The following is an 897,350-nucleotide window of genomic DNA, read 5'->3' on the forward strand; positions in this document are numbered from 1 at the left end:
TGTTATATCTTTATATCAAATGATTTTGCCCTAATTTTTTTTTATTTTTCTTATTATTTGATATCATAACATGTGATAAATCAATAATATATATTAAAATAATGGGACATTCTATAGATATAGATATAGATAGATATAGATATGAAGTCAAAGTAGCAAAGACTATATTTTTATTGATGCTCGAATATGACAACTATTATTAGTACTAATGAAAATTATTGCGTTAATAACATTTAGATAAGCAATATTCGATATATTACTAATATTTCGAATTATATTCATAATTCATGTATTCATAATTTTCAATATATTGTATTGAAAGTTTTTTATAAATATCTTAGAAACTAAATTTTTATTCTCTTTCATTTTTCCAAATTTCAATCGGTTTGGATTTTTTCAAAAAACATTAAAATCGATGTTTCTGCGGATTAGTAATGTTTGCTTTCTAAATAATTATTTATCGTTTATATGTATACTGAGCCTTAATAACATTTTAATGATATAGATTATTGAATTATCGATAATATTTTGATTAATTTAATTTATTAAATAAATTGCAAAATAAAATTTTCTTAGATTTTAAATATAAAGTTTTATATGAAAATAAAAATTGATTATTTATATATATATAAATTATTATATCATTAAAAATATCGCATATCATAATTTTAAAAAATTTTATGTTTGAATTGAGAGATAGATTTCTTTTGTTTTGCATAATTATATATTTGATGTGATGAAAAAAATTTTAATTTGTTTCATAGCATAAGTTTTCTTCAAAATTATTGTTTCGAAATTAATTTTGAAGTTCATATTAATTTATTTATAAATTTTATAAAATCATTTTATAGAAAATGGAATTCTATATTTCGCTTATATTTATAAAATATTTTGTTAATATCTTATTTGTAATTTTATAATTGTAGTTTAAAATATAATTTCAATTCTAACTATTATATTACAATCTTATTCTTTATATTAGAAATGATACAAAAATGGTAAAGAGTACTTAGAACGATAAAAGATAAAAGAAAAGTACATTCACATTTATCAAGTACTTATATTAATGTCTAAGGATTCTAAGGATTAGTAACTTAAAAATTATTTTCATTGTTTTGTATATATTTTAATTCTTATTTATTTTTTCTTCCCATGCAAAATATTAAATTATTTCAAAAACAAAAATTTCGGAAATAATTTTTAAAATATGTATTTTCAAAATATTTTCAAAATAATTTAGAATCGAGAAAATTGAAATTGAAATTCAAATTCAAATTTGAATGTAAATTTGAATTTATATAGCTGTAATTGATAATATAAAAAATGATTTTAATCTTTGTTTACTAATAAATCAATTTAAAAAATTTTAGTATAGAAGTATAATATATAAGTATAAAAATATATAAATGTATAAGTATACTTTTATAGTATACTTATATAACTATAGTATAAAATTATAGTATAAAACTATAAATGGAATTAATTAATTTTTATTAACGAATACAAATAAATTCGTATCGATGCAAGATTATTCTATGTATGAAAATAGGTAAAAAGTATAAAATAAAATTTTATCATTTAAATTCTTGTTTTTGAAAAAGAAATCGAGATTGAATATAATATATGTACAGTCAAAAATCCATATAATAAACAAATTTTCAAATTCGATTTTCAAATTAATTTTCAAATATATTTTTTATTTTTTGTTTACTTTTATTTTATAAAAACTTTTTTTATATAATAAAGACTTTATAATAAAGATATATGTCTTCTATAATAAAGATTTGAAATAAAGATTATCAAATTTTTCATAAACTTTGAAAATAAAAATAAAATACTTTTCCTTTCTCTTAAAATATTTATATTTAAAATAAATAAAAATTGAAAGAAAGATTTCCATAAAGTAATATGTGAATCTTGATCGATTATTTTTTGATAAATATATATAAAATATCTTCATTTATATATTCATCTAAATAAGAATATACATATTTAGACTAAAGAAAAGTAATGCATATAAATTTCCTCTTATACCTGTGCTAATCCGAGTATTAACTTTCCAGTTCTGTACTTACAGGCGGCTTACCAATTCATAGTTTCCCCCACTCTTCTCGGTAACTCGGATTTGATCTCTTTTCTTAAAGCGTTCAACGGCAGTCAGGTGTTCGACAGTGCGACGAACGGACGTTCAAGGAAATTTTACAATCGTGGAAATGTGTTTTAATATATTGTTAATATTTTCTGATTCTTTAAAAATTTGATAATCATCAATAATTTTGTTCATTTTAAAGTATCACTATTATCAAGTCATCGACTATGTTTCATGACTATGTTTCATGAACTATATCTGTACATATTTTAATGCAATTCGCGCGCAAAAAGTTACTCGAGAGTTAAAAGGTTAGATTCGCGAAGTAAAGAGAAAAGTGTTCGGTGAAGAAATTCGAGAAAGTTGGACGTGAAAAGAGAAATATTCGAAAAATAAGAAGCAAAGAAAAATTAGTTGTGAATCTCGTGAATCTTATGATCTCTATTGTTGATTAGCATTTTTTAATGTTAATTTTGTGTTCATTGATAACATAAACATATCAAAATAATTAATCATTTTTGATTTTTATAACAAACGATAAAACTTTAGTGTATCTGAAATAGAGAATTCGATTGTTTACGTTCGAGAATTAATCATCTTTAGTAAGGTAAGTGAATTCAGCTTATTTTTGGAATATCAATAAAATTGTCTTTTTATAAATAATATGTTGGTTAATATGGAGAATGAATAGCAAATTTTTACAATAATTTTTTTTCTTTAAGTTTTTTATTCTTTCGATTCTTATTATCATTTTAATTCTTCATTTCAATAAAATACTTAATTTTCATGAAAAATATAATTAAAAAGTGAAATAATTATGTGACTTATTGTAGGAACATTAATTAAATATATTATGCATATTATTACCATCATTTTAAATTACATTATACATTACGTACATATTATCAAAAAATAATTATCATAAAAATAAATATCATTACATAATTTATTTTCGAGAATCATTTTGAATCAAGAAGAAATCAAGAATAGAATATTCCAAAGAATAGGTATTTAATGTTAGATATTGATAATTTGAATACATATACACTTTTCTTTTAATTTAAGTTATTGTGAATATTATAAGTTCATATCATGAATATAAAATATTTAAGAATAAAATAATTCTAATCTAAAAATTCAATTATAAAATATTAATTAGATCTAATAATAATGAATACTAATAATAATGAAATTTTCATATTTTCATAAAATTATTTTAATGAAATGATTTCTGGAATGTATCAAACTTTCACGAATTCAGCATGAATCTTAATAATTTTGCAATTTTAATTAATAAACTTCATAAGATATAAATTAATTATAATTAATTTATCTTCGAATATTGTGATTTTATCTTTAAAAAAAAGTGAAATGAAGTGCAATCAATTCAAAACAAATGATATAATTAAAACTGATAAGTAGCGTTTGATTTCAAATGAAAGAAAAAAAAAAAATAAAAAAAGAAATTTATAATAATCAAAATGGTATTGTTTTATTAATAATTATAATTCTAAAAATAAAATTTATTTAATTTTAAGAATTATGTCTTTTATATAAAAATAAATAAATTTTTATATAGACAACTAAAAATAATCTCAGGATTTTTTTTATTGATATAAAAAATAATTTTATAAATATAAAAAATAATTTTATTTTAATCGATTATTCATTTTAAAATATTCTTATGAAATAAAATATATATAGTTCATTATTCGTAAATAATTTAAATTATTTGTAAAAATTTTTCTTATAATAGATCAGTATGAAATTTTTATTACTGTAATTCATTTTGATGATTAACTTATAATAAAATAATATTTTTATAATATTTATTATAATTTTGTTTTACAATTTTATATTCCTTTAATAATATAATATTAAGTTTCGTCAATAATGGAACTTGTAATCTTTGAAAGAATGCGCGGAAGTGTTACAAAAGAGAGAAGAAACAACGAAGGAATCAGTTATTTAATTTCACCATAATTACTAATCCATAATCATTAATTTATAATCAGTAATTAATTTATAATCCTTAAAAAAAAAATCATAAATTCCAATAAAGATGAAATTTGAATAATGAAAATAGAAAACAAGGGATTAATTTATATATAGTGTAGTATATCTTAACAGATTGGAATATTTCTGAACTAATCTTATATGATATATATTATATAAGGAAAAGAGGAAGAAAACATTTTGTATACTAGTTAATTTACACTTAAGTCGCATTTCATAGTAATCTTTATTAGAAAGCCGCAATTTTGTCATCAAGTTTAACATCTTTCATTATATTAAAATAAACAAATTATTACATATTATATATTATATATATATTATTTATTTTTAAAATATTATCAGATTTCATTTAAATTTTTCAATTAATTCAATTTTCAATTAGATTAATAAATTTTATACATATTTTTCTTGCAAGATATCAAATAGAAATCTATAATTCATTTTACTTAATATTTTTATAATATATTTAATATTATATTTTATATAATATTAATATTTTTAATATTTTTAATAAATAAATAAAATTTTTTTTGATTTTGTGATAATCTTTTTAAAATATCACTTTTTTAATATCTCATATTCCACGTTGTTCTCTCTATGAAGAATTCATGATAGTTTCAATAGAACAGAAGAAGCAAAATCAAAATAAAATGTAGTGATATAATAATTTTTTAAAAAATTCGTAAAATTATAAACAATTGAATTAATTTTATTTTTTTAATAGTTCAATCTAAGAATAAAAATGATTAACTTTTTTGAGAAAAAAGATTTATAAAATAAGATGTTATTCAATAAATTTGAAATTGATTAATTGAAATCAGAAAATAAGAAACGTATACATTAAAATTAAAATTAAAAAAAAATTATTCAATTATGAAAATATTATTTATTCATAAAATAAAAATATATTAAAACTTATTTTTTAAATATATCATATTTGATTATTTTAATTTTATTTTTTTTTTTTTTGTAATAACTTAAGTTTTTATTAATTAACAAGAGAAACAAAATTTATATCAAAAGAAGTTTAATTTTTTGATTAATTTTAATCTTTCAATATTATAATCAAATAATTATATAATCAAATAATTATAATAATCAAATAATTTCTTATTAGCAAAAAAAAATTTTTTTTTAAAATATTAAAAGAAATAACGAAGAAAATAGTTGATTTACTTATTTTATGATTGAGAAAGATAAGAAGAAAATATCATTGTAACTACCGTGAAATATAAAGAGAAATTGATGATTTGATTAAAATAAAAAAATCGCAAGAAAGAGAAACCATGATTTTTTACTTCTGTATGTAGAATCGCTTTATCGCTTTATATTTATTTATAAATATTAAAAATAGAAATAATTATTAGTTATATTAAGTTGAACTTTCTTATAGTTAACATCTTATAGTTAAAATTTTATATATATTTTTTTAAATTATTTTGTTCAGAATTATTATTAAATATTGAAGAATACTAAAAGCAAAAGTAGAGTTCCTCGTTAATTTTTAATTTTTTAATATTTTAAATTAGTAAATTAAATTAATATTCATAATCAATATTTATAAATAATATTTTTTTTTCTTTTTAATATAATAATATAATATAATAAATTGATAAAATGAGTCTGAATTTTAGAAATGAGTACGTTTTGTGAAATTTTATATTTGAACCAACATTTTTTAGATTCTTACTCAATTTTATTTAACTTATTAAAATTAATAAGTTTCAGATGATAATAACAATATATTTTTATTAAAAATTTTATTATACGTAAAAATAACGATTATTTTATTATATACTGCAATATAATAATCAATCACAATTAAGTATTTTAATTTTATTGGTTAATTATTGTATAAAACATTGTAATTAACAATTAATTTATTAGGTCCAATTTATTTTTGGAAAACTATATATATGCTATATAGTAAATAGTATAATAATAATAGTATGTATGCTATATAAGATAAGTAAGAACAAAGTTATAAGAATAAAGTATATGAAGTTTTATGTTTACCATTGAATTTACAAGATTCTACAATTCTGTTCGTTCGAGGTAAAAAGCAAAAAGCAGAAGGTAAAAAGCTTGGTCATCAATCTTTTAATTGTCCCATTAACCGTTATTTTAAACCATTATTTATTATTTATTATATTATTTATTATATTATTTATTTATTATTTATTTATTATTTATTATATTATATTATTATTTATTATTTTGGTGATTTTATTCCTTCCAATTGTTAGAGAAAGAATTTATCCCTAATAACAATTATTGTCCCAAGTTTAAATTTACCGTTGTCGTACATCATTCATTGCATGTTGGAGTAATGTAGGTACTCACTCTGCCATCTCCAAAAATGTACATTCTGCTGGATTATCTGGAATCTATTCAGTCTGTTATTCGTTGCAGGTCATTTTACAAGGATATAGAATCACTGACTAGGAAGTAATCAAGGGATTAGTTTATTAATTGTAATAAGGAATTAATTATTAAATGGCAGCAATTAACGATTGCTTCTATTTATTATTAAAACAATATATAGTTTCTCATATATTAATATCATGTTTCCGATAATTCGCTTCAAATATAATTTCATAACGTTTTTCCACAAATCTTGTAAATGAAGTACACGAAGAAAGATTATATGTATTTCTTTATACGTGAAATTTGTACTGTCTTTCAATTTCGTTTTTTATACGAAATATTAGTTCTTTTTTTTTCAATAATTTGATTTATAAATTAGTTCTGCTAAAATAAGTTTCGTTACCTAGGGTATTAGTGTGGCATTATCCTCCTGCAATAAATTGTCAAGGTCAAAGTATGTTCGTAAATTATTCACGTAGTTACTCTTCAATAGTTTATACTGCAGGTAGCAGAGAATTAAAAAAATCATAGTCTATTGTTTGTGTTCCTATTTAGGCCTTATTCGAAAGCTCTTCTGAAAGAAACCTTTAAATAAAATTTATGGAGAAAATTACCATTTGAAATCCGTGTAATTTAAGTTCTGAATATATCCATCTTGAAAAATCTAAATATGCGCGAAAATAAATATATTGAGTGCAATACATTGTAATTTAATATTTCATTATATATCATGAATCTGTGCATAGAGATAAAGTATGATAATCGATAAAATATCCATAAAATTTAATAATAATTTCATTTTATTATCTATTCTAATATTGATAATTGTGATTATATTATCTTTTCTCAGAAGATTTCTTGTTCATTGCGTAAAATTCTGCAATAATTGTTTCATTACAATATTGCCATTGATCCAATTTTCATTTTCAGACTTCGAAGAATCATTTGGATTTCCATAAAAAAAGTTATAATTTCTTTTATTGTTTTCCATTGTTTCTTCTATGTAACGATAATTTTCCATAATTTCCTGATAGTGATATTCTTTTGTTTAAACCCCTTGAGTTATTTATTGATTTATTAAATAAAATTCTTTCGATAAAACATTCATGTTTGTTGCGAATATTTTATAAATTGTTCTTTAGTTGAATCCAGTTTATTCAATCTAAATCTTCGATTATTCGAATTACTAAAATTTTTTATAGAATTATTAGGACCCAAATGTGTGCCTATCGATAAAATCTAAATCTAACGATACCCCGCACTTGTGTTTGAATTCGTATTGATTCCTTATGATTATTGTTGTAAAATTACCGTTCCACTTGATATAAATAATTGTGAAATATAATAGGGCCGCAGATTTTTTCTATTGTGTATCATTGTATCCTTGTCTATTATTGTCAAAGGCAAAGATAGATGTTACAAAATATTTATTACGGATTCAGTTTATTTGTTGTTATATAAAAGTATACAATATTGTATTTCTTGTCAGAAATTCTATAAAAATCACGTATACATTCTTTCTTTTGATGCTCAGTATTTAGGCAATTAAAACTCGCGCCTAGAAGTTTAAAATCAGCACATTTTGAAAGACTGTGCAATTTATTGCATAAAAAGCACAGAAAGTTTATGGAATTGCAATATATGCGATTACCTGTTCCACCTATGTTCGACTATTTGCGTTTATGGATTTGGAAATGATTTTTCTATAGTATTTTTTTTTCTATTGTTTCTAAATATCTACGCCGAGTTTAAAAATTTTATTAAATCCAATAATTTTACATCTTTAGTAAATAAATGCTTGATTGAGTCCATCATGGTTTAGTAACCGTTTCTATCTATAAAACGATTCTTTATTCAGTAGATAAGTCCAAAGTGTTCGCATATAATTTTCAGTAATTTTTTGTCCTTGAATTTGTTTTTAAGTGCCGTCCATACAACCGCGTAATTATTTTTAACGCCGAGAGATTGTATAATTTTCGCTGCAATACCTTTGACAGAAGAGTTCAAGTAATGGAATTTTTCAATGTTTGTCACTGCATTATTATTATGTACTAATAACTCGAATGTATTTCTATATTTAACTTAATGATTATAATTTCTGTTGAATGTCGGTAATTCTGTTATTAATAATTTGATTTTAAAATATGTGTCAGTATTACTATTTAATGCTGTAGGTGTAAATATAATCCGACAGGTACAATTCAAGTAGGTTGTCAATCAGATCATTATCATTGGACTATAAATCTTTGGCTCTATCTCGTAACATGAGTTTTTTGTACTGCGGGATGAGTTTCTTCCAATTCCGTACTTTCTCTCTGTTCTTCTATAATCTTTTGAATCTATGTTATATTAAAATTTGAAGTTTGGAAATATTTTATTTAATCGAAGCATAGATGCATCCAAAGTTCAATCATATATTTCGAAATCTTAAATCAATGTAGATTTGTATTCTCTAATGAGAGATTTGAGAGAATGTCGCATTCATATTGTCTTAGTAAAGAGGATTTACAGAAAAGTAGGTTGAAATGATCAAAATGATGTCATTTATTTAGTGTGTCCCTTAAATGTTGTATGAAGATGTTCGTTGATCTCGAATTCGGTAGAAGGCAAGCATCCTTGAAGATCAATTGACAGAATTTCGAACAGAATGATATATTTGATTACGTAATCTGTTATGATGTTTTTAAACTTTTTGTGTTGCATTAACAGATTTCAGCATAATAGATTTCACGGCACAAATTTTACATTTAAAATTTTTTAAATTTTTAGTAATATTCGAATTTGACTCAAAGGATCAAAGTGTTAGTTCCAATTCATTTCTGATATATACTAAAAAAATTAATTTATTATAACGTTCATTGTTAACAAAGTTCTAAAATGATTAAGAGCAAAGTTCATATATTAATGAAGGTTTACGTTTATTAGTGAAATATTTTTTCAATTTACAAGATTAAAAGATTCTGTTCGTTCGAGGTTACAAAGTTCATAAGTTTGGGAGATTTTAAGATGTAAAGTTAGGAGATTTAAGAAGTTCTGAGATTACAAAAGTTCTTTGAAAGATTTTAAAAAGGTTCTATTAAAATGATTGTATCCTTTAAAACCTCTTCCATGTTCATCTCGCGATATTACAGGTTTTCGGTAGAGCACACAAGCGGTATAACACTGTGGATCAGCTGATTAAATGACATCTCTAACCTAAGGAAAATTTCTAGAATTAAATTGAGAGACTACGCTACTTATAGAATCTGTTGTTCGCAGAAAATTAATCCGCGAGTATTGATAATTTTTGTCATTGAGATTTATTGGAAAATGTTTCAAATTCTAAGACTATGTCTAAGTGTTTCTAATAACATATATAATTTCAAAGATTTTCTAATTTCTTCTTAAAAATGGCATCATCCTCGTAACATGGCTTTATACTTTTTGTTCAATGTCTTGATATAACCAATATTTATAACAAATTTATAGGAACAGAAATCATTTTTTAAATAATTCTTTAAATAATTTTCCATTTTTTTCTTTAAAAATTTTAGAAATAAAACTTTAATCTATAAATATGATAGTTAATATAAATAATACAATCAAATAATAAATAAATAATATAAACATTATAATATAACATTATATAAAAATAGTAATAGTAACATCATATAATAATATATATATTATATATTAAATAAATACAGCAAACATAAATATAGTGAAAATACAGATATTAATATATATATATATATATATATATTAAATATAAAAATATTTAATATAATAAATAAATTATACTATTATAATAATTTCAAATTATAATAAACTTATTAATAAATACTATCTTTAAAAACTAATAATAAATCTACTCATAAAAAAGTTAATATATTAAGTGATAAATAAATTATTATGAACTCATATTAAGATTAATAATGATATTTCATCAATATCGCATAAAGACGAAAGCATAACTAATCACAAAAAATCGTTTTTACGTTGATGATACAACAATATAATAGCACGTGTGTACAATCAACTTCATATATCAACGCTCAATTTACCTAATTTATCGCGCAAGGATATTTACTTTTATTATATGATGAAAGTTATGTAAAAATAAACTAAAACATGATCGAAAATAATCGAAAAAAATAATACATAACTAATCGTAAAAAGAAAGATGTCATTCTTTCAATGAATTTCTCCACGGCGAATATTTATTTTCTACATTCGCCTATTTTTGTTTCCTGTTACCCATATGAGCTCTTTGTGGCGTTTTTTCTGAAAATAAGAATAATAAGAATAATAATCGATGTAGATTGTTAAACAATATAAATTATACTTTTTTATATATAAGATATCAAAAATACTTGCAATAATAGATGACTTATATATATTAATATATATGATCTTAAGAGTAGGAAAAAAAAATTAAAATTAGCATTTGTTATATTACATATATAATATAAATTTAATGCTATTTTTGAATTATTGTAAAAATAATATTTAAAAATAATAATATTGTAAATAATATTTAATATTATTTAGATTTTTTAGTATTTAATATTATTATTATAAAGATTTGATGCAATGTTTACATTTTAAAACAGTTATAATATCAAAAAAATATTTTTTAATTCTATTTCTATAAAATAAAACAAAGATTTAAAAAATAATTTTTTAAAGATTTTTTAACATATTTTATTTCATTAATATATAATAAAAACAGTTAATATTCAATTTAATAAAAATAAAATAAATTGATTTTATTATAAATTTATTTTTATTGTTTTTCATAATACAAATTCATCAATTATTTTCAATAAATTTAAAAATTTCCAACTATTTTTTTCTACAAGTAATAATACAAAATTAGTTAATTTTAATTATTAATTTTTTCTGCAATATTGACGATTTAAAATAATTTTTAATCAATTTTAATTTAAAAAAATTTCTTTCTTTTAATTCCACAACGTAAGATAAAAAAACAATTTTTTAAAATTATATAAAAATTAGGAAATGAAGATATCAATTTTGAGGAAGTATTTTTCTGAAATTTGATATTTTATTAAATAGTTCAAGTTTTTTTTACAATGTTATTTACATTTATTTATAAAATTTCCAAATCCATACAACAAAATATTTTTAAAATATCTAAATCTATCTTATAAAAAAAATATAAATTAAATATTTTATATATATATTTATTTATCTAATAAAATAAATCTTTTTTCTAGAAAAATTTTTATTCTCTCTATAATGAAAAAATAAAAATTAATTTTTAAATTTTGTATTGATATCATGTGATTTATAAAAAAATAACAAATATCTTTCTTATATATGTTTCTTTTTATTCAGGTCCTTAATAGTAAGCTTTATAGTTTTACTATATAATATTCATTAAAATTAATATAATTATCTCATAAATTAAAATTATCCATATAATGGTTTAATATATTCTGATATTTTGCTAACAATACCTATTTTTGACATTAATTAATTCTAAAATTTTGCTAATGTCCATTTTTTAAATTATCTGGTAATTGATTAAAATTTTAATTTTTTAGATAAGAAATTTATTATCTTTCATATGTTTAAATCTCTAGTTTAGATTATTACTTAAATAAAATAAAGTACTATAAATTTATTTAATATTTTGTTGTAAAAATTTTATAATGTTGATAAAATTTGATTATGTTAATCTAAATATTTCAAAATTATATTTTTAATATTCTTTTTTAATATAAATCATATATGAAAAAATAGAGAAAAAATTAAATCATTCTTGAAGAACATCTAATGATTTTGTTATCGTTATCGAAGTAAATTTAAACTACATGCATATAGTACAAATGTTACTGAGATTAACATTTAAAATTTTCTTTTTCTATATATTTACATCCTTATGTTAATTCTATTGTTATTGCTTTACGAATTTATATATGAATATTACGAATATTTTATATTATATTTTATAAAATTGAAGTTTAATTTAATATAATTTAATATAATATTTAATGTATTTAATTAATTAATAAGATAAACAATATATTTAATGCTATATCCATTATCAAAAATCGGGGATTCTTGGATATTAATTTTCGATAAGTATAAAAAAAAATCATAAAACAGCAAAAAATCCAATGAAATTTAAAATGATTGTGCATATTGATGTTTACATTTAATTTAATTTAAATAATTATATACAATTAATTATATACAATAATTATATACAATATACAACTATATACAAAAAGAAAATCGGAAAACTATTTTTCGTTTTTTTTACAAAAGTTCATAATATACGGATTAACTGCCATAGAATAGAAAATCCTCATGACGCATAAATTACATATGTTGCAATTAAATATGTTAAGTAAATCTTTGTAATATATTAATTATTAAAGAAAAGTTTTCTATTTTTATATATGTTTATTTTTTGTCCAAATCAATTAATAATAAATTCATTTGTATAAAGTCATATTTTTTATCAAGTATATATTTTTTAATATCAAGTATACTATCAGTTCAAATCTATACATATTTAAGATTTAGATACATTTACAAGAAAGAAAATAGATACATTTTATTTAAATCTTAAATTTATTTAGTAATAAAATACTTATTGATAAATACTAATTGAAAATCTTTAATTAATATTTCGTGTACATTTACGTTATAATATATATTGTGAAAGAATATGAAAAAAAATATAAAAGTTTTTACTCGATGTTTTCATTTCGATTTTCTATACAACTGATCAAGCAAAATATGATTACTTATATACGTCGTACAAATATTCTATATACAAATCTAATAATTATGATTAAATATTACATATGCTATTTTGGACTGCATATAAAAATACTTTATTTTTATATACGAATAATATTAGAGATCACGTATAAAATTAATGATTGAAATCTGTTTTTCTAAAAAGTTGATAGTCACAATATACTTATAATATATCATTATATATTAATAAAAATTTTATATATGTATAAAATATATTCATATATATATAATAAAAGATTTGTAGTTACTTTTGGCTTTGATCGCTTAGATACAAGAGTATCTGTTATACTCTTCTAGGAACGGCATTGATATAGATCAATATTTGATGCAATTAACGATTATAAGAGATATAATATATAATAATCATAATAATGTTATATAATCGATGGATCTATGCTATAATTTTACGTTATTTTTATGATATAAATTATTTTAACATATTAATAATAATTTAAAGCCAATACAATATTAAAAATAAATATAAATATGATCAAAAATTATTTTTTTCCTTAGAAAGATCAATTTATATTTATATGACTTTTTCAAAATAATTTGTACGTAACTTATATTACTATGATTTTTTCATTGTTCCAATTACAATATTTTTAATTTTTATATTAATTGCAATATTTCGATTATTAATTACAATTATTATTAATTAAAATCTTGATTAATAATTAGAATAGATAAAAAAATTTATGGTAACATTACAAATTTAAAAAAATAATAAATTTTTTTTCTATTACTATGAAAACAGTTATAATGATGATTATAAAATAAAACAATTATTTGTGAAGATGTGAATGATTTGATTATTAATATGTCAATCGAATTTAAAAAAAATTTGATAAAATGTATTATATCGAATTATAATTAACAGTTTAATATTATTTATTCATCTATCAATATTTCTTGTATGTAAATTATAATTTAAATTTTAAAAAATTGATTTTGAGTCAAATTTTATTCATGTAATTATATTCATATTTTTCAAACAGCATTTTATTTTATAAGATTTATGATTATCTCTATTCTAATTATTTTATTTTACTTGTTTACTATACTTTCATTCACACAAATTTTCTTTAGTGTTAAAATTTACATCTATAATTTACCATTTCAAAGTTACTTGAAATTTAAATGAAAAAAATATTTTCCACATGAAGACATTAAAATTCACCTTGAAAAATCTTCATTTGTCTTTTCATAAGTTTATTTTGCAGTAAAAACATTTTGATGTAAAAAAAATTTAAATCTTTTCAGAAATTTATTTTTAAATACTTTTTCAAATGTAAATTTGTATAAAATAATAATTATATTTTTATGATGTATTTAAAAAACTTGTTGCAATATTTTACTTTATCTTTTACTTTTTAATAAATGAATATGATTTTCAAATCATGTTTATCATCATATTCGAATAAAATAATGGATAATGAAATTAAAAAACACATTATATACACAGTTTGAATAAATTTGTAAAAAACAAATTTGTAAGATTTACATAAATAAATTCATAATAATTTAATAAATTTAATAAATAAATTTATTTGAAAAATATAAATTAAAACTTATATTTATTTAAAAAAATTAATTCATTTAGATTATAAAATGATTTTCTCATTTTTATATTATCATATTTATTTTTAACTTTTTTGCGTTTTTAAATTCATTTATAAATAAATTGTTAAAAATGAGATATGAAGAATTTTTTGAGATAAAATTTAATATAATTATAAAATACAATTGATGATTATAAATACATTCTATAAAGTAATATTATTTTACAAATTTTTTTTAACTTTAATAAACATTTATGTGATTTATTTTAACAATTTAAAAATCTTTTGCTTAATTATAGTTATTTAACAAGATCGTCAACGTAAATTTAAGAAATTTTAAAACTCTGAAGATATGTAGCGTATATGTAGATATATATTAATTATAATTTTTGTCCAAATTTGGCAAAATGGAACTATGAAAATTTAATTATTTTTCGATTTTGTTAAAACTCGTGAATTATAAGAAATGGAAAAAGTTTTCAAAAATTCTTTCTTTTAATAAGAACTATTGTTTAGTAAGATTATTTATCAATTGCTTATATAAAAAAGTTACATTAAATAAAGAATTTACATTTTTTTTATTTCCATTTTTTAAGTAAAATCTTAATCAATGGTTTCAATAATTATAAAAAGGCATAAAAAAATTTTTTTTACTTCAAATAGAAGCAATAAAAGTTGTATTACTATATTATATTTTGCTCCTTCATAATGTGGAAAAAGATTTTTGAATCTCTTTGTACAGATTCTAAAAATTCTAGTTCAGGTATACAATCACATTTATTCTGATCATATCTGAAAAGAAAAAAAATAAAAAAACAGACAGAAATATTTAATGAATGATAACAAATATATGTCAAATTCATTAATATGTTAAAATAATCCCGAAAAAAATTGATACAATTATACATACAATTTCATATGAAAAAATTATGTATGTTTTTATATCTTTATAAAAGCGTTATATATTTATACATAGAATATCATTAAATTATAATATAGTTTTTATTCATAATCAATTTTCATCATTAAAATGTATTTGTTTAAAAAAATGGATATGTTAGATAATTTTGAAAATCCAATTATTTTTTCATTTACAAAATTTCATATATTTGTCTTGTTATATATGTTATATATTATTATTATATGAAATGTAACATATTTTTATATTACATTATAAACATTTCTTTGCAAAATTACATCATCAAAAATAATCGAATATGTGTACATGTATCGTTTTCAAAATTATTTAACTATATTTGAATAACTTATTACATCTTTACATAATCTTACTTACTTCATAAAAAAAAAAAAATTCGATAAATTAAAATTCTAATAAAGATGAAGTATTTTAAATTCTCTTCATTTTATTTCCATTTTATTTTTATTTAGTATATAATATTCATTATCTTACATCTAACATCTTACATATATTATACATATAGCACGGAATTTTTCACATTGTTGCAAAATAAATTACAAAAACTTGTATTTGAAATAAAAAAATCATGCCTTTATGCTGTTTCATAATTATTAAAGATTTCACATAAAAGATGAATTAAAAAAAAATTATAAATTTGTTATTATATTGTAGCGTTTTTAAATGATATATTTTTTTAATTACGACATATTATTATATTATTTTAAATATTATAATAAATTTCTTCTAACTATTATTTTTGAACAGATTTTTTCATTCTCTTTTTTTTAATTTTCTACTTTTTTTTTTCATTTTGTTAATTATTCAAAATCAGATTAATATTATTTTTAAAAATTCGTTATATTATTATATAATATTCGTTATATTATATTATTCCATTATTAATCCGTTCTCAAGAAATACATATATCAATTTTTAATATAAAATCAATTTTTTAAATGAAAATTAACGGAAAAACGAATAATCGATTCTCAATCTTGAAATATTAAGTAAATAAAATTTCAAATAGAAATTTAAATTTTGTTTAAAATTTAAATTAAAATGCTAGAAAGGGAATCATTCAATAAGTAATTTTTAGCAACAAATATTGAATTTATGCACAAATATTGAAGTATTTTATTTTGACTATTTTTGTAAATTTGAATTTAAACAATTTATAATGTTAAGCATTAGATTTTATAATTTTTACATATACATTTATAATTTTGTATTTTATCTTTTATTTTTTGTATTTTATCTAAACGATTCTTTATCTAAATGATCGCTAGTCATAAATAGTTAGGAAAATAACTCTATCTAAAAAATATTCCATAAATAAAACAAAATATAAAATTAAAATATCTCAAATAATTTATTTTATTTTTTAACACGGAATTAACGATTATATATTTAAATATAAGTCATTTAAATATATTTAATAATATTTAAATTATTTTTTTGAAATAAATTTTAATTAATATTCATAACATTTTATGCCTTTAATTCTTTTTTTTTTGTCTTTTATTGTTTTGTTATATATTGTCTATGTTAAATTTTATTCTTATACTGAATAAATTCTTAATTCAATTTCTCATATAATAATATTTTCATAATAGTTTTTCATTCTCATATATAGAAAAAAAATTAATGTTAATAAATCTTTTATCGAGGTCTAAGATATTCGTTTGTTTTGCTATAAAAAGATAACGAACAGTGTATTATAACAGTTCTTAGATACGAAATAATTCGGAATATGCTTCCACATATAGGCAATCAAAAATACAATACAGTATACATATTAAATTAAAATTACATTTACATAATTCTAAATATTTATTTAATATTGTATATTTATTTATTTTATTATAATAAAATAATATTTAATTGAAAAATAAAATAAATTATATATAATTTATAATTATCATATATATATTATAATTAAATATAATAAAATATAATTTACAATACAATAATATATAATATATAATTTACAATTAAATAAAATAATTTATATAATAAATAAAATAATATTATAATATTATTATATAATATAATAAAGTAAATATAAATATTATGAATAATAATTTGATTTTTCATTAATTTGAAATTTTATTTTATTTATTTATAGTTATATTAATAATTAAGAAATAATGAAAAAAAATTATACTATTTAATTTTGAGATGTGATAAAATTAAATTTAGAATATTATTAATATATATTAATTAATGTTAAATAAAAAATTTTTAATTTCTGATTTCATGATTTAGATTTGATTAACGTTTTAATGAACTATCTAATTTAATTTTAATCTTAAACTCTTTTTGTTAGTAAATTTTTAATAATACAATTTAAATAATATTTACATAAACTCGATTATATATATATATATATTCGATTTTTTTTATAAATTATAATATGCAACATTTTTTCTTTTCTTATAACAGATTTATTTAGCGATAAATAAAATTTATTTTTAATTTTTATCCGTTTATTCGAATAGACTTTTGTCCAATCTTATAAGTAAATATGTGTAATTGATATTATAAAAATCGGAAGATTATATTATATAATCTTTATTTATTTTCAATGAAAATAAATTTAAGTTTTCAAATATTTTATTTAAAATAAAAAAATTATTTAATTAAAAATCTTTATATGTGAATGTTCATTTTATAATTATAAAATATTTTAAATTTTTATAAATAATTCACAAAAAGAATTTAATATTTATATAAATGTATTAATATAAAATATAATGTACTAATTTATAAATTTGATAATTTTTAATTTATAATTTTGTAATATAATATAATTGAATTAAATATGATTTTTTATGAGATAAATTGGAAAAAGTTATAAAATGATGATATAATGTAAGTTATTTAATATATAATCAAATACTTGTAATCAAGTCTCCATAATTTAAATTTTAGATAATTATTAATAATACAGCTAACATTTTTGAATAATTGAGATTTCACATTCCAAAGTTGGTTATATTTTATCTCATATAATTAAATAATGAATTATTTTAAATAGTTTCTAATTTTTATTTTAAATATTAAACATATGAAATGTAATTTTATTTTATGCTTCATTAATAAATACATATAAACAATTATATCATTAATTATCATTAATATATACATAAACAAATTATATTAAAATTATTTTAAAATAATTTTTTATTTCGTTTTTCGTATTATGTTTGATGTAAATAAAATAACAAATAATTTAATATAAAATATTGAATTGAATTAATTAATTAATCATTTTTTTTATAAAAAATATGATAAAGCTATAAATATTTTGTATTTTTAGTTTTGTATTTTAACTACTAACATTTATAGTTTTATCAGTTTTATTTGTTCTCAAAAAAGTTGCAATTCTAATTTGTATAGTCATAATTTTTATACTTATCTTTTAATAATATGTATCCTCAACTTATATGCATGAGGTATTATATGAAATATTATATGAAAATTTATATAGATATAGTTGGCAATATTCACATAGAATTAGAAAATATTTGGGATTTTATTTGAAAAAATATTTGATTAAATAAAAAGTATTTTAAATAAATTCCAATTAAATATATATATATATATTAATCTAGAAAAAAATTATTTGTTCATATTCAAATAAATGAACACATCATTATTTTAAATTATAAATAAGGTAATCTATGATTTTAATGATTAATTTTTAAATAAATTATTTAAATGCACAAATCTGATTTTCAAATAAAGTTTTCAAATAAAAAAGATTTAATGAATAAAAATTTGACGTATTCAAATACATTATATATATTGTTAATATTTTTTCAATTATTCAAATTCCAATAAAAGAAAAAAATATGTGTTTGTTGGCTTTTTTTTATTTTAATAATTGAAATAATTTTAATAATTAAAAGAAAAAAAATAATATGAAATGTTTATGATATAAGTAGTTCAAGTTATAAAAATATATTAAAAGTTTGATAAAAGTTTTATTCACAACTAGTTCGATTTATAAAAAATTTATATATTGATAAAAATTAAAATAGAAACAAATGAATATTATAGTATTGTTAAAGTTTCCTGATTATAAAGATTCAAATTACTAAGATTTATTTAGAAAAATAATAGAAAAATAGATTGCTATAGATATATAAATATAGTAGAGAAATATATAATATAATAATCAAATATGGATAAGAATGAAGAATTTTTATATTTAAAATACAAATCAAATGAAATAAAATTAAATTTAAATATTTTATGGGATAAAATAAAAAAATTGTAATGATATAAATTATCTAATATAATAATAATTATTTGTTATAGTGAAATATGCGGTTTAGTGAAATATGTTTTAGATATGTTATCACTTAGATATATATATAAAAAAAAGATAAACAATTATATATTTCATATAGTATGTACATAAAAAGAGAATAGGATATTTTTCAATCGTTTAGGCATAATAAAAAAGTTAGATTTTAATCAATTTTATATTAAATTTCCGATTTTAATAAACAATTCTAATAAGCTGTCCTAGTTTTAGCTATTCCTAAATATATATTCATAAGTTTTTAAACTTTGAATTTATTAATTTTTAAACTTATTATAAAGTCAAATTTCAACACTTAAAATTTATTTTTTCTAAGAATTTTTTCCACTTTTTTTTATCTTTATTGATCATATAATCATATTTTATATCTTTAGCTATTCAATTGTAATTTTTGCCGTTAAATAAATTTATGACTAAAATAATATTTTTTTTAAAATTAGATTTTTTTGTATTCCTATTTGACTCCTAACATTCATAATACATAACTTCATGTTTAACATTCAAATTTCAACAGAATTGAGATAATATTCATTTAGAGATTTTATTTTTTATTTTTCTTTCAGTAATAAATTTTTTACAACTTTTTTAACTAAAAAAATATTCTTTTTTTTTATTCCATCTAATCCATATCAAATAATTTTGTTTTTCTTTATAAAAGTTAATATGTTGATAAAAAATATTTATTTAAACTATTGTGAAAAATTTAATGGAATATTTATATTGGTTATTTAATTGTTAAAAGAGCTCAAAAATCGTTCTTATCGTGTTTAATTGAATACCATAATTTATTGAATATGGATTGGAATTTTGTAATTTTAATTTTAATTACTGGATTAAAAAAAAAATACTAGTGATAAATTGAAAAAATAAATTCCTTTTTAAATTAAAAATCATTGTTTGTGAGCTTTGAATTCTTCGAAAATATATTAATACTTTGAAGAAAAAAATAAAAATTTATAATTTTAATATGTATTAATATTTTATATTTATAATCTCAATATTTTTTTGCTATACCATATTATGAGGATTATAAAAATATAAACATATTGTTCAAAATAAAATTGATTTTGAGAGATCAACAGACAAGAGAGAAGTAAAAATGTAGAAAAGCAAAAAGATTAATGATATTTTTACACATAAAGATATAATTTTTATACATAAATTATATAAAATGAATAATAATAATATATATAATCCATTCAGTAATAAATATTAAAATATTAAAATATTAATTAGACTTTAATATAAATTATGTAATGAAAAGATGTTATTCTTGAAATTCTAATTCCAAATTTTTCCAAGATGTTCTATTGCTTAATTATAGTTATTTAACAAGATCGTCAACGTAAATTCAAGAAATTTTAAAACTCTGAAGATATGTAGCGTATATGTAGATATATATTAATTATAATTTTTGTCCAAATTTGGCAAAATGGAACTATGAAAATTTAGTTATTTTTCGATTTTGTTAAAACTCGTGAATTATAAGAAATGGAAAAAGTTTTCAAAAATTCTTTCTTTTAATAAGAATTATTGTTTAGTAAGATTATTTATCAATTGCTTATATAAAAAAGTTACATTAAATAAAGAATTTACATTTTTTTTATTTCCATTTTTTAAGTAAAATCTTAATCAATGGTTTCAATAATTATAAAAAGGCATAAAAAAATTTTTTTTACTTCAAATAGAAGCAATAGAAGTTGTATTACTATATTATATTTTGCTCCTTCATAATGTGGAAAAAGATTTTTGAATCTCTTTGTACAGATTCTAAAAATTCTTGTTCAAGTATACAATCACATTTATTCTGATCATATCTGAAAAGAAAAAAAATAAAAAAACAGACAGAAATATTTAATGAATGATAACAAATATATGTCAAATTCATTAATATGTTAAAATAATCCCGAAAAAAATTGATACAATTATACATACAATTTCATATGAAAAAATTATGTATGTTTTTATATCTTTATAAAAGCGTTATATATTTATACATAGAATATCATTAAATTATAATATAGTTTTTATTCATAATCAATTTTCATCATTAAAATGTATTTGTTTAAAAAAATGGATATGTTAGATAATTTTGAAAATCCAATTATTTTTTCATTTACAAAATTTCATATATTTGTCTTGTTATATATGTTATATATTATTATTATATGAAATGTAACATATTTTTATATTACATTATAAACATTTCTTTGCAAAATTACATCATCAAAAATAATCGAATATGTGTACATGTATCGTTTTCAAAATTATTTAACTATATTTGAATAACTTATTACATCTTTACATAATCTTACTTACTTCATAAAAAAAAAAAATTCGATAAATTAAAATTCTAATAAAGATGAAGTATTTTAAATTCTCTTCATTTTATTTCCATTTTATTTTTATTTAGTATATAATATTCATTATCTTACATCTAACATCTTACATATATTATACATATAGCACGGAATTTTTTCACATTGTTGCAAAATAAATTACAAAAACTTGTATTTGAAATAAAAAAAAATCATGCCTTTATGCTGTTTCATAATTATTAAAGATTTCACATAAAAAGATGAATTAAAAAAAAATTATAAATTTGTTATTATATTGTAGCGTTTTTAAATGATATATTTTTTTAATTACGACATATTATTATATTATTTTAAATATTATAATAAATTTCTTCTAACTATTATTTTTGAACAGATTTTTTCATTCTCTTTTTTTTAATTTTCTACTTTTTTTTTTCATTTTGTTAATTATTCAAAATCAGATTAATATTATTTTTAAAAATTCGTTATATTATTATATAATATTCGTTATATTATATTATTCCATTATTAATCCGTTCTCAAGAAATACATATATCAATTTTTAATATAAAATCAATTTTTTAAATGAAAATTAACGGAAAAACGAATAATCGATTCTCAATCTTGAAATATTAAGTAAATAAAATTTCAAATAGAAATTTAAATTTTGTTTAAAATTTAAATTAAAATGCTAGAAAGGGAATCATTCAATAAGTAATTTTTAGCAACAAATATTGAATTTATGCACAAATATTGAAGTATTTTATTTTGACTATTTTTGTAAATTTGAATTTAAACAATTTATAATGTTAAGCATTGGATTTTATAATTTTTACATATACATTTATAATTTTGTATTTTATCTTTTATTTTTTGTATTTTATCTAAACGATTCTTTATCTAAATGATCGCTAGTCATAAATAGTTAGGAAAATAACTCTATCTAAAAAATATTCCATAAATAAAACAAAATATAAAATTAAAATATCTCAAATAATTTATTTTATTTTTTAACACGGAATTAACGATTATATATTCAATGAATTTGATTAAAAATTCCAAGTCATTTAAATATATTTAATAATATTTAAATTATTTTTTTGAAATAAATTTTAATTAATATTCATAACATTTTATGCCTTTAATTCTTTTTTTTTTGTCTTTTATTGTTTTGTTATATATTGTCTATGTTAAATTTTATTCTTATACTGAATAAATTCTTAATTCAATTTCTCATATAATAATATTTTCATAATAGTTTTTCATTCTCATATATAGAAAAAAAATTAATGTTAATACATCATCATATAAATCTTTTACCGAGGTCTAAGATATTCTTTTGTTTTAGTATAAGAAGATGACGAATAGTATATTCTTAGATACGAAATAATTTGGAATATGCTTCCACATATAGGCAATCAAAAATACAGTACAGTATATATATATATATATTAATTCAAAATCATTTATATAACTGTAAATATTTGTTTAATATTCTATATATATATTTATATTAATAAATATAAATATAATAAATAAAATAATATTTAATTGAAAAATATAATTTAAATAAAAAATAAAAATAATAAAAGTATTATAAAAATCATTTATATCATGAGTAATAAATGTATTATATTATATTCATCGGTAAATTATTAATATTATTATATTGTTATATAAAAATATATTATTATATGAACGTCTCAGAACATTGAAAACATTGAAATATATGACATTTTGAAATGTATTAATCAGAATTTTATTCATTTGCTGTAATAAATAAGCTTTATTATCTAAGAAGAAATAAAGATTAATTATAATTGGTGAATGTATATTAACATATAGAGATAATAAATATTTATATAATAAAGGAAAAATATATAATAAAAGAATATATAATATATAAATAAAAATATATAAATAAAAGAATATAAATAAAAATATATTAATAAAAAGAATATTTCAAATAAAAATTGTATGATAAAAGGTATATTTTGATATTGTTTCGTGAGTGAATACAAAATATTATGTGAAAATTAATTTTTTAATTATATATTTTTTAATATATCATATTTTATTTTAATTCATATACCTTGACAGTATAAAAAATTATATTATAATTATATATTAATTTAATAATTATTAGTTTAATAAACTTACAATCTAAATTTTATGAAATTCATTACATAAATTTTCATAACATTAATGACAAAGGAAATATGAAAAAGTTTGAAAAGCTATTTCTTGTATGAATTAATAATACCATAATATATTTCCCCCTATATCATTTAATTTTCATTTGAAACATTTTTTCTATGAGTAATAATATAGATTAATACAAAATTAAAAAATCAGAAAAAATTCTATATAATAAAATTTATTATATAAATATAAATAAAAAAAATATTGTTATCTATTTCCTATTTTTTTATGTAAAAGATTTCATTGTATAGGAATTAATATTTAAATTTACTTAAATAGAGATTCTGAAATATAATTCATTGGAAAAGATTTATTTTTTAAATCCTATCTTTATATTATATTTATATTTTATTATTTTATTATTATAATAATAACAAATAATATACTTCATATAAATATTTGTTTTGAATTTTGAAATTAATGTTAAAATATTGTGATTAATTATAATTTTTATAATTTTTATATTTATAAATATCTATATTTTTATAAATATAAAAAAATACAATTAAAAAATGATGGTTGAAAGAAAGTATTTGACTGGAAAAAACCAAGGAAAAGTAATTATTATTTTAAATTTACAAAGAAATAAATACTTTTTTAAAATATTTTTTAAACTAATAATTTTATAAATTCATATTTCTGTATAACTTTTATGCATTAAAATATTGAATTCTGGTATTAACTTTATTTTCTATTTATATTTCTTTTTCTATTTATTTTCTATTTATATTTCTAATTAAAATTTCTTTTTTTATTGTTCTTTTTATTAAATAAAAAATTATTTTTAAATTATTTTCTCATATTTATTTTATATTAAATTGATTCAACATTTTCATTTGATATAATATAGATTTAATATTATTCTATCTTTGATTGAAAACAATTGAAAATATTTGTAATTAGATCAAGAACCAATAATACCAATTTTGGATCCAAAGAAAACTATTACATTGCAAGCCTAGAAAATATTTATAAGATTCTTCAAAGTCTACCATGTAATGGCAAAATTATGAAAAAAATTGGTCTTTCTTGAGTTTTTAGCAAATAATCTCTCTACATATATTCATGCTTTCATTCTTTAGAGCACTCAATTTTTCACTTTTGAATAACAATTTATTATATCTTCATTTATGCAACGATTGTTTATCAACTTCGATTCAAATTTGACAATTAATTTCATTAATTAGAATTAATTATATTATTCATCGACCTTGAAAAAAATTAGTAAAATTATAAAAATTTAGAAAATTGAATGTTCAGAAATCGACAAATTTGACAGATTCAACAAATTTTGTTTGTAAAATAAACCGAAATATGTATCTAAAAAATGTTGTTGATAATTATTTTTAATGAATTTTATATTGTTATATTTATTTACAATTTTTTTATTAGGAGTAGTAGCATATTATTATAATTATCTTTTGTAAATTAAAAGAATTAATTTTATTAATATTATTAATATTAACGGAAAATAACTTACAAATAACATAAGATATTATTATATCTTTTATATATATATATATATATATATATATATATATATATATATATATATATATATATAATATTATTATATTATAATTTATTAAATGATATATTATAAAAAATTATACAATTTTCTAAACAATAATATGATTAATTTCATTTATATTTTTTATTTCTTATATTTCAAATTATATATATTTAGTACTTATTTACATAGATATTTATAGAGATCAAGATCAATAAATAATTTTATTTTAAAGGATTATCATTGGTTTTTGATATATTGATGAAATATATATTTTTATTATTTATTCATAAAAGTATTTAAACTTAAATTATATACTTCATTTTTAAGATTTGATGTTTGAAATTTCAGATACGTGAATACTTATAAAAATCACTTTATATCACGCGAATGTATAATCAACAAATAAAATAAATTATAAATTTTTTTAAAGAAATAAATTGAAACACATAAAATCCAGAATAAAAGCAAAGTTCATGAGAGTTATATATCGATACGCAAGTACGATATAAGCAAGACCAGTTTCACGCATACAAACATTTGAATGATAAAAATAATATATAGGGTGTTCTAAGTTTTTTTAATCAAACTTTATCAATATACACATTTATAAATAAAGAAAAAAATGTTTTATATATATATATATATTATTTGAAGATTTATTAAATATTTTTTATAATTATTATACTTTAATATTAAAATAATATATTATTATATTAAAATAATAACTTAATAATAATAATAATAAAATAATAATTTAGATAATTTTTTATAAGTACCATCAGTCTCAATGATTTTTTAACTTATATATTTTTATCTGTAAATAATATTTTTATCTATATAAAAGAAAAAGTAGGTGGACAGTATGATTACATGCTATAATGCTCATGTATAATTTTATTTATACATAAATCATCGTTTGATCTTGAATAAGTACAGAATATATATTATAAATATCAATATATTTATGAGATTTAGAAAATCAATTTTAAAAATAAAAAATGTTAGTATATAAAAATGTTAGTTGAAAATTAATTAATTCAATTTATAGTAATTTAAACAATTTATTTGCGTTAAATTAAAATAGATAGAAAGAGAGTGAGATAGCACACGATTACGATAGAACTATCTCATTTTATCTAAAATTGCTTTATCATTTAATTTTATCGTAAATTTCAATTGATTATAATTTAATAAATGTCTCAATCAACATTTTTATTATATTATTATAAACTTTTTTATTTTTGTTTCTAAAATCGATACTCTAATCCCATAAATATAATATTAAGTCAGTAATACATGAAAAAATTATTTATTTAATAATGTAAACATAATGTAAACATAAAATAATAGTAATCGTCATATTATGATGTTTTTATATTGAAATCGATAAATTTTGCTAATATTTAAGAAATTCTGAGCAAAGAATATTGTGGTACCATATATGTTAATTCATTCTCTCGATATAGAAAGTGAAATGATATGGCTTCAATATATGTTAAATTTTAAATTTAAAAACTGTTTCTAATTATTCCAAATATATTTGAAATATTTTTTTATATTTTAATGAATCAAAATAATATTTATATATATATTGGTATTGAGATATATATTATTTTCTATTTCTTTATGTATATAAATATTATAAATTTCAAAGTTAAGTTTATTTGCAAAATCTTATTATTCAAAGGAATAAAAACATTTATTTCTTTTGATTTATTATAAAATCTATTTTCTCTATCTTTATTAGGGAACTAATAAATTAAATTTTAATAATGATCATTTGAAACTATATTTTATATAAATTTATTAATTGAATTTTTATTATTAATAATTATATCCAAAAATTATAAAAAGTAATTTTATTGATTATTTGAATTTTATTAAATTGATATACATTAATTTACATTAATTTATATATTTTCGATTTTATTTAAATTTTCTTGTATAAAGATATAAATGAAATTGAAGATGTTATGTATTTTGATTTATTAGGTTAAAAACTTAAGTATCTTTAATTCAATTAAAAATAAAGATAAATAATAATAAATAAGATAATTTAATTAAAAAAAAGAAATAAAAAGATAAATATTTTAATTTTTAGTTATTTTATTTATTTTATTTAATTTTTTAATTATTTTATTTGTACTTATTTATACTATTGATTATTATCACTCGTAGTATCTCAAAAGTAAAAATAAAATTAGAAAATACATAAAAACAGTAAACTTGATAATTCACTGAATAGTATATATTTTGTTACAAATGATGAACACTTTAATAATTATGCGACAAAAGCAATTATCAATTGATGGCGGTATTTTTTAAATTAGTTATGAAAATGAATATGATATTCATTCTATATACGATTTTATATAAATTTTCCTTGTTACTCTTGCTGAGACACACTATATACGGATGTTTAACCGTTACAAAAGAACCATCTAAAACTTTTCTGTACACTCAGTACTATGATGCACCAACTAGCTCTGCCTGTAAATGGTCATGAGAAAAAGTATAACTTTGGGTCAATGCTCCTTGACCAAGGTGAACATTCTCGATTGCCTCAATTATAATTAAATTTTTATGATTGTTTAAAACATGAAAAAACATTCTTTACGGATTTTTAATAATTTAAAAGAATTTAATTATTTCAATATTATTAATATTTTGTTAATCTTCGATTTTTAAAATTATTGAATAAAATTGAAAAAAATAAAAATGAAAGTATTAATTTCATATTTTAGTGAATTCAAAAGATTTGAAATATATTATCAAAATTATTATTAAATAATTTTTTTCTTATATATATATATAAAATATTCGATAAAATATTCAGTTTTCAAATATTATTATATGCAAATATGATTATATGCAAAAATATATATTTTTTATTAGTTATTGGATTTACTTAAAATATTTAAATTTAATTAGCTATAATGATTAATAATTATCAGCCTCAAAAAGGCGGATAATTAACAAAGAAGAATATAATAAATTAATAGAAAAAAAAAATTAAACGTAGAAATAGAAGTTTGAAAATACAAATTTGTTGATAAAAAGAAAATGTAGAATTATCGAGATTTGATAATCGAGATCTTGAATGATTGAGATTTGAATAATCGTGAAATTGAATCAATTGAAGTTTTATTGCATTGATAAACGAATGAAAAGATATCATGTAGTATGAATATAGTTGTTAAAACATTTTGTGATTGATCATGTTTTCATCTTTTCTTATATATAGCAGAGCGTAAAAATATGATATATAGAAATTTTGATATAACAATGGTATAATAATAGTTTTTTTAATTTGAGTTTTTTTAATACTATATTTATTACAATGATTTTTTAATAAAATTAAAAAAATTAAAAATCTATATTAAAATTTACTCGTGAATTTTTATTTTATAATGAAATATTTTGTATGTATGTTAATAATTTTGTATGTTGTTTGAGAATGATAAAATCTAAGAATATTTTCTTAGATTTAATTCTATGAATATTTTCAGATTTAAAGATTTAAGATCTAAGAATATTTTCAAAGTTTTAATTAAATTTATAGATTTTTCGTATTTAGAATTTCTGAATAAATTCAAATCCGGAAAAAAATCAAATAACATTAATGAAACTTTAAAACTTTCATAACACGAGAATAGTTCTTATGATTTTATTGCGTTTTTATTGAATATTATACATAAATTACAGAAAACTGGAATTAATTTACGCCTACAAGAGTATGAAAATTGCTCAAGACTACATATAATCAGTAATAGCAGATACATATAATCTCTTATTATCATCTTAACTCTATTTGAAATGTATTTTTTCCATTTTTTAATTGATCAATTAAAAAAAAAATAAATGACAATATTAATATTGATGATCATTGTAATAAAATAATTAATTTTTATAAAAAGATCTTGTCATATAAAATTTTTAATATATGATAACATTTGTAATAAAGAATAAAAAAGAGAATTGAAAAAGATTAACACAATGCGAATTATTTTGCATTATTGACAAATTATAATATAATTATTGAAAAATTCATGGTAGTGGCAAGATTTTAATTATGCTAACTATGTTATAGATGTTTTTCTATACTAGATGTTTCTAAGGCATTTTTAAGATGATTATGAAAATCTATTAATTTTAACTTTTGGAACACATATTACACTTATATTATGTTCTAATGACTACGTTCAATTAAAACGAAACTATCAGATTTTTTTTTCCTCTCTTCGAATTTGCAAAAAATGAATCCAAAAGAGTGTAGTCAGTTTTCTAAGAGATATATGATCTCAATATATGAAGTTAGCCAGGATTTCTCGCCGGATCAAATCCGAATATTTGAAAGCTTTTGGGCAATAGTTTCATAATGGCATATTGGTAATCTATAAATTAGAGAAGCTTCCAATTTTCTAAATATTTGAAAACAAGTCTGCAAACTAATAAATTCCAAAAGCTCTGTCTGATAATCATATCATAAAGCTTAATATATATATCAGCTAATATATATCTATATATATTAAAATTTCAATAAAATTCAATAAATACATAAATGTCTTCCTGTTAATATTAAAATGAATTTTTTTATTGTTTTACAAATTTCAAAAAATATTCAAAATATAATCATACGTAAAAAATTATTGAATTATGTACTCCATTTTCAATTTAGAAAATAAAATATTATAAATATCAAATTTATTATATCTTTTTCTTATAATATCCAGTTTCTTATTCAAACTTTTCTGTTTTTCTTTTTTTTTTTTTTAATATATATATATACATACAAATCTAACTTGATGAGTTGACATTTTAAACAGAACTTGTCTAGTTATTTCGAGCCAGTCACCTTTTACTAGTTTATGATTTCCACTTGCAATACTTTTTATTATGAATAATGTAGGCATCTTTGACATTTATTGAGCAAAAAATTTAGAAATCATTTTCACAAATTATTGCAAAGAAAATAAATTGCCATAATATTTGAAAAATTTACATATTTCTGCAAATTATTTTTACAAGAAATATCGCAAGTTATTTATAAATATATTCATATCTTTAAAAATAAATCAACAAATTAAAATGAAACTTATTAAGATATTATTCGAAAAGAATATAATAAATTTTATAAATATCAAATATCAAAATACAAGCAATAACCAATCTGTGAAATATATATTACTACTATTAATTTAACAATAAATTTAATAAAAGTTTTTTTTAATAACTCGAAAATTAAAATTATTTTTTAATAACTCGAAAAATTAAAATGAAATAGCGCGAGAGTAACATTTATGTAGTATAATTGAAATTTCACATAAAAAAATAAGTTAAAAACGTAAATACAATTTTTTTATACAAAGTTTTATTTTCGAGAAAATTGACTTTAAATAATCGCCAGATATTTGATTATATTTTGGTCTAATGTATCTCGATCTTATTCTTTCGATTTAGATTTGTATTTATTATATTAAATAATCAAAAATACAAAATAAAATAGAATATTAATTTTTAAAGAGATTGTTGGAAATATCGATCATTTTGTCGTTTTACGATAATAAATTATGTAAATATTTTCTGCGTCTTCTGTTTAATTGATTAAATACGAAATTAATTCTTTTCTTTTATGGAAACTTGTAATTTCTCGAATAAATAATTTAATATGATTTCATAAATAAAAGTTGAATGATATGAAGTCTGGAAAGTGTGATGATCAAATTATTTTTCATAATCAATTAAAACTTGACATTTTTCATTTAAAAAATCTCTCTTGAATTCTAACCGATTTATGATATTGGAAATATTGATCAAACAAATCTGAATTGAAAAAACAAGTTATTAATGCATGTACATATGCAACAAATATTCAAAATTGATTTTCTTGAAAATAAAATCTTATATAAAAAAATTTTTGTCGTAATATTTTTTTAACATTATTTTTTCCCGATATTATAAATTATTAATTTTTATATGAATTTACAAATTGTCCTTGTTAGCTTGTTATTGCTGATTTTATCTTCTTTTTTTCTTCTCATTCTATAAAATTTAAAAAAAGTAAAAGAAAGATAAAGAAAAATTAAAATACGATGTACATAAATGTACATATTCACAAAATAAATTCAGTATCTATAAAAATAATTAGCTTATAAAAATGCTCATAAAAATAATTATGAAATAAAATTTTAAGTATAAATATTTTTATATATATTTTTTAGATGCATATATTTATACATAAATGAAGTATTTTGTATAAAGTTCTATATGCTTATATATTATTAAATCATCATTCAAAATATATATGATATAACTGAATAATAATTTTATAATACAATTATTTTTCTTGCATTTTTTCATTTTATTCATCAAAAATAATAATTTTGAAATTATATAATATGAATTAATTACTTAATAATTAATTTTTTTTAATCAATATAAATTTAATGAATAATTTTATCAATTTTTTAACTAATACTTTTGTGCATATATAATAATATTTTATATAATACTTTATAATATTAATATAATAATATATTATTGATATGTTATTAATATTAATAATACTTATACTTTAGTTTTTTTTATAGTAATAGTTCTACGTAAAAAAAAAAAATATGATAATTCAATGTATTAATACTAAATACTAATTAAAAATAAAAAAGAATATTGAAATCCGGAAAAAAATAATTATAATAAATTAATTATATAATTATAATAAATTATACAGAGAAAAATATATCATCTAATAAATTTTTTGTGATTTATATTTAATGAATAGATAATGAGTGAATACAATTTTTAAAAACTTTAAATTGTTTTTAATTTTGATAATTTTTTGTTAAAAGAAATTATGCAAAAATGTTTTTTTATAATTCAAATGATATTTATTGTCGTATTATATTTATTATATATAGTCTAAAATATAAAAAAAATGCCATTTCACGACAATTTCAACTCATTCTAGTTTAGTAACTCGATTCTCACAAGAAAAATTAAATGAAATATGTTATCTATGAAAATTTATTGGAATTCTCACAAATGAATTAAAATTAAATATCCATGGAAAAATAAAAGAAATAAAAACAAAAAATGAAAAATGAATTTTTGTAATTATATCAATAAAACATATGGAAGTAATAGATTGTAAATTGAAAATATCAATAATATAATATATATTATAATAACACTATTCAATAAAAATCAAGTATAAAATGATTCAAATAAATCCAAAGATATCAGAAAGATTAATTATTTTTAAATTTTGAAATAGTTTAATTTATTACAAACTTATATTATCTAAAAATCGATTTTCTTTTCGATATATTTAAATAATGAAAAATTTTTACCAACAATATTTTTGTAAATATTTTTCGTTGATTATTAGATTTAGGAATAGACGAGGAATAAAATTTAAATATATATATATATATATATATATATATATATATATTTTATGAACATTTAACGAGATTAAAATAATTCATGAAACCACTTATTTAATTTTGTCGTCAAAATATGAGGGATCAATTTAATCATTGACTACAATGAATTAATAAGCTTGATTTTTATGTGATTCTAATGTTATATAATTTTTTTTGCAGATTGTGTTCAAGTGTATATAGTGAAAAACAAAATGGTGCAATATGCGATAGTTGTAAAAAATGCTAGGAAAGCATATGGAGAGAAGGCAGTTATTTTAAACAACTTGAATCTTTCTGTTCCTTCAAATACAATGTAAGTAAAAATATAATAAATATAAAATAAAAGTTAAAAACTAATAAAATGAATTTTAAAAACTAATAAATGAAATTTTACTTGTCAATAATTTATTATTATTAATAAATTTTAATTCAGTTAATGAATTAACTTGTCTCGAATAAGTTTATAAATTTTATAAATAAAATTACTATAACTTGTTAGTAGTATCTTTTTATTTTTTTCTTTACAATTTTATAAATAGAATATTATATTTATATAAATCGTATTGTCATTTGTAAAATTTATTTAAAATGATTTATTTGATTGTTATCAAACTTGTCATTGTTATATAAAATAATTTATTAGTATTAATTATTTGTAATTCATGATTTGTTAAAAGTAAAATGATTTATTCTGTAAAAAACTTAATTAATAAATATAATTATTATATTTATGTAGCAATAAATTGAATAATTATTCATTTATGATTATTGTTAAAATTATATAAGTTAATAATTATATAAATTTTCAGTCTCAATTTAATAATGAAAATTCTCTTTATAGAATAATTTACTTCTATTTTACAATTAACTTCTATTTTTATAATTTTACATTATATGAGATAATTAAATATATTATGTAATATATTTGTAAAATTTTGTTTATTTTATTATCAAATTTGAATTTGAAATATTTACTATTTTATAAATTTTTCATTTATTTTAATTAACATCACAATTTTACATCATATCTTATAAAATTATTAATAATATGAATCAATTAATTTTTATTTTTATAATTTTACATACATATAATAGATAATTAGATATTTCGTTTATTTTATCAAATTTGAATTTGAAACTTTAAAGATATTATAAATAATACGTATTTATTTAATTCTACAAAAAAATTCATCTGATTTTTTTATCTTTATTTTTCTCTAACAAAAAATGTTAACAATCATACCCGAATCGAATTAATTTTAATTATTTTATTAATTTATTATTATTATGTTATTAGATATGGTTTACTAGGCGCTAGTGGTTGTGGCAAAAGTACTTTACTTTCTTGCATAGTTGGCGTCAAAAAATTAGATAGTGGTCAAATTACGGTACTTGGTGGTGAACCTGGAAGTAAAAGTTCCGGAATCCCAGGACCTCGTGTTGGTTATATGCCTCAGGATATTGCATTGGTCGATGAATTTTCTGCAATAAATTCCTTTCATTTTTTTGGGAGAATTAATGGCCTAGGAAGTGAAGAAATTGGTAATTTAAGAATTTTAAGTAATTTTTTTTAAAAGTTTTGTTAAAAATTAAATTTAGCAAATATAGAAATATAGTTATCGGCATTAATATTCGGATGTTATTTTACTTCATTTACAAACTTTATCATATAAAACATCCCAAATTTGACCTAGATTGTAAAACTAGAATTCATAAAATATATAATTATTCCAAGAAATAAATTATAAAAGAAATCATAAATGAATATTTTTTGAAAATCACATAATTAAAAAAATCTATTTTTAAACATATTGATTATAAAATAATATTGTAAATGATTAAAAGTGAAAGAAATTTTTTTTTATTAACGAATTCTAATTTGATAATAAAAATTATCGATAAGAAAGATTTATTTCAATTATTTAAAAAAAGTTTTCTTTTAAATATCTTGATTATACTTAATCTTCAACTAATTCTCAAAAATACTATTACATTTTGTTTTTTAAATAGAACAATATAATTTTTCAAATAGATTTTTTTCGACAATTTTGTTCTTTAATTTTTTCTGTAATAATTGTCGCATTATAGCTTCACTAATAGTTATGGATCCTGTATTTTACGTAAAAAAATTATTTAATTATCATATTGCTTATGATTACATAATAGATTATTTATCATAATTTATTTGTGTGATTATTTTAAAATTATTTGTTATATATACAAATATTTATACAAATATTTATTAGTATTATTATTAATATTAATTTAGAAACACAAAGTTTGAAAAAGTAATTTTTAATGTGACTTAAATCTTAAAATAAATTAAAAAAATATGTTATAAAAAAATTAATATTTTTCTATAAATTTTTATATCTATAATATTTTTTCTTTTCTAATAGTATTTGAATAATAATAATGTAAAATATAAAAATATAATATTTTATTTGTTTAAACATATTTTAAAAATAATATTTATTTTTGAATTACAATAATATCACAATAATATATTTTCAAATAATATATTATATTAAATAATATATAATATATAATATAATATAATAATATATAATATATTTAATAATGATGTTTAAATTACAATATTTAAATAATTGTTTTGTATATAAAATGATATCAATAGTTAAAATAATAATAATAAAAAAAAAATAATTTTCGAAATATGTTTAAATCAATATAAAATATTCAATATAAAACATCATAATATAATTAAAATAAAAAAGAGCAAATATTGAATATTTGTGATAATAATTAATAGTATAATTTATTTTAATAATTTATAAATTATAAATTGATATAAATTATATTTGAGAAAATCATATATTTTTATGTTTATATTTTCCTATCAAAATTAATTTAAAAAAAAAACAATAAAAAAATAGCAATGAATATTTTAATAAAATCTTTAATGGAAAAAAAAATAATATTCAATGATTTTAATACAACAATTAAAAATGATTCTAAATTTAATCTTCATAAAATGATTTATAATTATATAATTACATAAAACTTTTAAGTACAAAATTTTTTAATTTAATTTGTTTATTAAATTTGTTCATAAAAAATTATTTTCAGAAAATCGATTTTTGGAATTAAAGGATTTACTTCAGTTACCACCAAGGGATCGTTTAATAAAACAGATGAGTGGTGGCCAACAAAGAAGGGTATCGCTTGGAGTAGCTCTGCTTCACAAGCCAGAATTATTAATACTTGATGAGCCTACTGTAGGTTTAGATCCACTTCTATGTGAAAAGCAAGTATATTTTGTTTGTTTACACTTTTAATATAATGTTAATTGCAATTGATATAAATAAAGATTCTTTGCATAGTATCTGGAATCACTTGGTGGAAATCACGAAAATGGGTACTACTGTGATAATAACTACGCATTACATCGAAGAAACAAAACAATCAAACACGGTAAATTATAATTTTTTTTTAATAATAATAATTTTCTTATTTATTTTTTTATAAATATTCTTATTTTGAATTTGTTACTAATTACAATTAAATTATTTTCAACTTTTTTAAAAAAAAAAGACTTGCATATTTCAATAGATCATAAATGACTGGGATGATTCATGTAATATAATTATTTGAATAATGAATAAATTATTTGTTATATGAAAAAATTATGATATAAAAGAATATAAATGAAAGTCATTTGTTTTTTTATAATTTTAAAATAAAAATTATCAATTCATTTAATTTAAAAATTATTATTTATATAATAATAGATAGTTTAGTTAATTTTTTCAAGCGATCATATTATATGAGTCATTCAATATATTAAAGAATTCATAATATTATATTTCATAATGTCATAAAACATAAAAAATTATTATAAAAAAACAAACTATATTATTATCTATTGTAAATTTTAGATTGGATTACTGAGAGGTGGGCAATTGTTAGCTCAATCATCACCGACAGAGTTATTGACGCGATTTCAAACCGATTCATTGGAGGAAGCTTTTTTGAACTTGAGCCAACAGCAATCGCAAAATCCACAAGTTTCCACAATCTCAAGTTTCGAGCAGTCTACGATACAATCTACAGAAGAGATGCATGAAGTGATGACTCTTTCGGGAGATCGTGAGGTGAAAAACGTATCTTCAGTTTTATTCAAAAATAAAAAATTTGGAAATTAGTAGGTAATATTGATAGATGATAAATTGGAAAGTGATTGTATCGATATCAATACCAATAGCAAATTCGAACCAGTATCGACATGCATCGAAATTTTAGATGTTTTTTGATGCCAACACCTCTTAAGGTGATTATCATTTTTTAATATCAAATTAATATTGTATTGAATCAAAAACTGTATATCTTATAAAGATAGCAATATTTATTTGATATTTTATGAATAACTATTCGATAACTATTTAATACTTTACAAAGATTTCGATATTTATTTGATACTCTCATTTTTGAATATTATAATCAGATCATTGTACTGCATCTTGCTTTTTCTAATTATGTCTATTCGTTTACTTTGCCAAACTATGTTAGAATTAATACTTGTAACATTTAGAAATGAAAGTTGAAGTATTAAAATCTTCGTAAAATATTAATTATATATCGATATTTTCGTAACATATCAGATGATTTTTGATTCAATGCAGTATTAACTTCATATTACTTTAAAAATATAAGTCAAGTTAATTATTTCCATATTTTTTTTCTTAATGATATAAATATTATAATATATAATATTATATAAATAATAATAGAAATATTAATATTAAATAATAATAGATTCATTTATTTAAATAAGTTTGATTATTAAAAAAACAATAAGCTTAGAATAAAATATATATATATATATTACTTTTTTTCAAATCTTGCTTATAAAATAAAATATATTATAAATTGAAGATATATATATATATATATATATATATATATAAATATATATATAAATATATATATAATAATATATATATATATATAAACATTATTTAACAAAACATACATAATACATAATTTATTATACAAAAAAATAACAAATGATAAAAAAAGTGATAAGTAAGAAAAAATATAAAAAAGTAAATGTAAATTAGTAAATAATATGTAAATTAGAAAAGTTAATATATATGTTAATAATAACTTAATAAATGTCTATTAATTCAATGTTACGACTATTCAGTATATTAAGATTTAATAAATATCGACTTACAAATCATTTTTAATAATAATATTTAATAATAATAATAATAATAATAATAATAATAATAATAATAATAATAAAAATTTATTATTATTTCAGTTTAAACGAATTTTAAAAAGCAGTTGGCAATCAAGAATGTACGCTTTACTACTTAAGAATATATTTCAATTTATACGTAATCCAGGGTAATTATTATGATATTTGATTATAAAAAAATATTTGAAAAATATTAAATTGAATTAAAGAAACATTAATTAGATTTCCTTTATTTTTTATTATTTTTAGAGGAATCTTATTTGCGTTACTATTACCAATGATACAAATAATAACATTTTTCAATGGAATTGGTGGAGATCCGAAAGATTTAAAGATATTTGTCGTAAATGAAGAAGCAGGAAATTGTGATGGTGGAAGAATTCTAGGAAATATTACGTACGATGATTATGAAAAAAATTGCTATTTTACTGATATTAGCTGTAGATTTATAAAAGGAATAAATAATACTGTTTTAGAGAAGGTATGTAAATATTATTTTGTATTTTAAAAAAATCGATTAATAATCAATGTTAATATTTTTATAATACAAATCTCCTTTGCTTAATATAAATTTTTTGTATTCTCTTTTTTAATACATGTAATAGTAAATTATAAAATAAAATTACAAATTTTAATCTTTTTTAAAATTTTATATTTCTATATAAATTAGATAATCAGATAATCAATGATGAATATCTTTTAAAATATAAAAATAGAACTCAATTCTATATTATGTAGAAATACAAATATTACTATTTTATTTAATTAAAATCACGTTATAGTTATGACAAGTTTTATAAACTTTTCTATAACGAAAAAAGTATTGCAATTCTATAAGAAACATATATTTTGAAATATACAGACCATTATTGAAATTTTCGATAATTGAGAAAATTCTTATAATTTTTCTATAAAATGTAAAATCTAGGCATTTCACTTAGGATTGAATAATTAAGAATATTTTTTAATTTCACTGAATTTTTTTCCAATTTTTATACAGAATTGATTGGCAAGTAATTACTTTTTTAATGCAAAAAATTAATACTAATAATTTATAATATGTATTTTATAAGAATTTTAATTTTCGTTTTTTCGTATTTAAAAATTAAAATTTTAATTATTGAAAAGTTACTGAAAATTATTAAATAGATTATATTTATTAATAGATTATTTGAATAATTAAAAAATAAATATTTTGTAAAAATATAAATTAAAAAATTTGTTTAAAATATTGATATAGCAATATCGATATATTAATAATAATATAATGAAATATATTATGACAAAATAATTAAAATTGTGTTATTCTTATTTTAAGTAATTGATAAATATCTATTTCGATACAGAATTTATAATTCGTGCATGCGAGAGAAAATAATACTATTATTTTGAAATAGTAATTTTGTAAAATTAATTGTATTAATTGTATATTAATTGTATATTAATTGTATATAATAATGGTTAATTATATTTCATTTCTAGATGTTCTACGAAAACTATACACAGGCGGAATTGGAAATTCCAGATTTTTCAAGCGTCGGAATAATGTATTTTGAAAAGAATTTTTCTTTTGCTTTGGAAGAAAGAATAAAAGATCCTTTAAGCATGCCTGATAATTTGATTTCCGTCTCTCAAATTCATATTGGTTTATATAATCCAAGTATGTTAACAAAAATAAATATATTATTTATATATAAATATATTATATTATATTATAAATATATTATTTAGTTTTTAATTTATTTTTTTTAGAATCAATTTCTTAGATTCTCTTAGATTTCTTTTAGTAATTATTTTAAATAATCTATTTTAATTTTTATTTAACATATTTTATATTTCACACATTTGATTTTATTTTCGAAAAAAAATTGTACAAAATAAATAAAATTATAGATTTATTATTATTTTTAATGATTTAAAATTGTTTATTCATTGATAACAATTCATAAATTGAATAAACAATTTTAATTATTTAAAAATTGACTGAATTTATTACCCATAAAAGATTCATGTTCTTTGGAAATAGTTATGAAAAATTAAGGATATCATATATAATTTAAGTATTAATTGAATATTTTTTTTAATTTTTTAGATAGACAAATTAATTTATTTGCGCAACGAAAACTATACGATGATTTTCTCACGGAGTATCAAAATATATTAAAAGAATGTGGAATTGAAAAGAAATATGGCAAAGCACCTATTAAGGCATGTATATTTAATGAAATTCTTTTTAAAAAATTTCAAATGTGTAATATTAATGTATATTATATTTTATAGTTTGAAAATCCTGTTTATGGTACGCTGGAACCACATTATGAACTTTTTGTTTTTCCAACTTATATACTAATGTGAGTTTTATTATAAAATTAGAATTTTTTTATTAATTAATATTTCTTTATCCATATAAACGAATTTTATTTCTTTAGAATGTTACACATTGTGGCAACAGCTTATTCTTCAACTATAATTATAAGTGATCGTCATTCTGGCGTTTGGAATAGAATCTTAGTACAAGGTAAATTTTTATTATAATGATACTTGGAAAAAAAATATTCATAACAATAAATTATTTATAAGATTAATTTAAATACTAGTTTTATAAACACAAATAAAGTTTTATAAACACGTTATCTTAATCAACTTCTTATATAGTTTTTTATCTGAACATATTAATTGTATGTACAATTAATGAGTGTAATTTGGAGCAACAATTTATATACATTATAATATTTCATAATGAATTATCATTTTAAATGATAATTATCATATCAGTTTAAATTATTATCTTTTTTTTACTATATATTTAAAATAATAATATTTTAATGTTTATATGTTTTATTATTTTTTGTTCATTATATGATTTATAAATATAATTTATAATATATATATAATATATATAATTTATAAATAAGCATGGTTTTAATATGATAATTTAATTTAACATGTATAGATGTTAAATAATTATTCGTATAAGCAATTTAGAAAAATGAACTTGCTTAAAATGATTCTTAAATAAAATAGTATTAATTATTTTTTTTTACTTATATTTTTTCGTTAATAATCTTGAAATATAAAACTGATTAAAATTTTACATTTTAAAAAATAAATTTAAGAAAAAATTGTTAATTTTTTGTTTATAACTATTTTTAATTGCATAAACAATTGATAAATATTTTACAGATGATAATCTTTATGAAAATAAACAATTTTTATCTGAAAAAATGTTTTCTGTATTTTCCATAGTTTGTGAATTATACGAAAAATCGAAGTCGAATTTTCAAAAATTGATTTGATCTTAAAATAATTTTAAGCAAAAAAAAAAATTGTATAATATCTACACGAGCATTACATATTTTCAGTTTTATAATTTTTTAAATTTAAAGATCTTTCCTTATAAAATATAAAATATAATTTTTTTTTTTTGACTTGAAAAATCATTTCAAATCAATTATTATTTATATGTATTATTAATTTATAATAATGATAATTATATCTAGATTTTATATATAAATATAAATATAAAATATATATTTATATATATATATTTTAAATAATTAATCTATATTAATATTTAACAGGTGTTAAAACGGCAGAAGTTCTCTTTACCCATATGATATGGCAATGTTTCATAATTGTACTTCAAGTCACATTTATGTTGTTACTTACTTTTTTGGAATACGATACTCATTGCGAAGGATCAATAATTGTCGTTATTTTCATGACTCTATTCGCAGGAATTGCTGGAATGGCAGCTGGTAAGTACTTAAAACTATTATATTAAAATTATTATATAAAAGACAAATATATTTTTAAGAAATTTCTAATTAAAATTAGAGGAAATTTTCAATATCTTTGTTATATAAAAATATAAATAGTATATAATAACATAACTGTTTAGAAACAATTAAAAATTATCAATAGCTTGCAAATTATAATTTTCTTTTTGTTGAAAGTGATATTAATTTTCATTGATACTTATTGTTTTTTAAACATTTTATTAATTTTAGTAATTAAAAATTCAATATATTTTAAGATGAATATTTTAAGATGAATTGAGAAACTATGTTTTTAAATAAGATATAAAATTAAATATTTATAAATTAGCTAGATTTGAATAATACAAAATAAATTTTGGTATTTAGAATTTATCCTTTCAATCATGACATATTTCGATTAATTTTTTATCTGCTTTCATAATTAATTCAATCCATAATTCAAGAGTTTAATTAATCAATATTCTACAAATATAATAATTTTTTTAAATCTCTTTTTGAATCAATAACTTTAATGAACAATGAAATATATAATTGTTTGCTTTATGTTTCTAAAATATTTAATGTTTGTTTTATATTTTTTTCATAAAAAGTATAAATAATGAAATTTTAATATCTTTCCAATTAAAAATGAATTCTTTGCAAGAAAATATAACTTATAAAGTAAAAAAGACAAAATAAAACAAATATTTTTTTTAATTAAAACGAATATCAGACACAATGCACCTTTCAAGAAAAATCTTTCAAGAAGATTACATATAATAATAAATAATGAATATTAAATATTCATATAATATAAATTTATATTATTATGATATAAAGTTACATATCTAAAAGAAACATTTAAAAGATCTGAACATCTAAAAAATAATTAAAAATTATATTCTAATATTTTTTGATTCTGTTAAAATAAAGGTGTTAGTTCATTAATCGTTTTTGTTTAAATTGTATTTTAACAAATGTATCTTTTTCATTTAGAATAAATTAGAAAATTCATATTTTTTTTTAAAGGAAATTTTCATTGGAAAGGAGATTTATTGATTATTTATATTTTTTATGTTTTATTTAAGTATTCAAAATTATCCTTAAACATATAATTATAAATTTTTATGATATGTTTTTCGTTAATTCTCGATTATAATGTTATCTTATAATAAAAAAAATTGTTTTTAGGTTTCTTTATATCAGTAGTAACTAATAATCAATCTTTGGCTTGCTACATGTCAGTAGGGACCACTTATCCATTAACACTCCTTAGTGGTGAGTGATTTAAAAGAGAGATTATTAAATATAATTTAATTATATTTATTATATTTAAATTTATATAATTATATGTAATATATATTACATATATTTATATATTAATAATTATTTATTTAAAAATATTATTTATGTATAATTTTATTATATTATATTATATTATATTATATTATATTATATTTATTTAAATAATTTAATTTTTAATTATAATTTGTATTTCTATATTATATAATTTTTAATATTTATTTTGTATATGTTTAATATCTTATTAAATTCTTATTAAATTAATTTTTATAAAACAAAAAACTTGGAATGTATGAAAAAAAAATAAGAAAAATTAGAATTGAATGAAAAAAAATATACATAATACTTATTCAAAAATTTTTGATATTTTCTAGGACTAATATGGCCGATTGAAGCAATGCCAATGGGTCTTCGGTGGTTTGGATTAAGTATGCCTGTGACAATGCCAGGAATATCATTAAGGAAAGTCATGCAAAAAGGAATTTCTATCGATAAACCAGAAATATTCACAGGATTTTTTGTGATTATTGGGTGGATTTTGGGTCTTTTAATGTTTTCCTTATTTTTATTAAAGAAGAAAATGTAAGATAATAAATGTAAAATGATTTATGTAAAAAAAAACATTCAATATAAGATAATTTAATTTGTGTAATAATTTGTGTAATAATATAAAAGTATCTTTTATACGATCATTATATTAATTTAATCTAAATCCATTTATTAGAGTTAATATTACTTCATTGTATATAATATTTAAAAATTTTTTTTTTTAAATTTCGATAATGATTCATATAATTAATATAATATTAATAAGAAAATATGATAATTTAAACGAACAGTAACATCTGAAGCATTAATTTAAATTTAAATTTATAAGAAAAGAAAATGTGGTTCAGATATTACCGTTCTATGATAAAATAAGATACTTAAAATAAAAAATAATAAAAAATTACGAGTTATAGATAATTTAATAAAAGAAATATTTCAAATACTATATATTAAAAGAGAATTTACCTTAATTTTATTCTTCGTTAAAATTTCTTGTTTCTATAATTCTGGGATCACGTCAAAATAATCCATATCAAGGTTTAATCTAAAAAGATATTGATTAGATTAGAGATAATTAATTGTAAAATAATAAATTGTAAATAAATAAGATAAAGATAAAGCAATTTTGGCATCAATAAAATCAATAAAAAAAATATAATTTTTTGTTTTTGATTTATTGATCTCCTTTTACATACTTATTTATCTTTCACAGATACATGTGTTACAACAATCACTATTATCGGAGATTAACATAGTATACAAACATATACAACGTGCGAACTATGCGTGTGAATTTTTTATATTTTATTTATTTTTATTTGTTTATTTATTTTTTTTTTAAGTCGCTCTTAGATTGAAGTATATTTATTGATAATATTATTGGGATACGTCACATCGATAATGGAATGTTTTTTGCAAAATAAAAAATTAAAATGGTAAAATATTCATTTAAAAGAAATATTCATTTGAAGAAGCAAATATCGTCGTTTTAATATTGATAATAATTTTATCAATAAAATTTGCTATATAATTGATTTAATAATCTTTTAAAATAAACATATTATTAAACATAACTTAAAATTGGTTGGCATTTAGATGAGAGATCGTCAAATAAATCATGCAATCACGCAATTATAATAAAATTTAATATCAAATCTCAAATTCTATTTTAACTTTTTTTTATCTTGTTCGCAACTAAATATACTTATTAATTAAACTTAAGAAAAATAATGTTATTCACTTGATTATTTGATGGAAGATTTTTTTGGCGATTACTTATCATATTATTATTATATTATTATTAAACAAAAAATTACAACATTTGATTTTTGCACTCCAATAGATTTATCTTGCTTTAGATAATCAACAAACAATAAGGTATATAAATGCATAAAACGTAAATATTTAAATCCGTAGAATCTTTTTAATATTAGAATTATTAAATTATCCATTTGAAAAAATGATTGAATAAAATAAATAAAAAAGATTGAAAATATGGAATTCTATATTTAAGAACTATTATTTAATTTTAATTTTGTATTTATAATATGTGATATATATGTATATTAAGAGATATATATTAAGAGATATATTTTCTATTGATAAATTAGATCAATATAGATCAATATTTCTACTGATAAATGAGAAAACGAAATAAATATTTTTGTTTTATATATGAAGTGTTAATATATTGGCATTTCTTTGATTTTAGAGATCAATATGAACACAAAAATTAATATACAAAAATGAAGTTTATTTATTAAGTTTACATTAAATGAAGAAAAATGAAGATAGAATGAAGTAATGATAAAATTATTTCTCATTTCCTCAAATCTAAACTTCAATAAATAAGTTTCAATAGACATTTTTATATATTAACTTTTATTTGTTTTAAAATCGAGATCTCTAAAATCATTGGATATTTAGTTATTTTCGAAGTATGAAAATTAATATGACTCACGATATATATTAATAAAATTTTTTCTAATCCGAAAGTCGCGTCAAACAACTTTATTAAATTTGCAGTCAATAAACAGATGAATTTTAATTATTTTTTAAGAAATCATTAGATATTTTTTTATAAAAGATAAAGTTCTTTTAATTTTTAATTACATTTTGCGAACTTCTAATAAACTCATTAATGTTTTCGAAGATGCTGTAGTCGTTATAATCTCTTATTGCATATAGACAGATTTTTTTTCAATTATTTTTTAATAATAATTATTATAATAAATTTTTTTTTAAATTTTAAATTTCAAATATTGTACATATTTTTTTCTTTTATATAAATTTTATATTGATGTTAAATTTAAAAAATAATATATATAATAATATATATAAATCCATTAGAGTGCAAGTTCAGTATTGTAAGTTAATTAGTTAACACATTAGCGACCGATAATGAAAAATTCATAAGGTTTTCTAATTGAAATAAAAATAAAAATGTAAAGTAACTGTGAATCAAATATCATATTTAATTATAATTAATAATAACTAATATAAATTATTATTTTTAGTTTTAGTCATGGAAGAATAGATATGATATATATATCACTTAAATATTACATTAAGCGGTCGTTAATATATTAAACAATGCTAGAAGAAAAAATTGAAATTAATATCTAGAATATCTAGATACTCATAATCTTTACAAACAATCTTCTCGACTGTAATTAGAAAAGAAAAACTTTTTTTTAAAAATATAATGATGATTCAATTTCTTTCGCGTTTATTCAATTTCTAACATTCTTTCTTTTTCATTCATTCTTTCATTCTTTCGTTCTTGCCAATGTATATAAAATATGTATTAATTATTTTAATTTTTTTTTATAAATCCATTCTTATATCCAAGAGACGCTAAATCGAAATCTTTTGCTGCTCGCAAAAATTATACATATTTTACAATAGTAATAAAAATATAATAGTAAAATTTTTCTGATAAAATTGTTTTCTATTTAACAAAACATCTTGTGAATGAATAATGAATAAATCTTATATATAATTCGATTTTTTTTCAAATTATTTTAAAAATCACAATTAATTTATTATGTTTAATTAATATTTTACAAAATAAAAAAGTAAAATTTTTAAAGCAAAAGTTTTAAATTTCTTATGTAAAATATGAAGCAACCTCCTCATTGAAGCAAAAAGTTTTTTCAATTTATTGAATGTTTTTTTGTAACATGCAACAACATCAAACAAGAAAATTTTCATCTTTATTACTGGAATGAGGATGTAACTTTGTGTTGCAATCACTATTTGATTGACTCTATATAATTTTGACCTGCATGTTTTATTGCGTGTCCGTATGACCATTGATTTCATTTCGAAACAACATTCACAAATTGTCCGAAACAAGTACCAAAGCAGAAATTATTTTTAATTAATGCATCATTGAATACTAGAAAACTAGAGATTGCTGCAAATATTGCGACATAATAATGCAATTATGATAAACACGCAACTTATATGACTTATTATTTATTATAAAAAAATAACAATATATTGTGAGAAAAGAATAATAATAATAATAATAATAATAATAAAAATAAAATATAATCTTTTTTTTAAATAAATGAAGTTAATAATTTAATGTTTCTTTATTTTATAATAATAATTCAATAAATGTAATTGATAGAAGCAATTTTATGATTATTTGTTTTTATTTTTCCTTTTTAAGCTTTGTTTAAATTTTTATAAAAAATGAAAATAATCTTATTACATTGGTAACGTGCCAAATATTAAATAATATTTTTTTCTTCTTTTTTTCTTAATATTTAAATACATGCCTTTTAATAAGTTTATGTGCTTGTGTATTCACAAATTCATACAATAAAATATAGAATTTGAAATATTTTATGAATTTGTAATGATAAAAAAAATGATGTCATTTATAAATTTATTTATTAATATAAATTGTAAAAAATTTTTTAATTAATTTTTTATATAAATTTTATATAAAATTTAATAATTTTCTTTGCAGATAATTACTTTTGCAACAATTGCGAGATATAATATAATTATCAAATTTGACACCATTTTTTTAACATTAATAGTGCAAAAAAATGTATCAAATTCTAACATTAAAAAATATGATTTGAGTACGAAAGAAAAAAATTAAAAAATTGCAAAATTTTTCCAATCAGCAAGCAGTGCCGGGGATAATAATATTCGAAAAAAAAAGTTTTAATTTTTTCAATTAATTGTACAAATCAACAATAAATTCTATAAATAAATCAATAGTAAATCAATAGGATTATAATTAATATATAATTATAATTAAATTATTTTCTTTACATTAAATAATTGATAATAAGAATTAATAAAAAGATATTATCTTGATATCTTTTGACCAAGATAAAGTAAATATTAACAAGATATATACATATGCATTTTTTCTCTTCATTTTTTTTTTATTTAAAAAAAATAGTTCCATTTTTTCAAATTTAAAAATATTATCTATGCTTCAGAAAAGCAATTTCAATTCACAAATATTTTTTAAAGCTTTCGAATCTTATATCAATCCAGGTACGATAAATCTTCAATTTTTAATATTCAAAAGATAAAAATTTAAAAAATTTTTTCCCTATATAACCACTATAATTTATACTTTTAATCTAAAAAAATTTCTATTTCTAAAAGATATCAAAAAGTATATACAAATAAAACATATCTTTATAAAATATTTCACATACTTTTTTTCTATAAAATACGTTAATAAAAATATTAAATTAATTTGCAGATAGTTTATAGTGCTAATAATTATTTATTAATAATTAATATTAATCAAAAATTAATTATCGTTATTCAAAACAATATTTTTAAATAATTTAAATAAAATAATCAATAAATTAATAAAAATTCTATTAAAATTTATCTTACAAATTTTCAAAATGATTTTCTGACTGACAACAAAAAAGAAAACACATTTTTTATTGATAAAATAAAAATTGCTTTACGACTAATACTACATAAAAAAAAGATATTATTTAATAAACTTATTTTTTCTATTCTAACAAATTTCAGCAAAAATTTAAATTGTGATTTGAGATATGGGAAAGATTCATCAAACTTCCCCAGCACTGCACAGAAATGAAAATTCTAGTCGCGATTAATCGCGCAACCAATAGGGATATTTTCGCGTATACTAAAGCTTTGAATGTTCTCGTAGGCGTGTAAATTCTTGTTGTTGTTGATGTAGTTGTCGATGTTGTTGCTGTTAGCCGTGCTACTAACGCCATTACTATCGCGATTGTTAGTAGCAGTATTAGAACATTTAGCAGTAAGGCAGGGGCCGCATCGGATTGGCATGGGTCGAGCAGCAACAAGACAGTCAATTATCTGTCTTACAGTAGGCATGCAGGTTTTGCTGTACCCTGGAAAACACATATCACATGCTCCATCAGAACCGAACCACACATCGACTTCTATCACGCCATCGGGAGGGAGGGATTTCGATTATCTTGTTTTTTTTTCATAATAATTTCTCGTATGGCGAAAATATTTCTCAAATTCAGATATAAAAATTGAGAAAGAAATGTCATCGAATAATATATCATAATCATAAAAACGAATGTATATCGTTAACACATAGAACATAATTTCGTTACGAGAGATCTAGAAAAAGATTATATTTAAAAGATCTAAAACAGAAAAATAGCGAATCTACGAATTAGAATTGAGATATAGAAAAAAAAGAAAATTTAATAAATTTAAGATACAATAAAATGAAAATGAAATATTTTGATTTAAATAATTGATTATTTTGTTTGTTACAATAGTTTATCTTCAAATAGTAAGACAATGATGAATTGATTTTTTTCAATTTATTTCATCTCAAAAAAATTTTGAAATTTCTATCTTTTTAAAACTTGATAGGTTTGTAAATTATGCATGGATTTTTTTTTATTTTCTTATTTATAACTTTTATATCTATTATATAGTTTTTAATATATTTCTATTCTATTTTCTTGCAAATTTTTAAATAAATAAAAATTTTCGAGATATTCAACAAGTTTTATAAAATATAAAAATATAAAAAAGATATCGATTATATTTATATTTTTTTTATTGGAATTAATTGAAATTATAAGTCTTGCATTTTTTAAAACTATTCATTTCTTTTTAAATTAAATTGATATTATCAACATTAAAAAAATTTGAAAAATTTATTTTTAAATATTTTTTTATAAAAATTAATTATTTTAAGTTTAAATTCAAAAATATTATTAAAATATTAATAATAGCTTTGATAGATATATATAACAAACTAACAATATTTTAAAAAATTTATAATACTCACAATTATAGTCAAGTCTCTACATTCTTTTCCTTTCTTGAGACATTGTACTCTTTCTTCAATTTTTAAGAAAATTTAAAAAAAAATTTTGAAAATACATCGATTTTTATCTAATTTTAATTTTTTATAACGATTGCATGATAGAAGTCGTGATGGCCAAACACATTTCACATATCACGAAATAATCGAAAAATACAAACAACAAAGAAACGAACGATATAGGGATAGAAAAAAGAAGCGAATTGGTCCAAAATGATACAAGGACAGCCTAAGACTGTTTTAGTCGCACTCAGGAAGCACTTTTTTTCGTGAATTAACCCTTTGCGGTCGAAGGCCGGTATATTTCCAGGTAGTTGTTCTATTATAACAATATTCAATCCCACGTCAATGCGAATTTTTTATAACAAAAATAAATAGACATATATTTTCTTTATAATAAAAATACATCAATCGAATTGATATAAAATATTCGCGCTCTCTCTCTCTCTTTTTTTTTGCCTTTCTATGTTCATTCGATCATGTGATACTCTTATAGAAAAAATGGCGTCCCCAAAGGGTTAAACCATCAATACTGTCAGCTTGAGCATATTTCTCGCCACCTTCGTCCATCTACGTTACAAATAACAAGAGCGAACAACAATTTGCTCGAGAGGGGATGAAAATAGTGTAGAAAAAATTAAGCTTGCGTACCAAACTAACAAAAAAATAGGGCTGTGTAAGAAGGATATGTTTAAAAAAAAACATCCTTTTCAACTAAGAAAAAAATTAAAGAAATAAAAATAAAAAAAACAAAATTAAAAAAACTAATCACTTTTCGCAAAATCATTCGCAAACACGATGCTCTTCAACAATAGCTTGTCAAATAGACGCGATTATTGGCAGAACAATGGAAATTAGGCACTATGAAAAACATAGATATATATCTAAGAAGCTCAATTATACCAAACAACTAGAGATGTGCAAAATTACCTCGGATCAATTTATAGGCTCAGATCAAATGGAAGTTTGAATAAGATCAAATGAGATGTCGATACTTTATCTTGTATTGTTCGAGATATATTAGAAATTTTTAAAATTTCTAAAATATGAGCAATAGTTTAAATCTGCTCGGTAATAATCGAAATAATTAGCTGAAGCTAAAATTCTCGAATAATATGAAAGTATTGCAATCCTATCCGATCTTATTCGAACTTCCCCGATTCGAGCCGAAGTCGGATTCTCGAATTATAAATTTGCACATTTTTATAAGCAACAATTCATTTCCATTGCACCTAAACATATTTACAATCGAGTCTATTAATAAATCTAAGTAAATGTTTTATAATAAAAGTATTCTAAAAAATATCAATATAAATTAATTATAAAAAAATTATATTTTTAATATAATTCATGAGTATATTAATTCGTTCTAGGAACGATTTCATCACAGTTAGATGCAGTGGAGTAGTTTGCCGATATTTGAATAAAATATTTGCAAAAAAGATAATAATTATAATTCCTGTAGAGATTTCTCAAAGCGAGATTTACAATAAAGAGAGAGAGAGAGAGACGCATGATACTTATATATGAAAAAAAAAAAAAAAAAAACTGATTCAAAATAAGAGAATAAACTTATAAGATACTTATAGAGATCTTTCAAGATAAAGAAAACATTATTTCATTACTATTATAATAATATAAATGCATGATAATGAATAGAATAGATGAATAGAATCAAAAATACATTTTTCGTATCTCTCTCTCTTCTCGATTTCTTTTTGTATCGTTTTTTTTTTAAGAAAATACATATTAACGATTTAAAACCTATCATACAAAGATATGATGTTCGAGAGATAGTAAAAAACGTACGATATCTACAAAGGTATAAAAAAACAATTGGCACGTTTTCAATATAAATTTGTTTGGCAGAAGTGTGTATGTATATATGTATAAATCAATTAATTATATCAATACTCATCGCGCAAAAAGACAGTCTGTAATTAACTAATAATATTTCATATTTAAAATGAAAGTGCACGATCTTTTTTATCTTTCTAATCCTTTTTTTTCTTTTTCACGCAATGAAGGGTAAAATGAGATCAGCAGATTCCATTAGAAGCATCAATTAATCACGTTCTTCGCAATCGATGTATCGCAGCCCATTCTAACATATATCATTCTTACATATTTTGTATAGAATATTTTATAATTAATCAAAACCATTTTCTTTTTATTTTTTTCATATAATATTGACGAGTTAATTATAGGATTGTCTTGATTCGCTGTTCTCGAATCTTCGTGCATTATCCAGATTTCTCTTCGAATTTCTCTAATTTTATTTTATATATGTCTAACTTTTCTTTCTAACTTTTTGAGCTTTTTTTTAATCCTTCATCCTTTAAATATTTATTTCAAACACATATTACAACAACACACTTTGTAATTCATTTAATTTGTTTAATTATGTACGACAGTTTTTAAATTAGTTTGTTAACGTAATAATATATAATATTATATTTTTTTCTCTGGCTGTACTTCTTAAAGAAATATTTCCAAGGCCTGTATATTCTCATATGCATATCATTTTAGAGCTCTTTTTTTTCCCTTCACGGAGAACAATGTGCGATGCAATGATGCTATGCAAAGATTTTTCTCTATTTTTCTTTTTATATAATATTTCTTTGTTGAAGAATCTCTTCGCATGAACATCATTGTTATTAATTAAATAGAATTTGTGAGTAGGATTAAATTGTAACATTTTTGGCATTTCTCTTTCTCTCGGAAAAAAATTTGTTTTCCGAGTTATAAATATATGTATATATATATATATAATATATATATTTTTTATTTTTTATATTGATACGTATATTCATTAACTAATTTCTATTATAATATGAAAAATCTTGCATCTGTCGAAATTATATCGATCAGAATTATCACAAGAGTATCGATAAGTCTGCATCCTAGAATTTGCAGTTAGCCTAACGAGAATTCAAACTAATTTTTGTGTTCTATATATAATATATATTTGGTAACTTTTTTTTGTAACTAATGTGAGCGATTTTTTTTTAAACAGATTATATTTTTTATATATTCGTTGAATTCATTCATTTTTTTCATTATAGAGCAGTTTCCTTCTCACTGATTATCTTAATGCCATGTTTGGTCAAAATCATTTTTACAGTTTCGTTGTCTCTAACTTTTGGCTTCTCCATCCAATTTAAATCATTTTGTGTATCATCCTCTCTTCCTAGACTCTCCACTAGGGAATCTAAGTTATCTGTGGACGAATCCATGTATCGAACATTATCTGCTGATCTCTGCAGTGATTTACATCTCCTAGAATTTCTAGAAATACGTATATTGTCTGCAGATCCAATCAGTTTGTTATTTTTAGGCCTAAGAACTTTATCATTGCTTTTGGAAGACGCTTTTGCTAATTGAAGATTATCCACTGACGAGTAACGTCTCTTGTCCTGAGTAACATTAACTGGATCTTCAATTGGTTTTTTTCTGAATAAAGATCCTTTACGATTCATGCGTCTAGAGCCACTAGTTAGAATAGCCAGTTCATCTTTAGGAATAAAATACTTGTCTCGTGACTTCTTCTTGATAACGGCTGAATCTGAAATATTGAAAGACTTGGATAATTGTTTTTCACCAATTTGGTGAACTAATGATTCTGATCCACTCTGGAAACCACAATTCTCGATTTCGAAACTATCTTCATCCAATGATGGATCAGTTGCAATACTATCACCGATTCTGGAACTATCCTTTGGAAGACTTCTCGAGGAAGATTCAAATGCCCGACCTTGAATCAAATCTCTTGGTTCTCTGGTTATAGAATAAGATCTTGATTCCTGACCGGGGTTAAACGTGGCACAAATCTCGTTGCAGATTTCGCATACTTCACATAGTTGGTCACAATCAGTTGTCGAGGAAACAAGTTTTCGATCTATAGTATCAGTAGATTCTTGCAGATTCCAAGAGCTACAAATATCGCATTCTGTTGAATCCTCATCAGCGATGGAGCTACAATTAGAACGTAGAATCACTTCTTCTGTTCCAATGACATCTTCTGTTCTTAGAGATAACTCGTTTACATAGCAACAAACAGAACAAAATTCATCCGTTTGCATGTCCAATTCGTTTGCTGTAATTAACTGAGAAGTGCTATCAGCTTTTGATGGATCTTCATAACATACCTCTTGCATTTTCTTAATGGACTCATAACTCTTTGATTTTTTTGAGAATATTTCCTCAGTTTTCGATTTTCTCCTAGAAATTATTCTAGAATCGTTTGTAGTGATCACTGAATCCAAACTTCCTTTCAAAGGCACACCGTACTGTTTTGATTTTTTATTTTTTTCGTCGCTGATCACTGTGGACTCGTAAATTTTTGAATTGCTAACCGTTTTCTGACTATTTAAACGAGATTTTCCTTCTTTTCTAGGACTTCTTGATTTCGACGATGATTTTGATACAGTTTTGTAAAATGTTTCTTCCGATTGCGTACCTGAATCGATACTCTTCTTTTCTACTTTTTCGCTTTCTTTTATCCATTTTTCATCATTTTCATTGGTGTATATTCGTATTTGACCGTTCTTTATTTTCCTAGGACTTTTGCAAGCATTCACCACAGACTTTACATACTTACCATCTATTTCTAAGCTTACATCTCGTTTCAAGGATTTTCCATCCAGTGAATCATCAGAATTTTCTTTCGTCATTTCCATTCCATCATCGATTATTTCTTGTATTTTTACAGTACTCTCATCACTCACTGAAGATGGAACAGGTGATTGCACCAATAAACTCAATTTGTCAATACTTCCATCTGATTCACCTTTGTATATCGTAATCTCGCCTTTACTCTGTACACCATTTTCTTCGACAATCAATGTCGTTCCTTCTTTATCGAAAGCATTGTGTATCATTGCACTAACTACTACCAATACTTGCGTGTTTGAGCATCGAATATTATCACTAGAAAAACCGTCTTGATTATAAACTTCGCTGTTCTTTCGATCAGTTTGTTGGCTTTTGTATTGTAGATTCTCCTGCTGATTCTCAAAATTGTTATGCTTGGCTAACCGAGAATCTTCATCTACATCTTGGACTTCGTCTTCAGCTGCGTCGTCTAAACCGTACCATGTCAGCCTGTAATCCTCTTTGTCCACGCTGAAATCGGATAATGCGCATTCATGGCGTCCTCCACCATTTTTTATAGCAGATATCTTCTTAGACGAAACAGTTGAAGACGAAATCAAAGATTTAACATCGCGATCCTTGCCACTATTGTCTCCTAATCCTACATCGATGATATCGTACTGAACTCGAGCTCTATCAATCATTTGTAAAGATTTATCCATACTATTTTTAGCCTCGATAGATGATCTCGCATTAATTTTAACAAAGTTCTCGCATTTCGACGAAGTGGCGACACATGGGGACACCTCTTCCAGCTGACTCGATCGGGGCTGTACCCTCACCTTCCTGATCTTTCTATCATCGTCAACGAAACCTACCTCGTCGAGGATCTGCGACTCGCCGGTTTCGGTGGCGATGATCTGTTTCGCGAGACCTGGATACGCGGCCTTCGCGGTTGTTATATGTTTGGCGTTACCGTTCTCGGCGACGAGAGCGTTAATGAATTTCTCGCGCGCCTCCTCGAGGCCGCCGCCGACGTGACGTGAGGTGACACAAGCCACATTCGTTGCGTTCTGCATATTCTTACGCAGAACAGTGTCAGGCACGTCGATGGATATAATTTCAATCGGACTCGGGGATTCCATGGTAACGTCGCTAGGCGACGGCGTGAGAAAGGTGCTTTGATACTTGGAATCAATGGTCAAGTAATTATTCGCATTGGGCGAGGTCAGTTCCAACTTACTTCAGTATCCAAGTAGATTGACAGCGTGAAAAACAAGACACTATTTTTTATATGGTTTTCATTATTTTGATACTCGGTAGAAATTCGATTCAGGACAAAAATGTTTCATCTAATTTATTCATTCTAACTTTAAAAAAAAGATATACTGAATGATTATAAGAAATTTCGTTCTCTTATTTTTTTTATTGGAAAAGTTGTTTAATAAATAATAAAGAAAACTGAAAAAAAATTCTTATTTTAATTATCTTTATCGTGAATCGGTATTTTTACTATGATTGACAAATTAAATATATCTAATTAGAGAAATCAATATAATATAAGGAATGTAAAAAAAAAAATGCAGTTGCTAAGATTTATTTGTAATTACAGTATTAGAAAATAGATCGTTAAAATTTGATTTATATACAAATGAAAAATTCTTAGACTAGACTAATATATTGCTTTGTAATATCTGATGATCATATAATGATAAGCGACCCTTTTAACACTCAATAAATAATTTTTATAAAATAATATTACAATATTACAATATTATATATAATAATATTACATATGGATATTTTCTAGAATAATTCAAAAAATCATTATATATAATAATATTTCAAAAATTGAAAAATATTAACAAGATTCATAATACATGATATATATAATATAATTTCATAAAAATAATTATATTACTTCGTTCATTTTTGTTTTATAATTAAGTATATTTTTTATAAAATAAATCTATTATTTTTATAAGATAATTTATATATATTATATATATTATAATATAATTTATATTTGTAAAACATTTAAAGAGTTAATTTATAACAATAAATAGTTTCTTATTTTCATTCTTTCATACAATATTTTAAATTTCATATTTTTAAAATAAATTTAATATTTTAATTATTATATTTTTATAATTAGTGCAATATTATTGAGTATTAAGAGAGTTAAATTTTAATCATAAATATATACTCATATTATTTTGTATCAATTCTTAAGTTAACTAATTCCGTACACTCTAAACTCACCAACTACGTGGAATATGAATGCTATAAAAATATAGGCTTTTCATACAAAATACATAAAAATAAATTTTTATTTAAATCTATTGGAAGATATGCTATTAAATTAGCACTAATTATATGATCTATCATTTCAGTTAAATTATTGTTAGACTCACATTGTTGATGCTGTTGTCTTTGCATCATAAATTCCTTGCTTATAGACATAATCAATCACAGCATCTTGTAAAAGATATCTGACGCTTTCACCTCGCTTTAATGCTCTTCTTATTTTACTTGAACTGACTTCATTTGGAATCCATTCAGTTACTATGTGTATATTGTGCTATACGAAAGTTAATTACCAGAACATAATTACATTACATAATAGATATATAATCAATATTGATAAGATCATTTACCATATGTTTAGAAAGAATGTCTGAATCATATATAAATTTATTTGGATTAGAACCTTCTCTAGTAATAACTACAAGTCCATGTTCTCCAACAATAGCATCAATCTATAAAAAAAATTTCTTTTAATTATTAAAATATTATTTTTAATAGCATTTTATTATAAAATAAAAGAATATCAATTTACATCTTCATCCATCCAAAGATCATAAATTCCAAAACTTTCTAATAAATCAGCACCACATAATAGTTTAATTTGAATTGGTGTACGATCAGAACTATTTTTTATATTTTCTGGAATCCATTCCAGATCTTCAATTGGAATATTATGTTTAATATTGTTTGAATCAAATACCATGGAATTTAATAAATTTTGATGATATTGTAAAGTTATTCTAGTCCTTGACCAACCATTTTGTTTAATTTCCCAAGTACTAAGTCGAATCCAATCATTATTCTGTAAAGCTAATCTTAACATAGCACATCTGTGTGTTGCACTTGCTAGTTCTTTTTTAGCATATGCATCATGTACTGGAGATATAACTCCACCAACTACAATATGCGTGCCCATTCTATGTAGATGATCTCTGGCAATTTCTATAAATTTCAAATGAAAAATTATTGCAATATTCAATATAAATTTTATAATACTTATATATAAAATACATAATACTTATAAAAAAAGAATTATTTAACATGACAATTATAAAATTATGAAAAGATAGAATTAAAGTTATTTTTATAAAATAAAAAAATTATATATATTTAATTTTGTTTAAAAGAATTAATCATTTTAAATGCTTTTTTATATGTTGATAACATCATCCGTTGATTACATAATTTGTTCAAAATAAAATATATAATAAAATTTATCTATTATATTATGCATATTGAAGAGCTTTATGAAGTATTTACGAAGAGACTGATATTGATTATAAGGAATGATATATATGTACCAAACATTCTTAAATGCATATTGGTTGGAGGGTTATAACTGCCACACGAAAAAAGAATAACACGCGTTGGTGCCATTTTTTCTTTTTTTATCTGACTGCATGTGATGATAGCAGTTTTACTGGATTGCTGAAATTCTCTTCTCGTTACTTTATAGAGATAAAACACGCAATATTTAAGCCGATGCGTAATAATGCAAGATAAATCGTTATACGAACTACTGTAACAACCAACCACACTATATGAACTACACACTGACTGATGTTTCAGCCATATTTGAAATGGTGCTACTACAGGAGTCAGTTGAGAAATTGTTCTTAACATACTAGTTGTCTTAAATAATGTTTAAAATTTGTTAACTTTTCTAACATACTGTATATTTTGATCTTTTATATAAGCAATCATTGTCAATTAAAAAATTTATATACGATAGTCAATTATTAATTTGATGCACGTTGAAATATCGCCACTTTTCTTTCAAAAGGTTGTTTAAAACAATCTATTGTATTGACTTAATATAAATTATCTATTTGCTATATTACGATATTTATTTTATTTGATTATTTTATTTGATTGATATATTGAAATAATATACATAATTATTTTATATAAAAAGTTCAAAGTAATTTTAAATAATATGTTATATTATTCAAATCTATGAAAGTTATGATATAAAATAATAAATAATTTTAGAAATATTAAGTAATTTTATATATTATATATATTTTTATATTAAGTATTTTTAAAATATTTTTTATTATTAAAATTAAAATTATTTAAAATTGTATAATTTAATTCATTATATTAAAGAAATTCATGAATATAAATAAAAAATGATGTAATATTAAATATTCTATTTTACTTTTAATTATATTATTGTCTCTACCTCTAATCATATTTGAAGATAGATTATGAAATGTGTATACGTATATTATGTATATATATATATATGTTTTTGCCATAGAATTATTTGCAATTAAATGTAATATCGACTTCAATATTTTTATCTATTTTTTAATATTATTTTATTTTTTAATAATTATTTAATAATGTAAGAAAAATAAATTATCAATCTTTTTATTTTTATATTTTTTTATCAAAATTTTATTAATATTGTTATGTAATATATATTAAATGAATTTCATAATACGTCATAAATATAATATGTTAATTTTCGATGTTCATTTATCAAAAATTATTTTTATTTTATTTTATTATTTAATAAAAATATAATGCTAGGATAGAACATTGATGTCAAAGTAAAATCGATATTATCAATTCAATACATTGATAAGATAACTTCAGATTAACAAATTTGATATGTGATTAATTATAATCAATACGAAAGTTCATGTATTATATAACATGTATTTTTTAATTTATTCAATTTATATAATCATATTATATATTTTTAAAAAAATGAAGCACAAATACGATTAATAAATAATAAAATATTTTGATTATTATATTTATTTAATATATTTTTATAATTATGCAATTTTTATATAATTTTATATAATTTATATAAAATATTATAATATATTCATATAATATTTTTTATATAATTTTTTTTACGGTTCTGAAACGATTAAAATATATTTTCTTAAATGAAAGAAACATTTTTTTTTATTAAGATCTTAATATTTTATATAATAAAATTTATAAAATGTCTATAAAATATATGTATGTTAGTTATGTTATGTATGTTATGTATCTATTTTTGAAATTCTAGAAAATTTTAATCATGTTATTCTTATAAAAGTACAATATTCATAAATAAAATTCTACTATAAATGTATTTATTATTTTCAGAATGAATCAGCAATGTCGATATATCAATATTAACAGTATTCTTGATTATTCTGATAAGTGAGTTGTAAATTTTCTATACTAAAAAATTATGGTTCTGCAAATTTGATCGTGAAACTGGATAATTATAGAAGATTTTTTAAAATCATGTGTAAGAAATATTATTCAATATAATAATTCTCAATAATTTTTAAATAAAAATTTTAATAATAAAATAAATAAATAATAAAAATTAGTAAAATAATTTTTTTAAATAAAATAATATGAAAATTTATTTTGATAATTTATAAAACATAAAAAATTGTTAAAATTTATAATTATTAATATAGTATAATAATAACAAATGTAGTTAGATAATATATATAGACTACGTATATAGACTATATATGTATATTCTGAATTGATTTATTCTATGTTAATATAATAATAGAATGATGAAAAGAATAAATATACATCTCTTTCACTATGAGATTTAATAATAAAGAATACGTTAAACGAGATGTTTACTTATTTTCATTCTGTCAACTATTTAACATATATTTTTATTGTTTTTAGTAAAAATTAATGAAATCATATCTTTCAAAATTTCCTTATTATTTAAAGAATATGTTTTCATTCAAATTCTAAGATATTAAAAAATATTACATATGCATCATGCATTATGCACTAAAAAATATTTTGTATTATATAAATAGAAATTTAAAATTTATATAAATAAAAATTAGAAAAGTAATTAAATTTTTTAAATTTGTTATGTAGAAGTAATTTTTTTTTGTATATAAATTTTATATTTATTTTTTATTTGAATGAATAATGTAAGATTTACAATATGAAATATATTTTCTTTGTTTCTCTTTAATTCATGTTTGATCTTTTTTTTTATAAAAAATTCATTTTTATTTTTTATTTGCAATTATATCAATATAACAAAAATTTTTTAACTCAAATAGAAGACTAAAATTATATATTTTATAATTACAACATTGTAAAATACATTATAAACATACTAAAATTTTCAATTTTTTTTTTTTACAAAAATTCTTTTTCTTTTATAATCTAACTCTTTTTATATGTTCTTAAAACTAAACTTTTTTCATAGAAACTTGACTATTTTCATTTACAAAATATCTTAAACCAATAATTAAATCCACATTTTCGTTTTTTTTTATTATGATTGAATATATTTTTCATTACATTTTCATTTTCACTTACACACTATTGATTATTTAAAAATATCTTTGACAAAAAAAATGTTTTTTTAATGGAAAAATATAAATTTTATCTAATCATATTATTTTTAATATCATTATCATTGTTAAAATTATTCTCTTTTACATGAATTTACTATATATCCATTTATTATTCTTTTCAAATTCATAGTTAATATATTCACGAGAATATATATGTAGATTCTATTCCAGAAATAGAAAACAAATAGAAAAGTTGATATGGAAAATTGTCAATTAAATTTTATTTATTAAGTTATAAACAATTTAATTTTGCAAAATAAGATGAAGATGATAAGAAATTTTTTGTTTCTATTACATATACAATGTCTGTATTCATCTAATACAAACTTCAATCGCTCTATATCTGAATAAATAAGTATTAATCGACATTTTTGTATAATTTTTGTGTATAACTTAAAATATATAGCTTATAATATATATGTAATATAACTTAAAATATAAAAATTTAAGATATAAATTTAATTTTTTTATATTATAATTTAATTTATTTCTAATTGCATATTTATCTCATTTATTTTGTTTATTATTCTTATAGAATCTAGATGAATTTATGAAAAAAATTTTATGAGAAAAATTATGAATTTATTTTTCTAAATTTAATCAATTAATTTTTATATTTTATATTCACAAAATTTCTACAAATATATCATCTTAAAAGTTTGGAAATAGTTGCTATTTAGAATAATATTTTATATAATGTTTTTAATAATTATTCAATTTAAAATAAATAATGAATATTATTATAATGAATATAATTAATTATAATTTATATAAGAAAAAACTAAAAATAATATTTATAATAAATATTTATTAATATTGATAACTACTTTAGATAAATAAAAATTTTAATAGATAAAATTTGTTTATAAAAAATAATGATCGTTTTAATAAAGTAAAATAAATTTAATATTAAATATTTATTTAAATTTTATTTATAAATATTTGTTTAAAATTATGTCGCCATCTTAATATCAATATATATTATTTTATTATTCAACATATTTTAATTATAATAAATAAATATAAAAAATAAATATATGTTTTTTGATGATTTTATTTCAAATTTTTACTACTTTCTTTTGAATATTAATTTTTATTATTCGTTATTAAAAAAACATAAAATTTCTTGAAAAATAAAAATTAAATATCTGAATAAAAATATAGAAATTCAATTTTACTACACCAATTTAATTTATTCTATATTTTCATCTCCACCTATGTCTTCAATATGATGAATATCTTCAATCAAATAGATCCGACGAACAATTCATTTTATTTTTTGTAAATTCAACCAAATCTCTATATTTTCAAGATTATTTTTTTTTTATATTTAACATATATGTAAATTTACTTTTTACATTTTACATTACTCATTATTCTCTATAATATTTTTAAAATTTCACGAATTCTTTTATCACATAAATTTTTTTATTATTTTATCATTTTATATTATCAATTTTTTAATTTTAATTTTCTTTTAATTTGCAAAATTAATTTTCAAAATCTCTTTTCGAATATAAAAATTTTATCATTCATTTGTTTATAAATATATTTTTCTTAAAATTTCTCCAATTCCTCTCTGATATAAATTCTAGTATATTCATTTATCATTTTTTAACATTTTAAATATATTTCTTTTCATTTTTCTAAAAGAAGCGATTTTTTGTTATTTCAAACTTATTCAGACCATTATTCTATATTCTATATTTTTAAAATTATCTTCTTTTAGATATATAAATTTCACGCTTACTTGTTATTTACTACCATATTTTTTACATTCTTTACAAATACATTTCTTTTTACATTTTAATAGAGATCCTTCCCAAAATTTTTCAAAAAATAAAAGCCAAATTCCTTTAAAATAAAAATTCAATTTTCCTATATTAGGATTCGATTCATCCTTTGTTGCATTTTCATCTCCACAGATTATCATTTAGATAGATGATTTTTATTGTTTTCGAAACTCAATCAATTTTATATTTTCAAAATTATTTTAATTTTTTCTTTTATATATGTAAACTTTATACCATGCTCACTTGTTTTTTGATTCAAATATATCTCTTTCTTAAAATTTTTCGAATGACTTTTTCTTTTACATTCATTTACAATTTTTTTACAAATACACTTCTTCTTATTTATTTTAATAGAGATTTTAAAATTTTTCAAAAAATAACTTAATTTTATTAGAATAGAAATTCAATTTTTCTATATCTAGATTCAATTCATTCGATTCTTTCATTGTATTTTTATCTTCTACATATTCTTATCCAGGTAGATTTCTTAGAGGAGGATGATGGGGATGATTTCGACCATGTGGAAACAAGCCACGTGTCGTTAAGCGCGTTTATGATACACAGTTCTGCGAAACTCGGTCGGCCGGATGCTGAACCACATACGGCGTAGGCCGGATTTTGCTTCGAGAATCCGATTGCACTGGTACTTATAATTAGTGGAGTGCGTAGCAACGTATGATTTATTGTCATTACGTCACGAATATAGAGGTGATCTCTTTGTCAGAACTCTGCTCAAGTTTCTGATAATGACATTACATATTTTTTCGGATCTTCTTCATTCTATTCTTCGTCTTTCTTCATCTACAGATTTATTCTTTCGAATTTTATTACGCGTTGAATTCTCATCAATTTTATCTCGAACATCCGAATGCGCATGTTATCTTGAGATTGAAGCCGGAAATGAATTGAAGCTCATTTTTGCCTCGGAATTTCTCATGTTTTTACTGTTCGTTTCTCTTGGATTGTATTCTCTCTGAAGTGAAGTTCATTTGAATGAAATGAATCGAGGTATTTACATTTGTATTTCGATTTTTTAAACTAGTTTTTATTTTTTACAAAGATAAGGAATAGATTGAAAAAAAATATAAAACTAAAATTATTTTTTTCTATTTACGATTTTTAATGAACAAAAATTGTTTTTCATTAATAATTTAATTATTTTATAATAATGGTATTTGAATTATTAAAATATGAATTTGATTAAAAAATTGTTTAATGTGCAAAATATTTAAAAATTCTTATTTTTATTGCTAATTTATTAATTTCATTAATTTATAATAATTTAATTATTATTTTCAAATGATTAAAAAATTATTATTTCAGCGAATAATAATTTCTTATTATGTTAAAAATAATTTTGAATGAAGAAATTCAAATTAAATTTGGAATAGATTAAAGGAAATTTATAAATATATTCAAATTTAAAAATTTAAAAATTATATTTTTATATAAAATAAAAAATTTTTCATAAATAATTAAAAATAACTTTATTTTACATAATAAAAAATTAATAGATGAAATGTTTAAAATTTATTTAAAGAAAACAAAAGAAAAACCTATAGCCATAGTTATAATATATATAACCATAGTTATAATATACCATAGTTATAATATATATAAATACATTTTATTATTTTGCAAATTTTAATTGTAATAAATAAATTTTATATAAATATATATATAGAATATTTTACTATTTTCAAATTTTTAAATGATAATGTGAATGTGAATGATAATTTAATTTGCTCATTATGAATATATCAATTTATTTATTCATTTTAAAATATACATTTGTATAATATTAAAAAAAATATATTTTAATAGATAATAATATAAATATCATATAATTCATATTAATATAATAGATAATAAATAGATAATGAATAATAGATAATGAACATAAAAATAAAAATATTAAAAATATTTTAAAAATATGTTCTTAAAAGAAATTTAGACTAAATTAAAAATTAAAAGTTCAAAATCTTTATGATACCATAAAATTATGTTTTTACATATTAAATCTGAATGATTAAACATAAGTTTCTTTTTATTAAAAAATAATTATATAAATTTAATTTTTTTGTTTTATAGCATAGAGATTTGTTTTAATGGAAATAATAGAAAAAAAAACACTTTCAGTTTTTATGAAATATAATATGAAACAAACTTGATTTATTTGAGGATCGTATTATATGTAAAAACTAAATATTTAAATTGCTAGAATATTACGAATATTGATACATAATTCATAAATAAATAATTCATATTATATAATTCATATTCATAAATTCATATAATTCATATTAATAAATAATTCATATTTATTTTATTGTTCTTAATGAATACTTATTATCTCTCTTTTGTAAATTTATTTTTACAATTATTGTTTTGTATTTTTATATTTAATTAAAACATAAAAAAATATGAATTAAAACAAAATTTTTTAGGAATAAATAAATATAAATTTAGAAATAATACTTCTAAATTATAAGTTATAAAGGATTTCATATGAAAAATTTTCAATATTTTTTAAAATATTTATCATTTTTTAAAATATTTATCATAAGAAATTTCATTTTTGTTTTATCTTATCAATTATATCGATATGTTATACATGTATGTATTGTATTCTTTAAACTTTATGATCAGGAATTAATCAAAATGTTTTGTAATATGAAATATAATTCTTTGACTTTTATTTATTATTTGCATTTTATTCTTATCTTAATGGGTATTACTATCTTTAAAAATATTTTTCGCTAGAATCTTGTTTAAATTAGTCAAATTATCTAAATTATTTGAGTTGGAATACTTATATAACTTGAAATTACTATACTAATTTCTGATTATTTATTTGTTTCACATATAATCGAATTTAAATAATTTGAATCATTTCAGTTAATGTAAACTTGTTACATAATGTATGTTATTTGATTTAAAATATTCTTACCAATTTTAAATAAAATTCTGTTTTTAATAAATAAGTATTATTCAGCACAATTTTTTTTTAAATATCTTTCGCAATTATTATTTTCATGTAACATTCATATTACTTAAAGATTCGAAGAAAATATGATATAACCGACAAAATTTTTAATTTAGAAAAATTATAAATAAAATTAAATTTTAATAGAAAAATTTGAAAAATATTTTCATGTATTTGAAATTATTATTATTAGATCTACAAATGTAGATTTTAAAACATTCATAATAAAATTTTTATTTAAATTTTTACTTTAAATTTTTACTAATTTCTTACTTTTTATATAAATTTTAAATTAAGTTGAAATAAAATAAATAAAATTATAAATTGTTATAAGTTGAAATAAATAAAAGAAAATTGAAATATTTACATAATCTCTCAAATGCTATTTAATTATATTATATATCATTATATTTCACTTAATATTTAAATTATAAATGAATAATTTATTCTCAGATTTAATATGAAATGTGATAAGCATTGAAATTAGAGGATATTATATCCCATTTTATTCTGATTGTGATTTATTTTTTCAAACGATAAATTATAATACTATTAATTCAAAAATAATTAATTTTAACAATAAATTTTAATTATTAATTCAGTTATTTTAATTAAAAATCTAAGATATTTATTTTAAATAATTTTTTTTTTAATTTACTTTTTTTAAATTTTTTTAAATTTATGATACTAGGTGTGATTTTTCTAAAATATCAAAGATATCAAAAAAATTAAAAATTAATAAAAAATCTTCAAAAAAAATCTTATAAACTTTAGAAATAAAACATTATTATTTCTAAGTAAAATTATTATGTTTATAAAACATATAAAACATATAGATTTAGAAAAACAGTTAATTTAGAAATAAATTAAATATTTTTTTTTATTTTTTTTATTTTTAAATGTAAATTTAATCATTATATCAAATTTTAAATTTGTTTTTATATGTAATTCTTGTAAAAAACCTTTTGGTAAAAAAGATTTTTTACAAATTTTCTATAATAAAGAAATAATCTGACACAGTATTCACAAAATTTAAACATAGAATAGTAAAAAAAAGATAAATTCGATAAGAGAACACTAAAGGTACATTAATTGATTAAATTTAAAAATATTAAAATTCATAGTAACTAATTTCATATATTTTTTTTTTATTTTTTCATTTTTTGTTATTTAAAATTATTTTATTTAAAAACAATGTTTAATAGAAAAAATATTAAATTAAAATTTTAAGTACATTAAAAAAATAAAAATTAAAAGGGAAAATATTTAAAAATATTTAAAAATATTTCAAAATATTTATTTTAATAAAAATTCTGAAAATAATATTAACAGAAAAAAAATAGTAAATGACATAAATATTTTAATTGTGTTTTATATTTCATCTTATTTTTTTTAAATTCTATTTTAGAAACCGAAAATTGAATTTTTTATATGTTATACTGTATCTCTTATTTGCAGTATAAATTACAAGAGATAATTTTTCATGAAAAGATAAATTAAAAAGAAAGAATAAAATTTTTTCATTTAAAATTTTTCAAATATAAGCAGCTAAATCATAATAGAATATGAATAAACTATTAATAAATGATTACTAGTCATTTTAATAATAAAATAAGTAAAAAATATGAAATAATTGTTCTTCAGTTTTTATTTTTGAAAATTATTGTGAAAATCGAGATGGAACATATACAATCAGAGAATCATATAATTAGTGATTGTCAAATTTAATTTTACTAATAATTAATTTTTATTTATAAAATTATCTTCTATCGGTAATTTATTAATATCTAATCAGAAATTAATCAATTTCATTTGTATTTAAAAAATTTTCAAATTTAATTTAGTCAAAAATAAAACTTTAAATGAAAAAATTTTATTTTTTTCAGAATTATTTTTCCATTATTATTCATAAGACATTTTATATATTTGAAATACTTATTTATGTAATTATTATTTTTATGATAAATTTATTTGCAATCTTGTATTAGATTTAAAAAAATGGAAATATTTATTTATAATTTTTTTATTATTCATAATTTATAAAATAGAAAATTTATTTTCTATTTGTATATAAATTTTTATTTTGTATTTAAAAAGAAGTACATTTGTATTTTGTTTCACTAACAATTCTTCAATTTATTAAAAAAAATAATTTATCAATATGTTTTATATATATTTTATCTTTAGACCATTATTAAATCAACAGAATATTATGAAATTGTATTATGAAAACTAACACGTTTTCGCATCGAAAAGAATATATTACATATAAATTAAAGATCGTATAAATTACATATAAATTAAAGATTCACGGATAATTTAATAATATATTGACATGTAAATTCATATGTGTTATTGTATCTGCGTTATACTTTGATCTTATAATAAATTAAAAGTCTCGATTTCCAAGAAAGAATGGTTGACAATGCCCGTAATTTTTGCCCACAAGTAAGAAATCAATACTTTGATACGGTTATAAATCCACAAGATGGCGACAGAACGCGCGTATCGTGTTTGATCTTTCGCGCATGGAAGAATGGAGGTAGCGGAGGGGTGATTCGTTTCGAGGAACAAATAAAAAACGCGAGATGACTTATGCCGATAGATAAGTTATCTTCATGTAAAGGTATCTAGAAAAGTAATGCGATGTGAATTCAATTTTTGCTACGTACGGTTTCAATTTCTATTTTGAATTGCTATTTTGAATTAGAAAAAGATAAACTCGATGTTATAAAAAAAAAAATAAATCAGTATTAAATACAGAAGTGCTTCGTATTGAATTTAAAATGATAAATTTAAATTATTCCTCGAAAGATTTAAAACTTTTTCATTTTATTTTATTTTTAATTTAAGATATATGATGTTTAGAATATAGTGTTTACGAAATATGTCTACGCATTTTTATTTTCCAAGTATTTTCTTGTCATATTCTTTATTTTTTAATAAAATTTAAATATGTTAGATATAAAATATAATATACTTGAATCTAATTAATTTGTAAATGTTATAAATATTATACAATAATACAATGATATGCAAATATTATTTGTAATCATTGTAAGTATGCGGGAAGATAAAAAAAGACTCCAAGATCTTAATAATACACAAATTTTATTTTATTCATTTTTTTTTGTTCCTGCAGAATCGAGGAAATCATTTGTTGAGAGAACAAAACCTCTACAATACGAATAGCAGTTACAAGTAAATATGTACAATAATATAAGTGGTTGCCTTTCTTTTTTTTCTTTTTTTGTGATTTTTGCTTTATCATTTGTTTCCTGTTTTTCATCTGTTTTGTGGTTTATTACTCCTACTTTCGCACTGTTAATGATAATCGATAATGATAATCAATTAATTAATTAAGAATAATAATGATAATAATTATAAGAATCGTACTGAATCAGCATACATCCACCCGGTAAATGGAGATTCAATCGTAGGCATACCAATCGACCATTATTGAATCATGACAATATTGACAAATTGATAGAACATGTTTTTTTTTAAATTTTCTTTTTGCATTCCACCCATCTCTCTCTCTCTCTCTCTCTCTCTCTTTCTCTCTCGTTTTCTTTTTCTTTCTCTTCTTATACCACTCCATCTCTGTTAACACAATTTCTCCATTTATTATCTCTTTCAATTTATCCTTTTTTTGTTGCCGTTCTTCTAATATTCTTTTTTAATTTCATTCTTTTTTGCACATAATTTTTCGCGATATTTAGATATAATCGCAATACGAAGCAAAACCTCTTACATCCTCTTCCGTATTCTCTCCCTTTCCTCTGAATATCTCATGCCATAACGTATTATGTTTCTTTCGTGCGCTCTCTAATCTTCACCCAATTTTTATCCATATACTATTTCGTCTCATTTTCATTGTTTCTTTTTCCTATCTTCTCCTGATCGTCATCGTTTGCGCGAAACTATAAAAAAAATTTCGATACTCACTACGATTCTGTCTCCTCTCTCCCCTCGCATTTTTTTTTCCTCAGTTATCTAAGGTTAAGTCCACTAAGCATCCCCTCTACCGTTGATTAAATGCTCGTCGCGACGAGAGAGCTGAATGTGGCATTTCCCGAGGACCTTTTTTTCACTCCCTCGGTATCAACAGTGTTCGCGCTGTCCTCTCAACCCTTCTCCCTTTCCTTTTCACGTGTACGCACGCGTCACATGTATATCTCTCTCACTCTCTCGTTCCACCTTTCCGCGAAAATTCTCGTCGATTTCTCGCGTGGGTTACATCCTCTTCCGTTCCACTTTCCGCACACCTGTCATCCCCGTTTCTCCAACCCTCCGTTCAAATCGTTTCGTCGGTTAAAATCCCACTCGTGTGCTCACCCCTCTCGAGGATCGTCCTTGCCTAGGCTACGCTGCTCTCGTCGTCTCCCTTCCGACCCCTCTTTCGCTCCTTCTTGCCTGGCCAGGGAGACGTTTTTTGTCCGTGGCAGCTTTACGTGGCTCAACAACGACCGAGAAAAGGACCGCACTTTTCGTCTGAAGGAGTATCGCCACGCGGCAATTGCGCGATTGCAACGTCGGCACCGTGGAACCTACGCTTTCACCCTCCACCTCGTTTTCCATCTCCCCTGCCTCCGTTTATATTCTGCATCACCCTTTATCCCTGTTTCCGGCTAGCCTTCGCCCGACCACCGGTTTCTAGTCAGCTTCGAAGTTTCTTCGACTTCGAAATTCCAACTATCCGAGTAGTCAGTTTGTTGTCAAGTCGCTGAACGAAAGTGGATCCAAGTGTATCGGGATCCTGGAATTGTTTCATCTCTCGTTACAATATTCGGATACGAGTTTCCTTCTAGGCTAGTTCTGGTGACGAATCGCTTTTGATTTATAGTGATCGCGTTTGTTAGAAAAGATCAGCCCGTGGATCGATCTTGAAAACTTCAAGCTGAGAGGAACCGATAGTAGATCAGACTGAAGGGTTTGATCGTTCGACTTGAGGAAAAAAATTGACGTTACGCGAATGCATAGACGATCCTCGAGTTACAATCGGATTAACGATGATTCTCTTTAATCGAAAACAATAGGAGATGACACTCACGCTCTCTCTCTCTCTCTCTCTCTCTCTCTCTCTCTCTCTCTCTCTCTCTCCCTATTATTCACTTTTTTTTCTTCTTTTTCGAAATGTCTTTTGTTGTTTTTTATTATCTGTTTCTTTCGTTAATTTTAGATTTTTTTGGTATTTTGTTTTCTCTCTGAAAAAAAGCCCACTTCGCAATAACGCATACGTTAAGGCGACGTGTTGAGTTATTTTAAAAAGGTATCGATCATCCTTTTTCGTTTCCTCCTGTCATCGTATTATTATTCATTCAGCGACAATATAATCGTCGTTTCTTCAGATTTTTCTCATTTTTTACTTTTTTTTGTCGTTAAATAGTAATCATCTAAACAATGAAAGCGGCAAAATGTCTCGAGGAAAAAGGTGTCCCTGAGCGCGACGGAGGGAGACGACAACGATACAATGCTTTCTTTGGGAGGGAGAAAAAAAAAAAAGAAAGAAAAAACGTTCGTCGCCCTTCGTCGTCTTCGTCCCTTTCACGCCCACGATTATTTTAGTTGCACCTGCACAGGACTGCGTGATACGTCCAGCTTACAAAGTACAAAGGATTAACTATAACACACTCGATGATACTTTTTATGAAAATTTGTTTCGTGTTCCCTTTTTCATTTTTTTTTTTTTTTTTTAGAATTTTTTCGTATTTCTTCTATTTTTCTTTTATTTTATTTCTATTTTCTTTTGTGCACATTGGTCAAAAAGAATGTATCGAAAGCATATACAACCACGAGATTCTGGACGGGTCGATAACCGTCCTGCACAGGTATTCGTAAAAAGAGGGACTCTCTTCTCAAAAAGTTGCATCATTTGTGAAATCGCATCAACTAAGTTCCTATGTTCTTTAAATCCTTATTACAAGTACGGTAGTAATAGTAGTAGAAGTAGTAGCAGCAGTAGTAGTAGTAATAGTAGTAGTAGTAGTATTAATAGTAGGTTTTTCTTCACTTTTTTTTTTTATTCCTTTTTTATGTTTAAGCATTTTTTTATCCTTTAGTTTTTCTGGTTCTGATAATCTAATAGACATCTAAAAATAACACCCATTTTTTTCATTATTATTTCATATTTGTATTTTTTCATCCTTATCATCTTTTTTTTATTTTTATTTTTAGTTTATTCGATCAAGTATTACTTAAAGATTCCTTAAACGTTAGATTGAGAGCCGCGTGACACTTACAGTGAGCTCAAGCGTTTCGCGATCAATTTGCTTTTTTTTTTATTTTTTAGGGGAGAGGGAGAGGATGGGTAATAGGGGGAGAAAAAATCATATGTATATCCCTCGGCGATAACTCGTTCGATCTTTCGTTCACTTTCGTTCACTTTAAAACATTGTAAAATGCGATTACCATTTTTTTTTTTACGAACGATTTTTAATTTCACAAAATTTGGCGAGAAATTCAAACGATGGCCGAGGCGTATGATCGAATAAAATTCGCGACACTCTTGAGCTCAGAATGGAATCGCAGCTTTTTTTTTGTATACCGTCGTTTGAATGATACATCTTACATATATTTCTAGCGGCTGGAGTAACAAGTTTTATTATTCTTCTTTTTTTTTTTCTTTTTCATTATTTTTGTCATTCGTTTTGTCAGCTCAATACTGCATCAATTCATATTGCTGCTGTTGTGATCTGTGCCCAAATCGTCATCGCGATAAACCATCCATGCTAATTACTCTATATACGGTATACCCCCATAACTTTGATCTCCCATATCTTTTTCCATCCTTTTTTCACGTATACATGCTTGTTTTCTTTCTATATGCGTTCATGCATCGATCTTTCTTTTTACAATCCCCCGCCTTCACGTTCCAATCCCTAACTATAAAATCTTCAATCTCCTCCACAATTCCTATCTCTTTTTTTCTATATATGTTCGTTTATCCTCCCCTGTTTCTCTGCTTCCCGTACTTTCCCCTTTCTTGTGTTAATTTTAATATCACATTTTCGTGGGAACAGACTGGCCCGATATATTTCTGAAACGTAATCTGGTGATTGTTGGTTCAATCGAATTTTTCATTTTTCATTTAATTTGATAGCGAGGCGTTCGACGTTTCGAAGCGATTGGATAAAGAGAAATAATAAATTTAAATTTTTATGAATCGTCAAATAAAGAATTAACATATAATGTTATAAAATGGATGATTGAAAAATCACGCGAGCGCCACGTTTAATTATCAAAAAATTATTTGTATTGATTAACGTTTCTTTTTTTTTGTTTGTTTGTTTTCCCCTGATTTTCATCGATATTGAAAATTAAATCGTAATACATCGGGCGAGTATGTCCCTGTTTAATATATAGAATACATACATCTTTATCTCGCTACAAGGTACTACGAACCCAAAAAAACGATAAGATTCATCGTTTTTTTTTTATTAATTATTTTTTTTCTTTTTTTCATTTTTTCTTGTGTGGTGTGTGGCTTTTTTTCGTAAAAGATATTTTACGACACGCGAAACGTACAACAACTGGATGGAGATGGCGAAACGAAAATAAAAATTCATGAAAATATGCAATACTTTTGCGAGAAAGAAAATGGGAAAAGAGTCGAAAAAGAGAATGGAAAAAGGAAAGAATGAAAATAAAAAAAAAAAGAAAAAAGGAATTATAAATTTCACGAAGGTTCACGTTCATCGATGATCTACACGTTCAAGAGACATTCATCGTTAATCACTTAATAAAAATAATCACTTCTTACTTATATAATGTTAATTACGTTTGTTTTATTTATTATTCACTCTCAAAAGAGAGATCTGATTTGGAAAAGATCGGTGAGAGGGTTAACGTTACTTTATGTAGACGTTTTGTGGAATTCACCTTATTTTAATTTTTTTTTTCTTTTCTTTATATATATATATATTTTTTTTTTTTTTACTTTTTATGTTTCTCTTTATGGTGGTTCTTAGTAGTTCCCTCGTTCTATCCCTTTCAAACTTTTATTCTTCTCTTTTTTTTTCTTTTTCTTCTTCTCTTAGTATATTCATGTTTCCTAGCGATCTAGGAAATAATCCAATCGTTCTCTGTCGAAAATTAACGGCGTTTAGTTTTAGTTTCCTTTCACTTCTCTTCATTTCTGATTTTTTAAAAACTTTTACAAACTTTACAAACGACAGCCAATATATTATCTATTGGAATGAAAATAAAATTAAAATTACAAAAATTACAAACCACCAATTAGATATGTCTTTTCGTGTTTAGTTGCTCCAACAATATCGCGATTCGCGCATGCACGATCAACGATCAAAGCAAAGCAATTTTCGAGATTAAAATATGTCTATAAAATTTGAAAATTTCAAAAGATATACCTATATATAAATGGAAAGCTTTATTTTTCACTATAAAATATTATAAAATGCCAGAACGAAGAGGAATTTACTTCAAAAAAAAAAAAAGACATCTTCGAAGAACTTTCCAGATTCATCTTAAATCGTCGATTACCAGAATTTTTCTCCAATCACTCGAACGATCTCGAGTCCCATCGTTTTATATTTGATGTGTATACACGCACACGCGAGCGCGTGGCCGCGGATAAATCTTCTGCAACAACCAATATGATTGCGTCTCAGCTATAGAATAAGGTCGATTGTTGATACAACAACGACTATACGGGAGTATCATTTAATATTAAAAAGTCGCGGCTTGCCTTGAAAATATTTCATTCGGCTTGGTCGCTTTCCTGATGGGATTCGAGACTTCGTCCTTCTTTCTTCTATTTCTAAATCATTCGTTGCTTTATATCATAGGATAGCTCCTCGAAAACACCATTCTATCCGTCATATTGACTGTCATTTAATCTATCAACATCAACATTTAATCGGCACGAATCTTCGTCTTCCAGTTCTCAAATTTCGTTCTTTTAGAGCTATATCACTTTCATCGAAGTATCATCCAATTGTTCGTTTCGCAGGTGAAATCCAATCGCAATCATCCCGTGAAACCTTGAAACGCGTTCTCCAGATTCGGTTCGTCTTACCCTGTCCCGAGATCCTATCCCGCGAAAGGTTACCGCATATTATTTTTTTTTCCTCGTTTTTATTTTCTTACAAACTAACGCCGTTTTTAAAACCGTTTTGCGTTTTGCTTTTTTTCGTTATTTTTTCATTTTTTTTTCTTTTTATTCTTCGTTTGTTTTTAAATCAGAGATCACTCGTTACGTTTGGTAATCAGTCTATCTGGTCTGCGTAAACCTAGCCAGAAAACTCGACTCTCGAACAACTCGCTGCCTCACTGTTTCGATCCGAGTTAAGGGATTAATCTCTGTGCATCGAAATCTAGGATCTATCGAAAAGAGACTCGAAAAATTCTTTTCCATTTACAATTTCGAAACCGAATAATTAACAATCCAGTTTTTTTGCCAGATCATTGAAAAACAGTTTCTCAGATTTAGAATTTTGCCATTGCGCCAAATAAGACACATCCATTGGGCTAATCATATCTTAGATTCGACGTAGCCTCCTTTTATCTCTCACCAACGAAGTTCCACTCGAACCGCAAAGTGAAAACTTCGAGATAGTCTTCCCTTCGAAGCGATCTTCGTTACAAGATAGTCGCCACTATCGATCGATCCCTTATTCCGGATCTCTTTGGACCCTTGTACGAGCTTTTTCTTTCAAACTTTCTCTCCACTACAATGTTCTTTCTAATTAGCTTTCACCTTTTCCATCATATTTCGCGCACGCTAGAAACATTGTTCCCTTCTCCCAATACCTGATAATCCCCCTTATTTTCATTTTCGTCCTTTGTCTTCGCTCTATTTCCTTACTGTCTTCCCTGACCTCCTAAGAAACGCCGATTCTCCTGGTTTTCTCAATGGAAATATCGTGATCGCGCAACAACAACAGGTGGTGCCGGTTCAAGCCTCGAACAACCAACGAGGGACTTACAGGAATTTGTACTCTTTGAATGCGTGTGTTGTTGTTGTCCAACGATGTTTGAACGTTTACTTATCACGTAATAAAGATTACACGAACCGCCTCCAGCATCAAGGCGACTTACTTTTTTTTTCCCCCTTAATTAATACAAGAATTTTTACGTTACGATTTCACGTATACGTGTTTCTTTGTTTTTTACTCCATTTTTTTTGTTTTTTTTGTTTTTTTTGGTTTATTTTTAATTCCTTTTTTTTTTTTTTACTTTTTTATTCGTGAGAATTTTCTGTATATGCGCATGTATATGTGCTCATGTGTATGTATGTTATGTATGTGTGTGTGTGTGCGCGCGCGCGTGCGTGTCTGTATATGTGTGTATGTATGTATGTAATACATATGCATGTCCTTACTTTAGAAGTGTGTACGCTTTTTTTCTATTTCGTTTCTGGTTCCCTTTCCTTCTATGTAGTTTTCTTCTCCCTCTCTATGTATTTCCCCATCCCTTTCTCTTACTCTTTTATGAGTATATACGCTTGTATCTGTGTCGAAAGGTGGAATTAACGATAATAATCCCGTTGATATCTTCTCACACCATTTCATCCTTTATTTTCTAGTCGCTGTTTCTCCACCTTTCTTTTTCTCTTTACTTTTGCAATTTATAAACATTCTCCTTTCTTTCTTTCTTTCATAAACGAACTTTCTACTTTTCAATTTATTTCTTCTCCGTTTTTATTTCTGTTTTTTTTTTTCTTTTTTTTTTCTCGTATTCGCGATCACGGAGCCTGTACAATGTGGCGGAAATGAAGATTCTTCTTCCTCAGAGGTATGCACCGAAGGCGTTCGCAATAACGATCCCCTCGATAGATCATCGAAGGATAGTCGATCAGGAATCGTCGTGAAACAATCGTGAAAACATTGCTCTCTTACATATTCATTCTTAACAAACTTCTTCCTCTCTTTTTCGCACTCGAAAAGAGCAAAGTTGTCCATGAATTATTTCACGACGCTTGAAACAAAGAAGCGGACACCTTCATTCTTTGTGTCATCGTCAAAAACGAAACACAATAACCTCGAGAAATCAAATCGACGATTGCCCGCGATCATCGAAGCGGACATCGGCGGCGACAAAATAATATATCCTCGAAAAAATAGAGGCGGCGAATATTCTTTCTTTCTCTCTCTATCCTCATGGTTTCATGCAGTTCACGCTTGTCTTCCGTTATTCGAACGCGTCCTCATTCCCATAACAGCGGGAACCTCGCGTCGAATCGAGACGAGAAAGACACAAAACGAGGGTCGATTATCGTTGTGAAAAAGAAGAATCGACAAAAGGTCTCGGGTATGGTGGTGGAAGTGGCAACGAGGCTGTTACGCTCTTGCATCAACGCAAGCTTTGTTCTTAAGGATTCTCCGCGAATTTCGATCCAGAGCCAATCGATCAGAGGCATGAGAAAGATGAGCCTCCATCAGATCCTGAGTGGTTCGATCGATCGTCTTTCCTCCAATCGTGGCTCCTCGATCAGGGCGATCTCTTCCGGAAAAATCGACGCGTCCACACGAACCGACCGATACTTCACGATACTCCACTTTCCATCGAGGAAGAAACGCTGGGAATTCGCTTCTCACTCCCTCCATTTATCCCTCCAATCTTCCGTTTCTCCCACTCGATAAATTTAGTCTCCCTTAAAAATATGTACAATATTCGATTGACAATTTACACACGATGCTTGCAGCTCGTTCCCCGCGTTCCCTCCTCACAATTCTCGTCTTCACGAGGAACGCTTTTTCTCTTCTATTACGTATTACAAAGGTAGTTTCGTTCAAAGTCAATCTCCCCACCCTATTTCGCGATAGTTTGACGTCGATAGGTTTGCGCCAAGATTTCACACAATTCATGCTTCCTCTTCTTCCGTTTCTCTCATATCTTCGTTGCTACCTTCGGCCGGTTGTTCGAAGTCGTTCTTCTCGCTATTTCTTCCGTTTCATCCCTTCTTCTTCAAACACCATCCAAGTTAGTCACAGATATACACGCGTACACGCTGATGCTGTCTCTTCAACGTCCCATCCTTGGCGAAGAATGTCGCGGCGCGCGTCCCGCGATCCTTCGCGAGATGGACCAAAGGGATGGTGCGTAGATGCGTGTACGCGAGCTGGATACCTCGTACGCTCAGATTGCTCTCCTCTCTTCTCCCCTGCCTCTTCTTCGCCCCTCGTGCGTCCCTCTCGTTCAGCATCCCTCGCACAATCTTTCTCCGCCGCTTCCTCTTCCTCGCCTTCAAATGCTCCCCCTCCACGTTCTTCCGCCGCCACCGCGCCACCTCTTTGTCTGCAAATAGCCCAAAGGTACGGACGTGAGAATTTGTTTGTCGAAGATCCGTGTTGCTTTTTCACTACGCTTTTTTTTTCTTTTTTTTTTCGTTTTCTTTTTATTTTATTCTATACGATAAACCTGTACTGTGCTAGTTTTGTAGCGCGTTGTGTTCGTGAAAAAAAGCGAGAGATTTACATTCTATGGGTTTTTGGTAAATAATACGCGAGAATAATACGTGTTCTCTCATATTCGTTTTTTTTTTCGGTTTTCGAAGTATTCAAGCAAGAGATTTGAGATGAGAAAATGCTTGACGATTGTTTGAAATGAAGATATATTGGAATATAGAAAGAAATTGTTCTTAAGTATGGATTGAGGATTTTTTAAATTTTTATTTTGAATCTTTTGCATTTTGAATTCATGAGAATAGTGATAGAATCGAATAAATAAGTTCGAATTTTGATTGGATTTGATTTATAAATATTTTGGAAAATAAAAATAATATTCAAATATACTTGAATCTATGCGAATAACCGGTTAAGATTTTTTTATTATTTAAACTTTATTTAAATTTTATTCGTATTATTATTTTATTTGAAAAAATTTTATTAAGAAGGAATATTGTAAATTATACTTTAATATATACTTGTATAATATATTGGAAAATAAAAACGAAATATATAAAAATATTTATTAAATAAAATATAAAAATAATAAAAATCCCTAAAAGATATTAAATAATGATATTGAATGATATTAAATAACATAATTAAATAACATAATTAATAATGATATTAAATAACAAGCGATAAAACACAGTAATTAATACAAATATTTTTATTTTTGAAATGTTTTTTTTTTTTTATTTTATTTATTATATAATTAATGTATTGAATATATCTTTTCGAAATTTTTAGTATTTATTCTATCATATTTGTTCGATATCAATTTGTAAAATTATTATAAATTCAACGTAAAATTGAATAGATTTGAACCATAGTGTAATATAATAATATAGTATAAATATAATATAATTATTGAAATATTATTTTTTTTTTAATAATATTCAAAAAATTTAGATTCAGAACATGGAAATTTAAACTGATAAAAATTCGTACATATTTAACTTGATCCCATTCTTGCATAAGAATGATGATATTGAAGATTTTTTTGGAACTCGTTATCTTGAAATATTTGTTGGATGTGCCGTTCAGAAATGTTTTCACGGAGTTGTATTTCTTAATCAAGCTTTCGTGAGCTTTTGTAAGCACAGTCAAAGTTTTTCTAAAAATTCTGAAAGCTGACATTATATGTCAAACTAGTGAGAAAGATTGAACATGAGTTTTGAATCTGCTTTGAATTTTTAAATTTTACTCTTGTTTCTGTTTTGACAAATAAGATTTTTGATGTTTTAAATGAAATTTTATAGAAATCTTGTTTCCTATACAGGAAATTATTATTTATTTGAAGTTTGAATAAAAATGAAATTTTAATATAATAAAATATAATTTTTAATAAAATGAAATATTTTTTTTTTATATAAACTTATACAGATTAATAAAAATTTTGAAAAATAAAATTTTTAATATTTTGTTTGATTATAATTGAATCACTTTTTCATAGTTTTATCATCGAATAATATATAATAAAGATTAAATAATTTAAACAAATTATTGACAATTTTTAATTTTTTCATCTAATTATAATAATTTTTTAATACTCTTTCTAATATAATTTTTTCAAACATAAAAAATTTGTTAATAATAAAGAAATATTAAGAAAAAGAGAAAAATGATAATATTACATCACGTTAAATAGTATCTAAGAAAATAAGTTTGCAAATTTCATTTCGAAACACAAGTAATCAGAAAAAATAAAAGAAGTTTGGAAACACAAATTTATGTCTTATACATCTATTTCGTAGAAATCTTCCATTTTAAAGTTTATGTATTTATTTTATTATTTTCTTTTTTTTTAATTTTTTTTCTTAAATCTTAAAGACTTTGATAATATACAAATAATTGAAAGAAAATTCTAATTTCATTTAAGATTTCTAAAATTACATTTTTTTATAAATAAAAAAAAATTTTATTTTATTAATTAATAATAAATATTTATTTTTCATGATTTTATAAAAAAATTATATAATTTTAATTAATTTATTAATAATTTATATATTATATATATTATAACGACTTTTTTTACGAAAAAAAAATATATTCAATACAATACTTACTATATCCAATACTTATTTAATAGTTAGATTGTGGATTTTTATGTGATTAAAATGCACTCAAATATTCAATTAATATGTAGAATATATATATATGTATTTCATATTATATAAGATATAATTATATTATATAAGATATATCAAATTATAGAATATGTTCATATATTATATATACATATATATATAGATATATACATACATATACGCATATATATATTACTCAAAAGTTTATATATATTAAAATTTGAAAGAAATTATTAAAAATAATATTTTTTCAATAAAGAATTTTTTGTAAATATTATAAAATTAACTTATAATAATGTTAATTGATATTAAAAATTACTTTAAGCAAAGAAAAATTTATAAATAAAATGTTAAAAATCAAAAATAAAGATGGTCATTTCAATGAAGTAAAAGTTTAAATATGAGAATTATTAAATAAATTTAATAATTTTTGAAATATTTTTCTTATTTGAAATATTTTATTGCGTCTAAACTTTCATAATATTTGAAAAATATTAGTAATTATATCATATGCATATATTTATATAATATTATTTATATAATATAATTTTTTTCAAATTTTCTATCATATTTAGTTGATACTGTTTATTTGAAAAAATAAATTTTCAAAAAAATTCGATTGTTCTATATCACAAAAAATATTTAAAATATGTTAGCTATTTATTTTATTTAAGTATATTATTTCATATATCGTATTATTTTTTCAATTATATATTTATATTTTTTTTATGAATAGTATAGTATTTATATGTTAAATTAGCTGGAATATTTCATTATAAAAAATCAGTTTATTATATATTTGGCATTTATAATACTTTGCTCAATATTTACGAATAACATTTTAAATAAAATATTGTAAAACATGTAAAATAAAATATTATATATTGAATGATATATTATAAGTATTAAATCTATCAAATAATCTATAAATTTTCTTAATAAAAAGTCATTTATATAAAATATACAAAAAATTAATGTAAAAATTTTAATATAAAAATTTATATATTATATTTATAAATATTTATATATTTATATATTAGATTTATATATTATATTCACATATTTTATATAAATCATTTTTTATTACAAAAAATCTATTTATTACATATTTTTATACATATTTTACATAAATATATTAATATAAAAATTCACAATCTATTAATAATCTATTAATAACTAATTAAAATGTTGTATGTACTTATACATAAAGTTGAAAAGGTTAAGCTATAAATTTTAGCTGCAATAAACTTTTTTTAATGTATATTTTTTTCCATATCACGAGAAGGGATAATATGTTCTGCGAAGAAACATATTTTTTTATGGCACTATGTAATATATTGTTTTTATTTTTACACTGCTCGACATATTGCCTCGAATATTATACATACTTCTCTCGCTCTTTTCACTCTTTTACCTGGTTCTTTATCATAAGATATGATCATGATGATTATGAACGCACTACGGGAAAAAAGGCGTTAACGCGAGCCCACCACTTTCTTTTACTCGAAGCAGTTAATTTTCCTTCTGCTTTTGATTATCTTTCTTTTTATTTTTTTTATCGCGTGTGTTATACTTTTTCTTTCTTATCTTTTATCTTTCGTATCCTTTTGTGTAAAATATTCTTTTTTTTAAGGATTGTGTAACTAATATTCGATAATAAAATATGATTGCTATAATTAAATATATAGAGTATTTTTGAAGAAGATATTTTGGACAAGATAGCATAAAATTTAAGATAAAATGAATAATAATTCGATAATTTTGTAAAATAATATAGAGACAATTGTGAATATATTAAAAAATTCTGTTCACACTTTTTATTATAATAGATATTTAACTGTAAGATATCTAAAAAAAATATATTTTTAATTTTAAATTTATATATAAAGAATTTAAATTTATATATTATTTATAATAATTTTTTCTTAATTTGAAATAAGAAAAATATAAAATTTTGAAATAAACTTTTAATTTATTAATTTTATTAAAATTCGATTAATTTTACTATAATAATATTTCTAATTTATTATAGATTTATAATAGTAATGTTTAAAGCATTACTATAAGCATTTTATTCTTTTATAGAAAATAAATTTGAAATAAGTTTTAAAAAAGAATCTTTATAATTCCTATTCTTTCGTTAAAATTAAAATAAAATTAAAATTAAAATTAAATACATTACTCGTTTTAATTAGCTTTAAGATATCTTTTTTTGAATAATTTTAGTTTTAGGAAAAAAATATTTGCTACAAAAATACTAAGAAAATCATATAAATATTAATTTAACATGATCAAAGAAAAAATTAAATTTCTATTCAAATTTCTTCAAGAAATCAAAAAATTTTTCATTTACTAGAATAGATAATCCAATTACCGAATAATTATTTAATCTTTTAAAAACTAAAAAAAGAAATATGAAGTAATTAAATTATTACATATTAAAATAAAAGATTAAATATTTATAAATCATCGCATAATTTCTTTTTAAATATGAAAAATATTTGTTGAAATTATTATAAAATAATATTCTATGAAATAATATAATATATTTATTTTTATCATAGAAAGTATTAAAAAAAAAAACAGTGGTAATCAGATTCTTTATTATATTGTTAATATTACATTAATATTGGATCTCGTTATTTATTAAAATTTCTCATTATTTATCATATGTAATTTTAAAAATTAATTTGAGAAATATACAATATAATTTATTTTTAATGGATATTGGAATATTTAATTTTTTTTAACTTTTCAATAGTGTGAGTATTTTCTCGTTAAATGTAAATTTTTGCAAAATTTATCTGTACAATATATTATTCAAAATATTACAAGTTTATAATAATTTTAGACACTTTTACAAATAGAATAATCAAATGATTTGATGATTTTTCATAAAAATTAGTTCTTTAAATGATATTAAAAGTTATCAAAGCTTCAAGCATTTTGCAAATAAGTCAGAAATATTTAAAAAAAATAAATATAAAAAATAAATTAGAAAAATAGAACTTTAATTTAAATTAAAAATAAATTAATAAAATTGTATAAATAGCAATCATTAAAATATATTAATGATTCATTTTCAAACTTCTATAAGAAAATAAACATTTTTGAACAATTCAATAAAATTACTAAAAACCTCGAATACAAAGTAATTCATATAGAAGCATAATCATTTCGAGATCCATAAAAAGCGTATCGTGTATCAACGGTTCACGATTATTATCCGAACGTTTCCATCAACAGAGAAAAATAGAATGTAAAAATAGAGTTTTTGAACATTTACGATCCACGTTGTATATGCGTTTGCAAAATGGCTCGTATTCAGAAGGTGTTGTTAAGGATGCTCTTTCAACTCGAGCTTTTAACGCTATTAAATTTAGAACGTGACTTTGATACGGCCTACAAAAGTGAGAAAGGAAAAAAGAGATAGAGACAGAGAGAAACAAAGAGAGAGAAAGAGAGAAGAAAAGAGAAGAGAAGAGGAAAGAAAGAAAGAGAAAGAAGAAAAAAGGAGGAACGGTTTGGCTACCGGCACATTGTTACCAGCCGCATTCTGAATATAATTGGTGCTAAAAACACGAGTTGAAAGGGCATTTAAACCCTTGACAGCGTGTTCTGAATGCGGGCCAATACATAGTTTTAAAAACCAGTGCAAGGTTTTTTTTGCATGGAGTGGAATATTTAAGAAATATGGATTGAGGTGTTTAATTTGAGCGACGAAATGTTGGTAAAATAATTTTTTAAAATAGTTTAATGAGGCGATTTTAATTATTTTTGAATGCGAATAAAAGATTAATGTACTCGTTTCATGTTATTTTGTTTTTTTTTCTCTCTTTTTTTTTTTTGCAAGAGATATTCTGATTCTCTGTTAACATTCTTTAGCTTTATAGATTCTTTATATCTAAATCAAGATTTCCCAATATTTTTCGAGACATGATTTTCTTTTGTAATAATTAAATAAATGAATCTTTTTATAAAATGCATTTTCGACACAGTAAAATTAATATAATTTTATTTTTAAAGCACATGAGAAATGAGAATATTAACAAAATATTAAAAACATCGTAAGAAATATATAATATATAATATACTATCATGATAGCTTTTTAATATTTTTTTCAGTATTCATCGCAATAAAATCATTTTTATTTTTTGTATTTTAATATAATTATATTAAAATAAATAAATGTTGAAAATTTTTATAAAATTATTTATATAAATAAATATAATTATGACATCTTTTTGTGATTCTGACACACAGATTGAAACATTATTGAAATATTGAATCATTTAAACATATAATTTTTTTTTTAAATTATTATTATCAATTATAAAAAATTATCAGTTAAAATAATAAATTAGATAAAAATTTATTTATTTCTTTAATATTTAAATTTTCTGTTTCATAATTTATTCGAAACATATTGAAAACTAAGAAATATTATTTAATTTTAGTAGTAAAGCATAAAAGTTCAAGTATTCAAAGTTATAATTGTAAAATGATAAAAATATTCAAAATTATTAATAGTTTTCTTAGAATACAATAAAATTTACTAGAAGAAATTTTAAAAATTGAATGACATTTTAGAGATTATTTTAAAGCAAGAAATCAAGATATTGAAAAGTTATCAAATAAATAAAAAGTTAGATCAAATAAATAAAAAATAAGTGATATATTGTATACCTAAAGATTGTCCATCATTTCGGAAAGGGTCAGCCTGGAGGTGGACATTGTGACGCCACTGTCGCTGCTGCTTTGCACGCTGCTGTGATCATCGGTGTCCGATTGATTGCTCGTATAACCGATTACATCTACTTCATCTGCAATCATAAAACAAAGAAAGTATATAAATAAGTGTATTTTTAAAAATTGAGAAACAAATTTTATTAATATAAAATCCATCTGAAACAAACTTTGATTTTTTTTTAAAAAATAAAAAAATTTTTAAAAATTAGAAATAATATAAATGACAAAATTATTATTTGTTAAAAATAATTAACTTCATTATAATATTCTATAATTTTATAGTATAAAATCATTATAAAAAGAAATAAGAGATATTTTAGTGTATTCAACATTTAAAATTTAAAACTCAAATAAAATGCAAACTTAAAATGCAAACTTCAAAATTTAAAATCTATTAAAAATCCGAAACTTAAAGACTATTATTCAAAGTTATTACTCAAAAATAAAAAATATAAAATCAATAATTTAAAACCTGATATTCAGAACTTAAAATCCAAAATTTAAATTTTAAAATTCGAAATCGATGATAGAATTCAAAATTCAAAAGAGAAAACCAGAAATTCAAAACAGAAAACCAGGAATCCAGAATCCAGAATATTTACTTGAAATCTAAAATCCGGAACTTACTCAAAATATTATCCGAAACTAAAAAATTATAAATTAAACTAAAAATTTATAATCTAAAACATTCAATATCTTAAATTCAGAATTCAAAATTTAAAAACCAAAATAAAATTCAAAACATTAAATCCAGAATATACAATTATACAATTAATATAATATAATATAATATAATATAATTTTCCAAAATTTATCATTTCTATACTTTATTTCAATAATTTCCTCATACTTCTATATCTGTTTTTATCTTTTAATATTAATCTTTTAATTCAATATTTATATTATACAATGATAAATTTCCATGTATTAAAAATTGTTTGCTATATTTCCCATTTTCACTATTGGTTTTGACAGAAAATGATTGATCGCTTCAATCTTACCAATCAACGACCAAACCATTAAATAGCGATTAGAGCTGTCAAAAGCACAAAAACAGACTTTCCCAATTCGATTCTTTCAATAGCATTAGACACTTAACGATTCGACGGATCGGATAATTTTCAGACACTCACGTCGAATACAATTGAATAGCTCTTGTCATACACGGTAATAGGAAGCCAGACCGTCGTTAGATAATTTAAAAAACGCAGGTGTGCGGGACGTGGCCGTAGTAAATTGTAGACGAGATCGGACAGCTGTGGCTCGTAAATATAAAAGCGCGCTGCAACAATTCCCGCGATTTTGGGAGTGTCCGCGCGAATTCCGTCAAAATCGATATACACAAACGGGGCTAATACGTTTTCGGAAATATTGGCCGGCGTTAGTGATGGGATCAAGTTCAATAAAAGCTTAATCAAATCTGAATCAAATCAAATAAATCTAAATCAAATCCGATAATTGTTTATAAAAAACTATTTTTCGATTTTGATAATTTTTTTAATATTGTCAAGGTTATTAGTTTAAATAATATTGTGAAGATTTTATTAAACAATATTTTATTTAATAATTACTGTTCATTAAAAAATTATTAACAAAAATATTTCTTTAACAAAAAAACAATATAAATTGAAATAAGATAAATTAATTTTAATCAGATTTATTGCTACAGATAATTGATGGAGTTAAAAAAATTAATCCAAATCTGCAATCATTTAATGCAAATCATTAAATTGACTAACAATTAAATATTTTTTTATTTAATTTTAATTTTAATTTGAATTTTAAAATTTATTTATTTTAAAATTAACATAAATTAATTACTATCAAATTTATTTAATTTCCATAGTTTATATTGTTATAATATATACATATTCATAATTTTTTAATAAACAAGAATTTAACCATATCTAATCTAACTTAAATTGTTTTTGTTAATAAATAAATTTTTAGTAAATAACAATTGTCGAGTAAAACTTTTATAACATTATTCAGTGTGATAATCTTGATAATATATTGAAAAATCCTTGAAACTGGAAGATGATTTGTAAATATTTATTTTAAATTCAATATAAAAATTTGTATTTTAATTAATTTTAAAATATTAATAAATCATTCTAAATTTATTCACTTTTTTATACATTTTTTTTAATGACTTTAAGTATATGTAAATTAAGGAATATACAAGAGAAAGTTATGTTACAAAATGAATTGGAAAATGAGTTTTTTATTAATTTTTGCAACTATTGATATTTAATTACTATTAATTTTTTTATTTATAATTACATAGAAAAATTTCTGTATTATAATTATATAAATGATTTTCTTTTGTATTTTAATTGGTATGCAAAAGAGAATTATCTTATTTGGAATTTTTATCTAATGTTTGTAATTATTAAATAATATTTTGTAAAGAATAATGAAAGAAAATTGAAGAATATAATATCCATTACTATTTATTCCATCTATATACTATGTAATATTTATAAGAATTATTTATTATACGTATAAATAATTTTTATGAAAATTAAGATTAAAAAATTAAACAAAGTTTTATTTCTAAGTAAGAACAAGAAACAAAATATTCTTCTTTAATTCAATTATTTATTTATTTAGTGTTAATTCATTATAAATCAACTGATTCATTATGAATCAATTCATATAATATTTAAATAATAAGTCATATATGAACAAAACTAAAATATAATCAATTTAAATAATGAATTATAAATAAATTTTTGAACTTAATGCAATTATAAATAATAATAATAAAATACAAGTAAAAGAAATATGATTCATGATTATTTCAAATTTATATAAATTTATATTTATATTTTTTTTAAATTATATAATTCATATAAATTTATTTATTTTTAATTTTAAAATTTTATTCCTTAATTTATCAAATTTTATTTCATTAAATTTTAAGAAATAAATTTTTAATATTTTAAAAATAATTATTATTTAAAAATAAATAATTAAATATTATTTACTAAATAATTTTCAATTTATTAAAATATAGCTATTTTAAAATATAAACTGAATGATCTATAAATAATAATTGTATTTCACATTAAATTATATGTAAATTTTATTTTTTTAATATTTTTCTGAAATGAATTTATAATTTTTTTATAACATGTCATACAAGTTTTTGTAGACACATTTCGAATCTCAAAATACTTACCAGTTTTGAAAATTTACTTATAAATACTTTGATGTTAAAATGAATCGATTAAATCTATATTATAAATAATATATTATGAATAAATATATATATAAGTATCATATATTAGTAAAATATATAAAATAATTATTTATTTATGTATTTATTTATTCGTAAGTATTAAATCCATTTGAATAAACAATTATAATATGTAGGAAGGATTTTACCAAAAAATGATAAAACACACATGTGTATAAATAATAGTTATTGGAGATAATTGTTGAATAATATTAGAACTAATTATTTTTAAGCATTAATATTAACCGAAAAGAAATTATGAGAGTTAAAAAAATATTTTATTGAATTTTTACAGCAAATTAAAAAATATTGTATAAAATATGTCTAAGTTTATTTTAATTTTTAATAATAATATAAACATAAAAATATATTATAATATTTATAAAAAATTATAATAGAAAGATAATATTATTTTATAAGACAGATATTTAGCCATTTATTAGTGTAAATTAGATTACACATGAGCATTACAACATGCTAGAATTACTTTCAAAGATAGTCAAAGATTAATTTTAAATAAATAGAAAATTTTTACAATAAAAAATAGTTAAATTTTTAATATAGTCAACCAATATTTGACTTTATTTAACTTTATTTCTTTCATTTTTATAAGTATTCATAAGTATTTTTATAAGTATTCATTTTAGAGTATTCATAAGTATTTTTATTTTTATATATAAAAGATTTAACACATTGATGTCTATGTTCACTCAAAAATCTTAGAACATTTTGTATTTTGTATTTTTGGATTATAAAATTTCATAAATGATGAATATTGTATGTGTTTTTCTTTTCTTTGTCAATTTATTAATACATCTTATATTTTTTTATATGAAATAAAAAACTATTAAAAATAAATAAATAAAATAATATTTTCAAATATTTTAAAAACTATTTGATTTTTTCAAATTTGAAATCAGTGTATCTGAATGTTTAGCTCATTTCTAAAATAGACTTATTCAATTCGATTTGAGTTTACTTGAAAATTCATCTTTCTTCATTTCTTTTTTCGAAATATATATGTTTAAATTTGTCTGTAAACGATTAAACATACTTGCGACAGATTTCATCCTATCAGTACAAGATTTTCCTATACGTGTACGTTCAATAATTCCGTTCCCGAAATGCCAGCCAATTTTCGTATTTTACCATTTCGTGAAAGCGTTTCTCTCATCGGATATGCACGCGCGTTCTATCTCCTGCCGCACCACCCCTTGCGAATTTTCGTTGATTCTATGTAATCCTCGCCTGTAGCACACGTTATCCATTCTCTGTATTGGTATAATGGAGGAAAAATATGACGGAGAGAGAGGAGAAATTTTCTTTGGTTTTCTGACTCGAGTCGAACTGGACGCACTTAGGAGGTTTGTTTAATTAAAGGAATATAGAGGTAAAATGATAAAAGTTTAAAAGAAGATAGAATGAATATATTGTATAAATGTTGGAAGTAAAATATAAGATTTGCAAGGTTTTCTTTGGAATTGAAATGTTTACGAGAATAGAATGAAATAAGAAATAAAGGAAAAAAATTTTTTTTTATTTATGGCTTATTTTTATTATGGTTACTAATGAATCAAATTCATTTCTATAATGATAAATTTTAATTTCATTAAAAAATTCGTTAATTTGTCACAAATTATTTAAAACTTATTATTATTCATTATTCATTAATTAAATGTTTTGATTAATTTTCTTTTCAATTAAATAATTTATAATAATATAATTTTTTTTTAATATAACTTTAGTAAATAATTAATAAGTAATTGGATAATGAAATGTAATTTAAATTTATATTAAAGAGTAGATTAAAGAAAATTATCATTTTGTATATTATATATTTTTAATTTCTTATATTTATATTTATATTGAAAGACCATTTTTTATATTTATTTTAAAATACTAATAAATTTATAATGATTATAAAAAAATATTATAATAGATAATATAATTAAAAAAATAATTAATATAATTAATAATTAAAAAAATTTTTTTATTATAAAATTAAAATATGCTTAAAAAATAAGAAATAAAAATTTTTAAATCTTTACGATATTTCAAAAATATATTTTGTAAAAACTCTAACTTTTGTATACGTAATATAAAAAATTAATGTTTTTTAAAAAAAATTAAAAAATAATGGCATTAATTTCACTTTTTTATTTTATTCTATTATATCTATCTATTGTTCTATCTATCTATTATTCTATCTATTATTCTATTTATATCTATCTATATCGCGTCATTTGAGTTTTTTTGCTTATTTCAAATGAAATTCTTATCAAAATAAATTTTTGATAATATTTTAGCTATATATTATAATTTAATTTTCTTAAAACTTAAATTATAAATAATATATTGAATGAGATTGAAATCAATCATTATTCAAAATAATTACTTTTTAAATGAGAAAATAAAAAAATTTATCTCGAAATTGTGAGAAATATATTCATGAACATTTGAAACTTAAAAGATTACAAATAATTCATTATGAAAATAAAAATTTATATTTACATTATTATTTCAAAATTTTACGAAGCTCATTTAAAGATTACTAAAGTCATATTATTAATATTGAAATTCATTTGAAAAAGCAGTTATTATATTTCATATATAAATCATTCAAAAGTCAAAGAAACTTATATTATTACCATTCATTAAAAATTAAGAAGAATTATTCATCTGATTGGAATTCACTTTGTTTGAATAAAATATTCAAGATATTTATTCGTTTCTATTAAAATCATTAAAAATCAAGATCATTTCATTGATACTCAAGTTTATTTGAAAATTAAAAAGATTATCAAAGTCATGTGACATTCAAAATTATTTAATGATTGTCATTTTCAAAATCGTATTATACATAATATTCAAGATTATTTAAAAATCAAAAAAATTTTATTAAATTATTAAAATTTTAAATTATTATATTAGTAAATAATAAATAAACGAAAATTATTCAAATCGTATTATAAATCATCACAAAATGTTTCACCATCGTAGCATCATAAGCCAAAATCACGAAATCAGCAATTGCCTCATCGCGAATTAGCCCAATATCTTTTTAGCCGCCATATTTCATGTTCGAAAAAAACCACCACGAACCAGTATTTCGTGAAACTTTTCTCCAAGGGATGATCAATTTATCGTCGAATCACCTTATGGTGTTATCCGAAAATACCCTCGGCAATAACCATAAACCATTTCGCGGGTAACTTTCTCCTCCCTGTTTGAAATAAGGGACTGCTAGGAATAACGGGTCTACACAAACAAGAAGGCGATTTTTGTCCTAAAAATCCGTCGATCCTTTATGGCTCGTCTCCTTGACCTATAGCAACAACTTTCCTCGGTCGTTGGACGAGAAACGCGAGGCACGGGGAATTTTATGAATCGTAACTCGCGACGAGCAAGTGGGAGTCGCATCAAAGTCTCGTTAAACTAGTTTGACGCGAATCGACCGATCCTTGACCTCTCTTTCTCTCTTTTCTTCCTTCTTTCTCGTGCATTGAAGTCGTTTGCCGAATTCTACGACGTGAGCGTGCAACATGCGAAATGCTTTTTATCGTTTTTCGTATATCGTATGTTAGATTGTGCAAGTATACTGTGTAAATATAAATCATCACTGAAAATATTGAAAGAAGAAATATTGTATATAGATGTATAACTTGAAATTATTTTTGGAGAATGCACGAGTTGATTAGGGATTTTGATTTGATGTTGATACTTGAAGCAATATTATTAATTAATTAAATTGATATATTTGATGTAGGAATTATTTAATATATAGAATGTCCCAAAATTTTTTGTAACTTCGTTAGCGGATCCTATATTAAAAAATAATATAATGTAAAAAAGCGTGCAAAATTTATTGATATTAGCTAAATTTAAGTATAATTTAACTATATTATTATATTTGTAAAAAAAGATAAAAATTTGAATGTTTAAAAAAAAATAAAATTAATAGATTATTAAAAAAAATAAATATATATATAACTATTAGGATAATAATTATTAGTCACATAGTATTAGTATTATAAATCAACTATCATAATATTAAATTAACAAAATACGAAATTGTTGTAAATATTATAGATATATATATTGTAATATTTTAAAAATATTGTAAATATTTTCATTTTATTGTAATTTTGTTTAACATCTTCTACAAATCATATATATTATTTATAAAATAAAGAAACTAACTTTATGATATAATTTACTATTATAATAAAATATATAGAAAATATATCAACATAAATGAAATATGCAATAAATATATCAACAAATAAATTTAACATTATGCATTTTACTATGTTTTGTTTTTATTATTATGTTTTTCAACTTTTTTATATTTTTAATATAATATTTCTAACTTTTTATGTATTTCTTGTTATGTGATATTTTAATCTTATTTTCCTTCAAGAATTATAAAGCTTTTTATAAATGTTTATAGTAAAACATATATATATATATATTACATGGCTAATTTTATATATTATAATATAATTAAATATTATCATATTGTTATTATATAAATACATTTATTATATATATGATATATTTATATTCTTTAGAAACATCAGAGAAAAATATATTCTATAAAAATATATAAAAAAATATATTATAGAAATATATATTTCTATAATTACTAAATACTAATTACTACTTTTTAATTAATAATTACTAATTAATAATAATAAATAATAATTTTTTAAAAATGTAATTCAGAAACGATTAAAGATTAATTTTCGTAAATTTTCAATTTTTTGTTATAAAATTATATATTTCATTGTATCATCAGAAAAATTTTTCTCATAATGAATCTGATTAAGAAAAAGTTAAATGTCGACGAGTTTCATGTTCGTGAAATAAGATATTATTCTCATATCATATACGTCTATGCGTGCACAGAAATGGATTAAAATAGTGCAAGACCTTTAACCTGTTATTTTAATATATGTATACTTTTCATTATGTTTGCAAAAAGTTATTTTAATTATGTATCTTACTGGCAAATCAAATGAAAAGTAAATTAAAATGAAATGTGAATAGAAAATAGAACAAAAAAGTCTGAAATCTAATTTAAATCAAATTACAAATGAAAAAAATTATATGTTATGTTAATTCGAAAAATAAGATTGAATCATGCAATGCGAATACGATAAGAAAAATAAAACAAAATTATAATATATATTTTTACATCACACAGAAAGTATGATAAGTCATTTTTAGATTTTAATATATTATTTTAATTACTATTAGATCGTATGTATAAATAATTTTTTTTTAAATAAACAATTATGTGATCATGAAAAAAAATTCCAAAGATTTAAATATATAATATTTTTTTGTTATGTTATTTACATTTTGATCCCATAATTTTATAAAAAATAAAAAAAATGTATATAATAAAATTATTTATTTAAAATTATTATATTTTTTATGATATTTTTTTATTATAATTTCTCTTTGTTAAAGCAATATTAAGTTTTTTTTTTATAATATTTGCATTTTTATTAATTGATTATAAATTTTTTCATTAATAAAAAAATTATATTAAGGATAATATTTACATATTATTTTTAATATTAATTCACAATAATTTCAAATTATCTTTTTGGAAATTTTATATTAATTATTTATTAATTCAAGAAATTTTAATTTATAAAATTTAGAGATGAATCAAAATTTAATGTTTAAATTCGTCAAATTTTAATCCGAAAATTCATAAACTTTCTGCAAGCCAAATGATTATTATTACTAAGTTCATTACAAATCTAGTTTAAAAAATCACAGAAATCAAAATTTACTAAATTTTAGATTTTGATAAAATGATAATTAAAAAAAAAAAAAGAAAAAATAAACATTTTGAATTTTGAGAGTTTTGAATCATAAAAATAATAAAAAGTTTCGAGTATAAAAAACGAAATTTTTTTAAATTTCAAAGATTTTCATGTCTAATAAAATTCACATATTATATGTAAAATCGCAAAAATCGCATTAAAATATTTAATAATTTCTTTTCAATAAAAATAATAATTTGATCGAACAAAATTTCATATTAATATCCCCATTAAAATTCCCATAAAAATCTCGTTTAAGTAACGATTCTTGACGATCCGTATCAACGCGAGACAATATCCTTCATTCACGCTTCGCAATATATTTCCATCTGGTAAAAACGTAACTCACCATGAGCCCTAACCAACAACCTAATTACCAACTCATTTTCCAGAGCAGTGAAACGTTTTATGGCCCGTAAGCATACTAAACCGATACTCTTTACGATGTCGCATTGGTATATTTTATAAGATGTCTACTGTCTCGCATAAATTACCTGTAACATAATTAACAGTATCTCCTGTATGGATTACGTGATATGGAGATTAAGTTCGTACATAATTGCGTAATTAATATTATAGAAACGCACACATATGCATATTGATGCATGTCGCGATGTATGGTCACGATGATAGTGAGAAATTCGAGTGTGTAATATGTTGAAATAGAGAAATATTCTTGATATAGAATATCTCTGAAAATTTTTGATTCAACAAAGATTTTAAAGATACTCGGTATATATTTGCTATTTTAATCATTCTGTGAATTTTCTTTTTTCAATTAATTAACATTTCTTGCTAAAAATGATTGATTCTTAAAGTTTATAAAATTTTGAATGAATTATTATAATATATTTTGATATAATAAAATTAATTAGATAGAAATTTTCGAAAATAAAGTTCTGTATAAAAAATTTAATTCATTTTTCAAATCAAGAATCATCCGTTTTTTAGATTTATCACGATTTTGGAGACATTATATATATACGTATATTATTACTGTATAATATGATAATGCAAACAATTAATTTTTTTCATCTATTCTTTCTTAATTAATTAATAGATATTGTTGATTTTACATGCAGTTTATAAATTTTCTGAATATTAGATTATTTAATATCTAAACGAAATAAATTATGTCGAAGTATAATTATATTCAATAAATTTTCAAATTTTATTTTCTCACAAATTTATATGAGTTTTTTCAAAAGTTTGAAAAAATTTGATTTTATATTTTCGACTTATTTTTAAATCAATTTTATTACAATTTCGAAACCATCCTGTATATAAATTATAATTGCGCCCAAAGCGATTCTTGATCTCATTGCGCGCATGCGCGCTTGCATGGAAATAGTCGATATTGAACTTGGCGATCAGTGTCACGATGAACGGCTCTTAAGGAGATATACGTCATTGTTTGAACGCCATCGAGCCTCATTCTCTCGATGTTCGTAAAATATAACTACCTACGCGTTGTTCTTTGTATATATGTGTATGTGTATTATATTTGATATGTTATATATATGGAATGGATGTAGGAAGATAAAATGATAAGTTGAAGAGAAAATGAAAAATCATTAAGAAAAACAAGAATAATATAATACTATATCGATAATGTATCGAGGAAGAAAATTCTCAAGTTGGGCAATATATAATTCAACTTCATAATATGGAGGATAATAATATGAATCTGTTTAATTAGGATTATATAAAATTAATGAGATAAAAAAAATAATATAATAGATTAATAAAATGATATTTCAAATATAAATTTAATATTGCTTATATCAATAAATTGAAGAACTTAGTAAAATAGGCATGGATTGTGTAGCAATTTTAATTTTTTTATATCATTTTCGTTTGTTTATTTTTATATGTAATATAAAATATATAATGCATTTTTTATTGAATAGATTCGTATCAATTAAAAAAAAAATTTGATTCTTAAAAACAAAATTTTCTTCAATTTATTTTTTCCTCTAACCTTATTTAATTCATAATTCAGATAATTGAAAATATGTAATACATAACCTCAAAATTTGAATTTTCGAAACATGGATAAAAAAAACCTATGAAATTAATCATATAATTCTTTAAATGTTCAAATTATTCGTGCGAATAAATTATGATTAATCTGTACAAATTATTTCTTTATTATTATTAGAGAAAATCATAGATAATAATATTAAAGAATTTGAGTTACTAGTTAATAATATTCATAAATTTTTTTTAAAAAACAGTAATAAGATGAATGCATTTTATAAATTACAAGTTTTCTTATATAATAATCTATTTAATAATATTAATAAATTAACAAGTTGCAAATTATAAATTATAAATTTTTTTTATAATTTTATATAATATAAAATAAATAATCAAATAAAATAAAATAAAACAATTTTTTTTTAAATAAAACAAAATTTTTATTCAGTAATATAATCTAGAAACTATAATTTGTTGATTAATTAAAATGATTAAATTATTGCGCAAGATAAATTTAGATGAAACTCATAAATAAAAAATTAATTCATTTTAAGATCAATAACGATCAATTATAATAATAATAATAATGATTTTGATTTTGCTTTTTAATGAACAAAATATATCGAATTTATTAAATTAAATTCGAATTGAATTAAATATTATTTTCAATTTTAATATTAATTGCCTAATATATAATAAACTAAATATTATTTTCAAGATTATTGAAATACTGATAAATATTAAATATAAAATATTGAAAATCTTATTAAGAATTTGGTCACTTTACAACAATTAAGAACAGATAAAAAATGCAACAATTCAATTTCCCGTAGTTTTGTGATTAAAAAATACTATGCAAAAAATAATTAATAATAATGAATAATAATAATTTAGTCGAATAATTTCGACTAACAATATATGTGTTATCTATAATGTACCTATATGAGTCAATACAATCAAAAGAATTTATATAATGAAGAATATAAAGAAAACAGAGAATATATAGAAAGAGAAAAATTTAAAGAACCACTGGAAAAAAATGAAAGAAAAGGTTCAGGATTGAAATGGAAAAATTAGAAGTATTGAACGAACCGAGAGAAACGTATTATGCACTCATGTAAGAGAGGAACGCAATAGAACGTGACAAAAAAAGAGCCAAAAAGAAGAATGAAAAAATACAAGGAAAAGAATAAGCAAGACGAAGGAAGGATTGGTTAGAGTAGAGAAAAAGACATATAAAAACAAATAGAAAGATAGAATGAGGAGAAAAAAAATATTTATGATGGCTATGCTTATGCTTAGTTTCACATATATAGCAATTCACAAAAGTATTTGAACGTTTTTTTATAGAAAAATTGATTCGAAAATTTTTATTTTCATAAAAATATGTTTACGTGCAGCAATAGCAATATATAATGGGTTATAATTATGTGGATAAGTATTTTTGCAAAAATTTTTTTGAAGAGTGAAATCTATTTTGAATCTATTCTGAAAGTTTTTATTTTGAATATTGTTTCGCGTTTTAAATATAATTTTGTCTGAGAATATTTTTTTACATCAAAGTAATAATATATTAAAATTTGCAATATTTAAAGTTTTTATTTTTTATATTTAAAGTTTTTATCTTATATCTGACAAATAAGAAAAACAATGAAAATTTAAAATTATGTTAAACTATAAAAATTTGTTAAAATGTTAACTAAAAAAATTTTTAAACAATAAAAATAGAATGCAATTTTAAGACACGAAAATAAATAATTTCGAGTGATTTGATCGAAATTTTGTCTTATGAAAATTTGTTTTATATTTTATAAATATCTATTATGATTGGGCCTAGTTTTGTGAAATATAATTTTGATATTAATGTCTTTTAATAACTAAAATATTTTCGAAACCGACTTTTCACATTTTTATCGTTTTTATTTACAGTAAATTCGAATATTTTCCATTGTATACATCCATCGTTGCTTTCGGTCACGTTATTCCGTTCATATAAATTATCAGAAAGATTTTATCACCATGCAGGCTTTATGGCTATGCCAGTCGGTGCTGCGAACGAAATAAGAGTATATTTCGTTGGCTGTTTCGCCTTCTTAGCGTAACGTATAGCCGTAAGCACAATGCCTGCTGGTACCAATAAGAAGTGTTTTGTCGACGAAACAAGCTGCCGGTTGGTGCCTCCGCGTTCTTGCACACGTGGCTTTCGTCTTCTTTCGTTCTTCTACCTCTTAGGACTCACAAAGTCGTTAGATCTCGAGGGAAAGGCGACTTGGCATCGACCACCAATCATCTTTCTGAAATAGTTTGTCAATTTCCTAAAGGATAACTCGGGAAAATTTATTGTTGCTATGGGGTGTACGACGTGGATTATGATTATGGAATAGTTTGTAGTTAAATGTATTACGAAAATTATGAGTGAATGAAAAGATATAAAAGATATATAGGTTGGAGAAATGAAAAGGTTACTAAAAAAAATTTTTAGCATTAAAATGTTATAAGAAATTTTATTGGAATGTGGCATTTTTGTGAGATTATTTTTATTATTAATTAGTATTATTATTAATTAGTTAGTATTGTTGATAACTATGATATTAGATTTTTTATTCTGTTTATTGTATATATATTGTAAATATAATGATATTAGAATAGAAAAATTATTAGAAAAGTTTTTTGATAATTTTTAAAAAGTGTGATAGAAAACTTAATCAAAATTTGTAATATGTTATAATTATGAAGTTATTTTCATTGGTAATTGAATTTGATATAAAATTTTTTTTTCTATTTTATTCTATTTATTGAATATATTCCAAAAATAGCCATATAATACAGCAATAGAAAAGGAAAGTTAGTAGGAAAGTTTTTAGATAATTGAAATGTTGTAATATAATTTGGTTAGAATTTCACAACATATTATTTTTATGAGATTATTTTTATTATTATAAATATAATTATGATATTAGATTTTTTCTTCTTTCCTTTATGTTATATACGTTATATATATGTTATATACGTTATGTAAAGAAATAGTCGAAGTGAAAATTAGAAATTATAAATTAATAAAATTTATTTAATTAAATTACTAAAATTTTTAAATGTTTAAAGTATTTTATATAAGTTTTTATATAAGTAAAGCTTTTATATAAGTAAAGTAAAGTATAAATAAATGTATAAAATATTATAGGAATTTGATTGGAATTTAAATGTGTTATTACGAGAGATATTATAATTATAAGAGTTTTAATAGATTATGAATATAATATTAGGTTTTTTATTCAAACTATTTTATTGATATATAATTTATAATTTAAAAATAGTGAATTTAACAATGTGTCTGTAAAGTTATAAAATTTTAAAAATATTTAGAACAAAATATTCATAAAATTTTTTAATTTTAATGTTTTTTATGTAATTGATCAAATTATTTAGGATTTTGTAACTTCAATAAAAAATCAAAAAATATATAATTTATAAAATGTATTAACAATTTTAATTTTAATTTTTAGTTTAACTATTTTGAAAATTCTTAATGTAATAAGGAATTTTGATAAAATTTTTAATAAATAGCTATTAAGAAGAATTAAAATTGAATAGAAAATCAATTTTTTCGAAATAATGAATAATTTTCTATTTATAAGTATCTAATTAATTTATTAAATTTATTTATTAAATTTATTAATTTCATTTCGTATTTAAAAGTATCGTAATTTTGTATTTACAAGTCGAGTCAAATTTTATTCTGGGTTAATTGCGAAGATAACCCTGGATAGAACTTCTGCAACGTTCGAGTGCTCGTTGAACCAAATTGGTTGTTCGGGTTGTTATTGACGTGCCTGTCATCCTCAGTGTGAATTTGAAGCAACTCTTATCGCGATATCTTTTCGAGTTAGAAGTATTTAATACGAACTGTTTGAAATAAAAAAAGAAAAAAATTCTGAAATCTAATTCTATATCATAATGATATTGAATGAATTTCATTATTTTATTCTACAAAAAATTATTTTGATAATCATTTTTTTCTACCTTAACATCTTTAAGTTGTTAACTTTATCTAAAAATTTCAAAACTGATATATATGTTCCATTTTATTCAAATCAAAATTATTGATAAAAAAAATTGTTCTATATAATTCATTATTTTTTATATATTTATAAATTTTCAATTAAAAAAACTTTTTATTTTTTAATTTTTTAATTTTTTAAACAAATTCTTTATTTTTAATGAAAATTTATAAGTATAATATATATGATATATATATGTCTTTTTTTTTTATATATGATATTGTCTTTCACCGTATGTATTTAAAAATTATGTTCAGTTTTTATTTCCTTCAATCCATGATCTTAAAAGAAATTTCTTTAGATACAATTCTTTCTTTAGATACAAATTCACCGCAAATCGAGCCGTTTCACACAACTCGCACAAAGTCGAGATACCAGTTTTTAGACTCGACCGCGATTCTACTTATAAATTGCTGATTTACACGATCGCGATAATGCCATTACGACTGCGGCTTTCCTCGGCGAGCTTTTTGCCAATGGTCGCCGCAATCCGCAGCTTGGCTAAAAGGCGTTCTTCTCGCGAAAACATGGCTCCTTTTTGCGTTTTCACCGTGACGGTTTAAACGATACATTCTCGTTTCTAGAAAACGCAAGAAATTCTTGCTCGTGAACAGATTAAGGAATGTTTTTCAACGATGCTCGAAAGAAAAAAACGGAAATGGGACGGAAGTGAGTGGATATTTTAATTTCGAGTGAATATCAGTCAAGTGTTCTATTCGTTTAAAGAGTAAGAATTTTGTTGCTGCAAAATTTTAGAATCTTTAGAGGATATATTGTTAAGAAGTAGAAGAAGAGTATATTCTAGCATTATTTATTGTAGAATTTAAATTTTTCATTATAGATTATAAAATTTATGTACAATTAATTTTAAATAATTAATATAATTATTAATATATTTATATAATTTATATAAATCCATAATGATAAAATTATACTTATCATAAGAAGAAATATTATATTACATATAATAGTACTTATATAGATAATTGTTAACATAATTATTAAATTTATATATATAATAATATATATAATATTGATATAAATTTATTAAAAGATTTTAATTATTATGTAATTAAAATATTTAAATGTTTTTTTATGTTTAGTTCAATTGAAAATTAACTAATTTCAAGTATATTTGATAAATTTTTTAATCTGATCTTGTCAAAAATGATATTTTTAATGCAATTTTATTTTTAATTTTTAATTTTTGCCTTGTTTAGATTATAAAATTTCTTCTCATTTGTATTTAAATTATAAAATATATAATTTGTATAATATATAAATTATATTATAAAATATAATTATATAGATTATAAAAATATATAAACTATAAATTATAAAATATAATTAGAAAGTATTGAAAATTACTGAAATTTCATTCTATTTTATTTTATTTTATTTATAAAATAATAATAATTTATAAATAATTTATAAATAATTTATAAAATAATATGCATGATAAAATTATTTAATACTTATTGAACGTAAATAATTCTAATTACACATTCAGAATTAATATTTTAAATTTAATTTAATTTAATTTTTTTCAAAACTGAGTCTAATTAATTTATAACTTACTGATATTATTACTTATTAATACTATTATAGTATAATTAAATATTTAGTAATAGAATATCCATGGCCTAAGCAATTTTGAAATATTTTAAATATTCGAATTGAAAATTCCAATAATAAAAATAACGATAATATAAATCAAAACAAAAAATATTAAATAATAATGAAAATTTATTTGTGATTTTACAATTATTCTCTAAAACAGAATTCATTAATTTATCTTAATAACTAGCATCCAGATAACTTTTATCCCACCCATAGTATTCGTCGATAACGAGTCTCCTTGACACCAAAATTGGGTGTTATCAAAATAATTCTTATTCACGTAAAGTTTTTATTTTACTTTTTATTTTTTTTTATTTTAAATAATATAACTTGAATGTTATTAATTTTTAATATCTTATTTATTTGTTATTTTATTTGTTATTTGATTTCATTCAAAAAGATAATAAATAGAATTTCTATTCCTTAAAACTTTTCTTTTATTTTATTTAATATAAGTAATTTTAATATTTTTTTCATTTTTTTAATTTATGTTTTATACGAGAATTTTATTACTTCTTGTATTATTTTCTATTATTATAGAAAAAAAATCAAATATTTGATAAATAAATCATTAAAATAATTTATTTCTCTAGATAAGATTTTAAAATTCATTTGCAAACACTATTATTTCAAATAAATATATTTTATTTGAAATTTTTTTTATCGATATTACTTATTTTATTTATCTTAATGAAATAAAAATATTTTTTATTATATTCGAAATAATTATTCTTATTACTTTTATTTCAACAAAGAATATCAAATCGTGCTTGACCTCTCTTATTCATCGAAAATGCGAGATTTGCATTTTCGCAATCTCATCATCATCACTATGTCCCAAATCAATGTCTAATATCTATCTTTAACCTACTGTTTGATGCGTTTCGTGCGGGAAATGTATCGACGACAAAAATAATTGTAAACAAGCCGAAGGCACTCCTTAACATGACGCAACGAGAAGTATTTGTTTGGCCAAGTCGTGGCTACGATTAAATGGAGGCGGACAGCGTGGAGGATGATGGGGAAAAGCGAGAGTGCTTTACTCTCTTTCTCTTTATCTTCTTTCTTCTCTCTCTCTTTAGAGAGGAAAGTGTGTCGGCGACCGAAAATAATCCCAGTCGGTGGTTCGTTAAAAATATTTTCAACTCGAGACTTCGTCGAGCGTTCTACCAAGAAAAACATCGTTATATCAATGATATGGTCGTTGGTACAGCGTGAAATATTTTTCTTTAGATTGCGCGCTGATAATGCAATAGAATCTTCATTGTTTGAACATCCATTATAAATATCTTAAAGATCCACTTGAGAATAAAATTATCGTGAGTTGTTCTCTTCACTATGTTGAGAGTAATTGTTTGAGAGCGAGAATTTTTTAGATTATTCTCAAGTGAATGCAACATGGCTAATTGGACAGCTTTGCAATTTTATATTTTAATAAAATAAATGAGAATCAGTTGATAAGCGATGAAGAAACAAACATGAACTTGAAATGACAAAGAGAGAAAAAGCAGAGAATTTTTATTTCTATCTTTCTATAGAACTCAAAGAATAAAAATTTCGGAAATTGTTCTTAAGTTCTGTAAGTGATGTAATGATACATATAATTCAAGCTAGTTAATTCTTTTATGATTTTTCATGATAATTATTTATTTAAAAATACATTTTATATTGATTTATATTGATTTTTATTTTTTGTAAAAATTAACATACAAATACCGAATATATTTTAAATTTTATTATATGAAATTACATAAAATTGAATATTTAAATCGAAACTTTGATATATGTCAACAATAGATGGCACGGAAGTTGCAGTTAAGCATTAACCATGATTTTAATTCAACGAATATAATCAATGGAAACATATGCATTTGTATATATATTAAAACACAAGATGATCATTTAGTCATTATAAATCAATACAAAACATAATTTAAGATAAATAATTATCATTGAAAATTAAATAGTTTAAATACAATATTAACTTTATTTTTCATATCTCAAAAAGAATGAAAGATCATCATTATTTCAAGAATCGATCCATAGTCTAACATTTTTTGTTCAAAATTATTTTATAGTATAACATGTTAGCAAAGTTGTTTCATTTTGAATTATTTTATATAAAAAAATAACATGACAATTGATAGTTGATTACTGCAAAATCAAATAAAATATTAATAATATTTTAATGTACGTAAAAAGTCAACATCACATAATGTACGTATAAGTAAAATCATTGTATATATATATATATTGCTAAAGCACATTAGCAAAATATCATAACAATAATAATTTCGGTAATTTCTAATATAATAAATCAATTTTTTAAATTAATTGATAAATCTATTATTTTCGACTGCAAAAATCTAAGAGATAGAATTCTTCTTAAAAATAATGAATTCTATAAAATTTATTTTAATCTTGATCTATCTTAATAAATAAATTATTAATTTTTAATATAGTATTTACAATGAGAGATAAAGTTTTTATATAATGTTTTACAAAAAAATTTACTAAATCTTAAAAAGTTTGATTTTAATATAAGTTTATATGGATTATATTATGAATTACGTAAAGCAATTTTTTTTCAATAAGAGATGTCTTTCTAATGAAATCAATTTCTTAAGTTTTAATATGTTCTCAAATTTTAATATAATATAATTTTTCCTAGGAATTTTTTTACAACTAAATAATAGCGCTAAATTCTAAATATTTTATAATTTAAAGTTTTCCTATATCTTGCAATTTATTACAAATTTTTATTCAATTTTTATAATTTTTAATTAGATTAGGTTATATTTTAAATATACTTTTTCATTCAAAATTCTTTTAAAAAAATCTCTAATTTCCTTTTAAAGTTATAATCAATATAACTTCGTCTTTAAATATTAAATATATTAAAATAATTTCAAATTATATTTATTAGCATATAGAAATAAAATGTTTCGAAAAATTTTATTAGATGTTTTAAGATTCTTTGCTTAACTTTTAATCAATATATCATCAATAATACCAATGTATTATAATGTATTATATCATGGAAAATTCTCTAATCTCGAACACTCCTCCATCATTCTAACGCGTTCAATTTACCGGAAACGACGTATCCAAAACATTAGTCAAAATTTTCCAGCAACGTTTCTCGACCGTTTCCTCATAAAACACACCATCGACCCGAATAAAACAAGGAAAAAAAGAAAGAAAGAAAAGAAAGGAAGAATAAGTAACGTCGGTTATGAAACATCGTAATGGCGGGAAATTTCTCAATCCGTCTGCGAAATATAGATTTCAAAGTAAGTAAATTTTTACATCGGGTTGCCTCTCGCGAAACTTTTCAGACACGGTTGCAGGGACGTTGTACCTCTCCCACGTATCTTGATTTTCCTCCAGGCGCGTTTAAATCAACGCAAACGATCGGAAAAAGCACTTCCCACGGTTTATAGAAGAGATAGCACACATACCCGGCAGTCCAAACACGTATTAACTCTTCCCATTTTGACTAATTTATAGCTTGGGAGATCGCCAGCTATGGTGGATACGTTTACATTCTGACATTTATTCCGTGGATTTTTACCCATTTGCCAGAAGGTATTGCGAGAGAAAGAGAGAAAGAGAGAGAGAGAGAGAGAGAGAGAGAGATAGAGAGAGAGAGAGAGAGAGAGAGAGAGAGAGAGAGAGAGAGAGAGAGAGAGAGAGAGAGAGAGAGAGAGAGAAATGTCATTGGAACGAATGAAAACTACTCGTATAGATAGCTATCGGAGTAATGTGTTACAAATCTCCGCAGTTCTATCTTGCTTCGTTATTTCCCGTTTTTGAGGTATTCTGATATTGATCTTTAGTTAAATAAAGATTAACTACTCTATTAAATATATCAAAGTTTAATACCAATTGTATGATAATTAATGTCATGTTCTTTTGTGACATACTTAATAAGAAATTTATTTATACATTTCTCATATTCATGTATTCATAAGTCATTGCATAATTATTAATTTTAAATTTGTTATTAATAATTTATTGTCTCTTTGTTGAGAATAAAAATACTTTCGATTATTTGTTTAACATTTTTTTTGCAATTGAAAGATAAAATTTAAAAAAATAAAAGTATTTAGAGCATTATGATAAATTATATTTTCATAAAGAAATATTTTTTTTTCATTTTCTTTATTATATTAAATCTTAATTTTATAAAATTTGGAAAAATAGAATTATTTATAAAAAATTTATTTAATATAAATATTTGATAAATTAAATTTTTCTCTAAAATATGGAAATTTTATTTTTAAATTATTATTGTAAATTAAAATTATATGATGAATTATCCATTATAAAATATTTTTTATATCTTAACAATATAAGAATTAATTTATATTCATTATTATATATTTTTGGATAATCTTATTATTAATATTATTATTGTTTTTTAGAATTATTAAAACTAGTATTTTCTTATAATATAAACAATAATAGAATATCAATATCAGAATATAAGCATAATCATGATAATAAATCAATTCGGCTTTAGGAAAAATATATTATAAAATGCAATTGACAAAAATATTGAAAAAAAATTTTCTTCGGAATATTTTATAATAAAAATTAATATTTTATATTTATTTAGCTTCTAAACTATTTAGATGAATTTTTCAATTTGGACTAACACATGAAAATACGTAAAAAATTTCTAAATTTAAAAAAGATCCAAGTTTAAAAAATTATTAAATAACAATATCTTCTTAATGTTTTGAACTTTCTATCATTTTATTATAACTGTTTTTCATATGAACAGAAAAAAATTTAGATCAAATTTATAAATATAAAAAATATAAATTGTGAATAACTTTATCCTATTATTAAAAAAGATATTTTATATGCATATCATAATAATTTGAGTATATTGCATTTGACTATATTTTCGAGAAACACTAAAAATAATAAGATGTGTTATCATTTTGTTCTGGATTAATAATCTAATTAAAATATGTATATACAAAATAGATTTATTAAATATCTTATTTACAAATATAATGTCAATTTATATCTCGATAATATTTATTATTATTAATAACATTATTATTATTTTATCATAAATCGAATATATGATGCAAAAAAATTATTTTAGATTCTAATCTAAAATTAACACTAATTTTTAATGAAAAAAGTTATTGATAGTACTCAAATAAGATGGAACTATCGAATATATAGTTGTAAATCTAAAAATCATTTAAATTATTTAAATATCTATTACAAACACATTTTTATAAATATCTCAATTGAATGATAATATAGAAAAAATTATTTAAATGATTTTGATAATATATTTTAAGCTCATCAAAATCAATGAAGAATAAATAATGTAAATAATTATCGTTTCTTTTTAGAATGTTTTAAAGTTCTAAATTTCTAAATTTGAAATTCTATCTTGGTTTTTTATTTTCAAAGTAAAATTAATCTATCTAATCTATCTAATCTTCAATCCTAGCAAAGATGATATAAACAGTGATGAAATTTTAATTTTTTTTTTTAAATCTTAAATAGATATTTCAATTAATCGTAAGAACTTCTTATCCAAAATATTTTAATTATTTTAATTATGAAAAAAATAATGTTAAAGTTGTTATAATAATGTGTTAAAATAATCGTACAAGTTATAGTAAATTATAATAAAAATGAAATGAAAAAAAAGAAAAAATAAAGAAAGTGTTTCTTATTATATGATTTTTCTTATATTATATGATGCAATGAATAATTTTTTTTTAATAAAAATGATGTTCTTTAGATGATCATTCAAGTTTATCACTCTAATTTTATGATAACATGGAGATGCACGTTGCGGTAAATGAATACAAAGAATTGTGATATTATATATATGATATATAGAATGTTATTGTATACATTATAGTTAATCTTTCGATGATACTGGTACTTTAAATATTCTTATCTAATTATATTAGCTTTATTATATTTAGCTTGAATAAAATGAATGTTCTCTGATTTCTTTATATTTTTCATAAGAAAATAATTTTTTTGAAGAAACAATTTTTTCTATTATACTATTAATTTTAATTTTATCTATATAAAATGTCCAAAATTATTAAATTGGATTGCAAAAAATATCTCAATATAATAAAGATATGTGAATTTATAGAATCTTTTATATTAAAAGTAAAAAAAAAACATTTCGATTTGACATGTAGTAAAAATTCGTTAAGATAAAAATTGACAAAATTACAAAATTCGAAACGACTTAATTTTTGTCTTTTATTAATTTTAAAATGGTCTATCTTATATCTGAATTTGAAAAAAATTTCTGACATTAAAATCAAAAAATATAATATATAATTTTATTAAAATTATTTTATTTTATTTTAGTTTAGTTTTTTTTTATTTATAAAATTATAAAATTCGGAATGACTTAATTTTTGTCTTTCCTTAAATTTAAAATGGTCTATCTTATATCTGAATTTGAAAAAAATTTCTGATATTAAAATCAAAAAATATAATATATAATTTTATTAAAAAATGAGAATTTTATTTAAAAGTGATTAATACAATAATATATTTTAATTTAAATTAATAATTTTTTATATTTCTAATTCTTTTACGACTAAAATTTTTTGTAAACAATGAAAAATTCTTTTTTATCAAATATTTATAATAAATATATTTTGCAATGTTTTCAAGAGAAGATACAATGTATTAAAATTTGAGATCTGTTACAAAAAAAATATATTTATTTATTAAATTGTATATTTTATATGAAATTATACATTATAATATAAGCACACAAGAAATAATAATTATGTCTATCATTAAATCAATTATTTATATTTTATTTTTTTAATGAATTTAATTTAAAAAAATCAATAAATTATCATAAAAATATTTTTCAAAATTTAACAAATAACCAGAACAAAATAAAAAATCTAGTTTTCTTTCTTTATCTAACTTAAGCAATCAATTTTAATTTATGATTTTTTTTAATAAACTAAAATAAAAATATAATTAATAAATCATCAATGAAATACATTATATTTTTCTTAATATTACAATAAATAATGATAAGAAAACAATACAAAAACGACAAATTGCGAAAATAATATCATAAGAAATCCAAAAAATTCTTGCAAAATTTTTTTTTTCTTCGAAATTATATAATAAACAAAGACTAAAACAAAAAAAAAAGAGGAGGAAAGAGGAACGATTCCTTTTCGAGACAACGAAAAAAAGTAAGAGAGAAATGAAGGAAAAAGAAATTTCGCGGACTTAACGGAATAGAGAACGAGGAGCACGGGTATTGAAAGACGTCGTTAAATTAATCGTTGATCCGTGGTTGAGGAGGAAGAGACTTCGTTTCGCCGTAATTAATCGGCTATTTCGCCAACTTTAATTGTTGGACAGCAGAGATACATGGTGATCCTCCCAATCTCTCGAGTGCTTTAGCATTCTCTCGATCTTTTTTCTCGATCCAGATAAAAATTTTTCGATATATTATTTTAGGAAATAAATAAAGAAATATTTTATTTCTTTCTCTATTTTATACATATATTTCTTATATTTCAGTATTTTGAAGAAATTATTTAGATTAATATATTTATGAGATGTAACAAATACAAAAATTATTAGGAAAAATGTAGTTGAGATTTATTTTTTAGATTATAAATTATTGAAGTTTATATTGAATGAAACAGAGATAGAATGGAATAGTTCTATCTCTATTACATAATTGTCTTGGTCTATCTAATATAAATTTCAATTATTTATAACTCAAATAAATTTCACTCAATTTTTTTTATCAACTTTTATTTTTATGTTATTTTGACTTGAGAAGTAAAATTGATCATAAAAAAATGTTCCATATATTAATATCCTGTTTTTAATTAATATTTTAATATTTTATTATTTTCTTTGTTGATTGACACGTGTTGGGTTGCTATTAAATATTAAAAATATCAATTTAATATAGATTTAATTTTCTTAAATATTTTTTTTCTTAAATATAAAATGTGAAGTAGGAATTTTTGAAGGATTATAAATTCTTAAATGTTTTCTTATTGAAAAATCAATACAAAATATTTTTTATTGATTGTTGCAGATGAAATGATCAATTCTTAATATAATTTTTAACATTTAGCTTTATTGAAATATTATTTAAAATTCAATAAATTTTGTATATGTTAATCCAATGCAAGATTACAATTAAAATTTTTAATTAATTATATTAATAATTTTTTAGTTTATTTTTTATGTTTATAGATTTGAAGATTTTAAATATATATTAAATATATATTCTTTTGGAAAACTTTATTGAATTAATTTCTTTATTGTATTAATCCATTTCAAATTTTTATGTTGAATTTTAAATCTGTATAAGAAAAAAATTAAATCCAATGCAAAAACAGTTTCATATTTTAATATATAATTTGTTTTTTTATAATAAAATATTGTTATTAAAATATTCTTGAAATTGTATTTAGTTATAATAATATAATAATAGTTTAAATTAATATTAAAAATATTACTAAAAATATTATTTAGTATATATTTATTCATTATTCTGAACGATTTTACACATTTGTAAAAATGTTTTGTAAAAATTTTAAGTAATTTTTAGATTAAATAATTATCTTGTTAAATGATTATAAAGAAAATATTATATAAATATAATAATATATAATATATAATATAAATATATAAATATTATAAAATATTATATATAAATATTATAAAAATTAATATTCTTATTGATCAAATAAAATCGAATATTATTAATAAAACATTGAACATTTTTCAGTACTTATGAAATATATTTTTATTTATTTTTATTTTATAAATAAAAGTTTTTTTGCATATATTAATTTTGCATATATTAACGATTATCACAATTTTAAATAAACAAATTTTAAAAAATTCTAAAAAATAATCCATATTTTAATAGTATTACAAATAATAATTTAAAAGTACTATTCAATAAAAATATTTATATTATTATATAATTGAAAAATAATTCATAATTGTAGACGATAGAGTTAAAATACATATATATCTCGTCTTTTTAATTTTTAAACAAAAAAGGAAAAATAAGAAACTGGATGCTTGTTAAATGAATATTTAATAAACTATATATATTTTGATTTTGAACAAATCTCGTGATAACTCGATATTCTTGTTAAAAATATCTAAGTGACAACGAGAATTCGAACTTAACTTAATGACATATTTAATTCATCCTTTTTATAGTGTCGACTATAGATATAAAATTGATCGCCGAGAAATATTTGAATATTTCTTTGTTTTTCCATTTAACGTGAAATGAATAATTTTGAAAGTCTCTTTAAATTTAATTATGGTGAAGAAACACTCGAGAATTTTTTTACAGTTTTTATTGATACTTTTTTATAGCGAATGAATTACGAAAGAGATTCAAATAAATTAAGTATATTAATATATTTATAAAACATTTTTAGAAAGTTGATTCTAATAATCAAAATGAATATAAATTTATTTGATTTAAGCCAATTTAATTAAACTATTATTTATTTGATACATAATAAAATAACAAAAAATTTAAAAGTATAAAAGTATAAAAAAAATGATATAAAATTTAAAACAATAATTATTTTTTTATTATTAAAATTTCGAAAATTAATAAAATTTATTAATAATAAATATATTGATATATCAAATAGAATATAAAATATATTTCAAGTTTTTAAATAATTAAATAATTTTAATAATAATATTTATAGGATATTAATATTAATAATTTATATTTAATAATTTATATTTAAATCAAGAGAGAAATAGAATAAGAAATAAAAATAGAATAAGATGATGATCTAATAGAGATAGATCATTAGATGATTTCTTTCTCTCTTTTTCTCTCTCTTCCTCCCTCCCTCTCTCTCTCTCTCTCTCTCTCTCTCTCTCTCTCTCTCTCTCTTTCTCTCTCTCTCCTTCTCTCTCTCTGTCTCGTTTCATCTATTACAAGCTATAAATATTTATATTTTAATAAATAAATCTTAACTAATATTTTTGTATACGAATCTTTGTTTTATATTTGTTTCGGTTTTTAAAATTAAAATCTTTCAAAGATTCTATGAATATATTAATATTTTATATATTAAATATCAATATGTAAATGAAAAGTTGAAAGTATATTTTCTATATCTGATATTAAAAATTTTAATGATAAAAGAATAATTATATTTTATCTTATTTGTTTTACATTTTTTTGGAATTTTATCAATAGGAAAGAATTAACAAATAAAATAATTCTTAATAATTCACAATCAATTTAAATTTTGATTTTCTAATTGTTAATAATTGTTAAATTTTTGAGTTTATGAAATTTATAGACAATTAAAATTTTCTAAATTCAAAGTTATTTATAAATTAAATAAAATTATATCTATATATCCCATATGTTTTTATTAATAAGATATTTCTTTTATTTTCAGAATTTTAGAAATTCTGAAAATCTAAGTTGAAAAATAAAATGGAAAAGTCATAAAGTCTGATGAAAATCATCATTTGATTTTGATCTGATAAAAACTCATTGTGATGCATAAGTTCGACAGGCATTCTTTTATGATGGAAAAGCAGAATCTGTCGATTCCCGACTATTTTATAGACTATCGTAAAATCGTATGGTTGGTATGCATAAGTTTCAGTATAGTCTCATTCGGTTTCATCCTTAAAGTTCCATCCTAATTTCAGAACGATACCTATAAATTTCGCATAAAGAACACGTGACATCCATAAGAAGTATATGGAATAAAACTAAAAAATTTTCATTTATTTTTATAACAAATATTATCGACTTTATTAATTACTAATAATTAAAAAACAAATCAAAAAATTTTTTATTTGCTTTTTATTTTATTTTGTATTAAAGTATTATTCAATAAGTAAGTAAATTTTTTATTCCTAGATCTATTTTTGTATTATTTCAAATCTTAAAAAAAATCTGATAAAATTCTGAAATATTTATTGAAATGTCTAATTTCGTGTACAAATGTTCGTTAAGTGAAAATTAAAATTAAAATTATTTTTAATAGAAATAAAAGTAAAAAATTTCGAAGAATTTTATCAACGAAATTTATTTATTATATTTAAAGTTGATTCTCAATAACTAAATTTGAAGAAAATAACGGAACACTAAATATGACACATAATAGTAAACGTGTTATTGAACTTACAAATTTAATATAATAATGATGAAAAATATGAAAAATAGTATATCCAATTACGATATAAAATATTTAATAACTTAATAATGGTGATTTTAAGTTAATCTATAAATCCATTTTTATGCATATTTCATCACTACGGAATGAAATATTTTGAAATGAATTTATGAGAAAAATTAATTCCGTTATTTCGTACGGTTTAATAGCTTAATTCAAATTTCTCCCCCTCTGTTGTTCCTATTTCCATTCATTTTTGCAAAGAACGTCAAGTACGATTAAAATCACGAATAAGCTTCGCTATAATTTATCTCTCGAGTTCCAAAGTTTCCAGTGATGAACGTCACATCTCAGCTCAACATAATAAACGAAACTTATTCATTTTCATTAACGTTTCCACAGTTTATCCGCTTCTTGTTCTATTGCATTCTCTGTCAAACGAAAGGGAATGCATAATTTCAACTTAGAATGACAAATAAGAGACAAATAAATACGAAACTTTATCAATCAAATACTTTATCAATCAAGTAATTTCAATTGATATTTGGAAGAGAAAAGATCTTTATATTGGAAAATTTTTATTTAGAAATCTTTATCTTATTATTGAATATATTATAAACATTATATTGCCATTTAAATGTAGGAATTTTTATCAGATAAAAAAAAAAGAATTCTTATCATGGAGAAATCATATTCTTTGAAATAAGTTCTTTATAAAGCAGATTAAATTTTTGAAAATTTAATTTTAATTTAATTTTGAAAAATTTTATATAAAATTAAGGTAAAAAAGAGTTGAATTAAACATATTATGTTATGATACAAATATATACATATATGTAATCATATGTAATCATATCACTTCAAGCAATAATATTATATAAAATAAAATATTATAATTAAAATTAAAAATGTTAAAAATTTTATACATATAAAAATCAGGATAAAAATTTAATTATATCATATTCATTATAAATTAATTATATTATGATTTTTTATATGAAATATTAAAGTTAAAATTAACTATCAAAAATATTATATAGAAATAAGTTAAAAATTGAATTGCATTAATTTTTTATAAATTAATTATATTATGATATAACTTTTTCATGTAGCAATATAGTAAAATCAACAAAAATTATAATTTTCAAATTTAATAAATTTTATGTGAAATTACAAAAAAAGAGAGAAGAATTTAATTGTATGTATCAAACTCATCATAAAGTATTATAAATTATAATTTAAATTATCAATTTTAAAAAATTAGTTTATACAAATTTAAAAAAAAATATAAATTAAACAAACCTCAAATTAATTATATTATAATACAAATATTTTACAGATTATAATTATTATAAAGTATTAAAATTATCATTTTCAAATTTAAAGAAATTTTATATAGAATCGTAAAAATTGTATACAATTTTCGATGATATTTTGAAATATTTACAAACATCTCAAATTCGTTATTCCATCATAAATTTTCAAACTCAAATCTCCGATGCAAGATCCCACTAAATAATTCCATCACTCGTTACCGCATAATAAATCGACACAGCGTACTTCAATCTCTCCCAAAGCATCTAATCAACTCGCAGCCGAACAAAAGTACCATTCCTCGAGCTCTCTTCTTCCACATCAACACCAAAGTTCCCACAGGCGGAACCTATGTCGAACCTTATTTATTTATCAAATAATAGACAAGCGGAACGTATGCAGAGCCAACCAAACGCTTCACGAAAATCGAGAAATTAATTCAAGACGAGGATGCAGACGAGGGACTTGATGTCATTCACGTCGCGAAGATACTATCGGGACTTCCTTCGAGTCTCGAGGATCGAGTCAGAATGTAATCTCTTTCCATTTCGAACACGGTAACGCGGCAATCGAGGGGTTGCGATGAAATGTTTATAATGATGGAAACGCACGCATGCGATCCGAATGAAATTTCAAACTCGTTTGCATGCAAATTCGGATTCGAGTATTTTGTGATCATATTTTTCTACTTCTTTGCTCGTCTTTCGATGCGTTCTTCAGCTGTTTTTATTCGCATATTTTGTTTCGATCTCTATTCGTTCTCTTTTAGTTCGAATATGCACTCTATGATGAATAATCATTTAAGTTAAATACTTGAATCGTCATTAAAAATTATAAAATATATAATATACTGTTAATATATGCGTAATATATTTTTGCAGGATTATTTTAAAAATCAAAACGAAAATACATGAAAATATTTATCAAAAGTTATTCAGATCTTGATGATTTTTCAATATATTATTAAAATCGTCATCCTGAATAGCGAAAATTTTATTTCTCATTGTTCATTGTTCTTTGAAAAGATATTAACAAAAATTCTTCGAAATAGTTTAGATTAGATCAGGTTATTGTTAAAATTGAATCGATGATTGATCAAATTAAAAAATTAGTTCAAATTTAATGTAGTAAATCATTAAATAGACAAATTAAATAATGAATTTTTATTTAATTTTTTGATTTGAGGGGGAATTAATATAAAATTGATTGATGTCAAAAAAATTTATTTAATTCCTAGTTTCAGTTTATAGATTAGATTAAATTAATAATTTTTTAATAAAGTAACATAATTTAATTAAATTATTTTTGTCAATAATTTTTTAATAATGATCGCTAAGTAAAACTTTAATAACAATATTATGCGTGATTTTGAAAAATTAAACAATTATCAAAGAATGATATTTTTGTATAAGTATTTATCAAATATTGTGATTGTCAATTATATTGTAAATATTAAATGACATATTAGATGATCAATTTATAAATATATAAAATTATTCAGAAATAAATTTTTTATATATTGAATTTAAATTATTCTTGAAAACTTTATCAAAATATCTTTTATTAAAATTTCTTGTTCAATGAAAAATTTATTTCAAAAATTTATAACATTTATAAATATTTTTTACGATTAACATTTATAATATTTAAAATTTTATATGATGTCATTACATTATCGAACAATTAAAATTAACTATTGATAATTTCTTTTTTCGTATCACATATACCATTCGAACAATTTATGATTAATTCCTAAAATTTCATGTATAATAGAAACTTTATATTCGTCATTAATCCATTCCTGAAGAATAAACAAATAAACAAATTTTCATAAGAATTATCGAAAAAAATAATTAACGAAAAGAGAAATCGAGTCAAGAAATCAAATAAATAAAATTTCAAACAGAACTTTAACTTTTATTGAAAAGTAATGAAAATGAATTATTAAAATAAAAAACTTTTGGCGATAAATATTTAATTTTTGAATAAATATCGATACATTTTCTTGCCGAAAAAATATTTGATAAATAAAGGCAGATAAATACAGAGATTCTATTCCAAAATTTTATATAATATTTAATATGATATAATATTGTTATGATATGATATGAATATTGGTGTTATTACACGAACGATATTGCATCGAAAAATATTTCGAATATGGAAAGGAATTAATTGTTACGCATCCATCGATTTCATATATATACTTTTTTACTGCCTCGGCTATGTTGGGTATACGATTTTGAAAATTTTATGGAGAATCAAGGGTGGTTTCTAGAGATAAGAGGATGGGCATGAGGATACGGTGGGTCCAGATTAGTGGAATATGGGAATGGTAATATAAAGTAGGAATTGTGATAGGAGGATTTCGAGGATCACTCCTTCCCTGTTAGTGAATGTTTTGAAATCTGGAATTTTTATGGATTTTAAGAAATTCGAAATTTTCTGATATTTGGTAATGATTGGTTTGTTCTAAATTTTCGTCGAAGAAATGTTAGAACTTGAATAGTTGAGGATGATTACATATAAAAGGATATGTCAAATAAAATTTTTTTAAAAAATTTAAAATATTTATTAACAAACTATAGTGATAATATATACTTTTTATAACATATTTTATTTTTTATTTAAAAATATTTCTTATATTTAATTAAATATTATTTTTTAATTAAACTAAATTGAAATTCAATTCATTTAATTAATATTAAATCTTTAAATTTAGTAAAGATTATCTGAGATTTACTTTGTGATTCAACAATTATCTATTATAAAAATATGGTGGTTTATTATAAAAAATTAATAACTGTTATGTACATACATACATACACACATAAAACATAAATAAATTAATAAAATAATCAATAAATAAATATATGAAAATGTAATTTTTTAAATTACATAACTAGATTGCGAATATTTATGCAAAATTAAAATTTTATAAACTTAACTTAAAAAAAAATAGAACTTAAGTAATAATTTGTTTCATTTTTAAATATCATATTTTATAAATATATCATTATACTTTGAATATTTCATATCTTTTTATATATCAAGCATTTTATAAATCTTTATATATTTAAATTTTTCATAAATATTCATAATTTTCAATAATAATAATTTTCATAAATATAAATATTTTTCATAAATATAATTATATGAAATTATAAAATGATTTCGATATTGAAATTTAACAATATATTATATTTATATTATTTACATAAGATATTGGATACGATTTCTATTATATAATTTTGAAATCGTTTATAATCATTCCATCCAATCAGAAGTTTGTATCCGTGCTTTACTTTATTGACTCTATTTCTCGATATCCACGGAATTCTATTCGGTTTTCAATTTTCGAAATTGAATATGTAACGCCTCTCGTATATACACACGAAATGCACCCGAATCTAGTTACGCAGGAAATTTTATCAATAATGATAGCACGATGATAGCATGATACGATGATCGTTATGATATGAAAATCATTATCGATGTTGAGATATACGTTTATGCGATGTTTCCTTTAATGAATTTATTTGTAATTTTACAAACGTTTGTAATATTATAGGAATTTTAATTTAATGTTAACATTATACAATTGTAAAGTGCAATCTAGGGAGCAATAAATCAATGCAACATTTATCGAACACATATTGGTAGAATATATAAATATAATAATTATGCAGCAAATTAATTTAAATAATCTTTCTGTGAATTGTTAGTTATCTATGCAAGTGATTTATTCAGTTTTAAATAAAAAAAAGTTTTAAATAAAAGAAATGAAATGAAAAAGATATCTTGATTTATAAAAATTTTCTTTTTCAATTTAATTTTAAAATTTAAACTAGTTTTGAAATTTAAACTGTCTTAATGAAATTAAATTTAAATTAAAAGAAAGAAAAGGAAACATATTGTAATTATAATTTTAAAAATAGAGAAGTTAAAAAGAAAAATATGAATGATGAATATTTTAGAAGTATATAATCAAAAGAAAAAAAAAACAAATTTGCATTCATATTATCAAAAAAAATATTGCAAGTTTTTTTATAATCCATTCAATTTTCTTTTAATAATAGGACAATAAAATTTTTATTTCATTTGTAAATATGTCGATATAATATAATATGTATGTTATATGATATATATTATATATATTCGTTATTTTGACTTATAAATTGTTTTTTCAGAAATATCTTCAATTGTAATTTTTATAAAATTGGTATATATAACTTTTTTTTTATTTATAAAGTACAGTAAAAATAGCTAAAAATTTAATAAAAATTTCAATGAATAAAAATTTGTTTTCTATATTTTATTAAAATCTCTTGTCACTTTACAATAATAAAAATTTTTTAAAAATTATGTGATTAATAATTTAAATAGTATATAAAAAAAAAAATTTTAAACTTCCGACTGATACTTATAAGTCTTTTCTCAAATACAATTTTAATAAAACCGATATTCATAATTTTGTCCTCCAATAAACAGAATAAAAATTACATTTTGAAAAATAAAAATTTGCTTTTCTACATTTCGTTTTTCGTCAACAGAAAAAAGCGATGAAATTTTTTTAGTTAGTTGACAATAATGCAAATAATAAAATCGTTTTTAAAAAGCTGAAAGCAACATTCATCAAAAAAAGTCCCATTCAATCGATTTTCACAGACAATTTTGTTTCTAAATCATCGATGGTGTCAACGAATTTCTGAAACGAAACCTTTTCCTGATTTCATCAACCGATATTTTTCATTTTTAGAAAAAGTATCACGCCCATCGTCGTCTATCCATCTTCAGACTAGTAGCTAAATTGCATTTTGTATCAGCTATGAATTTGGAAACGCAAGCGAGCGAAGAACGAGAGAGATAAATGGGCACCGGGAATCTCGAGAACGTATCCATAGGAATAAGAAATCATTTAATTAAAAATTAACGCGATTAAATGCAGTACAAATATATGTTTAGGATGGAGGAAAAAGAACAAGATGTACAAGGATGATTAATATAGTGAGATTATTTTATTTCTTTTTTAATTCGTGCTGACGTGGGTAACTTACATAGTGCGACAATTAAGAGAACTTGGAAGAAACTTTAAGAAATTTAATTAGGAGGGAATGGAAATTTTATTTCTTTTTTAAAACTTAGATCTTTTTATTAAAAGATTGCGAATGTTGAAATGAAAAATGAAATATTCTTATTATTCGAGATTTTAATTTTAAAAAATGTTTTCATAATGATAAATATACTTGATTGAAATATACTTATGTTTGTACACTTTTTCATTGTATAATTATGATAACAATTATTAATATTAAAATTATATAACATTACATATTTAAATATTCAATAATTCCAAAAAGTATTGATACGCTTTTTAAAACATAACTTTTATATAATTGGACTTAATGTTTTGAATGAATGTAATGTTAATAAAGCAACGTAATAATGTTCATAGCAAAGTAATTTCGATAATTTTTAGCATAAAATTTTTAGCATGTATATAATTGATACAAATCAACAAAATATATTTTATAAATTTTTATTAGATTTAAAAATGATATCAAAAATCATCTTTATTATTTTTTTTATGATTCCGATAAATTGCAATTTTTTAAAGTTTTTTTTTAAATGCTATTCAATAAATTAAATAATTTTTTTAACATTTCAAAACAATTAAATCTGATTTTAAAAAAGTAATTGTGTATTAAAATATGCTAACTTCTTAGAGTTATATTAACAAATGATTAAAATAAAAAATAGAATTATAAAAATAATTAAATATAAATAAATATATATAATGATTTTATATATATATATAAATTATTATTAATTTTAATAAATATATATATATATATATATATATTTAATAATTGCAAAAATAAAAAATCTGAAGCTGATTAATTTTATTATATTGATAATTTTATTTTAATATTACTATTAATACTATGAATAATATTATATGGAAAATGAATTTCCATAGAATAATGTGATATTGCAACATTTATTTATTTATATTTTTCTAAATAAATCCTAAAATTAATCTAAACTTCTTTCATTAGGAAAGATTTTATATTATTTTTACATAAAAAAATTATTATAAGAAATTAATCATAAGTATAACATAAATATAAAATATTATTCTTTCTTTTATTTATCATTAAAAATTGAATTAATTTTCAATGCTTTGAGTATTTATAATGTTTTTTATGTTTTTCATAAAAAGATAAAATTTCAAATACAAAATGAAATTAGATAAATTACATCGGAAGACATATTTAATCTCAATTAAATAATAATGAAATATAAAACTATAAAAGTATCAATTAAACTGATGATCCTATAATACCAATTAAATAAGATTAAATTTAAAAAGTAGCAGATTGCAATAAAGTATTTAATTCTACCATAAAGTATCATGGAAATCGTTTAAGAAATTACTTATTCACTAAATAAGAAGATTCAAAGAGTGTTAAATATTAAGCTGTTAAGTACCAGTAGAATTTATTATTTCCTATAAAAAGTATTTTGAAATTTTTTTTAATTCTTTTATTCAAGAATTCTAATTCAAATATCATATCATTTCAATTATAAAGAGAAAATTTTATAAATATATTTTTTTATTTTATATTTAACAAATTTTCGAAACATGCCTTCGATCGGCACGAAAGAGAAAAATCGAAGAGGCAGAAGTTGGGGAAGCTTAACATGGCCACTGCCGCCTTCCACCTCGGAGAATTATGTGATACTTTGATTCAAAACACGTTTCTCCGTTAGACCGTAAAAAACTAGAACAAACATGTTTGTCACGTGTTACGTGTTCTGCAAAACATTTCCAGCTGACTTCAAAGAGATTTAAAATTATTTCTATACTAGCGTGTCATAAAAACAAGCCGATCATTTTTCCCCGTATCTCAAATCTTTCCTATTAACATCCTTTGATCATACCATTTAGATTTAATGAAAATTAATATATTTTTTTTGTTGAATATTTTGAAATAGTTTTTTAAATAAATCTTTTGATCATATGATTTAAATTTAATAAAAATAAATATATTTTTTAACGAATATTTTAAAGAAATTTTTATCAATTAAATTAAAAAAATTGGACACTGAAATATAGAGATTAAGTAATTATGATAAAGAAGTTAGTGATCGTGAATCTTTCATAATTTCAAAAAATTTGAAATAATAGAAAAATTTAAAATAGATAAAATTCTAAAAGGATATATATAGTATGCGTGATAGCATAAAATTGATATTATAAAAAAAATGAAGTATTTATCTAAAAATATATTTAAATATATGCTATATATTACGTATATACTATCTATACTATATTTATCAAATTATATATATTTATATATACATATGTATGTACATATTTATCATATTTATTATCATAGAGACATTGATATTGTTAAATTATAGTTAAATTATTATGTTATTAAATATATTGTAATCTATAATATTGTATATAATATAATATATATATAATGCAATATAATATAATATATGAATCGAATATAAATATTTGTTATCTTATAAATTTACAATAGATATCTATATCTAGTTGATAATATAAAAAAACAAGAGACTATAAAGAAAATTGTCTATTATTTACAAATATATTATTTATATTATTTATTATTTATATTATTTATTGCAAAAAATTTATATAAATTTATATATTGTATATTAATAGAGAATTGCATTATTGAAATTTAATGATTTTTAAAGATTTTAAAGATTTTTGTTTTAAATATATTTTATTCTATAACATTTCATTTAAATATTTAATAGTGTATAAATAATAAAATAAATTTATTAACATCTGTATATATATATACATATATATATAATAATATTAAATATACATAGATTATAAATTATATATCTATATTCAAGATTATTTGCAATTGTTGAAATTATATACTTTTTTTCTGAATCTTCCAATTTTTTATAGGATATTAATAAAATACTATTATTAATAAAAATAGTATTATTTTATGTATAATCCAAAATATAATATACGTACATAGTAATATACGTAATAGTAATTGATGTTATTGTTCACTTTATTATATATTTTAGAAAATAATTGTAAGTAACTTTCTTTTCCTTTATGGACGTGCACAAATGTATATGTATGTACTTTCAATTAGAAATAAAATTATAGTCACATAATAACATTTGTAATAACATTTCATTAAATAAAATAAATAATTGTAATAAATAATTGTAAATTAAAATATATAATAAATATAAATATTCTTTATATTTATTATATATTAATGAAATATTGCATTTTCAATAGTGAATCATTGAAAGGAATAAATTGAAAGTTGAATATTTCCTTAATTTCTCGAATCGCGAAATAAGACAAAGACGATGTTTCTACCACAAATATCTCGAGAATATCTCAGATCGTATTTACGAAGATACGGCAGAAGTTTGGAATTTTCCGTGAAAACTCTAATCATCTTACACTTTGGGCCCTTAATCATGTTACGCGCTTTGTTGGTCCACGCCGAAGTTCATTGCAGCGTCGATGAAAGCTCGTCACTCAATCCTATTTTCGAGTGGTTCGACTCGCTTCTTATCCGAATCATTCGTTTCCGTAAAACGCGCCTACTCATTAAAAAATTAAATTATCATGGAACGAGATATCGCTAGATTGATTGAAGTAAATTAGACAATTTAGAATTTTACAATTGAATATAGTTTTTAATTTATATATATATATATTTATGATTTATATTTTTCTATTTTTCTATTTTGTGGACCTTTTTTCTTGTTTTTTGCAACTTTTCTTTTGACTTTTAATTGAATCTTTTTTTATTCTTTTATTTTTTATTTTTTTTTATTTTGTTGAATTCATAATTTTTCTATCTTTTGAACTTCTTTTATATCTCTTTGTATATATTTCTATTTTGTTTTTTATTTATAGTTATTTTTTTTTTTACTCTTTTATTTTTTTATTTAGGTTTTGTGGTACTTTTTTCATTTTTTTTTTTTCATGCTTCCTTTATATAAAATTCATCACACAACTGAAAATATTGAAGTTTCCAATGTTGTAAATATATCAAAAGCAAAAGAATTATAATAAAAGCTTTCAATAATCAAAATGTATATGTTGAATTTCAATTTTAGTAAATATTGATTATCGAGATCATAAAGTAAATTGAACAATTTTTGTAAATTAAAAAATATTAATTCTACTATGAAATAAACTCTTACATCTTTAAATGAATAATGTTTTAAATGAACTTTCAAAAATTTGGATATTTTTGAGTAATTCGATGCATATAAATCTTTTCATATCAACAATATAACATTTTTTTATATTTATTTCATTCCCATTTTTATCATTAAAGTTCGAAAATATTAAAAATAATAAATATTATAAAGAATTATTAAAAATAAAAAATATATTTTTATTCTGAAATATTCAATATTTTCTTTTTTGAAATAAAAATTATTTTTTCACATTAACAATTCTATTTTTTTACATTTATTTGGTTCCTATTATATTTTTATCACTAAAAATATTCAATATTAAAAAATAAATTTTTAATCTGAAATATTTAATATTTTCTTTTATCTAGATATTTTATTTCATGCTCTCTTTCAAAACTCAATAATATTAAATATTAACAAACAAAAAATAAATGTTTATTCCGGAATACTTAATATTCTCTTTTTCTGAGAATAGAATTTCATTATATATTTCTTTCATAAAACTATTAAAATTCAGAAATAGAAAATACAATTTTATTTCAAAATGCTCAATACTTTCTTTTTTTTTTTTGAAAAAAAGTCTAACAAACATATTTCAATTATACCACATCCATGCCGAAACCTTATAATCCTACTCTGCCCTAAACAAAATCTTCGCAACAAAGAGGTGGATCCTATAAATATTTCAAAATCGCGTGAATCTCTATGCCGATCGAATGCAGTCGGTTATGTTTCTTCACGAAATAAACAGATGGAGGAAGAAAAATACGAATGTCTTTCCGCATGTACTCTCGCGTGACCAAAGTTTTACGCGGTTTCCCAGGTTGACGATATAACAGTGTGACGATGCCAGAAAATTTGCCTATAAAATGCAGGTATATAATATCGGTCTAAATCACATAGTCTATGCCGATAGCAAGTATAGACTTTTGCGTATCACGCATACTATCGTTGCCTATCCGCCATATTGGTAACGCTAAGTTATTCTAGAGATTGGCGCAATTCCAAAGATCTTCGCCACCGTTCTTCGTTCGACACACGAACCCATATGCTCTTCCTGTTTTCCCCGCCCTTCCCTTTCCGTTTCCCGTCTTTCTGCCTTCATTTCATATTTTCCATTGATTTCTAGGAAATTTTTTTAGAGAATTTTTGATGTGCGATCTTGGCTCTGAAAAATTTTTCTTCTAGTGAATTCTTCTCTAATGAAAGGCTATATACGATTGTACAAGTTGAAAAAATATTTTATATATTTAAGATTTTTTCTTTATGGAATTTTCAATATACTATTAATTTCAAATTAAATGTTGATGATTTTAAAATATTTGGTTTTGGTTTATTTATGTGAAATTTATTTTTTATTCTTCTTTTTGAATTTTTCAATTTTGTTAATTTTGAATTGAATTATAAAGATTTTGAAATTAATTAAATTTTTGATTAGAAATTTTTAAATGTAACTATATGTTTTAATAAATTTGAATTCATAATTTCTTTTTTTTCGAACTTTTTTGTTTTTTATTTTCTTATGTATTTTTGTAAATTTATTGTTATGATTTTTTTTCGAATTTTGTCTTTATTTAATTGAATTTTGAAGAGATTATGATTATTGAAAAAGCATTTTTTACAATCTTTTTTTCTTTTATAATTTCTGATAATATATTTGTAAATATTTATGTATTTATATATTTTTAAATTTTTTTCCTATATTTTCAAGATTAATCTTGAAAATATAGGAAATCTTTCTTCAAAATTGTATTCTTAATTAAAAATACCATACCGAGAAAGTTTACTAATAACTTTGAATAATTGTTTTTTCTTATCTTTATCCGTTATTAAAGTTTTTAAACAATCAAAAGTCTCAGGGAGTTACGATCAATTTCGAGTTATTTGCGGCGATTGCTAGAAATTTGTGTGTAAATTACTATTATTTCAGGAGTGGTGCACCGTACCTCTGTAACAGGGCTGAATCGTTAATCGAAAACGTTTACAATTTCACAAATAATCCTGCTGGCGACGAAGGAGAGTTTCTTGGTCCGAGGAATATGTAAATGAGTAGCAACTTGTAGACATCCTTCCACCAGTCTCCCGGGGAAACATGCTAACTCAAGGAAATGTAGTTGAACCATATTCAAATTGGCATTCTGAGTCATGCGGGTCTGGAGTATGTAAAATGCCATCTTCGGTGTCTCAAATTCTATCCAATACGTCTGAAGTTACGTTTTCCCATGTAAAATATTCTTGATTAATTTCTTCGCTAAATTTTCTTTTCTCCAATTTTATGATTGATTAAAATTCTTCATCTTTGGTGTATCAATATTAAAATTATCATAAACAAATATATAATAATTTTAATAATATAGAACATTAATATAGAAAATATAAATTCTAGAAATAATTATAGAAATAATAAATTGTGTAAGAATGTTTAATTGCAAGTTTTCAATTGAAGTTTTCATATATGAATATATTAAATATATGAATATTTAATATTAATTAAATTAATATTAAACAGTATTTATATTAATATTCTTGCCTTGTTGTCTACAATTATAATTTTAAAGAGATTATAAAATTTCTAAGAAATCGATATTTTTTTTTATAAAGAACTTTATTATGAATTTAATATTTATTTAATTGAGTTTTTTATATTGTAAATATTTATTTTCAAGAAACAAAAGAAAATGATTCAATTGTCTTATTAAAATGAACTTATATAAAAACACATAGAGGAATATCACAGATTATTTAATTATAATTAATTAAAGTTGAATATTGTTTTAAATATTCTTCTTTTAATTTCTTTAAATTTCTAACAAATTAATATATTATCTTATACTTAATATTTTAAATTTCTATAATTCTATAATTTAACATTGAAGTTATATAGAATATAGCTTTAAATATTCTTATAATAATTCAAATTCTGTTCTGTAGAATTCCAAACATATAGCCTATTACAAATTTTATTTATCGATTACATGAGATTATTTAAATTTATGTACGGGAATATAATTTATTGCGAAATACATAAAAAGAAAAAAATGAGATAAAAAAAAGTAGGAATAAAAGGATAATGTCAGTTCGAAAATGACAGTTAATTTCATTGATTGTTAATTATTCTTCTTATATAATAATTTATGAAAGTATGTTACAGAAAAATTTACCTCATTTAAAAATTAAAATTTAATTTTTAATTTTAATCTAAAAATTTTGATTTGAACGAAAATTTATATTTATGTAGAATATATTAGATTAGAGCAATTTTGTGATTGATGAGAAATCTTTTTGAAAGATAAAACTATTTCAATATTCCTCTTATTTTTCAATATTTTTTCGTATTTTAAATAATACTTTATCTAAAAACTTTTGTAACAAGGCACTAAATTCTAAACATTTTATTTAATTTAAATTTTTTCATCTCATATTATTATTATAAAATTATATTTAAAAAAAATAAGAATTCAATAAAATTTTGATTCCTGATTTCCTTTTTTTTTTTAAATGATATTTCAATTAAAAATATTGTTCCATACAGTATTTGATAAAAAAACATATTAATTGTAATAAAATTTTCTTTTCAATAAAAATGTCTTTTAGAATATGTAATAATTGATTTATAAATTTCTTTTTTATTTTCATCTCATGTTATTTGAGATTTTTTAAAATTTAATATTGATATCTATGAATATATTTATAATATTTACAATTTTTTACTATAATACATTATTATAATTTCATTGATTAGAATATCACTGATTCTATGTGATCTATTAAATAAAATCAACTAAAAGTAAAAAATTTGTATTTAGATTTTAGATTTATAATAATTGCTTAGGCTCATATTATAGTATAATATTATATTTAAAAATTATAAAATAAATATTTAATTTCTCATAATCCAAAGAACAAATTATTACTATTATTATTATATATATATATATAATATTGTAAAAACGCGAATTCAAAGATAACATCAATCAAATTTTTTTAAGATCATTATTATTAATAAATATAAGAAAAAATCTTTTTTCTTAAAAAAGAAAGAAGAAAAAATAAATATTTTGAATTTAAAAAAAAATGTTAAGATCTCACATGATTTCAGATTCAATTTAATAACCCAATCTCGACTCATCTTTGAAAGAAAAATGTATAAAGCTAAAACAATGAAGAAGACCACTTATAACCAGTGTATACCATCAAGGATCTCATCAACTACCAAACTTCTAAAGAACAATCTCTAAAAAGAAGCCAGAAACTAGAGTGCACAGAGGCCCTCGCCTAGAGCAATTTAAATCATCGCTAGGACCACGTCGACCTGATCGTAACCCCTTCCATCAATGCTTCCCCCATGGCCGCAAATACCATCCCTCGCGACGAAGGAGGCGGTCGAGGGAATCGCCCTGTAAATTTGAGCGGAGGGGTGCGCCCGCGATTTCCTGGCGATACAAGTTGGTCGAACTCTGTGCTAAAAGCCAATCTCCAGCCAGCTGCGATTAGCGTGACCGTTCTCGTCGTCTTCGTCATCGTCAACAGAGCCAGCCGCAGCCTCGGGGACGAACTTCCGAGATAGATAATACTTCAGGATGTCCAAGTTGGAAGACCTCTCCCCTCTTTAACTCGGCTCTTTCCGCCCCCACCATTCCCTGCAATCGCAACCTGGGAAAGTAGCTTGGAATTACGGCCATCGGTAGGCGTGGATGTGTTTGTACTTCTATTTTCTGCGTGATTCAATTTATTTTCGTGACGCCGACTAGAGAAAAGTCCATCGAGAATGTACGTACCTCGTAAAAGAGCTAGATTAGGTTGGAAAAGATAAGGTTAGGTCTGAGTAGTGATGGGATCAATTATATCGTGAATAAGTTAGATTAGATTAGAAAAAGATTGAATAATTTGTAAGAATACAATTCTTGAAATTTAATGAAACTTGATTGGAGTTGAGAAGTTAAATTTTGAAAATGAAAAAAAATTTTGTCTAATTTATAAGAGTTTAGAAGAATATGTAAATAAATATTGAGAAAACAATAGATTATTTCATTTCTTATTTACATTTTAAAATATATATAAAGATTAAGTTATAAATAATTTTCATAAAAATTGTTTATACGATACATAAAATTAGATTCATAGAAATGTAGATTTTTAAATTAGCATTTTAATTAGATTTTTAAATCAATATTTTTAAATTAAATGCAAATCTTTATACATCTTGATACAAGAATAAATGGATATTATTATGATTATGATAATGGATGATTAGTATAATAATAATAATAAAAATCAATAATCGAATATTTCAAAGTATTCGAAATACATATTAAATAAGTATTCGAAGTAAATCAATTTTAGCATTAAATTTAATTTGATTTTAGATATATTATATTAAATTTGATTTATTCTAGTCACAGGTAACTGTTTTCTTACTTTCTTTCTTCATTGTCTTTCTTCTTTTTCCTTCTTAAAATTGTCTTCATCTATGTTTTCTTTCGATTCGGTCCGATTCATGATAATGAGTTTTGAAACTCTTTTAACCCTTTTACCTCAACGAAGAAGGACACGATTTTGGAGATCGTGAAATTCTATTTCCTTGCGGTGATCAATTCTGCTTTTCAATCTAACGAAAATTCTTGATGCTCGAGAAAATACAAGACTTAGTTTGAAAATTGTGAAAGTATCGATGGAAAAATTTCATGATTTTTTGCGTTATACTTTTAATATTTCGAAATGGAATAAATTGCACTTACAATAGTTCATTAATTGTTATATTTTGCTATTTAATTTTCGAAGAAATTATCATCATTAATTCTTGAAAATACAATTTCAATTTTTGAAACACATATTTCTTAAAAACTTAAAATATATATCGTAAAACAAAATATGAACACTTTTTTCTATCTCATTTATAAGAAATTGAGAAAGAAATTATCGATAATTCAGAATAGATAACTAATATATTTTAATCTCAATTTTCTGATAGTTATCTGGACATATTATTTTATATATATATATATAGAAGAATAAAGATGAAAAAAATGTTAAATTGTTGGAGAACAAATTTAAAAAGAAAAGAAATAATAAAGAAGATTATTTTGATCTTAAGAAGATCTTAAATCCTAGTCTCTTTGTTTGGAAGCACAATTCAATGACAAAGATAAGAATTTTTCAGAATTAAAAAAGATATATCTAAAATACGTAGAACGAAGCTTATTAACTATTATTGAAATAAATTTTGAATGATTAGAGTATTTAAATATTGAATATTTAAAAGTTAATATTAATTTATTATTTTTTGATAAGAAGTTTTAAGAAATTGTCATCAAAAAATAAAATATCTATCGAAAAAATAATATTATTATGAGATAAATATCAAAAATATTTTTCAAAAATATGTAATAATAATATATAATAATAATAATAATCATTATATAATAATAATAAAACATGAGAAGTTTTGAAAATCGTTTTCTGTTTGCAACAAACAAAAAATAAGTTGAAAAAAATTTATCGAACTAATCTTCATCGATCGGCGCACCTACGTGCTACATGATCGATCTTTCGCGGGCGCTATGGGACAAACGATTCCGGTCGTTGCCACGAAGGATTAACAGAAATTTATGCAGCAACATCTGCCACCGGTGTCTCAGTATTCGCCCGTTGCTGATTCAATCGTGGCACGCAGCTGGGCCATCGCGCGGGATCGCGTTAACATCTTCGAAGTTGGCAGACGACTTAACATTTATCACGTGAGATTAATTAATGACAACGAGGCGGGACGTAAGCGTATATACCTGGCAAACGGTGCATATTCTCCTTCCTTCCAGTATCCTCTTTCTCTTTCTGCTTCCGTTTCACTTTTGCACGCATCTCTCTCTCTCTCTCTCTCTCTCTCTCTCTTTCTCTCTCTTTCTTTCCGCTTAAATTATTCGTTCGCTCCGTCTCTTTCTTGTTTTCTCGAGACAGACGGCGAGAATGTTCTTGTCTCGAGAACATCTGGAGAACTCGATTTGCTCTTGATATGTATGTATGCATGTACTTAAGCGCATTTATATGTATGTATTTCCTTCTGATCTCTTGCTTTCGACGATTCCTTTTTTCTTTAATTTTTTCGATGGTTTATTATTGTCAGATGATTTAAACTGTTTTATATGTTTTATTTTAACGGATTTATATTCAATAAACTTATTTTCTTGATATGAATTTATTTTTATTCTTTCGTGATTAGTTACGATTTATATACAAAGAATGATCAAAAAACTAAATTTCCCTCAATAATTAATTACATAAAAAAAGAAATTTAACATTTTTGTATATGTAAAATGTTTTCCGAAAATATGATTTGATTTCTTTTGAAATTTGCTCTTATATTAATTAATTCATTGTTTTTGGTAAACAAATAATAACGAAAGAAAAGATTTGAATCAAAAATTCTATGGTAATACAAATTAATGTTATTAGAAAATGTACATTCGAGATAGATTGGAAATATTTGAGTAAGATAGAATTCTAAAAGTTTCAATACAATTTCAAGGAATCAGATACTATCAAGCTATCATCTTTAATAACTGTACAAACTAATCGTATCCGATTATTGCCGAAGTCGATTTGCATGCTTTTGGCAATATGAGCATATTGAAATCTTGACCGATTTTTTCTATTCCAAAAATTAATTCTCTATATACATATAAAAATATGTAAAACTTTATAAATAAAGATTTTTTTTATAAATAAAGAAAAATTTAGTTTAGATCTATCATCATATTTCTATTCAAATTGAATTATTGTATATACGAAAGAATATATTTTATACATTATTATTTATTGTATTTGTAGAATTTCATATTTGTTATAATAATAATAATTTAAAGAATATATATTACAATTCAAAGAATATTTATTGTATTTGTAAAAGTTTATATCTGTTATAATAATAATTTTATAAATCTAATAAATAATTTATTTATATATTCTAAAATATATCTAAGACTAGTCAATATTAAAATATTTCTAGTAAAGTTTAATATAAAAAAATTAATCTGAAAATACAATTGACTGGAAATTGGAATAAGGTACTATGATGAAATATAAAAAAATATTATATTTTTCTAATAAATAGAATATTTAAGTAAGACTTTTAAGTATTTATAACATTTTATCTATATATATATATATATTATCTATATATATATATATCTATTTGTATATATATATTTATTATATTTTATTATGCTTAAAACTATTTAAGCAATGAAAGACAGCAAAATTCGGAATCAAAAATAGAAATTCATTCCTAAATTTTCTAAGATTTCTAAATGCATTAAATATAAATTATTATTTATCATTAATCTTCTAAATGATGGAATGGTTATTTTAATTCAGTTTCAAGTTTAATACTGTATGTTGCATAACATAGTTTATCTTTTCTTCATGTAGAATTTATCCGAATTCTTTCTTTTAATGTGTCAAAATAGAAAAGATTTCAATCGAAAGCTTTTTAATCACATATTTTAAAGCGATACGATAATTAATTTATGGCATTTTGGTATTTAGCAAAGCATTTGAACTCCGAAAAAACTCCATCCGTTCAGAGCAAAGTTCATTATCTTCAGCTGAAGATCTTCAACGTGAGAGAGTGAGTTTTCAAGTGACGAGAGTGAGAATTTAACATAAATCGCAACTTACAGAAAGCTGAAAACAAAAAAAGAAAACAAGATAGTCATGTAGCTTTAAAGATTTTATAAGGTTTTATAAGAAATTACATAAGGCTACATTTTTAGTTAGTACTAAACAAGTTTTTATTATCACATTATTTTTAATTTCGATAATTTTACTTGAATTGTGATTGGTAAAAAAACAAAGTATAGCAATTAATATTTTTTTTATTTAAAGTAATTTTAATTTAGATAATTTAATTATTATTAAATTTAATCTAAGTAAGTAAGATACTTTAAAGTATCTTTAATTATATAACATTATATATAATATATAAAATATATATTTAATAATCGAAGCTGAACTAAAATTCTTTCTCTATTAAATATGTAAATTTATATTTTTTTAATAATTAGAAAAATGTATTCAATTATTTTAATTTTTCAAAATATTTATTAATGTAAGAATGATAAAATATTTAATGATGAAATATTTGATACAATGAAAATATATCAAAAGATTGCAATTTATTTTTTATAAAAATTTTTTATAAAAGTTAAGAAATAAATAAAATATAAATGCAGTTATTTCCAAAAATATTATAAAAATGGTATGGTTTTGATTCTTATGTTTATATTATATCTATACATAAATACATAAATACATAAAGTAATAAAACTATTTTATTAATGCATATATTATATTATATTATATGTGTAAATGCCATATATAAGTCTTAATATAAATTATTTAAATATTCAAAGAAAAGTAAAAAAGATATGAATTTTTATATATAAATAAATGATTTATAATAACAATTTTTTATAATTTGACATATTAAAAATAATTTTTTATTAAACAATTTTATCACTTTTCTTTAATATTATTTTTTATTGTATTTTTATGTATATAATTTATAATATTCATTTTAGAAGTACTTATATAAAAAGAACTTATTATTTTTAATTTGATAACATAAAAACATCCCCGAATATATTTTAATTATCCCCGATAATTTCTCTTTTAAATTACATATCCATTATCCGAATATATATAGAATTGTATATAAACACAATTTTCGCCAATCTAATATAAAAGAAAACATTAAACACTAAAAATTCTTATCTTTTAATAAGAAAACCAGCATCTCCTTCTTATCGAAATACAAAACTGTTAGTTGTTCCCATTAATTCTGTCGGAGTGTTCTTACTTTATCCACCCTAAATAAATTCTCCAAGATAACCATTGTCTGACAATCGTTTAAATTTCCCTTAACAATAATTCTTATAAATCTACCAAAATCCACAATTGTTCACATCGAAAATAATTATTCTCCTTTTATAACCGCGTTTAATGTTTTTCGACTAATATCCAGAATAGAGAGAAAGAGAGAAAGAGAGAAAGAGAGAGAGAGAGAGAGAGAGAGAGAGAGAGAGAGAGAGAGAGAGAGAGAGAGAGAGAGAGAGAGAGAGAAACAAAAAATGTCGAAAACGCGACAGAAACGGCAACGTTCGCTCGTAAACGATTTCTGTCCGTGAGAAAGGGGTGACACGGTTGAAATCGGGATTTTGATTGTGCAAGTTATCGTCGACGAGATCATCGTCGAGCGGCGCGAACGTCACCTCGGTGAAAAACGAGACGATCGTCTATTTAATATACCGGGTGACCGGCTATAAACGACGAATAAATTCCATGGTCGAAATCCACCGGCGTAATTACGGAGCAGCCCGCGATGCACCGGTTCCGGATACAATTGGCGAGGGGAAAAATTCATTTTCCACCTGTTTGGATAGTTTTCCACTTTTTCGCATCCCGTTCCGAAATTGATTCCCGGGTTCAGTTGGAATTAAACGGGTGTACGATTTTTATGGACATGCTCGTTTTAGGCAGAATTGAAATAAATTTTTATTCGAATAATATTACTCAAAAAATGAAATTTTTATATTTACTTTTTGTCTGCTATATTATTTTATATTGAATAATATTATTTTATAGAATAATAGTATTGAGAGATAAATTATTTTCATATTTGTTATTTTAATTGATTCGTATTTAAATATTTTTTAGAAATTAATTTTGCAAATTCTATCAAAATGAAAGATAAAATGAAAAATGAAATATTGCTTTGTTTCAGAGGCGCAACAATTATTGATTATATATTTAGATACGTATAATATCAATTTTAAATAATTTTAAGTTAATTTTAATATTCAAATAAATTAAAGTACAATAATTTCGAATTATACACTATAATAATATATTATAATATAGATTATTTTATATATGATAACATATTATTTTCAATCATATTATTATTTATATAAATCAATTTCAATTTTAATAAACAAAATGAATATTAAAATAAATTTTTGTTCAAATGATTACAAAACTTTCATTTTGTATACATTTTGTATATGCTATATTATTTTATTTTAAATGATATTGTTTGAATAACAACATATTTAAAAGTTAAATGATTTTAATATTTATTATCTTATTTTATATATATATTATTTATTTTCACTATAGAAAGATAAATATATTTTTTTGTAATGGAATAGATTTTCTATTTCTAAAATGTTTTTTTATCTTGATCTAACAATATTGTTTTAATAATGATTATTTTTTTTTTCATATTTTCAATGTATAATCTAAAATGAAATCTATGTTTTCTTATATAAAAAATTTTATTATATGTTGTTTTTTATTTTCCATCATGAATTATAAATAAAATTTTAGATTTCATTTATTTAATTAATTTATTTATATATATTTCTATCTCATATTTATTTTTTTTATTTTATTTGAAATAATTATTTGTTTTTTTTATATCTTATTTTTATTCAAATAAAATATATTCAATTCTAATTTAAAATTAAGAATTAGAATTCAAATGAAATATATAGAGAGAATATAAAAATTGAAGTTTCATTGAAAAATTTAAAATAAATTTGGTGTAATTTATTTTTTGTAAAATTTTTTTTATTAGAATCAGCTATAAATCAAGAATTAAAAATTTAGCTAAAATAAATATTGAATAAATCGATATGAATAAAAAGATATAAATTAATAGATATATATTTTAATATGTTAATAGGTATAAATTTATCGTGGATTTTATAATATATGATTTGTTCTCTAAATTAAATTTAAGTAGATATGTGTAATTGCTAAAAGCTTAAAAATTAAGAATAAATGAATAAACGTTGAATATGTCATGAGAGTTATTGCAATATAAATTTGCAATAAATTGGGTGTAATTAATTTTTAATTTATTAAAATAACTATAACTATTTTGCTTCCTTATATAATTTTTACAATTTTAATGTAGAATATTTGATGAATTAAAAATTAAGACTTATCTAAATTTCAAAATTTGATGTAACTAATTTTCTACTTAGTCAAATAGAACGAATATATCATATGTAGAATGAATATGAATGAAATTTTGATGGAGGTAATAATGTATTAAAAGTTAATGTGAAGTGAAATAGAATTGACGTAACTTGAACATACATTTCCAATAGATTTAATAATAGAGATAATAATGAATTAAAAGTTAAAATGAATAGGAGTAGAATTCATGTAACTCTGACATACATTTCCAATGGATTTAATAATGGAAATAGTAATGAGTCAAGAACAAGTGGATTTCATTGAAATGAATGGGGAGTTAAAATGAGCGCGATATGTATGAGAGTTGAGATGATATAAGAGGTAGATTCGATGAAGTTCATTTTATTTGAATTAATTGAATGAATAATTGTAATAAAAATGATGATAAATTAAGAAATTATAAATTCAATTAAAATGATAAAAAAATACATATGCATCTATGACGAATTTAATTGATTTTCTATTTAAATGGGATTAAATGAATTTATGATTCATTTAATAGAAAATAATAATTAAATAAAGATATGAATAAAATAAATAAGAATTGAATTAATGCAAATAATAATTAAATTGAACATTAAAATTAAGATTTTATCAGATTATTTTTATTAATGGATAATTATTATAATTGTACAATAAATAAATCATAAATATTAATTATATAAACATAAAAATACATAAATGTATACAACGAATTAACTTTTTAAAAATTTTAAAAATATTGTTTTAGAAATGTCTAACAAAATTAATTATAAGAAAATCAAACTTATTATGTCATCAAAAAATATTAGAATGAAAATATTAAAATATATTAGAAATATTAAATTAATTATCAAATTATATTAAATTAAATAGATTATAGAATATTATTTCATTTTAAAATTTAGTAAACGAATTACTTCATCATGTTTAATATAATTTTTAATATAATATGATTTCTAATGTCAATTTTCTAATTTAGTATAATTCCTAGTATAATTCCTAATTTTATTACATTTTGACTTCTTAATCTATTACAATCTACAGAGAAAAAAAAGAAAATAATAAATATATGTTTAAAATGTACATAAAATATGAAATATACTATAATTATGATTTAAAAATTTTTAATTTTTTGGTTTATGTGAAATATCATACAATTTTGAAAGCTATTTATCATAAGTTTTATTCTATGTATCGAATGTATCGATAATTTTAAATTTATTTTTATCTTTTCAAAATTTTATTTTTGATTAATTAGTTATAGAGTTTTGAAAATTAAATATCTAGCATACTTCGATTAAATTGCTAGAGATGAATTACAATAAATTAACAATACATTATATTATTTTATTCTAGAAGATTCTGTTCGATTCAAAAAGCAAAAAAAAAAAAAAAAGAGAAAAAAATATGTTATTACATTATATGGTAAAATTTTGATTATTCGAATTAATTGAAAGATAAATCTATAAACGATAAACGATTTTTCGGATAATCGATCAGAAAAAATTTATCAATACGTTATGAAACAAGTAAAAATTAAAAATTATTTTCAAATATGAATGTTTATTATATAAGGAAATATATGAAGGAAATTGATGAAAAAATAAATTAAACAAAAATTAAATCAATCATTTTTAAATAATTAAATAATAATGTCTCAGGATAATGTTTTTAGAATGTAATAAAATTTCTAGAATACAAATATTATTAGATACGCTAAATATACATATATGTACATTATATTCATACTGTTCAGATAATCAATCATTTAAACATCAAATTTCAAATAATCGATATTCTATTATATATATATATATTCTATATATATATATATATATATATATTCTATTATATTCGTAATAGAAAATTTTTATTTTGTGTATTTGGAATAAGTATAACATATAATAAATATAATTCATGAAATCAACTTTTTTATTTTTTTCAATTATTCAAAATTTTGAAACTTTTCTATGTAGTTTTATAAATGCCATTAAAATAATCATTATATACAATCAGATACAAGATAATATAAATTTTTTATATTGGTTTCATATAATAAAATTGTAAGGATACAATTTTTGTCGCGACCACATGACGATTTCCAACAGATTTATATTGGAAATTGCTTGCAACAACATGGACACCTGCACATCCATGACAATTTATGTCGTCTATGGTTATTTATCTTCTTTTTGGTAGGAGCAAGGGATAATTGCGCACCATGTGCCCCTTAATCATTCGAATTGCTATGTCGCAATTTTAATTATTGCCAGCCGCGATTGTATACTCGAAATCGATTTCAAATAATGGCCTCTCTAAATCCTCTAACTAATTAATGTAATTTCATATAAAACTTTATATCTTCTTTTTTTCGGAATAATTTCATATTTAGAAGATTCGAATAAATTAACAGTAATTGATAAATAAGCTTCCATTTGAATTTCTGTGCCGAATTTAAAAGTTCGTAAGTTTTATAAAAAAAAAATAGTGTGATTTTTAAATGGAAACCATTATATATTACATTAAGAAACCAATTATAGATTAAATCAATTTTTTTCTGAAAATGATTTTATATAATTTAAAAATCTTTGGTAAAATAGTTGATAAATTAAATCATTATCATTATCATTTTGATAACCTAGTCTATACCACACATTTATACAAAAGTATAATGTATAACATAAATTTTTATTTATAATAAACACTATCTTATAATAATATAATTCATTATATATTTTAATACTATTATATTACTATGTACATATATTTATATTATATACATATAAATAATATTTTTGCTAGTAGCATTATCATTTATCTTCGCATTATTTTTGTATTATATATACTTAGCATATCTTTTTACAATTAATTTTTAAAAAGACTTTAATCTTGTTTTTGATTGTATCTTTTAAATAATAATTAATTAATTATTTTTTGACTTATCATTTAATTATTTTAAACAGAAATTATAAAACATTATTATCATAATGAATTTCATATAAAAATAAAAATATAAAATTATGAAGGTTGATGGAAATAATTATCAATAATTTTTTTTTAATTATTTAAAACACTCGATTATTTCTTTATCTTGCTTCTTTTTGAAATAAATAACAAACTGTCAATTATGATATCAAAAAAAATATATGTATTTTAAATCATATTAGACATATCTTATTAAACTTGCTGCAAGAATAAAAAATTCAAAATTTACTGTTTTCATATTATAGACACAAAAAAATGCTATTATTTTATATATTTTTATTATATTTATATATTTTTACTATAAGTATATAGTTTTCAAATTGTGAACTTTCAATTTAACATTTTTATATATTTTCATCATAATTCAATTCATTTTTCTTAATTTTTTATATATTCATTTTAAACAAAATATATTTAAATTCATCAGATGACAATTGATAATTTATAATAAAATTTATAATAAATCAATAATAATAAAAATTTCAAATTTTAAATGTCTTAATTCTTTTGTGCTTTTTATTACATATACTTCATCATATTGTATAAGAGTTAAAAATATAAATAGAATTTCTGATAGTTTTTCGCTAAAAGGAAAAATAGTTCAAAGTTATACTAGACATATACTTCTAATTGTTGATTCAATCCATAGTCTGAAATCAATGACATTTGTTGCAACATTCGTTCTAGTTGAGCGCATTACTAGATCGATAATTATGGATTGGAAATTGATTTAAATAATTTAGAATAAATAATTAGCATTTAACTTTTCAGAAACAAAGCTATTAACCTCAATATAATTGATTAGACGTCAGACATTCCTTGACAATTTTTTCTTTCTATCAGTCGATAAAGAATTGAATGCATTTCTTGTAATGCGAAATAAGAATAGATAAGACTAGATAAGACACATAAAGTACATGTATATCTTTTTATACGAGATATTAGATATTCGTGCTAAGGTTCTTGCGTTGCTTCTATTTAAATATACCGCATAAGTATGCATATATATAATTTAAAATTTCTTAGAATGAAAGAAGTTTAAATGTAAATTTTTTAAAATTTATTATTTCAAAAGATAATATGACATATTCATAATTAATTGAAATTGGGAGATATTTTGCTTTGTAAGATGAAATTAAAAATATTTTTTGAATATAATAAATTTTTTAATAATAAAACTGATAAAAAATCAATGAATATTAATCTTTAAATTTTTAATATTAAAACAATTTTAATGCTTAAATAATGCAATATAAAGAAAAATAATTAAAAAAAAAAGAATTGTAAAATATTTTATACAAATTTTAAAAAAATTTCTTCAATTAAAAAAAAATACAAAATAATATAAATATCATAATATAAATACTTTCGTTTTTTAAAAATTTAATTATAGAATTGTAAAAAATTTATTATAATTAAAATTTATTAATTATAATTAATTTAAATTAAAATTTAATTATAGAATTGTACAATAATTAGTATAATTAGATTAAAAAAAGGAATTATAAAAAAAATATTCAAATATTTATAATTAATAATACTATAAAAAGAAAAAATTCATAGATAAATTGTGTATATTTATACATTTACACAAAATTTGAATATATAAAAATTTACAAAAAGACACAAAATATTTATAATCCAAAGTATAATACTTTGCAATATGATATTTAAAAATATAGTAATTATTTTTTTAAACTTTTTTTCTTTAGTTATGTTTATAAAAATTTGATTTTATATTTTTTATATTCAATCAAAAAATTAACTATCAATTAAATTTTAAATTATCAAGTGTAACTTAATGGAATATAAGTAATAAATAATCATATCACGTATAAAAATTATATTATTCCACTATTCAATCCTCTAATCGAATAAATGAAAGCAAAAGAAGTCATCGAATATCGTGAATGCACCAGATATACTATTTAAGTTGTATACATGTGTAACTCTTTACTTGGGCCACAATCGGTGACATTCGCTTGTCGCGTTCCAGTCGTGCCGCGACGTACGAACGAGAACGAGGTCAATTGACCGTGGTACTGGTACACACGGGATTCAAGTCGTGTACACACTATGATACCGAATCGTGTGCAACGCGATCGTTCCCAAGAACGGATATCGCACCGAGCAAATACGCCTTGACGAAATCGTAAACACGTGAAAACAATAAACTTTATCGATTGTCGGTAACTCCAATTACCGTAAATAAATTGTACTTATTATGCTTTCTACATGAGAAATTCCTTAGAATAAAGGATTAATTTTGAAAGTGTCGCTGAAATAAAATGTATATAGAACAGAAGAGACATTATTTTTTTAATCGAATTTTTACTTTACCTTTCTAAAATTTCTTTTTAACGAGAAAAGAAAAATTTGCTTATACATTTAATCTTAAAATATATCATGTTCTATTATACAAGTTTATATTTATATATATTTATAATATCGAAATTTTTGTAGTTTTAAATAAATTATTTCAGTATAGGATTAACGATATGAAAATTAGAGGAAATAATATTAGAGGAAATAATATTAGAGGAAATAAAATTAGACGTTAAATTGATAACTGTGATTGATAATTTATTTTAGAAAAATATATTTAAAACAAAAAAGAATATATATTTATAAGAAAATCATCAAAAAATTAAATTATAATATAATATAATATAGATTATAATTACATAAACAATTCAATTGTTTTATAAATTTATAAATAAATTCTCATAAACTATGCTTTATTTTGTTTTATGAATCTTAGAAAATAATGTATCAAAATGTATCATTGAGAATAATGTGTCATTGTATTATACTATATCTATTAATTAGAAATTATTTTCAAATTTTAAATAACATATACATATAATTTCATTATGTTATATATATTCTCATATATAGATTTCTCATAACTTACAATCGCTGAACAAGAATCTCTATATTCTCTATTTTCTAGATTTCACAAAGAAAAATAAAATAAACTAAAATAAACTAACAAAACAACTTCATCAATCCAAACATTATTATTGCCTCCATCAAAAACCTCCAAGAAAACATATCCTCAATACATCACCTATTCACCAGCTACTTCAGCATTCACGGGTCATCTGCATTGCACACAATTTCATTGTATATATACACACACAACAGTAAGCTCGAGAACAGCCCCTCTAGATCCACCTATTCCAGAATCCGTAGTAGAATTCTCAAAGGGTATCCCGGTCTAGGACGATCTTTGCGAGCACTTAACGTCAGCGTCCGGTTACGGTCGATCGTCCATTGTTCGGTTGAATTCCATTAGTTAACACAGTTTCCCGTAAACGAGACGCCGTTCGACGCAAGTACTCGTCGACGAAGATTCGACATTAAGTCGGTTCATTTCCATCGGGACTAAGGGATGGGGAGGGAGGCGGAGAAGCCATGAAGAATCGAAGACAGCGAGAGAAGGCGATGAGGAGGAGAACTTTGGCGTAAAACGCGGGAAGAATCGAGCGAACGACGACGTAGACGACAGCGAATTAATTCGTCGAGCGTATTATCGGAACCGCTCTGTCCATTAGACCGCTTTTTCCCAACGACGCGACGTAACGATCCGTTCTCCAATGCGAGGACGAATTCTTTTATTCGCTCGACGATAGTTAACGAGGACGCCTCTCCCTTTCTCTCTGTCCTCGAACATATATGTATATGTATATACAGGATTTCCGAGCAAAGTGAAGAAACATAATCTCGAGCGAATAAAAATGTGAAAAAAGTGTTACGATTAAGTATCATTGTTTAAAGTTTAATTTGAAACTTTTATAATTCTTACCAATTTCATATTTTAATGAAATTAATTATTCTATAATGAAATACTAGAGATTTTAATAATGCTGAATTATTGAATTTTAATATGACGAAACGAGAAAAATAATATAAGAAAAAGATTATAATATAATAATGTAATTTGTTAAAAAAATAATAATAATAAAAAGATATATTTATCTATACATGAAATAGAATTTGTGACGATTAGAAATAATATTTATAATTTAAATATTAAGATAAATTATCATTGAATTATATCTGCTTGATTATTGAACTTGAATTATTGAACAAGAATTTAAGAATATATTTTTCAATATTATGATCATCTACTATTTTTTATCATTTGATTTTATTATAAATTCTTTGTGCAATTTTTTTTGCATTTCTATCTTTCAATAAACTAAATATAAAATAATATTACAATAATAATTACAATAGAAACTGTATATTAAATATATTATTAATTGTGACTCAAATTAAGATTTCATAATTAGAATCTTTTTCTCCAAAAATAAATTTTAAATATATTACATGATGTCTTGCAGAATAATCTTTCCAGTTTAATTTTTTAGATAAACAATTTATGATAACAATTTATTAAAAAAATATGAGAAAACTTTTTTAATATTATAATTATACAGAATATTAAATATAAATTTATGAAAATACTTTTAGAAAATCGATTTTAGAATAAAACAAACATCAAAAGTTATTATATTATAAAAAAAAAAATATCAATGAAAAGTTATTTATTATATAAAGAAGAGATATGGAAATAGAATGAGACTTTTTTTGTTTCTGTTACTGTATTGTAACAAAAGAGTACTATTGTACTCTGTTTCTATTTCATTTTATCTAATACAAACTTTATAATTAAACTATAAATTATGAATATTTATGCATTTATACAAAATTTAAATGCAAGAAATTTAAATGTAAATATAAGAATATATATGATATAAAAAATAAAATATTCAAAATGGAGAAAATATTATTATGTTTGAGAAATAAAACAAATTTTTACTTAAATTCTTTTTCCTTAGTCATGTTTATAAAATTTAATTCATTAATTGTTTTAAATTTTAGAATGGATTCTTCAAAGATATCCAAAAAGTATGAATATAGCGTATAAGTAAATTTATATAAATATAATAAAATTATTGATATTTTGTAAACATTATATAGTTTGATATTGAATACTACGTATATAATATTTGAACTTGTTTTAAACGCATAAAAATTCATAGTCTAGTAATAATGAAATAAAATTCAAAAGTAATAACTCGAAACGACACTTATCTTCGACAGCTACAATGGTCACCAACAAAGAGAAACTCCAAACTCAATTCAAAGAAAATTGAAACAAGACCAAGAAAGATTTGAAACTTTTCAACAGGAAGAGGAGGAAGAGGAATAAGAAGCATGCAGAAAGATACTTACAAAAAGCAGTCACGACAAGAGGAAGAGGACTCTTCTCTTCCATCCCTATCTTTCTTGGCTAGACAAATAGGCAAATGTCGAGGAGAACGCACAAAAAAAGGATGGAAAGAAATAAACAGAAAGAGAGATGAGTAGAACCAAAACGAAGGAGGGATAGTCGAAAAGGATGATAGTACTTTTTACTCATGGTGGAAACTGGCGTCGCGACGCCCGGCGTCTCCGCGCTTCCTTCGCGCGCTCTGCCTCTCCTTGTCCATCGTATTCGTTTCCTTCTCTCACCCTCGCGTGTCTCGCCTCCCTCGCTGCCCTCATTTTTCTCGTTTTTTCTTTCCATCTCACTTATGCGTCACCCACTCTCTCTTATGTGTCTCTATCCCTTCTTTTTTTACAACTAAGAAAAGCACATTGTTCGACGAAACGTGTGTATCCTTCACTCTTATATGTACTATAGTATCTACATTACGGTCAAAAAGTTTGGTAAGGAATTTTAAATGGAAATATCAGATATATTAAATTCATTTGCAGTAGAATTTGATTTGCATGTATGAATCTCACGAAAAACGAGTTGGATAGGATAGTACGTCATTTTTAATTTCATTCTTTTTGTCCAAACTTGGAACTGATAATTATATATTGGATTATGTAATGCATTAATTTAAAATAACTTATTCATCTAAGATAGAAGAGTTTATTTATTTCTTGACAGTTATTTTTAAGATTATAAGTTTAAAATTTTTTATATTTTTTCGACATTCAGAGTTTACTATATAAATCTTTCAAAATTATGATACATGATAAATAGATATGGCTATTGTCTGCTGTTTTTATCATTGTCATTTCAAGCTAGATCATATTTGTCTCTTTGTCATTTAAAATTTCATCTAGAAAATTTTTAACCAATGACTGACTTTCAATGTAGCGTCTATTTATGATAAATATTTTCGAAAGCAACTCACGATAGTTCTATTTAACTTTCAAGTAGATATCTATCTTTTCTCGTTCATAATAGATGTTTATAATTGAAGTGACAATTAGTACTAATTGAGATAAAACGAGCTGAGCTAGAGTTAGATCGTTTAATCACAATTACAAGAATGTATAATAAAATAACATATAGTTAATATTTATAATATATTCATGATTTATAAAAAAGTATTGTCATACAAAAATATCAGTGGAACTTTATTAAATTATAAGCAATCTAAATTTGCGTTAAATAAAATGAGATAGAATAAGATTTTTGAATGCAAATTTCAATTGCTTATAATTTAATAAATAATCTCAACTGATATGTATGTGTGTTTGTATACAAACTTTTTTGTATTTATTTTAATTAATTTTTAGCCCTTATAATTGATTATCCAAAAGTTAATATATATATTATATATACAATCTTTGTACTTCATAAAAATGATTATTTTTATTCTTTTAACAGCAAATTTCAAATATTCTATTTTTTTTGCTCGTTTTAAAATAATTATCATAATATTTATTAATAAATATTTATTATTAAAGTAATTATAATAAATATAATAAATATTATATACATATTTAATAATATTTACAAAATATATTTTTATTTCATGGAAAAAAATGACTGCTTTTAAACTTTCGAACATTAGCATATGTGTATGATTCTGTATGCTTAGCATCGTCTCTCTCTATTCACCAGAGAGTGTCTTGCAGCAGCAACGAGCACTCAGCCCTTAGCTGCATTCTGCAGCTTCCCGTTTCGCCATTGTGTTTCCCGAGACGAGAAAAAAAGAGATGAAGAAGGAAGAGGGGGCGACGATAAGAAGAAAAGGGTCTTCGTTGGCCTCTGAGATGTCGGTAAACGCTTCTCGAACTTTCTCTACTTCGTCCCTCTCTTTCTTTGTTCTCTTTCCTTCCTTTCTTCTTTCATTCTTCCCTTCTGAAACGGGGAATTTCCACATTTCTCCACGGTGTTGTGGTATCGCACGATAGCTATCCTAACGCTGGCTCGCACCTTGCACGAATCAGGGCCAGTAGACGAGGCTGTCGTAGAAAGACGCGAGGGAAAAGAAAAACCAATCTGAAACGTTTTTTTTTCGATCGTGCCCTCTTGAGCAAAGATCAATTGAAAAATTGATGGTTTCGAGGACTGGTTCAGCTTTTCTTTTCGATCGAGATCTTCCGGCTGGATTTTACTTTTGTTCGTGATGGGGTGAATACATTTTTCTTTCTTCATTTTTATTAATATTGAAGTAAATGACTAGAGTTAAAATTTCCATTTTAAAAGTGTGATTTTCTAAATGAAATTTGGCATAGGTCCATATATTAAATATAATAATTGTAACTGAAATTTTTTATTCAATGATGTATATATACACAATATATGTATAATATACACAAAATATATATAAAATTTGGAAAAATCATATTGTGGAAAATTTGCATATATTCTTTGAAATATTTTTCTTTTTTTTACAAATTCTAAAAAATAATTATATCAAATATCAAATAATTATATCAAAAATTCTTAATATAAGAATTATTTTCAATAATATAGGAATTATTTTCTATTTAATCATTTATTTTATTATAAACTTCATTTATTAATTATAAGTAAACAAAAAAACGATAAATTTACAGATGAATTTATGGACATAAATGTAAAGAAGAAAGGGAAGAACGCTATATTATTCGAATTTACAGGTTGATATCTTATAATATTTAATAATAATAATTTTTTCAAGTTTCATTTTATTTATAATTGGTTAGTTTTAGATAAAATTTTTAGATAAAATTTTCATTATACTTGTATATAAATATTATACAATGTATATTATACAATTTTAATGTCAATTTTATTCAATCAAATTTTATTAAAATTAAAAGATTACTGAAACATTCTTTGTAAATATAATTATTACAACAAAGTATATTTATTTTTAAATATAAAGTTATGTTTTAAAATTTTTCAAAAACATATGACATTATGCATAGCATTTGTCATAAAAAGTTCTACGAATATTAATCAAATCAAAATGACAAAAATTATGATATTATTAATAAACTTTATTAAAATTTCCTTATATTCATTAAAATTTCATTATTAGTAATTTATTATTAGTAATTTTTTATTTATAAGATTGGCATTAAAAGATCATTAGGATAGATCAATGAAAATTTTAATGGTATAAAAGAATTTAAACTAATATATCATTTTAATTTATATTTTAATTCATTTTATTTCTTTAATTCTCTTTTTTGTATTTATTTTGTAATTCTTTTATTTTTTCATTTGAACGAAATATATTTATTTGACTATTTTCTAATCCACAGATATAAATAATATTGAAAACTTTCAACAGCCGAAATGATGCAATCAAGAATAGCATCAATCATCCCAAAAATCATTTCCAATTGATTTCACATCCCTTCTTTATTAGCTTTACCGCATTGGCAATTTAACAGTCCCATCAATTGGGATCGACTGCCACGAAAACGAGGTTTCCCATTTCTTAAAGAAAAGTATCGTGAAATTTTCCACGTGAAACGATTTCCGTGTTCGATCGGAGTTCGCTTTTAGGACGATGGCTACCGTAGAGGCTCGCGACAGCATGAATCTCCGTTCCCGTCGATTTCGAGAAAGCGTAATTTGTAAAAGGGAGAATCCAATCTGGAGGAGAACCGCGACAAATAGCGAGTCGTTGGGGTCGAATAGCCGCTATTTTGAAAGAGGGAGAAACGTGCGAAATGGAAAAGCAATAACGCTGTTTCGCGGAGGGGGTGGTCTTTGTCGGTTTTGTGTTGTCAGGAGGGATTTCTAGAAAAGCTAACCGACGTGTATGGATAATGGTGGTAAACGTTATGATACGTGCGAAAGAGGTCGTCGAAAACGAGATGCTTGGTCGTTGACGTTTTGGATTTTTCTTGAAAGATTTTACTTTTGAAGGATTTTTCATTGATATTTCGATGATGGAATTTTGATCAATTTTAGAAATGGAACATTTTGATAAATTCTAGGAAATTTTAGAGATGAAACTTTCGTAAATTTTGAGAAATTTTGACAGAAGTTTAGTGAATTTTATTCAATTATAGTTTGAGAATTTTAAAAAATTAATTAGAATTTTAAATTATTAAAATTTAGAAAAATTTTACAAATTTTACCCATAGTTATAAAATTTTGAAATTTAAGGAATTTTAATGGAACGAAATTTTTAAAAATTTAAAAAAATTTTAAAAGAATTATCCGATTAAAGAAATTTAAAATTTAAAATTTTAGAAAATTTTAGCAATAAAATCTTAGAGAATTTTTCTTTAAAATTTGAGTGAATTTTATCAAATTATAAAATTTTATAATTAGTGAAACTTTTTAATGATAAAATCTCATAAAATTTGAAAGAAGTTAACGAATTTTATTCATTTATAGCTATTTTATGGTTATTGAAAATTAAGGAATTTTAATAATAGAATAACATAGAATTGGAAAAAATTTGAAATGAATTATAATTATAAAATCTTATAGTTAATGATTAGTAAGAAATTTTACGGATGGAATTTTAAAAATAGAATTATTAATTTTTGCAATTTTTAATTATAAAGTTCTTTCACACATTAAATATTTGTAGATAGAATTTCAAAATTTTTCTAAATTTTTGAAACTTTTTCATATTAAAGATATTTATTTTTTACTTTTTCTGTACCAAATTCTTAAAATAATAATTTTTTTCTTTTTTTTTCATTATTCAAAAATATATCTTCTTCCGGTCAAAGAGATATTCTCCAAGCAAAAGTATATAACCTATTTTACCTAGTGAATTTATCATAAAGAGTGTGTAGAATAGAAAAAATTGAACATGCTGCGTCTGTAGGAACTCAAAGAGTCCATTAAAATTTCAACATCAGAGATATTTTACTTCTTCTAAAAACCATTTACTTTTCTTTTTAAGATATAAATTGAAGATATGAACATTTTAAATGTTATTAATAAAGTAAATATACTATGATATGATAGAAATAAAAAAAAAAACTTTAAATATATCTTACTAATATGTAACATTTTGATAAAAAAAATTCTATTTTTAACATTCTATTTTTTTAATTATAAAAAATAGAAATAATAAATTATCTCAAGTAATATTCTTAAAATCCTAATTTCAATAAAAAAATTTTAATATATATTTTATTTATTAAATTTTAATTTAATAATTTTTTTAAACAAATTCTTTGTCTTTTTAATTAAAAAGTGTGTCGATTATAAAATTATTTATTTGATTTCATTATTACATAATTAATTATTATTAATTACAATTATTAATAAAATTGCAATAAAGAAAAACAATAAATAAGAATAATAATAAGAAATTTGTTAGCATTAAATTAAAAAATATAGTGACAATATATCATTTACATTGTTTAATTCTTATATAATGATTTCTTTTTGCTATGTATAGTCAATATTATCATAATAGAAAAAACGTTTTTTTATTTTCTCATAATAATTTTATTTATCTTATTTATCAAACTTACATATTATAATTTTACTTTTCACTAATAAATTAAATCATAATAATTTAATTTTAAAAGCATACAATAAATATTTTTGTATAACTATAAGTGAATTTTTAAAATAATGTTATTTATCGGATGAAAATGATTAGTAAAATAAAAGATCATTTTATAAAATTTAAATAATCAAAATTCATTTATCACAATCTACAACGATATATTAAATAAAATTATGATATAAAATAATTTCTAATTCAATCTTATAATTACTTTCAGTATTATTTTATGCATAAACAATATTATTTTTAATTTTGTTTACCATTATAATTTATTTCAATAAATAATTTTCTAATCTTAAAATTATTACAACTTCCATATTCTAATTACATTTTATAATACTTTTTTCAATATACTTTATTAATAATTTAAATATTCTTTGATATTAAGTCACTTAGCTGTGATTTCAATAATATTAGATAGCAATTTAAGATTGTGATATGAAATTTTTATTTTAGTTAATAGTAAGCATAATTATAGTTCAAAGTCAAATTGTTACTTTTCTCAGTATCTATTTTTACAAAATCATTTCTTTTTCGATGCAAATATTTCTATTATGCAACGATTCAAAAATCATGATCTGGCGAAGATTTCTATTTTTTTTCCCATCCCAATCAGAAAAGAGGAGCCATTTGTCGCGTGAAGAGAAATGCTGGAGAATTATCGTCCGAGGAGCCGCGAACAGTTAAGGGATGCTTAATGAAGATTAAGGGGTGACTCGTCTTCACCACCCTAAATTCTCCTCCTCATCCACCTTCCTGCAGTTAGAGTTTCCTTCGTGTTCTCCAGTTACTCGCGCGAACAAGCCGTGCGTATTAGCGGACGTGAGAGGCAGAATTCAGGGGCATCAGATAGCGAGGCGTGGTCCCACCCCTTTCAGAAACAGATTTAACTCTGTCCACCTAGGTTGGAACGACTGTCGACCTGTTCAACTCGCTACAGCGCATAATAACGAGCTCAAAATTGGAGCATACCCAGTTGCCTCAGATCTTATCGAAGGGGGCGCGAAATTGGACTTGGATTTTCGTGCGACGAAACCACCGCTACGACGCATCATTCCCCTCCTTTCTGTCTTAAAGGGTGCTCGAACAATGATAATTACAACGGCCAGGCCTTGGCACGGATTCGCGCCCTCTCCGCGATAAATTGGCCGTACCATGGGACCTCGCTCAATTTGCAAGGGTATTGTAGGAAGGGTAATAAATTCTCGATTGTTGATTGGAAGCGGAGTATAGTATTGAATTGGTTGGAAAGTTATTTCCGTTTTCGAATTTTGGCACTCTCTGCGACGAAATAATAGATAATAAGTCATTTTATGATTTTCAATATATCTTGAGATTAATGCAATATATTCTATGAAATGTATTTTATTCGAATTTTATATGTATAAAATATCTCTTAATAATAAAAAAATCAACTGTAGTTACGTATTTTTTTTTAAATTTGTTTATGTAAAAATGAGTATACGAAAATATTAAAGAATTCTTTTTTGATAATTTGTAAATTATTACACGTGTAATAATATAAAAAGTTTTCATAGATGACAATATATATATAATTTAAAATAAGAAAAACGATTGTTCTTATTATTGATTATATATATTTTACAATTTTCTTTTTTTCTTTTTCAACGAAAAATTTTACATAAATCAAAGGAAACTTTTGTATTTATCGATACACTTAATTGTAATACTCTTCTTTCTCATTTATTAAAATATTTAAATTAAAAATGAAAGAAAAAATAATTACGAATTATAAATAATTTTCATACGACAAACATATATTCAAAAACATGTATCAAAAAGACAAAAAGAAAGATTACTAAAAAAATTTCAACTTACTAACAAAACATCATTCAAAAATATACATTGCAATTAAATAAAATTAAAAGAATTTAAAACTTATTATAAATTATAAAAATAATTCTATTAATCATAAGACATAAATTTTTTTCAAACAAAATAATAGAAGAAAAACAAAATAAAAGAAGGAAAATAAAAATAATCACTTCATAGCTGCCTCATCCCCATCGACTATGTCTACGGTTAACAATCGTCGTCTGCCCCCCAGCCCGGGGGTAGTAAGGCAGAAATTTTTAAACGCGTCTCGCTAAAGGATGTTTTCTCAGCCGGTAAAAATGCCTGTCTGCTTTACCGGCTCCAGGGGCTCCGAGTGCACGGCAACAAGAGTAGCGGGTGTGGGGCACGGTTATGACGTCAAAACTGTCAGCCGACCCCAAAAGGGTCGACGAACACCGGCAAGGGCGTGTGTTAGTCGATTAAACAACACTGCACGCAAGCTTTTAATTCTATTTTAAGGATCTTCCGCGGACGACGAGGAAACATTCGTTCCATGTCAGAGGGTTGAATTTAATAAGCCTTCTCTTTACATGTCGCGCCCGTATCACGATGGTATTTCATTTATTATCGAAGGTGTAGGCTAGGAATGTTGGAAAATTTTCTTTCTTTTCTTATTTGTTATTTAATATAAAATTATGCTATTTTTACTTCTATTTTTTGCATGACGAATTATTTCAGTTTCTTTAGTTTTTTATTTTTTTGTTTCGAAAGTTGTTGAAAATTTTTATATATGAAGAAAAGTAAGTTTTGGAGATAGAATGTGATGAAAGAGATAAAAAGCGATAAATAGAGAATGGATAGAATTTGTGATTAATTTTTGAAATTTTTTTATCGGTTATTGCGATAATAGGATTTAAAATAATTAAGATAATTAAGATAAGTTTGGAATAACGTAAAGTATTACTCATTCAAATATTTATTAATCGACATAATTCAAGTTTAATAAGAATAGAATAAAAATATTTTATTTAACTATAATTATATTGTATGTATATATAACATGTCTTCTACTTTAACTTTTAACTCTCATTTATAATGATTACAACAATTTAATAATTTTATATAGATTAAATCAAATTAGAATAAATTATCTATTTTTATATTATTTGAAAAATGCAATTACACTGTTTTGTCAAAATGGAACCATATAACATTTATTTCAGTTTTTTACTTTCCATAAAGAAGTAACATACTTATATCCTAAATCTAATATTCAATAAATTATTTTTTATTATAATTAAAAATTTGTTAAATTAATAATAATTAAAAGAGGAAACAGTAGATAAGTCCTACGTGACAAGTGACATTAATATTTTTCTTTTTCTTTCTATTCTTCCTAGAATTCAATTAGATATTGAGGGGTTGTAAGTAGGGATGATTTAACGATGTTAAGCAAGTGGTTTTTTATTTAAAAACGAGAATAATCACTACCGAGAAACGCTTCAGCGAAGGTAGTCGTTCGGCTTAAGAAAATAACGCGGTCTAAGAATATTACCTGCCGCGCAGCCGCTTGTCTCCCTAACGAAGAGGCCTTTTAACGCGATTACGATAGAGCAGCTGGATCAAGAAGTCCCGTGAATGTGCTCGACGGTGCGGCGATTTTTTAATGGTTGTTTTGAATAGGTTTTATTGGACGATGGTATTTAAAGATTGGAGGCTCTCATGCATGAATTTTTATTTCTTTGGATTTTCAAAGCATTTAGAGACAAACGAAGAGTTAAGAATTATTTTTAGAGATAACAATTATAAATTTATATATGTATATATATGTAGGGAATTCGTGCTTATTATTAATAATTTTTATGTTTGAAATTTTGCTTAATTAAATTTTTGATAATAGATGGACAAAAAGAATAAAGATTGTTTTTGTGGATGAATAAGAAATTGTAGATTTTTTTTTATATTTATACATAGGATTTTTCAATTGTTCTTATGTCAATACATAATCCGGATCTCATATATTTTTATTAAGATTGAACTAAAAATTTTATATTTTCTCATGAAAAATTAACTATATCACTGTTGTTTTTATATATTTTTTATTGTTATTATTATAGATTTTAACTTTATATTAAAGAATTATTATTAAAGAATTACTGAAATCATAAATTGAATGATGTTAAAAATTTAAAATATAATATAATAAGTAATTTTTATAATCTACTAGTCGAATATATTCTAATAATTTCTATTTTAAGTATGTCATTAAGTTAGTTTATTTGGCAATATATGATATTTATTATATATGATATTCAGTATAAGAAAAAAAATAAATAATTATTGTAATCATTCTTAAATCTCATTTATCTAATCTTCCCTATAATTAAGATAATACGATTCATTCTATTCAATATTATCTAAGAATAAAAAAAAGTAATGTCAACTAAAGAATCTATTCGTGATAAATATCGATATGAATTTCAATCATTAACTTTTAAAGAACAATTTTATGCAATACAGCTGTTATTATTTGTTCTTTGTCGTGAATTTTGAAAAGTAGTGAATTTTTTATTATTTTTTTTTTTTAATAAAATATTATATCTTACATATATATATTGAATATATTGAATATATATTGAATTTTTGCATAAAGTATGCAAAATATTAACAACTATTTAAAATAATCTCATCTTATATTTTCTTATAATTGTCTTCTACATAATTTAAGCACAATTATTGCACGAATTAATATAAAAATTTACAATAAAAACACCTAATTATAGTTTTATTTTATAAATAAACAACTTGTTTAAAAAATACTTTTCAAAAATCAGAAATTTCCATTACAATAATCTCATTTATTCAAATTATCTAATCTTCAATCTCTAATCTTTCTTTTCTATATCCCAAATATCAACCTTAATAATTATTATATAATCAAAAACTAAAAATATTTCAATCGTGCAAAAACTTCAATTAACACGGAATAAACTAATTACTCAAAATAAGTTGTTTTCAATTCCTAATTCTTTCCTTCTTATATCTCAAAATAACACCAATCATAATTTATTTAAAAACTTTCAGAGATCAGAAATTTCCAATCACCAAAAATCATCACCTAAAAACTAGCTCCATAGGAATCTCCATTTCTCGCCAAAGCAACTGGTCGTAAAATCGATGTTTCCCGTTACGATAGGAAAACGATGCGTATCCTTTGGCGATAAGCGGGTTCGCCGATCTGGCTTATCGACTAACCCCCGAAGAGGGTAATAGCCGACAAGGACATATCGTTATTATGACGTCATACTGTCAGACGATCCCCAGCACGCGGCAGAGGGGGTGATTAGGCGGCAGGCGGAGAAGAGGGAAGGTTGTGTTGCGGCGAGCGAAGAACACGACAAGGGGGGGATGACAGACGGAGAGAATGCACGGTGTACAGTAGCCATGACACCGGCTGGGAACCGTGGTTCGAAGATGAGGGGGTGCCGACCACCCTGCGACCCTCTCTTTCCGCCCCTGAGCCAAGGGTATTTTTCCATAATCAATAACATGCCTCTATTCTCGTCACACCGACCGAGCCGGCTCTCTGCCCCTCCCTCTCGCCACACTCTCTCACCCTCTCGCCCTCTCGACATCGCCAACCTGTCCAGGTGACAGTGGCGCTCAACCACTGTCCTTGATCTCTTTCTTCGATATTAAAGATGCATTCTGGTTTAGAATTTTTAAAAAAAGAATCAATTTTTTTCTTTTTCTTTGTATTTTCTTATAAACACGTGTACTTTGGTTATAATTAATTTTATGTAATATGAAAAAGAAAAATAAAAGGGAGATGAAAGAGAGATGATGTTAATCACTGTTTAATACTATGGATAATCATCTTTGTTAAATAAGAATGTGTTACATGAAAATTAATAAGAAATTTTTATCACGAGGGAATGATATATGTAATCACATATATATAATGTGTGTTAAAGTTTTACAGGATATTTTATTTAAATATAATAAAATATCCTCTAAAGATTCAAAGGAAATAATAAAAAATATTCTTGTAAAAGGTAATATATTATTCATATCTCCTCTGAAAATGATCTTTATTTCTTTAAATGAAGTCATAATTTTTATTGCATTAACCGATGTAGTTCATTATTTTTTATTTTTTAAAGAAAAAGAAAAGAATTTATTTATGTCGAAAAATCGTTAGCTTAGAAAATATTGCAATTTCAAATTTGTACATTTTATTGTATGAAAAATAAGAAATATAACAAATAATATTGTATTATTCCCCTTGTCTTTAAATATCTTTTTCAGTCTACAAATTAATTCTTTCGATATTTATGAAAAAGAATATTTATAATATATATTATAATTTTTAGATATTTTTTTTTACATTTTTACGGAATATTTGAATATATTTTAATTAACAAAAATCTATATATTATAATATAAATCTATATATGGATTAGATCATTTAAAACATTTAAATTTTCAAGATTAGCTTAATACTTCTTTTTATATAATTATAATTCCATGAAATTTGAAATTTGAAATTTTATGAAGTTTTAAAAAAATTAAAATATTTATAATTATATAATAAATTATTTTTTCTATAAAACATCTCAACATCTTTTATTACTTCTTGTTTATATTACGAAAATAATTTTATTCATGTTTTTTAATAATCTTATGTGTTCATAACATTTTTTGCACGATATTTATTTAACATACTGTTTTGTCCTTAAGTTTAAAAGAATTAATAATAACTTCTTACATATGATTTTTGGAATAACGTGCCTATAAATTTTTTAATATCTATCATATCAATCTTTAAATTTTTTCCGATACATATGTATTTTTTAAAAGAAAAAATTATAACATATCTGAATCCTTTTTTCCAGAAAATTAGAATTTATTATCAAGCATATATCAAATTCATTCAAAAGTAAAATTATAATAGATTACGAATAAGATCTGTTGTTCTTTTTATGATAAAAAAAATATAATAAAAAACCTATATGATATACATTTATTTCAAAGACAATTCCAAATGATCGTTCAGATTTAAAATTAATAAGAATGACATTTAAAACTATGTATTTCTAAGCAACTATATATTTAATACAAAATAGAATGTTCTACTTAATTATAATGAAATCAGAAAGAATTTACAAATAAATTGATAATAAAATCAATGAATGAAAATTTCTTATTATTATTTCCTTTTAAACTCTCTTTAAATCTGTATAATCAGTTTCAAAATCAAAAATAGAGATTTGAAAAATTTTATAAAATCATGATATTTATAAAATCATTTTTCTTCCTATTATCGGACTAAGAATAGCTATTTCAACATATAAAAAATTGTTTACACATTTCTTACATCTTCCTCTCTAACCAAAAAAATAACAAAACATTCTCAGCACCCGATAATACATCGAATCTTCCTCCTAACGGAAGATAACAATTCGTAACAGTTCAGTGAACAGTTCGTTTAACAATTTTCCAAACTCGCCGGTTTACAATTTCCAGGATTTCGAGAAGGAGGCGGAAAACGGGTTTCGAGATTTTTCAGAAAAAAAAGGGGCAGCGCGAAAACGCACGTGCACGCGTATCGATCGCGGCGCGAGTGGCCGCGCGTCGCTTGAGAACCTCCGGTGAAAGCGGCGGTTTAAGGGTGGCACGAGTGGCGGGTGAAAGAGTTCATTAAAACCAGCACCGTGTGCACCCCCGCTTGGTCCCCGACCCCACCGATTCGTCGCTGCCACCGTCGATCTCTCCACCCTTCCGTCCTCTTACGGGGTAAAAGGGGTGCAACCGTCGTGCAAAAAATACCCGAAACATTCGACGCTTCCGTCGACATCGCGTCGGCTCGAGACCCTTCTGGTGAAGGATCGAAATTTGTGTTTCCACCGGCGTGTATCTCGAAAGAAATAAAAAAAAAGAAAAAAAGGGGGGGGACGAGGAGAAAAAGGAGTGAAAAAAGAAAAGAGAGAGGAAAACGAAAAAAAAAAAATAAAACACACCCTTCTGTGTCGTCCGTGAAACACGTTACACTGTTCGGCCGTCTTCTCTCGCTCCTTTTCTTTTCTTTCTCCCACCTGTTTCGCCTTTCACGCTCTCGTTCCTTCTTTTCTACGCTCCCATGATTAATCAAACTGCTATCAGATGATAATAAACACTGTGACGTGGCCCTGTTGCGTGTGCACGTTGTTATACTATTTATCGCGAAGATAGGAAGCCCGCGGGGGGGTTGGGTGACCGTAGATAACGATAATGTTCCCCGGGATTGTGGTAATTAATCCTGGGTTTATTCGAGCTGATTCAAAAGTCGAGACCCGTTGAATATGGGCGACATTCGTGCTTGGAGATACAAAGGGAAAGGAAAAAAAAGGGGGGAAGAGGGAGGAAAGAAAAGGTGGCTAACTTTCAAAGATCTGTCGTTTCATTTAAAACGTCGGCCGTAACTATAATTTCCGGTTTCCGTTCTTTTCCTTTCCTTTTTCACTCGCTGCTAGACGTTCCGGTTTGAAGCGTGGAATATCTCGAAAGCGTTACTTGTCCGGATTATTAATTTCCTCGTGTTTGGTATTTCCTTTTTTTTTCCTTTTCTTTGTGTTTCTTTATCGGTTAACTTTGTGCCGTCTTTATTCTTGGTGTTGGAGGGTGAGTGGTAGACGTTTACGAAGATGCATGCGTTTAGGGATCAAACGGATTTGAGCGAGGGTTGGGAATGAAAGTTAATAAGACGGCGATGACGATGGCAAGTTTGGAAGGTGGAAAATTGAATAACGATGAATAACAGTTCCATTACGATAATTTGTCCGTGGCAAAAATTTAAGCGATTTAAATAGAATTTAAATAGAAATCTAATATGATAATAAATTGTGATTTTTATTATAATTTTTATATTTTTATAAAAATTAATAATTGTTCTATTCTTTATCGTATTATATTTATAGGTCTCACCGAATTTAAATATTATCAACAGTATAAAATATTATATAATAAATAATAATTAAAAATTATTAATTTAAATATTTATTATAGAATTTAATTTATTTTTACATAACTTAAAATATGATTCATTTCACAAAATATATCCTTATAGTGATAAAACTTATTATATTTCCATAATAATTATTTTCGTTCTTCGTTATATTATAATTCCTTAAGAATTATAATATTCTAGTAATTCAATATAACCATCAAGAATAATTTACATTTGACACTAATTAGCTTAAAATTTCATTTTTAATCAATATTATAAATTTTAAATATTTTCTAATTATTATTCAAAATAATATTAACTATCTTTATTATCTTTATTATTATATAAAAAATATTATTATATAAAATATACTAAAAATATAATTATTAAAAGTAATAATTTAAATAACCAAAATAATTTTTAATAGACACATTTATACTAGAAAAAAAGTCAGGAGTATGTGATTATTTTCCAATTTTACTTTCAATTCTCTAGATTTGGTTTGTAAAAAATAATTTCTAAATATAAAATTATTGTTCGAAATGGATTTTTAAATTTTGTTCCTTATTTTTTTAAATATAAACATTATTTGTTAATTCTTTAGTTTTTATTTTTATGATATTAAATTTAAAAAATTTTTTTTTATCATAAATTTAGTTATGTTTTAAAATTAATGATATAAACAAGTAAATTAATAGCAAAATAATTTTCTTAATTATGATAATTTTCTTCTATCTATTTCTGGTTCAAAATTATTTTTATAGTAAAAAATATATTAAAGATAGAAAATGAATTAATAAAAATTTATAAAATCAGGAAAATAATAAATAACAAATTTTTAAAGTAATTTGCAGCGCGTTAAATAATTTGTCGATCTTATTCTAATCGTTAAATATCAATATAAAATTAATTTAAAAATTCATTAATTTACATAATTACTTAATTTTTCTTTGTTTTTTATTAATATATATTTAACACATATTATGTTATTTTATTTTATTAATTTATTTTAAAATTAATTACTTAAATAATTAGAAAATATAAAATAATTAATTATAATAATATAATATTTCATATACTTATTTACATTTTAAATAAAAATAATATTATTTACGCTTTAATTAAAATTTATTTGCAATTCAATATTTACCAAAATTCTTTTAATTTGCGATACTCGGAATACTACTGAGAATATTAGAAAGAAAAAAAAGAAAACAAAAATAGAATGAAAAGATATATATAAAAATATAAAATTATTTAAATTATTAAATTATTAAAATACAAAAGAATATATACATTTAAAATTTTTTTCCCCATTCATGTTTCATCCCAATCCCCATCTTTATGCGATCTTCATAACATCTCCATGACCCAGACTAACTCTAAACTCCGGATTCTATACGAATCGCCTCTTAACCTTCAAAACATAACGGATATCGTTTCAGAGTTGGTGTATCGTGACGAGACATGACGTCAGGGTGGCAATGACGGAGCTCAAAACGGGTGAACAAGGGGCGGATAAACAAGCGCGGCGGAAGACGAGAGAGACCAAGAGATAGAGAAAGAGGGGCGGAGGAACTAACTGGGAGAGACGAAACGAGCCGACCATTACCGCTAGTTATGGCAACTCCGTGACTGGTCAATAGTTGTTCCCTCGTCTACTCTACACCGACAACGTCCTAACCGTGCATCCTGCACCCTCTGTGGCACAACATATTTTGTCCATCTGGGTGTTCACCACCAACGTAACGGTGGACTGGCGAGCATCGTGGTCAATTGTTTCTCGCTCACTCGCCATGATTTACCGACGATGTCCAACGGCTCCCGGTATAAATGCACGAGTGTTGACAAATAGTATTTCCACCACCCAACTCCATCCGGCTGTTGTTTAAATACACGAGGCGGCTGGTTTTCCGAAGAGAGCGGATTGGACGGAATCGGTGTCTCGAATTGAAATTCGTGCACGATACACGTTCTTTTTTCTCCGGGATCCGAAGGATAAACGGGGAATTCTAGGTGATAGTAGAACGGGGGGAGGGAAGAAGGATTACAAGGGATCGCGGAATTCTCGAGATGTACGGAAATATTGATGCTCGTATTGTCCAAGTTTTATTGGGTTTTTTCGGTTATTTAAGTTTCGAAGGAGGTTTTAATCATTTATGATTTGTTCTTGGATTCCATTGTTTATTTTCTTTTGAATTCGAGGAATGATTTCTGAAAAATTTTTGGCAATGTATATTAATTTTGAATTGTAAATTAATTTATTTTTTAAATTATAATCATTTATTTGATTGTATCATCAATTTTTGAATTAATTTTTTCCTCATATTTTATTTGAAAATATGATTTCTCAAAGAAAAATTATAAGATATTAAAAGTATGATTTACTTTTGAATTCAATTTGAATCTCTTTTGGATTGTATTATCTTTTTAAAAAGCAAAAATTACATTATTTGTTAATTTCTATTTATTATTATATCCTTTATGTATGTTTCCATTGAAATCAAATAAGAAACACGAAAATTGATAATAATTATTCAAAAAAATAATATATTGTTAAATTTTTACGAAAACGTTTTTTATTGCAGCAACAACTTTAATCTTGAATATATGTAAATATGAAATAAATGTAAAGAAATTGTAATTATATTATTCATCAGAAAATGGCATTTTCATATATAATAAATCAATAATAAATCAATAAATTGTATATTTTATTGTTTATTTTTACTAAGAAAACATATTTTGTAGATGAAAGACATTTTTGTGTAAATCAGAGACAATTTCAAATTTAAAAAATTGAAATAAAGATTTATTCAATTCAATAATTACTAATTATTCAAAATGCATATTTTTTTAATTAATATATTTTTTTAATAATAAGTTAAAATAATAATTAATCTTCTTTCATTGAAATAGATTTGTCTCTCTTCTTTTATTACAAGATCAAAAGATTCAAAAGATTTATTAACTTATCGTTTTATATTTATTTCTCTCTTTCTCTTCCTCTCGTTAATCACAGATCAAAAGATTCGAAAGATTTATCGATTCAATCTTATTTTATGAAAAAATATATAAATATATTTTTTCTGAATCAATACTCTATTTTTCCTTAAATATTAAAGTAATAATTTTTACAAACAATTTCCTTTCAATTTCCTTAAAATTGTTACAAACGGGATGTCCCCTCCCGTTGTTCCTCAATTTCATTCAGAGTTAACGAGTAACCACGATAATCGTATACGTGGAGAAAATTACGTCGCCAGGGTAGTTTGTATCCCCGGGGGTCCATTTCTCGAACGCTTCCGTCGTGCATTAACGGTATATACATCGGGTTTCCGTCTTGGACGATGGAGCCATCGTATAATTTCCCACGGAGATTATAAATACATATGTACATGCATACTCTAGTTCGTTGAAGGCATCGCCGTGACAGCTGTTTCGCAAAACTTAGATCGCTATCCGCGGACGTGTGAGAGCGACATGAAAAATAGGACGCGGAAAACCGTGTGCCGCGAGCGGTTCGCGTATAAACGACCGTATAAAATATGAAAAAGCCGGCCAACCGCGTGATTTAAGCTTCGACCAGTTACTATTCGTACTAAGTGGAACGCAGCTGTAGCGAATTTAGTTGTAGAAATAAAAAAAGGGAAAAGGAATTGGATTTATTGAGGATGGAATTTTTTATGCGAATATTTTTTGCTGTTGGTATGTTGGATGCATCGAAAGATACAGTTATTGCTAAAAATGTACAGATTTTTATATTTTGTGTATAAAATGAATATTATATGATGACCTGGGAAAAATAAAGTATATATAGTGTTATAAATATTGTTGGAAAACAAAAAATTGTTGATTTATGAAGTATTTAATTGAAGTATATAATATGAAGTATTATATGATTAAAAAAAGAGTAAGAAAGAAGTGAATTTTTATCTTACAAAAATATTTAGGTATCTTTTAAAGATAAGATATTATTTAAGATAACAATTTTTGATAAAAATTTATTCAAAGATAAGTTTTAAATAATTTTTTATTAATGAAGAAAACTGCTTTTTATTTATTTATTAATTTTTTTATTGTTAATTTTAATGCATAGAAATAATTCTTTTATTATAAATTCTTTTATTATTATTAAAATTATTATTTTAATTTGATAACGTAAAATTATAATATCCAAAAATTTTTGGAAATAATTATTATTTATTATTCATAAAAAAATAATAATTATTATTTTATAATTTGAATTGTAAATTATTAATTAATCGTTTATATAAAATAATAAAAATTGAATACAATTATGATTAATATTTATAATTAGAAGAATTTAAAATTTTTTTATATCATAAGATAATACAAGTTTCAATAATAAATATTCAAAAACATTTCTATACAATTTCTATGTATTATATTGCATATATAATTTAAATTAATAAAATTTAGAAATAATCTCAAATGTTAAAACTTTTGTATTAAACTATCTAAGAAATCTTTAACTTTTACAAACTTTAAAAGAATATTAAATTTTAATAATTAAAATTAATAGCCAAAATGATCATCATAATTCATCAAAAGAACAAACTATAAAGATATGAAATACGAATTTCGATAATGGATACATTGTGTGACGTATCAGCATATATATATATTAATTTATTAAAAAAATTCTTTAGATTCTTATAACTTACGTTTTTCAAATTAATTATATATAAAAGTACATATTTCAGATAAAAAAAAATGTTTCGCATTATAAAAATTTAATTTTCTTATTATAAAGAATTGAAGCTTATAAAAAAAATATATTTTAACATTTAATATACAAATGTATAAAAATTTATTTATATTATCTTCGAAAAATTAAAAAAGTTATATTAAAATAAAATCCACGATGGGAAAAAGAAGCCGAGGCACGAATCAAAATAGTACAATAATAATATCAAAAGTAAACAAAATTTTTTACTTATAATCTTATAATCGCTAAGAATCATATTTGTCAAGATGATTCTAACAAAAATTTCTTCCGATGTGAATAAAAAAGAGATCCGAGTTTTTCAGGAAGAATCAAGGTCAATATAGCGATTCATCAAGCGGTGGAGGGACGATCTCGTAATCGTAATTGTTTGCCCTTAATCGCAGTCGTTCGTCTTCATGGCATGGCCGCCATTAGATTCGGCTGACAAATTACATCGTATTCACTGATGCATCTTCGGCCAACGACTGAACCAAACGTAGAAATGAAGGATCGCGAGCTGTCTTTTTAGAATCGGTAGGTTAGCGACGGTTCCGACGATCGTCAAGCCGGATAGGAAGAAAAGAGTTGGAGAGAAGAAGATAGGTAGACAGCTCTGACAGGGAAGAAACGTGCAATTTTCGTTTCGCATCACTCGTGGCAAAAATCATCCCGTTCGTTGACCGGATGCACCGGTTACGGAGAAGAGCTGACAGGAAATGGCCAATTATTAAACGTCCACTCTTTTCTGATATGTTCCTCTTGTTGTCATGTTGAAATCAGGGCCAGTGAAGTATGAAATCGTGGAATTTGAAAAAAATGTTATTTTTAGTTGATTAATTCTGAATTTTTGTCAATTATTGTTAAACGCCTTCTTTATGTAATCATTCTAACTATTGTAACTATGAGGATAATATTAGAATCAATTCAGAGTTTTTAATTTGATTTTTTTTAGATTTAGTAGATATTTTTGCCATTTAACGTTTATGTTCCTGAAAATATTTATTTTATAACTATGTTAAAATCAGAAATAGATGAATATGATAAAATATATTTTTATTGGCTTAGATTTTTGAACTTAATAAATATTTTTTTCAATTGTTACATTCTTCTGTGGATACATTGCTTTTGTTGAAATCGAAGTCAAAAAGTTGGGAGATTTTAAATTGGTGTAATTTATGCTAATTATTATTGAATGTTAATTAACTCTTTTTTCGATATGAAATTAATATAATTGTGTATAACATCAAAACTAATTAAAAGTTTTTAATTTCATAAGTAATTTTTGGCTAAGCGTCATTGAGAATATTCATTCTCCTGAAAATATTTTGTAACTATATTAAAAATTAAAAATAAACGTTTAATAGAATGTATATTAAGTTGATTGATGAATTTAATAAATTTTCGTTTTTCTAATTATTAATATATGTATACTATTTTTTAGATATTTATTTATGTAAAAATCAGATCCACGTTCAGAGAAATTTTTGTCTATCTATTTATTAAATTTAATATAAAGTTATTAATAAATATCTATTCTTCCTTAAATATGAATTCTTCTTTAAATTATATTAAGAAACTCGAATCTGTTTTAATTCTGTTTTAATAAATGTTTTATTTCTACAATGGATATCAAAAGTTTTTAATCGATTTAATCAAAGTAATCAATTTAATTAATCAAACTTTCCAGAATATAAAATACATAGTGCAGTAGATTAATTCCTTTCCATCATAATGATAAATGTTCTCCATCAAAAGATTTCCTCTCTCCCAACTTTACAATCTCCTTGATCAAACAATTTTAAAAATCCACCAAAGTCCATCCCGCCATATTTTTCCACACTCCATACCCTGACAACGAACTCAACCTTCACTAAATCATTGTAACCCAACAAGCCAAAGTACCCAAGCTTCACCCAGAAATCGACATCTTCCAGAAACATGCGTCCAACATCGTGTTCCATAGGAAACCCGACCAGGGTTTCTGGTCAAAAAGCCACTCAGCCATTCGGTGTTTGCGCGAACCAGAAGCGGAACTCGTCCACCGATTCGGCTCGAGCGAGCGAACGCTTTAAGTCCGAATAATCCGGCTTAAAGCGAGTTAACGTATAGCCTCGTCACAAAAGCCACGAGGACCCGCCGCTTAAAGAGATTTCGAATCGTTAGTCGAGTTACGAAAGGGGTACTGACTCTCGGAAACGAAGAAGGAAGAGAAGGCAACGAAAAAAAAAAAGAAAAGAAAGAAAGAAAGAAAAGAAAAAACAGAGGGCCGTCCCGTTCGATGGAGTGGGTACGCGGTCGGTGTTGATAGGGGAGGGGAGGGAAGGGTGAAACATCGGGCTGAGAGGGTTGAAGAGTAGGGTGGTCGGTAGTCGGTGGCGGTAGGAAGAAGAATATCGACCTCACGAGCTACGTCCACCGTCAAAAACTCCTGTAATTAACGAACTTTTCGCCGGTTTTCCACTTCACGTCTTGCAGAGCTACCCCCTCCCTTCGTTCGGCCGCGACCGCCTCTGAAAAGCGGGTTTTGTTTGGCAAACTGCAATTTTTCTAAACGATCAAAGTGCTCTCTACCACCAACTCAATCCTCTAGGTCGGTACACCAGGCGCCTCTTCTTTGGTCTCTTTCTCTTCGCAGACGATTCTGCTTCTTCTCGCTCCCACCCGTCCTATCCCTCTCTCTTTTTCACTAGTTTCAACCGGCGAGCTGTCGGAAGTCTCCTCGTAAAAATTGCATCGCCATTGTTTGAGGAGAGGTCGAGAAGAAGAAGCGGATGAAAGAGGTAAGATCGTTTCCTTGGGAAGAGACCGACTGAGGTCGGTAAGGGGGGGAACGTCATTAGCGGTCGCGCACCGTTTCGCGACGAAACTTCGAAGCAATGAACCACCACTACCGCGGCTTAATGAATCGAGCGTAATTGCACCGAGAGAGCTTGACATTTCGTCGCGAGCTACCGAGCCCTCTTTCCGTTCCGCCTAATAACTCCCCGGCCCGAACTTCCGCCGGCCTCGCGTCGTCGCGATCGTCGCAACCCGTCACAAATTGCGGCCTCCCCTCCCTTTTTCTTCTTATTCGCATGAATGGGTGGGGAGAAGAGGAAATCGATTGTGGACATCGATCGACGAACGATACCAGTCGACTGTTGCGGAGCCAGCGGATTAGAGGGTTGACAAGTCACGTGGTTATTTGCGGTGAAATTATTGGGCTACTTTTTTATCGTGACATTGATCCGCATTATTTGCGGGTCAAAGGTTTCGGTTATTTTTAAATTGATTTTGTTGAATATAATTATTTCCGAATTTAAAATTAAATTTTGATATTCATATTTTTGCAATATTTGAAGTTGTAAAGTTATATATTTAATGTTTGCAGGTTAATAGTGGAATAATTAAATAGTAAAGTAATATTTTTGGTATAATATTGAATTAATATTGAATTAATGAAATTAGCATGTTAATAATTTCTTCCTTCTTTTTTTTAGCTATTAAATGAATAAAACTATTTTTGAGATTAATTCTAGTATTAGCATTTTTAAAATATTTAAAATTATAATTTTAAGTTAATAATATTTGAAATTTGTTATAATAAATTGAATTGATTATTAATCGCATAAAATAAAGGCATTTTAAATTATATATTTAATAGTTTATTCTATGATTTAATTTGTAATTATTATTGTATTATATAACTATTTTATTGTTATATGTAATTATATCGTTTTGATTCATATTTTATGAATCAAAGCCAGCAATTTAATTTTATTATAACAATTTTATCAAAAGAAAACTTTTTATATGTTTTTGTTATCTTTTATTTCATTCATTTTTTGTTCTTTCTTTATTATTTGCTTTATATTCATTATATTTTACATTTTATATTTATCTCGTTATTATTTTTTTTATTTGCTTTTTTTTATTATTGGCTTTAATGTTTTATAATTTATCGAATAAATATTTTATTTTTATTCCTTTTCTTTATCTTTGTATAATATTTTTCGTTATAATTTTATATTTTACTCTGTTTTCTTTTTAAATAAAAATATTATTTTACAATATTTTATTTTATAATAAGTAAATATGAAACAGATTTTTTAAAGATTACTTTCTTTTTTTCTTGTAAAAAAAATTGTTATGAAAAATACACGTGAAAAGATAAGATACATACATAAGATAGATACATTTTTATTAATTTTTTGATTTTATATTATAATTAGAAAAATCTGTTTTGATCTTTTTAATGATGTATAAAAGGATAGCAATCTTTCTTTCTAAGATACATAAGATTATAATTTTGAAATAAATCAACAATAATTTTAAAAATACAAAATTGATAAAATCTTATAAAAAATTAATTAATTTTTATAACAATATTATAAATATCAATATTATTAAAATATTTAATGAAATAATAAAAAAATATATTTAAATAAAAATAACAATTCTTCATTAATATTGATTGAAATATTAAATTTTAAAATTATCTTTATAAAGAAAACATTACATTTATGATATGATTATTAGAATCGTTATATTTCTTCGTTATATTTTTAAATTAAAAAAAATAACTTTTTAAATATTTTTTAAATAAATAAATTTTTCAAATATATTTACAAATATCATATAATAATTTAAAAATAATTTTTCCTAAAAATTGAAATCTCGAATTAAAAATTATTTTCCATAAATTCAATTATATCATTATATAATTAAAAATTAAAAATTATAAAAAAAAATATATCTTACATAATATTTCTTCTATTGGACTTTTCAGAAAAAAAAAATTAATTTCTCGAAAATATCATTTACTTTTCAAACGATTTTAAATGATATGTATAATGCATAAAACGATTTAAAATTAGCATAGATTATAGAATGAATACCTTGACGAGAGTTCTCTTTTTTACCATTTAGATTTCATATTGTAACACATACATTCTTTACATAGTAAATCAATTCTGCTCATTATTCCGTTTGCAAGACCGTAAAAAAGGTGTGTACCACGCGAGATATATCGTATTTTATGTTGAGAGTCCGTTTTATTACTACGAAAGTATAATGGAATGTATTCCGCGCGCTCTCCCTTGTTAAACGTAAATTCGCCAGGTAGAATAGTAGGTTTAATTTCCAATAACCTTATCGTAAGTAGTTTTACATGTGAGATAGAGAAAATAATAAAAAGATTAACGTACAGAGGAAGATACTGATGCTTTTACCTCACACCAATTGCGCTTGGGAAAAAAAAAGAAAAATTCTGGAGATATAAAAGGAGGTTGTTTCTCGTTAAATATTTTGCTTGGAGAATTTTATGCCTTTTAGAAAGATTTTATGATTATATTATCGCGAAGTACCGTGGAAAATTTTCTTGTGATTGGAAAGAAAAAAATGGAAAAGAAAAGTTTTATAACGAGAGAAGTTTGCCAATTAATTTTAATCGATTCAAGTTTATCCATCATCTATCTCAGAATATTTAAATTTTTTGCACAATCTATTATATTATGTTGGAAATAATATATTTTTATTGTAAATTTATGGATCATATTTATGGATTAAATTTTATTCGAGATTTTTACTTTAATAAATTAGTTTGTTAATAATATTATTAATAATATAATAATAAAATAATAATATAATTAAAAGTAAATAATTAAATTAAATTAGTATAAATATTTAATATAATATAGAAAAATCTATTTTAACAAATTCTGATATTTTTGTGAATTTTTATATTTGCTTAAAGAAATTAAAATTTAGGAAAATTAACTTGGTTAAAAAAAATAAATTTGATTTTTATGCAGAATTTGATTTTTATATATTTAATGTATTTAGCATATACTTAGCATTTAGTATATACTTAGCATATACTTAATTTATATATAACATGTACTTAACATTCATAAAAATTATTTTAAAAAATAGCAAATAAAAAAATATATAAATTTATTATTTTAAAAATTTTATTAATTTTAAAGAAAATAAAAATAAATTTAATAATTATATTACTCAGAAAATTAATAATTAAATTTAATAAAAGCATCTTAACTGCTAAAAAATTCTATTATTTTTAGAATCTTTAGAATCTTGAATTTTTTAAATTAAATTTAAAATTCAATTGTTTTGAACATTTTTAATATCCTAAAGATAAAAGAAAAATATCAGATAAAAGAAATTAACGGGTTATATTTTTTTATTTAGAAACATTTAAAATATTTTTTTTTTTTATCATAAGAAAATTTTTTTAGAAACATTTAAAATATTTTTTTTTTTAATCATAAGAAAATTTTTTTCTTTAATATACAGATTTATTTTTCTAGGATTTTTATAATTTATTTTTCAAAATTCTCAAATATATTCAAATGGATCAAAAGATATTCAATAATAAAATTTTTTACATGATATAAAATAGCAAATGTTTTAGATTCTAAATCACATTGTTCCTAATTCTGATTATTCATTAATATTAATGAATATTATTCATTAATAATCATTCCTATTATATAAATAATTTTGATTCGTTTAAAATATTTCATCAAAAAACATGAAATAAAAATTTATATATATCCTATACTATATATTTCTCACATTTTAATTAGAATATTTTTTTTTTATTTCATTACAACCCTTTCTTATATTTCAAAATTTTCTTCATCAGAATCCAAATATTTCATATAATAAACTTCTACGTTATTATAAATCATATTGTTTATAATTTTATTTAATATAAACTTTTCTCCTCACTGATAATTTTGATCCAATTTAATATCTCTTTTTTTCTCTTAAGAAACATAAACTAAAATTAAAACATTCCTTACATTTCCTTACAAACGAAATTATATTTTTTACCCTACCATATTCTAAGTCAAATACAACCTATAGTGCAACCTATCATCAGACTCTCATCAAAATCGCCTCCCTGAGATTTCTCCCATTCAAAGTTCATCGGGAGACCAGTGACTTGGTGTGTATCAGAGACGCATGCTTCCAAAAGAAGCCAATTAAACGAAAATCGAGCTGATGTTCCCCGGAAAGAAACAGAGTCGACGACGAGCAAAAAAAGAGAGAAACTGAAAGAAAGAAGTTGAGAGAAGGTGAAAAGAAAAAAAAAAGAAAAATAAAAGAGAGGAATCAAATATTTCGTTTGCCTCGACGACCATCCCCCCGGAGGCTGTTCTTCTTTGGCGAGGGTCAGAAAGGGTCCGTGTGCTTGTCGGCCATGTTGAAAGTGACTATCTTACGAGGGCGTTAGCGCATGTTTGACTTGTCAAAGAGCTTCTTCCTACCCCCCACCTTCGGCTTGCCTTTGCGTCTCTTTAGGGGTTCTTCTTTCCGCCTCTGTCTCATACTGTCCGACATCGACCATAGTAATTCCCTTCGCTCTACCCTCTATCGTACCACCTCTTCCGTATCGCGCTACCCTTTCACCTTCTTTTTCCTCTCCATCTATTCACCTATACTCGTTCGACCGTTGTTCTCTCCTCTCCTTCGCTTTCTCTCGCGATCAACGCCGGTCGTAGCGACACATAGCCCCGAAATGTCGATTCCCGCTTTGCTATTCATCCGACTAACCCCTCCCCAAGTTCAACCTTACCCCAGCGACAGACACTCTCGTGCGGACTAGGATGGATTTGTCCATCACTTGTTAAGACACAAACTCAAATGTGTCGTGGAGATATGGAGGAGGTATGTATTGTCGAGAGATGTTCTCTGAATTTATTGGTAGTCCCTTCGTAACGAGGGATACTGGCTCTCATATGAAAGGAATTTTAACAGAAAAAAATGGAATGAAGTTTTTTTAGAAAAATTATGAGGATATGAAAGTCTTCTGAGTTGATTTAGGATGATGAAGAGAATGGTCAAGTTAATTATTTCTGTTTGATGATGGTTTCAAGATTTTTCTTAACGATTTTTTAATTTAAAAGAAGTAGTAAGATGTTTAGATGAATATGTTTGGAATCAAATAGATTTATGTAGATAGATTATATATATAAATGGAGTTCATTTTAATGTTCTATGTATGATTTTTTATTTGCTTAATTCATATGAAAAAATTTTTTAAAATATTGTATTATATATATCAAATTTTACATTAAATTGTCTATTGCTTAATAAATTAATTCATTAATCTTCTTTCTATCTAATTATATTAGTTTTCTGTCTAATTACATTATAAGTAGTTTATATAAATAAAGTTATGTAATTATGTACTTGTCACTAATTCAGCTAAGTGATTCTTCAAATGATCAGATATTAAGTAAAATTAGTTTATATACAAGTTATATACAAGTAGAATTTCATTGTAATAAGAAAGAAATATTTTTATTATTATTATAATTTGAAGCTTAATTAATCTGAAAATTTTTTTAATTTCTATTTTTAAATTGTAAATCCGTGATATTTAAAATTATAAAAAATATTTCTGTTTTTACTTTTCTTTTTGTTTCGAATTTTTATTATAATTATTTTAAAACTTTAAAAAAATAAATTATTTTATTTTCCTCGAGAAATTATAACAAGTATTATAACTGGTAATTTAAACTTTCTAAAATCTAAATATATTTAAATAAATATAATAATAAATTAATATATAATAATAAAAGTTTTCTAAAATAAAATTTTTAAATCTCATATTTTGATATGTTCAATCTTTATATTTTTTTATTTATATTTAATTATACTATATTTATACTATATTTATACTATATTTAATTATATTATATTATTCAATAATTATAAAAATTTTCGTTTATTATTTCATTAAAAAAGTTATCCAACTCAAAAATTTTAATTTTAATAATAGTTTATGCGCACGTAGAGCGTAATGGATTATACATGCAGAAATTTCTTTTCAGTCTCTTTGAGAGGATGAAATCAACCTTCAAAGTTTCAGTATATTTTCATGTACTGAATATAATTTCACTTTGAAAATATTCTTATAATAGAGGAATATTAGGTATGATAGAGATATGAAGCTTGAACTTTTTACATATTTCCATTTAAAAAATTAAAACTCGTTTAAAAAATTTTAATAAAAGCCAGATTTTCATTGATTTTGAAAATAATTATTAATTAAACTTAAAATATATAATACAAATAATATAATAAAATATATAAATCTTTTCGTGACCGACTCGCATATATTATTAAATCAAAAGGATCAAAACATTTTCCATCCGCAAAAATATCCTTCGCGATATTTAGCGATCGAAAGAAGTCCAAACTCGAAACCAATTTGATACTAGATACAATACACAATCTCAATCGTGACCCCCCTCCAATTTCCTAACAGGGGATCGAATCGAGAAAATTCCAATTTAACGAGCCCCCAAACGACAGGAGCATCGAAGATTAAAGGGTGTGGTGGCTCGCGGTCGTTTCCAGCTCGCGGAAAATAAAAACGGCCGCCTCGTGGCCCATGTATCACCTTTTATTAAACGATAAATCGACGCGAAACGAAACCACCCTCTTCTCCGCCACCCCTTCGAAGTCTTCGAGATCATGGAGAAACGGAGACAACCTCTTTTCTATATCTCGACGGGTGGAGATATATCGGTTTCTCGTTAGGAAGTGAGGAGAGGAAAAGAGATACACGCGGAATACCTCGGTTCTTCGACGCGTGTCGAGTTAGCGAAGAGGAAATCAGGAGGAGGCGTAGACGATGTGGCGGAATATAAATGGCCGACGGAACTGCGTCGTTATCCCGGTAATTTGTCGATCACCTTTGTCACGAGCATCGATGTGATCGCGATCGATTATCATCTTCTCTGTGTTTTTTTTTTCAGAGAAAAATGATATTTTTAGACCTTCATGAATGGAGAAATTGAAATATTGATGTGTGTGGATAGTTCGAGGAACTAATTAATGAATATTATGTAAGATAAATATTTATAGAGATTGAAAGTTGAGTATTTTTATATGTCGATAACAGATATTAGGGAATTGTACAATGTATTTGTTTTGTTTCTTTTATTGGAATAATTTAAATTCAATTTTGTTATTTAATTAAGAATTATTTGTTTTAAAATGCACAGTCACGTTGTAAGATAATTAGTAATTTTAGGATGTAATAGCTTTATTTTCTTGTATTAAAATAATATAAATTTAACCTTGTTATTCTGTTCGGATCTATTTAATCATTTAATAAATTTATAACTTATCTTAATTACGTTTCTTTATTTTTTATAATTAGTATTAATCAGTTGGATAATATTATGATCCAAAATAATATTAGTCTAATTTTGATAATATTAGTATAATATAAATAATGAAAATATTTTTAAAAAGTATATAAACTAATATAAAAGATGAATAATAATTTGCACTGCAATCTTTATCGGTAATTAAATTATATTATTAAATTATTCTTAGCAAATGAAATTATAAACTTATATATTATTATATATTATATATTATTTTTATTATAATAACAAAAAAATAATTCAAATTTGTTTATATATTATTTTATCGATTCAAATATGATATATGAATAACAAAAATGTATAAATATTAATAACAAATAGAACAACAGGATTAACAAACATATATAGTGTCTGGCAAAAAATATTTACATATACTCTTATTTTCCAATAAAGTATTCTTTTAACACATTTTATATTGCATTTTCATAGCATCAAATATAATACTTTTATAATTATCATATTATATTATTAAAACTATTAAATAAATAATATGAAATATAATATTCTTGGATTTAATAAATTACTATAAATTAATATGATAAATACAATACACAAATATTCCTTACATGTTATGTACGTACATTAGTCTAAAAAGAAAATCTTAGAAGAATAAAAATTAAATAAGAAATTTCCATCCATAAATTTTTTGCAAATTTTACGTAAATTCATTATAATCGAACACAAAAAGTATGCATAAAAATTCTGAAATGAACTTTAAATTTTAACAAAACATCATTGTACATAGTATTTTATAAATGCTTGTTCATTCTATCGCAAAAAATACCAACACAACTTTCTCGGCTACCTGATACTGGTTACTAATCAACCTTTTCCACGATCGAAACACAGATCTATAGTTTGTCAATCAACCCAATTCCCGACATATCGATGATTCACAAGTCGACCTGAGTTCTTCTCTCGCATTTTTGATTAATATCCGGCGCGCGTAATTACGAAAATGGCGGTGGTGTCCTCTCCATCGTCTTCACCAACCCTCTCTCTCCCTCTCGAGGCCACGCTCGTTCTCTCGGTGATTAAAACCTCCGGCACGCGGGATCACGCACCCAGGTGCGTGCCTGGGAATACACGCTCGCATTCCCTCTCTCGAACGTGGCTTTATCGTTAATTACCTTGGATTAATTACATCGATCAGACAGACACGACAAATACACCCGGCAATTCGATGCGGATTAATTTCGCCGCGGCAACGCCGCGTCTTTAATTTTTAAACTCGTTTTGTTGGAAGGGAGAGTGTAATGTGATCGTTGCTTTCGAGTTGGAGGTTTTTGTTCTTTAAAAGTTGAGAATTATGGAATTCTGATGATATGGAGAGTCTCTTGTTTATTATATGTTTGTTTTTTAATACAATTTGAGAAATAAATGTAGGAATAATTGTATTATTGGGTTAACTGTTATCGGTCAATAAGAAATTTTTTTATATTTTTTAAGAATTTTTTTTGAAAATTTGTATATACTAATAGTTTTATCCTTTATTTTTTAATGATATCATATCGAGAATTTGAAACTTCATTAAATTTGATAAATCATGAATATAATACTTGAGATTTAAAATCAAAATATTTAATGATTTTTATAAAAATCTAAATACATAAAAATTTTATATTTATTTCAAAGATATATTAGTAATAAAATCATCGATTGATGAATTATTTATTTTCAACAAATGTGAAAAATAACGAAAAAACAATTATTAATTTAATCTCCTCACTTCTATATTATTCAAAATATTTATATATATATTATTGTTTCAAATTTTAATTAAATTAATGATGATTAATTTAAATTATCTAATCATTATAAATAAAATGATTAATTATAATAATTTAAATAATTAATGATAATTGAAATGTTTGTACATAACAAATATATAAAAAATATATAATATTTATGCAATATACAATAATAATAAAAATATACAATAGATTCGAAAAATTTTTTTAATATAAGATAAAATGTATATTATAATTTAAATAATAATATAATTAAAAACTAACAATTAACAATATCTTTTTATAACATAGTAAATTACAAATATTTTCTCTCAATTCTATAATATTAATTAATAACATTAATTTATTTGTAAAATTTAATTTATGTATCCAATTATCAATGTATATTTAATTGTAATTTTTTTTCTCATTTTATATTTTTATCATACAAATTATTATTCATTATTTATTATTCATTATTTTCGTTAATAATGAAATCATCATTGACCCAATTCTTTCTTAATGATATTTTATTTCTTTAAATTTTTAGCATTTTCAATATTGAAAGTTACTTTCACTTATATAAAATTTAATTTTATCATTGCGACAATTTCATTGAAGTGCTCAAATTCAAAATACAAATGTTACATTTAACGTCCAATTAGCAACTTAAGAATATAAAAACACAATCAATAATCAACATTGACTACATATTATTGTTATTAATGTTGTCACACAATTGTAATGACAGTTTATCGATAAATGAAATTAATTCGATGAAATAGAAATTCTATATGAATGCAAGATAATACATATACATGGGTAATAACATACACGTGTATATCATCATATATTTTAAACATAAATATGCATTATTCACAGAATGCTAAATAAAATATATATGTTTAAAATTTTCTAATCGCAAAATATATTTTTGTCCAGATCTTATTGTTTTATTTGCTATAAATATGCATTTACACAAATATCTGCAATTTCTTATAATGATATAATCTAAAATTATCTTACATATACAACCCACTAATAAGTTTACTTTATTATAATATAACTATATATAAAATTATTATAAACGTACAATTTTCAAAAAATATTGTCATCATTCAAAAATTATAATCTTCTTTAACTTTATCAGTTCATCATAATCTTTAATCAGTTCATTATCGAAAAATTATCAAATTTAACTTCAACTCTTAATTCCAAAGAAATATTCAAGAAAACATCTATAGAATGACTATACAATTTTCTAAAAAAAGAACTTTCTCATCCTCTTCATTCAAAAATTATCAAAACCTCTCCTAAACAAAACCTGTTCCTCAAATTCCAATTTTACGTTCGCGCGTTCCATTAATTAAGTTTCACCCTACCCGTCTAACAGCAGAAAACAAAAAAGCTCTATATAAGTAATGAGTCGATGTTCAAAAAGTATATACACTCGACCCGGCGTGTTTTCACAAAAATCCGTACCAGTCGCGTGTCAAGATTTCAAGAAGAATTGAAGGCGCGTGCGAGAGGGGGTAGTCGCAGGATGCTATCCTTTGTGACGATTCCGTGAGTTTTCTCGTCTTCTTCCTCCACCCTCGTAACTCGGCTCACCCTCCGCCGAATGCCTCGTCCCACTCGTTTTTTAACCTTTTCATCTGCTTCCGCGAGAGTGCATCCAGCTATTGCAATCCGAATAAATGACCGAGGCAACGTGACTCTTTGTTGGCCGCAGGCGAAAGTTCGCCGCAAAAGGTTACGAGATTTACGCTCTTCGCGACGATCTGAACGCCTCTAGCGCCTCCCAAGAGACATAAAGAGTTCACCCGATAGACTATTCGGTATTCTATTGTTCGATTGCATAAAATTGATTTGTTGCAGATATTTGTTATTCGATCGTAGTTTTTTTAAACGTTTCATTTCTTTGTCAGAAGAGTGTTTCGTTGCGAATTTTGATGGAAATTGAAATGTGTTATGGAGAACAATATTTTGGATAACATTTTTCTGTATGTAAAAAGTTCAATTTTTGTTCAGTTAACTGAAAAATTATTGTATTGTTTTTTTTTATTTATCAATCAAAAATTTGTTTTTTTTTGTTTATTTGATATACTTAGTTAAACAAAGAGATAAGATTTTTGTTTCTTTTTAAAATCTATTTGAATTATGTTCCAATTATTGTCACTTTATATTGTCACTTTATATTTATAACATCATGTTTTCGCTTCTTCAGATTAAATAAACATTTTTATAAATAAAATATTACTAGATACTACATTCATAAAATAATTTTATAAATTACTACGTATTTTATATATCATTTGCAAGTTAGATAATGTAAAACAAAAAAACAAGGAAACAATGTAATGAAGATAGAACTCATTAGATTAATTAGAATGTTTTATTCTATTTATTCTATGTAGCTTGCTTCCTCTAATATAAATTACTTATATTACTTAAATTACTTATGATTTAATAAATGATAGTAACCAACATTTTTGTATACTAATTTTTATGTTCTCATGAATATTAACTTATTTAAAAATTCTTTTCGCTCGTTTAAAATTTGAGAAAATTTTTTTTTTACGAAATTTATTTTTCATTGATATAAAAAGAATCTTTAATCTTTTTAAAGAATAACTTATTAATTGATAATATTAAAGAATTAAAGAAAAAAAAAATTCACAATTTTGAATAGTATAGATCATATAATTTTATCGATTATTTTTCAATTTTATTATCATATGTCGAACAAAATAATTGAATGAATCAACATAATTAAATAACAAATTATAAAAAATATGATCGTTTAAAAAATATTATATATTTATATTATATTCTTCAAATAAATCAATGTCAATTTAAAAATATATAAAATAATAAAAGTTCTAAAAGATTTGACACTCGGATATTCGTTCTTGGATATATGTTTCGTATAAAATCTCATAAATGATAAAATATTGTTAAAATAAATGTTTCATACTTTCTATGCAATTAAACCATTTCTAAAAAAATATAAAAGGCATTTAAAACTTCAGAGAAACAGATCATCCGTCTAACAAGAAAACCATTTTCGAAGAAACAACATTTATTAACTAATTAATCTATATAAACGCATAAAAGGACGGAAATATTAAAAAGTTTAATTTCATTGTATAAAACCGACAAGAATTTTTGCATTCATTATAAAATAAAGATCTATCAATCTAAAGAATCAGAAACAGTGGATTATCCCACCAGAGTAACCATAAACATCACCAACTCCGTGATAAATTTTAAGGGAGAATTTAAGCGGGAACGAGGTTACCCTGGAATATTATTTAAAGACGTCGTTAAGTAGCGCATGGAATCAGAGAGTGGTTATTCACCAAGGGGCCGGACGCGTTGTTACGTAGTAATAGCGATTCCATTTACCACGCTTTATACTCAGCCCCTACTTTGCACCGCTCCCTCTTTCTCCCTCGCTCTCTCCTTCGCGTCGCGCCGTACCCCCGTCTCTCGCCCCTTTTATCGAACAGTTGTTTTCATTGCAAAGCTCGGCACGATCCATTAAACGTCGTTACCTACGTCAACAACGGAGCCATTAGGTTTTGTTCATCGAGCGGTGACCAAGTTGCGCGACGATCGATCGATCGGCCTTCTAACGGCGGATAGGCAAAAACTGACTTTCTTAAAAGTTGATTGCAGCCCATTGTTTGTTTATATTTTTAAAATTTTCGATGCGAAATTGAAATTGTTTAATGTGACGATATGTTGTGAAATACGGATGTTTGTGCATTCGCGAGAAATTTAAATGTGCAAATATATTTGTAACCTTGAAAGTCACATTTAAATGTAAAATTGAAATTGTAAAAATGGTAATATATTATCATGTTTTAAGAGGATATTTATCCATTTACGATGATATTGAAATGTGTGAAAATGTATTAGGTGTATTTAATATGCTAAAATATAACGTTAATATGCTAAAAAATAACGTAAGTTGATGTAAAGTGACTTACTATAATGTTTAGATAATTTTTCTTGAAATTAATTTTATTGTATGAAAAAACACAATTAAAATTGCATGATTATTTTCTAATGAAAAACATTTTTGATTGATTTTCGACATATTTCAAAGACATTAAATTTTTAATTTTTTATTTTTTTTAAAATATATATATATATATAAAACGATGTTTAATAATTTTCTATGTTAAATTGCTTAAATATTAATTTTATTACATGGATTTAAATATTGTGAGTATATTTATTGAATATACTAGCAAAAATTTAAATAAATCTATAAATTCTAATGAAACTGTTTTTAAATAGATTTTCGACCAATTATTGCAATATTAGATCTAATATTATTACAATGAAATAATATGTATAAATTATTGATATAAAATATATTAAAAATTATTAAAATAAAAAAATTTTTTTACTATTAAAATATGATATTTTTAATCAGATATCATACAGAATTAGATTTCATTTAAGTCAATTATAACTATAAATAAATAATGTTATACATAAAAAATACAAGAAACATTCACTTGTGCATTCATCTAATATTATACTGAATATATTATAGAATTTTATAGAATTTCGTGTAAAAATTTAGTTGGTTATTTTATGGATGAAAATAAAATGATATAATATAAATATAAATTTATGAATGTTAAACACTTAAAAGATTTCTAAATTTTAATGATATGTTAGATTTTATCATATGAATTTTTGAATTCTGAAAACTTGTTTGAAAAGATATTTTTATGTAAATAAATTTATTTTTAAATATAAATTCTATATAATATAGATATGTAATATTTTTTAAATTCTTATTATAAGTACATTAATTGTAAATTTTTCCAAATTTTAAATTAATTTTTAACGATAATCAATAATGGATGATAAATATTAAAAGTATTCTTATTCTTAAAACTCTTAAGAATCAATGTATACAAAAATTTTTTAATCTATAATAAATTCATATTAAAATGTAAATATTTCAAATTATTATTATCATAATATTATTATTATAATTATAAATTATTCTTTTTTTCAAAATATTAATTCTTCAAAATATTGTAATATAATGTAATACAGTTATTATAATATTAACTTTGTAATTATAACATTTATTTATCAAAATTTTAAATGTATTAAAATCATCCATAGAGATAATCCATGAATAGTATTATAATATTATTTATTGTGGTCATTTCCATATGTCATACATTTTCATATGTTGAACTAATTTTAAACATAAGTTTATTTATCTATTAACAATTAAAATTAAATTGTAAATTTGTCTTTTCAATATCTCAGTTATAGACTTTTAATTATTTGTTTTGTAATTTTCAAATTATAATCTTTCTAATTATAAATTGCAATCTTATGAAATTTGAAAATTTGAAACAATAAATAAAAATAAATACTTAGAGTAATAATAACAAACTATATTTTTCTTTAAATTAAAGAACTTTTGTTTAAATTTGTGTAGCAAATCAAAATTATATAATATATTATATTATTTTAATATATTTTTTGCATTTTAATACAACAGTACATGAATTATTATATTTGCATTTTTCAATTATAATATACTAGTGTTATTACTTGATGTTTAATGAATTAAAATAGATTTATATTAATATAATATTTATTTATAATATATATGATTAAATTAATAGATATCTAGAAAAAAGGCGTATGTTTTATTTTACAAAATTTATAAAAAAATTAATTGTTCGTTATATAATTAAAAAAAAACTGATGTAATAAATTTTTCAAAAAATTTTTTAAAATAAAAAAAAAATATATATTATATCAGTTATATTTCAATTATTACTTATTAATAAACAATAAATTGTTTTTCTGTAAAATTTTTGAAATATATATATATCCTTTTTTTACACCAATTTATTACCAATTACTGTAAATATTATGTTTCATAATATTCATTTGTTCATATCTTAAAATATCCATATCCATATTTTTATAAATAAAAATGCGAATTTACAATCATTATTAGCATAAATTATTCGTAAATTCTTTAAAATATATAATATCATATATAATATCATGATATCAACTTCATTTTCAATAATTATACAATTTAATAATCAATTAAAACATTCATTTATCCTAATCACAAATGTGTAAAGATCATTAAAAAAAATAAAATAAAATAAAATAGCAATATGATATTGTATGCATATATATTTTGTATATCTTTAGAAAAAAATAAAATAGGAGAATAGAAGGCGTAATCAAATCTCATCACAAATTAACCTCTCGACAATTTCTTCTTTGCCTCATAAAACGAATCTTAGTAATAATAACCGTTCCACCATTTCTCACCTTCATTTTACGATTGATCGTTGAACGATTCAAACACAGTTTTCATCACGATTCGCGTAAAATTCCATCTTCTTCTCTTTCTCTACTCGAATGAGAAATTCGCTATCGAACAACTCGCGATATCTTCGTCCGAAGAGGCGCGAATAAAAATGGCGGCGAGAGACTCAGCTGTCGCAGATGGCGTTGTTGAGTTCGTGATCGTCCCGATTTTTTACGACCATAATCGGTCGTGGAATTAAAGAATGGACGGCGTCGCGATTACATCGCGTTTCTTCGATCGTTCTTTGCGACTTTTCATCCGCTTCCGTGGAAACGAGCCATTTTTACGGCTCGGCTTTATCGCGCTTCCAAGTCGAATGACATTTATCGTTTTTAATCTGGCCTAGACTTATTACTCGTTACGCTACTTTACGGACCATCAACGCGACCAAGCGCAACCGATAACGAAGATATTCGTGACCCTCTTGAAATTCTTCGACGTAATTAATTTTTTAAATTTGGTTTGCTACTATATTTTTTCGTAGATTTCATTTAAAGTATATTTTTAAATGAAATTTATGTTCTTAGTGGGACAAATTGAACATAGACGTAATAATTATGATTTGATTTTTGTTTTTGTATATGTTTTTAATGACACAAATGAATTTATAGTTAGAGACAAAATAATTATTGTGTTGAGTATTTTATACTCAATTTGTAGTACATAGTTGATGAAAGATATCTAGTTAATATATTCGTTATATTTTATAAAATATTGTATACGATCGTTAAAAAAAAATAAGAAACATCAATTTTTAGCAAATATATTTATTATTTATTTATTTCATTCTACAATGAATGATCCTACAATCGTTTAACAAAAAGATAAAATCCAAAATGAAAAATTATATGTTAAATATTAAATATAAATAAATTTGGAATCAATTATAATCTTTGATTGTGTAAATTTTATGTTATTTTCAAATTGTTAAAATATAAAAATTAATATAGAATAAAATAATAATAATAACAGTTTTTAAATTGTTTTCTTTTTTTTTCTAATGTGCAAGTTCATATGGAATATACTTCTAAAAGAACGTATATAATAATATTTTAAATGCAATAAATTTGCATTTAATGTATAAAATGCATAAATTAACATTCAGAATAAATATATTTATGTAAATATTTATGTCAATAGTTAAACATAAATATTAATTAAGTGAAAAATTTTATATTGTTAATATTTAACTTTAGCATCATTATTGTTATTTAATACTTAATTAATGAAATAAAATTATAGAAATATCATTCAAAAATTTTACTCTGAAATTATTTTTTATTCTAATATGTAAGTATAAATCGTGCATTTCTATTATATTATCACAATATTTTTTAAAAATCATTTCACAGAGGAATTATAAAAATCATAATTATAATTGACAAAAAAAATTATAATTACTTCCTATAATAATCTATTCCTATAATAATAAAATAATCCATAATCAATCTATGTACTTATTTCACTCGATTATTCATGAAAAATTAAAGAAATGAAAAATTTCCATAAAATTAAAAAAAATTATCGAATATTTGCTAACTAGTCACGGAAGAAAAGATTATTTCGAGCAATAATAATTTGAAACATAAATGGTTGAATACTTTTCTTCTGTACATTTAAATGGCAGACCGAGCTTATGATAGGGTTATCTCTGCGCGTGCTTAAAATACTCGAGTTAACGTGATCTATTCGGGTTCACATTCCAGTGTCGTATGATTTGCTGGAAAGATGTATGGCAGATTTTTGAGGGAAAGATAATATTCCTTTTAGTATAACAATCTTAAGAACATATTTTCCAAAATAATAATTTTAAATGAATAGTTTTACAAACTTGAATTTAATTCAATTCAATATATCAATTTCTTCTATGATATGAGGATTTTAATGAAAAAAAATTTTTTTTTACTTTATATAAAAGTAGCTTGTTTTTTACAGAATATCTTTATTATAAATAAATTTTTCTAAAAAATATATTAATATTATATATGAAATTCAAATTGCAAAATATTTTTGCAATGACATAATTATCGATTCGATTTTTAAAATTATTCAATTTTTAAATTCTCAAAGAAATATAATTTATTTCTAAATATATACAAGATCAATTTTGATTCTGCTAATTTCTAATTTTCAAAAAAAATTTTAACAAAGTATGTTAATAAATACTTTTTTTAAATTATTCATTTAATCAAAAAAAGATCAACTCAATAACACCAATCGTATCAATCCAAATATTCTTGTCTTTCGAACCAAATAATAACAACAAATCTAAAAATGTTGATTTAAAAATCTAAAATGCAGATTAAGTAGATATTATTATAATACATATTTATAAAATATAATTTTAAAAAAATAATAAATTAAAAATATGTTAAAAAATAATAGAAAATCACAAATTTTCAATAATTTAATTATAACAAAATTATTGTTCAATAAATATTTTTGATAATATTTATTCTTAAACGTCCAATAAACTAATAAATAATCATAAATATGAAAATTATATTATTTTATTTATATTCGCAATTAATTTAATGGATTAACGATCAATCGAACAGGTTGCATTCGGATGACGAATATTCACTTTAAGTATTATGCGTATGTCTCTGTGCGAAATGCTTTTTGAAATTATCATATCGCCGGCAGAGTTACGGGAATAACTCGATTTCCGTGAAAACTTGTCCGTTAAGTCGTTGGAATTTTAATGAGCGTTATCGGAAAATACGAGATTCTGGACTCGAGGTTATTGACGATGAAACGAAATGGAAGAATGGTTTGCATTAAAGGGATTTGTTTTGGTCCTTTTATTTTAGAGAACACTTTGGAAATTTCGTAATATAGTGATCGTTCAATTTTGAATTTTATGAAACTTTGATAATAATATTTTGCCGTTTTATTTTTTTATTTATATTTATTCTTTCTATTTATTTTGAATTTATTTTAAGTGAATTTTTTAAAAATTGAATTTTTGTATTTATTTATAATTTAAAAATCTTTTTTTTATTGACAAAAGTTTTTATTCAATCTAGTATTAATTTTAAGATAATTTTGTTAATTTTAAGATAACTTTAAATTAATTTAAAATTTAATAATATTGAATAAAGATTTCTTATAATATACTGGATTTTATAAAATATATTTTTTACTATATTTTTATTAATTTAAAATTAATTCTTAATACATATTAATACTATATTAAAATTATCGATCTGTGAAAATAATTATTTATATGTGTATAAATAATTGTAATTAAAGTGATGTAAAGATAAATAAATGTATATGATTAAATTTCTATTTTAATATAATATAATATAATATAATAGTTTTATTAAAAAATTTTTGCTCTTTTTCTATAATAATAAAGCAAGAAATATCAAATCTATTATTTTAACAGATTTTATAGCTTTTTTATACTAATTATTTTCTTTTTTAGAAATATTTAAAATATTAAAATATAAGATACGTAGTATATCATTTATTTTCTTAATTGATAAATTAAATATCATTTATCACAAATTATGCTGAAAACAAAAAAAATTTCTTACTTCTAATTAACCGTTACAATAATTTACACGTATAAGTCATTTTTATCTATCGTAATAATTCTTCTGTGCAAGACTGCGATAATAACAGTTTAAATAATAAAATCTTGGCACGTACTTTCTTTCTGCAATTTAAATCATATCATTGTAAAAAATAGTGCCCGAATACTTTCGAACGATAGTGTGTATTTCTTCAGTAAAAAAAGAAGAGATAAGACAGGTCGAAAGTCGAAGTTGGGGGGAGAAAATGGTAAGAAGAAACTATCCTAGCATTTTAAAATCCCGCGAGGGGCTTTTCCTGTCTTCTCTTTTTCAAGATGATTGTGTAAGGCGATACTAGAAAGGACAGCCGACAGCCGCGGTTTCAAGATGGAATCCGCCTTGAAATGGGGAACCATGTCTTATGACGTGGTAAATGTTAGCCTTTCCCTCGCTCTATATTGTTTTCCCAACGGTGAAGAAACTTGATATCAGTTTCATCGATTTTGATAAAAAAAATTGACATATTTTAAAATACATTTGAAATTTATTTTAATTATTTTAAATGTAAGATTTTTTTTTAATAAGAATTATTAAAATTTTACTAATATTCAGGGATTTAAAAATATTTTATATGATAATATGATGATATTTTAAAAATATGATAAAAAAGAAATTGATATACAATTTTAAAATAATAGATTTGCAAATTATTTAAGTTATTTTAAATTTAGTTAATCTTTAATTATTTTATATGCATTTTAAAATAATATTTAAGAATTATTAAAATTTTAATAACATCTAGTGATTTGATATAATTAATTTTTTGTGTTTATACCTTTGTGTTTTTTTTTTGTAAAAAAACTTGATATTTTTATAAATAAATTTGAAATTCATTTAAATTTATAATAGTTTAGAATTTTAAATTATTTTATATATGTTTCAAAAATTATCTAAAATTTATTGAAATTTTAATAATTAAAAGTTTGATATAATTCATTTTTCTATCTTATCTTTCCGCATGAAAATATTTTAATTGTTAATCTCTTGAAAATATGTGCTTAAACATATGTAATTGTCTTTTATATATAATACATCAATTAATTTACTACATATTATTGAAACACGTTTTATCAATTATGAACCATCATTTAAGTACTTATCTACCAGAGATATAATTTAATATCCGTTCAATCAATTTAAAATTGACATGAAATGAATAATCGGATATGAATATTGATCATTATTGATCGTATTAAATAGATACTAGTAATAGTACTAAAATATATGAATGACAAATCGATAATAATATACATGACCAATATTAGCCACCATTATAGATAATATTTCATATCACTCAAGAAATTAATATCATTTTATTAATATTATCATCTTACGATTACATGTTAATAACATGTGTGTATATATATATATATACACAATATATTACCGTTATATATCATTTATATTATTAATATTATTAAATGTACGTTCAATGTATTTTAAAGAAGAATTCTAAAAGAATTGACGTTATCATAAATTTTTAATAGAAAATTTTTTATGAATTAGCAAAATATTAGTTCATATTATTCAAAAAAAAAAAAAATTTTAAAAATCAAATTTTTAAAATTTATAATTAAAACTTACAATTATTCTTTGTTTTTTATTTTAAAAAAAAATTGAAATAATCTATTGCTCAATTTCAAATGATTTTTTTTATAAATCACAATTTCAATTTCTTTTATATTTTATTAACGTCAAACTTATGATATTTTATTTCTTTACTAAAGAAAAAAAAATTATTTGATCAAGCCAACATTTATAAAAATTTTATCCAATATTTTCACATGCGAAAGAATCAAATATTAAAGTATAATAAAAATTATCATTCCTTTCCTTCTTTTTAAAATAATCGAATATAATAGTGCCAAAAAAATTTCTAAATCATAATTTTCTTTATACTTTCTTAATATCAAATTTATAAAATTTTATTTCTTTTTTCTAAAAAAATTCGAGTGACTATTATAAGCATCTCATCTCTTTCTTAGAATAAACAAGTTCATTCTTTTGTTTTTTGAAAAAGTAGATATAACATAATATTCAAAAGAATTCGAATAAATTCCAATTTCATTTCTTCCATTGCATTATTAACATCAAAGTTATAAATTCTCTTTTACCCTAAAAAAATTCGATTATTATTAATTATAATTTGACAAGATAACAGATTCTCGTCATTCTTCTTTTTCCTAAAAAATTAGAACACACAACCGAAATGTCAAACCTCAAAACGTTACTTCGAATAAACTCCAATTTCACTCCCTTCGTCACTTTATTAACATCAAAACTCATCAAATTTCATTCTCGGAACATTCCTACGCCACCAAATCCCCCTTTTAACCGAATCCCTTCCACCCATCGATCCAAACTACCTCAACCAATCGCTCGACCAATCACTCAAACGATTCGGAAAAATCCATCAAAGAGTCGGGGCGCAACAGCCCGGCAACCCGTTTCGAGCAAACGGGTAACGTTGCACATACATACGTGTATCCAGTCTCTGTGAGAGCCCACCAGGGATCGCGATTGCGTTCGAAATAGAAAAGAGACGTGGACGAGGATCAGGTACGCAGCAATGGCGGAGGAAGGGCTTTCGCTTAAAACAGACGCGTTACAGGTCGGTGGTGCACAGGCCAGAAACTTTTCCAACCGCGTTTCCCATCGCGTATACCCGGTATTCCCGTGGGCAATCAGCGGCACGGTTCACTGACACGCGGAATAGATTCCCTCGGCGAAACCGGAAGCTACAACTTTTCACGCGGCCGATCCCTGCTCCGTCTGTCACTAAGCGACGCCGAGAAGTTTCTACCTCGAGAAGATGGAGGGGGATAAAGGGGTGGTTTCGTTACGTGAGATGGTTGTTATCGACGAAGTAAAAGACATTTCGTTGTGTCTCGTAATATTGCAATATTACTTTTTTTTATCTCTTATTTTTGTTGAAATTTGATGCAGAGGAAAGTCGATCGAAATGAACCAATGCTTCTTTTATAAATAAATAATAATGGCAAATAGAAAAATTTCGTGTGAATCTGGTTTATCGTCGTTAAATATTATTTGTGTGTAAGGGAAAGCGATAAATTTGTGATAAATGGAAGAAGTTTTGTTAATCACGATGAAAATTTGAATTTCAAATTTAATATTGGATTTGCGAGATATCGTTTCCTTGTTTTTTCAAAAAAATACTATTTTTTAACTATAAAACGTGCGTATATATAATCTAAAATCCGAGATTGTTAAAAATGAAATAATGATTTTGATTTGAAAATGTACGATGAGAAGATTTTAATATTTTCGTGCTCTTTTATTTTTGAACGTACAGAGATTTTTTAATATGGATGAAAGAATATTATAAAGATAATTTAAAAAGTTTCGTGATGGAGATTTTAATCTTATGATTGAATATGACGATAAATGTTCTGGCAAAGTTATCGAGATTGATAAAATCTCCAATCTAACGAAACCATTATTCATGTTATGTCGAAACATCGAAAATATCAAAGTCGAACTGAGAAAAAAATATATCTATTTTTCGAAAGATTCGACATTATTTTTAACCAATCTAATATATCTTTTATTAATAAAAATTAATAAGATTAATCTTATTAATTTAATTTTTTAAATTAGATATTTTTGTGGATTATGATAATTGAATAAATGATTTTAAACAAGAATTTATTATTTATTTATGAGTAAATGATATTAATTATAAGTAAATTTATAAAGTAATTTATTTATTTATTACGATGTGTGCGATAACAATACAGTGCGTTTATAAATGATTTGATTGCGTAAGAGGGAAATCGATATTACCGCCTGACCGAATAAATTAAAAGCGAATATATGTTGTTACGTCCTTTAGGATAAAATGGTAAAACATCATTCGTAATTATGTTATCATCAAATATAAATTCCAATAATATATCAATAATAATAAACATATTGAATCAAAAGCAAAATATCAATGATCAAAAGAGAATTCTGGTATTCTTATTAGCTATTGATATATCATAAATGGTAAATTTCTGATTATCCATATTGTCAATAAATATCTAAATAATTATATTTATATATAGAAATTAATTTACTATTATTATTAATTTATTATTATTTTGAAATATAAGATAAAAAACTTTAGACTATAAAAACTTACTATAAATATTATATGTATCTTTTATATATTTACCAATAAAATATTAATTGTAATATACAGTTTTTAAAGAAATTATATTGAATACTTTGTTATTAAAATTTTGAAAATTTGAAAATTTTCATTTTCAATGAAGACTTTTTCTTTACACAAAAATATTATTCATTTACTTAAAATAAATTTCTTAATAAATTTAAAAAAAAAAAGAAAAAAGAAAACATCATTTTAATAACAAAATAGAATCAAACTATTAAAAAAACAAATTTTTTAATGTTGAAAATTTTGAAAAATTTCAATTCCAAGTATCATAATTCACAAAAAACTAAAAACTATCTCACTTTTACATAAAATTTCCCCAATATTCATTCATTTATAATTTCCCATCTAAAAGAAACTGTTTAAGAAACAGAAGAAAGAAAAAAGAAAAAATTCGATACAAAAGCAGAAAATTAACTTTTTAGCAACTGAATATTCAAAGTATAAAATTATCTTTCAATTATTATTCATCCTCATCAAAATAATTTTCAAAAATATTACAATAAAGATAATCGAAATTTTTTTTTCATAACTTTCAATGATTCAAAAACAATTATTTTTAATATCATAAAAATTTGTGCGATTTTAATTCCAGGAGATAATATTATTTACTATCACAAGAGAATCTACGCAAAAATAGTGCCAGTCTGTCTCACACAAATACTCATTCTATCTAATTTTCCTAAAAGAAACTACTCGAAAAAAAAAACGGAAGAGAAAGGAAGAAAAAATCAATCCAAAACGAAAGCGAAAAATCAACCCCCCAACAACTAGGCATCGAAGACACAAAATTATCCAGGAACCGTTATCCATCGCTCGTAAAGCCACGATCATCCATCCATCCGTAGGATTAACCGTCCGGCCATAAATACGAATAAATCACTGGTGGACGCAGCAGCAGCGCCGCCACTGTGAGCGCATTAAAACATTAAATCGAGGAAGAATTCGACGGGTGGAAGATCGTTCCCGGAAATTCAGTAGAGCGCGGGGAGAGAAAAATCCTTCAGCCCCGTTCGTAGAAACTTCAAATATCCAAAGCTCTTCATTCTCTTTCTCTCCTTCTCTTCCATCGTTACGTATCCATCCCCCTTTCACCCATTTCTGTCTCCGAAGGGGTAAAATACTCCAGCAACGGCAAATCCCTGGGGCATTTGCGGTGGCCATTCCGGCCGGACCGAAAACAGGGGTTGGAGCAGGAAGGCTGATAGAGCTGAAGCTATGGAGGAGGAAACCGAGAGCGACGGTGTTGGCCGCGCGAGAGTTGCCCATTCCCATGTTTTTAATCACTTTGCACGCAGCCAATGGCATGGAACGGGCCGGTGGATAGTGTGCAGAGGGGTGCAAGGAGGGTTAGAGGTGGATGGAAAGGCGGAGGATGGTTTCGCGAAATGTTTCCTGCTGTTTTCGACCCCCGCGCCCTCGCCTTGCTTCCCGTACGTTCTTCTATCTCTACTGCCCCTTTCCTCTCGAACTCTGTCTATCCGTGTCTGGATGCTAGAGTTTTTTGTGCTTTTTAATAAAGCCGCCTCGCTCTTTGTGCGGACCGTTTTATTTTCCTTTTTTCTTTTTTTTCTTTTTTCTTTTCCCTTTTTTTTTAGTTTCTCTCCCCTCTCTTCCTCCACTATCTCCTGGTCCGTTTGATCGCGGTTTTCGCGAAATGTTTTAAAGCGATGTTTTCGTATGGTGTTTTTGTGTAAACCGGAATCGTGCTTCGTCGGTATTGTAGCTTTTGCGGGATTTGTTGGTTGTGCTTCTTTTGCGATCGAGATGATAACTTGAACTTCGTGTTATGAATATTTCTTAATTCTCGCCAATTGGTATTGGAGATATTAGATTATCGTGCTACAGTGTGGGAGATAAAATATTTAATTTTAAGATTATTTTTTTTTTCGTCTTATAATTTAGATATTGAACGTTAAGTTATAGCTTTGATATTTATTCCATCGAAAACAATTCGTAATTTTTGTGCAGCTTATATATGTATATATGCCAAATTGATTAACAATATAAACCAAATTCTCAGTTTAATAATATTACATTTTAACCACTGGAATAAAATCCATGACACAGACTACCATTCTTAATGATTTAATTTTAAAATAATTTTAAAAATTATATTTGAAATATTTAATCTAAAAATTAATATGTCAATAGATTTAACTATTATTAACTCTAATAATTGATTATATCCGATTAAATTTATTTATCTCAGAATTCATGTATTGAAAACAATACTCATAGAATATCGCCAATTATGAAATATATATAAAAAAATTAGAAATCTTGAATTCGAAAGAAATAAATTCGAAACAATAAAAATTGATTTCTAAGATCAAATGAGAATAGAATTTTTATTATTTAACTGATATTGCTTTATTATAAATGATAATATTCTATCTATTTAAATTTATCTTCTTAGAACGAAAAAGCAATTCAACAAAGAAAAAAGATAATGAAAGAAATTTCTTTATGTCAATAACATTGTAAAAAATTAACCAAAATACCGGCAGTATTAATGACAAGTAGCATAAATATCTTCTTTTCAATCCCCCCTTTCCCCAATCTTTCCTTTCTCCATTTATCATTCTTTGAATTATCTCACCCAACATTCAACTTATCATCATTCCATAATCTATCCTATCCCATTTCCTCATTCCTTCTCTCAGACTCAGCATCCACACATCTTCAATTGCCATCTTCATTGACTTCCAATTCCCTGCTCATTCCCACAACCCATCCTAACCCTCACTTTTTATCCCAGCACAACCAGTCTTCCCCCACATCTACCCAAGTCCCCTCCCCCCTTCATTTCCACGTCTTCCTCTCAATCAATCACTCTATGCGTCTCCCAGTCACTCTTTTCCTCAGTCTTCCACCTACCCAACATCTTCACCTATCTCTAACGTCGCATCCGCCACTTCTTCCCTTTCAATTTTCTCTCCATCTCTTACGACATCGTCTTTCCGGGTCGTTTTCTAACCTCCATGCTGAAATCCACCGAGCTGGATGCCTCTGACACGCGAGAGGAACGACGATTCCGCGTCGTTCCGCCGTGAAAACGATGCCTCGTGACAACCGTGACCATTACGCGGCGTCATCGACGTCGACGAGAAACTACCATTCTTACCTCAACCCATCCTATCCCCGGTTGGTTCCCGGTTGTTGTTGTTGCTCGTCGAAATATCCCCAGCGTGTTATAGTTGGTGGAACGTGGACCTCGTCAAACGGCGTAAACGGTTCGAGGGAAAAGCAGCCACCAGGGGGTGGAAAGTGTGAAGGGAGGTGAGATGTGATGCGAATTCTGTGGAGTAAGGCGAATACTTCGACTTTCCGGGGAATATCTTCTGAGGACGGGGACGTGGGACACAATTGATACTTCCGGGATATTGTGCAGAGTCTCTGCTAATGGCTGCGCTAGGGTGGGACGTGTCGAAGATCCGTGGCTCGAGGGATGGTATGTAGGAATCGGGGTGTTAGAGCTTTAATTGACTTCGTCGAAGGGTAAAGTCGTTTCTTCGAAGCTTTGTGCACAGGACGAGTTTGGGGAGGGGAGAGAGATGTTGTGATGGATTTTCAAAGAAGCTTTATGAATTGATATTTTACTCTTAAGTGATAGTGGCAAGATACTGATATGGTAAGTTTTGGGAGTATTTTCAAGTGCTTTGGTGGAAAATTTAAATCTGAATTTGTATTGTAATTATGAAGTTCGAGCTTTACGAGTGAAATGCTTATTAGCATTATATATCAACTCACGTTAGTTCTAAAGTATAAATAATAAGAATTAAGTTTTTTGTTAGTCTACTCTTTCGTTAAAAATTTTTAATTCATTTTCTGAACTTCATGGTCGTGATTTATGTAATAATATATAAAACTATTTAAAAATTTTAAAAATCTAAAAATTTCAACTCCCAAATGATTAAAAATTATATAATCATATATTTGTGATTCTTTGATTTTTAAATTTTCATTTATTGATTTATTTTTATTATTAATAACTTAAGTAATTAATAGTATTTAGAATCTTAAAAATATCTTTTATTTTATTCATTATTTATTGTATTTATTTATTTATTTGATTTCATTATAAAAAGATAAAGATATATTTCTTTTTTATAATAAAATAGCTTTTCTGCGTGGCATTTCCATTCCTCAAAACCATCTTTCTTTGCGTCATTTTTTTTAAAATTAATATATTTCTCTTAAAAAACCATCTTTGTGTTAAACAGATATATTTCTTATTTTATTTAAAATAATTCTTTATTCTTTTAATATCAAATTAATGTCTAAGCTTGACTAAAAATTATTCTTCTATTACCATTAAAAAAAAAATTTTAAATCTTATTTATAAGATATATTATATCTTATCTATATAATATTTATTATCATAATATTATCATTAAAATTTTTATATTTTTTTTTGTTTTGCAATTCCTTCTGGAGAAAATTCCACACAAAATTCTAAATTCTAAAGATCAAAACCATTTTCTCAAATATTTTTTTCACCACTGGAAAGAAACCAGAAGACCGCTGAAAATGAAACGACACAACGTAATCCAAACTCTCGCCAAACAACTTCAAAATAAAGGAAGCAAAAAAAAAAAAAGACAAGAGACGCGTTAGTTCGCGTATGAACGCGACAAAGCCGAAAGATCATCCGCGACGAGAGCGCGGGAGAAGAGGGGGCAGGAGTTTAGTCTTTACCGAGGCCGGTGACATTTATACCTGAGCTAATTATCCCACGCCACGAGCGGATCCTTTCTTCTCCGAAACTCGACAATAGCTTCGAGATTGTGAATGCCAGGGACGAGCCGCGTAACGACGCCTCTCCTCTCTTCCTCCCTGCTCCTCCCCTCGTTGTCCCGATACGATGAAACTCAACGCTGCCTCTCGCATTTACCTCGACGTTAGTGTTTTACTGTCCGAACAAAGCCGAGCAGACGACGACGCAGACGAGGAGAACGACGACAGCACGCGCAAAAAGAACGGGGGGAATCGGATATGCCGTAATCGATACACGGGACCACCGAACGCTACGTGGCCGCAAGAGATGCGCACCCCCCCACCCTCTTCCTCCCTCCCCCGTCGATGAATTAGCCGCGCTTTCGTGGAATCGATGGCGCCTCTTAGCCCTCTTTTTTACAGGATTCACGTGTGCGATCCCACGTACGAGAAATACCATTCTTTTGTACAGTGGTTGGTGAATCGGCGCGGGATTCACGTGTTGGACAGTTTCAAGGCGATGATTTTTTAAAACGAACGAGCGATTGTTGAGAATTGAAGTCCGGTTGGTGGATTACAGAGGACAGAGACAAGAAGAAAATAGGAAAACATTAAGTCGTGAAAGTCGTTGAACATATATGAAAAATTTGTAAAAAAAATGTAATATTATATAGAATTATATACTTTGATTTTTTAATTCAATTCTTATAATGCGCAAATGTGCATTTCATTATAATGGTTTATGCGTATAATTTTGTAATATTGTATAAATAAATAATTTGTATAGCTATCGTGTAAATTATTATTTGTTTCTATATTATGTTATTTCGATTAGAAAAAACTCGCCGTTAATAAATACTGACTGAAGATACATGGAATCGCGATTAAAAATTTCACAAGAATAGCTTGATAGTCACTCAGAGATAGGAAAAAATACATCTTTATAGATATTAAATAGACAAATATTATTCATTTCGCAATTTTTTTTATAATTTTAATTTTTAAAAAAATTATAACAATGAAAATAAAAAATCGATACAATTTGATTATATATATATATATATTAAAGAAATACATGTATTACATAACTATATGTATTAAATTAAAGTAAAATAATTTAATAAAAATAAAATAATTATGAAAAAATATTTGTCTATTTAATATCTATAAAAATATATTTTTTTCTATCTCTGAATGACTATCAAATTATTCTTGTGAAATTAAATAAATAATTGTTGTTTTCAATAGACAGAAGATTTAAAGAAATATTTTTTTTTTATAAAATTTTTAATCAATAAAATTTATTATTAATGATATGTTAAATCAAAAATAGAATTCAGTTACGAATGTCTGCAAAAGTAATATAACTATTTTTTCGTGAGAAAGAAAACACATGTAGAATTCATGTTTATATCTCTTTTCTTGGCATGTTTCTGATATACATGTATGGTCACTGTCCATCATATACGATTCAAGAATTATACGGAAGAAATTTGTTTCTGTCTTCAAAATTGATGAAATAGTTTTTTGAAATTTAAAAAAATTTTAAATTTGAAAAATAAGTAACAAGAAGAGTTAATTTTTAAAAGAAATATGAAGCATCGTTTGTTTTAATGGAATTTATGATGATTATAAAAGATTGTGGATTTTTATGCAAATGAATATTTTTCATATTACATATGTTTTGCATATTACACAAAAATATTGTAAATAAATATGTTACATATTTCTATCTTTATGGTTTCATTTGTATAATAGTAAAATGTTATGCGAATAAGTTTAATTCATTAGTTCTACATTCTAAATTCTGAAATTTTCCTCGTTATGAGATAGAAAATTTAAGAGATGGTATGCAAAAATGTCTGCTGAAATATATTTTTCACGTTATAAGCAATTTAATTTTGTACTAGATGAAGTGAGACAGTGATAGAGTGAAATGGCTCTCCATCATACTCTCTCTTCATCTCGTTTCATATGATGCAAAATTTATAGCTTGAAAAATAAACTTGAACGAAAATTTTTGTACATCAACTTTCTTGTTATGTTTTAGTCACTAGAATCTTAAATTTTCTACTTATTTCAATCCTTTAATATTAAAAACTGCAAAATTCTAAATTTTCAAAAAGAGAAATACTTGAAAAAAAAAAATTAAAAATAAATATAGAGTAGAATTCGAACGGAATATTAAGTGAAAATAATATATTAAATAATTCGAGAAATATCATTATTATAATTATACATTTTGAAAATTTATTAATAAATCGTAATTAAAATACACATATTCATATTCTATATGTAATAATATATAAAATTCAGTAATAATATATAATATATAATATATTAGATATAGATAGATAGACGAAGAAAATCAATTTTCAATATTTTTATTTAAAAATGTGATATAAATATCATCTATGAAAATATGTGAGAGAATTTTTCTCTCTTTAATTTTTAAAATTTTTTTAAATAAACAAATCAATTCAACAAAAAATCAAAAAAAACCTTTTGTTATATATTGTAATACAAATTATGATAAATATATATAATATATAATAAATAAAAATTTTATAATAAAATTTTGATAAGAAATATATATCATAGATAATTTGATATACATTTTTAATAATATGTTATATTCTCAATAATTAATTGAATATTTTAATATGTTTTAGCTGTATAAAAATTTGTTTAGTTTTATATATAATATATTGAATATATTTGAGATGTGAACCAATTATTATACATGTAATATAAATCCATTTTTTTTCAATTCAAATGTTTCAAGTTTACATTTTTAATGTTCGATGTTCAGAAATATTGAATCGAAAATCTAGATTGTTCATGTTTTTATGAACGAAGTTACATATAAATCTATTACGCAAATGAATAAAATGTATGACTCAAATATGAAAACAACACTTGTTTAAACATTTACAGAATAAAATTTCGCAAGATATAGAATGAAATTCTTATAAAAATATTTTTTTATTCGAATCGTAGTTCCTTCTATTCCAAAAATACGAAAATTCATGATTATACGACGACGTAAATACAAAGTGTGGGCGCTGGTCGGCCATTAAATGACGCGATTCGGTCGACGTCGCTTTTAAAATTACATTCCCTTATCTTCCTACATACTTTGCCACGCTGTAACTTTCATTCTTCATTACGTGACTGCGAAAGGACGCATGAAAAATTCACGGACCGCGGGCAGAACGTCTGCGGTAGACCAGAGATGGCTGTGGGCCGGAATTAATTCTCTCTGTCGCGCGTGTTCGCCTCTCTTCCAGCTATTGCTGAGTGCTGGACCATCTTTTAACGCGTCGTCAACCGTGGAAACTAAAAGTGTGTGGATCCCTAGACTATAGACCCTATATACCTAGACCCTAAACTTGGAAAGGATCGAGAAAATTCGGACGAAATCGGGTTCCGATCTCGTATCGAGATTCGAGATATTATATCAGACTTCAGATCGACTCGGCAATATTCAGCAACGATCTACGATCAGCTGGAAATTCTTTGACAATTCTTATAATTATATTTCTATCCATACATATTATACAATTTATACAATCAGAAATATATTATAATCAGAAATTTCCTAATTTTAAATATAAATGTAATAAATAATTATTATTAATTTATGAATTTGTTTTTTAATATTGTAATAATTTTTTTATAATATAAATTTCCAAGTATTTAATATTTTTTCTGTTTGTTTTATATTTAATTGTAAATCATATATTCTTAATAAAATTTGAAGGAATTTATAGTATTATTATGATGAATTGTATTTTTCTTTAAATTAAAAAAATTTCTTTTAATCTATTTAACGAACTATATTTATTTATATATCTTTTGATATGACAATATGTGAATTATTCTACACATTTTTCAATAGTATTATGAATTATTATCATTTAATGCTCAATGGATTAAAATATATTTATTGTATATGAGATTAAGAATAATTAATATTATTTTCTTTAGATTTAAAATTTCATTAACTTATTAACGATTCGAAATAATTTTATAATATAATATAATAATTTTAGGTATTAAATTTGTTTTAAAATTCTATTTCTCTTTATGAAAATTAATAGGCTTAATTAATGTCAATGAATATCATGTTATATTCATTTCATATCTATTCAGTCCAAAATTATTCTGCATCCGATAACTTATACATAAACAAGAGTATAATTATAAAATATATGCTATATGTAATAATACATATAATTATTTCTTATTTTTCAAGCACTTTCCGTAATCTGAGAAAAAAATATTTTAATTTTTAAAATAAAAATTAATCAATTTTCAATTATATATATATTAAGAAAATATTAAGAATATTAAAAATATCCAAAAAAAAAAAGAAAAAGATTTTTTTTAACAAAATTGCACAGGAAGCAGTTATTTGTCAAATCAAAAATCTGTCGTTCCTTCGATATCGAATAACATGATCGATACATGGTATCCCATTACGAGATATAAATCTGCGATTAGAGTTCAATTTACATCAGCTTGTAATGGATTGTCCATAATGACAGACTCCCATGCTGGAAAATCGGACCCTATAAGGCTGCTTATTTCGAGACGATTTCCTCGGAAGACCTTAATGCCTCGAAGCTGCTGGCCAGACCGATTAGGTGAATTACTAAACACGATAAGAACCGTCCGGATAAGGTTTCTATCCCGAGGCGTTGATAATAGTTTCTGTCGTCTAATCACCAAATTATTATATATTATATTACTTTCTTGTCGTTGATGCTGATTATATATTTTATCTTACATATAATTATATCATTTTTATTGATTCGTTAATAAAAAAGGAAACGAAATATCAGAAATATCAAAATTAAATGTTTCTGGAAAGTTTCACTTCTGTGTCATTTATCAGGAAATAAATTATTAACGAATGATTATTCATACTTATATATCATAAAAATTATATTATTATTAATAGTAAAAAACTTTTTAAATAAAAATTTATAAAATATCATAAATATTGTAAGAATTTCAATAATTAAATTAGATTATCTTTTATTTAAAAATAATATATTAAAAATGAATAAAAAAGACAAATAATTAGTTGAAATAAAAAAATGTTTACAAATAAATTTTAAAAGCTTAAGTAAGAAATAAGAATTTTAAAATTACTTTCGAATAAAATTTCGAATAAAGTTAAAAAAAGTGTGAAAAGTAATTTATATCTAAACGAGAAGAAAATAGCTTTTCAGAATAAAAGTTCGATTTTTTCGATCTTTTTATTTTTCACTTTTTTTTTTAGTAAAATCTAATAATAAATATATATGAAATAATTTTTTAAATACATTGTCATTCAAATAATAGATATTATTTGAAATGAAATAAACAAAATGAAATAAAAATTTCGGAATTTGTTCCCTTTTAGGATTGAATTCACCGAACACATAACCTCTAAAAATTCTCCAAATTCTGTCCTATCGTCTGTAATTTTAAATCTAATAACTCGACAATATTTTCCCAATTACACAAAATTCCTTACTCCGCACGAAACCTCAGAGAGGCGTAAGAACGCGCGAACAGGGTGAAGAGAATTATCCCTGTCGAAGTGGAAAAGATTAACTTCTCGTAACTAACGTTTCAGTCTCCTTCGACGAACCGATACGCGAGACCAAAGTGATTATGCATCAAAGCGAACCTCTTGAGGTCCGGGGGATATCGAATCGATATATACGGAACTCCCTTACCCCTCGAGCAACCCCTCCACCCACACCAACCACGACCAAGCTCCCCCTGTTCCTGTGAAACGCTACGTGCCTGCCTTTGCTCTCCCCTACCTCGCTAATCTCATGATTGCACTGATTAACCCCACCTCCCCTCAGCCGAGTCTCTGGCCCATCTGATCCCTCAATCGCCCAGACTCGATCATGATCCATCTAGTGAGAATCGACCTGGCACCGGAACGATCCGAGGAGAGACAACGAACGGCTGGGAACGAACGAGGAAACGCGTCTCGAATTGGCCTCCAGACGTGGGAGCGGAATGTGTGGTTATGAGGGTGTAGCGGAATTGGCTAGGGAGATTTTGCGTAGGTTGGTATTACGCTTTGGGACATTTCGCTTAGTTGTTGTTGTTGTTGTTGTTGTTGTTAATGGTGATGGTGATGAATGTTGATGTTTGATTTCGCTTTGAAATTTAGAAATATAATTCGAATATTTCAATTTGATTTAAATCATTGAACTTGAGATTAATTAAAATTGCATTTTATATTGTTATTGTTATTGATAAATTTATGTCTAAATCTCTAATTTAGAAATTTAAATTTAACAATGGAGATTGGATTTTGAAAAGTATTGCATTCATTAATATTGTATTGATTAGATGTTTTGTTTATTTAATGTTGTTATAATTGTTATTAATATTATGTTTTAAAATATTTTACTTAATTGTCGTCGTTCAATTTAGAAATGTAATTTGAAGATTTTGGTTTAAGAATTTTGAAGATTGAATTTTGAAAGATTTGGAATTGATTAAAATTACATTTTATGTTTAATTGTTATTGTTATTATTGACAAGTTAATATCTGAATTTAAAAATTTAGAAGTTTGAGAATTGAATTTTACATTCATTAATACTGTCATTCATTAATAATTGTGAAATGTTTGGTTTATTTTTATTAGTATTGTTATTAGTATTATGCTTTGAAAGATTTTGTTTAATTATGTAATTTAATTTGCTGTTGACATATGAATTTACTTTGAAATTTAAAAATATAATTTGAAAATTTCAATTTGAAGATTGAAAGATTTAGGATTAGGATTTAGAATGCATTTTATATTTAATTATTGTTATTCTTACAAATTGGCAAAATGATAAATTCATACCTGAATATAATTTAAAAATTTAAATTTATGAGTTTTTGAATTTGATTGCAAAAAAAAAAATACAACTATTAATACTTTTATTTATATTTTTATAATAATTTTTAATTTTAATGCATTGTTTAATATTCTGTATAACATTCTGAGAGATTTGATGTTTATTATTCCTTATTATTGATAATAAGAATTAAAAATATAAGATAATATAAGAATTGGATTCTGAAATATAATTGACAATATATTGATTGATACTTTAGATTGATACACTTTTAATATTGTTACAATTTAAATATGATAAATTTATATTAAAAAATTATATAAAGTTTACATTTTGAAAGAAAATTTTATTGATACTGTATTCTAATTTGTTCAATTCTATTGTTATTCTATCGTTCTATACATGTTATTCTAAATTGATATATTATAGTCTGTAAAAATTTAAATATGAAAATTTGAAATTTTCAACTTCAAATGCAGTAAAGTAGAAAAACGAATTTCTGTATCGATTAATATTACGTTTTGAAAAAAGATTTTAAATTTATTTAACTTCTTGTTGATGTTAATGGCGTTATTTGGTGTAATGGTGAAAGTTTAGACATAAAGCTGATAAGATATGGTTTTCTAGGAAGTAGTGAGAATTAGGTAATTTTAGAATTAGGTGAAAGGGCATTTGTTATTGTTAATGGTGATTGAGGTAATTCTAGGGATGAGGCTGTTCGGCGTAACGGTGGAAGTTCAGATGCAGAAGTGATGGAATATGGTGTTGTAGGGAATGTAATGAGAAACTAGGGAATTTTGGAGTTGGAAAACGATTATTTGTTCTGGCCGGTTAAAGTAGCTTTTGCGAATGGAATTGTTGTGTTGGAAACGCAATTATAGAAGTTTTGATGCACAAGTGATAAGATATGGTGTCCTGCATAATGAGAAACTAGGGAATTTTCGAATAAAGGATTATTTGGTATTATTATTGACAAATAAAGCGGCTTTTAGAGATAGATTTGTCTCGTTAATGCTGAAACTTTTACATTTAAAAAGTTCCAGATTCTAAAATATGAGAGAAAGTTAGAAAATTTTGATCAATAATAATTTTAAATATTATTATTGCTACTATTTTTCAACTTCATATTAAGGATTATTTATATTGAACTTTTTTCTAAAATTCAAATGATTTCTTGAATAGTTGTTGAATTTAGTATAATTTATATAATTTCTTATATCGGTTATTTCTTGTATTTAATAAATTATAAATTTGTATCAATTCTAAAAATTAAATTTCTCTATCAATAATTTTAATATTTGTTTTTAATGTTTGTTTTTAATCTTTTGCTTTAATTTGGTGATGAATGAAACTAAAATTAGTGCCGTTCAATATCGAATCGTAAATTGACACGCAGGAATGAAAAACTTATTAAGGTCATATACGAACAATTTCTGCGTCAATCTAGCGTCAACCATGCAACGCAATATCCCCAACCGAAATCTCATCGTGCATACATTTTCTACTCGTCAGTCAAACAAGATTAAATTGATGAACATGTAGATTACTGCAGTTCGTGCGATACAACGAACGCACAAAATGGCAGAGTAATATATTACCTGAAACTTGGCATCACTGACTATTCCCTCATATTATACTATAAATTTTGAAAATATAAAATACTACTATTGGTTAGAATAGCAAAGAACAACAATTAAAAATAGATAAAACTTTTTACGTAATAAACGCAACAAAATTAATCAAATAATGATAGTAATAATTAAAGAACAAAAATAAAATTTTTAATTATTGAATATATATATACTTAAATATTTAATATTTTAAGAATGTTAAATTTTATTATTTTTGTTAATAACTTTCAGTTTTTATTTATTTAATTATTTAATATAAATAACTTTTAAGATTTTAAATAACGTTTAATCAAAATACATATATAATTTATAATTAATTAAATATAAATCTGTATTATTAATATACATTCACTATAAATTTTTTTTTTAAGTTTCCTTGACTTCTGGTTCAAATATTATTGACTACATTTTCATTAAAAAAATAAAAAAAATAAAAAATAAAATATTTAATATATCTATCTTAAAAAAACAGATATTAATACTAATTTATAATTTAAAAATTTATATAAAATACATATGAATTTACGTTTAATTAAATATAAATTTATAAATCTATAATATTTACAATATTACTATAAATCTTTTGAAATTGTCTCGACAATTGTTATTCTTAAATAATTAATGCAACTAAATTTACAGTAAAGACGTAAATCCATCCCATTCAGCATATCAAAACAACGATCCACGCAAAATACGGGAAAAGACGTCAAGTAAAAACGTCAACAGAGGAAACAAGGCGACGTGACAAATGGATGATCAATAACAGGCAAATTACGTGTACGGATCATTGTTGACCGAATGAAGCACCGCGTGACAACGAGAGCAACGCGGACGATAATCGATGAGCGGCGTTGCATTCACCTTGCAGAATGGAAAGCCTTCGAATCGGGGACGCGATAAATCACCGATGTCTAGCTGTCTTAAAGCATCGTTCTTAGGTAAAGTATCGTATCCTATGTGTCTTGAGGATGGAGTTGGACGTTACGTCTATAGTTACATACCTTGATTCTTTGAGAATTTTCGATATATTGATAATTTCGTTCAGAACTTTCATTTTACTTTTTGTGGAATTGTTTTTGACGCATGTTTCGTTATATAGATATATCCGTTATAATGCTAAAACGTATCAATATTTTTAATGTTCTATAATAAAATTTGTCTTTTCATTTAAAAAGAAATATTAGAAATAAAATTGGAATGAAATAAATTGAAATGAATTATAATTATTATAAATTATTATAAATAAAATCTTTGATTAGAGGAATCAAAATTTATATATCGGTATTTTTAACTTTTTATAATACGATTTTATCTAAGAAAAAATATTATAATCTTGGAACAAATTGAAATGAAAAATATAAATTATAACTTATTATAAATAAATTCTTTGATTATAAAGGAATGATAGAACAATCAGTATTTTTTAATGGAAATTTTTTAAACGTTAAATTTTAATGGAAAAATTAAATAAAACTAAAAATTCAAGATATATATATATGTATACGATTTTAAAATATTGTGGCGTTATGGAAAATTGAAAAATTTTGAATATTTTTATGCATATATTTTTTATATTCTCGATTGGACGACTTTAATATAAAAATAAAAATTGTTTTATATTTAATTTATAATCAATCAAAATCGCATATTCAACTTAAATGTTTATAAGATTTTAATATGTTTATAAGATTTCCATTTGACATCAATATGTATAAAAGTATATATATAAATATATGTATTAATATTATAAAACTTTTTTACATAAAAATCTTCAAGGTAATTATAGAAAATTTAAAGTGAGACTTTAATTTCATGAAAATTAAAAAAAAAAAACAATAAACAATATAAATTTTGTATAAAAAATAAAATAATTGATAAAAAAAATAAATATTTTTATTACAAATTTCAAGCAATACCCATTCATTTATAAAATTAATAAATTTTCCTATAAAAATATATCTTCACTTGCAAAAAATAAATATAGCAAAATAATAAGTATAATAATAAAAAAATATTAATTATTAAAATAAATAAATTTTAAATCAATGCATTTTTTCCAACTGATTGACCAAATATGGTCATCGCTGGCAGTGTTCAAATATATTCTCCTTACATATTGTTATGGAGGTGAAAGTGGAGGCAACCGAATGGCACGCAAATTCAAGAGCAAGAATCCCATGGAACTTGAAGTCTCAGAAAGGGGTTAGTTGAATAAAGGAAATGAATAAAACTGATCACGTAGAATGAAAGAATGAATAGAAGGGTTGAAAAATAGAAGAATGTCTCACGAAAAAATATGTTTGTGGAAAAATAGACTCGCCAATCGCTTGCCATATTTTTTCGTATTATTTTTTTTATTTTTATTATGAAAAATCGACAATTATCACGTATGGATTTATCTATGAAAAATTATATTTTACTTTTATTTATTATTATTCGATTTTTAATGATTATAATTGTATTTGAATTTTTATAAAAGATATATTATTTATATTATTATATTTTATTTATTTATTTTAAGTTTTATATCATATCTTACTTCGTTCTTTTTTATTACAAGATGTTTATTAAAAGATTCTGACATTTAATAAATTATTGTATATATATTTCTTAGAAAAATACTGATTGTACGTATATTAAATTTAATTTTTATATTAATGTTTATATTATAAATAGTTATATTAATAATAATTCTTAATAATTAATAGCATATGTATTTTATAAAAGTTTATATTTTATTCATTTATTACATGTTTCTCATTTTATATTTTTCTTTTTTTTTTATTGGAAAAAATACATTGTATATTTGTATATTTTGTACATTACATTTTATGAAAGAAGTATTTATTACACGTATAGTAAATTGTATATTTTATTTATTGCTTCACATTTTGTTTTGTTTTGTTCTTTTTTTTATTAGATGAAAAAAATTATTTATCGACATTTTTGTCATTTACTTTCGGTTTTTGTTTAATGAAAACTGGGACGCTGGAACAATGGAGAATTGTTAACGCTCGTTGAACGTTAATGTTGCAATGTTGTGAATTGTTAAAGGTGTGTATAACAATGTTGTATTTGCAATAGTTTCAACTGTGTAAAAGTTTCGATTGTTCTCGTGGATATTGGATAACAGATGATGTATTGTTACATATAATATTTGAAACAGATAGTCACTATACATTTTATTTTTCGAACATTTCATATGAGAGAAAATGATGATTTAAACGAAATGTTTTAAAAAGGTAATTGTATTTCTTCCAAATGTTATTTGACACCGCTTTTTCGTATATCAATATAAAACCTCTTTTATATTATATTGTTACTTTATATTATTCCGAGTCATATTTCCATTTATTTCTTTTTCAAATAAAATAACGAATAATTTCAACTTTGCATACCATATGTTATATAATACTGCAATTTATAATTTAAATAGTAGTTGCTCGCGGAATTATTTTCAAAAAAATGTATAGAATCACGAGTCATTTGCAAAAATTAATTAAAAAAATATCTATTAAATATCTAGAATCTATTAAAATGAAAAATCAAATACAATAGAATGTCGTTTATCTGAAAGTCAATTATTATTTGAATTCTGATTATTCAATAACCAAATTATCAGATAAATATTAGAAATGTTTATGTATTTTTGAATAATCTTAAAAATTATTAATTTATTTTTTCTGATACATTTATTTTTCATCTAATAAATTTTTTAATTTCCAATTATTTCGTGAATTTTCTTAATCAATTATCCGAAAAATTAGTTTATCTCCCAATTAATTTAGATAATCTATATTCGCAGATAAACGATATTGAAATAATTCCAATAAAAATATTTTTCTTATTCGAATAGTATAATTACAGTTAATCATAAGTTTCTTTATAATTTCGTGAAATCAATATTGTTCAATCAAATTTTTATTATTTTTTCATGTTTCATGTATACAATTTCCTCTAAAAATACTTTTTACAACAGAATAATAGAATTAAAATACTTGAATATATTTTAAGGTTTAAAATTTTGCTTTAACTCGTAAGAAATTATATTTAAAAAAAAAACGAAAGTAATATTAAAATTGTTTTCAATTTCAAACTTTTCGAAATGACATTTCATTAATAAAAAAATTGTTTCGTTATACTCTATGTATTTATAATGTTTCGTATAAAACAGAATCATCATTGATAATACAACTTATTGATTGAATTTGCATAAAGTATATGAAAATTTCTATGATTGAGCGTATATCAAACTAACTATAACAACATTTAATGATATTTATTTACTTATCATTTACATTATTTTCAAATATTTTATATAAATAATTTTCAATCTAAATATACAGATCACTTAATGCCCGCAGATCCGTATACATCTTTAATCCTCAAAATGGTTAACCCACAATTTTCCGATATCGATTTAATCAACGATACAATCTCCCAAACCCGGCACTCCGGCATTTCAAATTCTCAGCCAAACTGGAATCATCCTCCCCGTTTCGTTGCATCGAAACGGTGTGAAAAGTCTCTCGAAGAAACAGAAAGGGGTGGATCCCGCAAGGAAAGGATGCGAGGGGAAGGAAAGGGAGGAGAGCGAGAGAGATGCCGTTCGCTCGTTATCGATGCGTCCCCCGACCGTTTTGCATGTTGACGAATCCACGGGTCTGGATCGAATCCAGTGTAAACTCCGCTCTCGATCCGGATTGAATGTCAATTCGATCAGCGTGCAATTCTGTCGAGGACTCGACAGGGTTTTGTGCCGGCCGAGTTGATCAGATTGTCGAATGGACGTCGAAGGTAGCAAATGGAGAGGGGGATATATTCTTTCTCGAATCGTTCCACGGTGTTTTTCCCGCCGTGATTAAAGGTCGACGTGCGTAGAAACGTGGATCGATCGATCGATTCTAATTTTGCGATTCTAATTTTTCATTTGGCCAACGTTCCTTGTCCGATGAAAATGAATGCGCAAGGGATGTTCGAGAGTTGACAGGGTTGCGCATTGAAGGGCTGCGTTGAAGGTGATGGGATTGTGCAAAGTGTCATTGTACGGATATTGATTAATTTTTTTATCATTGTCGATCGTCGACCGATCGAATCTAATTTTGCGATTCTAATTTTTCATTTGACCAACGTTGCCTGCCCGATGGAAATGAATGTGCAGAGGGAATTGACAGAATTGTAGAGGTAACGGGATTGTGCAATGTATCGTTGTATGAATATTGATTAATTTTTTTATAAATTGATCGATAAAAGTTGATCGATTGATTCTAATTTTTCATTTGGCCAACGTTTCTCGTTCGATGGAAATGAATGTACAAATAATCTTCGAGAATGGGATAAATGGGATGGAATAATTATTTCTTAATTTAAAATGACAATGTATGAGTATTGATTAATTTTTTTATAATCGAAATTTGAAATTATTCTTTTTTCTTTCTAACATATGGTCAATCTTTCTATCTTAAGCAGAAATGGTACAGAAAAATGTATAACAATATAAGAATAATATAAAGAGATGTTGGTGTAATTAAATTTATATGTATTAACTTCAATCATTTTGTATACGTAGAAAAATATTTATGGTATATAATATATATAGTAATCGAAATAATATTGCTTATAATATTATTTAATTTATTTAATTATTAAAATTACAATATTAATTTATTTTATTTTGCATATTTTTAATAAAATTTTCGAATAACTTGTGATTCTATTTATATAATATATTGAATTCAATATTTATTTATATAATTTATTTAGATTATTTAAAGATAATTTTGACATCATTTAATTATGTAAACTGTTTACATTATTAATTCAAATGACATAAAATATAAGAGAAGTTTTATACATGACACATAAAAAAATATTAAATAAAACTGTTAATTAAAATAAATGATTATTTTTAAAAAATTTTTTAAAACATGTAAACCTTTTCATTTTCATTGACATTATGTTTTAATTTCATTTTTAATTGATAAATCAGATGATATAAAAAATTCTTTAAGAATACTGCAACAAATTAAAAAATATATATAATTTTTCTATTTTATAAAAATTATTTTTCCAATTTGATAAAAGATAAAAAAAATATAACAAAATTAAAACTTTAAAAACAATATTCATATATAAAAGCATGAGATATTATACTATTATATATTCAAATATAATATTTCACATATTTTAAAAAATATATACATATTTCTAAATTTTGTCACTGCTTGAATAAAACAACACGATATAATATTCTATCCATACAATATACTACCATAACAATGAAACCCTTTCATCCAACATCATTGAAAAGCCACAAAAAACCTTCGGTTCCCAAAATCAAGCAGACGATTCGACTGAAACCGAAAGACCAGCTGAAAGGAACCCTCCACTTTGTTCATCTTACCTCAAACGTCCCCTTACCTCGAGAAATTAGGAAAACCATTCGGTGGAAGTAGAAACAATCGATGGTAGTCGATTAAAGTAGAGGGAGGTGGATGGAATATCGGCTCGATTACGTGGCAATTCTCATGGGAGACGTAGACGTTTACGGTTTCTGAGATGCATGACCAGAAGGAGAAAATAAGGGAGAATCCTTGTGAAAATTTCTACCAGTTTTCTTTTCTTCTTTTGTTTTCCGAGGATTATTTCTTGAGAATAATATACAAAAGTTTATAATTTGTTTCATATATATATATATATATATATGTATATATATATATATATATATATATATATATGTATATATAATATAAAGAATTAATATCTCAAATAGTTGAAGAATTTTGAAAAATATTTTAGATACATACTATTTTTTTTGATTAAAATTTTATATATAATTTTTTATTATATGTTATATCAATATTGTCAACTATGTCAGATATAATACATATTATTTTTTGAATTATTAAAATAATTAAAATAAAACATTTTATGAAAATAATAAAATATTTGAAATTATTTATTACTTTAAATCAATTGTTCTTGATTAATTTGAAAATAGTTGAAACAACGATCTGTTTTAGATGTATCATTCTATATATTTTATAATTTTCAATTTTATAAAATATATATATAGTTTAGTTAAATAAAAATATAAATTATGATGAAATATTATTTTATTTGTAAAAAATTAAGAAAATTATAATTATTTGATTGCAATTTCCCATAATTAATTTTAAAATTTAAAATTTTTCTAAATAATTAAAATTTCAATTTCATAGAATGAGAAATAAAAATAATATATCTCTGAGATTTCAATATAGAATCTCTCTATTTTATAGTTACAAAAAGTTACAATAATTAAAATTTTCAATTTCAGAATAAGAAACAAAAGTATTACGTTTTCAAGATTTTAACACAATTTTTTTTTTTTTATAGTCAAAAAAACATCAAAGTCACGATAATTGAAATTTTCAATTTTATAGAATTAAAAACAAGAATAATATCTTTTTTATTTCAATTTCCCATTTTATAGTTATTTTAAAATTCAAAATTTTTCTAAATAATTAAAATTTCAATTTCATAGAATGAGAAATAAAAATAATATATCTCTGAGATTTCAATATAGAATCTCTCCACTTTATAGTTAGAAAAAGTTACAATAATTAAAATTTTCAATTTCAGAATAAGAAACAAAAGTATTACGTTTTCAAGATTTTAACACAATTTTTTTCTTTTTTATAGTCAAAAAAACATCAAAGTCACTTTAATTGAAATTTTCAATTTTACAGAATTAAAAACAAGAATAACATCTTTTTTATTTCAATTTCTCATTTCATAGTCAAAAGAACAGATCAAGGACCCAATAAATTTTAAGTTTCATTAGATTACGAACAAAGTTAATACATTTTCAACATTTGAACACTATCTCAACAGAATCTCTTCATTTCATAGTTAAAGAAACATCAAGTGGCGATAAACTCTTCAATTTCATTGGATTAAAAACAACATGGATTAAAAATATGTCTTATTCACGATTTGAACGCGATGCCAACAGACTTCTCACTTATAGTCAAAGCAACATCAAAGTCATGATATAACCTTCAATTTCATTGGAACGAAAATAATATGTTTTCACGATTTGAACACAATCCCAACAAAACCTTCTTATTTCATAGTCAAAAGAGCATCGCGATAATTCAAGTTCTTCAATTTCATTGGATTAGAAACAAAACTAATATATATTATCAAGATTTGAACACCATTCCAACAGAATCTCTTGGTGTTATAGTCAGTGAAATATCAAGGTCACAAGAGAAGAAGATCTGGCAAACTTCCTAAATTGCCAGAGATATCGACGGTCTCGGATTTAATCTCTAAGTCTAAGATCTTATCGCGACAACCAATGAGCCAATGCCTCGCGTGTTATCAAACCATTTTCATAGGGAAATCAAATGATAGCGGAGTATCGTTATGCCGCGGTCAAATTGGTTGCTCGCACAGCTAATTGCAAGTAGCCGGGCAACAATGAGGCAACGTGACGGCCGCATGGCATTACGTCAATGGCCAATGGCTCTTAATTATGACCCGCGACCACTTCCATTTGATCTGCACTCTCGAGCAAATTGCGAACGGCTTTACCCCTCTCGGTTATACCCCTCCTCTCTTGCCACCTCCCCCTCTTTGGTCTTCCTGTTTCTCTACATCTATTCTCCTCTGTCTTGATTGCTGATTGTTCCTCTTAATTTTAGCCTTTTTAAATGCTTATAGACCGTAAGATTTTTCGATTAATATCCTTTTTATAGCCAGTGATCGATGTTTATAATTAAACTTTGATGATGGTGAGTAAATCGATATTTTTCTTTCAGTATTTTCTTTTGAGCATTAACTTGTTTGCAATCGACGATGTGATGGCATGTAAAACAAGCTATTTTCAATGATGACACATATATGACACATATTTGAAATAAAATTAATCATTTTAGTAATATAATTTATAATTCTATTTTCAGATAATTTGAGTTGAACTAGGAAAAAGTGATTAAAAATTAAATATTATTTCAAATTTAAATTATTAATAAATTTATATCAATTAATATTTATATTAATAAATTTTTACGCTTAATGTGAAATTTTTGTTATTTTCATATTACAATGAATGTAATTTCAATCTTGGAGCTAAATAATAAAAAGATTTAAAAAGAAATTAAATTTCATTACAATTTATAATATTGAATATAATGGACAATATACTCAAAGTAATTAGATTTATAAAGTAATTTTTATTATTAACCATTAAAATTTTCTGATTCCAGAAACAATTATATTATTATTCCCATATAGAATGTAACAATATAATTATTAATTAAAATAAATAACTTCCAAAGGTCATCAATTAAAACTGTAATCTTGTTGTGAGTCGATTAGGATTGGAAACCTCTGATGTAACAAATATTGCACGGCGATAGAAGATCGATATCTTGCAGGTATCTCTCACTCGATAACAGATTACCAGATTCACCACCCTTAATCCAAGTGGCCTCGAGCGATCGTGCGCCACTGGATTGTTAACGTTTTCCTCATTGGATTCTCGTGTTAACCATACCACCGGTTCGTTCACGAAAGCTTACCTCCAGGTCATCTGATTCGTTCACGCTTGTCTATCCTTTATTTCCCCGTATGTACACTCTTTCCTTCAATCCTGCGTGAAATTTCGGCTTATCCATTTAAATCTAACCCTCGTAACGCAGCTTCCATTCTGACAATTCTAGATCGAATGTATCCTAAGAGTTTCTTTCAATCTTTATGTTATATCGAGAATTTATCGTTCAACGTGTATTTTTAATTTTATTAATACAATTTTTAAAGATAATATATCTTTCATTTTTAATTCAATTTATGATATTAATAATTGGATTAAAATTCTAATTGGGATGTAAATTTGTAGGGATTTGTAAATTTGGATTTAAAGAAAATTATCTTTTGACAAAAATTCTCGATACAGAGTTTAGTTTTTCAGTAATATTTTTAATAATAAAATTTTAATTCTTAAAGTTCAAAATTTAGGATAATTTAGATTTTCTAATCTAGATATTTAAATAGAACTTTGCAACAATTTTTTTTTCATAAAATTTCTTTTTTTTTCTTGTTTTTATCTGTATTTGTAAAATTGTTTAATATTAATTTTAATGTAATTTTAAATATTTATTAGATAAAAAACAAAACAACACATAAATAATGGAGAATTCTCTTAGATTTTATGTAAACATTCAAAACTTGATACTTTAAAAGTCAAGCTATATTTGATATATAAACTGATAACAGATTCAAAAATTTTTGGAAAAAAATTTTAATTGAAGAATGCACAAAATAATCTAGATCACATGGAATATTTCAGATATTTTATTATCTGGATTTCGGCATTGTTTCAACAAACAAAAAAACACAATTAAATATACAGAGTCCAAATAGGTCAAACTATAACTTTGAAACAGTAAAGAGAGTAGAAAAAAATTTCATTAAGCGAAATGAAATAGTTTCAAAATGGTTTATCGTGTTTTATCTATATAACTACTTCTACACAATTCAGGTAATCGATCTATGTAAAATAAAATATACATGTTCTGATGATTTCCATTTTTGTATTTCATTTATATTTCATTTTGATATAACTTTTTCATGATATAATATTGCAATCTCGATATATCTTTCTGTACATTAATTACTAATGCAGTATGTAAGCGATAAGTTTTAATATTTATATCACATGATATTACACATAGTCAGGATATTATATATATAAATATAGATGTAAATATAATAGATTAAAAACCATCTACTGTGTAAATCAGGAATTGGCGAAATGTCGTTAATTATTTAATATCATTTATTTATTTATTAGATTGTAAATAAATATTTTTAATAAATGGTATAATTGTTAATTTCTATCACATATTTTCTAGACAATAAAACTTATTCTCAATAATTGGCACATCACGTGCAAACAAAACAAAAATTGAATGATCATTAATGGTCGTAATCATTATAATCAAATTTATAAACCAAAAATTAAAAAATATTAATTTTTTAATAAATACAAAAATCAATTGTGAAATATTTAAATATTAGCAAATAATGAAATTCGAAGTATATCAAACATATTGATGATAACATTTGAATACAATATAATATAATAAGAATATAAAAGGAAAATCAGAAAAATTATAAAGAAAAACTTGAAAAAAATCTCTATGATTGTATTAAATATAATAAACATATTAACCTAATTTAACTTAACCTCTAATTTAACAAAACATCACGAAAAATTATTCATCAAAATCTCCACTTATCAATTCCCAAAAGATCAATCTCAAATATCCATAAAATATTTCTAACCAAAATAAAAACAAAAGAAATAAAAAAATAAAGAAAATAAAATCTAATTGTCGTCATATTTCTATTTTATTAAAAATCTACCCGCAATTTTTCTTTGAGCCATCCATAAGACCGCCTTCTGGCAAGGAAAGCCAACGTTTAAAGAGAAAGAGGGAAAGAGGGAGAAAGACAGAAGAAAACAATTCAGCCCCTAATTGCGTAAATCGACGTGAGAGAAACGGCACTCAAGGAAAAAGGCGTCGCGGTGTCGGCGGAGGGGGTGGTTTCGGGGGGAATGATGGTTCATTTTTGCCGGGCTTCAATCCTTTCAGAGGCTTCGTCGCCGAAAACAAGCAGCGATATATCACCGTAACGCGATTAACCCTCAAATTTTGCCCCTTAAAGGGATTAGAACAGCCACCACCACGGGCTGGCTTCCACTCCACGTGTCCCCCGCGTTTTCGGGAGGATAACGATACTATATCCTCTTTGAGCGACTAACTTTTGCATATTGCCAAAACGGAACGACGAGTCGGCCATTAAACGGCCGTTTACAAGGAACTTTACCTCTCGTGGTGTCTATCCTCCCGCGAGATCGTCAACAATCCCTTGAAAATGAGATGGAGATTCTTTGAAAGTAGGTATGATAAGCGTGATAAGAAGATAGAATTTTTTATGTGATTTTGGGGATATGAGAAACGGTTATGTATATGATGGTATTGTAGTTAATTTGTAAGATATATAAATTATATTTATAGCATATGCAGAAAGAGATTGGACGTTTTTTATGAATAAAAATAGAAATGTTTGAAAATTTAAAATTGTGAATAAAAATTTGAAGGATTTTTTCTTAAATATTTTAATTTGGACACTTGAATTTTTTAAAATAAATTAAAAAAAATGAATTGAAAAAATTTTTATTATAGCAATTTATGACATTTCTCTCAAATTTTCTTAAAATTTTTCTTGAAATTTTAATTTGGAAAAGATTTTAATCTGAGACTTGAATTTGGAATCGAAACTTGAAAATATGGAATTAAGAATTTTTTTTTATAAGTTTTTTATGAAAATAAATTTAATTTTGAAATTTTTAATTTAAGAATATGAATTTGAAAATAAATCTAAAAATATCAATTCAATAGATTTTTTTGAAAATATTAATTTTTAGATACTTGAATTTGAAAAATTTCAATTTTCTTTATTATATTTCAATTCGAAATTTCTATTATATTTTGGAAATTTGAATTTGAAAATTTGAAAAATTTCTTTTTAGAAATAAATTAGAATTTGAAAATATTTAAAGAAAAATTTGAATTTTAATTCGAAGATTTGAATTTGAAACAAATGAATGTCATTTCATCATTTCGAACATGGATATCGTGAAATGCATTCACGCTCCACGCAGAAAACAATTGCACGGTCGAAGGGTTAATGAACTGCGATCATGTTGCGTGCTGATGGCCTAACCGAGAAGATAACGCTAATAAGACGCGGAATAACGACAGGTAAATTATCATTGAGAATAATGGAAGATCTCTTCGCGGAAACGTGTCGACAGAACATGATTCAACCTTCTCATTGTTGAGAAATCGAACATGAGACAAAGTTCAAATTTGTTCATTGAATGTAAAATCTGATATTTACACAAAATGTAATCCTGAATGCAATTAAATGGTAATTTAATTCAATTTCTTAACGATTATTGATTAAATAATCATTTTTTTGAATTATATTAATTTTTTATGTATACATAAAATTCTAAATATAATAAATAAATATAAATATATATATATATATATATATAAATATATATATATATATATTCGTACCACATTTCGACCCCATCGATTAGTCCTCCCCACATTACATCATCGTGACTTCCTACAAACGAGATAGCTCCATAGGAATCGACTGGAAAGGTCGCCTCTAATTTACGACAGCATATTTCAACCGTCGATTCCATGCCTACAGGATCCTTTGGGAGATTCAAGCAAAACCTTGAAAAGAGCTATGGATGAACAAAAATAAAAGGAATGAAAATAAAAAAATGGAATGGCAGAGAAAAATCCATCTTCATGAAGTTTGGTTTATTGTCTCAATTCGATCTCCCACGAGTTCACGACAGTTTACAGATTGAAAATTCGGGCAAAATTTGATAGAAGAGTGTAGTATCTTTCGTTGAAGAATCATAAATTCCGTGATCTGATAGAGAATGGATAATTATTCCTTGGAGATGTATCTGAAATTTATATCCAAAGCTACGATGGATATTAGATGGATGTATTGATCTTTAAATTTCTAACAATTTAATTAATTAAAATTAAGAATTAGAAATCGAAGAAATTTATATTTTGTTTCTAATATGGTTACATTTATCATAAAAAACATAAAATTTATGATATCTTATCAAAATCTTACAAAAATCATATTTTATATTCGAAAAAAATTTATTGTGTGTGAATGAATTTTTATCTCCTTATGTTATTTTTAGTTTATTGATTTTAGAAAAAAATATAAAGAAATTTGGCAATGATTAATTGTTTCTTAATTTTTGTTAAAAAATGTATATTCAGAGAATTCAATATATGAATTGTTGAAATATAATTTTTATGTATTATATAATATTCATTGAATTTTATTAAAAAAAATAGAAAAATTAAAAAGCTGATATTCTACTATAATTTTTTATTAGGAAGATTTTAATTTCGTATAATAATTTATTTTAAATTCTATAACATATTAGAAAGACATACATATTGTGTACAAAAATTATTTTTAAATATATAGCATTCATCCATTCAACTTTTCTATTTCTATGACATTCTATTATTTTATCATTTCTAAACGATACAATCTTTAAAATTTATACAAAACTTTCACTTTTTAAATTTCAATAAGAAATTTAATTATTTCTATTTTTTCATTGCATTAAATTTCTTGCCAACACAATATACAACGATCAGTATCATTTTTAACTCGATAAGTCAACTTATCAATTGCCAAAAATAACTTTAATTAAACAACGAAAAATTAGATAAATTTAAATTTAATGTTAATCGAAAGAATATAATCTCCCGAATAAAATCTTTAAAATTTGATCACAAATCAAAGAAATTAACCCGAATAGAAGTTCACGTTTGTCGATAATCAGAAAAACGTCGTCACGTGCAAACATTTATCGGCCGACCTCCAACTTCATTGCCTGTGTTACATAACACAACTTAAGCAGCTTCGAATAAAATTGGATAAATTTAAATCTAGTGCAACAGATCTTTCTAATTTTACCACTAAATAATTTTACTCCGCATTTTATTCGAATTAAAGAAAAAAATAAAAGAGAACAACATACAGATTTAATCGATAGATTCAATTTTCCGAATAAAATCTTCAAAATTTGATCACAAATCCGCGAATCAGGAGATGAGACGAGAATAAGAATTGGTATTGGTCGATAGTCAGAGGAACATGTCGTCGTCGCGTGCAAGTTTTTATCGGCCTCCAACTTAGTTGCCCGTCTTACGTAGCAGAACTTCATAAGCGGCGTCGAACGAACCGGAAGTTTACTAACGTGCTGACTCAGCCGGTTCCTCTCGACGCGAATTCGCGGTAATACGCAACGATTCTGCTGAGGGCTCGTAAAAATGTCCGACCTCCACTTCACGTTCTCTATAAGATTTCGTCAAACGGCGGAGACCGTTCTTACGAAAGTGAGTTACGATTCGTATAATTTTGGGAAAGGAAGAAGGTAATTTGTGAGTATCGTTAGATTGCATAATAGAATGGAACGAGAAAAATTAAAAATTGTATGATTATCTTATAATGGTAGAGACTTATATTAAGCATTCCGATTTTAATGTGTAAAAAATATCTATTTTGTGTAAAATTATTCTTTACATTGAAATTTTTATTTTTTTTTTTTAAATATATTATTAAATATATTTTTAAAATTTTTAATTCTTATTTTTATTGCATCGTTAATTTATAATTGCCTTTTCTTATGTTATAAATTTATTAATGTTTCAAAATGAATATAAAACAATACGGTTAAGAGTACTTGTAAAATAATAATTTTCTTTAAGATAGTTTAAATACAATTCAAATTTCGTTATGCAAAATTATTTTTAGATAATAAGATTATATATTGAAAATAAAAGTTTAAATTAGTATACGTTAATGAACAAAAATTTATAAAATCAAGAAAAATGATTTTTATATATATATGAGTTACGATACATCAAAAAATTTGTAGATCAAATTTCAATTTTAATAATTAAATTATTATTGAAAATAATTTCTCTTCGCTATAGAATATTTTATTCTTATAAAATTAGAAACTTTTATAAAATTCTTCGAATCTAATGAATGTGCATATCGTAATTATAAAATTTGTATTGTGAATTTTTTTTATTAATTCAATATTTATATCAATAACTTTTATTAATATTTGTCTTTTTTTAAAAGAACAGACAAATTTTATAAAGTATTACATTTCTTTTAAAAGAATATTTATTGTATATTATTATAATTGTTGTTTTTAATTATATTATAAATTAATTGAAAGTGAACAATATTTTTATTATAAATCCTACTTTTCTTTCAATAAACGAATATTGAAATTTATAGAATATATTGAATAAAAGAAAAAAATATAAATTTAATTTTCAAAATTGAATGTATAATTATTATATCTTGTAAAAGTTAAATCTGTATGAATTAATAATATATAAGATTATTTTTCAATGAAATGTATATATATAAAATAAATTCTATATTTTTATCTTTTTACTAAATATAAATGATAAAGATTATCTTTTAGAAAATTCCATGGTCTTATCCGTTATCCAGTATGAAAAGAGAAAGAAAGAAAGAGAAATCATCGATTTAAGTATTCTTAAACGAAGGCAGAGAGAGAGGAGTGTGGTTAATTACAAAGTTAAATTAAATATTGATATGCAAGAATCCAACTTCCTCCAAGCGAAATAGCTTATAGAATTTTACGCGATCGTTCTGATCATCAGCATGGTTTCTAAACAGGCGATATTTAAATGAGGGAAAACTTTCGATTAATGAGAAAAAAAAGTTGCCAGATTGAAGCAAGATGATATTTGCCACGAGTATAGAATGATTGTTATATGAACGTGTAATATTAATCGTTTCTCGATTCTAATGGTTCGATGGAAGTTAGGATGGAAGCATGGTAACCGCTAATTAACGAGTAAACTGCTAACTAACCGATCTATTCCTAACTTTATGGAATAGAATCCGGTATGCACGATGGAGCTAACTCAATATCTTCTGAAATATTCAAATTTAAATATCGAGATGAAATAATTATTTCTAATTAGAATGGATTCTAAGATATTATGTACAATTATATTACTTTTAAAAGAACATATGACATTTTTTATAAACTTGATTTTTAATTTTTAGAATTGAAATTTATATTTCATATTTCAATCTCTATCAAAAGTGAATATCGATTTCTTTCAAATATTTAGAAACGATGAGAAATCATTTCCAAATATAAAATTTTTAAATCTTCAGTTTTCCTTTTCGTATTTTTCTATACGATTCTAAATTATATTTCTTCGAAAGAGTATGTTAAAATGTATTTTTTAAAAATTTTCAGAAACATAAATAAATCAATATTCAATTTAACAAAAATTTAAACTACTATATTTTCGTAAAAAAAAAAATCATATAAGTTTAGAAGATTATTGTAAAGGATAGATTTCAATCTTCAAATCTATTGTGGATTCAATCATGGAAAAAATTTTTCAATTTTTATAATCGATTCAATTTTTCAAATTTTTGAGAAAATATCTTTATTTTTCTATTTATTACATGATAAAAACATTTTTGAAAAAAACAAACTCAAAACTGTGAATGTACGAGATTTAAAATGAATTCAGATTAATTGTTGTATAATTTTCTATGAAGTTATGAAAGTTCAAAATATCAATAATTTATTACCAAATATTTATTTCACTTATTTTTTTATTATATTTCTTAAATACAAAATTTTAAAGTACTATAAATTTAAAAATTTAAAAATTTCAATTTTTTTTAATATTATCTATAAAATCTATAAAATTCAGATTTCAAACGTTATAATTTTTCTATTTTTTCTAAAAAATACTTCTGACTCTAAAACTCATTCTATTCTTTATAAGAATAATTAAAAATATTCAAAACACATTCAAAGTTAATATTTTCCTTTGTAAATATTGCAATAAAATATCTCTCAATATTTTCAACGATCACACACAATCGTGATGAAGACATTAGTGAAATATTAAAAGTCTATATGCTAACAAATATAAAATATTTAATATTAATACTAGATTTACAGACATTATATACTATATACTTTTTTTTACTGAAATATGTCCTTTTGATAGGTACATTAAAATGCAATTTTTTGTAAATTATTTATTTAAAATTTATAGATTTTTATTTATTGTTATTTTTAGTATATTTTTTACATCTAAACTTTATCTTAGATGTACTTTCTGTATATATATTTATTAGATTTAATGCAAATATAGTTAGACTCCATACACTGAATTGAAGTTAGTATTTTGTTCGTCGTGATGATTACTGCCCAATTCTTCAGCTAATTGAAAAAGAAAATTCTTTCGAATTTTGTTTACTTCAATTTATTACGATTTTGGTCTCTTTGTATAATAATCCAAGCATTGATGGCTGTCAAATCTAAAAACAATTATAAAATGTATGAAGGAATCACCTATGGAATCCTGCTTTCACAATATCAATATCTGCTTCACTATCAATATCTTTTATTTCACTTTCGCTTTTAATATCTAAAATAATACGCATTCTTTTCCTTTTATGGTATGTATTATAATAATTTTCATTTCTATGTCAGAATCTTCAATTTCAATTTTATATTGTCAAATTCTTCCTTTTTGTATAATTCGTTTATATCAGAATCCAATCCAGATTAATTGATCTTCATTTATGCTGATTATTCTTTTTATTCTTCTTATTATTCTTTTTATTACTCTTTTTTTTTATCAATTCCATGTCTTTTGTTCATATTAATATAAATATAAAAAAATATTTTTTTTTGGATAGATTTTGAAAATATCTTGAAAAATTCAAATCTTCACTTATAAAAATAAATTTTTGCTAAGCTTCCAAATAGCATTTTTTTTTTTTTTTTTTTACAAAATGCACTATTGAAATTATCTCTCATGTAAATCTATTTATTTTATAAAATAATAAGACAAATTCACTTACAAAAATGACTTTTTTTCTCTGCAAAATTCACCGTTGAAGGAATTATTTGTTATATCACAATTATAAACAATTTGTTTGATTAAGCATTTATTGTTAAACAGTCGTCATTTGCTTGGTGTTGTTTTTTCTTATTCATTTTTGTTATTTTGCAATAATTGATTTATATAAATTAGTCCGTCAAATTAATGGATTTTCGTAAAAATAGGTATGCAACATCTAGAAATAATAAAATATAAATGTTCCAAAGAAAACGAATAGAAATATATATTTGCTGCATTATATTATTAAAAACAATAAAAAATTATTAAAAAAATATATACATTAAAATTATAAAAAAAATACAATGTTTAAAGAATAATATTTGTATATTCAGAATTTTTAAGCATAAAATCGAAAACTCGTCAAATTGACGAATTCCGTAAATCTAGTGTTAAAGTAATCGAAATAAATTTTTAATATTTTTTCAATATCCATCATAATAAATAAGAATATAATTTATTGTATTTTTAGATGTGTTAACATTCACACAGCCATCAGTAGATCTAACATTTCTATAATAAAATAAATATGCTTATTTATTTTCAAATTTTTAGATAATTAATTGAAATATATTTTCTAATATAAATATATATATATATGCTAAAATTTTTTTCAAATTTTAACTGAAAATCTGAGTTTGAAAAACTTTAGATATCAAAAGTTTCAAAGTACGAGAAAATTTATGTTACTGAATATATTATAGACATAATTTGAATATAATTCAACATTATTAATGAAACTAATGAATAGAAAGTCTGTCATAGAATTGATCAAAGAATATTTAATAAAATTATAATAAAAATGGCGTTATTCAAAATCACAAAAAAATCTAGCTGGCCAAACTTTAATTTCTGGATTTAAAAAATAAACAAGAATGCCAAACGAATATTAAAATAAATATGTGTAAAAAATTTTTAATAAAATTACTTAAATAATAAATAATTGCAATTAAAAATACTAAGAAACTCGTAATTTCATATTCAATTTCTCAAGAAATTCCAATTATCCTCGAAAACTACCCTCATCCCCCGATATCTCGCTCGAAACCGTGACATTGAAACGAGGCATTGTAGTAATAGTTGACTCATAATTCGCGGATTGTTCCAATTTTACTCTCGACCAAGAACGATATTTATATAGGGAAGCTTTTGCCTGAGTTCTCCTAACGAGCTGACTCAGCCAACCTTGCTGCTTCATCGCCTGCAAAATCACGAAATTAGAAATCTACGGCCTAAAATCGTTCCTCCAGTGCAATGATCAAAAGACATGCGATTGATCATTGACATGAATTTCAACTCTGGAATTTGTCTTTTTGAAATTTTTATATCTTAATTTCTTGATTTCGGTAATTCAAAATTTTTTGATATTGACAATTAATAGACTGCGAATGTTTATATATATAACAATCATTACAATATGACAATATGATTTATATTATATTATAATGTACAATAAAAATTTGTAATTACAATAAATTATAAATATTTTTTAAATTCAATAGCGTTAATTGACAATACTAAGAATTTTATTTTATAATAAAAATTTCTATGTTACAATACGATGGTATCAATATTATAATTAGTACAAATTTAAAAATACTATTATATTTTATTCATTAATTTCTAATAAATAATGAAAACGGAATCATCTTTGATCTAGTAGATGTACTCTTCTAATAATATTCTATTTTTTCGATTTTTCAGCATTTTAAATATCGAAAAATATTTTCATAAAATTGAATTCATCATTGTGACAATTACATTGAATGATTACATTGAAATTCAAAATTACAAACTATTACATTTAACATTCAATTAATAACTCTATTAACAAGAATGCAAAAACACAATTAATAATCAGCATTGATTGCATATTAATATTATCGATATTATATAATTATAATATGAAAATTTATTAACAAACGAAATCAATTTCATGAAAAAAATATTTTACGTGACATGATGCATTTACACGGATAATAATATATGTATGTATATTTCTAGATATCTTTTTAAATATATATATGAAAAATATATGCTTTATGCAAAGAATGCAAAATAAAAAATATATTTTTAAAAATCTTCAATCACAAGACATTCATATTTAATTTTATTCATTTCTTAAAAGATATTTTTGAATATTTTTATAGATATCTGTTAATTAGTTAAACATAAGAAGATAGAAATATTTAGAATTATTAATTGTTTTATGAGTTGCAATAAAATTTACAATAAATAATTTTCAAAATTGCATAATTCTCAATTTTGAAAAGATATTTTTAATGTTTTCAGAAAAACTTTAAAATTAAAACGAATATATTGGCAATAATTCTTTTATATTTTCTTTATAATAATATTAAATAATGAAGTCAAAAATGACCAAAAAATAATATATAATGATATATATTTGGGTTAAAGGACAGATAATAAAATATCTTATAATTTTGTAAATAAATTTTTATATAAGTATGTTAATTTTTTTAAAATTTAATTTTCAATATGTTCATTAAATCTTTGTTCAATCATTAACTTTTTTTCTGTGATTAACTAGTTAAAATTAATTCTAATAGAAAGTACATATAATAAAAAATAAGTTCAAAAAGTTTATAAAACTCAATTATAATTAATACTAAAAAATAAAATAAAAAATAAAATACATTTAAGAAAAATATATAAAAAATTGTCAATATATAAAAATATATAAAAAATTGTCAATATATTAACATTTACTTCTTTGCATACATTTAGCAATTTTCCAACAGTAATTAAAAAAATGAATTTATAAATATCTAAAGAAATCTCTAATATTATTTGTATATGATAAATCTATTTTCTGATAGATATTAAAAAATATAAAAATGTAAAAATTATCGATACGATTCACTTCCTTTATATGGATATTAAATCTAATAATATCTATTTATCTTTTAATTAAAGAAATAAAATCTTAAAACATCTATAGATATTTCTAAGATCATACTTGATATTATATTATTATTATTATTATTATTATATTATTATTTATTTTATTTATTATATTAAATAAATATTTATTTATTATAAATTTATTAGATATATATATTTATTATAATTTATTATAAATATTTATATATAATGAATATTTTTTAAAAATCTATAAAAATTATTTTTATAAATAAAATAATGGAAACAAAAGAGAGTATCAACTACAATTCAATCTCATTGTTATACAGTTTGTCGAATAATAATTCGTTTATTTTAGAATATTAATATCCTGTTAATGATATATATTGAGAAGAAATAAAAAATGTAAATGCAAATTTTATTATGAAAAAAACTCTGTCAAAAATGATATGATAATTTGTGAAAATATTTACGTTTGAACATTAACCTAGCAACGAATCAGCTTCAACTTCATAGCCATAGAATCTTATAACCCCCTTTTGAATAATCCATAAAACCCTAAGCACCCGTTTACCAAAATGATTTAAAGTGAACAAGATGAACATGCAAGCTAGACTGAAAGGGGAAATTTTATGTCCACTAAGTGTTGCTACTGAACTTCAGATTTATGACATGTTAATATTAAGCTACCTACAGAATTTCTGCAGACCAATATAAATCATTTTAAACTTATAAATCATATATAAATCATAATTCTAAACTTTCAATTTCAATTATTAAAAAGATTAAGAAATAAAATAAAATTATTCTCAAAAATAATAATTCCTATTTGTTTATATCTTAAAATATCAACGAAATTAAACGAATAATAATAATAATCAGAGAAAATGTATCAATATTCAAATTTATTAATATATCAATGATTGTAGTTGAATCGTTTAAGTAGCGAGATCATGAGTTGTCATATGATTAATTTGAGAAAAATCTCATCCTCATTATTACATTTAGTGTATACAGTATAATATAGTATAATGGTCCACTTTTGGATCATTCATCCTTAGAAATATAATTTACAGCTCGTTAAATGATACTTTTCATAAATTATTAGGATAAATAGATATTTTTTCTTAAAGATTTTATATTTTTTAACACTTTATATAATTACTAATATAAATATTAAAGGAATATTTTAAAGTTTATTAGATTAATTATTATAATATTCTTTTATAAATAAATAATTTAAGGTCTAAGAAAATTAAAGACAAAATAAGCGTTTTATTTATAAGTTTCAATAGTTTGAATTTTATATCCAAGTTTTTATTACTTCTATAAAGATTCAAATTATTATTTTATTGTCAAAAATAATTTTTTCTTTAAACTTATGACTATAATTTACACAAATTTTTTGAAATTTAAAAATTTTATTTTATTTTATTACTAAGATAAATCGCCAATAACATTTTTTAAATTCATTCTCCTTAAGGTCCATCCTAACCATAAGACTAGTATAAAAGATATTACAGAAATATCATTTTTAACCCAATATATGCCCATTAAATTTATTAAAAATTAAAAATTGACCTATCAATTATCCCTACTCGTACCAATAACAATGAAATTGGTGCCAGAGGCAACAAAATAGTTAAACGGCGAACAGTGTCGTCGAACACGAAACAAGAGCAAGCATACGAAACATAGAAGAATACTTACCGGACTCCGAGACGGAGGGACTGCCCGCAGACCTGTCGGAGTTCCTGGAGCTGGCCGTGGAGCTGGTTGACGAGGCCGTGCCAAGCGAGCACTCGGAAACGCTGCGCCGTTTTGAGAGGAGAGCTGCAGCCGCGGCGGCTCCGGGGCCGCAAGAGGAACCGGTCGGGGCGCTCGAGCTCAGCCCGTGGAGGCCGTGGAGGCCGTGCAACCCGTGCAGGCCCGTCTGGTTCGTCAGCTGCTCCAGCCGTCGTCTCAGGAACCTCTGTTCGCGGGACAGCTGTTCCTTGTGCACGGCGTGCTTGCGCTCGCGCTCCTCCAGGCTCTGCAAGCACAATTATTGCACATGCGGTATTGCTCATTTACTCATTATCAATTCTTGGAAATGGAATCTTGGAGCGCGCCAAATGGAGCTCGATACCAATTGTCAAGCAATTTCAATTAATGTATCGTAATGCTCGCCCTGAATATCGATATTTCACGCTTATTTCCTGTCTTTATTTCAGAGAAGTCATTTCTTAGTTTAAATTTTATTCGATCTTGATTGAAGATGCTTAAGTATGCAATAATTATTTTGATGTTTTTATGATTTGGATTTTGATTCCTTTATTTATGTGATGTGAAAACAGATGAGAAAATATATGCTAGGCAAAATATATTTAGTTTTAAGAGAGATACCTTTGATTACATGTATTTTTGTTATTGGATAAGTTGTTATTGTATTTACAAATTATTTATTATTTTATTTTTTCAAAATAATGGACAATTATAATATATTTCATATGATTTAGAAAATTTTATAATATGCATTTTATATATATGTTTTATTAGATTTCTCAAAATGACTTTGACTTGTTTGCAAAATATTCAAAATAACTCTCAATTTCATTTAAAGAATTGATTTTCTTTTATAAAGAATTATTTGATTATTGTATTTTATAATTGTGAAGAATATATAATTTAATTAAATCGTAATTTATTAATTATTTAATATTATTTAATAAATTTTGTAAAAGGAATAAATGTATTTAATGGACAAAAATATAAGCTTTTGTTACTAAACTAGTAGAAAATTAAATAAATATCCGGATATTAATGAAAAATAAATCTTTGTTTATTTTTAAAATCTTAATCAATCAATGATCTTACACAAGTCTCTTAAAGTTTTACAAATCTCAACTAATATTTTTGTACACTAATTTCTATATTCAATATATATAACATTTTGTAAATAAAATAAAAATTATCACAGTTTTATATATTTGTAAATAAAATAAAATGATATACAATTCAAGAACGATGGTATATAATTAAGTGAAATAATTCAGATGGATTTTTTCTTCAACAATTTTTAAATTGTTAGCCAATTTTTAAACAAGATTTAAAAAGTTTAGACTATTTTCCCATTTTCTAATCAAGAAAACGAAAACTTTTTGTGTGTCATTTTGTTTCATTTTAATTTCTTCTTGTAATTATTTATTGTTCTTGTAATTATTTATATGGACACGGAAAAAAAATTAGAGAAACTATTCAAAATTTTCTATTCTTAGAAAAATAAAGTTTTAACTTTTTAGAAACTCTTTTGATTTTTTCGTATTGTCTTTATAATTATAGTTATCTATATAAAAAAAAATGAAAATTTACACTGAGCATTTCTTAATTCTATTAATGAAAAAAACTTTAAATATTTTACTTAAAAGAGTGAAATTATAGTTTATTAAAAAATTTATAAATATTTCATAGAATTATTTATGGAATTTATATATATATATATATTCTATAATATAATTCTATATAAAATATTCTAAGTATAATATTTCTTTAGTAACATACATATGAATATAATTTTCATATTTGAAATATTTTGAATATTTATAGATTTATAGAAAATTTAAAAAATTCCAAAATTTATAAAATATTCATAATATTCATAATATAATATGAAAAATTTTCCTTTTTAGTATCAAGCACTATTAACTTTTGTGCACAAGATGAAATTTATATAGATAATTGAGGATAAACTTTATATGTTCACGGTTATTAAATAACTGAGATATCTGTATGTTCTGTTTGTTCTGTTTGAAATATCAATGATAAATATTCTTTTATATTCTCTTGAAATTTTTTTCAAATATTGGTATTTTCATTAATGCTATAATTCAGTTTTATATATTCGTTTTAGTTGGAATAAAAATAACAAATAAATTTATCTAAAAATAAGAATATATAAAATAAAAAAATAATTTTTCACATTAAATTATCCAATCCAAAAGATTGAATTTTTAAACAATTGAAATTATCTCTATCTGTTTCATATGAAAATTAATAATAATTTATTTAATTATTATATATTTATTATATATACATATATTCGTCATTATATATTAATATTATATATTAATATTCAGAGCATTCAAAATTAATAATAATCTAATATTCAATATTAGGTATTCATCATTATATATTATTCATATTTTTTGTGATCTTCTCAATCTTTCTAAATTACCAATTTACAAAATCTTTTGTTAAAATTTACTAATTTTCGATAATTTTTTGCTTGAATAAAAATATAATATATTGCTCAAAAAATAATAGCGAATAAAAATATTCCATTTTACTCAATTTAAGGAATAATAACAAAATCATCAAGTTACAAAATAATATCAATCAATCTAACCAAAAACAATATAAAAAAAAAAAAAAAGAAAGAAAGAAAGATACAGACATTTAATATCATGATTCATCGTTCTCGTTTAAAAATTTCGCTACAGATAATCACGTTAACTCCGGTTTCGAGTATTTTTTTAATGCGTTTATGGTTGAAACTGGTCGCGAAAGGATTTTGACGAACCGCGTTTCCGTTCACGGAAGCGGAGCCCACGGCAATTGGCTTCCGCTTTTGTTCCATCTTCATTTCGAAGATTAATTCCGGCGAGTGGATACGAAACTGGTGAAAAATCGAGGAATTAATGACGGAGTATGGGATGGAAACATGGCTCGCCAAGCTTCGAGAGGGATTACAATAAAGCCGCGGCTAATTCGCGGGCACCGACATGAGATTTAGATAATTTAAACTTCTCGTTGGGAATGTTCGTTTCGCGTTAACGAACCGGCTCGGATATATTATTTTCCACACCCTGATTGGGGGATCTGGTTCAAAGAGTTTCGTGTTTTATTAATAACGAAGGGAGGGCGTTAAATTGAACGAGTGAAAATTTTGATTATTGAATTTGGATACGAAAATGGGGAGCTTTTCGATTCGATAAAAATGTAATTGGGCAAGTAAATAGGATTATTGAATGTTATTTTTAGTAGAAGAAATACTGAAATTTGAGAAAATATAAGCGAAGATGTAGGATAATTGGTATACATTTCTATTGAACTAATTAACATTTCTATTCAATAAATTGATTGTTGAAGATTTATTAAATAATATGGTTGTATGATTCAATTCAAAGTGTGATTCTTTTAAAATGGAAGAATAGAAAATATTTCTGCAGCAATTATAATTAATTTAATAAAAAAGATATTTAAAAATTAAAGAAATCTTTATTAAAATCATTTTTGTTGTAAAAAATTGCATAAAAAATTTTGTAATATTACCAATATAGTAATTTTCAATCTTTTTTAGAAGACAATTCTTGTTTGTAATAGTCAAATAATCTGAAATTCATCTTTTTCTTCATAATTATATAAAAAAATATTTGGTAGAATAAATTATATAATATATAGAAGATTGAAAACGTATAAAAGATTAAAAAATTAATCGATGTAAATCATATGTTTTGAAAATAACATATTTTTTAAGAATTTTTTTTTCAAACTTTCAATTAGCAAATTAATTAAGTAGTTTATCTACTTAAATAGTCTAAACAATAAAAAATTTTTAAACTATGTAAAAATGTAAGTTACACTAATTAATATTCAAACTTTGCATATAATATTTTATTTTTAGAAATGAATTAAGATTATTCTGATTATTAAAAAGAAACATTAAAAATTTGATTTAGCAAATATAAAATATTTATTGTTTATAATCGTGAATCCTTAATATTTTTTTAGTATTTGCTGACAATAGTATTTGCTTGATCACAAATCATTTCTATTTATTTATTATTTATTATATATAATAATAAACTTCAACTATTTATCAAAATCAATATTCGTCATAAAATATTTCGATATTTTTAAAAAAAATCTAATATTCGCCATCAAAAGTTTTTTACTACGTAATTCATTTTCTTTTTTTTTCATAAAAGAAAACAAATTGGATTTCATCTTTATATTTTTATGATATTATAACATATATTTTTAATACATATACATAAAAAAAAATTTTATTATCAGTTGAATATTATTTCTTGTTAGGACTCGCAATTCATAGATTCATATTATAACATTATTGCTACTATACATTTATTGCTACTAAGAAATTATAATTTTTATTAAAATTGAAATTAATTAAATTTATTTGGAATATTTTTTGTAAAAAAATATTATTTACTAATAAATAATATTTTTAATAATAAAAATATGTTTAATAATAAAAACATAATAATAAAAAATAATAAAAACACATTGAGCAAAAACAAAAAAGGAATAATCCCAATCCTCAGCAACAAGTTCCAAGCTTCAGCTATATATTTAAAATTCGATTTACATTTGCGGTTCAATTAGATCCGGTCAATCAGTATTCAAAACTATTCAGACAAGCAGAAACATGTAGTCGATCGTTTCAATTACTTTGATTTGAAATAATTTAAAATAATATTATGACTTTTTTTTCTTGTTTGTTTTAATGCATTGCAATTATTGATATTATATTATAATATATCTAAAAATCGAAGCGACTTAATATTTTACTGTAATTTAATATTGTATTGTATTTGTATTTTTTAGATAATAATTCATAATTATAATCATAGAAAATATAGATTAATAATAAATTATTTTTATTATTTATAATAACGAAAATATTAAAGTATGGATACAAAACAGATAAAAAAATTATGAATTATTATAAATATTTATAATCAATTATATGTAAGAAATACATAAAAATATACAATGAATATGTTTGTATACTTATAGTACAGTTATGGAATTTTCATTAAATGTTATGAATAATATCTTATGAGTCATCTATAAGCGAGAAAAACATATTCCAAAAATATTGAAAAATAAATTTTAGAAATGATTAAATTTTGTTAAATATCTATAGTCAATCATATATCAATATAATTTTTCATATAATCACAAAATTTGTAAACAATGAATCATTTATATCATTTATAATAGAGAAAAAATTGAATTGAAAAATATTAAAGAATAAATATTAAAATTGATAAATATGATACTGTGAATTTTATCAATTTGATCATAATCACTAATATATGTTTAATAACTTTCATATACATATACAATAAAAGATTAAATATAAATATTAAAAATATAAAATTATAAATATTACCAAGGGTTTATAATTATTATACAGTGAATATAACAAAACAACTATATTAGTAAATATTTAAAAATGAATAATGAGTCATACTTAATAACATATACATTAATATAAATATACCTAGAAACGATATTACAAATTCAAAGTTCGAATGTCAAAAATAAAATTAATCGATATAATAAATCTTTCAAAATGATCATACTCGGCCACATTATACAATAAAAATTTAACAATGAGTGTTATTATAAAAAGATTAATCCAACGCTACAGAGGAATGAAATTACGAGTGGTTCATAGAACAGTCAAATCTGAGACAAAGCTCGACTAACTAAGAACACCAATGTATCAATATTTAATTTAACTTTATAATTAGGTAGACTGTCGTTTCGTTCAAGAAGATTCGGAGCAATCGCTTTCGAACGAATCGTTTGATTCCCATCGCGATGGGGCACGTCACTATTGTCGAGGAAAAGAGGCAACTTCTCTCGGCTGACCCAACCTGATTCTCTTTGACTTAAATGAAAAATGTTTCCTGCCCCGACCGATGCTCCTTTTAAACGACTTTGATGGTATCGGTACTCTCTATCGCTGATGGCGAACCGAATGAATAAAGCGAATTATTCCCAGAGTTCCTCTTATAATCCTATTTGATTAAACATGGGAAATTTGAATGTTCTTATCTTCAGGATAATATAATGGTACTGTGGTATCGTTAATTTGTTAACTGGAAAGAAACTCGATTCGAAGGAAGATTACAATAAAATATTTTGAATGTAATGATATGAAGGGATATTTTAGAGGTTCACTTCATTTTTAAATTATTATTATTAAAATATCATATTTATATTAAAAATATTTATATTTGTGTTTCATGTTCATATTATAATGCAAGCTAAAATTTATTGAATTTCAATTTTTAATTTTTAATAATCGAAGAGTTTATATTGTATCATAATTTCATGTGGAATTAAAATTATAAATAGAATTAATATATTATCAATATATTATGTTCCTGCACATCGAGATTTTTTGTTATTTTAGTAGAATATTTATTTTCTTAATATTTTGTTAATATATAAAATTTGAATAATTTTTTTTTAACATCTTGAACATATTATTATATAATTCAAAAATAAATATTTGAAACTTAAGTATTAATGAATTTTTTTTAGAACTATTCGCATGATGTAAAGCTAAAAACAAATCTAGAGAAAGAATATCTGAATTTAAAATCATTTTAATTTAATTAAGATTAAAATAACATGAAAATATTTCATTTCTTTTGTTTGTGAAAATTTGAAATTTTTTGTTATATACAAGATGCTTTGGATTTTTTTCGGTTAAATTGCAAGAGTTTTTCTTACAAGTAAAAATAAGGAAAAAATGATATATGAAATTATAAATCATAATTATGTTACAAAGTTATAGACAAATATTTAACATGCATATAGTATCAGATTCATTAAGAAATAGGAAAGAATAATCGTTTTCTACTTTATTTGTATTTTATTATATGATCTTTATTAATTCACGAGGATTTATTTCAAAATGAAATTTCTTTTAATGCAATTTTATTGTTATATATATACAGGTTGCACTAAATATTTTTTTACGATATAATAATATAAGATATTAATATATTTGTTTTATAAAAAACTAAACACAAAAATATTATAAAATTAAATCTTATTTATCAAGTTACAAGCAATTTAACTTCGCTTTAGATTTAGACAAAATAATAAGGAATAAAATAAGACAATTCTATCACAGTTACTATCTCCATTTTACTTTATCTAATAAATTTCAATTATTTATAACTTAACAAATAACTTTGAACTGACATCTTATATATTTGTATTTATTTTGACATTTAAGTCGACTTCCCAATTATTTCACAAATATATTAAATTTATATATCATAAGGACAAATTATATTTATATTATATTTTTCTCTTATTTTGACTTGTAAATCAATACTTTTCGTTAAAATGAGAGAATAAATTTTGCTTTAACTTACAATAAATAATATTAATTAAATAATCAAGAATAAAACAATCATTATCATTATTCTCAATTAGAATTCTCATGCATTGAAATAATATTAATATTTACTTAAAATTATTATCCAGAATTAAAACTAGACAGCTGCTTGTTATCAATAGATTCGCTATTGACACGAATAATTACGCAAGATCGAAGAGAACAACAATAATATCCAATGTAGAAATGTGGTCTCTGTCGTTAAAGAAGATTACTAGTTCGACTAGGTTCAATTATAGAAGACACGACGTATATATCATTGAATACGGAGATCGAGGAGAGTCTGTGCTTGATAATTAAGATGATAGATCACGCGATCGGGAATTAACGAGCGAATATTGATTCACGCTCATCTTTCTTCGTTTTCACGCACTCGAGACTAGATCGATCGAATGCTCATCGAGATTTATCTATTCGAATAGATATATGCTATCGCCCTCTTTAATATCCGTAATCGGCATTTGGATATTTGTCTAGACACGTGACTTCTGTAAGTTCGAGGTGGAACGAAAGAGAGAAAATAAGAATGGGTGAGAAAAAAGATCTCATATTTAGCAATTTATTTCGTTCAGAATTGAAATGATTTCAATAATTTATCCATTCGAGACAGAATTCTAAGAATTTCCAAGAATTGATGGGAAAAGCCAACAAATTTATGGCCACATATCGGGATATTAGTGTATTTTATAATTGTTCGAAGAATTTTTTAGAAGAATGTTAAATTTTAATATGGCGTAATTATTGACAAAAAAATAAACTTAGAAAGAAATGGTTTAATAAAATAAATAAAGAAAATTTTTTGAAACTAGATTAAGAAACAAAGAGAGATTTAAATTTTCTCAACGCAAAAAACTTTTTTATATAAAACTTGTGAAATTATTATTATTATTATTTTTTGGCAAAAGATTTATTTGCAGAATCAATTTTGAATAACTGATATATATTTAGAATTAAATTTCTCTAAAGCGTGATTTTTAAAAGTGAGAAAAAAAAAATGAAAAAAATCTTTAATCTTTATTTTTAATGAAATAAAATAATATAATATAATAAAATTTGTTTTACTTGTTAAACAACTTTTCTCCAATGATTTTTTAAAGGATGGAGAAAATTTAATAACAATAATAAAAATTTTTATTTTTACTTAAAATTAACCTCCTTTCAAATTGGATAATGATTGTAAATTTCAAAATGAGTGAAAGATGTAACGTAGGCATCGAAATAAATGTTAAATTATGCAAATATGGACAATCGCTAATTGCATGAATATTATTGTGAAAATGATCGCAATCGTTGTAAATGGAAAATGGCCGCAAATTGTGCGAATGTAAACGTGAAAATAATTGCAAATAGCACGAATATAAACGTATTGTAAGTGAGGAGGATGTGAAAATGAATCTATGAGTACGAGTGAAAATTTCATAAACCTGGATATGGATTTGAATATAGCAAATTGTGTAATTGTGAATGTGAATATAAAGAATAATTATATATTAATACGCGGACGTGAAGATAACTATAAACTGCACAAATATGGAAATGAATCTGAATATGATAGTGAATTGTGTAAACACAATGAGCATGAATATACTTATAATTGTGTGAATATAGACAGAATCATTATAAATTATACATGTATAAAGCTGAATTGTGTACATGTAATTACATCAAAAATAATTTATGTTTTACCGACGAAATATAATTCAAACCTTCGTGAAAGTTAAATGAATTATGTGAAAGTTGCATCTTCGATCTTCTTCCGTAAGATTGATCATTAGTTAATGAAAGGTACTTTTACTTCCGAAAATTTTTGAATTACAGATTTCTTACATGTATACGTTGATAAAATAATAAGAAATATTTTTATTTGCTTTCCTTCTCTCTTTTTCTTATATATATATCATTATTATTACGATTAACTTTAAATGCTCAATTCTTACTAATTAATTTAATAATTTATATAATTTAAATACACTCATTCTTAATTTGACTATTTTTCTATTTCTTCATTTCTTCTGAAAAAAATAAATAAATATACATTTTTACCAAAAAAACTTGGAATATTGATAATATTGATAATGAAATTGATAATTGATATTAAAAATATTGATAAATAATTAAAAATACTTGATCTAAATTTTTTTCTTATTTACATTTCTATTTATTTTTCATTTCATTTTATTTTAAATTAGAATTTTCTAAATTTTTTCGAATCGTAATTTTTTTTTACAATAAACCAATCCTTGATTACTAGATTAAAAATTCACGAAAAGTATCTTTAATAATGATAATATACAATACATAATGAAAAAAATATATCAAAAATAGATTTTTAAAAATATAATTTTTAATTTAATGTTCTTTAATGTTTAAATTATTGTTTATAAATAATCATACTTTAATCGACTTATAATAATAATAATTGTAAATTTTACTGAAATATAGATAAAAATCAATAATTAAATAAAAAAGTTATATTTATTATTTATACAAATAGATAATAAATTATAATTACGTGTGAAAAGCTGTATCTATATTTCTAATTATTACATTTGGAATTAAATATATAATTCATCGATATATGTATATCTGATTTGTGAAAATATACATAACACTTAAATAAATTTAATATTAACAGATTTTAAGAAAATTTTATTAATTTAGGAGAATTAAATAATTAATTAAATAATTAAATATGTTATAATATATGCACATAGATTAATAAATATAGTTTCTCAAATAATTGCATATTTACACAATTTTCATAATTTTATACATACAATCATTTTGTATAATTATGCGTAATATTTCAACGTAAAATAAAATAAATTCTAACAATCTTCATAACAAAATTTTCGAAATAATTTCAATTAAAAACCACAATTATCACAATCTCTTAACAAAATATGTTACAATTATTTCAAAATTACCAAAATCCTCGACATAAGCTAAAACTGCAAATTTCGTAATCGAAGAAATCCAATGTTTGCACTCATCCATCAAGATTCACCTTTCGGTATTTATGCAATGTGGTTCAGATCAAAAATTGTGGTCACCCGCGAGTAAGAGGCCATCCGCTTCCAATATAAAAGGTCAAACGCGATGCAACCATACGTCGTCGATCGGTGAACGCGATTGGACGGCTTCCCGTTGCATCAGAGTCCTAAGAAGCGTTCATATATGTATTTTTCTTCCTTTTTTTTTTTCCTCTTTTCTTTCGCGTAATCGAGGCGAACGCGTTCAATTCGCTCGAAACACAATTAACGTGGATGACGATAACGACGACGATGTGTGAAATACGTATATTTGCACCGGGAATCCGATTAAACGTTTCAAGGTGGAACCTTTTACGGGGCTTAAATCGATTCGAGAGAGGACTCGGGGGAATTTCTGTCGTTTTATGCATACAAGTTTTATTCCGCCGTTTTATGCTCGATCGGTACAGTAGTTAACACGTTCAGTCTAAGAGTTTATTAACATATGGAGGGATTGAGAATTATAATAATATAAGTAACATACGACATATTCTGAGAATTTATAATTGATATTAATTAATACTTAAAACAAAAAGGAAAAGAAACAGATTCTTTTGTTTTTATTTTATTTTTAATGTTGTTTATAATATTATTTTATTATTTAATTAATTTTATTAATCTTATTAATTTTATATAGAAAAATAATATAAAATTATAATACATAAGATATTTTACTGAAAAACCATAATGTAATTGATAGGAAATTACATATAGATTCAATGTTTGACAGAGATAATTTAATTGCTTAATAAACTTGGAGAAAATATATTATATTAATTTTAATATTTGTGATACTTGTAATAAAAAATTGAAGCTTCAAAGAATTTTTTTAAAAGATATTATTAATAAAATGCAGAATTAAGTTAGAAATAAATTTCATATTTTGAAGTTTTATTTATCTTAGGTATATGTACAAATGTCTTTAAAGATTCATAATTCCTGGAATATATATGTATAAAATATATATTTAATTTCATTATTTTATTATTATATTTTCATAATAATAATTTATTATTGATTGTTGAATTAAACTTTATATAAAAATTTAAACTCTAAAATCTAAAGAGAATTATAATAGTTTTTTTTATAAATTTAAAATTATTTTTGAATATCTTGAATTTATATTAAATTAATACTTTTGAATTTATCAAATTATTAATTATTAATTATCTTATGTACTTTATTATGCTTTTTCTTGATTTTTAACTTAACTTATTTGCTAATTTTCTTATATATTTAAAATTTGTATATATCTAAATTTGTATATATTTAAAATTTGTTATTATCTATATATAGATAATATAAATAATGTTGCAATATTATTTTATACTATTACACATCCTATTTATATTTTATTTATATTTTATTACATCACTTATTTCTTATTTCATATTATTATTATTTTCTTTTGTTTATTCTTATCCTATTTTTTTCAATCATTACTATCTTTCTTATTAATCCACATTTTTGTTTTAACACATATTTTGTCTTAATATCATTGTTCTATTCTGTTTTCTTTCCTATATATTTTTATTACCATTTCATCGAAATTCTTTCTTTTAACTTTGTTATTCGTTTTTAAAACTGTTCAAAATTGAGTCTGGAATACAATCATCTTGATAAAATTGTCGAAATTCTCAAATTTTCAATTTAATCATAGTAGAATGTATTCCGGGAGAAATATAATCGAAAGGAAGTCTGTAAAGTGATAGATCTTCAGCTACTGATCCGGAATGAACACTGTTCACGAAAGTAGTTAGAATCACCAGAAATGTTCACGAAGCCGAGTAGTCGAACAATTTTGGGAAAAGTAATCTCTAGTAACCACAGATTGCTCACAGTATATGGTTAGTAACCATATGATTAAAAGATAATTGATAGCTTGGAGTAACTTCAAATATTATATCAAAAATGAAGAATAGTAGAATATAAATAGAATTTTTTATTTGGAAGAAATTTATAATAATATTTATTTGATTATCAAAACTTTTGCTTTTTGGAATTTAATATCTATTATATCAAAATATATTATATTAAATTGATTATGAAGAATTATATTGTTTTAAAAATTCGTGACGAAATGTAATATAATAAATTAATTAATTAAATTTATTTTTTAAATTAAAAAAGATTTTTGTATTGTATAATCATTATTTTATAATATTAAATTAAATTTCTGCCTGATTCTATTATAGTAAATAATATATTACTATAATAGAGAGTGGCTAGTTGTATATAATTGGTGCTTTGAAAATTTTAAAAATTTAAACTTTCATACATCTTTTATATATTCATTTAGAAAAATCTATTTATATCAATCTATTTATTTATTGCATTTATAATCAGATGATGTCCAATGCCTGATTAATAAACAAAAGATACATGTTGTATAGACTTATAATGTGAATGTGAATAATAAATAAATGTGTCAAAGTTTATAATATAATTTTTATATTTTGCAGTTATTAGTTATTAAAAGATTTAGTAATAAATATTTAAATTAAATCAATCTGTTTAGTTTATTACATGCTCCTAACGTCTATTATCCATTATTATTATCCATTATTATTATTACTATATACGTCATTTCTATTATTTACTTATTTATATTAAATTGCCTAATTAAAAATTCTTCGTTTGATCTTTCAAATAATGAACAGCTCGAAAAAAGCCTTCTTTATGTCAAAAGCATAAATATATTAATATGATAAAGCATAAATATATTAATATGATAACATATAACAATTCATAACAAACATATTTTAAAATATAAGATAATTATTCAATCATCAAACTTAATAATTAATAATTTCTATAAAATATCGTTTTATGTATTTATAAAATTAACAATAAAAAAATAAAACAGATAAAAGAAACGATATTTAAATTAATTACACATTTATATGATCTATTAAAATAATTGTATAGATCAGTTGTACATAATGCAACAGATTTAAACGAGACACAAATATAGCCACTAATCCCAAATACACCAAAAAGAATTCTCATATTTTTCTTCCACCGTAAGAAACATTCCCAATTACTCGGAGCAGACTCGCATCCACCAAAAAAGCCGGGCAACCGACGCTCACTAATTTCCAAAACTACCCCCGGACTACCTTACGCATTAACTCCACAATTTCAGCGTCGCGACACAGTATCCACCGTTACCTTTTGTTCCACCCCCCTCGTACACTTTCATCTCTCTCCTTTTTTTCTCATCAGCAACGCGACCAGCCGGACAGTTTCCTTTGTCCCCTGTTTCGGCCCCCGACAAGTCGGAGACAATTTTGTCCCGCTTTCTAATCGCCACCCCCGCGGCCGCCATTATTCCCTGCCATCCCCCGCCAATTGCTTATCTTTGTATCCGGAGCCCCCTTTACGTCTTAGCTTTTTCCACGTGCCCCTCTTGTGAGGCGTGTTTCTCTCTTGAGCAGGAGAGGTGATTACAGGGGATGCTGCGTATAGTGTTCTGGAAGGGTGTCATAAATCGCAGACGGATTCTCTTGTTTTCTCTCTCTCTCTCTCTCTCTCTCTCTCTCTCTCTCTCTCTCTCTCTCTCTCTCTCTCTCTCTCTCTCTCTCTCTTTTTGCGAATCTCTTCGAGTAGATTCTGTCCTCGTGTTATTTTACTCTTCTCTCTCGATTATTTGCATGGAAGGTACCTACTTATCCAGATTTTTGTTTCTTTTGTTTCTTCTTTTTCGAGGGGTTGCTGGAGATTTTTATGAATATGGAGAAGAATGAGTTTTGATGGAATGATGATCTTTACACGTGAAATGGAAGGTAAGCAATGAAGGGGAATTTTTGTTCGATTTTAATTGAATGTTTCATGATTAATTTTTTTCATTTGTTCTTGGAAAATATTAATTTTAGAACGAAAAAGTTTATAATTGGTATTTGAATTTGTTTGGTTTTCAATGTGAAAAAATTGTGGAAATTATTTATTTTATTATATTTTAATGAGATTATTAAGATGAAATTGTATTTATAATTTTTAGTTTTAAAAGTTAATGGATGAAATGATTTTTATACATGACAAATAAGAAGTGAAAAATTGTGTTTTTTCGATTATTGAAAAATATCAATTTTAAAAGACAAGAAAATTTCATAATTGAATCGAAATTATTTGCTTTAAAAATATTTGAATTTAAAAAAATTATGTCATATTTCATAATTTAATAAAAATTATAATAATAGTAAATTATAATAATAAACAATTATTCTATCAATATTATTCCATAATAAAGTATAAATTAATCATTAAAAATCCTTAAAAACATTAGCTATATAGAAAAAAATAAAATAATAGATGATTTTTATTTTTGTACTTTTTAATAAAATAAAATAAAATAAAAAATAAATAAGCTTATTTTTATGATTCTTAAAAGAAACTCAATATATTTTTATTCGTAATTTTTTAAATTTTCTAATTAATATATCTTTGATCTGTATAATTAAAAATCTTGCCATAAAAAATCCATTTGTGACAATTTTGAAGAAGTTAAAGAAAAATTACTTATAACTATATACTATATTTAATAAATATTATTATTATATAATAATAATAAAAAATACTGTATCAAAATATTCACATTAATTTAATTAAAATTAACATAAGATAAATTTGTATTTAATTTACATTGCATGATATGAAATTTTTTCACATATCCATTCAAAAATGATCAAAAATGCTTTCGTTTATTATTATTCTTAAAGAAAAAGAAGAAGCAAAAAAAAAAAGCGATAGACGAAAAGCAACGATTAGATTTTCCCGGCACGAAAGGATCGACGCCACGCTTTTAAGCCGGCTTCCGCGCATTTTACGACAGGAGCCAGGTCTCGAAACCACCCTTATCTTCGTTGTAAACTCATATCAAGTCGAATGGAGGAGACAGTATACACGCACGCATCGAACGATGCCTCATATCTGCGATCCTTGGTGATCTCACCCCTCGTGAAACCTTTTACGACACGTTTTTCCGAGGGGTTGAATGCCTTTTCGCGAAGATGTTTGAAGGTGAGGGTGTTCGAAGCCAATTTTAAATTCTTGGTTTCGTAGATTATCGCTTGAAAGTATTTGAATGCGCGTTTCTTTTTTGGGATGTGATTTGATTGTTAAATTATGGATAAAAGGAGACAAGGGGATTTTTATCCCCTTGTTGTTGTTGTGAGGAGTGTTGGAATTCGTGGATTGAATCGTCAAACGAAAGAATGAAAAATTGATTTCGTGAGGAATTTTACTTTTTAAATTTAAAAAATTTATAAAAATCATGTTATATTGCATAATATCAATATTATTATAAATTTAGATGTAGTAAAATTTGCAATAGATTTTTAAGTGATGGTTGAATTATATTATAAATCTTGCTTAGAAACATAGAGTCTACACATATACACACTTTATGGCTTCATTAAATACGTGTTCACTAAAATTAATCCGGAGGTAGACTATAACTTTCAACTCTAACTTGCTTCCACATATACCTATAATCTCTTTTCCAAGGCAAATTTTCAATAGTTAAATTTTCTAAATTAAATTTAAATTATTCGAAAAATATATTTACAGCTATTTTATTAATTCTATTAATTTTAAAGATATTATATTGATAAATTATACTATCTTATTCTAAATATTCTTCTTACTCTCTCAGAATAATTCTTGTTCTAAAATATTCATTTTTAGATTCTGATGAAATAAAAGAAAAAAATTCTTCAGAAAATTTTTAAACTTTTGCAAATATTCCAAATTACTTCACAAAAAGTTTCACTTCAAAAAAAAACCAAACTTTCAACTTTCTAAAGAACAAAATCTCAAGAATTATCCTGGAAAATCAGAATCTCAAGAAATCTCATTCTTTCTTAACCATATTCTAAAATTATTTAAATCATTCCACAACACAAACTCATCTCAAGAAAAATCCATCTTTACTTATCTCAAGAAAAATCCAACTTAAGAGATTCCTAAAAAATCGAAAAAATTTATCTAAATTCTATCTAAAAAAAATTTTCTTTTTCAAACATTTTTTTTTAATCAAACATATTTTGAAAAAAAAAAAATTCTAAATACTGTTTCATACTGTCTCACAAAGTTAACTCATTCCAAGAGGAATGCATTTCCACAAAATATTTTCAAAAAACAAAATCTTGTAAAATTTTAAATTCTAAATTTAATCATTTCAAGAATTATCTCAAGAAATAGATTTTCAAGAAATTTTATTCTTCCTTAGATTCTAATCTTAAAAATTATCCAAATATCCCACATATATCCCAAATATTTGATCCATTTCCACAAAAAATTTCAAAAAAATTTATCCAAAAGAAATTCATTGTAAACACATTTTGATCCAAAGAAGAAAAAAAATTTTTCAAAAAATTTTTCAAAATTATCCAAGTATTTTATATTCTTCCGTAATAAAGAAAAATTTACCTTTACGAAAAACAAAATCTTAAATCCACTTATATCCCAAGAATCATTTAAAAAGGTAAAATATTCGAAACAACTTATATCCAAAGTAAACACAACATGATAGTAAATTGAATCGATACAATGGCAATCCATGAAATAGGCCAGGAGGGTAACCGAGGGTTTCCCCTTTTCGAACGAAAGTGAAATGGATCGCAACGAGGCATGAATCTGCTCGATTTAAAGAAGTAATTCGCTTTGGTGAAATCAGCTCGCACGTACCGTGGACATTTCTCCGATGAGGGAGCATAAATTCTTTCTTGGCTATCGTATATACCGAAGAATTCTTGTCTTTCCCTCTCTTCGCTCTCTTTTCCTCGTTTTCTTTTCGCCTTCTTTCAGGAGGGATATTTAATGTCCGGGAAAGGACGCTGCCGCTTAGCGACAATTGTGTTTAATTGCCGGGAAAAAAGCATCGTACCCAGCTTTTCCTTCTGACCGTTTCGCGTTTATCGAACTACCGGATTGCGTCAAAGGTTAGATAATTTGAAAAAGGGGGGAAGAAAAATGGGAAAGAGGGGAATGGAAGGATGTTCCTTAATTTTCCAACGACAAATTGGACCGTGTCGAAGTGTCCACCGGTTGTACGGGAAATATATGTTGGACTGATTAGATGGCCCGTTTTTGGGTTTTCGTGAAGTGATCGATAGATATTTTGGGAGTTCGATTTTGATTACGCGGTTTTTGGTGATTAGTGTGAAATGCAGAAAGAAATTTTAGTCTATTGTGAAAATAAAGATCTTTCCTTAATTTCTTTATTTGATCGACGATTCTTAAGATTGTACATTAATAAAAATACGGCTTAATTTGCATTGAAAATAAATCAAAATTTACAATTAGTCAAAAAGAATTGTTTTCACGTTCTTAATTTTCTCTTTCTTTCAATAATAATATAAGTATTTCATTACATATTATATAACACGTAACGAATAATTAATTATAATTAAAAAATTGAGAATAATTAAGAAATTGAGAACTAATTTTTTAAGAAATCTATCTTTAATTAATTATCGTTTTAAAAATGATCTGCTGGTCTATAATATCATATCCTGAAATATTCTAAATCTGTATTTGATAATTTTTTGACAAGTATGAATACTTTTTAAAGATGTCATTCATTTGTTAATAAATTGTATGTCTCCGAATTTTTGAGAATTTAAATATAGTCAAATCTATATTTTTCATCTTTTTCTTCTTTTCATTATTAACAATAATAAATTTTGCAGCTACAAAAATTTTCATTATAAATATTTTAAAACAAACTAACTTAAATATGAACAATATGTTATTAATTACAAATATCTTGAAATCTAAACAAAAACATTTCTTACATTATTTTAATATTTAATCATTTATTCTTTCATATATACATTTATTATATATAATATATATATTATATGTTGTTCTAACATGTAGTAATGAGAAATTCGTCTATCTTGATTCAATAAATACATAACTTTATGTGAACAACTACAATCGATTGAAATATTTTCCCGAATTAATAGACTGCGGCTAAACATATCCGAGATGTGTAACGCGAGAAACGGAATATTCATTACTTGATGCATCTGCGGCCGTTCGTTTCTGGATTGTGCAGCTTGGTGCAATATACATGTGCGTGTCGACCAGGCTGCAGTGTTTGAAGGGGCAGAGGATGCATATGACGCACACGTGCGAGCGCAGAAACCGCTTTTAAACAATGGCCGTGGCCGAGAAAAACGTGGATGTGATATGGGAAAACGTTCGATAAGCATTCGATTGGAAGTTCCAGTTTTCAACTGAAGACGTAAATTGACAATCAAACGAGATAAATATTAGAAAAGGATTGTTGGAAACAATTGCGCTGTTAATAATGAAACGTAAAATGGTTTAATATATTATATGTGGTTAGATTTAGATTAGATTTTAGGTTAAGTTTAGATTAATAGATTCTTATTAATGTTAAATGATTCTTGTTAAATTAATATTGATTAAAGTAAATTATTTTAAATAATCTATAATTTGAAAATGATATAAAGGATGTATAATTGGAAATGATAATGACACTTCAAAATGGATTATAATAAATAATTCATTATTTGAAATTAATTTAAGATATATATATAATTCAAATGATTATTTGGAAATAATAATTCATCCTTTTTATTAGAAATTCTATGCTATAATGGAATTCTTAATAAGGAATCTTGTCTTATTTATGTATTATTTGCTTAATAAAGTTTATAATAGAGACAAAAGAATATAAATTTCAAGAAAAGGAATGTACATATACATAGGAAGAAAAAAGAAAAATAGTTATTTCGTTTCAAAATTATTTGCCTAAATATTTGTTAGTATTTAATGTTATTTCATATAATAGATATGATACATATAATAGATTTATATGTATTATGTAAATTTAATAGGATTTTTATATATTTATGAAATATCCCTTTGGAAATTTGATTCTAAAGATCAAAACAAATGCAAAAATTGTTATAAAAATGTCGATTAAAATTTATTTATTAAATTATAAATGATAATTATAAATAATCGACTTCAAAGATATTCTATGAATATATCATCTTGTATAAAAATTAAGATAAAAAGAGCATTTGTGAAAGAGTTAAATTAGTGAGACATAATGGCAATTGTTAGAGCTTAAGAAATATAGTAAATACATACAAATAAATATTTAAAGATAGGAATATTTTATCAATAAGTTATTAATTTACTATGGATATTGTTTTCATATATTATTAAGATTACAACAATAAATAAAAAAATAATTTAAATTATTATACATTATTTGTTACATATATTTTATTGTATTTCATTTACAATTAATATCATAAAATTGGATATATTATTAAATAAAATTTTAGCTTAATTTTTATTAATATTCAAGTAATGATTTAAAAGTTATTATGCATAATATTTAAATAATAATTAAAAGTTCTCTTCACATGGATATCGATAAAAAATAAGGGATTTATTAGTTTTGATTGTCTTATAATAAAATTTACAAAATCTTTTTCTTGTACTTAACAGAAAATGATATTTTTGATAAAACAAGTCAATAAATTAAATTTATTGTTATATACTAATAAAAAAATAATCGTTTTTTTGACATCTTGAAAATTTAAAAAATTCAAATAAAAACTTATCACTTCATCAATTATTCTGTAAACAAATCAAATATTTTCAATTTTAATGTTTTTTGTAATTCAAACAATAATTTTATAAACAGCTTTTTTTAATTTCTTTAATTATTAATTATTACAAATGAATCTGTCCTCTTGCTACAAGATTTTCTATTAAAAGATTGTTAATCTAAACATTGTTTATTTCCAGTATATAGAGGATTCGTATGTAACACAATTACTGGAGAAAATAATCTAAAAGCCGACAATAGCCGGCCAATGACTTCCATGGAAGCATAATGACGATTCTCTCCGATGCGAAAGCGTTTCCTGCAATTATCCCGGCCTCTAATACGGTGAAACGCGTATTCGTACGGTGGTTGAATAATGTAAATAAAATGCGTACCCGAAGGCATTATGCAGCGTTGCGTGCGTATTCTTCGATCGAATAACGCGCCAGTTTATATTCCACGTAGTGTTGCATCCTGCCTTGACGCAAGGTGGAACCTACGTATATGTCCTACTGGCCAATAAAGCCTGATACGATGTACGCTTGCGGCGTACCACGTGGAATACAAATCGGTCATGCAGCTGCGACGTTAAATTTCACTGTTTATTATGTCACCGAGAATCACAAACCGTGTATGATACCGTCGAGATAGTGTCCGAATTTTGAACGACTTTGATACATTCCCTGAAAGAGCTTTAGGAATAGAATAGCAAAATAAATGTTGAATCGTACGATAGTATGAATTAATGAGAAAAAGTCTTTCGTATGACATATGGATTTGACATATGGATTTGATATATGGATTTGACATATGGATTTGACATATGGATTTGATATATGGATTTGACATATGGATTTGATTGGTTCTTTTTGATAGAAATAGTCTATTGGACGAAAGTTTCGTATTTATTAATAAAATTATTTTATATTGTATAATAAATGAGGAAAGAATTATGTAATTTAAAAAGATTTAAATAATTTTTCTGTAAATAATTTCTAGAAAAAAAGTCTTATAAAGATAGAAATAAAATTGGAATTTATAAATAAATAAATAACTTAGGAAGAAATTCTTGAAAAATTGAATTATTAAAAAAATATTTCTGTAAATAATTTGATTAGAGAGAAAAGACTTTAAAATTGGGTCCTATAAATAATTTAATTTAAAAAAGATTTATTTTAAGCTTCGTATATTTAGCTAAAATAATTTGATTTAACAAAATAGTTTATTAATAATAAATCTTGTAATTAATTTAATTAAAAGCCTATAAATAATTAATAATCCAAATTTCCATTTTTCATTAAATCTTTTAAAAAATTCATGAATAACATCATCAATAATAGACGTTAGATTAGACGATATATTTATATGAAAAAATAATTAGACGAATAATTAGGAGAATTATATCATGTGAATCCTTCTAGTAAATATAGAAAAATTATCAAATAACTTTACATTTTATAAATATCTTTATCTTAAATGTATTCATTGTAGATATTTTAAGAAATGCAAAAATATCTTTTATTAACAAAATAATAATATTGATTTATAGTAAGATTTTGTAAATTTTGTATAATTATACACTTGTATCATGCAAAGTAATATATAATGTAAATTTTGTATACTTTTATTAAACGTTAATTCAATTCTATACAAAATAAAAATAATCCAATTATCATAACGTACTAAATAATGAAAAAAGTTAATTTAAAGGAACAGTTTATATTTTTCCTTGAATTATTCCTCAATTCTAAATGACGTGCTTTATTATCATTCCTAGAGTATAAGCACCGTTTCAACGTTGGTTGAATCGTTGTCACCTCGATTACGGAGAACCGCGACATCGTTTCTAAAACGGAAGCCAACTATTGTCGTGTTCTTTAACGCAATCGCAGTCCCACTTTCCTTCTTCCGCGAGCTACAGTGCATTGCACCGTTGTTATCATGTCCGATGCTATTATAACGCGACAATTAGAAGAATAATATAAATGCTTATCATTTCATTTAAATGCATTTAATATTATAATTCAAAAGACAAGGCTGGAAAAATAAGAGAGAGAAATTTTAAAAAATGAAAAAACAAATAAAAAGTAGAGATAGCGAAGAGGGAGATAAAAATGAAAGCATCAAATCGAGAAGCGAGAATGGAGAGAATCTTTTTTCGCGATGGAATATTGTCCTAAATAAAAGGTAACGGAAGTGACACGGGAAAGAAGATAAGAGGAGAAAGATAAATAGTGTAAGATGAAAGAGGGTGAAAGGTGAGGATACGGTGGAAGCGATAGGGTGAGGTTTAATCTTTCCTCACGAGGAAAATAATAAAGAAGAACAGGAAGAGGGTGAGAGTGTCACAGAGGGAGGGGGAGATGGAAGGGAAAAATATTCGTAAAAAAAGGATGGAATAGAAACAAGTTGTATCCTGTCTTCTTTGCCTCAAAAACTCTAACTTTTATTCAAAATTTTTAAACGAAGTTAAACTTTATTCATACTTAAAATATTTAAAAAAATTATATTTAGATTTTTTCATACATCTTATTTATGTATATTTATATTCGTTTTAACACGTATTACGTAGTACTCTTCAAAATTTTGGATTTTGTAAAAGTCAATATTTAGCTATATTTTGTTAAATTTTATCAAATATTCATTTCTATTTTGAAATTATAATTATATTAAAATTAAAATTTATAAAATTTATATATAAAACAAATCTTTTAAATTTCTATTAAATTTAAATAAATAGTAAATCCGTCACAATAAAATCTTAATTAGAAAAAGATTGCAATTATTTTGAATAAATAACTTATAAACGATTATGTGGGGCATCCAATACATCATATAAAAATACCTCTATAAAGTGGAACAATATAAATTCTTTTCAAAAGAGTGCAACTCATAAATACAAATTACAACTAACGAACAAAAAATTCATCAAAAGAACCTGAAAAAATTCTAAAAAGAAAAGCATGAAACATCAATATCGTATGATAAAAAAAACTTTTAAAAATAATTTTTAAAAATATTTATCAAACTAAAAAATAGTGCAAATAAATATTTTATAAATGTTATAAATAAATTAAAAAATTAATATTTTCAAAATTATAAACAATTTTTTTGTTCATTAAAAAAATGATTTATTTATTTATTTTAAAAATTAATATACTATCTACTTCTTTTTTCCTCGTAAAAAATATAGAAAATTTTTTACATTTATATGTTCTTTCATTCCCACATATACTTTTTATATGTAACACGATAATTTCTGAAGTAAATAAGCTACTCATTTTAAATTAAAGAAAAAATTATTTATATCGTTAAAACTTTAAATTATTAATTTTTCAATCCATATTTATTAAGATTTTTTTTTATTTAACAAGTATCACCTATATTAAAAATTATAAATCTTTTTTTTTATATCCTCTGCAAATAAGAAGAATTAAATTTCGTTTCAAAAAATTTTTGATCAATTTTTGTGCCTAATTTTAATATTATTCGACGAATAAAATTCAAAAATATAAATTTTAGTATAAAAAAATTATTCTATTAAAAATTATAAATATTTAAAGATAATCTAATGTTAATATATACTATGTATGTTTTCCTATTTTTAAACTTAATAAAAATAAAATAAAGAATTTTCAAGTATCCTAAAATCAATGCAAACAAAATTTGATTTTAACAAATAAAAGTTCAATTATCAATTAATATACCTTACTTGAAATACGCTTAGGAAAATTAGAAAATTGCATTATCTACAGTCCAACGAATTTCAATAAAGAATATCTGTATGTACGTCATCATCACTATGAATGACGTAAATACCCTACTTCATCTGTGAAACTGATTCGCCTCAGTAGACACGTAGTTACATACAAAAGCATATGACGTCAAAATAAACCATAATATATATACACTTTTGATGATATAATAATTTCTCGATATATCAAATATCTTTCCTACTCAAATGACACATGAATACTTAAAAGATATAAAAATAGGTCGAAAATTTTGTCAAACCTCTAAAATGAAAATCTGTGATGATGAGAAACTCAGAGACATTCACTTTATCGAGTCGTCAGAATAAGGTGTTGCGACGAGAACAGTGAGATAGAGTGGCGACGGACAATGGATGCGTAGTTAGTAAATTACAAGCTGGCCGGCACAATGCCATGCATCGTGGCGTGCGTGCGTGCACGGTCTATGACTATGCACGCGTGTTTGTCTATGTACCCTCTCCCATCCAACTCGCCTAGCTGTCGCTCCTCTGCCAGGCTATGGTTTACACAGAGAACGGCGTGCACCGGCGCGTATCCACCGTTCGTCCATGCATATAGAGTCCGCGTGGGAGATTTCTCGGTATACATCAATTCGAGCCGCTGCAGGTACCTGTACATTACGCGGCCGTGCATTAGATACCCGCGCCAAGATTTCACCTCTGTCCTCCATTTCCACTGCGCATTCTGTATATTTCGATTTGTGCGGAGCAGTTGGGTGCTGATGAATGACCTAGGTTGGTACATAGAGATTTCTTGATAGTTTAACGTTTTTATGGAATTTTGAAAATGAAAAAGAAGAAAGAAAAAATGCTAATATTTAAGGATCAGATAATTGAACTATTCGTTTCTACTGGTTTCTGTTAATTTCTAATGATTTCTGTAAATATCTGATTTGAGTGCTAGGGAAATCTAGAGATTAATTATGTGTTAGGGATTTTTTTAATTTTTTTAATTTTTAATGGTGTTTTTGTGAAATTTTAGAAATAGATTAGAGAAGAATTAAATTAAGCTTAAAGAAATATAAACTTCTATTAATTTCTATTGATGCATAGAAATTTTGGAATAAATTTTCAGATAAAATCTTTAAAGTAAATCTTTTTGGAATAGATTAATAAATCAGGTTGAAAAAATATTAATATTCTTCATTTCTATTTTTATTTATATTAATTTATTATATATTATATATTACATATTAATCCTAAATTTGATATTTGAATACCAAAGAAATAAGTATACAAGAATATTTAAAAATTTTTTATGTTTTATATATTTTTTATAGAAAATAGAAATGATTTAATCTTTTCTTGTGAATTATTGGAAATAAATTAAAAAAATAAAAATAAGTTAATTTTTAAGAATTAGAATTTTCCTATTAATTTGTGTTTATGTCGATTCACGAATATTTGAATATGAGACCGAGAGAATGATCTGTACGATTTTTTTAATAGTTTGATGTTGCTATGGAATATTTATGATAATAGATTTAGAAAAAAATAACTTCATCTTTAATGAAATGATCTTCGGCTAATTTCATTCAATACAATCAAATTATGTAATTAATAAATTTCTTTAATGATTATTTTTTCACAACAACTTTCATATTTATTTATTCTCTTATATCATCCCTTATCTTATTCTTTTATAATCATCTTTTCTATTTTCTTCAAAGTTCCAAATATTTTCTAGATCGATTACAATTTTAAAATTCAAGATTATGTCAGATAAAAAGAAATAATTATTTCAATAGTTAATTACAATTCTTTTTGCCAATCTTGCTATTGTCTCATGCCATTTTAAATCGATAATGTCGCATGTGACACGAGAATGGTAACGGAGGGTCATATAGCACTCAGCTATGATACAAAAATACATTGGATGATAGGTCTATTCTATACCAAGTCAGCGCTGATAGCTTCCCATCGATTACGTCTCATGACACACCTGCAGTCACGTTCACCAACTAAAAAAAACTTTTCTTAGAACAACCTGACATATCACGATAACTTGTATCACGAAAACATTAAAATCTAACCTATGGAAAGAAGCAAGAAGTCTATGTATCTATCTATCTAAGTTACTAATTAATATAATGCAACTTATGATTATGTAATTTTCGAAAAAAGATCGAAAAATAACATATAAACAATATTATATTATTAAGAATTAAACAATAAAATTATGTATAAAACCTATATATTTAAATGTTATAGCATTTGTTATAGCATATTCTATCTATTATTCAAAAATATTTTAATGTAATAAGTAAGTATATAACAATATTTATAACATATCATATAAAACTTGATCACATATGTGTAATACAAAGGAAAAAATGATTGAGAATATTGTATTAAGTACATTAGAAAGATAAAAAATGTTTATAATCTAAAAAAACAATTGTTTGGAAAGTTTTTATAGAATAATTTTCAAAAAATACAATTTTGCACACAAAATGCAAAATTCAGATAATAAAACTAAATAAAACAATTCATAAAAAAAAAAAGAAAATAAGAAAAATAGTTGCAAATTAAACATTACATTGGTTCGTAATTAAATAAAAAAAAAATTAGATAAAAGAAAAATTCGAGAGTTCTAAGATACCAAAGAAATAACAACAAGAAAAAAATTATAAAAAGAAGAAAAAGAGCTTAGAAAGAAGATAGAAAAAGTGTAAGAGGAAATGAAGCGTGTCGAGGGTACAGGACGAAGAGAAGGAAAAATTAAAGCCGGGGGGACGATCGAACAGGTCTGAACGATGGAAAAGGCCTGACCATCTAATGATAGAGAAAAAGAGCGCGTCTCGTTCGTATTTCGTCGAGAGACGGTTCGTGTAATACTTTATTTGTCCGCCCCTGGACTTCTTTTTCTCCCATCTCTCTTCTTTATCGACCGAGCTCGGTCACGATTCTTTTCACACTCGGCCATCTTTTCCGCCATCTTTCTTGCTAATTACCCGACCCGTTTTCCACCCAGAAATCTCTTCTCGCCCCTTTCCACCTTTCATCCCCATTTTCCTGTCTTTTCTTCCCTTCTCTCTTTTTGTTTCTCTTTTTCTTTACTGTAAGCGAAGATGCATAGATATAGGAGAGAGGCTTGATGCTTTCCGTAAGTGCTTCTTGCTCGTTGATTCTCGCGAGCCGCGAGTTCGTGGAACACCCTATGAAATATTCAAACCGCCCGTGTTCCCCTCGCTGTGCAGTTTTATGGGCAATTTTGGTGTATCTGTTTGCTCGAACTTGCCTCGCGGAGATTAGGTGAAAGAGGAATAATACGTTTCATTGGATAGGATTTCATGACGAAATGGTGCGTGATTATATATACCGATATGAACATGATATTATTTTTTAATAATAAATTAAAAATTTTTTTAATATCATTCAAGTTTTGATTTCGATAATTTTTTACTATCAATCGTAATATTAGAGTTCAAATCAATAGCAAATATGTAAATTAATAATGATCTAGATGGATTTAAAAATGTTTGATGAAAAGATAAAAGATGTTTTATATAGGTTAAGATTTAGTCAGCGTGATTTAATCAGCATAGATTGTTGCGGTTTAATGTGGTTTCTGAACCATCATTAACAATACACGATGTTCGCAAGCTGTCATCTATACTATGCAGAGATGAGAAGTTGTCTAACCTCGAACAAACTTTTCACCATAGGGGTAAGGGGAGAAACCACCTAATTCTCTCCCACCTTCTGACTCTTGACGGTCATATTGCATAGAAATAAGGTCATTGTGTCTGTGACATTCGAAATTATGGTTACAGAATCTCTGTTCTATTTAAGTATTATAGCTTTGCCAATACATTCTACTTCGTCGTTCTATTTTATTTCAATATGCAGTAGTGCTCCATTAACTATCGCAGAATTGAAAATGTGTTCTGAAAAAAAAAAGGTTGGCATTTTGTTTAACGATGCATATATCTTTCTAAGGTATAATAAGTTTCTAAAGGTATGTACATGTTTCAAAAAGTGAAAATTCAATTCCAGAAATTGATGGATATAATTCTATATAATTAAACGAAAAGAAAATTAACTGACAGTTAACCGAACACTATTATATTTCATTTGCATCAAATCTATTCGACCAATAACGAAAATATTAAATATTAACTTCAACTATAGTAATTTAATTTTCAATAGTCTTAAATGGAAGCTAATTTTAAGTCGTTTTCTTCTTTTTGTTTTTTTTTTTCTTTACAATGATCATTATTATTTTAATTTTACATAATCATCGATAAGTATTTCAATAAATTCAGATAAATGCAAAATTTGATATACCTTTTAAGATTATATATGACTTTAAGAGACTTTTGTAGTCACGTATAATCATATATATATTTGTGTCATTATTTATAAAGCATTTCAATTATTGAGATTCTGATCTTTATTATTTAGATTTTATATATTTGCACACAATTTTTGGAGGATCCAAATTTCTATTATTAATTCCATCATTTTCTTTCTTTTTATTTTTTTCTTTTGTACACAAAGTATATACAATTCGTCTTGTTATACTTTTCCTCAGTAACGCATAATTTTGTACTCACTCAGCCATATATTGTTCAAATTTTAAATATGTAATCTATTAAAAACGAGAAGGAAATAATTTAAGCTCGGTATGTAGAGTGCATAATCCATTATAAATGCACGGAACAGAGATCATATTTTTTTTATAATTTTTATGTTTTATAGAAAAAGAAAAATGCTTGTTGTTGCAAATATTATAAAAAAAGATCGTTATAAAAAACTAGCCAAATTAATTTCTATGCCAAAGATCATTATCTTTTGGGATTTTTTAAATTTTGTGATTATGAACAATTTAATTATTTGATGATAAAAATATAAAGTGTTTTTTTTTAATAAATTGAAATTTGTTGTATTGAAATTTTTAATCTTACCTTGATAAAACGCTTGGCCTTAGTCAAGAGGCCCAACGTGGTATGTCTTGAGGTTTCCGGACCTAACGGAACCAACACCTTCAGCTTTTCAAGGCAATTTCTGAGGTGAGCTCTCCTGTAACAAAAAATGCATCAAATATTTAATACATAAGCAATGTACAATTTTTTCTTTAATTTTCAAATACTAATTATAAAAATTTTAAGTTTCCACTCTTAAAAATTTAAAAAATTTCTTTCTTTTTATCTCTTGTATATGCATAAGTATTAAGAATATTAGAATATATTATAATATTAGAATTGTTTAACATGAATATAAATTTAGAAAAATAAAATTAATATTATAATTATAAGATTATTATAACAGGTTCCATTTTTTTTTAAAGTTTTAACATAATAATACAAAATATAATCTTAATTAAATTTTAACATATCATAATTTACATATCATAATCTGAATATCATAATCTTAAGGTATAATCCATTTTATAGTTAAATCATGATGGCCAATTAATTTTAACTACAAATCTTAATGTCTACTCTTGGCAACTACCTATTATAATAAATTCAGTCTTCAAAATTCCTATTATTTTAAACATATAAAGTAAGTATGTACATTTTTTATTATTATATAACTATATAAATTCTAAATTAAGAATTTATATACACGAAAATAATAAAAATTTTTTATTATCTTTTGCAATTTATATATTATAATAAAACACAACAAAAATTGTTTAAATAAAGAAAATATCACAATTATTTCATTAAAAAAATTATCATAGATCCAAGAATATCACAGAATTTTTATTTTCAAATTATTCAATTACTATTATCTATACCAAAATTAATATTCACAAATTTCATTTTATTATTTATCTTAAAATATTTTTAGCTTTAAAAACGTGCATAATTCTTCTCAAATAATAAATTGGAAGACTATTTTCTAATTGAAAAGAAAAAATATATTTTCAATTTTTTCTTTATTTCATATATATACAATTATATAATAATATTTCAAAAATTGTCTTTAACTTCTTATTTCAAGATCCTCTATTTTAATACTTCATTTATCTTTATTTATTTACTTATTTATCTTTTGCAAAAAAAAAAATTCTTGAAAAACAATTTTTCAAATATTGGAAGCAAATTAGAATCGTTACTTCGTTTAAAAAAAAAATAAATAAATTTTTCAATAAAAAGATTCTACCGACTATATAATACCCACAGAAGAACTATTAAAACTATCCAAAACCAACGTGCACACAACGTGCAACATTTTACCCACTCACACCTATATCACCATTCCGAGCAATGGCGGCCAATTTCACGCGGACCCGATTCGTCTTCTCCGGAAAGGTTTTCGAATTACCCACCAGGCCAGAAGGAAACCACGCGGGCGGCATTCGTTTTTCGCGTCACGTATACGGCCACCAACGAATGGAGCGGAATCCAGCCGGCAAACAGACGGCGAAATTGAACGGGGTTATCCCCATCGGCTGCTTACACCACGGGTCGCATGGAGAGTCTACACGCCAGAGTTGGCCGCCGCGAAAGTGTCCGGAAGAAAGCGATAAGATCCCGATTATCGCGGCGATCACGGCCCATTAGTTGAACGAATCGCGCGATAAACATACAACCGGAATACCAAAGCGGGGAACCCCATGGCGATTATTTTTATTGGGTGGGGGAGTGTCGCGCGGCGAGCCGGGATCGCTTCCTTTTTCGACGGTTGGAGAGATTTAGTTTGGGTCAGAGAGGATGGTCCGATGGTGGTGATTTCGCTATCGGTAAAGTTGGATTGATCTTTTTTCTTTTTGGGATGTGGTTAGTTTGAAGGTTTTTGAGTTTTATTTCCGTGGAAATGATGCGAGATAGTGATTTCTGAAAGTAAAATAATTTTAAGATTTTGAAGTAATACGATATTTATTTTGGTGTAAGATGGTGGTTCTTGAAATTGTATTTTTCATTTATCATTTTATTATTTTTAAATAATAAATTATTTCGAAACATAGTCGTGATTGTGGAATATTTATAAATGATCAAAGTTCAGGATTGTTTTTTTTTTTTTTTTGAATACAGTTCAAAGATTCTTGAATTTTATTTTGAAAATAGTTTGAGATCAATGGAAACGATATAGTAATTTCTAAAAAATAATTTGATAGAATTTATACAATTATTGTTTAAGATTTTGAAATACAATAATTTTAAAATATTGTGATCGTGGAATAAATAGTAGAAACTAGAAATTTCGTTATTGGTTTTAAATTAGTTTTTTTTTTGTTCGAAGATTTTTGAGTTTTATTTTAATAGAAAGATTGTGAAATGATGACTTTTGAAAATAATAGAATTTATACAATTTTTATTTAACATTAGAATTATTCGTCAAAATGATTTCACATGTTATTTTATGATTACTAAAAATGATGTAATAAAAGTGCTTAGTAAAATATTGTATTTTATTGAGAGAAATATAGTTGCACATTATATAAAATAAATATCAAGACAAATTATCTAATCTAATTTATTACAAGTTACTAATTCTAAAATTTTAAAATAATGAATTAAAACATAATAATCGTGATTATGAAATTTTTATAAATAATCAGATGATTTGCAACGTTCTTTTTAAATAGAATAAATTTGAAATTATATTTTATTTCGGCGAATAAAATTTTAGATTAGTGAATATTTAAAAGAATATGGAATAATAACTTTTATAAGATTTGTATTTTGATAAAATTTATATATTTATTCAAAAAAGTTTTAAAATCAGAAAGAAAAGAAAATTGAAATTTAATTTCTTTTCGTTAAAAATTGTTTATTTTCATTAAAAATTAAAAAGCATGAGTTCCGACTCAAAAGTAAAAAATCAACAAATATAAAACGTCCCTTAAATTTTCTAAAAAATCGAATTAATAAATTATACAAATCCAAATTTAACCCATTTCTATCGAAAATTATTTATTCCCATTAAAAAAAGCATCTCAAGCACCTAAAAATCCGCGATAACAATTCTTAAAGTACAATATTTACTTCATAACATAATTTAATTTATAAGATATCCACAAATCCAAGTTTAGTCTCTATTAAAAATTAAGGAAACAAACCGAAATACCTAAGAATCCACAAAAAACAACCCCAAAAAATATCAACGCGCCTATACGCATGTCCCAGACGCTTGAAGATTTATTTCCCCCTTCTAGCAATAATAATCCGTGTCGCGTCACGTGTGGCAAACACGCGCCATTACAGCCATTTAATTATAACTTTATACCCGGTTTATTGTCCCGTCGTGGAAAATGGAGACAACGACGCCTGTGTCCTTCGCCTCGGCCAGCTACGTCATCGTCGTCCAAACAGTGCGGGCAAGACGGTGGAGAGAGGATGCGCGTTTGCACGTACGATTTTATGAGAAACAATAAGCCCGGCTCCAGCTTAATGATGTCATCAAACGGTATTATGTCTCGCGGGCCGCGGAGTGGACGGTTTCCGGGGTTGGATGGATGCATTCTACCCGCGGGACGCTGTTATGCACGGCCATTTAGGAAAAGGGGTTCCGTGTTTAAGCGGCCACGACGAAGAATGTAGTTCTGACGTACAGCCTGGACGAAACGATAGCGTGCTCTACAGTTTCAGTATTTTATAGGCAATTTCAGTGTTTTTCGAGACCAATCTATTCGAATTTTACATATAGCTAATATTGATGGCGGAACAGTTGGAAATTTTAGAAAAAGATTTATTAAAATTTGTATAATTAATTAATTATTGATAAATTTATGTAAAAATAGAAATAACATAATGTGTAAATAAATTCATGTAAAATATTTGTTCCATTTTGTATTGAATTGCTTGTAACTTGTTAAGTAAGCTTCAACTAACATTTTTGTACATATCTTTTATATTTGTTTTGACGTCTTGAATTGATCTTTTAAAAATATTTCATAAATAAATAAAACTTTCTCTAGAAAAAAATCAACCATAGTTACTATTTTTTTTCTACAAAGTTAACACGTAAAATAAGAATGAAAATATAAAAAAACAAATAAACGTTTTATTGTTTGAGAATAGAAAGATATCTCCTGTACACTTTCGTCTGCTAAATTTGAAAATCTAGTTGTAAAAATTGCCAGTTTATAAAATACACTTTTATAATTTTAAAATTATATTATTAAAATTAAAATTGTGATAAAACCGATCGATATAATCCTGCATAAATTCACTCATCTCGTTGAGAATAGAACAATATATCTTAAATCAACGATATTCAAATCCGAATATAAACCATAAAAGAAGTAAAACAAAAGAGATATTACACTTTTTATATCCCAAGAAAATATTATATCCCAAAAGTGTGAAACGAAAATAGGAAAATCCATCGTGTGCGATATTGACCGGCGCAGAAATAGTTTGATCAACGTTCATCTGAGAAAATCCGATCGCTGGAAATTGAATATCTTATGGGGGTGGATCGCACGGTTGACGTGATCGAAATTTGCAATACCTGTGTGACGTGCAACGTCTCGTCGAATAAAAAAAATTTAATCAAACGTTTCGAACCGTGGAAAATTTCCCCTTGAAAGAATCCATCGTCCATCCGTAATACCGAATAAGGTGATGATTACGAGTTTGTACGGATATCCGGTTGAAAAATTGGCTCGCTTCAACTTTTCGTCCTCCTCGATAATTTGAATAAAGTTTCACCGATTTTTAAGGAATAAGATATAACTGGGGGATAATTCTTCGTTGAAGTTTATAGGGTAACATACTTTGGAGAAGTTTGCTAATAAGAGTGGCAGAAATTTTATGTTTCGAGACTTTATCAAGGGAACTGATAAAGAAGACCCTTTTCTGCTCGTGGATACTTGGGAACATTGTATTTGACGAAGTTTGATATGAAATTTAATATTTTTCACGAGGGTTTAATAGAAGAAGAATTTTATTATTTTATTTTAAGTTTTTTATTGTCCTGGAAATTTACATTCTTTGAATTTTTAAAGATGATTTTCGTATATAGAATATAATTTAATTTATATTCTTATGTAGTGAATAATAGAAAAAAATTTGGAAAAAATGGATTTGGCAGGAAATTTTTTTTAAAAATGTTAATTTTCTAAAATGCTGAAAAATTTTTCAATTAATAAATTAAATTCAATTAAATTATTTTTCTTTATTTCAAATATTAACTTAAAATTACTTTGTTATTGTAAGAATTTCAAATTTTTCTTATTAGAATAATTATTTGTATAAATCATGATATATACATATGTATAAAAATTAAAAATAATTCATTACATCTTTGATATTTAAAATAAATTTAAATATTAATAAATTTATAATTGTACAAAATATTCGTATTGAAATAAATTTTTATATGAAGAATGATAAAAAGATTAAAAATAATATTTATTAAATCATTTTATAATTTATTTAGAAAATAAACAAGAATATGTTTAAAAAAAGGAGAATAGGATTAAACTATTATTTTTATTTGATGTTATTTAAATAGTAATTGCTTCTGTTTATATGAATTTTAAATAGACATTAATCACAATTATCTTTAAAATTAAAACTTGTATTTTGTTTTTTACTATTTATTATATTGTTTTACTATTTATATTTAGCAAATGATAAAAAAAATCAAAACTTGTTTAGTCACAATTAATTTAAAAATAAATAATAAATTATATTACTTGATTCAATTATCAGAATAATTATAATGAATGCAATATTTAATTTAATTCTATACTCGAATTTTTATCAAAAATAGTATAAAGAAATCTTTGAAATCTTTTCAAAAAACAAATCATAAAAATTGCAATAATTAAATTAATCTCTATATAAATTTAATCTTAAATATTTCTCAATTTTCTTAAATTCCCTAAATTGTATAAATAAACTATATAACAAAAATTACTAGAGATTAAATTAAATTACATTAGTTTTGTAATTGCAATATATAATCAATTATTATCAATTATCTCTTATTTCCTAAAAGAAGATTAACAAAATTTTCTAGAAATATTCCATAATATTTTTTTTTATATAATTTTAATAATATCTAAATATCTTTTATGATAAATTTTCTCAAATTCTCTAAACAAATTGTGCAGTGGAAATCACTAGAAATTAAATTAAATTATATTAAATTATCTTTATCTAAAGTTCCTTAATACTTCCTTAAAAATCATACGTAATAATTTCAATATTAATAAACTTACCAATCTTATTGTTTAAAAAGAAAAGACAATAAATCCATCAAATTTTCCACCATTATAAAAATCCCAATAATTAAATTAACACTCTCATATTAATTCAATTCATATATATATCTCAAAATCAATTTCCTTAAATTCCCTGAAATATAAAAAAGATCTATAAAAAGAAAGACCTCGTCGGAGATTCGCAGTTAACAACGCATGGTAATTACAGTAATTGCAATTAGTTTTACCATCAGCCATCCATGGCCACCGGAGGCTACTAAATCACGCGGCAACAACGACCGAAATTAATTACAAGCATCGAGTCGTGGATCGGCGACAACCTCGGTTCCAGCCAACCTCGATTATCCGACACAAGGACCGTTTCATCCGTGCAAATCGTACAAGGGGCGGCCGAACTTACTTCGGCGGACGCGATACACACGCGTCCACGGAATGAAAACTCATCGAGGCGTGAAACGTTACGCAAATATATCATGGACAAAGTTCTCGTGTAACCATGTCTCTTCTTATCTTTGACGTGGAACATAGTTCAACGGACAGCTGACATTCTATAAACAAATTATGAATTCCTTTGGATTCTTGTATTTGAATTCCTTTGTTTTCAATTGTTCACGAAAGATGAAAGCATTTAGGATATTTATTTAATCATGCATTTTAATTAATTGTGAAAGAATTCGTTTATTAATTTACGTTGAATTTATAATTTTTTTCAAGATCTTTTTTTTCTTTTTCTTTCTTTTGAAATTTCAAGATCATCAATCATATTACAGGATCATATTGAATATTTATTTGAATATTTATTTTAAAAAAATTATTAATTATATGTTTAAAATATACATAATTCTTCGTTATGATAAATATATATATATTTATAATATATGAAAGATAAATAAAAAAAGAATTATTTGTTATAATAGACACGATATATCGAGAAAATATAGAAAAGTATATAAAAAAACTGTACATATATATTATATATATTTATATTTTATTATAAATTTGTCATATTATTTTAATTTTATTATATAATATCTCTAAAAGAAAAAAGCTAATTCGATTCAAAAATGAATCGAAAATAAATTTTTAGAATAAATTTTTTTCATATTTTCTACTAAAAAATAAAGTTTGAAAATTCATTGAATAATAGTATCCAATCAGATTGAGACTCAAGATACAAATTTTCAAATTCGTTTTCTCAAAAATGAAGTCTTATATTATTAAAAAATTTCATTTTACATTTTCGATTTATTTTTAAATTAAAAATCATCTTTTCAGGAACACTTTGTACATTTAAAAGGTACATAAAAACAAAAAGTTAAACTTTGAACAAATTTTTCAAAAATAATTTAAATTCTGTTTTTCAATATATTTCAACAAAATTTAAAAAAATAATAATGTATCTAAAAAAATATCTTAAAATATTTTATTTTCAAAATGTTTTTTATTTACAATATGTTATAATATAACATATATAAACATTAAGAAAAAAAGTTTAAAAGGACTTTAAATTACTTATTTATCTTTAAATTTCATAAATTACTAAAATTATGTATATAAATTACGTATTACTGTACAACGTATTACGTATTACTTGGTTCAAGTCAATCAAAAATTCAAGATCAATTTTCAATACATTTCGTATTTTTATTAAAATTTAATGATTTGAATGAAATTTAAAAGCAGATCAATTATTAATGTTTCATACTTACATATGAATGATTTATATATTATTATTATTACAATTTATAATATCTTATTACTTTTTTATTATACTTTCATAATCAGACGATTCTTTCCACGTGAATCCTGATACGAAATTGAGAATTATCTAGACTTTATTTAAAATATTTGTGTATTGGCAAAATATCAAAAATAAGAAACATGATAAAACGGTGTAGAGTACATGTCGTGAAAGATACACATTGTAATCAAAACAAAGGAATGAAACACAAATTATATTAATACTAATCATTAATTAATTAATAAAAATAATAAAATCTAGCAACCAATAAAAATTATCATTGAATATCGTTTAAGACCGAAGAATTACCTTCACGTTAATTACAACATATTACAACATATATAAACATTAACAAAGAAAATTTACCTAAAGCGGAACCTTTAATTATCTTCAAATTCCATAATCACAACGTAATGCAAACTGACCCAGCGCATATATAAAAATAATCACGTATAGGCGCAGGAGAACGTGGATGTGCATCAGAGGCGAAGATATAAGCGGCTTAAAGGCGCAGAGTTCGGCTTGAAAACCGAACGCTCCACGTCCGTAATCCTCCTCTAACTAGGTCCACGCGCGCGCTTTTGCACCGGGAACGTGTAATCGGTTCGTTTGAATTATTAAAGGAGGCCCTTGCGTTGGCCCTGTTCGCCAGAATTCACCCCCGTTCCATGTTTTTTCCTCAGTTTTCCACTCCCTTTATTTTTACCTGTTCCTCTCCTCCAAGTGGCTCACTCACGCTCCAACAACTCGCGTGCGCGCGCGAACACATTCACTCGATTGCCTCTGAACTGTTCACGGCGTAATATCGGGGAGGGGGGAGGGGGGAAGGGAAGAGGTAGTGGTGGTTGAGTAATATAGTGGTCGTGAAACGAAAATTAGGGAGAGAAGGGAAGGATATATGGAAGGGATGTTGGGATTTGAGCCTAACATTTTGGGGAAAATGAAGAACTTTGATACGATTTTAAAGGGTTGGCTTGGAGAAATATCGTGTGAAGAATTGTAGCTGAGCAAATTTTAAATACGTAATCGAATGGATTTTTAACATATACATTTCTAAGATACTTTTGAAAGATTGATTCTAAAGGTCAAAATAAATATAAAATGGTATATAAAAATGTTACTTGAAATTGATTTGTTAGATTGGTAAGCAATTGAAATTTATATGATATGAAGATGAAGTAATAATGAAAATATGATACGATGAAGAGTGGTTTTATTTTATCTTACAGAAACTTATTTTGCTTATAATTTAATAAATAAATTTCAATTGATATTTTTGTATATATTAATTAGTCTTTTTATTTTGCCTTCTAGAATTAATTCTTCAAATATGATTCATCAACATTCATGAATATGTAAAGATTCATATATTAAATAAAGAAATAGATAATGATAAAACTATATATAAATATAATTTGTTTTGAAAATTCGTAATTTTGTATGAACTAAATTATATTATAATTTAAAAAGAAATTTTTAACATCGATTGCTTAATACATTAATTCTACATTAATCTAGAATAATAGCACATGCTTAATTATAGACAATAACTCGAAAGTATGATTATTTAAAAATAAAAAAAGTAATTCTAAATTGCACTTTAAGAAATAAAAATATTATCTGTAAAAGACGAACTGAAAAATTTAATTCTTGAAGTTTCGAAAGAACTATAAAAGATACAGTGATGTTTAGATCAAAAATTAATAAATGCAATTTCTGCAGTTTTTAAAATTCTCCAAGCAAGATAATCAAATATTCAATAATAAGGATTGCATACATTTAACCATCATGATTAATAACTCAAAGAGAAATAAAACAATTTAGAAATGACAACTGCATTAAAAAGTAGAAACATTATCTATAAATGACCTGATAAAATAAATAATTTAATCTTTATTCCAAAACTTTATATCTTTTTGATAAATGTAAGCCACACAATATTATATCTTCCTATCAAAAAATGTAAAAAATCATATATTATTATTAACAATTTTTATCATTTATTTATCAGAAACTTATCTTAAACTAACATTTAAAGTACTAACAGATCCCCAAGGACATCAAGCATTCATAGGTTCAACCAAAACACCGATTCCAATAGATCCAACATGCGGAGAACATGATTCCCTGTCCCTTCATCTCTCTCTCTCTCCCTCTCCGTCTACAACCAGCAGCCACGTCAGAAATTCCCGTCGCTCTCACCCTATCAACCTCATCATTCTTTGACATCCTTTCCCAACGGCGCTGCAACATTTTTGCCGACGAAGTCCGGGAGAGCACCGGCCCTCACCAATCGATACGAACCGTGTCACATCGGCATTATGAAATTCCTGTCTCGCCTGTTAGGCGTACCAGAGCCTGATGAATAAATACTTCGCGCGGAATTCCCGTGTCGAAGTCACCGGTAGATCCTCGCGAAGGCCCAAGTCTAGGCACACTCTGCCTCTCCCTCCCCTCCCCTCCCCCTGTTCAAAGGGTTGGAACAGCAGTGGTAGACACGTGTCTGTCGTTAACGTTTCATTGTCGATTATTAATTCGCGATTCTCCAGGAGCGTTGGAGAAAGGTCGTACGCGTGAAGTCTCATGGAATATTCGAAGATGGTGGATTTGTACTTGATTTGCTCTGACTTGTGAGTAAATCTTTGGACTTCGATATTCCTTGCGAATATATGGTATAACAATGACTCGTTTTCGTAGATTATTGAAGGTGATGAATTGAAAATTTGGGGATTTTTTATGAGGATGTGCAAACAATTGGAACGAAGTCTTTTTGGGGTCAAAATTATTCTTGAATATCAATATTTACAATGGTTATAAGAAGTATTTGTATATTAATGTGTTTATTAAATGCTGTTAATATATCGATTAATATTATAATATAATATCAATATAATAATGTCATATTATAATAAATTTCCTGATTTGAATAGCTGATAAGAAAAATCATCAAATATTGTTAGTCGATTTTTAAAATTTTTAAAAGAAATTTAATTTTATAGAAAATATAAATGTAAACACCAAATACTACTGATCCAATAAATAATAACCATTTAATTCGTCGATTGATCGAAATTTCAACGAGAAAAAATTTTTAATTTTTAATTTAATTATATCATCCTAGCAAGATTTAAAAATATAATGAATATCTCTATTTAAATAGCAGTAATAAAAGAATAAATTTATAAGATATTAATAAAGATACTTGGTTGATTGATGTCATCGTAGTGAAAAAACGAAAAAAAAAAAAAAAGAAAAAAAAGAAGAATTAATCGAATTTTGAGACAAACTGTATCGAGTAATACAGTATCCTCGCGACAACAGCGAGTGCATTGGCCGACCATGAGTTAGATCGGTTTAACAACCGCTTGTAAACAGCCTCGTAACTTCTCTGCCCCTTCCCTGATCCGCATCAACCCCTTCTCGACCGATCTATTGCACATTCTGCCTGTCTCTCTTGCATATTCGTCTCTGTTATCTCCTTTCTATCAATTCTCTGAGATATTTTATCGACTTCTATTATAGTCTATCTATCTACAGTCTTGCAATTTAGAATTCAAGTCAAAGTTAAAATTAAACTTTGATTTAATTGTGAGAAAGTTCATGCTACGAATATATAATCTTTCTTTGTTGAGATCTTAATGGAAACTCAAGTTTTTTTTTTATTATCTTCTTTCCTTTAAGGAAAATTAATTTTTATTGTCCTTGTTAGAAAAATAAATTAGAAAATTAAAAAAGGATATATAGCATGTTAATATACTTATTTGAGATACGTATAGAATAAATATAAAATAAAAATATTGATTGAGATGTATTTATTAATAATAATTATTTATTAATATTAATAAGAATAAGATTTTAGTTTCTTTTGCTCTTTATCGATCTTTAGAAACATCTTACATAATATTACCAGACATTACATAATTTAAAATATTTCAATATAGATATTTTTTTAAAAAAATAGAAGAATGTTAGACAGAATTAAAGAAGACGATAATTCTAATTTCTTGCATATTATAAGACACAGATTCAGTATTTATCTTATGTGACGTATAAACAATTTTTATTATTAAGCTTATTTGAAAAATAAGCTTCGATAGATATCTTTTTCACTTTTCTACTTTTATTCTCTGCACCGATCAGTTTTTCTATATTGAAGTGTTCGTGATCTTCTCTTCCATTAAGTCTTGAGTGCATTTTTCCTGGAAAGGGGACCAGACAAGGCCCATTGTTAGGACGTGTGGCGCCAAGTGACTTTCCTAGGGTACAAGAGGTTTCTACTACTGATTTTATTCAAGTTAAAGAGGTACATTTCCGACTACTTAAAGCGATTCCTTTTAGTTCGTACATTTCCTATCGTTTTCAATTAGAATTAACGAGAATGTAACATCGGGATATTTTTTTTAAGGCATTTAAAGAATAAGAATAAGAATAGAGATGAAAGGATACAATATGATTTAGAAAAAGTTCAAATTATTATATTCGTATCTTAATAATCAGTCCATGTATACAAAATGACAATATTTAAAAGTTCAAGAAAATATTGACATTTAAAAAAAGTGTCTTGCATCTCTCAGAAGTTTCTCTTGAAAATTAATCCTCGTTTTTAGAAACAAGTTTAAACAAAAAATAAATACAAGTAACATTGTATTCATTTTACGTCAGAAAAAAATATCTGATATAAGCCATGCTTTGAAAGACAATCTCTTTCAACTTCAATGTACTCAAGACGCTAGTGAAAGTAAAAAATTTAGAATGCTCATTGATAAACAATACTTAAACGATATTTAAAGAAAATGAGAGAATTGTGAAAACTTTAGCCAAATCTTGCCTTTTTATTTATAATTTTATTAGATATATCACACGTTAGCTCCAAATGTTAGCTCCACATATTTTGAATTGCTAATTGTCCTATCTAAAAATAATTGTCCATCAAAAAAATCGTAGGACAAATTTTGAACAAAACATAAATTGCTTGCTCAATATAAATATCCATATCTAATATATGACCGAATGATACAATATGCTTATTTTACATTAATCATTGTATCTACGCCTTTAGAGAAATTAGAATAAAGTTAGAATAAAGTTACTATGATATAGCTAGACGAACGAAAACTTTGGCCGGCAGTCACAGATAGTAGAATTACAACAAGGAAATGGCATATATGAAACGTACGTCGTCGAACGAAGACTTACAGTCCCCGGGAAAATGTCGAAGTTAACGAACAAAGCCGTTCCCACGGAAGTAGCGCAGTCTGGAATGCCGCCGAACGACTTATGCCTCCGACTACGAGAAAACGTAGAAGCCGATAATTAGTACATAAAAGCTGAAGCGTTACGGTAACACAGCGGATAATGTCACTTACAGGGTGAACGAACCGGAGTGCCTCGGCCAAACGAGACCAGACCGCTTCTCGTCGTCTCTCATTTTATCCGAATGGAATCTAAGAGAATGTGACGAATGGGCGGAAGAAATCTTAAGGTTTTCACGTTTGTGCGTTTTAGATATTATTGAAATTCTAATCGACTTTCGCGAGCGAGTTCTATCTAGCCTGTAAGGAAAAAGTGTTGAATAATTGTCGTTAGGAATTGTTTTTCTCCTATTTTTGATTCTTGACGAATTGATTCGTGTGAATTTAACAATTGTAATTAAAAAGTTTTATTTAGAATTATAAATGGAGGATAAAGTAATATGGCATAAAGTAGACTTTATTTTATCAACTATTTGAGGGTAATAAATGATTTTTTAAAAATAATATATAAATAAATTTAAAATATCTTAAAAAATATATTATTTAAATCTTAATAATCCATTCATCAAAGTACTTTTAAATATCTATTGTATATATTTATTGTATAAATATTTAATGAAATATGATATGAATTTTACCATTACATTAATTTTATTGCCTTCCTCTTCAATATTGATTATGCCTCTTAAGTATATCATATTTAGCTCCTCTATTCTTCACTCGAATTTATTACCAAATATTTTAAAACAATGTAATAATCAATGTAATAATTAAATACTTACATATACTAACAATTTTAATTAAAAGCTCTCTCTAGATTAAATATTAATTCAGAAGTCTTAATCATTCTAATTGGTTACTTTGTGCTTTCACAGTATAAACATGATACTAAACATTTCAAAATATTCAACAAATATTTCATTAATTGTAATTAATCTATCTCATTGCATGAAGAATTAATTAAAATATTAAATCTCAGTTAAAATACTAATATTGATTATATTTCCATAATTTGTTTTCAAGAAACTATACAGAGAGTATATTCATCCTAATCAGTTATCATGTTTCAACAACAAGAATTTTAAAGTACTTCCTATCTTTATATTGATATTATCCAACTACATTATCAATTATAATTGAACTTATGCTTATTATATCAAAAATTATTTAAAATAAGGAGGAACGAATATATCATTTTGCATATTTTTTATCTTTTACATAATAAGTTTTATAAAAATTAAAATATCTCTCAAACTAATATTTTTAAACGATATATTACAATACAATTATAAATATCGAAATCATTCATTTAAAAATTTATCGCTGCAAATAATAACAATGATATTAAAAATCAAGTTATTAATTTCAAATAAAATATCCTCTATATGATATAAATACATATTTACATCATATCCAACTTTTATTTTACTAATCGCAAATACTAAACTTTTAATAAATACCTCCACAACTCATTTTTAACTCACTTCATATCGATATAACGATGGAATCACCCAATCTTCACATTACAGCTACAATTAAATTCCCAACAACATGAAAAAACAAATACTAAACTTTTAATGTATCCTCCACAATTCATTTTGTACAGAGAACATATCCATCCTAATTTTTAATCCACTTTCTATCCACCCAACAATCGTCCAACTCATAACTATATTACCAATCACGATTAAACCCCCTCCCAACAACATCAAAAACCAATTAAAAACTCCCAACACTCGGCTCGACTCTTTGCATTTTCAAAAAACGATGCACCCCAACCCAAGTTACCCCGACCCAAACCAATTCGCCCAATTCGAATCCATGAAATCTCACAGCACTCCCTCGCGGCGGCTATTCCCAAGAGTGCAGCGCGCCATTCCATTGGAATCTCCCCCTCCCCCCCAGCCGCCGATTTTTCTCCACCGGTTTTCTCCCGCTTAATCGAAACGATCGCGAGATTTTCGAAATACCGAGCCGGTCACGCGAACGCGTGTCGAAGCGTTATCGCGCGTAACTCGCGCGTGCCCCGTCCAATAAATCGCCAAGTGAATATTTTCGTGCCATTTTTCGCGATTTATAATTCCGCTTTAACACGTCCACCCGCTGCGAGATAAAGTATCACGCGAGTTGCCGGTTATCGGCCGCGGAAAAGGGGGGAAATTATTCTGTGCGATTACGCCGCCGCCGGGTGGCGAGGAAAACGGTTTAATAATTCATGAGGGTACACGCGGTGATTTTTCACGGAATCTTGACCGTCCCTCCCTCCCTCTCCCGTCTCTTACCGTTCTTTAGCATTTCCGCGGTCTCCTTGACTCGATTCTGATCGTCTTCCTGTTTTTTTTTCCCTCTGATTACTGCCGTATTTTTTACGCCTCGAGTGATTTCTTCCGTTTTTCTTTTTATAGTTTTCCCTCTTTTTTTTATCCCGATGTTGGAATAGTGGAATAGTCGTTATATTGAAATGTATTTATTTATGCACAGGTATTAATATATTCGTGGAAAATCTTTGGAAGATGGAAGATTCTAAAAGTGGAAAAGATATTTATTAATTTATAAGCCCTAACCATAATTTATAATTTATAGTAATTTTTGTTTTCACGTCGATCTTTCAAAAATTAAATTCATAAAATTCTATTATAAATATGAAGGATTGTTTAATTCAAAGAGGAACATCGTATAGTAAATAAATTATTTTTTTGTAGATCAAATAATTTCATATAATTAGAAGAAATGTTTAGATTAATGCATTCAATATTAAATAATTTCGTTTAAAAAAATAAAGTTGATCTCAAAATCAAGATTAACAAAAAATTTATATTATACGAAATTTTTGAATCGAATAACTTTTAAATAATTTTAAATATTAAAATATTTTTTTTAATAATTTCAGTCCTTTACATTCCATTGTTCTTATTTAAACAAAAATATCTTATATATTATTTAGAAATGAATATATTTTATATAAGTATGTACATATAATTTCATTTCCAATTCGTACTCAATTAAATGCAGAATTTCTTTTCTTAAATGACCACTAAAATTTATGATATCATCAGTTTCGTTAAAATTAAATTAAAGTAAGGCTAAAATTTAAAAATTATTTTACTATATATACACATTTGGCTTTTCAATTTCAATTTAATTTGAATAAATATTGCCGTATCATAAACCCACACCGAGCGTGGACTTTCCATTATCTTGCTCGTAAAAGAAATGTTCCAATCTCGATTAACCATCAAATGGGCGTTAGTAAACAGATTGTCTTTTAACCCCGCACTATCACAAATTTTATCTTATCTACTATTCATTTTACAACAATTTAATCTCTGTGTAACAACATATATCAAATATCATAAATATTATAAATTTAAAACAAATTTAATTTGTTGTTAATTTTTATCATGAATACATATTAAATAATATTATTTATATTTTTCATATATCATCATTGTATTGTTTATAACTGATGTTTTGTAAGCAGTAATTTAATAAGAGTTCGAAATATACTTCAGATAATTAGTCACCTTCAGATAATTCAATTCATATAATTAGAATATTTATATAAAGTTTTACTACAAGCGCAAGAATAAATCAAGATGAAGTGAAATATTATTTATTCCCTATTTTTATTAAACGATATACAACAAAATAAATATTTTTGAATTTTAATAACAACGCGTATCTTCAATGATTAATACGTTTATAAAAATTATTACCAAAATAATTACTACATAAAAAAGAAAGAAAAAGAAAGAAAACTCATAAAACATTGAAACTATTTATTTTTCTCGTAAATATAAGAAAAAGAAAAAAAGTTTCAAAGATCAGAGATCACAAACCTGAAAATAAACCTGAAATTTTGCAAACACCAAAGGAAACTTGCAAAATTTCAAAAAAAGAGAGTTGAAATCAAAACCTTCCTCCACCACTCTCCTCTTCATCAATCCTCCTTGACTTACTTTCCACTACTTTCCAGAGCCAAAAAGTTGCCAAAAAGACTAGAGGCCTGTTCAGAAGGATTGAACTCACTCGTCTTGATCAAGTGAACGCCGTTTAATTAAGATAAAACGAAATTCGCGAGTCGTGTGCACAGGGAGGGGCGCCATTCGTGACCAGAACCGCGCGAAAGGGTCGCGCCCTCCCCTCCACCCCTTTTCGACCTTCACGATGCCCAAGTTTAAGCGAGGCGTAAGTTCGTACAAGTTGCTAGCCACGGTAGACTCGAGTATCCGTTGTAATAAATTGCCAACCCGCCTCCTCCGACGAGCCACTCTCCTCGAAACGTTCAATTAATCAGGGGATGTTAATTTCGCCTGGCGCGTGGACGATGGCGAGGGTGTGAGTTGAGGATTTTAAGCGAGACCGATTAATTGCCGCCCTTTGATCGCTAATAATTATCGCGAACAGTCGGTTATACGGGTTATTAATCGACTTTCGCGCTTCGTGATCGTCGTTCAAGCTGATTGGACGTTGATCTCTTCCAGGAGATATATATATATATATATATATATATGTATATAACGGGGGATGAAGATTTGGGGATCTTTGGTCGAGAAAGTTTTGCGTCGTTTTTGGGGAGGATTAGGAGGATAGATGGTTGGAGAATGGAGGAAGGATGAATTGATACGGCATATAAGATACTGAGAAAGGAGAGAGGGGTTGCTTAAGAGAGTCTTTCATTGAGAATATGGGGTTGCGTAGATTAGAGTAACGAGAGTAAAATTTGAAATAATTGTTTGAAGATCGAATATATATTTTATTATATATAATTTATTTTTGAAGAAGAAGATAATTTAAATTGTTTAAGATGATAAGATTATTATTGTGTTTGAAAGTTTGTGGAGATTGAATTTATGATGGAGAAAAAAATTGTGGAGAAAGATTAGAGTGCTTCTCTTATAGGAGAGAATATCTTATGTAAGACGTTTTAAACTTTAAACTTCACTATGTTAGGAAAACGTGATTACGTTCATAGTAAGAAGATTATTTTTTTAATTTTAGAATTTGTATTGAAGAATTCATTGATGGTAGATCGATATAAACTTTAATGGCTTCAATCATTATTTTGAGAAATATTTTTTTTTATTTGTTTTATTAATTTTTTTCAGCAAAATATCTTTTCTTACTGCTGTTTAACAAAGTAATATATATATATATATATATAAATTTTACAATTTTTTTCCAATTATTAATAATAAAAATAGTAAAATTGGATAATTAGAAAACGTCTTTAATTATCATTTCCCTAGTTAAGTTATTATAATATTGTTAATATAATTTTTTAATTGTTTACAAGTACCATATTTATTTTTAAAGAATGAAGATCTTTTGATATTTTAAATTGATCACAATAAGGCAAGTATATATAAGGATTTAATAAACAAGAGATGTCATCTAAAGTTCATACTGTAAGTTATCAAGAGAATCCAATCCTCCTAATACATCATCGTCTCGAAATCTCATTAACTAAACTATATTACATCTCGCGTCCAAATCCCATTACTCAAATACCAACTTTCACGCGCGCATAATCTATTCATTCTTGTTTAATCAGCTTTAAATATAGTTAAGTGGTTAAACAGGTGTTATTTTAGTGCGTATTGTGCATACTGATCTTGATACGTTACGTATCAAGATACGAACATTTTCATAATCATATATTATTAAAAATTTTTTAGTAAAAATGTTCCAGATAATTAAAAAAAGTAAGTAAGTAACATTTGTGAATTTATAATTTAGAGTTGATTTTGAGAGTCAAAAATACAGAGCAAAAGATCAAAAATGAGGATTTAATAATTGATAATCGAAACTCGATAATAGAGAATCAAGAATTCAAAAATTAAAAATCATAGGTAGAATATAAAGGAAAATTCTTGATCCGAAATAAAAAAAACTTCAGACATTCAGAAATGAATATTAATTGGAAGTCAAAAGTCGAAAATTGAAAAACGATAATTATAAGTCGAGAGTCTAAAATTGGGAATTGAAAATCGAGAGAAAAGAATCGACAAATCCATAAATTATCGAAGATCGAGAATTAAATATCACACTAATCGAATATCAAATAGCCAAGAATTACATTATTTCTAATTTAAAAACTTTAAACTTATAACATATTAGACATATTTAAATTAGAAAGAGTTATATTTATTTTAATTAATAATTATAAATCAAATATCGAAAGTTAAAAATCAAAATCTTCCGATTTAAAAACTCAGAACCCACATGCAGTTTATATTTTGATAATTAAAACTTAAAGATCAAAAATTCAAAATACAGAATCCTATTAATTTAAAAATTTAGAATTTTGCAACTTTATAATTATACCTATCTTTATAATTAAGAATTATAAATATAATTAAAAATATACAATTAAGAATTAAAAATTCAAAATGAAGAATTAACCTAATCTAAAAATCCACAATCTACAATGCGAACACGAAGACACAAAATCTTAAATCTGAAGAATCGAGATTCCAAAATCCGGAATTCAGAATCGCGACGATGTCTTATCCTCCAGACTAGACCTTGAGCCTTATACCAGTTTAAAGGGATGTATTTAAACTCGCGACGGTGCACAGAACCGTGTGGTGTAGCCATGTACAGGGGTCGCGTGGGTGTTCACCGACACGTGTACATACACATGGTCGACGTAACGTTCTGGTTTCGCTTAATTAAACTGTGTCTAGCTGGTCCAAAGGGGCGATGTGTCGCAGGCCCGACAAAGGAGACTGGCTCGGCCAGCGTGGAACGTAGGAGCACGTGCCTTCATTAGGGTCTCCGGACCTCTATACGTTCTGCGTAATTCAAAATAACGGGACAATCTTGAACTTCCTTCTAGACCTTGCTCGATTCTCCTTTCGGGTTTTTTTGAAAAGTGTATGACGAATTTGGAAAAGTTGATAAAATGGATTTGAAAAATTGGAGATTACTGTTACAGAATATATAAAATATCATTATATATTCTATTATCATATATTGTTATATATGATGTAAATTACGTGCATAAGATATTTTGAAAACATAAAGAAAGATATATGATTATTAGATATGATGTATCAGTGAATCTACTGTTATGTGATCTTATTAAATTGCAATGTAAATATAATAATATAATAGAAATATAACAATGTAGTGATATAGTAACACAAAGTTATTGTTTACTTTACTTTCCATTGAACGAATGCTGAATAAGAACAATGACTATTCACGTGAAGGTATTAGGAAAAACAATCGTCTACATTACTTTCCGTGAAAGAATGTTACATGAGAATGCTAATGTCTATAGTCACGTGTAGTAAACAGATGCTATCTATAGAAAGTGACACCATCGTTTATTATTTACGCACTGTTTCAAAAGTTCATTATTGAGCGTTAACTATGTATTAACTGTAATTATAGTGTGTATATAACTGTATTTCAGATTGTCGAAAAAATAAACAATCAGTAATAGATGTCTATAGAAAAGTGACACTGCAGTGGTTCGTTACTTACACTATCTCGAAGATTAATGATCGAGCATTAACTATGTAACCATGATTATAATTATTTATTGAAAAAACAAACATTTTAATTAAATAAAAGATATTTACAAAATATTTTAAAAATATATTAGCTATTAAATGCAATTTATATTTGCCTAATTTAGTAATTTAATTTTAACAATAAAGCATTTTCTTGTAAACAATTTTTACAAATTTTTCTCAATATTTTTCAAGGAATTTCTTATTTATTAATGAGTAAATTTCTCTAATATATTAAGATATGTAATATTTAAAATAATATTAAAATAATATTTAAATAAGATATCAGAATTTATTTATATCTTTATTTTATTTGAGATATTTTTTTACTTGGTATGTTTATTTCAAGTAAAAAGTACCTGATATTGACAATATAACATAAAAAAAGGATTAATATTGTGAAAATGGGAATTTTAGGTCAATGGTTATCACAACTAATTGAATTTCAAGAGGATTGTGTGTGCGTGGGAGAGCTAAGTATCTCAAATTGGAGATGTGAAAGAAAAGTGTGATACGTACATAGCTATTCCAAGGTTTTGGATGATTATGATTGAAGGATAGCTTGGATTTATTGCGCAGTATAGCATCATAATTGTATATAACAATAACAATCATAACTGATGAATATGCATTTTTTTGAAAATGAAAACTTTATGTCATAATTCTGTTTAAATATTGTTTAAATGTATTTGTAAACCATACATACATATACATTTGAAAAGTACAAAAGAGGAGGAAAATTACATTTTCCAATTTTTGTAGAAAAGTAGTTTTAAATTTAAACTTATATCTGTAATTGATAAAATGATATTTAATGATATTTAATACATCTATAAACAAAATTATACTTTGAAATTTGTTAAATTTTTTTTTATTTTGGTATGACATTGATAGCATATCCTTTTAATCACTAGATAATAAAAAAAAAACAAAAATAAAAATATTATTTTTCCTCTATAATTGTAAGTTTTATTTTTATTAGTTTAAAAAAAGATAGTTGTAAATCAAATAAGATATAAAGTTTAATTCATTCTAACAGATGTAATAAATACTTTGTAATGTTATTTCATTATCTTATAGAAAAAAATAATTTCCAGGAAATAAAAAATGATAGCAAAAATAAGATAACATTATTTAATATTTTTAAGAATAATGAAAAGTTTTTATTATTACAGGAAAAAATATTTGATAATTTTAGTAACTTAATGATTCTATGAATAATAATGATGAAAACACATGTACAATTTTTGGCTTTGAAAATAAATTATTTAATTAGAATTTTTTATTCTCTGTAATTTTAACAAATGATAAATTATTCGTTTTTATGAAAAAAATCATATCATATATACTTAAAGGATACAAAATATAATAAAATAACAAAGTTGTTTCATGTTACTAAGAACTTTATAGTGATCAAGGATAGCATAGTAAACTATTCGTGATTAAATCATGTCTAAAGATATTTATAACTGTAACAGGATTTCCTCCAAAGATAACATCAACATGAATATTGTTTATCATCAATATTTTACAATATAACTTTAGTGTTTCATTAAACTTTGGCAATTTTGTACAGTGATTACAGAAACTAATGAATCTTTCTATCTTTCATATAATATTATACGAATTAGAATTTTAATTAATAACTGAAAAATAAATAAATAAAAGAATAAAAAATTTTTAAATAAATTACAAAAATTTTTGATCAAATATTTCAAGGATTTCAATATATTTTTCAAATAAATAATCTTTTGTAGAAAAAATTTTCAAATAAATTCAAGGTTTACAACAATTTTTTAAAAATCTAATTGCATATCGAAAAAAATGATAATAATAAAAATAGATTAAAAGAAATTCTTAAAATAAATAATAAAAGTAACCATAGTTAATAAGATTCTCAATTTTATTTTTATTTCTTACGTTAAATCGACAAAATCTACGATTCTTTATCTCCTTTTTACACATAATTCTAAAACTATTTATCTCGCAAATCGTTACTTCGCATCGTATGCGATATTTCAAGAGTTGGACACTTTTAAATTTACAAATTGCCTCACCCTTGAGATACATAAATAAGCCTCGTAGAGGAAGATGCGATAAGTATCCGCGATATTTTTCCAGAATCCCGCAAACACCCTGCAAGATTCCAGCTAACGAAACAAAAATGATCTACGAGGAAAACACCCTCCCAACAACAGTGACAAATTTATGATAGCGAGGTTTCCGGCGAGAATTTTCCAACCGTGGATTATAGATGAATCGACCTATAAACATCGAGGATATCTTCATAAATGTATAATATCGAACAATGACATCTTTATAAAGTTTCTACATTTTTAGTTTCGTGGAATAATAAAGGAAGTAAAGAAAAATTTATAACGTGGAATTTTTTTTAACTTTTCAAATTTCAAACATTTATCTAATTTGCCAAATTAATAATTACGTGATAATAATGATCAAATAATTATGTGATAATATTATATACGATATATTATATTATTGCTAGAATAATTATAATAGTTTTAATTAGTAATGATATTGGTGAATTTTTAAATTGGAAAGGAAAAAACGATGAAGGAAAATTAAGAGAGGATATTAAATTGATGTTTTAATTATCGAATTTTTAACTTTTTTAAAAAAATATTAAAAGATGAAATGAATAAAGATTTTTAACTCTATGATAAAATGGAATATTAAGATGGAATTACGTTCAATCTTTTTGTACATAAAAAAATATATATCAGCAGATTATTCATAATTTTATAGAAAATCTTTAAATTGTTTCAAATTATCAAAAAATTGCGTATAAAATCTACAATTTTTTATAAATAGAAATTTTTCGTAATTTTAAAAATTTTATTCTTCTAAAAAATTCTTCTAATCTATTGTGAAATTATGAAATGATATAAATATTCATAAAAATTACCAACAATTATACAAATAATTATTTTACAATCTTCTGTAAAAAATACTTTTGTTTAAAATTTTCTTAATAAAAATAACGAAAGATTTCAAAACGAAGAAAAATAAATCATTTCCTGCAAAAAAATAATTAAATCTCAGATTTCTGTATTATCCTTCCTAAAGCAGAAATGGACAATTCGCCTCATGGATGACATACCCTGTCGCCTTAGAGATATAAAAATTTTATAGTTGCACGTGCACGTGTCCATCGTTTCGCACCTGCGTCGAGTTCCTTCGAGACACGAAAGGCTCTGGCCTCTTTTGGATTCCTCCTGAGTTCTCCTGCGATCGACCAGTTGTTTTTATTTTTTTCGCCTTTTGTCGACAATGATAAGATATGCCTGCAGCTGCTTTCCGTTTCGAGAAACGGCAACGAAAGATGCGATTGCGCAGACATATGCATGCCATGCATGATTTTGAAAAATTATTTTTTCTTTTCTTTTTTTGATACGCAATGAGTAAATAGCGAAATAGAATGAAAAACAATTTAGATTCTATGTCTGAAAAGTATTTATCTAAGTTCTTGAATTTTTTTTTATATTCAAATTCGAAATTTTTAGATAGTGATAGGTGTGTTTCAAAAAAAAAATATTGGAAATGGAATAATATTTAAAGATTTAATTGCATATATAATAAAATAAATATTTATTTTGATTTATTTTAATCAATTATTTGAAGTCCATATCAAAAAATTTTAATTGAAATAATAGTTACACATTTATAAAATAAATATTTCAAATAGGTGACGTAATAGAAATATATTATTATTTTAAATTAATTGTATAGAGTATAAGAAAATATTTTTATTTCTTATTTCACTAAAACTGATTTTAGAATATTCGTTATATTTACTTGAAAATTAAAAAATATTGATACTTTGAATGATGATAAAAGTATAAAGTATTGCAAATATTATGGAATAACGTAATTAAAATTTATGATTGCTATCAAATATTGATATTTTACTTATATACAGAGAATAAGTCACGCGATGTAATTACTTTAAATAACTCATAACTTATTTGTTGCATGAGATCATATTTTATAAAAATCTATCATAATGTAAAATAATTTTATCATTATTTTTTTTACAAATACGCGTTTTACATAAACGTCATATAAAAGTCAATTTTATTGTTTTAAATCAAGTTATATATTTTTTAATACATATTTGCTCAAGCCATTTATTAAAAACAAAAAAATTATTAGCCAAAAAGTAAATTTAATTTAAATCTTATAAAATTTATTATATATATGACAAGAAAAACATGAACAAAAGAATTTAAACAGACTTTAAAATGAAATATTATAAATTATAATATATAATCATATAATAATAAATTTATTTTAAATAATAATATTTTAAATAATATTTTAAATAACAATTTTGTAATAAAGTATTGTAAAGAATTATTTTTAAAATATATCATTTAAAATAACGTCATTGATGTACAAATTAATATCTTATTGAATCTCTTTTAATAATCAATTTCCATAATTCAGATAAGAGTGAAATTTAACAAAATTTTATTTATAATTTCCATCACTAGCATTTTCAATGGTAAATTACACACAAATCTAAAATGGCGGCATATTCAAATCAATTTACCTTATATGTAAAAATCAATACCCATAAAACCGATAGTAATTTAATAGAATAGAGTTCAGAGAAGAAATGAAACTTCTTCTCGAAATCATTTTCTTCGCGTCACATCGCACCAAACTTGGAATCCTTTACCGTTATACCATCTCTCTTAGTTAACATCTGTTGAACACGTGTCTCGAAGACTGAAATGAATCCAACAATTCCACGGAACAGTATTCAATTCGCCGAGAAAGATACCCGTCTAACGTACCAAATCGAAACAAAAGCATATATACCGGTGAACAAATTGTCGAAGAACTGTGAAGGAAAAAAAAAAAATAAGATTTTTAACAAAACGTGACGTAAACGAAGACCTCGGCAGATATGGCCGCTTTTGTCCCCGAACTCGCTTGACAAAAGACGCAATAACACCGTTAAAGGTCCGCGGCATTAGCTTATGAAAGACGTAATACACGGTTAACAACTTTTCCAAGCGAAGAAACGCGGGGTTACGTCATCGGTTAATCGAAGGAAATTGTCACAGGCTTAAAACGGTGCTGGTAATTATTGGACTGATTCTACGCGTCAACAACGGCTTAACTTGATCGCATTTTATATAATCTATGATATCTTCCATAAAAAATGAGAATAAAATATTATCGATCGATTGAAAAGAATATTTGAAGAAATTTTCGTGATTTATAAGAATATAGAAAGGAAATATATATAACATGAAAAATTATTATGTCATTTTGAATAATTTCAGATAAGTTTTTTTCTACCATTATAGAGAGTTCAGAAATTCAAATTTTTAATTGAACAATCAATAAAATCAATAAAGTAATTATTTAATTGATTTGTTAATCGAAAATTTAAAAAAAAAAATAATGTGAATTATGTAAATCATTTGAATATGACTAAATGATTTGTTTCTTGCATATAACTTATATACAAGTTTTTATAAGTTAATATGATATTAAAAAGTTAAATTTTACTTATTTAAATTTAAACCTTTTATATAATTATAAAAAAATTTATATATTTATAAATTTATTCTGTTATCTTATTATTCCTTTTTGCAATATAATAAGTAAATTATTTATATTATCTTTTGCCAACTTTTTATATCTCTAATGAAAGAAAAGATTTTTTGAACTTCATTTGTAATTTAAAAAAATTAAAGTAAAAAACTTAATAATAATAAATCTAATAAAATTTTTAAATAAAAAATATAGATAATAGAATCTGACCTTAAAAAATCACTAGAAAAAAATTTTGCGCTTTCTAATATAGAAAAATATTCTTGAGCTTTGAAAATTCTAACAAGAATTTTCTCGAACAAATCCTCAAACAAGAATTTTTCCATTATTTTTTAAAAAATGAAACTTTTCTTATTCAATTACAAATAAGAATTTTAGCCTAAAATAAACATAACAAATTGTTATAAAATTAAAAAAAAATTGTTATAAAATTTCTAAAAATTTCTAAAAATAATCAATATGCTCTATTACATTTTGCTGTATAAGATTATAATGCCCCAATACCCAAGTATCTTGATACTTATGAACGGGGAAAGTATAGTAGCCATCCAAGAATAATTCGCCTTTTAAGTTCCACCCTAATTTTCATTATGCCCCGTTAGATATTCAGGACGAAGGAGTGTATCGATAAGGGCAACACCTAAACGCAATTAAATTCGCCCGATCGAGCAGCCAAGTCACCGCGAATCCTCCAATTAGGGTAAATGTATTTATCAAAGGGAACGCGCGTCGCGGGTGTGCATTAATCTTCTAATCCGGACAATGTGACGCACGTACAAATATCGGGACAAAGAGAGGACGCGAACATTTCTCGCTTAATCGTAATTAAGCTTCTTGTCGCCTCGATCGATTCTTGCCAACTATTACGGCACACGCGAGCCACCGTTCCCTTCGATCGAATCTTATCGATATCATCTCTTTTAACAATTTTCTAACCTTTTTTTTTTTTTTGTTTATTTTCATTTCGATTTAATACATCGAACAAATATTCGATGATATTTTGATCGATTGTTCAACGATTAATTCGACGATAACCTCAAATATTCTCTTCGATCGAATGTTTTTTTGTTTGTTTAACTATATTTTTTTTATGTTTTATATTTATTTTTAATCTTTATATCGAACGAATATTCGATGGTATCTTTGTTGATGTTTGATCTAACCTCAAATATTTTTTTCGATTAATCGATATTATTTAATTTCTTTAATTATGTTTACAATATTTTTTGTTCTTTTTATTTTATATTACATCGAACGAGTATTTTCAATGACGCATCGTTTCATTTATTGATTATTTATTGATTAACCTCTGATTCAATTTCAAATCTCTATGCATAAGATACGATTTGTTGGATAGTGTTATTCATACGTCTATAAAATTTTAAACAAATATAACACAGAAAAGAGGAAAAGATAACGATATCTAAAGAGTTGAGCTTGAAATTGGATATATGTAAGTTTCCTTAAATATTGAATTATCATGCTTATTTAAAGTTTCTGTGGCTATAATCATAATTATTATAATTATAATTATAATTATATTGAATTATTATAATTATCATATGATTAGTATAATTTATACTGGATAATTATTATAAACATAGAAATTCTATACTATAATATACTTCTAGTTATGTAAAGATAGCTATTAGCAGAATCTATTATCTACACTTTCCATTGCGAATACTAACACAAGAACAGTGAAACATATTCATACAAAGATAGCAATTATGGAAAACTACCATCTACATTACTTTCTATTGAATGAATGCTGCATAAGAACAATGACTATCACCTACATAGAAACAATGGCTATAGTCACGTGCAATCAGTAGTAAATTCTGTCTATAGAAAGTGATACTATAGTTGTTTGTTATCTATACCCTGTTTCAAAAGGTTATGATTGAGCATTAACAATATACTAATCATAATTATAATCATTTTTTAAAAAAGAAACATTAGAAGTTTATTTAAAAGTTTTACGTCCAAAGATAGAAACAATTGGAATATTAAAGTATTTATACTTTAAGAATACTTATAAGAAAAATCTATAAAGTTACTCAATTAATATGTATTTCCTGTTTAGATTTAAATATCAATTAATTTACAATTAATTTACAATAATTTATTTATTTTATAAATTTTACAAATTATTTTAAATCAATTATTATTAATATTAATCGTTCCTTTAGTAACGTGATTACATTGCCATTTTCTTTATAAGAGCAACACTTGTTTCGATATATATGAAAGCAGCTATTCTTCATTAGATATTAATAAGTCTTTTCTCACAAGTTTCCACGATTTGAATACAATACTTGTAATACAACGAAAATTGTATCATGTAGAAATATCTAAATAATATATCCAATTGAATAATTAGCGAAATCAAAGACAAATAATTTCAGAAACAAACCCTGATAAATTAAATAAATTGTGTAAATAAAACGCCACGAATTATTTCAGCGATATCAATTATCGTTTGTTTACTTAACATAATTAATTTTGTTCGAAGAAAAAAAGACCAAACGAAACCTTTCTCGATTAAAACTTCGCCAAACAATCCGTATGTTCTTCATTAAATTTCATCGATACTTCATTATTTCAGCCAATATATTTAAACATTTCGCTTTAAACTTTCATTTTTCTTCTATTTATACGTGTTCTCGCGATAAAGAAATATTGATTAAAAAATTTGGAAACGATCTATTGAAATTGTTTTAAATACATTTCATTATTAATTATTTTATAGAAATATTCATTCTCTGAAAAATCAAATTATAAATAGTAATGGTAAAAATGTTAATTAAAAATTTAACATAATAAATAGAAAAGATTAAGTACACATTAATGCGAAAATTTAAAAGGAACCAAATTTTAATTATTATGTGATTATAATTATTTCATTTATATTAATTATATATTGACTTTATTTAACTTTATATTATTAATTGATAACATACACTCGAATTAAACTTTAATTAATTAAACAAAAAAATTCTATCGCTTTTATAAATGATAGAAAAATATATATTATATAAAATGAATAATTGTTTATAAAAGTACCAAAAAATTCTTCTAGTATTTCTGAGTATCTATTGTATTCATTAATAATAAACTCATGAAACATTTTCAAAAGAAAATTATCACAAGATTACTTAAATTATTACAAGATAAAAGTTTTTTGCTTAAGTCTTATTCTTTTAAGGACTATTTACTTATTTTTAATAAATCAATATTTTTTTCTTGTTACATCTTTACCAAAGAAACAACAAAATATTTTTTAATAGCCCAGTATAACAATAATTAATTCATGATAATTCTCGCGAATCGATATTGATCGAAAAGAAAATTACGATGATCCATGGTCGATAGCGATGATCATTTTCGACTTTAACCTTTGGACCGATGGTTTAACAAAGCGGGTCTCGAACCAACGAACGAGCGAACGAACGTACGAGAACCGCTTTGGTTCACTTTCACCTACACGGGTTCGATGCACTCGAGAGCGCAATTGCAACGGCACGGTGTACACATCGATACAGGTCGACAATGGCGTAGTCGCTGGATTACTCGGTGTTGAGTTTCTTTTTTACTTAAAGAGAAAAGAAAGGGGACGACACAATAGAAATTCTGCTCGAATAATTTTGTACGAATTTCTAAGAATGTAAAATTATTTGCTAATGCGCATATAATATATCTGTATATACGAAATTCTATATTATGAGGTTAATAATAATAATGAAAATAAATATAGAGTATAATATCGATTACCCGAATCAATTGAAAAACGAATCGTTTTGGACAATTTTTCGAATATTTAATTAGGGATAATCAAATTTATCACGATTAAAAATTAAATTAAGACGATTTTTAAATATAAACGATTATTACGTAAAAAAAAGACATATCAATAAAAAAATAAATTAATTTTTTAAACCATCGAAAAATATATATAAAATATATATTTCAGAATGTAAATATTATTTATATTCTGTCTCTGATTAATTAATTATTTGAATAACTAAACTTCAAATAATCGATATTCTGTTGTATTGATGAAAATCTTAAAATCTAAAAATTAATAAAAAAACTTAAAAAAAAACATTTCAAATAAATAGTGTATAATTTTTTTGAAGTAATATTTTAAAAATTTTATTTCTATTGTTATTTGAATTTATAAATCAATGTAGATTGAATAGTTTTAAATATAAAACTTTATATTTAAAATAATATGAAATACTTATACTTATAAAATATTATATAATAATATTTATAATAATATACTTATATTATATAATATTATATGAACAATGATTTATTATCAAATACGATTGAAATGATTGAAAAAAAATAGCATACAAGAAAAAATCAAAAAGTGAAAAAAAAATAGGAAAATAATCAAAGGAAATGAAGATAATCATGATAATCATTTTAAGAATATAAGCATACAAAATATATTTCTATTTGAATAAAAAATTATCTTAATTTTATCAAGAATATATATGAAGAATATATATGATTTTAATAAACACAATAATCTATCTTTAATAATATATTTGTTATTTTTAATTATTAATAAAATTAATAGGAAATATTGAATACTTGTAAGTTTATTTTTATATAATCTTTGTTAAAAATGTATTTGGTAAAAATTATTTTATGAAGAAAGAATTAAAAAATAATATAAAAGCTAAATACCGCTGGAAAACTAGTATAACGATACATTAAAATCGTAGTAAAGTTATTAAGTATTTCATTTTCGATAAAATAAATTACCACGTCCATTAACAAAGAAGAGTTATTTCATTAATTTTAATTATATGAATATACATATAACATTGTAGTGAAATTCTTGAAAAAGTATTATTATAATTCTGCTGAAAATATTATTAAATATTATTATTACATCTATGAGAAGTTATTTTCATTTGAAGTAGAAATATAATGGTATCTGTCAAAAAGATAAATTATTCGAAAAATTTAATATTATTTTATATTATACTAATATTATTCTAATTCTGTTTATTTAATTTATAATAATAACTTTATATAGTTTTATTTTATTATTTCTTATATAATTTTATCTTTGTTATTTTATCATTATTATTAAATAAAATTAATCTTGCAAATTATATATCATAAATATTTATGATAATCAAATTATAATTTTATGGTATTTGTATACAAAATATTAATATATTCATTGATTTTAAAGATCAACAAACACAAAACTTATAATTACTATATAATTATTATACTATACAAAAAACTTAGGTCAACTAAAACTTGTAAGTAATTTTTATTAAGTTATAAGCAATTCAAGTTTACGTTAAATAAGGCGAGACGAAAATAGAGCACAATATCGATGTAACGGAGACAAAGTGATCTCATTCTTTTCTAAACTTTAAATATTTATAATTTAATAAATAAATAAATCTTAAATAATATCTTTGTACATCAACTTTTACGTTTGTTTTTGCCTTTAGAATATTATAAATATAAATATATTAATATTATTTATTATAAATTTGTTTTTTTAATTTGATTATTATAGATGTTTAATTATTTATTTTTTTTATTATTTTCAAACAAACATTTCTTTTTTTATCTTTAATTTTAAATTATACAATTTTAAAAATTTGAAAAAACAAAAATACTAATATATATATAATATAATGTAATATATAATAAACTACTTTTTTTTTTTAAATCTTTTTGGACGATCAATTTTGTCTTCTATTTTCGATTGATTCAAGAAGAATCAAACAATTTAAGAAATATGGAAACTATACCACAAACTCAAGATTCTTTATTAACTTCCTGACCATAAAATGCTGAATGAAATATTTCTCACCTAAAACAAAAAAATAATGTATCTTCGGTGATTAAAAACATAAATAATAATAATAATAATGAAACTAATAGCAATTTAAGTGAAAAACTTGTAAAATATTCAAAAAAAAATTTAATCAATTTCAAGTTGGTGACCCATTAAATATGTCATAAAATATATTTTTATCCATTAAATTATTGAATACTTTTCAATTTCAAACTTAAACTTATTAATTTGTTAATAGTTAATATTAATTTATAAATTCTTTTTATCCATATTTCAAAATTTATTCTTAAATATCAAATGAATAAATATATACATTCAATAATATAAAGTATTCCTCGATAAGAAAGATAATAATTCATTCTCGAATTAATTTCCTTTGAAAAGTGGTTCGAAGAATATCCAAGTTAGAGAAAGTTTTTCCTCGGAAATGATCCGAGAAAAGCATGGAAGTAGGAACATCGGTGAAAACACGTATTTAAACACCATTAATTCGATATTTTTGAATCTCGACTTGGAAAACTTTGCATTGTTTCGATATAACGTTTTATGACTCATAAAAGTTGCGCATCGTTACTTGAGCTGACTTACGTTGCAGAAAAAAATTAATACTTGTGTTCCACTTTTACACAAGCCTCACCGGTTTATCGGGAAAGTTCATTACCACTGGAGTTGTTTGAGTAATTTTCAGATTTCTCGAAATAAATTCTTCCTCTTTTGGAAATGTATAAAATATTATTTGATTAGATTTATTAAATATCAATTGACTTAATTTATTTCTAATTTATTTTTGCGAATTCAATATTTTAGACATTAGAATTAAAATATATAAATAAAATTTAAATTAAAATAATATATAAAAATCATTTGTAAAACTATTGAAATTATTTAAAACAATCTTATGATCTATAATTAACAAATTTAAGTAAGTATATTACATATCGATTTATAATATTTTATTCCAAAATATCTATCATTTCTTTATTTTTTAAGAAAAATTTTTCAGTTAATTTTTTTTTTCTATTTTCATTCATTAAATAATTAATATTCAAAAATATTTTCTTATCAATTAGAAAGATTTTCTCTCTTTTATTTATTACATTTATAAAAAAAAAAAAAATAATAAGAATGCACTAAAACTCAAAATCAATTTTAAAAAATAAATATGCATATTTATTACTTATGCGTTAATAATTACATAAGTATTAGTATAATTACAAGTATTAGTCATAAGTAACATATATTTCCAATAATTATCTAACGTTTAAAAAAAAAAAAAAAAAAAGAAAGAAAAATATTCTGGAAATTCTTCTAAGTAATTCCATTTTTGTATAATAACTATTACATGAAATATTACATCATCTATATCATGAAAAAACATTTAAGATGTAAAAAAAAAATCAATAAATATATCAAATATATGTATATAGAGTAATAAATTTATTGTATGTCTAATATTAATATATTCGTGAAAAATCAATCTCTAAAAACATAAGAATTAATATATAAAAATATCTATAAAGACTTATATATTGTATATCATAATATAATAATTTATAATATTTATATTAGACGAAGTGAGTGGAAGATAGAGCGAGATACTTGTATGACAGAGATAGAATCTATTTTAATAAATAAATGTTAACCATTTTTTTATATTAACTTTTCGTTTTAGCTTTTAGAATCGATTTTTCAAAGATATCTCACAAATATAGCACTCTATATAATTATAACATATGAATCAATAAAATACAATACTGCCTATAAGTAAGATCAAAAGAATTAGTCACAAACAATATATATTTCAATTATAACAATTATCTATAAAAAAATATCCTACAATATCAATAACAAAATCCAAAAAAAAAAAGAAAAAAAATACTAGAAATTTCTAGAAAGTAAGTACATCTCTATAATAACTGTTAAATAAAAGACATTTTACTGTATCTGTATTACGGAAAAGCAGCGAAGACATCCCAACGCGTCAAAGGCTTTGAGAACCAAGATGGGTGGGAGGAAATAGAGATCGAGCAGGGAGATCGAGTGGAGGAAGATCGAAGGAACAAATGATATTATTTCCCAGCCACGTAGAGAGGCGGATAATAGCATGGCGAGGCAAAACAGCTCCTCGTGATTGTCGATCGGCTTACGAGGACGAGACTTAAAAGCTCGAACGAGAATCAATTGCATAAGCTTGTAAGGCGTTAGAGGAGTCAGCCGAGCGTGCACGCCGGACGTGATATTGTTGAGAGAAATGATGTTTTCCACGCGCCTACGAATCGCCTTATGGGATGTTTTCATTTTGTTTTTTCTTTATATCACTTCATTTTATTTTTGTTTTTAATCATGATTTGTAGTATATATATATATATATAGAAATACAATGAAATATCTTTTAAGAAAAGAATGAAATTATGAAAAAAAGTTGTTATAAAGTTGGTTATAATACAGTGTGCAATATTAATAGTTTTTCTAAAGATGCATAGAAGAAGAATTTTTTTGGCAATAATTCGTACATATAATAAATCGTATTTATTAATAACACTAGATGCAGATTATTATTTCTTATAAAAAGAATACTAAATTATTTATAACAAAGAATTATTATTTTAATTATTTTAATTTAAATTTTATAAAATATAAAATATGAAAGATATCAACGATATTCTTTTGTTCATGCTTTCTTTGTTTTATATATAATGAATTATGGTAATAAGTTTTATAAAAATTAAATTAAAATAATTTTCGTAATTAATTTTCATCAAAAAATGGCTATATATATAATTATATTAAAAATAACAATAAAATAATAATTTATGCATTAAAAAACATATCCAAAATCCATTTTAAAAACATAAATATAAATGAATTTCTTTTACAATACAATAAAGAATTTACGAATTATTTAAATTAATCATTAATTAATAAATATAAATATATTAATATATTTAATATGTAGACAAATATATAGATATAATGAATAACGAAATATAATTTTACATAATATAGAAATATAACAAATGATATTAATGCAACAAAATTAATAAAAAATCTAATAAATACATTTTTTAACTCAAACAAATTTAATGTAAAATCAATAAATAGAAAAATTTTCATCCTAATATTTCAAATACTCAACCTTCAAATCCCCCTCAAAGATGAAACTTCTCTTTATTTCATAGAAACATGCCATAAATATTATTAATAGAGGAATCTTTCTTTCCAATCGAGGCAATGACCACGTTCCACGAAATCTATACGTTCATACACCTATCTCACAAAAAGGCACGCGTAAAAAGGCAATCGATATCGATCGTGCAAACATAGTCTCGTCTTTCTCCTCCACTCCTCCACTCCTACCCCACCACTGGCCGTCCACCAGTTCACGATTGAAACGCGAACGGGACGCGATTCTCAACCGTTGGCCGATCGCCTCTCTTAGCAAAAGGGGACACGAAACGTTTTTTGCCGTTATAACGTGGACGAGAACGACACTTCGCGGTCCCGTGACCGACGTCCAAGCCAATTATACGGGAAACGTGTACGGAAAAAGCGAACCCAGCGTGCCTCGACTCTGTTCCCCGTCGCCTGGTAACACTCGGCCGGTACGACAGATCGATGGATCCGGTTTTTATTTTTCTTCTACTTTCGACGTGGATCGTGGTGGCTTCGCGGAAAATTAATGTGGTATTGTGGTATCGACAGTTTGTTGCTGTTGGTGTGGGAGGGGAGGCAGAGGAATACTTTGTGTATCGTTATAGAGAAGGGGTGTTTTTGCGTGCAATGTGTAATAGAGTAGAACGAAATATGAAGATATAATTTTGTTTTGATATTCATGATTTCTGATGGAGAACGAAAGTTGTTCTATGATATCCGAGAATTTACATTTGATGGATATAATTTTCGAGATGCAATAAATTATTTAAAAACTATCGTTTTCATTTATTTCATAATTTATAGAAATTATTTTTTTTCTATTAAATTTAGATTGAATTAGATAAAAAAAACTATCGCTTGGAAAAAATTACTAATCTGATTATTTAGATTTATAACGTGGAAATTATTTTACATATTCATTTTGAAATAACAATAATTTATAAATTAAATTGTAAATTATATATATAATAAAATTAAGGAGATATATATATATATATTGAAATTGATAATATAAAATGAAATGAGAATTAAAAAACTAAAAAATATGTTTGAAAAATCAAAAAAAATGAAAACTTCGAAACCTTTAGGATATTTAAAAAATTAAATTCTAAGAAACTATTTTTTGTATTAATTTAGAAAATTAAAAGTTCTTTAGAAAACTACTAGAAAATAATCATACAATTTTGATTTTTTCGTTTTATTTTAATATATAATAATATAATATCATTATGATAAATAATTTGAAATATAGTCCTCATAATGATAAAATATTTTGAATAATTGATAACATAGTAATTAATATACCGTTGATAGAGATTTTTAATTTAGTTATTATTTTTCCATACACTTATTACATTTACACATTTTACATTAAATTACAGTTATAATTTGCAATTATTTTCTTTTGTTTGAATAAAATGAAATTTCTATTCTAAAAAAGCAAGACATAGTTCTTTATTCATACAATTACAACATGATGTTACTTTTCACTTATATCGTAAATAATTTAAATAATTAACTATAAGTTAGTGTAATATAAATACAATAATTAAATAAACATGATAAACATCAACATTCTACATGCCAATATTATCTAATTTCTCAAAATATATCAATTCTCCTAAATCTTTCTTAAATATATTCTAAATTAGTATAATTAAACTAATTAATATTCACAATCTTTATAACTAATTTAAAAAATATCTTAAATATGATAAATCTCTGATATTTTTTATTAAGCTATAAATTTATTAAGCTTAAATAAACTCTAAATATTATAAAAGAAATATTTTAGATATTTTTTTTTTTTAAACTAATGAAAATATTTTTTATGTCAGTAAGTAATTACCAAACAATTATACACAGCAACAAATTTCAATTATCTTATCAGTATTGTGTTGCATTTCGCCCAATAAAGATAAAAACAAGATTTACAACAACGTATCGCGGTTAAGGGTAGAAACAAAGCATCGAAGAAATCCACCCCTTTCTTTCCTTTCTTCCGGCATTATTATCTAACCGCGTGCAAGCGGAGTTTTAAAACTTCTTATCTCTCGTTTTGTTAACGGAACGTTTAAAAAAGAACTTACTTTTTTGTTTTGCGGTTCATTTCATGGTGTTTCGGTGGCGAATTGCCACAAAACAATTCGTAAACGTAGATAAATATCTTCTATTGCGATAAATCGCTATTTTTATGCGAAAAACTCGATTTAATTGATTGTATATTGTATCGTTCGTTGATTCATGAATTCAAATTTGGGATTTTCTTTTTTATTATGTTATGGGAGATTTAAATAATATTTTTAAATATATTTAAAAATATTTTTAAAATAACGATATTTTATTCTTATATTTTATTTTTAAAAATTTTTGTAATCTATAAATAAATTTCTTATTACTTAAAATTATGTTATATTAATTTTTTTAAATTGAATTATAGTTTTATAATTTAATATATAATTATAATATAATTATAATATATATTAATATCTAATTATGCATAAATAATAATTTTATCGTTTCAATGTTAATTATAATTCCTTGAGAATTTTTATTATATATATATATATATTTATATTATATAAAATTAAAAATAATTTTAAAACAATGAATTTCGATACTTTCTTTTTATATTGTATTTATTAGGATTTTTGCAATTTATAGATTTCTTCTTTTTAAGTAAGAAATGATGAGTGATATATTGAATTAAAATTGCATTAATTTTGTGATGTGTGTAAATTAGAATTTTACAATTTTAATTATATTTTAGTACTATTTATGCATAATAATTTTATTCATTTCAATATTAATTAAATATACAATGTATAATATATAATATTGTATATTATTATTTTACAATATTTATTTATTTCTATCTATTATAATATCTAAATGAAATCTAAATGAATTTAATCTTTTTGAAATGAATTTTTTTTTGATAATGAATATAATATTATAATAGCAAAAATATAATTATAATAAATATAATTAATAATTAAAAATAAATTAATTCTACTTTTCAAAATAGGATTAATAATTTAATTTTTAATAGAATATCTCAATAAATCTTTTGTAACGTATAACATTGAAAATTGTAATAATTTTAAAATCTGTAAAAATTATTTTGGAAATGTTCTATTACTCTCGAAAGAATTGAATTGTCACATTCTAATATTCTATCAATATTACAAATAAATTAATACGCATAACATCATTTCTGAATTATTTGTCTAATTGTAAGTGCAAAAATAATATTATTGTCCTTAATTTAATATTAGTAAGAATTTGATATTTTAAATAATTGTTATGCAAAATAAATATTCCTTGATTTTTATTTCCATAAAATTATGATCAATTATGATTAAATTTGTTATTTTTAATTAAATAATATTGTGTATATACTATATAATAAATCATTAATTTTATTATTCAAAATCAAAATAGAATAATTTAAAAAAATATCTTCGTTTTATAAATGAATAATCAATGATTGTATTGATGTAATTTAACATTTTTTAACTCGTTTTCTTCTTCAATTCTAATAATAAAAATGTAAAATCCATTAGTGTAATAATTTTCCAATCTTAACTCTCTTCAATTCTATTATTCCAAAATATAAATACCTCTGTTCGAAAAGCATTAAAAGGACAAAGTTCTTCCATAGACTCGGTCTGAAGAATTCATGGCAGCCATAAACGAAGAAACGATCGGCCGACAGGTTCCGCGGTTAAGGGTCGCATCTCGAACAATTATCGAACGATTTCGCCCGCGTGAATTCGCAATGAAACTTGTCGAGGGTGAATTATGAGGTAATCGTAATTTGCATCGGACCTAAACACTGTAGATCGTAAATTATTCCCCCGTTCTACGCTAATGCACCCGACCGCATAAAACGCTCCGTCGACTTTGTCGCTTCGATTGACAACCTACTTTTGCAAATCGTTTCCCCCGTTTTCTTTTTTCCCTACTTTTTCATATTTTTCTTCCAGTTCCTTTGTTAATTTTTCCTTTCTTTCTTTCTTTCTTTTTTTTTTTTTATAGTATTCAATGCATAATAAAAAGTTTAAGATATAATTAAATAAATATAAGTGTAAAAATTATTTACTTGTTATAATAATAAATATCGAACATAAATGTGATTCTAACATTTATATATATAAAGATAAGAATAAAAGAAAATCGCTTACAATGAAATATTGTAATGAAATATCGCCAGCGAAATAATGATTTTCTTTTATAATTACAATATATAAAAATATAAAAATATAATTTTAATAAAATAAAATATATAAATGTAAATCTATTATAGCAAATATAAAATATTTAAAATGTGATGATGTATTAAATATTCAATAAACTATTAAAATCATTTTCTTTTATTTCTATATAATTAATTAAAAAAAGTGAAAGTAAATAAATTTCGAATTTTTTAAAAAAAATTATTCATATAAATAATTCCATATAATTCTATATAATTTATATATATATAGCCCGTACATATTATATTTCTCATTATATATAAGCAACTATGTATCTTTCTATGTAATCCATAAATTTATGCATTAAAATTAATATTATTAATATATTGTATGAATATGATTAAAATAATAAAAAATAAAATAATATAAAAATAAAATTTTTTTATAGTTATAGAAACAAAGTAACTATCAAAAACTTCTCGAAATAATGAAATTTATTTCTAATAATATGATGAAATTATATATATTGTTGATCGTATTATACTGTAGCAAATATCTTAGCAAAATATAATTACATCAAATATATATCTTTTTTTTTAATTTTTCAAATTCATATTTATAAAGTAAAAATCTATCATATAAAAAATATTTAATTTAAAAAAATATACTTAATACAATTTATTCGAAAAATACAAATTAATATTTATTTTTTATATTATTTTCAATTTTTATAAATTTTTATAATTATAATAATGTAAAAATTAGAATTATAATCCAATCATTTAATTTTTACATATATATAAATTGTATATTTCACATATATAATTAATTACAATGATTAAATAAAAATCAATATTTAATTTTTATATCATTTCATTATGAAAATTATTAGAAATATCATAGATATCAGAGAATTTTTTTATCAAATAAAAGATCAACTCTTCCCTTTAAACAATTCAAGGAACCAATCTATCTAAACTATAATCCATCTAAAGAATCAAACTTACAAATACAATGCTTATCTCCAAGAAAGATCCAAACCATAAGTCAATTTTCTTGAGCCAGCAAATCTCTCTCTGTACGCTTGTCTTTCCTCAGTCAATAGCGAAAGATATTCTTGATCGATTTTCCCACTGTTGAACAGAAGCTAGATAGTCCATTGCCTTCTATTTCAGATAATATCAACAGAGGTATCGTGCGCTCGTTTAGGATCCAGGAAGCACATAATCCGACAAACTTCCGCGTCAACGCCTCCGGAAAAGTGGAACTGAAGGGATGGAAGAGATCGAAGAGGTTGCAGTGTTGTTAACGAAAATTAACTTGTTAAATGGGAAAGACGAGCGAATAGATTACGTGCTGTGTGTAGAACTCAAGATAAGAAAGAAAGAATATAAGTTAGATCAACGATCGTTTTATTGGAGAAGTTGAAGAAAAGTTTTTTTATTTATTTGTTATTCTTTGCCTCTATCACGTTCCTCGTTTTTCTTTTTAAGCGAATAGAATGTAATTACAAATTATTTTCTTTTAATTATGCTATTAGTTTAATATTTGAATATCCCGCACAAATTTCTAACCTTTAAATCATTACCGCATCTTTTTTTTCTCTTTTGTTCTTGTTTTATTTTTTAGATGATAGAATTTAATTATTTCATCACGAAGAATGAGTTATGTTCAATATTTGAATAATATTCAAACTTTTAATCTTTATATTATAAATCATTAAAATAACTGTTTTACTTTTGTCTATTTAATCAATAAAAATATTATTTCATTTTAATTCGTAATTCTGATATTATTTTATTTAAAATTATTGAAGATTCCGTAAATTTAGTATAATTCCAATTTTTTTTAAATTTTCCTTCAATTTCATATTTTCTCAGAACTTTTCTTCTCTTATTTAATAGAAAATTTCCATTTCCTTATAAATTTGTCAATGCCATCTTTTTTAAAACTTTTCTGTTTACCTTTCAACTCCATTTCTTTTAAAATTTTTCATTTCAATTGTACTTTTTCTTTTTATTTTCATTTTCAGTCTTCAGAATTCTTTTCTTTTCGTTTTATTTTATTCAGAAATTTGTCTTTTTATTTAAATCTCATTTTCTAAGATTTTTCTATACATTTCCCTCCAAATTTTAAGAGAAATAACGTTCGTTCTTCAAAACTTTTCTTCTTCGAAATATCACTCTGCTAATTTATAATCGAAATCATTCTTTACTGCAGCCCTATTCGTCCGTTCCTTTATCCTCATTTCTTTAAGAATTTCCTTGATTTGATCCTATAAAATGTTTCTCGAGAAAAAAAAAAAGAAACAAGGAATCAAAAAGAGAAAAAATTTTAATTTCACATCCTCCAAAAATTTTTTCTCATCCTTCAATTCAATCTCTCTCAAGGTTCTTTTTATATCAAATTCGTTTCCCTTGAAATATCACTCGAACTAATGCACAATCTCGAAACAAAGTTTTATCTCAATCAAACAATCCCTTCGTTCACCGCTTCGTCCTCATTTTCTTACGAATTTTCTGTATTCCGTGTAAATATTTCTTCTAAGAGAAAAAAACCAGGAACCAAGGGGTAAAAAAGAGGGAAGAAAAAGAAGAAAAAATAGTCTGGATCATCCATCACGGTTCTCATCAGCCGCTGTTAACTGATCCACTTCAAAAGGTACACCAATACTGACGCCCGATTGTGCAACTATGCGCGCCGCTGAAGAGAAGCAAACGAGCGGTCATGACAAGATTGATGTGCATTTTGGGTGCACCGACGAATAATTGATTTTCGAGTCGACCAACGATCTCGATCATCCTGCCAGCCAGGAGATGGACGTGCCTCGCGATCTGCATCGTATATTATCAACGGGATCACTGGGGGAGGAGGGGGACGAAAGGGTTGGAAAAAACGACTTCATAATATTTGCTTACACCAAGTTTCTTTCTTTTTCAATTTTTCTTTCTAACTTTATTTTTTTTTCTTGTATAATAATGATAATTATTATTATTTTCTATTAGAGCGACATTGTTAGAGGTTTTTACAAAATTGAGAATACTCATCTTTCAGTTTTTCGAAATATTATAGAAAATGAGAATGATAATTAAATAAGGGAAAAGACAATAAAATTTTAATTTTTATTAATTATTGACTTTTTACGAATAATTTTGTTATCTCGATTAAAAAGATAATTTATAAAAGTTCAATGATTTATTGAATTAAACATTTTAAACATTCACAAAAAATCTTTTAAAATGTTCAAGTTCAGTTTCGTTGTTAACTAAAGTAAAAATATTTGAAAAACTAACTCAAATAAATGGAAAAAATAAAACGCAGCTTGTAAAAAAAAAAAAAAAAAGGTAAAAAAAAGATAGAAAAAGTTAAAAAAGCTAATAAAACCACAGACCAAAAAAGTAAAAATATAAAACAAATTTAAAAGAAAAAAAGTAAACAAAATAAAAAATGGAAAAGAGAGGATAAATAAAAAGATTTAAAGAATAAAAAACGTTTAAAGTTTTATTCGCAAAATCTGATCCGATGATAACTTTATTTTCCAAACAAAATAGTTATAAGTAGGTATTGATTTTACAGGAACAAGTGATTCAGATAAATAACAAATCGTACCAGGGAAAATAATAAAACTGACTGGCGAGCTTTGAACAAGTCCTTTGCCAAGAAATGATTTAGTCAATAGTTTAACAAATTACATATCACAAGAAAAATCTCCAAATTTTCCAATAAACAAACTTTCATTTCATCCAATTAAAATTCTTTCGAAAAGGAATTATTTTTTCTTTTGCAATATTTCTTTTATTTCAATTTAAATGAAACAAACTTTTAAAGTTATTTAAACAAATTTTAATGTATAAAATATCCATAAAGCATCCTTAGACTATTGAATATAAAAAAAGATTCTTCAATTTTTCAATTTTTCAATGCTTTCAAACTTTTTAAATTTCTTTTCAATAAAAAACTTTTTATTCAATTCATTCAACGAAAAATTTCTTTTAAAAAATTCTTATCTTTCCTACATTATTTTCTTTTTCTTTCTACATTCCATTTACCCCAATTTAACTCTTTACTACTGAGATAGAATCTGAAATACTCTACTAATTCTTATTTTTTTTCTTGTAACTTTTCTTGTATTTTCTATGTAACTTTATCATTTCGTATAAATATTATATATATTTTTTACAAGATAATTAATTTGTTTATATTATTGAGTAAAAATTAATAAATATGAGATGAAGTTTCTACATAATGTAAAAATGTAAATTATTATACATTCATGTATTATTTACAATTAAATTAAAATTAATTAGAGATAAAATTAATATATAATTTATAACACAATATTTACGTATTTTTTTATTATGTATCTCTTTTACACAATCAATATATGTAAAATTGTACATGATGGCATAACGGACATAATAGACAATTCTAGATTTTATTTCATTTACTACAAACTCTAATTGTTTATAATTTAACAAATATACATTTGTACTTCTTCAATCTCTAAAATCGATTTTTCAAAGATATATTAACACTCTTCTATTAACATATTTCGAAATCATATTTGCATAAAAGAAACTATATATTATCGTAAATTTTCATAAAAAAAAAAATTTTAATTTTAATCCAAAATTAAATTGGACACATTTTCAACATTTCATAATATTAAATCTAAAAATATAACAAAGCAATAAGAAATATCTCTTATATCTAAAACATTTTGAATCTTGCAAGCCAAAATTAAATAAAATTCTTAAAATTAATAAAATTTCTTCAAGACGCGATACGTTCCAAAATATTTGCAGAAAAAAAAATAATAATATGAAAAAGAAGAATATCGTCAATCATTCACACTCCATCAAAGATTAACCATCTCAGGCTCGAGAATCGTAATAGAAAGTCGCAGAGATCTACAATTTCCTAGGGACGGTATCCACGAGGCGCAGGTTCCAGCGACAGGAAGTCGAGGAATACTTGATAAACCGTCCCCGATAACCACGGTGTACGACTCGCCCGCGTTACGTGGATCTCTCGCATTCATATTTAAATTCAATTTCGTCTAGACGCGCCGGCTTCGAATAAAGGACGGTTAAGTGTCGCTGCCCGGGGAGAACTTTGACGAATGAATAACGCCCGCGTCGAAGAATTTGCCCTTTTATGAATTAGCCAGCTGGACCTGGGGAGAAATCTTGCGAAGGAGATAGCTGCCAGTTGTTCGATCGTTAAAGCGTGATAAGTTTGAAGGGGAGGAGGATTGATAAAGTAAAAAAAAAAAGAAAAAAAAGGAAGAAGATAAATGTAGATATTATAGCTTGAATGCGTTTGAAGATGTAATATTTTTTTTTTAAATTTTGAGAAAGATTTTGGTTTAGAAATGATGCATAATGTAACGTTTAGGAGAATCCTCGAGTGTCGATGCGCGATATGTTTGAGGAATATGATAAACTGAAAAAAAAGGGGGGACAAAAAAGGTGAATATATAAAAATATATATTATATATATGTAAAATATTGACTAGAATTGCTGTTTTTTGAATATTTGAGAGGAATATTTGAAATATTGGAAATGCTATAAAATTTTTCATTATTGAAATATGTATAATAATATGTTTGAAATATGATTTAAATGACGAGAGGAAGAATTCCGTAATCGAGTTTGAGGGAGACAAAGATTGATAAAAGGAAGAAAAAAAAGTAGAGTTAAAGAAGAAACAAAATAAATTTATATAGTGTATTATAAGATTTTAGAGAGATTTATAAATATTGTTATAAATGTATATTATATATATGTATTATATGTATATATATGTATATATATTATATATATGTATATGTATAAATATAAATATTGTTATAAATACATGAAATTTAAATAAAAAAAAGAATTAAATTTTGAAAGCCAAAAAATATTGTATAATATGTAACTTTTTATAGTATTTAAAATGTACATCGTATTTGATATTTAGAGCAATAGAATATGATAGATTTAAACATTTTAAAAAAGAAAAAAAGGGAAAATGAATCTATAGTAATAAGCAAGTTCTTGAAGAATGAAATTTTTCAAGTATATTATCTTTCAGAAATATATACATCTTTTAAAAAAATTCTTAATTTTCAAATAACCTGTAGTGTGTTTTTTTCTGATATTTAAAATAAACATGATACTTAGAATTTGAAAATATCATTAAAACGATTTTGAGTTTATTATTGGATTGAATTTTACATTTTTGTAAGAATTTGTATAACAAAGTGAATAAAACTTAGAAAAGAAAACTATAAATATTTTTTAAATATTTTTTTTACTAGAATTTTTTTTAATGTAATGTGTAATTTAATATCTGTTATTAAAATTTGTTAAAAAATTAATTAATTTAATTCAATATATATTAACAAATATATTATACAAATTCTATTTAATAATTTTAACTTTAATTCAATTGAAATTGAAAATTTATATTTTTGCTAATTTTATTAAATAGAATTAATTAAATATGTAGTTGTTTATGTTCTTTATGATTTGAAATTATAGTTACATTATCAAAATCGTTAAAAAATGTTTAGCAAAAAAAATTCTAGTATAAAATTCTAATTTCTTTTAATATATTTAATAATTTCACATTTTATTTTTTGAACAAATATCATTAAAATGAAAGAAAGAGTTTTAAAAAATGTTATAAAATGAAAAGTCTTAATAATCTCATAGTCTTAAAAGTCTCATAAATTTTAATATCCCTTGCGACTGCAAATTGTCTGTATTTTAATAAACGTCGATATAAAGAAAAAAATATAAAGAAAAAAAATTATAAAAATATCTCTTGTGACTCTAGTTTCTCTTTCTTTCAATGAATCTTATTATCAAATAAAAGAGTAAAAATTTGATTAAAGTATGTATTTTTTTTTTATAACTTATAAAATTTTTTCAAACATCATTACAAATAAAATATTTTGTTCAAATCGATTTTTTAGATTAATTACATAGATATCTCTTAAATAAATTTTTGATAAGAAAATAATTGAAAACAACGAAATTTTAATTTAATTTCTTCTTCAATTCTTAGATTTTACGAAAAATACGATAGTAGATAGATCCAAACTTTTTACTAGTAGAAGAACGTTTTCTCTGCAATTTTCTTTTAATAATTATTTTTACTGTTAAGAAAAAAACTTGTGAAGATTTCATTTTGTTTCGTAACATTGAACGACACAAAAATTTCAATCGGTTCTTTTTCCTTATTTTTAATTTTTCATTTATTTTTACCCTTCAATTTATCTAAAAATTTTAATGAAGTAATAATCATAAATTAATATATTAATAATATATATATTATAATTATATTTATAAATAATGATATAAAAAATAAATATAACTTTTTAAAATAAATATTAAAAATATATATAAATAATTATTCATAATACTTCATGTTATATAAAAATTTTTCAAATTAATATTTTTATTTTAAAAAGTTATTTTAGAAAATTACATTTTCAACATAACAAATCTTAATACGTACTCATTTATTAAATCATTTAAATGAATCTTGAATCGATAAAATCTTGAAAAATCGTTTTGAATTCAAATTTCTTAAAAAATTATTATTTTTCCATAACACGCTGCGATACCAACATTCCAGTCAGCAATACATATTTTAGATTATAAAACTTTCTCAGGATCGTAATATCATGAATTATAAAGCTTCTATAATTCATAGAGTAAAGAGAGGGAAACGTGACCGTGCCAATTGGATTGGGTCTTATCTCTCGAATGAAAAATGGAACTGGGACAGACGGACCAAAACCTAGAAATTTCTGGCCAAACAAGAATCGAAGAATATCATCAGCGTTTTTCTTTATGATTTAGCATTCGATATTTTATATCGCAATTCAACATTTTATGAGTCGTTTCAAGAGATCGTATCTTAAAATATATGTAATTTTAGATTTAGATGGATAAAATTATGATGGTTAGCTTTGATCCATTCATCTAGTTATTTTCAAATATAATTGTCTAAAGATATTTGAGCGATATAAGATATTTTTTTTCATACAATATTATCCAATATATTTTCTAAAATATTTGATATCAAAAAAATAAATATATTTACTTCAATCCTTTTTCTTTCCACCTTCAATAAAAATATTAAAATATCAGGATAGCAATGTTAAATCAATTTTATTAAAATATAATAATAATTGTATTAAAAGTTACATAATATACATATGTACTTATGATTTTTTCAAATTAATAACAAATTTAATTTTTTTATCGAACAATTTTTTGTTCTACGATTATTGCATTTTATTAAATATATAATTATAAGTATATACAAGATGTATTCTTACATGCAGTTATTGTTACCGTCGGATTTGTTTAATAATATTATTTTGACTTGTACAATTTGATTTAAATGAACAATTTTATTTATTTATTTACGTTTGTATCGATGGAATTTAAATTTTTAAATTGAGGATCATTTCAAATACGTCAAAATGTGAACTCATGGCAAAAGCAACGAAACGATCCTATTATTTTTCTTCCGTTCCCGTGGGAAAAGCAAACGGAAGTATCAGAGGTCATCGAGCAGGATGTCTCCGCAATGTCGGAAACGGAAGATCGTACCGGACAACATCTGTCTCCGACGTTGTTCCTACTTGCACCGTCATATGTTTGACGATAATCGATGCCTTTTATTCTCTCGATCCGTCGACAGAAAGTTTGAGTTGGTTTTGAAGGAAAGAATAAGGTGAGATCGTGATTTCATTTTAATATTTTTTCTTGAAAGAAAGAATTGGAATAAATTTATTATTTACAGTTTTACTCTCGAATATTTTTTCAAAGAAAATATATTGTAATAGAAAAAGGTATGTACATAATTTTTTTTCATGAGATTCGTGACAATTATATTTAAAGATCATGTAAAGATAAATTTTTAAGTTAACTTTTTGACTTTATTTGATACAATATAAATATGTTGTATAATAAATAAATAAAATGTAAAATATGTTTTGAAATGTGATATGTAAAAATATATGGATGTAATATAAATATTAGCCATTAAATAAAATGTTATAGAAATAGACCTCGTATTAAAAGATTATAAAATAATTTATTAAAATTATTGAAAAAAATTTAATTTGAATTGATTTTTAATCCTTTTAAAATATTAAAATAAATAAAATATCTATACAAAAATATAAATTAATTAATTTTCAGCCTTTTACAATTTATTATTTGAATTATAAAATAATATAATATAGTAATATAGTATATAAAATATTTAAATATACATATTTGGTCAAACTTATTTTTAAACTTTTCATGATTTAATATTTCTAGAAAAATAATTTTTCTAATTCTAATCGAATAGAAGTTTATTCATTCTTAATTCGGTGTATAATCAATTACTTAATATCTAAATTTTTATCATGGCATTTATTTTTATATTTATCAAATATTTTTCTATTTTTAAAATCTTGTTAAAAAACCTTTCCCTGGAACAAGATTGCAATGGATTCAACGAGTGGAAGTTCAGAAACGACGCGTAGTTCAGACCCCCAACCTCGCCGATCCCAAGAACCATTAAAACTAATTTCTGTTTTTCCCTCAGGAAACTCCTAGTTTTACGACACGTTCGCCAATAAAAACAACAGAACGGAAACGAAAATTCTAAACTCTAAACAGGGAACCCTTAAAACCCTTCCAGCTAGGATTCTACGTTTCTGTTGAACACATGCTGATCGTAAAAAGAAAATTAGTTAAATAAACTCGACCAGCTAAAAACTTTAATAGTTAGAGATTTAATTGACACAGATTTACTTTTTCGGAATATCTTTCTTGATTTTTTTTTGAAAGAATCAGTCATAAAATCTTCAAAAATGTTGTTAAAAATAAAAATTTTCTAAAGAATATTTTTATAATTGATATTTTTATAATTGATTGTTTGAAGATCTTATATTACTTATCAATATTTTTTAAATATTCCTTTCTAATATTTTTCTAATATTTTATTTATTGGCTAATTTAATACATAATATATTTTGTACATATTACATTTTGTAACATATAATTATATAAAATATAATAATAAATATAATAATAATGTAATACTAGATACATTAAATATTATAACATCAAAAAATCAATATGAATATAATATTAATTATTATGTAATAATTATGATATAATGATTTATTTAACAGCTAATATATTCTATTATCTTAGTGGTTAATGTTATTAGCTTGTATGATTATTATATATATTTACATCAAATTAAACAATCATATTATATATTACTCAAACTAAATTAAAAAATTAATTAATATAAGAAAATTATTAATCATTTCAAGATCAAAGATCCTTCTTTTATATAATTAATTAAATTTTAAATTATCATTAGTAACGATAGAAATATATTTTTCGTGATATTTATACAGAACATAACATGTTATCTAAATTATAGATAACATGTAACTAAATTCAAAATTTATAGAATCAAAAAGAAATATATTTATTATTAAATTATTAAATAATTAATGAAAATATTATATTACGTATATTGCAATATCGAGTTTAAAATGAAGATGAGAATTATTTTAACAATATGTAAAATAAATAATAAAATAAAAATGGAGAAAGTATTCTATAGAATAAAAAATACATTATTATAAAAATATATTTAAAAAGTCAAAAGATCGGTCATGGAATCTAACCTCAATTTCCAAAAAGACAACTCGCCCTCCTTAAACAAGATTCGTGGAATTCCAGCTTGAAATTCCAAAGGACACGGAGGCAGGCGTATTTTATACGTGAACTACAGTTTCCAACATTCGTCCATTCTATCGATCGCGCAATTACACGAAACCATTATGGTATCGTGAATACGTAACTAGAATCGATTCGGAAAACGAGTGCGCCGCGCGGGACACGCGCCATTTTGAATAGCGCGCTTCCTCCAATGAAATTATGCGCTCACAAATGCAATTCATTCGCGACGTTCACTGTACGATTTCTCTAGGAAAATCTGAATTCACTTTACTTGTGGCAACTTTACGTTTATGTATTTTTCGAAAAGTATATCTCTTTGGCATTTCTCTTTGAAGAAAGAAAAGGATGAAGAGGACGATTAATGTTTAAATAATTTGGCGGTTTATTTTTTTTATCTAATTAATTTAAAAAATCGAAATTTCTAGTATCTTAAAAATTTTTATTTATTAATATTAATATTAATATTCTTGATGTTTCTAATAGTCTCATTAGAGGTTGAAAAGAAATTTTTAAAGATAAAAAGAACGATTAATATTTAAATAATGATTTTATGTTAATTTCTATTTTTTTACTTAATTAATTTCGAAATCAAATTAATTAATATCTTGATAATTCTGATTTATCTGAAACTTTGAGGATTTTTAAAATACTTGAATTTATTTTTTACCATAATTCTTAGAATATCTCTATTCTTCTATTAATATTATATTATTTTATTATTTTATTATATATCATCGAAGTACATCATGTAACTCATAAATTATTTGTTGCATAGAAAAATATTTCAGATAAAAATTACATAAGGAAGAAAAATAATTTAATGATATGTTTCGTTTTTTTTAAATAGAATCATAAAAAAATTGCTAATAAGTTAGAAGTAATCAAAATAATGAGATTGAAGAATTTACATAAAACACATTATCCTATGAATGACTCAATTAAATCAACTTTTATAAAAATTCATATTTTTATTAAACTAATTAATCAATATAATTAACGTAATTAACATAATTTTTAAAAAATTTAATTTTAAATTTCAACACTAATTATTTATAAAATATTAAGTAATTTTAAAGTAACTTTTTCAAATCTTAACCTATTATTAACCATCATTTTTTTTAACACTACATCATCAATGAAATTAGTCCAATTCAACTTTCTTAAAATGGCTAATTTCATTTTAATGTGCAAATACGTCATTGATTTCGAATAAGTTAAGAGAATCTATCTTGTCAAAAAATTCCACAAAAAAAATCAAACGATTTTCAAAACAAATTTCGCGATTGACATTCCTCGAAAAAGAAACCACAATATTCTCGATAAAACAAAGCACGAGAGGTAATCAGAAAATAAAAATCCCACGGAAAAATAAAGAAAAAGGAAGATAAGAAGGAAACGAGCGGAGAAAGTAGTCGCGAGGGGTGGGCAGGGAGAAAAATAGAAAAGTTTCGCGAGGTTTTTCTCGTTAGCGTTCGCGTAATTAACGCTTTTTGCACGGGCACGGACCAATTGGGACCGATGCTCTCTGCCGGTTGTTTGCACGCTTTATTGGATTTCAGAACGCACCGTGCCGGAATGAAAAACCAGCCTGTGGCCGGAATTAATACGGTCAAGCGTTCTCATTGTTCCTTACGCCGACGGATTCGCGGCCGCCATGAGCCCCGCCATGGTGCACAAAAGGCCGCTCGTTTTCCAACCTTTCCATTGACCTCCTCCCCCTCCCGTTTGTTTTTGGAAAATTAGAAAGTATAAAAAAAAAAAAAAAAAGAAAATGGGGATAAGGCAAATGAAGTTCAGGTTAAAATTGATTTATAACTTTTAGATATTAGAAAAAATAGTTTTATTTTTATGTCTTATTAGAGATTAATTTGCAATTTTCTAATTGTTATTTTGAATTATCTGTAATATTAATGTAGAGAACATCAAACATCGATTATCTGAAATTAATTGGTTAGATAGTTAAGAAGAACCAAATTTGTAAAATACGAAACAGTTTGAACAATTTTGTACGAGACAATTTTGTATTGTAAGAGGAATATACTATAAAAAGCAAATTAATCTTTTTGTTCCAAACTACGTTTTTCAGAACGTAAATATTTTCAGATAATTTAAATTAATTTAAATACATATTCATTTTCGTATTCGAATAATAATGCTCTGTTGTATAATTATTGTTTATAGAAGTATATAACATATGTAGTTTAATGTATGAACTAATGAACTTTTGAAAATTTGTATTTTTACGTTTAAATTAAAGAGAGGAAAATTCCATTGATTAGGATGATTTAATTATTTTTATTTTTGGAACAAATAACAAAATTGTCACGTTATGTGACACTGATCATTTTCGCGAATGACGTGTATATCAAAGCCTTATTTGTACATATTTACGAATGATTCTTATTATAAGATAATAATGCAATTTTTAATTCCTGTAATATTTAATTTGTATAATTTTTAGTGAATATAGATTAATTATAAACTCATATATATATATATATATATATATATATATCTCAATTAAAAAGATTAATATATTCACTCTACCTCCATCTTGTTTAAATCAAATCATTTATAACTTAGTAAATAGACATGAACCAACAGTTTTTGCATCATTTTTTATACTTTTTTTAAATCAATATTCCAAAAACGTTCCAGTATATATTAACAATCTTATACATACCTATTCAATAAATGCTACAATTTTATATTATAAGAATTTCGTAAAAATAACACGTGTATTCAATGCTCAAGAAAAACCGTACAAATCCTAGTATCTTGCATTACTGAAATCTAATTCAGAATGCGCAGGTAAACTGAGAACAAGTTGGTGCATTGCGTGGAAATCGCGCGTAGGCCGCGATTATTGGACTCTGGGTAACGGTCGGACGTGCTCCACCAAGTAACTGTATCGAAGCGAGGAGGAGAGGCCGCTACGTGCCCGCCAAGAGGTTACGTGCGCTTAGCCGAGGACACGTACGCAGTACGTGCGGAACACGCGAGAAACTCGCAAGACACACGCCGCAGGAATTATACGCGTCCGGATGCCACTGTAAGAGCTTTTTCGCATTGTCCGGTTAAAAATGAATTGTAGATCGGTATGATGCCGCATGCTAATGTTTTCCAGCTGGTTCCACGCCTATTACGTGTATAATTGAATAGCATGAAAAATATATCATTAAAATGTAGTATTAAAAATAGTAAAAAAAATAAAATAAAATAAAATAAGATGGAATTATAATTGATAATCGGTCGATATTTATTTTCAGGCGAATTATGAAACGAAAAATGGATAATGTGAAAGATTCTGATTAATTTCTCTAAAACTTTTTTCTTTCTTAAGAGAGAAACTTTTCTCTCTTGGTTTACTTTCATGAACAATTATTAAGAAAAGCAAAAGGAAATTTTGTATTTATAGGAAATGATACAAAATATATATTTATATTTTTTTAATAGCTAGAGATTAAAGGCAATAATGTATAAATTCTCTATTTGAATAAGAATGTATAATGATAAAATAATTATGATATTAATTCACATTCAAATTTAATTCTAAACAAATACTAACATCTTGAAAATATTGATCTCTACGATATATATAGTTTACAATATAGTTTAAACTCTCATGTATTATCGAATTGCATTTGCTGTCTGGTATAAAAAAAATAATATAATATTTTATGTATAATATTTTATGAATGATTAGAATTAAAATGTCAGGATGAAAATAAATAAGTACAATAGTGTTTGTCATTATTTTCACTAATTTTTTGAAATGAAATCTCAAAGAACCAGTGTTAAAATTTGTTCAATAGTTTCATTCGGCATACTTGAATCCTTTATTTATCGTTTATTTTTTTTTCTCTTAAATTGAAATTAATAGAAATCATTTATTTAAATAAGAATTAAATTTCTAGAAATTTTCCATAAAAATATCTTTTTAATAATTAATAAAATAAAAAATATATGATTCATTTTAATTATGTTTCGTAATGTAAATTAATGTTAAGTGATATATGATATAAGTACTAACAGTTATTATTTATTTCATTATAATATTTTTCATTCATTTTTTATTATATATTGCTTCGAATGAATTATTAGATTTTGATTATTATATGTATATTTAATATGCATATGTAGTTAATAATTAATGATTAAAAAATGATTGAAAAAATTAATAAATAAAATAATAATAAATAATTCAAACTTAAGAATAATAAAATTTTAAAAACAAGTAATTTTATTTGATTAATAAATTATTTACATGTGTTCAAAATAAGAAAATTTTTAAATCCTCAAAAATACAGAAATAATAATGCAACGAAATAATGGTAGAAAAAATCAAAATTGATATTCATATACATGTCCTTCAATTGCATGCTAATTCTCAACAATGTTATTTCTCAACAAGTTCGTATGCACTATTTACAGATAATCCACAGGTAAAATATTAGGTTTTTGCACGTGAAATAGTAAATTTCATAAATGCGTGAAACCGCATTCGGAATTTAGTGAATAAATGTACCGTTAAATAATATTTCTTGTATGTCAATTTAAAGCTTGAATTCAGTCAAATGCAAATCACAGTAATTTTCAAATTACATTATTTTAAAGTTGTTAAAATTACTTAATAAATAATTTATTTTTTAAATAAATCGAATTTTATATTTTATATGAAAAATAGACATATTTACTATTAAATGATTTATTTTGAAATTCAAAAATAAATTATTTGTTCCATACTATTATATTATAAACATTACATTTATTGTTTAATAATTATTCTAAATATTGATTTTTTGAATATTAATTTAAAAATCATACCTTAATTGTAGGACTGTTTATTAACTTTCTGACCGTGAAATGTTGAAGAAATATACTCACCTAAAACAAAAAAAAATTATACATGGTTATTAATAATAATAATTAATAATTATATATATATAATTATCTAATAATAGCTTAAGATTTATTTTCAACTGATTAATTTCTTTTGCCTTTATTATATATAAATATAAAATATTATTTAAAAAACATTTCGAAGAAACAAATATAATAAGTTACATGATAAAAAATTAATTTCTAAAAATGAAATATAATAAATAAGAATAATAATTGTTTGAACGAAAAATATACAAAATATTTCTCTTTTTTCTTTTTTTCGAAAAATAAATCTAGTCAATTTAAAATTGGTGATGTATCACGTATATCGTAGAATATCTATATTTCAATCAGTGACGCACCATATGCTCCACGTGAAAGAATTCCAATTACAATTAATTACAAGTAAAAAAAAGAGAATCAATTCCAAATATTTTTTTGATTAATGATCAAAAGCCTATATACTATAATACATTATACTATCCATTATATTAGATGAAATAAAGAATTTTATTTTTTATTCATTCTTTTATTCTTTTATTAAAAATCAGTACAAAAAAATTCCTACGTTTAATTTTATTTCTCCTAATTACTAACAACTAATTATAACTAAAAAAAAAAAAAAAAAAATTCCAAAAAACATTCTTTCAATCAAATACCATTCTCGAATATCTCTAACATTAACACTCTGCGTCTTGGGACGAAAACAGACATTACAACAATCTCCAGAAAACATCCTCTATTCCAAAACAAACTCCTCATCCTTCGTTATATTATACCCTCTCCAATATTCGCGTGAACGGGCAAAAAATATTAAGGTTTAACCGCGAAACCAATACAATCACCACGAGCTTAACTAACAGGTTAAAAATCGCATAGTCACAAAAGCCCTTAAAAAGACGCCCCGCGTGGAAAGTAAAAACGCGACTACGATTTCCGTCGCTTGGCCGTTCTGTTTGGGAAGCGTATCTTGGCCGCTTGCCAACCGTGGTATCGTGACTGTTTATTTTAATTTGCGAAGCGAACGTGGCACGTCGCGCCCATGCTCTCTTGCAATTGGCTTAAGCGGTTCTTCCGTGGTTCCGGAAAGGAGAAAGAAAGACGAAGAAATAAGGAAGGGAGAGAGAGAGATAGAGAAAATACCTTTGAAGCTTTGTTCTATACGGTTGGACTTCAACTGGACAAAATGATTTATTTGTTTGTTTGTTTAGGGACGGGTGATTCGACGTTCCAGGGGATGTTTGTTAAGGATTATGAAGCGGAATTTATGTGCGTTGAATTGGCCGAGATTTGGGAGATGGGTTGGGAACATTTTTTTTTTCTATTTAATAATAGCATTTTTAGTTATACAATTCATATATATAATCGTTCGAATATATTAAAAATATATTACAACGGATAGTAAATAATATGTTTAAATCTTTAATTATGATATTTTGGAAACATGCAAAATTGCCGATAAAGAAATTATGATTTGTAGTTATGTAGATAGAATATAGTGACAGCAAAAAGTATTTTTATATTTTTGTAATGTTAAATTTTTTATTGTCATATCATTAAATGATGACAACATACAATAATTAATATATAAATTAATTAAATCGTGACTATTAAAAATAAAAAAAAATCATTTGCTTATTTTCCTAATAAAATTGTAATAAAATATCTATTTTATATATATATATACATATAAAAAATATTATTAGAGATATTGTAGATGATATTATAATAATAAATAGTATATAACATTTTTAATCTATGGTTCGCAAATAGGAAAAAAGAGACAGAAAGAAAAAGTACATGATTTGCAATTTCAAAATTTAAATAAAATAATGTTCTTGATGAATAGAGTTTTAAATATACATTATTGATATTATATTGAACATTGTAAATAATTAATTTTCAGTTAAATCTTAGAAATATCTACGATAAACAAATGATTAAGAATCAGTAGTAAAATTTTCTATAAAATTTATAACATATAATAACAATAAATAAGAAATATTAAAAAATTATCTTGGAATTTCAAGTAGATATCGCTAATAAAAATTCGATTCATAACAAATAAACGAAGTAGATAATTTTAAGTACACATCGAATCTAAAAAAATCATGCGTAGTTTTATTAAACGCAACCCAGATCGAAAACTCTCTCAAAGAACTTAGTAGTGGGTCAACGACCTAACGATGGCTACGGTAATAGAGAAAGGATTAAATAAGAATTATCGGAAGAGGGACGACACGTCAGAGGCGGTTCGAAACGAAAGGCGCGGCCGAGGCAGCGAAATTTCGTAATTGTACGCCAACAGAGCTCGTGTTCGGGATTGCTTTCACGATCGCGAACGTGCCTTCGCGTCCAAACGTACGAGGACGTGCATTCTCAGCGCTAGGCAAACGGTGCAATAACCCTAATTACTCGTTCCTTTCGCACACCACATGCACTACTTGATTCCACGATGATGAATTCGTCAAGAAGCGAAGAGTTTCCTACGAGCGTGCTTGTAATTCGACTGTTTGCCTATCTTATCTGATTAATGTCAAAATCAAATCGAGATCTTTTATTCTTTTTGCTAAAAAATACATGAATTTTAGCGAAATTAGTTTCTATTCAAATAGATACAGATTTCAATAAGTATTTATTATTGTATTATTTATTTTTATTTATTTGTATTTATTTAGGTATTTATATGTCAATTAATTAGATAAAGTATATTATATTTTATATCATTTAGTAATATTCGATTGAAAAATATGACATTGTAAAATATATATTGAAAAAAATATCCAATTTTTATTAGATTTAATCTCATACCATAAATATATTATAAATTTATTTAAAATGAACATATATATAATTCATAATATATAAACGAACAAATTAAAAATTATAACCAAACTACAATTTTCTGTTATCTACTTTAAATCTCATTCAAAATTGTTATTACGTGATTATTTCTTAAAAACAAAAATTATATTTACTATAAATTATTGAACACGAAGTTATAAAATCAATGAAAATAACAGTTTAAATATTAAATATATAAATAATATACGATTTTCTTCCTACATTTTGTCCTGAATGTATACTAAATACGAAATAATATTTGATTCATTCGTTCTGCATAATTCAAGTAAATTTTACGATAACCGAGAAAACTCTTCTTTCATGCTCGTAAACTTCCCGACCTATCGGTACTTTTCGGGATAAAAGCCAAGATGTTTCGGCTCGACTTATTCCCCATTGTTCCAAACATTTCTGCCTTAAATGAAAAGTGTATACTTTATGTACAGGAGTCGGCCAGCTTCGGCTCGATACCGTATTAAAACTTGATCAAAACAAAACGGAACCAATTCATCGATTCTATAAGTCAATTCCTTGAAAACGAGAATGAACTTCCTTTCTCAGGTATTAGATTCTTTCAGGAAACAAAGCTGCGTTTTCCAGATGTCTCGATGTGTTAAACTTATTATTATTTATGTACCGTAAATTTGAAAATTCTATCGTATCGAATCGTATTGTTCTATTTAACAATGGTGTTTCCTCGAAAAGTTTCGTTTTAATTTTAATTTACTGAATTAGTACAATAAATTTATCAATATTTCAATACATTTAAATTAAGCAGAAGAATATCATTTCACAACGTTACAAATATTCTGAGAAATAAAGTATAACAGTTAACAACAGCATATCATTTCGATGAAACACTTAACGTGATCTAAAAACGTATAAAACTGAAAGTTCGACAGAAAATTATGCTTTCAAATATATTCTTCAATGACAAAATATCATTCGAAGGAATTTCTAATTTAACTTAAAAATTTAAAAAACTCAAAATTCCATATACTTTCAAATATTCTATTCTGAAAAGACGAGCACGGAAAAAGAATATCCAAATTATTAACATAATCAAACTTAAAAATTTAAACTCATATGTAACATCATTCATTAAAAGTAATCGGTCGAAAAATATCAAAAGAATTCGAATTTCGCGCGCAAATAAACGAGACCGAGATGCGCGCGATTTCGAAACGTGACGAACGTATATGTATTAGGTATCAAAGCCGTACGTCATCAGGAAAGACGGTAAAAATCGATGAACCCGGCCGACGTTCAGATTGCAAAAAGAAATATTCCCCGTTTCTTCCTTCCGCCCTTTTTCCGCCGGTTGAATGTCGTATACAGTGTCCCTATAGTGTCCCTTTCATCGCGATGACACGCGATCCCGAACGTTTCGTGGCTATAAAATTAATCTTGCGTGCAAAACGGAGATGGGAGCATGAAAAAGGAACAGAAACAGATGGAGAAAAGGAAAAGGGAGCAGGTAGTAAAGGGTGGAAGAGAGAAAGAGGATAAACTACGCCTCGAATCGAATCCTTCTTTTTGCACACTTTTCGACCATCGTTTCTTTTTTATGGCTTTTACACATGTGTCCATATATATATATATATGTATCTATGCATTCAGATACACAATCGATGACTGGAGTCTTCGCAAAATATGTTGCGCAATGTTAAGTAACACGTTATATTATCAAAACTAGAAATTTCATTTTTAACGAAATATTAGTAGAATAAAATAGAAATTGAATACGTGCAATATGATGATTTTATATGTAAAAATAAATAAATAATAATTATATTAAATAAAGAAACAAAATTTTTTTTTGATTGCTTTTGTTTTTGAAAAAATAAAAAGTGATCAAATATTAAAGGAAAAATTTCTTAAGTCTAAATGTTTGTAAAAGTAGTTTTCGAAAAAATTAAATTTGAAAACTAATAATTTTGAAAAGAAAAAATCAAATCTAAAGAATAAAATTTCATTATTTTTTTATTCTTTTTTCTTAATGTATCTTCACGGAATAATGCGAGGTACGCCAAATTTTTAAATTTTTAAAAATTAATACATAAAATATTCATGTTTTGGTGCTCTCTCTCTCTCTCTCTCTCTCTCTCTCTCTCTCTCTCTCTCTCTCTCTCTCTCACTCACTTACTCACTCACTTACTCACTCACTCATTTGTAGATATATTTTCAAGCGAAATTACATTCGAAAAAAAGTTGAAACTATGAAAATAAATTTCACTTTTCCATGGAAAATATATTAATTCATATATAAACCATTACATTATACAGAAAAAACACAAGAACTTTCATTAAAATTAAATTTTTGAGATTAGATTAATTTTTTTACAAGATACGAAGATTTTTTTATGAATTGATTGTATGACGAAGATTCTCTACTTTTATTCGTTATACATTAGACATTATTTCGTTTCTTTCTTCTTTTTTCTCAACCCGCAAATTTGATGCTCGACGCCTGCTGTCCCAAAGATACCGTAATTTATAACCGATGTCTTCGCCTTTTTCCTTACCTGGCCACATCTGTTTCGAGGCAGACTGCGAACCTATTTAAATCCTGTGAACGATGAAATATGGACGATTGATATGGATGGAGAAGAATTGTTGCAGAGTCGTTTTTATCGATCTTTCAGCAGATATTCGTTGAGTATACGTATATCTGGAGTAAAAGAAGAATTATTTTCTTTGAACTTTACAAATGTGAAACAATATTTAGAAATGATGATTAAAAATAAAGATACAATTCAATTTAAGAATTAATTCATATTTCCGTATAGATGTATTATGACTTAAATAATTAAAATAAAAAGAATGAATAATTTTAAGAATTTAATTAAAAGATAAATTAGATTATTTATTTTTTTCTTGATATGTTAAGAAACGAATTTTTTATCAATAATTTACCTTTATTCAAAATATAAATAACAATAAATATGAATGAAACTGATAGAAAGTAAAATTGATATTAAAAATTATTAGTTTTCACTATTATTATTGCATAAATACATAAAGAAGTTCTCTAAAATTTCAACTTATATCTTTCTATAAATTTCATATTATATTTTTCTCATAGAAGTAGATATTATTCTCAAGTATTCAAATATTTTCGTCGATTTCTATATTAATTTCAATTTTATCATATCATAAATCAAATATAAATTAATTTATATAAGAATAAGCTTATATAATTATATAAATAAAAAAATGTTCAACTTACGAAACTACAACTTCTCAAATATCAAAAGGATTTTCTTCATCAAATAATACATTTAATAAATTAACATTATGATGCAATATTTTACTACACATACTAAGCATAAAATAAAATTTTTCTATAAATAATCTAAAAATTAAAATACGTATGTTTAATGTTAATAATTCATGAAAAAAAATATAATAATAATATAAATTTAATATTATAGTAATACAAAGATCGAAGAAAATATATTAAAAAATTTCAAAAATGAATGAAAACAATCCAAGAAAAAAATATCACAACACTATGCGAATGATAATGTTCAAATATCTTTCGAAGTAAATCAAACAATCAACTTGAGTTTTTTTGAAATGTTAGAAAGATGTTAATCGATTTTTACGAAATTTTGATATATAACTATACTTATATCTACAAAAATCTATATTTTAAATTTGTTTTTTATATAGGCTCAGACAAGAAAGTTAAAAATCATGATATTTATTTTTTTCAACTTCTTCTTTAAACTTCTTTTACATATTTTCTAATCCTTCTTTTCGTCTCGAAAAAATTCAATTTGCTTGATCCAACTTCAAAAAGATTCTATAAAATAATTTTAAAATAGAAAATGATATTCGAATATTATTGTCACTGTACATCGAACTCACAGCCGAGCCTATAGTCCAATAAGCCAAGATACCGTTCTCCATCAACAATCCACTCGACAACATTCTAAACACCGAGACCCAAGTGTATCCCGCACAATTTCTTCCTTCCATCTAACCCACTTTCCCCGCAGAGAGAACCTCGTCACCCAGCCCATCCGACCCACACACACACACCACACACACACACACACACACAACACACACACACGTACACACACCCACACGAAATCTCGGCGCAAACACCGAGGCACACAGACGCATCCAAGACCCAAGAGAGCAAGTATCAATACCTCGAACGTAATCGTGGATCCCAAGGCAATGGAAGCTATCACGGAATTTGAAATGCAAACAGTCGGCATCGTGTAGACGAGCAGTCGACTCGAGGAGGCAACGATCCCTCGTATCCATTGGAACTCCACGAATACGAGAAACACGATTGCCTAAGGAAATCACCGATCGGGCGCAAAAAGCAGGGGGAAGGGGGAGGAGAGAGGGAGAAAAAGAGGGAGGGAGGAAAAAAAGAGAGGAGGACAAGAGGGATCCTCCTAGCGAGTCGCCATTGTGTTTTCTAACCTCCGGTAAAATTCGTGACGTTGTAACCAGCCCGGCGTGCACAACTCGGTGATCGTGACTCGTGACCGTCGTGCACCTTTGCCCCTCTTTCCGGTTCTGAAGCCGCGAAACCAGCCAAGAAAATTATCCGTCCAACGAGAAAGAAGCTGGCCCGGCCTCGTTCACGACTGGATAACCGGCGGAAATAAAATGCGCTTCAACGAGTCCTCTTCTCTCCATTCTACTCGAAGAGGAAGTTCCTCTTCGTCCTCCTCCGCGGCCCTCCTTTTTTCTTTTTTTTTTTTGTTTCTTTTTTGCCCCTTTACGCTCGTTTCGGATTGTGTTCCCTTATATAGAAAATAAGAGCACGATGGAAACAACAACGTCTCCTTGGACTTGTTATTGTTTTACGTCCTTCCCTTTCGGACAGAAACGATGCGACCGATTTTTCGTGTGTCGTTGGGGAAATGTCTTCGACCTGTTTTTCCGTTTGGTCGCGCGTTAACAACGTTTTTTACTCGGATATTGTGAAGATAAATTGCATGTAATGGAGAGTTGGATGTTATCGGTGAATTTAGACTTTTTTTTTGTTTTTAATTTTAAATAGTGGCGTTGATAATTATTGAAATAGTATTATCATGTATAATTATTTTTTTTTTAATTAATTTGAATTTCTTCTTTCTAATACTTTAATAAGTAGTTTTTGTTTTTTCTCGTATGAGATGATATCATTATAAAAATGATATAGGTTATAAATCTTTAATTAAAAATAACAGCAATGGTTCCTTAAAAAAACAATTATAGATCGACAATTACTCAGCAGTAAAAATTCGTTATAATCCGAATTCTGTTTCAAGAAGATCAATGAGTATAAATACATATATTATCTTACTTAAGAAGAAAGGAAATTCATCATTTGAAAAAATTTAATTTTAATGAAGATTTTGTGTCTATACAACGAATTACAAATAGAGTAATTTAGTTTTCGTCCAAAAATCTCGTATAATATAATACAGCATTGATATCCAATTATTTTATAATTTAAATCTCATAAATCATTATAGGTTATATTTAAAAAAAAAATTAATAATAACTAATATACTAAGTTGATTTCATTTCCTCATATAAAATTCATATAAAATTAGTTTTAATAACACAACTTGTTAATTAAACTTAAGATTTGTAAAGATTTCCGTGATTGAATATGTATATTCAAATTGACTTTTTATCTTATTTAAATAGTTTTCAAAATGAAGAATTGTATTAATTAGTGTTTTACTTAACCGAATTATAAGACCTAATATTTCTCTTTTCGAATATTCGAAAAATTTGAGCGTTTCAGAATTTTCGAGTCCATTCTCTAGATTTTTAGAGCTTTCTCTGACATCACATTATGATTAAAAGTAATAGAGAGGGAAAAGCTAACCGGGGAAAGCATAAACTCAGTTGGCAGTTCCGTTCAACAAACTAACTGGAGAGATATAAGTTTAGTTGGCAGTCTTCAGTTAGCTTTTTCCCTCCCCATACTACTCCCAAATCATACTGTAACTCTAAAAGTCTAGAGCTCCCTGCAGCAATTTTGCTCAAACTTAAATTAAGCGAGTACTCCAATCTAAAATACATCTTGATATATTCTCATTAGACAAAATTCGTCATTACAATTATAATTGACTCTATGTTGGATAATATTATCATAACTCTGCTCTATGTTGGACAATATATAGTTAGAACTTGTACATAAATAAATAGAAATGAAAACGATCATTTATAGCAGTTGGTTTTTCCAGAAAACAAAACATTTTCTCTTTCCCATAACAATATCAAATGTATACTATTTAAACATATAATAAGAGCAATTCGCTTTCCTAGAAAATACATTTCTTTTCTAGAATTTATTAATTATCGATTTCACTATTTTTTCATTATATATTTTCCAGGAAATTTTTGATTCAACTATTGCACGATTATCGCTACATACTTGTGAGATATAAAGCATCTAGTGGTGACGAATAAAAACTACCGATTTTTATTCATCAAATGTTCTACTGTACTGAATATAAGAATATAGTTTAGATTACATTATAGATAATATATACAGAATCGAATAAAATTGTGAATTCATTATTATTTTTTTAATTATAATATATATTTTCGTTATTCATAGTCTAAATTTATAGTAAACTTATTTTTATAATGAAAAAAAAATAATACTCAAAAATAATATTTCTTCAAATCCAAAATATTTTTTGCATATTTATATCGTAAGCATAATCCCCTATTATAATCCAAGATTACGAATCTAAATATGCAACTTTTTATCTTCAATAATTATTTCTTGATGATCAAAATAAACATGTTATGAAATGTACTCGCAATTCTATTATAAAGAAGATTAAATTGTAATTAAACTTTGTACAGATTACTTTACTTTCAAATGAACAAAAATGATAAAAATTGTAATTCACGTGAAAATAGAATCTACAACAATAGAACAACGGGTTAAATTTCTCCGCTTCAACTTGCAGAATGTTGCCGGAACGTGACGTACCCGTGTTCGTTAGCAACGTGAATCGAACAGTATACGAAACACATTGTCGATCACGATAAAATCAGTCGAGACGGCTAGGAGGGCGATCCTCGAGGACGACGACACAGGGAAATAAAAGCGGACGAGACGAGAGGATGAGAACGGGAACAGGAGAAGGTGAATAGAGAACGTTTGACGGGAAAGAGAGGGGAGGAGGAGTCTCGCAGTCGGTCGAGTCTCGACTTTAATTGGACTCAAAAAATCGACAGACCGACGACTACGTGAAGAGGTTCGCGGACTTCGAAGCAATTTGGGTGAAAAGATAAGGACGTTGCCGGAGGAAAGGGAAATAATAAGAGGCGGAGGCGAGCGTTGTCGAATTGAAAGACCAATTTGTAGCGGTGCCGAGCCGCTCCAAGACACTATTAGCGTCAGTTATGACGAGCGGAAAAGGTACACGAGGGGGGAGGTGAACGGGCAGCTTTGGCTTGAGAAACTGGAAAACTTACCCCCTAGCCGAGGGGTGAGTGGTGCATCTTGTAATCAAACGGGAACGACTGGCTTCTTGTCGATCGACTTTGATTCGATCGTGCAGAGAGCTTGCACTATTTTGTTTTAGAGACGTTATCACATTTTACGGGGCACGCGTGCTTTGTTTTCAATTAAATGATGTATTTTTATCTCGTTTTACTATTTCATTGTTATTGTTGATAATGAAAAGTGTTTATTAGATACAGTTGAATGGTTTCAGGAGAAATGTTCTAATATTATTGGTGTTTTAAATGCATAGAGAATATATGAAGGCCACTTATATCATTTGATATTCTCTGTAACAAATTTATATTATATAACTTTATATATTTATGTTTAACAATTATTAATTTAGGATATTTGTAAAATTTGTTATAGGAAAGATGAGGAAACGATATTTTATTATTTATATTCTTGTTGACAAAAAATTTTGTGAAATTTATTTCAAAATTGATTGATATGATATTATATATATATTTTCTAAAAGTTGGTTTTTAAATAGAATTTAAAAGTAGTTTAAACTTATTCAATATATCTCTATTTAATTTGATAACATTGGATCTATTTATTTGATGTGAAAATATTTTTAATTTATTTATAAATACGAGAAAAACAAATATACAATTCCTTTAAGCATAAACAATTTAAAATTTGTTACAGCATGGAAAATGTTAAATCAAGCTATCTTCATTATCTATTTTTATGCATATTTAATATGCATAAAGAAATTAAGGTTATATAAATATATTAACCTTTTGCAACCTAAAGAATTTTATTTCAAAAGGTTCATATGTAAGAAGATAATTTCGATTATCCATAATAAAATTTGAAATAATTATTATTATACTATTCAAGTTTATATTTATAACACAATAAAATATATTTTGTATGTTAAAACTAAAAATATTGAAATAGAATAAAATGATTTTATAATTCTAAAAATTCCCTTGAAATTACATTTAAATCCAAAAAAGAAATAGGATAAAATGTTGAATTCACTTAGACTTATCTCAAAGACATATTCAAAAATCTGTTTTTACAAATTTCTCCAATTATCCTTAAATTTCTTAAAAATTTCTTTCCAATCATCTTTTCATATGGACCATAAACGCGTTAAAACATAACATCATGATATAATTAACACATTAAAAAAATATTTCGTACACATTCTTCCATAAAAATAAAAAAATAATCAAAAAAAAATCAAATCAAAAATAAAAAAAAAATAAACATATATCAAAACAAATCGAATATATAAATCAAAATTAAAATACAAATAAATCAATTCATGAAACATCTTTGAGGAAAATTTATCATTTATTTATTTTCATTAAAATACTAATATTATAATAATCTGTATTATATATTATAATTCATTAGAATAGAAATGCTATGAAAATCATAATTCAAAAGAGATTTTTATAAACTCTTGAATACAAGCTTTAATTTATTCATAAAAATATATAGAGATATATTAATCAGATATTAATTTTAAAAAAACAATTTATACAAAAATATTGGTTCATCAATCAATTTATTTATCAAGTTACAAACAATTAAAGTTTATATTAGAATTATGACAAAGTTTTTAAACTAATTTATCTCTACTTATACCATTTCGTATCTTCATCTCCTCTTATCTAACTTAAATTATAATTCAGCGAATAATTCTTAACCAACATTTTTGTATACCAATTTTTATTTATTTCAATCTCTAGAATCGACTCTCTAAACATATTACAAATAGATAAAATAAAAATAAATCTTAAAATACACCATCAACACCCCATCATTCCAAAACTTTACCAAGATTCAAATTCTTAAATCTTGCGAAGCACCACGCCTATTCATCTGCCCATTTCCATGGTCCGCGAATTACCAGAATTTTTCTCGTCCCCTCCTCGTTCCATTGCTCAACCCCAGATACGATTCATCACTCTAGATGGCCTCCAACCCCCTTATCCACCACGTTCTCCATCTTTCGCGTCTCTCCTTTGGGCGGATGGTGCATCAAGGATGCATGTATTCGTTGATCCCCGGCCAAGATACGTAGGCAATACTCGGGTGCCGTGGGGACGTGGAAAAATACTACCCCTTTCTGTTCCTCGTCTCTTCCGCCCCTTATCCAGCGCGATGCACTGTCTTCAGACGTCAACGCGATTTGTATCGCTTGGATATTGCTCGGGCGAAAAAATGAAATTTCTACCTTCTGGCCTTTTCTGATGGGATTTCTTATGGAACGGGGCTGGATCTCTGGCTTTTCGAGGATTTCCTTCTTCGAAATTATTTTTCCGCTTACCACGATCTTTGCGTTCTGAGGATTCGCGTTTTTGTGGTCTTTGAGTTTATGATATGATGCATTCAAGCTTCATTACGAGAAGGAATTTGGTATTTGGATTAGAGTACGTTATAATAGTTTGTAGAGATTTTATCAGTCAATTTTTCGTTTTGTTCGAATTTTTACGTGTAATATTTATATGTATATATATATATATGCATAAGTAATTATTTAACATTAAAAATATCTATTTCTCTGAGTATTTTAATATTTATACATAAAACTTTATACATAAGTAATTGTAATTTCATGATTGTAATATCATGAAAATAAATAAGTACATGTAATTATCTCTAAAATTTTTTATCTCTAAAAAATAATATTAATTTTGTCAAAAACATTTTCGTGTTTTCAATAACCATAAAAATAAAATAATCATTTAATCATAATCTCCTGATACATTAGTTACTTTCGATAATTAGAATTAAACAATAATTTCTATTAGATTGATATAATTTTAACCTCGATGAATATTATTAAAAAAATTACTTGTATTTTTCATAATTCTTGCGATATAATTTTAACCTCGTTGAGACAGTAAAATATCAAAGTGCAAAGTGAAAGAAATAGGACAGTATTAATATCAGAGAGAAATAAAGACATGATATAAATCTCAAGTAAAGTTCCATAAAACATGAAAAATTATCTTCTATAACTTATAAAATATAATGCAATTTATTTCGAATCACTAAATTTGGAATTTTGAAAATTTCATTTTTAATTCAATAATAATAAATAAGAAATTGACCAAATTTATAAAATATTCAATTTAATTCATTACAATTCATTATAAATCACTTAAAATCAAAAATTACAAAAATCTAAAAAATAATAAAAGAATTACAATTTTATTAAAATCTCTTATAATGTAAAAATATTTAATTTGAAAAAATGGAACAATTACAATAAATTTATTTTCTTTTATTATAATCAACTAGCATTTACCATAAATATAGATCAAATATAGATTTTTCTACAAAAATTTTAGTATAATATTAATAATAAATTTTTAATTTTTATTTTATTTTTTATATTATATTATTTTCATTTTTTTGTTTATAAATAATTTTTTTCTGTTATTATTCTATGTAATATATATATATTTCTTTTCTTTATATATAATATACACAATATATAAATATGACATATCGTAATCGACCATTATGTTTCCAGTCAGGAATTCTATAGATATTAAAAGAACTTAAAAAAACTTTTTAGAGGCTATAAAAAAAATTCCTTTTCATCAAGAATTAAATGTGAAATTATAATTATATAATACAATTATATAACGTAAAATTTTTTTCGTCATATATTTAATATATATATAAATAATATTGATACACTTTAACATTTTTTCTTAAACAAGCATATATTTAATAATTTTATTTAATAATTAATCGCAATACTATATTACGTACATACTATATTATCACTATATTACGTACATACTATGTAAGGATTAAAAATTAATTATAATTAATTAAATGAAGTATAAGTTATTTATAAAATAATTAGTAAAAATATATAAATATAATATAAATATATAAAAAATAAAAAATAATTTATAGATAGATTTAAAAAAATATATATGTATATATATATATTTTATTAATTATTTTTTATAATAATTCATTTATGAATTGTGTTTAAATAATTGAAGATTAAAAACCACTTAATCCATCTTAATAATGTTTTTCCATTTCTTCGAAATCGAGCAAGCCGTTACATTTACCGCGTTAAATAAATGCACTTTCCCAACGAGGAAGCAGGGAAATACGGAATCGAATGAATTTACGAAGAAACTCGACCGAGCCTGCAAGCGTAATGCGATGATTGATCGCCATTACTCGGTTGCTTGGTTGACCTTTAGATGAAAGCACATTATCTAGCACCTCTCTAGATATTTTTAACCGGCAGTTGGGTAAACTGCGTCCAGAAGAGGATTAGCCGCTTTAGAACTGTAACCAAGTGGAACTCATATTTATGGAAATACGCCAACACAATGTTACGTATCTGGCTCGATTCGCGTTTATGCAAAACGCGAAGTGGAATATATTGGAAAACTGTTCTGCAGCCGTGATTCTTTCAGGTAGTTTGAAATGAAAAATTTATGAAAAGTTAGTATATTTTTTTTTTTAAATATATCGTCTTCTTCTTATCTTATCTTTGGTTACAAAAAATTGATTATGGTAATGTTTTAAAATAACATTCAAAGTGAATTTATTAATAAAATTGTGTGAATGTATATTCGAGTAATAAATTTAGAAGAAATTTATTGATGATATTATATGAATTACGTTGTATGCATTTTGATATGATATAATAAATACTTTTAATAATTGATATTGAAATGGAGTTTTTCGTTGTAAATACATATTCTCGTTATAATTAATATAATTTTAATTTATATATAATATTTATAATATACTATAATATTATAATTATTATGTATTGTAATTATAGAATGAAAATGCTGTAACACAAAGGAGAATTAGAATAAGAATTATTCGATTCAAATTTATCCTAATAAATTCTAGATTCTTTAACACACAGGATGTTAATATGTTCATCGACTAACATTTGGAAAATCGATTCTAACATAAGCACAAAAGTTGGTTTATAAAAATATATAAGATTTATTTATTAAGTTATGCAAATGAAGTTTATGTTAGATGAAACGAGACAAAAATAGATTAAAATCACTTTGTTTTTGTTGCACAGCTGTCATCCAATGCGAATTTCAATTGCTTACAATTTAATAAATAAGCCTCAATACTATTTTTGTATTCGTTTTGACTGAAATTTTCTAAATAGTCTTTTCTAATATTATATTCTATTTATAAACGTAAAGATTATTTCTTCAGCTTACATTCATCGAAGCATCTGAAATTTCACAGATTCTTGGAAAAAGAATCATCGGTAGATTATAATATTCCTTTTACTTAAAATATACTTTCTTTCATACGAAATATTACATAGTTTTAATAAAATGTACTCTTGCTTACCCATAAAACGACAATAGAATTAAGATTAAAAGGATTTAGTTTTTATGAAAGTAGAAAAGAATTGATTTGACATACAAATACTATACTCTTTATGATATTGTTATTTCAAAAGAATAACAGTTAATTTTTCTACAATTCTTCTAAAAACAATAATAAATCTTATTTTTCTAGAGATTTCAGAAATTCATTCTAGTTTAAATTTTCTTTTTTAAATCAATTATCTTAAAAATTCTAAAAAGTATTAATATTAGAATTAATTTAAAAAAAAAAAATTATTAAAATATCAATATTCGAATTTTAAACGAAATAATATAAAATTTCTTTATTTTATAATTATGTTTAATCTCAATATTATTCCTTTAATTCTCTAACTCTATAAATAATTTTATAAATTATACTTCAATAATTCAATCATTTCTTTATTTTTCATTAAAAATCTGAATAACATCTACATAATTACCACATTTTGACAATTCGAAATTCAATATTATTAAATTTACTAGTTTTTCGCAAAAAATCTAAAACATTTTAAGAATTCCTTTATAATTTATAGTAAAAAATTCTATCGATGCAGAGATTTATCTATCGTCTGTAAAGATTTACAGTATCAATAATTTCTGCAAAATTACACCATACAAAAAATCATAAATTTTGATTTTCAATAATTTCCGATACAATTGGAATTTTTAATAAAACTCTTACGAATATATTCTAAAAATCGTAGACTTTTACTAGATTACGTAACATCAAAATAAAAAAAAATTGCGAAAATTTTAACTAACTTTTGAACAGATTGCTATAATTTAAAAAAAAAATAATAAATAATATACATTCTGGATTAATACTAACTGGTGAAGTTATGTTTTTCTACACACACATACACACACGTGCGCGCGCGCGCACATACACACACATATTTAAAAATATAATTTCCTTCGTGAGAAATATTAATAAAATATTTATCTATAAAAAAGGAAACTGACATAGCATTAAAAAAACTCTCTTTTGCAAAAATATAAAAAAATTTATTTACATATAACTAAATTAATTTACATATTACAATTTATTTACATATATGTATTAAATTATTTAATACATTTTACATAATATGCTTATCTTACAAAAAAGGAATAAAATTATTTTTTTTTACATTGCTTCTTCAAAAACATTAGAAAATTTACAATTTTCCATTATCACGTTATAATTAACAATCATTATCCTCTTCTTTCGAAGAACCTGAAATATTAAATGAAAATTAAAATATCAAACATAAATTATATAAATATAAATTATAAACTATAAAATTTGATTTTTAATAATTTCTTTTTTAATAGATAACTTTTTATTTTTAATAAGAAAAAAAAACTTTGTAATCATGTAAATTTTAGTACAATACGTATCGACATTAAAATTAAAAAAATTGCTAAATTTTGACTGACTTTTGAATTGATTGCTACAACTTCAGAAAAAAATATAGAATAATATTCATCCTGGATCTACATTAACTCGTGAAATCTTTCGTTTCACAAAGTATTACTTTCTTTGAATCGAATTTCTTCAAAATTAATTTAAGGATTGATTTTTCTATCAAAATTTGGCAATTTTATAATTTCAATAGTTTCCTAATAGAATTTATTCTAATATAAGTTAACAACATTATTATGAAACTTACTTAAATTCAATTTCTCCAAGAAGAAGACAATAAACAAGAAATGCAGTGACGGATGTAAAAATATTATAATTAATCTTATATGTTTTATTAATGATATGATCCAATCCGAAAATTCTTCTCCCATACAATTTCCAAATTATATTTGACGAGGATGTAAAAATAGCAGTATCACACCTCGTCTGCACATCGTCCAGTCTCAAAATCCTTCTCCCGCACATTTTCCAAATTATATATAATAATATACAGCAAGGATATCCTCTGTGAATTAGATAATAAATTAATTGATATGGTACATAGGAATTAATGTGATATGTAGATGCGACAAAAATTTAATCAACGATTTACGATTAAATTAACTTTCTCATACGTAACAATGTAAATACTAGCACTTTCAAAAGAATAACAAAAAAATATAAAACTTAATACTATTTCGATAAAACTAAACGTGAAACACTAAATATCAAAAGATATATGTATGCATACTTACTTCATGCACAAAATACACACAATGAACTTCGATATTCGAAGAGTTTATAATAACACGCACCAAATATGCATCTTCATTTCTACCATTATTAACAATAATTAGAGGCAAAACTCTTGTTTGCACATGTAGTGTGATGTTCATGATTATTCACTGTGATTATGATACTGAACGTATGATACTGATTTTTGATTCAGTTCTTGAAGGAACGACTGACTTGGAATGATGGGAATTTCGAATTAAATTCTTCAGTCTCTTCCCTAACTTATATATATACAAATTCTGCTGCAAATACCCCCTCCTACTTGTTTAGATAGGGAGCAGGTCATTCGAATTAGGGAAAATATAAGTAACGATTTCAGTTTTATTTAAGTTTGATCCGATTATAACATGTTTATTGTTATTAGAACAGGTCAGGTAAAATAGCGATTTTCTTAATCCTTTGAAAATTACTGTCTTAACCCTTGTAATAATATACAAGTAAATATAAAATTTAAAAATAAGAGAAAAATCCTGTCTACAACATAAACTTTGCTTAATTACCCTTGCGAGTGCAACGTACATTTTTTTAATTTATTCATATCATATATAAATTATTTATTCATATAGGTTATGTTGTAACATTGATTACGTGATATCGTGATAATTGATACTGTAAAGATATTCGAATATTTCGAACAATTCGAAATCTAGCCGTGATTTGTTTTCATTTAAAAATTAAAAAAAATCACACAATGAAAGCAATTTGAATTATTATAAATTAAAAGGAATTGAAGAGTATCTATGACAAATTGATTAAGTATAAATCTGTTTTAAAACAAGTCTATAACAAACACAAATGATATATAAAAATCTCGATTACGATCTATTAATTTAATTGTAAGTAATTAAATTTTGTTAAATAAAGCGAGACGGAAAAATATTAACAAATTTTATTTTCGATTGTATTTTTATTTTTCAATTGTATTATTTTCAATTCTTACAATTGAAAAAATTATTTTTAACTGTAAACAATAAATTAATTGCACTTACGATAAAATTTACAATAAAATTTCAAAATCATTATTATTTATCAAATATTTTGTTGCTAAATCTTTATATTTTAATTATCTTTTAAGTTTGTTTCTTTCAGAAATCCGATATGTTGATTGAAAATTTTAATTTCACTTTTCTTAAATCTATATCTCAAAAATTTCAAATTCGGCTCCAATTTTCAAGATTCCTTAATTTTGATCGAAATATCACAATTTTTTTCGATTTTACAGATTTTTCTATTTTTTAATTAAAATTAAAAAACTGAATTTTCAAATCATATTTTGATATTTCGAAATGTAATGTTATAAAATTTCTATATTTTTCATTCATTTTTCATTCAAAAATTTGATATATTTTATATCTTGACAATTTCTTCATAACTTAAAAAAAATTCTATCAATTTCAAAGATTATATTATCCATATTTTGCAAATATTTCATACATATTATTAATTATCACAGATATTTGAATCGAAATTTTCCAAGAAGACTTTGCATAAGGGATGTAAAAAAAAAAGGATACAAAAATATAACAATATTATTGCTCTGATCTTGATATCATGCAGTCCAAATAAATTTTTCCACATAACTTTCAAATTACATAGAATAAAATACTAACATAATAATAAAGGCGCAGTAAAATACTTGAACACATCATGAAAGAATTATTAATATTAATTATTAGAGATCAAGTTCAATTTAAAAAATTTTATTAAAAATTTAATCAACGATTTATTTTTTTCTATTAAATTAATATTTTCGCATATATAAATATTCAAATACTAACAATTATTTCTTATTTTTAAAAATAGAATTAAAAAATGAATTATTTTAATATTAACAAAATATAAAATACATGTGTATAATTGCTTATATGTTTATAAAAATATAATTTTACAATAACACGTATAAAATATAAACCAAATATTTATATATAATATGGCGAGAGATATAAAAATTATTTGGAACTTGGATTCCAATGAGGTATAAGGAAGCTGGTATCAAAATATATCCTCATTCCTATAAGGACAAAATGTATCAAATTCTATTCCTGACGTACAAATAAGTTAAGAATGATATTGAACAGTTAAGAATGATGTTCTCCAGAATGCCATATTGTCAAGCTCATGTTGTCAAAGAGAAGAGATAATGGTACTTGCTACCAGACAGGTAGATAGGTAAATAATCCGAAATTTACGATATTTACGCATTGTTATTAAGATGCCAGGTGCAAAACATGGATTAATTTCTTTAATCTTCCAAAACTGTTCCTGATAACAGTAAACGGAATTCTAATAGAAGAAAAGAAAAATGCGTTTGAAGTTCATAAATAACTCATAAATCGTATTTGTAAAGAAAGTACTTAAAATTACTTTTTACTAACATAAATGTTTTTTAAAAATATTAAAAATAATTTATATAAATTACTGTAGCATTGATAATTCTGGTTATATCATATATATTTAAAATTTTACAATTCCTACAAAGATATTTACATATTTGAACAGTTCCAAGTTAGGACTTTAGAAATCGAGATTTGCTTTTTAATCTCAACTGAGAATTCAGGTATTGAGATTTCATGAAAGGAAAATCATAGATCCCAGATGTTATGGTTTCCTCTATATATATATATATTAATAAATATAATTTCTTTCGTGAGAAATATTAATAAAATATTTATCTTTAAAAAAGGGAATATAAAAAGGGACATAGCATTAAAAAAACTCTCTTTTGCAAAAATATAAAAATTTATTTACATATAACTAAATTAATTTACATATTACAATTTATTTACATATAAGTATTAAATTATTTAATACATTTTACATAATATGCTTATCTTACAAAAAAGAAATAAAATTATTTTTTTTACATTGCTTCTTTAAAAACATTAGAAAATTTACAATTTTCCATTATCACGTTATAATTAACAATCATTATCCTCTTCTTTCGAAGAACCTGAAATATTAAATGAAAATTAAAATATCAAACATAAGGTATATAAATATAAATTATAAACTATAAAATTTGATTTTTAATAATTTCTTTTTAATAGATAACTTTTATTTTTAATAAGAAAAAAAAACTTTGTAATCATGTAAATTTTAGTACAATACGTATCGACATTAAAATTAAAAAAATTGCTAAATTTTGACTGACTTTTGAATTAATTGCTACAACTTCAGAAAAAAATAGAATAATATTCATCCTGGATCTACATTAACTCGTGAAATCTTTCGTTTCACAAAGTATTACTTTCTTTGAATCGAATTTCTTCAAAATTAATTTAAGGATTGATTTTTCTATCAAAATTTGGCAATTTTATAATTTCAATAGTTTCCTAATAGAATTTATTCTAATATAAGTTAACAACATTATTATGAAACTTACTTAAATTCAATTTCTCCAAGAAGAAGACAATAAACAAGAAATGCAGTGACGGATGTAAAAATATTATAATTAATCTTATATGTTTTATTAATGATATGATCCAATCCGAAAATTCTTCTCCCATACAATTTCCAAATTATATTTGACGAGGATGTAAAAATAGCAGTATCACACCTCGTCTGCACATCGTCCAGTCTCAAAATCCTTCTCCCGCACATTTTCCAAATTATATATAATAACATACAGCAAGGATATCCTCTGTGGATTAGATAATAAATTAATTGATATGGTACATAGGAATTAATGTGATATGTAGATGCGACAAAAATTTAATCAACGATTTACGATTAAATTAACTTTCTCATACGTAATAATGTAAATACTAGCATTTTCAAAAGAATAACGAAAAAATATAAAACTTAATACTATTTCGATAAAACTAAACATGAAATACTAAATATCAAAAGATATATGTATGTATACTTACTTCATGCACAAAATACACACAGTGAATTTCGATATTCGAAGAGTTTATAATAACACGCACCAAATATGCATCTTCATTTCTACCATTATTAACAATAATTAGAGGCAAAACTCTTGTTTGCACATGTAGTGTGATGTTCATGATTATTCACTGTGATTATGATACTGAACGTATGATACTGATTTTTGATTCAGTTCTTGAAGGAACGACTGACTTGGAATGATGGGAATTTCGAATTAAATTCTTCAGTCTCTTCCCTAACTTATATATATACAAATTCTGCTGCAAATACCCCCTCCTACTTGTTTAGGTAGGGAGCAGGTCATTCGAATTAGGGAAAATATAAGTAACGATTTCAACTTTATTTAAGTTTTATAACATGTTTATTGTTATTAGAACAGGTCAGGTAAAATAGCGATTTTCTTAATCCTTTGAAAATTACTGTCTTAACCCTTGTAATAATATACAAGTAAATATAAAATTTAAAAATAAGAGAAAAATCCTGTCTACAACATAAACTTTGCTTAATTACCCTTGCGAGTGCAACGTACATTTTTTTAATTTATTCATATCATATATAAATTATTTATTCATATAGGTTATGTTGTAACATTGATTACATTGATATCGTGATAATTGATACTGTAAAGATATTCGAATATTTCGAACAATTCGAAATCTAGCCGTGATTTGTTTTCATTTAAAAATTAAAAAAAATCACACAATGAAAGCAATTTGAATTATTATAAATTAAAAGGAATTGAAGAGTATCTATGACAAATTGATTAAGTATAAATCTGTTTTAAAACAAGTCTATAACAAACACAAATGATATATAAAAATCTCGATTACGATCTATTAATTTAATTGTAAGTAATTAAATTTTGTTAAATAAAGCGAGACGGAAAAATATTAACAAATTTTATTTTCGATTGTATTTTTATTTTTCAATTGTATTATTTTCAATTCTTACAATTGAAAAAATTATTTTTAACTGTAAACAATAAATTAATTGCACTTACGATAAAATTTACAATAAAATTTCAAAATCATTATTATTTATCAAATATTTTGTTGCTAAATCTTTATATTTTAATTATCTTTTAAGTTTGTTTCTTTCAGAAATCCGATATGTTGATTGAAAATTTTAATTTCACTTTTCTTAAATCTATATCTCAAAAATTTCAAATTCGGCTCCAATTTTCAAGATTCCTTAATTTTGATCGAAATATCACAATTTTTTTCGATTTTACAGATTTTTCTATTTTTTAATTAAAATTAAAAAACTGAATTTTCAAATCATATTTTGATATTTCGAAATGTAATGTTATAAAATTTCTATATTTTTCATTCATTTTTCATTCAAAAATTTGATATATTTTATATCTTGACAATTTCTTCATAACTTAAAAAAAATTCTATCAATTTCAAAGATTATATTATCCATATTTTGCAAATATTTCATACATATTATTAATTATCACAGATATTTGAATCGAAATTTTCCAAGAAGACTTTGCATAAGGAATGTAAAAAAAGAAGGATACAAAAATATAACAATATTATTGCTCTGATCTTGATATCATGCAGTCCAAATAAATTTTTCCACATAACTTTCAAATTACATAGAATAAAATACTAACATAATAATAAAGGCGCAGTAAAATACTTGAACACATCATGAAAGAATTATTAATATTAATTATTAGAGATCAAGTTCAATTTAAAAAATTTTATTAAAAATTTAATCAACGATTTATTTTTTTCTATTAAATTAATATTTTCGCATATATAAATATTCAAATACTAACAATTATTTCTTATTTTTAAAAATAGAATTAAAAAATGAATTATTTTAATATTAACAAAATATAAAATACATGTGTATAATTGCTTATATGTTTATAAAAATATAATTTTACAATAACACGTATAAAATATAAACCAAATATTTATATATAATATGGCGAGAGATATAAAAATTATTTGGAACTTGGATTCCAATGAGGTATAAGGAAGCTGGTATCAAAATATATCCTCATTCCTATAAGGACAAAATGTATCAAATTCTATTCCTGACGTACAAATAAGTTAAGAATGATATTGAACAGTTAAGAATGATGTTCTCCAGAATGCCATATTGTCAAGCTCATGTTGTCAAAGAGAAGAGATAATGGTACTTGCTACCAGACAGGTAGATAGGTAAATAATCCGAAATTTACGATATTTACGCATTGTTATTAAGATGCCAGGTGCAAAACATGGATTAATTTCTTTAATCTTCCAAAACTGTTCCTGATAACAGTAAACGGAATTCTAATAGAAGAAAAGAAAAATGCGTTTGAAGTTCATAAATAACTCATAAATCGTATTTGTAAAGAAAGTACTTAAAATTACTTTTACTAACATAAATGTTTTTTAAAAATATTAAAAATAATTTATATAAATTACTGTAGCATTGATAATTCTGGTTATATCATATATATTTAAAATTTTACAATTCCTACAAAGATATTTACATATTTGAACAGTTCCAAGTTAGGACTTTAGAAATCGAGATTTGCTTTTAATCTCAACTGAGAATTCAGGTATTGAGATTTCATGAAAGGAAAATCATAGATCCCAGATGTTATGGTTTCCTCTATATATATATATATTAATAAATATAATTTCTTTCGTGAGAAATATTAATAAAATATTTATCTTTAAAAAAGGGAATATAAAAAGGGACATAGCATTAAAAAAACTCTCTTTTGCAAAAATATAAAAAAATTTATTTACATATAACTAAATTAATTTACATATTACAATTTATTTACATATAAGTATTAAATTATTTAATACATTTTACATAATATGCTTATCTTACAAAAAAGAAATAAAATTATTTTTTTTACATTGCTTCTTTAAAAACATTAGAAAATTTACAATTTTCCATTATCACGTTATAATTAACAATCATTATCCTCTTCTTTCGAAGAACCTGAAATATTAAATGAAAATTAAAATATCAAACATAAATTATATAAATATAAATTATAAACTATAAAATTTGATTTTTAATAATTTCTTTTTAATAGATAACTTTTTATTTTTAATAAGAAAAAAACTTTGTAATCATGTAAATTTTAGTACAATACGTATCGACATTAAAATTAAAAAAATTGCTAAATTTTGACTGACTTTTGAATTAATTGCTACAACTTCAGAAAAAAATATAGAATAATATTCATCCTGGATCTACATTAACTCGTGAAATCTTTCGTTTCACAAAGTATTACTTTCTTTGAATCGAATTTCTTCAAAATTAATTTAAGGATTGATTTTTCTATCAAAATTTGGCAATTTTATAATTTCAATAGTTTCCTAATAGAATTTATTCTAATATAAGTTAACAACATTATTATGAAACTTACTTAAATTCAATTTCTCCAAGAAGAAGACAATAAACAAGAAATGCAGTGACGGATGTAAAAATATTATAATTAATCTTATATGTTTTATTAATGATATGATCCAGTCCGAAAATTCTTCTCCCATACAATTTCCAAATTATATTTGACGAGGATGTAAAAATAGCAGTATCACACCTCGTCTGCACATCGTCCAGTCTCAAAATCCTTCTCCCGCACATTTTCCAAATTATATATAATAACATACAGCAAGGATATCCTCTGTGGATTAGATAATAAATTAATTGATATGGTACATAGGAATTAATGTGATATGTAGATGCGACAAAAATTTAATCAACGATTTACGATTAAATTAACTTTCTCATACGTAACAATGTAAATACTAGCATTTTCAAAAGAATAACGAAAAAATATAAAACTTAATACTATTTCGATAAAACTAAACATGAAATACTAAATATCAAAAGATATATGTATGTATACTTACTTCATGCACAAAATACACACAGTGAATTTCGATATTCGAAGAGTTTATAATAACACGCACCAAATATGCATCTTCATTTCTACCATTATTAACAATAATTAGAGGCAAAACTCTTGTTTGCACATGTAGTGTGATGTTCATGATTATTCACTGTGATTATGATACTGAACGTATGATACTGATTTTTGATTCAGTTCTTGAAGGAACGACTGACTTGGAATGATGGGAATTTCGAATTAAGTTCTTCAGTCTCTTCCCTAACTTATATATATACAAATTCTGCTGCAAATACCCTCCTACTTGTTTAGGTAGGGAGCAGGTCATTCGAATTAGGGAAAATATAAGTAACGATTTCAACTTTATTTAAGTTTTATAACATGTTTATTGTTATTAGAACAGATCAGGTAAAATAGCGATTTTCTTAATTCTTTGAAAATTACTGTCTTAACCCTTGTAATAATATACAAGTAAATATAAAATTTAAAAATAAGAGAAAAATCCTGTCTACAACATAAACTTTGCTTAATTACCCTTGCGAGTGCAACGTACATTTTTTTAATTTATTCATATCATATATAAATTATTTATTCATATGTTGTAACATGTTATGTTGTAACATTGATTACATTGATATCGTGATAATTGATACTGTAAAGATATTCGAATATTTCGAACAATTCGAAATCTAGCCGTGATTTGTTTTCATTTAAAAATTAAAAAAAATCACACAATGAAAGCAATTTGAATTATTATAAATTAAAAGGAATTGAAGAGTATCTATGACAAATTGATTAAGTATAAATCTGTTTTAAAACAAGTCTATAACAAACACAAATGATATATAAAAATCTCGATTATGATCTATTAATTTAATTGTAAGTAATTAAATTTTGTTAAATAAAGCGAGACGGAAAAATATTAACAAATTTTATTTTCGATTGTATTTTTATTTTTCAATTGTATTATTTTCAATTCTTACAATTGAAAAAATTATTTTTAACTGTAAACAATAAATTAATTGCATTTACGATAAAATTTACAATAAAATTTCAAAATCATTATTATTTATCAAATATTTTGTTGCTAAATCTTTATATTTTAATTATCTTTTAAGTTTGTTTCTTTCAGAAATCCGCTTATATGTTGATTAAAAATTTTAATTTCACTTTTCTTAAATCTATATCTCAAAAATTTCAAATTCGGCTCCAATTTTCAAAATTCCTTAATTTTGATCGAAATATCACAATTTTTTTCGATTTTACAGATTTTTCTATTTTTAATTAAATTAGTTAAAATTAATTAAAAACTGAATTTTCAAATCATATTTTGATATTTCGAAATGTAATGTTATAAAATTTTTATATTTTTCATTCATTTTTCATTCAAAAATTTGATATATTTTATATCTTGACAATTTCTTCATAACTTAAAAAAAATTCTATCAATTTCAAAGATTATATTATCCATATTTTGCAAATATTTCATACATATTATTAATTATCACAGACATTTGAATCGAAATTTTCCAAGAAGACTTTCCATAAGGAATGTAAAAAAAGGATACAAAAATATAACAATATTATTGCTCTGATCTTGATATCATGCAGTCCAAATAAATTTTTCCACATAACTTTCAAATTACACAGAATAAAATACTAACATAATAATAAAGGCGCAGTAAAATACTTGAACACATCATGAAAGAATTATTAATATTAATTATTAGAGATCAAGTTCAATTTAAAAAATTTTATTAAAAATTTAATCAACGATTTATTTTTTCTATTAAATTAATATTTTCGCAATATATAATATATAATATATAAATATTCAAATACTAACAATTATTTCTTATTTTTAAAAATAGAATTAAAAAATGAATTATATTAATATTAACAAAATATAAAATATATGTGTATAATTGCTTATATGTTTATAAAAATATAATTTTACAATAACACGTATAAAATATAAACCAAATATTTATATATAATATGGCGAGAGATATAAAAATTATTTGGAACTTGGATTCCAATGAGGTATAAGGAAGCTAGTATCAAAATACATCCTCATTCCTATAAGGACAAAATGTATCAAATTCTATTCCTGATGTACAAATAAGTTAAGAATAATATTGAACAGTTAAGAATGATGTTCTTTAGAATGCCATATTGTCAAGCTCATGTTGTCAAAGAGAAGAGATAATGGTACTTGCTACCAGACAGGTAGATAGATAAATAATCCGAAATTTACGATATTTACGCATTGTTATTAAGATGCCAGGTGCAAAACATGGATTAATTTCTTTAATCTTCCAAAACTGTTCCTGATAACAGTAAACGGAATTCTAATAGAAGAAAAGAAAATGCGTTTGAAGTTCATAAATAACTCATAAATCGTATTTGTAAAGAAAGTACTTAAAATTACTTTTTACTAACATAAATGTTTTTTAAAAATATTAAAAATAATTTATATAAATTACTGTAGCATTGATAATTCTGGTTATATCATATATATTTAAAATTTTACAATTCCTACAAAGATATTTACATATTTGAACAGTTCCAAGTTAGGACTTTAGAAATCGAGATTTGCTTTTTAATCTCAACTGAGAATTCAGGTATTGAGATTTCATGAAAGGAAAATCATAGATCCCAGATGTTATGGTTTCCTCTATATATATATATATTAATAAATATAATTTCTTTCGTGACAAATATTAATAAAATATTTATCTTTAAAAAAGGGAATATAAAAAGGGACATAGCATTAAAAAAACTCTCTTTTGCAAAAATATAAAAAAATTTATTTACATATAACTAAATTAATTTACATATTACAATTTATTTACATATAAGTATTAAATTATTTAATACATTTTACATAATATGCTTATCTTACAAAAAGAAATAAAATTATTTTTTTTACATTGCTTCTTTAAAAACATTAGAAAATTTACAATTTTCCATTATCACGTTATAATTAACAATCATTATCCTCTTCTTTCGAAGAACCTGAAATATTAAATGAAAATTAAAATATCAAACATAAGGTATATAAATATAAATTATAAACTATAAAATTTGATTTTTAATAATTTCTTTTTAATAGATAACTTTTTATTTTTAATAAGAAAAAAAAACTTTGTAATCATGTAAATTTTAGTACAATACGTATCGACATTAAAATTAAAAAAATTGCTAAATTTTGACTGACTTTTGAATTAATTGCTACAACTTCAGAAAAAAATATAGAATAATATTCATCCTGGATCTACATTAACTCGTGAAATCTTTCGTTTCACAAAGTATTACTTTCTTTGAATCGAATTTCTTCAAAATTAATTTAAGGATTGATTTTTCTATCAAAATTTGGCAATTTTATAATTTCAATAGTTTCCTAATAGAATTTATTCTAATATAAGTTAACAACATTATTATGAAACTTACTTAAATTCAATTTCTCCAAGAAGAAGACAATAAACAAGAAATGCAGTGACGGATGTAAAAATATTATAATTAATCTTATATGTTTTATTAATGATATGATCCAGTCCGAAAATTCTTCTCCCATACAATTTCCAAATTATATTTGACGAGGATGTAAAAATAGCAGTATCACACCTCGTCTGCACATCGTCCAGTCTCAAAATCCTTCTCCCGCACATTTTCCAAATTATATATAATAACATACAGCAAGGATATCCTCTGTGGATTAGATAATAAATTAATTGATATGGTACATAGGAATTAATGTGATATGTAGATGCGACAAAAATTTAATCAACGATTTACGATTAAATTAACTTTCTCATACGTAACAATGTAAATACTAGCATTTTCAAAAGAATAACAAAAATATAAAACTTAATACTATTTCGATAAAACTAAACATGAAATACTAAATATCAAAAGATATATGTATGTATACTTACTTCATGCACAAAATACACACAGTGAATTTCGATATTCGAAGAGTTTATAATAACACGCACCAAATATGCATCTTCATTTCTACCATTATTAACAATAATTAGAGGCAAAACTCTTGTTTGCACATGTAGTGTGATGTTCATGATTATTCACTGTGATTATGATACTGAACGTATGATACTGATTTTTGATTCAGTTCTTGAAGGAACGACTGACTTGGAATGATGGGAATTTCGAATTAAGTTCTTCAGTCTCTTCCTAACTTATATATATACAAATTCTGCTGCAAATACCCTCCTACTTGTTTAGGTAGGGAGCAGGTCATTCGAATTAGGAAAATATAAGTAACGATTTCAACTTTATTTAAGTTTTATAACATGTTTATTGTTATTAGAACAGATCAGGTAAAATAGCGATTTTCTTAATTCTTTGAAAATTACTGTCTTAACCCTTGTAATAATATACAAGTAAATATAAAATTTAAAAATAAGAGAAAAATCCTGTCTACAACATAAACTTTGCTTAATTACACTTGCGAGTGCAACGTACATTTTTAATTTATTCATATCATATATAAATTATTTATTCATATGTTGTAACATGTTATGTTGTAACATTGATTACATTGATATCGTGATAATTGATACTGTAAAGATATTCGAATATTTCGAAGAATTCAAAATCTAGCCGTGATTTGTTTTCATTTAAAAATTAAAAAAAATCACACAATGAAAGCAATTTGAATTATTATAAATTAAAAGGAATTGAAGAGTATCTATGACAAATTGATTAAGTATAAATCTGTTTTAAAACAAGTCTATAACAAACACAAATGATATATAAAAATCTCGATTATGATCTATTAATTTAATTGTAAGTAATTAAATTTTGTTAAATAAAGCGAGACGGAAAAATATTAACAAATTTTATTTTCGATTGTATTTTTATTTTTCAATTGTATTATTTTCAATTCTTACAATTGAAAAAATTATTTTTAACTGTAAACAATAAATTAATTGCATTTACGATAAAATTTACAATAAAATTTCAAAATCATTATTATTTATCAAATATTTTGTTGCTAAATCTTTATATTTTAATTATCTTTTAAGTTTGTTTCTTTCAGAAATCCGATATGTTGATTAAAAATTTTAATTTCACTTTTCTTAAATCTATATCTCAAAAATTTCAAATTCGGCTCCAATTTTCAAAATTCCTTAATTTTGATCGAAATATCACAATTTTTTTCGATTTTACAGATTTTTCTATTTTTTAATTAAATTAGTTAAAATTAATTAAAAACTGAATTTTCAAATCATATTTTGATATTTCGAAATGTAATGTTATAAAATTTTTATATTTTTCATTCATTTTTCATTCAAAAATTTGATATATTTTATATCTTGACAATTTCTTCATAACTTAAAAAAAATTCTATCAATTTCAAAGATTATATTATCCATATTTTGCAAATATTTCATACATATTATTAATTATCACAGACATTTGAATCGAAATTTTCCAAGAAGACTTTCCATAAGGAATGTAAAAAAAAAAGGATACAAAAATATAACAATATTATTGCTCTGATCTTGATATCATGCAGTCCAAATAAATTTTTCCACATAACTTTCAAATTACACAGAATAAAATACTAACATAATAATAAAGGCGCAGTAAAATACTTGAACACATCATGAAAGAATTATTAATATTAATTATTAGAGATCAAGTTCAATTTAAAAAATTTTATTAAAAATTTAATCAACGATTTATTTTTTTCTATTAAATTAATATTTTCGCATATATAAATATTCAAATACTAACAATTATTTCTTATTTTTAAAAATAGAATTAAAAAATGAATTATATTAATATTAACAAAATATAAAATATATGTGTATAATTGCTTATATGTTTATAAAAATATAATTTTACAATAACACGTATAAAATATAAACCAAATATTTATATATAATATGGCAAGAGATATAAAAATTATTTGGAACTTGGATTCCAATGAGGTATAAGGAAGCTAGTATCAAAATACATCCTCATTCCTATAAGGACAAAATGTATCAAATTCTATTCCTGATGTACAAATAAGTTAAGAATAATATTGAACAGTTAAGAATGATGTTCTCCAGAATGCCATATTGTCAAGCTCATGTTGTCAAAGAGAAGAGATAATGGTACTTGCTACCAGACAGGTAGATAGATAAATAATCCGAAATTTACGATATTTACGCATTGTTATTAAGATGCCAGGTGCAAAACATGGATTAATTTCTTTAATCTTCCAAAACTGTTCCTGATAACAGTAAACGGAATTCTAATAGAAGAAAAGAAAAATGCGTTTGAAGTTCATAAATAACTCATAAATCGTATTTGTAAAGAAAGTACTTAAAATTACTTTTTACTAACATAAATGTTTTTTAAAAATATTAAAAATAATTTATATAAATTACTGTAGCATTGATAATTCTGGTTATATCATATATATTTAAAATTTTACAATTCCTACAAAGATATTTACATATTTGAACAGTTCCAAGTTAGGACTTTAGAAATCGAGATTTGCTTTTTAATCTCAACTGAGAATTCAGGTATTGAGATTTCATGAAAGGAAAATCATAGATCCCAGATGTTATGGTTTCCTCTATATATATATATATTAATAAATATAATTTCTTTCGTGACAAATATTAATAAAATATTTATCTTTAAAAAAGGGAATATAAAAAGGGACATAGCATTAAAAAAACTCTCTTTTGCAAAAATATAAAAAAATTTATTTACATATAACTAAATTAATTTACATATTACAATTTATTTACATATAAGTATTAAATTATTTAATACATTTTACATAATATGCTTATCTTACAAAAAAGAAATAAAATTATTTTTTTTACATTGCTTCTTTAAAAACATTAGAAAATTTACAATTTTCCATTATCACGTTATAATTAACAATCATTATCCTCTTCTTTCGAAGAACCTGAAATATTAAATGAAAATTAAAATATCAAACATAAGGTATATAAATATAAATTATAAACTATAAAATTTGATTTTTAATAATTTCTTTTTTAATAGATAACTTTTTATTTTTAATAAGAAAAAAAAACTTTGTAATCATGTAAATTTTAGTACAATACGTATCGACATTAAAATTAAAAAAATTGCTAAATTTTGACTGACTTTTGAATTAATTGCTACAACTTCAGAAAAATATAGAATAATATTCATCCTGGATCTACATTAACTCGTGAAATCTTTCGTTTCACAAAGTATTACTTTCTTTGAATCGAATTTCTTCAAAATTAATTTAAGGATTGATTTTTCTATCAAAATTTGGCAATTTTATAATTTCAATAGTTTCCTAATAGAATTTATTCTAATATAAGTTAACAACATTATTATGAAACTTACTTAAATTCAATTTCTCCAAGAAGAAGACAATAAACAAGAAATGCAGTGACGGATGTAAAAATATTATAATTAATCTTATATGTTTTATTAATGATATGATCCAGTCCGAAAATTCTTCTCCCATACAATTTCCAAATTATATTTGACGAGGATGTAAAAATAGCAGTATCACACCTCGTCTGCACATCGTCCAGTCTCAAAATCCTTCTCCCGCACATTTTCCAAATTATATATAATAACATACAGCAAGGATATCCTCTGTGGATTAGATAATAAATTAATTGATATGGTACATAGGAATTAATGTGATATGTAGATGCGACAAAAATTTAATCAACGATTTACGATTAAATTAACTTTCTCATACGTAACAATGTAAATACTAGCATTTTCAAAAGAATAACGAAAAAATATAAAACTTAATACTATTTCGATAAAACTAAACATGAAATACTAAATATCAAAAGATATATGTATGTATACTTACTTCATGCACAAAATACACACAGTGAATTTCGATATTCGAAGAGTTTATAATAACACGCACCAAATATGCATCTTCATTTCTACCATTATTAACAATAATTAGAGGCAAAACTCTTGTTTGCACATGTAGTGTGATGTTCATGATTATTCACTGTGATTATGATACTGAACGTATGATACTGATTTTTGATTCAGTTCTTGAAGGAACGACTGACTTGGAATGATGGGAATTTCGAATTAAGTTCTTCAGTCTCTTCCCTAACTTATATATATACAAATTCTGCTGCAAATACCCCCTCCTACTTGTTTAGGTAGGGAGCAGGTCATTCGAATTAGGGAAAATATAAGTAACGATTTCAGTTTTATTTAAGTTTGATCCGATTATAACATGTTTATTGTTATTAGAATAGGTCAGGTAAAATAGCGATTTTCTTAATCCTTTGAAAATTACTGTCCTAATCCTTGCAACAATATATACAAGTAAATATAAAATTTAAGAATATATATGATATTTACGCATTGTTATTGAGATGCCAGGTGCAAAACATGGATTAATTTCTTTAATCTTCCAAAACTGTTCCTGATAACAGTAAACGGAATTCTAATAGAAGAAAGGAAAAATGCGTTTGAAGTTCATAAATAACTCATAAATCGTATTTGTAAACAATGTACTTAAAATTACTTTTTACTAACATAAATGTTTTTTAAAAATATTGAAAATAATTTATATAAATTACTGTAGCATTGATAATTCTGGTTATATCATATATATTTAAAATTTTACAATTCCTACAAAGATATTTACATATTTGAACAGGTCCAAGTTAGGACTTTAGAAATCGAGATTTGCTTTTTAATCTCAACTGAGAATTCAGGAATAACCGAATAACAAAAATATCGTTGAAGGATTATAAAGGCCAAAACAAATTCAAAAATTGATATATCGATTAAGGTTTACTTATTAAGTTGTAAACAATTTAATTTCGTGCAGATGGAGCAACATAAGAAACAACAATGTGATGATGATGTAACGAAGACGTTCTTTTTTCAACTCGCTTTATCTGACACAAAATTCAATTGATTATATCTTAATAAATAAATAGTAATTGCTATTTTTATAGAAATTCAGGAAAATATACAATGATGCACTTCCACTCCATGAATGGTTTTCAACGGATATAAAAATTAGAGGACAATTTATTAGGGATCAATATGTATATATAATCGTAGGTATTTGAAATATATTCTAATTTGGTCATCACGAATGGCAATAGCAGCCGCGGTCAGAATTTAAAATTAATAAAGTAACACAATAAAAATAAAACTTTTGAAAAGAAAAGTAAAAATATAGAAGAGTTAAGTAATTTTAAATTGAAACAAATTGAAAACTTGGATAAAAATTCGAAAGATCTCGATCAATACAAAATTTGTAAAAGTAAATTTGAATTAAATAAGAAAAAATGAATTAAATAATAAAATTTTCCTTTATAGCTAAAAAATTTAAAAGAAGTTTTGATGATTTAAAATAGAAAAAGATTAAAATCCTGTACAGTTATTATATTATTTATGTTAGAAAAAAATTATACAATACAATCAAAACGATATAGAATTTTCAAACATTGAAACGAACTGATTAATTATATTAACATTTCGTTAATTTTCGTTTGAATAAATAGAGTATAAATATTATGAATAATATAGTATGAAATAATAGTAAATAATAATAATAAAAATATATACAAAAAAATTTATTATTCTATCTGAAAGTTTTCTTATACAGCAATTTTTGTCTCTCTTATTAATATGGACTCGAGTTTAAATTCTACTTTATTTTAATAATAAGTCGTTAAACAGCTTACGATCGCAGAAACATGTTGCGGTACTTGCATCGATTCGAACGACGAGTTTAAGTCAATAATATGAAGTTGAAACATCATTATATTAAAATGTCTATATTCCTCTATATTCATAAAATCCAATATCACCACAAAATTTCTTAATATGATTAATAAAATCATTTTATGATTCAAGGTTAATAAATTATTCCTCTTTTAATCCTTGTAAAAAAAAAATTAATTCCATTTTTGTGCATTTTTCAACAACAAATCAACACAAGATAATATAATATTCCACTATATATCACTTTCCATGGTTGCAACGAATTATCAATTCAAACCCGTGGCAATATCTATACATATATACTTTAGACCTTGCACGAAATTCACAATGATCTTGGGGTCCATCGCTCTCTCTTCATCCTTCGTATCCTTCACGCACCTTCATAGGAACACCATCGTTTTCGCGGAAGAGCATGCTTCACGTTAAAGACAAAAGTCGCAAAATCATCCTCTCCTCGGATGAAATTTCACCGTTTTCCTCTCCCCGGGAGAGAAGAAAGATATTCCGCGCGCGTTGCAATCGCGACCCAGAAATCTCGGGGCGGATTTCACCGGCCTCTTAATTCGCGGCCACCGTTGTCCCGTAGCGTTTTTAACCCCCGTAACTGATGCGAGTTCCGCGTGCCTCGAATTTCCTCCGCCGCTTTATTATTCATCCCTTGAACCGTCAGCCATGGGATCCTGTGATGGCGAATTTTTGCGAATCCAGTCGAAAAGAGAAATGAGCGGAAAAGATTTTCGGTTGTTTCATTTTTGGGATAATTAATTGCTGGGATTGTTGATGTGTTGGTTAATAAATAAATAAACGTTTCAACGAGATTGAGAAGTGATGGGGATTTTTATTCGTTGTATTTCTTTATAGTTGATCTTTGAAAATAAGAGGTATTTTAATAATTTTCGATTTTATATTTTTTTTGTTTTGTTATTAGAAACGGATGGATTTTAAAGCTAAGAAAAGAATCATTTTTGAGATCGAGATTGAGGGAAGAAAAGAAATACGTTAAATTTTGGTTTCTTATTTTTTTTTTATTACTTCTTTTTTTAGAAGTAATTATTAGTATATTATTTATTAAACGTTAAATATGTTATTCAAATAGTAATAGTTTTATTTTAAATAATAGTCAATTCGATAAAAAATACTTTTATAAAAATTCGTACATTTTTTCCCAAAATCGATTATCAAAAAAGACTTTTTTTTCTAAAATTTTTAATAAAAATCCTGGCAATCGAATTTTTGAAATTATAGATTTGTTTAATTTTCAAATTACATATATTCAAATCGATCGTTTCAAACGTTTAAAAAAATTCTAAAAAAATTCTTTTTTTCTTTTAACATTAACAAAGAAAATCATAGCATCCAAATTTTAAGAAGAAGTTATCTAGATCCTTCTATCTATTTATAAAATCAACACTTTCCAAAAATGGATCATCCGAAAAAAAATCGAGAAAATCCCTAATTACATACAAATTCAAACCATGGAATGGAATATACATGGAATGGACCTGGTGATGGGATTTTACAAGTCAGAACCGCAGAATTCATCCCGGTTGTGTTTTGCCGCGGCTTACGAGGAGGGCCATGGATAAAGCGCCGGCCCAGATCGCATAATAGTCGTGTACATCAACTGATACACGAGTTTTATGGCCAGCATCCGACGACGACACACGGGCCGCCGTAGTAGTTGGTGTGTTTTTTGTCAACCCGGGATTCCAGCCTGTTAATCGGACAAAGAGCATCCGGGATCTTGGCCAATTTATGGCTGGCCCGGTATTTGCATGCTTAAACAGCCACCAAACACGCGTCTTTTCTCCGTATCTTCATTGGGAAAAGAGGCCGGAAGAAGGTTAGTTAGGTCGGTGGCCGATTAGTATTGTGACACTAGCGACATCTGTATGAAGATGTGAAGATTCACATATTCACGGTGTTAAATACTTTACAGGTGGAAAATTATGAATTATAATAATTGAAATACAAATTTGTTATTTTATTTATTATATTTATAAAAATGATAAATAAATATGTAATTAATCTTTTATTTAAATTAAGTTTCTTTAAATTAGTAACATTTGTAAAAGAAAAAGTCAATATATTCATATGTTAGTGGCGTTATGGTTAGATTTACATGGGCAATCTTTTGAGAATGACGTCTGTCTATAAAATACTAATATATTTTTGGAGAATCTAAGATTCTACTAGGCTAATATAAATAATTTTAAGAAAATTGATATACAAAAATATCAGAATCTTAAACAAGTTGAAGATTTATTTATTAATCGTTTTGCGAATACTGTCTCTACAGTGATATTAAAATTACAATTAAATGAAATTGAATTAAATTAGTAATAAAAATTTTATAAAATAATACATTTTTCTCTTTAATCCTAATATTTATTTTTTTCTAATCTTTTTCTATATAAAAAATATTTTCAATTTGTCAAGAATCAGATTCGAGAGAATACCTGTCCAAGAATGAAAATTAAAGTATCAGAAAATTGTTCTCGTTTTACTTTATTTAATGCAAAATTAAATTGTTTTTGTATTTGTTTCTAGAATCTTTCAAAAGTGTTTCACGATGTAAAACATTTTAATATTTATATACACTTTTTATATTTGTCAGAAAGAAATTGGAAGATATTTAATGATTTCAGATCAATGGCTATGATTTATAATGATGTTACATATTCACACGTACTAAAGCGAAACAACATATGTGAAACTTTTATTCTATGTTTCCGATTTATTTTTGTACATAGAATTATCATTTTTCTGGTTATATTGTGGTTATTAACGGTTATATCTGAATATCTGTGTTAAAATCAAAGTATTATATATATATATATTTTTTCGTTCATTTTATATATTAATAATTTTTGGGCAAATTTTATTTGAAAGAAAATAATAAATAACAATTTGAAATAATGTATTATTTTTATTTTTCATATAATATAAAGAAAGTAATTTTATTTCATTTGAGATACAAATAATTTAATTTTAAATAATATTTTATTTAATTCTTAAAATAATAAATAATTTTAGGTAATTAATTAAATAATTTTATTATAATCTCTCTCTTGAAATTAATGTTTTCAAATGGATGGAAATTTCAATATATTTCAATATATTGAAAATAATTCTTAAGTATCTATAAGTATTAATTTTTTTTATTAAAAATATCCTATAAAATTAAGTATTATTATATATATATTCGATTTAAAAAATTTAAGACATTTTCTAAAAATTTTAATATAATTAATAAATTTGAATTAAATTAATTTTTAAATAATAAAATCTTAATTTTTAAAATCTTAAAATCTTCAATAAAATGTTTAAAATCCTCATTTATTAAAAATATGGCTTAAAATAATAATATTTAAAATGCAAATTCAATTTATTATTATATATGGTTTTAAATCTTTTTCTTCTGTAAAAATCTTCTTTTATTATTAACTTTTATTTAATTCTTTTGTCATTGCTTCATCGGAAAAATATTTTAGAATTATAAGAAATACGAACGAAGATATTGTAATAGTCATTGGAGAATAATTCTTTTTCCAAGAAATTGGGAAATCACAAATGCTTCGAGTAATAGTGTTTAAAAAAAACAATCTTCACGCTTGTATAGGCTATTAGAAAAAGAATCGGACACTTTTCTTTCTTTTTTTTTTTTTTTTGAAATTCAATATCGTTTCGTTGAATTTTGTAATGAATTCTCCTTCATTCGTAATATCTAATGAGAATATCCAATTTATTTTTAATAATTATATTAATATTTTATATTATAAATAATTGAATAAAAATTAAATAAATTATATAAAAATTTAATTAATTTTCTAATTTTGATATTTAACTTTATTTTCACTTATTTTGTATTTACGTTTTTTGTACGATAATTAACATTTTTATTTAATTTACTTATTTAAAATCATTCGAAATATTAAATGAATAGTTAAAAAATTTCACGATATCATTTATTAACTCCAATTTTATCGATAATGCATATTAATTTTTGAAAAATCAATTTTATTTCGTTACAATATTTAACAATATTTAGTTATATTAATGATAAAGGATATAATTATTACCAGATCTTTTATTTATAATTTCCTAATTAAATTGTATTCCACAATACGCAGCAGTAACAACGTCGGAGAGTAAAATCATTTGAAGTTCCTTCATTTGCAATTTTCCAATTAAATTTTATCCCGCAATATTACATATCTGTAATAATAACGAACAATAAACTCATTGTGAATCACCTTTATCTGAAACGTTTTAATTAAATTACATCTGACCAAAAATTAGCAATCGCTCTCCAATCGACGTTAACAATAATACATTATATTCCTTATTATTTGAATTCTCGTTATTTTTAATTAAAAATTTTTTCTAATTACGATATTAAAATATTCAATCTTAACAAAATATACAAATATACAAAAAGGAAATCTATCTAAATTTATTTATAGATTTATGTTTTTTATTTATTTATCCATACATAGATAATTTCAAAATTAATTTCATATATATATCTAAATTATTTACGTATTACAATTGTATGATATACATGTGATATATATCTATTACTTAATTTTTCTTTATATCTAAAAAAATATTCTCAAAATAGCATTTATTTTACTTCATTTCAATTCGTATTAATAATTTGCATAAAAAGAAAAAGAAAAAAAATCATAAAATATGCATTATATTTTCTATTTATTAAGAAAATAATTTCAATTAAAATATCATTTTGTTGCAAAATTGCAATTTCTCTTTTTTTCAATCCATAAAATTAATAAAAAGAAGAAGAAAAGAAAAAAATTTTTTTTATCCATAGATAAGTCATTTCAATAACCAAGAATATAATATATTTCTTACTATTAAAATTCTTATTATTTGCAAATAAAAAATTTTTCAAATTATATTATTAATGTTCTCTATAAAACAGAAACATCATGTATTTTTTTTCATTTCAATCTATGTGGATTAATTTTATAAATTATTATAATACATAGAAATAAATTTTCAATTAATAAAAAAAGAAAAATAAAAATTCATAATAATTAATGAAAGTTCTTCAAATTAATATTTATTAAATTTTATCTTATACAAAATTTTCTTTCATGTAAATAAAAAGGAAGAAAAGAAAAAGATATATCTCCAGATAAATAATACCAATAATAAAATACATAATATATTATACATTCCTCATTTTTTTTCACAGTTTTCACTATATTCAATAAAAAATTTCTCCAAATTATAATATCACTTTATACCAAACATTTCTTTCTTTGTGACATCATAAAATGAATTAACTTTATAATTTATATGGAAATAAATTTTATATTAAATTTTAAATAATATTTCAATAATTGAACAAACAAAAAATTTCTTATTACTCTCAGTGTAAAATATTACAATATTATTCTACATGAAATATCCATCAAACTTTTTTCAAATCTACAAATTAGTTCTTTGAAATACAATATTCTATTCTTTGTCTTTCTTTAAATTCCAATACATAAAAAAAATTTATGTTTTATAATCTACACGAATATATATTTTACGTATAATAAAATTTCAATAACAGAATTCAATAATAGAATTTTAAAAATTAAAAATTATATTTCTAATTATAACATGAAATTTCGTCAAATTATATAACGTTACTTTATTCAAAACATCTATCAATCTTTCTTCAATCCATCTAAAATGAGAGAAGATAAAACGACATATCTATATATACAAATAATTTCAGTAATAGAACGCGGAATACAATACATTTCCCATTACTCATAGTTTCTCATTTTATATCCAACAAAAAAATTTCCTCAAATCACGACGTTACTCTTTACAAAACATCCACCACGCTCTTATTCCCTTCCCTCAATCGTCCCATCATTTCCACGAAAATTTTTCCCCGTGGCCATTGGCCGATCCCCCGACGATCTTCGCGCCAAGAAAAATAAAAAACCGATCTTTTCTTGTTTCCTTCGAGCAATAAACTAACCGTAAAAGCGGGTTAAGTGATTGCAACCGCGCCGAGGGAACCGCTTTCTGTTCCCTTCTGCTTTTCCCCTAGTCGGGCCCCCCACCCGTGTCCTCCTAGTTACTTGTGTTTTCTCCTCCACCATCGTCGTTTCTACGTAGGATATCGGCCCGATTTTATCGATTCACGGTAAAACCGCGAAAGGTGTCGTCGTAACCGCGTTTTACGCGCGATGATCAGTATCCCAAAGTGATTCAGGGATCTCTTCAGGGAAGGTAGAACACGAACCGTGACCATGGAAGAGTTAATGGAGAGAATTTCTTCGAGATACAACCTATAAATAAATTTTTTTGCCTTTGCCGCTTTGTTCTTTAAAGAGAAGAGAAAAAATGATTTTAAATCAAGTTTATACATCGAATTATATTGTCGAAAGATTTTTATGGCTTATCGTATTTGTATATATTTGTACTTGCATTTTTATATTTATATCTTATAAATGTAATTATATGTATAATTTTTTATTAAAAACTAACACTTTTTCTAAATTCTTTTTTAAATTTTGTAGAAATATTGAAACGAAGAAAGAAAAATTATTTCAAGCATTAAAATATATTTTTTACATTAAAATAATAATCATATAAAATTTGTAAGAAATCTTACTTTTCTTTTTTATAGAAAAAGAATGGACTTATATAGTTTTAAAACATCTGGATATTATTCATTTTTATCAGAATGTATAGGGAGATAAGGAATAATTTTTTCGTACATAATAGAATATCATTGCACAAAATTAAAAACTGATTCAAAATTCATCGTTTTTAAAAAAAAAATGAATAAACTTTATTCTCTGATTGCAATCCTAGCAGCAAAACATGACAAAATGTACAGAATTCAAGAAATGGAAGTTCATCTAAAGTGGCAATGACCAGAGCCAGAGCGAACCAAAGTCTCGAAAGTTGAAACGCAATGTGGAAGCGATTTTATCACGAACAGAAAACGAGCGGGCGAGGAAGCGGACCGCGAGCAGAGTTCAACAAACTTTCAGCCGCGTTTCAGCGTGCCATTCACGATGATGACACAAGTGTTTCGAGCTGCCAAGCTGTGGTGTCGTTGCGTGAGTGTTGCACTTTCGCGGCTCGCGATTAACTTAATCGTATATAAACAAAATTTTGTTTATTTGCTTGATAGAAAAAAGATATAATTTTTAAAATTTTTTAAACTACGTCGAAATATCGAATGGACAATAATTCTAGTTGTAATTTCGAAATTTGAATTGATGATGATAGAGGAGAAAAGATGGGAAAATCTAAAATTTTAACTTTAGATTATTTATTAATTTTTGGTATATTAATGAAAAATTTTCAATAACTATACATTCAAAGTTATATACTTATTATACATATATTTTATAATGTCCATTTTGAAACATGAATGTATTTATAATATAAAATTAAAGAAGAAATATAATATAATAAAATGAATGAATAACATTGGAAAGTAATGTTAATAAAATAAAAATTAATTTTTCTACGTCATGCCTATGTTTTACATTTGTAATTTTTGCTTTATTTCAGATAGTAGAATTAAATTTAAAATTTAACATTTTTTAATTGCTAATCCCTACTTAAGCTGCTTTCTTTCTTTCCACATAAATTATTCTATAATTTAATTGAACAACTCTTCTTTACAATTGAATTGAAATAATTTTTGAAATGCAATGTGCTTCTTATTGTTCTATTCTTAGAAATAATACTTGATTTTTATAAAGAGTTCCATATAAGTACATAAATTATATTAATGATATAGATTACTGGATTAAATAAATTATTGATAAAATTACTTCTTCCACAAAAATAGGCATCATAATAATTTAAAAATTGAATTAAATTTTCAATCTCTCCCTTGGAGATTTTTCCCTTGGGGATTTAAATAATTTATCAATAATCATCATATAAAAGTTACGACAATTTTCATAAAAAAATTAACCACTGAATAAAAATGAATAAAAAAATGTCATTCTTCGACATTTAAACAATCATAAACAATAACCTTTATATAAAAATTAAATAATTCGTGATATAAATAATTAAATATCTTAATCCTAAATCATCAAAAAATTAGATCAAACTCTATAAAAAGTACCGTTTCTACGTCATTTAAACAATTAACTAATAATATTTGCGCGAAGTTTAAACGAGCTTGCTATGAAAATTAAGCACAGATCAAACAACACACGGAAAAACACCGTATAAACAAATCCCTAATCTATCCATTCGACTAAATCATCAAAAAGCCAGACGGGGGATCCTCGAACCGCAGCAAACTTCATTCCCGGACATTTTTTACACCGACACGGGTCGGTGGTTCCATCGGGCTGGACAGAGGGTCCTTTTCGGGCTGCAAAGGGAGAGTTGCGTGGAGCGCATGAAATTTACATGAAACGATCGCACCGATCCGATCGGACGCACAATGAGCGTCACGGCTCCCCGCTACATTGTCCGCGCTCGTTCGCAGAACGAACAGGATGCACAGGGTACGCTCCACTTGCGACGATGGCAAAATCACCGCCGAAAAATCGCGACCCATGAAGGGAACATTCCCCCTCCCCCCTTGTTCCACTGCTTGTTTCGATGCCATTTACACAATCTGGTTTGTTAGATGGGCATCTCTCAGGTAAGTGCTTTCCAATTTTTCGAGTTAATTTCTTCTTTGTCAAATAACTTGCGACCTTCTTGTATGAGAAAGGATGAAGGAAAATTAATAGACGAATACCGTGACATCGTAGTTGCAATTAAATTAAATTAGATTCTAATGTATATATATAAATTAATAATTGATAAAATGTAAAAAAATTATATATTATGAAAATTTTATTAGATTGAAAAAAGAAAAATTGAATATTGTATATATATATATATGTATTTTTTATTTTTTATATTTAGCAATATATGATATTTTCGTAAAAGATTAAAAATAACATATTCTTTTCGAAATAAAATATTAGTTTTAAATAAATTTGTTATTATGCATATAATATTATTGAGTAAAAATTAATGGATTTTTAGTTAATTTCCATTTTTCCATGTGAATGATTTATAAATTGGAAACCATTAGTTCTTAAGTTTTCATTTCTCACTTTAATTTTTAGAATTTTTAGATAAAGAATGTGTTCTTCAAATTCCATAGAAGAGAAGGAAGAAACAAGCGTAAATAGATCTTTTTAGATATTCATATCAAAGTTTTATTCGTATCAAATTTTTAAGTCCAAAAAAAAATGATAAACTGATAAACTTTAATTTATATCTGGGTAAATATATTTTATATTTCCAATCATTATGTGTATTTATAATAATTATTTTGAATTATAACTATTTATACAATAACTGATTAACAAATATTAACGAATAAAATAAAGTAGAAAAAAAAACGAAAATTATCATTAAAAATTATCTTCTAATTCTTTAAATAAATTATTTCATTTTTCAATTTTAAAAAATTCAAATTGATTTTTCTCCTCTAATCATAAAAAGCATAAGCCTCATAAGAGTGATAAGAAAAATACTCTATAGAATATTTCTTATTTAATAAACAGAGCATTAAATAAATATAAAGCAAAATATTATCTCATAATATAGGATTATCACAAACATAAAAAGAAAAAAGTAAAATTAAAAATTCATTACATTATTACATTATTCTCAATAAATATTTTTTTATTGTTTCCTTACTTCATTTATCATAATAATTGAATCATAATCAACTTACAATGATCAATTCCATTTTTGAAAAAATTCTAATTTTAATATGAAAATATATAAAATATATTGAAACTTAAAATTTCAGAAATATTAAATTTTATATAGATAATTATTTCAAATGTCGTTTAATTATTAATTACACTTACAATATTGATTCTAACGAGATACAATATTACATTTTACATATTATTATATTTTTATATATTAATCTATATCGATTAAGTATTTTTTATTCATCCTCCAAGTCCTTGAAGTCTTGAACCCTTTCTTACAACATAGTCTTAGAACAAAAGACTATATTTAATTCTTCCTTCACAAGATTCGCAATTCTTTCACATAAAATTCATGCTACATTGATTAAAATTACAAGAATAGCTTCGCAAAGATAAAGAATTGACGTGGATATCTGAAACAACGAGTAGTTATCGCAAATTTGTTGACTATATACGGTTGGCCATTTTTTCTTTGCTCATATATCACATCCAAGTCTTTGAACTTTTTCTTGTATGAATAATAAATGAGTAATAATCCCTCTTGGAAAGGAGAATTGATAACAGTCGCCGAAACGGTGAATCAGAAACGATTGTGCCTCGTTTGTTTGCCACCGAAATGGCGGATATTCAAGGCCTCGAACTATTTTATAAATGAGAAACGGATAATAGAGGTCTGTAGTCCATTAAGTCCACAGAATGGAAGATTAACGATGACCAGTAGACTTGAATGACACTGGTTAAACGACATCATTTATCCAATGCTTTCCTGTCACTTGGCACACACGATTATATAATAACGTGTGTGTTCAGAAAAAATCAATTTTGTCCAACCTAAAATTCTATTTCAATCAGATAATAAATATTTTTAATTACAATAATTGAATTGAAAAGTATTGAAAAACGAAAAGAAAAAAAAATAAAAAATTGAATAATTTCTTTTTTAATTTAATTGTCTTACATATATCATTTTTTTTTATCTTTTTAATTCAATCAATCATTACAATTAATTACAATTGTTTAATACATTAAATCACTTCAAGGATCATTAATTAAATTTTGTTACCTTAACTTTCAAAACATTTTTTTGTCTTATTTTTTCTCTATATAAAATATTGCAATATATTGGTAAAAACCAATTAAAATGCCAATTAAAATGAATCTAAAATCTCAGATACAAACTCGATCGATTTATTATTGATTAAATAAAGATAAATTTACATCGTTGCAATATTCTCGTAAATTTATATGTATTATTATTAATCAAGATTTCTAGTCGCAAAAAATTTTCGAAATTCGAGAGTTCAAAATATTTTTCGAAAAATTTATTATAATAATTCCATCAAATACGGACGAAAAAATTCAATTTTATAATATTGAAACGAAAGATCATTTATATCGCGCGCCCACGGAATAAATATGGCGACGCGGCCAACCACGTATTAGATTAATTTTTCACCGATGCAACCGCTAATTGGCCAACCACGTGTCGAGGTTTTCGTTATTCGATTAAGCAGAATTTCCTGGTGAAAAAATTACCGCCAGTCTTTTTGTCAGGCCTGTCCGTACGTCTCTTTCGGGTCAAGTCCGAATTAATTCGCAATTAATGGCCGACCGTTCCTAATCTGCCATGCTTAAACTCGCGTTACGACGAGCTACGTGGAATTTTAACGCGATCTGCAATGACGTCCGTCGTCGAAAACGTCGTTTCTCTCCGAGAATATTGTTCGCTAATTCGATAAAGGCAAATGTCTTTTAAAAAGATGTGGGATATTTGTAAATATCGGAATTTGTATCATGATAACAATGATAATAAATCAATGATATCATGATAACAATGTTTAATAAAATTGATCTAATCAATATTTTTCTTCTAAAATAATATAATCAAGAATTAAAATAAAAATAATTGTATACAATTCTGATCTGTCTTTATTTTAATTGAACTTTCATTCTGAATAACTGTAACTATTTATGCACAGAATTATTAAATTATTTCACTTGTTTATTATCTTATATCTATACCTATAATCATTTAAATAACATAAATAATTTCATCCAATCTTTTTTCTTGCATCTTAATCAAAGCTAATGCAACCTAACCTTAATTCCGAATAATATTTATAATTATTTACTATAATATATATATAGGATTATTAAATTCTTTTATATTTCTGTTACAAACTGATTTAATTTTAACATTTCCAAACATATAAATAACACTTGACCTAATTTCACTTTCTTTACATCTTAATCTTTCACACGAATTACCTATCTCCATATAACCGAGAAAAAAAACTTCAACAAAACCGAAAAACATCCATACTTATTTCGAGAATCACACTTCACGAAATTCTTTTAACACGGTTCATTTCTTACGATATGATCACGAGATAAAAAGCGTCAAGAAAGAGGGTCAGTGGCGTGGTCGCGAAATGGAAGCCGGTTGGATCGTAACGAGAAAACCAGAGGGATGGAAAAAGTTGGCGGAGAATCACGTTTAAACCGGCTCGAGAATCTAGAAGAGAGACTCAGTTTGCTTCCGGAAATTCCGCTCCTTTCCTTTTGTTAGCTCCCTGTAACCCAGTGGGTTTCCAAGCCTCTCGAACCGATGGACTCTCGTTATAGTCACGATTTGAAAATGCGCGCGTTATCGTACAGCGATGGATGTTGGCATGGTAAAAAGAGAAGTTTTCTTACTTTGTCTCTTCATTCGAGTTATTTTTGTCTTCTATGTTCATTATTTTGTTTTTTTTTGAAGAGATAATAATAATTTTTTAGTGGATTTGATGGAAAAATAGAGAAATGAATATTGTTTAATAATTTTATTTTAAAAGTTAATAAAGTAAACAAAAATAATTAGCTACAGAAAAAAAGTTAGATTAATTCTTGATTATATTTTTGGATAATATTTTTTAATATATTTCCAAGTTTTAAATTTAAACGAATAAAGAAATTATTGTGTGAAATTAACGTGAATCTTTTTTAGGTTACGCTTTAGAAAATGATTATGTTTTAATTAAAGATTATGTATTATAGGTAGTATTAAGAATATAAAAAATTTTATTTGTATTTGGAATATATTATATTTACATAAATTATGAATATAATTGTTTTTAAATTGTTACAAATAAAATGTTTAAAAATAAGTTAAAGTAAAATTATAAAAGAAATAATTGCAGACTTATATAGTTTATTAAAATTAATATATTTAATTAAAAAGCTCGGTGAAAAAAATTTATTCTCTACATATATAAAAAATGATACACAGAATTCGAATTTATGTAAAGAAAAATTGAAAAAAATATCATCTAATAGTAATTTAATTTACTCATGGTCTTCTTAATTTAAAATTTCTTTAAAAAAAAATTGTAAAATATTTCTAAGTTTTGTTATTTATTACACAATATAATTATTACAATTATTATGATTTTTTTATTAAAATAATTTTTAATAAAAAAATTTATTTCTTCTTATTCGCATTATTGAATTCTCTAACATTTATAGCTGTTTGTCAATTTTCTCTATTATTTTTAAAAATTTTCAACGATATCTAATATTTATATATTTTTAATTTTTTTCAATAAAAAATTAATAATTCAGAATTTTATTGACATTATATAAATAACAATAACATTATAATATAACATCAGTTTTTTCAAATTTAAAGTTAATTAATTTACATTATTGAATTAAAGATTACAATCTATTAATGAATCAAGATATTTTACAAATAAACTGTAATATATTTCAAATTACTTATCTTTCTATTGACATTTTTTCTGTAATACATAATGAAGTTAAAATTTCAAACAGAAAAGGTCACGTGGATCATTCTATATATAATGCATTTATATTCGATCCAACATCCAATAACAAAAATAACATTACTAATCTCTATTTCGAACAAGTCTAACAATAGTCGAAGAAATCACCCAGAAAAAACATCAACAGACCCGGCTATGTTTCGTGTAATGCATTCGAACGCCGTCTCGCCGTTTTTCTTTCCTCTCGTAACACTTCCAAGGTTTTCTCACGAACCGTTCACCTTTCTCCTTTTCTTCCGCTTCTGCAGAAACGCGTGCACGCGAGTGCACGCTGCAATACAGTTGAACATCCTCGTTGGTTCACCGTGCACGTAGTTCTTGCATCATAACTGTGAAACGCTTTTACACGTTTACCATTTGCGTAAAATTTTCATCTTTTCATAATTCTACAGTTCGTGGCTATGCGACATCTGTTATTGAATGTTCAAATTTGATTACTTTATAAGCGAATACAATTTCTAGCGTAAACTCCATATTGTTAATATTATATAGATTTCTTTTGAATTTTTAGATATTGCAAATATTTTATGATTATGTATGTAGATTTTCAAGATATTCAATAATTGATTTTGAACATTTTTAAGCATTTTTAATAAAATGTAAAAAGAAGAAAATAAAAAATTTATTAATGTTAATTAGTTATGATCAACAATTAATTAATTAAGTATTTTACATATATTTTGTAAAATCTATGTATTCTTAATTTTGTAATATACGATAAATAATTTTGATAAAGCATTGCAAATTTAACATATAGATATTATTTATATTTTTTGTTCATCTTTCCTTCTCTACATTATTGTTAATTTTTATTCTTAATAATTCCTTATAATTCTTAATATTTCTTATTTTTTAAATATCATTATTATCATTCAATATCATTATTAAACAATCTTTTTTAAATAAAATAATATAAATAACATAATAAAATATATGAAACTAGAATATTTATTAAAATAATTTATATAGTTTTTAAAAATATTTTTTATAAAAAAAAAGAATAGAATACATGCCAAGTTAAATCTACTAATAAAATAATAAAATAAATAAAACATTCAAATATACGTGATTCATCAATTAAGTTACAAGTTAGAAATCTAAAAAAATTAATAACAAAATAAATTTATAAATCTGAAAGAAGGATCACAAATTTTGAAAATTGTTTCTGAACTTTCTAAACTTAAATTATTGTAGCTGAAAAATATACGTATCCATTATTTTTTGCTATTTTACGAATTTTCTTCAAAAAGTTATCTTCAATCATAATTATAATTGGCATTTGTATATTTAAATTATAATAAATCTAAAAAACAAAAAATAAAAAGAAAAATTGAAAAGTAATTGATGAATTTGTAGAATTCCATTTTTAAAAATATATTTTTTTAACATAATAATTAACAGTAATTGAATCGATAAATCTTCATTTCAATTTCTGATAAATTTTTTAAGATTTTTTTGGAGTTATCGATTGGCAATACCAAAAAATAATTATTTGTCGTTAACAATAAAACAAATAATTTCTTGATTACTGATATATATTGATTACTGATATATATCTGTTCTATAATAATTATAAAACAGATTAATAAAAAACAATTAAATATCTATATTGTAAATCGTTTATTTTTTATCTAATTTACATCCATCATATTTTAGTAGAATTTATTTTTAAATATATTATATATTAGTTCAAAGACAATGGACTTTCCCTAGATGGATTCTTGTTAGAAAATCTTCATTAAAAAAAAAAAGATAGAAATATATCAAATCAAAAATACATATAAATTACATGAAAACGACTATACATATATTTTTCCAAGGAAATTCTAATTATACTGGGTTTAAATCTAATTAACATTACCACATCTCTCAACACGAGAATCAGCCTAGTGCAACGAGAAGCAACGAGCAAAACAAATGCTAAATATCAGAAAGATAACCGATCCCAGACTCTCGAGCGATATCGTAGGTACAAGGACCACCGAGTACGTACGAGGGCGTAAATTAAAGCGAAGTGGTGTTTCATGAATAATTGAAAAGTCCGGTCGTTTCGATCCTCGTGCGTGTACAGACGCGGATGTTCGACGTTAGCCATTTTAGAAACCGACGAAACTGCCAACTCTACATTCAGAATTCACAATGGATTTTTGTGAAATTCTTTTTTATCATGGAAAAAAAAAATTCGTTGTTTTGAAAGGTTGAGTTTCCTTTTTTCTGATGTTGAGCGAGAAAAACTATTGTTCTCTCTATACCTACAAGAGAATATTTTTAGAATTTCTTTTTCATGATAGAGAAAATAGTGTTGCCTTTTCGAGAGAATTTATTGTTGCAATTTATATTTTTCTATTTGCCAAATATTTTTCTTACTTCTTTTCTAAAAAAGAAATTGTTATGAAAAACTGAATCTGTATTTTTGAAACTATTTTCGTCGTAGAAAATAATAGATCTTTGTTTCTTGATTGTGGCTTTTTCAGAGGACAAATATTGGAAAATATTTCAAATAATAAAAAAAATGAAATTGAAACATTATGATTTATATTATATTATATTGTATAATATTGTATATTAAAAGTATTTTTAAGAATAATAATTTAATATAAAAAATTGTTATCATTTAATTAAAAATTATTAGAAATTACATTCTTTATGATAAATATTGGAGATAAATTTTGGATTATTAATATTTCATTAATATTCCATTAATATTTCTCCTTTGATGCTACATTACATGTGTTTTCATATAAAGAGAAAACAAACAAAAAAAAAAAAAGATTAAGATTTTACTTCTCTCATCACAGATAGCAATTTTAACAAACCAATAGAAATTTATAAAATCTAATAAAAAATTCTACTAATTCTACTTCTCAAGATATATATAAATATTTTTTAATAAAAGTTTTCAAATTACGAAAAATGCAATAATTTAAGTAAATGTTTTGTTTGAATGTTTTTATTTTCATATCAATCTAATGAAACTAATTTTACATTTGCTTCTCCATTAATTGAATTATCTATTCAATCCAGTTATTAATGTTTCAAATAAATACAATGCGTGCATAATATTTATTTATAAATAAATTAGAGCATAATATTTTGTATAATTTTATAGTATTCAAAGTACCTTATTGGTATACTTTAATTTGGCTTAAAATTTATCATTTTTTTCCTTTGTCGATGTCTTAAATTTCATTCAAATTGAGATATAATATCGTATGAAATTAGAGGGTAATTAAGATCATTTCTTTAAAAAAATTACAAGTTTTCGAATTTTCCAATTTATATATGAAATATCTCATACGATATATATTAAATAATTATTATTATTAGTAACAATAATTCATTCCTTCCATTTTTTAGCACATAGTAAATAAATCAAGGATTTGTTTTATTTCGTATAATATTTAGAATTTCTAATGAACATTTTACATACATAAAAAAATTCTATCAATAAAAAGATAATAAAATAAAACATATATAAATACATCTTACAAAGTAAAAAACAAGAGATACTAATTTCATTTAATAAAAACTGATTTACTTTAATATTAAGTACAGTTAACGATGTCCAATAATATTACAAATATACATACACAATATATAAGTGAGCAGTAACAGACTAATGATGTTGACTGGCAACATTTCCCAGTTTAGTTATAACACAACCGGTTAAAGTGAAAAAGCTCTTATATTCAAAATTCACGTGCACATCAAATAAACGCCTATGCCAACAAATAAGACATTCCTCACAATTTCATTCTATCAATTATAAACAAACAAAATTCTTTTGATTATAATGTTTTAATGTTGTATAATTATAGAATAAATACTTTAGCCTAGCTATCTTCATACTCGCCCTTCTAACATCATACAGTACTTTTCCACGATATTTTCAAAAAATTAAAATGCATCTGACATAAAAATAAAACAAACGAAACACACGTTCGGATACCGCGAAACTATACTCCCTTCGACACGAACCAAATCCTCACTCGACAAACCAAAGATTTTTCCTCGCAATAATTTCCACCAAAAGCTCTCTCCTACTCTTCGTATAATAACATCCCATTCCCGATTTCTTCTCTCTCTCTCTCTCTCTCTCTCTCTCTCTCTCTCTCTCTCTCTCTCTCTCTCTCTCTCTCTCTCTCTCTCTCTCTCTCTCTCTCTCTCTCTCTCTCTCTCTGGAAGGAAGGAAAGCTAAAGTGGGGATGGATGGGGACCTCGCCTCGATATACGGGAATATACATAATGAAATTCACAGTGGTTGGGCGGAGGAGGGGAGATTGCCGCGTGAACCGCAGCCGGGGCGAATCGAAAATATGCGGAAGAAATATAGCCAGGATTCCGGTGAACCGGGTAGAGGCGGCGTTTGTGAATTTTACATATTGCCGGGGTACAGGGGGAGGAGGAGCTCTCCATCTCGGCGGGAGAAGAATTCGCGTCTCGGCAAGCCGTCTACGCTGAAACAAAGATGCAAATTATTGTTTGGCGCGAGCGCCCGGAAACGATCCTACCCCACCTACCGGAACCGAGCGGCGAAAGCCGGAAGGGAGTTTACTTTTCAGGGTGTGGAACGAGGTGAGACGAATGTACCAGGCTTGTCTTCAAGATCGTAAGATGTTTGGAGATGGAGAATAAGATTTTGAATACGAATTATCATTTTTGAGAAGAATGTTTGCTTCGAATTGCACACATGCGTTTCTTTTTTTTGTATTGAGATAAGTTTAACTTTTGTTGTTGAATTTATATGTTGTAGATAGTGTGTGCAATTGTGTAAAGAATTGGAGAGTGGCTGATCTCTCTCGCGAAGAATTAATTCGAATGTGAAGATATGGAATGAGGGGAGAATGAATTATCATTTTTGAGAAGAAATATTGGGTTGAATTGCATACGTATGTGTATAAGAAAATGTTTTATATCTTTCTGTGTTGAGATAAGTTTGATTAGTTATTGTTGTTATTGAATTTATAATTTGTAGTTGTAAATATTGTAGCAATTGTGATATAAAGAATTGGAGAATTGATTTATTTTTTGAATGTAAAATTTAAATTTTTAAGAAAATTTATATCAAGATATTGGTAAAGAAATTTTAAACAGGATTTATGGTAAAAACATGATTTTGATTTGTTATTGAATTTTTTATTTCCATATGCATTTTTATCTCATTGCAATTTCAGTAATTCAGGAAAATATTTAATTTTGGAGAATTAAAGCCTATTGTAAACTCTCAGAGTATTGAATATACTTAAAGACTAATTACTTTGAATTTTTTCCTACTTTAATGTTTTCAAAGTAATATTTAAAAAATTAATTAATTCTTCATTGATCATAATTAACCCATATATCAAAAATAGAATGGTTTATTTTTATGAAAAAGAAAGTATGCGATTTGAGTCATAGTTATTATCTTAATCAATTAGAATAACTTTTATATCTCTTATCAACAAAAAATTAATATATAGTCATAATCGTATAAATATAACCATGGATATTATCAATCTAATTTCAATCGAAATTAGAATTATATCTTTTATAATATATTTATAAATCATCGATATCACATATGAATTAATGTAACATTTTTAAATGTTCAAATAAATTATAAATATAACTATGTAAATATACATTATATCTTATAATTTTTAATATCGAAATAAGTTTATTTTTTATTTCATTTTTGAAAAGAATTAATAATTTATAAATTTATATTCTTGTGTACGATTGAAATATTAATTTAATCATAAATTATTGCCAAACTTTGATATCTACGTATTAATATCATCAATTCTCACACGATATACTCAAGTATTATATGTGACGTTATTTTAATACATAATGTGTAAATGTATAAAATATTGTATAGAATATTATAAAACAGAATTTTTAGATTGCCCATGCATAATGTCACAATGAATGCGATAGTATTATCAGTGGTACTTTTTCTTTTTGGATTGATAAATTTCTCGTTACAAGATGAACGAGTTCTAAAAGTAACCACACGCTTGGGAGATGCAAATGGTTACTATAAAGAATCTCAGTCTGGAAAAACATACGAGGCTTACGATCCTTTATGCACAGCTTCTTGTTGGAGAACTACGATTCAAAGTATATTTCACATTAATATTTAATGAAAGGATTAAAAAAATTATCAATATTTAAATTGTTGTAACTTTGGAAAAAAAATATATTCTTTGGAGAAAAAATCAATGTAAGTATATGAAAGTAGATTTTATCCTTTAAAATAAATCTAGATTAATTATTATATGTTTTTTTTCAAATTGCAGTAATTAAGAAATCAAAGAATTTTTCAGTTAAAATTTTACTTAAAATTTAATTTTGATGTTGATATGTAATATTATAAAATTACCAATATTCTTTCGAATTAATAAAGTATTTTTGAATAAAGAAATACTTATTTTACTTTATGAAAATTATTGTAGTAAGAATAATGTTGATAACTACAAAAAAATAAGACGTAATATACGTAGAAATAATTCTAGTTTATCTTAAAGGTTATAAATTTCGTGATACATTTAATCACATTTTATTTATATTTTAATCTTATCTTAATATATTGGTTGACTTAATCTTAATTTCTTTTTTTTGTATTATGCACCCCATATGGAATGATAACAATATTTTAGAAACTTACCTATCACATGTAGAAAATTTAAAAATATTTTTATTAAAGTAATAATTATAATAATTATAAAAAGAAAATATATTAAATTATAATATAAATAAAGATTGTAGTCTAATATGTATGTCATGTGATAGTCAATGTATTAATAAAAAATTTAAATATTTAAAGTTAAAAATGTTTTGCGACTTGTGAAGAATTTCTATCTTTTCTTGTAGCTTAATAATTAATAATTTCGTTTTTGTAAAATATTGAGCATATATAGATTATAATGAATATATGGCAAATTTTTATCAATGGAATATATTATTTCGAATTTTTAATCCTCTTACAAAGATATTTTTAATTAGAATTACACAAAACATGAAGAAATTTAATAAAATTATTAAAATCAATTTTTTAAAATAATTTTTTTTATAAAATAATGTACGAATAATTTTATGATTAATTATACTTTTACGTTCATTTTTCAACTTTCAATTTCACTGTAAGAAGAAAATATTATTTCGATTATAATAAATATATTTGAATGATGCAAATTCGAATATTAAAACGTTCGAATTATAAATTTTTAAATAACGAAGATTTTATCACAAAATATTAAAATATTTATTTTAATCTTTGAACCACGAAATTCTTTTTAAAGAGAAAACTCTTTAGAAAATTGTTTCAAATATACATATACAATAATATTATTATGTCGAAAAAATAAAATTCTTGTTTCGCTTATGATATATTCGAATTCGATACTTTGTTTCAAATTTTATTGAATTTATATATAATTATTATATATAATTATATAATTTATAATATAATGTAATAATATAATAAATAATTTTGATTAACTTGAGAGAAATGTTTCAATATTGTTTACTTTTAATATAAGCAAGAAACAGAGTAAACGAACTGTTCGATCAAAATGACCTTGCAGCCACCTAAACTGGCTCGATCCTCTGGGAATATGAATTGTCTGCGAGGAAAAAGGGTTCCATATGTGCACAATATCTCATGCAATCTACTGCAAATGGCGACATGATAATTGGATGAGAAGATTGTTTGTACATAAACATTTACGTATCGATTCGAGATAATAATAATATTTTGTTATAAGTAATTTTTTGAATTCATGGAGGAGTTTGGTAATGGAAATCATGTAGACGAGAGACGTTTAATGAATCGTGATATCGTATTTGTCTCGTTCAATTATCGTGTAGAACCTTTCGGTAAGTGTACGTGTAATGCAAAGTGTTTCACTTCAATTAGGGCAATTATTTACTCAAGGACAAAATTAAACATTTCTTTAAAATATAATTATTCATTTTTTTATATGTCAATATTTAAATATTATTAAGTTTCTATACAAAATATTGAAATATTGAAATATTTATATGAAAAATTTATTAGTTTAAAAGATATTTTAATTTTAATCGCAAATTGAAAGATAAGAAAAATGTAAATTATAAATATATGAGAATGCTCTGTTTCTTTCTTTGTCTTTCACATATAAAAATTTGAAAACTATAAAATAATAAATAAACATAAATTTTTTATATAAATATATTAATATATTTATTATAAACAATAAAACAGAATACATTTATTGATGTATAAAAAGGCAAAATTCAAAACTCTTCCATTTTTGATACAAATGAATCATATGATGTTTCATTTAATTTTTTTCCATAAAATTTTATTTTATTTATTAAGAATTATAGATCTAGATGTTATTATTATAATTATTACTGAATAAATGTACTTCAGATAAGAGAATAAATTTATTATATTATACTAAGATTATAAATTTAAAAGATTACATTTTTACAACGTTCATACTAATTACGTGCATATATGCTAATTACATGTAATACTTTATTCCTTGCATAAAAGAAATACTACTCTAACTAGTGGAATCAGGTTCTTCATCTCTTTTATTCAATTCAGAAAAAGAAAAAAACTAACATCTAAATTTTTTCCTGAATTAAGAATGAATATGCAATAAAAATAATATAAAAATTTATTTTTAAAATTATAATAAAAATATTTAATGTATCCCATTTAATATTATGAAAATTAAAAATATCATTAATATATTATATGTAATTAGTGATCAAGTAAATTTTTTTTTAAATATTATGGGAAAATTTCTGGGAGATAATGCGAATAATAAATGATAAATTAAATAATAACAGAATTTCATTATTCTTTCAAGAATATTATATGTATGATAATTTATCACTAAAAATCACATTTCCTCAGTATGGAATAATATATGTTTGATAATATAGGATTAAAAGATCAAAGTATGATTCTATTAAAGATGGTAATATTAAAAATTTCGGTATAGGATAATTATTCTTGGTTTCAATTCAGATGCCATATTTGCTCATTATCACAATCATTGCCAACTTTAAGTGCTAGTCTTCTTCATATGACGTTTATTATGTAATTATAGAATTTATTATCTATTATACATGTGTGAATTATTAAAATTTATTATTCTTAAATATATCTTCTATTTTATCTTTTCGTATATAATATTAATTTTTTTCTTGGAATTTTTATTTCATAGAAGATATCAGTAACAGTATACCACTCAATTCCAAGAGCACAAACGAAACATGTTTCAAAAAAAGCTAAAACATTAACGACAGCTGTGGGATGTCCAACTGGTACTATAATGAAATGATTGTTGACTTGTTTAAAAAATCGTCCTCCACGATATATTGCAAGGTGTCAATTGATTATTAAGCTATAAATAATATTTTTAATACAATTTCTATTTAAAACATTCATTGTTTATAAAAAATAACAATTTGTCAATTGGATAGTTATTTTTTTATTACAAAATCCAATTTTAAATTTGCCATTTAATTAAGTTTAACAATAAGTTTAATTTTTTAAATGAATTATAACTAAATTTCTAATTTGCAACATTGTTTGATCAAATAATTTTAAATATAAAATTTGTTTTTGAATTATAAAAATTTTTCTGCAAATTTTATAATATTTTTAATTTATGTCTTTCTTAATGTTATCACCATATTGGATAAAAAATCCTGCCTCTCCCTTTAAACCAGTCGTGGAAAAACAAGGATCTAATTCTTTCATTAGCCGTTCTCTCATTGAAATTATTATTTCAGGAGAAGGTCAAGACATTCCTTGGATTACTGGGATTGTTAGCGAAGAAGAATTTCCAATTTCAAGTATCATTATATTAGGCATGGAAGAGAATGTTGTACTTTTAAAATGACAAAGTTTAAAATTTATCCGTAAAAGGCCGAAATTTGCTTGAATTTTCTTGCTAAATTCTTTTGACGTAATTTCATGAATTATTAAGAATAATAGATGCAGCATAATCGATTTCAATTATCTTGAAATGTTATATCAAAGATAATTGTAAACATCTTTTTTCTATACATATATATATCATTTTTAGATATATATAAAAATATTTTTAATAATCTATAATCGTAATTATATAATTTAAAAGAATCAACTTCAATGACTTTGATTTTAATAGATTATAAAATTAGAATTTTATCAGAGAAAAGTTATTATAAATATATACATAAATATGAGTTTTTACTATATAAATATGTAATATATTTGTATGTAAAGATAAACAAAAAAATCTTTCTTACGATTTTTAAAATCAATAAATATTAACATTTAATAAAATAATATTATAATAAACATTTAACATGAAATCGAATTCAAAACAAATTAAAAATGAATAATTTTAATATTTTTTTATTCTGAATTAATTCTATTATTTTATTTGATATAATTTTAATTAATTTTCAGTGTATCATTTTATTCCATGCTGTCTGAATTGCAATTTTAAACGATAATATTTTCCTATATTTTTTGTATTTTTATTTATTTTTTCCATATATTTTTTGCAGCAAAACATGCAGACCATTTTAAATTATTGACTTTATTTTGAAAGCCAATAGTTATAAAACTTATATGTATATATGGACTGCATCATTATCTACTGAAAAATTTAATTTTTTTCATCTATTATTTTTCAAAAGACATTAAACTATTTTTTAAAATCTATTCATGGCTATTCATTTGTATTGAAATATTGAAGATAACATTCCATTGATATAAGATCATCCTCATCAAACCCACTATCAAAATTTTATCTTAAATCAATATGAATTACATTGGTTAAAGCCATCCAAATCAAATTTTTTTTCATCAGAAAAAATAACCTAATAAATAAATAATGTACAATAAATTTATTTATGTCATGTAAATATTTTTTTATTCAATTTTATAGCTATGAGAAATAGTATATACATTGGTCGGAGCCAAATCAAATTTTTTTTTATCAGAATAAATAATTTATTTATAAATAAATAATGAATAATAAATTTATTCATAACGTATAGATATTTTTTGATTAGTTTTATAGTTATGAGACGTAATACATTCATTAGTCAGAGTCAAATCAAATTTTTTTTCATCAGAAAAAATAATCTATTTATAAATTTTTTATTTATAAACTATGAATAATAAATTTATTCATATCATGTAAATATTTTTTGATTCAATTTTATAGTTATGAAACGTAATACATATTAGCAAGATAAAATTTTAATCATCGTTTATTATTTATTGGAAAATTATTATTTTTCAAAATTATATAGGTCGATTCTATTCCCTTTATTTCTAATAATTACCAAATTTATAAAACCAATATTGATTATATCAATTAAAAACATAATTCTTTCCTATTTTAATAATAAGACTATCAGGGTTTTTATTCTATCGTAAAATGAAAATTTTCTTTGTTCAGAATAAACAATGTCGAATTGATGAAACAGTTGAACGATGATCGGGACAATATTGCACCGGCACAATATTGCTCAATTATAACGATACTATTCCATTGAACGAGCATAAAGAGATGGCGGAAAAAATTAGAGAGCATTATTTGGGATCGAAAAATATCGATGGAAGCACAGCCATGCAATTGATACATATGGTCAGCGATGAAAAATCCACTATGGACTTGCTATTTTTCGTACAAATCTAAACAAGATTTTTGTTACATTAATTTGAAATAAAATAGCGTTAAAATAAAATATAATTAAGGTAATGCAACAGGGACGAGCCTGATGGTATTGATGTGAATCTTGTAACTGATAAAAGCATTGCAAATATTAAAAATTCAAAGAATCTTGAAACGCAACAACTTTTACTTGATTTTTATATTTCGTTTGCTATTGAAGGATAAGTAGATTGAAAAGATAGAACACTATTATTAGATTATGGATTTTTATGCAAATATATATTTGTTTTATATCTTTTATAGAGAGTTTTAATACATTCGTGGAACAATTTTGAAGGATTGAATTTAGAGATCGAAATAAACATAAAAGTTATATGTTGGTTGAAGATTATTTATTAAGTTATGAGAGTGAAATGATTCTATCTCTATCATCGTCTCAATCTCGTTTCGACTAACGCAAATTTCAATTATTTGTAACTTAATAAATGAGATTTAATCGATATTATTATATAATATTTTTATATAGAAACTTTTATGTTTATTTTAAGCTCTAGAATTAATTCTTCGAAAATTAATAGGAATATATTAAACGTATATAGATATATATGATAATATGATTGTGAATATTAAATATATGATAAATAAATTTTCTTAAAATACATGTCACAGATTATTCTACGTATAAATATTGTGATTGTGATCACTGATAATAGTATAATTTAAAAAATGTAAATTTTAGAGAAGAGATTTTGAAAATATCAAATGCAGATTTTGTTAATTATTATAATTCTTAATAAATTTAAATATAAAATTAAAGATAGAAATATAATGATAGATCTTGTATTCTGATAAAAAAAAGTTTGAAATTTTTTAACTTATTAACAATGCAAAACAGTGATATAATATAATAATTTAAAATGCAATATATTACAATATCATTAAATTTAATATTCTAAATATTTTTATATGTGTAGAATGATCTTTTTCTATATATAGCTTATAAATTAATTTTTTTTCAATTAAATAATATTTAATTTATAATACGAAAATCTTCTATAGTTATTTTTATAGATTGTAACGGTATAAAAAGATTTTTGGAATAGGATTAATTTTGATGAAAATAAATTGCCATCTCAATCATATCTATATTAAAAGTAAAATAAGCTAAAAATATTTTATATTTTTATTTACAACATAGATTATAAACAATACACGTTATAAAAAATATAGATATTCTAAACTGACAAATATCTAGATAAATATCTTTTTTTCAGATGATTTTATAAATGTTCAATAATAAAGTTTTATTACGTGAAATATTAGTTTATACTAACTTTTAATTTAATTTTAAAATAATGAATATTTTATAGGTACATATTATTAAATATTATAATAGAAAATTTTATAGTAAAATATTCAAGAATTTTTAAAATTTGTATCTAATGAAAAATAATAAGTTCAATAATATTCCAATATTAAAGTAAAAAAGAATGAAACCAGAATCGAAGAATAAAAAAATCCTGATACCAAAAAAAAATAATTTCAAATATTAAACCATATTAAAAAAAATAATAACAAATAAATTTATAAATTTTTAATAATTATTTAATAACTAAAAAATTGTTTCTCAACAATTAAAATAAAAAGAAAAGAGAGAATAAAAATTCAAAAGCAATCCTGAATTGGAATTTTTAAAAAGATTTTCAAAGGATTTAATAATCATAGAAATCATTGCTAAAAAAAAAAATATTCTTCCAAATATAAAATAGGAAGAAAAATAAAGAAAAATCGTCCAGAAATACAAGACAATAAGTAAAAAAAAAAAAGAAAACGCGGTAGAACCATGCGTGTTTCTCCCCTTTTTCATTCCGTGGTATCCAACTCGGCTCGACTCCGCTTAAAGGCTCTTTGATTTTCAATGGAACCTCGCTTCCTTTGAGAACGTCGTGCCAAGACAAAATATTGTTACGCGGGCTTCACTAAACCTTGCTCCAATATCCACTCCACAAAGGACACGCTTTTATTCGCGAATACCGCTCTATCTAAAACACTGCATTGAAATGGAGCTACAATGTAAACCCTCCATAAGGTGGAACCGAGGCGAAGAGGACGCGCGAGTCGATGCACACGAGTTGCTGAATTTCGTCCTCGAGGTATATATATATATACCTCGCGATTCCCGATTTCACGAATGATTCGAAGGGTCGAGCAAGTAAATTATATCGGGGCTTGTTGAATTTCTCTTTGATCGAGCGTTTCATTCTCTTGGATATTACATGGTTCCAGGATTGTTTCCGCGTGTACCGTTATTCGGTTGATCGGGTATAAATTGTAAATTGGTCCATAGAAAAGTATACGTGTTTATTGTCTGTAATGCACATTAAGATAGAAAAATTGGAAGCTTAAAGTTTCTATTTTTCAACCCTTTTAATTGATGTTATTTTGATCGGTATTTATATATATAATAAACTCTTAAAGAAAGATGTCAAATTTTAAAAATGTATTGATTTTTGATACAAGCTGTAAATCTAAGGAACTTTTGTTCAGGATATTTTTATTTCTTCTCGAAATTATCGAAAACTGTGATCATTTGTCTTTGAAACGAGCAAAATCTTATTGGTAAAATATGATTTTTGACAAAATAATAGTTTGAAAGCTTGTTTTTTCTCTCAAATTGCTTATAGGTAATAATTAAGCCTCAAAATCGAAATTTTTATATTTCATAAAAACAGATTGCATATTTGAATTCAATAAAAAAAATACAATTAAAATCATTTATTAAATTTTATGTAAAAAAAAGTAACAAAAATTTTGTAGATCAGTATAATTGTTATTATTATATACGGATATAATGCTGTTTGATAATTGATAAATTTATTATATTTAGTATATTTAATTAATAGTACTTGATAAGTCTGTATTTAGTTTTTTCAAAAATATAAATTTTAAAAATAAATATTTTAAAAAAATCTTTAAAATTGTACCAAATACCGATTAGTTCGTATTTCTACATCTAATATCTATTTCTTTCTATCAAAATCATTTATAAAACATTTATAATTGTATATTTATAATACACATAAATAAAATAATATCCTTACATTTATGTATATAAATACTTTATTTTTATAAATAATTTTATCGCAAAGACAAATGTAAATAGGCATTATATCTTTTGTAACTGCAAAAGTAAATAATCTGCAACCCGTCAATCATATTTAAATTCTAGTATTAACTCTTTTATTACGAAAGACGTGTATCTATTATACGCAATTATATACATCACAATTTACGGTTGACATTGCAACACGCTACTATCTTCTTATTTTCGGAAATTCGAAACAAACAAGCACGAATCTAAAGAACTCATTTTTATTCAAGAAAAATTATTCGTTGCGTCACAGAAGTTGCACAATAGAAGACCGTATAGAAAAGAAACGTTCTCTTTTTCATTTCTTCTTTTTTCGCGTTTTCACGTTTCCATCGCAATTGTGATGTAACTCGTACAATTCTTGGTTAAAATATACATTCTAAAAATTTTCTTTCATTCTAAAAACATACTAAAAAAAAAAAAAAAAAAAAGAACTGAAGCTTTATTATTTTGTTTGTACTATCGTAAAAATTTAAAAAGAATTCTCAAATCGTTAAGAAAAATTTATCATGATATTTATTTCGTAAATATTTTTCCAAATGATATAATATTCCATATTAATTATAAGTCACGTAAAAATTAGTAGACATCTCTCTATAACAAGAAAAGTTTGTTTTACATAATCATTATAATTTATTACTAATAAAAATCATCTATTTGGAACGTATCAAAGCGCATATATTCACGGATCCGTGGCTCGGAACGTTAATCATGCATCGCGGCCATAAAACTTGGTGAACAACATCAATCCAAACACGTCATATCTTTCTCGATTCAACGAAGAAGAATAACTCGACGGACCGGTTATTTCTCCCAGTTCCTGTCGACGGATGCCCGTTTTCCGCGTCACGTTCCATCGATCCCCGGATACATATCGATCCGAACGTCAACGAACCGACCGAAATTACTAGCTACTAGATATTTTCGTTCGCCGGAAACCGGACCACCGATCGTCCACCACTGTGTTTGTATAGAAAAGCCGCGGCATCAACGTTCGAGGAAGAATCGAAGGGGGAACGGAGCGGTTAAGCTTCCGCGTAATCGTAAAAGTAAACCGACGATTTCGCATGAATCTGCGAATTCGCGGCATTCCGTTCCAAGCGAAATTTCTGATTTCATTGGATGGATCTTTCGTGCGATTGCCGTGTGTTTCGTTCGTCGAATAAATCGTTTGGATAAAGTGAATAATTTTGGAAATAAATTCACTGTTAATGTATTCGGTAGATAATACGATAATTTATCGTATTTAATATCGTGTAATATAATGTTTGGAGGGTCAATTTCAGAAGCTGAAACAAAGGAAAAAGTTGTATATAAAAATGGTTTGGGTTATTTATTGTAAGTTGTATGAGCGATTGAAGTTTACATTAGATGAAGCGAGATGGCGATAGATTTTTTAATTCTTAATTTTATTTTTTACATTAAATTTTGGAAACGATTCTTTTAAAGTGTCTCATGAATATACTATGAATATTTATGTAATTTATTACAAGTATGTATATTCTGATGTACACTTCGATATTTAATATATAAATAAAAATTATTGTAATAATTTAGCCATTATCTAAAGAATTCGGAAGAAGGATTGAATAAGAATTGGATAAGAGATACAAATGTGATTAATTTTTGGAAATGGAAATTATGTAATTTTTAATCCATTAATTAACATAATATTATTTCAATTAAAATTTAAAAACTGAAAATATTTATATCAAATTATTTAAAAAATATTTTAATTTAATTTTTTTTCTAAAATTTATTCCAAAGACAAAGTGATAAAATTATTTTCAACATAAATAGTATATGTCATTAGTACGTTTATGTGCATTTATATACATATATATATTTTAACACTTTAATATTTTTAATTATAGTGTTATTAACATCTTCCTATTTGATATTTATCTCTCTTTAATATGTGCATATATTTTTCAAAATTATTACAAAATTATATAAACATCAGACAATTATGTATATAATATATTTAATATATAGTATTTAAATGAAATAATTACCAATATGCATATTAATACTACATATACATTTATATAAAATTTATATATACAACTCAAAGTATTGAATAAAAAAAATTTACATAATTAAATAAAGTAATAATGTACTTAAAAATTAAAAAATAAATTATATAAAAATGAATAGATTGAAAATTAATACAAAAAAATAATAGTTCATATATCAATAAATAAAATATTTTTTTTCAAATATATTTGTAATTTGCTAATAATTTGCTTTTATCGAATTTAAATTTTATTATATATATGATTTGAAACCAACATTATAAAAATATTTGTAAAAGTTTATATCTTTGAAATTCTAAGCTTCTTCAAATATGTGCTTTTTAGTGTTATCTTTAGCTTGTTTTGTAAAACTTTGCGAAAAAACAGAGGGAACGGCTAAGATATCGAGAAAACTTCAAATTGCCTACTTTGTGAAAACATCATCCTTTCATTAAAGAATATAAGAGAGAGTTGCTAATACCACTTAAGATCTTTCAGGACTTTCTGATAGTATTTTTTTTTTTTTGTAATAGAAATGTATACAAAATAATGGAATAATATATTTTCATAATTTTATATAACTTATATTACTTAATTTATATTAATTTTTCTATTTGAAATTATCTATTCGACATACTACATTTTCTAAAAATATTCAAGAAGTATGATTTAGACAATCGATATCATAAAACGATATTTATTTATTAATTATTTTGTAGCTAATATTTTAATTAAAAATAATAAATAAATAATAATAAATAATAAAAATATTAAAATAATAATTTAGAAAAGTATTATTATTATCATTTATATTTATTTATTTATATTGAAGACATATATAAACTTGGATCTTTTTTGATACATCACAAGTATCATGAATCTACAATTTTATAAATAAAATGTTGAATCATATCTTATACACGATGTTTATCACTAATAATGAACGATTAAAGAAATATTTTATTGATTTAAGAAACAATCTATGATTCAAGATAAGAAATAAGAACAAATAATTGAAAAAATAGTTTTTACAACCTCAATGTGAATATTAACAAATTATATTAACATTATATATAAATAGTATGAAATATAAAAAATTCATTAACAAATTATACAGTATATAATGAACATAGTTTACAACATAGTTTATTAATTATTATATAATCGATAAAAATTATATGAATCTTATCTTTTTTCTATGAGTGTATTAATTATGTAAACGTTACACTAATTTAGCTATTACTGTTCTTTGTTACATTTGAGATTGCTAGTTAGTAATATAATATAAATATATATAACAAATTTAGAAAAAGCACTATCAGAGAATACTATCTGTTAAACAACCTTTCCCTCAATGAGTAAAAAAAAATTTCTTTTATATCAAAAATGAACATATATAATTTTTCTATCAAACAAAATAAAATTGTTTTCAACACTGCACTTAAAACATCACTTTCAAAATAATTAAACAATTATAAAATTGTTATACACATCATGAAGATATTTCTTTTTATTATCATCACCCCAAATATTGTATAGTTCTAATTGTATAATAATTTTTGTAAATCTATTTTTTGTTTAGAATTCACAATTGCTTAAATCGACATAGATAACACAAAATATTTTAACCAAAAGATTAAATCAAATGTACTCTTTAGCTTTGAATAATAATTATTTATTTTAAATATTCGCTTAACTGAATCCAATATAAAATCCAATTTTTTTAAATTAAACTATCACGCTCTCTCTTGATTGTTTTTTTAAATTTCTTATATTACATTGTGTTTTAATTTTTTTGCAAAAATAAAAATATTTATACGAGATGTAATTAGTTTGATTATGAATTTAAATTTGCAATATATCTGATTATCCTAAGTTAAAAATACGTTTTCCTTTGGTTTATCTTATACAATTCCAACAGTAAATCAACAGACTTTCTTCTAAATAATATTGTATTATGTATGATTTTACAATGAACGATAAAAATAAAAAATTGTTTATTTATTATCTGCCAAAAAATGAAAAATCATGAACAATCGAATAAGTCTACAAAAATTTAATAAATAACACAAACCTGATTTTATAAATGCTGCTTTAATAAACAAAATAGATCACAGGTTCTAAAAAAGTCCAGTTTCTTCAAACTTGGTATGAAAAATAATAGAGCACACATAGTATAATTCCTTTGACTTTCATAAGGAGAGATCTGGTATTGAAACGATCTTTAATGTTTATGTTTATTTTTTCAAACACGAGTCATAACTAGAAATGTATTCATCAAATATAAACATACTCTATTATTAGCGATTCTTAATCCCAGAAATAAATTTTCATTGAATATCTTTTTATAGAAATATCATTATATGCAAAAATATAGTTTATAAGAAAACTCGCCTCATAATATTGATTTTTCACTAACTAATTTGATTAGCTTTTCTTGGATCCATAGTTTTCTTGAGTAGAGTAACTTTTCTCTACTCAAAAATATATCTCTCGTAAAATAAAATAATTGTACACGAATTAAATTTGTTTAATCCAAAAAATAAAATAAATAAATCAGAAAAAAGACACTCAGATATAATCAAACACGTAACAAAAGCTTAATAACACAAAAATGAAGAAATGACGGAGAGAATAATAACACGACTGCTACGTGTAACGATATAAACTGAACTGACAGCTTTTCAGTTATTATGTGTAGCATACCTTAACAAAAATTCTACATAGTCGTAAGAAAGTCGATATCGATTTAATATAGATTTTGAATTATTTTGCAGATCATTATTATTTTATATAATAGAAATGCAGATTCGAACCTGCCTTCATTTTGAGTAAAAACGAGAAAATAGAAATATAAAAATATAGAAAATAATTTTTGTTTTATTTTTAACAAAAAGCGAGTTTTTTTTAAAATTCATTAAAAATTACTACTTATTGTGTGAAAATATATTTTTTTCTGATACTGTTTTTTTCTTTCTTTTTTATTTTTCTTAATTTCCGTTACAAAGGAATATACATCTAATAGATGTATCTTGCTATTCGAAAATAATAAATTCAACATTAAAATAACAAACAATTATTTGAAATACATCAATCTGATTTTTATTGTTACTTTAAAATATATGCAGATAATATCAATTCAATTTGAATCATAACAATTTTAAATAATAATAAATAATATAAACAATTTTATATAATATAATATAAACCAAATTTCGTAACATCATTTCTAAATTTGCAAATTCTAAATAAAAATAACAATACTTGAAATACCATTTCAAGTTATCAAAAATAATCATTTCACATTTAATCATTTCAAATGGTCACGAAACAAATAACATATATACGATCAAAATAATATTTTGAGCAACAACTTCGTAAATGGAACCTTAATTAATCAATTATCCAAGGTTTTGATTACTCTGTTTACTAACACCAATCTTGCGTTCTAATTACTTTTCAAATTTCTCTTTTCTCATCACCTTTTCAAATACTTATTACAACACATTAGGTTTAATTATAAGTGAATATCACTACAAATAAATTGTAAAAGAAAGCAACAATATATATATATAAAATAAAATTCATTTCTAATTATCCTCCTTGATTTATCCTAAGCTATTTAAACTGCTTACCACGTTCATAAAACAAATAAAATATTATTCTCCACGTTTCGCAAATTCAAAACTCTTAACCTTTTCTAGAACTCGGTACATTTATCACGTTGATTAATCAACGATTTCATTCCATGGAAAGCAATCGACTTCCGGCGAACGTTTGCGGATAACGCGGAAATATTTGTCGAAATTAAGTCGGGAGAAACGTCGAAACGCCGGTTCCTGTGGATCGTTCCGTTTAATTGAACGCGAGCCGGGATATACCGTGCAAATAACGCGGCTCGCAACATTTGCCTTCGTTACAGGGAGAATTAACGAGGCCGCCGCTGATAGGAAATGATGATCATTCGCCCAGATTCAATCGAGAATCGTGCGGGCATTAGCGTGGAGCTACGTTAATACTGGATTCCGTTATATTACCTCTAAACGTTATCGTGAAAAGTAGCTTTGGCAGTCGTTGTGACACGTGGACGATATTAATTTCGGTCGATTTTGTATCGTGGAAATGAAATATACGTTACATCGGAGAATATAATGGTGATAGAAATCGTTTGTGAAAATTTTTCCTCCTTATTAGATTAATTTTTTCGTGAGGAATGATATTTTTAATTTTTTAATACGATATTATATTTGATAAATTTTTGATTCTTTCGAGACAAGTTTTTCTTTTTTAAGGAATATTTTTTTTTTTTTTTTACTTTTATTTCTGATAATAATTACGTTTATGGATTGATCAATGAGATCTTCTTCTCTTATGTTCCATTTGTAAAATGTAGAACGTTACAATGTGAATTTGTTATTAGAAATTTTGTCATCGTAACATTATAATAATAGAGATTATAATAAATTAAAAAGAAAATAGATTGAGCTACTTTCTCTGAAAATTTGATGAGTGAGAAAGAAGGAATGTGTTGAAAAAGTCACGTGATAAAAATTGACAATATTAAAAATTGGATTAGTTAATCCTTTCCTTTTTTGATTATTGTTAATCATTTTCTTATCTTTAGATAAATATTTTTAATATTTTTGTATCACATTTTGATAACAATGCAACGTTTATATTAGTGTACTATATAATATACGATGTTACGATAAGCAACAAATGCATAAATAATAAATAAAAGTTTAATTTTTATACCTATTTATAATAAAGTTCTTTAAAAAAGAATTTAACAATTTCTATATTTTCAAGTACAGAAATAATTTTTACTCAATTAAACGTTGGATTTTGATCAAACTCACGTATATGCGAAATCGAATCGATACGAATATTTTGAATTTTAATAAATTTTTATACATGAAATTAATTTTTCTTTTTGCAATTTATTGCATTCACAATTCGTCACCATTCTTAAAGTAAAATCACAAAGTAATTTTTTGAGAGACTTATTTTTATTTATTTTATTTAAAATTTTTAAAATTGATCCTCATATAATTACAATAAATATAAATAACTCTAATTCGCATCTTAAAAATAAATTTAACCATTTTTCATCTTATTGAAGATCTATTTTCATATAACGACAAAAATAAAAATTGCAAACTATTCATCTCATACCGATGAAAGAAAATGTTAAAGATTGAGTACTAATTAATTGGAAAACATAAAAAAATAGAGAAGAAAAAAATAAAAAAAATTGAACTGCAAACGCATCACGAAATGAAAAATTCCCTTCATATCTCATTAGAATACCAAATTTCATCGAGATCGGTTATAATCCCTCTGTCAGCGGCCGATTAAGTCGCGCATGCAAATAAGGGGGTGGCCAAAGATGAAACGTAAGCGTCGGTATATACGGGATAGCCGATAACGAACGAGCGCTCGCGTGTTCAGCAAGTCTGAATTAAGTAAACATAATTCGCCGAAACCGTACAGAGTCGGCCGATACATGATAGAAGCCTTAGAACAGGGTGGTATTAACACGCTTCGTTCCTCCCACCAACTGACACCTTTAAAAGTCTTTCGATTCGAAGGACAATAGAAAAGGTTCGAAGAATCGTGTTGCGTAGAGGATATACGGTGAAATTAGGGATGAAAAGACGAAAAAAGGGATGGTTGTTCCAATTTTTCATATCTCTGTATTTATCCTGAAATTAATCTTTGAATTTGCTTTAGCTTTTTGCTCTTGGGATTATGTACAATGTTGAATGTAAAAAGATATAAAAAGATGGAAAGATATCTTATATCTATCATTTATTGTTTCGATACGGATTTTTAAAAGAAAATTGGATCTCATCTCTTCTCTCTTTGTAAATATTTCTGTTATTATATATCGAATGTTATATATATTGTGAAATTATATAGTTATTACTGTTCTTTGTTCTTCGTATATAATTGTAATATTGAATTTAAAGAATAGAATGATTAATTGTAAAATATCTTTAAGTAATATTTTTTATATATTTAACGAATATTTATTCCAAATTTAACTATTTAAATAAAAAGCCTTTTTTTTGACATTACAATGATTATAATCGATTAAAATATAAAATAATGAGATAAATGGCTAATTTTTTTATCAATAAATATTATAATTAAATTGATATTTCGATAACTTATAATTAATATATCATTCAATTTTAATTGCTTTCTCAACAACATTAAAAGTAATTTTACGTAATAAATATCAATTTTTATTTATGTTATTTTCATCTGAAATTATTAAACATGATCAATAACATATTATTTGATTAATAAAACCATTAAAGGTATAGCAAAAATTATAGGCAATTAAATTAATTAATTAAATTTCAGAAATACCCATATTGAAACTGTCATATTTACGTCGATGTAACTTAATAAAATTGAAGAGATTGATCAATTCTCTTTACTTTCAAAAATCCGTCTTACAACTTCTTTTCTCAATTATCATTATTTCATTAACCTAATTATTTATGTCAGTGTACTCAATTAATCCATTTCAGTAGAAGAATCAGAAAAATCAAGAAGAGTATTGATTAAATTTTCTTCAAACAAATCCCAAAAATCAGCAAGAGGATATACACTTCGACCACTATATCAACCATGGCGAAGGAGAAAGGGCCAAAGAATAAAAGGAGAAAAAAAAGAAGATGGAGAACGGTGTCTGACTTGGCTAGCCCAAGGCATCGTCAGTGATTGTACATCAGCTCCAGAGGAAAGAAAACGCTAAGAAAATTCTCCTGAAAGTCTGCAGGGATCTTTCCAAAGACAACGAAGTGGCGAGACGACGTGGATCACTTGGAGGGGAACGTAAAAAAATCCTATGGGATAGCTTTGGAAAATCGAAAGAAGGCCAAGGTTGAAAAATGTTTGGAGGAATTTCGATGAAGTTGGTTCAAATATAAGAGATTTAATCGAATAATGAAATTGATTTAAAAATCTTTGCAGTTGAGAAATATTTAAATATGCTTTTTAGTATACGATATGTTCAAATGACACGAAAAAATATTTCAGAGTTAGAAAATTCAAAAGAGATTGATTTTTATTGATATTTTTCTTTATAAATTAGTATATAGATATCATATTTAATTTTTTAAATAAAATTTTTAATACAATCGATGCAAAAAAGTATTAAATTATTTATATTAAAAATCTTTAATTTAGGAGATATTTCTAACTTGAAATTCATAAAATTTATCATATAAAAAACAAGAAATACGCAAAGTAATATTCTATTTGTTCTCTTTTTACTTTTCATATAGTAAATTTTATAAATTTTAAATTATCATTTGAACTAAAGATTTGTCGACATAAATAACTGAGCATTTTTTAGTAGGAAATATATTCCATTTAAAAATTAAAATCAAATTAAAATTATTAATATTACATAATATATTTCTTTATTCTACGAATAAGTTTTCTTTGAAATATTTTTTTCTAATCATTAATATTTTTTTAGATATTTGAACATCTCTAACCGGACATTCTATACGCAGGTATCCTGAAAGTTAAAAATTCAAGTATTAGTTTATAGTTTAACTGCAGATTTTTTAGATAATTTCAAACAATTTTCTTCAAAAAAATTACAGTTTAACTGAAGATTTTTTAGATAATTTCAAACAGTTTTTTTCAAAAAAATTATAGTTTAACTGAAGATTTTTTAGATAATTTCAAACAATTTTCTTCAAAAAAATTATAGTTTAACTGAAGATTTTTTAGATAATTTCAAACAATTTTCTTCAAAAAAATTATAGTTTAACTGAAGATTTTTTAGATAATTTTGTATAGATTTTTTCAAAAAAATTTTAGTTTAACTGAAGATTTTTAGATAATTTCAAACAGTTTTTTCAAAAAATTTTAGTTTAACTGAAGATTTTTTAGATAATTTCAAACAGTTTTTTTCAAAAAAATTATAGTTTAACTGAAGATTTTTTAGATAATTTCAAACAATTTTCTTCAAAAAAATTATAGTTTAACTGAAGATTTTTTAGATAATTTCAAACAATTTTCTTCAAAAAAATTATAGTTTAACTGAAGATTTTTAGATAATTTCGTATAGATTTTTTCAAAAAATTTTAGTTTAACTGAAGATTTTTTAGATAATTTCAAACAGTTTTTTCAAAAAATTACAGTTTAACTGAAGATTTTTTAGATAATTTCAAACAGTTTTTTTCAAAAAAATTATAGTTTAACTGAAGATTTTTTAGATAATTTCAAACAATTTTCTTCAAAAAAATTACAGTTTAACTGAAGATTTTTTAGATAATTTCAAACAGTTTTTTTCAAAAAAATTATAGTTTAACTGAAGATTTTTTAGATAATTTCAAACAATTTTCTTCAAAAAAATTACAGTTTAACTGAAGATTTTTTAGATAATTTCAAACAGTTTTTTTCAAAAAAATTATAGTTTAACTGAAGATTTTTTAGATAATTTCAAACAATTTTCTTCAAAAAAATTATAGTTTAACTGAAGATTTTTTAGATAATTTCAAACAATTTTCTTCAAAAAAATTATAGTTTAACTGAAGATTTTTTAGATAATTTCAAATAATTTTTTTCCAAAAAATTATAGTTTCGGTTTTGTTAACGAATTATTGATGAAAAACTTATTATGCTGATACGTTTAGTGATGTATTATCATCTACTCGAATAACTCCAAACATGAATGTGAAAATAAGTGTGTTGAATATTTATAAGATTGTATCAAATTATATCTTATTCACGAATAAATTAATTATTGGTATTCGTGACGAATAAATCGAATTTATTCATATTGCACAAAATTATATATATGTGTATGTATGTATTATATTTAATTAATCTCGACTTTGATTGTTTTAACTTTATGACTTTGACATAAATTTGAGGTACTTTTCGAATCAAAAAAAATTTGATCTCGTTCCAAAATGCATTAAAACACATAAATTTATTATTCACATCATAAACGTTCAACCCCTAACAACTTTGCAAAAATGAAGAAGAAAATATTCCACAATATATAAAAAGAACTCGAGCAAACATATTACAAAATCTAATAAAAAGAAACGTATACCCGTTTCAAAATTTTTCGAAAACCTATATATAAACGTACTCTGGTTTATCAGTCCAAGCTTCATCCATAAAATCCCCATTCCCCGACCCACCCTTAAAACGTCAATTCGGTTCGTCAAACATCAAGCTTGCATTCTTTCACCGTGTCTCTTAAAACGGATTTCCTCGAAAATGCATGATGCACATACGGACTTGGCCCCCCGTAAAAATTGCTGTTCGAATTCGTCAGTCCGGGTCTCCATTCCTCCAGAAAACGATTCTTCTTCGTTCGACGATGACTAGCGCCCTCTTCCTTCCTCAACCACTCTCTTTCCTCCTCGATCGTTTTAACGAGGGATGGAAGGTCGTCCTCGCGCGCAAATCCAGCCGGATTTCTTGGGTACGAGCGATGCTCACCGGCGAGGATATTGGAATTTCGAAAATCCCCACGACGATGTGGCCGGCGACGTCTTTGCATTCGAAAGAAATCCCTCGAAACTGCGGCCAGATTTCGTCCTTCCTCTCTCTGTCTTTCGATTCACTTACTGAATTCGCCGAGATTTCGAGAATGATTGGCTATCTTTTTATTTTTTTATTATCTTGTTTCGTGCAGGATATTTCATTTTCTTCAGAATATTTCGAAAAATAAATTATCGGGACGAGATGATATTTGAAACACAGTAAAAGATGAAAATTTTCATGCACCATCTTAAAATAAAAATTTCCAAAAATTCAAGAATTCTAATTTCAACGAAAATTTATGTACGTGTAGATTATTACATAAAGTAATCTTTTCGTTGACGAGAAATTTCTTCGAGAAAGTGAAATGAATGATGGTGAAAAATTAAATTTTGAATATTTTGTAATTTTGAAAATGAAACAATCGAATGAATACTTTAATGAAAATACAATTTTTATTCTTTTATTCAAATTACCGAGATAATCAAAAATTATCAAAAATTATATACGTAATTTTTAATTTTTTTTTATAAAAATATGTTCAAATAATTGAAGATTTCATATAAAAAAAATTTTCAACATTTTTTACGATATAAAGAAATGTTTATACATATACTAAATTGTATTCTGGTTATCAGAGAGATGTATTGCAAGAAGAAGACAATTTTTGCCATCAAAGTAGAAGTTATGTAAAAAGTTGCTACTTCATTTGAGAATATCTCCCTATCTTCCTATCTACATACCTTTCACAAAGAAATCACATCCGACGAAATGTCGCGTAGCATGTAAAGAAAACGAGTAACATAAAGAAAATGTATTGTTATCTAAGTTGAGTAATATAGAGGAAAAATTTTAAATATAACGTTTCGTTAAAAAGAAATGTTTCCTTTAAACTTTTTTCCCCCTTTATTAAGCATATATGTTCGTGAAGACACTTTAGATATACTTATTATGCGTATATAATGAAAGAAACAAGTTCAGAAAATGACTTTTGATTTATCTTTATAAGGATCATATTGATAAAGAAGAAAAAGAAAAAGAAGATAAAATGCAAAATGTTTGATCCGAAATATAAAATAAACAATTTTATTTAAGTATTATGAATTGTTTAATTTTTAATAAAATGAAATATTTTTCACATATATCGTATGTACGATTAAAAAATTAACGTAGCAATGGATTCCCTCAAATGAAATAAGAGTTGTACAAGTTTATTCCTTTATTATACATGCGCAATATTTTAATATATTCATTAAATAATTATTAATTATTAAATCACTAGTTAATTCATAAATTAGCTGTTATAATTAATCATAAATATGTATTCAATGAATTCATAAATATATATTTCATATATAAATATTATATATTTTAATGAATTATATTTTTTTTACGAAAAATATATATATATATTCTTGTTAAGAATAATTGATGACAAAAATAATGATTAGTTATCTCTTAAATTTAACTATTAAATAATTAATAAATAAATATTCGTTTTATGATAATGTAAATATTATATATTTTAATGTATTCTTGTTATTAATTTTTATAATTAATAATTTATAAAAAAATTAATTTTTTTCAAAAAAAGATTAAAAGCGATTTATACGATAAAAAACAATATATTATAATAATATATAAATAAAATAAGCTATTGTAAAGATTTTTCAATAAAATTTATATCAAAATGAATCAACAGATATATAAATCCAACACAATAAGATTGCTTGAATTCTCTTTTGAACATAAATGGCATCTTTCAAGCGAAAAGTTTGGAAACGAATTTTCCACCGTGATAAATGGAATCGAAATCACTCTGATTAATGAAATATTCGCGAGAACGACTCGATAACAAGCGTTCCGAACTTTATTCGATCTAGACCGAGTGCTGAGATTAATATTCATCGTTATATCGAAATGATTATCGAGAAATGGCAGATCAAAGTAACTGTACCTTAGAGATTCTTTATCAATTTCTCGATGACGGTTAATTGAAATAAGTACACTCACCTGGAACAAAAAAAATTAAACGTCATTTCGCTACATAAAATGTATATCTCTGTTCTATTTAGTATTAATTTAAGACAAATTTAAGTGGAAAATTTTTTCCAAGAATTAAAAATATAAATTCTAAATTACGTCTCGTATTAGAATCATTAATACATGAATAATATATAAAATAATAGGTTGAATGAAATAAAATTAATAAGAATTCTTACATGTTAATTCAAAATATCATTATCGAGAAATACATTAAGCATATTAAAATTAAAGATGAATACATTAAAATTGAGATAATCGTATTTTCAATCTTCAAATATTCTCCAAAGATTCCTGATGAACCTTTCAATCCCTCCAAATTCCATTTCATCCATTACCCAACGTGCATTTCTCCCAACCGAAAACTTTTCATCTCCTCAAATGGTTTCCAGAAAATATCAACGGCGATCCAAAATATTCTCATAAAATCCATTTCACACAGCGTTAATTTTACAATCCCCGATTTAAAATCGCACACACGCACGCATTGAATTTACACACGTCCATTCCGACTCGAATCCGTGATCTCTTCGATCGATTCGAATCGTTCCAACAACGGAAGTGGAGGAACGCGTCCCGGAAATGAGCTACGCTTGAAACTTGTACACACCAGCGAATTCGTACGTGAAATTTAACGACGGCAATAGAACCGCGGCCAAGAACACCGACACGTTCGATGATGACTGCAATAATTGTAGTAACAACTGTCGAAATCTTTATAAAACCGTGCCAATTCGGATTATGCCACCGGTTTAACGGCCATTTTGATATTTCCTTGAATTTGCGATATTTTCAATATTTTTAATACCCACGGTATGGAGATTGTTGGAATAGGTTGGAATAAAGATTGGATGTGAAATATACGATTTTTTTTTTTTGTGAAAGCGAAGGTAATTATATCGATTAGTAAGCGAATAATTGCTATTGACGTTTCATTCTATATTATTTGTTGAAATTGTTGAATAGAGAGAATGAGAAGATATTATCGTTATTATTTGTTTCTTGGAACGGATATCATATTTGAAATCTTAAATCTTTTGGAATTGAAATTTTGAATTTTGAAATTTTTTACTATTTTTTTTAAACCAATTTTGTAATTTCAAAAATTTAGATAAAGAATGATTAGGGTAAATGATTTAAAAGAATGTTATGATAATATGAATTTGTTTTTATCAACTAGTAATTATTGAGTTTACGTTCAGATTTTAGATTTTTCATTGATTTATTAGATAATTAAAATAAAAATAAAACTTTTTATAAGTCAAAAAGACGAGTCGATAATCTTGAATCAAAAATGAAAGAAATTCATAAAAAAAAAAGACTTTTGGATATTCACAAAATAAATCTTATTTCATGAAAGAAAAAAAAAAGAAAAGAAAAATTTTCGAGATCTTATTAAATTTCAAATTTTGCGAATCTAAAAATCAGATTTTGACCTAGATTTTCTATAATAACTTTTACAATGAATATTAGATTCTGTCTTATTCTTTCTTTCTTTAAATTATAATAAGAATATTATTGTTGATTTAATTTTTAGAATAATTAATCATCCTATTTATTCTAAATGAGATTACAGAATAATTATTATTTTTATTATTTTTAATTGTTTTCAAATAATATTCAATTTTGCTTTATTTTCGTTAAAACTTGCGTAGTTCTTGTAGTTAATTTTTTAGTTGTAAAATTGTAAGACGTTCTTATAAAACAGCTAAATTGAGAATATTATTTAATTAATTTAATTTTTTGAATAACTATAAGATAATAGTAAAAAATTTTCTTTCTTAGAATAGAATTTATTGTATCATTTATTATAAACGAGTTCTTTGATATTTTTAAACGATTGAATATTGATTATTTTATTATCATTGAATTTTATTTTATCATTAATAAAAATTTTAGAGTGGAAGAGGATTACAAATTACAAATATAATATAAATTATAAATATAAATTATGATTATTTTCATTTTGTTTTTTTAATTAAAATAGTAATTTTACCCCAAAGTTATTATTATATGTATATTATTTTGATTCTTAAAATTATTTCTTCTTTGAATTGAAACTATTATGTGATTTCAGTTTATACATATATAATTTTTTAACAAACTTCATTAGAATACAAATGTTGAATTGAATTGAAAATTTTCAGCTTTACAATTTAAACTAGTTGATAATTCATATGTATTATAAATAAGTTTCGCAATAATCTTTGGTCGATATAAAACTAATGAAAACTCGTGTAGTTCTCGTGTAGTTAATTTTTTAGTCGTAAAGTTGCGAGATGTTCTTATAAAACAGATTAAATTATAGACCTATCTGTGACTTACTTTGTGCACAATGTAATATTCAAAAGTAAACTACATACTACTAAGTATGTTATAAAGTTTCTATCTAATATAATTATAAATGACAAAGCAGACAAATAGAACAATCTAACTAATGTATATATTATAATATACTTTTTTATAGATATTCAAATATTGCTATGTTATAAAACAAGTAATATACGTTTTATAGGTATATATATTATATAAAATAATTAAAAAAAATATTTAGCACGTTAATATTTTATCTTATATAATATTTAATTATATATAAATACGAATATCTATAAATTCACATTTTATTGAATGAAAATTTATTGAAATTAAATTCGTCGTATTATAATTTTAGTATTACTCTCTATGCTTATGTTAATAATTTAGTTTTAGAAATTTTATTTATATATAAAAAATTATTTGACATTATTTTCGAGAAATCTTCATGCAATTTTATCTTTTTATATATATAAATATTTCATGGAAGAAATAATAGAAAATATCTAAATAGAAAAAAATTAATAATTAATTCTTTGAAATTTATCCAAAATCTACTGATACACGAAATATGAATTTTAAAATATCAAAATTTATGTTTTATCCTTCATTTTTTACAATTTGTTATTTACTATCAAGAATTAATAATAAAATAAAAATTAATGATTAAAATAAAATTTATTTCTATATCTTCTATTTTTAAGAAATCATCATTTATATAATGAAAAATCATTTAAAATATTTAAAAAAAATATATTTCTACATTTCTTCTTCTTTTTTAAAAATAAAATTAAAAAATATAAAATTTCCTCTCCCATCCAACTCTAATCAAAGAAATTTAATTCAAAATATGCAAATCAAAAATATCAAAGATATCATTTTTATAATCCATCCAAAACGTTCGAAAAGTAAATTAAATCAAAAATCTCTTCTGCAATCTACAACCTACACATTTCATTTAAAAAATAAATTGAGTCTTTCATATTCGATGCTTCCTACACGAAACACGATACTTTTTAATCAAATAACTAAATGATAAATATACCTAATGATAAAAATCTTTCCCTCCACAATTATTATTCCAACCATTCTTCCTCTACACAATCCAAATCCATTCTTTATTCATCTCATCATCGTAAATGGAAAAAAAACCCATCCCAAGTATTTAAAAACACCTCAGTAGATAACACCACGCCTGTAGATAACACTTTGAACCATATCATCTTAACGGACGGATCTCGATCCATTTCCCATGATAACGAGAACGCGTGTCGTTCTCGACGATCCGTTATTACGAGTCGTGCACCCTATATACCCCCTCCTTGGACGAAATAGCCCAGGATCACGCGAAAAATCGGCTTCCGTCCACGAGGTTCAAGAAGGGCGGTCGAGCACGTGATAGGAAACGTCGAATCAATTTCTTTATTACTTGGAGCCACGCTGGGTTATATAGAGGGTGTTAATATATTCGCGAGACACGTTTAAAGGATCGATTTTAGAGCAAACACGAAAGCTGGTTATAGAAAAATATCGGTTAACGCTTATTTATTGAATTAATAAGTAGATTGGGGATTTCTATGCAAATATATATCTTTCACGTTACACGTGTTTTGCATGTCTTACATAAACGATATAAGCGAATGTTACGTTAATTTTATTCTTAAACAAATTTAAATTTAAATAATATAAATTTTCTGATAATGATACGGAAAAACTGGAAAGTTTGTGGAAAGTTTTTTTTTTCTAGCTATTGAAATAGCATATTGTGTGATGTAGGACGGTTTCTTTTTCAGTTCAATTTTTTCAGGTAAATAATAAGTATTTGTTAAAAAGTTGTGAGAAAATCAATTAATCATTTGCTAACTTTTTTTTATTTATATTTATATTATACTTTCTCCGAAATTAAAAATAATATAAAGAAATAAGATAGTCATTCAGTCCATACATAAGTCTTTTTTCGAATATGTGAATTATATAAATTAGTTTATTTCTTACCTTTTATTTTTTACATAATTTTAATTGAATATCCGATTTTGTTTCAACGATATAAAAAATATAAACGATTCACAATACTTTTACATATCAACTTTTCTATTTTGATGTTTGGCTTAATTTATATAATAAGTAAAAAAAATACATGTGACAGTTATTTCACTTCTTTTATGAAAATATGCTATTAATTAAATTTGTAGAAATTTTTAATAAAACATTGGAACGAGTTTCATATTCGTATAAAATTTGTTCTTTATTTACTTTAAATATACTGAAGAGGTTCGCCAGAAAAGACGCTCTCTTTATACGTGTGTCTCATGGCTGGTTTTAGCTCGCGGTCAAGGCTATTGGTTATTTGCGCGGATCAATCAATTAAGATGAAATTGTTAATCCAATGATATAAGAGCTTCTTCGAGCGAACAACATTTTCGAGAGATTCGTTCTGGCTAATTCGATTGGATATCAAACACAGAAAGGACTCGGTGTTTGTACGACATTGTTCGGGATAGACTCGATGCAATTTTCACGCGAGATCAGTATTCAAATGTCCCGCAGTTAATGGAATATGGAAATTTCAAGTTCGAATTCAAGCGAACTAAATTTTATATGGAAGCTCCTGGGAACGAGAGGAAACTTTGGAATCGTTTTAAAAAAATTTCCTCGAAACGACTCGGAAGAAGAAATCTCGTCACCGATCTGAATCTTCACAAAGACTCGAAAAAACTTTGAACGCGTCGCTTTAACGCTTTCGATCGCGTGATCAAAACGAAAGAAGAAGAAAAAATTCGAAAGACGTTCCGAGTATTCGTTTTCCATCGCGAAAAACGGAAGCAGACGCGATAAATTATGACGTCGGGTGGAGGAAGACCGCAAGAAGCTCACCCTTTGACCGCCCTCTCAAAGGGCTATTGAATCGATTTCCGTGGGATCAGGGCCCTCAAAGCGATCAATTGTTCACTCGGTCACCGAACGATTCGGTTCGATGGAAGATTTAATGAGTCGGATTCCAACTTTATTCCGAGTTACGCTGACGGGCCTAGATCCGGGGTACAAAGACAGAGCGAAAGGGGAGAATCTATTTTTATTTAGAGCATCGGAAGTGCGGAGATTGGCCACCAAGACTTTCTCGGCCATTTTATGGCTTATCTTCGAGATGATTGAAAGAGGAGCGTACGATTGAACTCGATAGAGATCCTTGTATAGGTCTTTTTATACGAGTTTTGAACTATTGATTCTGGTTGAATTGTTGTTACGATGAATATCGCAGATATTCGTCCATCGGAGAATAGGAATATTTGATAATTTGTTAATTGCTGATTCTGACGAATTATAATTTTACAAATTAAAAAATATTTTGACAAGAACAAATTATAGATTCTAATAATACAATATTCAAAACTTTGTGTGTTAAGTCGTATATGAAATATTTGAATAGAAAATAAATTTAATTTTTTAGAAATAAATTATACATATTGTTACCGATTATGATATAATTGAATTCACTTATATGAACTCCAAATTTATTCCATTATATAAACTGTTTTTTGTTTAATGTAATATTTAAAACTTTGTAGATTAAAATAAAGTTTATCTGTAATTTGAAATAAATTATAAAAATATTATATTATATTTTACATTATATAAGATAGAATATAAAATTATTGACAAATAAGAAAAATAATAAACACAGTATTATAAAGTATTAAAAATATAGAATGTATTAAAAAATATTGAATATCATGGAAACATAAATAAAAAAAAGTTTAAAAAACTTTAAAAAAAAGTTTCTCGTTTCTTATTTTTTTCTTTTTTTTTTTTGCAGGAAGAGGAAACATTAATATCTAAATAAAATTATTCAAACTCATAATGTCGTATTACTATTCTTAACATTTCTATCATTTGTATTCATTTGTAGTATTCATTTGTGATGACTTAAGGTGAGCAAATTAGTATGAAAGGGAGTATACGAATTGCGGCAATCATGCAAACAAGTATTATACCCATTATGATTATCGCATTAATACATTTCCTGTTCTAAACTTTTATCATTTCTTTCATCTTCGACATTTACTCACGAATACTAATGTGAAATAATAAATTACAATATTAATATAAAATATCCGTTGCATATAATGAAGTAATATGATATTAACAATGTATTATATTCTTGTTATTGTTATTACGAATATCATTTTTGTTACAATATCTAGATTTTTATACAATAGATTGATATCGATGTTACATTATATTGATTCGAAAATAAATTTCTGGTAATGAATAATAAAATAAGAGAATGAAACGTGGAACAACATTTTTGCGTAATTTTTAATCTCGAAAATAAAGAGGTATTGCAGTTACATCCAAGGAATTTACCTACTTTTGCCAGGGATTCTACAATATCGTTTTCTACTGCGAATCCTCGTTTCATTTCCCATTTCATCACGTCTTTTGCATAATTAACACGGAAGTAAAATTACAGCGAATATGACCATCCAGTTAGAAAATTTACATGTTTACATTATAATGAAACGGAATCAAATTTTCCAACTTCTGAAATTAAATGTTAATTTTTAAAAAGATCGAGTCCAGCGTCTCAAAAAAATTCGGAACAAAATTTTAAAAATTTTAAGGAATAATAAAATAATACAAAAAATATAAAATTTGAAATTTTAAAAATTCGAATGAGAATTTCAATTATTAAATGAAGGAAAGTTTCATTTCTGGTTTTGAAGGAAAAATTATTTCTTAAAATTATAAAAATTACTCCAATAGATAAAGTAAAAAGAGTAAAAAGAGAGTAAAAAATTGCTTCTAAAAATTGAGAAAATAGGAAATAACTGTTTAGAACTCAACTGTTATATATGTTATTGGTGGTACACAAGGGATACATAGATACGTGGGTGGTACGTGGATGATGTGTGTTCACGCAGTGCACAAAAATTTCTTTCTCGAAATTATATTTCAAAAACTAATCAAGATATCAATCATCTTTTTTTTTTTTTTTTAATTAAGTTGCAAGAATGACTAATCCTTTTAATGTGCAATAAATTTTTTAAAAACGACTATAAAGAATATAGACTTTTTATGTTTTAAATTTTTATTGAATTTAAATTTTAATAAGTATTTATGAAAAGGTTGAGAAATGCTGATTTATAAAATTAAAAAAAAAAATAAATAAATAAAAGAAAGTTAATTTTTAGTATGTGATAAATTTAAAAAAAAAAAAATTATGACTTTCTAACTTCCTATATTTTACGTGATATCTTAATTGTATTAAAATATTTGAATTTGGGAAATAAAAAGATCGAGAATCGCTGGTTTAGAAAATTTAAAAGATATTTAATAAAATTGCAAGAAAAAATTAATTTTTTTTTATCACGCGACAAATTTTTTTCAGAAAAAATTGAAGATCTTCTATATTTTAAACATCCTGTTTATTATATAAGATATTATATAACGTATCTTACATCGAAATATTTGAATTTGGGAAACGAAGAGATTGAGAATCACTGGTTTAGAGAATTTAAAAAAATTAGAAAAGACTGAGGTGTCTCTGAGAATCAAAAAAGAAATGGGAGTCTAATTGGGGAAAGGATCGTTTCTCGGGAATCAAACAAATTAGAGGAACTAGAAGAAAATGTATTTTTCGAGAATTAGAAGAACGAGGAGAGGTATGTTACGCGGTGGTTTTATTAGGGCCATATGGGAGGGAATCCTCTCTTCTTCTCGTAGTAGAAATAAAAATCAGTGGAGAGAAATTCCTGAAGAAAATAATGGTGGTTTCTAATACTATGGCCGTAGATAAAATTAGAACCATTTGTAACCACAATGTTCTCTTTCACACTTTGATCAAGTTGTACAATGTTTAAATAATAAACATTCTTGATTCGAATGCGAAGAGGATTATTCGGTATAATGCTCGAAACCATAATTCTTTTCCTGTTGAATGATATTAACCATTAAAAAATAACCTCACGATATAATAGTCTACCATCTTTGTATAATGGTCTATTGTATTGGATTTTATGGTAAGATGAAATATGGAGATGCTATTATTTTTATTAATATTTCGTACGAGTAAAAAAATATAATTTTATATAATTAATATTATATTAAATATATATTTAAATATATTTAAATATTTCTTGATTTTGAGAAATCAAACGAATCTCAGATATTTTAATATAAAGTTAGTGCGAAAGATTTAGCATAATAATGATAAGTTTGTAAGGTACTGTAAGACAAGGATCAAACTATATAACCATTTTGAAATTTGAAATTCTTGTTCTTACACATTTTCTCATAAAGTTCCAATATCCTATTCATTTTTTCAAAATATATCCTTGAATCACTTTCAATTATTTTTATAAAAGAAAAACCTCGTTTATACTTTTACAAAAATTCTTAAATCAAAACATAAATTACGTCAAATCTAAAATATCTCATTGAAAAACGAAGATTCAAAACTAATTTCACATATTTCTTTCCAAAGAACATCTTCAAATCCCACTTCTAATAAAATTCTTGAATTATGTTCAAAAACTATTCATTCGTAAATCGATACTAATTCTAAAATTATTTTGTCTTCTCCAAATAGAACTCTTGGTTATTATTATTATTGGAATTGGATTATTGGAATGTTATGTTACTGAAATATCTTCATAAAAGAAAAATTCTATTAGTATGTTTTCAATGAGACTGTTAGACCAAGTCTAAAATTATGCGTGTTCGCAAACTTTCCATTCAGCCATCAATCTCCAAAATCAATTTCTTCAAACCAATCATTCTTTTCACACCTTTTCATGGAACGTCTTTAAATCTTTTTCCTAAATATTTCAATAAAAGAAAAAGCACACCTCGAACAAGATTCTCAAACCACATCGGCTCGAGTACCACTATTTTCCTCGAGAAAACCAAATCCCCCTCATCGCATCAGGAACCGCGGCCATCAAGGTTCATTGGACCGGAAATGCTCGAACGATGGCGCTCGCCTCATCGACGCGAATACTGGTCAAAACTTTGTCGTTAAACGACATCTGTTTTTAATCCCACGGATGTGTTTCCTCGTTTTCGACCAATAGTTGGAGAATTTTTCCAGCTCGTCGCCGTTTTCGAGTTCTTAAACGAGACTTTAAAGCACGATGAAAATTTCATCAGGAAGCGTGTCAAACAATTTCCTGTACAGGGTGTTTCCTTCGACTCGCGATGTTGGAATATCCTCTGAGAGAGTATGAAAAAAATGTTTTTGCAACAACTGTACACGAAGTAAATAAATTCATGGATCGTTGATTTGTTATTTCTCAAATAAAAATATTAATTTTTGATTAAGAAATTTATATGGAACAATTATTTTAAGAAAAGCTTGTACAGTTATTATACATGAAAGATATTATATACATAAATGCACGACTATTTATTTTGAAACATTACTTTAACTTAATGTTTATGAAATTTATTTTGCCTCTCGTTATATTTTATGTAATCCAATGATCACTTAAATAACACATAAATTTATTTTTCATGTATCAAATTTTACAAAATTCAAGTTAAAATATTCCCTAAATCGATAACTTTTCCAACGTTTCCAAAGAAATAACTCAATGATAATACACTTTAAAAAATAACGAATAGCATTAGTAGGCGAAAAATTACATAAACAAGAAATTAAAACTATAATACGCGCCTTCGAAACTATTCGATATTTCAATCCAAAAGATACAACTTAAAGCAAACGAGATTATCCAGATGATCAAGTTTCGTTCACCCTGTTTACTTATTATTTGCTTCTCAAACGGGGAAATTGAGACTTTACGAGATACTGGACGGTTTACCTTCCCGTCACGAAAAAGCGAAACGGTTCGCGCGCCAATGGCCGCGGCCTTTCTCGATTTAGAAAGTCTAGATGCCGTGGTGGACGTCGAACGAGGGACCATGGGCGACACGCGTTCATGGAAACTGCCGGTCGATGTTATTTACGCCGGCTAGTGCTCGATACTTCTGACGTGCTAAGAGCGCACCGAGTAAGAGAATTTACGATGATATAAAGGGGTGTATAGCCTCTAAAGTAATGGCACGGTTTACATTTGCTTCGAAAGTGGCGAGAATTAAAAGAGAATGGAAGAGAGTTATTTAATCCTTTTAGGATATTTTCTTTCTTTTTTTTTTTTTTGTTATTAAGAAAGTATATCTTTGTGAGAAAAATAAAATTTATTTGAATCGATGAAAATAAATATTTTTATTATTTTGATAAGTATTTAGAAATTAATTAAGATGTGATACTGCTATTAATTGTTGTAAAATGCAGAATGGTTATTCAGATGTCTTGAGATTTATTGGCGATTCATTGACTTGGACGAATCGAGACACATGCATAGTTCAAAAATTAGAGTTTCAATTTCAATTAGCGAATTAGAGGATACTTTAACAAATTGAATTATTTTCAAAAGTAAAATTTCTCCTACAATTAGATGAAGAATATGAAAGTTAACTCCGCTTTTTTTTGTTTACATGAAATTATAGTTATAAAAAATAATTCATTTGAATCTGTTTAAACAATTCAAATAATAAAATTCTTTTTAATTTTTATTAAGGTCTATGATTTCTCTTTCGCATAAAGAGATTTTATTCGGATAAATGAATAATTGGTCAGAGAAAATAAGTAGATAATAAGCAATATTTAGAATACTTTCTAACTTGATTGTTAATTTCTAAGCTTGATATATATATATTATGAATTTGAAATCTTGACTTACATTTTTTAATTAATTTATATAGCGTTAATATACCTTTCTTGTATGCAATACATGTTAATATGTATATGAAGGATATTAAATAACTAATTAAATTATGATAAAACTTACTTCAATTATTTATACACTTATTATCAATTATTTATAAAATGATTTCATTTGTATCAGCGTCATATTATATTAGTTTGAATTTCTTTTCTGAAGAAAAGAGAGATTGAATTTCAGTAATATCTTTTGAATTATAGTAAGATGTAATTCTAGAAGGTCTAAGTGAAAACTCTGGTACTTTTGGTATTAAGGTATAAGTAGGTATAAGTTAGTTAGCGGAGCTTTCTAAAGAATTGAAAGAGGAAGTTGATGGTTACTAGATTCTAGAAATAAAGAGTATTAAAAGTATAAGTATATATTCAAAGTACTCGAATACGAAGAATCTCTTTTTTGATATCTATCATATTACACAAGTTATATATTATACAAATTTATAAGAAATATTTTTAATAAATCAAGATGAAAAATTTCTTTTTATAGAACAGTTCAATAAAAATGATTTTTTGAAATATATCCAAAATCCTATGATAGAGAAAAGATAATTTTAATAAAAATTATTTAAACATGAAAAAGATTATTTTATGTCAATTTGAAAATTGATCAAATATCAAAATATTTTCATAATTTCGAATGATATATTAAATCTTTCGTAATAGTATAAGTAATAGCACAATTTAAATTTTACAAAAAAAATCATAAGAAATAAAATATAATAATAATTATTAATAAATATCCATGTTCTTTCTTGTTTTTTCTTCTTTTAAAAATAGAAAAGTATATCTCGTTTTTTAAAAATAAATAATACTGCATAAATTTTAATTTATTTTTCGTAATCTAAACCTCAATTTTCTCAATTCTCAAGAAGAATTATAAAATTTTCTTTCTTTCGAAAGATCGAAGCAATTATTTTTAATTATCGATTTTAGTATTTATTTATTTTAATATTACTTTGTTGCGTATTTTATCAATATCGATAATGATATTAATATCGATTTTTTATAAATAAAAGTGCAAAAGAAAAATAGTAAGATTTCAAAAGATTATCCTCTCAGTTATAATATCAAAGATCAATATCAGCATACATAATAGCTAAAATATTATGTTAAAAATATATTTCACCAACAAAATCATAATTCAAAATTTTACTTATTAATTTTAATTATCTATTTTTTTACCGATTTTATAAGTTTCACTTCAAATTTGAATTTTAATATATTATTATATAGAGATTAGAAATATTCAAATTTATGTTGCAACAAATGAGCAATGTATAATAAAATATTAAATTAAAATTATATTCTGAAATACTTATTTTTAATAATCTCGTTAGATTTATCCTATAAAAAAGATTAAGAAACACCGATCAAAACGATAAACAAATGGAACAAGCCAAAAATAAAATCCGAAAATAATCTACTACACCTACTACACCTCCGCACATCGTCATTTTCCAAAATCGTTCCCTAATAACACCGGAAGCACTGGTCGCACTATTAACAACTCCCACGCATCTCGAAATATCCACCAACCGATAATAAAATAACTAAACGGACCTCGAATCGGTTTCCGTAAATGGCGAAAAAGTCATTCGGAATAGAACGAATCCTTCCACGCGTGAACATCCAAGAGAACGAGGCAATCTCATTTTCCGAGAAATCAATGCAGAATAATGCCATAAACAAGCAATAAAATCAACATGAAAAATGCATACACCTATTCTCTCCTCCATAAGAGAAAGAAAACACTTGTTTACGTAACGGGCCACGGTAATTTCGCGTACGATCCGAAGATACGTTTCCACGTCATTAGACAGTAGAAAAATACGTTCGTGAGGATTCGGCCGTCTTCGGGCGCAGGTCGTTCTCCTGAGAAAGAAAGGAAACGGTAATCGTAATGGAGAGAGAAAGAGAGAAAAATAAAGGAGAAAAATACGTGGCGAAGATATGAAAGAACGAACGGTAATTATCGAGAATGGAACGAGCTATTTATTCGATATTGTTAATTTTGGATGAATTCACGTGTTTAGTTATTGTTCCCATAAGAATTTGATATGAATTTAAAGAATCTCTTAAGATGGAAAATTTTCTTATTATAAATAATATAGAAAAAAATATCTAGCTCTTCTTCTAGATATCCATTCAAATATTTTTAATTCTAAAATATGTAAAAAACAAACGAAGATACAGTAATCGAATAATAATTAATCTTATCTTATCTCTAATATATATATATATGATGTCAATATATTCATATGATACCTTGAAAGGCTAATACAAAAGTATACAAAGCTAATACGAAAGTATACAAAAATATCAATTTACATTTATTTATTTCTTCGCTTATTGCAAACTTCAATTACAATTTAATAAATAAATAATATTTGATTGATATTCTTGTATATTAATTAGACTTTATTTTCTCCTCTATATATACGTACTCCTTTCCATTCATTGCCAATATCTCTCAAGTCGATCACATCGGTCAAAACATTCGAAGAAAAAGATCGAAGCATGCGTCGAGGCGCCTAGCCGACGGAATCCCCGAACGGGGTAAAAGGATAAGTTCTGTGGAGGAAGGCGTGGAAAGAAAGAAGAAAAGCGGGCCGGGAGCGCAATCACACGCGGGTTCGAAAGGTCAAGTTCAAGCTGGCTAGAGATGCCATCTACAGCCACGAATAGAAACGGCTCGGTGAGACCGGCGATAGGGTAAAGATAGTGGGAGAGAGAGTCAGAAGCCAGCCAAAGGATAGGAATTCCTGACTGCTCGTCTCCCTCGGCTACACAAGGAGAACGAAAATAAAATGGCACCGTGCCAATGTAACGTGCTCGTGTATATGTGTGTCTGCGCGCGCGCGCATCGAACAAGGAGAGTCACGATTTTCGCGAGCATCGCCTCGAAACTATCGAGATCTTGAACGAGGATCTCTGGTGTCTGTCTTTAGCCCGGCATTCTCGGCTGTGTTCGAGCCTGGTAGGTGGGGTACTGATACGGATTGATGAAAACGAAGATAAAACGATGGAAAAGGGGGATGCCGGAGATGGATACAGGCGATAATCGACGAGGCCGTTTGTTCTGAGGCGGGCTACTTGTTGAAAACCGGCTACTTGATAGACGGTGGTCGGAGTTCCAGCCGCTGGGGGTTGCGGTGGCTTTGTGATGGTTGTTGTTGATGCTTGATGTAGCGAGGCGTTGAGTGTGGTGTATGATGTACGATGGTGAATCACGGTGTTCGGAAAGAATTCGTGCCATATATTTAAGTTAAAACTTATTTTATTTATATCATGATAGGTGAAAATATATCGTATAAAGATTTTGAAAATTAATAAAATTCATAAATGATGGATAATTATATGTTATTAAGTTAATTTTTTTAATTTTCTATAATTATAATGTAAATTCGAAAGATAAAATATGGAATTATGGTATATAATTTTATGTTACTTTAAATTATTCGGTTATCTCAATATGCTAATTGTAATTTAAAGCAAATAGAAAACTAAAATTAAAGTAGACTAAAATAATAAAATTATCGTAAAGATATACGAAAAAAAAAATTTTTTTTAAATCAATTTAACAATTTATATTATAAATATTAATTTTTCAAAATAATTTATATGATTTATTATTATAATTGTCGGCCTTTCGTGTAAATAAAAAAAATTTTAATTAAATTTTAATTATAAAATCAAGCCGATGATGTATATTTGCCTTAAAAGAATCTAATTGACATAATCAAAAATCCAATTCCAATTTTTATAAAATTCTTAACTTTAAGTTTAAAATATAAGTTTTCAAAACTAAATGATTTTATGACTCAAATTTGACAAAATAAAATTCAAAATTTTTCTATAAAAATAATTGTAAATATTGTATTGTACTATTACTTTTTTAACAGATAATTTAAATTTATTTGATTGATTTATATTGTTTTATATTGTATACTGTAATCGATAACTTAACTCACAAGTGGCTAAAGGAAACTACTATCAGATCTCAACGAAATACTACTTTTCGAACACATAAAAATACTTTTGTTCACCATCGATTACCAATCGCGTTTTACAACCTCCGAAAAACTTTTCTTATTTCCCCGGATTTATCCCACGGAAAACTATTCCACGGAAGAAGAAACTCTTTTCAAGAATTCCAACAGAAACCAAAGAAATCCTTTCCTTTTCCTTGCAAGATTTATTAACAAATAAAAAAAGAAAGAAAATTCACAAGTTTACATATAGATACACTCACGTTTAAAAGTATGAAGAAGTATGAAAGAGTACAAAGAGAAAAGTGTCAATTTAACTGATATATTTTATTAAATTAAATTGATATTATTCAAGAAAATATTAATTGAATCTTCTGAAAACAAAATAATGATGACTTATCCCAAAATATCATAGCCAATATATTAATAAACTGAATTTTTAAATACGAATTTCTAAATGTTTTCAAAAATGAAGTTTAAAATTTATTATTCAATACAGAATTATTTATTTTATAGCATATCTTCTAATATTTTAAAAATAAAATTTTTAACGATTTACTATCGGCAATATTTCAAATAGAGATGAATGACTCAAAAAATTGATCGATTTAATTTTCTGAGAATTTTTTAACTACTTTTTAAATACTTTTACTTCGCAAACTATATCGAAAGAAAAATAGATTTCGTATAAATAATTTATTACATTTTCCTATAAAATAAGTGTTATGATGTTAAAATAATTCCAAGTCGTTAAAATATATAAATGTCATATTTCAAAAAAAGAAAAACAATAAATTAAAAAAAATCTCTAAAATACAATATTTTTGAAAACATTTAGACAAATACAATGAAGCTTGGCATTGTTTGCATTATTGGACAATCTTACTTTTCATCTTGAGTTATCACTTGAATATGAATTAATGATATTTTTTTGTTAAATATAACTTAAATTCGATAATTTATATTCATTGTTCGATAACAAATTTCATTCATGAATATGGGAAATTAATTTACTTCATATACATATTTTAACATGAACGAATATGTTACATATTTTTCTTTTCAATCAATTTTATTTGCATAATAGTTAAAGACAAATTATTAAGAGCTATAAATATCATGAATGTCACATTCAATTTCATAGAAAAAAGATTTTGTTATAATATTGAACTAAAAAAATGTATTTCATTATGAATTGCAGAATATTTTTCAATTATAAATATATATATATATATATATATATATATATATATATAAATATATATATACATAATAATATTACTAATATTTCATAAATATAATAAATATAATACCCAGTATATTTCTAAAAAGATAGCTTAAGTAAAGATTTCTGACACAATTTCAACTTTTTCGTTTGTAAAAATTTTCGTTTCGATTTTGTTAACGAGTTAAAAAAAAATACTGATCAACCACAGAATATTATAATTTATAAAACCATAATATTGGTATGTATATATATCATTATTTCGATTCAACCAAGTAGAACATGATTCCTTTTGAAATAAATTGTAAATAAAAAATAGAATTTTTTCAATTAAGCTTTCCTGAAAAAATTAAATTTAATAAATTTTCGAGTGAAATTTCCGATTATATACAAAAAAATCATCTATATAAAAAATAAGCGAAAAATGTAAAATAAAATTTGGATCCTCTTGCATATTATGCATATGTATCCTACATAAATTGGAATATATTTCAAGTGATATGTGACATATTTTACATATTAGATGAATATTTAAATACGTGCTAGCTGCACAAAGATCTGCGTGTATTGTGAAATTATGAAACATAAAATATAAATTCTAGTGATTAAGTCAATTTTTTTAAAAATCAAACAAATTCAATGATTATACCGTTGATTTTTTTATATAAATACATATTTTTCTTTTATTAATACTAATTTTATTCGTATGATAATAAAATATTATAAATTTTATAATTTTGAATAATTTTAAAAAAGATAAAAGATAGATATCCAATATGACATCGGATGTAATATATGATATCTTGTAGAATAATTTCTTTTTAATTCTTTTCAATTTAATTCTCCCTAATAAACAATAATTTAATTAAAAAACCATAAAGAAAACCTATACATAATATTATAATTTTTACTAATAAACTAAAATTTTGCAAATATTATACAACTTAATGATTTTAATTCCCGCTCACTCTAATAGAAATGGCAAATATCCTCGTACTTTTCAGCAACGAGGTACACGAATGCAAATGAAACGATACAAGAAGGAAACGTAGGAATGGAAAAGATCATGGGTCCTCTAGGTGCTTTCCTAAATCGTTTCCAAATGGATCGTCGGCATTCAAGAAGGTGGAAGCCGGTCTCGTTTCTTCCCTTTTCTTTCCTGTACCTAGCAGCACCGCCTCGTATCCGAAAGGTTGCGTTCGATAGGTCGTGCCAACTGGTACCCGAGGAGGAACCATCGTCGTCGTCGTCGTCGACGTGTTCCTCGTCGTCTCTGTCGAAGAAGAGAGGAGAGATGCTCACGAGACGTTTCGTGACTTTCCTAATTTTTTTTTCTCTCTCTTCGACGTTCTTTATTTTTCGATCATTTCGAACGATTTGGTGAAGCTTTCTACTTCGAGCCAAAAGCTTTTTTCAATAAGAATTTTCAATAAGAATCTTGATTATTTTATATATTTTTACTTATTTTCGTTTTTATTCGATTTTACATATCTTCTTAAAAGATAAATTAACGTTTGGAGAACAAAAAAGTCATTGTAGAATCTTGATAAGAGTTTTGTATAAAATAGTATAGTTCACATTATTTTTGTAAATTATGCATACATTAATATATTCGTGAGACATATTCTAGAGATTGAAATAATAACACGAAAGTTGATATGAAAAAACGTTGAAACTTATTTATTAAGTTATAAACAATTTGAAAGAAAAGAATAGTCCAACATGATGAAGATAAAGACAGTTATGTATAAGGATATCAAATTATAACAGAGTGAACCATATATGTTGCCTAATGCGAAATTTTGCAAAGTGATTATAGTACGTTTTAATTTATATTAGACATCCAATGTTGAATGAGTATAACTTTTAATGTATCAAATATTCTTATGATATGGATTTCATCAGTTTGGTTTCATATTCAACACATTTCTATCCAAAATATTGGATTAATTTAAAATAATCGTACAAGATAATTATTTGAGAAAAAGATATGGATAAAGAAATCAGAAATTCATACCTTGAATCAGAAATTCTTTATCGATTTCTTCATGACAGAAAGTTAAATGAAGCACACTCACCTGGAACAGAAAAAAAATTGTGTGATTAGGCAACGATAAGAATAGTTTAAATATATATTCGTTTCCATTCAAAAATCTTAAAACAATTATATGAAACACGAACGTTCTTTTCCATCTCGCTTATAAGAAATATTTTTCTCTCTCATAAACCGATAAAATGAAATCGTCAAAAAAATTTCCAATAATTCTCAGGACAATTATCTTCGATATAAATATATATAAAAGAAATTCTATAACATAAATTTTTATATCTATTCTGAAACAAAAACTTGATGTAATTGAGACTTATTTATTAAACAATTGAAGTTTGGATATAAGAAGCGAAAAACAGAAAATAAAGTGAGACTGCTCTGTCTCATTTTTTGTTACGTCATTCTCATGTTCTTGTCTTATTTCATGTCATGTAAATTTAAATTACTTATAAATTAATAAATAAGTCTCATTTTTCTATAACATTTGTTTGTGTTTATTGTATTGTAGAATCGATTCTCCAAAGATATTGCACGAATATCAACATTCCATGAAAAAATTAAAATTTCAATTCCATGAATTGATGGATATATTGCAAATAATTATAAAAATAATTATGATTAATTAATCTTTTGAAAATCGTTGAAATCCATTGATCGAAGGAAATTATCTATCTATCAAAAATAAAAACTCAAATTGAAAAAAATTTTCTTATCGATCCTCTTCCTCTCTTAATAAACACGTGTACACATCCACGATACACTCAGTTGGAACAATGTAACTTTATCACATATTTACCACTACGTCAACGAGCGACTCTTAACATAATAATTCCAATATTGACACTGATTTCGTTTCTCATTAGTAAATTTTTCTATTACAAACAATCACATATTGATATATACGTGTATTTATAGGCGTAACTGTTTGCTGTGTACATATCATTTTACGTATGCATAACGAGATACGGTTCCTTAAAAGGAAAATTTGTATTTAAAACTTTAAAACTTTATCTAACTCGCAAATATTTTCATATTTTTGAAAAAAACAAACATGAGATTATTTTTATAGAATCATTGTATTTTCGTTTTCATTTTGATATTTTAAAAAAAAAAAAAGAGATTAATATTGCCAAGTTTGTGATAAGAATGACAAAAACGTAAATGAGAGAACGAAGAAGGTATTTTTTGAAGAAGGTATTTAAAAAGTTTTGAAATCACTGAATGCTTATCTGCTGTTCAATTATGTAAATGGGGATATTCGTTTATACCGAGAAATAAGAAATAAGGAATAAAAATTTATTTAAGCAAGTATTTATTATATATTATATTCTATGTATACTTTGGAAATAATTTGTTGCTATTAATTTAATGTTTTAACATTTTTTTATTTTTTTAAATTAGTACAATTTTAAACACTATGCCAATTTTACCTAAAATGTTTTTTTGTAATAAAATATTTGAAAATTAATTATAATTATATTTTATAATATAGTTAATTTAATAATAGATAATTATTTTTATAATAGAAGCAGTCAAAATAGATCTATTATATATATGAAGATACATATGAAGAGAAAAAAAATTAGTTTTTCTTTTTATATCTCACAAATAAAAAATTGATGAAGTAAAACGAAATGCATAAAAATTCTATCAGAGAATACTACAAAGGTTGCACACTTTTCAGAAATAATCATTAATTTTTTACATTTTGACTGATGTTCAAAAAAATAATTTATTAAATTTCACTAGAAAAACTTCATTTTCTTATCTTCAAAACAATCAATATTTTATATTCTATTCTAAATTAATAAAGATTAAAAATTTAATATTACATTCTTGAAAAACTTCAAAATACAAAAAATTTCATCTTCGATTCCCGAATGAGAAACGGAAGAGAAAGAAAAATATTTAAAAAATCAAACGTTATGCCCGGAATTTCAGATCAAAAGCCTCTTAAGCCCCTTAAAATTGAAACACGTACAAGTTCTTTCACGGAATAACGAAGTCGAGTAAAGGCGAACCGCTATGGCGGTCGTATAAACCTTCATGGTTGAGGGTTGGGAATTATGATCTCATAAAAAAGCGGTCTGCGTAAAAAATATGAAGGAATTTCAGCATGAAGTATTATACGAACGGCCACACGATGGCGACAAACTCTTGCCAGTCTTATACAACTCGATTAAATTTCGACCGCGGGAATCTTGTTCGCCAAACTAGATAACTCGTTCGAAACCGTATTTAAATATAAATGATAAAAGTGTGCCAGTGATTGAAACGAACATTGTTCCTTAATAATATCTTTTATGACAATATTTAAGTAATGTTTAAACTGTTGAAATATGAATTTGATCAACAAACTTATATATTACAAGTTAGAAATCGTTATTTTTTAATAATTTAATAATTTAACTTTTTCTCTAAAAATTAACAAGAAAGAAAATAATTGGTTCTCAGTTTCCAAATAAGAATTAATAAATAAATATTTAAAGAAAAATTAATTTTTACCGAGAAACTTTGATGATAGAAAGTGAAGCATATAAAAAATTTTCAAAGACAAATATTAAATTTTTCTAGCTCAAAAATGCAAATATTGGATTTTACATCAATAGAGATACAAAAATATAAAGATTTCATTGTACCGATAAATTTATAATATAAGATTAAGGAAAATATATAATTAATAATATAATAAAATAAAAGTATGTTCAAAAATATACCTAAAAAAAAATTGAAAACTCTTCAAAAATTAATACAGAAATTTCTTTTTGCACACTACATTTGGAGGATTAAAGATAAATTCTTTTCGTTATTAAAAAAATAAATTAAATCGTAACAAATTTTTATTGTTTTTCATTGTAATTGAAACGTGTTATTTTGGTTATCTTGATATCAAGATTAAAAAGTCTAATGCACGATCAATTCGTTATCAAACTACGTTTCTATCTCCTCGTGATTCGAAGTCATCTGATACGATGTTTTTTTATAATTATAATTGTCATCAAATATGTAATAATCAGTGTAAGAATGCAATATTAAATCCGATATGATATTTCAAAATTTTCCATTCTTTATGATGCAATAAAATACTTATTTTCAATAATAAAAAAATTATTGAAAATTTGTATAATTTTCTTTATTATATGCTAAACTTACATAACTTTATTCAGAAAATGTTCATCATAGAATATCGTACATTTATTCCCCCAATTTTTTTTAATTTTTTTAAATTTTTTCTATAAATGTATCATTGTCTATAATATATATGTATTATATGTATCACTTACAATAATTGACGAATATTTTTTGTTAATATCTTGTTAACAAAACCAAAATGAAAATTTTTACAAGAAAAAAAATTACATCAAATATCTTCAGTTAAACTATGTTTCTACATTTTTGGAATATGTTTGTACATTACTTTAAATTATTTTATTCTTTAAACAGCAAATTCAATATTAATCACCAATTTATCAGAATTTAAAATATGATTTATAATCTTTTCTGTCTTAGTATTCAAAATTAGTAAAAAATTCTTTTCCGACTCAATCTTTATCCATTACTAAAAAGTTTTTTAATTAAATATTTCTTCTTGAACAAACAATAAGATTTAAAAATTTAAGAATTAATATTAAATATTCACCATCGTTACCAGAAATAACAAAATAATAATCACTTTTTAAAATTCTAATTCATCAATAATTTAAAATAATCTATCGATCAAATATTATATATAAAAGTTCGCAAATCATTTTTTCAATCACGTTATCGATAAAACGATATCATTAAAAAACAATATTTCGATATTCACTACCATAAAATAGTTACTCATAAAAACACCAGTTTCTTCAATAACCCCATCAAAAAAAAAAAAAAAAACAAATTCCTTTCGATTCTTCTTCAAATTTCTTCCCCAACCAAAAGCAATCAAAAGCAACGAACGAGAAGAAAAAAAATCCTCTTATACCTAAAATTTTAAATCTTATCAGTGACGCGAGCTAACCACCTAAACCCACACCCAAACATTCTCCCTCCACTCCCACCAGCCTTCCATATCCCAAAAAACTCCGAAGCGAAGAGCCGAGAAAATCCTCACGAGAACGAGAGCCCTGTAGGAATCCTGCAGGATGCCGGCTGGTCAGAGACGAGAGTTCAGGATTATGAGCGACGACGATTCGGCCTCCGTGTTAACGCTTCATCCCCGTGTGTCGCTAATAAAACTCGGACGAGACGTGAAGGTTCGGAGGGGGAGGGAGGTTAGCCCACGGTATTAACGTATCCGGTCGCGCTTCGAGGAAAGAAGATCGAATCTCTTTCACAGGTCAGCAGCCAATTCGACGGTAAGTGGATATGCCGGGAGAATATCCGTGCGGTGGGTAGGGAGGGGGAAGCGAGAGAGAGAGAGGAAAGGATCGGCCGATCGAATCGCGCGCACCCTTGCCGACCGCTCGTTTTTTACCGGCCTGCCTCGGATCGCGGCTCAATTCGACCTAACCTGCGCACGGATCAGACCGAGTCAGCGAAAGCTTGCGCAATACCTGACCTATTGTGCTCGTTAGGGACATTCGGGTCCGAGCTATTGGACCGGTAGCTTTTACTCCGTACCCACACCACTTTCACCCTGCTGCTGCTCCTTCATCCGAGACTTATCTGCGATCTCCTCCTTATCATCCACTCCTCGCTTCCTCCCCTCCCAGCCTGATCGCCCTGTCCTCCTTGTCGAGCTCGATTGGCGCTGGCGCTGGCTGTCCGTTCCCCCCCACCACACCGCCGGTCCATCTAACTTTCCGCTCGAGGAGGACCTCCTGGCCGAGGTAACCGCGCCGGGGTCCTCTTGGGTATTCTCCGATCGGTGAAAGGAATTGGACCTTCAGGAAGGAAACCCTCTCTTTCCAGCCTCTTACAGCATCCGTCCGCGCGAGAAACGAGCCAGCTTCTCCTAATTCCAGCGGAGCGGGAAAAGGGGACCCCGAGGATTTAGAGCTACTAGCTGCACTTCGGGGATTCCCTGTTCGAGTCTTCGACCTCCGACTTCCTTAACGATCCCCGGGTACAGGGTACAGGTTCGAGAGCGTACTGTTGGATAAACGGTGGTTCATCTGGTGAATGATTTTAAAATTTTTAGTCAAATGTTTGGCATCTTTCTTTATATGGAGAAATGGTATATTGGTTATTTCCAATTAATACATAAAAATAAACAAAAATCACAGGAACAATGGATATTCCTGTATCATTCCAAATGTTTTAAAGAAGGCAGTAAATTTATTGCATATATATAAACAATAAAAAGAAAATACTAGGAGTTTTTCAAATATTACTCTTCTTTCGCATAACTTCTTTCTCTTTGAAATAAGACACAAGAACTAGTCTCTAACATATTAAATTTCTAATACTAATTGTAAAACGGTGTTTTTTCAATTTAATTCCCAATGTGCATAATTCTATTTCCAAACGCTCCTCCTTCGTTAAATATCCATCGATTTTATCCCTGTCATTCGATATCCAAACATTCTTCACCCTATTCCATCTCCTTTACTAACGAGATTCCACTGGCCGTGTAATCATACCGGTTGTCATGGTCGATGTAGCTTCCTCGTTATACCACGCACGGTTTTCGACCCGCTGGCATCTTGCGGGTGAACCAGTCCCGAGGGTTTATTGATTTTTCCCGTGGAAAAAAAAAATGTTTTCCGGCTGACACACGCGCGCCACGGGATGCCGGGATATTGCTTTAAATTCGAGGGTTATGGAAACGGGGAACCGGTTGGGGGGTGGTTTTTTAGGATGGATCGAGGGCGACTGGAGGGTGGCTGGATTACGGGGTTCTTTCCGGAATTTTCTGGATGATTGGTTTCGCCTCGGTGGTTATTCCTTGGGTGATGAACTGGTTTTTAATGGTGAAACACATGGATCGAACGCATGGATATTCGAGTTAACCATTTTAAAAAATACGATTATTTATCCGAATTTTATTTAATTGATTATCCAGAATGAGTATATTTATGTGTTTTATTAAATTATTCGTATTCGAAAATGATTATATTTTGAGAAGTGCATTCTGATAAAGTATTTGAAAATTGTTTAATTTAATTTTTTTGGTTCTTCCTGATTGATTATTCGAGAGAATTTGTCTCGTGATTAATTCGGACACGTTCTATATATATTTTAATAAAAATATATTTAAAGGTAAAATATTTTTTTTTTATATTTTTTGATATTTGATATCATCGATATACCATCATACTCGTATCAGAGTGTTTTTTATAAAATTGTAAAATTATTGAAATCAAGATTTTTGAAGTTCATTGTAAAATATAGTTTATCATCGTAATATTATTATATTTGAAATTAAGAAAAAAAAAATAATAATTATATCTCACGTCTTTTTCCAAAAAGAAAATTTATATATTTACAACTCGATATAAAAGATATATAATTTATGAAAAAATTGTTTGTAATTATTCAACATAATGAACATTTTAATCTAATTAACATTACATAGTAAAAATTCGATATCACAAAAATATCAAATTAGAATTTTTATTATTATAGATAGATAGATAGATCTTTAATAGATCTTTAATATTTGTAATCCAATTCATAAAAATTGATATAGAGAAACTGATTCCGAATTTTTATTCAATAGTGATAAACTATAAATTGATATAAATTAAGCATAAACAATAATAAATTATTTCAAATACTTTATTTATTGATTAAACAAAATAAAAATAATCCATATTAATGGATTTATTTAAAAAAAAATTATATTTTTCAATATAAAATAGATAAAAAGGATCATATTTCTAAGAGAATCAATTCCGTCGAAAGAATAACTGGAATAATATTCACAAATTATGGAATATTTGTCGGATTTTTCGACTATCCATGGGCAAAAGGAAAATAGGCAATATAGGATTAAAAAGTTCATAGAATAAAACGTGCGCTTCAACAAACAAGCGCGTGCAAATTAAAGGAAACTCGAATTTCGATATCCCGGAATATACCGTGGACAAAGGTAAACAATTTCATCATAAAGCTGTGATTGAAAACCAACACGAATGAAATTTTCCTGTTTTAACACGCGTTCAAAGAAGGTATTATATTTCTAATCTATATTTTAATCGAAACATATATGTATGATCCTTTAAAAAGATACAATAGAGGAGAACAGAGTTGGTTGTTTATAAGGATAAGATTGACTAATCATTAATTGTGCTTATATACGTTATATAGCAGAAACGTATATTCTATTCTGTTAGCTAATATTTATTTCCGATTGCACGTTGTTGAAAATGTATTAGCATTTACCGAAAGATTGACTGTATAAATAAATATTTTTTTTGAAGATTTTACATTTCCGCATTCTATATTTTAATGTTTTGTTTATTACACTATTTTTTTTTGTATATAATTTATTTGTTTTCTTTGTATGTAAATTTAAAATCATTGAAGTCAAAATATTTAGGATCGATATAAACTTTTATGTTTAATTAGTTAAAAAATCTTTAATTTATTATCAGTTTATTATATAGTTTACATATTAAAAATGCGAAAAAAACAATGTTCGTATAGAAACATTAAAACATTATTTCAATTCTTATTACATTATGTTTTAATATACGTTTTAATAAACTACAACTTTTATAATCACATTTTACCCTCATAATCAATTAAAAATCAAAAAATAACAAATTGATTTATCAACATCTCTCTTCTTAAATAAATTTAACAAATCAATAACCGAAATTATGACAATGTTAAGTTTCAGAGATGCATCCCAAAGTTGAAGTTAAACGAAAAATAAAATAAAAAGGCTAGATACCTTCAGATAAACTACATACTCTTCGGTACAATTGAAAACGTTGCAACGAACCCGAACAACAAACTCCATCCCTTATTATTCCTCGAACATATCCATAACACATCCCAAAAAAGCAACTATGAAGAATCAGTCTTCCTAAAGCCAAAAAAAAAAAAAAAAGAGAAAGAAAAAAAAGAAACAAAAAAGAGTGAACTAAAAGAGAGCACATTTCTTTCCTCGACCAAACCGCCAGAAAGCAAACGAGAAAGAAAAGAAATAATATCTCAAGCAGAGATGGTAGACTCGGTAAAAATGAAGGGAAAATAACGAGAACAAAAGGGTGGATATTGTATCTTTTGCGGAAACATATCAGTTATTTTCAGAATATACACGTATCGTGTACAAAAGTTACGTTCGATCTCAATTATGTTCGAGTATTATCTTTGAGTATTTATTAATAAGTTTTAAGTGAGATGAGTTTGAGAGTTTTTTTTTAATTATTAATATTGATTATAATCTCCTTAGAAAATAATGCGAAATATCAAACATATTAATTATACTTAATTGATGCAAGAAATACGAAGAAATACGATTTCATATAATGAATTTCATCATTCGAATAATCGTTATACGAAGATATGAGAATAATCGACTTCTTAAAAAGGATAATAAGGCGTATAATCGTTATAATTGAGATACAGATATATTTCGATAAAATTTTTGAGTTAATTTTTTATTTAAGATTGATGAAAAAGGGTATGAAATTTTTAAAAATCACGTAAAAATTTGTGTCCATTTTAATTAAAAAAATTAACAACATAAATTAGGATAACAAGAGAAATTTGATAAGAAATTTGATTTTTAATTTTGAAGGAAGAATTTCTTGAGCGATTGAAGTTGGATAAATTATCGAGTGAAGAATTATTAATTTAATTTACTATTTTTTGATTTATATCAAAAACATAATCATTTATATCAAAATGAGATAATATCCTTACAGAGCTTCACAGTTTTTTTTATACTTTTTATATTTATTGGTATAATAATGTTTTTGTTATTAGAAATTTCTGTTGTAAAATTAAAAATTATATCTAAATATTTATACAGTTTTTGAGAAAAAATAATATTAAAATGTAACATAATCTCGACAATTACTGAAAAAAATATAAAAAAAAATTAATATAAGAAACATAATATTCAATTTCTTAATAATTTTTATTATTTTTTCTAAATTTTTTCTTTTTATTCCTGTACATTGCAATTAATAATGAAATAAATAAGAAAATATTATTAAAAAATAAAAAAATATATATATATGTTAAAATTTTAAAATATGAAAACATATTTAACTAGTTTATTACATTAAACAAGAATAAGTTAATATATTAGTATAAATTTCCAAAAACCGATCAATATCAATACCAATAATTTTAATATAATACACATTGTTGATATCGATAATCTTCCAAAATTCGTACAATATTTAAAACATCTTAGAAATTTACAAGAAATACAGAAGATTTTTGAACAAGAGCGTACTAAATTTCCCTTTTTCTTTTTTTTAATTTATCCCTGAATTCAAAATTCGTCGACGAACAATTCGCAGCATATCTTGTCTACAAAAATACTCGCGAAATACTGGATTACACACACAAAAAAAGGGGGGAAAGCATCATTCCGCAGCCCCCCCTCGAACAACCACCCCCTCAACGTAGTAGCACGTGCGTCGAGCGATAAGAACAGCTGAGGAATTAGCGACAGCTTCGATAACTCTCGCCTCTACGATATAATATGAACGTCAATGCGAACCAATTACCTCGGCCAGCTGCATTTAATATTCAACCGAAATCGTGCGAGGGCGCGTATAAATGCGTATACAACGATGCTTGGTATATGGAGAGAAAGAGAGAGGGAAAGAAAAGGCCTGGTAGACGGGAAATGTTCAATTTTCAATTAATCCAGAGGTTAATTACGGCCGATCCATCAAGGGGTCGCGGCAGCTTTCATTTTCTCCCTATGGAGTATTCTCCATTTTCCTTTTTTCTTTATTTTTTTTCTTTTCTCTCCATCTTTCTTTTGTGGATTCTCTCTAATTTTGCGATGGTCTTTTTTTTTATGGATTTTTAGGATAGATTTCGCGAATGGGTAAACCAAGAGTGTGTTTCGAGAGATTGAATTGTTCGATTTAATTTGCCAGATGTTTCGGCTGATCGATATGTAATACGATGATTTTTAAGGCAGGTTTTTTAATCTGCGAATTTGGTTGAACCATAAATTTTTTTTTTATATTTTCTATAAAATTCTGTAAATTTTAACTATTATTGCGGTAACGAAAATATTGATAGAATGTAATTTTTAATAGAAACTTTATTTCGTGGATTGATTATTATTTTATTTTTAATTATTAATTGTAAGATTTTTTTCTAATTTATTATATATAGGTTATCGATAATTTTAATATCGTACTTTGTTATGTGTACATAATAATTTGTTAAAATTTTATTTATTTTAAACTTTAAATTATATTTCATTCAAATCATAATGATTTAATATAATTTTATTGAAATATTTCAATAAAATTTGTAGCTTAATATGTAGTTATATTACAATATTTTAATATTGCACACGGTTGTTGATAAGTAAAATGTTCTGATGAAAAATACAATAGGGAAGGAAAAACGAAAATATGCCCAAATCAATGTTGCCAATTGACGCGTAAACGTGCAATTTAAATTACAAATTAATAATACATATATTTATAATTATAATATTAGCAATCAAAACTATGAAATCAATTTCTTATCTTATATGTGTTACTTATTTCATTAATGTTAATGTTTCGATTAACATACAGGAAATTAATTTCTTGTTTATATTGTGATATACTTTTAATTAAATTTAATAACAAATTCTAATGTTTTCAGTTTAATAAATCTTGGTACAAATATATGATTTTATTCTTTCTATTTTTCATAATATTTTGAAAGAATGATTTAAAAAAGAAGTGTGCAAAATATACAACATACATGTATCAAAATATATCAACAATGTGAATATGTATGATATATATATATTATATATATTCAATTACAAAACAATTAAAAAAAAATAAATTATTTAATTTGCAATTATATAAACTTAAATATAAAAAATAATTTATATTTTATATCTCTTTATATAATTTATAATTTTTTTTTAAACAAAAAGTGATTATTGTATAAATTACTCTAACAAATGATGTATCTTAGTTATTTAATCAAAGATATTGGCAAATGAATAATTAATTTATATTTCTTATTTAGTTTAAATTTATTGCATTTTTTCACAGTTTTTTACTACTTTTTACTTTGCAACTAATTATTACGAATAATAACATAAACTATATAATTTATAATTCGATATTCTGGAAAAAATTTATAAAAAAAATTAATTAAGATTAAGTACGTTAATCACTTTCTTATATATGTTAATATAACAATAATATTATAATTTTTCATATTCTTAATAAATTATTCTCGATACCATTTAGCATTTTTTTTTTTTAAGAAAGTTGAGAAAGTAATTTTAAGAAAATTCGAAAACAGATAAATTAAGTAATTGTAAATAATCCGATTTTAATAATCTATTTATTTTATTTCATTTTACTTGTCTAATTTGTCAACTCAAACGTAATTAACGCGTATCCTAATAAAAACACATAAATATCGAGAAGAAAAAAGTAAATCAGAATCTGTTGACATTTTTATAGATATTGCAATTCGAACGTCATGTTGTACCGTTCAAAAAAATAAAAAAAAAAAGGAAAAATAAAAAAAAAATACCAAAGTAACACGATCTCGTTCCTCGTTATAGAATGATGAATAGCTTTTATTTTAACGGGACCGACAAGTGACACGGCTTACAATACAATATACACTGTTCGCATATCTAAACCTACAAATAAATTTTCTCAATTCTCACTTGCCTCTTCCACAAATGAATTCTTTTGTTTCGTAATTGAGAGATTTAATGGAGAAAGGACACGTGTCGTAATGCCGATGAATTATATATCAATTTATAAAAAAAAAACGAAATACGAAAAATATAATTTTCTTGGGAAATTTAAAACTAGATTATGATTCAATGAAAATTAAATTAGATGGGTGTTTTTTTATATTTTTCAATAGCATTCGATGGACAAATTTCGAAGTTATAAGTTTCAATATTCAAGGAAATCATTTTGTCAAAAGTTTAATTTACGTATAATCCGTAATAACATTACGTATAATTTTCTATAAAATAATTGGAACTAGAAATGAAAGATAAATCTAAAATAATAACTGTATAATCTTCTATATATTAAACTTCAAATTTTCTATTTCTATTTATTTTTAATACCAAGTTTATTAAAAAGATTATCACACATAATATTAATATATTTAGAATCTTCAAAAGATACCTCATATATATATATCAACATATATATTATATTAACATCGTGATCTTCGCGATAATATAATAAGAATAATAAGAATACAAATTGCGATAAAATAACAATAGAATTAACGTCTAATTTATTTATACTCGTAGTTACATTCGCTTTATTTAAAAAAATAAGATTCTAAATAAAATAAACGATAAATTATAAAGCGATGAATTTCAAGAGTAAAATAACAAGAAAAACGGCGAAAAAAATTGCCGATAAATCACGATTGCTCGTCTAAAGATTATCTGTCGATTTTATCACGCGAGATGCAGCAATAATCTGGCATTTATCGGCCTCAATCAGATATAGATACTACGGTTGTGTGTAAATAACGCGTTGTGTGTGTGTCCCGGCCACGATTTCAAGGTGGAGGTCGTTGAAGCGTCCCCATCGCCGGTTCCGGACTGGTTCCAGACCCTCCTCGAGTGCCAGTTCGATCGACCTCGCTTCCATTTCCATCCGGAAGTGAGGACGCGATGAAGGGAAATCGAACATTCGAGACGCGCAGTTCGTTATCCCCGTGGCCGAGCATCCGCGTAAATTCGTCGTGCTCGATTCACTCGAGAATTTCAATTTTTCGATTTGCGAAAAAATTTTTAGGGCGAAGAGCGAGAGGGGGAGGAAAGGCGATAAACGGATACATACAGGGATGGAAAAGAGAGGAAAAAATGGAGGAGAATATACATGGCGGAGATTGCAGGCGTCGATTGAATTTTTCTCGTTAAAGGATATGGTGGAGTAGATATGCGTGGAGATGGTTTAATTAGGATTATTTCTCTTTCTCTTTTCATTTCTCTCTCTTCACTCCCTCCCACCTCTTTTTATTTTCTCCTTCTCTCTTCTGTTTTTCGTTGTTTAAATGATCTGGATGATTGTGTTTATGAGAGAGGGAATGAAAGTAAAATAAGACACAAATTTTTTAAAATGAAAATATCTTTTTAAATATACGAGAAAGATATACGTGTACGTATATATATATATATTAGAAGTTATTTTGTTAGAGATCTGAAATACAAAATAAATATTTTGCTTGATAAGTAATATCTATAAAGATATCATAGTATTTGCATTTGCAAGTCTAAAAATTAAGCGAACACTTAGAACTTTTTAATATTAACACGATGATGTTAAAATTAATAATATTATAATGTAATTAGCGATAATAGATCTAATTAAAATTCTGAAAGTCATCCATCTTCTAATTGGTTTCATCAACAACATGTGTCTCCTTAAAAAGGAAACATGTACAATCCCATCAACTTACATCATTTTCCGTTTTTATTAGCAAAATTAATATTAATATTTGTTTGCATATTATCTCATATCGATAATTCGTTCTATCGAGAAATTAACCAATTTCGTTTATACCTTGTACAAGTTTTCAAATTTAATTTATACAAAAATTAAATCTCAAGTGAAAAATATTCCTTCCTTTTATCTTATTTTTTTCATGAGAAATCACTTTTTCGATTACATCATGAACAATAATGGAATATTCTATATATAAAATCGTCCCTGTGAAATTAAATGTATTTTTATATATAATACATTTCGTACATTAAGAAAATTTATCTATAAAAATATTTTTACTTCATTAATAACTTTTTACTATCTTTTTAGATTTTCGTTCTACTTTGGAATCAATCAAAACATAAATACAATAATACATTTACGTGCATAGAAAAATAATCGATATTTTAACTCCATTACTTTTAATTCGAAACTTTCCACACAATTCTTTATATTGATAAAATTAAAACGTTGCATTAAATATTAAAACAATATTAATCAAAATAAGATACCGATGTTAAAGAATCGGTCGAATTTCATTTCCGAATTGAATTTCATCAATGTTCTCGTATATAAAATTGAAACATAAGCACAGAGGGGTTCGAGTAAAAAAAAAAAAAGAAAAAAAAAATTGTTTCAGAGAAGCAATTTACGAGGTGTAACATGGTTTACGTTTTCCATGGAGTTTGTTGTCTATTCAGAGGCAACTACGTTATATTTTCCTGCAAAATTCTCTGTTAAAAGTGGCAGTTTAAAACGATAAAGTTAAACCCCCTCCCTTGCCCCGTGAAGTTTCCTGAAACAATCCTGTGAAAGATTCCGGAAGAAGTTCTATGTTGCGCGCGAACTTTTGAATAATCTATTGTCTCATTGTTCTCATATAAAGAAAAAATTTGTAAAAAAATATTCTAGGAAGTTTATCAATGTTCCTAATTTTCAGGGAATTTTATTTAAGAAAGATTTCTATTTCTTCCATCCATTGTACTATTGCACTGATGTATCCATTAATATTCACTGATATTTATTATGAAATGTAAATATTCTTATTCTAATGTATTTATAAACATATAAAATCAAGATTGTTTTATCAATAATATATTTTTATATTTTACGTAAAAAACATTTGTATTTTTTTGATTTCTTATATCACTTTATTATTCAGATTCTTATCGATATCTATTATTAAATTAAATTGTATTAAATATTCACATTTTAATTCATTGATAATTAAATTATATATCATATTCAACATTATTTAATATGACATGTATCATATTAAAATATTCATATTTAATTCTTAGTTATCGATATTACGCATATCAATTCTAGTAAAGTGTAAATAAATTTAGATAATTTATAAAAGTAAATCCAAATATTCTATTCAAAATGTACAACTTTTATATATTTGTTTCTTTTTACGTACTACAAAAATTTGCGATTATAATTTAATAATATTTTTTATTAAACCAATGAATTTCGATTGAACGTAAAATTAGAGATTTATAGATATACATTATACATATATATATATATATAGATATACATTATACATATATATATATATATAATATCAAAAATTGAATATAAAACTTTAATCCAGAAAAAAAGTTTAAAAAAAAAAAAAAAGATATCAAAAAAATTTCATATCATTCTATATATCACTCGTATCAACCAATATTTAAAAATCTACCACTTTCCATCACACATATTTTCCAAAAAAAAAAAGAAAAAAAAAAGAAAGAAAAAAAATGGGGGAAAAAAAAGAAAGAAAAAATCAATGTATAACGAAAAATAGAGATAGAATTCTGAAATACCTATTGTTCTCTTTTTTTCTTTTTTCTTTTTTTTTTTATTTTCCCTATTACATACACATATTTCGATGCATCGAGCGTTAAATGGCATTGTTTGGCGAGTTTCGTTCCGAAATTATTATTTTCGTGCAGGAAATAAAGCAGACACAGAGCCACGGATACTAAATTTCGGCGGTTTTAACGTATCGCGTTGCACGAAACTGGTGCTACACTTTTCTGCCATAACTTCAGACGGAGAATATTCCACGACATTACGACCGCTACTTTTCATTCGCCATTGTATAAAATGCAAATTTCATCGACCGAAAAAGACTTCGTGCATCCGTGTATCGAAACGATATTTTATCTCTCGCCGAAATTGGAAATTTTTATTTTATCTCTATTCTATTTAATTCTCTCGGCGTTTACATCTTAAATTTTATTTTATTCGAATAGTCGCCACTGATATATTTCTATTCGCGTGGAAAGTTTTCAGCACTTAAAAAATATTTTAAGACCTTTCTTTTTACAGGAAAACTCACTTTTATCGATTCTACTAATTCATTGCAATTAAAAGTAATTCCGCAAGGAACATTACTACATTATATATTGATTTACTGCTATTTTTTTTAATCCGAAAATTTCGATTGAAATCAAACTTCGTGCGAATATAGAGGAATTTTATTTAGATGAGCCTGTCAGAAAACAAATACGTTCGCATAATTAACTGTTCGTATAACAGGAATCCAATTAATTCTTCTAGAAGCTATTATTTTTTATCCAATTAAAAGGAATTCACATTAAAAGAATTTCACGAAATATTTTCTGTAAAATGTGTAATAATATATGAAATATTACAAATTTACAATTTTTGTATTTAAGAATAGCTCATGAAAATATTTTAATATTATCTTACAGGAAAAATCACTTCTATTAATTCATTATATTATTATTATCTTAATTCTTGATAAAAAAAATCTCTTCAGTGAAAGTTTGTGAGCAATTTTCTCATTTAGATACAACAATTAATTACTGAAATTTTATAGCATGATAAAAAATACTTATATTTTCCTGATTAATTTAAAAAAAAAATATTGATTTTCCATTTTTGCTTCAAAGTGGAAATAAAATATCGAAAAATTTGAAAATAATATTTTCATTCACTTTTCTCTAATTCATATAATAAAATTTCTAGATATCTATGAATTTCACACGTTGAATTACTTTAAATTAGATCAGAACAATATAATTAAATAATATATACTAATAATAAGCGATAACTATAAATATATCGATGTTGATCAAATAGCTGACAATCTTTAAAATCTTCCATCGATTTCCTCCAAATTTCCAAAAGCGACAACGTTTTAAGATCAGGAAGAACGATTAATAATGCACCGATACTGCGTTTCGGTTCGAAATTTTCGGAAAATCGATTTTTTTCTTTCCTTTTTTTTTTGCCGAGCCCCACGATTAATTTTAATTGTCCACGAGCCTGGAGGCGACCTTGGCCCAGAGACGAATAGGGATGTTGATAAATGGACGGGGGATGAAAGGTAAGCAAGAAACCGGAGGAGACACGCGAGCTTAGGAATGACGATTGATGGATCGATGCGTGGGAAGATGTAGTAGGATTAGAGCGTTGCTCGAAGGTTTAAGCTTTGTATACAAGGTTTTTCTTCTCGCTTTTCCTATCGATAAGTGATTTTTGATTTAGTTGGATATCGGTGGAATTAGACACAGAGACAAAATTTTGATTTTACTTCGTTCGCGAGTTCTGATACGAATGTTTTCTTTTTAATTTGAATGATTGGTCGATGAATCGTTTAAGGCAAAAATTTGAACGATTTAAAAAATTATTGTTTTCATCGATATTGCAGATTTTTGTTCGGTAATTTAATTATTCTCCCGGATAAATAAATTTGGAATAGATTATAATAGAATACAAACTTATAAGATAAAAAAGAAAAATATATTTTAAAAAATTAAAGAATTCAAAAATTAATTTTTCGCGTGTATTTTAAGAAAGTTGATTCTGAGTTGAAAAATAATTTTATCGAGAAATATTAAAACAAAGAATCAAATATCAACACCCAACTAGATGATAAATTTAATAACTTCTCGTGATTTATAAGTCGTTTATAATTTAAATAAAAAATACTCGGGTAAAATATAATTTATTTACGCATGATTTGGAAATTTAATTAATTTTAAACGCCGTACAACTCGCTCAATACAATTAATCTTGAATTACTCGAATCATACTTATAACTTACAAGATATAATTTTCTTTTATTCAAACTAAAAAAAATATCATAATTAGATATAACAGATTTCTGACTTACGTCACCCTTCAAACGACATCGTTTCACTTTTAATTCGCCTCCAACATAATCCCAAACCCCAACCATAAAATTGTCAACACAACGAACAACCACATCTCAGCCAACACCATCTTTGTCCAAACACGACATAACCTGTTGAAGCATCAGAAACCCAATAGACAACAGACCCAACAAGGGTGGAGAGTCCGCGTAACCCGAAACAGAAAGATCCAGCGAGAGAGAAAGAGAGAGGACACACGCACAATAGATCCCCCTGAAGCTAGCAAGGGGATTGCGCACGGTAGGCATAGGTAGGCGTATTTTCGACCTGCCTACTGGTTTCCCGTAATTTTCGAAAGGCCACGGTTATATCGACGGTTTGGACGGTGATTGGAGATCGGTTTGTGGCCAACCAAGGGCGAAACAGGCCGGTGAAGGGTACGGCACTGTGGGGTGGTGGGCATCGAGCGAAATAGGAGGATAACAACGCCACGTTAATTATGCGTTAACAGCCTCCAATTAGAGACCGCATCGAGCATACCCCCTCGAACCACCTCCCCCTCTTCCTCTCTTTCTCTCTCTCTCTCCCTCACGACGTTCGCCCGTTTCGTTCTATTTCATGCTCACTGGCACTAACCTTTGTAGCGGATCTCCGTGCAAACCTCGAATCGCATGCGTTTACGTGTAGGCGGTCGTCGAGAGAGCGATCGATACACACGGCCACGCGGGGCCTTTTTCAAAAGCTTCTCTCTCTCTCTCTTCTCCTCTCCTCTTTTTTGCGCTCCGTGCTTGGGTGGGAAAGAAACGAAAATGGAGAAAATATATAATATACGGGAGCCAAGTGTAAGATAAGTTTGGAGAGCAGAGGTCGTTTTGTTTATCTCGGTGGCCGCGAGAGGAGACCGTACGTGATGTAGGGGTGAATTTTGCGAGTGTTGAAGTTATGGCCTCGACTCGAGCGAAGGGGATGAAGAATGCGAAGCTAGGAATTTGTTTATTTAATTAAAGGCGTAGTTAGAAGCGAGGAAAAAATCTATTGACACGCAAATCTGTGTGTCGAGTAATACAAGTGGGGTATTAATACGACGAGAGATTCAATAAGGCTATTCAGACGGTGGTTCGTTTGAAAGAGAGGAGATTAAATAGATATATAATTTGCAATGAGAGTACAAGGGACGAATAAAACAAATAATTTAAAAATATGAGCGCGCCGTTGGCACGCTCAATACGATGCATCGTACGAGATTTGACGTGAAATAATTCAATTTGACGTGAATTTTTCTACGTGCAAATTAAATTTATCAATGACGTTGAAACAAATTGTCAGGACAGTTGACATTCTCTGTTAAAAAAATTTTTTCTTTTTAATCAATAACATATTTTGTTCCTGAAATACATTATGATCATCGTCATGGAATTCGATTGGATTAATTATGAAATTGAATTGTTTCGTTTTTAAGTTGTGTGCCATCGTATAAGAAAAATAAATTTTTAAAAATTTGCAAAAATTTTAACACCAATTTGAAATTTTTGATAATAGGAAAAAGATGGTGAACGATTATTTCTTTTTAAATTATTCGAGTTTGATATCATCGATCGTTAAATAATAAAAATGGACAAATTATCAGTGCTTTTGAATGAATTTACAGATTTTAAATGAAAAATTATTTCAATTTTATATAATTAATGTTATAATCTCAGCTAGAGTTGATTATTAGCTCACGATTTTCCCAGCTATCCACACACAATTAGGAGTAATATAGTAATACGCAAAGTTACGCCACAAGTACAGTCCACGAAAGCATATACGCTGTTTAGTTTGTTCCATCTGCTTGGCATGTATAATGAGATCGTTGTAATAACAGCATGTAGGTAATTCCATCGAAAAGTCTTTGTTAGTGATAATCTTATGAAACTTCCACTTATATATAAAATATATAGAATATTACTACTTGCAATATATATATATATATTATTAAATACCTTATACTATTTTTTAAACGAAATTTAAATTCTTTAATAAATCTATTACTAATTATTTAAATACGATATATCGTAAATTTGATGATCGTTGAATTTAATATACGTATAATATAAAAATTAAAATGTTTTATTTAAATATCCAATTATAATATTATCTATATTCTTTATTATTTTTACTAATAAAATTATTGGTTATTCTTTTCTTTTTTAATATAGATATTTCTCAATAATTAAATTATCTTATAATAGAAAGTATTTACACTTCACGTAAATAGCATTAATAGTTAAAATAAAAAAAGTATAAAAAAATTATTAATCATTTAAATTATTAATATTCCTCTGTCAAAACTGTCAATGATCCTCCAGATTACCAGATTACCAGATAATTCTCTTTTAAAGAAACGAAAGAAGAAGAACCGTAACTTTCTCAATAACTCAAGATATGATTTAAAATTTTTCACAAATACATATATCAAATTATCAAGTTTTTCTCATTACAACTCGACTCATCGCCAGAAACTATTGTCCCTTATCAGCACTTTTCTTTCGCAATTCTGATAAATCAATTGTATTTATACCTCGATGATAACACAATTATTGATGGTCGAAAAGATAAATATTTTAAAAATCGATCGATATGATCGTGAATATCCCGTGTTTTATCATTGTATCGATTCATTCACAATTAGGCGCGGAATTCTGCTTGATTCTACGTCGCGAGGCGGCGAGGTATTTAAAATTAAATTCACTCCTGTGTAATGTAGCACAAATGGCAAGCTGCCACGGCCAACCAGCCAGTCTTGTTTCTTGAGATGCGAATCGGAAGGACGCGTCTCGTTGCTTAAAAAAAAAACAAATAAGACCGATATAAATAAATAATAAATAAAATCAGAGAAAAATTGAAATCTCTTAAATTGTTGACAAACAACCTGTATCTTATTCAGTTGTTTTATTTTTTTCTCCTAAATCAACATAAAAATATTGTTTTTCTTATACTTTTTATACTTATTATTACGAATTATAATTTTTAATTGTAAAAATAATTTTGAGAGTCGAACTTTGTGTCTCACGTTGACAACAATTGATAGAAATATTAATATCGTGTCTTAAAATAATATAAGATAATTTAAACAATTTTTTCCTAGAAACAATTCTCGTTATATATAATAGTAATAATACGAGATCAAATAACCTATGATCTTAATAAGTTAATATTTTAATTTTAGGAATGAATTATATGCACAAATTCTAGTATAGAAATAATTATTATAAATTTGTATGATGTAATTTTATCATTAACAATATGATAAGAAAATATGATAATTTAAGTATTTAAAAAAGTAGAAATAAAATTACAGAAATGCATAAATAAATTAATTATATATAATATAATAAGATAAGATTTTTGTTAATAATTAATAATTATGTGAAATTAATTAATTAATTAATTTCATTTATAAAGCTTTCTATATTTATTAATTACAAATTGAAACTCAGATTGGGAAGCCATGCCTTAAACTTTTCATTACATCAATATTCAAGAAATAATAATTTCGTAACTTTCAATCTTAATATTTCTAATTAATATTGCAGCAATCAAGATATTACTAAAATTAACGGTAACGTTAGATTGTTTCTATTTTATTTTGCGTAGTACTATTTATCATGTGGAATTAAACTTTTTATAGACAAATATTGCTCTCTTTTTAAAATAATTCAAATTCAAGAAATAATAATGCTATTTAAAAAATTATATGCAATCTTTTATATAAAAATTTCTTTTTCCTCTTTCCTTTCATTTCTCATAAAAGAATTTTGGCTTTTTCGAAAAGAAAAACTTAATTTTATTAAACTTTACAATATATCTACTTACTTTACTAATTTCAATTAATATCACCAGCAATCGAATAGACGTGACTTTAAACGTGACTTAAAGCAAACGATTTAAAATTAATAATTATTGGATAGTCAAGAATATAATTCATCGCATTTAATCGTTCAACCGAGGAAAAAAAGAAATTCTAATTTCCTCTTCTTCCATATCTCGTAATCAAAATTTCAACGAAATCGCAAGCCTGGGGCATTGAAAGCGATCGCGACACACCTGACCGGCCAGTGGAACTTTTCCAGAGTTGTCCATCCCTCCCACGCATTAACCGATCTCTCATTCGGATTATATAATCGAATTATTGCGGAAGCATCCGAACAACGACGACCACGCGACTAGTCGAAATTCGGCCGGAAACCGAAACTTCCACTCAACGATGATGATTCTCGAGAGCTGTTGCTTTGGCGCTCGTATCGATCCTCGTTTCCATCGATTCGAAAACATGAGCCGAGACAGTTTCGTGACCGAAAATTGTGTCTGCTCGATTCGAGATTGTGCTATCTCGTGTTGAGCTATTTGAATTCGTCTAATTGGTTATGAATTATTTCATAGGGAATTAAATCCCTTTATAAGAATATAATGAATAGAAAAATATTGGATATTATTATAATAAATTTGTAATTATATAATATTTTTGTCATTAAGATTATTAGATTGAGATTTTATATTCAAAATGCCAGGTTTAAAATTTTATTTTTTATTTTCTTAATTTTATTAATTTTCAAGATATATATATAAAAATATATAAATAGATGTTTATTATGTAAACACAAGATTATTATTATCGACAAGTTCATTAATTTATTACATAATAATATTCAATGTCAATAAAATTTAATTTTTCTGTTTTCTCACTATTTTTTTTCCCTAGGTTTCGCTATTTATTACTTGTTTTGATATAGTCGGATTCAATGACAACGACATCATTATGATCACATTCAACGAGAGAGATGAACAAAATCATGTTATATGATGTGGTTATAAATAAATCTGATTATTCATGACACGATTTTATATATATATCTAACTCCAAAAATCTACCTACTCTTGGCAATCAGTTTTACGTCAACAGTATTCAATTCACGTCAGAAATTCGTCGAGTCGATCTATCCTTCAAACTCCACTGCGTCCCAAGTTATAATAAGAAATTGAACAGGGACGGAAAATAAATGAGATATCCTAAAAATTATATAATTAATTATTAATAATTAATAATTAATAAATTTTTAATCTTTGAAAAAAATCTAAAATTATACAAATATTCATTTTTTTATTTTAATTTTCAAATAGAAAATAATCCTACCAATATCAATTATAATTTTTTTTTGTTGATAGATTTATAAATAATTCTCTAAAAAATCAAATTGATTATTTTTATCTTTTAATTCCATGAAAAATGTAAAAATGTAATTTAATCAATAATTTATCGATAAAACCAAATGTCACTGTTTTTTTACTGCTTCTTACTAAAATATATATAATACATTTATAAAATAATATATAAAATATGATGCCTAAAATATAATACCTAATATAATAATAATACTAATAAAATTAAAAACAATAAATATACGTACATAATATACCTCAGCAAAAAAAACAAAACCGACATACGACCAACGCAAAAAAGAAACACGCAATCATCAAACCTAACCTTGATCTAAAACTCTCGTTTCCTCGCGCCGCCACCATCGATCCTCACTATCGCCATCTATATCTAATATATTTCGATCGAAAACCATCGTGAACCATCGACCCGCATTGTATCCTTATCCTTAAAAAAAATGAATCGTCGAAGAAAAGAGAAAACAGAGAGACAGAGACGGAGATTAGATGCACAATTCTCCGTTTTCTACATAAGGATAACTGCAAAAACCACGAGAATAGCGAGATAAAGAAGAGGAGATAGAAACAACCATGTCGAGTCGTAGTGGCGGAGCGAATTTAAAAGTCCGCGGCACGTGTTCGAAGTGCGAGGGAGGGATGATCGCGGTAAGAAGCGAGAGGGGACATGGAAAAAGAGGAGAACACCAGGTATCGTTTTCAGACCAGCCGAAAGCCGATATTCGAACCGAGGCCTGCCGTGCGCTCTCGTTTTAATTACCATTTTTCTTCCTCTCCGATTTCTTCGCCACCTCTATCGCCACCATCGTATTCTTCCCCTTTTTTCCTGTCAGTCCTTCTTTTTTCACTGTGGGAATTAAAGATATCGGTTTCCTTCCATACTCGTCGAAGACGAGTCGACTGGAAAAGATTGTTTGAAAAAAAATTGAATTTCGTACCGAAAAATAGGAGTCCCTTCATACGGATGTTGATGAAATAACATGGATATGGAATTTTTGGATTAATTGCATTAATTCTATCAATGCTTATTATTAGATTTAAAATTTATATTTTATTTATATAATTTATTATATTTATATTTTATTCATATATCAATTTTATTTGTATCAAATATTTTATATATTCTTTATATGTAATCAAGATTTTACAATAATATCTATCAGCTTTTATTTAATAGATTTTAAAAATATTTGTTAATCATATATTTCGATGATGAAATTAAGAATTCTTCGGACAGTAAAATTGATTAATTTGATACCATAAGACTTTTATTTAGATTTGTATATTATTTCATTATAAATTCTTATACTTTTATAAATATTCATAGTAAATATTCATATTTTGAAATAACTGAAAATTTCCTTTTCTATTCAAAGTATCAAATAACATTTATCTTCAAAATTTTAAATAGAATCTCTCAAGATGGCAATGACAATTTCCCTTGTTTTGATTTACATCAACTTCTCAGTAACAAACGTAACTGAAAGAGCACGGTATACATCTCGTAGATTTTTTCCACGCGAACAGCGGCCATCAGAGGGGGAACGGAGACCAGTCTGTCCGACGATCAGGCTTTCTGCATACGTCGTAGTTTGGCTTGGCAACGTACGTGACCTAGGCTACTATCTTACGTAAGCGGCTGTCGTGATACGCACTTCTCCATATTATCCGTCTGAAAAACCTATATCTTTCTTTGCCTTCTAGCCAACTAACGCGATCAAGCTTGAGGAAATCGACGATAATAGTTAAGAAGAAGAACAAGTTGGGAGCCACTGACGACGAAGCTCAAGGTGAACGAGATTCAAAGTGGCAATGGTGAGCTGCGCGAGCACGAGGGAGAGACTTCGAGGGTCCAACGTCCCTAATGCCTGCGCTTTCATTGCACACACTAGATATACGAGAACCTCATTCCGTCTTCGTCCATGTTTCGATCCCTTCGTTCTCCACTACGTGTCTCGAACGAGTTGTCTGCGATGACGTGGATGATAAGTTTTTTTTTAATTCATAACCTTTTTGATTTGTATTTATTAGAGATTTCTTTGACTCCTTCTTTTCTTCTTTATTACATCTCTATTGGATGATTCGAATGAATTGGATTTGACGAATAAGAGTGGATAAGTGAGGCGTTTTTTTAAAAATTAAAAATTTTATTTCTATCAGAATCAATTTAATTCATTAAAAATATTAACTTCGTTTTCTTTCCTCTATTAATTTTCTTCTTTAATGAATTCTTGAGTTGACCGTGATAATATCTTTTATTTCTTTTAATTCTGAATTTTATTATTCATAATAGAATTAATTATTTAATTTGATTCCTTTATATATATTAAGCTATTTGAGATTATACATATTTTCTAATACAAAACATATATAAGATTTATTGTATGAATAAATTATTTTTTTAATTAGTAACACGTTTAACTATAGATATTATAGATATATAATATATAATATGTAATAAGATAAAAAATGCATTAAAAAAATCATAAAGTTTAAAAATCATTTCAGAAAATTTAAAAAAATCAATATAAGAATATTTATTTTTTATAGAAAATTTTGTAGAAAATTATGACAATTAAATAACTTATGATATAAAAAATTTAAAGTATATTTTTATATTTCATTTTAATTTATATTATAATTTAAATATATCACAGTATCAATTTCATAAAAATTTGTTATATCTAAATAAACAATATTTTTCATAATCAAAACTATTTACGATCTTACGTAAAGAAAAATGAATTAAACATTATTAATTTTTTTACATTATTAAATTTATGAATGTTTTTACCGCATAATTTATAATCGTTATGACCAACATATTATAAAATGATTATTCTAATTATAATTTATTATTTCATAAAAACTAACACTTATTTTCTTCTTAATATATATAGAGCATTTTTGAAAAGTGCAACATATGCATCTGCCAAAATATGCCAGATAATATTAACATTTGCAAACTTTAAACAGATGAAGATTGTAAAAATATTGTTATAACTTACAACATTCTTTTTATTGCACACTGTTTTCAATTGATATGAAATATTGAATTAAATATAAATTATAAATGATTATTCTTTGAAAACAGATTTTTAATTATTAAGTGAAATTGAAATTAAAGAATCAATAGAAAATTTTTTCTTAAAATCTATTTTCTTTGATAAGAAAAACCTGTGTCAGTCTGAGTTCTTGATCAGTGTTTCTCAACTTCTTCACATTTGCAGATATAAGTTTTAAATTAATATTTCAATACTAATTTATTGCAAATTTTCTATAAAAATAATTTCAATTGAAAATAATCGTTGCAATAATCTTTAATTTTAAATTTTAAATTATTAATAAAAATAAATTTCATTAATTTATCAATTATTTGTTAATTATTATGGATTGCAATTAAGAATCTATAATTTTTATTAAATTTGAAAGCAAATATTTAACGAAAAGAATAATAATTTGGTCTCGTAACAATTTATGCAGACGTTCTTTATGCAATCCAGAGACAGACACAGTAAAACAGTTACGAAAAACAAGACGTATTTTTCTTTCATTGCAATCGGTTGAATATTGAATTACAAACAGCTACAGCGCACAATATTCAATAAAAATTCTAAAAAGTGTTCACGAAGATTCACGAAATAAAAATATTTCGTTATTGCGACACAATTTGCCAAAATACCAAAAAATTACAAAATATAATGCAATATAAGGAACATCCTACACCTAAAATTGCCAATATTCGATTCTTGAAAAATTTTTCCTCAGAGATTTCCACTCTTTCGTACGAAGAACAAGCTTTCCTTAACTTGCAGACAATCGTTGGATCACGTAACAGTGACATTTCTAGATGCATTACATAAGTCAGCCTTTTTCCACCAGTCATTCGGAAGAACACTCGAAAATACGTTTGCCTCTGAGAAATACAAAACCCCTACATCTTCGATTTCGCAAGGCTTTCCTTTTTCTCCACGAGTTGTTGTTCCATCCGCGCGCATTCACGCGCTACATACATGCGTGGTGGGGATGAAACAGGCTCACGGATTATTTTTTCCATTCGCGCCTTACGTAAAATCGAGTTTACGCAGGTCGGGATCCGGCCGAGCACGCATGACCATTTTCTCGGTTATAGAGAGCGGAGAGATGTTGAGAGAATTGCGTTCGATAATCGAAATAATATTTCTCCGCTTATATTTCGTATTACTGCTCGTTGGAATTATATAATTATTTAAACAGAACGATGAATATTAATAAATGTACGCGAAAAGATTAAAAAAAATATTTTTAAAAATTGCAACAATTTTATTATTTATTGTTCGGTATCGAATAATCGATAAATATTTCAGTTAAATACAGAATAAGAAGCAATTGTTTTTAAATATATGTAGATACGTTACGATAATATATAAACAGTAATGATCTAAACTTGAATGACTAGTATTTTTTTTTTTTGTTTCTCATATAAGTTAATTACTAATAATAATATTATTTATAATATACGAATTATTATAGTATTACAAAAAATATATTTATGACGCCCATTCATATTTGATATTTCTAGCATTCTAATTCTCATATAATATTTATATAAATTCATTTGCATTAATTTTTTAACGTATGAATGAATTTGTAGCATTTTTATATATTTAGATACTTTTAATATATATATTATACATTATTTTCTATTCGAATAATACTCTCATACAATTTTGTAATATATATATATAACAGAATATAAATAACATACACAATATCTTTCAAGGAAGGAATGTTATAAAAAAAAATATTCATACAAAAGTTGTTTGAAAAAGGAAATTTTTTTAATTTTTAACTCGTGATGATACAATTACAATATTTATTTATTCATAATATTCTATTAAAATTCGCATACTTAGTAATAATGCACTATGCAAGATATAATATCTCTACATTAATCGAATACTCCATAATAGATTAGAACCATGATAGTAATCAAGTGATTGACAAATTATTCGTGCAACAGTAACTCGTATAACAATCATGACATAATAATCATACGATACTTGTATAACATTTCAAGTAAACATAAAAATATAAATTCATACGCAATTTATATTATGATAATCATCTTTCTTATATGTATTCTCTATTACTAATTAACAGATCTCCTCGTAGATCAATTAATTTTATCTCTTCGAATAATTTGTTTACGAAAGCACGAAAGACTTTTATCAAGGATAAAAAGGATAAAAAGAAAAACTTGACTTCTTTGAATGAGACGATTTGCATCGAAAAAATAAGCATAGATACGATGAAACGTAACATAAGAAAATGTTTACGAAAGAAAATAAATAACGACAAATAGAAGATAAAAAAAAAAAATCTTGATGATGAATTTGCAAAATCGACTCAATTAAAAATCTTTGTGAAAAATAATAAATAATTTTTGTTATGATTAAAGTCCATTCTTATATCCTGAATGTAATCCAAGGCTTCACGAGACCTTGAAATCGATTTAAAAACGAGATACTTGTATCAAAACTCGTTCCAAGGTTATATTATTCAAGTCGTTAAATTCTCTCGATATCAATAATATCGAATTTCTTTTTTTTTAAAATATATTAAAAATCACTTAACAATTGATTCGAACATTCTTTTTTTGTTTATCAACAAAGTTTCTTAAGATTTTTAAAAAAAAAACCTATACATTTTATGTAAAAAATTTATTTTAATACATTTTGTCGGGAAATTTTTTTTATTTATACAGGATATCTTCGAAGTCAATTAGCCAGGTAGTTTTTATATGTAAAAATAAGACAAAAAAGAAGAATAACATTTTTTTGTTTTAAGCTTCGTTTTCAAGTAAATCAAATTTGAAAATTTTTCAAGTTCGTTAATTTTCGATTAGATATGAATAAATTATTGATAAAAAATAATTCTATATATGACAAATAAACAAAAAATATAAAATAATTTTTAGAAAAAATTAAATTTGAAAATTTGTCGATTATTCGATTTCTTGATTATAAATATTTGATTTTCTCGAAAAAAAAAAGATATAAGCGATAAAACTTTATTCTACATTTCCAATATAACTAATCAATTATCGATAGTTTATTTTTATCCGAATTTTTATTTATATTTAAAAAATTTTCAAATTTGATTTATTTAAAAACGAAGCTTTAAATAAAAAAAAATTTTTTTTGCATATAGAATCATTATGCAGTAATTATTATAATTTCAAAGATATTCTATATAGATAAATTTCGAGTAAAATAGTCAATTATATTTTAAACTACAATTACCAAAATTTATTATTTTAAATAACAAGTGTAATTATTCATATTTGACTTTTCTATATTCTTTTTATTAACAATATTTTGATGTTGTATGATTTTGTATAAAAATAATATAATTTTGAGTCAAAAAAAAATTATTAAATATTATATTTAACACACATTATAATTTTTTTTGCAAATATAAATCAAACTAAAATAAATTAGAATAACTTGGATTTGAAAAAATTCATGTCAATTCTAAAATAAACATAATGTAATGTACAAGTACTTATTATAATAATTGTACACGATTCAAAGAAATCGACCTAATAACTATCGTTATTCTCATCCCAAGCAATCTAGTCACGAGATCACAAATGCATTATTTTCAATCACGTAAATTATTATGTCCATTGCAATTGAAGATAAATCAGGTAGAAAGATCACTTAATAATGTACTGACTAATATTAACGAATCGATAGATTATAAGTTATAGAGATAGAACTATAATATAAATTTACTTTAAAAATTTTGTATGTACACGTATAATTATAAACTGTATAGATATCTTTTATATTATTTTACAATTTTATATCGAATATGATATAAATCATATAAGATATAGATATTCAGATCGATATTAAATGATATTTAATTTACACCAATTTTTATTTTATTGACCTTAAGTTTTAATGATATGTAATAAAACTTCTGAGAAAAAAAGGACATTAATAAGAAAGTGATACTGTTAAAATTCGAAGATTCCACTAAATTAAATATTTATCGTTCGTTTAATTTCCATTTTAATCTTAAAAAAAATTAAACTTTCTACATCAAATAATATTAATATTCACGAAAACGAAACGAACAAAACGAAAATCGATTTAAAAACTTTTGAGGTCCGCGAGAAGTCCACGATCGATGTTCTGTTTACAAGGGAACAAGTGGCGTGTTTCTCCAAGTAATTCGATTTTCTTTCTGGCGTCATTTATTTTTAAGTGCTCGCACACGCCATGAGGAGTCGTGAGTCAATGTTTTTCTTTTCCTTCGAGCGATAACGTAACGCGTGCCCGATGGAAAGTTTAAAACACGATACGCAGCCTTGGTCTCTGACGGGCATTCCGGTTCGTCTTCGATAAAAATAATTATGAGAGGCAACAGCGGGAGCAGGCGATTCCGACCATTCCGATCGGCGACCATTACGTTACGGTTTATCACGATGGACAAGCTGTTGACGCGTTTAACGAACGCCATTAAGAAGAGGTCTCGCCCCCCCCCTCTGTTCTCTTTCTTGTTTGAAAGATATGCTGAAATACTGTAGACGACTAATGACTACATGGTTGAAAAAAATATTTTTTTGAAATAAGTAAATGTACGTTTTTATATTTTTTAAAATGTAGATACAGGATTTTTGTAAATAAACTTTTCTTTAAAATGATTATTGTATATATTTTAATATAATATGATAATTTTTTAGTATATATGATTTGGATGTTAAGCAAAGTAGTATTTTTAAATAAAATTTAGAAAATTAAGAAAAGACGAAAGATTTTGGAATTTCGGAGAAATCTTTTTTTTATTGTGAAAGTTTCAATTTTTTAAACGATTTCAATATATCATAGTAAAGACAATTATAATTCATATTTGTATACTTTATTAATCATTTTCTCAAAAATGAAAATCAATTACAATTCTTCCAGATGAAAATGAAAATGAATAAAAAAGAAAAGGAAAAAAAGATAGACACAAGACAAAGCTTCGAATTTCTATTTCTGCTTTGCTTCCGTAGAAACAAACACTTAGAAGAATCAAGAATTCTTTTCTTTCATGTCCGACACAATGCTCTGTATACACTTTAGCTACGAATTGTTTCCATCGATTTCTTAATACCGAAACATTTGTTACTGTCCATAAATATAAACTCAATTTATCACGAATCGCCTATTGATGACGTCTTGCCTAATTCCGCTAGTGCTTCTACAACGAGAGGAACGAAGTGATGGAAAAGCATTTTTATTCTCGGGACGAAAGATTCTTGGAAACTTTTCATCAAACACTTCTTTTCTTTCCATCGATGTTTCCATCGACGTTTCGTTGGAAACCGATCGTTACGAACACGATATCATTTACTAATACGATTCGAGATTGATTTCGCGGAACACGATTGTTTCTTTTAGAAAAATCAATATGTGAATAATTTCTCGGTAAGATGCAATACGCACGATAAATTTTATTACATCGCATTTATTTGAATGAATAAATAAATAGAATTTTAACAATCAAGAAATTGTTATCTTTAAAAATCGTAAAAATTTTCAGGTTTGAAGATATTTGTTTAGTTTTGAAGTTAAAACTTTATAAAATATTAAATATAAATAAAAATTATTTTATTCAAGTTTTAGTTCATTTATTAAGTAAAGATAATTTTTTGTAAAATATTTTTTATTATTATTATTAAGATTTATTATATTTAATATATATATATGTTTTTTGTATATTTTTCAGATTGAGAACTTAAAATGGAATTTGAATAATTAAGGAAATCATATCTTAAACTCGATTATTTTTTTCATCATAAAATATTGAATTGAAACACACTGGTTTGAAATAAAAAAGAATTATGTGATTATGCATAAGATAAGAATGATTTAAAATTTATTTTCGATTGATTTGATTTTTTTTACTTTAATGTATATTTTACATTATTAAAAATTTCACTCTTCGAAGGTTAAACATTAAAGAGATTAATAAAAATAATAATAAAAATAATAATAAAAATATAATAAAACAATTTAAAATATAAAACATATAATAATAGAAATATATAATTAAATTAACCAAACATTATGAACATATGAAATAACGTAGAAAATAGAAATAATAATTAAATAGTTTGCAACATTTCGACAAATTTTTTAATACTTTGACTTAAATGCAATTTTGTTCTCCAATTAGAAGTCACAATAGAAAGATATTTTACCCTTTCGTTCTATGTATCAAATGAAATAATAAATAACCCATTTAAAAAATTGAATATAAACACGCCAAAGTCACTTATATAATTTATCTTTCCATTAAAAATCGCTGTCACCGATACCACAAATCATTTCGACACCCCTTGCAATCACCGCACCATCCCCCTCCATCATCATCCCCCCGTATACTCGGCCGGGCCGCGTGATTCCGCGAGAATCGACTCTCGAAAACGGGTGTCGAATTTATTTTTCGCGATGGTTGCCAGCCGGTTGTTGCTTCGAAATTTATAAGGTCGAACGGTTACACTATAAATTACAATTTCCTGTGCCACGTCCCTGGAGCAAATTGGCCGCTGTAACTGCAGTTTGAAGGGTCGCCCCACCACCGCGTCGAATTCTAATTTGTTTCTCTATCGGCCGACCACGGCCGGGTGTAACAGCTTTTTTTTCGCCTGGAACAGTTCCAGGATACCATGGCGAAATCTGCAACCTGTAGGATGCGAATAACTGAGCAACCGGTGCCCTCTTAGTCCTCCTCCTTCCCTGCATTATTTACGATTTATGCCTTGCGAATTTCGTGTTGCAATTCCTGGGATGAATAATTCTCTTGGAGTAAGAGATGGAAAACTGGAGATATAGAAGAGTAAATTTTTTTTAAATAAATTTTTAGAGACATTACTATTTTTCTAATATGATAATTGTTAAGGGAAATATATTATAGGATGTCTTTGCGTAGTGAAATTTTTGTAAATCTTTCATTTTTGTTACTCCACTTTTTAGATAATTTATTCTCGTATGTAATTATTTTTGATATTAGAATAAACTCCTTCGATAAATTACAAATAAAATATTTGTGTAAAAGTATTATTATTATTATTTTTCTTTTTTATAAATTTTGATTCTAACAAGTTTCAGACATTACTTTTATTAAAAAATGTTCAGAAAATTTGATCTATTAAATCTCGAAATCTAAATCATTATTTCAAATTTATAATAATAATATACCAGAAATAATATACTTCTTACATATCCAACCAATAAATATTATAATGTAAATTTAACTAATACAATAATATAGTAAATACAATATTATTAAATTATATATATCAATTTCATATCGATTTTTCATATCTTCTATCATATAAAATATCTGTTTAAATAACTTTTTCAAATACTTTTCTCTCTTCTTTTTCATAAATGTTCTTTTCAAAGAAAGAAATTCCAAAACGTAAAATTACATAATTAAAATTCAATAATTTGAAATATCCAAATACCAAATGAAATAAAAGCACTCTAAATATTCGAAAAATGATCGCATAATGCAAAAAAAGAAAAAAAAGAAAAAAGAAAAACGAAACGAGAATGAAACGATCCGATGGAGTGGAATCGAACGCGTCCTGTGCCAAACAATGAGAGACACGATCAGTTGAAATCGTATTATAAAGATCGGGTATTGGAATAACCGAGCCAGCAAGGGCGATAGTGAAACAAATCGAGAGAGAAAGGAAAGAGAAACAGAGTGAGAAGGAGCTAGCGGGGAGATGGTAGGGAGAGTAAGAAGGAAGGAAAGGGATGGAGAGCAAATGGCAATGCGCAGGCGCAGATCCTTGGCGAAACGTACGGGGCAGGATGCAGCTCGGCTTCAGGGTCAAGGACGATTCACCGAAACCCCGCGCCACCATTCCTTCGACATTGCTCCAGACTTGGAGGATCCTTCGCGCTTTAACCACGATCCCTGTACTCTGACCCCGAAATCGTAGCGAAACTTCTATTCGGAATACGTTTCGACATAAATACTTTTTTTTTTGTGTGAAAAAAATTAAAATTTTTGTTTTCTTATATATAATAGAAATATTACATTTTCTTAATCAGTGCTGCTGCTGTCTGATTAATGACTTTTAGTACTTATTTATTTCAATAGAATTATATTTGCACGTTTTACATCCTTTTCTTATCTTATATAACTAAGTTACAAATCTTAACCGATTTATGTCTTGTCGAATTTTTTATGTAAATTATAAGAATGATAAAAATACATTTCTAACATTCGTTTTATTGTAAATATTGATATTTTAATTAAACAAATTCGAAAAAACACTACAATATAACATTACAATATTATTTGAGTGTTTAACTTTGTAATAAAAACCAGTCTTTTAGAATAGTTTCATATCAATAATAAGATATCAAAACTTATTTAAAAAGAAAAAAACAATAATGCGATAAGTAAAATTGTAAAAAGAAAAATCAGAAAGTTAGTAATAAATCTTTTTAATGTAGATATATTTTATCCAATACACCTAATTACGCACTTCGTCATATCCGAAAAAAAGGTACATTAAAATACGAAAATCTGGTATCTCGAACGCTAGATAAATGAGAATGTCAATCACGATTAAACTCAGCGTGTACGCACGAGGTACGCGTCAGACGATAATCGATAACAAAATTCATCACTCGTTCAGGGATAAAATAACACATACAGGGAGAATATCTCGCAGCCAACTAATAACTCCAGATTCCCCAATCTGTGGGTCGCGATTCCCAAGAGAAATTGCAAAATGTTTTGTATGGGATCACTGTGATACTTTTTAATTACTATTAAAAATTACTATTACAATTTTTTATAAACAAACAAACAATGAATTCTTTTTAACGCGATTACATTAAGATATTTTATTATTAATTTTTACAGTTTAATATAATTTCAAGGAATTCAAAAATTATTCTTTAATCATAAAAATTATTTAAACTTCAATTAGATACAAAAGATATATATATATATATATTTTCATCTTTTATATAATTAATAAATTTTAATAATTGCGTTATATACAATAAAATTTAAAATATGAAATTTGCATAACTATTAACAGCTTGTCAGAATCTCTTCCGGGATTCATTATGAAAATATTAAAATAATATTTTAATCTGTCAAAGAATATTTTTAAAAATTTTTCAAGATTATAATTGAATTTTTTTAAGCGATTAATCATTGACATAATATCTCATATTCTTATTATAAAAGATAGATTATATTACCATAATCTTAATTTTTTTTTATTTTCTTTTATAATACAACAAAAATTAAGAAATTAAGAAAATATTATTGTTTAAAATTCAATTTTCATTTTTCATTAATTTTTACTATTTGAATCTTTTAAATTTTCTTTTTCAATCTATTTATCTTATGAAAAAAATTGTTACAATTTTGAAAAAAAAAAGGATTGAAAAATAATCTCTCAATCTAATTTAAATTTAAAAGTTAAAATTTATAATCCTTCTTCCGGATTCGAATCTTCCGGTTTCGTCATCCCAAGTGCCCTTCACTTATTTTTTACCACCATTGACAATTAAGCGCTTTATCGATCCGTGGAGCGAATCAACGGACCGATACACGATTTATGCAAAATTGTCACGCGTCCTTATCGTATTATTTAACACGCCACGGCTATTTTGGCGTAGTTACATAGCCAAGAGATTAACACTACAAAATATGAACAAGTAGGCTACTTTTCTATTGTAACTGCATACGAAATCGCTTTTATTGAGCTTGCGCAATTACCATATTTTTGATTCCATATCAATAATTTTAATTTTGATTCTCTCTAGCATAAAACTTGGCGAAATTTAATTTCAAAAGTAATTTTATAAGATTTTCCAATCATGCACATATGCAGATTTGCGAAGCATTATTAATTGTAAATTGATATCGCTTATCTGGAAAAGTTAATTCGCGGGTTAAAGATTGTTTTATCAGATAAGGTTTCGAATATATTTATATTTATTCTAATATTGCAATTCATTTTAATTATAATATATCTCTTTTATTATCTATTTTAATTATAATACATATCTCACATATATCACATATCTCTTGTGAATATCAACACTTATTGAATTATTGAATTTCGTAACTATAACTTTTTATTAGAAAAAATTTTTTATTAAATAAAAAATTAAATTAAATTGTAAGATAAAAGTATTTTTCTATAAAACATATTTTTATATTTTTCTATCTACCTTTTATTTTATCGAATGTGATTGAATAATTAAATTAAAAATATTAAAAAAACGAATCAAAATATATTTTAACAATTTATCACGAATTATATAAATATATGTTAATAAACAAGAGAATTAGTAAACTGGTCAACTAAAATGGTTTGGTAACAAATCGAGATTTAAAAAATGTCCTTATTGCTTTTACGATCTCCTTTGTTTCAAAGATGCAGTGTCGATTACTAATATTGCATTTACACTTGTATCTAGTATCGAAAAACTAAGAATTTTAATATTATTTAATAATAAATAAATCTAATTACAATTTTTCATCATTTTTTTATGAAATATAATATCCTTTATACCCTTTCCTTTAACAAAATTGATAAGATCTTTTATTATCATGTCAAGTCAAATTAAAAATTTAAATAAAATAATAATAAAAAAATCTAATCTATTCTGAATCCTGGTAAAAAAGAATAATATCTTTCTTTCCTCTTTTTATAACAATTTTGATGAGAAATCAAATCAAGAGTTTCGATATCATTACAGAAATCGTTACAAAAATAACATTTATTACGAATGTAACTTCTAATTACAAATAATAAGAAATTCAATATTCGATATCTCATTTTTTATAAAATTATTTCGATCCTTTTCTTTTTCCTATTTCACTAATTCATTCGCTTATTCATTTATCAAATATATAAAGATTAATATGAAAATAAAATATCAATTAATATAATTACAAATAAATACGTAAATTTTTACATTTTATATAATAAAATAATTTAAATTTTAAATAAAATTTTAATATTTAATAAATCGATTTTTTTATAAAAAAAAATTCCTTCTCTAAATATATTTTCTTTAACTTTCGTCACGCAAAATCAAATTTCGACGACATAATAGCAAAAAAATTTAATCAATATCCTCCATCACATTTTCCTTTTTTCATCAATTTCGATAAAAATTTTTATGCATCGAATAAAAAAATAATCATCTCGTTAAATTTATTTTTTTCAGAAATAGTATATATATATAAAGTACAAAATAAAAATAACACGCAAATAATTAGAACCGTGCGAAAGAGATTAGGAAAAGCAATGGCAATTAAACGGGTGGTACGCATCACTTTGTTTTTCGAAAGAATTATTGAACGAGGAGAATTTACAATAACGTGATCGTCACGTGGGTAACAATAGAATGATAAGATACGAGGTAAAATATGAGAACGTTAGATAAAGAAGCGTATTTGCATCGGGTATGAATATACACATATACGCATATAATATATAGGGGCGGAGAGAAAATTTTACCGAACGAAATTGGCTTTCGCCGGTTGTTTACCGACCGACCATGATTACGTTTTTGATAGCCTTTTAACACAACACAAAGAAAGACGTTCATTCACATGTCCCGATGATAAAAAAAATGGAGTTGGAACATGGGGAAAGGAATAAAAGAGAATATTTTATTATACTACATTGTTTGCATCGAGATGGGAAGTGAAAGTAATTTTTAATTAAATATAAAAAAATAGCTAGAGTAATTAAAAATTAACATTTTGAATAATATTTTAATGGTGAAAAATTTATTTACCGGCAAATACAGAAAAATTTATTTTTTACGTGTATGGAACTTTTTTATTATATTTAAATTAAAATCGTGAATAATTTCTTGCTTATTAAAATTTTATTTATTGACGAAAAATAGAGAAATTTATTTTTTTTTTATGTTTATTAAATTTTTTTTTTAATTATAATAATACATAGAGCCTCGATGATAATAATTAATCTTTATAATTTATTATTTATTTTATTATATAGGTATTCTTGAACAGATAACGGATTGATCTTACTTAAAACACAAATTCTTATTTTTTTGTCAGAAAAATAGAAAAATTGTTTTGTTATAAAAGAGATACGTAACGTCATTTATAACCTTCATTATAATTCGATCTGATATCGCGAGTAACATTTAATTTTTTTACTTTTGATGAAGATTTAAAAACAATATAATCTTAGAAAATAATCACATGATTCCACTTTTAAAGCAATTCATTCGGAATTATATTTTAAATATGACATTACATTTGATGGAATAAAGAATATATTTCCTGTTAATTAAAAATATTAGATTTATTTATCTATTATAATAATTCCTAATTTATTATCTCATCTCTAATGATGGGAAAAATCGTTCTTTGATAAGTTCTTAATAAATATTTAATTTTCTATTATCTTATACAATTATTATTTATATTTATTTATTACGATATACATAATATTATAAAATATAAAATTCCTTGAAAATTCCTCATTAAGTATACACTGAATCTTTCAATCATTTTAGATTTTTACAAATATTTCTATATCTTTAATTTCTTTAAGTTTATAAATAAAAATCTTCAAATATCAAGATCTTTTAATGTTCTGATTATTAAGTATAATTTTTATAAGATATCGGGATTAATCAAACATTAAAATTTTCAAGAATCAAGATCTTTGTACGATCAACTTGAAAATATTATATTAATTAAATAAATTATCTAGTATAAAATATCAAATATATTTTTCAATCATAAAAAATTAAAAAAAGTCTCCTTATAGAAGTCTCCTTATAGAATAGCAAATATGAATATATTTTAATTCCTCGTTTACTTTTATTCATTTTCACAAATTTTCACAAAACGCAATATATCTAATATCCGTGAACGCAAAAGCGTTTGTACGCGTACGTGTGGAAAATAATTAATTTAACATCGGGCCAACCGCGCAGATAACATTGATCATTTATTCTTGGCCGCACATACGTATCTAACATAATTGGAACGGTACATTTATACTGCTTCATCACTGCATTCTACGTAAGTACATACATTTATCAGATTTAAAAGATATGTGTACTTATGTATGCAATATGCATTCGCTATTAATGCATACAGGATACACAGTTATATCCACCGCGAATCTAAATTTATTGACTAAGCACACACTCGCGACCACAGTGCGCTTTTCTTTCTCTCCTGGCGAAAAAACTTTGCTTTTCTTACCTTTCTTTTTGATTTACTTTAATAACATATTGTGTCCCTTCCCTCCTCGTAATTATAAATTCATTTCATTTGAGGTTAAAACCTCTTAGACCCGATCACGTCCGATTATTGCCGAATTGATCCGAAAGTTTCGGAATACGAGAAGGTCTCACCCGATTCTGCCCGAATTTTTCCGATTTGTCCCGAGAGAATTCACTTTGTTGATGATGTGCTTTTCAGTTTCGTTCTGAACTTCAAAAACTATTATTTTATACTTTTACATTTTTTTTTATAAATTTTCTATAAACGTATTCATAAAAGTATAGAGTTGTATAAATTTTATCGATTAGATAAATAACGAATAGGCAACATGAAAATTTTTACACAACAATTTTTATTCTACAGTTCAAAATATATTTTACATTGCGTACAAATTTATTTATGGATCAATTTATTTTTTCCGCTACATGAACAAAAGTAAAAATAAAAAAAAAAAATATTAATTTTTGAGTGGAAATCCGTTCAATTAGCAAACGTTATACGAATTTATCGCACGAGTGAATGCGAGGTACTAGAGTAAAACATCGTTATAAATTTTCCAAGCTGCGTAATTAAGCTAACGGTATAATAACGCACTGCTAACTCAATAAATATGATACTTGTTCTAACGGCAATTAGCGTGTTACAGAGAATTATCGCTTTCTTCAGTAGCTCGAGTGTAAACGGTATCACAGCACTTCGCGGTCTATGATGGTTTATCGAATTAAATTCACCGCTGCGATGAAAGAAACATGAGTTATCTTGGTCCAGCTGCCGAGGTGTATGCATAAAAAATAGCCATTTCAAAAACGAAAGGCTTTCCTAATTTTCCCATCAGCGAACTCGTTGCAAAGTAAAAATCTTGAGATTGAAAATTGAAATAGATTATCCATAATCGTGTCGAATTTTGCAATTTAATGTTAAACTTTTAAATTTCCAAAATTTCTAATTTTCAAGCATTAAAATTCTAAATTCTTAAATTTATACGATCATATAATTTTCCACATTTCTACATTTTAGAACATTGGAAATTTTTCAAAAAAAGAAAAGAAAGAGAAAAAAATAATAAAATTATAATGACTGAATAACCGGAAGTTGGATAGCATTGCACCATTGCGACCACGAGATCTCGTCGTTGACAGGAGAGGTAAGTGGATATCTGACCACAGTTGTGGAAATGACAAGTATCTATCATCTGATATGTCCTTTCAAAATCCTCTAAAAAAACAAACGTTTAAATTTTCGATGATAGAGGAAAACGAATATATGCGACGAACACTGAAAGATTGAGAAAAAATAGCAGTCGGTGAAAATTAAGCCACGAGCCATCCCTTAGGGAACACGAGACGATTCCTGACCAATTTGAAATGCATTGAATTTTTAAGCGACGCCCTTTGTGTCCAGGTATCGTGTTAGAGGCAACTTCCGGTTAGACAGCGCACAGGTCGCGATATAATTTCTTATCGAAGAAAGAAAAATGTTCCTGTCAAAAATGTAGCTAGCAACAATGATTAATCAATTATTTCTAAAGTTAAATACTTTATAAATAAAAAATTATTATTTAATCTCTATCATTATCTGTGATCTATTTCGTTTTAGCCATCTTCTCGGTAAATTTTCAATTTTTAATTTTATAAAAATACGTTGTTTGCATTTAGAAATAAGATGATATTATTGTTGAGACGAATTGCCTAAATGTTTAAATGTGTGACGCTTCAAAATCTGCAGATCTAAGAATTTTACACAAGTATTTGAATTTTATTTTATAAAGAAATTTACAAAAAAATTCTGATTCTTTTCCAACAGGGTGATAGAATATTAAATTACAATTTCGCGCAATCTCAATATCGTTAAAAAGTTATATTTAAAGAAACGAGAATATATTGAAACTTCATTCACAAAATGATATTTTGCGAAAGAAAGAAGAAAAAAAAATGTTTCCTTCGCATGTAATCCACATTACATGCTTTACTTATTCACAAGGTTTTCTTAAAAATAAAAAATTACTCATTAATATATGTCATTCAAAAATAAAAAAAATATTCAAATGTTGTTTACGACCCACTATATATGTTTTTTTTCTGAAAGTATAAATAGCCTTCAATAATAGAAGCCTTTTTTTCAATTCAAAACAGTAAATCCACAATTTGCTACGCAATATAGGACAACAAAACATATTTTCCACAGTCTAAAAAGATTAACCTAAATTGAATCCAATTTACTTTGTTTCGAAATCATCATTATCCATATTTATAATTTTATTTTATTTTGCACAATTTTCTTCGAAAAAAGTTTTAAAAATTTAAAAATTGAAACTTTTTCAATTTTTTTTCTTTTTTCTTTCAGTATCTCACCAGAGATTATTAACGATAACATTGTACGTTAAGCCAGATAATCTTGGAATAAAGTGAAAATTACGTTCAGCAACTCGTAACGATGGAAGATTTGTATTTACAATGGGAAACCAAGTGGATTGGATCCGTAATAAAGGAACACGCGTGAATCACTGATCGAAACGCACCGGTAAATAGGGATTGTTCGTCGATGGTCGTAACGAGGATCCTTCTGTGTCGGATGGGTAATAAGCCAGCATTAGGTGTCGGTTAGCTACAATTACGAACGTTAGTGACTGTTTATCGTTATGCAACCATCATGTGGACGCAGCAGGTAAACATTAAGTTTATTAACAACATTTCTGTCGATGCACAATCATTACATGAACATCGATCCGCAAACAACATTTATCAAATCTTTATGAAACGTTATTTCATTCGATTAAGAGATAATACGGGCTAATCAAAATTAAACTGTTGTTGTTATTTAAATTGAAAGATTGATATTTCTGCACTTGAGATATAATAATAAAATTATTTCAATAGAATTGTTCAAATTTGTATACTTTCAGTTGGAATCCACAAAAAGTAAGCGATGTACAGAAATCTGGATTCGAAAAATTGTAAAAATAATATGATTTAAGCAGAGATATTGATTCATGTATTTACTTGTACAAAATAGAAGAACATAAGAAGACAAGTAAATAGAATGAGGTTGATTAAATTATTTGAAAAATAAATCTTAAAAAAGTCTTCCATGAATATATTATCATCTTATCATATAAACTTGTCATTTTTCTCTATTTATTGTTACACAATATGATATAAATATTTATATAATTTTTTCGAACATGATATAAAATTAATTGTTGACATGACATTGTAATTTAAGTACAAAAATAATTCACGTTTAAGTAAAAAACTTTTATAATCACAGATAAAAAATATTTCATCTTAAATTAGTCAATATCTCATCAAGTGTCGTTTTATTTAACTAAATTTTAATTTTTAAATACAAAACTATATAGCATCGAACTGATATCAATCTTAAACTCTTTGTATTCTATCACTCATTTAATTTGTAAAGAATTTGATTAAATAAATAAATAGATATTAGCTATATTGTAATATATACACTTTTTATAGTATTTTATTACACATATGTCAGACAAAATCATTGTAGAAATTTATATTTTGTAATATTATCTCCATTATCCGAACAATCTAATAAACAAACATATTATCTCTATTGTCCAAACTATCTCTAATCATAACAATTAACAGTGAAAATAAAATTTAATTTAAAATATAGTTATATATAACATGATATAGTATAACATGATCATATAGTACGATATATAATATCAAAACGTAAACATAAACCTATCTAATTAACTATCGAATGATAATTATATATCGAAATCGAAAATACTTACGAAATTAGAAAACAATTGTATTTTGAATGAATTGACAAAAAAGTGTCATAAAATCTATAATCGGTACGTAAAAAATTTGGCGATTCAAAAAGCATCCCTTAATTTTATAATAAAAACTAACATCATTTCCTTTAAATATTATTTCCCTGAAAATATAGAACAAAAATTCCCAATAATCTTGCCACTCGGTAAAAATAAAAATTGTAAAATTCTGTATACCTAATACAAGGTCCAAAGACTGAACAGAGTCCAACAACAATACAATCACAGTATTTACTTCAGCTGATCGTGACCATGGGGACGGTTGGTTAATAAATCACCGTGGAAAGTTGGTACCGCGGATTTATTTTAGACGCGTTGCACCTCGCCAAATTTGGGACAACGTGTCATCGGCCTCGTCGTTTGCGCGATTGCCGCGCGTATTGCATACATATGCACCTGTATCGACCTACTTTCGACGCGGTGTCCTCGTCATACGGGCGAAATAAATCGTGCATGGAAAGAAAACGCAACGTGCCACGTCCTTAGACGCGTGCACCAAGATTTTACAATTCACTGGTGGAAGCGATATATCCATTAAATTGGTGAGGTTCGAGGGAATCGAGAGGAATTTTTGGTGACGAGGACTTTATGAGTAAATGTGTGTCACATAATAATAATAATGGTGAGAGTCACGTGCAAAATATTTTGAGAAATTTAAAAAATTGATTCATAAGATTATTTAAAAGATTTTCCTTTAGTACTGTATATATTTCTTTGTTTGGAATTTTTATATATCTTATGCATGTTGGACTAAATTATATATATATATATATATTCAGATAATTGAAATAAGGTAAAATTATAGCACGATTCTATTTTCTTTCAACTTATACGATTATGATTCTCTGTTTATTACACGTCAATTTAAATCTCGAAGCTAGTTCAATACAAGTTGAGTAATATTTTATCAGTTATAAAAAGGAAATCGTGCATTATAATGAATTATAATGTTTCAAATTCGAATATTTATATCATAAATTTAAATATCCAATAATAATTAAACGTGAACATTTGAGGATTATCGTTTCAAAAGTTATTTTTCCACGTTGAGAGCGAAAGTTACTTTCCAAGATTAACTCTCGAGAGTTTTAATCTTAAATGTATTCGTATCCTAACACATGAAAGTTGCCGATAACATTGATAGAACTTTTGAAAAGATTATATGAAAAGAACAAAGAACCTGCCATTGATATAAAAAATTTAAATTGGCAAGTATAAACATAAGAAATGAATCAAGATATTATTAACAATGATCAATTAAAAATATTAATTATAAGCTATATGTAATATATAATTATAGATAAGATTAGTTATAAGATAAAATAAATATATTGATATTCAACTTTGATTAATATTATTTTCAACAAAGAAATACACGATAAAAATCTTATAAGAATTAAAGAAGAAGAATTTTGTTATTTCACGTACGATATCTTAATAATCAGATCTTAATAAAATGTATCTTGTTTGATAAAAAAGCTAAAAAACATTGTTTATAACGTATAAAAAAAATGAATTTAATTTATTTCTATATTATTATTTTTCTCCATTGTGGAAATTTCCGTGTATTGTTTTACCGCTGGAATTCTTGTTTTATTTATTCTTTATTATTGTCAAAATTTTAAACTTTTTATTTTAATCTTTTCTAGTTTCAAACAGATCAATATAATCGATAAAATTTTACAAATTTCAAATTGATGAGAGAAATCATCCAATTACATTCGATGTAAAATTACAAATTTATGAAAGAAAATTCAACACACATAGTATCTTTTCTTACTCAATTTCATTGCTATTACAAAAACATTGTATAAATAAAATCCTTAAACATAAAAAGATAATCAGTTATAAGAAAATCTACAAAAACGATATCAATAAATTTTAATGTAAATTTTACATACATTAAAATTGATCGTTATTTAATCGCAAAATAATCACCATTCGTTATAGAATAGTATTAGCTCAGAATAGTCGATAACACCATCTTCTCTGTTCGATACGCTTACGAGAATAGAAAGAAATATATAAAATTAATTAGAGTACTTCCATACACGATCGATGATTAACCTGGAATAGCAACTGGTTATCGACAAATGATCGCTGGTATTTTCGCGCATACACTCGAGTCGGTTATTCTTTAATTAAGTATGTAGTTGTATAATCGTTATTGATTTCAGGATCTAACTCGCACGCATAGTGTGAAGTAATCGTTACAAATATATACATGTATTTCCTTAGCTAATTTCGCTAATTACAGTTATAAAATCACATTGATTATAAATAGATTGTTGCACAGAAATAGATCATATTGTTAATTTTCATTAGATACAATGATTAGAAGAAAAATATTTGGATATACTGTTTTATTTCCCAATAAAAATTCCATTTTTAAGACATGTGAAAGTGCTATTGAACAATACAAAATATAACAAATTTGAATTTAATTAATTAGCATGTAAACGATATGGAAAAAAATGTATGGAATAAAGTTACATAATAGTTAAGACGAACAGGAAACAGATAATGAAAATATATATAAAATGTATATAAAATGAATATTTAATTCTAAAAACTAAAACAATCTATTTAAAAAAAAATATGTTTTAATATATTTGAAATAAATTTTTAACAAAGGAACTTATACATTTCGTCCATCTATTTATTTATCTATTACAAATTTCATTCTTTAATGCTAACACGATGTATAATATGAGTAAATTAAATTTATTTTCCCATGATAATATTTGCATATCTCGCGAACATTTCTGAGTGCAATGGAACGAGCAAATTAGTTTCTCGGTTGCTATTCGAATAAAATTTTATACAGTTTGATATTGAAACGACGTTTGGAAAGCATTCGTGACGTTCCGTGTGTTAAGAGCACAGAGAACTTTTAATTAGAGCCAGTTGAAGTTACCTGGCTTTCGGTCCAGTCCAGCTTTTTGCATAATTTCCCAACAAAAATATTTGAATAAATTAAACCAAGTTTCGAGAAATATTTATCGGCAAAATAAAATTTGTATTATCACGGAACAATAAGTTAATAATTAATAACACAAACTATTAAACACTTGTTCATTATAGGAATTAGTTTCCAATTCGTAAATCATTGTTCCTTCTCTCGAAACATCGAAAGGTTCGTTAAAGAATAAAAATATCCAGCGAAACGATCATATGATCCCTCTGCACGTGATGTACAAACGTAACCAATTAAAAACACATTGCCAATTGCACTTGACCAATCGTTCTTAACGAGATTTCTAAAGAATTCTGCACGATGAATTCTGCTATTCAATGACCATCGTTGAAACTTTAAGAAGAATAAATAATTATTTGTCAACTTGAAGGAAAAATTGGAAAAAAATTCGAGAAACATTAACTCCTTTGAAAAGGATATTTATTTTAACAATAAATGCGATATTATGATGATACAAACTGAAATGAATTAAAGGAAAGATATATTGATATAAGACATAATTTTCAAAATTTGATATGTAATCCTGTTTTTAATGAAATCTTATACCACTAGTAGTAATAATAGTTATAATGCCAAGAAAGATGTAATAATCCATTTGTAAAAGTTATTGTAATTCCATTCTTGTAATCTCTCTTATTATCTTGTAATCTTATATCGTCTTTGTAATCTTTCTGTATAATCCTATTTAAATTATTTTCTACCTCTTCTTTTTAATTCTTCTTAAGATTATTATTAAATTAATTCATTTCGAAGTTCTTATTTCAATTTATATTATTTTTATTCACGTGTATTCATTTGATGAAAATCACTGATTTTTATAATTTTAAACCTTAAATTTGAAATACTGTAAAATTTTCAAGATTATTTTTATCAAAAATAAAAATCTCAACAAACTATATATTTTTAGAATTATTAATCAAGAACATAATTTTTTTTCTCAATATAAAGTATCGTAAGTAATGGACTGTTAAAATCGTTCCAATTGAAATCAAGATTTGAACTCAATTGATTTATCGTTAAATAGAAATAAATTTACATCGTCATAATACATCTTGTATATTATTCATACAAATTATTATTTTCTGGATTTCGAATCAATGTCAAATCAATAAGAAAATTAAAAAATTTCGAAGTGCGAGAAATTCGAAATTTTTTAAATTTAGTTTTAATATTTCGAGTACAAGAATAAATTATTCGTACGTACAATTCATAATACGTGATAAACATACACATAATCAAACACTTATAATCAATATTAGCCAAGGGTATAATAATTTAAGGTAAAAGACCACGCGAAACTCGCATTCGCAACAGGAAACAAAGCATAATTAAATACCGTTAACCCAGTTTGCGACAAAATTCTTATCGTCTCGAATTTTCGCAAATATTTACTTATTCACATGGCGCACTCAGAGCGAGATGGTAATAAACACGCAACGGGGACTGGAAATTACTCGTAACCGCAATTTATCGTCAACAAAGCCACGTATACCGGATAATGTTAAAACAAATGAACGATTTGAATCGAGCTGATTTTCCCGCGCCGCCTGTCTCCACCTCTATCGATTATTCGCGTGGACACGGTCGTCGTTATAATTTCACCATTTCCGAATTCCGTTCCGTACGCTCGTCCAAATGGTTTCACCGTCGTCGTAAATAGCAACAGTTGGGAAATTAACATCTGTGGTGTGACGCGAATTCATACGCGCATGCGCGATATTTGATCTTGAATCGCGTATAAACGACTCGCGCGAGATTATAAATTATTATTTGAAAGCGAAATATTGATTGCAATGATAAAAATATAAATAATGATAAAATATCGTGATCGTTTCTCTCTTATAAAGATTTTTTTTATTTCGTTCATTTATTTTTTTTTTCTTTTTTTTTATAATATATTTAATACAATTCAATTGATTATTAAAGTACTCTTAATTAGAAACAGAAATTTTAACAAGTTTAATTCTATTAAAATTTATTACAGTAAACTATTGTATTTCGATATTTCTGTAATATTAAATTTAATCATTATTTAATTTGTCGTTTATTGTACAAAAAATTATTGCGAATTGAATAAGTAGAAATTTATGCTTCCATTGGCTATAACGTATATATATATATATATATATTAATATATATTTTAATACATTTAATGCATTAAAAAACAATTAATAATATTATAATAGAGAATGTAATTATAAACTATATTTAATAAAATAAATTATAATAAATTCTAATGCATAATGGCAAATGTTAATATGAGTCATTATACATTTGATTGATGCAAAATTATTAATTTTAAATTTGAAAGTTTAAAATTTGATTTAAATGCAACACGTGAGTTTATTTATAATTGTAACAAGTATAATATTGCATAATGCATGCAGTTTAATTATACATATTTATTTTTGAAGTATAATATTACATATTGCAGTTTAATTATACATAGTTATTTTCGAATTTTTATATATATATATATAAATTAATCATATATTTATTTTCAAATCGTATGTGGTTTAATTATATGTATATAATTATATACTTGTATATTTTAATTATATATTTAATATTTAATTCCATGTAGATTAGTCATACATTTTTTTTTTCAAATGATATATAGATTAATTATATATTTATTTTTTGTTAATAATGCACAAAAACGCAGCATAATGAAAAAAACTATTATGAATTTGAATGACCTTCGACTAATTTATATATTATTATATATTACTCTAAAAATGTCTCTTGTAATTATTAAAATTACTAGAATGATTTATTAAGTTTTTAAAAGTGTATATATATATATATACATAAACTTAGTAAATCAGTTCGAAATATTATTATTGTAAATTAGTCTGATAAAAATAATTGACACATCACATGATACAATAATTTTTTTTTAAAAAATAAAATAATAATATGAAAATAAAATTTTTCGCTATAATAATATATATGTATATAAATTTTATTATTTTTTATTCTTATATATATATAGTAAGATACTTTAAATCTCATTTTAAGATTCAATGTAATCATAATTCATAAATAATAAATATCAAAAATAATTTTAAATTTAAATTATTTTTATATTATGTTAGTAATTTAAAAAAATTATTTTTAAGAACTATTATAAGTAGTTTTGACCAAAATTTAATCTTTTACTTTAAAATTACAGCGAACTTCCACCAGTGATATGAAAAACCCTCATTAAATTTGCAAACTCCAATTTTAGAGATTAAAATTCAAAAAATTTCTCATACACTTTCATTTGTGATAAAGTTCATATTCAATGAACTATTTATACGATAAATTTTAAAAATTATTTTTATGAATTCTAATTTTTAAAAATATTTTCAAGAACTATCATTTATAACGTAAAAAATCTAATTTTATTTCTTTGCTCTAGAATTACATCAAATTTCCAGCAATGGCATATAGAACTCTCGTTAAATTTACAAACTTCAGTTTCTGGCCTGTGTTTTAGAGATTTCCATTCCTGGAGGAACGCAAGAGACAAAGATTTAAGGTGTGCCAGGTTAGGAAATAAGAAAATAAAAATCCTTAAATTTCACTCGACTGCCATACGACAAAGAGTTTTTGTTCGTATCGTTGTTAACATGCAGACATCATGCGGTTATTGCATATCAACGAAGCACGAATCTTTTTTCACCGGAAACAGCTCTTGGCGTAACGAGATATCTGCATGAAAACTCGTTCTCCGTATTCGAAACTTCGATCTTCGTTTTGGAGAAATCGCAAAAATTATCGCGATCTGCTCCATGATTTTTTCGATCACGAACGGCATTCTTGGAAAAACTAACAAAGGACTTTTACTAGAAAAAATTTTTCTTTAAAAATACACAAAAATAATTGTTTATTGAAAGTTTATACACATAAAAATTTATTGCACGATCTTTTCAATATTATGAAAAACGTTATTAAAAAAATTATTATTTAGAAAACACATTTTTAGAAAACATTTTTTGTTGAATTTTATTTAAAAATAAGTTATTTATTGAAAATATTAAGTTAAAACGACTAGAAGAAAATTAAAATCTTTCCATAAGTAAATAAATATTATTTTGTAAGATTTATTTTGTATTATCCATTTAATATCAAATAATATATATTATTTATTCGAATTTGATTTATTCGATCAATTAATTAAACTATAATTAAAATATAAATTATAATACAATACATAATCATCAAAGATAATTATGTTCTACTTTTCATTCTTATTCTTTAAATAGAAATACAGATTCAATGCTTTATATAAAATATATATATATATATATATATTATACAATATACATTATTATTAATATATCAATATATTGTATTTAAAAAATTATTTTAAAAACTATTTATTTAAAATTATTATATATATTATTATTATTATTTAAAATGCTATTTTTTTTATATTTCTATAAAACCTATTCATTTCATTCACTTTTTTTATTAAAATATTTGTAATATTTCTTAATAATTTATATATATTATAAAATATATTATTCGAAATATTATTTCTTTATAATTATCATAAAAAATTCAATTTACAAAATGTATGAATTCAAAGTAATATTCATTTTCATTTTATCTATTTTAAGAATCTTTCCTAACCTCGCGCACAAATGAATATATTTTCGATTATACTTCATTTCACTTTTTATGTATCCAACAGCATAAGAATTAAAACCATTAATCAACGATTGAATTAAATTAAACAAAGAATGCCTAAAGGACATTTAAACCAACTATATCGTGGAACGATCGTTTATCGTATAAGAATCTCTAAAAAAAGAAAGAGAAATATTTCCATTTCGTTTCAGCGCTCGGCTACTTTCGGCTATCATCGTTGCCGCTCGGCAACGAGAGAATCGTCGCGATCTGTTGGCGAAAACAAATGCAAATTCATTGTCCGCGCGATGGACGCGCAGTTATTATAGCAATTAATTAAAATTCCTGTCATTATACGTCGTTCCTGTTGCAACCCTGCGTGAACGAGGTACAGTCACTTTGCATGCACCCTCAGTAAAGGTTTTCTGTTCGTGTTTCTGATAACATGCTATTGCGATTGGAAATTACCGTGGCTCACACGCACGCCAATGGCGAACACCGTTTAGAAACACGTGGAATACGTGAAAAATGAAACCAATTGCGACGACTTGGGAAAGAATGCTTTCAGGATATTCTCGTAGACATGTTAAATTAGATATAATTTATGTATTCTATTTTTTTTTTTTTTCAATATGATTATTGAAGTGGAAAAAAATCAAAATTTGTTTGATCGTATCTAATCTTACGAATTTAATATATGAAAAATTATCTAGAAATTAATTTTTGAAACAATATAAAATATAGAATGGTAAAATTTTGTTTTTAAATAATTATTATTTTTATTGTATTATCAATTGAAAATGAATATATAAAATTACATTTACAATAGAAATAAGTGATGTTAAAAAATTTTCTGAAATAATTTTTTAATTTATTTCAAATTTTTTCAATTTATTTAAAATTATTCTACGCAATAAGAAACCTTATTTGCTAAAAAAAGAAATTATACTATTACTAAATTACCGAACAAGAATAAAATCAATAAATACAATAATTTTTAACTGGTTTGCGATAAAAAATTTGATTATATTTATATTTAAAGTTTACATTTCACAAATCTATTTATAGAAAGCAAGTTTCATTAAAAGTTATAAAAACCAAAAAAAAAATTACTTCTACATGTGTTTCGTTCCGCTCTAATTACAAAGTTAATGAAATGAAGAGAAAATTTATGTTCCTTAAGGTTCAATTACTTTCTGTTTGATATTAATTTTCTGACATTATTATACTGATGAAATGAAAATTCACATGATTGTTTGAAGTTATTTTTTTATTGAAAAAATTAGAAAAAGAATTTATTGAATTCCAATTATATTTAAATTTTCTATTCAGATATATTTAAAATCATTTCGAATGGAAAACAAAGAACATAATTATTTTCATATCTTTAAATTATTTGACAATATATGTTTTGTTATTAAAAAATTCCAACTTTAATTAAAAAACTTATGAAATCATGATATTGAAAATTCTTTCCATTCTAATAACAAAACAAAATTGAATAACCGATAAAATGATAAATAAATTTCTTTGATTTAATATTTAAATAATATTAAAAATATTTAAAATTAGTTACAAAAAATTGTCTCGATACAGTTTTATTATAAATAGATTCTTAACCATACATGACACGAAATTTTAAAAGCTGAAAATAGCTTCGCTCTCTTTATCTCCGACACTTTCGAGGAACAGAACCGTTATCCAGGATCAAGATGGATCGTGGTTAACAGAGGATCGAAGAGAGAAGAGGAGGCATCGAATATATTTTTCAAAGGATGAGTATCGAGAGTCACCCAGTGAATGTGGATCAGTTCTCCAGAGCGTGATTATTCGACCCATTTTACTTGTAATTCTATCGAGTATAAAGACTGCTTCTATTTGAGGTTTAAAGAAACGTAAATCAAGAGCCGCGGTGAATGCGGATCAGTTTTCTAGGATATGATTACCCGACCTGTTTTTGCATCGTAATTCCATGTAGCGCCAAGATCTGTTTTCATCTGACGTCTCTTTGTATCGATGAAAAAACTAATCAAATATTAATCACTGATAATTTCATCATTGATAGTTAATTTTTATGGAAATACATATTTTTCACGTTTCATACGTTTTGCATATTTTACGTGAATGACATATATTTCATCTGCATATTTTTTTCCCAATCATATCGATTTTGCTTACGTGAGAATTTACATTGAAAATTATAGATAAATCACGAATTTTTATAAAATTAAAAATCTTAATATAGATCGATATTGAAGATTGAGATTTTCTCTTATGAATTTTCATGAATCACTTTCATGTGTGATTTATTTTCAGTTATTTATCATAGATTTATCGATCAATAGAGTAAAATCTTTATGCAAATATGTTTCTTATATTTTCTTCTTATCAATATAAATTTTTTTTTTTAATATCCTAAATAGAATATCGTAAATATGCACTTTCATGAAATTGAAAGCTTAATATTAAATATTTTATTGTATATTATATAATATTATAATATTAATCTTTCCTTTTACAATTGTGAATCGTTTTTAATAATAATGACATCGAATTCTTTTTTACTTCTTGATTTCTTTATGACTAAATAAATAAGATCACCAATGAATTATGAATAAAATGGTTAATAAGAATTGATTAACAAATATTTCCTTACAAATTTACATATTTATTAACAAGTTTTTTGTTTTTTGTGATAGAAAGAAAAGATGCACAAAATTTTAAAAAAAGTTTATTCGTTAATATAACTACTCTTACTCTGCCAAATGCTAGAGAAAAGAGATATAAATATCCATAAATTTTATAAAATTCATAATTTTGAAAAACGAAAGAAATTTTTTTCATCATTTTTTAATTTTAATTTTAAAAATGATTGTTTAAAATTTAATAAAAGTTAGATATATTGAAATTGAATAAAAAAATGTTCATTCATGAATTTCGTGATTCATGAATCTTTTTTGGAAATATTTTTTCAATTGATTATAATTGAACACAATTCTATAAATTTAATTAATCATTTATACTTATCTGCACAAATTTGTAAATAGTTCTATACTTTAGCATATATTTATCTATTATAAAAAAAAGAACAATGAAATTTTCTTATCGTATAAAAAAAATGGAAAAAAAAAATTTGTTTCAAAAAAATTTCAAAAGAAGCTATTCATTTCAAAAGGCAAATAGAAGTATTTAAACGAATAATAAATTAAATTAGAAAGTAACGGAAACGTGACAATTACAAAGTTTCTCGTTAGATAAAGTTCCGTCATCCCACGGCTATTCAAAACTAAATGTAATATGAATTTCAAGCAAGTTTTTCCTATTGGAATACTCACTGCGAGGATTACTTTGAAATTCAGCCACGTTAATTCGAACGCCATGGGATTCGGAAAAGCCCAAGCAAAATTATTTAAATTCAAATTCCCGGACTAGTAGGTATCACAGAGGATAGCTCGTGAGGAAAAAAAAAATGAGAAAAATAAAAAAATCCTCGAGATTCAGAATCTCTGCAAAGTATTGTGATTCCTATATAATTAAAATTGAACCGAATGACTTCATTCGTATTCATAGCTAATTAAAATCGTTCGTCTCTGACAGAAGCTGACGTTACTGGAAGGCAATGTAGATATTATTTTTCCAGAAAAAACACGAAAAGAAAACTATACCGCAAATTTAGAAACTATCAAAGTAGACCATGGGAATGTATGAGATCACTTTTGAGCAACGAAAAAATAAATTTTTAAGATTTATATTGGTATCCATATCCCATGAATTTATTTACCATTTTATAAATATACATGAAAATCATTTTTGTTATATATTAATCTCTCAGTTATTTAATTTATTAATATTTATTAATAATAATTTATTAATTGATTAATTTTTAATTAAAACGATATCATCAAATATTTTATTTATAATTTAATTACATTTATTCTATTCTAGATGAATAAAATTATTCAAATTAATGAAAAATATTTCTTTTAGAATTGTATCATCATTCTAATATATACTATCATAAAAAAATTTGGAATAATTTTTTAAGTTTTTATTTAAAATTTCTTAGTGCTTTCAAGTTTTTGTAAAAATTGTAAAACTTCATGCTATTAAAAATATGCGTAAAACTATCTTTATTTTAATTAACATAATTTTTTACTCAATAAATTTTAAATTTTAAAATGAACAATACATGAGAAAATGATATTTCAATCGAATATACAAAACAAAATATACAAAACAGTAAACAAAATTTTTGGCAGAATGTAAAGATAATGCAGATAAATTTGAAAAAGACGCACTTCCTTGTTTAATATTTCTTTGAAACATAAATCTTAAAATTTAAATATATCAGACATTATGAAAGTTAAATAGATTCATAATAAAGACAAATAATTTGTCCATATGACAAGTCGATTTTAGAACAAAAATATTATCTTATATAAACTTTATAATAAATATTTACAATGTTGGCACAATTGTCATATTCAAATACGTGAAATCTTATGATACAATTTCAAATTCATTTGTCACATTTTTGGCATATTTATTAATTTATTTATTAAAAACAAAACGTATAATAATAGATTGTAAATCTAAAAAAATGGCATCTTTCGAAAAAAAAATAATTAAATTTATCAAAAAAAAAAAAAATTTTATTCATTTTTATATCGTTAAAAGATTTTCTAACAAAATTTTGTTAAAATTTTAAAATTTAATATATTCTTACACCAATAATTGATCACAAAAATCAATTTAACAATAAAAAAAATCTTATTCCAGACTATTAATATTATTACTTTTCCAGAAATAATAATAATACAAATAAACAACCAAAAACAATATAAAAATTATTCGATTAACTATCCTTAGAATCCTTAGACCAGTTGAATATAATTAAAAAATAAAAACAAATCATTCATTAATAAAAGTAACAAAATAAAAATATCAGAATTCAGCAAGCACGTGAATAAAGATTTACATTTTTGAAATGAGATTTGGCATTCATGTAAACCGTAATTAGCGTGTCGCGTTTCAAGAACAGCGGAACCAGCCGATTAAGGCCGAGATCACCCGAACGTCAAAAAACTGACATTACATCCGTCTTATCCGTCGTAGCATTATGTCGCAAGACACAGAAGCGGTAACGCATTCGGTTTACGCGTTCCTATGTCTCGCAACGTAATATTGCGACGGATATTAAAAAAACAGACACAACATCCGTTTTTTGACGTTCGACCTAAACGGTATCAGAGAAGCCTCGTGTGCCACGGATTCCATCAGCGTCTCGTGGGTTGCGTTGCGTTATGTAACGTAACTACGTGGTGTAACGGGGCGGTTGGCAGTGTGGGCTTTTACATTGTCCGTTTCTGTGCCACGCACCACCCCTCCCGCTGCGCTTTCGTCGCTTGGGGACAAAAAAAAATCGATACCCTCTCTCCCTACGATTCATTCTCTCTCTCACTCTCTTTCCCGTTACCGGGCTATATACATATATGTACAGACCATCATCCCCTAGCATGCGTATCTCCGGGTTCTGCGCGCCCCGTGTGTGCCCGGTACACCGTGTGTACCGAGTTTTCTGGCTGTTCCTGGCGTGCGGCAAAAAGGTGTACAAGCGAATAACAAAGCCTACGATTTTTTTTCTTTTTTTTTTTTTTTACGTTTATGCACATTTTCAATCCTCTACGCGGGAACGATGAAACATGCATCCGTTCGAGAGATTGTTTGAATGGAATGATGGAGACCGATCGTTGAAATATTATATTAAATGAGAGGGGCTAAAAAATTAAATTATTGAATAAATCATAAGTTTTAGATTTAGATTTTTTTTCGATATATTGAAATGTTTGAATTGTTGATTACACGATTAATATATTATATTTTATATATATACGTAAAAGGATATTAAAGACTGTTATTCATCTTTATTCTATCAAAAGTTGAGAAATTAAAAAGAAATGGAATCGAATCAATCATTTCAAATCTTTTGACGGAATAAAAAGCTTAGATACGTATCTTCGGAAATGTTAGTTACCACTTACTTGAATGTAAGATGCACAAAAGACATTTGTATATGTACAGAATATTTCAGAAGATTTTTAAGAGAAAGATTATTTACCATTTTAATAAAGTAAAGAAATCGCCCAAACTATGAACTTCTGACTTTAATGAAACTTTTTTTATATGTAAAATTGTCCTTTCTCCTTGATCATTTGAATTTTTTTAATCCTTTGTCTGTCAAAGAAATATGTATATGCTTTCAGAAAAATACTTCATTTCCATATAAACTTCTTCTAAAATGAACTACAAAAGATGTACAACAAAAAAAGTTCAAAAGAGGGTCATTTTCTACGATTTCTTCATTAATTTTTTTCTTTTCGAAAGGAATTTTTCTTTTCTGTAATAAATACAATATTATAATAATACAAAATATAATATAAAATAAGGAACAGATTTAATTTCCAAAATGAATTTTATTTCTTGTTAATAATGTCAAGAAAAATTAACATCTTCATAATCTTTATAAAAGTCACTTTAGATGCATTGTTTCATTAATTTTGAAAGGATTAATAAAGAAATCTAATAAAGAAGAGAACCTGAAAACTCTGATTTTAATGAAACTTTGTGAGTATATATAGAACATAAGTATATGAAGAATAATTTTCTTTTCATTCGAAAAAGGTGAGTCTAATCTCCAAAGTTTTACGTTCTTTCTTGAATATAATTTTGTCACAGTACGAGATGGATTAAAACTTTAAATGTACCAATTATTCATTATAATTATCGTTATTTATATAATGCAAAAAAGTTCTCTTTTTTGACATAATATTTATATAGATGATTACGGTCAAGATCGTGAAAATGATAGATTATGATAATTATAAATATTCCAACTTATATTTTTATTACAAAATTATTAAAAAACATATCGATAATTATAAAATTATAAAAAAATTTCTATAATTTCATAAAATTATAAGATTAATTTGGAAAAAAAATAGTGAAATAATAAAAAAATATTAGAAAAATTTTTCGAATTCACTTTCATGATTAATATATTAAAAATTACAAAAACAAAAAATGATAATTTAAAAAAATATTAATATACTATAAATGAAATACAAAATATTAAGAAAATATTAGAAATATGAAATATTATGAAATGTATAATTTTCAATATTCTCCATTATTCGTCAAATAAATTAAATTATTTTTTTTCTTTCTATTTTGCTATCTAATCTTATCACGATAAATTTTTATTATTTAATCATCATTCCAATCGTTTGAAAGCACAAGAAAATTGAGATAGAGAATACTGTTGCAGAATCAAAGCTAACCTTTCGTTTGTGATCATTCTTGCTTGACGAAGAGCAATCGGGATGTTTGCACGACGTTTGCTTCCATTTGCTTTTGGCTAAGAACCATGTTTCGTGGTCTGTACTTCTAATTCAAGGAAAGTTACAGAACAATGTCTTGGTTTTGGATTAAAGACTAAAGTGGTTGAACTTCAATGATCAAATAGATTTCTGTTCAGCAAACGTTTCTTTCAAACGATATTTTTAATTTTCAAAAAAAATATTTTGCAGAACATATCAAAGTGTATAAAAAATTAACTAACTATTTAACTATTTTAATTTTGTGAAAAATTTAAATATAAAAATTCGAAAAATAAAAATAAATTTCACGTGAAAATTATTCGTTAAAGTATCTTGTAATTTTTTTATTTATTAAATTAGATTCAAAATAAAAACTCGAAAATAGAAATAAAATTAAAAATCATGAAATCATAAAATTTACATCGAACAACGTACAACTATTTAATCTGCATTGATTTTCGATTTAAATTCGGGTGAGAAATTAATTTATTACAAAGCTTCATCAAACATATATTAAAAAAACACAAATTTCCATTTAAAAAATTAAAATTAACTTTCATAAATTCTTGACTCGTAAAAAAATAAAAAAATCCGTCGACACTTTCATCAAAATATTTCTAGCTACGAATAATAATAATAATAATAATAATAATAATAATAATAATAAAAACATAGTAAACATTTCAGTGAAACATCCTATACATAAATTTCTTTCTATTTATATCCAATGAATTTAGAATTTACCACAAAAAAATGCGAAATACAATTGCACTAAAGATTCCGGTATATCCTCAAAACGCAAACTCGAAAATTCCACTTGAACGAAATTTGTTCCTCGAACACGCGACACTCTTATCGATCATCCTCTCGCCACGAAAGAGTAACAAATCATAAGTTCTCTCGCGGTTGACGATCTAGTGAACCATATTTCGCTTTCATACACTCCTGTAGCAATAAGAACGGTCGCAAGAGAGCGAGAGCGTGGCTCCACGACTTATAAATCACGTCGACAATCGGGGTTAGGGTAAGCGGCAACCCTTAGAAACCTGTTCCAACCCAAGTTAGGTCTGGTCGGCCATTGTTCCGCTCCATTTCGAACTTTCCTGACCCGGTATATATAAAAGGGTCGCGTCTAATCGCACGTATCACGCATGTTAATTAACAGACCAAGCCCTTTATACCGTCGCGAACAACGGCCACAGATAATCGTAAATTGCTTTCAATTTAACACGCGACTGAGAACAATCATTTGTCCCGTTATGGAACTATTCATCCTCTTCTCGTCACCATCGAATATATAAATTTTTTTTCCTTTCTTTTATTGAGATGAATTGTGAGATTGAAAGCGATTTAATTTGTTAATTTAAATTGTTAATACGGAGAGTTGGCGGGAATAATTAATACGAAAGGACTGAGTATTGGTTATTTTTACATTTTATTTTTCGATCGAATACGCAATTATTACACAGAGATGCAGTTTTTTTTTTATATATATTTACGAGAAATTTGAATATACAAAAATCTGAAGAACACGTATGATATAATATGTAAAATATTTAAAGTAAAATAATCGTTATGATATTTAGAGGATAAATTAAATCTTTATTTAGATCCCATCAATTGTACGAAAATATGAATTTGTATATACATTTGCATGAGACATCATGAGACATCGATGTATCGTAAGAATATTTCTGGCAAAAGAATATATTAAAATTTTATTTATATATTTAACATGCATTAATATTTACAAATAATTTTTAGAAATTATGAATAATGCGGCAATCAAAAATCAATATTTAAAATATTGAATTATATTTTATGCTTTGTTGGAAGAACTGTGTTTTAATAAAATTCAAATACATTGCAAATTTTCAAGAAACGTGGAATTGGCTATTGCCGATCGTAATTATTTCTGATATTATTTAAATATTTGTCATCTTCAATACAACGTTACATTTTATAAAATATATGACATATTAAATTATATTTTACAAATATTTGAAGTACAATATATATTTAAAATAACTTTTTTTCTTTTCAGATAAATAATAAATTATAATAATTATTAAATTGTTATTTATATTAACAATTAAGAAACATATTGAATTATTCGAAAATAATATGTTCATTGTAATTAATATTTAATAATTAATTAAATATTTATATAATTAATAGTTTATCTTTTCCAAAGAGATCTATCTATAATCATATTGAATAAATTTTTGGTTTTGAATTTCTATTGTTTTTCGATGCTCGATATGATAATTTTGATTGAGATTTTATAAACTATATATTTTAATTATTCGTATTGTAATGACTATTTATTCTTTACATTTTTATATTCTATTGTTTCAATAAACAATAATGTTATTAAAAAATAGAAATTAATAAAAAAAAATTATTTCAATTCAATTCAACGAAAACATAACTAATTAACAACAAAATCTATTAACACGAAATAAAAAAAAACATGAAAATAATCGCTGATAAAATTTTCTAGACAAATTTTTTAAACATTCCAAGATAAAATGATTTTTTTTAATTGTATTATCTCGAAAATAAACAAATCAATTAATTAGCAATAGCACAAAACTTTCAAAATTAAAAATCTTCTTGTATAAATTAATCGAATTAAAATAAAGAGATGTCGTCAAGAAGAATGAAATATCTAATTCTCGTTTGCTTTCAGTGAATGATGGCGACTTTGTCCAATGTTCGTGCGCTATGCTCTCTAATTATGCGAGCAAAACAAAACAAGAGGCCGAAATAGGATTAAGTTAATGAGATAAATGAAGTACTCACCTATTTTTCTCCAGCTCGTTATGAGTTGTCCTGCAAAAGAAAAAAAACGTTCTTGTTAGACTTCAAAGCAGTGAAATCGTTTGCTTTGGCGTTATTAAGAAAGAAATGGAAGGGAAAACGATGTGTTTAAGTGGCTAAGAAAATTAAAACAGGCGGGAAGCAAGAAACTTCTAAACGTTCTTTGCAAAGCAAATGAAATGTAGAAATTTATAAGAAAGTAATTTAAATAAATGAATAAGGAAATAATTTAAATAAATAAAATCTGTTGACGATGTTTACTATTAATGGTCGGAATTTATTTTATAATAATAATATTTCCTACATTTTATTTTATAATTTATTTTATTATTAATCTCATTGAAAATATATATAAATATACATAAGAAAAGAAAAAAAAATAAAAAAAAAGACTGCATTTTCAAATATAAGTAATTATAATATTATTGACTTGTTTTTTACTTAGTGTGAATTAGTAATTAAAGTTATATAAACCACAGAAGAGTAGTTCGAAGAACTAATAATTTTTAAATTAGTATTTTTTAATCTTTTCATTGTAATTTATTTTATAATAATTCTTTTCCTGATATTTAAAAACCAGTCAATTATTAGTAGAAGATCATAGAATACATAAGATGAGATATATAAAGCATGATAAGCTTCTTTCTTCAAAATTGTGATAAATATAAATTTATAATTTAAACTTATTAAATAGTTTTAACATTTTCATTGATTATCGAATTCTTGAGTTTGAAATGTTTTTAAAAATTTTTATATGAATCATATATAAAAATAGATATAAAAATAGAAATAGAATAAAACGTAATAATATTAAAATAAATAAATTACGATAATTTTTCTAACGAAATTTTCAAAATGCGAAATTTTTTTAAGAACAATTTAAGCTTCAAAAGTTTAATAAATTCGAGTTTGAAAACTTAAAAATTGAATGCTCTATATAAAAATTGTTTTAATTTAATTTTCTTATTACCCTAGATTTTGAAAACATCTGAAAAATTTCTAAAATATTTATCTATGACTCTTAATTCAATTCATACATTTATAAAGAATTAAAAAAATAAATGAATATAATAAAAAAAATTAAAATAATCGATATTATAAAAATATATTACATAAAATAATAAATATAAAAATAAATTAAAATAAATATTAAAGAATTAAAATATTAGAAATTTAAATATTTTTATCATATAAAACTTGTAATGAAATAAAGGAATAATGATCTGACAACTAAAATTTTCAAGTATTGAATTACAGAGATTTTATGGTCGGTTTCGATTCTGTTTTCGATTGATGAACACTCTTGAAATAAGTTCAATGACCTTCCCGCGCAGTTATTTAAGACACAATATACGATGAAACTGCTTTTGAAGTGTGTTTCGTATCAACATAATTCAGAATAAATTTATCGACAATACCTTCGACATGCTGATAAGATATACTTTCAGCTATGCTTTGTTCAGATTTTATTTTAATAATCTTGTACAATAATGGATTTATATTCGCGAAAAATAATTAAAATCTTGAATACATATTTTATAAAAGATATTAAATATTGTACATTGAATTGTATATTAATTTTGAGTTTAAATTTTTCGAAATAAACGATTCCATCATTCTTTAAATCTATAAATAACGAGTAATAACTATTAATCAAAAATTCAATAAATTATCAACAAAAATCCAAAAAAAAAAACAATCAAATAAAATTTCCTTTAAAAAGAGTATTTATATAGTTTTATCTTTATATTGCAAAAAAATATTTAATTTTCAAATTATTGTTATTTTTCAAGTTAAAAATTAGTTTTCAAGTTTCAAATATTAAATTTTCAAATTTTCTAATTTTTCGAATTCTTAAATTTTCGATTTTTTAAATTTTTTTACCCAAGTTTTCAAATTTTGAGAATTTTTGAAGTTTGAATTTTTAAGTTTTTGAATTTTTAGAATTTATCAATATTTAATCAATATTTCGAAATCTTCCATCTTTAAAAATTTTAAATTTCTTAACTTTTGAGCTATAAAATTTTTTAATTTTTGAACTTATTTTTCGTTTAAACTTTTTAATCTTTTTTTTTCCCCGTTTTCAAATTTTTCAATCTTCAAATCTTCAATCTTGAAAAATTTGAAATTTCAATAATTCCAAAATATCATTGTTTCAAAAACTCAATAAAACTCCAATACCAAACCTATTATCTTACTCAAAATAAAATCAAATCAAATCTCCCCAAAAACAATTAAAAGAAAACAAAGAAAAATAACGAAAACCACAAATAAAAAAAAAAGTAAAAAAAGATAAAAACAAATGATACATCAAATTCGACAGACAGTGTTCGAAAAAACACGCATAAAATCTATTTTATCGACGTGTTTCGTCAAGATACCAACCTGCTGCCCTGGGATTTTTTCGTCTTTGGCCTTTTTGTGACCGTCCGCATATCATCGGGCATCGGCATCGTCGAAGCGTAGCCATGTTCAGCTTCTGCAATGACAAACCAATCGGTTCGGTCAGTATCTGGTCCCGATCCATTCGCATCGCGCGAATTCCGAAAGATAGCCGCGCTCCCTCGAGAAAAAACCGCTTGCCTCGCCTCGCGACCAACACAACTCGTTAAAGCGCGCGTACACACACAGCCGTCGCGAAATAAAGTCACGTTCCCTCTTCCCGACATAACTTACAGCGGCATTAAAGCTGGACACGAAGCGGTTCTCGTTCGAACGACAAGGATGAAGAAAGGACTAAGAGTGAGCGAGCGAATGAGAAAAATAGAATGAAAGGGAGGACTGGCCGAAGAGATGCCGGGAGACGGTCGAAAAGCGCGGAATTTATGTTACGATTTCAGTTAACGCACGCGACGTGTTGCAGGGAACCGAACGATGCACACACGTGACGTTCACCTCGAATAAATTCGAAATTGTAACAATGCGAGAACGAGAGCGGGAACGAGCCAATTTACGAGCTATCGGCAGTTTCGAATCGACTGGATATAGAGGTTGTTAGGGATAAATGGGAGATAGGGGATGGAGATTGTTTTTTGGGTGGGAGAATGGAGGATCTTGGGGATTGGGTAATTGAGAGATGTTGGGAACGAGCATTTTTTCAAATTTTTTTTTTTACTTTGGAATAATGAGAAATGTAGTGATAGTAGTTTTTGATACAAATTTTTAATGTTAAAAGTTACGAAATTTTTACTCATTAGATTTTCGCTTATCTAACCGGATTGTCGTAAAAATAAATCATTATTTTAAATATATATTGGTTATTATTCTTATATATTATATATTGTTATTATTTCAATTGTATTATTATAATATATGAATCTAAAAAAAAATAATATTGATAATATAAAGTTTGTTCCTATTCATTTTAAGTATAAACGTAGCCATTCCTTTGTAAAAAATTTCTTATTTTATTCAAGATGACATATTCATGATTCTTCTTCGATTTATCGTATAAATTCTACGATTGCCTGAATATTTTTCAAAGTAACTATAACAAATAAAAATACTCTCCAATTTAAAACAGTAAGAAAGAAATATAAAGAAAATTGTTTTTTTTTTACGTCATCATTTCATATTACTCTCTCTCGTATTTACGATGTTTTCAAATAAAAATAAGAATCTAAAAAAAACATAGGAAACGCAATAAAATCAAATTTCTCAAATCCTCCGGAAATTTACAATCTACCGTATCGAGAAGAACGAAACTAAATTTCTTTGATACATCTACACTTCGCGACGCCAAGCACGCCAAAATCCCGAAAAATCTCACGGAATATCCATCGCCTCGCCGAAATCCATCGAAAAGAAACCTCGCCATCCACGAGGAATGTAAAAGCTGTTTGCTTAGAAAAGTGAAATCCCGTCGAGAAGTCTGAGAGGCCATGCGCGATAATTCAACATTCCCCTCGGTCTCCTCTAGAAATTCCTGCGCGCCGCGACAAAACAACGTTGCAAAAATAGCGAGCGCTGTAATTTATCACTAAAATTGCGCACAGGATGGCCTGGAACGGTCTTGAAGCGTCCACTCATCGGAACGAGAGATTGATATTATGTAAGGTGGACGAACGGATCCGAGGACGAGTTAAGGACACGGGGATGGCAAAAACCCATCGAAATGTCGCCCAATGATGTACTAGTCACCATAACGATTGGTGTAAATTATAAATGCCACCTTTTGCCGGTGTCTCTCCTCTCCGTTCCTCCTCATCGTGCAACACGGGGCTTAATGGCAACCGGTGAAAAAGAACAAGCGGCCGCGACGCATCGACCATCTGTCCTCGTGAAAGAAGAAAAGCGTCTCGTTCGCATGCCATGACCATAAGGCCGCCTCATGCAAAAGAGAAATTCGCCTGATGAATAGTACGGCCAAGTTATGTGTGTTCGTTGAGGAGGGTGAGGAGGGGGGGAGAGGAGGGGACCTTATGAAACTCGTTTGTCGATTCATAGAGAGGAGAGGATTGAGCAACCACTCGTTTCCAAAAATTCGAAACTAAGGATGTTGTTTTGCATGGGAACTTTAGAACAATGAAGAATAATGGGAGAAAATTTGATTTTTTTTTTTGTTTGTTTCGTTAAGTTGATCTTTTTTTTAATTATTATCATGATTGTTGTTGTTGGATTTGTAACGGAATAAAGAATTAGAGCTGATCTATTTTATATGGTTTGCTTGGTTTGGAAACTTTTAGCGAATATTCTTTTTCTGCAATATCCAAAATTGAAAAAAAAAAATTAAATTAGATTTACGTTTGGATTAAGTTTGTTTTAGATTCCAATAAATTATTATTTCGTAGAAATTGTATTTTAACAAATTCTAGAAAAATGTTGCATTATAAAAATCTCGTAATGATGCGAACTTTAAATTTTACATAAATTAAAAATCTTGCATTTCAAGAAAAAAAAATTAGTTTTAATTATTGAAAAATTATTTTGAATAAAATTACAAAATAAAAACTATATTCATAAATCATATCAATAGCATTATACGAATTACCTGTATTTTTTCAAATTTTCTGATTAATTTATTGTTTTAATAATAATATGTATGAAGTTTTAATAAAAAAAAATCTTTCGCAATATTATTAAAATTGGAAAAAGTCAAATTATAATTATCCTTAACTATTCAATTACCCTGTTTTTGAAAAAACTTTTCAAAACCTCTTTTTTATTTTTATCAAAAAATAAAAATTGAAAACTGAGATATTTTTTTTTCATATGTTATATATGAAATATCATATCAATACATGCATATAATTTTATAAAATTATTGCTTATTTTTGAAACTCTCCCACTTCGAATATTTTATTAATAAAATAAAATTTTATAAATTTATTATTTAAATCATTATATTGATATCTACTGAGCATAGTATTTACCTATCAACTTATTTCGTCCAACGTGAATTTTATAAATAGATCAGTCATGCAAATTTCTTCATGACATCACGATCTATGATTGATCGTTTTAGAAAGTGTACTGCTATCAATGGACATCGCTTTAAACATTTATAACATGAACATTTAACTTGCATACTATCCTAATGTGTCTTGGAATGTGATCAAATTTTGATGTCAAAAGAACTTCAAGGTCATATCAAGGTCGTAAAGTCAAAAATAAGCAAAGTCATAATTTAAAAATGTTATATGTTATATGAGCGAAAAAATAAGTGATTTTCTGCAAAAAGTTTCAAGAGCAAAATGATTGAAAACAATAATTTTTCTCTTCAATATCGATATTTCTCTGTCAAAACATGTATATATAAATATAAGATAGTTATAAAACATAAATAAATATATTTCTACGCAAACGAAAAATTCTGTTCCAAAATCTACTCTCTTCAAATTATTATTTTATTCAACAATCGGATATTATACAATTAATAATATTAGATTTTTAATGTTTAACAAACAAGAAATAAAAAATACAATATATTCATCTTCTACATTTAAAACGTTTCAATCAAATAAAAAATAAATATTTCATTTATTGTCGAATCCGAATATAAATATTAAGTAATATTTGTTCGTAATTTAGAAATTAAACAAAATTGTATCTTCAAATAGTATTTACTTATAGAAATATTTGTTTTCCAATATTTGTTTTAATCCAAATTTTCCTCAATTCTACATATATATATACATATATATAACATATATAATTCAATTCAAACACGCAAGAATAAATACATCAAACAGATGTATTTATCCGGGTCCATTTATGTACATTTAAAACTTATAACTCTACAAGTTCGATTTCCCTGAGTTTAAATCCATATCGTATAATATAATATTTGAATATCACGTAATATATTAATATACCTTTAGAAGATCGATTCTAGAAGCTAAAACAAACACAGTTAAATTGTTACATAAAAATATCAATTAAACTTTATTTATTAAGCTATTGCAATTGAAACTTGCATTAGACAAAGCAAGAGAATAAAATAGCTATCGTTATATTATTCTATTATTCTCATTCTGTTCCCATCTTACTTTATCTAATACAAATTTAGATTGTTTGTAACTTAATAAATAAAATAAAACCAACATTTTTGCATACTAATTTTTATATTTGAAAAAAAAAATCACAACTATCATCTTTTGCTTCCGTTATAGTTAATATAATTTTAATATAATGTAATTTAATATAATTTAATAATATGAAACTATTAAGTAATAGAAACACTATTAAGTAGTCTATTATTAACAGATTGTAAACATAATTTCGAGTTATAATGGCATCAATGATTATAATTCGATTCATAGAGATAAATTTCGACTCGTTAAGCTTCTTTTAATTCAAATAATGATTTAAAAATTTATACAATGAAATGGAAGAAAATAAGTGAAATTTTTGTCTTGTGAAGATTTTTAAAAAATTTATTATATCAAATTCGACTGTGTAATTTTTCTAATGTTATTGACAGAAAATCGAAACATAATTATTTATCAAATTTATTCTAATTGTTATTTTTATTTAAAAATTATAGCATATTATAAAGTAATAAGTTAATATTATAGTATTATGAAAGAATTTATGTTAATTAATTTTTCTACTTTCTTCTTAATAAAAATAATGAGTTAAGATATATTTTACAATAGAATTTTACAAAGGGTTTAAATTATTATTATATTTAACAAATTTAATTATAATATTAAATATTGCAAATAATTATTAAATATAACAAATAAATATAATAATATGTAATTTATTTATATGTATTTTTCTCAATTTTAATTATGTTAAGATTCGAAATTTAACAAGAGCAAGATTGATATCAATAAAGAATATTTCAATAAGTAAAAATAATTTCAATGAAATTATAAAAAAAAACTACTTATTTTTCTCATAAAAATAGAAAAATTTTTTTTATTTAAAAGCATCCTATCATATTTTTCAAAAGAAACATAATTTTTACTAGACTTGAAGCTAATTTAACAATAGTCCTAAGGACGAAGTCGTGCATACGAAGAAGAAAAAGAAGCCATCGACTCTGATGCGACGTTGAAATAAAAATTTACACTCTGCTACGCTTTCCTCCATCTCTATCTTATTCGTTTGTTAACTCGTTTACCCTTCTCCTTCTAGTCCTTTCTCTCAACTCCTTTCTCTCTTCCTCGCTTCACGCTATTATCCCCACCCAATTCAATCCCTTTATTTCTCTCCATCTCGCTCATGACATCTACCATTCTCTTTGTCTATAATACCTCTTCTCCTTTCGACTCTTATTTCTTTTCCTTTTTATGGAAACGAGAGAAGAATCGGAAACGCGTATCTGGAATCGTCAACGGACCGAGTCAGCGCGAACTTCACTTGAAACAAGAGCGAAATCCCTCTTTTGAAGCGACAACAATTTAATTTACTGTTTGTTCGTTCGAACCGAACGTAATGCTCGCGAAATTTGTTAATATCGGGCATGACATTAGTTTAATGCTCGTTGAATCACGCACAGAAATCACGAAAGCCGATTAATAATCGCTCTGAATCTCTATTTGAATATTCGAGACAAAAGCGAGATCTCGAAAGAATGGACCGGTTCTCTCTTCTAGCTTCCGCGAATATAGACTACGAAATCAATTGACCGCTCAAAGTCAATAGGCAATGAATCCCCACCATAGACGAAATTTGTATAATCTGTATTATGCTGAAATGAAGCGACTTTATGTTTATTTCAATAAACAACGTGAAATCTTAATTTAAGAATTAGATATCATGATAATTGAAACTTTTTAATGAATTTTATATTTTTATTAACATAAAACATAAATAAAAACGTATATAATATAAATAAAAAAATAAATTTCAGATAATTTTTTTTTATTAAGATATTTAATAATATTTATACTGATGTTTATATTGATTTTCATTAAGGTAGAAAAATATATGCACTACTTTATTTTTTTTAATATTTTTAATTTTAATTATATGAATGATATATTTAATTACGCATTTAAAATTAACAATTCTATCGTATAACTAGCAAACAACATTTTTTAAATAATAATAAAATTTCCGTTCTAAAATTTTGAAGTCATTCAATAAATGTCAACTAAACTCATAATGTGAATAAAAAGATAAATGTCATTCGAAGATATTTCACGGTCAAGAAAATAATCTTGTGCAATCAATTAATTTCAGTCGAAGTATAATAACAATAGTTTGGTCGATCTTGTCATTCATGAACGTTTTTCAGGGAAATCGTGCCAAATAGACCGATTAAAATAATGTAACAGACTTATCTCACGTACCCTCGAGCAATAATAGTTAATGCTCAATCGACGATCCGCTGTGATTCCCCCTTGTTCTTCTCTCTCGCTTGACAAGAGCGCGGCCAATAAACCGAAAGCTCTTTCTGGGTCTCGACTAGTGGTGTTGCAGCTCGTGAACGTCCGCGCACACGAAAGCGTTCTTCTCTTGCTCGCGTGATGTGAGCTTAAACCACGAGAGATCAATGCACGGCAACAGGAGAAAAAGAGAGGAGAGAAACAAAGAAGCCGTTCTTTCAGAGTGTTCACTCGAACGTGTGTGAACGTGACTATACACAACTCTATTGGATATATATATATATGTACGTATATGTGTATGTTACGTGACGCGCACTCTATACCATTACGGATCTTAAAAGAAACAGGAAAGAATTACGACACCGTAAATCTCAACCGACTATTCGAAAGCGAAACGTGGCGTCGTGGAAAAATGCAAGACGACAGCCGTTTATTGTGATCTGTGTATTTTGGTTATTTACGTCACGCATGGCTTTCGCCCTGGCGAAAACAGATTTGTAATGTTGGCAGCAATGGCTATTAGTATCAGTTATGTTTCCGAATCATGATGCAGAATTTAAAAGAAATGCGTAAAAGAAAAGAGAAATCTAACAAAATATATTTGTCAAAACTTGTTTATAAAATTATGAATCATCGACGAAGTAGTCACGACGAGATATGTATTTATGCAAATAAGCTTAATAATTCTGTGTCGATAACGTTCTCTCAATTAAAATATTACGAATCTTTGAATTCTTCTAGGAAATGCATCGACAATATATTTTTTTTATCGTGATCTTTATCAATTTAATTAATTGTAAACTATTAAATATTTATATTTCATATATCTAAAATTATTTATAAATAAATTATTTTCTTTTATAAATAAATCAATTAGATCATTTATTTCAATTTTAATTGAGAAAACGAATTAATACATATACTGAATAAAATTTATTAGAAGAAGGTTAGCGAAATGCAAAAGAAACGAGGAGGAACAAGATAACACGGGAATTCTGCATGCATACGCGAGCAAACGCAGTATCGACTACGTCGCAGTGGTATTATAAGTGGAGTGATAAAATGAGATCATCGTTACCGCTTCTCCGCGCATTCTGACGCATACCTATATACGCGGTAGACGTGACCTACACGATACAATGACATTCGTGTATCGTACATCGCAAAAAAAACACAACGTATGCATATATTTACTGATGTGTTTACCGCCGGTTGGCCGAAAAACGAACGTGCACTGCAACACGGCTACAGAGTACGCTGCACGTTGCGTCAGAGTGTATACCGGTGAAGGTCACGCGTTCCAAAACGCGTGATTACGTTACGGAGTTAAAAAAAAATTCTAGATTCGATTATAACTCAAAAAAATCAGGAAATTTATACTATTATCTATTAACGAATTAAGAAATATTTGAAAAGTCAAAAAAGAAAAAATTAAATTGTATCAGACAATATGAATTAATGATTAAATTTAAATTTGCATTAAACTTGGATTAGATTAAATAATTTGATTATTTTATATTAGAGTATATTATATATATTAATATATAAATATATAATATAAATTTTCCTAAATTCTATCATTGATACTCATTCTATTAACAAAGATCAATAAAAAATTTTTAATACTTCAAAACAGAGCTTGTAATATTCAGCTTCAAACGATAATCACGATACTGAGAAAACACACTGTAAACACGAAGGAGCAACGAGGCGAGGATAGGCGTAATAACAAAGGTCACGTTCCGAGATCCAACGACGGTACACGCGTTCGTTGCCATGTGCCAATGACATGGCACACACAGGCATACGGGCGCAACCACGATGAAACTTCCCGTAGATCGAAGGAGAAAGGAAAAAACACACATATGTGTAAATATACATGCAGCAGAGCAATACTCACCTCTTTCCCTTCGTTCAATATACTCGGCGGCCTGTAGTAGGGCAGCAATGCTCATATTTCCCCGGTTTGGCGTAATTCTGGCGGCTTCGGTTCACTACCTCTTTCTCTGCAATCCCGGCACACACACCGATGATCACCGCCGCGCGCGGCGACACACAACGCGATAAACGTTCAGAACGCACACCACGAGCAGCAGCCCTGTATACACCGCGGCGATCTGTATTGTTGTTGTTGTTGATGTTGTTGATGTTGGCTGGCACTGGTGTTGCCGCTTCTCGAACTTTTCTCTCCGCCCGCCTGTTCAACCGCCTCTCCTTCTCCGCCCCCTCTTCCACCACCGCCACCTCTTCCTCCTTTTCTCGTCCGTCCGCGCGCCTCGCTGGCTGCGTTCGCTTAGGTGCACGTAACACACACGCGCGCGCGAGACTAGCCCGATTTCAAACGCGCACTAGATTCACGGACGGCAAATCGATGGCCAGACCTTTCCAACCGCGTTACGCATCAAGAACCGTCTTTTTTTTTCTACTAGATATATCCCGTCAACTGTTTCGTAGTATTAATTTTCTTTCGTAGCCGTGTTTCACCGTTCAACGATTTTCGATCTACCTCGTTCGCGTCTGTCTTTATCTTACTCCAAGTTCCACTTGCCCTTCTACTCACACGCCAGTTTGCTTTTTTCCTTTTTTATATGTTTGCTTTTCCCGCTCAATATTGTTTCACTTTATTCCTGTAACGTTATTGTTCTTTTCTTTTCTTTCTCTTTCTATCTTCGTCGGTTCTCTTCTTTCTTCACCTTCGTTTCACAACATTCACTACGATCACAGCAAATCACGTGAAATAAAAAAATCAACAACCGATAAAATATATGCGAGACAAGAAAATACGACGCACCGCTGCTCCACACTTCCATACACGGAGTCGCGTGCGAGCGAACCGAAAGCGTATTTCACGAATACATACACGACAAAGACAGAAAACAGCGCGCGCAAGAGAGCAAGTAAGCGCGAACGGTACAATTGGAAAGAACACTATAGTACAGTCACTAGGCGAGTCGAAAGGGTCGAGATTACGCGTGTCGCTGGTAATTTATCGCAGACGCGAGCAACTGAACAAGCGAATGAACGAATAAACGAATGCAAAAGAACCTGACCTCGATCAGCGGCCGGTTCGACTTGTGCGCGCTCGACGAACTATTATTTTTGGTCAAGAAACGAGTATCGCGTATCGTATACAGCGTGCATGTGCATGCGACCACTTTACGTGCCGGCTACTTGTTTTGTGCAGCGACCTTGAACGCGTAGATCTTACCAAGAATCATATACCAAATGGCTGAAAGAATGGATCTAGATATTGCGATATTTCAAATATATACAACGAATTTTATTACAATGGTTTAAATGGAACAACTATTCCAAAGTAAAACATAAAATTTTGAATTTTGCAAAAAGGAAATTTTCAATTTAAACAAAACAATAATTCTTTTTCTTAATCCACGAACATAAAACTCGGTCAACTGCTCGCGAGGTCAATGATTCCATCAAACATGCAATACGCAGTTTGCGGTAACAGATAGACACACATAGAAACCGATGTGACGTAGTATACTAATAAAACCACAATTTACTTGTCAAAGAAAACATATATTGTCACGCACAAAATACACGCAAATCTTCTAGAAACTCGCATCATACGTGAGCGATCACAATAATACTCGTATGGTTTTCCGTTCACGATGAGCACACTGAAAGGCGCTCCCTTGATTCCGTTCTCGACTGGATTGCAAGCGACTTTTAGTACACATGCACATTATATCGCACAAACATGTCTATACACACGCATGTAATGCGAGTGAAAATATGTGTATACGTGATCGGTAATAAATGTGATTCCCATATAAGAAACAACGACAACACGGTGGTGCATACACACGTTCACGATATGTAGAGAATACAGCGCGAGAAATGATACGCAATACACGAAGTAACATTAAAGACCACACGAATGTATACCGCGTATCTGGCAATATACATTAACGCTCATTTCTGACAACGTTTTAATGTGAATGGTACCTCTTCGCTGTATACATGCACACTAAACGCATGTGTATGTATGACGTCGAGGATCGAGTATATTTCGACCCTATCGTCCACCTAGTGACATTTGGCACGCCGGATACGTTCGCTCACACACGAAAGTAGGTGCAGCTGAGCGACGTCGTAAAGAAAGACGGTCACTGTGAATCGACACTGCCTAACACTACTACTGCACAGGTTTTCGCGGGTACAAAGTGGGGGTCTAGTCAGGACAAAGAAAAGGAGGCTCGAACTGACCGACGACGACGAGCCCACGAGCCCCCGACGACGACGACGACTACAACAAGCCGACGAGCGAGCGACAGCCTGATCCGCACTTCGCGAGCACTCTCACGCATTTATCGATGTCAAACGTCTCTGCACCGTAGAAGCACCAGGCGTCGTTTCTTACGATATTCCTGATTGGCTAAGCGGTGCGCGAGTGCACTGCCTCGGCCAATAAACGTTGATAACACGGCGCTGCCGTATGAGCCGCCACCAGCACCGGTGGTGTCACGTGAATCTCATGCCCGAAAACAAAACAAACAGCTGGCTGTATTCCTTGCCTCGCTCTCTTGCACGCTATCGTGCGTGTGCTTTTGATGCACGATATTCTTGGAGTAGAGAGAAGTAGTTCCTTTTCCATGAATAATATACTAAAATTGACAAACTATATATGTAAAAATTAATCAATTATTGATTACATCGAGAATCAGTTTATAACAATATAATCGATTTTTAAATCATTTGAAATACATTCATTCTTTTTTTTAATCTATAATCTTCTTGTAAAAAAAGTAATATATACATTGTTATTCAAATTAAATTCAATATCAAATCTAAAATACTTAATACTTTCTTATATTAAAAATTTAAGAATGTGCATTTGAAAATTCATACAATCGCGCCATCTTTTGCAGTTTATTTGCCATTACCTATACTTTTTCAAATTGGTACTTCTGAATCTCTCGAGATCTATGTAGTGTTCGATATTGAGTTTGAATATAACGAATCTATACTTAGATTTGATAAATTTCGAAATTTTGTATATTATAATAATAAAAAACGTGTGTTAAAGACGAATAAAATATTGTTAATATCTATAAAATCTATAAATTTTTGTGATTATTGTCAAAGGTTAGAAGAATTTCTTCAAAGACGCGATTTCTATACGAAGTTGATGAGTAAGTAAAAAAATACTTATAATTTCAATATATTTTATTTGATTTCAATAATGAGGATTAATATTTGTAATAATGTATTCATATAATTGCATATATCTTCATTTTAACGATATTTATCATTTTATTGATTATTTTTGACTACAATTATTTTCATTTGTTATGCACGTGACAGAAAAAATTGTATGTTATTACCATACGAAACCTTTAAAATTAATATATTTATATGCAAATATATAATTAAATATAATCAATTTTATTAATAAAAAAATTTAAAAAATAAATAATAAATTTAATTAAAGTTTTAGATTATAAATATATATAAGTATACATATTTATATCACATTTATTCAGGTTACTCATGTAATAAAATATTTATTTTTATTACATTCTGTATAAGATAAATAGTTAATTTATTAAGTTATCAACAGTAAACTAAAATTATGAGATATAATAATATATATAAATGAAAATAATAAATTCATAAAAAGATTTGTAAAATAATTAATGTTTAAAATTTCATTATATCTATATATTTTTTATACCATTGAAAAAATAAAACAAAATTAAAGATTAAACATTATATAAGATTATAAAGATTAAAGATTTTATAGATTTTAAAGATATAAGGTTTTATATGAAATTTTCTATTATTTTATTTTTTGTCTATTGTATTATTTAAATTATTTTTATCTTTCATATCTTAACATATTAATAATAAGTTTCTCAATTCTTATTTTTTTTTTAAATATATAATTTTTTATTCTATATATATTTTTCTTACATTTCTTTCTTGAATACATCATTTTACTATTTATATAAATATAAGAAAATTTGTAATTTTTATAATATAAAAAATTACATGCGAGATACAGGAATAATATCAATTAAAGCAAGTGTATTTTGAAGTACAATTTGCAATGCATGTAGCATATATAATCTTGCATTCATTGTTGGAATCAAATGATCATATGCTTCCTATAATGAAAAAATTATATATAATAAATTATTTATCATGCAATAAGATTTATCATTTAATCATAAATATTAATTAAATAAATAAATCAAATCAAAGAAACTCACAGTTAAAATTCGAATTCTACGATAGTAGATACTAAATTTTTGACATAATTTTGCCAAAAATATGCAAATAACTTGTGGATTTACTTGGAATATAGGATCATATTTTAAACAATCTTTTAACATTTGCTGATATCCAATAATAAAATTATATATAAGTTCCCATTCTTCCTATAAAGTATAGAATTATTTATTTAGCATTTATTTTTTTTTTAACAATTAGAAATAATAATAATTTAATATTTTGTAAATAAAATACCTCTTGTTTTAATAAAGAAAAATCTATATCATTCATGTGTGGTAAATTAGGATATTCTCCTTTTAATCTTTTATGATTATACTTTTCAATAATGGCTATTATTCTTGCTATATTATACAATATAAAACATGCACCTAAAAACTAATAATGATAGAAATTGTTTCTTCAAAAATTCTGCATAGTTCGTGTAAAATTTTGAATTGAAAAAACCTTTTGTATTTGTGGTATTTTTATCAGTTGCAAAATTGCATCCAATAAAAACAGGACGACTTGGTTTTACAGATAATAATTCAAATGTACTTGTTGCTTTTGCAAGATCTTCAAAGAAATTGTTTTCTGTTTCTGTATTGTATTGTTGTGCTTCAAAATATTTGTGTTCATTTGATGTTTTCAATTCTTTGATTTTATTCTTAACATATTCTTGATATGTTAGTTTTATCTCTTTACAATTTGTTTCAATATTTTTCACAACACCACATATATATCGCTTATAATTTTCTTTTACATTTCCTTGCGATTTAGAGGTAAATACAAATTTATAATCAGAATTTTCATCTGCTATTTTAAAGCCATGTAAATTTAAAATTTTTTCGGTGACACATTGTATTAAATGTAATCTTTTAGTTGTAAGTTCTGATTCATTATCTTGAAGCGATTTTAAACTAAAAATCTTATTAATTGAAACAGTTTTTCCAAAATTATGTTTAGCTGTTATAACTGCTTTGATTGCATTTTCTATAAGGGGAGTACGTTGTAAAAACAAACAGACTCTTTCTTTTTCTAAAAGATATTTTTGTAATTTTATAGACCAAATATTGCTAGATGATATTAATAATTGTAAAACCTGAAAAAATCAATATCATTAAATATTTTTTATTCCTAAAGATAGGTTATGTTTATCTTGTTTGTGATTTATTTATTTTCTTTTATATATTACCTGATTTGAAATGTCTGTATCAGTATTATTATTTGTGCTCCCATCTCTAATATGTAAAAAATGTTGTAAAATTGTTGTACACTTTCCATCACACTTATCTGTATCTTTCAATACATTTCTCCATATTTTAAGGCTAAGTAAAAAATATAATTCACCATTTATTGCTAAATTTTCATTGTTTATTTTAACAATTGATATATTTTTATTAGAATTACCACTTAAATATGAAGTTATATTATTTATAAGTAATTCCATGCAAATAATTGATGTGTTTTCCATTTGTAACTCCATATGTCAGTTACTCCAATGTGAAAGTAGCTTTAATTACTGTAATAAAATGATTTAAGAACTAGTTTCATTTATGAAATTTATAAGCTTTCCTCTTCTAATATTGTTTATTTCAAATATTAAAAATATTTGTAATAAATTTTTAATGTATTTATATATAAATTTTAATTTAAATATTTTTAATGATTGTCATATAAAAAATAATCAAGATTAACATGAAGAATATAAAATCAAGAATAACACACATAGATTGGTAAATTTTACATACTATTAGTATGCAATTTTTAATAATTAAAATATGCAAGCAAGATAATTAAAATACCAGTTTTCAATAATTTCTTTATTAGAGTCACAAGTCGAATTGTGCAAATAAGTGAATATGTAAATATTAACATTATTATAATATTCGCTATCCTTAAGGTATACGTATATATCTTACAAAATCATCACAAAAAACAATTTTCTATTTAAGCGTATCTAGACTGACGATCGATCATTAAGTAAATTTACTCGGCCATAATACTATAATTAAATTCTATAATTTACATCATTCTTTTTGATATCATTTATCACATAGAATGGTGATATTTCACATATGCTATCGCAGCCAGTTCCTTGCAAAATTCTTCTGTTACGATCACACTTTCAAACAGGATATTTTCTTTTTCCCTAAAATTAAAAATTACAAAATATTTAATATGTCAAACAATAATAATAATTCATTTTTTTCCGGCACCTACCCTTCGTGAGAACAATCTTCCAGCAATCGCTCTCGTGTTTCTTTAAGCATTTGTTTGTGATCTGGTGTCTTTGGTACCTCGTTCACCAGCTGTTTGACGACTTTTTGCAAACAAGTGAACAAGTTCTTTGTGCCGGGTGCCAGCGGTAGTAATGGATTTAATAAAAATTCATGCAGGTACGGATGAGGTAAAAGCGCCAGTCTTGAGATCACTACAGTCAACTGCAAATTGACCTCATACTTTTGCTTTGGAATATTCGTTACTTTTTCGAATAACATCGTCATGAACGGGCCCATGTAGAATCTCACGGAACAATGATCCGCTTCCGGTCTAGAATCAGAACTCGCGGAATCGTCCACAGTTATTGCTTCCAGGGGCCAGGCCATTAACGAGCAATCCGTCAACACAGTAGAATACTGCCTTTCCAAATCAGCCATGTATCGCTCATAATTATTTACGTCCGTGTCTGTTTGTAGATAACGAGGAATCAAGGACAGAAAACTGGAAATAGAGAACAAAATTGAATTGAAAATTGCGCGTTTACAATCATACATTTGCGTACATATTATTATATTCAATGAATTGAATGAAAAAAAATTTTTGCCATCATAATCACGTTCAATGATTTATTGAAATGATCTATCGATAATTTCTGATTAAGTCATACATTATTTTTCAGGTATTAAAAATATATAAAATGAGAATCTTATAAGAAATATGACTATTGTTGAATTTTAATCGTGAAATTTATAATTTTACAAGAGTCATTTTTATTGTGAATATTTTTTAATTGAATCATTTTTTTTTTCTATATTTTTGAGTAATAAAAATATTCTTTCTTATTTTTTTTTTTTTTTTTTGTAGAAATTGTTCATTCGTTTCTATGATTATAAGATTTTTTATTAACTGCTTACCAATTTACAATTCTGTGAATATTACTAGGTGCTAATGTTCGACTATGACTTTGTTCATATGAAAGATCCAGCGATCCCTTCTTCTCTCTCTCTCTTTCATCTTCCTCGTCGCTCCATGAAGCAATTGCACTGTCCGCTGCGGTATTGTCATAGTAACCACGCGTAGATAAATATACTAATACGAGACAGTGCAATATATGCTCGTTTCGTTTCTCTATCATTTCCTCGAACAGCTTCAATGTTTCCAATGTTAAATCGTCGCTGTCCGTGAAACAATTATCTATTAGCCTATGTAGCACAGGTGATGTCCATACATTTGGTATCTCTGGACCTCTATCTTGACCAATAAGCCAGTAACTTATTTCTAAAGAAAAAGAAATATTGATATTATATTTGACATTAATATTTTCCAATATAATTGATATATTTCAAATAATTGCAAAAGAAAAAATGAAATAATTCCATTATTTTTTCATTTTATTTATTCTTTTTTCTTTTTCCAAAAATTTTAAATAAAATTGAATAAAATTGTTGTATAAACCTGTACATAAGACGGTGGATGTTAACTCCTTCAAACACTTAGTAACCAATGCAGTAATAAGAACGACATGATGCTCAGCCAAAGATGGTGTCACGATTTTTTCTAAGAAATTTACTCTAATGCTCTTCGCCAATGCGTCAGCTACATCCGGATGTGCTTCCCTTATCAATTGATTACAATAATCAAACCACATGAAAAATGCAGCAACCTGCCTGCAACCAGAAAATTTTTTCTCCTTCGTCCATGCCGGCGAGTCTAAACCCCAAGTGACGTCCACGCCATCGATTTCTGTTGGGTCAACGTGCGCTGGAATGGCGTTGAACAGGTTCTCTAATCTACTTGGTATCAAGGTTGTTAAATGGCTGTTTGCTACCATTTGAGCGAACGATATATCCTCCAGGGATGAAAGAACCATTATTCCCTCGCAGGCTCTTATCCTCACTGTATTGTCCTGATGAGTGAATCGTTTATGTTTGAAAACTTTGTAGTTTGTTTAGTTTGAAACTGCATAATTAAAAGTAGGGATATTTAAATGATAAATTTATTTTCTAATAATAATTTGATGATAATAGGATATATAGATATATTTAGAATTATATAATATAAGAAACTAATATAATTTAATAGAGAAATCTTTTTATTTTTAATCTAGTAGACAAATTATATTTCTATTGAACCATATAATCATTTATAAAATCAAATATTTGAAATTCTTTGTAGAAAATATAAAAATTTTGAAGAATTTTAAATTGAAATATTTTTTGTATATGATTTTTCTTTATATATTAAATATTTATCAAATTTTAAATAAACTTAATCTAAATTAATATTAAAATATGATAATTTATTACTTACTGCGGTATTTATATAACTCAACAAGGCATCTAATAGAAGGCATTTTGATTTCTCTGGTGTTTTGGATCTGAGCAAACTCTGATCTCCTTCTAAGCAATGAGACTCATCATAAACATTCCCATATTCACCATCTAATCGCAAATCTTGAAGATTCTGTAAATGCGTGTCTATCTCGTTTATTAAAGCTACATCTTCGTTTTTTTGTGAGACATCGTAATCTTGAGATTCAGAAGAATGTATAACACTCGAATTTTCACCACAAATCTCTTTCTGAATTACCGGGCTCGAAGATTGCGAAGCATTCTCTGTTTCTCTAGAAGATATCGATCCGTTCGATTGACTAGATGATCCCCTTGTCGTGCCAGCCTTACTATGTGATCTATTAAACTCAATAGACCGTCTCTTATCATTTTCCGGGTTAAACAAATTAGGATTTATCAGTGTAACCGCCTGAGTGTCTAACGGTTCGAATAGTGGATTAAAGTTATTATTTCTTCTTCTGGCTGGTATATAAGTAACCTTCTCCACTTCAATCCTTTCAATATTCTTCTTCGCGGTGGTGTTTTGCCTCTGAACATTCGGAGCATCGTTTATAATATTTGTCACGTGAGGATACTTGCAAACTAAAAAGCAAAGCGTGAGAAGGAACTGAACTTCTTCAACTTCAATAGGCGAAGGTGGGTTTCCATTGCAAAGAGCGATCAACCGTTGCACCGGTCCATAAATAGACGTATGGTGCAACAAAGGATATTTAGATCTTCCTAATAGTTTTCTTAAGAAGGACAGGCAAACTGTCCTCATCCCTGGTGGAGTTTCCGCACTGGCCAATGTAGCCAGCAAATCGAGTAATTTGTGCTGCAATAGGTATTCGAGACATGGTCCTGGTTCATTTTCATTTTTTTCTTCCTCAAGTAGAATCTCCAATAATCTATCCAAATGTCGCGGTATGCCTGTGGTTTGTATGGGTACCTTGCAATCCGTCAAGTGGTTCACATAAAAATTCATAAGCTGTTTCCAGTGATAGGTGAAGTCTTGCAGCGGCGTGGCAGGCGGTGCTATCTGTGAATAACAAAAATCTATAAATATCGTGATATAGGAGAAAGAATGCAGATGATAATCGAAACGACATCGTATTACGTCATCCGAATCATCTTTGAAGAAAAATAAATAATGCGCAAAACACGGTAGATTATTAAATGTGCACATATTAATGAGATACGATCGACTGTTCGCAAGTGTAACTTGAAATAATTATATAAGATGCTAAATATAACGCACATGTTAGAATCATTAGACAATGTCGATACACGCTCCAATCGAAAAGAATAAGTTTCGCGTGCTACTGTTGGTCAGCCGAAAACCGCTACGTCCCTGTTTGTTTGTATTTTTTGTCGGCGCCAAACGAGCGCCATTTAAATCGACCGTGCGCACACGCGAGATGAGAAGAAAAAATTCGCAACAGCGGACAGTGTCATATTGACCACGATGGCCAAACGTACGGCATACGGATCGATATAGGTAGAACGTAAATAAATACAATGGCACGTGTGATAGTATGTGACATTTGAACGAAGAAAAATCGTCATAAATGATGCGTAAAAAATATATACGAGCACGATCAATGAATAGTGCTTTAAATATTTTCGAGTTATTTACTATATTCTGTAAGGAAAAAAAAAAAAAAAAAGAAACGAAAACGTACATGTTTTTTGATCGAATAAATGAAGAACATAACACGCAGTCGCATAAGCGAGAATAAAATCTACAATAAACAACGAAACTTATCAGGGTTATCACTCACCACATCAATGGCATTCTTTAGCGCGATTTGAATGCCACTAATCATTTTAACGTAACGTCCGATCCTTGTTCACGATTATTTCTCGCTATGCACGCGCCTCGCGGCCGTTTCTTGCATGATCCTCGCCCTCTTCTGCATAATTTCGCATTGTTCGCTTCGTATCACCGTATTTCTCTCTCACTGTCGCTGCGATAGCGAATTTTGCGGCTTTGATGTGTTTTGTTTCCGATTGCCGGCCACTAGGTGTCTCAAACGTATGTTATGACGTTAAATACGATAATTGAGAGAGAGGTAAAAGAAATGGAAATAGAAAATATAAAATTCATTGTGTATAATTCTGTTTATTATTGCTCTTAAGTTAATAAATTTATATTTTAATAAAGATTTTATATAAATTAAAGTCGAATTCTTTGTTGTAGAAATTTAGAATAAAAAAAATAAAGAATATCTGAAAATGAATATTATTCGTAGCCCTCTATCGGAATATCTAGAAAGTTTCAATGCAGTATATTTCGATTAGATATGTTCAAGGTTAAAAAATTAAATATATATTGAACTTATAAATTTAAATTGAATAACATGTATTGTTTTCGATTTTATTATGAATATTATTTTTTTCTAATTATATATAATAATAATAGAATATGCAGAGTTATATAAAAAATTTTATTATCTCTGCTTTATAATATAAATTATTTATATGAATTTATATTAAAATTGCAAATAATTAACTTCAAATAAATTATGACATTATCTTTAGTATTTTTCCTTCATATTACTTATTTTTGTCTAATCAAAATTGATCGATATGATGATCGATAAGATTGATAGATACTTGTCTAAATATAATAAATTATTGAATTATTGAGAACATTTATTTTTTTTTATTTTAGATATTCAATTATTCGATTAATACAAATTAGAAATTATTTCAATTAATAACAAAATTTGATAAATGAAAAAATTTTTAAAATTATTTTAACATAACACAAACAAAATTTATTTACAACTTTACTAATTCGTCTACATCTTTGGCCTCGAATTTTTTTTTATCAATGTAAATATTCTATTAATAATTATCTTATCTTTATTGTACCTTCCCGTTAAATGAAATTTCCTATTCTAACCATTACCTGTTGTTTTTGAATAATTTAATCTAAAATTTCGTCAAAAGAATATAACATAAATATAAATCGTATTAAATATTTAAATTATATATTTATTAAATATATATAATATTAATATATTTGAAATATATATTAATATATATTACAGAAATATTTCTAAAATCTTTCAAAATGTTCTCAATATCCAAACATTATGTGGCAATGGCACATCGATTGTGGAAAACGGAATTTATGATGAATTTTATTTTGCACCTTTTTAACGTGTACACATCTCAACAATATTAAACAGTTCGTGAATGTAAAAAAAAATTGCGACATTTCGAAAGCGGTTCAGGCTCAGAAATTAATCAATCAATTTTTCTATTCATTATTATGATCAATCAATAATCGATCGTGTTTTACATCAAATTTTTTTCTAATCATCTCACTATTCAAACAATTCATCAAATATTTTAGAAACATGTTGTTTGATTCGATCTTGATTAGTTATGCTTTATCAGATCGCATTTCTCGGAATTGTTAATTTTTCTTAATCAATATATTAATTCGATGCTTGAAGAAAATCTGTATGAATCTGTTTATGATTGTACGATTATCGTCTTTTTTTTTTTTTTTTTTTTTTTTAAATTATATTAATTATATTAATAGACACTAATTCGATCATTTTGCACCGGTAATTAGTGATTCGACACATTTACATTGGCTATTTTGATATTGATACGATAAAAAATAAGTAAATGAAGAAGACTAGAGTATTTTTTATTTATGGCTTCGTTTTCGAAAATATTTGAAAATTAAGTATACGCATTCAAACAGTTCTTCATTTCACTTTTTCGAATTATTTATTTATTTTTAATTAACTTTTCCTTTTAAAGTGATTGCAAGATCGAATAAATTTTATTATATATTTTCTATAAGTTCTTATGTAATATTATTATTGCACAATTTTTTTTCAAAATGAAAAACATTCTATTTTATATTTTTGATTTTTTTTTTTTTTTTTTTTTTTTTTTTTACGTAGGATATTTATTATCCTCCCTGATAAATTTTCTAAATATATTTACTACTTTTTAAACAATATTTCAATAATCTCTTATTCCTACAAACTTCATTCATTCGTATATCACATAGTCAAAAATATAAACCTATCGAATCAGACATTGTCACCGGTGTGAAAACTGGAACAACACTAATAATAAAAGTCTTCACATTGCTTTTCAATTAATAAAATACGTGACGACGACATGCGACATATCTGTATCGATATCGTAAATGACTACAATCGTCTAAATCAAAACTCACGTGGATCCGCGTGATCGTGCTAAATATACCGTGGCTCTATTACTCACCACTTTCAGCCTCCACAGTCGTCGCAGCATCGATAACGAGAGACCAGCGAGAGATCGGAAACGAACGTTCGATTCGACTCGATTCGAGGAAATTCAACTGAGAAAGGAGAATCTTCGTTAGACGGAGCGATAATTGAAATTCACTTTTTTTCTCTTTCTCTCTCTTTTTTTTTTCCCGATATATCGATATCGGCTCGCGCCAGGAAATCTTATCGCAACGACAATGAAAATAAGTACATATGCAACGGTCTCTATTACGTCGACAAACTCGATAACGTTCCTCCTCGTCCTGGCCAAACTTTTGACTAACCGCTACCGCGGTTTCGTAATCTGAGAATGCGATCTGAATGACAATCGAGGCGAAGCTCTCGAGCTCTGACGACGATTCAAATTGCGCTTTCGAGTCGCGTACGAGAGGGGCAAGAAGAGAACTTTGGAGTTCTAGATAGATAGATAAAATCTTTTTTTGATTTACATCAGAATCGATTTTAATTTTGTAAAAATCGTTGTAGGAATAAATGATCAAACTTTGTTGCAGTTTATTATTTTTCTAATGGCGAAAAAAATCTTAGATAATTTTTTTTTTTTAAAGATATGCATTAATAGCAAAGTTGATTAATAAATTCCAAATATTTTTAAAAATTATTTTTTAAAAATAAGAATTTTCGGATCTATATATTTATAAAATCTCTTATCATTAAAAAAAATCAAAATGCGATATCAAAATTTGATCACTTATTAATCTTGAGCTGATATTCTTTACATAAAATGTTCAGAAATTTAAATATTTTTATGATAAATATTTTTTTCCATTTATATTTCAAGAGGAACGATTTTATATTTATAGTAAAATTGTAAGAAAAATTGGATTTTGATAATAAATATTCTGTCAATAATGAACTTTTTTTTTGAAAATGAAAATTATTATAAATTGAATAAAAAATATTAGATAGCAATAGCAATCCAATTATCTTTAACTTTTATTATGACTTTCTCTCGAAACACCTTATATTATTCCATCGATCTTTGAACTCCAAAGAAATATTCATTTTTTCACACGAAAGAATGGCGGAAACAGAGAGTTACGATTGAAATTGATTAATGTTATCATTAATCGTCTATTCATATACACGCACACACACGCATATTCTCATTTCCATACTTTATTTTTTTAAATTTTTGTTTCTCTTTTTCATGAATGCACGTCATAATTTTAATTTAATTCGCGACATCGATGTATACGTCTTCGAGGGATCATTCTCGAGACAATGCTGTAAAATCGTTCAATGTATATATTTGCCTCATCGTCATCGTAACAATAAAAGAACATGAACACGTTGAACGTGCACGACATCTCGATAAATCTATAAATCTAAAAATATTTCAAACCGCCTAATCCCTTAAAACATTATTACACTGTCTAATAAACTGTTTGCACACATCCTCCAATATCTACCTGCACTCTTCGTTATTTGTCTCGATATAATCTCATTTATACAATTATTCTGGCACATTTATACTCTGATACTCTCTTATCCTCGTTCACTCAATTTGATCAATCATATATTTTGTTGTAATAAGATTATTCTATGAATAAAATGACCATACAAATAGTAATAAATCATTCTATATTAACCAAAGATCCGTCCGTTTCTTTTTATCCTCTTCTATGAAGAAGCAATGATGAAAACGTAAGAGAATTAGCTCGTAGAACCAGTCACATTTTCGCATATCTGTTTCTATTAAGAAAGAAGATCAATCGTACCAATATCTCATGATATATGACATTATATTATATAAGTCAACCTCACACTAATAGCTCTTTGTCTCAAAGAACGATTGAGTTTCCTTCAAGTGTTTGCTTAGAGGCGCCATCTGTATATACATATCTGGCTGCGCAGATTACAATAATAAGACTTATTACATTTTATTTTATTTATTCGTTTGTTTGCGTGCAACCATGTTTGTTTTTAGATAAGAGTTTTTAATTATGAATTTTGTCTATTTTTTTCTTTTATCTGGTAATATATAATTTGTCAATTTGTAAGTATTTTTTCAAGTACTGTTGCTTCCAAGTCTTCTTGTGTTTAGGCTATTATCTCACTCTCTCTCTCTCTCTCTCTCTCTCTCTCTCTCTCTCTCTCTCTCTCTCTCTCTCTCTCTCTTACTATCTCATTCACTCACTCACTCACTCATTCGCGTGTACACACGTACACACACCCGCACACGCACACACAAATACATCCTTTTGCTTCATTTGTATTCACTCTTACATTCATGCATTCTTCATTTCATTCTTCTTAACAGACAGAATTTCACTCGTTCGTCTATTTGCCTATCTTTTTCTTTAGTTTAATAGTAGCTAGTTTTCTTTGACTTCTTCTTCGGCACATACGCATGACTTTATATATTTTTTGTGTATGTTATTATATTAATGGTGTGTCAAATTTGTATCGTTACTGCATATAACTTAATTTAATCTAAACTAAGGAGATGTGGCACAACCGTTGTCTTCACCGATTCCCAGCAGCCACTGCGGCGACCAGCGCCGCTCCACGACCACTACCATCCTCGGAGAGCATTAATTCGAACTGTAAAATAAAAAAAATATCATTGTTTATTTGAATTAATTATTTTAATTATGTGTATAAATATAAATATAAATTAGTATAATATAGATTATAAATTAATGATGCAAAAAATTGTCTTAATTTCCTATTTAAAAAAATTTATTTAAATATAATTGTTATTTTAAAAAAAACGTTAATTTAAATTTACTTAAAATGAAATTGAATATTTAAAAAAAAATTCAAAATATGTCTAAATGAAAGTAAATAAATCAAAATTTTAATTTAGAAATATTAACATTTTTATATGAAAGAAGAGTAAACTTAAGAGAAAAATAAGTTAATTTTTCAGAATCGTTTTAAAAAAGATATCAAGAAACTTGATGATTTTTTTTTTCTTTTTCTATGTTATTCGATCTTGCTCTAGATAAGATTTAGATTATTTGCATCTCTTTTATACATCTCATATTTTATAAACTAGACCAAAATAGATATATATTTTTTTGTAATCAAAATATTTTATTTTTATAAGAAATAAAATTTTTATAAGAAACAAAAGAAAAAAAGATAAAAAAATATAAATATTCTGCATAATGATAACAGAAAAATATGCAATAATTTTTTTAAATAAAAGAAAAATATTTCTTTTTTAATCTATAGAATCATTAAATTTTTAAATATCTCAATTTATATTTCAACAATTATTAAGAAAAAAATCATTTAATAATTGCTTTAAAAATTAAAGAATGAAACAGAAACTTTAATTAGTATTTTTTATTTCTTCAGAACTTTGAAAATTTAAAATATTCGAAAAAATTGAAACGAATGATGTTTCCAATCATGTTAATAAAGAAATAACATATTATAAAAATCTCAAAGAGAGAAAAATGTTTCTATTTTTCTTACCTTATGATTCTGTAATTGGCTTATCTTCTCGGTCATAAGATCGTGAAAGTGTGGATGATATCTATATACCGAGCCATCAATTCCAACGACGACATTATCTTCGCCCATTTTATTCAACAATGTAGCGATTCCAGCACTAGCCAAGTGAGCTGCTCTCCTTGATACAACAGAGCAAATGTACTTAACGTTCTCGCAGTCTTGATCAGTAACATTTCGCAATCCTAATTCTGCCAATATTTCACGACAATTTGTGTATTTCCCATTAGGATCACTGCAACGAAAAAGAAAGATTAAATTCGTAATTCATAAAATGATAAATTATTAAATTGTTTTTATTTCTTATTTTTATCTATATATTTCATTTTTTAATTATTTATGCATTGAAAAAACAAACGTAGAATTCCTTATTTGTGACAAATCTAACATTTGTCTTTCATTTGAAGTAATATTTAAATCTGAATTTGATCAACAAATTTTTCAAGGTATCGAAAATTGCTTGCAAATTATATTAATAACTTAAAATAATATAATTTTTGTTCCCAAATAATGCTTCTTATTAAAATTAATTTTGAATGATAAAAAGAAATTCGAACTAGATTTTGGAATAAATTAAAAAATATCTTGCAGGAAGTCCTATTTTGTGAACATGACTTTACGTGACGAACAACAAAGAAATTTATAATATAAATAATAACAAATATTTCAAAATATAGAATATATTTTTTGCATTATTAATTTTATAGAATATATACGCATATAGAATAATATCTTGCATAATAAATCTGGAAAATTAGTTTTTTTAATTTATTCACGAAGAAAATTATCACAAATAATTTTGATATTTTTTATTTCATCCTATTAGACAAATTTTAGATAAAATTTAATCTTTCTCGATACTCACTTTTCAATTTCTGAAACGTATTTCGCGTAGAATCTTCCACGTTTTTTCAGCTCGTTTGTAGGCTTTCCGATAAACAATAGTCCAGCGTTTATCGCTTTCTCAATGAGCAACCTTACCAATTCTCCCATATACATGCCAGAGATCATCTTCTCGAACACTTGTTTCTCCGGATTAATCGAATTCTGGTCGACATCACGATCAATGTCTGTTGCAATAAAATCAAGAAGCGTACCCTCACCGAAGGCACCCCATTCGATATTGATCAGCATTTTAGGTTTTCCTGGTAATACGTTTTCTGGATACACGGTTTCTATGTTTTCCAACTTTTCTACATAGCAGGCATTGGTACCAGTTCCTGGTTTAAAAAAAAAAAGAAGTATTAGAAATATCTTGAAAGATATTTAGATATTTGTTTTTTAATATCATATTAATAAAATTTCATGTTTTATCCCTTTAATTCTTAACTAGCTATAATAATATCAAAATATATTAATATTAATTATTTCTAATGAAATACTGAAATAAATATTGAGATAAATAAATAATAAATTTAGAAATTCTATTACTATATAAATCTTTATGTAATGATTAACAAAGTAATACAACAGAAATAATGAATAATATATTTTAAATATTTTATAAAATTAAGAAAAAGAAAAAATAAATAATTGATTAGTTATAAATAATTTATGAATATTATACGTTTTAATTTATTTTTTAAAAAGATTTTTTATTTAAAAAAAAGATGAGAAGAAAATTCAAGTTAGCTTTTTAAAAAAAAAGAATTTTTGAATTTTCACATATTAGATAGAAAAAACATTAAAATTGCATTAAAATATCCAATTAGAAAATTCATATTGAACACATTGAATTATCAGATCAAGATTAATCATAATTAACCTTATTTTTGCTTCTGCGTTTTTACATTCGATTTATTCGATTTATGATCAAAACGATAATATTTCTTTTTTGTGGCGCTTAAATATTCGAAATATGCAGAGATAAAAATGAAGAACAAAATTTTTAAAAAAATTTATTTAAAAAATGTTATAAAAATACAAGAACAAAAATATATCTAAAAATTTTAAAGAGATGTTTATAATTATAGTAGAAAAAAAATTGAAATTCAATTATTTTTTATTCACGTACCGACAATTAATCCAATACGGCAATTCTTGTTTTTCCAAGCGCATGACATCAAAGTGCCAGTAGTGTCATTTAAAATGGCGCATATCTCGATTTTCACATCCTGTAAAATAAATCATAGTTAATATTTTGAAATTAACTGCATATATATGTAAATATATAAAACATATTTAAAACTCATGATATTTATATTTTAATTTTTTTTTAAATAAAATGTATGATTCTATCGCTTATGTAATTTAGGGTTATTTCTTTTGTTAATATATTTTTTAATCTAATAGATGTGAAAATTAATCGAAATCATTAAATTATTCCAATTTTCATTATTTTTAAACTGCATGATTTTTAATATAAAATAAAGAAAATAATATTCTTCAATTTTTTTTATTTTAAAAAATAATTTACTATAATATTAATTTTTCAATTAGTTCAAAGCTCTACAAAATAAATAGGATAAAGAAAGAAAAAAAAATAATAAAAATATCAAAATGACTTAAATCAAAAAACTAAAAAAATGTTCCAAATATTCAAGTAAAATTCCATAAAAGCATCATAAAATTTTTTAGTCCAAGGAATTACAGTTTATGATCAGTCATTCATTTGATTGCTAATGATCAAATCAATAATCAGTTAATGTGATCATAGTCAGTGATTTATTAGTCAGTCAGTAGTCAATCATTGGCTGATTTATTAGTGAGCAGTCGGTTTATTTAATGATGATTTAATAGTCAATCAATGAACAATCTATAATCAGTCAATCAATTAATAATCAGCAAATTATTTAGTTAATGTTTATAAAAATAAAAAAAGAGTTATTTCTAATTTTAATAATTTTAAAAAGTCATTGTTCTGATTTCTGATTAATCAAGTACAGGAATACTTACATCTCTTTTCTTAATCGCCCGTTCAAGTAACTCAACTACATCTTCACCTATTACATCATCACATTTGAATCCTTTCGTCCACCTGACCAAATAACCTTGCGTTAGTCCATGCTGTACCAATGGGAAGCTAAAAGTAAACCCAAGAGGTAGAATTTCATGCTGAAGATTCAAGTCCTTGACGAACATGGCCAAACATTGAGCTATGTGATCGAAGAGTTGTGCACCGGTCCCCACCATTAAACTTTGCGGTATGACATAGATTTTACTCTTCATGTCGAAACTCTGATTATCGAGAGTGATCAATAGCACTCTGAAATTCGTCCCGCCAAGATCCAGAGCCAAAAAGTTACCCTTCTCTGTAAATCGATAACGAATAATCAATTTTGAAATATTTATATCAAGAAGAGAAATAATAATAAAGATATTATTGCTCAAATTATGGAAAAAGATGATATGAAAAAACGAATTGCAAAATTTAATATTTTATTAAAAATGATTAAAATAGTTTTGTCTAAGAACTAAGAATTGGGTATTATCCAAAGAAATTATTTGAAAAATAATAATTATATATTATTATTTGACTAATTGTTATTTGAAATTATCATATATTGGATTATTTGAATGAATAAATGATTTTTCTTAAGATTATTTCGTTACTTTACATTTCAAATAGGATAATTCTTTATTTTATTTTTTTGATATTTATTTAAATAATTTTTAAAATATGTAGTTTCTAATTTTAATATATCAATATTCTTAACTACGTTAGAAATAAAGATATGTATTTTATATTATATATAAAAAAATTCAATATTATAATAATAACAATAATAATAATTACAATAAAATTTAATATATTAAAAAAGTAATTGTTTTCTTTGGTAATTAAGTATAATATTGTAAAAATATTTTTAAAAATTCCTGAATTTTAAATTTAATAATTCATTTGATTCAATAATCTTTTACATCAAATTATTTATTATTTTATTTTTTAATAAATTCACTAAAAAAAATTATTCAAAAATAATTCATATGCAATTAACATAAAATTAATTTTTTATGATAATTTTTTTATTATAACATAAATATTAAAAATATTAAAAATAATAAAATATTTAAAATAATAATTTTAATTATTATTTCAAATAAAATATTTAAATCTAATATTTAATGATCTTTAGATACAAATATAAATAAAAGAAAAAATAGAATTGTATTATAAAGTATTATTTCTCAAGATTAAAAATATTAAAAATTGAAGTCATTAGAATTTTATTGATTTGTCATAAATGAGCACACTGTTTTCCTTCATAATTATCAATTTGAAAAATTAAGGTTGTCCAAGATTTTGTTGTTTTAGAAAACAACATGAATTATTTAAAAAATTAAAAATTTTCGAAAATCAATATGAAATAAATATAAAAGCAAAACTAGATAGATAATTGGAAATAATTAATTAATTATAGAGATTAATTGAAATTGAATATTATCTTGAAATTTTTCAATCAAATGAATTGATATTTTAAAAAACGATCGGAAAATTAAAATTGGTTTCTTTTTTTCAAAATTTGGTTACGTAAAAAAAATGCTGTATAAAAACAATGATTTGAATAAAATATGGAATAACCGAAAGTCGATTTTTTTTTTTGCAAAAATTTTAAGATCTTTAAAAGCACTTTAAAATATTCAATTATTTAAGTTATTAAAAAAAATTTTTAAATAATCAAATATCATCTGAATATCTCTCTAATATTTTGAAGTAATATCTATTATATAATACAATCAATATTTCAAAAATAATTCTTTAATATTTAAAAATAACAATTTTTAATCAAATCGAAAATTTAATAAAAAATTGACAATTTCAATAACAACTAAAATGAAACATTAAATGAAAATAATATTTATTATATAATATAATCAATAAATAATTCAAAAGAAATTTTCATGATACAATTTGAAAATGAAATTAAAAAGAGATTAATATAATCTTTGATCTACATTATCTCCACGTAATATCGTTTATAACATACTCAACTTATATATAACATTTATAACATAATATATATAAATCAATATCTTAAAAGCAAATTTTATAATTTTAATTGAATAAATAATTCAATAAAAAGTTAATAATTTTAAAAAAAAATAAAATTGAACAATATTCTCTATGAAAGTTATAAATCAACAAGAATCATAACTCAATACAATCGATAATTGAAAAATAATTCATATCACTTTAGTAGAACAAAATGAAAAACTGTATGTATTATATTATGCAATGAATAACTTCAATAAAACCTAATAAAATTCTTTCATTAACAAACGTTAAACAAACATTTCATCAACTCTTCTCGTTTCAACTCAATCATTCCTTTCTACAATCGATTTTATATCGATTATATGAATTTTACGTGTCCTCTTACCTGTGCCTTGGGGAAGATCTTGAACATAGGTTGGGAAGCATTTCGTTGTCGCAGTTGGATGCGTTTCCTTAGCTAGACCTTTATGTAATTGGTCATTCAAAGTGTCCATAAGCTGTCGAAGTTTGTCATCTGAGAGGATCAAGTCTTTACAGATATCTCTAATCTGTAAAAATGGGAATAATAACGAATTATCGATTTGAGTATAATAATGGTACTATTATGAATTGGCCTTCAGTAAGATTTCTATGTACATGCATGCGTGTGCATTGATAGTGCAGCTGCACATTACATAACTCGATATATTTATCATATTTGTTACATATTCAGGGAAATTAAACTAGATCTATATATTTTTTTAAATTTCGATCCTTTTTCGTGACATTCAAATATTAATAATTCGTGCAACATTATTATTTATTATTATAAAATTATGTTTATTATTTAAATTTTCTTTATTTATAGAATATTAATATGAAACAGATTAGGAATTCGAAATCTTAAAATTTAACGATAAAAGTTAGTATATAAAAAATATCAGTTGAAATTTATTTATTATATTATAAATTATAAGTTTCCATTAGAAAGGCGGAGATACATAAAATGAAATAGTTCTATCTCCGTTATTCTGTATCATTTTATTTTACTTAACATAAATTTAAATTATTAGCTTCATAAATAAGTCTTAACCGATATTTTTATTATTTTTTCTTTTAGTCTCTGGAATTGATTTTCTAAATATATTCTACAAATATATTAACATTTTACGTATACATTACGTAAATATATATTACATTACATGAATATAGATAAGAAAAATTTAAATAATTAACATAGCTTTGTTATCGCAAAACATTTTCTTTAAATTATTTAACAATAATATTTAAAAGCATTTTTTTATTTTGAAATAAATAAATATTAAAAATTAATTAGATAATAGTGTCCCATTTACAAATTGAGAACTAACACTAAGCTAAAATATATAATTAGTATTTTTTTTAATTAATAATTAAACTAAAGAAAATAAATTATATTAATAGAATTTGATTTTATTAGATTTATTCTTATATGGAAAATTATAAATAAAAAAAACATGCAATATTTATTGTTAAAATATTAAATTAAATATAAATTTCATCTTTGCAACATGTTTTATGTATTTTTGTCTATCGTTCCTATTATGTCTAGAAGATTAAATATAAATCGAGATAGATTCTATATTATACGTATATATATCTAAAATTAAATTTTATTGTTCAATCATAAAATTAATGTATTAATTCAATAATAACTTTATTTAATATATATCATCTATATCGATATTAAATAAATCCATCTCATAAAATATTGTGATCAAAAATTACATTTTGTTTTGTCACTATCTTCTTTAATTTCTTGTAAAATTAATATTTTAATATCGTTATTTTTTAATATGAATCAAGACTACGAATTTATGCATTAAAGTAGATTTCATCATACAAATACATTTTGAGGGATAATTGTCCATTTTCGACTGACCGAATCAAAGGAATGCACGTGGAGTTTCCTGTACACTTCTGTTGCGCTTCACGTGCACAGATGCGCGCGCATGCAGAGAAAACTGGGCGGTCAAACCGGAACAATAGTCGAGGACAATTATGAAGAGAGTGGCGAGTTATCGAGAATGAAGAGATATATACGATGATATAACAATAAAATATAAGTCTATAAGTCAATAAAATTAAAGTCGAGAATGAAATATCAATTTAATTTATTAATTATAATCTATCTACTGTTGAAGCATTTAAACATTAAAAAATATATTTAAGAGAAATAAATTAATTACGATTAAAACGCGGGAAATTTAAATATGCAAATATATATAAATTGTATTTAATACATATGTAAAAATGTTAGGAAAAATATTTAATAACAAAAAGTTTAATAATATTTATGAAAATATAAGCTTGATAAATAAATAGTTTAATTTATTAAAGTTTATAATATTGAGAATTAAAAATTTTTTAAAAATTATTATCATTATCTAAATTTTAATTTACGATATTTTTCGTTGAATTCATTTAAATATATATTTGAATTTTATTAATCTTGGAACTTAAAAAAAATATTATTGATCTTTATTATTTAATATATAAATTTGAATATCTTCTTAATAGGTTTCTATTGAAGGACATTTAAACAATCAAAGGATATCTGTTAAAGGAAGAAACGATTTACATTAAAGTACATATTATCGATGAAAAGATGATAAAAGATTTTTAAAGCTTTTTGATCGTTTCTTTGGATCATTTCTTTCTTTCTTCGTTAAAAATCTTGAAATATTATCTACTTAAATTTTATTTTAAAATGATGAATTTATTAATATTAATTTTAAATTTTTTATATTAAAAAAACTATAATCAATTAGAGAATTTTATATGAAAGTTTATAAAATATTTAATTTATCAATCTAAATGACCTTAAATTAATTTGAAATAATCTTAAAATGAAGAAACTGGTTTATAAATTGACCTTCATGAAATGAATTTACGTCTACATGCTTTTGTGTTCCCTTTCACTTTCTTTAATCTCTCAAAGAATTTTTCAATTCAATATAATATAATATATAAACATCTATAAATTAAAAAAAAAATTACAAAATCAATCTATAGAAAAAAAATTTGGTTGATTTTTCTTATTATTAAAATCAATTTATATGTACATATATATATATATATATGTATGTATGTATGTATGTATGTATGTATGTATGTATGTGTAAAATTTGATTAAACATTACATATAAATTTTAGTCATATGTAATGTAAAACTTAGATATAGGTCGAAAGATATAGGCAGTTATATTTTTTCTTCTTTTCTCATTCACATTCTTTATCGATTAATTCTGTTCTTTGATACATATAACTTCGCACAAAGTTCAAGTTTTGAATTTCAAAAATAGGTCAAAAATTCACATTGTCCAATAGTAGGAAAACAATAATTTTATCGCGCTATTTATATTTTAATATTTCAATATTTCTAAAAAAATATAATTTTATATTATAACGAATAAATAAAATCTGATAAAAATTCATATTTGAGATTTAAAAAATTAATAATAACAATTTAAAAAAATTAGATTAACAATATTATATTTCTTGTTTTTATTAATTAAATTCGTATTCTTAAAACAAAAAAATTTATGCTTAATATAAATAAATAATAAAACGATAGAACTATATTTTTATTGTATTTTATTATATTTTTATTATATATTTTGAAAAATTTCGAATTTTTAAACATCTTGATATAGAGAAAGAGAAATGGACAATTATTTTAATTATAATAAACATTATAATAAACACATTTCATACATTGTATTAAATATATTTTTTTTTCACTTTGAATTTTATATTAGTCACAATATTTATAGAACTCTTATTTTTTTAAAAATTACAATACTATTTTTTGCAATTATTAAAAATTTTTGCAATAATATCTATAATTTTTCGAATTTCAATATATATTTTCTTCTTTGTGAAAAGTTTTTTTTCTTATATTTGTCTTTTGATAAAAAAAAACATGAAATTTATATCAAACTTTTAATAAAATGAAATAATAACTACATTAATCCATAACATAAAACTTATTTTTCGTATATATCTTTCATGTAATAAAATTAAAAACTTCATGTGGTAAACATATTTCTCAAAAGTTTCGAAGCGTAAAAAGTTAATTATATAACGATAATTATATATAACATTTATATGTAATAGATTACAGTTAAAATAATTATTTGTTATAAATATAATTAACTTAATAAGTACTTTCAGAAATGTAAATAATTTAATTTTGAAATAATTATTTCAATATTTAGTTTGTAAATAAATTTATATTTCTAATTTTCTTTTATTATATGTAGAATTTTTTTTTATGCAAATAGTTTGTAATTTAAAAATAATTCTCAATGTATTATCCTTATTATATTTTAGATAAAAATAATGTGATTAAATTTATAGAATAAAAAATTAAACATGTTTCTGAATTTTTTCATAGAAAATTTAATTTTAAAAGTAATATTTAATTTAAAATACAATATTTTGTAATTTAATTTGTAATAAGTTTATAATTAATATGCACGAAATAAAAATTCAATTTTATTTTATTTCATTGACATATAAATTAGGATTTATTCTTACGAAGAATCAATAAACGAAAAAAAAATTATATTTTTCTAACTTGTATAATAATATATGTAAAATTTTCAAGGCATTAGGTATAAATTTAAATGATGAATTAAAATTTTAACTAATTAATATCATTTTTTTAACTTTAATTAAGATTTAATTACTTTAATTAATTTGGGTCTCTTACGATAATTCAAAATATAGAAAAAGTAAGAAGTAAAAAAAAAATTATCAAACTTCTGAAATATACAAATTACTATTACGATATCTAACTCTATTATAACTGATATGATAAGAGTTTTTTTATTAACTGTGACAAATTTTTCTTTACGATTTTTTTTTTATAAGAATTTAATTTCTAGCAGTAATATTTGATATCATTTTTTAAAGTTTTAAAAATTTAAAAATTTAAATATATTTATGTATGAAAATTATAAAATTTTTAAATATTATTAACAGAATATTTATATTCATGAATTATCGGTTTTAAATAAAATAGAGAAAATTAATAGATTAATTATCTTTTCATTTAGATAATTTCCATACTTTATTTTTGTATTTTATTCATTTATTTATTAATTTATTTATTATTAATATTATTCAAGTTTCAAAATATATGTTTATCTTATAAAAATATTTATAATATTTAAATTAAATTAAAAAAAAAATTTTTTTAAATTTAAATAATATTAAATTATAAATATTTTATATTTATATTTATATTTTTTATATAAATTATATTTTTTATATTTCAACATTATGAATCAACAGTTGATGTCACTTTATGAAGTTAATTATTAATTATTAATTTAGCTATAAAGAATAAAAAAATAAAAATATAAAAAATAAACTAAAAAAAAATAATGAAGAAATAATTCAATATCATAATCATAAAATGAATTATTTATATTTTAACATTTTGTTTTATTTTTTCATATTTTTTAGACAAAATATTAAGAAGTTAAAAGCTAACTAACTCTTCAGTTATTTGTCCATAAAAAATCGTTATTTATAATAAATCTCTTATTTATTAATTTTATTAAATTAATTGTGTAGATATCAATCCATATTTTTTCTATTTAATTTCTAATAGAAAAGATTCCTAAAAGAAAACGAAATTATAACCTGCCTTTCTTTCTTAAATTTATTTATTTTTACGAAATAAAAATTCAAACTTATAGAATACATAGTAATTTCTTTAGAAGAATTATCATTCGAAATTAAAGATTTAAACGTCAAAAATATTAAAAATTTTAATAATTCCTAGTTTCCTAATTAGTTTAATAATTAAATTTTAATAATTCCTAGTTTCCTAATTTTTTTTTTTTTTCTCCATAAAAAAATCAAATATTTCCGAACACGATCGACTTCGATACATCTAACCTTAACGTTAATGTCGAAATTTTTATCGACTTTCATCGATTTCCATCTTGCTCCTTCTATTGGTGATAAAAAGCAAACAGAACAAAAGAAGCATCGAACGATTTGGGTCATGACACATTGGCACAGAGTTCGTGATCGATAATTGCGCTGTAAACAGTTCGCACGTGAGAGTTTTCGAGCGAAATCGGCCACATGCGGACGCACTCTTTCGACTCCGAACAGCCTTGACAATTTTGCGTCAACGTAGAATATCGGGATTATTAAAGCGGTTTTCGTGATTCGTTGTTTAATGCATCGCAACTGCACGTTCATCTCTCTATCGCTTCACGAATCTTTCGCGAACAATCGAATATGAAACAAATGTCTTTGGATCTTTAGGTTAGATATGTATAGAGGGCGTCTTGCTAACGAATTAAGTTAATTCTTTGTATTCTTTATAAAAATAGAATGAAAAAATTAGAATTATTTTTTAATATATAATGAAAAAAAAGACAAAAGATAATTTCTACAAAATTAATTTTTTAAAGTGTTATAAAGCAAAAATTTAAAGTTTTTAAAACTTTTTTTTTTAAGCATATTTTTAAACATATATTTGAACTTTTCAATTTTATTTTCATTAGATTTTATATATTATCAATTATAATATTTTTTTTTTTGCTTAAATTTTTTATTATTTTAAAATTAATATATAAAATGATTAAGATTTTTTACAAAATTATAATTTTTTTTAATATACTTCAAATATAATTCGAATTTCTTTATAAAAAATTTTATATAGTAAAGAACAAAAAGTTTTCAAAAATGATTTTCAAAAAATCTATTTTTAAAAATCACTAAACAAAAATTTTTAAATACAGCATGTCACAACATTTGTTCCTGATAAAAGTTATATATTAATTAAAAAAAATTTGTTTAAAAATAAACATTTTCAGTATTTTAAAATAAGACATATTTAATATTTTATAATATTTTCTTATCATTTATCAAAAAAATAATCAATACAAATATATACCATAAATATTAGAAATTTGAAGATATTTATTTCTTTCGATTTGCGCTATATATATATTCTGAAAAACCAATAAAACTTAGAATAAAAATTAGAACATGCAGAAAAATTAATAAAATATATATTGGAATTATTATTATTTTTTCAATAATATTTAAACCAATATTTTATAATTATTTAAAAATTTATATAATTTAAAAATTCATATAATTAATGATATAATTAAATTAATAATTTTTAATAAAAATGGAATTATATTATTTTCATATATTTGTAAAATTAAATCAATAAATCAATATTTTAGTAAATACTCTAGTAAACATGAAGAACATTGCAACTGTTCATTTTAACTCGGAAATTCATATTAAATATTTAAATTTCAATAAGAATATATTAACTGTTAACTAATATATAAAAGATGATTAATAATTTATTATAAAAATTTCAATATATAATCAGATACATTATTGCATGATTATTATTATGAATTATAATGAAATTTCAAAAACATCTATCAACCCTTTAAATATACGAAATATACTTTGTCCCTTGTTCGAAATTCCCGCCAATTTCCCCCTTTCTTCATAGATATGGCATTGATCTAGTAACGACGTCATCGACACACCCGCTTGCCAACCAATAGGACTTTATGAATGAACAGTATAATGTATTGTATAGCATGTACTGTACATAGGCCACATGCACGCTATAGGAAGAATGTCCAAAGGCCAATGCACAGTGATTCGTATAAGTACACGTGGTGGAATGCCACCAGTAGTCGAACTGATGACTTTTTATATATTCTACGTTTATGCAATATTCTCGTATGCAAATCCACTCACAAGACATTGAAATCGCTTCCTCCGCGGAATAAGCATTATCAATCTGCTTATTGAGATTTAATCAATTCTCATTCACAAAATAATGATAATTATATTTATATTTATATAGAAGAAGAAATGCAATATAACGAACTACATTTTAAATGTTTTCACGAAAATATGTGTGAAAACATATATAGCAGAAATGAATTTATTTTACTTTTCGTCTCACGCAACTCCATTTTTATTTACTATTTCTGGCAGAGTATCGCACACGTCGCATAGTCGGAGTGTCAAGGCCGGCAGGCAAAGCAGGATGAAAACATTTCTCCAAAGTACGATGACCTCTTTTGCAATCACGAATACGAATGCATGTATTATTACTGGACATAGCTTTCGAAAATACTTTCAGTTACGATTTGCTCTTCCGTAATACAAGAAATCGTTTGGTTATCGAACAAAACCGTTATATGTGTATCAATGCAACACGTTGCATAGTACGTAACTTCGATTATCGAATATTATTTCAATATATTTTATATATTAAAATTCTATGATTTTTCAAAAAAAAATTTTCCTATTTATAATTTATTTGTTAATTTGACATTTTTATAACTTTAAATTCTATTCCGTATTATATATCGAATTGTATGCTCTTAAACAAATCACGTGTTATTAAATTAAAATTTACTGCGTAAAATTATACCATTAATTCATATAAGAAACGAAAATTAATTCATTTTCAAAAAAGTTCGAACTTTTTTATCCTCACTTATTATTAATCCATAAAATATTTAATGCCATATCTTATACATAAGTACGTGGCACATGTATTAAGAATACATGTATAAAATCGCGTATTTATCGATCCTGAATATATATTCGCGGGTAACATCGAGCGTGCTACTTTCCCTTTTTTTCAATGATTATTCCAATCGATAAGAATATGAGTTCCGAATTGTCACGTTTCTGAGACACTTTATAAAAATGATATTCGATAATAGCCTATGGCTGTAAACTTCTCAACTCAAACTCGTTTTCACACCCGTGACAGTCGGTGTTGTCGACTGAGCAGACGCCTCAAGATGTTTCACAAATATCTCATGATTCGTAAAAATTATTTTACTTATCGGTTGATACGATCGAAAACACATTTTTTTTTATCACCCACTGTTCTTTTAATTATAGACATCGTAATATTTTATGCTATTTAACGTGTATAATGATTAACCGATTAACTGCTTTTACAATGAATAGATTCACACATTTGTAAAACACACATTACACGTTACATGCAAATTGATGTAGAAACATTTCTATTCGTAATTTGTTCTCATGGAACGAAGTTCAAACGAACGATGACATGCCACATATGAAGAATAGCTCGAAAAAAAGATAGAATCCCTCTTTTTAAATAAATTCTATTACACAATTTTTTTTTTTTTCATGTTTCATACAAAACACAAATTCACAAAAAAAGACAAACATATTAACGAAATTCCATCGATCGACACGAAAACTGGCTGTGTCTTTCGTTACACGAGCCATACTACTTCGTGAACGATCTTCGTGTTGGCTCACCTCCTGTTTAATCATGTCACTGGAGGATAACGACGTTTTCATTGCCCTCCCCTCGTTGCACCCCGAACTATGATCCTCTAGAAGCTTCGTGTTTAAGGCTTTTTTGGTACACGGTCCAGAGAGAAAGTAAGATAGAAAAAGAGCACAATATGATTCAAGGAATTGTTACGAATCCGGTTCTCTCTACGCAACACGTTCCGTTGTGAATTCGAACACACGAGTTTGTGCACGCGCGTGACAGTAACTACGTTTTCGTTCAGATAGCCACGTACGATTTGTCGTTCACAAGTGTGCCTCACGAGTTTTATATCGCGACTACTAGCACGAAGGCGCCTGTTTCACGCGCGTACCTATACTTCCATGGACGAACGTGGTGGGAAGAAAAGAGGCCATGAAGGAGACGGACAGGCCAGTGATGGATACTACAGGATTCCTAATACCGATCGAGAAAATTTTTCGCTAATTTTAAATCGTATTTATTAATCTATTTCTTTTTTAGGAATATACGAATCTTATAAATTAAAAAATTAGAAAATTTATGATATTATAGAAAGAGTAACTCATTGATAGCAATGTTTGATTTCTTTTTGATAATTTGAAAATTATGTTTGTATCTTTGGTTTATTTTATGAAAATTCTTTGAAAAATATTTTAGATATTGTTTTAAAAATTGTTGTAACGTTAAAATATGATAATATATGATCGAAAATTTGAATGTTTATCATATGATCTGTTTGAACAGTTGTCGATAATTGGTTTTCATTGTTCACGCATTTATTTATCATTCAATTGAAAAAAAACAACTTCAATAATAAAATATAATAAAAAGTAGAATTTAATAATAATCGGTTTTCTTCATAAATAAATTTAATTTAAATTAATTAAAAAATTAGATAAGAAATCTTTAATATTTGAAAAAATTACTTAAATTTTTTTTACAATAATGTAATTATTTAATTTTTCGCAAAAATATTTCCTTTGTCATTCTGAAAAATTTTTAGATTCGATAAAAAATTAATATCGATAATGTATCTTGCTTCAGTTAATTTTCAATTTGATTTATATCTGTACATATCTGATAAGACTCAAGTCATTGAAAATGTATATGTTTCAATTGAATGATTATAATTTATATTAGCCATCAATATATACAAATTTAAAAAATTCGTATTATATTTCAGAATAATTTCCAAATCTTTTAATATCTATATTTCCCATAAGATATAAGAAGGAAAAGTATAAATATACTTTTTTATAAATTCTCTCTTATTTTTGCTCGTGTCATTCATGAACCGATAATGAGTTACATAATAAACTCAAATATGATAAGTCAATAATATGAGGTCTTATAAAAATTGAATTAATTCTTGCTTATGCTTGTTGTGGATTCTACGATACGTGATACGGCACTGCGTAGTACCGCGTTGGTGGGATAGATGACTAGTGGAAAGGGCAAAAGAGGGGTGATTCCCCGCATTCGCTCCGTTATTATCCGAAACGCTATCGGTGAATGTGCCGTGTACGAGATGGAGGCTCGTCCTCTCAAGGGCAGAAAGGTCACACGATTCCGCGCCTACAATTTCGATGGAACGATTGCATCACTCAAGGCGCTTCCGTTACATTGTTGCGTTAAAATTTACGAATTTAGATCGTCTATAATTAACATTAATTATTATTCTTTTATGAAAAATAATAATTTTGTTATAATTTATATAAATCGATAATTGATTTCAGTCGTTTTTTCTATTTATTTTTCGTTATGTTATAATGATGAAATTATAGTTAAGATTTTAAATGTCTAGAAACCATTTTATAATTTATGCATTCAATTTAATAATTCCATTTTGATAAATAATTAGTTATTTTATTACCAATTTAAAAGATTTGCGATAAAATCGAAAAATTGACATATATTTATTCTTATTTCGTGTTTTCGTTCAAATGAATCATCGATATATGTAATATATGTAATAATATACATATATATATATTGATTAATTATTTTTTAACTTGGAGTTGTAATTGTGATTACTTTCATTCAATATTTATTTTTCATTTTTTATTCTTTAATCTAAATTACGTATATTATAGTTAACAGAGTTATAAAATGATTAATGGAGTATCATTTATATACTCTATTATATACAAGCAGACAAACACCACTTGTTTAAGAATTGAGAGTTAAACTATTTAAACCTACTTAGTGATACTTTAGAATAATAAAGATATCCAGCTCTTATATAAAATTTAAAAATGTTTAATGTTCAATTAATTTCTTATTTTATCAAAAAAAATGTCACATATGATATGACAAAAATCGATAGTGATATAAATTGATATAAGGATACACCGATTTAAACAAATTTCAAGTATATATTTGTAATCGTTACGTTATTTCAGTTCAAGCATCAAGATTATGCGACTATTAACACGTGCAACGTTTCTAAGATATTTATAAAAGAAACTTGAAACGTGACACTTGAATACCTTCGATGATTCAACATTTTTATTATCTACTACTATACAAGTAATATGTCCAATTGTCCGTCATTTCATTCAATAACTTTTACACAATAAAAATTAAATATTATAACATATCTTTCCTTTTTGAGATCGAAACAATTCTTCACTTTATTCAATAATTGTTTTTATGACGCCCATGCTTATTCTTTTTCTTTGCGGTAATATTATACAGCTTAACAAACAAAGACGCAATTCACTCGATTAATCTTTCAGTCAATTTGTGTATTATTACACTGATATCATATAGCTCGCAACAAATATCATGCTTGCTCTTCTATTGCGTATGACTTGAATTCTAAATAATGTCTTTGCATTGCATTTATCGTCAAAGAATTATCGTTTCTAACAATCTTGTGATATATGTTACTTCCATCCATTATATGTTCACATAAATATATGAATACATATAATATATAGAATGTTTACAAAATATGTACATATTTTATTTCAATTTAGGTGTGACAAATTCTTTCTGCGCCGTGAGCCACAAATTGCTAATTAGCTAGTCCCCTACTATCATATTCTACTCGTTTAATAATCGTCATGTATTAATATATACAATGAACAGATGTAATATGAAAATATTTTTAAAGTTGTAAATATAATTTTAGAAAAAATATTATATCGTATTTACTTTTATATAATTCTGCATAAAAGATACAATGGTATGTTTCAATAATGAGATTGTATTGTGCCTATTAATGAGATAGCTAACTCTTGGAAAGTGCCGCATTTTTAGTATGTTTAATACGTGACAAGAGTGAGAAACGATAAGTCTGAGTGAAATGAAAAAGACATCGGCATTCGTTGGTTCTCTACGATGTATAAGAGATTCCGTTCGCTTGAAGTAGTTTCAGGAAATAGTGGGGATGACTCTGCGTATATCGAGGCAAAAAGGTGTCTACTATTCAGGCACTATTGTATAGAGGGGACAAGTTCTATATTCTACGTCTAGAGTTACAAAACTAAAAAAAAATGTAAGTATTTGCGAATCGCATTTTTTGTTATCAATTCGGTATTTTAATTTTTAGATTCTTTTGAAGTTTCTTTTAAAAACAAATATTTTTAGATGTACTGAATAATATTTCATAAACATAAATATATTTCACGACATAAATTATAATTATTATACTACATGATAATTATATCAAAATAAATTATATTAATATAAATGTAGAACTATACAAATATTTAAGTTATGTCGTATTATAATAATTACAATTATATTATACTTTTATAATCATCGTTGAATATTTTTATTTATTATGAGCATAGTCAATTATAAAAAGATATAATATAAAAGCGCTATTTTAAATTTATATATAAATATATACGGATTGAAAAATAAAATGTGAAAAATGAAAAATAAAAATATGAATTTAATAATTTAATAAATATAAATAAATGTTTATTACATATTGATGAAAAATTTATTAAATATTTAATAAATTTATTAATAAAAAATTTTTAAAAAATCAATATTTTCAAAATTGTATGTATCGATCAATTATATCAACTGAAGTGAAAATAATTAAAAATTATTTGCGATGAATTTACTAAATTGAGGAATTCGTTTGAGTCATGATTATCAACAAGTTTTTTGACGTAGATGCATGAGAACTTGATGTTAATTATTAGATAAAAGTGATATTTTTTTCTATTAGAAAAAAGTTTTTAAAATAGAATTTTTCTTGACCTTATTATTTTATAAAAAATATGTACATGGAATTTCTTCTTTTAATTTAAATTATAATAATGTAAGAAATTTCTTTTTTTAGAATTTATTATTATTATTATTATTATTTATTATTTTTTTTTTTTTTTGATAAAATTATCAAATTATATTTTGGTGATTATTTTTATCATTTTTTCATAAGGATTTAATGAATTTTTATCAAAATTTTTTGATTTGATTTGTTAATCGATATATTTTTGTTATTTGTTTACTTATATCAAATATTTTTCATTGTTAAATATATCGAAATAAATTAAAAAAAAAAATTTCATAACTTTTCTATGACAGGATGACGAAATTCGTATTGATTTGTATTTTGAGTGAGATATGCAACTGAAAGTGAATAGATTTCATCAGACGATTTATTCTAGAATCTATTCTATTCTAGAATACAATTTATTTGAAATTTTCTTTTTATTCTATAAATATTTTTTTATTGTAAAATGTTCTATAAATATATAATGATTGTTTATAAAATATTGGTTTTTAATAATATGTAAATAGAATTTCAATAGTCAAATGCTCTATATTAAAAAGTATATAATTCAAATTGTAATAAAAATATTAAAAATTAATTATTAAAATTAATAATCAAATTCAAATAATTAATATTACTAATATGTTTATATAACAAAATAAAATTATTATTAATTATATTAATGAATGATTAGAATTGTTGTTAATTATTAATGAAAATTTGAAAAATTAAAATAAACAATAAATACAAAAATAAGATAATTATTTGTAAAAATTTCATATCAATAACTTATTTCCTATAATTTATCATATTGCTTTCAAATAATCACGTCAAATCGTTAATAAAAAGAATGATTATTATCAATGATGCATAATGGAAATTCGCTTAGATAGATAAGATATTGATGGTTTTGAATTAATCACTCAAAGTTAACATTATTCAACGATTAAATTAAAATTCTTTAAATTTCATTTCTGAATTTATTTTTACATGTTAATTTTCATCGAAATTTTTTCGAAAAAGCAATAAAAATTTCTACAAAATTGCCTTTAAATTTTTTTCTTAATACAAACTATTCAAAACTATATTTGAAATGAAGTTTTTGTTCCATTTTCAAAAAAGTTGCAAGATTTCTTTCAATATTATTTATTATTAATCAAATATTCGCTCTTAACAGAAGACATAAAGACATTTATGTTTTTCTAAACATAATTTTTCATTTAAAATGACTCTTTAGATTTTTCGAGTTTTCGTTTCAATGAAAATAATTCGCTATTCGAATTAATAATCACATTGAAATAATCTTAATGATTACGCGATATTGATAAATAACGCGAGACAAGAAAATAAAAAAAAAATATTTTGAAAAATTCTATATTATCATTGAAGTTGAAATCTTGATTAAAATCTAAATTTCTTATCAAAGTTATTTACAGAAACAAATACTGATAAATAAGTAAAATTTTGGTCATTGTAATAATTTAAATCAAGAGAAATGTCAAATGATTATGGGGATTAATTGATGAAAGATAAAGTGATTGATGTTTTGTTTAAATTTTCGCTGATAAAATTTGTAATAGAAATAGATTTTTTTAGAATAAAGTTAATTCGTTTAAGATAAGAAAAAGGGAGTTTTAAGTTTCGATGTGTTTTAAAATAGAAAGTTTTAGGCAGTAGGATATTTTGGGATTATAATTTAGGAAACTTTATTGCATAGTATTTATTAGGTTGTTGTGTAATAAATTTATATAATGCGTTATTTTCAAATCTTCTTAATAGTGATTTCTAATTATATATTATTTATTTTTTAAGAAATTATAGATTAATTATTTAAGAAAAAATCTATTTATAATTATAATATATGTATACATTGAATTGTAGAATAATCCATGAACATTAAAATTGTTTCAATAAAGATATATAATTTTAAATCATAAAATAATAATCTAATCCGATAATTATTTACATATATTTTATTTAAAACTATAATTTATTATTTTTTTTAATAGTTTAATGATTTTTAAAACAGTTATATTCAATTCAATTTTTATAAAGATCAATATTTTATTATTATGTTTTTCTTTAGCAAATAATTTTACAGAAACATTAAGAGATTTTGATCAAAAAAAAAAATTGAAATTAATATTTAAATAAATTTTGCTTTGACTAAAAATTTTTACTTTATAGTAAGTTTACCATATAATCTAATAAAAATAACATGATATTTTTGATATTATAATTTTATTAAATTCAAAAATATAGATAATAATAAGAGTTAATTTTAATTGAAGTAAAATTTCAATTTAATAAATCATTCTCATATTAATATGTATGAATATGTCTTCATGGATTCCATTAAATATATTATGTTATTTTATAAAAAATAATTTATATCATTTAATAGTATGTATTATAAATGTGCTCAATTCATCAAAATATATAAATATATAATTTTTTAACAAATTTTCCAAAATTTATAATTTATAAATATTAGAATTTATTTATTTATTTAATTTATACTATATAACAATGTGTAAAATAATTAATTTCATATAACATTGTTAACAAATAATGAAATAATTGAATAATTGAATAATTCAAAAAAAATTTTCAAATCTGACAAACTATAACAAAAGACATTATACTTCACTAAAATAATATCAAATTGCAATTTCTGTAATAACACAAAGTAATGTTTTTGAAATAAATTGGAATGTTAATGCATTTTTTACTTGACATATTTCTTTCATATCATTCTTTTTTTAAAAATGGGAATCCCAATCTTTAGAAGTTTTGAAAAATTATTTCTGCATAATATTTGAACAAAAATTGATTATTTTTTTATGATAAAACAATTCAATAGCTGTCACAAAAATAAAAAAAGATCATTAAAATAACGATTACATAATCGACTGAGTAAATTACTCTTTATAAAATAACACCATATATTTATAGTAAAATCCATCAGAATTTTCTATCCATCTATTATTAAAACGTAATTAAAACATAAATGCAATTTGTAATTGATCGAAAGAACGTTCAATCGAAAATCAATATAAAAATATCGTGTTGCTTACATTGCATCAAGTCTTCGCGGTTGTATTTGCGCATGCGCTTGTTCGAGCCTTAAACTTTAAGGGATAACTCGACAATAGTCAGCTGGCTTTGTCAAATGTCGCCATATGATTGGTTCGTAACGAGGGCTCGTACGATCGATTTCTCTTGATGACGTCATTCTTGCAAAAAACGCGACTTTCTTCGTGGACTTTTTAAAGGCGAATTTTCGCTTTTTTGCGTTATTTCTATTTTTTTTTGTATGATTTATTTATGACGATTAATTACGAATCGCGTTGGTTTGTTAATAATAAGTAATAGAGTACTTTTTACTATTTATTTATAATTATTTCGTTAAAAAGTTTAGAGAGTTAAGAGTTAAAGAGATTTGGTTATATATGAAGAGAATATATAGAGAAAGTTATATAGAGAATTGTGTATGAGAGTATGTAGTCACATATATTATTATTAAAAAATTTTTAATTATGTGATTTAATTATAGAAAAGAAGAAAAGAAAGAAAATTTATTAATATATCATAATATAGTTTTTTTATATTCTTTCACATTTTTTTCGCAAAAATAATATAAAATATTCTTAATAAAGATAGTAAAGTAATAAGATAATTTTAATTCGTGCGAAAAAATTTGATAAATGTAAAGAATGGTCCATAGATGTTATCTCATTGTTGTTATTCCATTGCTTAAATATTTACAAATAGATATAAAAAAGCTTAATTCTATCGTGATAAAAAATCGAAAAAGTTACTTTGATAAGTTGTCATTTTTTTTTTAATCAGCCAGAAAAAATTCTTTTTCCGATAAATAGATTAAAATGTTAGAGCTTTTATTCGATAATTTCTTATCTGAATATAATATCAATAAAGATAATTTCGTTAATGCAAATAATAAAATGATAATATTATCCACTCTCACACAAAGAACACACCTTTCTTTTAATATTTTAATTCATATCAATTTCAAGTTTTATCAATGAGTAAATATTAAGCAGGAATAAAATTTTTTGAAATATGAAATAGTTTACTTTTAGTTTCGTTTTATTACAAAATTTTATGATAATTTTATGATAATTATTATATTTATTATTATTTATTATTCATTTAATTATAAATATAGTAGAACATAAAAAATATATATTGAAAAATAAATTATTATAATTAATTCAAAATTTTTATTTTATAAATTTTGGATTAGAAATTGTAATTTATAAACTCTAGTATTTTTTTCATTTTATTTAATATTTTTTCAAATATTTTACTTTTTAATATTTATTTATAATAATTTTTTAAATTGTTAAAACAATTATTTAGATATTTCAATTTTAAAATTAAGAAATATTTTTTTCTTATAATAGTTACAATAATTCATTATTTATGCCTATATATATATATATTTTGTCTGATTGCAACACGATAATACCGATTTATTCTACTATTAATTTTACAAATAATACTTGTATAGAAATAATAGATTTCCAAGAATCAAATAGCAGGAAACTTATATATTTCATCTTCAAAGAAATGTTTTATCATCAGCTGCGGAAGAATATGATCAGTCAGCTGAAATGTACTCATGTACTCATACATCTTCGTTTTCTCTTTGCATATATGAGCATTATTGAACTAATTTAAAAAAAATTTTTTTTTTTTCATTATATTCAAAATTCCAATTTTCCATGAATTTAAAAGAATTTTGCATGATTTGCATGACTTAGGTGACTTTCATTCACGAATTATATTTTTTATTTTTTTAATGAATAAATTTGCTTTTTAATTTCATATTTTTATCAAAATTTTGTAATGAAATGAATCAAAATAATTTCAATAATCATTATTTATTAGTTAAAAAAAAGATTTTCTTATATTTTATGCAAGAAATATTTTAATAAATTTTATTGATTTTTAGAGATATATTTTTATATATTTATATTTCTTTAAAACCATCAATATTTTTTATGGCGTTTTTAAGATTGTAAATTTAAGTAAATAACATTATAATAATATTTCTTCTAATTTACATTTTTATTACGTTGAAACTAATATTACTAATATCGATTAACTCATAAAATATACATACAAAATCATCAAATCGAAAAAAAAAATCTTAATAGCTTAATATAAAAAAGCTCTAAAATATAAAAAATATTATAAGATTATGAAAATGTATATAAAATATATATGAAAATATAAATAAACTTCTTATTATCGATTCAAAATTTAATTTATAAATAATTATCAACATGATATCATTTTTTATATACAAGATTTAATAAAAATTTATCAATTATTTTCAGAGAATTTCAATCGAAATCGATTAAATATGATATCAACAATGATATTTTTTACTAGAAATATTTAGTTATTTCAGATTATACATTAGAAATTATTCTTTGATTATAAACTATTCGAAAGTTTATTTAGTTTTATTTCGACAGTTTATTTAATTTTATCAAAATATTTGAGAAATATACTTTGAATAATCAAAATATTTTAGATATTTAATAAATAAATTGATTTAAAAATTTAAAAATTTAATCTCTTTAGAAATTTTAAATGATCAAAATGAAAATTTCTAAAATTAAATTTTTTTAATAAAATAGAAAATGAATATTACAAATATTTTTAATTTATCATTAAAATTAGCAGAAAATTAATTCGAGTAGTAGTCAATTATTTCGCACATATTACATTTAAATTGGATTAGAAATTATTTCTTATAATGTGCATTTACAATTATTATTTAATATAATTTAACAAAATTTAATATAAAAATTCAAATTTTTAATATATTATCTAAATGAAAAATTTTTTTCTTATTTTTTGAATAGATCAATTGCTTATTTAAAAATATAATTTAAATAAAATTTTTATCTTAATTTTATGATTCTTAAGATATTTTAAAAAAAATATTTCTTTTTCAAAATACTATTTTCATTTTTTTTTAAGTAAATGATAATCAAATAGAAAAAATATTTCGATTATTTTTTTGAAAATTATTTCTTACTCTTCTATAAATTTCATCAAAACCAGCGTGTGTGCATCGAATATATTTTTTTGTTTTTCAGATTTTTTTCAAAATTATTACTATATCTTCCATTTTTCCATTATATGCATATTTTTTTATCGTTTTATATCATTTTATTATAAATATCGTAATTAGATATATATATAATTTTTATTTTAATTCTCATATAAATTTTTATGAATCAAATCAGAAAAATAAAACTTGAACAGAAATCTGTTTTACCGTTTAAGTATCATATATTTATTTCGTTTTGGATATTTTATATCTTTCCGCATATCATGTATATTTTTAAAATTTTTGAATATTCATTAAATACATAAATATTCATGATCTAAATCATAACAAAGTATATAATAAAAAAAAACATCATTAAAATTCGTGAATAGCGTATTGACAAATTAACTTTTTTTTTTTTAACTATATATACACAAATTAATATAACGGATCAAGAATTTGTTATTTAAAGATATTTTTCTACGTTAATAAAAATTAATCTCAGCAAAAAATTCGATTATTATAATAGAAGAAATGGTGTAAAAAAATCCATCATATTGATCTGTTTTATTTTTAAGCGATTATATAGACCGGAAATGAATAGAAAAATGAATAGAGATCGAGGCCAATATTTGCACGAATTTTACTAATAGCCTTGGGTTGAACGACTTTGTACCTACGTGTTCAAACTCACGTAATCATTTCCTTGGAATTTGATGTATGTATTTTTTCTTGAAACACGTCTGATCCTTAATATAAAGAATTTTATTATTGAGAATATCTTTGACATATATTAATGATAACATATATGTTGAGTAAAAATTAAATTATGAGTTCTATAAGGTAAATATATTCTTGGAATACCAAGATTTTTCAATTCTAAAAGTTGAAAAATAAACACAAAAGTTAATGTTCGAAAGCAAGTTAAAACTTATTCATTAAATTATATTTGTATAATTATATAAGTTATATTTATATGATATTAAATTAACTCGTCTTAATATATATGTGTGTAATTATATATATAATAGTTATTATTATATAATAGTTAATTTAATTTGCATTAGACGAAGTATGCATTGCATGCATTTTGTTATATCATAGTGTCACTTTGTCTCCATCTCGTTTCATATAGTACAAATTTAAGAAGTGCTTATAACTAAAGAAATTTTACAACTAACATTTTGTTTTAATTTCTAGAATCGATCCTCTAAAGATTAATATAATATAAAATAAAAATTTTCAAAGTAAGAAAAGATTTAGATAAATAAATGTTATATAGGTTTTATAACTCACATATTTCATAAGAATATATATTATCAGTGCAATTAAAATAAATAGAAAGATAAATAAGAAATTATATTAAAAATATTTATTAGTATAATAAAAGTGGCAAATAAGTATAAAATAATAAAATAATAAATACATATATATAAAAAAAAGAAAATATTATTTAAAATAAATAAGATATAATAAGATAACTAAAATAAAAAAAAACAAATGTTAAAAATGATAAGTAGTAGAATAATAAATATTAAAAGAACAATAAAAGAATTTAAAATAAACGTTTAAAATTAGAAGATTTTTGAAAGATTATATTGTAAGAAAATTGTAAGTTGGAATATTATATTTATTTAACAAAATCTATTTATTTAAACAACAAATTCCTACTATTTGTACTTGTTTATCGAGTGATTTTTCGAGCAAGGAAGATATGTGAAGAGTTATATAAGAATATACGCGAATAGTACATCGTCATTCTAATGTCTTTCTGCATTTCCGCAAATCATTTTAAAAAACGTGAAATTAAGTAATAAAATTAAATTAAAAAAATTACAAAATTAAGTTATTTTTCGAAGCTTAATAATTTTTTAAATTTTACAAAAGAAAATATACATTATAATAAATTATAATTCTTTTTTATAATTTTGACCATAATTCACATTATAATTAGAATATTTTTTTAATGACGAAAATAAAATGTTTCTTTAATAAAAATTTTAATTAAAATTTATTTCTTTTTTCTAAAACAAATCTACTAATCATCAAGCTACTAATATAAATAGACATAAATTTGTTATATATTATTTTTATTAATGTATAAATATTTTTTAAAATTGTAATAAAATATTTTTATTAGTGATTTTTACAAAAATGATAAGAAATATTAGTATTTCGATTGACAACATTCATCAAGAATTAGATAAAAGATTGAAATCAATCTACCAATTAAATTATCCTATTAAAAATTATATAATTTTTAGTTATAACAAATTCAATTGATCAAGATTGGTGTTAAATAAACCAATTTTATTTAATAAATCTTTGATAAGAAAAATAAAGTAATAAAAATCTAATTGGCTAATTTAAATAAACAGATTTCTAGTTTAGCGTTAATTTATTTGATAATTATATGTTTGAAAATTATAGATATATTTTATCATGAATTAACTCGTATTAACAGAATCATTATTTATTCAAGAAATTTATCCAAGATTATTTATCATTCCAAGAAATCTCCCCAAGTTCGTAAAAAAAATAATTGTTTTGTAATAAATAATTAAACAAAGTATATTGAAAATTCAAGAAAATTTCGAATGATTTGCACGTAAACATCATTGTGAATGCGCATGGTACGCAATTAAAACTCACATTTATGAACGACATTCAATGTAAACGTGTTTCTTAAATATGCAATATTTAACATTCCTGTGATAAACTCAATGAAATTAATTTCTATTCATTCAACAAACAAAAATGAAATGTGCATAAATTGAAAAAGTTTTCAATTAAAATTTATATTAAAATATTTTTTTAATTTTATGATATTTATGTATCTTCTTTTTTTTCTAATTTTGACAAATTATAAAAAATTTTAACATTTAATATTTTTTATATTTAATATTATATACACATATATAGCATTTATTTTAATCAATTATTAAAATTAGTAAGTTTTTTTTTTTGTTAAACATTTTAATACATTATTTTTACAATTAATAATTTTTTAAAATTATACGTTTATTATTAATGAAATGTTATAATGAATATAAATATTAAATTAATATAAGTATAATGGAAAAAAATCGTAGTATTAAAATTCAAAAAATAATTCATAAACTCACATTTATACTGATATATGAATGTAATATAACGTAAAAACAAGAAAAATTAACGTAAAAAATTAATAATTTAATATAATTTTTACATCTCCTTTTAATATTAATTATATATAATCTTAAATACACTTAAAAACCAATATTTTGAAATACGTAAATAGAATATTATTTATCAAACTAATATTACTTATCTATGATTCTTACTTAAAAATATAAAATACTTTCATATTTTAAAAAAATTACTTTCTCAATCTTTTTTTGAATTTAATAAAATTAATAAAATTAATAATTTTTTAAAATATTATATATAATTTATAAACATTTGCATTAAACATTATTGAAATTAATTTTTTTTTAAATATTCTGAATTATACTTTTTAATATATTGTAATTCTAAAATTTGCCTATATATAATATAATTTCGTAAATTTAAGTTTTCAATGAAATGACATATTGCATTAGATCAATGTTTGATAGATATATAAAATACAATTATTTTTGAGAACACAATTTTTTAATAATGTATGCAGAAAAAATGTATAAAGATACAAAATATAATATCATATATAAGTTCATTGCTTATAAAAAGAATCAAATTGATTGTATTTCTATCTCTTTGTGTTTTCTAAGTTGTATTCCTAATAATAATAATAATTATAATAATAAATATTACTTTCAATCAACGTAAAGTATCATAACTTTCTAGAAAAAACCAATCTCAAAAAATAAATATGTAATTAATTGATTAAACAAAACTTGAAATGAGATATTGGATTATCAAAAAAATTATTACTTGAATTTCTTTTAACTCATTGCAAAAAATTCTTTTTAAAATTTTTTTTATATCTAAAACTTGTAATCGATTATAAATAAAAATTGAAATGAAATTAACAATTGAGGAATTTAAGTAAAATAAAAAAACTAAAACATTATACCGAGTTGTAAATTACATTCTTTGAAAATAATTTACATAGTTTAAAAGTCTTTTTATTCAAGTTTTTAATTGACAAATCAATTAAATAACTATTTCAATAATTTATTATTAATTGATTTGTCAATTGAAAATTTAAACAATATTTTTTTAATTAAACATAAATCTTTTTCAGAAAATATGACATTGATTTTGAAACTATCCATATACTTAAAATATTCAATTGCAGATGTCTAGAAATTTAAATGATAATACCTTTGAAAAGAAACTTTTGAATGAAAAAAATTTTATAAAGTACATTTCATAATAAATTATTAATTTATCATTTAGCTTGTACTACATCTACTATGATATATCGTGTATATTAAGAATCATTGATATAAATAAATAAAAATTATACATATTTCTAAATGGAAATAATTAAAATTCTAAAATAACTAAGATATATTTCAAAAAGCTTAAATCGGAATCAGCTCGAGCATTTGTTATTTTACAATCCATAAAAAATTTAATATTATCCAATGTTATTAAAAACTGTAAATTAAAGTCTATAATTTAAATCCGTAACTGGCTTTACGCTTTTGAAAACAAAAGAAAAATAGGAAACAGTAAATCAAAACTATGTAGTATACAATAGATTTTAAAGCAGAATCGAATCGCAAATTCATTTCCAATGCGACATTCTCGACGTGCAACCAATTCATACTTTTGAATCACGTCATTTTTTGCGTTTTTTATCTGAATAGAATTCGAATCGCTAATGAAATTAATCGAAGTTTAACAAACTGGAATTTATTGAATGTTATAAACAATTGTAATACGTAATTTATATTCAATTTAATTTCTTTGATAGATAAGAAAAATTCTTTTAGGAGTGTTTTATTATTATTATCATTATTTTCCTTCCTTATAATCATAAGTAATTTTAAATAAATGAAACGGAAATTGTGGTATATTTTTCTTGGAGTCAAATCGAGAATTATTACGATAAAGATATAGAATGATTAATAAATTTTATCAAGAAAAAGGAATTCTTAGAAATTTTAATTTCATTAAAATATATATATATCTAGTTATTAGATCATCCCAAATATCGTTTTAAAAATAAGAAAATTTCTTTATAATATATATTAAATTCTATTTTAAATGTTAATTCATATAATTTCTGTCTTCGAAAATTTTAGATATTATTTTAAAAAATTTTGCGATAGAAAAAATAAAACATTATTTATTAAATAATATCGATTAAAAAATATAATGGAGGAAATATATTAATATCAATTAAATTATTCACTCTTTTCCGTAATTTTGATTGTTGTGATTTGTAGTTTATCAATTACTTGTTTATTAAAATTGTGTGTTATCTATTTAATTTTTCAATCAAACTGCGGATGTATAGATAATTTAAATATGCAAAAATGTATATAAAGTCCAAAATTTAATATCCATTATGATATTTAAAAATATATATTTCTATTTAAATTCCATGTTTTTAAAATTAAACAAAAAATTCTAATTTGCGTAAATAAGTTTAATAGTTTATAACAAATTATTCCCTTCAAATAAAACTGAGTTTCTGGAACAACATTATTTATTACAACATTACGAGATGATTTAATATAGAGTACAAAATAGAGATCATTTTTTATAAAACTATAATATTAACAATTTCTGAATATTTTTATCTCTTTATAATTTTATTTTTAAACAATTTATATGCAAAATTTTGAACGAAATTTTCTTGGACACTTTTCAACAATAAATCAAAAAAATAAGAATATATAAATATAATCAAACCACCATGATTTTTTTAATTTTAAACATTTTAAACAAAGTTTCATCTTTCGTTCATTATTTCACTTCGCGAATCAACATAATTTGAAATAACTTCTATTTTAATTTCTTCTTTCTTTATCGATTATTGATATTGAATGGTATTTCAATTTCTATTATTTCCATAAAATCTAAGAAATTAAAGAAAACGCGTGTAAATGAGATGAAACGGAATGTTAGAATTCTAATATGAATTCGAAGAAAACGATATGATTAGAATGTTTGTGTTATGCGATTAGACTTGTTGATGCATGACGTACGCCGAGTATCACATTGCACGTGAGTATCTTTTTGTATCATTATGCAACAGCAATACGTCAATCTTTCTCGTTCGTTAAACATCATGAGCTTTGTATTTAAAACCTCTTTGCCTAAATATAATAATCGTATTAAATATATATAGAATACTTTATAATTATTTAATCTTTCGATAACAAATCTTTCTTGATAACAAATTATTTTTTGACGAAATTAAGATTCATGTTTAATATTGTTAATTTCCTGTTGAGATTTTTTTAACAGAAAAAGATAAAAATTATTATGAAACAAAGAATACGAACTGAAACGAATTTTTATTTTATGAGTAATAAATTAGATAAAATCATAGAATATGATTATGATAAAAAAAAGGAAATAAATGATAATTTTTATCTGAAAGATTGACAAATTGACAAATTTGATTGAGAAATTTTCATGGAATATTTTAAATATTTGGTTTTTTTTTGCATTAATTTATAAAATAATTATAATTTTCAGTTTTTTTATTTTATATTAATAATTTAGAGTAATTTATGGAATTTACGACAGTTCAATGAATTAAATAAAATTGAAAAAATTTTAATTCAACGAAAATTTTTCATTTAATAAATTTTGAAATATTAAAAACGAAATCGTCGTTGGAAACGAATTTTCAATTGAAAATTAAAATTTATAAAATTCGCTTATTTCTGGAAGAAATTCTTAAGTATTAAAAAAATCTTAATTTATGATTCATTAATTGTCCTTGAAAAATTATATAAAATCTTAGAAAAAATTTTAACTAAGTTCTAAAATATAATTTTTTAATTTTTAAAAAATTTTATGTAAAATAAAAATTTACTTTGATCTATCATTGCACAATATTTATTATTAATATATGATATAAAAATAAGATATATAAATAAAGTTAACGATAAATTTGAAATAATCATTCGTTTCAATAAAATATTCTATTATAAATATTTTCTCTTACAAAAAGAATATTTTTCGATTTTACTATTAATATCCATAACAATCAATTTTATGAATTTCATCTATTATATTCATCCTTTTTATGTTTTATATATTTTACATATTTTTGCATTTATATTCATATACACGCTTGCATTTTTAAATGTTTTCATAAAAGCATCGTCGTACATCAAGAAATTTTTTAAAAAAGCAATTTTCCTTATAACGAACATGACGTATAGCTCTTAAATATTTTTTAACGATAGTTATGTTTTTACGTCGCAAATATATTTTTTAATAGTAGTAAAATAATCGTAAGATAAACGAATGTTTCGAACTATTCATTATATAATCCTTTGTTCTCTATCAATAACGAAATAACGTGAAAATGAAAATGAATTTTGAATGGTGAATTTGAAAATATTTGATTTATAGAATAATATATGTTAGATTAGGAAAAATGAATAATATAAGTCAGTTTGATTTTTCTTTCAATAATTAATTGCTTGAAAGTTGTGCTTTAGAATTAAAAATTTATAAAACATTACGTTCCAGCGATAAGAATGAAAAATTACGTTTAAATATTAAATAATGTTTAAAACGATAATTGGAACAATGAAGTATAAAGATGCGGATCACATAATAATATATTTTTAAATTTTTTCCTATTAAACATTTTAAAATAATGATAAATAACGATAAACTCGGAACGAATGACATAGGGAATAATTATGTTTTTTATATATTGTCGTCATAATTTTTTGCATTTCTGATGACAAACAAAACGTAAAAAGCGAAAAAAAAGTACTTTTAGATTTTAATAAGTAATAAATTTTAATAATTTTTTGATAATGGTTAATAATAAAATATATTATGATAATAAAACAATTCGTGAATTAGTATATAAGTAAATGATTTAACAATAAAGAATTTTAATAATTGCATTAAGAAAATATAAGATATGATCAAAATTTTCAAAATTATAGTAAATATGTAAATATAAAAATAAAACATAAAGATATTTATACTTCCAAAATGCAGTCAATATAATCATATTATTATTATATTTAATATCTTTTATGTTACAATTGATAACTTTTCTTTTGTACTCCATTATCAATTTAAAAACATAAATTTTAAGACCTCTTATAATAATATATAAAATTATAAAATAAATGCTAAGTTGTAATTAAAATGCAATGATTTTTAATATAACTTTTTTTTTCTTTTTTTTAATCATAAAATTGATAATAATAGAAGATCAAATTCATTTTATCAATTTTATGCAAATTAAAAAATTTTTTTTTCACATAATATAAATAATAATCATTGAATTGATAAATTAATTAGATTATTTCAATTTTTAAGGAATTTTTCAAATATCTAATAGATCCAAAATTTACGATAAATTTTTTATTTATTATCAAATCTATATTACTAAAAAATATTTTAACTATATTTTTAACAAAATCTATTCTAAACAATGACAGAAGTTAATATACAAAAATTTCAATTAATATTTATTTATTAAATTGCAAACAATTTAAATTTGAATGAATAGAGACAGGAACAAAATATAATAGTATGATATAATAAATAAATAATGCATATAAATATATTGCTTAATAAATAAGTCTTAACTGATTTTTTTGTATTAATATTATTTCTTTATTGTTCTTATTCTTTGCAGCCTTTCAAAAATGTCTCTTTATTAATATTTTAAATACAAATATATAAATAATATAATTAATGAATATATAGTATAGTGATCCTTGTTTTATTCAAAATCCTCACTTTAGTTATTAAAAAAATTAGAAAAAAAAGAATATTTTTTTATAAAATTAATCTAAATTTTGACATAAATGAAATACTAATAATATTATTATTAGTTGATAATTTAATTTTTTCTTTTTTTTTTTTTCTTATAATTTATAATATAAATGCTTGAGAAATAATATTCTCAAATCAATAAATAAACAGATTTTATCACTTCGGTTTCTACAAACGAACGTTTTGTTTCAAGAAATAGAATTCTTCGAATTCTAATAATTCTATAATCAAAAATTCTATAGAAGATTATCTTCAAAAAAAATTAAAATGTCTCATTCTCCATTTTCGTTTTTAGATTATATCATTATGTATAAATAAATAGGAACTTCTTTTACGAGAACCAACTAAATAAATTCGAAATAATCAACATGACATAATTTCTAATTTATATACGACACATGATGAAATTTTTATCTTTATAACGTGACTAATTACCATTGAACAAGGGAGTTTCATATTTTGCGATAATGAACGCATTTTCTTCTTCGTCTACAAAACCCCTCATAATTGAGAAAGGAAACAAATATTATATCATTAAACGATGAAATTTAATTATTTTAAGTGTTGTGCACCGAGTTATTTGCACAATCTTTATTGTTGATAAGATATTCAAATTAATTATAGACATTATTGGCAAACAAAGATATTCTTTTTATTTTTTATCTTATATTTTTGAATAATATATATTCTTATATTTTATATAATAGTATGATAAATTTGAGAAAAAATTAATTCTTAGATCAAATTAACGAATAATTGAAATTAAAAGTGAAATAATTGAAGATGAAAATAATCATGACATAAGTTGTTTAAATAAAAAAAAAATTAAAAAGAAAAGAAAATTATAATAAATAAAGATAGAAATATTTAAAATAAAAATTTCGAAATATAAATTAATCATACATTAATAAAGAAATTAAAAATAATTGGGTTCTAAGATAAAAATATCTTTTTGATAAAGGATTCTTTTAAAAATTTTCAAAAAATAATAAAATAAAAGATATGATGACAGATTCGTTTTTTTTTGTTTTTTGTAATAATTTGTGTAAATAATATATTTATTAAATGTAATAACAAATTTATATAAATAATATATTAGAAAATATAAAAAAAGAGAAAAATTCGAAGAATTTGATTGAAAAAAAATTTCTAAAGCTTGCAATGAAAATAGATCATTTTACAAATAACGTAAGGAATGTCTATAACGATTAAAATATAAGTTTAAATTTACTATTCAAAAAAAAAAAAAAAAAGGAGAAAGCAATTTTAACGCTTTAAAAGCGTAAAATTTTTCTTCTATTAGCAAATAATTTTTTAAACGCTATTAAACGTTATAAAAATATTTACTTGGTCAGCTGTGTCCTCCTGAGCCATTTTCTTTATGAAGAATTAATAAATTTCTCTCATAAAAAACATTTTTCTCCCAAGAATTTCTCCAAAGAATTATTATCGCTAATGTCACTTTAAAACCACAACTATAAAGTACTTTTCATATTTTTATATTAAAAATTTGTCAAAAAAATATGGACTAATCGAAACCATGATATTATGTGACTTATATAAATGAAGTTAATCATATGTTATGATTATATAAAAAAATTTAACATCGAGTTATCGATTTCCTCAAAATCGAGCTTTTTTTTTGATATTTAACATTTTATTAAAATTTTATATTCGTGTTTTATATTTCATTAAAATTCGTTCAAGATAATAATTTTTCTATTATTCGTGAAAAAAATTTTTAATTAATTTTAAAATTAATCCAATTAAAGATTGAATTAATAACATAACCTTTACACTATTGTTCTTTTTTTTTCTTTCTTCTTCTTTTTTAATAAAGAATTGAGAAATAAATAATTGATTGGAAGGAAGGATTGAAATTACTTAATTGCCTTTTTAGAGACTGCAGGCGCGCACATTTGCTCATCATTGTATTTCTTGCAACATGGTCTGCGAATGATCACGGTTATTGGCTGAAAATTCATAATGATATCTCTTATTTTCAATATTTCAGCCTTTATAAAAATTTCTCGAATTGAAAAATCTTATGATTTACCCAGTTTTCTCCTGGAACGTATCCGTGCTCCATTTTCAAAATTTTTAAAATAAAATTCTATTAATTTATCATTTTTGATGAAATGACATTCCTGAAAGAAACTGAAGTTCGTCGAAAAAAACATAAACTATAGAACAAGATAAGACGTTATTGAAATAAATTTTTATTCAAATAAGTGTTGAAACAAAATTTTTTATTTCTTATTTGTAGAATAAATTATTTAAAGTATATTATTTTATTTGATATTTAATTATTTAGTTATTTGATTTCATTATAAAGATGTAAAAATATGTATTTTTTCTTAAATAAAAATAATAAAATAACTTTCTTATATAGAATTCTTATTTTTTAAAATCTACTTTTATTTTGTCTAATATATTTCTATTCGTATTTTTCAATTTATGCATTACTTTATTTGAAATAAAATTTCTATAAAGAATTTTATTATTTATTATAATATATTAATTTTTATCTAATAAATAGATAATCACATTTGAAAATAATTTATTTCTTAAATAAAATTTTAAAATTTATTAACAAAAATTTTAAATAAATTTATTTTTTATTCGATTCGATCTAATCTTTTCTTCATTTATTATTATAATTTTCGTTTAACGATGAAATGTATAAAATTATTAATAATATAAAATTAATCTTAATTATAAAAAAGAGAAATCATTAATTCATTAAATTATTATTTCATTAAAATTTAATGAATTAATAAAATATATGAATTTTTAATTCGTATAATTTTTTCAATTATTTTGATTTCTATTTTAGTATATCTGCAAAATTACTAATCATAAATTAATAAACATTCGGATAAAATAATGATTGTAAAATTGAAATTTTATTATGTGATACGAGATAAGAATCATTAAAAGGATCATATTATTATGAATCGAGTTTTTTTCAGATTATTACTATTATAGATTTTATCATTTTTATCTTTTCAAAACAAGATTCAAAACAAATTGCGCAGTTTTTGCAAATGAGCATAAATATTATATTATATGTTACCATATTGTTATTTTATATATATTTATATTTAAAATGTTTATATATTATATTTAAATGAATTTAGAAAATTATTAATATTATATTATATAATAAAGAAAAATATAAAATCATAAATCATTTGTATGAAATAAATTTTTAATAAATTATTGATAAAAAATATTTTTAATTAAATTAAATCAATTGAAATTTTCTATCCTGAAGGAAGTATGTATCTTATAATCTTATAAATTTCAAAGATTTGAATAAGAAACAGAAATTGCTGTATTGATAAATTATTATGTCAATGCATGGAAATGCTTATATCTATTTGCGACGAGAATAAACTACATTTGAACTACGTAACAACAATGCAATAGTATAGTAGTAACTATAGTTCTACTGCCAATATTTTATTTTAATAAAGAGTTTCAAGGTTCACCGCATTAATTCTTCTGTTATCACATGTTTTGGCACGATTTTTGACCAGTTTGACATTGCAAATTAATTCACAATAATCGAACTACATTATCATAATATAATGTATAATTTATCTAATCAATTGTTTTACAAATTTTCAAAAGTTTAAAATATAATATTGTTATATATTACAATTTATTTAATTCTATTTTTGAGTTATTCTAATTTCATAATTTTAACTTTCAACTATTTATTAACTATTTCATTAGTGATTTTAAAAAATCATTATTAAAAAATTCAACAGATAAATTTATTATCAATGATAAAATATTATAATTTTAATATCAATGTTCAATATATTAATTACTTAAAATAATCCTTAGCTTTCTTTAATCTAATTTATCATTCTATTTTTTCAATTCTTAAAAAATTCATTAATCATTCTATTTTGTCAATTCTTAAAATATCTTAAAAAACTTTTAAACAATTTGATACATATATTATTCTATTTCATTTCCTAAAATCAATCTAATCTACTTCAACTTTAAATATTTGTTAGAATAATGATAGACGAAAAATTCGAAATTTCTGAACCATTTAATGTATCACATATTTAATACAATATGTATCTTATAATAGATTATAAGATAAAAATTAATTTAATTTATCTAATATTAAAATTAGCAAAGTTAAAATTTGTAAATAGCTCTAAGCATTTATTTATATATTTAATATAATTCTACCTCTAATATAATTTAATTCTACCTCTAAAATCCTTAAATTAATTTTATTTTAGAAATATATGTTTACGTGTATAATTTAAATCAAGTGACGACGAGATGTATACTCGTCAAACACGGAATAGATGTTGCAAAATTGAATTAATTTATAACGAAATCATAATTTGTTTTTTTTTAAATTAAAACTGTATTAAATAAACTTAAAAAAATCTATTTAAATTTTGAATAATTATCAAATCAATATTAAAATCCAAAGTACATTAAATATTTATAAAAGTAAAATTCTACAATCAAAACACAAAGATAAGATCTCCAAAATTTATCTAATATTTATATAATATATTATAAAATTAATATAACATTTATTAATCTCAATTTTTATAATTATTAATTAAAATACATACATTAAATTTTTCCAAAATCGTCGATAATTATTCTAATCTCCCTTTAATTCAAAACAAAATATAATATTATAATAGGCATCATATACTGACTCATAAAAGTATTCGAATACTATTTTATAAGGAAATTCATTTAATCCAAAAATTCTAATTTTAATAAAATTTTCATATATAAGATATATAAATTATACATAATAAATTATACATAAAAAATTTTTTATATGAGAAATTTTCGAGGAATAAAATCAACCCTCTAAATTATCATCATTTTTGCAATTTTTTAAATACAATTTTATTTGAGAATTTTTTTTACAACAAAAATCCTTACAATAAAAATTAAATTCTGAATATTTTGGTTAAAAATTTTATTCGATATCATTATAAAATTAGTTTAAAAATAATGCATCGAAACTTTTAATTTTATCCCCTTAAAATAATATCTCAATGAAAAAGAAATTGCTTCACGTAGAAACCATATGCTTTGCATTGTAATCACGAAATTTCGTTAAAAAAATAAAAAAGATTGTTCATTAACATTTCATCAAAAAAAGATAAAAAATAAAAATAAACAAGTATTCGAATACTTTCGTGAACCATACATCTCATCTTCGATGCATACAAAATGAAAATCGATCTAACCTACTCGACACCCACCAAAGTTCAACGAAACGACAAAAGTCAAAGTATCCAAACAAATCCCCGTATCGTGTACGTACATGTTTAATCCGTCTACGCTTGCACGACATAATCCACGTCACTAAAGTTCCCCCAACGATCACTTTCACGAATAAAAGGGTTACCTCGTCGGACACTTTAGTCACAGTGGATGGCTCCTCTTCGATCTGTTGTACCTGCGCGTGCGACTCCTTGCCATAGCATTTGCACATCCTGCTGAACAGCGATCTGTTTTTCGTCTTCATGTCGCCAACCTTGACCCAGTGTTCTACTTTCAGCTCTTAATGGAGATTTCAATTTCAATTGGGACGACACCTGTTTCACCAGCCGGAAGATATTGGACTGATCGTTTTTCGACGCGTGTTACGGCTATTATTAATTGTCTCACGACACATGGATCGGATGAAAAACGCGTCAGATAAGCGTATCAACGCTTGTATGGTCGAAATGGTTTTTCTCCAGGGAAGGAAGGCGGCCGGATGCTATTGCGCTTGAGCGGAAACTCTTCATAGTCGAGACGCATCATCATTCGAAATTCGAACGTTTCGACAGAGGGATGAAAGATTGACAATCTTTTTCACATTATTTTGACAGTGACACAAAATTCTTATTTTATTTAAATTCGAATATAATAATTCGTCAAAGAATGATCATTCGAGATATGAAAGTTTTCGGGGATGATACGAAGTATTTTTCGTTTATTTCTAAAGATGCACAATCATCAGGAATTTGAACATTTCGATGAAGGATGACAGATATCTTCTTATCTTTTAGATAAGATTTTGACACGAAGTTTTTATTTTTCTATTTTTTTATATATATAATTTTTTTAAGCCTCATACTTGTTCAAGATTTGAAAGTTTTGAGGAATTACTTCATGATACGAAGTTCTTATTCTGATATTTCCTTTTTTTGTGTATCAGGAAATTTGAATATCTCAAGATGACAGATCGATGATCTCTTGTCTTTCACATTTCGGCTGTGATATGAATGCGATATGATCTATTTGGTCTATTTTTTTTTTTTTTTTTTTTTTTTGATATCTTTATATTTTTGAAGGAGCACTGTCAAGAAATTTGAACGATGGAAGATGGATCAATTATAGATCTTTTTCATTTACATAAGAAATTGATCGTGACTTGAGTGGCTTTATGTTTTTTTTACATTTTCAAAATACAATTCAAAACTCGGATATTTTTAATAACAAAGCAATAATTTTTTATCATTTAATTGAATATGAAGTTTTGAAGTTTTTTATCATTTAAATAAAATTTTGATCGTAACATATAATTTTACTTTTTATAGTTTTCTATTTCTGTATTTTATATATTTTTCAAAATGAATCGCCATTCGAAATTTCAAACACTCTAAAGAAATACAAGAAAATAGATCTTTTATCGTTTAAATAAATGATTTATAAATCTTAATTTTTATATTTTTTTAAAGTATAATCCAAAATTCGAGTATTTTTTCAGGAGATGACGAAAATCAATTTTATTTGTATTTTTTATAACATATTAAAAATTTGTATATTTTGACAAAGCATAACAAATTAATAATCTTTTATCATTATCTGAAATTTTAATTCTGCATTTTTTAAATGAAATTAATAGAATATTATACTATTATTAATTAATAGTGTGATCAAATAAGAAATAATTTCATATCTGTGTAAAAATAAATTAAAGAAAAAAAGAATACAACTTTTTCGTTTGAAACTTCGTTTTTAAGTAAATCAACTTTGAAAATTTGTCAAGTATAAATAATTGACTATTTTCCAATTAAATACAAATAAATGCCAATAAAAAATTATTTTACATATATTTGAAAAATAACTGAAAAATACACAATAAAAATTTTATTATTTAAGACTTTGTTTTTTTTAAAAAATCAAAATTAAATATGTATTAATAATTATATAATCGTATAATCAACAAATTTTCAAACTAAATTTTTTTAAATAAAAAATTTTATTCTTATTTACGTTTATCTTTAAACTATCTATTAGTAATTTAATTATTATTTATTAATAAAATTATTTTATTTTATTAATATAATTATTATATAATTAGAAATTTATTAATTTTATTTATTCTTGAAAAAGTTTCAAACTTTACTTACTCGAAAACGAAAATTTAAATTTGATATTCTTTTTTTTTTAGATATTTTTTATTTTTGCAAATTGATCTTCTTTGTATCTCTTTGTACATCTTCTTGTTTGTAATATATCATTAAACACTCTATATTTTCACTTTTTGTATTCTTTATATTTTTCAAAATTCACATGAATTTCAAATCTTTTGATAAGAGATAATAAATCAATAACTTTTTATTGCACAAACAAAATTTTGACTTGATTTACAACTTTTACATTTTTCTTAAATATATCATTTAAATTTCAAATATTTCGACCAATGATAGTCTATCATTTTTATTACTTTTGAACGAAATGAATATTAAATCTTTAAACTAATTTGTGTAAATATATCTAAATATATTTTCTTTTATTAAGTTTTTTCTAATCTTAATTTTTTTATCTAATAAAAATAATATTGTTTTTGCACAGATATAATTATTTCTTAAATAAAGAAAAAATTAGAAAGTTTTTAATTTCATTTAATTATTGTCATATTTAATAATAATAATAATAATGTGAATAACATTCAATAAATGATGTATTGTATTTTCTAAAAAATTGTTCTAAAAAAAATATTCGTAATTGTTAAATTAGTAAAATATTTTTTTAAATTTTAATATGAAAAAATAAAATTTGATTGATAAAAGATATATATGAAATTTATAAAATTTTTACTATGATTCTTAAAAATAGCTGTTATCATTTAATTATTAATAATAATACAATGAAAATGTATAAATAAAGTTAATAATATTTTTATAAAATCATGAAAATTTTGATTAATTTTAAAATTTTAAAACAGTTAGGAAATGAGCTAATTGTTATGTGGATTGATGGATTATTGGAATTACATTATATTGGAATAAGGACCTACAACTACATGTGCTTTTTAATAATTTTTTTATTTGAAAAGAAATCTTTTAGAAATATCCAGAATAAATTTTTGCAGAAAAATTCTTTATAATAAGAAACTCGTGATATTATATCACTTACAAATAAGATAAATAATAAATGATAAAATTTTTTGTACATTAGAAATGAAAAATTATCAACTTAATAAAATGTATGATAAAATTTTTATCAACCAATGAAGACACGAATTTTTATCAGTATGAAGACGCAATGAAAGAAAATATTAAAGGAATTAAATAGAAAAATAGTCATAATTCATAATTAATCTTACGAAGACATAACAAAAAAGATAAGTAAATTATTTATCTCTATTAAATAAAAATATAGAAAACAAAGAAAAAAATTATTAGCAGAAAAGTAAATTAGAATAAATCATTTTATTAAGTGCTATTCAAAATATGATATACTTGAAAACATGCATTGAAACAAGAATGATTTGGAAGATAAAAAGTTACGATTTATTCAAATTTTTAAAAGAAATCAAATAATTTAAAACGGAGTATTGTGAAATGACACATAAAAAATATCTCTTAAAACGTCACGTGCGACGTTAAATTCATAATAAAGAAAAGAATGAAAGAAAGAAAAGAAAAGATAAAAAATGAAAAACATAATCCATCAGCATATCATAACATAATTAAAGATTAAATAATAAAATTTTTTATTTCAAAACAAATTGTCAAAACATAAAAATAATAATATAATAAAAAGAAATATAGAAGAAGAAACAAAAATATGGATGTCATCAAAAAGGAGTAGAATAAAAGAAAATAGAAAATGGAAAATAAAAGTAATCATCATCAACATACGATGACACAACTAAAAGTACATAGACATAAAGTATAGATATAAAAATAATAATAAGAGAAGAGATAATATATAATATCACTATCATATTAAAATCATTATCCATTAAAAAGAAATTTAGATAAAAATTACTTAACTTGAAGTTTCTCTTAAATTATCACATGAAAATACAATGAAAAAGACATAGCATATAATTGTAGAAATAATAGTTTATAAAATGATCACATGAAGATGGAATAAAAATATAAAGAAGTTAAATATCAATACGATAATACGATTAGAAGAAGAAAATAAATAACGGGATTCTTCAACACGGTTGCACGAGGACACAAGAAGCGCAGATGATCGATTTCGAAGGTTCTTATGGCCATGTCACATGTGACATACTAGCGCAATCATTAAGAATGTCGTTTTCACAGAGTACTAGTATCTTACAGAGCACGCGCGTTCGTTCGCCAATTTTCATCTCAGCTTACTGACCCGCATCCTCGACCATATTTTTCAATGAACTCATCAACGAAGTCTTATCGTGATAAACTTAATGGAATTGATATTTGCGCCATCTACATCGTGATTTTTATTTTTAAAGGAAAATTTTCGATGGAGAAAATTTTTTTTTAAATGTAATTTAATTTTTCTACATAATAATTTTTCTAATGAAATAATTTTTCAAGTATGATGAAATAAAGATAATAATCTTATTAATTTTTTAAACAAAGTTTTTTTAAAAAGAGATTATTAGAAATATGTATGTTCTTTCTTCATAAAGAATAAAATAATATTTGTTAATTTTTGAATAAAAAAGAAATAAATTTTATATTTAAAAATTACAATTAAAATGCTTTTTTAAAAATAAATATTATATTTTTATCGATTTTCAATGATTTTAGGAGAAAGTTTAATTTAAAAATTTTAATTTTAAAACTATAAATAATAAAAATTTTTTTTCGATTAATGATATTACTATATATAAATAATAATAGTATATACAAGTCGATAAATATTTTATAAAAAATATACTATTTTATGAAGAAATTAGATTTTAAAAGAATATAATTATCAATTATAATTATCAATTTTATTTTTTTCAAAAAATTGATAAATAATTCTAATGTTAAATTTTTATTTTTATCTTAATTTTTAATTCAATTAAATTAAAATTTAACATATTCAATGATATCAGAATTTTTTTTCTATAGATATAGTATTTTATTTTAAGCATTACTTAAATATTAATATATCAGTATCACTCAATACTAATTTAAGTTAAACATTCAAGGATATTCACCGTTACACAGTGACGGACACATATTATTGCAAATTTCTGATTAAATATCAATTTTTATCTTTACATTTAAATAATATTTTTTCTTTTCATTTTATTTAGATAAAATTATTCTATTCATTTATTTATTATTAGACATCCATAATTATCAATTAATCAATATAATTTCATCAATCAAATTAAATTAACAATTTGTAGAATTAATGTTAGAAACTTTTAAGTTATTGTTTTTCATTATTGCCAAAGAATACAAACATTAATAAAATTTGTATTCATATTTAAAATAAAACGAAATATTTTATCGTCAATTTGCATCGTTATTTGTACAATAATCGGTTCTTTGTGCGTGAATACATATAAATTTACATTACGTAAAAATCATGAATTAAAGCTTAAAATTATTTTATTTAATCCCTATTTCATCCTCTCTTAGCTTAAAATAATAAAATAAAATTTATTATTTTTAGAATTCTATGAACTTTCAGTTTCTTAAAAATTCAATTTCAGTAAAATTTTAAAATTAAATTCAATTTTATAAAATTTAAATAAAATTTTATAAAATTATAACTCTAATGAATGTTAATATTTAATGAAATCTAAAAATTTCTCTTCAAGTTTAAAAATTTCAATTGTACAAATTTTATTTTTATAAAATAAAATATATATAAATAAAATATATATAAAATTAACAATATTTAATTTTAACTTCTAATTTTCCTTAGCTTTATTAAATCTTCAATTCTCATCAAATCTTTTTGATAAAATTTATTTTTGATAAAATTTTTAGTGAAACATTAATTTCTAACTTCTATTCAAAATTCTACATTATAAATTTTGTATTTCTTATTTTAAAATTTAATATTAACTTAACTTTTATTTTATTAAAACTTCATTTCATCTCTTATTTTTAACAAAAATTCAATATTAAATCCAACATTTGTTTCAGTACAATTTTAAATGAGAGTTATATAAATAAAAATTGAATAATTTTTCAATATTTTATGATGTAACACATATATCGGTGAATAACTATTAAAAAACTCATAAGATGGAAGATTAAATCGCAAATTTGTTATCGTGTTCTCATTCAAAATGGTCGTTGTCGCCAAAAGGGACGCGAGTTTGTTTCGTAATCGATAGCCTCTAACCGCGACACTCGCTCAATTCGAGTTCAGTTATTAAATCGTCATAATGACCCGTTTTTTATGCAACAAATTAGTCTTTAATATTTTTCCGAATAGCAACTGAATAGTTTCCCTTTTTTTATTTGAATTAATTCAAATAAAAGTAGGTAAATATGATTCAAAGTTTAGTTATATAATTATTTGAAAATTTATCGAATTTTTAAATTTTTATACAAATTATTTTAATAATTTTTAATAATTTTTTAATAATTATTTTAATAATTTTAATAATAACAATAATTTCGTTACATTTAGAAGACCATTTAAAAGATTAAAGATGAAAAATCCAAAAAGGATTGTTCCTTAATGTTTATTTCTAATTATGAATCTTTATATGAAAATTTGTATATTTTTTATATTTATTATAGTATTTATTATTATATATTATTATGTATATTATTATTATTATATTATATATAAAATTTTCATCATCTATAAAACTTTGCATAAAAATTTATATATATATTATTATTATTCATTATATTCAATATATCATTTATCATTAAACAAAATTAACTTTTTCATTATCTATAAATCTTTACATAAAAGTTATATGTATTTATATTTATATTTATTATATTAGTTATTATCGTCAAATCAAATTTATCATAAGATGCAAAAATATAAAAAAAAAATATTTGTTATAATATTTAGGAAATATAAAAAATATATATTTGAATTATATTTCGTTTTTTTTATATTTATAAAAATATAGATTTTGTATATATAATTATTCACAGTTTATTAAAAATATATATTTATATTTATATGACAAGATATTATTTTGTACAAAATAATCTTTATAATTTAAGATTGTATTATGCAAAAATTTTTATGCAAATTGATCATATTTATACAAAAATATACTATTACGTGTTGTTTCTTTATAGCTTTGACTCCTTATATGTAAATTTTTCAGAAATATTATTATCGAATCTATTTATGTTTACTTTTCAGTACATCAATTATTTTTTATTAAACTGTTTTCATTATATCATAATTATTATGTCATCATTATGTTATGATTATTAAATATAATTATCCCTATATACTATATATTTTCTGTTTAAATTCCAAAGTTCCATATTTTCAAATTATCTATTTATCTATCTATGTTCCATTATATAGTAGCATTATCATTCTACTACATTATTATTATATCATTCTGTTACATATCATAGTATTCAACTATAATGCAATATCAAAAATAAATATAAAGATAATTTCAATGTAAACAATAATATACTTGATGCAATAAAAATAATTGATATTAATATAAAATATTTTTATTGAATTAAATATAACACAAAATAATATTTATATCTTACCTTTAAAATTAAAATCAATAAGTATACTGTTATTATATCATTCTATTACATATCACATACAGCATTCAGCTATAATGATAAGTGATATAATCAAATGTCAAAGTGAAGATAATTTCAATATAAACAGTAATAATAAAAATAATTGATATGTGCGATTTTATGTTAAAATATTTCCATTAAAATAAGGACAATATCTTATTTGTCAAAATCAAAGAAATTCAAAGAGATTAATCCTCCTATCTCATTAACCCATACTATAAAATTTCAATTAGAGAAATCAAAACCATCCAAACTCAAGATCAGATCAACAAAGCTCCATTCATCCGGTCATTCCAGGATGGTTATCGATCGTTGAGCGTTAATTAACAATCATTTTCGTTCAGCGTGCTACTTATGCAACGGTAGAAGAAAGTCAAGGTCACGAATCAAGAATGGACGAAAAAATCATTCAACCGACTCACCTTTTGATCGATATGATCCGACTTTTCATTAGGATGCTTTTCTTCCGTCATGATAGTCAATGTCACACGAGTCGACGGTCACGCGTCGATGGAACGACAGAAAAAAGAAATGAATATAATTTTTTTTCTCTTCCTTGAAACGCGAAGAAAACGATCAAAGGCGATACGAAGAGAACGAGGAGAGCCTATAACGAGAGAAGCAATCTCGACGTCCCTCTAGAGATCACTAAAGACTTACATCACGCGATTCTCGAATTCTACATCGAATCTGCATCGTGGCTAGAAATACAAGCGACTCGCGTGCGAACCAGGTGTATTTTAGGCGAGGCGAACCAAGCGAGCCGATTCGTCGACAACTGAAGTTTCTTTCGTCTATGAACGATGATTATGCATTCATTAAATAAATATTTTATTTCGGTTATAAAAATATATACAGATTCTTGATTTAGAATTCATTGAGAATTTATAATATTTTGCTTATTTATTTATTTTTTAATTTATAAATATTGAATGAATTAAGTAAGTATTTTATATAATGTATAAAATATAATATATATATAAATATATTGAATAAGTATCTATTACATAAAGTGAATTGTTAATTTGTTATTGATCACAGAGATTTTTTTCATTCATGATTATTATGTTTTATTTACCAAATGGGAATTTTATTTGAATTATCAAATTATATGTTATAGATTTTAGCTATTGAATTTTTCATTAAAATTTTTTCTTAAAAAGAAAATTTTTCATTAAAAAGATTGAGTGAAATATATTAATATTATATATAAAGTGAATGAATAATTAAAATTAAATCAAAATTAAAAAATTACGTGAATTGTCTTAAATAATCGAGACCTATTGTTCTCTAAACTCCAAAATAATTCCCAATTAATTTTAAATAATTTTTTTTATTGTTGTGGAAAATTCAGCTCTAAAATTCACCTCAAAATTTTAAACTGTAATGTAATGTGTTAAATATATATAAATAATATATAAATAAATATTGTCTATGCGTTCTATTTTGATCATAACTAATATGATATTATGCTATATAGAGTCAAACATAGTCACATAGTTGTACACTTCATTGGTGATCAAAATATATATATCATATATCTGTGTCTACATTACATTTACAATTTAAATAATTTATGTCTTGAAGATTAAAATTTTTAAGGATTTTAGCTTTTACAGCAAAATTCGAGTCCAGAGTATTCTAGAATTTATAATTTCAATAATTTTTGTAAATCATTTCAACAATATTAATTTGAATAAATTCTATTGAATAGCAAAGCTTTTTCGAAAATTTTTCGTAGATTACTAATTATTTCGAATATTTTTTTTGTTTTTTAAATAAAAGTAAAAAATTCTAATAACTTAATTTATTATTAATTATTAAGATAATATGCATATTATATATTATATGACATTTCTTTGTATATTATAGCTTATAATATCTGTTTTTATAATATAAATGCTAATAAATACTTAAGTTGTATTATATATATTTGCGCAATCTCAAGCGTGAAAGGATTAATGATGAAAGAAGATGCAATATTTTAAAGACAGATAATAATAGATGATACTTCTTCATTTTATATTTTAAAAATATGTATATTGTAAGAAATGATTTTTATTTTATTTAATTTTTTTCATAGTCTCGCCATTAATTATCACATCTTTCAAAAATATTATTTTTGGTGATCAAAAAAAACAAATAAGCGAAAAAAAACATGATTTCGATACAGAAGTAAATTAACAGTTATTGATCGAATAATTTTTCTTATATAAAGGTCTTTAAAAAATTTTATATATTATGATAGTTACCTGGATAATTTCTTATAACAAAATTTCTTAACAAGCAATGTCAGGATGGCCGAGCGGTCTAAGGCGCTGCGTTCAGGTCGCAGTCCACTCTGTGGGCGTGGGTTCGAATCCCACTTCTGACAAATATTTTGTATATTCAAAATGATAATGAATTATTATGAAATTGAACAAATAAAAGGACATTTTATTTATTTTTTATAAAGATTTTATAAAATTTTACTATATAAATATTTAAATAAAAAAATTCAGAAGAAAGCAAATAGCGATTGTTTAATTGGTTGTTTAATTTTTATATTTGTGTAATATTTTAAATAAATACTGTAAATAATTTAATACTTACAGTTATCGTAAAATATTGATATCTTATAATGTTTATTCAAACTGATTTAATATATAAAATTTTTATATTCGTAAAAAATAAATAGTTTATTAAAGGTTATTGATAAAAGTCACTGAAAAAAATATTTTTATTTTCAAATTTAAATTAATTTTTTCGTTTCCTGTTACGCCTGAGATTCCTGTATATTATTTCCTGTCATATATAAATTACATTAGTATGATTATGAGTGTGTACATATACATTTTGTTCTTAATTTAGAAATGATATAAAAAATAATATATATATCGATACCATATATCAATTTAATTTATAATAAAGGAATTAAAAAGACATAAATGAATATGTAAGCAATAAAAAATTTTTATTTTGATTTTCGATTGTTTATTCAGTTATATTAAATGATCTTTTATTTTGATCGAAGTATGTGAAAGAATTTGAATTTTTATTTTAGTGATTTTATTTGTTTTTATAAATTCATATTTGTAAAATATATCTTAATTTTTATATTGTATAATCAATAATTATAGAATTATTTTAGTAAAAGATTTATAATTGTGACATAATGTCAACATAAACATTATAAAGCTATTTTAATACTGACGTTAACATTAACTGACAATCATAACAGTTCCATAGTGGAAATATTGTGTTGTAAAATCTTTTTAAATTTCTAATCATTATTTAAATTTACTCTAATATTACAATAAAGGAACAACATGAATTATTGTTACAGATATATGTGCAATGCAGCAAAACTACGAAATATAACAATAGAAAATACAAGCAGAATTATAAAACGGATAACAGTTAATTGTCAACATGGCGGATAATGATTTTCTTATTACAATTTCAGGTCCTGCTTTATCATTATTGTTTTATGAAAATGTTCGTAGTAGCGGGGACCAGGTGAGAAAGTTTTTTTTTTTCTCTGCTTATTATTAATAATTTTGTATTTTAACATGACAATTCAAATTTAGATCATGAAATCTGACATTTTAACCTCAATAAAATCTAACCTTATAAACAAGGAAATTGAAAACACTGTAAAAAAAAATATATGATTCTTTATATTTTAGATAGGCTTTTTACTAGGAGAAACACTTGAATTTCACATAAAAACATATACAGATTTAGATAATCAAGTAGAAACAGTAAAAATATATAATAGTAAGTATATTCGATTGTTTATATTTTATTGACGCAAACGTTTTTAGCATTACAATAATATTTTGACATTTCTAGACATTGAAGCTGTTGTAACTTGTCCATTGCCTCATACTTTACATAATTCTCTTGGCAAAATTAATAAAGAGAAGTTAAAGGACTTTTTACGTGACAAGAGTAAACAAGTGATAGGTTGGTTTCATTTCAGGCGAGATGTAAGCTTGGTGCCTACATTCAGGGATAAATTATTACATAAAGAATTTGCCTCGTATTTTTGTAATGACAATGGTTCTAAAAATGAATTTTTTGTTACTTGCTTATTAAGTTCTTCAACAAGTAATGAAGGAGGAACTTATAAATTCAAACATGTCTTCTTAAGACATAAAAGAGGGTATGCTTTTTAATGAAATTTTTATATATAAAGCTTCTTTAAAAATTTTATTTTTATAAATAATTTGATTATAGAACTTTTGAACCAGTTCCTTTACGGATAAGTAACTTAGGAAGTAATTCATTTGCACATGAAGGTTCAGATTATAAACCTACTCCTACCAAAAAATCATCTGATGTTCCAGATATATTTACTAAATTTATAGAATCTTTAAAGTAAATAAGTAATAAGTATAAATAAGTAATATATAATATAATAAGTAATATATAATATATTTATATAAAGATACAATTTAAAATTTTTATTAATATTCACTTATATATTAGAATATATTGGAAAATATTTAATTGGAACTATTTATTTTTAGTTTGGATTTAACAAAGACATCTGCAGTTGAATCTGCTATCAGTATACAAAAAGCAGCTGAGCAACATTTGAGTCAATTAATACCAGAATTATGTAAATCTGATCTTGAAGTAGCAGAGCTTGAAAAACAAGTTAAGGAATTTATGTTTAGCAAAAAGATAAAAGTTAATGGTACTCAAACTTATGAAATTAAAAAAGATGAAATTAATGAAGGAAAATCAAAATCAGAATCTTCAGATGAATCTTCAGATGATACTTATCAGGAATGTCGAACCAGAAATGTAGATCCAGAAATGTTCAAAGATCATTCTATTGCAACTGTATGTATATGCAACATTTAAATTAATTTTGTTTGTTTATAATAAATTAATATATAAATAATTTTATATATTTTACATATATAATTATATACATAATTATTATTTTATTTCAGAGTCAAAGTACTCTTAGAAATACAATGTATATTGAAAAGAATATTAATCAGAACAAATTAAGAAAATCATCTACCACAAGCATAATAAATAGTCCCAATCAGGAACCATCACCATTTCTAAATTCAGAAATAACAGAAAATGTATTTAGTAAGAGCAAACGTCTTTCCAATATGGAATCAGAAATTGTAAAAGAATCAATTTGTAAAAGTGATACAAATATGAGTGGTATTGGAAGAGGTAGAGGCAAATCGATGCATGATGTTTATTCAGGATTAAAAAAATCTAAAAGGACTTCAGGCTCAGAATCATCTGAGACAAATAGTGTACAAAATACTTCTTTACAAGCATCTTATAGTCAAGTTACAAAGAAAAAGGTAGACAATGTTCGTAAATTGGATGTAACAGATAACCATTAAATAAAAGTGGTTCTTATATCTTTAGTTCACAAAAGCTTTATAACAACTTATACTTAAATTTTGGAACATTTCCTGCAAAAAAAAATTAACAAAAATTTTAGCACTTATGCTGCATTTATTATGTGTGTGGTGCAATGTAAATATTTATATATTTTAAAATATAAACTGATCATATATTGTATAATATGCAAGATCGTGGTTCGTTTCTAGTAAATCTTAATTTTATAAAAATATAAAAAAAGGATATCGTATAATGTTCATAGTATTGAATCTGTTGTATTATATAAAGTGGAGAGGCATCATAGACTGAAGTACCGAATAGATTTTAATATGCATTTTTCGAAAATTTTATATTTAAAAAGTATACTATCATTCACATTATTTTTTGTACTATTTTAATAACAAATCTATCCAAATATATTTACATACTTTATATTTTTAAATTAATTATGAAATTCGGAAATACATTTTTTTTTGTACATTTTTTTTAAGTTGTGCCATTACATTTTTAAGTATTTAATGTATAAAATAAATACAATGGTTTGCATCATTATTTTGTATAAATAACATATTAACATATTACATATAAATATTTGTAAATAATTAAAATTTTCATAAATAATTTTTTTTTTAATATTATAATATATTATAAGATATTCGCGCAATAAGAACTTCAATTTTTTTATTTTTACACAAATATTTTAAAGGAATGTTATTACAGTATATCAGCCGGATTATTTGGAACACCTGTAACTTCCCATATTGTTGCAGCAAGTCTTCTTGAATGTTCTAATACACATGAAGATGTTGCCAATCCAAGATGAACACAATAAAGTTCATAAATTCTGATTTTATTGGCAGATAGTTTAGGAAAACATGTCTCAGCTAGTTTTCTAATCAATAAAATTGTGTAATACATAAAGTAAGAAACCATATGAAAACAAATATTTGAGTACAAATGATACAGACCTATAATAATCGCCACAAATTATTCCTGGTACTGGAAAATTTTTCATTATATGATTCAAATAAACTTTATATTTTAATGGTGATCCCTAAAAAATACGTAATAATAATAATAATAATAATAATAATAAATAATAATAAATAATAATAATAAAAATAATATCAATGATTTACACTTTAAATTTGTTTACTCACAGAACTATCCTCAAACCATAAAAAATAAGCATAATTAAATGTTGTATCTTTCCACATAACTGATAAATGTCCTTCTTCTAAGTGTATTCTGCTTTGTTTAACCATATTCCATATCTGCAAAAGTAAATTTTTAAATAATTCATTAATTTTTAATTTTCAATAAATTACCTTTTTTGTTGTAAGAGCAAGAGTTTCAGGATTTGTGAAATCTAATGTTGGAGCAGTCAATCTATGAGTGATTCTATCTATATAGATAAAATGCACAAGGCCTGGAAATTCTTCTAGATATTTGTTGATTGTTAGGGAAGTTCTCGTAGATTACATGTATTAAGGAGGTATATTTAATTTATTAGGGAAAATAAAAAAAAAAATAATATAAATCTATTTATAAGTAATTACGAAAGGATATGATCCAAGAGTAAAATTTTTCAATGCTTTTACTTTAAGGAAATCGCTAAAATCATTTAATTTTTGTCGAACGAGTTTTCCTACGGTTGTAAGTACATCAACACCTTGTTTTAAAAAATTTTTATCAAAACACGTTAGTCGATATAATTCTTTCAAATTATCCATAAATCCAGAGATATTTGATTCAATTTGAAGAATAGATTCTGGATCTCGGGATTTTAATAAATCTATGTATTTTTTTCGAACGAATTCCCATTTTGTCTGTAATCTTCTTTGACACATATCAACATCATTACTAACATTAGCTCTATTTTTTTTAATTCCATCTAATGTTTTTTTCATTGCTAAGTCAAAATTTTCAAATGCTGGTCTTAGTTCATCGATATCTCTTTGAAGTTGCAAACCATTTATAATATTTAAATAATGGAAACTATCGTATAATCCTGATGATGTAGCAAGATTAGTAATTTCTACTATCATTATAAGATTAATACCATCTGCTAATTCAAAAATGTGAACTGCATTAGCTGTATAATCATGCTCAGTTCCAAGTAAAATTAAATTACTATATAATTCATCATCCATTAATGAATAAAGACCTTCGTTGATGGAAGATTCTCTTGATCCTCCTACAATGAAATATTAATATATAATATTATAACAAATAAATATTTTATAATAGTAAAAATCATACTAAATAAATTTGTAATATCTTCTGAAGTAGGATTTGCAAGCTTTGTTCCAAAAGTTATTTGTTCCTCTTTAGAGGAATTGTTTTCAGGTAAAAGAATGTCAATGCAATCATCATTGTTACTATTTATTCCAGATTGATTATCCCCTTTTCTTCTCTGATTAACTACCCAACACATAAGCATCATTAACAATATATCAGAAGCATATAAATCATGAGCATTTTTACTAGAATACAATGAAAGAAATTTTTGTTCCACTAATATCAAGATGTGTACATTAGAAAATTCAGATTGTGCTTTTAATTTATCACAAGCATCGTGCAATACTTTTAGTATCGCTACACCTAAATCTGTATTTATTGATAGCTGTTCTATTGCTTCTGTAAGCATACTTTGTTCGCAATTTCTTAAATGCATCCATGCATCTAATAAATTAGAAACTAAACAGACTTTTTGTCTGTTTATCTTTAATCTGGAATTAAATTATTTATAATATATTTTTTGTTATAAATAAATTTTCTAAATATTATTTTAACTTACACTGCAACATCTGGTCCACAAACATGCCTTACGATTGCTACATATACTCCTAATGTTCTTTTCATTAATTCTACTTCATCCATGGAAATATAAATGAAAGTATATCCCATAAATTCATCAAATACCATATTTGTACCATCATGACATCTCATTGAAGTATAAGAATTTCCAAACTGAGAAGCCATTACATGTTGAGATGTAACAATAGGTGAAAATAATTGCATTATGATATTTGGATTTAAAATTGAATTATTTTCATCCTGTATAAAATATATAAAAATATATTAATAATTTTATAATATTAATTAGTATCATAAAATAATAATATTAATATCATTAATATCAAATATAATAACTAAAAATTTTTTTAAAAAAATATTCATAAAATTCAAGTAATATAAAATATAAAATTTAAATATAATATATAGTAGAAAAAGCTACTATTAAATATTTAAATTTCAAATATAATATTATAATTTTTTAATTATTATATAATATATAATAAAAATCTTGCACTTTATATAATTTAAATTTTATAAAAAATTTTAAAAAAACTTACCTTGATTTCAGAAATCAATCCTTGAATTTTAGCTAATTTTTGTATATGATTTGCAAATTTTTTATTACATTTCATAAAAAGAACATCATTCAAATGATCGAAGATTAAAATACCCTTCATTTTATAATTTAATTATTTTTATCACTCTGTAATGCTATTAATCGATATTTATAAATGCATTAATATTTATATTCGTATTAATTCGATTTATGAAATCATTATCAAATCAAGCAATTATTTAATATTTTCAATTATATATATCTAATCATTTCAATGACTTTTCGTATACAACTGCTTTTAATGGAACTTATTTAATTAGATTTGCAATACAAAAATGTAGGCGATGAAGTTGATTATCTTCTTTATGTACTTATGTCGCCTTTCAATTCTACGCTAGATGTCCCTTAGTTGATTGTTCTGCGCATAATTCGAATATATGTATATAAATGTTTTATGATTTTATCAAATAATTTTTTAAAATTTGTATAAATTTTATATCTTATTTTTTTTAACATTTAAATATTATTTAAAAAAATTTTATATTATACAATATCTTATTTAATCTTAATTAAAAAATTTATAAGATAAATATTATTAATATATATATATTAAATATATTATAATATATATTATAAACATATAATTTATATATATATGTATATATATAGTAGTGAATAATTTTTTATTTATTTGATAAATTGAAAGTAAAATGAAATTGAAATAAAATCTAAAATGAAAATATAAATACTAATTATCTATGTTGCTGGATTTAATATACTTCGATTTACAAAATAAAATAATCATTTTAAAAAAGAAAATAATACTTACCATTATATAATTGTATAGTTATAAATATCATTTAATTACAATTTTGATATAAGAATATTTTTTTTTTATTTTTTTCATTTTTATCAAGAAATATATTGAAAAGGTTAGAAAAATTTTAATAAAATGTAAAGATATAAAGAATCAAACTTTTATTTTGATAAAAATTCAAATAAACAAAGATTTGTTTTAATAATTATTTGCACAGCACACACACATAAAATTTGAAAAATCGATTTAACAAATGACAACAGCTGCAAAAAATTTAAATAAATATTTTGCAATATTAAAATAAAATTATTATTTTTTAACAACAAGTAACATATATTTAGTTTTTTTCGTAATTTGAAAAATTTATTTTTATATCATTTTAGTAAAATCGTGCCTTAATCTTGAACTAATTGTAGATACAAGAATACAATTGTTAAAATTTTTTTCCGAAGTGCTTTTGTTAAATAAAAAGAAAATATATATATATATATAATATTAAGATTCATATAAATACAATAAACTCTTGATTCTAAGGATTAATAGAACAACAGTTACTAATTATTTAAGAATTGAAACTTTTAAGTCAATATTAAAGTTATAAAAAAGATCATAAAGATTATTAAATTTAAAATTTATAAATTTGGCTCCATAAAATCGAGAATTTATTGTATTTATTTTTCAACATCATTTTCCAACAAAAGTAACTTCAGCTCATTTAAATAGAAATAATATTCGTATCTAACTTCACCATTATTGATTATTCAACACTCGAATTACCCGAACAAGTATTCATTTAATATTCCCTTAAAAGTGACAACACAGTCCTCAGTATATATGTTATATTCGACTAGATTATATTATATAGGTCTCTCTACTAATTTTTTTTTTTTTTTTTATTTTTACCTATTGGGTATCCAGACGAAGACAAAATTGCCTGGAGTTTCTAAATACACATGTATAGTGTATCTAATATCGCATATCAATAGAAATAATCTCAATTCTCAATGGCCAAGTCAATTGGACACTATAATTACAATACAATAATAATTGCAATAACTTTTTAGATCTTTTTCTTTTCTTACATGCTACTATTTTGAAAGTTTCATATAAACCCTGCTAAAATTTTTTTCATTTATGATGTTAAATCATCCACTGACTACTTATAATTTCAGAAACAATTAGTTTCATAATATTTTTCAAATGAACCATATTTTGTTTTCAATATATGATAACTACAATTAATTATAAATAGAATTATTCGTTTGTCGTTTCAACTTTAAAACATATAGAAAAAGTATAGGTTATGTGCGTTGAAAGTCAAAAATAGTCTTGACAAGTTTCAATTAACTCGTTGATATTTGTGCAGAGTATGAACTGATATCGCAATATTAAAAAAATACTTTCGAGTTTAAAAGTGAATTACACTAAACATTCGAAGTAGCGACAAACATGTCTTCTATTCTTATTTGCGTAAAAAAAGATTCTTAATCTATGATTATTCTAGTTTGTTATTTATGATCAGGCCTATACATTTGGCGCATCGTCAGCGCTTTATTATGATTAATTTTTATTCCGAAATGATTTACATTTTCTCATATTTAATAATATTTGAAATTTATATGCTATCTTTATTTTTCGATAGCATTGAAAATACATATGCTATTGATAAAAAATAATTTGTGCAGAATAAATACAGACTAATAACAACAACAACAACAATGTAAACTTAGAGATTTCTTTCGATGAAACGTCAAAAAAATTATTTAATAATATATAATACAACACATTATTTTTTAATAATTTTTATAAAATAATATTTTAAGTATATTAAATATATTAGTTTTAATATTATAGATAAAAAAACTTGAGTGATCAATAATATACGTTTAAATTATATAAAATATTCTAAAATACATTTATTCAAAGTAAATGTTGTATTTCACTTTTGCAAAATGTTTATAGTAAAAATTATATTGCATTATATATTATAAAACACTTACTGTGTTGTTTTTAAATGCTGTTTAAATATATAAGTACCATCAATTTGTTAAATATGATACTGTCTAAAATTTTATGAAGTAAAGTTATATAAAGTGACACTTGTTGACATTTTTAAAGTGTATTATAATATTATAAATGGAAGCATAAATTAATTAATAATTATATTCAAGATTTAGAATTGTAATAATAATATTAAATAGCAAAAATGCTTAAGGTTAAGATATCTTGTATAATTCTTATAGATTTTTTTCTATGGTTTCTCTTCTTTTTATTAATTCAATTTAATATCTTTTAAATAATGAAATTAAAAACAGAATAATAAATTAAAAAATAAATAATATTAAATTAATGAAAATTATGAAATACAAAAGATAATATATATTTTTCATTATTATATTCATTAAATTAATTGTAAGCTATATTATTACTCCAAATAAAATACTATTTTATTACTACTTATCTCTCATAGCTGCGTGATCAAACCCTCATTAAAAACAAACATGCGTATGTATGAATTGACTTGAAACACGCATGCTTGATTTTTTAATTACTAAAGAAACCAGAAACATTCTAATTTAAATAATAAGAAAGATAATCGTTTTGATCAATTATAGGCCTTTCTATTTATGTAATTACGTAGTAATCGATTATTTTATCACGCGCTTATTTGAATATCCTAGGCTCGGTTGGTAAATGCGTCAGACTACAATTTTGTAATTAAAGCAAAGCTTAATTTTCACAAAAGTTTTTTGAATTTGAACACTCACTCATAAATACATAAAATATTATAATAATGAGTATGAATTCTTTATCAGTAAAAATAAAAAAGCCAATAATTATTTTATATATGATTGTATATGATAAAAATGGAAATTCTCCAGTATTAATATTTATAAATAAATATAATTTTTCATCTTGAACAAATATATATATATATTAATAAAATATAATTTCCTTCATTTTTAATAATCATATTATATTCATGAGTGAGTGTAATAAAATTTTTTTTGCAGCAATGCATCTTATTCATCTAATTATTTTTGGAATAAATTCTAATTTGTAAGAAAAAAGCGGCATCTTATATATAAATAAAAAAAAATTTTTGTAAAAAACAGGCAATAATTTCACCAAATTTTATTATTTTTCTATCTCGAAGAATAAATAATCTTAAAATTTTATATGAAAAATCAATAAAATAGATGTCGCTTCTTTTGACATAGAGCATATATGTACAATTTTTAATGTTGATCATGAGCATATTGCATGCAGAATATTTAAAATTGTGATATACTGACTGTTTATTTAACAAATATGTGTTTATTATACACATATTTTCAGTTCACTTATTTATATCTATAAAATATCAAAAGAAATAAAATTATTTAATAATATTTTTTTTTTCATGATTTTAAGCTTCACAATAATATTTTTGATTTTGCAACAAAGATTTTTCCATTTTTTCTGAAACAAAGAACATTCATCCTATTTTAAAAGCAACATAAGATAATTTAGAAATCTTTTTCAAGTCGTATACTTTTCGTAAATACACCTCACGACTCTTAAAATACGAAACATTCGAAATTTTTTTCACATCAATGACGCAAATGTGAAATATTCTCTTCATTATCAAGTCAATCTGTTTATCAATTTCTATATGATTCTTCGAAAAATTATTCCTTTTCGAGACTTGCAACTCGAGAAATCGCGATTTCGATGAATCGCGATCATACGTAAATTTGGTGAAGAGTTTTCAAGTATTCCTTCGACGTGGACATACTTTTCTGAAACAATTCGGGAACTTTTATAGGTATTTTAGCACCAACAAAGCACGCTTCGCGTTCTGAACATGAAAAACCATTTCGATCCGGCCGCGGATCGTGACATATTTGCATCTTATTCACTCGACATCAGTTGCACGCTGTCATCTGCCGATCTGTGAAGTCGTCGAACGTCTGATAATGAACGAATCGGCGTTGGATGCAACAAGGAGAATGTGTGCGAATGGCGATCTGAAAAATTGCAACAAAAATATAATGTTTTTGTTTACACGATGTTATTAAATTGGTTTACTATGATATTATTATATTTTACTTTATTTAAAATTTAAAAAAAAAATTGAAAAAAAAATAAAGATTAAATTTTATTTTCTAGTACCAAAAATTATTGATCAATTTTTATATTTTCTATTATCATTTTTATATTAGAGTTTAAAAATATTAGCTTTGAGATTAGAAATTGAATTAATTCATTCTCAAAATTGCATTTGAATATTTGAGTTATTCTAATTTAGAATAAATTTTATTCTCTCGAGAATTACAAGAAAATAAAATATATAAATAATTAAAAATAAAAATTAATTAAGTGAAGATATAAAATATTACATGATATTTTAGAATTAGTATATGTGTTATGATTATTGTGTTATTCTTTTAAATTCAATATAAAATATAAAATATAATGTTTAAGATATTATGTTTCATTTGTTAATTCTTACAAATTAATTCCTCTTCATTGTTCAAATGTTTCTTAAACATCAAAGTGTAATACACGATCAGGGTTATTGCCCCAGATAGAAAAATATGATGCTTCACGTGCATGCATATGAACGAACAGGATAAAAAATCGCGCAATGCGACAAGGGGTGATTAGATCAGTCACGCGCATTTTCAGTGCTGGCGGTAAATCAACCAACATGAAAGAACAAAAGAAGTACTGACACGATCATGTGTCACGCAGTATTGTCAAGAAGTTTTATTTTGTCTTAAATTGTTTTAATCTTTATATTTTTTATTATTATTGAATATCACAACTTGCGTCAGTACTTCGTATTATATAATCATTAAAAAAATTGATAATAAATGAAATTCGTATTATATTAAAAAAATTAAAATAACAATATAATTATGTGAAAAAATGATAATACTATTTATGATATAATTAAAACTATTATACAATATTTATAATAATATAATTAATTCAAAATAAATGTCAATATGATTTAAATAATAATATAGATCATACTAATATGAATATCATACTAATATCATACTAATATCAATTAAAATTCAATTAAGATGTTTGTATTACATAACATAATATCAACAAATAATAAATATTAATATTAATGCAACAATAATACAACAGTTTAGAGTTAATTAATATCATTTAACATTGCTATAGTATCACTACTAGCACAATTTCAATTATAATTCAACGATCTGTGAACATTTCGAGCATCCTTTTCAGCAAGTCAAATCACAAGTTATCAAGATCTGAATCAAACAGGAAATAACCTTCAACAGAACCAAGTATCAACTAAACAATCTAAATGAAACTCGGTATAAATTGTCTTTTAAAAAATCTAAATCCTTCATAATAACAATATAATAATAATAATCGATAATTTGGGTCAAATTTAAATTAATTGAAAGCGGATTGCATCATAAGGGGATGGAAATATTTTTCACCAGTTGAAGAGCCGATCGAAAGGCAAGACACGCCCACCATGCCACGAACCATTAATTTATGCGGGTTAAAAATAAGGTGAAATCGATCGCATCTATACTTCTGTGAACGTGGCAAGCATCAAGGTCGCAAGATAAGTGTCCACCGTGAATATATGAATTCGTTAATGTTCCAAAGAAGCCTATTCCTGATTTCCATATTCATCCGCCATATTTCCCATATAGAACTCTTAAGCCGCATTTTCAAGGATGCAAGAGTGTTCATACATGGATTTGTGCGGGTAAATTGATATAATGGATCGAAAGATAAATGGAAATACAATTAAGTATAAAAGTTGTTAAAATATGGCAGAATATAAAATATAAAAGTCGTAGTAGTATAAATTAAAATTTTCAAAATTCGAAATGTAATCATATATCTAAAGATTGAGAAAATTTAATTTTTTTTAAATTTGCTGTTATTTGCATTTGCATTACCATGATTCTCAAAGAGTTTGATTATAGAGTTGATTATAAGTTATAAAAAGATCATAAATTAAAACATAAGCAATTAATATAGACACACTCAAAGTTAAATCTTGAATCTTATATTGCAAATTTATAGATTGGATATTTGAAATTTTATATATAATATTTTGTACGAAATAAAATCTACTTTTCTTTCGATTTAATGATAATACAAATTAAAAATGAAAAAGATAATATCAGTAAGAATAAACAAACGATGATATTTAAATTTACGAATAAGAACTGAAATATGATTATGAAAAACATTACTAAGATTGATCATAAATAATAATAAATTAAATAAAAAATTTTAATCGATCAATACCGAACATTACTATATTGATAGACTGATCAATTGTATATGTGTATACATGTATGTAAGACTTAAGGTACTCATATGAGGAGAGTTTTATGTGTGTTCTCTCTGCGTTAAAAAAGATGCAGGTTCTATTTAAATGGGTCTATATAGAGTGACCTTGGATATGGCCTTGATGCCTCCACCTATCGATCTTTCTTTATGAAATTCTAATGAGATACTCGATTTATTTCAATTTACAAGTAGCTTCGATTTTGTCCGTTCCGCTTAATTCATTTTCCATGTCGTGTGTCATTTTGGGGATTAAAACATTGCAATTCATGTGTGATGTATAATTAATAATCGTATACTTTTGCGTGAATTAAGATATTTCCATGAAATATATTCGATTATTTACAAATTGTGAAAACTTTTGCTTATAAACATATCTATATTTATGTTTTTGTAAATGTAATATATATTCTGTAATATAAATATTAATTTGTTTAATTTATTAAATATTACAAACTTTATTGTTATATTTAAATTTTTATAAATATATAAGCTTTCGCAATATTATTTTTTATTAATATATCCTTTTTGCTGATATTTTAAAGATATTATATATTTTTAAATAATATCAACAAATATAAAGTACTATTTTAGGAATAAAAGTATTATTAATAAAAAAGATATTAAAAAATAAAATAATAAATATCAAATAATAGGAATATCTATTCATGTCATAAAAATTGTTCAAATATATAACCTATAATCAAATCACGTTACTAAATCTTCTTCTATTTTCATTCTATAACAGTAATCATACGAGACTTTTTTGCTATAGCTATTTATATAATACGGATAACGAATGGCGAAATCAAAACTAAAGTAATAGAACCAATAAAAGTTCCATTAACGTCATGTGGCGAACAACGATCAAATAATCTCTCTCTCTTTCTCTTTCTCTCTCTCTCTCTCTATATATATATATATATATACACATGCATATATGTATATATATCGATTATATATAAGAAACTAATATTTATTAAAGCATCAGACCATCACTAAAGATAAGCATCAAGCTTACATTACCATAAATGTATGTTATGTATCTAAAGCACGCAAACAATATCTACTAAAAGAGAAATCTATCAATTATATATATTAACTATACATATATGTATATATTGTATATATATAGCTAATATATAAATCTACATGTATTTGATAACAGTCTACATGGAAATAAGAATTTTCGTTTTAAAGACAAATGTAATATTTAGTCGTTTGGGCTCGCACCTCTAATATCCGTGGATGGCTCACTTTTGGACAGTTCGTGATCGTTGCTGCGACACGAAGACGTCTTCGAAGGGCTTTTATAATGCGCCAACATGTCGCTCTTCCCAGATGTAGTTTGATTCTGATGGGGGAAATGAAAAGTCGTACTGTGAGGCCACGATGCTGGCGGTGGACTTCTGACCAAATGCTCATGCACTTGGGCTAAAGTTAAAGGGTCGGTATCACCCAATTCCTAAAAAGAATGAACGTACAAAATAATGAAAGTTGTCTGTATATTATTGTGAAAACGAGAATTAATATTTTTATACTATTTTGCATATTATACACATTATATTGTAACTTAAACCAAACTAATTTAGCCAAAATTTAAATTATAACGTGAAATATATATATTGTTGTGTTTGATGTGAAAAATGATAATTAATCTTTATAATTATTTTACGCGTATTTTTTTATGCGTAAAAATCCTTAATACAACTTAAATCATAAATCTTATTAATATATTTCGTTTAAAAATACTTTTATATCGTACAGTTCCACGAATTAATGATAAAATGATATTATAAGAGTGAAAAATTAGGGTACAATAAATTGAGGTAATTGAAGTTATCACCCTCTCGAATAGAATATTTATGACTGCACTCGAGAAGGGATGAGAATAAGGTAGATAAAGTATCAGTTAAGTATGTTTCGATCGATGAGCATTAGTTTATCGATAAAAAGGGAATGTGTGTATGTCTACCTTGGGGTGGAAAATTTTACGTTAATTGTAAACTGGAGATTATTGAACACGTATAGTAATATAAGGGGAAAAATGAGACGGATATATTGTATTAATATATAGAAATAAAACTTCTATTCTTGACTTCTATTCGAGTTAAAATTTGACGGGTTGCCTATTAACAGGCACAGGTTAAATTAATGCTTGTTTACCAGACAAAATCTTCTTTTGTATATGGAAGGTGATTCTATTAGAAGCTATTTAAAATAAATCCATATGATATATAAAGTTTCTGTAATCTTAATCCACTTGTTGAAAATAGGATCATCTATAATTAGATTTAGCTTAATATTTTGTTGTTTCACGAAATTTGTGCTTATTTATGTTCAATAGTATATTATTAAACGTATACTATTCATAGTTTTTTATTTTAACGGAGAATTGATTTATTTTTATTCTTTAATGTTATTTTTAATTTTTAATTTTTTTCTAGTAATAATAATATTTATTAATAATCAAAATCTATATTTTTAGATATTCATTGATATATGTTTAAAAATTTCTATATTTATAACATACTATATATTTTATCTTAGTGTCATGAAAATCAATAAATTTTATATATATATAACCATAAAAAAGGAAAATGTATTTTCTTTTCATAATTAGAGCAACGTAATTTTTTTAGCTTTTACTTACTTTCCAATAAAATTTATTAAATAAAATTTCATGCTTTTAAACTTTTAATATTATTATTACTATCATAAATTTTATTAAGAGACAGCCTACTGTCTAGGTACCAATTTATATGATTTATATATAATTTGATATTTTATTAAAATTGGTTTAATATTATAATAATATTTATTTGATTTTATGTTTAAAATTATTTATTTTTTGGCATATTTTTCATGTCTGTAAAATATCATAATACCAATATAATAATATAATAATACAATAATTAATATTATTTAATTATTTCTTTAAATCTTCTAAAATGTTTTGCTAAAATTTGTGTAACAAAATAAAATTTTTATTAAATAACATTTTCGAGAATCTTTATAAATGATCGTTTTTTCGTTATTTCAAAATATAGAACTTTCATTAAGATATTTAAAATCTTAAAATAAAACATTTGTTATATTTTTATACGTTTATTGCATTGGTTCTAATCCATTCTCGATTAGATAATAAAGTACTACTTACATTTAATTAAATTATTATCCAATTTTTATCTTTATTTTTGTACAATTAAGTATATATTTTATTAAGAAATAAAATTATCATTATCTCTAGAATATTGTGACTGATAATATTTACGTAACTGATTAAATTTTATCATCGACTAGATATAGAATAAACTTATCATTTAATATATTTTTGTTTTATATAATTTGATTTTGTTATTATCACAATCAAAATATTAAATAAATCACTATTTTTATTGCTAGTGAGCTTGAGATATATTGTTAATTGCATCATTTTGATCAATTTTTTCTCTTACATATAATCGGCTGTTAAGCTTTAGAATTACGCAAAATATTTTTGATGATACAATAATATTCTCTATATATATATTCGTGATAATATGTACGTGAGTAATATTGTCACTTATCACTATTTATACATATATATAAAGATACCTGAACAGACAATATATACAATAACAAATGAGCTTATCGAAAAGCTGCTTCCTTATAGATTTGAATACTATTTTTTTTAAGATTCTTTTTGTGACATATGTATTATATATGTATTACACTATAGATAAGGAAAATAATAAATGTGATTAAATGTAAGATACCATTATTATTAAATTATAATTTCAGTAATTATAATTTTGGTTGTTCAAGAATTGTTTTATATTAAGTGTTCCATGTAACTTTGCTAACTAGAACATCTCGTTTGTTTTTTGAAAATATTAAAAAATGTTTCAAATAAAAGTTTAATGATTGATGAGCAGAACATAATGTAATTAATTTTTTTTTTTACATGAATGCGTAAGGGACCTGTAAAGGTCAATTTTAAAATATAAATAGTATGTGGAATATGATCCGCTTTAATTTTTATCTGAAACATTTTTTGATATTTGGATAAAAATAATGATACATTCTATATTTTATTTTCATATTTTACGGATTCAAAGAATCCATGAAATCCCATGGATAGATACTGACAATAAATTATATATTATATAAAATATTATGATATTTTAATAAAATAGAATAATAATGATGTAAGAAAAAAAGATAGAATGAAAATATATATAAAACTTTTGAAATAGATTTTAAGAAGCATTTTCAAAAATCAAAATAATAAAATAAATTTCGTTTAATAAATTTCAATCTCATAGCAAATAAGAAAAGTTATTTTTAATAATCGATTTATCATCTCTGTTTTCTTTTTTCTCACTTGAATACCGAGTATTTAAGTTCAGTTCTTTTGATGGCTGAAGCTTCTGGAATTCACCCAAAGCACAACAATGGACTATAGATAAAGTACACAAAGTTCCATGTACACTAGACGCTACTATAGAAAGGCTTATTGTAACCCCGCCAGTTCAGGGTTAATGGAATGAACGTACCATCCCCTGTAATAGACAACTATTATGAATGATCAATAATAACTAATTCTACATTTGGAAAATTAATTCTTTTTGTTATCTCCTAAAAAGTAGTATTTTTAGAATGAATCATGAATGTGATATATCTAATTCAATCCCAACAGAAAGTTTTATATTTGCTACAATTATTTTAATTTTACTGTAATTCTTCATTTATAAATTTTTTTTTAAAGTAAATTTTGAATCATTTGTGTATATATGTCTAATTGGCAAATATACACAATAAGTTTCTAAATTAGTATTGGTATTTGATTTTAAACATAATATCTGATTCAATTGGATAAATTTCTAAGATAAAATCATTTTTGATCTTCTTCAAATAATAACTTATAATTTTAAATTTAATTTATTGTTTCGTTTATTCCGATGTGAAATGGTCTCATCGAATTTTTCTGTAAAAAGTATTTATTGGTTGTGATTCAATGAAAATGATTGAAAATTGAACGACATTATTCATTGTAAAATTTATATTTATTCGAAAGTATTATCTGCAAATTATTTATTTTTGAAGTATTTTTAAATTATATAATAATTTTTGTTTCAATAATAATTTTTGTATCTTTGAATTTTTATAATTGATCTATAGTAATACTGTCACTGAACAATTATAGTGCTTCAGAAATAATGCTTATGTAACAACTAATACTACATTTGGCTTCTTCTTGATCTAATCAATCTAAAAGGTATCTTGATATTAATTTGCGTATGTGATTACATAAGATTTCAAAAATTTTATTTATGCAATATCTATATTATTTATATTATTTATCTATATTATTATTTAAAATACTAATGATTATTCTTTTCATTCATAAAATGAAAAATTAAATGTTAATTGTACAATTATAACTATCTTTAAGTAAGGAAATAAGTATCTAAATCTATCTGAATAATTATAAATATTTTTTTTAAGTATTATTAATAATTATTTAATATATTATGTAAATTATTTAATATATTATGTATCAAGACAATATAATTATGAATTTTTTATTTTTTATTCTTGTAATAATTCTTATTTACATTTTACTATTAATAATATTGATAAATTATTCTTTAATATTAAAATATTATATATTTAATATTATTATTAATAATATCAATAATTAAATCTTATTCCAATTATATGCATATAATTCCCCTAAAAAAATTATTATCCAATGATATTATCTCTGATTAAAAATATCTCTTCGAGTAACCTGATGTCCTTTGTCTACCCAAAACAGTCGTCATATCCTATTCTGAAAGATTGTTCGAAAGAAGAAAAGACGTATAACCAAGGCCTCTTTCCATCGCCCTCAAGTTCACGCTAGCATTAATAATGCAAACTGGCCGACCCGATCGATGCCTTCTTTCACGCTCTTATGGACCAAGACAAAGGCGAACGAACGCGAAAGGAGAAAGAATCGCTCACCTGAGACATCAGGATGGCGTCATCGGACTCGGACTCCTCCAACGATTCCACCAAACTTTCGCGACTCGCCAATACCTGAAAAATACGAATTAATGATTTAATAATAATAACATGAGTGAAATATCGAATTTTTCGAAGGTGTGGGAAGTGAGTCATGGATTTATTTGAGCGTGACGAAGTAATCGTGTTATCTGTTATCTGGATTCATTAAAAATTTATTGGTAACGTTATGTACGTATATATTTTATTGATGGAATATAGAAATTTGAATTTATGTTTTCACGCATAATTTCTACTTTTTTAAATTAATTTTTAATTTATGCATAACGTGATTATGAAATTTATTAAATTAAAGACATATATTCACTTTTAACTATCATTATATGTGAAAGTACATTTATAAGATATAGATACTTTGTTTATTATATAAAGGATATATAAAAAGAAATTTAATATTGAATTTAATATTGAGTTAGAAATATATATATATATATATATTATAGATTTTAATAAGTTGACAGTTTGAAGTTTCTTAGAATATAATCTTTTCAGTAGTATCAGCTTATTCTATAAGTAATATCACTTTAAAAATTGAAATTAGAAAGTAATTACAAAGTAATTACAAAGTATTATATATCATGAATAATTTATATTATTATAAATAAATTAAATTATCCCAATTATAGTTTATAATAAAAAATTATGTAATATAACTTTTGCTATTAAAAAATGACAAATAATTCTTTTTTATTATAAGCAATAATTGATATTAATGCATTTTCCCATATTTTTTTTTAAATTTTAAAGAAATAGCATTTATTTTTTTTATTATTAAATTTTTTAAATGACAAAATCTTTATCACTTATTATACAATCTTTATCTCTTTTTCTCTTTAAAAATGCAAAAAATATGTATGAATAAATAGCATTATTTTTTTATTTGAAATTTTATTACATTTTTAAAAATAATAATGAGTGAGAAATAAATTCTAAATTTTCTAATATGTAGAAAGAATTTAAAGAAAAAACAGGAAACGATAATAATTCATATTTCATTTCAATTTGTTTCCATGAAAAACCATTTTTTAATATAAGAGAATGAGCGTTCATTGTTCATGCTGAAAAGAGCTTATCTGTTATCTACATTCGTTATATTTCCTATTAGTGGAAATGTGAGTACAACTGATTGTTAGATTTATTGCATTTGAAGTATAGTATTAATAGTATTGATGGATGTCGAGTGGTGTAGAAAACTGGGACAGGATATAGGTATTTTTTTCTTTGGATAAAAATAGAAAAAAAATCGTTCATGGAGATAGGTTAATGAGCTTTATCTTCAGACGAATCACTTTTAATAATATATTTTTCTATTTATTCTATTTGCCAAACACTAATAAGAATTAAAAGGAAAAAGAATATATCTAATAGAATTTATAAAATATAAATTAAATGCTAAAAATATTAGAAGTATAAAATTTAAAATTAGATATTAGAAATATTGGAAATTTAGAAAATTCATTACTTTAATATTGGCAATAATTTAAAATAAAATCAAGTGAAAATTAAAAAAAAAATTATATGTAACAAAATTTGAAAATATTAAAATATTTAAAATATAATTTGAAAATTAAATATTCGAAATATTTTAATTTTTGAAATATATTCCAGATTAATTCATTTCATTGCATTCATTTCAGATTTAAAATAGCTAAAAAATTATTTTATTAAGAAACAAATTATTTACCTACTAATTAATCACTTTTGCTAAAGGAGAGATTAAAAAAAGATTTCGGAAGAAAAATGTGATTTTTTTAAAGATATTGCAAGTAGCATAATTTTAGATAATCTATCTTACATAATAAATATTTATGTCATTTTTATGTTATTCAATTGTTTCTAACATAAGGAACATATATTCGTATACGGTTGAATGAATGTACGTCTCATTTGAAGAAAATTATGAGTCATTATACCCGGTAAATATATTCTAGAAAGGAATGAATTATGTTACTGTAGAGTGTATAACGCTTAATGAAATAACGAAGGTTAATTGCAAACCATAAATGAGCGAATTTTTTTTTCTGATTCTAGGAAAATCAATATCCATATCGTATATACAATTTTAGTATACAATTTTCTTTTTATAATAAAAATTATTATTACTTGCAATATCAATATTATAATTGTTTTAATTATTTTAAATTTTTAAATAATTTACAAATATATGTAAAATATATTACGTTTTAATAATTTATATATTATAAATTATTTAAAAATTTAATTATTTTCATCTCAATTAAATTATGAAAATCTTAGTTAAATCAGAAATTATCATTATTATTTTTTTTATCATTGTAATTGTTTCAATCCTTTCAAATCTTACTTTTTATTAAATATTTCCTAATAAATACTGTTGCAATTATTTTGATGAAAATTTGCAATTACTTTATTTGATGCAAAGAATCAAATATAGATAATTCAAAGTATTAGCAATTATTCAATTTTCAATGAATTATCAAACTATATATGAAATTATTTATCATATGCAAACATAGAAAAAAGATTTCTGATAATAATGAATCATCATGAGTCATATTATTATCTTAACTAATTTTAGCTAATAATTAATTAAATTTTAACATAACAATGTAATAAAAAATGATAATCAACTGTAACCAATCTACTCTAAATAAAATTTTTAATTAAATATTAAAAAAAAAATTATAAAAATTAAATATCATATATATGTATTACTTTTATAATATATTTAATTCTAATCTAATTTTGTTAAAATATTTTTATTATTCGAAAACAAAAAAAAGATTTTTTATGCAAGAAATTCAAATTATTACATTCCATCATTCATTATTACATATCCATTATTCTAAAATAAAAAAAAATAATAATATTTTTAAATCCAAAAATTGTTAAAATTCAATACTAAACATTTAATATTTATAATGTATTTAATTCTATATAATATTCAATTTTATCAAAGACTTCCTTTCAAAAGAAAGGGTCTTTCTTATCGAAAAAATAAAAAAACTTTAGACCATATCTTCAAGGATAAATCACGTATTTTCCTTCTGCGTTATCTGTATCGTTCAACCGTTTGTAAATGGGGTACCATGGGTCTTATCGATTCGAACCTGTAGGAAAGGATTATCCTGTCGACTTAGCCTAAGCGCCTCCATATCCTGATCGATGTTTCGTGTTCTACCAGGTGTCAAGGTTAAAATGGAATGCGACGGTGATGGTTGACAAGCAACGACAACATCGACGGCTGCTACACTCAATGTCGACGGAATCCTTGATACTTGGTTGTCATTTTCGCTGCCACTGCGCCTGCAGGCGTTCGTGATGATCGCTGAAACAAAGATTATTCAATCCTAATAATTAAATTACAAAAGTTAAATGTAATTTAATAAAATATATTATGATCCATATATTTATAGAGATTATAAAATAAAAAAGTTTTGCAATTGATTTTTTAATTACTAAATAAAGTGAAATTGATTGGTTTCACATTTTTTGTTTTTACAATTATTGAAAATTTAATTATAAATACTAATACTACTTTATAAATATTTAATAAGATTAATGTTAAAATCCTAAAAATTATAAAACTGGCATCGTATTCTTTATATCAGATACGAATATACAATTTAATAAGTTATGGGAAATTTATATTTTATATATTATGTAAAAAGATAATTTATTGAGATCAACATTGAGATGTTATTATTTATTTCGTTATTTCATTCAATTTAATACTATAAAAAATTCATATTTAATAAATTAATATTTGATAATTTATTTTGTAATGCAATATAACAATATAATAATATTTAAATATTATCAAAAAGAAATTCGTTAAAAATAAAAATCAAATATATTTGTTTTGATAAAGATTTATTTTGTTATAAAATCAAAGTTGATATTAAAATTAATTTATAAAGTTAATTTATATTTATATATTAAATTATTATTATATCTTTTTCTTATTATGATATATTATATAATATTTTAATAAATTTTATCTATATAGATGTAATATTATTAATTAAAATTGCATTTACATTAAAAAATTTTTAATCAAATAAATTATTTATTCAAAATTATTTTATAATGCAAACTATATTTCAATTGGCTAAGATTAAAGAATTAAGTATTATTGTAACTTACTTTAATTTATTTACATTATTGTCAAAATTATAATAATTTTATATATAATATAAAATTTGACAATTTTTATTCTAATATATAAACAGTTTTACAAATAAAAATTCATATCGTTAGAATATTAAGAAAATTAAAAAATTCTTTAATATAGAATTACTAATTCTTTTAGAAATTTAAGTATTAATTAATTATTTTATTTTGATAAAAATAAATAAATACTTATTATATAGTTTGTTATCAAGATTCAAAATTAATTTATTGTATAAATAAACAAACTTTTTGTCAATATATAATATAAAATATTAACTTGTTCTATTTATTATTTATAAAAAATAAATCTAAAAATGTTGTATTTTTATAATACATGCAATATATATTTATGATGATATCTACCACGATTTGAATTAATTAGATTGAAAGATTAAATATATTTTATGCTCAATCTCGATAAATTAAAAATGTTTTTTTTTTTCGTAGATACATTTATTAAAAAGGGTTGAACGATGTGATTCCTAAAAAAACACGGAATGTTTTTCTATCTGAACTTTCGTTTTCAAGATAATCGATAGTGAAGATGATGTAATATTTGTATATCCTGGTTCTCTCCATTGGATTTTTCCGTTTTCCTTTTGTATTTTTTCTCTTAATTAAATCTTATTATTTATTTTAATTATTTAATCATTAATTTTAAAATTTTCTTCTTATTCTTTTTTTTGTTAATATAAAATCAATTTAATATATATTTTTTCATCCATCATTTTCGTTTTTAATCTTCTTTTTATTCTTTTTTTTTTTATTCTGAAAAAAATAACGAATATTTTTTGATCGTTCCACTGAACCAATATAAAATAGAAGAAGCTCTATTTATCGTATCACATCGATTCTCGTTATCGTGGTTTTTTCGATGTCCTTGTTATCGAAATTGTGACATTTTATTTTGTTTACAATAATATTCGTTTATAGTTTTTACAAACATATAGATATTTGATTTTTAAGAAATTTATTTCAATCATGTCTCTCTGTTAAACATTATATTTTAAAATTATATCTTTATTTTATTTATAATAATTATATTATTATAAAATCAATTTCAACTTTTTTTTTTAACATTTCAAAAATTTGTATCATTTTGTTTAGCTATTTTAATATTACACAATTATAATTTTAATTTAATTGTATAAATATAAATATTGGAACATTTTATTAAAAAAATATTATTCAATATAAATTCAAGTTTATTCTATTATAAATTTTTTTTTCTATTTTTCTTTTTTTTTCTATATATATTTTTGTTCTTATCATATTTGAAATATATAAAAAATGCAAATTTATTCGAGAATTTACTGTTCACGTAATCGGAATATGTAACAAAGATATGAGAAATAAAAAGTAATTGTTTGGTCGATAACACCAGGTCCAATACCTTCATATACACATTGATATAAGTTTCGACTTATCTTCCACATCCAAATGAATAACGTTTTATTATCTGAAAGGTGCAGTGCACATAACTACGTATCCAGAATTCATTTCAAAGTTTAGTTATCAATTGAACATAACAATACATCAGATTAAATAGTTCGGGAATGTATTTCGTTTTAAAAAAAGAAATTTTAATCATGAACTTTCGTGACAACAATTATTAAAAAAAAAAAGGAAAGAAAAAATAAAAATAAAAGCACTTATGTACTGAAAAGTAAAGTTAATCTCCCGATTAAACATTAAATATTATATGCACGTTTGTACACTTTATATAAACACGATATTGAAACTAAACTCACGATATTGATCTATTTTATATATTTTAACATTGTTAAAGTTATACGAAACTTAAAGAGTACATGTATTTTTAATTAATTTCGTAATGCTCGCGTAAAGCGAAACGATGGATGGCTTAGAATACAATTGTTAGAAATAGTTTTCAAAATTTAATATTTTTTAGAAATTCGATCTTAAGTACCGAGAGAAAATTGAAAAGTTTTATAATAATCACTATATAAGAACTCAATAAAACTATGATTATTATCTTCCTGGATCTGACCCAGAGATTATTCACCAGAATTGAGCAAAAATATTGAAATTAAGAATAAAATTACTTAAATAATTTATTAATTATTCAAAGCATGGAATAATCACAAATAGTCAAGATTATATGAAGAGCGAATCAAATATAATATACAAATAATTATTATTTAAGTATTTTAAATAAAGTTATTATTGAAAGTAATTTTACTCGAAATTTTTAACCAAGTTTTTTTTTTTCAATAGGTTAGTATCCAACTCCCTGAAGAGAAGTAATTCGGGATTGGCTATCTCCCAAAAGGTGAGATTCTGATTTTCTTGCAATTCTGAAAGCCTGCACTAATAACATAGTATAATTGAACATAATTGGTTCTCATTTAAATTCGTTTAGAAAATTGCTAACTTTATACATCTCAATATTCGCTTAAAATATACATAACAATTTGTATACAAATATTCATTTTCGATTTTATATAATATTCATGCATTAAAATATCTTGTAGAATAAATTCTAAGCTTAATTCAATGAGTTATTTTATTTTTCCATATTTTATTTTAAGAGGAAAAAAAAAATATTTTTAATTTTCTTTAATTGTTCTAAGATGTTCTTTTTTAACATATATATATATATATATATATATATATATATATATATATTTCTATAGAAATAGAGATTATATAAAATTTTTCTTACACTGTTTCTGCACTTGTTTTTCAAGCAAGTTCAAGAGAAAGCAATTAAGCAACGAAATTTACATTGATATATTTAGGGCTCAGTTTTTAATTTGTCAAGGTCTTATGAAACCTTCATATTCATAAAAATATATGTTTGGTTGCTATTTTGGATATACATATATTTTTAATCATTTTTAAGTAATTTAGGAGATTTTTATTTTATAAACACATTTCTAGATTAAGTGGCAATTTAATTAATTGAAAAAAGCATCGATTTAAAGATATTAATTAGAAAATTATTGGGAATATTAATTAGAAATTTATAAATATGAAAATGTTAATTAAGAACTATGATATTGGAAATATTAATTGTAAAATTAAAGATAACTAAGAATGAATATTCGAAAATTATAAAATTGGAAATATTTGGAATTGTAAAATCAGAGTGAGAAAGAGAGAGAGAGAGAGAGAGAGAGAGAGAGAGAGAGAGAGAGAGAGAGAGAGAGAGAAAGAGTAAATATAAAAGGATTGTATAAAGAATAAAAATATAAAACAAACTAGACCTAGGTAATATATTTGAAATTTATTAAATAAATCAATACAAAAATTATTTAATATCAATTATTAAATTCTATTAAAACAATTCAATGCAATTAAAAAATTCCTATTTAAATTATATTTCAAAAATATTTCATAAAAAATTCTAAATTTTCTGAAGAATTAATTCTGTTATAATAGTGATATACTTTTTTTTAATTAGCTTAACAAAAAATACAAAAAATACAAAAAAAAATATTAAATACCAATTATACAAAATAACAATTTAAAGCATTTGAAAATTCCTATATTAGATTAATTTTATATATTTTAAATTATCGTGGAATATCAATTTTATTTAAAAAACTGAATTTCCTAAAAGATTAACTTTGTTAAAATATAAAATAACTTCTATCCAACATCTGTCTTCTAACAAAAGAAGCATTTTCTCGGCTTACCAGGTGTCTCGACTTTCGGAGCACGTTCCATCTCTTCGTCCTCGTTGATCTTCATACCTAACGTCAGCTTTTTCGACTTAAAGAAGTTCGAAAGAAACGCTGCGCCCTTTCGTTTTACACGATCGTATCGTTGAGTGTTCTCCGACGACACATGTATCATAATTCGGCTGAAAATATAAGAGACACCTAATTAATCTCATTATTTTTATATGAACGAAAAAAAAAGGAAAAACATCTATAAAGGAAATAACAATTTTTCAAATTTTTGTACATTCCTTTTCATAATTCACCGGAAACTTATCATTTTCGACGTATTTGGAAATATTAATTGTAATTAAAAATTAAATATTAATTGGAAAACTATAGATATGTGAAAAAAAATTGCGTATATTGATTACAAAATTTATAGAATTGAAAAATTAGAAAGATAAGAATTTGAGAATTAGAAGAATATAGAATAAGAAATATTGATACAGAAAATTATAGAGTTACGAATGTAAATTATAAAATGATGATATTTTGAAAATATTATCTAGAAAATCACGGAATTGCAAATTGATTAAGAAAATTATAGATTTGGAAATATATGTAATAGTAAAACTATGAAACTTGAAATATTAATTAAGAAATGCCCATATTAAAGATGTTAATTGCAAAGTAAAAATTTTAAGATATCAGGTCAAAAAACTATGGATTTGAATATTTAAAAATTTACTTTTTTTCTAATTTTAAAAAGATATTAATCAAATTTAATAAGATATTTCACAATTTAAACAATTAATATCCGAATCATCCGATCTACGATACACGAATAAAATATATTACGTAAATAATTAAAAAATAATCAAAGATATATATAATTGCGTTTCTCTCTGAAAATATCAAATAATAATTTTTAATAATGTTATTTTCAATAATAAGAAACATAACAAATCTGGAATCAATCAATTTAAATAATTCTAAAAATCAAAATTAATTAATTCTGCACTTACAAAATTAATTAACATCTATTCTACAAATCCAAGTAACCGGTGACTTATGTACTGCATCTCTTATCAAGCCTCCAAGTTTCTCATTAAAAAAAAAAACCTTCTCGTTAATGCATCCACGCACACAACATTCCAAGCAACGAACCAGACCGCAAACCGTCACGAATCCTCGAAAACTCTCCAAAGGTATCCGTCACACGTGCCATTTTCACCGGTCTTCACTTCGTTTCTACCGTTATCTATCCCATCAAAACCCATCCACTCCCTTATTCAGTCAACGACCGCGTCGCTCTGACACCTATCAACCCGAGAATCCAAACACACAAAGTATCCAAATGCTAACGAAACAGAATTTAAAAAAAAAAAAAAAAAAGAAAGAGAAAAGCCAAAAAATCCAAAACATATCCTACGAGACTACGAAAAGAAAAATAAACAAAAAATCTGGAACACTCTTATCTCCCGACATATAAAACGAACGTTCATTCTCGTGGATAACGAGCGATGTATTATACACGATATCTCTCTCGCCGGGTCCAGGGAGAAATACGTCTTCATGTCATCGTTGGATATCTCTCTCTCTCTCTCTTTCACTCACTCACTCACTCTCTCCCTAGATATCTATCTCCTATGCCTTTACTCGATAATTAATTCCGTTCTCGATTTCGATCAATTTACGGTATTCTGATCGTGGATGCAGGTGAGAACGAGTATGCTATCGGTGGTCCAGCTGGTTAATCGACGGTCGCGCATCAGAGGATCCGTTCACGATCCAACGAGATCGCATTGCCAACTGCAGCTGCGAGAGAGGGTGTGCTCCGCTGCTGTGCTCCTCGTAGGATTTTGCGCAGCTGCAAGTGGCCGGAGACTTACGTATGTGTGTATACGCGCGCGCGCGCGCGCGTGTGTGTGTGTGGGGGGTGAGAGATCGTGGGGGATGAGAGAGCTTGCGTGGTGGAAAGGAATAAGAAGGAACGGCGAGAAGCAGCGGAGGACAGTAGCGCGAGGCGAGGCCGCCGCGGAGTGTTTTAAAAGTGGCGCGACGTAAGACCTCTCTCACGAGCAAGCTTGCTTCCCTTTTCGATCTGTCGGAGCTTCGTGACCCACATATCTTCCGGCCTTTCCTAGAGACGGTGCAGCAGCTTGATGGAGGAATTTTTGCTTGGTGAATGGGGGTGGAGGGGGCTCTTCATCTTAGGATTTTGGGTATACGGGGTGATAACTTCATCGTCCGGAAATCATATTTATGTTTGTTTTCGATTACATTGAAAAAATTAAATGTTTTGGATTAATGTCGATTTTGTACTTGGTGAAGGATTGGATTTGTTCTTTTACGTGTACGGAAATTTTATATGTACGAATTATCGGTGCGGCTATTTCCTACGAGAAAATATAAGCTAAAAATCGTTAGAAGATTAGTTTTGTAACTTGAATTTAAAATTTGTAAAATTTATTGTGCGAAGGGCAAGAAATATGGGAAATTTGATGAATTTTTGTATATAAATATAACTTTTTTCTATATTTTTATATAAAGTAATGAGATGTATTGATGGGCGCATTAAATTAAACGATTCTATATAAAAATTAAAGGTCATTTTTATACGATGTATAAAAGAATGCAATTTTTGATATATTTATTTATAATATTTGTTAATATTAAAGATCCCTGTATATGTATGGTATATGTAATGGTATTAGATATAAAGGATTAAAAAGAATTTGATTTTATTTGAAATAAATATCATTTTGATTTATATGTACAATATGTTATTGTACACACCATGATTTTCAATGTTTCTTAAATAACTTCAAAGTTTATCTTGAGAAAAGAAATACACAATTATATTTGATTTTATAAGAAAATAAAAAACATATATTGCAATTGATAAAAATTTTGAAAAAAAATTATTATTTTTGGAATATTAGCAACATTAATACTTCTTTTGCATTTATCTGCTAAATTATTTAACATAATAGGCAATTTTTCGGTCAAATTTAAATTCGGCTCACAAAACGATGTCAGAAATCTATCCATTCTTAAACAATGTTTTTATAATATTTGTATCAATTTTTTTACATAAATAGATGAAATTTGTAGAAAAAATGTAAACTGCAGTTAATCTTTTTCTATATTATTATAGAAAAGATATGAATAGATACGATAAAATTTATATAAATTGCATCAATCTTATTGAAAATAATGGGATGTATTATTAATTTGTCGTATATTGTACATATTTTTATTTATAAAATTGAAGAATTTATAATAATAATGATATATCGGTGATACATCATAGATTATAATTGAAATATTATTATGTTATAGTTGAAATATAATAATATTATAAATTGGAATTTATTTTAATTTTAAATTTCGTTTTAATTTATAAAATTGATGATTAAAAATAAATCAGGAATTATTGCTCATTAATGACTGGAGAGAATTTTGGAAATAATAATTCGAATTGGAGTTTTTGATCTTAAAATTTTATAATATGGTATGCATATATACGTGATGGAATATAAATGAAAAAATAAAATTAGAGTTATTTTGTTCAGAATAGATTTTAAATTTACTTATTATTTATTGGAATTGAAGATTAAAAAAAATTATAATAATAATCAATAGAATCATATTGATGAATCAGTTGAATCAGATGAAGCACTATAAATTAAATTTTTAATTTATGAGATTGATGATTAAACATAATTTATAATCAATTGCTAATAAAACGTTATGATAAAAACATCATATTATATTAAAATTATTAATATTATAAATATTATATGAGATAAATTTTTATTTTTATTTCAATTTTAATTTATGTGAATTAAAGATATAAATTATTATTCAATTAAATAATGCAATCACATTAAAGTGATATATATGATCGATATACTAAAAAGAAGAATTATTGTTTGAAATAAATTTTTAAAACAATAAAATTAAAAATAAATTAAAATTTGTTAAATTTTTGATTTAATAAGAAATAAAAAATATGAAAATTTTATATCTTATAATAAAAAAAGAAATATTGTGTAAATATTATATTAATTACAATAATAAAAAGTGAGATTAAATATTGGAGAAATATATAGGTAATTATAAAAGGATTATTTAAAGTTTTGAATATGCTACATACTATATTTACAAAACAAAAAAAAAACTAATATAAATATGATCATATTGAAAATGATTGATTAAATAATGAAAAATAAATAGAGATTATGAAAAGGATTGAAAAAAATATGATTATAAATATTTATTATTATAAAAGAAAATAATTGATTAAATCATTTAAACGAATTTTATATTTTGCATCCTTAGTAGATTAGTAAAAAAATATAAATTTTCCAAGAATTATTAATCATAATCTCCACATATTTAATACAAATTTTATAGATTCCAATCATTCTTAAAATATTCTGTATAATAAGTTCTATAATAAATTTAAATATTTATATTGATGTTTGTATCGAAAATATTGAAAGGAAACTTTTCACAATAATATCTTATTATAATTTTATATTCTACAATAATATTTTTAAATTATATATATTTCAATTTTTATGTGTTTCAAATTTAACAAATGTAGTATCCAATTAAAGAATCATCTATCTCAAGTATATCAAAATTTCATTTCCAAAGAAAAAGAAGAAAGATCAAGACTAAAAAAAATCAATATATTAAATCAATATCTCAACATGTTTACCTCAACAAAATTCATTTAAAAAATAAAACTCTATCTTAATTATATTATATTAAATTACATATCATATTCAAAACAAAAAATCTCAAAAGGAAAAAAAAAGATGAATTTATATATCTATAAATATATTTCTGTCTACATAAAACATAAAACCTTTGAATTCTTTTAAAAGCACAAATTACAATGCATCCAATATCATATCCAACAAAACTGTATTTCTGGTTCACTTTGACCACCATTCTGACCTGTATTTCCTAAACTCCATTATTGCTAAATATCATCTAACTATTATTCCAAACCAGTTAATACCACAATTAACCTTCATCAAGTTTCCATATTTACAGCATCCACTTAAATTATAAGTTAAATTATAAGTTTTCAAAACGAGCTAAATTTTAAGTTATGGTCTTCAATACTCGGTCAAACTTTGAGCATAATCATAAGTTCCAGTATCCACAATATTCAAAATCATTCTCTCCAATTTTCAATTGAAATTCAACATCATTCACCAAGTTCTCATATGAGTACATACAATATCTACTCGAATTATAAATTTAAAAATTTTTGCTCTAAATTATTATATTTTCAAGCTCTCATATCCACAGTATCTATTCTAATTTAATTTCTATAATCATATATCTAAAATCCATTTTTATATTTCACCTTCGTTTAAATCATCATTCTTAATGTTCAATCATAATTTAATCATCATCCACAAATATTTGTATTGATTCAATTTATAAATTCCTAAAATTATTGTTTCCATTGTTTGATTAAATTTTAAACTTATCCATCAAATTTTTAAATCCACAATATCCACAATATTCGAATCATAAATTTTCAAAATCATTTTCTCATGTAGTATTCCACATGTATCCTTTTCTTATTATAATTGTTTTTAATTTTTAATTAAAATATCATTATTTATTAAACTTTCACAAGTTCATATTATTTGATTTAATCAAATCATAAATTTTCAGAACTATTTTTTCAATCGTCAACGTTCAAAAATTAAAGATAAAAAATCATTCAGTTATTTATGCAAAAGTTTTTATATTTACACTTATTCACTCAAATTACAAGTAGATTTAATTTGAAAATTTTGATTTTTAAACCCAATAAAATTTTTAGATTTTAAATTTATATTTATTTTCACAATATAAAAAAATTACTATCTATTTTTTCTCTAAGTCATCCATTTGAAAGTTTAACTAAATCTTAATCATTATTATTTACACAGCTGTTTAAAATATTTATTCTAAATATAAATTTTGAAAACTATATATATTCACTCGTTCTCTAAATTATCATTCTTAACTTCGATTAATTATTATCTCCATATTTTTATATATCATAATATCTATAATAAATTTCTAAAAATTCCATCTTCCCAGCTTCTAAGAATTGTCTCCAATGTTTTCAACATTCAAAACTAATAGGATCTATCAAATTTTAATATCCAAAATAAATCATTCTCCTTTATGCATCCATTCTAAATCGTTTCTAATTAAATCTCAATTATTTCTACGAAACTCGTACATTCAGTTGAATGATAAATTTCTAAAACCAATTTTACTTTAAATACTATCTCCAATGTTCAATTCAATCTATTAAATTCTCATATTCTATCTTTCATGTATCCACTTTAAGTCTAATTTATCGTTTACATAGTCTATAAAATACAATTAAACTTCAATTAGTATCTACCAAGTTTCCATGACTATAGAATCATAAATTTCCAAAACCATCTTTAAATATTATCCCTCTAACATTCAATTCAATCATTCAAAACTCAATTACCATCCACTAAACTCTCATATTCACAATATCCATTTAAATCACAAAATTCCTAAAACTACATTCCTATGTATCTCCCCTCTCTTTAATTCATTATTCAAAATTTAATTAAACCTGAATTACTACATATCAAACTTCCATATTCACTCACAAATCATAAATTTCCATCTTCTCTTTAACTCAATAAAAATTCAATTATTATCCACCAAATTCTCATATTCATAATATCTACTCAAACCTCTGAAATGAAATCTTTTTAAAACCAAACATTCCTATTCATTTTCTCTCTAACTCACCATAGTCCACAAAGTTTAATTAAACCTCAATCACTCTCTATCAAGTTTTCACGTCCACTCGAATCATAAATTCCCAAAACCACCTTCCCATGTTTCTATTCCTTTCCCCCTCGAGTTATCTACATAGCCCACAAAGTTCAATTAAACCTCAAACACTATCTACCAAGTTTTCACGTCCACTCGAATCATAAATTCCCAAAACCACGTATCCACCATATATCCACCCTCCTCCCCTCATCATCCCCAACGTTCGATCAAACGTTTCCATCCAGCTCGTTGTACGCAGACACGCGGACTCCATTCGTGGGATCGTGTCCACGAGGCTTTCAGACACGCGACGAGGAAACTTGGTGTTTTTCCACGGGGAACATCCCGGTGTCGGATCGATCGTCCTCCACCGCCCATGGGACGTTGAATCGGGGACGGTGTATGCGTGGCCAACCCTCCCCCTCGCCAACCCGCCTCGCCCAGCGGTACTTACTTCCCGGCGCGCCAGGCTCATCTTCTCGGCAACGATCCTCCAACGATGAACACGAGCACTGGGTCGCGTCCACACCGCGACTACCGCGTCCCTGTGCGCCGCCCTACGAAGTGGCGCGAGTGGCGACGCCCTTGGACACGCGCACTAACACGGATAACCCTTTTCCTTCCCCGATCGTGGTTGGATTAGGGTTCGATTGGGATTGTGTTCCAAGAGTCTCATGGGCGAGTACTCGTGAGATAGTTTTTCAGCCTTTATGAAAATATATCTTGCCACTGGATGCACCTGCTTCTAAGTGGAGGCGTGGAGGCACTTAACGATTCTTTTATCCCTGTGAAAAGATTTTTAAAGTTAGGTGGGTTGTTAATTATTGGTTGATAGAAATGTTTGTAAATTAATTTTTTATAATTTCTTTTTTTTTTTTAAAGAAAGCTTCAAAGAAATTTGTTATTAAATTTTGCATTACCATTAATAGATTTAGATCTTGTTGTTAGTTGGTGGAGTGTTAATATATTTGTGATTTATATATTAGATAAAGAATATATATAAATAATTAACTTTGTGCTTTTGAATAAGATCGATTCTGGAAAATAAATGCAAAGATTAGAATACAATGATTTCGGTTGAAGTTTATTAAGTTTTAAGCGATTCAAGTTTACGATAGGTGAAAAGAGACACGGATAAAAAGATTATTCTATCTTTATTATATTGCCACGTTACTCGATCTTTGTGACATTAAAACAGATTTTTTGAAAGTTCTTCGAATATTAATATTTAAAATCTAATATTATTTAAAATCTTAACAAAGTTCAAATTTTATTATTATGTTTTGAAAAATATTTTATTAGTTTTATTATTAGAAATATTTTATATTATTGAGTTTAAAATTATATTTCCTTTTTATTGTCCTTTATAAAAGTTTGAAATATTTTTAATAGGAATTAAAAAAAAAATTAAACAATATTATAAAATTTTCTTTTGTATTTTAAAATGTATCTTACAAAAAATTTAATTATTTTTTAAGAATTTTTTAATTTTTTTAAATTAAAATTTTTTTTAAGTTTTGAAAATATTTTTTTATGGATCAATATTAATAATTTTATTCTATTTAATTTTTTATATTGATAATAATTAGGATATTGAAAATATCCATAATAAAGAAAATTTCCTAAAAAGTTTTAATTTATTATTATTGATATATATTTATATTAATATTTAATATATAATATATATTTTAATTAATTTTTAATTAATAATTAAAAAATTATTTCATTTCAAGTCATTCAAATAATTATCTTTCTTTAAATTCTTTCTTCAAACTTTTCATTTTTGAAAAATGAATTTATATTTTTATTATAGATAAATATATAGCTCAATAACAAATTCATAACAAATTTGAATTTATAATAAGTTAATCTTCTAAAATTATTCAATTTAATCAAAATCATTTATTATTGATATTCAAAATTTTTATTCTTCATTGAATGTTGCTTAGATTTCATTTACTGAAATTTATTTGTCGTTTGATTATAAACATAAGTCGAAGTCACATTAATGATGTGATTTACGGTCACTTTTGTTTACAAGCATGGATACTTGCTATTATGTAGATACCCTCAGTCTGTTATAAGAGCTTAGCGAATTAGTGTTAATTCTGGCAGTACGCATTTTTCATTTCGATAAATTTACTTTACTTTACTTTACTAATATGATGATATATTTTTATATTTCTAAATATTTCATATATAATATTTCTAAAAATTACTATTTATCATTTAAAATATTTTCTAAAAGGTAAGTAATTTTAAAATTAAAATAATTATAAAAAAATTAGTAAACACAAAATATATAAAAAAAATGCATATATATAATATTAATTTTATAAATAATATAATATAATTAATATTTGAATATTATTAATATTATTATATTTATTATTATATTATTAATAATATTCAGATAATAAAAATCTTATTTTTAATTAATTGTACAATATATATATATTTAGAATTTTAATTCTTGGAAATTATAATGTTTAAAATAATATCGAATATCAAATTACAATTCTACAAATTTATTGAATTTATAGAATTTAAAATTATTAAAGCCTATATATATAACTTTTCTTAGATATTATCAGATAAATTCAATAAAACATTTTTCAAATTTGAGTAGACTCGAAAGATTATATTTTAATTATCTATAATATGTTCTTTTAAAAAAATCACTAATTTAAATTCTGAATTATTTTATTATATTTTAATATTTTAATGAATTTTTATTATATTCAATAATATATATAGTATAAATAAGTTGTTAATATTGTAATAGAAAAATAATTTTCTTTATAATTAATTCTGAATATTTTTTTAAATAAGATTAATATTTGGTTACCTTGCGTGAACGATATGAAACATATGTACATAAATTGAATAAATTATTTAAATGCAGTTAATATAATTCGAATACTGATACACTTGAAAATTTATTTCTATAAATATTTATTTGTATAAATATTTAATTTATTTAAATTTATTATTAAATTTCCAAGAATTTAAAGATAATTATTATATATTATGTATTTATATAATTTATTTGTAAATATTAAATTTCTTATTCTCAATATTATATGGATATATAAATTTTATTTATCGAATAATTATTTATATTTTTCATAATTTTTTAATTAAATTTAGTGAATTTTTTAATATTTTAAGAATTATATTAGTTATTTTTTATTTTTTATTTGATTTCTATTATTATTATATCATTCATTTTTTTTCATTTCTATTTAATTTATTTAAAAAATTTTTAATTTTTTAATTTTAATTTCTATTCTAAATTTTGTATTATTTAATTACAGAAAATGCCTTCTTTAGTGAAAAATATCTCCTTTCCATGGTTGGAAAATATCCAATAAGTCTTTCTAATAAATTTATTCAACAATCATTATTGATTGTATATAAATAATTACAATATATAAAAATGACAGAAAATGGAATGAAAAATTATTATCCAACAAATTTATTTTAATATTCTAAGTAAGATAATCCAATTTATTATTCGTCAACTGAAAAAATTAAATCCTTATCATTTCATAACAATCTTAATTTATCATATAGTATATCATATAATTTATTTATAAAATAAATATTACTATTTATTTTTAATAATATTAAAGACAATTTTAAAATTAATCTTTTTTTAAACTTAATAAAATATTAATCAAAATTATTCTATATTTACTAATAAAAAAATTAATTACTTTTTTATTTTAATATATTTAATAATATTATGATTAGATTGTCAATTACTTTACTTAATATTTCTAATATTTTTTAATTTGATAATATAGAATATTACCATTCAAAAGGATTTAATTTTTTCAATATTTATTATATACACTAAGTATATATATTATTTAGATTAATATAAATTAATATAAACTTTTTTATTTTTTCTAGATATATATCAAATCAAACAAATTTCTTATTTGAAAATCGTACGCACTGCTTGGTTTCTAGAAAATTCAGGCCAACGGAAAATAAAAATTTCCCCATGAAACATTTTTTTTCATGTTGGTCATAGTTTCCCTTTTATTCTACTACTCGTTTTTCCCCAATTTTAGGGTATGAAAGAACTGTAAGAGCTCAGAAGGGTCAGTTGAACGACAAATTTTGTACGATATCAGGTATAGTTCTTTCAGTTACGCTTCAAGTAATTACATATAGTAAGTATATTATATTATTTTACATTATTTTTTGGTTCCCGCTTTTCTTTTTTGTGTGAAAAGAATTAAATAACTCATCTGGTGATAGTTTATTTGTAGATATCGCGATCACTACATTGGACAATTTGTATATTAATTGTATGACATACATAGAATATATTTATACACAATGGAATCTTTATATCTATCTTATATCTATTATCTATCTTTATATCTATTCTTGAAGAACAAACGAACAATGAATTAGATGAATATATCAATTTTTTTAATAAAAATCAATGAAAGAAAGGAATAATCGATTTTCAATTTCAAATCAGGATTCAGATAAATAAGTAATAAATCGAAAAAAGTAGATTTTTTATCAAAATCGAAATTTAACTTTATTTCAATATTCCTTTCAAAATTTCTCATTTGACGGTACTCATAAATCTCAACATCAAACATTAATTGTATGATTCATAATATATATATATATAGTTGAATTTCTATATATTCATTAAAAAAATGAAAAAATATATTTTTTTCAGTAAGAAAAGGAATAATCGGTTTTTAGCTTCGAATCGGAGTTCAAATGAATAAAATTTTAAATAAAAATTTTTATTTTCATTGAAAAATCATGAATAATAGAAAATAAATCAATAAGAAACTTTTGACAACAAATATTAAATTTTTAGAATATCGAGAAATTTTCTGGTCAACAAAATATGACGAGTACAGTAGATGAATATAAAAATTCCATGTATATATATGTATAACTACCTTATTATATGATACATAAAATTCAATTATGATATTCAACTCAGCAAATCCATAACGGTATACCTTTGTTGCTCAAGGTTTAACGACCATTTTAACCATTAAGAAGTTTATTACTAACATTTTTAGTAGCTCCCGGCATTAGCTATACGTCAGTTTGTCTATTGCAATTAACAACACTGAATTTGCCTGATTAACCATTTCTAACCTGAAGGAATCGTAACTACGCAGCCGCACCCTTCCGGTTCATAATAGAAACTGGTGACAGCGATATACTGTCGATAGATCGCAACACATATTGTAGTTAATTCTGGGTTTATATTATATTTCTTTGATGAAAGATTTGGAAACACAAGCTTGATTTTCGATCATTTTTATACTTTCGATGACTAATTCTATGATCTTATTAACATGAGAAATGTATTAGGTTTGCTGCTGCACCGATTCCCACGTTTATTAGCAAGAATCCACTATTTTCAATTTTCGCGCGAAGTGTGGGAAAAACTTATCGGATTGGAATTAGCATTGAAAATAAAACATTCAAGAAATGTTACGGACTTATTAAAATATTTTTGAAGAAACGTATCTGATACATATCTGAGAAGAATTTTTCATCTATTTTGAGGAAATTTTTCAATTAAAAATTCGGGAAGACGAATCGGTAAGGAAATTTATCGACTGAGTAAGTCGTTTAATTTATGATTCACAAAAGATATATTAATATACTAAACTATCTTATCTTAAGAAAATGGAAAAAATTAAATTTTAAATTTTTTCTTGATAGATTACTGAAATGATATGAAGAATTGCTGTCTTTGAAAAAAACATATGAGACATTAGATATCGAATGACGTCTGAAGACAGCAGATCTTCGAACAGTAGGTAGAAAGCCTCTCAAAATTCAGAACAAAGGATATTCTATTACCGTTTCCCACTTAACATGGAAAAAGACGCGAGTACATCTGACTCGAAAATGTGCTTCACGCCTGCAACATTGACTTCGCGGAATCCTTCGCACATTTCAGAATATGTTTTGGAGATATTAAACAATGTAGATGATACTATTTATGCTAAGAACAATATTGACAAATTTTACTGTTGGAATTGCAGTACTATTGGACACAACAGTAAAATTTGCAAAGAATTTCATCACAAGAATGAACATCGATCTCAATCGAACTCGGAACAAATATCACTATCGTCAATGAAGAAGCCATTAAACTTCAAAGAACCTGAAGTGATTAAACGATGAGTAATAGCAAGCAAGATCAAGTTCAACAAGAAATAATATAATTATTGGAAACATTAATTTGACTGGAAATTATATTTCTTTTAATATTATATTTAATTTTTAATATTATATTTAATATTTTATTTAATTATTTTTAAGTGCAATGATAAATAGTATATGTAAATAATAATGCAATGTAAATAATAACAAGAATAATGTATATATAATAAATAATGAATATCAATATATCACTGTTTGAGATTAGTAAAGATTATTTTATTTTTCTAAATTTATATATATATCAAAATAAACTATTTTTTATAAATTTCTTATTAAATATAATAAAAATATTAATTTTTAGAAATATATCATAAAATATTATGTAATATAAAATTATGTAATTATATAATATAAAATTAAATAAATGGAATAACTACTTTAGATTTTACTTATTTTAGTCTCGATCAATAGTTTTTCAAATTGGGATCATTCAAGTAATAATAAAAAATAATTTAACATTAAAATTTCATTATTTTTCTAATTCTTCGTAAGCAAAGATATTTTTCCCTTTTTATAACATAATAATTTTTTTATTATTCTACTTTAAAAAAAATACGAAAATATTTATATATCTATAATATCATAGGAATATCTATTGAAGTTTCTATTATATAATCAATCATTTAATAAAATATTTTAACTTTTAATAAAAAATTTTAACAAAAATAAAAATCTTTTCAAAGAAATACGGAAATACGGAAATGAAATTTTAAAATAAATAAACGACTATTCTCATTAATTAAATTAAAATTAAATTAAAAATTCATTAAAAATTGATTCAAATTTAGAAGTTCTATAATTAATTAAAATTTTCTTAAATCAATTTTTTAATTTCTTATAAAATTAATTCGCTGAAATTAAAAATTAAATCTTCTACTTTTTGATTTCTTAAATCGAGTTTGTTATAAAATATAATTTTATAGAAAATTATAAAATTTTTCAATAATATTGATATATTAATATGAATCAAATTTGATAATCAAAAATTGTACGAGTATAAATATTCATGATGCTATATTGATAACTTAACTTCTTTAAATACAATCAAGTAATCAAATCGATCAATTTTCCTACTCAAATTGTTTCTTGAAGTAACTCTCCTTTCCACATATCAATGATAGTTCTTCCATTCTCTTTAATCATCGAGATAAGAATAATTCTTACAACTCTCTCAGAATGGAATCTTTCACGCTAAACTGATAAATATACGATATGTTCTACATATGTGCTCTTTCACAGAACTTTCTATCTCTGTAGTTTCTCGTAGAATTATTTTTTTATAATGAAAATTTTGGTAACGTCTTGGAAAGATTTTAATAAACTCTTTTTCAATTGACTTACTTTACATATTTGAATAACAGTGTTTGTAGAGAAAGTGTAATACATTCAGAAAAAAAATATAAATTAGTAATGCTTGATGATTTTTTATGTTGGATTCATTACGAAAATAAGTATGCAATAATTTATTTTTTTTAATTTGGCAATAATTTCTTAAAGATTTTTCTTTTGTTTTCTTTTAAATTTTTTTTTTTTTGCTCTATTTTTTCTTCTTTCCTCTCTTTAATTAGTAATTTGAATTAAAAAAAATTTTTTTCAATTGTTTAATTTTTATTTTATAAATTTTAAAAATAACTACTTTAATTTTTTAATTTATAAATTTTTACAGTCTTTTTAGTGAAAAAAAAATTTTTTCAATATATATATCTTTATTTTCTATCTTTCCATCTTTACATGAAATTATTTCTAATCACAATAATTAAAAACAAAAATAATATGGATGATCAATTTAAATCTTATCAAGAATATCGAGAATATCGCTTTGAAGAATATCTTTTACAAGTAATATATATTTTAAAAAAACAAGATTATGAATATTTTCCATTTTGATTCTTTGCAAATATATTTTATATATTTCGTAATAAAAACAAAAAGAATTAATACTTGTAATTAATTCAGTTTCGAAAAATTTTATTTTCTTTTTTTATTTTCCCATGCATACTTTAATATGTCCTTAAAAACATTAAAAAACAAAAATTTTCAATTTTTCTCTTCGTTGCACTTTCTATTTCTTCCTTCTACTGTTTAAATTAAAATTTTAACGATATAACATTCACAAAAATATTCGCAATTCTATTTTACAATCATAATGTTACGAAAATTATATTTAAATTTATTTATTAAATAATTAAATTTTACATACTTTTTTTTCACCAAATTTCCACACATCCAATGCACGTTTGCCTTCGATTAACTCGCGATGTAAAACTAGTATCCGGCAGCCTGTTCTCAATGCCACTGATTGTGAAAACGTGTTGCGAACGCGCGTATACCTCGTGCAACGATAAGAAATCATCCCGAAACCGTCGAATCGAAACCCGCACGTTTATACATCGTCCATCGATCGCGTTCCTCCATGCTGATAATATGGCGGCACGTGTTCATCCCACCGTTATTTAAGGTCCATATCTTCCGAAAATTGTATAATGCGTAAACAATATTGACAAAATGACGCGTGTCTTGTTCGATTGTATGATCGACTGTTTTCTTATCTGGGAATTGGACTCGAGTAACACGTTCGTTACAATACAGGATGTTGATATACTCATCATGAGGCACGTCATATTCCGTTGGAAGATCGATTCCAAAGGTAAAAACAAGGAGAAAAGTTGGTATACAAAAATATCAGTTGAGGCTTATTTATTAAGTTATGAGTAATTTAAGTTCGCGTTAGATAAAACGAGACGGAGACAGAGTGACGTGACGGTGTAATAGAGATAAAGATATCTTATTTTATCTATGTTTCTTTTCAGTTAATATAAATTTAAATGGCTTACAACTTAATAAATAAGCTCATTTTGACATTTTTATATACCGATATTTTATGTTTGTTTTGGTTTCGAAAATCCAGTTTTTAAAAGTCACCTTGTATATAATGATTCGCATTAATATTCGGACACTATGACGTGCCAGAGATTATTTCTGCAATATACCATATCTATTAAATTGATTGTTTTTTAATATATTAAAATTAATTTTTTGTAATAAATTGTATTTTATAATTTTATTTAATAATATTTTATTTATTTTATGCATATATTGAGAGAAATATATTTTTGCACAAATATTTTAAACAAATAAATGTATAAATTAAAATTGACGAAATTTAATATTACAAAAATATTTAGGGTACAACGGTTTACAGATAAAAACAGTTTACTCGTTATTTATTTGTTGCAATAAATTATTGTATTCAATTATTGTATTATTGATTCTTTTTCTTATTGTCAATTCTTCTTTTATCTTATTCTTATTATCAATTATTATATTTTTATGTTAAATTTCATAATTTAATTTATCACTTATTGTGTATTAAATGAATAAAATTTATGTTTTTATTCGTTATGATGAATATTTTATATAAATAAATGTATATATTAATAATTTCTTGTATATTGTATATTGTGATTGGATACTAAACGAATATTAATTGTTTCCAAAGAAATGATAGAGATATTTTTTTATTTTATTGTAACACAGAATTATATCTTATGGAAAATGTTAAATAAAATATGTTAATTGTTTCAGAAGTTAATTAATTTGGAAATCATCAGTCATTGAAATTAATTATAAATTTTAAATTGAATTAAAAACAGTAATTGTGAAAGTGTTATACTTTTTCTTGGCGTTACAATAATAATGATATACAATATGATGTAACATAAAATATTTAAATAATTTTTTTCTTAATAAAGTTATTTTTATAGATTGAGAAAAATAGATTTTTAGTAAAAGGAATAAATAGATATATATTTAAATAAATAATAGAATTTCAAATATATGTATATTTTAATATCAATTCGAATATCATTTATATATCATTATAAATATCATTTTGAAATATAAGAATTTTATTGAAATATAAGAAATATAAAAATAAAAAGAATAGTATATTAAATAATAATACTTAAAATAAATACTTTTTAATTTTGACATTATTACAACATAATATTTTAAAATTATGTTATTATTATATCTTTATAACATAAGTATAAATATCTTATTTATATTGAATCCAAAAATAAATAGTAAATAATATTTATTCATGATTTAGATATTAAAAAAACTATTTGTTTATTGAAATTTTTTAATTTGTTTTTTATTTCGATTATTTTTTATTTCTCCAGCTCTAGTTATTCATATATCAATCGTATCAATGTATCATGTTGAAATAGATAAAATTGGTAAAACTTATGTAGCAATCATATAAAAATGTTAAAAAATGAAATTATCGCAACAAAGAAATAAGTAAATTTGTCTTCCAAACATAATTATTGTAAGAAAAACATTTTTTTCAAGTTAAATCTTTTTTAAGTACAATTTAAAATGTTACTATTAATTATATATTTTTTATTTTCAAAGACATTGATTAATTATTATAAGATTGTTTGGTAATAATGCAAAGATACAATGATATATTAAATTAATGCTTTGAAATATGCAAAATATGCAAAATGATACTGAAAGATAAAAATCAAATTTCCTTTAAAAATGAAATTAAGTATATTTAGAAATATCAACTTAAATAATATTTTCGAAAATTGACAATTTTCTTTTGTCATATCAAATCGCATTAAGTTTGTTAATTGAATAAGAAAGCAATTTAATTTTATTTTAATATTAAATATTTATTCGCATAAAATTTCATCGATAAATCTATATTTATTATTTAAATATTTGATATAAATAATATAAATTAATTTTATTCTATTATTTTTTAATTCTTTTGATATAAACTTATATTTTTGTATTTATTATTTAATTTTTTATTTAAATACTATCATTTTAAGATCTTAATTTTACAGATCGAACCGGATTAGATAATGTAAAGGTCAAAAATTTAATATGTAATAAAATGTAAGTGACATCACTTTTAAAATAACTTTCAAATTATATGAACTCTCTTAACTATTTTTTCTTAAATTAAAGTAAAGTCAAGACAAATTTCAACAAATTTCAAACAAATTTCATGTGCAACGAAATAGCACTAATGAGTTTTTCAGTTGATTTTTAAGATAATGTTTTTAAATCATATGTATCACTAACCATGTATTTAATCATTTCCTTTTACTTTCAATATTAAAATGTATTTAATGTTATTTAAATAAAATAACATTGATTTTAATATTTAAATAAATTTTTATTTATTCATATTAATTCATATTTAAATAAAATATAATATAAAGTCATCAAAATCAATAACAAAGTTGATCAATAAAAATCAGTAAAAAATTCATACTTTTTAATTAAATTTAAATATAATTTTGAATGCAAAAGAATAAAATAAAATTAATTTATATTTCAAATAATAACTTATCATATATATCTATGTAGAAAATAAATCTTTAAATTGTAAATTGCGTATCTTTCAATACGAGTATCATAAATATTACATGATAATATTTACTGAGATTATACGTATTACGAGTGCAGAAATTTGTTCTATACATTCTTGTTACACAATACGATATGTAATTTTTAGGAAAATTTAAATTATTATATATTAACAAGAAATTAAGGAAAATTAAATAAAAAAAATTAAAATAAATATATAAATGAATAATATGTAATAGATAAAACTAAAAATAATCTGTAATCAAATTAATAAAAATTTATTTTCTTGACTTACATAAATTTTCATTATTCCGGTATTATAAAATTAATCGTAAAATTTTTCAAATTATTTCAAAATTATAATTTTAAGTTGAAAAATTTTTTAAAACTTAATTTTCTTTTACAGCTTTTTATATCATATAAAATTTTTTATTGATATGAAATTATTGCTAAATTCATAATCGACAATTTATCAATTTTCATCACGTTAACAATTTTTTTTAATATATCAATATATCAATAAATTTTAATAAAATAAATATAAATTTTCTTACAAAAAGATAACTACAATTTTTATACAACTCGGAAATTGAATATGCTCCATTTCGAAACACTCAAGAAGATGAAGCCATCTAAATAATGAAAGACTATCTTTTTTCGTTTCCTTTTTTTCCATCTCTCGTTTTTATGATTTCCAGAGAAGTGATATTTTGATGGAAATTCAACGAAATAATGAAATAAATTGAGTGTCATTTTATCTTAAGAGAATGATGGAGTATATACTCACATAATGCAGGCAAACTGCGCTTTCAGAAATAATGCGATGATGACACTGATGGTAGCGATTATGTCAGTGGAGATACATATATGGATGATATATCGATTTCTATTTTACAAAACTGAAATATTACTTAGAAAATGTGCGTTCTATTTGAACAAGCCTTATCTGTACAATTTATTGTTGCTTTTAGTCTGTTATCATCTTAAAAACTATGATTATATAGTGTACAATTATATAAAGTATATATTATCTTTAAAACTTATTGAGTATAGACTTTATCAATTATATTCAATTCATGTTAAAAACTATTTTTGTTCATTAAGTTTTAAAGAAACTAAACTTATTTCAAAATAGAAAATAAAATAAACTTTTGTGAATAATAACTTTAAATAATTTTAAATAATTTTTTTTTAATAAATTTTATTATTAATCTATTATTAATCAGAACTTTAAAAAATAAATTATTACAAATTTTTATGTATAAGTAATAAAATTAATATTGAATAATAAAATTTGTTAATTAATTTAGATAAAAATAAAAATTCTAAAATTTAAAAAATTTAGAATTTAAAAAATAAAAATTTGTATTACAAATTAATTTATTTTTATTACAAAATCTTAATTAATCTGTTTTCTAAGATTTTTTTAACTAAAGATTTTTTTAGACAAACAAAAAATCTGTGTCTCTGCTATCTTCAATTTTTTTAAATAAAAAAACTAGTTTTTTCATTCTATACCAAATACAAAAAGAAATTCGTATTAATTTTTTATTATTTTATAATATATATTATATATTTTAATTTATAAAATAAGACACAGACAAAACTAAATTCCGTCTTTTCTATTTCATTCTGTTCTTAAAAAATATTATCACGAAAAATAAAAATAATACGAAGTATTCATTTATTACGGTTTTTCATTTCTTTATTTTCTATTATGAAATCTCTAGTAAAATTTGAAAAAAAAAAAACAAAACATAGATTCTCGAGAAACATAGATGTTCGATCTAGTGAGTAGCATTATGCGTTCCTCTGCAAATTAAATAAAGTAAAAAACATGATCAGAAACAAAAATAATTTTTTAAAAATGAAAAAAACAAGATATTTAAAAAAATGAAAGAAAGAATAAAGGATAAATAATGAAAAGGAGCAAAACAAAGAAGAAAAAGTAAAATAAAAGAAAGTAAGAAAAAAAGGAAAAAAGAAATATAAGAAGAAAAGGGAGGTTGAACAATGTCCTTTTTGTTCCCATTAAGCATTCATATTGCCTAGTTTAATCTGGTGAAAAACTCCTGTACGCCATCTAGATCATCGTAGTTTAAATATTCGTTTTTTTTTTTTTAAATAATATATATAAAATCGTATATCGATGGTTTTCTTTTTCTTCTTTATAAATGGCACGTGTTTTTCAACTGACTGACCATCGATTGTTATCATACTCGCGAATGAAACTGAAATCTTCGTGTATGTAAGCCAATGTTTTTCTCTATATATGTTGGATATGTATACTATACATATTTTATACGTGTGCATGTATGTTCTTTTTTCGATTTGATTTTGACAAATTGGTACAAAGGAGAATTTAACTTCCATTAAAATGATCATCAATCTCCTTCTTTCCTTCTAATAAATACACATTGTTTCTTTTGTTCTTTTTTTTATTTTTCTTCCTATTTTTTTCTTTTTTAATTGTTATAGAATATGCATCAAATATGATGTTTGACAGAATCGCAAGACGGTTGTTTTTCTGATTTTTATTAAAAAAATACAGATCCAGTAGCAATTTGTTTAGGTTATGGCCATTTCTTAATATTGTGACCGGAAGTTCTAAGAACGGCAGCGGCGAATGTGTAATCCGTGGGTCAAATTCTCTCTTTCTGTTTCTTAGAATAACTAAGAATATTTTTACATCAAGAAAATGATTAATTCGTTTTTAGAAGATGTAAATACTTTATTTTTTTTTTTTTATATTGCAAAAATTAATCGAATAAAGTAAAAAAAACAAAAAATTAGATTCAATTTTGTTATTATTTATTATTTATCTTTTCAATTTTTTTTTTTATTATTTGATATTAAGTGTTATTTAGAAGAATTTAACACAAATTTGATGTAGAAAAGGAATCGAATTTTTTTGGAATGGAAAAAATACTCCATGCTTGGGATAGTAAAATTTTTATTAAATATTCATTTTTGTATTTAATTTTATTAAGAATAAAGTTCAGAATATAGGTTACCTATTACTTTTACTTTATATCATTCCGAAGTCAATTTTATTTATGACACATTATTTAAGCAAAAATCACAATGGAGGCTTCATTTCAAAATACAACAATGGTGGCTTTCTAAATTTCAAATAGGCTTTCAGGGCCTCGCCATTTATCATCATTTTTATTTATTGCACTTTAACGCCATCATGTAAAATGCAATATAAAATTTCTTATTCTTCTAAAGTTCTATAGTACTTCAAATACAATAGATCCCCCATTTTACAAGTTACACGCAAATCGAGAATATAACATTGATTTAACAAAGATATGCATTATATTGAATTATCTCGAAATGAACTCACTTAATTAATATTTCACTTATTTCAATTCATTCTTTATAATTCATCAAATCATTGAATCATACAGAGTAGATTTAAAACAAACATTTCTGAATACAATAGCTACTTATTCTATTTTCAATCTTTCAAAGATAAATACACATCTAAATCAAGTGTAAAATTGTAAATAATAATAAGATCTAAGCAAAATTCGACTCCTTTCCAATCCCACTCTTACAAACGTACGAATTTACCGAAAATTCAACAAAATTTTATACATATTATAAAGGACTTCTAATTGTCTTATAGAATATTAATCATGATTTTACAAATGGTTTCTTGTTTCTTTCGTTATAAAAAGGAAAATGGGACTGCTCTATAGAAATATTCGTTCAGGCTTGTTTATTTGTACTTATATGCATCTATTTCCCCTCGTCTAATCGGGTTATATCATTTAGAAACATAGTTTTCTTAACTATTTCTCGGGGACCTCCGAAAATTCATCATTCGCCTCTGCGCGCGCATGTTTAAGAGATACACGTTGTACGCATGCGCGTACGCGGTTTCTCCACATAGTGGATTAATCATCGAAAAATGAACACTTCTTTTTCAGGACAGGGCCGCACCTATGTCGAGCAGCGGGAAAACTCGTGAGGAAAACGAAGAATGGGGCACTGATCGATTCGCTGTACGGTCAACTAGGCTATATGCAAATCAAGCTAGCGCTATTTAAAACAATAGCGACAATTAATCCCTAGTCGTCGTCCAACTTTTGGAGCTCGAGGTATTCTTGAAACTCTTTCATTTTATTATTATCGCAATGGAAGTCTTTAAAAATTTCTTAATAAATTTTATTTTTGTGTGAATACTATTTTCTTCTAGAAATATTATAACTCAACAGAAAATACATGGCTTTTCTGAATTTTAGAATATACTGTATGTTTTAAAGTTTTAAATTCATTTAAATTAATTTTTATAATTGTAATTGTAAATTAATCATAATTTTTCAATATTTTCGTTTTCTATACGATGTATATGATGTAAAGAAAAATAAAATTTTCAAATTAATAATTAATCCTCGATATTAAATTCTCTTTTTATTAAAATTGACGCAAATATAAAATATAGATTCAATATTTAATGAAAAAATTTAATATTATAATTAATATTAATATTAGTCGATTGATATTTCTAAGTCATATGAATTTAAAAAAAATTAGATAATAGCTTTCCATTTGTCATTTTGATTTCGCATATTTTGTTATTGTCTTTGTTACGATTATTCAAAAACAAAAAAATATAGGTGAAAATTTAATTTTCGTGCTCCAAGAATTGAACGGCGATAACAATATTTTCTATTGTCAATTATTTAAGTACCTTTCAGAGCTAAGCCCTATAGATCGCGAATACAATGGCGTCCGTTTAACTCGAAATCGAGCGGAAAAATCGTCGTAGAGAAGCTTGACGACTTGTTTTGTATACGTACACAATTTGTTCTGCTCAACAATAGGTTCAGCGTGGTACAGTGGCGTTTTTATTTTTTTTTATTTTTTTTTATTTTTTTTATTTTTTTTATTAGGAACAGTTCGTGAAAAATTGATTTAAGAAAAAAAGAAAAAAAAAGAAAAGAAATGAAAAAATGGGAAAGAAAAGAAATAGAAGGAAAGAGAAGTAAGAAGAGATTCGCAAAATGGCGAACAGCGATTCTTTCGACGGGAGGCGACGAAAAGTGTATAATAAATCTACGTGTATTTGTATGTGTGTACGTGTACTTCGGTGTATGCGTGTATTACAGAATACAATGATATTACATAGATGACACGTGGCTCTCTTACACAATTACATAAGTAATTAACAATTGAACTTCGCATTTAAGTGTGGACTGAGTGTATATATACGTAATGTACGTGAAGAGTCTTTAGGCAATGCACCACCATTCGTACATATTTATACTATGTTCACCGAATCGAGTCTTTAAGTTGCAATTTTAGCAACTTATTTCCATGAAAATAGATTTTTAATTTTTTTAATTCCTATGTCAGAAACATTTATTATGTTATTCATATTTTCAATAATTCCATGAATAAACTAATATATGGGGAAATAGCTTTATATTTATATAAAATTTTTGAACCCAACCCCGATTCCTCTAGATCTTAGTCGTGCAATTTCTTTCTTTTATTTCTTTCTATTTCATCTCAGAACTCAATTCAAATATTCCTAGATGTCGATCACGTGGTTTTATTTAAGACCAATGACTCGAGTCAGTGACACAAGGTGAATATTCGCAATGATAATGATCGATTAACTAATTATCGAATCGAATAATGAATCGATGATGATGTATTAATTAATAGCGATAATTAACGCTTTTCTAAACGATATGTGTATTAGTCGAAATAATGTTCTACGACGTTCGCACGAACACAAGCGACATCGATACATCTTCATAATTATCATCATATAGTTATTATTCATTGTTTATATTATGCGTAGAAATTAATTCGTTATATTTATGTATAATATATATTTGAAAAAATCACAGTTACTTAAAAACATCTTAGTTTGTTTTTTTTTCCTTTCTTTTATCTTTCATCATACACTCGCGCTTTTATTCATTCATACATATTTTATTATTCATCTATTTCATTATTTATCTACCTATTCATCTTTTGATCGATTGATCATTACTTTTTATTTTTCTTTTTTTTTTTTTTTAATTTTCTCCCTCGCAAATACTTTTTAAATTTTCGTCAACAAACACGACGAATAATTTTAAGGGCTAATTTTCACGAATTTTATTCACATACACTTTTAAGTTTGTTTTCTTTTTTTTTTACTGTTTTTCAACAATGGATAAATTTCAATCTCCGTGTAAATTAACCCTTTTTTGTATAATGATAAGCCGACTAATTATGTTATATAAATCATTTTATATATATATATATATATCATAGTCGAACCTCGATAACTCAAATTTCAAAAGACAACATCAAATCTTCGAAATATACAAATTTTGTTTCGACTTTTTTTAATAAAAGACAATTTGTACAATTTTTATGTCATTACACAAAGATTAATATTTTTCCAATTGTAAGTTCTCTGAATATCAATCGTGTTTTGCTTATTTATAATAATTTCAATAAATGCTATAAAATTATACATATAGATGAATTATAGATGAATATTTTATAATTGAAAAGCACGTTATATGAAACATAATTTATAATTGTATAAAAAAATGGTTGAATGTATATCATAATATGATTCCTATGTGAAAGAAGACTAAAAGCTAAAAGAAAGAAAAATAAATATCATCTTTTGTTACCGACAGGTCATAATTAGAGATGAATAGAAATATCGATAATATAAATTTGACACTTATAAAAATTGAACTAATCTGTCATCTAAAATATTGGATCTAAACATATAGCAAATAATTCGAATTAAGTAATTATTTCAATTTATAGAGATCTTTACAATGCAATAGAAGGAAACGATAACCAGTCTTATAAAAGCTTGAGTTCCAAAGGTTCGACATGGAATTGAAGATTACATAGAAAAAACAGGATGATGATTTTTTAATTATTTAAATACGATATATAGTTTAAAAGAAAAAAATTTAAACTGAATCAAGAAAATTTTACAAAAAAAAACCAAAAATAGAAAATATTTTTTAAATATTTGATATTTGGATGGTAAAATAATTTAAATATTAAAATGAAATAAAAAGATAGTTAATATAAAATGTAAAATTAATAATGTATTTCATTTAAATCTGTGCAATATAATAATCAGAAAATATAATTTACCATGTTTTTTTCTATGATCTTCAATAAAATATTTACTATTTAAACAAAGATCTACGATCAATCGTACGTGTAATTTATCATAATAATAATTACTTGTTTATTTAATTATATATAATATACAATTATTCACTCACATAAAAAATAATTATGTAACTATATACATAATTATTTAATTACATAATATAATTGTAATTATATTATAAAGGATTAAAGACAACGAAAATGTCCAAAATCTTTTTATGGAACTCTCTGTATGGTACGCGACTTCCGGTGCGTTGTCTTCTTGAACGCCATTTATGATATATTAATAGCGTTTAGATCTTTTTATTCTTCACGCGTATATTATACAACTTGTTTTCTTTACACATCGACAATTATACTATAATTAATTAATGTTCGTAGTGGAAAATTATTATAATGTTTTTTCTTTTCTTATTCTTTTTTTTTTTTAATTGGATTGTAACGTATGGAATATTTATTTCGAAATATTATAAGAAAAATAAGGAAGATAGTAATTATCTGAAAATTATATATAAATAGCTATATAATATTCAAAATATTAATACTTCGCATTAAGAAACATTAATTATAGAAATGTGAAACGAAAAAATTTAACGTATTCAATTTATATTTAAATGATTGCAATTTTATAAAAGGAAGAAAAATATATTTCATATCATTTTTAAAGAAATTAAATTTTTGTTTAATTAATAAATTATCATTAAAAAATTTTTAGTTTTCTGATAAAAACAATATCTATGTAGAGAAAAATAATTCTGCAAAATTTATTTAAAATTTATATAAAATATAAAAATTTTTTATAAGCAAAACACAAAATTATGGTAATTATTTACAAATAATTTCTTTATTCAATCGATGACCGTTCGATTGAATAAAAAAAATTTGAAATATCTTACATAATGAAAAAAATCCCATATATTACAATTCAATAATTTTTTAAATCAACTAATTTATTTTTTTAGAAAGATATATTATACTAATATTCCACGACAAGACTCGAAAAAAATATAAAATAGAGAGACTTGTCTTGAAAAGACTAAATATACTATATATGAAAATAAAAAAAATTTCTCTAAGTAATAATTTAAAAAAGAAGAACACATAATTAACTGTTCCACTTGGAAAATTATTACAATAATAAAATTCTTAGATCATTAACTTTCACCTGTCACATCGACTGTCATCATTCAATTCGAATCTCAAATTGTATCTCACTTTTGAGGAAAATCGACAGTCAATCAATCAAGCAGCCATTAATCATCAATTCACAAACTATAAGATAATATCAGAAGCCTATTTATTAACAAAAAAATCCACTTTTACGTCCACATGTTGTTCATTGGAAATAAATCGTAAATCATTATAAACATCATCATAAACAATTTTTTTTTCTTTTTTAGTTTTATTATTTTTTTTTTTTCGAAAAAATATTTTTCCAGTATACGTAACGTCACTTTTATCAAAATTTAAGAAATCACAATTATTCCTTCTATCGAAGAATTTATTGAAAATGCAAAAATTTTATTTACACACATATCTCTCGATCATCGACGAAGAACATGAAAATTTTTGCAGTATTCTGTGAAATAATTATTTCAAAATTCTGTCTCATGGATTTTAAATATTCTTTAAATATAATTAGAATGTAGAAGCAAACCTGGGCAATCCGAAGAAAATTTTCAAATTATTTTTAAATTTTTTATATTTTGAAGTCATTTGAGAAATTATATATTTTTGAAATAAAAAAAATATTTTATAAAATATTTCATATAAAAATTAAATTAATACATTTGTAAGTAACTTTTAAATAAAAAAATATAAATTAATTTTTATTTATTATTTGGTTTTGATGAAAATAATTGGTTTCTTAATATAATTTTCAATGTCTATTATATTATTAATTTTCAATACTATTATTAATTCTCACTTTAACACTATTATAAACTTAATTATTACATTTATTATTTATTATGAATACTATTTCAAGAATAAATTTTTAATTAAGAAATAAATTCATTATTTCCCCAAATAATTATTTAAAACATTTATAATAAAAACAAATCTTATCTAATTTTAATCATAAGATTCAGCACAATTTTATGATTTAATTAGATTTATAGATTAATATAATTTTTATGCGATATAATTAGAATTAACATTTACAATATTTTTATAATAACATAACTAATATATATTTATAATAACAACTAATATTTTGTTAAAAAAAAATTTCTTTTCATTAAAGAAAAAAACTCATTAAAAAAAAAATAAACATTTTTAAATATTTTTGTTCTTCTTTTCAAAATGAATTCTTCAATTTAATATCTTCCTAATATTGTCTCAAATTCTTTTATTTAATCAAATAAAAAAACTTAACATTAATTTAAAAATACTTATTAAATAGTAATTAGTATTATTTGAAATAATAATTAGTTCTAAATTATTTGTATGAAATAAATTTCGCCCAAGTCTACAAAAAAAAAGTTAAGAAATTCATTATGAACAGTTTTCGAAGAACTTAATCCCAAAGCTAATCCTAAAATCGAACGACGTTCAAAAAAGGTAGAGAAATTCGAACGAAGATGAAACGAGAGATTTTCGCCGTCTGGCCAACAGCGAGATTTTGATGAAAATCTTCGTTGAAGCACAAAGCAAACATCAAGCTTACACGTGATTGCTGATATCGAAATAAATATTCGATATCGCAATATTGACGCTCTTTCGTAGCGTGATGATCCTCGTTTTCTTTATTTTATTCCCTGGAATTCTCCATTACACATACGTTCTCGATGGAAATATTTTAAAATGAAATCGATCGAACTTCATTTTTATTTTCGTTATCATTTTTTACGATTGAGGAGAATTTAACGAATCAAAAAATTAAAAATTTGAAATTTATCCACTCTTTAGGCAATCTTCATTGAGTGGAATTTAATATTTTCATTTGTTTCGTTTGTTCATGTTAAAATTTAATTTTATGTTTCAATTTATTTATAAATTAGATCGATCCAAAAAACATTTCTTTATATTTTTATTTTTATAGGATTATATTTTACAATTATAATTGAAAAGAAATTTAGAGAAAGGACTTATGCAATGAAATGAAAATTAAGTAAATTTTAATTTCAGCTTTTTAAATATGACAAAAATAAAGGGAATGATATAATAATAATTATGATAAAAGTAGCCGAATATTATTATACAATATACATATAAAAATTTAAATCACTAACTTAATATATATCAAGTAGAGGGAAAAGAATGAAATATAAATAATTTTCCAAAAATTTAGTTTTGAAGATAATCTTCGTTTGAAATTCAGACGATGATAAGAAAAAAAGGAATAATGAAAATTAAAGAAATTAGAGAAAGTCGAGTATGATGCTTAACCTCCAAGAAAAAATAAAGAATGAAAGAAATTCTATTTTGAGGCAGTAACGAGTCATTGACATAATGAAAAAGAAAAAGGTTAAGTACTAGTTACAATGGAAACAGTAACTTTTTTATGTAAACTGAATGTCATATATTCTACAAAGACGAATTATTACATCATGAGTACATCATGAGTTTGAAAAGAAAAAAAAATCTTTAAAAAATTAAAAAAAAAAGAAAAAAGAAGAAGAATAAAGATTAAGAGAAAAAGAAAAAAAAAGTGGAACACCGGGATTCGTCGATTGATTGAGAGACGTAACATTATTTGTTAAATAAAAACAAAACTTTTTTTTATCATTTCTTATCAACAGGATAATATTGGACACCGTGGATATTTAATGTAATAGAAGATTTGGATGATCGATCAATTATAAATTATTCGACATTTGGAATTCAACTTATTTGTTGACTCAACGAGGATAGTCGTCGGTGACTAAAAAATATTGAAACAACATGGTTAAATCGTTGGCAGTGTTGGCACGAAGCGTAAACGAAACTCGCTAGAAAAGCTGAGCGCGTGATTGTAAAATATGAAACATGAGACTACTGTTTTGCATGATAGTGTTTTATATCGATTGATTTTTAAACTTGGAAACTTATCTATAATGTTTGAACTATTTAAAAGATCAGTGAATCGAACAATTTGACTGATGATTAAAGTTATATGATATTTTAAAGACTCTTGTACACACATATGTATATTATGTCATTTAAATATTACGGCAATTATATTAATATTATTATATGATATTTTATTTCAATATATTTCTTATTGCGTTTATTAAATATTATAGTATTAAATACTATATTTTTATAAATAGCATTTTTTTTATAATATTTTCTATGTTGTTAAATAATATAATATTAAAGTATTGAATACTATAATTTTTAATATATAATGATATTATATATTAAATATTGATGTATTGAAATTATTATAATTTATTGTAATTAATATAAATTATTTAGTTATGTTTTAAATATTAATTCGATAATACTATATAAAAAATATCATTGTATTTTTTTATTTTTAATTTTTGATTATTTTTATCTTCTTTGTAATATTTTTATAAAATGTTCATATCAAATTTTACAATTTTAAAAATTGTAAAATTGAAAAATTTTTAGGGAATTTTTTAGGAAAATATTTAAATATTTAATAATATTTAATAAAGATGTGTTAATTTTTTTTTCTTAATTGATAATTGATATTTAAATTATTAAATTGAATTGTTTTGAACATTCTTAAGAATAAGTTATAATTTAAAAAAAAATATTGCTCCAAATAATAAAAAATATAATTGTTTAGATAATTATTCAGTATATTTAATTATTTTCTGTAACGAATTATTGAATTATCTCTATTATATTAAGATATTATATTTTATTAAGTTTAACGCTGAAAAATATTTTAATCGTTATAATCTTCGATGTTATATTTGCATTTCACTGTCACGCGCTCAACTTCACTTTATTAGATAACAAAGAATGCAAGATACGAAACACTGCATAGAATTCCGTATGTCGATTATTTTCTTAGTACATATAATATATTAATTTGAACACACTACACCATTTTCAGGTATAAGCATAAAAAAAATTTCTTACGAAGAATATAAAATTATATTTTTGCCAGATCTTTGACATGAAGGAAAAAATTAATTTATAAAGTATTTATTTTTTAATTAAATTTCTGATGTTTTTTCATAATACCTAAATTATATTAGAAATGTTTCTAACTTTTTTAATTTTTGCTTAAAAAAAATTGTAGTATGTTCCAATTGGGAATCAATCTATATATTATATATAGATTGTAAAGTTGTAAAATGTAAAGTTGTTCATTTTACAATTTAAGTCTTATCCTCGGTTAAAGTTCCACAAACATTCAGCGATCCTTCACGTTAAAAATATCGTGACTTCAAATTCATTTATCGAAAGTGTATTGTCCATGTACTCAAATCTCTGAATTATAAACAAGCAACGAATTGAGTCAAAACCGATTTTAGAAACATCTGTGGATTCTATCGAAGATTCACTGCCCGCACTGGATGTATACTACACTTATTCTCGACATAATAATCACAATGAAATCATTAATAGAAATATATACGCATGAATATATATTTATATATATATGCATATATATATATGTATATATATGTATGCATATATATATATGAAACTTAAGTAAACGAGCATCATTAAATCATCACGAGGACACCCATGTTTTTAATGTTCTTGTGTAATAATATTATGTGTGTTGTTTGATGTCTATTTATCAAATAGAAGTCATATGTTTTAATACGAAATTATTTCTCGAGAGCTGACGTGTCATCTCTAGAGATTATAATATCCTATCTAAATATATTTTACGCGCTAAATGTATCGCTTGAAAAAAGCTGAGGATAGAAAAAAAACGCGCCAGTGATGGCAGTAAACTTCATTTAGCATCGGTATCACTGTTGGTTCAATCATGTTTAACGTGGACGACGATAGCAGACGCGACTGAACTGAATTAGAACACCGATCAAGAGCTATTCCATTAATGCTAAGGTCAATTATGTACAAAAATTTGTTTTATATATTACACATGACGATTTTGATCCGTCGTTAGAACTATTCTCCGACAGATACCCGGCAGTTAAAGGAATGGTGTCGAGCGCTATGCACCTTCCCTTAGGAGAGAACGTTGACCTCGCGCGGTGAACTACACACGTTTAACACGTTGCTTGTCGAGTTAGGCGTGATCTGACTTCGGGCCTCGTTCTGCGCTTGTCGTATCGCCTCCTTATATGGACCTCTTTTCTTTTTATTGTATCGCGTCTGAAACAAAAGCCAAATGATATTAATTATTAAACTGTTGATTGATTATTCCATTAAAGCAACTAAAAATTAATCAGAAATAATAAAAATTATTTTTTTTAATTAAAAAATATATATAATATATTAAACAATTACCTTGAATGTTTCTAAAAATGGACTTAACTGGTCACACGACATAAGAGAACTAGTTGAAGAACCGTACCAGGCGACGTGAGCTTGCGGCCCAGATGATGTACCATCTTCTTTACAAGAAACTGTAATACTAAGAACCTAAAAAAAAATAAAACAAAAATATTCAAAATTACAACATTTATTTAAATTGAATGATTATATTAACAAGTAATACAAAATAAAAGAACCAATATGATATAAAAAATACAAATATTCAATATCTACAATATCCAGTATATAATTTCATATTATTGTTGAAATATACTTCAATGCATACTTTTCCAGGCCACCAAGGAAATCCATGAATCTTTCCCCACACTACATCACCAACATCCATTCTTCTACCATTAGCAGTAAGACAATGTTCCACAGGAGTCGCGGCAAGACGCATCATCAAAGGATGAGACTGTGGCGGAAAGTCTGGAGCAATCTCGCCGGCATCGACTTCAGGTTCCTGTTCACTCAGTTCATCACTGCTGGCATCAGGACTCTTACAACCCGACGAAGAATTACTCACAGGGTAATCACATCTAGCATAAGCGTTTGTATTCAATCTCTTCAGAGATATTGATAATTTTTGCTTCAGGCACTGCTCCTTTATGGCTGTGTACGATTCGCTACCAGGAAGAACATTCCAATTTTGTTGATTCTCAGTGCTTCCAGGTTCCAAGCATGTTTGCTGTTGATGCTGCAATTGTTGGCTTTTGTGTTTGCGATCTTCCTTGTGTTTTTTTTTATGTTTCACTTTATGTTTGCGTCGGTGGTATGACAGAGTATCATATGTAGGATTATATCTATAACAAAAGATACATTATAATTAATATCATAATAAGCCATAATGAAAAATGCATAAAACTATTAATATATTCGAAAATAAAATTTTTAATTTAATTAAGTTATTAAAAATTTGATCGATTACTTTTATTTGCATATATTACTTTACTTCTTTCCTTTGTTTTTTAAAAATAATAATTTTTTTTTAAGTGCAATATGCAGAAACACGATTTACAAAATATATAGAAATTAGAATTAAAATAAATTTATACAGTAATGAAAACATATCAAATTATTTTTTATTTTAACAATAAATTTTTATTTCAAATATAAAAATCATAATTCATAAAATAAAAAAATATATCTAAAATAAAATACTTATTTTGTAATATAATGATTATAAAAAATAATCATAATACTTGATATACTATACATTATATTTATTATTGCATTTATATATAAATTTATTAAGTCCAAATATATTATATTTCATATTATTTAATAGTATTTAATAGTATTTTCACATTAAAATTTTGATATTATCATAAAAAAAATAAAAAAAACATATATATATATATATATTTTTCATTGGAAAATAAAAATATATGCAAATATCTTTTATAATTCTTATATATATTAAATAACAATTATGTCTGTACATAACTATTATCTAATATATATACAGTAATAATTACTTTTTATTACATCCATAAAAGTATGAATCTATGACTATGCAATCCATTTATTATGCAATAATTATGCTAATATTTAACGTAAGATAAAAGCAATAATTATTAATTAAATATGTATATATTTAATAAGCATTATAGTATTTAGTACACATCAATAAATTTAGTACACATTATCAATAATTTTAGCCTATAAATCTTCTAAATGAAATATTTATCAACAAAATTCATATTTTACCTTGGTGATCCATTGCAAGGAGATCTCGCAGGCGAAACACCACCGAGCATTTTCCTCCTGGCCTCTTTCTTAGCTTTCTTCAATGCACGTTTCGCAGCTTTAGCACTTGCATCCTTTACACCTTGCTTCTGAGGATCTACTTGCTCTTGTCCATCTTCCTCCCCATCTTCGCGATAATCATAATCATTATCGAAATTTCTCGGCAATTCTAGTGGATCTCTCTCCGTTTCCGTCTGCACGTCCTCAGCATCATCAGTTTCCTGCTCATATTCCGGATCCTGGATTTTGGAAGGTATCTTCAAAACGGTTCCCTCGCCTTGAGCACCGAAAGAGATCTTAATCACCGGAGTGGTTCTCGCTGTTCTCGTTGGATCTTCAAACACGGTCTCGTCCCATAGATCTTCCATAGACCCTACAGATCGTTTCTTTCGAGGTATACGACCCGTTCTCGGCCTCATCGTCGAATCAGCTGCCGCGAATGTTTTTTTCTCCTCTTCTTCCGGTATTTTAGCGCTTTCCACGGACGAACTACTAAGTCTCCTGGGTGTGGCACAATACGCCATTGATGGATTGCTGTCACAATCTGTCGATTCCATCCGTTCCTCCGTTGGTTCCGTGGCGTTAGCCGATGAATCGCCCTCATCAACTCTGTTGTTCCAATAGGATGGACTGATTTTAACCTTTTCTATGGAAAAGAAAAAGAGGGTGATATGAGATTTCAAGAATTTTATTATTATTTTAATTATTTAAATAAATTCATGTAAATTTTGAAAAATTATTATCTTGTAAAATTCATATATTTATTTTAAAAGATTTATATATGATCAATAATATCGATAATATCGTATATTATCATAATATCGATAAATATTTGATTAATAAATATTCATTAATAATGGATTAAAAATATTGTAATAAAATTGTACGGAAAAAATTATTGTCCATATTTTTAACAGTATTATTGATCATGTGCACACCGAAGAAACTCAATAAATTATATAATATTTTTTGTGAGAAATCGGATTAAAATTTTATAAATCATATATCTATTCATATATAGATATTGTATGACAGGGTTTCTCAATTTCAATCGATATTGAATCGCATTAAATTTTTAATGGATCACGTTAATAACAAACCATTAAATATTGCCTTCTATTATTTTCCTCATAATTTATAAAAATATATTTAAAAATACAATTCAATCTTTACTAATTTTTATAACTTTAAAATTTATTTTATTTATAATCGTTAGTTTTATACGTTTTCGTAATTTATAATTAATATTAGAAAAAAATGTAAAATATTCACATACAGAAATTATTTGTCAAAATACACATAATTTTTTTTATACAATGATTTTAATTTATATTTTAATTTAAAATATTTGAGTCGAAATACTATTACAAATAAATACAGAGTAATAAAAAAATTAAGAAACATTGTTTCATAATATATCTGTAATATTTACTTCTTACGTACTTCTTATTTTATTATTTATAACAATAATCTGTAATAATATTATATATTCATAACTCTCTAAATTGAAATTTCTTGATTTTCCACAACTATTTTTACTTTTTCTTGACGTAATAGTAGTTTTAAAATCATTCATTCATCACATCTTTTTATAACTATTACAACATACATGATAGGAACACTGTATAAATATAAAACGTCGTAATATTATGTCAAGGATAACTAATCACAAATTATGAAAAAATAATTTCACACTATTAATTTGTAATATATTAGGATATCTGTTGATTTATTTTATTTATTTTTAATATAGCAGCAAGCGCAGAAAAAATTAAATTGGATTCACATGGAAAATTAAATCAATACCCAAGAGATTAATTAAAAATAATAAGCAGTATTTCGTGAAAAATCTTATTATCTACAAATGGACCTTACATAATTCGACCATCGAAGCCTAAGATAATTTTTAAAAGCACTTTTCTCGAACGCAATCTTCTACAAGATTAAGATCACATATTATAAAAAACCTTGTACAAAATGGATCAATATAATAAAACCATTATGTAACATAAAAAAGTAAATGAAAAAAGTAATACTATTTCATCAATTTGATATCGTTCTAAAACAATATTTTTTTTTCAGTGATCTAATCTCGTTTTATAATCAATTAACTTGAAACCTCTTTTTTATAGTTATATAAAAAATAAAATTGTTGATAGAATAAAATATATATAATATTTTACATCTAAAACTATTTTTAGAAGTAATAATATTTTATATTTAAACAATCTATTAATTATTTATATTATTATTAAAAATTATTTTTCGTCAAATAACTTGCGGTTTCTCGCTCTTTTTTATGTATAAAAATGCACTTTTGATAGGACTTTGAATTTTATTTTATTTTTAGAAGTGAATAAATAGAAATTACATAATAAATACAAAATAAGGATATTAAAAACCCATCGAACATAAAATGTTTAATATATATGATGAATCTTCAATATTTTTTTAATGTCTACTGCCATAAATCATTTATTATATTTTTAGATAGACACAATGATTAAAAAAAATATATGCACATATATTTATCTATATTAATATTTATATATGAATTAATTATATCTAAGTATATTATATTTTAATATAATTCTATAATATTTTCATTTTCATATTCTCAAATTTTACAAAAAAAAGAAAATGTATGAACTATGAAAATAAAATGTAAAATTTAGTTTTGAAAAGATTTTTTTAGAAAATAGGAATATGGACAAATATGTGATTACTTTTTGTATAATTATCTGCTAAAATAAATAAAGAAAGAAAATTGAAAGAAAATTATTAGAATTTTTAAATATATTAATTTTTTAAAATAAAAAGTAATTATAAATAAAAATAATTTTAAAAATCATTCGATATCTTTATATTAAATTATTCATAATTCTAATTTAAATTTTATATATATAACATATATTATTGTTTAATAACATAACGAGAAAGTATATTACAATTTATTGTAATTCTCAAAATATCTAAAAAATGCAAACTATTATATTATTAATTATTAATTCATAAAAATATGTTTGAAAATGAATTTAAGAAACTGTATATGATTTATTGATCATATCTAAAATATCAGTATTTAATATGTGAAGGAAGTAGCATATTATAATTTAATCTTTAGAATATCAATGCAAATTACTATATCATTAACTATATTAACATCAACTAATTCATGAAATTAATGACTTTGGAAAGAAAAAGATTGTTTATCTAAGATTGGAACTAAAAATAACATAAGAAAATAACATACATCAATCCATACATCAATAAAGAATAATTTTTGAATATATTTACATAAAAATTAAATAAAGATAAAAAATATAAAAAAGTTGTAAATAATTAATTTTTTTCTTATTTTTTATCAATTATGTATATGAATTATTAAATGAATTACGTATCAAATGAATTGTGTAACGTGATCACTTTAAATAATTCATAAATAACATGAAGGTATATTACAATTTATTAGAATATCAATGCAAACCCTTAGAATATTAATGCAAACTATTACATGATTATAATTACATAATTATAGATAATTATAGATAATTATAGTAACAACTAATTCATGAGAAGAAAAAAATTATTTATTGATCATGAAATACAGCAAATCTTTTGACGAAATAGCGAAAAAAAAATATCATTTAAATATTAATTCTTATAAATCCTTTTTCTTATATGGATTATTTCTCTAAATTGATAAATTTTATTATTTTATTGTTTATTTATCAATTTAATATATTATTTAATATATTTATTAACAGATATACAAACTGAGCCATATAACATAACTGCTTCAAATAAATTTAACTCGTAAATTATTTGTTACATGAACAAATATTTCATACAAAAGTTACATAATATAAAAGAGGAAACAATTTAATGTTATTCATTTCTTGCAAATAGATATACATATACATGATATGATATTGATTATTTTTTAAAGAAAGAATCATATATTTTTTAATATACTAATCATAATGATTATTATTTCCTATAAAAAATTATCTAAAATTATTTATAGCAAAAAATTGTTTGATTAAGGAAATATTTTAATTTGAATTTTGTAAAATAGACAAAATAAGAAAAATCAAAGATATTTATATTTATCATTTTCCATCTTAGATAATTTTTTTGAATAATTTGATTAGTCTTTATAAGACATATGATTCAAATTAAAAAAGAAATGTAACTTTCATATGTCCTCTATTTGCAAAAAATGAATAATATCACATTATCTCTTCGTTCACACTTTACAATTTTTTTATATTAAACATTTTTTTATAGAAATAATTTATGAATTATTTAAAATGATTATATAAGATCATTCATCTGATACGTAATTCACGTAATACGTAATAGATAATTGCTAAAAGATAAGAAAAAAATTAATCATTTATAACTTTTTATTTTATATTTTTTATCTTTATTAAATTTCATGCAAATATATTTCAAAAATATAATTCAAAAATATAATTCAAAAAGAAAATCTATTGACAGAAGATATAAAAAAAATTCGCAAATGATTTATCTGTTTCTTAATCTTATTTCAAACAAACATTGGACAAAAGAGCAATATAACTTCATTGAATCAAAACCATCATCTTTCTTTCGTCAAGAAATTCGATAATCGTTTGAAAAATGGAACAGACTAAAAGTATCGAATAAATTTTAAATTTTCAAAGGATAAAATTCATATAGTTTCTCTTTAAATGATTGATTTTATTCTGAATGTAATGAATAAGAACTGACCGTTTGCTTGTATGGCATTGTTGATTTCATTCGGTTGCAGTCTCGAAATTTTAGGGATGAGAGATGGTCCAAGCTTCGACGAATCGGGACTGAGAGCTGTGGATGACGAGGATTTGGCCGTTTGGTGAGATGACACCGTAATGTTCTCGGTCTGACACTCGGAGAACAGTACTCTCGAAGCTTTTTGCGGCTGCTGACCGCAACGTCGATCGCTTCTTCGAGTGGATCCATGGCCCGTGACCTAATCGAATCGAAACATCATTCGTTTTTATCGATGCGTGAAAAATCGACTGAGAGACCGGTCCATTTGTAATTCCACATCTGGTCTTTCGAATTGAAAAATTATATTTAATAAAATATGGATCTTAAGAAAAAGGATTATGAACTTTGAAAATGAAAAAAAAACGTTAATGTCGCAATATTTATATCTGTCGCTTGTTGCATTTTCTATGGAAATAATTTATTTACAGTATTAATATTTACAATTTTTTATCATAAATTATTACATAATTAAAAGATTCTTTCGATATATTATTTCTATTAAATTTCTTCTGATTAATTAATTAGAACGTAAAACTTATTTAGATGATTCATAAATTATACATTTGTGACGATTGATAATAAAATTTTATCTTTATTATACATCCTGTTAGAGATAGTGAATTTCATCTTCAACAGTTCACGATAAAATAAAATGTAATTCAAATTCCATTCTAATACTTTAATATATAAATATGTAAATTACGTAAAGTAAATTTGAATAAATATTACACGCAGATATGTTGCAATCTTAATATCAAGATAACTTAATCTGTTGCAATCTATCAACATGCGATTGCAAAAAATCATTTAATTACAAATGAACAATAATTATAAATAAAATATGATTAAAAGAGAAAGTAAAAGAGAATGTAAGTTGAAAGTAAAAGGAAATTCTAAAAAATATTTTTAAGAATATTACAAAGAAAAATATTGTAAAAAATCTTCAGAAAAGAAAAAATATAAATTCCAATATAAATTTATCATAATTCAACATATTGAAATATTATCGTAATAATTTTCTTTTAAAATATTTTCAAAAAACTCCAAAGAAGAATATTTCTAAAAAAAAAAAAATCGCAAAGAATTCAAAAAAGAATTCTTAAAAAATATCTTCCACCTATTTAAATGAACATTATTCGATATATTATATTATTTCGAGATAAATTTATCATGACGAAACAAAATTTTATAAATTTTAAAGTTAAAACTCCAAACGTAAGTCACGACATTAAGAATATATATTCTTCATCCGACACCGAGTCAAGAAACAGTATCTTCTACTACACAATCTGCAAACACGTATAAGGCAAGATGAAAACGTCGGTATTAAATGTACCATTAGAACACTTTGTGTTAAAGTAGGAAGAACTTGCGAGGCAACTTGCCCATGCAAGAATCAAACTGGTATTCGCACAATGTAAGTGGGCCTCTCAAGACAACGCGTTAAGCTACTTTTCCTCTAGTTCAAAATCGTATGACTTTCTTCCATAGTCTGGCGTGTTCTCATTCGACCAAGTTTCCTCCAACCCAATTTACTCGTCCCTACTCGAAGTTTCGCCACTTTGAGATCTGAAACTTTCCACGACCACGTGTCATATTTGACGGTTTTTAACCATCCAAGCATCATAACAATAAACTTCGTTATAAAGCATGATTGAACTTTCACGAAGTTGTGCAAGTTGGATTTACGTGCTTTTCAATCATCAATTTATACAGGATGGTACACAGATAACTAAAACGAATTTGGCTATTGCGTAATGATTTTAATGAAAATTATTATATATAATATTTTTAAAAGTTGCATTACAGGAGTTGGAAATGTTCAGATTTCTTCGATTTGTTCGATTTCTTTGAAATCATGATTTTTGTATTATGTTATTATCCCAATAAATAAATAAATATGAAAATTTTTAAGTTGAAAATATGTTTATGAATATTTGATAATTTTTCATTAAAAAAGTATTAATATTGTTCATAAATAAAGATATTTCATTAGTTTAAAAGATATTTAAGAAGATCTTTAAAAGATTATATTTTATGTTATTTATTTAAATTTTGTAAAACTTATTATATGAAAGACAAGCGAAACATGAAGGCAATATATCATTTCGTGTTTCTTATCTTTCTTATAAGTTTTGAAAAATTCAAGTTTAAAATTTCTTTAAACTTATAATTTTTTTTATATATGAATAGATTATATTTTTATTAAGAATTATATGTAAGCAACTAATATAATAAAAAAAAATTCTATTTAAGAAAAATGTGTGAATATTCTCTATGCATACAATTATAAAAAAAATTAAAACTATTTATATTAAATATATTCATAGATTCTTGCACAGTTAATTCAAAAGTTTGTATATAAAAATGTCGATGTAAACTTATTTATTATAATTATATATAAGATGAAGAGAAACAGATAGAATGAAACATTCTATTTTTGTTGCATTATCACTCTGTTTCTTGCTTTATCTAACATAAAGTTTAATTGCTTATAATTTGATAAATAGACATTTTTGTGCTGTTATTCAATAAATATTTTTGTTTTGATTAACTTTTGCCTTTTTTTAATTTCTAGAATCGATATTTTAAAAACGTATCAAGAATATATTATCATTTTGTATTGATGATTTATAATTGATACACAAATATTTTATGTTTATTTTTGAAAAAAACAAATTTAATGATTTAATATTCTATAGAGATTCAGAAATATATAAATATACAAATAAATAAAAATGGAATAAAATTTTAATAAATTTATGTAAATATATGTACAATATATTTGACTTATTATTTTTTAATATTATTTATTATTATTGAAAATTGAAATTAATAATTTATTAATGTAAATATTTAAAATAAATATAAATTTAATTTTTATACTGTATAAAAAAATAATCAAGAATAACTTTTTAAATATAAAAACTCAAATTCCAAATAAATGGACATACAATATCTCTGCAATATCTAAGCCATTAGTATGTTATCGTTATTGTTATTATTACTTTTATTATCTAAAAAATGTATTATATAAATTATATAATATAAATCTAAAGATAGAGAAGTATAAATAAAAATATAAATAAGAAAAAATTTAGAAATTAACATAATCCAATTAATCAATTATTAAACCATTTATTATGTTCTAAATAAATAAAAATTAAATATCGATTCCTAATATAAACAATAATAATAATATAAAATCATGTGATAAGAAGTTTTTATCTTTTAAAAAAAAATAATTTCGTAATATCAATTTTGAATCTACTAAATACACACATTTACCATATATATGCTAAATATTTTCACAATTATATATAAAAGGATCAAGGAATTAACAATATTGAGAGAACAAGTCATCACGTGCAAAACATCCAATACTCTTCACGTGTTAACAAACAAGAGAGCATGTAAAAATAAAATGTTACACATACGCTCGACCGGAATCTTTTCTTATCAGTCTCACAATAAGAAGGAAATATTACCTGCTGCTGCTGAGGCTGCTGCTGTTCCTGCTGAATCTCGTCGTGTTTCCGTTTTCTGCTGACGTCCACATTCTCGCTGTTCTCGTTGCAGATCGATCTACACTTGCTGCAAAGCACCTGGCGCGGCCTCAACCTGACCGTTGGCCGAGCATTCTTGTACCTGGCCGGTGGATTGATGTTCCTACGAAGATCGACTTTCGCAGCGGTCAACGTGCTCTTCCTCTCTTGGAAATAGCTGAATCGGGCCGCGATTGTCGCCAATTTGTCGCCATCAGGATCCGGTACCGGTTCAGGGGGTTGTACGCCGCACGGTAGGCCTCTGTAAGACGATTATTAATTAATGTTTGGCCGACCATTGAAAATTAATTGGCTTGGATTGATGTTAATTTGGAAATCGAAATGATCGAGTGTATTAAATAAAATAACTTGATTTTCGAAAAATTAATACTCGAAGAAGTATACGTAAGGAAATATAAGGAGGGATGAAGGTATCTTGTGGAATTTTTAAACATTTATCTTAAAACTATACTAGCTGTATTGAACGATCTCATTAGATTGTACAAATCAATATTAAAAAATTTAAATAAATTATTCTGTGTCTTGGTATTTTTGAAAAGTCAGAGTTTTTTTTACTTATACAAAGGATATACATTGGAAAGTTGATTTTAAAAGTTAAAACAAAAGTTGGAATATAAAAATATCGGTTGAGACTTTAATTACTTATAAATTAACTTAAAAATAACCCTTAACTTTTCTATATATCAATTTTTACAATTGTTTTGACGAATTTAAAATCTAGAATCTAGCTAAAGTGTCCTAAGAATATATTAATATCCTATATATTTGCAATAATAAGGTATTCAAACAAGATATTATTTAAATTTTCTATTAATTTCATAATTTCAATTCAAAATATTTGAAGATTTTTAAAGAAATTTTTCTCAAACTTTTTCAGACTTTTACTTGTTAAAAATAAATAAATATTATAAATGATCGTCGTTTAAAATTTGACATAATCGTAAAAACGTTTAATGAAAGTTAATTCAAAATTAAAAAGAAATTGCAGAGAAAACTTTTTAATTATGGGAATCTCATTTATCTCAGTTAAAATTTTAAGAGTTAAGTATTGATCATACATTCTATTATCTATTAAAATTTGTTAAAATTAAGAAATTAAAATTAAAGTGTATTTATAATTAAAATATTTGCTACTTTATAGGTGATAATTTAATTAAAGATAATACGATAAATGAAAAGATAATAAATATGCTAGGATAGGAAATATGCTAAGTATGGAATGTATGTATATTATGTGAAAACAAAAATATAATTATAATTACATAATAAAAGAATGTAGAGAGTACAAAACAGAGAGTACATAACATGTCTGGAAAAATGTTAAAATTAATTAGTAAAAGAATAAAGAAAAAAAGAATAAAGAAAAGATGAACAAAAGAATAAAAAAAAATATAAAGATAATTAATTTACAATAAATTATTATGTTATATAATAATATACATTTTTAATTTTTTATTAACTCATAAAAGGATCGTATTTATTTTATGAATGGAACGTTGTATATGTTTATAACGAACGTTTGAATTATTTCCGATGATGTTTTAAACAACTTCTATTTGAAATTTGTATGCACAGTAATAAGTTTAATTGGGGTAAATACCAGTTGGTATTCTTATCAGTTTTTGATACCACTAAAGAATTATGCGACAGTTTGAAGTCTGAAATTTTTTTTTCTAAATACATATATAATTTAGATAAAAATCAATTCAACGAACAATTAATTTTCCTATAAATCAGAAATTAGATAATTAGAAAAATGATTAAGATAATAGAAAATTTAATTTTTATAGAATAGAAATTGGATATTCAGTAAAAATATTTCTCTATTATTTGTATAATAATAAAGAATATTTTGTATCATAACATTTCATTTAAAAAGAAAAAAACAGTCAAATTGTTTGATAATATTCCCCATATTTTATATTTAAATACAATCAATTTTTTCTGTAATGAAAACTTTATTATTTGTGTAATAACAAAGAATATTTTATCTCGATATTTAATTTAACAAAAATATATATATATATATTTAAAATGTTTAATAATATTAATATTTATCTTATCTTATCAGTTTTATATCAGCCGTATAATAAGTAGTTAATATTTAATTATAGAAAATCGATATCGATTGCATTATTATATTGGAAGGAATAATATTCCTTCTATTTCATCAAAGTTCTATTTCTTTTTCGTAGGATTTTATTTTATTTCGTGAGTAGGATTCAATGTATGGGTGGAAGAAGAGGAATCGATTGGGCGAGTCGGTGGACTGGGAATTCGAACGCCACGTTGCTGGATATCTGGGTCATTGACAGACTGTTTCCTTCTTAACAGTTTAACGTATCGAGCTATTTATGCTAGATTGATAAACATGATATAGATTGATAATCTTATATTTTTAACGAAAAATAACGAAAAGAGATTATGTGGAATATAGATTAATAGAAAATAAAGAGAAAAAACATAGAGAAATAGAAAGAAAAAAATGGGAAAATGGAAGGAGAAATTGAAAAATTAAAGAAAAAACAGAGAATGAAAATAAGAGAAAATAGAAAAAAATTTTTTAAAATTTTCAAAATTGTTTTCGGACTGTAATGGACCGTGCAGTATACTCGTATTTTATTTTTAGAAACAATTTTAATGAAAATTTTAGAATTATGAAAATATAAGCGAGGAAAATTGGAGATGAAATTAGAAAATTAAAGAAAAAATCAAATAATGAAAAAGAAAATTGAAAAATAATAAAAAAGAAACACTTTAAAACTATGAAAAGTTTTTATTTCATTATTTGGGAGATTTGATTTTTTTTTATTTTCTCATTCTGATAAGTTAATATTAAAATTAAAACAACATGTCAAAATAATTATTTTGAATTTCTTTTATGATTATTGAAAATATAATAAAGTATTGTTAAAAGATGTTTCGCATTGGAATAGAGAATAGTTATTACATGTGCCAATTTATTTTCTTCGTAATATTCTAATTTTGTTCGTCAAGATGAAATATACTTAGACATACACTTAAATTTTGGTACGTATTTATAATGTAAATACAAATGTATCATATATGAAATATATAGATGAGTGATTTAACAATTTTCGAAAATAGTTACAACTGACGAATGAGTTACAAAATGGAATGAGTTACAAATATTTCAACAATATTCGAATAAAATAATAATATTTTAATAAAATAATTTTATTGAATCAAATTTTTTCAAATAAATTTTAGTAAAATTAAATATTTAGTAAATTTAAATATATAAATTATTTATTTTTAGTCTATACCCAGTGTATAATAAATATTCTTTTTAGAAATAATTTGAATGGATTTTATTATTTCTGAAAATTTTAAATATTTTAAAAAATATATGAAAATTCTATTTCTAAGAATAATAATAATATATATTTATATAATCAAAGAAATAAAAAACAATTTATTCTCTTTTTAATTGTATTTAATAAAATATTGTTTTTTTAAATGAATATCCTGTTTTAATAATTTGTTTTATTTTTTAAGATAAATAATAGTTTAATTTATATTTATATCAAAAAAGAGATCAAAAAATTAAAGATATAATACTTTATGAATAGATACCATGAATCTTATCAAAAATCAAATTAAGTTTTGAAAGAGATTTGAAATTTTTTTGAGCAAACTAAAAAATTGCTAAATATTTATTGTTACTATAAACTTAAATAACAGAATTTTAAAAATCAAAATTTATAAAAATTTTACTTCGTAATAAATGAACTAATTTTTAGAAAAGAAAAAAAACTCTATAAGAAAGAGAAAAACTTAAAAAATGAAACGAATAAGAAAAATATTCGAACATTTCGTGATATCATAAAATTTCAAATTCGAATTTCACAAATCTAAAAATTTACTTTGGATCTATATCCGATAAAAATGTTCAATTTCCATGTTTTTCAAAATGCTAAATTGAACATTTAATTAAAAAAAAAAAAAGACGGAATAAGCTTCAATATCTTTATTTGCCAGACAATTTTATTAATTATTAACCTCTTCAGATTTATCTTCTTATCAGAAATTCTTTTTCTTTAATCCTGATACTTGAATAGATTTACCATTTTGAATAGATTGATGAACGTTGAGTCGATGATTAATGAGGACGTGAAAAGGCGAAAACTTGATTATATCCAAGAGAAGTCTTACGACATGTTATGTACCAAGAGTAATTTGAAGAAGCATTACACCAAGAGATTAATTTTAACAACATGTTTCAACTTTTCCTTATAACGATTCGTTGAAATCGTGGTTTCTTATTTTCTCCTCGACGGAATGTGAGTCATTAAGATATTTGTCACTGCGTGATGAAACAAGAACGTATGAACAACTGTTTGAGAACTTGTTGAAGAACACTTTCATGCATAATATCAACATCTGTTAAATTGCTTATTTGAGCCTATCTTGATCTTTCATTGTGAAAGGGATGAATAAATAAAAAAATATATATATATTTTCCACAAAACATTTTTAGTATATTATGTTTTGTTTATAAAACTATCATAAAAAAATATTTTCTTATTATAAATAATTGAAAGATAGGCAATAAATGCATTTATTAACTCTTTGCGAACGAATGCTATTATCATATCAAAGTAACAGTTAAATAAAATTAAATTATATATAATGTTCAATTATTAATAACATTTTCATAAAATAATATTTTTCTTTTATTTATGTTAATTTATAATCTCGTTTGGTATCAAATCATATATTTAATTATAATCTATTTATTTTTATTTATTATCTATAATTTCAAATAAGAATTTTATTATCAGCCAAAAGTTTTTAAAATATTTAAAATATTTTTTAAAATGATATATCAATTGTTGAAAATGAACTATGAAAATAACTATTTTCTATTTAATCGCTGTATATTATTCAATCGTTCAATTTAATTTTCATAAACATTATTTTATAAACCAAAATACATTGCTTTACTTGGTTAAATCCACCATTTAATAATTCTTAACGATATGATAAAATTACCCCAATTACTTAAAAACATTAAACACTCATCCTATATTATTTATATTACTAATATTTCATATTACACTTATTCGTTTCAATCAACGTAGCTTTCTTTCAAACGAACATTTAAAAAATAATAACAATAAAAAGAATACTTGATAAAGCATATATAAGGAAACAAAACATGAATCATGATCATAAAGTATGAAAAGTAAAGCAGAGTAAAATCGAGGCGAATATACAATCAAGCATATAATGGTGGCCAAACGATGGAACATCGGAAGGGGGTGAGGGGTTGAAAGTGTTTTTGATATCACAATTACGCACACAGACGCGAAATAAGTATACTTTGGTTGAAAAATCACAAAATCCATGACGTATTTTCATGAAAATTACGGTCAAATTACAGAGATGGAGGAGATCTGAAATGGCGGGAGGGAGGAAGAGAGAAAGAGCGATACGCGCGTTTAATGAAATGTAAGAGGGAAATGATATTGATCCGGGTAGATCGAATCGCGGTAAGATAATGAAGACCTTTCGTAATGAAAGTACTATTATCATAATAGCCTTCCGAGACTACATAGCTAGCGATGAAACACGTAAGCAGGTAACCGACACTCGGGATACAGGTGAAGTCATTGTGTGTCTCGATTGCGATTTCGTGACTACGTGTCTGTATAGGCAAGCTTCGTGGAGAGGAGAATAAATAGAAAAAAGTAAAAAAAAAAAAGAAAAAAAATAAAAAAAGAAAAAGAAGAAGGAGGAGGATTTTAAAATGATTTGAATGGACCACTCATTATGAAAGTATTCCGTATGTAACTCCATTTCTGTAAAAATTGAGGAAATAAATGATTTAAATTTTTTTTTACTTATATACGATTTAAATTAAAAAATAAATAATATCGATTCCTTGGGAATTATTGGAGAAAATACATATACAAAATGTTAATATATTTCTATTCTACATGTCAAAACGAACAGCAAAATTGATATGCAAAAATGTTAAAGCTTGTTTGTTATAAGCAATTTAAATTTACTTTAGATGAAATAAGAGGCAAAATGAGATCATTCTATCTCTGTCATATTGTCATTTCACTCTATCTTTATTAAATAACTTAAGCAAACTTAAACTGCCTATAACTTAATAAATAAGTCACTAAATAAATAAGAGTTTTTTGGATACAAACTTTTATGTTTATTTTGTTATATAGAGAAATTGAGTTCTAGTATTGATCTAAAAATATGATTTATTATAATAATGATAATAAAATAATTATTTTTTCGAAAACATGTTAGATAATAATTATATTAAAAATAGTAAAATTAGATATCTTGCAATTATTCTTCTTATTTAAAAAAAATAATTAATAATAAATATAGATAACACTAAATATCATTAAATATCAGTATTTTCATTTCATAGTTAATTTAAAACTTTTATGTATTTTATAAATCTGTATAAATTGCATTTCAATTCAAAATATAACAATTATATAACAATATCATTGCTATTCAAAAATTAAATATCATTTGTTAATAATTGAAATTGTAGATAATTTCCTAGAAACTGAATGATGTTTTCTTTCTCTTATTGTTAGTCTATTTTCTCAATCTATTGTCTGGATTACGGTTTCGTGACTGAAACTGACCGAATGTTGGGAAAAATTAGTTGGAACGAGATAGAAAGAAATTTTTGTTCCCTTTGTTCGTCTTTCTGTTCAATTTCCTGTCAAAAGATTGCGGACGAAAATGATTTTTATCCAACTAGGATCAGAAAAATTGTATAAAGCTTCTATTTTTCCATTGTGTGTTTTTATAATTGAATTATCTTATTATTTTCAAGAACTCGTTATTATGGATTAAAAGTCTACACACGTTTTACATAATCTTTGTGTGAGGAAGTTTTTATTCAAACAAGTTTTAATTCAAACATTTTAAATATGTAATTTTATTCGTTGAAATTTTTATCTTGTCTGCAATCTTGTCGACAATTCGATATATGATATAACTTTTTACCGTGGAAATGAAAATACAATAACAAGTATTATTAATTTCAATCTATAATCTTGAATAGGATACAAGTATAAAATAAATTTTTGAATTAGAATATTGTTAATATAAATTTTACACGCGTAAAAAAAAATGTATTCATATTATTTATAAAGAAAAAAAATAATTTTCATTTAATTAATATTAATTAAAAAAAAGATATAGTAAAAAATACGATTATTTAGAAAGAAATAATAATCTAAAAATTACAAAGCTTTAAAAGCTAAGTAAGTAATTAAAATTAATTTTTTTGAATTGAAAAAATGATTTTGTATTTGCAACAAATTTGTAAAGAATCGATTTGCATGAATAAAGGAAAGCAAAGAATAAAAATATTTTAAACAAATAAAAATTTTTTAAATTCAAATTACGTGGATATTTGAAATTTATTTATAAAAAAACATTTTAGATGAATTAAAAAAAGCAGAGAAAATAAAGAAAAAATAAAATTATGATAAATTATCATAAGGCATAATATATTACTTCCTTCTTTCACAATAACTGTCTTTTCATCTGCGACGTGTCTTTCTTCTATTTGCATATAACATTCATACATGTAAATTATGCATAAGCACGTGCATATTTACGTATTTTATTTTTGCCTTGTTCCACATCGTCTGACATACTTATTCGTAATTTAATTATAATATTTATTATAGATGAACAAATTAAACTTTAGAAATATTTAAAGACAAAAAATATTTAAAGATACCAATACTAAAGATACCAAAAATATTGGTTTTTAATTCATTAATATCATTTATTACTGTAATATTTCTTTTGTAGAATATTAAAAACTTGAAAAATTTACTTACTTTTTTAAATATAATGAATTTTTTACCATAAGTTTATCAAAAATGTGTAAATATTTTATTGAAAATATCTAGATTTTTAAAATGAAGAACAAAATATATTTCAGAAATTAATTTCAAGAAATACCACCAATTCTATAAAATCCAATAATCTTCCTGACATACATGGCTCCATTCCTAAAAATCCTATATACATATAAACTCCATTCAACTTCAATCATTTCTATTTCTTCAAAACTTCTATCAATTCATCTTGCCTACACACTGGTTCTAAAAAAATTCCATTCCATTAATCCTTTATACTTTTATACAATTTTATATGGATTTAACATTCTATTTTGATTTCTTTTTTTTTCTTTCTTTTTTTTTTTTTTAAATATATAAAATAAACTCTCACAACTTATATCATTTTATTATTTTGATTATAAAATCATGTCAATTTCTGTGTTAATATAATTAATTATAATTAAAAAATATATTTTGCAAATAAATATTATTAAAATATTCTCTAAAAAAAATCATAATTCTTTTGAGTTTATTTTAAAAACGAAATCTTTACTTTCACTTTGTGAAGTTAATTTTTCTTAACGGTACTTTTACAATAAGAAACGTGATAGGGAATGAAAATTTTTTTGTTTAAATTATTCAAAAATTAACGGAGACAAGTTTATAAGCGCATAAAATTTTCTTGCAACACGAATTATAAATAATTTGAAAACTAAATTTTAAGAATTCATTTTGTGATTTTGTCTCAATCTTTCATCTCCATTTTATGAACTTTTAATGAAAAATATATCAAAAATAAAATAATCCAAACTATACTACGACTAAAATTATAGATATGAATATGTTTAATGCTTGTATTATCGTATTATATATTACGAATACTTTCTGAAAATAAATTGTGTTGAGATAAAATATCGCAAACGTAAGATTTCAAAAGATTATACTTTCAAAAAATCATAAATATTTCACAAACATAAAAAAAATAAAATAAAATAAAAATCCAACTCCTCATTCAAAATTTCAATTCACAATTTTTTATATTTATTTCTTTAGTCGAAATAAATATAAACTTCAAAAAATACAAACGGAAAGATTCTTCAAGAATTCTTCAAAATTTTTCACGAGCACAAACATTAATCAAAACACTAACAAAAATATCCTCCAAAAATTTCGAAAAACTCAATTTTTCATACTCCATCGATTCCTTTAAACAAAATAGACAAATCTCAAAAGACAAGTAAAAGAATCTTCTAAAAAAATCTTACCAATCCTCAACTGCAAAGAAAGAAAGAAAAAGAAAGGAAAAAAAACTCGATTCCCGACCGATAATATTTCAACAATCTCTCCACTCAGAGCCACTCGGCCGATCCTAAAAACCATCCATCCATCGAAATTCCCTCCCAGCGGTTGCAATTCCTAAGACGAGTTTTCCATGATGGCAATAGGCAAAAGAGGTGGGCAGCGCAGGAATGGCGGAGCAAAAACGAGGCAAGCTGACCGCGGCCAGCGGTTTCATAACGTCGAAAACCATCTGTGCCATGCAGACAGGTCCACCAGGCCTTGCCGAAAGATTATTGGGCAATGGTTCCCCGGCCCATGTTCTGGCCGGCCATCAAGCCTAGGCTTGGGCTGTTTCGTGCAACAACACGACGTTGGTATTGATTCGAGAGAGGGGTGGACAATGAGCGACAAGCCTGGACGGTGTATCCATTAATATTTTCCGGTTTTTCGATAACGGGAGACCATCGAAAATTCCGTGGACGGTAGCAAATGAGTGTTCCAGATAAAAGGCAGCCATCAGAGGGTGACGATGAAAAGGGAAAGATGAAGGAGAGAGGTTTCCAGGTCGTCAGGAAGATATATACTTTTTGCTTTCTTTTTTTTTTTTTTTTTTTTTTTGAGGAGGAGAGGAGAACTTTTGAGAGATGGTATATGAGTGCGGTTTTCATTTTAGGATTGGTGTATAATGTCTCTAGGATTATTTTTCGAAAGCATTGGTTTATTATTCTGTTTTTATGCGTGTATGCGTGTGTATGTATTGTTACAGAGAGGAATATTTGAGAGGCGGCTGTTTTAATTCTGGCGAAGTTTGAAGATGAAAAGATGTTGGAATTGAAAGTGTTTTTTGGTTGGATGATCTTTCTCTGTCCGAAATTGTATTGTATCTGGTTTTTAAAGAGTGAATTTATTTACGAATGATCGTGGAATTTTAAAGGAAAGGCAAAAGATTAATTTATTTCATTTTCTAATTTTAAATTTGTATTTGTATTTGCGTAAATTAATGATAATCGAATTATGTAAATATTAAGGGATATATTTGATATATAAAATATTATATTTTAAACGTCTTACATGTACGTTTATATATGCATACATATGATCAAAAATATAAATAAATATTATAATTTTTAACACTGTTATTCATTCTTTTTTATTGAAATTTTGATACACTTCTATCGTTTTTCTATTTAATAAATTATTCCTATTTAATGCCAACAATTATTTTTATCATCCCTACACGAAAATCGTGACAATTAATAAGTTAATTCTTAATAAAATATAAAATTATTTTTAATTCTATGTATTTAAATTCGGCATTCAATTAATTTTTCTTAGAACGAGACAGGATAATTATGGAATTTATTTAGTAATAACATTTTCTTTAATTTTAATTTGAAACTTACTTTCGAAGACTTTATTTATCATTAAGAAAAAACATATAAATACAATATTTTCATTCATCTTTACAAAATAAGGAAAAATTTCAAAAATTCAATATCTCTTTACTTTGGTCCACAAAATGATCAATATTTATCCAGAAATTAAATTATATATCATTTCTTTCTATTTTCAAAAAAAATTCCTATCATTTCACCATTCCACGTAATTACTCCAAATAACAAATAATAATAAATAAAAAAGAAAAGTCTAGAAAAGTCTTGAAATATGAAGCTCATACTCCATCATCTCTATTATTTTGAAAATCATCGTTTCCAGCTCTATTTTGAAAATTTCTCGCGTCTTTTCACGATAAACTCTTTCGTAGGATTTTTTTCAATGAGACGAGAGTCTCACACGGCATTCGTTTATTGTTTATACATATGCGTGGCGTCTTATGACGTCCCCGTTTCCCAGAGTCTCTACGTTTCACGACTCTGTGAGTAATTAAGGTAGCTGCAATTAGAGACGTACCAACCGAAATGAGTAATGAGTTTCAGCCGGCGGATGACACAGGTACATCTCAAGCAAAAGGATCTTCTACGACAATGGCAGCGACGTTAATACAGTGAAATTTTGTATAATTGTGTGTTTATCTTTTAAGTTAAATTTTTTTTAGTATTTTATTAATGAAAAGAATTCGAAGAATTAATAATTGAGAAAATTTTCTTTTCTAGATCGTGTCTTTCTCTTTCAACCAATGCTGTAGATATTAATAAAAAACAATTCAATTTATATTTATGCAATTTGAATCGGTTAAATGAAATTTTTTTAATCAATCGTGTCCTCGTCTTTTAAACAATATACAATGCATCAATAAATAAAATTCAATGTTGATTTAACAGTAAGTTCAATAGCTAAAGCAAAATTTGTATTATTTTGTCAATTAATATATCACATATATATCGAAATAATTAGTATTATTTTATTAATTGGAAATTTGGAATTTTTGAATATTGGGATTTTTTTTTTTATGATAAGAACTTGGATACTAAAATCTAAATCTATATTTGTAAATCGACAGGGGTACGATTGCAAAAGAAATTTCCAATTAAAAATAAATACTTGTTTTAAAAAAATGTTTTTAATAAATTCTTAATTCTTTTTATATGCTATATAATAAAAGATTAATTATTTGACGAGAAATTGATCAATATATCATAGGCTCGTTATATAATGTAATAAATAAATTCAAATTGAAAAATTGAGATATATGATTAAACCAAATAAAAAAAAAGTTTTTAAAATTATTCATTCAATTTATTATTATTATCATTGCTTAATAATTGCGCATAATGTTTTAACACCTATAAAATTTCTTTCAATGGAGTTCTTAAAATAAAATTAATATAATATTGATAATTAAAAGGCATACATAAAAAACGAAAACATTTTGCAACTAATGCAAATGAAGAAGGATCATTTTCAAAATTAAAATTTACAAAAGATGAATTGAAAAATTAAATGATACAAACATTTTTAAATTATTTCACATAAATTTACCATGTATAAAATAATATTTTGAAAATATTGAATTAATATCACAGTATTTTAATATTGTATTGTATAATATTAATGAATACCGAATAATATCTTAACAGAGATAAATTAACTTTATAAATATAACTTATAGTTGTATAATCTTTAAATACCGAAAATTTTTTTAAGAGAAACAGTAAAAGTTAATTTAAAAGTAAATTTATTTTTTTATCGCTTCATCATATTATTTACAATCATACTATTATCAGAATTAGATATTATTGTTACAAAATTTTTTCATAAACTCTATAAAATTAATAGGTCTATTCATATCCCAAGAACAAAAAATAATAAACTACTTTATTTTTCGTATTATTATTTTCTTTTTTTTTTTTCACAAATCGTAAAATATTATCAATATAAGACATCCAATTTCAAACGTACGTTAATTTAAAAATACCCCAATCCCATGAACTCTTTTATGAAATTGTAATGTACAAGCAGCCAAAAAATAAATCACACTTCACATATCGAATAAAACGGATAAATAAAAGGTGGAAAGACCCGAGAGGCTCGGCCAGAACGAGGGAAAATCTACATTCGTTGTTCGATCCGATCGTGAAATCTCGCGTGATGAACGAGCTTTCCGCGTAACTCGAAAAAACTTCAGAAACTTGTGCATTCAGGCTGCAACGTGTTCCACCGGTGAATAATGCGAACGGATCCCGCGGTAATGTGATTTATATTGCACGGTGAAATATAGATGATCCATCTGTAAAGGAAATTAGAACGGATCAGGATGAAACTACCGCGAGATCTCTCGTGATTTTGATCGTTATCTAGATAGATTATATGTTCTTGATCACTGATTATTTTGTTAAGACTAGATTAGTTGTAGATAATAATAATAATGGTATTTAAAATTATGAATAAAATTCTATGAATAATAATAGTAATATTATTTGAAATAATAAATAAAAATACAAATTCTGAACACTAATAATGTATTTTTGGTTACACAAATATAATTCTTTAAGTATTGCTAATAATTTCGGATGAAAAAATATGTTTTGAATTTAAACATTTTTAAAAATTTTTTTGTCTCTAATTTTATCTCTAAAAAATAAAAACGTAATACTATTTTTTTGATAATGTATAAAATAGTAATATCATAAATTTTAAAAAACTTATTTTTTTGATAAAAATAATATCTTGTTTTTTTCTGACAATTTTTAAATAAAAATTGAATTTTATTCGTTTTTTTTTTTTTTTTTTTTGACAATACTATAATATTTCGTATCGCTTCATAATATTCTAATTGATGTGAAAACGAGTTCGATAATTTGATATATTATGACCCTAATATGATCTTGGATTTGGAAATACGTATAGAAAAATAATTTTATTTTTTATATGGAATTGCAAAAAATCATAGCTTGAAAATATTACAAAATTTTATTATGTATTCCCATTTTAAACTTCATTTTTATGATCACTTTTTATATTTTTTAAAATTTTTATTCTGTTTCCTGCACATGTATAATATCATATTTCAAATAAAAAATTTTATAAAAATATCTTATCGAGAAACTTGACAAGAAATTTTCTGGTGCATGTAAATAGAATCTGATATCAATGCATCGATACACACGAGGAATAATAATTTCATTTGACAGTGATACGACAGATTTTTATTTATAGAATATTGATGTACGAAATGGCTTGATGGCTTTGCATATTATTACAACTATTTGGCAATATATAAAAAAATATTATGTTTTTTTTTTTTTTTTTTTAGAAAAATATTAATACTGATATTCAGACGATGATGTAATATATTAATCGATTACGAGTGTACGAGTTACGTAATATGCATGTGTTTGATAAGTTTGAATTTCAATGGATGAAAAATTCGCTGATATATCACGAAGAAAGATGTTCATTTATTAAAACCGATCTAAAATAAATTCAAGTCGCTTGATATTTTAACGAAGTAAATACAAAATGCTTCAATTTTTAATAAAGTTTCTCAGTGTATATTTCATACAAAGTAAAATTACAATTTCTCATTATCAAATTAGGATAATTAAAAATTTTCAATATTTTCCATTTTTTTAGGAGAAATTGAAAAGGATAAATAAATTCTCATACCAATATTTATTGATTAGTAAAATGTTATAACAAACATATTAATAATATTTCATTCTTGTGACTTGTTTATAGCATGCAATAAAAGTCCTCGTCATAACAGTTTTATTTATTTTCACTTTAATTTAATGGTTATAAAAATAAAAAAACAAGTAAAAGTTAAAAAATTCAAAGACATTCATAGGTATTAAAAAATTAATTGCTATCTATATGATCGTAAAAATTTAAATAGACAAAGATACTTAAGACATGACATTCTAATGAGAAAATTAAAATCTTTGTATATATAATATTTTATTTTTATTTTTATATTTTTGAAATATACAATATATTCCGTATTAATGTAAATATTTAAAAGTAAATGCATTAACATATATATATCACACACGATTAAAAAATAAAAATATCATGTAATCATGATTTTATCTTGGTAGAAGTCTAGATTAATTCTTTGAAAAACATTTGATTTTTAGTAATTGTAAAAAAAAAATTCGACAAAATTGATATTATTGGATTATATAATTATATTGATCATCAACTCATTTTATCCTTTATCATTATTAACATTGCTAATTTTGTTGCAATTATTTTTTAAAATTTCAAACTTATATTCATACAATATTTTCTCCTATTATTTATATTCACAGAGTATATTATTAAAATTGCGTAAAGAAAATCTAATCTATAATCATATTTTCGAAATATATTTCTTTTATCAAGATCGATTCTATATTATATATAAGTAACAAAAATTGCAAAAGTTTAAAAAATTTGAAACTATTAAAAGCTATCATTAATAATTATTATATTATAAATTAGAAAATTCTTCGAAGATTATTTTATACTTTGATCCCTGAATGAAAAGTATTTTATAGTTTCATGATAATTTTGATGGGAACTGATACGAAAAAAGGATTTTTTATTTTTTCCTCAAAGCAACGAATCATAATGAGGTAACCGGTTTTAACGATACATCTGGTGACATGAGTCCATACTTTTACTCGTAAATTTGTTGCTCCGAGACTTCACGACTGATTATATAAAACCATTAGCTGATTTGCAACGATGTAGGATGATAAATGTAGAAATCGGAGTGTTGAGAAATATCTTAATAGAACACGAGATAAAATGTTATAATTATACATTTTATTACTGAACTGCAACTGAATTTATATTCCACATAAATATCTAATAGAAGCAAAAAGAACATTCATTGATTTTAAAAAGTCTCTATTTAGACACTTTAGTTCTTTCGTAATATTTTATAGATATAAAGAGACAGATAAAATTCGACAAAGAAGAAGATTGAACTACATAAAACATTTAAAAAGATCTAAAATTCAGTTTCTTTTAATATTGAATTCTATTTTCCGTGAATCTGGATTAAATAAAAAACTACTCTGAATTGAAGAAAAAATCGAATCGGATTAAAGATTGATGAAGACGTAAAAACGAACTTTAATTTTTATTAATATTTCGTGCCAAATCTGAAATTAAATCTTTTCGATAGAAATAGAAATTCAAGTAGAATTACGAAAAATTAATATTTCAAGGGGGCTTGAAAGTTGCACACAACGTGAATTGATTTATGCTTAATTTTTTCCAATATTTCATATAATATTTCATAAAAATTTAATGAAGATAGATATAAATTTTAAAAAAAGTCAACAAACTGAATTGAATTAAGAATTCATAAAGATTTAAAAAAGAATATAAATTGATTTAAATTCGATACTTTTCTAATTTTTCGTAATAAATATAATAAATATAAAACCTACGAATTTGACCAAAATTGATTAATTTTAACGTGAAAAAGAAACTCAAAGAATATGAAACATAAATAAAAATTTACAAGAATATAAAAGCCGAGTTAAGTCAATATAAGTTTCTTCCAATATTTCATTCAAAATTTAATCAAGATGGATAGATAAATAGATTGAATCAAGATTTTAACTGAAAGAAAGTTAAATTGAATTTTTATTAAAAAAAATGAAGGAAAAATGAACTTAATTTAAAATTTTTCTAAATATTTCATATAAAATTCTTTAAATAAAAGTATGTTGATAGAAATAGAAGAAAAAAGAAAACGAAGAGAAGAAAAGATGGAAAAAGAATTCAAAATAAATTGAATGAAAAATTTTTAAACTTAGATCAATCTCAATTTAAAATTTTTTCTATATTTTTATTTTTATAGCAGTAAATTTTAAAAAACTTTCAGATATATTAAAAATTCAGGAATAAAACGTTAAATCTTATATTTCACGTTCATTAAATCAAAATTAATTAAATAAAATAAAAAATTCACAATAAGACTTAAAGCCAACATAACCTCAAAATAAACAAGAAAAATCAATTAGATCTAACGAAATTAAATTCTTTCATTTCTTTCAAGATTTCCTATCAAATTTTAGACTTAAACAAGACAAAAGAATTACGAGAAGAAAAGATAGGCAAAAAAAAAAGGAAGTTTGAAGTAGTTCGAACGAAAATAGTTCGTTGAACCGACCACATTGCACAGGGTTGCTCTAACAGATTTCAGTTTAACGATCCATAGCGACGCTTACGTGGCCATCTACTTTGTGCCCTGTCTGGAATACCTCTCTGCTCTGCTCACTGTTCTGCCTGGCAATTGGTGTCGTTCTCATAGACATCGACTATACTCTCTTCGTTCCCTCTCTGGATACCGACCATTTATGCCTCGGATGTATAGCGCATCGTTGGCCATCTTGCTTTTGCTTTTGCCTCACGCAGACGTTATGGAAATATAGAAAACAGCTGTTTTCAAGACTTGAGAAGAACGATTCCACACTTTTTCTTGTGTGAAAGTTGAGACTATAAGTGAAGACCACACGAAGGAAATATGATAAGTTTGTTTCTGTTGATTTTTTGTTTGGAGGTTAAAAAAAATATTGCGATATAATATGGTTAGAAAAGGGAATATCTAAAAAAAAATATATATATATATTTTTTAAAAATAAATGATAATAAACGGTAACAAACAATATTTTTGAAATGATTAGGATGATAAAATAGTAAAAATATTTTTATGGATAATTTAATAATTAATAATTAATAATAATGGTCGATTTGGATGATTGAATAAGATAAATGGATAATATATTACTTTTTATAATAAATTCATTTCATAAAGATGTTATTTTGTATCTATAAAAATTAGAAATATTATATTTTTATATAAATTTAAAATTAAAATTAGAACAAGCAGTAAAATTAGATAAAGCAATTGTATTATATATCGATAAATTGTTGATTTATTAAATTTTATGATTAAATTTTGAAAAATAAATTTCAATTTGTTTATTATCATCTAAAAATGAATAAAATTATTAACATTAACACATACAATTTAGATATATGGATATTATTAAATTGATTTTGTACTCGCTTTACCAAATTTAAATAATTTCTTAATTACTTTTCTATTAATAATGAACTATAACGTATGAAACAAAAAACACAAACAATTTTATATTTTTAATTATCATTTTACATAACATCATACCTTTTCATAATTATTGTTATAAGACATTTTATGTTAAATTTCTCTCTAATAAAAGAACTTATCATATTTTAAAATTGAGATACAATTTTTAATCGATTGAAATACATTTAATTTCTCTTGAAATTCCATAAAAACATTTCAAATTTTTTTCAAAAATTTTTCTCTCTTCTCTTTCTCTCCAAATCGATTTTAATTTATACAACATAAAACAATAGAAAATATTTGAAGAAGAAATTCTCTAAATCTTTTGAACAATAAAACGATTAAGATATATATTTAAAAAATATTACAAATTACAAATTACAGTTATGTTTCATAAAAGTTTTAAAATTTTCCATTAAAATAAATCGATTTTAATTTATACGATATAAAACAACAGAAAACATTTAAAGAAATTCTTTAGATCTTTTGAACGCTTCCAACAATAACGATTAAGACATTTAAAAAAGAATTACGTAAACATATGTTTCGTGAAAGTTTTAAAATTTTACACGTTAAAATTAGCCGATCAACTTCCCCTTCCCTTGCTTAATTATTCGCTTCGCTTATCCGCATATTTCGAACGTACGTTCAAGTCTTGATTTATTTTTAAAAAAGAATTCTCACCGGTCGTTCAAGCTACCATAAACGATCTCAAAAATCTTTTAATTTCAACATGAGCTTGTCATTGAACAAAATTGGCTTTTTGAAAAATTACGTAATCATTAGGATCTTCTCTCATCATCATATAAGGATATATTATTTTACACGATATATATAACGTATTCTTGATAAAATATAACTGACGTTAAATAATCAACTTGAGAATTATTTATTCCCAAAAAAATTCTAACTAATATTTCAAAACTATATGTAATTTTATATTACATTCTTGTTGTAAGTTATTTAAAAATTATTTATTTAAAGAAAGTAATTTAGAATTACTTATTTTACATATATCAGAATTTAGTAAGTAAAAAAGTTAAGTATTATTGAAAATTTTATGAAATAAAAATCAGAGTATAAATATTAAAGAAAATAAATATTAATATTAATGAATTATGAATTCATAAATTAGGACAACTAAATTATTAAAAATTTTTAATGAATATTAAAAATACTTTTACTTTACTTTTTTTAATATCCATAATAATTTATATAGTTACATATATTAATTAATTAAAAACTTTCATTTCATATACAGTATATTAATATATTTATGGAATTCTTTTGGATAATTCTAAAATAAAATTGATATACAAAAATTTCATCAATTTAGGCTTACTTATTAAATGATAATAAATGATAATAAAAGGAAATTATGCAAGCTTCATTGTTTATGATTTAATAAATCTTTATTACTTATTTTTGTATAATAATTTTTATGTTTGTTCTACATTTCAGAATCGATTCTCTTGTTCCAGTATATTAACATACTATAATATACTAATATTATACTATACATTATTATTGATATAATATTATAAAATATAAAATTGTAATATTATATTAATAATATATACTTGTAACGTATCATATATCAAAATGTTATACATATATATATATATATATATATATAAATCTAAGAAAAATATGTATATATACTTACTTTTTTTCTTAAATTTTTTTCATTTTAAAAGATATTTTATTATATTTAGACAAAACAGATAATCTTTAAAAAAAATGTTACTTTTTTCCAGTTCCATAATAAATTTCCAAACTATATTAACTTGAATCAATAATGGCGATTTATTTGCAACGTAGTTTTTTTTTTCCAACGTGGCCACACGTCGGTTATTGGAGAGAGGAAAAAAACGCACTGGCCGTAATACAAAGTTGCAGAAACTTTTCCGTGAAACGGGACTCGACTATTCTCTAATGGAGGAAAAGTTTTAACAATAGAGTGAAATGTCCCGATAAAGATACATACCCCTTACAGACCAAACATTTTCTTCGAAAGTTTATCGTTACATGTCGGACGAAATAAGCATGAATCGTCGGCGTAATAAGCCATTTCTTCTTGTAATAACCCACGAGGGGGAAGAACGAGTAAAAACGAAGTGAAAGGGGGAAAAGAAGAAAAGGAAACGTGTTAATAACAGGAGGTTGGAATGCGTGGTAGAGATATAAAGGAAGGTATTGTATGTTAAACGTAGTATAGAGATTGTATACACGATGATAATGAAGTCCTTGTGACCCAAAAGGGATGAATAATTTTTGCTCGAGGCTTGTAATTGTGTTACTCGGTCGTAAGATGAATATCATGGTTAGAAAGATGCGCTGTATATGTCGAGAATAAATTTTAGTAAAAGTATAATAATTTCTGTGAATATCATTATAAAATATCATCTCTTCTTTATTTTAATAATAAAATTTCTGATGTTTAATTTTGGGCGGTGTAAAATATTTTTTTAAAAGTATGGTAATTATTCTGAATATTATAATAATATATTATCCTTTTTCTATTTTAATGATAAAAGTTTAAATGTTTAATTTTGGATAATAAAAAATATGTAATTTTAATAAAATTTAAAAATTATAACGTTAATTATGATAATATTACCGTGAATATTATTACAGAATTTTTTCATTATTTTGATAATAAAATTTTCAGAGTTTTAATTTTAGGAAATGAAATTTAAAATTTTAAAATTATGTAGTAATTGCTGAGAATATTTTTTATAAAATATTACTTTTTTCTTATTTTAATAATAATAACTGTTTTTTAATTTCAATTAAAATTATATTCTAAATTTCAATTTCAAATTTTTTTTAAATTTTTAATTTTTATAATTTAGTTTATTAATATTTTATTTTTCGTAACATTTTATCTCTCGATTATTTTTTAATTTCAATGCTTTTATTAATGTAAAGAAAAATTTTACAAGAAAAAGCAATTAAAAATATATAATTTAAAATATATTTTCTTGCAATTACAAAAAATAAAAAAAAATATAAATTGCTCTTAATTAGATATATATTTAAGAATAATTATACTGTTGAATCCAAAAGCATTTTTACATTTGAATTCTTTTTTTTATCTATTATAAGATCATCAAAAAAAAAAAAGAATAACTAAAAAATTAAAATGCAAAATTCAAAAAATATTATAAGAAAAGAATTTTTTATAATTTAATTTAAAAAAATATCAAATATTCAATTTCTACGTTATAAAATAAATTTAAAATTCAAAGAAAAATATTTCACTACAAAATATGTTTAAATTCAAAGTAAAACTATTCCAGTATTCTGTAACATAATGTACTTTAAACTATTCATAGAACGGTACAATCTAAAATTCAAATTATCTTCAAACAAATTTAAAATGACTTTCATATTTTTCTCTACAAAATCATCTGAAATCAAAAAGCGAATAAAAATCAAAATTCATCAAAATTTATCAAATTCATCAAAACGTTAATAATACAACTGTGTAATGGATGATTAAAATTCAACAATTTAAAACATTTTTTATTTAAACGTATTTTATTATATGAATATCAATGTGAAGACATGTCAAACAAAGACGCGATATTCCAATTTACAAGTTCAACATACTATGTTACAAAAGGATCGCAGAAAAGTCCAATTGTTTCCCACGGTCAAGTCTTTTTTCTACCCAGGCAACATTTTAAACTCGTTTCGCACCGTATATTATTGTGTTATTCACATCTTACGTGTTCATATAACACAATCATATAAACAGCTACAAACTCAAGAATCAGTTAATTTTTTTTTATATGGACATTGTAGACATATGTATTATGTATAAGAAAAATGGAAAAAATTAAAATTATATGATTATCTTTTAACAATGTAAAAAACACGCTTTTAATTTTTTAGATTTAATGAAAAATAATTTCTGTAAAATTAACTTTTTAAGTGTCGTAAGAATTTTTAAGTTTTAAATTTTTTTCAGTTTTTAAACATATTTTTAAATATAATATATAATATCTCATATTATAAATTTAATTTCAAAATAAATATCGAAAATATAAGTTAATTATTATTAGGATTAGGAATTTTAACGATTCAGATCGCAATATATAGCTATATAGCTCGATAGTTTTGTACTCTTTTGCGCAATAATTTACTACATAATAATATGAATGAAATTTAAATTAGATTTCTTATAACTTTACAATTTTATATCAAATGGAATAATGATTTACAATTGATAAAATTTCTAAGCTTATTACTATTGCATGACACATTAATACTAATTTATAACTTGTTATTTACAAAATTTCACTAATAATATAACTGTAATATGACCATTATTTAAATTTAATCTAATCTATCTTGCATTTTTCATTATTTTAATTTACTTAATTTTAATTTACACTACGTTTCACTTAGTTTCACACATGAATAGCATCAATTTTTCAGAATTTAACTTTGATTTATTTTGAAAATTAAATCATTTTTAGATAATTCATATGAAAATTTATGCATCACAATGAGTAAGCCAATTTGAAATATCACGAATATTTTTCGAGACACCATATATGTCGACCATCTTTGGCGATAAAACATTCCAACAGAACCATATGCGTTTCTAGCTTGTAGGAATTTATTTCGACCATTTGCTATGTTGTACATTGACAACTTCCAATGAAACCGCAAAAAGCATGTTTTGAACAGTTTTACACGTCGTAAAAATTCATAGGTTCGTTAATTCACTACGCAACACTTCAAAAATATCGTTTGGCGAAACTACTTTTTTCCGATAATGAAATTGAGAAAAAAAACTAAACAACATGATCGATTTATGATTGTTTAAAAAAATTTCTGAAAACTTAATATCGAGAAAATTTAGAAATTAACAGTTTACTGTATATTAATATTATTATGTTTAATATATATATATATATATATATTTAATATTATATTATGTGTAGAAAAGAATTCTATACTTTTAAAAAATTTTAAAAATTAGATTAATTTTAATCATTAAAATATTTTTCATTGATCTTATATGTACTTGATTTTAATTTCATTTGCAAATTAAGAAAGTATCTTTTAATTTAAAATTGAATAGAGTAAAGATTGCGTGGAAAATTTAGAATTTTTTCTTATGATCACGTAAATACATAATCAATAATATACGTTAATATTAATTTATAACTTAATATAATATTTATAATTTTAATTATTATAATGTAATAATAATGTAATAACCAAATAAATAACTGATATTAATTTATTTGAATTATCGAAATAAATATTAAATGATAATAAATAAGAAATGTATCCGATAAACTATTAAAAATTCAAAACAAAAAAATTTAAATCATATAGTCCTTTAACATAAATTTAAAATAATCTGAAAATTAACTTGATTAATTTGAATGAAACTTAAAATATCTAATGTTCAATTGTAGATGATATAAAATTAAAAAACACAATCACTTTTATCATATTATTTACATAAAGATAAATAAAATAAAGGAGAAAAGAAAATGTTTCGTAAACTATCAAATTGTCAAATTTCGAAAAATTTCAATTGTTTTTAAGTGGACAGTCGACAATGATTTAAACAACAATAATGGGGTACAAAGAAATAGTATTTATAGGATCCAAATTGAATCAGGCCAGGTAGAATCGGAGCTGTTTAAATATAATACTCTACGAGAAACCGAGCTCGATCTTTTTAACGCCGAGTTCGCGTACACGTTCGATCGATCACGGTCAGTTTTCTCTTTTATTTAAATTTCATTTGTATCGATTCAATCCGGGATTCGCAGCCATTTTGAACCCACCCGTTTGCCTTTTATCCCTGTGAGAATTTAAAATAAAAGATATTTCTTTCAAAATATTTTGATAATAATCTATTGTGAGAAAGTATATCGGAATATGTATTTTAAGAAAATATTAAACTGGTCGCGTTAAAATAGATGCTTTCTGAGATTAGAGTGACTTATATGAACGTCAAGGACTTCTGGAGTCACGAGAGACCTCCTACTAACGATCATATGGTAGGCTTTTAATGATTTTTTAATAATTATGAGACTATTTAAAAAAATAATTACATTTTTTTCCCTCTCTCTTCGATGAAATTATAAATAACTAAAGTAATATAAATAATATTTCGAATAATATTTATTTCGTAATTATATTAAGTAATATAAATAATATTTAATAATATTTTATTAGTAATATAAATAATATTTCGAATATACTTTAAATATATAAATACGTATATACACGCAAGATTAATAAATTATATAAAAATTAAAGAATTATAAATGTATATTTCACATAAAACTAACTCAATAAATTACACGTATATTATAAAATTAGATTTTTATGTGAAAATTGTAGAGTGTTAAAATTAATCCAAACATGGATAAATTATAAATATACATATATTCGTATGAAAGTTTTTTATTAGTCATAAGTTAATATAATAATACGTAATTTTTAATACAGATTTAAAAATGAAAATAGAATATTAATTAACATAAAATTAATTGAAAGATATAGAACAAAAGTTTCAATCTTTTCCGATTAAACGCATTATTAATACTTTTTTAAAATTCCATAAGAATATTTATTTTGGACACCCGGTATACACAGGATAGAGCCGTACGGCATACAAGCTACGTCCGGCTGCCAGTGACAATACTGTATATTGCTTTTACCCGGCGACTCGCTAGGATGGACGATTTCCACGGCGATTTGCAAGAAGAGTCATTAGGACGACCATCAATCAAATACCAAAATAGTGGATACTACGAACCGTGGAAATCGCTTGCGACAATACGGAGCCATCTCACCCCAATTGCTGAACGCAGACGTGATCAAGGTCAAAGAAGAGTTACGGTTTTGCATGTAAAATAAATGACTATATATGATCCTCGATTTTTGGAATTGAAAAAAAAGAGAAATTCTTTTTAGTGATAAAGAAGAATATATATTTTTCTGGAAACAAACATTTTATTTCAGAAAATATTAAATATTAAACGTCTTATGAGAAAGAATAAATATAGGCTATTTATTTTATCTAAATAGCCATCTCGCCAAATGCTGAACGCAGACGTGATTAAGATCGAAAAAGAGTTACGATTCTACGTGTAGTATACGTGTAATATATATCACTATATTTAGACTTTTTTTGAAAATAATGTTATGATTTATTTTAGAAGATGGAAATATATATATAAGATTTAATCCAATTTATCAAAATATATTGAAATATCACGTAAGGAAAGAATGTTATGGAAAAATATTTTTAAAAAATTTGTTTGATATAAATTAATAGATTATACAATATCATAACTTCTCTATTAGACGAATGCGTCAAATGTCATATGAAGGTTAATTTTAATAGATGTGTCGAGATAATATTTAGATAAAATAAATACATTATTGAATAAGCTTCCAAACTATGTAAAATATGTGTAAAAAAGTAATTAACTTTGTTTGAAAACAAAGTAAGTGAAAACACTTTAAAGAAATAATTATCTTAGATATAAAAGTAATCGAAATAAAAATACTCAAAAAAGATAATATAAAAATAAGTTAATTTTTTTCAAAATATAATATGTGATTATAAATAAATGGAATAGCCTTCACGCTAAAAAAATAAATTAACTTACATGTTTGATTAAGCTTTTTTAAATTTAATTTTTAAACTCTTCTTTAATTATATTTAGATCTGAATTGCAAAAAAGAAAAAAATATATCTATAAAGAAAATACGTTAACAAGAAAATTTAGATTTTATAAATTGTTTTTATAATTTTTCTAATGTAATTTTTATTACTTTTTGATAAATATGTTCTTTTAAAATTTTCATTAAATAAAATTGTTTCGTTATAATTTCCACTAAGTAGAATTTTTAATCTAATCTACAAACTAGAATTTTGTTAGATTACGTTAAATTAATACTTAATATTTTTTTTTTAATTCTTAGATTCCATTATTTTCATAATTTCATAAATTTATAGTACAAATCCAAATATTTGTCTTTCTTAATAAAATTTATGGCTATGAATTTTTATTCTTTATTTTATCACGAATATAAATCTTTTCATCAAACTGCATTGGCATTTTTTGCACAATTATTAATGAAATTTAACAAGTATTAATAAAATTAATAAAATTGCATAGTAAGAAATTTAATAACAATACGAATAATATTTTATAAATAAATTTTATAAATTATACATCAACATGTTTTTATATTACGAATTAAAATATTATGAATTACATTATTAATCATGGTGGCATCAATATCTAAATACTTATGGACTATAAAGAAGAAAAAAAATAGCCAGAAAGATTTCTTATAATATAAACGGATTGATTTACAGTCGTTTCCTCGATTGCAATTTTTATGATTTCCCAACAGTAGAAATCGTTGCGCAACATCAATCCACAAGTTGCAACGAATGAAGAAACGAGGAAAATAAATACTAATCTGATTTGATTTCTTCAGCTTCGTACTTTATAGTTTTCTAGGTCGTCAAGTGCGTATATGTTTTTTCATATTTAAATGAAACTTGAAGTACACGAGTTGAGAAACTAAAATGGATCGCGGCCATGTTTGTTCCTTTGGATGTAACTTTATGGTCGGCAAAGGTTGAAACTTGTTTCACGTATTCCGCGCACATTGTTCAAGTTCAAGTGAATCTCAAAGTTCGTTTCTCACGGATAACAATTCTATAACATTCCTATTCAATTCAATTCTCTAAACTCAATTCTCCCAAACTTCTCGGTCATCATTTAATAAGCTTGATCTATTTTGTATATATATATTACATGCACTCGTGTATAATAATTTTCTCTGAAGAAACGCAACTATTCAATATTTTCTATTCTACAATATATGAATATGGATAGGATTATTTCAATAGACAGTAAATTTAAAAGTATGTATAGCGTTCATTGTTGAAAAAAGATAAACTTTAGAAACTTCCTCAATTATAAATAAATGGTAAGAAATAAGCTAAAGGATAAAACGATAAAAAATACAAAAATAAAATTATGAATCAGATAATAAGAATTTTGTAAAATCATTATGATTTATTTCTTTTCTTTGATAGATTAATATTTATAAGAAATTAAATTATATTATGTATTTATTATGAAAATAATAATTTTCGAAGAATAAACTAATTTTTTTGTAAACAAAAATAAAATATAAAATATTTATTTTACATTTAAAAAAATAGGATATTTTAAAGATAAAATCAAATAATTAAATAAATTAATTTAAATTATTGAAAATCGTCAATACTTCAAAACTAAAAACTTTAATATATTTTTACAATTATGAAAACGATAAAAATATATTATTATTTCAAAACATGTAAAAACATGTAAAATAAGATTAAAATTTAATATTTAAAAATTAAAAAACTTAATTTAAATCGTTTATAACCTAACAATTCAGGATTAAAAAATTTAACAATTTTAAAAACAATTATATGAACAATTATATCAAAATGATAAAAAAGTCCAGAATTTCTAAAGATATTGTAAATCATTTATAATATAATTTATAATAAAAATAATAAGATTTTAATATACTATTTTTTTTATAATTAAAAAATATAAAAATTTGCTTCTATTATTTATTTAATTCTTATTTAAAATTTTCTTTAATAAATAGTTTTCACAATACTTTATGTGTTAATTAAATATATCTTATCATAAAAATTTTTAATTTTATCAACATAACTTTTTTTTCTTTCCGTTCAGATTTCAGATTTTTTAATTAAAAACTATGAGTAGCAATTCATGACATTTCAGATTTTACACTAGGATAAACATATAGCTAATTTTATGAATTACTAATAACCTAATATTAATGATTAAAATTTTTGATTTAAAAAAACGATAAAAAAATAAAACTTTTCATTCATTTAATAACACAAATAAAATAAATATAAATAAAAAGTATTATTTATTTTAACCTACATGATTTACTTAATAAATTAACGTTGATTATTGATTTTTGAAAGAAGAAATAAATAAAAAAATTTTTTATCTAATCTAACCTAAATCTTAGATAACAACAATTCAACTTTGATAGTTAAACTTTTTGATTTAAAGAAAATGATAAAGCAATAAAATTTTCTATTGAATCGATAACGCCAAAGAAATGAAAGAAATCTAACCTAATCTAAATGCTGTTAAAATTAAAATAATGATTCAACTTAAATGATTAAACATCTTGATTCAAAGAAAATGATAAAGCGATAAACTTTTTCGATAATGAAAAAAAAGAATTGAAAAGAAGAACAACAAAATTTGATCGAAATCGATGAAAATCGCTAAGACTGGATTACAATTAGAAGACACGAAAAGACTCCATTAAGCTCGAAGACAAAGTGAAAGAATCCGTGCCCGTGCACTTGGCTCGTTATAATGTAATTAAGCACCGTTTCACTTTCACCGCGTACAAGTTCGAACCCTGTTACAGCAACTTTGTGAACTAACATAAAAGCCGTACAAAAGCGAGGCTAATTAAGAGCACAGACTATCCCGTCTTTTTTTCGACGAATTATACATTAGAGGAATTTGTAATTCGGACACTGACATGGTTGAAATTCTTTGTGATTATCAATTAGGATCTCGTAACCTGTTTTACCGATCGAAATCGTGTAAATGAAATTATTCACAAGTTATTCTAATCGTGTTTTAATTTTAATAAAATAATTAAATTTGATTATGATTAAGGTATAATATTTGATTAAATTTGTTATTATATTGATATATTAATAATTAGTAATATTTGATTAAAATCGAAAAATATATATAATTCAGTTTATAAATTGATTTTTAATATTGAGGATGAAATTATTAAAAAATATATGTAAATAGCTTTGATTGTATAACAATATATATAATATATATAATATAAATTTAATCAAGTTTCATTTCTAATAAAAATAGAATTCTATTTTGTGATAATGACAAAAATATAAAATATTAAAGAAATTAGAATAATGATAATAAAATTTTATTTTTTAATTCTAATTAATGCTAAGAAAAGAAGATATGATGCTTGATTCATTTAACAATAATGATAATATAATTTTCGTTAAAAAAGGAAAAAATGAATATATTTAAATATATTTAAATAATCTTTTAAATATATTATAATAAAATTATTAACATTACCAAAAAATTATATTTGTAATTATTTTAAAAAAGTCATAAAAATTATTTAAATAAAAAAAATAAAAAATTGCAAAATATATATACGATAGAATGTATATTAGAAATTTTTAATAATCTTATTAGAAATATTCCAATCCCTTTTTCAATTTCTATAAATTTTTAGAAATTAATTCATATATATAAAAATTCAAAATTATTAAAAATATTACAAAACGAGATATTTTAAGAAAGAATAAGTGAAAATAATTTATCATATTACATGAGAGAGATTTTCCTAGAAATTCACTGTATTTGAAAAAATTTCTTAAAGGAAATATTTCCTCTCTATTTTTTTTTTTTTTCTATTCATTCATTTCAAAATTATTCATTCATATTCAAATTATGCATCATAAAAAAAATTCATGATATATGTACATACGTGAAATATAATTTTAATCTTATCTATCTGATGCAATGTTTAATAAAAAAATAATGAAACAAGATAAAATATTTTCCCATAAAGTTCTTTTGAAACTAAATAGGCAAAAACTCAAACTTTTCAGCGACAGCGAACTTTTTAGAAACACCAGAATGGTCGCATATAAATTATCACAGTCATATTTTCTCCGGAAATTACTATGAAAATTTATAATCTTTGACTATGACTTGTTCATTATTTACCATTTTCATTTTCATTTCATTCATTTTTATTTTGCATTAAATTCGTATTGAAAATTTTCTATTAAGAATTATATAATCTAAATTAATATAAATTAAACAAATATTTTAATGAAATTGAACGATATATAACAAGTAGGATTCTTAAATAAATATAGATATTAAATTAATTTTAATTTTTTGACTCTCGATGTTATATATTTATAATATAGTATTATAATTAATATTTACTAGACAGATATTTTGGAAAATAAATATTACATTTTAGTATCTATATTATATATCTTTTACAAAAAAAAAATATATTTTTTTATCACAGCTAATAAAAAAATTTTTCTTTAAACATTTAATTTTGAAAAAGTAATAATTTTTTTAATACAGTAAATAAATATAAATTAAACGACATTAATGATATTATATTTATTTATTAAATTTGTTATAATTTATATAATCTATAAAAATTTAAATTGCACATATTTTAAATAAATTACATATAATATCAACTAATGGTTAAAATTAATATCTTGAAACTTGAATTGATATAAATTTAAAATTTAAAATTATTATTCAATTTTGATATTATTATGATTAAATATATTAAATTAATGTATATTACATATTTGTATATAATATATTATAATATATATATTATTATATATTAATATTATATATTATATTATAATATATATATTTCATTTTAACATAATAACTTTATTCTTATAAGTACATTATAAATGTATACATAATAAATCAAATTAATACGTGAATTCAATGACAAGCTTAATATTGTTTTATTTTATTAACTATTCAATTTTTAACAATTAATTTATATCTATTTAACATCAAGTTAATTATTTTGCAATTTTGAGAAAAAAAACGTAATTTCATGAATTAACTCAAATTTATTTATTAAATATATCAATTTATACATTAGATTAATGCATGAATTATTTATATTTAATCATGATCTTATTTGTATATGTAATTATAAATAAGATAATTTATTCAATTTATATATATTAATGGCATATCAAAATCAAATGTAATTTAATATAAAATATCGACTATATAAAACAAATGTTAATGCACACGATTAGAACAACAGTTATGTACTTGGCCGCAAAAGAAAAAGGACGTGCTAGGAATGATTAATGTCCACGTGTTTAAAATTAAAATAAATCATCCTCCTCCATCGTCATTTCGAAAGATCATCATTCTCCACGTCATCTATAAATTTTCTTATCCAACTATGATAGTCACTCTTCTGACAATCATTAATTATATGCATATTTATAGTTAACAATGAAAATATTAAATAAAATAAAATCATCTAATGTTAAATTAAATATTTTAATGATTTAAACAATTTATAATAAAAAATAATAATATTAAAATAAAAAAAATAAGAACATATCACCTTACCTATGCTTTTTTTTATTATACATTTCATATTACAAAATAAATAAATTAATTAAATTATTATAAATTATTCTAATTAAAATTATTGTAATGTTACTATTAAAGAAATTTTTAAGATTGAATAACTCAATTTAAAATTGCTTGCAAAAGTAAAAATTATATTCTTGTTCTCTTTTTATTATATGGATGTTTCATGTTACAAACATGTTAAAAACATTATTATAATACTATATTTAAATTATCCTAATTGAAAGTATCATTAGAAAATAATATAGAAGTTATAGTTTTTATCACATAAATAAATAAAAAAAATGAATAATTAATTTATTCAAAATAAAAATGTTTTTTTTTTAAATAAATCATTCTTTAAATAATATTATAATATTAAAATACGAAGAAATAAAATAAATGAAAAATATAATAAAGATTTCACTTCAATAATTATGTGAAAAGAATTTTATTTCAATAACGTCCAATCTTGTTATTATTGATTTATCAAAGCAATATAATTTAAAATAAAATGACTAAGAAAAGCTAAACAGGCCTAAATAGAAATTGCAATATCACATTAATGCTTCGAGACTGTCATTATGTTAATAGCCTCAATTCCATTTTCATTAAATAGTTTATACATAATGATCAAAGAAATGAGCGAAAAAAAAGAAATCTGTCATGAAAAATATAATATATTTATTACTTTGAAGATAGTAAAAAAAAGTAGTCACTGAGAATAGGCGCCATTTTGCGAGTCCATTGGGAAATAAAATTCCCCTTTTCCATTCTGTGCTCACGATAATAAGCTCAGATAATATTTTCATTTTTTATGAAAATTTTATTCAAAACATTCTTGAACATTTGTAGAAATTTAATCGTGTCTTCTTCAATAATTTTATAAAAAATAATATTTTTATATATTTAAAAAAATTTAATTCCAAAATTTCACATTAATTTTTGTAATACTGAATTTTTCAAAATTTGAATAATTTTTAATGAAAAATTTTTCGTGCTGACAATAAATTATAATAATTTTAATCTTACTCTTCTAGATAATTTTTTAAATTAAATCTTAACTAATATTATTATCAAAAAAATTAGTCAAAATAAGTATCAAAAATAATTTTCTAATAACCAAAATTTTCGAAATTATTTAATTTTTGATTTCAGTAATTTTCTGATAATATAAACTAATCTTGAAATATAAATTAACATTTTGAAAGATACATACATTTTTAATTTATTTAATATATTAATGTTAATAACAGATTATGTTATTAACATTAATATGAAAAATTAAAATTCATTTCATCTACAATAATCTAATATATAAAATATAATTTAAAATAAATGAATATAATTGAAAAACACAAGTACATCAAAATTTGTACGAGTAAGACACACTATTAACTTGTTAATGAAAAATCATATATGATCGCTTTGACACGTTATTTGCGGTAGAACAACGAGAAGCATCGAATGGAGGAACCACCGAGATGATTTTCGAGTTTCCCCTCGAGCACATCACCACGACACATATCGATCGAAGCGGCGAATTTACGGTCGGCTCGTATCTAGCAACGATTCGATGCGGGTGTTAAATGTTAATGGCCGTACTCTGACGCGGTTTCGTGAACGGCGATGATTTTATTCTGGTAATACGGACAATTCTACAGGATCGTGGTTGATTTTATTTTGGATTCTACGATAGAATGATATATTCCATAATCGTTATTTTTTTAATGTTGAAAGTTTTATAATGTATTTGAATAAATAGAAAATAAATTTGAAATTTTTGTAAAAATAATTTAAATTAATAAATATTAATAGATATTAATTTATTTTATTTTGATAATAATATTAGTCAATAATAATAAAATAATAGGATTTGGAAAAATAAAATTTTTATAATTTTGATAATTTTGTGATATTTTGATATTTAAAAAAATAAAAGGATAAGCTAATATTATTTCTATAATTTTTTTAAATTTATAAAGAATTTTAGTTTTATTTTTTTTTTAATTAGATTTTGCGAAAAATTTGAAATTAAATTAAAATAGCATTTAAATTTGTAAATTCTGGAAAAAAATATTATAAGCTACATGAGATAATTAAAATTTTTATAATTTTGATAATTTGATTTTTTGCAATTTTTACAAAAACTATAAAAATATTAATTCTATGGTATATATTTAGAAAATCTATGGCAAAATTAAATTCTAACTTTTAAAAAATATTATAATACTATTAATTAATAGATATATTATTACATTCTAGGCATTTTTTGTTTTTTTTTTGATATTAACTAAAATTTATAATTTTTAAAGATAATTTTAAAAAAAATAATTTGATTTATTATTATATATTATTTATTTATAATAAAATAAATAAATAACATAATTATCATTCTAATTTTTTAAATTTGTGGTATTTTAATTTAAATTTATTCTTAAATATATAAAATATAAAAATCTATAATTATAAACAAAAATATATGAAATTTTATCATTTTCCGTAAAACGAAAAATAAAATAAAATCATCATAACAAAATAATTAATTGATTTTATATGAATAAAACTTCATTGATAAAAATAAATATAGAAATAAAATATAGAATTAAATGATAGAATAATAATTTTAATAAAATTATATTCTCTGTATCATTATTTCTTACATAAAATTATTCAGAAAATTTATTATAATTTTGTATTAATGATTCTACGTTTAGAATAATTTAATTATTAATCTAATTATTTCAACATCCAAAATATAAAATAAAAATTAATATAATCATTGATATAATAATTGATAAACAAAAAATTGAATAATAAAGAATAATTATAAATAAAATTAAATAATACATTAACATTATTTAATAAGAAAAATTATAAATATATAAATATAATACTGTTAACTTCAAATTGATTTTGAACAAATAAAATTCATATTATTAAAGTTATAATCTTTTTAATATAATATTAAATCCATATATATATAAATTTATTCAATTACATTATCATTATAATATAGATGTATTAAGAGATTCATAATTAATCCTATTCTATTATTTCAATTATTACTGTATAATTGCAATGTTGTAATTAAGAACGTATATAACGATAATTACAGATACAATTATAGATATAATAATTAAAGTACAAAAAAGAAATATGAACAAATAAAATAAAATTTATAATATAAAAAAATTCAACTTTCTTATTGGAATTAAAATGATACTAAAAATGATAATTTTTTTTACTAAAAAATATATAATTATTTATTATGTATATTATATTTAAAAATACTTTTCTAGAAATAATAATTGTATCAATAATAAAATCCTTAAAGAAAAAAGATATAAATAAAGATATAAAATCTATAATTTAAATTAATTAAAAAAATAATTAAAAAATTTTGAAATAAATTAGTTAATTAAGTAGTTAATTAAATCAGCATTATTTATTAATATTAATATTATATGAGAAACATAATATAAACAAATTATTTAATAATAACAATTTCTAATAATAATGGTAAACAAATAAATATAATGTAAAATATTCAAAATAATTCAAATAAATAAGAGAAACAAAGTTGTAAAAAAGAAGTAGAACAAAGTTCTATTTATAAAATAAATAACTATTTATTTCTATAATTAAAAGTGTCCAACTATAAATTATGTTAAAGAAATTTTAATTCTAGCTTTTTAAGCTTTTAAATTTACTTTGAATGTATTAAAAAAAAATTAAATTATATCAAATACAAAATAAAAAAACTATAATAAAAAGAAATTGATATTTATATTAAAATAAATAAATAAATAAAAATAAATAAAATAATTAAAAAAATAAATATATATACAAATCTTTTCTTTAAAATTACATTTACATTATTTATTTTCTATTAATGCTTATACAATTAACTCCTTAATGTTTATTTATATATAACTGTTTATTTAATTTTGTAATTGATCTCTGTATAAAAATTGCAATAAATTATATCAATATATGTAGCTTATAATAAACATATCATCTTAAAGTTTAAGACTTAAGAAAAAAAAAAAAGAGTTGAAAGGTTAACAGGAGAAAAATACAAAAATAAGAAAAAAATAATAATAGTGGAAAAGGATAGACCGAGTATAAACGTTTCAGAACAACGAAAATTAAAGCAAATTGCGAGAGAAATCGCAAGCAATCCTGGGTGCTTGTACTGCTGTTGCGAAAAAAAAGTTGCAACAACCTTCCGGATACAGGGAAAAATTTCGGTTTTTCAGTGGAACGAGGTAATTTTAATTTATATAAATGGAGTCCTCCTGTTACGTTTTTAACCATTCTGTCTCGTATTTTGTTTTACTAAAAGCTGAACGCGAAAATTTGGAAAAAAAAAAAATAGAGGAAAAAAAAAGATATAAGCAGAAACCAAAAAAATATATATTTTATAACGAATAAATTTTTAACAAGTTTATTAAGAATAAAAAAAGAAATATAACACAAACACAAAATATAAAAATATATACAAATATTTTGATATACAAAAGCAATATTTGAAATGCAATATTTAAATATTGAAAAAAACACAATTACGCAAAAATGTTCATCATTTAAAACGAATAATGAATGTAGCGTACACTCTTCGATTAGTTGTTATCGTTACAAAGATAATTATTATAAATTATTATTTTGATGGAATAAGATTGAACAGATAATGAACGATAAGATTCAATGATAAAGTTATAATTTTACCGGATCTTAGAATTGAGAACATGATAAACAGATAACAATCAAAAAAAGGGATAATCATCAATATTAAATGTGACTCGTATAATTAAAATGTGCTACATTTATGATGTTTCTTTTGATAATTTAATTAAAGAAATTTTTTGAGAAAAGATTATAGACATAAAACTTTTTTCGTGAATTATTTTTAATTAATCTTCATATATATACATAGTATGTCCGGTTGAAATGTATATACGTAATTATTTCAATTATTTAATTATATAAATAAAAATAAATATATCCGTAAGAAAATATTAATATTATACGATGAAATTCTATGCTATTAATCAATAAAATGATATCAAAAAGATTTTAAAACACCTATTTTTAAAATATTATATTTAATATTAAATTTAAATTTGAATGAATATATTCTATTTATTAAATGCATAATAAATATTGTTTCGAAATAAATATTGTAAATGAACATAATTTATCCAAAAATATTTAATCAAAATAAGAAATATATATTTTGACTTTATTAATTAAAAAGATAAAATATTTTGATACAAATTATATATTTATTGATATTATTTATGAAATTTCCTATAATGAAAATTATTTAATTATAAATAATTATTTCCTATATCTATATTTTATATGCTTATCTATATTATGCAACTTTGTGGATCAATATAGTTTAACGTGTTAATCCTAGAATACTATAGTAGAATATTCCATTTCCATTTTATTTTTAAAAGATTTTCTTTATCTTATTATTTTACTATTTTGTCATTTATTACTTCCTGAATATCTTGAAAGAATGAATCAAATTGATTTGTTTAATTATTATTTTTTTAATCATCTAAATTGTAATATTGTAAGTTTAATAAATCTCTGTTATGTATGAATAAAAAAAAATAAATATTTAAACAAATTTTGGATTTATAATATATCTTATTTTGCATTATTTTTATTGATATATTATATAATTATAAATAGTAATATAATAATAATAGTAATAAAAATAGCAATATACAAATATTGCTCACACACAAACACACACACACAATTTAATAATATCATGTTATTTTTATTAGTATATTTATAAATACTAATTAATAATAATAGCAATAAAAATATTCATAAAAATAGCAACATATACATATATATTATTACTAATTTATTTTTAATATATGTATACTAATATAACTATTTGATAATATGCATTTATTATCATTATTATTAATAATATGTACTATATATAGAATGTTATTATATTTAATTATAGATTATATTTAATTAGAAGATTGATTTCAAATATCAAAATAAATAAAAAAATTGAAGCTTATTTATTAAATTATAAATTAAAATTTGTATTAGTTAAAGCAAAATGAAAATAAAGCAGATGAAGACGTTTTATTAAAGACGTCTTATTATTTTTATTGATTTATATATTTTTATTAAATAATTTAGAATAATTTTTATATTTATAAAATAATTTATTTAAAATAATTTTGGATAAAGAAACTCAAAATTTAATTTGTAATAAATGAATTTATAATAAATGAAGGAAATTATCATTTTACAAGTATTTTTAATTTATATATTTGTATTTTAACATCATTATACATATTCATATTAGCATGTTCATTTTAAAATATCAATAAATTTATAATATATAAAAGATGTAAAGGAAAAAATATTATAATTAATATAATAAAAATAAAAATTGAAAAAATATATTTAAAAAGATACTTAAAAGAAGATAATGAACTTCGAAACCTTGTGATATCCTAATTTGATAAAAATTGTCTTCTATTGAAAAAATTGGAGAGATCTTTTTTCATTATTAAAAAAATAATCACAATTTTTATTTTTTTATTCCATTCTAATCCATATTTCACAAAACAACTTATACAACCATATTACAACCATATTTTTATAAACGAATATAAAATTGCAACTCATTCAAAAAATATAATATTTGCACATATAATAATTGCACAATGTTTTTTTCGTACATTTATAATTTCAAATAATGCTGTTTCCTTAAAATAAATTATAATTTTTAATTGAAGTCGTTCTTATACCCATGTCAAAGATAATTGACGAAATAACAAAAATAAAAAGAAAAACGCAAGTCCACGATATTCGATTTAAGGTAAGTGGATAACGTTGTAAGGACTTTCTTTACTTATCCTTTTTTTTCAGATAAACTTATCTTGTTTTCTATGTCTTGATACGATCTTCACTTTCAACTTTTTCAATGTTCTTTTGTTTTTTATTTTTCTCTTTTTTTTTCAAAGTCAATTTATTAACAATAGGATTTAATTTTGCAATAGAATTTATTAATTATTGGGTGTGACTGTAAATGAAAAATGAAGATAATTCTAAAGATTTCCTTATTCACTAGATGGATATTCTATCAAATTTTATATTCATGACAAGAACTCGATGAATGGGGAATATTTCAACATGGAAAGTTTCCTTGTTACTTCGTTCAACATTTTTCGTATGTGAATATACAAGTCGTCCATGTTTCTATAGTTGTTATAAACTTGTAAACTTGCATTTTTTTATGTAAATCCGAATTTCTACGCTTGTTCAACATTGTTTTGTTTGAAATATTGAAATATTAGTAGATCTGTGTAGATATATTAAATTCCAATCTTTTTATTAAAAAATATATCGATTTGTAAATTACCTTGGTTATGATTTTCTTACTTACTTTTTTTTTTATTTTTAAAATATCTTATATATTCATAAACTTCGAAAGATATCTGAATGATATTTATGTCATATCTATCTTCTTTTTATTACACTTTTCATATTACAAAATATCGTATTACTTAATTTAAGAAATATTTAAAATTAAATTAAAATTCTTATCACAAATAATCTTTCTTTTTTAAGTATAATTTACATTATAAATTATCATATTATATTTAAATTTAAATCTTAATTAAAAATCTAATTAATTACCAAAAAATATCAAATTTAGAAACTCTATTAGGAATAGAATCATTTTATTTTTTTATATTATCTTTATACTATATTTATATACTTTTATGTTTATACATTTTTTAATACATTCTTTCTTTTTATTAATATATTTCTTATTTTAATCTAATTAAAAATCCATTATCATAATTTATTACAATCATTATTACAAAAAAATAGATAAAATTTTGTTACAATCCTCAAAAAAAATAAAAATAACTCATAACTATAATGCATATGTAAATATTTCTTATCCTTAAATTATCATTGGAATATATATAGTTAATATATTTATGAGATATCTTTGAAGAATTCATTCTAGACGAATGAACACAAAAATTAATATAAAAAAATATTCGACTTGAGATTTATTTATTAAGTTACAAGCAATTTAATTTTCATTAAACAAAGCAAAGAAATGAAGATAAAAATAAAATGCAAATATTTATTGAAATACTATAGTCTATTACTATTACTATGTCAAAAATAATACTTTTTCAATGGAATTTTGCTTATTTTGAAGATGAATGGCTACAATTTCTGATATATTATAAGAAAAATTAAAAATGTCTAAGTTCGTATTAAAGATCAATAAATTTTTAAAATTTGAAAATTTTCTTCAAGGATTTATTTTATAAATTTTGGCATCGATCAAAATAAAATCAACAAAAAAGATTGAAAAATAGAAGAATCAAGTTTTAATCTCGTTTTTGTTTTCAACTATTTTCAATGAATATAAATAAAAATTATAGAACTTTAAAATTTAACAATTTTTTAATAATTATAAAATACTATTATGGATAATGTTTATAATATCTAATTTACTATTCATTTCCAGAAATATTCATAGAAATGGAATCTCAGAGTACTTCAAGTGTGTCAAATGAGATAAACTACTGAACGAAATTTGATCCGCTCGATCCTTTACTTGACTCATTTTCTCTTTTTCTTTCGTAGAAGTCACCTGCCCAAATAAACGTCCAGATTCAATCCCAACTTTAGCGGACGCAAAAATATATACTACCGTATATTATGTACAGAACGTTAACATATTCATAGAAGAGTCATATTCCAGAAGTCAAAACAAACACAAAAGTTAGTATTCAAAAATTACGGTTGAGACTTATTTATTAAGATATAAGCAATTTAAGTTTGCGTTAGATGAAGCAAACCGATTAGAAAGAGTACATCAATAGTAACGAAGATAGAGTGAGATCTCATTCTCTTTCCATCTCGCTTTATCTTATCTCACAAATTTAAATTGCTTGTAATTTAATAAATAATTCTTATCCAATATTTTTGTACGCCTTGTGACTTTTGTTTTCGCATCTGGAATCGATCTTCCAAAAATGTCCTACGAATATATAAATATATACGACAAAAAAATGATAATCGGCAACAAAAAAATGTTCAATCACTCATAATTTCGATACTCATAATTTATAATTAAAAAACATTTTAGTCGAAAAGATAATTGTTATCCTATAAATTTTTTCATTTTATATTATAACAGTCCTAAAACTGCTAAAATACGATTCGTCCCGTTAAAAATATCATTGACGCAGTTAAGATTTCCGATGAGACGTGCATGCAATGTCTTGAATTTCATGACAGGATCCATCGGTCGGGAACAGGGCACAACGTGTTATTAGCGTCGCGATGATACACTTACGTAATGGAAAAAGCGTCGGAACGCGGACACCGTGGTTCCTTTTTATTATTCTCTGTACCCCGGCTAATGCATACACACAGGCATCGATCTCGCGCGCGCATCTTCGCCGGAAAAATGCAAATTTTTGCTCGACGAACGACCGCAAAAGGGGCTTCTTAAAAAGACCACATCATGGAGAGGATGGATGAATCAAAAAGAGAAAGCAAGGGAACTTGGTGTTCACAGACTAAAAATTATATTAATATTCTCTCTTAGCTTCGATGGTTCTTCTTCTATGAATCGAATGATTATTATTTGCGACAAAGGTACTATTTTATACTGAATATTGATGGAATATTTTTAAAAAATAGATTCTAAAGATGAAAATAAATGTTGAAGTCGGTATAGAAAAATGTCGATTGAAATTTATTTATTAATTTATAAGCAGTTGAAGTTTGCTCTAGAAGCGAAACGAAGATAAAGTGAGATCACTTTATCTCTGTCATATCGCTATCTCACACTATCGCTATTCCGTTTTATTTAATGCAAACTGATTTTAAATTGATTATAATTTAATCATCAAATAAATCATTAATTGGCATTTTGCATATTAACTTTTACCTTCATTTTGATCTTTAAAATTAATCCTTCAAAGATGTTTCACAAATATATTAATATCCTGTAATGCAAACAGTTGTGGTCAAACAAAATATCCATCAGAAATACTCAAGAGCTATATTTCTTGATTTCTAAATATTCTAGAAAAATTGAAATTATATATATAAAACTTAAGTTATTTTCAAAATATTTTCAAATATTTGAATTATTATATTAGTATTTTCAAATATTTTTGAAAAATAGAAATATTAATATTAATAATTATAAATTATAATATTATATTATAAATTATAAATGTTTTTATTTTCTACAATGAATGATAATTATAAATTTTTTTATATACTTTTTAAACTAAATTTTATAAAAAAAATATAATTATAAAAAAAAAAAATTATAAAGTGCAGTGAAAATCTAGAAAAAACTACATAGGTCTCACGACAAAATAGTCAGGAAATAAGATTTTTTAGAAAGTTAGTAAAAAGTTAAGTCTAAAGATTTAAGAAAATATTCCATCATAAGAGCGAAAAATATAATTTTTTTATTTTTTGTTTGTTATATTTTGAGTCTTTTGAATTATTGTTCTTTGAATTATTGAAAAATATATAATTACAAAGATAGTAAATTTGATTACAAAAATGATTACATATTTTGAACATTGTTAAAAATGTTGCATATGTTATATAAATTCTTCAAAAATTCATGAAATATAAAATTTGAAAATATACAGAATCACAACTTTAAAATTAATTAATATTCTATAATAATATAAAGAAAAATTTTCTTAAAAATATTTCCTATATTTATTATATTTATATCTTATAAATTTTTTAAAAATATTAAAAATTCATATATTCATCAAATTTTCGTTTTTCTTTTTTTTGTAACAATAAAAAAATTATCATAACTACAATTTAAAAATAAATATCCCATCAATAATAATTCAATTAAATAAAATTATATATAAATCATGTTAAAACTATTTTGAAATCAACAATGACTTATACATCTTTCAACTATGTTATAAATTCATAAATGTACTCATAAATTTTAACAAAATTCATTTCTAAAATGACCTGTATACTGCTTGGTTACATGACACGTGCCTCTCTTGATTCGTGGAGACAAGAAACGATGAAGAGAACGAGATTATTGTTATCATTAGATGTTGCAATATATGTTATGCTAATATAATTAAATAAAAACTTCGATAAAGTAATAGTCTAAAGATTTAAGAATAAAGTTGCAACTATGTTATTTGTGTTTTAAAAAATCGTTGCAACAATCCTACTTGCAACTACTAAGCAAAGTTGAAAAAATTATTTTAATTCTTTTTACAGACATTTTGACATTTCGACAATTATTTTTCTACAATATCAATATTAAATCAATATTAAATTTTATCAATATTAAAAATATATTATATAATTAAATAATTTAATACACAGATTATTTAGAATATTAAAGTACTAAATAAATTAACTTGATTATGCTTCACAGAATTTCGTAAATTATTTATATAATTGATTACATATGTTTTCATATTTTTTTAATTAATATAATAATAATATAAAAAATATATATATATAATATAATTTAAGTTAATATAAATTGTATTTTTGATAATTTTATAATTTAAAATTATAATTTAAAATTATACCATAAATTTATATATTAAAATTTATTATATATTAAAAATAAAATTTTTAATCTTTTTTTATTTTATTTTTTTTTATTCTGTGTGAAAATCAAAAGACTATTCGATTTATTTAAGAATTTTAATTTATTAATCATTTCTCATGTTACTAAAAATTTTTTCGAAATTCAAAATTCAATTTACTAATTTTCTAAAAATTTTTTAATTTTTTCATATTTTTAATTTTTCTAAGAAAAATAAATATCAAAAATGTAATTATTTTCAGATTTATAAAGGATTTCATGCAATAAAAAATATTTATCTTGAAAAATATTTATTCATAATTAATTAATTTAATAATCTTTTATAATTAATTAAATTTTTAGTTTTTGCATTTCTTAAATATATACAAATATAATTTTATAATTTTTTATAAAATTATTATTGTTTTACGCTAATAGAGATAATTATTTTATAATTTTTCATATTATTTTAATTTTAACTCGTAAAATTTAAGAATATATTATAAATTTTTTCTTTAAAAACGTATATAAAAGTATTTTTTACAAAATTAATATTAAATTTAATAAAATTTATATGTAAAAATATAATTGTTTTAATAATTCTTTACAATTGTTTTATAACTGTTTATAATTATTTTATCATATCACTTTAATTCTAATTTAAATAAAATATATTTAGAAATATAAATCATATAAATCATAAAATTAAAGAAAAATAGAACATGCTAGTATTCCTCAAGAACTTAGCTCTCAATTAATACTGTTGAATCGTAGATGACTCATAAGCTGGATGAACACTAGATTCAGCAAGTCCTTCAAAATAACGGGTTTTACCGGGTTTTTTGTTTTGCATTTACTAAAAACATGTAGCTATGCATTCAAACTATCTTCTACGCTTAAGAAAATTAATACTGACTATTATTAAGATAAAAACATAATTACATGTATCTATTAATTTTTATCATGACACTTTAATGGTAATCATTTACATACATATACAATGTATTTAGTTATACAGGAAATGTCCATAGTTTTAGTATCAAATTACTTTATTTTAATTGCTATTTTAGATTTATGTGATAAAAATTATTAATTTATCGCATAAAATATAAATTATATATATATTAAATTAAATATAAAATTAAATATAAAAATAACTAATCTAACTCAAATTTAATCAATCGAACTATATACATTATACTTGCAATTATCTCTGATTCAATGATATCAAGTAAATATTAAATTTTAATATACACAAGTTTTAATAAATATTATAAAAATAAAATATATGAAATGAAATATTAATTTTTATTTCATAATATATAATATATATATATATATAAAGGAATATTATATTTTTAATGGTAAAAATTCTTTCTGATTTTTATAATTTTTCTATTTTGTTTTTAAATTTTAATGGCATAATAAAAAAATAAAAATTAAAATCAAAACAAAAATAATAGTTTCAAATTTTATATAATTATAACATTACATAAAATGTTTTATTTTCTGAATAATTATAAAATATAAAATAATATAATATATACAATATATATTTTATAATAAATTTTTACATCGTAACTTAACAGCATAATACGAATAAAAATATATTTTGTCAAAATTGAAAATTCATAAATTAAAAAATTCATGAAAAATATTTATTTATAAATTTATTTATAAATTTGTTCATATAAAAATTATAAAAAAATTAACAAGATGATTAAAACATTTATTAATGAAACTAAATTTTGGCAAAAATAAAATAAGAATATTTCCAAATTATCTTTTAAATTTTATTAGAATTTTACTATTTATTCATAAAAAAATAAAATTTTAATGATTTAATTACTCTATACTTTACAATCGTTATATAGATTTTACAGCACAAATTGTTCATTAAATTATTCATTAATTATATTTAATTCAAATTCATAAAGTTGAATGAATTATCGTTAATTAATCATTAATAAATTAATAATTTATGATGATACATTCATAACCGGTTGTAGAACGTCTTTGAACAGTTAAAATCGGTTTCGTGTCAAGCTGAATTTTCTCTACGATAGAGTGAAATCAGCAATGACTGTACGAACAAGGCAGCGTTCGCCGAGTATGACTCACGATTTCAAAGCCTTTTTCAATAATAATATCAACCACTAAACTAAAGCAATTTAATGTGACCACGTGAAATAATCGTTTGAAGAAATTGATAAAAAAAATAATATAATAAAAAAGCAATATATTTTTTTATTTAAAAAAATAGAAAAAAAGCTATTTTTTTTATCGTATATTTAAAAAATACGATTAATGAATTAATATTAATTAATAATACAATCATCATTTATTTAATTAACTAATAAATAATTTTTAATATTTTTTTTATTTTTTGTTTTCATATTTTAAATAATTAATTAAAATTTTTTTTAATATTTGTTTTGTCAAATAAAAATATGTTGTTTTTTATATTTTTATTAATTAAAAATTATAAATTAAAATAACATGAATTTCATTATAATGATATAATCATTCATATGACCTCATTACTTCATTGTAATTTACAAATTTAAATATGTGAAAGTCACAAGGTTGCAATTCATTATATTTTTAAATTTTAATTCTCAGCATCAACAATTTGATCTTAAGTTGTAATAAAAATATAAATATAAAATGGAAATTCGTAATTCATAATAAATTTCGTAAATTTTCAATGGAATTCTTCTTATATATATAAAAAATAATTTGTAAAATTTAAATTGCATATTTGTAATATTTAAATGCAATATTATAACATTTCTATTTCATGCTTAGTTTAGCCTACTTTAATAACTTTCTATTGAGCATTGTGACTTTACAATCTATTTGACATTAAAGATATCTAAATAGTGTAAAAATTTCTAAAATCATAATAAAAAATAATAAAAAGAAGTAAAATAATCTTACAAATACAAAACTTAATATAAAACTTTTCTATTTTGTATATAAAATCGCAATAAAAATATTACAAAACCATTATTCGTTATATTATACCAACAATTGTACTGCTAGTAAGTAATTTAAGTAACTTCTTGCTGATTGAAAACCTTAATCTTGCTAATTTCCCACAAGAAAGAGAAAACAATTTTCTCATAAAACAATTTTATATAATATATTAATAAATTATATATAAGATATATAAATATATATATATATAATAATATAATATTATATAATATTATATAATAATATAATATATATATATATATAAATTATATATCAGAAAATTAAAAAATAAAATTGTATTACATTTCTCATTATTAAATTCATGTAAAAATCAAAATAACATGATTGGCCATATCTGAATTAGTCTAACCCTACGAAATAATGGAATACTTTTATACATGATTTAATTGTTAATTTGATGATGGAAACGCAAAAGCAGAAAAGTATCAAAAGCTTTACAAAATACATAGAATTTATCTTCATCAAATAAATAAAATTTTAATAAAATGATGTTTTTATCGTGATTCCTAGTAGTGGCGATTGTTCTTTACGGAGGGCGTAAGTCATGGACAAGAGTCATCGTGGAACTTCCGTTTAAAAAAAAAGCTATATGCAAAGCTGAACTGACAATAATCGACTATCCCTTGTTTCACGGTCCACAAATCTTCAAGATTGTAAAATTTACTTTTTTTATCCCATATAATCATATTTTTTTTTTAAGTTGGAAATAATGATTTCATGAGACAAATTATGTATACATTTTGAAATGTGAGAAAATAAATAATATAACGAACATTCATTAAACTCGATTTTTTTAATTTTAATTCAATGTAATCAATAATAAATATACTTTACAGAAAATATTACAGAATATTCTTTTTGCACGTGAATGATGGATACATAATAGCGACGGTTAGAAATTTTGCCGAATGCCGTTCGTCACTTGCCGACGGCTAGAAATGCTTTTAATCGTGGCTCTAACTTAAAATTCGACAACAATATCATTGCGTTCTTATCGAATATATTTTCACACGCGCACTAACACGTATACATGTACACAAACACGTTACTATAAAGACTCACAATAAAACACAATATGCACATAACAAACAATCTTGGTGGCTGTGAGATGTTGCCTACGAGCAACAACAGCAGCATGACATGCTTACTAGTGGCTTCCTTCGACCGACGATCGGTCAAAACAAATTCAAACCACGATGAAAAATTGGATAGTGTGAATGATTAGGAGAGCATAATCTCAACGAGGATGAACGAATCATCGTATAGAATAAAGGTACAGGAAAAGAGAAAGATACATAGTAAATGATAGAGAGAGATAGAGAAAGGAAGGAAGAGGAGCTGGAAGCATGAAGAGCTCTCATAGCAAGTACACTTACCTCTTGGTGGCGTCGAGCAATGCGCCCTGGAAGCACTTGGCACCGTGAACGAAGGACACGACGATGATGTCCGGTAGCGCGGACTCGACGGTCACGAGGATCTTGTCGCCCCTGGCGAGCGTGAGCGCGGACAGGGCCACCGTGTCCGCCGCCATCTTGGCTCGTTAGAATTATTGCTCCTCGCCGTGTCGAGACCCGTCGTCTCTCTCTCAGCGGATGACGTGAGGAGCGGCTGGGGCTGCCTCACTCTCCTCCGTATGTACGGAGGCCATGGGCTCTGCGAGGCATGCTTGGGGTGGGGGAGACAGAAGGGCAGTCTCGGCCTGCTTGCTTGCTCGCTTGCTCGCTTGTTCGCTCGCTTGCTTTCCTAGCAGTCACCACCGCCAACCGCACCGCATTTCACGTTTGTGCACAGCTGGGCACTTGTGCCTTACTGCGCATGCGTTTCGCGCTCCCACTCCATTCCTAAAGGTCCGTAACTTGATACTATTGGCCCTGAAATTTATATACAATTAAATATATTTTTTAAATTTATTTTTAATTAAAAAAAATTAATAAATATTCTTAATAATTTAAAAGAAAGATGAATTATAATATCATATTTAAATAAATATTAATTTTCAATATATTATTATTGTGTATTTTGTAGTTATTATTGAAAAAATGAAGTTTGAAGAGTATTGAAAATTTAAAAATATAATATTACTATATTATTATATATAAATTATTATATGTAAATTAATTATATAATAATTTTTTATTTTTCTTACTTTCATAATTTTTTAAAGAAATCATCCGAATAAATATTAATAAAATAAAATATATAAATTAATATTTTTATAATCATTGTATATACATTGACATAATATCTCAAAATATTAAAAAATGAATTCGAAAAAATAGATATAACTGATATATCGCCATACAGCACTGTATTATTTTACTTCAGGATAGTAAAAACTGTTCACAGTACCCTTCTCTTTTGATAAGCAAACCCCATAAATGATAGTATATATTACTAAAATCTTCTTTCTTGAAATTAAATCTATTGTTTTTCCATTGGAATGCATATTTTTTCTTATGATTTATTCATTCTATGAAATCTGAATTAGTTAATTTTGAATAAAATTTGTTTTTATACATTGAATACCCGGTCTAGATACATCACTATTATACATATACTTTTCGTAAGCATTCTTTCTCCATGATATAGAGGGGACAACTTGGAAGAATAAACTTACTCCCTATAAAATATTCCATGTTTGAGAACTAATTATGCATAATGATTAGAATAAATTTAATAAGACTAATTATTATTATTTTATTCTTATTCTTATTATTTCTGGCATAAAAATATATATAAATAGAAATAGTTATCATATAAATGATAAATAAAAAAATTTTTTAGAAATTTTAGGGGAATATTATATAATTATATTAAATTTTAATTGTTATTCTTTTTTAAACTAAATTTCTAATAAGTGGAATAAAACTATTAAACTTAATCTATGATCTACGTATAATCTTTTTTCCTCATAATTTTAAAAATCCATAATTTTTGATGAATAATTGTGATATTTCTATAACGATAAACATATTATGATAAATAAGGCAAAAAAATAAAAATAAAATATGAATTTTTTATTAATAATAAATTGTCACAAAGATAATTGTAATAACAATTATTTTATGGAAATGATTGTAATAATACTCACTAAATCTAACATTATTTTAATTGTAGAAAATAATATTTTATAGATTAGTTTATAGATTAATTTATAGTTTTAATAGATTATAGATTAATTAATAGTTTTAATAATATTAAAAAAACATTTATATTGAAATGTTATTTATGGATGAAAAAATTAGTGCAATACATAATAATTTTGTGTTGTATTATAAAAGATAATAAAAAGAGAATCAAATATAATTTGTATTTTGTAATTTAATAATAAAACATATAATAAATAATTATATATAAATAACTTTGAATTAATTAGAATATTAATCTATGAATTCTTTTATAAAATAAATTTTTTAAAATTTAATCAAGACAAAAAACATAAATATGGAAATATTAAATTGATGAATTCACTATTAAAATTATTATTTTTGAATTATTACGTTTATTAAATCCATTAATCGCAGAATTTATAAGGAAAATAAATAAAATAGATATTGGTAGAAATGAGTAACAACTTAAACGCGAGGATGAATATCCGAAATTATATCATGAATATTACGAAACAATAATTCATGACAATTTTAGCTACAATATAGAGACGGCTAACAAATGAGGTCGAGTTCTACTTTACAGCACGGAAGTATATAGCTTAATCGGCCTACTGCACTAAGTTTTCATGCGCTAACTATGTTGCAATGACCACAAAAACGACAAAAGACTGTCTTATAATACAATAAAAGAAGATAAATCAAGAAAGGGAAAAGAAAGAAAAGAAGAGAAAAAGAAACGACGAGCGCTAGTAGCTCGTCGATAAAGAAAATCACGCTATGAACATTATAGGAATTCGACAAGAGCGCCCGTGAACTTGATTTTGTTCGCTGACCTCTGTACTTATTAAGCGTTGTGTTTAAACTTTCTCTGATCAATCCGTCTCGTAACTTTAACAAATTGATCTAAAACCAATATATAAAATTAGAATAAAAAGAAATTAAAAACAAAGAGTATCATCAGAAATGAATATAATATAAAATCTTTAAAAACAAGATTAAAAGCTCTATAATATAGTTTAATGAATTTTATCTATAATTAATACTTTATTACTATATAATAAACAATACAAATCATGGCGTAATAGGTAGAAGTCTATTCGAGCGAATCACGTATATGTCTTCGATATTAGTTCTGTACTACTGTCAATATTATTGCGCAACTCAGAATATTGCGCGTTCCATATTGAACGTTTAGGGCGTTCTTCAAACTGATATGAAATTGGGAAGTGTTACCACCCTGATCCATTCTTAAGAGAACAAGGACTATTGTTCTTATTGAAGAAAGGAAGTTTGTAACATCGAAATGCGATTCCTTGATATTTGAGATAAATTTTTAAATATCATTGTATAATTATAAATTTGTGTTAATTGAATATTTGTAGTCTAGCGTTGTGTAGATGACATTACTTCAGGCAATGTATTCTAGAAACCTTTTTGATATTTAGAAAATTCAAAAATTTAATTATATATATAATTATATATACAATAATAATATGTATGAAAAATATTTGCATATTTTATTATTTTGATATTTATGAAAGTTAATAAATTTAATTATAAAAATTTAGAGTGTTATTAAAAACAACAATATTAAATGTAAATATTAATATAAATATAACATTACTATTGTATAAAAAATGCGAAGTATTGGTCAAATTATATTAATTAAATAGAATAATATAATTAAATAGAATTAAATAATTTAATTAAATAGAATTAATTAGATAATTAAAATTGATAGTTAAAATTTTTAATTATTATAAATGTGATAAATGTAAAAGCATGGGAATAATGTAAAAAAAATTAAAATTTTATTTAGTAATATATTCAAAAAAATTTTTACATTTATAATATACACATGAATTCATATGCAAATTTATAAAATTTATCTAAATATGAATTAACATTTTGGAAACATGTCTGTTTTAGAATATGTTATATATTAAAAAGAATATATTATGCGATATAGAATAAAATAACTTTTAAATTATATATAGAAAAAATGGTTGTATCGACAAATATTATAATTCATATATATGATCATTTTTCTTTTCTTTAATAACAATGGAAATTAAATTGTGTTAAATACATTATAATAGTTAGAACAATTCAAAACTGCAATTTCATTATTTTTTGTATCGTGTTAATGATAAGTATTGAATACATTAGCATCTGATTTTATATCATTGTCTTTTCATATTTGACCTGATTGCAATATCTTATTTATTATTATTAATTTAGAATTATTTATGGAATTATTGCTAAATAATTGTTTATAACATATTTATTTATATATTATTATTGAAGAAACTTAAAATAATTTAAATATGAATGATTTATATCAAAAATATGAAATTATCTATTTAATCATTTTATGTAATAAAAAAAAAATTCTTTGCATTCTAAATTAACTTCATTAAAATCAACAATAAAATTAACAAAAGAAGAATTATTAAAAATTATCGATTTTGTCAATATTCAACGAAGATAGACAAATAATGATTCCATAAGAAAGAAAAGAATTTAAACAGAGCGCATATAACGATGATAATAATAATAATAAAGAAACCAGCGCTTGGAAGGGAGAAACGCAGGGATGTATCAAAAGAGTTGGTAGTAGGTGTTCGACTAGGGTACCAATCAGCTGGCTTGCGCGGACAGTAGACAACAGAACAGAGTAGACTCTCCAGAAGTGACGCACGTTTTCACGGTAAGCGTACAAAAAATTATGCCTATCATTTATAATACGTTACATAATATGTGGTCGTGCACGTGTAGTTTGATATATTGCGACCGAAAGTGAAAATACATTTGAAACGTTCAACTGTTTTACAATGTTATTTTTGAATGAAAATGTGCTTATATTTAATCAAAAATTGGGTCATTCATTAACTATCAGTTTTTCTTATCAGCATAGTCGATAATTGCTTAGAATTAAAAAATCTACAAAAATATGAGTACGCAAATGTCTTACTGTGACGTCATGCGAATAAATCATGATAAATGAAAGCCAGAATATGCAAGACAGACAAGCGCCACCTCGCCTACAAAACTATAATCGATGTATTACATTGTACTCTCTTTAGGTTATGCGGTGTCAGACAAATGCAGGGTCCGCGAAAATGATGATACGTATATGTAAGAAACATCGAACTTTACCGACCGAAACTGAATTGTTTATGTGTTTCATAATAATATCGATTAATAGATCGAATTCGGCATTGTCTTAATTTTGTATTATAATTCATCCTACGTGTGCCTTTTAAATTCCATTTGAACATCAAGCATATCATTCGATGTCACAGTATCAAATAATCGATATACACATTTTGGTTATTAAAAATGATTTTTCAAATATTTGATACGATATATTATTAAGATTCGAACTTTGACTTAATATTTTCAATTTTTTATTTTTTACTTTTCTTTTGGAAATAAAACTTCATAGATAAAAATTACATATACATAACGATAAAGTGATATTGTGATCTTTTTATATACTGTATACATTGCAATTATTTATTTATAATATATATTAATAAATAAATATATTAAATTAATATATTAATTATATACTTTTAATTTACTTGACATTTATAATATAATAACCTATTGAAAGTTATATAAAAGTTACAAAATTACATACTGATCGTTATTCAATTATTTGAAATTCATATTGTAAATAAAATATATTTGAAATTCAAAATAAATATGTAGAACTTTAAAATTGTTCAATAAAGTATCAATAAAATGATAAAACAATGACTTTTATTAATTTTTAGGATGGTTATTTTATAAATTTATCAATTTTCGAAATCAAATAATTCGTATTAAAGACATGAAACTTCTATGAAGTAAATAATAATTATAAATAATTATAATAATTAAATTATTAATCTTTCAAAAATACAATCGTATAAATCGATATTAAAAGATAATATTTTTATATATTTTTATATATTACATAATAATATAATGATTATTTTTATTCATTATATTTCAATACTATTAGTTCATAGCATAAATATAATATTAATAAATCTAATTAATTTTGTGATCAATGTTTTTTTTTTAATAATATTATAACAAAATATAATTTGAGTATTTTATTATTTTATAATTAAATCGATTTTATTTATTGTAAAAGATTAAATCCATAATATCCCTCGAAAATGAGGGAAGAGAGAGTGAACATTGATGGACCTTTATGGGATCTTAGCACCTTCGTTGGAAGATGGAAACATTTCGCTTGGGTAACAGATTTTCGCACATGTGTAACTCCTGAATCGAAGTTACTCGAAGCAAAGAAGTTATGCGAAGATTATAAGTGAGTATGAGAAAACATTTTTTGAATATAGAGTAATTCATTAGCCTATTATATAAACTAGAATAGTCTACAAAAGAAAGAAATTAAAAATTTTAAATATTGAATATATTATGCTTAAAATATTAAATATAAAGTATTTGCATTAAATTCAAAAAAAACTAATAGCAATAAAGAATTCTTCAAGATATTCATTTACGTTTTTTTTTTAATTGAAAATTAATTTATGTATATGTAATAAACTATTATGATTATTATATTGTTTGCTTTTTATTTATTTATTTAAATAATGATTAAAATAAATAATAATTAAATAATAATTAAAATAATATATAAATACATATTATTGCATTTTTAACAAACTGTCAAACATAATCATATATCAAAATAACTGATATAATTTTGTACAAATATAGTTAATATCTTATTAAAAAAAATTTAAAAAAAATTGATTATTAAAATTATTAAGATTTTTTATAATATTTTCATAATTAAATAATAAAATTTTGGAAAACATATATTTTCATAACATCAATTTTTTTTTATACTTAACATAATAACTGAGATTCAATATATGATTTAAGAATAATCTTTTTTTGATGTTCTTATCATGCTCGAAGAATTGTTGTTACATAAGAATTTTATCGATAAATATAATTCGTTATGTTAAATATTCCAAAGATAAAATGATATAATTATTTACGTATAATTATTACAAAATTATTACTCATAATTTGATATAATTATTATTAATAAATATCATTGTATCTAGAAATTTTTTATTAAATATTAAATATTTTATTATAGAGAATTATAATTTAATTTTTTAAACAATTAAATTAAAAAGTAAAAATAATATTGAATAATTTATTAAATTTTTATATAATTTAAATTATATAATTTATAATATCAAAAGATTTTAAAAACTTATCATTCTCTATTAAATATACTGTTCTATTTAAAACATCGAACTGACCTTGAAACTTCTTTCACACCTTCATATTCCCCTTTCTCTCCATAAAATTCTAACAACTTTTTTTAACCCCATATACTATGTATTTTATTTTATTGTTAATTGAATTATGTGAATTCTTTATTTTTATTATATTTTTCATAAAGTAAAATATATTCTATATATACTAAATAATATAAATATAATAATTATCTTTATAATTATGTATAATTATAATATATATTTAAAATATAATTCAAACATATTTTTATGAACGTTTTATTCAATTTATCTTCAACGTTATATTATAGGTGGTTAACCATATATATAAATTATATAAGTAATAATGAAAGATAAGAAGAAACGGAAATCATAAAGATTTTGCATTCAATTAGAGTTTTATTTCAAACTTATAATAGATCATTGTACAATTACATTTGATTTTTTTTTCATTTCGGATATTACAAATATTAACATTTTTATTTTCATTTTTGTTTTTAATAAACAAACAATTTTGATATATAATTTAAAATTATATGAAATTAATATGAAACAATCATAAAAAAAAGATAATGAATAAAATAATTAATTAAAAATAATTATGGATTGTTAAATAATTAAAAAAAATTCAATATTATAGAAATAAAATATCTTTTATCACTTATTTTTCTAATAGAAAAATATATTATTCAACAATTTTAATTTTTGTAAATTAAAAAGAATTAAAAAAATTATCTATACAAAATACATATTTTATTCAATTTAAATATTCATCTTTCTCAATTATCCTTTTAAATTCTATGTTATTGTTTCAAATTTAATTTGAATTTGAATTTTATATTTCTTTAGAGAAAATTTTTAAATTCATTGCAATTTAAAAATTTTTTTTAGATATGTGATATAAATTTACACGCATCCTTGTTGCTTACTGTTTTTTTTGTGTCTACGAAAAATCAATAGTCTGTTTATCCCTTAGACTTGGGAAGGAGCCAGCTGGTACAACCTGGGAGCAAATCATCTATGCTAAGAAGCTTTACGAGTCGGCCTTTCATCCCGACACCGGTGACCTGCAAAATGTCTTTGGCAGAATGTCCTTCCAAGTGCCAGGTGGAATGGCCATCACTGGTGTTATGCTTCAATTCTATAGGTAAATTGTCTCTTTGTATATTTTTCAATATAATTTCAAAAAATGAAATTTATTAAAAAAAACTAATAAAGAAATAAAATTGATAGTTATTAAGAAAACAAATGGCTGATGTTTCAATTCAATGAGTAAATCTCTTTGCATATTTTTTAAACTAAGTAGTTTTAAAAAATAAATAACTTTTAAACTAGGTAGTTTTAAAAAATAATGTTTATTAAAAAAACAATTATAAAAATTAAAAATGATAAGTTTTTATATGAAATTTACAAATTAATTTATTTTATAATTTATACTATAAAATGAAATATTATAATAAATTTCTATATTTCTACGAAATTATTGATAATTTTTTAATTTTTTCATATTTTTTTCATATTATGCAGAAGCAATAATCGTAATTTTTGTTTATAAAATAATATTTTGTTTATTTTTATTTTTAAATTTACGAAAAAAAGAAAAATTTTATATATTATTCATTGATAACAATTGCAGAACGACTACAGCTGTGGTATTTTGGCAATGGGTGAACCAGTCGTTCAACGCATTAGTGAACTACACGAATAGAAATGCCAATAGCCCCACAACCGTCAATCAATTAGCGGTTGCATATATCAGTGCTACCTCAGCAGCTATGATAACTGCGATAGGATGCAAATCGTTTTGGGCAAAACGGGCAAATCCGCTTATGGCGGTATAAATAATTTATTTTTAAAATTTAAAAAATATAATTATTATGAAATATATACATATATATATATATACACATAATTTAACTTAATAAAATAAAAATCAATATTATATAAAATAAATATTATATAAATAATATAAAAATTTGATTATTATTAAAAATTTTTAATTTTAATAATTAAATAATAATTTTAATAAAATTTAATAATTTTAATTTTTTATAGCGTTATGTACCATTCGCTGCAGTAGCTGCTGCAAATTGTGTGAACATTCCTTTAATGCGTCAAAACGAAATCACAAAAGCGATTGAAATTAGTGATGAAAATGGCAATAAATTAACAAAGTCAAAAGTAAGTTACATTTATTTTATTATATATAAATATAATATATATAATTATAAATATATTATTATATATAAATGTAATTTTTAATAATGAAAAATAAATAATTTTTTTTTAGCTTGCGGCAGTTAAAGGTATTAGTCAAGTAGTCATCTCGAGAATTGTTATGTGTGCACCCGGCATGTGTAAGTAAAAATTAAATAAATGATAAAATATACTATGAAATATATATTATTTTAATGAAGAAATTTGTATGGTTTAGTAATCTTACCGCTCATTATGGAGAGACTAGAAAAATATGCTTGGATGCAAAAAATCAAACCTCTTCATGGACCCATACAAGTTTTATTAGTTGGCTGTTTGTGAGTATTTTTTTAATTTTCATTTTTATTTAATATATAATAATAATAATTAACAATAATAACAATAATTACGAATCGAAATATAATAGTTTAAAAGATGAATATATATAAAAAAATATATATATTCATTAATATTTCAGTCTAACATTCATGGTGCCTACAGCATGCGCATTATTCCCACAAAACTGGTAAGCTTCTATACATTTTTGCATATATTTTATTAGCATATTATTATCTTTTATATTATTTGTTTCTTATATAAATAATTAACTTAATAATACTAAAAATAATCGATAAGTTTTAAATTTATTTATATTTCAAACAAAATATAATTTATTTATATTAAAATCAACTTATGAATTTATGAAAATCATTTTTAATATTAAATATTCATTTACTGACGCAAGAATTAGTATAATAATAATATTTTAAGTATTTTATCTAAATGAATATAGTTCATACATATATTTAATATTTTATAGCTCAATTAAATCAAGTACTTTGGAACACTGGGAGCCCGAGAATTATGAACTTTTAAAGAAAAATTGTAGAAATAGAGAAATACCCATATATTTATATTTTAACAAGGGTTTATAATGCACGAAGATTGTAGTAATAAAAGATCATCAAAGGGTATTTTTTATGACCCCGTATAAGATAGCAAGTTAATTATTAATGGAATTGAAAAAGATTTTACATACTGTAAATCGCCGGAATCGTAGTTTTCTGCTGGTTCAGAGGATAATAACTCGTTCCGAAAAGAACAATATGTATGACAATATTGCATTTGAAATAATTTTTATTTTATATAGCAATACAATTTATTTATAAGTTTTATTATACATATGTATCATGCATTTATTGTCCATTTTTACATTTTTATCAATAATGATTATGTCTTAATATGAATAATGAAAACTATCATACCGTTAACTATTTTCTTATACGCAAAACATTTCAAACGGCAATAATTTTTGTTTCCATTAAATTATGAAAATACAATCAATAATTTTATTCATTTAAACAATATATATATGATAATGATTTAAAATATAATATCATAATTACAAATTATATTGTTAAACTCTGCGTTTTAGAACTTAAATAATTGTCCATTTTTTATCGTTTTATTGTTACTACCTCCTTAAACTGTTAAACGTTACAAAAAATGCTGCCACGTATGTATATTTTAGTAATACTATAATAAACACTCTGGAAACTAAATTTAAATGTATTTATTTTATTTAATCTTAATTTACAATTGATTATATAATAATGTTACAACGAACATATAAATAAAATAACAATAGAAAATAATGCAATTTAGAACATGTATAGATATATATATATATATATATATATTACGTAAAAAACTATATATTTGGTCGAGAATGCGTAGGTTGATTTTGTTGTGGCATATAACCGATACGTTCTTGAATTTCGCTTTGCGGTACTTTACCACCCCACGAAGGAGGATTAAATGTTGGCGGTCTTTCTGATTCTTTCTTAGCTTCAAGAGCTTTCCTCATTGCTTCATATTCTTGCAGATCATCTAATCGTAAGTCGATTCTTGTTGGACTTCGTCGTATCATTTTAACTAAGAAGAAGTTCAATGCACCTTTTTTTTCAATATAAAAGTATTCACTGCAAGCTGATGATTCACTGGAATATGAAGAATGTTAGTAATAAAAATCAAAAACATTTATTTTTTTTAATCCTTAATACTAGATACATAATTATCTATAGCATATCATAACATAATAATTTATTTTAAAATATTTTTAATACTTCTAATTTTAATTAAAATTTTTTTATATTTCTGATTTTAAACTGTTAATTCTTATTAAAAATAGAAATTTTAATAAATTAAAATTTTTTTATTGTATTTCGTATTGTGTAAATGAAAAAAAAATCTTTTTATATATATTATACATATTATAGTATTTATACATATTACACAATACACATGGAATAAATTCATTATAGAACTAATAAATATATTAAAAAATAAAATAAATATGATAATAAAATTGATTTAATAGAAAAATATTAATATTTAAATTGATAAAATATAAAATATTTAAAATGAAAATAAATTATTTATACGGGGTAAAGAACCATATAAAGACACCCCTGAACGTTAGGTTAAGATGGCGGATTACAAGGAATAGATAACTGGCCAGTAATAATTTTAAAATAAATAATACTTTTAAGAATGCATAGATTACTGAGCCATTTATATTCGCGAAAATGATATTTTTCCTACGATATTTCATACGAATAGTTCATAGATTCGCATCATTTACAGAACTAGCGTGAAAATGTGGGTACAACAAGGGATTTGGCCGCCGTAAACACGCTTCTGATCGAGTGCTACAATTTTCGTTAATTTTGTCACGGCGGCAAGCACTCCTTTTTAGTAAATTGTAAATAATTGTAAATTAAGCACCAGGCAACGAAGCACCAGCACGAAAGGATGCTTTACTTGGAAGATTATGTTGAAAGTACGTAAAAACGAGGCATGCTCTGCTTACCCAGCTTCTCAAGAAAGTTACTAACCTTTCCGAATATACTCTCTCACACAAACATCAGAAACATTTCTCAAAGCGAATATTTTAGTTAATATTATATTATCACATATAATTATTTAAATGCTACCTTTTATTTTAGTGCCAAATTAAATACCGCGTAATATGAATAATTACTTGACATACTGTTCTTCATAAATTTTAGGTTAGTTGTATGTTTTCTAAATAGTCTATAATTTATTTGCTCTTACCAATATATTTTGGAGTTAAGTTGTAATTTGTAATATTTTTTATGATTATAATGTTAATATTATAATGATTAGAATAAATAGATAAATATTATTTATTCTTCTATATTTGATTCTTTTAATTCTGAGTTTGTTTGGTTATGTTGACCTTCTTCTTTTGCGTTTCAGTGATCGAGCACCTTCCTCAAGAATTAAGAGACCGGTTCACAGAAATGAGAGAAATGGACTTAGGTGTACAGAGTATGTACTCAATTATATAATATTTTAAATTTATATTTAAATTTTACATCTATGAATTTAAATCTACTTTTATTTAAAATATATTTATGTTTCTTGTGAATTATGTTAATAAATGAATAATGAATAATAATTATTACAGATTCAATGGACAGTTTAGAAAAAAAAGTAAAGATTTTTTTCGCAAATGCAAAGAAAATGAAACCTAGTGAAAAAGAAGCAGAATATGAAGCTATTAGAAGAGAATATTATAAAACTCTGGAAGATGCAGATGAGAAGGTGCATTTAGCCAATCAGATGTATGATTTAGTAGATAGATATTTGAGGAGATTAGATCAGGAACTGCACAAATTTAAAATGGAATTAGAAGCAGATAATAAAGGTATTACAGAAATATTGGAGAAGAGATCACTGGAATTAGATCAACCACCTACAAATAGTAGTCAAAAAGAGAATCGATATAGCTTTACAACATCCAGTAGGTCACGAGACAATCATAGTCATTGTACGTATTCCTTCTAATTATATATTTTATTTAATATAACAGATAATTTATATTTATATAAATCATTATAGCTCGGGCAGAAAAAAGAAGAGATTCAAATGCATCTTCTACATCAATAGAAAAACGCTTAGCTATAGAAAAAATTTCACCAAGTCTTCCTGAATCGCGACCAGCTTCTGTAAATTCAGGACCAATTATTGCCGCTACTAGCGTGCCATCTACCCCTACAGCAATCGCGAATTCTGTTGGTTCAGTGAGTTATAATCTCGGTCATATAGGAGCTGGTGGAAATGCCATAGCAGCTGCAGCATCGCAAGCAATTGCTGCGACGCAACAAATGCAACATGGCAGACGTACTGCTAGTTTAAAAGCTAGTTATGAAGCCATCAATACTGGAGGTATACATGCAGCCGAATTTAGTAGAGAATTAGCTGGTGCTGCCATTGCAGCTATACAAGAAACAAATAAAAAACATAAAAAGTATGTATTAAAAGATTTCTATAATATTTATGAAAAATTTCGCTTTCAGTTTCTAAACAAATGTTATTTCACATTTTAGAAAAGTAACAACTGCTGTACCAAGTTCAAGTGTAGTTGCTGCCTCAGTTCAACAACCAGTATCACCTCCAGTTATAACTACAAATACACAAGTCGTAGATTCTGATAATCCAGATTGGACTTATGATCCAAATGAACCAAGATATTGTATATGTAATCAAGTATCTTATGGAGATATGGTTGCCTGTGACAACTCAGACGTAAATTTCTATTTCTTATTATATTATATTTCTGTATCAATCAAATGAAAATATTTATATTTAATAATCAATTTTTCTTTTATTATTAATTTTTTATAGTGTCCTTTTGAATGGTTTCACTATCCATGTGTGGGTATCACTGCACCTCCAAAAGGAAAGTGGTACTGTCCTCAATGTACATCTTCTATGAAGAGACGCGGAGGTCGAAAAAACTGATTGTGCTCTAATCAGTGCAAATATAATGAGAAAAAATTGATACTACCTCTTAGGCATTGTCCGTCAAGTACCAACTTAGTTAGGAAGCTATTAATTCTGATTTTATATGACTTTTTAAATATGTTTAAAGTTTAAGTCATGATCTTATCTGGTCTTGATCTTGTCCCACAAAACTTAAATTTCTGTTTTTACAGCAGAAAAGAGCAGTTTTTTTTTTACTGCGTTTTGTAGACATAATGAAAAGATCAAATGGTGTAAAAAGTTGGCTTTAAACAAATTCTGTTACATAAAAAAGATTTTGACGTACAAATATTGCAATTATTTTTTAATACTTTTTGCACCATTCTATACCGTGACCATTAGATAGTTTACAAATTTACATTGAAAAATGATCTTTTCCTCTGGTAGAATACAATACGATCCATTGACTGAAATACCAGAGGTGATTTTCATTGTGAATTTTTCGAAATTTATGTTTTTAGTTCACGCAATATCGAGCAATTTTCGTATATTTACGTCCTCGTGTTAGTTCAGACGTGCTTAGTATCTCGCTGGATTGACGACTATGCGAGCAATAACATTTTAAGTGTTCTATGCTTTAAGAAAGAAACAAAACAAACGAAAGACAGAGAGATAAAAGCGATAACAAATTGTGAGAATACTACTTTCGAAATGAAGGAATGTAGCAACTTGATGTATAAATAAATTGAACAATGCAGATTTATTATTTGTGTTATTGACGTTCATAAATGAAAAATAAAAAAATAATGATAGCTTCTATCTGTTACCAATGAATTATACTAGATTCAAATGTCATTTTTTTGTTTTAAAAGAAATGGAATCCTATTTTATGTGAAGAATATCACAAAATCTCATAAAAAGATATAATGCGATCGTAAAAATTAAAAATATTTTGATTATTAAATAAATATATTATTAAATGGCATATAAAATGTCATTGCAACATCAATTATATTCTCGATTGATAATTTACGACCATATTGTATCTCTAGATGAATTACACTATGCTAGAATATTTCATTTTTAAAATTCAAGTATTTTATTATTTTTAAATCACTTTCAATGTTAAAATGATCTGATTAATTAACTTATCAAAATATCCTACTCTTTAAAAAAGAATGTCATATTAATACAACTTTCATTTTCATTTATTTTATATTTAAAAATAAGAAATATACTTGTTGCTGAAATTATAACAAAAAAGAACAAACTAAAAGGAAAAACTAGTATAATTATAATGTTGATTCAGTGATTCATGATAATATTACCAGGAACCTATAATTATTGACCTTCTTCACTTCAGAGCACGTCTGACCTTGCTCCTTGTTCCACTTCGAACATTTTACTATTTAAATGAGTAATATTGCGACACGCTTTTTATACATAAATGAAGACATAATTATGATCGGAAGTAATTTACACTAAATTACTTGGCAATACATTCTATATTGTTTTATTATCACGGAAAGGATTATTGCTCCTTTGTTTGTAAAAGGTCGCATATTATTTTCGTTCCGAAAGAATGTACGAGTTAATGCGCTTCTCTAAAATGTGCTGCAGGATATTCTCGTTGTATATAAGGGAAACTTATTGAGTGAAAATTTTATTATTTCAAGTGTTTTGAGTTAGAATATTTTTGATATTCGATCATGTTTTATATATTATACGCAGTTTTGTTTGTGGGTATTTTGAGAAATTGTATTCTGGCACAAGATACGATTACTTTTGACAGTACAACCATATCGTCAAGTATGCAGAGAATTTAAAAAAAATTAACAAATTGTTTTTTGTTATGTAAAATCATTTAGATGATTGAACATTGAACATTTTTTTTAAAACTTCAATTTTTATAAGTTATTAAATTATATTATATTATTATATTATTATTCTATGAATTTTTAAGATAAATTTTAAATTTTTTTTAAATTTAATTTTGAAATTTATTATAAAATAAAAAGAATTTATATTTTTAGTTAAATACCTTCCAAAATAGAATTTGTTTTTACTATAAAAATTATTATTTAATATAATATCTTAATTTTGTTGATTTATCGTTTTATTATAGATATATTATATATATATAAAATATAAAATTAAATATTTTATCACAAATTTTTTCATTTTATATTTAAGATCAAAATACAACATCGTGTTGCGTTTTAAAGAATAATTGTCCATCTATCAATCCAGGAATCGATTTTCGAATTGTTAATACGGTAAATTATTTATTATTTAATATAATTTAATTATTTAACATTTTATGATATTTATTTTTTTAAATAAATTTTTAGGTAAATCCAAAGGTATGAATATTTAAAAAAATATTTTTAATTGTTTAAGGGTTCTAATTGTTCCGAAGGGCAAGTATATTGTTGTTCATCTAATTCGCAAAACTTATTCGACACTACTTGCGGTATCAGAAAAATCTCGCCATCTTCACATCTTCAAGGTCAAGCCAGTTATGGTGCATATCCTTGGCAAGCTGCACTTTTAACAACTAACAATAATTATATTGGTTCTGGTGTACTTATTACATCAAATCATGTATTAACTGTAGCTCACAAGGTAACATCTTACATGTAAGTGTAAGATTTAAATTTTTATTTGAATTTTACAAAATTTTTTTATTATTATTATATATCTTTATATCTTATTTAATAAGCAGAATATAACATTTTGATTAAAAATATTTGTTCATAGAAATGGTGGACTTAAAGTAAGATTAGGAGAATGGGATAGCCAGTCTACTAATGAACCTTATCCATATCAAGATTATTCAATTAAAAAAATATCCATACATCCTGAATTGAATTCTCTTAATCTTCAAAATGATATAGCAGTAATAACTTTAAATAATACTGTTCCAATTTCAAGCAGTCCTAATATTAACACTGCATGTTTTCCTACAGCAATACCTGCAGCTAATACAAAGTATGTAAAAAATCATTTAATGTTAATTTTTATTTAATTATTTAATATAACTTTATTTAATATAAATTCATTTTTTTTTTTCAAGATGTTGGGTGTCAGGTTGGGGAAAGAATGCATTTGGAACAAATGGCAAGTACCAAAGTATAATGAAAGAAGTAGATGTACCTATTGTTGATCAATCAAAATGTGAAAATGATCTACGGAAAACTAGACTTGGACAATACTTTATACTAAATAAAAGTAGTTTTATATGTGCAGGAGGAGAACAAGGAAAAGATGCATGCACAGTAAATGATTAAATTATAATATTAAAACTTAATTTTAACAAATATTTTAAATATATTACATAATTTATATTATTAAATAAATATTATTTTATTATTTTAAGTTTCCTGAAAATAATCTTTTTTAATCAAAATTTTTTTAGGGTGATGGAGGTTCACCATTAGTATGCCAAAATGGAAATGGACAATGGCAAGTGGTTGGAATGGTTACATGGGGTATTGGTTGTGCAACTAGTAATGTTCCTGGTGTATATATAAATGTATATAATTATATTTCATGGATTAAACAACAAATAAATTAAAGTAAATAACTATATATTATATAAACTATATAATATATATTTTTAGTTATATATTAAAGTAAATAATTATATAATAATTACATATACTAATATTATATAAATAATTATATATTATACACATAATAAATTTAATTAATATTCAATAATTTATTTAAAATATTGAATAATATATATAATGCATAATATACATAATATATAATTATACATTCTATGAATCTGCGAATATACTTTCTTCTCACCGATTTTGATGACTTTGAAATATATTATAAACATCTTGAGTAACTTTTTCTTTGACACATAATCAACGATTAGCTTTTAACTTTCGAATTATTCACAAAAATCTTTAATATTATATTATTAAAATATTATTATTATAACTATTATATATCTATAATTGTGTATCCTTCATAATAAAAATTAATAATAAAAAAAAAATTAAACAAAAGATGACAAGTTTTAAATCATTTTTTACTGAATTTATGTTATTTAGGTTAGATTATATAATAGTAAGTTTATCAGAACAATCAAAATCAAAATAATTTATTCATCTAATTGAATTTAGAAACTGAAGATATAATTTTTTGCTTATAGTTTATAGAAGAATATATAAATAATCCAGATTTGATGAAAAATTGAATATTAACGACACATGCTGTCATGGATGCACATATATAACCAAAATTCAATATAGTATAGCAATTTTTTTATATGCAAAAAATTTATAAATATTTATTGTTAACATACAAATAATTTTTAATAAGTTAGTTTCTTTCGTAAAATAAAATCAAATTTTATTTGAATATATTATAATAATTAAAAAAAATATGAATAATTTATAAACATATAAAATATCGCTAAAAATGATTCACATGCCAGCAAAATTTTCGTACGTATCATTTCTAATACTACGTGTACCAGAGTTCGCTCTATCCATATATTTTGATTACCAAAAGTTTTTCGTAAATAATTCGAAATTTTAAAATTAAAATTATATATAAGAAAAATAAATTGCTCAAAATGTGTTTAATAACATATTTCAAATTTAAGATCGATGAGAAAAGAATGTATCAATAGATTGATCATACTTATATTTATATAAGGTTTAGAAAGATTTTTATTTTTCTAATATTTTATAATGCATTCGTATAAATATACTAAATTAAGTACATATATGCATATTTATGAATTATTAAATATATTATTATTTATTGGAAAAATAATTCATTTCTTTGGAAAAATAATATATTATTTAAAAATGAAATATAACATAATTAAGATTAATTTTTTTTTAAAAATTTTTTATATTCTGATTTTACTTTTCTGATAAAAGTAATATTATAAAAATGTATATTTCATTTTTATATGTGCGTTATATGTGTGTTATATGTATTTAGAATATATGTAATGATACATCTATTTTATTTGTTATGCGTTATCATTTATAAAGTATGACTGTTAAATAAATCGAAATTTCAAAACTGATTATATATTTGAAATATATCAAAATATATTTTATCTAATTATATAAATTTTACATGAAAAATAAGCTTAATATATATTTTATAAATAAAACATTTCAATTTTTGAAATAGTTATTACTTTTATTGATGAGCTAATTAAAAATCGAAATAAAGTCGAAGTATTAACAATAACAAAAAAAAACGGATAAACTTAAGTAAATTTTAAATAAAGGTCAATTCATGAAAACCGTAAAGTGCATTCTACGTAAATACGTAAATTATAGATAGAGAATAGAGGGCTTATCGTATTTGACATTTGTGGGAGGAAAAGTACTGATTGTTTACAATTTTCTAAAAACTTGGCAATCCGGAGAAATAGGTAAATGATAATGGATGCCAATGTAGATGATGATGGAACACATAGCGAATTAGGTATGCTTTTTTATATAGTTTATATTTAAACGTATTTAATTTTCCTTAATAAATTATAGGTTATGTATTGAGTTTTTCACATATTATTCTAAAATGAGGAAAATTATTCTTGTCAATTATTTATAAAATATAAATTATATTTTTAAAATGTTAATGATTTTATATATATATTATTTTTATATAATAACTTTAATGTCATTGTATTATTGCATTATTTCTATAAATCACTCTAGATTTTTTTTGTTGATGATAAATATAAAAATATTTTTATTATAAAGGAATAAAACAAAAAAATAAAAAATTTATTTTATAGAAAATCCAGAAAACAGACAAAGTAATGATGAGGATTATTCAGAAGAAAATACAGATGAAACATCTATATCTACTGAAAGTACTTTTGATTTGACTCTACCAACAACACATTCTGTAAGTTTTCAATACATATTTATATATTTATATATTATTTATAATAAATAATTATAATAATTATTTTTTAATTTTAAAAAAATTTTATTTGAATTGTATTTGAAATCTTATTATTGATAATAAATTTTTATATATTATATATTAAATTTTTTTTTAAATTAAAAATTTTTATAGAATTGAATTTATTTAATAACATTTGATCATTTTAATAATATATAAATATATTACTAGTATTTAGGACATAATTTGGAAGAACTTAGAGGAAGGACAATATTAGATGATGGACTTTACGTAAATTTACCATTGTTAGTAAAACAGTCTGTTATGTTATTTCCTGGACAAACATTACCAATGACAGTATTTGATGCACAAACCATTGATATGATAAGGACATGCATTGAAAATGATCGGACATTAGGTGTTGTCTGTTTGGGATATGATAAAATGGTACCAATAGGTACAACTGCAGAAATTTATGAATGCATGTATGATCCTGATCAAGGTTTTCGTTTAAAAGCTAAAGGTAGACAAAGATTTAAGATTTTGCGAGTTATAATTCAGGTAAGTTTTAAAATATATAATAATTTAAAATATAATATTGCAAAATATCTAATAATCTAATAAAAATTAAATATTAAGAATAATAATAAGTTATATATATATAATAAAATTATAAATATAAGAAATAGGAATCTTGCTTTAATAAAATAATATTTTTTTAAATAGGCTTTTTTTATCTTTTATATAATTATTTCATTCTTATATATTTGAATATAGTGTTATGCATTGTAATAATTTGTTTTATGAAATTATATGATATAATATTATTTATAATTATATATATAATAATATAAATAATATTATAATTATATTTAATTATTATTAAAATATTTAATTGTAGGGATATGATAAAATATCAGCTCATGTACAAGTTTTACCAGAAATAACTCTTGGACCACCATTTTTGGATGAACGTTTAGCATCATTAGATCATTTACGAATACAACCGAAAAGTGAGGAAGATTTTAAAAAACAAGAAAGAGTAGAAAATTTAGATGCTATAGTAACTCCTTGGCCTGCTTGGGTATATCGGCAATACGATCCCTTAAGACTTTCATTAAAAATACGACAACGTTTACAATTTATTGAGAGTAGTATGTATTTTTTGTGGTATTTTAATTAATTTTTGTATTGTTTTTATATTTATATTTAATATAATAAAATTTCATAATTTTTTTATAATACATTATTTTAATTTAAGATTATTTGATATATTTTAGAAGGAAGTAATATACCAGAAGATCCTGCAGATTTATCATTTTGGGTTGCTCAAAATTTGTTATTAGATGACAATGAAAGAATCGTTTTATTAAATTATGATTGTGCAATTTCAAGGTTACAAAGAGAAATAAAATATTTAGTAGAAGTATGTACAATGAACATCTATTAAAGTTTTATAAATATTGGCATTTTTAATTTTAGAAATAATAAATAATATATATTATTATTTTGTAGGACAAAATATTTGTTTGTTCTAATTGTGATTCTTACATTGGAAGGCAATCACATATGTTTCCAATGAGTAAAGAAGGTCCACAAGGTACTTATTGTAACCCTTCTGGAATTATACACGAAACTGTAACTTTATATCATGCACAAGGTCTTGCATTGAGTGATAATCCATCAATAAATTATACATGGTTTCCAGGGTAAGAATTATTTTTTTCATATATTTTTTTTCTTTATTTTTTAAATTATTATTTAAATTTTAATTTAATTCATTTTTAGATATGCTTGGACTGTCGCAACGTGTAAAGATTGTGATAATCATATGGGATGGAAGTTTACAGCAGTTCAGAATAATTTAAAACCTAAAGCATTTTGGGGTTTGTTACGTAAAAGTTTGAAAAGCAAAGAGAAGTGAGCAAACCAAAATTTAAATATATTAAATATATTATACCGAGAAATTCAGTGATTTGGAAGGATTAGTTTGGAAAACCCAGTGCATATTTCCCATAGTTTTTTAGTATTATATGACTATGTGCAATTGTTTGTACTGCTTAGTTTTTGTGAGCTATCAATAACAATAATGTTAATTTTTCTAATATAAAAAAAGACTACAAAACATACCAAAATCAGAATAACAAAAAAGTTATTTACTGTAAACATTGAATTGACTGAAGTATGATATATGTAAATTTCGATATTTAAGAGTATATAGAAATTAATTTTAAAGCTCCATGTGAAACAAAGATTGATATAAAAATGTTTTAATGTGTATACAATCTTATTTCACATCTATATTAAACTTTAGAATTTGTAAATTGAATTGAATGGTTCGATCATATTAAAAAGATACATCAATTGTTATTTTTGCAAAAGCAGTTTATTCTGCTCAGTATGTTTTTTATGAGTATCTAGATAATATACAATTCATAACTTAAATTTTTTATGTAACTAGTCATTATGGGACATGTACATCCATCTTTAATATCAGTATAGTAATATAATAAGAATTTGTCAACGTACCTTGCTAAGAAATTCATAAATCAGAAGTTGCTGATGTTTAATAATTAGATACAAATTTTTTATGAATTATTTTCATTTAATATGATGATAATGATAAAAAGTATTGAAAAGAATGAAATAGTATTGGTTTTTCTTATTAATGTATAATATTTACATGTTTTCCTTTTTATATCATTATTTGGAAAATGCATGTACAGTTCTAAAATGAGTTTAACATCATGTCATCATTATTATACTGAACTTCAATAATTATATACAAGTTATAAACAAAGATATAATACATGTTATTGGAATATGATATTTTGTTATTTGTACATCAGAATTTAATAAATGTGAATTTAACGTGAAACACTTAATTATTTACAAATTTTATGATTTATTATTATTTAAAAAAAATTTTAAATATATTTAAAAAAATTATTTATTGTATTTTAAAAATAAATAGATATATGTAATAATGACAAAAATTTTATATGAATACGAAGAAAAAAAAATTGAAGGTGAGTATATATAGGAAAGTAAAAAATTAATAAAAATGAATTTTTAAAGGAAAACGGCAGGTTATTATGAATTAAAATGCTTTTCTTCAATAATTTCTTGCGCATGTCGTATATTTCTCGATTACCTTAATTCAATTAAATTTGTTATAATTATATCTTTATCTCAATCATTCTCTTGTATATGTATCGTGTTTTCTTTAATCATTTTGAATTAGCAGATATGTTTAACAATCTGCCACAAAAATTTAATCATTCGACGATAACACTTTGTATTATAGTACTATCATTCAGATATATTTTGTTATATATCGTAATCGTTTCGTATTCGAGATTCGGATACGTTGACTTATTTATATTCATCATTTCGACAGTTGCTCGTCGTTTCCTGAATCCTATGTATGTGCCTGAATACTATTCGATTCTTCTGATTTCAATTCCTAAATCAATTTAATTGATTTAAAAACGCTGTTGGATTATACAAATGCGACGAAATATATACTATAAATTATATATTTGTCTGGCATAAACTTTGATTGACTTTAAAAAATATCAAAGAATTTTTTATTAATTTAATTTTTTTTTAAAGCACCATATCATAGTTCGTTTCCTGTATATTTTTCATAATTTATTTTTACATATTGTATATTTGACATTTTATATTAATAAAACAAATAATTCTTAACTTTTTTGTATTTTTAAATTAAATAAGCATAAAAAAATATTAGCAGAATACTTGTCAGACTGATTAATGTCGACATTGTACGACAATATTTATTAATTCAATAATAAAATTGAAAGATTATAAATTACATATTGATTGTGAATTTCAAGATGATAATCATGACTCAAATTTCAGGAACTAATTATTTTTAACTATGATTTTAAATTATAAATTCTTTTTGAAAAAAAGAAAAAAAAACAACAATTGATTTTCTTATGATTTTTTACATTTTAGTTTTTTTTATTAGCATATATCTATCTGCGCATTTTCACAATAATAATACATATTTATAATACATATATAACAGAAATCTTTTGTCTAGAACAGACAAATAGTAATATTCTGTTAAAAAATTTGTTCTAATGTTGCCAGTACATAAGCACTTTATAGTATAAATGTAATACGCCACTATATTTTAAATAAAAACACGCTTTAAGTGTCAATTAATTTTTCTTTTGTAACATAATTTCCTATTTGAAATTTAAAAAAAATTATAAGTACAAAAGAAAATAATTGTTTATGAATTTTTGTCATTAAATTTTTTTCGCGATATATATCATTTTGAAAATGTTATTTACACAAAAAAGCTTTCTTATGTTCGTTCGAATATAGTTTACTTGGGGGATCCGAGTAATATATACACAAAAATTTTAGTTTAGTATAATTATCATTGTAAGTTTCTTATTTAATGTGTTAATTATTAAATCATGATCATTGCCTTTGACACCTGTATCATCTCGATCTACATAAACTTAATCATAGTAAAATTGCCAGACTTGTAAATAGTTCAAATTTACTATAGGTTAAATATGAGAATATTATTGAGAACATATATAGGAGTATATTCGTCGCATATATTCGAAAGTATCCATTAAATTATATTCAGTATTTTTTGCAATACTCATTTTCAACGATAAATACTCATCTAATGAGAATAAAGTATCGGAATAAAATTAAATGAAAGATATAGACACGGGTCAGGAAAACGTACGTAACAGACTGTCGGTTTTTTGGGTCATTGTTGACTTTCATCTTGTCTCACATGGATGTTTTATCTGCCACTTGTATACTTCGCGTATTCATAGTTATTTATAGATCTGTAATATATATACGTATATCTTATTATTATATTTAATAAAAATATAAAATATGAATATTGTTAAAAATCTTACTTTCGATTTCTGATCCTGCAGAGATAAGTTTAGTGTGCGGCTGTGCAGTTGTGCTTGGTTGTTGATTACTCAATTGTCCTGTAGTTGCTGGTGCAGCAAAACCTGGTGGTGGCTGCATTGCCCAATGTTGAGTTGGTGCGTTCTGTTGTTCCTTATAAAATAAAAAGAATTACATTTTATTATTCAAATAAAATATTTTGTATTGATACTTATATTTAACAAACTCACTTTCTTATTTTAATCAAAATAAAATAAAATATAATACAATATAATATAATAATAGAAAACAATAAAAAAAATACTATATATGTACACAATAAAATATATTTGAATATAATAAAATATATTTTCGTGAAATACTTGAAAATATATCTGTATAATACCTGTTGCGCATTATGTGATACAGTGTGTGTAGGATGAACATGTGGAAATTGCCATGTACTAGTAGTTTGGAATGGAAGAGGCCTAGAAGAACTAACAATAGCTGGATCAATCGAAGTCCAGTCTGCAATAGGTCCGAAATTATTCCATCCACCTTTTTGATGTAATGCTTGATGATGAAATTGTTGTTGTTGTTGTTGATTATTAATATCACACCAATCTTTAAGCGTATATACTGCATCTCCCGCACATTTACTAATACCTATTTTAAATATTAATGAAATTTCTAATATTAGTTATAAAAATAATATAAATTATTCAATCATTATTATTCTTAATAAATTTAATTACAATATTAAAAAGTACCTTGTGAATTCAAAAGGGGATTTCCATTTGGAAGATAGGCATTTTGTTGTGGTGGTTGTGCTCCTGTAAACAGCACACTAGACGAATGACTCATGTATAATATTATATAGATTTTTTTACAAAGTCACAAGAATTCACTTTTATACTTGGATAACACTTTGCTCACCACAAATACATATTTATTGACACTAACTTACTATTTCCAATTTATATATATATATAAAATTCACCTTTATTTTCTAAAGAGTCATAAGACTTCGTCAATATTCAACAAATGAATAAAATAAACATAAAATATGTTTATGATTACTATAAATTATTGTCAAAATTACGAAAATACTAACCCGAAAGAGCATTGTTCGTGGGAGCTGGTCGCGGTATGCCAAGACCAAAAGAATTCATGTGATTTGGTGTAGAACCAGGGAAACCTGGTGGTGGAAGGCGACTACGTTGTCCCAAGCTAGCAGCAGCCACAGTACTCTGAGGAGGAGTTTGCGTACCACTTTGTAATAAATTTTGTGGAAGACGAGACAGCAAGGAATGCGACTGTTGAATAACTTGTAAATTTTGTAGATGTTGAGCCTGTTGTTGTAAATGTGCTATGTGGGCAACCTAAAAAATAATTATAAAGAATATTATAATATAATATAAAAAATAATATAAAGAATTATAATATAAAAATGAAAATAATAAAATAGTTAATAATTTTTTATTATTATCATTAAATTATTAAATTTCTTATAATTTATAATTTTTTTACAATAAATTACCTGTGGAAAATGTTGTTGACCAAGATTTGCAATATTCTGTTGATGCTGTACCCTATTTTGTTCTTCTCTTTCTCTTTGTTGTTGTTGTTGAAACAACCTCTGTTGTTGAATTTGCATTTCATTTTCCATAAGTTCAGCCAAAGCTTTTTGTGTTTCATGAAAAGGATCAAAACCTAAATCATCATCTGCCTTTAAATCTGAACCAGATTCTTTATGATTTCGAACTTCTTCCAAAGTAGCATGACCATTTTGTTTTATATATTCACAATTTTCTTGATTTTGTTGTGCCTTAAAAAAATTATAATTATTTATTATTAATATATTATTTTATTTTATGTTGGTTATAATTTAAAAATATAATTTATTAATATTATATTCTTATTATATTTTATACAATTTTATTTATTATATGAATATGTTATATTATTATTTACAGATAGATATTATAATAATTTAATACCTTAATAAATAATTATCCACGAATTATTTACCTGCATAGCAAGCCTTTGTTGTAATGAATTTTGTTGAAAATCTGCCATGAATTTAGATGCAGGAGAATTAACAAGCAAACTTGATGTAAAAGTACCAGAAGGTTCTGATAAAGAAGTATACTGTAGATTAGTATAAACTTCTTCATCAACAAAACCTTCTGAATTGAATGTTACTCCAGGTGAACTAGAAGGACTGGATTTTTGTATAACATGATTTGTTTGTGTAGTTTCAGGTTGAAAACCAAAAGCTGTTTGCCAATCTTCATTGGACTGAACCATTCTTAATGAATCAGGAATAGAAGTTAAGCCTGTACTTGTCCAATTCAGATTTGGATTTGCTATATATTCAAAAAAAATTAATTATAATTTTTTCTATATTTAATTTTAATTATTAATTTTATTTATTTATTATTATAATCATTATAATTAATATTAACATAACATATATAGAGTTTAATCTCAATTTCTATAATAATTCAAGTTTAAGTAAAAATAATAATAAATTCACAATATTAAAAAAATTACATATACTTGCCTGTCAAAGAAGTAGGTGGCACTGTGGTAGTAGAAATTTTTTGGAAAGTATTTGAACTGAAGAAACTATTATTGTCCGTCTGAAAGATTGATCGATGATTGAATTGTATTTGAGACCCATTATGTAGTCCTGGTGGTGGCTGTTGATTGGCACCTTGTGATGAGTTTGTGCTAACTGGAGAGGAACCTAAAGATGATATGCACAAATCTCTACACTACAAGATGCGATCAAATCATAATGGTGAAAATGCCAGAATAAACAGCTTTTAATACTATTCCTCTCTGCCACCATTAATGAATCTCAAAAATATATAAATATATGTCTAGAAAATTTTTTTACATTTAAATATATGGTAAAAAATTATAAAAAATAAAAAAAAATTAATTGTATATAAAATAGAGTTTATTAAAATTTATTGTATATAAAAACAAAAATAACATAATTTTCTAGACATTTAATATATACATGCTCAAATGATGCAACTTGTAAGAAGGATAAAGTCAAGTGTGTACAAAAACACAAAAAACAGTTACTATTTTTTTTCAAAGAATTCTCTTTATTTTGGCATATATCTATAACTATTTAAATTCTATTCTACAGTTATGAGACAGCCATAATACTTGCATTAATATATGCATATCATTAATATATTATACATTGCTCAAGAGATATCATTTCATATGTATGTATAACGTACAATGTTACAAGAGATAGGCACACATTTAGAATGATTTGTAATTTATTACAAATACTCTGCATGACATTATAATATTAATTTAAATGATTTAAATATTGCACTCCTATATATAGCCTCTTATGAATTTGTCATAAATCAAAATTATAAACTATTCTATATTTCTTTAAGTTATGAAAATATAATTAAAAAAAAAAAAATATATAAAAATCTATACATAGATTAATAATAATATATATATAATATATAATTAATATATTGTATGTAATAAATGTATATTAATGAATATTATTTTATCAATAAACATCATTTAAAATTGTTAAATTATTAAAATTATAAAATAAAAAATTTTAAATTTCATTTATAAATTTTCAAACTTAAATAATAAAATATTTGCAGACATAAATTCATATAAATATTTCATAAATTTCATTATAAATTCTAATATATTTTATATATATATATATATATTATATATATATATATTATAATAATAATAATAATTATAATAAAAACTTCTTTTCATTTTGTTTTTTTTATTTGTATATTATTGAACGAATATCATATATTGAATTTGAGTTTTATATATTTATTTTAAAAGTAGGAAATCAATACATATAGAAATGATCACGAATATAAGAAACTCACCCAAAATAGCAGCACCACTGTTCTCCTCACTTGATTCTGCTAAATGTTCCACTTGATGATTCACGTTCGAATCTTCCGTACTCGAAATTGTACTAGCTGGTGTACTACCTTCACGTTGTTGATCTGTTTCGCTATCCGAATGCCGACGCTCTCCATTTTGCACTATTCCATTTACTTTAAGTTCTTGAGATTGTTGTTGCTGAACTGATTTGGATCCTTTATTATTATTTTGTTGTTGTTGTTGTTGTTGTGATTGTTGTTGAGACGATGGCTGCTGCGGATGTTGAGATTGTGATTGTTGTTGTTCCGACTTACACTTACTACCCAATTTTTGTAATACATCACTATTTGATTCGGAGGAAAAATTTCTAATATCCTTTTGTCCATTAATTTGTGATTGTACATTATTTTGCGTACCAATAGAACTAGATTCTGATCGAGAAGTTATCCGTGTACTATGTTTTTCTTTGTTCTGACAATTTTTATGTTTATTCCGCGCTGCCTGAGCTTTACTTTCACTATTACTTTTCCCTCTCCGTATATTCATATTTTCACCTTTATTATTATTATTTTGTTGTTGTGTTGAACCACCAGATGATACATGACTCTGTTGATTTGTTGTACCACTTCCATTTGTGATGTTGTTTTGTTGTAATATTGCTTGTGATGGCGGTGATAATTCTTTACAATTTGTTTGTGAACCTATAAATATAAAAATAAACTAATTAATAGTCTATATACAATTTTATTGTTTTTATTTATATATATCTCTATCTGTAAAAAGAAAAACTTACTATTTGTCTGTCCAGTTTGCAACGATGGCCAAGCTTCTTTGGCTTGAGAATTTGAAGTTCCATTCTCTCTAACAATACTGCCTGTCACTGATGGTGATGGTATTGGTTTTCTGTATAATAATAATTATTATTTGAACTAATTATTTTCTTTAAATTATAATTAAATAATTGAAGATATATATATATTATAAATTACCGTTGTGCAGATGCATGTGATGCGTGTAACGAATGCACAAGTTTTCGTTCATATTCTTGATGTTTGCCTTGATGCATTTCTTCCTTCGTAAATGATGCCTCCTGGTCCCCAAGATCATGTAAATACATACAATCCGGTTTTGGACAAGGCTGATTACGCATAAAATGTGAACAATACTTTGTTGTTCCTAATGATGTTTTAATTGTTCGCCCGTCCATGACAACATTATTCACAGCCTCTATAGCACGTAGTGCATCCTCTTGACGCTAATAATGAATTTTGAAATATAATAAATGTAAAAGTATTCAAATAATAAATAATTTATAAATAAATTGGTACAACTTACTTGATAAGTAACGTAAGCCGAAGCACTAGGACCTTGAGACCCTGCGTAGGAAGTGCTTTGATTTATTACAACTTTGTGAATTTTGCCAAATTTTCCAAAATATTCATGCCGTTTTAGTATCTAAAAATTTATTATTTATTATAATAATATATTTTCTTTGAAATATTTTATCTTATTCATATGCATTTCTACTTACATCAGCATCCGCAAGTCTCAAGGGTAATCCTACTACAAATACTAGATTTTTTTGTACTACTCTCACATTTGCTAGATGTTTACGATTTTCTGTAACCCTTTGCTTACGTTGCTGATCTTTTAATCTTTTTTCTGCTTTTAATCTAATAATATATAAATATATTATTAATATAAATATATAAATATTTAAATATATACATGTAATTGATGTATATAACAAATATTATACATATTATACATAAAATAAATATTACCTTGCTATTTCTTCCATACTAAGTGGTTTAAAATCGGCAGGATTTTCAGAATAGGCCTTCCGACAGGCAGGGCATAAACCATTTTCATCTGTACGAATTCTGTGCCAGCAAAATCGACATATTTGATATCCACAAGTGCATGGAAAGAAGTTCAAATCATCCACTTCCAGTGGTTCCATACACAAAGGACATTCCACTGCATCTTCCCCACTTTGATTCAATACTGACATTTTTGTTTCTAGTTTTATCACACAATATAGTAAATTACGAAGATTTTTTTATTTGTAAATCCTGTACACAAATGAGAAATGTTTTACACAAAATATCTAATATCTATATATGCATGAAAAATATGTAACCAGTAATTATTCAAAATTTTAATTATAATGATAATATTATTAATAAAATATGCACAATAATATTAAAAATATACAAATTACGTATTTTGATATAGAAATAAGACAATTATTATTTTATATTGTAAATTCAGTATACATACGTGCAAAGTCTCCACAATGCCTTGGTACTATGTAATTGACTGTACTTGCAACTTCTTATACACTAATATCCTTGCACAATCTGAAACAAATAATTAGATATTAAAATATTGTACAGTAAAAATGTTATGAGTCAGACGTGTCATTGAGTACTAGCAGCCGTTTTCGTGTAATTCCACGTCAATTCACAAAAGAGACATCGCAACGTACGTCGTGACAAAATTTTTTAAATATTTCACCGTGGAAGTGTTGGGATTAACATATACCAGAAGAAATTGAAACAGAATATTTTCTCGCAGAAAATAGAATAAGAAACGGTGACTGTTTAGCTGACAGATTTAACGAACAGTTGGAAAGGAAGGTCCGTTTGACAGGAGCTGTCAGACGAACGGTAAACGAACAAATAACGCGTTGGATTTCAGACAATTAGAATAATCGTGTACGCCCTACGGTGGACGTAAAAATGACAAGTTTGTACGTGAGGTTGAGAACGACGACGAAAAACTTGCGGTAGGGCCACCGTCTGTACTCTCCCACTCACTTTCTCTCTCTCACTCACTCTTACGCTGAGACACGAACTATACGAGAGGGCGACGATCGGACGAAACAGCTGTTGGTGGCGTCGAGAGAAGCGAAGAAACGTCAGAGAGCGAGTGAGAGGTACTACGCCATAGCAGAAACCTACGTGAAAATCCGTGAAAAGTTGGAGTAGTGGGGCATGACACGTAAATTCCCCGGAGTTTCAAATACAACTATCCACATACGCAAGGACGATGGCTCGATGTTTCGCGATACGATTTTGAAGGGGGGAAAAGGCAAGCGAGAGAATGAGAAATGGAAGTAATGAAAGGAGTGGCGGAGGAAAGAGGGGGAAGAAAAGAGAGGAAGAGAAAGAGCAACAGAGAGGGCTAGGGACAAACTGAGAGAGAAAGAAATGAGCATATAAAAAGGAAGATAGCTAGAACAACGATGCCATCATTCGTTTTGTCCCTTTTTAGCCAATGGTCGTTGTCTTGATCTTGCGCGTAAAAGAAAAAGACTCTCACCAATCTCTCATATCTCCTACTTTTTGAAAAACGTAATCCCAATTCGAACAAAAACAAGTAAAGTTTCTAACTAGTTTATAGAACAAAAAACTTCAATAGCGCGATTAACATACATAACATAGTTCACGGTGAACGTCACAAAGGATTGAATGATTTGTCGTCAGAGGGGTTGCTAAATACCCTGGACTGGTTACAGGGTATACCTAGCTCATTTAACCTTAACTTCGTACAATAAAGTAACTTTTCGACAGTCCTAGAGATTTGAAAATCGCGTGTCACTGTTTTCGTCAATTCTAGAATTATGTTCACGCATTCATCAATCCAAATTTCTTGACTTTTGTTTACTTACGTTACAACTTTTCCACTAACAAATCTCTTTTCTGTACTGGGAAATTTTTGTACAGTCTTCTAGATCTGGTCGCATGCGCACCGCGACTGCGCAGAAGCGGACATTACATATATTGGTATTTAAAGAAAGGCGCATATGTAAAGCATCCTGAAAGCGCATGTCAACTAAACTTCGATTGTATTATTATACATGTGAAAATTTTTACTTTCAATTCTTTTTTAATTCCAATTGGACAGATTTATATTTATGCATAATATAATGTAACCATTTAATGAATATTTTTACAATATTTGAAATCCTACTATAAATTTTTGTGATCACAGTTTGTTCGATTTCATATTTACCGCGTACTCGGAAATAATCAGTGAATGATACGACAATGATACCAATAGTTGAGGACAAATGTTCCTAATATTGGGTAAAATAGGATACATTCTTATTGGATGGATTTTATACTTTCAATTATTTAAATGAATTTAGACGTAAAATTCAAATTTTACATTTGTTATCAATATAGGATACAATATATAATATTTTATCAATTTTTTATGATAATCTAAAATCAAATATTACGTTTTATTATAAAACATAAAATTCTAATTTTACAGTTTCTTTTGCATTCAGTTAATTTAAAATATTTCATCGACATTTATTTTACTTTTAATTTAATTTCTTATAAATAACGGACGATGTCAATCAATATTTATGAATATACAATTCATTAATAATATAAAATTTTCAAGCAATGCATGTTATATAATATTGTATTTTCCTATTTTTATTTTCGATTAATTACTTTATTGCATGTTTTTAACATTACCTTCATAACTTACACCAAATAATGGATGTCGAATTTTCAAATTTTTTGGAAATGGTACACTGCAGTTTTCTATTTGTATTGGTTTAGTTTTTGGAATACTTGAAAGTTTTCGTCTAACTGTAATTGTGCCTGCTGGCTTCAAATTAACTATATATAAAAAATATAAAATGTTAGAAAAATTATTAATTATATTTAAAAAAAAAAAAATATATTACCAGTTTTATATCGTGATTTTACTTTGTCAGTATGAAGTACGCATGTAACATTACATTTAACTTCTTGATTTACTGCACAATATTTTTCATCATTAATTTTAAATTTAGATTTTTCTCCAAATACTAATGTTTGACCTTTAAGTTCTCTTGGATCTATCTACAAGTTATATAATATTAATACATTTTTTTTTCTATTTGACTATTATATTTGACTATATATTTGATTATTAACTTACTGTTGTAGGAATATCCATGATCCATATGTCTTCATTATCAGATAAATCATCCAAGTTAAATGTAGAATCTGTAGTTTCTACAATTAAATTTTCTCCTTGTATTAAATCATCTATCTAAAATGAAATTAATAAAAATTTATTATATAAGTTAATTTAAATAAAAAATATATAGAAATTTTATTTACATTATGTGGTCTTATGGTAGACGTTGCATTTATAGATGATCTGCTATGATTTGTTTCATTTGAAGAATTATTACTGTCTATATTTTGTTCTAATTCATTTTTTACTATGGTTCTTTTTTCAGTTTTTTTTAAAATACTTTTTCTAGATATAGGTGAAATAATAGGTGGACTAGCAGGTTGAATTCTTGTATTGATCTTTATGGATTTTTTACTTTTTGGTTGAGATATTTCACTTTCTTCTGTATCCATTAGAACCATACTTTTATTCAATTGAGTATTTAATTTAGTTAACGAATCTTCCACATCTAAATCCATCATATTTAACACGATCAAAAAATTTTATTTTATTTTTAGAATTATTCTGTGCAATAAAATTATTTATAATAATTAATAGTTTTAAAATTTAAATGTAATTCATTAAATTTAATATACAATTAATATACAATTTACATAATAATTACATATATAATACTTCACTATGTTTAAAAAAATTAATATTTAAGATTAAATTTTACACTATTTACATCAATGAAATGAAAAATGAAAATTATATTTTCACATAAATATGTATAATATTCGAAATAAAATATATAATATTATTTTTTAATATATATGTTGTTAAGTAATTCGAAATCACAACAAAACTAATTATTTCATAGGTTAGAATCCACTATCATATAGATTCCTTACAATATTATGTGTAATATTCTTTTGCAATAGTTAAATACTTAATTATACTTAAGGATATTCTTCAACGTTAATAGTATGCGAAAATTAAGTGCAGTTTACAATTAACACGCATTTTATTCACAATTTATTCATTTGAAATTGTGTAATTTATACAGCGAAATAAATTTTTTAAAATGAGTAATTAAGTTTATTATAATAATAATTGAATCTTGCATTAATGAAAATATTATTTGTTATAATTAAAAAATTTTCGTATAATTAATGCAACAAATATATTTATTGTATTTAACTAAATCAACCAATTATCGTGTAGATTGGAAGACTACTATATGTAATTGGTTGATAATCACGTGCCATATTTTGGAATAATCAAAAAAGGCGGTTCAGATTTACCAATAACATTGATAAGTTTTAGTTAAAAGTACTTATTTTTTTAGATTATTGTATTTTTGTAAAGAGATATTGATATTTTATGCGTTATTTTAATTTAATAATAATTTTAAAATAATTATAAAACGTACAAAATGTCTACTACTGAAAATTTACGACGATCTTCTCGAATAAAAGCTCGTGTTAAAGGTAATGTATAAAAAGAATGAATAATCATGATATATTGTAATAATATTATTCAAAAATATATTTGTTTATAATTGTCTTTATTATAGAAGAAAAATTAAAAAAAAATACTTCATTTAGTTCTGATGAAGATAATAATGTAAATTCAATAAGTGCAATAGAAAATGAACTTAAGGATGTAGAAGAAAATATACAAAAACCAGTTGGTAATTTTTTTTAATAATATATTTGATATTGTATTAATTTTTTTTTTTAATTAATTGTTTTATTATTTTATGTATAGAATTATTTTCAAATGATGATATTAGTGGAGAAGCATTATATAAATTTCAAACATCTAGTAAACGAAATGCCATGACACAAAAAGCACATTTATGTCGTACACCTATTAATATTAATACATTACCTACAGTTAAAATAGTTCTTGAAAGAATAGATTTAAATAATAAAAAACAATTGAAAACTTTTAAGAAATATCAAGAACTTTCAGAAGGTATAGTTTAATATATAATTTATTTATTAATTATATTTATATATTATATTATGTATGTATTTATTTATATTTACATTTATATTATATAAATATAATATGTTAATTATATTAATATTATATAATTATTATATTAATATAATATCAATATAATATCAATGATAATAATATAATATAATAATTTTAATTTTTTAATATTTAGCTTCTGTTAACCCTCAAAAAAATAGATTTGGATTAACTTCAAGTGAAAGTGAAAGTATATCTGAACCTAGTGATTATATTCCTTCTGAAGATAGTGAAGATGAAACAAATGATAGTGAGAATATAGAATCTAGCGATGATGAAAAGGATAAAGAAAAAATAAAATTTCAAAGATCAAAAATTATATTGCATTCAAATTTATTAAGTACACCAAAAAGAATAAGTAAGAAAAATAAGCCTTCAATAATTCATAAAGATTTTGTAAGTAAAATATAGATATATATAAAAATATAAATTATATAGTTTATATAAAAATAATCAGTGTTATTTTTATATGTATTTATAATTAAAGCATATGCAAACTGATGAATATTTTGTAACACAATCAGAAAAAATAATTACATCTGATCGAACATTAGAATATTTACGTAATTCTCGTTTGACAAAAGAAAAATTGGAACAATTGTTAGCAAATCAAAATTATGTATCTTCACAGCATAAAAAGAATATTTATTCATTAACTAAAAATTATACAACATTATTTCCTATGTGGTACTTTATTATGGAGTAAGTATTAAAGTATATAAAAAAATTAAAATCTATGGATTTTTTAATAAATATATATGTTTTAGACAAGGTTATACTGTATTACTTTATGGTGTGGGCTCAAAAAGATGTTTAATTAATGATTTTCATAAAAATATATCTTATCACCCATCTCTAATAATAAATGGCTTTTTTCCCAGTTTAACTACAAAAGATGTAAGTCTACAAAATAGGATTAAAATATATTTAAATGATATAATAATTAAAAATAATATGATATGTATTTTTAGATATTGGATAGTATAATTACTGATCTATTGGAATTAAATTGTTCTGGTAATACAATTGAATGTATAGAACTTATTGAAAATGCTTTGGTGAAAAATCCACAAGATAGACTTTATTTATTAATACATAATATAGATGGTATAATGTTACGTTCTAATAAAGTTCAAGATTTATTGTCTTGTCTTGCAAGTATACCAAATATTAGAATTTTAGCATCAGTTGATCATATCAATGCCCCACTTTGTATGATCAATTTATTTTTATTAAATATCTGTTATATTAATTTATTGTTTGATAATTTTTATATAATTATATATTTGTAGTATGGGATCATACAAAACATTCTAAATTTAATTTCTTTTGGTGGGACACAACAACATTTTTACCATATCAAGAAGAAACATCTTATGAAAGTTCACTTTTGGTTCAGCAAACTGGTGCTCTTGCTTTGTCATCTCTTCATAATGTTTTTCTTTCTTTAACTTCAAATGCTAAATCAATTTACATATTACTTGCTAAATATCAGTTGAGCAACAATAATAATGTTAATTTTACTGGTAATTCAAAATTTGTTAAGAAAATGACACATAAAATGATATAATTTTAAATTTATTTAAAAATTTTGTTCTATTTTTTTTCAATAGGAATGGCATTTAAAGATCTTTATCGAGCTGCTCGTGAAGGTTTTCTTGTAAGTTCAGATTTGGCTTTACGAGCACAATTAACTGAATTTATAGATCATAAACTAGTGAAAATAAAACGCAATATTGATAGTATTGAACACCTTATGATTCCATTAAATAATGGACTTTTAAAACAGTTCCTTGATGAACATGATGTGTGATATTTTTAACTGCCTACAATAAATCATGGTGTCATAGTTATATATATATATATATATATATTAATTATAATTATTTATACTTTCTGATGCATTTTTTTGTATAATAATTATTTAAAAATTATTTTTTTAAAAAGAATAAAAAATAAAATCAAAAATATAATAATGGACTATATAATTGCTATATTATGACCTTTAAAAAATATATTTAAATCTTTAATTATTATATATTGTATAATATCTTGTTTTGTTTTAATTAAATTTTATTAATAATCGTTTAATAATTATGTGTCGTGTCTATTATAAAATTTTATACATTTTTTTTTTACATATGAACGCATATTGGGAATACAATAATAATTAGAATATAGAATTATGAAAATCAAAACAATTAAGATATATTTGTAACATCACGTTGGTAACATATATGTAACGCTAGTACTATTCGGACGCGAAGCGCCAGTGGTTGTATCGTGCATTATTTTATACTCGTGATTATGATACGATAGCCGGGTAGTATAGAATACAGTAACAGCAATAAGATGTCAAATATGTTAGATAGTAGGCAGAATTACACGTTAGCGAAAGATTAAATGACCAAAAGCTCGTTGTTAACGCATATATTCTTCAATTTGATAGGTAATTACATTGTTAGCAATTGCTATTTCTTCTAATCTAATGACGAATAAAACTTAAAAAAAATTATCAGTATCACATAAAGTTTTGCGATAGCAATAAAAATATAATTGTATAATACAATATACAGTTACCGGCTTGTTATTTTATTCAGTTTTGACTTAACCTAACTTTTTGTCCTAGAGAACTTTTTAATGAGGTTATTCAGTCCTGCCGGAATGCTTTGCCTTTTTTAAGCTATGAATAATATCGTAAGTTCGTTTAAAATGTTAGTGCGTGAGCATGTGCGTGTGTGCAACGTTGCGTGAATTACAGTTCTGATTTGACATTGTAAACATGACGACTTGACCTTACAATGGCAAGTTGGACGACCTTGACTTTGGCAAGTATACAATGACCGAGTAATTGCTTTTGTTGAATAGAATCATCTTTCTATGTATATTTTTCATAATTTAAATAATGAAATTTCATGTTATAGATCAATTCTTTACATAATATGACCTTCAACTTGTAGCAAGCAACAGTTGCAAATGACAATCAATTTTTTTGTTATAAAAGCGTAATAAAATTTATTATTTTTTGTTGCTATTGTAATGAACATATGTCAGATATTACAATATATATTTATATTTATAAAAAAAAAAATAAAATTTATTTATTAAAATAATAAAAATTCATTGCTTTATATTTAAATTTTTATTTTATGATTTATATATTATTAATGTTGCTTGCTTTAAAGCTTAATATTTGTGATTTTAAAACAATTTAAATTAGTTTTTAAATTTTAAAATAATTTAAATTATTTTGTATATATATTTTAATTGCATTTATATTTACAATATTTTAAACTTTTTACTATTTTATTTTTTGAAGAATGAATACTTTTTAAATAAAATATAAAAATTAAAAATTATAATTTTAATTTTTCTTTGTTATAGGTAATTTATAAGCACATTTGCTGTGGCACTGAAGTAGTTACATTGGCACAAATGTTTCGGTGAGATATTTAATATATATTTAATTTTATGATAAGTTATCTTAATATTGACATTGATATATTATATAATGTTTTGTATTTATTCCATTAATTTTCTTTGATTAAAATATTAATATTTGATTTTATAAATTTTTCATGCAAATTGTAATTTCATATTGATTTCTTTAAAAATTTCATAATAATAATTTGTAATGATATAGAAATATAATTATTTATGTATGTTTTATTATTTATATTAAAAAAAGGTAAACAAATTATTTTATTATAACAATATAATTATGATCTAATATAAAATGTGCGTTAATATGTGAAATTATTAAAATAATAAGAAAATCAAAAGAGTAGTTTATAGTTTTATCTAATATATTATTTTATTTTCTGTTTAAAAAAATGCTTTTTTTTATATGATACTGATATTATTGATTATAATTATCAATATTAAAAAATATATATTAAATCATTATTCAATTAACAAAACAATTGAAAATTTTTTATGTGTATTATTATAAACTAAATATTTTATGAAGAAGGAGCACGAAAGACTGAATATGGTCGTGTTCTTAATTAAATTTTTTTATAATTAATTTATATATTATTATTAAATATAAATTTAACAAACTGAACTCCTTTCTTTTTTAATTTTTTTTTTTAAATATTTTTTTTTTTTTAAATATTGAAAGAAGCTATTTTTTAATATTTCTTATTTTTTAAAAGTATTTTTATTTTGTTATTTTAATATTATCTTCAATATTATTTTCATGTATAATTAATTTAACTTAAAGATAAAAACAATATTGAAAAAAATAAAAATAAAGATGTTGAATTTTTTCTTATTTAACATATAAAATATAGTAACCATCTTTATCGACAGTATGATTTCTAATTGTTGATTCTTTGAATCTTGTAATTTCTACCGCTAGATAACGTTTGTAGTTTTCTGCTTTTTCAAACGCTTTTTTTGTAATTGTGTTTCAGTACCGTTCTTAAAATTATTTTAAATTAGTTCGTTTGTTATTACGAAGAAGTGTTGTAAATATCCGTAATTTATTTTTTACTCCAAGTAGAAGCATATGGAAATGGAAATTTCATTGTTTAAAGCTTTCAGATATGTTAGACAGCTGTAACGTAAGTACAAAATAATATTCAAAAAATTAATTATAAATTTGAAACAAAATTGTATTATATTTTGACATAAATAATTTTTATTTTTCTATTTATCAAAAAATCATATGATTTTATTCATTCAAATTAGGTTATGAAAAAAATAAATTATATATAATATTTAAAATATTTTATTAAGATTAATAAAAAAAAATAAAAATTATTATTAAATAATTATTATTAAATAGCATACAATTATTGGTATTATGTAACGATATTATTGGAAAATATCAATATATAAACATCATTTATTGAATAGTTATAACCTTTGCTATTTTATAAATTGCAAATTCGAATAGCTGTCATGGACGATTACTACGCGATTCAATGTAACTGCAATTTTTATTTACTTTAAGAATATTTAATTGAATCATTTATCACAGATTCTTCAAAAACAAAGATTTTCAAAGATTTAGAATAATAAATTCTAAATATTGAAATAACATGAAAGTTATTTTGGGCTTTTTATCTGTTTCCTCTGTTAATATCACGTAAAGATGTTTATATGGATTTCACTTTTCTCACGCCAAACCAATTTCTCTGAGTTGTCTGTTCATTTCTGCAATGGTCATTACCTTTTACTTTCGTGTCAACTTATTTCGCATATAGTGACATTAAATGATATTCATCATATGTTAATGACATAGCATAGAGTATAAGTTATTGCATTTAAGATTATATATATTTCAAGATTGATTTCTTATGTTTTTCATTCAAATTTTATTTCAATTTTATAATTTACAATCTTTTTACAAAATTCGAAAATCATGTCGTTTTAATCGAAATATTTTATTTTGACCGATAAAATAGTATTTTCATGATATTATCGGACGAGATTTCATCCAAACGTATGAATTAACAGAGAGAATGCATTCGCAAAATGGTAATTTCGAATTACGAACACTATTGTCGGAGATTCGCTGACGCATACAATGGCACAAAAGCGGTGCGCGCGGACGCTTAACCAATTTCCGCTTGTTTTAACTAAAATCGAGGTCGTGGAGCCGTTAAGCGTCAAGGATCACTTACGATCATCAAGTCAAGATTCTACATACGTGTATGACTCATGGAACTCTTTTATCTCAACTATGATTCTTTCCATATGCGTCCTCGTCATTATGCGAGCGCGCAAGCATATGACTACGTTTAAATAATGTTCCATTGTTACAATATCACCTTCTTCACTTATTCGACCAAGTTTGCCTCGTTTTCGCAATTTTTATACTTACTTGAGGGCATGTAAAATTTTTATGTTTGTAAATACAAGAGCGAGCAAAAATGAGATTTTTTTTCATTTATTTTAATTATATTTTATATTGAGCAATAATTTTATTCATTTCTTGATATTTGTTGAAAAATAATTTTTTTTTAAATTTAATTAATTATTTAAAAAAGAATTATAATTGATTATTGTTTCTGATTTTGATATTTAGATTAAAAACTAGAAATTGTTACGGATTTATCATCTTTCAAATATGATAGTATGATAAAATATAATAATAAATAATACAATAAAACAAAATATAATAATAAATAATACAAAGTAACAAAATATAACAGTATAATGGTAAGTAAATAAAAATAAAGTAAATAAAAGTAAAAAAAATATAGACACACTACATGTTGTTACATGATATTATATAGAAGGTTAAATTACAATTTCTGCATAGAAATTAAATTGTGTAATATATTCGTTCATCTTTCAGAGTTATATGCATTTCATCATAAAAATTTTACTTATGTCAATTTTACTTATTAGACAAACATACTGAAGGAAAGAATGTCAGAGTCTTAAATAACTTTCATTATTTAGTTTATATATATATATATATATATATTTTTCAACAAAAAATGAAAATAATAATTGAGCATCATAATGTAGATTAAGTTTTTATTTATAAAATTACAATTTTTCTTTCTTGCTAAATATCGTTACTCGATTTAGAGGAAGTTTAAGTTTTATTTTTTAATTACAAATGTTTCTTTTTACACAAACAATCGTTAAACGATATAAAAAACAGTTGTTTTTTAGCGTACAGTTGTTTTTTATTTTATTTTATTTTAAGTTTAAAGCTTTATTTTTTCTGAAAAATCATTAAAAATTTTAAATTTTAGAGAAATGGGATAAATAATCTGTTTACTGAAGATAATAGAGAAAAATAAATTGTTTTAAGGAAATTACACGATTAAATTATTCAGATTATACGTTTATATTATAGAAATTAATAAAAACTAATACAAACTAATTGACATTATGATTTTTTTAAGTCAAATTATTAAGAATCATACAATTCTTTCATTATTATGTAAATTTTTTATTATTTATTTTGTATTTTGTATATCCATTTAAAATTTAAATAGAAAAGTTAAAATTCACTTCTGATGAATTAAAGAATTGTATTGAATTAAAGAACAGTTATCAATGATTATAGAAAATTCTTTGCACTTCCATGTAAAAACAGTTCAAAACAGAGACAAAAACTTCGTTACTTTTTTATTTCGATGGAAATTGCTTACCTTCTCCATTTGTTTAATTTGTGTAAGAGATTAAAAGAGTTTGTACGATGCATAATAATGTTGGAGTCGAATAACGAAATCGCAAAATAACTGCAACCTGATAATGAAAACAGGAGGTCAAAAAGAAAAGAAATGAATGGTCGGTAAAAAAAATAAAGCTTTTTCTTCATTTACACAAACAATATTTGTTATAATTCGTTAAATTATTAATAAAAAATTTCAGCATTTATAATTTTATTAAAAAATAATATCAATCGATGAATAATATCAAAAATGATTTAACAAATAGGATAGGACTTTAATTATAATAAAAGAAATTTATAATCGTTATGATTGAAGTCAATTGTTTTTATTCAATTATAATTTATAGGTATATATTTATAGGTTTAAAATTCTTGTATTTTTTTCCATTTTAACGATTTCCTAATTTTCTAATATTCACGACTTCCTGATTTCCTAGGATTTTTCCAATTTCTTATATAGATTTCAATCTTTTCCATTTTCTCCAACTTTTACGATTTTCCTCATAGTTTAATTTCCTGGTCTTTCATTTTCTCAATTTGTTCACGATTTTCTAATTTCCTACATCAAATCGCAAAATCGATTTTCTAATACTCGATTTAACCAAACATTTTCAACAATATATTTTAATTTTCGCTTATTTGCCACTCTGTTATCCAAAAGAAGTCATTTAAAATTTTTCGTACAAACCCATCATGTATACCATTTTCGTGCTTCCATCCAGCTTCTATCAACCATACATCCGCCAAATTGGATTCCTCCGATCAATCTTCGTACCATCGCGATGAACACCTTCGTGATAGTATAACATCGTTGAAATATTTTAGAAAAAAGAAATCAGTCTGGCGCATCCAATGTGCTCGTTCGTATCCCTTCTGGTGTAATCTAGGCAGGCGGTCGCTCGATCCTGTATTCAGGTTGCTGATAAAACCGGTTGAATCGATAGAGCGCGACGCTGTGCAGAAAAGTTTGCCGGCGTTGGGTTCGCGCATTTATCCGGTTCCCGGTTGTTCGATGGAAACTCTAACCCCGCCACGGCATATTAAATATCCCCGAGACGGGAGATGACTGGGTGCTCGAGGGTGAACGCGCAACTTTGCCAGACCCGTCGTCTTTACCCACCGATTCCTGCGGATTTCTCCCTCCGTGCACACCCTGCATACCCGCACGAATCCATACAGGGTGTCCCGTTGTTATCATCCTTCCGTGTAATTACGGAAAAGCAAGCTGGCTGGAAAGGGCGATCAAAAATGTGCGCGAAACCTTTTTTTTCTATATTTTGTTCCTCGGTTTTCTGCGATATTAGAACGGGGATTGGAATTCAATTCGAATGTTTTACTTTTGAAATCGGAATGTGAGTGGCTCGTGAAAAATATGATAATGCGAAAGTTTATTTTTTTTTGAGTTGAGAAATATTTGTCAAGTGTTGTGTAGAGAATTTGGAAAGTCGTAAGATTGTGTAATGCATAATTCGATCAAATTGTATTTTCAATCATAGAAAACTCTATGGATTTCATCATCAAGGGAATTTTTTTATAGATATTTCATTATGAAAGAATATAAAAATATAAATGTAGTAATAAATTGATTAAATCTCGCGTTTCTTCCTCATATTAAACGTGTAATCGCACAATTTTTATTCTGAAATAGGCTTTTGATTACTATTATTTTAGTTGATAAAAACAATGTAAAGGATTAACTTAACTTAATCTAAATAACATATTTTGTCTCTATTCATTAAATAATATTGGAAAATATAAGTTAATAAAAGTTTAGAGAAAAGTGTCAAAGCAAAATAAAATTCAATCGAAGATTTATAGTTGTTCAACAAAATTTATTTTTATTTCGTTGTATCGTTTCGTTTAATTTTCTTTTAAATGAAAAAAATACTTTCAATCGATTAAATTTATCCCAATCTTTCTTAAGATTCATTCTATATTATTTCATTGAATAATATGTATATATTTTATATACGATTTAATATAAAATAATTCCATCATTAATTGAATATATTTTTAGCTTGAAGAAAATAATTGTTCAGAATAATTATAAATACAATTATCACATATATATATATTCACTTGATTATTTTATATACGATGCAAAAATAACTCCTCTTATTCCAGTATCGATTAAATACTCTTCCTTTTTATCTAAGATAAGATAAAATTCCATCGAATCAGTGTTTCTTTTCGAATAAAACGATGAACAATTATAACACCCGATATACAATAATCCTATACATAAACACAATCAAATATTAATTTTACACGCAACTTATTTAACGTAAAATAATCCGATCGATTTCTCTAATCTCCTAAAATAAGACAATTACTCGAAATAATTGTAACAAGACACCCAGTATATAACGTAGCTTTCAAGGGAGCCACCCTCGAAAAAGCGTGCGTACTTGTATTCGGTGATTCCGTTTTCACCCTCTTTCTCCCTTACACGTGCTCCTGTTCGTGCTCCTTTCCATTGACCCTCTCTTCCTCTCTCTCTCTCTCCTTCCCTCCCTCCGTGTCCTGCTCCTCATCCAGGCGCAACCCGGTTCCCTCATAGTTTCGCAAAATTGTCGTTTTGTACTGCGATACATCGCCTTTCCGCCTCCTCTTTTCGTTCAGTTTGCGTTTCGCGAACAAGGAAACGGCTCGCTTCTCTCGCGTTCGCTCAGACCGAGGAACGTTAATTCGAAACAGGCTACGCCCTCCCTCGAGAGTGAGGAGAGACACGGCTCCCTGAAACCGAGTCAACGAGGAATATTGTTTCGTCGCTCGACAAGTTGATGATATTTTCGGGAATTAACGGCATCTGTGCGTTATTAACTTTTCGCGAAGATGGAGAAATTTTGATTTCGAGTCTTTTCGGCGAGGATCTCTCTTTTTTATTCATTATTAATGAGTCAATAATCGGAGAGGATATTTGCATCGCGGCCACGTGTTCGATGTATCAATGAGAACAATGAGCATTCTTTCTAAATTAGTTTTGAGTATATTTATCGTTGGTTGATATTTGGACAACAAGAGTTATTTATTTGAATAGTTGTTATGTATATGCACTTGTCGATATCGTGTAAATCAGTTTAGAGAAAAACTTCTTTATCCAATAAATTAGTTAAGCAACTATATAGCAAATACTTATGTACCACACTATCCTATCGATAGTTCATTCGTATCTAATCGGGAATTAGCTAATATTTCATTTCTATTTAAAAGAAATTTTCAAACTTGATTCATTCGAAAGCGAAATCTCGAAAATTTTATTCCTATTCAATTTTTACACGACTTATCTTTTTAGAAGAATCGTTTAAAAAAAAAGAGATGATTTCATTGATACATTTTTTCATAAAAAAAATCTTATCTAAAAACTTATCTAAAAGCTTATCTAAAAACAGAAACCCATTATTCAAGTGTTAATGGCGACGAATAACATAGTAAATTATTTTTTGCTTTCGACAATCTCGTTTCATCGTCACATCCTCATCTTCGTTCTTTCGGCGACATCGACGTATTATGAAACGTCCTGTACACACCACTTTCACTATCGCGGCCAAGTTTCATAACTGTTATTATCGAGGTCGTACGTAGGATGGGGAGAAGTCGGCGGAAAGGCGGAGAAAAGGGTCTCCGACGAGTCGATTATCGTTATCGATCCTCCATCGATTTCCGCGATCCAATCGATCGATTTTCTCTTAGAAAACTTCTCCCGATCGTGCCAGTTCTGGTGCCTTTCTCCTTCACTAGGAGATGTTATATTTGGCCTCTTCTGATTTTGAAATTGGATCCCTTAATGAGAGAGAGAGATCAGTCGTTTCGTTGCCTACGAGGTTTTTGTTATCCTTACGTATTTTTCGATAAATTTCAATCCGGATTTTACTCATCGTCATTCCATATTTATATTTTTATGAAAACGAAAGACAAATTAAATTTTCTTTTCCCATTCCTTTGGTCGATTATTCGTTTTGGTTAGCGTCCAAATGGTGGTAAATTTTCTCTCAAATTTTTAAAATTTATCGATGTTTGAATTATCAGTAATTGTAATTTAATTTTACAAAGAATTGAAATACCTTCGTTAATACGTGTACACGTAATGTATGTATAACCTCGAGCGTCATCTGCATAACCATTTTATGCAATTGTATTCGCGTGTGTCGTGCACAACACAGAGAGAAAATCGCATCAGCCGTGCTGTGATGCACGTAACATGTGTGTCAATGCGACTGACAAACCGCCGCGTTGCATTATCCGTGATTATTTACTGTAACGTTATCATTTTCGCTTTTCTTTCTCTTGACGAAGTTTCAGTACGAAAACTTTCTGTAACTTATCGTTATAGGATAAAATTAATTTTTTTAAAACGATTGATTACGAATTTTTGCGTCTTGGAGAATTTTTTATCGCTAGATTAAATTAAATAAACTTTTGAAATTTATTTCTTGAAATTTCACATTGTGGATATCAAATTAATTCCATTGTATGAGTATTACACTTATTTAATTAATATTTCCGTTCTTCTTGGTTAAAATTTTTTCAATATATTTTTTTTATTTTTCAAGATTGGTTTTACATGGTTTTTTTTCTTTTTTTTTTTTTCTTACTTCTTGAAATTAAGAAACTCGTAAATACTTTAACAATCTAGGAACATAGTAAAAATAGAATTGCAAAGACTGTGAAGGAAATAATATTTCGAAATGTTAGATAAGACATTTTAATGGAGGTTATTTTATCATTAACATATAGCCATAATATAACGTTTTAATGTAACATTTGTACGTGTATTGTCATTATTGAAATCGACCAAAGTATCTGGATACTTATAAACAGTAATATAAGTCTTATATTGTAAAATACGTAATTGGTATTTGCATATGTCAGAGTTGCTGGTGGTCTACGATATATACGCTTATATATACCGTGAATGCCACTTTATTTCTATACAAAGGTTTTATGGGATTTACGTTCCGTATCTCAATCGTGTAAAAAATCAAAGTTTTTATTTCATCTTGAATATGAAACATTCACGTGTCGTGAATTATAAAGATATTCTGATTAAAAAATTATTCAAAAAATGTTTTTACGAATTGATAATAATAGATTATACAAGAATTAATTTTGTTTTGTCCAGAAATCTTTTTGAGATCAATTTTCAAAATTTTAGCGTATAATTTTGAATATAATTTTACCTGGGAATTTTTTTTACAACAGATAATTTGCTTACAAAATTATAAAATTGTTGCAATGTTATAATATTTATTTATTATATATTGATAAATGACATTTTGTAATCAGATTGCTCTATTATGCTCTATTTATAAAATTTATTTGTAAAAAATAAAAAATTTCAAATGAGCTATTGTAAACATGATATTACGTGATATTGCATAATAAAAAAATAGATTTTAGAGATAGCTTAGGATTGGAAAATGATAAATAACTCTTGAAATATAGGAAAAAATATATCAAGTCATATCACTTATATGTAATATGTAATATGTAATATGTACTTGATTATAAGATTGCAATAATATTGATTTTTCTAAGAAGTAATCTATTATTTTAATCTAAACCTACTTGAATCAGCACGAAAAAATAACAAATAAATTTAGTTTGGTCAATATTATTGAAAAATACGTATAAATAAAATAATTCACATTTTTTAAAAATATTTTTTTTAAATATTAAAATATAAAATTATATTTTGGAATAATATATAGATAATTCATTATATAAATTTTAAAAAGTTGTTTTTAAAAAAAAGAATATTTATTATAATATTATAGATTTTTTTAAAATCTTATAAAATCGTATAATTAATAGATAAATGAAGGAATTATTGCAAAAATATAATTTTAAATAAATATTTAGAAGCTTATAATTGTGATAGTCAAAAACAAATTAAATTAATGCCAACTGTAATTAATACATAAATAAGTTTATTAAAAAATTAGCAGTTAATCAGTGTAGTGATGCTATTAATCTAGTTTTGACAAATATTTTATATACATATAACCATTTTTAACAATTTGATGCAAATCTTTAAATTCAAATAATTGGAATGTATTTTTAAAATCATTAAAAAATCAGAAGATAAAATTAATAATGTTATATATTCTATAGATATTAGATATTTTTGTATTATACAGAGAATGCTTATGCAGTATTAATGTATTTGTAAAATGCAATTATACCTTTTTTCAAATGAAACTAAATAATTTTTCTCGCATAAATTAACGTACTCATGTATATTAATATATTTCGAAAGTACAATTCATTTTTTTTTTTTAAATAGAACTATATAATTTTTCTTGCATAATGCAATTCACCTTCTTTTTAAATTATGTAACTTTTCTTGCATAAATCGATTTCTTTGGTCTGCTTATAAAAGTATATTACAGTAATACGATCGTAAACCAATAATATTACCTTTCTAAAAATTTTCAAGTCATAAAAAATGTTTTTATGACTACATTAAAATTAAAAAAAAAAAGAAAAAAAAAGAAAGCAATTCGATCCAACGATAATTTCCAAAATAAAAACTCCTAAGCGCACGAATTTTCATTTTCCCTGAAAGTTGATAAAAATTGCAAAAATTCACGTTTGAAAAATTTTCGAAACTCTCAACTTTGATATAAAATCATAAAATATTTCTCAATTTTGATCAAAACTGGTTAATTAAAATTAGACAGAGATCAAATGAGTGATGCAATTAGATCATCAAGATTACATTCTTCCTGCTAATTCGAGAAATGGATATTATTTGCAATTCAAAAGGCCCAGCAAACACCACTCTCTTCGGTTACAAACGATATTAAACGCTAAGAACATGAAACGAATTCCACTTCCGGCGAGCCTGGTAGCCACTAAGAACGTAGCTGATCGTATCGATCGCGGGTGCAGGATTTAAATCAAGATCTTTCGTTTTCCAGACGACTAGCAATCGAGTTAGATCCCTCTCGTCTTTAAATCTAATTCGAAAATAGAACGATTCGTTTACTATGGTTCAGCTAGTAGACAAATGCGATCGTTCCCCATCGAGGGATAAAATTCATCGTTTCACTTCTCTTATTTTATATGTAAGAAAGAAAGCACGAGGACATTATTGAATTAAAGTTTTTGCAAGTTTCTAAGTTCGCATGTTATACGAAGATAAGAAATGTCGAAAAGAATTCATTCTATTTTATATTTACAATATATATTTACACTTTTTGTTTAAATTGAAGATAAAGAATAACAAAAACAACAAGATCTGGAATTCTTGAATAAATTCATTGTTTCGAATAATAATTAAAAATAAAAATCAAGAAGCGATAAAATTTGACAAATTTTGACATATTTTATGATATTAATTCGAAAAATTATTTTTTCAATGATTTTGAAATATGTTGCGAACACCATTTTGAGCGGAAATTTTTCCTTTACAATTTCTAAATTATTATTTATTATTATGAAAATGAACTATAAAATTTCTAACACGATATTTTACTTTATATCAATGTAATAATTTTCTAAAATCTATTCGTTCAATTTTCTTTCATGATTTAATATCAACATTAATATATACATAAGTGTCGGATATCGGTTACGGATCATTACACAATGTAATAATTTCTAGAATTTCGTTTTTAATTATACTTACTTATCATCGACTCCAATTTATACACGTACGCGTTATCGTGTAATCACCATTTAAAACGACACATTGATAGACAATCTATATCGAAATATCGACAGATATGAATCGCGCTTCTTTGCGAACATACTTTCTCGGTTTTTTATTCGATATACCCGACAACCAGTCGTTTCTGGTTACCATCGCTTTTCTAGATTTCTGCTGTCGTTCGATAACGTCTACTCGCTCTTTGTAATCCGGTACATACTGATTTCAACCATCCTTCCATGTCCCCTGTTTTTTCTCGTTTTTCTTTCCCCCCCTCCCCTCTTCCTCGAATGTATTCGTTCCTCTGAATCGTCAAATATTGGCCGAAAGAAAAAAAGGAATGCGCACAGTAGTATCTTTTCGCATTTTCTCTGCAACTGTTTTGAACTTTGGTTTTTGGAAAGTTTTTCAATTTTAAGAAATTAAGTGAATCGGGAGAGAAAAGGGATTCACAATAGTCGCGCTTTCTATCTCGGTTATTTTCTCTCTTCATTCTTAAAAACTACTTCGAAATAGTTTCAAAAGTTTCTTTATTTTGAGAAATTAATTATTGAAACATTGAAATCGAGGGAGAAACTTTCGCAAAATTATCCCCTCCGTGAATTTCTAGAATCGCTTCGAACTGCTTGTTGTAGAAAAAGGAAATGGTAGCAAGATCCATTCATAATTCAAAGAATAATCTATCATTTCGATGTTATGATTCTAAGAATGCTTTACCACTTTTTCGAGTAATTCTTAAATTATTGGCCATTCGGTGCGTGGTAAACGCATAGGAAAATTCTTATTCATTATTAATTCCTAAAACTACTTTGAAAGTTTCGTATTGGATAATGTGATAATAGTTGGATAGCTCTCTTGAGATATTTCTCTGAGAAATTTATACATTATACATTTATATATATCCTACATAACAACGACATATTGAAATGATATATTTTAATAACTTATACAATTTATTATTTATTTAAAAAATATCTATATTTATTATTAATTAAAGATCAGCATTTCGATTTAATCAATATCGTATTTGTTTATAAAAATTACAAATTGTTCTCTACGTGTGTTTCAAAGTCTTCGGAGAATCGTTTAAACAATTTCTCGCAAACTTCAATTATTCATAACTTAACGAAACATCAACTTTTGTATTCGTTTAGGCCTCTGGAATCGATATTTCAAAAATGTTTGTACACGCAACCGAGATATAACAATTAATACGGATATAACTTTGCCACGCGGAGTTTCGTGAACAAACCTGTCTCGATGTCAAATATTATTCGTCCGAAATCGAACATCTGTTTGCCCGTAATTCCGATCTTGCATGTACACGCGAAAGGAGTTTAATCCCTACACAAAATTGAACAAAATTGTTTCAATTTTCGAAACAACAATAGAAATGACTATTTCATCCCCTCTGATCCACTTATAAACGCAATAATTCCAGACTCGTCACTATAATTCTATCGCGACAGTGGATAATTTCCAGATCGAAATCTCCCTTTCATCCACCATCGAATAGAACGATCGATGACTCAAATAACGTATATACATATATATATATATATATATATACACTCGGAATAATTCTATACGCGACATTCAACAGTCCGCCGTCCCGGATCGAAGCTTCTCTATTTTATATTCAACCCGTAGGAACTGCCATCGATTGCAACGAATATTAAACTTCCCACGATCGAGATACAGTGGAAACGGGTGGAAGTAAGGAGAGAGCAGGGAGGGAGGGAGGAAGTGGCACACGCCACGTGAAAACTTATGCAATTTTCCGGGGCAAAAATCGCGAGGGATTTGTCTTGCCGGCTCGATGCTGGCTCGAGATAGGAATATTCGAAGGGGTTCCGCCCCTTCGGACCGGCTTATCGTGCTTTGCTTTTCAAATGGCTCGTCATTCGTCGCCTTCCGCCTCCCCTCCCCCCTCCCCTTCCTCTATCCTCCCCGCCCCCTGCGTTATTTTCATAATCGATCCGCGAATAAGGAGCCCTTTAATCCGTCTCCTCACCATGTTTCGACTTTAATTATGTAGGGAGAGCTTCGAGCTTCTCTTTCAACGGGGACAAAGTGGCGAAGTTGTTTAGCTACTGACATTCAATTCGCCACGAATCGAGCACGTGATCTTTGCAACTGCCCGATTCTTGTGCAAGAATATGATTGGCTGGCAATCGGCTGAAATGGTTGGAGCGTATCGGGGATCCTTGGAATTCCACGTATGCTTGTTTTTATAGAGAATGTTTGGAAAGTTTGTGTGAAAATGGTTGTTCGTGTAAAGAAGAGATTTATATTCTTTTGTTTTTGTTAAAAGTAAACAGGATTTTTGTACACGAATTAATAAGAAAGGGTATAATGTATAAAGAATATGTTTAGATGTAAAGAGTTTAAGAAGTTGATTATTTGAAGTTGACAAATATTTGAATTCTACGTTTTATGAATCAATAAATAATCAAAGGTGTTGAAAGACACATGTGATAATACTTTGAGAAATTATTTCAATGATTATATCGATTATGTTAAACGAACGCTTAAATTTCGTTGTTAAAATACACAAAAATGAACATTTACCAAAAAATTTATTGATTGTTCCAAAATTGATCCGTTTACTCTGATTAAGTAAGAAAAAAAAAAGGACATGAATTAATAATAATTTAGCGTTTTTTAACAAGCTGCTCCATTTTTCTGCTCCACCATAACGAATCACTAAATGGCTCAACGAGAGTCAGCTGCGAGGGAATTGGTCGCATAAATGGTGAAATCGATTCACGCTTTAATATACACGGATAATTCGAGCATAACTCATATTTATCGATGATATTTTCAACTTTTAATTGGCCAGCTTTTATAATGTAAACTTTTTCCACTTTTCTTTTTATGAAAAGTTTTATTGAAAACTCTCGTTCTCTCTCGACGAGAAAATGTTTTATTCAATTTTCATTTTTCTTTTTATCGCTTGTATTACACAAAAAAAGAAAAGAGGGAAGAAAATGACCATATTTTTACACGAAATAAAAATTTTAATAGAAATAAAATTTACTTTGACTCGAGTTTGGCAATCAGACTTTTCGAAATTTATATATATTTATATACGCATATAATAAATCACATTTAAAAATTCTTTTACTCAAAAAATTTTGATAAATCGAAATCTTTGTGAAGAAGACTCTTTTTAAGAAGAAGACTTGAATTTTCCCTTGAATTAACAACATCTTCTTTCTGTAGAATATATTTTGTTTTGATCTTGAGAATCGAAGTATACGATAAAAAAATCCCACGAATACATTAATACCTATATTTAAAACCTAACCTAACCTAACCTCACAAATATTTGTTTGAATCATTCCTTAACGTTCTACGTTTAAACGTTGAATTTCTAATATAAATCTTTTTTCTCTTCTATTCTCGTAATAAACAAGTTTCATACGTGACTTTTTATTTCTTATCGCTTGTAAACTTTCGGTCGTGTATTTTTCTCGCAAAACACATTAACTTTTCGCGATACGGAGGGATCGAGGACTTTTACAGGAAAAGAGGAGCCGCGTTTGCCAGCTTCCTTCTGTATAGAAGGTACCATTAAAGCGGTCGTAAAACTTGGTTACAGACTAATTGCTCCTACGCCAAGGTTTTTTCTTTTTTTTTTCCACCCCTTTCTCTGAAAGAAAATGGGAGAGAAAGGGAGGGAGAAATGAAAGCTCGCGTTTCTCTTCGATAAAAGGGAACTCTCCATGTACTTCGTTCGATATTTCACTTGGAAGAAGAAAGAGAAACCATGATATTTAATCTTTACAATTAAAGTGACTTGAATCTTTCATAAATTTAATATTTTGTAATAATCTTTTTCTTTTTTTTTTCTTTTATCAATAAGAGTTTAACACGATGTTCCATAAAATTTAGATTATTTATTATCCCGTTAATAATTAATTAATTTGTTATATCTCGTGTTATTATTTTTGTTGATTAAATTTTTACGTGGAAATTTATTAAATTACAAATAAATTATTAAATTAACAATAAAAATAAATGTGTACATCTTTCGTAAGCTTATGAAATTTTTGAATTCATGTTGTGATAAAAGTTTTTCTTGCAATATTTTTTCGACAAAAAAATAACTTTATAATATACTCGAACAACTTTCGAAAAGTTGCAATGATCTTATACCTAAAATGGGAAATATAGAAGAAAATATATTTGTAATAGCAATCTATTCCACTTCACTGTGAAATATCTCAGAAAATTAAAGTTTTTTCTTCGTTAGGTGTCGATAAGACATCATTTTAACAATTTTCTACAAAACTTCATTTTCTATTGATTACCTTGAAAAATAAAAAAATGTTATATACGATATTTTAATTAAAAAAAAGGAAGAATAGAATTCACTCGATTATCACACAAAAACACGAGAATCGTTGAATCGTGTTGTGTTTATTGCATGATCAAAAGGGGTGTACCTCGTACTTCAACCCTTTAAGTTCGTCTTCGTAAATTCTACTTTACAATTACCATCAGGGGTTGACGAGTAGGGTAAATTGTAACGATATAGCTTTTTAACTCGTATTAACTGCTGCATTTTTTCCCAGAAGTTATTATATTATCCTTCGAAAATGACTCGATTGAAAAATTCAACGTTAATAACGCATTATTTCGTTAACGATCATCAGAGAATAATAACGCAGGAATTATGCGTCATTTTTTTTCGTCGTTTCCAATTCATAGACGTGGAGAATTTAAAAGACAAGATTTTTCAATGGATTTCATTTTAACGTGTATACACGATGTTAATAATAATATTATTAATAATATATTCATAAAACGTAAAAATTGATTCAAACTTATTTATTATATTGTTATAAGCAGATAGAATGACATTATGGAATAATTTTTAATTGCTTGTAACCTAATCATTAAGTTTAAATAACGAAAATTTTTATATACTTTTGCATTTGCTTCGATCTTTAAAGATAATCGAATGAATATATTAATATATTATGTATATATTTTTAATGATAAAACGTTAAATACGTAAAAATACATAGCTGTGTACTGAAATACATAGATTAGTGATAATTTAAATAATAGACGCCCTCGCTGTCGCAATAATTAAAGTATGCCTTATTACGTAACAATTGAAAGAAAGAACAATACCGAATTGTCATTTTACTGACAGATTGTGACGCACAATCAACTTCGAGTTGCTGAGTCACCTGATAATAAAAGTTTGATTTATACGCATAAATTTTTAAATAAAAATTATTTACAAATGTTTTCTTTGAATTCGACTAATGAGATATTTTGATTTAAAGAAATCCTCATTGAACGAAATTATATAATATTATAGAAATTTGAGTACACTTGAATGAGCATAATTAAATAAATTAGGATGATAATGATATGCACATAACAATAACAAAAATGATACATTGATTTTTAGATCGATACGTGTTTATTAAATAATGAAAAATGATATCAATATCGAAACAAGAAGGAACTAAATTATTAAAGAGGAACTTTAAACGATGACTTATCTTGATATTTGAAAATTTCTTTTTTCATATCTATTTATCATAATTTCTATCCCAACAAAAAATATATATCGTACATATAAAACGCTCTAACTTAAAATAACTTTTGAGAAAATCCTTCCTCTTCGAAACAAACAAACAAAAGGAGAAGAAAGAGAAGAGAAAACAAAAGTACTCGATAGTGAATATCATTCCAATGTCCATCCCCGCGAATAATAATCCCAATAGGACGAATCATCATCGGTATTCGGTTAATCAATCGCGACCAGGGCCAGGCCAGACCCGGACGAAGGAACCTTCGAGGTCGTCGAGGTTGGGGTTGCTGTACGTGCATTGCGCAAGAGCATTCACCCCGCTCAATACTCAACGACACGGCGCAAGATTCCATGGTGTTGGTATGTACAAGCCGGTGCAGGGGGGACAGAGACAAAGAACATGGTGTCCGCATAGAGAGCGAGAGAGAGGGGGAGAGAGAGGTAGACGAGAGGTGGTCGACCACCCCCAAAATGGGTTACCTACCTTTACCCACTTTGTGTACGATGAACCCCGCCTTTGACAGCGGTTCCGTGGATCTTTTGTGCCCCCTGGCACAGCCCTCGGTTGGAACGTCTTTTTCCTCTCTTTCCCCGGGATTTTGCTACGGGCCACGGCTTCGAATTATAAGGCTTGATCGCGTGGCCGGCTTACGTGATTGGGCAGGGCATGGTTTTCTATAAATGGGGGCTGCGAGGAGGATTACGGATGGGAATGTTGTTTAAGAGCAACAGATGTTGGATGTGTGGAGAGTGGAGTGTGTTTGTATGTTTGATAAAAATATTAAGAAGATCGTGATATTGAAATGATATAACTCGTCATGTTTATGTAAAATTAATTATTGCAGTCTATTCTTCTGACATTCTTCATTCTTCAATAATTGCAAATAATATTTTCTTTTGTTAACAATATGTATAAATATGTATATATATATATATATATATCTAATTGATTTGATATTATATTTTTCAATTGAAATTTGATGAAGCGAGATATAGAAACGTAAATAGTTATTCTTTTGTTGAAAAATACGTGAAAAAATAAATTGTAAATATTTCTAAAATTTTTGGCTTTTTCTATAATCAAGTTTGAAAATGTTTCAAATTTAAATGAAATTTTCCGATTGGATAAAAATTTTATCCATTTTTTCCGTTTAAAAATTAATTTTGAAAATATTGGATTCGAAAATTTATTTTGTATACGTTCAATTTTCTCAAAACCAAAGACTTTAACTTTATTCTACATTTTACTTAGTTTTACATATAGAGTGTACCACTATCGATAGTTCATTCGTATTCAATCGTAGCCAATTTCACTTATATTTGAAAAATTTTCGAATTTGATTCAAAAATAGAATCTCGAATGAATAAATTTTCTTTTATATTTTCAACTTATTTTTTAGAATTATCCTATTGTGCATATTAATTCTGTGAATTATTTACCAATCAGTCTCACGAATTATTAATTTTTGCGTTTGCAATTAATTTTTTTAATATAAATTTTCTAGAAATCGAATCTATAAAAATCTAATGAAAATAAAAGTTTAATTATATCTGTTATTTTTCGGCTGAACGAAATCGTTTCCAAATCTCATATTTTTATTTTCTCAAAGTTTCGACATACCTCGAAACTTGTTTCGTTGATAATCGTCGATTTCGCGATTATTCTTTCAATTCAGAATAATTTGTGGTTGCAATTTCGAGTGCAATGACGAAGAACAAGTAAATATTGAGTAAAAGAATTTTTTTATTAATCCTTTAGAAATGATCACAATGTTACAATAAAATGAAATACGATAAATCAAAAAGAAAATAGACTGAATCTAATTTTCTAAATGAAATATATTGAAAATATTATATAGATAAGTTTTATCAGATATCAGAAACATAACCTCAACATTGTTCATATTTATAAATACAGATTTATTTTCGAATTAAATTCATCTATTTCTTCACGATTAATTCTTAATTTTTTAAACAAACTGAAACATTTCGTTTTCAATTTTCAATAATCTTTTGATTATAAAGAATTGAATAAAAATAATATTCGGATTGAAATTCATATTTATTTTATATGTTATTTTATTTTATAATAGCAGAGAATAGTTTATATATATTTTTTAAATATTGATATCATTATCGAAACTTGTTAAATTTTTCTGTAATAATAAAAAATAATTGTAATAATTTGAAAAATCGGATTAAATTTTCAATTATTTCCACTATTTTAATTTTCCAATTATTTTACACGTTTATTCATTAAATTGACATTAACGATATTCCACGTTTTATCCACAATATTGCGTCCACTATGTGATACCTGGTAAATGTTCTTGACAGCATTGTTCTTCTCTTTTTAAATTCACACAGCACGCAGCCATGTAAACGAGCCTCGTCAGTCTGCTCATTTTAATAATTCCTCGTGGCAGTAAAATGAGCGAAGCGTTAAAATCGAGCTAAGATGCTTGAGACAGTCTATAGAATTTACATTAAATAATTAAAACACTGGATATTTTTATCATAATACGACGAACGGTGGTACTGAAAATATAAATCACTTTATTAAATGTCGTTCACCAGCGCGAAAAAATATTTATTTTTGATCGAGTGTATTTTAATTTTGAAATTATACGGGAGAATCCACAATGATTTTATCCTTCGTGATTGGACGTGTGTAAAGTAAAATATTGATTTACCTTGAAAATAATTTGCAAAAATTATGCAGAAATGAATACTAGTTTTTTGTTGTTTGAAAAATCTGCATTTCTTTAGATCGTTAAATTTGTAAATTATTTATTATCTGCATTGTAATATTATGTGTTATCTGATTATTATAACAAAAAAAAATTCTTTCAAATTGATGAGAAAATCTATCAAAATTAAGTATTTAAATATTGTTATTAAATTTTTTAGCAAATGATATTAATGATAATAATGATAATAGAATAAAAGGATAATCTGAAAATTATTTTTCAATGTTAATTTTCCTTAATTTTCATACTCGAAATTCAAATACTACAAAATTATATATCTATATAATATTTATAATTAACAGTGTAATAAGATAAAACTGAATATCAATTTTTCTTTTACTTTCCACAATAAAATTTTGGTGAAATGATGGAATATAACCATTCGAAGAATAACAAACTAACCAACTATATTTTTATCAGTTTTATGCAACGCTTCGTCAAGAACAAATCCGGATTAAATCGAAATATCGAATGTCAGTACGATGATTGTCCGGACAAATGGGGAACAGACTTAAACGATCAATATCTTCGAATAACCAAACGATTATTACGTTTTTGACATCTGTCTAGTAACTTTGTCTGTCTGCTTCAATTAGTTATTTCTAGAGTAATATAAATTTTTGATAAAAATATTTCTATCCTTAACTTATCTTGAATTTAATCGAGATAACTTGTTGAAGAAAAACTTGATCACAATAAATTATTATTTTTCTAACGATATATATTTTCTTTATTTTTTTAATTTTCACGTTTAATACGTAAGGTAAAGATAATTACTTATCTCAATATAATTTCAATTTTGATAATCCTTAAGTTGCAATACGTTGAATTGAGAACCACTGTTTTAGAGTATGATATCCCACATCACAATACACAAAAATATCCAAGGTAAAATTCTTGTTATATTACTCTAAGTGTGTGTGAACTAAATCTCTATCTAAGCTCCACTACTCGTATTGCGATTCAAGATATGCAATATGCTTCATCGTTAATTTTACTTCTTATTTTAATTTCTTTATTACGTTATATTTTCGTATAACGATAGAAATTCTGATATTTGAAAAAAAATTCCGATTTAACGTTGTATATCTTAAGAGGATTAAAACTCGTTTTATGAGTTTCGTGACAAATCAATTGGATGGTTCTTTTTATCCTCGATCATGCTCGCTTTATTTCCAATTATATTACGATTGACTTTTGCATTGAATCGTAATAAATAGGCTGTTGTTTAAGGGAGAAATCATCTTATAAAAAGATTGATCGAACGAAGAACGGATATTTAGGTTGACTTTTTTATGACAGGCTGAGGGAATTGAGGGGATGATTAATGAGAACAATCATAGTTGGTTCAATTATATGGTTGTCGATAATTTGTAGTCAGTTTGGATTTGATTGTGGAATTTATGTAATCGATCGATCGACAAGATAGTTTAGGGAAATTTAATTGGAAGTTTAATGGTATAATGTTTACTGAGTTTGATATTTAACGAAACAAAGTAAGTACTTTTATTGATGCATTTGGAAGGTTTTTAAACTTTTTAAAATTTTAGTTTTTTCAGAGTATTACTAATATTTTTTAATAATAATAAAATATTCAACAAAATAGAAAATGTAAGATATAAATTTTATAAAATAATTTAGGAGTAGAAATATTATTTAAAATTTTATTTTGACGGTGAAATTAAAAATATCGATTTATAAAAATATCGAGTATAAAATTTGGTTAAAGAAACAGTTAATGTCCTAGATAAAACGATTTATTGCCTCTTGCCTGCCCTTCGAAACCATTTATCTTCTATCGATATATTTTGCTCGCAGCTATCAATCTATAACAAAGTAATCTTTTTCTGGCAAAATACTTTTTCTCGACAGAACGCTTCATTTATCCTGATCATGTTAAATATTTTTTGTTATATGTAATATAAAATTAAAATAATAAAAATGATATAGAAAATTTAATACAATATATAAGAGTTTGGAATAATACTACAAAAATAGGTATCAAATATTTGATTAAAATTTTCAATTTCAATTTCTATGTTACAACAATATTTGTAACAATCAAAAATTCGAGAACATTACATTTTTTATCATTTGTAATGCTTAAAATAACATTACAAAAATATAAAATAAATTTTTCCATATTAAGAATTTTAATTTTACTTACCAATAATTTCTCTTTTCATCACCTTGTTAATTGCTTAGTTACGAGATAACCTAAAATATTTGATAAATTTAATTCATTTGATAAAAATTTATTAAAAAAATTCCCCTCTAAGCTTTTTCAATATCGAGAAATCTTTTTAAAAGATTTAGCATTCCAAACTTTCTCTTTTCATTCAAATTATTTCAAATTTATGACATAACCTAAAATATTTGACGATGATCCAACATATCTGGATTAAAAGACATCTTCATCGAAAAACTCCTTCTAAATTTTTCTTTCTAAAAAAGCATCTTATCGTTTCTTTGAAAAATTTGTTTCTCCAAATTTCTTTTTTTATCGAATCATATCGAGAGATTCGGAGCGATCGCTCGATAAGGGAAGCGGTATGGCGGTAAATTTGAATAAGGGAAAACGAGGTCGAGATCTCGGTGTGTTTGATTTATTCCCCTTACTTTCTCCCTTTGCCCTTACCACTTTTCTGTTACATTTACGTCGATTGCCAAGATGAACGTTTCGCTTTTTTCCATTAAGAGGCAAATATAATACGAACGGAAATGCACTTTCTCCGAAAACGGAGCACGAGCCTCGAAGATTCGTCGTCGAATTGCCGTGAACCAGAAGGTTTCTCTCGAACAAAGTCGGATCACTAGAACTCGACACACAGTGTATTTGGGTTATCATCTTCGTGGAGGCTTTCTAGCTTTCTATGCTTATTCCAAGGATACCCACATTACAAAGGATCCATGCATATGTTTAGGATTAGTGTTAGGCATGATATTTATTGTTATTTTTAATAGTTTTTTTTTTTTTTTTAATTAAAACATTTCTTTTCACGTGTAAAAATTTTAGTAAAAATTTACATTTTATTTTGTAAATTTGTTTTTTTACATTCGAGTTTGCGTATTTAGAATATAACTAAAATAAATAATAAATAAATAAATTTTAAATTTTTTACGAAAAACATTTGTCCATTATTATCGATAAAAGGGAATATCTTTAACTTCTCAAATTGTAAAAGAAATACTATAAGTAATTTGTTCCTGAAATAATTAAAAAGAAATTTTTTTTTTTAAACCAATTTCTTAAATCGATTTTTTTTATTTCTATTAAACCAATTGAAGAACAGGAAATCTCAAACGAGAGTAAATAAATAAAGTCCAAGGTTTATTGTCATTTTAATATCTCGTTCCATCGCATTAAAATTGTAATGAACGGTATGAACGTGACTTGTGACTCTGGTTCTTGATCGTTGATATAATAATGGAAACGTGAGTGTTTAGCCTGTTACAACTTTCAGTAACGATTAGTCACGGGAGGTAACGGTTCTGATATCTTTGCGGTTAATAAAGGATATTTGAGATTAGAGAGTGTTCATAACTTGAATAGCAGTTTTGCTGTCTTCTCGGCTTTTTAGCTTTTTGATCGTTGTACAATAATAAAAGTAATCAGAACAGATAAACGATGAAGTTGCAAAAAAGTTATTGGAATTTTATTCGAAATATCAACTTACGTTATTTGAAATTACGCTATAATATTTAAAAAACATTATTATTAAATATAGATAGTTGAGTGAGTTAATATTAAGTATTGGAAGAATTAGAAAATCCTCGTTATTTTCAATCTATTACGTTGCTATTTAAAAAAAATTCAGAGTTTGTATTCCAATAAAATTCATTTATCATTGTCAAAATATTTATCTTTCATTTTCTTTCTTCATAAAAATATCCAATTTCTATCTCGATAAAATATTTCAACTTTTCCACACTCAAATTTAAAATATCACAAATAACGAATAAAATCGTTTCATTCTCTTCTTCTTCTTTATGAACCTTTGTGTCAATAATCATGATATAACGATACGATCCAATCCATAAAAGAAGAATCAAGCTCATCTTTATTAACGTTTATTAAAAAAAAGAAAGAAAAAATGGAGAGATTTTTCTCTCTCGAGGCAAATGAAATAATTCCCGATATCTCTTATCCACCGATATTTCTCTCTTCCCACCCAGATAATCGTATTTTAAATACCACACCTCGTTAATTTACCCTCCACTCTATGGAAGACTTCAATTTCGGTGATACAACTTTGAAAATATCGTGCATCGAACAAACATCGGGCGCGATACCAAAGATAACGATTGCTCTTAATTAGCTGGCGACACACATTGCCACCCATCTCTCTGCCCATCTCTCCCTTCATCCTTCTCTCTCCATCCCTGTTCAACTCTGTATAAATCTCACCGCGTTTGGTATTAAGTTATCTTTATGCAAAACGATCTGTTATCTCCGCTGGTTTACGAGCTGCGCCACCGATAACCTTAATTAAATCGAGCCGTTGAAAAATTGAGGCGAATTCATCGCTAGGGAATCGAAGATACACGAGTGACACGATAACCGTATCGATTGAAACGGTTTTTGTTATTTAAAACCGATTATTCAGCGCGTTGTACGTGGACTGACTGGGTTTATTGTGAAACGTATAGTCAGAAAAATCTTTCTCGCATGCTCAGCTTGAGATTATAAATCGAAGAGATTTCCTTTTTTTTTTTGATGTAGATTCAAGTTTAAAAGGAATGTAAGGAATAAATAAATTTCTGTTTATATTTAATTTATACTAAATTTATTTTAATATTCTAAACAGAATTTGAATTAATTAATTAAACAATGTTATTTATATATCTTTTAAATTATTAATTTGTATATTTCATTTATTTATTCTTACATCATCCATACGATAAATTGTTATTCATGATATATATATATATATATATATATATACATGTATACAACAAAAATATTATTTAATGTCATTTATATAAATCGATGAATTTCTCAGTGGATTTAAATAAAAGTGTCAAAACATATCGATGACATCCTTTCTATCTAAATTCCAAACATTTTTCCCCAACGCGTGTCCCTTGAAACGTGTGCACCAACGATCCTTCGATCCCTTCCCCTCACGAAGGAAACTTTCCTTTCCGCTTTCTTCCATGATCCCGTTGGTCTAGGGTGCTTTCGAATTTTCTTTGTGCGGAACAAGAATCGTGGAATCGTTGCCGAGGTTCTTCTCCACGTATATTCCACGTACATATACACACACGTATTTTTAAAACGACCTGGACTCGTTTCGCGAGATGGCACGCAGGTTTCTAACAGCACGTTCTCGCCAGGATGATTTACTAAATCGGCAAACGTTGCCTCCGAACGTGTATACGAGTTATCTAGAAGGTAGATCGAATCGAGAAGGAGGTAGATCCATTTGTAACAACCTAGAGAAATTCTAGTAAAACTTTGACTTAAAAAACAACAAATATATATATATACATACATTTTTTAACGCAAGCTGAAAGTAATCGAAAATTGGTAAAATACGGAAAATGTTAGTCAAGAAAAAAATTAATCTAAAGCTCGTCGGAGAAACTCGTTCCTACATTTTAACAAGAAAATCTAACGTACCGTCAAACATTGTCTGTTAAATATAACTCGAGGAAACTGTTGAAATAATTTCGAATTTCAAAACTATTTTCCAATATCCGTGCATCATGCTAATTTTAGTTGGCAAGAACGTAGAATTGTTCGATCGAACCAAGGATCCCTCGATATTGCCGGTTCACGCTGCGGCTAAAACGTGATCGGTGAAGGTCTATCCGGTGAACCGTTTTGGATAACACCGTTGCTATATTCTACTTATCCTCGCCGACTTCACGACTTCGTCTGGCTTTCCTGTTCTGTTCCACATTAGCCGCCTCTGAATACTTCATTGTACTTGGACGTCTCTTTTTCTCCTCCACGTGCACGCATTTATCGAGGGATTAAATTCGTGATGCGTAAATCGCTGAATTCGTATGCTCTTTTAACTTGTTAGTCGTAGAATTATCGTTTTTCAAAATCATCGACTTACAGAACGGAGAATTTCAATGTAAAATCTGGATACTTTTCGTTATCTCTTAGATTAGATATTCGAAGATAACAATTTTTGCAAGTTGTAGATTGTAAATAAAAAAAATCAAGAAATAAAGGTGAAATGCAGTAATATTGTAGATAAAAAAATCCATTATAGCTTAACCATGATCGTTGAGGTAATTTTAAGCAATTTTTTAAATTTGTTAATAAGTTATTAATGAAAAATGTAATTACAAAGTATAGAGACTTGTCGCGTTGGGTATGAGTCGCGTTCGAGCTCAAACAAATAAATCCGAACAATACTTGTGAAGCCATTAATAAATAAATTTTAAGAACTCTTAGAATTAAAAAAAAATGTTTAACATATATATTAATATCTTGTATATTTAAAATAAAACGAAAAAATAGCAATCATAAAAGTTCTCCCACTTTTTCAACTCTCAGAAATATTTATCTCGTTAAAAAGATTCGTGTATAATCCCGATACTCGTGTTTTGTAATTACAATTTAGATATTTTTTAATATTTTTAAACCCAACATACATATTTTCATAAGAATTTTATTTATAGTGAGATATAACTAACGAAATTTTTATATTTTGTTTGTAAAATTATTTGCAATATTTAAAAAAATTTTTTAAATCATAATTCTTTTAGGATTTTAAATTTGGAAAATGCGCGGTAAAATCTGTTGGAAATATAAATTTAACATTCGAAGAAACTTGTGCAAATATTAGTAATTCAACCATTGATTTGTAGAACGTAAGATTGACGATCTTTCGTTCAAGAATCAAAGAGAAAGACTAAAAGATACCATTAATAATGATGTTTCAAGAAAGATCTTTGAAAATAATCAATTATAAATAGATGTAAATAGTATGTAATATTTCGAAAGTAAACACAACTATTCTACAAATGGATTCTATGTAAATAATCAACGTATAGAAACCAAGAGTTACATCAATCTTATACACACGAATAGTGATTTCCTTATTTCCAAGGTCCTTATTTCAAAAAATTATATACATAGACAATTCGATTAAAAATATCGAGTAAAATCATTATAAAGAACATACAGATTTATATATAAAAATTATATAAATCAAAAATTAAATTTCATACTTGACAACTTAATAGTTTTCTAATTTTGATTAATTTTTAATAGATATTGCGCGAAGAATGAAATAATTAAACGAGATTACGTTCGTTTATTCAATTTTTAATCAATCGACTTTTTATTGAAATTATTGGAATTACAATTTTATTTTATATTCTAGTTTTAAAATTATTAAATTTTCCTATATATCGTTTTATATTTATATTTAATAAATTCTCAACCAAGAAACGAATTTTAACAACAATAGCTCGACCGATACTCTATCAATCTAAGAACAGAAGGTACAGAACATAAGACTCTTCCAACAAAAGATTCCGTTCATCCCCCACGAAATCTCTTCACAATCATGTAGACCTCATTTTCTCAAGTTCTTTTCCTTCCTCTACCCTTAAATTCACTCTAACAAAGAATTGTAAATTCTTTCCATGAACCATTGATCGAGATTATAGCAAAAGATTTACAGAATAAAAGTGAATATCTAAAAAATATTGATAGTTCTGAAAAAAATAACGAAAATGGGGTATAATCGAGGATTAAATTTCATTTCATTAGAATTAAAAATTTTTAACTTCTTTTTGTGTATTTTTCGATAATATTTATCTAATAAAAATAGAATGGAAAAATAAAACGAATAATAATAAAATTTTTAATTTCTAAATTTTAATCTAAATTGGTTAAAAAATAAATCATGTGTAAAAGTCAATTCTAGTTTATTTTAGAAGTTACCTTGACGCCATATTGATTTCATTTCTAATCCGTCCAATCAGCTATAAACAAACACATATGGCGGTTAAATGATTAATTGAAGATTAATGATAACGTAGTTTATGTTAGATTAAATTTGAATTTGAGTTTGAATCAAGTTTGGATTAAATTTGATTACTTTAAGTTTAAATCATCTGTCACAACATTATATCGTAGAAATAACCTATAAACCATTAATATCTCTCTCTCTTTATATACATATATATCTAATTTTCAAATCATTGAATTCCTAACGCTAAAACTAAATATTATTTCCGAATTTCACTCGAGGAATACCGTCAAAAGACACAAGGAGAAAAAACTTATACAAAATTTTTAACGAAACAAAAATTTAACCTGACGTAATCGGGAATTATCGATGGTGTACGACAACGGTGGTATAATGGCGCGAAATACGAACGTGTTATCACAAAGAAGAGCCACCGGTGTTATGGCACAGGCAAAATTTGATGGAACTCGATATCAGCTCGCACATAACCTCGAAAACGGAGGCGTGCCCGTGCAGCCAAGCCTGTCACAAATGGAGGGGGAGAACGTTACACATATTTGAGGTCAGGAGATATAAATAAATGCTAATATCAACAGGCGCTGGCCAGTTTGATATCCAAAGCCTCGTTTCGTTCGCCGCTATGCGCGCTGGCCTTTCTGTACACCTCTATTGAGCACAGGTCACCGTCCAATTCAGATAACGCCGATAGGAAACGTTTCATCTAGGATTTATAAAACGCGCGCTTAATGTTATCCATCGCTGCCACCGATACGTTTGGATAAAATGGCAGGGATATAAAGACGCGGAGTGGGGGAAAGCTTTTAATACAAACGACGATTTCGCTTTGACGGATATTTATTCGATCAAAGATTATTTTTTTTATTTTTGATTTCTGGAACTTCCTCGATCTTATATTTCTTGATTTTCGCGAATTTTTTAAATTTTCAAATTCTCGAATTTTCGAATTCAAAGTATACGAAATAACACCTCTTTAATTTTTCAATTTTTAAAAAGATTTCTAAATTTTTTAATTTTTGAATCTTTGATTCTTTTCAACCAAACTTTCGAATTTTCATTTCTAAAAATGTTCAAGATTTCGATCTGAAATTTTCCAATTCTCGAGTTTTTTAATGCCCTCTCAATTATCATATCTTGTATCATATTTTTGCTTATAAGAATTTCCAAGTTCTTTAATTTGCTAATCGTTTTATCTAACGATTCTTAAACTAAAACTTCAATACGGTTTCAATTGATTCGCCTTGCAAACGTGAGATCTACTTCGTGCTGGTTACATTTTTATCCCGTTACCATTCAGTTTCTTCGTTCTCTGTGACCGAAATTTTAACTTCTTAAAAAATTATTGTTCAATTCTCGTTTGATCTCTGATTTTTCCTTTTTAATATATCAAATTAATTTAAAACTATTTATATTTCTATTATATTACATTGTAGAAATAATAATAAAAAAAAATTAAATAGGATTAATTAAATTAAATATATTAAATAAAATAATTGATAAATCAAAATTGCGATAATTAGAATATATAAATCAATTTTTACATTAATAAATTAAAATATTATCGATACTGTTCAATATAATATACTTATTGTATACTCCATTGATCCACAAGAAGCTTACATTATTTTATTGAGATATAGAAATAATGTATCATTTTATTTCTATAGGAATGTATTCATAAAATCGTTTCGATTTTTCAATGTTTGATTCATCTTTATAATTTTTAATTATATATTTAATTATATATGATAGCAAAATCTAGGTATTATTACACCTGAGAATTCTACAGAAAATATTTTTATTTTATTATTATTAAATAATTTTATTTAAAATAATTTTAATATATGTATCATTCAAAATTTATTATTTATACGTGTGATTTAATTAAAAGATTAATATCCATAAATTTTCAATAAATTTTATTCATAAAGTATCGATAGAATTTTGATTACACATAAATTATTTTTGATATTTATTAATTAAATACAATATACGATAATACAATATTCAATTAATTAATTCAGTATTCAATTTTTAATGTAAAATTTAATATATTAACTTCATCAATTTAAAATTTCACATTTCTCTTATATTTCTTTTTTTCTAGATTATGTTTGGATTTCTTTGTAAATTTCTTAAAACATATTTTCTCGTTGCTATAATAATTTTCTAATTTTTTTTTTTAAACGTCTAAATAATACTAAATTAATCTCACCAATTTAAATTATATATATTTTTCTAAGTATTTGATACGTTTTATTGAAATTTATTAAATTATATGCAGAACATCGCGGTCATACGTTCCACTTTCAGTTATGATACGCCAGCAAATCTTATTACCCAAAAACCTAAATAAACTCACCAACTACTTTTCATAAAATGATGAAACTGATGACGTAGGTGTATCGAGATTAATCATGTATATTTCTCAAGAATGTCGGACGCAGTTACTAAAAAGGAGATATATATATGAAAGTAAATAAAGAAAGAAGAAAAGTACGGTTGATTAAAATTTTTTATTCTGATTGCCAAGATAAGAATTAATAATTGATATAAATGCAATGATGATAAAATGATGATAAAATGAAATAGAACGGCGATACACGCAAACAGTTAATGCATAATGATAAAATAAAATAGAACAACAATAAACACGAAAAGCATTATAGATATTCATAATGATATATATAATATTCATGTCGATATTAGCATTCGAAATGTTTAAGAAATATAAATATAGAATTATTAGAATACGTGCAAAAAAAAAATGAAAAATCACTGATCTAAAATATCAATTAATATAAAAATATAAAATTAAATGCTTGGAAAAGAAACACCAAAACGAGGGAAATCAAATACAAGTAATATCAGAATATCTAAAATCATTGATCCAGAATATTTCTCTAATAAAGATAAATTTCATTAAATAAGATCAAAAAATTATTGAACATCTAAAATCTACAACTCATTAACATTAAAATATTAGAAAAACCACATGGTTCATCTTTTCCAAAACAAGATGTAAAATCTAATATTTTCTTTTTTAAATCGAAATATGAAAAATTCCACTTGAAAGAAACGTAAAATTTCCAAAGAAAATAAAAGATCAAATACGATTACTCGGATATCCTAAAAATAATCTAAAAAGAAACAATATAAAAATCGATTTACATACCAAAACAAAACATTCATCCCCACCAATACACTTTCTCGCGATTACTCCTCGACTCGAAACGTCTTTGGATCCGATCCCACTCGCCCCCCTTCCCCTCGAATCCACCGATCCATTTTCCATTGACATTACAAACACCAGCCTCTCTCGAGGTCCTCTTCCGCAGTAAAATGTAACCGGCTGCGTTGCATATTACACCTGTAATGTCGGTCGCTCGGCGACGTGTCGAGAGAGCCCACATGCCTACTCGCCAGGAGAGAATTACACACGGGGCCGTATGTGTGACGACTTATCTACGTAACCTACTCCACTTGTGACTGTTTGCGGGAGAACACTTCCTCATTACACGCGAACGCGCCCATCGTGTTTTCTATCGATCGGGCCCGTTGTTAGAGCTGGCCTCCCTGGCTGCTCGATATTTCATCTTGACTCGAAGGTTTCTCCTCCTATCCTCTCTTTCTTCTTCTTCTTCTTCTTCTTCTTCTTCTTTTTTATTTTCTTGCGATCAAAAAGAATTTGGATCGGACAATTGGTAGTAACTGAAACACTTGTGCCGTATATAGTATATTCTTGTTGAGGTGGAGAAAAAATGTTACTCGAATATATTTTATCGAATAATATCGTAGAGGAAAAGATAAACGATTTCGTGTTGTATTCCTCACCAGCACAAAGTTTTTTTTCTTTAGTTTGTTATTAAATTTAAATTTAAATTTTCTGGAAAAATTTTTTAAGAGGATATTCATTATACGTTATTACATAAATGGTAAAGATTTAATCTATAATTATTTCATAGAAGAATTATATCTGATCGAATTATAAAATTGTGGACTTTATGAATTGAAATTGAACGAGGATTTTGTTATGAATTTCGATTAGATTAATGGATTAATCTAAATTTGACTTTCATATTTTTTAAAAAAAGTTGTTTCCCGCATTGTTTAAATTGTGAAATTTAATTTTAATATTTTAATCACAATAAATAAAGAAATAGCATATAATTTATGATTTAGAAAATGAAATGTATATTTTAATTATATATCAAAGAAAAAGTGATTAATAATAATAGTTTTACAGTACTTGTAATTGTACAAAATTGAAAATCAAACTTGTTTTTTCCTTTATACATCATTTTTAATAGAAAAAAAACAGAGAAAAAAAAACAGAAAAAAACTTTGGATATTGTTAGGAATCTCGATTGAATTTGTAATTCAATTTCACAAGTTAAGAAATATTTTATTTTACTTTAAAAAAAATTACTTGATTCGCAAGATTTTTCGAAAGTATTCAATATAGTTATAAAATGTTTATTTAAATTATTTTGAAATCGTAAAATTATCTTTACTGATTTTAACAAGTATTTTAATTTAATTTTTTTAATTATTTAAAAAGCTGTTTAACTATCAACTTATTCTATCTTCTTATTATAATAATTATATAAATTTATTGTAATTTATTTAAATTACAAATAAACATTTTGACCTGACTTGTCTCGAGTCAAACCTTTTTCCAACTGTAACCTTTCTTTAGTATGTTAAGGATTAACTAATCATGGGATGGGCTATTCTACGCGACAAAGGAGAAATTGAGTTTCGAAATCTTCGAGAAAATCAGGTTTGGATATCTGACTTTGCAGTTTTTGACGTTCTGTATTTACAAAACAAATATTTACTTGTTTTTATGAAAGGTATTATTTATTTTAGCGACGATAGAATCGAAAAGCTTTTACCCTAGAGAAGAAAATTGAAGTTTAAGAGGCTCGAATTAGGCTTGAATTTGGGTCTGGTTTCTATTCATCTTGTACTTTTCTTTATTATGTATTTAAGTGGATCATGTGTAATAGTGATAAAAATTCCCTGGGAAAATGGAAATGAAAATCGAATGGAAAAAATTTAATATGAACTTCATAATTTTTCTTGTCTTCTTATTTCTATTCTTATATAAAGTGTATTATGTAAATATCTAACACGAAGATAACGAAAAAATTCTACGTAAAAGAGTAACTTGAATTTCCAAGTGTTTGAGGAAATTCAATTTCGTTATATAAGTATTAAAATAATGATAAAATCGATGAAGAGGAAAACTCTCTTTGAATTTCAATGTTTCTGAGAAAATATCCGATTTTCGATAAAAATGGATGATAATCAGTGAATTAAAAGGGTAACTAATTCGAAAATTTAATAAAATGAATAAATATAACTGATATATTGTAATAATAATCTAACTCGTTCTTTTCATTTTCAATTTTTATTATATAAGATTATTTAAATATTTAAAATTCACCAAATATCTAGTGACTTATATACGCTAGTGAATTCGTCTCCAGCCATAATGTATCAACTGCGCGATTTTGCCCGCGAAAAATGAAAAAAATTTTTTTTTTTGCTATTTATGTTCGTCGAATCTTTAATGAATTTCAATTAAATTGTAACGTTTAATTGATTTTAATCAATACAACGTGCAAGCAGCGTGATTATGTATTATTCTCCTCCTTGAATGTGCGTGCATTACAGATCAGACCTTGCACACAGTGCAGTGTTCGATCTGATCGATCTGTTGTTCTGTCCCTGACCTAAGCGCGTATCTAATTCCAGTTTTATGCGAATTGTAGTTTTAATTTACTGTTTGCATTTATAACTCTATTCTTTGCGAGAATATTTGGTTAAACAAATTTCCGATTCGTCTTGAACGAAATAATTTTTTTAAAATTACAGAAAAACAATACATACTTTGGATATTTGTTAACTTTTAGCATAAACTTTAAATGATTATATACATAACATTAATTTGTTTTTTTTAACGTTTTAATTTATGAAATTTTTAGTATCTTTTTTTCTAACCTAATTTCTTTATTTAATTGTAAATATTATATAAATATTAAAAAAATTTTTATATAATCTATTAAAATGTCATTCTAAAATATTTTTATCACGTCTTGATATGATTATTTGATTTACTTTATTTACATTTTTCAACAATTTTGCAGGTCATTGTTATTTACTTAACTGATTAAAACAAACAATTATAATTGAAATTATTAAAGCATAATATTTCTTTACAAAATGATTAATTAATATCAATATATATCCTAAGAAAATATTGCATATTAAACGTTCAGTAACTCGTTAACTACAAAAGTATAAACGAGACAAAATTTTCAACTGTCAGAGAATTGAAATTTATCTAAAATTCACGCGTAGATAATCTTGAAAATTTGGATCATTGTAATTAAAATAATAAAGCGATATTTCTAACACCACTTTCACGACAAGTTTTATGATCTCACGTTGAATAGAGACAAACCACGTTCTCCACGTTTAAAGAGTTGAAAAGAACTTTTAAACGTTTCCATTTCGAAAAAGAAACGCCCTCCTCTCGCCGTAATTTAAAATCCCGTAGATTTTCGTGCTCGAGATCCGCTCGTAATTAAATGAACTACATTTCGCGGTTGTGTCGGCCTGCTGTGCTCGTACCAGCGAACAGTAACCCCGTTTGTGAGAGAAACTCTTTCGCCTGATACCTCGTGGCCCGCGACATAGTGAATTATCGTTTTAGAACGTACGTCCCAGCTTAATTAAACAGAGAGGAAACCTACTTTCCGAATTTTTCGAGCGGACATCGGTGATAAAACACAGCATTGGACTTGGATGCGATATAGCGCTAGAAAAGTCCTTTGAAGAGGTTAGTTTCGAGGTATTTAATCTTCGTGTCGACTTATACATTCAAAATTGACTTTAGATGGATACGAACGCGTTTGTAACGAATTTGAAGAAATTAAAATAAAACATTTGATTTGAAAATCTTTGAGTTTAAGTTTTTTTGTTTATTTCTTTATTTTTATCGATTAAAGAACTTTTGTACGTAGTATAAGTTTGAGACTGCGCTAGTCAAAATGAAGAAATTTTGAGCGGGAATTTTCAAATATAAATTATACTTTATCTCTATGTAATTGTTCTTTCTGTAACTTTTTATATTTAATATTAACTTTTAAAATATAGAAAAATAATGAGAAACGAAGGAAATTTTAGATTGGACTATCCTCGATCCAAAGATTCTCAGTCAAATTTTTTTGATCGAAATGTAGAAGATTAAAATATAATTCTTTCTTCAAATTCCTCATTATTAATTTTAAAAATTTACAAATCTATTTGAATATTTTAAATTCAAAGATATTAGTAATTACTTGAAATGAAAAAAAGATTGGGAGGGGAAATACAATAAGTAATTATAATTTCATGGTTCAATTTTTTCTTGTTTTACTTGCTCAAGCGCAATTTTTTCTTCGAAACAACAACAATGGAACAATTTTCTTAACCATCAGCCCGAGGATCGTAGTTTTCTAGTCGGTCGATACGAGTACATGGCGATCGTAAGCGGCCGCTGGCTGGCAGGTAGGTTAACAGATTAATAGTTTGTGTATCTAGGAGGCAGCTTTAACAACGAAACCAGGCCAGCATCGTTGGCATAAAGTTCGTCGATACCGCTACGTTGAATTGAAAAAAAAGGAAAAAAGAAAAACCGTGAATCACACTCGTGCGGACCTATCATTTATCGAGATAATGAACACAGGTGACTTAATGCGCGTAGAGAGAGGGAGACAGATTGTAACGTGGTGTAATAGAGTCAACTTCTGGCATCTTTCGATAAATCATTCAGTGTATCTGGTCGAGCCTCCTTTGGGGAAGACTGGAACGTCGGATTATCTGTTTCGATATTAACGATTCCGGAAAAGTGACTCGTCATGGAAACATTGATGATGCAATAGAATCGATTATGGATTTTTCAGTGAGATAATATACGTAGCACCAATGTACTTTCTTTAATTTAATTGTGGAATTTTTATTTCGTTTTATTTATTGATATAAATTAAATATTGATAATTTATTTGTATTTATTATCGACAAATTGATTCAAATTGAGATGTAATTATTAATTTTTATAGTTATTATGTTGTTATTTGATATATAATTATAATTAAAAGTTTGGAAATGATTAGTGATGAGAGAACAGATAGAGCAAAACAATTAATAATAAGCAAATCTTTAATTTTTACTACTGAAATTTTTTTTAAATATTAAATTGAAATGTTCAAAATCAAATTTTATAATCAAATTATTTTATCAGATAAAAAATCTTCAAAATAGAATCCTTAAACCCCAAACGTTAATAAATCAATTTTCATATCATTATCAAATTCTAATATAACTATTTTTATATCACTAAATAAAAATCATTAATAAATCTTCAATAAAATAGATCAATTTCTATTTTCCTCGCTATTCCTTAATGCTCTACTAAATCACAAAGAGTCTCTTTGTCAAACAAAAATGTTTTTAATAAAAAAACTCTAAATACTTAAGTTTTTAAATTTAAAAATACCATGCATCAAGTTATAATTAAACCTTCAATCATTATGAATCAATTCTCATATTCATCATCATCCTTCTATCAATATTCTATCAATAACTAATCTCTTTATTAAATTTTACTCTTTATTAAATAAAAATCTTTTATAAATCTCTCTAGATATTAATAGTAGTAGCTTCCAATATAATCTTCCAAATTTAGAACTATTTTATGAAGCTAAAATCAATCACCAGCAATTCTCTCTATTCCATTAACAGAATCAAACAAAAATCTTTAACAAGTTACCTTTATTAATTTTCAAAAAAAATTTTATATACATAAATCTTTAATCATAATTTCATATTCTTTTTTCAATACTTCATCAATTCACATTAATCTTTTTCATCAAATCTCATCAAACAAATAAAAATTTTTAATAGGCAAGTTTCTAAACGCAATAATATTTAATAAATCGACTCTCAAATTTATAAATATAATGTAAATATTAAATTATATTATTAATTAATTTCCAATTTATTCTTCTATTAATTTTTCACCAACTAAAAATCAATAGATAGAAAGTCCCTATCGCGCGATTCTTCTTCCAATAGTCGGCTATTCACCGTTAAATTCAGCCAATCCCGAAAGTTAGCACGGACCAATGAAATGACTCGTCCCTCCGAAGCGTCCGAACATAGAGAATTAAAATGTTTGTGCCTTGCCGCCCACACGGTCAAAATAGAGGCAACAAAAGGATCAGACTTTACTTTAGGTCAACGGGTGAAGTAGGCGCGAGGTTAAAGTAGGTAAATAGCCTGCCGGTGACCCGTCACCTGCGTTCTCGTTCTATCGAGAGCAATGTCTCTCAGTGGGAGGGACACAGGAGAATGAAGATAGTGCTCCCCACTTTCCGTATCGTATACACGCAATGTATAGAAGTTGATCAGTGGTGGGCTGATTGTTCTTGTTCCGGTAAGAGTATTCACAGATAGGCAGGGATCTTAATCTGATCAACTTTTCGCTCATTCCGATCTCAACATGCAGCAAATACATACATATATGTATAGATGTGTATAGATATGATAGTATCTTATAAGTGTATGTAAATTTACAAGTACATTGAACAATTTATAGGAGTGGAAATAAAATAAATAATTTATTATTTTATATTTGGTGATACTATAATTTTATATTATAATATCTAAATCAATAATTGATAATTGCTTTCTTAATCAGATTCAAAGTATTTTATTAATATGTCAAATATACTGATTACAATTATTAATTCTATCTGAAATTTCAACTTAAATTTAATTTCAAGATTAAACTCTCATAATCATCCCTTCCATTCATTCAAATTTATAGGATTTGGTTATGTTTTGGAAATTTAAAAATTGATTTATAATAATTGATTGTGATGATCGAAGTTTTTGAAGATAAAAATTATTGGATAATAGAATTTAATAATATATATATATATAAATAGAAAATATACAAGATTGTACGTGATTTGAAAATAATAAAATTATTTCACTATTAAATTCTATTATATTTAACAAAAATTAAAAATAAAAGTAAAAAGAAATAAAAATTTCATGCTACAATATTTTCATAAATATTCGCAATAATTAATATTTAAATTTAGCCATCAATAACGTTCTTAAACATAACAATTATTAATTCAATAACTTAACTTCAACAAGTCCACGTAACTATCTCATATTGTACCCTATATCACCACGATCAGAGATCGTACGACGGTCGTAGGATTCGTTTCGTTTGAAGATAAGCGTATCGCAAAGATATCGAAAAAAAACTCGTCCTCTTTGAACGACCACCTCGACCTGGCGCAATAATCAGCTTTAACCGGCTTCGGCGTGAAACGGATGAAATATCGACTAAATATAACCGGGGCCAGGAACCAGTGGAAAAGAGGGGCAACCAGACACAGTGGGAGCCTCGTGCCACAAATGTAGGACATCGCCTCGTCTTCGAAAAGATATACGAACACGGGAGAGGGACCGATTACGTTACTGTTAATGCCGTTCATTCTCTATGGCCACGATCAAACACGTCCGTTTATTCTCTCTTTACGTTTGGTGCCGTGTCGACACCCATACTCGTCTCACGGAGCAATTTCAGTCGGTCGAGAAAGTTTCTGTGTGTCTCATTTCTTTTTTTTTTCTCTCCCCTTCTCTTTTTCTCTCCTCGTAAATGAATCTTCGAATATGAACAGAGGCTACGAGTCGCGTTAAATATTTTTCAATTTTAATTTTTTAAAAATTGAATTAGGTTAGATTCGTTTTGGAATACCGAAAATTGGCTTCGTTTTATGGATTGTATAAGATAATTAAATAAAAAAAAGAATTTTGAATTTTAAAATAATAATTTTGAGAATTTAAGAATTTAAGAATTCACTGGTTCGAAAATTATTTATATACAGTTTATTGTAATTATTATTTTTAATTTATATGTAAATTTTATTTTTTGTCCAATTATTGAGTATATTATAGAAATAATTAATTTAATTTCCATTAGAAATTTAATCTAAATGTGCTACAAATTTAAATGCAAATTTAACCATAACTTAAGCTTAACTGATATTTGACCATAATCTAACATAAACTCAAATTTAATCATAACTATAGATAAAATACGGTTAATCCATATAATCGAATTTCATGTTATTACTCACGTGCATTTGTTTACAGTCATTAATTCGACTGATGGAGTCAATATGTCGAGATAATCAATAAAATTATAAATACTTAAATCATATTTATGAATTATATAAATATAAAAATATAAAAATTAATATATATCATTATTTATTATTTAATATACTAAATTCCTAAAAATATTTATATAATCTTTTAACGAATATTTAACATTTTTTTATAAATATTGCTAAAATTATGAGTTTGATGTTCGAAATAAGAGATATTTTTCAAAAATATTTTGCATAATTATAATTACATATAGTTAAATAAACAGAAATTCGCTAGAATATTTACAGATTATAACAAGATAGCATTGTTTGTCAGAATATTATCTAATTTTTAAACGAAAAACGAGTGATGCCAGAGCTCTCGACCCTGGACACACCGTTTTCCGTGTCCAATTATTCCGATTTCACCTTTGCGCCTCGGTTAACACCGAGACATTGAAGTTTCGACCCTGATGCTTTCACCTCCTGGAAAACACTTTCGCCTAGGAGGAAGCCAAGCCTGCTCCTCTCCATGCTTTTCAACGTGACGTCGAAATTCACATTTTCAAGCCGAACACGTCGACAAATGGAGAATGATTGAATATTCAACACGAAAGTTTTCTTTTATTGATAGAAACTCTTAATAGAACACATAATCTAATAATTCATAGGATTCAAAAAAAAAAAAAAAGACAGGAAAGTTTTGAAGTTAAAATTGAATTACCGAATAAAATATCAGTATAATTGAAGAACTTTTTAGAAAAAAATCAAAGAATAAAGTTCTATTAGAATTTTTATTTCTTTTCTTTTTCTTTTTTGTTATATTCATAAAATATTTATACAATAAAATTCCTTGTATTGAAATAATTATGAGTAATTTTGTATTATAAATATATTCTATATTGATTATTACAATTAATTATTATGATACTTCTATAACATAAAGTATAAAAATTATATTTCCGTTTAAATATTTCACGTTAAAAATTTTATTTTAATATCGAATAATTTATATCAATTAATATTTATTCTATAAATATGAAATATAAAGTATTGGAAGAAAATTTTCTTTTCTCCTGTCTCTAGAATCTAGAAGATTCTAAAAAAATTAATTTCATTGTCAAAGCTCTAATAATTCGTAAGAAGAAATTATTATATATCACATATTAAAATATTTATTTTACGAGTATAAAGAAACCCCTATTTTTTTTACTATATTCAATGTATCTCCTCTTTGGAAAGATTAATCTTAGATTAACCTCATTCGTAGTAAATATAAAATTGTGAGAAGAGATCACTCTATATAAGATTAACAACTGATTGGAATCGGTGGCCTCGCGTCACCTCGGTCCTCGAAACGTGGACGACGAGGCAGAGAGAACTAGTTCAATTAGAGAAAACCGCGGAAAAGGAGATATCTCTCTACCTCGGCACATCGAGGTATGAGGGTTTCGGGGGCAACCCATCGTCGTCGCCGGCCCGTAAAAGAGCTCGTGAAATCGGCGACCTTCTCTCGTCCAGTCGAACCTTCTCCGCGATAGTAATCTTTTCTCTCTGTTTCTTTCTTTCTCCCTCTTGATCCACCGCTGGTTACGCCCCTGGGCCACTTTGCCGATCTTCAACTTTGTTACGCGGCAACTGCGCATGCTCTGTCCTGTGTCGCGTTTTTCGTCCCTTTTTCAATCGCCAAGTTGCACAGATTCTACCGATGTGCACCTTCTTTTTTCTTTCGAGTTGCCTTCATCTTCCAACAAAATCTATTTTTGCATCAATCTTTTACAAGTGGAAATTTTCAAATTGAAAATTAAATGAGAGAAGTTTATGTAAATAAATGTATAGGTTAGGTTTTAGGTCTGTAACTTTTTCGTTCGGCCTAGGAATATTGTGTAATCGAAAATGTATTTATTGTGTTAACAAGTTTATTTCTTAATAAGAAATTTATTTTAGTATGGAATTATTAATGAAGGAATTAAATTAAATATAGATAGATAGATTTCGATTCTTGTAGATACAAGTGGATATTTATGATGAATTAAAAACATTGGATATATAATTAATCGAATTTAAATTGTATTAAAACGTGAAGAATGACAAATTTTTTATTTTTTTTCTTCATTTAATATGGAAAATATTAATGCAGAGTGTGTTTCTTAATATACATTTTTTTATTATTTTTAACAACGAAATATTATTAAGTAAATAGAACTGTAGTGAACTATAACGTATTTTTTTTTGTTATTCTATTATATATAATAGAATAAAATCTACGCAATTCATTAAATTAATATTTATCTTTGCACTATAATTACAGATTATAATATAAAAATTATAAATATAATCCATAATATCAAAAATTAGAAAATTCTCTCTCATCTGACATGTTTTACATATGTACGTCCAACATATTTCACTCTTCGTAACAAACGCAAGACAAATTCGAACTGTTTATGTTACGTTTGATAAAATAAAATCAAAAAAAAAAAAAAAAAAACAAGAAAGCGATGAAACGAGAATCCAATGAAACGAAAAAGAGATGTTGATGCGAAATCATTCAACGATACTAATGCACCAGCTGTTAAGTGTTTTACAGGACGCGTATCTGTATCCCGCTCGTGGATAAATCCGGACGCATCCTCCGCGAATGAAGAGATTTACGCCTGGACGCGTATAAAAAGATCCACTCGGTCTCTTTCGACGAAAACTTGTATTCAAAGGAGCATAAATCGTGTCTAAATTTTTCTTTTTCACAGAAAACTCGCGTTTTCATCGTGTCTTATACACGTATACGTAGTCGGCCAACGAGTAATCCCGTTTCACGAGCTGAAAGAAGCGTGTTAACATGCTGCGAAGTAAATTCTGGTTTCTCTCTAGCTTACAGGTCAAGAAGAATTTAGATACGATCAGTTGGAATTTAAGAAAGGAAAAAAAAGATGTTCTATTCTTTATTTCGATCTTTTAATATATAACGATGGAGGAGATAGCGCGTGTCGTAACAATAGGAAGAAAAGATATAAAGAGAGAGTGGACTTTTGAGTGGTATTTCTCTTTGGCCTCGAAGCTTGTTTCGTTTTACTATTTTTCTATATTGTGGGATTGTGCTCTTTTGATTCACCTTTAATTATTAAAATGGCAGATTGAAAATATAACACGCTTTGCTATAATAATTTAAATGAATTTTAATTTATCAAGTAAAATGTAGAAGATATTTATATTCGATTCGCTGTTTTATTAATGATTATTAATTTATTAATTAAGAATAATATTCTTTCTAATTGTTATGAAAAAAAATTATATAGGATATAAATTATATAATAAGTTTATCGAATATTGATTCACCAGTGATTTTTAAAGTAAAATCTTATGCTTTATCAAATCTTAATGCTTCGATCTTTGATAACTTAATTTTATCAAACAAACAATTATCAAACAATTTATTTAATTTTGTTATATATATGTCTATAACAGATTTTGTGATAGAACTGGATTTTAAATTATTCGTTATATTAATTATTATTATTAATTTATTAAACATATTGTAGATATATACGTGCACATCTATGCTATGATTAATTTATATATATTATATTGAGAATTAAAATGAATAAAAATTCTACTTTTTTCTTCCTTATTCTTACGTATCCTACTAAGAAATATTTGATTCGGTGTTCCAAGGCATCGTGAAAGGATAGGTAGTCATCAGCACTATTAATTCGAGTCTATTCCCACATCTTCTATTTTTATATACAAGGATCCTTTCAAAGCTGGTCTATGCTATTAATTATATGTTGCTCGATTACCTGCAGAGAGCTTCCATCTTGTGGTCAATGTTGTCACTACTAATCACTTTCTCCAAAATCATTTACGAAGACTATCTAATATGAATATTTTTAATAATTTCTTTCGATTACATATATTTTTATTTATAGATGGTGTTTTTTATGAAATATCATGTATTATCAAGATGAAATTGAAAAAATTCCAGCTAAAACTTCTAGAGAAAATCATAATAAAAATATTTAAGCTTATATTATTTTAATACCAATTTAAAAAATAATTATTAATTACTAATTAATTATTATAAATAATTTATGTATTTATAACATATAGAGGGATCTTTTTTTTATAATCAAACAAAAATTTTTTAAAAACAATTACGATCTTTTTCTACGTTATAATTATATATATTGTTAATGATGAATCAATGGAAATAAAAAAGAAATTATTTTAATATTTTTAATGGGAAACAAGTAATTTCCATTTATTCTATTTCTACATATCTATATCGTAATAAATGTGTTTTGTAAATTAAAAATTTCCAGTACGAGCAAAAATAACCAAATCCTCAAAAATTATCTTATCTCCTTTGAGGTTTGTGATCCACAGGTTAGGAATCCACGGTCATCATTACATTATCCTATATACCTAACCTTGTTCAATCATTCCGCGAGATGCACGCTCCAAACAAAGCCCGCAGAGAAGCTTCCAACCATTTTCCAATCGTGCGCTGCGTGGGCGAGAAGGAAAAAAAGGATTCACGAGAACTTTCCGAGCACCGAAAGGTTCGACATGGAACGATGTGCTTAGTTCTGAGCGGGCCGATCGAGCTGACGAGTCAGACGTGCCGAGGCTATGACCGCGTTTCTTGGTGGGCTAAGTGGCACGCGCCTACCTGCCCTCTCTTACCTTTTTCCCCCCACTTCTCCTTACCGTTATCCCCTCCACCTATCGCTACCCCCACTACGCGGCGCCCATTTCCCACCTCCTCGATCAAATAGGCCGCCACTCGATACCTTGTCTCGGTAGCGAGTCGACGGAATCCGCGTTTCCACGCGATAATCCCGCGCCGCCTTTTTTTCCCTCTGCTTCCGTCATGTCCACGTGGATCTTCACTTTCCCCGTTTCGCGACCCCGGAACTGCCGCTAAGGCCGCTATCTCCTCTGTGTATTTAACGACGGGTTTCCTGCGCTTTATGACATGGGTTTTAATCGTGTAAAGTTTGGTGATGATTAATTTTTCCTTTTTTTTTTTTTTTTTATTTGCTTTCTCTTTTTTCTCCTTTCTTTTTCTTTTTCTTATTGTAAGGTTATGTCGTTCTTGTATTAGGAAGAATGGTGTAACGAGGTAAATTGATTTATTAATTTTTATGGCTTTTTTGGAATTAATTTGAAGAATCATTAATTATTACTTGAGAATTATTACTTGGAATTATATCTTAATATACGTATCGTGTTAATTATATATCGTGTTTTACGTTCTTAATTAATGTAAAAATGTGAAAATATTAATCGTGTATATAATAAAATTTACAATATGAGATGATATATAAACGAATATTGTAATTCGAATCTTATTTCTTCCATTTGCATTAATTATTTAGCGCATTTTTATATCAATTATATATATCTAAACTAAAATTCACAAATTTACATTAATCTAAATATACAAATAATTTTATAAACACAATATTATCTCTTTAGTTAATATATTCTGCTTTAATTTTGATTTCTTGAGTTATTATTTTCTTTAAAATATTAAAATGTTATTTTAAACAATATAATTTCCAATATATCTTCAATTATCGTAATTAAAGGACAATCCTTTAACGAAATAAGAAGATTAAAAAAATCTTTAATTATCTTCAAACAATCTTAATCAAGATATATATTAGAGTCTCGTATTCTCGTAATTCTATCAGTTTCTTCGACATCCCAAAAATATGTACTTTAACCATCGATCGATTTTACGATCTTCCTACCCATATCATAATCGTCTGACGGAGAACCACGGGAGGTCTCGTATTTGCACGTCACGCGAGATTCCCTCATCTCAACGTGTAATTGAATCCTCGCGTGTGCCACACCGTGACACGGAAGCCTGTCTTTGAATTCTGAGTAAGAGCAGTTCTCGCATTGGTTCCATTGAAACGTTTTCTACTCCAACGTTCTGGTTATTCGTTATACGTTTTCTGTACGAGAAAAGTGGAATTGGGCGTGTAAATTGGTAATTGTATTCATTTCCGATTGTAGAAAATATTTATGCTTAATGATGGGATCAAATTCAATATATATATATACACGTATATTTATAAGTCTGAATCAAATGCAATGCAAAATATTCGTTTCAAAATTCGAATATCAATAAAATTATATCTAATGATTCATTTTTATATTTACTTTTTTATCGATTTCCAATTTTTTAAATTTAGATAAAAAGAATTTTGATGAAACATAAGCTTATTTTATAATAAATAAACATGAAATATATTTTACATGATGTAATACATATTTCAAGTTATAGTATTTGGTAAAAGAGTACAATAAGTAATTTTTCGCCTTTTAAAATTCACAGTAATATTGGATCATAAATATTTTTATTTTTATTGTTATTTCATTGTTATGTTAATATTCTTATTAAAAGTTTTTATTATTTTATTTTTTTTTACTATTACATTAAAAAATATTTCAGTTCTGATGGCATATACTATTCCTCAATGATATTAGAAAAATTGTAAAATTCTTGTAAAATGATAAAATATCTTATTAATCTTGAAGAAGTTAACAAGTACAGATATAAATTCTAAAATAATAATTTCCAAAGGATATGCTGTCTCAAAAGAGCAAGATCTTATTCTCCTTTTTTTAATGCACTTATATGGAACTCGATTCGTCATAAAAGTAATGAATTTTAGAATCTTAGAATATTGGAACTTTTTACAATATATATATATGCCAAAAAAAAATATATTTTTTTTAAAATGATGAAAAAAGATTGAGAATAATTGTCTTAAAAGATCTGATTTATTTAAAAATCTATTTATATTTAAAACAATGGTAATGTGTTTTATAGGATCCGTAAAAATTAGGACGGTTGATTGATTTTCTCAGAGATTAAGTAGTCGTTGGAATTGGAACAAGAAGTGTAAGCAATCTGATTTTACGACTTGGTTGAATGTTTTTTGGCAACGATTTCTCGTTAAAAGTGGAAGGATGTTTAACAAGGATGCTGATACAATATTGATGATGTGACTATTAAAATATTTGGCAAATTTTAGGGATGCAAGAATTATAATGATATTGAATAATGAAATTGAGAACAAGTGATTTTATTAAGCTATTCCAGTTGAATATGTCAATTAAATATAATTTGTTTTGTTGAGATATATTTTTTTTTATTATTTGAATATCAGTTGAGGTGGAGATTAATATTTTTTAAGAATATTGTGATAATATTATTAAGAATTATTTAAATATTAAAATATTAATTTTCAAAATTTTTGATAAATTTTAAATATATAATTATTTTATTACTTTTATTTGTTTAATTAATAGTCAAGTGTATTTTTAATTCTAACTTATTTTTTTCCTTCATTTTACAACGTTGCTAATGTCATTCAAGTGTCTTTGTATGTTTCAACATTTTATGTATTCTCAATTGCCAAATTATAATACTTTAATAAATGTGATTATATAGAATAATTTGAACGAAATGATTAAATTTATGCATAAATTTCATTTATTATTTTTAACTTTTTTTAAATATATTAATATTAGATTAAATATTATTAATAATAAATTAATATTATATTTCAGCACACTTTGATATGAATTGCATTATGAAATCTTATATAATTTGATTTCAATAATATTTTAATCATAATATAGATATCAACATATAAGATGTAAATTTATAATTATTTTTATATATTATAACGAATATTTACATATAATATAAATTATCATATTATTAAACTCATTGCAATATATAAAAATAATTATAAACTTACATTTTATATGATATAATATAATTAAATTATAATATATATTAATTTATATTATAATTAAAATATTACTGAAATTCTTTATGATGTACTTATACATCCAATAAATAATATCGTCGAATTAACAGACTATATTTATTTATTCGATCAGGATCTCATAGAATTATAAAAGACGATTTATTATAATTTAAATAATTATAAGAAAAAATTTATAATTTTCTAACTTAATTAAAATCTTGTATCTTTCATCTATTTTAGAGCTTGGTAATTCTTTGTAATTCTTAGTTTCAAAATCCAATAGAGAGAGAGAAAGAGAGAGAGAAAAGAATAGATCGAAATAGAGAAAAACAGAATTAGAACTATCTAAGAGAGAAACATTTAAGTTCTTCTTCATTTCGAGTTTCCACGAAACGAAACGCGTTGTCTTATCAAGACGCGAGAAAGGGGGGGGGGGGCGATATACGGCCAGAGTTCTTTAATTTCCTACCGTTTCGATAATGAAAACGGAGCATCCCCGTGGCGCTGGTGATTTACGAGCGATCTCAAGACGGCTCTTGCTTGATGGTATTTGTGCGCTATGCAAATACGTAGTGCGCCGTTTGGAAACAGGGTCGCATCACTTGAGAAGATCTGTCTCTTTCTTTCTTTCCCCCTCCCTATCTCTATCCCATCTCTTCAATGTCTTGCTCCTCGGCACACCACTCCTCTCTCCTGTCCTCCTTCGTCGTGCTCATTATCACGATTTTCCATTACCCTCGTTCGAATTTCCACGCTACGACGACTTGTACAGTTACATACGACACACACACACACGCACACATCCCTCCTACATCGCAAATTTTATCCTTATTAGCGATTCAGTTTTGTCGCTGTTTTTTTATTTCTATTTTTTTTTATTTATTTATTTTTAGAATCGATCGGTAAGAGAGGAAATGACGTTGTTGCCTGGCCCGTTGGAATTACAATAGCGCCCGATTAACTGTCGCAGAATCGACGCGTCAATTATCCGAGGAGGTAGGTGTTCTCAGAATTGTTGTGGCGGTTTTTTTTTTGTCGATTTCGCTCGTTTCACTGGTTCCTGGAAAATGAAGAGAGAAAAACCATTTCTTACGAGTGAGAAAGAAAAAGAAAAAACGTTTGTGTTTCGTATCTTAAATTTATGGAAGGAACTACGTATACTACGTGGCTGGAGTTTTGGTTCTAGGAATTGGAGGGCAGTTAAATAAATAACTATACGGCAGTTAAGCGGGCAGAAAGTGCGACAGTTACATTACTTACATTACTTGCACAATTGGTCGCAAAAGTATTCGATTTCCTAAATATTTTGTACTTAATTTTTATTACGTGATTTTGTTATTTTCTTTTTGTATTTTTTAAACAATTTGGAAAATTTTTTTTAATTTTTTCAAATATTTTTCCAAATGCTTAAGTAATTGAATAATCCGTTATTAATATTTAACGATTTTCGGAGATTATTTCGAAGATATTCAATGTTATTTTATATTACTCTTCTTAAAATCATCTTTATGTAATTTTTATATAATTATTAAAAAAGAGAAATTTGATCATTGTAAAAGGTAGATTATTTGGCTATCATAAAAGGAGATTGTGTTTTTTAAATTTGTTTCGAATAAATGTATTTTTATACTAAACTTTTCACATTTCATTAGTCAAGAATTCGTTACTTAAGTTTAGAATTTTTTAAGGATATTATGAAAGAGCATTAGAATATTTTCATGATCTTTATATATAAATATAAAATATATAGAGAAAAGTAACGCAAAAGTTAATGGAAATATACATTCGGTGTTAAAAGGTTATATAAACGTTATGATAGCTCAATATAGTTTGTAGAAACTGGTGATTTTTCATTGGAAAGTGAACCAAGAGAGACTAGAAAATACCATCAATAATAGTTAATGTTGTGCAACGTGTCATTGAAAATAATTCATTCAATTGTGTAAAAGAAATAGCCTTTCTAAAATGAATTCAAGCTATATTATAAATAAAAGTAGAATAATTTCGATTCGAATAGAAATGTCGGTTCTGTTTTTGAATTTCGCAAAATACTAAAAGCTACAAGTTATTTAGAAATCAATAGAACAATCAGCATCAAAATTAATTGGAAAGAAGTGAAATTCAATTTAGAAGTGGAACTATTGAAAAATATGTGTTCCATGAATTTATTCATTTTATTAATGGAAATATTTTACTATCTTTATATGATCTTTCATTAAATATTAGTGTGCTACATGTAAAGAGCATTTATACATGTCCTCTTTCTTAATATTTATTTTAAGAAGTTTCAAACATATATATTGATTTTATTACATATTAACAATAAATATTAAGAATATTGAGAAATCTTTATTATAATTAATTTAATATAATATAATTAGATAATGTTGAATATGTAAGATATTATAATAACAATATTAAAAAAGATTATTATACGTTTTATCATATTTTTATAGAATAATTTGGAATATTTTTTCCAGAGAAACATATTCACGTACTTTTATAATTATAATATGTACAATTGTTACATGAAATAATAACAAATTATTTACAACAGTATCGTAATACGTTCGTATATTTTCACCAAACTTATGAAAAAAAGTTTCCAAAATAAATTCCCATTTCCCAAGGTTTGTCTTCGATTTTTTACCTATTGGTTCGATTTCGTTTCCATTCCAATCGGTGACACCGAAATTCGGCTATCATTCGTCTCGATCGATCTTTTTGGCCCTGACCTCCTCTCGATTTTTCGCTCGAAAGCGGTTACAAGTGTAATCGCGTAATCATTCGATGATATTATCATCGTGGCGATAAACGCACGTCGCTAAATAAAAAGTAACGAGAGATGATGGTGAGAACGAGAATAGGCGGTGACAGGTAATGATAAATAATTATAAATAACAATAGATAACGACAGTCGATATTAGAGAGCAGTAAATAATTATAAAAAATAAAAATAATAAAATGCGTGATAAGAAATGACAATAAATAATAATAAGGTGATAAGCTATTGAAAAATGTCGAACAACAGAAATAAACAACAAAAAATAATAAGAAAGAATAGATAATGGTACAACAAACTAAAGAATGATGAATATTGGAGGACAATAAATAGTACGTAAAAAGAAAAAAAATATCAAATTGTTATAAATAATTGCAAAATATATGCATATAACAATATATTATTAATGATATATAATAATGAAGAAGAATAAATAAATAATGATAAATGATGAAATGAGTAATGCAACGAACAGCAACAAATAACAATGGATATCGATAAATAGATGCGGTGAATAATGAGTAAATAATTGTAAAAAAAAAATAGATAAATAAGGAAGAGACAAAATGAAGCAGGATTGAAAATAAAGGATAGTCGTAAACGAAATAAACAACGTAGATAACAATAATAAAAAAGATAAAATTAAACAGAGAAACATAAAAATAAATAATGAATTGTAATATCGAACAATGATAAATAATAATTAAAAAGAGATAAATAACGGAGAAAAATAAATCACAATAGACAAGTAACATGTAACGGGTAAAAAATGATAAACAACGCAAATAAATAACACCGAGCGGCAAACGAAAATGAATAATATGCAAACGACGATAAAGAATGGTGAAAGACAAGATAAATAACAGAGAAACAACGATAGATGGATAATATAAATAATGAAAAAAACAATATCAACAGAAAACTTTTGTTTGATTTCAATTGCATAGAAAGCTCACAGCGAACCAGCCCCGGTGTAATCCTATATTGCCGACACGGTTCAGGTTAGTCGCATTCGCCACTCTCCAATGCAAGTAGGCGCGTACGACTAACCGGCCGAGAGAACTAGGCGAAATTAGAATGTTTGCTCGATCGTGCATTGCTGTGTATCATCGCACGAAACTTTAATGCGGAATCGCATTTTTCAGATCGTTTAAATAAGAATAAAAATATAGTTTAAGATAAGCTCGTGCCATGTAATGGAAAATATCATATCGATATCATGTTTAATATATTCGATGAAGCGAGGATACGTTCTACGATTATTTTTAATTTAATATATTATTCCAAATTATAATTTATAGATCAAACGTTGAAATATAATTAGAAATGGATAGAAAGCAGAACCTAAATTTTTAAATTTGAAAAATGTCATCTTTACAATAAACGAATAAAACTTGATATATAAAAATGTTACAATTTATTCATTAAATTATAAGTAATTGAAATTTGCATTAGATGAAGCGAGACAGGGAGACAATTAGACGGATTATTTAGACGATTATTTAAAATATACTGACAATATCTATTGAGATACATCACAGAATTTTCACAATGCACGTACTGTACATTATATGTGCATTACAATAATTTTGTGCAACATGATGATAAGAGACAAAGTTTAATCGAATTAAACGATCATTCCAAAGCGACTGTTTCATGTTTCAAAACAAAGATCTTTCTTGAACCCGTCGAAGGGAAATTAAATTTTCGAGAGGGGGCACGATTCTTCTCTCCTCGGATCTTTTACTCGATACGGCCAGCAAATGGTTTCACTTTTAGGTCACCTTCGCGTAAGTACATTCAGATTTCACCATTTCTACCGACGGTATTACCGACTTGGGATCCTTTCGCTCTCTCGAAACTGCTCGATACCTCTTCGTTTAATACCTCGATATATCCTCGAGCGGTCTCAATGCCAGAAATCACACGGATTGAATCCAAAGAGCGGAGGTGGAGGGGGGAGAGAGAACATACGTCCTTCGTTGTAATACGATTTAATCTATCAAACGCGCTTTAAACAAATTACCTTCATCGGGGTAACAAAAAGTTTTACACCGGTGTTTACAATAGCGGCGATATTTCTTATGTAATGGCCGATATGTTGGAAGCGATCAATCGCGCGTTGTGAGAGCACACCCACCACTTTATCTCGACGACCTACGCGAGGTAGAACACGGACTCGTGCGCGCTTTTATCTTTTATCTTGGAGATAAGGAAATTTTATTAAAACATAGTTTTTATTGGTATTGTCCTCAAAGTTGAAATGTTCTATCTATCTATCTTTGCTTTTTTTTTTCTCAAGATATTAAAGGGAATTAAAACGAGGGATTGAAATCGAGTGACCGAATTCCTTTTTCTATTATTTAAAATTAACTTATTATTAACGTTGCGACGCGTCATTTGTTAAGATTAATATTTCGTTAATATATATGTTAATAATATGACGTTTATTATAAATATTTATTGTAAATACCTCACGTATAAGAATCTATAATTTTCTGGATAAGAATTTCTGAATAGGTAAGAGTGAGAGTAAAGTAAAAGTGAGGGGTAAAAGTAAAAGTAAGACGAAAATGTCGTAGATTAGTGAGAGTTGAGAAGTACGTGCACATAAATTGGTACGAATTAAAATAACTGGTGTAACGTAATAGAAATAAAAAATTCTATTAAAAATCAAAAGTGCGAGTAGTAATAGGCCTCGTTTCCAAGAGTGCTGGAATTATTATATTTTTATATTTCGAATACTTTCTAAAGCACTTTAAACATCGTTATGTAACATTTAACGTGTTTTAACTTATTTATATTTTCTAGACGCTCTATATATTCATATCTTAACGAGCGTGCCCATATACATCTCTACTAAAACGTAGGTTTGCAGAGCTCAACTCGTATCTCGCGTAAATTATTCTTATGCTATTCCTAATTTATGTAGCAGCTACCGATTCTTTCTACAATGTGAAGTGCATTTTGCACGAAATAAAGTGTACGAGATACGTATTCCAAATTCAAGATTCACACCCTGTCGAAGCGATGTCGCCTAAATAGGGTAACCTCTTCGCACGCGCAACCCTTTCTCGATTGGAAAGGTAAGCGAGAAAGAGAATGAGGTCCCGGAGGCGTGACCGGTTTGCCAGTCCATTGCTACCTCACCTTAAGGCCGGACCGAATTTAACCGCGAACGAATCCTAGTCGGGAGTGAATTTTTTATCACGACCCTGGAGATAAATTTACAAATATGATGAAGCCGAGGATCTAAATGCCACCAGCTTTCCCGAAGACGTCTCCTGCCTAACTCGTTTCGCCGTTACGAAACGTCTTGTTAACGTAACTTTAACCGAGTAATCGTCGCTCGAATGCCGTCACCGGCTGTAAAAATGTTTTGTTTCCAGAGAGGACGCTCGATTTGGAAATGAGAATGATTTGATTAACGTGCTCGGTGATGAAGATTTTGCAAGAGGAGCGTAAATTGAACCGATGATTATTTTATTCGCGATACTATTTTAGAAAAATTTCAATTTCAAATATGGGAAATTTATTATAGCAATTGTACGTGTTATTTAGATTTATTTTATTGGCTGAGAATATTTGAATATTTTAAGGAAATTTTAATTTCAAATGTAGCCTATTGTAAAGATTAAACGTTATTTTTAATTTATTCAGCGTTATCGATTGTATAGTAGGGTTGATAATCTTTGAAAAAATAGATAAAAATTTGATTCCATCCTTGACAGTGAAATTGCTCACGATCAATCCGATAACAATTAGATAAATCCTTGATAACGTTGTACACGATATAGATTAAGATACAATTATTGTACAGAATACACTTCGACTTTTGGAAGAATTTTCTTCGTATAAAAATATCATATGTGACTTTTAGAATTACTTGTAGTTATCATTCTCGTGTTCTTCCGATTACCGTTACACTTTTTCCATCCCTGATGGGATCGAACAGATACCGAAAAAAATTTATTCCGACACGCGGAGTTTAACAAGCAACCGTTAAGATGATTATTAATGATTAACGACTAAAAAACGCGGCTAGTTGTTATCCGACAGATCGCGGAGGCACATACAAAAGACTCGTTGTGACGAGAGAGGACTTGGTCTCGGTCCACTTACCGCGGGGCGACGTCGCAAACACATTCTACTTGCGATTTGGAGCACGTACACTCCCCTACGAGTATTAGGCACTTTGGATTTATTTATTGGCACATCTGTTTGTCTCGTATGATACATGATAATCGATACAAGGATTGTTTGAATTTTATCCAATATATTTGAATTGATAGAAAATTTATTTAAGCGTTACTTAAGCGTTTTGGATCGTTGATATTGTCTACTTTTTATTCTCAAAAAATTTTAAAAGTGTTTATTAAAACTTTTATTTCGTTATACGCAGCTCGTCTGAATATTTTTATTTAAAATAACTCTTTTTGGGAAAGAATTGGATTTTACAAATTGGATATAAATTTTAATTTCTATCTAATATTTTTATGTTTATTTAATTGTTTGTTAAATATTTGTTTATTGTATTTGTATGTTTTAGCATGCTATAATAATAAAGGTTTCTTCCTTTTTATTTTTTTTTCATTTCTCTCTAAATAATTATTCTTAACGATTTGATAATTTATAGTTTCAACATTCCTCGAGTAATTACAAGGATAATAAGTTGATGATCGAGGCGAGCTCTCAGCTTCGTTTTAAACGACAAAATTCCTGCTAGAATTCACGGAGGGGCCGCTTTTATCCTTTTAAACGCGGGTTCAGAAGAGGCGACGAGTTAACTCGCCTTTTGTGAGAAATATTTCCGTAACGGTGGATGAGATTAACTATTTAAATGCCTCGGATGGCATTAAATATTCGCTGTTTGCACTTTTGCATGAATAATACTGCCTCGTTATACTTGTTTAACATTTATTCTATATTTTGTGCGAATTTTTATATAGATGTACTCGTATATTTTTCTTCTTATTCTTGCGTTCAGATTAAAATAATTACAATGAGTTAAAATTGTGTAGAAATTGTATTAATGTTATTTCTTTTTTTTATAGATGATTTATTTTTACGGTTGCAAGTGCAAAGAAGCAAAAAGTTTTAAATTTAAACGAAAAAAATATAATTGAGAAAACTTATATTATAAAAAGTGGTTAAGAATCCTTGGATTCGAAGATTCATATCGCTGTGAATGAAATACAAGAAATAAAAGTTGAAATGAAAATAGTTATTTGGAATTTTATTTTGAATTGAAAAATCTTAAACATTGCGCGATGCAGTAATTTACATTTTCGATTATATATCTTGCTACGAATCCTGATTTTGATGATGATAAAAAATAAAAATAAAAATTTGTATTTTTAATTATTTTCTTGGCAATAGATATTTTTAAAAAATATTAAAAATATTTAAACATTTTATAATCGAATAATTTTTTTATTCAATCGTGATTTTACAAAAATTTTAAAAATTCGATTCGGACTTTTTTTCGTAACGATTTGTAATTTCGAATTATTCTCCGATTTTGATTAAATATTTTATATATTTTTATATATTTCGAAAAAAGAAATCATTGGTTTAGAGAATCTTTCGATCATAGCGTAATGAGGACTGCGAAGAGAAATAAAAAAGACTGCTGATTACACGTTTCAACATCGATTGTTGCGTAAAGCGAGGCGTCTGTTGGCAAACCGGCACGATCGTGGAACCGCATTGTTGTGCGAGGCTGTTCTACATTTTTGGAGAACGAATTGGGTTCACGATCGATATCATCGCGTTTTCGATCGTCGATCTTTTTTTTTTTAATCATCGACAAAATGCTTTTGAATTTTTCAGTTCAGAATCGATCGTAAAATCGACACCCATTTCGAGAAAATTAATTAAAATTACCGGAGCATAGAATGTTTAAATCCAAGATTTTCTTTATTTATTTTTCAGGACATCATTTCCAACAATAATTTTTTCGTTTAGATTTCTTTTGCATTAGTATAATGAAACCAACATTCAAATAATCAAAAACGTGAATTTTTAGATCCAAAATATCATATTATTTTTCAAAACATGGATATTAATTTTAATTGTTACAAAATTAGCATACGAAAGAAAAATAATAATCGAAAACATAAATTATTCTATTATAAAATCTCCGTTATTTTCCGATCCCTAATTCTTTTTTTCAATTTTTATTCCTTTCACAGAGATTACCTATAGAATTCATCGAAATAAAAATATATTTCGATCGTGATTTCCTCTTATCTATTTTACAAACGTAATACTAGAAATTCTTGAATTTGCAAATTATTCGAATCGTCGAAAATTCTCAAAATTTCTCATAACATCGATTTCGATCGTTCAACTTTTATAAATTTCCCTATCGATCATAAAATCGACGTGCCATAAGTCGATACGCGTTCGATCATCGCGAAGAGACGATCTCGTGGACCCCTCTCTTCCTTTTTTTTCCTCTCTTTCTGCGGTCATACGGTAATTATGCTTGTGCACGAATGGCCTATTTAATTCAATGAAACGAGCCATTGACGAGCCTATTCAGCCATACGATGACCACGAGGTCACGTAACACAACGGACCACACCCACACGCGGACGCACACCAGCGTGCATTACACCCACGCAACGCGTGTACCGATATATACCGTGAGCACGCGTGATCGTACGATTAATTTGATTTTATGGATGGCCAATCTTGCGATCCCATTGGAGAGACGTTGGCGAAACGAAGTAATAATCGAATTGAGTGTTCTTAACTATTTCGAGGTCTTGTGAAATGGAGGTTAGGTTCCCACTTGGGCTCTTTTAATGTTCGAAAAGATCGGAGCAAAATTAGAATTCTTCGTATTACCGATATTTTACCGATAGTTTTTGTTAATGGAGTAGAGTTTTATTTAGTTGGTATTAATGTGAAAATGTTATCCGTAATAAATTTCATTGGGAAATTTTATTTATATGCAAATTATATTTTAATTATAGTCGAAATAAAAATTTTTATTATTTTTGTGATCTTTTTAACGATACTAGGGATGCATTGATATTATTGATAACATGTTAATATTGTCGATATATTTATCGGTAATGATAATTAATAGTCATTTAATTCTAGGCTAAACTTAATTAGGGATAATGTCGACTTTGAAGATTTTGTTGTCAACTGCTCGTACGTTGACAAAACGGCATTCATTGGTGATATTGACGTTAAAATTAGTTCAGAAATATTCACTTTTGTACGATATTTCGATTAATTTGAATTGAAATTGCTGCAAAGTTACATTTAATAAGAATTAAATATAACGAATCTCTAATTTTGTTACAAGTAACAATTTTCGCATCGTAAAACTTTTGCATGAATTTTAAAATCATATTTTTATTTGAAATTGTCACGTTAAAGATTTGTATGAATGTTGCTAATATAAACAATTGAATTCACGTTATGGATACTTTTGTGAACAGCAAAGATGGCAGCAAAATTTTAACGAATAAAGTATTCTTCTCTGGTGTTTCAGTAACAATTACTTACCGATAAATGTTATTCGACCATTGCAAGTAAACCAACTTATTAACTTCGTTCGAAATTTTAATTAACCAATTAATTTTTTCACCCCACTAGAAATGTCCAACTCTGGCGAATAGCACGCAATATATACACTTTTACCTACTTCAAAACATCTTTGCCTACTCTCAACCTTCTTTCCCTCCAAAACGAGAGCACAGAGACATGTTGCAAGTCGTCTTCGAATGCTCGTTTTACTTAACCACGTTCCACTTGCACGGCCTATTGCTAAACATCTCTCGAAGGGTTTCCGCGTTCCTTTTCGAGAAAAAGGATCTCGAATCGATTAGAGAGTGGATATATATCTCGGCATCATCAGTTTCAAAATTTCTTCGCCGACATTTCTCAACACGCGTGGTCTCGTTTTCCTTCGTTTAAATCAGGGAAGCGGAGTGAAAATGGCAGAATTTCCACGGGACGCGACGTTGCGAGTTGCACACTTCGAGTGGCCTCGATTCCTTTTTCTCCACTTTCTCGCTGTGTTTCTGCCCGAAACAGGGCAACAATGTTGCAAACTATTGCCGAACGCCCCTCGGAAGCTCTCTCAGGTAATCATACTTTTTTTTCACACCGCGTATTCACGATAGATGTAACAACGTTTCAAAAATAATTGCTAAAACGAAATCGAAATTGTTAGTCTGGTTGCTCATTATTCCAAAATTATATGGATTTAAATTAAGGAATAATAATTTGAAATATTTGTCATTTGATAGGTAATATATCTTGATTAAAGTTCTTTTTTTTTTTGAAAGGATCAATTTTCATTCATTTTCTAATTCGTGTATTTTCGTATGAAAATTTTGAGCGCTTCGCGAATATTTCGTGTTTATTTCAGAAATAAATTGGATATTTTAGTTTTTAAATAATTTTAAAAAATAATTTCAAAATGTAATATGAAAATTCCTTGTTAATGTCACATTGAAAATGTTTCGTCTTTGTAAAACACACTCTTAAAATTCAATGCCGAATCATTTGTGTTTCCAATCGAGTTAAAATCGATACTAGAGATAGAGTAAGGATTTTTATATTTTCAAGTAACAAAATAGCATTATATTTATACTTAATGTCGAAAATCGAGAAACATCTCGTGTCTGATCATAAGGGCGCGTATCCACTTGTAAAGTATCATCATATCTATCCTTATACTACGTATCGATGTAAACAGATGAATAAGCACATTCTTGTGTATCGTACATTTGCTAGAAACAATTCAATAATGATTCAAGAATGCGTATGAATATCGTATTAAAATATCAAGTTGAAGGTTCACAATTTGAAAATTCATTTACACAATTCTACGAATTGAAAATGAAAAGTATTTTGAGAAATTTATATTATTTTTCTGACGAAGATGATGTTAAAATAAATGCTTATTTTAGTTTTCGTTATAAACTACAATTGCGATAATTTTGTTTCAAAAATTAAATGTAATTAAATGTAGACAATTATTTGGTATAGATAATTGTAATTACATTTTTAAAATGACATTGCCTATGATGAGCTAATATGTACACATATTAATACATTGGAATATATGTTTGAAAAATCAATTTCAGAAGCCAAAATTAATGTGAAAGTTAATATGCAAAGATGTTATTATTCCTAACCATACGTTATTACACAAATTATTTCTAGATAATAGATCATTTATCATAACTCAACTTGGTTAAATATCATTATTATTGTCGATTACGTAAGATTTAATATATTCATAGAATATATCTTTGGATTCTAAAAATCCAAAACAAACATAAAAATTGATATACAATAATATCGATTAATACTTATTTATTACAAGCAATTAAATTCGACCTCGGATAAAGCGGGACAAGAACGGAATATGACAGCGGTATAACAAAAGACAGAGCGACCAACATTTTTACTACATACTTATCTTATCCCACAAACGTATTAACATATTAACACTCCTAGGCTATAAAATTAAAAACGAAGCCTTGAACGAAAAAATTATTCCTCTTTTTCGACGTATTCCTAACCTAACTTAATCAATATTTTACATATCAACTTTTGTATCTATTTTAGCCTCCACGATCGACCTTCGAATATAAAAAACCTACGAATATATTAACACGAATCGTATACCATAAAATCGTTTTCTCGAAAACGAAGCCTCATTATTCTCCGTGTATTCATACACCACTCGATAGTACCGATCCGTGGATCCAAACTGGAATTGTTTCAAATCCCATTCGCACAATGCCTCTCGCGTCACGCGATAACGAGCCGAACAGAAGAGGTTATGGTCTCTCGAGCGATTGTCACGCGTTCAGCGCATATTGGTGGCGCGCCAGTAGCGACACTCGAGATGACGATAGGTACCATGGCACGTTACAGTGACGGGGTTACGCTCCTACTTACGGGGAACGCGGTTAGCCTAGATCACGGTGGGACGGTGAGGCCACGTGCACGAGAGCTCCACGAAGGGGGCCACGCGATAAAATCCCTCGACACCTCGAGGAGAACACGATACTCTTTTCTGCAGCTGCACGGAAACCAACCGCTTTAACTGGACGCCCGATTTCGCTCGCGTTGCAAAAGCTGCCCCGTTTTTATTGTGGGAACTGTTGGTGTGCGCGGAATACGCGATTATTACGTTCACGCTACTATCATCGAGCGACGTAATCGGCTGGTAGATGAGGCGAGTTGCGTTACGTGGGATCTTTAGGTATGCTTGCAGTGCAAGCGAATCGAGATCGAGTTTTTCGTCCGTGAAAATTAGTGGATTTCTTTCCTGATTTTTTAATTTGTATTTTTATTGTAATGTTTTTTTTTGTCATTTTGCGTTATATATTTTAAAATGATTATGGAAAATGATGCTAATGTTGATGATTGACCATTGAAATATTGAAATACTTTTTTTAAAAGAAAACTTATTTTATCCTAAAATTATATTCTTTTATTCGCTCCTTTTTATTCATTTTTATTAATGTATCTTGGAGAACGCATGACGTGCGACAAAACTCGAAGGACCACCCAAAAGTAATAACCGCTTTGGGTCCATGATGCACAAAATTTTTTATTTTTAAGGCTCGACAAGTGTTTCCAAACGAATAATTATGAAATAAAGGATTCTTCTCAAAGTTATTCCTACAGAATTTTTTTTACTATCTTCCGACTATTAACCCATTCATGGCGCATTTCCACCATCCATGGCGATAGTTTGAGAATTGCAGGATGGTGGATAAGATTTCATGGAAACCCATAACTCTTTCCAAAAAACTAAAAGGCATATTTTCTAACCGATGTTTTAACCATTTATAACCTGTCAATTTACGGTCGCATTGGACGCAGTGGACTCGACAAATTGCCTGTTTAAACCGTAACGGTCCTCGAAAAGCCTTGTCGTCAAATTTAGAAAGTTCTGAAGTCCCCTCCCCCCTCCTCTGCCTCCCAAAAAAAAAATAAAAAACGAATGTCATAAAAAATTGTCATAAACGGTGAAAGTGCGAAGCGTACCTTATATTTTTGCAATAAGTTTTTACATACATTTATTTTTCCTAAAATACCTTCCATTCTCGAAATACAAATAATATTTCACGTAATCATTTTTTTTTTTTTTTTACATATCTTCATTTAAATTATCCTCCAAAAATACTCGAGAAGAAAAAGAATCGATTATATTTTCGCAAATTTTTCACAATGGAACGTTGACTAACCATTCCATTCGCGAGGAGAACACCGCGTGCATCAGTTTTGCATCGTCGAGCGCAGTTTTCGTGAGGAGATCTCTTTCCCTGAGACCTCGTGCAACCTACCTACCTACATAAACACGATGCTCCGCTTTGCTTTCCGTTCTCCTTACGAGCCCCTGCATTGCACCTCCTCGAGAAAAATGAGAGAAAGAGGGGCAGATGGCGCGGCCCCCCTCCCCGGGGGAGGAGGATGGAAGGTGGGTTGCGAAAAAAGGTCGAGAGTTGAGAGTAGGCAACCCAATTTTGCGACGCTCTAGGTATTTCGATGTATCGCGGCATGGGTCAAGGTCGCCACGATTTTTTTTAAAACCAGCCAAGTGTCAGTCGTTCCAAATGATTCCCAGAAACGAATGCCCAACAGATACGGCTCCTTCTTCTTTTTGTTTTTCCACGATTATCGTGGAGGAGACAAAGGTTTCCTTGATCCTGGTAATCGTAAAGTAAATCGGTTCTTTTAGAGATTCGTATTATTTTTTTTTTTTTTGACAATAGAAGGTCAGGAATGGAACATTAGGAAGTGGATACAGGGAATTTAGCTGTATTTGATAAATGGAGAGTAATTATTGATAGTTGATAGGTGATAAGTGAGTGTAGAAGTGAGTGACAGGCGATAATTTGTACTTGGCATCTAAGAGCTGGTAACTGGTTGGTATTGAGATATTATGACTCTATTACTTTAAGATATTAACACAGATCAAATTCGATATTCTTCTCTAATTATATAATCGAGAAATAGGCATCAAATGTAACAACGAATTTCTTTTAGAATATTTCGCCAGGACAAATTCGAGAATTGTTAAGCTCTCACTTTTTTAGTTTTTATCAACAACCTGTATCCATTTCCTAATAATAAGTTATTGCACCACTCATTTTCAACTATCGATATTCATCGATTATCGACTTAGCTTATTACTTTCTAATTGGCTGTCTCTAACTGCCAATCATCAATACACATTTATTACTTAACTTTTTAAACCTCCAATTTCTCATTGATAAATAACAAATAACGATTTCTCGAATATCCAACTTGATTCCCGAATTTTTCAATCTCTCCCCTCCTTCCCCAGGAGAATAACACTTCCTGTTTCCAAGACATTTTTACCCAAACCTATTATTCCACTACCCACACCGCTCGTTCGCGCGACACGTTTCTCCGCTAACGAGCAATTTTCTCGAGAGATATTTTTCTCACGCGAAACTCTTGTTTCACGGTGCTCGTGAACCAGCGAAAGTTTCTCGCCGACGTTACTGATAAATCACCGAATTAATTCTCCAGTATACATCATTTCCTTCCTTCGTGCGAAGAGATATATCACGATGCGATATATATTTTCGTTTATTTCATTGTTTATCCACGACCTCTGAAATATCAATGCAAAATACTTGATACCTATTTAAAAACATTTTTTTCCATACAAATGCATTAAATTATTATCTCATTCGAAATTAAACGAAATTATTATGGTAAATCTTATCAAGATTAAAATAGAAAAAAGAATAAAACCTTCCAATTATTCAAAAACTTTAACAAATAAATTATATTTGTTAAAAATATTTACGATTCGTTCATAAATTAAAATTTGTAACATCGATTAGGAAGGATTATCTTTACCTCATTACTAACAAAAGACTTTAAATATCTCGAATAAAATGATCACTTCGCCAGGGATTTCGTCAATTTGAAAAGGGTTTAACGGAATCGGATCGTGAGCAAGGACAAGAGGAGAGACGTTTTTGATGTGATGGAAATATAGGGTACGATGCGAGTGGCTCTCGATATCGTTGGAGATTCTCGAGTCGCTTCAATCATCGCATAGGCAAACTCGATTCACCCGGATTGCGTATACGTATATACGTAAGTAAAGTATACGTCATGGGCATTCATTGGGAAGAAGGCGTGCTTCGAAGAGAGAGAGAGAGAGAAAGAGAGAGAGATTGCGTTACTTTCGACCGTTATTTTAGTTACAAGCGGTTGATTTTAAGAGCGACGCGTGGGAATTCTACGAGTATCAACCGCGTATCTTCGAGCGTCGACGATAACTCTTTGATTCCGATCGAGTTTTTTTTGAATTTGGGACAAAAATTTCTTTTTGCGAGAGACGAAAAAAAGAAATGATTATCATAACGGAAGGATTAAAGCTTTGGAAATTAATTGTTTGAAATGTAATATTGTATAGAATAGAATATAATAAAAAATGGAATGTTTTCCTATATCGAAAATTAACTCCTTGATTCTTATTGATTTTTAACGAAAATTAATCTTTTGATAATAATGAAAAGTAATGGAAATGAGAGCTTAAAAGTCATTGTTTGAAATTTATAATAATATTTTCTTAGAATAAAATTGAAAAAAATTGACGAAAACGCTTCGATTTTGATTGATTCTTTTTTTCTGAAAAAAAATTTCCTTTTATGGAGAGAAAAAATAGTGAGAAAAGTAAAGATGAAATTAAATATTTTTCTATGTCGAAAATTAATGTAAATTAATTTTTTGATTTTGAAGAAAAAATTTCTCTGCACAATCAGAAATTAATAAAATAAACGAGATATTGGAAAAGAATGGAAATTAATAAAAATTATCAAAAATGTTTCACTATAACAAAATCGATAAATTATCTTCGTAGAATTGAAAATTTTGCAAAGAAAATTTGTCAGATTCGTTATATTTTTTAACTTATTAATACATTTATCTAAAAAGCAACTCTGACATGAATTAATTATCGATGTATTGTAGATTTTCTATAAGAATGGCTCCACTTTTGCATCTAAAAGAAAACAAAACAAAATAAGAAAAGATCAAAAATCTATATTTTTTAATATTAAAATAATAATTTTATGAATAGTTGCTAGAAATAGATTGCTGTAAAATTTTAAACCGCTGAACCCTTTTATTTTAAAAATTACATCCCTTCATCTCTTGATTTCGTGTTCGAGCGCAACACTGTTCATCGCAGTTTAATATGATCCGGCATGATTTTCTTCGTCACGCGAATATAGATGCATATACGCGATCAGAGACGTTTGTGTTAAAAAAAAAAAAAAAGAACGACGTCGAGTTCGTTTCGAGAACGGAACGAACGAGAGAAAGGGGATTTGCGTTTCAGATTTCTGTAAAATTTGTCCCAGATACGAGCAGCCCGGTACAACTCGCGTTTGCATTCTATTCGAACTGTTCCCCTGTGCTTTTCCAACTGTGTTTCCGCTTCTCTTATTTCCTTGTTAATCCTTAACCCTCTTATTCGTATCTATATGACCTAATTGGGCTTTTAAATCAAGATAAATATTTTTATTGGAAATTTTTTAAAAATATTTTACAATTATATTTATCTTTTTGTTAATAATCTCTAATCATCTTATGCGATTCAATTAAGTGTTTTGTAAACTTTTTATATCGAATTTTATCGAAATTTATTTATTTTTAAACATATCTTGGAAAATTTGAAACGAATCCTAATTATCTTGCAACTGGAACGAGCTTTTTTGAATATAATTGAAAGATTAAGTTACGATGATCGTGATGTCAATTTGAAATTCGTGCCAATCGATTAAAGGAAGATTACGCGGGAAATTTGAAAAAGAAATCTTATACTTCTCATAACGAGTTTCTAAAATATATGAAATTCTAAAAAAAACTTATCAATAATGATTACTCTTTATTTTTCGTTTTTTTAAATAAAATTGTAAATAAGAATTAATCGATAATAAAAAAAAAAAGTCAAAGCACGTTTAAAGCACATCACGCACAATAAAGGCATTACATACCAGTTTCCATCATAGTGTGATGCAAAGTCATAAAAACGTCCCTTTGAAATAGACCGAAGCTAAATTCCCTAACTTTACCTGGTTTCATGGTGGATTCGAACAATGTTGGAAAGTTTGAGAGATTCGTCTTTTTCTTGTTATGCTTTCATTATTATACTTTGGTACGTATCGGAGGAAAGTCGTCTACTTTCTATTAACCTGTTAACTGTTTTTGATGAATATATATATTTGCAATATTATCGCAATCTGTGATGTAGTTCTTATCATGAAGTTGTCTAATTTAAATTGTAATTATTTGAATTGTCTGATTAGTTTGATTATGCATTTCAATGTGATATATATTTTTTATAGATACGTAAAATAAGTATAAAATATACTTTTATGTATGTATTGCTTAGATTTTAAGTTAGTTAATTAGAATTTTGGTAAATTATTGTGTTATTGCAACAATAATCTAAATTGTAATTTATTTTAATAGTGTAATTAATTTAGTTGTATGTTTTAATAAAATTTGATATATATTTTTAAATAAAACGGATATATATAAAATGAAATACATTTTGATGTTTTTGTATATCTTGATTAAATTCAAGTTTTGGTTAAATCTTTTAGGATTAAATTATTTTCTGTAATATTTATCAAATGTAATTTAAATATTTTCTTATGTTTATATTCTTATATCACTTTATTGAGTACTTGATATTTTTATAGTTTTATACTTTTTTTATAGATGAAATTTTTAATTCTTTTTGTGTATTATTGTATAAAATAATAATACATTATTACTATTGCAATGAAATAATTATTAGTTTTTGATTTTTTAATTTTTACAGAAATAAAATTGATTCAAAAATTACAAAATTTATATAAAGATTTAATAATATTTTTATATGATCATACAAATTTATAATATGACATTTATTATTCTTATGATAAATATAAAATTTGTTTTATGTAAATTTGTCATATATCTACTTAATTTTTAAATCCATATCTCAAATCATTTTAAAAAATCATAATTTCCAAAATAATTTTTATTTTTTAAGAAATAAATTATTGAATTTATGCATATATATTTTAAAATAATAATAAATTTATTTTATACCAGATATTAGTCTTATATAATTAATAAATCCATCAAACAAATATTTTTATTTTTTCTTTCCCAATTTAAAAGATTGTTTAAATAATATTTTAACTAAATTGCCTTTTGAAAAGATAGTCATTAAAAGAAACAATAAGAAAGATATCTGGATAAAAACGAACCAAGTCAATAAATTACATGCAAATGTGTCACATTTATCTTTTTCCTATATCGGAATACAAATACGTTAACACAGCTTTTAAATATTCTCTGACCTCACAGATTCTAAACAAAAGTTTATGAATTCATAGCAACTGGTGATCCCAGACGATTAGGTGAAGGTATATATTGATTAACCTCACGCTGAGTATCTTTATAAGGGATCCTTTCAACGATATTGCACCTTGAATCATTATTAGATCGACCTAGAAACATCGTTTAAAACTTGGTACCGATTCTAGTTTTAAAGAGTGCATGGAGATATTTCTAGATTTATCAACAGAATATTTTAAATATTCGTTAGAACAGAGAATGTATTGTCGATGTTTCCGATGCTTTTGTATTCTTGTATCGGTATCAATGTTTCGAATAGTTTCTATGTCAGTTTTTGGAATATTCTTCATATTTCTATGAATATTCAGATTTATTTTTCGTTCGAAAGAATGCCTGAAATATTTGTCGTGGTTATTAAATATTCCGTTATTTTTTAACATAAAATCAATATTTAAATAATATCCGTGATATATTAGAAATGTTTTCGATATTTGTGTCGAAAATGATAAAAATATTTTATTTTAATTTGGAATATTCTTTTTATTCGTGTTATTCGTTCGTATTATTATAATATTATAAATGTTAAAAATATTTTGTAGAATACTAGAATGAATATTAAAAAGTATCTATCTTTTGCATTATCCTTAATATTTCTTGCATTGGTGTCAATGTTTCGAGTGATTTCTATGTCAGTTTGAATATTCGAATTATTCTTTGCATCTCTCTGAATATTCATAATGGAAATTATGAATATTATGAAATATTTGTCGTAAATATTCGTTGAAAAATTGTAAATAAAAATATTTTTCCATATTTGTGAAAATGATGGAATATTTCCTATATTATAATTCCAGTAAATAGTGCATGCATCATAATTTCAATAAATTAAAATAAATTAATTAATAAAAATATTGAAAAATATTTCCTTTACTTTCAATATTTTCAATATTTTTTGTAAATTTTTGAAATAACTCTGCAGTTGGGAGATGTTAAAACTATTTTTTATATTAATTTGAATATTTAAAATAATCTAAAATCTGATTATTTCAAATATTTTAATACATTTGAATCTCATTTTGCATAAATATTTAAAATATTCTTCGCATTTATTTATAACTATTGGTAACACATCTTTTTAATATTTACATTTTTGCGATTATAAATATTTTCTTTATTGATCTGAATATTTGAAATATGTATCTTGAATTCCTATGAATATTTAACAATGTTTTTCCCTTTATATAATAATGTCAAGAATATATTTTTTATCTTTAAGTAATTTTTACGAATATTTTCAATATTTGTGTGAATGTTGATAATATTTTGTGCGTCACGTAAAATTTTAAGCATTCGGAATATATTCTTTGTATTTATGTAAATATTGGGAATGTTTCATATTATTATCTCTTATAAATATTCTTTTCAATCTTTTGAACATGAATATTCAGAACATTTCATGCATTCGCATAATTATATTGAATTATATATTTCTTCATAAAACAATCTTAATATTTTTATTTTTTTTTTTTTAAATTTACCAAATTAAAATATATGCAATATCTCGTTTCAATTTTTACATTATTAACATTTCCACACGTATCCATGGAAACAAATAGGCGATGCCGGTTAATCGCAGCCTTTAATCCAGTCTAACTTTCACTTTTCTCCGAAGAGAAACCGTGGCACATTTTTCAAAGCAGAGGCAACAATTTGTAGAAAATCAAACGTAACACGATTACCAAATTAAGCAAATTAAAATCCATTCGAATTACAATTCCACTTCGGAATATTCTTCGTTGTTTTCTCTTTTCTTATATTTTTCAACTTACCATCTTTTTCTTTTTCTCTGTATATTTATCCGTTTTTATTATCTATGCAATATTTTTCTTTATCTTCGTTTCTTCTTTATTTCTCATTCTCTATCTTTATACATTTCTTTTTTTTTCATCTTTTCATTGTCTTCATTATTATAATCTTACTATCTATTTATATATTTCATTTCCTCTTTCTTTCTTCGTATTTTTATTATAATTAATTTTAATTATTCCTTTTTTTTATTAATTTATATTTTTCATCCATTTATTATATCCATTTAATACAATTTTTCTTTCTTTCTCTTTGAAATTTATATTTATTTAACATAAAATTTCCATGTCGACTGAATCAATTGTTTTTTTATATTTATTTATTTATTTTAAAGAAAGTCTTATATAAAAAAATAAACAGTTTCTTATATTTTTATTATGTTCAAACATAAAATTGAAATTCAAGTATCTAGTATCTATCCTTGTTGCTTTATTCATTTTTTAAAGGAAAAACAAACCGTGTATGCTTGAATGCATCATATTAAGCGCATTAGGCATCTGGACAACGTTCCTTTATACCTGGCAGGTGTGGAGGGAATAATTCCAATTGTATTAACGCTCTAGCTTCAGGTAACATGAATACAATTTACAGTCTTTGTCTTTTTTATTTACATAACTTGTTCAAGTTTAGAAACTAGCTAATAAATGCATATGTATATATATATATATATATATACACACACATACAACTTTTATCATATATATTTAATAAAAAAAAAATTATAATAACAATATTAATTTCTTGAAATGAAAATAAAAAAACGTTAAATATAACTTTCTATATTTTTAACATTCTTACACAAATATTTAATATTGATAATTAATCTTTATTGTTATTATTAAAATATTTTTATAAAAATGTTAATAACGCAATAATCACGCAATTATAATAATGATATAAAAGATAAAATTCCCCACAAAATATCAAATATAGTTCATTTCCGCGCTAATCTACAATTATCCTTTCATCCCCCATTTCCAATTTAAAAAATTCTCACGTGTAATTTCTTCGTTTGGCCATTTACATAACGTTCAAAGCCGAAGGATACAAAATTGCAGCAGCAAACTTTTACGAATCGTACTTTTGCAACCGCCTGTAGCTCATTACCAGACGCACAATAATTCTTTGTTAACCGTTGCTGTTGATTCAACAACAATATTTAACGAGTGAACGTTTCGAAAACGAGCGTTCAGTTTCGCTCGTGCGAATATGTAATTCAAGCAGCCGATGACATAACGTTCCACGGGCTTTTAACAAAGTATCGGTTTGTTTTTCCAACGGCCTCGATTTTTTCCCTTCTTCGCTTTTCATGCGTGTATATATATATATGCTTATAATGGCTCGTGTGAGTGCTTTGAAAGTGCTTTTTCATTTTTTCTTTTTTTAAATAAAATTTTAAAGAACAATTTACTTTACTTTTTAACGAAGATGTGTACACATATGCATTCAGAATACAGGATTCAAATTCGTTCAATCGACGAATCAATTAAGTGCTAAATTATTCAAATTGTTATTTAATCGAAATATGTATCATATCGAAAATTTTTTTTTAATCGTTCGAATCATTTTCAGAATTTTTTTTTTTCTTCAGAAAGATGACTCATGCTGATTGGCTTCTGAAGCTTCCTTCATACACGAAACGATTGTTAACGAAATAATCATTGTGAAGAGATGAAGTCATTGTTTAAAATGTCATATCTTCATTCTTTCAAACGTAAATTTGTAATGGTGCAAAATATAAAATGAAAATTTTCAGAATTTCGAATTATTTTTTTGTAAAAAACAAAAATTCAAGTGAAATTGCTTTCCATTGTTTCATTGTTATATTTTGTGTGTACGTATATATATATATAAACTTTCATTGAAGTCTGAATTTTCGAGTTAAATGAATTCTCTGTAATGTTCAAACACTTTTGTGAATTGTGCTCGATTTTCTTCCGACTATTATTTCACGAAAAATGATCTCTTTTACTGTTCTATTTTCACTTAACATAAGCTCTTTTCTCTCTCTTTTATTTTCTCTTTTCGATATTTTACGGGTTATAGATAGATTTTCAAACAAGAATTTATACGAATTTTATATATTTACTCGTGAAATATTTATTATTTGCGTATTTATTTCTTTCAATTTCCATTTATTTTCGATTTTCAATGCGAAATCCAATTAGTTTTTTTAATTCTAAAGATGTTTAACTTTTGCATACTCACTTCTTGCAATTAGAATATTCTAATCGTTTATAATTATCCACACACAAGATCTTAATATAATAAGTATTCATGGAATACTTTTGGAAGGTCGATTTTTTCTCCGTCTAATGGAAACTCAAATCGCAATTTATAAAATTATACAAAGCTCAGTCGGTATATTTTCGCATATAAATTTTTCAAAAAATATTTCATTCAAAAAACGTAATCGAAAAATCTTCTTTTAACTGTAATACACGTACATCTATTAATAAAAAGTTCTAAATAATCCGTCTCCAGGAATAATCTCGACGATGGCCCTCGAGGAAGCTCCTCCACTTAACGTGATAATGGCGAAGACAAAGGCGACCTCTAGTTCGCGACTTTCTCGCTCTCGTATCCGCTCGAGCCGCGTCTGGCTACATTTTACACTCGACGATTAGCATGGATCTTTTTCGATTGTTCGCCCAGGATTTCACTCGCTGCTTAATGGACTGTCTCGACTATCTATTTCTCTGCCTCCGCCATTTTCTTTTTTTTTTAATCTTCTATCTTTTTTTCTCTCTTTCAACTTCCCACCTGTTCATTATCTTTCTCCCTCTTAACGGTCTGCAACGAAGGCACGAAGTTGGAATTTTTCTTGCGATGAGGATAAATGATGAAATAATGAGAAATTATGAAGAGGAGGGCGCAAAAGATATTTCTTTCACTGGCTGCAAGTGTTTTTGTTCATCATTGAGAAAATGAATTTGCGATTCTTAATAACAAGAAACGTTTACATAGTACAAAATGTTATTAAATATAATATTTTGTGCTGAAGAAAATTAAATTTTTCTTCAAAATACGACATTATGAAATTTAAAGTAACTTTTTTAACATCTTTAACTATTATGATCGCAGTTAAGATTAAACGAATTGTTGTTTAAATATTTAAATTTCATAGGGAATATTCACGAAACCGCATCACAATTGGATACTTTTTTAAAAAAGATCTCATCCGTAAAGAGATCGATTGATAAGATGGCGGCCTTGGCGGTCGAATGATAAGACGTTGAATACGAAGTCTATTCTGATGTTATTAGTCGCTTTTATCGATGCGTTCGAGAGAAACGTTTAGAAGCTAAATATTCAGAAACAGAGAAGAATAGAGGAGTTGTTTCTTTGATGTTGAACTTTGCTTTCGAGAGAAAATAAACTTGGAACAATGCTTGAATTTTCTTACAAAAGATACCGTATCAAAACTAATTTGTGGAATAACCGAAATTAAATTATCGTTAGAATTATCATGAAAACGTGCGGAGTGATTTCGTTCTTTTACGCGTCAGAAAGACGTGCCACAGGACAAAAAGAAAAGAAAACAATCGCGATAAAATTAAATCGAATCTGTGTAAATCGACAGAAAATTAAAAAAAAAAGAATCCACCTTTCCCATTCGAACGATTCGCGATTCTCCATCGGCGACCTTTAGTTCGAAACATGTTCAAACCTCGAGAAATCGCAGGAGAAGACAACCCGTCACTTTCAACGCTATAAACTATTCGTGGCCCGCAAATATCACCGGGTTCTCCGTTTGACCTAGTGATTTATGTCCGTTGAATTGTCATCGAATCGTCCAACGACCAGAGGCGTAATGGCACCAAGTATCTAGGATTGCTCGCGCCGAGGAGGCTGCTGGTCCTCGAGCGTACGGATAATATTGCGGCACGGGGAGTGAAAGCGACATGGTGAACCCGCTCACGAGGTTACTCATGTACTTTTACTCGATTCAAGCCGTATTATAGTGACTACTTACCCGGCAGTCCCTGGCATAGTTACCACCAGAAATATCGTTGGAAAGCCTGGCCGCTCCGCTCGCTACCCACTCGGCAAGCGAGAGAACGACGTCGTGTCTGCAACTTTTTAGCACAGATTCCTTCAATATACATGTACATATATATATATATATATATTGTTGTACATGCGATCTCGACTTTCCTCTGAACTATTTCTATTTCTATTTTTTCTCTCCTTTTTTCTTATATTTAGTTTTGATTACAGGGCAATTACTCACCAATTATTGGATAATAAATGAATTTCGTTAATTGATACATTTTGTGATAAAATACAATGGAATAAAGGAAATAGGAATAATACGCGTGGAAAAATAATAAGAAAATAATGTGTCGTCATATGGATCGAGACATCGTCTGTATCCAAATTTCTCACAATATCCCGTAACCCTTCATCCGCGAAGGGAACCTGAAAAGATTCGAACCGAATGAAAAACGTTTCGAGCATTTTGGCCTGGCGTGCACTCGTCTTCTCGTAATAGATATTCTCGACAAGGTCGATAATGCTTGGACTTGTTTGTCCTGCTGGAGAGAGAGAGAGGAATAAAGGGCTGCCATATGCTGCTCGGGGGGACAATGAGGGCGAAATAAGAATCGTGGAAGGGTGGTGCTCGCGTGTATAGTAAAAAGGGGCCCCATTGACCAGAGAGGCCGCGCTAACCCTCCAAGATACGTCTCGATTCTTTTGGCTCGGCCCTTTTGCGAACGGCATCGAACCCTCCGGCACACCCTCGCCTTCGTTTCTAGCCCTCCAAGGGGGCTGAAACCACCCCAATTCGTTCATTCATTCTCACCGCGTGAGAGAGAGGAAGAAAGTCAAAATCGGTGTGTGCGTTGATCAGAGGATGAAGAGGATTTTCTATTTTGATTTTTCATTTTATTGTCGTCGAAGTTTCTGGTGTTTGTTTAATTTACCGTTATTTTTTTCTTTTTCGTTATGCAATCCTCCTCGTTGATCAAATAAATATATGGATTTGCAGACAATGGTTCAATGGATTGTGCGCAACGGATGATTATGAATGATAGAATGGTTATATAAACCATTCGATCGATTGAATGAGCTAGGATTCTTGTAATCTATTCGAAATTGTTTGATAGTGAAAGTATTACATCTGTTCTGTCACTGGATATACGACTATAATTTAACACTTTAAATAAAGTTTCTCTTCTGTTTTAACAGTTAGTCATGTTTTATGTCCGTTGAATCGACTTTCTAAGCGTAATTGATATAGTCAAGCCATAGAAATGAATCAAACTCGAATCGTGACGCGGCAGAAAAATTAATCAATCAAAGAATCGTGAGGCTTCATTCAGGCGATTGGGAAAATTTATTAATTACAAATATATATATATATATCTATCGCATATAATTACAAAAAGTTTTCTTAATAAAGTAAAAGCTTTCAATTTTTTCACGATAAAATCAAGTCAATAGCATTATTTTTGAATCATCAAGAAATCACGATTGTTGAAAACGTTATTAGTTTTACAATTACAAAGAACTTTTTTTCGCAAATAATCATTATTTCTAACCTGAAATAATTTTTTATGTCTATAAAAGTAAAAAAAAAAAATTCGTCAGTCTTACTAGCTTAAAACAATTTTTTCTTTGCTTTATCTCGAGAGGAGATAAAAAAGTTTCTTTTAATAATTATTCGTAATTAAAAAAATTGAAGTAATAATATTTTGCAATCGGAATTAAGATTTAGTTAAGCGACATCTATCTTCCGTGTAAGCATTAATATTAATTTCTTTTTTCCTCCCCTCGGTAAAAACGGTAAATTACAAGTCGTATCTTGTATTATAATAAATTACTTATTATTTAATACGCCCAAGACCCGTAATTTTATCAAGATCATAAGCGAACGGGTGACAACGTTCTGTAATTATTAAAATTAAGACGAGGCCGAAAATTTGAAATTTCCTTATAAATATCGCACATTGTATCTCGTGTTATTATTAATTAAAAATTAACAACAAGAAAGTCTCCTTGATCCGTCTGTCTGGCCTCTGTCTGGCCTCTGTCTGGCCTTATTAAAAAAAAAAGCACGAGCAGTAATACGTCAACGTATCGTTAATGTGTTAATATAACACGTTAAATTACCATAAAAGTATCCACAACAAATTACACCGATGATTTATCTTCATCATCGTCGAGCGACCAAATTTAGCTCCGTTCGAAAGTTCCCGCCCAAACGAGAAAACGTTTGGACGCTAAGAATAGTGGAAAGTTGGTTTCACTCTGACCGCTCCACTTTTCTTGGAAAAGTCTCGGGGAAAATGAGATATCGATGGGTTGGTAACAGTGAAATCTTGGTTGGTTACGATGCACATCTGCCACCCTCTTCTTCTGCCACCCTCTCCTCTAAAGCAGTGTACAGGGTGTGCCGATATATTCGTGGAAAACTTTTCCAAGAATCGACAGAAACGAGAATCTTATCATAGAATCTCTCGCTTTTATAATTTCTTTTTATATTTTCCACGGAAATGACGAAATGGAATGGAGAAGAAAATTTTTTCAAACAAAAATTGTGAAGGATCTATGCACCAATTGATTCAGAATTCAAACTTAAGGGTTGAAATAATTCCTATTATTTAATCCCTTCCATTATTAGCCATATTTATTATAAACTCGATTATTATATACAAAATTATCCCATCTTCAACTTACCTCATTGGTTGTCAACAATTCTTAAAATAATTAAACTTTTACAAAGAAAAAAGAATAAGAAGCAACAGTATGAACACCCAGTGTACAGCGACTGTGTGTAGGCGAGCGAGGAGGACGATGAAAAGGGGTTCTTCCCTCGTTCTTATTCCATCTACCACCCACAGAGGCGGATCCCAAATGTGGGACCAGGGATGAAACGTGTCCCAGGGATCCCAGCCTTCTCCTTCTCGAAACTGTATCGGCCGATTCGATTCTCCTGTTACACGCTCATCGGGCAAAAACACGAGAAAGCGAGAGCGTCGGCTTTCTTCGTGAAATTTGTTATGGTTCAATCAGCGTGACAGGTTGGTAACATTGTTTCTTTTTTTTCCAGTGACACGTTCGCTGATTCGAGCTCATTAACAGATTATCGAAGAAAGAAATTTGCATACGAATTTTCCTGGAACACGTTTTCTTTTATCTTAGTCAATTATTTATCGTAATAAAATTTGGATTTTCGAATTTGAGGTGGTCCATGTTAATTTTCTTTTTTCTTTTTTTTTATCTCGCGTAATATAAGAATTTGTGCATCGATACATACATTGTTAAACGTATCTCATCTGAAACTTGATCGCCATTGAGGGTGAAACTCGAGGACGCAAAAAGTTTGTCAGAAGTTCGATTGAATGTCGTCATGCGTGCCGATGATTAAGACCCTCTGAAAAAAGTTCTCTTTCGCAAAACTTCAGATTAATAACCGACAGTGAGTAAACTGCACAAGGCACTTTAGTAGTAGAATTGGAATCACGATTTCAAAGTTTAATTTGAAAATTTGGAAAATTGAAATTATATAAATTGAGATAGAAATTTGATAACCGAGAATTGAATTGTCTATCAGAAAATGTAATTTAGTCTCGTTACTGTGAAACCTCGATGTATCATTATTGTTCGCAATATTCCATTATGCTACGTCGTTCTGTAACCATCGAGCCACCGTTATGTTTCTCTATGCCGTGTTATTGTAGCATATACATACGTGCAGTATGCTATAGTGTTTCGTATATATCACGTTGATCTAATTTAATTCCACTGCACTAAGTTGCGTTACCTTCATCGCCCAATGCCACGTTGCATAACACTAAATTAGCTCGAACGATGTTGCACTGCGTTGCATTTTCGTATACTGTGCTATATACTACACTGTGCTGCACTCTATACTCCACGTCCAATCATACAATTTTACAATTAATCCATAATCGCTATATTTCTCTGTATCATGTTATCCTATCCCATATAGGTTATCCTATACTACATTACGTGTCCTGTATTATATTTTCTTATACTTATATTGAATAACATTGTGTCAATCCGTATATATATCCTATATACGTGCTATATTATATCGTAACCTATAATACGTGTACAGCGCATTATCCTATATACCGTATCATATGTTATACCTTACACTAGGTGGCACTGCTGCGCCATGTTACACTCTATTACATTGCTCTGCGTTACAATTATACCGTGCACGCCTATTGTATCGCGTTACGTCGAATTAACCAACGTTGCACTATTTTACATTGTGCTATGGCATGTTGTCTCGTATCATGTTCCCCTTATTACCATATTGCCTTATACTTCAATCCTTCTATCCCAAAATATTCTAATTCGTTACAATTACAATACGTAATCTCATTCATGCCACGGTTACGTTCCATTGCGCTATATACACGTTTTTGTACTCGCGTATCGCATCTTACGCTACAATGTCCTTATTAACGCCACCTTATAACATACATCGCTCCAAGGCGAATCTGCATAATTCAATGCAACACGCATTCTGGCATCGTTATATCTTTCTCTCGCGTATTTGATACGTTGAAGAATTCGATATACTAATTCCGTTAGTATACCGCACAATATTTTCATCCATCGCTAATAACCGATATCAAAGGGTTAACTATCGACGAGCTTGCTCACGCAGTTAAAAGATTGGCCTCGATCTAACGAGCGGAGATTGGCCTCGATCTAACGAAAGAAAGTATACGCTTATCTTCACTCGCTTCCATAAACAAATGGAGGGGGAGGGGGGCCGAATTTTTCATTTTGGCGCCGCGGATTATCGTCGAATGTTAATTTAATCGGGCCTGTAATCGAGTTTGCGTGAGCCTGTAATCGAGAGGATTTATGGGGAACCAGTTTTGTCCAGAGTCCCCCCGTCGATAACTTTAACGAGAGAGCCAATTTTGGCGTAACAACGATAAGATCGATGGGAACGCATCGATGAGGATTTCTTGATCGACGAGTTGGCCGTATATAGAGATCTTGAGGCGCGAATCGTGTGACATGTCGTGCAGGAAAGGATGTTTGAATGAACGAGTGTAAAGATTATGAAATGTTTAAGTTGAACGTTAACGTATGTTTAGAATTTAATATTTGCTGTAAAATTGAGGCATTTACGAGAAGAAAGTATCAAAAAGTAAATGTATCTGAAATAAGATTTTGATACAAGATTAAAAATGTTTTAATGAGAACCAATAAAAAATCAAATAAAGTAACAATCGAAAATATGTGGTACGATTCTTTCATTCGAAAACTTTGCTTTCGAGCGAAACAAGTTTAAAAAGTATACAATATAGCTATAAATACAATTAAAATTGGTCATTTTCCGATTAGATACGAATGAATTATCGATATATGGCGTGCAAAAAATTTTTATTACTTGAGAAACCTTGCTTTTAATTTTTAAAGGAAAAAAGTTTATTTTTTAGTTTTTTTTTTTTTTTCTATCAATACTTTATTCGTATCTAATCGGGAAATAGCAAGTGACAACAATAGAATAGTTGTAAAAATTTTCAAATTTATTTTCCTCCTCGCATAGAGTCACTTTACGTTATATCATCGATTACATTTCGCGTAAAAATGTTACATTTAATAAATTAAATCTTGAAAATTCTAGAAAAATGAAACAAATTAATACAAATTTGCTATATTTCTTCTTATTTATACAACAAACGATTTACGATTTACATCTTTTGTTTATGCTACATCAATATAATTTACAAATTAATCGTAATCTCACCGCAATTATTTTTATTTTCAACAAAAAAAAAAGAAAAGAAATAATTTCTTACAATCCACTCCTCTAACCTAATCTGCAACATAACCTCAACAGTTGCATCTCTTCGTTTCTATTTTCTCGGCTGTAAACAATTTTCCCTGGCGGAAAATCGAGACACAAGGAGGCAATTGTTCTCGGATTGATATCTTTCTAATCGATCGAGTGTCTAAATGCCACCTGGCCGACCTAGTAGTACAGTTAGACAAGTGGGAGTGGGTATTAACATCGTGGCTCAGGAGGATCGAGGTTAACGATAAGTCCTCTGTTCGCGGACTAATAAACGTCTGGGAAAGAGACAACCATCGAGATGTCGAGGTCGATGATATCGAAACGCTTCGAGATGTATATATATATACAGGATTTTTAGTTGCGCTTCTTCCCTCGAGAATTTGATAGATTGTTTTTCGATAAAGTCTACACTGAGTGATATTTAGAGATGATATTGTTTTTGAAAGGGATCCTGATTCTGACTTTTATTTTTAAAAATAATATTCCATATTTTATACATGAAATATTAATTCGAGGAAAAAAGTTATCATGATGCAGAAGTGGATACGAAATTTTCTAATTCGAATTTTGGCAAGATTATTTTCGAAAAAGGATTATATTGAAAAATTCGATAAGATTAATCTTATCGAAAGCATTACTTATATAATACTATATACAAAATACTATATATAATACTTATTAATTCGCTTATTAAACATCATAAAATAAAAATATTTGTTTCGATGAAAACAAATCACGAATTTATAATTAATATGCCCTCTTTTATCATTTTCTCGAAACAGATTTAAAGACTCGACGCATTCGAATAATATTAACAAATATTATTTCGACAAGTCTGGATATAATTATGCGCAATTCGTCCGAATGATCGATTTCACGGTAAGAAGAAGACGCTCGAACGGATTCCAGATAAGAAACTCGGGGCAAGAAAATTCCATCCGGAACGTGCGTGCGTGCTCGGGCGGGGATTTAAAGGGCCGATCGATCCGCGTGGAAGAATTTCAGGAGTAGAACGTACCGGTTCCACAACCTGGAAACGACCGCGCAGTTTTCGTCCATGCAAGAACGGGCGACGCTTTTAATACGCGGATAGAGGCAGGAATCTCGTTGCGGTTCTGCTCCAATAGCCTGACGGCTGGTTTTCTCGCTGCGTTCGGCAACACCTACGGTTCCGATCGATTTACGACCGATGTTAACATATATAACAAACGATACCGATCAACTATACTTTAATCGTAAAGTATACTTTACGTATACTTTAATCCTTTCAGCGGTATAATTTTTTTTTTTTTTTTTTTAGAGAGATATTTATCTCGTTAATGTCGTTTCCACGAGATTTTAAGGATATCGTAATATCGTTAAATTATATTACGATGATAACGTAATGAAAAGAGTTGTAAATTTTAATTCGCGCGATGGAGATTAAATATTTTAGTTTTTAAAGAGAAGAATTCTGAAATTATTGCGAAATTCGGTAAATTTTGAGATTTATGAAAAAATATAACATCGTGTGCAATTATAAATGAAGGAGGATGTTCGTTTGTTGAGATTGTGAAGAGCGACGCCATATTGAATCTTTTGGCGGGCAATACGAATCGCTTGGAAAATTTCTTATTTTTCTGTCTTTTTGAAAAGCGTTATTGAAGATGTTGAAGATCTTTGGAAGTTAATCTTCGACTGATGACATGACGTCAAAATGACGTCAATCATCAAGAGGGAATCCCTCCAATCTTGACCGAGAATTTTGCACTACGTATTAGTTATTCATAACGCAGTGTCACTATATAAGTATTTTACTTTATCATCAAAATTTTGTAATCATTACTTTTGTATACAAATTGCCTGATGTTTCCTGGAAAGAATCTACAAGAGAAAAAATATTTGAAATTGAAAATATAGAATAAAGTATTTTCATTTGAATGTTTTCGAGTAAATCAACTTTGAAAATTTCTTTAAAACTAATTTTGAAATGAAGAAAAAATTTATTTTACATTTTTCCTTATCTTTATATGTAAAATAACCTTCTATTTATAATTCGTTCTTATCTAATCGAAAAGTAACCAATTTCATTTGTACTTGAAAATTTTTCGAATTTAACTTACTGAAATTCTTTTTCATTTAAAAATTGAGAGCACTATTTCTTAAAAAAATTTCTGATAAATTTATTTGTTTAAAATTTATTTTTATATATATTTTTACAATTTTTCGAATTCGTTTTCGAAATTTCAAATAAAAAATATTGTTTTATATCTTCGACTTATTTTTTCACGTAGAATAATTTTCATCAGTTGTAGAAGGAGATGTATATAAAGAAAAATGCTACGAATATAACATAAAGCTATATATATATCTTGAAAAAACTTTTTAAAAAATTTTCACATGCCACATATTTCATCATGATTCATCTTTATTATAATAATTGACGATCGGCATAAAAACGCAGTTTGAAATGAGAAATTATTTTAAAAAATTCCAATCTTGGATAGAAAAATATCGATCTCTTTTTCCTTTTCCCAATGCAATTGTTAGCGAATTGATAGAATGTAGTTCTCGAGTAGATCGAGAGTGTGTTCGAGCTCGTTCAAAGTAATCGAATTATCCGGTATAATCGAGCAGTCAGCTCGCTCCGATGGAACATGTGTTATACGAGTAGAATTTCGATTACCCTCTAATAGGAACGTAGCACTTACTAATTTCAACGTGTTCAGAAACGTTATATTGTACTTGAATTTTATTTACTCTTCTATGGAAAAGTCTGTCCACGTATTCAAAGAAACGAGAGAGAGAGAAAAAACGGTATTATACACAGAAAACTGCATTTTAAAAAATGGACCTCTGAAAAAATTTAATTTTAAATCACAATATCGATAAATATATTTATATATTTAATGATATAAAAAATATTTACTGATATAAAAATTATTGCTATCATGTAATAATAAAATGGCCAAAATGGTGTCGTTGCGTTACAAAATACGAAAATGGCGATTGCAGGAAGTGATGTTTTCTATATTCATAGTGAACGGATGTTATCCATGGAGGAAGGCGTTCCACGTGCGGCGCACCAGTCGACAAAGTAAGTACTTACTTACATAAACGTTCGTACAACGTTTATCCGTATTCAGTGGCCTGGGTACACGTGCTGGACGGTTTCTATGGAGAGCTGGCTCGATTAAGACGCGTTTCTACGTAGAGTATGTACATTATGCGAACACGTGGAACGATAGTCACGCGTGGTCGCATACAAGGCAAACAACCTTGCATTCGACGAACCTGTATTGATAAATTTCGACGAACGCCTCTTGATAATTTTTCAATGAAATTTGCCGAGAGAATTTTTAACGGAATACCGATAGTTACGGGCTTATTTAATATCCGGAAGAATTTTTCGATATCGAAAACTGATATCTTTTTAACCGGTATTAAAACGATTTTCTTCTTTTTTTTTTTTTCCTTTTAAATTCCCACAAATGCACTTTATTTTTGACTGTATGTACGTACAGTGGAGTGGTTTGAATATTTTCTCTGAAATCATAGATGTAGATTTCAATTATTTCCTTTTAAATTAGATGGGATGAAAGAATTGATTATTGATTATTGGGCCCTTAATACGAATTCAACTTTAGATATTCCAAGTAAATTAAACTGATTCAAGGAATAAAGAAGTTGAGAATTGAAAATTGTAGATCAAAATTTCGATCAAAATTTTATTTTGATACTTAAGTTCTACAATTCGTCGAAAGCATCTATATAAGGCCCCGATCTGTACTAACATAATTTCACATATAAATGAATTTAATGATCGTTAATGAAAATTTTCGATAAATAAAGTAGTACTGTTGGGCCCAATTTATGCGCGTCTTGGCCGACAAAGAGAAGCCGTAATATGCGTAAAATTTCACTTAAACTTCCGTTCTAAAAACGAAGTTCTATATTACGTTTATGTATAGTCTGACTCAGTAAGTGTATCCATAAGGCCCCCAACTCGTTCTGTAAATAATAAAATGAATTTATTTTCATGCGAAAAATCAATAGGGATTGAGTTAATCGATCACTTATTATTTTTATGTGGAAAATTTAATATATACGATCGGGCCCTGATCTATGAATATTCCCACAGGTAATAGGAATTCACTTAGTCCACTATCTATCAAAAATTTCGTAAATGAAAGTAGAAACGGGCCTGATTTAGAAGGGCTCACCGAAACATCTCAACAAATAGAGATTAAATGAGTCTGAAATTTCAAAGGAAACGCAAACAAATGGAGTGGCATTGTACAAGTAAGGCCCATTTGGTCGGTGTGTTTTAACGAGACGGTCGGAAGGAAGGAGGGTTGGGGGAGGAAGAATCGAAACGAAAGGTGTCGTCGGTCGAAAGACGATAGGATCCTCCTCGACTTGTGTGTGCAACGAAGGCTCGAAAAAAACGAGGCGAAGTGAGGTGAAGAGAGCTGACCTACTGTGGCAAGTGGCTCAGGGCCGTCGCTGTCCAAATCGTCCCCCGATTGCTCCCCTCTCTCCGCCCCTTTGCACGCCTTCTCCTCGTCCTCACACGCAGTGCTCAAGTCTCTCTTTCTCTCCGTTTCAAAAGCCCTTGCGTGGCTACTGTGCGCGTTGCCCTCTATCTTTACCCGCCTCCTTTTCCTCTTTTCCTTCACCCTTTGCCCTCGACCGTGCTCCACGAGGATCGACAACGATTATCAGAAAAGTTTGCAAACTTTTTGAAAATGGAACAAAGTGAAAATGAAAATGTTGGGATTTTATTTTGAGTCATCCTTGGATCGTTTCGAAAGCGACATTTTTGACGTGAAAAAAAAAAAAAAAGAAAAACAACTTTTAAGCTATTTCTTTGGAAAAATTATTTGTAAAACTTTATGCGTTCGTGCTCTCCTTACTTTCACATTTTTTCAACTTTCATAAACTTCAAACTCACACAACACCTTTTGAACTAACAATTTCTCAAAATAATCTGTTAATTCGCATACGAATGTAATTTAAAAATCAGGCACACGCGTTTCTCTGAAAACGCCAATATTGCATCGAAATAAAATAAAAAAAAAAGAAATAAATGAAACATATTTCAGAGGTTTTATTATAGAGAGAAAGTTAGACCGGACCACCCTATATACGATACGAAATGGAAAAACGTTCGAGATTGCAGGCCACCGTTACGAACTTTCATGATCCGTTTCGCCCCTTTCCACGCGTTTCTTTACGACTTTTTCGTGGCGTCGTGAACGCCCGCCCACCGAAGGAAAGTGAATCACGAGGCGAGCGAGTGAAAAGCAAGCAGTGAAAAGTGGCGAGTGCCCGGGTGTGGAATGGCGATTTGAAAGTTTCTGCCTTTAGCTTCTAGCGCCGATTTTCACCTCGCCAACGCGGCCACCTCGGTTGACAATCGAAAGCAGCTAAGCTGGAGTTGGCTGAAAACTGGTCTTCTTTCCAATCTTGGTCAGAGGCGAAATGATACATTCGAACGCTTTATACGCTTCGAACCGGTGTGCGAAACTATTTTTAATGAGAAATTTTATAATAATAATAATTTTCTTCGGTCGGATATGGGTTTGCGAAATTTTAATCGGATAAATGTAAAATGGGAGACAGGATGAAATTGTAAATTATAAATCGTAAGTGAATACGCAAATTGTTGAAATTATATAATAAATTATATTTTAAGAAAAAAAATCACAGAATTTCCTTTCTCGTTCTATTCAACGATGTTTCGTCGGTTTTATTTTATTATTTATTTCGAGAGTAAATAAGTGAAATGAAAAAAAGAAATCGTGCAAATAATCAAAGATATTATATCGGCCATTTTCTGTTTCTTTATGTTCGCCTTGTACCAATCTTTCTTTTCGCTTTTTGGTTTCAGATGTCCTTTATTTGAGCTGTGCTCAGGCCTCACCTGAACAAAACGAGCTATGTCGACGAGTAAGTAACACGCCTTCATCGTCCATTTCCTTTTTTATACTCACTCTTTGTTACTCGTTTTTACTCAATTTTTATAATCAATTGAACTTTGTGTAACGTGATCTAACGTGAACACGCACAATTAACGAAATAGTATAAAATTTGAATAAGAATAATAGTAATAAATACGCGAGGAAAAGAAGAAATATGGAATCTATTAAAGAATAAGTGACGTAATTGTATCATTAAATAAGAAAAATATATGCTAAAATATGTAAATCGAATTCAATGCATCAGTATTAAAAAATAAGTAAATTTAACTAGTTGGTTGCGTACAAAGTATGCTGTATTATCGTATCAAAGTAATTTAACGCTTATTTCGTCCGGTGTTTCCGGTGAATTAAGCCTTCCATTCTTAACTCTCTAATTCGTCGAGTCAGATCTCTCCGATATTGTCAAGGAAAACATTCAATGATTTATTAATTAGAATTTATCGAGTAAAAATTTTAATTTTATAAAAAAATTTCTTCAGAGATGCACGTCGAAAGTAACACGAAGCATTATTTAAAATGGCAAAGTGTAAAATACTTGAAATTCAATTTTATTATCTCCCGTAGATATTCAAATATAAAATAATCAGATCGATCAGTATTCATCAAATCGACACTAAAGCTACCACAGAAATTTTGCCATTTTTTTCTTTGTGAATATAAGTTGAAAAAAGCGATTCCAAAATTTTGGCGTGTGCTCCTGATTCGACCACTTTATCATGGCCAGTTTGCTTTGGATTTCGTGTACACATAAATCGTTCCTTGCGCCGTTTGTAATAACTCGATAATTAGTAAACGTGACCGAGCCAAAGTGATCCGCGAAACCTGTTTCCCTGTTTACTCGGTTTGATTAACAGCCTCTTCTGGCCTTCGCGATAGTTACTTCGCACAGGAATCTTATAAATTTCCTCTCCAACTCTGTGTCTTCATCTTCTTCGATAGGGCTGCCACTTACTCGTGTTTATATTTATTGGTGGCCTCGCCAATGAAACTTGATATTGGATCATCTTACAAGTAATTTCATTTTTATGCCGGAATTACTTGTAACAGATAAATATTGGAATACTCTGTCTATCTATGAATACGAGTAAGTAACCAATTATTAGGATTAAAATGATGTTTTGAAAACAAATTGATGATTATTAGACTGGGAATCTTTATGAGAAATTTAAACGTGTAAAAATCTTGGAAATATACGTAGTGTATGTCCAAAGTAAAATATGAATTAAATTTTCACCTCTAAGTTTTATTTTTATTATCGTGAGAACGAAAATATGCAAATACGAAAATGAATTAAACGTTTCGATTGATTTTAACTTTGCTTTTCAATCAACAACGGTTATATCGAATATAACCAATCAATGATACATTAATACCATTTTTTCGATAAAGCTACAAAGGTTAAGATTTTCATTAATATATAATAATCACGTGGCGCTATACGATGACCTATAGTCGCGACACTAGCGCCACGTGACTATTAATTACATACATCTACATTATATAATTGTTTATTTGTGCATTCCTTCAGGAATATCAACTTTTTGTTATTATAATTAAAATTATTTATTTATTTCTACATATATAATATTTTTTTGAATAATTATTAAGAAAGGGGAGTCCCAGATTATTTATATTACAAAGGATTAATCGTGTCTCAAAGGAACATCGAAACATTCTGCTCTACAAGATCTATCAATTATCACCAGAAATTTCACAATCGAGGACGAAGAAGCATTCGTGTAGCTATCATAGCCATTGTGAATATGCGAAAATGACATCACTTGTCCTCGGTTACATAAAGATATCGTTGTTAATATCGATGATCCTTACGCTTTTATTACACGAGCGTCGTCTGCAACTCGTTTCTATTTTTCATTGTTCAACTATATCGCTTCTCGTTCGCATCATTTTTTCCCCCTTTCCTTGTCACAAACAGTTATAAAATGGGGGCAAAAAAAAAAAAAATAATAATAATAAGAATCGTATAATTTCTTTCTTTTATTTATTCATCTTCTTGCTTCTCCTTAGTGCAATTGATTTCTTAGGATTTCTTCAAAGATTTAACAGGATCGTGATCTGTTTCAACGCGAATGGAAAGTTTCTTAGAAAGTTCCTCTATCTTGGATCGTTTTATCGTGAAACCTAGCACTGTGTCGAAACTGGCTTAATAACATGGCAAAGTTTTGAGCGATTATCGATAATTTTCATATAGAAGATCGTTGAGAAACATTTATTGGTTTTTCGAATTAAGGGTTTTTTGGCGAATAAAAATTTGTAAAGTTTTATTTGTTTTATCATCAAATTTATTAATGTTGTACAGTACATATCATAAATTAAAGAAATATTTCATCAAAAGTTAATAAAATAAATTTATGAAATTAAAAAGGAATCTCCTCTATATCATCTTATTTGACGATAATTGTTATTTCGGTTGAATTTAATGCACGAAATCGAGCTATTTTCATTTCCAGTTACGTTGTAGCGGAACGATTTAGTTAGCGAACATGTCACTTGCAGCACTTCTATACTCCAGCTAAATCCATCTCATACACTTCCGGTTTAATCTATCTAAACTCAACAAGGCTCTTTCAGATACCGCTATATTGTTCCATATAAACGTTTGGAATTATCTTAAAATATATAATTCTTAAAATATTAAAAATTTAATTTATTAATTTGAATCTATTTTACGTAATTTTATTATTTTCCTTTGCACAGTTGAGCAAATTATTAATAAAACGAACAATATTTTACAAGTAAATATTAGAAATAAATAAATCACAATTTACAATTCGTTAATTACATTGTCGATAATAAAGGAAAATCGAAAAACATTCTTTTCTCAAACATCAAATTATTGGGATTGTAAATAAAATAATAAAATAAATTTTTAACACATCGACGTATTAAATCCTAGTTATCGATTCAATTCTCTCCTTAAAACTGTTATATAATATCTCTCATTCTTCGTATTTAATAAAATTAATAAAATCTCGAAATTTCATTATTTGCAAAAAAATTGTCGCCAAATTTCCACGTCGAATCGATCATCACCCGTTCTATAGTGCACGTCGAGAACTCGAATTATTGTATCGTAGATGGCGCGGAGAAACGAAAGGCAGCGCCACTTCCGGGATTGCGCAAGAACGCGGTTGAATCGAACGGGAAAGCGGGCGCAATGGGCGCAGAGAAGGCGCGTAGGTAAACGCGAAATAGTTATTTTCGACGTTTGAGGTCGTCTAGGACGAGCGTGAAACGAGCGTTCGAGGACATCCTTCTTGCATACATCACCTCTCACTGGTCCACACTAACGCCAAGCCCACGGGATGTGTAACCCCGCACGACCTCCGTGGTTTCCTGTTCGATCGACGGAGCCGATCCTTTGTGGTCCGTAGAGAGTACAAGTATGCACGCAGGAATTTCTCTCAGAGTACACGTACGCGACACCGGATGAGTTTTTGTATTGGTAGGTATGCACGAAGGTGCAATGTGTATTTGATATTGGAATCCAATAGCGAAATTTTTTACATTATTACAAAAATTTTCCAACGCTTTTGAATAGAATTAGTAATATTATGGATATTGATATATCGATCGTATTGGTTTTTTTTTTTTTTAAGTTTTTATTGCGATATTCTTGTTCTATCCGATATATGTAGAAATGCAATTTATATTAGGCAAGTTTTAAAGCACGTGTATTTCTGGATTTGAAATTATGTTACGTTTTACTTGTGAATTATTACATTGGACAGTGCAAAAGATATTTTTAAAAAGGAGATACTCGATATGATAAATTTAAACTATTGAAATTTTTTCTTTTTAAATTTTAACAATTCAAGATGTAAAGAATGGCGAGGAAAATAACAAGTCCAAAACCAAAATCGAGGGAAATATAAACAAACGAGTGTATATGACTTTTAAGTCATAAATAAAGTGAAATGAGTTAGCTGAGGTAGTGGGTGTTATACAGAATAATCCCACAGATTCGAACAAGGTCCAACAAGGGATTAAAATTGTACTGTTGTCGCGATAAAATTTAATACGAGATAATCCTTAAGTAATTATAAGGCAAGAGATTATTTACACATATGTACGTACATATATCCACGTACACTGTGTGTCACGTTTAATACGTGGATGTTCCACTTTCATGTTTTTTATTCTTTGTTTACCATTATGTTTAACCGCGAAAAATTAATATTTCTAATGGTCAGAAATGCCTTTCCTTCCAATTTACCATGATGAATCAGTGACGGAAAGCTATTCGATTTCATTTGTTCTCGTGGAAAAATAAGGTTTCTTGTTTTGGCTTGCCCTGTTTTTTTCTTTTTCGCCGCTGAAATTCTGCAAGTTAACGCCTTTTTACACGGGTCACGGAGTTTCCCGTGTTTTCTGGCCTGTTAGTAATTTATGATACGCGAGTTCGCAAGCTAGATCGTGATTAATTCAAACACGGAATTTTATCGAACGTGGATGGAATAGATTTTGTCGAAAAAGATTTGAAAAAGTCTCGATCGAAAATTACGAAGTTATTTAAAATTGGCATTTCTTTTTTTTCGAAAATTTTTACAATCTGTCAATGAAGAATCTTACAACATTATAGACATTATAATTTATATTTATATTATTCGTAACAAACGAAATCAAATCACATTTTTTAATGACAATGCCACGAAACTTTTCAAATTTTAAATTCAAATAATAAATTTCAAAAATTTATAAAACAGATAATTTTTCAATCTATCTAACTTAAATTTATTATTTTTGTCCTATATGATCCCATAATAAAAAATAAAAGACAATTTTAATAAAATTAGAAAATGTACAAGATTCTTCAAATTTTCCAAATCTTCCAAATAAACCTACAATTTTTACGACAAACAAAGTGAAAAAATATTCCTAACTTTTCATTCAAATTTTTCCATCCTCTTTCTTAAATCTACAATTTTCGTTCGATGAAATGATTAATTCGAATTTAGAAAAAAAGAAAATTGAAATTACACGAAATTTTTCAAATCTTAAAAATATCCAAATTATTAAAAAATTATCAAATTCAAATAATAAATTTCAAAAATTTATAAAACAGATAATTTTTCAAGTATCTAACTTAAATTTATTATTTTCGTCCCACGATATGATTCCATAATAAAAAATAAAAGACAATTTTAGTAAAATTAGAAAATGTACAAGATTCTTCAAATCTTCCAAATAAACCTACAATTTTTACGACAAAATATTCTCAACTTTTCATTCAAATTTATAAAACGAATAATTTTCCACCCTCTTTCTTAACATAAATCTACAATTTTCTTTCGACGAAATGATTAATTCGAATTTAGAAAAAAAGAAAATTGAAATTATCGGACGAAAAAAACCTTCTTTTTTTCCCCCCCGTCAACGGGTGCCACCCCGTTGAAAACGACAGGGCAACCTTAACCTCGGTGTCGATAATCAATGGAATCGATCGTGGACTCGACATGAAAGTGTCCCAAGGCTCGAACGAAGGTTGCCGCAAAACGGAACCTCAGCGAAAATTACCTGAGAAACCTTCGCGTGTCGGTCGTTTGGTCATTCTTGAGCTTCTCGAATTTTTTTATTTCCCTCAATTGTTTGCTCTGCGCTCGATGACGATGTCAATACCGCGAGATATATGGAAAAATTTGTAATAAATAAGGATTAACCACCTCCCCCAGTCGCTGCGGTGTCCGACTGTCGTTTAATTTTTGAAAAATTGAAAAAGAAATACGATGCGATTAATTTTCGAGATGAAAATTACAGTCTTATTTACGAATCATTGGAGCAAATTTATTCTTTCAAAGCATGGAAGGTGTCTATAGAAACAGTGGTTCGATCAGAGGTAATAAGTTTGAATGGCAAAATATTAAAGTTCCGTGGAAATGAAAATTTGTTATTTTTAATCGCGTCCTTGCATTGGCGCCAAGCAATCTTTTTTAACGAATAAATGAAATTCTAATCATTACTATCACTAAGAATATTCATTTTCATGGATGTATTTGTATTTGAAAGTGTCTCCGTTTAGAAAAAGTTGTTTTCATAGATTTTTCTAGAAGAAAACTTTACGATTAAAATTATATACCAATGTATTTTCATTTCCCAAGATCGAATACATCTCTAAACTCGTCAGTTATATTTTTCACTCGAGTATCTTTTACTTTAAATATATCCAGGGACGAAATAATTCCAAAAAATATCCACATTTAACCTCGAACACTTTCGAATATCATCGAAACTTACATTTCCTGCTCGAGGAGAGGGAAAATCTCATCTCATTTCAAAAAGCATTTGTAAAACGCCCCATTTCCTGGATAGATTTATTTATTATTTCACCCGCAATTCACCGCAGAATTTCTGCCGTTCGTGGAACGGGGTTAAGGACAAATCAAAGTCGCCGGCAATGACTCTCCAATCATAATGGCCGATTTCCAAATTCGCGTTCAAGGCTGGTAAATCGATCCCTCCGTCGCGCAAACCGTCCTAAACCCCGCCCGAAATTTCCCTCGTCGACCCTCGCGCTCGTTTAGGACGGAATTTCGGGAACAGCGACGAGTGAAAGCAATTAACGATCTCGAGGAGATCAATGATCGAGGAGTGGAGGATATAGGACAGGCCTTCATCCACGCACAATTAGAACGTGTTCTACCTTTTTCTGGTGGATCTTCTCTCGTTAATCCTCCTCTTGACACCGTTTTTTCTTTTTCTTTTTTTTTTTATAACCTGGATCCATGCGCTTTAGCAAGATCATTTTCAGTGGAGACGATGTACGTGTAAAATAATTGGGATTAAAGAGGAGTGTTCCGAAGCAATTCGTCCTATGCGAGGTTACATCGTTTGTAAAATTGGTAAACGTTTCATGGATATATTAGAATCACCTTTTATACGTGTATTTTAATGATATAATAATGTTAAAAGTAATATATAAATAAATATATTTACTTTGAGCATTTGAAACACTATTTAATTTAAAAACGAATACAATTTACATACTAATTACGTATTATAGACGAAGCATTTTGTAACCAAACTCATCGTTTTATTCCATAAGTATACGTAGATTGTATGCAGTGTACACAAAGACGGTATAAATTATTAAAATATTTCTGTAGACGGCGCTAATTTCCGGGATCTCTTGATAAATTGAATTACAAATCTCATAAACCTCTATTTTTTTTCCAAAATATATTTGTGACTTTTTAAAATTTTTACGGAGCAACTCGAAGAAAAAACAGAATAAAAAATAATTGTTTCAATTTTGAACGTCAACTTCCTCGGATCATAACCGAGCATCGTATTAATTCGCCTATTAAAATACACGTACGATGAGATCACGTAACACGTTCGAAGCGTCCGATTAAGCGTAACGTAGGAAAAAGTGGAAAGAATTCGTACGAAACAGCACCGTGGCGAGCAAAGGCTATCTCTCCTCGTTTTGCAAAAATCCATGGATGGAAGCTCGTTATGCTCTCGGAGCAGGGTGGAATAATCGTAAAACTTAGTTTCCTTTTGCTTATATTTCCCCCTCGTCGCTTATTAATTCCGCCATAGCGCGGATTCCATTTCGCGAGATTTGCATTCCATGAAATCGCTGATGCTGCCCTCTTCGGCCGGATCGTTTCTAAAAGCGAAGTTTCGCCAAAGATACGTTTATTTTACGTTGGATGATCGTGAAAAAGGAATGGAATAATTTTATCCTTTGTGGAATATGTAAAAAAAAAAAAAAAAAAAAAAAGAAAGCGAAATATAGAAATACGGATAAATTGAAAGTTTTAAAAACAATCGAATGCATATGCAATTATATCACATGTTTCTGTTCAATAGTAAAGAGGCGTAGCTAGGTTAGGTTAGGTTGATCTTGGTTAATTCGTTGGAATATTAACTCTCTATATTTTCTTTGTTATATACCAAAATACCAAATCGATTTTCTTTTTCAATTTTTCAGATATGATTTCAAATTTTCGAACGATATATAAATAAATATTCATATTTTTGGCGCTATTTTATCTAAATATAAGGATAAAAAATTAAAAATTTATAATTTCAACTGCTAAAAAGATATGAAATAATTATTAAAACGATTACAAATGTAATGATATGAATTGAAAAATTGAAATTAATAGCACGAATATTATTTCTAAATAAAATTGTTAGTAGTACAGAAATCTAATACGTTTCTAATCTAATGTACACGTGTCTTTTTTGCAGCATTTTATATTGATTTGCAATGCTAATGAATTGCCAATACATTAATTTGTGTTTAAATATCTTTTCGATCAACGAGGAAAAAATATAGATTGAAATACAAAGTTATCATAAGCAAAACATTTTTAAATCAATCATCAAACCAGTCATCTAAATATTTTGCACAAAGAATAACTCTGTTGTGAGACTGTAAAGATTCCCATCTAATACTTTTGTATTAAAATTACTAACTCCATTCCAACCGTAAAACTGTAAGCTCTAAGATTCAACTCTGATATTAGGTTACTTTAAAGTTAGCTTACTTGGAAAGTTGTCGTTGTTCCTCAAAGTGCATCTGTAGTCCATCCACAATTTGAATCACTGGCACGCATGAATTCAGATAATTGGAACCACGACTCGACCCGAGCACCGTTAATTAATCAACCGTTCCACAGATTCTAGGAGCGGCTTTGAACTAGCACGTAGTACTACGATAACGTTTGACCCTTGCTTCACTAGCCGTGTGTCTCAATTACGTTCTGGCTACTAAACATCACCTGCATCGTTGTAACCGTTAAAAGTACGGTATAAAAAGTAACAAATGTGTTTTTTAAACCTTCGAGCAACTTATTCTCCACTGTTCGTAGATAATATTTTCGGAAAGAATAATTAAATACGTAATCGCAACGTTTCTCAAATCGTAATCAATTTTCTTCTCTCTGTACCCGACTGATGGAGGATTCAAAAAAAGGATAGTAATTTTTGCTGTTCTCTCTGATCCGTAAGATATGCCGAGAAGCGACTCTCGTAAATTCTATAATTAAGAAAGTGCAGATTTATTTTTTACCTGTAATAGCTAATATTAAAACGAAACGAGCGAAAAAAAGATGCGTAAAGGTTCTCTCTCTGATCGAAGCCAGAGCGAAAGTGTGGAGAATGTTAACCGATGCAACGTCGATCGATCGACTCGAAGGTTGAATTCACCTGGTGAAGACGGAGAAAGCTTATTGACGTGGAAATATATTTGATAGCGGGCGGAGACTGCGGAAAGATTGAGTTCAGAAACGGTTTGATACAGTTTATTGTCGATAGGAGGAAATTGGGAAGGTGGCCAAGCTCGGCAAATCGATTTCGACCGAGGTGTACACAACGGATAAATATTTGCACTGCAGAGGAGGATACGCTAATCGATTCAATCTGGATCATACGGCCATGCATCCAACAGTGTGTGCTCTTATTGTTTGCACGATATAAAAAAAGACGATCTTACGTGATATAATGTAAAGTTACGAAATCATTTCTTCCTTGGAAGAGAAGAAATTTTTTTTCATTATAAAACGAATCGTAAAGTCGATGAAAATAAAATGGAAGTGAAATTTTTATTAGAATATTTTATTAATAATATCTTGTGTATACTTGTAAGAGAAACTTTTGAAGAGAATCGTAAAATTAAAAATAAAGTGAAAAATTATGAGATTAACGCAAATTTTTTTTCTTAAAAACAAAGACATTTTTTTCAATTATCGAACGATTATTAAAATACAAATTAAATAAAAAATTTTTAAAGCAAACTTCGTTATCAATCAAAGTACCAAATAAAGAAAAAAAATGGCAAATTATAAAAATATAAAATATGTAAGAAATTTTAATTACAAATTATCGATATACGACAAAAACGAAGAAAGAAACATTTAATAAGAAAAGATTTCAAATCGACTCGTTCGATTCCTAAAACGTGGCGACAAATCATCGTCGTGCAACGTTTCTTGATCGAGATTTCTCTTTCTATGAAGCTGTTGTTGCAAATCTCAAGGAAGATTAAAGATCAAACCGCGAATATTCTTCTTCCTCCTTTTTCACTCGCCTTTTAATTATCGACGTTCCGTTAATTCGCTATGAGACACGACTCGGTGGATCAGGGAGAAGAATTTCTGTAGACACTTTGGTGACAGGGACGTCCGTGAACAGAAAATACCTTAAATTAGGCCGAGTGGCGGACCTTGTTAAGCTGTTTTATTGGCGAGAATAAGGGCGAGAATAGGGGGAAATGGGGAGACTTGCGACTTCCTAATTTTTTTCTTTTCTTTTCTTTTTTTTTTAGCATAACAATGGATCGAATAATGGATTGAAGATCAGAAGGGAGAAGAAAAGTCATTTTTGTCGATTTCGTTGTTATTAAGATTTTCTTTATTTAGGTACGTAGTTTCTTTTTTTTTTCTTTTTTGTTGCATCGTATTGTACGTGCATGTATATGTGTATGAAGTAAGATGATTAATATTTTATTCGTTTAAAATATTATTAATCTCGAAATGTAATGATAATTGTAATTAATATGATTCGATATATTGCGCGTTAATTAATTTTTGTTTGGAATAGATGTCGAAGAGAATATTAGTTTTAACGCGACACGAAATAAATTTAATAAATTTTGATAAATTATCTGTAACTCGAGCTAACTAACTCAAATCCGAAAATTAAATAAAATTATACAGTTCGACTTCGACTTAGAGTTTCTCAAGTTCAACGTGGTATTCAAATATACTTAACCTTGAATTTAAAATATGAGAATATTAAAATTTTTAACGAATAAATAAAAGATTAAAAAGATTTATCGACACTTAAGCACACGATAAAAAACACAAAAATAAAAAATGGGACAAAAAGTGTACATATGTAGACATGTACGTAACTAGTTTTCATACATTCGAAAAAACAAGATAATTAATCCATCCAAGATGAAGATAAAAAAGAAACAAAAACGATCCAACCATAAAAAAACTGATTTATTAGCAGAAAAATCAATAATAATAATCAATCAGTAATATCTATTCGTTTTCTTTCCATTTTATTTTCATTTTCACTTCTAAAGATCCATAATTTTTATTTTACATCCGAAACAAATAATTTCATATTGTCACGTATTGAAATTACCAATTTCAGAAGCAGACGAAATTTTCCCCAAATTTTTCGAATAATTTCCTAAATTATTTAAAATCGGAAATTTTGACAATTTTACACAATTTTCATTTTAAAAAATCCATTATGTCGAGTATAATTACTTGTACAGGAGCTGAGGGGGATTTTCTCCATTTTTTGCCTTCTTCCGTCTCTTTTTCTTCGTTTCGTCCTTTTTTTTAGATTAACGGCCTGCATGCATCCCTTGTATCCGATCCGCAGAATCGCTCTCGACAACATCGCATTGGAATATCCGTTTGAGGGTTGCACCCCTCAGACGCAAGGCTCTGACGTGTACATTCGACAAAGGGATTTTTAGCGTGGAGGAAATCATTGGATATCGACCGTGTTATCGTTCAAACGGCGGTGTTTGATCGATATTTCGTCGACCAAGGCTTTGATACGTAATGGAAGAAAAAGCGAGAATGGAAAAGTAAATTGCGGAGAGGAAAATTTAGATATTTTCCCAAGGAAGATTTATTTTTGAAGAGATGGAGAATAGGACTGTCTTACATCAAATGTTTGTACGAATAGTTTCTTTCGTATTCTTTAGTGATGCATATATATATATATATAAACTTAACAATTATTAAAAATTGTAAATTTGGGGAAAATTAAAAAAATTTAACAATCGTAATTTTCCTCATCATTTATTCAAATATTTCCCAAAATTTAAGTCGATCGTATTACAATTGACGTCGATTACTTTTTTTAACGCTTAAATTTTCAAAAATGAAATCGAAAGACAAAGATCTACGCCGCGAAGAAATGAGTGGAAGAAGATTGACGGATCGAAAGAAACCGCATGCTCCCAACACAAACAGTATATACGATTAATAATTCTCGCGGACGTACGATTGTTACTGAAAGTGGAGATCACCTAACACGTGCGACACCTTGGCCCACAAGAGGGGTTTGACCCCATTTTTATTGCGGACGAAACGAGCCTTCCACGCTCCGCGAGAAGAACAAGTGTCATTGGTCGCTAATGGATTAAACGAGTTCTGGGGAGTAAGAGAAAATCTTTCGACCGATGAAAAATTTATTTTATTAACGCTCCCTTGATTTAACTTTTTTTTTTATTCTTCTTTTTTCTTTTTTCTTAAGTTTTAAGAAATTTTCTTTTTTTAATCAAGTATTAATTAAGTGATAATGAAAATTAGAAATATCGAAGAAAGAATAAAACTGTTTTCTTCGATATTTTCTTTCTTGGGATATATATAACAAAATTGTAACGATAAAGTGGTATAATTAGAAATGCAAAAAGGATTGGTAAAGCATCGAACACTTTGAATTCGGCGTTACGTTAAAATAATTGTATAATCGATCATATAAACTGTCTCTCGCTGCGTATGTCCTTAATTCTCTTTGTCCTTGGTTCCTATGTATTCTCGTGTTTATACTCTTTTTAGTATCTACAGAGAAAAAAAAGTTTCATTTTAAAATTAATATTACTTATCACGTAAAACCTATTAACATCTACTTATTAACGTCCATGAGTTCACAAGTTTCAAATGAAATATCATATTCTTTATACGCAGTTAGAGTTTTATTGTTTTTAATTTTATTACTATCATAGGGAGAAAATGATGAAAAAGATTAGAGTTAATTCAAGCATAATTTCAAAAAGAAGAAATCGTACGAGCTTATCTTATTTTTCTTCAAACGTTATATAAAATGTTTCCCGATAGCAACTGTTTCAAAAATATCTCTGTATTTATTGCACGATGCATATACGTGCAATCGATAAAATTATTGATGTATTTTGTGTGAATTTATTAAATTCGAATACGAATCGATATATATTTACAAGTTCTATTAAGAAAGAGAGAAAATGCACTATTTAACACTTGTCTTCGTTGTTAATCGAGGTTAATTTGAGCTCGCTTGGACCAATTTCTAAGGGAAACAGTGCTTCTAAATCGTCAAATGAGACCGTTCGCTTTTTCTTTCTTTTTAATAATCTTGCCCCCTTCTTTCTCCCATAATCTAAATTGGCATATAGATCCAATTTCGAAGAAAATCGTTTGAATTAAAGTCAAGGATATCCCCTGTGTCCCTGCGAATTAGTCAATGGGAGCCTAGCTGTTAGCAAGCGCAATTGAATAAACGTTTTTCTTTTTTCTTTTTTCTTTTTTTTTTTATACCCGTTAAGAATTTATTTTAGCAAACTGGGTCACTTTAATTAAAATACTACCCGCCGTTCTTTACCCGCGATAGTTTGAAATAAGTTGGGAAACGCGCGTAATAACTCGAGTATTATCTTCGAACAAAGGGATGCACATGTTTTCAAACTCTCTTTTGTAAATTTTCGAAATTTATCCACTCGCGAGAGATTGGTTCTTTGTGCGTTAAAAATTCCATTTTTGAGGTAATCTTGCGTTTTGACAGAATTTCCTTCCATTCTTTTTCCCATTCTCTCGCTTCCTTTTTCTATTTAATCATTCAGCGGTGTAAACTCCGATCAAAAATCAATGCCTCGAGAATCGTTCGGCTCTTTTCTCCACGATTCTATTTCGACAGATGGAAGTGGATCACAAGCTCGGGTCGATCGATCGTGTCATCATCTTCGACAGCTCGAAAGTGCGATACTCGCGGTCCTCTGTCTCTTTCCCCCTTTACACCGTGTGTACAAAGTGTGTCCTGCGAGCTCTAACGGTCTTCTGCCTTGACCGAGTTGAGCGAGGTCCGTGTCAGATCCCGTGTCTTGACTTTGACTCCGTTTTATCGTAAAAGTCATTTCCACGATCGTCGTTCGATCCACCTCGAGATCGTGGCAAGAAAGATCTAAAGAAAGGAATCGAGACTCTTGTTTTTACTATGAGGGGGAGAGGGGGCATCCAGTATGTGCGAATTTCGATTTATCTTTAATTCCCTAATTCTATAAATGATAATAAAATGGATAAATATTTCATTCGAAAATGATCATTCAAAAAGGAGAATTATCATTGTGTTATTAATAATCTTTATTGAAAAGAATTGGAAATTTAAATCTCATTTCTAATAAAAAGAGTCAGTCAATTTTGTTAGAAAAAAAAGAAAAAAGATTAATAAAAGAATCTAAAGAAATTTAAAATTGACATTTCATATTGTGTATGTAATAATTATATTAATATTGTATTTTCTATTAAGTATCCTAAAGTAAAATTTAATCACGAACGTGGATTAAAAAATATTCTCTTAATTAATAAATCTTAAGTATTAAGATAATCTTTTAAGTATCTAAAAAAAAATAAGAAAATACCTTTATTCATTTTATATTGCAGAAAGCAAGAAAATATCAATGTCTAATTATCAAAAGATAAGATATATAAATTTCATATCTTGTCAATTAATCGCACACTATTTTTTATTTTATTATTACAGTGATTATTTCTTACATATCACGTTGAATTACATTCTATTTATAATTAAATAGAGTATATACAAATGATTGAGATTAAAACGATACAAAATAAATAAATGTAAAATCATGTATCTATCTACTCCTTACATAAAAAGATAACGTATATTTGAGCGATATAAATAGACCAAAAGATAAAGTAAATCATTTTTGTCGAAAAGTAAAAACGAAACGTAAGATACTTCGCCGCTATTTCAATCCCTAAATAAAACACGCGTGCCAAAAAAAAAAGAAGAAGAAGAAGAAGAAGAAGAAGAAATGGTACAAATGGCACGTTAACGTGGTATCGATCGTTTACCGGTTGCCTAACAGGCATTCATCCGTTTCCATCGCGCTTCTTGAGCTTTCTTTTTTCCACATCTGGCACCAACTCATCTTGGACCGTCTCCAACTCGCCTCGGCTCGCGTGTTCTCGCGATGCTGCGCCGTCGTCGTCGTCGTCGTCGTCGTCGTGCCATTCCTGAATCCTTAATGCGACCTTATCGAGGTCTTCCACGAGGCGAGCAGACCGGACGAGGAAGTGCGGGAAACGGCCACACGTGAGGTCGAACGTTCCTCCAAACAATGTGACAATGTTACCTTTGTTTTCCTTTATTCTGAATTATATCGTTGTTATAGTATGCTTTTTCTTCTTTTTTGTTTAAATCTGGTATTATCGTAATATCTTTCTCTACTATTATATAACGTTCTATTAATAATAACGTATTTAATTTTAATAATAGTGGATAAAAAAGGAAGAAGTAATATTTAGAAGAACTAATATTAGTTAATTGGTAGAATATAATCCATTTAAATTAGTTTAAATGAAAATACTTTAAACGAGATTATGAAATGATTATTGGGAAATAAAGATGAATAATTTTTTAAGAAATAAAATTAATTAATAAAAGTAATTCAATCATAAAATCATGTAGAAGTAATATTCATCAAACGGATGATATTTCGAAAATAATTTCAATATATATATATCTGTTTGTATCTAAATACGGTAAAATATCTTTTAAGAAAAGAATATTATGACAAAGAGAGATAGGTAGAGATAACGTTATGCGGTATAAATAGTTTTTCTATAGATGGACAAGTAAAGGTCATATGAAGGTTTAATACTTTAAATGGAGATATAGAATTTTCGATCGACTCGTTATTTCTCGCAAAAATATATTGAATTATTTATGTCGAAAAATCATTAGTTCAGAAAATATTGTAATTTGTATTATGTAAAAAACAGAGAGAATATTTTGTAGAATCAATTTTACAAATTGCAATATCTCCTGAACTGATAAATAAATATTAATATTATTTTTTATAAAAAATAACGAGTTGCATCGATCACATTAAAAATTAGAAAATTTCATTCAAAGAACTTTTTGTAATTTCTTTACACCAGATAATTTATTCTTCGTTCAAAAGGGAATTTTTTAAAAAAGCTTATACAAAGCTTTGCTTAAGATTCGACAAGCGTGAACAAAATTATAAACAAGGAACAAAAGAGACAACAAATGAGCTTGCGTTATACTTCGAAATTATATTCTCTTATGAAATAAAAATATTTGATAACATGTTGCAATGTTTGATTTTTCGTGTAACAGCGTTCTCGTGTTTAAACAAACTCTTTAAAAATATATCTTTGTCAAGAACAATAAAATTCTTTCCTTGAAAAATATCTCATTGTATTTAGATAAAGACATTGTACGAATTATTTCGCAAATTTTACTTTAAAAAAGCAACATGATCTAATATTATAACCATCCTCCAAAAAAACAGTTTCATAATCGTTCAGTTAAATCGTAATTTCATCAGTGATATATCTTTCAAAGCCAGATCATCTAAGAAACGATTAAAAGTCAAGAACCGTGATTTACATTCGATCGACAGATATCTGGCTGGTCGATTAGTCTGTATTGAACTGTTTCTATTCGACGAATGGATACTTTTATGATGCTTTTATTTTAGACCACTGTTCAGCCAGGGGAAATCTGTGGGGAGAGAGTAGAATAGAGAACTCTGTATCCTCAAGGGTGAATTTATGTATTTGGTTGGGAATTCGATTTGTTTGGAAAACAATTTCAACTAAAATCTAATTTAATACCTAATAATTTTAAGATTTTAATTATGAATATTTTAAAAAATTATCTAAAAGTAATCGTCTACGATGGATTTATGTATTTTGATTTATGCATCAATGTTAAAAGTTTCAATTTTATTAGAAATTCCAATCGAATCGGCGATCTTGAGAGTGATATTTATCAAATCATTGTTATTTCGATAAAAGAATCGTCGAATATCGCTACATCTTCTTATCGAGATCAATGATGTTTGATAGAAATCGAATTTTCTTGAACGATATAATATCATCGTTTGAAATCAAAACCCTAGACCGTTCAACTCGAGCATAAAGAATTTCCGATCAAAGATCACTGACTAGAACAACGAAGAACAAGAATCAAACTTTCAATCGAGGTTCGTCGACTTCGAGCAACGATTTTTCAATATTCGAAAAAAACACCGAGCAAAAATTATTTACCACAACGAAAACGAAACAATAGCACAACCTTCGATTCGAATATTTTGTTCCAAAGAGAAAAAAAAAAAGAAAAAACATCCCCAACAATTCTCAAATCCAACAAGAGAAAAGCGGCGAAACGCTTCCAATACTTACGAGACTATGTTGTGCACACGTAAACACACGTACACGAGTTTATTCGCCATAGCCAGCATGGTGTGCGAGCATAGGTGGTTGCTTCGTTCTATCGACCGAGCACAGCAGCTCGTCCCGTGACCTGACCTCGTCTGAACCCTCCGTTCCTCGCTCTGCCTCGCTCTAACACAATCACCTAGCCCACCCCTCCATCCTCCCTGTGTCTCTCTATTCGTCTCTGTCCCTCTCCTCTCCCCTCCCCACCTCTCCTCCGGCCGCCTATTATATACCCCCCGTGCCTCGAACGACGGTAGTTTCTTCCACCCTGCACAGTCACCATCTCCACAGACCTCTCCTTGCTTCCTCCGCCTCAACCGTACAAGAACCTTTCCCCCTCTCCTTCTCTTCCTCTCCCTCTCCTCCCCCCGGCCACTTTCCACGCAATATTAGCGGCCAAACTGGAACAACGCCCGAAACTCGGGCTCGTACCGGGCGACACAATCGGTGTATATGTTTATATATACATATATATATATATATATTGGGTGTTTCGTTGATGAGAGTTGTGTACAGTTGTGGTTATAAAAATTTTTCATTAGGAGGAGGATAAAAGAGCTTCAATGATTTTTGATCGAAGCTTTTTTTCGATTAGGTTAGGTTATGTGTATTTAATAAGAATAGAAGAAGAGTGGAAATTAGATTGAGTGACGTGATTAGGTTAGGTTAGGGAGAGACAATTAAGCTTTTTTCTTAGGAGTAAGAAGGAAATGTTGTGGTTTTAATTTAGGTTAAGTTTTAAATATATGATTGATCGAAATAAGAAATTATCGTTTCTCGTATGAATGGTAGTTAACTTTTATTTGATTATTCGCTTAATTCGGATAATCGTAGTTGGAACGGTAAAACTTTTGATGGAACGTTACGTAACGACGTCCCATGTAAAATGCAAAAACTTTCCATTCCGACCCAATACACACGCTTCGTCCCTTCCTATCCTTTTTTGCACGTTTCGTTTCGTTCCTTATCTATAGGCGAGTTATGTACACTCGTAACGGACACCCTAGATTTCGTGCCGCGTCCCTGAGGATCAAGGGGAATCGGTGGAAATTTCCATCAGACGGGGGAGTGCAAGTCGATGGAGCTGGTCGTGGAAGAAGCGAGGTTTAAATGGGACTGACGGTTTAATTGGACGGTGGACAAAGTTTGTTTAGGGTCCTAGGATTCTGATTCGTGGCGGAAAAGAAAGTGTTCGCACCGTGTTAAAAGAGAAATATACGAAGGAAAATTTCTATTTGCAAAGTGTGAAAGAAACTTTAAGATCAATCATTCGATTCCAAGTAGAGATTGTATTATTATTAACGTAGTTATTATAATCAAATTTTTTTCTTTTAAATTATTTGTATCGAATAAAAGAATAAAAATTAATTTGAAAATTTAATTGAGAATCGATCGCAAATTAGTTTGAATTAATTTTCGTATTTAAAGAATTAAAAAAATCATTGAAAATTTATAAAAATGTAAGAAAATAAAATCTTTATATTTACATATCTGTGTATAAGTATTTATATCATTTGAATCTATTTCAAGTATCATTTTACTATTATATAATATTTATTTTTCTTATTCTTCTGAACGTTAATTATTTCGTTTTTAATATTAACCATTTTGTTATTAATATTTTATAATACATTTATTGATATTTTAAAATGAGAATATAAGACGTTCGTGATATAAGAAGAGCACTTTAGAAAGTCTATTATTTAATTTCTGATTTTAAACATCGCACACTAATTTTCCATCCCTCTAATAAAAAGAAAATACATCCAAGAGAAATGAAGATAACACATATTTCACACGATCCTGAACAAACCATTGTGTCCTCCGCTTTCGAAATTTCCGCCGTTTGGTCCTGACTTTCGAAACACGTTTACTTTGACTCTCCATCGATTTCACGGCTGTGTGTATACCATCTCCGACGAGAGGGGGAGGGGGAGGGGATAAACTCATCGATAATCGATGAATCGGAACCAATCGGATAAAACCAAACACAACCACGTGAAATCCCTCTGAAAACAATTCGAATTGGCGTTAAAAATCAGGGGGATTGGAAAGTTGGTAAAAAAAATCCGCGCGTAATTCCGCGAGGAGGCGTTTCAGAAACTTTTTTAATATCGAACAACCGGAAACCAGTCGGAAGCACCGGCAGGAAGCACGCGTTTCCGCTTCTCCTTTCATACGCGTGGATACAAAAAAAAAAAAAAAAAGGAATCGTATCGATATTCGAAAGTGTGCAAATGGAGCGAATGTGAAGGGGTTGCGCCACAGGGGACGCTTCCAACTCATTCTAAATTATAGCTTGCGCGTTTATTGTTGGAGGAGAATGGGTTAACCCTTTGCTATTTACGAATAGTTAGACGAGGATTCCTGGTGTGAATCGTATGATCGAGTGTCTCCGCTGTTTGAATTGTAGGTAATTTTAATATTAACTCTTTTTAACGTACTCTCCCCCCTCGCTATCCCATGGCAGATACTCTTTCTCTGTTTTAAATTTTCATAGCATTCTGACATTTGAAAAATATTTTGTTCGTGTAAATATTTTTACGATATTTGTATAAAGCGATCGATCAATTGTTTGTCACTGTATAATACCAGGGAATCTTTTAATTTTTTTCAATATTTTAAATTTTAAGACAGTGATTTTTCATAAGGAGGATTAAGAAGTATTTTATTCCCTGTCTTTTCAAAAATACAATTTTTCCTGCTATTAAACTTTTAGAAATTTCGAAAAAAATTGAACATTACATCAATATTTTATTTTTTCATTTACATTTCGTCTGTTTAAAAATTTTGAAAAAGAATTAGATTAACAATCAAAATATTCAGGAATAAAATTTCAAATTATTTCCGAATTACCAAAAAAAGAAAAACAACATAACTTTACTTAAATTATCCGTTCAAATTAAATGCAATAAAATTCAAATCCAACGATTAATATTTATCGCTCGGTCCATCGCCATCCGAACCACAAAATCGTTAACCGACCAACCACAACCGATCCAAACCATCTGCAAACCCGCATAAGATTAACTCACGGACCGTCGTATTCGGGATTTATCACGAAAACAGGCTAGAAAGTTTTTCGCCTGGCGGAGAGGGACGGAGAACCGCATGGGAAGGGCTCATTGTTCATCCCTGTCGTGACACTCATGGCGGTCCGCGTTATATACAGGTCTCCGGATGCATTGAAAGCACAGGCTTCTTCGTGTCGCTTCGGGCAGTAACAATGCATAATAATGCTCGAATGGGCTGTATGAATTCAGATTCTGGCATCGGTCGCAAATAAGTCGCCCTTGAAAGAGAGGGGACGAGAAGGAAAAAAGACGTGTGAACGAAAATTGGAGAGGAGGAAAGGAGACGGAGAGTTTTGCACGGAGAATACGTGAAATGGAAACGGAGAAAGTTTGTGCCGGGAATAACCGTAAATTTTTAGGAAGGGGGGGATCGTTTGATGTTTGGATCGAAGGAAAATAGGAAGGATTTCATCTTGGAATTTTAATTCATCTTAATTAAATATAACTTTTTCCAATATTTTCGTGTTTTTTGTTTGAGTTGAGTGAAAAATTAATATTTCTAACTCGGTTATTGAATTTTTTCTTTTAACATTTTCGTTCTTTTGTCGAATAGAAATAGAATAAAAATAAAATCGTTTTTATATTATGAATAACCAAAATATATATTTTAAATATAAAATTTTAATTTTAATCTCTTAATGATATCTTGAAAGTGTAGTAAATCTATGAAAATAGATCTTTTTCTTTAAATTAAATTATACATATTTTTTTAAATACATCACTCGATGCAAGTCATTTATGAGTCGAAAATAAAGAATCATTTCAAAGCATCAAAATTTAACCACATATAAAATTTTTCATCTTACATCATCTTTTGACATAAATTTTATCTACCGTGTCCAACTAATTCCATCAAGATCCATGACACAAATTGCACGCCACGTGCAACATCTTGTTACTTCACAATTTTCTTAAATCACATCGCGAGGAGAAACTCGTTACAATTTATCCGTGAATTTCACGCGAATTCTCAAGCACATCGAAGGCTGGTCCAATTTTCATAATCATTCGAATCGAAAAAGCGAGCCAAGGTACATTAAAAATCCCCCGAATCGTAAAGAAAGGTATAGCTTCACACACACACACACACACACACAGTAATTCCCTGGCACGTTTCCTGACGTTCGTTTAATTCCACGGGTCTCGTATTTTCATTTGCAGTGAATAAAGTCGTCGCCTGGCCCAGGGCTAGACTTCGAACGAACGGTGTTAATTTAATTATTCATCTGCCAGTTCATTAAAATCGAAAGGGAAGAGGAAAAAGAAAGATAAGGAAAATTGGCTTTTTAAATATTGAATGATTTAAGTTTCAGGCAATATTAAAAATTTCTTTAAATCTTTCTTTTGGAATATAAAGAATGTTTCTAATGATCAAATGAAATGATTAAGAATCATATATATATATATATCTTTGAGCACAATCAATATCAAAAGTGATCCAACTTTTGTCGTCCAGCTTTTCTAGTTATTGAAATATAATCGTAAATCATTGAATTGTAAGTTAATTCTTTTTTCGGATAAAAAATTGAAAATTCGCGACAGATGAGAATTTAAAGCGAGAAGAAAGAGAAAAAATAAGGTAAAATAAGAGAAGATCGATGGAACGCCACGCACCAGTTTTTATGGCGGGCACAGAAACAGCTGGACCGTACAGGCGAAAGCCCATTCCATCTCGAAATCGAAATCCCTCTATGGCTTTTTTGTTTTTTTTTTTTAACGGCGAAGTTTCATGGACTAGAATTCGTAGAATTTTTTCAAGAATTCTCTTGTATTTTGAATAAATATCTTTAATTGTATTCAGAAGTAATGGAGAATACGTATATCCTCTCTTGGAATATTGAAAGATCGATATTTCTATTCGTTTCTTTAAAAAAAGTGAAAGTGTTAGAAATAATAATACATAAAAATTTTTTATTACATAATTAAAATCAGGTTGAGGTTAAAAAGGAGAATGAATAATTCAGAATAAATGTTTTAATGTCTGTAATTAAATTTCGATCACTGAATATTCCAAAATTTCCAATGACTGATGTTGAATTTAATTTTCAGATTTAATATTATTAATTTAATAAGCGAATAATTCCTTTTTCTTTCATCGTAAAAAGAGAAACAGATATCAATAATGCATTGCGATATCTTTCTGAAACATGTCACTATAAATTCTGTTGGAATCATTCTAAATCGGCCGAATAAACGCATTTGGAGAGCAATGATTACTCGGTCGCCACCGTACTGACATAACTGCGAATTAATTCAGTTCAAGCAACAGGCTCGTGCCAGCATTGCCATGAGAAAGTTAAGTGACCTGTATCAAGCACTTACCTTCCCTCTCCACAAAATATTTCGAAAAATTGATCTAAATATTTTTTTCACTTACACTGCAATTAGTTTCATACATCATTTATAATATCGAATCACGTTCCGTGACATGAACGATATATAATTCAAAGTTATAATTTAAAATTTCAATACTAAAGTTAAATAAAAATGAAAATAATATCTAATATTTCAATATCTTATTATTATTCATATTATATCATATTAATTCAATTCTAATTCAGATCTTTGAATAATAAATAATAAATAATCAGGGATAATTATGGATCAAAAATGAATGAAATAAATAATTAATAATTGCTTAAATTTAAAAATTTAACTTCCAGATTTTTACTTCTTCTTATTCGAAAAGCGATATTGAACGATAACAAGGCACTCGATGTGAAGAGAACCGTAAATATAAAACGTTTTATTCAATATGTAAAGTTTCTCGATTATTTAAAATCGAGTCGACAATGATCGTCTAAACTAGCAGATCCCCTTTAGGGATTATTCACAGAGAGTAAATAACGATTAAAGAGAATGAAAGAAGAGCTTGCTTTCGTTGGTTCGAACTGGTCAAGAGACGCAATTGGTCCAAAAGGAACAGACGGCACTCACGGGACAAGAAAGTGTCTCTTTTACGACGACAGCTGCCAGGCACTCACGATTTCTCGAAGCAGACGTACATATCGCTTGTATTTAGCAAGCTTCGATTCTAGTAGCCGTTTGACAACTTCGAGGGTCCTTTGGGAAGCTAAGTTTCGTGAGAATTGTTCAGTGAAATTTGAACAGGTATTTGTCCATTATAGATATGGATTAATTCTTAAAAAAATTCAAAGTTTCGTGCAAAGTTTCGGTATAATTATCACCAAAACAATCAAACTTCCTCGCTTTTAACACGTTCTGCCGAACTTAGAGTACTTGTGCTAATGATCTTAAAAGAATTTTTCTTATTACTCGAGACTGATCGGTTTCATTATATAAATTCATATCTAATTTTTATATTATTAATCAATAAATCAATCAAACACATGACGTTATGTCATGATTTATTAATAAAATCAGCGTGTATCTCGCAATTATTTAATAAATATTTACATGCATTTTACATAAGCATACAACGAAGTTATAAATAGATAATAAAGAAACTTAAAATTATCGAAGAATAAACGTTTATTGCGATTTATTTTTCACTGTGATTCCCCACTTGGAAGGGAATTATAGGTAGTCACGATACGTCAGACACCGAGGAAACGTTGACACGAAAAGGAAAAATGAAAAAGAATCAAAAGCATAATAGAGTTTACATGACACTCATCGCTTACTCTGGGGCGAATGAGACTCAGGGACGTTTTTTTAAGGGGGTCAAGGGGACCCTGCGCCCCGGGGCCATTCTTATTAACGCTGACTTTTTTTTCTTTCTAACTTGAATTCAAATTTTTCAAATTTTTCACAAAAAGGGAGACTTATTTTTACGAACAGACTTTTCAGAAAACTTATTATTATTCCTTCTTATCTTATTTCACGTATTCTTTTCTTCTCTAATTTGTTGATAAGTAAAGTTATATGTATAAGCATATCTTTGAATCGAACGGATCATGAAGCAGAAATCCGTTCTTTCGATGACCGACGCTTTGAGAAAGTTATTCAAAGCGTGACATTAATTTATGGATACAGCAGTATCCGTATCAGTCGGCGAGATTCATGCAACCTTAAACTTGCATCCATGCGTATGATTGTATAAAATTGTTGGTTTCGCTCAAGTTATGAGCATGGGTAATATTTCCTACTATTAAAGAATCGATTTCGACGCAGAATTTCAATAGATCGATCGTAAAAGTGATGTTGACACAATGTTTAGATAGACAATGGAAATACGATTTATGCCAAAAATGTTACAGTGTTATATATTTTGAAATATTAGATTGCGTATATGTAAAGTTTCGTCTTACAAAAGATTTTTTTTTTTCCTTTAATTATAAGATGACCCTTCTGTTATATTAGTTTACGAATACCGTATTCTCTTCACAATGTCACGACCGTCGTGCGTGATTCCGGTACGACGTCACGGTCCCATTGACGCCGACCACAACCACCTTAAACACCCATAAAACATTTTCGTGACCTCTTTTTCACGTAATTCAACGAACAGAGGCTTGTTCTCCATTTCCGGTGACATGAAAGCACCGATACACTCGGCACGCTCGAAAAAACCTTTCACACGTTCCGGCGATATATTGTGTATACCACTGAATTCGTAAACGATATTCCCGGTTTCATTACTGATTTGAAAGCCCTGGGTATACATAGTATCGAGAGCGGCATGAATAATTCCATTCTATAATTATCTTGAAACTCTACCGAAAACCCGTAAATATTAGACAAATTATATCACGCGCGTTTATAATCGTAACGTGCACATGCATCTGCATGTATCATCAGAGAATGAAAAGATTGGAAGCATCAACGAAAATATTCTTGTAAAGAGTGTCACTTAGAAAAAAACATATGTGTATTAACCAGAAACCTTTCGAGAGTATATTACGTATGATAACATAGTTCGTATAATTTCGCAGCAGCATGCCAGAAAACGTGCATTCCCGAAGAGGAGTTTCCTGTAGGAGGGAGCCTTGGGTACCCGGCGGTGAACCATCATCGTTCTAGCACGACACGAGGTCGCGGAAAAGCACGAGCATCGTCGAAGCGTGCACGAATACGACCGAACCGTAACGAAAGCGTACGAGGCCACAGATACAGGGGTGGGGACTCGCAGACTCTCAGTAGTCGAATTCAGTCGAGCCAGCGCCGTGATCGGAGTTGGAATAGTGACTGGCGAACAGTGTTCCGAGCAGGCGTATCCGCTCTCGGTGTTCTAGTCGCTCCTTAATCACGCGCACACGAATTAATTTGATCGGCTGGCAGGCCCGAGATCGAATATTCGAATCAGTCGCTTCGTTTTTTATTCGTCTCTTGTTTAACCGTGGGCTTCATACGCTTTTATCGTTCTCCGTCGTGCATGTTCATCAATTTATACAGTTTGTCGCTATTCGTTTAACCGTCCCCGCTGTGATTGACTGTCGCGAAGGCCTTTTTTTCCGGAGCCGCTACAGACACGGCAGTGAAAATGCGGTAGTGACAGTGGTATATCAGAGACAGGGAGAAAAAGAGAATCCCTGAGTACGTTTGTAGGCGCGAGGACGCCACGAGTTTACTCGATAAAAATCGAAGTGAACGAAATTAGGGGAGAGGCTCCTTGAAGCCAGGGCCAGAAGTTATGTCGAGTTCGTGTGTTCGAGGACGAGGAATTTACGCGCATGTGTCCAGTGGGATTTAGTGTCGGCGATAAAGCATTCTTTCCAGATCTGGATACCTTGCTCGCAACACCTACGGGACCTGGATTATCTCATGTCAGGATGGCGCTGGCGCGGTACGTATTTTCCACTGAATCGTCGAACCTCCTCGTCATTGCGTTTAGGGTGGGTCTTTGCTCAAACGTGTTTGTTTTTCCTCTTTCGTTCCCGATGTTATTAAGTGTCTTTATTGATCCAATACGACGTCCTATACAGCAACACATATTGACCTTAAAACGATGTTTCACTTCTATTATAATGATAATATTTTACATAATCATATTCTGAAAAGGATTTAATTACACTCTTCGTAAAAGAAAGTGTTCTTCTTTTATGAAATACCGGTGTCCCTTTGTTTTGAAGTATTCTGCCACAGATGCCGGTATCAGCCATAGAGTGCGCACTGGTCAACGACCCATCCCTGCCATAACTATAGTCAACTGATTTAACAGATTTATACATTCTCGGTGTATTTACATAGCTGTCGTGTGTTCTTTCGACATGATGCGTATGATGCCGGGACTCGTTATTAGTTTGAAAGTTCTTGGTCAAGTTGCTTGCATGGCGAAGGAAAGACGTCAAGGTTAGTACACCTTTTTACGTTAAGTCGACCTTCCGAGTACGATGCGGGCTCCGTCACGGTTCGACAATCTGCCTTTATACTGAAACATTTGACCGTGAATATGAGTCGATGGAATTCAAACGTAGAAACATTAACAGCGACCTTATCCTCCGGTCGTTCTCTTTCTCTCTCTCTCTTTCTCTTTCTCTTTCTCTCTCTTTCTCTCTCTTTGCGGCTGAAAATTCTTCGATCGACAAACGGTGTCACTACACGCGCGTCTACATGTGCCTACATAACATAATACTCGCGCGCGCATATAGGTTAGAATAACTGTCTTTTCATGTCAAAGTTTGATTCTAAAAACAGCTATCTATCGTGAATAATTTTATACTATATAACGTGTTTACGTGTATTGCGAATATTATTTTCCAACACAATAATCGTAAATGTGTTATCATTTTATATATATACATATATATATACGTATATGTATATGTATATATATATATATATATATATATATATACACATATATATTACTTTCTCTATCAAATCTTTTTATCAATACTATAGAAGACGTAGCATGGCAGTAAACAGCCTTCACCGCATATACTTATATTCGTATACGATTGAATCGTGACAGAACTGGCAATGAAGCTTTCTACCAACTCGACGTGTTCATATGCCATCGCGAACATAACATTGCCTTGTGTTCTAAACTGTGGACGGTTAGAATTTATTTCTTTGTAGTCGAGCGTTCCTTTATCTCGCGGACGCAGTGAAGGCCTCTATTGTGATATTTCGTTCAACTCAGTCGAATGAGTAGGGGAAATAATGTTGGAGCGCACGAAACGTCTAGTAATTGAATATAGCGAATTAAACAATGGTTGGAATCGTATGGGTGGGCAAATGGGCGTACGATCAGTAGTTTCGTCGATAGACCTTCTCTTGATGGAGACTATTACTCATTACACTTCCTGCCCAGCGGAACGCTATCGGCCAAAGTGATGAATCACGAAGCTATAAACAGATCTTCGACTTCATAATTACAATTTAATGAATGCGGCCACAATGATTGTGTGGGACTTCACCTGTTATTAATCTTGACATTGCGTGAACTTTTGCGCGAATTTCCATTTGCAACGAATCATTCTAATAAGTTATTTAATATTTTTTTGGATTTTTAAATTATTATTAAATTTTTTTTTAAATTGAAAATTTCGTATTTCACGTCAATATTAGATAGATAAGATTTTTTTCCAATTTAAATCGATACGATATATTTCAAAAAATTGTAAAATTTTTAAGATATTTTTTTTTCTTTTTTTTCTTTTAAGTATTGATAAATATTTGAAACATTAATATATTTTTAAGAATTCATGGTGTTAAATTCTCGAAAGATTTGAGATGATCTTTTGCATATTTGTTTAAAATCGATAAATATTCAAAAAATATTTTAATCATATTTTTTCTTTATCGTTGATCAATAGAAAATTTATGATGTTTATGTTATTCAAGTGATCTTTTTTTATTTCTTCAGAAATCTTTTTTGATTGTTATCTTATTTTTGTATCATTATCATAATTCACATACGTAATAAAAACTCTTTCTCTTTATTTCAAATAGAATTTGAAATAAATTTTTAATTATAAATTTGAATTTTTAATTTTGCTTTAATGGTTAGCGTTTAAATTTAAATTTAAGAATATTTAGATACTTGTTTAAATTTTAAATTTTTCATCATGAATTTTTTGTTAATGAATTTTAAGTTTAAAATTAAATATTTAGATTTCAAATTTCGACTTTTAATTTTCTATTCAACAAAATTAAAATCGAAATTTAATTTCGAAGAATCTAATTGTTTGTCACAAAAAGAATTCCCGTAGAAATGTTACATATTATTTTCCTTATATCTAGTAATAATAATATCTAATGATAGTATTGAATAATATGCAAATTTCTCGTTTTCAAAATTATGGAAATCGTAATTAACCCATCTCAGTTTCATTTCCGAGTAAACTAATTCCGTATAACGCAGTTCAACTGATTAACCAATCATGTATTAGCATAGATTAATTAGAGAGACGAGCGTTGTTCCGCGGAGGACACTTGTTTCGCGCTGCGCGAAAGGCAATTTTGAATCATTAACATAACTCAAAGCGAATCGAACTGTCGTTTCACGATCAATCAGTGTCGGTGAAAATTACGTTAAACGTTTTACGATGAGAATTGATCGATCGCACAGTGGCAATTCCTTGCCTAGGACAGATGTCTATCGAAACAATTCTCTTTCTACGTTAATCCATGAGAAAAGTTTATCGAACCATGGAAAACACGATGAAATTGTTATTAGATTGGAAGAAAATTGTAGATTATTTTCAGAATTTCATCTTAGAATTTTCTTTCGAAAAATTCTTTTAAATAAAAAAATAAAATAAAATAAAAGAAAATTCTCGTTTTTGAACGCATGATATAATCTATATTCAACATAAATGAATGTATTTGAAATATCTAGTATTCGATATTATAAAAATCTATAAATTTATTTAATTATATTTTTTTAATGAAATGTTTCTTCAATTCTGTATTCACGTGAACAATATAATTTAATATATAATTCGAAAAAAACTTCATCTATACTGTTGTTTGAAAATTCTTGGAAAATGAACAAAATATCAAACTAAACATCTTTTTGTTTTTCTCTTTCTCATGTTAGTGATAATTCAGATTTTAATTATATTCAAGAATATAAATACATTTTATTCGTATTCGAATACTATTTATAAGTTTTTGTAAATTCATATTCTATTTTTAAAAATATATCATAATATAATTTTTCTAATACATTTTTTTTTAATTTTTAATTATGCAATTTATTGCAATAAAACATATAATATAATATAATAAAATATATTATATAATCAATAAATACGAGAAAATAATTCATATGTACTAAAAGTTTCTAGAAACTTTATCAAGTGAGTTTCATTCTACAACTTACAAAGTAGAATGTTATCTTCATTAAGAAGTAGATATTACATGTGACGTTATAAATATGTTTTGAGATTATATATCAAAATTCTATTAAAATTAAGAAATTCTGAGAGTATTGAGTCTCGTTTCGACAACTCGATTTTACAATTCTCTTCATTATTCTTATGTTAATCCATATATTAGTTTATAAATTATTAATATACGATTTAATATACTCATAATTACACAAAATAAAAAATCTTTTTTACATGAATAAAAATGTTTTTAAATTATGTTTTGCAGAAATGTTTTTACGTTACATAATTAAAATTTAATTCTATCTTTTACTTAATAATTTTAATTGCACATAATTATTTAACAGAATCACTTGGACTTTATTTTTCATTATCATTGTCTGCATAATGAGCCAATGTCAAATAACATTGTTAAATTCGTGGAAATAGATATATAGTCAAAACTCTTCGTGACCATGTATCCAGATATTACCGAAGATATTTTTAATCAAATTATAAATCGAAATATAATCCCGATTGCATGATTCAGTTTATATATCAGAAGCTGTTCCAAATAACCCATAATTTTCACGTTTACAGTTATTACAAATCGATTAATGCCTTGTAAATGTATACGTATACGTATAAGCATAAGAAGCAAGTGTATTTTAGATGTCGACAGACAACGATAATGGAACAGCTGTGTATACTGCGAGGGGACAAAGAACACGGACACATTCAAAGCGATTTCTGCTCGTTCGTTGTGTTAGTGACGAGAAAATATTGTGACGCAAACGCGATAACGTCGTAGCGCAAGGTCGAAGAGCTTTTCCGATTCATCTAACGCTACAATCAGCGAACACGTTATGCTAAAAAGTTTTATACCTGCGACAAGGCATGGCAACGTGAATGCCTCGGCTTTATCGCCGTGTCATTTCAACGTGTTTCGAACGTGTGGAAAAATTAAACAGGTGATTGTCTTGTCACGTAGACTTTCATACTGACGACTCGGATCACTAATATTAGATCTTTGCATGCGAAATAACCCGTTTAACAAATTTTGTATTGAAAATTAATTGTTGTGAATATTAATTTGTAGAATTGAATATAATAAATGTTTCATTAAATGAAAAATTCGAAATATATCTGTTGTAGATAATTTGATAGCGGTTAATGCAGATCATAGATAATAGTAAAACTTCTTTATGGCCATATAAACGGACAAATTTATATCGTATCTCTATAATATGTTTATATAATGTATCAATGTTGAGTTATTTTTTAAAACGTATAAATTGTCGAATTTAAAATTTCACGAATTTCAATAGAAATGTAATGTGTTAAATGAACAATGATTAGAGTTATTGAAAAGTGTTGTTGATATATTATTATTTGTACAAAACAAGTCACCATTTTTCAACACTTGTTCTTCTCTTCGAATCTCGTTTGAGAAAACTCTTGAAATATCCTAGCTCCAAGGTAATGAATTACCCTAAAATAGAACGTTCTTTCTTAGAAATCTTATCGATCTTCCGCGTCCTCGACGCCTTCTTAACGACGCCTACTTCGATGCTCAGTAGATGGAAGATCCTTCGTGAAAGAGTAAAGATCTTGTCATTAAATTCATCCTCATCAATTAATTATATAAAAATTCCACAAGTCATGTAGAACTTTTCACTCGAAAATTTAAAATTATTTTTAATATTCAAATTCATTAAAGATTTTAATTAATTGTTTCAAATTTATTCATTCATTTTTTTCCAAATTCGAGAATAATTTTTTAACAATTTTGATTTTTATCAAGTGATTTCATTCTTTTTATATTTAAATTTTTACGTGCAAAAATTATTATATTATATTTAAAATATTTTTCAATAATTTTTTTGCACATAATATTTAACATAAACAATTGAATTAACGAAATAATGATACGATTAAAAAATTTTTTGTGACAAAATTAAAATTTTTCTCACTTGGAAAATCCAATTTTTCGTTTCTAAAATGTTTTGCGATAAAAATAACAAAGCGGTGCTACGAACTTTATTGCTCTCTTCTTTTCTCTTTATAAATTTTTCCATTTTTATAACATATTCCCGCAAGTTAATGTATTTTTTAAAAATATTTCTTTTTTTTTCGCGAATGTGTTTTAATAAATATGCTTAAAACAAGTAAATAAAAGTACAAGTTGACGTTTAAAACATGGAAAATTTTAATTAATCTAACATAAAATTCAAAAATTTTTATTTTGGAAAAAATGGAAATTAAAAGTAAAAATTAAAAATTAGTAAAAGTATGATAAATATTTTTGAAACAAAAAAGATATAATAATAGTCGTAACAAATTCTTTCCTGAAAGCTGTGCAATTTAAATTTCAAGGTTCCTTTGACCAGATCCACGCTATATTATCTCTGAATAGCGCTGTAACGATTGCATTACACAACAAACGTGCTCGTCATCTTTAATATCTCTCATCGAGTGTTTGACATTTCTACCACGAGGAATAAATCGTCAAAAATAAAAATATTAAAAAAAAGAGAAAGATAAAAATAAGTAGAAAAGAGAAAAGTATACAGTTTCTGCATTGAATAAATAGCAGATAATTAACATTTTAAAAATTCTCCAAAAGTGTGAAAAAGTTAATTTGCAATATTATCGATAAGGTTTTTACGAAAAATTAATTTGTTTTCTAGATCAATGATGCAATAGAAAAAGCGATACGTAAGCGAAGTTATCGTGACTAAGTTTAATTATAATAATTCGACTAACGAGTGTACTCTTGGAAGTAATTGTTCAACGATTATTTTTAAGCATCGAGATAATTTGGACGTGTTTGAAAATTATCCAAGAGTGATGTTTAAAAATATTCTCTCATATTTCTAATAACATCGAAATGTTTTATAATAATTGATCATGATTTTTTTTTAATATCATTTTTATTTATTATTATTATATTTTAAATAAATATGGCTCATTATTTTGAAAACATATTTTCAATTTAAAAATACAAAGTTGTTTAAATATTTTTTTATACGTAGAAAATTAAACGAAAAATAAATTTCTATAATAAATAATACCATAACAAAATATATTTATTATTTGTCTTTTTAGTCTGAAAAATTTATAAAATTTTATTCAATTTAAGAAATTTTTGTCGACTAATTGAATCGACTTATGACAAATTCGAATAAAATTTAAACTTTAATAATTAACAATACAAGAAAAGAAATATCAAATTATAAATTGAAATCTGTTTTAATTGGATTGCATTGTTTTCCTTTTCAAAAAATGCCATTTGTTTTACCATTTAAACGAGATCAAAAGATAATTTAAAGAATTTAATTGCAATTTCATAAAGTTTGGTTTCATTTAAAAGCAAAGTCCTTGGTCTACAACACCTCGTCGATAATTCTCCTTTCTCCGCGATACGCGTGTAGACACAAAACGAAAGAACCTTCGATCGATCATCGTACAGTGGACATTCGTGTTCTCAGGCATTCGTAAATATCGTCCTTTCCGTATGACAATTTGTATACATTTGAGCGTAGCACGATGCGTGGAACGATTGAGTAAACTTGGTTAGTGCTCTCTAATTTTACATTGGATACGGACGTGGAGGACGAAATAATTGTCGTTGGTATAAGAAGAAACGATTGACATTGACTCAATGATGGAGGTAAAGGAATTGTAAAAATAGGAAATTATTCTTTCTTCTTCTTTTTTCTTCGTTATTTTTCTTGTGTTACTTATTTACAACTTTCTTTTGATTTTGTTCTTATTTTATCACTTGAAAATTTTTTAATTCAATAAAATTCCTTTTTTTGTGTTTTTTGAAATTAATTTATTTTTTCAGAAAAATAAAAGAATTCAATTGGGAGTAAATTTTAATTCAAGGAAAATCGAATCATTTATTTTTTCTTTTTTATACCATAAAAACTTCAAATTTTTTAAGATTTAAAATTCTTCATTCTTTTTAAAAAATTGATATTCTCTTATAGTTTAGATTATATCAACGTAGGAAGTTCCTCGATAAAATTATTAGTAAAAAAACTTTTCATTTAGTAGAACAATATGATTATAGGATTTTATGTGTATATTTATTATTTACTTTGAAAATTTTCTTTCATTTTTATCTTAATCCTTTTCGTCCTTTTTCCATGAGAAATGATATGACATATTCAAAATTAATTCTTTCGTATCTACTTCCAGTAGATAAAACTTTTACTAAAAAAAAATACAAAATATATAAATTTAGTACATACTTTTACTTTAAATTTCTCAATTTTAAGTATTTTTTGAGATATCATTATAATAATTAATGATCATTAGCTATATTATATCTTATCTTCATTATAAAATGATTGTTTTTTTCTTGAACATAAATTACATAATTCATATTTATAGAACAAATAAGTAAGTTCTATTAGTACTTTAAATATCTTATTTACTAAAAAATTCAAGATTTATTTTACAATTAATAAATTGAAATAAAAAACTATTATTTATTAGAAAATTATGATTCTCTTAAAAAAATAATATAAATAATAAAAAATTAAGTGAGTTTTATATTATTATTTATTATTATTTCAAAACTATTTTACAAATAATTAACAAAATAATTTAACAAACTGAAATAAAATGATCATTTATTAAGAAGAGAACAAAATAGCATAAATAGAATATTTCACAAAGTAGATAAACAAGTTACTATTTTAATTCTATTACTATATCTTATGTTTGTTGGAACAGTTAACCGATTGAAATATAAAGTTAATGGAAAATTACCATTTACAAATCTTGTTAGACAAAATAGAATAATATGAATAGAACACAGTATCACAGAACAATTTCTATTAATATTTTATCTATCTTACATTTCTTGGAATAATTATGAAACAAAATTATTCGAATAAAATAAATTATATTTATAAATCTTATTGATCAAAATAAAATAAAAAATTTAATTTATAAATTTTATTTAAAAAAGAACAGAGAAATATAAAATAGAACATATTAGAAGAATAACATTCGATTATCAATAAATTTCTATTAAGAGCTTTAGCGTAATTTCGAATCTATTTATCATCGTTCCTGGCAATCCCACTTATTATTCTATATATTTCCTTTATATATTTATTTTTTAAAGCGCCATTTATTACACAATTACTAAAACTTTAAAATTTATTTGAAATACTTCTACGCTTTTAATTTTTCAAAAAAGTTTTATTTTATTTTATATGAATATCAATGATTTTCATGTGATGCTTCATATTTATCAGGAATTAATCTTTTATTATATAAAATAATCTTTATCGAATTGTTTTTAAAATTGAGCATCTATTTTTACGAATTGTTCACGAATTCATAAACGCTAATAAATTAATAAAATTTATAGAAGAAATAATATTCAAAAATATATTTGATATATTTTTTTTTTATTTACTTTAAAGAGATAAAATCAGTCTGAAAATTGAAGATTGAAAATTGTTTACAATATTTTGAATATATGTGTAGAAAACAATTTTTTTTAAATTCCATGTTTTTGAACAATACATTCATTCACGTAAGAAAATTAAAGAATAATGAATTTTTTTACACAATTAAATATATAAATCTATGGAGAAAACAATAATGAAAGCGATTTTCAATTCAAAAAAAGGCAATTACATTTAAAAAAAAAATTATCACTAATATCGGAATACTATTAGTAATACTATTTAGTAATACGTTATCCCTTACTCGATCGATAAAAACATCAAATGTTTGTTTCAACCGAACTTCCTTACCCACATTTTAAATTCCGTCCAAACATTTACTTCACTTACCATATAATACCGACTATAGCGCCATTTCCCTTTCCCCAAATGATCTTTCCCCGGAAGATTCTTCTCTTTCCACCAACTGTCTCGCAGTCTCGCAATACGTCCAGTCGGGAAATCGTTTTCAACGCTATTATTATATCGCGACGGAGAGAGTCGAGGCCAATCGATGTCCGGTGTGCGATGAAATAAAGCCGTGCACAAAGGCAGACGCGTCGGGGCGGCGGCAGTGGTGGCAGTTGTGGAGGGAGAGAGACGGAAGGAAAGAAGGTTGTCCCTCGCTGTGGCAACCTTCAGCTTCAAGGGTACAGGGCCGTCCCCTTTGCTTTTTCGCCCTCCCTTCCCTTCTCTTGACCAGACCAGGCCTGTTTCGTGGAATGCAAAAGCTCGAAAAACGGCCTGACGTCTTTCCACGAACTATTCTATCCCAACTTCTCCTCCTCCTCTTCCTCCTCTTTCTCTCTCTTTCTCTCTCTATATATATATATATATGTATATATATATATATATGTATATATCTCTCCCCCCGAGTATTCTGTTACCTATTTTTCTGTCTTACTTTCGCTTATAAAGATGTTCGTATTGTAGAGGTTGCTCCTCGAGGTTGAGGTTCCAAGGAATGATTCACCCTTGATGTTCTTTTTATTTTTATGGAAGTAGGGTCGTTACAGGTTGTAACGGGATATTCATGTTTATCTTTCGTATATAATATGATAGTTATTTTAAAAAGTATCACGAATGTTTGCTTTTATGAGATGAATTAGTTTTTAAATTCAATGCAACCGCGCATCTTATTGTTTTCAATTGGAAAAACAAAGAATAATATATAGCATCAAAAAATCGCTCTAATTATGATGTTTCTATTCATAAATCATATGAACATATTGTTGTTGATTTTGTTAACTTTAAATATGAGTTTATTGATTTATTAATAATAAATATTAATTTATAAATTTATTTTTTCATATCAATATTAACTTTTAAATATTTTTGAATATTTTTTTAATAACGATTTCTTTTTCTATTTAATTTTTTATTTAATTGTAAATTATACAGTTATTAAAATTTGAAAAAATAAAAATATTTAACATATTATTGTGATAAATTCTCTTGGAATTTTTTTTTATTTGTGTAATGGACTATCTATTATTTTAATATTTTCTTTGTATATAATATACATATTAATTAATTTATTAATTATTCAACTTTGTTTAAGTGATTAAAATAGATTTATATTAAAATTATTAAATTGTGATTATTTTTTTACAATATAAACAATTATATAATTAGAATTAATATTGTATTACATATTATATTCATTTATTGTATGCTGAAATTTATTTATTCAAATTTATCATCCAGTGAATTACGAATGCATATTGTAGATACGCATAAAATGACATGAAAAAATGACATGATAAAAATAGATAAATTATGTATATTATTATGTTTCGATAAAACTGTATAATTTTAACAATTATAAAAATGAAAAGTTTTAATTTCATTATTTTCTTGAGTTTAATAATGTTAAAAATATAATATATACAATTTTTATATAATAAAAATTATTAATATTACATGTTTGTTTTAAATATTTGTTTTTATAAGATTATATAATTATAATATACACAATTATTAATATTTATTAATTATTACAATTATAAAATATTATATCATTTTTAATCATACTAAATAATTTCATATTTGATAATATTAGATAAATTCTTCTATTTAGTCTTTCTAACATTTTCCCCACTTCTCCATTTTTTTAACTTATTTACAATAATTTATAAAGATTTCTAAAAGTTTCTGGAAGTTTCAATGTCTTTCCAGCCCCTCCTTTTTCCTATTTCTGTTTTGTAGAGGGAAAGGATCGGTTTAAGAAAGACGAATTTTAGATGTGGGGTTTCAGTTAAAGTTCATTTTCAGTGGAGTAAAAGTGAAATGGATTGCAGAAAAGAGTACACGAGAATGAATTTGGATTTTAGGTTCGTACAAATATTTTTCGTATATTTTTTTATTATATTAACATTTACATATTGAAGTTTTCAAATTCGATTTATAATTTCAAAGTTTTTATTCATTTTTATGCATTTCATCGAAATGAATAATTGTCGCGTAAAATTTGAAAGCCTTGAAAGTGTTTTCGAATTGTGATATTAGTGATAAAAGTGAAATGGAATGAATTAATAATATGGTCATAAATAGGAATATGGTATGAAGAGAAAAATAGTTTTGAAGTTGAATTAAATAATTAAGGAGTTTAATATTTGCAAAGTAAATTAAATACTATATTAATATTATATTCGTGAAAAATAATTTATTATCAGAACTGCAAAAGAAATTTTAATTTGCTCTTCATTTCTTTACTTATCCATCATTGTTTATATCTTTTAAAAATCTTTACAAATTATAATAAACATAATATCTGTTTCTACTTTTTTTTTTAATATTTTTATACAATGATATCAATATAGTAATTTTCTGAAAATTTCAAATTATTTAATATAATTTTCCAATTTTTCAATTATTTGCAATATTTGCAATATTTGCATTGCATTGTATAACATATTTTTTTTTATTCAATTTAAATATTGTTGTAGCATTTATGTTTATCTAGTACAATAATAATTTTTTCAATATTTACACATAATTTTCAATATATGTTTAAAATATCAGATATAAAAATTAGAAAAATATATAATGAAAAAGAATCGATTTTTGTTCGAGTTCAAAAATTATTCCTTCCATAAATTCTTATTTGAAGGTACACACTCAAACAGTTTATAAAATGCTAAATATGAATATTATTTCCCCTTATTTCCTCAAGGACAGCTACCGATAATAAAAATTTTCTTGTCCTACCTGTTTGTACATTTGGATAATGGCATTTCAACACGAATGTCTACATAATGAAAAATTACTTGACATATTGATTTTGACACGTAGAAGAAATTTTCCTAATCGATGATTCTAATTATCATTATTATTGTTTAAATATTTTTATTATAAATTATTATAATTGAGTTCATATCTCATCATTTAAAAAATAAGAAAGATTACGAATCAATGAAAACCGTTTCAAAAATTATTTCACTATTTCCATAAACTTTTCATGATACATTTATAATAATGCATTGAATAAAAATGCTATGTGATCGTAATTATTTATATTACATTTGAAATTGCGCGCCATGTTAGTGAAGATATCTTCTAAAATATCGATAAACAGAAAAATTAAATCGTGAACGAAATAAAATTTCACAAACTTCCATAAACTTTTCTAATATTTTAATTCTTTCGTTACTATTCAAAATTACTGTTCAAGTCGAAATCTGTTACGTAATGATAGGCATATACTATTTCACAAAGTGACAAAAAACACTGGCCAATCACAGAACGCGTAGAATTGAAGTTTCGACACTAGGGTTAAATATATATAACCAGCTAGATTCTATGCATTCTGTGATTGGATAGAGTTTTTTTTATTAATAATTTCTTAATAAAGTCGAAACGAAAATTTCTGCAAGGGAAAAAGTTATTTGAAATCAATTCAGGAATCTTTAATTAAATTAAAGATACATAACAAATTTAAGAGATTTAATTTAAAAAAAAATTTAAGATAACATTACCAAATTTTTATCAATTGTAAAAAATTTTAAAATAACCAAAAATAATATGTTGCAACATATTATAATTTATCATCTGTCTATTAAAATAAATCTGTCTACAGAAATAAAATATAATTCTAACTAAAAATAAATAAGATACATGCATATATTATATGTATGAGATATAACGAAAGAATTAATTTATTATATTATTTATTAAACAGTTAAACATCTGGTCTAATCTAATCATTTTTGATCCGTGTTAAATTCGTGTGTTGAAATCTTACAAGATATTGAATATTTTTGTATAAATTATTTATGATTTTTTTTTCTTAATTAACAATTAATAATGTAAATTACAAATGATTTATCAACTCTTAATGATACTCGTATTTTTTTATATATATATTAAAATACTGAATAATAATAATAATAATAAAAATTAATAAAAACACAACATGACAAATGGAAGAAGCTGAATTCTATCATCTATCACTTTCATAATCTTTTCCTTTTCTAAATTCCTTCCTTCTAAAATAAGAGAAAAGATCCATCACCTAACCTAACTATTTCTTTCATCTTCCCTTCTTTGGTACATATAAGATCTAGGACAAAACGATGTTCGAAAATCTCTTCACAATAGCATTTCCGTGAAGAGATTTTCTTTGTAAGCGGCAACCGTATTTTCGAACACTCCCTCTCCTGTTTTCCTCTTTGTGCTCCACGTATACGTACTCAGAACCATATCCAGTGTCAATAGAACTTCTTCTCGCTTCTTTCTCGAACCGAACGTTCGAAGGGGTGGTCGACACGTAGTGTGCCTTCGTGTAAAACGATTGGTCGATAATGGCCGGTTCCCTCGAAGGGATTCCTGACTTTGTTTATTCGAGGATCGACAGTGAACGGGTTTCGTAGCATTTTTTTTTTTTTTTATTCTTTCGAGGTTGTTAAAATTTTCTTCGACACGTGACTCGTCGAATTTTTCCTTAAAGTATCCTCGATTAGGAAATTAGATAATAGAATTGTTATTGAAACATTTAGGGATTTACAGATCATAATAATCGTTTCTTCTGTAATGATTGTAATATTATAATGGTGAAGAAGTAAAATAATAGGATTTAGAATAATACTCAAAAGTCTTTTACTTTACCAGGGTCACTAATACCAGAAAAATAAATCTAGAATTCTTATGAAAGAACTATTTTGACATGCCATTTACCCTAATCCTAATAATCAATTAACAAGATTTAAATAGCTACTATATTTTTCTCACTCGCTCTCATTACATCTATTCATTGTCAATGGGTTTAAGTTAAATTAATAATGGGACTAGATTATTGTAGTTTTGAAGGATACAATTGTATTGAAGCATATACTATTATATCACTATCAAAATGTTATAATATTTTACATTTATATGAATCTCAACAATTAGAATTTAAATATATAAAAATCTGTAGAATACGTACATATGATATACAAAAAAAGTATAAAATATAATATGGATTATAATATTTAGAGAATGAAACAAATTTCAATATGTATATAATATAATATCAATATGTATTACACATATATTTTGAAACTCTGCAGATATAAGAATTTTATTGTATATTTAATAATTTATTGATACATAATTAACATTTAAATATGTCATTAAATATGAAATATCAAATATAATCTTTTCTTGAAATATAATAAAAACGTAAGTAAAAGATAAGTAAAAATCAATTTTACTTATTTTAACAAGATCATGTATTTTTTAATACATTAATCGAAACATATTCTTTCTCAATAAAATTCTCAATAAAAATATTTAAAAATATTTTATTAACATTTAAAAACCACTTAAATGACACTGTATATACTTTTTATTTTTATTCTGTAAATGTTTGACATATATTTAATTGACAAAATAATATTTTTTATTTATCACTCATATCATTGAATTTCACTTAAACGATAATTATAATTATAGTCATCATTCTAAACGAATTCTTTGTATTTATTATGAAATAATTTAATATATTTTTTCAAAAGTAATAACTATAAAGATATTTTACTTATCATTTTAAGCAAAGATGATATCGTTTAAACAATGATTGTAGCAATTAGTACAGTTTTTATTTAGAGGCCATTTTAGTTGTCGATTAATGACTAGTACAATTAATGCTAGGAACAAAAATGGTTAATTTCGTGGCGTTTTATTGTCTTAATCACGGGCAGTAAAATAAGTAAATTGAAGCTGACTTATGACACCGAGTCCACGCATGTTCTACGTGTGAGTCACTCGATTACTTCATTGTTTCTTGAAAAATGAGTCTCGATTATAAAGTAGATTGATATCAAATATTAGTAATAATAAGATTACAATCTCCAATGATTTGATTATCGCCTTCATTATTAAAATGTTACATAAGTAGCTTTAAATATTCTCCGTTAAAATATGATCTGTTTCACATTTACTTTTGTAAAAATAATTATTTAAAAATTATTATCATAATACCATCGATTGATATATTTTTTACAAATATTTTTTTACAAATTTTGGGTATATTTTTATATTACCTTATCTATCGAAATGATTTTTTTTTTAGAATCACTACAATTATTTTTATATTATTATTTATGTAGTAAATTTTTAAGGTAAATTCTTAGCACTAAATATTTCTGAACTTTATATATATATATATATATATGCACACACATACTCCAAAAAATAAAATATTATATTTATTTTATTCTATTAAAAATATTGGACGTATTTGAAATAATATATTTACAACTTATTTTTAGCACAATAACGTTAATTTAAACAATTATGTTTCTCTAATTATATTGAATCGATTCTCAATCGGTAAAATCTTCATTCACTTTTACTTTAAATTGCTTAAAATTAGGAAAAGAAAGTTTTTAAGATCGTTTCGATATCCCGTCGATTTTCTCCACCATTCTCTCGATCGAGAAATTACTGCCAAGGACCGAAGCACCTGAGTCAAGCTTCCACGCTCAGCGTAAAGTTTCTCCCTTGTTCTCCAATTAACCTGAATTGCACTCAGGAGCCGCACAAAAGCTCCGCAGTGGTTCACAACCTGGAATGGTAATTGTAGTATTATCGAACGAAAAGCGAATTGCGCCTATATCCTCAGTAGGTATTGTTGGATCGTAAATTATTTACCATACTTTCGGTTCACTTTTGTTTGATTTTTATTTAAATTGTAAGACGATTTGTGAAAGAATTGAATTATATTTATTAATATAAATTGACGGAAATTTTCTAATAAATATAAATTTCAAATTCTAAAAAAGAAATATAAACAAATAATTTTTTACAGCAATTATATTAATATATTTATTTTAATATTAAAAATTTCGACATAAAATTAAAAACAATACATACTCATATTATTAAAATTCGATAGAACGAATTTCATATTTAAAGTTCATATCAATTTCTATTTATATTTATAACTCTCTATGTTATAATTATTGTTACAATTATTCTATAAAGAAAAGAAAGCGTTAGAATAACAATGATTCTTTTACATGTGTGTAAATTACTAATTTAATCCGAATTTTGTAAAATTTTTTTGACAATACAAAACAAACGATTCAAAGAACGTACCAGAATTAATCACCAGTAGTTGATCATTTTGACCTAATGCACAGAGTGAGTCACGTAACGCGATTACTTCAAATAACTCTCGTAATGATTAGTTAGTGTATGAAAGATGTGTCATACAAAAGTTGAATGGCGTAGAAGAGAACATAAGGAGATCAATTGTTTTTTTCTAAAATAGAATCATGAATTTTTAAATACAGTAATCAGTGGAGATTATTATTATTCTTTTATTTTCTTATTGATTTAAGAGATATTTTCTAAAATATCATATCACTTAAGAAAAACAGAAGATGTCTCTCGTATGACAAATTTTATATAATTCAAATTATCTCTTAAACTAATTAAATCAATAATTTATATATATATACAAGAAATTAATAACATCAAACTTTATCTTTTTCACATACAAATAATCTAGATACAAGTTATATAGTTATAAAGTCATCAGAGATACATCACAACAATCTGCCAAACTTTGAAAAAACCTTTTTTAACGGTCTCGCGTCGTTCCAAACACATATTCAACAATCTGAATACATTCTGTGACCGCGTATTATCCGTTCCAACTGTGAGAAAGATCTCTTTTGTGGAGCTGGTCGAACTTGGAAGGCATTTTCTCGAAAGGCAGCTGGACGAGAAGACTTCTTTTATATCTGGGGGAGCGGAGGACTAACTCGCCAGGACTGGCGCGCTGGTCGATCGTCCTTCTAGGGCCAATAGGGCTTCTTTTCTCCTGTTGGCTTACCACCGTGGTGTTGTATCCTGCCAAGGGCAGGGAAGCTCCCTGGAACCCGACTTGTTTCCAACAGGGGCCACTGGCCCCGCTACGTGGGATATACCGGACGACCTTGGGCCTCATGGCCAATTTGCGAGGTCCATTCCCTCCCAGATGGGCCCTTACCGCCGGCTTATTAACCACCAAGTCACTCGGCCACTCCTCTACGGAATCCACCGCTCGTCCACGATCTCGCTTTTCGGCGACCGAGAGAGTGCTTCTTCTTTTTATTCGCCCCCGTTTAGCTGTGTGCTTCGAGGCGGTCCTCGTGGTTTACCCTCCTCTGGATTCTTTTTATCGATGGAAATTTCGAGTCGAGGAGGAGACACACGTGAAGAAGAGCGTTAAACGAGATAGAATTTCCAAATTTTGTGGATTAAGTGGATTAAAGTGAATCGATGTTTGTGATTTTTTTTTTTTTTTATTGTATTTTGTTGCGAGTTAGGTTCAAGTAAGTTTTTGAGGTTAATAGGAGGGAATTTATCTTTGTATTGTAAACAAATATATGAAGTAGTCCTTGTAGATTTATTGTTTTTAGTGACTTTTTAAAACTTTTGTTGGTATTGATTTAATGATTTTGGCATAGAAAATGTATGATAAAATCTTTTCAGTGTGAAATTCAAAATTGAATTTTGCTTCGAACGTAAAGCCATAAATCAAATATATGGATTATTTTTGAAGGATTAATAGTCCTCGATGATTTTTGATACGTTTTAATTATTAGAGTGATAAATCTTATCACATGACACGACAGATCCATTATCAGATGGCAATACAAAAATCAAATCTATTCGAAACTGATAATCGCAGTAGATCTAAATTTTTAAAGTTTGTTTTTGACAGTATCTTCCTGTTTATCCAAATGAAATCTTCGAATCGCTACACATCGTGACACAGCATTGAAATTATATTTAATATATCACTTATACCAAGAAAAAGTGTACTACTTTATTAATTTCTTGTGTTATTTATTCCGTACAAAAGATAAAGAAGACGAAAACAAAAGAATACAATACAATAGCTTCATTCAGCTATTCTTTATTCATATAATAAATTGTATGAAATTAAAATCAATAAAATAAATCATGCGTAAAAAAATTTTTATATATAAATTAAGGAATTATTTGTTTCTTTAAAGAGAAAATAAAAAAGAATTTCATGTTTTACACGTGATTGAAAGATTTTTGGTAAATGTTTAAAAAGTTCTATCTCAAATTAAAATTAAAGCTAATTCTCTTTACCATTAAAACTAAACTGATCTTAGCTACCTAAATTGTTTTAAAGACGACTTTTCTCTAATAACTTTTTAATATACAATCTTTATCTTAATGCTGCTCACTTATGATGACCTTGAAAATATTAAAAAAAAAAAAAAAAACCATCAAAAGAAAAAAAGAACAATAATAATTATCAGATTTTTTCATAAAAGATAAAATTTAAATACAGATATGCGGACAAATAATCCTATTCGCGTTGTTCGACAATCCTCTATACAAAGAGAGAGAAAAAGAAGTAATAGAATCGATTAATCGAAGGAACGTGAATCGAGTCACGTTCGCGCTTGTAACATTGAAACGTCGTAAATAGCGAACGGATAACGCGGGGAGAACGACTCATCCTGCCTCTGTTCTTTGAAAGTCCGCCCGCCAGTTCTGTCATTACGGAAACGCAGCCCGAGTACGTAATTGCGGTGAACAGAAACACGTTGGTTGCCCACTTGGAAATATCACGTGCATCGCGCACTCGTGTGTCCGATGGGTAATTTAAGTCTCCTTACCGATCATTAATCGTTGTTAACTCGGCTCCAATACGTGTTAACTATCTTGATTTTAAATGAAAAAATATGAAAAAATATTCTCTCGATGCTACCTAATAATTTTTAAATAATTTTTCTCCCTTAATCATTTCGATATCGAATTAATTTCTGCAATAAAGATTGCAGAGTAGAGATAATTAATATTTTATTTTCAATTTTTAAGTTTTTTTATTTAGCCGTGTTCGAGTCATTTTTAATTATGGTATTAAAATTATTAAATTATGGTATACATACGTACATGATATAATAAAATCTCATATTACCGTTTCCATTTCGAAATATTATTGAGTTTTGTGTATTTTTAATTCACTTGGATTTTCCTTTCTTCTGTTCTTTGAAGACTCGGAAGAACAAACATAATGTTATAAAATGGCAGAATGTTTAATTATATATGTATGAATATTATTATATTCCAAAACAGAGTAATTAAAAATAAATGATTTTTATACTTTTCTCAATAATTACACGAATTATTTTTACTTTTGGTACTCATAAATTTTAATGTAAAACAATAATTTTGTGAACATAATTATTTGTAGTGAATTTATTATTTATTAATTTATGGAGCTATTATTTTTGTAGAATAACGAGACTATACTCGTAAAATTAATACGATTATACCTGGTATAAGAATCTTACATCGAATACATAATGTTCTTTGCGAATAGTAAATAGATCAATATCTGCAATAGCAATATTACGAAACAGGTGTTCCCGTAAACCAGACAATGGAAAAATTCTTTCAATAATCTGAAATCTTATTAAACCGTCTAAACCGATTTTTACTTAATTCTGTTAACAAATTATTATCGTTTTAATTAAACAACAATTAATTTCAAAAAAAAATAATTTCCTAAAAAAGTAAAAAATCTTTTACTTTTCATCTCCAAATAATATTAATCAATTATATAAAGTTATGAATTATTAACAAAAAAATATTATTTAAATTTTTTTATAATTATTATTAAATTACTCACTTTATTTTACATAAAATGTATGTATGAAAAAATTAGAAACCATACTTGACAAAAATTAAATTTCTTATAAATCTTTTTTCAATTATTCGTATTAAATCTTTAACATTCGTAAAATTTATGATATTTTTATAATGATATTACACGTTTTATCTTTGATCTATCAAAGATATATTGTAATAAATAAAAAATTTTATCGGGTTTCATATTCCAAGGTTAAATCAATTTTTTAAATTAATTCAATATTCCACATGTTTTATTCGAAATGATTGAATTTAATTTATTTGATAATAATGAAAATGAATTTGTTTCTATTCGCGTTTCGATATTCAATAGGAATTTAAATATTCGTTAAATAATTGAAAAGACACAAAATGACGAAAGAAAATAAAAAAAAAATTAAGGAGGAAAGAAAAATGTGGAAGAGCGATTTAAATTTAATTCGTTCGATAGAAGATATAACAATGTTTACATTGTCTTATTGAATTTTTATTAACTTGAAAAAGGATAAGCGTTACATTGACCTTTGTATCAATGATAATTCAGTTGAATGATGTCAATATGTATCGCGTTAATCCGCATTTTTAAGGTTGTTCGACGTATTTTGATTTTCTTAAAGTTTGCAATTCTTTTTAACTTTCATTCTCGGAAAAAATGATTCAGAAATAATGATTTATCTTCAGTTTACGTAACAGTTTAAGTAATAGTTTAATCAATTGTAAAGCTTTGATATTGAGTAATACGAGCAAATTTATTTGTATATTTTAAAACATCTATTTGAGAAAATTCCACAATGTAAAAATATTTTTAAAGTTTCTACATTCATTCTTATATGAAATAATTCCAATTGATTAAGATTAAATATTATTTTGACAAATGTTTTGATTTCATTTAATTCATGTACTGCAACATTATATTAGAATATAGAATTTTCATAAAATTTGAATAATCTTAAGATGTTTTCATTAGCGATAAATTCTTGAATAAAAACTTTTCAATAAAATTTTTAGTATTTTATGAAAAAGTGTGAAATAAATACGAAATTAAACAATAAAAATTATAAATATTGTATAATTATCGTAACATTATATTGTATAATAAATTATAATATTAAATTATTAACAAACTTCTTTTATCGTTAAAAGTGCTAAAAATGCATGCTTTCGTTTCATTTAGCAGTCGAGTCTCAAATGACTCTGTTGGAAAGTAGAATGTAGGTATGTAGTTGACAGTATCGTATCAATCGGTACAATTACTCATTGTTTTCCATTTAAGACCTCGTTATGTAGCGAAGTTGTTTTATTGGCCTTAGTTTTGGTTCCATTGCCATTGAAAATGTAACCTTATATGTTTTATTACACATATCAATGTCACTGCATAATGCCTTAATTTAAGACCCCGCTATATTGTGGAGATTGCTTTAACTTTGATTTGATCCCTATTCAAATACAGAATGCTACGTATACGATCTTGTGTATCAATCGATCGTTTGATATTTTATATATCAGTCATTTTCAGTAATTTATGCATTCAACGTATAAAATTTGATTAATTCTACAATCACGCCACCTGTTGAGAATCGCTAATAGAATCATTCAATCTGTCTTATCCTATCAAAAACTTTATCAATCTTTTCAACAGAACATAACCTAAAATCGACGCGCGAGACAGGATATTCTAACACTACAAAACGAATTAACCAATTTCATCATCAACCAACGCTCAACCATTCGTTTCGTCGTGCGACACGTGTCCATTACAGTCTCGGTATTAACGTATTCAAAGGCATAACCCCACTACGTTTTATCGAATTTTATCATTCGACATGAGCACTGCGCGTGAATAAAACGATACGACTCGACTCATGGACGAACTGTTTCTCTTCTTCTCTCTAGATGCACTCTATACATGATTATGTTTGTATACATATAGTTTATCGTGCGTTCGCGCGATCGTGTGTCATTGCGTCTTCTTTCACTATGTTTTCTGCGCACGCTATCCCAATGTAGCGACAAGCTGGCGCGTGCGAAACGCTCGCGCACGCACGACCAAGTCGTTGTCGCGCCCTTGAAGAAAGTTAGCCTTTGTCTTATCACAGTCAGCTTGCGCCAGGCATCAGCCTTGACTTCGCCCCTCTTCCACACTCGTCTACTGACTGTGCTGCGAAAATCGACCGGTTAGCATCTGTCTCATGTTGCTTCGACGAACGGACGAATTATAGCGACTCACAGGTTAGCTTTTGGCCTGGAACAAGCTTTTAGATTAATCTAAATCGCCTCACGGACCATTCGGGAGAACCTTGAATCTTTCATGTGCTATACGTTAGGTAAAGTAACATTTGCAAGACAAATACATTCTATTTCGTAGCAATTTGTGATTTATCAATCTTACCACATATATTTTAAAGTTTTATTCAAGCATTATTGCAACGAACGGATCTTTTTTTTTAATTTAGAGTGATAAAAAAAATAGAAGTAATAATCAATTTAAAAACAAATTCTAATTCGTACATCAATGTTAATTCGCTTTGAATTTAATCTTCTTTAATTTATAATTTTAGATTTTGAATTAATTATCAAGTTTTAAGTTATGAATTATGTAATGACAAATATATATATATAACGATAATAATGATTCTTCAAATCAATTTTATCATTACAAATAGAAACTTGCCTACTCGCTTATAAAATTTTCATAAATTTTTATTCGCGATATTTCTTCGTTATATTTCATCTTGTTGATTATTCGCTGTGAAACGTGACTTTTCCTTGTACCATCGTTTCAAGATCGTTTTTCAGCGTGAAATTATTTAACGAGAAAACTCTAGATTAATTCCTCGATCCACGAGTATGGCGGATCTGCACGCACGAAGATAGTACCCGAAAGTTTGAGATTAAATTGGTCACGTCGCATGAAGAGGAGTCTGAAACTTCTCTTGGCTCGGATCCACTCGCGAAATCCTCTTATCCGCTCCTGAATATCAGTGAAAAAAGTTTCAATCGTTACGAGCTTTAAATACTTTCTATTTAAATATTTTTTATTCAAAGTTTTTTTATTTATTAAATCTTCCTACTACGGTATATTAAAAACGATTACATATTACATTTATATTTAAATATATATATTGAATCTTTTATTTTAATTTTTTTTTAAGTTTCTTTTTTACTTAATTTTATAGAAATTGAGGTTATGAATTTTTCGAAGTAAATTGTATCAACGAAGATTAAAAATAAAACTAAAAGTTAAAATTTTCAGATTGAAACAAGCAAAAAATAATGATATTAAAAATGTAAAAATAGAAATTATAATTTAAAAAATGATATTAATAAGAATAATGATGCACGAAACATGAAATAAAAAAAATAATATAAAAAATTATACATATTATTTAGAAACAAAAAAATTAAAATTTTCAAATTTAAAATAGTAAACTGAACAGTTATATAATATAAGACTAAAATCAAATGTATTTATACAATAAGAATTATACAATCAAGTTATATATTCCAGAAAAGATTAAACATTAATGAAATATTTCAAACATCCTTAAAAAAGATTAAGTAAAGTTTCTGGTTCAGTTGTATTTTATTTATACAATTTCTCGAAAACATGAAGCAGATTGAACAATACGAGATGGTTATTTTGTTTTTCTCATTTCACAATATGGACATCGACAATGTGGTCGGAAATTTCTATAACTTTTCCGACAACAGCGACTTCGTCCAATTTCCGATTTCTGTTGATGATTTCGGATTTCGCATCTTCCATCGTCCTCATTTCTCTTTACTCTTGATAAAAGCGCAGGGTTTCAATAATTAATCGTCTTAGAAATTATCACAAATTTTATGCAAAAATATTCTCATTGATTATTTTTTATTTTACTATTGAAAGTCAACAATTTAGAAATTTAGAATTTTATATAAATAATTTATCGAGTAAAAATTTCTATAACATTAAAAATAATTTAATTTTTTCTTTGTGATATAAAAGGTTAGATTTTAAAAATCATTTGATTCCATAAAGTTAGATATTAATTCATGATTTATCTATATATTATTTATTATTATAAATATACAAAATTAATTGTTAATTTTTGATGTTTTATATAAAGAGAGTACATTTCAGTATGATTAAATGCAGATATTTATATTATATAATAATATATTCACGGCTAATTAAATAAATTCGTTTAATTTTAGATAACAAAAGAGAAACAAGATTTAAATTCTTGAATAAAAATTATGAATAATACAATACTTATATTGAGTTAAGAAAATAAATTTTTTATCTTATTATTATTAATTTATCTTACTCTTATTTTTTTCTTCCTTTAATTAATTATTTTTAATGTTATTTAAAATAATAACAATTCCAATAATATAAAACATATTCCAATTCAATCGTGAGATTACAAAATCTCTATATGCGCTTTCACTTCTTCCAAATGAATTGAAATGAAGATCAACCTACTTTTAATCGCAAATATCAATTTTTATTCTTAAAAATAATTCCTTGCTTATCTTTGATGATCTATTGGTACGAAAAAATTGATTTAAAAATAATTTGTATACGCTCATTGTAATTGCATTCTTTCTATTTAACATAGAAGGTTTTCACCTAACTTCCTCGTTTTCACCAGTGAGCTCGTCAGAGCTGTTCTACTTTCCCTTTGGCTCTCTTGGCCCACGCCTTTACCATTCAACAGATTCGAAATCGGATGGCCCGATTGACAAAATCGTCGTTTCGACACCAAACGCCTGTAATTGGGTCTATTAAATGGACCAGATACGTGATTGCTTCATTCTATATTTTATTCGTGTATAATAATAATAATTCACTTGTCAATGTGCAATATATTCTTTGACATTTAAAGCGATCTTTATGCACAAATTAAGATATTCAAATTTCCATCTCGATCTTGTTATATTTCTTCAATTAATTAAAATACTCGCATCGCGCATGTGCGAAAAAGTGATCCGTGAATAGTGCTGAGATGCAATCTCCAGTTTCCCACAAAATCAGTTTCTGAGCATGCGCATGAACTCGGTCACGTTCTCTTCCACCAATATCCACGCGTTCCCTACGTTCACCTGGCTTCGAACGTGGAATCACGATAAAACCGTTTATCTTTCTCTTGGCAAAATGTCGCTCGAAACACCACGTCCCGAATAGCCTCTTCTCCTTTCGCTCGATGCCTCTGACTGTATCTAGCGCAAAAGCAACGTGGGAGTAAAACGTGGAAGTGAAAGTTAGACCGAGTAACAACGGAGAAGAGAAGGGACGTCGTGCAAAAGGCGCCAGTTAACATGTCGACGACGGATAAGAGGTTTAACGAATGAATGTATCACACTTGCCTTTTTAAACGAGATTTACGTGACATTATGTTCAATTTTTCTTTTTTTTTTTTTCTGTTCTTGTTTTTACGTATCTCAAAATGAATTTTTTCTGTATCTTTACGTATATCTGTTAGGAAGTTTATTTCTTTTGTCCTTCGTTTTTAGGTTATTTTGCAATTTTCCTTTTCCGTCGTATCAACGTAAAGAAATGTAAAATGGATTTTTTGTGACGTTATTTTAATAATTTAGTAACTTTTATGTCTAATTATATGCTTTAATATTTGTTGGTATAATATATTTATTAATATAAAAAAATAAAAGTCGAAAGTTTTTTTAAATCTTCTTCTTTTGCATATTTTATTCTGATAAAAAATAAATTTGATAGAATTTATGTAGACATAAAAAAAACGTATTGTTTGAAACAAGCTCAGAGAGAATATAATAATAAAATCAGAAACAACACGATTTATGATTGTTATGCGACTTGTTGTAAATTCTCGCAAATTTTAATCCCCGGTATATTAACTAGTGATTTATTATCTCTCCGCTTTATCACTCCATGCATTTTGTAGAATTTTATGACTTTTTATAGAAGTTTTTATGATCGTTTTTTATAATCTCTCTGGTTAACTTTGTATGTTCATGAACAGATTAATTAATTTAAGCTTCTTATGTTTTATTTTTATTTTATAACAAAATATAGTGTGAAAAAATGACTGATATTTATAAAATTAGAGAATTTTATTTTATTACAACATATATATTTTTTAAAAACTATGAAATAAAAAATTTTTAATTCTTAAATTTTTAAACTTTTAAATATTTGAATTTTTTTTAATAAACTTAAGTGATTACTCTTCTCTGCATTCTTCCATTATTCTATTATTCTAATATAGTTAAAATAGAAAATTTTATTAATTTCTAATTACACGTAATGTATAAACTAAGTTAATAGAAAAATAGAAAAACATCTTCTCGTGACTGAAACAACTTCTAATGCAGAGAGAAACGTAAGATACTTTCTCGAATTGTCTTTCACTATAGTTGGTAAAAATTTTCGGTTTTTCTTTTATTTTGTGCGTTTAAAGCGAAGTAAAAGCGCCATAATCGTGAGATTTCTCTTATCTGCTCCTGTCTACTTTTGCTGCTCACAAAGAGCGTGTGCGGGAAAGTGAAAGGGGGAAAACAAGACTGTTTTTCGTTTGCCAAGCAGTTAATATTATATATGTATATCATTCAGAAACCATATCTTATGAAACCGTCAAAATCAAAGCAATAAAGTTTTGCTTCCGTATTTCAAATGTTGAAAATATCATATATTATTGATCTTAAAATATCCGTATATACTTCAATAATTGAGATTTACAAAATGTTGTGATGAAAGATTGCAATAAATATCGATGATATAACACATATATTTATAAACTCATCTTCTTTAATCATCATCTTTAAAAATTTGAAAATTGAAAATTCAAAGAAATTAAAATTAGAAAATCTTCTCAATAACCACACTTCCCAGACAAACATATTTACCCAAAAGTATAAAATCATATCAATTTTCCAAAGGAACTTCGCGGTTTCGAGATGTCAAGAATTGCTTATCGCTATAGTTTTTTTTCTTTTTTTTCTTTTTTATTAGTATCGCGGTTAACCATATACGCGGTTGAAACACTTTTTCTGTTGCAACGGGTGCGTCCGTATGTTGAAAAACAATTTAACCGTATGTAGTTCACCTCCATACGTCTCTTAATGTAACGCAAACGGCATCCGTAAGCGGAAACGATGTCCTTTGGAAGGGGATAAATACTGATATTAACCCATCCGGTGCCACAATCATTCACGAACACTTTTATTCGATGGTCTCCAGCAGTTTCGAAGGGTATTGAAAATTGAATATACCAAAAAATAAAACGAAATATTCCTAAGTAAATATTTTTAATGTAGTAAATAAATTAAACGGTATATAATCAAATCTATTCTGTGAATAAAATTATAATTTAACTTGTGCTCATAGTTTCCAATATTTTTAAAATAAATTGTTCTTTTTTTTATAATTCTCAATCTTTTTTATATATAATACGCAGTTTTTGAATTAGTATCCTTCAGTTTTCTATATTCAATTTAAGATCAATTAAATATAAATTAATGTTTTTTTCATTCATAAATTTTTATCCAATTAATTTGATAATTTCAAATTTCAATAATTCCATTATTTGACAAAATTTACAAGAGATACAACATTTTTAATAACTTAATCTGTAATTTCTCGAGTGAAAGAATCAATTTTTACAAGATATTTCAGACAATTTTCAACAAATTGTATTGAATTAATAAACATAATAAATCATAGTGATATTCTTATTTAAAGCCTGAACTTGAAGAAACCGTATAATCATCGAGTTAGTGATAATGTAATTAGATAAAAAAAAAAAGTCGTAAACGAGAAAAGTATTGTTGCTATTTATATTCTAGAGTTATGTTAAAACTCGATTGTTGATTTTTGCTGAAAAACATACAAGACAAAACAGTTTTGCATCGTTCGTTTGCCGATTCTGCCTCTAACTTATTAATCGTTTTACGTGTTACACAATATGTATACGATTATAGAGGCGGAAATTAGTCTACATAATAGAAAAACGAACGACACTATTGGTTTGAATATAACAAAGATGATGGTCATCGAGAAAAGTACTTGGAGAGTAATAACTTGACATTTATTACTAATAAGTCTTCATAGACGTAGGCGATGATTACCAATTATAATAATGAGTTTTGGTAACTTAAGAATTTATGTTAGTTAAATTTAATGAAGAATCGAAGAGGAATTGATGATTGGAAATTATTATATTCGAATTGAAATGAATTTTATAATATGTGCTTTTTCGAGATATTAATAGATAATTAAAACGGATAATATTCAATGTTTTTTTTTATAAAATTTATTTTCAATTTAAAGATTTACGTTTGCCATATGAAATGTCTAATGTAAATACAATAAATTCGATAAGATTTAAGAATTGTTACTATATTTAAATGGTTATTATATTTAAATGAAAACCTTTATTTAATTAGTTATTTTCCAAAGTATCTATATTATATGATTTGGTTATACTTTCATTTATTGTTATTTAATAACTATATATTTAATAATTATTCTTGCTTGATAACTCCGTAAGAATTTCCTATTCTTTCGAATCTAATTATACCATTTATTGACTTTCTTTATCGATTTAACCTCTTCAGAAACAAATTCCTTAATTCCTCAGAGAGCAATAATTATTTTACCAATATATATTTTTTACAACGCATCGTATTTTCTCGAATCATATTCAAATTAAATTATTCTTTTAAAATTATATAATAAACCAAATTTAAAAAAAAAATCACGAATTATTATCACAATCAACAAAAGTGAGAAAATTATATATTCGTTTTAAGTAAACGTATCGAGTGAGAATCGAAAGAATTTCACTAAAGGTGAGCCATTCACACCTACAGAGGACAGAAACGACTACTCTACTACTCTGAGTACTACTCGACACGATTAACCAACCTGACCAATCCACCTTCGTAGTTATCGCATTAATGTATCGATTGACCGGCCCGATAAGGGTTAAAAGGTTAAGACGAGAAGTCGCGTAGCGACCACCGTTTGACTAGAGAGAATCGAGAAAGAGAAGCAGGTCCGATGAACCTGCGGGGCTAATGTACTCGACTCGATGATGCTCGAGTAGTTCCGTACTTGGCGCACGTGAGCACCATCGCGTGCCCCGCATACTCTTCTTTCATGCTTCTTTTCTTCGTCCTACCCCCTCCCTCGTTCTGTGTCCACCTCTTTCGCCGTTCAGCCCTCCTTCTTCCTCGGTCACCCCTTTTCCTCGCATCGACTAGCGTCCCTCCTCGTGCTATGTGTAACGTAACGATCTGTTCACGCGTGCCACTGATCTTTGTTTGAGCGACTGAAGGAATTCTTTTCAGTCTGGGCCATCTTGCACAATTAAGAGAACCTAAGAGAGGAGCGGATACATTTATACGATGAATATTATAAAAAGAATAAATTGTTTCGTTATGTTTCGTTACGTAATAATTAATTAAGTTGTTGAATTGAAATTTTTATTTAAAATATTGCAAGATTATATAATATTTGCGCGTGATAAGAAGATTTTTAGATACAATTCTTGTAAATAAATATCTTACAATGTCTTTTTACAATTTTTAAAATAAGATTGATATTGTTCGAGTTACGAGTAGTTAAAAGATTAATCATTATTTCAAGTTGCCCTTTTAATTGATTCTAATTATTCCATCCATTGTGCAATCCCAATTTCCAATTTTGTTAAAACTACGCGAACTGAAAGTAACTTGGGAACAATTTGTACGTGTTTCAGACTTGCGGTGAGCGACTGTGCGCCTCAAACGTCGCGGGTCAGCTCAAACTTGCACAGCAGCAGTAGTATGGCAGTAAGCCGTGTACCAAGCCCTCCACCACCGGAAGTGAACACCCCCGTGGCCGAAAATTGGTGTTACACGCAGGTGCGTACTGAACATTAGATAAAACTCTGGGCCAAACTTTTTTAATTATTTTTGTAAAAAGTAATAACACCTATTCACCTTCTTAATTAATTAAAGATGCATACGTCGATTCTCTAAAAATTGTTTGTTGACGAGTAAAATTAATAAAAAGAAGAAATTGCTTTTATCAAAAATTAAAAAACCAATTCGAGATTAATTTTAGGGTAATGATAAATGTGCATTGTATAATATTTTTAACGATTCTTATAATCCAAATGTGATTGTCGACTATCGACATACTGAGGCCAATTTAATTGCAGTTTAATTGGTCGTTAGCTTCAGTTTCGATTGTCAGAGCAGGGAAAACGTTTTGCTCCACGATTAGAACAATAATATACATTTCAACAATTGACGATGCTCATCTCTCGAAAATTAACGTGATTCGGACAGTTCTTTTCTTTTAAAAATTAACAATTATTTCAAATAAATGCAACATGATGCAATTGATTTAATTAAATAACTAAAGGAAAAAAATGGAACTGATTTTGCATACTTTTTTGCATTCTTTGTAAAAATGTAGCATATTGTAAATCTTTTTTCCTTGTTCCAGAAAAAAAAAATTTGATTCTACGAAACTTACTAATCCATTCTTCTCCAAGTTCGTACAGAACTCTTAAAGGTTTTGGGTGTCGAATCCTCCTCTTCTAGGTCAATTTCATCGTCTTCGTCGATATCATCCTCGTGGTCGCGCGTGAGACCACGCACTCCTGACGTTCTCGTTCTATTTTTACTGCTCGTCCCCTCGCGATGTGAATGACCTGCGACTAGATATCCCGCTGCTCCATGCGATCTCTAACTCACCCGTGGAAACGTTCGCCAGCTTTCCCGCGAGAATCTGTCACTTCAAAAGCTCGCAGAACGAAACATGAGGGTAAAATTCTCTCTCTCTTTTTTTCCTTCTAACAGGGAGCAAAAGTTATCTTCCATAATGATGTTTAAACTTAACGTTAAAATAAATTTTTTGAAGAGTCGTAGATTCTTTAAAAATTATTATACAGTTTTTATACTTTCTTTGATTTCAATTTGACTTTTTTTGGCTTTTGTTTCAACGATTAAGAAAAATCATTGCTTCGCAAGCATTGTTCGGTTCAGTTCTTCGAAATATCAATAGATATGTTATAATATAGGGGGGGGAATATTGCGCAATTAATATTGCAATAAAAATAAGAATCGCAGCATCGGAAAAAATTATGAAGAAGCATATAATTGTATTTTGATTTTTTATTCTTATTCCAGGATAGATATCTCTTTCGAATCGAAAATTCTATTCGAAATCAATTTTACACTCGTTCGATAGCTCGAAGATATAAGAAATTAATTGCTATAATAAAAATTTTAAAGAATTTAACTGATGGATTAGTGTGAAATGAGCCTTCTTCGATTGATGGTGATTTAAAAGAACATCTGGAGAACAGTCTGAGTGAAAGTGCCTTGAGAAGATCTCGTGGATTCGTTGTGGTAGGATGTGGTCATGAACGAAGATGATCGATTCTGGTTTAAGTGTAATCTTGTGTTGTTGATAAATTGATGTAATTTGTTTTGTTCGTGGAATTTACATCGTGAAATAATTTATAAAATGTAGTATTAGCATGAATGAAGATCATTTCAAAGATCATAAATATTTCAAGATTGTTCAGAATAATTGTATTTTTTTATAAAACTATACGATCAAACAATTTAGCAAATATAAACACGAAAAACTTTTATTACAAATTCGATTATTTCATCTGTAACAATTTGATATACTAATATTATTTATTATTATTCAGAATAAACACTTTGTTGTTTACATTTATTAAAATTATATTAAAAATATTTTAAGACAACCTAATATTTCTAAAACACTTTCTCTCAAAAAGCACTGATCTCGATCGATATTTCATTTTAAAAAGAAGAATCAAATCTCTCGTGAAACTCTTCGAGTGTTATTCACGTAATGCAGACGTTATCCAGGATTGAATCCTTCAAAGGGATTGTGATCTTCCTCTTTCTCCTCCTCTTCCTTCAAAAGGCGAAGTTCGAAGGAATTCCAATATTCGAAGGAGTGTGCAACTCTCGGTTTTCAGGGAGGATCCATCGAATCGAAAGTCGATTCGTGCTCCAGTTAACTTTCGTAATGCATGCGCCGATTTCGCCTCGTCAGCGGACACGAGGAGTCTGGTGCAGCAATCATGCGAGCTCACGCGCTGTATCTGTCGTAACACCGATCGATGAGCTCGATAAAAAGCGTAGAAAGCATTCTGGCATAATTTCCAATTGGTTCGTTCGTCTCACTGTTCTTAGAATCTTCTCCCGAGTTTAGACGGTAAATTGATCTCGATGAGTCATTATGGCAGGAGATTGCGCTTAGGATTGGTGGAAAACGATCGATTAAAATTATTTCATTTGGAACTTTTTAATTTATTTATTGATATTAGATTTTCTTTTCGTAGTTGAAAAAAATCGAGAAGAGCTTTTCTAACTTTTATAATTGTATCCAAGATGGCGAAGTCCAACGATTTTATACTTTGATACTTTTTAACGTGTATTTATTTTATTTGCATAGATTTTCGATTTTTGTAAGTTTGTAAGGATTAAAATTAATTAAAATTAATTATTTTTCATTAACTATTATTATTTTTCTTTAATCTAAAGAACTTCTTTTGATATTTGAAAATTTTTTGAAAATTTGAATAATGATTTTAACGTATATCTGTAATATTAAATCTTTAAAAAAATCCATAGAAGAGTTTCTAATGATCTTTATTTAAATTTCAGGAATTTGAAATACTATGAAGTTATAAAAATATAATTTTTAATTTAAGAATTTGAAATACTAATTCTCAATTAATCAATTACTAATTCTTTGAAAACTAGAAAAGATTCATTTGTTGAAATCAACTTTTCCTATTCAACTCTATCTTTTTATTCTTGTTAGCTTCGCCATTTCTTTGATCCACAGATTATGGCAATTTTCCACGTTATTATTGCAAAGCATTTCGGATCTCTCAGTAACTGTTTATATTTTTGATCTCTTTTATGTGAATTCAGCTCATCTTCATCGTCAAACTGATCTTTTTTAGATAGACAATTAATTATATTATGATCGTTTTGAACGATTTTTAATAATTCAAATCAATCGACTATGTAACGAAATCTTGCTATCTCCATTATTTATTAAAAGCTCAACAAAATCTATTTTATCAGCCTACAAATTCCAACAATAATCCACAGTATCCACGTCAATGTAAGTTCATCAACTTTCCTTATTAAAGTAACCTAAATCACCCACGCATTCAGCCTACCTATTCAATTTCTTAATAAAATCTCGTCCCACTAGATCATCATCACCATCATCATCACCACATATACCCAACAGCGTTCTCTTCACTTCTCAAAAATCTGGGAATCTCCAGCAACCCCTGACTCTCCTCCACACCCATTCATCCATCTGCAATTTCACAAAAGTCCCCCAACTCGAGCTCTCGACTCGATTTTTCCACCAACTCCTCACCTCACCAGACGCGAATTTCATATACCAGAGTCATTATCACTCGTTGCCTTTCATTTCCACATCGTTATCTCGAGGCACGTGTTCCATTACACGAACTCGTCTCGCGATGAAACTAAGATCGAGAGAAGGGCCAAGCTCTTCTTCACTTTTTTCTCTCTCTTTGTTGTCTTCTTCGTCTGCTTATTATACTTTTTTCTCTCTCTTCGGTATTTCCTTCTTTTTTGACGTCTGGTTTTTTCGAGATCTTCCTCTTTGAAGTCTCCCTTTTTGCTATCTCTGAGACGTCATTTTCTCTCTTTTTATCTTCTTCCTAGTTTCCTCTTCTTTTCTTTAATATTTCTTCATCTCTACTTCGTTCGTCTTCTGTTTCCTCTCTCTTTCGACAAAGTAAACAACATCGATTCTCGAAGAATTCGATCTCCTCGATCGTTTGCCTCGTGCATGTTCGAACACCGTGTCCAGGGCTCTACCGGAAGCCTCGACTTGGTCTGCTTGCTGCTCGAAGCAGCGCACGCCGCTCCCGTAAACGGGCACGGGTGATTCAAGGCCGATCGTCGACGACCGCCGGGTTGAACGACTCCTGGGGGGCGTCGACCGGGCCTCCTCTCTTCGTCTTCCTTCCTTCTTGTGATTCATCGCGCTGTTTTCTTCTATACGGAAACGACTAAGACGATGAACTTTGTGCCTCTGTGTTCTTTGCGCCCTCTCTTGGATCCTCTTCGACGCTCGGAACTCTGGCTTGGATATTTCTTCGTGTATCAGACCGTTTGGAAAATTGAATGTCGAATTTGAGTTCGATTCAAGAGGGTGGAGAAAGATCGATGCAGAAAATTAGTAAGATTGGGGGATTTTGAAATGAATCTTTTTAAAATATGAGAGAAGAAGAGTAGATTGGATAGTGGAATTTGTTAGAATAAGTAAAAAAAAAAAATAAAAATATAGTAGAATTTAATATTTGGGAATTTTTAAATAATAATGATAATTCTTTTTGAAATTTGAGATACAGAAGAAACATAAAAGAATGGTGATAAATATTTTAAATATTAATAAATTAAGAATAATAAAAAATAGATGAAGATTTTAGCGAAGGTAAGAAGTTGGAAAAGTTGTTGGATCAGTTTCTAGAATGCGATGAAATCTTGGTGAAAGTTATGAAATGTTTAAAGTTGGAAAATTTTGGAGTGGAAGAAGTGAGATGAATATATATTTAAGATTTGTGAAGAAAATATGGATATTAATATTAATATCTTAAATATTTTCAATATAAAAAAAATTAATTAGATTTTAATGAAAAAAGATTGAAAAGTTTATAGGTTTAAAGAGTGAAAAAAGTAAAAAGTAACGTTAAAATACTTGAACAAAGAATTTAGAGTTGAAGATTTTGAAATGAAAGAAATAAATATTCAAGTTTTCTTTATATATATTTAGGAAGGATGAAGAATAGAACTTAAAATTAGCTGTAAATATAGAATTTTGTTTAATTTGAAGTTATAAATTATATTAGAATAATGAAAATCTTGGATATTTATTTCAATTTAAAAAAAACTTAATTATATTAAAATTCAATGTAATATGAAAATATATTTAGAGATTTAGAACTGAAGTGGAAAGTATAAAAAATATTTGGAGAATGAAAAGAATAAAATTCGATATAAGAAATTTGAAATAAAAATGATGAATGATCTGCTTATGTTATGTGCTCACAATTATCACTATATAAATAGCCAATTCCATCACACAAACTTTATCTCTATTATACGTATATTACATTATTCGATCATTTTTCCATTTTCTCTTTCAACGTTTAATAAATTACATTAAAATCTCTATTTAAATACACAATTTCCAATTTTAAAGTTTTAAATCGAATCTTTTATTTTCAAGCCTAAAATTTAAATCCTTTGTATTTCAAGAAACTCGATTAAAATATTCATTCTTGATGAAAAAACCATGTATCTGCTTCAATCGCAATCAGTCACTGATGCTTAAAAAACAAGAAAAATCCGCTGCGCATTGCGATGGTAATGCAAATCTTCTGTTTCCGTTCGAGGGGCATTCGAACGTTTTAACGAATTTACGAGGACCGATATAACTGATGGTTGGTGAATCTTGACGGTGTACTCCACCTAAAGAACCTCTGCAAAATGTTATTTTATCTCGAAATAGACTGAAAGTTCTCGTCTGTTGATGAATTATTACGACGTTGCAAAACGAACTCGATTTACCGGCTCTCCTCGAATCTCAAGATTCTATCTTCGTGTACATAACTTCTCCTTCAATTTGAAGAAAAATCTAATTTAACCTCGGTGTTTAAGGGATAATTCGTTAGATTGCTAAAACAGATGTATAAATATATAGGTTATATATATTTATATAGGTTAGTATATAGGTTATATATAGGTTATATAATATATAATATAGTATATAATATATATAGGTTAGTAAAACATATATACGATATGCAAGTTAGAAATAACAAAGAAATAGTATTTTTTTGGAGCGATGAATCAATTTACAATCAATCACTGATCTTTGACCTATCTCGTTCAAGAAATGTATGATTCAAACACTGTTATGGACGATCACGATGGGTTGAACGACTCGCTGGGGCCGTCGACCGGTACACCTTTTCTGGTTCCTCATTACCTCGTTCTGGGGAAACGAACGAATCATATCGATATTCTTCTCCCACTTACTTAGTTTAACAGTACCTGGGCCCGATTAACAGTATTCTAGAGATCGATAGGTGGTAACGTGTATTCCTATTTTATTTTACTTTATTTTTTCCTTTTTCTTTTTATGATGTTCCTTTGTTAATATCTGGTGATATGTTGATTCATCGATGAATCGATGTTATTAAGTATATTACCGACATTTATTAAAGTAAACTATCCATTCTATATCTTAACGATATTAACCAAATATCGATCTACTGTTACTGTCGATATATCAAACTATCTATGTCTTGACAATATTATATCGATATCGATTAAATTGTCAATATCTGAATAATCAATCAACGATCGATAATGCTTCGCGTTATTTATCGTTAGCAGCGCCACTAGCAGTTGGTTGGCGCAAATCTGACGTAACAAATAGAGGGTCACTGTGCGGATCACGTGATCCCAGTTAACGAAAGGAATACACATGAACTCGCGTCGAGGGGATCAATCAAACATGTAGGTAGGCTTGGATCACAGCCAACATGTACTATTACGTGGAAGATACGGAATTAGATTCGGAAAATAATGTTGCCCGATTCGAGTAGTCGTTTCAAGATACGCGAATACCTTGCTTCCCTATATCGTAATCGTCGATCGAATTTCGTGCATTTTTTCTGTGTTGTATAGATAAAAAGCGTTTGAAAAATGTGTTTCAAAATGTGTTAACATTAGAAAAATTTGTAGAAAGAAATATAACAATCTATAAGAGATAATGTAATGATTAATTGAAAAGAAAGATAACCTTATTACCTATATATATATATATATAGAATTATAGGTTATATATATTTTATTGCGCATAGAAATAGTGAATTGTCGATAAATATATGAATTTAAATAATATTGGAATATTATAGTAGATTAGTAATATATTTTTTGTGTAATTATTTATTCTATATATTTTTTTATTATCATAATTATGAATTATTAATTATTCTTTAATCTTTCCTTATATTTAAACAGAGATAAGTTATAAAAATTTCTTCCATCTATGAGAAGTTTTTCCTCTCTTAAAAATATATAAATATAATACATACTGTTTCATTGGTTATCCACATGGCATGAAACATAAAGCATTCTTAATCTTTGTACATTATTGATTATTATCTTCGAGTATGTGAATAATTTTACGATACAAAATATCACTTCTTTAAACTATTGATTTCTTCCACAATTGCTTACAAAATTCTTTGACTGATCGTAAATAGAAGCGAAAGATCGAAATTCTAACGGATCTTTTATAGAAGGAAGTATTACTTTAATAGTTATTAGTGTGACTTTTCAAAAAATCGTGTTTGAAAAAAGAAAATAAAAAGCAATTTTCTCGTTTTTATTCAAAAAGAAAAAAATATTTAAAAATACTTAAAAAATTAAATAAAATAAATCAGAAATAACCATAATTTCATTATTATAAATTAATAAATCTTGAAATAAAAAGTTAAAAGTGGTAATGAAATAGAAGATAAATGATTTACTCAGCATTGCAAGAGTGATCTTTTGAAAATATGTCTTCAATACCTGAAGGTTGCATGGATTATCAGGTTCAAGTACGATTTCAAACTACAAAGAGTTGTTTCTTCTTTCAACTACTAACATATGATAAACCGAATGCATTGAATATTTAATAAGATTCAATTCATTTTATATTACATTTAATTAAAATAAATTTATTAATCACCATGATTCATCTTAAATCCCATATTAATTTTTCTCATTTTCTAATTACTTTACTTATATTTATATTAATTTTATATACATTTACAATTTTTTTTTTAAATCAATTCAATCATTTTTCAATTCGATGATTTTGCCACAATTTTTTAAATAATTTCTTCGATTCGAAATTATTCCATCTATTCGAGGATAAAATTTTCAACTTATATTTCGATCGAAATCCTAAAGAGTTAGACAAATTCCTTCACTCGTCTATGCGAAACAGCTGAAAACAACTCACGTGGTGCGCAGTAGGTTCGATGATCCTTACTTCGGCGTGACCTTCGTTGGCTATCCCACAGGTTCAATGCACGCTTGTTGTACGTATAATCTCGTAACCAGTTACGTCTTACTCGAGCTCGGAAAATGCCTCCTTCCTTTTATGCTACTCGTGAAACACGACCTTTTACAACTTTGTGCCCTGGATAGATACTCTTTACGATTATTCGAGTTTCCTCCTTTCACGATGAAAATTCTAAAATTATTAGATTTGTTCAAAAAAATTATAATATCTATATTCAATTTTGTTTACAACATGAACTTTTTTTTTCAAATTTACTCTTTAGGCAATGAATTCCTCTAATTCTTTTTGCATATTTTTAGGGCATCAATTAGAGAAAAATATTATTAAATTCCTGTTACGACAGAATAAAATTTGTTGATAATTATAAGCTTTAACATAGTTTTATATATAGTAGATAATACATATAGTAATTTTTCAATTAAAAATTTTTCAATTTTTATATAAAGATATTGATTTTCATGTTTCTAGAGTTGAAAGAAATCGCACATTGTTTGCAGTGAAAAAAAAAAAGTAATCGAAGAGAAAGATGAAGGAGAGAGAAGAGACTTTCACTTCGCCCAGGGTCGTTGCGCTGACGTTTCTCACGCTTCCCTTTGTGCATTGATTCCTTCGAACGATAGTTTTCTCTTTCACACGAATCCATCGTTCCGTGTTTTCCTCACGAAAACCGAGATGTTTAAGCGTTAAGTTCCGAAACGAATTGATGTTTCGTGCCACATTATGCTGCAATGGAGATTGACATAATCGGCCTATTCAAATCGATTATTCATCCCTTAAAGAGCTCGCTTCTTCGTTTCCTTCGTTTCCTTCTAAATGATTACCAACGGCTATTATTATTGCTATACTTGAAAGAAAAATCAAACGATGATCCCGTATCAGGTTGCAATAATTTCAATTAAATTGAAAAGAAAAAAAAACTTAATTTGACACTGCACGAATTAAATTTTTACTTTTTCAAATCAATCTTTGAATTTGTTTTAAAACGTTCATTAGAAGAAACATTCTAATAAAGAGATGCTATAGTGTATAAAAAAAAGAAGATAGTTACTTTAAGTCTATCCTGTTTTATCGAGTACATAGTTTTTTTTTTATATTTTTCCAACTTTTATTACATACGTTCTATATTATCACATTCTATATTACATGGATGTCTTACAACTATTTATCTTTTGAAGATATCGTTACAAAAATTATTTAATCTCCGAAAAAAATGTCTCAATAGATAACAATTATTTTATCTCTACTAAATTCTTTCTTATTTTCTATATTATATATATATATATATGCACAAAGAAAAAAATAACAAAAAATCATTCAAAATTAATCTTTCGATTAGATATATGAGATAACAATTGCATACTTTATCTTAGAAAACTTTTTATATCGTTAGAGATTTCGAATTGCACATACCAACTCGTCAATGACCTATGACGTGGATCTCTTTGCGTAATATCGTTTTCGTAATAAAACTCTCGTAAAACTCCGAGTCTAACCACGTTTCAAGGGCCTATAACGGCAAAAGGCCGTGGCTTGGCGGCCATAACATATATACTGTCGTGATAAGGGCTGCATCGAGGAGAAGGCGGACTAGAGAAATAGATTTGGCTCCGGGCTCGGTTTCGTTCGCCAAGGTCGTGCACACGCGTGACGTCAGGGATCGTTGACTCATGGGGGCTCGACCTCGGTGTCTTCTTCTTCCTCTTCCTCTTGCCTTCTTCGCTTTATCTCTGTCTCGTCCACGCCTTTAATCGTGGTTTTCAAAACTAATTTCGAGGCCGATCCTAATGTGAGATATAAATTTTGAAATCTTTTTTATCTTTCTTTTGAAACATTTGTAAATGAAATAATGAAATTCTTTGTGAATTATTATAATAGATAATTAATAGATAATTTTTTGAAAGAATAATCGAATTTTTGTTTCAGTTGAATCTATTATGTATAATTCGATACGATACGGTTTCATTTAAGGAAATTAATTATTAAATTTTGAATCACTTCATGACATGTTACATATTTTATTTATTATATGCATATTATACTTGAACTTTGATCCGTTTCTTGATTTCATTTGTCACGTATTGATAAATCATTTGATTAATTATTCATGGTTTAAATAATAATAAAATTTAAGACCATATTCTGTGTGATCTCAACAAATTTATATAATACTTCGTAAATAAAAACTTGTTTGCAAATCGTCACTGACTCGGACAAGGATCGATATTGAGCGGAAGTAGATGCACGCCTCGTCACGTTTCAGAACGGAAAAGAGGTATCCGATCGATGATGATCGTATACCGCTTGACACCTTTTTTCCGTCGATGATACACGTTTGCGTTATTTATTATTATTATTTAAATTACTGTAACTTTTCTTTTTGCTACGTGAAAAATTTCTTTATTAACGATATTCTTAAGTAACTTATATATATATTCTTATACTTTAAGCTTTTCAGCAAGAAATTTCATAGAAATTTAGCTTTCTGTTATACTACATCATGTTCATCATAATAACGCCTACTTGAATTCCTAAAGATGGATCGAAACATCCGATCCTTCTGGAATGCAATCTTTCATAAAATAAAATAACGAGCTGAACGATGTATTAAATTCTCACAATTCTTATTCCAACTCTTTTTCGACGTTCATCTTTCATAATTGTCGAGAAAAATGTGCTTCGAATGAAAGAAGTTCGTTTTACAAAAACGTGAACACTTTTCGATTTCTTTCCTCAAACTTCACTTCTTTCTTTACATACATTACATGTATTCTCTGCGTATATTTTCACTTTTATCCATATAATAAATCAGCACATATGATTTGACAAGTTGCATCAGACTAATGTGCATCAAAGCGAACGCGACAAAGGTTAAAATTTTTTTGCGCATTTTTTTTTTCAAGGTAATTACGTAAGAGATATAAGTTCAATTCGACCCTGGCTCCCTCTCTTTCTCTTTCCAGCACGTGCTTCCGTACTTGTAGTACTTCTCGCGACTCGTCTGCTTGCTACTTCAAGGCTACGATCAATTTAGTCGTAGGAACCTTCGACATTCCTCTCAAAAAGAATCTCTGTTAGCTTTTTTCCTCTCTGGTTCTTTTCTCTTTTTTCTTTCTTTCTTTCTTTCTTCTTCTTCTTCTTTTTTTTTTTTTTTTTATTTGGGGCCACACGACAAAACTAGCGAATATATCCGAGGACGAAGAAACCATTCGACACACACGTGCACAAAGAGGATATATATAAAGAAGCATACATTGTGTACAATCGGTGTGTTTCACGAGTTTTGTCATAGCCTGAAAGCCAGACAACGGTAACGGAAGGTCTTCTCTAATTGAGAGCGATAAGAGGACTCACCATGCAACTCGAAATACAGTAATCATATTTTCGTTTCTTTTCTCATATTTTTTCTTTCCTTTTTTTTTTATACGTTGCAATATAGTTACGATCAACTTTTTATTACATATCGTATGAAATAGTTATATTATTCTTTTTTTTCAATTTAATTTATCTTATACTTGGTGAATCAAATGTAGGAGATTATTATCTGAAAATTGTAAAAGGACTTGAATATACTCGTTGAGTTTTATTATTGTTTGATAGAAATAATATTAAAAATGCTATTTATTGGGCATTATGGAAGCATTATAATTATGAAAATCCGTATATTTACGAATACGGTTATTCTAAGATCTATGGTTTTATTGTATTATTCTAAAGATAGAGAAATCTTTTGTTATGAGTAGAAAAAGAAAAGGAACGTGGTTTAAAGAATCTATATCACAAAGAAGCTAAAACTCTGCTTTGTTAATCTCCAACGGACAAAGTTATCTAAAAGTTGAATGCGTAATTTCCTACGAATACAAAATTATCTTGCTCTCTCTAATAAACACAGATAAAGTACAATTATCAATATCCTTGTATTAATTTACTCTAATTGAATATTCGATCAATAAATTTCTTCTGTTCTCTATTTACAAGTTTTTAAACCATATTTATTTTCATCGAGAAATAAAAAATTATTACTTTATTACCAAAAAGAATTCCCTCTATTAAAAGATTCTATTAAAATTGATTTCCTTATATCAAGATATTATTTAAATCTTATTCCTTCTAACAAAAAAAAGAAGGAAAAAAAATTATTTGACGCATATTTGCGTAGTCCTTAGCGTAGATAAATTAAGGTAGTTTCCACGGGACACATTCTGACGTGGTGTCGCATTTGAAGGTCTTATGTGCACAGGTGAAGGTGGTTAAGTTCAGCTACATGTGGACGATAAATAACTTCAGCTTTTGCCGGGAGGAAATGGGAGAAGTACTAAAGTCGTCCACCTTCTCAGCAGGGGCCAACGATAAATTAAAATGGTAAGATCCGGAAGTATAAGCTCGTTTGTCAGGCGTATATAACACGAGTCTGAAAATTTCACAGTAGAAAATTACTTGGCAAAATTATTTAAGATTCTTTGCATTGCATACCAAATTGTTTTCTTGATCTCATAAATTCACTTTTTTTAACGATTTCTTTGTTATATAGGTAATCTTTCAATACAAAATGATTACATCTGATCAATATTTACCTTATTACTGATCGATCTCTTTTTATTTTAATTTTATTTCAAGTTTTTTATATATCTATACTTTTTAAAATTTTGGTACGAATTTTTCATCTTTTTTTCTTTTATTGAAATATCAAACATCATTTTTATAATATAATTGTATGATATTTCTTATAAAAAATTATTAATAATAAATTAAATAAATAGCAGCATAAAGTTTCTTGAAAATATTCGAAATCATATCAGATAAGTTTATATTGATGATAATTGATTTTAGGTGCCTAAGAGTGAATCCTAAGGGTCTGGATGAGGAGAGCAAAGACTATCTGTCGCTATATCTCCTTCTCGTTTCGTGCAACAAATCCGAAGTCAGAGCAAAGTTCAAATTTTCTATTCTTAATGCCAAAAGAGAAGAAACCAAAGCAATGGGTAAGTGCTAAGCAAAAGTGAAACGGATGCAATGCAGGGTATTTTAAAAATTACAATTAATATCATAATTATACAGTGTTAAACTATATCGAAAAATAATTTTTTAATTATCGTATTTATACGTGTGCATGTGCATTTATATTTTTCGCTAGTCATGCAAAAATATACATAGCAAAGAAATGCTCGATTGAATATGCCGATTTTATAAAATTAACAATTAAATCATCATATTTTATAATGGAATTTTATAACAAATTCAAAGATCTTGGGAAGAAAATTCGTAATAATCTCAGTTTATTTTGAAAAAAGATATTTCGTTCGAGAATGGTAATAAACAATGGTAATTTTATACTTTCAGAGAGCCAACGTGCTTATAGGTTCGTCCAAGGTAAAGATTGGGGTTTTAAGAAGTTCATTAGGAGAGATTTCTTGTTGGACGAGGCCAATGGACTCTTGCCCGACGATAAACTCACGATATTCTGTGAGGTATATACCTTTGTATGTTACATACTCAATATTTGTACGATTTTCTAACGTTTATTGTGAACGAAAATCTGTAATTCGGTAAAATATTACAGGTCAGCGTAGTGGCAGATAGCGTGAATATTTCCGGACAAAGTAATACTATACAATTCAAAGTTCCAGAATGTCGATTACCGGATGATTTAGGACTTTTATTTGAAAACCAAAAATTCAGCGATGTCACGTTGACAGTATGTGGGAGAGAATTTCAAGCGCACAAAGCTATTCTCGCAGGTATAATAAATTATTTTTTTAAAATTAATACCTTTTATATTTTATATTATAATCGATATCTCTCGTTCAAAAAAAAAATGGACGATCATTTTAATTTATAATTTTGTTCTTTAGCACGAAGTCCTGTTTTTTCGGCGATGTTCGAGCACGAGATGGAGGAAAGGAAACAAAATCGCGTGGACATCACCGACGTAGACCACGAAGTGTTACGAGAAATGTTACGATTTATATATACGGGAAAGGCAGCAAATTTGGAAAAGATGGCGGACGATTTACTAGCTGCAGCGGACAAATACGCATTAGAAAGGTTGAAAGTTATGTGCGAGGAAGCGTTATGCACAAGTTTAGCAATCGAGAACGCAGCTGACATTCTAATTCTTGCTGATCTTCATAGTGCTGATCAACTTAAGGCACAAGCCATAGATTTTATTAACACGTAAATATTCATAAATGTTTAAAACGAAATTCAGAACGAAAAACATCTATCTATTCTAAGAAAAAAAAAAAAGACAGATTTATCGTAATAAATATTCTATCATATAGACAATGTATATAAAGATAATCTGAATTAATAAGAGAGAATAAATTTTTCTATCATTTCATTTTCGATATTTGTTTCAGACATGCGACAGACGTAATGGACACAGCAGGTTTCAAATCAATGGTGAACTCTCATCCGCACCTCATAGCGGAAGCGTTTCGGGCATTAGCCACTCAACAAATTCCACCGATCGGACCGCCCAGGAAGCGGGTGAAACAAAGCTGAAAACAATCACCGCTGACTCCGGGCACAACCTCCACATCGCCCCCGCCTATTTTGCATCCCTCATGACTTTTTTGTGTACAGTGATACAAGTAGTGCTAAATAAATGTTTCCTAGTGCGCCATTCTCTGGTCCACTTAAAAAGGAACTGCGACGAGAACTGTTCTTCATGGTTTTCGACCTAAATTTGTATCGTTCAAACAAGATACATTGTGCAGCCGATTATTCAAACGGCGAGGCGGGAAACGCAGTTAACTTATGGCTATAGACTTTATTGTAATTTGGTGAAATCGTCGATAATTAGAAAAAGCCTATCACAGAAAAGGAACCGAGAAAAAGGGTATGATGAAATGATAATCTTTTTCTGAGAAAGAATAAATTATTAAAGCAGCGTTGGTTTCAATCAGATTGAACGAAATTATTGGTAGTTTGGCATTGTACGTTACATTCTCCTGTGTGAGAGGGACATGTGTTTATCCATCGTTACGCAAATATCATGTCAGCGATTTGTCAATGCGCATAATTAGGGTCTTGTAATGGATTTGTTTTCGTTTATAATAATGAGAATAAGTGATGAAAACGCGCGAACCATCTATGCATTATGAAAAAGACATCAGAAACAGCCAGAGGACCAAGGCGAGATTGAAACTCGCTGATACATTGCTACACACATAACAAACTCACACGCGAAGAAAGAGAGGTATACACGTGATGTACGAAGAAAGTTGTGATAGACGTCAACCAGACAATTAAAAGAAAAAGATTTTGTTCCTTTGTCGAAAATAACGAATCAAATAAGAAGTGTCCCACGCTTGTTCATCGTGTACACGAGCGACAAGAATAAAATTAGATATGTTTATTACTGATAGTGATTTTTAGTTTTAAATGAAAAAAAAAAAAGAAAGAAAAATGAAATCGTCGAATTCTTCCAAGAACGGAGAAAAAATGATTCTAGTTAGTGTTTTTTATGATCTCTTTCTCTCAACATGTACGACTACTACGATTACTATTAATGCTACGCAATCTGTGCCCCGTATTTTTGTATATTTTTTTGTCTGCAAATACCTACATCCTATCCTCCATGCGGCCTTTTTCTCTATTTCCCCTTAATTCCCATTCCCATTCCCTTGTCGCTAGGCACAGTTTGTTTTGTTTTCTCGAGTATTGCATAGTAGACGAAGTGATAGATTCGAATTATTATTATTATTATTATTATTGTTATTTTTATTATTATTATTATTTTATTATTTTTATTATTACTATTATTATTACTATATTATTATTACTATATTATTATTATTATTATTATTATTACTATTATTACTATTATTATTATTATTATTATTATTATATTGTATTAAATTTAGGGTTGTCCATAATTTATCAGATTTTATGTTAATTATTATTGAAATGTCTATCATACTCGCAGGATACATGTATTAATTAAAAATATTGCAAGAGTTTCATTAAATGAAAAGAATGAAATCAAACAGATATTGTTAGAAAAAGAGGAAATAAACATCAAACATAAGAAGAAAATTAAAAACACTGTATAATATAAAAGGTTAGTCAATTATAATATGAAAATATTAATCGTTTTTGTGTAATTAATTATCAAAATCGCGAAATTGTGTGGTCAATGATCTGAATTATGGGCAACCGACAGAATACGCAAAACAATAATCATCATTTAGTACCGTACTGGCTTCCTGATCCTCCGACCTAGCTTTACCGAATGTTTTAAATACAAGATATAAATACTTACCATTACAAAGGAGTAATGATATCGAAGATTTAATGCCATACATGTTCTGTGATAAGACCACTGTAATTAACCGCAATTGTATCACAACCTTTCTAGAACTTTCTGACGATCCTGGCAGCCAGTGAATTTATCTTTTAAGGAAACGGTCGCTATATCCGGACAGTCCCAAATCTAGCGTCCCTTTCGATTTTAAGGTTTTTACTGTACATATCTACTGTATTTTATAAGAACTGAACCGAAACGGAACTATACTTTTAATGAAGGGTACAATAATCAACTATAATTTATTCTATTTTACAGACTGTGCTAAACTCATGTTCCTTGAAACACACTAGCAATGCTTTAAGTAAATGTAATGTAATTATGACAAATTAATACGATTAGATTATATATATGTGTATCTCGTTTTTGATCTCGATATGTACATGCATTTATACGTATCATCTATCATGACGTTGTAATGTATTTCTGTCGAGATTAAAAGTAAAAAAAAAAAAAAAAAAACTCCTATGGAAACATAGTTAGGGAAGATTTTCCACCGTTTTTTACACGATGTTTATTTCAGTCGTAGTAGGTTGTTAAGGCTTACAAAATAAAATGACAACAATAGAGAAATGAAAAAAGAGGAAAAAATATAAAGAAAATATAAAATATGTTGTAAGCAGTTTAAGGAACAGATTTTGGCCATGTGTGCTCGCTCAGATTTTAAAGATGTCAAAAAAAGAAAAGAAAGAAAAAATTGTCTACGTCCATTCTATTATCCATGTTCTATCTTTGGGACTGTGCGGCGAAAAAAGTATCTCATGAAACTCGTAATATTGAATGTCTTTTTCCTAAAAACGAAAAACTAAATATTTACCGTACAACAGTTCGAGAAATATTAGATGCAATTCTTTTTGAACCAATCTGCATGAGCGTATGACTGGATAATTTGATAAACTAAGTACAAGTAAGACAAATGTTACCTCATCATGAAAATCAGCATGGTCGTGTCGCACTAGCTACTACTGCGCTGCTGTCTGATACACTTCCATTGTATATTATTGCATTTAAACTCGAAAAAAAGAAGCTTTTTGTAACGAATAGTTCAGCAGTGGTAGCTTTTTGAAGTACATGACTGCTGTTCATTGAACCCAGCTCATATAAACGTTCATTTTTCCATTTACTTTAAGTCATTGCACCACATCAAATAAATGACATTTTCATTATATAATCATGAGAATTTTACGTGATTTTCATTATCCCCAACACATTTCACTAATTATATATTTCAATGTTTATTTTTAGCAAATTTCAGCAAATCAAAAATATCAAAAGATAACATTATTGAAAACAATAATATAGATGAAAATAATTCATATTGTTTACATTAGATAAGAATCTTATTTAGTTATTTACTTCATTTTTTTTATCAATTTTTTTAATTATCAAGTTTATTTTTTTCATTAATTTAGATCAAAACAGATATGAGAAACAATACATTTATAAATATTAAATATGAATCGTAATCGGATTTATTTGGTCGTTCGTAATATTTGATATTTGTTGAGATACCTTCGAAGTTTCTGGATAAACTGGTGGTGCTTCAAGCATAGAAATCTGGAGAATATAAATAAAATATTATATAATAAAATTAAGATTTTTATCTTAATATATTAAGATTTACCATTATTTGGTAATAATAAAAAATATTAGAAAGGATTATAATATTTAACATAGATTGGAATATATAAAATTTTTTTCTATTTGTTCTTTTGTTTTATTTCTGTTCCTACATTCTTTCAATTATTAAATTGAAAATAGACATACTTTATTGAAAGGAGTTTCATAAAGAGGAGGTGCACTACAAGCTTCGCTATAAGATGGTGGTCTATCCATTGATGATCTAACTATTGAACAGTGCAGTCGCCTGGAATCTATATTGCAATCTGAATATCTCATGTTATATATTCTGTAAATTTTAATATTTAAAACCAACATTAATAATATCTAATTTTGTTAATTTTAAAATATATCTCTAAAACTATATTTTAATTTTAAATTTCAAATAAAATTGGATTATATTAAGTTATTAAAAATTCATACCTGTTATAGTATAATAAAATTACGAAAAGACATAAAAATACTAATAATAGAAAAATGATCACAATCATTTGTGACGATTATAAATAAATATACAATTTTTATTTCTATAAAAAAAAAATAATATTTAAAAAAATTCCATGGTTTTATAAGATATATAAATGAAAGAAATTATAATTACTTACAATAAAAATTTATAATCAAACATATGTACTAGTATGGAACATTGAAGTGCCCCAGAAATAATTTAAAAATATGTCATCAAAAAATGACAGTAATGTTTAATTCTATACAAAAACACTTTTTTACTATAGATATAAGAAAAAATGAAAAAATGCTTTAACAAAATAGAATCCAATACATACCTGAATTTAAATATTTAAATTCACCGTGAACATTCGTTATAAAAAAAATATGTATAATTAAAAATTTATAGTTAAGATATACCAATATTATATTACTTAAATATTAATAAATTAATAAATAAAGGATGAATCTATAATTTATTTCACATTACTGATTTTCAATTAAAAAATTTTATTACATAATGATTTTTTTAATTTTTAGATTTTAATATTTGTAAAAAACAAATATTGTAAATTTTTAACTTTTCACAAATAAGTAAACATATTGTTTTAAGCTTAAACATTAAATATATCTTGCACATATAAAAGCTATAATCTTATCAGATGATATCACTTTGATAACATTACATACAATTGATATTTTAATCATTTTCCTGAGAATTGATATACTCCTTAACATATTTTCGTTAATATATCTTTAAGAAATGATATAAATAGATAAATGAATAGAAAAAGTGAATATATGTATGTGTGTATGTGTATGTGTGTGTATGTGTGTATATATATATTATATATATATACAAAATGGCATAGAGTATATTTTGTAATATACATGAATAAATTATTAATAATCCGACGTTATAACAATTCCTAAGACCATATAATTTACAATAAAATGAAGGCTTATGTAAATATTTGTTTGAAGTTAATGCTGTACAATCAATTTGTTAAAGTAATTAATGCTTCTACAACATTTCCCCTATGTTCTCTGAGTGTTTGTTCTGCTACATTTCGATTTATTTCCATTTCTCTCATCTAAAATAATATGAGTGTTTTAGTAATTGAACAAAATTTTTAACATATAAATGAACTAATTAAAAAATAATAATAATTATAATAAATCTTACAATAAGATCAACATCTTCTTTTTTAATAGGAACTTTTAACAATTCCTTTTCTCTTGCCTTTTTCTCCGCAGCTTCTTTATTCCGTCGATCTCCGATTATACTTAATGCCTTTGGTAGAAATGATTATGATTAATAATTTTATATATATAATTGTGTACATAATTTTTCGTAGGTTAGGTTTCAAGATTACATATTCTTAAGTGAAAAATTTAAAAATATAAATTATAAATATTAAAAAAAATAACAGAAAAATTAATTTTGAATTTAAAGAATAAAAGTTTTCATCATTGCTAAAAAAACTTAATAAAGAATATTGACAATCATAAACACACGTGGAATAGATACAGGATAATATGAATACTTACGCAAGAAAATCCATCAGATGAGGATATTTCTTTTTCCTCTGCATAATCTGTAACTTTTTCTAAATCTGCTGCACCACTATCATATTTTGCTGTTTTTTTCTGTGATTTCTCTTGTTGTACTTCATCAGAATCACCATTTACATCGTTATCCGCCATTTTTCCTTTTTTTAAAATGTACTTCACATTGTGTAGATAATTATGAACTATATATTATAACTTCACTTTGAATTCTAATAATGTCTGTTTTCAATAATTTAGTATCATTAATTGTTATAAATTATTGAATAAATAAGAAGTTGATTAAGAAATATTATTTTTTATAAATCTTAACTACTTTTAATTTTGTACAACATAAATTATAATTTAAATCATTATAATATCATTATGAAAAAATATATTTTTTTAAATAAAAATTATTAAAATATATTTATTAAATATAAAATTTTAAATATAAAAAATATTTATAGTAAATTATTCATCTACAATAAAATTTTTAATTTTATAAAAAAAATAATTGTTTAAAAAATCTAATATGCTTAATCTAAATATCATAAATAAACAGAAATAAAGTTAAAAAAGTTAATAAAGTTAAAAAAGAATTAAAAATAAAAGAAATAATAAAGAAAAAATGAAAATAAAATTTAAAACATATTATACATATATTTATATGTAATATAAATTATAATAAAAAATTGTAAAAAAAGTTATTAAATAAAAAGTTACATACATTTTTTTAATTAACAAATATAAATAATCTAAAAATATATTTACTCATTTCAACTTTTAATATTTCAAATCAGTTAAAATTATATTGCGCGCAAGATAAAAAAGTACCGATATATATTTAGACATTTAAATTTTACACTATTGAATAATAAAAGTTGAATTTTTTTTTCATAAAATATCTAAAAATTATAAATTAAAAAAATTAACTAGAAATAATAGAATCACATAAATTATATAAATAATGAAAATAATAATATAAAATTTTGTTTAAATAAATAATCGAATAAAGTTATTATTTTATATCATTAACTTTAAATAAAATAATATTTTATTAAAATAAAATAAATTGATGTTACGAATTATCATCAGTTCATCTATGACATATATAAAATATAACCTAATAATTACTGAATTAACATAAATAACCGTTATTTGCTGCGAAAGAAATATTTTAATGTTTTTTATATTTTATTAGAAAATTTTTAAATAATTTATAATAATGACCGAACCATCATTTAGTAAACCAACAAATGATTCACCATTTTTTCGAAACGAACCTGTAAATTATACGACCGGTATATTTCAATTTTTTATAATATTTTTATATTTTATATTTGTTTATATTTTTATTTTTAAATTTTTTATGAATGAGAATAATATTTTATAGAAATTCGTCAAATGATGCATGGATTTGGAGATAGTAGTGAACCACTAATTGAATCTGCGAAAATTGTAGAAGAAGTTGTTTTGCAACAAATGAGAACAATAATAAAGAAAGCTTGCGAAGTTTCTGAAAGACGAGGAAATTCGAAAAAAAATATCTGTGTTTCCGCAGAAGATCTAATTTTTTTATTACGTAAAAACAAAGTAAAATTGCAGCGACTTATAAAATATTTAGGCAAGTTTGATCTCAATATTATAAATTAAAAAAATTTTATTTTTTGCAATGTCCTTTTATGTCTCTTATTTTTTTGTAAATATTTTTATATAATCATATTTTCCAGACTTAAAACAATTTAAAGCTTCTATACACAAAACTATAGATAGTGATTTACCTGAAGATATTCTGGAAAATGAAAATTTAAATGGATCCAAAAATAAAGGACCACTTTATAGTTTTCTTAATGAAATTAACAACACTGGTGAACTTCTTGAAGATGCATCTACTATAGATGAAGTCAAACAACAAAGATGTGTTCGTGCTGAAATTATGACAAGATCTATGGATGAAGCTAGATATTTAAAATTTAGTAAAGCACGTAATGCATCATTTGCAAATAAAAATCGACACAAATTTAGTGATTGGATAGCATCAGAAAGTAAGTTTTATTTATTATGAAATGTCATATATTTTATAGTTATTTCTATTTATTTATCAAATACATTCTAATATTATATCATTTATAATATAATTTTATCATCTTTTAGGTGATGTAACAATATCAAAACAAGCATATACAATTTTGGGTTATTTAGCATATGAAACAGTAGCACAAATTGTAGATTTTGCGTTATTAGTAAGACAAGATCAAAATAAAATATTTGGAGATGCAATAGATCGACTAAGACTTAGTTATGTTAATCCTTATACTTACAAACCATATTATCATGGGAAGGTTTGTAACATTTTATCATATTGAATATAAATAGATAAAGGAACATATTATATTTTTATTTTTTTAATTAATTAAGCAGGTAGCTGTAACAAAACCAATAACACCTGCTGAAATAATTGAAGCTCTCAGACGATATTGGTCTCCTCAGTTAGATATGACTGGTCCATTTAATCGTTGGTCTATGAAAAAATCACATTTGAAACTTCTATCATGTTAAGATAAATAAATAAGGGTAAGAATTAATTTAATTATAAAAGTAAAATATATGCCTTGTATAAAGAAATTATCAGTATTTTATATTAAGTTAAATTAGAATATAGAGATATTTTAAAATTGATCAGTATTTATTGACAAATTCCTGTATCCCTTACAGATATATTTTAGATTTCCAATATTAGATGTACACATTATAATTACTACTTAAATTATTAGAAGTTTATTCTTTTTTTTTTTTTACAAAATCTTTCGATTATGTATCCTAATGTGTCATATATATATATATATTCTTTTTTTTTTTTACAATTATAATAGTTTCTGTACATTTTACAATTGATAGTCCCTGATTTCATTTTAAAGATAGGATTATAATACATTTAACTTTACGCTAACGCATGATACGTTTGCATTCATTGTACTTTTCATAAAATATTTGGATTTTTTTTTCAAAATATCTTACGATACTTTGAATGTCTTTTAAATGAGATACTCTTAAATTTCATTATGCAACATAATGACTAAAAAGTTTCTTTTTAACATTCATTATACTAAATATTTAGTATCTACAAATTTGAGCTAGTCTTATAAATTTTACATGATATTTCATGAATTTACACAGATACTAATTTTGCTTCTGTATCATGGTGAAAGTAACGTCGATACACGTACTTTTCCTTCTGCGCCACCAGTTATACAAGTTCCGGATTGATTGGCAGTAGACCAGTCACAACAGAGTGTACCTTTATGTCCCCCTAATTCTAAAATTTTTGCTTGTGTACCTGGTGGCATCTGAAAATTTATATTATATTTAGTATCAAATTAAATAATAAAATTACTTGAAATATTTAATATATAGTTAGATAGTGAAAATTATATACTTTGTATATATTTCCTCCAGTTTGTGTACAAAGTAGCATATAGTTTCCACTTTGATCAAAAGTAAATAATTTTCCATGAACTGTATTTTTTTCTACTTTAATTTTTGTTTCCCATAAAATCTTTCCTGAATGATTTAAACTTCTTTGACAAAGTTTTCCATCTTCACTTTGTGTACAAATGTTTGTGTAATCATTAATTAATTCTATATCAATAATTGGACTTGCATGACAACTTATGTTATCAATAATTTCGTTTCGTCTTAAATCGTGTATTAAAATATTTCCATTAGATAATCCCGTAATAAGAAGTTGTCCATTATGATTAAATGCAGAGCACAGCGCAGTTACATTTTGTTCCATTGGCAAGATTCTTTCTAATTTTCTTGTTTTTATATCATATAATAATAATTTTCCTTCATTTGAATCAGATACAGAACATACAAATGTTGATTCTGTTGGATTGCATAATAAAGTAATAATTCGAGAGTTCTCGTGTTGAATATCCCATAAAGTTTTGTAATCACGAGTATCATGTAATTGAATTAGGCCATTATTATCTCCATGTAAAAAATATCGTTCATTTTTCGATATCCAATCTAATGCTGTAATAGCTTTATTTGAGTTTGCTGGAGTAGAGACAAATGTAGTGACAGTTCTATTGGATAACAAAAAATAAAAAGTAAATTTAGCAAAATTGTAATTATAAAAATTGATATTTTTCTATAATTAATATTTTAATATTTAAATAAGTATATAATATAATTACTTTGGTGATGGTATCGGAGTCCATACTTTAATAATACCATCAGCATCACCTGTTGCAACATAAGAACCACTTGCATTACTTTTACATTGAATTATTGATGTTTTATGTTCTGTATATTCTTCCTAAAAATAATTATTTTTTATAAAAATTTTTAAAATATTCTCCATATAATAAATATATATAATATACAATGTACAAATAATATTTTACTTGACTCAGAAGAATATAAGTGGAATCGATTTTATCTTTAGCTTTCCGTTCGGCTACCGTATCAATAGATGAATCTCTTTTTCTAGAACTTGTTAATCTTGAATCACAGCTAATGCTTCTTTTATTAACAGGTTCAGATTTATTGATCGAATTTATTTTTCCTTTTGTATTAGTTCTTTTTGTTGATATTACTTCAGATTCTACAACTTTCTTTGTACTTGTTCCAGGCTTTCTATTTAAAATTGGACTGGAACCACCGCCTATATTTCTTATAAGATTTCTTAAAGTTTTAGGATTTTCTAATAAAGGAGATTCTCTATTTAAATAAGGAGGGACATAATAACAATCATATTAATAATATAGAATATTAAATTATTTTTGTTTATGAAATGATTAGAAAAATATTTACTGTGCTATAATATAAAAATCATCCATGAGTGGTAATTGTTGAGGAGCTGGTCCTGGATTCACATCCATTACATTTTCTATTTTAACAGATTCATTTAAACGTTGCTTCAATGCTTCATTCTCTTCTTGAAGACGTTTTAATCTATTTGTATCTTCGTCTATTGCAAGCAATGTTGGTTGTGGCATACACTATAATTAACAAATAAAAAATTAGACTGTACATTACTTAATTAAATATATATATAAATTATATAATATATATCATGTAAATAAATTTGTTAATAAATACATATATATTTTTTTCTACAATTTAAAATATTAAAATTTATAAATGAGAGGCACGATGCAAAATACCTTTCACCTACTTGAAAAATAGTAGCAAGAAAATTATGCAGGGACACTAACATAGTGTCCTGCCACTGTCTACTAAAATGAACAGAATATGCTGGATTGTCTTCGGGATTTTTAACAAATGGTAATGCTGTAAAAATAAAAAAAAAATACAAAATATTTTTTTTTGCAATTTATATGAATAAAAATATAGAGGAAAAAAAAAAAAAATATCCTACCAAACCATTCTTTCCATTCTGAATGCCCTTGTAACTCTGGTGTCATTTTTATAAAAAATTCTTGAATTCTGTCTTGTTTATTGTTTACTGCTGCATTAACTAGATACATTTTTAAAACAGCATTCTCTAATTTTCTCACAGCTGGTGTGAAATGACTTTCTAAACGAGAGAACATTCTCATATCTAAATGTCCCCATAATTCTCTTAAAGATGCTAAGTCATAATTATATATATATTGCATCAATTGATCAACAATTTTATCAACCTGATACAAAAATAATGAAAAATTTTAATTAGAATCAAATTATCATACAGAAATGAACAAATTTATTTCAAATTAAAAAATATAAATACTATAGATTATAAATAGATTATAAAATATCATATTTTATTTTATTTTTATTAATTTCTTAATTAACTAAAATTTGCACATATAATTTTCATATTTTATCTCTTTTTATCTCTTTTTTTTAATCACTTTAAGTGCTTACGCGCTCACCCTGAAACCTTTCTCTTTCTCAGCTTTCAAATCGTTATCAAAAGCCTTCAAAGTTTGACTGAAACCCCTAAATAGCAAATATTCCTTGACCAATTCGTCCACATATTGAATATGAGACATTTTCTCTTATTTCTCTTCGAAATATTAACTTTTTTTTCCTTCAAGTGACAGTTGTATGTTGTCATCCTTTAGCCATTTTAATGTTTGAATAGGGAATTTTTTTTAGCGTATGACAAACAATGTTACCAATATTAATATTTATCTATTAAATAATATCACTTATTTTAATTTTTTTATCTTATATAAAAATGGGCTCTTGAATCTCATTATTAAACATTAGTATACTTAATGTTAATAATATAGCATAAAATGAGATTGCAATTGAATAAATAAAAATGAATTAAATAAAATTATATATGATAAAATAACTTTATAATCTTATATTATTATTAATATATTAATAATATATTAATCATAATATATTATTATATAATTATTTCCATCATAATTTAATATAAGATTACTAAAATAATAAAAATAAATTCCCTATACAATTTATATTTGAAAATATTAGAAATGATTTTTATTTGCTTATATACTTTTTTTAAATAATTTTTTTAATAAATTTTTTAATGATAAAATTAATTGAAATTTTAATATTATACATTATTATATTATGTTAATATAATATAAAATTAATAAATTAATATTGAAAATTAATTATTATATTAAAAATTTATTCCAATAAATAGTTATTATAACTCAAATATCCCAAATTATTTTTTTCATTATTATTTTCATAATAATATCTTAAAATATAATCTATGAACAATTAAAAAAAAATTAATAATTATGGAATGTGATATATTTTTATATTTGAATTAAAATCAAGAGGAACAAAAGTATAGTTAAATTGGATGAAATGTCTAAAAGAATTTAAATATTTTATAATCTCATAATATATAAATATAATATAAATGTAAATATAATATAAATATAATATAAATGTATTATGAAAAAAAATTACGATGTTTACATATAGTATAAATGTAAACATATAAAAAAAATAAGAGAATAGATTCAATAGAATTTTTAATCGTTTTAATATCGTTTTTAATATCGTTTTTAGTACAAAATTTCTTTCTATTTTCTTTTTATTATTGTATTAAATTTTTATTTATTTAAATCTTATTACTATATTGAATAGTATTTTACACCATATATTTTACATCATATACGGCGAATTATGCTAATAATTATCTTAAAAATACATTATAAAATGGGAATAAGATACCTATATTTTTACATTAAAGATTAAGATATATTATAGTTTTTTATAAAAAGAAATAGAAATTATATTCATATTTCATCTGTGGTCATATATATAGTACATATAAGTATATATTAGAGAAAATAGAAAAGGACAGCATGATAGAATAGAAAAATAAAAATAGGATGTAAATATAAAAATTAAATATATATCAATATGTTTTAATATATATGATTGTGAACAGATTCTGTGGCTGTTAAAATACCTACAACATGGAAGAATAAAATAATCAAGCGTTCATGATTTACATATCAGCATAAAAATTAAAAAATTAGAACCATTTCTAAATTAAATGAAATAAATAAGATAGAATAAATCAAAATAAAAATAAGAAGAAAAAAAATAAAAATATGTAATTAAGAATTGATTATCAGCGCCATCTCTCGAATGCCAAAGATATTTCTTCAAAAATATCTCTTGAATACTTCTAAAAAAATATTTTTTACATTCAAAAGATAGGATTGTCAATTTTTACATTATTTCTATCCTTTTTCTATTTATTTTTTATTTACATCTGGTTCATCTAAAGTAATCTTAAGATGACGTTGATTTCCAATTTTTATTCTATCTCTGTCCTTCTTTTATTATTTTTTCTTCTTGTCTATATTTGTTTTATAAAATATTTATGCTCAAGTTTTCATATATAATTAACTTTATTGTCTTTTTTGCCTATTAATTAAAAATTAATAGTTATATTTCGTAAATATATATATTTATATATGTCCATTTTTGTATATATATATATATATATATATGTTACATATATATATTATATTTTACATTTTTATATGTCATAAATAAATATAATATAATACTATTTTATATTTCGTATTTTATATAAATTCATTTCTATATGTCGCAAAAGATTTATATTTTATTATAAATATATGTACAAATTTATTATTACCACATAAAGTATTAATACATTCGCAGAATACTTTTAGAGAATTTATTTAGGAGATTAAAACAAATTTAAAAGTTGATACATAAAAATTTCGATTAATGTTTATTTATTTATAATTAAGAATTGAAAATTCAGCGATCTTCTTTTGCATTTCATTTTATCTTCAATTTTTTCTAAACCACTTCAATTGCTTATAATTTAATAAATAAGTTTTAAATAATATTTTTGTATACCAATTTTTATATTTGATTTGATCTCTAAAAATTATCTTGCAAAAATATTGTATGAATATATTAACATATATTTATCTTGTATAAATATTTTAGAAATCTAGTTAGAGTTATTTAAGATTTAAATATTAAGATATAGGCATCTACATAGAACTACTTAAAAATATTTAATTTATTCATTATTTTTACGATGTATAAGGAAAATAATTGAAATGAAGATAAAAAATCCTATATCTTAAACATTTATTCGTAAATAAAATTCACAATGATATCATTATGATCATTACTATAATAATAACAAGTACTCGTTACCGGTAATCAAAGTGTTCGTTTTTTATTTCGTTCTCTTTTTGTTAAGTGAATTTGCAATGTGTAGTAAAATTGCAGATATACTGTATAGACACTAAGCGATCTGTTATATTTTTTTTCGTAGGAAAGAAGAAGTATATTTTTTATGTTTAGCAACGAGTATACGCCATATATATCTTTTTTTTTCTTTATTTCTATAATTTAACTGCATTTCAGGGATTTTTATTTTTACCTGATAAAATATTAATAGCTAATACAGTTCATTCTTAAAAGGCACAAGTTTTTTCTTCCTCTTCCCGCGACGAAAATTTATTTCGATCTTCCAGTTCGATGGTCAAATATATTTATCTTTTTCTTTAATAATATTCATAATTATACAATCTATTTTTTTAATACTTCGTTTTGATTTATTATGATTTTGATTTATTATGTACTGAAAATTGTATTCATTATTATAAAAGGAAAAAATATTTTGTTTTATAAATATTTTAACATGATTATTTTTTAACATGAGCAAATTGTTTGATCATCATTGTTCTTCTTTTAAAATATACAGATATATATATAATGTGAATAAAATAATTACAATATAAATATCATATAAAAATAAAAAAAGTAAAAATATTATTACGATTGAATAAATCATTATAATATTAATAAAAATTTAAACAAATATTTTGAATTAATTGAAAAATAAATATTTCAATATATATTTTGTATTAAAATATTTTTATAAATTATCGATTTTTATTTATCGAATATGTTATAAATTAAAAAATATTGTTTATAATTTAACATTGTTGAATAAAAATAGATATCTTCATATTCTAACCATAGTGTTTTACGAATATAACTGGAAGATCGTTTTAACATAATACGATTATCTATACAATTTTTTAAAAACGGAACATTCGAACAGAATTAAAAGATTGAAAGATTAACGATTATATTATCTGTTGGAAATTTCATGGCACATAATATAAAAACAATTTGAGGCAAAAAAGAAAACAGCAATATAGTAATCTAGAAAATATATAAAATACGAGATTGTATTTATTGTCAACAATAAACTACGACAAATAAATCTAAAATAAATAATAATAATGATAATTGTTATTGTTTTTGGCCTGTGAAAAATAGTAAGAATAGTTATAGAATTATATCTTCTTCTTTATCGGAATAAAAAGTATCGGATAACCTTATTTACGTTTGTAATATTATCAAGTTAGCAAATGTTTGTATTGTGATGATTTTATTTTGTTGATTGTTCATTAATTTGTATACGATAATTAATATAGATTTTAATATAGATGATATAGATATTTCAAATTTTTCGAGAATTTCAATCAAAGGCCAAAAATTTGAGATTATAGGCAGAAATGAAAACCGAACATTAATATTCAATGTTTTAAAGAATATAAACATGTTCCGTATCGCATCATAATTGAAAATTTCACAGTTGAAATTTTAAAGCCAAGTAAATTAGCTTAGAATATTTAATTATACGTAGCTATAACCCATTCCAATTTTTTTTATTATAGTTTTTTTTTATTACGTCTAAAAATCTCAAATACTTTATTCAAGCTTGATTAAAATTTGCCCTAATAAAAGAATCGTAGAATTATAGCGATTTTTGATTTTTTGATTTTTTCTTTTTAAAAGTTAAAAAATATCTTTGCTCTCTTAATATTTTTACCATGCATTAGAATCTTAAAAAATTCTTTCAATGATTGCACGACACGGAACTTATCTTAACTTTAATTTTCCAATTAGAAAAATAAACTCGAATTTCTTATCGATTCGTAAATTGATCGAAACTAATATATTAATAATATAATTTCAGTTATAAACTAATGTTTCAAAGATACCAAACATAAAGAAATTCATAATTACATGTATTTTTATGACTAGAGTGCAGTAATTGATAGATCATGTTTTAACAGCCTGTGTCCCATAAAGAGCTTAAAGTGTCGATTGGCCGTTATATATATATATATATATAACACTGTTCATATACATGTGAACAGCTATTGGATCGAGCACCAATCTCAAAGTGAATTATATATATACGTGTGTATCTTTACTGATTTTATTTCCATTATTTTAATTCGTCATTGAACATTGTTCGTTTAAGCAAGCGAACAAACATGGCTTTAAAGCGGAAATACGCGCGTGTCATTGGTGCTTGTTGTGCGAACGCAGCAATCGATTGGATGATTTGAATATTCTTTTGTTATTTTTCTCAATTTTAAAAATTTTTTTTAAAAAATCTCTATAAATCCATGTCTTCTTGTTTGGCTTTGGGTGCGATTCTCTCGCCGCTATCGGACTCTTTGACAGAAACATGAACATCGGCTATTTCAACAGGTGGAGGAATCACTGGATTCACTGATCGATCCTCTTCAGCGACTTCAAAGCCAATCGTCGCGCCAATCTTCTGACTTGCCTGCCTGAATGAATCTGATAACATCACCTGTGATGAAAGATTGATGAAAAATTATTAAAACATATATAAATATTCTAGTTTTAAAACCATTGTTTATATTTTATAAAATTATAGATTAATTAAGTTAATACAAATTAGATTAAATATTATTATATTGAATATAAATATTATATTAGAAATTATTATTATATAGAAAAACAAAAATTATTAAAAATGAGAAAAATATTTAAGAATTTAAGTATTATTAATGAAATATTTTTCGAAAAAATTTGAAATTTATTTATTCTACAGATAATCTTCCGCATATTTCGTTTGTAAAGAGAATTGTGAAATATGTTAAATATATAATAGTAAAACGTATTTTAATATAATATTCTAATAAATTGAAAATAATGATTTGAATTTAAATTCGAAATCTTTTGATATTATTATTGATGTTATTATTATTTTGGAAGATTTTTCTGAAACATAATATAAAAATAAATTTTAAGGAATCAAATTTGTAGAAAATCTTTTTATATAATATCCAATAAAGAAGATAACAAATATAGAGAAAAATTAATTAGAAATAAAAGATTTATACCTGTACAACATTGATGCACATAGATGTGAGGGCCAGGCCGAACACCAGGTATATTATCGAACCCATCATGTATACGGGATGCTAGACCAACCAATCAATTTGTTAATTTGTGCATGTATACTTGTGATTCTTCAAAATTTTTAATTTTCAATAAGAAAACACGTGCAATTGTGCTGAAGTGATATTTATGCAAAAAGCACGTACAGAATAATGTATATACGATGTTGTACGATTTTTCGCATTACATGTATCTTTTTTTAGTTTGTCTATTTGTTGATGATGACCTTTTTGATTTTCAAAGCTTACCATCTGAACGCCACCGTGAAAGAAAGAAGCAAGAAAATAAATTAATTATATGTTAACGACATGGCTTCACTATTGAAGAATTGTTGGGACAAGGAAACATTCCATCGGTCAGATACAAAGCGGGCGCTAATTGTAAGTGAAAATTGAAGAATAATATTCTTGTAAGAGAAACGTTTTGAATCAAATATTTTATAATTTAACAATTTTCTTTTATTATATATTATATGTATATATTTATATAAAATTAAAAATTTATTCTTGTTCAAAATTTTAAAAGATATTTAAAACAAAAAAAAAAGAAAATATTGAAGTAAGACATTAATTTTTTATTTTATTATGAATTTTTTTCCTCTGATTTTTATCAATTTCAGAAAAATCAGGAAAAAATATCAATTGAAAATTTACATATACGAGAATGATGATATGAGTTACAAGATATTTTAAGAAATCAATCATATTCAAAAACAATTATTACATAATTATTTAAATCGGTTAAAAATTTTTTTATATTTTTATATTCTTCAGTCTTATATCCAATACATTGAAATAATTTATATCCTTAAAATGATACACTTAAAATAACATGAAATTGTAGCATGATTTCATTTTCTATTAGATTTACACAACTATGATTATATTGAAACTAGACTATTTGAATTAAATAAATTTCCAATTTGTTTTTATTATGCGATATAACTGAACATTTTTAATTAACTTTCACTCGAAAAAGTATTCCAACAAACGTGTCTCTTTGAATTCATTCTCATAACGAATGAATCTCTTCATCTAGGGGGAACAGATATGATTGGAGCAAGATGCAAAATATAAAACGATTAAAAAAAATCGTTGAAATAAATAAAAAAAAAAAAAAAAAGGTAAAGAAAAGATCACCTGTGGCACGTAATCGCCGAAACCTATAGTACTCATGGAGATGAAGACAAAATAGAAGCTCTCGAAGAAGCCCCATTCTTCCGACCACCAGAATATAGCCGCGCCGATGAAGATGTAAACGACAAGGATAAAGATGGCAACAGAGATCGGTAAATTGAACTCGTCGTCGACAGCAAACGTTGACATTGCTGGTGTTTCAGGTGTATCAGGCACGTTTCCGTCTAAGTTGAGAACAGTTTGAGACTGTTGTGCCTGTTTCTGCATTTCTTCAATATCCTCCGGATTGATCTGCGAGGGCCTCTTAAACGTTGCTAGATCGTACACCAATTGCACGCCTTTCATTACCTCCTGTTTAAGAAAAGTTTTATTCAATGAAAAACGGAATTATAATATTTAAATTTCGTTAAATTTCGTTTTTAGATAAGCAACTTTTTTTAATAACTTGTTTAACTGTTTATTGTTATTCGTTTTAAAATGGATATTTGTAATTAAAATAAAAAGTATTTGTTGAGGATGTTGCAAGAAGAGATGAGTATATCTATTTTTGATAATTTTTGACTTATTAAGCGCAATATATTTCATTTAAACAAAATTCCACATTGTGTGGTATAAGTTAGATGCATAAGTTAGATACTATCGTAACAAAAATACATATTTATTATAAATTTTCTGGATATTTATTGTTCTATGCAATAATATTTTTTCAACGAATATTTTTTCTTAATATTAAGCAAAAACAATAATTTTATAAACAGTTTTTTAAATTTTTCTAAAGTTACAAATAAATCTATTCTTATATATTTTAGTTTTTCAAAAAATTTTTTAATAACATTTCTTCTTTCGTGAAATTTATATTAAAAAAAAAATGAAATTACAAAGAAAAATAGAAAAAAACATAAAACAGACGTAATATACAAAATTATTGAATGAAAAATACAATAGAAATAATAGGAATGATAAAAAAGTAGCAAACGAATGAAAATCAATATAAAAATTATTCTTAAATCGATCTTTTAATTTCTATTTCACAATTCTGATCCTTCTTTTCGTTACTAAATTTCTTACTTGGACAGGTACAGTTCGACGAACTTTCCGGCAACTTCCGGTGTAGTAAAGCCTCCTCACGAACGCCCAAAGGAACTTGATACCACGTGTGAATAATTTGCCAAAATCAGCCAGTATTATCAGAAACATCGGGATCCCGAAGATAGCGTAAACTATTGTGATTGCTCTTCCGGTGTTGGTACTGGGTGAAATGTGGCCGTATCCTAAAATAACGCGAGAGAATTCGTAATTGTGAAACACTGATAATACTTGAAATATCGTAATATGATCTATTATCGGCAATAAGAATTGAAATTTTTAGAAAGACTCGAACGCATCTTCTATATTTCTATGGGACAAAAATAACCTAGGTGATACTAAATATTGCGATGGCATTTGATCTAACTTTAGCAGTTTTAGTGGCATAATTTGGCGGTTGTTTACTCGTCGTATTTTTCAATAATAAAATATTGTTTGATGCGGACGTTTCAAATAATTACTTTTTTTTTAAGAATTTCTTCTTAAATAAATTCTTCTTGATAAATTCGTTGATAAACGTTTTGTATATCAATTCCAGTTCCACATTGTTAATAAATTTTCGATTAATTGCAATTAGTTTATTAGATTAAACGAAAAGTATGATAACAGATTAAAAATTAAAAAAAATTAAAATTAAAATTAGAGATATCTAAAAGATAGATAATAATTTAAATATGAAAAATATGATTCAAAAATTTTCTTTTTAATTATTCATAAATATTCATATTGCATTTTATAATTTTTTAATTTTAATCGATTTTAATTAAGAATATTGGATAAATTATATTATTCAAGATCGCCTTTGTTCTTAAAATTAAATTTTCAATTATTCAAAATTACTAATTAATAGTGATACAAATATAAAGATAAATTACGAATTTATTCTTTTTATTAAATATCCTATTTATTATTAATATTCGATTTATTATTAATCATCAGTTTTAATTTTTATTAGATGTCATTAGATTAGATTAAAAAGAATATGCAAATGATGAATTCTTAATGCTTAAAAATCTGACATTCTTTTTAAATCCGTTATTAATACTTGATAATAATCATTATCTCGTGTCATCAAATCATGTCTCAAAATTCAATATTCTCACGTATACAGCGCATGGAGAAATTGAAAAATTATTACTTTCATTTTAAATTTTATCAATTTTATATATTTTCGCAACTATCATCGAACGCGTGCGCATTCAGCTTTTGACAAATATCAAGTACCACACTATCGTCAACACAACTATATTCACCACTCGGAAAATCAATACGGAACTCGTAAAACGTTTTACGACTCAATCATATCGCCTCGCTTCATCACATATCAAACCTATTCTCCCACATATCTCTTCTATACCGATATTCCTCACCGATGGTGGTTATGACGGTCAGACAGTAAACAACGGCGTTCAAAAAGCTCCAACTTCTTTGCCCGCTGTACGTGTGAACCCCCGCCTCGTGGGCCGTGTGCAATTGTTCCTCGAACTCCATCAACTTCCGCCGAGCCATGCTCTTCCAGTCATCCTCCCTCAAATTGTGACTGTAGTTCCACAAAGTGTCCAAGAAATCACGTTTCACCCGTTTCACGCCGCATTTGTAGAAGGTCTCGAATGCCCCCTCGGTGAACCGGAAGACGAACGCGCCCAAACCGCAATAGATCATCACCAACATCAGCTCTGACAAGCAACGATTCCTCAATCTCCTTACAATTTGTGTCTCCTTGGGATTTTGCTCCACGAATGCTTTAAACTCGGCAACTACATCCCTCAGCGCCCTCAGAAAGTCCATCAAAGTGACTTTCGATGGTTGGTCCGTAATTAATTTCCTGAATTTCGTCTGCGACGTCTCTTCGATATCCGAAATCTTCTTTGGTCCTTCTTCGTCCCTCTTATTCTCTGGTTCTCTTTCTTCTATTTTCTTACCGAAGAAAGGAAGCCAGGAGAACCAGGACTTCTTCCTCTTCTTCTCCTCGGATTCTTTCAACTTTTCGATCGACTTCTCGATAGCAATTTCCTCGCTTTCTGTGAGCGGCGTGCTGAATTTCCTTCTTCTCAGTATCGTTTCTTGAGCATCTTCGAACACGTCCGGGGTATCAGGATCGAGGATACTCTGTTCTCTTTTTAGATACTCTTCTTGAGCCTTGGCGAAGTCTTGTATCAGGCTGTCGTTGCTCAAAGGGATTATCTGTTTCCTCGCATCAGAGCTGGATCTCTTCATGATCACTTCTGCACCCTGCCGAGGGAACGACTCGCTTTTCTTTATTTTACGATCCTCGTCGGTGTCGTCAGTTTGACTGTACAATCTGGATCGTCTCCTCTCCGGTTTCACTTGAACGTCTTCCTCCAGCTTTTGTCTGCTCGATTTCTTCTCCCTCGGAGGCTTCTCGATTACGTGTCTCGTTGCAACATCAAGATCACCGCTGCTGCTCTTCTTCGACGCTGTTCTCTTCGTCTTAACCTTTCCCACTTCCGGTGACTTCGTTCTCCTCGGATGTCTCTCTATTTCCTCCATATCACTGGAATCGCTCGATTGATGCCTCTCCAATCGTTCCCTCGATTTCTTCTTCAATCGTCTCTCCATTTTCCTAGGTTCAACCGGTTGATCGACATCACCGTCAATTTCTTTCGATTTAGGTATACCATCTTTGTATTTCTCCTTTTCGATAACCTCGCTAATTCCCGATTCTTTCGACTCATCATCCTTGTATCCTTTCTCCTTCACGATAACCTCAACGACCGTCGACTCTTCTTTCACTGGACTTCCGTTATCAACTTTACTGATCACCTCCTTCTTTATCGACCGAGCACTTGCCTCGTCTACAGCGTCACTTTCACGTGTTTGCGACTCTTTCGAAGGAGAATTCTCGCCCATCTTCCGTAACGTATCGCGTTCCACGACTTTCGACGGGCTTCTCTTTTTTTTCTCCTCTATCCTCGGTTCCAGTTCGTCCCTAACCTTCGTCTCCCCGTCCAATTCCATCCGCTCGGCATCCTCCGCCATCTGTATCATTCTGGCGCGTCTCGCTTCCTCCTCGTCGTCGGACGTCTCGACCAGCTGTTGGTTCCTTGACGACGGATCAGGCGTCTTTTCCCGCCTTCTCGCTGCCGCCTTGCGTCGCCTGTGCACCGTGTAACTGTCCTCCATGGCGGGATGGACGATCGTGAAGGATCGTTAATCGCAATGTCGGACTGGTGCACGGACACTGTGGCCGAACGACGCGAAAACTGCACACGATTGCGTCTGTTGGCCCCCGGTGCAGACGGACACCGAGACAGAAATAAAACAGAGGCTGCTCCCACCACACAGCAGTCTGTTACCAGCGGAACCAGATAGTTTTGCCGCAGCGGGTATCGAGCGAAGCTGGCACGCGAATCGCGCGCAACCGAGAGGCCAACCACGATGCCGGCCCTGCAGCAACTGCAACCCGTTCAACGGCCCGCGGTATTCGGCAACCCGACCTGCAATCGGTTATTACCACCACCCTTCCGAATTTTCGAGCGCTATGCGGCTCTACTGTTTTCAAGGCTGTTTTGACGCATCACTTTTCGCGATCCATTATTATTTCTGTGGAATTATGAGAAGTTTGAATTCGCTGGTTTAAAGGAATTTTTTTTATTATTTTTTATTATTAATTAGTTATTATAAATGAATTTTCATGCTATGCGATTCTTTTGTTTTTAAAAGATTGATCACATTTCATTGAGAATTTTGAGAAAATTTCTGTTATTTTATGGAATGAATAAATGAATTTTTTGCGATTCTTTATTTTTCAGCACTGCTTTGGAAAATTGGCGCATCACATTTCGTGATCCAATATTGGGTTGTGTTCGGTTTAAAAGAATTTTAGTTAATAATATTATTCTGGATAGTTATTAAGAAATTATAAGTTAATGTGTGTCTTTTTATGTTTCAACAAATTTTATTAATAGATAAAATCGTAAAGAATTTATTTTTAAATGACGATTTTGTGACTATGAAATATGATCTATTACTTGTAAATAATTTTTTTTAAAAATATGCTTCGTTATTTTTTTTTTTTTGAATTTAAAATAGTTTCTCTCAACCTGAGTCACGAAATGATTGATATCTGAACTTGAAACTTAAATTTGCTCTCTTGAACTGCTTAAATTTTATATAATTTTATTTATTTAATGATTTCTTGAATGAAGAAAAATGATCGCAAGTAAATTTTTAGTTATTCAAAAAATAAACGAAAATATAATTACTAAAATATACTAAAATAAAGAATATACACGTAAATGTGATAAATAAATAAATATCACAAATGAATAACATTGCTTTTTTACATACAAAAATATAATTTGTAATTTAATACAATTTTATAATAGAAATATATACATGTATAAAAATAATGATAGTATTTTTTCGAAATAGAAGAATTCTTAAATTTTTGATTATCAGTTTTACACAATTTTTCATATCGCAAATGAATATTTTATTCGATTTACTTAAATAAAAAATTATTTAGTATTTTTGAATAACTTAACTTTGATTTAATTTTATTTTTTTAATTTTATTACTCGAAAATTTGAATTTTATTCGAATAAAATTTTATTCCATAACTATGTAGAATGTTATAATAGTTATAAAAGATCGTTTGCAAAATTGATTTATACAAGATTTCATGAAAGATAAAGTTTGAAAATGTTGTTATTATAAAATATAGAATATAGAATTGTAAAACTAAAAAAATTAAAACTAAAGAAAAATATTTCAATATTTAAAATAACCTAATTTAATTCTAAATTTAATTTAATTCTTAATCTGATTATTAAATTGAAATGTTTTCAGAAATTTTTTTTTAACGAGAAATTTAAGATTTGCTGATGCAATATACAATTTAATATACAATAACTTAAAATTATTATTTAATATATTGATTGTTATATGAATTACCAATAATCAGAAATTATCTAAAAATTAAATCAATTAAACGTAATATATTTATGTAGAAGGACTTGATCTTTCTTCTTTTAACCCATTAATAGCAAGAAATGTTTAATATTTATTCTAGAGGAAGCAATTTGCACAAAGATAAAATAGGAAATCGTTTATATAAAATGATTGTTCAAAGTTTTCTTCGAAGTTTCACGATCTTCGTAGCTCTTGAAACTTATTCGCTTACTTGAGATGTTATCAATATTAGCTTCTTAACGTTTGCTATATTTTTTAATCACATAAATCCAACTAAAATTACAAAGTATTATCCTAATAATTTTTATAAATAAGATCATAAAAGTTTTTAAATGATAGTTTAAAACAAATTAATCCTTCTAAACAAAATTTTTATGAAGTTTACAGCATGATGTTTTAATTTTTTCAAGAAATATTATTCTAATCATACGACAAATGTAGAATTTTATTGAACATATAGAATAGTTTTGAAAGAATATTGTTTCAATTAGATATTAAGAAAATGAATAATAAATTTGATACGGATTTATTGAATGACGGATTTTCATTAAAATCAGTATTATGTATCTCTTTGAAAATTATCAATTTAATTTTAATCAATTAATGATTTTTTACAGGCGTTTCTAATGAAATAGTATATAATAGAATCTCATTCAAGAATCAGAAATAAAATAAAAAAATAAAATAAAATTTTATACAATATTCCTAATAATCACATAATTTTTTAAATAATTAAATAATAATTATATATTTTTATTATAAATATAGCTAAAATTAAGATTTTTTAAAATATAAAATTAATTCAGTTTGATTTTTAAATGATACATATTTTACAGATGTCTTTACATATTTTCTACATTTAAATTATTTTAATAAATATAAAATTCATTGTCTCGATTAACATCTAAAATTTAATAAAATTTTTATTTTCGAATATTTGAATTTTTATCTCAATTTAAAAGCGTTATTTTTCTATTCGAGTCATATTGTATTTTGACATTAATCTCCGCAGAAATAAATTCATATTATTACAACATTTTTATCCGTTAATTAACGAGAGATACAAAATATAATATATTTCAATGAAATGCTACTTTTCAATGCTCTGTTTCTTTCCATCTCTATTTTATACTTTTCAGAATCAAATACATCAATCTTGATAATTTGTCATTCGTTTATTTTCGTATTCTTTCATCTTCTATTCAGTTTCCTCATCACTCATCTACTTAAAAAAGTTTTATTTTAGAACGAAAGAAGAAAATATATTTTCGTAAAATTTTCGTAAATAATAAAATATAAATTTTTCACCTTTTCGTTTAAACAATATTTCTGTTAACGAACAAAGTTTCTTCAATTTTTCTCTGGTTACTTTGCTTTGATATTAATTTTTCTGTATTTAAAAGAAATTCCATTATTCTTCATCTTTCTTTTTTTATAATATTCATACTTATATTTATAATATAATCTTCTTTCATTTGTATTTTTCAATTATACTTTATATTTATCGTTTTCTAGTGAGAGAAAGAACTTTCTTTGTCTCATTTATCATTGAGTGTTAATCGAAGAGATGTATTTTACGCTTCTACATTAAAATTCTTTGAGAAGGGATGAAATAATGTGGTAAAACAAAATGTAAATTTTGATACAATAACAAATAACAAACGAAAAATTCTATATTTCCATAATAACTGTTTAAACTGTTAAAATCTAAATTTGATTAACAAATTTGTTGAAGTACTACTAATACTAAATTAAGTACTAAATTATAATTAGTGCTGCTATTTAGAAATTATCATTTTTATCGATTTTATAAATTTTTGATTCAATCATTTTCAGAAATTTAACTTTTTGTTTTTTGCAAGTAATATTTTAATAAAATATATAGATAATTTTGGATGAATAAATTTGGATAAAATTTAAAATACATATTTTATGTTATAAAATTGAATGTATAAAAGAAAAATATCATAATTGATGATACAATAAAAATAAGAATTAAAAAACTAAAAGAATACTTATTTTTAAGAATATGAAAAATCAACAATATACATTCTTAATTTGAAAGATTGAAGAAAAATTTCATTATTAAAAAATAATACAATTTTAATTTTTTATTACATCTTTTAATTTAATTTAAGATAAATAGAATTACAAGCAAATGAAATACATTGGACATAATTGTTAAATATAATTGGATTACTATTAATTAAATAAATTCATATCACAATTATTTGAAAAGTTAAGAATCATAGTAATGTAAGTCACATAAATTATTTAAAGATATTCATATTTAAAAGAAAAATAGTTTTCCTAAATTAAAATTATTGTAACTTAAAATGACAGTACAATTCCATTTATGAATTTTATATTTCCCAGTTCTCCGTGTGTTTCGAAAGTTTCGAATCATAAAAATAGCAGAAGATTTCGAGAACTTGTATGAGAATCTTAAAATCTTTGAGATTTCAAAACATTTTGAACTCTAAATTTTTAAATAAAATTTTTTTGAAGAAAAGAAAAAAAAGAAAAAAGAGAAATTTTTTTAAAAAATTCAGGCAGAAAAAGGACTTTGATTTTTTTTTTTTAATATCATTAATATCAAAAGAAAAAAAAGAAAGAAGAAAAGAAAATGCTGAAAAATTAACGAAGCAGATGTGTTTGATCCGTTAATTAGTTCTAATTCTCCTATGTAAATCGTCCTATCTTAAAACCAGCGAATGTGTCATCTAAGTCCAACTTGAGATCGATTTAATGCTTCGTTAAATGCTCTTTATCGATCCAATTTTTCTCGTGCATTTTAAAACCTCTCAGCTTCATTTCATTTTATCCCTATTTTAATAGCACTTCCATCTTTTTAATTCTACGTTCCTTTTTTATAACACGGATCCAAATACATTCTGCATTTTTACAAACAAAGAGAAAAATGGTTAGAATGGAGGTCGAAAGCTCGAAAAGAGAGGAAAATGGAACTTTAGAGAAAGTATGCACAATATTTATAGCAAAAAGTATGTATATATAATGCATTGGTATTAAAATGAAATGAAAATATAGTTTTGATTTTATATAATTAATTTACAGCGCTTTAAATTTTGCAAAATCTTTTGAAATTCTATGTCAAATTAGTGTCAATGCTTCAAACTTTTTTATCATTCAGTATTTTACCTTGCAAAAAATGTATGGATTTTTAAAAAATATTTTTATTAAAAACGAGAAAAAAAAAGATCCATCGAAATTTCAATTTTTATTCTATCGAACCGCGTGTCTCCGTGATTCCAGAAACGTCAGAAAACGTGCAATTTTTGTCTCTCGTTTGTGACAAATAAAAATGAAAACAATATAAATCTCCGGTGAAAGTAAATAATTTCAGGGACAATTAAGATATTTTCGTTTCAGTGAACAGTAATGGGAAAACACGAGGGCACAATTTCTAATTCAAAGAGCACCAATTCACCGACATTGCAATTTCCTTTTGTTCCTATGTATATCTAGGCGAATGCGACTCGAGGCCAGAACTTTTCATCGTCTGTCACCGTGAATGCACGTCAAAAATTTTAGCTATTGAGCTACGAGTGAATAAGGTTTGAATTTTTAACGAGAGAAAATTGAGATATTTGTAAGATCTTTTGCAATTGAAAAAATGACAGTTCTCTTTTTTATCTTATTATTCAATACATAATATCATTAATCTTAATCACCGTAATCCTTTAAGTTCCAAATCTTTAAATCAACCTAACCTAACTTCGTTAAGTTTCAAATTTTCAAATTATTATTTAAAAATTGAAAAAATGATATATATGTTTTCTTTCATTATATTGGAATCAAAAGTACGGATATTAAATTAATCTATTTATATAAATTATTTATCGTTTATTTATCATTTTAACACATTGCCTAAATGCATATTATCGATTGTTTTATTTCTGTTTCTGTTTTCAAATGCCAACATATTTTTCAATGGATATTTTATTTTTTTCTCGTATCGTGTATTCTGTCGTGTATTAGATTTTATATATTTTTGTATATTTAAATTTTTTATAAGATACTTAAATTAAATGCAGTATAAGAGATATAACTAAATTTAAATGAGAAATACTAAGAATATTACTAAGTGAAAATTTAATGAGATTGAAGAGGTCTTTCATCCCAAATGAAACAATTTGACAACACATGTAATATTGGTATAAAAGCTTAAGTGAGTTTTGAAATACGCAAAAATAAAGATGATACAAGCCAACAGATTTTTGGAAAGCTACCAGATCGAAGCATCCACGTATTTACATACCTAAAATAAAGTGCAATGTAGTTTCTTTGTGCTAACAAAATTAAACTGATAATGAATGATTAATCGAATTCGACTTTAACAATTGATTCGTTTAAGAAATCTGATGAAAAAATACTAATCGATAATACGTGATTTAAAATTGTAACAATTGATTATTTAAAATTTCGTATTTATTTTATAATACGAATTTTAATAAATTTTGTAGCAGTACTTTAAAAAATATCTCGTGTTACTCTGAAAAACTCCACGATGGTACATGACAAAATAAATAAAAGTTGCGTATTTTTAATTCGTGATTTATGATCTGTTTTGAAATTTTCAATTATTTATATGTAAACTTCGATCGTTGTCAAATTTTTTAATTATTGATAATTTTTGTTGTCATTTCTTTGATCAAAATGTCTTTTAACAAGTATTTTCGTTGATTTTTAATTATCAATAACTATTTCTTGAAGGAAGAAGAGAGAAAAATATGCGATTACTTTTTATTAAATAATGAAAAATGAAATTCTTGAATTATATTTTTAGAAAATACATATTTAGACATATTTCATAATTAATATTCTAAATTTTAAACAAATATTGATTGAACATAAATTTGAGATAATATATATATGTATAATATACGTCATCAGAAATCAAATTATTTAAACACAAAACTATGATTCGATAATATTCATGTCATTAATTTCACTACATTTCCGAATCAAATAAGTATTATATCGATTATTATAATCATTAAATTTATATTGATCCCATATAATCTTCATATAAAAATTTAATTGTCATTTCACTTATGTTAGAAGTATAAATGCAATTCGATAATGTGTAATAAATATATAAAAAATATGATATCATGAAATATAATTATTTAGATCAAGATTTTTTAGTATTTTTAAGTATTCTGAAATTTATGTATTCTAAAGTATATATTGATATTTGAATTATTATATTTTATTTATTATGTATTAAGTTATAATGAAAAATTAAATAGATGATATACAGCTTTAATAAACAGATAATTTTTATTAAGAAATCGCAAAAATCTTTAATATGACAATACAAAATTAAATCTACTATATAACGTTTAAATCTAGAATTGTCATCTATTTTTTTAATAAAATTTGTTAGATAACAAAATTTTTGAAAATGAAAAATTATAAAAATTAATATTAAACAATTTTTTTAACATTTATTTTAAAAATATTTCAATGAAAAAATTTGCTTTAATGATAACAAGTGATCTTCGCAAATAAAATGTAATTTATTAAAATTATTTTAATAAATCAAAAGTGCATAAGTAGCATTTATTATTATTTTTTATATTGAAATTATAAATTAAAAATATTTTTGGGATAATACATATTAAATAAAATATAATAAAATATAAATGAAATAAAATCAGATTTTTATGATATTAATATATACTTTATTTTATATTTTATGTTAAAATATAAATTTCATTATAAAACTTTTTTTTTGTAATCTAAAGAATAAATTAATTCATCTTATGTTTTTATCCAAAGAAAGAATTTTGTATTATCTATATAATATGAAAAATTTTTGAAAAAATAGTTTTATCTTTTTATTATAATGAAAATAAAAAAAAATATTTTATACATAAAAAAATTTAATCATTAAACTTCTATAACTTCTGACATCTTTATAAAAATGATAACTCTTAAAGAGATATGCATAAAAATGGAATGACTAGAATGCCACTCAGTTACATTTAATGATTCATCTTGACACATAATAGATTCAAACGCGTAATAGATTCAAACAAAATTGCATCTGAAGATACATATAATCCATATAAATATTCTATATTTTCTAGAAGATAAATTTAAATATTAAAAATTATTATTATTAAAAACCTATTTTATCTTATTTATACATTTATAGAAAAAAATGTAAAATAAACAAATTTTAAACAGTTAAGAACATATTTTTTTAAAATTAAACGAAAAATATTATAAGTCAAAAAAATATTATAACTCAAAAAAAATTAAAATTATAATTTTTATAATTGTTCAATAAAAATAACAATATATTTATATTTTTTATTAAATTTCACTAAACTTGACACATTTATTCAAATAAATATATCCAGAAGGAAGAATTCCAAAGAAGTTGAAATTATTGATGAAATTTAATGAAATAAAACTATCTTTTTTCTTTTGAGTATTGGCATCAATCTTCTAATTGAAATCAATCTAAAATCAATTTAAAACTGAAAAAACATATTACATTTTTTATCAAGCTCATCTATCTGCAATTATCTAATAATTAATCATTTAACAATAAAGCACAATTTATTCACAAATTTAATCAAATACAAAAATAGAATATTAAAAACATTGTTGAAATAAAGATTATTTAAAAATATATATTCAAACTAAAATAATTTATCCTTAAATTAAACAAAAAAAATCAAAATCCACAATAACATTTATATTATCCTTACAATATTATAAAAGCAATATTAATTCCTTTTATATTTTACAAAGTAAAAGAAAGCAATAAATCATAAAAAAATTAATAAAACTAAATTTTTATTAAGGGAATATTTTTTATTAAGGCGTTGAAAAAAAATTTTCTTTTAAAATTCAAGTTTCTTTGGTTATTCATCGGTTGATATTGTTTCTTTCCAAGCATTCATTTTTTTTCTCTGACGCCACTCTCAGATATATTTATTATTTCCATTCTACGTGAAACGCGACATTCGAAGATTGTGAGCGCGTTATAAATGTTCGAACATGTTCGAAATAGAATCGAAATGTGGAAACACATTGAACGTTTCACAGATAGCTAGACAATTCAGTATAATAACAAACGGCACGTTTTATCGTGTGATTTTTTCTCATAATGATTTTTCGCATATCTATATTTTTGCCCCATGTTTTTTCTTCATTTGATCCATTTAATTTTAGGAAAACGTTTAAAAAAATCAAAGAAACAATTTAGTTCAGTTTAATGTAAAAAAAATTGTAAGCAAAGTTTTATAAACAAAACATGAGAATATTGTTTTTGGAATAATTAAATTAAAATATTAATATTATTTACGGACGAATAATATCAGAGTTACAGATAAATAAAATTAAATTAAGTTAAATTAAATTCAAACATATACGGTGTTCAATTATTACCAATCAAATTCTTACAAAAAAAAAAAAAAAGAAAAGAAAAGAAAATACGTATTCTTCTTTAATCCTAATATTTAATTTATAATTTATAATTTTGTTTTATATAAAAAATATCCATGATTACCTCGAGAATCAGAAAGAATAAGCACTCATCTGCAAAAGGTTATTTATTACTATTTATCGAAAAATTTGTCTATTTTTAGCAAAAGAAAAGAAAAAAAGAAAGAAATATTCTATTTCTTAAAGATATATGACTACTTTTGATTAAAATTATAATATTTTATAATAAAATATAACGAGTCTTTTATTATAATTAAAAATTTCTTATTCTACGTTTTATTTAATATTTTATTTTCATTTAATCTCAAATAAACATTATTATTATTCAATCTATTATTTAATCTTAATATAAATATTTGTTAATTTTTAGTATTAATATTATTTATATTTATGCTATATATTTATATTTATGCTATAATTTTATATTATTAACATTAATATTATTTTTATATTATTATATTTATGATTCAACTTTTTATTAAGAAGTATGTATAATCCATAAATAATTGAAAAAAGCAATAATATTTAATATTATTAATAATTATAATATATAATTATAATAAATAAAAATAATAATATTTAATATTCTTATTAATATTATATTTTTTTTATAAATAAATTTATATTCAAATATATCATAATTTTAATATCGAAAATTTTATTATTTAAATAATAGTATTTTTCTATTAATTCAAATACTAAAAATCTTATCATCTTTTCATTTCGAATCAAAAAAATAAACATGTAAATATTTTTTTTTTCATATTTCATTTCATTTTGTATTCAATTTTTGTTTATTTTGTTAATTGAAGTTCTTTTTATTTTTACATTTTCTTCGTTCTATTGCTCGTTTTAAATCTTTTTATTGTAGAATGTAAGTCAAAAAAATCCATTGTTATATTTTGGAAAACAGTAATCAAACAAAGCAAGTTTTAAGATCACTTACAATTAGATTGACATTTTATTAGTTTACAAAAGTCTTCGATTATATAATGAACGAAGAGATAAAAGTGCAATGAAATTCTATATAAATATTTGAAGAGAATTTTCTTCTCAAACATCTGCAATTATGAGTGAAAAATATCACCGTAAAATTCTTTATTGCTTGAATAAATTTTTAGTAAAAATTAACTCTTTCTTTCAATAAAAGGAAACTTGTAAGTAAAAAGAAATAAAATTTTTAAGTTTTTTAGAAAGCTTTTTATAAGAATTAAGTAAAAACTAATTAAAAAATGACTTAAATTCAAAGAAGCGTATTTATAAATTTTAGGTTAGTCATATTTCTAAAATTAACTTGTATCACAGAAGAAAGAAAGAAAAACAGAGAAGAAAATTTGTAAGTTTTTTAAAAAAATATTTAAAAGAATAATTATCTATCATATTAAACATTTGTTAAATATTATTTTTTAAAATTTGGAAAAATATGTATATTATAATAATCAAAATTATATTGAATTTTTCATATAAACAAAAAACAATGAATAAAATAAATAATTAAATTTTTTGTATGAAATTCTTATTATAACTATAAGAAATTTATTAAATATATCACATAAAATTGAAAAAGTTTAAATGAATCATATCATTAAAATTAATGCTGCAAAAAATTTAAGAAATACTCATGATAAAAATTTTAAACAAGACATTTGTACATTAAATGCTATTAAAATTCAAAAAAATATTTCAAAAATTTTAGCATATTATGTCATCAAAATTAATTATTTCATACAAAAAAAAGGAATTAGAATTTGTAAAATTTTATAAAAGTTTCTAAAAGTTTCTAAATTAGGTATTATTAAAATAAAATTCAAAGAAACAGCTCTTAATTTAAATTAATTATATCGCTAAAATTAAATTCTCTTTAACTAACAAAGAAAAGGGGATAGAATTTTTATTAAGTTTTCTAACAAGATCCTTGTAAAACGAATATATATAAATACATTTAAAGATTCATTTAGATTTCTCAGTAAGATTCTCACAAAAATTATATAAATGTTTAAATTATTATTAAAAAAAAAATATTTAACTTAAAAAATAAAAATTTAACTTAATTATCAAAATTATCGATTTTTCGAATCTCTTATAACAATAATGAAAATAGTTTTTAAATTTCAATTTAACAATCTCTTCACAAAATCTACCTGTAATTCTGTTTCTAAGAATTGATCTAAATTTTGAAACTAGCTAAGAATAAATTCAATTCTTTACGAGTCGAAAAGATAAGTATTGGTTAACTAACATGAGTTTGAAGAATTTCAAAAATAAAAATATATCAAAATCTTAATAAACTAATTAATATTTTTCAGTAAAAAAATTAAAAAAAAAGAGAAAGATTTCAAAACATTTCAAATTCGAGATTCGAGAATCCAAAATTCAGATTTCCAATTTATTTTTAATAAAATTATAAAATCCAAAAAATTTTGAAAATTCAACATGCTTGATCAAGCCTTCAAAATTAATATTCTCTTCTATAACGAAGAAAAAAAATTTCCTAACAATTTTTCCACTAAAATCACAAATCTAATTTCTAGTTTAATTTTACATTAATAAAGATCGAGTGCCGATTTTACGATTTTTCTATCAATCTATTTCTTTCCTTCTCCAAAAAATAGTTTAAAAAAACGAAGATTTCGAAATCGAAATTTATCCACGAACTCTTTTCTCCTTACGCAACTCTCAACTCGTGTCTTCATCTCGAAATAGTACGCGTGGGCATATTTCGTCGACTAAAAAGACCGTTTCACTCTTATGGGCGATCGTGGATGACTCTCCCTCGGTTGTTATAACGTATACACGAATTTTCCAACTCTGTTTCTATCTTCGTTACGCGTGGAGGAGTGAGACACGCCAGAACAATGTGTGCACAGAAAACAAACATCCCCGACTAATGACCGGAGTCTGTTTAAGGGAATCAGGTCGTGCACGGTTGCATCCATTAAGGAGCGAGGCAGTAAAGTGTAAAAAGGTGTATTAAAAGTCGCGTGTATAACATTTGGGAAAAAAATGTAATAAATGTATATAATTCTTGGAATATTCAACAATGCAAATGTTTAATGTATTTTTTACATTGAATTAATTGTTTTAATTGTTTAATTTTTATCATTTAATAAGTATTTAAGAATTTATAGATATTTTAATAATGTCTTTAAAGTAATGGTTCATAAAAGATCAATCTCTTTCCTCTTGATTTTTCGTTCGTATTACTTACTCTGTGATAAGCAAATATTATGTTTGGCATACCAATATCTATGTCGCTTATATTACGTATATGCAAGATTAAATTAAGTATTTCAATTTTAACGAAAAATGATATATTTGCTTTTAACTGAGAAGAATCATTTTATTAAAATTTATATAACAGAAATGAAAATATATTTGCGTATTTTATAAATTAGATTTAACAATTAAGGTTAAAAATAAAAATATCAATTATATAGGTAAAAATATATTTTGTAGAAGGATGATTAAATTTATATATGATTATTAATTAAATGTATAAAAGTATTTGAATGAAAACTAATGTTAATTTTATCAAAAGCATTTTTAAAAATTAACTTACATCGATAGTTTCAATGTTAATCATTCAATTTTTATTCAATTCATATAATGGTTACAATAAATTAATGATTAACGATTAACAAAAAATAGTAATTTATTATAATACAAATATCACTAACTTTTGTAAAAGAAAACTAAACTAAATTTTTGTAAGATTTATATATTATTTATATAGAAAAAATGAAAAATATTCGAAATTCTCTTTCGAAATACGTAAATTAAAAAAAATTACAAGTGAAATGTTATGTTAACACGATGTTGATTTATAAAAAAATTAATTTTACAACTGTGTACAGCTACGTTTATTTTCAAAGGTTTCCACGTATCAAATATTAACAAGATGTCAAGGTTTCATACGTTAGAATAATATTGTTGCTTTCATGAGTAATTTTCGTCAACATGAAAAAATAGGAAATAAAATTTTTTTTCTCATTGATGTATGCAAGAATATAATCAAGAAAAAATTACATATCATGATGTAATATATTTTAATTAGTAGTAAATGGAAGAATCAACGAATGGATAAAAGCAAAAATATTTGAGAAATGAAGCAGAAAATGAGAAATCACTTAAAGAAAACGGATTGAAATGTGGAGGCGGAGTAATCAATTATGTTTTCATTATCGTTCGTTATTTTATGTCTCACTTTGTACCTTTCAATTTTTTATTTCAATTGAAAAAAGGAAAAAAAAGATGAAAAGAAAAATTTGTTAACATTTGTGATTTTAATAATATATATATTAATAATATATATGTTAAAAAATTTTCAAAAAATAAAAAAGTATAGTAAAAGTTTTAATCTCAGAATTTGTATTTAATATTTTTTTATTATTTTTTATTATCTTTAAGTACTAAAAATATAATATTTCTTATATAATACTTTTTTTTCATATAATTGATATTAATAAAAGTTCTAACACTATTTTTCATTTAATAATAATTATTTATAAATGAAGAATAAATAAAGAAATGATTACTTAAAAAATAAACGAAGAAATATAAATGTTTAAAAATTAATTAGTCAAACTAATTAAACTCCATTTGTATGAAATTACAAGAAATTACAGAGTTATAGTATCATTATAATTACACTAATTAAAATCTGTATTGATTAAACATATCTTATTTCTCTTAACAAATACTAAAAATTCTTAGAAATCTAAATTTTTTAATTAATTATTATCAAATTAATTATTAGCAATTCTGATATTAATAAAAATAATTTTTATTTTACAAATAAGAGAATAATACAAGCTCTAAAAAAAATAAAAAAATACATAGAAAGTAAAATACCAATATCAAATTTATTACTAAAAAATAAACGAAATAAATATATAGCTAGATATATACATAAAATGATAGTCTGTACTAAAAATATTGATTTTAGAACTTCACTAAACACTTTTCATTGCTTTTAGGAGATACTAAAATGCTTTACAACCTCAGATCCTTCATGTTGACCTTAACAAAAGTGATTCTCATCTCACAAAATAAAAAACTATAGATAAAAAAAGTATCACAATAATTGTCTTTAAAAAAGAACAAATTTTATTGCTTTAATAAAAGATAATCATACCAATTTAAAATTGCAACTACAATACTTCCAAGTTGTAAAATAACAGGTTAAGAACCGACAGCAGTTAATGCCACCGAAAATATATCTGTCATAATAAACTCATATCGCTATAAAAACACTGATCCACCAGTGTTGAATGAAAAACTGCATTGTTCGAGTTTCACAGTTTATTTCTTCAATGATTGTTTTATCCGCGTCGATTTTCACTCCGTTCACACGAGCCAAAGACCCCTCGAATCTCGATTCTGTAAATATCCCAAAGCTTTTCGCGTTCGTATGTAAATCAATGTAATAGAATGGAAGCCTATCGCGTGTCTTTTGCAGATGTATATATCGTCATCGAAAATCGTGAAAAGATAATCTATCAAAAATAATTTTATATAGGTCATGGATATCGATATATTAGAATCTATATATATATATATATATATATATATATCTTCCATGTGGAAAATGAAAAATGAACATCGTGGTTGCTTTCCTATTTTTGTACAACGTGTTAACATATTTGTTAATATGTTATACATTAACATATTACGTAATATATTTATGGAATCTTTTGGAAGATCGATTCTAGAAGAGACCAAAATAAATATAAAAGTTGATATACAAAAACGTCGGAGGCTTATTTATTAAATTATAAGCAATTGAAATTTGTGTTAAATGAAGAGAGATGGAAATAGGCAATGCTACGATGAAGATAGCTTTATATCTGTTTTATTTCATTTCACGTAAGCTTAAACTGTTTGTAATTTAATGAATAATTTTATTATTTGTTGAAAATGATCTGTTGTGCTTTATCTTTGGCAGGATGTATTTGTCAGGATGTAAAATTGATTATTATTATAACCGAGTTAAATATTGTAACATGATAAAATTAATTTTTTAAAATATATTTGTCTTGACAGGTTATAATTTTATTAACAAATTGCTAATAAGTAATTTTATTCTGTATTATTATTATTCATAACTATATGAAATATTGCAACGTAATAAAATTATTTTTAATGAAAATTGATATCTTTAAAATTGAATATTATGAAATATTTTTATTATTTGAAGAATTTTTTCTATAAAGATTTAACAAACAATAAAAGATTTAACAACAATAAAAAGTAAAATATTATAAAATTTAAAACGATGTATCTTGGGGGCATTCTATGTACAAAAATCAATTCATCACGGATAAAAGTGTTCGTATTTTTATTATAATAATGAAATTGCCAAATAATTTATTTTTTTATAACAAATAACAAATAAAAAAGTAAAATATTAATTTTTAAATTGTTTAACAATAAACTAATTTAACCTAATTTATCCAAATAAGATAAATAAAACTTGAATTTTAGGTTAGGTTAGATTATTTTAGAATGAAAGAAGAAGCAAAATTTCATATTCGTCTCATAATTACTTACCATAATTAATTTCAGAAATTAGTATTCGCTATTTGAAATAACAATCACAATGGATATGTTTCAATATTTTGTACTTCTTCATTTTCGATTATAAATATTGGATAATTAACATCTGACTAAAATCAGAACAAAGGAATTTCATATATCAAAATAAATATTTTCTTTTCTTTTCTTCACACATAAATGTTTAAGATATTTGTTTTGGAAAATATCTTATTTTTAATAATCGATAATTTTTTATCTAAAAGCTTTTAGAAATTATTCAAGAAAACTTTTTCGACGATATATACAATATATACTTATATGCAGAACAACGTTATTGAAGTTACCTCCCCTAAACGTCAGTTTTATCTTTATTATTATTTCAATCGTGGCCAATTCTAGTGTATGTATTACAAATGAATGGAAATACATATTCAAATACTTATAAACAATAATGTAAATAGGAGCATTGGAATCATCTTTTCGCTTCCGGTAACTTACACATTTCTAGGTGGTTTCCGTTCCCGATATTTGTAATGAAAAGAACGTTGTGTTTGTAAATAGCTTCTGTGTGGAATTATTTTTGCAATGTGACTGATATTCAGTTTTCTGGATCGATAGAAAAGAAAAGATTCGCGAGAGATAATTTTTCAATTGTACAATCCAATATTATCTTAGCACACTAATAATGATAATAATTCTATTGATAGGGAAGTAATTATTTACAAAACATTAATATCAATAATGATAATAATAGTTATGTAGAGTAGACATTATTCGAAAGGAAAAATAAAATAATTATAAAACAAATAAAAATTATACAATATTTTCAAATATTTCATGTAAAAGAATAAATTAATTATTCTCTAAAATTCCAGAATATATATTGCAAAATATAAACAATATATTAATTTAAATATTTATCATTTGACTAAACTTCGAATAATCGACGTTTAGATAAACGATGTTCTATTATTTCGAGAGCATTAGTATACTTATTAAAATATTTATTGAAATTTAAAATTACTTATTAAAATTTTTTGCGTTAAATGCAATCGATCATCGAATGTATTGAATTCATCACGATCAAATGATTTGAGAAAAAAGATTCCATTAATATAAGTGATATTCGATATAATGCGATCGAATATCATATAAAACATTTTTTCAATCATCAGATGTAAAATAATCAAAATGTTTCTGATATTCGAGCGACTCTTGCACCAGAAAATCAATTTCGTATCGGGGTCAAGTGCAACCTTCTAAATAGAAATCAATTGACGCGTTGATCATTTTCATTAATCATAAGAAACAATTAGATAACGCATGACATTAAGTGGAAATAATTTTCTAACTTAATTTTTAAAATTATTAATAAAACTGAAATTTTCACGTTTAAAAAATTATATCTTCGAATATTCACTTAGAGAATGGAAAAATAATAATGGAATATTTGAATCAATTTTGATGATAAAATTTTTGAAGTTTTCAAAATTTAATATTTGGAATATTTAATTGGAAAATGGAAAAATAACAATAATGATAAAATTGAAATCAAATTAATAAATTATATTTTTACCATTTCAAAATATAAAGGAAGATTCATTCATGGGAAAATATTGTTATTTTCTCATTTTTCTCATTTTTTTGAATGAATTGAATTTTCGAAAATATCATTTTCACTTTAATTCAATATTTCTACCAAAATTTCTTTGCGAAATGTAATTTAATGAAATAAGTATTAATACAACAATTTGAAAACAAATGGAATAATATTTTCGCAAATTTTTCGAGATACGATCGATTCTTTTGTAAAAGTATTTGAATCGTTCGAATAACAAACTACGTAATAATTTTTCTTGTTTATTGAAAAACCTGTTGATTAAAAAAAATCTTTTTCAATGGCGAAAAACAAACAATTGACGTAATTTCTTTTTTATCAATTTTAATAGCTTTGATTCTCCTGTGAATTCAATTTTTCTCTCCTTCTTTTTTTTTATTTTATTTTTAGAAGAATAGTCGACACAAAAGAACTCGAGAATTGATGCGACACGTTCAATTTTTATACGATCAATTAATTTTTATTTCATAGAACTTGGTATTTCTTTAGGATATTTATAAAATATTTGGAACAAGTTTATGAAAAAGAATATTTTTTAAGTATATAAAATTTGCAAATTTGCAAATCCTTTTTATATAAAGAATTCCATATTATTTTTTCATATATAACTATATTTAAAATATTTACTTTTTACAAATATTATGATTGCAAAAAAATATTAAATTTTATATATATTTTGTATAATAATATAATAAATAATCTTTTAAAAGTTTTATATACATATATAAAGAATTAGAAATATCATATAATTTAAAATTAAAACTTAAAAATCCAATAAAACTAATAAAAATGCATGAATAATAATTCAATAAAAATTAGAAATATTTCAATTTTTTCATCTTGAAATAATTAAGATATGCAAATGAATGCAAATATTTTATTAATGAATTGAAATGTATAAATTTCGATTTAAATAAAATATGCATGATAGAAGTGAAAAATAGTTTAAGCATCCACTAAAAGATAGAACGAAATAAAAAGTTACCTTTCATACTTAATATTTAAAATCTAAATTTTATAAAAAAATTTCTTTAAAAATTAAAAAAAAAAATATTTCAATATCTAAAAACATGCTTGAGAAAATCAATAATTAAAAATATAAATTTCAAAGCGACAAAAATAAATTTTACAAAAATTTTGTACCTCTAAGTCTGAGAGTCTAGAGATTCTGATTTTTTCGTTCCACCTTATATTTCACACAAGAATAAAATATACCAATTTTTTGTCTCAATATAGACTCACCTATGGTGGTGTAAATGGTACCACAGTAAAACACAGCGTTCCAAAAGGTCCACACTTTCTGCTCGTGATCCGACAACCCACGCTTGAAATAATCGTACAAATGTTCCTCGTATTTCATCAATTCATTCCTCGCCCGTCCATTCCAAAGATCCGAATTCGTAGCCAATACCTGATCGTTGCACAGCTCCCTAATCGTGGTCAATGTTTTGTCCCTGTGGCACATTTAAACGTTGATTGACAGAAATTTCTGATATTCGTACACTTTGTTTCATTTTCTTGATTTAATTGATTTTAGATTCACTAACACTTTATTCAAATATTTAAAAAGTAGAAAAAGTAGGTTCTTTTAAATTCTTTCTTTTTTTTTTATTATTAACTTTTTCAATAACATTTTTCAGTAATGTAGGAAAAATTAATATGGAAATTATCAATTAAAATTTCGAAATCATTAAAACTTTATATTCAAGAATCCAAATAAAATTCAAGTAAATATTAAAAAGTAAGAGATTAGTTTAGAATTCCATTATTTTGAAAGATTCTTTTATAAAAAAAGTTATCTTAAATGAAATTATTATTGATATTTGATATGTTTCAAATTAATAACAAAACTAGATTTAATATGAAAAGGAAAAAAAAATAATAATTCCAAATTTTTATCCAATAATAGTACATGTTATATTATATATGAATTTTGCATTTAGATAGATCTGGGTTACAGAGAAACTTTGCATTTAGATAGACTCAAGTTACAGTGAAATTAAAAAAAAAAATTAAATCTAAATTTGTTTTGAATGCTGTTCCCAGAAATAAGTCGAAAGATATAATTTTATATAATAATAATACATGTAATAGTATAACAAGAGTATCATTTTTAATTAAATGATTCAAGCTCGAAATCTTAGCAATTCCATCTTTCGTTGTTACTTCTTCGACATTTTAATTTAATGTGAAAAAGAAAAACTTTTTGATATAGATATTTATTGTACAGTTAAAATATAAAAAAGTAGGAAAAGAAACAAAAAGAAATAAATAAATAACATATATAAAAGTATACATAAGATAAAACATGTTTTATACAAATAATAAATTTAGAAAATAATGATATATTTTATATACGTGTATATTCTGAATTATTTCTCGAGACTTGTAATTACTAAGTTTCTTAGGTTTCTTTCCCTTTTCAGTTTTGCAGTTTTTTCTCGTTAACTTAAAGAGCAATCAAATCATCGGTTTTCTTTTGCATGTTGATTCGCTCGTGATTCGTCTAAATAGCTCGAGCATAACTGAATTATTGGAGGAAATGATGAAATGGGTTGACAAACATACCAAAAGATTCGATTCTGTCTAGACTAGAAGAAATTAAGAATCGTCGATAATTGTATTGCAGACTTTGTTTGATCTTAATTTTAATGTGTATATATATATATATATATATATATATATATATATATATATATGCTTTTATAATATAATTATATTATACTTAAATGTTTTTAATTGTATAATTTTATTAAATAAAATATTTTAGAATATTAAAATTTTAAATATTTATAATTTTTTATATTAAATAAATCATATTTTTTATTTTCTCTTTCTAAAAATACTTCTATCATAGATTTTTAATCTTTCATAAGCAAATTGAATCATTGAAAATTTCATCCTTGAATTTCTTCTTCTTGGATTTTTAATTTCATTGAGAAAAGTTTTCTTAGGAATCTTATATTTATCTTTATATTTTAAGTATACTTAACTATAAAAAAAAATATTTCTTTTTTCAAAAAAATATATTTTTTATATTGTTAATTAATGAAGAAAACTTTTCTTTTCAAAAAAATTTAATTTCTGTAAAAGTTTTCAATCTTAGTAATAGAAAAAAGTAATAGAAAAAAATTCACATAACTCAAGAAAAATTCAATCTTTAATCTTGAATTAATCTGAACAAAGGATAAAATAAAAATACTTGTTTTAACATATATGTGATATTTGACTTGTTCAAAAAATGCGCATATAAAATTCTTTCTTTTTAAATTACTTGACTGACCTTCTTGATTATTTTAAGCATCAAGTTATTATATTATAGTTGAAACAACATTTGCAATTTATTTTTAAATTTATTTCTAAATTTCTTTCAATTAATCTCTTTATACACCCTTAATTAGAGTTCACAGAAAAGAACAAATTATTTGTCTATTAAAGGAAAGGAAAAAAGATTTATAAAGATTATTGTGATTAACACTGAGTACTTGAATCACGACACATGTTTTCCTTCCTTCTATCGCAGTGTTTCTCAAACTTTTTTAAATTCTCTCGATTTTTAAAAAAATTTGCAATTTTCACAAATTCGCAAATTTTCTTTTATAAAAGGTAAGATAAATATAATGAAATATATTTAGTGTAAAGTAAATATTTATAAAATATAAATATAAAATAAATAATTAAAAATAAATATTTTAGAATATAATTTCAAATTAATATTTAAAAAGATTTAATAATAATAATAATAATAAAAATGTATTTAATAATTATTATTTATTAATATTTTTAAAAGAATGTATTAAATATATTAAATATAAATAATTTAATTAATTAGTTATAAATATCAAATATATTAAATATTTAATACATTTGAGTTTTTTTCTGTTTTTAATATCATAATCATAATTTGTGATCCCTTTCTCGTCCAAATCTTGTATAAATACATTAAAATTAAAATTTTTTATCAAAGTAATTGAATTAAATCAAAATATTTAAATCACTTTTGCAATTATTTATACGATTGTATACTAAACATGGAAATAATTGATATAAATAAATATAATTTATTTTATATTATTTTCTTTTATATTTAATATGGAAATTTTATAGATAAAATGAAAAGAAACTTAATCATTTTTACAATAAAATTGCAATAATATAATTTTATTATTTATATTTATTATTGCAAATATTATATTTTGCAAATTGGTCAAATTTCTCAAATTAAAATAAAGAAATATAAATAAATAAAATAATCAATTTAAAAACAATTTTATCAATTTTATACTTTATATATATTTTACATTTTAAAGTTATTTCATACTTTAAAGTTTTCCTCTTGTTAAAATGGGACAAAAGTCGATAATACTATAAAATTCAAAAATTAATATTAAAATAAATAAATGTCAAGAATCGATAATTTTTTAAACAACTCTCGAGAGCCCATCGGTTGGCCACCAGAATTCTATCGGATCGGTCACGTCATAGCTACTTTTTCAACGAATAAAAGAGAGGTCAGACGCGAATCCCGTGTTAAACCTGACCTTCCTTCTAAGGTCAATCGATTCTTCTTTAAATGAACGTATGGTGGAAAAATCGATTCTCCTTCAAATAAGACGAAATTGTTGTTGGTAAGTGGAATAAGTCAAGGAAGTCGTGGACATTTATGAATTCCACTTTTATACTTTATATATAGA

General features: G+C 25.1%; 24 protein-coding genes, 13 long non-coding RNA genes and 1 other non-coding gene across 92 annotated transcripts; 15 read left to right on the forward strand and 23 right to left on the reverse strand.

The window, feature by feature from the left end:
- The first annotated feature begins 2,152 nt into the window (after positions 1-2,152).
- Positions 2,153-44,493, forward strand: LOC108003733 (ABC transporter G family member 20-like). Its single transcript, XM_017066203.3, has 15 exons — positions 2,153-2,696; positions 33,698-33,830; positions 34,815-35,059; positions 36,608-36,785; positions 36,862-36,952; positions 37,417-37,632; positions 38,805-38,890; positions 38,991-39,222; positions 40,224-40,401; positions 40,834-40,949; positions 41,022-41,092; positions 41,171-41,259; positions 42,323-42,499; positions 43,691-43,777; positions 44,176-44,493. Exons 2-15 carry the CDS (start codon positions 33,730-33,732, stop codon positions 44,385-44,387), a joined length of 2,079 nt encoding a protein of 692 aa, XP_016921692.1. The 5' UTR covers positions 2,153-2,696; positions 33,698-33,729; the 3' UTR covers positions 44,388-44,493.
- A 327-nt stretch (positions 44,494-44,820) lies between these two features.
- On the reverse strand, positions 44,821-59,341 carry LOC108003734 (nicotinamide/nicotinic acid mononucleotide adenylyltransferase 3). Of its 4 annotated transcripts, XM_062085353.1 has the most exons (6): positions 58,889-59,253; positions 58,120-58,529; positions 57,938-58,039; positions 57,695-57,861; positions 56,159-56,522; positions 45,006-49,725 (listed from the first exon to the last, which is right to left on the reverse strand). In XM_062085353.1, exons 1-6 carry the CDS (start codon positions 59,208-59,210, stop codon positions 49,696-49,698), a joined length of 1,395 nt encoding a protein of 464 aa, XP_061941337.1. In that variant the 5' UTR covers positions 59,211-59,253; the 3' UTR covers positions 45,006-49,695. The 4 variants fall into 4 exon arrangements, with proteins under 4 accessions (XP_061941338.1, XP_061941337.1, XP_061941340.1 ...); XM_062085354.1 differs by lacking the exons at positions 45,006-49,725; positions 56,159-56,522 and adding an exon at positions 44,821-44,894 and having other exon boundaries at positions 58,889-59,225; XM_062085356.1 differs by lacking the exon at positions 56,159-56,522 and having other exon boundaries at positions 58,889-59,225.
- A 10,477-nt stretch (positions 59,342-69,818) lies between these two features.
- LOC108000770 (max dimerization protein 1) lies at positions 69,819-480,580 on the reverse strand. 14 transcript variants are annotated; one of them, XM_062085375.1, is made up of 9 exons: positions 479,467-480,580; positions 478,358-478,425; positions 477,398-478,209; positions 469,103-469,196; positions 466,700-466,729; positions 255,043-255,157; positions 226,233-226,554; positions 85,909-86,045; positions 69,819-78,982 (listed from the first exon to the last, which is right to left on the reverse strand). In XM_062085375.1, exons 3-8 carry the CDS (start codon positions 477,450-477,452, stop codon positions 85,909-85,911), a joined length of 753 nt encoding a protein of 250 aa, XP_061941359.1. In that variant the 5' UTR covers positions 477,453-478,209; positions 478,358-478,425; positions 479,467-480,580; the 3' UTR covers positions 69,819-78,982. The 14 variants fall into 14 exon arrangements, with proteins under 14 accessions (XP_061941359.1, XP_061941360.1, XP_061941355.1 ...); XM_062085376.1 differs by having other exon boundaries at positions 477,398-478,124; positions 478,289-478,425; XM_062085371.1 differs by having other exon boundaries at positions 478,289-478,425.
- On the forward strand, positions 200,433-204,913 carry LOC133667357 (uncharacterized). Its single transcript, XR_009832775.1, has 2 exons — positions 200,433-200,607; positions 203,665-204,913. It is a non-coding gene; the product is annotated as an uncharacterized LOC133667357 (long non-coding RNA).
- On the reverse strand, positions 276,442-281,100 carry LOC133667364 (uncharacterized). Its single transcript, XR_009832791.1, has 3 exons — positions 280,353-281,100; positions 278,901-279,025; positions 276,442-278,817 (listed from the first exon to the last, which is right to left on the reverse strand). It is a non-coding gene; the product is annotated as an uncharacterized LOC133667364 (long non-coding RNA).
- Positions 326,879-328,786, reverse strand: LOC133667431 (uncharacterized). Its single transcript, XR_009832939.1, has 3 exons — positions 328,037-328,786; positions 327,550-327,807; positions 326,879-327,113 (listed from the first exon to the last, which is right to left on the reverse strand). It is a non-coding gene; the product is annotated as an uncharacterized LOC133667431 (long non-coding RNA).
- On the reverse strand, positions 330,865-332,496 carry LOC133667438 (uncharacterized). Of its 2 annotated transcripts, none has more exons than XR_009832957.1 (3): positions 331,946-332,496; positions 331,459-331,716; positions 330,865-331,026 (listed from the first exon to the last, which is right to left on the reverse strand). XR_009832957.1 is itself a non-coding variant. In XM_062086215.1 (3 exons), the coding sequence occupies exons 1-3, from the start codon at positions 332,084-332,086 to the stop codon at positions 330,937-330,939; spliced, it is 315 nt and encodes a 104-aa protein (XP_061942199.1). In that variant the 5' UTR covers positions 332,087-332,495; the 3' UTR covers positions 330,872-330,936. The 2 variants fall into 2 exon arrangements, 1 of the variants encoding a protein (XP_061942199.1); XM_062086215.1 differs by having other exon boundaries at positions 330,872-331,026; positions 331,633-331,716; positions 331,946-332,495.
- LOC133667358 (uncharacterized) lies at positions 334,697-336,481 on the reverse strand. The gene is made up of 3 exons (XR_009832776.1): positions 335,849-336,481; positions 335,362-335,619; positions 334,697-334,928 (listed from the first exon to the last, which is right to left on the reverse strand). It is a non-coding gene; the product is annotated as an uncharacterized LOC133667358 (long non-coding RNA).
- On the reverse strand, positions 338,739-340,032 carry LOC133667439 (uncharacterized). Its single transcript, XR_009832958.1, has 3 exons — positions 339,783-340,032; positions 339,298-339,555; positions 338,739-338,862 (listed from the first exon to the last, which is right to left on the reverse strand). It is a non-coding gene; the product is annotated as an uncharacterized LOC133667439 (long non-coding RNA).
- LOC133667356 (uncharacterized) lies at positions 342,550-344,697 on the reverse strand. The gene is made up of 3 exons (XR_009832774.1): positions 343,703-344,697; positions 343,216-343,473; positions 342,550-342,781 (listed from the first exon to the last, which is right to left on the reverse strand). It is a non-coding gene; the product is annotated as an uncharacterized LOC133667356 (long non-coding RNA).
- On the forward strand, positions 429,840-431,304 carry LOC133667362 (uncharacterized). The gene is made up of 2 exons (XM_062085379.1): positions 429,840-430,433; positions 430,507-431,304. The coding sequence occupies exons 1-2, from the start codon at positions 430,225-430,227 to the stop codon at positions 430,619-430,621; spliced, it is 324 nt and encodes a 107-aa protein (XP_061941363.1). The 5' UTR covers positions 429,840-430,224; the 3' UTR covers positions 430,622-431,304.
- An 806-nt stretch (positions 480,581-481,386) lies between the features above and the next one.
- On the reverse strand, positions 481,387-483,338 carry LOC108000723 (DALR anticodon-binding domain-containing protein 3-like). Its single transcript, XM_017061260.3, has 5 exons — positions 482,927-483,338; positions 482,200-482,833; positions 481,990-482,123; positions 481,734-481,901; positions 481,387-481,628 (listed from the first exon to the last, which is right to left on the reverse strand). The coding sequence occupies exons 1-5, from the start codon at positions 483,215-483,217 to the stop codon at positions 481,509-481,511; spliced, it is 1,347 nt and encodes a 448-aa protein (XP_016916749.1). The 5' UTR covers positions 483,218-483,338; the 3' UTR covers positions 481,387-481,508.
- A 201-nt stretch (positions 483,339-483,539) lies between these two features.
- Positions 483,540-490,683, reverse strand: LOC108000728 (FHF complex subunit HOOK interacting protein 2A). Of its 3 annotated transcripts, none has more exons than XM_017061269.3 (6): positions 490,542-490,683; positions 486,265-487,323; positions 485,410-485,860; positions 484,869-485,232; positions 483,955-484,455; positions 483,540-483,883 (listed from the first exon to the last, which is right to left on the reverse strand). In XM_017061269.3, exons 1-6 carry the CDS (start codon positions 490,569-490,571, stop codon positions 483,784-483,786), a joined length of 2,505 nt encoding a protein of 834 aa, XP_016916758.2. In that variant the 5' UTR covers positions 490,572-490,683; the 3' UTR covers positions 483,540-483,783. The 3 variants fall into 3 exon arrangements, with proteins under 3 accessions (XP_016916758.2, XP_016916757.2, XP_016916756.2); XM_017061268.3 differs by lacking the exon at positions 490,542-490,683 and adding an exon at positions 488,066-488,304; XM_017061267.3 differs by lacking the exon at positions 490,542-490,683 and adding an exon at positions 487,402-487,521.
- Positions 490,684-492,461: 1,778 nt separating this feature from the next.
- Positions 492,462-541,356, reverse strand: LOC108000730 (hexokinase type 2). Of its 4 annotated transcripts, XM_062085360.1 has the most exons (8): positions 536,996-537,189; positions 508,329-508,761; positions 499,372-499,534; positions 496,946-497,301; positions 496,065-496,164; positions 494,916-495,270; positions 494,015-494,285; positions 492,462-493,132 (listed from the first exon to the last, which is right to left on the reverse strand). In XM_062085360.1, the coding sequence occupies exons 2-8, from the start codon at positions 508,368-508,370 to the stop codon at positions 493,055-493,057; spliced, it is 1,365 nt and encodes a 454-aa protein (XP_061941344.1). In that variant the 5' UTR covers positions 508,371-508,761; positions 536,996-537,189; the 3' UTR covers positions 492,462-493,054. The 4 variants fall into 4 exon arrangements, with proteins under 4 accessions (XP_061941344.1, XP_016916762.1, XP_061941343.1 ...); XM_017061273.2 differs by lacking the exons at positions 508,329-508,761; positions 536,996-537,189 and adding an exon at positions 540,979-541,356; XM_062085359.1 differs by lacking the exons at positions 508,329-508,761; positions 536,996-537,189 and adding an exon at positions 532,906-533,208.
- LOC133667363 (uncharacterized) lies at positions 511,437-533,688 on the forward strand. Its single transcript, XR_009832790.1, has 2 exons — positions 511,437-511,828; positions 533,143-533,688. It is a non-coding gene; the product is annotated as an uncharacterized LOC133667363 (long non-coding RNA).
- Positions 541,357-542,847: 1,491 nt separating the features above from the next.
- On the forward strand, positions 542,848-542,930 carry Trnal-cag (transfer RNA leucine (anticodon CAG)). The gene has a single exon. It is a non-coding gene; the product is annotated as a tRNA-Leu (tRNA).
- Positions 542,931-543,339: 409 nt separating this feature from the next.
- On the forward strand, positions 543,340-546,173 carry LOC108000764 (BRISC complex subunit FAM175B). 3 transcript variants are annotated; one of them, XM_017061351.3, is made up of 7 exons: positions 543,340-543,491; positions 543,882-544,054; positions 544,225-544,315; positions 544,391-544,703; positions 544,778-544,918; positions 545,071-545,389; positions 545,503-546,173. In XM_017061351.3, the coding sequence occupies exons 2-7, from the start codon at positions 543,968-543,970 to the stop codon at positions 545,917-545,919; spliced, it is 1,368 nt and encodes a 455-aa protein (XP_016916840.1). In that variant the 5' UTR covers positions 543,340-543,491; positions 543,882-543,967; the 3' UTR covers positions 545,920-546,173. The 3 variants fall into 3 exon arrangements, with proteins under 3 accessions (XP_016916840.1, XP_016916839.1, XP_061941345.1); XM_017061350.3 differs by lacking the exon at positions 543,340-543,491 and adding an exon at positions 543,552-543,799; XM_062085361.1 differs by lacking the exons at positions 543,340-543,491; positions 544,225-544,315 and having other exon boundaries at positions 543,921-544,054; positions 544,521-544,703.
- Positions 546,174-546,291: 118 nt separating this feature from the next.
- Positions 546,292-549,671, reverse strand: LOC108000763 (BLOC-3 complex member HPS1). Of its 3 annotated transcripts, none has more exons than XM_028668138.2 (8): positions 549,280-549,671; positions 548,721-548,980; positions 548,183-548,652; positions 547,490-548,117; positions 547,249-547,387; positions 547,081-547,194; positions 546,889-546,974; positions 546,292-546,812 (listed from the first exon to the last, which is right to left on the reverse strand). In XM_028668138.2, exons 1-8 carry the CDS (start codon positions 549,397-549,399, stop codon positions 546,635-546,637), a joined length of 1,995 nt encoding a protein of 664 aa, XP_028523939.2. In that variant the 5' UTR covers positions 549,400-549,671; the 3' UTR covers positions 546,292-546,634. The 3 variants fall into 3 exon arrangements, with proteins under 3 accessions (XP_028523939.2, XP_061941342.1, XP_016916837.2); XM_062085358.1 differs by having other exon boundaries at positions 547,249-547,364; positions 547,485-548,117; XM_017061348.3 differs by having other exon boundaries at positions 547,249-547,393; positions 549,280-549,670.
- Positions 549,672-550,231: 560 nt separating this feature from the next.
- On the reverse strand, positions 550,232-590,119 carry LOC108000751 (uncharacterized). 5 transcript variants are annotated; one of them, XM_062085363.1, is made up of 7 exons: positions 589,525-590,119; positions 577,570-577,900; positions 570,300-570,466; positions 565,575-565,792; positions 562,426-562,500; positions 557,668-557,899; positions 550,232-554,105 (listed from the first exon to the last, which is right to left on the reverse strand). In XM_062085363.1, the coding sequence occupies exons 3-7, from the start codon at positions 570,457-570,459 to the stop codon at positions 553,990-553,992; spliced, it is 801 nt and encodes a 266-aa protein (XP_061941347.1). In that variant the 5' UTR covers positions 570,460-570,466; positions 577,570-577,900; positions 589,525-590,119; the 3' UTR covers positions 550,232-553,989. The 5 variants fall into 5 exon arrangements, with proteins under 5 accessions (XP_061941347.1, XP_016916816.2, XP_016916819.2 ...); XM_017061327.3 differs by lacking the exon at positions 589,525-590,119 and adding an exon at positions 585,547-586,009; XM_017061330.3 differs by lacking the exons at positions 577,570-577,900; positions 589,525-590,119 and adding an exon at positions 571,964-572,122.
- On the forward strand, positions 577,782-583,545 carry LOC108000753 (uncharacterized). 2 transcript variants are annotated; one of them, XR_009832788.1, is made up of 4 exons: positions 577,782-577,924; positions 580,433-580,610; positions 581,034-582,716; positions 582,840-583,545. It is a non-coding gene; the product is annotated as an uncharacterized LOC108000753 (long non-coding RNA). The 2 variants fall into 2 exon arrangements; XR_009832789.1 differs by lacking the exon at positions 577,782-577,924 and adding an exon at positions 579,223-579,363.
- Positions 590,120-591,673: 1,554 nt separating the features above from the next.
- On the reverse strand, positions 591,674-661,497 carry LOC108000773 (uncharacterized). The gene is made up of 7 exons (XM_017061377.3): positions 659,362-661,497; positions 612,347-612,665; positions 608,817-609,057; positions 604,023-604,707; positions 602,599-603,115; positions 602,286-602,420; positions 591,674-602,150 (listed from the first exon to the last, which is right to left on the reverse strand). Exons 1-7 carry the CDS (start codon positions 659,514-659,516, stop codon positions 602,004-602,006), a joined length of 2,199 nt encoding a protein of 732 aa, XP_016916866.2. The 5' UTR covers positions 659,517-661,497; the 3' UTR covers positions 591,674-602,003.
- LOC108000774 (uncharacterized) lies at positions 635,785-637,123 on the forward strand. The gene is made up of 2 exons (XM_017061378.3): positions 635,785-636,114; positions 636,716-637,123. The coding sequence occupies exons 1-2, from the start codon at positions 636,034-636,036 to the stop codon at positions 636,977-636,979; spliced, it is 345 nt and encodes a 114-aa protein (XP_016916867.1). The 5' UTR covers positions 635,785-636,033; the 3' UTR covers positions 636,980-637,123.
- A 2,150-nt stretch (positions 661,498-663,647) lies between the features above and the next one.
- On the forward strand, positions 663,648-670,129 carry LOC108000768 (sideroflexin-2). The gene is made up of 9 exons (XM_017061357.2): positions 663,648-663,805; positions 665,243-665,422; positions 667,348-667,518; positions 668,008-668,206; positions 668,427-668,552; positions 668,662-668,728; positions 668,806-668,905; positions 669,046-669,093; positions 669,388-670,129. The coding sequence occupies exons 2-9, from the start codon at positions 665,268-665,270 to the stop codon at positions 669,500-669,502; spliced, it is 981 nt and encodes a 326-aa protein (XP_016916846.2). The 5' UTR covers positions 663,648-663,805; positions 665,243-665,267; the 3' UTR covers positions 669,503-670,129.
- Positions 670,126-672,008, reverse strand: LOC108000769 (uncharacterized). Of its 2 annotated transcripts, none has more exons than XR_009832793.1 (2): positions 671,685-672,008; positions 670,126-670,567 (listed from the first exon to the last, which is right to left on the reverse strand). It is a non-coding gene; the product is annotated as an uncharacterized LOC108000769 (long non-coding RNA). The 2 variants fall into 2 exon arrangements; XR_009832792.1 differs by lacking the exon at positions 671,685-672,008 and adding an exon at positions 671,355-671,649.
- Positions 670,567-674,121, forward strand: LOC108000767 (inhibitor of growth protein 3). Of its 2 annotated transcripts, none has more exons than XM_017061354.3 (6): positions 670,567-671,409; positions 671,850-671,921; positions 672,061-672,423; positions 672,495-672,903; positions 672,983-673,181; positions 673,281-674,121. In XM_017061354.3, the coding sequence occupies exons 1-6, from the start codon at positions 671,382-671,384 to the stop codon at positions 673,395-673,397; spliced, it is 1,188 nt and encodes a 395-aa protein (XP_016916843.1). In that variant the 5' UTR covers positions 670,567-671,381; the 3' UTR covers positions 673,398-674,121. The 2 variants fall into 2 exon arrangements, with proteins under 2 accessions (XP_016916843.1, XP_061941374.1); XM_062085390.1 differs by lacking the exon at positions 670,567-671,409 and adding an exon at positions 671,583-671,638.
- Positions 674,122-674,248: 127 nt separating this feature from the next.
- LOC108000782 (phenoloxidase-activating factor 2) lies at positions 674,249-677,380 on the forward strand. The gene is made up of 6 exons (XM_017061392.3): positions 674,249-675,167; positions 675,552-675,634; positions 675,759-675,997; positions 676,119-676,349; positions 676,435-676,636; positions 676,777-677,380. Exons 1-6 carry the CDS (start codon positions 675,068-675,070, stop codon positions 676,933-676,935), a joined length of 1,014 nt encoding a protein of 337 aa, XP_016916881.1. The 5' UTR covers positions 674,249-675,067; the 3' UTR covers positions 676,936-677,380.
- Positions 677,381-678,554: 1,174 nt separating this feature from the next.
- Positions 678,555-682,131, forward strand: LOC108000777 (protein cereblon). Its single transcript, XM_017061383.3, has 7 exons — positions 678,555-678,827; positions 679,141-679,253; positions 679,485-679,814; positions 680,155-680,407; positions 680,534-680,679; positions 680,769-680,962; positions 681,042-682,131. The coding sequence occupies exons 1-7, from the start codon at positions 678,779-678,781 to the stop codon at positions 681,175-681,177; spliced, it is 1,221 nt and encodes a 406-aa protein (XP_016916872.1). The 5' UTR covers positions 678,555-678,778; the 3' UTR covers positions 681,178-682,131.
- Positions 682,132-682,375: 244 nt separating this feature from the next.
- LOC108000743 (TPR-containing protein DDB_G0280363) lies at positions 682,376-691,847 on the reverse strand. 12 transcript variants are annotated; one of them, XM_028668113.2, is made up of 16 exons: positions 691,738-691,847; positions 690,345-690,424; positions 689,846-690,136; positions 689,593-689,734; positions 689,397-689,516; positions 689,051-689,316; positions 688,855-688,964; positions 688,061-688,762; positions 686,719-686,904; positions 686,184-686,521; positions 685,693-685,980; positions 685,351-685,534; positions 684,923-684,985; positions 684,559-684,818; positions 684,176-684,326; positions 682,376-684,121 (listed from the first exon to the last, which is right to left on the reverse strand). In XM_028668113.2, the coding sequence occupies exons 3-16, from the start codon at positions 690,073-690,075 to the stop codon at positions 684,093-684,095; spliced, it is 3,069 nt and encodes a 1,022-aa protein (XP_028523914.1). In that variant the 5' UTR covers positions 690,076-690,136; positions 690,345-690,424; positions 691,738-691,847; the 3' UTR covers positions 682,376-684,092. The 12 variants fall into 12 exon arrangements, with proteins under 12 accessions (XP_028523914.1, XP_061941368.1, XP_016916796.1 ...); XM_062085384.1 differs by having other exon boundaries at positions 682,376-684,100; positions 691,738-691,846; XM_017061307.3 differs by having other exon boundaries at positions 682,376-684,100; positions 685,267-685,534; positions 691,738-691,846.
- A 2,250-nt stretch (positions 691,848-694,097) lies between these two features.
- LOC108000718 (origin recognition complex subunit 2) lies at positions 694,098-696,868 on the forward strand. Its single transcript, XM_062085387.1, has 8 exons — positions 694,098-694,462; positions 694,549-694,665; positions 694,743-694,952; positions 695,152-695,411; positions 695,503-695,717; positions 695,783-695,912; positions 695,987-696,227; positions 696,308-696,868. The coding sequence occupies exons 1-8, from the start codon at positions 694,408-694,410 to the stop codon at positions 696,583-696,585; spliced, it is 1,506 nt and encodes a 501-aa protein (XP_061941371.1). The 5' UTR covers positions 694,098-694,407; the 3' UTR covers positions 696,586-696,868.
- A 399-nt stretch (positions 696,869-697,267) lies between these two features.
- LOC108000731 (protein roadkill) lies at positions 697,268-855,676 on the forward strand. Of its 6 annotated transcripts, none has more exons than XM_017061278.3 (11): positions 697,268-697,843; positions 698,400-698,458; positions 781,805-781,863; positions 807,114-807,964; positions 837,775-837,919; positions 850,429-850,550; positions 851,019-851,170; positions 851,529-851,656; positions 851,749-851,926; positions 852,041-852,362; positions 852,548-855,676. In XM_017061278.3, exons 4-11 carry the CDS (start codon positions 807,852-807,854, stop codon positions 852,690-852,692), a joined length of 1,305 nt encoding a protein of 434 aa, XP_016916767.1. In that variant the 5' UTR covers positions 697,268-697,843; positions 698,400-698,458; positions 781,805-781,863; positions 807,114-807,851; the 3' UTR covers positions 852,693-855,676. The 6 variants fall into 6 exon arrangements, with proteins under 6 accessions (XP_016916767.1, XP_061941372.1, XP_016916764.1 ...); XM_062085388.1 differs by lacking the exon at positions 697,268-697,843 and adding an exon at positions 745,990-746,092; XM_017061275.3 differs by lacking the exons at positions 697,268-697,843; positions 698,400-698,458; positions 781,805-781,863 and having other exon boundaries at positions 807,161-807,964; positions 850,414-850,550; positions 851,529-851,668.
- Positions 722,978-725,367, reverse strand: LOC133667365 (uncharacterized). 2 transcript variants are annotated; one of them, XR_009832794.1, is made up of 2 exons: positions 723,744-725,367; positions 722,978-723,556 (listed from the first exon to the last, which is right to left on the reverse strand). It is a non-coding gene; the product is annotated as an uncharacterized LOC133667365 (long non-coding RNA). The 2 variants fall into 2 exon arrangements; XR_009832795.1 differs by having other exon boundaries at positions 723,616-725,367.
- Positions 725,370-726,575, reverse strand: LOC133667368 (uncharacterized). The gene is made up of 3 exons (XR_009832799.1): positions 726,408-726,575; positions 726,033-726,073; positions 725,370-725,803 (listed from the first exon to the last, which is right to left on the reverse strand). It is a non-coding gene; the product is annotated as an uncharacterized LOC133667368 (long non-coding RNA).
- Positions 772,751-774,244, reverse strand: LOC133667367 (uncharacterized). Of its 2 annotated transcripts, none has more exons than XR_009832797.1 (2): positions 773,908-774,244; positions 772,751-773,517 (listed from the first exon to the last, which is right to left on the reverse strand). It is a non-coding gene; the product is annotated as an uncharacterized LOC133667367 (long non-coding RNA). The 2 variants fall into 2 exon arrangements; XR_009832798.1 differs by having other exon boundaries at positions 773,836-774,244.
- Positions 796,362-799,442, reverse strand: LOC133667366 (uncharacterized). The gene is made up of 2 exons (XR_009832796.1): positions 799,109-799,442; positions 796,362-797,004 (listed from the first exon to the last, which is right to left on the reverse strand). It is a non-coding gene; the product is annotated as an uncharacterized LOC133667366 (long non-coding RNA).
- A 1,380-nt stretch (positions 855,677-857,056) lies between the features above and the next one.
- Positions 857,057-858,920, reverse strand: LOC108000726 (huntingtin-interacting protein K). The gene is made up of 3 exons (XM_017061265.3): positions 858,115-858,920; positions 857,750-857,857; positions 857,057-857,657 (listed from the first exon to the last, which is right to left on the reverse strand). Exons 1-3 carry the CDS (start codon positions 858,268-858,270, stop codon positions 857,562-857,564), a joined length of 360 nt encoding a protein of 119 aa, XP_016916754.1. The 5' UTR covers positions 858,271-858,920; the 3' UTR covers positions 857,057-857,561.
- Positions 858,921-859,273: 353 nt separating this feature from the next.
- LOC108000737 (transcription initiation protein SPT3 homolog) lies at positions 859,274-860,793 on the forward strand. Of its 2 annotated transcripts, none has more exons than XM_017061296.3 (5): positions 859,274-859,415; positions 859,508-859,738; positions 859,845-860,159; positions 860,269-860,456; positions 860,533-860,793. In XM_017061296.3, exons 1-5 carry the CDS (start codon positions 859,340-859,342, stop codon positions 860,671-860,673), a joined length of 951 nt encoding a protein of 316 aa, XP_016916785.1. In that variant the 5' UTR covers positions 859,274-859,339; the 3' UTR covers positions 860,674-860,793. The 2 variants fall into 2 exon arrangements, with proteins under 2 accessions (XP_016916785.1, XP_016916786.1); XM_017061297.3 differs by having other exon boundaries at positions 860,536-860,793.
- LOC108000736 (WD repeat-containing protein 91) lies at positions 860,780-864,216 on the reverse strand. Of its 2 annotated transcripts, none has more exons than XM_017061293.3 (8): positions 864,003-864,216; positions 863,504-863,768; positions 863,300-863,415; positions 862,936-863,123; positions 862,527-862,842; positions 862,317-862,438; positions 861,551-862,205; positions 860,780-861,461 (listed from the first exon to the last, which is right to left on the reverse strand). In XM_017061293.3, the coding sequence occupies exons 1-8, from the start codon at positions 864,120-864,122 to the stop codon at positions 861,312-861,314; spliced, it is 1,932 nt and encodes a 643-aa protein (XP_016916782.1). In that variant the 5' UTR covers positions 864,123-864,216; the 3' UTR covers positions 860,780-861,311. The 2 variants fall into 2 exon arrangements, with proteins under 2 accessions (XP_016916782.1, XP_016916784.1); XM_017061295.3 differs by having other exon boundaries at positions 863,995-864,132.
- A 2,476-nt stretch (positions 864,217-866,692) lies between these two features.
- On the reverse strand, positions 866,693-876,118 carry LOC108000735 (uncharacterized). Of its 2 annotated transcripts, XM_017061292.3 has the most exons (5): positions 873,455-876,118; positions 872,067-872,269; positions 871,002-871,349; positions 869,805-869,885; positions 866,693-869,248 (listed from the first exon to the last, which is right to left on the reverse strand). In XM_017061292.3, the coding sequence occupies exons 1-5, from the start codon at positions 875,226-875,228 to the stop codon at positions 869,048-869,050; spliced, it is 2,607 nt and encodes an 868-aa protein (XP_016916781.2). In that variant the 5' UTR covers positions 875,229-876,118; the 3' UTR covers positions 866,693-869,047. The 2 variants fall into 2 exon arrangements, with proteins under 2 accessions (XP_016916781.2, XP_061941376.1); XM_062085392.1 differs by lacking the exons at positions 866,693-869,248; positions 869,805-869,885 and adding an exon at positions 869,892-870,113.
- Between the last annotated feature and the right edge of the window lie 21,232 nt (positions 876,119-897,350).

Source organism: Apis cerana, linkage group LG15, assembly GCF_029169275.1.
Source record: "Apis cerana isolate GH-2021 linkage group LG15, AcerK_1.0, whole genome shotgun sequence".
Taxonomy (NCBI): Eukaryota; Metazoa; Arthropoda; class Insecta; order Hymenoptera; family Apidae; genus Apis; species Apis cerana.

Excerpts from the sequence above, each read along its gene's own strand:
- LOC108000731 (XM_017061275.3), top strand. The coding sequence starts at position 807,852 with ATGTGTCCAGTGGGATTTAGTGTCGGCGATAAAGCATTCTTTCCAGAT. Across the intron at positions 807,965-837,774 it reads GTCAGGATGGCGCTGGCGCG|ACTTGCGGTGAGCGACTGTG; the intron begins GTACGTATTTTC and ends TACGTGTTTCAG. Across the intron at positions 837,920-850,413 it reads AAAATTGGTGTTACACGCAG|GTCTTATGTGCACAGGTGAA; the intron begins GTGCGTACTGAA and ends TCGCATTTGAAG.
- LOC108000751 (XM_062085363.1), bottom strand. The coding sequence starts at position 570,459 with ATGATACATGTGTCGTCGGAGAACACTCAACGATACGATCGTGTAAAA. Across the intron at positions 557,900-562,425 it reads ACGCCATCCTGATGTCTCAG|GAATTGGGTGATACCGACCC; the intron begins GTGAGCGATTCT and ends CATTCTTTTTAG. Across the intron at positions 554,106-557,667 it reads GCCATCCACGGATATTAGAG|ATCGCCATTCGCACACATTC; the intron begins GTGCGAGCCCAA and ends GCAATTTTTCAG.
- LOC108000767 (XM_017061354.3), top strand. The coding sequence starts at position 671,382 with ATGCTTTACTTGGAAGATTATGTTGAAA. Across the intron at positions 671,410-671,849 it reads CTTGGAAGATTATGTTGAAA|TGATCGAGCACCTTCCTCAA; the intron begins GTACGTAAAAAC and ends TTTGCGTTTCAG. Across the intron at positions 672,904-672,982 it reads ACAAATAAAAAACATAAAAA|AAAAGTAACAACTGCTGTAC; the intron begins GTATGTATTAAA and ends TTCACATTTTAG.
- LOC108000743 (XM_028668103.2), bottom strand. The coding sequence starts at position 690,075 with ATGTCAGTATTGAATCAAAGTGGGGAAGATGCAGTGGAATGTCCTTTG. Across the intron at positions 688,965-689,050 it reads TCACATGCATCTGCACAACG|AAAACCAATACCATCACCAT; the intron begins GTAATTTATAAT and ends ATTATTATACAG. Across the intron at positions 685,981-686,183 it reads AACAAAGGCTTGCTATGCAG|GCACAACAAAATCAAGAAAA; the intron begins GTAAATAATTCG and ends AATTTTTTTAAG.
- LOC108003733 (XM_017066203.3), top strand. The coding sequence starts at position 33,730 with ATGGTGCAATATGCGATAGTTGTAAAAAATGCTAGGAAAGCATATGGA. Across the intron at positions 41,093-41,170 it reads TTTCCAACTTATATACTAAT|AATGTTACACATTGTGGCAA; the intron begins GTGAGTTTTATT and ends TTATTTCTTTAG. Across the intron at positions 41,260-42,322 it reads GAATAGAATCTTAGTACAAG|GTGTTAAAACGGCAGAAGTT; the intron begins GTAAATTTTTAT and ends AATATTTAACAG.
- LOC108000768 (XM_017061357.2), top strand. The coding sequence starts at position 665,268 with ATGAGGGAAGAGAGAGTGAACATTGATGGACCTTTATGGGATCTTAGC. Across the intron at positions 667,519-668,007 it reads GTTATGCTTCAATTCTATAG|AACGACTACAGCTGTGGTAT; the intron begins GTAAATTGTCTC and ends TAACAATTGCAG. Across the intron at positions 668,729-668,805 it reads TATGTGTGCACCCGGCATGT|TAATCTTACCGCTCATTATG; the intron begins GTAAGTAAAAAT and ends TGTATGGTTTAG.
- LOC108003734 (XM_028669660.2), bottom strand. The coding sequence starts at position 59,210 with ATGTTAAGAACAATTTCTCAACTGACTCCTGTAGTAGCACCATTTCAA. Across the intron at positions 58,530-58,888 it reads TATGCATTTAAGAATGTTTG|AAATTGCCAGAGATCATCTA; the intron begins GTACATATATAT and ends TGAAATTTATAG. Across the intron at positions 56,523-57,694 it reads AAGACAACAGCATCAACAAT|TAAGTTGGAACTGACCTCGC; the intron begins GTGAGTCTAACA and ends TGGATACTGAAG.
- LOC108000737 (XM_017061296.3), top strand. The coding sequence starts at position 859,340 with ATGACCGAACCATCATTTAGTAAACCAACAAATGATTCACCATTTTTT. Across the intron at positions 859,416-859,507 it reads ACCTGTAAATTATACGACCG|AAATTCGTCAAATGATGCAT; the intron begins GTATATTTCAAT and ends AATATTTTATAG. Across the intron at positions 859,739-859,844 it reads GCGACTTATAAAATATTTAG|ACTTAAAACAATTTAAAGCT; the intron begins GCAAGTTTGATC and ends CATATTTTCCAG.
- LOC133667438 (XM_062086215.1), bottom strand. The coding sequence starts at position 332,086 with ATGAACATCACACTACATGTGCAAACAAGAGTTTTGCCTCTAATTATT. Across the intron at positions 331,717-331,945 it reads GTGTGTATTTTGTGCATGAA|AGGATATCCTTGCTGTATGT; the intron begins GTAAGTATACAT and ends TCTAATCCACAG. Across the intron at positions 331,027-331,632 it reads CTGGACGATGTGCAGACGAG|GTTCTTCGAAAGAAGAGGAT; the intron begins GTGTGATACTGC and ends TTAATATTTCAG.
- LOC108000770 (XM_062085369.1), bottom strand. The coding sequence starts at position 477,452 with ATGAGCATTGCTGCCCTACTACAGGCCGCCGAGTATATTGAACGAAGG. Across the intron at positions 466,730-469,102 it reads AAAAAATCCCAGGGCAGCAG|GACAACTCATAACGAGCTGG; the intron begins GTTGGTATCTTG and ends TTTCTTTTGCAG. Across the intron at positions 226,555-255,042 it reads AGGCCAAGCGTTTTATCAAG|AGCCTGGAGGAGCGCGAGCG; the intron begins GTAAGATTAAAA and ends TTGTGCTTGCAG.
- LOC108000777 (XM_017061383.3), top strand. The coding sequence starts at position 678,779 with ATGATAATGGATGCCAATGTAGATGATGATGGAACACATAGCGAATTA. Across the intron at positions 678,828-679,140 it reads TGGAACACATAGCGAATTAG|AAAATCCAGAAAACAGACAA; the intron begins GTATGCTTTTTT and ends TTTATTTTATAG. Across the intron at positions 679,254-679,484 it reads CTCTACCAACAACACATTCT|TATTTAGGACATAATTTGGA; the intron begins GTAAGTTTTCAA and ends ATATATTACTAG.
- LOC108000764 (XM_017061351.3), top strand. The coding sequence starts at position 543,968 with ATGGCGGATAATGATTTTCTTATTACAATTTCAGGTCCTGCTTTATCA. Across the intron at positions 544,316-544,390 it reads AACAGTAAAAATATATAATA|ACATTGAAGCTGTTGTAACT; the intron begins GTAAGTATATTC and ends TGACATTTCTAG. Across the intron at positions 544,919-545,070 it reads AAATTTATAGAATCTTTAAA|TTTGGATTTAACAAAGACAT; the intron begins GTAAATAAGTAA and ends ATTTATTTTTAG.
- LOC108000726 (XM_017061265.3), bottom strand. The coding sequence starts at position 858,270 with ATGGCGGATAACGATGTAAATGGTGATTCTGATGAAGTACAACAAGAG. Across the intron at positions 857,858-858,114 it reads CATCTGATGGATTTTCTTGC|GCATTAAGTATAATCGGAGA; the intron begins GTAAGTATTCAT and ends TTTCTACCAAAG. Across the intron at positions 857,658-857,749 it reads AAGAAGATGTTGATCTTATT|ATGAGAGAAATGGAAATAAA; the intron begins GTAAGATTTATT and ends ATATTATTTTAG.
- LOC108000735 (XM_017061292.3), bottom strand. The coding sequence starts at position 875,228 with ATGGAGGACAGTTACACGGTGCACAGGCGACGCAAGGCGGCAGCGAGA. Across the intron at positions 869,886-871,001 it reads TCGGCGATTACGTGCCACAG|CATCCCGTATACATGATGGG; the intron begins GTGATCTTTTCT and ends TGGTTGGTCTAG. Across the intron at positions 869,249-869,804 it reads TGTGCATCAATGTTGTACAG|GTGATGTTATCAGATTCATT; the intron begins GTATAAATCTTT and ends CTTTCATCACAG.
- LOC108000730 (XM_062085359.1), bottom strand. The coding sequence starts at position 533,109 with ATGAAGACGAAAAACAGATCGCTGTTCAGCAGGATGTGCAAATGCTAT. Across the intron at positions 499,535-532,905 it reads AGCGTAGACGGATTAAACAT|ATTAGAGATATCTGTAAAGA; the intron begins GTACGTACACGA and ends CCATTTTTACAG. Across the intron at positions 494,286-494,915 it reads TACGTTTCAGAAATTGAAAA|TGATCCTAATGGGAAATACA; the intron begins GTGAGTATCGAG and ends TTTTCGTTGCAG.
- LOC108000782 (XM_017061392.3), top strand. The coding sequence starts at position 675,068 with ATGTTTTATATATTATACGCAGTTTTGTTTGTGGGTATTTTGAGAAAT. Across the intron at positions 675,168-675,551 it reads CAGTACAACCATATCGTCAA|ATCAAAATACAACATCGTGT; the intron begins GTATGCAGAGAA and ends TTTATATTTAAG. Across the intron at positions 675,998-676,118 it reads CACAAGGTAACATCTTACAT|AAATGGTGGACTTAAAGTAA; the intron begins GTAAGTGTAAGA and ends ATTTGTTCATAG.
- LOC108000763 (XM_017061348.3), bottom strand. The coding sequence starts at position 549,399 with ATGAAGGGTATTTTAATCTTCGATCATTTGAATGATGTTCTTTTTATG. Across the intron at positions 548,981-549,279 it reads GATTGATTTCTGAAATCAAG|GATGAAAATAATTCAATTTT; the intron begins GTAAGTTTTTTT and ends TATTTTATACAG. Across the intron at positions 548,653-548,720 it reads TGTGGACCAGATGTTGCAGT|ATTAAAGATAAACAGACAAA; the intron begins GTAAGTTAAAAT and ends ATTTAATTCCAG.
- LOC108000736 (XM_017061293.3), bottom strand. The coding sequence starts at position 864,122 with ATGTCTCATATTCAATATGTGGACGAATTGGTCAAGGAATATTTGCTA. Across the intron at positions 862,439-862,526 it reads CTTATATTCTTCTGAGTCAA|GAAGAATATACAGAACATAA; the intron begins GTAAAATATTAT and ends AATTATTTTTAG. Across the intron at positions 862,206-862,316 it reads ACTCCGATACCATCACCAAA|AACTGTCACTACATTTGTCT; the intron begins GTAATTATATTA and ends GTTATCCAATAG.
- LOC108000773 (XM_017061377.3), bottom strand. The coding sequence starts at position 659,516 with ATGGCGGCGGACACGGTGGCCCTGTCCGCGCTCACGCTCGCCAGGGGC. Across the intron at positions 602,421-602,598 it reads TTCCTTGGTGGCCTGGAAAA|GTTCTTAGTATTACAGTTTC; the intron begins GTATGCATTGAA and ends ATTTTTTTTTAG. Across the intron at positions 602,151-602,285 it reads CATTTTTAGAAACATTCAAG|ACGCGATACAATAAAAAGAA; the intron begins GTAATTGTTTAA and ends CTTTTGTTTCAG.
- LOC133667362 (XM_062085379.1), top strand. The coding sequence starts at position 430,225 with ATGGCAATGACAATTTCCCTTGTTTTGATTTACATCAACTTCTCAGTA. Across the intron at positions 430,434-430,506 it reads GACCTAGGCTACTATCTTAC|CCAACTAACGCGATCAAGCT; the intron begins GTAAGCGGCTGT and ends TTTGCCTTCTAG.
- LOC108000728 (XM_017061267.3), bottom strand. The coding sequence starts at position 487,470 with ATGTGCACATTTAATAATCTACCGTGTTTTGCGCATTATTTATTTTTC. Across the intron at positions 485,861-486,264 it reads TGAGTTATATAAATACCGCA|GACAATACAGTGAGGATAAG; the intron begins GTAAGTAATAAA and ends TTCACTCATCAG. Across the intron at positions 484,456-484,868 it reads ATTCACAGAATTGTAAATTG|TTTTCTGTCCTTGATTCCTC; the intron begins GTAAGCAGTTAA and ends CTCTATTTCCAG.
- LOC108000723 (XM_017061260.3), bottom strand. The coding sequence starts at position 483,217 with ATGGAGTTACAAATGGAAAACACATCAATTATTTGCATGGAATTACTT. Across the intron at positions 482,124-482,199 it reads AAATACCACAAATACAAAAG|GTGCATGTTTTATATTGTAT; the intron begins GTTTTTTCAATT and ends ATTAGTTTTTAG. Across the intron at positions 481,629-481,733 it reads GTAGAATTCGAATTTTAACT|GAAGCATATGATCATTTGAT; the intron begins GTGAGTTTCTTT and ends TTTTCATTATAG.
- LOC108000774 (XM_017061378.3), top strand. The coding sequence starts at position 636,034 with ATGCTTTCTGAGATTAGAGTGACTTATATGAACGTCAAGGACTTCTGG. Across the intron at positions 636,115-636,715 it reads CTCCTACTAACGATCATATG|GATAGAGCCGTACGGCATAC; the intron begins GTAGGCTTTTAA and ends CGGTATACACAG.
- LOC108000718 (XM_062085387.1), top strand. The coding sequence starts at position 694,408 with ATGTCTACTACTGAAAATTTACGACGATCTTCTCGAATAAAAGCTCGT. Across the intron at positions 695,412-695,502 it reads CAATAATTCATAAAGATTTT|CATATGCAAACTGATGAATA; the intron begins GTAAGTAAAATA and ends TTATAATTAAAG. Across the intron at positions 695,718-695,782 it reads ATGTGGTACTTTATTATGGA|ACAAGGTTATACTGTATTAC; the intron begins GTAAGTATTAAA and ends TATATGTTTTAG.